This window comes from Megachile rotundata, chromosome 14, assembly GCF_050947335.1.
Source record: "Megachile rotundata isolate GNS110a chromosome 14, iyMegRotu1, whole genome shotgun sequence".
NCBI classification, from domain to species: domain Eukaryota; kingdom Metazoa; phylum Arthropoda; class Insecta; order Hymenoptera; family Megachilidae; genus Megachile; species Megachile rotundata.
In genome coordinates, this window is record NC_134996.1 from 5,991,143 (window position 1) to 7,041,914 (window position 1,050,772).

Sequence of the window (1,050,772 nt, forward strand, 5' to 3'; positions counted from 1 at the left end):
TGAAGCTTCGTTTCTGAATTATTACGGAAAAACACGGACCAATCAGAGCGCGAGGATTACGCATCCGCAGACGCGAGAGCCACAGCTTCGAGTTAGCGGCTGAATAGTAAATCCAATATACAGTATATTCAACGCTTGGTGAGTGCAACGCGTAAGAAATCAATGCGTGGTGAATGTAACGCGTGCTAAATACAAGGCGAGGCAAGTACTATGCGTGGTAGGTGCAGCACGTGGTAAGCAACGCGTGATAAATTCCATGCGTGGTAAATACAACGCGTGGTCAATACAACGCGTGGCAGGCGCAGCACGTAAGCTACGTGTGGTAAATTCAGTGCGTGGTAAATACTACACGTGATAAATACAATGCGTGGTAAAGAACGCGCGGTAAATACAATGCGTGGTAAATAAAACGCGTGGTAAATATAATGCTTGGTAGGTGCAGCACGTGGTAAGCAACGCGTGGTAAGTGCAGCACGTGGGAAATACAACGCGTGGTAAGTGCAGTACGTGGTAAAAAACGCGTGGTAAATACAGTGCGTGGTAAATAAACCGCGTGGTAAATAAAATGTGTGGTAAAGAACGCGTGGTAAATACAATGCGTGGTAAATACAACGCGTGGTAAATATAACGCTTGGTAGATGCAGCACGTGGTAAGCAACGCGTGTTAAGTGCAGCACGTGGTAAATACAACGCGTGGTAAGTGCAGTACGTAGTAAAGAACGCGTGGTAAATACAGTGGGTGGTAAATACAACACGTCGTAAGTACTGGCGCTCAGCCGCTAGCTCGAAGCTGTCGCTCTCGCGTCTGCGCATGCGTAATCTTCGCACTCTGATTGGTCCGTTCCTTAATAATTTGAAAACGAAGCTTCAAACCCTATTTTTGCAAAGGGAAATCTTGCTTAGAATCACGTCAGCTACTCCCCATTTCAGGGATCTACACTACTTGTGAGACATCCTGTACCTATCACATACATATACAGCAACCACAATTGTAACAAACATACAATTTCTCACCTATAACAAAACACTAACTAAACAAGTTCACAAAAATTGAACTAATCCTTCTAAAATTCAATTCTTTGAAAAATCGTCCCAAAAAAAATAAGAAGTATTTTTAATCAAATACCTAACACCACATATGTCTCGAGTTCCACACGGAACTATTGCCGGTAAATTTCCATGATCTTATCGTACCAACCAGAAGTTAATCAGGTTCGTTAATTACCGGTCGAAAAAGATACATTACCAGTCTAGGATCTCGATAAAATTGTGAGCGGCAGTAAAGGTAGCACAGCCTTCCATTGACGCTTCGAACGATAAAAGAACAAGACATATAGCAGCTAATAAAGTTATCCGACACATGGCCTGTCCTTTCGCCTTCTCCACTTAATGGTAAAGAATTCAAGCGTAACGTCGACAACGGCCAGAACGAACAACTGGAGGGCTCTTTCTCCGTTAAAATGGCGGCGAAGGCGGGGAGCGTTCAGGACGCCGTGAAAAAGAAGAGTTCGCCAATTTTAAGGTACACGGGCGTCGGTGGCTCTTGAAAAATGTCCTAATGTAAATTAATGGGCCAGAAGTTTAGCCAGAAGGGTTCTAACGCGAGGGAAACACAGGTAGAGGTGCACACCTACGTTATACGAGCCGAGGAAGAACTTTTTCCGCTTCCCCGGTGAAGAACGAACTAGAAGAAGAGAGTGAACCGAAGTATACCATAATCTAACGTCTCGAGAAGTTGCTCGAAAGTGCAGAGGCGAGTCCCCCGTTTCTTACAGGAACATTAAACGATCCAGTGGATCCTCTTTCTCAATCGTCTTACGCCAGATAGAGATTCGAGTGCAAGATTCTACCTTCTCGCGACACTTAACACGTACTCGTTTGGCTTGGTGTCTTATACGGCGGGTATATACAGCCTCTAAAAATTGCATCATAACGCTTGATTAGAAGAAAATTGCGATTGTACTGAGCTCGTTATGCTTTCCTCGCAGTTACTATAATTCCCTAGTATTTATGATATGCCTTTTATTGCACCGTTTAACGATGCTCTTCGTGAGATATTTTAGCTTATCAAAATCTTTTTATCGAATTAATTTTTTAATACGAGTTTTGATATTTATATTAGTGGTAATATTTGATGCTAATTTTGTAACGTGCATATTGATTTCGTGGTTATATTTTTAATAAAAGAAGAAATTATTAGGGTGAGGTTTTACTGATGTTATTAACGTTATCTTTGATGATTGCTTTCAAGAAATAATTTAGTGTAATTTTATTAATGTGCAAGGTGTTTCGGTATTAATGGAAGGAACAGGAAGAAAATTATTATGTCTAAAATAATAAATAAAATGTATACAATAAAAGTTTGATACATGTGATTTTGTTTCTGGATTTTAAAGATTCTTCAAAATGTTTTGGAGAATTTCACGCATGATATTCACGTTACCTTTTTTAATGATTGTATTGAAGAAATAATTTAGTCAAATTTTAAAAATGTACAGGGTGTACGTAAAGTAAACTGTTATTATATGTGATTTCATTATTGGAAGGATTAAATTAAAAATTTCTTCAAAATATTGTTCACGGCTCAAGACAATAATGATTAATAACTCAACAATTAGTAGATAAAATTATAACATAATAGTACTTATAATGAAATAATAAAGTAATAATATTGTGCTACAATATAGTACTAGTAAGATAGTAAAATAGAAAAATAGTAAAATAGTAAAATAGTAAAATAGTAAAATAGTAAAATAGTAAAATAGTAAAATAGAAAAATAGTAAAATAGTAAAATAGTAAAATAGTAAAATAGTAAAATAGTAAAATAGTAAAATAGTAAAATAGTAAAATAGTAAAATAGTAAAATAGTAAAATAGTAAAATAGTAAAATAGTAAAATAGTAAAATAGTAAAATAGTAAAATAGTAAAATAGTAAAATAGTAAAATAGTAAAATAGTAAAATAGTAAAATAGTAAAATAGTAAAATAGTAAAATAGTGAAATAGTGAAATAGTAAAGTAGTGAAACAGTGAAACAATGAAATAGTAAAATGGCGAAATGGTAAAATAGTGAAATAGTGAAAAGGTGAAATGGTGCAATAGTGCAATAGTACAATAGTACAATAGTAAAATAGTGAAATGGTGAAATAGTGCAATAGTGAAAAGGTGAAAAGGCGAAATGGTGCAAAAGTAAAATAGTGAAATAGTGAAATGGTGAAATGGTGAAATGGTGAAATGGTGAAATAGTGAAATAGTGGAACAGTAAAACACTGAAACAGTGAAATAATGAAATACAGAAATAGTGAAATAGTGAAATACTGAAACAGTAAAATACTGAAACAGTGAAATAATGAAATAGTGAAATAGTAATATAGTTTTATAAAGTAGAATAAATAAAATAATATAATACAATAGTGAAACAATGAAATTATAAAACTGTAATATAGTAATGTAGTGAGCAGTCATATAATAACATAGTTGTCTACAATATGGGAAAAATAAATGAGGTGCTCCAAAAATTCGCAGACGTACTAATGATATGCAAACTATTTAGAACAACAGTTGAATAATTTCGAAACACGTTCCCTAATACAAAGAGCATCAAAGTTGAACTAACAAGCATTTCTCGTTATTCAAAAAAGAACACGTGTTCATGAATTTCAAATTTCGCACTTTTTCACTTGGAAAAAGCTCTCTTGATTTTTACGAAGCTTCAAGATAACATATAGTGGTAAACGAGTTTTTCTTCCGGACAAAATTTTTAAAATGTGTGCCAAAAATATCTCGGAAATGGCTGCACCGATTCTCATAAAAATTTACAGGATTTTCTCTACGCGTTAAAAAATGATCTTTCGCGTAGGTTTTTTCCAATATGTCTTTTTTCAAGCGAGAAACTGTATTTTGGGTGAAAAATCAAGAATTTATATGGTAACTGTCGATATTTTGTCAAACGAAGTTGGAAGAATTTATGTTCATTTTTCTTTTTATTAAATGAATAATATTAGATAAATTATATAAAAATATTGTTTGTTATTTAACAGTTTTTAAATGACAATGAGATCTCATTAACGCAATTGTATGTAGACAAATCTCAAATGTAATTCAATCGTATAGTTTATAAATGTTCTCAAACAAAATTTGGATGCAAAATGTATTAATGTTTTAATTCGACCCTTTGAAAATTTGATTAGACGTCAACTCGATGTTCATTCCACAAGAAGATAAAAATTTTTATGCTCTTGACATGTACTCTGTAGAGATCTGTCATACAAATACGAATAAAGTCACGCAAGGAAATACAGGTGTCATTCATATACGTGTCACGTTACGTGTAAAAGAATAATGCTTAGAAACAGGCTGCAAGTTGTGCAAAAATAACTGAATAAATATTCAAACAGCGTATGGAAATTTTCGTGCCGGGAAATTGCATTTCGTATAAAACTAGATTTAAGCTTTCATAATGAAATGGTGGACACCTTGATGAAGGTAGCTTGATTGTGACACGCGGCTGTTATAGTCAAATTGAAACAAAAATTAATGCACTAAAATATGCGTACATTAAAATTATTTTAAAAATAGTATTATGGAAAATTAATAAGTTAATAAGATGTGTATAATATTTTATTGTATGGTAAATTATGCATTGTGTATTATATTGAATTTTCCATTGTTTGTTATATTGTATTATATTGCACACTCTATTGTATAATATATCACATGTTATTATATTATGTATCATGTATCATATCATGTATCATGCATTATATATCATATATCATATATCATATATCATATATCATATATCATATATCATATATCATATATCATATATCATATATCATATATCATATATCATATATCATATATCATATATCATATATCATATATCATATATCATATATCATATATCATATATCATATATCATATATCATATATCATATATCATATATCATATATCATATATCATATATCATATATCATATATCATATATCATATATCATATATCATATATCATATATCATATATCATATATCATATATCATATATCATATATCACATATCATATTGCATATTGTATATTATATTATGTATTATATTGCACATTCTCTCATACATTATACTCTATTGTATGTAGAATAATATTGTATATATTTATAAAAAGACAATCACTAATATTAAAACGACTAAGCATTCAAATCCACATATATGTATTTCAAAATTTTATAATTTTTTATAATTCCTATTTTCCTATGCCTTTAACGTCTATTTCTTATCATTTATTACATTAAATAAATTACGCTCGAATTTTATTTATTAAACTAAACATAACTGTAAATAATACCAAGAAAAGAGTTTCACATTGACGAAGTCCCTCAATCATAATTAAAATCAAGCACCATCAAGCTGTCAAAATAAGCGATTAAACAACATATTATTACGAGAGAATTAAAGACGATATCTCGACACAAAAGTGCAGGTTCGTTAACGCATTTACGACTTGTCCTAGCAAGCTGAAAATCAAGACATCTCCATCGGTGTTGCACGAAGCAAAAAATAATATTAATTAGTCGAAATTGCAGAGTCATTAACAAATAAATGACAATTGCGTCAGTAAAGGTCGTGGAAAACATCAGTAAGGCAGTAAACGATAAGAATTAAAAGAGGACTAACCTCGCAATAGAAGAAGGAAAAATGAATCAAACGAAAGTACTTATGCACATACCATAGTGAGTTCAGAAACGTCAATTAAGATTTCAAGTTATACGAACGATTCTAACAACGTTCCGATCGATTCAGTGCCAGAGAGGATTTATTATAAGTCATTCAAGAAAGGAAAATGCTTTCAAATAACTTTATTTGCGTGATACATGAACGCGCATCTACGTAGATTTAATTAAGATGGACATACGAAACGTTCAGATTCAAAGCTCGATAGGTTTGTTCCGTACGAGGATTATATTTCTTGAACGATGACGTCGAAATATGACTCTAACTACGCGGCAAATTTATCAGATTTTCTATTTTTATTTTCATCTCCACTGCATTTACAATATTTAACATGAACATTTCGAGAAAGCTCATTCAAGGATAAATTGTGCAGCGTGAAGTATAAATACGATTCAAATTTGAAATTTTTTAGTGGGTGTTTATTAGTGGATTTGGGTCAATTGATGTTGCATTAATATTAGTAATTTCGATATTGATATATGAACATTATATGTGTTTTCATATGTATAAACATATACATGAATATATAATGAATATATGTGTTAATGCATATGAATACATTCTGTATAACATATGAATATTATGTATGTTCATATGTATATTCATATGTACATGTGTATCTTCATGTGTATATTCATGTACACATGTGTATGTTCATGTGTATATTCATATGTGCATGTGTATTTTCATGTATACATACGTACATATAAATATAATTCATATGAATATATGTATGTTCACATGTATATTCATATGTACATTTACATATTCGTGTATACCTACATTTTTGTATTGTTTTCACATACCTGCATTTTTTAAATTCTTGTATCACTAGATCTTAACTGAACCCAAGTTTCTAATTTTCCTATTTTGCAAGTTTCCAAATTTTTATATTGCCACATCTCTAAGTCCTCAAATCCCTATATCTCCGAATCCCTATACCTCTAAACCTCGAGGTCTCCGAGTTTCTGTATTCCCGAAATCTCTAGATCCCCGCATACCTAATCCCAAAATCTCTAGATTTCCGAATACGTAAACATCCGATTTTCAATATCGCCAAATTCTTACATCTCCGAATCCCTATATCCCTAAACCGCGGGGTGTCCCAGTTCTTACATCCCCAAATTCCCTAGATCCCCAAATACCTAATCTCAAAATCCCTAGATCCCCGAATACCTAATCCCCAAATCCCTGTATTCCCGAATTCCGAAATCATCAATTCTTAGACCGCCAAATACGAAATTTGCCAAATCTCAAGTTCACCAAATCTCTAAATCCATAAATCTCTAAATATCCAAACTCCTACATCCCTAAATATCCCAACTCCATAAATATTATTAAATGTAATCATCCTAATAGTATATTCCCTAATATATTATTAAATATAAAATACAAATATAATTATCTTAACGCGTACTTTCTATGGACTTATCTGAATCAAAATAAAAAATTTGAATAAATAAAATTTCATTAAAAATTCCAACAAAAATGTGACCCATGGAAGTCAGAATGTGAAAAAGGTGAATTTACATGGCTCATTAAGCGTATTTACAAAGCATACATACAAAGTAGCTCAACATCGCTCTTTGTCTGAGCAAAGTGTGTCCATGACATTGTCTACGACCTGTTACACTTTCAACGGCCATTGTCTCCTCCGCAACGTGCATAAACAAGCGGGGATCCCAAGCGTTTGATTTCTGTTTCACTTTCACGAAACAGAACGTGTCTACGTCTCGAATCTACTCGCCATTCATCGTTCCTGGAAGGAGCAACATTCACGAAATACAACCGATATCGTCTTTTTACGACGAGCAACCGCGTACCAGATGCATCCTCGCAATAAAGGCATAAACTGTTTCGTACAGCCGGTCGAGGGTGAACCGGCGGCAGAATTCGTGGCAGAAAGGGGAGTACCGCGAAACAGAAACAGATGGATCATCCGAGTTGTACGAACGTTCAATTAAAGCCGGTAAAAACGGACAAGAAGAAGCTGGTAACCTTCCTGGAAACAACTAGCGACCCCGGTTTTACAACCGGAGTGCGTTTGGCTGCGTTTTCAACACGTTCGCTGCCGCCGTTTAAGGAAAAACGTCGTTCGCCGCAGTGCGAATTTCAAATTTTCATTGTTTTGCGTAATGCGTTACACTTTTGCATACATACATGAATTATACTGGGTGGCCAAGATAAAAAAGACCCGATATAAATACAGAAAAGTATTTTATTTTGGCCTCTTATGTTTTGGCCACCCTGTATAAGTAAATCTATTATAGTTGTACATGTGTTGACATGTGTATGAAAATTTTAGAGTGTTCAAATTTTGAACATGTGATCAAAATTTTTAGAGTGTTCAATTGTAAAAGGTTTAAGGTACATGTAACATATTAACGATTTTACTTTATTTCATTAAAAATGTAAATAAAGAAATTCGTTTGAAAATATAGAAATAGGTTGTGAAGTTTGACTGTGAAAAATTGGACATCCTGTATATGTCAGTAGGGACGTGTACTATTACCTAAAAGCACCTGAAAACTAAAATCGACAAGTTAGAATTTTTCCCCTGGGTGGTCATGTACAGGGTGGTTCATTTAATTTGCACACTTCAACTTGTGAAGTAAACTTGTATGGTTTTAGCAGAGAGTCTCTGTACGTAAAAGTTCCATGATTTAGAGTGACACATTGAGCACATCCTTCTTTAGGGGACCGTACTACACGGGTAACTTTTACTAGTAGTCTTCCTCGTAAGTAGCTGAATTTTTGCCTTTGTAGATTTGCATGTACCTGGTCTGTGGTTAGAAAAGAGGACAAGGAAGGAAAGAAACCACTTTTTGGTACAGTCAAATAGAAACGTAAAAATTTGACCATCTACTGGCAAGGTTACTAGCACCAGTTACTGTAATTTCATTGATTACAAGGTTAACTCTATTATTTTAAATAGAATACTATACTCTTTATGCGAAAATATGTGCACGTATTAAATTTTGAGTAAACAAGAATTTATTAGTTTTAAACTTAATACTTAATAATTAGTAAACGACTAATTTCGTCTCTTAATCGAGAAACCTGCAAAATGTAAATTCTCCTGTAGAATTTCCAAGATGATAATTTACAAAATCTACAAGACAGAGATTCTCCACTTATAAGCGAATTACATGCACAATGTGCAATTCTAAATAACAGAATTTATATAAAATACTTTATAATATTACATAGAAGTTTTTATATAATACTATAAAACATATATAATTTTTGTATTTTATACAAAACACTATTTCCTATATGCAGTTAGGTAACTTTCCTTACAACACCACCATACGTAGAATGTGCACAATAGGTGAACCATCCTGTACAAATAACGCGCGGTAGAAACGTGTTAATGCGACCAAGTTCTATTGAAAATGGAGGATGTTTTGCCACAGAAAATGCGCATTTGCTGTGTCTCCTGTTATATATGAAAAAGGGAATGTGATGTTTCGCGATGTCTTGATTGATGACGTGCTCGTTGCAGGGTGATGAATAGCTGACAGATTTGGGTACCAAGGGTCGTTCGATGAAAATTTGCTTTCAGGAAACTTGTTGTTCAGTTATAAACTTTTAACAGTCCTGTAACAATATTTTTTAATTTGAGAGCTCATTGATTAATTTGTTAGAAGAGAATATAGTGAAAATATACATTGAGAATATATTAGTGTTATTAGTGATTTGAGGTATATTGTTGCAGGTGTATGACATGTGTGATTACATGTGTTAATGAATATTTGTCACTGAATTTATAATGTGATTTTATCATCTCTTATCACACAGGGGAAACTGGTAGTAGTGAGTTTAGTAATATTTAAATTTTGGGGTTTTGGAAATTTGGGAATTTGGGAATTTGGAAATTTTGGAACGTGCGAATTTGGGAATTTTGGAATTCTAGAGTTCTGGAATTTGAGTTTTGGAATTTCGAAATTCTGGAATTTGGAAATTCGGGAATTCGGGAATTCGGGAATTCGGGAACTCTGGAATTTGAGAATTTGAGAATATGAGAATTTGGGAATTTGGGAATTTGGGAATTTGGGAACTTCAGAATTTGGGAATTTCAGAATTTGGGAATTTGGGAATTTTAGAATTTTGGAATTTGGGAATTTTGGAATTTTGGAATTTAGAAATTTTAAAATTTTGGAATTTTGGAATTTTGGAATTTAGAAATTTTAAAATTTTGGAATTTTGGAATTTTGGAATTTTGGAATTTTGGAATTTTGGAATTTTGGAATTTTGGAATTTTGGAATTTTGGAATCTTGGAATTTTTGAATTTTCGAATTTTTAAATTTGGCAATTTGAAAACGGGAATTATTTCTAATTTTATTCTTTTTAATTTTGAACATAAATTTTATTCAAAATTCACCAAATCAAACCGTTTCCATTTTTCAACATCAAAAATAAATTTCTACGTGATAATATTGATACAAAATTGATACATACAAATGCTCACACTACCGGTTGAGAACCCTCTACCTAATTAACATGAATGCAGTATATTTAATTCTATAAAATTGTATCAAAGTCACTAAAATTGCTTCATCACGCGATTTCATAATCGCTATCAGATAATCAATTTAAAACTAATAGTTCCATAGTTAAAGTAGTTCTTAATTATAAAATACTTACAAGTTCATTGATAGTTACATAGTTAGTATAAGAATCCTTATGTAAGCAACAAGATGTAAAATAGATAAAAATTATTATTTCAATGAAGACCATAAAACTGCGATCGATATCTGAATTTCTCCCTTTATCTGATGAGTTTGAACATTAGTATATGCATAAATAGATTTGAGATTACAATTCCCGTAATTTTATGATTTAATGGCGATTTATATCGACGTAAGATAAACAAATCCTTGAAGAAGGAACAGCTATGATTGTTCGTGTCTGGATCGTTTTCAAAGGATATCTAAGAGTACAGGAGAATTAAGTTCGTCGGTTCGCAGGATAGGATCGAATGAATCAATTAACGTAATTCCGAGACATTGTTCTGGCGAATTTATTCCATTATCGTTCCCACGAATGCGTGACTTTGATTACGTGAGAAATACACGAGAATTCCATACGGGAATCGGTTTCACTCACTTTTCATGAACTCTAAAAAACATGCTTATTAATCTTGCACACTATAATTCAATTTATTTTTACCCAAGATTAACCAGAACAAAAGAGATGCAAAAAGCATCTAATTACGGTGAGATTTTAGGGAATGAGCATCTGATTCTCCCTTTATGATGAATTATTGTTCATGGAGCTCTTGCGAGAAGCAAATTCGATTTAATTTTAATTACGAAATATGAGCAACAATTATTAAGAATATTGATGAAAAATTAATGAATTAATTTAATTGAGTAACGGGTAAATTAGAATTGTTTGTTCCTTAATTGTTATTTGAAATCTTTATATAAGAATGATAAGTAAATATGTTTTAGGTTCATATGTAAATATACAGGGTGTCTCACAATTAATGTAGGTCCCTGAAATGCCGGATAGTTGACGTGATTTTGAATAAGATTTTCATTTGCGAAAATGGTGTTTGAAGCTCCGTTTTTGAATTATTAAGGAAAAGCACGGACCAATCAGAGCGCGAGGATTACGCATGCGCAGACGCGAGAGTGACAGTTTCGAGCCTAGTGGCTGAGCGCTAGTACTTACCATCCGTTGTATTTACTGCGCACTGTATTAACCACGCGTTCTTTACGACGTACTGCACTTACCACGCGTTGTATTTCTCACGTGCTGCACTTACCACGCGTTGTACTTTCCACGTGATGCACTTACCACGCGGTGCTTGCAACGTGCTGCATCTATCAAGCGTCATATTTACCACGCATTGTATTTACCACGCGTTCTTTACCACTCGTTGTATTTCCCACGTGCTGCACTTACCATGCGTTGCTTACCACGTGCTGCATCTACCAAGCGTCATATTTACCACGCGTTGTATTTACCACGCATTGTATATAGCACGCGTTCTTTACCACTCGTTGTATTTCCCACGTGCTGCACTTACCATGCGTTGCTTACCACGTGCTGCATCTATCAAGCGTCATATTTACCACGCATTGTATGTAGCACGCGTTCTTTACCACTCGTTGTATTTCCCACGTGCTGCACTTACCATGTGTTGCTTACCACGTGCTGCATCTACCAAGCGTCATATTTACCACGCGTTATATTTACCACGCATTGTATTTACCACGCGTTAAATTTACCACGCGGTGCTTACCACGTGCTGCATCTACCAAGCGTCATATTTACCACGCATTGTATGTAGCACGCGTTCTTTACCACTCGTTGTATTTCCCACGTGCTGCACTTACCATGTGTTGCTTACCACGTGCTGCATCTACCAAGCGTCATATTTACCACGCGTTATATTTGCCACGCATTGTATTTACCACGCGTTAAATTTACCACACGTTGCTTACCACGTGATGCACCTACCACGCATAGTACTTGCCACGCCTTGTATTTACCATGCGTTGCATTCACCACGCATTGATTTCTTACGCATTGTGCTCACCAAACGTTGAACATACTATACATTGCATCTACTACTCAACTGCTAGCTCGAAGCTATCGCTCTCGCGTCTGCGCATGTGTAATCCTCGCGCTCTGATTAATCCGTGTGTTTTCTTAATAATTCAAAAACGAAGCTTCATACCCTATTTTTGCAAAGGAATATCTTATTCAAAATCACGTCAGTTACTCCCCATTTCAGGGACCTACACTAATTGTGAGACACCCTGTATACAATAGCGTCAAATAATATTTAGTTATCCATATATTAATTGAATATTATTAGTACAGTGAATATAACTAATATAACATGATAATATAACATGATAATATTAATAACACTTGTTATAAAGACTTTTCACATAAATGGCAAAAAATTGAATATAAAATACAACAGAAATGATAAGCAAGCGATTAACAATTATTAATCTTATCAAACAAACTTTTATCCAAATACCATCGCTGCAAACACAATACAAAAATTAAATAAAAATTCTCTTGTACCACGACATTTTAATCCTATCCCCAATTATAAACATTAGAGATAAATTTTAAAATATTCGTCTCAACCGTAGAATGCACCTGATGTATACATAAGTTACATACATATACGTACATATATGTATGTATATTCGTAACATTGTATGTTAATAAAAGCTCTACGTTATCCAATCAATAGGCAATAAAATTATACTGGTATTAATTTAAGACGTTCAACGCACTTTTCTTGATAAAATAAAATAAATTCATTTCCTTGATACTTAACACTTTCCTCGTCTTTATCTAGGAATAAAAGACTGCAAACATTGTCGATTACGCAAGAATTATTTCTTTTTTTCTCAAACAACTACTTTACAGCAATGTACGCAAATGAATGTAAGAACCAGCCGGTCTTTTTCTCTTTTCTGCCACTGAATCGCCAACAAAGTGTCAAGAGCCAAGTGCATTCATTGTGAAAGTACGTTGTGTGCGAATGGTACGATAACGTGTGAACTGGAACTGGAAAAATTCCTTTTGTTCCTTTTTATCCTGGTGAACATTCTGCGGAGCGGTACGTGCAAATTTTTCTAGTCACATTCCATCGGTTGTCTTTTTCGATCATTTGTCGAGAACGTTAACGAGCAGAGATCTGAACTGTTATCGCCACGAGTCGAATTTTTTTCAAACTTCTCATTGCTTTAATGTGTAAAGCGTAACGAGTATAACTTCGACAAAAATTGTGAATTTAGTTTCGAATCGTTGCCGTTTGCGATACATATAAAATTCAAAAGTGTGCAATTGCTCACATACGCACGTATGTTTTTTGACTTTTATATGTATCGTACGATGGAGTTAATTGAATTGAGCATTGTACTATTCGTAAAGTGGTAATTAATAATGGATGCAGTTAAGAGGATCCACTTTCTCCACAGGAAAGAGGAAAAAGTATTTATCTGTGCTCTAAAAGAGAAAAAAACTTGCACCAGCTGAAACAAAAGAAAATTAAATTGTGATGCTTGTGATTAATAATTAATATTTTGTATCGAATGAGGAATCTAAAAGGTGATTAAAATTATTTATTAAAATCATCAAATTATCAAATTATCAAATTATCAAGTTAAAAAAAGTTATCGACTTATCACCTCATTATGTCATCAACAAATATTATCTATCAATCTATCAATCCATCAATCTATCAATCTATCAATCTATCAATCCATCAATCCATCAATCTATCAATCTATCAATCTATCAATCTATCAATCTATCAATCTATCAATCTATCAATCCATCAATCCATCAATCCATCAATCACTTTATCAATTTATGAATCTATCACGTATCACGTTATCACGTTATCTTGTTCTCAAATTATTAAACTATGATGTTATTAAATTCTTAAGAGTCTAAATTCCAAAATTCCAAAATATCAAAATTATAAAATTCCAAAATTCGATAATTGCATAATTTTTTCTTGAACTCTCAAATCACCAGGTTAAAATATTTTCAAATTTCTATATTTCTAAAAGTCCCAAATTTCCTCCACTTTCCAAATTCTTAAATTCCTATATTTACGAATCGATATATTTCCAAATTTATTATTCTCCCATCTTTGAAAATTTGTTAAATCAACTAATATGTAGAATGTTCCAAGGATTCAAACAGTCTCAATATTTCATAGGAAATAGACAAGTATATTAATTCATATCTAATGTTTAACGTGTGTATAAATGTATTGTAAAACTGTTTAAATAAATAAATATTATACATCACAAGCTTAATAAATGAATCTAGGAATGAGTCCACGACATGAGATAAGAACGTGAGTGTGAGTGGTTTGTATATAATAGAATAAGTAAGAAACAGTTAAATGAGATGTCAAGCGCCGAAGGAACCTGTAAGTGTACATATACGTATAACTGATTCCAACAGAACTAAAAATCTGAAAGTTGAATGAAGTTTTTAAAAAGCAGCTGACGCTAGCATATTTCCAATACGATGTAAGCAAATCAGGACGTTGTTACCCGGAAAGCAGTCGGCAGTTACTTTCGCAGAAGACATCTCTCATAGACAGGACGCGGAGCAGGGTAGGTATATAAGAGTAGCTCTAAGCAAACTTTACACTTATGTACTAGAATAGCCTAAGCGGAGAGCAGACGACGGTTCTATGCAGCGTTCTCATCGTTTTTCACTGCCACCTTCGTTAGTACAGCACGGCGGCGTGTGTTTCCGCGAAGCGGAATTCCGCCGCCTAACGTCCTACCATAATTACACATCCACCCGGCCGATGTTTTCGTTTTGATTGGCGAAGCTTGTCGTAGCACGCTCGATACTTGATGAGAACACCGAGAGAATCGTACCGGTCGACGAGGCTGCAAAAAGATACTGGTACACTCGGTTAAGACGTACGGTTCTCCCGGATAACAACGCACACGCGAACATCACGATTTTAACCCTCTGCAAGAGGAGAGTCTGCATCGGCACTTTGTATGTACCCTCGGAGGAGACAGTTGAATGGAAGCGGGTGACACTTTTACGTCTTTATATTTTCTAGTCTAGAATGATCAAATTTTTTACTTTTTTGAATTTTGTACTTTGGAATATTTGAATGATTGGATTTTTTAATTCTTGAATGATTGAATGTTTTGATAATTGGATTTTTTAATTTTTGAATTGTTGAATTCGTGAACTTTTGAATATTGAAATATCTGTATTCTACAGTTTCTCAATTCTTCAATTCTTCAATTCTTCAATTCTTCAATTCTTCAATTCTTCAATTCTTCAATTCTTCAATTCTTCAATTCTTCAATTCTTCAATTCTTCAATTCTTCAATTCTTCAATTCTTCAATTCTTCAATTCTTCAATTCTTCAATTCTTCAATTCTTCAATTCTTCAATTCTTCAATTCTCTAATTCTTCAATTCTTCAAATCTCTAAACTCTTAAGCCACCAAACACCTCTATTCTCAATCTATGTATTCCCAAATCACAAAATTCCAACATTCCGAAACCGAATTCCTCTATACCCAAACTCTTAACCCCTTAGCTTACAATGACGCCTCAGAGGCGTCGTAAGTCTATCGGGCCAAACATGAATAAGATGCCTCAGAGTCGTCATAAGTCTAGCGGGCGAAACATAAATAATAAATCTTTTTTTTTGTTTAATAATCAACTAATCGTAATTATTTATCAAACATCTCTCAAAGTTAATTGTACCGCGCACGTGTATATACAAATCATAGGAAGTTTGCGATTTGTATAGTTTCGAACGCTGAACTAAGCTATGTATGTCCCTGCGCGCGACCGAACTTGGTGTCGCGTTTGGCCCGCACAGTTGGAAATTAAATCGTAAGGCAAAGGGTTAAGCCACCAAATACCTCTATTCCCAATAAATATATTCCCAAATCTCAAAATCCTCACATTTCAAAATTGAATTCCTAAATCCCGAAACTCCTAAGCCACCAAATACCTCTATCCCCAATCAATATATTCCCAAATCAAAAAATTTCCATATTCCAAAGTGAAATTCCTAAATTACCAAACTCTTAAGCCACCAAATGCCTCTATCCCCAATCAATATATTCCCAAATCTCAAAATTTCCACATTCCAAAATGAAATTCCTAAATTCCCAAACTCTTAAGCAACCAAATGCCTCTACTCTTAATCCAGATATTCCCAAATCATAGAATACCCACATTCCAAAGTACCCAAACACGTTCTCCCACAATTTTGCACTCCCGTCAAAATTTTCAAATACTCCCAAATCGCTGAAATATAAAAAACTATATACGAAAAAGGAAAGTAAATTTCTTCATTTTTCGTCACCATATTTTTCCTAGCGATTTGCTGTTGACTGTACACCTGACACATTACCATCGTAAAGCATCAAGATCGCGGCTCTTCCGGCAAGATATCTATGTTTCATTGGTTTTCTACGAACGTTACTTCAAGATCACGGTGTTGACTGCTCATTGATTTTCAATTAATCAGCTAATTCGAACAGAAGGCGGTCGGATTAACGCCCGACTGGTAACTTAAAATAATAAATCAGATGTTTACGCATTTGGAACTGGATGACTTTTTACATGCATGGCAGCCAATAGATCTCTTCGACCTGTTTCATTTATTTTCTTCAGGAATTTCTCCTTATAAGAAGGTAGTATGGATGACATCCGCCATTTCTTGAGCGCTTCATTATGAGATTTAAAACGTGATATCAGGTATGATTCATGAAGCTATAACGTAGCGAAAGAGATATTCCGTCTGTTTGTTTTTTGAGATGTGAAAATTTTAAATGGAGAAAGTTAGAAATTTGATTATTTTGGAACTTGGAGATTTAGAAATTTTGGGACTGAAGAATGTAGTAGTTACAAATTATTTAAATAATGATTTAGGAATACAGAAACTTGATGAATTGGGAAGTCAGTAATTTTAGTATTTAAAAATATATAACTTTGGTAGTTTAGTAATTTTGAGATATAGGAACTTAGCATTTGAGAAGTTCAACATTGAAAAATTCGGCAGTTTGGGAATTTAGAAAGATGGAAATAAGATGAATTGGAAACTTGGAAATTTGGAAACTTGGAAATTTGGAAATTTGGAAATTTGGAAATTTGGAAATTTGGAAATTTGGAAAATTGTCAATTTGGAAATTTGATAACTTATTAATTTAAAAATATAAATATTTCAAAAATGAAGAGTTCAGAAACACTCAAATCTTCAGATCACCAATGTCCAACTTACAAGTTAAAAAAGAATTGAGAACTTACCAATTTTAATTTCCTTCAATTTCAAAATCCTCCACTTTCTAAACTATAAAAATTCCTCATTCTCCACGTACCAAATCCTCAACATCAGAATAATTTAATTCAATAAAAACTTGTATTCATCGGATGGTACCATATCACGTTGTAAATATATTAAGTCTGATGAAAGGTATTATACACGGTGTTGCAAAGCGTAGCAAAACGTAAAAACGCTTAATTACCGTGTTATTGGTACATCCTCTTTTATCTTGTACGTCGGTGCAAGATATATCGGCGTTAACAAGATTCGTTGAACTTTGCTCCTTGCGTGATGGATTGATTAATGATGCATATGATGTAGCAGCTAATTTAAATTTTAATTCAATCATCTGTCCTTTTTGTGAAATCCGAACTTTCGAACCATGCGTCTGCGGTTGATTTAATTATGGATACAAATTGGATATTTAATACTTGACTTCTGAAAATTTTACTATCTAACTTCCCACGACTGTCAGATACGGTTTCAAAGTTGTTCAGCGTACTACAAAATTTAGATGACTATAATGGGATATAGGAGTTATACTGACATTGATTTAATTAACTGTATTTAAATAAATTGATTTATAAATTATAAGAGGACTACCGCCACTATAGTGGCTCGAATCTACTGGCTCACTCACCGTTATTCATTAATGTTTTTTTAAATGACATCATATATTGTTTATTGCATCGGCTGATACTCCTTCATATTCTTTACAAAAAAGTATTAATCGCTTTATGTGAAAAAATCATTAGTTTAGGAGATATTTTAATTTTAATGTACATTTACAGAAAAGATTCAATGTGGCGACCATTTGCATCAGAACACTTTCTGAATCGAGAAATTAATGACTTACTAACATTCCGTAGTGTGTAATCTTTCTGCACGTGTAGCACTTTTCCCAGCTCCAAAATAAACTGATAACATGTCTATCTTTTCTCCTTTAGAATACTTCATTATGAAGTGATAATTCACCATATCGTTGTATTCATTTTGTTAGAGACGTAACAGAGACTAAATTTCACTGTTACTGCTTAACAAAAAAAAAAACAAAAACTCACAATTCGTTTGGTGACACGTGACCTCTCAAAGCATATAGAAAAACATTTGTTGTTCATTTAGGGCAATTCATAATATTGACTAGAAAGTCACGATTTCATAACAAGTTAGAATTAAAATATCTCTTAAACTAATGATTTTTTCACATAAATAGATTAATACTTTCTTGTAAAGAATATGAAGGAGTATCAGCTGATGCAATAAAAAATATATGATTCCATTAAAAAAAACATTAATAACCTTCATATGTTCCTTACACGTTTACCTACAAAAAAAATATACCACCAGCATATGTCCCTTTCAAAACCATTCAACTTCATCTGAAACATTGTTTGCTATGCGTAATAATAATGATGCTAATCTAGATGGCAAAATGTGGTGAGCCACCCTGTATACCTTATAATAAAAAACTTGTGGGGCGGTCATTTGACCGGTTTGGTAGTTTTAGTGTTAACAAATCCCACAAGACTACATTACATATAAATAAAAGGTACCAAGTAGTTTAGGCACGAGATCTTTTGGCACTAATACGATATTGGAAATATTTGGAAATATTTTGTGAATTATCTAAAAAAGTAAATTATCAAAGTCAAAGCATATCTTTGTGAAAAATTAGAATTTAATCATCAAATACTTCGTTCCTACTCGTGTAGAGAACAGAATTGCCACACATGGTAGCGCTGTTTACGTAATTCGCGTATGAAGCAGCAGTATTTAAAAATATTTATAAAAGTCTGCAATATTTCGCCCGAACTCGATCGAAATGCATAACAGTTCGATCAAATAACATAAAATACTATCCACAACCGCTGGAGATTTGTTCATAACAACTTGCATTGAAAATCGTTGTATCATGAAAACCAACTTGGTGTATCGGTGCACGCGAACTATACACGCCAAGCAAAAAGGAACGTGGTCGCTGTTATAGGGTGTGAGTCACAGCATAAAGGTACTTGGAGGCTTTTATCGAAGAATACTTGGGTGTGACCCAACTATTCCACTACTCGACTTCTTCCCCTTTAGCCGATGCCTAGTCAACCTATACATTTTCGAAGCTGCAATGCCGCGAACACGGAAAAAGCCGCTCCCCCTTCTATTCTTCTCGTTTCTTTTTCAACCCCTGTTCTCGGTTTCTACATCGATTCGATATCGGTTCGAGACCATGTTCGCATCTTCGATCGCGATCGTGGACACAGTTCGAAGAAACAACGGGTATCGAGATGCTCCGATGGTCAATTGACATGTGTTTTGGATGTGTAAACGGGGTGACCTCAAATATCAAACATTAGACTATGAATTTTGAGGTATTAATTAAAAACTTTTGCTTTGTGACAGTATCTGCCACCACATTTTTGCCAACTTAATTTCTCTTCTAAGTTTTCCTAACTTATAATATTCTTATAAATATTTCTGAACGTTTCCTAAATGAATTTTCTAAATATTTCCTAACTGAATGTTTTCTAAATATTCTGACTGAATTTGATAATGCGGAAATTAGGAAATTTACAATTTCGAAAATTTCTAGATTTCCAGTGCGAGGTATAGGATTCTACATTTTACAACAGGTACTTCACACTGCGTGGAATTGGCTATGCCGTATTTCTTTTTGAGGGAGAGGGGTGAAAAGGTAATAAATTATCGGTAAATAGAGGACAGATTAATTAATCCCATTAACCGAGCGGCGTGTACCGAAATTGAGACGTACCGTTCGTCCCAATTGGATTATCATAACGGAATTTTAATAAAGGTATTATTGCTGTAATTACACCAGCGAAATGCGAATACTCGTGTGGGTTTATAATTAGAGTGATGCAGAATAAGTAAACAAAAATATGCGAAATGTTTTGATATGTATATAAAAAACATGATTTTTTTAAATAGGATGAAATATCGAAATGATACATGACATGTATTCGTTTTATTACTCCTTTGTTGCATTCTGAAAAAAAATATGTTTCGTATTTTAAAAAATAACTATAACAAGAAACTGACAAGAAAGAAATTTAAAAAAATACGTTTTGAAGAAGTTTGAATTTTTATATCTTATTAAACATAAATATATTAAATATTTCATAATTAGTAATATTACTGACAATGTTTCTTGCATCTTGAGATTCCAATTTTTCATTTGCAATATTTGCAAATTATTGCAACTAATTAATATTGATTATTCATTTTTTTTATATTAATATGTAGCTTTGTTTCAAATAATTTTTTCTTCAAATATTCCCATTTTGAATAATTATTTATTGCTTCAAAAGAATTTATTTAAATTAACCCTTTTATTTATTTCTTAAAATAAATTTATTCACATTTCATGACTATTTATTTACAGAAATAAATTTACTTGAATTTAAATATTTGTTTAATAAAATGCATTCTTTTAAATTTGAATATTTGTATATTGGTTAAATTACAATCATTTAAATTTGAATATTTATTTATTCATTAAATTACATCCACTTACATTTGAATATTTATTTCTGTATTAATATAAATTTATTTAAATGGAAATATTTGTTTCAGTATTCAAACAAATTTATTTAAACGAAAATATTTATTTATTTGCTAAAATAAATTTATTTAAATTAAAATGTTTATTTATTCGTAAAAATAAATTTATTTACATTTATTTACATACATTATTTATTTACATTTACATATTTATTCATTAATTTTAATAAATTAAAAATCATTTATTTTTAATAAAGATACAAAAAATATAATCACAGAAAATAAGAAAATAAGAAATATTTAAATTCATTAATTATAAAATTTACAACAAACTTACATTTAACGAAATTCAAACATTTCCTAGATCATATCTACAAGATATAGATGAATAAATTAAGTAGATAATAAAAATGTATAATACCAGAAATAAGACATATAAAGCTCCTAAAAATTTTCTTAGAACGTACAAACATTACTTTAAAGTTATAGTTGAACGGTGTTGAACGTACAAAATAAATAATTTTGATATTCGCGTTGAACAGCGTCGTTTAATTTATATATTAGATGACGGTGCTTCAAATTGTACATTAATTACAGCACTCCGATATACAGTGAGTCAAGAAAACGGCATAATAAAATTTTATTTAATACTCAACCGTTTCATATTACTCGACCTGTTGCAATACGGTGTCGGGTTACAATTCGCTCAGATCTCGATTCCGCGAATAATATTACAATTTTCAACTTTATTAATCTCGAACTCGCATACGTTCCATTAATATCAAAAGTCAATTGATATATTCGTCGAGTACATTGAAATTCCCGGAATCCATAAAATCCTTCAATATTTTTGAAAGAGTTTGAAATATCACATTCTGCTGGAAAAATGTATGGAACGCTGTCGTCAGAAAATAAATTTCTTATAAATGTAAAATTGTCTTCCTTGAATTCAGTATGAACAACGTCTCGATTTCTGATCAATTTCACTGATTTTTATTTTCTTTATCCAGTTGGAAAAGCAAACTTCCATAAAAAAGGGTCAAATTGGGTTTCCATCCAGTATATTGAAATTCTCGGAATCCGTGAAATTCTTCAATATTTTTGAAAGAGTGAAATATCACATTCTGACGAAAAAACGAGTGGATCGCTGTCGTCAGAAAAATTCCCTAAAATGTAGCATTGTCTTCGTTAGGAATTCAGTATGAACGTATCGATTTCTGATCAATTTCAGTAATTTTTTGCCTAACGTCCATCATAAGCGGTTAAACAAAAAAAAAAAAAAACAAATACGAAGGACTTACTGTAACTCTATCTGAAAATATAGAGGTAGATTTTTATTATCGTCGATATCGTTCCTGCGAAACAGCTTGAATACATTGCTCCAGAGTCTAAATCAAATTCACCGTATCATCAAGGTAGCTTGTGCATGGAAAGAGGAGAAAAAAAGGAAGATCTTCGACGCCGATTCGAGACGGTGCAGCAGGCATGTTGCCGTAGGTGTTGCGTTTAAAGCTAACGCTTCATTGCGGAATCGCGAGACTCATGCTGCCTCTATATTCCTCCTAATTATTGGGTCCGGTAACTATCGAAGACGCCATAGACGCCGTTATCGGGGAAACTGGCAGACGACCGTGAACATTGACAAAGAAAATGAGACGGTAGAGTATGTCAGGTGAATCCAACCGCTTGTTATTTAACCGGGATGCTCTTGCACGCTGCTACTCTAGAAACAGTCCGACTTGGAGAAGGTGACGAACGTGCGATAGAGGAGGAAGGAAAGAGGAGGATTGAGAGGAGAAGATGAAATGAGAGGATTCGAGAGAAGAGGAATAACTGTGAGGATGTGAGAGGAAGAATGAGAGAAGAGGAAGAACAGGAGGAAGCAATGCGAGGCACTTTACCAAACGCATGTATAGGAGGTTTCAACATCCTTGTCTGTTATGTCTTAGAATACAATACCATAGCGAAAGGATTAGATCTCTATTCAAGTTTGATACAATGATAAACAGTTTTTAGTTTATCTGGACATGCATAGATGCACATACTGTGGATAATCTTATAACTGGCGCATAAGAGGCTGATTCAAGTTTGAGGGACTACTCCACCTTGAATACTCGTAATGTAACGTAGGTAACCACTCAAAATGTTTGCCACCTCTCTTATTCTTTGACTCTTACTCCTTGAAACAATAATTCATACCGTTGAAAACACGTGTGGGTCTAGTGTCCATTTTTCATTTTGACTAATTATGGCTGTAGGTTAGGTCAGCTCCTGGATCAACTTTCTATCAGAAACAGGGTTGCCCACAGTAGACGTTACCCACAACAGGAGTCGAGCCCATTTATAAATATCAACGCAATATATTGTCTTTTACTGATTATGTGTTAGATTATTTCTAAACTAACCCCGTATCGTCCTCCACACGTGACGCACCCTCCTCTGACAAGTCTTGCTCGAATTTCGGATAAGCTCCAATTTGGAGTTCACATCCAATTTGCATAGTCATTGCCAAATAAAAAGTTCACATAATATTTCAACTTTCATCTGTGTTTTAATATTGTGATTAGTTACAGATTAGTTCCGACTGACGCACCTGATAAATAAATCATAAACCAAGTTAATGTGCGAATTTTTTATGCAAAAGTGAACAGAAAATTCTCTTGATTCTCATCGAGATGAATTACTAATTTATGTTTCATCCGTTTAACTATAATTTAACTTCATTTTTAATTTCGTGATAAGTGAACATTGTTCATCGGTAGATTTAGCGTGATGTTTCTCCTGCGTCCAAATAGAGCAAATAGATATGCAATTTTGCATAAAAGAGTTGCATTCGTCCTTTTACAAGCTTTAATATCAACACGGTGAGATTGGAAAAATGAAATACGTACTTTATAAACCCGAAAAAAGTATACCTAGATAAATACCTTTCAACGGTGATGTATACGCTGCAAGCAATGTTTCATTGAACTTTCATTACGCGCTGAGAAAATATCTCCGCCATCTCTTTTCCAATCAATGATACTTTTCGTAAACAATGTCCGTTTTTATTCTCGTATGGGCTTTTGAAATTTTACTCCGTGTTTTATTAATTCAGATCGAGATGTATTAAAAGCTTCGAAATCTGCCGGCTATATTTGTTCTGTGTTTTCGAAAATTACGAAAATTCGATATGGAGCACGATTCAATTTTATTAACTGCGATAGAAGAAACTGCAGCTGTTAATACGCTAAAATGTGTACAATTCAGGAATCCGTGTAATCTGATATTTTATGGTGGAATTAAAAATCCATCTACTTTTTGAAATAACTTTAGATTTTCCACTAGAGATGAAGCATTCAGAAGATTAACAATTTCATTGTTATTTTAATATTCAATGGTAATTTTATTTGAACAAATATTTTCTGTTTTCTTTCATCGATTGGTTACGTTTTATTTCCGTTAATAAGTGGGATATTTATCTGAAATGTGTCTTAGGTCGCCTCGCGTTATATTGCTAGATGGTAGATAACCATACGTGGAATACTATGTGTGATAATAACTACCCGTTATATTGTCACTCGTTAAATTGCTACGTGGCAAATAGTTATGCGTTAAACTATCACGCATAAAACTGAAACGTATCGTCATTCACTGGATAAACACTTGAAACTTTAGGTATGTAGAGACTTAAGAATTTCGAAATTTATCTAATACGTGTTGGATTATAAAACGTTAAATTATCATGTATCGCCTTAAACTTACGGTATTTCAAGGCGTTACACCCTAGACACAATTTGCATCCTAGGGAACCAAACCGATCCACCATAGCCTCCCATCGCTTTCATCAATGTGCATACGCCTTCGTAGATCACCACAATGAACGCGTTCAGCCAATTAACGTTCAACTATAATCTCTCAATTTGCTATAATGAATTATTAGAGCAATTTCTTCCATCACGGCACAGATGTTAATTGCAAATCAGGGAGTACAGTTGTAGATTACTGATACAGTTACCAAATTAACAAAGACATAATAAAATACCAGGAATGAAAATTTGAAAGTACTGAAAGAAATCTCGCTCAAGCATCACTTCAAGTCCCAGCCTTTTTCATGTTACAATTATTCTTTCAAAAGTAAAGATGGCATATCTTGACGCCGGTTTGCTATTTATCTGGCGTCTGCTCGATCTGGAAGTATAAATGTCCCGTAATCATTCGCGGGAATCATCGCCCCAGGTATGCTCGGAAATTAGAAGTCGTATCTGATGCACGGCCTTGGAAATCGTTTAGATCTGCTTGATTTCTAGTAAATGGAGAAAACTAGATGGTCTAGTATTTTAATACTACTTGGTTATTACCTATGAAGTTATTTAAAACCAGCCTCTTGTCATGCAAGACCCAAGACTCAAGACCCAACAAATCCTTTAACGCTCAAAGTTGTCTCAGATGCAGAGTTTGCAAAATTATTTTGTCACTTCACACCGTCCAGTTGCATTTCAATTCAATTTTGTTGTTATCTACAAAATTATTTTACATCAAACTGTTCACATGTAGCAGATTTTCCAGCATACTCGAGAATACATAATGAAGGATGTTCAAACGCGTATCCTCAATAATGAAGGGCTTGTAAAGTTTTATAAAGAAAATTATTGCTCCCCTAGACGTTCTAGTTATATTTCAATGTAACTTGATTATTACCTAAGAAATTATTTAAAATCAGACTGTTGTATAGAAGACTCGAGGATCTATAATGAAGGATGCTCAAACGTGTACCCTCAATGATGGGGCGCTTGTGAAGTATTATAAGGAAAATTGTTACTTATATAGGCCTAGATATATTTCAATGTAACCTGATTATTACCAAGGAAATTATTCCCAACCGAACTCTTCACATATGAGAGATCTAATGTATTCGAGGATCTAATGACGAATGCTCAAACGGTTATCCTTAATGATAAGGAACTTGTAGAACGTTATGAAGAAAGTTGTTACTTGTATAGTGACTGGTCTAGTTATATTTCAAGGTAACCTGATTATTACCGATGAAATTATTTCAAACCGGACACTTCACATGTGAGAGATCTTCTCGTTCAAGGATCTATAATGAAGAATGCTCATACGTTTACCCTAAATGATAAGGAGCTTATCGTGAAATATTATAGTTACTTATATAGTAACTAGATCGTCTAGTCTTATTTCGATGCAGTTTAGTTATGAATTTATTTTAGACTGGACTATATGTAGGTTTCTAACGTATTTGAAGATATGATGACTGTCTAAATATTTATACTTAACGATAAGGAGCTTATCGTGAAATATTATAGTTACTTATATAGTAACTAGATGGTCTAGTTTTATTTTGATGCAGTTTATTGCTTATGAAGTTATTTTAGACTAGGCTATATGTAGGTGACTTTCTAATGTATTTGAAGATGAAGACTGTCTAAATATTTATCCTTAACGATAAGGAGCTTAGCATGAAATATTATAGAGTTACTCATGCAACTAAAGGGTCTACTATTATTTTGATGCAATTATTCCTCATGAAGTTATTTATAACCAGACTGTTCATATATAGGTGACTTTCTAAGATATTTAAGGATGTATGCTGAAGACTGTCTAAATATTTATCCTTCATGATAAGGAGCTTATCATGAAATATTACGGAGATGTTACTTATGCAACTAGACGGTCTACTTTTATTTTGATGCCATTTAGCTATTCCTCATGAAGTTATTTAGAACCAGACTGTTCATATGTAGGTGACTTTCTAAGATATTTAAGGATATATGATGAAGACTGTCTAAATATTTATCCTTGACGATAAGGAGCTTGTCATGAAATATTATGGAGTTACTGATGCAACTTGACAGTCTACTTTTATTTTGATGCAATTACTCCTCATGAAATTATTTAGAACCAGACTGTTCATATGTAGGTGACATTCTACGGTATTTAAGGATATATGATGAAGACTCTCTAAATATGTATGTATGTTAAAGTAAGCTTGTATGTAATACTTATATTGTAAAGTATTATGAAGAGATTTGTTACTGATATACTGACTAGATCTAGTTTTATTTAGCTTATTACCTAAGAAGTTAAACCCAGACTGTTCATACGTAAGCGACTTTCTAATTGACGATATATAATGAAGATCCCTCAAATATGTAATCTGAATGATAAGCTTATCACATTATACACAAAATCATCTAGTGACTAATCGGACTAGTTATATTTTAGTCGAACTTGACTCCTATGTAATTGAAACCAGACACCATAAGAATTTTGAGCCGCGAATATTCAAACTCTAAAAACGAGTCAAGAGCTAAAATGAAGTGTTATAACAAAATTTGTTACTTAACTCTAACTTTACTTAACTTTAAATGTCACCATGAATATTTGATTTCTTCGAAATCAGTGAAGTTCTTGACGAAGTCTGTTTCTCCATAAAAGGTTATTCAGTTGTGTCTGCAAGAAGTGGAATGCTCTGTGTTTGATTACACATTTCTATCGACATCAAATATTTTTCTGTCAAACAAGTTTCCTGTCGGTAATGAAGCTTGACCGCCATTAAGCGATGTCTGCAATTAGCGTTAGATGATTAACGTTTTGCTAGTCTTAAATCAATACAGCATTCCTCTGTTGACTTTTTCTAAGCAGTAATTTTCAGGACTAATATTAATAATTGAAGACATGATTCAAATGAAATATCATTTATTCATGAACTATTACAGTGACAAAAGATCATCTTAGAATTATCATTTATGACTGTTAAATGAAATGAACGCTTTATTGCTTAATAACCGAAGATTGCTGAGAGTAAATATTAGCTTTAACTTTTTCTTAATTGCAATATCTGATCATTATTTTAATAATAGAATATTTATGCTGGGATACCAGACCTGTTTACAAATCAGGTTCATAACACTTATAAGTTTCTTAAACAACTGCGTTTCTTATAAGTTCTATAGTATATATATTTTCTATCTGTCTACAGTATATTTTCTAAGGAAACTGAACAGTTTGCCGTTCGAGGAGCAGCCTGTACATCGTGGGCTAGCGAGAGTATGGTCTGAATGGTAGGCTACTGCTTCCTTCTGGTATCTACCTACGTAGGTAGATCGCCTGTACGTTAGTAACATCGCTAACGTAGATACGTATGTATGTACCTGAAGGGGGAGCTGTGCAACGAGGTTCGTTGACCGCGTTGTGACTTTTCTCTCTCTTTATCGTTCCATTTATGGTTTCCTCTCGCTCCGTCCATGTCTGTTCACCTTCCTTCCGTCTTCCTTTCTCCGTCGAGACTCCGCTACGACCTTGGCGATTCAATGCCCGCACCAGATAACTCCCCTTTTCCAGATAATAGATTATTTCATACGAGTAACTAGTCGTTGGTAGTGGCCTCTCTCCTTCCACCGACTACTCTCTTTCGCTTTCTCCTTCGTCCTCTTTCTGCGTATTCTTCCTGATAACTCGTTCGGTGAACCGATGCGCATCATCCACATAACCCCTTGCGATCGACAGTTATACAAAGTGCATCAAATCGGATTGCCAGAAACCGGGACGCAAATAAGTCCATTTTATACTCTCCTTGAAAATATGTGGGTTGATTTTAACTGGGTTGACAATGCAATACGGGTAAGTAGGTGCAGGGTAACATTTTTTAATTTGACCTACTTCACCTTTTAAAGCTCCATAAATTATTTCAGCATATGTTCCTTTCTTTTTGTACTTTCTGATTCGATTATGTTTATGAACACTTATGCTCTTTAGGAACAGGTGTACTTCGGAGACAATTTTCAAATTTTCAAATTTCATGAGTTGTATATGAAATTCAATTTGGGGAAAGTAAAGACACCAGTTTACCAACTTACGTCAATTGTACGAAATTAAAAATTGAGGTTATGTTGAAGTTTATGAAATTGAGGTTATGTCTTTATAAAAAGTTTTCACACTATTTAAATATACACTGAAAAGTTCCAATAATGATCTACAATAGAGAGTTGTATATGAAATTCAATTTGGGAAAAGTGAAGACACCTTTTTACCAACTTACGTCAATTGTGTGAAGTTAAAAATTGAAGTTATGTTGAGATTCATGAAGTTGAGGTTATGTACTAACGAAAAGTTTTCACACTACTTAAATGTATACTGAAAAGTTCCAATAAAGATTTATAATACAGAGTTGTATATGAACTTCAATTTGGAAAAAGTGAAGACACCAATTTACAAATTATGTGAAGTTAAAAATTGAGGTTATATTAACGTTGATGAGGTTGAGATTATGTATTAACGAAAAGCTTTAATACTAAGTGTATACTGAAAAGTTCCAGTAATCACCTATAATGAAGTTCCTAAAAGAAAAATAGAAAGTTCAAAAAACAGAAACTCGGCAGAGACAGTTAAGAACATAAAAGTTAATTATCAACAAGTGCAATTTTCTTTCTGTTCCCCTGTCACTTTAAAATTTAAAATTCAGATATCGAATTATTCCTACCATCTCATTTACCAGAAACGATACACAAGAAAATGTCGCGAGTGGTTATTTATTTTCCTGCAGCCGCATCGATATTCCGTTGTTTGCTGGAGAGAAAATATAGAACAGTTTCGCGTTATATTGCCCTCGAATTTCTTCCAGAAGACGGTCAGTGCGTCTCGTCAGTTTTCTTTCAGTCGTATGATGAATTATTCCGTGTTTGTGTACGACATTAGTTCCGTTGAAAATATCCGCGAAATATCTTCGAGCGGCGAATACATTTAGATACATTACGCGAACAGAGTATGGTGGAATAAGGTATACTGCGTCGATTTTATTCAGTTCTGCTCGATTCATGCCGTTTGCATAATGCGAGTGGACTGCATTACGTGAATGCGAGTTTCCCCGTGCGTTTCTTTCGTTGCTTTTTTCTTCACCTAAGACCACCATTTTGCCTCCACACGAACGAACCATTATAAATCACGCGAAAGACGTTACTTCCGTTCGAATGTGCTGTTATGTCGTATAAATGACAGAGGATTTTGAACACTGCGTAATTTTGCGTTGAACTTTGTCTTGGAGCATCATTTTCTGTACTCTTCGTACATTATCTGATAGTGTTCAATACGTTTAGACGAAACGTAATGATTTTTGAACATTGGAGTTCATGCTATGAGCTGTTAGGGTTGAGTTTCGAATGTTTCTTTGGCTTTGATGTTCCAGCTGGGTGAATTTCATTATTTAGTAAAATGTTCTAATATGTATATTCTATGAATTTAGAAGTTAGAAGAAGGAAAAATTCGGAAATTTATAAATTTGAAATTTTAGTGCATTTGAAAATTGAAAATTGAAAACTTGAAAAGTTACAGAATTAAAAAATTGAAGAATCGCTGAATTGCAGAATCGGAGATGTTAGTACGATTTGAAGAATCGAAAAGTTGAAGAATTAAACATTTAAAAACTTAAAAACTTGAAAACTTAAAAATTTGAAACCTTGAAACCTTGAAACCTTGAAACCTTGAAAACTTGAAAACTTGAAATCTGGAAATTTGAAACTTTAAAAACATGAAAACTTGAAGACTTAGAAATATTTAAATAAAATAAATCTCCAAGAAACATCAACTGGTAGCTAGCGACTGAATACTTACACAATACTATACTTAAAATCACACAAAATTTTCAAAGTATGATTATGAACCTCTCAAATAAACTAAAAAGATTGAATTTGAGATAGTTGCAAATTATCTTCCTTGATTGTAAAATACGATGAACGAAACTGCCTATACCGACACAAAAACGATTTCGTCGCTATTCATTTATGCTAAACAAGTTGCTTTAAATATAATTCAATTAGACGATAATCTAGTTGCACCATGGTTTAGGTAGTCCATCGAAGTCCGACCATAATGCGTTAGGTGTGGTCAAACTCTAATTCTAAAACGTTTTCGTAGACCCGCGTAATTCATATTCAATAATCAATATTGGTCTTTTTCATTTAAAAGCTGGAAAATTAATAAATGTACGCTTCCTAATATGAAGTCATGTTAAAAATATTTAGGTGGCGAAATGATGTATCTATGTACACTTGAAGGTAACATAGGTTACCTTGTATGAGAATGCATATGTAAATTAAATCATTTTTAAATTTACAAAGTCTTCGTATTTATAAAGTTATGAATGTTGAGACTTTTAAATTTTCAAGCTTTTAAATTGTTGTGGTTTGTGTGATTTGTTAAGCTCTCAAGTTTTCACGTTTTCAAGTTTTCAAGTTTTCAAGTTTTCAAGTTTTCAAGTTTTCAAGTTTTCAAATTTTCAAGTTTTCAAGTTTTCAAGTTTTCAAGTTTTCAAGTTTTCAAGTTTTCAAGTTTTCAAGTTTTCAAGTTTTCATGTTTTCAAGTTTTCAAGTTTTCAAATGTTTAATTCTTCAACTTTTCGATTCTTCAATTCTTTGATTCATCAATTCTTTGATTCATCAATTCTTTGACTTCTCAATTATTCGACTCTTCAAATCTTATTAATATCTCCGATTCTGCAATTTAGCGATTCTTCAATTTTTGAATTCATAAACTTTTCAAGTTTTCAAGTTTTCAAGTTTTCAAATTTCCAAGTTTTCAAGGTTTCAAGTTTTCAATTTTTCAAGTTTTCAATTCTTCAACTTTGCAAGTTTTCCAGTTTTCAAATTTCAAGTTTTTAATTTTTCGAGTTCTCAAGTTTTAAAGTTTTCAGTTCTTCAAGTTTTCTAGTTTTCAATTAGATGATACTATGGCATTTTGAGAGTGTCAGTGTTCTTAAAAATTGTTGACACCCTGTAAATGAAGCCAAGCAATTTAACACTATAAGAAATTATATTTTTGTAACGTATAGTGGAATGTGTAATGTACATTGGATGAGAAGATAATAGCTCTAAAACCGCGTACCATTTAAAACAGCATCCCACAAGTTAAATTGATCAACTTCGTAAAATTAGGAGCAGAGGAAATTGATGCAGTAAATATCGCTGAAAGTTTCTGTTAAGATGAGAGTAACAGCAGAATGTGGAACTGACTCGCAAAGTTTCCCATAGATTCGACTGTAAATAGAACCTCATTTATAATTAGGTGATACCGGTTTGAATAGTGAATGGAGTCAACTACTTATGATAATTGGAGAGCAATACGAATTCAGATTGTATAATTTGTGAAATGGGATAAAGTGTAAATATAGTAAATAATATATTGAACTCGGAAATTCGTTGAATTATAAAAGCATGTGAAGAAGTACGGAATGTTCTGATTAAAATACTGTCGGTTTTGTTCGTTTTTAATTTGAGGGAAAATGGGACATAAATTATGGAGTTTAGAAATGTTGTAGATTATTACATTCAAAACAGTTTTAAATGATCAAATTTATAACAACTTTAAATTACAAAATTTGAAAGAATTTTGAACAGATTTGTAAGTTTTCAAGATTTAGAAATAATGTGAAATTTGTAAAATAATGTATTTTCAAATTTGTAAATGGAATTTTAATATATACGAACTTAGAAATTGGACAATGTTCATATTCATAATATTTACAAAATTTAGATATTCTATGTTTAGACATAGAAATTAGAGAATTTTCAAATTTATACATTTAAAAAACAACAAATTAGAGATAAATTATACATAAAATGTATAATAAAGGAGGTGTATATGAGGCCATATAACAGGTATCTCCATTAAATTTCCTTTCAAGGAAGTAACAAATAAATTAAAAGTAAAATATATCAAGTTTAAATGTTAAAATATATAACGTCAAAATATTAACCGTCCAAAGTTGTAATCTCCCAAAGTCCCAACATTGCAATGTTCCAACCTTCCAAAGTTCCAGCCTTGCAAAGTTTTAATCTTCCAAAGTTCTAACCTTTCAAAGTCCCAACCACGCAATATTCCAACCTTCCAAAAGTACTCATCTTCAAAAGTTTGAATCAATCAAAGGTTCAATCTTTCAAAGCTCCGACCTTCCACTGTTCCAACTTTCCAAAGTCCCAACCTTCCCTATGTGCCAGCTTTCAAAAGTTCCAACCTTGCAAAGTTTTAATCTTCCAAAGCTCTAACCTTCCAAAGTCCCAGCCATGCATTCCAACCTTCCAAAAGTACTCATCTTCAAAAGTTTGAATCAATCAGAGGTTCAATCTTTCAAGGTTCCGACCTTGCACTGTTCCAACTTTCCAAAGTCCCAACCTTCCCTATGTTCCAACTTTCAAAAGTCCCAACCTTCCCTATGTTCCAACTTTCAAAAGTCCCAACCTTGCAAAGTTTGAATCACCCAAAGTTTCAACTTTCCAATGTCCTAACGTTCCTAAATTACAATTTTCGAAAGTCCTGACATTTGCACATTTCGATCATTCTAAATTCGATCATTCAACCTTCTTAACTTTTAATCTTCCAAATTCCAAAGCTCTGAATATTAAAAATTTCTAAAACTAAAGCTCCATATTTCAAAGGTACATCTACTCAAAACTTCGAATCACCTTATTCCAAAGCTTCCAAACGTCCAAATGATAGTTGGCAAACGTCTCTCAAGTGAGTGAGATAGTGCAAATTTAGTATTTGTTATTGTCATTATTCTTATTTGGCGAAATGTAACTAGAAGTGTTCACGGTGTATAGAGCTTCTTTTACTTTGGGTCACGCGCCAACTCGTGGGTTGTCATCAGTACACCAACGAAGCAAGCTAATGCGAATTGGTTCAGTGCAAATTGCGTTCAGTAGTTATTATTCTCATTTGCCGAAATGTAACTGGTAGTGTTAACTGTAATAGACCTTCTGTTACTTTGTGTCTATAATGATCGAATACGCCAACTCGTGGATCTGTACATGTTAACAACAAATTATCAAATGAACTTAGTCTACCCACTTTCACATGTGTCCTCTACATTTTCCCCATGTGAAAATTCCCAGGAATACAGAGATAGCAATTTCAACTAAATTATGAATTTTGAAAAACTGAAGGAACTGCAGCAGCGTGAATCGTTGCCCCGAGTGCTTTCTCCGTTGGAAGCGAAGCAGAATGCCAAGGACGTTCGCGCGAACGTTCGCATACGCCGGAAGGAGGAGGAAGCGGAAGCAGTGGAAAGAAGCCCCGTGACTCCGGACGTTCAATTGCGTTCTCATCCTCGCGTAGCCCGGTTCCTGCTGCGCGATCAGTTTCGTCCTATCGGCTAACGAGAGGATGCAACCAGCGAATCCACCAGGAAAAGAACCGCCACTGAATTTGCATTAACGTCGGCGCGAGTTCCTTGACTTCCACGATACTTTTTCGCGTATAGTTTCCAACCTGAGCAATCACAGACGTGCTGGCTGTTGCCCCCGGACCGTTGTTTGCTCGCCGATTACGCGACAACCGGAGAAACCGGGGCTCAATGTATCCGAGTTCTTCTGGAATTTCGATTATGTCGATGTTCCTCTCGCTGGCGCCAAACGTTTGCCAGAAGAATTTTTCCTCGCTACGGAATTTAGATTTTGGTTCGAGAGAATTTGTATTAACCGGTTCTGTTTCTTGGTTATAGAGTATTCGGGGATCTGCCGAACATTCTGTAACGTCTTTTTTCGGAATCCAGTCATGTTTTTTGTATTCGGAATTTTTATCGGGCTACTGGATGCATTCGTTCAAAAATACGAATTGAAAATAAGTATCTGGTTCCACGGTTTTAGGGTACGAAGTTTATGATTTGTTCGTTTGCTTTTTGTTGAGATAGTGTGCTGCTTACATTTATTTATTTTTATTGGGATCAAGAATTATTATGTGTTATTTTACGCTTCGTTATTTGTTTTTATTGAACTAGTGTATTTATTACTTTATACTTCAATATGTATTTATTTATTTTTATTGGGATAAAGAATGATCGTGTATACCACTTAATGCTGTAATATTTATTTGTTTGTTTTTGTTACAATAAAGAATGATTATATGTGCTATGTTATGCTTCAATATTTATTTATTTTTGCATCTTATTTTTTATTGAAGAGAAAGTGTGTACTCTGAAATTCTGAAACTCTGAAACTCTGAAACTTTAAAGCCTTGAAACTTTGAAAATTTGAAAATTCCAAATTTTAGAAAATTAGAACCTGCATGTCTACAAAAACGAAAATATAAAAATATAACGAAAGATTAATATTTAGTAACAATTTCAATTTTAAACGATGAAGCTTTATGCAAATATACACAAACAAGTGTCTATTGATTTAACCAGATAAATATATGTGAAAATAATTTAAACCAACATAAAATGAAAAATAATTTAAGGCAACACACTCCCTGATTGTATCAGCCGCTAAGACTGTTATCGTACTATGTCACGTCTACAAGCATCAACTTTTCAACAACAAAAATAAAACTTGGTACTGAGCAGTGATTCAGCGTGTATCGAAAACGGTACACGCTCCATGTCACATGTTAGATATGTCCATCTTCTAGTTCTTTAAATTGAGTTCTAGTTCTTAACTTGAACATTTGAGACTGCATTCTTTGTTTTTTAGAGATAAGGATACCAAGCTTTCGTTGTAGATCTACCAGATTATAAGAGAGTACAGTTATCTTCGGTGGGAAAATGAGTATTGCAGTCAAGACACAGAGAGAAAAAATCCTCAGAAAAGGCACCGCCAAAGCGTTATCATAGAAATAAATTTAGCGATAAATAAAACAAGGTCTGATAAGGTGTTAACAGTCTGAGAACTGAATACTGATGATTCTGAATAAGGATGATTCTTAACGACTTTGAAAAATTAATAAGCTCCGACGATTCTTGTTTATTTTATATTTTGTTAGAAGAGACAAGGACAGGTTTCTAAAAATGTGCAAAAATGCGATTTCGTTTTACAAGGATTTTGTTATAATTTCTTTTGCAAAATATTCTTTGCAATCTACGTTGGTAAGGACCTCAATTTTGCAGTTTTACCTTTACAATTTCAGGAGAAGTTTTTGTAGAAGAAATTTTGTCACGTTCCAATTTTCCAAAGAACGCTCGTTACCGACCTAGATAATAGAAAGAATATTTTGGAAAAGAAAACGTGACAATTTGGCTTTAAAATCCTGGCAAAAGGAAGTCGCATTTTGGCACATTTTTGGAAAGCAAATATCTGTACTCTCCAGGCAAATAAATCATGAGATAAACAAGGATTATTGGAGGTTAACAATTTTCTAGAGGCCCCAAAAATCCTTAAAAAATCGGAGCATTCAGTTGATCCTTGCCTAACTTAACCTAATCTAGCACTAAAACTACCAGAGTTGATCGTTAGCACTGAAACTTCCAAAGCAGTTAAATGACCCTTCTATAAATTCCTAAGTTTAATTTAAAAAATGTATTAATATGGTTCTCACAAAATTTGCATTGATTTTTATTAAGATAAAAAATGTTTGTTACATTCCATCCTTCCTCATTTTTAATTTCGTGGTAAGTGTTCGTAGTTTAGGTTAAAGCTATTTCTAAAAACACAGTTTTACGACCGTTCGCAGCATAAAATGGCCGTCAAACGACGTCGGCGCTGCCAATAGTCTACTTGCAGAAGTAATATTGTTAACATTCATGTTCCTACGATTTTATTATTCCACAATAAAGTTCTTTCTAGTCATTTTTTCCGATACTAAATACCCGTAAATGGCTTCCTCAACGCCTGGCTTACGAGTAACTGTGATTCGAACGTAAACGTGCATGAAACGCCGAAAGAATGTTACTTTTCGTCGGAAACGTATAAAATAGTTAAATCGCCTTCCCGTTTGCGATTTTAAAATCGAAGAAACTGTTCGAGATCAAACTGTTGATATATTTTCCGGTATATCGCTTAATACCGATTAAATATGTAAATGTAAAAGCGGCGATCTTAAAGAGCGCACATTAGAAGCACTAAATCATTATGAATGTTTTTAATGTTTCCTGGTTATTTAAGTTAAGTGAACAGAGAAAAATTACAGTTATTCGCGGAGATAAATTAGATTACGTGTAAAGGCTTAATTTGAAGTAATTCAGTCAATTTACTAATGATAACATTAGCTGTTTATTGGGTAAAAATTACGGTCATTCGTATGCAGATGAATCAGATTAAGGCTTTAATTTTAATTCGGCCAATTTACTAATGATAAAGTTAGTTGTTTATTAGTCGAAGAGGTAGTAAAATAGATTGAGTGCGATACGGACAACTTTCAGTTGAAAATGATTAACAAGAAGTACCTGGTCAGTTCCGGAAATCGATACTGTAGGCATGTGCGATGAAGTGTGAGTAACGCACTTCAATATTCGATCAGGCATGCTTAATTCAGAATGATATCAATAATTTAAAGGCGATAACAAGATTTATTTATTACTTTATCGATTAACTGCATTAGTGAGTGCTAAATACTGGAATTTTAGGTAGAATTTTGAAGAGAAATTGATTTTACAAATTTAGAAATTGATTAAGTTCTTCGATGTGTATGATGTGTATTTGGATATACGTACATGTATACATATGTACATATATAATGAAGTACAATGTAGGCGATTCTTTGAACATAAATATGTGTGTAGTCATTTGTATTCGAGTGTAGTAGGATCATATGTAGAAATGTATAAAACTCACAAAAATGACAAGTTTGTGATTTTTAAATTTTACAATTTCTAAATCTCTAAATACATAAATGTTTGAATTTTGAAATTCCTGAAAATATCTAAATTTTTACATTTTCTAATTACTACGAAATTTAAGATCTGCCAATTGCATTCTTAAATTGCTAAATTTTTTAATTCTCAAATTCTCCAGTTGTCAAACTCTCAAATTCTTAAACTCTGAAATTTTTAAATTTCCAAATTCTCAAATTCTTAAATTCTCAAGTTTTCAAAATTTTCAAGTGTTCAAATGCTCAAATTCTCAAATATCCAAATACTCAAATTTCCAAATTCTCAAGCTTCTAAATTTTCAAGTTTCCAAATTCTCAAATTTCCAAATTCTCAAGCTTCTATATTCTCAAATTTCCATATTCTGAAGCTTCCAAACTTTCAAGTTTCTAAATTCTCAAATTTCCAAATTTTCAAGTTTCCAAATTCTCAAATTTCCAAGTTCTCAAGCTTCCATATTCTCAAATATCCAAATTCTCAAGCTTTCAAATTCCCAAGCTTCCAAATTTTCAAGTTTCCAAATTCGCAAGCTTCCATATTCTCAAATTTTCAAATTCCCAAGTTTCCAAATTCTCAAATTTCCAAATTCTCAAGCTTCCAAATTCTCAAATTTCCAGATTCTCAAGTTTCCAAATTCTCAAATTCTCAAGTTCTCAAACTTCCAAATTCTCAAATTTTCAAATTCTCAAATGCTCAAGTTCTCAAAATTGTCAAATGCTCAAATTCTCAAATTCTTACTCTCAGATTTTCAAAGTCTCAAATTCCGAAATTCTTAACTTCCCATCTTCTCATCTACGTAAACTTCTAAATTAATAACTTTCCATTCCTTAACACTTAAAAATTCTTAAATTACCATAATTTTATACTTCTAATTTAAAAAATATTACTATTCCTGATTTAGAAAAATCAATGATGTGTAAAAACCCACATTCCTAAATTTCCTTGCAAATTCCAAAATTTACCAACCAAAAATCCAATGAGTGTCAGAGTCCCTTTCTATATCGCTATTTTATTATTCAATCCTATCATTCCACATACCGTACACACATGCAGCTAACGCACAATAAAATATCACGATAATTAATGACACATACATACGTAGTTTTCATAAATCCAGCAAGATTAAATGTAGGTAGTAATTATTATTGTTATTTTAATAGCTTCACATATTACGTGTTTAAAAAAAAGAATAATGGAGGGTGTAGTTTGCAACGAATAATACACGTTGCTGTAATTATGAATTTTAATGAACTGGAAACAAAGGACGCATGTATTTTCGTCAAAGAGGAATATGTTATGCTTTTATTAAAGCACGTAATATATAACGAAAAATAAATGTATTATACAGATATTAAATATTCTGATGCTTACTGTTAATCATTTTACAAATTGAATCGGCTGCGATATGAAATGAAAATAAAATTAATCACATTCTTAATATTTATTTCCAAATATACGAAACCTGCTATCTGCACATACTATGAATTTTATTTTTTCGACAAAATATATGTACAATATGGATTTTATGTTATCAAAGATCCACAGATAAATTTCGTTTAAAAAAGAGATTCATGTATGATATGAATTTTATTTTATAACAAGATTGAAATGCAATTTTATATAAAACCTAAACAAGTATAGATAAATGTACGAAAGAAATTAAGATGACTCCTTAGGGAAAAAAGTGACATTTCTTTTAACATAGAAATTCGTAATTTTAATTCGAAACGAGGAACAGGGGAAATAAATACTTGTATAAAGGAATTAGCTTTTCAGTGATGTATATGTGTACAATTGAGTACAAACAAAATTATATTACAACAAATTTTTTAAGCTTACATTCATTAATTTAAGTCTTTAATTTATCATTCACTATTACAACAACTTTTACACAGATAATTTGCAGTATTCTTTACAAAAAGAGGACATATATTTTTTTACTCATTTATAAATATAATTCATAGTGTCTGATTTTACTTTTCTATATTGATTTTTATGTTTCTATCAATAACAGGTAAATGATATTCTAGCAATATCATAAAATTTGTCACCTATTGACATAATAATATTCTTACAATAAAATAGCATATCACTACAATAAAATCAAAGTATATTTCAAAAATAAATAAGACAGCGTCATCGAAAACCAAAGAACGAATGTTCAATTGAAACAAAAAGATAGCTTAAAAAGTTGCATAATAAATAAGACTGCAAATCCCGTCAATTAATAAAAATGAAATTGCAAAGTGAATGATGAATAAAATATAACGATTAATACATTTTTATAATTTTTATCACGTACAACACTTTTCAATTTATCTTCGCAGCCGCATTACCCGCGATTGAATAAATTATAGAACATAATCGAAATGCTTTAAATAATAATTCGCGTCAATTAATAATCCATCGAGTGATCTCATATGCTTTCGTACGTGTAGGCGAATTATTCAACAAATCGTCCATCCAACGAACAAATGCTTGTCCTGGTGGACTGTCCTGTGCAAGTGGAAATTGGCTCGAACCAGTTTTAATGATGAGTGCAGACTGTTCTGCTGGTAATTTTGCATTCATAGAGTGGGAACGCGGGGATTGCTCGACCGCGTAAAGTCTCGTATTTTCAACAAAAAGAAATAACATGTCGCTGCGTGACGCTGGACAATTCGAGTGTGTTTATAAAAACATTTTTCTATTAACGCTTTGCCAGTTTCGTTAATGGATTCGACAATGGACATTTGGTTTTTCAAGCTCTACTAACTACCGATCGGTTGAAAAATAATGGCGGAAAACGAGATGTAAACAGGAGATTTTTAACGTAACTTGGGGGAATCGATATGCAAATTTTAGTGAAGTATAAAAGCACATGAGGTTTGGAAGGTGAAGTAAAGAGTGATTTTTATGTTGAAATTTTATAAAATTCTAATTTATGAGATTAAATATTTGGAAAATATTCAGAAAATTTCCAAATTCTCAGTTTTCCTTTTTCAATTTTTCAATTCTTCAATTTTTCAATTTTTCAATTTTTCGATTTTTCGATTTTTCGATTCTTCAAATTTTCAATTTTTCCAGTTTTCAATTATTATACTTCCAAAATATTCTAGTTATGTAGTTATTAATTTTCTTATTCTTCTATATCACTAATTTCCAAATTTCTAAATTTACAAATGTTAAAATCCTCAAATTTACAAGTTTAAATTCAGAAACTTATAAATGCGCCAAGTCTTAAGTTTCCAAATTTTTAAATTGTGACTTATATATCTATAAATTAAGAAATTCCAAAGTACCAAATTTCTAAATATCCAAATTTGTAAATTATTATTTCACTGCTCCAGGGTACTTCACAAGTTAGAACTTATACTACTTCCACCCGTTCGAATACACATGTGTTCCAGTCAATCAATCAGTCAATAGAAGTCAACATGGTTTCCAATCTATACTGCGTAAGTATCAATATACGCATCGTACTTCTATGTTAGTATAACTCTATAAATTACATATAGTGCTTGTTGAGAATATATCAAATTATCGAACGTTAATCATAAATCGATTGACAAAAGACTACTATATCGTTAGTTTACGAGGTGTGATCATTAAGTTCCGAGACTGGTCTCGTATATGCAGATAAAGTCAAGTGTTTTAAATTTGGCTACTATCCTCTTCAAAGTAGTCCCCTTATGCAGCTATGCACCGATCCCAGAGCCTCTGCCATTTTTGGAAAGCTTCTTAAAAGTCTTCTTGTTGAAGCGTGTCAAGCACCTGCTGCGATTCACGTTGAATCTCGTCCACCGTGTCAAATCGGCGACCCTTGAGCTTTAATTTCATTTTCGGAAACAAAAAGAAATAACAGGGTTCCAAATCTGATGAATACAGAGGGTGAGGAAGGACGACAATTTTCCAATGTTTCTTTTTTTTTTATATCCCTCTGTTCCAATTTGGAGTCCATCGTGATTTCGCAAAGGAGAGCGGGCGTATGCTAGCATAAACTTGTATAACACAAAATTCAATGAAGATATCGCTTCCAAACTTCGTGTCATATGTCTCGAAGATTATGTTCTGCGAGCGCATGTCAATCATGTCATTCGTTTGGTCACAGCAGATACAATCCCGGAACTTAATGACCGCATCTCGTATATAAAACGTGAACACCGCTCCGAATGCCATTCCTTGTCGTGTAATTGTCATCGTTCAGTCATCAACAATTTGTTGTAATATTATTTTAAATAAATTAATTTTTTTAAATTATTATTTTAAATAAATCACTGCATAATTCTAAAAGTATTCATTACATATACGTTAAATATTTCGTATACATAATATTAAATATACATAAACTTACATGAATAAAGCACTCATTGCATTACATAAAAAGTTGTACAAAAGATTGTTCCATGCATATAAAAATGCAATACAAAATAATATTATTGACAAAACATTTCAGAATAATAAAAATCGACAAGAATGTATCCACTTACATTCCCGATAACTTCAAAAATAATTATAAAAAATGGAGAGGTGCCGATACCTTATAAATTCACAATGTATCGGCCAAATTTTCAAAAAATATCGTATCGTACAAAGATCAGCTGCACCCGAAACCGTTTCGCTGATATCACGATCGCGAATAACATTCCTCGTTCGCGTTTTATTCACCCTGGAGCCGGTGTGCACGACAATCAATTACAATTTACAGCGAAACACGGCGCAACCGATTCGACCGTACCTTTCCTCCGCAATGGCGTTTATGTTTCTCAAACACAATGGCTGCAACGTGCCGGTGGACGCAGTCAAATAACAAACCGTCCGGCTAGACGCGGCTACGAATAACTGTTCTGCATTTCGGAATGTTAGCAGCCTTTGCAGTCGAGGGGTATGCTCGCGTTGGTATGCGTTCCTCCCCTCGATCCTGTAAGAAATTGCCTGTCGAACAATTCGGTAAAGACGTCGAACGAGGTCAATGGTGTAATGGCCAACGTACACTCGGATGTAGCCTTACTTTGGATCAGGATTCAGCTACATATTTTAATTAAAATTTCTAATCTTCAAACTTTTTAATTTTTTCAATTTTTCAATTTTTCAATTTTTCAATTATTAAATAATGGAATTTTCAGATTTTAGAATTTTGGAATTGTCGAATTTAGGTACTTGGGAATTTGGACAATTTGAGGAACTTAGGAAATTTAGGCAATTTGAGGAACTTGGGGAATTTAGGGAATTTAGGGAATATAGAGAATTTGGGAAATTTGGGAAATTTGGGAAATTCGGAAAATTTTGGGAATTTTGAGAATGTAGGGAATTTGAGGAATTTTGGAATTTTAGAGTTTTAGAATTACCCAATTGTCGAATATTTGAATTTTCTTATTTTCCAATATTCGAATTTCCGAATTTTCTAATTTTTGAATCTTCGAATCTTCGAATTTGCAAATTCACAACTGTTAAAACCGTTGAATCATCAAATTTACAAATTTCTCTTAAGTCTCAGTCCGTAGATCTCAAGGTTCTCAAATACCTATATCCTCAAATTGTTAGCTTTCTAAATTCCTAGATTTCAAAATAACCAGATTGTCCAATTTCCTCACCTCAAGTACATAATACCATAAATTCCTAGATTTCTATATTTTAATATACATAAATATACCAAATCTCGTATTACTATATATATGAATATTCAAGTTCACTAATTTTTCCATCTTTAAATCCCTAGATCCATAAACCCCTATATTCTAGTATGTCCAGATCACCAAATGTTAAGGTCTTTAAATTTATATATTCTCAAATACTTAGGCTTCTAAGTCCTTGGATTTCTAATTATCCAAATCGTCCAATTCTTCTATCACAAGTAGATCCACGTATTCCTAACCTTTTTAATTCTGTAATTGTCAAATTTCACCATCCTTAAATTCCCAAATCCCTAAGTCATCAATTCTCAAGATTCCCCAAACACCTTAAATTTGTATCTTAAAATTTGTATGTCATTAACTTCCTACATTTCTAAATATCTAAATTCTCAACATTCCCCGTGCATAAATCCCTAGATCGCCAAACTTTTTGTCATTCAAATCCTATATTCTCACATATTTAATTTCTCAAGTCCCTATGTCTACAAATTCTAATAAACCTAAAAACATATGTCAAATTATCAATATAATATCAGATTCCTAGGCTTCCAATATCTAAATTTCAATATTTTAATCTCCATATTCTCCCTAAATTTCTTGATCTCCAAATCCTAAAATATCCAATACTATCAAACTCCAAAATATCCATATTTCAACATTTCATATTCCAAGATCTTCATTTTCCTAACTCCTTCTCAAATTTCCGCATTTCAAAATTCTACAAAATTCACATTGTTGGTCCTCTTTCAAGCTACTATATTTTCTCTACAGAAGCCAGATTTGCTCTCTGACTGTACACACGCCGTTAGGCTACCGATTTCGTTCACGAACCATTCGAGCCTTTAAAATACACTTGTCGCCTGTGTGCAATAGGTCGTAGGTCACGATTCACACGTTCGAAGATGCAATTCGAGCTCCTGCCTTGTGAATTGTTCGAAGAAGAGAATTGTTGATGCCGAAGATTCGAAACGGGTAGGAACACTTGCACCGGACATGATTGAAATTTTCATGTGTCAAACCTGTAATGGTCTCTGTCAAGGTGCTCGTGAAATTGCGAGTACAATTAACCCTTCTGTTGCTGAAGACGATTATAGTTGTTCCTCGTGAAAGGATCAATGGATACTGTGAGTAATTACAGTTGTCTAGTTCAAGATGTAGTGCGACAGTCAGGTTTAAAATTTAGAATACTAGTAAATTTGTTAGTTCAACTAATCGTGTTGATGGACTTTAACCCGTTGCCGGATTTAGTACGTTTTGCCCTGAGTATTATAATTTTAATTTAAAGGATACATTCAAAGGAAATTTTCTCAAGTTATAATATTTAGTTGCAGATTTTATTTTTAAGAAAAACAGAGACTTTCACAGAATATAATGTTTAGTTGCAATAAAATGAATTTACAGTAATAAAGAAAAGAAAAAGCACTACGAGTTATATAGTAGCTGGTGATTTTAGCACAGCTTACTACGAGATATGTAGTAGTTGGCAGTGAAGGGATTAAATTACAAAAATAATTGAATTTCCATGTAATATTGACACTACGTAAATAAAACATTCTATAAAATTAGCAAAAAATAAATATTTGGGAAATACTGTCAAGAAAGGAACTCAGCTACAATGATCTTGGCCTTGATATATTAAGACCATATCCCGAGCACTCTTTTTTAGAAATTAATCATCGGTAATTGTTCATTAAAAAGTTATTGACCATAAAGGATCCGTAAAAATCAAGATTTAATCTGACAACGAAAAATTTGACGACTTTGGTTTAGTATTTGAGCTCAATCTACCGATGGCTATATAACAGCGTCTGTGCGTGCATGCGCGTGTGTGAGCTGTGTGCGCATGCGCGTTGATGTCTGTGCGTGCATGCGCGTGTTTCTGTCTGAGTGCGCATGCGCACATGTGTGTCCGACTGTGTACGCATGCGCGTCGGTGGATTTATGAACCAAGTTGAACAAATTTTAAACATATTTCGAATTTCAGCTTGTGAGATATGCTATTTTATCTAACGTGTTTTAACCTAACGTGTTTTGATAATAAATAAAATAATAAAATAGTTAATTTCAAATAAATTTTAAATTAAAATCGAATGTTAAAGAATGAATACCATCAATTATAAAACATGCTAGTTTGGTTTAGTTTAGATTAGTTTTTCATGTTAATATTTTTCTAAAAATTTGTTTGTTAATAACTTTGTAATGAACAATGATCAGCGATTGAGTTATAAGAAAAAGATACTTAGGATAATGTCCTTGACAACATATGTCAAGATGAAGGTCATTGGGGTCTCCTTTTATGCGTATTTACTAAATACTGTTCCTATGAATCATCGGAGGTTTATACACACACAAAATATAAACTCTATAAATTATAAATTTACGTCCCGAAGGAATGCAGCCCAGAAAATATACCCTCGATAAAATGATACTACTATCTTATATATCGCAAGAAACCATAATAATTTTAAAAGATCTAAGTCGACCCGCCTTACATGATCGGATTAAGTTTTATGGTGCTATGTGAAAGAGTAGTAGCATACCGACGAACTTAATACCTCGTTTATGTGAATTAAAGCCGAACTTCACTAAAGCTATAAATAATCTCTTATTTAAATGACAGATACTATGCAGTGGAAATAAACATATTTGATCCAATAAATAAATTGCTAATTAGCGTTTATGATTAGAGAGGTGCATGGAAGTTGGAGTAGAACTTTAAGAATTTCAAACATTTAAGGTTGTCTTATAGAGTGTTCAGTAAGATAATTTCTCAAAAAAGGATTTTTAGTAACAGACAAGTTTTTCATGAAGGTTTATGTTCACAATGGCGGTTCAAGGTTTTTGGAATATGAAAATCATCGCGTATGTCATTGAAGAAGTATTGAAACAAGTATTCACTTGTATCTCCACATGTCCCACACAATTTTCAACCAAAAGCTAAAGAAACAAAGTTATAACCTTGTCCTAATATATCGCAACAGACTGTATCCACAGTTTCATAATTCAGCAGGATATTCAAAAAGCCATGAAGAATATCCCAGTACTAAACGTGACCGTCGGTAACGTCCCATTAAACATCCAGTTTATTTTCCCCGTCATTTCTCGAACATCACAATAAACAAGAACTTTCACGAAATTCACTGTTATTGCTTTAGTTATGCGGCTGGCTCGTATCCGTTCGTTTTCGCGCTCGTCTAACCGCGTTTCGTTCTCCTTTCCCTCGGAACGTGTTCTAACGTTTCTTCGATTGAAGAACGGTTTGCACCTTTGTCTAGCCGCTCCTTGGAAGTGAGACGTTCCCGTAGAACGAAATATCTGCATGCCTCGTGGCTCGTATTTTCTATGCAGCTGCATAGAAACGAAACTTCAAACGGGAACGAAAGCTTTTTTCTCGAGACTGTAAGAAGAATTTCATGCCTTCTATACCGAAACAGTGCTACCGGTATTGTGCAGAGAGAACAGGTTGCTCACCGACTGAACCGCAAGAAGATATCGGTGGGATCCGGGTGAGAAAGACCGATTTATATACTTACTTCTATTTGGGAGTTACTGAAGGACGTTTATGAGATTTCAGGATTTAGGGTTTTAGGAAACTAGGTAGTTAGGGATGGAGGGATAGAGCGATTTTGGAATTTAGGTAAAGGAGGATGGAGGGATGGAGTGGTTTAGGAATTTTAAAGTCTAGGTAATTGGGGATGGAGAGATGGGGGGATTTAGAAATTTTGGAATCTAGGTAGATGGGGATGGAGGGATGAAGAATTTAGGAATTTTGGAATTTAGGTAGTTGGGGATGGAGGGATGGAGGGATTTTGGAATCTAGGTAGATGGGGATGGAGGGATGAAGAATTTAGGAATTTTGGAATTTAGGTAGTTGGAGATGGAGGGATGGAGGGATTTAGGAATTTTGGAATCTAGGTACATAGAAATGGAGAAATTAAGGGATTTAGGAATTTTGAAATCTAGGTAGTTGGGGATGGAGGGATGGAAGGATTTAGGAATTTTGAAATCTAGGCAGACAGGGATGGAGGGATGGAAGGATTAAGGAATTTTGGAATCAAGGAATTTGGAAATTTCGCTATTAGGGGGTCTAGAGATTTGGAGATGTAGGGGCTTGGGAGGTAGGGATTTGGGGATGTGGAAATTTCGGTGCCTAGAAATTTGGGAGCGTAGGGATTTTGGGACGTAGAGATTTCAGGATTTAGCTATTTAGGGATGTAGGGATTTGGGGATGCAGGTATTTGGAAATGTAGAAGTTTAGGACCTTGAAAATTGGAAATGTAGGTATTTGAGGGCCTAGACATTTCGAAATGTAGGGACTTGGGAGATAGGAATTTGGGGATGTACAGATTTCAATGCCTAGAGATTTGGGAGCGCAGGAATTTTGGGACGTAGAGATTTCAAGATTTAACTATTTGGGGATGTAGGAGCATGAGAATTCGGAAAATTAGCTATTTGGGAGTGTAAAGATGTGGAAATGTGGGAATTTGGGGATGTAGAGATTTGGTATGTGGGGATTTCGGGATGTGGGAATTTCGGGATGAAAGAATTTGGGATTTTGAGAATTGGAAATTTAGCTATTTGGGGGCGTAGAGATGTGAGGATGTGGGGATTTGAAGATGTAGACATTTAGGGATGTAGGAATTTGGAATTCTGAGAATTGAGAAATTTAGCTATTTGAGAGTATAGAGATTTGGGGATGAAAGCATTTGGGAATGTAGAGATTTGACTGTCTAGAGATTTGAGGATGTAGTTATTTGATATGCAGACATTTGTAGATGTAGGTATTTCAGAATGTACAAACCTAATGTGCTAGAAATTAGAAAAATTAGTCAAGCTAATTAAGCTGTTTGGCGATGTAAAAATCTAGGAATGCAGAGATTTGAGGATGTTGAAAAACATTTTCTTTTCTTTCTTGCCTCATTATCTTACAGTCAAGACCACTGTCACCATGTATACACTTCCTAAATACCTCTTAGGTGAGATGAGGTACCTATAACCCTTGCTGACTACTCCCAAATAAGATTTGAGGATGTTGACAAATTTTTCTTTTCTTTCTTGCCTCACTATCTTATAGTCAAGACTACTGTCACAATGTATACACTTCCTAATACTTATTATGCCTTTCAGGTAAGATGAAGGTACCTATAACCCTTGCTGACTACTCCCAAATAAGACATCATCTCCGCAAACCTTCTCTAATATTTTCAAACTTAAAACACGAAAACAAATCTCCCTTGTATACATCAGTTCCGATGTGCTAATCCGCTTCAAATCTAGGTTAGTCATCCAACGTTATTCTCTCAAAGGCATAATATTCAGACCACAGTACATTTACGTTGGTTGTTTGCGTTAATCATTTCCTAGCCGGTGTCCTCTTTCCGGATTCCATGGCCACGTCCGGTTTCAGCGTGTACATTCAATTATTCCTTGGACCATTAGGAACGTAACGTGGCTGTTTAGCTTGGGAATCGTGATAACGATTTAAGACCGTCACAGCTTCCTCCGAGCCGAATATTCGCCGCGTTTTACGTGCACGCGAATAAACGCGAAAGCAGATTATGCGAGTGTACTTAGTGAAGCACCGCGGGTAGGTAGAATCTAATAGGCGGACAATGCTTCGTGGTGGAGAATTAGAATGCGGAATGTTAACGAATCTGGCGACAACGTATGCCTTACTTAAACCGTTTCAGGACGATAAGCCAATGTAGACCTTTCAAGCAAATTATTGCGACGCATTGTTATACGGACAAATATTTCGTCTACATTGAGATATTTCATTTGTTCGTCTGGTAGCAATTACAGATCTTCACTCAGAGATTTTACATCATTCAAATTTCTTTATAGTTATAAACTAGTTTATAGTTATAAATACTATAGATACTATGAATACTATAAATACTATAAATACTATAAATACTATAAATACTATGAGTACTATGAATACTATAAATACTATAAATACTATAAATACTATAAATACTATAAATACTATAAATACTATAAATACTATAAATACTATAAATACTATAAATACTATAAATACTATAAATACTATAAATACTATAAATACTATAAATACTATAAATACTATAAATACTATAAATACTATAAATACTATAAATACTATAAACTAGTTTATAGTTATAAATGCTGTAAACTAGATAATATGGAAATTTACAGATGTAGAATTGGAAAACTTGGACATTTAAGAATGTGGAGTTTGGGAAAAGAAATTTCAAATTTAATAATTTTCAAGAGTTCAAATTTTGAATTTTTAAACTTGAAATTCTCAGGCTCTTAAATGTGAAATTTTCACATTTCTAAATTTAGGAGTTTTAAATTCTTGATAAAAAAATTTTTGAATTTCTATATTTGAGATTTCCAAATACCCAAATGTCAAATTTTCAAATTTCTCAACTTAAAATTCTCAAATTCTAAAACGTGAAATTTTCACATTTCTAAATCTAGGAGTTTTAAGTTATTACTTAGGAAATTTTTTAAATCCCAAATCTGAGATTTCCAAATATCCAAACGTAAAATTATCAAATTTCTAAACTTGAGATTCTCAGACTCTTAAACGTGAAATTTTTATATTTCCAAATCTAAGAATTTTAAATATTGAAACGTGAAATTTCTAAATCTAATAATTTTAAATATTGAAACGTGAAATTTCTAAATCTAAGAATTTTAAAAAACGTGAAATTTCTAAATCTAAAAATTTTAAATATTGAAACGAGAAATTTCTAAATCTAAGAATTCCAAATATTGAAACGTGAAATTTCTAAATCTTCGATATTCAAATTCTCAAATATACAATTTTCAAATTCGTAATTCTGAAATTTATAATCCAGTAATTACTCGTAAATTTTTTCCCCTAATTGTTTGATCGCCAAGTTAAATTCTAGAAATGAATTCATTTGATCTTCTTCAACGTTTTAATCATTCACGTTCAGCATCCTTAGATTTCAATTGGATTATATCACATCGTACAATAATAATAATGACAGATACATATGCATGAACACCCTTCGAGTAATAAATATGATTTTTGTAGTATAGGTGCAGTTTACGATCAATTTATCTGTTGTATCGTCGTGAAAAACTATCAATTTTAATATTGTAACGTAATTTTAATCGTCGTTATCAGTATTTATTAGGTGTCATTACTTTCCTTTTTATTTGCGTAACTGTGAGGATACGCATACGTATCCGCATTTCATTTTATCATATCCTATAAAATAAGGTAATAACTGGATTTGATAAAAAGGAAAAGGAAATTAGTGTCTATAAATTTTTAATTAATATCAACTATAAATAATGAGTGTTCGAACAAGTCTTTGATAGTTAATAGGTACTCTGTGTAAATGGAAATTGGAAATTCGTACAAAATCTATTCGAACATAATTGTCTGAATATTTAAATTTTTCCTGAGGTTCAAAGTTGTAAATTTCTAGTTTCTCACATTTCCAGATTCGTGAATTATAATTTTGTACATTCTTAATTTCTCAAATTTCCAAATTTGTAAATGTGTACATTCAAAAATCTGAAAAGTATACATTTATAAATTTTTTCATTTTTAAAATTATAGAATACTAGATTACTTAATTTCTAAGTTACAAAACTTTTAAATTTACAACTTCTCAAATTTCTAATCTATTTCAAAATTCTTTTTGAATTCATAAGCTTCAAAGCTCTCAAATTTTATAATTTTTTAAACGACCAGAATTTATTTTTAAATTTCAAAATTTGAAGATTGTAATTAAAAATTTCAAAAATTGAAGGTTTAATATTTGGAATTTCTAAGTTCGAAAATTAAAAATTTTTAAATTTCTAAATTTCAAATTTTTCGATTTAAAGATTTGAAACTTGGTGCACCAAAATTTGAAGATTAAAAGCTTGAATTTTCTAAATCTGAAGTTTTGAAATATCAAATTTAAAAATTCGGAATTCTGCAGTTCCTATATTTTTCATCTTCTGTATTCCAAAATATCTATATTTCTAAAATTCAACCTCTTGAAATCTCCAAAGCCATATAGCAACAATTCTGCAGAATAACTATGCACTTCTCATCACATAACCTCCCAACCACGATCAACATGCACTGCCGTCCATAAATATTCGGACACTTGGTTTCGTTATATAAAACATAGTTGAACTTATTATCTTTTTTGAGGTGTCATAATGTAATGGAATTAATTTTTAAGTACAAATTATACAATGAAAGTGTGAAAGTAAAATTCATGTCCAGAAGTACAAAGTCTAAATTTGTGAATCTAATGAAACGCTTTCGATTCTAAAAAAAAAATTTAATTTCTACTGTGTTTCATTTCTATGGTGCAGAACGTATTCAGAGGGTTCTTCGATATGTTTCAAGTGTTTGTAAACTGTTGGTAGATGTTTAGGTTCCCTCAATGGAGATAAGAATGGAGGTAATGCTACGCGCTCGACAGTTTCGATTTAGTTCGTCTGTAGCTTCTTTTCCATCGAGATATGAGTTCCAAACGAGAATTATCAATCGAAAAACGTTCCAGTATTCGACCTTCGCAGAAAAAAAATCGATTTTAGTTACTGTTGCAAATACTTGAATAACTTTCATGCAACGCGAATGCATATTTCGTCGCCAATGACCACGTAGTCGACGCGACGTTAAACACTTATGAAGAAGAAGAAGAATAATAATACTGTAAGATTTGTACAGTACAGAAATTGTAATAAATAGGATGAGTGGTGGGAGAGCCTATGGTGGATCGGCGATTTATAAACAGAGTGAGGAATGTGAGTCGAACAGTCGAAATTGACAAGTTTGGAAGAAGCGAACGTGCGAACAAGGGATCGGCGAGCGTGTCGATGAACGGAGTGCAGATTTTTGAATGTTTGCCTATTGTAATGGCTGGATGGGAACTGTGAGAAATACTTTTATTTTTGTATAAACCTTACAATACTATCTTACATAGTCCTCTACGAAATCAGAAGTCATTCGTATATATCATAACTCCACTACTTAACTCTAGTAACGTTAAGTAGTGGAGTTAGGATATATAACTACTTAACTCTAGTAACGTTAAGTAATGGAGTATACTTAACTTTAGAATTAATAATTCACATCGAACTAGTTCTCGCTAATAAAACGCAGGTGTTCTATAATTAAGAAGCTCCTTACAGTACCGATTACGTTCCCTCGTTTATAGTTACTACAAGTACTGATCTGTTTGATGCGCCGAGAAGTGTTAAAATCTCAGAACAATTACTCAATACAAAAACTGTCTATCGGACCGCATGTTCGGCAGGGTCTCACGAGACTAAACAAAAGCCGAAGTTCGTGGGACGGGAACGAGGCGAAAATATAAAATTTGCATTCAATGTCGGTATGAGATATTTATACTGAACGTCTGCGATGCAAGTATAAAAATGACGCTGTTGCTAGCTGCAGGAAGACTAGTGAATAATTAGCTCGTGGCAACGTGTTCGACTTATAATATAACAGAGCTTTGATTTTATCTGTGCTCTTCATCAACGGTGTAAGAATGGATTGTTGTCATTTACGACGTGCTGCAATACAATCAGATGAATTCTTAATCAAAATGTTTCCACGACAATCGAATATATTACTTGATATACAGGGTGTTTCAAACGGCATGATATTCATGATGAAATACAGGATTTGTTTGATTTTGGAGGTCAGTGTTTGTCAATTATTTAACAATTATTTGCTCTTATTTTTCTGTCAATTATATTTCGTAGGAAATTTGTTATTCATACTTGAGGAAATAATTTTGAAATATTTATAATATTTACTATATACTTACTTATAGTTACTATATTATTATTATAATATAATACAAGGTAATGTCATTACATTACCATGATATAAGATAGTATATGTATAAATATTTCTATTGCGTATATTCGGCGTCAACAAACATAACCTAACTTTATATCCGCCATCTCCCCATTTCGTTTACTCCACTACGTCATAACTTATAACAGAACTATATATTTTATCAAGATACCTCTTATAAAATAACGCATAGACTATCATATCATTGCTTGACGAAACATTATCGCGTTAAATATAAAAATATTTGCAGTTTTCAACCTCAAGCGTATCTGATCAGATTAAAATTTATTAGCCAAAAAAGAAACAATCGAAACCATATTACAAATCAAAGGCATTTTATTTGATAGATTAAATATTTCTGGTATTTCACAGGCTATGAACGAATACAATAAAATATATCACGTTGAAAATAGTCGGATAATGAGGAAAAAAACCTTAAGAAGCGATTCAACCTATAAACACCTAATCGCCTCAGAAATTATGGACAGATAAGTCTCGAACACGCATATTTCCTCTGTTTTATAACCCATTTCGAACTATTACAACAAAATCCGCATTTCTTTACCAACGGGAGAAAAGGAGCAGCTAAAAGAAAATGACGTGATTAGTTCAGCGGCTTTCGTGCTCCACAATGGTACATTACACGTATACATAGGTAACTAAAAGTTTATTCAGAAATCAGCATGAAAGTTTGAAACAACGAAAACCACAATTATTTTTGCACCGGTACTGAAATACATACTTTAAAGCACGCAGCCTTAGATTATAATCAAGTAATTACAATCCAACTCAAACTTCACTCAATAACCAGATTGTAGACTTCCGCCATTTTATGAAGAAAGTGCTGTAGGGAAATGTGTAAATCGTTGCTAATTTTCATATTGCTTCGATTTTGATATAGAGGTTTGGTTGGTAATTATTTTACACATGATTGGTAATTATTTAATATTAGTTAGAAATAATTTTTTATCTAAACGCATTAAGAATAACGTAATGTGTCGTAAAACATAAAGTAGAGAAAATAATACGTAGACCTTTAACAGTATTCATTGACAGTTCCCTCAACTTTCCATTGTATTGAGACAATTCTTCAATTTATAAGAGATATAAAGTGATCTCCCATAAATTAAGTCTTGGTTTCATACAATAAGGAACTCTTCACTGCCTGCATCCCCGTTAGCCATCTTTTGACCATTTTTCCAGGGGTTTCGACCTATTTCAAGAAAGTTTGATTCTCTAACAAAAGGACGTATCTGGCACAGTTTGACCTGTACACTCGAACAATCCGGGTTTTATGGTATTTCGAAATAATTTACTACACACACACAAATCGCCCGTTAAGGTAATATTTTCAGCACTACGGGACATAAAAATGGCGAATAATGGTACGCGCACTCTCCATAATTTCAGTCAGAAAATATTTATTTCCGCTTTTTCCGCGCGCATATCCCACTGTGCAACGCGCCACGCCGATACAGGAACAAGCTCTGACAACAAGCTTCGCGAGAGCAGTTAAGCGTGCAAGTATAATTTGTTTCGACAGGCGGGTTAAGAATAGAAGGATCAGCGGTAGAAAGGAAACAGAGAACGTGGGCGATCCCGCAGGAGATATTGGCTACCCCTGCCACGCTGTTATTCCTGCAGCCTCTGTGGCGTCGAAGGTTGCAGGGCCCGTTGCTCCTGGCAGTCAGGAAACGCCGCTTCGAAAAATTGATTTGTCATTACTTCCCTTGTAAAGCAGAGCTATGGAGCTTCGTGCAATGTCACGACGAGTATTCGCAGCCTGGTACCAGAATGCGGCAGGATTTTTGAGAGTTTGGTGCCCCGGGTTACATGCGATCGTGTGCATGCGGCTTGTAAGCACTCGTGCGGTCACCATACGCGTCCACATCGACACATGCAGCACTGGATGTGATTATAACAGCGGATAAAACGGTCCTTTAAAACGCAATAACTTCCTTTAAATTGCATTGAACCACTTGCGTTTTTAAATGGAGCTAGAAAAATGTTATTCTCGATGAAACGAAATTATTTTTAATTCGTAATAATTGAAGATGTGTATACTATAAATGTACTTTGAATATTTCATTGGGAATCCTTAAGTAGAAGTCAAGTTTATTTTAATGTAAAAGTTATTAGATTTAATTATTGAGGAAATTGAAAAAGAATGAATGAGTTTGTAAATAAACTTAGAGTTCCTCTTTCAGATTATGTAAAGATGATACCTACAAAACTTCGTTATTCATAATTTAAATACAATTGTTTTTAATTCGTAATAATTACAGTAAAATTAAGTAATTATTAACTTATTACTTCGAGTTCTTTGAAGAGAAAAATTTTTTAATTTTTAATTCATAAATTTTACTTCTTTCAAATTAGATTTATAAATAATTCAAGAATTTCTATTTTCTAAATTAATTTACTTTCAATTTTCCAAAAAAGAAAATTTACAAATTAATTTACAAATTTTCCAAACTGAAAAATTAACAAATGTAATAATTTCAAATTTTCAAACCTATGATTTACGAATGCAGTTAAGTACACCGTGCTCTTACGCTCTTGCTCCTCCCTATTCGAGTATCTATAATTTGAATCACATTTCTCACTTTCAAACTACACTATAACATTTCCGATCAACTGATTAGCCTGATTTTAATGTACCTTCATTTTTCCTGTCTTCGACATCTCTTGGCTACTGGTCGGTGAGAAAATCGAGAGGTAAGCATCGTCTAGACTCGTCACAAAAGCCACTGTTTATGAGTAATTATACGTTTACTAGGGCGTTCTCGATAAATCATAGCGGACCGGTAGTTTAACTTTACGACAGGTGAAAAGCGATTAGTGGCCGTGTTACGTTGCCGCTTATAAAGCCAGCTAGCGATCTTCTATTTTCAGTCAACTTCCCTTCCTTCCTTTCTTCCTTTTCTCATCCTCCCGAATCTGGGCTCTCGAAGCCCGTTGCCAACAAGGACGTGGCAACAAAAAGAGGCTGCTGGTTCGAAAGCCGATTCCCGTTTTGAACAAGAAACGATATTCCGTCGTAGAACGTCGGTAAAGAACGTAATCGTTTGCTCGACGGGGGCTTTCTCGCGCCTTCGTTCTGTCTTGCCAGGCGTTCCAGCCTAATTGAGTCTGTTTGTAATCCTGCTTATGGATCTTTATGAAAGGAAAGGTTTACAAGCGCAACGTAAACCCCTCCATCCATCAAGCGGGAGCGGCAGCTAAAGACCTCATCAGTTCCGGTGCCAGTAAACACGTAGTCCTCTTGATAAGCCCACCGAGATAGAAGCGGAGGAAAGCGGACGTTCAAGCTGTATCCTCGAGAAAAATTCGCATAACTCCTTCGCCCGTGTGCACCTAACCCAGCCAGATGTTATCTGTGTGTCGCCAGATTTATCTGGACATCAAGAACGCATCGGAGTACGCTCACACCTCGAGAGCTGTACTGTCAGCTCGGATGGAATAAAAATCGAAGGATAGAAAAAGAACTAGCATCTGCCTATTAACCGCAAAGCTTACGCCGAGTCGGCGATTTTTCGATGGGTTCACGCTTGTCGGCGGGGACTGTTCGTTACCGAGCTATGCGGAATATTTTTCAACCGGCTTATCGTCATCTTAAAGTGGCGCCGACACTTTCTGGAATTTGTTGCCTCGTTCGGGTATGCGTGGGCACACACGCGAATTCGCGATGACTAACGCTGTTCCGTTAACAACTACGCAAGTTCGAGGAGCTCGTTTCCTTGTTTACGTTACCGACAGGGGCTGCCGAGTGGACACCTTCAGCGTGTACACCATTCCTCCAACTGCTTGCACTTATCAACCCTAACGACCGGATCACTTTTGCGTCCAAACTCAACGTAGATATTCTAATTATCAGTGATGAGATTTATGGCTGGCGCGACGAAGTCACCTTCGGCCCCATCATAAATCGGGGCTAAAGGAAGTTGATATGTGGTTGGTATGTGCTAACGGTATCATGTGAAGTTATCTTGACCCTGGTAGCATGCGATAACGCGACGTTGGTACACCAAAAGGATTCTCCATAAAAGGAATCGGAAAAACATTGCGATTTTTATTTCCTCAGCAACACAGAGAAGTCGGAAGTTCTTTTTCTATGTAGTACACAGTCATCCTTGCACAGTACTTATGTACACAGACCCTGTTTTTAGACAATCTGATACAATCAAACTCACCCTATTTTCCAGATACAAGTTTCTGGTGCATTGTCTTAACAACCCTAAAATTCCCAGACCCCTACTCACATTTTTGCAGTCAAAACGTGGGCCAATGATCATAGCAGTAGAGGCCCTTATAAAATCAATCAATTAATCAATCAAACCACCATACTGGGACTCAGGTCACATCTACAGTCCTCTGTCAGTGTATATCCGTTAGCAATATTTATACTGAAATAACTGTACACGAAACTTGTAAGCTTGAAGAAATAAAATAATTAAGAGCAACTTGTCTTTACATTTGAAGAGGAGCGTTGATGACCACCGTTTGTTTATTTGGATACGTTTCGATCAATTAGCGTTTTAATATCAGATATATTTTGTCTGCGACCTGGTGGTGACAAAAATGTTCGATGTCACGAAATGTATAACAGCGTGAGTTTCTTGTTCGTTGTAAGGTGGTACAAATGAGCTGAATGTCGATTTTTGCGAATACTACCTGCTGAACCTGTTGGACACGTTGACTAGTCAGGTAACAGGTTAGACACAGTTTATGGATATGTTCCGTGACAGATTTAGTGAAGTTGTCAAGATTTTTGTTAAGATTATCTAAAGAAACATGTACAGGGTGCTCTAATTTTTACTGACATATTCTGTTCTAAAAGGCAGATGCTAGTAATGTAACATATAGAATTTTTACATATAATGTAACGTATAGAATTTTTACACAATGGCCCTTCATACTCGGAAGGTGATTAATGCCATGGTTTAATATAATTATTTAAAATTACTTTTTAACTAAATCTATAGCATTACATTTACAAACACGAAACTAATTGCAATTTTGATCAGTCGTATTTCAAGAATTTGTCGAAAGACCGATTGATTTCTAACCTCCAAATTGATACGGACCTCTTTACTGAATTCCTTAAAGCTACCTGTCGATCGAGACCTTTTTCTATCGATTAGTTTTCACTTTCTGTTAGTCGTAAAGGTGTCAGACCCAGACTTTAGTCCATACTGATCTAATCAATGAACCATTAACTGTAACGGATTCTGAAAAACGTTTTCAATGAACGGGATAATGTTACTTAAAATGAAGAATTTCTGAAACGATAGCAATCTGTCCTAAATAACACAATGCAATTATTACGGTGTTTGTTGCTATAATCTTAATAAGATATTACCATTTTTATCGTTAGGACTAGATACACAGATAATAGACTAGTTCCATAGTAGATGAACTAGTTTTATAATAATTAGACTCGTTTTATAATAGTTAGATTCGTTTCTTGCTTCTAAGATCCTTTACACAAGTCTTGATGTGATTTCTAACATTCTCCTTTTATAAATTAATAGAACTCTTATTAGATATTAGTAGTTAATAAAACTTTTCAAATTTAACATTATTAATATCCAAATCGATTTTCTGATCTCGCTGAATAGAAATAGCACATGAAGTGTCATTAAGGCCACTGCTTCAAACAGTTAGTACAAATTAATTTTTAACTGTATAAAAAATAAAAATTATTATCTTACTAGAATTGATCTAACATCCATGACACAACAGTGATAGGTGGGCAGTTTATATAATTTTTCACCCTTGTAGTCCACATCTTTTTATTGTATATTTAAAAACAAATTATCAGAATATAATTTTCATACTGTAAAGGTATCTGAAAAAAATGAAAGCGCACTGAAAAAAGTAGAAGAATAAAACATTCAGTTCAATGTTAATAACAGCAAACATATATCTCACCTATAATAATCGAACATGTACCTATTGAATCTCTAATGAAATCTATTCGTTACGCATCTAAAATTGTTAATGTTTATTTGGCAAATTCTGCATATTACAATACATTGAAATATCTCACAACCCGTGGCTATTTTGTACGTCGATGTTAGACAAATGAGTTGTGTTAATGCGTCCGAAAGAACATGAATTTCTGATTCCGTTCAGAGTCCTGCATTACTTACCGTCTGCAAGAGTAACTGCCATGAATCTCAACTCTGTAATTGAATTCATTAAACTCTGTCCCGTCGACAGAAATCAAGCATATTAGCATCAAAGGCTTACGTAGTCTTAAATTTTGCCTCGCATTCCTGAACTCAAACGATTCATTCAAATGTCAGGAATTGCATATCCAAGTACGAAAAGATAGTTAGGTACCGGTTAAACGAGAAGCTGGGAGTTGCGAGTTCTCACATAGAACTAGGTCAATTCGTATAAATCCTACAAACTTCTAGAGCACCGTAATTAACGAAATCTCGATGGCACGATGAATAGTTTATCTAACTAATTGACGTTGTTTCATTAATCTACTAAGAACCAAATTTTCCTCTTTTTACTTAGACGAAAGTTTCCTGCATTGAACTACTTGTGAAAACACCTCCACAGATCGGGAACGTGTTCGCAGTTCTGGACGGGGAAAGAAAACAATTTTCGCGCTGTAATTAATAGCCTAATTTAATAAAATAAATTGGAGCGATCGAATGAAACAAATGTAAAGTGTAAAATAAATATAAGATGAAACAATATAAAATGAACACGAAATAAAATAGTATAAAAATAATGTAAAATCAAATAATGTCAAACGCGAAATAAAATCAAATAAACTTGAAATAAAATAATATAAAATAAATGTAAAATCAAATCATGGAAAGAGAATGTAAAATAAAATAAAATTAAACAAACGCAAAATAAAATCAAATAAACTTGATATAAAATAATAAAAAGTAAAATATAATAACTGTGAAATAAAATCATGTAAAGAGAATGTGAACTACAATAATATAAAATAATCGTGAAATGAAATACTAAAAAATAAATGCAAAACGAAACGATATAAAATGTAATACTTAAAATAAAAATATAATATTTAAATTTAATAACATATAACATTTTGTATTTGCAAAAGAATTGAAATGGGAGGACAGAGTATTAAAGAAGCTACGAAACATAAAAATGATAAATTCTGATAGTAAAATGATAGTGCTGCGAAAAGAAAATGTAGAAATCAAGGTGGAGCAGTAGAGGAAGATTATTATTAAATATTTGTTGAGAGAAAGTTGTTGGGACATGGATGAGAAAATGAGGTACTTGAAGAGACTAATTTATGGCATTAGTGGAGTTGTGTATAACATAAAGATCTATCGCAGTTCTGTTTCACTTCGATTTTGCGACCTTAGGCTAATTCTGGGTGGTCTTGGTTACAGTATCGTGGAGGGAAGGATATAACTTAGGATTATTCTTTCCATCTAATACTCCAGTTTATTATTTCGAAATTACTAATCCGATTTTATTGTTATTTAACACGGTCTTATCTCCAAGTCTGTATAAAGATTACAATGCATATTTCAGAAACTAAGATCAATTTCGAAGAAAATATGGGTTCTGTAATGTGATTTAAAACGGGTTTCGTAATATGATTTCAAAGGATTTTGTAATATTGTTTCAAAAGAAATTTTAAATACGATTTCCATATAATTGTAAAGGTTATTTTCAGAACTCTACCTTTTTAATTAAACTTGATCGGTTTCACTGCTTATATGAAGCATTTGCGTCTCGAATTGATGCGATTTCAGTTAATTAATTCACTGAGCTGTTTTATTAATTTAGTAACTGCTTTACTAATTCAATGAATAATTATTTTACTAATTCAGTAAGTCATTGTCTTGCATTTATAACTTTTCGTAACAAGTAATTCAGCGATCCATCAAGAGGGAAGTGACATTAATCATTTTGTGGAGAATCGAGTAAAAATGCTTTTTTTAAGAGTAGGAATTTTATTATAAGAAAGAGTAAACAGAAACACTTAACTAAACATGTCGTAACGATAAAAATATCGCTACACTTAAATAACGAAAAATATAACATATAACTAGCCTTGAAAATTTGTTTGGTATTGCATATGTGGTGTATTTATTTCGCATAAATTTTGTAGCTCAGTGTCTATCAACCAAACAAAAAATATACAGGGTGGCTCACCACATTCTGCCATCTAGATTTGCGTCATTATTATTACTCATAGCAAACAATATTTTAGATGAAGTTGAATGGTTTTGACAGGGGCATATGCTGGTGGTATATTTTTTTTTTGTAGGTGGACGTGTAAAGGACATATGAAGGTCATTAGTCTTTTTTTAAACGGAATCATATATTTTTTATTGCATCAGCTGATACCCCTTCATATTCTTTACAAAAAAGTATTAATTTATTTATGTGAAATAATCATTAGTTTAGGAGATATTTTAATTTTAATATCTATTTACAGAAAAGGTTCAATGTGGCGACCATTTGCATCAGAACACTTTCTGAATCGAGAAATTAATGACTTACCAACATTCCATAGTGTATAATCTTTCTGCATGTGTAGCACTTTTCCCAGCTTCAAAATAAAATGATAACATGTCTATCTTTTCTTCTTTAGAATACTTCATTATGAAGTGATAATTCACCGTATCGTCGTATTCACCGTATTAGAAACGTAACAGAGACAAAATTTCACTGTTATTGCGTAACAAAAAAAAAAAACAAAAACTCACAATTCGTTTGGTGGCACGTGACCTCTCAAAGCATGTAGAAAAACATTTGCTGTTCAGGTAGGGCAATTCATAATATTGATCAGAAAGTCACGATTTCCTAACAAGATAGAATTAAAATATCTCCTAAACTAATGATTTTTTCACATAAATAGATTAATACTTTTTTGTAAAGAATATGAAGGAGTATCAGTTAATACAATAAAAAATATATGATTCCGTTTAAAAAAAGATTAATGACCTTCATATGTCTTTTACACGTCCACCTACAAAAAAATATACCACCAGCATATGCCCCTCTCAAAACCACTCAACTTCATCTAAAATATTGTTCGCTATGAGTAATAATAATGACGCAAATCTAGATGGCAAAATGTGGTGAGCCACCTGTATAACAAATATATGTATAACACCTATACAACTGTATAACAAATTGTCTAAAAACGTTTGTGGATGTGGGACAAAATGTACAGTTAAATCTTCTCTACAAAATGGTTTCATAAACGAACGAGCGCAATACATGAGTTAACCTCGTTAGAATGTAACTTTGTCATTTTAATAAATTCATGGCATTTAATGTAATATCGATATTGTGAAGATACGTTATAAAGAAGTTGATTCTATGAACTTCTACAGTAAAAGAAAATGGATTTTTTGATCCTCCGAATGGAAATACTTCGTTGAACATCCATAGGGTCAATAACCTCGCGGACAACTATATAATGGCGGACGGGATACACGTTATTTCGCTGATTCGCACGCTGGTTAACTATTGATATCGAAATCGTCGCGTTCCGTGGATAGGGCGCACCTGTGTTCTTTTTCATTCCCAGACGTCGGTGCATTTGTGAAATGAAAATTCGAAACCAACGGTGCTCGGTTCTTTGGAAAATGAAATACGATGTTTTGCAGGGGTGGTTAACACCGGCTGCTAATTAACGCCGCATCGTTATCTCCGCGAGAGAAAAAATTGCAAAATATCGAACGCGTTTCGTGTATAGCAAATGTTTAATTAAAGCTGATTGAGCACAATGTTGTTATTGTTGTTAGCAAACATCGTTGCGGGTTACAAACTTGTTCATCGAATCATGGTTAATTGATATTCGAGTGTTTACAAAGCTAACAATCGTTGGTTTAACAGTTTGACTTCTGTATTACATGGACTTCGGTGACGTATTGACTGATTTATAGTTATTGGCGTAGTTATACGCATTTTTATATTTTAATGGCTTTGTTAATAATTTTTCAGCTTTTGTAAAATTAGAAGGTATAGAATTAAATTCAGAGTTTTGAATCGCAATATACAAGAGATATTTTCAATTCTAAGAGTCGATTCATAAATTTCTTCAATTTTTTCAATTTCTTCAATTTCTTCAATTTCTTCAATTTCTTCAATTTCTTTAATACCCAAATTATCCAAACTTCCAAACTTTCCAAATTTTCCAAACTATCAAAACTTCAAATCTTGAAATTCCCAAACTTCCAAATCCCTCATCTTCCAAACGTGTAAATTTCCAGACTTCCAAACCTCCCTAATATTCGAAGCTTCCCTTATATTCAAATATGTCTCAGTCTCTTCAAAAGACAGCTATTGCATCAAAAACAATTATGGAATATAATATTTATCCCATAATTGTTAGCCCACATCACTTGTTAGCCAATACCACGAAATAGATTACAGGTGTCACCCAAAATCATTTCAGTCTCGAAAAGCCTAACCCCAAACGCAATTACCCACATTTCACGAAAATCTTTTTTCAATCTTCGCACAAGACCATCAAAACTGTTTAAAACTCCACTTGCTTTTTTCCAGGGTTATCCAATCAAAATGTATAAACCGAGCCTACACTCGCTATACAAACTCCAGTCGGGTTTGGCAACATCAAAAACGTATGTGTCCACAAGACAGGACTGTCCAGCGAATCAATATCACACACTGCGAGAACAATAGAATGAACAAATGTATCGAACACAAGCGAGCGTTGTCCCGTGTTTTCGACGGACTAATGAAAATAGAACAATCAAGCATCGCGCGAAAGTTAATGACGTTATAAACAGTTTTGTACCGTGACGGCGTCAAAAGACCTCGTTAGGTAACTAGCTATTTCTCTGTTCCCTCTGTGACTCTTTTTTATTGCCGTTCGGCATCGAACAAATTCGATCACGCTCGCGTAAATATTTTCTCTCGTGTCGTGGAAAGGGAGCTTGATGCACGATCGTGAACCCGGGCCAAAAGAAATTCTATCGTCTTTCCATTTGCTTGGGGAACGGTGGACGTATGCGAGAGCCATTGTAGCCAGCCTGGTCACAATCAAGTGTCAGAAAATACAGAGGAATGGTAAATCGGGTAAACACTGTCGCCTTAGGTAACAAACACAGCTCCAACAACAGCTGGAAACTGAAAATGTTTGCCTCCTTTCGACTGATATATTTATTTTTGAACGGGAGATGATTTCTTTTGTTTCGCTCTCTGGGATTTTAGAGTGTGAAAATGAAGTGAAGTACTGTAAGTGATAAGGTAATACTAAGGTAAATTATTGGGGTGAAAGGTTCTATTTATAATGCACTTTTAGGTAAGATATGGATGGTCAAGTATGGGACTTGAATTTTTTAGTAAATCAACTTTCAGGTATGATATTAAATATTTACTGCAAACTTATTAATAGAAATTTGCAAGTTCTTAGTGAAAATAATGTTTACAAGTTCTCAATGTAAGTTGTATTTGCAAGTTTTTAATGAAAACTATATTTGCATGTTTTTAGTGAGTTTAGTCATGTTTACAGATTATATTTGTAAATTTTTAATGAAAATTGTATTTGGAAGTTTTTAGTCAAAATTAAATTTGTAAATTTTTAGTGAAAATTGTATTTGGAAGGTTTTAGTGAAAATTACATTTGTAAATTTTTAGTGAAAATTATATGTGTATGTTTTTAGTGAAAATTACATTTGTAAATTTTTAGTGAAAATTGTATGTGTATGTTTTTAGTGAAAATTACATTTGTAAATTTTTTGTGAAAATTGTATATGCATGTTTTTAGTGAAAATTGTATTTGGAAGTTTTTAACGAAAATTGTATTTGGAAGTTTTTAGAGAAAACTATATTTATTGGTTATTAGCAAAAACTGTATTTAGTAAAACTGTATTTAGTATTTAGTAACTGTATTAGTAGAAACAAATACAGTTTGACTGGATGCTTAATGCAATTCTTAATAATTATATAAATAAAAATGATGTTTTCTGTTATTCAATTGTTACTTGAAATTTTTTCGTTAATTTGCATAAATTAGTACACAGATTTGCATATTTTTTGTACAAGGCTAATGATTTTAAAAATAAATGTGTATTTATTAGCTTGCGTTATAAAAATTTGTAATTATACTCATTAAAAAAAAGTTTAAAAAAAGAATAATTATTAAATACTTCAATTTTCAATATTTCAAAGTCCTGTCTAATAGATGATCTTATTTAACCTTTCAGAAACTTCAAATGTTTGGAAATGCGATTAGCTTAGGCGAATATATAATGAGTTTTGAGCGATTGAAAGAGATTAGTATACATATTGTATTAATCCTCGAAAAGTAGTGCTGGATCAATCTTGCTTCAAACTTAAACTAAAACGTTCTATGAAAGTTATATAAATAAATCCTTTTAAGAAAGATTATATGATTGAATAAATAAAATGATTAAAAAATTTAAAGAATATGGTTTGAATTAGCTTTCTCACGATAATTCCCCTTAGGAAACTTAAATATTGTAATTTAAAAGTGTTGATTATGATTTTAAATAAATGTAAGTAAGCAATCTTCTTACTCTACTTAAGAGAAGAGCGTCTATCTCTTTATTTTTTTAATTGCATATTTAAATGAAGAGATGCTGTTTTTATATCAGTATTTAATTACTTTTTTATTGCGTGACTTTTAAACTTTATTGACATTTCCAAATATGTAAACTTCTCCTGAACTTCGTTCCTAAATCCTTAATTCCTAGGTTTTTAGATTGTTAAATTTTCTACTTTCTACAATCTCAAATTTTGAAATTTCGAAATTTCCAAATTTCCAAATTCCCAAATTCCCACATTCCAAAATTCAAAAATTTTAGAATTCCCCAATTTTCAAATTTCCACATTCCAAAATTCCAAAATTCTAAAACTCAAAAATTCCAGAATTCTTAAATATTCAAATTCCCACATTCCAAAATTCTAAAATCCCCAAATTCCTACATTCCAAAATTCTAAAATTCCAGAATTCTCAAATTTTCAAATTCCCACATTCCAAAATTCCAAAACTCCAGAATTCTCAAATTTCCAAATTCTCAAATTCCCAAATTTCCACATTCCAAAATTCCCAAAATTTCAAAATTCCACAAATTCTCCAATTATCACATTCTTAAATAACCAAATTCCCAAATTCCCAAATTCCCAAATCCCCAAATTCCCAAATTCCCATTATTCTCAAATTCCCAAATTCTCAAATTTCCAAATTCCCAAGTTTCCAAATTCCCGAATTCCCGAATTCCCAAATTCCCAAATTCCCGAATTCCCAAATTCCCAAATTCCCAAATTCCCAAATTCCCAAATTCCCAAATTCTTAAACTCCAAAATACCCAAATATCTAAATTTTCCAAACCCCAAATCTCAAGATCCTTTCCAAAATCCCATAACACCGAAATCTAAAATTTCCAAATAACCAAACCATCAGAAAATATTTGAACCTCATTTCTACCCTGGGAAAGTTCAGAAAATTACCGTCTTGAAATCACTGCAGATTTTCACCACCTCATGGCCGCATCTTCCGTGCTTCCTGTTGCCTCTGAGTTCCTCAGCGAGCGCATGATCTGCCCATCATCGACATCAACCCAGATAAACGTTTTATCAAGCTCGCTCGCATCTCGTTCCCTTTTTTCTTTCATCTATTACAACGATAATGCTTCGCATGCATGACATTTTGAAATGCGTGTGCTTAAAATAGCCCGTATTAAACCGATAAAGCAAATAACAACACGCGCTGCAGAGAATTAAACGATCAATCATGCAATCGTTCGACATGAACGTTCCTACCAACATTCATGAGTTAACTATCAGCTCGCAGATAGTGTTTAATACCTTTAATTCTAGTACATTTATGTTTTCAGAAAGCTTCTTTACTGATACTATTTAACGGAATAATTAGCATTATTGCCGACTCACAAGTATTCCCCGACCTGGTATTACATTTATTACCAGGAAAGAGAAACATTTATGATATACATCCTGCTAAAACACATTAATGCACCGCAGTCCTCCTGCCTCCTATTATAATGCACCGTTTTAATACAAGCGTTTGCCTGTGTGATTTTGTGTTATTTTTTTAATGGAATTAACGTGTTAATCACACGAATCACTAACGGTTCGTTACGGTAGTGCTGTACACCCTTGAACTATGTCGCTCTGAATGAAAATGGATGTGAAGATGAACGTTAATTTCATCTTTTTGTGTAGTGCGTCTACAGACCAGGTGTCTCACGTATTACGAATTCAAATTAGTACTTTACCTACTATAAACATATAAGTGGTACAAGAAGGAGATGTAAGGATTTTAAAATTGCTCCAGATTATTAAACATGTCTGAAAGTATTGAAAACGACACCAAACATAATTACTGTCGATTTCACAACTGATATCAATGTCGACGAAGTATTGTCATCAACGATGACGTTAAAGAGCTTTTAACGTGGTTACAGTCGATTCTATGTGTTAAAAGTTATTGAAGGCAATACCAGAACACTTATTTTTTCAGATCTTTTTCAATACAAATTATCTTCGAAATTTCTACTACAAATTATTCTAGAAAAGTAATTTTCCCAATATTTACCATTTTATGTGGATAAATTCTCTCGCCTAGTCGGTTCGGTGACTCACAAAATATTATTCCCTATGTTTTTTCTTGAGATAAACCATCCAAAATCTTTTACATCTTCTAAACCCTTCTAGTGTCATGCAATATTGTATAAGTCCTCTTCTAATACAAACTCTTCAACAAAAGTAATTCTTCAAATATTCCCCAATTTTTTAAGATAAATCCTCCCGCCTACTCGGTTCGGTGGCTCACAAAATATTATTCTCTACGTCTTCTAATATAAACCATATAAAATCTTTTAAGTCTTCCAAACCCTTCTAGTGTCATACAATATTGTGAAAGTCTTCTTCTAGTACAAATTCTTCCACAAAAGTAATTTTTCAAATATTCCCGCTATTTTAAGATAAATTCTTCCGCCTACTCGGTTCGGTGGCTCACAAAATATTATTCTCTACGTCTTCTCCCAATATAAACCATATAAAATCTTTTAAGTCTTCCAAACCCTTCTAGTGTCATACAATATTGTGAAAGTCTTCTTCTAGTACAAATTCTTCCACAAAAGTAATTTTTCAAATATTCCCGCCTTTTTAAGATAAATTCTTCCGCCTGATGGGTTCGGTGGCTCACAAACTAAGTCCTCTTTCAATATAAGTAATTCACGTAATTTTTGAGTCCTCTAAGTCCTAATACTATATAAATATTTTCCATGTCCTCTCCTAATACGAAGAACTAAGAAAGCTATGAAATCCTCGAAGTCCCCTTGCTAAAATACTAAAGTCCTCCATAAAATACTAAAGTCCCACAAAATACTAAACAAGTCCCCAAATACAAATTACCCAACAAAAACAAGGAATCACAAGTGGCAGTAAAAGTAACAGATTTTAATCGTTCGCAAATAAATTCACGCTCACGTAACGCACACAAATCGCCTCTCCGAAAAGAGAGAAGTACACATACCTCCACAAACGTTATCCACCGCCACCGGTGTGGATTGGCTCGCGTTTAAAGTGTAAAATAGACGTCAAAAGGCTTAACGAGCTGTCGTCAACTTGTAATCGGTTTGTTATGAGATTTCATAGCCGCTGACACCCCATAGCCCGGCGGGTTTTTGCGTGAAAAACATTCGAGTGCCGGGTAACAATGCAGGGCACATTTATCTCGGATAGATCGCGTAGCAAATTGCAGAACCGTCCCTTCTAGTTGGTTTCGGAATGAGTTCTCCGGTCGTTAAACCGTACGTACATTTGTTACGCGCCCTTAACAACGCGTTCGCACATTGCACGTCGTACCACGAGCTCTGGTTTATGCGATTATGGTCACGCTTATTCGTTGCGTTGGGCGTTGATTGGTGAATGGCTCATGTGCAAATTTACGTGGGATCTGACCTATTAAAAAGGCGTTCTACCGTAATTCGAAAAGTTACGTTGAATTTAAGACGTTATATCGTTTACACTCTAAACTTTAGAGTGTAAGAAATCTTTACGGACACTTAGATATGTCTTCAGTTATATGTATGTTGAATGCTATATTGAAAATAAAGGATGGTGTGTAATTAGAGTAAAAATAAATTGATTGTGTATTTTCTTGAATATATTCACTTCTTTTAAGTTGTGTTGAAACATTTGCATTTTTCGGAAAACTGCAGAAAGTTTTGAAGTTTGAGACATGTTTATTGATATATTGGTGGGTTGAAAGTTACTTTTGAGTAAGCGATGAAAAATTATTGAGGTAGAAGATTGAATTTTGAACTTTGGAAAGTTGAAAGATTGGAACATAAAAGATATTGGGGTTTTAGAAGGTTGCCATTTTAATTTTGGAAATTTAGGGTTTGAAAGTGTTAGAATTTTGAGGCTATGTAAATTTGAAATCTTTGCATTTTGAAATATAAGGATTACTTGAATTTTTAAACTTTAGAAATTTGAAATTTTTTGAATTTTGAGGGCTTCAAATTTGGAACTTGAGGCACGTAGTTTTGGAATTGTAGAGTTTGAGAGTTTGAGAGTTTGAGAGTTTAAGAGTTTGAAAGTTTGAGAGTTTGAGAGTTTTAGAGCTTTAGAGTTTTAGAGTTTCAGACTTTCAGGGTTTCAGAGTTTCAGAGTTTCAGAGTTTCAGGGTTTCAGAGTTTTAGAGTTTTAGAGTTTTAGAGTTTTATTTTCGAATTTTTGTATCCTATAAATGTGGCATTTACAAATCTGGGATTATGAAATAATGGAATTCTAGAATTTCTGAATTTGTAAACATTGTTATTACGAAAATATTAAGTTCTGTGATTTTTAAACATTTCAAATTAAAAATTGTTGTATTCTTGGTTCGTGCATTTCGGGATTTTTTAAATTTTAACCACTAGTGCTTTGTATTCTTTAAATTTTTAAATTCTGGAATTTCAGACCTGGAACTGTAAGGTTCAATGATTCCGGAATTACCAAACTAAAAAATCTTTGAATTTCTGAATTTTGCATTCCTTTTAGTCACTTCATCAATGAATTGTTTTATATTAATTAATATACTCAATTGATCAACAAAAATTTTGTTATTTTTTATTTATATTTAGTACGTTAAACAATATTAAATCATGTAAAATGCTAATTAAAAATAAATTAAATCTATTCACGAGAAAAATTCTTTACAATTTAATATGTAAGAAGAAAAACTAAATTCAATAGATACAGACAAACGAAAATATATTCGCAGCCATTTTCGACGCGAAAATGTTGCGTTTCACGGGCAGAGCTAGTCGAAATTCCACGACTGTTTACTGTGTTGCAACTGATAATGACGTTAAATCGTCCAAAATGAACAAGTACGAGCAAGTTTAAATTTGCTTAATTTCGTATCAGATCGATTAAACAGTTAGCTTCGTAATTTCGTATTTTAACATACGAATAGACGAATTAGAATTGATATGAAAGTTCGCGAGTAAAATTTATTGAAAACTATCAAATGATTTTATTTAAAATTTAGGAATATTATCTTAATATTCATAAACAAAAGAAAAATTGACTGATTAATTAAAAATATATATGAACTTATAAAAGGGATTGTTTAAACAAATAACACATGTTTCAATAACTGTTCCATCATTGTATAGTTTGCTTAAAATTAAACAAAACAATTACCTCTTTTTAGAAAACTATGTAAGGAAAAAATCTACAATGATGAAAGAATTTCCATATTTTTTGTTTCACATGTAATAAAGAAAGACTCCATAATTTATTGTTATGATATTATTTAATTTGATTCTATCAACAGGGTATAATAACATACACTGTTAATACAATATGTAATACTAAATAAATAATAGATAAATACATAGATTTTTTAACAAGAAATTTTTCATAATTTTTACAAAATTATTGTAAAAGTAAATTGGTAATACTTTGATAAATATTAAATCAATCACAAAATTTGTGAGAAGCAATTATTTTAGCTAATTATGTCAACAAGATTGTTTACGATTGCACGAAAATACTTTTCAAGAAGTACTGAAATAAACAAATTAATACTCGGATAAAGATTAAGTCATCAACATAATTATACGGTAATATTTTAAATGATTATATCAACAAAATTATTTCTGATTATCTTTAAAGATGTTGCAAGAAGATACCAATTAACTCCGAATTGTGCTTCGAAAATAATTCCCATACAGCAAATATTAAATGAACCAATTAAAATATTCGAGCAGAAACAGGATAAATATAAATTTAAAGAGGTTCGATCACACTAGCACCGGTAACACAACATCGGTATTAAACTCGCTAACTAAAAGATTTTCCGAGAGGAGACAAATTAAATACAAATTGAAACAGCTTAAGACATCACTGTTCCTGTTTCAATGTTCGCGTTCAACGATGAAATTGCTTTAATAAGCGTACTGCAACAAAAAGGCTTTTAAAAAAAGAATTACGCTCAGTCGAGTTAATAAATACGACGGAGCTTAAGGATTTTCATCGAACGATATAGCCTGCACGCGCGAAGGTATTCGTAATTTCCCTAGGCTACAAATAAAATCACGGACTACTCTAGCGTATCTGTTATATCACAATATTTATTTAGATTATCCAGCGGTACGCGTACGAGCTGTAGCCCGATACGATTACAGCTACTTGTCATATACGGCTGCATACTCGTACGAATAAGCAATCTACAGTCTACAGCCTGAGGGATTTTACCAATGAATATATTAACCCTATCGAGGAATAAGGTTGCGAAGTTATATTTGTATTCAGCTATTAAATAACTATCGCGCTGGGCAATTTATTAAACGGTATCCAGTTCTAATACGTTCAATTTGATAAATACTTTCTGCGATGAACGATCAAAAGAAAGGAGAATTAATTGATTTAAGGTTGTTGCACTGTTACAGGCAGGCTCAAAAGTTACCATCTTAAATACAAATGCCAACAAGGGCTCTCTAATTCCTAGGAAATTTAAGGAACATAATATATGTATGATAAACATTCTCATATATGAGAAACAGCAAATGTTATACATATATCATGTGTTACATGTCATATGTTATATGTCGTATGTTACATGTCATATGTTACATGTCACATGTCATATGTTACATGTCACATGTCATATGTTATATGTCATATGTTACATATCATATGTCACATGTCATATGCAATATGTCATATGTCATGTCATATGTCGTATGTTATATGTCATATGTTATATATCACATGTTACATGTCATATGTTATATGTTATATATGTTATACATATGTTGTATATGTTACAAGTTATATGTTACATGTCATATGTTATATGTTATATATGTTATACATATGTTGTATATGTTACAAGTTATATGTTACATGTCATATGTTATATGTTATATATGTTATACATATGTTGTATATGTTACAAGTCACATGTTATATCTTACATATCATACGTCATATATTTCACATATCATATGTTACATCTCATTTGTTACATGTCACATGTTATACATCATATGCTACAAGAGATATGTTATCCGTTAAACGTCAGATATTACAATGCCATACCAAATATTCATTACTCCATACAGTAAACCTTTCAGAAATTTTTATCCACATCTCTCTCCCGAAACAAAACATTTAAATTTCAAGAAAAAGTTTCATGATAAAGTGCATTTGCGATACAGGCATCTTAAACGCAGAATTGAATCGTTTTCTCCGCTCCGATGTTGTTCCTTTTCGTAAGAGTTAAACACATAACTCCTGATGAAAGTTTACTACCCTTTATTCTATTTTATCGAGAGAATTATGCTGTTTTAGATTCACGTTTATTGCAGTATTTGTCACGAACCGGCAGTAAAGACATAAAGCCAAGAGATATAGTAGCAATTCCTTCGCCCCATACCGTTGATTTTATAACGCGCATCTATCACAACAACTTCCCTGTTCGTTCCTTCTTGGAAACTTTCAGATTTCTTTTTTTTCTCGTATTTCTAAGATTTGCATAGTAAATATTCATTACGTCGTTGTATATCAAATGGCCTATTTCGAAAGTATTTTGACATATTGAAAACCTTGAAGTGTCTCAAAGTATCAATTATGCTATATCAATTTGAAAACTGATCTGACAGAATTGGTTATGTAATATTGTTCACTAATATTTGCCTAAACTTGATTTTTTCTATAAATTTCAAGAAATGTTTCAAGAAATTTTTGTACATGTTGTTTATACTGTAGACATAATACATAATTTTACTATTCATCATTTATTACGTAGATGATACTCCAAATTTGCTGCAAATTCATGTGTATTCAATTTATAAGCTGTGTTACAGTTATACAATTGTTTCTGTTTTGTTGCTTATGTATGTACATTGTGACTACATGTATATGCGCAAGTACAACATATAAAATATATTAAGTACGTAGAATAAGTGAAATAATACGTAAAGTAAGTAAAATAAGTAGAATAAGCAAAATAAGCAAAATATGTAAAATAAGATATGAAGATATGAATAAAATAAGATATATGAAGAAATGATGTGAGTAAAATAAGTAAAATGAGTATGATAATAAGTAAAATTAGTAAACTGGTTAAAAGAAATAAAATGAACGCAACAAGCAAAATAATTAAGTAAAATGAGTAGAATGCGTAGAGTAAACGAAATAAGTAGAATGAGTAGAATGTGTAAAATATGTAGAGTAAGCGAAATAAGTAGTATAAATGGAATGAGTAGAATGAGTAGAATGAATAGAATGAGCGGAATGAGTAGAATGAGTAGAATGAGTAGAAGAAGTAGAATGAGTAATTTTGTATAAGATTAACAGACTAAGTAAAATAAATAATGCAATTAGAATAAATAAAACACACAAAATAATGATTTCATTTCTACCCACGCTTGCATTTCCATTTCTACATTTTGTTTGTAGCCACGTATAACTGTCACTTACATAGCCCAAAACGCAAAATAAGCGTAATACACAAAAAAAGTGTGGAATGTAAAAAAATTGTCATGAAATTGGAACCTTAAAAAATGGAGTGAGCTTTTTGATCCACTACATCAGAAGTAGAAGATACATTTTCCGCAGAGTTAAAGAAAACACACATGATTCCATTACAAACTGTCTGCCTCGAACGTCTCTGATTACCTGATTTTCAATTGCAGACATTTGCAACTGCAATCCGAGTTAATTGCAGGCACGAAAGGGATATCCCTTAACTGCAAACAAAGCTATTCCCCGGGATAAATGCAGAGTTAAAAAAAATGATTTATGAACTCACAGCTGTCGAACTCCCTTACATTTTCCATTAGCGTGTACGGTAGCCATCTACCCACCTGATATTACCGGAAATTACCATCTTGATAACTCCTGTCTTCAATCATGAATGTTGAAATTCGTACTGATTTATGACTTTATATGCTGGCTTTAATTGTATTAATCTTGTTCGCTCGACTGTAGCGAAGTCTGTCACTGTTTACATTTGAGGAACCTCGGTGTGCAGTCACTTTTCGAGGATGAATTAATGACTGCGGGTATATGAAGAGATGAGCATAATTGTATAGTAAGTAGAAGAACGGACTAATACGTCTGGCATGATCAAGTGGTGCTCGCCGGCCGTATTCTGCTGCTACATTTACTTTCTCAATCTACTGGGTCGTACAGAAGTAACTGACAAAATTATACGTAACACACAAATAAAATTGAAATAAAATAAAAAATAAAATTCATACAAAAAAATTAAACAAAATCAATAGATAAATTAAAGAAGTAAAATTTAAATAAAATAAATTAAGTAACTAACAAAAATTTGCATAATACATAAAATTCAAATAAAATAAAAAATAAAATCCATACAAAAAATTGAACAAAATAAAATCAATAAATTAAAGAAATAAAATTTAAATAAAATAAATTAATTGAATGAAGAAAATGAACAAATATAATGAATAAATACAAGGACAAATACAAGGAACAAATAAAATAAATAATTGAAACATGCAAAGCAAGTAAAGTAAGCAAAACAAGTAAGACAAGTAAATCAAGTAACGCAAGTTAAATAAGATAATATATAAATTAAATATGATAAATAGAACAAACAGAATAAATATATCAAATAGGATAAATAGAATGAATAGAATAAAATTATAAACGATATAAACATAAGAAAAACTATGTGTGCTGTACAAAAATAATAAATTATTCACAGTATCCATTTGATGTATCGTATATCACTAAACAATTAGAAATTTTCAACATTTCAAATTTGAAATTTTTCTAATATAAATATACACTACCGTGCATAAGTATCCGGACACCAGCGAAATATGCATTCGTGTTGCATGAAAGTTATTCAAGTATCTGCAACAGTAACTAAAATCGATTTTTTTTCTGCGAAGGTCGAATACTGGAACGTTTTTCGATTAATAATTCTCGTTTGGAACTCATATCTCGATGGAAAAGAAGCTACAGACGAATTAAACCGAAACTGTCGAATGCGTAGCGTTACCTCCATTCTTATCTCCATTGAGGGAACCTAAACATCTACCAACAGTTTACAAACACTTTAAATATATCGAAGAACCCTCTGAATACGTTCCGCACCATAGAAATGAAACACAGTAGAAATTAAAATTTTTTTTAGAATCGAAAGCGTTTCATTAGATTCACAAATTTGGACTTTGTACTTCTGGACATGAATTTTACTTTCACACTTTCATTGTATAATTTGTACTTAAAAATTAATTCTATTACGTTATGACACCTCAAAAAAGATAATAATAATTATTACAAATGATATAACAACCCTAAATACCTTTCGTACAAAGTTCAACTATGTTTTATGTAACGAAACCAAGTGTCCGGATACTTATGGACGGTAGTGTACATACAAATTTATGGGCACATAGATGCTTCATTCCAGTTGTAAAAAAAATACGACCAAAAAGATATCATACATGTATCGAAGAGTGCATTGTGATAATTTATTTTCTACAGCACCTTCAGTGATCTTGAATGACCTTCATAATAACTCATTATAATAAACTAAAGTCATTATAATATACTATATCAGAATGTAAATAAGAAACCATACCATTGTGTTTAGAAAGTAGAGTTAGTCTTCATATCTCATTAACCACTTAACTGTAGCGATCTTTTTGTAAAGTGCGCACCGGTGTGCGTCGCGATAATCCAGCGATGACGAGTCAGCTCTCAAAAATTTATGAACCCATCTCAAATCATTTACACTTTTTATTTGTTTGTTTAATTTCGTGTTGACCTCTAAACATTTTAAACATATTACAATTTATGAATGTAATTTAGTTTTCGCCAAAATTATAATTTAAATATCAAATTGTAACAAAATTTTACAGCATGACGGATATAGTCGTCATGTCACAATTCTGCCACATCTCTATGACGGATATAGCCATCAAACACACTTTTAATGTCTACCTATGGAGAAACTAGTCATATCCGATTATGAATCATTCGATATCAGGTAAATCTGTTTCACTGCATTTTCTTCTAGCTTCAAAGGCAAGCAAGATATTTAGAGAACCAGTTTTAAACAATACATTCAACATGTATTTTCTCATAACAAAGATATCTAAATTATAAATAATTACATTCTTGTATACTTTCGTCCTAAGTACAAATGTAGGGATGTACAAATGTCAGAAAGTAGAAATGCAGAAATGAGATATAAAATCGTAGAAACGTGGAAACATGGAAACATGGAAACATGTAAATGTAGAAACATGGAAACATGGCAACGTGGAAAAGTGAAAACTAGAAATTCAGTAGCCTAGGATTCTAAAAATCTGGGCACCTAAATGTGCAGAATCGTGGAAACTTAGAAATTTGAACTTGCAAAATTCTGAAACTTGGAAATCTGAAAATTTGGTGCTGCATAAGCTTGGAACTCTTGAAATTGCAAATTGTATAAATTTGAAATCTTGAAATTGCAAATTGTATAAATTCGAAAATCTTGAAATTGCAAACTGTATAAATTTGAAATTTTGAAATTGCAAATTGTATAAATTTGAAAATTTTAAAATTGCAAATTGTATAAATTTGAAAATCGTAAGATTCAAAGCTGTCGAAATTTCAAGATCTTGAAATTGCAAATTGTACAAATTTGAAAATCTTGAAATTGTATGTTATATAAATTTGGAAATCTTGAAATTACATGTTGCATAAAATTAGAAATCTCGAAGTCGCCAATTGTACAAGTTTGGAAATATTGACACTGCAAATTGTATAAATACGAAAATCTTGAAATTGGAAATTATACAATAAATTGGAAAATCTGGAAATAACAAATTACACAAATTTGAAAATCTCGAAATTTGAAAATCTTCAAATTGCAAATTTTACAAATTTCAAAATCTCAAAAATTACAAATGAGAGAAAAAAGAACCTTCAAAAATCGAAAATTTACAAATCTAGTAACATGAAAATCTCCAAACCTGAAACCCTAAAAATTAATAAACTACAACACTGAAAATATACAAATTCGAAAGTCCACAGCTTTACATATATCTAAAAATCGTTATATCTCCAAGTCTAACGGTAACTCCAAAAAACTGTAAAAATGCACAAATTCCTAGATCGCAACGTCGCAATCCCTCCGAGTACACTCGAAACGAAAGGAACTCTTCATAAATCCCCGGAAACAGCATCTTCTGCGCGTTCTATCGAGTGTATCAGCATCGTTCGGGACACTGCAAGCTCGAAGAAATTAATCGTCGTCTCGAGGCAAAGGCACGCCGCTAATAGAAACGCCCGTTAGGATGTTGGCTACGACGTGAAGCGTAACCGGCGTGCAACGCCGGAACGAAACCGAGCGAACGCACGGTAACAGGTCCAAACTATCAAGTCTCAGGCATATCTTGACGGTGACTGTTCTTCCATGCGCGATCGTGTCATCTTAAAATGACGACGCGAATCTCATTGCTCCAGTTCTGATGCGGCCAACCCTGTCCTGCTGGTCGACAGTTCCCAGGGCTATTAAGGGGCCGTGAACGAGCCGCGATTTGCGAGCGGACATCTAAGAGATCCAAGACGACGGTGAGTGAAACTCGTGGCAGCGGGCATGAAAAGCTTCCGAACAGGTTGTTCACGACAAGATCACACTGGACGTTTTCCTGAATGTGTGGCTGCGTACCGTGAACTGGCTGGCAAGATTTATGGCATCCGTTTCGCTACATTTTAACGCGCCGTACCCGCCCGGTTTAAGGAACGGGATCACGCTCGTCGGCAATCATTTATGATATCGTTCCGAACGATGATAATAACGAGCCGTGATTCAGTCAATATTTTCACACGTTACAACGACGTACCATGTAAGGTAAAGGTGCTGAAGCATTAATATCGTGTCATGGGGAATTACGTGGTACTGTAGTATTTCAGGCGGTGTGAGAATAGATTGGTAACAGTTTTTATTTATGTTGGTGATTTAAGGAAGCGGTGTTATAAATATGATTCTGTTTGTGGATATAAGGGATTTGTAAATGGTACTTTTTTATTGAGATATGTTCACGCGCTGGGTAAAATATTAATTATTTATAGCTGATTTCGAAGGTTGTAAATCTTCGTCGACCCATGGCGTTTCCACAACTTGTTACGGTAGTGGAATTATATGTAGAGTTAGTATTATAGAGTAGAATTGATAGAGTGGCTCAGAGTCCTCCACACTGGTGTGCCCAGGTCAATGAAGGATGTAGTTCATCATCCCACTGGTAGTAATGATTGTTGTGTGTTGAAGTCGTTGATAGTGACAAAGTTAATGTAAGACTGACCGAAGTAAGTATATTCTAAGGAAGCTGAATTAAGACTAACTAGTCGACTCTAAACAGCCAGAAAAGTAAGCAATGCAGGAGGTTCAGGACGCGAAGGCGTTACCAAAAAGGGCCAATCAGGACAAATTGTTATTTGTGAAAAATACTGATTGGTGAGATGGTTCAGCGAATAGAATTGTAAGATTTTTAGCTTTCAATCCAGGGTTGTAAACAACGTGTCGTTAATAAGGTGACCCAAACGGTTAAGAAATTTGGGTCCTTCAAAGGAAGTAATAAATGGGCACCACGTGTTTATCATCGGAGTTCGAGCGCGTAGACCCACTTTAGTGGGGTGCACAATTTAGGACCATGGAAATACTTCTTAAGAAAAGGTATATTGGTGTTAGGAAAACGTGCTTTTCTGGCCTGTTAGAAGGCTATTGTCAATTGTTAAGAACGTCAAGTTGTGGAAACGTTCATATGGTCTTAAATATCAGTTTTAAAAATTACAAAGGTGAAACGTTTTTGGGCTTGAGAAAATACCCATAAATATTACTTTAATTATATTCCGAGCAACTCGGAACAAGATACTTGATTAAGAAGTTTAATTTTATTTTGGAAATAATAAGGTGAAGGATATAGTATCGTTTATGAAGATATTAAATTAATTATTATAATATTATTTATAGAAATATTGAAGTAATAAATATAATTGTATTTGTAGAAATAAGGAATTTGTAAATGGATCTTTTTTTTCTGGAAATACTCGATTAAGAAGTTTAATTTTATTTATGAAAATAATGAGTTGAAGGATGTAGTGGCATTTATGAAGATATTTAATTAATTCTTATAACATTATTTATAGAAATATTGAAGTAATAAATATAATTGTATTTTTAGAAATAAGGAATTTTTAAATGGAAGTTTTTTATGGAAATACTCGATTAAGAAGTTTTATTTTATTTATGGAAATAATGAGTTGAAGGATGTAGTGGCATTTATGAAGATATTTAATTAATTGGAATAAGGAATTTGTAAATAAAGCTTTTTTTATGGAGATACCTGATTAAGAAGTTTAATTTTATTTATGGAAATAATGAGTTAAAGGATGTAGTGGCATTTATGAAGATATTTAATTAATTCTTATAACATTATTTATAGAAATATCGAAGGAATAAATATAATTGCATTTGTAGAAATATTGAAATAATAAATATGGTATAATTTATACAGATGCTGAATTAATAGATATAATGTCATTTACTGAAATACTGATCAAATAAATATGATGTCATTCATGAAAATCTTATTTTAGTTTAAATTTAAATTAAATTTAAATCAAAACTAAATTAAATTTAGTTTTAGTAAATATAGTACAATTTACAGAAATACTGAATTAATACATATAATGTCATTTATGGAAATACAGAACTAATAAATATGTCATTTTTATAAATAAATGCACTGTCATTTTTACTGAACCAATAAATGCAATATCATTTAAACAAATATTAAATTAATAAATATAGTATTATATATAATAATTCTGAATGAAAAAATACTGCATTATTTATAATAACTCTGAAAAAATCAATATAGCATCATTTAATTAAAGTACTAAATAGAAACTCAATACGTTAATAATAGAGTACAGACACATGAACAAACAATAAATGCAAAACTTGTCATAAAACGTAATTGCACCTGAGAAATGATATTAATTAGTACCATTACCTCTCCATTTTTATTCGAATTATATATAGTAATCTATTTTCGATTTATTACATGTAGTATTGTTATATGACACGTGTAAATAGTAAGTCGAACGCAGCTGAGTAATAGAATCATATAAATGTAGCATGTGGAACAAGAAAGAGAACTAAAAAATATAAAAGTGGAGTAAAAAGAAAATGATGCGTAGTGAAACTTTTGTGAGCAGGCTATTAAATTCTACGGATAGTACTATTGGGGCTAGAGATTTGTTTTTCGATCCAGTATCGATTTCCTTTGATAAATTACAGTACGTTGAGAAAAAGATAATATAGATAGTGTAATCAATCATCTTTACATTAAAGACTAATTTAATTAAGTGTTGAGATGTTTTAGTAAGTAGACCGAGAAAAATTTAGTAACTTTGAAACATAGAAATTTGGAAAATTTAGATATTCAAAAAATTTATAAATTTTCAAAAATAAAAATTTGGAAAATTTGGATATTCGGAAAATTGATTAACTTTGAAACATAAAGATCTGATAATTTGAGAAATTAGGTAATTTGGATATTTAAAAATTTGCAGAAATGATTGGAAAATTTGAAGATGTGGAAATTTTTTAATTTAAAAATTTAGGAAGTGGATTTAGAAATTTAGAAAATTCGAGAAATTTTTTAATTCAAAAATTAAGAAAGTTGAGAGTTTAGAAATTTGGTAATATAGGAATACAGAAAGTAAATGATTTAGAAATTTGGATATCTGTAGATTTAGAAATTTGAATATCTGTAGATTTAGAAGTTTGGAAAATTCGGGGGAAAATTGATGAATGTTACAACTCATCTGACTTCGATATCAACTCAGATATCTTATTTGTGAGATAAAAAAGTAGAAAAGAAACTTAAAAACATAACCGTTTCAAAAGTTTGAAAATTTCTAAATTTGAACACCTAGATAATTTAGAAATTTGGAAATCTAGAACTCTAAACCTAGAAATCTAAACTTAGAGAACTTTGCAAATCCAAAAAATCAACCAGAATTAGGAAATTCTAAAAATAAGTTTGTAAATTTATCAATCTGAAAATTAAGGAGTTAATATAAAATGTTTGCGCTATGTAATTTCCGAGCCATATTATTATAGTCACCTCTCACATACACCTGTCTAAACATTTACACTTGTTCAAAAGAAAATTACATTTCAACCCAGGTTATTCTTATTTCTCTTTTGTAATTGTTACAAAACGTAGACTCGCAAAGAACCTGTATATCAATCTTGTGCAAATAGACCTTATGACCGCTTGATAGGACTGTGAGTCAACACGCGTTCACACGTTCTGTTGCCATATGAAACGTTTCGTTTATTTTTGATCAACCCTCGTAATTATCAAGTCAAAATAAGAGCAGGCGAGATATGCACAATCAGGTTTGCGGTTGTCAGCTTTTCTTTGCTGGCGATTGCTCCGCGAGATAGAACGGCGCGGTACATTCGTAAAATTGGTGCGAGAAAAACGCTCGCGCGCGGAACAGACTCGTTACAGGCTTAAGATGGCGGACTTATTACTCGCGGAGCTGTTGGACCACCGGCAACGATATTATGGATGAATTTAGAGATTCCGGATGTCATATCATTTCCATCAGATCCGCTTGATAACGTACGAAACGTATATCCTAGAAATATGTGTTGGAACCGATATTACATCTCGATCTTGCGTGATTTCTTTTACGACATAGTTGTACAGTTTTAATACGTTTATTGATGCAGAGAATCCCTAGCAAGTGCGCTCGAAGAAATTGTTTTTACCTACATATGTTTAAAACTGGTTTCTCGCGGGTATCTAATTACGCACTTTGTACAGAACTTGTCCTTATAATTAAATTTCTCGGAATTACAGAATTTACAAGCACGGCTCCAGAAGTAAATTCGAACGATTGGTGTTATTATGTATAATTAATTAATGGGGAAGCGGGCTGGTTATTTGGATCCTTTAATGAGGGCCTGTGATGAAAGGGAACGTACATTAAATGTACTGGGTGATCAGTTCTTTACAAAACTTTGTTAGCATATTCAAATGCATATAGCATTTAGTTTGGAAATGAACTAAGTCGTTGTTGTGAAAGGGTTTGCATTTGCAAACATTTGTAACTGATAGACAAATTTTGAAATGTATTTAATAGATTACTTACAGATATAAATATTAAGTTACATTTATCGCTATCATTACCGTAGTTCTCTTCAAATATAACAATAGCTTCATTAGAAATGAACAATAGCTCATTGCTTCATTACAAATTTTAAAAAATAATTGCTCATATGTTATATGTATATAGGCTTGTAAATATAATAAAAACCATATTAGAAAGTTGTAATTATTTAAAAAAATAACTGCTCATATGTTACGTACATATGGACTTTTACATATGATAAAAACTTCATTAGAAACTTATAATAATTTTGAAAAATAACTGCTCATATGTTACGTATATATAGGCTTTTACATATAATAAAAACTTCATTAGAAACTTATAATAATATTGAAAAATAAGGAACTAATTTTGTTATTATAACAGACTATCTTCTTGTTGCATACTGTATCTAATTTCTTCCCCTAGAACCATAGTACTACACCCAATAAGTAAAAAGCAGAAAAATGTTACGTACACATTAAGATTTCAATCTTCTATTATTTTCTCAAATATCAATTTTTTTATTACGAGAAAAATATAAAATCACTTTTGTTATACAAAACTACATAACAGTAAAATAATTAAATACACAAACTATTTAACAAGCACATAAGTCTTACCAGTCTCTCAAATTACTACGTATAAAATAACTCATTGAAAATAATTCAGTTTTGATTCTAATAGAATACTTTTAGTTTTGATTCTAAAACGCATTCATACTCCTATAAAGTATATCATTCTCTAAACGAACAAATTAGAGATGAAATATGTGTTAATTAAATTTAACATAAAATTTGTATAGTATAGTAAAGGTATGCGAATATCCTCGAATATATAATAATTAGTATGTTGTATTCCGTTTTATGCACGCGTGTTTCAAGTTTGAAATGATCAGTACATGTCTCGAAGGGTTCGAATGTTCGTAAGATATCGCTTGTCACGAATACATTGTAGAAATCGCAACAGTTTGATTGGTAAATAATGAACCATTCATCGTATTCTTCGGATATCGTACCCTTGCATAGCTATTTATTCCGCAATCCACAAATCGTTCCGATGGAATGCACATAGTACGCCTAATCAAAACGAATCGGAAGAATATTTTAAGTGTACAGCTGAGTCGAAAGTATTTTATAAAGTCCCGTAAAGCGAAAGGAAACATAGAAATCAGAGAAAGAAAAGTGGTATGGGATAAATAATAACAATAACTTTAGGAATTATTTTGAAGTCTTCGTTCATATTTGTGTAATAAGGAATATCAGGTATTTTTAATAACATTTTTAGCATGGTTTGTTTTATTACCTTGCGCTGTTAATTTGCTTGAAGGGTTGCATGATTGGGAGGAGCATACCTTGTCGAAAGATATATTTTAACGATGAGAGGATTAGGTGACCAGTGAAGGGTTTATGGATATCGATAGGGACCATAAGGTGCAGATGTGAAAAAATATTAGTGATTTGGTGTTTGGAGATTTGGAGATTGAGAGATTTAAGAATTGAGAGATTTGGGAAATGAGAGATTTGGGAACTGAGAGATTTGGGAATTTAGAGATTTGGGAATGGAGAGATTTGGGAATTGAGAGATTTGGGAACTGAGAGATTTGGGAATTGAGAAATTTGGGAATTTAGAGATTTGGGAATGGAGAGATTTGGAAATTGAGAGACTTTGGAATTGAGAGATTTGGAAATAGAGAGATTTGGGAATTGAGAGATTTGGGAAATGAGAGATTTCGAAATTTAGAGATTTGGAAATTGAGAAATTTGGGAACTGAGAGATTTGGGAATTTAGAGATTTGGGAATGGAGAGATTTGGAAATTGAGAGATTTGGGAATTTAGAAATTTAGAAATTTAGAAATCTGGAAATGTAAAAGCCTATACATTTAAAAAAGTAGAAGTCCAAAAAATTTAAAAATTCAGAAATATATAAATTTGAAAATCTTAATCCGTGAAAACTAAGATTTAAGAATGAAAAAATTTGGAAGTCTAGAAATTTAAAAAAACGTAAATTATCTACCTCAGATAAGAAAAGAATCTAATTCGATAAAATGTAAGAAGCCGAAAATAAACCAGAGATCGTAAGGCCGAGTTCCTATAATAAATCAATATTTAATCAGCGCTAGAAATCTTTTTACCTTTTCAAGATACTGATCAAAGCTTCGTGCGCAAACACTAAAGAATAATTAAGGAGATTAATTAAAACCCATAAAAATAGCCGCTTGGCCATTTCCAAGGAAAGTTAAATACCATTTAATCCTTGGATCGTGTAAAAAGCTAAAAAAAATGTGCATAATAATCTGCATTTTCTGTGTATCACGCGAAAGCGGAGCTTTCAGGACGAGTTTTAACCGCGGATGTCACAGTTCAGTGAAGTAAGACAACAAAAAACGTAAATGAGTATTAAATTATAGCGAATTTAATAAACTGCTATGAAATGAACCTTTTCAAGGAAATCCGCTTCAAGAAATAATTTATTTAGTTATTTTACGACAAAGCAAATATATCGTAAATTATTTAACACTGAAACTACCAAAGTGATCAGATCGCAACTTTACATACTTTTTATGTTATAAAAGTACTTAAGGTAATTTTCTTGAAATATGCATTATACGCCGATAGGTTCAATAATAGCAAAAACATGTGCACATACATGCATAGTAAATGAACAGTAGATATTAACCTGCGCCATTTAGGTTATTTGTAATACATTGGTCTAAATTAAATTCTAGATTTTTAAATTTCTGGATTTCTGAATTTCTAGATTTCTGAATTTCTGAATTTCTGAATTTCTGAATTTCTGAATTTCTGAATTTCTGGATTTCTGGATTTCTGAATTTCTAAATTTCTAAATTTCTAAATTTCTAAATTTTATTCATTGCGTTATGCTAATTATTGATTATCGAATTTTCTGATAGTTTAAATGAATTTTTGAATTTTACAATTCTAGCAAAATTGTTTACATATAATGCAATCATAAACTAATCGATTACCTACATCAAAAGAAAGAAATTTTGACCTAGAAAGATTAATACTTCCATGTTATTTAACATTTTATATAAAAAATCAAAATAAGGAACGTAACAAAAGTTCTCCATTTAATCGCACTTTCCTGTTCAAAATGTCTACTGTTTCATTAAATACTTAATGCTCAGACCACCTCGATAAGCTTTCCAGAAAATGAACATCTATCATAAAACATGACTGTTGATGGAGGACGTTTCTGCCGAGTTATGCTTTTTATTAATGGAAAACACCTCAGTCAAGTTGGAGGTGAAACTATAAAAGGGTTAGAAGTCAGTAAACATAATTAAGGACCTCTTAATGGACAATGAATTTTTAAAGATCAAACGTTTATTCATTCAACCAGTTCCCGATAAATGTGGCTTTGATTCGTGTAATTAAAAGTGGGTTAAATCAAGTGTTACAATCATATTAAACCCTTAGAATTTTTACAGAAAGGATATAAATATTTAACTGTTAACAGCATGAATTTCATCGTTGATGTACACTTTGAAAACATCGAACGTTGCTGGTATAAATCATGAACTATCCATGTGGGACGTACATAGAATATTACATTGCTAACTTTTTCTTTTGACAAAAATATATTTCCAAAGTATAGTTGTATTGTTTCATAGTTTTAGTTAATTGACACTTTTCCCATTTCTATCATAACAATTGTAAATAGACATTTTAAGACATATTCTTAGGAATAATTGCAATTCACATTTTACCTCCAACTGAAGACAAAGCCCACAAAGACCAGTTGGTCAGAGAAAAAATATTCAAAACAGTGATCTTGACGAAATATTTCAAGGTCATCAAGATCGGTGAGGAACCCTCGAGGAATATGACTAACAAAGTAGTTTAGAATGACGATTCTGAAAGCGTCTCAAGGCTCATCAAACTCTTCAGCATAATTAGGAAAAGCGTATGGCCAGAAATCAGTAAGGTTCATTCCGCGAAAGCGCGGAAGCGCAAAGCCGGTGAACGTACTTGAAATCACACGTTGAGGCTCATCCGAATCGCGGGGGCCTTCCTCCCTTGGTATCCCCACCATATTATCGTCTTCTTCTTTTCCCTCCTCCTTGTTCGTTGCAACCGGCAAAGCACACCACCATTTCTACTCTTCTCCTTCTCCCTTTCCAGAACGTCCCGTCGCACTAATAATTCGTGAGTACGTTGCGGTGATGTTGAGCATTCCACCTGCCAACAGCAACCGGGCACATCCCCCCACCTTGGTGGTACCGGCAGGAAAAGTGGCCGCACGCCTTGCAATCCCAGCATTTCTGTGTTGGTTGTGGCCGTGAACGGGGCTCAAGTCCAAGGGCACGCGAGGGACGAGGAGAGAAAGAAAGAGAAACAACATCGAAGTGCCGACGACAGTCCATCCTGCGTGCAAGGATCCATCGCGTCCCTTGTCGTCGTCGGTTTCAACCCTGAGTCCGGTTAGCCAGCCTGGTCCCCGTTGCTTCGACGTCAATCTTGTCCAGGTACGTAATTTCTCAGGAATGACAAGCTAAGGGGCCCGTTAAATCGCTGATCCGAGACGATCACGCTATCTTGTTGCAACATTATCGTCACGATTGAGTCAACAGCACGGACAGGGTACCGCACGCGACCGGATTCAGCCTTTTAATTTCGTTCGGTACGGAGAGAGGGTGGTAGGAAAGGGATTCAGGACGGGTATATGGCGTTATCAAGCGGCAGTCCCGAACGCAAAAGGGAATAAAAACGGTGATTTATCTCGTCCTCGACGCTCGAAGAAGCGTGAATCGAAAATTCCCGTGAGAGCGGTGACGGTTTGTCGCGCGTCGAGGACCTCCTCGTAGATCCTCAAACGACCGGGTCATCCCGAGGACCCCGTCTCCAACGCTGCCTGGAGGAGCACACGAAAAATTCTAAATCGGATCCTTTCGAGTGGCCGCTATCCATCCCCCTTTTTTCCAATTAAACGCGGAACTTCGTACCAGCCACACGGGGTCCCAGCCAAAAATTTTTTCCATTTCGCGTTTTCACGTCTGGCCGGCCACTGAACGACCCGTATATACGTCCGAGTTGTATTCTCGATAAAATCGATAAAGTTCTATCCGCGACGCTTCTAGCCAGCCACTCTGCGTATCGCGAATGACGGCAAAACAATTTTCCATCTGGCCGGTTCCGGGAGGATTTTCGGTCTTCCGGCTGTTCACGCGCAGCTGGAATAATTGATTGCCAAAGGGCAAGTCCAAAGTGCGCGTATACTGCAAGACGTTAACTGTGCAGATAGCCTATCTCGTTCCGTTGATACCCGGTCCAGAGAAGGCTTCTTGTGCGACGTGTGCAAGTGAAACAGGCAGAACACGAAGAGAAGAATGTTAATGAGTGTCCTTCGCAAGTGTGTCAATGGCTTCCTAACTGGTTCCATTTTTTGGACGACATGTCTCGAGAAATGTTTTATACCCGTCTTCGTTGCTTATCGGCGAGAACATTTGATCGCTGATTAATTGCGACGTTTCTTCGTTCATGATAAGTGTAAGTCCAGTTTTCACGTGACTCGCAAACACTCTACCATCGCAAAAGTCGAACTAATCAGCGAGAGTGAAAGTGTTGTAAGTGATGATGACGCTTCATTATCCGACAGACTGGGATCCTGTGGAGGATACGAAAACGAACGACATAAAGAAACGAGGTATCTCTGACGGCATTGTAACGTAATACATGCAACAGCATGCTTGAAGTGTCTCGGAAGGAAAATAAAACGTGAGATATTTTGTCGGAATTGTAGGGGTAAAAATCAGATCAAGAGGTATCTCGTCTGTGGATATGGAGGGTTTAAGAAAGTGTTCTCGGTTTTCTATACCCCTTTATACTGAAATTGTTTACTTGATCTCGTGTAAATTGTAAGGAGTGAAATTTCAAAATAGGGAATAACGGAGAATTTATTTAAGTACATTAAATTTAGTTTCTGTTATATGTAGAAATCAGTCGATGTTAGGATCATTGCAGAAGGGATTAGGGAAATGAAAAAATTTGGAAGGTTGGATCTCAAGTATGAATAATATTTTGAAATATGAAGCTTTATTGTAAGGACAGTTTTCAGGATAGTTTTTTTTGTCAAATGATTAGTCCAAAATGAAAGTCTGAATGTCTAGGTTTAGTCTATTGTCTAATATCGTGTTCCTTTGTCGAAGTGCAGTGAATGTTCGTTGTATTGCTGATGGTGCAAGTAGGTAAGGTTAAGGTGGACTTCATTCTAATTATGGATTTAGGATGTGCATATAGTGTGGGGGATGCAGGACGTAGAATACGTTATATATCTCATATTAGAAATTTAGACATTTTCTAAATTGTAAGTTTCCAAATTACCAAACTTTTCTAACACCAAAATTTCTAAATTGATAAATTTTCAGAACCCTAAGACAGTAGATGCTTAAATATCTAAATTCTGAAATTGACAAAGATCCCACATTTCTCAATTTCCAAATAACTAAATTTTTGACTTCAAAATTCTCAACTTTTCCGAATTTTAACATCCCCAAATTCGCTAATATCCATAAGTTTTCGTCTCTCCAAGTCTCCAAATGTCCAAACTTCTAAATCTTCAAATTTCTAAATCTGCAAATCCACACTTTCTGGACTTCCATTTAAGTCTCGTTCCTCAATAACGATTTCCATAGAAATTTCAAAAATAATTGTTATTTTGGATCTCTGGGTTTACTAGATCCTCCTTCATCCACTTTCGATTTTTATTATTCGTTTCGTTTATTTATAAGAAAATATTAAGTTCATTACTGGTATTCGTTGTCACGATTTATTTTAAGGACTTATTACAAAAGATCTCAAGTTATTTTGATTTATAAACTGTGGTGCTTCTGAGAAATAACTTAGGATTAAATGAAGAGATCACAATGCACGTTTCGTGACGAACAAAATTTTTCTTTATTTCAAATAACGTTTTAAACTCACAAAAACGAATATGAAAAAAAATAATCTTCCAATTACACTGATTTTACACCTGTTAAGTTTACGATTTCAACTCTTATCACCGCACAATTCCAAATTTTATTTGCATTTTTTCATCTGTTCTATTATCAATTTTATTAAAATTTCATCCACATGAAATGGTACCGAAAATAACTGAATAAATGTTTAAAATGTCGGATGCAGTTGACGGATTCATGTCAAATTTATCACCGTTGCAATTTTCTGTCACGTTTGCAATTGTAATTTTTCTTGCAACTCGCATGTGTTCTACATTTTCATCGGTTGATAATAAAATGATCACGTCACTGGGATATTGGAATGAAGCTGGTAATGAAAATATTACAATGGAAATCGAGTTTTATCTGAACGAAAGGTTAATAAAGGTGATCTTTAGTAATTCATCTCTAATGAGATGTATTATTCAATAAATAAATATATTTTCATATAGATACGTCTATGGATCTATAGATATTTAATAAATAAATAGATGTATTATTTAGTAAATGAATACATCTTCACATGAACATATGTATTAATTGATAAATAAATCTTTGCATAAATACATGTATTATTTAATAAAAATAATACATCTTCATATAAGTAAATGTATCATTTAATAAATAAATAAATTTTTACATAAATACATGTATTATCTAATAAGCAAACACATCTTCACACAAATATAACTAAATACACCGTTATATAAATTATTCAACGAACCTCTAACATTTTTATCCCAAGAAAGTTCATCTTCCATAACTACGAATTATCACCCAACTCGAAACGATTCTTCGATCAGATGTTTCGAAGTTTTACTTCGAGAACTGAATTTCATCCAGCAGCTCCAGATAGTATGCACTTACGAAGTAGCTTAACGTAGTTCGAACTCATTACCTACTTCGCATTCTTTTCCATCGGCATAAGTGGCCGGTAACTTATGGACGAGGGATGTTCACATAAAATCCCATTGTACACCCCGGTATTGAATTCTTGGTCCGTGGTAAGGTATTCGCGAGGAAATCGGTTTCTGTAATTACCTTAATGAATGGCAACAAAGGCTCTTGCCTTTATACCAAGCGATATTATGTTCGCCAGCGCGATGCTCTTGCTCGGTTAAGTTGCTCTTCTTCTTTTCTTCTTCCTTTTTGGTATATCCGCGAACCTCTCGCCGCTAGACCGTTTCCTTCGCTATTACATTGTGGCGAACTGTTCGACTAACTTTGAAATAATTAGTCCGGATAATGAAGTTCAGCTGCACAATGGCCTTTAGCCGGGGAAGGTAATGAGATTCGACCATCCCTGTCCCGTCGTTTTCGTACGATATTGATTACTTAAAGCTCTTGAACGGTTTTACAAGAGGCTTACGGGAATAGGCGAATCAATCTTATCGTTCTTGACTGGGAGCCACGTACTTTCGCACCTTTGTGTGTGTAACAGCTGATTTAATCGTTAATTAAACACTGGAGAATACCCCGCCTGCTGTTACACTATCCACGTAACTTTGTCATTCTTAAGCTACTCCTGTAACTTTTATATCTTTGTCACATTTTTTTGCGAAGTTGATTTATTGTTGACAGCTTTTGAATTTTAATCATTTGTTGACATGTGCAAAATCTTACACCTAAATAATACATGGTAATAGTGATATCGTTGTTTGATTGAAATTTATTATTAAATTTGATTTAGAACTTGATTATTATGTGATGACCCAATTATGAATAAAGATAAATGTCTTACTTTCATAGCTACAGAGAGCAGAGACAAAGTAACTCTGCTTTCACAAAAGTTTTCAGACAATTTGTCTTTCATATATGAAATATACATGTATGTTTCATATACAAGGTGGCTCACCACATTTTGCCATCTAGATTTGCGTCATTATTATTACTCATAGCAAACAATATTTTAGATGAAGTTGAATGGTTTTGAGAGGGGCATATGCTGGTGGTATATTTTTTTGTAGGTGGACGTGTAAAGGACATATGAAGGTCATTAATGTTTCTTTAAATGGAATCATGTATTTTTTATTGCATTAGCTGATACTCCTTCATATTCTTTACAAAAAAGTAGTAATCTATTTATGTGAAGAAATCATTAGTTTAGGAGATCCACCCCGTATATGTATGTTTCATAGTTACACGAGTTTCGTTGATTTATACTGACAATAAGTAACAAAATGAATCACATACTGCCCTATTTATTATAATTTATAATTTCATTTAACTCAACTTCCCACATTACTGATTCTAACCTAAACTTTTTAAATGAAGGTCATCTCAAGGTCATAGAATTTCATTCACTTTAGAACGAGTATTTTAATGAACTATAAATATTCTAATTCTTTTAAATAATATTTATCATTTGAAAAGATCTAACTTGAATGAAATTTTATTGAAAAAAAAAGTTCAAATATGCATGGAACTTCTGTTGAAAATATTTCAACACGTCGAAAATATTTAAAAGATAAATACTAGAAAATGAATCATGTATATGTATGATTAAATGCACTTGATTTGCTACTGCATAACAGGTTATCGATGAATATATATCTTATCAAGTATTGCTGTTCTAACTGTACGTGTAATCCGATAACGAAGTAGCCATAATTCGTAATAAAACTACATCGATTTGCATAATATAGCATTGACGAACAAATGCTTTTCTGTCCCTACATCATTTTCATACGTATTGATATGCCTTGCTCTTATAAAATCGTATTTTTCTCATGACATACGTAGCTGAATATAGAACAGAAGCTTTATGAAGAAGAAATTCTATTAGTGTCTGTTATAACACGCCGGAGGAGAATATTAGGCATAATTGATGCACCACGGTTTTTTTCTTTTATAAAAGGTATAAGTGGTCGGTAAATATGCAGATTAGTAATGCTACCTTCGATTACGACGACCTTGGAACGTGTTGTCAAGGATAACACCCGAGTTTTCTTTATATTTATAACCTACAGACGTCCTTGATTTCAAAGACATTAGTGAAAACATTAACTGCGTGGTATTAATTAAGAAAGCTCACATAAAATAATGATATCAATTATCGAATAACAATCTTAAATTAAGGGGTAGAAAAAATGGAGGTCTAAGAACTACCTGAACACTATAATCTAATTTTATTATCTAATAGAATTAAGGTCTGAGGTCTAAAATTCAATTGAAATGCAAAATAAAAATCTATTATTAAGATCCACAAGAAATTAAGGTTTAAGGACTATCACAGGACTATAATTTATTTTTGTTATTTAACAAAATTCAGGTCTGAGGTTTAAAATTCAAATAAAATACAAAGTAAAGTTCTCAAATTAAAGTCCAAAAGAAATTAAGGTCTAAGGATTATCTATGGACTATAAACTAATTTTGTTATCTAACAAAATTAAGGTCTAAAGTTAGAAGTTCAAAAGCTGATAAAATCAATATTGAAATTTTCTACAAATACCAAATGTCACGTGGTGGGAATTGGGACAATAATTAGTGAATATAGAAATTTCAGTATGTGGATTTCTGCAGAAATAGAAATTGGGGATGTAGAGATCTGGGGTATTAGAAGTTTGGGAAATATGAGAATATGGAGACACATAGATATTTGGGTATGTGGGAGTTGAGAAATATGGGAATTAGGGGCTGTGGAAATTAGGGAAGACACAAATTCAGGAATATGGAAGTGAATGTCGAAATTAGAGGATATAGAGATTTGAAGAATGTAGAAATTAGATAACATGGAAAGAGGAATATGAAAATTATAGTATACAATTTTCAGGAATATCGAAATTAAGCAATATATAAATTTGAGAAATATACAAATTAGAAGACAAAGGTATTTGAGAAACATCGAAATTAATAAAACAATATAATCAAATTTATAATAAATAATATAAATTTGAGGAATATCGAAATTAGAAGACACAGAAATTTGAGGAATATAAAAATTATAGAATACGAGAGTTTAAGGAATATCAAAATTACAATACATACACTATGGAAATAAAAACCACAATACAACATGGAAATAAAAAGACATACAGATTGAACGAATATAAAAATTAGAAAATATGAAGATTTCAGGAATGGAGAAATTACGCTAGAAATTTGATGAACATAGAAATTACAACATGCAAATTAGAACACATATAGTACACAAGCATTTGGGAAAATAAATTCCAAAATTTACTTGCAGTCACAATATAATTCCGGGTGACATACATTCACGCCGTACCCACATTTCACGCACGAAACACTGCACTCTTCTTTTCGTTTGACGTTAACTGTTACCCATGAAACAAGAGCGTTACATTGTAAAATAACCTAAATAGCGTAAATCCTCAAAATTCAAAATTACCAAAATGGCAATGAAACCTAAATTTTCAAAATATTCGTACAATTAACACGAAATTATAGAATTATTATATAAATAAGTAAATTAAGTAAAAGTTTTAAGATATTTCAACGATAATTTAATACTTATTAAATTTTACAATTTTACAATTTTACAATTTTACAATACTTATTAAATTTACAATTTAATGCTAAAAAAATATTTGTACATTCTACTCTTCTGTAAGTTCGGTCGAGAATATCAAAATTCGTTCACAAATATTATGGATTAGCAAATTATTTATTTCTATTATTTATAAAAAAGTTGCAAATAGTGTTTCATTAAATTAAATTAGAATGAAATTAGATTAGATTAAAGAGTGTAATTCAATAGTGTAATTCAATAGTATCACAAATGACACTATTTCAAATTACTAACAGTATCCCGATATCTCTTCGAACAATTATCAGACAATTATGATTAACTTTCCACCTGAAAATCACGAAAACGAGTTGTGACAGAAGAATGATATCTTACATACCACAAATACACTACCGTCCATAAGTATCCGGACACCAGCGAAATATGCATTCGCGTTGCATGAAAGTTATTCAAGTATCTGCAACAGTAACTAAAATCGATTTTTTTTCTGCGAAGGTCAGAATACTGGAACGTTTTTCGATTGATAATTCTCGTTTGGAACTCATATCTCGATGGACAAGAAGCTACAGACGAACTAAACCGAAACTGTCGAGCGCGTAGCGTTACCTCCATTCTTATCTCCATTGAGGGAACCTAAACATCTACCAACAGTTTACAAACACTTGAAACATATCGAAGAACTTTCTGAATACGTTCTACACCATAGAAATGAAACACAGTAGAAATTAAATTTTTTTTTAGAATCGAAAGCGTTTCATTAGATTCACAAATTTGGACTTTGTACTTCTGGACATGAATTTTACTTTCACACTTTCATTGTATAATTTGTACTTAAAAATTAATTCTATTACGTTATGACATCTCAAAAAAGATAATAATTATTACAAATGATAGGATAACCTTAAATACCTTTCGTACAAAGTTCAACTATGTTTTATGTAACGAAACCAAGTGTCCGGATACTTATGAACGGTAGTGTATATCTCCCATGTGAATATCGTTAACGAATGAATATTTCACAGCTTCTATATCGTTTCATAATGTCAAACCATCGATAAAACTAGTCGTTATCGAATGCTACATCTCTAACTGTACGTGTAATTTGTTAACGAAACGATAGTCATCGATAAAAATGAAACTCTATCGATTTTCGTTAGAGAATCCGTTTTATGGAAGGACCGGAAAACACTGTTACAAACTCATGCTCTGATTCCATCGTTAACTGATTGGATAACCAAAGAAATATTTAGTATACATTTGTCGTTTGGGATCGATCTCCGTATCTTGTTTCGATGTAACGTTTGCAACAGATAGGAATAATCGAGATGAAAAAAGTTTCGATGTCGTTCGATTAATGTACAAAATTGTCCCGGTACCTTGATTATACTTGTCCTGCTCCAATTCCTCGATTAATCGACCGAGAACAAGAATGCAAATACTTGCGATATGTATCAAATGTATTAGGTCATTTGCAAAGTTTATGCGGTTTTCAAAGAGAAAATCTGGGACGGCTAAGTTTCATTACCGATGCAAAATTCAAGAAACGCTTAAAGAATTAATTAGACAAGTAACACTTCTTACTGAAGCAAAATTGTTTCCATTTTATTATTATTGTAAATGCAAAAGATAAAATTATTTATATATACATTTTTTTTTTAAGTTAATAGTCCTATGACTTAATTAAGAATTTCTTTAACGATCAGCTCATACTGAAAAATATATTCTTAATTTTTGTAAAAAATAAATTTTGCATTTATTACTAAATGATGTGTATGCTTTATTTATTATTAAATGAAGTTTGATAATTAAATCCGATTTTGTATAAAATCATTTGCTTTAAATCTTTTTCTTTCTCATTTTTTTTCTTAATAATTTAAAAATACTATATCAATTCATAGAGAATTTAAGATTTATTATTTAAAGAGTATAAATTAATAACTCACATATGAATATGAAAGTCGCATAAAAATGACATAAATTCTTCATTCATAATTAATGAAGTTCAATATTTTATATAAATTGTTCTATTCCTCTTTTTTCAAGATAATTTGAAAATTCTGTTCGAATGTGAGATGTTATTTAAAAAGAGTGATGCATATTAAAAAAACACTCTATGACTCAATAACTCGTATATGAATATAAAAGTCACATAAAAATCTTTATTCATCACTAATACAGTCCAATATTTCATATAAAATCGTTTACTTTAAATCTCTCTTTTTTTCTACTTTTTTTTTAATAATCTGAAAGTACTGTTAGATCCTGACATTTATTATTTAAAAAAAGCTCACCATATTTTTTTATGACGTCGCACGTGTTACTAAATTTTATCGATAAAAAATATTTGACTATTTTTATTACTATTATTAGTTTATCACTATATTTATTAGTACTAATTTATGAGAACTCAAAAATGCATATTTTTTATTCAACGAATCATGAAGCAGTTAAATTATTTTTAGTAAAATATTGAGGGCCTAAATAAATATTGTTATAAACAAGTTTCGACACTTTCATGACATTTGAATCATTATAATGATGATAAAGTAAAAGATGAATGTTGATAGCTTATAATATTCAGATCTTAAAATTTGAAGAGAACAGAACAAGATAATTTTATATACAGTCTGTTTTTAAATCATCATACAACATAAAAAATGAATGTTACTAGCGTTTGTAATATTTGATTTTTAAAATTTGAAAAGGACAGAGGTCATTTTATACATAATTCACGATTATAATGTATACGAGCAATAAATATATCCAATAAAGAAAGCTGATCGTTTATTACACAAGTTGAAATATAAATCCCTTTGATTCTTTAAAGTCTCAATTCCTCTAATCTTTATATATTTTGTCGTAAAAGTAATGTTGTTTTGATTCTTTTATGGCCCACGCAAAGACTAAGAAGTCTTAGCAAGAATTACCGTACGATGCCGTAAATCTTTTTAACACCATTAAAATTTTAGCGAATTTTTAAATTCTGTTTTTTATACCAAGGATCTGCAGCAATTAAGCTTAATGCGTGCGCTAATTGCAAATTAAAAATTACTGAAAATATTCAGCAAAGAATAAATAATAATAAAATGGTCATTTGCGTAGAAATATTAATTAAAGTGAAATATGACGGGCGTGGTGTATACTTTTAATACGATTCTCTGGAAGTCCTGTTAATTGTAAAATGATACATTCTTTACGTTTTAATCAAATATTTTCAGGTTTTATTAACGCAGTTCAATGTTCTCGATTACATAGAAAATTAAAAGTATGAAAAAGATAAAATAAAAATATTGATCATTAAAATATTGTGCTCTGTTATAAAAATAATGAAATTACAGGATGAAAATTTTTATTACATTACAAGAAATTAATTAAGTGAAATAGTAGAAAATTTTTCTAGAAATAAATATTTTCTTTTATATGATTTTTTCAATAATTGTCATATAACAAATTAATTATTTTAACGTTTCTCAGAGTGTGCAAGTTAGTATACCATTCAGTATATTTTAACTTTAACATTAAATCAATTTTTAAAATTTTCAATTTCTCTATTTTTAATTATAATTCTAGAAATATTTTTCAACCCTCCAATATAATGCATACAAAAAATCTTCATTTCTTTTTAACAACAGAATTTGTGAATTATATTATCATTATATATTATTTGCCCAATTTATATGCATTTATCTCACCCTTTTGAAAGAATATGTTCAAACTAACACCTTGCAGATGTTCAGTTATTTTGAAATATTTTTTCTTACTTTTTGTAGAAACACATTTTGGATTATTTTTCTAAAAAAAAATACTTCGAACAAAAGCAATAAAAGTTAAAAACTGCATACTGTATCAAACTCTAGTTTTCCCTATTGGTCCAACTTGCATCACACAAGAGTTCCACATCCAGAAAGTGTTGTATCTTCGTTTAACTGGTCCCATGAGTTACCGTTGAGCGTCCCCTTTATCGAAGTTGCTCAGAGATTACAGGGTACTTAGGGGATCTTAAGCACAAGAAAATTCAATGGAATTTAACTGTAACGAAGGGAAAAATCGTTTTAGTTGGCTGTCGCATCGGCGACTAATCGAATGACAGAGGAGAGCCGGAGCCGAACGGGGCGAATACTTACGGTGCATTGTCTCGAGATAACAGGCTATCGATAAAGTTTTTCATCGAACGGAAGTTCGCTGAAACAGTTAACAATCCGTGTAAGTAGTTGAAATGACGTTCAGCTTTATCTACGTCTCTCCCTCGATCGCAACGGAAATATCCTTTATTTCCATCGAGTGGCTCCGGGGATAGTTCGTAAGCCAGAGAATAAATCTTCATCGTGAAAATTCAGTATGATACGAACCGGCTTGGCCGAGAAGAGGGCATCAATAAAATATTAACAAGTCCCTCGGATATTGCTTTCTACAGAACGGGCCACGTAACATGTTAACGCTACGGCTAATAAGCCGTGTAAATTGCAAACGGAACTAGTTTCCTTCCACGGGTTTTCTACAGTTCGTGAGGACTCGCGAAATCAATCTTATCCGACCTTGATAAACCGGTGTCCTATGGAGAGGCGAGATATTCTCCAACGTCCTTGAGTCATTTGCAAATTTATCTGAATCACGAATAATTAGCGATATGCCCTATAAGCACGCAGCTAAATTGTAGTATAATTCATACGATACCGCTGAAAAGCTCGCTATGTGAACGAGATAGCTACCATTACAATATTTAATTAATGCTTTTACGGTGATTAACAAAATTTTATTCGCTGAGAGACATGCCATTTAAACCACTATGTCTTTGTAAATTTTCAAATTTCCGATTACTACATATTTCATTAAAATTACTTCATTATTTCATTAAAAGTTACTTTGTTATTTCTTGGATTATTCTACTTCATTGAAATTAGTGTAACAATTTTTTGGGTTACCATTTCGTTGAAATTAATGAATTTTTGGGTTACCGTATCGTTAAAATTAAACTCTGTTACCTCTTCAGATGGAGATACACGTAATTTAATACGTGAGTGTACAATAGATGGTGATCTAACGCGCGGTGATTTAACATGTAACGGTCTAATGCGTGGCGCTCTAAGATGTGATGATTTAATTTAACGCTTGAAGGTCTAATACATGACGATTTAACGCGCGGCGATTTAGCATACGAGGTGCGATCATTAAGTTCTGGGATTGTGTCTGCTGTGACCAAACGGATCACACGATTGATTTGCGCTCGCAGGACATAAAAATAACAATCTTCGAGACATATGACACGAAGTTTGGAAGCGATATCTTCATTGAATCATGTGTTATACAAGTTTATGGTAGCATACGCACGCTCTCCTTTGCAAAATCACGATGGACTCCAAATTGGAACAGAGGGACATAAAAAAAAAGAAACATGGAAAATTGGCGTCCTTCCTCACCCTCCGTATTCATCAGATTTGGAACCCTGTTATTTCTTTTTGTTTCCCAAAATGAAATTAAAGCTCAAAGGTCGCCGATTTGACACGGTGGACGAGATTCAACGCGAATCGCAGCAGGTGCTTGACACGCTTCAACAAGAAGACTTCTAGGAAGCTTTCCAAAAATGGCAGAGGCTCTGGGATCGGTGCATAGCTGCACAAGGGGACTATTTTGAAGGGGATACTAGCCAAATTTGAAACACGTGACTTTATCTGCATATACGGGACCAGTCCCGGAACTTAATCGCACCTCGTATACTTATACGATCCGTGGTGATTTAATATGCGGCAATCTACCGCGTGATGATACAGTTTGTGGCGATATCTAGCTGTTGGGATTTAGTGAGCAGCAATCTAACGGGTAGCAAACTAACGTGTATTTGTAGAATGCGTAGCAATCGCATGCGTAACAATTTAGCGTGTGGTTGTACAATACATATTGTAGTTATACAATGTGCAGGAATTTAATGGGTAGTAATCGAATATGTAGTTACCTGGCGCGTAGTTATATAACGGGTAACAATTTAACGTGTAGTAATATGAAATGTAATCCAGTGTATGTAGTTATAGAATGTATAATAATCGAATGCGTAATGACACAAAACGTAGCAACGCAAAGGGTAGTTACATGTAACAATCTAATGTAGAGTTATTCAACGCGTAATTATATAACGTGAAGCAATTTAATGAATAGTAATATAAAATGTAGTAATCTAGTGTGTAGTTATAGAATGTATAATAATCGAATGCGTAGTGACACAAAACGTAGCAACACAAAGGGTAGTTACATGTAACAACCTAATATAGAGTTATCTAACGCGTAATTATATAACGTGCAGCAATTTAACGCGTAGTAATTTAGCATGTAGTAATCTAGCGTGTAATTACGTAACCTGAAGTAATTCAATGCGTAGTAATCTAGAATCTAGCAATCTAGAGCGCCGTCATAAAACGTATAGTAATCTAACGTGTAATTATGCAACGTATAGCAATCGAATGCGGAGTTATATGACATATAACAATTTAATGTGCAGTTATACAGCACGAGGTTTTATTGTACAATATGCAGCAATTTGACGTGTAGTAATTTAACGTGTAGCAATCTAGCGCATAATTATATAACGTGTAGCAATTTAACGCGTAGTATTATAACATATAGCAATCTCGTGTAGTTATACGTGTAGTGATTTAACGCGTAGTTGTACGACGTGTGGCTATTTAATACGTGCTAATCTAATGATTATATAAATTGAGGTAATTTAAAGTTTAATTAAACATTTATAATCGTCTTAGTTACTTTAGTGTACATCAAAGTTAATGTTTATAGCTATAATGTTAACAATTATAACTGTATGTTGATTATTCTATGACTTATATTCTATATTTCTACAATGAATTTTGTTAACTATTTTTAACTCCTTAATAGTTCATTTATTTTTATAATCTTACACTCGCAAATCTTTCATTCTCTAGCTTTATAAGTTCTGAAATTTCAAATCTCCAGATTTCTAAATTTTTTAATTTCCCAATTTCTCAAATATTGAATCCTCAAATTCTCCAATTTCTGGGTTACAAATTTAAAAATTTATAAAAATACGAATTTTAAAGTTTGAAAGTTTCTAAATACTTTTGGAATTTGAAAATGCCTAAACTTAACTTTGAAATTACCAGCATGAAAATTTGAAAAATCCCAGATCCAAAAATCTGAAAATTACAAAATTTCTGAATTCCTAAATTAAACATTTTTCAATCAAAAATCAATGATCAGCAGTGTCATTTCTCTACATCCAAAATTTCCCGAGGGAATCTTGTGGTTTTCATCAGCATACGTGAAATTTTAGTTAATTTCATTAAAAATGTACGATATAATTTTATTAGTTAATATATTCAATCATTAACTGTGGCATGCCGCAGATAAATGAAATCGTGAATACTGAGGTCTTTCGATATTTCTATAATAACTACCTACCTAAAACATTAATGAACCCAATAAATTCATTAATAAATTCCTGCGGAGATCGCTCTCCATATATAGACGACACAGCAATCAACCCGTTAAATTGGCCTTCAAGCTTTTTCTACTTTCGCCATTTTTTCAATAGCAAGTGTTAAATCAAATAAGACAATTATTTATAATATACGCTGAACTAACAAGAACGCGCCATAACACTATTGAAAGATATTAATCATTTCTTCGATCTGATGCTTCAATTCATTACTTCCAATTAGGAGTACGCCTTTTACGTTTAGAACCATTTTCTCTTCTTGTTTCATTATTATTCCGTTGAAACAACACCATAAATCATTGCATTAACTCGCATGATAATTACAGTAATTTCCGTTTCAAATAGAAACAAATCAGCTGTCTTGAAAAGTTTACGTTTTTTAGCAGACAAGAATCTAGTTTATTAAATTATAGATCTGATGGTGAAATGGTGGATCTCTTGTCTTTCCTGCGAAAAAAGGGCATTTCGCCGACAAGATTCGCTGGCAAGATTTTCAAGCGAATATTTTCTTACGCTTTCTCTTCCAAAATATTCTTTGCATAATTATGAAACTTAGTACAGACTAATTTGCCTCTTGCAATGTTACAAATACATTCATAATTACTTTCATTATCATTTGGATATTTCTCCTTTTTTTGCTTTGTACATCAGGAATTAATTTATTTTACGGAAAGATGAACAGCTTTGTTTTGCTACACTATTTAATTGAATAATTCATTTTGAACAAAATATTAATTAATTAATTATTATATGAAAATATTAATTTTCATGCTTCGTTAATATTCGGACATTCGAGGTTTTCAAAAACTGTTTCAACTGCGGGGTAGATTTCACAAACTTTGAAACATAATTCTATGCGGTTGTATTTCGAAGCAAACATCTAAAATTTAGCATGCACCTCATCGAGAAATAGCAGGGTTCGTGATTTCAAAGAGTACAGTACATCGAATTACAGAAATAAACAACAGTCCTAAATTTTGAATTGAAGAGAAGAAAAAAGCAAGAGAAGAAGAAAGAAATTATCTTAAATTAAAAAAATCCAAGTTGTAGTACTATACAATGAGGTTCATGGGTTTTATCATGAAAAAGTGTTGTTAAAAATCCTTGCACGAAATTGCTACCCTTTTCCGTTAAGAAGTACAAGAGAAATAACTGTTGGAGTTTGTATACTGCCGCATGAGGCCCTAAAGTTAATTCAGGTTTAGTCCCTTGATTTTGTAAGTTCTTATTGGAGCGTAAAATCGACGAAGGGTGGCGAGAAACAAACGATACTCCTCGTCGATCGTCCTTGAGCTGGTGTGGCGAACTTTCGTCATTGCTAGAGGACATAGCGGGAAACTTAGCGGCGACATAATCTGCAACCACGTTGCGGAGATCCTCTTTCGGCAGTTTTGAGTAATTGAACTAGTTTCCGGAGATAAGACATTTGCCTGCGAGCGGACGAGTCGCTGCAGGAAATAATGAAACTGTTGGAAACGTTTTTCGAGGAAGTTACAGACACGTGTCTAACGACCGACACAAAGACTTTCTTAACGGGTTAAACCACTTTGAATGGTTAAGAAGTATAGCACCCTCGAGAATTTCTTTTTGGGCGACAAAGACACTCTTTTCGACTAAAACGTTTCGGAACTTGTACAAGTGTTATGCACTCTGTTAAGATGTGAAGTTGTACTTGGAATTTTGAATTTCTGTATTTCTACTTTTATCACTTTTTGTATTTTTAGATTTTTGAAACTTTTGCATTTTTAAATTTATACATTTTTTAGTTTGTGAAATTTTTTATCTTTATGTCATCAGGTTTTTCAGTTTTCAAATTTTCAAATTGGATAATTACAAAACTTATTACACGATTTACATTAGAACACGTTTCGATAACCGCCTTAATATCCTACGTAACCTAACCTAAAACCGGTATAACTTGAGTCACATGTACTATAAATACAATTGAATTCAGTTTTAAAATGATTTCAAACATGTTCCTCGATATAACTTCTTCAACATTAAATCTGTATATGTTTAATAATCTATAACATATATGTGCAGACCTTTTCTTTTGTACATTCTTAATATTTCTTACATTTTGTACATTCGTGTACAATTGTCTTTTTGTATATTTCTAATGTTTCTTAAGTTTTGAACATTCTTGTACAAATGTCTTTTTTTGTACATTTTTAATGTTCCTTACATGCTGTACATTTTTGTACAATTGTCTTGTTGTACATTTTCTATATTTCCTTATTGTACATGTTTGTACAATTATCCTCTTGTGCATTTTGTAATTCTTCTTACATGTCGTACATTTTTGTACAGCTGTGTTTTTATACATTTTTAGTATTTCTTACATTTTACACATTTTTGTACAGCTATCTTTTCGCACATTTTTAATATTTCTTACATTTTGTACATTTTTTTAAGTAAGTAGTTTAAGTACCATTTAAATTACATGTTCGGAGTATCTACTCACGCAAAATTAAAAATAATATTCTATAACTAATCGATTCACGGAAACCCGAACGCAAAACAGATCAAAATAACCGCACGTCTTCAGTCACGCAGAACACAATTTACTGGGGCTCGTACGTCTCGCAAAAGTCAAAGCAGCCCGGTCAAGTTGACAAGCATACATCTTCCAGTCTTTAATTGACACGTTAATTTCCTACTCGTAGATCGTAACCTTGACTGTAGCAAAAATAAAAGGCAACGGAACAGCGGTAAAAGAAACGCGGACATTATGTACGGCGACTCTTAATTGGTTTTTCTGACAGAAACTTGTACGAACGTTAATGTGCCAAGCGTTTCTTTAAATATGGCGGTTGCTTCGAGGGAATGGCAGAAATGTTTCTCCGTAAAGTACACCCCAGTTTGCACGGTAAATTGGTTCTACGAAGGTATCATGTAAATTGAGACTCAAATTTCCTCTCATTTTTTGTAATTCATGGGTGGGCTTTACATGTTAAATTAATATAAATTTTTGGTACACGTACTAAAATATATATTGTCCGAACAAAATTATACATTTTACTATTAGTTCTATCATATTTATTTAGCGTTCACAAATTTTTGATTTCTTCTTTGATTTCTTTTGTCGCCACATTGAACCTTTTCTGTAAATAGACATTAAAATTATAATATCTCCTAAACTAATGATTTTTTTACATAAATAGATTAATACTTTTTTGTAAAGAATATGAAGGAATATCAGCTGATGCAATAAAAAATATATGATTCCATTTAAAAAAACGTTAATGACCTTCATATGTCCTTTACACGTCCACCTACCAAAAAATATACCACTAGCATATGCCCCTCGCAAAACCATTCATCTTCATCTAAAACATTGTTTGCTATAAGTAATAGTAATGACTCAAATTTAGGTAACAAAACGTGGTGAGCCACCCTGTATATATGGTTCTTTATATGAATATACATGAACATTTAAATAAACATTTTTTATATCAATATATATAATATATAAATACTTCTTAGCTTCAATGATTCTTCAGATATGTACGTTCGAACATAACTCTTAAAATATGGCCTCCACATTAACCATTTTTATAAAATACGTGTTCATAGAAACAGTTACCAATCAAGTAAACATAGTTATCGTCTACATATATGTTAATTTAGATATTGTAATTTTACATCGGTGAAATCGCAGATGGATACGATGAAACCAAACAATTTCCATGCAGTTCCCTAATCGGCTACGAATTAGAAGAATTACGTTAGCCTCGCGGAAATTGAAATTTACAAGACGGTTCCAATTTGCGATTCACAGAGCTTGCAGAAGCTTCCTCGTTCCGTGGACAGCTTAAGAATCCTATAATGCCCCGGCTGGATCCGTAGATGCCTGCAGCATCAAATATTCAGCGTGTCCGCTATCGAACGTCATTATCCGTAAAATACTGCTTTTAAAGAGAATCTGCGCGGTTGTTCGCGAAAAAGCAATTTCCTTGTACGAACAACGAGAAACGCGACAAACGTTAGCCCATAATCGTCCCGTTTGCATGAAAGTTACATATTTTATTAGGTTGTTGCATATCGAATAGCGGATTTCGAAATGTACGGAGGCTAATGTGATTTCACGATATGGAAGTACCGTAACTAGGCACTTATGCTACATCAGCATGAAGCTTAAAGTTTGATGGTAATGAGTATGTGATAGTTTCGCGGATATTATTAGAATAGTGACTCATTTTTTGTTAGGATAAATAATGATGTTGTATGTTTAGAGGATGTGAGATGCTTGAATAAGCTGATTTTAAGTATCGGTTGTAGGTAATTGTAAAGGAACTTCGAAAGTGTGTATGCAGAATTTTAGTTCGTATTTGAACGAAGAAACAGTTGGTGACTAATATTATTTTAACATAGAGTTAAGATGTAAGATTTGATAATTTGAACTTTATGATACGAAGTAATATATTTTCAAGTTATATGCTTCTAGTTGTTGATTTTTGAACTGTTCAATTTTTAGGTTATGAAATATAGGAAGTTTTAAATGTTACAATTTTAAAAGTATAGAATTGTAAATCTTGTAATTTCCAAATTACAGAACTTCAAATCTTGCAATTTTCCAATTGTAGAATTTTCAATCTTATAATTTCCAAATTGTAATATTTCAAATTTTACCATTTCCAAATTGTAGAATTTCAAATTTTACAATTTTCAAATTATAGAATTGTAAATATTATAATTCCCATATTATAAAACTTCAAATGTTACAATTTCCAACTTACAAAATTTCAGTAATACAATGTTCAGATTGCAGAATTTCACAATTTACAATTTTCAAATTATTAAGCACCATATTTTGCGAAGTTACAAACTTCAAAATTTTTCAATTTTTTAACTTTCAAACTTCTAATCTTCAAATTTTTTAATTTTCAATTTTGAAAGATTACCAATAAGGTAACATCATGAAATGAACAAATGTTTCTAGCTTGCAAAATTTTCAAATTTTCGAATAGTTATGCCAATATGTAACTACCACATTAATATAAAAATAGTGTTCCGATATCTTCAATAAAAAATCCCATTTTTTTCGGTTTTTTATTTTTTACAATTGCAATTTGCGATAAAAAAATCTGAAAAAATTCTATTATATGCACTATGTGGCCCTCAACGTCCCAGAATTTTTTCAGAATTTTTATACGAAATTAAATACGAAAAATAGTCCAAAAGCCGGAATTTCGACTTTTCCCTTTTACTGCCCTCACAGATGAAATAGAGGGTTGAAACTTGGTATGAAATATGTTTTTTAGATATGCTATCGACTGACATATTGGATGTTTTATTTTACTCAAAGGCACATTTGACTACTTAATAGACCCTTTCCATTATTCAAACTTTCAAATCACTAATGCATAAATATCAAGCTTTCCAATGTTCAAATTTTCTAATTTAATCATTTTCATGTTTCCAAATTTCTGAATATTCTCAAATACTAATTTAAAAAATTTTTAGATGTTTTAATTTTTAAGCATTCTAAGCATTGCAACTATTCAACTCATCCATCATTTTAGTTTCAAAATTTATAAATTTTTCTTCTGAATTTCCAAATTTTCGTTCTGCATTTTCAATCCTCAAATCTTCCACAATTCTCAAGCTTTCAAACCACACATCGCATAAATATCAAGCTTCCATTAAAACCTCTGCACCTTGCACAATTCACGTTCTCAAAATTCCGCATGTCGAGATTAATCAATCGTCGACCTCCCTGGTCAAATCACGCGAAACTTCCAGTGTTCCCATTCAGCATGATATTTCGTTTTCCGTCCGATTGTGTGACATCGTTGTTGGACCGCGTGTTCTCGATAGCCGTGAAAAATGCGAGCGGCGTCGAGTTTTCTTCCCTTTGTGCCCGGGGTGGGAAAAGGGGGGAGGGGCGAAACCGAGGGGCACAGAGCGGGACACAATTTACACACAAAGGAATGCGTTTGTATTCGACAAAAGCGTTAGCATGCGGGAATCGCGCGAATGCGTGCGTTTCGATTGCGCGAATCGGTAGCCACGATCGACACGATGCATGTACCCTTCGATCCAATTATCCGCTGTTAACAAGGAAACGGTCTGTGCCAATTAATCGCAAGGTACGGGTTTAATGTGGCTTGAAAACGTAATTTTTCTTGGCGCCCGCCTGGCGTGTAACAGGAAACGCGATGACTGATAAGCGAAAGATTAGAGTGCCGCCTCCCGCTTGCTTGGGAACACCGGATAACAAATGAATCCTCTGGTAAATTCCTGAAATAACAATGTATTAACCTATTATCCATCACTCGAACGCGTACCTTTGTCAGACGTTGTTCAACGTAAAACGGACAGGTAGATTTTTGCGAAACGAATGTCTGTCGGTTATTGCCGGTTCGTGGAACTCTATTTTGTTCAACTCGTATAGCCAGTCCATGTCACAGTTATTACATTTTTAACCGAAAACGTATTTTATTGAAATCCTTCATTTGGGAGAAATTTACCTTTGAGCGACTGACGAAAGATTATCACAAGGTTCATGAAATACGTTGAAATGGCGAATTTTGTATTTCAAATTAGATAAATTGTTAAGTAGTTTTTGGCAAAATGTTAAACTTTGTCGAAGTAAAGAATTAAAATAGTGATATGACAATGTAAGGATTTGCGGATACAGGAATTTGGGATAAATTTCTTTAAGAGTGTAGAGAGTTGGGGATATAAGGTTATATGCTAAAATAACGATGTAGGAAGATAGGGATTTGAGGATTTAGAGATAGATACGTAGAAATGTAGAACGATAGAGATTTGGAAATATAGAAATTTAGGAATATAGAGAGTTAGGGCTATAAGAATTTTAATATTTAGGAAAATGGGGTGTAGGGACTTGGGGACATAATAATTTGAAAATGTAGGAATTAGGGGATATAGGGATTTGGAGATATACAGGGTATCTCACAATTAGTGTAGGTTCCTGAAATGCGGGGTAGCTGACGTGATTTTGTATATTTTGTATGATTTTGTATATTTCCCTTTGCAAAAATGGGATTTGAAGCTTCGTTTTTGAATTATGTATACGCGGTAAATGCAATGTACAGTATGTTCAACGCTTGGTGAGTGCAACGCGTAAGAAATCAATGTGTGGTGAATGTAGCACGTGATAAACACAAGGCGAGGCGAGTATTATGCGTGGTAGGTGTAGCACGTGGTACACAACGCGTGATAAATTCAATGCGTGGTAAACACAACGCGTGGTTAATATAATGCGTGGTCAATACAACGCGTGATACGTGCAGCACATGATAAACAACGTGTGGTAAATTCAATGTGTGGTAAATACAACGCGTGGTAAATACAATGCGTGGTAAAGAACGCGTGGTAAATACAATGCGTGGTAAATACAACGCGTGGTAAATATAACGCTTGGTAGGTGTAGCACGTGGTAAGCAACGCGTGGTAAGTGCAGCACCTGGTAAATATAACGCTTGGTAGATGCAACACGTGGTAAGCAACGCGAGGTAAGTGCAGCACGTGGTAAATACAACGCGTGGTAAGTGCAGTACGTGGTAAAGAACGCGTGGTAGATACAGTGCGTGGTAAATACAACACGTCGTAAGTACTAGCGCTCAGCCGCTAGCTCGAAGTTGTCGCTCTCGCGTCTGCGCATGCGTAATCCTCGCACTCTGATTGGTCCGTGTTTTTGCTTCATAATTCAAAAACGAAGCTTCAAATCCCATTTTTGCAAAGGGAAATCTTAATCAGAATCACGTCAGTTACCTCCCATTTCAGAGACCTACACTAATTATGAAACATCCTGTATGTATAGATGTGGGGTGTTAGAAATTTAGAAATGTGGAGAGTTGAGACTCCAACAATTTTTAAATTTAAAAAAATTGGATAAACAAACTTAGAGACATAAAAATTTGGAAATGTAGGAATTTAAAGATATATGGATGTGGGGTGTTATAAATAAGTTAAAGTAGTTTGAAAAAACGTCTTTAACCACAAAAAATATTTGAATAGTCAAATAATAAATTCGTAACGAGTACATTTGTTTGTGCAGAGATTTTTGTTTCTCGACTAAAATTAATTTTAATATTGCAACATATACACGCTTCTGGTGTCTCTTCGCGCGTACTTTGCATGTGAACTGTTACATACGTTCATCGAAGCTTAATATTTCCATGACACGCACGCTAAAGGGTAAATAATAATTAATTGAAAAGGTGATTATTAAGCAGAAGATAATTACTTCTAAGTGTCAAGTCATTAAAACGACTAATCACAGGATACTATGGACCACATGCTTCTCATTCATGGTCGAAGATTATTCAGTTCATTATCTGATTAAATAATTATACATTTAAAAATGAAAGCTTTCATCTATTTTCCTTTAGTCGTGTAATTAATATCTTTCAAGCAATTAGAATGTGGATGATTAATACATTCTATCTAATTAATGTGACGTTAAATGTAATATGTAAAGTTTATTGAAATTTTCTCACTTCGTTCGAATATTTAAAAGAATTATTAAGGAAGAAGGCATTTTAAAAATTTTTAAAGGGAAGAGTAGAGTATTTAGTGAGAATTTTATGTTGTATAAAATATTTTCATTTAGAAATTATTTACTGTGTGTACGTAATTCAGGGAAATTTTGTTCGAGACTTTTTATGAATTATTACGTTAATTACATGTAGAAATTGTTCCGAGCCGGAGGGGTTACAGCCGCGTGGCTGGGGGCTGTATTTTGGTTATGGTAATGTTACTAGGCTAACTCAGGTTTGTTACTTAACCTGAGCGCCATAGGAAAATAGACGCGGGGATGAACCGACGTATGGCTAACGCCGGGTGCCCCAGGAAATGATAAGTGAACTAGCCGACGTATGGCTAACGCCGGGTGTCACAGGAAATGTTAGTATTTGTGCTCGTAACAAAGATATGCCAGTATACCTCGAGCGGCTAAGATATACCGACTGGTGAGTTTGTTAGGACTTTGGTTATAATTAACAAAAGGCAAAATTAAGTTTAAAATAAATGATTGAAAATGTATTCTTCCCAAAACCGGTATTACAAATGTTCTAGTGTATTTGTCGGTTAAGGTGAGGTTACAAGAACTGATCTTGATTTGACTTTAAGTTTAGTTTGAATAGTTTCGACCCCGACAAAGCGAAAATCTAATCCTGCCTAGTTTTAACGAAAAACAAGCGAAACGGGGACCCAAAAGTACTTTGGAAAAATGCCTAACTGTACGTACTGTATGGTTATTAATGCTTGAAGGGGACTCTAACCCGATCTTGTTCGAAATGACTTCTTTAAATTCAACGCGGTGATTCTAACTGTACTCGGACAGGGGTTCCACGTTAGACGACGTTTAGTAATCTACTGGGTCCACGGACAGAGGTTCCACGTTAGACGGCGTTCACAAATTAAATGGGTCCGATGCGTCTTCTTCACAATCTTTTTTATACCCCAAAAATGGGTAGAAAACGAGTAGTGGTGGAAACGGTGGGAACGAATCAACGCGACGTTTTCGTCTAACGAATTTTCATCGCGTTGGTCTAAAGACGTTATATGTTCTCGAGCGAAGCCTAATAAGGAAACCCTGGTAACCAAGAAAGGTAGGCAAGACTAAAGTCCCTCTTCGCTGTGGTCTTCGACTATTCTCGAATATCCGACTACAAGAAATAAAAAATCATCGGCGTACGTAACAAAATTATTTAACATTGGTATAATTATTTTGTATCAACACAAAATTTATTTTTTGTATATTCATTTATTTCTGTCGTATTTACTAATTATTACAAATTTTTACAAATATTATTACAAATATTATTACAAATGTTATTACGAATTTATGAACTTGCGAATTGTGGAAATTTGAAAAATTTAATGTTATGTAACCTGAGAATTTGGAAATTTCAAAGTTAACTAGGCTGAGAATTTGGAAATTTTAAAACTAACTAGTCTGAGAATTTAGAAATTTGTCAATTTAGAGAAGTTTGGAAATTTTAAAGCTACGAAGTCCGGGAATGTGGAAATTTGCTAATTTCAGAAATTTTTGTAATTTTGGCACTAAATATTTTAGGAGTTTTAGAATCTGAAAATTTGAGAATTTGAGAATTTGAGAATTTGAGAATTTAAGAATTTAAGAATTTGAGAACTTGAGAATTTAAGAATTTGCGAATTTAAGAATTTTAGAATCAGATAATTTAAAAGTTTGAATATTTAAAAGTGTATAGTACCTGCAAATTTGTCAATTTAAAAATCGGTATTTTTGATGATTTGAAAATTGAAAAATTTAGAAATTTGATAACTTTAAAGTTCATGAATTTCAAACCGTGGAAAATTAAAATTTAAGGGAGTTGTAAATTGAAAAACATAAAAACACAGACTTTTGGAAACTTCAGGGTGCGAAAATTCTCACGTTTTCATAGTTGATCTGCTAAGATTAAAGGCAGACAATGTATGACTTTTATTCTTGTAGTCAACTTTAATTAAAGGAAGTCTCCTGTGCTTCCGTTTATATATAACGCTTATTACTTTAAAAAAATGTTGATAAGGAATACAAAGTTGAGAACAGTAGACAATGTAGTTCAATCCTACATTCGCATTTAATTAGTAATAATATGAGTAATTTCAACCATTAATTATTTCGTAAATTATTTACACTCCCAAACAAAATCCATATTAAAAAATAAATTGATACATATAAATTATATAAAAGCGTAAAAAGCATATGTCTTACCAATTTAACATATATCTACTTTAATGACTATAATAACTACAAATTTCAGATTAACTTAAATATTTTTCTCTTTCTTTTTAAAATTAAACATCACAAATCAGCTTAGAGGATTATAGAGGATTATAGTTAAGGGTACATTTAGTTCTTTAGGAAACCTCTTATTTATCAATTTTTAGAGATTTTACGAGATTTCACAGGATTTGATAATTTGGGATTTAAGAATGGGTTAAAAATTTGAAAACTATGGAAGTTGTTAGTATATGGGAATAGGGATCTAGAGATTTCACAATTTTGGAAATTTGTGGTCTTCACATCTTGGAGATGTACATTTTTGCTAACTTCGAAATTTGGAGACCTTACCATTTAGAAATATAATAAAAATATACTGTTTAAGTACTCTAGAGATTTGGAGTCTCAACAATTTTGGGATTCGTAGATTTTCAAATTTGAAGTTTTGCAGACACAAAACTTTGATGAACATAGAAAGCTCAAACGTTCAAAACTTCAAAAATTCAAACCTCAAAAATTTACAAAATTCAAGCGTTCAAAATTTTCAAAACTTAATTGTCCAAAGTTTCCAAAATTTAAACGCCTAAAATCTCCAAAATTCAATGGTTAAAAATTTCCAAAATTTGAACACTTAAAATCCCTAAAATTCGAACGTTAAAAATCTTGAAAATTTAATTGTCCAAAGTTTACGAAATTTAAACACTAAAAATCGACGAAATTCAAACGTTAAAAATTTCCAAAATTCAAATACTAAAAATCTCCAAAATTCAAACGCTAAAAATCTCCAAAATTCACGCACTAAATTGTATAACTCAAAAATTATGAAATTTACGAAAAGGAAATATTTGTGAATTAAAAAATGCTCAATATTGCATGCAAATGTGCATATGCAAAGTAAGCGTCCGTTCATCTGTGTACATATGAAAGGATTCAACTGCGAGCAAAATTGGAATAAAATTCTCGTTGGCGCTCGCGAATTCGTCGTGCTCGTTCCATCGGTAGGAAGCGGGGATGTTCGTAAGACTTCCGGGCAAGAAACTCCTCGTTAAGATGTGAGAAAGTAACAGATCAACGCGGCTGTGATCACCACTTGAAGCTGTTTTTGTTTATTAACGCAACAGTTGAAGGAAAAATAAGAAAACGTTTTAAAACGCTAGACGAGTACGCTTCCGTACAAGTGCGGAAAATCCTTGTTGGAATCACAAGTTTTTGTTCCAGACATAACAGTAAAAGATCTAACAACGGTTTCCAGCGTTTGTTAGCGACTTAGGTTTTTGAAATAAATTGTGGATACACGGCTGAAGAATAATTTCAATCTTTCTATTCTTCGATTTTCCATGATGAAAATTTTTAGCATTTTAAGTTTTCTGGTTCTTAAAATTTTTTAAATTTGTACTTCCTAATTTGCAATTTGTTTTAATTTTTCGGTCTTCAGATCAAAATTTTTTAATTCGTAAGTTCAGAAATTTTCAATATGCTGAATTTACAAATTTTTAATGTTCTAAATTTACAAATTTCTAAATCTTCAAACTTTTAAATTTCGCAATTGTCAAACTTAAAAATATTTAAATTGTCAAACCTATAAATTTCTATCTTTCAAATTTGAAAATTTGAAAATTTTCAAGATTTTTTGAAATCTTTAAATTCTTAAATTTTTTAATTTTTCAATTGTTTATGTTTGCAGGTAAGTGTTAGACTGCAACCTCAATATATGCATTATGGATAATTAGAATGCACGAAATTTACTGTTTATGGGGGATGAACGTCTCGGTAAGTCAGAATAATCAAGTTTTATTAAGACTTTTATTAAAATCAAAATGCGACTATAAGACTCAAAATACATTACTATAACAAATCTAAAATTACCTATACCTAATTACAAATATGGTGTCATAATACTTCAATCACAAATTTACGCCATTTTAACTTTTTACAAATAAGATTTCAGCCTGACTAGGTTATTAATCGAACTTAATCAATAAGTGGACAATGTGACTAAATTATTATTAAGTTAGTTCACGTTATATAATTATGCTATATAAGACAAATATCTGACTGCCACAAAATGGTCACCTCAACAAGGGTTAAGTATAACTGCAAAGTAAAACTGAATCTTTCAAAGGCGAAGATTAAGTAGAGAAGTAAAGAAAAGATGTTCAGAACAGTGTCGTTGACAATATACTTCATGGTCATAAAAGCTGTTGAGAAATCACTGAAGTGTTTAATTACTTAGGGTTTGATGACGTACACATGCGTTTAGTAATGATCATCGACTAGCAGATAACATATTACCAGATATCTATAAGACAAATATCTGACCGCCATAAGGCGGTCATCTCAGCACAAAGTATAATTGTAAAATAAACTGAAGTCCTTCGTAAATCCTTCAGCAACGAAGGTCAAACCATGCAAACAGGTAAAGAAACCATGATCCGATTGATGTTGACAATACTCTTCAAGGCCATAAAAATTCTTGTAAAATCATCGAAGTAACTAATTACTTAACGTTCGATTACATAGACATGCGCTTAATACGTTCCATTTAGCAATGATCATCGATTATCAACACGCAATCACTAATGAACATATTACTAGATGGCGAACTGTACTTACTATTCCAGTCACTCTCGATTAAACGTCATGCAGCTGAGGTTCCTCGCTACTTATCACACGATATGATCAACTCTAATCAATTTGACGCATTCGTGTATCAGGTAACCGCATTCAGACCACTATTATCCGTGTACTCGTAGCTGGACTGTAATCGCTCTGACATTATTGCTCCGACAAACTCTGCTTTCATTCGACCAATTAAAGGAAATTAAATCGCGTACGCGAGGTTATCCCCCGACTCTTTTACACGTCGACGGTTCCATGCTCGCGTCCCTTCTGATGACAGCCGGCTACAACACTTCTCGGTACCTTCTGACATTCGAGACAGATGATGGGAACGTGTTTGAACGCGACCTTGCGGCAAAGAGAAGCCAACGATCTTGCAAACGGCTCCTGCTGTCGCTTCAATTTTCACGACAGTTTGCGACTCGGTCGAAACCACTTTTTCATACTAAAGTTTCCCTCTTGAGCTAACTCTGTTTGCAGATGTTTATGCAACTTTTGTTGGGATAATTACAGTGCACCGAGGAACGACTCGTTCTGTGTCGATTTACTGCTATTATAGTTTCAGATTACTTATTCTACATGTACACGTTGAATTATTTCAACTCTTTCAGTATCTTTAAACATCGCATGTATATTTAGAAAATAATAGTCACACTGGGGTATGAAATGATGCCAGCCAATTTAGCTTTAGTTTTAGTCTCTTTGTGCCTTGAAAATATGAATAAATACTGTTTCTGAAACCCCGATGTTATTACTAGTTTTTCAAAAAATTGTTAAATCTCAAGGCATTCAGAAAATTAGCTCTTTAAAATCGAAAAAAATTTTCAATTTTTCTGTCACTTTATCAATTTTTTCGTAGGTCTGAATTTTGTTTCATATTCAACGTTTAAATTTACTGATCAGCTGTGAAATATATTAAAACAATTTTCAAGGATTATTTATAAATTTCATAAATTTTATAAATTCATAAATAAGTTGAAATAATGAGTAGCTTCTTTGTGAGAAATATTTTTAGTAGCTGGGATTTTAAATGTACTTAGCTAGGTATGTTATACTGAAGTGTGACCGTTAAGGGTTAAAGAGTACAATTTTCGAACTATTATTATAATGATGTAGAAACGCATCTCTACTGATTATAAATATCTGACATATTTATTTTCAGTATTTGATCAGAGTTATTTTGCAATTCGTTTAGATTCTTAAGGAAGCTATCGGAAAATGTTCATGTCAATTTACCCCATACGGTGCTCATGAATTAGCACTAGTTATAGAACCGCGGAATGCGAAGGCTGTTTGAAGAGCTCCACCAATAATCATATAAGTGAAGTCGCGTTAACTGATCGTTAGAATCCCTCGGTAATCGAACGCTATCCCCACCACTTAGGGAAACTTATTTCGAACCGTTTAATGCAGCCGCAGTTGAGAATAGTATACATATGTTTATAGTACAGTGCTTGTATAAATATTCTAACTTTTAATATTTTTAATAATCTCAGCTTTTGGTACGAAATTATGATCAGTTTAAATATTAATTTAAGTCGAACTTTTGACATAATTTATGGCGGTAAGAACGATAATTTATTAAGTTTCTATTTCTGTACATGAAATAGGATAAAACAGTTTTTTTTTAGTTGATACATTTATGAAATGCTTAAAAATTAGTTTCTATACAAATCGACTGAATATGCATAATTCCTATACATTAAGACGGCAAATCCTTTTTATATAATTTGCTATTCATACAACACAAATTAATTTAAAAAATAATAGCTATAGAATGTTTAAAAAATATTGGCCACAATTTTCAGTTGGTAGTTCAAATTGATAAAAAAAATGTTTATGCAACACATTGCATAAGAACTTTTTATGTAGTAGTTCTTATAAATGCGTAGCATAAACACATACTTTCCAACTACTACACATACATATTTTTCAACTAGTTTTTATTTCCTGTAGTAATTATGTAGTTTTACATAGAACTAACTTTTGTACTTCACTTATGCGTCCACAAATGGCCTCTTTTACTTATAAACCGTGCCATTTATAATATGCACAAGAAAAAGAGCTCCACAATTACGACCTTGTCAACACCAACTAAGAATAAATACAGATTAAATCCTGTTAATTGCTAGCTAGCCTAATACATCAGGAATATAACATGAACCGGGAGCGACCATCAGCTTGATTAATCGAGCAATTATTAATAGTTTCCCACCGAATAACGGAGGCAGGTTGCTAACGTTGTGCTCCTGGAAATCAAGCAGCGTTCGCCGTAACTGAGCGCGCCTGGCGATCATTTACCGCGAACTCACTACAAAACTTGCTTTCGTTCGCTGGAGAACGCGACCTCACTTTTGACACTTTTAACCATTTTTCTGGGTGTTTTTGTCTATTTAGAGAAAGTTTCATTGTGTAACAAAGGGTCGTATCCGATGCGGTTTGACCTGTAGATTTATATACGAGAGCGAGTGTATGAGGTTTTATAGTAGTTTAACACTATAAACTAGAGTATTGTAGTGTTATACATTAGAGTAATAGTGTAACTAACACTAAATGGTGTAACTAATAGTGTAACCAACACTATATAAAGTTACATTATCAATTGATACCGTCCATGCTACAAGTGGTTATAAATGGTGTAACTAATAGTGTAACTAACACTATATAAATTTACATTATCAATTGATACCATCCATGCTACAAGTGGTTACAAATGGTGTAACTAATAGTGTAACTAACACCATATAAAGTTACATTATCAATTGATACCATCCACGTTGCAAGTCGCTCAATTAGACCACTCAAAAGAAACCTGGTAATCCATATCAGTTAAAACTGTTCGTTTATCCAGGCTGCAATTCCGATAAGATGGCATAGCGGAGAAGTGTGCAGCCACTTCCGCTTGTAGATCATTGTTTGCGAACGGTTAATAGCCCCTCGGGTACACCTAGCAGATCGGCCGAAGTCTGGTCGCTCTCATGGAAGCGCAAACCACCTACCAGCTCTCTTCGTCTCCGTTCTTCCGTCTCCGTCGCCAGTTTCCCCTCTTTTCTGTTCGCTTCTCTTCCTTTCTGCTCTAACTATGATCATCCGCAATCTTTGTCTCCGTTTCGCTCCTTCGCTGTTGCCGTTTTTCCTCGTTCGTTCCCTCGAAAAATTATGCGCTCTCGAAGGTGAACATCCGTTTTACACGATGCCGGCTCATGTGCGAGCGTATTGTACGCGCGTGGACCCACGGTACGTGCGTGTGTGTCCGGGCTGTTTTTCCCTTCGGAAGCGTGCGGTCGCACGCGAGCACAGCGTTCGCAGCCGGCCGTAATTGAAGACTTCGGGCTAGAATGGGAGTGCCACGTGGACGAGCGAAATTAATTGCCGTTAGCACCGTTAGCCCCATAGATCGGAGGTGGCTTGCCGCCGGCTGTGTATTGACGCCATTCTCGGAAACAGAACAGAGGATTTGTTCCTGGCTCAGTGACTGTTAGGAAATCTTTTGAAAACAACAGGTTGCGTTCGGGATTGCATTCAGCGATCGAAGCTTGCAGAGGATGTGGATGGATTTGAAATTACGTCGATTATAGTTGATGTCGCACTACGTATGTGTCCCAATTATGGAGGCTTTTAACCAGTTTGCGCGATCATATATTAATTAAAAGTAATTAAATATATTAATTGAGAGGTAATGCCACGTGAATACGTTTGTAAAATCAATTACTAATATGCAGTGTTTTATAATCGGAGGATTGAATAATTCGGAAAATTAGGAATTTGAGCAATTAGGAGTTTAGAGAGTTTCAAATATGAATACTTTGAGATTTTTTAATTCTGGATTCCAAAATATACGAATTTAGCGATTTCAATATAAGGAGATTTAAGAATTTGAGAATTTCTAAAATGGAGAAGTCTAAAATTTGGGACTTTGGCAATTTAGGAACTTGGGAATATGAGAAATTGTGAAACTGGAAGTTTGAAAATTTAATGAATTGGGAAACTGGGAAATTAAGAAATCGGCAAATTAGGAAATTAGGAAATTAGAAAATTAGAAAATTAGAAAATTAGACAATTAGACAATTAGAAAATTAGAAAATTAGAAAATTGGAAAATTGGAAAATTGGGAAGATGGGAAGATGGGAAGATGAGAAGATGGGAATTTAAAAATTTGAAAAACTAGGTAACTGGACGTTTAGTAATTTAGGGAATTGAAGAATTGGGAAATTGGGAAATTGGGACATTTTTAAATTAGAAAATTGGTGAATTGGAAAATTAGAAAATTAAAGATTTGCAAAAATGAAGCAATGGGAAATTGGGAAACTAAGAAATTAGGAAATTGGGGAATTGGGGAATTGGGAAATTAGGAAATTGAGAAGTTCGGAAATTGGGAAATTGGGAAATTGGGAAATTGGAAAATTGGAAGATTGGAAGATTGGAAGATTGAAAGATTGGAAAATTGGCACATTGGAAATTTGGGAAATTGGAAAATTGAGAAATTGGGAGGTTGGGAAGTTGAGAAGTTGAAAATTTGATAATTTAAATATTTTCAAACTTGTAAATGAAGGAATTTGAAAATTACAGGACTTTGAAATATTGGAATTTAGAAATGTAGAAATTTAGAAATTTGAAAGTTTGTAAGTTTGAAAATTTGAAAATTTTAGAATTTTATAACTTGGTTAGTGATAGTTGATTGAATGTTAACCTATGTCCAAATATAACACCCAACAATTTGAATTCTATACAATATATCAGTATTAGTAAATGATACCTCTAAAGAGTATAGTTTATTTCTTGCATCGTTTATAAAATTATTTATTTTTATACTTGGGAACGAAACATGCCGCTGGCTACTAAACTATACACTCCAATAGTATCATTAATCTGTTCATTATAAATTTAGTTCTAAGTTCCCTTTCAATTGCAAAAATTCTGAAAGGGTTAAATTTAATCAGAGACGACCGTCACCATCCTAGCTTCTAATGCCACACAATGTTTTCAGTGCTTATATATCTTGTGGAAACCTTGTAGGATCAATATGTGTTGTCAATATTCGGGATCCCAATATTTATTGACACTATTAAAATATTGACAGTGTACATACATCGATCGTCTGAAGATCCCCTTACACATAACGTAATATTGAAACTCCTAAGACAAGTATCATAACTGATCAAGAATATCATCTCAAAATTATAACATACAGAATCTACTTGATGACTGTGGACTTTACTCATTTGCAAAAAGAAGGCATGATTTGATTAATTAAACAAAGGGTTCTTACGACTCGAGGTATTATTAATAAACAGGTCTTAAAAGTCTCGAAAGATATAAAGATATAGAGTTACGAATTGGTTGCTTTAGGTGCTCGCAACCGGAAGGTGGGATGATTTTTATGCGCAGGATCGAAAGCTTTTTTTTTACCGAGATAATTAGCAGGATTGATTATAGAGCAGCATAGCCACACAAGACTTCCTGTTCTCCGCGCAACTGCAGTGAGATCAGACAAATTGGTGTTAAGATTTATTGCGTAGATTAGACGTAATAATTAGTTTATACTCTGAAATAATTAGTGTGATTTGACAGTCGGAAAGATCCCAATTCTATATGTTGATGATAAGCTACTACAAAAATAGTAGTATATTATGCAGGTGTTGGTAATAATATTTCAAGGAAATACGAAAAAAATCAATTCGCAATTTCCCTATTTTCTAATTCTCCAGTTTCCAATTCCCAAATTCCCAATTTCCCAATTTCCTAATTTCCAATTCTTCAATTCTCCAATTTTCCAATTCTCCAATTCTCCAATTCTCCAATTCTCCAATTCTCCAATTCTCCAATTCTCCAATTCTCCAATTTTCCAATTTCCTAATTTCCCAATTCCCCAATTCCCCAAATTCCTAATTTCTTAGTTTCCCAATTTCCCATTGCTTCATTTTTGCAAATCTTTAATTTTCTAATTTTCTAATTTTCCAATTCACCAATTTTCCCAGTTTCTAATTTTCCAATTTCCTTATTTCCCGATTTCTTATTTTCCAAATTTCTCAATTTCTTAAATTTCCAAAAATATTTATCACTAGTTCATCATTATTACGCAAATTTTCCAAAATGAAGCATTTCATTTTAAATTGCCATTTTTTCTTTTATTTTAAATCAATCAAGTCTTAATCAACATATTCGATTTATACTACCTACTAAATAAATATTCAATAAACTCGTTGAAAATGAACATTCACTTCCTTAATAATAGCAATTATAGTGTGCGATATTACATATGGCCGTTTACATTGCGGCATTCAGCGAATTAATATGTGATCACAATATGGCAAACTGGTCAAACACACACAGCAGCTGTAATCACGATAATATAACTTTGACTTGTACCACTATCGTAGTCAATAAAATATCTGGTTTCGTTAAAACGTTCTACATGTTCTGTCCGTTGAAGCACAGGCGGACTTATTTCTTTCAATGAACATACGCGTGTAGATTGTAACTTGCACGCAACCGTATTTTAAAAAGTTAACTTGCTACATTGCGGTTTCCTCGTCTGCAACTGCAGATCTTTTGCTACGTCTCTAATTTATGGACTGTCTATTATTTATTGCATCGATATGTAGTTTCTCAATCTTTTATTAGGTAATGTTTCAAGTTTCTGAAAGTTGAGACATTTTGAGTACTTGTATTAGTAAAAGTAGAAGTTGGAGCATTTTAAATCTTTATGAATTACGTATTTTGGGTACTTGCAGAGTTTGGAGAACGTTTTGAGAAATTGATGAGCTTCGAAAGACGTAAATTTTGTACGGACATTAAAAATTGAATGCGTTTGAATTTTTTAGGTAGAATTATATTCTTGTCGTGTTCTGTGAATTAGGTTCAATTAGGAACAATTTTGGGGCAAAGTCTGGCGGTAAAATTAGGGCACGCTTTATTTGAGGTATTATACAGGGTGGCTCACCATTTTGCCATCTAGACTTGCGTTATTATTATTACTCATAGCAAACAATGTTTCAGATGAAGTTGAATGGGTTTGAGAGGGGCATATGCTGGTGGCATATTTTTTTTGTAGGTGGCCGTGTAAAGGACATATGAAGGTCATTAATATTTTTTTAAATGGAATCATATATTTTTTATTGCATCAGCTGATACCCCTTCATATTCTTTACGAAAAAGTATTAATCTATTTATGTGAAAAAATCATTAGTTTAGGAGATATTTTAATTCTAACTTGTTAGGAAATCGTTACTTTCTGGTGAATATTTTATTATTATAAATTTTATTATTAAAAAATATTCTCATTCCCTTTCTATCATGAGATTTATTAAAAACACAGTGAAGTTGTCTGAGAATGTATATATAATTTATTTGAATAAAAGAAATTATGGTTATTTGTCAATCAATTTTCTATGCATGATTTCAACTTTTAAATACAAAAAGGAACTTTCAAACGTATTAATACGAGTAAAATTATAATACTGTCATCTTTTCTTATAGTGAAAACTATACTGAATTATTGCTAAACTAGAATATGCAAGGTCGTGCTTATGAAATCATTTTGTATATAAATTATTTTAATAATAATCATTACAATATTAAATTACATTATTATTAATAATATATAGTATTACGTAATTATGCTGAATAGGTACTTCCCCAAATTTTCATATCTTTCCCAAATTTTTCGGTGAACAGCTTTGTTCTGAATCCGACAACGATCAATTGGGGAAGTCAAGTTTTAGGTTAGGTTTGGTCATGCTAACCTAACCAACATTTCCTCTCTGCTTCAGCCCGAAATGAGGTCTATAATTGTTCTCTTCTACATGGATTTTCGACTTTCACGCGAAGTAAATTCCACCTGTCGTGAAGTGAGGGTAGTGCGGAAAAGAGCATTAAAACGATCGATAATCACTGTCGGAATCATAACACGTTTTTACGAGGAAATTTGCAAGAAATATAAAAATTCTGCAAAGTACCTATTCTGCACTATTACGTTAACCTAACCTCCCCTATTGATTGTTGGAATCATAATATATTTTTACAAAGAAATTTGCAAAAAATATAAAAATTGGGAAAAGTATTCCACATAATTACCTACAGTCATTAAATATATTATCACAAAAAGTGTTATTTCGTTAATTAAATATTAGAATAGTACTCGTCGATCAATCATAAACATATTAAGATGTCTGGCATTGCTATAACTCTTAAACATGTAGCAGTTTCTCCAGATAGACTTCCGAGAGAAAATCGTGTCAGCCGAGAATAGCAGTCCTCGATACAGGATAAATTTTCATTCGACTTATCTCGATACAAGGTCGTACGGTACCACATTTGAATCGATTCGAGAAAGTAGGATCAATGTCAAGTACTTGAGGTTGTCACGATATCCTGGCTCACTTGCGAGCCGCAGGAATGTAATCTCCGGAAGAATTAAAATTCAACGCTTAATTGTATGCATGTGGAAACAGTGCACACGTTCAATGGCTTATACATAATTAATAGATAGTATACTCGTTTCATTTATTACGTGCTTTACGACTAAACCTTCACGTTAAGGAGTTCAACGTTAGGGATGTTAAACAGCTTGATAAAAATCTAATGCGGGGTTAGCCTTTTTTATTTGCACACGTAACAGGAACTTACGCCTCCAAATTAACTATTCAGATTAAAGGAATCGTTCGGTTAATTAGGTGTGAACAATTTCTGAAGAACTGTACACTTTTGTTTGCAAATTTTCTCGATTATTGAAACTTGATTAAATATTATTTTAATCTAAAAATTTAAGGAATGCACTGAGTTAATAATATATGGGTCTGATTTATTTCGAAAGAATTCTTCATTCTTTTTGCTGTGGATTTATACCATATTAAAAGGTAATTTTACATTAAAAATTTTGTTTAAATAATTTAACAATTTTTATATATTTAACTTTACTGTTCTTGTAACATTAAATTGAGACTTCATATGAAAGTTGTGAAAAATTGAATAAATTAAATATAAATAATGCAAGTAACATTGAATTCTGCAATATTTAAAGTAACATAATTAGTATCTTAAAATCGATAATTTACATCAATATTAGACATCTATAACTCAAAAATAACATAATTATTTTTTTAAAATTGATTATTTATATCAGTATTGAATTTCAATAAATCTACTCCAAAAATGACATAATTATTTTAAAATTGATTTTACATCAGTATTAAATATCAGTAATTCGACTCCAAAAATAACGTACATTCCTGTGACGGAACATGCCCATAAATTTGCAAAATTTCAATACACGTCATTTACCTCGCAACGATATTAATTGCGCCGATAATAGTCCCGTTCAGTATCGTTTAACATACTACTAAATCGTCGGATAACAAGAATGATAATCTCCGACGTAAATCAAGGAAGAGTCAGCACGCAATGATACTCTATCAAGCGGCATCAGTCACCAGCGGCGCGTTATTAATAAATTATCAGAGTCGCACGCTCGCTATATGGCAAAGATACGTGTTCCGCGAAGCCACAATGTTCCCGGGCGCGAAAAAAATTAATAACACGAAGCAACGAGACAACGATCTCTTTTCCACAAACTGAAATCACGCAGACAGCCTCGTTCAATGGCCTGCTTGTCGAGGTTAACGGTGAAAACGAACGATACCTGCGTGTTTGAGCATCGGATTACTTAATTCCATCAGACACATAAGCGGTACTCGAACGGCGTATTCCGCGAAAGGATTAACGGTTACGCGACTACTCGATCGGGGAAAAAGAGAGAAATTGATAACAGAGGAGAAAACGGTAATTCTCGAACGCTAAATAAAAGGGGAGGACTCGTTTAAAAATAATTGGCAAACCTCGAGGGGTTTAATGATCATTCGATAGCCAGTATCGGCCAGGAAGAGGTTTCAGCCCTCGAACTAACCAGACTTCCCCGAAATCGCCGATCGACAAGAGTGCAGGGTGTTCTGGACCGACCACGCCAATGATTATCTTCGATACCGTTGATTGTTCAAGGAATTGTCTGGGATCAGGGTTACTCTGTTTGCAGAGGAACATCTGACGATCGCGTGGCCTCTGATATGATTTCTGGGATTCTGAACTTACTTTGCTCTCCTCTGAATGTATTATCATAGGGACCACGCTAGAATTGATTGGCGAATCGAATTATTTTGCAGATTTCATTCGAATGGAGTTTCTGAATAATTCAATTTTCTGACGGAATCTTTTCATGTAATTTTTCATTTTGATGGCTGAATTATAGGACACTATCGGGATACATAAATCATGCGTGATTTATTGATGTGACCTTCGGTCACCCTTCTAACTGTACTTCGAAGGTAAATGCATGAAAAGGAGTTTAAATAGACTTAAATCATATGCGATTTATTTTTATGAATTTGGTACATCTGTAATGTTATTTTTGGTTGCTAGTGTCATTGTTTGAGGATTGGGAGCTGATTTTGTTACTTTTCTTTTTGCTTGTATTGCTATTTTGTTTTTAACATAATAAGGCGTTTGAAATAATTAGATGATAATGAGATCATTACAACTTCTACAGCAAATTTTAATAACAGATAATTAATCAATTGACTATTGATCGATGAAATGAAACTATTATTTTTAGGTCACGTAATTACATATTCTATTCCTGATACGATGCACTTAAGGTGCTTTCAAAAAATCGAATAGCTTCTTATGATTTAATTACCATTTCTATGGCAAATTTTATTAACAGTTCATTAATCAATTCCTAATAATTAATGAACTAACGGTACTATTTTTAGGTTATGTAATTTATTATACTGTTTCTCGTACGGTGTAATTAAAGTGCTTTCAAAATTTCGAATAACTTATTATGACTCCATCACCACTTCTGCAGGAAATTTTAATTATAGTCAATTAATTAATTTATGTAACGGTCGATTAAATAATTAAACTACTTTTAGGTTATGTAAATTACTATTCTGTTCTTGTCGGTGCTTTTAAAGCGCTTTATAATTTACTATGGTTCTATTACTATTTCTGCAATGGATTTTAATAATAATAATATTATTCAAGATTATGCAATTTATAATTTTGCCTTTGATATAGTTGGGGGACTTCCAAGAAATGAAATAAAATATTTTCTTATGGTTGTGCTATTCTTTGTCGATGTTATGTTACTGTTGCTATAGTGAATTAAAAAAAATAAAATATTCAAGGTTGCTATAGTACTAATAATAAAAATTAAAATATTCGAGGTTGACTCTTACATGCTTTCGTAATTTTGACATAAATTAAAACATAATTTTAATGGAAACGAGATCAGAAATGATTTTGTAAACACAAAAAATTACTGCGACGAAATATTTATTGGTTATAACTTAACGTAATTTAGTAATGCTTTTAAATTTTAAGATATCTAAAGAAGTTCCTGAAATGATAATTAAGTTATTAAAATCTTCACTCTTCAAGATCGCACGTCAGATCAAAACGTTAATCTCAAATTGGCAATCAGACACGCTAGAAATTAAACCGTCGTGCTCTTCAACTTCCGGTGGCCAAAATGGCGGGCCTCGAGTTCTTTCATGCGTCACGACATGTTTGACCGCGATAATTGAGGGAACAATCTCCGGAAGTTTGGTTAATTGGAATCGAAAAGCAGATATAACGCATTACTGAATAACGGTAGGCATTAATTTAAAAGTCTCGCCTGTGTCAGAATGTATACGCGTACGAAGACCAGAAACAAACACGAAGATGGCGAGTACAAGTCACGAGAATCTTCATTCAACCTTGATTCATGTGTAATTGTAATTAATGAAGCATGCAATTCGCAGTTACCGTTTGTACGAACGTATTTATGTGACTAGCTATTAGCTTTCTATGCGTCGTGTAACAATATCTCTGCCATCAGTTTAATAAAGTAGCGAATATATGTCTGCAATTCATGAATAAAATCTACTAAATGTTTAATTGAATGATAACGTGTGGATATATTAATAAATATTTCAAAATGTATCTATACACTATTTGGATGTAATTAGTCGACGTCAGAAGATTTGTGAGCTTAAGAAACTGGAGTTGAAAATCTGGTGTTCATAAATAAAAATTGTCTCTGGAAGTTCATTACTTAATACCTCATGAAATTATTGCATGAAATTTCTGGATTTTGTGAGTAAAATAGATATTATAGAAAGTCCAACATAAATGAAACGCCCTGTATAATTGCGGAAATTGCTAAAATTTTATGAATATGGCATAGTCGGCTGCATAAAATGCACTGGATTGTATCAAGATGTATCCTTAAAGTTATTACTACATTTTTATGGTTCTAGTTTGTTGAACACCCTACATGTACATTTTCTACATAATAATTAAGACAAAATATTTCCAGCGTTATCATTGCATTACTGTTTGTTTGTTAATGTCATAACTACATTCTTAGCTAAATTATTGCATGAAGCATTTTATGTATTCACATATTTACCTAACCTTGAAGTTATTAAATTTCATGGGTTCTAACTTCTTGGAACACCCAATATATACATTTTCTGCGTGACAATCGAGGCACATAATATTCAATCAATGTCACAACACTAATTTTAGCTGACTTGCTGCATAAAGCATTTTATGTGTCCACACATGTGATTGCATCAAGACTTAACCTTGAATTTATTATATTTCATTGGTTCTAACTTTTTGGAACTCCCTGTATACACATTTTCTGAACGACAATCGAAGCACATAATATTCAGTCAATGTCACAACACTAATTTTAGCTGACTCGCTGCATAAAGCATTTTGTGTGTCCACATATGTGATCGCATTAAGACTTAACCTTGAATTTATTATATTTCATGAGTGCTAAGTTCTTGAAACACCCTGTATATGCATTCTCTGCGTGACAATCGAGGCACATAATATTTCTAACGTTGCCATTGCACTTCTATCTCATTGTCAGTGTCACAACTCTATTCTTGGCTGACTTCCTATGGGAAACGTTTTAGCAACGAGGCAAGTAGAAAGAAAAAAAATGCTACCGGCGTTTTCTACGGAATTTCCTCGAGGGGTTCACGTACACAACGCCACGCGTCTACCGCTAACGAGCATGTAATATTTACATCGGCTGCAATAAACGAAGGTTGTTCACATCTCCTTCGCGTAATCGAGAGTCCCGTAACGAGGCGCCAGACTTTGCTCGTACTCCTCGGCTACGGAAACGTACCTTCACCGGTGTGTTCCGCCCTCTTCCTCTCCCACTTCCCTCTTGCTTTTGCTATCTTACGTGTCATTAACACCGCGTGAGTACGAACAATGAGTCCCGTGAGAATATTTTTCAACGACCTTTGCAAGCTTCAAATTGTCGCGTTCAGTAAACTTCGGATAAGGTAGGTGCACACGATTCTGTCAGTGGCTCTGCCACCCACGGGTTGGCGGACTATTAATTAGAAAATGCTCGCTAAATTTAACTTACGCTGAATAAGGGATGTGGAAAGAAGAAATTTCAGTGTACAGAATTTATGCAAAAAAATTATGTAACGTTTTGTCATTTTTTGAATGGCAATGTAGTTGACTGGATATAATGTAGATGTTGTAATCAAGTACTTTGTAAATGATAATATTCGTTAAACTTCGTGTTCTTTCTTTCATACAAAATCATAGTTCACGCTTCATTTTACTGTTTATGTAATCAATTATTTGTCTCTGTACTACTTGTAATTTCACAGGATTTGAGAAAGATTTCTACACTGAATGTAACATCAAAATTTATTATGTATCAAATTGTTTGGTTTCTAATTTTCTGCAATAATTTTGATATGCTTTACTGATATTTATTGAATAGATATTTCTGCTAAAAAAATAATTCGTGTGTTGTCACGAGTCAATTGAAAATTCAGCCATCTTGAATCGTCTGCCATAAAATGGTACATGATAAAATAGTATAATTTTTTACTACTATTAATTGGTTTACATGATGCTGTTTCTGTACATGGGGAAGTTATGTGCACGTACTTTATTGGAGTTACTATAGCATCACAAAATGAAATGCATGTAGATTTGCATGTTGTGTAAAAATACGAGAAGCACGCAAAACTGCATACCATAAAAGTATGACGTAGATGAAATAGGAAGATATAATAATAAGTAATATACACGAAAAACATACAAAACATCATATGATGAAATATTACTTGTGAATAATAATTGCTCAATATTTCATTAGAATATAAATACTCATTTAATTACACTAAATAAATGACATCATAATTCATAATAAAGCAAGCTTAAATAAAAAAAAAACGAAATACTCACGTTCAAAATTAGATTTTAAAATGTGCATTCATATAAATTACAAGATACTGCGAAGTGTTTCAAGTTTAACTACGTAGAGCAAATTTAATACAGACTATAATTACTTTATTATGCACTGAACTTCGATACTCCTCTGTTTTTAAGAGAAGCGAAATAATACGTTGCATAAAATGTAACTAATATTGCATTTTAATATTCTTCATCCTAATTTGCGGTTACAGCAATTGTTTCTTTATGATCATGCATATTTAGTGCTCACGGGGCTTAAAATTCTAATTGCAAATTTAAGATCATACGGTATTATGAATTTGTGCTAACAGCATGCAAAATTCTTGTTGAACAGGTATGATGAATGGAAACGTTGCATAAATGTTTATAAATATCAAATGTGATGATTATTGGAAGATTTATTTTTGATTAGATTTTTGTTTCGTCTTCAATCACTGTTTTATTCAATTTAGAAATTCAATTATTCACTTCTTTAACGCATTTTGAGTGTGCAGGTGCTAAATATGTAGATTTAGGAATAATATGTAATTTTAACAAATAATTTTCGAATAAAACTTATTAAATAGAGTTTAAATAAAAGTCGGAGATTTAACATAAAAATTATTAAATTTAGTTAAAATAAAAATGCTAAAACTCGTATAAAAATGATTATATTCAGTTCAAATAAAAATAGTTAAGCTCAAATCAAAATTATTAAATTCAGTTTAAATAAAAATCGGGGGTTTGACATAAAAATGATTAAATTTAGTTAAAATAAAAATGCTAACACTCGCATAAAAATAATTACATTCAGTTCAAATAAAAATTGTTAAGCTCAAATCAAAATTATTAAATTCAGCTTAAATATGAATGAAAAAAATATATATATTAAAATTTAAATAAAATTCACAGAATTTTGTTGGAATAAAAATTATACAGTTTGAATAAAAATTACTAAAAGTTTATAAAGTTTGTGAAGCTTGAATAAAAGTTACAAAATTGATTTCCGTTATTTAGATTAATATTAGAAATTATTCTTTTATGCAAACAATCTTCAAATAAAAATTGATGTTGACGTGCAATAGTTATTTTTTGAAAACAAATAATTCTTTATACCAATAGTTTCGAATAAAAGTTGCAAATAAAATAAAAATTAAAAAACTATTCGTTATTTATGAATATCTATACATTATATCTGTGAAAGCAAACCAACGTTATAGAACTATACTCCTCTTTATTTTATTAACCATCGAATCACATTCTGTAATATATTAATTATTTTTATACACAAAGTATGTAATATGCAAAATAAACCAACCTTATAATACAACTACCCCCCTCTTTATTTTATTAACCATCGAATCATATACTGTGAAATATTAATTACAGAATAACACCTCTTCCGTACAAAATACGTAACAGTAATATTTTACGCACAACAATAAAATGTTATACGAACTTAAGCTTGCCATATAAAATAACAAAACATTGCAAGCAACAGTGAATCAGATAAAAGTACATACATGTTTACATACGCACGTTTTCTTCGAATCATAAGAAAGTCAAAGTATCAACATCTTTCATCTCGCGCGGTTTCGATTTTCCCTTCGTTAGCTGAACATTCTGCGACAGGTACGTTAATTATTTTCGATTTTTAAGCAGGCTAAGATTTCTGTTAGCTTGAAGGAGCTTAGACACGTACGAGATAATCTACAGCGGAGTTGTTTCGCTTCACCTTGAACATGGATTACGCATTAGAAATCCTTAGTGAAATACACATGTGGATTCGCTCAGAGGATCGCAATAGAAACTCCTTCGTCTTGTTCTTTATCGTGGCAGGCAAATCTTACATCCGTTTTATCATGATTACGTGGCTGCAGGGGAACGTCAGAATTTAGTAACCTTAAGGCCGTAGGAATTAGGAAATTGCGGATAGAATTTCTCTTTCTTGCGTAAGATCGTTAATTTGAAAAATTGATACACGCGCGTAGGATTATGTTCGTCATTTATGCAGCTGCGTGTTTGTCATTTATTATTATTATTCGCTTTTCGTATGAATAAGATGAAAATTTTATCAATTTTTATTCTTTTGCGGTTTTTTATTTAGCTTTGAAGTATGGTTCTTAAGACTTAAATTGCATGTGAGATGAAGGTATGATTGAAGGAAGATGATTATAGTTTTCAGGTATTTACAGAAGTTGTTCAATATAGGAATTTGGATGTAAGGTTAAACATAACCTAAATGATGAATAACTTTAAGAGATATTGATAAGTTTTTAGAAAACAAGAATCATTACTTTAATATTGCACTACAATTATTTTTTGTGTAAAAATATTTCATTTTTAAGAGATCTATGAAAAGGAAGATGTCAAAAGTTTCTGATGACATTACAGAAAGAGGTTATGTCGTACAGCATTTGACAATTCCTGAATTTTTAATTTGAAGGTATAGAAACATAATTTGAAAACATAAAAATTTCTGAGCTTCTAAATTTATCAAGTTGAAAATTTCTCAAATTCTTAATTTAAGTATTTGAAAATTTTTAGTCATTTTAATTCAAATACTCAGATTTGAAAAATGAAAAATTTCAATTAGGGATTCTAAGACAAATTTTCAATTATATAAACACATTTATTATGTTGAGAATTGAGAAAAAATTTATGAATTCCTCAGCTTATAAATATTAAAATATTTATCCTTTATAATTCCAAATTGACATTTTTAAATTTCTCATCTACTAATTTTACGTACACTAATTTCTAGAAGATGTTAATAATTTTTGTTTTACCGTCTTATTTTACTTTTAGTAATATTTTTCAAATGCTGCATTTTAATCGTCTTCAAAACATAACAATAATTATTTACGTATAACACAAGGCATATTCATCGCAAAACATTGAAATGTATTTTTAAACAAAAGACCACAAAACACAATATTTCTCATTCAGCTCCACTTAAACTGATTATTTCCTGCATATAACAAAATATTTTACTCCGATACATAACAATCTTGCATATCAGACTGATTTTCATAAAATACGTACACAGTCAACAAGGACCCTTCAATTTTAACTGAATACACGCTTTATAGAATTCTTTCCTAAATTAATTAGCTCTGTACGGTATACATCGTAACACGTCCAATTCGTTGGACGAAAAGATAAAACCGTTCAATAAAACGCGAATTAAATTTAATAACAGAGCGGCATACATATATACACACATGTGTTCCGATATTAATTTTACTTCTACCTCTCAAAAAAACGGCAGATGAAATGTGCAAAAAGAGAACGCGACAAATTCCAATCTTATCATTTATTTTAACGAGAAACGCGGTAGAAATGAAATTATCGGCAAAATTTGTGATTATATCGATGAAATACGTTGACGAATTGTACATCTAGTTTATAGTATACAAGTTCTCTTTAAAATCTAACCCCTTATATTTTAAAAAAGGTCTTAAATATGGAGAAATGTTTCAATGTTATAGATTGTAGACTATCAAGGGAATTATAAGATGGTGGCAACAATTCGACCATGGATGGTCGTTCGAAGATCACGTCATCTTCAGTTTCTTAAATAGCACCCCCACTTTTTATTGAATTTTTTTGCAATCCTCATTGGGACATTTTTAATATACTACCATTTGTTTTTTGAGCTAATCATTCCCGAGATATGAAACTTCAATGATGGACCATATGCGGTGTAAATGTAATTGTGCAACCTTCGTGCGGTACACCTTAGAGATTGCGAATATACGTAGACTTTGAAGTTTCATATCTTGAAAATGACATACACACAAAAACATAGATAGTGTTTTGAAAATGTCCTGACAAGGATTACAAGAATATACAATAAAAAATGAGGGCTGTAAGAAACTGAAGATGTAACAAAACCTTCAAACGATTAAACTATTGCCACCATGTTATACTCCCCTTCATAACCTACAAGTTTTGTCCCAAATATTTTCCCATATTTAAGATTTCTTCCGAAAAAAAAGAGTGAGGTCGGTATTGTATAGATCTGTAGTTCTACATTACAGAGAGATCTGTATTGCACGCATTGCGAGCTAAATCGATACGTTTAGAGTTCGATTTGCGTACAACTCGCGAAACATTTTCCGCCATTTTTCCTGCAACCACGGGACACGGCGTTAACTTTAAAAGCGAGCTCCTCGAAGGCGTCGTAAACGTCAGAAAACATTCTTCCTGGAGCCAGCTGCAAGAAACGTAATTCGAACGCTTAGCAGATTGAAAGCTGTTACGCTGATACGATGAAGTACTTCTTTGGAATTCGTTTTTGCGCTAAGTTTTACCGCCTTTCTTCGCACACGCGAATCCCGTCATCGATAGCTGACGAGAGAGCTGAATAATGGAGCAGACTGTTGAAAATCTCCGATTTATTTCGCTATTGTTGGATGAAAATTGAACACTTTCTAAGAAGATATGAGACGGAAATAAAATTTTTTGTTATGTAGTCTGTATCAGGAGTAAATATTTTAGAAGTTTTTTAGGAACGATATGTAAGCAAAAAATTTTAGATGAGTATATATTTGATTTTTAATGTGTATTTTGACAAGTATGTTTATTATTGTGTAAAAAGACATGAAATTTTACTGTTAAGAGTTTTCATGTATATTCCATGGTTTTGAATTTCTATATAGTTGAGCTCCAAGATTCATGAATTATACAAATTTATATATTTCTAAATTTTTACATTTCTACATATCTGAATTTCTAAATTTCCAAATTTCTGAATTTGAAGATATGAAGCAAAAACAGATAACTATAGTAAAAGATTCGATTACTGATACTTTGAGGAATTACTGAAAAAAATTAAAATATCTAAAATTTCCTACGTCCAAAAATTCATAAATCTCAATATATGAAGGTAGAAAATTTCATAAACCAAAAATTTCACCTTTAACAGTCATAATGTTGACAGAGCAAACACTCGTAATGTATAATTGCAGTCTCGCAGTGATAGAAATCAATGATAATTGACACCAAGTCGAAAGAACGCATTTCCAATTCAAATTAATTTCATTCTAATTACTCACCACAAGGTGAAATTCACTAATTCATAAAAACAGTCTACTTTCCCTATTTTATTAATTTAATATCTCTGTGCGTGACTTCTATAAATAATTATTCACTCGTGTTCAAAATACATACAAAGAATACAAAGAATATTTATTTTAACAAATTACAGCCACACCTCTTTGTAACTAATGAATTCTTTCCAATTTAAAATTTAAAGTTAATATTTAATTCTATTTATATTAATAAATAATCGCTATCATAGATGGCATCACAGTTACAACTTTTTAAAAAATAAATTGCAATTCTCTAAAATGTCTCGTTTTTCCTTCACAGCTAGCTAATTATTGTTCCAACATTAAGACAAGTAAAAAAAGGTGAAATGTTCAAAAAAGCAAAATGGTAAATTTTGCAATCGATCCTTGATTCTACAGCTCACAATTACATCTGACCAGAAAATTCAATTGCAGTGAAAATGCGAGTCTGTTTTATTACATCGAAACAGTAGCGTGCGTCACGAGTGTGATATCACAGGGCAAGGGATTAATCGTCATAGATTCGAAATGAAAATCTGTTGGCGTGTTTGCATGTTGGAACGTCTGTTCGGCGTAAATTAAATCGGACGCTCAATTCGGTGTTCCTCGACTATCGCCTCGGACACGAAATATCATACCTTACGGATTACCAGAGCTACGGTTCGCTTCCAAACTCTGGCGTCGTTTCTAATCCTCTTCGGTCGGCTGCTGCTTCCCGGAAGAGCCTCGCATCTACCTTCAGGCATTTGAATCCTATTCGCCCTTCCGCGCCGGTGATTTTCAATTCGCGACACTTAACAGATCAGAAGAAGACCACCGGCGGGATGCGGCGTTATCAGGATTTTCGAGAGATCGCTTCTCGAATCGTTTTAGCTGCTACTGGCGGGTAATTCTCGCGGAAGTTAGGATTTTGCAAACATGATGATCAGTGACGTCGATAGTACTCGACGGGGTACTTATTCTGGCTTCCATTCTTTATATATCCTAATTTTTGAATTTTTAGTTTGCTAGTATTTAAAGTGAGAAATTTAGGAGTTCACATTTTTAATTTACATTTCAAAGGAGTTTTAGATTTTCAAATTGTTAAATTTGAATATATACATATGACTATTATAATATATATATACTAAAAATAGCAGATAAAAATAGCAAATATATTATTAACTCAAGCAACAGATAATTAACACATAAATTAAACATGAATATACTATGTGTATAATCGCCATAATTGTTACGAGACAATCTAATGATATAAACAAAAAATTACACTTTATCTCTGTATATTTCACCACATGATTTTGTTCAGGGTAATCCTATATATTTTTAATGGTATAATCGTGAAATTATGTTGGTCAAAACTACCTGTAGAGGACGCCATTTTGTACGTATCCTATGTATCTCGATATTTACCATTAGTAGTCAATTAACATTGAATTCTACCTAAACAGTTCTTTCTGTCAATTTTATAATCTATTTCAATAAATACACGCTTAATATAAACTCTGCTACTATAGCAAATATTCAACAGAGTCACAAAAATAAGATGGCGATTGAACCATAACATTTTCTTACGGTAGCTTCCCGTAATGGCGCCCGAAGGTGATGCGTAAATCATCCTCGGAGTCCTAAATATAAAATTTCCTCCAATCAGGCCAATTGCCAGGTTTCCGGCACGTAATTAAAGACACTCGAATCGCTACTCAACGATAACGAGTCAAAGAAGAAAAGCAGGCGGTCAACGAGTCAGACAGCTCCAAGAAGCGTGACTAACAACTTCATAGATTCCGCGATGTTCAGTTTCAGATTATCGTAGGATTCTTCGCTGATAATTTACGGTGCCTGCTGTCCGTCAAACAGCAAACCCTTCGCAAAGGTAACCCATTATATTCATAGAATGCGGCTTAATGAGCGGAATAAGTATAAAAATAGGGTCAATGGTAAATATTAGCGGCTCGTTTGAGCCCCGTAATCCTTTCCAGTCTTGTTTTCAAATGAAAATGCAAGTGCATTGCACGAAGCGGTTTTCTTTCATGCGTTTTGGAACGCGATAACGACTTGGAACAACGTGTCGATAATAAATGGAATTTATCAGCTTAGATGTGGGAGGCGAGGAATTTGAGGAAGTTGTTTGCGGAATATTATGGTGTTTCGCACGGAAGTTTGTATCAAGATTTACTTTGAGTTATAAGAAGACTACGGATGTTTACACGCTTAAAATACGGGGTGTTACCGATCTCGGTATAAACGAAGATGGTGTTACTCGCGGAAAAGATAAGTCGAAAATGTGGATGAAATTTGTTTGCGCGGCTTCGTTTTGTGGAAACTTGGGATTAAAGAGCTTTTGAGGAATTAATGACGAAAGTTTATGTAAAGGCAAATGAGAGTTCTAATTATTATTTCAGTGATGTATTAACATTACTATATGTTATTTAGTACTAATAGGTGTTCTAAATTAATTGAGGAACTCAAATTACAAGTACGTGTTCTTAATATTGATATTTACGTATGAAATTGTAATTATGTATTACGATATGTAAATCAGAACTGAAAATGGTAACCGATAATATATTTTGGTAGTATTAACCAACAGTTATATTTACTGATTTATTAAGTAAATAGTCAAAAACTTACATTATCCTTTCAGTGCCAGAAAGTGTGTTGGTCTTACCTGCAACAGAATAAAATTTGTTTTCATTTAAAAAATATATAAGACAATAAACATTAAATTGTCAATGCATGAACTTAAACCTTGAAAATGTAACAGAAAAAAATTTGATTCATATTTCAAAGTTACTAAATTATCAAATAACTAAATTTCAATATTTCAAAACTTATTTCAGTAGCTTAATTTATCTCTCACTGAAAAAGCGCATAATCAATAAATAAATCATTAATTTATCAAATAACGCATATTACCGCGTATCACAGCAACTACCGCGGAAGTGAACGCGTTAAAGCTCGAAAATAAAGATTCGAGTAGTTGTTGCTCTCCCGTTATTTCCCTCGTACCCCTCCTGCATCAGAGTCGATGCGACAATTTCAAAGGCAGAGTGGAAACGACGCCAGCCGGTATATTACACATCTTTTTAACCTCCGTGACGAGTTTGCACGCTTTGCAAATATTCAAATGGCTCTGCTAATGGTCTCTCTTTCCAAATGCGTACTCTGCTTTGCTCTGCTCTTGCATCAAAGTGGCGGAACGCGAACAACCGCCCGAAAAGGGACATCCATCTTCCCCCGATCCATCCAAAGTAACGTTGGAACTCGAAAATTACGAACTAACAGAGAATCTCCAATCATCCGGTCCCTTGTCCTCTTTTTCGCTACTTTATCCTCTTTCTTTCTGTGGTTCGATAAAACCCTTGGAGAATCATTGCCTTCATCTTAGCTACTTATTTCGTTTGCTATGAAACAAAATCTTTTTAAAAAAGTTAGTCAAAGTTAATTAATCGTAGACCGGGAATATGTGAAATGGTTTATTCCCCTTTATTGCCATACACGCATCTTTTCTCAGTATACAATATAACCTTTTTCCCTTCATTTATTAATTTTTTCAATTATTATACCATTCAACTTTATTGTAGTAATTTTGTGTTTTAATAATTATTCATGAAATTGTAGACAAGTATCTTTATTATTTTGATCTATTTTTTTGCTGCAGTACTATTACCTCCTTAGGAGAATTTATTTAAAACTGAAGGAGTCCACCTATTATCAAATTATATATCAAAAGAACAGTACACAAGATCTCCACAAAATCTATTAACCTCTGATGACGCGCCATTATAGTGGCTTTTGCAGGCGCCATCTTCTTGTACGACCACTATAGTGGCTTCCGCGTCATCGTAGATCAGACAACGCCATATTGGCTCACTCGCTTACCGTTTCAATTGAATGATCGTTTTCATGTGTTTTGATATTTCACATTATGTTGTTTACGCAATGTATTGTTTAATTCGTGTTAAACTCTGCCGTGCATTAAGTTCAGATGTTAATAGTAAATATATGGAGTAAAAAGCTTTCCGTTCGTGGAATCTAATACATTTCGAACAGAATCCAAATCGAGTGGACGATAAGCTGGAATTGAGTAATCCAGCAATTATTAATAGTCTCCGAGTAACAGAAGTAGGTCCGTAGCTCGCTTTATCATGGTCTTACAGTACATTGAGAGTTTGAGATTCTGTAGGGGAGTACTCGAGCACCAAGAAAGCGAAATTTCGCGAAAGTGCACGCAGCTGGCGAGTAACAGTCAAACTTGCCGTAGGCCATTCAACGAAGTCGTCGAACTCTCTGTAGGAGTTCTCTATCGCCGGCAGCGTTTCACCATAGAATGCAACACCAAGGGAACCTTGGTATCGCACGATAAGAATAACAGTCGAGTCGCGTTTCGAGTTACGTTAAACGGGAAATCACCCACGCGAATGTGGCCAGCTGCTTGTGAATCTGATCGGCACGAGTGTCATCTTGTTATCGGGAGTAGAGGAAAGAAAGGGAGATTAGAAAGCCTGGGTTTACGTGTTTCCGCAGGAATTAATAGTTAATTGTTGCGTATTTCTGAGAGTTTATTACGTTGGGGTGGCTGAATGAAAATTACTCGTGATTATTCGAGATTTTTTATTCGATCGAATAAAAATTGTAATTGAAAGACAATAGATAACAAGGAAAATGGTTGAATATGTAAATGATTATACGGCAATTACAACGATGTAATATTCGATATTTTATTTTGAAGTATTTACAAAATCTGTTGACGCAAAATTGTAGGATTATATTTGAAAATTTTTGTAACTCACGTGGTGAGAGATACAAATTGTAATCAACCAGTGATAATACATTACAACGATGGAAATAGTGAAATATATAAATAATTAAAGGACGGAGAATTAAATTTGGTACATTATATACGTAAGTGTACAAAGGAATTTATGATCAGACACTCCTCAAATATTTTCAATCACATGTTACACGCAATGGAAGAGTCTATAATCTTGAAAAGGTTAACATTAGCATTGCAACTACGAATTAACACGGTGGCTGATATTAGAATCATGAATGTGCGTGTTAAGACACATTATAGGAACAATTATTAAGGTTATCATTTAATTTTTAAACGTGAAATTTCAATTTTTAGTATTTATTCATATAGGATATTTATATACGACAGAGTACTGTTTAATGAACGAATACTATTTTTTAAATTAGTTTGTATCAATTACGAATGTAAATCCATTTAAGACCATTTAATAAATACATGGTATACTGAGGAACAAAGGAAAATTAAAAAAATATATTTTTTACACAAAATAATAGCTTTTTGATTTTTTTTTAATGCACCTTATGAAAAAATCTAAAACAAAAATAGAGAATAACAATTACACTAATGTAATTGTTATTATTACGAAAATATAAAAGTAGTACCACTATATCCTCAATAAAAAACCACATTTCTTTTGACCTTTTTGCAGCTTTATTTTTTAGAACGGTAGTTTGCGATTTTGAAAAAATCTGCAAAAATTCTGTGACATATCCTACTGAATCCCCAACGTTTCAGAATTGCTTCAGATTTTTTGAATGTCAATAAATGGAAAAAGTAGGGCATGGAGTTCCGATTTTATCCTTTAACTACCCCAGCGGTTGAAATAGGAGGTTGCAATTTGGTGCCAGTTTTTTTTATATACTATCGAATGCGTTGCAAGTTTCACAAGACATTTACTTTTGTAATAAATATTTTGAATATTTTTGGTCTGTGGTTTTTGAACATTATTATTTATAATCACATTTGACAATTTCCATACACCATTCATTATAACCGTAGTTAAATAATACAAATTTATTACAAATACAAGGAAACGAGAATATGTGGTTGCTATAATACACTGCCATGTGCCATACAGTTGCTGAAATAATTAATTTATTGCGATTGCAATTCAGAGGTAGAATTATTTCACGAAACAACCATATTGTGGAGAAATCACACGATCAGTACATATACGTTGTCAATAATTTAGGACCTGCAATATTTATTAAAAATATTTTGGAAATATTTCGGAAATTTGTAAATTTATGGATTTAATCATGTTGTGCTAACATCGCTGTATTGAAATGACAATGGCAACTTGATGATTTAAAATATCGTCTACAAAAAATCTTTGTCTGAGGTATTTGACTAAAGTTCTTCAAAAGAATCGTTCCAACACTTATTCTCCATTGCGGAAAAATCTGTAATCAAACAGATTCACATCTGACATCTTCATACGTCCCTAATATTTCACTCGCACGCAATAATACACTCAGTGTTTACTTTAGTACTCAACATAACCAACCTCAAACCAACCAAAATTGAAGGGAACTCATTACAGAAGAACATCAAAATGGCTCAGTGAAAAATCCTATATAGTTGTTACAGAACTGAGAACAGCGAGCTTCTAAAATTCAAAGCAACGTTCTCAACCTCGCTCCGAATACAATCCAATAAAAAAAAAAAACAAAAGAACCGTGCAACCCTTGGCTCGTGAATTTTTTCCCCTTTTCTGTTCGCTCCCCCTGAAAAATCTCACGGCAGGAAAAAAGAGAACAGAGCATGGAGGGTGGTACAGCTGGAGATTGCGTAAAAATTACCGCGGCAATTAACCGGGAACGTGACCCTTCAGCTGCTAATTCGTTGTTCGAGGATTCGTGGCGAGCTCTTCAGGTAAGACTCTGAACGGGAACGCGCGAAATTCCGGGCGTGTTCGAGATCACGAAAATAAAGACGAGAAGAGGGAAAACACGCTCGGCTCCGATCCCGTTACGCAGTCTCGCACCGAAAATGGTTCTGCTTCAGTTGCCACTAAAACGATGGGAATTTCGCGTTGCACGCGGCCAACGGCCAGATGAAAGGAGAAAGAGCGAGCTGCTTCTGCGGTAACAGCAGTTACACCGGTAATTTTACTTTACGCTCGCAATAAATGCGCTCCGCTCACGCACGCTTCCGCGATACCGATGTTTCCTCTTCGGGGTTCTAGCCACGCAATTCTAGCTACCTCTCGAACGCTGGGAGCCTCGACTTATATTTAAGTCTTATGTGACATTTTGAATTATTTTCGATTCATCATGTGTACTCTTCAGATCTCTGTAAACGAGACAACCAATTGTAGCTACCGATGTCAATCCACAAGTTGGTGCATGAAGAGGTTGACGTGGAAGAGCTACAATTGGTCAGAATAGAAATATGAAGGTCTTACATATATTTTCTGCGGTGGGTATTGGCTCGAGATGTTGTATACTAATTATTATCCTTCTTAAGTTCCAACCTCCCTAATTTCTAACCCTTCAAAGTTCCAACCTTGCAACATTTCAATCTCCGAAAATTCCAACATTAGAATATTCCAACCTTCCAAAGTTCCAACCTTCCATAGTTCTAACGCTCCAAAGTTCTAACTTTGCAAAGTTCCAACCTTCCAAAGTTCCAACCTTCCATAGTTCTAACGCTCCAAAGTTCTAACTTTGCAAAGTTCCAACCTTCCAAAGTTTCAACCTTCCAAAGTTCTAACGCTCCAAAGTTCCAACCTGCCAAAGTTCTAACGCTCCAAAGTTCCAACCTTGCAAAGTTCTAACGCTCCAAAGTTCCAACTTTCCAAAGTTCCAACCTTTGAAAGTTCTAACGCTTCAAAGTTCCAACCTGCCAATGTTCTAACGCTCCAAAATTCTAACACTGCAAAGTTCGAACTTTCCAAAGTTCTAACACTCCGTAGTTCCAACCTTTCAAAATTTCAAACTTGTAAAGTTTTAATCTTTCAAAGTTCTAACCTTCCAAAGTCCCAACCATGCAATATTCCAACCTTCCAAAGTACTCATCTTCTGAAATTTGAATCATGCGAAGGTTCAATCTTTCAAAGTTCCGACCTTCCACTATTCCAACTTTCCAAAGTCGCAACCTTTCCTACTTTTCAACTTTCAAAAGTCCCAACCTTGCGAAATTCTAACCTTCTAAAGTCCCCACTTTCCAAAGCTTGAATCTCCCAAAGTTTCAGCTTGCCAATGTCCTGACGTTTCTGAATTTCAATTTTCGAAAGTCCTGACATTTGCACTTTTCGATCATACTAAATTCGATCATTTAACCTTCTTAACTTTCAATCTTCCAAATTCTGAAGCTCCAATTTGGACCAATTCTAGCTACCGATGTCAATCCACAAGTTGGCGCGTAAATAGGTTGGCCCAGCCGCTCCAACTCGTGGGTTGATATCTGTACCTGTCTCTTAAACGATGGTGCCCAGACTCAATTTATATTTAAGTCTTATGTAACATTTTGAGTTATCTCGATTTATGGATTATGTGTACTCTTCAGATCTTTGTAAACGCGACAACCAATTCTAGTAACCGATGTCAATCCACAAGTTGACGCTGAAGAGGTTGACCCAGCCGCTCCAACTTCTGGGTTGATATGTGTACCTGTCTCTTAAACAATGGTACTCATAGTCTCAACTTATATTTAAGACTTATGTGACATTTTAAGCCATCTTGATTCACATACTTATTGTATGTTACTACTGTTTGTACGTCTTTAATATGTCTTACTGTGTTTACTGTATTGTATGTCTTGTATTGTTGTTACTTATAGCTGAGAGCTATATTTATGTCTTGTGCAAGATTTTAAGTCATCCTGATTTATGCACAAATTCCTTTCAATATATTCAGAGGTGGAACTTTTGAATTACGGCGTTCTCGAACTTTGCGTATACAGATGTTTGAATTTTTGGATGTTGGAATTTTGAGACGATTTTTGTTTTTTTCTATAGTCAGTTGTGTCAGTTTCATACTTTTTGTCAGGATTTTTATGGGTAATATTCAAATGATATTTGTGCTGATCTTGAAAAGTTACTTAAAAAGAAATATTCGAAAATATACCCCTCCGACTTTTACGAAGGACCGTATGTTTTTTAAGCAAGTAGAAATAAAGAACACCTATTTTTTATCGGCTGAGACGCGACTTCAAGGGGTGAAACCACCCTTCCAAGTTTCGAGCCACAAGTACTGTCTCGAAAACCAATAAAGATACATAAAACCTTTAATGGGAAAGTTTTGCTTTTTATGTACAGTAACAAGATGTAAATATATTGAGTAAAATACGATGTTTATAATGAAACATCCTTTTATCAGCTTATTTCCTAATTTATTCAAATTTATAGAATGATAAGAGACGAACATTTTATTCTAAATTCAATTGATACTTATGAAAGTGTTATTTACAATTCTTCAGATTTTTGTTGTTTATAAAAACAAGTAAAAAAACAATTTGCGCACTCTATGATTTTTTTAATTTTTCAAATTCCCAAATTTTTGTAGTGAAAATTTTTATATAGTAATTTGGAAATTTCGAAGTATAAAAATGCAGAAATATTAAATTTCTAAGTTTGCAAAATTAAAAATATGAGATTTCCACATTTCCAAATATCAAAATAGAGAAACTTAATGACTATAAAATTTGAAAATGAATAAATTTGGGGATTTCAACATTTTTAAAATAGTAAACTGGAAAGTTGGAAAGCTTGAAAATTAGAAAATTGGAAAACGGGAAAATGGGCAAATGGGAAATTTGAAAATTAGGAAATGAGGAAAATGGAAAATAGAAAATGGGAAAATGGAAAATGGAAAATGGAAAAATGGAAAAATTGAAAACTGAAAATTAAAAATGCAAAAAACTGGAAATATAGAAATTCCATAACTTGCAAATCTAATAATTCTAGAATACGATAATTAAATTTTTTAAACTGAATTCAAGAATTTCCTCTAAGCAATAAATATAAAGATGAAGCTAGCAAAAATCTATATTATTCATCAAGAACATCGAGGTGCCCCTTCATACAACAATTCAAATTAATTTACTCGGATCGGATGAACCAGACCACATCTCTTGAACACAAACTATACGACCACTTCAAACTGCTAAATCGTTATATCATTAATTGACAGTGAATTTGAAACAAAGGAAATGTGTCACGTGCCAATTACCTCACCTACGAAAGAATCCTATTCCAGAGGAGCAAATTACGTGTCAAATAGTACTTTGCTTGGCTTGAATTACAAGAGAAATGGGTAAACTGATTTCGTTACCGGGTGTAACATTGTCAGGTGATTAACAGGAATCCGCTGACCCTTCTGATTGAACGTTGGAAACGCATCAGATTATATTCGCATTCATACAGTCGCAGACGACTGATGATGACATTTCTGTTAACTGCTGCTTTGTTCTCTTCTACGCAAATTATTCGACGAAAAAATTCGAACTTCACGGCCATTTATTTCATTTTTATAATTTTGTTTGTTAAACTAGTTGATTCTGCAAAATTGCACTTTAAATTAAAATTCTGCATAATGACAATTTATTGCAAAATGATCATTTTAAAATGTTATATACGATATAGAGTTAATTAGTGTTTACGTTTAATTAATAATTACTGTGAGCAAATTCTAAAATATGACAAGTGCAAGATTTTATAAAATTTCATTACGTTTTGTTTACTATTTATGATGATAAATATTTGAAGTAATATTGAACTTATTATTTGCAATATTAAATATTTCGTATAATATTGTTAAACACATATAAAAAGAGCAACATTCACTTATTTATTAATTTATATATTTATTGTTTGTAGAAAGAAATGTATTAGAGTAAACAAATTTATGTCAGAGATTCTACATATACTATACTATAATATATCAAGGCTATATATTATAGTATATGATACATAGTGTATATTACATATGTTACATATAATATGTCACATGTTATGTAATATATGCTACATACTATATATATCACATATGTTACATATAATATGTTATGTGTTATATAGTATATGTTACATAGTATATATTACATACGTCACACATATTACATGTAGAATCTCTGAATATACATATGAGTATAATTTAATATACATTTCGTACAAATTCATATACACAATTATAAATTATATTAAAGACCAAACACAGCTATTACCTTTACTTTTAAAAATGATCTAATTTGTAAAATTCGAATCATATCACCATCATTGTACCACACCACGGCAATCGAAGAGAATTTCCTTATGCAAAACGGAAATAATTAAAATTCGTTTAACAGCCTTAGCTATGTTCATAATCTCCAATGAATTGAGCCGATACGCGTTTATATTAAATGGCGATTTCGGTAATAACTGTTCTGGTCTATGTACTCCCCTGGTGAGTTCTAGAATAGGATTAAGCAAGTGCCAGTGATATGATAGACACCTATGTACACTATTATATCATCGTTATAGCGTTATTATCAGAGTATCCGATCGTGTTCTCTATAGATTTGCTGTAACAGAACATAATTATTGATTCTATGGATGGTTGGTGTAGATATGTCAATCTTCTGAAGAACGACAGACAGTCTCGATGTTTGATAGACAAATCGAAACTATCGGAATTTAGCAATAATCGGATGACTGCGAATGTAGTTGGTTAGGTTAATTAACTTCTTGCCTTGCTATTTTTCCATCTATATTTATTCGATAACTACATTTAACACTAAAACATTAAATGCTCGTTTATCGAAGAATGAAAAATAGAATGAAAAGGGAAATAAATAAATACTAAAGCAACAATCAAGTAACATTAAAAACTCGTTTTTGCCTCAACAAAATATGACAGAAATTTCTATAAAATCATGACAATAAAATTTTGTAATATAAAATGAGAAATCTGAAACCAGTCACTTTGACTGGTTGGTAGTTCTAGTATTAATTATCACAAGATAATTTGTTTTCAATACGAATAATTTATGTAGAATAAATGTTAATTTATATGCAATAATTACTTACGCTATTAAATTGTGATTGGTCCATGTTTTTTCTTAATAATTCAAAAACGAAACTTCAAACCCCATTTTTGCAAAGGAAAATCTTGTTCAGAATGATATCCTCTACCACCCCCTTCAGGGAGTAACATTAGTTACGAGACACTCTGTATAAATAATACTAAAATTACTTGCTATTTGAATTATTTAAATTCTATTCTACTTTCAGTTTCAATTTATCGTAGTAATATCTCATTTTAAATTGCAAGTACATAGTATTAAATTGTAAGTGAAATCAATTTAAATAAAAAAACCCAGCATACACAAAATGTAAAATAAAGAAAAACATAAAATCTCATTAAACAAACAATCATATCAAAATACACCGCAAACCATACATGCATTAAGCAATGAACAAAAATAACTATCATCCACTCAGCAACATTCGATTTCAACCTCTTCCTCAGCAATCATTCCACCAAAATACACCAACAAATAGTACACAAATTAAGCCTTAAACAGAAATTAATTTCATAGTCGACATAGCCGAAGTAACCAAAACAAGGAACACCGTGGACAAATTAATCGTCCCATCGGGTAAACTCAAGATCTGTTTCTAATCCCCGTTCGATCCGCAGCCATTTCAGCAATTCAAATCCCGAATATTCCCCAATGATCGGTCATTTCACGAGCGACTGTGCTCCAATTAACTCGAAGCAGAACTACGCGGTCGTCGAAACTCGTCGTAATCGTGGGCATCAGCGTTAAGGCCAAAAAGGTAGCGTTGGTTAGTAACGTTGGTGCGGTTGCTATGAAATCGAGCGATGACGGCGCGTAATTGCTTCTGCGGATAAACAACTGCCCCAAAGTTTCTTGAGGTCGTTGGCCAGGGAAGGGAGACCCAAAAGGGGGTACCAGGGGGTTGTATCAAACTTTGTTTTGTCGTTTGCCCGCACGACGTAACTTACCCCCGTGTTTACTAAACGCAGTTACGTTAACCCTTTCCTCTCACCCTTTCTTACAGCCACCATTGCTGCATCCTCATCCAGAATCGCGGTTGTCTACCACCTACCGTACGCCTTTTCAACGGCCTCCAGGGCACTTTATCCAGGGTGCACACGCCATTAATTCCCCTACCCTTCCCTCGGGAACGGTCGTCGTGCGAGTGCAGAAATTTCAGATGTCTCTTTGTGAGCAACGTGTATCCAGAACCTTCCTCCATTTACTCCATCCGCGGCGGCGCCGACGTCGACACCGCGTAGACAAGTGTGCTTGGAAATTGCACGGGATGTGAAAAGGGGATCAAGAGGGCGGGGGGTGAGGTACGCAAAGTGCTGAGAGAAGCGAGCGTTTCGTGGACCCGAAGAAAAAATGTGTACGGAGAACGGGTAAATGACGGGAAAAAAGAAAGAGCCACCGGAAAGCTCTGGTTGTTTCGCAGAGACGGCGAGTTTCGGGATACGAAGTTTCGGAGATGGCGGTTTATAATCGAGGGAGCAAAAGTCGTCGCGGTTTAAGTGGGTGGGAAAGAAATCGAAAGTTAGTGTAATGTGGGTTTGCACAGGTGGGTGGCGGAGATGCACGAAGAATTCAAACTTTTGGATTTTTTTAGTTTTATGTTTCGGAGGGTTGGGAACTATGAAAGGCGATAGGAATTATTTGGTCTTTTGGGAATTTTGGAATTTGGATATTTTAGCTAGTGGAAATTTTAGGAGCTGGTGTTTGAGGTATTGAAAATTTTAGAATTCGATTAGTTGGTGTTTTGGAAATTTTGAAGTTTGGATATTTAGGCAAGTGGAACTTTAAGAATTCGATTATTTAAGGTAGTGGAAATTTTAGAATTTAAATATTTGGTATTTTGCAAATTTTGGAATTTGGATATTTGGGTAAGTGGAAATTTTAGGATTTGGGTGTTTGAGATAGTGGAAATTTTAGAATTCGAATATTTGGTATTTTGGAAATTTTGGAGTTTAAATATTTGGGAAAATGGAAATTTTAAAATTCGATTATTTAAGGTAGTGGAACGTTTAGAATTCGATTATTTGGTGTTTTGGAAATTTTGAAGCTTGGATATTTGGGCAAGTGGAAATTTTAGAATTTGGATATTTAAGGTACTAGAAATTTTAGAATTTAGGTATTTAAGGTATTGGAAATTTTAGAAATTTTAGTACAAATTGTCGAACTTAGATATTCGGATTTATAGAAATTCCAGAATTTAGAGAATTTGAGAAATTTGAAGGACCATGGAAATTGGACGAATTTAGAGATATCAAGAAATTAAAGTTATGGAAATTTTTAAATCTAGATAACTCGAATTTTGCGAATTTACGACTTTGTAAACTTGAGAATTCAAAAATTTCAAAATTTGTGACCCCACAAATGCGAATATTTGTATATTTGCGAGCTTGAAACTTAAAAATTTGAGAATGTGGTAACTGTACAATTCTAGAATTAAAAAATTTCAGCTTAGAAATTTGAAATATAATTTAAAAATTTCAAAATTTGAGAATATAAGAAAGTGAAGGTTGGAAAATTAGAAGTTTATAAATTCGACTAAATTTCGAGTAAATTGTTATCATAAATTCATCTGTCAATAACGTTGAAAGGAATCTTAACTCTTTTCTTCTTCAGCGTGATTAATTAGCCTACAAGTTTGACGGGCTTCGAGTGCGCGTATTTAACGGTGCATCAGATAGTAATAACTTTCTCTAAACTTTTACTCCTGTTTCTCTTTCTTTTCACGGACGTACACTAAAAACTCTCCTTCGTTCGCTACTATTCGCTTTTAAATACTCTCACCCCAATGCTCGTACGTATACACTTTTAAACGGGTCACTTGGGTCTCTTTCGAATTCCTAAAATCTTCTCTTTCGAAACTCCCTCGCATTTTATCTAAAAGCTCTCACGTTACTGCATTAACTTTGACAAAATCTATGTTCTCACAGTTTGTAGTTTCATTAGTTATTCAATTTGCGATATTTTAGCTAATATTGATTTAAAAAAATGCATTATAAAAGCAATCTAAAAATATCATTTCTAAAAATAAAAATTTAAAAAGTTTGTAAATCATGAATTTAAAGAAATTATGCATTATAAAAGCAACCTAAAAATATTTCTAAAAATAAAAATTTAAAAAGTTTGTAAATTATGAATTTAAAGAAATAATATTAGGAAGTTACTTCTCAATGTTAAAAATATAGTTTAGCATATATTCTGAACTTAACTAGTACTTTAATCATAATTGTTTTATTCAGTAAATAATTTGAAAAGATGTAATAAAAAACTGTAATTATGAAAAGTAAAAAATGTATCTAAGAAATCGTTTAATTATTTATACACAAAATACAAGAGTTTCATTATTTCATGTCACATATTTGCAACACACAATGAGTTAACGTAATAGAAATATTAATTGAATAAATAAAATAAAGCAGAACATCATACGTGTTTATTCTCAATGGCGGTATTATAATTAGTTTCATAGTAATAAACATTATTAACATAATAACATAACAAGTTTAGCTTATTAGCATTAATAATGTACAATACATTAGTAATATAATAATACAATGACACTCATGATATTAATAATATAACAATAGTCAGTAAAGCGATTTCAACAACAGCAAATCGGTATAAAATAAACAAAGGAATATCATCGTCATTCGAAAAGTCCTCTCAGTATAATGAAATAGATTACGTTTAACAAAGTAATAAACGGCTGATGACAATTAAATGGATCCTGCAACTCTATAATTTAAGCTCGGTCGTTCACTAAACTGATTAAAGCTTGAATGTCTTCCGCAATGCTATACGACTTGGATCTGTCTGTAGGAAGCTTGATTGCTTTTAAATCTAATAACTAACTCGTAATTAACTGAAGACTGATTGTCGGGTAGCTAATGGTTTTCAAGCTTTCCTACTTGACGAATATCTAACAACTAAGTGACACGCATTTGAATACCTGATTGCTTTTAACAACTGCAGTTGTTCTAAAAATGGCGGATCATTACTTCCGCGTTCAAACTTTATTTCGATGACAGCAGATTATGTGAGGTTATTTGAGGTTATGTCACAAGGAAGAACTAATACAAATATGTACAAAGTTTAAAATGTTTTAATATCGAAAAATTATACTTGTAGCATAGTACATAATTTGAAACTTAAGATTCTATAAGAGACACTATACAAATATTTCATCAATACTTATTTTTCAAAATAATTAGTTCTTTGGAACAACACATGTGTCAATTTACTCGTCAATATTTTGTACTAGTAAATATGTAATTTTCAATTACGTTATGTAGAAATTATAAATGAATTTTTGTTTTTTTTTTTTTTACTTTGAATAATGTCATAAATGTGTTACAAGAATGAAGACGTACTGACACAAAATGGCGGTGACGGGAGCGTAAAATGGCTGCCAGCATATCACTGTATAACTTCAATAAACCTTAACAAGTGTAAAATATTTTTAAAAGTATGATATAGAATACGCAAATTTTGCGCCATAGAACATGCTATTCTAAGATAATATTCGAAATTAATATTAACATTTGTGTTTTATTATACAAATATATTTCCTTAGCTAGCAGTGCAACAGTATACATTGGTTAAGTCATTATCTGCCTTAATAAAGAACCAGCCATCTTGCGTTAAAAATATAAATAAAATTTTTATCTAGCACGGTTCATTACATCTTAAGTTTTAAATAGATATATCACAAGTTTATGATTCTTTCATTTCAGTGTCAGACTTCATATCTTTCACATTCAGTCAAAAATTGTTATATTTAATAATAGTCCATTTTGTATTTAAAAAATTAATACAAACTTTTGATAGCAATTTTCTGCAAACTTTAACCAATTGACATACTAACTGCATAATACTAACTTGTAACACTTTTATATTGCATTTGTACGTTAAAAAATGAGCCATATTTTACTTATTTATTATATACTTATAATAAGAACATTTAGTACTCACAAAAATAATAATACAATAAATAAATAATGCTTTAATTTGTTATACGTACTTGTAACAATTTCTAAAAATTTTCCACTTAACATTGTTGAAAGTTCATTATTATATAATGCTCTTAAAAGATTATTCGATGCACACAATAATATTTTCATAAAAGTATCTATTTCTGTTAAAAAAATGCAGCATTTAATCTGAAAATTATGAGATGACACACCGCCGTAATAAATTCCCTTAATAACACGTGTTAACATTTCATAAAAATCCTCCACCTTTGAAATATGTAAAAAGTTTCGCTCCTCTATTCGAGATTTTTCGCAGTTTCAAAGTTCTGAGGCCAGAACTTGGAGGACACAGAACTATCACTCAAGAACTTAGAAGATATCCTTGCTTTTTCCCATTTCGTGACAAAATCTCTAATTAACTTTCATGTTAATTTATCAAAGGGAACATTTGAGAAAGAATCTCGTCTAAAGTACCCGGCAGACGCTTTGCAGCTTTTAAAATGCAATTTCAGCAATTAGCGAATACGAAAGAGAAGTGCTTAAAATTAAAAATATTTTCTTGGAAGAAAATATATATACGTGTAATTAAAAAATGCCTTCTGTAAACTATCTTGGGATCTTCTAACGCCTTCGTTTCTGTTCTACGTCATTGTAAATATAGTGGTGGCGTTGGTGATTCATTTAAGTTTTTTATAAAAATTAGGCAGGTAACATTTTGATTTTAGTAAATTCTAAATTCTAATAAATTTTTTGAAATTCTTAATTCCGAATTTTCAAACTTTGCAAATTTGAAATTTTCAAACCTTCAAATTCTCAAATTTCTAAATTCCTAAATTTCTAAATTCTTAAATTTCCAAATTTCCGAATTCCTAAATTTCCGAATTCCCTAATTTCCGAATTCCTAAATTTCCGAATTCCTAAATTTCCGAATTCCTAAATTTCTGAATTTCCAAATTTCCAAATTTCCAAATTTCCGAATTCCCAAATTTCCAAATTACTAAATTTCAAAATTCCACAATTCCAAATTTCCAAATTTCCAAATTCCTAAATTTCCGAATTCCTAAATTTCCGAATTCCTAAATTTCCGAATTCCTTAATTTTCGAATTCCTAAATTTCCGAATTCCCAAATTTCCAAATTCCCAAATTCCCAAATTCCAAAATTCCACAATTCCAAAATTCCAAAATTCCAAAATTCCAAAATTCCAAAATTCCAAAATTCCAAAATTCCAAAATTCCAAAATTCCAAACTTCCAAAATTCCAAACTTCCAAAATTCCAAAATTCCGAAATTCCAAAATTCCTAAATTCCTAAATTCCCAATTTCCTAAATTCCCAATTTCTAAGAAGTTCCTAATTTCTCTTCCCCAAAGTTACAAATCGAAATTCCTCAAATCTTCACCTTCTTAAATCATAAAATATGAAAACATTTAATCTCTCAAATTTCCAGCATCAGATCCCTGCTCCCCGCACACATCCAACTGCCCATGAACTCTGCCCACTTAATCTGCCCACCACTCATCCATAAGAGACGAAGCTCAAATTGAATTTCTGATAACAAATTACAGTTTATTTAACCTGGTATTTAATTCATCGCTATCAGCTTATCTTAAATAAAACGTTCCATAAAATTTTCACTGAAGCAAAAAGCAAAAAGGCACTGAAACTACAGTACGATCAATTACACAGTTCTTCAAATAACCATATTAAAAAAACATACTTTTCATAATAAATTCATCGTACCATCATTGGTAAAATGACATTCCATCCACTGGTGCAGAAAATAATTTGCAGAGCTGAATGTTTTGATTTTGATGTACTGTGACATCTCAACCAACTAGGGTTAGTTTGCTTCGTTGATTTGCTTCGTTTGTGTACCGATGTCAACCCACGAGTTGGCGCATGACCCAAAGTAAAAGAAGGTCTCTACACCGTGGACATTTCTAGTTACATTTCAGTAAATAAGAATAATAATGACTATAACAAATGCTGAATTTGTACTATCTCACTCGCTTAAGAGACGTTTACCAACTATCATTTGGAGGTTTGGAAGTTTTGGAATAAGGTGATTCGAAGTTTTGAGAAGATGTACGTTTTGAAATTTGGAACTTTAGTCTTAGAAATTTTGAATATTCGGAGCTTTGGAATTTGGAAGATTGAAAGTTAAGAAGGTTGAATGATCGAATTTAGAATGATCGAAATGTGCAAATGTCAGGACTTTGGAAAATTGGAATTCAGGAACGTCAGGACATTGGAAAGTTGAAACTTTGGGTGATTCAAACTTTTGAAAGTGGGGACTTTGGAAGGTTAGAATTTTGCAAGGTTGGGACTTTTGAAAGTTGGAACGTAGGAAAGGTTGGGACTTTGGAAAGTTGGAATAGTGGAAGGTGGGAAATTTGAAAGATTGAACCTTCGCATGATCCAAATTTCAGAAGATGAGTACTTTGGAAGGTTGGAATATTGCATGGTTGGGACTTTGGAAGGTTAGAACTTTGGAAGATTAAAACTTTGCAAGTTTGGAATTTTGAAAGGTTGGAACAATGGAGTGTTAGAACTTTGGAAGGATCGAACTTTGCAATGTTGGAATTTTGGAGCGTTAGAACATTGGAAAGTTGGAACTTTGCAAAGTTAGAACTTCGGAACGTTAGAAATTTGGGAGGTTGGAACTTTGGAGTGTTAGAACTTTGGAAGGTTGGAACTTTGGAGCGTTAGACCTTTGGAAGGTTGGAACTTTGGAGCGTTAGAACTATGGAAGGTTGGAATTTTGCAAAGTAGAACTTTGGAGCGTTAGAACTTTGGAAGGTTGGAACTTTGGAGCGTTAGAACTTTGGAACTCGTGCGACCGCTCGACCCAATACTACCGCAGAAAATACATTCCACATCAGCTTCTTCACGCGCCAACTCGTGAGTTGGCATTGGTACAGTCGAGTTGCATTTCAACCGGAAAGCAAAAGGTCTTTTCAAATACAAACCAGCCGGTTATAGCAAAAATATAGGTGAATTTGGTATACAAAACAGGAAGCGAACGATAGTTGTAACCGACATGTACCGTTGGAGGAACCGGCTACCTGCAAGTCCACTTCTTTCTTGCCTCAGTTCATTTTTCAAGTAGAACAATTTTGAATTATGCGCGTGTTATTCGACTGACGCTTAGATCCAGTTCGCTAGCAGTTTTCAATGTTGCTCGAGGCTTGTGGGGCTAATTACCTTAACAAGAACGGTTAAATTCACGGACGCATGACCGAAGTTAAACATGTTATCTTAACAAGATATCTGATAAGGAAATGAACTGTACGAGGGAGTTTAAGTAGTTGCTTTAGCAGTTATTATTCCCCTATCCTCCTTGTTTATCTGGACAATCGGAGTTTCTCTTTGGAATCATGTGCTAGATTAGCTGGTATAATAAAACACGTATCTATGATCTGATATTGATCGTTGTTTGCTGTGGTAAGCACCAGTCATTTTATGTTTGAGATATTATCAACATTAAGTGCTTATTTTTAGCAGAAGTCAAATTGAAGTATCAATGTCGTGTTTAGATGCTTTTATGTTCGGAAATAGGGTGACACTGTGCATATTTCAAAATCGATTACTGTTTTTTGCTATTTTATATTTACAAGGTTAACAGAATATTTATTAATTAATTACATGAAATTAATTTCTATGTCCTCAAGCATTTCACCCTTTCTACATTAAAAGTAATTTATTGTTTTCTGAAGTAAACAGCCATCCATTTTATATTTATAAGATTAACAAAATATTAGTTATTTATATCAAAGCTTAAACTTGATATTTTAGTAAATCAAATTCAAATGTTATTTGTACAATTTCGGGATATTTTTATGTCTTCAAATAGTATCACGTCCTCAATAGTATTTAAATTACTATTGTATTTAATATATCCTCAATACAGTCATGTTCTCAACAGTATTTAAATAAAATACTATTTATAAAACTATAAACATCATTTAAACGTTTCTGACTTACTGTTAAACATGAGTTAAATAATATACATATTTGAAAAATTATTATTTTAATAATATGTTATTTTATTTCGATAAATGTTATTTGCAATTAGAATATTAAATAAAAGACAAATAATCAACACATATGAAAAACTGTTTTTAAGAAAAGTGTTAATTAATCAGAAGTGATGCTGAATTTCCGAATAGATAATAATTTTTGTCTTATTTTTATATATCTATTGATATGGTTATTGTAACCTACATTTGTACATAAAAAATATTTGTTTATGTTTACAGGTATGTATTAGCAGCAAGGTCATTTGGTTTATCTGGATGAAATTTTGCTCGGTGGCTCTTCACCATTTTATAAAACGGTATAGTGAAATTAATTTAACTTTTATATCAAATTCTTTGTTATTTTGTTTTTTTTCTCCTGTTATATATTCTAACTTTCTAAATCGTACACTTTATATAGTATAATTTAACTGTCTAAATACTCCATTTCAACCTAATTGTGAAAATCATACGCTTGATACTATACAACGTAACTGTAAAAATCGTACAATTCATGCAGTACATAATGTTCAAAATATGTTCATTTCATGCAGTACGAACTTACTGTAAAAATCGTACATGTAATTCATCAAACTCGCTCATTTGATACAGTACAACCTAACTGTCAAAGATTTCCATTTGACACTATACAACCTGACTGTGAAAATCGTACTCTAATGCAGTACAACCTAATTGTCAAAATACGTCAATTTGATGTAATATAACCTAACTGTAAGAATCGTACTTATGATATAGTAGAACTTAATTATCAAAAGCATTTGCTATATTATAACCTTACTGTAAAAGTTTTCTATTTAATACAATCTGACTGTGAAAGTGATACATAATAAAATCTAACTGTGAAACTCATATACATATATGATACATTACAATCATCAAAATCATTTGATGCAGTACAACCTAACTGTCCAGCTAGCTCTCCATCTGATACTGTACAAGCTGACAGAAAATCGTAAACATGATACGATACAAGCTAACTACGAGAATCGCACACATGATATAGTACAACCTAATTATCAAAATCATTTGCTATATTAAAACCTTACTGTAAAAGTTCTCTAATCGATAATGTACAACCTGACTGTGAAAGTGATACATAATAAAATCTAACTGTGAAAATCATACACCTGATATACTACAATCTAATCATCAAAATCATTTGATGCAGTACAACCTAACTGTCCAGCTAGTTCTCCATCTGATACAAGTTGACAGAATATCGCAAACATGATACGATACAAGCTAACTGTGAGAATCGCACACATGATATATTACAACCTAATAACTAAAATCATTTGATACAGTAGAACCAAACAGTCAAAGTTCTCCATTTGATACAAGCAGACTGAAAATCGTAAACATGATACGGTACAAGTTAACTGTGAGAATCGCACAGTTGACGCAGTACATACACAGTCCGATTACAGCAAGAACGGTAGCACGCTAATCAAAAGTACCAGATAAAATCGTCTAGAATTAGGTGGCGAGACGGGAATAGGTGCACTATCTTGACGCATGCCGATTTTCACGCTGCCGTGGCAACGTCGTTACGCTGAAATCTGAATCGGCGTGACATCGTGCTGACGCGATAGCCGCGTTCCGCGTTACGGAATCCTCAACACGCTGAATATGGATGACGATCCTCCTCCTCCGCTTCCTGCTGCAACGGGGGCCCTATTTGTGGTACACTGAGCTGTCACACCAGCCACGGAATTACGAGGGCTCCCGATGATAACCCGTTAAACGTGCATACGGATGGACGAACGAGCTGGACGACTAGCCAATACTCGCTAGTCCTCCGATTTACACCGCAAAGCGTTAGAACCGCTTGTAATTCGCACGCGATCTTCGCGTGTTCGACCGACACGCGTGAAAATCACTGAAAGAATCGGACAACCGTCCGAACATTTACGACGGCTGAAGTTTCCGCACGAACAGTCGATTTTTCCCTCCTTGCGGACCTGATGAAATTTCATATCATAGGTGTTCCATTTGCTCCACGGTCTAACTGCTATACACGCGTTGTTGAAAGTCCTGTGTGGTCTGATCGCACGCGTTTGAACGGTTTATGGAATATTGCTGATCCCGCAGCGTGTGTGTCACGAAGGTCAGTTTATAGCGACAGAATCACTTTACCTCCGAGCAAACTACCTATGGGAACATATACTTCCAATTAACGTTTCTTGCGTCATGCTGGGTAATGCTGCCGATTATAGTTAGTTTGTCAACCACTGCTGACAACCGCGAACCACTTTTGAGCAGGATTTTATGGCAACTATAATGTACAATCCAGTGAACCGTGGGATAGCTTTGCTGATTTGTTATTTCATTAAAAGCCACTTTTGTGTACAATTTTTCTTACAAATTTTAATTATATTAACACCAGAACTACCAACCAATCAAAATGACTGGTTTCAGATTTCTCATTTTATATTATAAAATTTTATTGTCCCGATTTTATGGAAATGTCTGTCATATTTTTTTGAGAAAAAAACTAGTTCTATATGTTACTTGATGCTGTAGTATTTATTTATTAAGCCTTTCATTCTTTTTTATTCTTCGATAAATGTCGGTAGTTCTAGTGTAAATTCTTGCATACCAAGTGCGAAATCTTTAAACGATATGAAAAGATTTCCCTGCTTTAAATGTGCAGAATAATGGTTAGAATATTCACCATTCATTTGACATTTAAACGTGTCATAAATAATAGTTAATCTATCCCTGACTTATATGGATAAAAATTTTTAATTTTTTAATAACAGATAAACGTATATTTTTAAACAACGTCATATTTTGGGTTGCTTAAAATCGCAGTTGATGAAAATCAGCATAAACAATCGATTCATCAATATATATTGAAAATAAAATAAATAAATACTGAAAGTGTGAGATTCAATAAATGCAGTTTGTTAATAAACAGTAACAATACAAGAAATATGTATTTATTAACAATCTGCGTTTATCGATATCACATGTGCGATATTTATTTGCAATATTTGCTCGCAACATTTAGTTTCGAAATATTGTGCGCTATTCAATTAAAAATAAAAGGAGGAAACTAAAATATTTCAGTTTACACGAAACCGTCTCGTCAATACTCAAATATTGACAGTGCGTCAATATATTGTCTGGTGTAGTGGGCAATGTACCGGGTGAGCCAATAATTTTATTCATGTGGAGTTATAATTGCATTTCCTGATGCGTTTGGAACATCCTCAGCTGCAAACGTTCACACAGTTACACAAAACATTGCGTTCTATCATCCGTATCAAATAAAATCATATATACAATTATAATAATACAACAATATACATATATATATAATAATATAAAATTGATGTGAACAACATAGGATAAAGTGGGGTAAGTGCAGACGAGTTTCTGTAAAGTTGCTATTTAAACGTAAGTATTTTCAGTCTGCTATGTAAATACTTAACGTTGTCGATATCGAAAGCTTTACACAATTACTACTATTTAATTAATATTAACTAGAACCTTAATTTTCCTCGTACATTTTGATTTTGATAGGAAATTGTTTAAAATGTCAACTATTCTGCACTTTCCCCGAAAATGGGGTAAGAGCGTAACTTGAAGTTAAATACTTTGAACCTTTATTTCATGTGCAATAGGGCAAGAGCAGAATTATTAACAAATCTGCTATAAAATGCTTTTTACTGCATTATGCAAGTACTCTATACTACAAATAAGTACCTTAGCTGAAATATAAAAGGGGATATAGTGAAACAAAACAAGGAAACAAACATATTATGGATGGAGAAATTTCGCTCATATTGTAATAAAAATAGTCTGTATATGCACTTGCTCCGTTTGTGAACTTATCTCACTTTACCTTACTCGTAAATATAAAAGATTAACAAAATTATAAATTATTTTGAAGATGTTGTATTATCTGAGATTTTCCTCAAAGAAATACCACTTTGGAAAGTTAAATGTATAACAATGCACACACCTACCCTGCTCGCGATTTTTCTTCGAAGGTCATAGTGATTTCTGTCGAAATAACAAATCATCTCGTGAACAAGTAACATTGTAACGAGCATCCCGTTTCTTGAAACCCACGCGTCATAAGTTCATCCCACATGCACAGTAAAATAACAGTACATTCGAGTGCAACATAGATTTTCTTTAAATAAATGCACACATAAATTAAGTTCACAATTCTTGAATTCACGAATGTCAATATATTCCACATTTAGAAATCTTTGGTTTTGAATTATTAGGGTTCCCAGTTCGCAAGTTTTCAAATTACAAAATTTCGATATTCCTAAATTGCTACGTTCAGAGAAGACACGTATTATAAATATAATATACTAGCCTAGTATATTCGAATAAAAAATTTGATTAATTTCTAGATTACAAAACACTAGATCCCAAAATCCATAGATTACAAGGTTTCTAGGCCTCCAAAACCCTATACCTCTAGTTAGGTCCCTACATCCCTAAATCATGAAATATATAGATTAATAAATCCTTATATCTCCAAGTTCTTTTATTTCCGAAACCCTATATCCCAGAATTCTTATATTTCCGAATTTTTATATTTTGGAACCCTTGTACTCCTGAATTCGTATGTATTCCTGAATATCTACATTCCCTAATATCAATATCTACGAATCTCTATACTTTCGAATTTCTATATTATCGAGTCCATATATCCGCAAATCTCTACATTCTCGAATTTCTATATCACAGAATTTTTATACTTCTGTATCTATACCTCCAAATCCGTAAATTGGCTAATCCCTACATTTCCGAATTTCTATATTCATAAATCCCTATATTCCCAAATCCCAATATCCTCAAATCCATATATTCCCGAATCCCTATATCCCCAAATTCCCAAATTCCCACATCCCCAAATCCGCAAATCGCTAAATGCCCAAATTCCCAAATTCCCAAATTCCCAAATCCCCAAATCCCCAAACACCCAAATCCACAAACTCCCAAATTCCCAAATTCCCAAACTCCAAAATTCCCGAATCCCCAAATTCCCAAATTCCCACATCCCCAAATCCGCAAATCGCTAAATGCCCAAATTCCCAAATCCCCAATCCCCAAACACCCAAATCCCAAAATTCCCAAATCCCAAAACTCCCAAATCCCAAAACTCCCAAATCCCAAAACTCCCAAATCCCAAAACTCCCAAATCCCAAAACTCCCAAATCCCAAAACTCCCAAATCCCAAATCCCAAAATTCCCAAATTCTCAAATCCCGATATCTCCAAGTTCCGATATACCCGAATCCCGATATCCCCGAATCCCGATATCCCCGAATCCCGATATCCCCGAATCCCGATATCCCCGAATCCCGATATCCCCGAATCCCGATATCCCCGAATCCCGATATCCCCGAATCCCGATATCCCCGAATCCCGATATCCCCGAATCCCGATATCCCCGAATCCCGATATCCCCGAATCCCGATATCCCCGAATCCCGATATCCCCGAATCCCGATATCCCCGAATCCCGATATCCCCGAATCCCGATATCCCCGAATCCCGATATCCCCGAATCCCGATATCCCCGAATCCCGATATCCCCGAATCCCGATATCCCCGAATCCCGATATCCCCGAATCCCGATATCCCCGAATCCCGATATCCCCGAATCCCGATATCCCCGAATCCCGATATCCCCGAATCCCGATATCCCCGAATCCCGATATCCCCGAATCCCGATATCCCCGAATCCCAATATCCCTGAATCCCAATATCCCCAAATCCCAATATCCTCAAATCCCTAAATCGCCGAATTTCTACATCTCCAAATCCCTACATCCTTGAATCCCTAGTTTCTTAGGGATCCTTATCTCCAAATCCATAAATCCTTAAATCTCTACATCCCAGATTTTCAAATTCCCAAATCTCTAGATCCAAAAACACTCAGACCACGAAATCCCTAAATCCCAAATTACAAAATCTTGAAATTACCACATCCAAACTTAAACCCCTTAATTCCTAGACTTCCATATACAAATGGTTCTAAACATACACATATATATGTAATATAAATTGTCAAATAGTCAAATATCCCTAAAAATACACGAGGTACGCCTACTCATCCCCAACGACGATATATTTCTAAGGGAAGATAAATTTATTCCTGACTATACTAACGTTTCGAGATCGGAGATTTTCGTGTTTGAACGCTCTGTGCAACCAGACGAAGAAATGATGAGAAATCGGTCGTGTCACGACAGCCGTTATATCGTCTCGATAATTGAGATATTCGAAGATAACGTGTGCGCTGAAACAACAATGGGAACTGGCAAGGTATTATTTTCCGGGTGATTTGTATGCGGTGATTGCATCATCTGGACGGATTTCATCCCCCGTGCAGGCGTTACGCGTGTGTCATAATACCGTTACGCTACGATCGATTGATTTAACATCAGATACGAAAACGTGTTGGGTACATAGTTCTAACTTGTATAATACAATGCTTTATGAACATGATTTTCACTTAAAAGGATACAAAAACTGTAGAAACACTAGTGAGGTATAAATACAGCTTGCAGACAAAAAATTTTGAGTATTAATCTCTTCCCGTGCCATTTATGTATCAGATGCGTCAGTCAAAACTAACCATTCAGGGCTGTAACATTAAAACGAACAAAGAAAATTAAAATGTATTTCATATTCAGGGATCCTTGATAATGTAACTTATAGTTGGACCTAAATTTCAAATTTGAAGAATATTCAAAATTTGAGTAAGGTTTGTCACATTTAAGCTGTGTGTTACGAGTGAGATTCGTCAAAGCACGGGAAGAGGTTAAGGGTTGAAAATTAAGGGAGCGTGCAATATCAGACTCTGTACCATATAAATATGAAACTTCATATTGCATAAGGTAAAAATACAACACTTTCTGTTATATCATGATATGTAAATTCGAAATTTGTATAATGTACTGTTCTATCTTGCAAGTTTAATACGAACAAGAATTTTATGTAATATAACAAATTGTCTTATTTAAGATATAATAAAAATATGAATTTCGCTTTATGAAGATATGATAGAAATGCAATATAAATGACAATTTTATATAATACAAAAAATGATGTACATTTGAATTTTATAGTATACAAAGAATAATGCAGTGTGAGTTGAAAAAAAGTCATTCACAGAGTCATTTCGTTACATAGCAGAATTTTCAATATTTGTTATGTTCGTATAATTTATTTTATTTTATTTCGTTATTATTCTAAGAATTTTTATTCCAATTTTTACTCTAAGAATTTTTTAATTAATTCCTATTAATTTCATATAACATAATGTTTGGATAGCTCCTCCTTTTAATTCCCCATTTTCAAGCATCTGTAAACGTTTTCAAACATTCTGAAACATCTTTAAACATCTCGAAACATTTCCTCTGACGTAACGGTTCCATTTCCCTTTCTCATTCTTATCTTTATGCGACTTGTCCATTTTTCCTGAGTGCATTTCTGACCTACCTTTAAATGGATTCTTCCGTAACGCATTTTCTTTCCCTGCATTTTATAAAACACTATACAGGATGTTTTGAATCTTCGAACATCCTGTTACGATCATATTCAAATATTCAAAGTGAATTACATAAATCAAAGTGAATCTTTTTTTACATTGTGTTAAAATATTCAGAAATATTTTGTGTTTAAAAAGGTTTAGACACATCATAAAATAAAATAGTTTACTACGATAAATTATAATTATAAACAAATAGCTTCATTCCTGATATATTTTTTATATAACCTATTCTTTGATATTATCAGTGTAAATTACTACAATCAGTGTAAAAAATGGGATATAAAAAATATCTTGTTCGAAAGTTTTAATAACTTTGTAGTTCACAGTTTCAAGGCTCCTTCAAGGTCAGCAAACGGTACTATTTCTTTTTTAATATTATATAACACTTCCTTGAAGGACTGTTTACATCATGAACACTTTTAAAAGTACTTGAATGTATTCACACGAGTCACTCTGTATAAAAGGTCATCTCTACAAAGTCAAAAGGCCGTCTTTGCCTGTCTATAAACCACTATAGAACACCTCCGTTAAAACTTTGGCTCGATATAACTTGTCTGAGTGATTCGACGACATTACCAACAGTTTGACCTTTCGATAAGCTGAGACTGGTTCCCAACGATTGCCAGTGAAGTTTATTGCCTCGTCTATCGATGCAATATGAACAAAAAAGTTGAGAATGTTCGGAGAGTGGCATTCCGACTTTGTAGTAGGTACATTGGCGCTCAAGTTTCTTTCAAACACCTACCAGTTTTTAGGTAAATGATTAAATAAAATATTCTAAATTTTAAATAATTTAATATAAAGAAAAAATCAAATTTTTTCAAATGATTAGGCTAATAATTTCGTACGTAGAAACAGAAGATGTTTTAGTAATTCTCAAAAATTCTAAACAGCACCGGTTTGCCAGGTTCCTCATCGTTCACTTTAGTATCGGCTCAAGGAGGTTCTAAGATGTTAATGTTTATAATTTTATTTGCAATAGAAGATCAGAAGGTAATGGCTATAAATTGAGGGATGAAAGAGTGGGTGGTATTTATAGAACTTGTAGTTGCAGAACTACACTTGTAGACTAGGAAAACCTGTAACAGAACTAAAAAATTTGTAGTAGAAACAGAAGATCAGTGATGAAACAAGATGTACAACAAAACTAGGAGACCTGTAGTAGAACTATAAAGCGTGTGGTAGAACTAGATCTGTCGAGCTCGAAGATTTGTGTAGCACTACGTCCTCAAGGTTCAAATAAATTACTTGATAGTTTCACTAGAACGAGGACATTTTGACAAATTAAAACTGTAATATCAGGCTTGTCAGTTTATTATTCATTCAAAAATTCTTCATATGGATTTGAGTTCCATCTGAGGGTACATATGACCTAAATTATCATGGTGGATATTCAACTGTGGTCAAAATGTCGAACGAAAGATTTGTGTAGCACCAGACCTACATTCTCAAGGTTCGGAAAAATTACTTTATGGTTTCACTAGAATGTGGACTTTTAGAGAAATTAAAACTGTAATATGAAGCTTGTCAGTTTATTATTCATTCAAAAATTCTTCATATGGACTTGAGTTTCATCTGAGGGTACATATGATCTAAATTATCATGATGGACATTCAACTGTGGTCAAAATGTCGAACGAAAGATTTGTGTAGCACCAGACCTACATTCTCAAGGTTCGGAAAAATTACTTTATGGTTTCACTAGAATGTGGACTTTTAGAGAAATTAAAACTGTAATATGAAGCTTGTCAGTTTATTATTCATTCAAAAATTCTTCATATGGATTTGAGTTTCATTTGAGGGTACATATGACCTAAATTATCATGGTGGTCAAAATATCCACAGTACATATTTATAAAAAGCAAGCAAACTGCAGACAAAAATAACGAAGACCAGTTAAGATAAATATTAGACCATGTTAAAAATGAGCTTCAAATTTGCACACAACACGGGCTAAAAGGTTGAAGGCAACGGTAAAGTCAAACCGATCTGTATGCTACTATTTCGTTTCAAATAGATGGGAGGATGGTCACGGATTAGGGTAAAGAATTTTAATCGTGACTGTCGTTCCGGCTGAGTATAAATAGACCCTAAAAAGGGCCAATGTCCTCACTGTGTATCCTAGAGTCCCTAACAAACGGTTTCGTTACGCGGATACCGGTTTCATCGCGTGGCCGGCCACGAAAACCCACAGCACGTTTCGCTGTAACAGAAAACCGTACGCGCGAACTTCATGCGCGCGATATTAAAGACTATAATGGCCGGCCATTAATTACCAAGCTCGAGGCTTAGCCGTGCCGCGAGAACCCTTGCAGTCCGGTAGTCGAGCATTCGTCTTGGAGAATTCCTCTCTTACGTGAGAACCGAAGTCGAGCTCTGGGAGAGAGTAGTCAGGGAAAAAGGAGGAGGAGGAGGATGAGGAGGTGAAAGAGTTTATCGTTCGCTGCCACGGGAATATAGTATCCCGGGTGACGCACGATCGGGTTCCGGGAACAATCGTTCCTATACCGTATTGCGAACATTCGCGGACGTGTACAATTATCCCCCTGTGTCCTGTCGCCGGCTCAATTAAGTATAGCGTTACGCGGAATTTATTTGCTTGCGCCGTTGTGTCACCACGCGTTACCGGAAGTCGCGCTGGAATATGTTTCCTACGATGGACGCCGATCGAAATATGCTGCGGATCGCTTGGGGAACGGAGATCTTGGGATTTGATGCGGAGGATGATAGTGGAACCATGATAGAAAATGCGATAACAGTTTTATGGAGTTAGTTCATTGGGTCTTTTTAATGAAGTTAGTGCTATTATTGGGGCTGTTTTAGGTAATGTTTCATGGAGTTGTTCGTAGAATGGAGAGTACAGGTACTGATTGTGGACAGTGAGGGTTCAGGTATTCATGATGTGTCGGGGTTTGCAGGGTAAATTTAGTTTGTGTAATTTACATTGGAGTAGGTAGGGTTCTTGCTTAAGGTAGAGCAGGTGTTATTGAGTTCTAAGTAATGTTTATGCGTTGTCGAATGTGAGTCTGGAGATCTGGTAACTTGTGAATTTGCTGATTTGAAGAGTTAGAGGTTTGGAGATTTAGAGATTTGGAGATTTAGAAATTTGGAGATATGGAGATTTGGAGATTTGGAGATTGGGAGATTGGGAGATTTGGAGATTTGGAGATTTGGAGAATTGGAGATTTGTAGATTTGGAGATTTGGAGATTTGGAGATTTGGAGATTTGGAGATTTGGAGATTTGGAGAATTGGAGATTTGGAGATTTGAAGATTTGGGGATTTGGGATTTTGGGGATATAGAAATATAAGGTCTTAAAGACTTTAAAGTTCCGAAATTTGAATTTTTCGACACTGAGGATTTCAAGAATTTAGGAATTTGGGGATTTGGAGATTTGAGTACTAGGGAATTTAGGGATTTGAAGGTTTGAGTACTAGGGAATTTAGGGATTTGGAGATTTGAGTACTAAGGAATTTAGGGATTTGGAGATTTCAGTACTAAGAAATTTGGAAGTTTCAGCATTTGAAAATTTGAGTAAGAGGAAAGATTTGAATAAGTTGACATCTGAGATTTAGGAACTAGAAAATTTGAAGTTATCAAAACTTGCAAATTAGAAAATTTAAAAGAACATGAAAACTCGGAAAATAAAAGTTTATAATTTCAAATATTTTTGAATTTCTAATACGGGGTATCCTAATTCATTAACTTCATAATTCATATTGTAGAAAGGATCATTCCGAATTTTATGAGTTAATATGTGTTTTCTTATTATCCATCATATTTTACTCTAATACTATCATATATAAGTAAAAAATGGTATTTAATTACAATTTTACTGTTACACGCACTTGTTAGCTCAAATAAATTATCATGATTACCAATATCTTAAATGAATTTATTAACTTCCTGTTTATGTATTTAGTAACTAATGGTTTTAATAATTAGTAACTAATTAAAAACACGTTTTTATTACTTTACTAAAACAACTTGATGCACGAAATAATAAATAAAACACTCAAGCCGATGACTTCAGGAGTGCGCATCTTGTTTCAAGGGAAAGTATATTATTAGAAAGTAGAAGTTGGCCTTTCAAGCCTTAAAAAAATTGATGAGGAATAAAATATTCAAGTTTTCAAACTGCTGTTTCATACCGTTAGTATAATAATGGTTCCCTTGCTATTTTATCGGTGACCCGTTGACCCGTCAACGTGTCAGCATATCGCGGCTATAATTTTGTGCAATTTTCTTTGCGTTCAACGAAAACCGATAAGTTTATAAGAACACCCGCTGCTCAACAAAGTCTACTAAATTACAGTTCTTGTTGACCCCCGCGGTCAAGCTTTAACCGATTTTGCCCTCCGAGGAAAATTAATGTTTCCGTCCCAAATCTTTCTAAGAAGATTATGGAGAAATGAGACTGGTCCTTTGAGAATATTTCGTTGATCCAGTTCAGTTTCGCAAATATTCTTAACATGCGCATCATTTCCTATAATAAATCGTTTATTACGTAGCAATTTATCTTATACAATACTCTTAATGATATTAAAAACTAATAATATAAGAATTATTTCTCTTGTACATTTATTGTTAACCTTTGGTACAATGAAAGGATAGAAAAAGATTTAAGATGCCTTAAATAATAAAGTCGTTGTACGTTCAAAATAATAACAAATAAGTTATACAATGTTGTAAATAGTAATAAATAAGACGTATCCCAAGAAGTCTTAAATTGAGAAAAAAATAATAAGTTAGAAGAAAATTTACAAAATCGAATTGGGTGTCCATTTTTAACCTCACTTAAGTATAATAAAAATATTCCAGATATAGGTTGTTTTCAAAATTGAGTTCCTTTATCTCACACATCATAAACTACTTCTACTAATTAAGTTAAAAATCATTTTAGCTTTATCACTTTAAAAAATTATTATACTAATATTATCCTTTTGATAATTATAATTTTAATTATTCACTGCGTGTATGAGTAAAATTGAACCACCTGAATTAGATAAATATTTAGTATAAATATATCAAATATATATCAATAATATCTCACCATGATCAGCAACGATCGTCATATTGTAATTGAATAAATAAATAAATAAATATTGAAATAAATTATACCACACTAGTATTATACCAATTATAAGAAATAACAAATGACATGCATAAAAAAAAAACGATAGAACAATAGGAGAGTTGACAACGTGAAGGATGAAAATGTCAGAAGTGGAAACGAAAAACGTATGTCCATGTTGACATTTCATCGTTTATCAATTGAACGCTACGAACTTTCGACGTTTACCACCTTCACAGATTTACAGATACTACACCGCGCTGATTTATTGTTTCTTTGTCATCGGAGGAAATCGGAAAAAAGAATTACAGCCGTGAAGATTACCGGCACTTTCATCGTTTTCCACTACAGCGAACTTGGCATTTACGGTTTCAGCTCTATCCGCGGTAGTTCTAACAGCTATAATAAATTATTCCAGCAATTATTACTTTTACCACCGTGTTCCGCATGGAATTTACAGCCTTTTTTACTAAACAAATCATTTCTTAGCTCTTTGCTACTTACATCGTTCACCTCTTGGCTCCTCGATTGCAATTATTACGTGTCTTATTATACTCGTTTTCACTGCGAAAGCCGACACTAGAGTTTAATGGACCCCGGGGCAAAAATCGATATTATACAGAGAGTAAAGGTTATATACTGTGATAAATTTTGGACGATAATGGAAGTTGGATAGACATTTGCCGAGTCTAATGTAAACCTAACGAAACTAATTAAAGACTGATACAAATCCAACTATCGTTTTTGTAATATTAATATTAGTAACTTTTGAAATACTGTCAGAAGTTGTATAGACATTACTGCTAATCGACAAGTCAAATTGAAAAAATCCTAGTCAAAAATTCTAGTCAGATTTCTGATGGTTCAAAAATATATGAATCATTATTACAATTTACATTAATAATCATAGAACTTAAATTTATTTGGACTTCAAAATATAGCATAAGCGCCATTTTGAGATATATTAGTAACATTAATTTTTGTCAAATTCTATGCTTCACAATCGATCAGTATTTTGTATAAATGGCAACCAGCCATTTTATATAATATTAATAATTTTATAATAAAAGAAGCTCAATATTAAACTTCAAATTGATATTTAATAATATTTATATTAAGAAGAATTATGAAGTTGATATATCATAAGTATTATTTGACTGCATTTCTATTTGGAAGTGTAACACTTGTAAGTATACCTGTAATTAATTATTTAATAGTTTTATCACAGTTCCGCCTAAGGAACGTCACCTAAATCAATTTATAAGTAAATAAATCCTTTTCCAATTGAATTGAATAATTCAATTTACGACCTGGTCCAAATTAGAAAACCTTCCCCTAGAATTTACTATGCTCGCAAAACAGTTTACATAATTCAAATACTTGTGAAACGTAGCATCACTTCTCCCAAGCAACGCACCCCATAAAGCGATACTTTCGCATCAGACAGAAATTCGCGAGTAAACAGCCGCACGTTCGCACCCCAATGGGGGTAGCCCTATCATGAGTTCGAGTTAACGAGACGTCGACTCGAATAAATTGAAAATCACGGGAACAACGAGTAATAGATCGTATTTCAGTGGAACACCCTGGGAACGCGGCTCGTGACAAGGATGAACCCTCATAAAGCAAATTCGCCTTGACATTCCCGGATTTATGAAGATTTCCAAAGTATCTCGTAAAAAGTGTTTACTACAGGCAAGAATTCCAACGACCGCCGCTTACGAGAAAGTCGTGCACGAGCTTGCACAGGTCGTAGGCTCGGTGGTATCCTGGTGGCAGCAGGGAGGAGGTCGATGCCCCAGGAAAATCTCGTGAGTCGCAAATCCTTCCGAGCGTCCGCGAACCGACATCCAGCGAGCGTGAAACGTCGTTAATCACGCCAGGATTCGGTATCGAGTTTCATCCTCCATACACCTCCTACCCCTCCCGCGCTCTACTCCAGCTGGTATCCAGCGTTTTGAGTGTACTCGTCGTCTCGTTGCTCACGAGCGAAGGATCAAAAGTTGAAACAAGCAGTTTTTCGACGAGCACTGCTTCGAGCTGTTTGAAGAACGTTCGCTCGCGAATCGCTAGTTTTTTGCGAACGCCGTGTTCGAATGCTTCGATCGAGGTTGGGTCATCTGTTGTGTACAATCGAGAGCAAATGTGAATTCTCGGACGGAAATATGACAATCGAGGATGAACCACTTGTTGATTTTGGGTGGATTTTCCGGGATTTGGAAATGTGGGTATGTGTTAGGAATTTGGGATCTTGAGATTTGGAGATGAGTTAGGAATTTGAAATTCTTAAGATTTGGTGATGTGGATATAAATTAAGAATATGGGATCTTGATATGTAGAGGTTTAAAGATATATGGATATGGTATTTGATGGCTTAGGAATTTTAGGACATGAAATTGTGGACCTAGATTTGGGATGTGAATTTTAAAATATGCAAATGTGAGAATTAAGGGATTTGGAGACTTAGGAGGATCTCGTACTTTGGGAATCTTGAGGTAATTTGAAATCTAAGAATTTGTGGACTAGTAAATTATGAGATCTAGGTGTTTTGTGACTTTTGGATTTGGAAATATATGGATATGGAAATCTAGCTATTTGGAGATTGGAATTTTTGGGACATCGAAGTTTTGGCATTTCTGGACTTGATGACCCAGGAATTCAGAGATCTAGGAATACAAAACTTTAGGGATTTAGTGGTCAAGAAATTTGAGAATTTGAAACGTTGAAATACTAGAATTTGAGGATCTAGAAATTATGTGACCTAAGAATTAGAAAAGTTAGTATTTGAAAACATTGTAAATGAGAATCTAGGAAATTTGAAAGATTTGAGAAATTTAAAATACTTGGAAAATTTGAGAAATTTGAGAGAATTGGAAAATTTAGGAAATTTCAGACATTTGAGAAATTTGGAAAATCTGTAAAATTTAATAAAATTTGAGAAATATGAGAAATCTAGAAAATCTGGAAAAATTAATAAAATTTGAGAAATATGAGAAATCTGTAAAATTTGCAAAATTTAATAAAATTTGAGAAATATGAGAAATTTGGAAAATCTGTAAAATTTAATAAAATTTGAGAAATATGAGAAATCTGGGAAATTTGCAAAATTATAGAAATATAAGAAATCTGAGAAATTTGCAAAATTTTAGAAATATAAGAAATCTGAGAAAGTCTCAAATTTATAAAATTTTATAAAATTTGAGAAATATGTGAAATCCAAAACATTTAAGAAATTTATAAAATCTGAGAAACCTAAAAATTTGAGAACTCAGAGATTTGAGAAATTTGAAAAATTTGACAACTTTGAGTTTGGAAAATTTTAACTGCCAAGCTGGCCAATAAAATACTCTAAACAATTAAATTTCAGAATAAAATAAAAAATCATGAAGTAATACATTAAAATGTACTATATCACAAGTATTAGTCTTACTGAGGTTGTCACCAAATTAAAATAACCCTTACATCTCAATTAAACAACCGAACTCCTCGCACTAATATTATTTTATTCCACAACCAAATTTACATAATGCAAAATTATCTGCCAAAATTACCCAGAATCATTCCCTCATAAAATGTAAGTTAATTTGTATCTCTATTACAAGTTCATGTATTTTAAAGCATAATCAAAATCTCCAACTTTGTATCCAGTTAATTTAACGCAAGGATATCTCTCAAAATGGAAGGCTCGGCAGAGCAACAACGAAACATGATAAACCAAACCACAGTGGAGATGATATTGTAGATAGTGCACATAATCAAAACATACGTTGTGCAGCGTACAAGTCCGTTAAATATGCATTGGACCGCGTGATACACGCACGCTGGATAATTCGTTCATCAGACGGATATTTCTGGAAGTATCCTCATTTGTTTCTTCCAGCACCATAAATCGCCACGGTGCGAATCAGCCGAGCCTTGTTTCGAGCTTTAAGCAACGCGTGAAATTATTCGATCAATCGGATTCGCTGGCATAATCAACGATGACGCGCTCGATCGATTCTGTCCTAAAAACTGGAACGTTGAATTTGTTCTAGGCAATTTATTCGGCGATACATAAACAAGCGGATAAATGGCCGTGATAAAAAGCTGGAAAGTTCGCGGCGCGAAGGAAGAACGTTGTTGATTTTATTGTACGGAAAATTGAAATTGAAAGTCATGAAAAAGATTCTTTTCTTCGGATTGTTGTTTGAAGTAGTTTAGTTAAGATACTTAACCCGTAAAGTCTCGAAACGGTATAAATTTCAACTCAGCCTACCATTAAAGATCGAACTCGTTGAAAGATCTTAGATAGAATACATTCTCCAAGGTGATTTTTTGTGATCTTGTTGAACCCATCATTATTTTATTCGTATCTTTCACGGTTTTTATAATTTGTCGATCTTTTCTCAGGAAGTCATGAGTTTATTTTTATTTTAATTGATTGTTATGTAAATTAAGCTAATGAATTTGCGTATATACTTGAACATCTGGATTGAGTGAAATTTTTAGATGTACTTCATTTAGGTACTTTTAGAGAATTTAATATGGTGGATCGACGATGGCGCCTACATTCGCAACGATCTCCACGAGAAACATGTATAGTCAAAATAGAAAAAAATGCACTTACGATTTTGAGGTTATGTGACCACCAAATTGTAATACTGTGTTTGTTTTATTTTTTGTGTAAAAATTTCACTTCAATAAAATTGTAGAACTGAATTGTAGAACTCTGGAATTCTGAAATTCTGCAATTTTGGAATCTTGGAATTTTGGAATCTTGGAATCTTGGAATCTTGGAATCTTGGAATCTTGGAATCTTGGAATCTTGGGATCTTAGAATCTTGGAATTCTGGAATCTTGGAATTTTGGAATCTTGGAATTTTGGAATTTTGGAATCTTGAAATTTTGGAATCTTGGAATTTTGGAATCTTGGAATTTTGGAATCTTGGAATTTAGGAATCTTGGAATTTTGGAATTTTGGAATTTTGGAATTTTGGAATTTTGGAATTTTGGAATCTTGGAATTTTGGAATTTTGGAATCTTGGAATTTTGGAATTTTGGAATTTTAGAATTTTGGAATTTTGGAATCTTGGAATCTTAGAATCTTGGAATTTTGGAATCTTGGAATCTTGGAATCTTGGAATCTTGGAATCTTGGAATCTTGGAATTTTGGAATCTTGGAATTTTGGAATCTTGGAATTTTAGAATCTTGGAATCTTGGAATTCTGGAATCTTGGAATTCTGGAATCTTGGAATTCTGGAATCTTGGAATTCTGGAATCTTGGAATTCTGGAATCTTGGAATTCTGGAATCTTGGAATTCTGGAATCTTGGAATTCTGGAATCTTGGAATTCTGGAATCTTGGAATTCTGGAATCTTGGAATTCTGGAATCTTGGAATTCTGTGATCTTGTAATTCTGGAATCTTGGAATTCTGGAATCTTGGAATTTTGGAATCTTGGAATCTTGGAATTCTGGAATCTTGGAATTTTGGAATCTTGGAATCTTGGAATCTTGGAATCTTGGAATCTTAGAATCTTGGAATTTTGGAATTTTGGAATTTTGGAATTTTGGAATTTTGGAATCTTGGAATTTTGGAATCTTGAAATTTTGGAATCTTGGAATTTTGGAATCTTGGAATTTTGGAATCTTGGAATTTTGGAATCTTGGAATTTAGGAATCTTGGAATTTTGGAATTTTGGAATCTTGGAATTTTGGAATTTTGGAATTTTGGAATTTTAGAATTTTGGAATTTTGGAATTTTGGAATTTTAGAATCTTGGAATCTTGGAATTGTGGAATCTTAGAATTTTGCAATTTTTCCCTTTGAAGTTTTGAAATTTTTTAAAAATTTAGGAATTTGCCGATCAAGGAATCTTTAAATTTTAGAACTAAATGCATTTTAAGAAATTATTAGAAATACATGTCAACCCAAAAAAAAGTGCAAGATTCATTTGGGTAAAAACATTTTTAAGGTAATGCGATTAAATCTTTAGCAAATTGTACGTTTTAAGTCAATTTTCTCTAAATTAGTTTTTCAGTAAGCTGTGTATTTTTAGTGCAGTCTAAATCAGGGAAATACGAAGTTACTGTATGCGGAGCATACAAAACTTATTTCGTTAACAACATTCCAAACAAGCAGGCGTTGCAAAACTTGTACTTACCTAACTTAACTTATTTAATATTTTGCTAGGAAAGCTGGAAACGTTTACAATTTGCTGTTTCCTTAAAGTTGTATGGCACTGAATCTTATTCCGTTAATAAATATATTTATACTGATTTAAAGGAGACTGATATTTTGTTTAAAAGTGTTAGATAATTTTAAGAAAACACATAATGAATGTTAATTATTTTAAATTTAATTTTTGAAGATTAGTATTGTAGAACTATTGAACAATGTAAGATTGAAAATAATTTAATTAAGTAAGAATTAATTTTAGATGCATTTTTAACAATAACGTATTTATCTTGAATTCTTTTCAATTTTTTTACAAATTTTTTATCTCAAATTGTGAGGTACTTAGTATGTTGCAGAAAATTAAAAGTTTATTCAACTTGCAAATTTTTGATAAAATTTTTATTTTCTTTTTTGTCACTTAAACGAAAGTATCTTTCATTATAACTACCATTTACAACATTAAAATGTTGAATATTAAAATTAATATTCTGATCTGAAACTTCATTCTTATAATTATTCATACTGATAATTTTTTAACGTATAATCATCAAATTTTTATATTTTAATTACATAAAGCTTTAATCTAAATTCTTTAATGAAAAATGTTGGGTTAATTATGTATCTCATAATACATTTTTAAATCCAAAATATCATGTATCTCTTCGCTTGCATCGTTGAAAACAAAACTGCAAGCAAAAGCAGTAATTAAGAACTAACAAGCAAAATAAACACGTTAGCATCTTCGCCGTTATAGTAGAAACAACCGTATGGAGTACGGCACACAATAACGTGAATTTTAAACACGTTCGTTATCAGCACACGATTGAAAATTTGTTCGTCATACAACATTCTCGTTTTTAAAAAATAATAAAGTAATTTTAGACCGTGCGCATTGTTTGTTTTTACATACATTATATCGCTCGAAATTAAAATGAAAGATAATAGAATACGATGAATACAAAAATCAAAAAATATGCGAGTGAAGAATGCAAAAATAAAAAATGAAAAACATCAAAATAAAACATCATACGGAATAAAAAATGTAAAAATAAAATTGTGGCAGTAAAAAGTAAACGGAAAATGTAAACAGGAAGAGTAAAGTAAAAAATGTGAAAGTGAAAAATATAAAAATGAACAACATTGAAGTACAACATTCGTAGATAGTGAAAAATGTGAAAGAAAAGAAATTGAAAAATTGAGACTGTTACAATAAGAAATGATGAATATCATTCATCAAATATTCGTTAAAATTGCATCTAAGACTTTCATTTTTGAATTTCGTAATAAATTGAACATATTGACTATTTCTTATTTCCAAAATTCCAAAATTCCAAAATTCCAAGATACCAGAATTCCAAAAATCCAGAATTCCGAGATTCCGGAATTCCAAGATTCCAGAATTCCAAAATTCCAGAATTCCAGAATTCCAAGATTCCAGAATTCCAAGATTCCAGAATTCCAAGATTCCAAGATTCCAGAATTCCAAGATTCCAGAATTCCAAGATTCCAGAATTCCAAGATTCCAGAATTCCATGATTCCAGAATTCCAAGATTCCAGAATTCCAAGATTCCAGAATTCCAAGATTGGAATTCTGAAATTCTGGAATTCCAAAATTCCAAAATTCTAAAATTTGAAACTTCCAGAATTCTAGAATTCAAAAATTAAAAAATTCCTACGTTCCAAAATTCAAAAATTTTATGATTCCACAATACAAAAATTCTGAATTTAAAAAATTTCAAACTATCAAAATTCAATAAATTCGAAATTCCAAAATTTCAAATCCCTAAACTCTAAAATTCAAAATGTCTAATTTTCTTAAACACCAAAGCCGTAAAATTGCAGAACTAAAGAATTCCAAAGCTCCACAGTACAATATCTATTAATTCCTTTAAAGACCAACTCAAAAGTCCAAGTGTTTAAAGCAAGAGAGTACAATTCATTTGCAAATTGCCCTCATAGAAGTCAAAGATTACTCTCCGTAAAACTAGAAAATCTTAAAGCATATGAATTTAAAGCAGCGTAGCAAATTTTCAAAGTCAATTTCCTAACAAAGGTGAACTTGCGATAAAAAGAAAAGGTTATGCAAGTTTGACCTATTTCCATAGAAGTCGTCCCGTTTCTGCTCGCAATCACGAATATCATCGATCGAGCCATTGCGGTCATCAGGACGGGGTCCTCCTCGAAACAACGGTGCAGTCGAATGCTCATCCGATCCGGGAATAATTGATAACGAGCAGCGAACTTTCTTCTCGTTTTCGACAACAGGCCATTTAAACGGAAGCAAAAGTGGCGGCGAGAAAGCTCGGGCTACTGTTTGAACTGGTGCATTCCCGGCGTACCCAATTAGACGTTATTCAACGCTAGAACCTTTGACTCTTGTACCGGGAGAAACTTGGGGGCGGTTTCTAGGCGTCTTGCCGGGAAAACTTTGGCCTTCGTTAGTGATTATCGGATGAAGGTTTATTACGCTATAATTTACGCCTGCCAGGATGGATATTCCTCCCGCATGGCGTTTACCCCCGGTGTGTATCGTATGCATGTACGCCTGTATCAACGAACTCGCCAGAATGTCAAGAACATTGATGCAATGTATCGTGCAGCGAAACAACGTGAAACTAACACGGGCACCCTGTGGCGGCACACGGTAATAGGTGCAATCTAATTCCTGCACGTGTCATTCGCGTGTCACTTGGCCGGCCAAAGTCTTGTTCCTAACGACAACAGCTCCACTGCACACGATTGGGCAACGTTTTAGGTCAATCCTTATTAGAGCAACGTTAATAGCCGTTCATGGAGTTTAGACGGACAAAGAACACCCTTACCTTTGGCTCCTTTAACGTGTTAACTACTGAAGTTTGGCTTCAGGGGGAGAATTTTGAAGCATTTCCATTTTGGCATTTACAACTTTCGTAGGTTCATATATATTTTCTCAAGTTTCTTGATTTGGAAATTCTTGCATTCGCAAAATCAATACCGAAGAATTTCGGTATTTTGATGTTTTGAAGTGTGGAAATCCTTATGTGTGTAAATATACTTGCAAATTTTTACGTGTGTATGTGTATACATGTGAGTTTTTGTGCATATGTGTATGTATACATAGGGGCTTTTCTGCATATGTAAATTTGTACATATGGACTTTTGTGTATATGTAAATTATTATGTACGTAAATTTATACATATGTGTATCTATACATATGGACCTTTGTGCATATGTAAATTATTACATATGTAAATTTGTACACATATAAATTTATTAGTAGGAATTGGATATTTCTCTACTTCCTTTCATTCAACTCTTTATGGTGAATTTAAAGTTTGTTAGTAGTCATTTGAGGAGACGGGCTAATGGCCATAGTAGTCAACGCCCACAACAATAATCAATCAATCAATCAATCATTTGAGGAGATATTAATATTTAATTCCTTCGTCTCAAAAGATATTAAATTACTTAATCATAATACAGTAACTGTGATAGCAAAAGTTGCAGAGTAGTTGCACGTTTCTGAATTACTTTATCAAAAGTTTGCACCTCCTTATAATTAATAAATACTTTTTCTGTGTTTATACATTTTCTATTTCATATCTTTTCTATGGATATATTTTTATTTTATAAACGATTATTTTTTAATTAATTTTTCTTAATTCTTCCATATATTTCTTTTTCCCTATATTGATGTATTTTTTTACATAATTCAACAATTGAGCATTTCCTCAAATAAAAAGATAAAGAATAAAATATCTACCCACATACGGACAAAAATTGTCCTATTTTTACCTCAGACAGAGAAGAAGTTTTGTCAAAATCAATGATCCAATGTCTGTGACGTCTCCATCTCAGTAAAACACTAAAAGAACACGATTCCTTAAACGTACAAAAACGTAAACGTAATAAAATAGTAGAAAACGACGAATACTCCGCTTTTGTTTTAGCACCTGTTGCCCGTAATCCACATATCAGTACTCGACAAATCTCACGTAGTGGATATCGGAATAGTATCGTGTATTCTTCATGCTCAGAAATTTCATCCCCTTCATCTCTCAATACATTGGGTATTACATAGATGAGACTTTAATAGGGCAATTAGGAATTTAGGATTTAGGATTCAAGATCTGGGATTTAGGAATTAGTGTGTAGGATATATGAACGTGTTCACCGTTTATATCATAAATCCTAAATATTAGTGTTATGAATATAAATATCATTAATATTAGGAAATATTAAATGTAATGTAATACGGTATGTAATGTAATATAATACGATATAATTTATATTAATTTATGTTATGAATCATAATATGGATCGTACAGTTGTACAAATCATCCTATGAACAGAACATGTGGTAATTACCCTTGCATACTAGTTTCGCATTGCACTATTATAACATCTGACTAATAGAGAAGTCCATGTTTGCTGTGGCAGTTCAGCTGCTGATATGTAAACTCATATGAATAATTAACAACACAAAAAAATACCATAATAGCCGTTAGTTCCCAAGAACTATTCCATCCTTATTAACTTCTGATTCCTATCAGAGAGAGTAATTGAAGAGAGCAATTGAATAGAAATGAATCGAATGATCTTTCACAACTTTCCCCTCAATCTCTCCACATACTATGCGCACAGTACATTTCAATCACTTAAATTCCATTAATCTGATTATATCACCTGTAGTTCATAAACAGATGTGACAGCAATTGTCTCCGTAGGAATGATATATTTTCTCTCGTCAACCATTGTATTCGTACAATTTCTTCGGGGTGTCGTTTTCCTTTTTTCGGTGACCCTTTTCAAGCATCCCATCGTCACCGCTATCTTTACACGCGCCACGTCTCTCGCCCCGTTATCTGGGTGCCGGTATGTGGGTGCGCGTGTGTCGTTTCAAAGATTCAACTCCGCAGACTACTACGCCCTGAAGACACTGTCTGAGCAGACAACCAGTCAGACAGGGCCATAATAAATTGCTACCGTATTAATGACGCTCCCGTACACCGACAGCCGAGGTTAGGTCATGACATCCTTTCGGTCTCTGTTAGCGGGTGCACGCGCTGGTAGGTGCTGTCTTGTGGCACAGCTTCCCCAAGATTGACCGCGAAGCGATTATCATCGGCCTGCCGCCAAGCACCGCTATCATTATCGCCTTAATATTCGCCGCATGGTGCCATTTTCATGCTACGATAGATTTACATTGCCTGTCAAAAGTAGGAGACCAACTTTATGTATCTTGCGAAGCAACCCCCGGTGATGCCCGCTTTTGAAACTTTACATGATTGTTACTATCTAAAAATATAACAGTTCTTTAAGAGAATTAACTCTTTAATTTACCCTTAAACTCGCAATTCACCATACATAGTAAATTCCCGCCAATAATAATAGAATGATATGCATTTAAGAAATGTGATATGTATTTACAAAAGTGATTTATATAAGCGTGTTTAAGGTGCGTTTAGAAAATGACGTCCATTGAACTAATCACATAATCCATGTTACAGCATATAATTTTGATGATCCTATACTTTTAGTCAGATTTCTATGGGACAAGTTGACCTCGAGCATCAAAATGCTATGATGTATGGCGTGTAATCAATATTCACCTGTATGGGTGAGACCGAGAAGGTTAAATAAACTGCACACAGACGAAGGTTAAACGATGGCCAATTTGTACAAAAGTAATCAGAACACGCCGGATGATCAACGTCCAAGGGTGGTCATAATGATTGCATCGATGGTCCGGATGGTCATTCTGGGTAATGGTGGGTTGCTGGATCTTTGATGTTAGGTCTTATATGATGTCTTAATCAAGGTACACATTAAATTACTATAAAACCACGTTGATTATTGTAAAAGGGCAGCTGCGAAAGAAGGGAGCATCCTTCGATATTATTGTCACGCTATCATTAGAAATAATCTGTGATGAATGAGTATGAGTTACAACTTAATTAGAAAAGGAATAAATTATAAATAATGGTTATGTGACTGCATAAATAAATAGAAATAGAACTGAATTAGTAGCAACTTTTACTACTTGTACTACTTGTACTACTTGTATTACTTGTCATTCATCTTGCTACTATTTAAACAAATTGAACCTAAATTAAGAATAGAACAATCTAATTATACAGATCTATTTATTTGAGTGAAAACTTAAAATTTAATACAATATAATTTTAAACGAGGATAGATTTTAGGTGACACTTTGTGTCAGATCAAGTTGGGTTCAGTTTGAAGTTTAAATAAAATAGATTTGATTTAATGTGACATAATTGTATTATATCTGTTTGGACTTTTAACTTAACCCAATTAGACACAAAATTTTGTCATTTAAATCTACATGTTCTATGTAAACTTCAAAAAGTAAACCTAGCTTCAGACAGGAATAATGAAATATAAATAATAATGTTATACGAATAACTAATTATAAATAAAATTACGTGTGGTGTTATATGAAGGCTTGGTTTGATTTAAAATTAATATAAATAGAAATAACCTAACCTGACATTCTTCAGACCTAACCAAACCTAATATATTCTGTCGCTTAAATGTCAAATTTAAATTTGAATTTGAAATTTAAATACTAACATGTATATTCTAATTTTCAAATAAGAACTTGAAGCTAAAATATATGTAATATAACTTGACAAATAATTTTACTATTTAATGTTAATACAATGTTAATTTGGTTACTTTTTAACGTCAAACCCCATCTAATCAACTCCACAGATAATTTAATTATCATGTAATTACTTTCGTTTAAACGTAGGTTCCTAACCTAACTTTGTACTTAATTTTATTGTTCAAAACTACCTGGCCGTGTGTAAACTTCAAATTTAATCTAACCTAACTTCAAACGAGAATAATTAAATTTGAACAATAAAGTGAAGTATAAAGTTAGATTAGTTAGACATTGAAATGAGAATAAATGGAATTACATGAGAATTATATGAGCATATTTTAGAATGACAAAATTGTATATTACATTTTATTTCAATAATTTTTATTTACTTTCACGATATTTCACTGATACCCATGCAATTGCATACAGAGGCAGCTAATAATTAATAGAAATCAAAAATTTATTACTTAATTTATCCATCAACCGCTTTAAACTCTATATTATAAAATATTATAGTCCTTCCAAGGGTTATTTATAATAACACGTTGTCATTATCAGAGTCATAATTAATTATTACTACAGGTGCCATGAATTTATTAATAACCTCGACTATGACAGCGAACATTAAATATATGCGTTGTAAATAATGGAAAATAATAAATATGCCCAGCAAAGTTCGTAAAATATGCAAAAATAAAACGTAATGACTTTGCTGTGTATAATTATCGTGTACCGTTAACGACTGCGCGTACAGCTTACATTCAAGATAATTCTAAAAATATTTCTTTCAAAAATGTTAAAATTTAGCTCACTATTAAATTTGCAAATTTGGAAGATTTCGAAGTTAATTTAATGAAAGGAAATTTAGGAAGCTGAGAATTTGTAAATTCTGAAAACTTTGAAAGTGAAGAATTTGTCGCAGTGTAAATTTTGAGAATATAACAAGATTTGAAATTAAAAAACTTAACCCCTTGCACTATGACTTATTTGTCAAGTGCGTCAGTCAGAATTGACTAATTACAGCTACAATATTAAAGCAGACAAAATTTGAAATGTTATGTCAATATTTTATTATGCAATTGTTGATTATGTAAAATATAACTGGACTTGAATTCGAAATTGAAAATTCGAGTAAAAAATTAAAAATTCGAGTAAAATAGACCACGGCCGAAGTACGAATGCGTCACCAGTCAGACTCGTCAAAATAGTGCAAGGAGTTAACGGTTTGAACACGTGATAATATTGTATAAAATTCAAAATGTAGAAACTGAAATTTTGAAATGAAAAAATTTGATGTATTGAGAATTTGAGAATATCGTTTTGAAACTAAAGAAATTGAGCGACTTGGATTTCCTAAAAAATGGGGAATTCGAAAAAGTTGATTAGTGGGAACTAGGACATTTCGAAAATTGGGAATCTGAAAATTCTGAAAACTTTAAAGTTGAAAAATTTGACGATTCGGAAATTTTGAAAGTTGAAAATTTGTAAACTTTGAACACTAAAACTAAATTGGACGACTTGGATATTTTACAAAATAGGGAATTTGAAGTTGAGAATTACAAACTAGGACATTTTAAAAATTGAGAATCTGAAAATTTTGAGAACTTTGAAATTAAAGAATTTGACTATTCGAAAATTTTGGAAATTGAGAATTTGCAAGTTCTGAAAACTTTGAATTTAAAGAATTAAACGTGTAAATTAAGAAAATTTTGAAATAAAGAAACGCAACGATTGGAAAATGCACAAAATTAATTTGAAAACTGAAAATTTTTAAACTAAAGAAATTAGACGACTTACATTTCTTACAAAATGGGAAATTTGAAGTTGATAATTAGGAACTATGGCATTTTAGAAATTGGAAATCTAAAAATTCTGAAAACTTTGAAATTGCGAAATTTGACGATTCGGAAAATTTGGAAGTTGAAAATTTGTAAATTCTGAACACTAAAACTAAAAAAATTTGACTGAAACTAAAGAAATTAGACTTGGATATCTTACAAAATAGGGAATTTGAAAAATTTGAGAATTAGGAACCAGAGCATTTTGAAAATAGGAAATTTGAAAAATTTGAGAACTTTGAAATTAAACAATTGGACGACTTGTAAATTAAAAGTATTTCAAAATAAAAAAACGTGACAATTTGAAAATGTACAAAAATATGAATCCTAATTCAAAGAATTACATAAGAACGTAACCCTTCATGGCCGTTCCGTTAAGTGTAAAAGATTTATCGACAATGTTATCGACGCAAGTACATAGCAGTTGAATCGCGTTTCACAGGCGTCGCGTTTACAAAGCAAAATGGTCGGGTGTTTCCGAAGTGCGACGATACTGGCACACATTCGAGGCTAGCGTGAAAGATGGCTGGATACACGGCCATTTGCCGTGAAGGGTCAAGAAGAATGGCACGCGGTCGAAGACAGCGCGCGTACTTTTATGGCGCGGCGTATCGAGCCGATAAAAGATCGAGAGGAATCATTTAATTCCTCACAGAGGCGAGAGCCAGGGGCGTGCGTGATTTGTGTTCAAAGCGGCGGTCGTTCGTCATTGCCGGCACCGTTACGTCCCACGGGCTCTCGTGGCTCGAAAAGTCAAAGTTAAATTTAACGAGCTTAACCGATAACTCTTGGCCCCGCCGATCGTCGTGCCGGCTCTCATTGCCTCTGTGGCTCCGCTGGTATACGTGTTACGTGGAAATAGATGCCAGCGGCGAAGGGCCAGCATCGGATCGCGTGTATCAAGCCATATGCCGTAGAGATTCGAACGAACGGTGATCCTGTGTGTCAGTTGGCGTATCAAATCGGGACCTGCATGTGTTTCTATTCCCAGGCGACATTGAGTCTGTCGCGCATTCAGTTTGCCCTCTGTATGGGGTGGAACATAAATCGCGATACGATTTCTGTTAGATACCATAGACAATAACGTAATTATGCAATTTTGTTGTTTGAATTGGTCTATACGATAGACAATAACCGGTAATTGTACAATTTTGCGGTTCAAATTGGTTTATACTTTAATATAAGTTTAATACAAGTATTGGTACGGTTTAACAATGGTGTTCGGTACAACACGTCGTATTTTGCTATTAATTTACAAACGTCTATTCGTCTCGGCGTCTCGCGAGCTTCTCCCGAGGGCACGCGTACAGGATTGCACGCGCCCAAAAAACAAAAAGCCAACGTTTCGTTGAACATTCGAGATGTCGAAAAATTATCGAAAAATTCTGTCGAACATCACAAAATACATTGTACAGGATTTGTCCAATAAGTATCGGGATTGATGTCCTAAAATGAAATTCGTTAAAGATATATGTACATTGAGTTAATAATCTTCAAAGTATGCCCCTCCTGCATCAATACACCGTTGCCAGCGGGTTTTCCATTGTTCATACGCTCCCTGGAAGTCGGAAAGCGTAAGACTCTTCGGGCACTCCGTCGAAGCCGCTTGAACCGCCTCAATCGTCCCGAAACGATGTCCTTTAAGGCTTCTTTTAATGCGAGGGAACAGAAAAAAATCAGAGGGTGCCATATCTGGACTGTAGGGTGGTTGGGGTAGTGTTGTCACGTTGTGCTTCGTCAGTGTCTGTCTCACAGTTAACGACGTGTGACTCGGCGCGTTGTCGTGATGGTGCATTTGCAAATCGTCAGCTACGATTGAATGAACAGTGGATTTCGCTAAATTTAATTCCTGTGCAATTAAACGACTGCTTAAATGGCGATCGTAATTCCAAATTTCCCGCACTTTGTCGACATTCGTATCGGATCGGGACGACGTCGGTCGTCCGACGCGTTGCTCGTCTTCGACGTCTTCACGGCCATCTTTAAACTTTTTGTGCCACTCAAAAACACGCGTTCTGGATATGAAATGGTCCTTGTAAGCTTGACGAATCATATCAAATGTCTCCGTAGCAGATTTATTTAGCTTAACGCAAAATTTAATGGCACAACGCTGCTCGACGGTTCGTTGCATCTTGAATCTCGACGCGAACGTTAAATACGCTTCCACTTCAAGCACGATATAAACAAAACAAATGGTGGAATACAAATGAACCTTGATTTCTATTATACATAACAACCTCCTGCATCGATCTAGTCAATAAAGATTGCTCCCTGACCTTCCAAACTAGCAGCAAAAAATCAGTCCCGATACTTATTGGACAAACCCTGTATATCAACGTCGTCACCATATACATTCCCTACAATACGATAGATAATAATCGATAATTATGCAATTTTGCGGTTCAAATTGATTCCATGTCTTTGTTCCTTTTTACATACAAAGTTATTGATACAAGTATACAGTCAAATTATTTGCATTCAAAGACATCTTATGACTTGAAGACGTTCTTACTGTTGAGAGCACGTCTTTAGGGGAAAAGTTTAGAGAATAACTTTGAGGTTAGAATTATCACCATTTTCTTTTGAACGTCTGTGTACATTATGTACGTTAAGTTAAATGGTGATGTAGGTTTAGTTTAATAAGAGCACTGTAGACTTACTAAGAATATAAGGTTATTATAAGGTTATTATAATTAAGGTTAATATAAGGTTATAATATTAATATAAGTTTAGTTGAGAAATAATGTTACAGGTTTAGTTTAGTGATAATAACAACTTAGTTTTAGTTCACTAGTAATAATATAGGTTTAGGTCAATAATAATATTATAGGATTAGTTCAGAAATAATACTACAGGTTTACTTAAAGAATAACAACGTATGTTTAGGTCAATAATAAAACTATAGACTTAGTTCAATAATAATAACAATGTAGGTTTAGTTCAGTCATAATATTACAGAGTTAGTTTAATAATAACACTACAAGTTTATATTAAATTGTTAAATGATACTATTCTTTTATTACAATTGTTAAATAATAATATACTTTAGATCAGACTACAGGTTTAAGTGCTTAATAATTATCAAATTTATAAACATCATAATTTGACAATTCGTAAGTCATCAAATTCTTTTATTTAAATTGTTACAACTATCAGATATTCCAATTTCTAAATTTCTAACACATAAATTAATACAAATTAAAATTAAATTAAATTAATTAATATAAATTAATACAGTATTAATGTGTATAGACATTAATACTTTATTTTGGTAAAGTCAACGTAGGTTTCAAGAAAAACATCCTAATCAATTTTGTAATTTATAATAAAATACTTTGACTGGTGTGGTACTTTCAGTGTTAATATATACTTTGCCATAAATACATACCGTGACAACGTATGTGTCCACATATGAATGCATACATCTACGTATGTACATTTCTACATATGAACAGGTTCTAACGTTCAACATTCAGTAGAAATATTCAGAAATATTTGATATTCATAAATAAATACAAATATGTGAATACAAATCACACGTGAATAATAATTTTTCATGTGAAAACATTAATTTTTGTTTGTATTGCATCACAACGAGATATTACTCCAACCTAAACTAATCCTCTCATCAAGTTTAAGTTAGACTAAATATCCTTATCGTCCACGCAAAGAAAGATATAATATTATTAGAGTTAATAAAAGGCAACCACAATTATAAAACATGAATATGCAGTGGAAACATGCTCATAATAAAATAAATATTAAATAATATTCTCCTGACTAAACGTTTATACGCGAGTAATGGGATACTCTCCCTATGTTGTCAATTTTTTTTCCTGAATGTCTTTCATACTCTATATTGCACGCATGTGTATTTCGCTGATACCTGGAATTACTGATGTCACTATAAACTGTCGGTGTTGGATATCTGCCCCATGCTGAGCCCTTTAGGGCACGTGTCCGTTTAAAAGAACAGCTATCACGAGTTACCCTTGAAAGGCAGATTTACTGATACACACACATGCCCTTAAAACTCCTGAAAAACGAGTACCGAGCTAAAAATCGTAAGTGGATGCGTTTAAACCGGATCTCGTTTACCCGATGTTCTTATTTTACATAACATAACAACATTATGCTTGGTTCTGTACGCGATATGGGGTAAGTGTCCAAACTGAGAATTTAAGAATGTTTGTGGAATCATGTATTAATCAAAAGGTACTTCTACATGAAAGTTCTTTTTGTTAGATTAATATGTGGCTTAAGAAAATTCCTTTTATAAAGAGATCATTACATATTCATACGTGTACATATGTAAATTTTTAGCTTTTTAAATGAATATACTTTCAAAGTTTTTGGTTTTCAAATTTCTAACTTTTCTAATATTGTTAGTTATATATTTTTTAATATTTTTATTTCTAAATCTTAAAATTTCTAAATTTGGGAATATTGAGCTACCAAAGAGCTAGATTTTCCAATGGTGATTTTCCAAAATTTTAAGTCTTCAAATTTCGAAATTCTCTAATGTTGAGTTTTCTAATTTTCCCATTTTGCCATTTTCTCATTTTCCAATTTTCTCATTTTCCAATTTTCTCATTTTCCAATTTTCCAATTTTCCAATTTCCCATTTTCTCAATTTACGAATTTCCCAATTTCTCAATTCACAAATTTTTCAATTTCCCAATTTCTCAAATTTCCCAATTTCTCAAATTCCCAAATTTTCAAATTTCTGAATTTTTCAATTTCCTAATTTACTAATTTTCCAATTTCCAATTCCTCAATATCCCAATCTCCCAATCTCCCAATTTCCCAATTTCTCCATTTTCCAATTTCCCAATTTCCCAATTTACCTATTTCCTAATTTCCCAATTTTCCAGTTCCCCAATTTTTCAATTTTCCAAATTTGCCAAATTTTCAAATTTTCAAATTTTCAAATTTTCAAATTTTCAAATTTTCAAATTTTCAAATTTTCAAATTTCCCAATTTCCTAATTTCCTAATTTCCTAATTTCCTAATTTCCTAATTTCCTAATTTCCTAATTTCTAATTTTCAAATTTCCCAATTTCCCAATTTCCTAATTTCCTAATTTCTAATTTTCAAATTTCCCAATTTCCTAATTTACCAATTTTCCAATTCCCAAATTTCTCAATTTTCCAATTTTCCAATTTTGCAATTTCTTAATTTCCAATTTTTTAATTTCCTAATTTCTTACAATAATTTCCAATTTCCAATTTACAAATTTTTAAATATCCAAATTTCCAAATTTTCTAATGTCCAAACTTCCAAACAAATTTTCAACCCTCTAAAATTTCGAAATTTCGAAACTTCCAACCCTGCAAAATAAAAATGTTCTCACCTCCCAAATTTATTAGTTTCTAAATTCGTAAACTTTCATATTTATAAATTTTCAATCTCCCAACATTTTAAAGTTATAAATTCTTAAATCTTTATTTGTTCAAACCTCCGAACTCCCTATTTGTAAATTTTCAAATTTCTCATCTTTCAGATTTACAAATTTAATCTCACACATTTGCATTTTTATAAACTCTGAAATTAAGCTTTAGTAACATTTATATTTACAGAAAAATATTTTGAATCCAGACCTCGAAAAAGAAGGGAATCTCTATATTTTAAACGCGTTCACGATTCGGTGAAACCTCACACCATCGGAAAATTTCAATTAGCCCATATTTTCACGTGTATGCAATTGTACACTATTCCAGAATCAGCCTGTATAAACGCGGTCAAAACGAGACAACGGAAACAGAAGGCAGAAGAGGAGGCCATTGGATAGGCGTGTTCAGCAACGTATCCACGAACGAACGGTTTGGCATTCGGAATCCCACACGTACGGGGCCCCTAGGAACAATGATATTACGGTTATTTTTCAAACGAACTGCCACCACTGACCCGCTATTACTGCGGATGCAATTCATTACGCGGCGGTGTGCTAAAGTGTATAGTATTACGGTATGATTGATCGTGCTGCGTGATCCGCGGAACAGCCGTGTCCCATCTGTCACCAATAAATATCCAATTTCACGTTGCACTGATATATACGAGACACTTTAACGCGAAAGCTTTTTTCGCCGGTCGGACGTAATAGGATCATTTATTAAGGAACTCGGCCGTAGGGAAAAGGATGCTTCCTGTTTGGCCGTCTTTCAACAATCATCGTCCTTGCCGCGACGAAGGACGAGTTTTAGACCCAGGTTGTATGAGGACGCGTTGCTGCACGTCTGACACTCGGCAGGGTTTTTCTCGGCGGGAAAGCAACGTTTCCGGTGTATGGATGACGGCGAAACGAATAGAGCACACACCATTTTTCACGGGGTTCAGCCAACGCAAAACGAGTGGATTCTTTAGAAGGCGTGGCATGTGTGGCTCCACACGTGAGCTGCTTGTCGATACGTCACGTCGCCTTGAAATAAAAGTGCTTGGGAAAACCATTTTCGGCTTCACTGTTCGCTAGGCTACTCAACCGGAATTCGACGATCCTCCCTATCGCTATATAAGAAGAACCGTTGCCTCTTTTGAGCTTTGCTTTCCCGTCGAACTATCGACGTCTGCGATCTTGTAATCCGCTTTCGCAGTTTCCTATTTTTGGACGGGGAGAAAAATTGACCGTCGACGGTTAAATGGATGAGGGGATGGGGAACTTGAATTTCGACGGCGTAGGTAATTTGTTAGCCTGTTTTGCTTTTTGGTGTCTTTCGGGGAATTTCAGCGCGAAAGACGTGGCGGGGTTTAGCTTGAAAATGGGGTGAGTTCAATTTTTGACAAAATTGAAGACAATAATGACAGTTGATAAAATTTTATATTATATTATTATCTGTTATCTCTAGGCAAGATAGTTGAAATTTTTTAATATTTGCGCAATGAAAATTTGGCTTATTGGTATTGCAGAAGTTTTAAAAGTAGTGCAACTTATTAGGTTTAAATTAATTTTAGGTAAATATATGACAATACAATTTAATAGTTAATTTTAATATTATTGATAATACTGTGAAAAATTACAAATTGTTTGATATTAGTAAAAGTGTATATTTTACATGGCGTCTCACAAGTAGTGTAAATCCTGGAAATGGAGGGTAGAGGACGTGATTCTGAATAACTTTTCCATTTGCAAAAATGGGATTTGAAGCTTCATTTTTGAAAGATCAGGTAGACAAAAATGATAAAATTTCAATAAAAATCCACCCAAAAAATCGAAAACCGACACAAAATTTTCAACTTTGTTCATTATTTTTTAACTGGCTATCGTTTAACAAACAAACGACGTAAAACAAATATTTGTTGGAATCAGATATTATTATTTTCGAACCGTTCTTTATTAGAAAATTTAATTTGTGAATTATTCAAGGAAAAATGCAAGAATAATTATCGTTAATTCGACATAAAAATCGACGAAATCATATGTCTGTCCACATTTTCAATTAACGATGTACAATTAAACGTATCTCGGCTTATATTGTTCTGCAGAAAAGGTTTATTAAAATTCCTCGAAAGATGCAAACAGAAGAATGAGTGAATAATGAAATGAAAAGTGAAATCAGAAGCACAGAAATGAAAGAGGGATTGGAATAAACTTAAACTAGCCAGACACGTTTCAGGTAATGCTGGAACTTATTAATTTGCATAGAGGATAATCCAAATTACTGAATTAGAGCAAAAAGCCTGGATAATAACAGGAGGTATAAAGAATAATAGCCATTGCCAATATTTATGAGAATGAATAAAGAGTAAACAATATATATTATAATTCAAAGTTTTGAATAATTAAGTAATTTTACTAAAATATATTACAATTTTGATAAAGTGCTGTTGAGTACATTATAAAATGATTAAAATGAAAAATATATTCAATAAGCGAAGGTAGAAGTATATGAAGAGTGGTATAAGTATATAATTGAAATTAAATTACTTATTTGAGAGTACTTATCAAATTATTTGATTATACCAATTTGCAAAATTTGAAAATTTGAGAAATTATTAAACGTGGAAATTTCTAAATTTCCAAGCCTCCAAATGTTTAAAGTCTCAAATTGCTAACATTCTGGGTTTCCAAATTTTTAAATACCCACATTCCAAAATTCCTAAATTATAAATTCCAACAACCAAAAATCCCCAAATTCGAAAATTTCCTAATTTTAAAATTCCCAAATTCCTAAATTCTAAATTTTCCAAATTCCAAAATACTCAAATTACGAAATTCCGAAATTCCAAAATTCTAAAATTCAAAAGATCCAAAATTCCAAAATTTCAAAATTTCAAAATTCCAAAATTCTCAAATTCTCAAATTCCCAAATTTGAAAAATTCAAAAATTCTCAAATTCCCAAAATTGCAAAATTCTCAAATTTCTGAATTTGCAAAATTCCCAAATTCCTAAATTCCAAAATTTTCAAATTTTCAAATTTACAAAATTTCAGAATTCCCAAATTTGCAAAATTTCTAAATTCCCACATTTCCAAATTTGCAAAATTTCTAATTTCCCAAATTCTCAAATTTGCAAAATTGCAAAATTGCAAAATTCTCAAATTTAAAAAATTTTAAAATTATCAAATTCCCAAATTTTGTTAGTTTTTCAATTTCCAACTTGTTGCGCAAAGAATATTTTGCAAAAAGATCTTAATAAAATTTTCTCTCCTCTGACCAATACATCATATGATAAATAGAAATCGCCATATCTATTAAATTTTTACGAAAGTCTCTGAAAATCATACTCAGAATATTCAGGTCACCACAGTAGTCACCCTTAGTATGAATATTACTACTCCTTTTATACCTTCATTCATTACATAAATTTACATTTAATTACAGTAAATAATATTTCTCTTATGTGTCAACACAATCTGTTCTGTGTTATACCCCCTTCCAATTTACGACTAACAGATCGCAAGAAACGATGCATCACAGAACACATCAGCAAAAAAATAAATATGTAATAGTAACATATAACATTAAGAAGTCCTATATACATTCCTCTCGCAATCCGACGGTTGACCATAATATAAAAAATCTGCAGTCAGTTAGTGATTTAGTATAACAGCGGGCGTAACGAGAACACTGGCTAGATTCTCAAGAAACATCGTTCCAGGGAATCCAGAAAAGCGTAGCAAGCAAAGCAGAAGCAAACCGAGGGTAATATTCTTCATGGGGGTGGACGGGGCGAAAGAGTGCTCACGTTCTTACCAACGTGTTCTGAATACGGCTCCTTAATCTACCCCTTAAATTTCAGCCCCAGGGAAATTTAGTCGCCGGCATTACCGTGCGAGCAGTTATTTCCTGCTTTTCGGCTACTCGAGCCTCCTAAACAGCCGCTACGTGCTCGTTTACGTTGCATCCGACTACACATAACCTAGAATTATCTATTGATTTAACGTGGCTGGACGATGAACAAGTATAATCGAGTCGAAGGATTATTTGAAAAGTCTGAATTTATGGAAGTAGGTATAGTGGGTCGTATCTTGTGGATTCGATACATCTGGTTGGATGGTGTTAGGTTTATGGAACTTTCATTTGCTTTGTTATTGGTGATTGATTTTAAACTTATTGAAAGTTATTTATTATTGATTTACTGATTTAGAAATGTATTTATGGAGAATTAATGAAAATATATTGTGGTATACTGAATTATTTGAAAGTTTAATGTAGGTAGGAACCTCAGATTTTTAAGAGAAGGAGATGGAATTTGATTAGCGAAATTTCAGGTTCAGAGATGTCAATTTTCAAATTTTTGTGTTTGGAAATTATAATGTAAGAAAGTTTAAGGATTTAAGGATTTGAAAATTCGGGAAATTGAGGGGTTGATATATTGGTAATTTAGGGATTTTAGGAATCTGAGAGTTGGGGATTTGGAGATCTGAGGTTTTGGGAATTTGGGGATTTGGGGATTTGGGGATTTGAAAATTAGGACTTTAGTAATTTCGAAATTTGAGAAGTTATCCATTGAGAATTTGGGTATTTGAATATTTTGGAATTTAAGAATAGGGGAATTTGGGAATTTGAGAATTTGGAAATTTGGAAATTTGAGAATTTAAGAATTTGAGAATTTGGAAATTTGGAAATTTGGAGATTTGGTGATTTGGGAATTAAGACTTTAGTAATTTGGGGGTTTGGGGATTTGGGAATTTGGGGATTATGACTTTTGTAATTTGGAAATTTGGGAATTTCAGAAGTTGGGAATCTGGGAATTTGGGGATTATAATTATAGTAATTTGAGGACTTGGGAATTTGGGTATTTGAGAATTTTTGTAGTTGGGAATTTTTGTATTTGGAATTTGGGAATTAGAAAATTTGGAAATTTCGTGATTAGGAACTATGCATTGTGAATTTGGAGATTATGAAATTTGGGTACTTGGGAATTTAGGAATTTGAGACTTTTTGAACTTCTGGATCTGAGATTGATCTGGATTTGAGAGTGATCTGGAGATTTAGAGATTGATTGATTTAGGGATGTAGGGATTTGATAATTAAGGGATGAAGGTATACACTGGATTCTGAGATTTAAGAATTTGCGAATTCATAAATTAAGGGATTTGTACATTTGTGGACACACGGAGTCAAAAGTCTGTAATATTCAGAATTCATTTGAAACCTGAAAATTTAATGGGTTAAGGACTTCCGAATGTAGGAAGTTTGAAAATTTCAATATTAAACAATTGGCGAATTTGGACGTTCTGTAACCTAAAAATTTGGCAACACATAAATTTAGTAAATTAAGAGTGTGAAAATTTGAACATTTTATTTTATTTTAATAAATAGCCTAAAACAAAGACCAGGGAGCAGTGACTTAGTTCGGAACTCCATTGCAAGGTACAAGAACGATTTGAATACATGATTCGAAATTACTACAACAATTTGGAATAATTAGGTTATGTTAAAAGAACGTAAGCATCTGCAGATTCCGAAATTTGAAAATCTGGAATTAAACGTGATAGACGTTGAATTGAACCAGAACAAGGGGGTGGCAGGGTCTCAGTTTAGAACTCCAATAACTTGAATACCAGACTCGGAACAATTAGTTCAGTTTCAAAAAACGCAAGCATCTGTAGATCCCGAAATTTGAAAATTCAGGACCGTGATAGTAGACGGATGAATTAGACCAGAACAAAACCGAGAGGGCAGGGACTTAGTTCAGAACTCCATTGCAAAGTACAGCAACGACTTGAATGCGAGATTCGAAATTATCGCGACGATTCGGAACAGTTAGGTTCGTCTACCGGTCGAGAATGGCGCGCGAGAGGGAAGCAAAGAAAACGGAACTGCTTCACCGAGCAAATGTATGCGCACTCTCGGAGATAACGCGAACGCGAAGAGTCCTCTATGTTTCTCTGTTTCTCTTCAACTTTCTTTCTCTGATACTCCTTCTGCTTGTTGCTGGCATTAACGTGCTGATGCGGTCTCGGGCTTAAGAGTAGAGGTTAACTCTCGTGTCCATCTTCGCTCTACACGATGGATAATTCAGGCGTCGCTTAACCGTTCCACATGAGTCGCGAAAGAAACTCGGTTGATAATGACCGTGGCCTTGTTCAGCTTGCGACCTCTTTATCGTCGTTGAAATTGAGAAGTTTCCGTATCGTTCGTGGATGGAGAGTGACGGATCAAGGACACGAGCTAGCAGGGGCACTGGGTCAGCCGTGGGACATTTAAATGAAATTTAGAATCTTTGATATTTGATTGGAAAATTTATTACCAAAATTTGGTAATTTGGCAATTTAGTAAATTTGGATATTTAGTAATTTGGTATTTAGTAATGTATTATTATATTTTAGTATTTTGGTATTTTGGTATTATGGTATTTTGGTATTTTGGTATTTTGATATTTTGGTATTTTGGTATTTTGGTATTTTGGTATTTTGGTATTCTGATATTTTGGTATTTTAGTATTTTAGTATTTACCGGAAAATTTAAGTTGGGGAATTTTGAGAGGTACAAAATTTTCAGATTAACTGTTGTTATTAAATAGTAAATTGTTGAATTATCAGACTCAGAGTATTGGAGATTCAGTGATTTAGCTATTAAGTCAAATGATTTGGTAAATTAGCTACTCAGTAATACGATTTGAGATAAAATATTTGGAAATCGTTTAAAGATATAATATTTGGAGAATTTGGAGGTCTGTATTTTTCTAAAAGAAAATTTGGAAGTTTAAAAATGGAGAGGTTCGAAATTTCAAAATTAAGAAATTTGATAGTTTAAAAATAACTAGGGAATTTGGGGATATACAAATTACAAAATTTGGAAATTTTGGTACTTGGGATATGTAATAATTGGAGAGTGTAGAAATTAATTTTCAGGTTTCAAAATTTAGTAATTTAGAATTGTAATTTAGAAGTTTGGTAATTTAGAATTGTAATTTAGAAGTTTGGTAATTTAGAATTGTAATTTAGAAGTTTGGTAATTTAGAATTGTAATTTAGAAGTTTGGTAATTTAGAAATTAGGAAATTTTTAAATTTGACAATTTGGAAATTTGGGAATTTGGAAATTGGAGCATTAGGAAATTAGAAAATTGGAAAATTGGAAAATTGGAAAATTGGAAAATTGGGAAATTTGGAAATTGGAGATATGGGACATTGGGAATTGGGAAATTTAGAAATTTGGAAATTTGGAAATTTGGAAATTTGGAAATTGGGAAATTGAGAAAATTTGGAAATTTAGAAATTCAACATTAGAGAATTTAGAAATTTGTAACATGGGAATTTGGAGATATGGGAATATGTTGATTAAAGTGTAAAGAAATTTTGCACCAGAAAATGTTATAAATTAGGGTAAATTTGTTAGTACCACATTCTTAGTCCTATAATAATGTAACTATGTGTGAAATTGGTTAAACATAATTTTACCTGACTAAATAACAAATTAATGAAATTTTATTTTTGCAAATAAAAGAAGTTTTATCATACAATTTAACTGCAAAAATACTCTACATCCACTTTCTGTGAAATAAAAAAAAAATCACAAAACTATTCATTTCATGAATTTGTCAAAAATAGTATTTTTGTTCATTGTATATCCTTTTACCTAGAATATTATTCTCACTACCCAAACTTTTTATAATTTTAACACGTAACAGGTAGAAGTAGAAATTCGTAATAGAAGTAGAAGTAGAAGAAGTAGAAATACGTATTTGCAATTTTATTCATAATAGTACTTACACTAGTATTTACAACTTAACGATGTGGTTGTGTCACATGCACGGAATAATAAATACAACGTGAACAAAACTTGTTTACCATAAGTGTTATTAAATCCTTCTCGTAAACACTAAAACTGAACACACAATATTCGTGTAGCCATCGATAATCCTATTAGTAGTCGCTTTATGAATCTACAGATATTACAGTAATAATAGTCATATGTACTTATTTATATACTAATTACATGTATATTTATTTACCAATAAATATTAGGTTGGCAGCTACATTCCCATTAAATGTTAAGAAATTCTGGAACAAAGTATCGCCGTATATTTACTTTGACTCCATGTATACAATAATTTAGAGCAGCCAGTATGTTAATAGATGAGACAGAATGTATTCGCGATGTCCGAACATCAATTTACCGCTTTACGACTAGTTTTTAAGTAACGATTCAGGCAGTCGATAAATTGAAAGGGAAAGAAGACTACAAATCCCTGCTAACGCCACCAGAGAGAGTGAATGTTAGTGTGCTCCGTGCTGGTCGCGTTTAAATATGGATTCAGGAAGCTTTGAATGCGTTTATATGTGTACATATATATTGCATTTTATGTAAATGGAAGAAATTTGTCTTTTTTTCGTAATTTTTAGGGAGTTTGGGGATTTGGGGATTTGAGGATTTGGGAATTTGAGAATTTGAGGATTTAGGGATTTGGGATTTGGGATTTGGGGATTTGGGGATTTGGGGATTTGGGGATTTGGGGATTTGGAGATTTGGGGATTTGGGGATTTGGGGATTTGGGGATTTGGGGATTTGGGGATTTGGGGATTTTGGAGTTTGGGAATTTGTGAATTTGGGAATTTGGGAATTTGGGAATTTGGGAATTCGGGAATTCGGGAATTTGGGAATTTGGAGATTTAGGTATTTGGGAATTTGGAGAATTGGAGATTAAAGGAATTTGGGGATTTAGGAATTTGAAGATTTTGGGGTTTTGAGATTTTGGGATTTGGGAATTTGAGAAGTTTGGGAATTTAGGGACTTGGTAATTTAGGATTTGGGAATTTGGGGATTTAGAATTTGGGAAAATAGAAATTTGGGGATTTGGGGATTTGCTAACTTGGCAATTTAGGATTTGGGAATTTGGGGATTTAGGATTTGAGAAAATAGAAATTTGGGGATTTGGGGATTTGCTAACTTGGAGATTTGGGAATTTGGGGATTTGTAAATTTAGAGTTAGGATTTTAATAACTTGGAACTTTGCGAACTTTGGGATCTGCGAATTAGGGAATTTGAAAATTTAGACTATAATAATTTGGGAATTTGGACATTTGGAATTTAGGGATTTGATGATTGAAATTTCGAAATTTGGAGAACTATGCATTGAGAATTTGTGAATTTGAGTATTTTGGTATTCGGAAATTTAGAAATTCAGTGATATAGAAATTTGAGAACACACTAATTTAAGACATAGAAGTTTCAAAATTTTGAGATTGAAAGTTTAAATATCCAGAAATTCCGAAATTCCGAAATTTTGCACTTTAGCAATGTGAAAGTTTAGGAATTTAATGATTGAGACATCTAGAGAATTTGAAATTCAGTACTTCAATTCGGCAACTAAAATATCGTTCAAATTCCCAAATATGAAATTCAACATCCAGTAAATCTTCCACTACCAAATAGTTCACACATTTCACAAAATTTCCTCCATTCCCGTTATGAAGATTACACCAACATCGTAATTTTGTTCCGAATGAAGATGAACATTACAGTAACGAATAATATAAAATGAACGAATTATACAAAATAAGTAAGGTAATAAATAATGCAAAAACTAACTACATAATCCTAACCTAAATACTCTCAAAACGAGTACTTCACTTATTTATAATATTTATTACCCCATAAATTACCTATCTAAAACTTAGATTTATTCTACAAGGTTCTCATTTCAAACAGATCATTTATCGATAACGTTAAACAGAAATAGTGAAGCTGATTCTGAAAGCACTTTATAGTGGAATGATTATATAGGAGTTAACATTTTCTAACGATTTTATCAGTCATGGTGCGATAGTCAGACAAGAAATACGAGATAGAATAGTTTATAGGAGGCTTCTAGCGATTCGTTAGTATCTAACTCCTACCTACATAGTATTTGCACCATGGAAAAAAGTATTCGACCCTTCGTGATACTCCATCATGGGTGGTCTATCGATTCAGATAGCGATCTTCTTTAACGGTAATCTATACTTTAAGAAGCTACGTTGCTTCGAGGAAGATTGTTACCGCAGATCCGATGAATATCACTAATGATCTGTGTATTATTGTTTAATAAAGATTTTCTTAATTACTACATGTTTTTAGTTTGATTTGTTAGTAGTTCAGAATTTATTCCTTGATCGTACGTTGTACGATGTGTATATTTTACGTACGTGTATTGTAAGGTATACGTACGTGTATTGTAAGGTGTATATTTTACGTACGTGTATTGTAAGGGTTAATTAGGGGCTGGCTATGTGGTAATGTTCATGATGTAAAGGAATTTGAGATTTTTAGATTTGTGGATATAGGGGACATTTGGAAATTTGGAGATTGGGAAATTGGGAAATTGGGAAACTGAGAAATTTGGAAATAGAGAAATTGGGAAATTGAGAAATTGGGCAATTGAGAAATTTGGAAATAGAGAAATTGGAAATTTGGGAATTGAGAAACTGGACAATTGGGAAATTGGGAAACTCGGAAATTTGGAAATTGAGAAATTGGGAAATTGGGAAATTGGGAAATTTGGAAATTGGGAAATTGGGAAATTGGGAAATTGGGAAATTGGGCAATTGGGAAATTGGAAATTTGGAAATTTGGAAATTTGGAAATTTAGAAATTTAGAAATTGAGAAATTGAGAAACTGGGAAATTGGGCAATTGGGAAATTGGGAAATTGGGAAATTGGGTAATTTGGTAATTTAGTAACTTGGTAATTTAATAAAATGTTGATTTGCCAACTTGATAACTTGAAAATATAAAAATCGAAAGCTCACCTCTCCTTAAAACTTGAAATTTAAAAACCGAAAACTACTAAAATAAGAACTTTTTAATTTTCTAAATTATCTTAAACCTCCACCTCAACTTCAAAAATAAAAAAATTTAATTCTCCGAAGATATGAAAATTTGAAAACATTAACTGTTAAATCAAGAAATGAACTATCTTTCAGTACACGCAAGTGAGCGCCATTTACACGTCCTCGTGCCCTCTCGGGGGCAGTTGCTCTGCACTCAAGCATCGCATAAGTACGCCGCTAAATTCGTGTATTTGATTCTCTGCAAGCTTTCATTTCCAGAAAATTGTTCTTCCACGCGATTCCATACCTTGAACGTCCGATTGACCGATCGTAATACAACCGTTTATTCCAACTGCTACTCAGTCCTCTCCTTTTCTCCGTTTGCTTGTCTATTCTATCATAATCTCGATTCCTACCTTCAACGTTCTTGTTATCTATCGTTTTACCTCACTCGTTTCACAGTTGGCTCGGCATGATGGTCAATATTTGTTCCCGGACCTTTTTGCCAGCCATGATATTCTCTGATTTCATGAAAACTGCCCAGACTTGACCTCTTTGATTCCTCTGCAGCTGCGGCCAGAAGCTTTTCCATTCGTCGTAAATGTACGTCAATACTGAAACATTAATGCCGGCACGAGGCACGATTTGGTTTCGTTTAGAAACTCCGACTTTTCTGTCCGACATTTTCTATTTGCATGGACTGTTTCGAATACTGTCTTTCAAGAACGGCTCTGCAAAACTCAATTTTATCTTCTTAGCGGATTATTGCACACGTGTTTCATAATGTACTTCACTCGTTAATGATTAATACTTCAACCGTTAACGATTAATGCTTCATTCGTCAATGATTAATTTTGCATTATACTGGCTGGTGCAATAACTGAAATATGATACTCGGATTACTCGAATTTTATGCAGATTATTGAGATGGAACAGAACTGAGTAACTGGATACATTTAATTAGTTAATTATGTACTGCAGTATATAATTGCAATTATTCTATTCTATTGTGATTATTTTATTTTTATTTTATCTATAGAATAGTCACGGTTATTTTGTCAGACCCTTGATAATATATTTGAACAGTAACATGCAATGTAATACAGGGTGGCTCACCACATTTTGCCATCTAAATTTGCGTCATTATTATTATTCATAGCAAACAATGTTTCAGATGAGGTTGAATGGCTTTGAGAGAGCATATGCTGGTGGTACATTTTTTGTAGATGGACGTGTAAGGGACGTATGAAAGTCATTAATGTTTTTTTAAATAGAATCATGTATTTTTTATTGCATCAACCGATTCTCCTTCATATTCTTTCTAAAAAAGTATTAATCTATTTATGTGAAAAAATCATTAGTTTAGGAGATATTTTAGTTCTAACTTGTTAGGAAATCGTGACTTTCTGATCAATATTATGAATTGCCCTAACTGAACAACAATGTTTTTGTTTTTCTACATGCTTTGGGAGGTCACGTGTCACCAAACGAATTGTGAGTTTTTGTTTTTTTTTTTGTTACGCAGTAACAGTGAAATTTAGTTTCTGTTACGTCTCTAATACGGTGAATACAACGATACGGTGAATTATCACTTCATAATGAAGTATTCTAAAGAAGAAAAGATAGACATGTTATCAGTTTATTTTGAAGCTGGGAAAAGTGCTACACATGCAGAAAGATTATACACTACGGAGTGTTAGTAAGTCATTAATTTCTCGATTCACAAAGTGTTCTGATGCAAATGGTCGCCACATTGAACCTTTTCTGTAAATAGACATTAAAATAAAAATATCTCCTAAACTAATGATTTTTTCACATAAATAGATTAATACTTTTTTGTAAAGAATATGAAGGAGTATCAGTTGATATAATAAAAAGTACATGATTTCATTTAAAAAAACATTAATGACCTTCATATGTCCTTTACACGTCCACCTACAAAAAAAACATACCACCAGCACATGTCGCTCTCAAAACCATTCAACTTCATCTGAAACCCTGTTTGCTATGAATAATAATAATGACGCAAATCTAGATGGAAAAATGTGGTGAGCCACCTTGTATATAACTAGCAATTATATAAAATTAAAAATAAAACTACCACTTAGACAACCTTAATTAAATTGCTACAACCACAATACAATGTATTGCTATATATTTGTTGCATTATACAATAATAAATTTTCAATCGTTCAATATGCAAACGTAATTATCTACTGATCATTCTAAGTACACCTAATAAGTTGGCACTTGGAAGTAATGATCTTGTCTTGCCTGCTTATGAAACAGTACAAAGTTTCCATTCATTAAAAAAACTACAATCGCGATGAAATTTTAATTATGGAGTTTAAAATGTTACTCTAAAAAGCGTACAATTTTAAAATACAAATCCTTGTACTAAAAGAAGCGCAAACTTTAAGAGAGAATTTCATAAATGCCTTACCTCCGTACTACGAAATTTATAAAGATCCGTCAAGAAAACGCAAACAGAGGTACATAGCAAATCCTTGTGAAAAAAGAGAGCACAGATATCAAGATGATGCAGAAGGAAGCTCAGAGAAGGATATTTTACCAGGAAGAAAACGTTCTCGTTTAATATGGAGTGCTTAGCAGCGAAATTTTTTTAAGAATTATTTGTTGTAACGTTAGCATGAAATGTGTTTTTTTGTTTGTAAATAAATTCACATTCATTTTGAATATTTACGGTTGAACCGTGCGTACGTCAAATTACGGATAAAATTTTGGATTCCAAAAATAAATCAAACTTTCATATGTTATGCATACAAATATTTGTTACATAAAAATTATATGTCTACATGTAAATTAAAAGTACACATTATATATCTTTCTGTTATCAATTTGTTTGCATGTGCCATACATTTTGAGGTTCATTTTTGGTCACAAATTTTTGGAGAAATACTGTAATTTGACTTAACTTTACACAGATAAATTGTAAAGGACAAAATTTATTTTTATTTATGAACTGAATAAAAATGATATAATGTAGAAATAAAACATTTATAAAAAAATACATTTAATGTTTTTCAATAGTGCGAAGATCTTTTTAAAACCAGATTCACGGACGTTTAACCACTTATATTTAAACTGAAACTAGACTATGTATAAAAATTTGTGACTAACGCAACTGGAAAAAAAACTTGTAGATCAAAAGGTTAGGTTAGGTTAACCTTAAGATAATTTTGTCCTATATACTAACCCCTTCAAACAACTTTGCCGTATAATGATTAGGAAGAAGTGAAGAGAGTTGGAGTCGAAAGTCGAGCAGCGAATAATAATCGGAAGTATCGAATGGCATGTAGAGGCGAAATAACAGGGGGAGCACCGTTAACTGAATCCACGTGTTCAGGTCCCTGTTTCCGTCATAAATTAGAATATCTCCGGCATCGAACGTAAGATCCCAATTGCACGCTGTCTAACCACCAAATCGAAAGAATGATACCATGTGGCATCGGACGGATAACAAAGCAACGGTGGACCAGCGGGAGATACTAATCGAATTGTCGTACGAACGGAATGGAACCGATTTACTGTTATTCGAAGTCCACCGCGGCTCTATTTCACATGTCAGAATAAGGTTATATCGGTTTCATCTAGACCTCGACATTCTTTGATAAGAACCGCATTAAATCTCGCTCGCGGATTCGTTCGTCCGCCATTCTTGCCCCTAATACAAGATCCCCGTGGAGGGTTCGCGACCCAATATATGGCAACTTGAACCCACTGAAGATCATGATAATTATTGCGTTCAAGTTAACCGCCATCGTTATGAAACGACCTTTGACCTCGTTACACTCGCGTATCTTCCAGCCACGAATTCTGTGAAATTCGTGTTTCTGCTTGTACTTGACCGTCTGTTCTTCGAATAGCCAGCGGTGGATCGATGGGAATATTTGCTGATCTGTTTGTCTTACACGAACGGAAGCTTTTCGAGAAACAATGTGGTTATTGAGTTCTGTTTCATTTACCCACCGTATTAACCAGCTAACTGCGTTCGACGGGTATATACGTCAAACTAGAATTATTTCGGTGTACTTGGCGTTAACGAATTGGTAATCCTGTTGTGGTGCTGTTGACGTTGACGAGTTGTTGATTTTTTGAGGATTAATAATATAATCCTTTCTCGTTTTTGGAAATGGTGATATTTTACAAAGAAAATTCGTGAATTCTGTTCACAAGATTAAAAAATTGAAAGACTTGTAAATTTTTTAATTTATGAATTTAGAAATTTAATTTCTATTATAAAATCATTATTCAGTCATTGCAACATATGTTAATGAAATTATTTACATAGAAAAGCTGAAACTTCAATCAAATTTTTGATAAAATTCATAACAGCCTAACAGTATAATATTAATAGAAAGTACATTGATTTTTAATATGTTTCATTAAATTCAACCATTAAATTTGATCTGTGAAATCGTATGTGTACAACTCGATTGAAATTTAATAGTATTATTGGAAAATCCGCTTGAAATAATATATCGTTTCGTAATTTAATATTATTGTGTGAAATAAAGAGATAATTATGATATATTTATTTTTATCCCCGTATCTTTGGAAATTAATCTACATAATTTTACCATGATCAATCAAAGCGTATATTTTTCGTGTTTTACATCTCTCATTAATTTTTACATTATAATTTCAATAATTAGAATCAGTTTATTTCGTTTATAAATTGAAAATTAATTCATGATTTTACTTTAAGGACAAGTACGATCAGATTTACGATGCGAACATGACTTTAATCATTTTTGAGATTGAAATAGGTTGTAATTCATAGTGATTTATAACCAGGAAACTTCGAAGTACAATCGACTCTTGAAATCTTGAAAATTTTTCCTTGCTTTCAATAGTGATTGGCGCATCGTAAATCCACACCTAACTTAACTTTCGAACTGAAGATCTTTCGCGAGTTACAGATATTCTGAAGTTTTGCTTGCGTCTTTCACATCGCTAAGTATAATATAAGCTCTCGCAAAAAATATCCAACGGGAAGATTAATATAACTTTTTATTGATACTTTTACGTAATAATAAGTAAAGATGAAAACCTAAAATAAACTAAAATGATAACATAATAATAGTCAAAATTAACCTATGTTACAAATACGTAACACAAAATAATAGTACTACAAAATGTTTGTATTTTCTCAAAAATAAACAAGAACAGACATTAAATGAACAAGACATTATTTTAAACATTTATCATCCTCAAAATTATATTTAATTACGCCTGTACTACACTGCGGTGCAGAACTATAGCACCACTTACATTTTTAGTAGATTCTGACTTTGGAATAACAATACATAAAAATCATCCATATGAAATTGAAGGGTGTAGTGAACGATGAACTTCAGTAAAAATTTGTTGGTGTTATTTTACTATATAAAAAAAAAAATAACATGAAAATTGATTTTTCATCGTTGCATAACTATAGCACCATGTGAATAAATGTCAAATATATACACATAAATATGATTTTAATATCTTGTAGGGCCTCCTTGTTTTGTTATAAGTTGGAAAATTCTATCTGGCATGCTCTCGATGTGTTTTTGAAAAATTCGTTAGCTAATTTTATTACATGATTTTAGTACTGCGCTTTTTGATTCTAAAATATTTTCATACTGTCAATTTTTGACAGAGACTTTTCGGAAAATAATGGCTCAAATATTTTCCATCGGGTTTTAGTCTGGTGAACATGCTGGCCATTTAATGAGATTAATTTTGTTTCTTTCCAACCATGATACTGTTTTTCGACTGGTATGTACAACAACGTTATCCTATAAAAGTCTCATAAAAGGTAACAAATTGTCTGATAAAATTGTGGTGTACTCACCACTACCCCTCTTTTTCGATGGAAAAGCCAATTACAACATGCCATCAATGCAAAAGGCACCGTAAACCATAAAACTTCGCCCGCCAAAATTTCTCTTTGAAAAGTATCGTGGTTCTTTTCGGAGATCTCGTCAATATGAATTATAGCCTTCCAGACCATTAAGATTAAACTTTTTTCATCCGAAAATATAACCTTATTATCAGTAATAGAAGTTGAAGTAAATTGGTGTAAAAAGCTTTTGACATCTAAGGTTAACTAACGCTTTTCCAGTCGCGATGCATGTTCGCTTAAGCGTATTCAAGCCTCGCAACATTACGCGTGGTAGAAGTTTTGGGACAGATTTTAATTTCTGCCTCACCATGTTAGGATTACATGAGTTCCTTCTTAATTTGATTACAGCTGTTTTGGTTGTTACTGGCTGCTTTTACAATTGCTCGTTCGGTACGGGGACTCAGGTTTTTCTTTGAATCATCCTTTTTATTATTGCCATAATTAACGAAATTATTTTAAAAAATCAAAATGACTTTATGTAAGCGCCCTAGCCTATGGACAATTTCGCGTACACTAATTTTATCCTACTTAAACGTCAAAATTTGACCCTTCTCCTATTCGGTCAAATGTCTACCACGTGGCATTGTTCAACAAAGAGTATTGTAAAATTTTAATTTGAACTTTAATAAAGAATGTAATTAATTAGTTTTAGTGAGTTTGTAGTTGAGCTGGATGAAGAGAAGTTAATTTAATAATATTGGTGCTATAGTTACGCAACAAGCCAAAATCACATTTTCGATTATATCGTTTCTAATAGAAGAGCAACTTCAATGAGACTTAATATAAAATTTATTGGGACCCACTCTGTAGGCGCAATGAGCCATAATCTGGCCAAAGACGCCATCTTCTGTTGAAGTAAAATAAAAACATAAACCTAAACCTATTGGGACCCATACCATTTCATCTCCTGCAATTGATTTTTTGCATTTTAACTCTGAATTACAGAACAACTAAAAAAGTAGATGGTGATATAGTTATGCACCGCAGTGTATATATAATTATATTTGACATTAAACCTGCATTAAAAACAGTAAAATATATAATCTTGTGCAGTTGAAAGATGTAAAGCAAATATTCTTAAGGAAATATATATAATGTATTAAATATTATATTTAGATATTATTATTTTATAATAAATAGCTGACAGTGAACTACTACTCCCATAAGTAAAGAACTCTGTCCGCCATTTGCAATATGATCATAATACAGTATACAAAAAGAAAATGTCATGTAAGGTGGTCGATTGTCTGTAACGGGCCACGGAGAATAATTATTTTAGTGCCAAGGGTTCACTGTGTATAATTGGGAACGTGGGTAAACACTTAAATGACTTTGCTTCAATTTTCTTCGTGTGCTTGCGGTGTATCTCATCATGAGCCACGATCATGTTCCGTTCGTCCACGATCGTGATGCTCGCGTTAATAAACTGTATTCTCTTAATATCCACCAATTTAAATTCCAATAATACATCGAAATTGAATCAGAGCAATTTGGTAAAGCGTTTCTGAATCACACATACCGTTTTTAATAATGGTGTTTACCCTTCGAGCCATGTCCTTGGAACATGGTAAAGAAATAATAATGAGAAGATATTTTCTTTATTTTTGTTCTACGAAAAATTCTGTAGCAAAGCTACATTAAAATATAATTGTTAAATAGTCTATATAAATTTTTTTAGAATATTTATATAGGATTTATTAACTTTTTAATTTTTCATTTTATTAATTTTTTCTTTTGAATTCATGTATTTTGTGTAAAATTTTATATTCCATTTATTTTATACAAATTCTGTGTAAACATATGGATTTATTATTTTTTTTATATGGAATTCATACATTCTACATAAAATCTATACAAATATTTTTTATATAAAAATTATTTATATGAAACTTGTCTAGAGTCCACACACACCATATGAAATTACAGAATATTTTTGAATTATATAATTCCACTTAAAAGAAATAAATTGCAATTTGAAAAAACAAGAAAAGTCTTCCATAATTTTAACTAATAAATTAATTTACATATTAACAATAAAATGTGCGATTTACTTATGTTTGACAAGATATAATTGTACAGTTATTTCATTGTGATCGCAGCACAATATAATTCAAGAATAATTGCAATAATTAGAAACAATTATGATAATTCATTACTGCGGAACACACATCTAATTCCTATTAGACTTTTTAATGTGCAGTATGATTCAGAACATGAACACCTGAGAAGGATATGAATCTATTATAATGATGATAAATGTCATTGATCATACGTTGCATTTATTTGTAAGACAAAAGTATGATTGCATAGCTCCTGGATGGGATATGGCCATTTCTAGCAGGAACATGCGTTGTGTAATGTCGGATTAATGACTAAAATGACAGCGTCACGGAAATTGTAGTGAAGTAAATTAATCTTTGTCATAGAGGTATATCATTCTTAATGCTCTACTATACCCTATTATTAACATACAAGCTTTGGTAGTAATTAAATTGCTACGTTAAGCATTCTGATACGTATCAGGAATTTACGCTCTACTGAAATTCAAGTTTAGAAGTTTAATAATAAAAAGCGTGTACTGTACAAAGAAAATTTTATGCAATTTCTTTATGTTTTATAGATATGTGAAATTCTAGTGAAGCTCGTGTGAAATTAACGTTTTATGTGATATGTTAACATGGTGTCAATGTTAACATATGTGATTTGTTTAAATAAAATCATATGTGATACCTTTAGATAAATGCAGCGTACTATGTAATGTGTTCAAACGAAATCAACGTCTTGTGTAATATGTTTAAATGAAATCAGTGTCTCATATGATATGTTCCAATAAAATTAGTGTCTCATGTGATGTATGTAAATGAAAACAATGTCTCATGTGATGTGTTCAAATGAAATCAATGTCTCATGTGATGTGTTCAAATGAAATCAATGTCTCATGTGATGTGTTTAAATGAAATTAATGTCTCATGTACTGTGTTTAAATGAAATCAATGTCTCATGTTATGTGTGTAAATGAAAACAATGTCTCATGTGAAATGTTTAAATAAAATCAATGTGTTATATGGTATGTTTAAATGAAATCAACATCTTACGTGAATTATATTCATATGAAGTCAATGTCTCAAGTGATATGTTCATATGAAATTAATCTCTTAAGTGAATTATTCCAAATAATTCTTCATTTTGTGAGCTATAACAAAAAACATCGTCCTATAATTTTGCAAATCTATTAAGACATAAAAAAACTTATATTTTGTACACAAATAAAAAACGACATGTGAAATCAACCTAAAGTCAACCAATCCCCAATTTGAGACTCCGACCTGGAATATCAGTCGTTGGCAGCGAAAAGAAAAGCCAAACACAGAGTAACTCGATCGAAACGAGCGTCTCATTGTGTCCGAAGAGAGCCATATAGCTAGCCGTAATTGCTATTGGCCCCGTTGTATACATTCAGGTCGGGTCATAGGCGACGACAACACAAGGAGCAGGAAGGGAATGGGTCGCAAGAGGGTTGGTACGTCGTAGGAGTGTGACCAGTGATAGCAGACATCGGTATAGATAGGAGGTAACGGGAGGAAATTAGAGGCTGGACAGTGATCTCTGTCGAGGTCAGTAACGTGTGACACAAGCAAGAATCCAGCCCCTAGATATCGCTGGAATCTAATTAGCGGTATCATATCGTACGACATTTCGATGAATTAAATTCTTGTTAACGATTAAACGAGTCGTCCAGTTTGTCCAGTTAGTCTGGTCCGCGTTTGGAAAACTGTTCGAACTCGCTCATGTTCATCCAGATGTATACCGACGTGTTCGCTGCGCGCACGTTAAGAGGCATTAATTTGCATTTTCAATAGAAATTGCTAAGATAATCATGTGCCGCCTGGTCGGAGACTAATCTCTGCTGTGAACTTGTTTATCTGTTTGATAGCCTCGTAAAGCGAACGAGCAAGACTCTCGTGGGACCAAACGTAACGGCCTGGCCACTGTGGACGGTTCCAATCTGGCTGGCCTGTACCGTTAAACCCCGACGACGTTTACTGAGTCGAGTCAGTTCGGTGCATACCTTGCTGTGCGCAAAAAACATGCCTTTCGCAGGTAGACCGGTTGCAGGATTCGTGACAGGAAAGTAGAACGAGCGAAATACGCGTCTGGCCGGCCAGGCGCCAAAATAACACCTAATGGCCACGAAGCTTGCCCTCTAAACCGGAAGAGCGGGGCCCGAGTCTGTCGCCGACACGCAATCCGGCGAATAAACGGGAAGGAATTCAGTTGCTTCGTTCGTGACGGCTCTAGTTGATGAATGCAGGTGGTTAGATTGTAATCGTGATACGATCGTTGTGAACTCGCCGGTGTACAGTCAACAGCAAATTTCTCGCGGAGAAATATGGAGACAAAGAACGAGGATTACCGCGTTTTGATATTTAGGAATTTTTTTAGATTTAGGGATGGGTTAAGAATGACAGCTACTTTTTGGTGATATTTAGGAATTTTTAAAGATTCGACAATTTTGAAATTGGTTAAAAGTTTGAGTATTTAGGAATTTAAAGACAGTGTTTGGAGTAGAGATTTGAGAATGTGAGAATTTGGGAATCTAGAAATTTGGTGACAAGAAATTTGAGCACTTAGGAATTTGGCGATTTTACACATTTGACGAAAATTATAAGTTCTAATTTTGAAAAATTTAATAATTTTCAAATTTGCAAATTTGTGAATTTAAATGTTATTGCAAAAATTACTGAAAATAATTGATAATATTAAACTCCTATTTCTACACAGTTGCAAAATATATCTAAAAAACAGAAATAATTAGTCTTATTTTTATTTTTAATTATTGATAGCTGCCTAATATTTATATCAAGGAAATGTATAAATGACTTCTTCCGTAGTTGCATTATAATTATAACAGGATTTCTTATGAGCACATAAACGATGTCATACATGACGTGATATCTAATCAATAGCAATTAAAAATGATGCGATAACGGCCAGTAAAGAACGATTACGATAAATGTCATCACCATTTAGTTCCACAGCGTGATTTGTCGTGCCACTGATTCGAGAGCGATAGATTAAACTCACCCGTATAGGACGCGAAATTATTAATCCAAGCGTATAATTATTTCCATTCCGAATATCACAGATTCGATGAATACACTAGGCTTGTTTTCCAGTGTTCACATGTTTGATTAGAATTCATTTTCTAATTTAATTACGGACAAAGCTGTGTGTAACAAACGCTCGTAGCCAGGGAATCTGAAACCTCGGTGACTATTTCAATCTCTAAAAGCTTGATATTTTAATCTTTTTCATTTAACAAATTTTATATATTTAAACTTCTACATTTTATATTCACTTTGCAATTTTCATGTTACTAATTTATTAATATTTCTGTTAGTTTATAAACTATTATATCAACTTTTGATGCTAAAATGTGGTTGTGAACTATTGGATATTTATTTAAAATAGATTAATAGTGAAAACAATAGATACACTAGGTTGAATGTCGAATTTTTAGAAATCTTTGAAGTGTTTGCAACATCTCTGCATATGTGTCTTTCGCATAAGTCTTCTTTCCCAGTCAATTTATTGATAATAAAATTTCGTATGAAAATTTTGTATAACACATCTTAAGTTGAAAGGTGACTGCGATTTAAAAAAACTGTTATTTTACATATATGAATTTTGTCAAAACAGTTAAGTTTCAATTCTTCCTCGATACAGAAGCCCTCAAAGCCTTATATTTTAAAACTACTTCATTTAATTATAACCCATTTCCAATAATTTCTAACAGTAGTCACAAATTGTGTCAATAAGTGTATCATCCGATCGAGGTGAAAATATCAGCGTACTCAAGTTACAATACATACAAAACCAGAGGTAGTGAACCACAAGAAAGGAGTAACCTTTCAAGAGAAACATAATTCCACCGCGTCCTTACTCTTTCACGGTCGTACTCAGTGACGTCACTCATCTGGCCGGTATAATGTCAAGGTATCCCGAGCGTATATGGTCAGCCACAAGTGCAACGACCAAGCCAACCTCTTCGATAACACCCACGAGGCTAAGTGTCCAAGTTCGGTGTGTCCCGGTTGTCTGCAGGACTCGGGAGATCAGCGGCTAAAACTGCTTCTCTTCAACACCGTTATAGGAAGGGCGTACGCTCGCACGTGTACACCCCCGTCCATAAGTCATCGGACACCATAACTACTCCTACATTTTGTACAAAGTTTGCTGTTACTCGTATTAGTACTCGAACATTACGATACTTCCATATTACTGTATACTGGAATGGAGGATTTATATGTCGTATTATTTTACAAAAACATGAATCGTAGATTGAAAATACTGGAATGAAGGATATTATATTACAAAAACATAAATCGTAGATTGAACATATGGAAACTTCTCTTGAATGTGTCGATGTGTAATATATTATAAATGGACTATCACATTTTCATATTAGTACCCGGACAATTTATGAAAAATTAAGAATTTATGTGTGAAATGTGGGAAGAATTACAATTTTAATAGCTTGAAACCGTTCTTGTTTAATGACCTAATCGACCGAGGATATTGAAAATCCCTTACATTGTATTCAATAATCATAATTATTGATTACGAATCATTTTACAATAACAAAGTTTCAAATTTTTAAGATCCTAAATTTTCCAAATTATTAATTTTTCAAATTTCTTAATTTCTAAACTATTAACAACAAATTGAAATTTTTTGGTTTCTAAATACTTAAATTTTTCGATTTTCTAATCCTGAGATTCCTAGATCCAAAATTCTTATGTTCTCGAATTCGCTATCAAATTCCTAGATCCACATATTTGTAGATGACGAAGTTACTAAATCCCCGAATCCCTTAATTCCTAAACTTCTAAATATCTAGACCACCAAATGCCTAACCTCTGAAGTCACTAAATCCATTTTCCAATGCCCCAGATTTCAAACTCTCTAGATACCAAAACGCATTGCTTCACAAATCAAGATCACATTCTTGTGACTCCAATATCTAAGACTTCAAAATTCATGGATCCCAAAATCTCTAAATACCTAGATTCCTATGTTTTAGTGATCTCTAACTTCTTAATGTTTTTCCAAACTCCTAAATTCCTTGATTCCCTTATTTTCAGATCCCTAAATTTCAAAATCTTAATTCATCTCCAACCTCTAGATCTTTAAATTAAATCACATTAATATATCACATAACCAAACTTTTTAAACTTCCAAATTTCTCAATCTCCAATATCCCAAATTTGTAAATCTCAATCTCCTAAATTTCCGAAAGTCTGAATTTCCACATTTCTACTTCTCCCAATTTCAAACTTAATTTCAAACTTCTAAAATTCTAAAATTTTCCAAACACCCAACCCTCCCAAATTCCTAGACTTTCGAAATTTTCCAATTCCTAAATTTCCATACTTGGATAGCTTATCGAGAACTTTACCTAAAGAAGTGAGATTTGCTGTTGACTGTACAAGCGAAGCGCACACCGACCCACCTGTGCTCGTATATCCACCTACAAGCACGTGGGTCGTCACAGGCGTATTTCCATTCCGCGTTTCGCATAGGTGTAACGAAGTGATTTCAACGGCGTCAGCCAACTCTCGCCCCCGCCGCTGCCCCCTGCCCGCTCGTTTCCTACCTTCCGTGTGCACACACGCGTGTACAACTCTTACACGAACTCGATTACCTGCATCTCCGTCGAGCACGTTTCCTTTTCCTCGGCCTCTTTATTGTTCGAGGTACACGCTGACCGGTCCGCCGGCAATTTATGTAGGCTACTTATGCAACGGCTCGGGCTGGTTACCGGCTAGGTCAACGAATACAGACACTCGCATACCAACCCGAACCGCAACCTATATACAGAACTGTTGCGACTAATTAATATTTTTGTGACTCGATCACGATCTGGCCCGTGATCTCCAACCCGTTACGTATCGATAAATCGTCCCCGATAAAGATCCTGCTCCGCGAGATAAACCATCTACCCGGGGCAACTTCCACTCGATTGTAGCCGCGGGCTGTGACAATTCATTATGGAGTCTTTATAGGTTCGTGTTCTTTCATTTATTTTGTCACTCTCGGGTTTAATGTGTGTGCAGGTGATATGAGGGAGTCTGGCGTTTAAAGAGGTAATGAATGTTTTAGTGATCGACATGTGGAGTAAACGCGTTGATGTCATGAATAGTAGCTTAGTTTTTTATTTCAATTTCTGAAGTCTACATCTTCACACGAGTAAAAATAAAAGAGTAATTTGGTGAGATATAAAGTCACCAAAATCACCCATTCAAACTAGAACAAGTTCTTCGAAACTTTTTAAACTCTCAAAAGTATATAAGATATGACGTACAAAAATACGCAACATATCCAGCGATCTGGGTCAAACACTGACCCGACAGCCGAATATTTCTACGCTGGAGTATTATCTGACCCTCGAGAACTTGAAATACTGTCAACCGAAACATGCAGACAATTTGATCGTTGAATTTGAAGACGCGTTTCGGAGGAGTAGGTCGAGAGGCGGAGATTTTTGAATTCCGTGCGCATCGCTGAACAGTTTTGTGAGCGTTGCTCCGGTACGCGAAATGGCGGGCAACGGGCAAAGTTACGAGCGGCGGTGGAGATCGTTAGTCTTGGCCGCGGGAAAATCAGATCTCGGACGATAAAACGTGAGGAAATTCGGGTGAATATTCGGCTCAGGAACGTGACTTGGGCAGGAAGGTTAATAGGAACTGCCTCACGTAGCTCATTCTACGGTTGCAGCAGGTGCATATTATTCACGTCTTGGCCGGATGGATCGCGCGCAAATTCATAAAGCAATCCTTTGTACGGATACTTCGGCGAGGGTCGCCGCTCTTTATGGAAATTTCCCGGTCTGGTGGCCGCCTTGCGAGTCCAAGAGAAAACGAAGTCGGATAAAGGTTGGAACGAGAGGAAGACAAAGGGATGTAAAATTTCGGCAAGAAAGACTTAAAATATTGCTGACCGCATTCGCCGAAAAAGGAGTTCGTCTGTTCCTCGTCTTTTTCCCCCGGTACCTTTTTCCTCGCACGTGTTGAACGATTTCACGTCGACCGTTAACAATCGTAAAACAAAGAAAGAAGAAAAATTGCTGATAATCCCGCCGGGACGATCGATGGTTTAATCGAGCACAATTTCATAGCCATTAATGATCGGCTAACGGATGGAGACGAATTTCCGCCTCCGCCGAAGACATTCCGTCGATAACGTCCATTCCCTTCCTCGTTCTTTTCTGCACGGTCGTGTAATCGAAAATCCATGACGTGACCCGCTCCAGGAGAGTCTGTTCGTAGAGATTCAGTTTTAGCCGGGACAAGTTGCCAAGACGTCCCACTAATTTTACGGTCAACCGCCAACGTATATACTTCGGTCGACCATATTGAGTCCGTGGCAGGTACAAAGCAGCAGCCAGTGTTGTTGTACTTTGCCCGATAACGATACTAAGATGCTCGCTGCCGGATCACGTGACGTTAATTATCTCCGAAGTAGTTGCAAACTGCGGTAATGTAATAGGGTATACTCCGCGCATACTTCGCGCGCCTCAAGTGCACAAGTTCTTTCGGAGTCCGTCAGCGGAGAACTGTTTCTCATCGGAACTTTGTACGGATGCGAATCGAAGTATACCTGAGTTGCTATCATTAGCAACGGAAAATACCTTCACGCGACCGTGTGCAAACCGAGCCGTAAATTACTTCTTAGATGTAATGGTCGAATATGGAATAACAGGGATGGACTTCTTCCCGCTTCCACAAGTGTTTTTGGGGAATTTGTTTTTTATTGTCACAATTTTACTTAAGCCAGCTTTTAAAGTCATACATTTTCAGGGGCTGAAACTCCCAAATTAGATCATCAAAATATCCTAAAGTCCTAATCATCCCAAATCCTGAAATTTCCAAATTCTCAACATTCCACATCTATAAACTTTTAAGGTCTCAAACTCCCAAATTTTATAACTTCCAAATTTCTAAATTATCCAATTTATGCCTTCCTCAATTCCTAACCATCCCAAATCCTGAAATACCCAAATTCACAGCATTCCAAATCCATAAATTCACAAGGTTTCAACTTCCAAATTTCCTGACGTCTAAATTTCTGAATCATCAAATTTACACCTCCTAAATTCCCATCCATTCCAAATTCCCGAATTGTCTTTCCGAATTCGCAGAATTCCATAAAATAGAAATTTCCATGGTTCTGAAAATCCTATGAAAATGAAATCCTGAAATTCCCCAATTTGAATCTGGGTTTGTGAAATCAAATTGAGGAATCTGAGGTTTGTGATATTTTTGGAACACCCTGTATATGTACATACGTTCCAATATACGAGCCACTTACCAGAGAACCACGTGTATGCGCATTCCTGACTTTAGCGCGATACGGCTGCATGCGCGGTGTCTTTAATATGCGACAGACAAGTTGACCTCGCCCTTTTCGTGGCGGTACTTGTTTCAGACTATTATCCAAGTACGTAGTTACGCAGCTACCTACTCTACGGTTACTGTAAGGGAATTTATAATAACCGAGCTATAGGGTTATTGCAGTGCGATCATCGTCGCGAACAGCTATGATGCAGGATCCTTCAAACGCTCTTCATGTTTGTGTACAGATATGAAGAGCAAAGTGCAGTATCATCAGTTTGGTATAACGTGACGTACTCATGGCTATTGATGAAGTAGACATTTTGCAAACATAATTTTATGATCTGGTTACTTTTGGTGAACACCTTTGCTGAATAGCACAGCTGAGGATTGAATAGTGTGCAAGTGTTATAGAATAATATGGAAGGCCATCATTGAAAGATTAATGATGTGGATTTAGAACAGTGGAGATATAATGGAAGTTGAGCTCGAGGACATCTGGGTGTAAGTTTGCAGCAAGATGGCGAACATTCAGACAGATGTTAAATTTCTGATTAAGAAAAGAAGTACTACATTAACTTGGAAATTACCAGTGGATAATTTTGTAAATCGTATAACCTGAGAATTAGGTAACACAGAAATACAAGAGTTAAAATTATCAAGTTCAAAAATTTTCAATTTTCCATCCACTGCTCTAATTGCAGAAACATATACTACCGTAACAAAACATACACAGCAACACATTACAAATGAAGCCGAAAATTGTATACTCCAATCAAGCTATTCACACCCGGTTCATTATAACGATAATAAATCAGCAGGCTCACATAGTGTCTAACATTCTAAACGAATGAAATTCAGTTGCAATAATTTCTCTTGTTCAAACTAGAAAATCGAAACAAAATATGATGAACTCCAATCACCTAAACTATCCAATCTGTCAACACGTTCCCAACAAAATGGCGCCATAGTTCACTTTTTCAGATTACACAATAAAAGAATTAAAAACGTGGAATCTGAAATGGTCGAAAGCGGTCATCACGAATAGCCATTAAACTGAATAATGAACCGGGTAACAGATTATTTACTGCTGATCAGACGGTGCTATGCATTCTGCTCGTGGTTGATCGTTTGTACTCTAACCGCGTCGAAGCAGATGATAGAGCAGACGGTGGATAAGATGGATGACGGTAGCATCAGAAACTATGAATAAGAGAATGAAAATAGGAAGAAAACATTAAAGCAAAGGTGTCGACGATGACAACTGGTCCTTGATGCTTTGCATGTTGATGAATCCTATGCTCTCCGTCATTTGTTCGACCTATTGAAGCAACAGCTTCTTTCGAACATATGTCACAAAGCAAATGGCGGTACACGCGTCTCGACACAGATTATGCTATAAACGATGTACTGAAATGCTCGTTTCTGTATTCTATCGCTTCCTCTTCGCGTTATGTCTGCTTGGACAGTTTAGTGGTTGATATAAGTACTATTACGGTTGCACGATTTATATGATTCTAGAGACAGGGGAACCAGAAATTGAATATATCTGCCATATGTTCAAATTATAGAACATGTGTAGGACATATTAAGACGGTTGCTCTATTGATGCCTTGAGATTTTGTTAAATCCACATTTAGTTTGATGTTGGAATATAGGGATATTTTGATATTACTAGATTCTAATATTCGCGAATTTTTGTATTGCTATATTTTTGCATCTCTAAATTTTCATATCTCTATATTTTTATATTCTATATTTAGAAATTATATTTTAAAATTGTTATATTTTGTAATTTATAGTTTGAAATTCCTATGTTTACAAATTGCTACATTATCAAATCCTGGCATTTCTAATTTCTTACGTTCCGAAATTTCTATGTTTCTAATATTCTATGTTTCTAAATTTCTATGTGTCCAAAAATATAGTAATTATATTTTCATATTTCAATATTCCAAATCCCTATTTTTATGTTCCTAAAAGTCAGTATTCCCAAATCCCTCATCCATAGATCTCCATATTCCCCAATTATTATATTCCAAAATTTTTTACACCAAAAATCGTTATTATCTCCAAATCCTTGCATCACACAATCCATATCTTCAAATTTAACTTCCTTAGCATTTTAAAACTGAACAATTAAAAAATCTTTTACATGAAAATTTATCGCTACATTTGACACATTTTTAACATCTTTTATTACAACATATCTTTAAAGTTTTAAAAAATAGAATGACCCAGATTGGAAATCCAGTCTGACAAATTCTAAATATACGTTCACGCTTAATACAGTATTTGAGATCTTTTTCCTTTAATTTATTCTTCGAAGTCTGCAATCGAACGACCTCGATTCGAAAGCAAAAGATATTAAAAAAGTTTGAAATTTCTTCGTTCAATAATTTATTACATTGTAATATATTAGAACAAACATGCCAAGAACGTTTAGAAGCATATATATTAAACACGTCTACTGCGGCAATAAAATACGGTAAACATAATCGCAATTATCATTAAGCAGTAAATGTTTCCTGCTTCTACACTTATCCTGATTCAAAGGAACTTTACACTGCTGGAGTGTACATTATCTTAATCAAGCCGAGCATGACTACTCATGCGGTAGTCAACGCTCTAATAACGTTTATACGGTACAATTACACGTAGCTTTTAATCGCACAATAATGTTGATATATTGCCTCCACAATCTCATAAATGTCCATTCTTTCAACTAAATTGCCCGCTGCAATTCAAACGACAAGAGCAAAAGGTGCTGCGCTACATTTCTCACAAGGACGCTAAAACAACCACGAAAGCAATTAAAAATCACTCAAAATAAATCGAAATAGAATGTTAATAACTGGACACATGGTGGTCAAATATCAAACCTGCTACGCAATTGTCCATTAGATGACACAGGAATCCAAAGGCGGTGAGAGGATCAATCAGACTGTTCCGGCAAAATGCGTTTAACGGATCAATAAAGCGTTACTTTATGACCCATACCTTCAGCGAATGTAACGGTTATGACCGTAAGATTTGTAATTAATCGTAAAGAATGTGTTCTGCGATGACCAGCAACTAATACGACTTCAGGAATTTACAAAATGACCGTAATGCGAAATTTAGAAGAGCATTCGCTCGATAAATACGCGCTTTACGGGCTCTGATTCACTTAGGAAAAGTATCTGTTGTATAATTAATTACACGTTGTTTACTATTATTAAATTGCGCGGTAATTTGTTTATTTCCTCGTTGAAATTATATGCATGTTTGCTCGTTTTATGGGAAAGCTAACGGATATTCATCGAGCGGTTATTTATCGAGCGACCACAAGAGCATTTCCTATTTTCTCTCGTTCTTTTTCGACATTCGCCATTTGTCCAGAGTCCATCGAGGTTAGAAATCTTGGAAGACGATTTGCGGGTGTTTCAAATAGTACCGAAACTTCAGAACGACCGTTCAATGGCATTGAACATAAATCGCAATGCGCAGTTCGGACAGTAACCATCGAGATCTAAAATCGTGCCGTTTAATCTGCCGATAATGGGCATTTCCAACGAAGATAGATACACATATTTGTCTAGCATGGAGCTGTTTCGTTGCTATCGGCCGATGCTAGCTACGGCATGGAGGGTCTGTCTCTACTTTATTGCCGGATTCGATCGTTTAATTAGACCGTTGAATCACAACCGTTCGATATGATTCGATTCTCGTTGGCAAATGAAGCGTGAACGCTCGCCGATATTCGGGGAAAATACGCTTCCAAGTATCTTGGATGTCGATTGAAATGTTGCCATTCGGAATTTTTCAAGATGGCTTCTCTTCGAATCGAGGTCGTCTCATTTTTCGATGCAATATTATCTGCGTTGAGATACTTTAAAATAATCCGCAAAATCAAAAATAACTTTTTCTTTCAGTGAAAAATTCGAAGTTGAACTGAAACTAAATTTTCGATAACAACGAATAGACATTTTTATTTAAAATAAGATTTTACTTTAATTTCTAATGTTAAAAATATTTTTATTCAAGAAGAAAATTGATTTTAATAAATTATTTATTCTTGATTCATAAATATCTATTCGAAATTTGGATCATAAGGTTATTTAAGATAATGTTCGACCCTCTAGTAAAATCATCGATAAAATTATAGAGATACCCTGTATACCGTTTCGAGTTTTTCCCGTCACAAGATGTTGCGTTCACTTTTAACCACACATTGTCCTCGTAATGCTTCGATTTAGGAGTTCGTTCACAAAGAAATTATTAGGTCCATGTTCGCGTTCATCTATTACCAGGTCTCAGAGACAGAAATTTATTCGTCTTCTCCAGCTTCTTGACTTTTCTCCGCTACTTGGAATATGAGAGCCACGTATAGTCTCGCACCTCCTTACAAGCCGGGTGAGAGAAAAACCTAGAATTAATATTTCTTTCTGCGCCCCCGAACGACCCGCTTGCTCTTTCCTCCCCGCTCGTTCTCCAAAGGCGGATCCACGGAGAAACTGTGAAAAGAATTTAAATTCCGTGGCCCGAGTTCTTATAACGGCTGCTACGACGGCTATGTGTCATATTAAAAAGTTCAACCGAGGTCTTCCGCTGACGTTTATTTCTTAGCCCCGATGATAATGCACCGCTCGAGTTTTCATGGTTTCATGAGCGTTGCTTAAACTGCTGCTGTAACCAACCATGAAATTGTCATCCGCGTTGTATTATCGAGGACGATTACTTTCTTACTGGTTTCGATCAGTGTATACATTTGTAATTGTTATTTATGGAATTGATACTGTGACATTAATTGGTGATTTTTAAATGCTGACGTTTGCTAGAATTTGAGTTTTTAAGCTTTTGAGTGTTTGAATTTTCAAATTTGAGAGTTATCAAATTAGCGGTTTTTCAATCTTTTGCGTTATTAAGTTTTCGAATATTTACATTTCTAGATGATCAAACTTATAGGTCATTAAATTATCAAGTTTTCAATTTTTGAAACTAACTATTTTTCAATTTTTCAATTTTTCAATTTTTCAATTTTTCAATTTTTCAATTTTTCAATTTTTCAATTTTTCAATTTTTCAATTTTTCAATTTTTCAATTTTTCAATTTTTCAATTTTTCAATTCTTCAATTCTTCAATTCCTCAATTCCTCAATTCCTCAATTCCTCAATTCCTCAATTCCTCAATTCCTAATTTCTCAATTCCTCAATTCCTCAATTCCTCAATTCCTCAATTCCTCAATTTCTCAATTCCTGAATTCCTCAATTTCTCAATTCCTCAATTCATCAATTCCTTAATTCCTCATTTCCTTAATTCCTCAATTCCTCAATTCATCAATTCCTTAATTCCTCATTTCCTTAATTCCTCAATTCCTCAATTCCTCAATTTTTCAATTTTTCAATTCCTCAATTCCTCAATTCATCAATTCGTCAATTCGTCAATTCATCAATTTCTTAATTCCTCATTTCCTTAATTCCTCAATTCCTCAATTCCTCAATTCTTCAATTTTTCAATTTTTCAATTTTTCAATTCTTCAATTCTTCAATTCTTCAATTCTTCAATTTTCCTATTTTTTAATTTTACGAGTTTGCAAGGTTCCAAGTTTTCAGGCTTCCAGCTTATTAAGTTTTTAAGTTCCCAAATTTTAATACATTATTTCAAAACAACTACATTTAAGAGATTTCGAAATAATTAAAGTTTGTACTTGAAATTTTGTAAACTCCTTTATAACTATATCATTAAATATCCAATTTTTTAAACTCTTCAGTTCTCATCTTTTCATAATTTCCATAACACAATTAACTCTGATACAAATTAACTAAATACAACTTATCTAAGTAATTCAGTAATCCTTTGCTGTATCGAATGAGGCTCGAGATCACATTTCTCATAAGCAATAAAGATAAATAAATTAGTCCAATATATTTTCATTTATTTACTGGTTATAATAAACGAAATATATATTTGTCATATACTCCTCATTGTTACAATTTTAACATTTTAACATTTTAGTATTGTTAACAACATTGTTACTCCTCAGTGTTTCTCTCAAGACGAAGAACTCCTTGACGTGTTTTGTACATTCGTTGGTAAGCAATAGAAATTGAGAAATGCAAAAGATTAATAGAATATGCTACAACTGTTTTTTCTATAGCAAATTTCAAAAATTCCATATTCTCCCCATAAATCACACAATCAATTGAAACGAGCATAAAATACATAAACGAATACTAAAATACAGTACAAGTTATAGAAATACACGAAATATTATCATGGGTTAATAAATATTTGTAACGGCATCGAGGTTTGATTTAACAACTTCGCGCACGTGGTATTAGTAGTTTTGAACGTCCAATTAATTTCACGGCAAGATTTGTGACCAATTGAAATCTGTACACGCTCGTGATCACGAACCGAGTCATATTTAAAGTTCTAACGTTATAAGGCAGAGAACAGATGATCCCGGTGTTCAGTTACGACACGTACAGATAAGACTGGCTAATGCAGCTAGAACACATTTCAAATAGACGTGATCGCTCCAAGGTAGTCGCGATTTTCATAGGACCTATGCATCCAGCACATTTCAGTGTCCACAAACATGTCTATGTTTAGTAGATTTCGCTTATCTGGAGCTCGTGAAATGGCTCTATTAATTCTGATTGCGGGACCAACTGTGCGGAAATACTATAATATTTTGCTGTATATCGTTGCGCATCAAAGTGTGGCTTTAGAAACAGAAATATGACAATATTTTGATATTAGAGAAAAATGACACTTAATCGTTGAATGACACTTATGGCATCCACTTAGAATTGAAAGTTTTTTGAAAATTAATTGCAAAAGTTAGCAATACTTAATTATAAATAATTAGCTGTTTATTTAGATTAAGCAGTGAATTATTTAGGTTATGAATTAATTTAATGCATTTAATATATTTATTTCAGATTTATTTTCATTTTATGATATTTAGCTTATAATTGTTTTGTGTATATTTATTCATTGCCAAAAACTTAATGTTGCTTATTAATAACTTTTGTAATTATTGTATACACTCTTCTATATCATCACATTTCTGTTTTTTTACAGAACTTGGAAAATTGAAAGGGAGTCAACCTCTTTATCGGTAAGTGATGATTTAATTTTATTATATGCATGTCTAGATCTTTTTTAAAAATGTAGGACCGACGTTGAATGATCTTGTGTAAATATTTGTATGTTATTAAATGATTATTTTTAAATGATTATATTCTTAGATGCTCAAACATTAATCTTAATTACTATTAGCTTATATAAAAATTTGTATGTGTATACAAAAAATTTTCAGAAAATTAGTCTTTGACATTAACTTCAACCTTTTTCTTAATTATAATATTTCATATAAAAATTCATACAGGATGTCTCACAATTAGTGTAGGTCCCTGAAATGGGGGGTAGCTCACGTAATTCTGAATAAGATTTCCCTTTACAAAAATTGGATTTTTGAGTTATTAAGCAAAAACACGGACCAATCAAAAAGCGCGGGGATTACGCATGCGCAGACGCGAGAGTGACAGCTTCGAGCTAGGGGCTGAGTGGTAAATGCAATGTATAGTATATTCAATGCTTAGTGAGTGCAATGCGTAAGAAATCAATGCGTGGTGAATGTAACGCGTGGTAAATGCAAGACGTGCCAAGTACTATGCGTGGTAGGTGTAGCACGTGGTAAGTAACGCGTGATAAATTCAATGTGTAAATACACGCGTGGTAAATATAATGCGTGGTTAATACAACGTGTGGTAGGTGCAGCACGTGGTAAACAACGTATGGTAAATTCAATGCGTGGTAAATACAATGCGTGGTAAAGAACGCGTGGGAAATATAATGCGTGGTAAATACAACGCGTAGTAAATATAATGCATGGTCAATACAACGTGTGGTAGGTGCAGCACGTGGTAAACAACGTGTGGTAAAGTCAATGCGTGGTAAATACAATGCGTGGTAAAGAACGCGTGGGAAATGTAATCCGTGGTAAATACAACGCGTAGTAAATATAATGCATGGTCAATACAACGTGTGGTAGGTGCAGCATGTGGTAAACAACGTGTGGTAAATTCAATGCTTGGTAAATACAACGCGTGATAAATACAATGCGTGGTAAAGAACGCGTGGTGAATACAATGCGTGGTAAATATAACGCTTGGTAGATGCAGCACGTGGTAACCAACGCGTGGTAAGTACAGCACGTGGTAAATACAAAGCGTGGTAAGTGCAGTACGTGGTAAAGAACGCGTGGTAAATATAATGCGTGGCCAATACAACGGCCAATCAAAAAGTGCGCGAAATACACATGCGCACACGCGAGAGTGACAGCTTCGAGCCTAATGGCTGAGTGCGCGTAATCCTAATTGTGAGACACCCTGTGTATGTCAGTAAACAGTGACTATATTCAAACGATTATGTTGTTACGTGTACCAAGCTACCACTTATTTAATTATATTCTAGTGTTAACACTTGTACGTGTCAGTAAAAAATTAAAACTATTTTCGAATGACTACATCCTATGTGTCCAACGTAACCACTTAACTGCACATCACTCTGACGATTGCATGTTCAATATAAAATCTCAAAAAAAGCCTCATTATCAGCAATTAACAGTAATCAGATAATTTATTTAGATAAGTATCTAACAGCGTTTTTCAAAAATTGGCATGATTGCCGCGATAAGAGGATACCTGCTCGTTCGTCGAAATAAAAGACCCATCTATCGATACGGTAACTGAAGGGAATTTCCGTCAGCCGGTCGGACATTTTGACATATGACTCTTTAAAGTTTACTCACACGAAAGTGCAGTTTAGATTCCTCTTCCGGCGCGAACTCACTGCAGTCTTCTCGCACGAGCTGACTCGCGTTATTCATTTTCTCGATCGATGGCTTTTTATATGTTTGACATCCCGTTCTGCAGTGCTTGTCGTCGATTATACGAAACATCCATGGAATCATACGGTAGCCAGCGTGTGTATGCTTCGTTAATCCTTTAATCGCGATAGCCATCACGTTCGAAGTTTCATTCATTTTTCTGTTATTTTCCGGAAGAATAACTGTCACGGGATTAGAAAAAATTTTGATTCTACAGATTTTGTGTTGTTTTCACGCTTGAATCTGTATTTTTTTTTACGATAGAGGTTTTATGGAAGTTTCAAGTTTTAGCTTGTTTTATGATTTAAGTCGTAGTAGATTACAGTATGAAAGCAATTATAAATAATTTTAGATATGTTGGATTCAACTGTAATTTTTATTTGTAATGATGTATTGAATTCATTCGTACTTCATCTGGCATTATGTACATTTTGAACTCAACTATAGTTATCATCTACTATTATATCCATCTTGTGTTCAATTATATTTCTTCATGTGCCATTATGTTTATTTCTAATTGAATTCATTTGTATTTCTTCGTCTGCCATCATGTCCATTTTGAATTCAACTTATCTACCGTCATGTGCATCTTGTATTCAACTATATTTCTTCATGTGCCATTATGTTTATTTTTAATTCAGTTATATTCCCTCACCTGCCATCATGTTCATGCTGAGCTCAACTATGTTGCTTCGTCCTCCATCATGTCCATTTTGAGTTCAGCTGGAGGTCTTCATTTGCCACAATGTTCATACTGAATTCAACTATAGTTTTCATCTGTCATCACGTCCATCTTAAATTCAACTATATTTCTTCATCTGCCATTATGTGCATTGTGAATTCAACTGCATTTTTTCATTTGTCATTATGTTCATATTAACTTGAATTACATTTTTCATCCACCACCATGTCTGTTTTGCATTCCACTATACTCGTTCATCTACCATCACGTCCACACTGAATTCAGTTGCATTTTTTCATGTATCATACGTATATTAAATTCAACAGTGCGTTTTCATCGGTCATGTCCATCTCCAACGCACCAGTAATTTTCATCCTTTTTCTGATCCTAGAACATGTAAAAGAATTTGCAATTGCGAGGACTACCAGAATTCGGACGTTTTTAGCATTGTCCTTTGGCGTCGATTCCAATTAAAAATTTGATTTCACGGTATGTATTACGGAATTCGTAATAACAAGATCAGCGTTCCGTCCCGTTGAAAAAGAAGAAATAAGAATTCGATATTACGCGGTAGATATTAAATTGCCAATATCGTTAATTGTCCCGAAAACTCGATCGGCGATCAAATAAATCGATTCCATTCGACAGCCTCGTCCCGTTCGAAATAATCGAGTTGGATCCTCGTTAAAAGGAGCAAATTGACAATTCCTCGCGTATCGAATCCGGTCAATCGAAGCGTGCGTTACGCTTGCGCAGCATTTGCGCCAGCTACGTATCCAATAATTCGGTTTATCGCTGCGACGTCTGAATTAATAAGCAACTTGTCTATCTTGAAATCAAACCAATCAAAGTACCATCTAAGATCCCGACCACGAGCTTGCGACGTGCTCAATTGAATGCACTATTGAAACAGAATTCAAACCAGATACATTTATCGACCGCCCTCGAAATTGCTACCGACAAATGCACGTAACGTGCTTTCTTGCGCAACCACTTTAACGATGTTAGTGCCTGCCGAGATATATCGTAACTTTGGAATCAGAGATTTTGCAAATAAAGACGAGTATTATGGTAAACTCGAGCTGTATAATACAGTCTCGCTATATGGCCCGTTGAACGACTTCAGATTCGATTTTAAGGTAGCATTACTCGGCTATTGTTCTGCAAAGCGGAATTTGGAAACTTGAAATTTATAGATATTTTATTTCTCAAGTCTTTTTTATTTACACATAGAATTTGCAAGGTTTTTGACTTACTGGTTTGAAATGTTGGAAATTTAGAAATTACTTGTTTATAGTTTAGGTAGTTTAAAGTATCAAGTACGTAGACTTGCAAAATTAGAAGTATAGAAATTTTAAATTACTAAATTTTCGTCAGCAGAAATAATATAAAATAACCTTGAAAATATCTGAAGATCAAAGTCACTTCTCACTTTTTGTTTCGAAATTAATCACTGTAAAAATGGTTCTTAACCTTACCCGTAAAAAACAAGAGGTGGGCAGAACATGGCCCGCGGGCCCTAGTTTATCAACGTCTGCTCTAGCTGAAATTAACTTATAACGTGACATATTGGCTGCCGTAAGTGACATAGCAATTCGGAATCCGTGGTCCGTTATGGTTACATTCGACACAGTTGAAAAGAAATAAAGCGTTTCAAAACATGGCTTCCTGAATGCTGACAAAACCTAGGCTAAATTTTCGCCACAAGTACCCCGACACTCGGACAAATAGTCTTCCGCGTTTCGTCTGCGATCAAAGCATCGGATATTCACGGTCAGAGGCATAATAATGCAAGCAATTAATTTGTATTTACTTTTAATTTATACCGTTACGGTTTACGTATCGTAACTCGACTGAATTTCGATTATTGAACTTCGTCTCCCTGGCCCTTCAATTACCTGAATATTTGACAGTTATAAGAGTGCGTTCATTAAGCACCGATTACCATCGCATATGTTGATGACAAAAATAAAAGCACGATATGCTTTTATGCAAAATTGTAAATCAACAATATCGATAGGGCCGACAAATTGTTATCATCAAATTTTGCTGACTGATTCGTAAACAAACCTTGTGCACCAGTAATTAATTCCACTTTTATTTTGATGCTAACAAATTCGACAAAATTATTTGTTAATTATAGTTGGTATATTTACTTTACTTATATCGTTTATTTTGTTTATTATTTTATTATTACTTGGAAATATTGTATAAAACAATTAGTATGCTATTTGAATTCAAAAAAATTTGATTAATAATTGGAACTTAAAATTAGAAAAGATGATCTTGGATCTGCGCAGGTGGAGCTGCGCAGGTGGGACTGCGCATGCGCGTCGAGATAAGTTGGTCTGCGCAGATCGTCTGCGCATGTGGGTGTCTGAGGTTACGCCTGCGCAGAACCTACAAATGAATTTTCCAAAACTTCTTATATAGACACTTTACTAATGAAATATGCGAAACGAATTCATGGAATAACTAATAATTGTAGTATCAGCGCTAGAAAAATCAACGTTGTACGTATTTTTATTACCAAATTACGAATGAATTAGAAAAATAAATCAATAAATAATAGAAATGAAATCAACGTTATACGATTATTCTTTATTTCTCAAATATCTGAAGGATACTTTAATAACATCTATAATTCAAAATGAAAAATTTGAAATTGTAAGATTTTATGATTATACCCTAATAATTATGAATTATTAAAATATTAATTTTTGTAACTGTAAATAGGTTCTGAAAATATACATGAAACTAGGATCAATTTCGTTTCTAGTGGTTCTTTTGTAATTCACATAATTTCCATTAAATAATTCTTATTTCCAACATAATTTCTACCATTCTTATTTTTATCTTACATAATTCTGTACCAATTACGTTCTGTAAAACAATTTAATTTTTATACAAATCTTGACCGAATGAGATACTTCCTGCAATAAAGAACCCAGAAACTTAATTGCCCCGCAGAAATACTAATAAATAATTCCACTAGAGAACGAGTACGAACATATCCACACATATCATCGAAAGAGTTAATGACACGACAAATGAAACGTTGTTGGACTCAATGACTAAATTAAACATGCGGCAGAAACATCGCCACACGGATACACCATTGCGCCGATTAAACAACCATTACTCCTAACATTTGCTGTTCGCTCCATAATAATCACTCATTTGCGTCCATTACTCAGAACCAAGCTCCGTTACCAGCACGATCACCGACAATTACACCCATCCGATTAGTCATACATTCCTCCACAACTTTCCTGGTAGATCGCGCTAAAATTGAATGTTATACCCGGCGCGATCGGAAGGCTGAACGAGATGAAGCGAGGAGAACAGGGCAAAAAAGGGATTGACAGGGTGGCGAGGATACAAAGACAAGGGTACAAAAAGATGAACATCGAGTAGGTTGACTGTCTCGTAGCTGGTTGGTCGTTCTGTCGAGATATCACGAGTGGCAGTGTAACGCGGTAGGACGGCGCGTAATTAACGCCTCATGTAGATGGTATCGTGTTGTGGACGATCCGCGTGACGACCGGTGATGTACGACCGTGGAGCGGCGTAATGGAATATTATTATCGGTCAGCATCGACTCGTTGAGGTTGAATTAGTGGCGATGTGGAAGCACGCTGGCTCACGAAACGACGCCTCGATCGCTCGATTCGAGTAAACCAGTCGATAGCTAGTCGATGCAGCCGTGCGTTGCGACCAACCACGCAACAGTGAATGGTCCCTTGGAAGCTAACCACCAGAGACAAGCCGATTCATCGTGGAACTTTCGCTGTTCGCGGTGCTCGATCATCCAGCAACGGCAAAATACTGCATCCGCAGGTTAGATAGACTGCGGAAGCACGAGGGGATGAAGAAACTTAACGGGACCCGCCAACAGAGCCTGACTACCTTTCCAACAGGGAACGAGATTAGTCGAGGATATTGAATTTCGTGTAGGCTGAACGATACCAGCAAAATTGAAACAGACGTTCGGCTAAGTGTAAGATCAGTGATGAACAACCTGCGGACCCCCAATTAACCCCCGCGATACTCACGGTAAGGGTAACCGCACGAACGATGCACCGATACGCTTAGACCCTTAACCCGTTTCTCCTTGCAGAAGCGTTTTAGTCAAAGGATCTTTTAAACGTCGACAGTGTTATTTTCACGCTGAAACTGTTAAAGCGATCAAATAACCGGTTTATAAGGTTCTTATTCGCAACGTGTTAAGGTGGAAATTGTTGAGCAGATTTTTTACAAATTTGTCGTCATTTTTGTCGAGATGTGAAATTCATGTGTTTATTTATGCTTTGGAGGGATTTTTAACAAATTTGTAGTCATTTTTGACCAGCTGTAGAATTCACGTGTATATTGATTTATGCTTAATTTAATATTTTTTGGAGAAGAAATAGAATTCATTATTGTATCTATTATTGTACGTCTCAATACAGAATAAAAAATTTATAGTAAATGTTTATAAAGAATTCTGGATTTTATTATATTTTATGTTAGTTTCAGTTTCAAATTTAATGCGCATCATTCGCTGTTAGGTTGAATGTGAATAATATTAATTCAATCGTTTAATGGATGATTTTTTTTCCTCTCCTTATTGTTCAGTACTCATTCTTCAAAACATCTTGATTTAAATACAGAAATTGTAGGCGCTATCAGTTAATACCGATTAAGTTGATAATCAATGCAGAATATTAGAAATAGTAATTTGAAAATTTAGAAACGTAGAAGTACTATGCATTTTTAAATTTTTAATTTGAAAATTCGGGAAAGAAATTTATAAATTTGGTAATTGTAGAAATATAGACATTTAACTATTTGATCATTTGAGGATTTAGAAATGATACATACTTAAATTTTTATGTGGAAAATTGGCAATAAGAATTCAGAAATTTGGTCAGTTTGGAAATTTTTTAATTTCATTAATTGTCATTTGGAAATTTAGAAATTTGGAAATATGGAAATTTAAGAATTGGGAAATGAGGAATTTGGGAAATTAAAAATTGGAAAATTTAGGAATTGGGATATCTAGAAATTGGAAAATTTAGAAATTAGGAAATTTAGGGATTGGGAAATTTGGTATTTGGGAAATTTAGAATTTGGAAATCTGGAAATTTAGGAATTGGAAAATTTAGAAATTGGGAAATGAGGAATTTGGGAAATTAGAAATTGGGAAATTTAGGAATTGGGGAATTTAGAAATTGGGAAATGAGGAATTTGGAAAATTAGAAATTGGAAAATTTAGGAATTGGGAAATCTAGAAATTAGGAAATTGAGAAATGAGGAAATTTAGGGATTGGGAAATTTAGAATTTGGGAAATTAGAAATTGGAAAATTTAGGAATTGGGAAATCTAGATACTGGGAAATTTAGGAATTAGGTAATTTAGGGATTGGGAAATTTGGAGTGTAAGGAAATAAATTATTAATTAGTCTAATTTTATGAGTACCTAACATTATTGAGTTAAAGATAAAGCTGAAACTAGCGAGTGCTCTAACTCTGTTGAAATGAACTCTGATCTAACTTTCGATCCCTAAATTATTTTGTTGTATAATATAAATATCACAAGTCTCCAATATACCCGTTTAAATTGACTCAATCTCCATTGTAATTACACAATCTCCCCACGTAATTCAGATATTACAAGGTGATGGCTACAAATCGTTCCCGAACTTACCATAAGGAACGAGGGAAATTATCGAAGTTTAGTTTAACGAAGTTTCGTTCTATCGGGTGGATCGAGTAGAGCCCTTGTCTTGTTGTGCACACTTTTTCAACGGGCATCGAGTTTCAAACTTAATTACGTCCGCAGCACAGTGATCTCAAAACAGTTTAACGAGGATGCCTTAGAAACTTTATCTAGGACAATCGGCATAAAAGACACGACGGAGAGGAGTCTCGCATTCGCCAGGAAGACGGTCGACGACGCGAGAAGACAATGTGGGGACCTCCCTCGAGAGACGAGGAATGAGAAAACGCCGAGATCCGGCCGGCCATTGTGCGAAACTCGCTGTCGAACTTTGTTGACTTCTTAAAAAGTCGTAAAAGACGGCCGGAGGTTCTGTCCACGAGTGACGGCGTGTACTTTCCGACACTCAGCCACGTTTGGCAGAAAATTGACGTCGTGGACGTTTTTCTCATTTTCTGCTCCGTTTCCCTTCTTTTTCTTCCTTCTTCTTCTTAATTGTTCGCCTTCGCATCGACAAGACGATTAGAGAGGGTTACGTCTGATCGACCACGATTCGTTTCAAATATTTATGTTATATATAATAGCAATAATTTCGTAATTTGGTATTTTAGTATTTTGGTATTTTGGTATTTGGGTATTTGGGTATTTGGGTATTTTGGTATTTGGGTATTTGGGTATTTTGGTATTTTGGTATTTTGGTATTTTGGTATTTGGGTATTTGGGTATTTTGGTAATTTAGAAATTTGGCAATTTGGTAATTTCATGATTTGGTAATTTGATAATTTGGTAATTCGGTAATTCGGTAATTTGGTAATTTCATGATTTAGTAATTTGGTAATTCGGTAATTTTATAATTGGGTAATTTGATATTTTGATAATTTGGTATTTCAGTACTTTAGTATTTTAGTATTCTAGTATTCTAGTATTCTAGTATTCTAGTATTCTAGTATTCTAGTATTCTAGTACTCTAGTATTCTAGTATTCTAGTATTCTAGTGTTCTAGTATTCTAGTATTCTAGTATTCTAGTATTCTAGTATTCAAGTATTCTAGTATTCTAGTATTCTAGTATTCTAGTATTCTAGTACTCTAGTACTCTAGTGTTCTAGTATTCTAGTGTTCTAGTATTCTAGTATTCTAGTATTCTAGTATTCTAGTATTCTAGTATTCTAGTATTCTAGTATTCTAGTATTCTAGTATCCTAGTATCCTAGTATTCTAGTATTCTAGTATTCTAGTAATCTGCAAATTGGTGATTCGGTTAAGTTGAAAATTGAGAAATTTAGGAATTTGGTGAAATTGGAAGATGAGATTTGAAAATTTGAGTATTTAAGAATTTGGGGATTTGGAAATTTAGGAATACCTGAATAGGAAAATTGGAAATTTGATAATACTGAGATGGTGAAATTGCAAATTTGGGAATTTGGATATTGAGCTACTTGGAAATCTGAGAATTAGCTAATTTGCTAACTTATTAATTTAGTAACTTGGTATCTTGGTATTTTAATAACTTATTAATTTGCCAACTAGATAACTTGAAAATATAAAAATCGGAAGCTCAGCTTCTCTTTAAAACATGAAATTTAAAAACAGAAATCTACTAAAATAAGAACTTCTTAATCTTTTAAATTCTAAATCATCTTAAACCTCCACCTCAACTTCAAAATTAAAAAAATTTAATTCTCTGAAGATGTGGACGCAGACAAGACGATTAGGGAGGGTCTTGATTCAAATTTATTCATTTGCAAGTTTAAATTCAGGAATTTAATAATTTAAAAATTTACAAATCTTGAGTTACAAGAATGTAAAAATTGAAATATTTGAAAACTTGTAATATTAAAAATTGTTAATTGTAATTTATGAAGTTCGACATTCAAAAATGCGTTAACAGAAGTCCTTAAGGTTGTCAAAAATACTTGAAAATTTTTAAATTTTTTTACCGTGGAAGTTTTCTTTATTATATCTCATATCAGTTCAAAAATACATTCTGAAACTAAACAAGTTCTCCAAATAAAAAATATCATGCAACAAATAATTAAAAATAGTGAACAGCAAATAGTGAAAATCACAATACTTCCATAATCAAAAAACAATAAAAAAGAAAAAAAAATTAAGAAAAATTAATATGGTTAATATCTCCCATGTTTGTTGAAATCTGACGCTTTTTATACAGAAGAAATTCTCTGTAGTTAAAGTTAACGTTTCCTATCTTTCTTCTTCGTAGAAACGTTCTATCGTTTATTACGATTGCTCCTTTGGTCACGATTGATCGTTCTAGATTTAAACGCGTTTCTCAGCTCCAATAAATTGATTACCTGGACGTGTTGCTCGTTTCTTCTCTCTACGCTTCATAATCCAACCTCAAAGTCCTTCGACCATGATTTATTTGAAAATTTATGCGCTCGGCGCGGGCATCATTTTTGCGCTTGATCATCCTGTCTTGATTGCTTGCAATCTCTGCACGCTTCTTGTCCCAATAAAATTGATTTCTGCTCGCCCTGAATGATGTTTCGAAATCTGTTCCTGCGAGCTGATTGAACGTTTTTGGAACTTTGATCAAATAGTATTTCTGTAACATTTCTTTCACTTTGCTGAACTTTGTTGAGATTTTTTCCTTCGGTGAATTTTTTAAAAATTATTGTAATTATTATATGTTGAAAATTTAATTGTGTTTTAATAATAAATGTAGTTTAAAAAATTTGGAATTTTAGAGAATAATATAAAAGTGCAAATAGAATAACATTTACAAGTTTTAATCTTTGAAAAGGAGAGTTTAGGAAATATTTATTTTATTACTCTGAAATATAAGAAAATTTGTAAGAAATTTTCATTGCAATTTTTTTTTATTTATTTATTACTTTGCTTACAAACTTTACAAACTTCTTGTAATTTAAAAAATTATTAACCTTTCAAATTTTGAAATAGATGACTTTTTAAATATTTAAATTCTTCACTTTTCTGAATTTTTATATTGTCAATTTTTTGACTTTCTTGATTTCTAAAGTGCCGATTTTCTAAATTTTTAAATTCTTAAATTACTAAATTTCTTAATTCTTAAATTACTAATTTTTCAAATTTTGAAATTCACGAGTTGCTTTTCTATCTTCCCAAATTTTTTGACTTTTACGGTTTCAAATTTCTTTTCTGTAAACTTTTAAATTTCCCAATTGCAAAATTTCAAATCCTTCACATTTTCAAATTTCTATATTACATTTTTCAATTTCCAAATTTCTGAATTCACAAATTTTTATATTACCAACATTTCAAATAACTCAAAGATTTCACACCTTCAGATTCCTCAAATTCCTGGAACTTAGTAAATTGATCGAACTAATCACATTGATCAAACTAATCTCAAGTTGATCAATCTTATCAAATTCATCAAACTTATCAAATTGATCGAACTAATCAAATTGATCAATCTTATCAAATTGATCAAATAGATCAAATGGACCAAATAGTTAAAAATTATTGAAATTATTACATTTGTCAAATTTATCATTTTTATCAAGCTAATCAAATCGATCAAACTAATCAACCTTTTCAATTGATCAAACTTATAAAAATTAATTAAAGTTATCAAATTTATCAAATTTATCAAATTTATGAATTTTTCAAATTTTTCCCCTTCTCAAACTTCTAAATTCCCAGATGTCTCAATATCCCCATACCTCCACATCTCTAGATCTTCAAATTTCATTTCATAAATTTTCTATGTCTCTTAAATTCATAACGCATCTCCAATCTCTTAAAACCTCAAAGGTCTTCAAATGTCTTCAATCTTTCAAAATCCTTAAAAATAGACAACTGAAACTCTTTTCCCATAATTGCCACATTTCTTTTTCGATCACTCACTACTCAATTTATTATCACGATCATAATAAATTGCTATGTATCGTTATTTGACGTATTTAGTAATAATTTTTTATAACCTAAGGTAATTCATATATAGAATGAAAATGAGATAATTCATAAATGACATAACGTTATAGTCATAAGAGTAAATTTTTCGTACATGGTTCTAATTCGATAGCCAGGTTCTGTACTTAAACATCTGAATTGGGTGAAATTTTTAGATGTACTTTAAGCGTTGACCGATATTTTTGAAAAAATTCAATATGGCGGATCTTTGACGGCCGCTTAAATTTGCAACGATCTCTGCAAGAATAATACAGTGGAAATATTTAAAAAATGCGTTTAGTTCGGATTTTTAGGTTATGTGGCCACCAAATTATATTACTGCTTGTTTTATATTTAACGTAAGACGAATTTGATTATCAAGATAGTAACAAATCGCTATGTACATATCGTTATCAACGTATTCAGTAATAATTTGTATGACCTAAGTCAATTTTCCATGTATGACACAATGTTATAGCCATAAAAGTGAAATTTTCGTACGTGCTCCTAATTCAATGACCAGGGACTGTAAGAGCGAACGGATAACAGCCAAAATAGAATTAGGACCACCACAAATTTAAGAGTCCCTCGAAGTGTTTCGGGAATAGGTTTGAAGTACTTAATTGATACTTTCCATGCCCGCAATACCGACGTATTTGTATTTTTCCCAAAAGTGTAAAGAGGAGATGTGTTCTCCATAAAACCTTGGAGAACACGCGGGAACGGCTCATTATGTTAAAAACTTTTTGCAAGAGAGCGCGAAGAGAGAAATCCAACGATAATATTATTTGTTAAACGGTTCTATTTGTATTATTTAGCCATTCTTACAGGACCATAAGAGAAAAAAAGAGGAAGAACGGAAATGAAATAAATTCCGTTCGCAGGTTTCTGTGCGGTCGATCGTTCCAAGTGGTCGAAGGTTCTCGTTTGTCAAAGGGAAGGAACTAACGGGTTCGCGGTGAAATTGTAGCATGTCGAAAGCGCGAACGACGCGGACTCGCGCCGCTACGAAATTACAGAGAGGGTCCCGTTGCTTGCACGCCGTGCAGGAACTGCGACAAATCCGATTTTAATGCGATCAGAGCATACCTGGTGTGCAGCTGGAGTTTCGAAAGCTCCGCTGATTTACGTGCATCGCTAGTCACCGAGCGGATAAGCGGAGCGGCGCAGAGCGGAAACACCGACCGGCTGATCGTTAGAAGGCTTTTGATTAGCACGAATGAAAGTGAAGAAGAAGTTCTAATCTGCGGTCGGTGCACGTCAGCCAATTAGAGTTCCTCGTGGATGGCTCATCGAAGTTAGATTGCCAAGAGCTTGTGGCGAACTTAATGAGTGCATCTGTATGATCTTCGCGTCCAATAAGCCGGCGCGGAATTTGAACCGATACCCGAAATTCGAAATCTTACGAAAAACGAACGTGATTTCATTAAAGCTGGTTTTGATTTTATCGTGAACTGTTCTTATCTAAGAACACTATATAGTGTATCTACAGCAGGTGCGGATTTGTGGAGTGCTAAAAAAAATAGCTAGTGAAAATGAGAAACTTTTAGTTGTGTTTGGTAATTTTTAGGTTCTAAATTCAAATTTTAAGCTTGGAGATAAATATTAAATTTCAAGTTGAATTTATAAATTTGAAATTAAATTTTAAATTACTTCTGCAATTTTTTAAATGAAATTTTGAGAAAAATTTTTAGATAAATTTTGAATTGTGAATAATTTTTGCAAATTTTTAGTTCAATTTTGAGTTGATTTTCATTGTAAATTGTTTTTGTAAATCTTTAATTAAATCTTGAATTTTAAATTATTTTTGAAAAAAATAAATTTTAAATTGAATCTATAAGTTTTCAATAAAATTTTTGAACTTAAATTACATTTGCAAATCTTAAGAAAAATTTTCATTTAATTTACAAATTTTTTATTCAATTTTAGATTTTAAATTGCAGCTGTACATTTCAAGTTAAATTTAAATAAAATTCATAATTTCAAATAACATTCGTGAAGTTTAAGTAAAATTTCAAATTAAATACAATTTATAAATTTTTAGTTTCCATTTACATTTGTAAATTTTAAGTTGAATTTTAAATTAAATTCAACAATGTTGAATTACATTTACAAGGTTTAAACTCAACATTAAATTTAATATCAAATCTTTGAAAGTATCTTCCATTAATATTTATCACCTTATAAATCACAAAAGAATGATTTCAAATAATAATTTGAAAATATTTTTCAAAATGCTATTAAATTTGAAAATATTTTTCGAAAATTCGATATGAAGAACTCATATCGTTATTTGTATGAATCGCATCAATAAAAATCGATGAATAGAACAGAATGCCACTTGAAATCGAAATAAAATACACCAGTAGTCGTTTATCTCTTCATGCAGTCCCTCTGTTTTCCCTTTCGATGCGATCAAACAGAAAAAGGATCCTTTATTGCGACAGAAACGAGAAATTAATCTGAAACGGAAGCGTAACTGTTCATCTTTTATTGCGCTGGTGGATCGTCAAGAACGATATACGCAATTCTTGGCCGAAATATTACGAAACTCAAGATTATTTTCCTCTTCAAAGCTCTTCGAAGCTCTGTCTCGAAAGACAATAACTGTTCATAAGAACACTTTATTGGTGCATCGTTCAATAAATTTTCTTGAAATTCAGTTGCTCCTTGATGTCGGATTTGAATTGATAGTTTCTTTTGAAATTGTACTGATGGATTCTGGTACATGAAGGTATATTTATTGATTATTGATGTACATTGAGATATATAACAATGTATAATATATTTTCAATGTATATTGAAAGAAAATTATTTCAAGAATTTTTTTTGTGCTGCAGATTTCAAGTCAACATGTTTGAGTACTTCAACAAGTACCGAATAGTATTAATAACCGAATGATTGTTTAAAAGTTTATAGAAATGTTGAAACATTTGGAAATATTCATACAAATGTTGAATTATGAAGTTAAAGAATCAGTTTGCTGATTTGGAAGTTTACACATAGAGAAATTATCGAATTTTCAAATTTTTATATTTTATATTTAAGTTGAAAATTTGTAAATTTGAGAATTTAAGAGGATTTTAAAAATATCAAGTTTTCGAATTTATGAACTTGGAAACAGAGAGTTGTAAATTCATAAAAAAAAAATATAGAAAGTTCAAACTTGAAAACTTTTTAATTTCGAATTTTTGTATTTCGAAATATTCAAATTTAGGAATTAAGAGGACTCGGAACCAGGAAATTGAGAAATTCACAAGTTGAGATATGAAATTAAGAAATTCAGAGATTGAGAAATTGAAAAATTAAGAAACTGAGAAATTGTGAAATTAAGAAATTCTAGAATTGTGACATTAACAAATTGAAAAATTGAAAAATTGAAAAATTGAAAAATTGAAAAATTGAAAAATTGAAAAATTGAAAAATTAAAAAATTGAAAAATTGAAAAATTGAAAAATTGAAAAATTGAAAAATTGAAAAATTGAAAAATTGAGAAATGGAAGACTGATAATCATGAAATCTAATAATTTAGTAACTCAATAGTTTCGGAATTTAAGAATTTAGATCCGTAGAAATATAAAAGTGTCCAATTTTCAAAGCTCCACTTCCACCATCCCATTACAATCCAATTACACACAATTTCAGAAAAATCATTCCTAGAAGAGCTCCAAAAAAGTTCGATATATAATACACTTTTTATTTTATAAGAAAAACCGATTGCCAGGTGCGAAAAATGGGGTTAATGCGTATTCATAGCAAAATTCCTCTCAAATTACTTTTCCACGTTTTCATTTACTTCTTCCTCCTCACTTACCGTTCAAACAGATATCTCCTGCAATTCTTGTTAAAAAGGAGGAATGCATTAACAAAAGGAAATACATAAATTAATGCAACAACCTAACTTTCGAACGATAGCGTATTTATACGCATTCCTTCACGCATATTGGTTTCGCCAGATTGCTCTGCTTCCGTTAGGCGTTATTCAAATGTGTAATCTAACAGCCTTGCCACCATTTCTAATTTTCTAATTTGCCCTACAATGTATGTACCAAATTAAAATCTTATTCTATATCTATAATTCATACATTACAAAAATGTAACACAAAATGTAAATAGAAAATATACATACGTATATGTATACGTATATGTATACGTATATGTATACGTATATGTATACGTATATGTATACGTATATGTATATGTATGTATATGTATATGTATATGTATATGTATATGCATATGTATATGCATATGTATAATATGCATTAGGTTTCTCCACATATAAATCCTATTTTTTGAAATATCATTTCAGCTAAATTTGACAAAATTTAATTTTTAATTTAACAAAATTAAAATTTTTCATTTGAAGAAGACAATTTTTTATTCATATCCTTGCACCCTAAATTTAAAATATAAACTTCATCAATCCCTGCAGTCACTCAGCACCAAACAACGAAAACCTGTTCGTCTCTACGCCCTTAGAATTTTCTCCTTTCTTCCGCCATCATTCGAATCAGCTTACGTAACTTATGGTTGGAACCTTCCCGTTTACGCTTACAAGCTTCCCAGTAAATCCCAGTACGTTTCGAGCGTAACCAGTAGGAAATGCATTGCATAACAGGTTTCAAACGGATCTCCTTGGTGGTTCAATATTTCGTTGGCGAAAGTCTGGACCGAGAAAGAGATCTCCACTGATCCGTTAATATCGTGACAGGCAGTGTTTACACGGCACACTCGAGGGTGGTCAGTCTGTCGCGACGAAGAACTACCGCGGAAAAGAGATGTGGAGAATGAGGGATAAAAGGAGAATCTCGCCTGTGGCCATTGCTAACAAATCTGGAAATGTAATAAAAGCTAGAATCTGGGGACACGTTAGGTATCGAAGCTTCGAATGTTTCGTATAGTCGCTTCGCATGTTACGTATAGTCACTTCAAATGTTACCTCCTCACAAAACGGTGAACTTTCCTGATTTCTAAAATGTCAACTTTCTGAATTCTTAAATTTCTAAGTTTCCAAATTTTAAAATTTACAAGTTGCTTTTTTATTTCCCCAAAGTTGTCGACTTTTACGTTTTCAAATTTCTCTTCTGTAATTTTTTAAATTCCCAAATTGCAAAATTTCTAATCCTTCATATTTCCCAATTTCTATATTAAATTTGTAACTTTCCAAATTTCTAAATTCACAAATTTTGATATTATCAATTTTTCAAATATCTCAAAGATTTCACACCCTCAGATTCCTCAAATTCCTGAAACTTATCAAATTGATCGAACTAATCACATTGATCAAACTAATCTCAAGTTGATCAATCTTATCAAATTCACCAAACTTATCAAATTGATCGAACTAATCAGATTGATCAATCTTATCAAAGTAATCAAACTTATCATATTGATCAAATTGATCAAACCAATAAAATAGTTCAAAATTATTAAACTTATTAAATTTAACAAATTTATCAGACTTATCCATTTGATCAAACTTATCAAATTGATCAAACTAATCAAATTGATCAATCTTATCAAACTAATCAAACTTCTCAAATTGATCAAATGGATCAAATGGATCAAATAGTTAAAAATTATAGAACTTATTACATTTATCAAATTTACCATTCTTATCAAGCTAATCAAATTGATCAAACTTATCTACTTGATCAAACTTATCAAATTGGTCAAACTTATCTACTTGATCAAACTTATCAAATTGATCAAACTTTAAAATTAATCAAAGTTATCACAAATTTATCATGAAATTTTTTAATTTTTCCACTTCCCAAACTTCCAAATTCCCAGATGTCTCAATATCTCCCCCATACCTCCACATCTCTAGATCTTCAAATTTCATTTCATAAATTTTCTACGTCTCCTAAATTTATAACGCATCTCCAATCTTTTGCTAACAAATCTGGAAATGTAATAAAAGCTAGAATCTGGGGACACGTCAGTATCGAAGCTTCGAATGTTACGTATAGTCGCTTCGAAGGTTACGCATAGTCACTTTGAATGTTACCTTCACAAAACGGTGAAACGAATGACTAATTACGCTTATTACGCTTGTTAACAAGGATAATTTACAGCGGTTCAATCATACCTTCTGATACACCAACTCTCTTCATAATGTATAGTTCTCTTTGTATTCATGAAACCTACTCAGGCAAGAGTCTGAACCTCGATGACCAGCAAATGACTATTGATCACGTGGCTCCACATACGTTGGACACATGTTTATACAAAAGCTTTTGCTGGAAATAGTTCATGCTACCAATACGTAAAGTATTTAGTATTCTGAACCCTTATACGTTTGAATGGCTAGTCTTACAAGCACACAGTACACATATGTTTGCACGGCAAGTTTGAGAGATTCGCTTCTGCTATTGATCACCGTTCATCTCATGGCCCAGAGGCTCCGAGGGGATGACAAGGGAAGGTAAACGTCCATTGTACTGTGGTCAGCCACTCGAATATTACTGGCAAAAGTGCCTACTGAGTTTACTCTTTGCTTATGGATCGATAGCGACAATCTGCGGCGAACGTTAACGACGAAGGTCAATACTGACGATGAGCACGACGATGACGGGATTCGGGACCGCAATGATGACACCCATGAACTGACCGGCTATAATAATCCGCAAATTACGCGTTTAACACGCTGTCGCAATCACACGAGCGTGCCGGCGGAATTTCACCTCCGTTGCATTCCTCGTTGTACTTCATTCGTAACGTGCATCGATATTAGCCTCCTTTTAGTCCTTCTTCTCGTTTTGCGATGCAGTCACTTCAACACGAATACCTCTCTGTCGTTGATTTTCATTTCGCGTCTGGTAGCTCAACGATGTATCACATTCCTGCCTGTGGTGAATGTTGTAACATGGGAAGTTCGACATAGTTTGATGACACAACAATGTTACAAAATAATACTTACGGTAGCAACAAGATATGATGCATTGTATCTAGAGGAAATCTGACGTGACGGATTCTTGTTTGTAGAAAGTTTGACGTAGTTTGATGACGTGTGTAGCAAACAGTTGTGTGCACTTGTTTGAAGTTCAGCTTTTATTTATTCACCGAGTCAATGCATTGTTATGGTTACAAGATGCTGATGTTATGAATGATTGCTTGTCTATATGTGATCGCTAATACAAAGTAGCTGTAGGAAGTCCATTTTCATGCACTGAAAGTCCAAGTATGAACTTATAAATATCATAAAATAATGATACATCTGTTGTTTCAAATTTGATGAAAATCAACAGTTAATACACTGTTGATGTAATAAATAAATTACTACACATTTATGTAATAAATCATTTGTCTAAAATATTTTTCAATTTTTCAATTCGTCAATCTCTCAATTTCTCAATTCCTCAATTTTTCAATCTTTCAATTTTTCAATTTTACAATTTTTCAATTTTTCAATTTTTCAATTTTTCCATTTTTCCATTTTTCCATTTTTCAATTTTTCAATTTTTCCATTTTTCAATTTTTCAATTTTCCAATTTTCCAATTTTCCAATTTTCCAATTTTTCCATTTTTCAATTTTTCAATTGTTTAATTCTGCAGTTCTTCAATTCTTCAATTTGTTAATGTCACAATTCCACAATTTCTTAATTTCTAAATTTCTCAATTTCTCAATTTCTCAATTTCTCAATTTCTCAATTTCTCAATTCTTCAATTCTTTCATTCTGCAGTTCTTCAATTCTTCAATTCTTCAATTTGTTAATGTCACAATTCCACAATTTCTTAATTTCTAAATTTCTCAGTTTCTTAATTTTTCAATTTCTCAATCTCTCAATTTCTTAACTTCATATCTCAAGTTGTGAATTTCTCAATTTCGCAAATCATTTGTCTAAAATAGACAAATTGTAAGAAGCAATGATACAAAATGGTTACAGAATGCCCAGTATGGCGGACATTTATTCACAGAAAGTCTAACATGGAATAATGATATAAAAATATTGCAAAATAGCACTAGTGATGGATTTACTTGAAATTTAAGATTTGTTGAAAATAAGTAGTTCGTATATTTTAATGTTATCATTACAAAATGGCTGACCATCTATTACAGAAACAATAACAAATATAAGTATGTATAGTGTAATCAGTTTTTATATAAATTAAGAAATGATTATGGTAGATATAAGTTAGCACCTAAATATAGATTATCAAAGGATTATGATGAATATAAATTAATAAATGATTATAGTTTTCATATTGAAAGTATCACCTTTATCATATTTTTCTTCTAAAATACACAAAAAGTGTTATCCTGTCTAAATTCCGTTTATCAAAATATTTTAAAAGCTTGATACACGTTTCTCCAATAAATTAAGTAAACGAATTATAGGAACGAATTGAAGATTTATATCATGTGATTGGAACGAAGCCAGAAATTTGAGAGAGTTCGCAACTCTGTGCTACAAAGTTGTAAGCTCTGTGTAGAAATGGAAATAGGACACGTAAAATGTCCTCCGAAAGATGAAAGGAATAATATAGAAAGATAATCCTTTAATTTCGTACTGCGCTTGATAAACAGGAGCAAGAAAATCACTTGCTTTTCCAAGAATGGAAATATGGAGTTCTCAGAACATTTCCGATTTATACTCAATATGAATGTGTACATTCAGCAAATATACATTGTGTATTCTGTTATTTCCTACATTTTGTTACTGCAGGAAATAATATTATACTTCTCTTTTCAGGAGTAATGCAAGTAGCACTTTAATTCTAATGCAATTGCGAATTATTTTTATTTTAATGCAGTTGCGAATAATTTTAATTTTGTTGTAATTGTCAAGTAAAATGTTTTGAAATACAAACACCTCATATTTCCATTTTTTCAAATTGAGGAATTTACTAATTCCAGACTCAGAAATTTTTGCATTTTCAAATTGCAAATTTTGAAATTTGGAAGCTTGGAAATTTGGAAGCTTGGAATTTTGGAAGCTTGGAAATTTGGAAGCTTGGAAATTTGGAAGCTTGGAAATTTGGAAGCTTGAAAATTTGGAAGCTTGGAAATTTGGAAACTTGGAATTTTGGAAACTTGGAAATTTGGAAATTTGGAAATTTGGAAATTTGGAAATTTGGAAATTTGGAAATCTAGAAATCTAGAAATCTAGAAATTTATTTCTCTAGAAAGACATAAATCTAGAAATCGAAAAATTTAGAAATTCTCAAATTTACTGCTCAAAAAATTCTATAATCCACAAATCTTTTAGTAATATCAATTCGTGCATTTTGAAATTGTAAATAGAAAATTCCAAATATAAAAATTTTTGACAGCAGAGGTTAATAGCAGTCTAAGAATTAAGTACCATATGCACGGCCATATAACGAGACTCCACCAAAAACATTGTTCCCCGCCAACACTATTCATAAAACCGTACATACTCATTCAGCTAATTCACACAACATCAATATCCATATCACGATTCCGTTTAAATTAATTTCCCTTCGCGTTTCATTAACATTTACGTTTTCACAACGCATTATTCCCGTGTAAATCTGATATGGAATTCGTCGCACGATTAACAACGACTATAGTAGGCGATAACGAAACTTGAATGCTTGAACACTTTCGCGAAGTTGCTCGAAATTTCGGGCACATCAGTGCGTTGTTGGCGACGGTGCAGAGACCATTCCGAGAACCTGCTTCGAAATTCTATATAGAGCAAGATACCACAAACGTTCTGAGTAATTTGCCTGCGTGTTAACGCGATTAAACGGCGAAGAAATTAACTTCCACGTCACGCGGACAGATTAATTAAAGTAGCTAATTCTTGACGAATCGTAGACGCATTTTACAGGAGCGTGTAATTAAACTTCACGGTGAAAAGTTTTTGCATTCGCGTTGATAAGTTCCTGAAGATGGACCAGGTTATGTACCATTCTTTCGCGGAATAATGTCGTGTTGTGTGCTGAAACAAGTCTTGAATAGCATGCTAACAGCATTGTCCCTTCTACAACTCTTCATCGGTCTTGTTACCGTGTATTCATTGTTGTAATACAACGTACATTATTACCATATAATTATCAGCGCTGACGAGTATACAAAGCAGTACGCCACGGAGATTCCGTCGGATGCGAGACTGGATTTTTCCATTATGGGAGCATCCGGCGAAAAATGTGGACAAGTCTGCTGCATTACCCTGGATAAATACGATCATGTCTGGCGAAATATATTTTTTTTATCAAACGCGTCACTGTTGAACAAAAATATGTAAATATTGTTACGAATCAGAACGTTTAATAAAATATTCATTAGAAGGTTACTTTCCATATTTCAAAATTTCATAAAATTAAGTTGGACACTTTCTGTAAAAATCGGAGATGCTATAATAAATTTAAATTCAATAAATTTATATTTTTATGTAATTTTAAGGGTAATTTTTGACGTGTTTCAATGTTACTGATGTACTCTAATTTCAATAATTATGTTTATTTATAAAGGTCTGATACCGTGTTAAACTGCTTGAAGCTAAATTATGTGATTCTTATTAAATTCCATTATTAGTTACCTTCTAGTCTAACAGATGTTCAATACACTCTTTCATATAAGAAAATAAGAAAAATGAAATGGACGAAATCAGTGTAAATATTTAAATATATAAATATCGCTAAACAGCCATGAACATTAGTAAACGTTAAATAGTAATGAAGCAAGTATTCACTTTCTAATTTTATTTTATCTCTCCTATCTTTCGAGCAATTATTTGCAGTCCTAAAATACGTTACGTCCCTTTATAAAAACTGACTTTAGGCCTAGGGGTACGAACTAGCATTGAATTAAGATGGTTTTTCAGATTTCTTTGGTAGACCGAAAATTCTTTTTCCTCGAAGGTTCGCCATAGCAGCAACTACATAATACCGGATTCGGTGCACGAGCTGGGCGGGTTGAAATCGTACATTCGAGAAGTAACTAGCGCGCAGCTGGCGAACCTTGCAAATTCACGATATTCGCGAATCGACGGAAGTTACCACGTATGTTTGGAAGGCGGGATGGTTTAGGGGCACTTTGAGCCAGTGCGAGCCTGTTGCCAAACTCCAGCTCTCGCTCACCGTTGCTGTACCGTGAGGTTATTTCGGAATAGGAAAATTATTTCCTCTGGCATTCAGGAACCCTTGACGGTAGGAGCAACGGCTGATCTCGATGCCACGAATAGTATTTTCCGTAGGTTTTAAATGTGCCGCGTATGCGTTCCAACTTACCACTGCCAAGTAGCCAAACATGGATATATTCTTGCTGACTTTTGACGTCGCAAAAAAGTCTTTAGCTGTTGAAACAAGCTTATTTATATCGTTAAGTATATTACTTACATCGTTAAATGTTAATTCTTTTGAGTGAGACTGAACTACCTTGCATGATGGTTTTAATACTATTAACTTACAAAAGAAGTCACAATTCGAACTTCATTAACACTAGGTTCAGAACTTCTCAAAATGTCCTTAGATTACATAAATTATTAAATTTATTCAAATTGAAATAATTAATTTTTTAAGCGAGACTCTAGGACCACATTGCAAAATGGTCTTAATACTATTAATTTACAAAAGAAGTAAAATTTAGTACAAACTTCGTTAACATTAGGTTCAGAACTTCTCAAAATATCCTTAGATTAGATAAATTATTAAATTAATTCAAATTGAAGGAATAATTTTAAGTGAGACTCTGGGACCACATTGCAAAGTGGTCTTAATACTATTAATTTACAAAGAAATTAAAATTCAGTGCAAACTTCGTTAGCATTAGGTTCAGAATTTCTCAAAATGTCCTTAGAGTAGATAAATTATTAAATTAATTCAAATTACACAAATAATTAGATGCTTCATCTGTAAGTACCTATTAAACAAGTAAAGTAATAATAGTCCATATCAACAATGAAGAATGATAGTTAACAATAAAAGTCCTACTAAAATCTACTGAATAAATAACTGTATGTTTAAACTCCATAATCGCTATTAATTAAGCAACATCTAAGATATCAAGACCTTAGAATTTGATGATTCCAAATAGCTAACGGAAAACTTGGATTTCCACGTTACCAACAAATTTTTCACGAAGACAGATTTCTTGCGTATTTTCGAGGTTTCCTTTTCTACTGTCCTGCTTAGAGTCCCGTATCAATTGCTCTGCCCACCTATGCGGTTTCTAACGTTCACCGTAGTCACAGTTAACAAGGACGAGCCAATAACTCGCGATTCCCGTTTCCTGCTTTACTTCAAACCATCGACCAATGCATTCCATCTGTCCAGTGAATTTATGCAATTCTACGAACGATGTCTCGTTACGAGGTATGCACGGCAGAAACAGGCACGAAACTTTCGGACGTTCGATGTTGCGGACACTGTTTCGTGCATACATGCATACACGCGAGCTTGTAAAACAGTGGGCCCGTCAACTAGCACAAACGCGTGAAATTGATCGCAATTTCGTGTTACAAAATACATACGAAATGTAGCTCGCCACCACGGCCAAGATTCATAACGAGGATGATTGAATTTCAAGAACACAAGCAACGGTACGAGCGTGGATACTCGCATGTGCATTTGCGGTGCAGACCTAACCGACATTGAGAGCCGGGACACCTAGAATATTCAGCTTAGGGGGCGATGTGGATCCACGTCCACCCTGCGGACCGTTTTATGCAAAGGACCACTGGGACATTTTGTCGAAAATTGGCTTGTAATTTAAGGAGTCTCGAGCATTGACTTTATACGTTGTGTTGGACAAATTAAACCCCTGCCGTGTGACTTGTTTGTCTGGCGCTAATTATTCACAGCTGTTGAATGGAGGAAGTTAGAGTGTTATGTTTATTCAGGATCCTTCATTATGCTCATTATAATTAAACATAAACTTAAGGGTAATCAAATTCAAGCTATTAGAAATTCGAGTAAGATTTGTTGTACTTGAACTGTCATGAGGTCATATTGTAACTCGTTAAAATATGGTAACTGATTGAATATTTGTTAAAAGATTACGTGTATGAACAGGGATATACACACTGATGTGGACTTCAAATTGTGTAATTGATTTCAAATTTTCAAATTCTTAAAATAAAAAGTTTGCGAAATTAAAAATGTTAAAAACATAGTAGAACAAAATTGTCAAATATTTACAATCATGAACTTATTTAGAGATGTAGTTTTGAGAATTTATTAATTTATGAATTTGGTAATTTGACGATTTGAAAGCCTGTAAAAAAATCTTCAAATCCAGGAACCTAAAAGTAAACTCACGAAAGTGATTGGCCAGCAGTGTCGACAAGTACACACTACTTAGCCGTTCGTGTACAGCATCCACACAAGCAGAATAGCTCATCACCGACTCAGTCGTATCCGTGTCTTGTTCTATGCAAAGGAGGACGAGGTTTTAGTCTGTTTACAAATAACAGAAACTTGTTATTCGCTCCATCTAACAGCTATGCACGGCTTAGCATCCTCGTCAGATGAGTTTACACGGCACGTCGCGAAGCTGATCAGTGGATCACGAAGCGGTTAGGTCGGTATCGAGCCCTCCGCCCCGAAAATATACGATGTGCGGAGAAGGAAGAACAGGCGGATGGAAGAAAGGTAAATAAGAACCTTGGTGGAATAACGGTACCCAGAGGAAAGCTTCGTCTCATCTCCCTTCTTTCCTTCTCTCCTTATCCACTGTTTCTCCACTCGTCTCGGTATTATATTCCACCCACCGCGAGGAGTCCTATTATTGAGAGCAGTCACGACGTATCGTCCGCGGAAGAGAGGCTTCAGACAGATCGTAACGTATTTCACTTTCTTCCCGAAGGGCTCCACGAGTCCTCTTCCTCTTCATTCTTTACTCTCCTGTTCGTCTCATCTACCGTTCATCTGACCGTCTCGTTCCCCTTAACGGATCTTACAAAGGTGGCTACACTCGCAGAGATTCCGCTTCATCTTTCAAGCCTTTAAACACGGACACTCGGGTGCTATGCCGGCTTCCTTTTGTCGGGTACCTGTTAACCTATACATCTGCAAATTGCATAACTTTCGTGGTTTCTTCATTTTTCTATTTTTGTGATTCAAATTGTTTCGAGTGTGATATTTTTTAACTTCTTAAATTTGTTAAATATTCTTGTATTTAAATACTTTTCAATTTACACATTCTTCTCATCCACATGAGTTTTTAATTCTTCTGATTCGCAAATTTTTAGGTCATTAAACCAAAAATATTCTTAGTTCCTAAGATTCTACATCTCCATGATTTTGAAATTGGTATGTCCTTAATATCCGTAGCCCCAAATCTTCAAATCTGCAAATTTTTTAATTTCCAAATTGCTGTGTTTCTTAAACTCATAATCTTCAAGTTCTCAGATTTCCAAATCTCCATATGGTTAAGTCTTTAAACCACCAAATGATTGGTGGATCTAGATCCTTACACTCACCAAATGTCAGAGTGTCATTCTACTACTTTCTAATTGCTGTCTACCTAAATTTCACGATTCCCAAATTCATAAATCCTCAAACCACCAACTGTACAAATTCCATGACTTCCAAATGTCCCTAAAGTCTATAAATTTTCAATTTCCTAAGTCTCCAAATCTCCAAATTCCTATATTCTCAAATTCCAAATCTCTAGACTTCTTCAAACCTCCAAATCTCCAGATTACTATATATGCATCCTCAAATGGCAGATTTCTAAATTCCCATATCCCTAAATTCTAAGATTGCCAAATTCCTTCCACCCCAAACAATAAATTCTGAAAAGTGTCCAAACATCAACGACTTCGAACCCTCCTTACTTGTCACATTCTCTCTATATATCAGACTTGCTCCTCACTGTACCATCTAATCGTATACGTAGAGTGACGTTCGTCTTATACCCTTAAATTCCAAGATTTCCACATTCCTCATTCACCCCAAACATGAAATCTTGAAAAGTGCCCAAACATCAACAACTGCGAACCTTCCTTACCCTTACTTGTCACATCCTACATGTCAGATTTGCTCCTCACTGTTATCTAATCGTAAATATAGAATGACGATCGTCATATATCCCTAAACTCCAAGGTTCAAAAATTCTTCATCCACTTCAAACATTAACCTCTCAGACATGACTGAACTTAGCGCGTAAACAGAACTACAATGTGTGAGGTGCATTGGAATGAAGTTTTGATGATTAAATTATAATTTTTGACAAAGATATGATACATATATTTTAATTTTGATAATTTACTTTTTTTAGAAAATTCACAAAATATTTGCAAATTTTTCAATATCGTGTTTCGGTGCAAAGAGGTGCTCCCATGGTGTCTAGCTAGTTGGTACCTTTTATTTACATGTAATGTACTTTTGTGGGATTTGTTAATACTCTTATAAAACATGATGAAGGCAGAAAGCGATAATCAGAACATATGAAACTAATCATACAATTGAAACAGTGAGTGAGTGACGCTATGTAATCTACGTCATTCAGCTAGCCAAGGCTACTAGGACCATTGTACAGAAAGATGGTATCCGTGAAAATCACTATAGTGAAGCGCGGTGCCTAAAAGATTAAATTCTGAGAAGTCTCCAAACCGAGTGTGAATCTTACCCTTACTTTTCACATCCTCCCTATCCTAACTTGTCACATCAGACATCCTCACCGTTATCTACTCGTAGACAGATCGTGTTAGGTCAAATTATTGTATACCCACAGTGCAGATGTGCGTTTGTGTAGTTGGCAGACTGCTTTCTCCATTTAATCGGAAGGAAGTAGTGAAGGACGCAGCCGGAAACGGGGGAGCGAAAAACGAGAGAAAGTACGCGCCAGAGATTCCAGTTTCACGGGGAGAAGCCTCGATGCGGCATTCAAAGGATTTTTTCGTTCGACGGAACAGGAGGTCGGCGTGTGCACGCTACCGGATTTCGAGAGCGAGCGGAAGAAATAAAAATGCGCGATTTCGATGAATCGGCCCGTGAAAGCATCGTGTACAGGCGGTACCCGTTCGTTCGTGGCAGCTCTTGGCTGCGGCTATACGCCTTGATGCTAGATTGGCACTTGTCCAAACCTCTCCTCTCCTCGTTCGTACCAGCGTAACCGCGGAAATTTTTGCCTGATTAACGATATAGGTTGCAGTATTTTTCCATGTATCGAGACCCTGGCTCGAGAATACCGCGATTTTGCGTCGTTTACGATCGACCCAATATCCTGCGACGAATCATTATGGAAGTTGGAGACTCTCTTCAGATCGGCCACAGATAATTGTACCACAAAGGTTTGCAGTTTTTTGAGAATACGTGTATTTATGTTTCTAGCTCTATTTGGGGTTAGATATTGACATACATATTGAATTATTTGAATGCTCATTTAGAAACCTTGCTGATGATTTATTTGATAGGTGCGTCAGTCTGAAGTGACCATTCATGGTTGCAATATTAGAATGGGTGAAAAAAGTTGAAATGTTATGTCTCTTTTTTATTCACTTATACTTGATTGTGCAGATATCTATATCCGCAAATATCTAAATTTCCAAATTCTCCTAATCTTAAATTCACAAATTCTCTCCCTAAAATCCCAGATTTTTATGTTTCTAATTTTCCAAATCCTCATATCTCTAAATTCTTAAATTTTTTTCCTAAATTCCCAAATTGTCCCCTTAAATTCCCAACTTCCAAATCCCTATATCTCTAAAAACCCAAATCCCAAAATTCTTAATCCACCAAACTCCCACTATTCATACTTTCAAATTTGCCCCTGAACTTTCCAACATATATCACAGATTTAGATCTAACGTCGGTCAAGGTTTCTCCAACCGGTTGTTCTTGCGTAACGCGTATTTTCTTCAGCAAGTATAATCGGTTTCATTACCCCGGATCACCTCTCCACAGCTCGAGGCAGGATCCACTCGTAATTAGAATGTTGTGTCGGAGCCGCATAAACATGCTGCTACCGGTTTCTAGCAATCCAGGAACTTAACTGTTCCATAGATTGAAAACGTGCTGCACACTTTTTACCGATACTCTCGTACCTCAAATGGAGGACCGTGTGAGTGATCGAATGAAACTGTAAGGATTTTTTGCTCTCAATACAACAAAATTGAAAGACATGATGTACTAGGTGATGAAGAAATAATCGCACGCGATTACATGAATTAGAGTTTCGTGATTAATAGATGACATGTGTACTTGAAATGTTAATATCGATTGGTTTATTTGGTTTAATAGAGTTTTATAATGTATAGGGTGTTTCATTTATGTTAGATATAAGTTGAACATCATCAGACAAACATGAGTGAAATATAAGTCGAACATCATCAGCCAAACATTAGTCAAATATCATGAGTCAAACATCATCAGCCAAACAGTAGTCAAATATCATAAGTCGAATATCATCAGCCAAATATCAGTCAAATATTATAAATCGAACATCATAAGCCAAACATCAGTCAAATATCGTAAAAAATATTGATAATACAAAATGTTTCAGACAAAACCAAGATTAGTGCCTTTAGCAGAGCTTCCTCGTCATTGACTTACCTCAGGAATGTTTATTACTGTTAACAAGTTATTATTATACTCTTTGAAGACAACCTTCAAAACAGTAAATAAACTGTAACTTGAATCATAACTGCGATATTTCTATACTTCAATTATTCTCAACACTTGTCGTATATCAGGTGCGTCAGACAGATCTATTCACATCTACATTAAAATTAAATAAATAAAAAAAGAAAGTGAAAATATGCCTACGTTATGTTCAGCAATTCTGGACAATGCGAACTGTAATTGGTCCTTAATTCTGAATTGAAGTGTATTCAAAATTCAGATAAGTACTGATTTGAATTGTGACGCACTCATTTGAACCACGAGTGCGTCACGTCACATTCATCATAGTTAATGGCTAATAAAATAAAGTGACAAGAGGATGTCACTAATTGATACACTTATTTTAGAAACAGACCGGTCACGAATGCTCTATCACAAATTGATAAATGTACTTAAAACAATCGGTCACGAACGTGGATAATTGACACACTTTAACTGGTCACGAAATGTGGACATTTTAGCGTAAAACATAAAACACTCTCAAACGATAGTCCCTCGAAAATTAAGGGAAGTGGATTGATGGGATAGTAACGTAACGATGCGGAGAAAATCTAATTTTAAAGATGCCTGGATGACGCGGGCGTATGAACGCGAGTTCCGGTGTAATGTAATAATATTAAATTAGGTGACGACGCTTTGCACGCTTTAGGAGTACGCTAATATCGAAGTGATTAACGCGCGTGCCATAGGCAAACGTGAAGTCGAAATTCCGCAGGATCGGCAGAGCGTAAAATCAGCGAAGACGTAGCAGAATTCTGGAGGCCACCCTTTCTTTTTCCTCGGATACCAATCTCCGTTCTCGTATATTTTGCTTACGGACGGGTACGCGTTTCACGCCTTCAAGCACGATTTTTATCGCCTATCACGGCTTATTTTTGGATTTTAGCGTAACGGATCCAGAAGCAACAGCCGTTAAACTTCATCCCCTTTACTTCACGTCGGGGAATAAATTTTAGTTTACGCGGAAATTCTTGATTTTCTGCAGTAATCTCTGCAGACAGCAATTTCATACTGTTGATGGATACTTTAAGAAATATAGAATCTATTTTTTTTTTATTTTGATATTTTCGAATTCAGAAGGAAAACTGTGAATTGGAATATACAGATTTTATAAATTTCAAGACTTGACAATTAAAATACTTAGAAACTATCGAATTAGAAAATTTGGAAATTGGTCAAATTAAAAATCTATAAATCTTTAAATATTTTGAAACTTAAAAAAATTTGAAGATTTAGAAATTTAATCACTTGAAAAGTTACAGTATTTTGCAAGCATGTAACACTAAAGTGTACGTATAATTGTTTTCAGTAAAAATGATCTGACACGGATGCAATTAATTTGTCATTATTCATGTAAGGATTATTATAGATACATTTCAATATACTACAACCGGTTACAACACTGATTACTGATAAATAAAATGAACGCGAGCAGAACGGTTAACAGGTTATCGGACTATTATAAAACAGGTTCGCGACTCGGAAGAGATTGGCAAATACTGCTTCAAAGGTTCAACTCATTACGATAATATAGCTTCAGATAATCATTAATGCTTAGAAAACTGCATTTTCAAGGAGGGTATAATTACACCTATTATCTTTAGGGTTTTTAAGATAGCTAGTACGAAAAAATGATAACACGATTATGGCAGCTTATTGATCCAGAGTAGCAGTGATTCAGACATTAGGGGGTGGAAAATATATTCCAAATCGTAAAATATATTTTCAAGTTAAAAAATTTCACAATTCTCCAAATTCATAGTCTTCAATTTATTAACTTCCCTTTCAAAGTTTCTAAGTTATTCTCCAAATCGTAATCATCCAAATCATAGAAACTCTTAAATTCCGAATTCGGAAACTCCCAAGCCTTGAAACCGACAGATTCCTAAATCCAAAATTATCTGATCCCGAAACTACCTAAAAATCCTAGCATAGACCGCAGCTCCCATAACCGCATTCCCCCTAGGGGTGGATTTTTTCTGTGGACTGTACATTCGCGCTACTCGGTAATCTACTTTGAGTCTGAAATATAGAACATAAATTCCGGGCTCTATCAAGGACCGGGTGCGAAAATTTAATGCGCCGATAAATTAGCATACTAACGAGTACGGTCATAGCGGTAGGTTTTAGGGTGGGGAGAAAGAGAAACGGGCATATCCAACCCCGGCTACCTATCTGCTCTCGGTCAGGTCGGCGAAGCAGCTTTTCCAGCGATAGTAATCAAGCAAAATATTGTTGCAACGGCCGCGGGCACCTCTGTCGAGGTTCTTGACTCTTCGCAGAGGTATCCCGGGTCCGTCGTACCACGGCAGATTACGGGAGGACCTCCTTCTCCATTCCCGACTTATCTCTTCGGTATCCGCCCTCAACCTTGTTCTTCCGCTACACCCTGCAGCATCGGCCCAGTCATGAATAAGTCGATGCTTTCGTTACTTATGAGCCGGGTATCGTGAACGAACGAGATTATGGGCAAAGTAAATGAGACGAAATAGGGCAGATCGGGAAGGAGTGAGCGAGAAGGGGATCAAGGAGGGAAAAGGGTTTAACGAGAGAAAGGATAAGAAAGCCGATGAAGGAAGGAGGAAACGACGAGGAAGGTTAGCTGGTTATCCGATCGTACGGCCAGCACGTTACCTAGCGTGGCCCAACCGTGGCTAAAAGTTAGGTGAAACTTCCTAATGTATGTGGGAGAGTTGGACGACCGGTGGCTTGCATCCGTTCCTGGACCGGCCGGTCTAGGTCGTGACCTGCCAACTATCCCTTCCATCCTTTCTTCCTTGCTTGTTCGCTTCTCTGGATCTACCTTGCATCTCAACGTCTCTTCCGTGACCCCTTATCTATTCCCTTCTCACTTCGCCTCACGATCCGAACACCATCGATATGCGCGTTCGAGCGTGCTGTACGTGTACCCAATTGCTAACCTCCTAACCTTCTTTGACCGTGTCCCTTGGATGTAGTACACGCTTCGGGTACGCATCCTGGCTGAGTCGATATGTGAGGAGCACCGGTTGAACGACCATAAAAAGGAACATGGCTGGATAGGAGACGTAGCTTCCGTAGAGTGAATTTGACAAGAAAGGGTGAAGGCTCCACGATTTTTAGAGACTTTCAAGTGCGATGAAGGTAAAGTCTGCAATAGATCTTTCTATAGGAAATGTGGTAATCGAGGAGAAGTCATACTTAGGGATTTGTTAGGATTTCGAGCATTTGGCTGGGTTAACGATTTGGGGATTTTGCAAGGGGATTAATTAGGGGATATGAATAGGTTTGTGATTGGAATAGATTCGGAGAATACGGGAATTTGAGGATTTTGCAGTTTAGGTTGGTTGATAATTTGGGGATACGGGAATTTAGAGACTTCGCAATTTGTGGATAGATTAATAATCGGGTGATATGGGAATTTGGGGACTTTAGAGATGGGTTGATATGGGGATATGGGTATTTGGGGACTTTGAAATTTAAGAATTGATTAATAATTTGAAAATACGTGGATTTAAGAAATGTACGAGGTGCGATCATTAAGTTCCGGGACTGGTCCTGCATATGTAGATAAAGTCACCTGTTTCAAATTTGGCTACTATCCCCTTCAAAGTACACCCCTTGGGCAGCTATGCACCGATCCCAGCACCTCTGCCATTTTTGGAAAGCTTCCTAGAAGTCTTTTTGTCGAAGCGTGTCAAGCACCTGCTGCGATTCGCGTTGAATCTCGTCCACCGTGTCAAATAGGCGCCTCCTGAGCTTCAATTTGATTTTGGGAAACAAAAAGAAATCACAGGGTTTCAAATATGGTGAATACGGAAGGTGAGGAAGGACTACCATGTTCCACTTTTTTTTTTTTATGTCCCTTTGTTCCAATTTAGAGTCTATCGTGATTTTGTAAAAGCGTGCATATGCTACCATAAACTTGTATAACACAGGATTCAATGAAGACATCGCTTCCAAACTTCGTGTCATATGTCTCGAAGATTGTTATTCATATGTCCTGCGAGCGCAAGTCAATCGTGTGATCCGTTTGGTCACAGCAGACACAATCGCGGAACTTAATGATCGCGCCTCGTATATTGGAATCTAGGAATGGTATTCAGGTATTTGAAGAATTAGATTTCGGTGCCTGGAAATTGAGTGATCTAATACTTGGAAGATAAAAGTATTTACAGACTTTGGAACTTTGGTATTTACGCATATTCTAAGGGACCTAAAATTAAAAAAATTTGAGCTCGAGAATCCGAAGTACTAAAAATTCTAACACTCAAAAGCTAGAAAACGAAGAAGTTTGAAAATACAAAGACAGAAATTGAAGGCTGTTCAATTTATACATGTGAACCTATCTAAAGTCCACATTGCACCTGTACTTTGCTACATTCGATGCAGTACTTGCGTACAAATAGCTAATCTCCCACCTAATTCTGTAGGTGCAATGAATTTTCAAATCCACTTTCCTTTTACGAACCGAAACGTAGACAAAGCCCGCGTAACACAGGGAACAGCCACGGATACAAACTAGTATCGGAAAAGCAGCTCCCTGTTATCGATTCCGTCGCATCTAAGCACGTGTTTAGCCGGCAGTCGCTTCCGCCGATTAATCGATAATGAATGCGGGTGCCTTGCGGTTCTATATTATAGTTTGCCATCTATTTAGCTGTGGAAAAATGTGACGCCGAAAAGAGACGCTACTATCGAGTCCTAAATAGCTGGGAACCGTTAGCCCCAACGTTAGCGTCCTTCCTGCAGATTTGTATCTTTGTATATCCTTATATCTAATATTCCCGGCGACCTGCCGACAGGTCTTGTACGATGATAGCGAACGATAAGATTGTTTGGCAAGCAAGTGTTAGCACCACAGGTCGTGACACGCGATCCTTGCTCCTTGCTTGCAGGAATCACTTGGGATCTCCTTTACGCCTTAACATATCTCCCCAGGCTGTTATCTGTGTAATCACGACCGATTCAGGCATGTGCAGGGAAACCGATTGAGCGGTAGTGTGTCGCTTGATAATGTTGAACTGTTAATTATCTGCCTAATGTATTGGGGAAGACTGTGGTAAGGATCTCAGGAATATGCGATATTTGGTTCTATTTGGTTGCGAAAGATGGTTTATTTGGCTGATTTTGTAGTTACATTTTAATTGATATACTATTTGTGTACTGATGTTATGAGTTGGAGTGAAGAGGCTGTTTATTTCTAAACACCTAGGTTTAGGTTTAAACTCTTCAGCTAGCAATTGCTCACAGTACAAAAATGGAGATCAAAACTCTTTTAGAACCTTTAATACCTTTCAATTTAAAGTGCAATTATAATTTGTGTAATCAAAGGTCAGTGGACATAAAATAGCACCTATGTTAACTTCCTTTAGTAATATCAATATGGTGACTGTAAATTGTTATGTCTGATGCACATGACACATTTTAATGGCAAGTGGTTAACATACTATAATATGATATACTGTTTGATATATTGTATTATAGTCGAGGACATACTATAAAATTTAGTATGTAAGTGAAGGTGATTATGGAAGGGGTCTAAATCAAAAATTCTAAAAAATTGAACCTTCCACTATTCATTCTAGCTTTGATATTGAAATTTGACTCTTTTCTCCTACATGTTTTAAAATTGAATTTCTAGTTACAAGAGAAATTAGAAATTTCAAATTTCCAAATGTCTATTCATAGAAACTTCAAATTACTAAACTACTATAAAAAACTGAAATTTTCAAACGTAAAAATATAGAAATACAAGAACACAATATCTATATAAACATGAAAGTACAAAAATACAAAAATATCAAATTTTAATTGGAAATAAAATAAAAAGTTTCAAATATAAAAATTGACCAGTTTATAACTTTTGTAACGTAGAAATTTCAAATTGTTAATTTCTACAATCTGAAACTTCAACACATTGCAAGTGTAATCAATAAAAAATCACATAAATATCACCAGTATACCAAAATGTACAACTGATAGTAAAGGCGTGTACAATCAATTAAAAATAAATATCAACAGTTTATTTCTTATTTTCCTATACTGCCGCGTTTCCGCCTGCACTGCTTGAAGCTAAAAAGAGTGCAAAAGAAAAATGTGAAGCAGATAGTGGGAAAAGAAATTGCTGAATCTCCCAGTGGTCTACTTTTTTACTTTTATCCACGATATGTAAGAATTTCTTTTATCCCGAAGAAATTCCAGCTGGAAAAGAAATTTCAGTTTTACATCTACACGGTGCTTTTCTTTGTCCTTTTTACAACACTTCTATTCTGGACAAACGATTCTAGAAAATGTCGAACAATAACCACTTTTCAAATTTCTTCTCACGATAGTTCATTTTTATTGTCACTCGATTTTAACGATTTCCGATTAACTCCTGTTTTTTTATTTGGCGAGAAATTACATGTTTTGATACAATTTTGAAATGTGCTAAATTTGATTTCATGAAGTTAATCAATTTGATGGCGTTGATTAATTCGATGACATTGATGAATTTGATATAATAATATTAATCAATTTGATGACATTGATCAGTTTTATAGCATTAATTAATTTTATGAGATTGATTAGTTTGATAAAATTGATCAATTTCATTTAACGACATTGATCAATTTGATCTAATGACAGTAATCAATTTAATGACATTGGTCAACTTGATGACATTAATCAATTTAATGACATTGATTAGTTCGATGATATTGATCAATGTGATATAATGACATTAATTAATTTGATGACATCGATTAGTTTAATGACATTTATCAATTTGATGGCATTGATTACTTTGATGACATTGATGAATTTCAAATAATAATATTAATCAATTTGATGACATTGATCAGTTTTATAGCATTAATTAATTTTATGAGATTGATTAGTTTGATAAAATTGATCAATTTCATTTAACGACATTGATCAATTTGATCTAATGACAGTAATCAATTTAATGACATTGGTCAACTTGATGACATTAATCAATTTAATGACATTGATTAGTTCGATGATACTGATCAATATGATATAATAACATTAATTAATTTGATGACATCGATTAGTTTAATGACATTTATCAATTTGATGGCATTGATTACTTTGATGACATTGATGAATTTGATATAATAATATTAATCAATTTGATGACATTGATCAGTTTTATAACATTAATCAATTTTATGAGATTTGTGGAGACTTGCGTCGCGCTTTGTATTATTCGCGCCATTTATGTTCTATTGTTTTGTATGAAATAGATATAATATTCGAGTTGGCAGCAGTGAGAGACAAAAGAATAAAAAGGAGAGAGTCCGAATCGTGGCGTGGCGCGTGGTGCGATGCACACGTGCATTTTGTAATCCGTAAAGATTGAAATTATATTACAAGTTAAATATATATTAACTAAAAAACCCAACAAGATTGATTAGTTTGATAAAATTGATCAATTTCATTTAACGACATTGATCAATTTCATTTAATGACATTAATCGATTTAATGACATTGGTCAACTTGATGACATTGATTAGTTAAATGACATTGATCAATTTGATATAATAACATTAATTAATTTGGTGACATTGATCAATTTGATGGCATTGATTAGTTTCATGACATTGATCAATTTGATTTAATAACATTAATCAATTTGACTTCCTGACATTCAAGCGCACAAATTATTTTAATTTGATGTACACCTTACTTTATAAATAGCCAACGTAATCCAAATATGGATGACACTAATTTATGACCTACATAAATACAATTCATTACCTACATTACTGAAACTTTTGAACTAATTAGAAATACTGATATTAGTAAAATTATGGATAATAAATGCGGTAAAATATCGTATTTAATTAAATGTTATATAATCATATAATCGAATGCTTTGTAATAACCACCGCTGAAAATGGGCAGAAATAACCGCTGCCCATTTTAAGTAATTTTTGGATCGGTAATTAAAGAAGATTAAATTATGCAGCATTTACGAGCAAACCAATAAAAGCATATAATTACGAAAACAGCTACATATTGCAAACTTCATTATCGAAATATGGCTGTTGTAAAATTTATTATCCAATCATGACAGAAACACCTCGAAATTTATTATGGAAATATTACAAAAATCCCGCATAATTTATTATCGAAATATTGTGAAATCTCATTAAAACTGTTCAATAGCCGTATCTCCTCATGTAATATATTAAAGGGGTCAATAAAGTCAATTAAACATTTCAAAGACGTTCAAGGGTAGCAAAAAAACGCGTTACACAGAGATACCGACTTTACGGCAACCACTTTATTGTATCCGACAAACAGCAAAAACGGAGCAATTTACAGTTCACAAAACGCAAATGCATGTTCAAAAGATCTCAATTATCTGTCACAATATATTCGAAGGACGCCGGGATGCGATTTCTCCGTGACACGTTTTATCTGTGACGCCGTATTTCCGTTTCGCGGCGCGTAAAAAAGAAAGGGTTAAAGACGAGGAATGAAACGGGCATGGACTCTCTTGCAAGCTTTATCTTCGTTTCTTGCGAAACCTCGAAACGCAAAAAACGCGTACGTGTAAGTTGAGAGAACAACGCGGTATCTGACTGTGTTATACACGCTGTTAGATGAAAGCGGAATTAAAAAAACGCTTACGTGCCGCACAAGTGTCCTGTTGTCGAGCACGACGAGAAAAACTGAAGCACTCACCTGCAACAAAAAATTGAATGTACGATTAATTCACGGATAGTTTATGTCCCTTTGACGGGTTGACGGTGTCCAGATCGGGAAAGTTGACTAATATGGGGAGCGCTATACTGAGAACTGTAATCTGATATAAGGATGATTGGAGATGGATATATATTTGAAATTCGTGATTTTCAAATTTTTGTACTTTCAAGGTTTATTTCTTGATTTTCAAATTTGTATACTTTCAAGGTTTTAATTTTTGCACTTTCAAGATTTTAATTCTTAGTTTTTTAATTTTTGTACTTTCAAGGTTTTAATTTTTGATTTCCAAATTTTTGTATTTTCAAGGTTTTAGTTCTTGACTTTCAAATTTTTATACTTTCAAGGTATTAATTCTTAATTTTTAAAAATTAGATTAATTAGAGATATAATAATAGAAATATAGGCATGTAGGTATGTAGGAATGTGGAAATTTATTAATATAGGAATTTAAGTATATAGGAATTAGGTAATATAGAAAATTAGAAATATTGGGATTTGGAAATTTAAGTGTTTGGAGATACGGGAATTTGGAGATGTGGGAGTTTGGAGATATGGAAATTTGGAGATATGGGAATTTGAAGATATGACAACTTGGAGATATGGCAATTTGGAGATATGGGAATTTGGAGATATGGGAATTTGGAGATAAGGCAATTTGGAGATATGGCAATTTGGAGATATGGCAATTTAGAGATATGGGAATTTGGAGATAAGGCAATTTGGAGATATTGAAATTTGGAGATATGGAAATTTGGAGATATGGGAATTTAGAAATATGGGAATTTGGAGATATGGGAATTTGGAGATATGGAAATTTGATGATATTGAAATTTGGGGATATGGGAATTTGGGGATATGGAAATTTGGACATATGACAATTTGGAGATATGGGAATTTGGAGATATAGAAATTTGGACATATGGCAATTTGGAGATATGGAAATTTGATGATATTGAAATTTGGGGATATGGGAATTTTGAGATATGGAAATTTGGAGATATGGGAATATGGAGATATGGCAATTTGGGGATATGGGAATTTGGAGATATGGCAATTTGGGGATATGGGAATTTGGAGATACTGGGATTTGAAGACATAGTAATTTGTAAATATAGGAATTTAGAAATTCAACTATTTAGAGTTATAGGTTTTTGAAGACAGAAATTTAAAGATTGAAGGATATAAAGATCTAAGGAAGCAATCTCTTAGAGATGAAGGAATTTAAGTGTATGGTAATTTAAGTACACAGGGAATTAAGGATATAGTGGATATTTGTATAGGAAAATACAAATTTCAGTACATAGAAATATCAATATTTAAGGATGTTGCTACATATGAATATCAAACGTTAGAACTGGAATTAGGAGATATAAGAACATAAAAATATAAGCATAAATATACGAATATCTCAGTATATAATTAGAAATGAAGAAACACCTATGATTTTCTAATCAAAATACATATAAATATAAAAAAATAAAAATCAGTAAATCTGACGTAGGTCAAAATATAGTTATACAAATACAAGCACATACAAATCCATGAATCCTAAAATCTAGTTAGAAATGTACGAATTTAGGAATAAATGCGTCGACACACACGCACTCAACTGTTTTCACACTTTTTAACACGATCAGCGCAAAATTGATTTTTCGTCCCGAGTTAATTGGCAAGCTCCATAACAAGCAACAAATTTATAACGCGAAACATTAAACGAAGTTTCAAGCTGTTTCGAGCGATTTCAATTGCAATTTTATCGCGTGAGGATTTTCCGATGAAATTTCATCTCGCGAAATGTTGCAGATAATTTAATAGTTTGTCGATGAAGTATCGCAGTTTGTTGCGCGATCTCAAAAACGGTAGGGACGTACTTTTTTCACAACAATTTACCAACTGCTCGTTCAACAGAAGATAATCAGATTCCTTAAGCGGCCATCACTTTCACGCTTCAATTATGCGAAGTTGAGTAACGAACTCACGACTCGGTAAATGTATTCACGGAATTTTTAAGCGGATCACCGGTTTGCCCGTTGAAATCCTTCAAGTTTTTAAAAGCACCGCCAACGTGGCCCGAGAGGCGGAGAGGGATAAAAGGGGGGCGTAATCGAATCTTCTTAGAGGGGGAGAGAAGAGCACTCTGTGAAAACAGCGAGAACGTAAACGAAATAGTTTGCAAGTAACGCGATAAATAGCGTTGGATGTCGGGTGTTAAATGAACCGAGGCTGGTGCCGTGGCGCGAAGAAAGACAAATAAAAGCGGAGGCAGATGTGGAGTGGGATGCAGAAAGTCTGTTTGCCGTGTCAAAAATCAACACAAATTGAAATCACCGTGTGTTGACTGGAGAAAATCGACTTTATCCGTCTTGAGCCGGCAGATTTTCCAGCGTCTATCGTATTTTCCGGATTGGGCATTCGATGAGATGGCGAGAGCCGCCTCGAAATACGAAAAAGAGGAAAATTTCACGGAAGTTACTGTTTCACGCTAGAGGGGCTATAATGCGTGTGTATTGGGGGTGTGCAGAGTGCACGAAAGCTGGCAAAAGGGAAGTGAATCGAAAATGCGAAGGAAAATTTGTTTGTAGACGACTGTTGACTCGTTACGAATGTTACTTTATGTTAGCAACTTTGAGGATAGAAGAATATAGGGTCATTCCACGCCAAATCGATCACTTTTGGAAGTCACCATCTCCGATTTTGCTCTAATCGAAATATGTTGTAGACCATGTGAAATTAGGGGGAGTTTAAGTCATCATTTTGCCGGTTTCGAATTTGTTAATGAATGACAAGCCGTCAAAGTTTGCAATTTTTGTCCATTTTGGCGAAAATAAGGTACACTAAGGAATTTTGTTCTCAGAAACTACTCAACCGATTTAGCTAAATTCTTTTTTGTTTTATTCATGAAAGATTAGGCTATTTTAAAACATTTTTTCTAATTCCGTTAATTCGTTATAAAATGTCGCGAGCTCAGCTGTTATGATTGGTTGTTTCATGGCACTGGACCCAAAGCAAGCTGCGCGCGCAACTTGCCTATCTAAAATGGAGGCATCCTGCGACTTTCGCATATATAACATAATTAAATGGGAAGATTACTTCATATTATTTCAAATTTAATTTAACCTAATCTAACGTTATCTAAGCTTGATGTATTCTAACCTTGACAAACTTAACCGAAACTAAACCTAAATTAAATTAAGCTAATTTGATCTAAGCTAAATTAAACACTAACACCTCATATAACCACGATCGAAATTCAAAACTTAAGTTTAACATCACGTAAGCTTAAACTAAAGGTAACTTAAATTTGTCCTAAACCGAACGTAAACCTACCCTAACTAAGCCTACCCTAAACCTAACCTAAATGTAATTTACCTTGTCCTAATGTAATCTAACCCTGTTTGAACTTAGCCTCAAACTGATTTAAACTTAACCTAATCTACAATGATAATTTCCACAATTTAGTCATTAATTAAATAATTAATGAATGCAACTAATTAATATAGATAAAGTGCCTATATGAGTAGTATCAAACCTAACTAAATCTACACTAAACCTAACCTAAATGTAATTTACCTTGTCCCAATCTAATCTAACCTCGTTTGAACTTAGCCTCAAACTGATTTAAACTTAACCTAATCTACAATGATAATTTCCACAATTTAGTCATTAATTAAATAATTAATGAATGCAACTAATTAATATAGATAAAGTGCCTATATGAGTAGTATCAAACCTAACTAAATCTACACTAAACCTAACCTAAATGTAATTTACCTTGTCCTAAAGTAATCTAACCATGTTTGAACTTAACCTCAAACTGATTTATACATAACCTAAACTACAATGACAATTTCCACAATTTAGTCAATTAAATAATTAACGAATGAAATTAATTAATGTAAAGCATCTATATTAGTAGTATCAAACATAGCAAATTCTACTACGATATTTGCATTAACTTTCTGCTTATTTCTACTATGAGAGTTAAATGAAATTTCTACTGCAAAAAGTATGATTATAAATTAAATACATATAGCTTCTGCGATCCGCTTAGATCAGAAAGGGATAATACTCTTATGTAGTCTTATTATTGCAATAGAATTACCGAAGTATCATTAACGATTGAAGAAACGTCTCAATCGGTTCTTATAGTAAATAACTACCTGCAGCAAAAAGTAAATTAACAGTCCGATATTATCACTTATCATACGATATTCAAATTAATTATTTAGCAAACTCACTGTTTTATAGCTTCATGTAATATCGTATTAAAGGATATCAACTAAATTGAACATCGACAAAAAATATAAAAAGTCGTTCGCGTTCAGAGAACAACTGAACAATTCAAGCTTTCATAAATCATGAAAGTTTATTTACTGGTTTCTTTATAGGTAACCACTGATATTAAGAAGTAAATTAACAGACTTCCGGTCGCAGACTGTAAAAGTTTTTAATGAAATATATCAATGAATTATAGTCCATTTTATAATGCAGCACCATCAATAAATATAGAAAAGTAAATGAAAATGTCTGCGGAAGGTATAATTATGCAGCGTGTAAAAATATATGAAAACACGGTCATGTCAAACAGAGTTAATGTCCCGGTATTTATTTCTTATATGGAGTACTTTATACGCCTCATTATTAACATTCATTTTATGCTTTATGAAGTTATAAATATTAATTTTGTTACATGGCATAATATTATATAAGTGTCTACATTGTAAGGACATATTAAAAGAACACTGCTCGTGAAGTACCTATAACTATCGATAATTATGATAGAAATTCTTGAAGCATTGAATCAGTATAGTATTTGTACTGATTTAATACTGTTTCGAATTTTTGGAAATTTGACAATTCAGAGGTTTGTGGATGTAGGATTTTGGAAATTAGAAATTGGGGGATTTGAAGATTTAGGAATTTAGATATGCAGGAATTTGGGGAGTTCAAGATTGAGATATGTGGAGGGCGTGGTTTAGGAATTTACGGCTTTAAATCATTAGGGATTTGGGAATTTAAAAATTTGAGGATTTAGGGACTTAGGTATTGAGGGATTTGGGAATTAGGGGATTGAGAGATTTGGGAACTGGGGAATTGAATAATTGGGAAATTGGAGAATTGGGGAATTTGGGAATTGGGGAATTAGGGAATTGGGGAATTTGGGAATTTGGGAATTTGGGAATTTGGGAATTGGGGAATTGGGGAACTGGAGAATTTGGGAATTTGGGGATTTGAGAATTGGGGGATGTGGGAATTGGGGGATTTGGAACTTGGGGTATTTAGAAATTTGGAAATTTGGGAGTCGGGGAGTTGGGGAATTGGGGAATTGGGGAATTTAGAAATTTGGAAATTTGGAAATTTGGAAATTTGGGAGTCGGGGAGTTGGGAATTTGGGAATTTGCGAATTTATGAATTTAAGAAATTGGGAATTGGGGAATTGAGGAATTGGGGAATTGGGGAATTGGGGAATTGGGGAATTGGGGAATTGGGGAATTGGGGAATTAGGGAATTAGGGAATTTGGGAATTAGGGAATTGAGAAATTTGGGAATTTGGAGATTTGGAAATTTGGGAATATGGAACTTGGAGAAATGGGGAATTTTGGAGTTTGGGAATTTGGGAATTTGGGGTTTGGGGATTAAAAATTTGGGTATTTAGGGATTTACGTATTTAAGACCTAAGGATTTGGGTATTTAGGGATTTATGGATTTGGGGACCTGCAGACTTGGAAATTTGGATATTTTGAAATTTAGAAATATCAAAACTTAAGTATTTAGAATTTAGAAATTTAGAAATTTAGAAATGTGAAAACACACAAATTACCACACACAAAAATCTAAGAATGCCACTCAGAAATTTAGAAATCAAAAAATATGAAAATATGAACCTTGAAAATTACCTCATTAAAAAATTTTTAAATCCATATTTAATTTTCCAAAGTCAAACATGAATGGTCAAACACTATTCCTTTCAGTACTCGTCCAAAGTACCGTTGTCTCCAAATACACCTAAACCCGATAGCTAAGTACCAAAGCGTTTAAACATTATCACCATGTGTGACTATCGATCCACCACGTACATTTACACGATTCGTCTTCGAAACTCTTCCACACCGCAAGCCCGTAACATCAATATCACGCTCGAAGAGGCTAAATTTTCGAAATTCCAGGGGATCACGGCGGGATTTAGCTGACGGAGTCCGTTAGATTCCGTAGGCGTTGGCCAAGAGAAAACGGTTTCATTTATAATAGTCGTTGTTTTTGTTATGTCATCGGTTCGTTTCTGTCTCCATTCGTTATCCGTCTGGCATGACGCAACCTTGACTGAAGATTGAAAATCTCGGATCGAGACTCTAATTGACTCTGCTCAACGGAGAGGAAACGCAGAGCCTCGAAGGGGAACGTTGGGTTTCAGGAATTGCTACCGCATGACGAAGCAACCTTCCTCCCCCATTCCTTAAATCAATAATCCAACCTCTATCTTCGAGACGATCCTAGCCAGATTACGTTTAACTTACGTCGTTGATACGCTGCCGACGTGTGCGTTGCATACCGCTTCAATTAGAATTTCTTCCGCGACGCGTCTCCTGATCCATTATTCATCGGCCGGCATCGAAAATCGATGGGTATTGAAAAAACCGACGGTAAAATTATGCTGAAACGAGAATCGAAAATGGGCTGACGGTTTTGAATATTTGTCGAACAGGTGTAGAGGCCGTTTAAGAAAATGTGACGCCTGCTCGATTTCTGACGAGAAAATGCACCCTCTTTCAAGGATCACGATGGGCAAATTCTGTGAGAGTTTTGTTATTTTTATAATGAAAGAGCTGAAAGAGATAGGCATTTAAACGCAATGAAACAGAAAAGAGGACTTATACATTTTTTAAAAATATATAAATAATGAAAGAACGTAAGTGAATTACTTAAAACAACGTTTCAGATTAATAATTAAATCAATGATCTTATGGAGTAGTTTAATACGACATGGAGGGTTTTTACATCTGAAAGACACAACTGAATTTATTTTCTAAAATAGCAAAAAGATAGAGGAAATTTTTTTAAGAAAATAAAATAAACAAATTTTAAAAAAATATATAATTAATGAAAGAACGAAAATGAATTACTTAAAATAAGCTTTGAGATTAATAATTAAATCAATGATCTTATGGAGGGTTTTTATATCTGAGACACAACTGAATTTATTTTCTAAAATAGCAAAAAGATAGAGGAAATTTTTCTAAGAAAATAAAATAAACCAATTTTTTATGTAAAAATTGATTACGGAGAGAACTTAAATTAGTCTAGATCTTGAATTGTTGGACCATTTAAAATAAGTTAGGTACTACATAAGTTGAGGAACCCCTAGAACTTCGCAGTTGTACAGAAACGAACGAAAACTCTTGATTAAAAATGCGGAGACGATGACAAACATCGTCACGTCTCCACAACAAATTTCTTGGTCCAATTACGAGGACGCGACACCCACCAAGGATTATCAATTTCAAGGGAAACTCCTGCAAGATTCATCGAGCTTAACTCCTGGCGCGTAGTTTTACCATCCACGAGACAAGTACAAATGACAAGTGAGTAACAAGGCGGAAGCAAACAATATCGTTTAATGTTCCCGGCGTTTTCATCGATATGATGTTCATTGTGGCCAGGGTAAGCCATGTTTCCCGTGGCGGGTAATTAAAAGAGGCAGCGGGAGGTTCCAGCAACCGGCATATTGATGGAGGAATTTCCCAGCGTGTAAAGCTTGCCACGAGTCCTGGATATCCTCTCCTTCGATTTCTAATCTGACCGGCGTAATGTCGTCCGTAATTAATACAAGTTGTAATCCCTGGCAGTATTCCGGTTTTGCGTCGGACAAGATATTAGTTGCGCCGTAGTTGCGACCGCCTGCACTCGGATAGAGATCGGTATTAGAGCTGCTGGCCCACACCTCCAACTCTGTCTTGCTCCTTCCGTGTCCTGTCCAGTCCCTCTTCGTTTCCTGTTACGGTTAATGGAAATTCACCACCGTATGCTTACAACTTCTACCAATTTTCACCGCCCACTAAACATTTTCCACGCAATTTTGCGCATTAACCTTGCCGCACCTTCATAGTTCAATCTTTCTATTTGTTTTGAAGTTTAAGTATTTGCATGGATGAGAATTGCTGAATACGCAACTCAATTTTTTCATATTCTTTTGATATTTTGATATTTTAGTGGTGGATGGTAGATGCTGATTGGCACATTTGAATATATGTGACAGCTTAGGTAGAGATAGCTGAATAGATACCTAAGATTGAGGTGCCTAATAGATATCTGTCGGATATATCTGTTAGATATACCATTAGATATACAGTATAGTATGAATAGTATATAATCAAATACATAGTGTATATATCTATTAGATAGTTTGTATAGGACTAACAATAAAATTCAAATAATATATATTGATACTCAATAAATAAATGAACATCTCATCAATTACATCAAGAACTAATTCCACCATTTTAGTTATTTAATTTTTAGCATATTTATATTTTATTTACACAGAGTCTGTATATTTCTCTAATTACTTGATTACTCAATTATTCTCAATTATCTAACTGGATGTCCGATACCTTTGAATGTTATGAAGAGCTGAACGGCATTAGCTTGAACGCTGTTAAATATCAATTTCAGTAATAAGAATCAATTAACAAGTCAAAGTGGTTAACGATGCCAGTGTGAAAAAATATGAAATTACCTTTTTAATGAAAAAGAAAATGAATTCTGCACGCAGTGGTGGAAACGGCAGAAAATTACGAGTGTTGAAGTAATTTATATTGACTGCTTGGGCAATTAGTAATAGAGTGCCTAATTAGTATCTCGGTGCGTACTAATTAATATCTAGTTCTGAAATTAATTTATGTATAAGTAATTGCCAGTTTCTAAGTTTTCCACTTGGAGCTCAGAAGAATTTGTAATTCATTTGCTTCATTTTTTTTGCTTGCTTCTTTTTTTAGTTTTCATGTAAATGAATCATTTTCAGTATATAGAAGTATTTTATTATTTTCATATATATAAAATAATTCCATTCAAATAATATTTTTTTATCTTCTTGTTGTTATTGAAAATATTCCATTAAAATTTCATTATAAAATTTCATTTACTATTAATTAATGTAATAAATGAAATATTTTCAATAACAACAAGAATACAAAAATGTTCTTATTTCCTCGAATGGAATTATTCCATCAAAGTCAATCGAAGACCGAATCAGATTGAACGCAGGACACGTGTAGAACATTGAAACAAAAAATTTCATTTGCCAGCGTAACAAATTTCGTGAAGCAGACAAAACGTTATCGAAATTTCACGGTGTGTCGATACATTCAACGTGAATCCATAATCGACAACATTCTATTTTCACGGGGGGAAAAAAACCGTTACCGTTCCAATGGGACGTATCGAAAAAAGTGTACATTCGTATTTGTACGTATACAGTGTGTTCCGAAAAAATGAACACACTTCAAACGTGTGTGATATGAAGACGTGTGCGTATGCGTACGTGATTAACAAAAAAAGACTTATCTTGTGATTCGTCTTATGTTAGTACATATGTAAGCAAATAGGTCAATCAAAGTTAATGGTATGTTTAATGACTAATTAGTGTGAGTACGTTTTTTGGAACACGTGTGGAGTATAAGTTGACACGGTGTAATATAAATTATTAAGAGCAAGGTTACTTAATTTCTCAGTTTCATTTTTTAGTTTACTGGAGTATTATTGTCTGAATTTTTAAGAGTCCTCAACAGTTTCTGGTGTTAGTTTTCCTGTAAATAATTTATTTAACTGAATTTTCAGCGTCGAACATATGTGAGTTTGACGGTGTTCACTTTGGCAGTGAAAACTGACATTTGTGGGCAGACACGCTATGATACAGATTATTAAGAATTACTTATTTTCGTAATTTCACCTTTTAATCAATGACCAAATAATATAACATTGTCTCAATATTAATAGTCCAAAAAATGTCTTTTGTTTACTTTTATAACGAATAATGTAACCTCATGTCAGGTTTCAGTGGGTAAGAAGCGTTTCATGTACCGAAAGTACAGAATAATAACTAAAATAAATATAGAATATATTTAAGTAAAATATTATAATGAAACTATACAATATCAGAGCTAGAGGATTAAACCTTGATTCAAGCTTCTATCGATACAATAATACCGTTTTTAGTTTCTCTGGACTATAAGTTCAAATGTCCTTCAGTAGGTTTTGAAGAGTGAATGTAACTTACATGTAACAGTATACATATGTAACAGTATACGTATACATATGTAACATATACAGGGTGTTACCTATAACGATACTCACGATTTTTCTCCCACTTGCAGCCACCTTACGAAAAAAGTTTAAAACATTATTTGCAGAGGAAATGTGAAGTACTTAGCTTTTGACTTTTGTAGTGTAACCATTATTTGATTCCAAAGAGATTACTGAATGTACACACGCGGCTAGAATGTAAGAAAAATACACTTTATTTAATTACACGTTCAAAATGTATGCCGCCTTCCATCACGTAATATTCCTGTCTTTTACTTCACATTTCCACTTCTGTAAATCGAGTAATATGTTAATAAAAATATCATGTAATATATGTTTTGAATTCGTCTCAATGTCCTCTAAAGCTATGAATAAAAAAAAATGTATGTTCCTATTTAAAAAGCCCAAGGTGACCTTGACTTTGCCAAGGCAACAAACAGTTTTCAAAATTTGCTTTACTAATATCTATTGTGCACTTCATTCCCTGCAAATATTGTTTTAAACTTTTTTTCGTAAGGTGGCTGCAAGTGGGAGAAAAATCGTGAGTTGCGTTACAGGTAACACCCTGTATATAACAGTATATGTAATATTATATACATACTTATGTAACATATACATATGTACACATATGTAACATGTATGTAACAATATATATAACATATGTATAATACATCATTCGTATGAAATTAATGTAAAGTTGATTTCAGAACAAAACAGACATAGTCGTTCAGTCTGAAACATCATTAACACTTTAATGGCCGCCCAAACGTCCTCAGAGTCCAAAACTATTTTTGAAGAATTAATTTAAAAAAACCTGTAAATTTACGAAATAATGGAACATGTATCAACGTACACATAACACAAACGAAAACAATTACAACACATTTAATACAACAAATTTAATATTTTCCTGTGTGTGGTAATTATTGAAGCAACCAACGTTCATCAATCATCACACACATGTTATGTGAGCGTTAAAGTAGAAATATCGGCATTAAACAATAATTTGAATCCACTTATAAATAGGACTTCAAAGGAAATAAGTTCTCGCATTGTGTAATCCTCGCGAAATATTGCCGACGCTGTAACACATATGCAAAAATATCGTGTCACTAAAGACACATGTGTGACTAAAAATAAGTGAAATATCGCGTTATGAGAACACCCCGTATACGAATAGCGAAGGAAGAACGGGGATATCGTCACCTCGTCGGGCGTAAGTATTAAATTTTTTAAAAATCCTCGCCTGGCCGGTCTGACGCGCTCTAAATTCTCGCGAGATTCCATCGAAATCAGAATTTTCCGAGCGGGAAGCGTTCTTTGTCGAGGGTAATTTGAAAGCAGCAGCGAGGCGGGTAGTTTCGAAATTTCCATCAAACGAAGCTGCTCGCTCGCGTGCGCCCCGCGAGATTAAGTTAAGCGCAGGGGTGACGCACGCGATGACATCGCGGTGTTTTCCGCTTGAAACCCGCTTCCGGCTTACGTGCCCGACTATATTCGCCGGTTAAGAAAGCTTCACAGGAAATATTCGTAATTTTATCACGTAGCCGAGCATACGTTCCTCGACATAACTAAATCTATCCCCATGCATGAATATGGATGGGCTTTGTTTATGATTCAGTAGAACCATTTTCGATCGGCGAATAATGGAATTGCTATTGGTTTTTATCTTTTTCCTTTTTTCGAACGGTTGCTACCGACACGCTGGTATTCACCGACGATTAAGCGAAATATTTCGCGCCGAATACGTTCGCCATTTCTCCGTTAATTTATTCATCGATCACGCTCCTGTTTTCGAACCGAGAACTGGGAACTGATGTAAAAAAATTCTTTGGATAGAGGAATTTGTTTCGAAGGTTTTATAGGAATTTTATTTTAATAATTTATGCAAAAGGTTAATGGTTGAAGCTGTTCGAGGAAGAATCATTAATGTGACAGTTTTTTGATAGTGTAAGTTCTCCAAAAATTTGTGTTCCTTTTTTTTAGAAATTTTTTAGAAATTATAAATTACTAAACCACAAATTGAATGTATTTAAATAATTAAAATAAAACGACAGAAATTATTTTACGAACTTTTAATACCATATAAATAAAATTAAAAATCTGAAGTTTGTAAATTAATTTAATTTTAATTCGAGTTTCTCAACGTTTAGCTTGGAAACTAAAGAATATTCTGTAGTAGCAGACGTACGTAAAAATGTTTTAAAACTTCCCAGACACCTTATATTTTATGCCACGTTGAACACGTACCTATACAAGACAGATTTCTGACGGACAGACATGTTCCTATGACGATAAACTTTGTTTAAAGAAGAACGCGAGACTTGCAACGTAGCAGGAGGACACGAAGTCTGAATAAGCAAAGTGGTTATTCCAGCAGTTTAAAGACTGTCACCCATATTTTCTGAAGAAATACACGTTGCTGAAGTGAAGAATTCCTATTAGCTATTTGAAGGACATTTCCTGTAGCATTCGATTTGATTGCGTAAAATTTTAACGGGTCGGTACTTTAAATGATAAAAATACAGATTATTAAAAAAAGAAAAATTAACGAAGAAATAAAATAGTTATATCGTAAGAATGAGACGGAATGGAAGAAACAAATGATTGATATTATTCTTAAGGAAAGAATAAAATATTTAAAATGTAAGCATGTGACAAAAATGAATGAGAAGTATCATGCGATTAATATTATACATAACAAAAGAATGAAATATTGGGAGTATGGTAAAAATGTGACAAAAATAAAAGCGAAGAATCAAGTGACTGATATTATTCATAACAAAAGAATAAAATATTTAAAATTTCATAAAAATGTGTCGAAAATAAAAAGGAAGAATCAAGTGACTGATAATATTCATAACAAAAGAATAAAATATTTAAAATTCCATAAAAATGTGACAAAAATAAAAGAGAATCAAGTGACTGATCTTATTCGTAACAAAATAATAAAATATTTAAAACATTTTAAGAATGTGATGAAAATTGTATTTTTAAAGAAAGAATTAACTAATCAGACTTGCAGCCGAATTTCATTCAACATTTTAAATTTGAAGAGATTGCTATTGCAGCAGCTACGAAAAAACGTGGCATTATACATAGTTCTGAGTAACAGATGATAAAACACGATAAAGCAAATATTATTCTTCTGTTCGTACCTCTAGGCATAGCAAAATTCTTAAATATTATTTCTAATAACAGTACGATCTTTTAAGAAATGATATCAATGTTTTCGTAATAAATCGTTCTTCGCTTAAAACGAATTTGTCATTGCACTCAGCGTAAATAACATCACATGTAATTATTTCATTTTTTACAAATTTATACTACTTAATTTTTAAATAATTTTGATATTGTTAGTGGTCATTTTTTAAATTTGTAAAATTACCATAATTACCTTACTTAACATGATATCAATTAACTTTGTCCCGTTTGTTTATTTTTACACAGTAGTAATTTTAAATTAAATTATTAATTAAATGAATAAATTAAACAAGGTTAAATTACTAGTTAAACTATCACTTTGCACCAAATTTAATTTCTGATTAAATCATCAAATTAAACTAAATTAAACTGAACTAAATTCCCAATTAAATTATACAGTAAACTAACAATAAGTTGAATTATTAATTAAACTATCAAATCTCAATGAAATTATTGCGTTAAACCATTTAATTAGAAATTAAATGTCTAATTAAATTATGAATCCAAACTAAATCAAATTACTGATTGAATTATTGAACTGATCTAGATTATATTACTAATTAAATTATTACATTACACTAAACTAAATTTCCAAATAAATGATTAAACTGGAATAAATTAAATTACTAACTAAATTATTAAATTAAGTTACTACATTAAATTAAAGTAGATCATACATGTATCTATACATATGTGCATGCATGTATGTAGGTATGTGCTAATGTATGTGTGTCTGAATAAATGTATGTATGTATATGTGTGCTTGAATGAATGAATGTATGTATGTATGTATGTGTATATATATATGTATATGTGTATTTGAATGAATGTATGTATGTATATATATATATGTGTGGGTTATTATACATATGTACATATATCATGTATCAGTTCATACATGTATATTAGTTCATATAATCTTGAAAAATTGAAGTATTTCCAAATGATATAACTTGATGTTTTTAAATTTCTAAACTTTCACATCATTAAATTGAAAAATTTTCACATCACCAAATTTCTGTATGTATGAATATATACATGTATGTATGTATGTATGTATGAATATATGTATGAACCCATGCATGAATATATATGTATGTATCTGTATGTATCTATGAATATACATATATATGAATCTATGCATGGATGCATATGTATGTATATATATGTATCTATAAACATACATATGTATGTATCTACGAATGCACATATGTTCATACGTCAGTACACATAAACGTCCCAATATTTCTCAAAACACGATATACCACCATGCATAAAAAGAACTGAAACGAATCCACACGGAAAATATCTTTAAATTAATACCGTATCAAAAATATTAAGCAATGACGAATGAAATTACTCGAAAGACAGCGAACACCGTAACTACTGGTAAACACCATAGTCTATGAAGGCAAAGAAATAGCTCGTTCGTGTTGTAACGGCTATGCTCAATTCCGTTGCGGTTTTATACGTTAACGTTTTAAAACGGATATCATTTTTCTTGGTATACGACGAGAAATTCCAGCGGCAATTTTCGTGCCGAATTCGATACCACGATAATCTTGTTCGCGGTCAGCGCTGCTGCGGACCCGTCACAAAAACCATCCCGCATCTACAACCGAGAATCCAGTTCGATGCGTTTTTGCCATAAACTTTTCTCCGAAGACCGCGTAGAAATCCCTAACAGGTGCACGAGGAAATTATCTTACTTCAAACGATAGATTGACGGTTCGAATGATAAGACTGCGTAAGAAAGCGATTTATTGAACATTATCGAAGAAATTTATAAAATAAAATATGGGACTACAATTTAAAGAAAAGTTGATTTATTGAAAATTTGAAAATGGTTTTGATTATTTGGAATATTGGAAATATTCGGGAGTTAGAAATAAAAAATTGGGAAGTTGAAGAATTGAAGAATTGAAGAGTGGAAAAATTGAAGAATTGAAGAATTGAAGAGTGGAAGAATTGAAGAAATAAAAAATTGAAAAATTGAAAAATTGAAAAATTGAAAAATTGAAAAATTGAAAAATTGAAAAATTGAAAAATTGAAAAATTGAAAAATTGAAAAATTGAAAAATTGAAAAATTGAAAAATTGAGAAATTGAGAAATTGAGAAATTGAGGAATTGAGAAGTTGAGAAATTGAAAAATTGAGAAATTGAGAAATTGAGGAATTGGGAAATTGAGAAATTGGAAAATTGAAAAATTGAGAAATTGAGAAATTGAGAAATTGAGAAATTGAGAAATTAAAACTTGGGAATTTGAAGTTTGATTATTCATAAAATTGGACATTCGGGAATATAGATCTCTTACACGTGACGCACTCATGCCTCAACTGTAAACTAACGTCACCTAACCTAAGCTTACACGAATTCTTTATACGCTTCAATTTATAATTCAAGTCCAATTATAATCTACATAATCAAGATTTGCACAATACGAATTTGACATAAAATTTCAACTTCCTCCGTTTTAATATTGTAACCAAAATCAATCTATTCCACCTGATAAGACAAAGGGGTTAAAAATAGTCAAGGGGCCAGTCTTAAACTACTTTTATCACGTCGTCCATATTTTATAAATAGAACTAAACAATCGAGTTGGATAAAGGGGACAAAATTTCTATTACCGTAAAACCGTCAACGACCAGTAGAACCTAATCTGCCAATCACTTGCACGTTTCTTTCTTAGTCACGTACGGAAGTGGTTCGTTCTGTGACAATCGGTTTATCCTCGTTGCAAAGTGGCGAGTTAGACGCCGCTAAAGGGATGCAATCGGCGCTGAGGTTGAAATCCGATTCTCACTCATAGAACGGAACACTCGATCTGATAAGTGACTGGAGCTTTCAGGACTGTTGACTGATAGAAATCCCCGAATACTTTTTACGTCAATTTTTTCGTGTTACATCGCGGCGAAGATAAGAGAATTTGATTTTGATCGATTCAACCTTTGCGGGAACTGCTTAAGGGTAAGGGACTCTCGATCGGTAAGGGACTTGACAAGCTTTTAGTAGAAATTGAAATTTCGTTACATATAGTTACAATTATTTTGTTGAATTCTTAGGGTGAGGATATTTGAGGACGTTGGATAGTAATAGTTTTATGTTAATTTGTGGGGGTGGAAAAATTGGACTCATGATGAAAGTAAATTATTGTCACGATACTAAATTAAATAGTACTAAGTGTACTGTTAAAGTATAAGTGTACTATTACTAAGGTACTATTAAATAGTACTATTAAATAGTACTAAGTAATGGTAAATAAAATAATTTTAAAGATTTGCATATTCCAATGTGGTGATTTTGATGCGTGCGAATTGGGGATTTAGGGATTTGGGAATTGGGGAATTCGGGAATTTTGAAATATTGGGATTTAAGATTTTAAGCACTTGGAAATTGGGGGGTCTAAGAATGTAAGTGTTTGAAGATTTAACGGTTTGGGAAATTAGAGATTTAATAATTTAGAAGGTTGAAAATTTAGAGATTTGACAATTTAGGGTATTGGAAACTTAGAGATACAAAAATTTAGGTATTTGGAGATATTAGTACTTAGGAATTTTGGGATTTAGGAATTTGAAAATTTGGAAATTTAGAATTTGGAAATTTGAAAATTTGAAAATTTGGAAATTTAGAAACTTGGAAATTTGGAAATTTGGAAACTTGGAAATTTGGAAATTTAGAAATTTGGAAACTTGGAAATTTGGAAATTTGGAAATTTAGAAATTTGGAAACTTGGAAACTTAGAAACTTGGAAATTTGGAAATTTGGAAATTTGGTAATGTGGAAATGTGGAAATTTGAAAATTTTTGAATTTAGAAATTTGGGCGTTTGAGAGATTGAAAGATTGGGAAATTGGAAATTTGTATATTTAGAAATGTAGAGATTCAAGGATTTGGACTATGGATATTTAGGGAATATAAAGATTTAAAGATGAAATTTAGAGTTTTAGAAATTAGTAATATACGAATAGACGAATATCGGTATTTATAAATTTATGAATTTATCAATTAGTTTCTTACTTTAGGAATTTTGTAGTTTCAGAATATCAGAACAGAAGAACACAGGAATTTAAAAGTTAATGGCCATAGGGATTTAGAAATGTACGGGTTTCGAAATGAATCATTTGAAATGTTTTTCATAATTTTTAATGCAAGAAATAAGCAAATAATGAATATTAGTCTATTTATTGACACACTGGGTTGTACACATATTATGATTAATCAACAGTTACTCTAACGTATTTATTTAATCTTGAAATTCGGAAATAAAATGTTATATCATATATCAGTTAGCACACTGCACGTCGTTTGATTAGCTACATGTCGATAGAACTAGTGAAGTCACAACTTCAATAATTTCGTGACGAAATAATATAACAAGCTTACATCTCCATTAGGAATAACCGATGGAGCTTGTACGCACGGGCATCGTAACACGATTAAAACAAACCGCTTAGTTCGTGAAATGTTAGATGATCTGCGTTGCATAAGGAACTTCTGTTAAACCACCTAACAGAAGTTTTAGTTACTTAAACGTCAAACATCGAAACATAAGTCGTAGAAAACGTCATAGTTTATTTAAACTATTATTGTACATTTCTACTATTTATAGAAATTAAAAGCCTCGAATTTTTTGTGAAAAAATATTTTCAACATTAGTTAATTGGTAGATCATAAACCTCAAAATGTTAAAATAAAAATTTAAAAAAAAAAGACACCATTGTATTAAATAATAGACCCTGTACCTATAAAATTAATTAACACTAAAACTACCAAACCAAATGACCGCTCCGCATGTTCCTTATTATGAGGTACACATTTTGTGAAAGTATCTTGAAATCAGAATTGATTTTCATCACGATAAAGAATAAATGTGTACTCATTTATGTTTCATCGTTTATTTATTTTTTAACTTCATTTTTAATTCCAGATTAGTACACATTATATGCCGGTAGGTTTAGCATTAATTAACCCCTTCCCGTGCCATTTATTTATCAGATGCGTCAGTCAAGATTAACTATTCAGAACTATAACATTAAAACGAACAAAGAAAATTAAAATGTTCTGAGTATTTTATATTCAAGATCCTTGATAATGCAACTTACAGATGGACCTAAATTTCAAATTGAAGAGTATTCAAAATTTAAGTAAGGTTTGTCACATTTGAGTTGTAAGTGCGTCATGGGACTCGTCAAAGCACGGGAAGAGGTTAATTGTTAAATTAATTAAAGAACATTGAAAATTTCTTGAATATAACTTGACAACATGCCTCAGAATAATACTATAACATTTTCGGCCATCTTGCCAACGCAAATGTCGCATCGTGCACCGCTAGGAATCCTAAATTCCATCGAGCGACGTCTCTAGACCGCTTGAAAGATAGCCGTAATCCAGTATCCGATCAAAAATCGAAACAGAATCTTGGTCGCTGATTGAGCACGCCGCAGGAGGCGCATCTTCGATCTGGTCCAGCGATCTATCTAATACGGCGCACCGCGTCGTCTGACATTCGCGGTTTTTCAGCGGTCCGTTTCTCCCCGGATTCCTTTTTATCCTTAGTTCCGTAACCGTGGTTCTATCTGAGGCCGTGATCGCCGTACCCGAGATGTTGTTGGTGGTGCCGCGAAACGAGGAAGATGGAAAGGCGAATGGAGAGGCGGGCGGCAGGGGAGTTTCGATAGATAAAAGGGACCCGGGAGAAAGAGCAACAACAGGGACGTGGAAGAGTAGGGAAAAAATCCATGGGCGAAATAGCGTGACTCTTATGGCCGCGGCACGAACTGTCACCCGTTTCCGCGTGTTTCTTACTCGCCGCGTTCCACAACTCCTTTATCCTCGGTGGCGACACGGTGCACGCCGTGTGTGCTCTTGCTGATGCCTCGTACACACGCCGCTTTCTTCCCTTTCTGTCTGCCGTCCTTTCCCGCCCTATCTGTCCCCCTTTATCTATCCCCCTCCGCCCTGTCGTACAGTCGTATGATGAACAACAATCGAGGCTATAGTCGCGGGAATACACTGGAAGCGTGTCCCATTGATCTACGAGCAGGGGCCGCGTGTTCTTCCGACCACCGTCAGGTACTTCGTGGCAGGAGTGCGGTAAGCCTCGATGCTACTTCGTTTACCTGCATATACTGAGTGTTCGGAGAAAAACCGTATGATATTTGTATCAAATGTCGGAAAAATGGATACCTAGGATTCATCTAGGATATTGGATTCATCTGGAGAAAACGGTGCGCAAATTCCTTTATTATTTTCTGAAATGCGGCTTTGTTTTTGAGATATTGGCTGCTGACGATTGTAAACTTAATTCGAGTAATGTGTACATATTTTGGAGAGTCTGATTTGCGGCAGATTTTTGCAGAAATAGTTCGTGGATTTAGGATTTTGAGAGGACAGGCATTCGGCGATGTTGGTATATTGGGAGAGTAGAAATTTGGGGATATTGATGTAGGATGGGCAGGAATTTGGGGCTACTGTTATGTTGGGGGAGTAGGAATGTGGGAATAGTGGTACGAGGAAAGTTTAAAAATTTGGGGATAGTGGTATACTAAGATTTTGCGATTTAAGAATGTACAGAAATCGGCATTCAGGGTCCAGGGAATTTAAGGATTTGAGAATTTAGAAATTTGGGAATCTATTTAGGAGCATGAAGATATAGGGGATTTGTGAATTTAGGAATTTGAGATTGAAAAGATGCAAGAGCTCGAAAATTGGAAAATTCAGTGATTAAATAGTTCAACAACTCAATAATTTGATAATTCGATAATGCAATGATTAAATGATTAAATGATTCAATAACTCAATAACTCAATAACTCAATAACTCAATAACTCAATAACTCACTAACTCACTAACTCAATAACTCAATAACTCAATAACTCACTAACTCAATAACTCAATAACTCAATAACTCAATAACTCAATAACTCAATAACTCAATAACTCAATAACTCAATAACTCAATAACTCAATAACTCAATAACTCAATAACTCAATAACTAAATAACTAAATAACTAAATAACTAAATAACTAAATAACTAAATAACTAAATAACTAAATAACTAAATAACTAAATAACTAAATAACTAAATAACTAAATAACTAAATAACTAAATAACTAAATAAATAAATAACTAAATAACTAAATAACAAAATAACTAGATAACTCAATAACTCGATAATTAGGTAACTCAATAACTCAATAACTTGATAATTCGATAACTCGACAACTTCGTAATTCAATAATTCAGTAACTCAGTAACTCAGTAACTCAGTAACTCAATAACTCAATAGCTCGATAACTCAATAACTAATAACTCAATAATTCATTAATTCAGTAATTCAATAATTCAATTATTCAATACTTCGGTAATTATTAATATTAATATATATTATTATTTATTAAAATTAATAATTGGACTAATTAATTAATTCAATAACCCCATAATTCTTTTAATAATCCAACAATTCAATGACACAATAATTCAAAAATGCCAAACCCTAAAAACCTATCAAATATATAAATATGAAAATTTGCAACAGTACATACGTACGATTATCAAAATGTAGCCTACGTTGCACTTGATTATACAGTTTAACAGATGTTGGACGCGGTCAAGTTAGCCGAGGCACACTGTGTATACGTCCACTACGTGCCAGCACGCCTCGTGCGTGCAGGTGAATACAGGAAAAGAGCAGACATGATAGCTGCGTGGCATAACGCACGCACTGTGCGTCCACCTGGATTATTACCGCGTCCTCCTGTGCGGTAACACAAGGTGGCCACAAGGGGGGAAACAACTTCTTTGCGACGCATTCATGATCTCCTGACTCGTTCCGGGATACTGAAATGCGTTCACTGCTGCTGCGATTCGCCGGCATCATAAATTTAACACATTCATTCACAAATTTGCCAGCAGAAAGGTTATTCGCAATACGGTAGTCTACTGTACGGACACTCCACTAGATATTTCTGTTCCACGGAAGCGTTTAGAAGCGTTTAATTAATATCCATGCTGAGAACGAGTTCTTGTAGGCTTTCAGAAATAAGTTCGTTTAACATTGTAACTACCAAACCTATTCACAGGTTTCTTCTTTAAATTGCAAAATTTGTTAAGAGACTTTCTTGGAATCTGTGTCGATTTTTGTTAAGAAGTGCATGTTAGTTTATTTGTTTAGGTTTCTCTTTTATATTCAGCTTTAAATTACTGGGATGTCGAGTGGAAAGAGGCATGATTGAGATAAGTTCTTTGCAGAGAGTTATGGAAATTGAAAAAGTTATTGAACATTCTTTTCCTTCAAAGTTATTGAAAATTCTGCTGCTTTATTGAAAGTTATAACTTTCGATAAAAAATTAAGGGGAGTTTGGAACTCCTCCAACTATTGAGTTTTTCGAATTTAAATTTTAAAATTGAAAAATTTGGGGATTTGTGAAAATAATTAGAGATAATTTTTTTTATGTTACAGGTACGTATTAGCTGCACAGTGACAAGTGTTAACTCAGCCATAAAACGGTATAGTGATATTAGTTTATTTTTTTACACTTTTTGAATCAAACTTTTTTAATGAACACTTTTTTGTGATACCAATATTTCAATAACAAAATCAAAATTTTAACATAATAATATTCATATTTCATTAAGGAATTAAATATTACGAAACAGTTATTTTATTCGTTAACGAATATGCATTCTTATATTTTATAACAAAAGTTTTATATCATCATCACATATTATTTCATCACTAGCTGAAAATTAATAACTAAAATTTTCACATCTGCTGATGATATTCAAAACTATAATATTTAACAAATTTCAATAATATTTAACAGTTTCTCATTACTTTTTATCGACACTTTCCGTAGAAGTTCCAAAACCCATTTTCTCACAACAGTCGTGCAACGATATGTTAACTATACAACGTTCATTTATCGAGCGGCTACCGCCAGCTACAAAAGCAACACGTGTGTCGATTCGAATCAAGTTAAAACCACCGACAGCTTAATATAGCTGACTACAGAAACAATCCCGCTCTCCAACACCCGGTGTTCGATTCTCAACAGGTTAAATGGCAAGGTCCGATTGCCATCAGCCAAAATAACGAGGCACTAAAAATACGTGGATATTGTTGTGGAACGTTTCCGCGCTACAAAACAGCATCGATAGAATAAAACCGATAGTAACGCTCCGATAGAATCCAAAGTTGCCCAAAGCTTCTTCTATTATCCAGTAAACAACCTTGTTGAAAGAATGTCGGCGGCTCGTGAGCGGACTTGTTCGCCACCCGAGCCAGCTTAGACCATAAGCATCGTTCTGGCGATTATTATCGGTTGGTTATATTTTTCGAGCATACGGTGCATCTTCGAGACTATCGAAGGTAGCCGGAAGGTAACTCCTTAAGTCGAAAGAGAGGCTGGAATCCTTTCGTTTCTACTTCGGTACCGATTCGATCTCACACGGTCTATCTCTGGCCTGTTTTACTGTTGCTGCGCGACAAGAACTCGTTGCCTTCCTACCTCGATTTGCCCCCTTACGTTATCTGTCTCATTTTCCTCTCGAACAGTTCACGGCCATCTTCGGATATCAGCCAAGGGGGTTCGTGAACTCTTTGCTGAGCTTGCTATGGTATCAGAGCCAATGGAATGCGAGCTAATACCGATGCTGCACTGATTTCCTTCCACGATGCGACAAATCCGATTCTTTTACTAGCCACGGCGGTGTAGCAAATGAAACGCCGAAGAAAATACGGGATTTGCATCTTAAACTCTAACAGCTTTCATGTTTAACTTAAATGAGAATTTAAAGTGTACAATTACATGAAATAATTTTATTCACTAAAATGGTCGTTATACTACAAGCTTTATTTATAATAAGATACGTAGTGTTTAAGCTTTTGATTCTTTTAACATTTTTTTAATATTCCGACGGATTTATGGAACTTTTGAATGTGTAATAAAGAAATTTTTTATTTTTTAAATAAACGACCGAATTTAGATACAAGCATTTAATATGTCCTTATAAACCATGAAGGTCTTAAACAACACTGAATTAAAAAAAATATTCAAAATTTTAACACATAGAATAACAATGATCTAAAAGTTAACAATAATGAAATAATAAATATACCATTCAAAATTCTTCGATAAATATTAAAAAATATCTGATGCAGCCTATATTTGCAAAGCAGTTAATAAAACAACGTTTTTTGAAGCAAAAAGTTCTTTTCACATACGTGTTTCACACAGGCAGTTATTTACCAGCACGTCCCGAATTTCTCGATACTTCATATTTCACAAAAATTTCATTCAATTTCCCCAACAAAAACGCTCGGAACAGTCGCAGCTCATAACTAACAAATTCCTCGGTATTTCATCGAAATATTCCGGGGAAATATCGACGAGTATAAGATCAGCTGAAAATTCATCCCGCGTTTCGTGCTTGCCCTTTATATCGTTTAATTCGCCGAAGCGAACGATCCGTTTGCGAGAAGAAATGCAATTTTAAAACGGTCCGCGACGACCGATGAATGCGACAGCGGCAAGATACAAATTTAACCAGCGTGTCGCGTTTCCGAGGAGAAAAAAAGAAGCGAGAAAGGAACAAAAGCTGGGCTTTGAAAGGAGAAAAGGCGGAAAGGCCGAAGGGGCGAATGCTCCTTATTGAAAGAGGAAATAATACTCGGCTACAAGATAACCGCATTACTCGTGCGTCCGAAGGGAACCTGAAGAGGTTCCTCTCGTCTCCGGCGATCTACCCATCCTGACACGCTGCTAGATACTACGACGAATACTAATTTGAAAGCGGAGACCGCTAACCACGTCATCCCCAGAGGAATTCAGCTCCGGTATCGGGTTCGATTGACGGATAAAATACGTGTGACACGGGAGAAACGGGAAGAGCGTCTTCTCGTTGAACGGGAACACGTCTCCCGCGGGGTAACGTGACGCCGATTTCAATCGTACCGCTATGATTTTTGTATCATAAATTCTTTGCACATCGGTCGAAAGGAAAATTGGCTCCAACAGCTCGGCCGAATACGGAATTAACGACGGATAGGATTACCAGTAAATTGATCGTGGGAAATTTCTGATGAAGTTTACACTTTTTTGTCGATCTTGTTAAGAGGTTCACGAAGTGATTCTGAGTGAAAAATACCCTTTTAAAATTTTTTGTGGAGGAATGACAATTCCGGTACATGTGTGAACTTCGCACAAGTATTTTACATATGTATTTTACACATGTAGTGTAGTTTATTTTAATTTTTCTGTTGGGACCTGGTAGTAGAGGCATAGTTGTGGATGCACAATCGTTGGCAGCTGAAAAGTTGGCAGTCGGGCAAGAATAGTATACTGCTTATGTCACCCATTCTTATTTAGCTATGTATGACGCACCTGACGCAAATTTCGATGTATTAAACAAAATTTGTAGTGGTTTCTTTTTGTACTAATTCTATTATTTCATTGTAATAAACATTACGATATTAACAAAAAATAATTACTATAACATGTCACATATTCGAATAAAATTAATCAATTTTAAGATCATTGAAATTTACTTAATTTATTAAACACAGTAAAATATTTTTTTGTTAAGTTATCAACTATTTTTATGTCCAGTTAAAAGCTATAGTGTTTTCTTATTAAATTATCAACTGTATTTGTATGTAAAATTATTAACCATAATATTTTTATGTAAAATTATTGACCATAGTATTTTTATGTGAAATTATCAACCATAGTATTTTCATGTCGCACACTGTTTAAAAATAATTCAGAGTAAAAAACCAACAAGATATTTTAATGCTATATCGTTACGATCACTGTAACTTGTCTTGATTTTTATATAACTTGCTGGGAAATATGCATATCCCGGAGACGGTTTCACAATGGTCTTGTTATTTCTCCGATTTCTCGTGTAAAATAACTCGTATCATTTTAGCGTCGAAGAAAAATATGACGGGAGATTTCTATCCTCTCCGGTTGAGTATTATCGGATTCAGTGCGAGATAAAAAAGTCTGTACAATGGGATTTGCATAGATGTAACGGGAGAAGATACGATAGAAAACCAATCTATTTCACTAAGGGGGTTATTATGTTGCTTTATCGGCCATTTTATTGTAACCTACGGCTATGAGGAAGATTTAATATAATAGATATTGATCTGAATATAGAAAAGAATATTATCTAGAATATAATACACAGATAGGAATAATATATAGAATATAATATAAGGAACATAGTAATATATGTAATAATAAATAATATGCAAAATTAATATTACGATCTGTAATTGCATGAATTGATTTTTAATTTTACTTAAAGAACATTCAAGTTTAAACTACGTTTTAAGTAGATTTTGGGAATTTAAATAAATAAATTATTGTATAATATGCTTTAAATTATATATCAAGACAAGAATGACAAGTTACATCATAATTATGTTACTAATTCTAGAAGAATAGTGGAAAAATTGATACATGCTATAATCAATATTAAACCAAGTTTCAAGTATTTTAATATTAAAAATAAATATCGTATAGAATGAAATATTTCAATTTATGTAATGTATATTGTTTTCAACTGTAAACATAAAACAACTAAATAATTGTAGAAAAATATACCTACTAGTATCAGTACAAGAAAATAAATAAAACAGCAGGATCACTTACTTCATCACACAACCCTCATTTATTAGAAATTATGTTCATCTATTTGGTCGATGAAAAATATTTGTGAGCTTCAATTGTCATAAGAATCTGATATTAGAATCTAAGAGTACTTAACATCATAGAAATCAAAGGTTATGGAGTAGGAATATAGGAAGCTAGGAATCTAAATGTATGAAGGTAGAACCGTACACAATTCAGAAGATATAACGATCTAGGAATACAGATAATAGAGATCTAAAGATATAAGCATATGAGGATATAGACCTCTAGAAATACGATCATATAGGAATATAGAAATCTATGAATATAGGGATGTAGTATGAAAATCGAAGGAAATAGGTATCTAAATCCACAGTGATCTAGGTGTACAAAGATGTAGAAATATAGAGATCCAAAGATCAAGAAATCCAGGGATACAGATTTAGAGATAGGGTGATTTAAAGACATAGAGATCAAGCCATATAGAGATCGACAAATCTAAGAAATCTAGAGATGTAGAGATATGTAGAAATTTCGTAACATTTCCTCTCGGATACAGTACGTACATATCTCGCTAACAGTACAGATAGATAGATCCCACGAAAGATTAACCAAAGTAATACGAAGGATGTACCAATACCGAACCGTTGTGTAATTAATAGAGCCAGTACGAAGCAGGAACAGCCAACGGCTACGTTCTAAGGATCACGACAGAATTATACTTTTCAGCTCGTGTAATACCACGAGACGTAAGATCATCGAGCCGTTTCACGTGGCAAAAGGTTAAGGGCCACAATTTTACCCGCGCGTTGTAGCGCGCGTTATCGCGTTGGTATCAAGCATCCATGTGATGAACGCGAATGGTGAATTCAGTCGTTACTAAGGAGCCCGGTAACTCGGCTTATGCACACCTGTAATTTTCCTATTCCTCCATTTGCCGTTTCCTCGTTTGTCCTTCTTCGTATTTTTCCCTACCCGCGGTACTCGCCTGATGACCCCACGAATTATCGTGGAATCACTGAAATTGCGTCGTTAAGACCACCGCGAAATAACTTGATGAGAATTAAAATAAGGAAGAAGATTAAGGTGAAGGTGACGCGCAACGAGCGGAGGGAAGATGAAGGTGAAGGTGAAATCAAGGACGACAAAGAGGTGAACCGAGACGAAGGACGGGGTTAAGAGCTCTGTCCATAAGGAGATATCGATCGTAGTCGCGTAGTCACGATTTAACAAGACCGATTGTCCTCAGCATCGAAGACAATTTTCAACAGGTTCGCGTCTGAAGCAAGGATGTGAGAGAATGCGACGTTCAGATGCCTGGAATCTGTCATCGTCCATCACCGTCATCGGGGATGCCTTTCGCGGACGAATGCGTAGCTGGACAAAAGGTTTTCTTGTGAATTATGTCTTCCCTCTTTTTACGCCAGACATGGAAAGGTAATTTTCATTGCTATTAAGATTATCCTGTACGACGGATACGCTTGAGTAGCTCGTTGAAAATCGAGTCGAAGAAAATTTTAAATTAAGGTCGTAGGAAGGACTCGACGTTTTACAGATATGGACACGATAACATAACGATAATACATGGATTCTGTGGAACCGGTATGCTACAGAAATCGTTAAAAAATGGAGACTATCGGACACTAGGAACTGGATCCAGACTTCCAGTTCATAACCGGCTGTCTTATCCATTGTAAGAAAAAAACAGGGAGATGAGTTGAACTGGATAGTGGGCGTAATTAAGGAAGTGTAAACACTGAAGGACTAATGCAAGGACAGTGTTGACACATGCTAAAACTTTCATTTTATGAACATCGAAACCAATTTCTGAAGTACAGGAAGAAAATTAATTTGTCATGCATGAGCTTCTTACGCGTGTTATGTTGCTATGAATATTTATGAACAAGTGCATTTGCATTTCTGCATATTCTTTTTACGCATATTGATTATTCGAAACGGTCTGCAACGGTACTGGAGCACGAAGTCGGAAAAGTTGATTTTATATAAAATATGAAATATTAAGCAGGAAGTGAAGAATTTCTTGAATAGAATATTTTTTCGTAATTAAATAAAATTAACTTTTGCATATTTTATGTTTGTGGGATAATATAATGAAAAATTTTACTTTTTTGCTAAATGCATTTTACTGAATTTTTGTCATTGGCCAAAGGCCTTCCAAACTCATCCTACGTGGGCAAGGATTAAATATAGTGTTTCTTGAGTGAATCCCAGGTGTAGAAAATATCTTCCTCAACTACTGACTCATCTGTCGGAAAATGGTCCCTGCATCCCCAAAGGCGATAACAGACGTCCTCGAGACACTCAGAACGTTTCTTTCATCATCGTCAACCCTATAACATCCATACGTCCACAATTCCTTTTACTATCGGACCTGGAGGTTACGATTTCAGATGATTGTGGAAGAAATAGAAAAATAGAGAAAATATGAAGACGTTGATACACTTAAATAATATATACTTCATTCATATTTGGATCATGTATAGCCACTAGGTCAATTACAGAAGTGTGACACTTCATAAAAGTGTCGTTAACTCCTGATACATTCATCAGGAGTGGTCTACAAACAGGGTCATATGTGCTATGAACCATGACATTTTCCTGCATTAACCCAGATAAACCTGTAAGTTCACTTTGCAACAACTTTCAGAAGGATGTGAAACTTCGTTCTACAAATTGAGTTTCTCAGCTTAGTTTCCTGTTTAGTTTCATTTCTGGCTTAGTGTTGCATGTTACGTGATTCATGGATTAAAGGCAGCTATTCTATACCCTAGTTTTTTCTTTCTTACTTTTGCAAGTGTAATTGATCTCTCAAATGTGAGGATTGAAAGACTTTATTGGAAGACATTATGTAGAATTCATTAACATTGTGGTGTTACGTTTAATATAACACTTAACACTTAATGTGGTGTTATACTTCATATGACATTTCAGAAAAGCATCCACTCATGATGTAGAGCTAGCGATAATTTTATCAACATTAATTATCGCAGAGCACTTATTAAAGCAGTTCATGATGTAATATTCTAGTACTGTTTTAGACTCATGTCCCATTGTGATGTTGTTAGTGACATTTGTAGAGACACATCACATAACACCTACTGAATCCATCATGATGTTGAACCATTTCAGAAATATGTCATGGTGTTGAGTCAGTGACATTTCTAAAAAACATTACACGTCGCAAGCAACTGTAGAATCAGCCCATCAGATGGTGCACCCTAATACCGTTTGAAAAATATGTTCCATCATGAAATAGGGGTTTCCAGAAATACTGCTTTCCACATAGCAACATCACGACCTAATACCGTTCCAGAAATGTGTCCTATCACGATGTTGAGTCACCGACATTTCAAACACTACATACACCTATCACGAAAAATATAAATAAGTATTCAGACTCATCTAGATTAGAAATAGTTAATAAATGTTTCAGTAGAGAGTTCATTGACCAGAGTCTTTGAAGAGTTATCTCTAGCTACGACGTATTGGACGTGCGGCAAGTCTTCAAGTTCGTTCTCGTTTCTTACATGGCCACGAATCACGCGTACAGAGGGGGAGAACAACGCGATACGGCGTTCCCTTTCATCGTGAAAACGCGTCCGAAGCGTACCGTCCAGTCTGCCGTAAAGACGCCAATTCCTGTTAACAGTCTTCACGGTGAACAAAGGCCGGTGCTCGCTACAGTTGAGCAGTCCGCGGGTTTTTCTGGGGCAGCGAGGGACGCGACAGGGCACTCCTCCCTCGCATTCCACGTTATCGATGTATTAATCGAGCAGATAGAGGCCCGAGGATATGTGAGAACATTGAGAAACGATATCCAACTGGTCGGAAGGGTCAAGTGTATCATGAGCAGCGTACAGGAGTAAACTGATCTCCGCGCCAAGGATGCCAGTTAGTCGTCGGGACTAAACTACTGCGCCGATCATCCGCTTCGGCTTTATCCGAAAGCATCTGTACGACAAATAATAATAAGCCTGGGTTATTAACGTGCCGCGTGCATCGTTGAAGCGAAGATCACACGAAAGATGCCGGCGATAAAGATTATTGGCTCGAGGAACGTATTATCATACTCGAAGAAGATCGTAGCCGGCCACGATGTTGCTTTCGGTGTACCGGAGACCGATGTGGGAGAGAAGACAGTGTAGCAAGGATCAACTAGGGGGATGAGAGCGAAAGAGAGGTAAAGATAAACACGGAGAAAGATAGAATACCTATGTACCATAATGGCGAGTCGGTGGCTCGATGGAAGGGGTTACACGTAGGACAGTAAGAGCCACGTAGAAAGACGGTGTAGGCAAAAGGGTGGCGAGGAGAAAGGAGAAGCCGAAGAAGAGAATGGGACAGTATCGAGAGGGGAAGAAGCAGGACAACGGCGGGCGCGGGCAGGTTTATAGAGGGGATTTAGATGCGAACGAACGGTTCGAGGCATTGTTCGATATAAGACACGACTTCATTAAGCATTCAAGTAATGTTCAAACATTGTACATTGAATTGTACTTGCGTCCCCGTGGCCTCCTGCCCCCTCCGTCCTTCTTCCCGCTCCCCTACCCTCGCTGTGTGACTTCGGTTTTGCCCCGGCGTCTACGAACATTGTCCACCCAGGCCAGCAATGTATTGCTAAGTGGCGGCGCAGCATACAATGAGAATATCGTCCCCGGGGAACTCGTGATGCCGCAATATCGAATAATGTATAACTATATCACGGCGGCGGAGAGGAACAGGCGGATGGTTAACCGGTGTGTAGGTTGAAGAGACGCGAAACACGGAAACGGAGATAAAAGACGAGGAGTGGAAGGCAACGTTTCGCGGTATGACGGGACAGAGTGTCGGCCAGGACCTAGATAACCTGATATATCTGGACTACGCGAGCAAGGAATACTTCGCCATATAAGTAAAAGCTCTGTGGTCGCGGGGATTACCGGTTGTGCCTGGTCGCTTGATTCATGGCCAGGCAAAAGAGCCGACTCCTCTCTTCTTGATGCTGCCGCTCTGTTTTATGTCTCTTAATGGTATCGACACCCGAACCATCCGGCAAATCGCTCCGGCCACGTCCTTAATGTTAAGAAAATTGTACTACCTTAATGCCACTCGAAAAAGATTCGTTCGGAACACGGGATAACCTTGACTCAGCACCTGCGGAGGAATCGATGTTTCAAGGTCGCTCTACACTTTTCTTGCGGCATTAAGTCGCTCAAAAAGTTTGCTCATCGTACATTCTTCTTACGTTTAAACACCGCGTTTAAACACCAAGTGTATTATAATCGAGCGAACGTAATCGAGAGCCTTTTTTTGGTTAGCTGTTGTTCATAAACTGCTGTAGGAGTTAACTTGCAAAACGATTCTGTCGTTATATGTGGTATTATTATGTTCTTCTGCTGGGTTAATAAGGTTTTGTATATCATTCGCGATGAAAGAAAGCAATTTTCAATGGAAGGATAGAGTCAGAGTTTGCTAATGGTCATATTCGAGAAAAAGCTGGTAATCGAGGAGAACATGTACTGATCGATTTATATCAACTTCATTGATTGTATAAGCTTTTTACGCGGGGAATATATACGAGGTTATAATACAAGGACATGTTTTTAGTGACCTTTAATTTTATGTGAAATGGAGGGTAATTTACCTCGCATTATAGATTATAAATCTGACGCGTGTTTGGGTGTGTTATATTGCGACACATGTGGATTCTTACGTATTTGGATCGCTATAACTCTACATAGTAATTCTGTATAGTACTAGATCCCTAGGCTTGTAGGACTAATATCTAGGTTTATGGGAGTAATATATCTATGTCTGTATTTTATCAAATTCTTACATATTCAAAATCTCGTGTCTCCAAAGTTCTATATGCTATAAATACCTATATGGTTAAACCTGTAAATTCTTATAATTTCTAGAAGTCTATATTCCTAGATCCTTATACCCCTATATCCCTATATCCCTAGAATCCTATCTCTATACCCCACATCTCTACATCCTTGACTCCATAATTCTCTTAAAACAATTTTACCACAATTATTCATAACGTAACTTAATTTTAAGTTAGAACTTGAAAAACTCGAACCCAAGCTGCATCTAATTAAGCATAACACATTTTAAATTACAGTACTTTTTAAATAGTATTGAAATAACCTAGCCTTGAATGTAAAACACGTGCGCAAATGCTAATCATGAATAATAATCATGTGCAGTATGATTGCTGCACTTTATACAAATGTACTTATTGCATGAATATCACTGCGCATGATTATTACACTCCGTTATCTATCGACATGCTTGAAGGTCATCGTTAAGATCATTAATCAAATTTTTTAAATTGTTATGTTTTTATATTGTTATTTTGCATTTGAAGCGTTTTAACGTAGTATAAAAATGAACTGCTTTATTGAAACAAAACATTGATAAAGTATTTTAATGTATACTGAATAAATTAATCGATTTATTTATATATATTGTGCTATTTATACATAATATAACAGGTGGTTTAAAATAATTAACCAAACATAAGAATACAATTTTTATTTTAATTCGTCATATTTTATTTTTATTTTATTATGTGATTATTAGTCCTATACTAACAAAACTTCAATTTTAATTAAGTAATTTATTAAATTTTAATCAATTTGAATTAATTTACTTAATTAAGCTTAAATCAATTATAATGTCTAGATGCAATATAGAAAAATATACATAACAGATTATGAAAAACATAGATTTATGAATGAAATGAAATAAAAAACGCGATGTAACCACACGGTGTTTGCATGACCGCCAGAAACAAATAAGGATAACAGTTCGAGATTAAACAGAAGCACCCAAACATGCTGATAGAAGTGCTTGGAATCAATCAATTTTCGAGTAAATAGGAACGAACGGTGACAATAAAAGGACTGAATTCAATTAATTGCGAACCATAGAGAAGTTACGGTAGGTTGAAACGGACAGTAGATCCTCTTTCGTTGACCAGCCACAAAGGGATCGAGAGTCCTGTTTCCACTTTGATAGAAAAGACGAGGTAGCGTGATAGCAAGCCCGAAGAACCAGAAAAAATAGGGGAATGACTTTAAGGGGTATTCGGTTCGTTAGCTTTCTATCTCGTCCACATATTCTCGGTAACATCGCCAATAAGAAGCGAAAAGTTCTTTTCGCTCTGGTTTTCCGTAGCTAATTCAATTACCTAGGGTACTTAAGGAGATTCTTTATTGGCCCCTTGACGGTAATATTTAATAATTAGAGTTTCTGTTCTAACGGTTTCACCTCTGCATTCGAGGAACGTGAAATATTTATATCAGACGGTCATACAGATATTTATAAAATGCTTAATGCTTAGGTTCTGTAAATAATTTTGATCCCCAAGTTTATTGTGGGTAACCAATGCTGAAATGCGGAACTTCTCTGATTTTCGAAGCCAGAGATGTAATTGAGAGTAATGACTTGGAAACTGTGAATTTTAATTGCAAAATAAACTGATATTAATGTGATTAGTTCTAATAAATATTTTGTTTATTTGTTGGTTATTTGATTGTATCAATTTTATGGCAGCCATCACTGAACTTTTACCTTGCACAAGTATTGCAAAAATTTTTTATATGACATAGTACTTCTTGAAAATACTGATTGGTGATATTAATGATATTGATGATATTGATAATATTGATAATATTGATAATATTGATGATATTGATGATGTTGGTGATATTGGTGATATTGATAAGATTGAAAAGATTGAAAAGATTGATACCATTGACAACATTGATAACATTGATAATATTGATAACGTTGATAATATTGATAACAATGATAACATTGATAATATTGATAACGATGATAATAATGATAATAATGATAAAATTAATAAAATTAATAATATTGATAGTATTCATAACATTGATAATATTGTTAATAATGATAAAATTAATAATATTAATAATATTTATGATATTAATAATATTGACAGTATTCATAACCTTGATAATATTGATAATAATGATAATATTGATAATAATGATAATATTTATAATATTAGTAATATTTATAATATTGATAACATTGATAGCATTTAGTTGCATTAAATTTACATTAAGTTTAATTGAATTAGGTTATTAAAGTGTTTAATTAAATTTAGGTAATCGAATTATTTTCAATTGAATTTGGTTGTACAATTTTTAATTAAACTTAGATAATGAATTAAATTATCAGTTTCTAATTAAATTTGAAAATTTTTAATGAAACTTGGATAAGTTACAAAAACTTTTAAATAAATTTTTATAACAATTTAATAACGTTTAGGTAACTCTGAATGCCTGGATTAAATTATCCAAATATGCAATTAATTTATGCAATGTTTGGATTATTTTTAAGTAAATATAGATAATTAAATTGCATTGTCCAACATTATAATTAAATTTAAGCAATATTTAATTATGCTTGGATACAGGATTAAATTATCAGTAATTTTCAATTAAATTTGCTGAATAGAATAATTTTCAATTAAGCTTTATTAATAATCAAATTTTTTAGTCAAATTTTGATGCAGCTTGCACATTGCATACTACAAATTATATAAATTGAATAGTTTCATTTTTTAAATATTTAATTAAAAGATAATTGTCCAAACGTTCATCAAATTTCAATAATCAAATCGTCGAAAATTTTAATGAAATTTTATCAACAGCAGAATAATTTAAAATCAAATGTAATTTAATCACTCATTTATAATTAAATATAAGAATTTAACTGTAATTAAATTAACAAAACTGCATCGAGCTGTATATGCTTTACATTAAATTTGGATAAGTGAATTAAACCGTCCAAAATTTTAATCAAATGAACAGCTGAATAATTAATAACCAAATTTGCATAATTTCATGAAATCACCGAGATTTACAATTAAACGAGTATAACAGTCGAATAATTTAAAATGAAATGAAATATCAAGTCAGAAATCAGAGCAACAGTAACGAGTAATTTTTTTCTTATAATACAGTAAATTGAATAAAATAATCCACAACGTTGGAAAAGCGGAAGATTAAAACGAAATCTCACATAATATAATAACACAATGTCTGTTGTTTTTCCGTAATTTACCCTGGATACACGTATCGTCCCATAAAGCTGATTTCTCAACAATATTTCCCAACAAGTCTCAGCGAATAAATTGCTGAACGCAGACGGAATGAGTAGCTTGGAAATCTGGATTTCAACTTGAACGTTCCTAGTCTCATGAGAAATGGTACATCATTTTCCTTCCCGTCTAAGCTGGAGCGTAGCAATTTGGAACGTGTTCGTGGTCAGGCATAACAATCCGATTAGCTTAGTCTTGGCACGGATATCAGTACCTTTGCTTTAATTAGTGTTTTGCTATGTAAATACATCAGCTTCTTGTAAGAAGATTACATTTAGAATATTCTCATATCTCCTGTACCGATATTTATTAAATATCCTGGTGGTTGTACGTTTTACTAGTATACGTTATCTATGATGGAAACAGTATTCGTACTATTTCCATCGTATATTCTAATTTACGAATTTAGTGATTTGGTAATTGATATACTTAACTTTTGAACATTTTTATTTGTCAATTTTATATGTTATGTCAAGTTATAAATTTTTGCGTTGATAAGTATACAAATTTTCTAATTTACAAATTTAAAGTTTGAAGGATTTTTTATTTAGGCATTGATTTTGACGAATCAATTGGGTAATTCAGATGTTTGGAAATTTTTAGGTGGAAATGTTCTGAAATATAGAAGTACAGAGATGTTCAAATTGAAAGTTAGGAAACTTTCAGATATTTTGAGTTCAGATTTTTTAATTTGGGAGATTGTCAAGTTTGGTAATTGGGTAATGATAATTTGGATGTGTAATTTGGTAGACTTGAAATTTTATAATTTTACAATTTGATAATTTAGTAAGTTGAAAAATTAGAAAATTCACAATTTAGGTGTAAATGTGTTTATTAATTTAGGATTTTGGGGATTTGTGGATTGGTAATTTACTAATTTGGTAATTTGGTAATTTGGGAATTTGGAAATTTGAGAATTTGGGAATTTGGAAATTTGAAAATTGGGAAATTTGAAAGCTTGGGAATTGGGGGATTTGAGAATTTGGGAAGGTGGGAAGATGGAAATTTTGGGAAATTAGGGATTTGAAAATTTAGGAATTGAAGAATTGGGGAATTGAGGGCTTTGGAAATTGGAAAATATGGTAATTTAGTATTTTCGTAATTATTAATTTGGTAATTTGATAATTCTGTAATTTAGTAATTTCATACTTTGATCATCTGCTAATTTGATAATTTGATACTTTTATAATCTGATACTTTGATACTTCGATACTTTGATAATTGGATACTTTGATAATTTGATACTTTTATAATCTGATACTTTGATACTTCGATACTTTGATAATTGGATACTTTGATAATTGGATACTTTGATACTTTGATACTTTAATAATTTGATACTTTGATACTTTGATACTTTGATACTTTGATACTTTGATACTTTGATACTTTGATACTTTGATACTTTGATACTTTGATAATTTGATAATTTGATAATTTGATAATTTGATAATTTGATACTTCTGAAACTTTATTGTTTAGTAATACAATAATATAGAAATTTGTTAAATTTGTTAACTCGAATAATCAGAAATTCAATATCTTGACAAATTAATAATTTAGAAATGAGATAATTTGATAATTTTATAACTTGACAATTTCCCAATTTAATAACTTGATAATTTGATAATCTTGGCAACCTGTGTATTTTATAATTTAAAAATTTAGTAATATTCAAAATTATGAATTTAAAGATACAAAAATTATAAATTATCAACTACCACAATAACAAAATTAAGAAATGATAAATCTTCCAACTGATAAATTGCCTATCCATCAGTTCCACCAAATGCTCGCCAATTTCTCTCATGGTTGCAGTCAACACTGCTCCATGCCATTAATTAAGTATAAAATAAAATTGTAAGAAAATACCAAACAAGTATTACTACAAATAAAAAAAATTCATTAATTTTCATCACAAAACTAATTTGTAAATTAATATAAATTTTGTAACATAAAAAGTAGACAGTTAAAGTGGCAAATGCCATCATCGTATTTTAAATAATTACAATTATAATGTTTCGTACCACACTCGTCCGTTTTCCCTACCGCAATTAACATGCTAATTTATTCATCATAATAAATTAGCTGTTAACCTCTTTCTTTCAAAAATAATTACGTTCCAACACGTTTTTCGGACGTAAAGTGGCTATAGTCAAACAGTACAATAATTCTGGCTGTTAATATTCTGTACACTAGGATTTATTCGACAGGTGCATCTAATGTAACTAATTATTTACTACAATGTTAAAACATTAAGTGAAGAAAATTAAAATTTCATGTTGGTTTTCTATTCAACAATCCTTCATTTCGTAAATTATAATTGCACCTAAAATTCATGTGCACTAAAAATATGAGAAAAGTTTATTATATTTCAACTGCGAGTTTGAAATTTGTTATTCTGCAAAAAAGATAAAAAATTAAAAATATATTAAATAATACAAATTCTATAATTAATTAATTGTATAACAAAAGGGTAGGATAATTTAAAAACTGAAAATTCTATAATATTCGAACAAATTTTTCTGTAAAGTTGGAAACCTAACCTAAAAATTTTCGATAGCGTTTGTCGAGATTCCGTGAAAAAATTATTTTAACTTTAAAAAAGCGATAATTTATCGGTTTTGAAATTCACTTCTATCTTTTAAATTTTCTGCTTGAAAAAATTAAAAAACATAATTTAGAAACCTGAACAACAAATCTATTAGTTAATAAATTATACAACAGATGGGTATGATAGTTAAATAAACCCTCAGGGGTTTAAATCAACTTCAAATAAAAAAAAATATATAAAAATTGAACTTGCCATAATACCTTGACAATTTGTCCTAGGAAATTAAAAATTATTTAAAAACTTAATAGCTTTCACCGGGAGTGTATAAAAAAATTATTTTAACTTAAAAATAACCTCTATCGGTTTTAAAATATAATGCGATATTTCTTGCTCTTAAATTTCTTACTCAAACTAATTAAAAAAAAACGAAAAAAATAGTACGAAATTTAAACAATAAACTAATTAATTAACAAATTGTATAATAGAAAGATATGACAACATGTAAATTGAATATATTACAATATCTAGACAAGTTTTTGTATGAAATTGCAGCTTGTAACCAAGAATTTCACTGCCATTGTTGGTCCGTGAAAAAAATTGTTCGGCTTAAAAACAACGATGAGTTATAGGTTTTGCAGCGGTATAAAGTTGTTTCGAAGGCAATGGTTTCTGCCACGACAGCATAAAATTTATATTCGACATCTTCGACAATACGCGTATCTTTTACATCCCGGTACAGTTTCAGTCCGATCGCTTGTCAGCTAGTGATCGCAAATTCAAAGGAAAATTGCAAACGGAATGTATGGTCTCTGGCAGGATTTCAGGTATAAATCAATTTCTATCGGTTAAAAGTAACGAGAAATACCGCCGTGTAATAGGAACAATAAAGCATAAAGCATCGAACGGAATGACGGAAAGCTTATTTCACACAATTTAACGGCAGAACAAGCAATTTTGCGGGAATAAATTTTCTACGGAGTTTCGGTATCGAGCTTTACACGTTTCCTTATAGAGAAATCTGTTTGAACTGTTACTAAAGATAGATTTGATAGACAAGTATTTATATTGTAATTTAGAAATATAAAATTTTGGAACATGCAAATTTTGAAATTTGTTAATTTAGAAATTTAAGATTTTTTAACTTATAGTTGCGAGATTTTTAATTTCGAAGTCTAAGATTTTTTAACCTACAAATTTTACGGTTTGTTAAATTAGAAATATAAGAGTTTTTAATTTATAATTGCAACATTTTTAATTTTCAAGTATAAGATTTTCTAACCTACAAATTTTACAGTCTGTTAGATTAGAAATATAAGATTTTCTAACTTGTAAGTTTTTTAATTTTTTAATGTAGAAATATAAGATTTTCTAACCTGTAAATTTTCAATTTTTATAGTTTAGAAATATTCAAACTTTCAAATTTTTATATTCGAAAATCACATCCATAAACTTCAAATTTTAAATTTTAATAGTATAATAATTTAAACAATTTTTATTACCAAATTTAGAAGATTAAAAAATTAAAAATGTAGTAACTTGTAAAGAGTCTCTCAAACTTGATAATGTGAAAATTTAAACACTGCATAATGTATACAATGAATGAAAGATAAAATATTTAAAAATTAACAGAATTTTGTGTACAAAATGCATAACACATCTGAAATCCTCAATAAAATAACGTAAACTTCAAATCTTCATTTTAAATACCTCATCCTAAAAATATAAAATTTTTAAACATCTTTTAAAGAAAAATTTTCCTCCATAACTTCTGTTAAATGTACAATAATATTCGCTTTATGATACATCATTTTACGTGAAACCCTCACAAAATAAAATTTCATATCCACTTTGTATGATATCTAAACTGCATGCATTATATTAAAACTGAATCGTAAAGTATTAAAACATGTACGTAAACATACAAATAAACAAACATTTCAAACTTTATTACGGAACATATCTCTATCGAATAAAAAATTATTCAGTACAATGAAACGTAATTTATTATTTGCAGAAGTATAATACTTTTATATGTAACAGATATTTATTGCCTTATAGAATACCATTTTTCATTTATCGATTGCAAATTTCAATGAATAACCTTTGTATAAATACAGTACTCTCCATAAAAAATGACTGAAATAAATTTGTGTCGCTGATCGGTGAAATACAACTTTCTTCGAAATCGGTTTTACAAATAGTCAGAGGCCTACAAACTTTTTAATTTATAAATTACTATATCTTACATTCTAAATTACTACACTCACAAATCTCTTAGATTGTCAAAACTTCGGTAAATTACTTAATTTTCAAGTTTCTGGGTTCTTAAACTCTCAAATTCTATAATTCGTCAATTCCAAAATTTTTATGCATGTTTTAAGGGTCTTAAATTTTGAAATTGTACAATTTTCAAATTTAGATTGTTTATTGAATGATTTAAATCATTTATTAAAGCTAAAAGTGTCAAATAATTGCGTTCCAAAGATGCTTGAAACAAAAATGGTATTTAAAATATTATAATATAAATATTATGAATATTAAAATTAATAGTACTTAAATTTACTTAAACTTAAATACTTAAATTATGTTTAATCCATTCCCAAACTCCCAACACAAAAATCCCAGAACGCAGCCATTTTTTCCTAGCAGAAAACCTCTGAAAGAGCCACCCATCTTCAAAGAAATCCAGCAAAATGGCGGACAAGATTTACTGACTTAATAAGTCGCAGCAAAAACTGCATGAATTTTCAGGGTAGAATCAACAGCCTAGGAAAATAACGAACGAGCCATCGCCAAGATGGAAAACGTTCCGATGCTCTTAAGTCGCGTGACGTATTTCCGGCGTCCGGAAGGTATCATCTTCCAAATAATTCGCTTATAAAGTTATGCGACGACTTGCGTGCTAAAGTTATGTTCACAATGCCACTAAGGCTCATGTTACATCGGCTCGGGTGTAACATTTTTTATTTTCCACCGTTGTTGTTGAACCAACCACGTATGAAAGCAACGTAGAAGAACAAGGGATGACCAACTGCCTCGGTACAGTCGACTGCGATGTAGACTTCTTTTGGGTACATAAGTGCATGTAAACTTGACAATTTTGCAACTCACAAATTAGAAAGAATTTTTGCAAATAATTCTTTAACTTCTTATAATGAAATTTTTATATTTTGTCAATTTTTCTTGAATTCTAACTATTAAGATTTTAACGTATTTAATTTTTATATGTGCCTTTGAAATTTTTTTAATATTTAAGGTACTTCTTCTTCCAACTTTCTAATCTTACAATTCTTATTTCTCTAGATTTAAAAATTTGAATTTAAAAATTTCAAATATTTAGACTTCCAAATTCCTGTACAGTCGTACATCCCCAAGTTCTGAAATGCAAAAATTCCTATTCCCCCAAACTCACAAATTCTCATATATTCTTATAGTCCTTCATCCCCAAATTTAAAAATGTAAAAATTCCTATTTCCCAAAAATCTCAAATTCCTATATATTCCTATGCATATACATATTCTTACATCCCTATATCCCCGAATTCTAAGACACAGAAATTCCTATTTCCCAAAAACCTTAAAATTCCAAATACTCTAAACCCCTAAAACCCAGAAGCGACAGTCTCTTCCCCGTCGCTTGTCACATTTTCCCCAAGTGCGACAGCTCTGTACTCGACTGTACTCGGAAACTGCAGTCACAATTCTTCGCAAGACAGATATTATTATCGTTCCAGCGAAACGTTTCCGCAGCGGTGTGCGTGCGCCTTCAATTACACGAAATGCATTTAAACCCAATACACCTGGCTTACGTTCCAAGGCACACAGCGGTTGCCTGTTTGCATGCTCTTTTTCAATCTCCCTTTTCACGTTGATAGTTGAAATGATCTCCTTCCTGGGATCGTGAAAATTTCCCGACGCACTGCGACCGGTAAACCACGCCGTCATTGTTTCCCTCGGCAACGTTATACATCTTCGTTCTTAAGACAGCCCCTGCGTCTGGCAGCGTGCATTATTTCACGCGAAGGGATTTCGACTGCAATTTTGTTCAATTACAGAGTCAGCGAAACCAACGGAACCCCCGCGGAGCTGAAGAGAAAGTCGCTTTTAAGAATATTGTATTCGACAACGGGATTCTGACCGTTTATCAAAGGGTAGTTTGCTCAACTGGGATAGCTTCGGATAGATGGCTGACAGTTTTAGGTACAACAGTTAGTGTTAGTTCGAGAGACGTTTCTGAGGGTATGAAATTTGGAAATTTTTGAGCTTGTGAATTTCAGAATTTGAGAATTTGGGAGGGTGGGGAGAATATGTAAGAATTTGTGAGTTTGGGAGAATAGGAATTTTCACATATCAGAATTTGGGGATGTACGAGTGTATAGGAACTTGGAAGTCTAAATATTTGAAATATTTAAAATCAAATTTTTAAATCTAGAGAAATAAGAATTGTAAGATTAGAAAGTGGGAAGAAGAAGTACCTTAAATATTAAACAAATTTCAAAGGCACATACAAAAATTAAATACGTTAAAATCCTAATAGTTAGAATTCAAGAAAAATTGACAAAATATAAAAATTTCATTATAAGAAGTTAAAGAATTATTTGCAAAAATTCTTTCTAATTTGTGAGTTGCAAAATTGTCAAATTTACATGCACTTATGTAGCCAAAAGAAGTCTACATCGCAGTCGACTCTACCGAGGCAGTTGGTCATCCCTTGTTCTTCTACGTTGCTTTCATAAGAGGTTGGTTCAACAACAACGGTGGAAAATAAAAAATGTTACACCCGAGCCGATGTAACATGAGCCTTAGTGGCATTGTTAACATAATTTTAGCACGCGAGTTGTCGCATAATTTTATAAGCGAATTATTTGGAAGATGATACCTTCCGGACGCCGGAAATACGTCACGCGACTTAAGAGCATCGGAACGTTTTCCATCTTAGCGACGCGACGGCTCGTTCGTTATTTCCCTAGGCTGTTGATTCTACTCTGAAAATTCATCCAGTTTTTGCTGCGACTTATTAAGTCAGTAAATCTTGCCCGCCATTTTGCTGAATTTCTTTGAAGATGGGTGGGTCTTTCAGAGCTTTTCTGCTGAGAAAAAATGGCTGCGTTCTGGGATTTTTGTATTGGGAGTTTGGGGATGGATTAGACATAATTTAAGTATTTAAGTTTAAGTAAATTTAAATACTATTAATTCTAATATTCATAATATTTATATTGTAATATTTTAAATACCATTTTTGTTTCAAGCATTTTTGGAACGCAATCATTTGATACTTTTAGCTTTAATGAATGACTAATCATTCGATATAAACATCGAAATTGGAAAATTGTAGGATTTAAAAATTGGGAGATTTGAAAATTCGAGAATTTGGGAATTGGAGAACTTGGGAAGGTGGGAAGGTGGGAAGATGGAAATTTTCAGAAATTAGGGATTTGGGAATTGGGGAATTGGGGAATTGGGGAATTGGGGAATTGGGAAATTGGGGAATTGGGAAATTGGAAGATTTGGAAATTGGGGGACTTGAAAATTGAGGGATTTGAAAATTGGAGAATTTAGAAATTTGGTAATTGGAGAATTAGGGAATTTGGGAATTTGAAAATTGGGGAATTGAAGAATTGGGAAATTGGAGTATCTGGGAATTGGGGGATTTGGAAATTGGGAGATTTGAGAATTGGGGAATTTGGAAATTGGGAGAATTAGAAATTTGGAAATTTGGGATTTGGGAAATTTGGAAGTTTGGAAATTTGAGAATGTGTAAATTAACAATTTAAAAAATTAATAATTTGAAAATTTACCAGTATACTAACTTCAAAATATATGTTTCAAATGATAAAAATTCGGAAAAAATCTTAATGTCCACAATTTAAAATAAGAAACCCAACATCCATCTTAACGACCATTTGACATTGTTACAACTGACAAACCTCTAACTAAAAATTAATTTTCAATGAATGATTCACCAAATACAAATTAAAAGTTCATCCTTAATTTTCCACCCAGATAATTTAATTAACAATTGCAATGAAGTTCTGCATTAAAAGAGATTCAATTATGGATCGTTCACTAAATTCATGGCATACTGAACATTCCTGCATATGGCACATAAAAACGTAGCTCTCAAAGAATTCGAAAGGAATCGTTCATTTTATGTTCGACATTGCAGGAGTAGTAAATAAGAATGGCAATGAATACCTATAGGAATTAAGGTTTATTAATTTCGAACAACTTTAAAATAAATTCGTGCAGTGTAACTTCCAATCGTCATTTTATGAATCAAAATCTCGATTGGACGTTAACCTAAAAAGAATCTAAAGGAGGTTAGGAATTATAATAAGAAACGATATCGTAATAAGGAAAACATAAAAAGGTGATGCACGCACACGGCATGGTTTCATATCTGACAAACGTTCGCGTTTGGAATAAATAACATTTCATAGCTTAATAACGAGATTAACAACTACTTGTGTCAAATACATTATTCCATCGTAATTACAATAAATTTCTATAGTCCTATAAAACCATCTATTAAAATTTTATCTAGTAAACCATAAATTCAAATACCATAGAAATAACTGGCCGATAAATTCTTGAAACGATTATATTAGCGAGATATTAAGCATCTTAAAAATGCGAAGAATTCTACGAAAGTCTATCAGTTGAGAACGCCATTATAAATCTCATTGAATATAGCCTGTAACACTCGTTGCAATAGAATTCGACAAGTCATTAGCAACCGACATAAAAATAGATTTGATGAACGTTTACGTCGACATTTCACGAAACGGGTTCCTGCAACCTAACCTAAAAAGAAACTAAATTGCACGATTTACCTTTCAATCTATAAATTAACATTTAAACATCGTATTTGAAAAAAAAGGAGGAAATCATCAGCTAATTCTTGATTCTTATAGAGACATACTCCTGCAGGATTACGAAGGCATTTAAATGCCGATGGGAGAGATTATTTTGAGTAAAAAATTGGCGGGAGAAAAGGAGTACCTAAAGGAACCAGTTGGCGCGCATCACTTTGATTTCTATACCTGTTTCATTTTTATATAAGTCGCTAAAAACAACCTGAAGCGGAAGTTCCATCACGATACCCTGTAAATGACACGTCACTCAACGGAGTTAAGCGTTTCTTTCGCAGTTCCTATTAATTTTGCATAGTAATGTCTATAAAAGTTACACGTTAATGATCGGAGAACAAAAAGTAAGAAATGAAATATTATATCGGGGAAAAAAGCTTTCAGCATCGATCGAGGGGAAAAAAAGAGACATTCATACGAATACCGTACGTGGCTGTCTTTATCTACATTCAGATCGTAAGTTCACGGTCATAAGTAACCATTGATTATTTTCGTTAATGAGTTCTGGAAGTAATAACAAATCCGGTTTTGAATTGCCGGTAATACCGTGCTTTACGCTAATAAGACGACGGCGCAGGGCTGTTGCGACCATTAAGCAAAATAAGCACGTGCTTAGGGCATCAAAAGATGAAAATTGCTAGAGAAATTGACCGCTTCCGCAATTATTATCAGATTTATTTTTTTTATTTTATTCAACTAGGTTTACTCACTTTTTATGTCACGAGCTTGTGACAGTTTCAAATTTTTGATAAATTAAACATTCTCAAGACACTAGCTTCTGACAATTTAAAATTCCCAAGTCATGCATTAAAATTCTCAAGTTACAAGTTTGCGATAAGTCAAACTTCTTAAGTCACAAATTAAAAATTCTCAAGTTACATGTTTGTGATAAGTCAAACTTCTTAAGTCACAAATTAAAAATTCTCAAGTTAAAAATTGGCGATAAATCAAACTTCTTAAGTCACAAATTAACAATTCTTAAGTTACAAGTTTTTGACAAGTCAAGCTTCTTAAGTCACAAATTAAAAATTCTCAAGTCATATACTTGTGATACTTTAAAATTCTCAATTTCAATCGGGATTTCCTAATCTGATTAAAATTGATATGCTGCTGCAAAATGGTATTCATATTCATATGTAAAATTAAAATGAAGTACTGCCATGAAATCTCTAACAAGGAAACATATCGAACCGCGACACACCGATTTTAATGAAACTTATGTGAAAGATAGTTCTCAAAAAAATATTTGACACGTATTTTTTTTTATCGGCAATCGTTCACATTGAAGGGGTGAAAATAGCCCTCGAAGTTGGGGGTTGAAACCATGTTTTTGGGAATATCTCCGGAACGAAAGAAGATAATTGAATTCTTTTTTTTGTAAATTGTTCGTCTTTAGATAGGAAATTTTTGTGCGTAAAAAAATTTCAAGAAACTTTATTTGTTTAAATAATATTTAAAAAATTTATCATTTTTGTTTAAATTTTTGCACTAAATGTTGATGTATTTGAAATGTTGATGAGGATACGTGTTTTTGGAATTTGTTGTTTGTTGCAATGTTTATTAGATATATAATTTAACATTACCTCCTGTGAAGAGGGGCAATCAGCAGTTTTATTAAAAATATCATTATTTTTACAATCTTTTACATTATTTTAGCGATTTCATACCTCTTCATATGGAATTAATTGATTTCTCAATAATTATTGTAAGCCTCGCAGGTATGAGTGTGAAGCGGTTATAATCAACGCCATAAGGAACATAGGCTTCTATGGCCAATATTGTTAAAAAATAATTTAATTTAATTTATTTTCTGAGTTTCTTAAAAAATCTCAATGTTTCTAAAAGTTCTAAATATTTTATTTAGAATGAAGTCTTTACGCCTGTAAAAGTATAAAAGCAGTATTGGCCATAAAATCCTATGTTCCTTACGGCGCGGCGTTAATCATAACCGCGTCACGCTCATACCTGCGACGCTTACAATAAATATTCAGAAATCAATTAACGGCATATGAAGAAGTATAAAATGTCTAAAATATTGTAAAAGATTGTAAAAATAATGATATTTTTAATAAAACTGCTGATTGCCCCTCTTCACAGGAGGTAATGTTAAATTATATATCTAATAAACATTGCAACAAACAACAAATTCCAAAAACACGTATCCTCTATTTTTGTCCATAGTTTACGTACACGAAGTTCCAAAAAAATACATCAACATTTAGTGCAAAAATTTAAACAAAAATGATAAATTTTTTAAATATTATTTAAACAAATAAAGTTTCTTGAAATTTTTTTACGCACAAAAATTTCCTATCTAAAAACGAACAATTTACAAAAAAAAGAATTCAATTATCTTCTTTCGTTCCGGAGATATTCCCAAAAACATGGTTTCAACCCCCAACTTCGAGGGCTATTTTCACCCCTTCAATGTGAACGATTGCCGATAAAAAAAAATACGTGTCAAATATTTTTTTGAGAACTATCTTTCACATAAGTTTCATTAAAATCGGTGTGTCGCGGTTCGATATGTTTCCTTGTAAGATGTCTAAAGACACTTCATGGTAGAAATAAATACATGTATACCATATGATATAAATAAATGTATACCATATGCACTAGAATGACTTGAAAGAAAATAATTCAAAAACTATTGTATGAAAAGTCAAAAAATTAACTCTGAAAAAATTGTTCTCTTACAGAATAATTTTCTCTACTTAAAATAATTTTAAGTTAAAATTTGAAAGTTTGACACCTCTTGGCAGAAATTGTGTTAAAGTCCCTGTGTGCTAAATTATTCCAACGAACTGTGAGTTAAGTTGTGACTAGTTCCGTCTGACGTACCTGACAAACAAATCGTAAGACAAGGGGTTAAAGTTCCAATAATTGGATACTTTATCCTACGTACATATTTCCTTCCTAATAACGTCTCGTGGGTTGCATTTACCTCAGCGTTCGTCGAACTTTCGATAGAATATTCACGTGCCGGCAAGTTCCTAACGAGGGATGCTGTGCAGGTGTCTGAATCGATTTTCTTCTGTTTGTTCATTCGTATCGAACCTTGGCATTCGATGGTTATTAGTGAGAGGGACTTACAGTTTCAGGTTCAACAAGATAATCCACCGAGCATTTCCGAACCAACGAAGCGATTTCTCAGCGAATCTTTTCGATTCCTCGAAAATAAAACGCGAGATTGTGGCAAATCACGGATTCCTTTGCATGACGTAATCTTCAACGTTCGTAGCATTGAATGCTGGTTTTACGGATGAGATCGTAGATTTTATAACGTTCTTTCTGATCCAATTTTACTCACGGATATGTTACATTCCTGAAATTTGATTGTTCATTTTCACGTTTCGATCGTCTTCAGGCTATTATTAGTCAGATAACCACTGCATTTTTATCAATTTTGTAATGGAAGTATGGTCACGGTAATTCGAATTAAATCCCGTTATGTAATGAAAAGAAGCATCCGATATGTGGGGGTAGATGTGACATTCGTGAAAAGTTTCGTAGTAACTCCTATAAAATTAAAAAAGACACTAGAAATCTTAAAGAAATCCTATAAAAGCGAAACACTGGACTCTGTTCTTCAATTACATTTTTACAATTACTTAACAAATTTCAAACTAATCTTGAAATTCAAGATTTCCAATATCCACCGAATATTTCAAAATATTCTTATATATCCAACTTAGGTCTCCCAAAATAAAATTCTGATTACAGTACTGACAAAATATGTCACAACCACCAAATCCATAAAATTCATCATAAATAAAAATATTTCAGTTTCGATGAAATTTCCGTTATAACAATTTCCGTTATTATTCATAAATTATAAACCCTCTGAGCAATGCATCTTGTGTTAAGAAGCAGGTAACATTGACCGCAAAAATTTTATTACGACTTAACGAAGCAAAAAGAAAAAACTGAAAAATTTCAACGTTTAATGGAAACTGTACTTTTTCCAGACAACACTAACCGTCCTCCATTAAATGACAATCGCCCGCAAAAATGTCCGAATGACGAGTTAAAGAAGACCAAACGCATTGTGGGATAAAGAAAGAGAAAAACGATAAAAAGACAATTTCGCGGCACGATACGTCGAAAAGGCGTACACGATGTTCGCGTATTATTATGGGTGCTCCTTTAGGGCGTCATCAGCTGGTAATAAAAAGATTCCACGACTGACTGACGTGGTCAGGCACGCCTGTAGACTTAGGGCTATAATCCCATATAAGGTGTTCGAACGATTAACAGTTCGGAACGCGGTGTGTACGTTTATAAAGAAATGTAAGTACGATCCACAGAGCAGAGTAATTGTCGTTAAGAACTTAGTATACCGATTCGAGGACATCCGGTGAAACCGAAAAGCTCTGATGCTCGAATGAAGAGGAAAGTTGGATACGTCAGTGCGATATTTTCTGATTAAATTTTTTGAAGTAATTAAAATTCATACTTTGATAAATTGTTAAGTTACGCAAAAATTGTTAAGTTCTCAAAAATTGATGAGTGAGACATTCCTATTTACGTTAGGATATTTTCAGAATTTTGGGATTCTCGACTTTGCAGATTTTTGTGTATACAAATCTTTAAATTCTCCCAGCGCCATATCCTTACTTTATCAAATTGTTGTACTTACAAATCTCTAGATTTTAACTGCACATTTTGAAGTTCCGACGCTCCTAAAGCCTTACAATCTAATATTGCTAGATCCTCAAATTGTTAGACATCCAAAGCTGCGATTAATATATGCATGCTAGTATGTGAGCACGTATGCGCATGCGCGAGAGTGCGCGTCTCTATGCGCATGCGTACGAGTGTGCGCCTGTGTGCGTATGTGTGTCGGTGAGTCCTTCTGCGCATGCGTCTGTGTAATTCCGCGTGTGCATGCGCACGAGTTTGAGTCTGTGTATGCATGCGCGCGAGTAATATATAACAATTATTAAATATTAATCTATTTGAGTTACATTTTCCAAATTTTGAAATACTCCAGTATATACAAATCACTAAATTCTAAATCAAGACATATTTCAAAAGAAACTTTAACAAAAACCTCAACAAATTTTATAATTAACAACTACATCATATGGTTACATAAAGCAATTACTAATTTTAGTAAAGAAAGAACATAACGAGAGTTCGTTGAAATTCCATGTCGAGGTGCGTGAATAAATTTGCGTGTATTGCTGCCCTCGATTTCTATGTTCTATGAGATATCTATGTGGTTCAGAAAGTAACGGGAATATATCTGCAAAAGCTTCCCCAGGGACCAGAGGAACATTTTTCTCCTCCAAGGAACGGCGGAACGTTCGCATCGTTTAGAGACGAGCTCCACAAACATTTATATGTAGAGATCCACTTTCGGAAATGGTAATTTTTTGCGATCTAGAGTAAATGTTCCAATTATCTTCGTGTTAGTTCTCCATAAACAAAGTATGTATATAAAGATAAACTGCTTGAGATTTTAGAGTAAACTGGATTTTATAAAATGATAAAATACAAAAATGATAAAGTAAAACTGCTCAAGATTTTCAGTAAAACAAACTTTTCATAAAGTAATAAAATACATATAAGGTGCAATTAAAAGGCATGGGTAAATATGTACAAAAAAAATTAGATAAATTATGTCAGTAGCGAATGAGACTGAGAGACGACAGTTTTAAGGTATATTTGTATATCTATTTGTATATCAAATATATTTACAAGTACATATATGTGTGAAAGGATGTGTATCTTGTCACTAATGTTGATAGTTCTTATTTGAAACCCTAAGGAATATTTATTAAATTATTTTGTATAAATTAATCGTAAATCTTTTTTTAAAGTTCTAAAATTGAAAAGTGTCAGAGTTTACAAAAATTTTCTGAATAGTTCAGTAGACGAAAAATTCAAGAGTATATTTCCTGCAGCAAGGATTTGGAAAAACGTTTAATATCCGCTTTAATCGCACTCCCATGCAATAAACCGCGCGATTACTGCAAAACGTCGAACAAAAACAAGTTAAAATCTTGTTCCTTCCGTCGGCCAGCAACGGGGACAAGTTCATCCCAGCAGAGAATCAGTGAAATATTCGGGCGACGAGTCGTGCATATTAAATTCTGAGCGACGATGCAAACGGACCCGTACCTTTCGATGCGCGAAATGTCAAACAAATCCCGATTTCATCAAAAACCGATATCGGTCTATCTGCCCGTCCAGCGGCATACGAATTTTGGTCGTGTGTAGTTCCGTCCTAAATACACGAATGGTTTGACAAAAACCAAACACGATAGTGTATACAGGCTGTTTCAGGGAACAGTAAACACATTAGTAAACAGCGGTGTGGGTTTCTGGTATAAATTTTTATATAAACCCGATTATCAATATACAGATGTCGACCACGAGTTGGTGTAACCCAAAGTGAAAGTAGCTTTATCACTGTAAACACTTCCAGTTATATTTTGGTAAATAAACATAATAATAATAACAAATGCTGCCGATTAGTAAAAGAACACTTCTAGTTACATTTCGGCAAATAATGACAATAACAACTGCTGAACGCAATTCGTACTATCTCACTCGCTTAAGAGACGTTTGCCAACTATCATTTGGAAGTTTGGAAGCTTTGGAATAAGGTGATTCGAAGTTTTGGGAAGATGAACGTTTTGAAATTTGGAGCTTTAGTTTTAGAAATTTTGAATATTCGGAGCTTTGGAATTTGGAAGATTGAAAGTTAAGAAGGTTGAATGATCGAATTTAAAGTGATCGAAATGTGACTTTCGAAAATTGGAATTCAAGAACGTCAGGACATTGGAAAGTTGAAACTTTGAGTGATTCAAACTTAGGAAAGTGGGGACTGTGGAAGGTTAGAATTTTGCAGGGTTGGGACTTTTGAAAGATGGAACATAGGGAAGACTGGGACTTTGGACAGTTGGAACAGTGGAAAGTCAGAACTTTGAAAGATTGAACCTTGAGATGATTCAAACTTTAGAAGATGAGTACTTTGGAAGGTTAAAACATTGCATGGTTGGGACTGTGGAAGGTTAGAACATTGCAATGTTGGGACTTTTGAAGATTAGAACTTTAACAGATTGAAACTTTGCAAGGTTGGAACATTGGAAGGTTGGAATATTGCAATGTTGGGACTTTTGAAGATTAGAACTTTGACAGATTGAAAATTTGCAAGGTTGGAACATTGCAATGTTGGGACTTTTGGAGATTAGAACTTTGACAGATTAAAACTTTGCAAGGTTGGAACCTTGGAAGGTTGGAATATTGCAATGTTGGGACTTTTGAAGATTAGAACTTTGACAGATTGAAACTTTGCAAGGTTGGAACATTGCAATGTTGGGACTTTTGGAGATTAGAACTTTGACAGATTGAAACTTTGCAAGGTTGGGACTTTGGAAGGTTGGAACTTTGCGAGGTTGGATCCTTAGAAGGTTGGGATTATCAAAAGTTGGAAGTATAGAAGATTAGAACTTTGGAGGGTTGGAACTTTGGAAGGTTAATGTTTTGGAATATTAGAACTTTGGATGGTCGAAAGTTTGCAAGGTTAAGACTTTGGAATGTAAGAACTTTAGAAGGTTGGAACTAGAGAAAGATGGAATTTCAGAAGGTTGAAATTTTGGAAGGTCGAAAGTTGGAAGTTTGTAACATTAGAAGTTAATAACTTTGGAAGGTTAAATCTTTGGATTATTTAAACTTTGAAAGTTTGGAACTTCGTAATGTGAAAACATTGCAGTGTTGGGACTTTGGAAGGTTAAAACTTTGCTAGGTTGGAACTTTGGAAGGCTTAAACTTTGCAAGGTTAGAACTTTGGAATGTTGGATCCTGAGAATGTCAGGACTTTGGCAGGTTCGAATTTTGCAAGGTTGGGACTTTTAAAAGTTGGAACATAGGAAAGGTTGGGACTTTGGAAAATTGGAGCATAGGGAAGGTTGGGACTTTGGAAAATTGAAAGGTTGCAAGGTTGGAACTTTAGAAAATTGAAACTTTGGACAGTTGAAACTTGAGGAGGATAATAATTAGTATGCGACCACTCGAGTCAATACCGTAGAAAATACGTGTGAGGCGTCCATTTTCCTATTCTGATCAATTGAGGTCGTAGCTGTTCTGAACACGTTAGCTTCTTCATACGCCAACTCATGGGTAGACATCGGTACATCAATAGTACACATACTATTATATATCAAATGAAGTGCAACTATAAAATCAGTCATTATAGTTGGAACCAAAGTATCGAATATTCCTAAGATCCTCCTTACATCACAGTCTTATCCAGTCTTAGTAATAATAATAAGTTCTGAACACCTGGGTCAGCGTGTCTTCACGCGCCAACTCGTGGGTTCACATCAGTATTTGAAGCTACAGACATGTGATCAGTAGTCACATTCATTAGCTATCAAAATGTTCTAAACTTCCTACATCGTTGTCTATGATGAATGAAAAACCTACAAACTAAAAATAAACACAAGAGAAATACGATAGATATTTTATAACCGGATAATTCAGAAATGTTAAGTTCCCACATTTCAGCTAGTCAATATTAAAACAATATACGGTCTCGCGCTGTAGTTCCTCAAACATTGATAGCATCATATATCAAACACAAGTTCATATGAAAATGTTTACTCAAAATAGCACATACCGTTTACCAGAATATCGACTATTCCCTGTTGCCTTGTATGTTTAGCGAAAAGTGTGGGGCACTGTCGACACCGGGAATCAAACTGTGGTCTTCCACGTCGTAGCCGGTTACAGCAGTGCTCACAAGTTTACGTGCAACGATTAATATCATTCCTCCAAAACTTCGTAATCCCGCTCAGCTCGTTAGTCCACGAGATTAATGAAAGCCTGCGCTAGCTATCCCAGCTAACAGATTACAGTTTCTTTGCTTCTTAATAATTCATTATCAGTGATGCGCCAACGGACGGACACTTCGACGTTTCGCGGTTAATCGCAAATCCACAAACAAGTGACTGCAGCGTACTGGGACGTCATATGTTCAGCTGTGTTATCCATTTTCTAGTGAAAGTGATTACAGTCGATTACTGTTTAATGTCACTGAAGGTACGAATACATTAATATCCGTGACGTGAATTTATGTGGTTATGTTGTTACTGTATTCGTATATTATGGGCTGATGTTGGGAATTATCTGTGGAGATACACCGATTCGGGGATGTAGGAATTTGGGGATGTGGATGTTGGTGTGATGGGATTTGAGGACGTAGCAATTTGGAGATATAGGATTTTGAAAACATAGAGATTATGGAACAAAAAAATGGTTGAATATTGGAACTTTTAAAAATTTAAGATGTAAGTCAGAATCAGATCTAGGTCTAGACCATTACATCTCATTCTAGAGAAAATCTAGCGATTTAAGTCTGCTGAAATTTGTGAATGTGAAATTCTGAAAATTAAAAATTTGAAAATTTGAAGCCCTGAAACTTCGAAACATGGAACAAAATTTCAGGCTATAAAAATACGAAAATTTGTGAACGTAAAAACTTTCAAGGTCACGTCTCTAGCTGAAGGAATTGTACGTTGCACTCTACCTCGAAGGTGAGGTAGTTGGTGTGTGGTCTAACCGTGTTACGGAAAACAAAAACAGCAACAGTAAAATTCACCTCGGCGGCCATAAAGTGTCAGTAAAAAAGTGTAATTTGTTAATGGTTCGATGTCGCCGACGGGTTTCGCGGTGTTTCCGAAGAAAAACATAATTCCATCGAAGCAACAAACGCGTACGAATTGATGCATGACAGGACGAGATTTGCCCGCCGCTTGCCGTGTTTCAACTTTTACATGGAAGTCAGCTTAATCGAGATCGCGTCAAGCCTGTAATTTCGTTTACGTCTATTCATCCATCATCTCTACCAGCCTTGGCTGATCGTGACTCGGCAGCGTACATTATCGCGGTAACGTCGGTCGGCGAATATGCGAATGAAGCTGAGCAAATTGATTGAGTTACGTCACGCGTCATTGGCCATGTGTTTGCGCAGGTAAGAGCGATGCGTCATTTTGACGGGGCCCACCGTTGTGCCGTTTAACGCCTTCGCGACCGATCATCGCTGGAAGAATCGTGAATGGTGTCGATAGACGAGAACACTTTGCGTTTTTAGAACGAAAACGAAAGCAGAATGGCACTCGAGCAAGGTAACCGGATGAAATCGAGTTTGAAATCTTCGATCATTGTCAGTTAAGTTGCAGAGTACACTGTCTAATTCCTATATTTATTATCTTTGAAATTCTGTCGACGCGTCATTTGTAAAAGTGAAGTAAACAATAATCTGCATTGAACGTCTTTTTGGGGAGCCATTTTCTTTTAACTATTTTTGCACGGCATTCGATAAATGACAGCATCTAATAATTGCACTTATTTTTGAAACTCTGTCAAAATTTTTCAAATGTAGAAACATGGAAAATTGGGAATTTGGAGATTTGAGTTGTGGAAATTTAAAAACATGGGAATTCAGAGAAAAATTAAACGAAACTTGGATATTTAGAAATTTGTGAAATTGAAAATTTTTGAGATTTGACAAAATTTAGAAATCTAATATAATTTACTAAATTTATCAAAAATTTAAAAATTGAGAAATTTACGAATTTTCAGATTCGAGAGCTGAAAATTTAAAAACGTGAGAATTTTAATTTTCCATAACTTTGCAATAACAAAGTTACTAGCACTTCTCAAAATTACCATTTAGTATCACAGAACATAATACATCAACTAAATTATGCAGAAAATCGCACGAGTTAACAAAATTAGCAGATTATCTCTGAGAGACGTGTTTTATTGCCTAAAAAGCTAGTGACTTTAATTCGACGAGGAACACGTGTAATTATAAGTAAAATAATAATCCAGATAATATTTATAGCAAAGCTAAAAATATTCATGTAGGATTATTGCGGTCGTTTACGTAATGCTCGGTGTTTTTAGCATTCATACAATTACTACATGCCCGTTACCATGCGTGATACTGTTTTTGAGGCACAGCGCGTTATTTGCATGTAAAGCGCTCTGAAGATAACTCGGAACATTAACATTTCACGTTTAATCTTGTTCTACAAGGATTTTTAATTGTCAGAATTTAGTGGTCAGTTTCTCTGAATAATTATGGTCTTATAACAGGTTGATTAAAACATTTTAAGAAGTAGAAAACAACCGTACGCAACTTTAAATTTATATTAATAATTATAAATTATCTTCTCTGAATTCCGACGTGTATTATTCTATTTCACTTCAGTTCGTTGCCACTTCATTTTTAATATCAAATGATGAAAAATGCAATTATGCTTTATTACACAGCCATTTTCCAAATGGCAGAACGTGTAACGAAAAAATCATTTATGCATCGAAGAAACAATTATCCGGGTTTTAACTGCCGCATGCATATGAAACAGTAATCATAACAATATATCCGTAACAAGATACTAGCTAGACCAGTCGATCATCAACCACAATCGAAACGCAATCAGGATGCAATTACTCAAGCGAACGTTGATAATCATTGCCAGTTATCTTCGTACCCCGTCTTCATTAAAGTCTGAAAAAGTTTCTAGCTGCCGATATACTCAGCACTTTCAGAAACAAAGAAGACGTGAACCGCAAGCAAACGAAGAGTTGTACGAACGTTTTCATTCACGAAAGGTTAACTCGGCCCTGATACGAGTTGGACTCCAGAGACGATAACAGGTTTGCCCTTTGAAGGGGCTTGATTAGTTCTGAAACAGCTCGATCGCGTATAAGTTTGATTTGACGAAGTTTGTTTCAATCTTGATGAATCCTGCATTGTGGCGGCCATCTTGGAACGTGGGCGTTGCAGTTAATATCTCGAAAAAATATTTACACAATCAAAATGTTAACAAAGTTTTACCTTTATATTTATATTAGGTTAAATATAGGTCTTTATATTTATAGAAGTGATTTGCAAATTTTTGACTCTATTTCTGGGGAAGTTAGTGTTGCAAGTTAACTTAACCTCAAATTTTCTAGAGTCACGTCATGTAGAACTAACTAATTATTTTTATAATTTTAAGACGATTGAAGAAAGTTGATTAGGTACAGTTTCCATTCACTGATATTTAATTGTGTAGGTTGTAATAAAAATAGAACGCTAAATTAAATTGCGATAAAAATATGAATTTAGGTTATGTGGTATGCATCGCTGTAGTGTCGTGAGTGATATAGGACAATGTACGATAAGAAACATTGTTTAATACACTTACAGTAAATAAATGATAACATATAATAATACTGATACTAATAATGTTATAATAAATGTATACCAAAATATGAAATAGATTTTTATCGACGAAGTAGACGACACATCAAAGATCGAATCTGAGGACCATCATTTTATATTTTGAATACATTTTTCGTTTAAGGAGTTCCTTTTCCAGTTATATTCTCATATTCAAGAAATGTGAAGAATTAGCTCCGGTAGAATAGGTTTAGATAACTTGAAATTCTTCGATAACCATACCGTAAAGAAGCTTACAGTCGTATTTACATGGTACGACGGATATAGAGTGGAAAGTTTAAGGGTGACACGATGAGAAATGGTGCGTTGAAAGAAGAGTATTCGATCAATCAACTTGCTGAAATTGGATTTTTTATTTTTCTTGAATGGTTCAGTAGTGCCAACTAAGTCATCGATAGTTTATTTCTGCCCAATTTATAATACCCCCGCAAAGTTTTGTCATTACAGTCTTTTATTTTGAAGAAGTTTGATTTACAAAATTTCCTTGTTAATAATTCTATTCATAATTTAATATTATTACTATACAACTTTTATAGAAATATTATTTTGCATAAATACTTTGTATTTATTTTTGGAATATTTTTGGTAAAAAATACTTTGTATTTATTTTTGAAATATTTTTGCTAATAAAATAATTCTTAGAAAAAAAATACGCCGACTTCGAAATGCACTAAAAAGTATAAAATAATTTCTATTTCCTAATGAAGTAATTTCTATTTCATTCAATCATACAATTACGTAACAGATATGAATGAAACCTATTTACTCGTTAGGTATTATATTAAATACATTTCAACCTTTTCGGAGGCGGCGCAAAATTAAAAGATTATTTTGAATATGTTATTTAATTTTGCGCCGCCTCCGAAAAGGTTGAAATGTATTTAATATAATACCTAACGAGTAAATAGGTTTCATTCATATCTGTTACGTAATTGTATGATTGAATGAAATAGAAATTACTTCATTAGGAAATAGAAATTATTTTATACTTTTTAGTGCATTTTGAAGTCGGCGTATTTTTTTTCTAAAAATTATTTTATTTCACGCTTTTTATCGACCGGCAAGACGTGTTTGTAGAAACAGTAGAAAATCGGCGACTGCATGTTGACTCATACACCACCAGAGACACGGAGGCATACGTAGAATTCAATATATTAGTAACAATAGTTTTTCGCTAATAATTCGAAAATTAAAGTTTCCCCTTAATTGTGGATAAGGAAAAAGTTGTTCAGAATCGTGTCCCTGATAACATATTAAAAGGACATGAAAATCGTCCAAAGTTGATTTCAAAACTTTTCAACAATTTTTCGCTAATATCTCGAAAACTAAAGCTTTCCGCGAAATTTGTGTATAAACAAAATTGTTCAGAATCATGTCCGTGATAAGATATTAAAAGCGCACTAAAATCGAGAAAAGTTTATTTCAAAAGTTGCCGGTTTTTTTGCAATAACAACACTTTGCAATTAAAAAATGAAAAATTTTTTGATAATGGTACCAATGGGGAGTCAGAACCTACCAGATGCAAAAGGTTTCGTTCCGATCGGTGCATCCAGCTAGGCGTAATAGGCGGGCACACAGAAAATAAAAATAATAATAATAAAAAAAATATAAAAAATAAAAAAAAAATATACTGATCGAATTGAGTAACCTCCTCCTTTTTCGAAGTCGGTTAAAAAGGACTTTTAATATTCTTATCCACATTTTCTTATTTCTACATCTTTTAAAACAAATTATAAATAAAGACAGATTTTCAAAAAACAAAAAAATCAATTAATTTGTTAAAGGATTGGTGCATTAATTTTTTATTTTAACACGAAATTATTTAACTAAATTGCAATTGACATTTAATTTTCTATTAGTTAGACAATTTTAATTACATACAGTACAATTTTATACTCTTGTGAGTATTAATCCGCTAATTTTAAAGTATCACAAAATTTTACAATTCGATAAAATATTTTTCCAATAAGAAAGTTTAGCTTAAAATTCTCTAAGTATAATTTTAATGGATACATTGTATGTGTTTCACCAGCTACGCAATAGATTTCGTCTGGACTCAAGTGTTAAATGCCCCGTGTATCGGACAGAAATCCTGTGGATTATATTGTATTTGTACACAAGTTGTGTGTTCTTCATCCGAAGAAAGTCTAATCGATTTTTAAGTCTTCGTTATCTCCAATTTTTCAGCAGCTTACATTTACCGTGAAACACTTTTCACGTTGTGTATCCTTCTAGTTCTTACTCTTTCTTTTACGAGTCTATTAGCCAACAATATGTTTGCTCGCCCTCTCGACGTGATCATTGGCTTTGCAGCATCGTACCGGCGGTTATTGTTGGCAAATATTGATTAAGGACTTACAGGGTGTTCCTAAAAAATGTATTTATTTTTATTGATTCACCAACAGATTTTTGCTTTTGTTACAAAACAAAATATTACGATGAATGGTTGAGGAAAGAAAATTTGTTAAAACCTGTTCGACCTAAATGTTACAAACCCCTTGATCGTTAAATGAAGTTAAATATATGTGTAATAGTCAGTAGAAATATTAGTATATTTTTTAGGACACATTGCATTTACCTACAAACTTAGATATCTTGATTAGATAGAAAAATTGTGATTTAATTTTGGAAATGAAATTTTTAAATTATAGTAAATTAAGTGTTATATAATATCAAGTAATACAAGTGAGTAATTTTGATATAGTGAATAAATATTAGTAGGGTTAAGTATCTATTCAATTTTATTACAAATTTGCTGTATCTACAGTACATGTGAGTAATCACATGTGTATAATCACATGTATGATTGTTTATATTGTTATGCTATATAGCAGCATATACAGGGTATTATCTCTAACATACAATTTTTCATTCACTTGCAGCTATCTGATAAAAAAAAGTTTATAGCAAAAATTTCAGGATCTAAAGTGTATAATATATATCAGCAAAAAAATAATTTGAAAACAATTTGTTTTCATATAACCTATAAGTCATAAATCTTATTAGGATTGCGCTATAATAATTGCATGATTCATTTATATTACATAAACTTCATAAATATATATTTAAATAGTTTAATAATTAACTTTAACCTTTAGTACTCTTTCTTGAGCAAGCATGAATGTATATATTCCTGAATGAGCATAAACTAAAAATGTTATTCAACTAGACAATTTCAAAACATCTATACGAGATTATGTACAACATACCAGTCATTAATGTGATAAGACCATTAAACCTCCTCCATACCAATAATCTGTCAAACATATCATCCAATTGCAACTCTGCACTAATGCAGAGTATCGAAATAATGATTACCTTCATCGTAGTATCTCATTATTAAAACAAATATGGAATACCACGCATAGAGCAAATATCTTTATCAATATAATTAACATGTATAATTAGCTTATAATAATCGGATTAATTTGTCTAATAGATGATGTGTTGAAATTATAAAACCATAATGAGTCTTCATCAAGGAATGAAGCGACAGATTCATTTAATCTGTAAGCAATATTCATTTATGACATCAATCAATAAACGAAGACAGGAGATGCAAAATACTCTTACTTAATATAACGTTACAAGTGAATGAAAGTTACATTTTTATTTAGAAAATTTAATAGTAATAGCAGCATTTTTATTATTTATACTCTCATTTATATTCTCATATAATATCATATTATAATTATAATTTATATAATATCATTGTTATTGTTATTATTATTACTGTATTTAATTATTTATTAAGTATTTTATATTGTGGGAATTAAATCAAAGGTTTTAACAAAACACACAAAACAATTTATTTTTAACAAACGAAACTAACACGGATAACAACAAAACTTTTAATTAACTGTTTTAAACGAAATTAATACACTCAAACACTATTTCTAATTGTTCTCGACAACTTTCTCGTATTTCTTTGTCTCGCTATCAATTTTTAAACATATCGATAACTCTCGAACACAACATTTACAACTATTTACAAATAATTCTACACTCCACAATATTTAATTTTATTGTTATTCAATTGTTCTTATTTTATTAATGTTATATCAATACTATATTGTTATTTATGCTGTTACTATTGTTTCTATTATTTTTCCTTCTATGACAATTCTTATTGATATTACTATGATCATTCACGTTATTAATACTATTACATTTGAACTGTCACTGTCATTGATAAGATTACTATTATTATAGAAATTATTACTGTTATTATCATCATAAACAATGAGTATTAGTGCAGCACTTTTTGAACAAATATTATATCGAATTTTTCTAACAGAAACTTCAATTTACCGGTATATATTACCAGTATTTCAGGATTTCCAATATTTATTGGTGATATGTGTATTTCTCGAATCATTTGGAATTTATGGAAATTTCAGATCAATTGTTTAACCAATAATATTTCATAACGTCAATACTGCAATAAAAACACGTATCTATCAATTGTGGATTTGAGAATTTGAAGATTTGGAAACTTGAAAATTTATGAATTCGGAAATTAGAAAATTTGAGATTTTAGAAGTGAGAGAACTTAAAGTCAGGGTTTGTAAAAATAGATATCTTGAAATTTTAGAATTAAATAATTTGACAAAAAATTGAAAAGAGAACTTGCACATATGAGAACGCGAAAATACGAAAATTTAGAAATTAGAAAATATGAGAAAAATGTGAGATTCTGAAATTTAGAATTTGGGGAATTTGAGATGTAAAAATTTGCGAAATTAGAAATTTGGTAACTTAATACAAAAATTTAGGAAATTAGGAATTTAGAAAATAGAAAATGTAAGAACTAAAAAAGTTCAAAGTTAAACTAAAGAACTCCTTTTCAGGGGCTTAGAGATTGGTGATTTTATGGACTAGAGAATTTTGAAACTAGCAAATTTAGGAATAAAAAAATTTAGGAATTAGAGAATTGAGAATATCGAAAATTTTACTAACAGAAAATGGAAGAATCCAAGAATTTAAAGACTACGAGAAAAACAGGAAAACTTAACAATCAGAGAATTTTTGAGACAGAAAATTTAAGAAGCAAGAAATTCAACAACTAAAAAAATTAGTAACCAAGTAACATAAAGATTTTGTTGACGAACTTCTAAATTGCTAATTAGAAATTAATAAAAATTCCTTGGTTCAAAATAAAAAAATTAATGATTACAGAACTTACAAACTTCAGAACCTAAAACTGATAATTTAAAAAATTTTTATCAAATCATTAATCACATCAGGTAATTACAAAATAGGAGCCCAATAAAATTGTTTACAAACCCTGAAAGGTTACACCATCGAAAAAGTGGCAACTTGGGTCAAATAGATCGCGTAAACCGATTCCTTTTCCAGGCCGCACACGAAAGATTGATACATCACGCGGGCGTGCTCAAAGTGGCTCGCTATTTTCCCCGCTGAAAGCATTCGTTACTGTCCATTAACGTTCCTCTACAGCGAAAAACACGTTTCTTCGTAGGGATGGCACGGGGTGGGAAGTGGTGGCAGGCAACAGGGTCGTGGCAACGCGATTTCCATCGACGACACGGCAGAATGCGCGTCGATGGGATCGCACGATAACGCACACGGAATTCCACGCGCCAGTTTACACGCGACCGAGGGAAACTTTTATCTAAACGGAACGCGACGAGGAAACGAACATCTACTCGAAAAGCCAACCTGCCGACAGTTACTCGGTACAACCCTGTTCTCCTAGAACTTCACACAGAACTTTCGCGCGAAATTATTTCCCTGATAAAAGTTTGCGAGCCTGTCGGTGAAATCAACGTGGATATTACACTCTTATAAAGTACACGAAATGTTTACTGGATGATACTGGACTGATCGTTTGAAGAAATAAGGTATGGGTGGAAGTTAATTGAGAGTGGTTGATTGGGAATATGTGGAGGCGGTGGATGAGGAGGTAATTTCTTAGTGGGTTTCACACCTCCTTTAGTGGAGGTGGAGAAATTCTGTTACGGATTGGAGAGGAATACTGAGAGTTACGGTTTTAATATTGACAGCTTTTACTGGTTCCAAGCAGTATGTTTAATGAGTGGTTTAAGATGAATTATGCATTTTGGCAATTAGTTATTCGATTATATGGATTATTATATCCGTAATATTAGGACTTTAGAATTTTGGAAATTTTCGAATTTTGCAACTTATTGAATTTTCAAAATTTGGAATTTTGGAATTTTTGAGTTTTGGAGATTTTGAATTTTGAGCTTTGGAAATTTTGGAATTATGGCATTTTGAAATTTTGTAATTGTAGAATTATCAGAATTTTTGAATTTTTGGAATGTTTGGAATGTTTGGAATTTTTGGAATTTTTGGAAGTTTTGATTTTTTCGAATGTCTAAAATTGGGAATTTTTTAATTTTTCGAATATTTAAAATTGGGAATTTTGGAATTATAGAATTTCAAAAATTTGAAATTTGGAAATTTTTTAATTTTGCAATATACTAATTTTGAAATTTTGTAATGTTAAATTCTTGAGTTTTGCAATCTTAAAATTTTGAATTTTTTATATATTCGGTCTGTGGAAATTTGAGATTTCATATTTTGAAATTTAGAAATTTGAAAACTCCAAATTCTGTAAGTTTCAGAAATTTGTAATTTTCTAATTACTATATTGGTTTTTTCCGCTTATTCATTTTTTAATTAAAAAGTTTAAGAATTATGTAGTTATAAATTTTTCTAATCTAAATTTTTACATTTCGGCATTTTTTTAATTTTTGAAATTCGGAGCTTCATAATTTAAATCTTTTGAACATACGAATTTTTTATTTTGAAGATTTTGACTAATAATTGGTATGAGTCCCAAAAATTACTATTTCCATTAATAATTCGAATATATTTTACACTACAAATTTAAACTGTAAATTTATATTTATTGTAAATCGTTGTATTATGTTACATTTTACTATATGTATCATATTTTATTATGTATCAATTATTTATACATATTACACAGTACAAATAGAGTAACCTAAAGATACACTTATGAAGGAAATAAATATGTATACTGAATATGATTTCATAAATGTAATATTTAAATATTTAATTTCACGTATAAGTAAAACATTTATTATGTATTACTATTATTACGTCCGTAATATGCCTATTATTATTAAGTTCACACAGAAAAGAACATAACTGAAATACTCCTACAATTATTAATACCACAATTACCAAAAATGCATTATTATCGCAAATTACTAAATCTATCCACGTACCAAAATAATTCTCTGATGTAAATATTTTTATTTTTCATTTCAACTACCATTTTACGGAGGTCTGCTTGTATTTCATCGCTGCAAAAACACGAACGTCAAAGATGATGAATGTGTAATAACAGCCGAACCGCATAGTCGACGCTATAAAAAAGGTCTGTGTAATATAAATGAACAAAAAATTTAGCTCCGCCTATATTTCATCGAGAATTTCAATTTTGATATATTACAATTTTCTTTCTTCAAGTGTCTGGCTCTGCTTGGTCATTTAAAGAGATATCCATTTCGAAATTTGACGCTGTTATCTGTCAACCTCGAGTTAGATCAGAAATAGAAGATTACCGCCTTTATGGAATGTTGTTGCAAGCTGTACAGATGATGACTTGCCACTTATTGTTAGAGTGACTAGTATTTTCATCATCGACGTTTCAACCCTTGTTTGCTAAACCATCATACTCTTCCCCCTGTCTTTGTTTGATCGCTCGTGCAGCCATTTTGTAGTATACGAAAGCTGATCAAACGCAAACAATACTTTTTGTGTACATGTTAATAAATAGAGACAATGTTGCAATTTTCGGTGTTGTTGAATTTTGAATTAATCAAACTTGAGAAGTTAACAAAACCTAACCAAAAATTAACACGAACCTGAAAACATCGTATGCTTTAAAAAATTTTCTATTCTACATTATACATTTTTAAACAATTTTGGGTTTCTTCATCGAAAAGAATTGTCGATTATTTAAAAAATAATCATGGATGAACGAATCATAAAAATTATTGTCCTCGAGAGTGGTTCATCCTTGAAAGTTTATTTTACCACAATTATCACAACAACATAACTACCACACTTTAAAATAAAAAACAAAGTTGAAAAGTGAATAAACAAGATAAAGCATGACCTAACAAATTTTTTAATTCAACAAAGATCTCAGTAAAAGCTTGACAAATCCTGTAACTAAAAAATCTTGTAAAAGATAGTTTGACCGTAAAAGAAAGAAAGTAAATCCTTTAACAGAATGATGGCAAGATAGAGAAGTAGAAAGTGTTGAAGATTAAAAGCGAATAAAGGGAAACAAAGGAGGTGGCGGAGGAAAGAAATCTGGCGTTTCTTAGCGAAAGAATAAATATCCGTTAAACCGCTTTTCCTTGCGCGTTGTCGGCCGAGAAGCAGCACGGGTTATCTTTTTCAACGGAATTAGAATTTCGAATGGGAGGGTAAAATAAATAAAGGCGTTATTATGCAACGGCATAGTTAAGTGTTTCATCGCGGCGTATCTCGCCCGCGAACTTCGCTGACCGCCTTCCCGGATGAGCCGGATGAAATATTCTTGCTTCGTTCCGGCGAGGCGGTCGACTGCTTAAAGTTGCCCAGAAATTGCGTTAAATGTCTCGAGCAATTTCCCCGAGTGCTTTTATCCGTTAACGAGTAAGTTGTAACGTCGGGAAATTGAATAACGTTTGCATTCGTTGCGATCCAAACGGCAGTGGCGGATACGGAAGGGGATAATAAGGGCGATTGCTACCTTTTCGAATGTAATGCGTTTCATGGGCCTTTGCTTTCATAAATATGGATTTCAGAAATCATGGTAAGTGTTTTTTGAACACTAATTCGTAATGTGTAGATATTTTTGAGGATTTGATATATTAACGTAAATATTCAGCTAATTTGTTATTAACCAGATTAGGCTGAAAATTATGGTCAATGTTCTTAATATTAATTCATAGTGTGTAGACAAAAAATTTAACTCATTTGCACGAAAATTAATTTTTGAGCGTTTCATACAGTGTATTGCATAAATTTTGCAACCTGCTTTTATTAATTTAAGTTTTCTGATGCATTTATTGTTTACAAACTACAATTTAGTATTTCAGACATACTGATCAGAATTTTCTGTTACAATCTCAGATCATTGAACATATGAAGGGTCGTCACATTTATGTAACGCCCTGTACAAACTATGAGTTGGACAGAGAATAGTAAATATTTCAGCAAACGATTTAAAATAAAAATTTTTATATAAATATGTGTACGATTATCAATATGTGAAAAGCCACAATTGTTTCAATGTCGGTCATAGGCTTCACAAAATGTACCTAACTAAAACAAATGACTGATTGAATCTATCGAATAACAAGTCATGAAATAATTAAAAATAAAATTTTACATAATCAGAAATGAAAGAACACAGTCAGAAATAGTAATCTAACCTATAAAATAAATAATTGGAAATAAAATACCACATAACTTGAAATACCGTTTAATTAAAAATAAGATAGCACATAGTAAGAAAAGTAACACATAATTGGAAATAATATTTCACAGTCGCTTAGATTTCCTCTTCCGATTATGCCGTTCCCTTTACCGGGACCTATAAACCGTCTCCCTTGCGTACAATATGGACCTTTGGTTGAACAAAATGGCCACTGCCGTCATGGCGCTGATAATACAATCCTGTAAGCAGCTGGTACGCGCAGCTTGCTGCTTGGAATCGTGAAATTACCTTTATCTCTAATGAGCTGCGACTCTGAAACGAGTCACCCACACCAATTTCATAGTAACGTCGGCGATATCAAGCGAGACGAGCCCTGTTTCTAACTGGTAGATGCGGGCTTTTTTTAACCACCTGCTGCTTAAACCCGGTTCGATTCGTATGAACGGTCGTTGTTCTTTGACGATGCGGAAATGGGAAACGAGAAATGGATTTAGAGACGGATTTCGTAATGGAACCAGAAACATTATCTGATAACGAAGTATATAATGTAGTGGAATTGTAGTCTAAAGTCTTTTTACAGAATGTCTTTTTAATTACATAAGTCGTTTTTGGACGTTCTTATACGATGGTAATGTAATTTAGTAATTGTACGATATTGTTGAACGAATTATTTTTTATATATGTATGTTACTCTTATCTTGAAAATAAGTCGAATGATTTCAATTACATTTGGGGGTCAGAAGAGGATCCAGCTAAGTTACAATTTTGGGAAAGTTCTAATTGATTTTCACAATTATTATTATTTCTTTTTGTGGTGAGTGAGTATGTCTAGTAGGAAGACTTAATTCAACACAAATAATACGTTAGTATGTCTAGTATGAAGATTTAATTCAACACAAATAATACGTTAGTATGTTTACGTGACTCAAGTAATGTCGCTAGAATCGTTTTACATAATACTAGAGCTGAGTTGAATTAAGTACACAAATATAGAAAGTTTGTACTACATATTCAGATTTTCAAGTTTATTTTTTATTCATGCAAACTTCCACGTACGCAAATTTCCAAATTCAATTTTTCAAATGAACAAATTTCAAAATGTAAAGAAAGATTAAATATGCAAATTTCTACATATATAGATAACTCAATATTCACATATTCACATGTCCACATATCAATATATTCACATATCCACATATTCACGTATCCACCTATCTACATATCCACATGTCCACATATCCACACGTCCACATATCCACACGTCCACATATCCACACGTCCACATATCCACACGTCCACATATCCACACGTCCACATATCCACACGTCCACATATCCACACGTCCACATATTCACACCAAGTGGATATCCACATATCCACTATATTCCAAGTATCCACATATCAAAATATCGACACATCCATATATCAGAGTATCAACAGATCTATGCATCCACATCAAATACACAAATATCCAAATATATCTATTTCAAATTACCAAAATGCCATATATTAGAATTTCTAAATGTTAGAATACAAGCATCCCAATATCCAAATATACAATAACCCAAATACGTAAATATCCAAGTTTCTAAACATCTAAAAAATAAAAAAATTTCTAACTTCAAATGTTTGAACTCTCCAAAACGGTAGCAAGGGTTCGTCACTCTCTCCATTTGGCCCTCACAGGTGTACCCCTTGCACGCGGACGCCCGTGAGAATCCTGAGCGGACATTCGACGTGCCTATTACTGCCAAAGATCGCAACAGCAATGATCGTCCGTAACGAACGATGTCAATCCATTAACAACCGCTATCAAAGTTCTTCTGAACCGGTGATTTCGACCCATCATCATCGCATTTCGTGGCGGTAAGAAACCCGTGCGATACGGCGTTGCCACAAAACGAAACTGCAGCTCGGTTACATGATAAGCCAGCGGCTGTTCTCCTTTTTGCGACGGACACCGGGAATATAAATGACTGTCGAAAATTCGTGATAAACGCGAGGTCAGTTCTCCGTTCGGGAAGTTCGCGAGCAAAACGACAGTCAGCCCCGCAGCCTACGTACACGTAGAGAACCGTTTCGCGTAAAGTTTGCGCAATTGTGGAAATGGCTGACGTAATTTATGTGGATACAAGCTCGCGGTTATATGATATTGTTATAAGTACAACGGAGAAAGGGAGACAGAGTTTGCTGTACGTACGTTTCACCCATTAATTTTCGTCCAAGCTGTTTCCTAGTCGCGTCAGAAACAGGGATGTAGTCATGGACCCACGGGAGAAAAAAAAATGAATAAAAGTGTTGCTCGATTAAACTCGCATACTCGGCCTCAACTCGGCCAGATTAACAGCTTTGTTATTATCAGTCATAGGGGCCATCGACTTTTTTCGCGTTCTGAACGCGTATGAACTTTTTGATTTGCGCACACCGATGCCGTTTATCCGATAATATGCATCGCGGGATATTAATGCATGAATTACGAGGCCACATCCGTTTAATGGCTGTTGCTCTAGCATCGAATTTTGACCCGTGATTGCGCGTGACGTTAAATCAACGCAATTCCCAATCGCCAATATGTTACACACCGCACTGCATTCATTTGGGTCTTTTTAAGATAAAGATACTTTTGTTACGAGTGCCATGAGGCGTTCGTCATTTTTCGTTTAATTTGTGGTTTAATTTGTTTGTATTTCATAAACGGTACATGCGGTGTTTTTGATTTAAAATTATTTCATGATTGTCAGTTTTGGATGAAAGGTTGTAGGTTATATCAAGGTGTATTTATTGGAATTTATTGTACATTAGGTGTCAATTTATTAGTTAATATTAATTTATTAATTCTACAGTTGAGTGTATGTCACCGTTTCACTTCCACTCATTATTTTAATATTAGCTCAGTTTATTAATCCATATTATTAATGTACATTATCTAAATATATTATTTATTCTAATTAAATTACGTTATATGTTCGCCATGTTTTGGCAATTGTATATAGCACAGTTTTAATTTTAAAGAAAATTAAATAGTTCAATTTGATTCAATTTTCAAAATGCCCAGATGGTAATCAAACGTTTGTAGAAAAGAGGAGTGTCGAGAAATGATAGATAATTCTACTCTCAACTAGCATAACAACGTGCTTTAGATAAATCACCCTAGATAAACAGTTGTACTATCAGATGCATCGCAGTACCTGCTCTTCTAAAAGAATTATGCTCGTACGGTATCTTAATCTACTCGTTGTCCTGTCAACATTTAGATATCTATTCACCACTTAACCACGATTAAAAAGTATAGCTCGAGGGAGAGCATTATATTACTGTGGAGAAGGCACTCTATAATTGTTATAGAACTTTTGCTATTAACTCGCATTTTATTGCAATACTTTATTAGAAGATTTCTCTTCTTATAAACAGAAATGTGATATGCAAATTAAAAATTTTCAATGAATCTTTAATATTTTATTTTTGATTCTTAGGTTTCATGGAAGGGTCAGATTTGACCCTCATTTTTAAGATTAACTAAGTTACACAAGGATAATATAACAGTATTATTTAAAAGACTACATTATTAAAAAGAATTTATTATCCTTCAAGTTATTGATTCAATTTAATTTTGTTGAAATATTATTCAAGTAGTTTATTTATCACAAAGCTGTTAAAAGCCAAAATAACAGAGATTGTTAAATAAAACAATATTCTATTCATAATCATATCAAGTTCGAAAAGTTTTATCATATGATAAATAAATTCATGTATACATTATACTATTAAACACATCATCAAATTGCTAAACTATTGAAAAACAAATTTAAAAACTATATGAGTGCTTTTGGAGAGATTGGTCATGTTAAATCCATTGAAAGTGATAATTGTTGTACACTGAAATAGTTTATCCAGATAGGATCCGAATAGGGTTTCTGTTTAGACTCAGATTTGCACAGAGTTCGGTTATAGACTGCTTCAAGTTAAATTGCGAACTACGTGAATTCACAATTGCTAGCTTCCCATATATATCTTTGAGAAGCTATGGAATCATTCTACATAATAGTCAATTAACGCTCGGATGTTGACTTTAACGAAAATATAGTTTTGAGCAACGATAGTATACGATTGTCAGGCGCACCATTTATAGGTACTGTTCGTCCATTTTGTAGTGCACGACAGCGTCAGAGCGCCAGGTAAAATTATATTCTCACAAAATGTAATAAAACTATTATTTCTTGTTGACATATTCACATTTCAAATCATAAAATGTACTACTCATTTACATATTCAATAAATATTTCTTTTAGAAAATGAAATTGGAAGTAGTATAAACATGTTGGTTAATTTCCTTGTAACAATATACAGTTACAGTTAGTCTAGTTCAATTAAGTTTGATAATGATTAATAATAGTCAAGTTCTGCCAATTTTTTTCTGACTAATTTTCAAAATTAGTCAAATTTTGTCACATGTGGACAGCATGAGTATATTTTTATCAAGTAAGACAGATCAAGTTTTGTGAAGTTCGAGTAGGTTTGACCAAGTTTTGACAAGTTTGAGTAAGTTTAGTCAGGTTTGGCCAAATTTGAACAAGTTTGATTAACTTTCCTTAAGTTTATAATAAATATTAAATATACTTAAAATTTGCAATCACTATTTCACATAATATTTTTAAATGACATTTATTAGAAACAAGCATTGTGATTATCATAATACACAAATAATAGAACTACTAATATCTTCCTCATTTTTAACAAATGAATTATACTACACGACTGAATTATTTCTTACACAGAAACAATACTTATAAATTAATTGTATAAATTGTATTTGTACTTATATAATTGTAATTGTATAATTGCCTTCTCAACTTTTAAAAAGAGTAAAGCTTTGATATGTGAAGCATGAAATTAATATAAAAACGTAAGCAATGTAAGCAATACAAAATACAAATATTTCACGCTTCAATAAATATCATTTAAAAATTCACGTATTTTATTTACATAGTTCTATTCAGTCAGTCAAAATTGATTTGAAATCGCTTCAGTGGTCTGAGATGAAATGGGTCATATGTAGTTTCACAATTTTCCATGCGGATAAAGCTCGATTGCAAGTTCACTTGAATAACGAATAAAATTCAAAAACTTTTATATTTCCCCGCTGATTTGCGATTTTATGCTTTTGAAAATTTCGGTATTTGCAGTCTTAATGATATCGAACTTAGGAGATTCAGAAATTTAGAAGTTTAGGGATTTGTCAATATTCCAATTTAAAGATTTGAAATTTGATAATTTGGAAACTTTGCGATATTCAAATTTGGAAACTTCGAAGTTGTGGAATGTAAAAATGTAGAAATTTGTAACTTGATTTCTAAAAAAAGATTTCTGAATTTTATTAATTAGAAATTTAGATGTATGATTATTAAAAAATTGTAGACCTTAAGAATTTGAAAATTTTGACATCTCCAAATTTTCAAATTTATTATTCGCAAATATAAACATTTTATCACACATAGAATGCACAAATATAAAAATATGAATTTTCCTCAGAAAATTATTTCGGTCCACAAATACTAAAAATAACGCCTCATCATAACAATACCCTAACCTTCAATAAACTTTACCTAATTTTACCTAACCTTTCAAATAAACAATCTGCACACAACTCCTCGAACCCATAATTAAAGTTTGTTAATAATTCCCCTACGCTCTTTATCAGCCAACGAAAGAAAGAAACGAGACCGCGATACATCAGAACAGTCCCAAGGACCTGTTAACCGCGGGCAAAAGCTGTTAACGTTACTTCCGCGATCTCGCTTAACTTCATAAACTTCCTCGATCCGATCGAAGGTATTATAAATGGCCGTTCGAGGCGGTCATTTTTCCGCGCTGTACGTTCCTCCTTTGTACTCTGTTGATCCGAAACGCGGGTTACGAAGACTGTAAACTGGCGCGGCTGAGCTCATGTCCATTGGTATCTGCATGCAGGTTAAATACAATGGAACTCCTTTCCTCCTCCGAAGACTATGTTCTCGTAGGCTGTATTTCCGGCCGATGTAGCGGCGTAAACGTCCACGGTGAACACATAATGGTGGCGACCTTAGAAGTCGTCCGCAGGGGATAGAAATGTACACAGAGCAGCCCCGGTGATATACTTGGATGGCTCGATAATGTATCTGGATTGTTTCGCGTGGCAATGCCGCGTACGTAACTCAATATACGATGCTAGACCGTTGTTTCGGGAAACCGACGCTGCTCGTGCGTGTATCACGGCTCGGCGAGCCCCGTGTATTCGCTTGTAACGCATCAGACGTCTGTTTTCTTTGAGTTAATGTAGAAGCACTTCCAACTGCATACCTTCCACTATACCATTCGTCTTTCCGGGAATTGCTGCGCTTCGTTACCTTCTTTTCAGCGTTTTGGAGCGCTCTGATCAACTTCTGCGGTTATCACTATGCTTCACTGGGAGTTAGGTTGCCTCTGGAATTTGGAATGTTAGGTCTCGGAATAGCTGGAGGATTAAACCTCTAGAAATGGGTGAATAGTAGCTGTAGTTTCATCTTTTGAACTATCAACTTTAACCTCTTAGGCATCCACACTGGGGATATGCAATGATTTTACTTGACGTGATCGTCATTCTGGGTACGAGTAGTGAGGAGTATGTCTGGTGTGACAAGTTAAGATACAGGATGTGGAAGATAAGGATGAGGAAGGTTCACATTTGGTAATGTTTGAAGACTTCTCAGAATTTAACCTCCTTGGTACCACACATCATTATAGTGATTTTCACGGGTACCATCTTTGTTGTAGATTACATAGCACCATAGCGCTCACTCTACTGGTTCACTCGCTCATCGTTTCAATTAAATGATCGTTCTGATACATTTTGATTTTCACTTTTTTTACTTTTTTCCCGTTTTATAAGAATATTCGCAAATCCCACAAAAGTACATTACATGCAAATAAAAAGTAAATAAAACCACGTCTAAGCTACGTGGTAAGTAGTTTAGACACCATAGGAGCACCTCTTTGCACTGATACACGATATTGGAAGCATGTGGAAATATTTTGTGAATTTTCTAAAACAGTATAATTATCAAAGTTAAAATATGTATTTAGCACAAATAATTTAATCATCAAAACTTCATTTCAATGTACTTGCTAGAACAGCATTACATATTCAAGTACTATTTAAAATTTACAATTAGCGCCAAAAAGGTCTCAAAACGTAAATCTTCACACGAACAACTTCCTTCTATGTATTAACGTAAAGTAATAACACATATTAACGTATAATACAATTATGTCAAATTAATAATCACGTAACCCTCCTTCACCTTTGTTCATTCAGTTCCATTTCACATAGCTGTAATATAGTTCACAGGTTAACCAGCTTCTTTCTCAAGTTGCGTTTTATTCGATGCAAACTAATACCGCATTTCCGGTATTCCATGCCGGTAATCTAAATACCATCGGATACCGGTTGTACACATGAGTCGATGTGATGTTTTATTGCATTTTTACCTGTTTTACATCTGACAGCCACTGATTTTTATTATCACCGTTTCACAAGAAAACGGAAAACGATTTCAAATTCTTTGCTCCATTTTACTCACATCTCTTCTTCACTTGTCTTTTTCCTATTTTCTTACCTCGAAGTCCTATCCTTCTTGTTTCTTGTCTGACCTGAATTTCTTGATCTACTGTATCGGCAACTAATCCAACATCGCTGTCTTTGTCATGTAATCTGTTGTAATCCGCTTTTACGGTAAATACGATTAACTGTTCTAGTAAATCATTTTAGTACCTAACAAGTTCTGTTCGCTATAATTTACTAGTAATTTCCTTTCGAATTATTAGAACTAATACATTTCATATTAAAGGAGGTTTGAACCTGGGTGTACGGAAATGACCACTTATATTTAAACTGAAACTAATTACGAAAATAAATACATAGTGGATAATAAACTAGTTTATACACACATTCTTTAGCTCGATTTTTTTAAGTATATGTTCACACAACCTTTGTACTAATTTTTGTAATTTTAAGTAAGAAATCTTAGTTCGTCATTTTTGGAAAATTTCAAGTTTCTAAATTTTGAATTTTTATATTTATGGGTGGCAAGTTGTTAAATATGAATTATTCCTGTAACGAAGCAGAATAAAACAAAAGTGTCAACAAATAGAATTGTGATATTCATAATCCTTAATACGTGTCTTTTAAAATGATCTCAAATAAAATTTGATGATTTTATGATGACAATGATGATTTTATCTCAAACAAAATTTTTCAAATTGTACTGAACTTGAATCGTTTAACAAAAAATTGACATGGCGTCACGAAAGAAACACACGCTGCCAAGAGCCTGTTAGCACTGAATATAGACCCGAATCTTTTAAATTTATGTACCGAATTTGAAAGCGAACTTTTCACTACGTACTAAATTTGAATTAAGTTAACACAACATTGACACGTCACGATAAAAAGCACGCTTCCAAAAGCCTGTTAGACTTTCAGTATTTGGAGCTGAATTTCTGAAATGTATGTATTGAATTTGAAGTGGGTTGAGCAAAAAATTGACATGGCGTCACGATAGAAATACATGCTTTCAAGAGGCTGTTAGACCGTCACTGGGTTAACGATCGCGAATCGATGTCTGCTTTCAACGGCGGACTTTATGTCGCCAGGTTCGCGGAAATTCGACGAGTCGTGGGCGATTTTTTGCCCGGCGCTGTTTAATGCGAACAGCCCGTAAATCTTCGTTTCGCGACCGTACAGAAGCCGTTCTCGCGTGTACACGTCCGGCAACGATGTTGCCCTATGCAAACGCAATCGTTGATGCAAGAAGAACGCATCGAATAGATTATCACGTTAACTGGCCACGGCATATATCATCCTCGGGTTCGGACAGACGTTGCAGTCCGAAAATGACAATGAGTAAATCAGAACTTGATCCGATGTTTCGTGTATTTGAGTAATGCAGTGTCACCAACTTTAGGAACCACTATTTAATTCGTTAGCGTGATGGAAGTTTTATTAAATTATTTTTACACTATTTTTACTAGATTTTGGAATTCCGGAATTGGGGAATTATGGAATTCTAGAATACTGGAATTTTGGAACTTTGGAATTTTGGAATTTTGGAATTTTTGAATTTGGGAATTTGGGAATTTGGAAATTCTGGGATTTTGGAATTGTGGAATTTTGGAATTCTAGAATTCTAGAATTCTAGAATTCTGGAATTCTGGAATTCTAGAAGGTTGGAGTTCTGGAGTTCTGGAATTCTGGAATTCTGGAATTCTGGAATTTTGGAATTTTGGAATTTTGGAATTTGGGAATTCTGGGATTTTGGAATTTGGGAATTCTGGGATTTTGGATTTTCGAATTGTGGAATTGTGGAATTATGGAATTCTAGAATTCTGGATTTTTGGAACTTTGGAATTTTGGAATTTTGGAATTTGGGAATTTGGAAATTTGGAAATTTGGGAATTTGGGAATTTGGGAATTTGGGAATTTGGGAATTTGGAAATTCTGGAATTTTGGAATTGTGGAATTTTGGAATTCTAGAATTCTGGAATTCTGGAATTCTGGAATGTTGGAGTTCTGGAGTTCTGGAATTCTGGAATTCTGGAATTTTGGAATTTGGAAATTCTGGGATTTTGGGATTTTCGAATTGTGGAATTGTGGAATTCTAGAATGTTGGAGTTCTGGAATTCTAGAATTTTTGAATTTTGGAATTTGAAAGTTCTAGGATTTTGGAATTGCGGAATTATGGAATAGTGGAATAGTGGAATTTTAAAAATTTAGAAATTCTGGAAACTTTGGAGTTGTAAAAATTTCGCAATTCAGAAATTTAGAAATATAAAATTATAGATAGACTAAATATACAAATTTCCAACTGTGAAATTCTTCGATTTTTAATTTTACAAATTCAATAACTTCAGACTTACAAACTTACACATTTTTAAGCACAACAACATTTTACTTCGATTTTGTATATATATACCTATTTCGACTGAAGGATGTCTTTTGACATCTTTTCGTTTGAATGAGAATAATTGCCAAAACGGTTGAGTTTTCAAATTATTATTTAAATATATATAATTTGAGGAATATTATTGACGTGTTTTCTTTAGAAATTTATTATTTTTATAATCGGGTTGTAAATTCTAGTTTAATTAATACGAAATATAAATATGGCAGTGTACACTAAAATGCAACATGGCGGGAAATAAGCGAATATCAACATAATGCCTCAATACCTATATTTTCTGTTACAACTGAAATTGGGATTCTCTAACGTAATTATAAATTTTAAAATCTTTAAATTATCAAATCTCCAGTGTTGCAAGTTAAAAAATTTTCAAATTACTATCTAAATTTTCAAATTTCCAAATTTCCAAATTTCCAAATTTCCAAATTTCCAAATTTCCAAATTTCCAAATTTCCAAATTCCCAAATTTCCAAATTTCCAAATTTCCAAATTGCCAGAGGTCCTAATTTCCAAACTTCCAATTTCCACATTTCCAAATTTCCAAAGTTCCTAATTTCCAAACTTCCAAATTTCTGCATTTTCAAAGTTCCAAATTTCCAAATTTCTAAATCTGTAAATCTCCAAATCTCTAAATATCTAAATCTCCAAATTCCCAAATCTCTAAATCTCCAAATCCCCAAATTTCCAAATTTCCGAATGGGAAACTTGATAGGTTATCGCAAAGTGATATTGATATCTACATGTAAAATGGTTTAAAGTTAGGCACTGTCATGAGATCCCCAAGGTGTCAAAAAATACCTGACACTAGAAATAAATATACCTTATGCACATTTTTAGATCTAGGAACTTAAAGAAAATGATATCGCTGAAGGGCTATAGCAACCACTGTTCAAAAAGTAAAAAAGTTAATTGTGGAAAAATAATTCAACCTAAAGAATAATTTTTTAGAGTAAAATTTGAAAGGTGTGTTTTGACACCTCTTGGTAGAAATAGTGCTAATACTTTTAATTTCAATATTAATTTTTGTTCAATATATTTGTTTATATTTGCTATTCTTTGTTTTAAATAGATAATGCAACAATGAACAGTATCAAAAATAACCTGTAAAATAAAATTTCTTACTAAATTTGAAATGTATAGTTTCCATAATAAACTGTTTTCATATGCTGCCGAAACAAGTTATTCTGTTTAATATTCAATACAGTATTTATACATTGTGAAAATTGTTGACATTATTTTAACTGAAAATCGAGAAACTCACTGAAGCACAGGTTATTCGACACAGTCGTGTTCTGTGATATTCAATACTGAAATTTCTATTATAACACCGTGATATTGATAATAAAAAAATTAAATAAATATGAAAATAGTGTCAAAGAGAAAACAAATACAAAATCAACGTTAAAAGTAAATAACACAGAAAGAAGTTTCATTATTCATGAAATACAAGGAAACAATATGTATTGCAATTATTTGTTCATTAATATCAATCTTTGTTATGATTTAACCTGTTCAAAATGATTAATGTTCGTTGCCTTGTTGAAACTTTAAAGGTTGTATATTTCACGGATATTTTGATTTGCAATTTTAAGTCGTTATTATGTCTAATAAGAGGTGATTAATTGAATGTATATGATAATTTCTATTTACGAACAATGTAACATTACTAATTCCTGAATTGTATTGTGAAAAGTATTTGTGAAAAGATGTACAGTGGAACGGTAAACTTTTGTAAGGAATGCAGCGATATAAGGGATAGGGAACTGATGGATTCAGTGTAAACTGAGGATTATGAAGACTTACTGAATGAATGAATGAAATTTTCCTATTCAGGAATTTAGTGATTTGGAAGTTTGAACATTTGGAGAATGGGAAATTTGGAGATTTGTAGATTTGGAGATTTGGAGATTTGCGGATTTGGAGATTTGGAGGTTTGGAAATTTGCGGATTTGGAGATTTGGAGATTTGCGGGTTTGGAGATTTGGAGGTTTGGAAATTTGCGAATTTGGAGATTTCAAGATTTAGAGATTTGGAGATTTGGAGATTTAGAGACTTGGAGATTTGGAGATTTGGAGATTTAGAGATTTAGAGATTTAGAGATTTGGAGATTTGGAGATTTGCGGATTTGGAAATTTGGAGGTTTGGAATTTTGTAAATGTGGAAATTAGTACTTTGGAAATTTGGAAATGTGGAAATTTGGATATATGGAAATTTGGAAATTTGGAAATGTGGAAATGTGGAAGTTGGGAAATATGGAAATATGGAAATATGGAAATTTGGGAACTTGGAAACTTGGAAATGTGGAAATGTGGAAATGTGGAAATGTGGAAATGTGGAAATGTGGAAATGTGGAAATGAGGAAATTTGGAAATGTGGAAATTTGGATATTTGGATATATGTGTCGGAAATATGGAAATTCGAAAATTTGGAAATTTGGAAATGTTGAAACTTGCAACTTTGCAGATTTGGAAGTTTGCGGACTTGGAAATTTTGAAACATTTCCAAAGTTACAAACAATCAAAGTTTCGAATGATCAAAAATACAAACTCTTAAGTTTCCTAAGTTAATTTTTAGATTTTTAAAACAATTAATGTTTGCAAATATTCAAATTATTAAATTAACAAACCATAACACTTTCAACTTTAGAAGGTTGGAAATTTATAAGTTAACAAACTCCAAATTTGTCGAATGCAGAATTTTCGAAGAGTTCAATTGTGCATTATACTTGTTTCATAAAATTAAATATAAATTGTGAAAAGATTTTCAATCTACATTAATTATTAATTGAAAAAAGCTTCTATACTATCGACGTGTATCTTAAAATACGTAATTTCCTATCAGAAAATAATTAATTCGAGAAAGAATGTTTCATAAAAGCTGCTATACAACTTTTGATAACACAGAAAATACTCATTTCCTGATACTTTCACGTCTAAAAATAGTATTAAAAGATATATTAACACCTTAATGATCGGTATAATCTATTAATTTTTTACCTACACCAATGTTTATTTCATTCGTTTTTTGTACATGTACTAATTGCAATGTAAAAACGAGTAATTTACAGAATATATTAGAGAAGTTTTCAAACTTAATCCTGTTAATAGTTCCTTTTAAATTGCAAAAATACATCATAACATTACGGAAGTCATAGTTATTATAGTTTTAAAATGATAACAAAAACATGATGTGTTAAGAAAATTGTGCATCTAATTTCGTGCAAAACGGTGATGGACAAATGAAGTGCCCGTTAAGGAGTTCATGGGCACTGATGTGCACAGTGCATGAGTTTCTGTTTCTGAAATTTCACGTTTTCAATTTTTAGAATTTTAGAATTTTGGACTTTTGGAATTTTGGAATTGTGGAATTTTGGATTTTTGGAATTTTGGAAATTTTGAATTTTGGTATTGTGGAATTATTGAATTGTGTAATTTGAGAATTTGGGAATTTGGGAATTTTGGAATTGTGGAACTTGAGAATTTGAGAATTTTGGGATTTTGGAATTTTGGAATTTTGGAATTTTGGAATTTTGGGATTTTGGAATTTTGGAATTTTGGAATTTTGGAATTTTGGAATTTTGGAATTTTGGAACTTGAGAATTTGAGAATTTTAGGATTTTGGAATTTTGGGATTTTGGAATTGTGGAACTTGAGAGTTTGAGAATTTTGGAATTTTGGAATTTTATAATTTTGGACTTTTGGAATTGTGGAATTATTGGATTGTGTAATTTGAGAATTTGGGAATTTGGGAATTTGGGAATTTGGGAATTTGGGAATTTGGGAATTTTGGAATTGTGGAACTTGAGAATTTGAGAATTTTAGGATTTTGGAATTTTGGGATTTTGGAATTGTGGAACTTGAGAGTTTGAGAATTTTGGAATTTTATAATTTTGGACTTTTGGAATTGTGGAATTGTGGAATTTGGGAATTGTTGAATTGTGTAATTTGAGAATTTTGGAATTTTGGAATTGTTGAACTTGAGAATTTGAGAATTTTGGAATTTTGGAATTTTGGAATTTTAGAATTTTGGAATTTTGGAACTTTGGAATTGTGGAATTTTGGAATTGTGGAATTGTGGAATTTTAGAAGTTTGGAATTGGAGAATTTTAGAAATTCAGAAATTCAGAAATTCAAAAATATAAAATTATAGATAAACCAAATATACAAATTTTCAGATTTCACAAATTTATAACTGCGAAATTCTTCAACTTTTAATTTTACAAATTCAATAACTTCAAACTTACAAACCTCCACACTTTCAAATATATAAATATATAGAAACAAAAATATGAAAAATATGTTGAACTTTAAGTTGTTTAACTTAGAAATTTAGAAATTTTGAAATATAGTAATTAATAACTATTATAACATTAAAATTTGAAAATACAGATTATCAGAAATTTAGAAATTTCATTCCTTATAAATTTCTATATTTGCAAACTTAGAATTAAGTATGTTACTTTCAGGTCACCAAATTATGAAATAAACAAATTTTAAAAGCATAAAAAAATCTGCATCTTAAAAATTACAATATGTACAAATTTAAAAGTCTCATACATTTAGCCATCACTACCCTAAACTACGTACAACAGTCAATAGAAATAAAAAATCAAAACTGCAGTATAATTCTGTACAAAGTTTCACTGTGATTTTATCTGGTTCTAAAAATACTAAACGTCAAACATCGACGTATGGACAGCTGAAACGCGACCAGGTTAGGATTTGGTGTCAGGTCACCGTGGTTTTTCATGAAAACGATCGCATGTGCTCGTCCAGCCATGATTTCTTTGTCCGACGCATTCGTCAATGTCACACGGCCAAGTCGCAGAAATTTAACCCACTGGAGAAATGGACGGCTTTGTGGCGCGCTATTCACAGATCGGCTATATCGTGGCTCAAAGCGTCGTCTTTGGAAAGCTTCGATTTGTATTCTCACCGTGTGACCTGCGTTACCAAACGATCATTTTCTTGTGAAAACTTCGAAAACTAGAATTCGATTTGATCTTCTGACATCCTGACAATGCTACTCATTCACCCAGAAACAAGAATTTGCATGTTTATTTAAAAACGTAACAATCTATGCAGATTGGAGAATGAATATGAAACATATTTAAATTCTTTATTTTACAAAATAAGAAAATCTCCATTTTCGAGATGCTGACCAGTCTCAAAATAATATTCATAGCATTTTAAATTTAAGACTGACGTTTGGTAAAAATTACATAAATGTGTTTTATTGACTGGTTGTTGGTTGAAGTAAATTTGTGAAAACTTGCAACGAGTAATTTATATAATTTCTAATAAATAAGTTGTTAAATGTTGAAATAAATAATTTGTTAAAATTTAAAATTTATAAAACCTGCAGTATATAATTTGCTAAAACTTGAAATATATCATTTGTAAAATATGAAATGAATAATTTGTCAAAATTGCAAATAAACAATTTTTCAATCAAATGTTAAATTGCTATGTGTATAATAAATCCACCTAAAATAATTACAAAATTAAAAGAATATAATAAGAAAAATAAAAAAATACAGAATATTCTTTACAAAAATAATTTACGTTTCTCCAAACAATATCAAACTTATATTTAACGGTAGCAGGTTCTTTATGTTCCAAACACCTGTCCCATAAATTAAACAGGTAACCGAGGTACAAGAAAATTTACCGGATCACATTATCTCATAATTAAGCACACATATTAATCACAGCCCCGCAGTTGCAAAAATTACTGAAGCAGAATTCAATTTGCGTTCTGTGACTGCTTTTTACATTCGTTAAATGAGGACGTAGACGCAGTCAAGATCTACAAGAGTAGTTGAAATATTAAAATGCAGAACATTTCGAAAATCTTGAAAGAAAAAATCTTCGTTCAAATATTTAAAGGAACGTAGAAGCTTGAAAAGGTGTATACTTACACGTGTTACGTGACCGATAAATTACCCGCCACGGCAAATATTTATGAACGCTCACTAAATACATATCATGAGTTTATACGTGAATATTTAATCGCCGTAATTATCTATTCTATTGGTCAGTGTACAGCGTGAAAAAGCTACGGTTTAACTCGACAAATTAACTGACGCTGATCAAACGTTGCTACTCTGGCTAACTGAACTTCCAACATTTTCGCAAATTCGAGTCGCGTTTGAACGGTCACTCCATCATCGAACGACAACAATCAATGCACTTTTTCTATGGGTAGGCTTTGCTTCAGAGAAAATACAAAACTGAAATTAAAATTGGAGGAGCATTCGGACGAAACAAAGCTTTGTGCAAATGAAAGCAAGCTTTGACAATTTTTTCCCTATAAAATTCTGCAAACGTTGCACCGAAATTGTTTATAGTGGAAAATTGTGTATGTATGAAACATTGCATGAAAATATTGTGTAAAACAGTTAATGTTTGATTTGATAGGAAGATTAGGTTATTATGTAGTGTAAACAACGGGACTAGGAATTAGAAAAATTGTATTTGGACTTAGACTAATATGCGCAGTCGCGGGTTATCTGGGGCTAGGACTGCGCAGATCGGTCTGCGCATGCGCAAATCAGTTCACGCAGGCGCAGTACTATAGTTGCGCTCAGAGCGTGCACACAGTGTGCGTGATAGTTGCGTGCCGAGTGTGCGAATGAATCTCAAAATTATGAAGAAATTAAATAAGTTATTAAATAAACAATAAGATGTAATAACTGTACTGTTTAAAATAGAAAATAAACGCCCTAAGAAATTTGAATCTGAAAGTATTATACAGGACGATTTGATTATTTCGTTAGTGAATATTGAAAACAAAGCTGAAATGAATTTCTCGTTTATCAGAATTTTATTTATCGATAAAATGTCTTCAAAACTGTGATTTACAAATATCGAGAATAATTATAATAATACTTTTTTCCATATTTACTGACACTATCCATTATTTTAACATCCGTTTTATAAAGAAAAAGGATTTTGTTAAAAAACGATACAAAGACCTGCAATCTTTTTTATTCCTCGATTTAAAAATTAAAAAAATGTAAAATAGAGAGTAAATACATGCATATATGTAAACTATGACGACAATAAAATGCAAAACATGTAAACTGTAAAATATAAGACATAAAATGGAAACTTAACGCTCGAAGCTAAATTTGAGCGATGGAATATTGAAAAAATCTGTTGTCGAACGCAATACATTTTTGTTGTTCTAATTTTGATTTGTTGTTCCAATATTGAGAATCAATATTAACTAAATCAATTCTAACTTCCACGAAAAACTACAGCCGTCTGCGTATTCTGAAAATAAAGCTCGTAACAATTGTCTTCTTTTAATCGTTTCAATAATCAAAAAAATTAAAACAAAATATATATCGAATTAATTAAATTGAAAATCTGCAAATCAAATGTAACTTAAATTTATTAAATTAAACATACAAAAATCAAGTAAATAAAATGGAGGAAGTATAAACTGAATATAAATTGAATAAACCAAAAATGCATGAATTAAATGCAAATAGAATTAAGTGAATTACAAATACGCAAATTAAATTGATGAAATTGAAGAAAATATTACTTAAATATAAATTGAACTACTCACATTTTTATAAAATAATACAAATTTTAAAAATATGCGTTTGTATTATATGAAAGATTAAAAAGTGATAAAATGTCGAACACGTATTACTTTTTGTGGCATCACAATAATAATTTCGACGGAGAAAATTTCTTCATTTCTACAAGATTTCTCGTTTGCTATTATTCATGGGTTCTGATATTCGAGCATAATCTTGCAACCAATCCCCGCGGATGGAGAGGTTCGTACTGATAATATTCCTCTCTAAAAAATTTTCTATAACAGTTATTGAGTTAAGGCATCTCCTCAAAAGAAACAAAACCGTGAATCAATGTTCTCAAATCGCCCAAGGGCGACATTTTACCAGCATAATTGAAATGCACGGTGCAAGGAATGCGAGGAAAGGATGAGAAAAAATGAAAGAAGGTTAAAACTGCCATATGTGCAGCGACACATTAGTCCCCAGCCAGATCCTTGGGAGCCCTCCTTGCGTCGACTTTAATTTTATTCCGCCGAGCGAGAAAATCGTCGCATGGACGAGAGAGAAAAAGAGAGAAAAAAGAAGGAGGGAAAACAGAGGAAACGAGGGTTGACCAGCCTCGTTCTCGGTGGTTTCGTTCCTTGCTGCTGCCACTGCCTCTAAAGGACGAATTAGATTACCTCCGACTCGATTAAACCGGCGTCATTCGAGGCTGGTCCAGGATAATCTCGGACGAGGCTTGTGTTGTCGACACGTTCCACAGAGGAAGCCGTGATTTCGTGCACGATATTACGGAGAACTTGTACGAAACACTTGACTACCAACGATTCTCCATTACTCGAAATAATTATCCCGGATAATTATCAACGAGCAATCGCAAAATAAAATTCAAGGACGGTAACGATAATTTCATTCCGTATGATTACTCCGATCGATTGTAGGGGACTTGATTACTTGATGACTCGATAACTTGATAACTTCTTAGAACTTGTAATGCAGGGGGATGTAGCAAGGGTAAATTTAACAATTGGAAAATTGCAATTTTTTAATTTCTAGGTTTAGGTAGTTCAAAATTGTTACATTTGAGAATTTGTAAATTTATAAAATTGTGGATAAGCAAATTTGTAAGTTAATAATAAAAAGTTGTAAGTTAATAGTCTTTCTGGGTTAAGTGTAATTTTTGTAGTTTACACTACTAATTTTTAAATCTGTAAATTTTTAAATATGAGAGATACCTTCAATATTATAATTTTGTAAATTTTGAAGACTTGTGAAGTTTCAGAATTAAATTTCTTACATTAAAAATGTGTAAATTTGTAAATTCATAAATTTGAGAATTTCTGTACTTCTCAATTTAAATGTACCTCTGAAAATTTTTGAATTAAAAAAATTCCAAATTGAAAACTTCGAAATTTTCCAAAGCTGAATATTTGCAAATTTAAAAATTTCTAAATCCCCAAACTTCAAAATAACTGATACCAATTTTATCCCTAAAATTGTACCATTTCATCCCCCAAACCTGCAAATTCTAAATTTGAAGATTTTCAACTGTCTAAATTTTTAAATCTTCAAATCTGCAATCTTTGAAATATCCAAACTTAAAAATAAGTACATTCATACTACAATTTTCAGTTTAGCTTATTTCTGTAAAACGACAAAACTTGGAAACGTGACGTTGACCGATTTCGGTCTGAATAAATATTTGTCGAATCTTACAATCCTCCTCGATTTGCATTAAACGCACTCGTGAAAATCCCATGAAATATACACTCGATAACAGGTTTCCAAAGTTCCTGTGAATATCGAAAAGAAATTTTCGGGGAGATATTTTATAACGTAATCTTGACTTATTCGATATAATGTACCTTTATGGCGTTGCTGGTCCTTGAAGATAATCAACGGTTCTCTTTATACCGTTTATATTTATCGAAGTTATAAGAGATACGAAAATTATTCTGATCCTGGAATTTGATGTTTCATGAAGGAAGTAAACCACTCAAATCACCCAATTCCTAAATTCCTCAATTTCCCAATCCTCCAATTCCTCAATTCCCAAATTTCCCAATTCCCTAATCCCCCAATTCCTAAATTCCTCAATTCCCACATCTCCCAATTCCACAATCCCCCAATTCCCACACTCTCCAATTCCCAAATCCCCCAATTCCCCAATCCCTCAATCCCCCAAATCCCCAATTCTCCAATTCCCAAATCTCTCAATTCCACCATCCCTCAATTCCCAAACTTCCCAATTCCCCAATCCCCCAATTCCGAAATCACCCAATTTCCAAATTCCTCAATTCCCTAATTCCCAAATTTCCCAATTCACCAATCTCCCAGTTCCACACTTCCCCAATTCCTCAATTCCACAATTCCACAATTCCACAATTCCCAAATCCCCAAATCCCCAAATTACCCTATTTCCTAATCCCTCAATTCCCCAATCCGCCAATTCTAAAATTCCCCAATTTTCAAATCCTCGAAATCTCAAATCTCCCAATTCCCAAATCACCCAATTTTCAACTTTGGTCTCAAAAAACTTCAGTGAGTTTACAAATTCAATTGAGCTTACAAACGTTTTTAAGTTTGCGAACTGAAATATTATTACGAATAATGTAAATGTATGGTTGTTGATTATGAACGACTGTAATAGTATTAATAGAGAGGGAGAAAATTTTTCTAATCTTGCAATTTGATGTTTCATGAAGGGAGTAAGCAACTGAGCTTACAAACATTTTTAAGTCTGCGAACTTAAATATTATTACGAATAATGTAAATGTATGGTTGTTGATTATGAACTATTGTAATAGTATTAATAGAGGGGGAGAAGTGGTTTAATATTCATGAATAGACTTGCGTCAGTCTATTGAACTGGTAAAATCAACGCGATCGTTGTACCCACAGTACACATACGCATACGTACACATATGTGTGTTATAACAGAACAGGATACATGGTGAGAACTAAGTCGAACATTTGGCAAACTGGAAGCCTTGAAACAAAGGCTCTCAAATTAGTATTCGAGAAGAGATAAAATTTTTATATCAAAGTAAAAAACTCATTAATTCTGTACACTGTGGGACTAACTTTGATAGAGAGTTATATGGTTAGATTTAATGTGTTAAAGTTAGATGTATAGTTTTTTTACTTTAACAGAGGTAGTTGTATATTTATGTAATTCGGTGTATTTTTATTTTATGATGAATAAAATTAAGAGGTTGAGTGCTAAAATAATTTTGTTAATTTTTATCTCGGATTGTATAACCATATGTGGTATATTTTTAAAATTATATATTACAAGTTATATTATGCACGATAAATTTCATAATTGTAAAAGGTGTGTGTTAAAAAAATTTTTAGTAAATTCTGATTCTGTCAAGTTCTGTAATATATACTATATCTTTTCACATCTATAGTAACTATTACGTTAAAAGTAATAAAATTAGTAATTATAAAGAAAAATTAATTGTACATTAAAATAGCTTTGAGTCAATTTTAATTTTACTAAATTCTATAATATACGCTATATTTTTGAGTCACTATAATGAAAATAAAAAAATTAATAATTATAAAGCAGTGTCAATTTTTATATTAAAATCTTTCTTATTTAATTTTAACTCCACCAAATTTGACAATATATACCTCATTTATAAGCAACAACTCTATTTAGTTAATATGAACGATTCATTTTGTGAAAAGTACTTTGTAAGCCGAATATAAAATAACTTTGACATATACTAAATTTCAACATTTTCAAAGAATTATTTTCCTTTTCGAAATATTGTAAATACAGCACTAGTAAAATTGGGAATTTCAATCAATGTCCTTCAATAAATCTAAAACGAATGTACAAAAAAAGAACGTAGTATGCCTGTGTCAACACTTGAGCTGCGATGGTATTTGAACAAATATTCAATGTCAAAAACTTGGTGAACTGCAATCAAAGTAAATTCCAGATCCACGGGAAAAATAGTTGATTGAAATTGGTCACTATGCTGCCGTGAACCATTGTTAGCAAAAATGTCATAAATTGTGATAGATTCGTGAAAGTTTTTGGGAAGTGGTAAAAATTCTTATTTGTTCTCACTTTCTAAGGTTTAATTGCAACTATTTTATATAACTATTATTCCTAAACCCATTCGTTTATTGAAAACCCAGAGGTTAACATTTTTTTATTTATAAATCTCTGACTTTCAATATTCTGAAATTTTGAAAGTCTCACATTTCTGAGTGATAAAATGCAGAAATGTTCAAATTATGAATTGCATGGTTCTTAAAATTCTCAGATTCCCAAATTTTTAAATTTCCAAATCTCAAAATTCTCAGACATTGGTAACTCTGAATCTTTAAAATAAGATGCTCTAAAATTCTCAAATTATTGACTTATCAAATGCTAAATTATCCAAAACTTTAAATTCCTAAAGTCCCAATATCCCATACTCCTAAACTCCCAAACTCTTAAACTTTGAAATCCTCAACTTTCAATTGCTAAATCCTAAGCAGTACAATCTACAATTTTCAAATATCCAAATCTCAAATCTCTAATTCCAGATTGTTCAAATCTAAAATCCTCGACTCGCAAATTCTCAAGTCACAAATCCATAACACCTAAATCCCCAATTTCATAATCCTTAACCTCCGAATCCCCAACTACTAATTCTATAATTCCAAAGCCCTTAACTCTAAAATCCACCACTTTCAAATCCCTAATTTCGAAGTCCTCAACTCTAAAATTTCCAACTTCCAAATTCCTAATTCTAAAATCCCCAACTCGCAAATCTTCAACTCCCGAATTGCCAACACCCGAGTTCCCAAATCCATAACTCCAAAATTCCTAATGCAAAAGTCCTCAATTCCTAAAATCTCCAACCCCAAAATCACCAAAACCTACATCTGCAACACACCAAATCCTCAATCCTCCAAATCCCCAACTCTCAAGTCCCCAAATCGCAAATCCCCAACTCCCAAATCATCAACACCCCAATCCCAGACTCCCAGATCCACAATTCCAAAATCCCCAATACAAAAATCCCCAATTTCTAAAATCTTCAAACTTTGAATCCCTAACTCCTAAATCCCCAATACTCCAAATCCTCGATCCCCAAAATTCCCAACTCTCAAGTCCCCAACCTCTAAATCCCCAATACTCCAAATCCTCACTCTCCAAATCCCCAACTCTCAAGTTTCCAACTCCTAAATCCCCAACCCTCCAATTCCTCATCCTCTAAATCCCAATACTCGAAATCATAAATCCCTCAAGTCCTCAACTCTCAAGTTCCCAACTCCTAAATCCCCAACCCTTCAAATCCCCATTTCCTTAATCCCCAATACTCCAAATCCTCAATCCTCCAAATCCCCAACTCCCAAATCCTCAACACCCCAATCCTGACTCCCAAATCCACAATTCCAAAATTCCCAATACAAAAATCCTCAATTCCTAAAATCTTCAATCCCCAAATCCCCCACTCTCAAATTCCCAACTCCTAAATCCTCAACTCCTAACTCCCCAACTCTAAAATCCACCTCCAAAATCCCAACTTCGAATTCCCCAAATTCCGAAACGGTCCCCAGAGTAATCCCATTCGCTCTCCAGTACACAGATACCATCCGTACGTCGGTTAGGCTGATATTCGGCTATGGGTATTTACCACGTAGCATCGGGGCGCCAGAACTCCCTGCTAAATTAATATTCCCGTAGGTGGCTGAAAATCCTGGCTCTGTATGTAGGCGTCGACCTTCGCGAGCTCGCAGGAGCGCACCACGCCCCGCGGGGCAATATCGTGGCCGTGTATTTTGCAATTACGCGTAAATACGGTTACACAAGATTAGAGAGTGAATTAGCGCATTCAATTAACGTTTACTGCCGCGCCGCGCCGCGTGCCATCGCAGCTTCTACACACCATACACACACACCGTTCCTCCACCTATTTCATGGGATTTCCCGTACAACCACGCACCAACGCTATGCAATTCGGCGCGATGTAATATGGTTCTTGTTCGAGCTGAGACGTCGGGGTTCGCGGATAATGGTGACGGTTTAACCTCCGGCATGCCTAAGTTGGTTCTATCAGGAACGCAAATACACGATTTTCTGCTGCCATTTAATTATAACCGGAGACTTTTAGGTGTTTCGTGTTGTTGTATTGCGAATGGGGAAATTATTGGACTGGAGAGGTTTCTTTTTAAAAGCATTCGTGTAATTGCTGGAGGTAACGAGACACCTGGGACAACTCGATCTACATTTGTTCGTTGTCTGTTTATTTGTTGGTAGCACGCTGTAGACCGCCATTTTGGGTTGTTTGACCATTATATCTTGAGGATAGACTCGTAACCCCTCTAAATTTGCTGTATAGATTTCGAGGGATAACTGCTGACAGAAAATTGTCATCATCGACGTCAATTGTCGTCAAACTATACTTTGATATGGTTTTCAATAATTTTTGACACACAGAATCATCAATCACATGTTAATAGCTTAATACTTACTAATGTAACGCAACGTTGGCGACAATACTTGGTCGTCATTGACATCAGTTGTTATAAAATCAACAATTATGTTTGGTATAATTTTCAACAGCTTCAGATATATTTAATTGTTTAGAACCACTTTGAAACCTCTACATCTCGTTATTGTCCTACCTATACATATATTTACAGTAGGTACTTTAACCCTTTGCACTATTCGTCAGGTGCGACTGTCAGAATTAATCACAGCTACAATATTAAAGCAAATGAAGTAAGTTGAAATATTGTGCCAATTTTGTATTATACAATCGTTGACTATGCAAATTATTGGAGTTGAATTTCTAATTGCGAACTAAAAACTTGAGTAAAATTGATTACAGGAGAAGCAAGTGTGCGTCACAAGTCAGACTCGTAAAAATAGTGCAAGGATTGAATACCTTGTCTGTAGACTTGTTGATCAGTTGAAGACCTTGAACTTGATAGTTGGCTTTCACCATATGAACCAACTCAAGAGATGACCCAAAAAAATCATCATTTCCTATCTCAAATTAATTTATGAACAAATTAGACTTCTATAATCTTAGATTTCGTTTTCGGAGAGAGTTCAAATTTGTAGTCACAGAAATATTGCTTTCAAAGTTTTTGTAAAAGTCTGATTCCAACAACATATAAAAACTTTGATTGAGCAATTGAGACCAGGTTTTCAGCTGACTGTGATGGAACTTTTATGTAGACCTCTAGTTTCTATGAAATTCAATTAAATGGAAAACTACGTGTCGTTCTAACGAAATTTGAAAAGGTTACACGGTTTGGTATCAATAAAAAAATTTCCGAGAAAGACACTAAACAAAGGTTTGCTGCAATATTTGCCTCAACAAACCTTGTGACATTTTGTGAAATTTGGGGTTTTGGAATTTTTACATTTGGGAATGAGGGGATATTTAGGAGTATGAAAATTTGGGAATGTTGGGATTTAGGTATTTAGAAGTATCAAAATTTTGGAGTATAGGGATTTAGAAATTTAGGAATATGAAAGTTCAGGAATGCAGGAATTTGAAGTTTAGAAGTTTTGGGATTTTAAATTTTGGGTATTTTAGGATTAGAAAATTTGTAAATTTGGTATTACAAGATGTAAGTAATTTCAGAACTTAGGAATTCAAGAATTTGAAATGTTTGGAATTTTTAAATTTGCAGATTTGGGGATTTAAAAATCTCTGGAAGTCAGGATTGGAAAATTTTTGAATTTAAAAGTTTAAAGTTTGAAAACTGGAAAATTAAAAAATTGCTAACTTAGGATTTTGGAGACATTAAAAATTGAGAATTACGAAATTTGAAAATCTGAAAATCTGAAAATCTTGAAATCTTGAAATCTAAAAATCTAGAAATCTAGAAATCTAGAAATCTAGAAATCTAAAAATCTAAAAATCTAAAAATCTAAAAATCTAAAAATCTAAAAATCTACAAATCTAAAAATCTAAAAATCTAAAAATCTACAAATTTACAAATCTACAAATCTAAAAATCTAAAAATCTAAAAATCTAAAAATCTAAAAATCTAAAAATCCAAAAATCCAAAAATCTAAAAATCTAAAAATCTAAAAATCTAAAAATCTAAAAATCCAAAAATCTAAAAATCTAAAAATCTGAAAATTTAACTTGAACTTTCAAAGTTTGAAAATTAACAAATTCAGAATTCTGAGAATTAAAAAAATTCTCAAGCTTATCCATTTCCCCAAATAAAAAACAAACGTGTTTTGTCCTCATCCAAATACCGCCCACATTACACCAAACTATTCCTGCTCAACTCACGAAAGGTTACCATAATTGTATCGGCTTGACGGAGGAGTTGCTTTTGGAAAATAGGTCACCGGTAACGTTATTCGCAAAAAAACGTTATCCACGCGACGAGTTTGTTCGCGTGATACATGGTAATCAACGTGATGGTCGGAACTGTTGTTTTAAATTTTTTGTTCCAGAGAAGCTCTGATTTCGTATCTGTTAGGTTTGTGATTACATACCTTGATTCTGGGAATCAATCGAATTTGATTCACTGGAACCGTTTGGCGAAAATGGAGGGTAATTGTGTGCTACTAAATTACAAACTACATTTGTAGCTTTAACTCGAAATTCTAGGGCCTGAACTACACACTAGATTACTCGAACGTTCAACTAAACTATAAAAAGTTGTGATTATTTTAACATTTTTAGGTTGATAAATATACCACTGTAGGTATAATAATGATGGAGTAACATTTTATAAAATTTGCTGGAAATATTTTGTGAAGTATAAAAAGAAAATTAGAAATATAAAGAAATTATGATAGTTTTTATAATAAAACAAAATTAAGTAAAATATGAAAGGTAGTTTTTGTAAAGTTTGCTTGTAACAATTAATAAAATATAAAAAGAATGAAAAATGTCAAGAAATTATAACAGTTTTTATAACAAGGCAAAATTAAGTAAAATATGAAAGGAAGTTTTTGTGAAGTTTGCTTGTAATAATTAATAAAATATAAAGAAATTATAATAGTTTTCATAATAAGGCAAAATGAACTAAAATATGAAAGGAAGGTTTTGTAAAGTTTGCTTGTAACAATTAATAAAATATAAAAAAAAATGAAAAATGTCAAAAAATTACAGCAGTTTTTTTAATAAGGCAAAATTAAGTAAAATATGAAAGAAAGTTTTTGTAAAGTTTGCTTGTAATAATTAATAAAATATAAAAAGAATGAAAAATATCAAGAAATTATAACAGTTTTTGTAACAAAGCATTATTACGTAAAATATAAAAGAAATTATAGAAGGTTTTATAATGAAGCAGTATTTTAATGAGAGTTGATTATGCAAATAACAACTTTTAAGCAAAATAAGTATTACAAGATGTAATAATAATTGCTTTATGCAAAAAACGTGATTACTGTAGATGTGTATTACACTGATGTGAAAAGGACGCAACTTTAGAAATACAGAATCCATTCAAACTTCATATACTTAAAGTAGACCCTGGAAATACTAATTCTGTAAAACCATAGTTCGTACTTTTACGAAATGAGGGAAACATTTATATATAAAGTTTTTTAATGACGCTATACTGAGGTGGGAAAGTTATTTCAAATTACACATTTATGTTCTTCTGTAAGTCGAAAATCAATGTTAGTTTGCGAAAATTGAACATTTTTGAACATTAGAATTCGGAAATTTTGGGATTTGAGAATATTATATTTTGTATTCAATATGTTCTCGATATGGATATTATGTTATGTACTCAAACTATAGAATACTATAATGTTATACGTGAAAAATGTAGAATAGTATAATATATGGTTTGAACAACCAAAGATCTGAAAATTAAGCAAATTGTATTTCTGAAAATTTAAAAATGAGAAAGTTTTGGAACTTAAAAACTGAATGATTAAGAAATTTGAAAAATTAGAAAATTAAAAATCTGAGAATTTTATAATGTAGGAATGTCAGAACATACAAATTTAAAGTTTAAAAATTGAACAACTTATCAACTTAAAAATATGAAAATTACAAACTTCAGCCAAGTGAGATATCAACAAATGTTGGAATCTGATGAATTTAAAATTTAAAAATTTCGAAATTCGAAGTTTTTGAAATCCTAAAATATTTAAATATAAAATAAAAAAATTGAGAAATCTGAAAACTTGCAAATGTCCAAATATTTAAAAAATGAAGAATGATCATCGTAAATAACGTATGACATTGCTACACAAATATTTCCTGCAAAATTTCTACAATCGTAAAAATCTCCTGTACAAAAATGCGCAATCCTGCATACAAATTTAAGAAAGCCTAATTCCCAAATCACCCTATTCCTAAATTCCTCAATTCCCCACTTCCTCAATTACCAAATCTCCCAATTTCCCAATCCCCCAATTCCCAAATTTCCCAATTTCCCAATCCCCCAATTCCCACATCTCTCAATTCCACAATCTCCCAATTCCCTAATCCCCCAATTCCCAAATCTCCCAATTCCCAAATCTCCCAATTCCCACATCTCCCAATTCCACGATTCCTCAATTCCCAAACTCCCCAATTCCCCAATCCCCCAATTCCCAAATCTCACAATTCCCCAATCCCCCGACTGCCAAATCTCCCAATTCCACAATTCCCCAATTCCCAAACTCCCCAATTCCCCAATCCCCCAATTCCCGAATTCCCCAATTTCACAATCCCCCAATTCTCAAATCTCCCAATTCCACAATTCCCCAATTCCCAAACTCCCCAATTCCCCAATCCCCCAATTCCCGAATTCCCCAATTTCACAATCCCCCAATTCCCAAATCTCCCAATTTCCCAATCCCCCAATTCCCATATCTCCCAATTCCACAATCCCCCAATTCCCCAATCCCCCAATCCCCCAATTCCCCAATTCCCCAATCCCCCAATTCCCCAATTCCCCAAATCCCAAATCTTGCAACTCCCAACTCTCCCAATTTCCAAATCTTCCAATTCCCACATCTCCCAATTCCACAATTCCCCAATTCCCAAACTCCCCAATTCCCCAATCCCCCAATTCCTAAATCTCCCAATTCCCCAATCCCCCAATTCTCAAATTCTCCAATTCCCCAATTCCCAAACTCCCCAATTCCCCAATCCCCCAATTCCCAAATCTCCCAATTCCCCAATCCCCCAATTCTCAAATTCTCCAATTCCCCAATTCCCAAATTCTCCAATTCTCAAATCACCCAATTCCCAAAACACCCCGTTTTCAACTTTGGTCTCAAAAAAAATTCTATGTTATTATTAACAACAAGAGAAGACTATCCGCAACCCGAGTAACATAAAAATCCACATTTACCTTGGAACGCGAGATGAAACGAAAACGCAGGATGCAAACACGATTTTCGCGTATCGATAACGAAAGCAAACTTTGTTCCCCGGCTACCATTGTTCGCAGCGTAATCCATTTACGTGCATACCGGTGATTTTAACATTTAAATTGCTTCCGAGCCAAAACGCAGAGTCGAGTCATTGAAGAACTCATAGTACGGACTATAAGTTCACAGTCTTCAATTCATACCCTTTCGTGCGTGCATGACGAAACAGGAAGAATCGCGGCGATGTAAAAAACGTGGCAGCAAGAAAAGCTGATTAATACTGGAAGGTATTGTTTTATGGAAATTCAGAGCAACGTTGGACAGTTTTTATTCGTGGCTCGCGTGTAACCCATTAGCGGCAAATCCTCCAAGGCATTGTCATGCTAAAACAGTGATTTTCTTTTGCTTCTGATTACCTGCCTTAAATCCTGGCCGGGTTCAACGAGGAACCGATGCTTTTTCTGCGAAGAGGGTGGGCTCGAAACGAGTCAACTTCTTGGGGCGAGATCTTTTGACTTAATTACGCTCGAACAATGGCGCGGAAATCGCGCGGAGTTTGCAACGAAACGAGAAAAAAAAGAGCTAGAATACTCTTCTTACCGAATTGCACGGCCATCTTTCGTAACGAAGTTACGGTTGGTCGTTTGCATCCACCAGAACACTGATGGCGCCCAGTGAGTTACGTAATTTCCTAAAATGGCCAGAGGAGTCGTACAAAGAACGAGCGCGGACCGAAATGGAATAGAATAGAACGGAATAGAATACAGAAGCGAATACAATGAATATATAAAGTAGAGCCTCGAACGGCGGATTATACCCGGTTAAAAGTGGCCGGTTACGAAAGGTGAATCGTTATCCACGTGTACAGGTTGCTTTTTGCAAGATCTCCTTGCGTGCGGTGGCCATTAGCGTGACATATCACATTAAAATGCCGCTTCTCTTTTTACCACCCGATACCGTGCAAAACTATTGGAACGATACGCGGTTTTTACGATTCCGTAATGCGCCGAGGATTCGTAGGCATGAACCCAACGAGCCGTGCGAGCAATGAACCGTGCCGGAATTGATTTCACGTCGTTAAAAACTCAATGAAGAATCAAAGTTGGAACGGATGTCGTTGAACTTGGCCAGGAATTAAGGATCCTGTTAGCCGTACCTAATAAATCGTCGCTCGTGCGCTGAGTCGATGGGGTTCCTTGAAAATTCGAAAGCACCTGACCAGGACCGTGTCTTGATGCCGTTTGGACCCTAGCCATGCAAGCGAAGATTACTGTTGGAAAATGTGGACGATATTTCATTGAAAAAAATACACTATGTTCGTCTTATTGTAGTTCAGAAAATATGGAATGGAAATGAAAAGATTGTGGGGGTAATCAACTGTAATAGGACCCTGTAAGTGCCACATATATTATTTATAAGTATTATAGAGTCTGATGTTTTATTCGTGAATCAACGTTATGGCTGTAGCTTCACTTTGTAACTGAAATGAAAATTGTGAAATATGACTTATAGTGGAAATTAAATTATAAAAATTTCACAATTATTTTCATTGACTAAACACTTGATTTTTGAGTGATTAATAATATCAACTTTATTCTGTTAAAGAGTTTTTGGAAGGTTTGCATTCCCCCCTTTTTGCAGGTCCTAAGTACGTACCTACGTTGAGTGACAAATGCGATTATGACATCAGAATATATTTGAATAATGAAGAAGCTGACTATATTTCTTTGTCACTGGAGTTTTTACAGTGTTTAATTTGCTTGTTAGTTTAATGTCCAGTGCTTTTAGTTATTATAGTTACAATTAAGATGATCACTGATTCACAGAAATATTACCAAAATACTACTATTAACAAAAATACATTAAAATATTAATAAAAATATTCCGCATTTCTCAACACATGTTAATAAATAATATTTAACTTAATAATAATTATTATTAACGAATAATATATTATTAAAAATGTGAATACAATTAATAAGATATTTTTTCTCATTTTTAAATTAGTACGTTTACAATTATAAATCATTATAAATCTTTAAATTAAAGAATTATCTAATTGAGTAAAAGAAAATGTCCATAATTACATAATGTATTTTTACAATAATAATAAGAATGTTTATGAAATTTTTAATAAAATTTTTATCCTATATATGTCTTGTAATAATGTTCTCTTATTATTCAAATATAAAACGAAATCTTTAATGAACAAACATGGAAAGAACGTAAATGAAGAATACTAACCTCATTTTAATTGGGTATAATAGCTGGTAGTGCCCTTTGAAATGAATTTTGGGTCAGCTTTATCATTGTCCTTTGCTTGATGCACAGAGCAAAGGATATTGCGTTGATTAATTGAAGGTATGTTGCTAGACGTCGAAAATAAAATTTCATTGATCTGGCGTTATTAATACAAAAGGGAAATTGCGATTGTGATTCACTGGAGTGAATTCTTTATTGCATTTCGCTGGAAATATGATTCATAAAATAATGAAATTTTTGAATATATTTTATTATGCATAACTGTGCAGATTTCGATAGTATTTTGCAGTAGTATGTAACAAGCCTTTAAATAAATTTTTTGAACAGAAAATTTATTTGAAGTAGCATCTGCTATTGTATCTTCAAACGTTGTAAATTTTCAACATTAGAATATTTGTTTAAAGAAATTTATTTTATAGAAAATATATATTGTTATCTCTTTATATTGTGCAGGTATTGGATTTAGAACTTTCACATACACAAGTTCAAAAATTTATTCTGTTTTCAAGATTGATAAAAATCGTATGAGGAAGGACAAAACAATAGTAAATCTGTTGTAATATATTAGTAAATCTATGAAAAAATAGTATATTTATAAAATTGAATAAATATCAAGTATAATAATTGTGATGTAATATATAACAAAATGTTATGTCGTATATTGAACATCACTGTAGCTAAATAAAATAACAAATGATAAATACAATAACTGATTATATAAGAATAAATTTCTAGAGCTCCTATAAGATTTAGAAAAAATTCTGAAATCTAATGTACGAAGCTTGCCAAAAATTCTACTTCACTGATTAAATTCTATTAGCAAGTATTATGTATATGTATGATTACCAAAAGCAATCAAATCTGAAATGCAAATCTAAAATGCAAAATCGAACAATTTCAAACCATATCTTCTATAGTTGCATTTTGATTTATACATTCATTGAGTACAATTAGGTCAACAAATTATTGTAGCATAATTCTGTGATTTAAATTAATGAAAACAGTGGGTTCTTCAACTAAAAGTACATCGTAATCTAAAAAAGTGAGGTTATGCAATCTTCTATGTTACGTTTCAGATACTCATATCAGATATTTAGATAAAGTAACAACGACAAATATTTTCAATTTTTAATTTTTAGTTTGGAAAATTTTTAATGGTGGTGCTACTAGAAGATACAATTTCAAAATTACTAGATTTGTAAATTTTTAAAGTATTTAATGTTGAAGTGCTTTAAAGTTAATTAGATGATCAAATTTGCAAATTTCCAACTTCTTAAATTATCAGATTTCAATATTCCAAAGTGCTGAACTTCCGAATTTCTAAATTTCCAATTTCCCCAATTCCAAATTTCCCAAATTCTGAGTTTCTCAAATTCCAAATTTCACAAATTCCATATTTCGCAAATTCTAAGCTTCTCAAATTTCAAATTTCTCAAATTCCAAATTTCCCAAATTCTCAAATTCCCCAGTTCCCCAAGTTCCAAATTCCCAAATTTCCAAATATTCCAATTCCCCAATTCCCCAATTCCCCAATGCCCAAATCCTCCAATTCCCAAATCCCCCAATTCCCGAATTCCCCAATTTTCAAATTTCCCAATCCCCCAATTCCCAAAATACCTCTCTCCCAAAATCCCAAAAATTCAAATTCCTAAATTTTCGACCACCCACACCCTAAAATTAAAACCCCACCCCTGATCAATCGTCATTCCAAGCGCAGCCTTATTCCCCGTAGCGGCACACCCGCGCACGCCTCAGCCGTCACGTATCCTTTCTGACACATCCTGTGCGAACATGGTGCTTTCTTCGCAAATGAAAGTAACAACAGCATGTCTTGAAAGTAAGCGCCATACAAGCACGTCGATCTGTCACCTCGTAGTAGAGGCAGTAAAAGTTTCGCGAATGATACATGGCCATTTCAACAGCAACGAAGATTATTCACGCGTGAGCGTGCGAATGTTAGCTGCGTGAAACACACGTGCATAGACGACGCGGCGGTCCGTTGTTGGTCGACGTGAAAATATAATTTCCGCTCTGAGGAACACTGCGGGATCTGTCTCTATTACTCGCAGCAGGGTACATTGAACGGCCATCCGACTGTATCCTTACAGTATGCTGCGTGTTAGTGCATCATACGTGGGGCTATTTAAATTACTACGTCACTGCCATCTTGACCTTTATCGCATCACCAGGCGTATTAATTCAATAAAGATGATTACGCTCGTGTATTTTGATCGCGAGCCGGTTTACTCGGCTCCACTTTCAATGTGAACATTTTCTCGGCTGGAGGAAATGGCGATTTAACGCTGGAACTATTAGTAGTTAGATGCTGTTTCCACGGGAACGAGTCACAGGGGTCTTTGAATAATATGTAGTAATTGAATGCTTTTATAATTATTGATTATCTTACGACTACCTAATGACGCTATTAATAACTAATAACAACTGTGGGAACTACTGTATAATGATAACTGCAATAACTGTAATAATTCTTTTTTTCAAAGTATTTCTAGTCCTGCAACAATTTCATTTTGATGATCTTATACAAGGTGGCTCACTACATTTTGCCATCTAGATTTGTACGTAACGTTACACTTTTACGTAAATTCGAAGTATTCTCCAATTCTGAGGACTCCAAAATATTTTCGTTGTCTCATTACTATGAAGTGAGAGCATTTCATTGGTATGCACTTTCTGCGACAATTCAGAGATTTTCAAATGTTTTATCATTTTTAGGGTTTGTAGAATTTCGTAATATAAAAAAGAATTAGGTTGTAACGTTTATGGTATACACAATGCCTTCGTGAAACAGCGATGACTATGTTACATAGTGGCCATGTTTATGTTTATTGCGGCGCCAGACGTTGCGTGCTATAAAATTTCATGGTAAAACATCGATAAACTTATCTAAGTATCTAGTAAACGATTTCGTGTTCGATAAACAGATTATAGCCTACTTTCCCGCTGGTAGTATCCACAAGTACCAGTAAAAATGACGTACTGTCTGATTATCAATTTACACGTAAATAAATTGTATAAACATGATTAAAAATTATTTTGACTCTGAATAAATGAAATGCAAATAAATTTATTATATTATACCTTAGCTGCAAAATATAATTCAGTAAAATAAGTAAGAAATAAGACATGAAGTAAGAATTTATTAATGAAATTTTGAGAGCAATTATTTTCGTGTGGATGTAACCTTAATTAGTAGAGGGATAATCAAAAGATTGACCTCCGTGCAAATCGATTACATCTTTAATTTCGAGCTGAATAATCACTTCCTGTTGCATTGTGAACCTCGAATTCTACTGAACGAGTCTGGTCAATGAACTTGCACTGCCGGTCAAAAGTCCGAGACGACTTAATTGGCTTCTGCGTTATACTGATTGATGGAAAGAAGATTCGGGTCTGGTATTTTTAATCTTTTTATTACGTTTCCTTGATTCTGTAAAATAATGTACCTTTGAAATCTCAGGGATGATAAAAAGAAAATAATTGACATTAGGTATTGTTTACTAAATAAATTTATTTCATTATATTTATTCTGAGCGAAAATGTGGAAAATTGAATGAAAGTCTGTGTATTTAATTTAGTGACAGTGACGTTAACTTTCACATATGTTATCAGAATTACGTCAAAAATATATAAATCAAAATGCACGTATGCAGTTCTAAGTATATACATACAATAATTAAGTAAAAGTAATTAAGATAATTATTTATTTTGATGAACTTTCCAATTTACTCTTAAGTAAATTGTACAAATTTATGAACTTCGCTTTAATAATTTTACATTTTCAAACTGAAAATTGTTGAATATCACGATTTTCTAATTTAACAATTGTCAAATTATAGGTTATCAAGCTATCAAATTATCAAATTACTAATTTATCAAATTATTTAATAATCAAGTTTTCAAAGTGTCAAGGTATCAAACTGTTAAGGCAGCAAATTATAAAATTACCTAGTTATCAAGTTATTAATATATCAAATCATTGAGGTATTAAGTCAGCAGATAAACTAATTATCAAATTATCGAATTATCGAATTATCGAATTATCGAATTGTCGAATTATCGAATTATCGAATTATCAAATTATCGAATTATCGAACTATCGAATTATAGAATTACTGAATTACTGAATTACTGAATTACTGAATTATTGAATTATTGAATTATTGAATGATCGAATTATTGAATTATCAAATTATCGAATCATCGAATTATCGAATTATCAAATTATTGAGTTGTTGAATCGTCGAATTGTCAAATTATCGAATAATCGAGTTTCCACGTTATCCCATTATCCCATTATAAAATTATAGAATCATCGAATTACCAAATTATCGAATAATAAAATCACAAAATGAATAAACAACTAAATTTTTAATTTTCCATAACTCAAAACTACCTACTAAAAGTACCTCTAATCCTATTAAAAGCATATCTTCTAAACCAAAAGAGATAATTATTTCTTAATTACATTTGTATTAAATTAAGTCGTCCAAGCACCTTCTGCCGCTATAATAAGTGGCATATAAATGCAGTTGAAACAGTAGTTTATTAAAACCGCAAACGTTAACGCGCGATATTATATGACTTCCGAAGATATTACAAAATGCAGAAAGATCGTATAATTAATTAATATATCATAAGACATGATATATTATGCATATTTCCCTTACGAACACCGGAAAAATACTTTCAACACAAACTAATAGTCGTACCGAAAGAAAAATTACAAACCTGCTTATATCAGGTGTCGGCGTAATAACGCAACGCAAGTAAAAAGTAATCCCGATCATTTACCGCGAGCATAATTTTGTTATCGTAATAACAGACTGCAGATTTCAGAGTAAACCGAATGTGTCCGCGAACGTTCCCACGTCGAACACGCTCTAAGAGATAATCTTCCCCGGCAAGAATACACGATCTCGAGATAAAAACCTGTCCCATAAATTTCCCTGTTCATTTCGAGTTTAATTCAATCATATATTTTTGTAATTCCACCCGGCTGAACGATATCAACGAGGTAATCACGTTACGTCGGTGGGCTTATCGGTTGTGTGTAATCAAAATTGAATATAAGGATCACGATAAGCATGTTACGTGGCTGTTGGCGATACAAGGGAGGGAGATTCATTGGACACGAGATGAAACCAATTGACGCTGTCATTAGGCGGGCATTCAAGTGGTATAGTTGACGATCGCGCAAAAATCGACGTACGCAATCATAGTTTCCTCGGAATACGGGAACGAGGCACGCTCGGGAATCTCAAAACCACCTGTAATAAGGAAGTCGAGCAGATTCACCGTCGTTAAATCGATAATACCCCGTAAGACAGCTTTCTAACGGAGCCGACGTGACTCCGCTAAAAAAAAAAGTAACGATCGTGAGATTCATGTACTAACGTACCGAGACACTTGTCGTCCTTAATTAAACTCGCGAATCACATCACGTGTACGGGTTCGTAAATCGAACAATGCAACGAATAGTTGATTACACTTGTATTCGATGGCTTGTTTTAGACCGGTAGAACCACCTGCAGTTTCGAAGCAGCTCCATGATGTGCTCGTAAAACTAAGATTATTAGACTCAATTGAATTGTTGCTCAAGAAGATATCTGGTCAAGGTAAGATCTGTCGTGAACTTAGCTGCATATTAACGGGATATTATGGAAATCCATACGGGATTACAGATCTTCATATAGGGTGAAACGGTACTTTCATTTATTTTATAGTGTGTGGACATGAGGATCATTTAAATCTGCGATTTCTCTAATGATAATAAAAGCTGCAGTAGAATGAGTTTTGTAAATGTAAGATAATATTTATTGATGTCCTTTATTTTATGTAAGATAATAAATTATCTTATTGTTATTTGGTCATTTATCTAGTTAACTTTTATGAGATATATTAATGTTACCTTGACTTATGATAGCATCTTATCTGCTAATTATGAACTCAAGTCCAGTGGATTTACATACTTAATTCTTAGTCAGTTTATGACCGTAATTCAAGAGTTTTTTAAAAATGCAACATTACATATTTCCAGGTTCTAAACTGATCAAACTGAAATTTATGTATTAATTTAATTTTCAATGAAAATTTGAAGTTTTTCTATTTTTAATTCTAGGAAGTCGACATGTTAAAATTTGTACATTTTGAAAATTAGATTCGAATTCGCAAATTTCTAGTTCTCAAAATGCTCAACTTTCAAGTCCCTACATTTTGAAATTTTGAAATTTCTCAAATTCCCAAACTTCTAAATCTATAAATTCTCACATTTCCAAATTTCCAAATTTTCTAAATTCCCACACTTCTAAATTTATAAATTCTTACATTTCCAAATTTCCAAATTTCTAATTTTCCTATCTCAGTATTCTCAAATTTCCAATTTTTCTATTTTAGTATTCCCAAATTTTTAATGTCCCTATTCCAATATTCAAAAATTTCCAAATCTCCAAATTCCTAAATTCCCAAATTTTCAAATTCTTATATCTCCAAAACCCAATACTTTCAAATCCCAATACTCTCACATCTCAATACTCCCAAATCCCAATACTCCTAAATCCCAATATTTCCAAATCGCAATACTTTCAAATCCCAATACTCTCACATCTCAATACTCACAAATCCCAATACTCCCAAATCCCAGTACTCCCAAATCCCAATACTCCAAAATCCCAGTACTCCCAAATCCCAATACTCCCAAATCCCAATACTCCCAAATCCCAATACTCCCAAATCCCAATACTCCCAAATCCCAATACTCCCAAATCCCAATACTCCCAAATCCTAACATTCTCACATCCCAATACTCCTAAATCCCAATATTCCCAAATCCCAACATCCCCAAATCCCTATCTCCCAATTTCAAAAATATCCAAATCATAAGAACCTCTAAAAACTCGCGAATCATGAAATCCCAAAGAGAAGTACAAACCAAGTACAAAACCCTGCGTCGTAACTCACCATTTAACATTTCATTCGTCCTTTTCCTAGTATCCCTTCCCCCCGGCATTAAGAAACTAAAAATGGCGTCACGCGCTCGAGGCGATCTCCTAACTATCCATTACAGCTAACATCGAACCCAAAGAAATTTCGCACATTGGATCTTTGATTTCCTAGGCGACGAAAGTTTACAGTGCAGTTAGTTCATTTTACGTATTTCGGTGCTCGTTAATTCAGGTGCCAGACATTCACAGCACGCGTTTAGGATCATCGAATGTCCTGCGCGCGCATAATCGGACATCGGCGCCTAACGCGGCTCTTCTCCTTTAACGATCAACCGGCCGGCTTAACTAGTTCTTCCAATATCCTGTATTATTACGAATTTACATATTTATGCGCGCGTAAAGCGGTCTCCTGTAGCATGTGATTTCATTCGTAGTCCTTTAATACGAACTTCAACGACGGCTACGCGCGATATGTCTACGAGTTCTCGAGCGGAAAGTAACGGGTTAAGGAGGACAGCTGCCTTGTTTACTATTATCATAAATACGATCTGGTAAGTTCTTCCTGCCTTTTACCAGAGTGCGTCGCGAATCAATTTTCCCGAAGAAATCCTTAAGACGTAATAGAAAACGATGGCCTTTTCGACAGCTCCCTGTAATCTCGCTTAGGCGAACGTTACGCAATCGAACCACGGTTTTAAACTGGTACGTCGATGAAAACGAGGTTAGATTCTCGCGATTAAACAAACTACCGCGGAACCTTTCTTCCTCGAATAATCTCCTGTGTGCTGTCGGGACAAATGATTCAGGCTCTTAATAACAGAGTACAATGTTCATTACATAAGCATAGTCATCTGGTTAATGGCCGTGGAGATTCTTCGCGAGATCGTATTCTTTTATGAAAATAGCAATAACGATTAGGTACTGTCGAGAGAATTATACAGCCGAGCAAGAAAGTTACAGATATTGCCACTTTTTTTAAGTGTTTTGGCAAGTTTTTGTAGGGAGGTTTTATTGTCCTTAGGTTCTTTCCGTGAGAGGTGGTGTAAGGAGAGGTGATTTAATTCTATGCTGTACGTGATGAGCAAATGTGCCCGCAGAAAATATTGTGGGCAGTAATGATATGCCATAGGAGTGATATTTAATTACTAGAATCTACTGGAATCTATAAATAGAAATTTGTAATTGAAAAATTTTAGCGAAGAAAATTTTGAAAATTCAAAGGTGTAATTTCCTAATTCTATTTTTTAAATTTAGTAAATTCAAGTTCATACAATTACAACTTGAAACATATAGAAATATAATAAGGATACGAAATTTTCTATTGGAATCTGTCACCCAGTTATTTAAAAACCTCCCTAACCTCTCCATCTTCAGGATTCAAAATATTATTTAATAAAAGCTTCATGTGAATCTGTTACCGCCATTACTAAAAATTTCTTCACTAACCTTATTATAAATACTCCTATTATAATTATAAATAAATACAACATAATATTGTGAAAATACTTAATACTGTAAACCACAAAAATAGAGTCAAATAAAATTTTCAACTTCAGTGAGGTAATCAACCTGTTGATACGTCATTTCCTGCAGGTACTAATTTGAAACATAATGCTACAGAAGTTAAAACATTCGGACTAATTACTCTGATATAATCCAAAAATCCAGACTAATTATTCCCATAAAACCTGCAGTATATTTTCCCATTCACTTATCGTGACCAATCTTCGTTGCATGCTAACGTTATCACGTCTCTTCCGTTCAATTTACATTTTCCTCATAAAAACGGAAAATGATTTTCACGTTAATTCGATCTGCAGAAACATACAAAATTACCTTGTACGTTGCGTGCAGGATAAAAAGAAACATCTAGCCACGCGGTTTCAGCTTTGACATTTAAATGGCGCTCGTTTCGTGCGGACGCGAAAAAAGTTGAACGTAATGGCGATTAGCTGGCGCAAATATATTGTGCGTAACGTTGTTGCCTTCTGCGTTCGTGTAATTAGCCAGTCTTAAAGCGGGACTGTCGCTAATGAAGGATACCTATACACGCGTTTACCGATGCTACCGAGTAACCAACGATGACTAATCCTCGCCTGCGTCTCGTTGACTGATCGTTATGACCCGGCTAACGACACACGCGCTTCCATCTTTTTATTTACTAATGAAGGAGAAATGGGCTGTGTAAGAAGATGAACAATCAAACGCACGCAACTATACAATCGTTCATGGGAAATGGTTAACCCTTGCGGATGGGGTCGATCATGTCCGCATACCAAAGTATTGGGGTAGCAAAAAGGTTCTATCGTTTTTTTTTTTAAGAAAATTCGATTATAAACGTAATATGTGTAGCTAAAGGTTTACATATGTGACTCGCATACGTAAGTTAACATTTACATATGTTACTCACATGCTAAATATTTACATATATGTGACTAATTCATATGTTAAATATTTACATTTAATTGATATGTGTAATAGGACAGTTACGCGTATATAGATATGTGTCAATATTATGTGTGTGAATCACACATATAGCTGAACTTTCACATATGTGATCTAAACATTTACATATGTAACTAAACATATGTAAATAACATATGTAACTCAATCATGCAAGTAATTAGACATTAACATATATGACTTATGTATGTAACTTAACATTTACATGTTACTCATATGTTAAATATTTACATATGTGACTCATTCATGTATGTAACAGGACAGTTACACGTATACAAATATGTGTCAATATTATGTGTGTCAATCGCACATGTAACTAAACATTCACATATGTGACTAAACATCTATATATGTAACTAAACATATGTAAACAACATATGTAACTAAGTCATATAAGTAACTAGATATTAACATATATGACTTATGTATGTAACTTAACATTTACTGTACGTGACTCAGTCACGTATGGAATTAAACATTTAATATGTAATTAACATATATAACTTGCATATGTAATTCACTTACACATACGTATACGTATACGTATGTACACATTTACATATGTGCCTCACTCACATATGTAACTGAATATTTACATACATGACTCACATATGTAGCTGAACCTTCACATGCATGACTCACATATGAAACTAAAATCTTATCGTATAACATATTAATTTTTCTTTTAATATAAAGAGATTTATCGATGAAGATCATTTAATATTAGAAGTGCAAAACCTGTAAGAACAGATCTTTGATTTTCTGTTCTAAATTACAGAATTATTAGAAAGTTTTTATCAAAACTTCTTCCTATATCACAACTTCTCTCAACAAAATCTACCATGCACAAAACCATAAATAACCGGATAATATCAAATTCCCACAGTTAATAGCAATTTAATAAAAAATTGACTGACAACTGCATCCGTTTAAATTTTCCTGCAAAAAGTAAATTAATTTCTGTACTCTAATAAAAGAGAACTAAGTTGATTGTATGATCGAACAAAATGGAGTAAATCAGATCTAGATCCATTAATAGATTGTATCCCCTATAAGAATAAACGAAGGGCTAATCAAGTAGAGCAGCTTCGCTTACTGAAATCACCTATTTTTTGTTCTCAAATAACGTAGGAAACTGTTCCAAAGACAAGTTTTTACCGAAAGTAAGCATGTACTTCTTGCAACAATGTGCAATTATGTGAAGAACACTTTAGCGATTAACTTTTCTATGGATTTTTGTTGTATTCCTCTCAAAGATACTTCCTGTAAGGATTTAACCATTACCTTATATGTTTCCTCTCATTCAGAAAGGTATTACGTAATCGGAAAGTGGGTTTTGGGTCGTTATCCTAACTGTATTCTGAATGATGATAGTGCTTGAACCATTCACAAATATCAGGACGTGTTAATAGCGGATAGATACGCTATTTTATCGCTCACTCATTTTTAAATTATAGCATGTTGATACTACAAAATATATTTACCATACAATTTATTTTTATTATACTGTTTATTCGACTAGATTCAAACTACTGAATTTATTTTTAGATGCATCCTAATTTTGTTATATTAAATGTAAAATTGTACAAGTGTAGAAGTAGAGTTTGCAAAGACAGATTATATTTCCTTGATCAATAAATGCAAAGTTAATTATTAATATAGACGTATATATTTTTCTATATCAGCACATTTCGTTTTTGTTGCAGAATTTGGAAGTTTCGAACGAATCAACTACTCGTTTCGTATTGGTAAGTCAATGAATTAATTTCATATATAATCTTTTAAACATTTGGTATAGAAAGAAAGCAAAGTTCTGTATGAAGCATTTAATTTTTTAAAATAACGAAAAAATTTAATTTATTGGTTAGCTACAAATAACGAATAAACTGATTACTTTCTGGAGGATTTGTAGTCCGCGCTTCTGCACTAGAGACATCTGTAACACCACTAACAGCGACATCTGGCCATGCGGTGGGCCTCAAACTAAAAAAGAAAATGTCGTTGCAACCTAAGGTTGCACTTTTCCCTCCTTTTTACTGTAATTTAGTTCTAAACGCTTTTACATTACTGTTTTAACAACGAGAGCCTCTAACACTTATCTACCAACTAAATCATACTGCAAGAGGTTGTAAAATGAAATTATACTTTCAATATAACCTAATATAACCTAACCTAACCCATACAACACCGCAACCGAACTAAATAATGTGTACTAAACAAAATAAAGTACTGAGTAATGTTTTACGATTCATAAAACGGTGTTAAAACGGTAAAACCGGAATTTTTCTAACCCAATATTTCGCGGAAATTCTACATACAGAGATCGACGGTCGGTCATAAGTTATGGTTATCTATAACGTTGCACGTCGCTAAGCTACCCCACGGGACGCCCCTATTCCCGGTTGATGAAATTTCAATTATGATAAGAGATTACGAGGAAGGCGGGCACAGTCGAGATAGCGAACGCGATAAAAATGTCTCGGTCGCGATGCCGAAGCTGAACACGCGTGCTTCGAATACCATAACATCGGTGCTCGACGATCCCGTGTACGGCTGATTTCTACCTCAATCCTTTCGTGTTCTATCTTGTCCGTTTAATCGGACCGTCTCGTAAATTGGATTATCGCGAATTCTTCGATTGCTTATCAACTCGCGTGCAACTCGTACACGCATCGCGACCGATTTAACATTGCTGCCACCCTCAGAGGTTCTGAAGGCGCCTCAACAACCTCGTAGAAATAGCTTCTCGATAAGCTCGATAACACCTTCGTTAAGGTAATTAACGACGGTAAATATCATTTCAATTTTATTGTCCACAACTATGTACCGGGTAACCGGAAAGAACAAGTATGCTAAGTGACGAGATAAGGAAATTGGTTTTACATATAATCACAAAGAATTTTCGAAATATTCAAGCTGGTTTAATCATTTTCATCACATGCATTATCTCGGTTATTTTCAGAGACGTTATGGGAGTGTGCACTTACAGCGTAGGAGAACTTTAGATAAGGAGTTATGTAAATTTCTTGAAAATTCTTAACAATTTTCATGTTTATGGAATTTTCAGTTCTGAATTTTTTTGGGGAGTTTTTAGAATTTTTATTTTTTAATTTATAAATCCTCACATTTTTATATTCCCTCACCTTAATATCTTTAGGTCTATAAGTCCCTAGATGTCTAATGCCTAGAACCCCAAATTCTTAGATCTACAAACTCGTAGATTCACAAATCTCCAGATTACCAAATGTATAATTTCCTAAATCACGAAATCCTTTAATTCTTAGATCTTCATGTACCTAGACAACCAAATCTCTAGATTTACAAATCTATATAGATTAACAATCTTTATATCTCATAATTTTTACATCCTCAAATTTCTTAATAGAGAAATATCTACGCCCAAATTGTAAGGATCATGAGATTTTTAAATTTGAAAATTACAGAGTTAGTTAATTTGGAAACTTTCAAAAAAGGAACCTGAAAAATTTTAAGTTTGAAAATATAAAGATTTATGAATTTATAAATTTGTAAATCTGTAAATTTGTAAATTTGTAAATTTGTAAATTTGTAAATTTGTAAATTTAAAAATGTAGAAATTTGTAGACTTGCAAACTTAGGAAGATTACTGTGATGAAGATTATTTGTAGATTTCTGTATTTGGAAATCTAGAACTTTTGAGAAATTAAGGTATTTAAAAGCTTGAGATTTTTTATTTTGATTATTTAGAAATGTGGTATTGTAAAAAAATCAAAATTAAATAATTTGGGTGTTTATTTAGTTGAAAATTTTGAGATTTGAACATTTGAAATTTGATAGTTTGTAGACTTGGAAATTTAGAAAATTTGTAAATATGGGGATGTTAGGATCTAGAAATCTTGCACCCTTTGGAATTTGGTAATTTAAAAATTTCAATAGTTCATGAATTTAGAAATTGAGAAATTTAGAGATTTAGAGATTTAGAGATTTAGAGATTTAGAGATTTAGAGATTTAGAGATTTAGAGATTTAGAGATTTAGAGATTTAGAGATTTAGAAATTTAGAGATTTAGAGATTTAGAGATTTAGAAATTTAGAAATTTAGAAATTCAGAAATTTAGAAACTTAGGAACTTAGAAACTTAGAAACTTAGAAATTTAGAAATTTAGAAATTTAGAAATTTAGAAATTTAGAAATTTAGAAATTCAGAAATTTAGAAATTTAGAAATTTAGAAACTTAGAAGTTCAGAAATTTAGAAACTTAGAAATTCAGAAATTTAGAAACTTAGAAATTTAAACATTTGCCGATTGAGAAATTTAGAAACTTGAAAATTTAGAAATTTAAAATTTCAAAAGCAAAAATACTTAGAAATTTAGAAATGTAGAAGTCCAAACTTTAATTATAATATTTTTAAAGCATTCTAAACGGTGGCAGGCAGAGAATTAAACCCTACTAAATATCAGTAAATAAAATACAACCACCTATTTCAATCTCACGAATACATGACATTGGCCCTGAAACTACCCAGCCATAATTCCCGTAAATCTGTTAATCTGGTTAAACATACAGTTCCATCAAAAGATAATAACAATTTATCTAACGAACCACTGTTCCAATCCGATTGTCGCAACCGACATAGGACAAATTTCCAATATTAATTTCCTTAAAACGGATGCTCCTGTTATCCATCGCAAAATTATAACGTGTAGATTCATTCATTAAACCGCAGCTCGCTCGCATCGAAGCAAATGTGATCGTTCTGAACGGAGCCATAAATTTCCGTCAGCATTGAATATTTCAGTTACGAAACCTGAATATTTATAGCAATTAAACTAAATGGGACATTCTACGCATTGTTTGCTAATAGAAATCCAAAGCTGAAACCGTTCTGCGGCCATAACGATTGCGCTCGCGACTGTGTTCGGCTCGGCATTAATTTTTTACACGGATTCACTCGATGAGAATGTCACGTTCGAACGACGTAACGGTACAGAGATCGTTTTCGACCCATAAAAACCGGCGCATCTTTATTCTCTTTCGATTCGTGGAACGTCGAGGAATCGCAACGTGTACTCGAGAAACGATCGATTCGCGAAAGTAACTCGAGTAAATTCTCATCTCGTTCGAGGCTTCAATTATCGTAAGCGATAATGGGCATGCCCGTGGGAATTTCGAGCCCCGGACGAACGAAGATGTACGATTTCGTGGAGATCTCACCCGGTTTCGGTTTCGGACAGATTCTTCTTCTCCTGTTCGAGACTCCGCTGAGAACGGAAGTAACCGCGTTAAGGAAAATAACGGCAAACTCGGAATTTACAACGGGCATTTCGAAGTTGCACCGCGACAATCGCATTTTCCTGTGAATTCTACGCTTCCGCGAGTTACGTTATGAACGCACGAATAAAGTGCTTTTTAGAAAATTGAATTGTGCGGGGAGAAAACATTCGTTACGTTACATATTTTCCAGCTGCTAGATTTCCGCGCCCGGCGAAAAACTGCTCGTTTGTTCGGAAAATGTATTAACATTTTTGATCTGTGGGACGGAGTTTTCTCTCTTGCTGTTCTAATAATTCGTGAAATTATGGTTTCTTACTGGAAATGTTTTCGACGATGATACTAACAATATTGAATCGTAAACTTTATGTAACGTGAATTTTATGGTGACCTTTGGATAAGTTTAAGGGGGGCAATACCTTTGACAGATGAAAATAAGCTGATATTTGTGAATTTTTTTTCTATAGGACACCTTTGTCTTGCATTTTCGAAATTTCAGGAATAATTTATTATAACTATTGCCAATTACAGAATATTTTCTGTTTTGCAAAATATTTCAAAATGCCGGAATTATGACAATCCTTTCTGGAAGTGTTTTGGCGTGTCTCGTGAATCGGCGTGGGTTCTAGCGAAAGATATTGTTAGGATTAGCTCCGGGAAAATAAACTGCAGTGCTGAGGTGAACGGAAAATACTTTAATAATATAAAAATGTCTTTACAAAATGCGCGGTGCTTCGTAGACGAAGGTAAAACTGTAACTGTAGGACAAAGCATCGTGATGCGTGTTCGGACGCGCATAGCGCAGTTCATTTGTTTTGTCCGTTACTTCCAACACTCCCCCTCAAAACAAGGATGTACGCTTATCGCTGATGTATACAATGTTTCGCTAATTAATTACTACAACGCATTTATTTACAATGTCGATCGTTATACATAAAAGACGTCACGGGATTCGAATTTAACATGCCGAATTTTTCTAAAACTCTTTTCGTGTACGCGCTTTGCCGCATTTTTATTTCCGTACCGTTGTGCTCAAATTCGATACCCAAACAATGTCCGATCTTCCCTAAATCCGTCATTTCGAATTTTTGCATGAGTTGTTTCTTAATGCGTTCTAACCATTTAAAATCTTTCGCGGCTATTACTATATCGTCTACATATACGGCAAGAACGAGAAATTGCTCCCCCTTTCGCAATATATACACGCATGGATCAGCATGGAGGGGGACGAAATCCATGTTTCGCAATTCTTCGTCGAGGCGTTTATTCCATTGCCTACCCGCTTGTTTCAAACCGTATAAAGCCTTTTTTATTTTACATACTTTATCGCCGCTCGATAATTCGTTTAGCATTTTTCGCGCCTTATCACTATATTCTACGGGTCCGTCCGATATGATGTCGCGCAACGCGTCAGGGAGAATGTCCGGAATCGTCATGAAAATATCTTTATCGACTTCTCCATTCAAGTACGCAGTTGACACGTCCAATTGATGGACTTGCATATCGTATTCGACGGCTAGAGCTATTATCAATCGTATCGAGCTCAATCTCGTAACGGGCGCGTGCGTTTCTTCGTAATCTAAACCCGGGCGCTGAGCAAAACCGCGTGCGACTAAACGCGCCTTCCTCCGCGTCACCTGTCCGTCGGTGTTTATTTTGTCGCGGAGAACCATGCGACACCCAATGACCTCGCGATCACGAGGGCGTTCAACGATCTCCCATACGTCGTTCTTTAACATCGCCGCTATTTCTTCCCGAATCGCGACACGCCACTCCGTTTTATCCGGGCCGGAAAGCGCGGTTTGCAGCGGTATCTCGGCCATACCAGCTGATTCCGTCGGATGCGAAGATACGGCGTCTTCGAATAATTCGTTCTCTCCTTCAGATTGAGAATCACTTTGAATATCGTTTTGAGTTTCGACCGTACCGCGTACTTTTCTCGGCCTACCACGGCTCCCGGTCCGGATAATTCGTGGCCTACCTACCCGGTACCTGACTTCGTTCACGCGTGTCGGAATAGAATCGGACTGTTGCGAAGGATTTATGGGCACTTCAACGATACTATTCTCGCGATCGATTGTTTGACTATCGTTTCTCAACTGATCCCTGCTTTCCATGACTTTCGAGGTTGTTTTATCATTTTGAATATCTATCTCTACATTATTGTCGGAATACGAATTCTCGTTTCTCGCTCGCTCTTCGCAATTTATTTTCAGTGGCCCTTTTAACGTCTCGTCTGCCGATTTTACATCTCGAGATATATCGACGCGGTTCTCGTCGGGAAGCCATATTCTAAAACCCTTTGTTTCATCCGAATAACCGAGGAATATTCCCTCTTGCGCGCGCGGTTCGAATTTCGACTTTTGACGGTCTCGAACTCGGGTTATGACCTTCGAACCAAAAACCTTGAAATACGACGCGTCCGGTACTTTACGTGTCCATCGATAATAAGCGTTGTCGCCGTCGAGAGCGCGAGACGGTAATCTATTACGCGTATAATTCGCGTTCGCTATCGCCTCAGCCCAAAATCGCTTCGACAGTCCCGCCTGGAGAAGTAAACATCGCGCCGTTTCAACTAATGTTCGATTTTTACGCTCGGCTACACCGTTTTGTTGAGGCGTGTGCGTTACGGTCAGTCGTCTTTTAATGCCGCACGAATTTAGGTATTCGTTAAACTCATTACTGAGAAACTCGCGACCATTATCAGACTGCAAATACTTTATTCGCGCGCCTGTTTGATTTTCAGCGAAATTTTTAAACTTTTTAAAAACAGATAACGCTTCGCTCTTTTGTTTCAAGAAAAAGACTTCGCACCATCGCGTATAATCATCGATGAATAATATAAAATATTTCGCGCCGCCGATCGATTCGACGCTCATCGGTCCGCATATATCGGTATGAACTATCTCGAGAACACCTACGGCACGGTTCGAACTTTTTGGGAACGGTAATCTTGTCATTTTTGATCGCAAACAGATTTCGCAAGTAGGTAGTTTTTCGTCTTTTCCGAAGGAAACGCCGCGTATACTTTTATCGCGATTTATTTTTCGCAAACTTTCCTCGTTAACGTGACCGAGTCGCCGATGCCACAATTCCATATCATTTACCGTTTTTAAATTTGCATCGCTCACAAAAAACGCGGATTGTGCATAATATAAATTATCGCGTCGGTCAGCGGTGAAAACTGTTTCCCCGTCGGGCGCAAACACGGTGGCGTTATGCTTTCTAAACAGAACACTGCATCCCTTATCGGTAATTTTCGCGACCGACATAAGGTTCATGCGAAGGTCGGGAACGAACAACGCGTCGCGGAGTTCTATAGTTTTTCGCGAATTCGAGTCTTTTATGGATAATCGCACTGTACCTTGACCTTCCACCTGTGTTGATGCGCTGCTAGCGAGGTTTAACGTATCGCACGTTGACGTTTTCATCTCGACGAAAGAAGACGCGTCGCCGCTCATGTGGGATGAACAGCCGCTGTCGAGACACCATTTCCCTTCTGTACCCTTTTCGCGAATGCGTTGGTCAGCCTGGAAAGCGACTTCCTTCGCTCCTGGTGCACTGCTACTGGAAAAATCTTCTTTAGCCATTCCTGCAGTTGACTGCCGTTGCCCGTGGAACAGTCCGCGGCATTCCGAAACTCGATGTCCTATCTTTTTACAGCGGAAACAACGTAGTTTTTCCTTCGCGTTTTTATTCGGCTCTTCTGTTGCGGTATCATGGCGCTTCCATTGCGCTGTGTTTGACCTGTCCGGCTTGGTCGATTTTCTTACCCACATCGCGCTATCACTCGACTCTTTTGCTTTATCGGTTCGCGCAGCGCTTTCTTCTAAAATTTTTATTTTAAGCGCTTCGGGCGTCGGATATTCATCTCGGGATTCGATGGCCACCCGAAAATTTTCGAACGAACCGGGTAAACTGTACAGCAGAAGAACGGCGAGCATATCCGGGTTGATTTTAACCTCCATGTCTTCTAATTTGTCGACCGCGTCAAAGAAAGAGTTCATATGCGATCTCACGTCGTCGCCTTCTGCCATTTTTCGCAAAGCAAGCTGCTTCAATAGCGTCGCTTTTCGCGCCGGACCTTTCGACTGGTAAATACCTTCTAATTTCTTCCAGATCTCGTTCGATGTCTTGCAATTTTTAATTTGTTTAATTTCGGACGGGCTAATTGCTAATATCAAATCGGATCTTGCCTTTGCGTCCGCTTCGTCCCACTGTGTTGCCGCTTCGCCCTGAGTTACGTCGGGTCGTATTTTATTGCCATTAACGTACTTCCAGTTGTCGTTTTTTATCAGTAGAGCTTCCACTTGAATTTTCCACGTGTCGTAATTGTCTTTTCCGAGTGGTTCGATGCGCACTGAAGTTGAGGAACTCATCTTGACAAAAACTTTAACTTTTCACAACTTTTCACACTCACTGCACTATCGCGAATTAAATTCGTCGTACTAAAAAATGTTCGTTTAATTTTCCACACGCGACCAGAATGTGTCTGGGCCCATAACCTGTTAGGATTAGCTCCGGGAAAATAAACTGCAGTGCTGAGGTGAACGGAAAATACTTTAATAATATAAAAATGTCTTTACAAAATGCGCGGTGCTTCGTAGACGAAGGTAAAACTGTAACTGTAGGACAAAGCATCGTGATGCGTGTTCGGACGCGCATAGCGCAGTTCATTTGTTTTGTCCGTTACTTCCAACAGATATATTGGTCTGAAGCAAGTTTGCAGACAATGTTTCGAAAACTAACATTCACAGTTAGTAGATGAACCTCAGAAACGTGCAAAATATGTAAAATTGAAGAAATGGCGCGCTTTTAAAGAAAAACTTTGAATTTTATTGAAAATTTTTGCAATGTTTTGCAATAAAAAGGACTTTAATGTTCAATTTATTTCATACATTTAGGTTCATATGTTAAGTAGTATTGTCATGGATATGTGGAAAAAATTTGAGCGCGATTGATAAACTAGTTGTTGAGTTATCAACCATGCCAATTTTAAGAACGTAATTTTGAGAAAAACGCGTTTAAAGTTTCAGTCTTCCGCACTGAACACGTGTATACCCGCGGTGCTAATCGGCCATAACTTCAAAAGGGCTTCGTACTTCACTTTAAAATTTTGAAACAATATTTTTAAGATGTTACACTAACATTTTATAGAAAAAAAAATTTTGTAATTTTTTAAGATTCTAAACGTATTGCCCTCCCTAACACTTTGACTGCCACATCACCCACATATGGGTGACACGTAAGTTGCTAAACTGATCTAACATGAGTATTATTAAAAATTTGTTCACTTTCTTCATAAAAAATTCTCGCATTAATTACATGGATCTATGGAAAATAAATGTAACAAGATATTGTGAAAATATTTGATACAATTTATAAGAAATTAAAACACTAATGGATGCAACTTTCAATCGTTTCAGTGTGACAGCCAATGTGTTAATAGAATATATTTTAAGTAGATATTGCTTAAATATTATGGATACCGTAAAGTAATCAAAATTTCTTCGATGATTTCAAAGTTTTTCTATGAAAAATCGAAGGACTTTTTTTAAGAAGGGAACAATTGCCTTTACGCTGGCAAAAAGCGTTAGAAAATGATGGAAATTATTTTGTTGATTTAAGATTTTTTTAATAAATAAATATTTTTCGCCAGCAAACAAAATTTTCATTCTTTATTTTTCGGTACCTTTAATACTAATGAAATTTCAAAAATTTATATAGTACCAAAATATAAGTTGCATTTGAACTGGTAACATTTAATGTGTACAGAGAAGAGTAATTGATAGGAAGAGTTTTATAGTGTACAAAAATGTGTATTTGCAAGTGTTAGTATTTTATAGCAAAGAATAGTAAGAATCCAATGTAACTAGAATTTTGTTTAAAAATTATATGTTTTATACAAAACTGTCGATATATGTGGATCAATTTAGTACTTTGATCGTACGAAGATTTGCATTTATTGTGTTTTGTTGTTAGTAGCTTTAATTGCTCTTTACGTCGCATAACAAATATATAATATTATAAAATAATTTATACGATACTTGTCTGTTGGTAAGCATAATTGAATTTCATATTTTATTATTATTATAGAAAAATGAAATTATACTAAAATTTTCATTGAAATTTAATTATCAATAGTAGTGATTTTAGTTGAAACGAAAATAATTACTAATGAAATTTGAATTGAAATTAAAATAATTATTAATAGAAATTTTAATCGAAATTAAAATAATTATTAATTCAAATTTTAATAGAAGTAAAAAATAATTACTAATTGGAATTTGAATTGAAGTAAAAATTATTAATGAAAATTTGAATTGAAATTAAAATAATTATTAATAGAAATTTTAATCGAAATTAGAATAGTAATTAATTCAAATTTTAATCGAAGTAAAAAATAATTACTAATTGTAATTTGAATTGAAGTAAAAATTTTTAATGAGAATTTGAATTGAAATTAAAATAATTATTAATAGAAATTTGAGTGGAAATAAAAATAATTATTACTCGAAATTTTTCTTTAAGTTACAATAATCATAAATTTTAATTGCACTAAAAATTTTAATTATCAACGATTCTTATTTTTTCATTTAATCACAAAATCACTCAACTAACACAATTTACCATAATCCTCGCTTAAACAAAAAATTAATAATTTATTAAATGTTGAAACAGACTTAATTGAAACTATTCCGCGTCAATTAAAAATTAATTACGTATCGCTAATAGCGCTCAATTAAACCAGCAATATAATTAAAATCTCTAAATTTCAATAAAATTAAAAATTCTCAATTTTAATAAAAGAACTCTGTCTACATTTTCCAGTACATTTCAATAAAACAAATTACAGCAGTCATAATTTTCCCATAATTCACGGTAACAAGTAATTTAAAAATTGAAACGCGTGGCAGACAAAATAAAGAGTTGTCTCGCAATAATCGCGATCCATCCGTTAATTCGCGGCAAAGAAAGCGGGAAAACGAAGACCAGACTGTCGTTCATAAAATATTCAAACGCAAAGTCTGCCAAGCGAAAGAAACAAATTTCGCGTAAACGGAACCGAAATGTTCATTAGAGAAGGAGGAAAACACGGAAACCCTTGGAAATTCGTAAGGGAGAAAAACTGCTGTTTGCGGTTTATGCAGACGAGCAAACACAGCCGGATTTACTTCCGCGTGACATCGCCGAGACGACTATCATCGCGCAAAATTATACGGAGATATTTGTACGGCAAATAGCTGCTTCGTCAATGTTCTTTCTCACCGGCCAAAAGGAAAAAGAACTTTCTATATTACATGCTTCTGTTTTGTATAAAGAACCGCGCAAAACGCGTCATCCCTTGACAAGATACAAGATGTTCGGTGGAATGAAACTGAATGGACGATCCGAAAGTGCTTTATGAAATACTTATTTCTTGACAAATTTATGGTAATTCGAACAATGCAGAATAATTTTGTGCTTTTACTGAAATGGCGGAGATTAGGGTGCATCTGTATTATTAAATTTGTAACTGAGGGGATTAAAGTTATTTGTCTTGAAATTTCTGAAAAAAAATTTCTCGATTCACAAATTTCTTAATTTGTGAATTGGGCAGTTTTTCAATTTTTACATTTCTCAAGGCGCAAATTCGGATATCATTAAATTAATTTTTTTCTAGATATCTTTCAAATTCTTAATTTTGAAAGTTTCCCTAATGCCACAATTCCACAATTCCGCAATTCTGCAATTCCAAACCTCTCCAATTCAAAAATTCCCCAATTCCAAAACTCCCCAATTCCACAACTACCCAATTTCAACAATACCCAATTCCAAAATTCCCCAATTCCAAAACTCCCCAACTCCAACACTGCCTAGTTTCAAAACTCCCCAATCCCTAAATTCCCCAATTCCACAACTACCCAATTCCACAACTACCCAATTCCACGACACCCCAATTCCAAAATTCCCCAATTCCAAAACTCCCCAATTCCACAACTACCTAATTCCAAAATTCCCCAATTCCAAAATTTCCCAATTCCAAAACTCCCCAATTCCAACACTGCCCAATTTCAAAACTCCCCAATTTTAAAACTCCCCAATTCCAAAATTTCCCAATTCCAAAACTCCTCAATTCCAAAATTCCCCAATTCCCTAATTTTCCAATACCAAAACTCTCCAATTCCAAAATTCGCCAATTCCGAAACTCCCCAATTGCAAAATTCCTCATTTACAGGATTTCCCAATTACAAAACTTCCCATTTGCAAAATTCTCCAATTCCACAACTTCCCATTTACAAAATTTAGTAATTCCACAATTCCCCAAATCCAAAACTCCCCAATTCCAAAATTTTCCGATTCCAAAACTCCCCATTTGCAAAATTCTCCAATTCAAAAATTCCCCAATTCCCATATCCTGCAATTTCCAAATCACCCAATTCCCAAATTCCTCAATTCCTCAATTCTGGATTTCCTCAATTCTTGAATTCCCCAATTCCCCAGTCCCTCAATTCTAAAGTTCCCCAATTTCACAACTCGCCAATTCCAAAACTCTCCAATTTCAAAATTCCTCATTTCCAAGTTTAAAAGTCCCAGAATACCAAAATTCCAAAATTAGAAAATTTAAGAAATGAGTAACCTAATGAGTAACCCACACAATAAAGACTACAGAACTGCTCAACCAGTTACAAACCACAAAATAATACTCAAAACCTCTTACCACAAAAAACAAAAATAAAATGTACAAAACAATTTACAGAATAATCATCCAAAGAAGTGGTTAATAAATTCAGTTCTAAGTTCCGATTTCCTCAATCTCCGAACGGAATTCTTCCCATCACTAAGATTCACCGCGTCGTCAGATTCATGTCTCACGTATCTATGAATACCCCGCGCTATTCACAGCATTCTAACCAACAATTTTCCATTAGCTCGCACGTTGAATGAATGTTTCACGATCAAAGAGACCGGTCGTGTTTGTGTGACGATACATTATTAACGCTAATAGAGCTTTTCACATGGGCGCATTACTATTCACTTATTACCGGTGCACCAATTTGACGTACAACTACGAGGGACGTGTCACCTATCACTCGTTCAGCCACGATATTATCACGCTGAAATTGTGTACACGTGCTGGAGGGATCATTTTTGCCCTCCTACCACTCCCTGTAATTAAACCGATGCGGTTTATTAAAACAATGTTCAATTATGTTCGGTGATGTGATAAAACAGCGGTTCGCTCGCTTTGACGTTCATGCGATTTTCACTTTATCGTTTTAATTTCATCATCGTGATTACTTTTGTTTTCTGTTTTGTCAGCGAATAATTATACACTCGATAATTTGTAAAATTTGTCAATGAGTTCCTAGTCATCGAATTAGGACCACAAAAATTTCACTTTTATTGATATAACATTATTTCATATATGAAAAATTTGATTAGGAAATGAATATAAAAATGTATACATATGTCACTTTCAGATGGAGACTCTATTCACAACCTTTTTTCTCAAATTTTAATATTAATGCATAAGGAAGTAATTTACGAGATAATTTGAAGATGTTTCGACACAAAAAAAGATCATTTGAAAACAACCGGAAGATCCTTCCTTAAAACACTAGTGGCAGTTTTTTAAAATAAACTATTACATCACCGAGTGAACGACCTGGTTACAACTACCACGTTACAACATTACATCATTCGCGGAACCATTTGCATAACGTGGCCATTACGCCGGCGAATTTTAAAAGACACGGACATTAAGAAGAATAGGGTCAACGAAGAAACCTGTTCTGCTCGGTCGCTATAAACTGAGATTGGAATTTGGTTGCGTGAGAAGGTAACACATCCACTTTACACCTCGTGGAATGCTCCCATACACACGGTGTTGTTCATCATTTACACAATAGTGTTACTTATCGAGAAATAAACAGGATCATCCATATTCATCGGGCTGATATCTTAATAGCTTGAACTATTTTGCTACTGCGGATCAAATAGATTTCAAAAATAATGAAGTTCGGCTACGAAATGTTGGAAGATTCACATATGACCATTTATACAACTACAGCATCCACACATGTCTGTTTCTATAACCAAAATGGTAAAGAGTCCACATATGATCATGTCCTAAATTAACATGTTAACAAATCCACATGTGTCTAGTCTTGAACCAAAATGTTAAATGATCCACATATGATTATTTTTAGAATTAATATGTTAAAGATGATTGTTTTTATGACCAATGTATTGACAGGTCTACACATGACTATATCCTAAACCAACATGTTGATAAATCCACATATGTCTATTGCTTGAATCAAAATGTTAAATGATCCACATATGATTATTTGTAGAATGAATATGTTAAAAATGTCTGTTCTTATAACCAATGTATTAGAGTCCACATATGACCATGTTCTAAACCAACATGTTAACACATTCACATAAGTTTAGTCTTTGAACCAAAATGTTAAGTGGTCCACATATGACCATGTTCTAAACTAACATGTTAAGTGATCCACATATGATTATTTCTAAAATCCTAATGTTAAAAACATCCACGTACATCTTTCTCTGAATAACATATTACAATATATTCTTCTAATTAAAGCACTAAATGATTCACATATGATAATTTGTTCGGTCAAAGTATAAAAGGATCCACATATGGCTAATTGTACACATGATTTGCTAAAATATCCACACATGACTATTTCTAAAACGACAATGTCAAAAAATGCACATAATATTAAACAAGTATAATAAAATATTAACAAGTAACAACAAACAGAAAAATATTAAAAAATCCACATATGTCGATTTCATAAAAAGATCCACACACAGCAATTTCTGGAAAGAAAGTTTTAAAAGATCGCGACACAGCAATTTCTACAAACAAAGCGTTAAAAGACACACACAGCAGTTTCCACAAAGTGGTAAAAGATCTACAAATGTCTATTACGTTGCCCTGAAGGATCCAGGAACGTGGCCAGTGCATCGTTGCCGACGTGCCGCAACTTTTTGATTAAAAGAATTTGTCCGTGCAACGAGCAGTTTACGAGTAGCCGACAAGTTAAGCGACTGGGTCTTAGTTACAAGCACGAAGATCTGAGGGCAATAAGATTTCCACAGGGAGTGCAACTTTTACTCTCATCCTGGCGACACGAGTCGTGGAAAAGTTTCGAAAGAGGTTAGGGTAGAGGGGATAGGATTCTGTGGGCACTGCTTAACTAAAGGATGGGAGCGGTGACTCGGTTTGGTAAATTGAGCGTAGGGAACGTAGGTTCTGCACGATCGAGAAAGTGCTGGCAGATAGAGGGGGATGATGGTGGTTGTCGTCGTCCTCGTCTTCCTCCTCGAGATTTACGCTCGACGATCCTGCTGTAAGTTTCGTCGAGGTTATCGATTGTACGCAAGGTGAGTTAATTGCCACCGTTCCCTCTTCCATCGTTCCTTTCTTCATACAGCGTGGTTTTGTTCCACGGTATACCCTTTAATTACGTTCTTGCTGCGATTTCGCGAAACGGGACGGCAGAATAACCGTTTGAAACGTCGTGGGTGAACAGGAAGGGATTTTCAGCCGAAGGAACGAGCACGTAAAAGGACTTGGGCTATATTGTTTCCACCGGGGCCTTTATCCGCGATCAACGTTTCCTTGGAACAACTATCGGCTACCGCGGTAAACCCACGCAGCGTTCGCGCCACAGCCACGAAGCTGATGAACGCGGAAAGCAACGGTAATGACAATCAGAGCCAGCCCCATTATCCGCGGTTAACCTGGCGGACACGCGACTGTCCCACGACCTTGTACGGATGACTCCCTTCTCGTCGCTTTTCATTCCACTTTTCTTATCGTACTCAAACTGGTTTCATACATATGTGTAAGGAAACTGATACATTATCGGGCATGTAAGAATGATCGTTTGAAAATTTTTATCATATGTATTTTTGATCTTGGACAATTCATGTGAGTTTCTAAGTCGGTCTTTAAATGTATTATTAAATATTTAACTATAGGTGACCAAGGTCAGAGCCAAGGTCGTTAATGAATTTTTATATTTACTAAATAAAAATTTCCTAAATAAATCTCACATTAAAAAAATTGTTACCAAAAGATAATGCAGTATTGGATCTACATACTGCACCGTATACTTATTATTTCTGTAAAAATACATAAAATGTTATCATAACAACATCATCGTAATTCTGTTGTATCCATTCAAAAACATAAGTACACGTCCTATTCAAAATACGTATCCAATATTTAATGGTCGTCGAAAAGATAATTTATCCAACGACAGCAAATACATGATCCACATATCAAGCAGTAGTCGTCGAAAGTGAGTACGAATGTGAACGAAGAAGACGAAGGTTCGAAAAATAAAGAAGTTATGAGAAGTCGGTGTCTAGGTACGCTCTAACCTCTATGCAAATAAAGCGTTCTCAGTTGGCCGATAGAGAGTCGAGCTTGCGGATCGTAATGGCGCTCCCTGGTCCTGGTGACAAGATCTGTTATCGCGATTAAACGCACGAGTCGCAACACGCCACCTCTGCTGTACCGTCCCCGATAACAGCCACTGGTTCGAGAGACAGCAAAACCAGAAAAGCTACTACAGAGCAATACCGAGCGGGGCAACGAAAGGGTCCTGAGCAAGGTGGATGGAAGAGAATGCTGTGTTGGGACCACAATCAATCTTTCCACGACATTCTCCCAGTGGATCGTAGGGTAGCTGGGCAGGGGACATGGGCGATGTAATACGAGCAAAGTTTAATTACCGCATTACTTTGGCACGCTTTATCCAGCCCTGTCCCAACCGCTCATCCTTCTTCAGGCAAATCCATCAGCAGCCCCGGATGATTGCAAAATACACGTGGATCGTGCGCAAGCAAATAGCCTCTTCTCGAAATTCTATACACCATTTTCCTTGAACTTCATCCACTCGGCTCAATCAACCCACCACCTTGACGCGTTCGTGATCGTAGGCTACGTGCACGCCAAGGTAACAGCTCCTCTGGCTGTATCGTTCGCCACCGTTCCATCTAATGGCCAGTCCAGCTTTATTTCGTTCCAGCCAATCCCCCTCCTTGTGTGCGGACTGCCTCTGTTGCTCTAACAGTATCCGTGAACGTGTAACATCTATAGATGGTAGTGGGTAGCCACTTAGAGGCGCGGAGCGTAACCACGCATAAACCAGTTTCCTGGTTATCCGACTCTTCGCATTTTCCTGGTCGACGCACAGAGCGCGTCGAACCCGCGCGGAACGTACCATTAACGGAGGCTCCTCGGCTCGATTCAGCGACGATCGCCGATCAACAGCAGCGGACTAGAAAACCGGTGGTGGTGCCGATATGCCGCCGCATCGCTTTAAAGGCCGCATCGTATTCGTTTCGAAACGACCATTTCCATCCCGTTCACGCGTCATGACCGTCCAATAATTACGTAACGAGCCTCGCCGTCTTCTCAACGCTTCAGACATCAACATATTTCTGGGAAAAGGGACGATCGACTGATACGTGCAGTGTAAGATACGTACAAGTGTCGAGATGTTAGGGACATTTAAATCTTGGATCTCGCTTGGAACATGGGAACCGGGGAGTTTGGACCTTAGCACCTTGCGTTTGGGAATATTAGGGTCATAGACATTGGGATCTTGATTTCGAAACATTAGGATGTTGCATTTGGAGACATTAGGGTCTTGCAGTTGGAGACATTAGGACCTGGGAACTTTGAGATAGTGGAACGGGATATTGGGGTATTTGTAGTATAGACTTTGACAATTTATGATATGGGAACTTAGGACTTGAGAATTCTGGGACTTTGGATGTTTGTAAGCATAATTTTAAGATTTTGAGTTGGGACCTTAGCACCTTGCGTTTGGGAACATTAGGGTCATAGATTTGGAAACATGGATCTTGATTTCGAAGCATTAAGATGTTGCATTTGGAGACATTAGGATTTTGCAGCTGGAGACATTAGGGCCAGGGAACTTTGAGATAGTGGAACGGGATATTGAGGTATTTGTGGTATTAGACTTTGAAGATTTATGATATGGGATCTTGGGAACTTAGGACTTGAGAATTTTGGGACTTTGGATGTTTGCAAGCATAATTTTAAGATTTTTGAACTTTGAAACTGCAATTTTGGGATTTGGAAATATCATCTTGGTATTCTGTGAGTTATGAGATTAGGGACATTAGAATCTTCACATTATGGAATTTTGGGACGTTGGAATTTTAGAGTATTGGATTTTGGAAACTTGGGATTTGGAGGTTCTGTAACCTTGCAATACTTTTGACCTTGAGATCTTGGAATCTGAGACTCTTTGGAACTTTGAGGATTTGCAACGTTGGAATTTTAGAGTACTGGATTTTGGAAACTTGGGATTTGGAGGTTTTGTAACCTTGCAATACTTTTGACTTTGAGATCTTGGAATCTGAGACTCTTTGGAACTTTGAGGATTTGCAACGTTGGAATTTTAGAGTACTAGATTTTGGAAACTTGGGATTTGGAGGTTTTGTAACCTTGCAATACTTTTGACTTTGAGATCTTGGAATCTGAGAATCTTGGGACTTTGAGCATTTGCAACGTTGGAATTTTAGAGTATTGGATTTTTGGAAACTTGGAATTTGGAGGTTCTGTAACCTTGCAATACTTTTGACCTTAAGATCTTGGAATCTGAGACTGGCTCTTTGGGACTTTGAGGATTTGCAACGTTGGAATTTTAGAAACTTGTAACGATTTATACTTTGCAATTTTGGAAATCTTGAAATCTTCCATCCTAATTTAGGAAAATGTCAGAACCTTGGAGTTCGATCCTTGGGATCTTGAGATCATGGAACCTTGAGACTTTGGAATTTTTGAATCTAGGTTTTTTTTTTGGTCCTGTAGTTTTGTAACCTTGAGACTTTGAAGTCTTCAAAATCTTGAAATACTGTTTGGTTTAGGAATTTCACCGTCAATCCTTGAATCTTGGATCTTAAAACTTCAGAACCTTATAATTGTTAAATCTGGCGATTCCACCGTATACTTTCAAAACAATGCTACAACCTAATAATCTTAAGACCTTGACATTTCCGAAACCTGAAACTTAGTAATTGTGAGATTTAGAGGTCTTTAAACCTTGAGATCTAGAGCTTAAGAGCTCCAGAGTCTTGAAACCTTGAAACCTCGTAACTTTTAAGACCAGATCTTGAAACTTTGAAATGTAGGTATGTTAGAGTCGTGAAATCATTGAATTATGATCCTGGAACAAATTATAAAATTATAAAAATCATAAAATTTTAGTTTTGAAATTATAAAATTTTAAAACATTGAGATTTTCAAAGTTTCCTATTCTAGTATTTTCTATCTTCACGCTCTCTTTTTGATCGTTGCTTAATCTCCACTAGGTTTTCGTTAAATTTTTCCCATGTTCCACTCACTCCAAAACGACCATTTTCATCGTGTTCACGCGTCATGAGCATGAAATAATTATATAACAAGCCCGGCCGGAATTTAAGCTTCAGACCCATCAAGATAGCCCATTCGAGGAAAGAAAGAATCGATTGGTACACGAAACACAAGTTACATCCTTAAACTTATCTCTAGGAAGTTAAATTAACGCGAGTCGGCAATTAAACAGCTAAGATCAAGGGATTTTGACTGGTAGGTACCGAGATATGAGGTCTGATGATAATTGGTTGCCGGAACACGTATCCTGTTTTCTTTTTTATCTGCTCATCAGCGACTAACTCGACGAAGATTCCCTTCGTTTGTTCGAAAAAGAAGAAACAAGTGGTGGAAAGAAACGACCAAATACCTAGCGTTTTTCAATGTCAGGATAACGGGATGAAACACGCTACAGTGAACAGAGAATCGTAATTACTCTCGAACGAGGAATATGTCGAAATATTCTTCGGTTTGATGAGACTAATGATGAAAATGATACGTTCCAATATAACTGTATCCACTTTCCGGATGGAAGGAAAGGATATCAACTTTCTTAAGTGAGCCACTCTTCAAAACATGTCAACTATCGAGATGAGATCTAGGTGTATCGCAATGTGACTGATTTGTTACACTTTCAAATAGCTCATAACTACATACCTTGAAGAAGAAAAGTGGTACTTGCAAGTAGAATCGGAATGTAAATGAGATAGATTTGAACCGTTTATTCGAAACATGGAAATATGTTCATATTTATGAGACATATAGGATTTTAATCTTGAAATGTATTTGAACTTGTACGAATTATATTGCAATTTCATCTTTTTATGTTTAAAGGAAATTAGGTTAAGTCTGAAGCAAAGTTTATGAAATTAGTACTGTAAAAACGGACATTTGGTTTATGGTATATGACAATCTTGAGTATTAAGAAGTAGATTTTCAATCTTTGAGAAGGCACTAAGCAACATTTTATTACTTGTGTAATGATCTAACCGTTCTAGGTAATATTTTTATAGTTTGATTTGATATTAGGGTACTTAAACGCAATGTGGTATGGATACAGTCATATTGCATGCGATAATGATTAAAATATTTTTATTTCCGCATCAAAATGAATTTTTCCCGTTTTCGAAATTTTGTGGTTCACAAGAAGTTAGGACTCTAGATTCTTATATTCGTAGACATTATATTCCTAGTTTCTTATATCCCTATATTCCTAGTTGCTCAATTTTCATGTTCGTTCCTAAATATACTTATGTTACTAAATTGCAATGTTTACAAATTCGCAACAGCTCTTACAAGACCTTCAAACCCTTAAATCCACAAATCCCTAAATCTATAAATATACAAATTCGTAAATTAAGAAATTCCTAAATCCATAAATCTACAAATCCACACATACCTAAATCCACAAATCCCTATAACCTTTCATTCTTGAGAACACAAATCCCTAAATCCTAAAATACATAAGTTCACAAATATCTAAAACCACAAATCCCCAAATACCAAAATCCACAAATCCCTAAATTCACAAATCCACAAATCCACAAATCTACAAATTCCTAAATCCATAAACACCTAATCCAGAAATCCCTAAATCTACACATCCTTAAATCCACATATCCCTAAATCCACAAATCCCCAAATCCTCCCATTTTTGAGATTCCTAAATCCTAAATTCCTAAATCCTGAAAATCTTAAGTTTACAAATTTCTAATTCCACAAATCTCCAAATCCCCAAATCCACAAATTCCTAAACCCACAAATCCCCAAATCCCATAATCCACAAATTCACAAATCCACAAATCCACAAATTCACAAATCCACAAATCCCTAAATCCACAAATGCCCAAATCTCCAAATCCCCAAATCCCCAAATCACCAAATCCCTAAATCCCCAAATCTCTAAATCCCCAAATCCCCAAATCCCCAAATCCCCAAATCCCCAAATCCCTAAATCCCCAAATCCACAAGTCCCTAAATGCACAAATCCCTAAATGCACAAATCCCTAAATCCCCAAATCCCTAAATCCCCAAATCCCTAAATCCCTAAATCCCTAAATCCCCAAATCCCTAAATCCCCAAATCCCTAAATCCCCAAATCCCTATATCCCCAAATCCCTAAATCCCCAAATCCCTAAATCCCCAAATCCACAAATTCCCAAATCCACAAATCCACAAATCCCTAAATCCTCCCATTCTTGAGATCCCAAATCCTAAATTCCTAGATACCTAAGCTCTCAGTCCCCCAAATCTCTACATCTCCACACTTGCATATCCCTATTATTCCTATCTCCCCAAAATCTTCTCAAATTCTCAACCCACAAACTTCCAAATCCCTAAAACACCCTAAACATCAACCCGTTATCATCTTCCATTTCCATGTATTTCACAGATAGATTTCTCTAGACAACTATCGATTCATTCAGAAACGCAGGATCAAAGGCAGGCGGACGACGATCGTTTAAGCGTCGTAATATTTTTCGAGCAGGACAGCCGGATAAATTGACCCTAAGACCTGGACGACCGTGAAAGGAGGACAATTCACGAGAACAAGTGGCCGCAAGAACGGCGCTGAACGAGGATAAAAGTTTCACGAGGGATCGGCAAAGAAGTCACGAGTAACTTTGTTTCTCGGTATCGTAGACGGGCTCGGATGATAAGGTTCAGCAATTTAGCGTCGACTTAGAGGAAGACGAGTATTCCGTCTCTCTTTCTTTCTTCCTTTCACGCGGTTAAAGTGGTACGAATTAAATCAGCATGGAAGCCTTTCCTTACGATCCGGCTAACATCCATAAATTTCGCGAGATCGGAGAGGCGAGCGTACATCGCGGACAAGGAGCATACAAGCACACTCTTTATAACCTTCTGCATAACTTTGAGAATCCGCTTGACCGAGAACCAGTATCGAGAACAGCCTTACGCCGTTATGCGATAAGTCGCGTGCCCGTTAAACGTTCGCGCCAATGGATTCGTACGTTTCGTTTGTTGTAATGCACGGAACCATGCGCTGTTACGTCAAACCGAACCAATAAATTAGCCGGCAAATTAACAGCCGGCCGTCCGCTAACATGACGTGACCTAACAGCCTTTGACAACATTATTAACTTCGCACTTTCGATGACTGACCGAGGACTTTGCTCCGACGGGGTAATTACGCTAATCTCGTCCGGGGCGGTACCGATGATAAAAATTGATGAGACCTCAAGCAATTAGCAATTATGGAAGTGTAATTAGTATCGCAACATCATTAGCTTTGGAATAAATTTGGGAATTAACACAGGATCCCTGGCAGATTATCGTTTCGATTATCTTCGAGTACCCACGGAATTATGGTAATCCTGTCAGACTTTGCTGAAAAATTACTTGATGGAGAAATGGCAGGGTTTTATTTTTGGTAATTAAACAAGGATTTTATTACTCTGGTCAATATACTTTTTATCATTCTGTGTTCTCATTATGCTAATCTTGCCGCTGTAGAGAATGCGTAGAAAAATCAAGGTGTTCGCTGATCATCAAGGTGTAATTACTTCTACGGTGTCTTAATTTTCGAACTGAGGTAATCAGAGGAGGTTGAAAGTTTTTATTAGACCTTGATGAAATTATGCTAATCTTGTAATTCAAGAAAATATCTTTCGATAAAATGCTTGAGAATAATGGCGTTTATCATCGAGGTATAATAAGTGTATCAGCACTTTCTTCGGAATGAATTCGGTAATTAAATGAGGACGCAGCGAAATCCTTCGTACCAATATTTTAAATATTCCGTCTCGGCGGAATTATGTTAATCCCATTGCAGAAGGAGAAGCGCGTAGACAGAGAAACGCGACACTTCACCGCGCAATAGCGTCGGTTCATCAAGTCGTAATTGGCGCCATAAAACTGAACAGGTTTGAAGAGCATTAACATTACAAACAGCAGAAGTAAATTCACCGAAAGTGACTGGGAAAGTCTGCAACTCGAGACAATGTTGCGACTGTCTCTTGCCTGTGATACTTATTTTCATTTTTCTTGAAATTTCATACACGTTTTTGATCGTATAACTAAATATACACTTCTCGCCTTAATCCCTGAATATTTTCTGAGCGTTTTACTGTTAGATAATATACAGCCATCTTTCGGATGCTGGTAATAAATTTTTATGACACCTAAAACGCTATTTATGACCTTTAATAATATTACTACTCTGAAAGTCTGATACTTTACGAACAGAATACATGAAACTTTTGTTTTACTCTTTCGAAGCATACCGTTCGTGTAGGAAATATCTAAAAAATTTTTACATCAATTAAATCCTTATTTGTTGAGAAAACTGGGACGTGTCATGTATCACGCGCGGTATGATCATGACATATATGACAGAAAGAAACAAATGGAAGTTTAGTCTACAATATATATGACTATGTGGCGAGGGATTAAAAAAGTTGACGAAAAAAATTGGTTGTTCTATTTGCGAATATTTATGATCTGTGGGAAAGCAATAAACGCTGCAAAAAACAAAATGTAATTGCAATGACTTTGATAGTAAATATTAATATAACATGAAAATGTAGTTTATGGTATATAAATTTATTTTGTAATAATTTTCTTTAACATGCACACATATTTTATATTTTTATAATATAATATATTTCATAATATTTTTTTAACGTAAAAATTTTATTAGACTTTTAAGGCATGTAAGTGCAGTTTTTAATATTTTTATGATATAAGAATGCACTGTGTAATGTGAGAAATATCTCATAATATAAATAACGTAAAGAACATATATTTAATTATACATCTAATATTACATATTTAATTCACATATTTTATAAAGCACCACAAAAAATATTTCCTATGGTACAATATTTGTTCGTTTCAAAATATAAATTATAATATATTCTTATGTAAAATTTGCAGAAAAAATATTTCAATATTTTGATCTGTTTTCCAACCCCAAAATTGCGAGTTCAAAAATATTTTGTAATGACTAAATAAAAGTTGTAGGGCAACGGTGTGAAACTAGCATTAAAAGGGTCTGAGAAAGAAGATAACGATCAATGAATACGGTAGTGCATAAAAGGTAAAAGATATTGAAACTTAATGAATTTAGAAGAATGTTAATCGAGCGATTAGCGCGGCGAGTAGCTAATAGGCGAGCGATAAAGGTTTTTAATTGGCCTACTCTGAAGACATAAATAGAATCTAACAGTACCATTTCCACCCGGAATTACCGTCGTCTATTCGATTCGCTTAGTACAAGACAACGTGGTGGCTACTGTCTGTTTTGCGGCCACTAAAATAATCCGATCGTATTAGCCACTCGTACGAATATCAATTGGCCGGTCGCTATTCGCTGGTAACCTCCTTACATGTTCAACTATCATTACGGTATTTTATTTTCCTGGTTGGTACCAGAATTCGAACATCGAAATAGGACTTGTACGGCATTGACGTGAGCATTAGCGATACTTAGAAATGCCAGTAATGCTTGGAATTGCGTTAAATATGAGAAAACGTTAGCGTTATTGATCTACCACGTATTGACTTATTTTTCATTTAAATTGCTCTACTTTCTTCTAGTTCATTTTCAAAATTGGTCTATTTATTTATTCTAATTATTTTTTAAATTACCTCTTTCGTTATTTTAAATTAGTTTACCTACTTCTTTCAGGTATTATTTTAAATTAGCCTACTTTCACTTACTTACTTTGAATTAGTCTGTTCTAGATATTTTCTTAAATCTGTTTCAGTAATTTTTTTAAATTAATCTATTTGTTTCAGTTGTTTCATTTGTTCTCTTATTATTTTATTAAAGTAGTCTTTTTGTTTTTATTAAGTCTTTATGTTTGGTCCAACTATTTTTTTAAATTGATATGTTTGTTATAGATATTTCCTTAAATTAGTCCAGTTGCCTGGACTAGTTATTTTCTTAAATTATATGTTTGTTTTCGTCATTTCTTTAAATTAGTTTGTTAACAGGAGTTATTTGTTTAAAATTGGTCTGTGTATTTGTCTTAGCTATTTTTTTAATTAATTTTATTGTTTCAGTCCTTTTTTAGGAATATACTTGTTGTGGTTATTTTTATCAATTAGTCAACAGTCAACAGTTTCCTTTCAAACAACTTTGATTTTGTTATCATAAGTACCAAAACTGCACCATACTTTCACATCCACAATTATAAAACGATTTTACGATCCGCAAAATTATTATATGCACGAAGTCCTTTCAAGAATTCAAGCATTTAATAATTTCAACATTTAAATATTTATACTTGAAAAAATCCCAAAATCCTTGAAGACTCACGAACGAAATTACTGTAGGTCGTAGAGTACGAAATACTACCCGTTAATGAACATGAAACCAAAGCGCACTTAAAATGCATTCAACGTCCATCCAGTAAATTATAGAAACGAAGGAAAACATCCCCTATAAACAAAACGCATGTACATATACAGAAAAACGATTCACTTTCTATAACATTGTAATCTGTACTGAATATTTAAATCGATACCAGTTAAACTAGTTAGTCAGGCTCGTTCAGTGACTAAACTGGTTAGTATAATCATAGAGTTAAGCGTTATGCAATGCAGCTAATTATATAAATTGCATCGATTAGTTACAAATGCAGAAGCTATTAGAAGCATGTAACAATGTTCAATGACCGTATCCAATCTGCAGGGCATCGAACAGTTCGACATCATTTTACCGTCGAATAGAAACAATTACATCGACAATCATCGTTAAATATACCGTTGATCAAAGACCTTGAATTTTGGCATTGAAACAATAACTCAGGTATCCCGTTTGAATCGTCGCGATACGTAACGTATTGGATGAAACAAAATGGGGATAGCTTTATTAGAGTCCGTAAGACACACATCAACATGTTAATAGATCCACTTGTGTCTATTCTTTGAACCAAAATGTTAAATGATCCACATATGATTATTTCTAGAATCAAAATTTTAAAAGATCTACATGTGTCTGTTTTTATAATCAATGTATTAAAGAGTCCACATATGACCATGTTCTAAATCAACATGTTTACACATTCACATAAGTTTAGTCTTTGTACCAAAATGTTAAGTGATATACATATGATTATTTATAGAATCAAAATGTTAAGTGATATACATATGATTATTTATAGAATCAAAACGTTAAAAGATGTACACATGTCTGTTTTTATAACCAATATATTAAAGAGACCACATATGATCATGTTCTAAACCAGCATGTTAAGCGATCCACATGTGACCATTTTCTAAACCAACATGTTAAACGATCCACATATGACCATGTTCTAAACCAACATGTTAAATGATCCACGTATGATTATTTTTAGAATGAATATGTTAAAGATGATTGTTTTTATAATCAATGTATTGACAGGTCTATGTATGACTATATCCTAAACATACATGTTAATAAATCCACATATGTCTAGTTTTGAACCAAAATGTTAAATGATCCACATATGATTATTTGTAGAATGCATATGTTAAAGATGTCTGTTTTTATATCCAATGTATTAAAGAATCCACATATGACCATGCTCTCAATCAACATGTTAACACATTCACATAAGTTTAGTCTTTGAACCAAAATGTTAAGTGGTCCACATACGACCATATTCTAAACCAACATGATAAGTGATCCACATATGATTATTTCTAAAATCAAAACGTTAAAAAGATGCACATACCTCTTTTTCTGAATAACATATTAAAATATATTCTAATTAAAGCACTAAATGATCCACATACGATAATTTGTTCGGTCAAAATATAAAGGGATCTATATATGGCTAGTTGTACAAATGATTTGCTAAAATATCCACACATGACTATTTCTAGAATGACAATGTCAAGAAATGCACGAAACCGTAAATATCGCGATACGTAACGCGTTGGATGAAACAAAATGGGGGTAACTTTATTAGAGTCCGTAAGACACGCATCAACGGATCAAACGACACGGCCAGGGGGCTATTGGGTCGATCAGAGTGCTCCTCAAGGGCGGACGAATAGCGGCTGCTCGTAAATCGACGAAGACGAGCAAGACGACAAAATGGTCGTTTCCTAGCGAAATTCCGCGGCGGAAGATTGCCGATTGCGATTGAACCCGATGAGACATCCAGGCACCGTTATTCCAGCATGGTGACGAGATGGTATAGGCACCTGGTACGAGTGCTACGAGCTACATCTCTCTCTTTCTTTTCCTCTTTCTTTCTCTCTTTCTTTCCCTTTCTTTCCCGTCCGCTCGTTCCACGAGTCGAACAGCGTCTAAGCATCGCGTGAATCGGCCAAGTGTGTATATATACCTAACGTTCGATGGAACACCGACGCCCGCTTAGGTCGCACTGTTCACACGTGCACCCGATTTTGCTCTCTTTGGGATCTCTTGCTTTTCCTGTTCTCTACCCCCACCCGGTTTCGTCGTCGTGCTACTCGTCATCCGCCCTGTTTCTAGATCGCCCGGTAATTACCAGCTCTGCCACAAAAGTAATGAGGCTGGTTAAAAAGAAAACCGACGATGCACAAGGAAGGTTTTCAGCGATACGCCGAAAATTTTACCTCGCTGGCGCTGTGGCGTTGTGCTACCTTTTGAACTCGATTACTAGGTAGCTTCAACCGTTTTGGTTAGGGATATTGAACTTACTAGGAAATCTGGAATATTACAAGTAGAGTTCCTGCATTTTTAAATGATATTATTGCAAGAATAAATATTTATGAAAATGGAGTTTATTCCTTTTGGGTTGAATTATGAAGTAGTCCGACATTTCACGAAATTAAGTTTATGAAGTTTGTGTAGTTTTGAAAGATTGAACAATTGTGATAGATGAATTCTGAGTGACGACCTGTTTTGACGATTATGGCATAATATAATATTAAACAATTTCAGAGGAGTGAGAAAAGTCATCTGATCATAGTTTATTGTGTAACTTGTGTTTTTCACTATATCACATTCTGAATGAATGAATTTTGGAACAAGTAGGATATTTTTAGAAAAAGAATTTGGAAAAGGATATTTATGATACTTTTTTCACCTGAGTCCATGTGTATTATACTGCTATCATTTATTGTTAATAAGAAGTAATGGTATGTTTTTAATTTAAAGCTTGCAGATAGTATTAAAAAAATTAATTACTCAACAACTTCATTTTTAATTAAAATTCCTTTTAATTTTTAATTTAAAATTTTGAATGGAATTCTTTTCAATTAAATCTTTTTTTATTGAATTTCTTCTAGTTGAACTATTTTCAATTCAATTGTTTTCAGTCAGATTGTTTTTAGCTTAATTCAATTGTTTTCAATTAAGTTCTTTTCAACCGAATTGTTTTCGTTAGAAATTAATTGCATTATTTCTGGAAAAAATGTATTTCCTTTCCTTTTTGAACGAAATTCCAACACGAGTTAAAACTGTATGCTGCATCCAAATCTGAATCAGATCATTAACTATACAAAAGGTATTATTATGGAAAGTGTTCGACGATTCAATTAAAAGCCGTTACTACTACAACAGAGAATAATTTTCAAAAGTTAATTGGAAACCTTATTAACAGTGTGAAAAGCAAAATTTTTTAATTAATTACTTCAGCAGTAATTAATAAGTAGAATCAATTTTAGTAATTAGTAAGTAAATAAATGATTGTTTTCATTAATGAATGTGTACCTCTGCCAAATTAGAAAATATGTACAAGAACAGATGAAAACTAAGAATCACAAAGGAAAATGTACAAATTAAAAAAAGAATTTGTTCCTTTTTTAAAAAATTAAAAATTGTCAAATAATTTTTTTTACAAAGGAAAGATGCTGTGCGCCTGAAGATAGTAAAATGAAGAGCAGTGTTATCACTAGCTGAAAATAAAGTGACATTATAATTTTGCGTAACAGTGTACATAATAATTATGACATACAATTAGGCAGAGGAAAGGAAACAGAGTTACTGTGGCGTAAAGAATCTAATTACCTCCGTTTCTTGTGCCCGCAATCTGATGCGTGGTCTGGCAATGTGCTCCGTTCGATTATTCTTACCGTTAGTGCGTTCTGAACATACCTTCTTGCTTTACGAAAGAATTCTTCGTACAGAAATACACGGAATATGTGGCGTAGAATTTCGAATTTTTTAGTCTTTTCAAATATAACCGAAACCGAATTTAAATACCATAATGCAATTTAAAAAAATATATTATGTCATCTTATAATTTTTGTAAATTTAAAAACTGGGGGAGCAAATATAATTCGGTTTTATTATTTTATCGAATAACTTAATATTTCATTCCAAGTTTGAGTAAAATTGATCTTTTGTTATTTATATGTTTTTAAATATTGAATGTTTATACAACATATAAACATAATTGTTAGAATCAGTGGTAATTACGGGAATCTTGTATACAATGGATAGTATTATACAATTTAACCAATAGTTCTATTTTTGTAGAAAACGATTATTTTTCCATGTGTTTGTATGAAATAAAAAATATATGAAGTATTAGGCTATGTATACAGTTTGAAAACTGTTCCATCTGATGGAACCTTAGGAATGCTTAATTTTAATAGTCAAAGTTATCTGAGTTGTAATCTAGGTACCCAACACCAATAATAAACTAATAAATAATACACCTAGTACAAAGATTCCTCAAAAAAGTCCTTGATCATCATTTACACAAATAATATTAATAGAACAATTACTAAAGCCAATCCAACGAATCCTGAGAAACACCTAAACTGCTATCATAAGCACTCGGACAACGATTGAATCAAATCCATTTCAAAAAGTCCTAAAAATTACTTACAATTAGATCCAATAACAACGACAGTAAATAAACAATGAATCGACTCAACCTAGCGAATTTAACAAATCTTCAAATAACACTATCACCTGAAGATCTAACGAATAAATAACGAATCTTCAAAATGACCTGAGTTACTAGCTCAATACTAACAATAAACGAGTAATTAATCTCCTGCAAAGAATCCTCAAAATTACCTAAATTGCCATCAAATCATCCAGAACAGATCAACCACACCTAACTCAAGGTACCCTCAAAAGCAGCTATGAACCCAATATTAACTAAATGAGTAAGCAGCCAACTTCCTAAAACAACTCCGCAGAATAAATTGCCATCCAATTGCAATCTAAATCACCAGGCAAAACAGAATAAAAACCAAACCCAACTAAACGACTCCACAAAAGCACCTAGCCATCAATCAACCAGCCGAAGCAAAGGAACAAAGGCCCCACGCGCAAGAATCGTCAAAAACCATCTGTTCCCAAACACAAAACCTGCATTATCGTCAGAAGTGAGCGATTAAAGCGTGGAACGCGGAGCAGGTTCCCCATCCGGGCGTCAGGTTCGATGTCCCGTGGCCGGCATAAATTTCGTGGGCGTCCCAAGGCAAGGTTACGTCAGTGGTACCCGGAGGGGGCACCGAAAAACCGTTGCCCCCAAGAATAGAATTCGAGTGGATGTATCAGGCATACGTGAACGAGATCGAGGTCCGTGGTACGCGAAGGACATGTGGTGGGGGTACGCGTGTCGATCGGGGTACGTGAAAAAATGGAGAATGGGGGAAGAATTCGGGTGGAGGTTGTCGAATAGTCTTGAGACAAAGTGAGAAAGAGGTTGGCTTGTTTTCAATGGTGACGTACCTGCGATCGAATTGTGCGTACCGTTCTGTCCTCCTTAGTCGGCAGCGGTCCCAGTGCCCCCCCCTCCTTGGTCTACCGTTCGGTCGAGGAAGAGTCGTGCGCCGAGGTTCAGCCAGGTGTACCCAGTGCCTAAGAGCCAGCCGGTCGACGTCGTTATACCCTGCAGCGCGGTGCTCGCGAGGTCCGTATTATCATTGCAAATCGTCGCCGATTTTCCAAGTGCTTACACGTGCTCGCGATTCATCTGTGATCGGTGGACCCGGGTGCGGACCGTTCGGTTTCTTTTCGGCTGCGGTGACCGGCTAGTTCTTTGCCTGGGACCCGATAGTTCTCGCGCGGAAGGACATTCTTGTGGTACCCTCTGCTTCGTTGCGATTACGTTCGGTACCGAGTACCCAGGTAAGGTCATCAAGTGTCTCTTCGCGTAGAAATATTTCGATTTGATTTACGCGGGTGGACGACTGCGCAGGAGCACCCGATCGTAGCTTCTTATTCGAGAGATTAATATCTGAACTGTGTATGCACTGATGGAAATGGAGATCTCTGTGTTCGAGCACTGTCTGTGTTTGATTCTATGTTGAAACGCAGAAGTGGAAATGTTGTTTTGGATCTGTCGACCTGAAGTAATCTTGAAGTTCAAGTGCATGATTACGGATGAATGTTAAATGTTACGGTGAACTTGTGGATTTGTTCGGTTTTATGATAGATGTAGATTGAAGTTGAAGAGAATTTTAGATGGACTAGGAGTGAACGGTTCTTCAGAAACAATCAATGTTATCTCTTCTTAGTTAACGGAGTGTATTCTCAAATTTACAGTTACTGCATAACTTATAACGGTGAACATCAAATTTCTTAGTTTCCGGGGTCCTGTATGTGTCCATCAGTTATCACGAAACGTCAATAGATACATATTCGATATTTCGCAACGAAAATATTTCTAATGTGGCAACAGACTCAAACTGACTGACTTAAATGAAGTTGTAAAATTTGAGTTGATAAATTGTTTAAATGCAATCTATCTAAAATTTAAACATAATGGAAATAAAATTGTAAAATGTCAAATAATAAATTATTTAAACATGATTGAATAAAATTATAAAATGTTAAGTAAATTATTTAAACATGATTTATGTTAATTTATAAAATGTTAATAAATTGTTCAAATATGATTGAAATAAAATTATAAACGTTTATTAAATAATCATTCAAAATACGACTGAAATTATAAAATTTTAAATAATCAATAATTTTAAATGAAAATGAAATGTATCAAAAAGTTATAATATCTTATATCTGACATTTTGTATAATTAAATCTTTGATGTGTAAAATGTGAAACAATTTTGAGTAATATTCGAACATAATTGTAATGAAAGTAAAAATTCCTCCTTTACGAAAAGTATAAGAGAAATGATACGTTCAGAAAAGTAATACATCGAAGTTTGTTAATTTTGAAACATTTGCACACAATTTTTAAAGTGAGTTTTTTGAAAAGGTGATTTTATCTTTTGTTACACGAATTTTTTAGTTTTGAATGAAAATATATTTTGAACTTTCATAAGTAATAATTATAAATAAATGTTTTAAATTTATAAAATTTATGGAAGATTAATAAAAGAACTTGTAATTCATTTACGTTTGACGAAATACAAAATTTCATATCATAGTAATTTCATATGTTGCATCAAGATGTACACGATTTCGTATATTTCTGACACGATGCAACAAGTTGAAGAGAATACAATTCAGAACAAGATTATGTTAATCTTTTCGTATCTCTCTAGACACTTTCATTATTTTTCATTTCACAATTATTTTTTACTATTCAAGTGTTAAATAATTAGAACAAATATAAGTTAGAAGAAGTTCACTTTGTATAACAAAAATTTATCTCGTATGGTCAAATCAGTGACTATTTTACACATACCATTTAATCATCGAGTATAACTTGTTCAGTGCATGTCAATATACGACAAAAATAAATATTTTTCTGGTGAACTTTGAGTTTAAAATTTCAAGTGATATAACGCTTATATGGTTAAGAATTTATCAAATTTAACCAAAGTTAACTATTATTCATCTAGGCTAAAAATTACGCATCACTCAAACATATCTCTCGTGCTGTTGAATAGATTTCTTCAAGATCTACGTTTTGATACAATGACTAAAATTGACAGATCCTGTGAATACTTATCACATCAAAAGTATATGGTGTTCAAATAATATATTTTCTAACAAAAGTCATAGGGTTAAATACGATGAGGAATATCAAAATATAAAATATTATATATAAAGGATATAAAATACACAACATGAAGTATCCAATGTGTAATACAAAATTTAGAGTAGGGAAAATTGAATATAAAATATGTAATACAGAACATTAAATCCAGCGAACATAAAATAAATTTTCCAGAAAAATTAATGAGAAAGGGAATGGTTGGTTTAATCTCCAATAAAGTGAATATCTGAACGCCTACAAATTTAAAAATAATCTTAAAAGATAGCAGAAAAAAGCTTTTATAAAACTCATCCTGACGAATATTGTATTTCTCAACAAATATCGAACCATTTCTCTGTCAAAGTCAATCATGACAAAAAATGTGACGAATATTGAATTCAACGAACATAGTGCTGGACTCCACTATTCTCTGTTAGACATCTAGGAAAATTTCTCAAATTACTTAAAATGTGAAATTCTTACTCAATTTTATTCAAAAGTTTACTCGTGATTAAACAACTGAAGAAACAATTATTACAAAAAATTTGACAATTTTCTACAAAATTTCTCCTTGTTCCTTACGTAAAATAAAAGACAAGAAAGATTCGCAGGCAACTAAAGCTAAATACCTAAGTGAACTAATAAAGCTATAAAATCCTTCAAATTACTTCAAATGTGGAGCTCGTATTCAATTTCACTCAAAGTTTACTCATGACTAAATAACTGAAGAAGCAATTATTACAAGAAATTTGCAAATTTTTTGTACAAAATTTCTCTCTGTTGCTTACGTAAAGGAAAAGACAAGAAAGACAACTAAAGCTAAATACCTAAGTGAACTAATAGAGCTATAATAAAGTTAGCAAAAACTACGAAATCATAAAAGTAAATAATGAAGATCAAGAGCAATTCCGCGACGTGTTCAAAAGAATATATAAAATCGTAATTCGTATTGAGGGCATAAACGATAATTCCGGTCGTAACAACTCGGAACTTCATAAAAGCCGCACAGCCAATCAATTGGCCATATTTTCTGATTGCAGATAAACGTTCAGAGACAGGTAGAACGGCACGATGACAAGATTCATCACGACGTTGCTGTTGCTGCAGGCGATCGCGAGGTATGGTCGCGTGGCGGGCGCCGAGTCGACTCACGGTGCTGACCAGCCGGTCCCTTCCGCGGTCCCGTCGGGTCTTTCTGGGCCGGATTACACGGGACCATCTGCCGGTTCCGACGAGTGTGACCCAGAAATGGTCGGTTTCGAGTTGGTGACCGGTTACGTGTACAGCGCGCCCACGAACATGCTCGAGTCCATTCCGGGCACACTGATGCTCACCGATTGCCTCGAGACCTGTCAGGCGAACGACTCCTGCCAGGCGGTCAACTATGAAACGGGCTTGTGCGTGCTTTTTAGCTCGAACGCCGACAGCAACCCAGGTAAGATTGAATCGTTATCGCATTCGAGTGTGGACGCTGATCCTGAATTAACGATATCCTGCCTCCGAGCGTCCAGAGGTCAAACTTCCCTAATATGAAGATGTATCTCCCACACACCAGTCGGATACTGTTTCCTGACGTCTCCAAATTGGTTGCAAAGTTCAAACGTATTTATGAAACAGATAGTTTTTGAAGGGATTTGATTATGTTGTCGAACAACATGGATGTTGAACTTGAAATCGGTTAGACAGCTTAAACTATCAGATGTTTATGAAACAGGTAGATAGTTGAAGGGATTTGATTAAGTTGTCGGATAATGCTGAGTACATAATCATTTTCGGCTACTATACGTATTATGAGACACTTGTAAATTGCTATTAGGTGTCTAATTTTGGACAAGTTGATCCTGAGGCAATTTTCTTGTATCTTTCTGTGAATTGAACAGGTGACATCATTTCTTCAGAATCAGTCATTATGGACATACTAACTGTATATACACTTCACGATTAAGTCATCCATTTTGTTATCAGTACCAAGTATTATACATGGAATAGAATTGAAAACAAATATTTTGAGACCAGTTAAATTTGTCATCGTTGCAACTTCTGCAGCGTTCACATCCAATTCTTTTTGCAAATCATATATATACTTTTGTAACATAAAAGTATTGCATTACATTGCACAAATAGTTGATAACAAAATAACCAGATAAAAATTACAACGTTTGCAAAAATTTTTTTAATTGTTTCCGATAAAACTTAATAAGGATGCTTCACATTAATAAGTACGCCGATATCAGTAAAGGTACTTACACGTGTACAACGTACATTTACCTGGAAATTAAAAGCGAAGTTGAAGAATAAATAAACGAAGCATAAAACATAGATTAACGTGTGCATTAATGCTTTATCTTGATGGAAATCAACGCAAACTTCAAGAAAGTCACTGTACACTTTGTAATTCAAAATAGAAAAGTAGTTAAACGGACATTTTGACCGGTTTGGTTAGTTTAGTATTGATATTTATATCTCGTAGAACTTCATCTTATTTGATGACTATAAATTATTACACGAGTTGAAGTTATTCTTCGTCGACGGCTATCTTCAATCATGTGCTTTCAAGTTTTATTACGAAACCGGATTATGAATTTTATCTAGATTCGTTGCAAACTTGAATTACGATCGTAAACTTGAGTCAAATGTCGGCTTCTTTGAGATAACACACATGCAGATTTTTTAAATAGTTTATAAATTTTTGAATTTACAAGTTTGTAAATTTTGACATTCTGAAATCTTCAGATTCAGTAAATTCAATATTATTGAATTTCTTAAGTTCACAAATTTACAAATCGCAAATTTTAAAAATTTTTAATTCTTAAATTTCTAGATTTTTGTATATCAACATTTTTTAATTTTAAAATCTAAATTTTTAGAAGTCCAGATTTTCAGAAAAAAAACTTATTTTTTAATATGCGAGTGTGTGTCATGATCTCAAAAATTGCTACCATTTTTCCTGCAAATAATTAATTCAACTGAATTTGGGACAACTGCCACATATGTCACATATGATACAAGATCAAGGCCACTTAATTTTCAAATTTCATCTTTTAATCTGCCAGTGTATATCATTGACTCAATTTTATGTATCCTCAAAAATTCCGTTGTTTCCATAAATAATTAATTTAACCGGATTTGGTACAACGGTCACATATGTCACATATGAAATAAGATCAAGGTTAATCTTCAAATTTCATCTTTTAATCTGACAATGCATATCATTGTCTCAATTTTATGCATCCTCAAAAATTCCGTTGTTTCCATAAATAATTAATTCAACTGGATTTGGTACAACGGTCACATATGTCACATATGATATAAGATCAAGGTTAATCTCCAAATTTCATCTTTTAACCTGTCAGTGCATATCACTGTCTCAAAATTATGAATCCTCAAAAAATTCTTTCGTTTTTGCCGTAAATAATTAATTTAACTGACTGTGCGACAATGGCCACATATGTCACATACGAGTTCAGAACAAATATATTTAATTTTTCAATTTCATTCAATCTATCAATGTATGTCACCTTCTCAACATTATGAACCCTAAACATTTTCTATATTTTTCCATAAATAATTAATATAACTGATTTTGTAACAATAGTCACATATGTCACATATGTCACATACGTCACATACGGGTTAAGAACAAATATACTTAATTCTTCAATTTTCTTTAATCTGTCAGTGTATATCACTATTTCAACATTATGAGTCCTACAAATTTTCATCATTTTTCCGTAAATAATTAATTTAACTGACTTTGCAATAATGGTCACATATGTTACATATGACATACGAACATATATACTTAATTTTTTAATTTTCTTTAATCTGTCAGTGTATATCACTATTTCAACATTATGAGTCCTAAAAATTTTCATCATTTCTCCGTAAATAATTAATTTCAATTTACAGTCGATTACATATGACCATTTCGATAAATTCGTCAATAAAAAAAAATAAATAATTGTTCACTAATAGTATACGATAGCTAATGCGTACATTAACCTTGCGTAAGTGAATGAGTCCACATTATTTCGTAGCAACATATGTACAAGCAATTTCGTTAGAAACCAGTCCAATCGGCTCGCTGTCCGTCGCAGGCAGCGAAAGGGTTAAACGGTACCCGAGACCGTCATCGATGCGTTCCACATTATCCTCGACCTCGAAATTCCTCGACCTCTTTCACAACGTCGACCGACCGAACGGCCAGCTCCGAATATTGTATCGAACCCGTTACACCTTCAACCAGGCGACTCACGTGCTGCATTAAAGCGACGACGGCTACAGCGTACAAACTACTCGCGTCTATTTTATCTATCGTCCATAACCATTTAGTCATTCCGCGGAACTGTTGCACGATTCATGAAATTCCCGTATTCGTACGGTAGGCATGCATGTATGATATACAGACTACGTAATTACTTATGGAAAGTCAGGAAGATATATTGTTTTGTAAAGAACTATTTTCTAGTGACAGTTAGTCCAAGATCAAAAGATTATATTTTGTATTTGTTCTTATTACTTTTATTTTATTTGATGAATGGGAGTTGGTAGGCAACTTGAGACGATTTTTGAAGGTTATTTTTAATCGAATGATTTTATTATTCGAGTTTATAAATTTTGTTAGTAGAGTGTGAATTTTATTCCAACTCGTCGCCAGAAGAAATCTATATGAAAGAATACATGATGAGGTTTGCTAATTTTCTACTAAGCTGGAAGACAAGAGACTGTAATCTACATAAATCAATGTAAATTAAAAAATTGGGAAATTGGAAAATTGCGAAACTCACTAATTGACAAATTGGGAAAATGGGAAGCTGAATAATTGGGAAATTGGGAAACTGGAAAATTGCGAAACTGACTAATTGAGACATTGGGAAATTGAGAGACTGACTTATTGGGAAATTGGGGAATTAGGAAACTGGAAAATTGAAAAATTAGGAAACTCACTAATTGGGAAATTGGGGAATTGAGAATTTGGGAAATTGGGAATTGAGGAATTTGAGAAATTGGAAAATTGGGAAATGAGGAAATTAGGGATTTAGGAGCTTGGGAAATTAGGAAATTAGGAAATTGGGAAACTGACTAATTGAGAAATTGGGGAATTAGGAAATTGGGAAATTGAGATATTGGGGAATTGAGAAATTTGGGAAATTTGGGAAATTGAGAAATTTGGAAATGGGAAAATTGGGAAGTGGAGAAATTGGAAAATTGCGAAACTCACTAATTGACAAATTGGGAAAATGGGAAGCTGAATAATTGGGAAATTGGGAAACTGGAAAATTGCGAAACTGACTAATTGAGACATTGGGAAATTGAGAGACTGACTTATTGGGAAATTGGGGAATTAGGAAACTGGAAAATTGAAAAATTAGGAAACTCACTAATTGGGAAATTGGGGAATTGAGAATTTGGGAAATTGGGAATTGAGGAATTTGAGAAATTGGAAAATTGGGAAATGAGGAAATTAGGGATTTAGGAGCTTGGGAAATTAGGAAATTAGGAAATTGGGAAACTGACTAATTGAGAAATTGGGGAATTAAGAAATTGGGAAATTGAGATATTGGGGAATTGAGAAATTTGGGAAATTTGGGAAATTGAGAAATTTGGAAATGGGAAAATTGGGAAGTGGAGAAACTGGAAAATTTGGAAAATGGGAAATTAGGAAATAAGAAATTCTGCAAATCTCAGTATTAGAAAATTTGCAAACTTAAGAACTTGAAAACTTGGAAACCTAAAAATTGCTAAGCATCCAATACAAGAACCTCATAATAAGAACTTATCCTAAAACCCCCCATCTTATTCTTAGCCAATCAACCCTATATCGCACCCCAGTACAAAAATAACATAAAACACACTAAATTTCTGAATCAATCACTAATATAAATAGCAACGTATAGACCGATGGCTCGAATATCTCCACTAATACAGTTTCGATAATGACTGAATCGAAAAAAAATGAAAAAGTATGAGATCCCTTCAGTCGAACGAGACTGTATCTAAATATTTAGTGAAGTTCGATTCGACCGTGTTATGAGTTTGAATACTACGGTTCGTATGTTATCCGTACAACGTGTACATATATTCGATCGTTATTAATCGTCCATTTCGCGGATTATACGAGCAGGCGTAGCGTAATCCGTGTTTGCCGATAGAATCGCAATATCCCGCGTATCGATTTTCTATACTGTGAAAAATTCACGAGTTTTCCAACCAAAGCCCAACATTGAAAATCTGTTTCCTTCAAACACTTTGCCATGCTCGGACGTGATTTTTATTCGTGATTGTTTATTAATAACGCGCCATTTAGTTCGTGTTTAATTAGTAAAGTGAGCACATCTTCGATTTTATGTACATATTTGAACTGATAATATAATTAACACGTTGGCTGTCCCTGTTCTGAAAGATATTTCGTGGTACTGTCTGGTGATACACATAAAAATAATTTTCTGTTTAAATAATTTTTTCAAGAGATGTAACTTTCTTCGTTTTCAGATAGTATAATAAAAAATTTCTTTAATTATTGCTGGCAAGAAAATTCATTAGAGTATACAAGATTTAGGTACGAGTATACTGGTTATAAAATACAGTACATAAATATTATAATTCATATAAATACATATTGTTTGTAATGATAAGAAATTAACTGCAATTATGAAAAATAATTTTTTGAGTAACTTTTATAACTATAAAATTGGGAAATTGGGAAATGGGAAATTTGAAAATGGGGAAATTGGGAAATTAGGGAATTGGGAAATTGGGAAATTAGGAAACTGAGTAATTGGAAAATTGGGAAATTAGGAATTTAGGAAATTGGGAAACTGAGTAATTGGGAAGTTGTGAAACTGGGTAATTGAGAAATTAGAGGAGTGGGAATTTGGGAAATTGAAAAATTGGAAATTTAGAAATTTGGAAATTTGGAAATTTGGAAATTTGGAAATTTGGAAATTTGGAAAATTGGAAATTTGGAAAATTGGAAATTTAGAAAATTGGGAAATTGGGAAACTGAGCCATTGGAAAATTGCGAAACAGAGTAATTGGGAAATTGGGAAACTGAGTAATTGGAAAATTGGGATAATAGAAATTTGGGAAATTGGGAAATTGATTGTTTTTGTGTTGTAAGATATTTTTATTATTTACCTTAGTTAATCAGTGCAGTAAAAATATTTCATAAAAGAAGTGTTAATAAATCATGTATATAATAAAGATCCAAAATAGTGAAATAAAAATATTGTCAAAGGCACTAATTTACTGTCTAAAAATATATAACACTTTGAAAACAATTCAATGAATAATATCGTGTAATAACACATGTTTAATTAATTTAAGTAAATTATTTTGTAATATTATTAATTAGTTCAATACGTTAATAAAAAAGTAAGTCATAATGCATATTTTGGAAGTTATAGTTAAATTTCTCCAATTTAGACTACAACGGTAAAATATTACTTCGTTATGTCTTTAATTAATACTTCAGTTAAGGAATAATTCAACTTCTTAACGATCTTCAACAAGTTGGAGCTCTGTAGTGCTTCACTTGGAGCGTTATCTCCTTTACGTGTTATAAAGTCGTAATTTGATCTTCCGAAATTAAAAACCTTCGCTACTGGAAGAAGCAAGTTAAATAATTTCCAAGCTAGAACAATGTCAAGAAAATAACTTCTCATTTCACAGTTATTTTCCGTCTGCTGTTTCAGATGTTATGAAGTCACATTCCGACGCACAAAAGTGAAAAACTTTCGTCGTTACGAGAGGTAGAATCGTGGAAGTTTGATTACGCGGTTCAATTGTTGGGATAACTTGAATGATTTCGAGTTCGAATTTAAATTCAAGGTTTTTATTTGAAATATTTGAGTTTCGAATTTAGTATTATATCAAATATAAATGTTTTAATACTTAAATTTATTTGAATTTAAACATTTTTGAATTTATTCGAACGTATGAATACTTGAATTTATACGAACATATGAATTCTTGAATTTATTCGAACATATGAATACTAAAATTTATTTGAATTTAAAAATTTTTGAACTTATTCGAACATATGAATATTTGAATTTATTCCAACATATGAATTCTTGAATTTATTCGAACATATGAATACTTAAATTTATTTGAATTTAAAAATTTTTGAATTTATTCGAACATATGAATATTTGAATTTATTCCAACATATGAATTCTTGAATTTATTCGAACATATGAACACTTGAATTTATTCGAACATATGAATACTTGAATGTATTCATGCATATGAATTCTTGAATTTATTCGAATAGTCAAACCCTCGAATTGATTTAAATTTAAAAATTCTTGCATTTATTTTAATTTCAGAATTTTTTAATTTGCTTTAATATTAAAATTCTTGAATTTATTTCAAAATTAGGATACTTGAATTCATTCGAACAACCGAATACTTGAATTCATTGTAACATTCGATTTATGCGAATATTCAAATACTTGAATTCATTCGATAAATATTCAAAATTTCGTAGAAATCTCAACAAAATCAGAGTTAAATAACATAAAACCTGGAACAACACGAGGTGAATATTTTCCTCTTCCGTGGTATTTTTTCCCGCCACGTAGGAAACGCGATTTCCGCACTAAAACGTGCCTTATAAAATAAATCTAATACGCAAAAAGGTTCCTTCAGTCTGAAGCTTCGAAAGAGCCACGTCGATTCACAATCATCTTACGCGATATCTGTCCTCGACTCGTCTCGATCTTATTTAAATTCTCGCAAAGTACGAAACGACGTTCACATCCCGGGACGTGGTTGATTTTTCTACAAAACATTCCAACGAAATATCGAGAGCCAGGCGAAAGAGATTTGTCAAGTGCCGCTCGACCTACTATTTTCATCCTCGCTACCAATCGAAGACAGTTTTAAACCATTTCGTAGACGAATATCGTGGTTAGATTACGTGTTAAAGTTTCACCAATGCATTCGCCCATTTTCACGCCCTCTCGACCCGTTTTGTTCTTTTCTTTCGACTTTTATTGTGCTTGCGAACGGGGAAAAAAAGCGAAAGAGAACATCGTCGATACGCCAAGAGAAACGTCGAAACACGGCAGGCATTGTTTTCGTAATTATTGCCGAGAGAATGAAATCGAAATTGAAAAAAATTCTGAAAAAAAATTCTGCGATCGCGTCGTGCCGAGTTTTTTTGCTTTCAGTGAAGAACTATTGAGTTTTTATTCCGAAATTCACGAATCAACGTAAATCGAGGGCAACCACGAACCGTGGTTGTAAAACCGAATATTCGAGGTGGTATGCCTGGATTGAATATTTTCTTAGATTTCGAATATTTGGATATTTCAATATTTGAAACTTCTGAACTTTTTGTTGCGCTTGATGTAGTATTATATTTCGAACATTCAAGTATTAAATATTTTTGATTTTGCTCAGATGCGATTTTTATATTTAAAAATTTGAATATTTGAATATTTTTAATTATGGAGTGGAAAATTTGGAATTCGGAATTTTGGAATACGCGATTTTGGAATTTCGGAATTTTGGAATATTGGAATTTTGAAATTGAAAATTTTGGAATTTAGAAATTTGGAAATTTCATATTTTGGACATCGAAATTTTGAAATTCGAAAATTTGGATTTCGAAACTGGAATGCAAAATTTTGGGTTTCGAAATTTTGGAATTCAAAATTTTGGGTTTGGGAATTTTGAAATTCGAAATTTTAGGCTTTGGAAATTTGGAATTCAAAATATAGGGTTTGGGAATTTTGGAATTTGAAAACTTTGAAATTCAGAATTTTGGAATTTGGAAATTTTGAAATTCGATGTTTTGGATTTCGGAATATTAGAATTCGAAATTTTAGAAATCGACGTTCGGAATTTGGAAATTTGGAAATTTAGAAAATTTGGCAAATTTGGAAATTCAGAATTTTGGAATTTTATATTTTGTTATTTTGTAATTTTGAAATTTGAAAATTAAAAAATTTGGAAATGTGGGATTTGAAAGGTTGAAATTCGAAAATTTAGAATAAATCATTCAATTAAATGTTTAGTTGGATTTTAAATATTCAAATATTCCAAACACTTATACCGAATATTTTATTATACCAAACTTTATTATTATAAAAACCAAGTTTACAGATAAACAAATAATTCGCAAACTTACAATTAAATTTCAAGTGACGCAGAATTTAAAATTCAAAAGCATGGAATATTCGAATACTTCACTGAAAGCTGAAACTCGAATTCTGATATTCGAACGCAACGTTCGAATCTTCGTAAGATCCTCCTCAACTTTGGTACGGCTTCCATCAAAGTGGGGAAATAACTGTAAAACTGTAGCGGAAAGTTTGATCAGTATTAGTCGGCTGAGTCCGTTAAAAATACAATTTGCTGCAAAGTTACTCGCGGTTCCCATTAAACGCATCCGCAAAGTGCATTAACCTACGAAGTGGCGCGAACGACGAAACTAAGATCTCGAATAATATTCACACGCCACCAGAGCAACGCGGATGTATGCAAGATAATCACCGCGAAATAGGGATACGTTGTAATAATTTCATAGTTGAAACAAATCGAGCTTAATTTTCCATCGGATGCGTGAAAAACGTGCGGAGTGAATGGGTAATCTAGTTTGCGTAAGGAAATTATGACAACCAAGAAACAAGATTCACGTGCATTTTTAATACATTTTTCAAATTTAATCGTATTTGAGGAAAGTTGAGTATTTGAGAATTTGTGGAGCTTAGGACTTGAAGACTTGAGAATTGAAAATTCTAAAATTCTGAAAGTTCTGAAAATTCTGAAAATTTGAAAATTCTGAAAGTTCTGAAAATTCTGAAAATTCTGAAAATTCTGAAAATTTGAAAATTCTGAAAGTTCTGAAAATTCTGATAATTCCGAAAATTCTGACAATGCTGACAATTCTGAAAATTCGGATAATTCTGATAATTCTGACAATTCTGCCAATTCTGACAATGCTGACAATTCTGAAAATTCTGAAAATTCTGAAAATTCTGAAAATTCTGACAATTCTGAAAATTCTACCAATTCTGCCAATTCTGCCAATTCTGCCAATTCTGAAAATTCTAAAAATTCTGAAAATTTGAAAATTTTTAAATGCGAAAGCTTGAAAATTCGAAAACTTGAGCATTTAGAAACACAGAAACACAAAATTTTTAACTTAAAAAATTGTCAACATCGCATATGTATCTTTATGCGCGTAACACACATGTGTCCATATATGTATTGTATTTCGCGATCACATATCGTATATCTATAAAGTATTCAACAACAATAATTCTCCCCTGTGTTCTGCGTATCGCATAAATTTCAATTGATCGCCATCACAGTAATTGAAAGCTGAATCATTTTTTCTGCTTTTTTTTTCAATCATATTAGGTATCCGTCATGTGCGACATTCGGATGGTGAAATCGAATCTCAGGGAATTATCGAGAGTTGCTCGAAATATCCAATAATACGAATCGATTGATCGTTCCCGTTGTTCTTGTGGCTGTTCTCATTTGCTTCGTTCGGATGAAGGGAAAAAGTGAAATAAAAATAGAGCGAGAGAAATTGAGAGGTACGAGTATTAAAACGTGTTTTTTAAGAAAATACGAATACGACCATTCTTATGGTTCGCCGCTTTCGCAAATTGAAAAATGTTGAATATTCTTGAACGGTATTTACCGAATTTTTCACATTTTAATTAAGCTTCGAAACGAACGTTTCGTAACTGGAAAGAAATTTTTAATGGCAGTTTTGGCGAAGGGCGAGTCTAGAGAATTTTTTTAGAGAAAATATCGTGAAGAAAAATGAATGCGCTTTCAATTATTTTTTTGTCATCTTTTAAATTTAGAAATTCAATGCCTAAATTCACTGACTTCTAAATCTAAAAATTTGACATTTTCTAAATTTAGGAGTTTCAAATCATTCAAATTTACTATTAAATATTAAAAATTTTAAAATAAAATTTAAAAATTATATTAAAAATTTAAAAATTTAATATCCTTCAAATTGAAATTTAATACCACTCAAATTTATCATGAAATTAATTTTAAAAATTTGAAAATAAAGAGAATTTGAAGATTTGAAGATGTAGAATCTTTGAAATTTCTTGCTGACAAAAATTTATAAATTTTGTCATTTTTTTCTACAAAATCCAGTGTTCATAAATGGAGGTATTCGGCTAATAATTAATATTGAGCTTCATAATTAATATCATCGTAAGCCACATTATGAACAGCTCTATACAATTAACAGTCGCAATGTTTCGTCAAAGAAAGCGTCATTCGTGCAAACTTGGATAACGAGCCATCGCCATTGAACAAGTTATCGATTACATAGTACACAAGAAGAATCCATGCAGCATCGATAATGAACCGCGAACGAGATTTTCGTTAACGATGTGAACTACGTGCATTTTTATCGAACACCATGTACGAAAATCTTGACAAGAACAATAACGCCGCAACGATTAAATGCATTGTCAGGCGGCTTCAACGGGTTGCTTCTTCATGAATAATGGATATTGGTATAAGTAAGTGCAATGAGAAATGCACTAATTGAATCTTCCGGGCTGTAATTAATATAAACTATGCGTCCGCGGCCGACCTGCAAGCATTAATTAAATGCTAGACGGGTTATTCCATTTACAAGGAAATAGGGATATTTCTCGATTTCAGTTGTATAGTCACGTACATACGAGGAATTGTATGATTTTCTGGAGTAACTTGTGCAACTAGGGACAAGGATTGTTTCTTAGTTAATACATTTTTTAGTTTATGAAGTTTCAAATATAGAAATGATTAGATTTTTAATTGTAGGTTTTTGAATTTTTTAATTATGGCGTTGCGGAATTTTGGAATTTTGATATTTCAGCATTTTGGAATTCTGGAAATTTGGAATTTTGGAATGTCGGAATTTGGAAATATTACCATTTCGAATTCGAAATTTTGGAATTTGGCCATGTTATAATTCGAAAATTTGAAACTCCGAATTTTAGTAGAAGAAATTTTGAAATTCGAAATTTTGGAATATGTGCATTTTGAAATTTGAAAATTTGGAATACGAAATTTTTGGAAACAGGATCTTGGAATTTGGGCATTTTGAAATTTGAAAATTTGGAATTTGGAATTTGGACATTTTGAAATTTGAAATTTTGGAATTCGCGTATTCTGAAATTCGAAAACTCGGAATTCGGAATTTTAGAGTTCGAAATTTTTGAATTTGGAAATTTGAAAATACAGTATTTTGGAAATTGAAATTTTGAAATTCGAAAATTTGGATTTTGGAATTTTGGGATGCAAAATTTTGCATTTCTGAATATTGGAATACGGTATTTTGGAATTCGGAACTTTGGAATTCGAAATTTTGGAATTTGGATATTTTGAAATTCGGAATTTTAGAATTTGAAATTTTGGAATTTGGAAATTTGGAATTTTAGAATTCGAAATTTTGGAATTTGGATATTTTCAAATTTGAAAACTTGGAATTTGGAATTTTGGAATTGAGACATTTTGAAATTCGGAATTTTGGAATACGAAATTTTAGAATTTCGAAATTTGGAAATTCAGTATTTTGGAAATCGAAATTTTGAAACTCGAAAATTTGGATTTTGGAATTTTGGAACTCGAAGTTTTGAGTTACGGAATTTTGGAATTTAAAATTTTTGATTTCGGAATTCTGCAATTCAACAATGTTAAATGTGTGCTGCAATGAAATTCGTGCGGCAAATTATGAAGTCCCCGTATTTAATCTTCCAAAATCGTAGGCAAACATCGAAGCACTTGTTCCTGCTGAAAGACAAGCCTCCACCGCATTCGATTGTACCATAGCAACAAAATTGAATGAGTTCGAACAATAGAAAGACATTTTCGTTGTTTCATATTTGTCCTTCGAAAACATGTTGGAGCATTCGATGTTTTGTAACGGATGGAATTATTCGGAAAAAACTGGTGCATGCTTTTTGCTGGTGCATAAATTTTCGAGGTTAGGTAAACGCAACGGGACGTGGTCACGAGAACATCGTGAAAACGAATCAACGAACGATCAATTCAAACGGATCACTCGTTTCACTGGTAGCTGGTCGGTTCTTGTGTGTCTGAAAACAATGCTCGCAAACTGGAACGAATTCGAACAAAGGGGACTATTTTCTAGTAATTTCTTTTCGTTGGCGCCACCCAATTGAAAAAAAACACCGTGAAATAATGTCGCCTTTATGAAGCACACCAATCACCTCTCATTCGCTGTTGCGAAACTGCTTTTTCTTTTAAATTCAACATCAACATTTACTGGTGAATTTTACCTTCATTCATTGCTAATATATGCTCGCGACTTCGTTTTTGTACTGTGATTACAAGCTCATTATGCAGAAGATTCAATTCAATGTTGCTGTGTAAAGTAAAACGAAATTCTCTTACATTTTCTAATTTTTAGAATTTTCTAAGTTCAGCTTTCAAGAGTTTCCTACTCTTCAAATGTTCAAATCGTAAAACGAGCAAGTTTTAAAATTTATATATTTTAATAAATGTCTCTAAGTTATCAGATTACTGCATTTCTTAATTATAGTATTTTAGAATTTGGAAATTTTGATTTTTGGAAAATTTCAATTTTTAAAGCATGAGAGTTTGTAAAGTTCCTAAGTTGATATTGCTCTCATGTAAACTTCAAAAATCCTATATTTTCAAGTTACTTGTTTTGTTATTATAGATAATAGTTCTGACTGACGCACCTGACAAATAAATTCAAAGTGAAAATCGAAATCAAATTCAATAAATTGTCAAAATAAACTTTCACACCTCATATTACATTCTTGTTTGTTCAGACACTCTTACCCATCACTACATTAAATCACTCTTACCCATCACTACATGAAATCACTCTAACCCATCACTACATTAAATCACTCTTACCCATCACTACATGAAATCACTCTAACCCATCACTACATTAAATCACTCTTACCCATCACTACATTAAATCACTCTTACCCATCTTACTACACTCTTACTACATGAAATCATTCTAACCCATCACTACATCAAATCCGAGTTTATCCAACTTTTCCTAACCAACAACCAAAACAGCACATTGCACAGCAGCAATAAAATTATAATTACATCGAAACATTTCGAAGTATTAAAACCCGAAACCTACCGCACGATAGTCATGCTTCATAATTAACAAAAACGGGATTACACCGGATATCTTGTCGACATTACTGTGTTCATTTTACTCCGGAACGGTATCAGAAAAATTGAATACGGAGGTACGCATGTAATGATGATGACCGTCGTTCGAGTGAAAAAAGGAAACTAAAAAGAAGTGGCAAGAACAGATTGCAAAGACCGGGATAAAGTGGAACAGGAGAAGGAAAGAGGGGAGAAGCAAACATGCAAAAGATTCGTGGCGCCTCGTACATTGCCGATCATTTATCGCCAACTCCTCGACTTATCGAGCTGACGAGCGGTTCTGCTGTTCCCGACAGTTTAACGTCCACAACGGATCCCTTGCTTCTGGTAATTTCAATTTTTTTCCCTCCTCGGGCTTCCTCTTTGCTTCGTTCGCTGTCAGATAAAAGTCGAACGGCTACGATTTTAAAACTAATTGCGTCACTTTGATCGGCGAACAGGAAATCGAACGTGTACGGGCCTCACAGGATTGTCGAAGATTCGTTCATTCGGAGAGATTGGTTTTTGGGAATATTGGTGTAGATTTCGAATTTTGGAATTGGGAGATTTAGGATTCGGTAATTTGAGGAATTGATAGGTAGGAAATTTGGGAGTTTCAGATTTGGGAAATTGAAGTGGGGAAAATTGGGGATCTAGGAATTTGAGTTTTGGGAAACTGAAGTGGAAATTGGAGAATTTGGGAATTTAGCAATGGGAATTACAGAATTTGAGGATTTAGCAAATCGGAAACTCGGAATTCTGGAATTTTAGAAATCTGACATTGTGGAATTATGGAATTTTTGAATTTTTAAACTTTGAAATGATGGAACTTTCCAATTTTGAAATTTTAGCATTCCGGTATTCTGGAATTCTGGAATTCCGGAACTTGCAACACTGGAGTTTGGAAATCTACACTTATGGACTTAAGGAATTTTGCAATTTTTGAATTTTTAAACTTTGGAATTTTGGAACTTTCCAATCTTTAAATTTTAGAATTCCGGAATTTTGGAGTTCTGAAAAATGGAATTCTGGAACTTGCAACTCTGGAGTTTGGAATACTGGAATTTTGGAATTCTGAAATTTTAGAATTCTGAAATTTGCAATTCTGGAACTTCCAACTCTGGAGTTTGGAATACTGGAATTTAAAATTCTGGAACTGTAGAATTCTGAAATTTGCAATTGGAAGTCTGAAATTCTATAGTTTGGCGTTTGGAATTCTGGAATTCTGAAATTTCGAAATTGGAAATCTGAAATTCTATAGTTTGGCGTTTCGAATTCTGGAATTCTGAAATTCTGAAATTGTAGAATTCTGAAATGTTGAATTCTGGAACTTACAACTCTGGAGTTTGGAGAACTGGAATTTAGAATTATGAAATTCTGGAATTTTAGAATTCTGAAATTCTATAGTTTTGAATTTGAAATTCTAGAATTCTGAAATTTGAAAATGCGAAGTCTGAAATTTTATAATTTGGAATTCTGAAATTCTGAAATTTGGGTTTCTGGAACTCTGGAGTTGGAAATTCTAAAATTCTGTACCCTGGTATTCTGGAATTTGAAAAATTGCGATACTATAATTTTTGCACCTCCCAATTTTAAAATCTAAGAATGTGTAAATTTGAAAATTTCGAAATTTCATTCGAAACTTTAAGAATTTGTACAGCCAGATGTTTCTAAACTTGCACAATTGAATTTTAGAACCCCTCAAACAAGAAAATTGCGACACGCAAAATTCAGGCGTACATATCTCCACAAACACACCAATAACAAATCAAAAATTACCAAAAACATCTTCGAAATTTCCCAACACAGAATTTCGCTCATAAGATCTCGTATTGCACACATACCACAGCATCCGCATTCCTGCTTCCCCCATAACATTTTCGAGGAGAGAAATTTCAAAAGGAGTGACAAAACCATCGTCGGCGAGCAAGAAAAAGGCAAAAAAAGAAACAGGAAAAAAACGAAACGAAGAAGCCAGTGGAGCGATTGAAGATCAGCCAATCGACCACTAGCAATCGACGTAGTTCTACCAGCTTGAAAATGAGACCGACACGGTTACGCTTTGACGACTTCCTGACACGAGCTTCCTGTACCTGATCATTCACGAGCAAAATGTCGCCTCTTGAACGGTTTCGCTGCGATTACCGATGGAACGCGACAATTCGTGCACTGTTCACGCGTTTTGGCCTTCACGGTCGTTGCTCTTCTTCCATCGTCCGACAATTTTCTCAAAAAAAAAAGACATTCGGTATTCTTATGGCAAACCGCTAACTCCCTGACGATGGCAGAAATACGCGGAATGCGGTGGTTAAACTGCGTTTCGAAACTTTCGAGTGCCTCAGGCACCCGAAGAAGGAATGCGAATTTATTGAGTGGAGTTACGATAAAATATCGTTTTGGTATTGTTTGTGGTTAACTTGAAGGAATTCATTCAATGATAGATGGGTTTGAACAATTATGGGTAAAGGGGGTTGTACGGATTGCTTACGAAGACATTAAATACGATTTTGTAATATTTGTAAATGTTGGTAAAAAGAGTGTTATTAATATTTTCAATTGTCACAGTCATGTGAGAAAGAATTGCAAAATTTATTAGGCCAAATGGTAGTGCAACAAGATATGACTTGTTCTCTTGTTAGCTAATTTTTAAACTTACAAGCTGTTAAAGTAATATGTTTTTATTTAGATCTCCAAATTTGAGGTTTTGAAGTTTTAGGAGTTTTTTATGTTGGCACTTTGGAACTTTTGAATTTTGGAATTTTGGAATTTTGGAACTCTGGAAGTATGGAATTCTGGACTTTTGGAACTTTGGAATTTTGCAACTCTAGAAATTTGGAATTCTAGAATTTTGGAACTCTGGAAGTTTGGAATTCTAGAATTTTGCAACTCTGGAAATTTGGAACCCTGGAAGTTTGAAACTCTGGAAGTTTGAAACTCTGGAAGTTTGGAATTCTAGAATTTTGCAACTCTGGAAATTTGGAATTCTGGAATTTTGGAACTCTAGAATTTTTGAACTCTGAAATTTTGGGACTCTGGAAGTTTGAAACTCTGGAAGTTTGGAACTCTGGAAGTTTGGAACTCTGAAAGTTTGGAATTCTGGAATTTTGGAACTCTGGAATTTTAGAACTCTGGAAGTTTGAAACTCTAGAAGTTTGGAACTCTGCATTTGGAATACTGCATTACTGGAATTCTGGAATTTTGTAATTTGTAATTTTGGAATTTGGAGCTTTTGAACTTGCAACTTTGGAATTTTGAACTTTTTACAATTTTGAAACTTTAGAGTTCATGAATCTTGAAACTTGGAAATGTATTTATTTTTGAACTTCGAAAATTTTATAATTTTATAAGTTTATAAATCGACAGTTTTGGAATGTTGTAATTTTCAAATTTTTTTATTTTATAATCTCGCAATCTTATACTCTTCCATTAAAGTATTTACATAATTTTGAAATTGTACAACATTTCAATTTTACAATTTCTTAAATTTCAACCTTATATAAAACATCGTAATGTCCACAGGGTTTGATATACGCACGACATAACTGCAACGAGAGCAGCAAAAAATCAGTTTGACCAATACGGGCACGAATTAGCGGTTTGGGAGCAAATTACCTTTTTTTGTCTCGGACGAGATAAATTACCTTCCATTATGGGAAGCAGTATGCTTTTTTTGATAACATTATTACCGTAACCTCGGGTTAAAGAACGCGAATGTCTTTATTTTGTATTGGTACCAAATTCGTGGCAAGAAACGGGTCTTTTGATTAAATCGTTATTAAATCTTTGCGGTCCACGATAATTTTCGATGTACTCACCGGCAAGTTTGGTAATAACTGAAGAAATTACGAAAAAGTAAAAAAAATGTACGTATATATCGAAAAAGGGTAATAACGTTGTTATAATCGAATTACGATATCCGGACTTAATATGTGGTCTCGATAAAAAATTTTAAATATAGAATATTGGACATTCTGATCGTTACATAATCATAATGTGAAAAGTATTAAATCGGAATGTAGGGATATAGGGATTTGGGCATTTAGAGAGTTAGGGATTTGGGGATTTGGAAATTTTTAAATTGGAGGATTTGGAAGTTTAGGGATTTTTGTATTTGAAGATTTAGAGATTTTGATATTTAGGGAATTAAGGATTGAGGGATTTGTAAATTTGGGGACTTAGAGATTTAAGGATTTGGGAATTTGTGGATTTAAGAATTTGGAGATTTGGGGATTTGGGAATTTAGGGATTTGGGGATTTGGAAATTTGGGAATTTTTAAATTGGAGGATTTGGAAGTTTAGGGATTTTTATATTTGAAGATTTAGGGATTTGAATATTTGAAGATTTAGAGATTTGAGTATTTAGGGATTTAGGGATTTGTAAATTTGTGGATTTAAGAATTTGGAGATTTGGGGATTTTCAAATTCGAATTTGGGATTTGGGGATTTGGGAATTTTTAGATTGCAGGATTTGGAAGTTTAGGGATTTTTATATTTGAAGATTTAGGGATTTGAATATTCGACGATTTAGAGATTTGGGTATTTAGGGACTTGTAAATTTGGGGATTTAGAGATTTAGAGATTTGGGAATTTGTGGATTTAAGAATTTGGAGATTTTGAGATTTTCAAATTCAAATTTGGGATTGAGGGATACAGGAATTTGGAGATATAGCAATATAGGAATATAAAAATATAGGATTACAGTCTATGAATATAGGGACTTATAGATATTGAAATTTATGGATACGGGGGCTTGTATAGTTATAATGATACTGATCGATATAGTCATGTAGTACTCCAGAGACATAGAAATATAGCCACATAATAATCTAGGAATACAGAAATTTATAAATGCTGAGATTTATGGATACAGAGATATACACATATTAAGATAGATACTAGGTTATAATCATATAGGAATAAAGTCATATATGGATATGAAGATTTCAAAGTATAAATATACCGACATAAAAATCTAAATATAAACAGCAACTTTAAAATACAGTGATTCAGGGACGTAGAAAATTGTGCACATACAAGTCCACTGATAAATATCTAAGGATAGATGCCATGGATCTAATATGATGGTATAAAGTAGACAGCGCATTATAATTTCTGAGACATCTTGTTTACCGTACAACATAATCTTTCGTTTTTATGAGATCACAGAGCACAATGTAGCAGCCATGAAGTTGCAATTATGACAGAATATGAGATTAACTCCAGGGCTCAATAAAAACATCGTGTTTTGCACCCATAAAAAGTTGCTGTTTACATACTAGTTTTTTCCTTGTAACGCTTTATTAATTCATAAACTTGTTTGCTTAAAGAAGATAACAGGATTATAAGGAATCTTTCAAAATGATGTATTAATTTTGTATTTAAAAAATTATGTAATTTTATATTGCATATATTGTCATATTTTGTTGTTGACTAGACAATGCTTTTGCAATCTAAGAACTTGAAAGTTTGGTAATTTTTGGAATTGGAAATTGAAAAATCCCTTTGCACTTCTTAATTTCTTTTATCTACCAACTTAATTAACAAAATAGATCAAGGGGTACTCAAAGAAATGTATTGCAACAGTGTGAAATATGTGACAAATACATTTTTCATTTATTATAAATACACATATATTCAATCAATCTATTTATCTGAATTATTTATAAGATCCAAAAGAAATATCGAGCTACGCTCAACATAGTGGAAAGATAATCCTCTGTTGCACTACTTTTTGAAGAAGAGTTCTGACTCCATATTTATTTGATATTTTATATTTGAAATATTTCAAACTATTTGATACGTTCTTCTGTATTTCAATTAAAGCACAAAATCCTTGCACAAGAAAGTACTCGTCTAGCATCTTGCACAAGAAAGTACTCGTGCAACATTCTCCGTAATCTTCCTTTCCCACAAAAGCGTCAGATCGTAAGTTGCAGCGGTGAGTCAAACAATCACGAGCGAATGTAGGTAAGATCATCTTCATACGATAAAGAAACGATGCACCCTATCGTTTCCTCAGCAGAATAGCGGCATGGCCGCAGGTTTTGCACGGCGAATATTTGTTTCTCGTAAAACGGGACCGGTGGTAGGTTCGCAGGGCCCCGTGTAACCGTGGTTCATGATCGACGATGGGACACAATGACGACACAGTCGTTCGCGTCACGATCACGAAATTTCTGTAGCCAGCAACCGGGCCCCGTTACTCGATGATAGGATCGTCTTACGAGCGACCTAACTGCTCGTCCACTTCCCATTTGCCCCCCGTCCTGCTACTCTGATGTGGACCGTTTCACAATGCACGATCGTATATCGAACATCGCGGTAATTAGTCGTTGAATGGTATCATTCCGTTAGACATGGACCAACAGGGCCGAAGCAAATTGGGTATTTCTGGGAACTACGTAGGATTGAAACCTATCGAACTATATTGAATGTCGCAGTATTGGTATCGTTTGCCGATTGATGCAGTTCATGTGAAGACTTCATGTGAAGTCTAATATGGAAACTTCATGCGGAAACCGTGTGTAGTCTAATATGCTAACTTCATGTGAGGTCTAATGTGGAGATCTAATATTTAATATTTATAAGTGGACTGTGGGTTGAGTAATCGATACGTGCTTTCTACTTATCTTTAATGATATTCCAAACTGAACGATTGTCTATGTATCCGATGTTCTGAAGTGAACGTGCCTATGTATCCGATGTTCCGATGTGAATAACCTTGTGTCTACTTCGTGTCTATCTCTGCTTATTTCACAAGATGAAGGTGTGGGCGTATTTTTACAAACAAGGCTGAGGGAAACCTTATCTATTGAATACGTAAATTTAGGTGGAAATGAAAAACCGAGTGACGTATACACTGGGTCTGGTATTCCATAAACAGTGGCCATAAGTAATAAAACCAAACAATCTCTTTACACGAAATGGAAACTGCAAATGAAGGACTCTACTATCAAGATTAAGGGTTTTGGCAAACAGATGAGAATAATGATAAACTAAAAATACTTACTAGAATGTAACGACTCCCTATTGATTTTCACCCATACTGAACCTATTAGAGGACATGTGAACCTATAAATGTACAGAGAAACTAAAAACGATATATTTTTATATCCAAACCTGAATCGTAATCCTCTTGCTACAGTATTGTCATTCTGAGACCTAACATGCACAGAAATTTGATTCTAGATTAGTACTACTTTTCTATACAGAAAATTTTAGAATTTACAAAGAATTCTACATACACAGAATTTACATATATTATTAAATTTGTAAGTAGAAGTTTGAAATGATATTTCAAAGTTACTCACTGTTATTGTTACTGGATGATAGGATCGTCTTATAGACCTAACTGTCCACTTCCCATTTGCCTTCCGTTATGCTACTCTGATGTTGGCCGTTTCACAATGTACGTACATCCAACATCGCGGTAATTAGTCGCCGAATAGCATAATTCTGTTAGAGATGAACCAACAGGCTCGGGCAAATTGGGGGTTTGTGGGGACTATTCAGCACGTGGGATTTGGTTAAAATTCGTGAAATTGCACATTCGGGAATTTGATGGTATTGATTTCAGAATTTAGAAAGTTGTGTTACTAAATTTGTAAATTTTGTGAATTTTGGAAGTTTGAAATGGTCAATCTGATGCATTTCGAATTTACAGATTATTACATAATTTCAAGTTTTATACGAAGAAACTTGAAACTATGAAATCATAAAATTGCAAGTTTAAGAACATGTCAACGAAATTCCTAAATTAAAAAATTTTAAAGTTTGCTATAGACATCGTCCAAAATAAATGCTGAATAAAACATAAAACAAATGTTCAACATCAGTTAACAAAACCAAACAAAATACATACTATACTCATTATTTTTAAAATATCAAACTTTTTATATATCTAAAATATCAATTTTCTTATATATCTAAAATATTAATTTTCTTATTTTTTTCCATAATATGAATTTTCTTATGTTTTAAAAATATCGAGTTTTTCATATTTTTAGAATAACAATTTTCCAATATTTTCGCAAAACGCTTCTCTCTTCCGGATTCACCCTAATCGCGTTCCAGGTAGCACGTGACGAAGCAAATGACTTTTCTTTCTGCGACCGTGATACTCTTGTTTCTGGTGCTCGTTAAAAGCGGCTCCTTGATGGATTCCACCGCGAGATTAATCTTCCGCCGTTGGCAACGATGAGCCTACTTTTTTTTTAACCCCCGAAGCGGATTTCGTTCGATTAGCTCCCTTTCCGGCGAGAACATCGGTGACAAATGGACGAGCTCGAAGCGAAACACGAGGAGCACTCGATTAATCAACTTTCGTGTCTCGTTCCTTTCTTTTTTTCAGCGGCTGCAATTTTGCATATCGCCGCGTACGCCTCGATAGATCGTTCATATAGGGTAATTTATTCTTTATATGCTCGACTTTGAACGGAGAATTAATTTAAATGAAGTCTGGTACACGACGCGTTATCGATGAATCGCGTCGCGTGAAATTGAATGACGTGTCAAATTAGTATTGTATATACCGAGGAAACGCTATGCTAATTTTTTGATTAATTATATTTTTCGTTTCGATGTTCAAAGATTTGCTTAGTCACGTTTAAATCATGTTCTAAGACGATTTCATAAATCATTAATGAATTATGACAATTACCGGATGGCGATCTTGATAAATTTTTTCTTTTTTTCATTTGGTAGTTTCTGCATAATCACTTCTGAGTGATGTTGAGTCATCGAGATTGATACAACTTTCTGGATAAATTTAAATTTATGTTTTTAGGGAGATATTACTTAATTATCGGATTTTAAGAAATAATTAATTATTGAGCGATTTTATCGCGACATTTTTGTTTTTAATATATTATACCTTCACATGTATTTTATTTCGTAATGTTATTTTATAAATTTCATTTTGTCTTTCAATTTTTTTTAACTGAATCTTTAATCGTAAAATTGAAAATGTCTACTATTATATTTTGTTTAAAGAAATATGTTATCTATGAATTCGCTAATACTTAACTATAAAGAATCGTTCTAGTCCGCATGGAAGCTTTGATACCTGAAACAAAAAAAGAAAACAAGAGTTATAATTTTGGAAGCAATTTTAATTATTTAATAAATTTTTTATTATAAGTGCACCTTTTTATCTTGAAGCCTAGGTAGACTTTCATCGAAATAAAGAATAAACTAGCATCTTAGTTTATCTTACGTACTTATTTATTTTTCAATATTATTTTTAATTTCAAATCAACTGTTAATTATACGCTGATAGGTTCAGGAGTTCTAAAACCAAATCCGAATGTCCACATCCGTCGGTATAAAATTCGATCGAATGAATATATGCATGCAGCCAAAAAAGAACATATGCATTCACAAAAGTGTTATCAATACCAGAAACGTTGGTACAAGCAATTTTTGACATTATACTTTCGCGCGATCAGCGTTATTGAACCAGTATCCGTTGATTTTGTTCAGCAGCCCGACAAAAGAGACAAAAGGGAATGTTCCGTACAGTCTCTTCAGAGGCAGCCGTTCAGATCCTCTCGAAGCGTTTGTGCTTGCCAGCCCAGTCATTTTTCACCCTTATCGTTCGGCTTTTATTTAAACGCGAATCGAGTGGCTCCGCGTATAAAGGAGGAGCGCCACCCCGTCGATAGAGAAAATCGCGACGGATATCGCGAAAACTTTCTAACGATATAGTGCCCTGAAGGGGTGTGTTGGTCTCCCGGCAAAAGTTTCTCACGCGTTTTGATAGGAGCCTTGGAGCGGCCCGATACGAAGTTAGCGCCTCGTGTCCGAGAGATTTAAAGTTTACGCAGACTTCCGGTATTACGGGATTTCGATATGACAAAACGAGGAAGAGGAACAAGACATCTCGTGGGAAATTCTTTATTAAATATACCCTGCTTATTGCTTTGTCAGATTCCACAGAAAGGGTACAGCTGAAATCGATGTACTAATCGTATAGTTTAAAAAAATCACAAGTTTTCTAATGCAGTAGCTAGTAATAGTAAAATTTGAAATTCCAGCTATTGTCCTATTTTGAACCTTTTTAGGGGGTTGAAATGAGACATGGATCAAATAACGTATTGCAAGTATCCTTTGGCTCAAGGCATTCGATCATCCAGTTTGACTATAACCTCACTTTTCGAGAGTTGCACGATAGGTTTACAAAATTGCTACTTCCCATGTACCCTACAGGTGCGGATCGGTGTTGTAAAGGTCGTGAGTTCATCCCGATGTTTATGCATTTATCGAAGTCTACAAAATAGACATAAATCACGTAATCCGTAGACTGTATCTGAGATCACATGATTTATTTATGCCTCGCAGATGTATCATACATCTACAGTTATTTATGGGGTACGATCTGTATTTAACTGTACATAGAACTGTACTTAATCTGATTTAATATAACATTACCGTAATAAAATAATCTAGATTTTTGCTGGAGGCTGCCTAGTCAGCTGTCTCGTATCCTCTAGCGTAAAATGAGTTTCACGATTTAGAACAGGTCTAGAGACGTTTACCCGAGTTGGGTTATTTGGAAAATTGAAACGGACTATCCGAATCTCTGGAGGACCGTCGCAATTCATAAAATATTCCGCGATTCGAGTTGGCGCGGTTTCAGCTACTGGCATTAGCAACTTCGAAACGTATGCGCCACCGTTAGCTTCTAACCGGTGATCAAAGAGGATTATAAGCTTAAGTCGGTTCCAACCGAGGCAAACGCAATTGACAAGCTTACCAAAGATCGCAGAGAGGCGAAATCTGGTAAATCGGTGCAGCTGCTGTCGTCCAAGCGACCGCGAGATTAAAAAATAATTGCGGCAAACGCGGCCCGAAACGACGGCTAATTACAAGGAAATATCGAACGGGACAATGATAATCACGTGCGTTTCGGAAATATGCTTTTTTAATTGCGCCGGTTCACGGTACCTTCGTTCTCAATAGATTGTGCGAGCAACCACGCGAGTCGGACGATTACGCTCCCACAGATCTAATCGATTGATGTATACAAACATGGAAATGAAAGTCGGAAATGTTTCATAAAATTACACGCTCGCCAGCTTAATCTGGTGATTTCGATCTAAATAACTTCCCGAACTGATCCGATGTGCTTATGCGTCTGTTACTGCTTGCTGAATCGAAGGCTAGCAGGATTATTAACAGACATTTTATTGGATAACTGAACGTTTTAAAGTACAGTTAATTTAATAAATTACAAGTTTCGATGAAATATTGATATATTTTGTATGAATTAAAAATGTCGGGCTCGTGCAAACGGTGTGAAGGAAACTCTAATGATTTAGTGATGGACAGTGCACTTTTCTTCATCAGCTTATTATTTCTGCTACTTTTTATGTGAGACTTTTTGAATGATAAAATAGAAAATTTTAATAAGTTGAGTAAGTTACAGGGTAAACTTTTATTTATGTGAAGGCTTGAATTCATTTTACTTGAGCCATGAATTTAATTTTTTTTTTTTGGAAATGATATGACAAAATTTTCTTTTTTGCATTAATTTTATGTCACATTTTATGAGAAGTTCAATAACTCGTATACAAATAATTTTCTTATGTAATTGAGACATTATAACAGAACAAACAATCTGAAATAATAATAAAATAAAATAAAATAAAATGTTTAATAAAATTAAATAATTTAAATTTAAATAAAAATCAAATTAACTCAAAAGAAATTTGCTTAATAATCAAATTATGAAATAATTAAAAAAAAAACAGTTTCATCATGATATGTTATAATTAATAAATAAATAATATTATTCAAACAACTATTTTAAAAATATATTATTTCAAAAATATTCGAGATCATTATACTTTTTATAATGCAATTACACCTCGTAGGCGTGAAAATATCAACCAGATAAAGATTTTCGTAGTTCTTGCACAGTGCACGAAGCAGAAAGATATAATTAAAGAAATTAAGTGGTAAATATCAACCTTGTGCGATATGTTAATTGAGCACTCAAGAATTTAAAGATTTCCTGAACACAGGCAAAAAGAAATCCAAGTCACGTGCTTTGATTGATACTGATAAAGTATAAAGGGAATTATCTCTGCTTATCTGACAGTAATTAACAAATTGTATCTAGAACAATAAGAATAAATTTACACAAATTGAAGAAGAGTAAATATCAAGCTTCTTTGTTCATTTTAGAATTTTTCTATTTTATTGTTATATATAGCAGTTTAAATTGCAATATAATTAAATTTCCATCCCTTCAAATTTCTAGATATCTAAGTTCCTGCATTTCTAAATGTATATTATGTACAGATTTGCATATTTTTAAATTTTTAAGGTGATAATATTCCCAAATCCATAAATTGTTAAATTTTCAAATTCCTAGACCTTTAAATGCCGGAATCTTTAAATTTATGTATGTCTATATCCCCAAATTTCATCCACATCTCTAAATCTCCACATTCCTAACCTAACCATCCATATCTCCAAATTCCTAAACATCCACATCTCCATATTCCTAAATTCCTAAACTTCCAAATCCACAAATCTCCAAATTCATAAATATTCACACCCCAAACTTCCAAATCCCCAGATTCCATTCACATGTCAAAATCTCCACATTCCTAATCTAGCCCTCCACATCTCCAAATCTTCAAATTCCTAAACATCCACATCTCCATATCCCTAAATTTCTAAACCCTCAACTCCCTAAATCTCCAAATTCATAAATATTCACATCCCCAAACTTTCAAATCCCCAAATTCCTAAACATCCACATCTCCAACTCTTCACATTTCTAACCTAACCATCCACATCTCTAAATTTCCAAATTCCTAAACATCCACATCTCCATATCCCTAAATTTCTAAACCCTCAACTCCCTAAATCTCCAAATTCATAAATATTCACATCCCCAAACTTTCAAATCCCCAAATTCCTAAACATCCACATCTCCAACTCTTCACATTTCTAACCTAACCATCCACATCTCTAAATTTCCAAATTCCTAAACATCCACATCTCCATATCCCTAAAGTCCTAAACCTCCAAATTCCCAAATCTCCAAATTCACAAATATTCACATCTCCATATCCCTAAATTCGTAAATCTCTAAATTCATAAATATTCCCATCCCAAACTTCCAAATCCCCAAATTCCATCCTCATCTCCAAATATCCACATTCCTAATCTAGCCCTCTACATCTCCAAACCTCCAAATTCCTAAACATCCATATCTCCACATCCCTAAAATTTCTAAACCCCCAAATCGCCAAATCTCCAAATCCATAAATATTCCCATCCCCAAACTTCTAAATCCCCAAATTCCATCCAAATCCCCAAATTCCTAAGCATCCACATCCCCAATCCTCCAAATTCGCAAGCTTCCATCCCCAAACTTCCAACAATACATCACCATCCAAATTCCGGCATCTCCCTCCTAAAAATATACAAATACTCATTAAAATATCTCCCAAGGAGTAAGAGTCTTAATAGGTGCTTAACACAGCCTCAATAGGTGCTTAACAGATTCGCACTCTCTCGTACCTCCCTGTTTACAAGTACGCCACTAAACGCAGGTATGCTGTCAAACAGCAGCCCGATGCATTAAAGGGTAAACAGTATCGTACAATTACAAAACGTTAGCTCGGTCCGTAAGCGCGAGTGGTATTGCAAATTGTTGCGGGGTATCGTTTGGCATCCTCTCGGGACGATATCGTTGCAAGGAACGCATTCCAGAGTTTCAACCGTACAGAACGGAAGGCGCGGGGGAACCACAGAAGCGTTAACGAAAGATCAAGGAAATGATTTCACGATCTGATTGTCCAGTTATTTACTGTCACTCGCTACGTTACGTCGGGTTATTCACCATCGAAGCATCCTTGGATAACGGGGCCTGGCCGCATACCACGGATTGCAACGTTGCAACACCATAAGGCCGCGCACGAGCCGACTGATGTGTATAACCGATGGCAAAAATATCGCTGGCCCACGGCGACTCTTAATTAGAGATCTTAAAGTTTTTATACGGAGCCTCCCTTTCATCGGAATGACGGAATAGGTGAAAACCCATTCGAAACCACCGTTCGGGCAAAGTGAAATTAAAATGCATACAGGACTGCTTTTACCTGTTTTCATATGCTTGCTGCGTTGGTCAACCGGTAAAAGCGGATTATTACCGTTAGACACGCTTTGTCATTATCCGACTTTTCGCGTGTAACTTTTTATGACAGAAACCGACCTTTGTATTAAAAAGAACATCTTGCACCCGCGAGGCATGTTATTTCTGGTTCAATCTGAATTTTAATGATCTGGCTGTTAGGGGATGCTGTGTCTAGGGACAATGCTATTTTCTTGAAATATAAGCGCCGAAGAGATTTTCATGGCAATAAAGAAACCTTTATTCTGAGAGGTAGCCATTTGCGATATTAGTAATTGCAAATGGCTACTTGATCGATGTATATTTTAGTGCTTAATAAATAACATTTAGAAGTAGTAATTTTTAGAAGATTTTTAGAAGTAAATATTTTTAAGAAACTTGTAAATTTTTTAGAAACGCAAAAATTTATGCTTAACCTCAAAATCTATTACTTTCATATCAAACTAATTTGAACTTGATTGCTCTTTGATGGAAACTGATATCTACTCAGAAACACATAATTCAATTGTGCTTAAGAACATTACGCAATTTTTAAGTTGATTTCAGTTATAATGTGAGCTTAAGATATTCAAAACCTTCGAATTGTTTTAGTAACGATTTTCATTTTTTAGTTACGAAATTTCTTTTTAATTTTTGTTATTAATATTCGTATATTTTGAGTTGACATCAAAAGCTAACCAGCGTGCAATATTATTGTTCCAATTCAGTAATTGTATCTATAATAACAATTATAATAAACTTCATTTTATATTTCAAACTTTGAATTTCACCAAATAAACTACAATAAGAAAAAGATTTGAAAATTTCTAAATAATATAATGATAATATACAAATAAATAGGGTAAAAGAAAGTAGAAGTAATATCAAAATTGTTATATGACAGATAAATCTGTACGATACTATATTTAGATAATGTTTGAATGATTGATATGAACATCTGTACACGTATACATATGAAATTTTAATGGAACAGAACTAGCTCCAGGCGAAAGCATCACAGATATAAAATTTTATAGTATTGATTTGTAGCTTCACGGTGGATTGCTGTTTTTGATGTACGTTGAATGATGGCCTCTATACTGAATATAAAAATGGATATTTAAAATCGTGTAGTTTGTTTGCAAACTACTGTTGCATCTGTATACATTTCACGAAATTTTGTAAATATAACAGTAGAATTTTTTATTGTTGCAGTATGTTGCTACTGAGAGAGAAAAATAAGCGTTCCTTATCAGAGGATTCTTATATAATAGCTGTATCGATAACAACAAATGATAGTCAAGTTACCTTTATTTTTTATAAAGTTAATTATAAAAAAATTTTAGTTCTTAATGTAGCAATTTAACAATTCAATAATTTAATAATTTAACAATTTAGCGATTAAACAGCTGAACAATTTAACACTGCAACAGTTAAAAAATTTAACAATTTAATAAATTCATAAAATTTGAAAATTTTAAATTTAAAAAGTAGACAAATATCTTATATTTATGAAAATATAGCAATGGAAGTTTGGAAATAATAAAATAAAAGTATAAATCATTTATAATATTTATTCACTCAAATTTTTAAGTTTATAGATTTACAAATAAAACTTACAAATAAAATTTTACAATTTACGAATTTGAAAACGTGAAGGTTTCAAAATGTAAAGATACAAAAATGTCATATTTTAAAAAATTTTTAAATGTGGTAACTCTATGATTAATGAAGTTAGAATTTTCAGATTTTGGAAACTAAGAAATTTTGAAATTCAGGAATTTAAAAATTTAAAAATTAAGAAATTTACAGTGTCTAGAATTAGATAATTTGAAATTGAAAAATTGGAAAAGAGATATATCAAGTTCTCCAACAATTAATTAATAATTAAATCCAATAATTAATTACATAACGACTATATTGCCAAAATTCAGCACATACTCTCAAAATAAAAAAATACTGTGATGATAAATAAATAATATTCTTCAAATACAAATTCTTAACGTGTGATACCGTGTCTCTCGACAACAGTATATATAAAATTTATCATTAATTATATGACCGAGGTTCAGTTTGAAGCGTGAGTTTCATCGCGAGGCAACGTGCACGCACAGGATCGTTTACGTTGGGTGCAGCCATCGGTATAACCGCGAAGTCGCGGCTCGGCGCCGTCGGCTGACTACTGTGACAAATTACACATAATTCACGAGTCAATTTCACACACGGTTGTCCCGCCAGAGGAGACAGCGCCGTTGAGTACGAGCATGCCGGGCTAATTCGAGGAACGAACTACTTGGACCGTGAACGGAAGTAAATAGCCCGACGAGAACGATACTACGCACGATACTCGTAACGAACGATCGATTGTTATGCTGCATTTACACTGAACGATCTGATACTCCTTCCTTGTTCTCGATAAAATTCCAGCGTGAAAGAAAAGGACGACTTGTTGGATTTTTCCGAACGTTCGCCCAAAGCAAACGCACCCTTATTACAGTTACTATCAAAACGAATTTTGTAAATTTTTCAATTTTTTAATGAAATGCAAAATAAATTTGCAACAGTAATGTTAGTCTTGTAAGAAATTTATTGGAAAATTTATGACAAATAAATAATATACAAATTATACTTGATTGGTATTACGTTTAGATTAGGTTAGAGAACAATTTTGAAATTCAAGAAAAGAAATACATACTCTTCACAATACTCTCAGTTTTAGGTTAAGTTAGAGAACAATTTTGAAATTCAAGAAAAGAAATACGTACTCTTCACAATACTCTCAGTTTTAGATTTGGTTATTCAAGAAAAATGATACATGTTCTTCACAATACTCTCAGTTTGTTGTAAAAAGTTTATTCGAAAATTTATGACGAAAGAACAACATGACAAATATTAGTATTTAATTAAAATTACGTTATATAGGTTAGGTTAAAGAACTTCAAACTGAGATTAACGTTTTCAAATTGAACGAAAAATTAATATACTCTTCGCAAAATTGATCTTAGTTTCTTGTGAGACATTTATTGGGAAGTTTACAAAGAAATAAATGTATATCCATATTAGAATGAATATAGGTTATGTAACCTACATAGGTTAGGTTAGATTTCATGTTGAGAATAATTTCAATTTTGAAACGTAACAAAAAAGGAACTTCTCAAAATTTGTTTGTGAAGAAATTCATTGTAAAATGTATAAAAAAGAAGTAAGTATACACAACATATATTAAAATTGAATTATATGGACCAGGTTAAATAATTTCATTCTAAGGGTAACTTCCTACTTATCATTTGTCTAAACCATAATAAAAAATCTTCTTCCAAGCAAATAACAATAAATTATCTCCTTACGAATTTCAGAATTATCGCTAGTATAAAATATTTTTCACCACATGTGATACTCGTTTCAAATTTCGCGCGTTTTCCCATTTCGAAATAATTCTGCAAATAAGAATAATGCACTTCGACTTTGATAGATATACAGCGATCATTTCACAGTGAGTGACAATGATTGTTTCTAGCAAAGAAAGGGTTTAAATTGGCGATCATCGGTCGTGATAAAGAGTGATGCTCGAACCACGAAGCTCGCGTGGCATAAAGGCGTCTGCGGTGATCGTCGAAGGTGTCTTTTCCTACCTCAGTTATCTCCGACTATTAGCGCTCGACTCTATGCAAATTCAGCAGCAAGATGTAGCAACGCTGTTAGAGCGGACCTCATAAATTCCGACAGACGCGAATGATCTCTATAGGTTTCTCCCTGTCCCTCCATCTCGCGTGTCTGTCGCAGGGCCGCATTAAGACATTTGGAGGATCTGAACAGTTGCAGAATAGTGGTACCATTTCGTGTATGGAAATTTAATTCTAAATATGAAAATGGGATTACGAGGATTTCGAATTTCAAAGGCTTGCGAGATTTCGGAATTTTAAAACCTTATGAGATTTCGGAATTTTAAAGCTTTACGAGATTTCAGAATTTTAAAGGCTTATGAGATTTCGGAATTTTAAAGCTTTACGAGATTTCAGAATTTTGAAGCTTTACGAGATTTCAGAATTTTAAAGGCTTATGAGATTTCGGAATTTGAAGGATGTGGAATTTTAGGATCTTTTTACGTTATGATTTTGAAGTTTTGGGATCATAGATCTTTTTGGGTCAAAGGGTTATGTAGTTTTGGTAATATTAAGAGTTTGGAACGATCTTGTAATTTTAGGATATGGAGATGTGAGCACATTGCTTGGACCTTGGAATTTGAAGGATCTGGAGTCTTAGAACCTTGGGACGTTGAGATAATTGGACTCTTGGGACTTTGGGATCTTAAGGTTCTAGGATCATCAGATTTGGAAACCCTAAAATTTTGCAATATTATACTTTGAAATTTTGAGACCTTAAGAGTTTGACTTCGAGTTTTTGGAACTTTGGGGCCCTGCAACCTTGTAATCTTGTAATTCTAGAAGTTTGGAACGTTGAGATCCTTATCATTTCAGGGTTTGGAGAATTTAGGACCCTGAAACCTTAGAATTTTGGGGCTTTGAAATATTGTAACCTTGAATTTTGAGACTTTAGGATTCTGGAACCTTAAAACCTTGAAACTTTCGAATATTTAATTTTTGAAATACTAAGATTAAAATTTTGGGCGTTTAGGCTTATGGCACCTTAGAATTTTGGGATTTCAGATACATGGTAGTAGCATAGAATTTTGATACTTTAATTTATGGTACCTCAGAATTTTGTAACTAGGTTTATGGTATTTTGAAATTATGGGACTTTAGGTTTATTCTATCTTAGAATTGTGGGACCTTAGGTTTATTGTATCTTAGAATTTTGGGACTTTAGATCCATGGTCCCTTGCAATTTAATAGGATTTTAAGATTTTGTGAAAGTAAAATTTTGAGACTGTTTTAACATGATATTGTTAGACTTTTGGACTGATGAACTTTGTTATTGGTGAACATTGGGACTTATGAATTTTAGGACTGTAGTACTTTGAGACTTTTAGGCTTTGGACTGTATTGTACTTTGGAAGATGTGAACTGTTGGACTTTGAAAGTGTTACTATTGCAGGAAAATGATAAAAATAGGGATTTCATCAAATCCTTAAAGTACATGTTCAGTTCACAGAAGATGTTAAAATAAAAACACTGTGGTGTTTCCCCGAAGAAAGTAAGTGATTTGATCAAACTATATTCTGTTCTATATCTGAACTCATCTTTCTGCAGTAAATACTGGAAAAAAGAATTAAACTTTGACCTAATCTGATCAAATCACTTTTTTCAAGGAAATCACCTCACAGAGTTGTTATTTTACCATCGTCCTCAAATTCATCATATACTTCATTTGATCAAATCCCTATATTCATCATCTTCCTGCAACATCAAACTTTACAACTGACAGATTTTGCAAACCCACAAAGTTGTTATTTTACCATCTTCCTCAAATTAATCACATACTTCATTTGATCAAATCCCTATATTCATCATCTCCCTGCAACATTAAACTTTACAACGGACAGATTTTGCAAACCCACAGAGTTATTTTACAATTTTCCTCAAATTGATCATATACTTTATTCGATCAAATCCCTATGTTTATCATCTCCCTACGACATTATACCTTACAACTGTCAAATTTTACAAATGGTGGACTTTGGGTCCGTCAAACTTTGCAAAAGGACAAAACTATCAAACTTTGAAATTTTATAACAATTAGACAGTCCCAAAGCACTGTTGCAGAGAAGCACCTTGAAATCTTCTATCAAATCATGATACAATAAAAGAAGAAGGTTGAGCTGAAATTTTTAAGACATCTAGAACTGCCTTCCGAACAATTAGAGTTCGAAAGTCACAATTCACGGTGAACCCGCAACAAAGAATTTCCGTGATTCCCTCGGTGCCCGAAGCACGTGCTTATTTTTCTTAATGGTCGCTGCAGCCCTGGCGTTCTGACGACTCCACGATCGCGATGCGAGCGTATACGGAAGGTACCTGTACGCCTTATTTACCTCGATCCACAAGCACGAACGCACACGCATACAATCGTGCGTGTTCCCAAGCAGCCGCGGGCACCCATATCGCGACAACGAACGCTTTAACGCTTCAGTTACGAACGATCTGTTGGACTGCATGCCCGCCTTGCGTACGTGCACTGAACGTGCTGGTTAATATTCGAAAGGCATCGGACCCACAGCACTTCCCACGGCTATTTGAAATCCAACGAGCGAGCTCTTTCGGTATTCAACGACGCCGCGACGAGTCGACACGCAATGCGCGTCGTTCGCTTCGGACAGACGAAAAGACTCGCGATTATAGACTACGAACAAGTACTTTACCTACAAGGTTGGCAGAAATAGAGTTCACGTCACGTCACGTCGCGTCGCGTGAAACGTTACGTCTATTTTGATCTACGACGCTAATTCAGTTCTTAATCGGTTGATGTCATAGGGTACACATTTTTATTAGTTCTGTCTGGAACTAGTTTTTATTTAGGCAAACTTTTTGAGAAATTTGAAATTTAATGAGTGGAATTTTTTAGAATTTGTTAGATACTAGTAAGTGAAACTTCATTGCAAGTTTACCTTAAAATTTTATGTTAAATCATAATACAACAAGAGAAGAAGCAGGTTGATTTTTGAAGACATGGTCAGATGAAAAATATTTTGATCTACGACGCTAAGACTTCAGCTTTTAATCGGGTGATATGACGTCATAGGGTACACATTTTTATTAGTTCTGTCTGGAACTAATTTTTGTTCAGGCAAACTTTTTGAGAAATTTGGAATTTATACAGTGGAATTTTTGAGAATTTTAGTCCCTAATTGTAAGTGAAACTTCATTGCTAGTTTATCTTAATATCTTTTATCAAATCATAATACAACAAGAGAAGAAGCTGGTGGAGCTGAAGTGTTTGAAGACATTATAGGTCAGATGAAAAATATTTTTGTGAAAAATCTATTGGATTATGATTGAGTTTCCTTAATTATTTATTATCTACAAGTTTTATGATTGATTGTTTAGATCTATAGATATCGACTGCTGTGGTCATTAACTCCCCAACAACATAATTTTAACAACGTGATATATGTGTTTGTTTGATAGAAACATAATTTCTATTTAATACTACATTCTTTTTTAACATTAACAATAAAGTTCGAAAATTAAAGATTGTTATATTGTAATATACATACATATGTACAATATATGAGCGTACGAGTAATATGTACTACTGTTTGAGAATCACTGCTTTAAAGAGGACAATGAAAGTTAACTTCACAAAATAATTTTTAAATATATTTAAATATTTAAGGGTAGATTGCAAAACGTCGAAAACATAGATCACACATGCAGTTCGTAAAAAAATAGATTTGAATAAACAAATTTTCCCGCCAAAAATAATATTTTTCATTACATTCTTACTTGACCATGAAAGAACTAATTTATAAGTCGTATATACACAACGTATGTTTAGTATAACAATACTCATTCTTAATCCTAACAAGTGACTTAGATAAGCTTAAAACATTTTCAATGTTGTTCAAGTCGAACAAATTGCCCGACCACATGGATTCAATTGCAACCGTAGTAATAAATTGTAATAAAGAGAAACTTTTGCATGAAGCCGTAATCCGATGACCAGTAGCCGTATATCATTGCGATTACTGAAACGTAGAATTTACATATTCAAGTTTCAAGCTTTGGTCGTAGCAACACAATGTAGTTTCCTTTCTGAAGATTTAGTGGTACAAGTCCATAATTACTACAGTGCTACGTTTTGAATAATTGAGTTAGTGCTGGTACGTTGAAAATAAATTGTGTGTGGTTATGGAGATGGTTATGAGATTTTTTGGGGGGAAGTTATGAATCGATCGTGGAATTTTACTTGGGGAAAGTGGTGATGTAGGAAAAAGTATGGGTATTAATTTGTAAGTGTGAATGGTAGGAAGTTTGGTAATTTGGAAAGCTTGGAGTTGGTGACTTGGAAGTTTGGAAATTTGGGGATTTAGGTATTTTGGATTTGCAGGATTGGACATTTAGGAATTGGAGATTTGAAAATTTTGGGATTTGGAGGGTTGGACATTTGGGAATTTGGGGATTTAAGTATATTGGTCTTGGAGGATTGGATATTTGGAAATTTGGAGATTTGAGAATTTTCGGATTCAGAGGATTGCATATTTGGGAATTTGGAGATTTGAGAATTTTTGTATTTGGAGAATTGCACATTTGGGAATTTGGAGATTTGAGAATTTTTGTATTTGGAGGATTGCACATTTGGGAATTTAAAGATTTGAGAATTTTCGGATTTGGAGGACTGCACATTTGGGAATTTGGAGATTTGAGAATTTTTGTATTTGGAGAATTGCACATTTGAGAATTTGGAGATTTGGAAACCTAGAAATTTTATAATTTAGAAATTACAAAATTTAGGGGGTTAGAAATATAGGAATTTATGGATTTGATGATTTAAAAATTCGGTAACTTAGGGATTTAAAAATTTTGGGATTTAGAAACCTAAAAATTTTGCAATTTAGTAATTCAGAAATTTAGAGATTTAGAAATTAAATATTTAGGAGTAAAAAATGTGAAAATTTGGGGAGGAAGAAATGTGAGAATTTATGGATTTGCTGACTTAGAAAGGCAATTTATAGATTTGAAAATTTTGGGGTTTGGAAACCTAGAAATTTTGTAATTAAGAAACTTAGAGATTTAGAAGTTTGGAATTACAAAAATTTGTATATTTGAGAATTTGAGGAAATCTGAAAATTGGAAATTTTAAACTTGAGAAACTTGCAAATTAAAAAATTTGAGTAATTGAAAACTTGAATTCTTACAGTTCTATATCATTAAACTTATTAAAATCAGATACACATTTAGTTATTGACACTCGAAAACCAATTATAATTACAATAACCATTCTCACACAATACACATATTAAGTATCCCAATCCAAAATAAGTAAATAAATACTAAAACAATATAGGTGCTTCATACGAACATTTAAGCGTCATCCATGTATCGCTGACGTGGCAGATAAAGTGCTAAAGTCAATGAAACAGCGAACAAACTACATCAAATCATCGAGAATAAAAAGAGAGTACATATCGAACAATTACACGTTTCACTTACCGTCGGTATAAAATCTGTATACAATGTCTGTAAAATTCGTTTAGTCATCAGCTGTAGAAAGAGCTCCTCCATGCTTCCGAATTGGTAAACGTTCAAGAGACGCAAAGTCATCCGTGGTTCAGAAGTTACAGACGATTGAGAAGATACAACCGGTAGTCATTGGCTTCGTCATAATCGGCCATTTATCTCAAGTTGCTATTACGAAGGTAACAAATCGGTTTCGATGGAGAACTGTTTTACTACGAGATTGCTATTATTGATGGTTGTACAAGAATATACTTTTCACTTTCAGGAATTTTGTTGTTTCTTTAAAAGTTATAAATTTGGAGTTTTGGGAATGTAGGGATTTTTGTATTTAATTTGTTTATTGGGGTTTGACAATTGGCGAATGTGGACATTTTGGAATTTGGAAGGGAATTTGAGAATTCTTTGACATGAGGATTTGAGGATTTGGGAATTTGAGGGTTTCAGAATTTAGGGATTTGGGGATTTGTGATTTAGGAAATTTGGAATTTGAGGAATTTGGGATTTGGGGAATTTGGGATTGGGGGATTGGGGGATTTGGGAAATTTGGGATTTGGGGAATTTGGGATTTGGGGAATTTAGGATTTGGGGAATTTGGGATTTGGGGAATTTGGGATTTGGGGAATTTGGGATTTGGGGAATTTGGGATTTGGGGAATTTGGGATTTGGAGAATTTGGGGAATTTGGAATTTGGGATTTGGGATTTGGAGAATTTGGGATTTGGAGAATTTGGGATTTGGAGAATTTGGAATTTGGAATTTGGAATTTGGAGAATTTGGGGATTTGGGGATTTGAGGACTTGGGAATTTGGGGATTTGAGGAATTTGGGGAATTTGGGATTTGGGATTTGGGGAATTTTGGGACTTAGGGAATTTGGAATTTGGGACTTGGGGAATTTGGGGAATTTGGGATTTGGAATTCGGGGAATTTGGGATTTGGGGAATTTGGAATTTGACGAATTTGGAATTTGGAGAATTTGGGGAATTTGGGATTGGGAGATTTGGCGAATTGGGAATTTGAAAATTTGAAAAATTGAAGATTTGGGGATTTGGGGATTTCGAGAGTTAAGAATTTAGGGATTTGAGAATTTGAGATTTTGACATTTTGACATTTTGACATTTTGACATTTTGACATTTTGACATTTTGACATTTTGACATTTTGACATTTTGACATTTTGACAATTTGAGATTTTGACATTTTGACAATTTGAGAATTTTGAAAATTTTGCGAATTTGAGAATTATAAAATTGGAACAATACAAATTGAAACTTCCCGCCACATTAAAAAACCTCCGTTTTTATAAAGGTGCTCCCTGATATTTTTTAATAATATACTACACAATATTTCAGATATTAATTCATATAAAAAATAATGTCAAAATACACAAATATTACAAAATGGAGAGGATAAAATTCAAATTTCCCGCCTATCTCCCATTTTCATAAAATCCGATTCTGCCTAATAATTACGAGGTGAGCATTACACAACATTCTGGGCACGTGTTCTTTCAGCTAATTCCTCCGGAAAATTAGATCGTCACCCTTTCGGTCCGCGATAATCGTAACAGAGTTAGTGTCGCGTAAAGCTGTCAGACGCAACGAGTAGAATCGCGCGCGTTTCCGGTGGCCATCCCCGGTTCAACGCGACGGCAAAACGCGCATTTCGGTGTCGTGTAATTGTCGTAAATAGGTAAGCTCAGGTCGGACATGAAGGCGGTTGCTCGCACGAGCTGGCTCGTCACTTTTTCAAGCCGCGTAACCTCGTCGGAACGAGCACGTTCCACGGCAACGTGTATCTCCGACGATATGTTTCTAATTTGCGTGCATGCACCGTGCACACCCCGTCAGGCTTGGCAAGAATTTAATACACGAAACTACATCTAGACGGGCGAGGAACAGCGACGACCTATGCAAACGGCGCCGTTCGAGCACGACAACAGATAGAGCGAGCTAAGTCACGAGCACGCGACTAGATCTGCACGAGCGAGCATAGGAGCGGCCCAATAACGTAATTACTTTCGATGCTTTCCCGGAAACTGTTCACACTTCTGGCACGCACCTCTTCACACCGAATCGTGATCGTGATTTCACGGAATTTTAAGCGACGTTTATGTTCGCCTGTTTTAGGCTGAGGGAATAAAAGGGAGAGTGGATTTGACAGACTTTGTGAAATACTGGCTATATGTAGGGAACAGCTTGTAGAGAATAAATTGTAATTGACTTTTTCGTTGGTTTTTAAATTCAGAAGATTTTTATAATCACATTTTCAGTGATTTATGTTTCTCTAATTTGTTACATCTGTCGCTTCTGAAGATTGTATTATCTCAAAGTTATTTTATGTGAATTAACATCTGATATATTTTACAATGCACTACTGAAAAGTATTAATATATCAAGTTTTATAAATTCAGCATTTTTGTATGGCGGGAATTTTGAATGACTTTTATTGTTTCAATCTTGTTATTAATAACATTTGTGAATTATAATTACTGTATTATCTTGTGGCTATTCTATATGAAATAATATCTCAAATATTTTATTATACGCTACTCAAATGTATAAGATTCGTATTTTATAAAATTGGGCGATCAGAAATATGGCGGGAAATGTGAATGACTTTCACTGTTTCAATCTTGTTATTTATAATATTTCTAAACTATCATCATTGTATTATGCTGCAGTTACTTTATGTCAAATAATATATAAAATATTAAAATTCAAACCAAGTTTGCAAATTCATTACACAGTGCATATGCATCTAATTCCAAAATTAAAAATTATAAGGGAACAACGAACAACAGAATAAATTAAATTATTTAAAAACAGAAGAAATATAAATGGTTCCTATTTTATCTTATACCAAACTAATTCCTGAGTATACAAACCCACTCAGTTATACCAATTAAAAGAATTATTTTGAAAATGTAGAATCACAAAATAGAGCACAGAAGAATAAAATAGTTAAAAAACAGAGTAGCCAAAATTCCCGCAGTGTTTGGAGACAACAAGGGATGTTTTTCAAATAATCCTGCGGAATACGTAATAGGACAAGGGAAGAGAACGAGTGTCGTGACACTTTTTGAAAGTAAAATTCCGAAGAGGGGCGCCATGTCGCGTGCTGGGGGAAAAAATAAGGACGAAGGAAAACGGGGGGAAAGAAAAGTGGTCGTGACGAGAGGAGGACAAGCACGACAGCGAGGGGGATGTTAAAAGTACGAATGCGTTCAATTCCTCGAATTGCATCACTGTCTGCCGAGCAGACAAGAAGCCGGAGAAAAAGAGATGCCGCGTCGAGTGCAAAGGGCGATTGAAAATGTTGGCGCCGGTTCAACGACACGGACTTTCCTTTATTCAGGCTTCGTATACATGCTAAACTTTTTCCCTCACCTGTGACATCAGCTACGACGATTAGATTTGCCGGGGGTGGCTGTCGAATTTACGGCAAACAGAATTGAAACAGAAACGATAGAGCACGAGCCGTGCGAGAACGAAAAATCGATTTCATTCCGACGATTAAAAGTTTAATTACGAACGGTCGTTCGATTTCGTTCGATGGAGCTCAAGGAGAGTGGCGAAATAAAAATAATCGAAGCTAAACTGAAATCACGATACTGTCGTGTATTTGTCCAATAATCTGACTGACGAAAAATTGGGAGAGGAGACAATTATATCGATAGAGAGATAAATTGTGAGGGTTAGAAGGGCAAGTGTCCACTGAAGTATGAAGGAGGGTAGGTATGAAATATGGGGGCTATGGGAAATAATTCTTTTGGTTAGTGAGATGTGTGTGCAAATTGTGGAAATAATTTTGGTGGTTTGTGGAAGTGGAGATTTAGGAGTTTGCTGGTCTGGATATTAGGGGATGCAGAAATATGGAGGTATAAAAATATAGAAATATAGACATATACATAGACATATAGACATAAAAATATATGTAGACATATATGTACACATTCGTATAGACATATAGACATACATGTAGATATATGTATAGACATATAGACACATATGTAGACATATGTATAGACATACAAACACGTACGTAGACATATGTACAGACATATAAACAGGTATATAGACATATGTATACACATATAGACATATATGTAGACATGTGTATAGACATATGGATATATATGTAGACATGTGTATAGACTTATAGACATATATGTAGACATATCGACATATAGAAATATATACACATAAAAAATTAGAAATTTAGCTATTTTAAACTTTCAAAATTTAGAAATTAAAAATCTTACAAATCGAAATTGTAATACTGAGAAATTAATAAATTTAATAATTTAAAAATTTGACACTACAAATACTTAAACTAGTAATTTTGAAAGTTAGAAATTAAAGAATGAGAAATATGCTAATTTAAAAATTTACATATACAAAAATTCCACATTTCCAAACTAAAAAACAGTAATACTCGATTACTTCAAAGTATGAAATTTAAAAACTTTGAAAGCTCTCTCGAAATTTTATAATTCTGAAAATTTGAAATCCCTTTTCTCCTGAATATATTATCTAAAGAAAACATCTCACTGTTACAATTATTCCTACACGTTTCAGAATATAAAAAACCCTTTGTATAATGAATATAACCGTTTCAAGGTTACCCGAAATCGAATGTCATCTCGTTAGCCGCATTACACAATAAAACGGCGCTAATTAAATGATACGATCACCTAGATACCTCTATGGCGTCCTAAATTAAATCCCAAGATTGCTCCATTCGATAAAAAGTTCTCTACATTGTTGTAAGTTCGTTCGAGTAGATTAAGCGTTATTATTAAATTGTGCTGTGTAACCAGCGGAATCGCGAAGCTGACTTTCAGTTTTGCTCGACCTTCAGCTACCTTGAATTATAGATCATTGAACTCGTCGCAGGAACAGGTGTAATTACAACGTTCAGTCCTTCGGAAAGAAAGTACCGTACGTTTTACGTCATGCGTGTAATATGTTTATACAACGTCGCCGAGTAACCGTAACGACACGAATTCGCATTCCATGTTCGACTGAACTGAAAATGCCGTTCAAACTAGGCGACTTCTGTGTCGATGTACTATCTTTTCTTTTATAACTTATGTGTGGAAGTGCAGAACGCTATAACTGTAAATTATCGTTGTGTGTGGCATTTACGATATTTGAAGGTTATGTGTTCGATGTGTTCTCTGCTCGTAAGCATACTGTGTTTAGATTTCTTGTTTTTAATCTTTTTTATATTTTCATTTAATACGGAATGTTATACAAGAATCATAGATTCTTTTATTAGAATTTTATTTTAATTTTGGAGTTCTTGTTTTAAGAGTTTTGCATATATTTTCAGCTAACTTTATACTTTAGGTGCCATTTTATAATCAGATAATCCTCCATATTAGCAATTTTACTGTAAATTTGATATTTTTGTTTCAAGATTTTTTAATATATTTCCATTTAATACTAGGAGCATCATAGTAAATTCGTATTCTTTTTATTAGTAATTTTGTTATTAATTTAAAGTTTATATTTCAATATTTTTGAACAAGTATTTATTCAACACTTTGAGTGTCACACTGAAGTCATAGAGTATTTTTCTGCTTAGTAATTTTACTTTTAATTTGTAGTTTTTAATTTTTAATATTTTCATGTAACAGTTTAGGTGCCATTTTATAATCGTAGACAGTACTCAATTTAATTTAACATTTCTGTTTCAAGATTTTTTAATATATTTTCATTTAATATATCAAGTGTTATAGTAAACTCATAGTATATATTTTATTAAAAATTCTATTTTTAATTTGAAGATTTTGTTTTTCAAAATTTATGAATATTTTTTATATAACACATTGACTGTCCTCTTAAAATCACATAACATAGAAAATCCATTAAATTAGTAATTTTATTTCTGATCACTCTAAATAATTTCTACATTGTAACAGTTTTTATCAGACACCTTTTTATACACTTCAAAAAATTATTTACAATATGTAATATAAAATGGTTACCATCAAACTGAGTTTACACAACAATTCGTAGATCACTAAAATATTAATACTGTTAAAGGTATTAGTTAACAAAAACATAACAGAAATAATGAAGGAAAATTATTCCACATTCCCGAAGATCATCATAATAGAAATCTGCATCTGAAAGTTATGGGAATAATGTTCAACTGTACTTCATGGTAGGTATAGTTATGAAGGTATGATGCTATCTGAACATCTCAGTTATCCAAATCACCACGTCCATGCCTATCATTAGATAAATCCGTGCTACCTTTTTCCCTGATGCTATTACAAGCGATAACCGTCGTCGGACCACCCTATACAAAGATCACTGCAAGTATATTTATGCGTTCATTTTCCAGAAGCATAATTGCGGTTGGTCGTTACGCGGTGTAACGTGCCGTGTAAAGTTACAATTTTTCAAGTAGCTGGACGACCGGACGTTGCGCAATTGTGCTCGCTTTCACGACTGTTTTTTGATTTTTACTGGGAACAAAAAGATAAGAAATGGGATTAAATGTAATACGTATGCAAACGAATATAGCTGATATTTTCCAGACAGAGAAAATTGGCGATGTGTAGAAGAGTGGTATTTACTTGGCTAAGTTTTAAATTCATTCAGTTTAAAGTTAGGGAGTTGGAAATCTTTGAAGTTACAGTTTTGGGAATTTGAAAATTTTGAGATTTAGGGATTTGGTAATGTAGGGATTTAATAATTTAGGGATTTGGTAATTTGGGATTTGGTAATTTGGGATTTGGTAATTTGGGATTTGGTAATTTGGGATTTGGTAATTTGGGATTTGGTAATTTGGGATTTGGTAATTTGGGATTTGGTAATTTGGGATTTGGTAATTTGGGATTTGGTAATTTGGGATTTGGTAATAATTTGGGATTTGGTAATTTGGGATTTGGTAATTTGGGATTTGGTAATTTGGGATTTGGTAATTTGGGATTTGGTAATAATTTGGGATTTGGTAATTTGGGATTTGGTAATTTGGGATTTGGTAATTTGGGATTTGGTAATTTGGGATTTGGTAATTTGGGATTTGGTAATTTGGGATTTGGTAATTTGGGATTTGGTAATTTGGGATTTGGTAATTTGGGATTTGGTAATTTGGGATTTGGTAATTTGGGATTTGGTAATTTGGGATTTGGTAATTTGGGATTTGGTGATTTGAGATTTGGTAATTTGGGATTTGGTAATGTGGAGATTTAATAATTTAGGGATTTAGTAATGTGGAGATTCAATAATTTAGGGATTTGGTAATTTGAGATTTAGTAATTTAGGATTTGGTAATATAGGGATTTGGTGAAGTGAGGTTTGGTAATATAGGGATTTGGTGAAGTGAGGTTTGGTAATTTGGGATTTGGTAATGTGGGGTTTGGCAATTTATGGATTTAGTAATGTGGAGATTTAATAATTTAGGGATTTAGTAATGTGGAGATTCAATAATTTAGGGATTTGGTAATTTGAGAGTTAGCAATTTAGGGATTTGGTAATATGAGGATTTGTTAATGTGGAGCTTGGTAAATTGAAATTTTGGTAATTTAAAATTTGGTAATTTCAGACTTAGTCATATAGAGCTATGATAATCTGATGGTATGATAATTTGGACATTTGATAATTTAGGATTGGTAATTTGAAAGTTTGGTAATTTAAAACAGTAGTAATTTAGGAATTTCGTAGCTTAGAGTTACACTAATAAAAAGATTTAGAAATGTAATTTAGAAAATATTTCCAAATGTAACATTTCAGAAAATGTTTCCAAAAATGTAATATTTGAAGTCTAATCATAAGTATGTAATCGACATAATTCAATGTTACGGAAATATAAGAATATAAGAACCATAAGAAATAAAAATCTAGATATATGTGACTGATACTGAGAGCACAAAAATATCGTGACATACTATAGAACCACAACTGTGAAGAAATATAGTCCTAGGAGGATTCGGAGATTCTTGAACTGTCGTCCAAACTTGTAACAGAGCCAAGAGCTTTACTTGACTCTGTTACAATATGTTTCAAATGGTCGTTAAAGGATACTGCACTCCTGCAATGTACTCGAAGGCTTCCGGTTATATTAACATATTACAAATAACGAGATTGCAGACTTTGCATGTTAGAATATTGCAAATTTTGTTGTTATGTGAACGATAATAGTCTCAATATAATTCCTAACTTAAATGATTTTTAATTAAATAAACTAGATTGAAATTATCAAAAATTAAACATATGCTATCACTTTGGTTTAGTAACAGTTCATATGTGAATTATAATGGGGTAGTTATATTTTATACATGTTCAGAATACAAGGAAGTGTAAATGTGTAGGAAAAAGGAAAGGTTTTTATTGATTTTTAAGAAGACCACGAAATCTATATAAATCTATGAGGAATTTTTCAAAATTGATTTTCTCCAACTTTTTAAGGACCGCTTTATTACTTTGAAAAGTCAATGAGTGAAGACTTTATGTCCAGCAAAATGTGTAAACTTTTCTAAACCCGTCGACGTGAGAACCTTCTTGAAAGAGATCGTTAAATCTAGTTTATGACACACTGTACTTCAGATACAATTAATCAAAATTATAATAGCAGTACGACTGAGTTTTAGAACACCAATTATAATTTACGTAAACAAGGACCCTTAAATTCAAAATATCTAACATTTATTTGTTAGATATGAATAACAAATTATTTGTTTTAACTGCTGAAGAAATCATTAAGGGGTTAACAAGAATTATTAACAATTAGAGCAGTTCATATTAAAAATAAAATGGAACAAATTATTTGTCTTAACTGCTGAAGAAATCATTAAGGAGTTAACAAGAATTATTAACAATTAGAGCAAATTCAGGTTAAAAATAAAATAGAACAAATTATTTGTCTTAACTATTAAAGAAATCATTGAGGGGTTAACAAGAATTACTAACAATTAGAACAGTTCAGATTAAAAATAAAATACAACAACAAACAAGTAAGGGAAACCTAAATGTACACAATTCTTCATCTTAACAACAGCAAACCATTTCGATCTCTCCAATTTCTACAACATAAAATAAGAAATCAAAGACGCTTTCTACGCAAACCTAAACAGTATTAAATCTGACTTAAGGCTTCCCTTTAATAGAGGTGGTTAAATTTGATTTAAGAGAAGCGGTTAAATGTGGAATGAGTTAAGGATGGTTAAATCGGGCTTAAGAGATGGCTAAATCATGTTTAGCTCTAGAAGAAAATATGCTCGCGAAGGGTTAGAACGTCGTGGCGACCACCCTGTATCGGAATGCGCGGCGCAAAAGCAAGGACGGAAAGTTAGCGTAGAGAAAGGATTTCGCGGGCTTTGTTCGCGGAAGGAAGTCGAGGCAGACAAAGAGAAATAGGATCGCAACTGGGAGAAAAAGCTAGAGAAAGGGCGGATAAAGAAAAGCGAGATTATACATCAAGTTGGCCGCGCAATGTAGCCTGTGGGACAGCGAGTGTGGTACGTTGCCGATGCCACTTGAGGTTGAATCGTATCTAAATGCGCCTCGTATATCAGAAATCGAACTGTTCCATGGCACTGGTACACACGGGCGGTTTACTTGCATCATTTTGTGCGATCGCCGTCCCATAATACTGCAGATGCGCTCACATTTTTTTCCCTTCATCGTCGTGACAACCTGCGCAGGAAGTCCCCTTTCTGTCCCCTGTTTCAGCGCAAGATGATAAATGTGGATCGTTGCAATGGCAATGAAACGGAGCCTTAAAAATCTGCAGCGGTTCGATAACTAAAGAATCAATTGTTCCTGTTGACTATGTGGATGGAGATGGGTAAAGCGTACGAGGTGTAAAGTGGTACGTGTGGGTTATGGTAAATGGTCAGCCACATGACTTGTACATTCATGGGTTATGGTACGAGATGATCCGGATTAAAAGTTTTCAAGTCGTCACATTTTCGAATATTAGAGTTCTGGAACACCTACATATTTGAATTTTTGAATTCTTCCATTTTTGAATTTTCGAATTCTTGAATACTTGAATGATTGAATGATTGTGCTCTTGCATTATTGAATTATTAAATTCTTGAATTATTGAATTACTGAATTACTGAATTACTAATTACTGAATTGTTGAATTATTGAATTATTGAACCAATTAATTATTGAACTATTGAATTATTGAGCTATTGAAGTATTAAACTAGAGATTTGCGGAATTATTGAATTTTTTTATTCTTGAACTCTTGAAATTTTAAATTGTTGAATTGTCGAATTGTTGAATCGTTGAATCGTTGAATCGTTGAATATTTGAGTTCATGAGTTTTTCAGTCTCTGAATTTTCGAATTCTGTAGATTTTAAAATTCAAAAACTAAGAATTTTAGAATTACAGAAATTTCATATTCTAAAATTTACAAATTGTGAAGTTAATGAAAGGAAATATAAAGATTACGAATTCTAGAAAATTGGAGAGGATCTGAAGTCCTTAAACTTGTAAACTTTCAATTTTCAAATAGCTAAAATTTATAAAATCCCAAATTTCTATAATTTCAAATCATGAGACACTCAAATTTTAAAATATTCAAAACCCATTCTTAAAAAATTCCTAAATTTTCAGATTTCTTAAATTTCCCAAACTTCCAAATTCTCAAACTCCTAAATTGCCATACTTAAAAATTTTATAAACTCTCAGATTTCCTAAATTTTCCAAAATTCCAAATTCTTGTATTTAAAAAATTCAGAAATTCTCAGATTTCCCAAATTTCCGAAATATCCCAATCTTTAGTCTTCCAATAACATTCCAATCATATCACCTCCATCTATAATAAGCTAATCAATGCTTTACCACAAATACCTACCACAGTTCACTGAAATAGCCAGTAATTTCATTGCATCTAAAAATTTGTACACAGCTCAGATTACGATCTGATCTCCGCGCTAAACGATCAATATGAAAATGTTCGCAAATAATCAGCAAGTAATCAATTCCTATAATTATACACAGAAGAAGGTGTGTAGTTATACCACGCAGTGAAAAAAAAGCGCAGTACACGTTGCTCGTGGTATTGACCGGAGCTATCGTTTCATGTTTTTCACCGTTCACTTAACCACCTTCCGCGTCGCTCGTTTCGCTATGAAAAATATCGTTCCTGTACATACAACACCACAAACTGCTGTTGAAATAGCTGGACGCCCAAATGCGTGATAAATACCGGTCGTTAGGTGCGCCAGGAAAGACTAATTCCTGAAAAGGAATTTGACCCGTTCACGAAACAGTTGATGCACAGACAGTTTTCTGCTTTGCTCTTGAATGTACAGGACGCTTCAAAAGAAATGGTACATTCTTAAAAAAATGACAATATGGACAATTTTTGTGACTAGTAAAATTTTGTGAAAATTTTTATATAAATGTCTGATTATTGATTTGTATAAAGATACTGCTGTTTGAATTAATTATTATTAATTCTTATTAATTAAATATTTAATTATAATTTAATATTTAATCTTCTTATAATTATTATCATATTCTATAATAGTAATATTGTACACAAGTAGTGTTATTTAATTTTATCAAACATTATTTCATTTCATAATTAAAATTTTTATTGTTATTCAATATTATCAAATGCTGCTTAATTTCATTGCAACAAAATAATTTTAATTTGAATTATTATTTAATTTCATCAAATGTTATTTTTAATTTTGAACAATAATTTTAATTTTAATTATCATTTGATTTTAGCAGACGGTGTTTGATATCATTTCATATGAACTTTAATTGTAATTATTACTTAATTTTGTGAAAGTTTAATTTTATTTCAAATTAATAAATTTAAAGACAATTTTTATTTAAATATTAGTTAGTTCATTTTACTCCATAATTTCAGTTATTGATGTCAAGAATTTGTTTATAAAAATTAATGTTTTTTCTCATTTTTTAATAAAAGCCCCTAAAACTTTTCGAGATAGAAATCTTGATCCAGTGATGAATTACAACTGTACTTAATCTGGCCAAAATTTTCCATCGACCCGATTCATCCACGCTCGCAATCTTGTCAGCAGTGAAACTGCACAGTTTATCAATAAAACGAAACAATCAGTGAACCGAACCGAAACTGTCAATCTCCGAGAGCACGTCGTTCTGGCATAGTTCCAGTTCCCGGCATCCAGCTTTCGTTTCTTTATCCGGGGGATGCAGATCCCGTACAAGATTACTCGCAGTCATAAATCTTTTAATTTCTGCTGGAAACGTAGCAGGTACAAGATTAACGTGGCCGCTTCGGCTACCGTCTTCGCAAAGCAGATTCCGTTGATGTTCTTAACCGGAGTATCGAGTTCGTTTCTCAATTGGCTGGTTATTCGTCTGGGCTTCTTATCGTCAGAACCACCCCACAATTCTCCGGCAAAAGTCTTCCACCATGGGACGTGCTTAAGAGCCCGAAATAGCTTTACATCGCCATAAATCTGACGAGATTTATCATCCACCGGCGTGCAGCCATAATCTGTCACAAAAGTAATGAAACCGATTTTCTTTTTCTTTGGTTTAATTGAGATTCTTTTCGCGGAATAATCCCGCCTGAATGTAATACACTTTCTTGTGCGTTCGTTATACTAGTGGAAACAAGATTGGAAGCGGGCAAATTGCGGAATAAAATGATCCTCCGCGAGATAATTCATTCATGAAATAATATCTTGGACAGTAATTCCGTCTCCGGAGACCGGAGCTGCAAGTACTCTGTTTTGTAAGTTGTTTTAAGCTACAATGTTCAAGATTTCAGGAACATTGAGAAAGTTAGCGGTGCAGATTGAGCGCAGTTGAAACAAACAAGGCAAATTGGACATATAAGAATTCACCCCTTGCGTGCATCAGAAATAATTAGCTATAATATTAAAACGGGTAAAGAAGGTTATTATGTCAATTTTGTATTCAATCTTTAACTATGGAAATTATGATTTTACTGCAAATTGAAATGTACTAAAAATTCGATTTTTAGAGAAAAATCGAAATGAGATTTGTTGCAGTTGAAGTCTCATCAAAGGGATGAAAAGTAGCCATTTGTGTGCAAATCTTTTTGTAAAATAAATTTGGTCCACATCATCAATATTGCCTTAAGTTTCTAAGTAGGTCAACTTTCAAATTTAACACCGTATACTTATTATTATTAACCCCTTAACATACAACTACGTATCACACATGTGACACATACTACAATTGAAATGTGACAATCCAGGGACGACTCTGGTTTGTTTTTCTGATTTTTACTGCAATTCAATTTTTGGTCCAATTCTAATAATCTGTATCAAGGATTGTTGAAGGCAAAGTGTCTAACATTTTACCATTCTTTAATTGTTTTAATATTGTAGCAATAATTAGGTACATGACGCTACTGCCTGAGAAATTACAGGTTTAATAAAAATTAAAACAAATTTTTCACTAATGTGACATTAATGCTAATAGTTTATATATTACATTATGTATTGGAGAATTTAACAGCAGCTTAACTATCTATATTTAGATAGAAATCAAATGCTGGTACGCGAACGATCACGATTACATACACGAATAACCGTGAAGAGTCTATTCCTGTCCCTCCGGGAGATTCCCTCTTTTCCATCGTCCTGGAATTTTTGCCGCAATTTTCTCACTCGGCGGGAACGAAAATTCCTCGTTTCGTGGATGACTGTTACCCAACGAAGAAACTACGCTTCGATATTAAGTTCCGGGCATGTGACACGGAAAAAGGGATGTGAAATCGGGAAACGTCGAACACTGCGAAAGATTGCATCTGGGCAGGTGTAACGGAAACAAGTAAAAAGAAAAACATTGAATACAACCTGGGAATAGAGAACCATCCTTATTTCTATGATCAGATTCTTTTTGTATCATAGCTATGATAACTTTTCAAATACCTATCCAAAGGAAATATTGTAGGTATTTACGGTATTTCGAAGATATAATAGAACCACTAATTGTATATATCAACTTTAAATGGAAAAGGTGTTTACAAAACATGTATTCCTAATTATATTTTTATTTATTAAATTTTACAGGAAAGTGTTGTGAATATTTTATCTTATTTTTTTAAAGATTCTAAATTTATAACAATCAGTTTTTAAATTTACAAATTCAAAATAAATTCAAAAGCTTTCAATTTTCAAGTATATCTCTGAGGTTTTCAAATTTATTCAAGAGATTACAAGTTTAAATATTGAGATGTTCTAAATTTACAAATCTAGAAATTATAAAGTAACAAATTTCCCAACAATTCTAAAAAAGTTTGCAGGTTGTCTAGTTAAACTGTCAAGTTAGCGTAGAAGATCTTTCTGTATGTCCAATATTTACCATCCAGCATAGGAGTACAAATCAACTGTACTCATCCATTTTGTTCACATATCTAACGCATCATGCAATGGCATCTAAGATAACATCAATTTTTGCCTGAAGCCTTACAAACTCTACATCCTCGACTTACCACGTTGTTCCTCAAACGCCAACGCCATGAGGCACAACAGAAATAATATACGTAGAAGAACATGGTATCCGATCGCAATCCGCATGGAAGTAAGAAATGTATCACCAAAGTGTTTACGACTGTATCCTCCATTATCCGGTAACGCGGTAGCATTTGAACGAGTAAAATGGTAGCTGATCTTCTGCATATAGATCCCCGGAAGTGACCGGTTGATTACTATAATGTGCTTACCCCCCAGGCCGTAACGAGCAACGTCTTCCTGCTAAATGACGTTCCACGAATGATTCGACACCGTGGATCCCCATAGATGGAAGAAAACGCGTTCGTTCGCCGTTATGGTCGCGGCTACGCTCATTAAAATTAGCTACAGTCATTAAGCCTCCGCGTAGGCCAGCAGAAAGGCAGGTAATTGAATACCTTTAGCGCCTGCTTGGAAAATCGATGTTCCGTGTTCCGTTGAACCTGTTACCTCGTTACCTGTCCCCCCTCGTGTGACCTGAAACTTTTCAACGAATCACCGTTCGAAAACGTCCCTAGCCGTCCTCCTTTCACGAGCTTAAGCCCGGCCGAGATTAATTATGATCTCGTGAAGGGTGACGACTCGACACCCGGCTCCGAGAAATTATTCCGCCACTTAGCACGACCCCTCTCGACCCACCGATCGACAGCCAAAGAATAACGAGCTGGCTGCCTCGAGATTCTACTTTCGAGAATAACAGGCATTGATCAGCGTCAATTGCGAATTGGAAAGTTGAATTTGAATCGGGGGTTGCTAACTTTCAGTGAAAAATCGGGACGGAAAAGTCTAGGGCCGCTTACCGACGCATGGTAATTGAATCCCGAAAGTGCTTCTTTCCTAACCTCTCCGATTGAAATATTTTGCGCGCTCTTTTTTGCTGTAACGATCTGATAGGACATTAATTTCTAACCAGCAGGCTAATCTTGTATTTCCACAAATCAAAGTCCGCCAGGATTTATGTTATCCACTGCACATCGAACGTCTCGTTCGACCGTTAAATATAGCAGTAGCTTTATCACTGTCAAGGTTGATCCCCGCTATTACACCGGGCGCATATTTGTACCGCTTTCTATAAATCCTTCGATTCTCTTTTTACTCGCTTTTCAACCGCTTGATGAACACTTTTGTGCATTCGACAAATAACGATGGGGAAAAAAGAATTTATGGATTTGTATTGGTTTTATGAAACTTGGATGATACAAGGACGCCGTGATACTGTTCGCAGTGTTAACCAGTTGTGATAAAAACTAAACGAGTTATCCTTGAGTATGATAAATACCTTACTGTACTTATTGTTTGGGAAATTGATGCTATTTTAATCTTTATGCTCCGTTAATTTTTATTTACGTACTCAATTGCATTTATAGTGTAAGTAGATTTTTTTGTATCGAGGAATGGTGAATTGGTTTTTTAATAATGGATACGGTTCATTCATTTTGAGTGGAGGAAATACAAATTTAATTTTGACAAGGCTGAATACAAATTTAATTTTGACAAGGTTAAATACAAATTTAACTTTGATAAAGTTGAATATAAATTTATCCGTAATAAGGTATAATATTTGATAATAAATTGTTTCATTGTAAAAAATTTTACGAACCTATATTTTTATCTGTTTGGCAATTGAAATATTGTAATTATGAAAAATAAATGTTTTCAATAATTTTCTCAATTATGTGAATTTTGTTAAACTGCTATTTATTTATATTTAACAAATTCCGAAAATCATATAATAATAAAATACGCAGAGTGGTAGAATATTAATCTATTTGTCATATCTGAAACGCAGTGTAATAAAAAGTTAAAAACCAATGAAAACGCTCCGTGCAGCGCAAAAATTTCAAAGCAGACCGAAAAATGAAATTTTAATGTTTAATTACGAAAATTCTGAATTTTACCTATTATACCCCGTTTCACTTAATCGCTGTTTTATTTCAAGTTTAAATAAAAAAATTTTCTTTGTTTAATTAAATATGTTTTTAATGAACATGGACTGTCGCGTTAGATTACTTTGTGTGCACTTCACTTTGTGAACATTAACAAAATTAAACATTAAATATTAAATTAAGTTTTAAATGTGCCTAAATCCTCACATTTCAAACAAGTTTATGTTCATAGAAATATATGTTTTATTCTTGAATTCAGTGGTGGAAAGAGGCATTATTGTTAATACAATACTCTAGGATCGTAATTACCCGGAATACAATCGTTTCATTTTCCAATTAAAACTTTTCGCTTGTTGCCGTGCAAAATTGACATGATATTCATGCTGCTTACAGTTTCGTTAATTCTAAACAACATACGCATAGCTATGAGTAAACTTGCACAACACAGAAACGCGAAATTGAATTCCATTCAATATAATGAAAAAATAAATTTTTAGAAATTAAATTAACATTCTGACAAAATGTACTTCATCATCTATTTCTTTCGTACTTTTCCACCCAATAAATATTTCTAGATCCTTACACACCTCCCACCACAAGTTCAAATCCACCACAAGTTGATAATCGAGACTGAAAATGTTCAGACCCTCCAAGTATTTAATAGATATTGCTAGTACTTTCATTAGTAAAACGATGTATCACATCTTCTGGATCAAATTAATTCTTAATGCTATATTTACTTAATGCTGTATTTAAAATGAATCAAAACTATCAAAACAAATCAATAATGATACTAGCTAGTAGTAATGTAAATGTATAAGCTAGTAATGTGAACTAGCTAATACAATGATTTTCTAATTTAACGAAGACTAACACATAGCTTTGTGAAAAAATATAAACTTCTTAATAATTTTTTCAATCGAAAATCTAAGATCCGCCATTTTGTTAAGTTTTGTAGGGTTAATGCTCTCGGATGGCGTAACTGAATCGCATAACATTTGTTCCAGGTGCACTATCGCAATCACAATTCCCAGTGTTCACAATCTACACCCAGAAAAGTTGTCTCAAATTCCGAAAGTTCAAAATTTCCAAAATACCAAATTCCCAAATTCCTAAATTTCCAAATCCCCAAAATCTCCAAATCCCCAAATCCCCAAATCCCCAAAATCTCCAAATCCCCAAATCCCCAAATCCTCAAATCCCCAAATCCCCAAATCCCCAAATCCCCAAATCCCCAAATCCCCAAATCCCCAAATCCCCTGTAGCGGCACATGGTTCGCAGCGTTGGTAGAAATTAGCATTGACCGTTTACAGATGTTTAGGTGTAGGCAGTTAAGCCTACCCTAAAGTCTGTAAGTCGGCGAAATTATTTTATGTTTTTTGGACGTGCGTAGCTCAATAGACTACCCTACCATAAACGCTGCCAGCCATGTCCCGTTACGGTTCATTAGGCCACATGGTCAGCGCGGTCCGGAAGGACATTTTCGACTCTCAAATTCTAATTTACAATACTCTTTCCCCCGTCGAAAATGGGAGGACTCTGCGAGGAAAATAACTCCACCCTCAACTGTGTAAGGAGTTACGCCTTCTCCGAAAAGTTTATATATACTGCGGAAGGGCGTCAAAACAGATATAATCAGTCGAGCCTCCAATTCTGCATCATTGAACATACTATACCGATTCCGTAACATTGTATTCAATAGCATTTCTGTAATATCACACATAGTCTCCATAGTTCACATTAAACACCTTACCTCTTGCAAACACACTGTTGCGAGCAATATTTATTCATTCCACACCTAACCTACCTCGCGACACCCCAAATCCCCAAATCCCCAAATCCCCAAATCCTCAAATTCCCAAATCCTCAAATTCCCAAATCCTCAAATTCCCAAATCCTCAAATTCTCAAATTCCTAAACTCCTAAAATCTCAAACTCTCAAATTCCCAAATTTTCAAATTTCCAAATTTTCAAATTTCCAAATTTTCAAATTTCCAAATTTCCAAATTCCCTAATTCCCAAATTTCCAAATTTCCAAATTTCCAAAACACCAAATTCCCAAATTCCCAAATTCCTAAATTCCCAAATCCCCAAAATCTCCAAATCCCCAAATCCCCAAATCCCCAAATCCTCAAATTCCCAAATCCCCAAATCCCCAAATCCCCAAATCCCCAAATCTCCAAAATCTCCAAATCCCCAAATCCCCAAATCCCCAAATCCCCAAATCCCCAAATCCCCAAATCCTCAAATTCCCAAATCCTCAAATTCCCAAATCCTCAAATTTTCAAATTCCTAAACTCCTAAAATCTCAAACTCTCAAATTCCCAAATTTTCAAATTTCCAAATTTCCAAATTCCCTAATTCCCAAATTTACAAATTTACAAATTTTCAAATTCCCAAATTCCCAATCCCCAAATTCCCAAATCCCCGAATTCCCAAGCCCCCAAACCCTGAAATTCTCAAATTCTCAAACCCCCAAACCCTGAAATTCCCAAATGCCCAAATCCCAAAATTTTTATTTTAACAAACACTAACACTAGCTTCTTGAAAAATTAAACTTCTGAATAATTATCTCAATCGAAAGTGAGAAATCTAAGATCCGCCATATTGATAAGTTTTGTAGGGTTTCTCGAACGGCGCAACTGAATCGCCTAATTTTTGTTCTAGGCGCACTATCGCAATCGCAATTCCCAGTGTTCACGATCTACGCCCAGAAAAGTTGTCTGGCTGTGAAACCTTGCGAGCGGGCCTGGTGTATCGACAGAGTGCAGGGCCACCGTCTTCAGGGCCACACACGAAGGACCATGAACGCATCCTCGCGACAGCACTGCCTCGAGCTCTGTTTAGGCGAAAGAGATTTCCTATGCCGGTGAGTAAACTACGTTTCCATTCGTTTCCGGTGCGCTGAATTCTCGTCGCGGCCACGATCCGTTACGTTGAAAAAGTGGACGCACCCGTGCCGCGATTCGTCGCGAAATCGACGTACGAATACGACGTATGGCCTTCTCTATCTCTCTCGTCGACCAAGTCGAGGTAGCTGTTGGAGAATCGAAGGCACCTCGACACGCTCCGGTGCGTTTTCCAGTTATTGGATTCCTCGATCGAGGGAGGACGTTACATCACGCTCCTACAGACTCGAGAGTGTTTCTTGGTCATGAAGCGGCCGTTCCCGACGTTTCATGCGAGCTGGAACACCGGCAGGACGAGTTATCCTGCTGGAAAACTTGCAGAGAAATACCTACGGACCACCCAGATTTCTCGGCTCTGTCATTTCACCGAACGGCTATTTACGAGCCAGTTTCCAATATCGATGGCTTCGATTCTGGTTAATTCAGTCGGAGGGTATACGTCGTTAAGCGGCAATTAACGTGAGGAGTGTTCGTTTGATGAGATGATTTCGTGACCTAAAGTCTGAAGTATTGCACTCGAGATTTGAGGACGTTTAAATATTTCGATGGGTATAGATGAAGAGATGCTTTAGATAAAAATTGTGGTGGGGTGCGTACTCTTATACATTTGACCTTGGGTGGTCCTAAAATGTGTTGGGAAGGTCAACATTTCCTATTAGATGATATGTCTTTTTTCTATTATAGATGCATTCTTAGAAGTATTCTAAGAAAGTTCTAAATTCTAAAAAATAGAATGCTTAGGTATTTGACTTAAAAAAAAAGTGGAATGTCTTAGTGTTAGACTTAAAAAAAGTAGAGTGCTTCAGAAAATAATTAAACTTATTAACACAATGTCCCAAAAGTTTAAGATTCGTATCTAAATATGAAACTGTGAAATCAATGAAAATTTTAAGGTACATTGTTGATATTTATGAGATAATTGAAAAATTAAATTGAAAAATGCTTCATATAGAAATAATTTGCAAATTGTCGATTGTTTTATATTTTGTTAAAAGAAATTTTTAGCATTTATGAAATAATTGAAAAATTAAATTATTTTAAACTGAAAAATGCTTCATATAGAAATAATCTGCAAATTGTCAACTTTTGTATATTTCGTTAAAAGAAATTGAATGTCAAAGTTGATTAAGTATCCAATCATGTATTTCTTAAATGAATTCAACATATTGTACATTAATATTCTAGCAACATCATTCAGAGACATCAATTAATAATGCAATCAGCCGTATTAGTAATTATATGTATTGATTTGTTATTTGTATCAATTAATCAATTACTGAATTAATGAAGAAAATGTTCACATCGTCAAATAACAGGAAATGAAATAGATAGCCACATGATTTATGATACATAAACGTGAATCATAATTTGCAATTTATATTATTTCAAGTTTGAAGGTGATAGATCAAATATTTCCCATGAAAGTAGTTACTGCTTTTGCACTTTTTTTAATAATCATAAGCTTTTATGTTTCCTTAATTAAATTTAATTTAAACGAAACAAAGCAGAGAAGTCACAGAAAGCTTATTTTTTATTAAAAATTTTCAAGTTTGAAATAATTATTAAATTACAAATTTTCAAGTTTGAACCAATTATTAAATTAAAAATTTTTTAAAATTAATTATAAAATTTCAAATTTGAAAGAAATTTTCATTTTGCAATTACAAAAATTAGAAGAAAATTAAAATCTTCAAGTTTAAACAGTTTTTTAAATATTTAATTTAAAAATTAGTAATATTTTTTAGGCGCTATAAAAAGACTTAAATATTTTTTAAGAAATTTTAATAATTCAATTCCTAACTTCAAACAAACAAAAATTTTTGTATACTCAATTATTAAAATATTCATTCTAAAATTTCTAATTATAAAAAAAAACTGAATTTAAAACAAATTTCGAACGAAAATTTTAGATAGATTTTCGTTGCTCAAAAATGAACTATTTGAAACAACATGAAGTCCTGAAAAGAATCACGAAATTCCTAAACAAATTTATCGATCGATAGCTAAATTACCTATCGATCTGTTGTTTTCATTATCGCCCGAATGAAAGGAGTCAAGTAATTTTTCTTCCGTTTTTCGCGTCGCTTGTCCACCAACCTCGAGCAATGTTTTTCATCGTCGTTGGTTTGCGTCCGCTCGAAAGCATCGGAGGAACGCTTTGATCGTGGTCAGACTAATTATGCTCGCGTCACTGCACCTTCCTTGCCATGGGATAAAAAAAAGAGAGAAAAAAAGCGGAAAAATGGACATAGTACGACACGTTAACACCGCAATTATATCGCACGCGACTCGCATGTTGGTATACATAGATAAAACTTGTACGAGACACAGAGTTATCTCTATCCATAAATCAAGTGATAAGGTGATCCTGAAAAATGATATACAGTTAGATTTTAGCTGAGATAGTCTTAAAAGATTTCATCAAATTACGGTTCATGACTACCTTATTTTAATACAGAAGCTATCGACGTGTAATCAATTTTGAAATTAAAAAGTTGAGAAATAAAGACAAATGATAAAGCATAAATTAACACTTTATTTTGAATAAAGTTAATGATTTTATGACCTTAAGAAATTTGTAGTGTAAGATGAGAAACTTGTGATAGGCTCATTTAACTGTTTTGGTAGTTTTAGTGTTTAAGAAAGATTAAATTAAAAATTACTAGTTTTATAATGAATTAATAAATTACATGACACGAATAATTAATATCAGTGACAATAAAGATTGAAAATATATTTTATATATTTTACACATTCCAGATATTTCACATATTTCATGTAACTTACATATTTCGTGCATTTCACATATTTTACGTATCTCATATATTTCACATATTTCACGTAATTCGCATATTTCACATATTTCACATATTTCACATATTTCACATATTTCACATATTTCACATATTTCACATATTTCACATATTTCACATATTTCACATATTTCACACATTCCACATATTCCACATATTCCACATACTTCACATACTTCACATATTTTGTATATTTGACACATTTGACATATTTCACGTAATTTACATATTTCGCATATTTCACATATATCACACATTTCACACATTTCACATATTTCACATATTTCACATATTTCACATATTTCACATATTTCACATATTCCACACATTTCACATATTTCACACATTTCACACATTTCACATATTTCACATATTTCACACATTTCACACATTTCACACATTTCACATATTTCACATATTTCCATATATGTTTTTATTTTCCAAAAGTTTACCTCATCTAACAACTATAAACCATACCTAAACTAGAAACGATATTTCAAATCATCTCCAACATTCATTTCAAGAACGAATTATAAATTTCATACAAGTACTTTGTTGATATATTTGAAGATACAATCTAATGAATATGTTTCGTCTATAATTTGATCGTTTAGCAGTATTTAACGTAAGATTACTTTTCCGTATTCATCGACACGAATAGGTGTTTAGAAACCAGTTGCGAGCCTTAATGATTGTTTTGTTAATATCGCGTAATAACCAGGTGCAATAACGTCCATTAAAGTGATCCCATTATGGTGGACAGTGAAAAATAGAACAGTTAACAGGCGCATCGGATGGATGGCTGATTCAGAAAAACTGCATAATTTATTTAGAAGAGTCTGCATTCCTTAAACAATTTTTTTTCGGATGCAAGTTCAATTATATGTTTTTTTCACTCATGTTTTAACTCTGAACAGATGTTCTTAATGAACTTTATACAATATGTAGTTAAAGAAGTATTTTTTTTAATTAAAATATACACCATCAATGTTTTTATAGTTTTTGTGGAACATCATTAAAATTTCATATATTTATAGAAATTCTCTATTTATGGAAATTTGAAACTGAATTCGAAGAACTGCAATTTGGAAATTTCTAAATGTTTACAATCTTAAATTACATGATGTATAAATTTGAAAATTTTGGGTACTTTAAATTTCTAAATTTTTAACCTCACAAATTATCAAATTACTAAATACATGAATTTGCGAATTCTCAAATTCTCAAATTCTCAAATTCTTAAATTGTCAAATTCTCGAATTCTCAAATTTTCAAATTACCAAATTCCTACATTTCCAAAATCCCAAATTCCCCAAATTTTCCAAATCCCAAATTCCCCAAATTTTCCAAATCCCAAATTCCCCAAATTTTCCAAATCCCAAATTCCCCAAATTTTCCAAATTCCAAATTCCCCAAATTCCCCAAATTCCCCAAATTCTCCAAACCCCAAATTCCCCAAGTCCCCCAAATCTCAAATTCCCCAAATTCTCCAAACCCCAAATTCCCCAAGTCCCCCAAATCTCAAATTCCCCAAATTCACCAAATCCCAAATTCCCCAAATTCCCCAAATTCTCCAAATCCCAAATTACCCAAATTCCCCAAATTCTCCAAATCCCAAATTCTCCATATCCCAAATTCCCCAAATTCTTCAATTTCTCCAAATCCCAAATTCTTCAAATTCCCCAAATCCCAAATTCCAAAATTCCCCAAATTCTCCAAATCCCAAATTCTCCATATCCCAAATTCCCCAAATTCTTCAATTTCTCCAAATCCCAAATTCCTCAAATTCCCCAAATCCCAAATTCCAAAATTCCCCAAATTCTCCAAATCCCAAATTTTGAAATTGTTAAAATTCTCATATTTCAAAATTTGCATCTCATCAAAGTTACATATATATAAATTATTAAGTCTCTAAACTTCCCTATACTATTTATGAACTAAAAACCCACGAAGCACTTTCTTAAGTACATGCCTAATATTTCCCTCCGCACGTACATTTCAAAACTGTTCCACATTTACTCGAAAATAAAATTGCATTTAAACAGTGATACACAGTCCTTTTTTAACTGCATCCATTTTTTGTAACACGTTGCCATAAAAATTGGCCCTATTTTTCGTTATTAATAAAGACTTCCAGAATTTTGATCCCAGTTTTAATTAAACGTCTATACACGTCGAATATATTCGCTTTGCGTCCACAGTTCTGCGCTTTATACGGAACGTTGTTCATTTATCTGTTTTAATGATTTTGCGCGAAACGTATAAAGCGTTCTGGTTATTTTTGCGAAATATTTTTAACGAGCCCGAGTGGTTCCGAAGTAAGTCAGAAATATTGCGAAAAAGGTACCAAAACGAAAGCAGGTGAATAACATACAAAGAGAATATTCTGACGCTTCAATTACACGTCAAAAGTCCATTTTGCTAAGCGGATTTTTATACCCGCCCAAAGAAGAATGAGTTTTCTCTGAAATTTTCTTTCAGGCAAAACGACCGCATCTTTGATTCCCTTTGTCCGGCGGTTTCTCTTCTGCTGACGTCAATATTTAAATGCAAATGGACGGAATATAAAGAATTCTTCATTTTTCAGTCATTTCGAAGTTCTATGCGGAAATGTTATTGCGCCTTTGTCTAGCAAACTTACTTTTCACGCTGCAAGACTTTCGTATGAAAGTCTTTTTTAATTAGTTTATTTTTTTATAGTTAGTACATATTTATTATTCATAATTTAATTCTAGTTAACATTATGAAAAATTTAAGTTTGCTACTAAATTTATATTTAAGTTTTCCTAATTAAATTTTTAGTAGAAAGGTAACACTCAATCAAAAAATAATTTGTTAATAATTTTCTTGCAAATTCATTTTTTTTAACTGCATTGGCGTTAAATGAACCTCCATCAATTTTATTGCAAACCAATCAGCATCAATTTATTTAATACCTTCAGCAATTAATTCGTGCAATATCTGTCAAAATTAAAATACGAAATTTAGCACATATGTACTCTAAACGCATATGTGCTATAAAAAAATATACATAATAATGAAGTATTGCATATGACTTCGTTCAGCAATTAATTCGTGCAATATCTGTCAAAATTTAAATACGAAATTTAACACATATGTACTCTAAACACATATGTGCTATAAAAAATATACATAATAATGAAGTATTACATACCACTTTATTCAGCAATTAATTCGTGCAATATCTGTCAAAACATAAATACTCAACCCAACACATACTAATAAAAAAATATAACCATAAAGTTCTGTTTTTTAAAAATCAGATCACATCGATATATCACATATATCCAACAAACACGCCCCTACATAAAAACAAACTTTGTCTTCTATGCTTTCTCCATAAATCCTACAATATTGCCTCAGCAAATAAAAATCCTAGTTACGCTAATGAACACGGTGTATTAGCGACGATTCCGCGATACAACCCGTGGTTTGCTGTCGCGGTTGGTTTACGGTCCGTTGTTACCCGTCACGATTATAACACGGTTATGACACGGTTATTTATTAATTAACCTTTATACGTGAACTGCCAGCCGCATACCGGCTACCGTAGAATTTATACCGTCTCGTTTGAACGTCCTGATGTACGATACTTTATACGCGGCGGAGAATTTGCTACGACGATCATGGTAATTGTCTGACAATTTTTTTTTTCTAATGGACGTTTCACGGTTGCTCAGGGGACGCCTCGTAAGAAATATGATGGCGGTTTTACATACTTTGAGGATACCGTGGTCGGGAAGCTCGTTCCGTTTAAACAGGGTCACGAACCTGTTATGCGAGACAATGCTTTCTTGACAATTAACTTGAAATACCATACCGCTCTCTTGAATTTTTCTTTACGTAATACTAGAATAGTATACTTGGGCACAATTTGCGGGAAAGCGAGTTTTTTGCTATTAGGCGAAAGTTGGACATTTGAGATTGAAGATGAATTTAACAATTATCGTGTTAGTTTAAAATTTAGGAAATAGGTGTTTGAATTTGGTAGGTGGAATTCTTGGTATTTAGAAAGTTGGAATATGAAATTTAGGGTGTGAGAATTTTTAGTGTTCAGAAGTTGAGAATTTGCATATTTTCAAACTTTAAGAATTTATGAATTTCTAAACCTTTAAAAGGAACTTGAGAGTTTGGAGACTTCTGAATTTTTTAATTTTAGAATTTCTGATTTCACGAGTACATAAATTTGAAAAGGTTACTTCAGAATTAAAATATATCTTGGAATTTACAAGTGTGGAGCTTCTAGGAAATTTCATTATCAAAAGCCCAAAAACTGTATTCCTATAAAACAGTAGCAGTAGCAGATATTCTGAACCCTAAAATAATTCCACAGGTATTCACACGATGTTATCTCGAAATTCATAAAAAGCACAACTCCATTAAAAACGTGCATGCACCTTGATCCGAAATTTCCAAACCCCCAAATCCCCAAATTCTCCAATTCTTAAATTCCTAAACTCTGAAACTCTGAAACTCTCAAATTCCCAAATTCCCAAATTCCCAAATTACTAAATTTCTAAATTTTCAAACTTCCAAATTACCAAATCCCCAAATCCCCAAACCCCCAAACCCTGAAATTCTCAAATTCCCCAAAATCCCCAACTTCCCAAATTCCTAAATTCTCAAATTCCCAAATCCTCAAATTCCCTAATCCCCCAATTCCCAAACCCCCAATTCCCGAATCCCCAAATCCCGAAATTCCCAAATTCCCAAATTCCCAAATTCCCAAATTCCCAAATTCCCTAATCCCCCAATTCCCGAATCCCGAAATCCCGAAATTCCCAAATTCCCTAATCCCCCAATTCCCGAATCCCCAAATCCCGAAATTTCCAAATTCCCTAATCCCCCAATTCCCAGACCCCTAAATCCCCAAATCCCCAAACTCTCAAATCCCAAACCTTGAAATCCCCAAATTCTCAAATTCCCAAAATCCCAAATTTTTATTTTAACGAAGACTGAAAACGTCACTTCAAAATTGAAATACGTTATAATTTACAAGTATGGTGCTTCTAGGAAATTTCAATAGCAAAAGCCCAAAAACTGTATTCCTCTAAAACAGTAACAGTATCAGATAATCCAACCCTAAAATTCCACAGCCATTCACACGAAGTTATCTCGAAATTCATAAAAAGCTCGACTCCATTAAAAACGCGCATGCACCTTGATCCGATAATTACGGGATCTCGGTTTCTCATCGACGGACATCCGAGCAAAAGGAATTTCAATCCATTAGCCGTGTGAAATATCGTGGTCTGTTAGGCACGCGGAAGGGCAACGGGGCAAGAGAACCGTAGCTTCTTCCGATTTCGATAGAAACCGGCGGTGGAACGCGCATTTATGCGATATCACGAGGACGCGTGAAGCTTCGCATTCGTGAGCGTGCGGAGCGTGCACGTGCACACCTTGAGGAAGCATCTAAGCGAAAGGTAAGGTCTCTGGCAGCTGGCCCTCGAGCTCTTCAGCTTCGACCCGAAGCGAAGGCAGGGTCGAGAGGTCCTTGCCCAGGCGGAACCGTATCAAAAGTGGCATAGCTGTGTGTTCGTGTCCGGGAAAGCATGGAAAGGGGAGCAAGGATTTGATCTCCGCAAGAACGAATCAAGTTCCGGATTGAGGACTCGTACGTGGCTCGCGGTATGCCTGCCTTCTATCCTTCTTCTACTCGCTTCGACTTTGATCAATTCTCTATAACATTTCGCTCGTTATTTTCTCTTCCTTTTCATTCGGACCGCAGACTCGGAAAATTGTCATTTCGTACTTTGCTGCTTCGTTTGCCCACGGAATTTTCCTATCGAGATTGTCTGTCGGACAACCAGTTGACTGTTGCGTATTGAGCTTTGTTCTTTCAGATTGCGCTCACTAGGCATTTGTCGACTGTTGACTTGTTGCATATTTTGAAATAGCAGTTTTGTATTCGATACGCACACTTCTGGATAAGCATTTGTTGACTATTAGTCTTTGGCGTGTTAGGCATTGGTTTTGTTCTTTGAGATTGCACTCACTGGGTAGTCATTTGTCGACTGTTACATTGTTGCATAATTTCGAAATTGTAATTTTGTATTTGAGGATGCGCAACCTTCTGGATAAGCATTTGCCGACTGCTACTTTGTTGCATATTAAGCATTAGCTTTTAAAATAGTTACAGTCTGATGATACTAAGATAGCATTGAATAGCATGCTATCATTTATCAATTTGAAGCTAGTTTGTTGAATCAATAACATGTACTAGTTCGAATTGTTCTATTGAATTTAAATATAATTTTAACGAAGTTAAAATGTTACTAAATGTTTTGCTATAATATTTTCTCCATAAACGTCATTCCCCATATCCATCCATCTACTCAGAATACGCTTCCCAAACAAAACCAAGTACGTGCCAAGAAGTTAACAATCCTCAACGACGAAACACATTGCTGTCAAACTTGTACTCGTATAATCCACTCCCGTAAAAACATACGCTTGCATAAATTTCCCCTGGTAATAATACAGAAACGTCTTCATTCTGCATCTCGTAAAACAGTCGCCACAATATTCAATTTGAATCTCGAGTCTTCTCAAAGGCTCATCAGAACGAACGCGCGATACCATGAGAAGTTGGAGATGGAAGTCGGTGGTGTAAAGTTTCTACCTTGAAACGCGGAAGAGATAATGAGGAGGAGCAGAACGTCTCTATTAAAACAGCAAAGACCTTTGGCGGAGGAAAAGGCCCTTGCCAAGGACTGTTGCGTATAATCGAGACAAGCCACTAGAACGGCGTTATTGCGCAACGATATGTGCGTGCGACGATGAAGTGAAGTGGGTCTCGTCTTAGGGATCTCCTAAGCCTCCGGGCGTACACTCAAGTACAACAATTCATATTTATGGAAACCACACAAATTTTTTACATTTCTGTTTTCAAATTAATTTCTAATTTGCACAATTTCAATTTTTGCAAAATTTCAATTTCGCAAATTTCTTAATTTTGTTAAGTTTTTTCCATTTTGCCAAGTCTTCAGTTTCTCAAATTTTTTAGAATTCTTCATTTTGTCAGGATTATTCAATTTTGCAAATTGCTTAAATTTTCCGGGTTTATTCAATTTATTCAAATTTTTCAAATTTCTTACTTTCAAGAGATTTTTTTTTAATTTCTCAATTACTTTCAATTTCAGATTTTTTAAATTTCTCAAATTTTTTAATTTGGTCAAAGGTCTCACTTTAAAGCTTTTCCAGCTTTTTAAGTTTCTTATAAAATTTAAGCTTCTTAAGTATCTATATCTATAAATACTTGTGTTCTAAAGCTCTTACGTCTTCACGTTCTTACATTCCTACGTGTAGGAATATTGGGGATGTATATTTCTACATCCCCAAATCCTGAGTTATTTAAGTACCTACACCCTCCACTTCTTATATTCACAAATGATCTTCACAAACTCTTACATCGCCAAATCCTTAAATTTCAAGATGTCATTCCCAAATGTCAAGGTATTTAAACACCTACATCCTTAATTCCTTAGTTCCATAACTTCTCACCAAAATGTTCCATAAACTCTTCCCAAAGTTTTACATCCCTGAGACCCAATATCCCTACATCCCCAAATTACCACATCCCCAAATCGCTGCGTCTCTAAATCTCAAGGTGCCCCAATCTGAGTATCCCCAGCTCTCCCAATTCTGGAATCCTCGAAACTCTCATGGAATGAACCAGTACTCCTTACTTGCGAATATTTCCCTAGGAAAGGCGGATTTGCACCGACTGTACGCCCTGCGAGTGGAAGCCGCGGTTTCTAAGGATCCCCAGTGTAGATCGCATTAACATTCCATGGGAACGGTATTTCCTCGCTACAATCGGCTGATTAGGCGTCCGTGATTCCGACTATCCTTGCGTCCCGTCCCGGCTTCCACAGCGTGATTACCTCGATTTCAAACAGACCCACGGATGTGCCACATTTTGCCGTGCCAGCGAAATCCTGGCTGGCAACTTCGACCGTAGAGATCGAAAGGTTCCTGACATCACTACACCATGTACCGTATGAACATGATTTGATTTAGCTACGAAACGGGAAGCTCTCGGCAAACGTTGGTATGTTCATTACTGTAGGATTAACAGATTAATTCGTGGTACTTGGAAATATATTTCTGAGGCACTACTACAGATGTTTCTGAGGTCGGTAGTTGAAACTAACAAGTGTATATTTATGATACTGCATTATTAGGAGTAGCAACTTATTGTAGCTATTATTAGCAACAGTAGCTATTATAATATTGCAGCTATCAGTAATAGCTGTTATAATATTTAGTTAGGTGCTTAACCTCCTGCACTGTAACTCGTGACGAACCCGCGTAAACCTTCCTTTATTTTTACAAGGGTTGAATGTTCAATTTGAGTACAATTTGCACAGTGTAGACATGAAATTTTAGCTTTCTTCGGGTGAATTAATATTGTAGCAGTGAATAGTTCGTTATGTTTGAAGCATGAGAGCAAGGGGTTAAGCTAGATTGCTGAGGTAGTAATTTATTCTGATCGTGACTGACAAATTGTTCGTGACTATAGGTGTGGAGAAAGATGTTTAACATGAAGTTAGGATGTGAGGTGCTCAGATTATTTGGATCGTTTTATTTGGGGATTTGGTGCAAGGTTCAAATATTTTATCATTATTTTATAACTTATGAAATTATAATATCAGTAGTGTTTAGAAATATTCTTAATTTTGATTCATTTTTTCAATTTTAATTCTGAATTGATTTCGGTATGAATCACTATCATACTAATCATATGTGTTGCGAACCACACTGATTTATAGCTGAACGTAGGAATACGTAAATTGATCAGTGAAGAATTATAATAATATTGGTCTAGCAAATTTTTATAGCAATATAAGTATTACCTATAATTTTTTAAGAAAGTGAAAAATGATGTACGTTTCGACAATATTTATGCATATGAAACGAGCTAATGTAACAATTACAAATTCTTGTAATTTCCAATTTATATAATATGTTATAATAATATTCTTTAAACTTATACATATGTGACATATGTTTACGAACTTGCACATATAACACATGTTAACATAATATTTTTTCAAACTTGCTCATATAGCACATAAAAAGTATAAATGAATTTAAAAACTAATTGAAAATGTTGAAATGACAAAGATGTATGTTTAAAGTGCATAATTGAGACTTTTAAATTGAACATGAACGCTCCTCGTCGGAAATTCAGGTAACAGATAATCTGAATATAATGTAATTGTTATCTCATATAGTAATATCGTTATTAAAGACAATGAAGGAAATGAATGCAATGTCGGCTTAATTAGTAGCCTAATTAATGAAGATTTTACTGTGCCCCGCTAAAGAGAAACAAGCAGTACAAAATGTGGAAACAAGCCCCGGAACCATAAAGAACTATTTTAGCTTTCATTAAATCTGACCGGAATGCCGCGTAAACGTTATCAAAACTTGGTACAAAAATGAGAGGTGCATTTAATTAATTAACGTGATTGGACAATGAGGGATGACAATTATGCGTAACTCGGAATTTTACACTGTAAACTCGGTCAATTTGGGGAAATTAATGAGAATAACATTATCATTTTATATCGGAATTCATAACGATGTTGCGAAATTTCGATATTCGACAAAGACAACGGTTTTATTCGCAACAACGACAATTTCATTTGTAATAAAGTTATTCTGTGCAAATAACTAATTTAATAAAATTGGATACGATTTCGAATATCGGAAATTTATTCATTTTCGAAAATTATTGCTCTGTTAGGATGTTCGCTGTGGATTTATACTTCTGCAGTTAAATAAAATGTTATAATGGTTAATATAATATTTAACAAATGGTTCACGAATTTTAAATTAAAAAATTTGTTTTCTTGGAATCTGTGTTGATCTACATCGAAATAAATTTTTGTGTATATTCATTTGCAAGTTTATGTAATATTTAATCATATGTTTATTTTTCTACTTTATTCTTAATTTCAATGTGTATGTTAATATAAGAATTAAGAAATGATATAACTGTTCACAGTAAGTAACCTTGTTAGATGATTGAAGATTACAAAAAGAGATCTAATTTTTTAGAGTAATTTTATTCACTGTAAGTTCATAACTAAACAAATAAATTTGAAAAGAGTCTATAATATAAAATAACAATCCACATATGTCCACACATGAACACATATGAACACATATGAACAAACTAACATATGTACACATATGAACACATATCTACACATGAACACATATGAACAAACTAACATATAAACACATATCCACATATGAACACATATGAACAAACTAACATATGGACACATATGAACACATATCTACACATGAACACATATGAACAAACTAACATATAAACACATATCCACATATGAACACATATGAACAAACTAACATACGGACACATATGAACACATATCTACATATGAATACATATGAACACATATCCACATATGAACAACAGATATCCCAAGGACATTAGAAAACTCAACGAATGTACACATCCTTGCTACCAAGAAATAAGTCCACAAAGTACCGAAAATAAATAATCACTCAGATCCATCTCGTCGGGAGGCCCCATAAATCTGACGAAAAGCGGCACAACAATATCTGCCACTAGAAATGGAATATTTGTTTTATTGTTGACCGGTTCGATTTTGCGGTAAGATCCGCAGCAAGCTCTGGGCGGAGAATATATATCCAGAGGTGCGCAAACAACGCAACGAAGCGTGGAACTCTGGCAGAGGCCAGATTCAACACGATTCTTCTCTCTGGAAACGTCGGCGATTTGTTACCGGCGAATAGGTGAAGATCGGATGAATACCGACGCGTTTCGTTCTGGAGTGTTTGAGCCCCGATGAAAGGCAGAAAAAGAGAGCCGAACAGGATCGGTAGAGAAAGAGAAAAAGGGGGGAGGGGAAAACGTGGAAACAGAGCAGGTTGCCGTTGTTGTGCACAGGTTTACGACCGTCGAGACCGGTCGAGCGATCGATCAAACGCGAATCGGTCGCTGGAGGATCGTTGGAAGCGTTACAGGCCTCGCCACAGGGCCCAGCCACAAGAGGGTTAGGTTATTACTGGCGGCGCGCACTATCGGCGTTCCTTGTTACCGGGTAATGAGTTTATTGTTTAAGAATCACGCCGCAGTTACATGTGCTGCAATCAATTACAATAATGTAATATAATCGTAGCAAGGTCCCGCGGCGCGCGGCCGTATAATGAGGTCCCTTCTCTAATGAGAGTATTGCTAGCGGAGTTAGCCATCGTTGCGGGCGCATTCACCTAACGTGAACCCTGAAGAGGTGTGGGCGTCTTCGGTCACCTTTAGACCTAGACAATTGGAACCGATAGGAATTCATGACTGATGATCATCATTACGGCATCAGTCATCTTTCGAGAGAGCTATTATGGTCAAGACAGTATGGCAACACTGCGAAAATGGGAGAATAGAAAGTAGAGATCTTGTACTTCTTGATTTTTGGTTGGTAAACTTGTGAATTTGGAATAATGGAAACTGCAAGATTTGGGAATTTGAAAGTTTGTGAGAACTTGAGAATCTAGAGAATTTGAGTATTTTTAAAAATCCAAAAATTGATAAATTATGAAATTTAGAAATTAGTAAATTCAGAAACCAAGGTGGTTGGAGATTTGACAACTTGGGAACTTGATTGAAAATTTAGACATTTAGGAAATTTAAAAAATTATACACATACTTAAAAATGTATGAATTTGAAGAATTTAAAGAATTTATAAAATGTAGAGAATTTAGAGAAGTTATAGAATGTAAGGAATTGTAAGAAATTTCATATGTTTCATGAAAAAATCCATATGAATATTTCTGATCAAATAAGCATCAAATACGCCACCTTCGGTAACAATACGTATGCAGGTTACCATTTACTTACAAATTCGTATGCCATGATGTTCTCTGAATAAAATAACGCATGTTCGAACTATCATACATAGTTAAGCCGAGTTCGAACAACAAAGTGCAAGGACACGACATTTACTATAAATAATTCAATCGAAACTTGCCATACGACGTGCTGGGCAATACCGGTAAGAATCGCATCCCGAAAACAAAAAATTTCGAGAATATTTCTATGCTCCCAACGTGCAGGGAAGTTTTTCCTCTATCGAGCATTCGTTTCCTTTCTAGCAAATTTTACCGGAACCTTGTACGTCGCGTCCATCGTTGCACCAGTGACGTAGCGTGAATTTCCAAGCGCTCACGAGTTGCACACCGGAAACGCCGTTCCGACCGTCTCGCATAATTCGCTGGCGTCCTTCTTCCTGAATATGCTATAACCCGGTGATGGGCAACTGTGCCCGCGAGGGCGCGATGCAAGGACGTGCGAGTAGCGCGTACAGTCAATAGCAAATCTGATTTCTCTTTGAAATATGAAAACCAATGGGCAACAGGTCTCCCACTAGTTAATTTCTAGGGAACTTAAGAAATTTGGAATGTTGGAAATGGGTTAAGAATTTGGGGATTTTGGGATATGAGAATTCACTAAATCTGAAGATTTGTTGGTTGAGAATTCGAGGATTGGTAAATGGCAATACTAACATGATGCTACTGATGTTTCTGTAATATTATAGTGATATAGGAATTATTGAATTTGGGGATTTATGGGTGTGGGAATTTTGAGATCTTAAGAATTTGGGGAATAAGTATTTGAAAACTTGAAAACTTAAATACTTGAAAATTTGAAAACTTGAAAATCTGAAAATTTGAAAAATTGAAAAATTGAAAATCTGAAAACTTGGTAACTTGGTAACTTGATGACTTGAAAAATTGAAAAATTGAAAAACTGAAAAATTGAAAAATTGAAAATCTGAAAACTTGATAACTTGACTTAAAAAATTGAAAAATTGAAAAATTGAAAATCTGAAAACTCGATAACTTGATAACTTGATGACTTGAAAAATTGAAAAATTGAAAAACTGAAAAATTGAAAAATTGAAAATCTGAAAACTTGATAACTTGATGACTTGAAAAATTGAAAAATTGAAAAATTGAAAAATTGAAAAATTGAAAAACTGAAAAATTGAAAAATTGAAAAATTGAAAATCTGAAAACTTGAAAAATTGAAAAATTGAAAACCCGAAAAATTGAAAATTTGAAAAATTGAAAAACTGAAAAATTGAAAACCCGAAAAATTGAAAATTTGCAAATCCAAAATTTCTATATTTCCAAACTTCTAAATATAAAACTTTTATTTACTTTCCCTGTAAGAGCATTCCCCTGTCTTTCATTTTTCTGTAATAACACATTTTAACTGAGAATCGTAATTTGTTCGCTCGACAAACTCGATTAGCCTAGGCAATGTACAGCGTCTACTTGAAGAGCATAGCGCTGATAATACCTACGTCGGATTTTCTCGGATAATTAAATCTTCTTCCACGGCTTACCAAATTTCTCTGTGAAATTCTTTCGTGCTCCGACTTGATGGCTTCTTACACAAGCGTTCTCTGCTTGTCAGCTGTATCTACGCCGAAATTTCGGACGGCAACGAACGTCCAACTTTTTATCTTGTCGCGACTCGGCTGAAACTGAATTCAACTTTTCTTGACGTTGATATACGGAGTTACGCTGTCGACCAACTTTCTTTCCGGATGAAGCAGACTTAACCCTTTAAGAATGGCTGGCTTAAATTTGAATTAGTACGCTACGGTTTAAATGACACGAGAAATATGGTGTTTGTGTGAATTAACTTTTAATTGGAATTAAAAGTATTTAGGTTCATTTATTATGTGTATAAGTGCTATAACATTCTACAAGGTTGCATAATTGTAAACAGGCTATGAAAACACAACTTTGGATTCTACAAACGTATTTTACAAGATTTTATAATTTATGTATGGTTATATAGGAAATTTGAAAATAGAGTTCCATTATTATATCTGGAAATTTTCCCCAGTAGATTAATACTCAAAGTATTAATTAGGATTTTGGATTATGTTAAAACCCTTAACATAAAACACATGTAAAAAAATCTTTCAATTTTCTTGTCTCATGCAATTAACTGCTCGATAAATGTCCGCTCTCTCAAATAACCACCAAAGCCCCAAAGCCGGGAATTTATCGAATCGCCACATTGTCAAATCTTGAAGCGAACATATTCAAAACTGTGTTCCATTAACCTACCTGGCAATAAGTTTCTTCAGGGGTTAATAGCCTTCTAATTCGGTCGGTTGTTTGGCGTTCGACACATTAAGCAGTAACAGCACGTCCCCGATGACAGTTATCGCGCTTTAGTTGGACTACAATTTCCTGTGCTGGCTAAAATGGGTCACTCTTCTCGCGTACGGTTCCCGTGCACTTACCATTAAGAACGGCGCCCCTCGTAACAGCTCCAATTATAAGTGCGAAATTCATTGTTCGAGGGAAAACGGCCAACGGTTCGGTAGCCGATCCCCCTCGTGTTCCACCGTTTGAACGACTGCCAACTTGGGCGAGATACCTCTTTTGCTAGAGCACAACCGGGCGAACTACTCAGAGGCGCCAACAATCCCGGAGTCAAGGGGCTCCCTTGAGAAATCTTGTGTGTGGATATGTGGCGAAAAGGGGAGAAAGAAAAGAGCTCGTGCGCGCCGAGCGAAGAGGATTAAAAAGTATGAAAGGGAAGTACGCCGCGAATGAAAGGGACTCCCTTGGAAATACAGGACCCATCGATGGATCACCGACTAATTTATCCGTGTTACGGACGAATAGGCGTGTTATCTGAAATCTAAAGTCTACTTACAGCTGTTAAGTAAATTAAATGTGTGGAATCGTAAGATATGTGGATAGAAATTGCAATGATTTCTGTTGTGGTAAATGAATTTGACGATCAAGGTCGTTCCATCATGTTATTTCTCGACATACATAAAATTTATCAAGGACTCAAACATAAAATATGTGCAAATAATGTAAACCTGCAGCAAAATTTGCAAAATAAAGTGTAATTTTCACCGCGTTTAATTATCGCGTACACTTTACGACCGTATACATTATATTCAAGGTTAAAAGAAATTTCTCTGAAAAATTTATACTTCGTATCAGCATTACCGAGCCATTTGCATATTAACGTTTACATATTAACATCGTAATTTGCTGTCAAAAATACATTGTTACCCTCGTGCAAAAAATTTAAGTGCGTAATAAATATCGCGTAAATAATATTGAAACGCAAATATTTGCAGATTTATGTTGATGCGATTAAATCTTCGTCCATTAAAATATCACGGTCGGCGAAAATGTAAAGGGCGCCATTAGCAGGCAAGCAAACTCAGTTGAACATAAAACCGGGGGAAATTAAAACGTTAATCGTACGTCATGATACCGTGATAGTGACAGGTTGCGATTGGGAGCTGAAATTACGGCTGATAGTCGTTGAAGTGTCCTACAAAGTGTACTTGACGAGTCCACGAACCCGAAGTAGCTTTCAAACAAACGGAATTATACATGCCACGATAAGCTTTGCACGCAAATAGCATTATCGACAAATTACTGAGATTACCGTCTCTTTGTGTCCGGGAATTAATCGGAGTATCGCTCTTGTATTGCTCCACGTTGCAATTACCAATCAGAATCAACGAATTATTTTTTAATAGAACGCAAACAAAATGTTGCTAATTGTATTATAAATTTATTCATGTTGCTTTAATTCGACGTTGCCATTAAATTTGATGCACATTTTAAAACTGTCATTAGTAAAATAAACTTTTGTATCGATTATTGATAATGGGCGTTATCCTTCGAGCGTCGAGGAATTTTAAAGCTGACGTCATTTGCTTTTTGGAGAAATAATTTTGTGTTCTATTGTGATATGAAAATTGATATGTTTAAGTGATATGAAAGTTGATATGTAAATTTTTTATTTGTTTTTTAGGAACTTGCGAATTTTTAAGTTTTTAAAATATTATATTTTTAAATTCTTAGATTATCAAATTCCTTGATTTTGAAAGTTTGTCTAATTATAGAATTCCAAAATATCTGAATTTTAAAGGTAGCAAATCTAATCCCAAATTCCGAAAACCAGACATAAATCCTCGGCATTCCTCACACACCGCAGCCATTGGCCCGTGATTTTCTCGAGCAGGCACTTGATCTGCTCATCACTGGCTCAGCGGATGAGCAAGTAGATAATTGTAGTAAGTGATCAGGCAGTTTCACGGGCTGGTTTCTCATCCGAGACACTTGTTCTTTCCGATGGTTCGAATACCTGCGTGACCGGACGCCACAGATAGCTGTCGATTGAAAACAAAGTCGTGAACTCGGCCGACCGATCCGAAAGCAATTTCTTTCTTAAAACGAGAGCATCCGGTGTGTATCAGCAATTCGTATCGAACTATTCCGCCGAGGGCCGCGCGAAATGAAAGGGTCGGGGTCAATCTAACAGCAGGGAAGTCGGCGATGAAGAAAAAAATCTGATCGGTGGCTCGTGTGTGGATAGTACCGCAGGAAAGACGGGGGAAGAGTCGAAGAAAGATGAGGAAACGGCATTTCTACGTGGCGTGCAATGAGCAATTATCGCTGGCCAGCTGGGTTAGATGTTCGTGGTCTACCATTTTCTCTACCGGTTCGTAGTTACCTACGCTCATGTACCTTCTTATTCTTTGACGCTATGATGCCATGTTATACTCGGTGAAATGCTCATAAAGTTGCAAATTTGCTTTATACAGGGTGGCTCACCACATTTTGCCATCTGGATTTGCGTCATTATTATTACTCATAGCAAACGATGTTTCAGATGAAGTTGAATGGTTTTGAGAGGGGCATATGCTGATAGTATATTTTTTTTTGTAGGTGGACGTGTAAAGGACATATGAAGGTCATTGATGTTTTTTTAAATGGAATCATATATTTTTTATTGCATCAGCTGATACTCCTTCATATTCTTTACAAAAAAGTATTAATCTGTTTATGTGAAAAAATCATTAGTTTAGGAGATATTTTAATTCTAACTTGTTAAGAAATCGTGACTTTCTGGTCAATATTATGAATTGCCCTAACTGAACAGCAAATGTTTTTCTACATGCTTTGAGCCACCCTGTATATTTAAACTCCTTTCGTTAGAATAAGAAACTCACTAAAAGCGATTATTATCTATTCACTCAAATTGTACCATTAATGTGTGTAACATGTTAGTTGTAGTTTTAGACAAAAATATTTTATATTCATTCACTTACCTTCTTACTCTTTTACCCTATGATGTCATGTTACACTTACGGAAAGTCTCATAAAGTTGCAAATTTGTTTCAAATTTTAAATACAACTTTAACACTATTTCATCAGATAGTCACTAAAATCGTTTATGATCTATTAATTAAAATTGTACCGTTATGAAAGTATGACATATCAGTTGAAGTCTTCGGCAAAAATATTTTACAACCGCAAAGTATTAATTATCTATGCATATGTACCATCTTTTTACTCTTTAACGCTATGATGCCATGTGATACTTGTTCAAGGCCCATAAAGTTGCAGATTTCGAATTATATATGCATCTTGAAGATCTTTTCGTTCATTGAATATTCACTAATGTTTATGGACTATTCATTAAAATTTTACCGTTCTGACAATATGACATGGCAGTTGAATTAGTTACATGTACCATCTTATTACTTCCATCACTGCTGCACTCGTTGAAAGTCTCATAAAGTTGCAAATTTGTTTCGAATTTTATATGTATACAATTTTAAGATTCTGTCGTTCATCACATTTGCACTACATTCGTTTATGGTCTATTAATTAAAATAACTTATGACAATATGAGTGACGTGTCAGTTGAGGTTTTAAACAAGAATATTTTACAAGTAAGAGGTATTAATTATCTACGTTTATGTACCATTTTATTCTTGAACACGATGACTGATATTCGTTGAGAGTCTCGTAAACATTTTTTGTTGAATACATTTTGCATACACTTTTAATACATTGTTCTTTAAATACTCGTTAAAATCGTTTATAGTCGCCTACTTAAAATTATACCGTTAAGACAATGTGAGTGATATGACGTCTGAAGTTTTAAACAATATTTTTGTATCACAAGTGGAACGTATTGGTTACGCTCAAGTGCCATTTTCATATTCTGTCTTCAAATATTCATTAAAATCGTTTATGGTTGGTTAAGTGAAATTATACCGTTATGGTAATGTGAGTGACAGCTCAAGTTACAAATAAAAATTTCGTGTCATAAATGGAAGTATCAATTACCTACATTTATGTACCATTTTGATATTCTTCAATGCTGTGCCTGTCAGCTGATACCTGGTGAAAGTCTCATAAAGTTGCAATTTTGTTTTGACTGCAACATCCTTCTGATCTTTATTTGCTTGTTAAAATTGTAATTGTTTAAACAGTTATTTCGTTATAATTATATAAATAATACGATAACTGAAGTTTTATACAAACAAAATAATTTTTTTATACAATAAAAACTTCTTAAAAATAATTATTTTATTAGGTACATTAATATATATCAGTATTAGGTACATTATTATATATCAATGCACTAATACATTCATATGTGTTCATATAAATTCTATCTACTTTTTTTATACTTCAAAATCAAACATTATGTACGAAATCATCATTACAAAATTATCTACACAATTTATTATCATCTAATAATAATAATAAAATGATGACAGAGAAAGAAAATAAATCACTACTAAATATGTCACATGTGTCACATATGTCACATATACCTTTGATTTCAATGTTCTTAAAAAATATCAACAAATTCATGAACTAACTTAATTCACTACGTTTTAAAAATATGTTAAAAATGTAGTGCAAGTTTAAAATATATCACAAGTTCCAAATATAAACCTAATTTTTGTTAGTCATCTTGTGGCCATATCTTGAAAAAAGATTAATTCTAACCTAAAAGATGAACCAGGTCAATCGAAATCAATCAAAGCATGAATTACGTCAATCAATAGTATAATTATCATACAGCAATTAATCAGATCAATCAGTACTAACAGTAGGTCTCATGTCGCTCAATTAACTATGATCATAATACTGCATAATCAGAATCCAGTATCTTATTGTCAATCGATAACATGATTTTCTCAGATTTTTATGAATTTCGATGAACATAAAACATTTTACTTAACATTTACTTCATAAATTTATTTCATCAAAAGTCTAACATACCTTTTTTCTGAACAGCAATCCTGTTTAGATAATAATATATTATAGAATTACAATTACATTTAAGTTTAAACAGAAATTTAATATCACGGTAAAGAAATATCATGTTTGATATCAGAAGATTATTCATTAGTACAGCTACTATAATAATTCATTACAATTATTGATTTACGTGTCAGATAAATTACATTATTTCGAAATTGACAGCTAACATATGATAATCCATTTACTGCTGTATTATTAGTCTAGATTATAATGCGGATATATTTTAAGAGTCACGGGATGTTATCAAGAAAGATATTAATGCTACTACTTGTCAGATTTAATACGATATCTGCCTTGGGATATCTTAAGATAGCCATCGCATACTTAAGCTAATCAAACAATTTAATACAGGAAAAGAAAACTACAGTTGAGCAAATTAAATGATTCACAGAAACGATATTTCAAATATTAATAGATATATCATAAAATAAATACATCATTTCATGTCATAAAATAAATAAATATTTCACTAAGGTATTTCAAATGTAAAAAATATTTCATACATAAATGAATATTTTAAATATAAATAAATATTTCAAGTATGAACAAGTATCAAGTATCAAGTATCAAGTATCAAGTATCAAGTATCAAGTATCAAGTATCAAGTATCAAGTATCGAGTATCAAGTATCAAGTATCAAGTATCAAGTAACATGTATTAAATATCAAGTAACAAGTATCAAGTATCAAGCATCAAGTATCAAATATCAAATATCAAATATCAAATATCAAATAAAAATATTAAATATGAAATATCAAATATCAAATATCAAATATCAAATACTTCAGATATATAACTATTCATACATACTCAAATATTTCACATAACAAAATATTTTACACATAATTAATTATTCCAAATACAAACAAATAATTTTCAGAATGCTTCCAATTTCAGTTCTGTCACAGACAAAATAATTTGTCAGAAACATCGAACAAACAAATCTAGAGCACAAAGTACCCCCATTTCGTTATCTTTATTACCCACGATATCGTAACATCCCATTAATTCGATCTATAACGTAAAATACTGCAGCAAACAAATCCCCAGGTCAAAATAATTACGAAAACATTTCGTTCAAAACACAGCACCTTTGTTGCGGCTATTACACGGTCGATCACGAAGGCGTTTACTTGCACGGCAGGTGTCCCACGATTTTTCCACCCCTCTGAAAAATCATAGAAACGAGCCTCGTCAGGAACGAATCCCGTCCCATCGGGAAAGAAATAAAAGAAAGATTCGCAGTAAACTGACACGGTAATAACCGAGCGGCGGCGATGTAACTGGTGAAAAAAACGAGGAAAAGGACGGATTATCACAAAGTACTTAACCTGTCCGTGAATTTAATGAGTTAAGGATAACCCGGGGAGACGCGTGCACGCGTAGCAATTTGATCGGCGGAACTGACGTTTTAATTGCGGCCTCCAGGTAGCCTCGTCCAAACTGGGATGAAGAATAAAAGCGTATATTGAAAGAGGGAGCTCGATGAATCAGAAACATAGCAATTACTTGAACGGATATAATAACCAGGCCGTGTGACGTGCGCGAAACGGATGGACATTCTGTGGCAAAGAATGATAAAGCAACAGAGGCGAGATGTAATGGAACCTCGAATTAATTAAAATCCGTACTGGACCCAGTTATTGATCTGTAAATTAAAGCTTCGTTATTAACGATGGGACACGCTGAATGAACAACAAGGCAAGGAAATTGATTAGCAGCCGCCTCGCGGTGAATAGAGATGGAACGAGGTATAAAATAGATAAGGACCACCCATGATGTGGGTGGTATATCTACTCGTTTACCGGAGAAAGTTTTAGCGCCGACGAGCACAAAACGATCGATCATCCGGTAAAGTTGTTCAATTTCTTCGATAAGTTGCACCGTGTATGCGAACAGCGCCACAGCCCAGGTGTACATAACGATTTATGTCGGAATTTTGCCGATCGACATTTGTTCGAAAGACCGCGACATGAACGATGTCATACCGCGGTTAATCGTGAAGTATATGCTGCGAGAATTCGATAGCTTCTTGGGCTATCGAAGAAACCTTGCGTATGTTGATTGAAACGCTCCTTGCGAAATTGTTTGAATCCTTAGTAATAGAAGCGATCTCGAATGATGGAGATTTTATTCTGATCATTGAATGGTTATTTTCTTGCTGTATTTTCTGCGATTGGAATTTGATTGGAAAGGTGTGGTAGATGTGGTTTTAATTTGGTAGATCGTGTAAATAATTTGTGGCATGCAAATTTTTGAAAGAGGACAGATGATCTTTAATTTTTATTTGGCTGGAAATTAAAGATAGAACTTGCAGTTGTGCAGCTGGTAGTTTGGCCACTTGGAAAGTTGAATGTTTGGATATTTGAGTAATAAGATATAAATTTACTAATTTGATAATTTGATAACTTTGTAATTTTTAAATTCAGTAATATGAGATTTTGAAGATTCGATAGCTTTGCACCTTGCACATTCAATAATCTGTCAATACACAAACCTGATAATTAAGAAATTTGGAAATTTGATTATTGCAATCGTTTCATTAAACAATTTTAATAATCATAGAACTCAATAACTTAAAAATTCAATAATTACAAAAATACAAAAAAATTAGTTAATTTTGAGACACAGCAATTTGTTAACTAAATTAATTCAAAAATTCCAAAATTAAAAAAACCTATTCAATACTCAGTGACTAAAAATTGAACAAATTCTTAAATTTAATTTAAACGATTACAGTCCGCCATTAATTAAATAATCCTTGAAAGCTGTAGCAATTAAACAAAATTAATTAAGAGAAATAACTTAGACTGTAAGTTACAATATAACGCTCAATTACACTTCAAACAGCAAGATGTTCATTAATAAAATTCTCTTAACTCAAACATTAAGCTACCAAGTTTCAACTGAAAATCCAGAAAGGAAGAACAATTTCGCGAGTTTCTCTGCTTTATACATCAAGCACATTCCATTAATCATGATATTATCTCTCAGTAACCCGAAGAAGTTCTATTCTCGTTTCCTTTCACTGTTGCCCGTCTCTAGGCTCCTCTTTTGCCTCGCGATCTATCTTAGCTTCCTCTTCGATCCATCGCCGCCAGACACACAATTCTCTGTTTCGTTCGATGGCTATTACGGCGAAACCACAGGCGTATCTTTCTTACTGACGGGCAACACAGCTGTGTTCCTGTAAAAGTTGCGCGTACACGCGGCAGGAAAACTAAAAGCTGTTGTGTTCTGCTTTTGTGCACTTCGAGGAAAGCTTCCTGCGGCTATGTATGCATCGTATTTGTCCTTTTGCTACTCCAGAACTCTGATATTTAACCAAACCGCAATTACAGCACTCGGAAGTCTTCTACTAATTTATCACAAATTTTTTGAACCTTGATTAATAGGTAGGCAATTCTGATGGTTTCTATAATAAGTTCACTGATTTTCAAAGGCTCACAAGTAGAGGTACCTGTGACGTGATGTTACAAAAGCAGAGATGTATAGTGACGTTACAGAAGTAACCCTTGAAGAAGTACGAGACCCTTGTATACTGATGTTACAGTAGCAGAGATACTTATCTGCTGATGTTACAGAAGAATAGGCACTTGTATAGTGACACTGCAAAAGTGTGATGTGAAGAGATGTTGCAAAGAGTGAAGTAATTGAATTTGCTGCGTAAGCTTAAGAATTACCCTGGCAGAAATGTTGAAAGGAAACAGGGATTTTCTAACCTACTTCCATTTAAGACTTCTTACTTTCTATGATCGGCAATCAACATGTCAGACGGTGATTCTTGAAAGATATTGCAACATGTCACGCAAGGAATCAATGTTGCGTCTGGCATGCAACGGCACCAGGTGGATTTTAAACGGCCTTTGCGTACGGCCGTTTTTTGTGCCCTCGATCGACACCCTGCAAGCATGTAAACGAAGCTGAACGTTGATCAAGCTGAAAGAGCAAGCTGAACAGAGGACAAGCAGACAGTTCTCGCGAGGTTGGATAATCGTCCGGACGTTGCGATCCGGTATTACTCGGCCCCTGGGGTTAAATTGCGATCAAGGGCTTAGCGGTGATTCCGAAGGCCGATGGAAGTACGTGACTGATTTCTGCGATTTATTCGCGCGTACACACACGTACACACGGATCCACCTCCGGATATAATCGATTCTATTCGTTGTCGAACGTGTGCTGTTGAACGGCCGTGCACTTCGCCATTTAGAAAGGCTTCCCTCGATGGCCAGCCTGATTTTCAGCCTGAACCGAGCGTGTTCGCACTCCAAGTCTGGAATTCTCGCGTGACTGATATCGAACGGTTCAAACGGCATATCTGTGGTGCGTAATTGAGGCTGGGATTAACTTTACTAGCCTTCGGATCGAAAGCTGCTTTTATGGAAACGATCGATGTTGGGCGATGGCGACATCCGCGCTAACGGTTGGATTAACCGATCGCGCCCTCGCGGTTTCGGGGGCTGCAAAGTACCCTCTGACCAAATTCGACTTTAATGGCTTATCAAAAGTCCGCGGTTTCATTTTTGTTCGCGACCAAAAATTAAAAATCATGTATTTTCAGTGATATCTTCATGCAGGATAAATTTTGAATATCGAAGAGAAAACAATGACCTGAAGGTCGATACGACGTAAAACCTGAATTAAAAAAAAAAATACTATAACGATCTTCAGATCTTCAGAAAATTCAAGAATATTTGAAAGAATACTTTTCAAGAATATTTGATAAATTATCAAGAGAAAATAATTTGTAGCGACTTTCAATTTTGTAGCCCGACTGAGGGGTAGCAGAATGCAAAAATTAAAAATCACAAGTTTTCAATTGAAGTCAAGTGATAATTGCTGAATGAAATTTTTATTGCTGCAACTAATTAAAAATAACACACAAATAAACTGGTACTGAATTATACAGTGGTGTATTTGATATAAAACCGCTACGTTCTACAATAAAAATTCACTAGATAAATATCAGAAAATTCCGCAAAGCTTGTCGCCGTAAAAATGATAAGTTATGTGAACAATAAAAGCAACCAAGGTCACGCATGCATAAAAGTGCAACGGTTGATGTACAAAATAAGATTGACGAAAGTTAATGAACGTAGGTTATGAACCATGAGAGTCCATCATCACTCATGCGCGTTAATAAATCATATCAGATATGTCAGAGATCAAGGTCGAGTAGGAAGTTGATTTTTCGTCAGATTCCAGGTGAACATTCGTGAGATATTTGCAGGCGGAACACAGCACGAAATCACGTTTCGCGGTAGAAATCCCGGAAATGGTTATTCGAGTTTCATGAAACCGAATGCTTCGTTAAAGGATACAGGTACGGTCGACCGTGGGGCGATCTCATCCTTAGGATAGGCACTTAAGGCCACGCACGAAATTAACGGCACTGGTCGTTCGCATAATCCAGCCGGCGAGTAACGGCTCCTGCTCGCGTTGCAATTAGCTCGCAGGAAATACACGGGCAAACGAATATTCGTAGCGGGAGGGAGCCAGCTGCGAAAGAGAGACGGAACAGCTTACACCCTCGACAACGACACCGTTACTCGACGCCATTGTAGGCTACCTACTACACGACATGTCGCACCGAATCGTACACGCGCAATCAGGCTCGCTCCCTTTTGCACGGGTCTCGATAAATACACGCGGTACCAATTCAACCCTGACGATCGATAATTAGAGGACAATAAGGAGGGACTGAGAAAAATGATGACCGATCGTTGTTCCGTTCCGTAGCAGTACCTCAAGTGCCCGGTCTCCCGGTTACATCGAAGCGAGCGGTAATTTGTGGAACGACCATAACAGTGCCATTACCTTGATCATCGTAGCGTACTCGCGACACAGAGCAGAGATCTAAGTACAGTTTGCTAGTCCTCCAGTTAGCTGTCCCACTTTCAGAACGTGTTCCTCGTATATCTCGTTAGACAGCCACCCACGTGGTCCGAAATAACCCATCCCGGTGTTGGTAGTAGCCGCGACTGTGCTGGTACGATGGCGAAGTACAACGGGAGGCAGAAGAGGACAGGGGAAGGGTAAGGACGAGCTAGGTAAATGGATGGATAGGTAGACAAGGAGAGAAACAGAGAGAAGCCATCGTGGTAAGCGATGAGCACACGCCTGTCGGATCCGACATAGCCGCTGAGAACAAGGTGGCATTGGGGGATACAGCCGGTCTCTCGATCGCAGTCGGCCGATAGCTGCCGCATGACAAGCCCAAGGGGTGTACGTAAACGGGTAAATCTACCTAGCAACCTCTCCACTCTACGCCGATGCAAGAAGCTCCTTGTCTACTGTGTTCCCTTGACCGTCTCTGTCCCGCTGTAGGTCGCTCTCTTGACTGGATATGCTCGATAGCCTACATTCCAACCTCGGCTCTGATACCTGTTACCATTTCGATAATTGTGTACGCAATGTCGTGGTATGGATAGAATGACGACCCTCCGGACCCTGGGGACCGGGAGTATTCGAGAAGGGCTCGCAAACGATCAGCACGAATATCACACCACCAGCAGACATGGCAGACGATACCGTTCGGAGCTGCCTGTTCGCCAGCAGACTTCGACGTCTTGACCACGAAGAAGGAAACGAGCGTAAGAATACTACGTCGTAAATACGCCACAAACGATACACGCTTCGGGGGACCCTTTTCGTCCTACTGACTCTTACTTTCTCCGTGCCGTGTTCGTTTACCGGCAGTCGGTATTCGACAAGACGCGAGCCGCTGAATCTCGCGGGCCGATCGCCCGACGAAACACAAATCGAGGGAGCAAGGGAAGAAGAGGAAGCTGCGGAAAGGGAACTGAACATATGTGAGCTGACAGAGGGGAAAAAATATTGCGCAAAGCGGATAGAAACCGAGATGAACGGATAGGTTGATGCTAACCGAGAAAGTTTGGTTCTGGTTTCGAACTGTGGGGTACAAATGGGATGGGTTTGGCTGAGATGAGGTGCTGGTCGGAAGTAACATTTTAGGGTGGGAGTTTTATAGAAATTCAGTCGGATTTGATATACAAGTTGAGGTCTAGTTAACTTTACTGGTCCTTAATTAAAGTGAGAGTAGTTTTGGTGTCTATGTCCAAATGTACTATGCTGTAAATATTCTATGTAAAATAAGTAAATTGAAGCACCGATTCTGATCTACCAGTTGGTCCAGGTCAAAAGTGATATAATTTTAAACAAAAAATTTTTGCTATATAACGAAAACGATATTTGAAGTGATAGTTCGAACTTGAAATACGAAAAGAATTCATAAAATTCTTGCTGTCTTAATCCACCATTTGAAGATTTACCGCAATCAAATGTAGAACATAAATTACTAGAATATCATCCAGTAAAAGTTCACGAACATAGCCCAGAAATATCTTGTCCTTTAAGATGACAACTCACAACAACTAATCTTGCGTTGTCTCCAAGATATACGTTCGCGAATTCACACAATGCAATATAGGGGAGCGGCAAAACACAAACTGACTGTTCTACTTGTTTGTTCGTCGCTTCTACAGACATCCTGGCACATATATATATCAATGTATGCGAGTAACATGAATTAACATCCTACTAGTACGAACAGAAAGCTACTCTACTTTGGTAGTGCAGTTCTTAATCAAAAATGGCGGTTTCCGTATACACTGCTTACATGAGCGATTTTGGGGTCATTCTATACAACATATGTATAAATTTTCTTATTTATTATATATTGAACAATTTACAAAGCTAAAATATTCTGTTAAGATTTTGTCAATTAAAATAAATTGATATAAATTAATTTAAATTAAAATAAATAAATAGAGATAAATTAAAATAAATAAAATTGAAACAAATTAAAATAAAGTGAAATTTTGATAGGAAGAGTTACGTATGGATGTGCAGGAAGGAGAATTGATAATATAGCCACGTTTGACCTATCATTCAGCGTGCATGCGCAATCGCGGGGTTAAAAGCGTCCATAGATAAACCAGCACCGTCTCTGAGAAAGCTTTAATGCAAAGTTGTTGGAGTCGGTGAATGATATTTCCAAGTTATCCCGGTTTCGCGATACGATCAACGGCGGGTGAGAAAGGGCTGCTTCCTCTGTTCGTTTTCGCGGCGCATTTCCGGCCAGCGCTACGTATGAGTAACAAGAATTAATATCCAGCGGACCGTAAGAGAGCATTCAGTTTTGCGTTGTCTACCACGGCATCGTCCCACAATAAATTCTTCTCCCCTTTCTTTCTTGGCCGGTCTGGCGACACGGTGCACGCGTGTGCGTGCGTGCATCCCCAACGACATTAAAGGAAATTTGTAATGAAACGTACAAGACATAATGGCGAAGGAGGCCGGGGTAAGCGAACGGGGCGATTTATCACGAACGCGATGTGATCGGGACTCGCCTCTAGCGCTCGGACGTTAATAACGCTGGCTGCGAATCACGAGTTCTATCCACCGCCACCTCCTCCTTTCTCCGCCGTGTCTACCCCGATGCATACCTAATAAAGCAGCACGACCGCATCCTCGACATTGCATCGACATCGCCTTTTCCGTACAACCGGATAAAAAGGCGCAACAGCCGCAAAGACAGCGACGCGACGCTGACGGTGGCGGGACTCGATGCGCCCCCGGGGCTCGCTGATAAATACAGGGTGCTGAGGACCTACCGACGTACAGGCTCTTAAGTCATTTTCTTGTTACGGAAAGTTTAAGCGTAGTTTACGATGAAAGCACTTGGCACTTGCAAAGGATTGTACTGAAAAAGCGAAATATGTCTTTGGGACCAATTGCTCACGCCAGTTCTTGTATTTTTCGTTCTTAATAAATGAAACATTTGTCACTGAATTAAGATACAAGTTTTAAGAATGTAGTACAGGAAATCATAGATACATGCATAATACACGAGTCCCAGTAAAAGGAGTCCATGTAAATGACACGCCTCACAAGTTGATTAATTCAATGAGATGTATCTTACAGTGTGGGACAGGTGTACATACATAACACCTCGTGAGCTATGTACGTCCTGTGTATGTCCTATCGTGTATTAAGCGCGAGCAAACAGCGCCATCGGAAATATAACATCACATCACACAGAATGTTGTGTCTATTTTGATCAACTAGTTGGTACACATAATTAATGAACTGTAATCTATTACATGATTTATTTTTGAGACTTCGATACAAGTGCATGAACACCAAAATATACTCAATAAAGCCATTCCATAAATCAGCTTCTGTAAAGCATTTCATATTTTATTATTTAAATCATATTTTATTATTTTGTATCCAAGTTTATAATGAAGAATGTAGTTACTGATGTAATGATGCAAGAAGCATCTTACCAATTTAATAAATCTCACAAAAAACCCATCAGTGGTTTTCTATCCAACTCAACAAGGATCCCATTAAGTTGGTAAGATGTTTCTCCATAAACACCTTCTTTGGGACAAAACGGTGCTGTTAGACACGATTCGAGCATCACCCTGCGGTCAGCAGAAAATGCGGCCACATATCCACGTGAGCGTCCTAATCGTATACCGTTCCGGAAGAGTACGGTGCCATCATCGTAGACCGCGCTGTTCGTGGTCGTTGTCTTCCTCAAATGACCGTGCCTTACGGTCAATTCGAGAGGGCGTACACTCGGGAGCGAGTTGAGCTTTCTTTAGACACACACACACGTATCCCATCATAGAAATTTTTTAATTTTTACGAACCTGAATTTATAAATTCAAAAATTTATAACTTTCAAATTTTCGGATTTCCTTTTAGGGATTAAAAGGGATCTAATTTTCGAATTTTCAGATTTTAAGGTTTTTGAATTTTCGAGTTTACGAACTTTATAAATCTCAAACATCTCATTTTTGGATCCTCAAATTTTTGTGCTGCAAAAATTCTGTATTTAAAAATTTTCAAGTCGTCAAATTTTGAAACTCTCAATTTCTAAAATTTTGAAACATTCAAACTTCCCTGTCTATAGTTTCTATGTATATCTCGAAATTTTGGCATCTATTATCCCTATATCCCTAAATCTCTATATTACTAAATCCCCATATTTCTATATGCATAAATCTCCAAATCTGAATATATCAAAATGTCCTCCAATGTCTAGATCACCAAATACCAAGGTATCGAAGTAGCCAAACTCCCATATCCCTAGATCCCTAAAATTCACGATCTCCAAATTTCTAGAGTGCCCAATTCCTTAATCTTCCAATTCCCCAAATACTAAGATCCCTAAATCCTAAACACCTCAAATTCCAAGATCCTCAAATCTCAAAATCTCTAAATTCCCAGATACTCCATAATCCTACGTCCACAGAGATGCCACCAATTCCCTAAATTCCTACACCAGTCATGCTTCAAATTCCTACATTCTTACATCACTTATCAAATCCCTAAATTCCTATATACCTCCAGAACTTAAAATTCTCCAAATTCTTGTCTTATCCCCAACTTCTCAAATCCTCAGAGATCTCAAGTTAACGACCAAAAGTACCCCTTCACTGCCATATTTTCCCCAGAGAAGCCATATTTGTTCTCGACTCTACGAGTAGCTCAAGTTCGTATCCAGCATGACCAATTTTTCCTTGGTCGGCCGAACGTTTAAGGGGTCAGAAACGCGCCGGTACGGACACTGAAAGTTCGTGCTCGGTATTCCTAGCGACGTCCCCGTACATCGTGCAACGAGCTACGTGTATGGCGATTGAGTTAGTGATGGTGGAGGTCCGGAATCGTACAGACGGATGTAACCCGCCAGCCAGATAGCTTCGGTACGGCTGAGCTGGCTAGAAGATGAGACGAAGAGAATGGGTTTTCGAGGTTGCTGAACGAGACACCGGTATGTGTAACAATCCGTGATTGCTGTACCACTGGCTGGGTTCGACGTTCACCTTCGGGCTTCCTGTTTTCTTTCAGCCTCCTCGCGTTTTATTTCTTGCCAGCTATCGACTCCTCACCCTCCCCCGTCGATCGACGGTTTGCTAGGAACCGAGGCAAGACATGGCGGAACGGGAGGAACGGATAGATATACAGGGTGTAGAAGAAACAAGTTAACACTATACAGTGACCGTATACTTCTGAACCGATGAGGATTTACCTATAAAAGTTTCTGGAATGACCTTGAAGTTAATGGTCAAGGTCGAGTTGTTTCATGTCGTGTAGTAATCGTCGAGAGGATGCAAAATCTCAAAGAAAGTATGTGTGAAAACTCAACTGTTCTCTTGGAAAATGATGTTCAAGTTTGATTAGGGATGATATGCAGTACAAATGGCAACTGTGATGTAAAGGTGTCTTTACATACTGTATATATTGTTAACTTCTTGAATATGCAATTTTTTATTGAGTCTTAATTTATGGTTTTTTTGGAAGATTTCATCCCCTTGATAAGTATTATCAAATAAGGCAGGCAATCTTACCTTGAGCTTTCAAATTGAGAGGTTACTGCTGAATCTTCAATATAATTTTTTGGGAGAACAGTGGAATTTCAGCTTATAGTTCCTTTGGAGTAGTCGTCTCAACGAGTACAATACGATAAAATAAAAAAATGAAATGACCTTGAAACTGAAAGTCAAGGTCACGAAACTACTACGATTGAGAGGTGTATCACGTAACGGTTTGCTGTAACTTAGCATACACCGTGTAGAGGTAGTCGGTGCGGGACGTTTGATGCAGAAGTGCAAAAACAAGGGAAGGAACGCGAATCGGCGAGGCAAAGAACCGAAACGTGCTGGCGAATCAGCCAACCAGTCAACCAGGTTAGAACTAGTCGAGGTAGCCACTATCGAGTTCGAGTCTCATTGAACGAGTTGGCAAACTGTTCCCAACGCTGCTCGTTCCCCCGTTCTCTCTGACCTCCGTGGTATTACCACTTGAACGTACGGGCAAGGGAGGAGGGTGGGCTCCAGGGAGGAGGGAGAAAAAGGCTGGTTTGCAACGCGTTTTCTACCCTCTTGTAACTTTTATGATCCGCGTAAAGCAGCGATTTTCATCGGTTTTGCCTTCGTGCTCGTTGCTTTCTTCCTTCGTTTCTCTTTCTACAGTCGTCACTGCGCGGGCTCTAATTAATTCGCGTTCCCCCTCGATGCCAGCTCGCGTTGCTTGTTCCAGGCGTGCTACGGACGAGGCTCGATGAACGTAATACCGAAACACAAGAGGATGCTTGGGTATAATGAAGAAAGTAGAGGCCGAGTCTTTGAATACAGCTGAACGTTTCGGCGTTTTAAACCCTGCTCTATGCTCTTTATAACCACTGCTCTCGATGTTTCTTGCCGTATGCTCGAACCAAGGTTGTTGGAACTGAGTAGTCGGAACTGAATTTTTGAAGTTTGTGTATTAGGTTTTTATGTTTCGCTTCGAGGAAGAATATTAATATTTTGTATTTAGCTTAGGGAATAACGAAAGACAATTAACTGATGGTAGTACATTTTGGAGGGTTTCTTTGTAGGGGTGCGACTATCGACTATTAATGTTTTACTGTTAACTCGATGATGTTTAATGATATGGACATTAAATTTAACAGTAGAGGGTAAATTTATAAAACACGTTCATTTAGTAAAAATATCTTCAAAATTGAATGTCTGAAAGTTCTTCAAATGTCTTGAAAAATATTATAATACTGAAATAAGTCTGAAATAGTATGTTCAGTATCACCAAAAGTGTCATATATCAAGTATCACCAAAAATAATTAAATACCTCAAACATGTCCAAAAATAGCACCAGTAAAATGTCCAAAAATAATATCTTAAATATTTCTAAAAATATCTTCAAAACAGTATGACCAATAGTATCATATGTCAAGCATCACCAAAAATAATTAAATACCTCAAACATATCCAAAAATACCACCAAAGTAAAATGTCCAAAAATAATATCTTAAATGTTTCTAAAAATATCTTCAAAACACTATGTCCAAAAATAATATCTCATATATTCCTAAAAATATCTCCAAAGTATGTGCAAAAGTAATACTTCAAATATGTTCCAGAATATGACTAAAAATATCTGTAAAATTATCTCCAAAGATAGTACATGAAAAATCTAACAAAAAATTCGTAGAAAAATAAATAAAAGTGGATGACATAAAAATGCAACAAAGTGTACCGATGATCTGGCATGTTTAATAAGCGGCGCTTAAGCGTGTCGTAGTTTCTCGACCATAAGAAAGCGAGTAGAGAAAAAAGCCCGGGGATATTATCGTCGTGTCCCTGTCTCCGAAGTCGAGAGTCGTTTTTAACAGGCATCCCAGCGACGGGAAAAATAATAGTGTCGTATTTGTGCAGCAAGTGTCACAGCGGAGCTTTAGCATGCAAAGCTGACAGATGGCTCGACGTTTCGAGCTTATGTCGCAAGATGGAAACGAATACATCGGGATATACGTCTCCATGTGAACATACATACATACTGTTCGAAGCGCTCTGACTTCTCGACACGGTAAAATCGTCGATCCTCCATCCAGACTTACCTGCAACAGAGAAAAGCGATTATCGGACTAAGCAACAGAAACTATAAAATTGATGAGAATCGTGCACGAAACGCGTTTAACAAGCAATCATATTGGTTACCCGAGTATAATTACATACAATTTTTCCCCAGGCGAATTTCGTGGCCTAAAAATCGATGCTATCGAGGTGAATCGATTAAACGCGCTCATGGGGGGTGTGGTTTCGATCCTAATTATTCGAAATAGCTGATTCCCTTTCGGACCACTTATACTGAACCCTGAAATTATGCTTAATTCGTGGCCTCTCACGAGTTAGATAACGGATTTTGATGGGAATAATGAAGAATAGCCGTTTCAGCACCGATTAAGGGTTCCATTCAATTTCTCGTGTTATTAAAATTCGTTTAACTGTAGGGTTCCCCGGAAGATGATATCAGTTAGTAGTGCTTTGTAATTTATTACCGAAGTTTGGTAGCTGAACGTTAAAATTACTAAATTTTCTTCTTTTTATATAAAAATCTTAAATTCGCAGATATTACAAATTTTAAGCTTTTACTTGAAAATAAAATTCGCTATTTCTTATATTTTAATAAACATTCAAATTAGTGTTACATGTTCAGAAATTTACAGATTTCTGAGATTACTTAATTTTTCTACATTTCCAAATTTATATATGGACAAAGTCAAAAATATTTTTAAATCAATATTTTTGTAAATTTTTAATTTTCTAAATTCTGAAATTCCTAATTACTGTAAATTCTAAATGCACAATTCCTCAAATTTTAAAATTTCTTTGTCTTCATGTTTAAACACTCAATTTTTTAAATATTCAAATGTTTCACTATTTAAATTCACTAGTTTCCACACGCTTTTTAAACGCAAATTCTCAATCACTAAATCTTCAAATCTTCAAATCTTCAAATCTTCAAATCTTCAAATCTTCAAATCTTCAAATCTTCTGAAAATCCCAAATCTCCAAATTCTGAAATCCATAAATCCCCAAATCCCCCAAATCCCCCAAATCCCCAAATCCCTAAATCTCCAAATTCCCAAATCTACAAATCCCTAATTACCCAAATCTCCAAATCTCCAAATCTTCAAATATCCAAATCCCCAAATCCCCAAATCCTCAAATAAAAAAAAATCCCTAAACCTCAAATCTTCTAATCTAAAAGTCCCCAAATCCTCAAATCCCTAAATCCCTAAATTTCCAAGTTCCTAAATTCCCAAATTCCTAAATTCCCAAATCCCTAAATTCATAAACTTTAAAATTCCCAAATCCCTAAATTGCCAAATCCCAAGATTGCCAAGTTCCTAAATTGCCAAATCCCTAAATTCATAAACTCTAAAATTCCCAAATCCCTAAATCGCCAAATCCCAAAATTGTCAAATCCCTAAACTTCCAAATCCCTAAATTCATAAACTCTAAAATTCTCCAAATAAAATCGTCCAAATTTACCCACTGAACCCTAATAACTTGCAAAGCATTCTCCGCAACGTCGCCATTTTCTCTAAGAGGTCTTCGTGTACTTCCATTACATCGTGTAATGGATGAGTACCAGTTACACAGATGTAATCAATTCTATTTGTCGCAAGACGATTCGCAGCTCGTGTTTCTTTCGACAAAGGGTGCATTTGTATGCATCCAGTAACGTCGCAAGCGTTCATTCGAATTTCATTCTTGTCAGTTTAAGAAGACCCTGTGTCGTTTCATCGCAGTGGCAACTGGCACAATTGACTTCGTTAGATGTTCATTCGCCATCCTTGTTTTTAATTGCTCGACGAATCAACAATTATTTGTTCCTCTCATGGGTAACGGACCTTCGAAAGTTTTTCCTTTATTTCGCCTACGGGAAACCGATTTAAATGCTTTACAATGATATATTGTTGACATTGGTGGAAGATGAGAAATGACTGAAATTTCTTTATTTTTTTATTATTATTATTTACTCTAGTTTCTATTGTGGAGTTTCAAGCTTGAAATGAGTTAGTTGTTCAATCAGGTGCGACACTGTACAATTTAATGTACATTCAAGACGTTAGTATAAAATTTAGCATTAATTGTGGATGTTAATATAATTTAATATAAGTTGAGAACGTTGTAAAATTTAATGTAAATTCAGGACGTGAATATAAAATTAAATGCAACGATGTTAATATTTTAGAAAATCTCTCTAACGAAGTTACGTTAAAATATCATATTAATCTCTTGTTCAGACTATCGTGACGCACACTAGCAGTTCACATGTGCTACACCAGACATTTCCACCGTAATTGAATTTAACCATGAATACAATACGTGTTTTTAATTTTCTTCATTTTTCTTCTCATTGCAGCAATAATTAGCTGTGAATGAAAAGAAGTGTAGATTAAGGTTAAAAAGGACCTTGCAGAATTTTTAAGATCATCCACCAAGTATTTCCCGAAAACGTTATACCGTTGGAATATCGTTTAACGATCGAAACAGGCACAGCAGAAAGAATCGGGATTTGAGGGAGAAGGAAAAGCTCTCGATTTTAGTTGGTTTCCGGTTGAAGGTTAGGCGTGATAGTTGTCGCAGAAGGCACCAGTCGACGAAAATTTTTCCCCCGAGGGATATTCCAGCGAGCGACCAGGCGTATTCCTTTTACAAAGCCGTGGGAATACGGAAATTACGTATTCACAGGGCGCTCATTATCGAAGATATTCCGAAAATTTCGTGACTTCTGCATACAAACCAGAAGACAATGGTCGCGGATAGCGAGCGAAGTTTCGTAAACTGCTCCCGCGTGGATAGACATCGGGTTGAATGAAGTTGAAGAGGAACTGTCTCTATAACTTTCCTTGGCTTTAAAAAATATCTGCAGCCGCTTTATCATCATTTCCTAGACATCAACGACAGTTTTGACACTGCGATCTTCCAACATGAGTATTATGCAATCTTTGGGCTCCCAGAGTGATAATTATGAAAATCACGGTTATCACGCGAGCGAGGTATCTCGAAATATTAAACTACGTTGAGGTACGTCCTATAGAAATTCGATTTTTCCGAATAACTTATACTTACCTTGGACTAGGCATTTTCCGTCATTATCACAGTTTCTCATCTATGTGCAGATAGGAATCACTGAATTTATCATTTCTTGTGGCTTCGAAATTGTTTGATTCACTGCAGGGAGGTTGTAAACATTCTTTAGATTATACGGAGGAGTATGCTTGCAATGCAAGTTTCAATATATTGAAAAATTTTTATTTCATTATATTCAGTATGAGAAATTGTCTGTATCAAGGGACAATATTTATATTTTCATGAAGAAGCTGTTTTGAGTTAAATATCATTAAATTTTATAATAAACAAGGCAGATGTGGTGGATGTTAACAAGTAAATCTATTAACAATATTGACAAGATTATTTTGACAATATTTGTAATATCACGTACTAGCAATATTATATTGACTATAATGCATTAATAATTTTGTAATTATTAGACTAAACAAATATTACTGCGTTGTCAATATTAATCTGACATTGCACTGAATGCACTGATAATATGTCGATGATAATATAATTGAAATTATTGCACTGACTACGACGATTTCACATTCTTTTATCGATTATAAGTAATTTACACTATTCTATTGACTATAAAACACTGACAATCTATATTTAAAATAGTGAACTTATATTTTATTGACAATATTGAAATTAAATGTTGGATAATGACAAAATTATTGCAACCATAGCGCCTTGAGTAGAGTGCACTGACTATAGTACACTGAGTTTGATATACTCACTATAGTGCATTGAGTATTATATACTCACTATAGTCTACTGACTATAATACACTGAGTACGGTATCCTCGCTGTAGTGCACTGACTATAGCACACTTAGTATGATATACTCACTATAGTGCACTGACTATAACACAATGAGTATGATATACTCACTATAGTCTACTCACGATAGTACACTGAGTATGAGATACTCACTATAGTGCACTGACTATAACACACTGACTATGATACACTGAGTAGTTCATCTACTATAGTGTACTAACAATATTGCACTGACTACAGTACATCGATAACACTGTACTGATCATAGTCGTATAAACAATATTGTGTTGACTACAGTATATCCTAAATTGTCTGTTACCTATACTGCAAATAATACTATTCTGTTGACTACAGTAAATTCCCAATTAATATCACAAAACCTGAATGTTAAAAATTACCCAAACTGAGCATTTAAGGTAATATATGGATTGATATCAGTATCCTACCTAACAGTATTTCAGCCACATTTTAGTTAACCATAAAAACCTCGCCCACTTAAACATAACTAATTTGTGGACTTGACGTGTTCATATGTTTCTGACGTGCGTCATTGCTAGTGGTTCAAGAAGCCTCTCCACGAAACCTTCAGATTCCATTTACCCAACGTAGCTAGAATTCCATCGGACATTTTTCTTCGGTGTCATCCCTCTTCTCCGGTCGCTCCATTTAGACTAACGACCGGCCGAATCGACCAGCAGGAATCTGGACTATCGTGGCGGAAAATCTGGAATGTCTGGCCTCGTGCGTCACGCCCATGCGACGACCGTTGCTAGCTTTTCAGCCTGCTCGATAGCCCAATATTTATTTCGCATTGTCTCACCGGCCGCTATCGTTCCCCTCGGCTTCTTTCCTGTGGTCTCGTACTGCAGGCGGAAGTCGTGAGCGCACCGCATGCATTGCATGCCGCGCGATACGATGCGATGTGCAACAACGTCAAAGAGGGCCCGCGATTTCCCTATGCAAATCGGCCCAGCTTTGCCGGGCTACCGGGCGAATCAAGGACACCTGGCGGAGCAAAGGGTGCAGCTACACCGGCCAGGACCAAGTGGAAAGACGAAGACCGAGGCGGACCACTGAATGAGCTAAAATAACCGTCGGGAATAATGCCATAGATTGGGAGGACGAGTTAGCGCGAGCATTGCGAGAAATGGACAATATATTGCTGGACCGGCCATTACAGGGGACCATTAGATAGTCGACACGTCGAGATAACGAGCATTAGCCACACAACGGCCACGTTAGGTAGGTGCTCGGCTACGTACGGAGCCGCAGCAGCACAGCAAGATCCATAGGTAGGCACACCGCAACCGAACATCCCTGTGCAACCTCTTGTTTCCTTCCCTCTTTCCTTCTCTCTCTTCCTATCTCTCCCTTTCTATCTCCACTTATCTGTCCCTTTCCCTCTGTCTCTATCTCCCTCTGTTTTTCTTCTAGATACCACGTGGTCAGCTTTATCGAACATTTATCGCAGCGATCGAGGAAGTTTCGTATCATATGTTCCTGTCCGTGTAGCTTGTAACAGTTCATAATGCGATACTCGGAGGTTTACCCCTCGCCGGTTAGGCTAATGATGATTCGTTTCGAATTGATAGCTACCTATGTAGGCGTTGAATTGTATCGAGTGCCTTTTAAATTGTGACGCGTACCGGCGTACGATGTTCGCTCAGAGGAAGTAAATTGAGATCGTGGAACGGGGTACGCTACCGTGCTTCGTTCCTGAGGACGTTGACTTTAGAGAGGCGATGTGCTGCAGGAAACTGAACCGATCAAAACGCTTCTTCTGGAATTATTTATTTATATATACAGATTTCGCATGAAATTTTAAAGGTATTTAGGTGAAATGCACTGTATTTAAGTGAAATCATGAATTAATAATTATAGGATATTTGAATTTAATGAATATTTCTATACAATTTAAATAAAATTACAAAAGTTGAAACTTGATTACATATTTATCAATGATGAAATATATAATTTAAAATATATCAATTTTAGAATAAATGAAAATAATTTTAAAACGTTTAAAAAATATTTATTTGTTGCACGGAGTTTTTCTCTTAAAATTACTTAAAATTCACTTTCAAATTATGACAATAGCTGAATATATATTATAAAAACTATGAATAGAGTATAATTAAAATTTATAACTGAAGGATAATTAAAAATTGCAAGTTAACTTTTGTAAATAGTACAAATACCTTTATGTAATTTTCTTAACGTTAGGATTATTTTAGAAATATTATGCAGTTTTGTCGGTGTTATAATTTCTCTAAATTAATATTCAGTTTACATGCTGGCTTAATCAGCAACTTCCCTCATAAAATCTAACAGTTCCTTAAACTTCCCATAACATTTAACACCTTAGCTGCCTCTCGCAAATGAAATGGATAACCACTATCTCTTTATGACTTAGTAGTAACTAAAAGCTGAAAGGAGTAATTCGTATTACTCGCTCGTACGTTTAAACAATTCTCCGACACTCAAAATTTATTATACGTTATAAACAATTTTGAAATATTAGTATACACATTTTTAACAAATAAGCCTCTGATAGATAAAAATATTATTAGTATTATTCTCTTCTATTTTTTAGAAATTCTCAGATTTTTCTAAATTTCAAAGTTTACAATTTTTCAGAATTAAAAAATTTTTAGATCCTCAATTATTCAAATTTGTTAATTTTTTAAAAAATTAAAAATTCTCTCAGATCTACATTACAGTTTTAATTTTTTATTTGTAATATTATAAAAGAAAGAGAGAGGTAGTGTATCACTTCATCAAATATGTGTATATTTGATTAACACTAAATCTACTGTATAATGCACATTCACTTCAAAATTACAAATGAAGCTAAAAAGTAAAGAAACAATTGTCAATCTTATAAATAGATCTACACATTTATACTTCATCTCAAGGTAAGCTAACATAGGTTTCAATAAAATCTTAACGTGTGGACCGCCATAGTGAAAACTGACATTTGTGGTCAGAGTATGACATAAATTATTAAGAACAAAGATACTGAACCTGTCAATTCTATTGTTTAATCCATTAATATACATCGTCCCAATATTTGAAACCCTCAAAATTTTTTACATCGTATTTTTTCAATAAATAATTAATTTAACTGAATTTATAGGGTGGGCCACACCGCCATGGTAGTCAACGTGCTGACAAATGCTATAATTCGAAACAAGAAACCTAACCTCTTCTCGTGCTTTGACGAGTTTCACTCATGACGCACTTACAGCTAAAATGTGACAAAGCTTACTCAAATTTTAAACACTCTTCAACTTTGAAATTTAGGTCCAATTATAAGTTGCATTATCAAGGATCCCTGAATATAAAATACTCACACTTTAATTTTCTTCGTTCGTGTTAATGTTACAGCTCTGAATAGGCTTGTCTGACGCATCTGATAAATAAATGGCACCGGAAGGAGTTAAAAATGTCCTTAGATCGAATTTAGTATCAGTACATCCAATTAAAGATCATTTAACGATATAACAAGTATGAGAACCTCTGGCATATAACGTTTGAGCTCGGAATCAAAATGGAGCTGCACGTACCGCGCCCGTCTTCGGCCGTCCATCTTCTCCCCGGGTTAATTAAAACAAACACACTTTCGATGAGAAAGAGTGGTGGACAAACGGCGCTCGTAATTTCCGTCAGCACGGCGGAGTAGTTGTAAAAGTGTTATTTAAAATTGCGCGGGAATAGCCGGGAAGGCATTCAAGCCGAAGTACCCACGCTAGATCTCGTGTAAAGAGCAGTCCTCGCGATGCAGGACGTTTCCTTTTCCGGCGAGGTAGATGTTGAGATCGACTACGAGACCGGCCCTCTTCTCCCCGTTTCGCGCCGTTCTCGTCCCATCACTAACGAAGAACAGAACAGAACGGAACAGAGGAGAACGGAACGGAAAGGAACCAGAAACGTTCTCGTGCGGATTTCTCTCGCGCTCTCGCATTATTGCTCGCCCCGTAGCCGGTTGCTACAGTTGAATAAAGAGGAGGCTATATACGAGAGAGCCACAGCAAAGGGAGAGTGCATACCAGGACCTCGGTGGCACGATACTGTGCGTAATTTCCTTTGTTTCTGCCGCGCCGTTAGTTTCCAGGTGATTTCAAGAACAGTTCGATTACCTTCGACAATTTCGCGAAGAAACCGTCTATCTCTTTCGACTGTGCAGCTGGCAAAATGAATGTGCAATCGTTGGAACGGAAGAAGCTACGGGAGATCGCGATAGAGCGAGACAGAGGTGGGAAAATGTTAGGAGGAACGGCGCGAAGTAATTTTGACGTCTGACAGACCGGGATACGTCCGGAGTCCCATTCCGGAGTTGATTCGCGGAAATACCAGGCTTTCGCTCTTTCTTATCCGACATCGTCGACGTATAAGCTCGTCGACACTCGATCCCTTCCTCGCGAAACCAACGACCCGACCAATCAGACAAAAACGGGCATCTCCACGGGTCGTAGACCAGTTTCGAACGATCAGAAAACTGGCATAGGGAACGATAACCGTACCTGCTTATTTCAGGCAATGTTGGCTGACGAGAAAAAGCGACCGAGATGATTAGCCTTTGCACTCGGTGTCCACTGGCGTGTCAAGACGCCATTTTTATTTCGCGAAGTCTACGGTAACCAGGGGTTTTATGGGTTGTCGGGTCTTGGGGACGATTAGTGGGGCAATGTTGTGGTTTTTGAACTGGGGTACTTTGACAAACTGGATTTTTTGAAGTTAGAGTGGAATCGCTCTTTACTTGGAAGGAGTGAATTTATGAATTGGAATTTTTGAATTTGGAGAACAAATGACACCAAACATATCTGAGGGTTTTATGGGATGTTGGGTCTTGGTGAGAATTAGTGGGGCAAAGTTGTGGTTTTTGAACTTGGAGTACATTGATAAATTGGATTTTTTCAATTTAGAGTGAACTGGAGTGAATTCTTCACTCAGAAATGCAATTTTGGTATTTAGAGTACAAATGAAACCAAACATATCTGGACTGTAGAACCAAAGTAGGTTAAAGGTCTACTTCGTACAAATTACATATATTTTGCATTCAATTTTTTATTTCCTACCTTCCCAACCTCAGTTGTGTTTTTAATATTCTACTGCAAAAATATGGTAGTGTATAAATTAACATTTTATGTATTTTTGCACGTTTGAGTTCCAATATTTTTCAAGTCTTCTTTACAACATTTTATGTTAAAGAATTTAAAGAATTTTTCTATCTTTACGTGAACATAATTGAGTTATTTATTTTTATTAGGATCACTCTTATTTTTATTAATATTATAAGTTCCACTTTATTATTAAAAATTTACTAACTTTAAATGTCAAATAAATGAAAATTTTATAATTTTAAATAAAGTTTATAATAGCTATAATATAAATTTGTAAACCTAGAATATAAAACTCTGTTAGGTTGCATTTTATACAGAAATAACGAACAATAGAAGGGCAGAAAAATTTGACCACAAAAGGAACATCAATGCTTTTTATCAAATGAAATAGAATTCTAACTTTATAATGATATTTGACTAGCCGCAAAAAATAATGTTAAAAACGAATGAAACAGAATATACACTGTGATTATAAAAAAAAAAAAACAAATTTATAACACAATATGGAACTTTTATTATTCTCTTTATCAGCAGTTAGAACATAAAAAGAACTGAAGAGAATCATTATTTATTTTTTTCTTCTTTTTTATGCAATCTGAGAAAAGTTTGAATTGTTTCAGTGAATGTTTGATCAGATATTTTAATACAAATTTCAATATTTATTTAATATTTAAAAAATGTGCAAACTATTGGAATTCATCGTGTAGTCATGGTAATAAATTGATAAATTAAGTTGTACAATGTTTAGAAACATAGAAATGTCAGAAATTTTAGAAATTTTAGAAATTTTAGAAATTTTAGAAATTTTAGAAATTTTAGAAATTTTAGAGATTTTAGAAATTTTAGATTTTAGAAATTTTAGAAATTTTAGAAATTTTAGAAATTTTAGAGATTTTAGAAATTTTAAAGATTTTAGACATTTTAGAGATTTTAGAAATTTTAGAAATTTTAGAATTATCAAATTAAGAACTTTATAAATTCATAAATATAGAAATGTCAAATTTAAATATACAAATTTACGAATATAGGAATTTGAAATTATCAAATTTCGAAATTTATGAAGTTACTAATTTCCACAACTACAAATCTGGAAATTTAGAAGTTTTAAGATTTTAGCATTTGGAAATTTAGAAATTTGGAATACAAAGATATAAAATTTACAACTTTCTAAATTCCTAAGTTCTAAATTTGAGATATAAAAATATCAAATTTCTAATTGCTAGGGTTTCAAATTTGAGACATAAAAACGTCAAATTTTTCATTCTTAAAATTCTAAATTTATCACATAAAAATTTCAAATTTCTAAATCTCCAAGTTCCGTATTTACCATATAGAAATTTCTAATTTCTAATTTCTCAAGTTCCAAATTTCAGCTATAAAAATTTCAAGTTCCTAACTTCAGAAGCCAAAAAATAAAAACTCAAATTTAGTAATTACAAAATCTTTAAATCTTCCAATTTCAAAATAGAGAAACAAACTGATCAGCATCCAGCGCAACTAATGAAGGTTTAAATCGCCCAATAAATTCACAATCCGTTCCCCTTTCTTTCATCCCTAATCCTGCTTAAAATATAGCGCGCAATTTTCTGCGAATAAAAATAGAATACCCCTTAAAGTATCCACACTCTCGTACTAAATAAACGTTCAGAGATATATCCTCTGCGCGTTAGGTTTCGAATAAAGCGTTATCGCGTATCCATCTTTGATCCCGCAACGCTTCACTTTCGTCACGGTCGTCAGGCAAACTACAATTTCAGCCGTTACAAATCACCGGTGCATTCATTAACCGGTACGTGCAAACGGTACCGGAATCATAATTTCCGCGGAAAAATCCTCGGAACATCGTAAACGTCTTCATACGTAGTACCAAGGCAGAGATTTATCTCGACAAGGATGGCACGTCGGCGTCGTTTGTATTAGCCAGGCGAACCATAATTTGCTGCTAATTAATGCTAAAAGCCGCGCCGCGATTTGTCTTAGCTGCTCGGCATTTACGATAATGATATCGTCGCGGCCAAGTAACGACTAAGTAGTTTAGTCACGTTCCATCCAGGAGTATATCCTTCAGCGACGTTGAATCGGGTTCCCGATCGATCAGGCTTTTCCTGCGGACTGTCTCTGTTGGACTTCTCGTTAGTTTCAAATCGGTCGACCGCACCGAATCTAGCAAAAGGGCCGAGATAGGAGGCTGCGTTCGAAATTCCGCAATAGACGACGACGACTTCGCGTGCGTTCATGCGGAACCACCTCTTCAACATGTGTGACCGTCACAAAGGAGGAGAGGACTCGTGGAGGTTGCAAAGAGGAGGGTCGTTAAGCGACGCTTTCGAATGGCGCCCAACTTACGGGACTAAGGTTCAAAAGGGACGATAGGGAAGAAAAAGGAAAAGAATGTCAAGGATGATTGCACAGTAATCGACTTTACGCGATTCGGAAAGCGGTTTTTAGTTTCTGAAGTGATGACAGTTTCTGTATTATCTTAAACGTTTATATTTTAAACAGTCGATGAATTGAAAACAGGTTATGATTCTTAAATTTTCAGATACATTTATCATTAAATTTTAAAATATAAAAATTGCCCGATTTTAAAACATATCCTAAATAACCTAACCTAGTCTTGTTTAATCTTCAAGTCTGACTTAATTCTAACCCAACATTGCTCTTACGTTAACTATAACTTTTTGTAACTCAAACTATAATTTAAATCAAACTACAAATTTATCTAGTCAAACTTATGATAATAAAATGACTAATGAAATATAACTACAAATATTATCTAGCCTAATTAGATAAAACACTGACCATAAACTAACTTCATCTTTAATTTTTAACCATATGCTGAGGTGTTCTAATTTAACTGAACTGAAAGATTTAATTACTCTAACATAATCTAATCATATTTAATTTTATTCTAATTTTATTCTATGTATTCTAATTTTACTTATAAACTCGTCATAATTATGAAGCCTAACTATAAACTGGTGAGTGATCTTCAAATCTAGCCATAATAATATATATTCAAATTTAAATATAACCTAATATAATCAAATTTAAATATAACTTGAATATAACCTAACCATAAATTAGTCTAGTTCAACATGATCTAATTTTACCGAACCTAACTTAATCTTATTGTACTAATAATTCTGTCTATTCTAACATAACGCAGCTGATAAACTGACCTAACCTAACCAGACCGAAAGATTGATAAATTACTTAAATTTAGCTAAACCTAATCATAATACTCAGTAGCCTAATTAAATTCTAATCATAAGTATAGGCTAATCTAATCTGACCTAACTTAATCTTATCTAACCACATTTGAGCCTATTCTAATCTAACCCTACTCACGAATTAACCTAACTAAACCTAACCTTGATAAGGTACTAATTAATCTCATCTATCTTTAGCTACAATCTTGGCTGTTTTGACCATAATAAATTTTGATCTAATCGTAACCTTACTTCAACAAAATCTTAACCATAACCTAGTACTATCCTAACCCTAATGTAACCCTAACCTTCTTCACAATCTTCCATAACTTAATCTTTTATTGGGTTAACCTAACCTAACCTTCTTCAAAATCCTCCATAACTTAAGCTTCTATTAGGTTAATCTAACCTAACCTTCTCCAAAATCCTCCACAACTTAACCTTTATTGGGTTAACCTAACCTAACCTTCTCCAAAATCCTCTATAACTTAACTTTTTATTGGGTTAACCTAACCTAACCTTCTTCAAAATCGTCCATAACTTAAGCTTCTATTAGGTTAATCTAACCTAACCTTCTCCAAAATCCTCCATAACTTAACCTTTCATTATATTAAATTCCTTATACCATTATTCAGAATAGTAATTATGACGATAAATTAAAAACTAATCCACCTAACCTAATCCTATTGTGGTGCAACGTAACCTAGTTCTACTATAATGCAATCTAACCTATTTTTTCTTAATCTCTCATTAAAATCTTCACGACACTTAATTGCAAACATATTTAATCCCCACATATGGAATCCCCAAAAACTTAAATTAAGCAACAAAAGTTTCCTTAGAACTATAACATTGAATCCTTCACCTCCAGCGTTATCCTCCACTCCTTCACCTCCACTATTATCCTTCAGTATTACACTACGCAACAACCTCCACAATTTTGCCTAACCCAACCCTCCATTAGAATCGCACTACATTATTTAGCATTAAGCTACGTTAAAAAGTGAATGAAATAACGATAAAAAGCAAATAGTGATAAAAACGAAGCAAGACAGATGAGCATCGATCCGTCTGCCAATAGCCTGACACGATATAACATTGTCCGAACCACGCGACCTATTAAAATGTAAATTGACCAGCGTACGTTTGACTAAACAGTCATTGGGGAGTTTGAATGTACAGTGGATTCGATTGCTATGGCTTTGCTAGCGATTCCCTTTCCCACTATCGTGTACATGCGCTCTAAAAAGTGAACATTAGGGCAAATTAGCACGAACAGACCACCCAGCACGGGAAAGCTAAACACCATTCTGGATCGATAAATCGTAGTTAGGGTAAGCCAGACCAGACGCCATAAATCAGAGTGTCCTTAAGAATCCAGGTTCCAACACCTCGTTAGTTTGTCACCGTCGGTTCCCTGACCTTCTTCACATTTTCTTGATACCGGTGTCCTTGGGTTTAATCACACTCTCGGTGACTACATCTATCAGCACTTTATCTTTCACTTCTAGTCATGTTCGAATGAATGATCAATCGGAAGAGGACAGTTTGTTATTTATATGCTCGGAGAGGATTGAAATCGTTGGATCAGTATCATGGTGTTCAACCGGAGATTAATGGAGGTTGTATTGAGGGCGTGATCTAGGGTGATGGGTAATTGTGGCCTCGAGGGCGTGGACACTCGGACACTGATTGGCAGTCAATTTTGGAAAGGTATTTGACATTTTTATGTGTACGGATTCAATACGCAAATTTTCAGATTATTAATTTTTAGATGTGGGAATTCACGATTGGAGTGTTACGCAATATTTGAGTTATGAGATTTTGAATTTTTAAAGCAATTTTTAACTGAAAATATTTTTAGACTTCGGAGTCTTCCAAACACCAAATTACCGGTAAAATTAAAAAATATACAAATTTCTAAACTACATTTTCTCATTTCAAGTTAAAAAATCTAAAACTCTAAAAATCTGCATATTTGTAAAAATGAAGAAACTGCAAAAATAAATTTAGGAATTAAAAAGTGGAATAATCAAAAGGGTGAAAATCTGAAGCTTTAAAAATCTGAACCCTCCGCATATCTGAATACCAGACGGTCTCACGCATCGTGCACACAATTGCCCGCGAGCGTCAGTCGGCGCTCGGTGCCCATCACGGTCCCTGCAAACGAGCCGCAATTCCAAACGGACGGGAAAGGGACACGGTTACGAATTCACCGGCTAGAAAATAGGAAAAAATGAAACGCTCGTTGGACAGTTGAAACTATGGTCGTTTACTTTTCTGTTAAGAACAGCGCTTTATAAGAGACGGGAACATATCCGCGGACATGTCTTGAGAAATGGTGGTATCTGTCTTCCCCGGAACGAGCCACGATAGCCTACGAATTACGGCAATTCACCGAGAGTAATGTTTTTCCGTCACGTTCCAGCCGGTGGTTACACGACTTGGACAATCGTGGGGCCTCAGACTGGATATTCATGTAACATTCATTCTCCGGTTCGTCGCTTCCGCATCTATTGTCAACCGGTACACTGAATCCGGTCCGGTCTCCCTTTCGTTCGGGAAGACGCATCTCGACGCCGCGATGCTTATCATGCTGATGCTGCCGCGTCAAAGGGATTAAGTCGTCGTTACGTTCGCGCCTCATTTATCATGCGATAAACGTCCGAGCCAGAAAATCGTTAGCCGTTTGCATCGAGTTCAGACGTGGGCGTCACGCCAGGCTAGTACAGTCAACAGCAAAGATGCCTTGCAAAAATATGACACGCAACGGGAATAGGTCTGCCACATGGTTCTTAGAGGATTCAGAAGATTTTGGTATTGGGATTTAGAGATATTGCAAGTTTGGTATTTGGGGTTTAGGGATATTCTTGGAATGCGATATTTTAGGATTTTGAAGATATAAGAATTTGTGGATATAGGGATGTGATGGTATCAGTGAGGATTTTGGGGTTTGTAGATTGAGATATTTAGATCCACATTTTGTTCTTTGGCATCTAGAAGTTAAGAAATCGAGTCATTCTAAATTTATTTGAGTATGTGAAGATTTGTGGATCTAGACATTTAAGACTACAAATGAGGATCTTGGGAGTTGAAGATTGAGGTGTTTGGACCTAGACCTTTTCTTGGGTGTCTAGAAGTTAAGTATTAAGGCATGCAATGACATAGAAGCTTTATAACATAGAAAGTGGACCTGGCAATTTGAGATCATAAGTACTTGAGGATGTTAAGACTTGTGGATCTGGACATTTAAGAGTATAAGTAAGAATGTTGGGGTTCGGAGATTGAGGTGTTTGGACCTAGACCTTTTCTTTGGAGTCTAGAAGTTAAGGATTAAGGCATGCAATGACATAGAAGCTTCATAACATAGAAAGTAAATCTGGCACTTTGAGATCATAAATACTTGAGAATGTTAAGACTTGTGGATCTAGACATTTGAGAGTATAACAATTTGATGATTTTAAAGTTCGAGAAGTTTGAGACTTTAAGACCTAGATATTAACAAACTAAGGAATGTGACATAAAAGTTTCATAATATGCAAATAAATCTTGGAATTTGAGTTTCAAACTCAGAACAAAATTTGAAATCAGACCTAGAATTTAAAGAACCATGTGATAGTCATGTAGAGATCAGAAAGTCTGCTAATTTGAAGACATACTTGAATCCATAAAAATTTGACTACATAAAGAATACTGTACAGTCTGTAAAGTACATAAACTCTCAAATATCTACCGATCGTCATGGAAATCATTCCGAAATTCTATATATCTCGTATCCATTAGTAGAAGCATCTCCCAACGAGGTTTATTGGCAGAATTACGGTTGAAAACGGAACGTTCGGATTCGGCTAATAAGAAAAGTTTCGGGTCGAGCAACGATGACGAGGAATCGTTGGAATCGGGGGAATCGGTGAAATTGACTGCTTTTTGCGATAAACGTCCCCGAACAACGTTAATTACATTCCGCGTGAACGATCTCGCGATCGAGAGAGATTCGAGAGCGATCCTCCCGTTCGGGGCTGCCCTCGGAAATTCCTTACAAGGGCAGAGTTATGCGGAAAGATCGCGTCTGTCGGTGCCGATTCGGAAGCTTCCTAACTTCTTAGGCGTATATCATCCGCATAGTACAGTCGATAGCAAATCTGTCATTGCATATTCTATGAAAAATACTGGAATCAAGATGGTTTACCATAATTTTTAGGGATTTTCAGAGATTTTTCAGAGACGCTAGACATTACTTTACAAATAGATATTGGACTATAGGAATTTAGAGAACTTTGGGAGGAAATTTGGGAATGTAAACGTTTTGAGATAGAGGGATTAGTTAGGTGGGATTCGTTGATTTGGAGATTGTTGTAGGTACCTAAATATTTTAGGATCTAGGAATTTAAACATCAAGAGATTTGGAACTTTAAGATTTTTCAAATTTAAGAAGTCTAGAATCTAATAATTTTTGGATCTATAAATATGTGATTTTCTAAATCTAGATTTTTGTCTAGATTTTTAAATTTAGAGGGACTTTTAAATCTTGAGATCATCACATCTTAGGGTCCAAATAATTTTGGATATAGAAATTTTGTGATATTGAGAATTTTTATCCAGAAATTTTGCGGGCTATTGACTTCTTCACTTTGGGATATAGAAATTAAAGGTGTCTAGAGATTTTTGGTACAGTAATATTGTGAACTAGGAATTTGGAGACCGAGAAGTATGTGTGACATGTAAAAATTTGGAGATTTGAAAATTTAAGAATTTAGAGATTTAAAAATTTCAAAATTCGACAATTTTAGAATTCACAAATTTAAAACGTCCAAAGTTTAAAAATAAAAATTTGGACTTCTGAAAATATGAAAAATTCTAAACATACAAGATTAGAATTATATAAAAGATGGTCACAAACAATTGTAATTTACTCATAAAGCTAATAAGTCTGAAACGTGGCTTACAAAAGAATATTTTCGAAATTTTCTAAATATAAGTCCCCTAAAATCCAATTTAAAGTGCTCATTATGTGACAATTATTGCTAGAATAAAAGGATGTTTTTATGTACTCAAAAGTTTGATAATCTGTGTGTTTCAAAAGAAGACATGAATCAGAGATTGCATAACCACTTCGTCATTTAATTAATGAATACACACGAGACAGGAAACTTGTACATTCTATGTTATTTTGTAAAGATTTATTTTTTATACGAATTACTCTATTCATAGTGATCGTTTGTTTCATACGAACAATTGAAGAGGCACGATCTGTGTACTTTTATGGTTAGGTTAGGTTACATCGTCCTTGCTTTAAGAAATCAAGGTCTAATGGCGCAATGACTTAGGATGTTGAAATTTAATATTGTATTATGTTGCATCCATTAATTTTTGACATAATTGAGAAATATTAGTATTATATTTTTTATTTGATGTAGTAAAAATCTTTAACTGAAAACCGAAACGATTATATTTTAACTAACTATTATTTTAGTTTTTAATGTGCTACTTATGCTACAATTAGTATAGGTAATATTTAAAAAAAAAAGAGTTAATTAACAAGTATAAAATTGTTTATAAAATATACTTTTTATATACTAAATTAATTTAGTAACATAACAGTTTTATTATGAATATTAACGTATTAACTTAAAACTGAATTTTTCTTAAAACAGAAAAATATTCCTTAATTTTTAAATTGCAAAATGTCTAAATCCCTTGAAGTATACATATAATCTCGCAAAAAATAACCTGAGTGAAATATTCGCCACATAAAAATCTACATTGTGCACCGGATTAAATCAACACAGAAAACATTTTATGTTTTCGTACGTTCCGCGAGTTCAAACTAGTACTTTTCAAGAGATCAGCTTACAAGGTTTTACTTTAACCGTGCAGTTTACCAAGAATACTCGTTCTTATTGTTAGTTTCACTCTCTTGTGTTCTTGATCCGCGTCGTTACGTCGCAGATACACGTTGTCGTTTCCCGCTAGACTTCCTTCTTCATGAATCCTTAAGAAATAGCGCAGAACGAGGAGCTAATGCGCGTTTAAATGTTACAGGAAGTTCTTTCCTTTACTTTCTTCCTGTATTTCCCGACCCGTGGAAAGAGGTATTCAATTCCGTGTACATTTATGTAACTCGTATTTACTCTTCCGTCTTTTATCAAACTTTATGAAAAATTATCTCGAGTATTTCATATCTACTGTAGTATTTTACAATTTGTTACAATCTTTCTCGTCGTTTCAATAAAAAATTATGCACAGGCAGCTTCTGACATAACTTTTGTTTGTTGTACAATGAAATTATTACTGCACTTTATTATTTCTGCTGAGAAGTTATTAAAGATCAAACTTGTTTTTCACCTGTTTTATTTCAAAATTCTTCAAGAATATTTTAAAAAGTAAATAAAGTTTTATATCATTTTTCTGCTAAGACTGTGGAGGAAAATGTTATTTAAGTAATTGTTATGGAGAGTACAAATTGATATTTTCTTAATTTTATCAAAAAATTGTATGTGAAAAAATATGTATTAAAAAATCTATTAACATGTTGATATTCATAATAAAAATGTAATGTTATTAAATTAATTTAGTATATAAAAAGAACATTTAAAAAATTCTATGTGAAATAATATGTATTAGAAAATCTATTAAGAGATTTAAGGATTTTGTTGTTAGGTAGTTCAGAAATTTACTAATTTATAAATTAAGGAATATCACATTTATCAATTTTAAAATTTAAAAATTTCAAAATTTAGGGATTTAGAAATTAGGTATTTCGTAATTTAGAAATTAGGAAATTTCATATTGTCCAAATTACAAGATTCAGGCATTCGGATATTTCGTAGTTTAGAAATGAACAAACCATGTCATAGATACTAAAGCTGTAATAAGAAATGTCAGAAAGACATTTGAACATCTAAGATGTCAGATAACCACTAAACACTACAACAAAAATTGTACCTCATAACCTATCCAGAGTAACCAAATGCTCTTACTTTCAAACAAATTATACCAGTTTGATTGAACCAGTAAAAACAAATTCTAAAATCCGCCAAGATCTCCCAAGCAAATGAGACGTAACTGAAATGACTCGGTTCAGTAATAGTTCGAATTGAAATGAGGATTCATGAATTGATCGTTCCATTAGGATTCCCACGGAGGAAGGTCGCGCGCATAGATTGAGCCGACTGGTCCGCGACATTCGCAGTCGTTTAAAACGCAAATGTAATACGCGTAGACCGCAATCAATTAGTCACCGTATAAGGATCAGGCGAGGTACGGCGATATATCTGCAGTTGGTGCAGTAGGTGTAGTTGCTGGTCAACCGGTAGTCCCGCAATCGTCTGTACTCATCTCGCCGGGCAGAAACCCCGCTGGGCCCCGTCTTACCGCCCCCACTTGCAGGTCCTGCACCTTGTACAATGACTTGATGGCAGTGACAGGGGCCCAGGCAACAACCGGCCACACGATACACGGTGGCACGCGAAGACCAACCGGTATCCCCCTCTGATACCACGTTTGTTTAAACTAAACAGTGGCGAATTCGAGTAAATCATTCGATCAAGGGGGAAAGGCAGACGTTAGGGACAGCCGGATGCTAGATCTTCTGAATGTAGGGTTTATCTGACTATCCTGATACCACGTTTACAACAGTGGCGAGTTCGAGTAAATCATTTGATCAAGGTTCGTGTGCTGGGAATGAACCCCTACGTGTGTCACATATGTGACTACATACAGTTGAAATGTGATAAGACTTTTATTTTCACTGCAATTAAATTTTTGAATAATCTGTATCATCAATGATTGTTGAAGGCAAAAGTTGCTTAACATTTTAACATTCTTTAGTTGTGTTAACGTTGTAGCAATAACCATGTAGCTATGAATGACACGACTGCCTAGAAAGAATCTAACCTATAATTTTATAGGTTAAGGAGTTATGGACCGTCAGTTGAATCGGATCTTACAATGTATGGTTTTATCTGCCTATCTGATACCTTTGTTTAAACAGTAGCGATTCCGAATACATTATTTGTGGCCGATCAAAGAAGTGTTGAGAATGTTAACCTCTACGTGTGTCACACATGACTACAGTTGAAACGTGATAAGACTTGTCATTGTAATTTTTTTGAATTATCTATATCAAGGATTGTTGAAGCTTGCCTAATATTTTAACATTCTTTGTGTTAACGTTGTAGCAATAATCATGTAGCTATGAATGACACAACTGCCTAGAAAGAACCTAACCTATAATTTTATAGGTTAAGGAGTTATGAACCGTCAGTTGAATCAGATCTTACAATGTATGGTTTTATCTGCCTATATGATACCTATCTGCCTATTGGTTATTTTGTTCGTTTGTTTAAACAGTATCCGAATAAATTATTTGTGAAGAATCATGAAGGAGAGGAAGTAGGAGAATGTTAAGGCCGGTTAGATCTTCAATACGTAAGGTTTTATCTGACTGTTTTGCCCTAGCGCCTGTCTACCTGCATCCAAGTACCTGTTCACCGTTGGCTACGCTTGCCTAGTCACAGAATGATTTTCTTTGCCGAGGAAAAGTAGAAAAACACGTTCCAGCCGAGTCCAAGTATTGTGTTAGCTTCTGTCCTGTCTTTTGTTCCGTCAGTCAGCGTCGCTTGTTATTTCGTGCGCGGAAGCTGGAACCAGGAATCGACTAATTAGGGAACAAGCGAACTTTTTCGCGGCTTGCACTTTTACGATATCGTGAGAGTCGAGGAAGAGTTATGGTAAACGGATCGTAGGAAGACGTAGATGCTTAATGGATATCTCGATGTAAAGGATGTTTTGTTTGTCTTAGCTGTTTGCGATGGTAATATTTAACTAGCAGGTACTTATTTGTTAGCAAATAACGAGTCACTTTCTGGTGGAGAAGTTTGATGAGCTGTTTTGGAGTTATTATTCTTCCGTTTTTAACTGCTAGTGTTGTTTCTCTAGCATTAAATATGATATATGATAATATGATTTCATATATAATATGAAATATGATATAAAGGTTTTGTTAAATCTATACTGTATTAATTTGTATATCGTATTTATTTCGAATTGTTGTGTTAAACTAAATGACAAGTGAGTCGTTTCTGAAAGAAGATTAAAAACTAAGGAATTTTATTAGAATAAAATAAACTCAAGATTATCAGACTTTGTCTTCTTTTTACAAAGTCATTTCAACATTTTCAAGTTTTCAAGGTCACCCAAAACAGCAATAATTTTTATAATCCACAAAATTACAATTATTCTGATTAATCAAAAATAGGTTTCAAACACATGTACGTGGGTTAGCAAATAATATTCTGCGAAACAAGATATAAAATTTAAAAATTGAACATTTTTCCTTTTATTGTAAAATCTCTATTCTCAAACAAATATTTGCATATTTTCCATTAAACACTGACGTAAACTTCATTGAAAATTTGCTTTTTTCGTTTACATTGAAAAACGTAGTTTATCAGAAAATATTTAATAAATTTTTTATATTGAAAAAAACAACAGAGATATAAAGGAACACCATGAATATTGGTAATATTTCAGTATTGTCAATATTGTTGAACGTATGCAAGAAAATATTGACGTATTGTCAATATCTAAGTATTGATGATGTGTATTTTGATAAAAAACAAAATATTTTTTGTATTCCTTTTATCTGACATATTTACACTTTATCTTAAAAACATGCATTGTCCATAAATATTGCCAGTATCGACAATATATGATATATTTCACGTAAAACCACCTGTATATTTATTTTTGGATCTGTAAAAATATTAGGAATATTTTTTACAAAGAGCTTCAATGGATGAATTTGATAAAAGAAGAATTGTTTTTAATTTTTAAAAAATACCTTCTTCTAAGATCATTCACGTTAGAGTTATAATTAAAAAGAGTACAATTGACTATTAGTAAAGTAGTGTAATGTGATAGTGAAACCATAAAATGAACAGTGGAATAGCAAATTTGTAGACCAATAAAATATAAAAATATTACAGTCGTAACAAAACAGTAAAATAAAATAAAAAATAATAAAAGGCAAAGCTAACCATTCTCGAAAAAGTCTACACTTCATTACCATAAAATTTCCTGAAACATTTGACAAGATTCGAATCCAGAACCTAATTAGGCATAACAATTTTATTTGCCACTACAAACCGACTCACGCAAGAACGTTTCCTCTTTTTGTAATCCGCACAATATTTCCCCGCTGCGTTTCTCTCTATCGTTCATGAAAAAGAGTTACCAGCAATGCGGGAGTCGTTTCTTGCGACTGTATACCTCTTACGCCGTCATGCATAAAAGCATACATAAGGGGGGTGCGTGATAGCGAACTCCTTCCCGTTTTGATTTACATAATTCGTTACGCGGCAGAGCATCGACTGGATACACACGGTGAAAAGAATCGGTTGGAACGCGTTCAGCAGAAACTGAATGAACGAAGCGGCCAAGCAGGCACAATGGAGGAAAGAATGGCCGTGGCGTAGGCACGCATTGCTACACGAAAACGCAAGCCCGCTTGAAACATAGACGGGGGTTAATGATCTTACGGTTGTAGGCGAGGACTGAACGCGGCACGATTAAAAGAACGTTTGCTTTTAATGCGTATCCTTCTCGCCCGGTCTCTTCGTTATTCCGCTTGCTTTTTCCCCTCCCGTCGTCGTTTAACCCCATTTCCCTTCAGCGTTTGCACAGCGTTCGTTCAGGGGGGTTGGTCGGCGTCGTTACCGTGAGAGATAGGGACGTGCATGCGCGCAGAAATCCGACCATTAAAATATACCCTGTCAGTATGCATCGGTGTGCACAGATCTCGACAGCATGCACGAACAAACAGGCGTACGGCGATGCTGTTCCCGCCGTTGCTGGCGTTGCTGCCGGTCGCTGCATGGCTGCTGACCGTACCATTCTTGCGTGTTCGTTGCCAGCGACTTAGGGAGAATTACGGCGAAGATAGCAATAAGAGAGATACGACTTTATCGCGACTCTGTTTCTATCTACGTACACCTCCGGCTGCTGTTCTGGACCTGTATCGTACGCTGCCGGAACGATCGATCCTCTTTTCTGCCCGTGGACCCTTGTTCCATTTTCCTTTTATATCTTCGAACGTTATCAGATCATGGTCTGCTCGTACCTCGTGGCATTACGCACCGTGAAACCCGCTGTAGATTTTAACTTTGACGATGTCCTGCTAGATATGGACCTGGCTCACTTGTCTGGATGCTCATTAGCCCCCGCGAAAAACGAGCGGTCTAATACCTTTGATAAAAATACCGTGATAAGCATTGCTATCAACGCACTTGACTGGTTATCATTTAAAGATTGATTAAGCAGAACGGGATTTTAGTCTCTGCTTCAACGGTATATCCTTAGGTTCATGTGGTAATCTTAATGCGAGCTGAATCTTGATATATGAATTGTTTATTGCACTTGTTTTGATGATTAGATATGTACTGGTCTGAAGTTTATCTCCAGAGAAAACGGCTGGATAAGATTTCATCGTATATTATTATAATAACATTAATTTTGTTGGACAGTTTAGGCGCTAGGAGGTTCTAATGCGTTCATTGGTATCAAATATATTGTCAAACATTACTATTACGTTGATTATTATCAAATATGACTATTGCAGACATGATCAAATTAATTGAAAAGAAGGAAAATTTTATATGTCATTATTCAATTTTTACAATTATATGCGCAATTGCTACTCGTTCATAATAATCATGCGCAGTACAGTTATTACATTTTATCACAATGTACTTGTTGCGTAAACTTTATTGCGCATGTTTATTATTTTTTATCATCAATTGTGCATATGTTTAATATTGAAGGTCACAGTCAAGGTCATCAGTGAATTTTTTATAATAGAAATAAGAATCAGTATGTTTCTGATATTATAAATTTATATGTAAGCAATTTCTATAAACAGAACTTATTTTTCGACTTCGGTTTCAATGTAAAAATAAGGGGTTGAAAAACCCCAAAATAAAAATCTGGAAATAAATTCATATTTAACATGCATTCATCAAATAATTCACCTACAGATTGCTTCATAAATTACTGCATAAATTCATTATCTAATCACTCATCTATATCCTTGCACACTTCGCGCGTTGAGAAATCAGGTCAATTGATATGCAACAACCTAATACATCGCAAATCACACGACGGCGAGTGTTCGAATGAATTAGAATTAGCTAACTGGACAAGTAATTGTACTCGCGTTGAACGTTTACAGCAATCGCGTATATTATGCCCATAACGAGGCTATCGAGTGTCGTTAACATGAGCTGTTACAAGAACGGCAGATAGAAATGAATTCCGCGATAAGCAGAGCGTCGTTCTTTCGCTTTATCGCTTTATCGTATGCTCGTACTGGTTACAGCGGCGATGATAGCCGGAAACTCTTTGCCACCAACCCTCCGCCATTTTCTCTCGCACCGTTGTCATCTCTCCTTCTCTTTCTCCCTTTTCAGTTTCTCCGAGTCCGCGGCTCCGGCCGGACGATTTGCATATGCAAATGAAGCGATATAAGTAATTAATTCGCAATCAGACCGGAGTTACCGTGGCTGTTATATATGCTACGGCTAGGAACCACAATTCATTAGCCATGGCGATATTTATTAATTAGAAACGGGCACATGGCTGTACAGCGACACGGTTTCAACCCTCATCATTAATTATCGTTCTTCTTGCCTAGACTGCTGGGTTACTCGACCCACGCTCGTCCTTAAACTTCTTCGCACCGTTGAAAACATCTGTGATATTTGACCGCTTTTGCGTAAAACGCCAATTTCGTGGAGACTTCGCATCAAATTCGGGTTAAAGAGGTTGGTCGTATATGGATTAATTGAAGATGTACCGGGTTAATCTAAAATTGTCGTATAGATTTCATAAAAGTTGGTGATATGAGGTTAATGATGATCATACAGAAGGTTAATAAAAAACAGTCATATAAAAAGTTAATTGCAGATGGTCATATATAGGGTTAATAAGAGATAATAACATGTAAGGTTAATAGATGTTCATATGCAAGATTAATAAGTGATACATATGTGGTTAAGATGGTTTCATATATGGCTATAAAGAGATGGTTTTATTTAAGGTTAATAGCAAATGGTCATATATGGAACTCATTAAAGATCAAATCTTATCTACCGTGAATAAAAGACTATATTTAGTTTGTTATGAAAAGTACAGGAAGATTTAAGATATATGAAACTTTCGTTGCTGAAAAGGAAATATGTAGAACAACATGATATTTATGTATAAATGTGTTTATAGGTAAATATCATAAATATCTATTTCATTTATAAAACAATTGACCTTAAAATTGATAAAAACCTCCTAGTTATCTTCATGCTGCATATAATACTCGCTCCATAAATAACAGCTCGATAAATACACACTTGATACATAACCGTTTAATAAATACCCGCTTGATACATATCCGTTATAGGTGTTCCTCCTTCACGTGGAATACCAACATACGAGTATATGCAATATTACTTTATTAATCTTTTATTAATCCTTTATAATCCTCTCTGTTAAAAGGTTCGAGTTATAATCAATTCTAGCAATACAAGAAACTTATAATTTAAAACAAGAATGTTTGTAAAATAACAAACTTCATAATATGAAATAAGAAATGCGTAAAATAATAAGCTCATAATTTAAACTAACAAACTAACAAACAGCGAATAATTTTGCTGTTAATACAGATATTTATCCTTGCTCATGTAAGAACGTTCACAAAATGAAGAACCAGTCAATCTCCAGCTCCGTGCGTCACCCCACGGATAACACGATGATCCACATGTTAATGTTCTTTGACGGGGGTGCGAAAGAGGGTATCAGATAAAAGGAAGATGGAATCAGATAATGGGAAGAACAGAGGCGTTTCAGTAGTTAGGAACATTCGTTGTATGGTGGTAACCCAGGGCCGTAACCACGTGCCATTACTCGGAGATATACGTCGTCTACGCAATCCCGTGATGCATTGCGCGTTCAGCCGCGACTACAGGACTAGGCACCCTCTATCCTTCGAATTCTCCCTGCACCCCTCTTTATCCCACTTTTATCCCTCTGTACATCAACTTTTCCCGGGGTCGCATCGGTTCTCGCCACCCTTTCTACCTCGTCGCGTTCACCAGTCTCTCGCTTCCTCGACAAATAGCTACAATTACGTACACGTGCCAATACATAACCCACCCTGTTGGCCTGTTCTTCCGTAACCCCCTCTGGTTGAACAAAGTGCACCACCACGAGTCGTTCGTTTACCGGGGCGATGTTCGGGGCCGATACAACACCTATGTCTTTCTTTCTCTTGTCTTTCTCTTCCACAATACCGTTCCCTCGTCTCTTTTAGACGTTCTTTCTCTTTTTGTCCCTTGTTTTTCTTTTCGTCTCGAGGATGAACGGGGGAGAGAAAGTTCTCGGACGAACCAGCGGTTTCTCAAGCTGTCGTCGTAATCAAGGAAATGTGGCGGAGAAGTCTATTGGTTAGATCGCTGTTGTCGTATTAAGTATCCCAAGTTTTGACTGCTTTTTTCATTGAGTCGAGAATGTTTCTGTAAATTTTAAACTGTTTCATGCATTTTAAGTTTCGTTTTTAAATACGCTTTTTGATAGTTTTTTTATTTTTTGTGAATTAATGAGGTGATTTCATTTAGGTTGAATGTCTAAATTCTTTTCGTTGTTATTAAATCCATAAATATCCAAATACTCCACAATTTATTAGTACAAGATAATGAGGCGTAGAAACGCCCTTAATACAACTTACTAACAAAGATAACAAATAACAAAAAGTAGAATTAGAACTCGAATCACATAAAATTGTAACAAGCATAAAATTTCAATTCTAACACGAGAAAAGCTTCTAAAACACGCACTTTACAGAGTCTCCGCGCACAAGGGTTAATTTTCTTGTTTATCTGAAAAAGATAAACTAATCTGATCGCATTTAACAGGCCATGCAATTACAACGATACACTCTACGTCTTATCTCGAACAAATTTACACTACTATTAATTCCCATGTTCGTAGCGAATGTCTCGAAGCGGAGCAGCATCTCGCATGATCTCGAATCACTTGAGGGAAATCTCGGGAATCACGGGGGAGCGTTTACATTCTTGGGTAGTTACAAACGATATTTCTCGACGGCGATTCGAGAGAAATCACGATGCCGGTATTACCTAGCTCCGGGAAAATAGAGCACGGGGAAGCATCGAGTCTCGGAAGTTGGTAAGCACCTCGAGGTGGCAAGGAATTAGACGTTGCAGCGACGATGCACGCGCAGAGACACATGTACATACGAGCAGCCACGTTCACTGGTATTACCGTTTATATGTACGGCCGCTCGATGTAATTACGATAAAGTTAATGCAAGGGTGGCCCAGCTGGCTGTACGCTCGATCGACGACGGCCTCGCCTGTGTAACAGGTGCTACCTCGTGAGTTTCACCGTCGATATACGTGTAGAGCTTTTCTCGAGCAACGAGTAAGCAGTTAAGATATGGGCCCAGCTGTGTCTTAGAGGTAACGTCGCTAAAAGTTCCCAAACTTTGGTCAACGGCAAATTTTTACCTCGTACATGATGCTAGAACGATACCTTGTCCGACCCCTTTTCAGCTGAATTTTCCTCCTTAAATTTGCAATTTAAATATCTTTGGAAGTTCAGGGTTGAAGTGCTGAGAAAGGAATTAATTCGTAATAAGTGTGACTGCTCGGTAAATAAGCGGTTTAGCTCTGGAGGTTGCCGTTTAGGAAACGGCTAATTATCGAGCAGCCAAAGGACACTCATTAGATAAAAATATCTTTGGAAGTTCCTAATTGAAGTGCTGAGAAAGAAATTAATTTGCAATAAGAGCGACTGCTCGGTAAATACCCGGTTTAGCTCCGGAAGTTGCCTTTTAGGAAACGGCTTATTATCGAGCAGCCAAGGGACACTCATTAGATAAAAATATCTTTGGAAGTTCCTAATTGAAGTGCTGAGAAAGAAATTAATTTGCAATAAGAGTGACTGCTCGGTAAATACCCGGTTTAGCTCCAGAGGTTACCTTTTAGGAAACGGCTAATTATCGAGCAGCCAAGAGACACTCGTCATTAGATAAAAATTGTATGATATCAAAGACATATTACATTTTTGTCTGACCTTGTACACTAAAATATCCTCTGACAATCGTATCAAAATTTCTAGATGGAATTTTTATATCTTTTTTCATAATTAATAGATTCTTAGTATTTTGCTTGAAGAAAGTAGGTTTATCATTAGAGCAAATTGTGCACTGTTAAATTTATTTATGTACACTCAGCACAAACGAAATTTAGTTATATGAAATTATTTATAACACCTAATATATCTTTGATATAAAAATTTGTAGCAATGTATGTATAAAAACATTTCCTAATCAAATGTTTCCACATATTAAAATTAAGTGAAAAACGTTGTGAATAACATTCACATGGACCAACGATTCCCGTCATATTTTTAATTATTTCACAAAACAATGACCCTAATAAACGTCAACTACGTCACCTTTCCCCAAAGCACAGCAATAAATCACATCAAACAATTCCATTCATTTCCCGCGAAGCATAAATTTAATATTCCCAGCGTTATTTAAACACGCCATTTCAGTGGCGTATCTTTTTCATACTTATGAATGGCGCTTATGTCAGTCGTGAACAGATTAGTTTCGACCTGAAAAAAGTGCCATAGATATGAAGCTGTTTTAGCTTACAAAGAGCCATACAGGACTCGCAACAAGCTGTTCCTGGTGGGAGGATCATTAATAAAGCCGCTTATCCAACGTGCACGTAAAAAAACGAGGTTGCGAAAGAGTAATGCAAATTACCGTTTTTTTTTCACTGTGGATAAATAATGGGAAATGTGATAGAAAACACGGAAGGTTGAATTGCGCGCGGTCTCTTATCGGAATGGTGTAACGTTTTTATGGCGTATCCTCGTTCGCCCATTATCCTAGATGGTTAACAAGGATCAATTGAAGTTTTACGGCTGTTCCTTGCGCAGTTATTTTCATCGAAATCTCCCAGGTGGCAGCGACAACGACAACGTCCACTTGTTTTATCACCCCCGATGGCCCGCGACGAAATTTTTCTCCTGTTCGCGACATGTCCGTGGAGACTTCGGTGAAACAGCAGCCGGTATTATTAAAGTGCACGATTTCTCAATCGGATATATATCCAAACTGGGAACGTTTTGATTTTCGTTTTGCGAGATTCGATTCTGGGAAAGGTTAACCTTTATATTGGAATTGGGGTTAGAAGTTTTTTATTTGAAAAATGGAAGTTTGGAATTTTTTAGTTCTGAGGCTTTTAAGATTTTAGATTGTTAAGTTTCTAGGATTGTAAGTTTTTAGACTTCTAAGTTGACTTTTTTTAATTTCTCATATTTCTAAATTTTTAATTTCGTCATTTTTAAATTTGAGTTTCTAAATTTCTGAACTATTAAATTTGATAATTTGAGAAATACAAAATTTAGAAACTGAAGAATTGTTAGAGGAAGAAAGGGAAGATTTCAGTCACCCATATTTCCAAATTTGAAAATTTGAAAATTTGCAAGTCAACAATTTGAAAACATTAAGGTTAAAAATTTAGAATTTGGGAAATTCGAGAATTTAGAAATTGAAAAATTGAAAAATTGAAAAATTGAAAAATTGTAAAATTGTAAAATTGAAAAATGGAAAAATGGAAAAATGGAAAAGTTGAAAAGTTGAAGACTTGAAAAATTGAAAAATTCAAAAATTGAAGAATTGAAAAATTGAAAAATCTAGAAATTTACCAGGATCCTCAAATACAACAAAAAGCAGAAAACGACCAATTTAATTAAAATAATTAAAGGCAATCAAACAGCAGTAATAACGAACATACAACATTCACATATTCAGCAGTCGCCCATTAAATTTTCAAAAAAATACATCCATATATTTCAAAATCTTAACATATTTTTTGAACCAGTAATAACAATTCTAAAGCTACGCAAACGCAAAACGCTTGCTGAAAAAACTGTGTCAGTAATTTAGTTTAAATACCGGCAGAAATTCAATTACGCCTGAAAAGCCGCAAGGAGCGTGTTCGTCGTAAATGATGCTCGTTGCACTTGGTTGAAATTACGACGAGAATGCCGGTCCCCGATGCTCGGAGGTTTCTCCGTTAAAATGTCGTTCCTTTTTTTTCTTCACTCTGACGATCCTGCTGAATCGCCTTCGTTCGTTCGATTTATTTATTTTACCGACAGCGTCGTAGAAATTTAATGCAAGTTTGACGCGAAGCGTCGGCTATAACGCGGTATTTTCTTGGAATAATACGGTATGCAAACTTAAAAATTATTTAATTGACGGATTTTGTAATTTTCAAATTAGTAGATTTATAAAATTTTAAATATTCAAAATTTGAAGTTTGGGATTCTTTAATTTATTTTGCAAATTTTTTGATTTTTCTAAGTTAGGATTTGTATACCTTTTTCGTTTTTCTAATTCTCAAATTTCCAAATTCGATAATTTCTAAATTTTAGTTTTTCAAATTTCCTAAATTTCCAAATTTCAGTCTTTAAATTTTTAAATTTCTGAATATCTAAATTTACAAATTTCTACGTCTTCAAATTTCTAAAAAACTAAATTTATAAATTTCTACGTCCTCAAATCCTTAATTTCTAAACCTAAAAATCCCTAAATTTCCACGACCTTAAATCTCCAGATTTCAAAATTCCAAGGTACTAAAATTCCTACACTCCTAAATCACCAGATCCCGAATTCCAAAAGTCCCGAAATTTACACATCCTTAAATTATTATTAAATCATAAAATTTTAATTATCACCATATTTCGAAACTCCCAACCCTCTAGTTTCACACATTAATAGTTTCCTGCATCTAAAAATTTTCAAAGTCCCCAAAACTCCAAATTTCCATGTCCTTCAATAATCCTAATAAGAATGTCAAATTTGCGACAATTCCAAGTTGTCAAACTAGAAAATCCCTAAAAATCGACGACCATCAGACTCTTTTATTTCCAGCTACTATTTCGCTAGAAAAGTCAGATCTTGACTATATGCTTCGTATTGAAACACGGCCGCGACGAATAATTTGAGATTCATCGAGATGCAGCGGGTCGAGTCACTTGTAATTCGTTTCCGTTGCTTCCGGCGACGCGTTTCCACCCCCTTGAATCGTCTTTTACCCCCGATGTTCTTTTTTGTTTGGCCATTTGCTCGAAATAGCCGGGCGCGAAAAGATGGCAGAATTACGATCGAGAAAGGGAATTGTCTCGAAGGGGGTGGCACGAAAAAGGGACAAGAACACGGACATCGTTCTATAGAAGTTAACTTCGCATTTAACATCTGCTGGAGAGGTTAAAATTTCCCTCGAAGTTTATCCTAAGTTGTGCAGTGGCGTATATCTTTTAGCCCGGTTTCAAGAAAAATCACAGAGGGGTTTTGAATCGTTGAACAAAGAGCCTTTGCGTCGTTTGTTGATGAACGTTTTGCATTGAAATTGAAGCAGCGAGTAGCTTTATTGCGGGCGGATGAATATGAGCAAAGTTTGAGGCTTCATAGAATTCTTTGAAGGATGCACGAATTATTAATAAACGTATGTATATCAGAGAATGCAAATTCGACGATGGTGCTGGCTTAGAGAATATCGAGGTAGCTTTAGCTAAGGAAATTTTAACGGCATGGTTGCAAGATTTGGGTATTCGAATATGCATGTGAGAGATTTTTATTGATTTTTTGAATGTATAAAAGATTTGAATTAAATATAGGCACATAACCTAACTTTATTGCTCACCAAACCTAACCTCAACAGAAAGTATTCTTTTATAGTCACATAGGTTTATTTCTTTCATACATGTATTTGGAACTCATCCAATTATATAATCAAGAATGAAATAATTAATTGCTACAGGACAATAAAGGTTTGAGTTAAATATGAAAACTACATTGGATATTTACTAACCTAAACTTCATTTATACATAACCTAAATTCAACCTTATTCCTCATCAAACCTAACCTCAACATGTAGCATTCAATCATAGTCACATAGGTTTATATCTTTCATACATATATTTGAAACTCATCCAATTATATAATCAAGAATGAAATAATTAATTGCTACAGGACAATAAAGGTTTGAGTTAAATATGAAAACTTCGTTGGATATTTATTAACCTAAACTTCATTTATACATAACCTAAATTCAACCTTATTCCCCATCAAACCTAACCTCAACATGAAGCATTCAATCATAGTCACATATGTTTATATCTTTCATACATATATTTGAAACTCATCCAATTATATAATCAAGAATGAAATAATTAATTGCTACAGGACAATAAAGGTTTGAGTTAAATATGAAAACTTCGTTGGATATTTATTAACCTAAACTTCATTTATACATAACCTAAATCCAACCTTATTCCCCATCAAACCTAACCTCAACATAAAGCATTCAATCATAGTCACATAGGTTTATTTCTTTCATACATATATTTGAAACTCGTCCAACTATAAAATCAAGAATGAAATAATTAATTGCTACAGGACAATAAAAGGTTTGAGTTAAATATGAAAACTACGTTGGATATTTATTAACCTAAACTTCATTTATACATAACCTAAATTCAACCTTATTCCTCATCAAACCTAACCTCAACTTGAAGCATTCAATCATAGTCACATATGTTTATTTCTTTCATACATATATTTGAAACTCATCCAACTATAATTAGGAATGAAATAATTAATTGCTACACCACAATTACATCATAAATTCATAAGTTTTAATGAAACGATACTGAACCAGTCTTTCATCTCTTTTTCCAAAACCATCAACGAAATATTCTGAAACCGTGAAGATCAAGGCCAGTACATGAACATGTTAGTACAGAATATGATAGAAACGTGATAAAATTCAAATGATTTTAAAATAAAAGTGCGAAAAAGCCAATTTTTCTGCAGCTATCAGTTGTTTACTAACGGAATTAATTTAGACGAACGAAGATAAGTAAACCGGTGAGATTAATGGTTCGATCGGATCGCAATATTGGCGTAACAGCAATTTGCGCGGGAAATATCGTTTGACGTTTCTGTTAGAGGATCGATGACGATCGGACGATGGGTAGCCGTGCGTAAATCTTGTCGTGCTACAATCACTGGTCGGATCAACGAGTCGGATAAAAGTAATTCCCGATAAAAGCGATTTCCCCAGTCGTGTGCGCGGAATGAATAATAAACGCAGCTGGAACGCGCATATCGTCGGCCAATTATTTGAATCGCGAACAATTTTGTCGGGACTTGTTGATTTAACGAACGAGAACAGTCGAACAGATAGGTTTCGGCTACGAAGCCGAATCAATTCTTCGTCTCGGTACCTGTTGTTTCATCGAACGATATCTCGCTCGTTCGACCGGCTCGACTGTCACGCCGATCGATAAAAACATTTAGCTAACTGAAAACCAGCCGATAAGCGGATACCTTTGACGCCTTGTTTCGACCAAATATCTTTGATTAATTCCGATACTGTCAGCAGATTTCAGATACGCTGCAACACCTTTCAATTATACTAATGCACTCCACTTTTTTAGTTTTCGGTTTTTGTTTTCAGGTTATTTTTAAGACAAGCTTTTAGGTTAGCTGTGTAAATTATCACGATATTTGTATTATAATTTCTTATTAATTATTACTTCAGTTTGTCTCAAAATTATATTGTTAATGCAACATTTCAAATTAAAAGCAATTTTGTGTGAAGATAACTGAATATGTTAAGTTACTAGCAAGGCTATATTATTAACTATTTATGTCAAAATTAATGAAAATTTATTAAACTTAAAATATTTAATTATACCCAACACTATAATTGTTCAAATTGTTATGTAATTATACCCAACACTATAATTGTTCAAATTGCTATGTAATTATACTCAACACTACTGTTCAAAGGATTATATTTGTGTCCAATAAAGTCACGAAATATTGCAAATAATTTCAACAGAAACAATATTGAATTTTAGCATTTTAATATAAGCTTAACAAACGAAAAATTTAAGTACTTTCACCAAACAATTGTTGCCATAGTTGCAAATTAACCACATCGAAAATAACTGTAATCGTTAAAATGTTTGTAACATTTACACGATCATATACTACAAAAACAGCTCAAATATTAAAATAAAATACGAATATTAATTCCAGATAAATACTAATCAAATTAAGGGAAATTGATTAAAAACAAGCAAGTTTAACCTCTTTATAAATCTACCACCGTTGAAGGAGTATTAAAGCCAGTTTGATTGGTGATACCATCTATCACTTTCCTTAGGGTGGTACTAACTTTGATTGGCTATACCCTTGAGGAAAAAGGGCTTAGGGTTAAGATGGGTCAGCTCTTCAGCCCTGATACCACCACCACGATCGTAAAACCTAGATTTCGTCTTTTTATTTCCTATTTTCGAAAAAAGTGATATCTTGTCTTACACGACTTACTTTCATCGTTTCAACTAATCCATTTAACCTTCTTAAATTTTCATTTCAAGGATAAATCATCTATTTTAGACAAAATGAATTTGTGGAATTTCAAAGGGAAAACTTAATTTTTCTAAAATAACATTTGGGAAGAGTTTAAAATTGACAAGATTTATGTTTGAAATGAAAATTTCAGAAGGTTAAATGGATCAAGTGAGATTTGAGGAAAATGAAATTTAAATTACTTCTTATAAGAAATTTTAAATTGCTCTTCCAAATTGTCTATTTAATGCCTATTTAAAAAATCTTAAAAATACATTCACCAAAAAAAATTTCATTTAATATTATTGAACTAGAGAATGCAAATATTAAAAACTTGAACAGTGCATAAGAGTAAAAATGGAATATAATTCCGATTTTTACGGACCCTTGCCTAAACAACCCTCCCCAGAGAATTTTACGTCCGCCTTAACAGGAACCGTGGAATCAGCTTTCGAATCATCTCCTGCTGGCAAGTGCGATAAAAAAGAAGCACGATAATCACGAGAATTGTAGGCGATTCGACTGTTCGTTCGATTCAATAGGGTAGTTTTATCGGAACCAGACGCGTAAGGGCGCAGTGATTTTTCGACTCGGGTTTCGCTCGACGAGAGCCCCGAGAATATTGAAATCATAATGTAGCCGACCATGAATATTATTCAGGTCTTAAGGCGATATAATCCAAAATCGATGGAGCCACGTGGAATAAATTTGGCACCCTGCTGTTCGCACTAAGCGCCCTGCAGCTCGGGGCGCCAGGTTAGGTGCTAACTGTTAGGAAAAGTACGTCCACTTATTAACCGCAATAACATTCCTCTTCTTTTCATTTTTTCATGCAATTTCCTTGTGAACGTAATATTATTTCTTATGTAAATATTCAATGACATTTATCAATCTTTTCAATGACATGTTATGTGTTGCAATTTGAAAATTAAATTTAAAATCATGAAATACAAAATCATTGTGCACTTCATAAGAATTTAAGTTCTCGTTGCACAAGTTTTTTAATTTTAAACGAAAATGAATTCCCTCATTTTTATAGATTATATTGGAATGTTTAGAAAGGGTGTAATAATAAATATTTCTTAAAAATTTTAGAAATTTATAAAAAATAAAGTTTATGAACCTAACCTCAAAAACGACAGGTTATTTGATGGACCTTCCATGAATTAAATTATACTAAACACAGATTTGATGTTATTTTGTTACAATTATTTTTGCCTTGATTTGGCAAAATTACAGAAGCTTTTTCTTGCAGAAGAGAAGTGAAAATATTAAGTACTTATTAAATTAAGATAACTCGTTTCTGTTTACACAAATGTGTCACCGAATTTATCAAGAGCTGTATATACTCAAAATTCACCAAATTAACAGCCAAATATTTTATTTCTGTTTCAGATCTGCCAATTACGCGAACGCAACGAAACAATGTGAACTGTCGGATATGGACCGATTAACCGTTGCAGGCTCCAACGCTTTCCAAATAGCTAAAGGTTTCGATTATCTGGAGAATCATTGCGTAGATGAACCCGTGAAGCTGTGCGAATTCAAAAAATTGACCGGTCGCATCTTGAAGACAGTAGACTCCGTGTACCAAGATGTCGGCAGCGCCGAAGAGTGCAGAGAACTTTGCTTGAACTCGCCATTCCGTTGTCATTCTTACGATTATGGTGACACCGGTGACATGGTCTGCCGTCTCAGCCATCATTCCAGAGCCACTCTCTCAGACATTCAGGTAAAAATTGGAAAAATTAGTTGTTTTGAATATTTGCACAGGAGTTAAATGTCTTCTATCAACACCTTTGTATCGACTGACGTTTATGGCACGTTACCTTATTTGAAGAGCCACTTGACAAGTTTTAGCTTGCATAACTTTGTTGGGTTTATGGTAGTATGAAACATCTCTCGTGGAAGTTACATTGCGGAAGCGGTTGTAGTATCACAGTGTATATACTTAATACGAAAAAAATGGCTAAACTGCGTAATTTGCAAATTTATGGACTTTTGCATTCTTGTATTATTCGAGTAAAAGTCTTGAAGAATATCAAGTATTAATAGGAAGTTTCTTTAGCTGAAAATTTTCATAAGTTGTTAGGTTTGAAGACTACTAAATTTCAGAAGCTTTAAATTCATCAATTTTTAATTTTGTAATTTTCTGAATTCAAAGATGTAGAAATTTGTAAATATGTAAATTTCAAGCTTATGAAATTTCAATGATAATTAACATTATTTGATGTTTTTTTAAATATATGTAAAAGTACTTGATTTGCAAAAGAGTGAATTTCATTTGCAAAAGAATTTAATTTTCAATTGGATGAATATAATTAGCAAAAGGGCAAATTTTGTAATATATTAAACAAAATTCATATATTCTTCAGACAATATGATAATAATAGTAGAAGTTTCCACTCTATCAAATTTAAATTTATTAAAATATCCCAAAAAGTCAAATGATCTACCCAGTTATTAAAATATCCCAAAAAGTGAATTGATCTACCTAAAATATGCGGTTACGCAATAACGGAATAATAAAAATTAAAGTTCGTGACAAAAACGCCAGCAAACAACAAGTTTCGTGAGATTTCATTTGCGCAAACTTCCTTTAATTCATTCGGTATACGAAGTAAAACAATTCGACGACAATTTCGAGTACAGAACTCTGTTGGGAATCGAACCACACGATTCAGCAGCCCACGTAGCACGTTGAAAGGGTCGACGTGGATTTTCTGTAAACGCGATTACATCGCACACGCGTGAACCAGCCCGAACAATTCGCCGAGAGCGCATTCGTGGAAAATCGAGTTTCCATCGCAGATGCTTACCCTATCGAGGCTGCGGATGGCTCTTCAGCTTGTGCATACGGGAGAGAACCGTACCTCCATGGCCCGAGGAAGTTAAGACAAAGACTTTTCTTCTCGCCAACCTGTTGAAGAATCAGTTCACTCTATTTCCGCTGGCGTTTGACGTCGAACCGAATCACTGCTGCTTTTTATATATCGCGATTCTTTTCCCACTTCCGTTCTGACCTGTCATGCAACGCGACGCAGCGCTTCCAAGGAAAATCGATGTTTTACTGTTTAATATTTTGCAATTTTGCTGGAAGTTGTGTTTATATTCCTTGCTTTATTGTTATGTGAGTTCACTGGTATTTTCTTGGAATTTTATTATGTTATTTTACTGTTATGTTATTGTCGTTTCTTCTGGACTGCATCATTTCCTCTTATTACCATGTTCATTGATCATCTTATTGTCAGTTCTAGTTTTACTGTTGTTTCTTCTAAATTTCTTTACGTTATTACTAGTTGTTGTGAATTCATTTATTTTACTGTAATTTCTTCTGATGTTTGTTATCAAACTTTCTAAACCTTTTCATCCTACTGTCAGTGATTCGAGCTTTTGCTGTGTCATTTTTGTGTCAGTGATATTAAAATTAATTATGTCACTTTAGCGTCAATTATTTTAAACTTTTAATTCATTTTACTGTGAATTTTACTGTCAACTGATTTAAATTTTAGTGTCATTGTAGTATCACTTTTTCTAAACTTTGTTATGTCATTTTACTGCCATTTGCTTTAAACTTTATTATGTAATTTTATTGTCACTTGTTTTAAACTTTATTATGCCATTTTTCTGCTATTTGCTTTAAAATTTATTACGTCATTCTTTTGTTACTTGTTTTAAACTTTAATATATCATTTTACTGCCATTTGCTTTAAACTTTATTATGTAATTTTATTGTCACGTGTTTTAAACTTTATTATGTCATTTTACTGTCACTTATTTTATACATTTTGCTGTCATTTGTTTTTTACCTTGTCACATCATTTTATTGTCATTTGTTGTTAATCTTCTTATACCATTTTAACGTTGTTTGTTCTAAACTATATTTTGATATTTTACTTTCAATTGATTATAGATTACTATAGAGAACTACAAAGAACTACAAAGATTTGCAATTATTTCAACATCACAATACTTATTAATATTGTCACATACCGAATCAAAATTATTAAATTTATTGTGATTAATTAATTATAAATTGATATTAAATGTCTTGGTATCATTAGTGATCAGTATCATAAATTTAGTGTAATTGAATATTTGATACTCCATATACAATACTCATATTGCAATGATTGAATATTTGATAGATTAACAACGTAACATTATATTAATTTTGCTAGATGGCAACTTGAAACGTAGTTGCATAATGAAATAATCGCATTCTCAGTGATTATAATTGTAATATAAAATATTGCAAATATTCGTTTCCTTGTAGTGTTTAATATCGTGATAATATATCTATTACTGTCGTTGTGTATTATTTTTGAGGACGTACTGTTTGATATTTAAATTCTAACATCTTAAAGAACATTAATTTTAATTTCAATAAATCAGTTATGTTCATGATATAAATAAGATGACATTTATAATATCAACAATATTATTAAGAGTACATTTAGAATATGGGAAGCATACTCGATTCGGCCATTTTAATTAATTCGTGCTCTGACCGTCAGTGTCGCATGATAAAATTATACACTTGCAATACTAAAACACGAGAAAATTAACCATCCATTGTTTAATCAATAATTTTCTTTTATTTTCTACCAGTTTTACATAGTCACTAACAAATTTTATTATTTACTTTCTAAAATATTTCTATGTTGCATATCATATAAGTACTCTTCACGTACTTCAAATACTAACAATAAGTAAAATTCCTTTAATCTAACCTAGAAATAAATGGATGAAATTAATCTTCATAATATAATGTAAAAAAAAATACTTTTACATCTACAAATTTCATAAAATAATTTAAAATAAATGTAACTGTAAAATTATCTTTCTTTTAAATGAATCTCTTTCTACAAAGTGAGTCATTTTCACGTATTTAATGAAAATGAAGATTTACAAGCAATCCTACTATTTCCTACATAATTAAACAGTATGTGCAGTAGGCTAATAATACTAGGCAAGAGAAATCATCGAAAGCAGTTAACGCGATATTTCCGATAATGAGCGAGCTGTTCTAGTTTGATGCATCTCGCGATTCATTAACGGATAACGTGATAAACAAGACTCTAGGGTTTCTGGTAATTTGCTGTACGAGCAGTAGATGATGATAATACGTACAGGAGATGTTTATGGGCGTGTATGCGAATTGTTAGTAATCATTTGCAACCATAAAAAGATCGATTGATTGTAGGTGCTACTCGGGGGGCTCAATTATGCTCAATCAAAATTTCAAAATTTATTTCTAAAAGAACCGAATTTTGTGGAAATGTAGGATTTAAATATATGTTTACAAAATTTTAAAGAATATTTTAATATTTTATAGATGTATATAATTGAGATAAAATATATTTTCTAGTTTATACTAAAAATAATATTAGTATTATTCTGTATGTGAAGTGTAGTTAAGAGATTATGTTTCATTTCACAGTGTCGAAAACAAAGTTATTTTTAACAATATTTTTTAAATTAAAAATATTTTAAAAATATTTTAATCAAGAATATTTTTAATAAGTTATTTTTTAATACTTAAAAATATTTTTTAATAATATCTTTATAAATTTTGATAGATATATTAATATGTATTATATATATTATATTTCTATTATTATTCTGAACTGAAATATTATATTAAAAGAAGAGTAAAATTATTAACATCACAAATTATTTAAAATTGTTAAAAATCTTCAAATTAAAAATATTTATTTAAACCTTGTTTTCTAAAGTAGACTTTCAAATCTTGCACACAAATGTTACTTTTCAACATACATTAAGTAATATCATTTTACCTTTTGTGTCAACTACGTCTATTTATTAAAATGCAAAAAATTATTTGTAATTAGAGTAGCAGTAATTATACTGATTAACCTTTGATCATTTCTAACAATATTTCTCAAAATTTGAATAATTCCTTTTCCGGGAATTCAAGTAATTTTGAAATGGAATATGCAGAAAGGGGTACAAATTTATTAGTCGACCTAATATTACCTAATAAATTAATGTCTTTATATTCAAACCAGTATTCCCGGAATACCTCATTAAAACTTGGTCTCTCCAATTCCTTTATGCAAGCATGTTCTTCACGCTTACACTAAATTAGCTAATTACCAACACACAAAAGCTTACTAGCTTTTATACGCAGTATACTTTTTAGTCTCACCATCTAATGAGTTCCACAGTCTCTGAGTTTTTGCTCCTCCACGAAAAATGTTCGCAAAGCGTGTATTATCACGTTCCGTGCTGCGTGAAATTTAAGGTTAATGATCAACGTTTAAAATCACGGGATAAAATCTTGTTGTCACGTTTAATATGTGTGTCAATGACTGATTATGAGTAATCGCTTTTACAACGTTGTTAAAGGCTTACTTTTTCAAGGCATTTTTGAGTAGTTGTTGATTTTAAGTAGAATAAATATAATAAATTTTCGAGTATCTCAAGTTTCAGGATTTCAAGTTTTTGAATTACGATATTTTTAGATTTTTAAGTTTTAAATTTTCCAGTATCTCAAGTTTCAGGATTTCAAGTTTCTGAATTCTAATATTTTTAGATTTTTAAGTTTTAAATTTTCCAGTATCTCAAGTTTCTGAATTCTGATATTTTTAGATTTTTAAGTTTTAAATTTTCCAGTATCTCAAGTTTCAGGATTTCAAGTTTTTGAATTACGATATTTTTAGATTTTTAAGTTTTAAATTTTCCAGTATCTCAAGTTTCAGGATTTCAAGTTTCTGAATTCTCAAATTGTTAGATTTTCAAGTTTTAACTTTTCAAATTTTCAAATACTTCATTTTTCAAATTAAGTTTTCGAGTCATTAAATGTTCAGGTTAACAAATTTAATTGTTTAATTTACAAGGTATGGAAGTTTTAAATTTTTATCCGTTCAAAGGATTAAAAAGAGTCAGTGAAGAGGTTAAACCAAGATTTTACATACGGTTAATACTTTGACACATGAGTGACACGTAAATTTTCATATCAATCACTTATATTACTTTGTTCATTTATCTAACTGAAACTACATATAAATTCACCTTCTACCGTATTTTGACAGGTCTGACTTGTGACACACTCACAGTTCAAAAATATAATAAACCTCACGCTAATTGATAATAGACTTTATTTTGAAATTTGACTCCAACTATACTTTGTATAGTCAAAGACCACTGCGTACAAAATTACATATCATATTATTTTGATACTTCAAAATGGACATATCATTTTAACCTTCTTTATTTGTTTCAATAATTCAGTTGAACAGTTATTTCTGCCGCACCTGACGACTCAGCTGCAATGCACACGAACTTCTCCCTGTGCAATTACACTGATTATATGTTCTTCTTTGTTTGCTCAGTCAAAGTAATGAGGACAAATATGTGATCTCATCAAGATTTCATAGAAGAAAGTTGCTCCTGTCTATTCAGGATAAATCGTATGTCAATGGTTGAACTACTTACAACTATAAATGCAACAAAATATTGCAAACTCATTTGGTTCACGACTGATTTGGATCAGTTGGACCAATTAAAATACTCATTTGCTTCACATGTTATTCGAATCACTTGATCTGTTAGAGTAGTCGTTTGGACCACTTGATCAGTTAAAATACCCATTTGGATCATTTGCTTTATATCTCATTTGAATCATTTAGTAATTAGTTAAAATACTCCTTTGGTCCATAACTCATGTGGACCACTTCAGTTAAGGTACTCATTTAAATCATTTAGTAATCATTTAAACAGCTCATTTCGTTCGCATCTCATTTGGACCACTTGATCAATTAAAATACTCATTTGCTTCTCATCTCATTTGAATCATTTGGTGATCAGTTAAAATACTCCTTTGATCCATAACTCATGTGGACTATTTCAGTTAAGGTACTCATTCCGATCATTTAGTAATCATTTGAACTACTCATTTGGTTCACATCTCATTTAGACCACTTGATCAGTTAAAATACTCATTTGCTTCTCATCTCATTTGAATCATTTAGTGATCAGTTAAAATACTCCTTTGATCCATAACTCATGTGGACCATTTCAGTTAAGGTACTCATTCCAATCATTTAGTAATCATTTGAACTACTCATTTCGTTCACATCTCATTTAGACCACTTGATCAGTTAAAATACTCATTTGCTTCTCATCTCATTTGAATCATTTAGTAATCAGTTAAAATACTCATTTGGTTCACAACTCATTTCGATCATTTGCTTCACATCTCATTTGAATCTTGGTGCTCAGTTAAAACACTTATGTTGTCCATAATCCATGAACCATTTGGTGCTTGATTAAAGTACTCATTCCGATTGAAACAACTCTTCTGGGTCACATTTCGATCATTTGCTTCACATCTCATTTAGATCACTTGTCGATCAGTTGAAATACTTGGTTCACAATTAATGTATATCATTTGATGACCAGTTAAAATATCACCTAAAAAAATGTGCAAATATTTCGATCCAACGATGTGTTAAATAAATGAATAACAATAAGGACCATTTGCTTTCAGGAACCTTATCTAGACGTGCCTGAGGGATCAACGTACGAGTTGAGCTCCTGCTACAACGTCACCATCGACTGCCGTGCTGGCGACATGGTGACTCGAATCCAGACCAGCAAACTGTTCTACGGCAAGGTGTACGTGAAGGGATCGCCTAACTCGTGCGTGCAGGATGTGAAAGGTGCCTTGGAATTCGAGCTCCGGATGGCTTACGACGATCTGGAATGCAACATTAGACAGCAAGGTCTGGGCCGGTACCTGAACGACGTCGTGATTCAGCATCACGACACCATCGTCACCAGTTCCGACCTTGGCCTGGCCGTCACCTGCCAGTACGACCTGACCAACAAAACGGTGTCGAACGAGGTTGACCTCGGTGTGCACGGTGACATAACTCCGGCCTTATCTGAAGAGGTGATCGTGGATTCGCCCAACGTAGCCATGAAGATCACCGACCGCAGTGGAAACGAAGCGATCCCAACAGCCGAAGTTGGTGATCCCCTGGCGCTGAAGTTCGAGATCCTCGACCCTAACAGCCCGTACGAGATCTTTGTAAGAGAACTGGTGGCCATGGACGGCGTCGACTCCAGCGAGATAGTCTTAATTGACTCCGACGGTTGCCCCACCGATCACGTTATCATGGGCCCACTTTACAAGTCGGCTACCACCGGCAAGGTAAGTGTTCCAGCTACAGTGCTTTATCATCTATCGTTGTACCGTTGCGAGAATGTGCACTCGATGTGGACTCGCGCTAAATTCTCGGTAGCCTCTCAACGACCGGACACGTACACTCCTTTCTTTTTGTCATCCTTTTTTCAAAAGGTTTTCTTGTTAGCAAGCTTTTGTAGGGTTAGGAGCTTGAAGACTCGTAGATAGGAATGTTATGATTTTACGTGGAGTTTGATATGTAAAGATTTGGAAGTTTGGAGGAAGTTTAGGATTTGTTAGTTTAGGGATTAGGGGATTTAAGGACCTGTCTGTTTGCTGATTTGCTAGAGTAAAGATTTTGAAATTTGACGATTAAGTAGAGAATTTGAATATTTAATTATTTACATATCTATATGTTTGAACATCTGACAATTTGAATACCTGATAATTTGATAATTTGTATATTTGAACAATTGAACATTCGAAAGCGTCACTATCTGTAATACTAATATTTAAACATTTTATTATTTTTAAATTAAAAGATTTTACTGCTGAGAGGTTGAAAAAATTGAATCTTTGAAAATTCAGTATTAAAAACTGAAGAAGCATAAATATTTAAAAATTTAGAAGTTAATATTTAAACATTTTTTTATTTTTAAATTAGAAGTTTTTACTGCTTATCGATTAAAAAAATGAAATCTTTAAAAATTCAGTATTTAAAAATGAAGAAACGTAAATATTAAAAAATTGAGTACTTGAAAATTTATAAAAAAAATGTTAAAACTAATAAACCTAAAAATGTGCAGATCAGAATATTTGAAAATAGAAAAATCGTAAGTTGAAGAAATCTAGGAACGAGTTAAAAATATGAAAATTCTCGGAACGAAGGTAGCAACTCTCCCTGGAGATGTCGAGCAGACACGTACGGAACTACTCTTCTTCTGTTCCTTTTTTCCCCTTTTCTTTTCAAAGCGGAAATGTGTCTCATTAGCTCTCTTCCCTCCCTAACATCGTCGCCTTTAATCGAACTGTCATCTCGCACGCTAAAGACGAACAGAGCTACGTGACCGTGCGCTACGCGTCGCGTCGCGACGCGGACAAACGTGGTTACACAGCGAACAGCTGTCACTGCAAGAACTATTATTACCTCGTGCTGGCACCGAGACGCCTTGTAATTCCTTGTACACTCGGTTACAATGTAGGTTTCCTTCGGATAAAGACTGTAGGAGAACGTTCCCACCATTTGTTCTTAAGACAATTATATATTTCTTTGTTTAAAAATATTAGAGTAATTAATTTGGAAAATTTTCGGGATGTCTCGTTTTAAATTTATAATATCACAAATTACGAAATTTGCAAATTTTTGCATTTTTAAATTTATATATTTGCAAATCTTCATATTACAAAATTTTGAAGATTATAAATTTTTAAGCTTTCTAAATGGCAGATTCTATTCATCACTTTTTGCCAACTAATCAATATACATTATTATTGAATGCAATTATTCAATATTAGCCATAATTGAAAAGATCCTCCTATGAAAAAGTCCTCAAATCCCTAAACTTCCAAATCTACAGATTGCTAAATTAAAAATTCCTAAATTTTCCAAATGTACAGCTTCCTAAATTGAAAATTCTTCGAATGTCCAAATACCTAAATCCCGAGTTTGCAAATTTCTGAATCCTCCAACTTCCAAAATTCCAACCCAAATTCAACAACTGAAGCAATTAAAAATCTCCAAATTTTTCAACTGTCAAAAGTCCAAGTACCTAAAAGTCCAAAATCATAAAAACAACTTCTCTAACACGCGTGCTTCTGAGACATTCTGTACACGTCGCATCCCAGAGGGCTAATTGTACCTTCAGCCTGTTCATCCAGCAGCAGTACTCTATATCCGTCAAAACGCAAGATCATTTATTTACCGAATAATCAGGCAGACGGCAGTAAACATTAGACACGTAGAATAGCGTCCAATAGTCGAGGAGAACGCGAGCCTACATCATCACGCGACGTCTTAGGAAAGGATGGTGCATCTGCGACCTATTACGGGGCGAGCAAATTGCTTCCCGTCGTAAAATCCGTTCGAGTGATTGATTAGCATGATGTCTGGCTAAGACTCGTGGTTTCTTCCCTTCTCGTTCGTGCATTCCCTTGTCGCAGAAATGCGTCACATTCCCATAACGGTAACCGATCGGGTATCGACATTATCAGCAGTGAGGCATCTCCATTAGCGCTGTCGTACGAACTCGTCAAATTAGAACTCTTATGTAAGTCGTTTATTTTGAAAGGACATGTCCATTTTTTGTCGCTGTTCACCGAGCACGAGGACCGGTTTCACCTGAATTTTTATAATCAGCTACAAATTAGGTGAGTCATCGAGTGACGCACATGTGACGCACTCCTCAACTGTGATCTAATATTTGAATTTTTAATACGCTTTAATTTGGCGTTTATGTTGAATTACAATTTGCACAGTCAATAATTGAAATAATACCAAATTGATAAAATATATCAATTCTTTTTGTCTTTTAATATTGTGTAATTAGTTCAAACAGACCTAGGTTTAGACACACTTAACAAATGACTTGGGCAAATCTTTTATTCACGAAAACCAATAAATTAGAAAATATAAAAACTAGTAGACAAATTTAATAATTTTTTAGTCTATTTCCAACAATATTTCCCCAAGGTACCACCAATAATTTCCTTGCCACCAGAAAATGTCGCGAATAAACTTTAAAAGCAAGTAGTTTCAATGGAAACATAAAACCTTTGTAAGAAAGTGAAAACATAAATGAAAGTCCCTGAAGTCTGTTCCACCTGCGCACATCGCATATTTCATTTACGATCTCATGCAGAATGTATTTATTACACAATCCTGAGGTGCCTCCATTTCAATCTACTCGTCAGGCGTAAAAGAACAGAAAAGAGGCGGCAATCACGAGAAATAAAAATCGAGCATTGAAGTATCAATTTCAGATACAAAAACAGCAGAAAATGAATTACACAATCGGTATTAAATTGCTGAACGAAAGAGTACAACTTAAACAGATGGCAGATAGAAAGGAAACAACAAAAGGATGCAAGAAAGTAGTCGATGTTTTCTTGTAGTACCAAGACATTGATCAATGATTGTACCACGCCCACTATCGGGATGAATGACGTTATCGATGTAACAACCACTCAAACATCGATGCGTGCATGTTAAAGCGTCAAAATACAGCTGCATCATCGATGAGAAGCGATTGCATGAGGATATGGGATCCTGTGTTGTGACAGTAAATTGCTTTTGAGTTTATACGGTACCAATTTCAACTTTTTGTAATATTCGGGTTATGCAGTAGGGAGTTTAGAATATTATATTTAGAGGAATTAGTGTAAATTGCATCTGGTCGAAATTGGGATTTAATATAGTGTGGGGTGCATTTCAAGCTTTAAATTATTATAGGAAAACAGAAATAATAGTTGTGAATAGTTATAGCTATTTCGAAAGGAAAGAAATTAACCAATAATCTATTGATAAATGAAAACTTCATTTCAAGATTTAGAAGTTTATTTATTTTAGAAGTTTTTAGGATTTGGGAAATTGGGGACTTGGAAGTTTGAAGAGTTGATCGTTTGAAGATTTGTAAATAGATTTATTTGAAAATTACTAACTGAAAATTTAATTTGAAAGATCAAAAATGCGACATTTTTAGAAAAATTGTTGAAAATCAAAGACTACAAAAATTGCATCTAAAGATTGGAAAATTTAAAAATTTGAAACAGTGAAAATTTAATCTAAAAATTCGAAAGCTCCTAACTTCTTATTTGAAAATTAAAGTCTGTAAAAATTTAATTTGAGTCTCCAAAAATTTGGAACTGTGAAAGATTAATCTTAAATGAAATTAATTAAGAAACCGAACATGTTAATCAAATCCATTCGAACTGAAAGCTGCCGACAGAAGATTGAAATCATACTAATATCATAGACTAAAAGTTTGTAATAAATGGTTAAAATGAAACGTCTCAATCATTAGATAGTCAACGCACGATTGCGACAACAGGAATTATTCTCTTATTAATGATCATCATTTCCGCATATTCCGCGTGGGAAGGCATGTAATCACATAGCTTCAAGATTATGTTAATGGACGAAAATGCTATTTGCTCGCTAAAATTGGGTATGTTAAGTCAGGCTAAGTATCTTCAGTAAATTAGATACGCTTGTGTATCAGGTAAGCCAAGTTCGTATCAGCCGGTTGTGTAATTTACGTTGACTATATTAAGTAGATTAGATAGATTAAACACGCCATAGGTTCGAGATATATCGATTAGACTCGACTGCACTTGATTACGTTAAGCATCACCAGACTCAAATTTTTACTGTATTAAGTACCAAACTTTGATGCAAATTCCTCTTCTTAATGAAGACGTTCATCTTCGATTTTTATATTCTTGTTAAAATATATTTCTAATTTTGCTAAGTTATAACTAGTATGTAATTACAATGTTCTCTTATTATAGCAAGTTTTATTATAGAAAGTCTATTAGGTTAGGTTTGTACAGCCGGTATCTTCCATATTGGACAAAGTCTTTAAAATGGTCGTATAGCGCGGGAAATTCAAATCGAATGAATGTTATTTCACGTTAACCTCTAATAATTACAAATCTACTCGTCGTAAATTTTCTGTATATTATTAATATTGTCTTTCCAAGTCTTTCTAAGACTTTATTTACAAATTTTACAAAATTAAACAGTTGTAGAAAAATGCAACAATCAAGCATTTTTGCTCATCCTTATAGCACTAGTTACTAAATATTAACACATCATTGATCCATGTTCAGGACGTTGTTAAACCTTCTTTCGAATGAGACTTCTTGAACTCTACAACTCTTCATTTAAACCCTTGTTTTACAATATTTTTCACATTCACGTGAAAACAGTCGCGTGACGCATTCACATAATGCACTCGCGCTTCAGCTGTGACAAATCTCTTTTAACATTCTTCCATTTGTAATTTAAATTCGATTATAGCTTACACAGGATAGCTGAATAAAAACTTGACATAGCATTTCAACGTTTTTACTCTATTTTAATTGCTAAAGCTACGATTCGACATACCTGACAAATAAATCATAGGGCAAAAATTTTATTCACGGCACAGGTAATCTCCTGACCCGACATTTTCAATAAACCCTTTTTCCTCTGTTTTAATATTGAAGCTGCAATTAGTTCCGTCAAACAGTAAGCAAAGGGTGAGAACAAAAAGTACTTCATATTCCGTCCAATTTCGTGTAGTGGCAAAATAGATGAGTTCCTTAAAGAAGCTGCCAACACATCCTGTACACAATCGAACAGCGAGGGGTTAACGCACCGTTGAATCATCGGACTTGGATGTTCTCGGAAGAAGTGAAGCATTTTCCGCGTTGAACGTCCGCGTACCGCAAGGCGATTGATGTTTCATCCGTATAGGAGTAAAACAAACGGATCGTTACTATAGTAGCAGCTAGAAACAAGATTCCCAGACGGGGCAAGAAGGGAGCTAGCAGCAAGGAGCATACCGCCTCGTTAACTCGTCGTTCCACATCATTTGCTCGCGCGGGTGGGGGCGCGTCATGGAGCAATATCGCTGTATTAGAAAGTAATAACAGTCCGAGGGTAAAGAAAAAAGCGGGGAAAATTTATGCCCGTTAATCCGAGAAAGATGCGCCGTAACGAGATATATCACCTATACGTGTGCCACCCTGACACCCCACACACCGTAACGCTATCTCTGATTCTACAGATCACGCTAACCTCATTTCCTCTCGAGACTTGTTCAAGTAACGAGGCCTCTACAGCTATGTCTCTGTACACAGGAAATTACAATTCGTGGAACAAGAGTGTGAGCAAAAGAAATGAATGAGATAAAGCTACGAGCTGCCATATTCATGTTAGCGGCTCTGTATTTACTTGTCAGACGCTGATAAAATGCTCCTTGAGATCGCTTCATATGCGCTGGAATATCGATGGTCATTCAGCTGTGACATATGAGGTTGCGAAAAGCAGCTGTCGTTGCAGAGAAGATGCAGGGGACAATTATTTGGGATATGTATGGAGGGAGGTTTACGGAGTGATATGTGGACAGGTTGAAGTTTGAGAATTTTAGGGGTAGAATCGTGAGAATTCGAAGTTTGAGAATTTGTAGATTTGGAGATTTGGGGAGTTGAAAATTTTTGGTTTTGAAAGATTTGAAAATTAAGGAATTTTGAAATTTGTGGATGTAAAAATTCTCCAAATTCAAAATTTCAAAATAAATTTCTATGGCGATAGAAATAAATTATATAAACTGCAGCTACACATATCCTTCTGCCAAAAATGTCGATTGACCTAATTAAAATTTTGCGATTATTTCTACAAAATTCCGAAACTCGAACAGATGAGTAACAAGTCAATGACTTGTATCATCATCAGTACCTAATTTTTTCAAACACCCAATTATTTCCAATAAGCATACATACAATATGTATGTACACATACTCCACATATCATATGTAAATAATTGATATGAGCATACAATTGCTCCGTTTCACGACGTAAACAGGTGTAGCAATTTGCAATTCAAGCGTTCACAAACAATCTAGCTGGTAACACGATGATTAGTGCGTTTTTCTTGAACACCGTTTGCCTGCAAAGTACCGTATGTTTATCACGATCACCATTCAACCAGGTTTTCCCATGGTGTTAAGCAGACACTTTGATTTTTCGTCCGATTCCGCGATCTAACGTTACCCGTTAATAATTTCCGCCGGTTTTTGCTCCGATGTAGATGATCTATGAAACGCAGGCAATTAAAGCGTGCTACCATGATAATTAAAGGGGTTTATAGGAGTACTAAAACTGGAACTTGAGAATCGGTTCGGAAATTAAAATGGATACGATAAAAGTCAGCGGAGATGCACCGGTTAAAACTGCAAGAGCCAGATGAATTATTTGGTGGGAAATGATATAATGGTAGGAAAGAATGCACAAAGGAAAAACATTCAGCAAAACCGAGCCAAGAGGTGCTCTTTGTGAGAAGCCACGAAATTGCCGGCGGTGAATTTCTCACTAACCAGAAGTCGGAATACCTTCTCTGTCGAATAAACCTGTTGAACAAAAAAAGACAAAGGAGAGTAAGAAAATGCTACCTTTATGAAAATAGTCTTTTTCTGTTTTGTCCGGGACGGTACTTCAGTTTTTTCGCTACTCATTTTTGTGATAAAGCGTGTTGCGGATGTAGTTATTATATTTATTAGGGGAAAAGGAATTGAAATTGAAATTAACATTTAGATGAACTTTTGGTACAGTAGGACTTAGAATTTAGAGTAAGTAGGACTTTGTCAAATTTCCAATTTTAAGAACTTATTTGAGGATAATTATTTATAATGTATTTTGGGGGATTTTAATGATTAGGTTTCTATATCACAGGGTACCAATGTTTTAGGATCCCAAAATTCAAAATTCAAAGCCAAAATTCACAAAGCTCTATAACTTCTGCTATTTCAAGGTTACAGTATCCTAAGATACTAAACTACAAGACTTCACCAGTTTTAATATTTTAAGGTTTCAAAGTCCCAAAGTTCCCAAGGTCCTAATTTGTCAAAGTCCCAAATTTCCAAAGTCTCAATCATCCCAAGTCTTCGTATAAAAATAAAAATCATTAGCATCTAACAATATTTCAAATATCTCCAAATTATTAAAGCCGTACGCTTCACTCCCCAAAAAGACTATAAACCTATTGCCAACCCATTCCCTCCAACGTGCCAAATATCGCAAAACTCTCTATATAAAACGTTATCTAAACCCTAGTAGTATTGGTATATTAACTCGCAAGGCTGTCGAAGACCTTTTTCATTTGCCAAAAATTTGATTATCTCCAGAGGGGTAATGGATGGCAATAAAAAACGAGCATCGCAGAAACATCCGGAGGTTCTGAGAGGGCTGGCAAAAGGATGCGTTCCGTCTAACCAGGAATTTGCCAAAAGTCGGCTTTTCCGGTATGTCTGTCACGTAGCCAAGCCGCGGAACGGAGCTCTTCCATTTCACAACCGGTTTGAATGAAATTGAAAACATTTCTCAACCACCGGGCTCACGCCTATGTACAGACTATGGTGTACATGGTGTTTCGTGACATATGGGTCCTACTTTAAGGGTGGATTCTGGAATTACAAACAACTGCTCTTGGTTCACTGTCAGCTTTGTGTCCTAGGAATTACTCTTCCCGGAGTAAAGAACGAGCGGCATCTTGTCGTGCATTTACCAAGTCGTTGCATATCAAAATGGCCGTCTTTGAGATTAGACTGAGATGATTCGATAATTCGTTGTATATTGTCAGTTTGAGAGACAGTTATGGCGTGTGAAGTTAAAGTTTAATTTACTGAAAATTATTAGTTGAAGTCTGCAACACAGAATGGCTGACAATGAACTGTTAGGTTAGGTTTTAGAATTTTGACTATTAATTTAAGCTTGTAATTATTAGTTGTTTAATTTATAACACTTATATCAATTTAAAGTTTGATGAAATTTATTAGCTCTCCACTGATATTAATACAAAATGGCTTCGTGTCAGTTGAAGTAAGAAATCGTTTTAAAATGACAGATCGATTAAATCGATAAGACCGATAAAGTTGTAACATGATGTCATCACATAAAATGTTGCTTGTGTCATAAAAATTTAAAGAATAACATCTAATGAAATAATTATTGTTATTTACCAAAAATAGAATATTAACAGCAAACTGACATAGAAGTTTCCTGACAATTTCCTATATTTCTGACACAAAAAACCACATTGCAAAATAAGATGTCAATACCTAATTTTTTCAACAAACATAAAACTTCTTCAGATATGAATCGACCACTATATCTTCTACACTGGGTGTATTTTATTACAAGTACCATCTGTGCTATATTTCATACTTTATACACGTCAATATAAAGTAATATTATTTAAACGAGGGAAGCGTGAATAAATAGCAAAAGCGAGTACAGAAAGTGTTGCCAAGCAGCTTTTGAAAAAGAAAAAGCTACTAAGGTAGCTTATAGAACCTAAAGGATTAATGATCTATCCTTATAGACCTTACGCACGCATTCATATTCTTTCGGAGCTCTGCACGTGCCACTTTATCTCTACGAATATTTCTAGGACACATTTCGTTGCGTGTGCACGGTGCAAATGATGTAGTGTGGTTGTAAATTAGAAAATTAAGTGACGACACAGATTAATGAAGTGTGATTCAGGGATGTATACACGGCATAAAAATGATTTAAATACATGTCCTATGAGATTAATGGGAACTGAATCAGAGTTAAAATATTTTATCGACCTTGCGTATCATCTTCGTTTATTTAGAAATATGTTTACTCTACTGTTCGCGTGATTTTACGCAATTATTCATTTTTAGTTATACGTGCGATCTTTCATGGCTTGTTTAGTGTAACATCTTTGATTTATACGATTCGTGTTCGATCATTGCAACGCTTATTTCTTTATTTAATTTTTTCAATTTTTCAAATTTTATATTTTTTAACTGTTATGTTTGGTAGTAAAAGATTTCAGAACTTCTTGATATCTCACAATAAAAAGTCTGGATATTTAAGAGCAAGAATTGACGAAATAATTCTTCATATTTCAGAATAAAAATTTTCAAAAAATTCCTGATGTTTAAGAATAAGAATTATCAAAAAGTCTCGAAAATTTGAGAGTAAACATTTTCGAAAAGTTCTTAATATTTGAGAATGAAAATTGTCAAAAAATTCTTGACACTGAAGTAAAAATTCTCAAAAAATATTTGATATTTTAGAGCAAATTTTGCTGAAAAACTCAATGCTTGAGAGTAAAATTTCTCAAAAACTTCTCCATACCTGAGAGTAAAAATTCTTGAAAAACTCTCGATACTTGAGAGTACAAATTTTCGAAAACTTCTCTATACTTGAGAATAAAAATTCTGAAAATCTTCTTGATGTCTAAGAGTAAGAATTCTGAAAAATTCTTTACACTTCAGAGTGAAAGTCCTTAATATATGAAACCCCCCAAAAAACTTGATACCGATAACAAAGTTCTGAAAGCACTTTTACACAGTCCGAGAGCACTCTCGAGAGCACTATCGTAAGAAAGGCTGAAACGGACACCTATCTTTATCGGCGCCACGCGCGTGTTCGTCCTCGGAACTGGTTTCTGCGCTACGTTACCAGCATCGTATCGTATTTACACGCCGAGCACGTACACTATCGAGGGGGAAGTAAGACATTAAAATATGCTTCATTCCGCCTACAGCTTCATTTAGCTGTTTCTTTGGCGAGAGAGCGTCCCGTGGAACGAGCGGAACTTTATTAACTTCGCGTCAGCGGAGCGGAGGCCGGCGGAAAGGCTTAGAGAAGCGGGGTTAATAAAACGCGGGAAAAGAAACGCATGGTATATCCTCGGCATCTGGTACCAGGCCGTTTATGTGTTCCCTTGCAACGAGGACACGATGGCGACGAACGTGACACGTTCGACGATGACTACTTGCCTCGACCGCGAAGACAAACTGTTTCGTGATGATGATACAGATACAGGGTGTGCTAAAAATGGCGAAAGGTTAAAGGGATTCACACTTAGAAGATGAGGAAATGTTATATGAATGTAGGGATGAGAACACTTTTTTTTTAAGAATGAGAGCTTTTGGATTTTGAACATTTATGACGGTATTTATTAACATTTATTACAACTGTGGGTACGTGGAAACATTCTCTATTACAGATACCACAGATTACCAACCCTTAAATTATCAAACTCTCAAAATATCAAAATTCCATAAATTATCAAACTCTCAAGATATAAAAATTCCATAAATTATCAAACTCTCAAAATATCAAAATTCCATAAATTATCAAACGCTCAAAATATCAAAATTCCATAAATTATCAAACTCTCAAAATATAAAAATTCCATAAATCACCAAACTCTCAAAATATCAAAATTCCATAAATTATCAAACTCTCAAAATATCAAAATTCCATAAATTATCAAACTCTCAAAATATAAAAATTCCATAAATCACCAAACTCTCAAAATATAAAAATTCCATAAATCACCAAACTCTCAAAATATAAAAATTCCATAAATTATCAAACTCTCAAAATATCAAAATTCCATAAATTATCAAACTCTCAAAATATAAAAATTCTTAAATCTAAAACCTCCTAAAACCCCCGAAATCTCAACTTTCAACAGCCACCGCCGTCCTTGAGATCGAGCAGATGTAGCCGTCAGTCTCGAAGACCGATCAGCCGCAGAGAAAAGCCCATACGAATAACCGGCAAAAAAAGATGGCCGCCATTGGTGAACCGAATTGATTCTCTATCTAAGATGGAACGACAATGGTCGCGCGGCCGAAATCGTGTTCAGCTCCCGCAGAATTGTCTGAATGAGTAGCGCAGAAAAAGAGGGAGCAGACGATCAATACTTGTCTTTGACAAGCCCTCGTTCTCTTCGGGGTCACTTGGACCACGGTCAGAAGAAATGGTCGGAAATGGTGTAGCCAATTTATTGAAATGGACGGCCTGGAGGATCCTTTAAGGACATCCATAAAAGCGCCGCGCTTAGAACCGTTTTTCATCGCGTAATTCCGTGTAATTGCTGTTATACGGTCTTAGCTAATGAGCGGCAAAAAAATTGGGCCGCAGCTGCTGCGACATGCAAAAACCAGTTTTGCGGCGATCTTCTATTACGCGCGAGTTGCGTGCCATCAGCGACGCCAGGCGTGTTGCGAGATCTCTTCGGTATATTCTGCATTTTGTAACGCTCCGCGGCTCGTGTTTTGCCCGACTACGAACACGGGAAACGGTGAACGTAATTTAGAGGACGTTTTGAGATCGCGGGACTTCTTTCGGTGCGGTTTAACAGTGATGCAGGTTATTAACGCTAAAACGGTCTTCGTACAGTCACGAGCAAATTTCCTGATCGAAAATATGAGATGGGAGTTCGTTGCATTTTAAGAAATTTTCGGGATATGTACATATATTTGGGGGTTGATTATGAATTTAAAGATATAGCAATGTAAGGAAATGTATATTTGGGAATATATTTCAGAATTTTGAAATTTGGGGTTGTAGCAAGTGGGACATAAAAGATTGATGATTTAGGAAGAATGAGAGTTTAAAGATTGGGAATTTTGAGAGGTAAGAATTTTGGTATATAGAAATTTTAAGAGATAAGAGTTCGAGAACGTAGGTTAGAAATTTAGGGACGCAGGTATTTAGGGATCCAGGAATTTGAAAGCTTGGAAATTTGAAGACCTAGGAATTTAGGGACACAGGCATTTGGGGATCTAGAAATTTGGAAGCTTGGAAATTTGAAGACCTAGGAACGTAGGGACACAGGTATTTAAGGATCCAGGAATTTGGAAGCTTGCAAATTTGAAGACCTAGGAATTAAAAGACGCAGGTATTTAAAGATCCAGGAATTTGAAAGCTTGGAAATTTGAAGATCTAGGAGTTTAGGAACACAGGTATTTAGGGATACAGAAATTTGGAATCCTGGAAATTTGAAGACCTAGGAATTTAGGGACGCAGGTATTTAAAGATCCAAGAATTTGAAAGCTTGCAAATTTGAAGACCTAGGAATGTAGGGACGCAGGTATTTAAAGATCCAAGAATTTGGTAGCTTGGAAATTTGAAAACCTAGGAATTTAGGGACACAGGTATTTAGAATCCAGAAATTTAGAAGCTTGGAAATTTGAAAACCTAGGAATTTAGGGACATAGGTATTTAGCATCTAGGAATTTAGAAGCTTGGAAATTTGAAGACCTAGAAATTTAGGGACATATTTGAAGATCTCGAGATTTGGGAGTTTAAAAAACTTTGGGAAAATTTAAAAAAGTGATATCTTCAGAACTTGAAAACTTCTGACATCCCCCGACCGATCTAACTAATCCCTAAGACCCACATTACTAATTTAATAAACTAAAAACAGTCTATGCAATATACTAAAGAAACCACTGCCGCATTCGTAGCAATTTTTTGGAGTAAAACTCCGCAAGAAACCGGGAAGAATATAAATTTCGCTGCTCCGAATCGATATTGGACGACAGTTTAATTCGTTTTTCACGCAGAAACCCCGAGAAAACCACGAGAACTGTGCATGGTATCTACGTGTACACAGTCGTGGAACAGCATAAGTATAAAAGGAAAGATACGAAGAACTAGACAGTATCCGGTGGCAATAAGGCAGTTGTTATCAACGGTAAACTTCATTGGAATACGCAAAAATGTCGAAATTGTTGCAATCCAGCAAGGTTGTTCGCTGCAGCTGTTGACGTATTAGCATAATGATGGATAACGGCACAAAGTGATTTCTCACGTGACTTGCAAATCATCCGAGGAACGCAGATAACTATACTTGTTTATTTTGATTATTCGTACGACTCGTCGAACTTTCACTATGCAAACAAGAAATAATAGGCTGAAGGAAATAAGTACAGTTTCTGAGTTTATATGACACGTGGTGCAAATATTTTCGAATGTTTTGACACATTTTACTCGGTAATTGCAAAACTTATGGTTTTTTCAGTTTCTGCGATTTTGGTGTTTGTGCCAGATGCAGGATTTTAAGTTTACAAATTTTGGAAGAATATTTATATGTATGATTGATGGTTTAAATAGTTTCTTGTAAGGCTAATAGTCGATGGGAATATTTGAACAAATAATTAAATACATTCGCTCATTTAATATTCATTAATTATTGCATTAAAAAATAATTAACAAATACTTAAAACTTGCTCCTATTTTTCTGATAAATACATCACATTAACAAGGTTTGTTTAAATATTGTTGATCACATTAACTAATTTAACATTTTAAATATTTGTTCATATACTTGATGGCAGAAGTAGATCTAAACTTTATGACCTAAACTGTAAATGTGTGATCTAAACTGCAAATGTATGATCTAAAATCTAAATTGTATTTCATATCTATCTTTTTTCCATTTCAGATCCTGTTATCTCACTTCGACGCCTTCAAGTTCCCCAGCTCCGAGGTGGTACAATTCCGCGCATTGGTGACCCCCTGCATGCCCACATGTGAACCGGTACAGTGCGACCAAGAAGAAGCGACCGGAGAGTTGAGATCTGTCATTTCCTACGGCAAACGTCGTCGTCGTCGTTCTACCGGAACCTCTTCCCAGAGCCGCGAGGATCTGCTTCTGGTGCAATCTATTCAGATCACGGACAAGTTCGGTTTCGAGCACGAGAGCAAGTTAGCGAACGCCAGCTCGGCGAGCAAGGACACCGTTTTCGTCGAAAGCGAGGACATATCGTCGACGATGGGCATGTGTATCAACCTAGGCGAGGCGATCGTAGCCGGCACCGTGTTCCTGGTGGCTCAGATCGCCATCATCGCAGCGTGGACCTTCACCTGGCAGAGACGTCGGCAGATGCTGAAGCATCAGGAAGCCCTCTCGGTCTCGGTTTCCGTTCCCGGAATGCATTCCGTTCCGGGACGCACCGACAGCCTCTGTAAGTTGTACGACGCCGGATATTCAGCGCGCCGTTTTTGAGCAGCCTTCGTTTCCTGTCCCCGTCCCTCAATCTCGTCTTCCTTCGCTGTCGACGTCACGAACTTCCAGCCGACTTCGTGGAAATTTCGACCAGCGGATGAGCCACACCACATTTGTACCAGTCTTCTGGCTGATAAACTTGCTCGGGTTCGCAAAAACGTTTCATACACTTCGGGTTTCAGCGTCCGTGATCAGAGTCGAAATTTCCGGTAATCGCCGCCTGTCGAAGTTCCGATAGGCTGGAGGCACTTCGTGAACAATGTTAGCTTTCCGACGACAGCCGACTGTTGCCTTGTTAATCGGGAACTGTGCAAATCTCTTCTGGAGCGTCCGTCAAGTCTCGCTTCGACAGACCGGGCAGATAGGAGCAATAGTTGTAACGTCCGAATCACGAACTGCCCGTCTCGTCGATGACGCTTCATGCTCTCTTTACTTGATAAGAATTATCGCTTGTATACCTTCCTCTTCTCCTGTCCTATTTGGATGAACGATCGATCCTGCGTCATCGGCCAGCTGAGCCGATTGGAAAATTCTCATACCGGTGATGATCAGGCAAAACCTACCCTGTCCAAGTCACAACTCCAATTACCGGGCAGCAGCTAGAGAAGAAACAGCCCTGAACGATCGCCGATTTCTTCCAGAGATCAGTCGAGCAGTGACGAGTTGTTAATCCTGCTCTTCTTCTTCTTCCGATACGCTCGATGACAGCCTCTAATTACCGCGACACGCAGACCCGGTTACCATGAAAATCCGCGCACGCATGAGATCTTGACCAGTCATCGTTGCCTAGAAACTCCGTTCGGAACTTCTCAATAGAGAATCCGACGTAACGATCAATGAATAGCACGCTCAACCGTGGATAGCTTTTGGAATCAGTATAGAAGCTGTGAAAAGCGAGTGACCGCGGGTAGAAATGATTACGAGGCTAGTAGCTGGAAGCAATTAGGCGATCAAAGAGGCAAGCTCGATCGATTATCTTTCAGCTTCGTCATCCTTCATTCATAATAGCGCATAATCTCCCCTTTTTTCTGGCGAATCCTTCCTTCTTCCTGTTCCTCTTTCTCTTTCAATCCCGGTTTTTCCTGTCGGTTCGTACACCAAACGAGACGGGATAAAGCGAAACGAGCCGAAGCGGGACGAGAGGCGTGGCGTGGCTTCGAAGGTGATGGAGGTCGACGTGTACTTGCTACGTAGGATACGGCACCGGTGCGGATTCTAATTAGCATTGGGAATCGAGCATGATTATGCAGATGCTCCAAGTGGGATATCAACAGGAGGAACGGGTGGGGTGGCCCGATGGGGTGGGTCACGCTGAGACAGCCTGCTCCAAGATGGAACAGGATGAAACAGTAGGAGACACCGGTAGGCTGAAGGAGAGAGAGCAATGCGCGTAAAGGGGTTGCCGGAAGGTTAATTGCCTCTTGCGGTGTCTCGGGGTTAAGCTAAGCTTCGTACGGGGTTAGATGAGAATTCGGGAGCAAGAAGGGTCGGAAAACGAGATGGCGTCGGATCGCATCCAGGATACCCATCTAGGACCACGTAAACGGTATCCCCTTTAGACTTAACCTTAGCCACCATTCGACCCTCCACACTGGTCAAGTTAATTTACATCCGGACACGTGATCCCATCAATCTGGACCAACGTGCTCTGAACCATAACACCGACACCTGATCAACGAGATTTCCTATGGTCCTCGGGTACGTTTTTACAGGATAATAAATCTCTACATTTGATGCCATGACGCAACAACATGCTATCTCCATTATGGGTACCCACAAATTACAACATGAAGCTTTTACTTTCATAAAATATTTAATTATGTACATCAGTATCTTCAATTTTAAACAATCGTCAGTATTTTGTTCAGACTTAGAGAGGTTTGAATTGTTAAAGACATACTTGAAATGTGAAGATTAGGTTAGACTAGTTCAACATGTCTTCAGAACCTGTAGATGTTTAATTAGAAGTAACTTCGTTTCACGTCATCAACCATAGCTTAACACACTCCAAATAATTTGATAAGCTTGTACTCGAGATTGTAGCCTCAATATTTTGCTGAAGAAGCGAATGTCTGAAACTGAGGGTGCTCATAATGGAACTAGGCAAATGTCATGACTTTAATCACCAGACCTAGAAATTTCGCTTAAATGATTAAACTTTAATCTCATCAAATGGGATCATTTCTAATGTTATTCAAGATGAAGACTAGATTATTACATTGTAATAAGTTCATTTTGAAAATTCATTTGAGACTTTGGGTTCACATACGAGCAAGTGTGGTTTACATCCTAATTTTTGTTCGTCAAGTTTTCCCGAAAAGATTCAATTAATTTCATTTCACAAAACTTGCACAATCTCGCGTACTTCTGCAAGTTCTAACCCAGTTCAGAAACGTAGAAATTCCTTGATTTTCTTCTTCGACTTAAAGTTTCGGACATACTAAAACTGTAAGTTACGAAGAAGCGATATCGAACGAAAAATGTCGACAGCCAAAAGTCATGATTTTTAGTATCACGTGCGAACGTACCCTAACCGCTAGGTCTTTGTATCGACCCGACTGGATGTGGGGAAGCTGAAAGTTCGGTCGAAAGCGTTTGTACAAGGGAATAACTTTATTGCGAAAATTTTCGAGCCACCGCTGCCGTATTACCGGACGAACGTTTACGTTCGAGAAGTTATCCCGACATTTTGCTTGGATCCGAGATGAAATATACCGGGGAAGTTATAACGGGGAGTCGATCTTAACTTTCAAACACGGATCCAACGTGCAAACGTCGTAACAGGGCGCAGAGACAGTACATTTGAACGGGTTACATTTCGTGGAGGAATTGCTATTTAACATAACAAGTCTTACTAACTTACCAAAAGCTGACTAAGTTTCATACGAGGCACGAGTTTTACGCGGGCCAAAGGAAGACATCGGGTAACTGGGAGATGTGACGGGGAATTTGTACTGGATGTTTCAAAATCAATTATGTGATCACAGAAGTAATTTGATTAACTCAGCTGGATTATTTGGATTTATATCAAATTACAGAATAGTTTTGTACAGATTTTATACATTTTTCACAAGTTATTTTGCTGTTTGCTTTCGGTTGTTTCTACAGTTAGGTATATTGCAATAAATGTCTGAGAAGGAATGATGGTGGAATTATGAAAATTGTAAAGTTTTGAGGCATACTTATTTAAAGGAAAGAGTTTTGAACACGTGATAAATTAGTAATATGTATTTTTGTGGTGTTGATCAATTCTTCAAATTAGAAACAATAAGAATGCAAATTTTTTTCACAAATAAATTAAAAAATTTGGAAGTTACTATATTTTGGAACTATTAAATTGCTGAATTTTAAATTACAAATTTTCCACACTTCATAGTCTAAAAATGTGATATCTTTTAAATTTGTAAATGTTTATAAATTATTACATATTTTTTAATTTGTAAATTTGAAAAGCAAAGAATTAAAAAATTAGGAACTTAAAAAATTAAAATATTAGAAAATTAAAGAACCAAAAAATGAGAAAATTATAGAATTAGAGAATTCGAAACTTAGAGAACAAAATTAGCAAATTGAAAAATTAGAAAATAGGAAAATTGAAAAATTGAAAAATTGAAAAATTGAAAAACTGGAAAATTGGAAAAGTATAAAATTAGAAAATTAAGAAACCAAAAAATTGAAGAACCAGAAAATTAAAAGTTAAAAAAATTATAAAGTGTAAAATTAAAAAACTAAAGAACAAAAAATTGAAAAATAGCGGAAAATCGAAAAATTTCACCAAAGTACCACCTACCTCGATCTATTTGGAAACATCCGGTACAATCAATCCAAAGTACAAACAGAAGGTTGGCGATAAATTTAAATCGGTTAACTGCGGTACCTATCTTCCGACTTTATCGATTTTGCCATTACAAAGGACCCGGATGGGATCGGGTTGATTGAGAAACTTGAAAATTTGAATACGCTCGTCAAGACAAACGACGGGAACAAAAGAGGGAGATAAAGAAGGGGACGACCAACACGGTACGTTTGCGTTTCAGTTAACTAAACTTCGGAGCTGTTCGACATTTGTCTACCGTCGACAAACATGTCACCAACTGTGTTTGAAACTGAGATTCTAACTACTTCCTAACCCGGTTAACCCTATGGTTATGTTATAGAATCTCGATGGTCCTCAAATAATTTCCACTTTCTAAAATTACAATTCTTTTAGTTTTCACTCCACATCTAAGACAATAATAGGTATCTTCAAGGTATAGTAATCTATATCGGACGTCTTCAAAAATATTAACCACTGCAAATTAGGTAGTATCGTAACGTTACATAGTGTTGTTTAAAGTTCTTCAAAGCTCAAATTCAGAGCTCGGAGTCCTACGTTTCATATTTGACCATATGTGATCACATATGGCAGTTCACATATGTGATCAATTCTTCAAAGCTCAAATTCAGAGCTCGAATTCCTGCATTTTATATTTGACCATATGTGAACACATATGACAGTTCACATATGTGATCAATTCTTCAAAGCTCAAACTCAGAGCTCGAATTCCTACGTTTCATATTTGACCATATGTAATCACATATGACAGTTCACATATGTGATCAATTCTTCAAAGCTCAAACTCAGAGCTCGAATTCATACGTTCCATATTTGACCATATGTAATCACATATGACAGTTCACATATGTGACCAATTCTTCAAAGCTCAAACTCAGAGCTCGAATTCCTACGTTTCATGTTTGACCATATGTAATCACATATGACAGTTCACATATGTGATCAATTCTTCAAAGCTCAAACTCAGAGCTCGAATTCATACGTTTCATATTTGACCATATGTGATCACATATGACAGTTCACATATGTGATCAATTTTTGGATTTCCTTCGACGAAATCGATCTGGAAGAGCGTCTTGCTCTTTTACACTATCACTTGTTTTTCCGGGACAGATTCGCAACAATGAACCCCGACAGGCAGGTGAAAAAAGGCCGTCGAAAAATGTCAGGACCCAGCGATATTGAACTAGCGGTGAAAGGACGCGCTTTAATTATCGGCACTAATTGCCATGGAAATTGCTAGGCTTTCTCCCGTGGCGTGCAATGGAAACGCAGGATTAAAATGGGATTTCTCTTTTGAATCGGCAGGCGTTGATTGAAAACACCGGCCGTAGGTGTGACGCGGTTTTCTAGCGGCAATGGATAGCACGGCTCCACGTGTCACGACGAATAAGCTTTTCTTCCCGCTTCGGTATTTCACCTTCCTTTATTTTTATCCTTTTTCTCTCCGAATGCGTGTATGTATGTATATATATACAGCATATATACATACGACGATAAGATGCCAACGAAGGGTGCCTACGCGTATATTCAATAAGCGACGCGACCTAATCATTTTTATTTTACACTTACGATTAATGCTAAGCAATTTTTCGCTAACGCTGACGTAGTATATCCAATCTGCTTGTGGTGAGAGGGTAGAGCCAATTTTTATAACACGATCGAACGAATTGCGAACCGCGAACGAGAACGCACGAGAGTGCGCTCATGATTCGCCGCTCGCGATATGTATTTTTTTTTATTAGAGGTATCATCCTAGAGCGTATAACGAGTATACGAGATGGTGCATGAAGAATTTCGTTCATTCTCGCCTGATTAATTAAATGTTCAAAGCTTGCGATTTTAGAAGCGTTCAATGTAGAGATTATCGGTGGAGAGCAATGGTGGGCAGTGGAGTGGACGGGGGATGCACGGGCAGACGATGTGCAGACATGTGTGGAAGATTTGTGGAGATTCTTAGATTTTTTAATACTTCTTCAACTTGACACTTTTTTAATTTCTTAATTTTTAAAAATTCTACAATTTTTAATTTCTTAATTATTTGAAATTCTGTCATTTTTAATTTTGTTAATTTTTTAAGATTCTACAACTTTTAATTTCTTAATTTTTTTAAATTCTACAATTTCTAATTCCTTAATTTTTTTGAATTCTACAATTTTAAATTTAAGAATTTTTTAATTTTCAAATGTTCAAACTCTGAGATTTCAAAAATTAGTAATTGTGAAACTTGAAAATTTAGAAGTTGGAAGCTTAATATCCCAAAGTTTAGAAGTTTAGAAAAATAGAAAAATGGAGGTTCAGAAATTTAGACATTTAGAAACTAAAAAGCTTAGAGGCATAGAAACTTAAAAGCTTATTTCCTCAGGAAATAAATCTACAAATCTAGATGTGCAAATTTATAAATTTACAAGTTTGAAATTATAATTTGTAATTTTTATAGTTTTTTGTCATTTACAATTTTTATATAAATTCTCGGATTTTTAAATTAAATTATTTATATGTTAATAATTCAATAATTTAGAGCTTTGGAACTTCAACAACATAGCAATATATAAAAGTAGAAATACAGAAAATTTAAATTTGCTAATTTTTGTAGAAATATCAAATTTTACAAAATTATAAAAATGTGTAGAGAATATAAAGAAATTCAAAATTTACAAACTTTACAGTATGTATTATAAAATTTAGAAGTTTAAAATTGTGGTAATTTACAAATCTGATAAATTGGACATTTGGAAATATAAAAGTATAATTTGGAAATGTCAACATTCTACAATCAAAGTTACTAAATTAAATTTTTTAAATTTCTTGATAATTCAGAAATTCAGAACTATAAAAAATTAAAAATAAGATTTGAAAATATAGAAATTGAAATATTAAGACTTTACAAGTTTGCAAATTAAAAAAATTAGAGGCAACAATTTTTAACTCTGTAAAATTAAAAAATATAATTTAACATTCTCAAATTTTTGAACTACCTGGTTTTCAAAATTCTAAACTGAAATATCGAAAAAAATAAACACAGAAATCTTGGATGAAAGAATTAACAACTCAAAGTCCACAAGTGTCCACAAATATCCACAAATGTCCATAAATGCCCACAAGTACCCACTATAACATCAAATCTTCTGAAAATTGCCCGTCACTGCTCGCAGCACACCTCCAGGGGAGTTCGTTCGAGATTTTCTCGCGCCATCTTGTACCGAAGCATTTCAGTAGTTTTTAGAATGACACTCGTGCACTTTTCATCGACTTGATCGAACATGAAGGACGCTGCGATCCTCGGCATCATTGTTTCAATCGAAGTCAATGGAAACTGTATCGTACTGTTCGAATAGGGTCTCTTATAAATGTAATTGTCCACTATTAACGCGTATACGAAGTAAAATCTCAAGCATGCATGTCTCGTCAATTGTTCACGTAATTATTAAGCGAACGCGGCCTACGAGGGAGAAGACGATGAAGAAGAAGAAGAAGAATAAGCAGGAGGCCGCGATGAAAGGATAATATTAGGCTCGAGGACGATCGCTTTCACGATGACACACCGAGAGACCACTCGTGTGTTACTTTTGACACTGACCTCGGTGCTCTCCTAAAGAAGTTTACTCTTCCACCCCTTTCGTATTTTCCTTCACGCTTCCTTCTTTCGTCGTCCTTAATGAGCCTTATATTCGTACCCCAGGGCTTTCTTTATCGTGAGTGTTTACAAGTGTGCAGAGAACGTCGGTGCTTGTCCTCGAGCCTGAGGTGCGCGCCTACTTCGTCGTAAGCTTGAAAAGCTCGAGTCTGTTCTGTACCCTGACAAGCGTGTGCATATTTCCGTTGCATTCTTCTTTCAAACCTCTCGCGTTTCTCGATCCTTTTGTCTTCTCCGACACTCTCTTTTTTTACAGCCCGAACGATTTGGATTCGCGAGTCACGTACAGAGCTTACCCGGCTACCGAGCTGCAATTTTTTTTTTTAACACACGCGCACCAATTTATGATGGCTTATTTATTTTGTACGTTTAAAGCTGTTCAAGAATACTCGTACCTTGTCACGTTTATCATTCCATGTTTCTTCTTTTTTTGATCGCCTTACGTACACGTCTGACACACCTAACGTCTTCTCAAGCGATGACAATTGTATGCGCGAATTGTGCAACTCAAAGGATGTGTCGGATTTCTTCGTTAATTGTAACGCTCTTTTATTTTCTTTCACCAGTATCAAGACGTCACCCTTCGGATGAACGTCGTATATTTCAGTACCGTAATACACACACGTTGTACATAGCATATATGGTACAGAGAAAATAAACTCATTTTATAACGAAAGTCGTACGGTTTTTGCTGTCACCCATGAAACCTATAAGCGAACAGTGGTTTTAATTAGAAGTTTGTAGCACCGTTGGAATAACTGGTCGATTTTATGCAAACCAGGGATGTTTATGATAGAACTGAAAATTAGAGTTTGCGGTATTTGCTGTTAACTTTGTTCTTTTTCTAATTTGTTTAATACTCTCTAATACGAATTTATTAGATTTGAGGAAGTTGTAAAATTATGAAAATATTAATATGTGGAATTTAGGATAGTGTCATTTCTGTAAGCAATTTGTTATACATTGAGAATAATTATTTTATGATATTATAAGTTGTATGTGGTAAGGAGAAATAAATTCAAGGAACAAATTTGGTAAGTTATTTAAAAGGTAGGTATTGAAATTTATTTATTGAAAAATAACTGTTATGCACAGTTGTAGTTGAAATCAATATAAACATTCATTTAGTAACATTTAACAAAAATATTCTATATATTAATTTTTATTGAAGGTAGGTAAAAATACATATTCATCGGATGAAATATTTAATTCTTTTTTTGCGACATATATTAATTAAATGAAACATATGTACATAACAAAAATTTTTATTGTAAAAGTTAACTAAAATTATGAACTTTCATTTTCTAAGTATCATAAACGATAAAGAAAATAAAATTTAACAATTTCATAGCTCAATATTATAATCTAAATGAAACAGTATAAGCTTCTTCTTCCATGATCATTCCATTCATTGTTATTTTAATTAATTAGATTTTGAAAGTTGATTAAGGTTGAATAAATAAATTTTTACAATACAACTACATTGATATTAATAACCTTTTATTGCAATATTTGTTGTTGAATTAACATTAGCTTGAAAAGTTTTTTTTTTATTATATACAGTTCAAGAAACATAACCTCACTTAGCATTGCATCGTTTAATTAAAATAAAAAAATAAATTTGATATCTGTTCTGGTTCTAAGAAATATAATATGTAAGTAATTTTGTATAATACATAACTGTGAAAACTAGCTTATAATCTATAGATTTTTAATATTGGAACGATTAAAATCTTACTTTTATGTACAACTGGTACATAAAAAATACAGGAATGTTAAGATAAGCTTTTTTTGAAACTGCAACATCTGCAGGATACGCAAATGAAGAGAAACTGGTTAGAAAACGGTGAACGTAAAGTCAATTACAAAAGTTAATTTAGAAATTGGGAAATTGGGAAATTTAGAAATTTGGTAATTTAGAAATTGAGAAATTTGGTAATTTAGAAATTGGGAAATTTAGAAATTGGAGAATTGGGAAACTGGGAAATTGGGAAATTGAGAAATTGGGAAATTGAAAAATTAGGAAATTGAGAAATGGGGAAATTTAGAAATTTAGTAATTTAGAAATTGGGAAATTTAGAAATTGAGAAATTTGGCAATTTAGAAATTGGGAAATTTAGAAATTTGGTAATTTAGGAATTGGGAAATTTAGAAATTTGGCAATTTAGGAAGTGGGAAATTTAGAAATTGGGGAATTGGGAAATTGGGAAATTGAAAAATTGGGAAATTTAGGAATTGGGAAATTTAGAAATTGGGAAACTTAGAAATTGAGAAATTTGGTAATTTAAAAATTGGGAAATTTAGAAATTTGGTAATTTAGGAATTGGGAAATTTGGAAACTGAGAAATTTAGAAACTGAGAAATTGATTAATTGAGAAATTGAGAAATTGAGAAATTGAGAAATTGAGAAATTTAAGAAAAAGGATGTTTGGCATTCAAATTTTCAAACATTCAAAGGCAGAACATTTGAAGCATCAAATTTGTAAATTTAGAAATTTATAAACATAACAATTTAAAAATATAGAAATTGAAGATCTTGCAATTTTTCAACTTTCAATTTTCTATACTTTAAATTTCAAACTTATAAATATCTGACTCAAAAATTTTGAAAATTCATATTTACCAAGTTTGGATTCTCAGCAATTTTAGAAATATGAAGATACAAAATCGTCGACTTTAAAAATATCCAAGTCATACATTCAGAAACAGAAATACAAAATTTATTTCTCCACCTTACAACTTCTCAAGAAGTTCAAAATTTCCAACTATCTAGATTATTCAAACTTTCTAAAAAATTACGAATTCTCCATCCCCTATCACAATAACCACTCTAAATTACATACTACTCACTACATTGTTAACAAAACAGAAACACAGAATATAAATTCCTAAAGAGGTATTCCTACAAAAAGAAGCATACCTAAAAGAAGATTCTACATGTTCCACAATTTTACAATCAGCACATAGTTGCTATGGTCAAAGTTACTATTGAAAGCAAATTAACTTCACATTCGAAATGGATTAGTCATGTACTTCGCCAGAGAACTTCCTCGGCCACGTACAAGTACAAAATTCCTCAGACGTATGCATACTTTCTTAGCAGACTGTACGTCTACATACTGTCTGGAATGACCAGGTTAATCTGAAGAGTGGCTGGTAGCTTTAAGTAGGTTTTCTGGTAAGAAGTTGCTGTGGGACAGTTACAAACCATTGGAAGTCACGAGAAACGCTATATCGAGGATAACCGGCCATCCATGCGAGGGCGATGAAACGAATCGTGCATCCCTAACGACAGTAGTTTGATTCACGTACGTATCAATCAACGCATTATTATGCTAAATGCAAACGTGTCTTGGCTATAAATGCGGCGAACCGTCGAGTAAGGCAGAATACAAGGCACATCAATTCGGACTCATGTCTCCAGGTGAGATATTATTCGGATTCGGAACTTCGTGAACGTTTTGCTGAATGTTTGCCTCTTCAACACATTGTTGTCCAAGTAAACGTTTCTTTACCGTTACGGAACGTGGGAATAAAAGCAGTTATGTAAACGTTGCGAAAAAACCGTAGTAAAGGTATTCAAAATACGGTCGATAAACCGAGGAAATACTTTTCATTAAAATGATACCGCAGGGCAATGTTTACTTTCGTTCGAAATGTTGTCATTTCAAACAGTGGTGTTTCTTTCGAGAGTCGATATTTAACAATTCTAGTGCTTTGGAGAATTATAACTGAGTGGATAGGTGAGACACATATGTGCGTGTACATATGTACATATACATATGTGCGTATACGTATGTACGTCTACATATGTGCGTATACGTATGTACGTATACATATGTACGTATGTACGTCTACATATGTGCGTATACGTATGTACGTATACATATGTACGTATGTACGTCTACATATGTGCGTATACGTATGTACGTATACATATGTACGTATGTACGTCTACATATGTGCGTATACGTATGTACGTATACATATGTACGTATACAAATCTGCGTATACATATGTACGTCTACATATGTGCGTATACATATGTACGTCTACATATGTGCGTATACATATGTACGTATACATATGTGCGTATACATATGTATGTTTACATATGTGAGTATACATATGTACCTCTAAATATGTGCGCATACATATGTACATATACATATACACATATACATATGTGCATATACATGCGCACATATATATATGAATTCTATTTCTCAACGAATGTCAATAAAAGCAGTAGGTGAATAAATAACACACATCAATGTGAATAATGTAAATATGACTTGTACAATACAGATGCATTAAATATAACATGTAAGTGTAAATGTACTTAATATAACATATGAAATACACACACGTTAGATATACATATAATGGTGTGTTAAACACAAACACGTTGAGTATAATGCAAAAATAGCTGATTTCAAATACATTATAAATTGTTCATCACTGATTAAAATCACCTAAATATACAATTTGAACATCGTATGTGAATATCATTTTTACAATTACCTTAACCTTTGAAGTCTTTGAACAATGTTTGACATCTCATATTATAAAAATGTCTATTTCTCTAACATTCATATGACTCACTTCTGTAACATTCAAAATAACAAAAATATCATAAATTCATATAAATGCACACAATCCATCATGCAAATGTCGACATACTGAAACCATGTAAACACTTGGTACCCTGAAAACCGCTATGTAACGTTTGCATCGCAGCCGTTGGAAACGTGATACCTATATCCTCCTCGGCACGATATTCGAAGTCAAACAAGAAGCAACACCGGAAACAAAAATGCCACCAGGTTGGAAACTGTTAGAAGAATAGCCGAGATGAATGACGGAATATTTAAAGGAATACCAAAGAACATCGTGCAGCACGAGTTCAAACTGGACCACGTAACTATCCAAGATCACAGATTTCCAGCCTCCGTTAGCTGAACTTCGTTCAATCAGCGTGGGAATCGTGTTCACTGACCCTGAGAAACGAAATTTATGAACCTAATACCGCAATAAAGTTGCCGTGTCTTGATACGACAGCAAAAATTCTAATGGTACTCCTATATCATTATTTATTGTTCAGATAAAACGAACGTTGTTCCCCGACGTGACTAGTTCATTTATCGGCAAATGAAGTTTCAAATAAATCAGTGTTATCGATGAGGATATTGCTGATCACAGTATGTGAGAGTATGAAATTCGAGATTGAGGAGATTGATTAAAAGTGATCTGCAATTCATTTATCTTAATTTCTTTAATTCTTTAGAAGGAGGTATTTCTTCAAAATATGCGGATGAAACATGTGAGTGAATTTCTCATCTATTTGGATAAGGTTCGAAGGTTTAGGTATAACATAAAAGTTCGAAATTCCAGTAAAAGAATAATTACTGTCACAGTATAAAGTCTATTATTATAATAGCCAAATTGATGCACTGCAAATCTTGCAGCACATTATTTCGTAAAATTGAAAAGATCAAGTAACGGATAGAAGCTTCTTCCTCGAAGATTATGGTGACTGATCGACTTGACGGCTCGAGCTCTCGGAATATCTAAATCGCGATAAAAATTCCGGCAAAGACATTCTGCATACGTTCTCGAACCTCGTCCTCGGTTTCTATCAGGTTCCCATAAACCAACCGTTCTGCGTGGGCCCATAAAAAGAAATCAAGTGGCGTTAAATTCTGCTCGTAAATCTTTCGACTCTTAAAGTCTTTAATAAAGCATTTTCAGACATAGGTTTATGGGAAGTTCCTTCACCTGGTCGACCTCACACGTCCTATGCCAGTTGCCCTTTCACACACATACTCGACCCTACTGTATCAATTTGGACCCAACCTTTACGGATATTCTGTACGGACAATTACCAGTAAATTGTGATTAGCCCTTCAAAGATGTACATGATTAATATACCAGAACAAACTTTGTTGTTTCTGAAACGAAATTATTTATCTGTTAGTTTAGAAAGGATAAGAGATCCGTGTAAAAGGCACATCTTGATGAAACTGATGTGAACACTTAAACGGTATGACGGTGATTAAGTAACGGGTGTATAGCAAGATTTGTAGATTGTGTTGCCTGTAGATTATTAAGTAATGGATAAACACGTATTTCGTTGCTACATGTTGTTTGTATAAATGTCAGAACGTGTTGGGTAGTTAAACATCGCATATTATGTTGTCACGCGATGGATTACTGTAGGTTAGATAAGCACGCGTTAAATTGCTGCACGTTAGATAATCACACGTTATAATATCGCATATTAAATGCTCGCGTTAGACTACGGCTCATTAGACAACCACACGTTAGTAGATAACTATGAGTCAGATTAGTACATGTTAGATAATCATACGTTATATTATTGTACATTAAATAACCACACGCTAAACTACTGCAGGTTAGATAACCACGCATTAGATTACCGTTCGTTAGATAAACACGAGTTAGATTACTGCATGTTATATAGCCACGCGTTATATTACTGTACGTTAGACAATCACGCGTTAGTTTACTGTACATTAGATAACTACGAGTTAGACTATTCCATGTTATATACCCACGCGTTAGATTAAGGTTACCACGAGTTACATTACTGCCCGTTAGATAACAGCGTGTTAGATTAAAATGCGTGAAATTTCAGAACATCATGCTAAATGTGGAAATCGGTGACGTGTTAAATTACAACGCGTTAGATAATATTATAATTAATTAGTTACGCTTTAAATTATGATGAATTAGATCGTTACTCGTTAAATTATCATAAGTTAGATCACCACGTAAATTACCATCCGTTGGATCACCACGCGTTAAATTACCGTCCGTTGGATCCCCACACGTTAAATTACCATTCGTTGGATTAGCACGCGTTAGATTGCAACGTGTTAAATTATCACACGTTAGATCGACATACATTAAATTATCTCCAGTTAGGTCACTATACATTGAACTACCACGCGTTATATAGCCGTGCGTCACATCATTTAAATTTTAGTTTTTGTAGAAAATATAATTATTTATGTTTTGCATTTGATTAGTTAGAACTAATTAGATCATCACGTGTTATATCACCACTAGTTACATTACTATATGTTAGATCGTCACAATTGAATCACTACGAGTAATATAACCGTTTGTAACATTGGTACACGTTAAATTATCTTTTATTATTTATTATATCTAAATATAATATTTTTTGCAATTCATCAATAACAATTAATTATATTACTATGTCAGTATTAAATGATGACATTTTAATTCATCACACGTTAAGTTACTACGTAGAAAATATCCGTATGTAGATCGCTACATATAAAGTCACTAACTTGCTCGACTATTGAGGGCTAAATAACCGCGCGTTAAATGACCGCACGTTAAATGACCGCACGTTAGATGACTGCGCGTTAAATAACTACGCATTAAATAATGACTCGTACCGTCCACCATCACATTACACTACATCGCCATTCGTTATATACGCTATCAATTTAACTTGAACGAAAATACAGAAGAATTACGCACTAAACGATCTCAATTCGCTCCGATCCCGATCAACTCGCCGCAAAATAAATAAATGCCTCGATGTTATCAGAAATAGAGCTATCCCGCGCACTTAAGGGAAGTTTCCCTTATCCGGCACGTAACGAGAAACGCATAACTCGATTTAGCCGTCTACAGTTCCCGATTCGAAAGTTTCGAACGCAATATCTCGAGTAACCGGCTAATCTGGTGTGCTTCGAATCGGATAGTAAGTTTCCCGTTGGTGACAGTGCTAGCATCCGGGCACCGGGCGCGATTATTTTCCCCGCTGAAAATAGTGCCGACTGCTATCTTAACAGCGGCCTGAATAAAGTGCCGGATTATCGCATCCAGACTAGATCGAAGAGCCGGTGGGCGCAACTTATCGTGCATTAAACAAGAGAGCAAGTCGGCCGGGAACGATTCGGCGAGTCCATTCGACGGGTCGGCTATGTTAATGAACTGGATCGAAATAATGGTGTGCTACGGTGTTCGCAGTTTATGGCGGCCATAACGCGGCAGGAAGCATCCAGTCGGTGGCTACCGGTTGACAGGACATGCTTCCGTGTTATCGATCCACGACGATCATTCCTCTATTTGTTTCAGCTGGAACGCCGTAAGATATGGAACGACCTACACTTCGATCACATAAAAGTCTTTGATAGCCTTCCGGTATATTCCCGAACGGAATTAGGACGTTCCGCTTACGAACAATGACTTCGATCCATTTTTCGACAGAGGGGGAGTAATGGCGAACGAAGTTAACGTTGCCGAGTTAGATGGACTGAATGATCTGTCCGGTTAATGTCCGGCGATAACGTTTTATAAGGTTGAAACGTCCTTGGTGACAGACCGATGCTCTCGGTAATTAAAAGATGTATGGGGAAAGAGACGGTAATATCAGTCGGTAATATCACTGAGGAAAATTCGTTTGAAACAAGGAATAGACAGATTACATTTGATTTTCTCGTCATGGAATGATGGATGAATTTATTAATTTTATTTGAGTTTAAAGAACGAAATTATTCGTCGATATTTAATTGTTCTTCAGGATTTGAGGAAGGTAAATAAATTTCTTTTTCTTTCGGATTTTTTTTTTATATGTATTTATTGGCTGATATATTAAATATAATGTGCGTCACGAATATTTTAATATTCGAGCATCAAAATTTAACAAAATGTGAAACGAATCGTATGTTAGAAAAATTATGTATAATCTTATAGTACTTCTAATCTTTTATCTGTCAGAAGTAGATTATCAATATTTTTTCTAAATTTGATGTTGGCAGCTGATGTTCCTCCATTTTGTCAAATTTTTTGCCAAATTAATATCATCTATGGAACAAATAGATTACTTAATTCATATGTGTCAAATAATTATCAATTATTAAATATAAGTGAATGTAAATAATCAAATGTAATTATATATAATTAATTATCAAATATGACGGTATATAATAATAAAATCAATTACGAAAGTTACTCATTCAATTAAATAACATTTCAGTCTATTCGCTTTCCCTACAAACAACATCATTTACAGTTAATTAAACAGAATATAGCAATGTTTGTATCTGGTAGTTCAAAACATTTCAATTATCAAACAGAGTCAGTCGCATCTAACACTCAATTAGCAACTCATAGTCTCAAAAACATGGTTTGCTACGGTCTATAATTGCCAATGATTACATATCATAGTTATCGACACTACACAGCCATGAAATTAATTTAATGAGGCAGATACCCTACATAAGCACCACATCCGCACACGCATATATAGATAACTCGTACAACATATGCAAGATCAAATATCATATGCAACATACACTTTCACATATGTTCTCAAACGAGAAATATTTAAAACATATGTATTTTACGACAAATTTAAAATAGACAATATATTTATAAAATTTATAAAATGAAAAATGTTGACAAATATTTTTCTATCCCTAAAATAAATTTTTTAGGAGTCATTGCTTTATCTGTTCCTAAACAAATATTTACATTGTTTTGAACAAATGTGTACAACATATTTAGATGGTTAGCTGCCTTAATTAGTTAGTTCAATTAATTCAATCAATTGATTACTCAAATATTTAAGTAACTGTCCTTATCTAGTTGATTAAATAATTGTAATCATCGGTTATGTAACAAATTAATTTAATTGTCTAAATCGGTCAAGCTAATGGATTAATGCAATTGCCCTAATTGGTTAATCGACCTGGCTAATGCAATTGTCTTAATTGGTTACCTAATTCATTAGCGTAATCATCTAAGCGATTAATCTAATTGATTAAAGTAATTATCGCAATTGCTTAATCTAGTTTACTGAATTGTCCTAATTAGTCAATGCAATTAACGTAACTATTCTAACTGGTCTAATTGGTTAATGTGACTGTAGTTACCTAATTGATTAACATATTATAATTATATTCAGACAATTTCTTAACTGCTTATCTAACTGATTAATTTAATAGCCCTAACTAGTCAACCTGAGTAATTAATAATTGTCTAATTGATTAATGACACTGCCTTAATCATTTAATCGGATCAATCTGACTATTAATGTCATTACCTTAATTGGTTAATCGAATCGATCAGCCAACGACATGTTCTGGCCGATCAAATATACTCCAAACAATAAAATTTTTATTTTATTATTTATGGCAATTAAAATTGCCTTAATCGGTTAATCGGATCTGACTACTGATCAATGTCATTACCTTAATTGGTTAATCGAGTCGATCAGCCAACGACATGTTCCAGCCGATCAAATATACTCCAAACCATAAAACTGTCGAAAAATTTCATTCGACGACGGAGGAAGACATCTTTTTTCCAATCGCGATCCATAAGTCCGCACACACCGTGCGAAAAACAGAATAACGACTACGTTAGCATCCACGTTTCCGTTTCTTTATTCACCCCTGACCCCGAAGATCAATCACACAGGAATCAAATAACGACGCTGGAAACATAAATTCCGGCGAAATTGGAAAGCGGTTTCTATTAGGACAAAATAATATCCCGGGGGAGACGGTAGCCAAGACGGATCATCAGTCACCGTGCATCACCTTCTATAAGGAAGCCAACTATAAGATATCAACTGTGAGCCATTTGTCAAAAGTCGAAACGTTCCTATCGAAGTGGCTCTCCCTCGAATTATCTGTCCGTGGCGCCGGAGAGCCATGAAATTCCGGGACAATCTGTCCTGCTCGAATTATCCAACATTAACCCCAAGGGTTATTGATCCCTCGATTCCAGTGGCCGTGTTCGTTACCCCGTGACGGTCCATTCGATTCTCGAATTATTTTCAAACGGGAACGATTGAATCCCCTACGAGGGAACGATAACGTTTCACCCCGGTAAAAAGGGACATAATGACGTGTGATTTTTCCTTAGTTCCTCGAGCAATTTACTTCTTGATTAGAAACAGACCGACAAAGGAAAGAAAGAGGGAGAAGGAAAGAAGAGCAGGAAGTCTACAACAATATGTTACAGGTAATTGGAACAAACGTTCATCTCTAAACGAGAAATTATTTCTTGTCGAACACATATTGTTGCTTTTTCGCTTCCTTCAATATTGCTAACTGAAAACTGATACTTCGTAGTATTCTGTAGTTAATATGTTACATGTAATAATGTACGGAGAACTCGAGTACATATTGCGGCTTTTAACTTCTTTCGATATTGGTAACTGAAAGTTGATACTTCCTAGAATTCTATAATTAATGTTGTGTATAATAATGGACGGAGAAGTTTATTATATTTACGCTTTTATTTAAAACTGTGAAATGCAGGAATAGCAGAGTAGCACAACAGTACATTAGTCAAGTGATTAAATAGTAGAATAGCATAATTGTGAAATGGTACAATGATATGCTAGTATAATAGTAGAATAGCAAGACAGTATAATAATATAACGGTAGGATAGTATTATAGCATAATATATTATATGGCAGTATGATAATGTAATACGATACTATAAAAGTACGATATGATATTACAGTAGCACGATAGTATGATAGTGCAATGATATGATAATGTGGTAGATTGCAATATGGTAATACGAAAAGCTGATAATATGATACTATAATAACATTTCATATGGTAATATGATAGTATGATAACCTTGTATCATGGTAGTATGATGATATGATACTGTGAGATCATGTGGTAGTATTAGAAAAATGCAGTAGTTAATAATATAGTATAGTGAAATGGTCAAATAATAAGTAATAGTGTAAAACTGCCAAGAGGTAAAATGGTAAAACAGTACAATAGCAAAATAGCAAAATAGCACATTAGTAAAATAGTAAAATAGTAAAATAGTAAAATAGTAAAATAGTAAAATAGTAAAATAGTAAAATAGTAAAATAGTAAAATAGTAAAATAGTAAAATAGTAAAATAGTAAAATAGTAAAATAGTAAAATAGTGAAATAGTAAAATAATGAAATAGTGAAGTAGTAAAACAATAAAATAGTAAAATAGTAAAATAGTGAAATAGTGAAACAGTAAAATAGTAAAATAGTAAAATAGTAAAATAGTAAAATAGTAAAGTAGTTGAATAGTAAAATACTGAAATCTGAAAAACTAAAACACTGAAATACTAAAATACCTAAGTACTAAAATACTGTACTACTAGAACAGTGAAACACTGAAACAATGTAACACTGAAACACTGAAATATTAGAAATACTGGAAATACTAGAAATACTAGAAATACTAGAAATACTAGAAATACTGGAAATACTGGAAATACTGGAAATACTAGAAATACTAGAAATGGTAGAAATGGTAGAAATGGTAGAAATGGTAGAAATGGTAGAAATGCTATAAATGCTAGAAATACTAGAAACACTAGGAACCCTAGAAAAACTAGAAATACTAGAAACACTAGGAACCCTAGAAATACTAGAAATACTAGAAATATTAAAAATACTAGAAATACTAGAAACACTAGAAACACTAAAAATACTAAAAATACTAAAAATACTATAAATGCTAAAAATATTAAAAATATTAAAAATACTAAAAATACTAAAATACTAAAATTACAAAAGTAATCACCCTACAACAATTAACTAACACAATATTTCATTAAATTATTACAATAATATATTTCGCATAAATATTATAAAAGTTCAATAATATAATCAATAAAATTAATCATAAATACTTGTTTCTGAATAGCATATTAAAGGGATAATTGTATTCCAGAGTGATTTCTATCGAGCTCAGTTTAATAATTCTACCTTCACCTTGTGTTTAGAAACTATCAGGTGACTGCAGGTATATGCGTAACCTGATTTGGTTGTAAATTACACCTAGTTACTCCTACATTGAATTATTACGTTACTGCTTTCTCTATCATTTTGCACCTAACTCAAAATTTATAATGTAAACTTCCCGTGTGAATGTTGCAGATAGCGTTTCATGTTTATCAAAATGCTCTCCTATGAAACTGAAAATAACTATAATAAAATAAATCATTTAAACCATTTAAATTAAATCATTTAATCAGTAATTAATTTGATTATACAAAATTGTCTTGTTAGTGAACAAAAATTGTGTGAAATGTATATAAAAACAATTTTTTTTAAATTGTTAATATGATCAAACATTATGGTGGTCAAGATCTTATCTTAAGTATCTATCTATAAAATATATATTCTAGATATTAGGAGTTCTACAAAATTTAGATACTAGATGTTCTATCTACACTTGGGTTTATTAAACTAGGTTTATTAATGAAAATGTTCTGTTTTTATACTCATTTGATTTAGATCATAAACACTGTTTAACAATCAAAATTAAACAATACTACACAATATTTAGCGTATAATAACATAGAACAATTTGTTAAATTAATAATTTCAAAATTAACGCTAAAAATATTAAAAGCGTAAGTACATCAGAGTAGAATGATACGTAATCAAAAAATTAACATCAAAAACTGAAGTATGATACTAAAACTCGAAGTATAAATATTAAAAAGCTTTTCGTTTCATAACACATACATTAAACGATAAAATAAAACGTGAGATAGCTTAGAGTTATTTAAAACTTTAATTGCATCCCTTTTTGTCACAATTTTCTCCACTTCTACATTCCATGCTTTGTATGCAACGATGAATGCAGTCTTTGATCACAGGGTCGCCATGCCACAGCTCTTTTATGTTTCTAATAGAGATTCCGTTCGAAGGATTTTCTCTTTGATATACTTGAAATTTTAGGAAAGTCCAGATATTTTCGACAGGATCAAAGTTTGGAGAGTTTCCGGACCGCGGTAGGATAAGGATGTTGGAGTTTACGGAGGAATTTTTTCATCTTTTTTGTAGACTAACATGGTACTTTATCCCGCAATAAAAAGTAACTTATCGTGCCATTCTTTGGAGAATTATTTGCTCAACTTTTGAAAATATTTATAATTCAATATAGTTGCAAGTGTGTACTGCAATAATTCATTTTTATCTGCATTCTAATATTTTAACTTAAAATTTATTGCTAATAAACTTTATTATTTTTTACTATGAATGTTTATATGTAATTTGGTACATACATGTGTTATATAAAGAACTAGACAATTTATGTGTAATCAAGTTCATAATAATGTATGTTTAAACTCACAAATTAAAATCACAATTAATTATAATCTTGACAGATAATTTAACCGTACAATAACAATAAAAATTAATTTGAAAAAAAAAATTGCATCATATTATATTTTTGAAACATTTGAAAAGAAACAGTAAAAATGTGATTATAAAAGATAAAAAATATTTTTGAATAATTCTATTAATTATATTTGTGATGTATTTTGACAAAATATAAAAATGTCAAGTCATGTTTAACTTAACCGTTAACCTATAATTTTGTAGATGGTTTCATCATTCACAGCTAATTATACTACACTGTTGAAATAAATAAACAAAGTGTTAAGCATATTTTGTATTTTATCTTAATTGTATACATTACAATTATAATTGAATTCAAAATTCAGTTGCAGTAAAAATACGAGTCAGTTTGTTACATTTGAACTACTTTGCATCTCGAGTGACAGAATAATAGAGAAAGAGGTTAAATATCATCTAACCTAACCTAACACTCAAGTAACATTTAAAATAAAAATAACACTTAAATATTAAAATGTGAAGGTTAAGGAAATTGTTAAGTAGAATAAAATCGAAAAATTTCTCTTATTCGATTCATTTTATCCTTTTATTCGCACATAAGTAGAAAACGTTCCCGAAAGTACAGCGGCGTGAAGGATGCCAGCTATTGGCATCGAAGAATGCGAGTGAAAAATACTCGGCGGATAGCCAGTGTAACCGTGTGAGCCAGCTCGGAAGCCCGAAAAGAAGAAAGACGGAGGAGGTGTTTTCTTTTGGTTTACGTGACGCCCCGCGTAGCTCCGATATAACCGAGCAGATCGAAGCGGAAAGTTGCTCCCATCCTGCGGTATGCTCGGCCGCCCCCCGGGAATGTTGTCCTCGCAACAGACTGTTTTCCTCCGCTCTCCCTTTTGCTTGCTTTATTTCCTTCGCCCGACGTCTTTCATATACCGCACTCTTCCTTTTCTCCTATCGACTCCGTGTCTCCTCTTTCCCCCGGGTTGACTTGTGTCGGCTGACACCCAACCTAACCCCACAGTCGGGTAAACCTGAACCAGCCAACCCCGTCATTCCAGTCAGTCACCCACTCGACCCCCATCGCCCTACGGTCGAGAAGCCGCCCCTACTTACACAGGGGCTACTTGCCCAGGCCCTGTGGCTCACTCGCACTTTATTCCAGCTTTTCCCGTCATTCTTCAAACGACAATGAGATACTGTGCGATTGTGCCTCGTTTCTTTGATGTAATTAACCGGTTAACACTTTCCTCTCCAAAGGTCACGCTCGTCATTCGACGGATTTTTTTACGTATTATCAATATTACTTCAATTCTATCTTATCTCGATATTATACATCAGAATATTATGGGTAATATCTCAAATTGAACCTTACATCAATATTATCTTAATATCATCTGAATACTATACATTAATTTTATCAATCAGTAGCATCGCAATCTTATCTGAATATTATTTCAATCTTATCTCAATCTTATCTGAATATTACTTCAATCTTATCTCAATCTTACTTGAACCTTATATTATCATTATTTCCATACTATATGTAATATCTCAGTATTATCTCAATACTATACATCAATATTATGAGTACCATGTATTAATAATATCTGAATCTCCATCTTATCTCAATGTTATCTTAATCTCATCTTATTTGAATATCATCTCAAGATTATCTTAATATTATCTCACTCTTATCTTAATATTATCTCAATCTTATCTGAATATTATATGTATATAAATAAATTCTGAATGAAATATAAACCAATGTATTCTGTATTCCATATCAGTCTAATATCCAAATTTATTAAGAATTTTCATATTCAAAAATATGTATATCTAAAATTAGGTTAACCTCGTGTTATGTCAGACTTGTTAAGGCAATGTGTGGATTTTAAATGTATAATATCATTTGTATATGTGATTTGAACATGTGTAGAATAAATCCATAGATACTATTGTGAAAAAGAACTTATAAAAAATTTTCTTACTGATTAGTGTAATTGCGCGAGAGGGTGCAGCAGATTGACTGTTTCTACACATCTCATTTGTTCGTCTTCTGTTCCGCGGCGCTTTTTTTCTCTTAATTAGAGCCTCACGAAACACAGAGCAGAAACGGAAGGTTGAGACCCAAACGTTTTCTCATTTCAAGGTTCGTGAATCTCCTCGGAGCAGCAGACCTCTTCTTCCTCTACTTATACCTTGTCCGTCTCTTCCTTCGTTTCTCTTCTTCGTTTACTTCACGTCCAAACGTCTGCTTCCGTCTCCCAGGCGTCGTTCCAACAGCCAATCCGTCCGACTTCTCGTTGCACTGGCGAGCTTCAAGTATTCTCCGAGTTTCAACCATGCGATCCTTATTCAAAAAGGTTTTCCGCGTGTTCACTGGCTGGGAACAGTTCCGTCGAATTTCATACGCCCTCTTGGATTAGCACGATGGTATGATATTCGAAAGCAGTTTTCTAACTAAACGATTTCCACGTCATCTGAAAGCTTGTTTGATCGCCGACGTTGGAAGAGGAAAATGAAGTCGGAAGAATGGGGAATTTTATGCTCCAGAGAAATGTACCGATTGGTTCGTTTTTCAAAGATGCGATTATTCGTTTGCTTCGGTGGATCTTTATCTTTTATTTCTTCGAGTCTTATTATCCTCGTAAATGTTCGGATCAGGGGTCTCTGTTTAATTGCTTCATTAACGCTTGGGTGATTTAATTGTAATCGGTTGAAGGTTTCTTGATTGAGAAATTTCTAATTGTGTAATGATTATTGGAAATTAATTATTGGGTAATTGTGCGATTGTTTTATGGAGATTTAATGTGCAATTTTTAATTTTGTGGTATTATGTGGAAATTATGTTGATGGATAATTGTATGATTTTTTAGGTGAGCATTAAAGTGCAATTTGTGGTTGTATGATATTAAGTGAAAATTGATTATTAGGTAATTGCGTGATTTTTGTGGTTGAGAATTAAATTTCAATTGTGAGTTGTGCGATGCAAGGTGGAAATTAATTATTGTGTAATTATGTGATTTTTGTGTTTGACAATTAAATTGAAATTCCTAGTTGTGTGATAATAATTGGAAATTAATTATTGGACAATTCTATAATTTTTTGATTAAAGTTGCAATTTTTAGTTTAATGATATCCAGCGAGATCCATTTTTAATTGAGAATTTTAATTTAACTTCCAATTTGAACTTCTCAAATGAAAGACAAGGATTATTACGTAATTTTTAATTAAAAAATAAATTGTAATATTTCTTTGAATAATTTTTTAATTCGAGTTAAATTCTTAACTCAAGTTTAGTAATATCTTGTATAGTATTTTAAATAAAAATTCAAGTCAAACCATCAGTCTTGCCATCAAATTTTTAAATTTTCAAACTTAAACTTATAAAAATGATACTATAAATAATTATTTTTAAGTTATTAAAAATAAAGAAATATTGAATTCTACATATACAATTTGAAAAACACATATATGGAACATGTATAGAATGCTTCCATACAAATTACTTCTTAATTAATTTTCACAACATACTAAGTAATTTAATCACAATTAAACACATCTAATCTTCCAACGTCCATTAATAGTACTTACAACGCCAATAACATCTTGGAAGTACAATTTAAGTACGAATAAACTCTCTCATGCATATTCATCACCAGTAATCGAACTTCTAATTGCACGACTCATTAGGTACAACAAAATACCAGTTTCACAATATCACTTCACATTCAAGCTTTCATTGAAAGAACTCGTGGAGAAGGAAATATTTTTTGCCGTCTAAAATGAACGAAACTCGAGCTTTTGCTCGTAAATTTAATTACTCACGGAAATATGAGCAAGATGGCCGATGAACAAATACGATCGTATCGCATGAATCGCGTTGGTGAATCGGTTTGAAGGAAACGATCGAAGAAGCAGAAAATTCCGCCGTAAAGTGCTGTTGTCTATGAAGCGGAAATAATAACGTCATTAAAGGCTTCCTATACGCGCGATCGTGCGTACATTCTGGCCTCCAATTATCCTAATGGTCGGCAGATATTCGCGAAATTAAATTAGTCTTGTAGATAGGAGACTTCTGACCAGTCAACTTACCGAGTTACGTTCATTCACGTATCGATTATCATGCTACGAGTACGCGCTAATTAAATCAGGGGACAAGCGGATAAGATAGCTGAATAAGACTTCGAGTGTACGTTTCATGTTCTGAGATGCGACATGAGCATAATATGAAGTAATGAAAAGTGGAAATTATGTGAGTGGGTAAATGGAAAAGTGGGGATTGGCGAATCGTGTTATGTGGTGGACGTAGTGGTGGGGAATTTATGGAATAGGAAGTCAAATGGAGGAGTAATTCTGGTATTGAGATCGTGAAATATAAATTTAGGAATTTTGTTTTCTAGGTTTCAAATTCGAAATAGTAAAATTTTCAAGTTATGGTTAGGTTAGGTTGTGGTGGGAAATTTATGGAATTGGAAGTCAATTGGAGGAGTAATTCTGGTATTGAGATCTTGAAATATTAATTTAGGAATTTTGTTTTCTAGGTTTCAAATTTGAAATTGTGAAACTTTTAAGTTATGGTCAGGCTAGGTTAGGTTGGGTTAGATTATATAATTTTCAAACTATTAAATTTGAAAATTATCAAATTGTCAATGTGTTAAAATTATCAAATTATCAAATCGTTAAGTTTTGAAATTATGGAATTATGAAGCTATCAAAAATTTTAAATTAGCAAATTATCAAATTATCAAATTATCAAATTATCAAGTTATCAAGTTATCAAATTATCAAATTATCAAATTATCAAATTGTCAAATTGTCAAATTGTTGAATTGTCATATTGATAAATTATGAAATAGTTGAATTAACATATTGTCAAATTGTCAAGTTATCAAACTATCAAACTATCAAACTATCAAACTATCAAACTATCAAATTATCAAATTATCAAATTACCAGTCAATCAAGTTCATAATTTACAAATTACTAAATTCGTAGACTTCCAAGTATCAAAATTTTCAAATTTTCCCACTTTCAAATCCCTAGATCAGCATTTTCAAATTTCTATATCATCAAATATCTAAATCTCCGAATTCCTAAACGACTGAATCTCAAAATTCCAATATTCTTAGATATTGGAATCCTAAACACGTATGGTTCGAATTCCTGCGAATTTATATCTCTAGATCCACAAACTTCTGGATCTGCAACCCTCTAGATGCATAAATTTCTAATTTACCAAATTCCTAGGTTTCAATATTCTTAGATCCTTAAATACCGATGTCCGCAAATTCTTACGTTTACATATCCCTAGTCCGATAAATTCTTAAATTTACAATACCCAGATCTCCAAATTAGCTCAGATTGTTAAGTCTCTGGACTTCTTCATTTGTAAAACCACAAATGTGAAATTATCCAAATATTCATATTCCTAAATTCCTAAATTTCCAAATTTCTATGTTTTAAAATTTCAGGATCTTTAAATTCGTACAGTTCTATGTCCTAATATCGTCAAATCCTAAAGTCCCCAAATTCTAACGTTCCCAAATCATAAGATCCACAAGTTCTAACATTGTCAAATTCTCAGATCCCCAAATTCTGACATCCCCAAATCTTCAGATTCCCAAATTCAAACATCGTCGAATCCTAAGATCCCCAAATCTTGACATCCCCAAATCCCAAGATTCCCAAATTCTCAGATCCTAAAATTCTAAAACCCCCAAATCCTCAGATCCCCAAATTCTAACATCGTCAAATTCGTAAGATCCCCAAATCTTAACATCCCCAAATCCCAAGATTCCCAAATTCTCAGATCCTGAAATTCTAAAACCCCCAAATCCTCAGATTCCCAAATTCTAACGTCTTCAAATCCTCAGATCCCCAAATTCTAACGTCCCTAAATCCTCAGATTCCCAAATTCTAACATCGTCAAATCCGTAAGATCCCCAAATCTTAACATCCTCAAATTTCAAAATATCAAAATTCTAACATCCCCAAATATTAACATTCCCAAATCCTAAGATCCCCAAATTCTGACGTCCCCAAATCCTCAGATTCCCAAATTCTAACATCGTCAAATCCGTAAGATCCCCAAATCCCAAAATCCCCAAATTCTAACATTCCCAAATCCTCAGATCCCCAAATTGACTCATTCCTACAAGTTCAAAGCCCCAAAACTCCCTGAAAGTCAGTATCTAGTATCCATTCAATAATAAACTCGCAGTTACAATTTATAAATAATGTCACTTAATTGGTGACCACATTCTTTCGAGGGAAACCAGATTTCCCCTCGACGGCACCTGAGAACGGGCTCAAGATTAGCCGGAAATGGGGAAAAATGGATCGAGCAACTTGGCCGGCATTTTAATCAAATATAATCGGCCTGCGCGAACGACGTAATCATAGAGTGGTGGACAAAATGATAAGACACTGTCCGATACTTTTCAAAGAAATTATTTAATTATACTTCAGCAAAGGGGAAAAAGATGCTCAGTTCTGGATTTACACTACTTTTGTTTTCAAATGGAATGTTGAAATCTTGATTTACTCTTTGACTATAGGTTAGTTGCAAAGAGGATGTTCGACCTGAAATGGTGATGATTATTTTTTAATTGCAGTAGGGTCTAATACTCACCGAGCCAACGGATGATACGAAAAACACTCTCGCATTCCGTATGCAGATCTTCAGTGAATATATGGATTAATGCACTCATTTTAACCACCTTGATCTTCAAGTATGTTATCAGGAACGATTTTCTGAGCAACTTTTTGCTTGTGAGTGTAATCGTTAAAACGGCAGTTGATTCAGAAATATGGAGAGAATTATGGTGATTAGTTTTATTTTGAAAGATGCAGAGTCTATTTTAGTTATATAGGGATTTGGTGATTCAGGAACTTGGTCATTTGGGAATTTAGGGATGTGGAGGGGGTAATTTAGGGATATGGAAGAGATGGAATTCTGGAAGCTAAGGATGAAGGAATTTAGGGTTTCAGGATATAGTAATGTGGGGATTTAGGGTTCGCTGGTGAACCAGGAATGTCCCTAGGGATCTGGAGATCTAGAATCATTTGAAAATTTTGATATTTAGAAATCTAGGAATTTAGGGATTTGCAGATTTATATATTTGAGTTTTAAGAAATTTGAAGATTTATAAATTTGAGATTTCAGCAATTTTAAGATTTATAAATTTGAAAATTTAGGGTTTTGATAATTTATAAATTAGAAATTTTATAAATTCGAAAATTTAGAAATATGAAGATTTAGAAATTTGAAAATTTGAAAATATCGAAGTTTAAAAATTCAAAAATTTTATAATTTGGAAATTAAAAATATAGCTGTGTAAAAAATTAAGAAGTTTGAAAATCTAGAAATTAAAAAATATATGATTTTTAGGAATTAACATTTTAAAACCTTGAAAAACAAAACGACATAAAAACTGGAAAACAAAAGGACTTGAAAATTTTTGAAACTTGAAAACTAAAATATTGGAGACCTTCAAGAATTAAAAATTTAATAGCTGGGAAAATAGAAAATTTCATAACTGAAAAATGTAAAAAGTGGACAATCTGAAAACTAGATAACTGGAAAACTTGAAAAATTGAGAATTTGAAGACTCGATAATTGGAAAACTTGGAAGCTTGAAAACTGGGAAACTTAATAATTTGAACATTTTAAGAACTCTGATATTAGAAATCGTCAAAACTGAAAAACTAGAAAATTGGAAGGTTGGAAAATTACAAAGTTGGAAAATTGAAAGATTGAATGATTGGAAAATTAAAAAGTTGGAAAATTTGGGAGACTGAAAAATTAGAAAATTGGAAAATTTTGGAGATTGGAAAATTGGAAAATTGGAAAGTTGGAAAATTTGGGAGATTGGAAAATTGGATGGTTAGAAAATTGGAAGATTGGAAAATTAGAATATTGGAAGCTTGAGAACTGGAAAACTGAAAAATTTCAAGATCTACAAATTGGAAACTTGAACACCGGAAAACTGGAAAATTAGATAAGTGATAAAAATTGAAAAATTAAAAAATTTAAAAACTGGAAAACTTGGAAAGCTTGAAACTGAAAATTTAAAAAATTTGATAATTGAAAAACTGGAAAACTTGAAAGCTCGAAAACTGACAAATTTTAAAACTTGAAAATTCAAAATTTATAAATACAAAAAATTTGATAAAGTCTATAGATATGTTCTTGTTCGAAGGAAGCCTACACTGCACTCGAGTGTACGCACATCGACCGAGTGTGGTTTTCAGGTTTTACCCGATAAAACGCACGGTGTGCGCTAACGAGCTGCAGAAACTTTTGTTTCTCGCTCAGGGGCACAATTTAAAGTTGGCACACGGTTTCATACCAATTATTTACGCGGCACGCGTGCAACAACAACTTGACCACCCCCGTTGGACAACGAACGTATTCGAAACGAAGACAATTAATACTTTAAGCTTACGTACGGGGTCAAAGAATTTCTCGGGAGCCGTTGCTTCCCGCCGGCTGATTTCCCGTGGGACCTGGATAATCCTATCGTGGACGGCTAACTTTTTGTCGGATAATACCGACTAACCTGATACCGACGGTGGTTAGGGGTAACTGGCGGCTGCGTGGAAAAATATTCATGGAAATCGCTGTGTCGCGTATATTTTTAAACGTGCCGATGAAATCGTATTTGCAATTCAATTGGGAGAGAAATTTTGATTTTTTGTTGCCCTTTTCATAATTATTAGCTTCTAAATCATAGACAGATGTGTACAGATGATCTTTTTGACAAATGGCTGAAAAATATAATTTAAATAATTTTTTAATGATAAAAAGACAGTCTCTTTAGAGATAAGTGACTATAATAAGGAAAATAAAATAGATAAATTTTGATATAAAAATTTTACTAATATCAAAATTTTAACTTTAATATCAAAATTAAATAATGACATAAAATTTAATAGTAAAATATAAAAATATTAGTGTAAAAATTATACAATAATGTTAATGAATATAGATATATTTAAATATATGATTCTATATCATTGTAGTTGTTTCACATTTTTTTCTTTTTCTTTTTAAGGCCCTTATATAATACTGGGCTCAAGTGTCCTGCACCTGCTGCACTTCATTCGTAGCCGACCCTATATTTCCAGCTGTTGGCAATATTTTTATGATATTCATCACTAATTTACATGATTTATCTAACATTTATTTCCAGTTCTATAATATACTTCGTTATTAAAGAAAAAAATTGTTGAGTAATTACTACAATTAAAAATTATAAAACAACATGTATTTTTGTTCGTGGATGTGTATTTAGTTCTGCTGATGTATTAATTTTTATTATACTGATTTTCTACAACTACAAAAACCAAATATTTTATAATAGGAATTATAAATAATAAAAATATCTACTTGTAATCTTTGCTTGTATATGTTTTATATTTGCATTATCTTCCTAAATAATTTTTTTCAACTCAGATTATATGGTTGAAGAGTAAAATAGTCTTTTCACTAACGGCCCTTAATAACATACTCCACAATTTCTTATCAAGAAAATAACAAATTGCTATGTGCATATCGTTATCAATATATTTAATAATAATTTTGCATGAACCAAGATTTTCCATATATGACATAATTGTAGCCATAAGAATTTTTTTGTTCGTGGTCCTAATTCACAAACCAGGGACTAACATCTAATTATCCTGCAATCTCACGCGTGTATAGCGAAACGACAAGACATCATCAAGGTGCAACGAACGGGCCGAAACAATCCTCCAAATTACTTGTAAAACCAAGTTCTGCGTCATAAACGCAAATCCCGTAGGCTCACGAGCGTGTCGCTTTAAACGAGTTGCAAGTTATGAGATCATCCGAAGTTCACGCTTCTTCGCGAACGTCTCTCGCTTCACCAACAGCAAATTATGCAAATTCGAGGGGAGTCGGTGCCTGCCGCGACAGCCGTTCCCATTCCCGTCTTCCCCATTTTTTCCCCTCCTCCTCCCACGACCGGATTGTTTGCAGCCGGAAGCTTCTCAACTCGTTTATGATATCCAGAAAACAGAGAAACGCTTTTGAGCCGCGATAGACGTAACAGGATTCTCGAAATGCTCGCCAACTCGTCAGCACCTTCTTCCCCGGTGTTTGCGAACGCGTTGGAAGGTGTAAAACGTCGTGGAGGGTCGAATAAAAATCATCGGAGCGTGTAATTGAAAGCTTTGTTTGACGAGAACAAGCTGAATTATCGTCGGATGGACGGCAGAGGATCAGAGCTATGAAAGAGAACCGGGATTCTTGGGTAATACCAATTTACACAGTAACTGTGGGAAAATAAGGTTATACATAATCACGGAACGGATAATTACGAATATATCAGGCCACCATTTTGTATTACTTCGGCGTGTGAAATTTACACTTGAACTCTTTGAACTTGTTACATTATTTGAAACACTGTATTTCAATTTAGTTCTTGGATTTTATGCTATGGTGGGATATTGTTTTTGATACCATATTCCACGCGCGATATTACTTGTAATACAATCTCAGAATTTTTTATACTACTTGTGATGCAATCTCGGAAGTTCTTATACTACTTGTGGTAGACTCTTCTCATGTTACTTGCGATACAATCTCAGAATTTTTTTATATTACACGCAGTATCACTTGTAATACGATCTCAGAATTCTTTATACTACTTGTGCTGTACTCTCAAAAGTTTTTATACTACTTGTGATCCAGCCGCGGAGTTCTCATATTACTTGCGATACAATTTTAGAATTTTTTATATTACACAAAGTATCACTTGTAATACGATCTCAGAACTTTTTATACTACTTGTGCTATACTCTCAAAAGTTTTTATACTACTTGTGATCCAGCCTCGGAGTTCTCATATTACTTGCGATACAATTTTAGAATTTTTTATATTACACAAAGTATCACTTGTAATACGATCTCAGAACTTTTTATACTACTTGTGCTATGCTCTCAAAAGTTTTTATACTACTTGTGATCCAGCCTCGGAGTTCTTATATTACTTGTGATACAATCTCAGAATTTTTTATACTACTTGTAATACGATCTCGGAAGTTTTTATACTACTTGTGGTAGATTCTTGGAGTTCTCATATTACTTGCGATATAATTTCAGAATTTTTTATATTACACGCAATATCACTTGTAATACGATCTCAGAATTTTTTATACTACTTGTAATACGATCTCAGAAGTTTTTGTACTACTTGTGATCAAGTCTCAGAGTATTTATATTACTTGTAATACAATCTCAGAACTTTCTATACTACTTATGATACTGTCTCAGGGGTTTTATACTATTTGTGATACACTCTTGGAAATTTTTATACTACTTGAGATACAGTCTCGGAGTTTTAATGTCACTTATAATACAATCTTAAAATGTGTTACATTACTTGCAATATTACTTATAATACACTCTCAGAATTTTTTATAGTACTTGCAATACACTCTCATAGTTCGTGATGGCGTTTAAAATACACTGTAAATCATTTATTAAATTGCATAAAATTTTAGTAAACTATAAAGTACAGTATTTTGTAACGTTTTTGCATTGCAATATTTATATATCATAAAATTTGATCAACTACACACATGTACATACATCTATAACTTACAAATTCACTTTTCAAAATGAAAAAATCAATGTTACATATTTTTTGCAAAGTATATATTTTACTTTCAGTCCATTTTCAATCACATCAATAATAATGCATAATTCACATCTTTGATCCAAGATTTTCCATGTATGACACAACGTTATAACCATAAAATTGAAATTTTCGTACGTGGTTCTAACACGAGAGACTGTATCCACCCGTTAATAAACGACGACGATATCGCGCGATATTGGAGGAAGAAATACGTGCGAACGTTCGTTAAGAATAATGCAATTTCCAAGCTCGTCGAACGCAATAATGATATATCGCCGATTGATAACATTCCGTTTCGAGCGTTTGCGGAAGGCTGAGCGCTATACGTGTCAAGCCAGGGGTGAACTGGCAAACGGGGCCGACAGGGGTGTTCCAGGGTGGTCCACGTGTGTGCGTGCATACGAGGGTGTGTGGTTCAATAGGGTGGAAGAGAGGAAGGGCAGTTGAAAACGGGAGCTCCGTAAACGTGGCAAGCGCCAATGCAGCATAACGACACAGCCAAATGGTTCGACCATTACCGCGCCAATATTACCTGCTCATCTGAATTATTGTGTCGAGCGGCCGTGCGAAATATCTGGCATCGATATTGAATCGGTGGCGGGGTCACGGGAACGAAGAACGGGCTGATGAGGATGAGGACAGGCCCGACAGAGACCGTGTGCCGCAGAACGAAAAAAAAAAAACGAGAAGGGAATTTTAACGAGAATAAATCTCCCGGCCACAAAGGCTTGCTTTTATGGAATTACTTTCAATAAATTCACCCATTGTGCTGACCCATGGATTAGCGCGAATAAGCTGACCATACCTTTGCTTTGCTTCGAACCCTTTGACTCACGGCTTCTAATTATCGACACGCGTTGAAATACCGGTTCGCACGTTGCATGGCTTAAACTGCACCCTACGCTGCGGGGTAATTCGAGGAATTTTCTGGTGTGAACATTATGGTAGTAGCAGAAATTCTTGGAGATTTTAACCATTTCAAAGTGGAAATGGTGCGATAATTATTAGGAGGTAATTAGTTCTTTATGGTGGAAATAAATGCCTGGAATTTTGTGGAAAATATTTTGCAATTCTTAACAGGACATTTTTTAAATTGGTACGTTCGTAAAATCGAAGAATGCACTTTTGCAAATTTCTAAGGTTATAAATTCCTAAATTTGCAAATCAAATTCCTAATTCAAGCAAATTTTCAAATATCTACATTTATAATTAATTTATACTTAATTTTTAAATTCCTAAATTGTGAATTTCGGAAATCTCTAAATCTCCAAATTTTCAAACATCTATATTTACAATTCGTACAATTTTTTAATATCTAAGTTGTCAATTTCGAAAAATTCCAAATCTTCAAATTTTCAAAATCTAAAATTGCAAACCCCCAAGTTTCCAAATCTCCAATGTTCCAATTCGCTAAATTTTTGAATCCCTATATTTCTAAATTCCCCAAATTCCAAATTTTCTAATTTTCCAATTATCGAATTAAAAAATTTTTAAATACCTAAATTTTCAAATCCTCAAGCTTTCAAATTCTTAAATATCGAAATCTTCAAATTACAAAATTAGTAGATTTAGGAAATCTTCAAATTTCAAAATCCCTAAACTTGCAAATCTCCACTTCCAAATTTCCAAATTTCTTAAAATTGCACAAATAAAATAATTCTCCTTTCCGCATTTTGTTCACAATCATACTTCATCGCAGCTATTTTTATTTATGGGTACAAATTCTGATTGCGTATTTGCTATTCCGAAATGTAAACGTGTTGCATCAGGGAATAACATGGTGTACTCGCAATTACTCTCCAGCGTTTTTGCTCGTAAATGGTAAATAAACAACAGAAATAAAAGGGGAAAAAATTTGCCCGCTTTCTACTGCTAATATTAGTAGCAGACGCCAATTTCTTCAATAAACAAGAAGCGTAATTAATTTAACCGTCAATAAATCTGAAAAATACATTATTGTGTAATGCTATAGTGAAAATGTATATTTACAATAAGCTATATTAAAACTCTAATTATTAACTTTATTACTGATTAATTTTGTAATACATAACATTTAAGTTTAACCTATAACAATACAATAGATGAAAAGCAAAATTAATTAATTACAAAAATACCTGCTTAACTAAATTTTTTCATTTATAAATAAATATGATTGCTCTGATGGTTCTGTTTTGTTGACTGTTTTACTGCTGTCAAAATTATGTAGGAGAAAAATTAACAAGCTATATAATTTACTTGTAAAATTATTTGACTCTTGGACTTTCAAAAAATTTCTGTGAAAATTGTTATAGATTTTGTATTGTTAAATTACGTATATTTTAATAGATTATGTCTAGAGATATTGTGGTAGGTTTACCTGTATTTTAATTATTTCTACTTTAACAGGAAAAAAGTAGAAAAGATCTGCTCCTTTGATTGTGGAAGTACAACGAACAGTTCATTAAGTGACCACTAGTGGCGCTCCAATCGGTCTGCAACGAATCTAACCTTTAAGCACTAATGGCGACTAAACTATCAAAATATTTATTCACACTGTTATCAAAAATCTATTTTCTTCAATTATGACGGGAAACTATAACTTGAGTAATTTATTACAATAATATAATTCTACTAAAAATATAAAAACAAAAATTTCTGTTAAGAAATTATACTTACATCACATGATTTAATGCCAAAAAACTTTCAAGATTTCAAGAAATTTATAAAATGTACACATACAGCACATACTTACACAGCTATTAAAGATATAAAACCACAATATATTTTCTTTGAATATTACAAGAAATTAAACCCTTCTTTTGTTACAATAAAGTAATTCTCCCAAAAACCGATTACAAGATTTCACTGAATACACCACACAATTTACACTGAATATAATATATGATAGAATGATTTAATAAACTCGCCTGTTTTTCTGTAATATTTTTCCCCGAGACATCCACGATACTGTTTCCCGCACGGTCTCGTTAAACGGTCGTTTTTGTTCCGTGAGCGCACACCTTGCTTTACAATTATGTAAATTTATGGATTAAAAGTGTTTAAAAGTTTCTCCCTTCGAGTTAAAAGAGAACAGCCCGCGCAAAAAATACACTGCACAAAATGAATCGAGTTTCTTCGAATTTGAATAATTGCAACCGCAACAACCGCGTCGGCAAATAAGAAATCGAGGCCGGTGCACCCGTTTAATCAGATTAAAGAGAAATTGAACGGTGCGGCCAATTTCGTAAGTTAATTACGCGTTAGATGGACGAAAGTTCGACTCGATTTTGTTCAAGCCTTTCTACGGGATAGGTCTGGCCACAAGTGGTTCGCGGTGGGGGCAAACCGAATGAAAATCCGATTATTTGGTGCGTAATCATTTTCCACGGACCAGGGTTAAAGTTATTTGCGAGGGTGCAACGAAGCATGCACAGCCCCGTCCGCTGCATTTACTTCGGCTGCTGCGATTCGCGAAATCGCAGATTATGGACTATGCTCGGCTTCCCGCTAATGTTCATCGAATTCATTTTGTTGACGTCAATCAATTATGCGCCGTGCTGCGATCCTGGACTGCCTCCACGGTAACACTTCGAATCATCGATAGACCTATATCACGTGTTGCGTTTTCGATAATCAACTGCTGTTACGCGAGATATTCTGTCAATACAAAGATTAGAATTTCCACAGAGTCACTTCACTGTATTCATTCAATTATATTTGAATTCTCAAAGTCCAAAAATTTAAATCTCTGGGTCCAAGTTGAATCATGGACACCTATGAATGTTATCACATATTGAATTTTTGACAATTGTTTGCTATTGTACGAAATATCTAGTAGGTATAGAGATGATACAACCCTCAAGTCCCACCATCAAAAGTAACCTTCCCCATCCTCTATCACGTCTACTTTACCTAAATTGTTTATTGACTACCTTCTAAATACACAATTAAAAGAAACTATTCTAAATAAAAAACTACTACCTCCCACAAAACTGAAAAACATTTCAATATATACAGGGCATCTCACAATTAGCGTAGGTCCCTGAAATGGGGGGTAGCCGACGTGATTCTGAATAAGATTTCCCTTTGCAGAAATGGGATTCGAAGCTTCGTTTTTGAATTATTAAAGAAAAACAGGGGCCATTCAGAGTGCGAGGATAGCGCATGCGCAGATGAGTGAGTGACAACTTCGAGCCTAAACAAAATTAATATTCCTTAATATGAATTACTTGGAAATTAGGGAGTGTGAAGTTATGGCCCGTGAAAATTACAGCCAGTCGAAATTTCGGTGCGTGGAATTATGGCGCATAGAAATTTCGGCGCGTGGAAATACGGCGCGTAGAATAATGGTGCGTGGGAATTACGGTGCGTGGAAATACAGCGCGTGGAAATTACGGAGCGTGGAATTATGGCGCGTGAAAATTATAGTGCGTGGTATTATGGCGCGTTGAAATTTCGACGCGTAGAAATACAACGCGTGGAAATACGGCACGTGGGAATTATGGAGTGTGGAGTTGTAGCGCGTGAAAATTAGAATGCGTCGAAATTTCGGCGCCTAGAATTATAGCGCGATGAAATTTTGGCGCGTGGAAATTCGGTGCGTGGAATTATGGCGTGTGCAAATACAGCGCATGGAAATACAACATATGGAAATTACGGAGCGTGGAATTATGGCGCGTGAAAATTACAGTACGTGGTATTATGGCGCGTAGAAATTACAACGCGTAGAAATACAACGCGTGGAAATACGGCACGTGGGAATTACGGAGCGTGGAGTTGTGGCGTGTGAAAATTACGGCGCGTAGAACTATGGCGCGTGGAAATTCAGTGCGTGCAATTATGGCGCGTGGAAATACAATGCGTGGGAATTACGCAGGATGGAATTATGGCGCGTGAAAATAACGGTGTATTATGGCGCGTAGAAATTACAACGCGTAGAAATACAACGCGTGGAAATACGGCGCGTGGAAATTACATCGCGTGGAATTATGGCGGGTGGAAATTACGCCGCGTGGAAATCCAACGCGTGGAAATTACGGAGTGAAAAATTATATTCCTTAATAATTCAAAAACGAAGCTTCAAACCCCATTTTTGCAAAGGGAAATCTTATTCAGAATCACGTCAGCTACCCCCCACTTCAGGGACTTAAACTAGTTTCGAGACACCCTGTATAATGGTTATTTCCATATTTGCATTCATGTTGAACAATTTTGTGCAAAATGATTTTACCATATATGAATTATTTTAAATTGTAAATCATCCCCTATGGCAGCCTGTCATTTAGAAAGCCATGCAAAGCTAGGCGTTAACGCATGGTTGAAGCGTAAAATCGAAGCAGATCATAGAAGCATGTCTTCAACCCCATACAACTTCCCACCTCCGTGTTTCTTCCGTGACAGCAAAGTAGTCAAAAAGCACTCGATAGGCGACCTTAGGCTGTAGAATCATGGCTAACCGTGTATCTCGGAGTCGTCGGACTAATGCGATTGTTATTACACGTATTATCTCATCGTGAGTAATCATGTTTCACATTACCGTGGCTCGTTGCTCGATCATGCTGAAACCTCTGGTAGATCGGTGCTCGGAGAGGCAACGCTAGGAACGCCTACTCGTACGCAAATCACCGTTCGCAAACACGTGTGCACTCTTTCGACATGGTCGTACGGAAACCGAGAGTGATCCTGCACGATGTAATACACGGACGCCATGGTCTCGCCATGGGGCGAACATCGCTGCCCCTACGAACGGTTCCTGATCGCTCTGCGAATAGTTTACATGGCGCGGGGGCGTGGTACAGATGTACACAGGGATCGGAATAATACGATACGGAATTCATGAAGGAAATCGGCCCACTGATAGAGTGGTTTCGTGCTGCGTGTAACGCCACTAGAAGGCTATCATTTAATCGCCGGATGAACATGCCGCCATCGCGAATTGCCTCCTTCGGATGTCGCGTTTCACGCAACATCTCATCCGCACTATTTATTTATTTTTCATTTTTTTTTTTACCTTGTTTTCTTTAGCACTGTTTTATTCAGTATGACACTTTATTTTATTTTATAAGTATGATCAATATTATGAAGTTGCTGAACCTTTGTATGACGTTACACTTTATTTTACTTGGGGACACTACTATATTTTATTTTATTTGACACTATTAAATTTTATTTTCTTCTTCTTAGCACTGTTGTATTTAGTGTGACAATCCTACTTTATCTTATTTTATAAGTATGATTAATTTTATGAAATTGCTGAACCTTTGTATGACTGTTACACTTTATTTTACTTGGTATGACAGTACTAAATTTTATTTTATTTGACACTATTAAATTTCATCTTTTTCTCCTTAGCACTGCTGTATTTAGTGCCACTCCTACTTTATCTTATTTTATAAGTATGATTAATTTTATGAAATCGCTGAACCTTTGTATGACGCTATACTTTATTTTACTTGGTAACACTACTAAATTTTATTTTGTTTGACACTATTAAATTTTATGATCAGTGTGAAACTAGACAATTTAGTATAACACTACTGAACTTTATTTTATTTAATAAAAATATGAATTTTATTTTATTCTGTATAAAACTATACTTCATTTAGCACAAATTTTTGAAGGTTCCAAAATTCCCCAATTTTCAAATTCGTCAATCTTGAAATTCCCAAATTTTTCAAATTTTCTGACCTGAATATCTGACAACAATTCGCAACGAAATTTCGACCGGTTTTTGACAGCAGAAACGAGAACTCCGCTAATGCATGCAGAACGAGTACGTTCTCCCGTCCCCATGGGTGACTACGTGCCCGGAACGTAATGATCTTTCGAACAATAAATACTCCGAACGTCTGGTGTTTTCAATATTCTACTCATCCACGGCCATAGAGGAGGTCTTTGCCAGTGTGAAGCGTGTGAAAATAAGTAATGTAAGCTGAGAGGTCAATACGTTTGTTGAACATAGCTAGCATTGCGCTGTCCTCTCTTTGCTTCAATACAATGAAACAAAGCCGCTTTAGAATTGCACGGACCGTTTTGTACATACCGTGCCGAGCAGAAAACCTAGAACACTCGGAATAAAAGATGACTTTGTTATTCTATGTGTAAATTTAGGGACGTGTTAGACTTTCTTTCCTGCTTCCATTTTGTCCTTTTCTTCCGCTACAAACAGCCCTTAACATACAATTTCTGGTGCACGGTATGTCACGTTTATTTGAGAGCACTCACGTATTTTGAAAAATAGGAATGACATAAGGAGATATTTGTAACAATCGCAATCTAAGGATTACATTCTGTTATTTATTTAGAGTCCAAATATATTGTGAAGATTATATAGAAATTTAAAAGTGGGTCACTATATTTTTTGGTACATTTTATGTAAATAAATGTTGGAGTACGATGTTAAAAAAAAATAAAAAATTCTTAAGATATATTTTTGCACAAAATATGAAATAGCATGTTTCGGTTATTTAATCGAGTTATCGAGTTATCCTGAGTGGAGTTGTGAAGTGTTTAGTGAGGCGTAAGATAGGTTAAGATCAGTTTAGGTTAAGTTTAAATTAGATATATATTCTTAGGATTATTGGATAATCAAAATATAATCAAGGTTAACAATCCAAGTAATGAAGATTTTAAGCTGGAAGTTTAATACGTCATTAAGGTTAACATTCCAACTAATGGTGCTTTTAGGTCAGAGTTTGATTACGGTCACAATGATTAAGTTAAGGTTAAGTTGGAACAAGTATGGTTAAGTACTATTACATTTGGGTTAAGTGTAGATTAGATTACAGTTAGATAACATTAAAATTAGATAAAGGTTAGATTAACTAGACTCGCTTATGGATAGATTAGAATAGATCAACGGGTAGAATATAATTAGGTTAGGTTTGCGTAACGTCAGTGTATAATTCGCTTAATAGCGACTGCCTTAATATTAAATTAGGTTAGGTTAGGTTACATTGTATTAGTGGTCACATTGTATTAGACAAGATTTTTTCTGGATTAGACATAGTTAAGATGTCAAGATTTTTAGGTTAGATCCAAGGTTATGGTACAGTTAAATTAGGCACTGATCAGACTAGTCTGTTTAGGTTAAAATTTCACCAATGTTGAATTGCCATAGGCTAATTAATTACTTAATAGTTTGATTACATTAAAAAACCAAACTTTTTATAATAATAATAATTGCAGTAAGATATTTAAGACTTTAAATTATGTTTAAAATTTTCAGTGTTCTAAAATATCAAGTTTCAAAAATTATAATATATCAAAATCCAAAAGTAGGAACTTTTTTACCCTAACAAAATAATTCTCAATTACCCCATAACAATAGATTACAAATTGTACCACGTTACTTTAGTCCCCACGTTTTCCAGAACAGAAGTAATAACCTAATAACCTCATCATTCATTGAAACTAACTATAGGAATTTATAAAGACATTATCTAAGAAAGCTCTAACAACAAATTGGTCTAATACGAATGTAGCTATGAATATTAAAGAGAAAGTCGAAATAGAAGCTTACTTGAGCGTCCTGAATCACCAATTCATCCACCGTATGCGATTCGCATTGCGGCCAATGGCAATCAACGGAACAAAACGTTATGTAGGTGCAACAATGAAAAGAAAATGGTGTAAGGACGTCTGTGGAAGAAGCGAAAAGACGCGTTACTTTCAACACGCCATTCGTCGTTCTCCCACCAGAAGTAGGCTACAATCGTTCTCTTGGAATCTTTCGATCAAACGTAATTGGCACAATTCATTAATAAATTTCAATCTTCCACATCCGCTTATTTTACATTCCGAAACAAAACCATCGCTATTCACGCACCTAAGGTTCGTTAGAACAAGAACGAGTCTCCGCGTCAGACAGCTGTGTAATTCTTTCGACTACGCAGGGTTATTACGTAGATTAATCATTCGGACTTGTTTCTGTTTTGCCAGAGGTCGCGTGTCATTAACCGGTTGATAGATCACGCGTCCGCACTCGCAGCGATCCGTAATTCGCCTAATTTAAATCGTACGGCAAGCGGCTAAAGAAACGGGGAAACAATGTCGGGACGCTGGGAGATCAAGGCAGTTTCATTCGGAAACGATCTATCATTCTGCCGATCTTTTTCTGGATATCGATGTTGAATGACTAACGCGTGACTCACGGTACTACAAGAACAGTTGACGAGTGAGACACAAAGTAAGCTTCCGTGAACACTTTTAGTATTTCGGCAAATACATGTAATGACAATAATAACTGTTGAACGTAATAGGCACTGCCTCACTCTCTTGAGAGACGTTTGCCGACTATCATTTGAAGGTTTGGAAGATTTGGAATAAGGTGATTCGAAATTATGAGAAGATGTACGTTTTGAAATATGGAGCTTTAGTTTTAGAAATTTTGAATATTCGGAGCTTTGGAATTTGGAAAATTGAAAGTTAAAAAGGTTGCATGATCGAATTTAGAATGATCGAAATGTGCAAATGTCAGGACTTTCGAAAACTGGAGTTCAGGAACGTCAGAACATTGAAAAGTTGAAACTTTGAGTGACTCAAACTTTAGAAAGTGGGGACTTTAGAAGGTTAGAATTTTGCAAGGTTGGAACTTTTGAAAGTTGGAACATAGGGAAGGTTGGGTTTTTGGATAGTTGGAACAATGGAAGGTCGGAACTTCGAAAGATTGAACTTTTGGATGATTCAAACTTTAGAAGATGAGTACTTTGGAAGGTTAAAATATTGCATGGTTGGGACTTTGGAAGGTTAGAAGTTTGGAAGATTGAAACTTTGCAAGGTTGGAACATTGGAAGCTTGCAACATTTTAATGATGGGACTTTGGAAAATTAGAACTTTGATAGATTGAAACTTTCCGAGGTTGGAAGTTTTGAAAGTTGCAACTTTGTAATATTAAAACTTTGGAAGGTTCGAACATTGTAATGCTGGAACTTTGGAATGTTAAAACTTTGAAGGGTTGGAACTTTGGAAGGTTGGAACATTGCAATGTTGGAACTTTGGAAAGTTGGAACTTTGGAAGGTTGAAACTTTGGAATGTTAAAACTTTGGAGGGTGGGAACTTTGGCAGGTTGAAACATTGCAACGTTGAAACTTTGAAAAGTTGGAACTTTGGAATGTTAAAACTTTGGAAGGTTGGAACATTGTGATGCTGGAACTTTGGAATGTTAAAACTTTGGAAGGTTGGAACATTGCAACGTTGAAACTTTGAAAGATTAGAACTTCGGAATATTAAAACTTTGGAAGGTTGGAACATTGTAATGTTGGAACTTTGGAATGTTAAAATTTTGGAGGCTTGGAACTTTGGAAGGTTGGAACATTGCAATGTTGGAACTTTGGAAAGTTGGAAATTTGGAAGGTTGAAACTTTGGAATGTTAAAACTTTGGCAGGTTGAAACATTGCAACGTTGAAACTTTGAAAAGTTGGAACTTTGGAAGGTTGGAACATTGCAACGTTGGAACTTTGGAATGTTAAAATTTTGGAGGCTTGGAACTTTGGAAGGTTGGAACATTGCAATGTTGGAACTTTGGAAAGTTGGAAATTTGGAAGGTTGAAACTTTGGAATGTTAAAACTTTGGCAGGTTGAAACATTGCAACGTTGAAACTTTGAAAAGTTGGAACTTTGGAAGGTTGGAACATTGCAACGTTGGAACTTTGGAATGTTAAAATTTTGGAAGGTTGGAACATTGCAATGTTGGAACTTTGAAAGATTAGAACTTTGGAAGATTGAAACTTTGCAAGGTTGAAACCTTTGAAAGTTGAAATTTTTGTACATTAAAATTTTGGATGTTTGGAACTTGAGAAGGATAATAACTAGTGTGCGACCGCTCCAGCCAATACTACCGCCGAAAATACGTGTGAGGCGTCCATTTTTCTATTCTGGCCAATTGGAGTTGCTCTTCTAAACACGTCAGTCTCACGTGCCATCTCATCGGTATGTGTTTTTATACTTCTGTGTTGTGGATATTCATGAACTCGACAGTGAAAAGAATAGTATGATGAATCAGTACAGGAGAAATTGTTGTGCTTTTAACGTTGCATTATTACAAACCTGGAAATATTCATATGAATAAAGATAACTCGCAAATTTAAAACTATAGATATATCAGAGTATTAAATTTTACAGCTTTAAACCGTCAAATTTTCAAAATCAGTAATTTATAAATTTAAAAGCTAACTAATTGTGAAATCTAAAATCTTAGAAGATTCAAATCTTCATACATTTTAAAGTTAAAAAATTTGTTATTTTTCAAAGTTTACTCTTCATGCGCCAACTTGTGAGTTGACATCAGTACCATAGACTCGGACCAAACTATGGTTAGTCATAGGTTATGGTTATGATTCCTATGGTTAGTCATCCTATGGTTAGTCAAACTCCATCCCTAGATATCACCCTTTCTTTATCGTTGTAAACCCCTCGCGCTATGATTTGTTAAGTGTGTCAGAACTAACTAATCACATCTGCAATATTAAAATAATCAAACAAAGTTGAAATACCATGTTAATTTAGTATTATGCAATCACTGACTATACAAATGATTGAACTCCAAATTCCACATTAAAAATTCGAATAAGATTGATCACAGCCGAAGTACGAAAGCGTCACGAATCAGAATAGTGCAAGGGGTTAATACTCATTTCCACCACAAAAAGCTATAAAATCTCGAAAGCAGAAGTTTGAAAGTCATCGCGAACATTTACCGTATTAATTAACTTCGTGAACCTTCCTTGAAGCCGTATGTCGAGCTCGGAATCCAATATCGAATCTCAAGGTTGATGAAAAAAGAAACTGAATCTATATTTGTGTGGCAGCTTAATTATCTATGCGGACCGATCGAGGAGACACGGAAGAATCGACATCGTATTTTCACGCTGTTATATCCCATTACTCTGCCGGAAGAAGCCGGCTGAAGAAGGTAATGGAGTGACGGTTGTAACGAGATTCAAGCGACTGGAATTCGGGATGATGGTAAAGCGGATTCGAAGAAATCTTTCGAGACTTTCGTCGCGTTCAATGAACGAGCTTGTATTACCGGAATGCGAAAGATTTTAAGTAAGAGCATTCACGTTGCACTTATGAGAGTAACTCTTACATGCGGTATGAAGATAACTTTTCGACTATAATTTTACCCTCTGCACACTGAAGGACTCGCGGACGCCATTCGGCTTTTACTTTGCGGTTGAAAATTTCATTGGGTAGTATTTTTGTGCTTAATGAATTTTATCAAATATTTTCGCAATATTTTGTTGTATTTATTGTGCATAATTTCAAGCACTTAAGAGGAGTGCAATTAGGCGAATTTTTTATAATGCAGGATTACTATGAAAATCTCAACGTTATGCATAGGTAATACAATTTGAAATATGTATAGTCACTATAAATATAGTGAAAGACAAAATAGTGCTAATTGATATTAGATGAAAAATAAAAATGAAGGATCATAAATTTCTTATTTTAAGATACATAAATTAAAGTTTTGTTAAGATGTATGTCTATTTTTATTGAGATAAATTGTGTAAAATAGTTCACGTATCACCATTTTTTATTTTTATGTGTTGCTTTCAATTTAAAAATAAATTCTTCAAACGTCTATTAATTAAGCTAGTCTATCATTTAATAATAAATGAATAACTTCAATCGAACGAACAAATTACCTATAAATTAAATTAAAAAATACCAATTTCCATAGGCAAATTTAACTAAATGAAATTTTAAACACATTATTATTTAGATTCATTGTCACATTTCAATAATCAATAAAAGCTAAATTAATGAATAAAATTGGTCTCAAAATTCCAGAAATGAAAAATAAAATTAATTCTGAATCATTAGAAATAAAAAATAGAATTAGTCTTGAAATTCCAGGAACAAAAAAACCAAGTTTACAAATTTTATATAAATTATTGTATTTAACGTAACCAGTAGATTGATTACTTTATTTCAGGAATGTTATGTAAGACTATATTTGTGTAGTATTCTTCACTGTACTCGGTTTAACCCCATATGCTATATGTGCTACGTTACTCTACATCTACGTCATCAAATCTACTTTCGACACAAAAACTAAATAAACTGCACAAGACTTCAGTTGCTCTTAGATTTGTACTTAAATATCTGCCTGAAAGTCTGACCACCACAACAGTTAGAAAAAAGCAGACGCAAAAACATTTAGGGCGAAGCAGCATCTCCTCCCCTAATCTCAGTGCGGACAGTTGGCGCGTACAAAGCGGGTTCCCCGTAAGAACTGCCTGTAATGTCTAGTCGTACACGTAACACGATTCGTATTTCGTCGTCACAACGAGCTGTGCTTGCTCGATCGGAATGAATTCCATTCGACGGGGACCGAGTAAAGGCGACGACATTTCCGACATATAGTCGTAGCCAGGCTACTTGTGCCCTCTTGCACGCTCCCGTAGCTGTGCCCGAGAAATTCCGACAAGAGGTCTCGTTAAAGATTCACCTAGCCCACGTCGACCGGATTAAGGTCGGACGAACCCACTTTACGAATAGTGATTTTCCAAATGCATGTGTGTACGTGTACATCCCCGCGATGGCATATTTAAAGGGAATTATACAGGGCGCTTCAAAGAGACGTAACTGTTAGATCTTATGCATGTTACTGCAAAACTCAGGACAAGGTTTTAGGGGTGTAAGTTTTTAAGGCTGCAAGTTTTTAGGGATGCAAGTTTTTAGCTATGGAATTTGGAAGATTGGAAGTTAAGAAGGTTGAATGATCGAATTTAGAATGATCGAAATGTACAAATGTCAAGACTTTCGAAAATTGGAATTCAGGAACGTCAGGACATTGGAAAGTTGAAACTTTGGGTGATTCAAACTTTGGAAAGAGGGGACTTTGGACGGTTAGAATTTTGGGAGGTTGGGACTTTTGAAAGTTGGAACATAGGGAAGGTTGGGTTTTTGGATAGTTGGAACAGTGGAAGGTCGGAACTTCGAAAGATTGAACTTTTGGATGATTCAAACTTTAGAAGATGAGTACTTTGGAAGGTTAAAATATTGCATGGTTGGGACTTTGGAAGGTTAGAAGTTTGGAAGATTGAAACTTTGCAAGGTTGGAACATTGGAAGCTTGCAACATTTTAATGATGGGACTTTGGAAAATTAGAACTTTGATAGATTGAAACTTTCCGAGGTTGGAAGTTTTGAAAGTTGCAACTTTGGAATATTAAAACTTTGGAAGGTTGGAACATTGTAATGCTGGAACTTTGGAATGTTAAAACTTTGAAGGGTTGGAACTTTGGAAGGTTGGAACATTGCAATGTTGGAACTTTGGAAAGTTGGAACTTTGGAAGGTTGAAACTTTGGAATGTTAAAACTTTGGAGGGTGGGAACTTTGGCAGGTTGAAACATTGCAACGTTGAAACTTTGAAAAGTTGGAACTTTGGAATGTTAAAACTTTGGAAGGTTGGAACATTGTGATGCTGGAACTTTGGAATGTTAAAATTTTGGAGGCTTGGAACTTTGGAAGGTTGGAACATTGCAATGTTGGAACTTTGGAAAGTTGGAACTTTGGAAGGTTGAAACTTTGGAATGTTAAAACTTTGGAGGGTGGGAACTTTGGCAGGTTGAAACATTGCAACGTTGAAACTTTGAAAAGTTGGAACTTTGGAATGTTAAAACTTTTGAAAGTTGGAACATAGAGAAGGTTGGGTTTTTGGATAGTTGGAACAGTGGAAGGTCGGAACTTCGAAAGATTGAACTTTTGGATGATTCAAACTTTAGAAGATGAGTACTTTGGAAGGTTAAAATATTGCATGGTTGGGACTTTGGAAGGTTAGAAGTTTGGAAGATTGAAACTTTGCAAGGTTGGAACATTGGAAGCTTGCAACATTTTAATGATGGGACTTTGGAAAATTAGAACTTTGATAGATTGAAACTTTCCGAGGTTGGGACTTTTGAAAGTTGGAACATAGGGAAGGTTGGGACTTTGGAAAGTTGGAACAGTGGAAGGTCGGAACCTTGAAAGATCGAACCTTCGGATGATTCAAACTTTAGAAGATGAGTACTTTTGGAAGGTTGGAATATTGTGTGGTTGGGACTTTGGAAGGTTGGAACATTGCAATATTGGGACTTTGAAAGATTAGAACTTTGGAAGAATGAAACTTTGCAAGGGTGGAACTTTTGAAAGTTAAAACTTTGAAATGTTAAATCTTTGGAAAGTTGGAACTTTGGAAGGTTGGAATATTGCAACGTTGGAACTTTAAAAAGTTGGAACATTGGAATGTTAAAACTTTGAAAGGTTGGAACATTGCAATGTTGGAACTTTAGAAGATTAAAATTTTGGAAGATTGAAACTTCGCAAGGTTAAGGCTGCAAGCTTTTAGGTGTTTCACGGTTTTTCATTCACATTTGTATCTTTAGATCAATTCTTTACTCCTAGCAACAATAAGACTGCAGTCATTATATTCTAACGATGTTTTGGTAGGTTAGTCACATCTAGTTGTCAGCTCGCTGGGGTATTCGCACTCCTAGGACCCTCAGTAACCACCTTCAGGCACTTTTGACAATTCTTCTAGGGGTTTTGGCTCATTCTAAGAAAGTTTACTCCTCTAACAAAAGGTCGTATCTGCTACGGTTTCGCTTGTACGTGTGTAGGCATGGTAGAGTTAATGTTTTATAGTACTCTGACGTCTGACATAATATTGTGAGGTAACGTACCATTTGCAATTAAACGTACCAAATCGAAAAAAATGTCAAATATTCAGAAGAAAACAGATTTGGAAGCTTGATATAATTTCCCACTAAATGTACAAAACATTTTAAAACTACATATCATGAAGTTTGACAACTTTTTGTCAGATTTAGGAAATTAAATCTAGAAGCTTGATACCAAATACGAATTGTAGTAAAATGTACATATGAAACTTGTAATTAAATGAAATTATGAAAATTTCATAATCTTTGTGAACAAATTAATATTTTTATGAGTTAAAGAAGTAAATTGCAACGTTTATGAAAAGGAATGGAAAAGTTCATGAAAATGTGATACAATAGAAGTCTAACGCATCTGCTAGCCCCTGTTTACCGTTGGAACTTCACACAGCACCAGATGTTGCTTTTTGATCCATCTAATTAACATCTGCAGGGTTGTATAAATAATACCGGTGATCAATCTTTCGGAACAGGTGAGAGTCGAAAGAAGAGGCAGTAGTTAGCGTTCGTAGGCAGTCAGACATAATCACAGACGGCCATACAGAGAAACTTGGCACGCGCGTTTTCGTACGCGTGCTACTAATTAAGCTGGTTAACAAGGCTGGATATTACGACGAGTATATTCGAGGCAGCAGCCGGTTCTCTTCACGCTGAAACTGGATATCGGTGCAGTTAAGAACAAATCTGACTGTTCTAAGAATTTATGAATTTGGGAAATTTGGGCGTTTGGAGATTTAGGTGGAAGATCTGGAATACAGTTTATGTGGAATATTTATCATATGCAGAAATTTAGAAATTGGGGGAAATTTGGGGAGGGAAAGAAATGTACAATATTTGTAAATTTATAGAATTGGGGGAAATTTGGGGAGGGAAAGAAATTTACAATATTTGTAAATTTATAGAATTGGCAATTTGAGATATTTAAAAATGTGAGAATTTAGAAACTTTGAAATATCAGAATTTGAAATCATCAAATGTAAAAATTGGAGATTTTGAAATTTGGCCATTTGGAGATTTAGAAACTTGAAATTCTAAAATTACAGAAAAATTATAAATTTAGGAACTTGAATTTAGATAAAAAAATCGAAAATTTTGAAATACTGGAATTTCAAGAATTTGAGATTTTGGAAGGTAAAAGCTTGAGAATACAAAAATTTCAAAAATGTAGGAATTTGGAAAAAATTTATAAAATAAGAATTTCGATATGTAAGAATTTAAAAATATTTAAATTTCGAAATGCATGAAGTTGAGAACTCAGAAGTCTCAAAATTCAACAATTTGAAAATGCAAAATCTTGAAAATGAAAATCAATAATTTGAAAATGCAAAATCTTTTGCAACAAAAAATACAAGAATTTAGAAATCTAAGATATCGAAAAATTAAGGAATTAAAAAATTGTCAAATTCAGAGATGCACCCTTATCTGAAGACCCACGACGCAACCAAGCATACAACTGAGTAAAACAGTTTTCGCCATTTCGCTGCAACGAAAAGTCACGACAACGTCTTGTGCGACAGTTGCACAGGATGCCTGTTGTGCGAACAAAGTTCGACGAATTCCGTCTAATTGACCCACGTACAAAGACAAAGTTTAACCGAACAACGGGGGACAAGTTTCAGAAACAGTGACTTCTATTTGACCTCGTAATGTCTATCGTTCACCTGCAGATAGCTGCACGAAATTGGGTTTTTTTGGGGGTCAAATCCACTACAATTTTTATCTCAATTCAATTTAATTACTGTACTATACGATTAGTTATTAATTATTGTATTACATGTTCAGAGGAATTAATTTGAAACTTATATTTACTTTACAAAAATTACTGATAATAATATAATAGAAATAATTATTCATAACAAAACAAAATGGAAATAAATTTTTACTGCTTCATTTTATTTTAACTGAAATATTAATGACTTTACAACACATGGACTGCTACACTGAAGCAATTAGAAATTGCATCCAGTAGTGTTTTAAGTTTGAATAAATTTTTAATAATACACTTGTTAGATCAGTATAGAAACATGTGTTAGTTATATATGGGGTGACGTGCTGTCATAATATTAAAGAAAAAGCAATGATAAATTTTATGCAAAAATGACAATTTTCATGAAAGTTGAAAACTTTTATAATTTCAATGAAAATTTACAATTTTCTACAATTATGAGAGTTTATTCTGCACACTTTTGATGAAAGTTTGCTATTTTATACCATTTTCATGAAAGTTTACAATTTTCTACAATTATAAAGAAAGTTTGCATCATTGTACTCTTCGCAAAAGTTTACAATTTGTACAATCTTGATGAAAGTTTATTTCACACAACTTTGATGAAAGTTTACAAGTCTGTATAACGCAATTCCGTAATATGAAAGTATATAATTTTGTACAAATTTTATGAAGGCCTACGAAATTCGGGATTGTGAAATTTATATTTTAATTCAGAATTTTAGATATTTATTCAGATATATTTTACAATTTGTGTTTGCTTTGGCACTTTGATAATGAAAATAAAAATCATTCAATGAATTTCGAAGTTAAATATTTGAGAATCCGGAATTTAAAGTCAAGAATTGAGAAATAAAAAGACTGAAAGGTAATTCCGTTTTGAAATTCTAAGAATGTACAGCACTTAACCTTTCAAGTTATTTAATCCTACTCTTTGCCGTTCATTATACATACGATACAAATTACATAATTCTTCAATTAGTAGCAATTAAAAGGTCTAACATTTCTCTCATTCAAAGCTCCCCTTCCGCGACCAATTAAAATGGCTGCATTCCGTGAATTGTTTGAAGCTGTTCAAGTTCCAAAACGGCTGAATTACACAATGATATGGTGGAAAATGGTTTGATATTGTCGAAAATCCGTGTCGAGAAGTCAAATCATTGTACTTGGTTCTCGTTTTACGTCGCCTGTTACTCAACGGGGGCTAATTTTAACGAGATTAATTAAAGTGGTGTACGAAGCCCTCGACAAAGGACCGGTACTCCTCTAGGTGCACTCATTGTGGTCTTAGTGGTAATTTCAGAAGGATGTGGTAGCTTTCATAGCAGGGATTTCTTTGATCTCCCTTTAATTCCAGCGAATAAATAAATTAAATTAAACGACGCTCTAATTTGTCACTTCTCGCTACGGTTTTTCCTTTGGATCTTTCTCAAAAGGAATAAATTAATACTAAATGTAATGTTCTTTAATGTCTCGATATACTTGCACATTTTGGAGCTTAGTTTAGCAATTTCATAACTTCCAAATGCTGCTTTAGAGTGGATGCTTCTTTGAAATAATGTAACGATGCTCTATGATAATAAATAATATTTAATAACACTTCATGATTGTATGAATTATTTACTATTTTTAGTAGTTGTATTATTTAACATATCATTGAGTCTTCAGAAAAAATTTTACAAAAATTTTAAGTTTCATAAAAATTGCACAGTTATGAACTTTCATAAAAAAGCAAGAAAATTTTACAGCAATGTAAATTGTCACAAAAAGTGATTTTTAAACTTTCATGAAAATTATAAAAAGATGTAGTCTTTCATAAAAATTGTGCAATTTTGAACTTTCATAAAAATTCAACAAAATTTTGCAACAATGTAAATTGTCACAAAAAGTGATTTTCAAACCTCATAAAACATTTTTTATATAAATACCACAAAATATTATTCATTGAATTCATCAAGGTATCCAGTGCAATAAATTACTCTATATAAATACTTTCATACAAAAATCTACTATACTCAATTCCAGAATATAAATCATACGCATGCATCTGTTATTGAGAAATCGCTCAAAGTAGCAAAATTACCGAGCAATTTCTCCGAATTGCATAAAGTACAGTTAGAGAGTAAGGCCTTTGCATACTTCAAGCGACCTTGGCAAATTTGACGTCGTTTGTAAAGGTCACGACGTATCGTTCGCCGGAAGATTGGTGTTTACGGAAAGCAATCTTGTCGGGCTCGGTAACAATGTAGTTACCGTAATCGGTTGTACGAGTAAGAAAGCTGAACGGGTAGAACGACCGGAGGACAAAACAAGTACAAGAAGAAAACGTTCGTCTCCGTTGCGGGAGAAAATTATAAACTGTGCAAACCAAGGTAATCCAAGGACAAAAATGATTGCGGTTGCAAGTCGACGGGTTTGCGAACAATGCCATTGAAATGGAATGGCATGATTTCGCTATAATACTCGTGACGGTCTAACCTGTAACAGGTAGCTGTTTACGATTTTTATTTTTATTTGCAGGTCGCGAAATTTTGATGTAAAGAATTTTTTCAATTTTAGAGTTTGTGCTTTTAAGAAATTTTAATATTTTTTGGGGGAGATTTAAGTAGTTTTAATTTGTGATTTTTGATAATTTGAGGATTATACAAATTTTAGGTTAGATTAGGAATTTGTGGATTTATAGGTATATTATACTTGTAGGATTTATTATATTGGACTTGTAGATTTACAGATTTACTGAATTGTAGATTTACAGATCTATAAATTGACAGATTAGCATTTTGTAATTTTACAAATTTACAGTTTTACAGATTTTAAAACTTATAAAATTATAGGTCCTCAAGTTTACACGTTTACAAGGTTATTTTACAGATTTATAAAATCATAAATTTACAAATTTACAAATCTACAAATCTACAAATCTACAAATCTACAAATTTACAAATTTACAAATTTACAAATTTACAAATTTACAAATTTACAAATTTACAAATTCATAAATTCACAAATTCACAAATTTACAAATTTATAAATTCAAAAATTCAAAAATTCACAAATTCACAAATTTACAAATATACAGCTCTCCAAATTATAAATCTAGAAATTTACAAAATTGGATATTTCCATATTTGAATTTTTAGTTGAAAAACTTTCAAATCCAAATGTCTACAATAATTTAGAATTTTGGAAATTTGTAAACTTGAAAATCTAGAAATATAAATACCTATACTAATTTTTCTAAAATACCAAGTTCAATTTCAATGTAACCAAATTTACAAACTTTTAATTTTTTGAAAATTTACAAATCTACACACACACTTAATGCTCCACAATTTACAAATGTACAGATTTTCAAACACTCTATTTTTCATATTTATAAACTAACAAACTAAAAATCATAAACATTTAACAACAAAGAAATTTCAAATTTTCAAGTTGTTATTTTTATTTCAATTTCTGAATACCAACTCTCTTCATTTACTAATTACTAATAAACTGCGAACATTTACGCTTAATTACATACTGTTTACGTATTCACAGAAATATTTTAATTAAACAAGTATGAAACGGAAGAGTATTCAAAATGTATGAATGATGAAAATAATTAAAAATCGCGTAATAATTACCCGCATAAATTTACATGATTTCCAATTATACATTTCGTACTCGTACAATAATAACACTGTCCAACAAATTTAAACTTTTTTTATGTTTTCCAATACCCATTGGGTGATCCTTGTAGAGTTTCTCGTCCTGAACAAGAATCCGAAAACCGAATTGCTCTATCACCCTCAGTTTTTGAAAAACACGAGCTTTTGTAAAAACACGTGTTTTGGGTAGAAAATGCGATATTGCGAGGAAACTAAAAAAGCTAGGACATTCAAATTAATTTTAAAAGATAGGGGAGAGTTTCCCGATTAAATTGGTATATATAATTGTTATATTGCATAATTCTAAGTGGGTGTAAATATTGATGAAAGTTTAAAAAACGGCCGTGGTACGCATTTCCTACGTATTATTTTTGCATTTTTAGAAAAAGTTATTTGTCTAGCGCGAATTCGCTATACAGGATCGAATTCTATGGACATTTCTGATTAAGAAACTATACGGGGTAAGTGTTGTAGCTGTATGCAATTCCTGTAAATCGAAAAAATATCTGCCGGGAGCACGCACGCGGCGTTTTGCCGCCAGGCGGCCATAGCTCGCTCTCCTCGCCGAGTCAGTGCCGTAGCTACGCGCAATCAACATCAATGATGGGGCTTAATATGCATCCACTTTTTATATTTACAATGTTTAATTTTTTTTAATATTATTATTTCATAATTATTATTATTAATATTTTGTTATTATTCGTTATTATTTTTAGCTACCAACGATACAATTATAAAATATTATAATTCAAAATTAAAAAATCAAATGATTGACAGTTTTGAAATCTGTTTATAATATAGAAAAAATAAAATGTATACAATAGAAAGTTTTTCTATATTATAAACAGATTTCAAATCTGTCAATCATTTGATTTTTTAATTTTGAATTATAATATTTTATAATTGTATCGTTGGTAGCTAAAAATAATAACGAATAATAACAAAATATGAATAATAATAATTATGAAATAATAATATTAAAAAAAATTAAACATTGTAAATATAAAAAGTGGATGCATATTAAGCCCCATCATTGATGTTGATTGCGCGTAGCTACGGCACTGACTCGGCGAGGAGAGCGAGCTATGGCCGCCTGGCGGCAAAACGCCGCGTGCGTGATCCCGGCAGATATTTTTTCGATTTACTGGAATTGCATACAGCTACAACACTTACCCCGTATAGTTTCTTAATCAGAAATGTCCATAGAATTCGATCCTGTATAGCGAATTCGCGCTAGACAAATAACTTTTTCTAAAAATGCAAAAATAATACGTAGGAAATGCGTACCACGGCCGTTTTTTAAACTTTCATCAATATTTACACCTATTTAGAATTATGCAATATAACAACTATATATACCAATTTATTCAGGACACTCTCCTCTATCTTTTAAAATTAATTTGAATGTCCTAGCTTTTTTAGTTTCCTCGCAATATCGCATTTTCTACCCAAAACACGTGTTTTTACAAAAGCTCGTGTTTTTCAAAAACTGAGGGTGATAGAGCAATTCGGTTTTCGGATTCTTGTTCAGGACGAGAAACTCTACAAGGATCACCCAATGGGTATTAGAAAACAAAATTCGTGTTGAACAGTGTAATTGGAGAATGTTTCGTTGCTAATGAAACGTCAATTTCAGTCTTTCGGGAGTTTCGTGTGATTTAATTATTGCCAGTTGCCCGCAGTGTCTCGGTTCGTACCAAATTTCAGATTGAAACTATGGAGTCGATTAATAGTTTGTCTCTGTAGCAATAAGAGAAGTCACGTGACACTGGAGTCATGGTTCCTGAATTAGTTTAATTGCTTTCAAGATTACATACAAATACCAAGTTTTTAATATTTGAGTGTTTAACAATTTAGGTCATTGGTAATTTTAAAATTTCATACATTTTGTTAATTATTTATGAAGATTTATAATTTTGTGCAATTCTTCTGAAAATTGACATTTTTGTATAAAGTATGCTGTTCATGAAAGAATGAAGTTTTTACACTTCTTATGAAGGTTTACAATTCTGTACATATTTTATGAACGTTTACAATTTTATTCAATTTTTATGAATATTTACAATTTTGTGTAATTCTTATGAACGTTTAAAATTGTAGAGTATACTAGATTTTGAAAGAAGTATTTATATATGGTGATTCACTGAACTGGATACCTTGATGAATTCAATGAAGTATATTTTGTGGTATTTATATAAAAAATGTTTTTTTATACAGAAGTTACATAGTTCACATTGATGAGTTGTAGGATTAGGGTTAATAAAAAATGTAAATATAGTATCAACAAAATTATGAAATTAAAATTAATAAATGTTATAAAATTGAAATTAATAAAAATCATAAAAATAGAGTTAGTATAAGTGATAAGATTAAGTTAATGAAAGTTATGAAATTGGAATTATTATGAATTATGAAATTAAAATTAATGAAAGTTACAAAATTAAAATTGATAAAAGCTACAAAATTAAAATGATCAATGATATAAAATTAGAATTAAAAAAAGTCATAACATAAAAATTAATAAATGCTATAAAAATAGAATTAATAAAAGTTGTCCATTTGAAATGAATAAAAGTTTAATAATAAAAATTAGCAAATAATATTAATCAAGAATTAATACCTACAAAATTAAAATGAATAAAAGTCATAAAATTAAAATTAGTAAATGTTATAAAAATAGAACGAAAAAAGTCCTAAAATCAGAATTAACGAAAAACATAAAATCAAACTTATAAAAAATTATAAATCTTATAAAATTACTGTTATGTATATATTTTTGTTGTTCATTTCTAAACTATCAAAATTAACAACAATTAATTATAACTTACGTGTAGAAGAATCGAACATTTTCAAAATCCCATCAAGGAGGCTTCAAATGTCTTACCTGAAAAAAATTTAAAATCGACTCTTTATTAAAAATTCAAAAATTCATGTTATATAGTAATTATAATATCATCTAATTATAATTATAATATCATGGTTGACTATTGTATTTGTACCTCCACAGCATCACTGATTAGAACAAAAGTGAAAATTTGAGACAAAATCAGAAACAAACAATTGATTCCAAAAAAAGATTTGAATAACAATGCTGCAAGTAACATGGACACAATACTGATGCACAGTGGTCGTAGAAATATAGCGTGGTCGTAAATCTCGTCGATCTGTAAACGACACGTGTATCGTTCACGCTTGACTGCTTCAGAAGATGAGAAATGCTGATAATGAGCTCGAGTCGATGTTCAGTGTCGTACGATGTCGATGACCATATTCATTCATCAAAGTATTATTGTCTTTTTTTCTCTTGCTGATATCAGTCTACAGAAAGTTGAGGTTCTGACAAACATTCCAAGTACATATTCAAAATTTATGGTCATAATACTGAATGAACTTGATTAATATTAAACTTTCAGAATTTCCAATTTCCAGAGATTAAAAAATGTATATTTCGGAATTTGCAAATTTGGGAAATTTTAAGACTGCAATTGTAAATGTTTGAAGTCGTGAAAACAAAATTTCACTATTCGAAAATTCCAAAATTTAAAAACCCAAGATTCCTAAATTTCTAAATGCTCAGCACTCAAAATTCAAAAATTAAAGAATTCAAAAATTCCTTCATTCAATACAAAAGTTCAAAATTCGAAATTTTCAAGTATCTGAAATTAAAAAGTTTCAAAACATAAAAATTTCAAAATTCGAACACTTCAAATTTCTAAATTTCTAAACTAATATCATTACAAAATTGCTAAATTGTAAAATTCTAAAATTACAAATTTGCAAAATCATAAAATTCAAAAATGATAAAGTTGGAAAATCGCAAAATCCTAACATTACAAAATTGCATAATCACGAAATTCTAAAATGACAATGTTGCATAATCACAGATTTCTAAACTGACAATGTTGCAAAGCCACAAAATTCTGCAATGATAAAGTTGCAAAATCACGAAATTCGTAAATTACAAAGTTGCAAGATCAGCCAATTGTAAAATGACAAAGTTGTAAAATCACAAAATTCTAAAGTGGCAAAGTTGCAGAATCGCAAAAATCTAAACTGACAAAGCTGGGAAATCACGAAATTCTAACATTATAAAGTCGCAAGATCTGAAAATTGGAAATTATAAAGTTGCAAGATCAGCCAATTGTAAAATGACAAAGTCGCAAAATCATAAAATTCTAAAATGGCAAAGTTGCAAAATTCCAAAATTCTAAAATGACAAAGTTGCAAAATCACGAAATTCTAAATTGGCAAAGTTACAAAATCACTTAATTCTAAAATGACAAAGTTGCAAAATCACGAACACCTAAAATTACCAAGTTGCAATTTTACATACTTCTAAAATTAATATATTCCAATCACGTCTACCGCAACTATGTCCACCGCACATAAAAAATCGCACCTACACCCTGAAACAGCAGCACTACGTATTCAGGGATCAATTTCCCCGATCAATCAAGGTAGCGCATAATTACAGATATTACGGTACCGACATGAGTCGAAGGTGCCATATTAGGAACCCATACCATAATGGAGTCCCATGCTCCACCTCTTCGCAACTATTAAACAGACAAGGTAGCGCAATGGAATCAACAGTATAGGTCAGTGGCTGGTGCATGAACATTCTTCAGGGGATCGATTAGATCGACACGCTGTCTTGTTTATATACGCCCACATACGCGAATACCAGTCCGTGACCGCGTCCCTGTTCTATCGATAGCCGCTCCTTGAATTATGGTACCACCCACCATAGCGGCGTTCGATCGCATAAATTATTCAATGGCGAACGCGCACCTGTAATGGAGCAAATCAGTTTCGTGTAAAGGTGACGGCCATGCTTGCAATTATTTCTCGCGAATCCGGTCGCGATTCCGCGAAAGAACACGGATCGGTGAACTCGATTAATAAGCCTACCTTCTGTCTATGCTGCTCTCCTTTTATTGCAATTGTTGGTAATGCGTCGCGTACGTACAGTCGATAGCAAATCTGACCACTCTGGGGACAATATGGCGATCAGGCTCATCTTGCTTCTTAATTTTTACGGATTCTGGGGTATTGGAGACATGGAGACATGGACTAAGTATAGGATTTAGGGGTACACCAGTTTTGTGAATTTTGAATTTGGGGATGTAGGGTTTTGGAATTTTTGGATTATAACACTTTGGCATGTTGGAATTTGGGTATTTTGAGACCTTATGGATTTGTACATGTTTCGAGGTATATGGAGACCATGAAAGTTTTGTACATGGGAATTTGCGGATGTAGGGATTATGAATGCTAGAATTGGGTGACGTAGTTTGGGGACATAAGTATTTGGGGATGTTGGAACTTGACCTACTATATTAAAAATTGTTAATCTACTTCTGAATACCATAGTCCCCAAATTCCTATGTCCTCAAATTGTTAACCCAGTGAATACCAATGTCCCCAAATTGTTAATCTGTTTCTGAATATCATAGCCTCAAATTCCTACGTCTCCAAATTGTTAACCCAGTGAGTACTAAAGTCCCCAAATTCCTATGTCCCCAAATTATTAACCCAGTGAGTACTAAAGTCAAAATTCCTACGTCCCCAAATTGTTAATCTACTTTTGAATACCATAGCCCCAAATTCCTTCGTCCCCAAATTGTTAATCTACTTCAGAATACCACAGTCCCCAAATTCCAATATCCCCAAATTGTTAACCCAGTGAGTATCAAAGTCCCCAAATTCCTATGTCCTCAAATTGTTAACCCAGTGAGTACCAAAGTCCCCAAATTCCTATGTCCTCAAATTATTAACCCAGTGAGTACCAAAGTCAAAATTCCTACGTCCCCAAATTGTTAATCTACTTTTGAATACCATAGCCCCAAATTCCTTCGTCCCCAAATTGTTAATCTACTTCTGAATACCACAGTCCCCAAATTCCAATATCCCCAAATTTTCAACCCACTGCGTACCAAAGTTTCCAAATTTCCATGTCTCGAAATTCCCATGGTCCCAAACTGTTCAACATTTCTAACTATCAAAGTCCCCAAACTGTCCACTCATCCGAAAATACTCAAATTCAAAAATTCCTATATGTACCAACTATATGTCCACCACATCCATCGACTGCCACATTCTCTCTAAGAAATACAGATTTGCTTCTGACTGTACATTCTCGAGAATCGAATCGCGTTTATCTTCGGCTTGTTTCCGGCCTTCACGACCGTGCGTTCGCGATATTCCTCACAAGTGTCGAATTGACACCTCGTAACTGTTTTCTCGTTCCAGCGAAAACGCTTCGCACGTATGAAGAAGCTGAAGACGTATGAAGGGTGAAACGAGTTTTTCTGATTGTTCGCTGGGGTTCCTGAACGGCAAAATCTATCAACATGTGTTGCGTTGTGTGAAATTTCAAGGTTATGGCCGATGTTTCAAACGGAGGTTTATAAAGTGCGGAGTAACGTTGGTAAATGGAGCGGAAGAGTTACAGGGGTTTTTGGATTCTTGTGAAATGAAATTTGTATTAAGAAGAAGGCACTGGACTGTTATGTTGTGTATGATAGTTCTTAAAATTTTATATAGAAAATATAGTGTAATGCTACCATTTAAGAAATCTTACAGAATTTCTGAGTTTCAAGAATGTAAACTTTTAAAATCATTAAATACCAAAATTCGAGGATTAAAAAATTTCGGGGTAGTAAAATTAAATACTTTCTAATTTTTGGAAGTGTAAAATTCCAGGTTGTTAGGGTTCTAAGATTTTGAGGTTCCAAGGTCCCAGGTTTCAAGGTTCTAGGTTCCATGGTTCTAAAATTCCAAAGTTCCAAGGTTCTAAGGTTCCAAGGTTCCAAGGTTCCAAGGTTCCAAGGTTCCAAGGTTCCGAGGTTCCAAGGTTCCAAGATCCGAAGGTTCCAAGGTTCTAAGGTTCCAAGGTTCCGAGGTTCCAAGATCCCAAGGTTCCAAGGTTCCAAGATCCAAAGGTTCCAAGGTACCAAGGTTCTAAGGTTCGAAGGTTCCAAGGTTCCAAGGTTCCAAGGCTCCAAGGTTCCAAGGTTCCAAGGTTCCAAGGTTCCGAGGTTCCAAGGTTCCAAGATCTCAAGGTTCCAAAGTTCCAAGATCCCAAGGTTCCAAGATCCCAAGGTTCCATGGTTCCAAGCTTCCAAGGTTCCAAGGTTCCAAGATCCCAAGGTTCCAAGGTTCCAAGCTTCCAAGGTTCCAAGGTACCAAGGTTCCGAGGTTCCAAGATCCCAAGGTTCCAAGGTTCCAAGGTTCCAAGATACAAAGGTTCCAAGGTACCAAGGTTCTAAGGTTCTAAGGTTCCAAGGTTCCGAGGTTCCAAGGTTCCAAGGTTCCTAGGTTTCAAGGTTCCAAGATCCCAATGTTCTAAGGACCCAAGTTTCAAGTCTCCAAAACTTTAATATTCCAAGTTTTCAGAATTCTAGGGTTTCAAGATTTCAAGGTTTTAAGGTTCTAAAATCCCAAAATTTCAAATTTCTAAGATTCCAAAATCCCAAAATTCAGATATACCACTCTCAGATCTCAGGTTCCCAAAATCTAAAAATTCCAAATTTCTAAGATTCCAAAACTCCAAAATTCAAAATTAACTAAATTCAAAAATGTCAATTTCAGATCTCAGGTTCCCAAAATTCCAAACTTCCAAATTTCTAAAATTACAAAACTCCAAAATTCAAAATTCTTTAAGTTCGAAAATACCAATTTCAGATCTCAGGTTTCCAACATTCCAAACTTCCAAATTTTTAAGGTTCCAAAATTCCAAAATTCAAAATTCCATAAATTCAGAAATACCAATCTCAAATCTCAGTTTCCCAAAAATTGCAAATCTAAAAATTTCTTAATCCCGAAATTCCAACATCCCGAATTCACAAAGTCCAAAAATCTTAAAACTCCAGCATCAAATATAGTATCAGACATAAATGCACCCACTCCAAAAAACAAACTCGACGTAAGCTTCTGCACGGACCTAATAATACCAATTCACCGGGTGACATTTATTTTCCCCAGTCGAGAAACGTATCTCGAAAAACAATTCGCTTGCTAGCCACTGTATTTTTTCCCTCCTTTTTTCCTAGTTTCAGTGATTCTGGTACAAACGACGATCGACCACGAGCGCGCGTGTAATCGAGTGACGCGCGTCTCCCGCTGACGTTTTGCTCGCAATTCGTTGGGGCAGTTTCCGCAGAGCTACCGGCACACGCGATTCTATACGCATTCAATTTGCATCGGATAAATAAAAGGCGCGATTAACGTCGGTGGGCAACGCAGAGTGTAAACGAGAGAATCAAACTGGTGTTCGAGGGACGATCGGCGCAGGGGCAAGAAGTGACCGCAGTCACTTCGATTCTATCCAGACTTCATTTCCATCCTGCTTCTTCTCTTTCAGGGACACGCCCTTCCTGGTTCAGCCACGACGTACCCTGCGGTGGTGAGATGCCAACGTTCACTTTATTATGATTATAAGGAGAACGGAGGTGAGACTCACGACTCGGGATCGGCTTCTCTTTTATGTTCATTTTTACACTCTACGACAAAACTATAAGATCGAGCGAATTTCAAATACTGTTCGTGCGCTACAAGAAGAAGTCTGGAAGGATTAAACGTGGTTAGGTTAACTTGAGATATAGAGATATAGTTAGATACATCACGCAGATCTTATTATTACCAATTTGTTGACCGATCGAGTGGTAACTCATGTCTTTTACAATTCTCCACTTTTACAGTTTTGGTTAAGTTTCAGTTTCAGTCTTATTTTTTGCGACAGAAGTATAAGAAAATCAAGCGAGTTTCAAATACTATTCGCGCGCCACAAGAAGTCTGCAAAGATGAAGCGTTAGATTTGATTAACTTGAGACGCAGTCTATTTGTTAGATACATCACTCAGATCTAATTATTACCAATTTGTTGACCGATCGAGTGGTAACTCATGTCTTTTACAATTCTCCACTTTTACAGTTTTAGTTAAGTTTTAGTTCCAGTTTTAGTTTTAGTTTCAGTGACAAAACTGTAAGGCAACGAAAATTCAAAGAAATTTCAAATACAGTTCAAGCGCCACAAGAAGAGTTCTAAAAAGATAAAGGAAGCGTAGTTACGTTCGATTAACCTCTTGAGGTACTGTTCACTTGCTAGATGCGTCTCTCAAAATTAATTATTAATAGTTTGTTACTTGATTATGAGTTAAGTCGTGTTTTACGATCCTCAATTTTTACACTCTGTGACAAAACTATAAGACAACGAAAATCAAGTGAATTTTAAATACTGTTCGCTCCTCACAAGAAAATGTCCGGGAAGATGAAGTGTGGCTGCGTTTGAGTTCTGATCACGAGTTAATTCATGCTTTAAGAACCTCTATTCTTACATTCCACGATAAAATTACTAAAAAAATTATAAAACTATGACACAAATTTGAAAGAGCATCTGATAATGTTTACACACCAGAAGAAGGGTTCTGGTAGGTTACTGAAAAATGCTGCGACAGCATTTGATTAAAACAAAAAACGTACTCCTCCTCTTATTCCTTTTATCAACGCAAGCGAACAATTGGTTATAGCAGTCTCATATAATAATCAGATAGAATGACAAGGAAAATAGATCTAATCTTTGAATTTCTAGAGCTCATTTTGCGGAGCGTATAAAAGAGAATGAGGCAAGTTGATACGGTGACTTTTTCTGAATGCTATGTACACTCTAGTATGGAAGTATTAGAACAGTGGTACTAGATTTATTTTACGTAAAATGATCATGTTTCGTACTAGATAATTCTTGTTATAGTAGACTTGATTCCAGAATTAAACATCGAAAATTTGTTGTTAATTTTGTACAATTTTTCAGGTTATGAAGGTTAAAAGGAATGTAGCCATAATTTAGGAACATGATAATATAACTATATAACCATAATTTAGGAACATAACCATTTGAAAATATATTGATTTGAGAAACATAGAAATTTAGGAATACATAAATTGCAAAGTGTAGGAATTTATGTAACAGGGAAGTATAGAACTAGAAGTGTATGTAGAGGGAAATATAGAAATTTGGGATTATAGAGAGTTGAGATTACAGTAATTTGGCAATATAGTAATTTGAGAGTGTAGTGATTTGGGAATATAGCAATTTGCGAGTAAAGTGATTTGAGAATATAGTAATTTGGAAGTATAGTGATTTCGGAGTGTAGTAATTTGGGAATATAGTAATTTGTGAGTAAAGTGATTTGGGAGTGTAGTAATTTGGGGGTATAGTGATTTAGGAGTGTAGTGATTTGAGAATATAGTAATTTGGCAATATAGTAATTTGGGAGTGTAGTAATTTGAAAGTATAGTGATTTGGGAGTGTGGTAATTTGGGAGTATAGTAATTTGGCAATATAGTGATTTGGGAGTATAGTAATTTGGCAATATAGTGATTTGGGAATGTAGTAATTTGAGAGTATAGTGATTTAGGAGTGTAGTAATTAGGGAATATAGCAATTTGTGGGTAAAGTGATTTGGCAATATAGTAATTTAGGATTACAGTAATTTGGCAATATAGTGATTTGGGAGTGTAGTAATTTGGGAGTATAGTAATTTGGCAATATAGTGATTTGGGAGTGTAGTAATTTGAGAGTATAGTGATTTGGGAGTGTAGTAATTAGAGAATATAGCAATTTGTGGGTAAAGTGATTTGGGAATATAGTAATTTAGGATTACAGTAATTTGGCAATATAGTGATTTGGGAATATAATGATTTGAGAGTGTAGTGATTTGCGAATATAGCAATTTGCGATCACAGTAATTTGGCAATGCAGTGATTTAAGAGTGTAATAATTTGGGAGTATAGAAATTTGTAAGTAAAGTGATTTGGAAATATAGTAATTTGGGATTACACTAATTTGACAATAAATGATTTGGGAGTGTAGTGATTTGGAAGTATAATTTAGCATTAAGATAATTTAAAAATATAGAAATTTAAAAACATAATACTTCGAGTATATAGTAATTTGCGAGTAAACGAATCACAGAACACAGAAATTTCAAACAATGAAAACTAGGGAATTCAGATACCTGAAATCTTTGACAGATATAAAATTACACTAAAATTAAAACCCAATATACCTCACGTACAAATCTGAAGCACAGTCGCATCTACGATCGACAACAAGCGAATTACGCGAAGTCTCATAGTTTTGTCTCGGAGTGTATCATTTTCCCTCTTCCTCATGGTGCTCCTCTTCCTTATCCGCTTCAGTCAAGCCTGAGTCTTTTTATCCGCTTTGCCTCGGCCGTTTGGTAGACGTCTCGTTGGTCTCGGTATCGGGAGCGTATCGGCAACGATCTTCGTTCCTAAGCGGTATTCTTTCCACGATGCTCTATCCAGCTCCTCTTCCTTGTTCCCCTCTATCCTTCATCTGGCCGCTAATCACGAGAGGCGATATTCCGAAGGGCGAGGATGCTCCTGCGACCGCAGCTACTTCTTTCAATGAACACTGCCGTCTGCGGTTCCGCTTTCAATGAGGGTGCCCCGTAAAAAGTTTCGAGCACCCCCTACCATCGGAGAAGAAGGAATCGCCAGGCAACTTTTACCTGGCAAGACGGTAGGCAGTTAGCAGACTCAAAGGGTAAACCTGAAGAGAAAAGGTGGGGCCGCTACAGCGCTAAACCGGAAAACTGACTTCGAGTTCTTACTGTCTGCTTTCACCGGTTCTCGGATCGCGTACTTTAATTAAATCGTCGAGAGCCACGCCATGCATTTCGCAGACGGTCTTGTTTCGCCTGCTTCCATCCAACTTCTACCAGATCGAATAACTGCTAAGAGAAATTAACCCTTTTGCCGCGGGACACTGTTGGGTGATAAACAGAAATCGATCGTTGAAACTTGATGAACTGTTTGTTTATTCCTTTCGCGAAGAGCTGACGAGGGATCTGTATCGGTTACTGTATCGGGTACTGTACCGCAACGTCTACAGAACTATAGGCACTTAATACTGATATGGTCTTTGCTTCCAATACATTTATGGGGATTTAGGTATGTTTAGATATATTTAGGTATAGGAAAGTATATATAAATAAGAAAAGTTAGTGTACTGTAGTGTACTGTACCGCAAGGTCTTGGTGGAGAACTGTAAGCACTTCACACTGATATGGTCTTTGCTACAAGTACACGTATGGAGACTTAGATATGTTTAGCTACATTTAGATGTAGCTAGGTATATGTAGCATCGGGTACTGTACTGTATAGCAAGGTTTCGATAAAAAGCTATAGACACTGCTAATACTGATATGGTCTCTGCTGCAAGTACACTTATGTGGACTCAGGTATATTTAAATATATTTAGGTGTAGGTAGGTGTATTTAGTATCAGGTTCTGTACTGTACAGCAGGGTCTCAATGGAAAACTATAAACACTGCTGATACTGATATGGTCATTGCTACAAGTACACGTATGGAGACTTAGGTATGTTTAGCTACATTTAGATGTAGCTAGGTATATGTAGCATCGGGTGCTGTACTGTATAGCAAGGTCTCGATGGAGAACTATAGACACTCGTACTACTGATATGGTCATTGCTACAAGTACACGTATGGAGACTTAGGTATGTTTAGCTACATTTAGATGTAGCTAGGTATATTTATATATATGTACATGCATGTTGGTATATGTAACTCTACAAGTATATTTAGGCATATTTATTTAAATTTAGTTATATTAAACTATATTCAGGCAAGTTCACCCATGTTTAATTTGAAAGCTGAATATTTATAAATGAGAAAATTAGGAAATTTGAAAATCTGAATATCTGTGAGTTGGAAAACTGAACCTCAACTGAAAATTGAAAAATCAAACAAATTTGGAAAGTTCGAAATTAAGTTCAAAAATTAGACAAACTTAAAAATCGGAAAACTTGGAAAATTAGACAAACTCAAAAATCGAATAACTTGGAAAATTAGACGAACTTAGAAATCGGAAAACTTGGAAAATTAAACAAACTTAAAAATCGGAAAACTTGGAAAATTAGGTGAACTTAAAAATCGGAAAACTTGGAAAATTAGGCAAATTTAAAAATCGGAAAACGTAGAAAATTAGGCAAATTTAAAAATCGGAAAACGTAGAAAATTTGACAAATTATAATTACGAAATAAAAACAGTAAACACACCAAAACTTCTAAAACTGAAAAAATTTACAAAATAAACTTTTTCATATATCTTTTACTTTTTTTTTATTGAAACAAGAAATCGTTTCATAACTTTGAGCAAATTCAGAAAGTGAGACACTCAGGATTACATACAAACATATGCTACATATCATCTTCGCCATTAATTGTAACTCAGGTACGTACAACTGGTACCGCGAGATCTCAGGGCATCTTGAGTTGCCCCCGAGCAAAATATAAGGCAACATTACCCAGCAATTACGTCAAAAGCGATTAAGGAGTGTAAGGAACAACCTACTCACTTTTCATTTCCATAATCTTTTAGAATTAGGTTGTCCGCTAAAAGCAGGATCATATCACGGTTCTCTCATTTAAACGTGTCTCTGCCATACACTCGCTAGCTTGATAAGTGTAATTCAGCTGTCGTCTGAAAATAATCGCCCGAAGCGACGAAACAGTTGCCCCGGTGGCATTCATTTGCTCATCTCGGTTCTACACATTAAATTCAATTAAAAGAGTCTGAATCGTAATGTTAAGGTGCGTACAGTAAATGCATTAAGTACGCTTCAGCATATTTTATGGTACTTTATGGCAAATTATGTCTGATGTAAATTGCAAGAGTTAATTTTCGATTCTAATGAAATATTCAGTGTATTGTTAGAATGATCAAAATTCACTTTTGTAATTGCACGAGATGCAATTATTAACGAGTAAGAAGTATAAGTTTTTAGGGTTAAATAATTTTTTCATTGCATTAAAGAAACACATTAGAAAATGGCTTTAGAAGACTAAAAGTAAACGAAGATACTTGCTAATTACTGGAGATAGTTAAAGATACTTGAAGAATCTTGATGATACGTAACAATAATTGAAAACACATGGAAATTATTTACTAATATTAAACAATATTTAACAATAGTTGAAAAAGCTTGAAACTACTTCAAAATAATCGAAAATACTTGAAAATACTTGAAAATGCTTGAAAGTACTTGAACATACTTCAGAGCACTTAAAAATACTTAAGTGTGTCTGAAAATACGTAGAAATACTTGAAAATACTTGAAATTATTTACCAATATTTGAGAGTACTTTAAAGTACATGAAAATACTTGGAAATACTTGAAAATACTTGAAAATGCTTAAAAGTACTTGAACATACTTCAGAGTACTTAAAAATACTTGAGTGTATTTGAAAATACTTGAAATTACTTAAAAATACTTGAAAATACTCGAAAATACTTGAAAATACTTGAAAATATTTGAAAATACTTGAAAATGCTTGAAAGTACTTGAACATACTTTAGAGTACTTAAATATACTTGAGTATATTTAAAAATACTTGAGTGTATTTCAAAATACTTAGAAATACTTGAAAATACTTGCGATTACTTACAAATATTTGAGAGTACTTTAAAATATTTGAAAATACTTGAAAATACCTGAGAGTACTTGAAAATTCCTGAAAATACTTGAAAATACTTGAGAGTACTTGAACATACTTGAGAGTACTTAAAAATACTTGAAAATACATGAAATTATTTGAAAATTATCTGATTAAAAACAAATATTAATCACCCAAATTTTACTTAATTTCATCTTGTTCTACTAAACTTAAAATAAATAAATTTTGTTGGACGTTCATTCAAGTTTTCATCGGCATTTTTCAGTGAATTTAAGCACCCCACTTTTTCAATTTCATTTTTATCACATCACAAGATTTCACTCGTGAACTTTCTTGTTTTCGTCATTTACCAAACCTTTAACTTTGAATACTCTGCTTTGAAGGTAAACTTCCAAAGACTTTTACCTTAACTTCTCTCTCGTCTCTGGCAATTACGTGAAAACCGTCATTTCTTTACGGAGAACATTATAACATTTTAATTTCTTAGGATTTCTTCATTAAGGCAATTTATGTTTCTTTAATAAAATTAATTCACTCGACGAATCAAACATAAGTGAAAAATTCAATTACTGTTGAGTAAAGATTCTATTGTTGTATTTAATTAAATTTTACTCAAACTTTAAAATTTTCATAGTAACAGATTTATGTTTGTTGAAGCTGTTTTGATTTATACTGAATTTTTAAATTTTATATTTAAGAAATTATGGTAACAACAGCTTCAATTATATTTTATTTAAATTTAAACAGATTTAATTCAAATATATTTTATTTGAAAAAGTGTACAATTAATTGGAGTAAAATTAAGAACAATATTACTACAAAATAAAAATATAATCGAATTTTATAAAAAATGCAAAAGTAATACAAAGTACTTAAAATTATATTAACATACAAGAGAATTGAACATATAAATAATATTCATTTCTTGATCAAAAATATAAAAAACAATAACACAAAAAATGATTTAAGAAGACATTCAACAGACAACATTCTCCTTACACTACATCCTTCAATTTTCTCAAATTGATATAAATTTAACTTCTGTAACTTAAAATGGTAAATAAGTAATCTAAAACTTCCCAGAACTGATGGTTCTAATATTAGGAAAAAGAAACAGTATTGAGTTTTGCAACAACAGATAATCCACAGCTTTTGTAAAGAGTTGCAATTGAAGTTGCCACAAGTAGCGCCAGAGGCTCTTTATGCGTTTCGAAGGTTCAAGAATTCTAATCCGTCGCAAGTTTCTTAATAGAAAATCCTCTTTGTACCCGACGTTAAGCAGCATGCTGGCCGATCTCCAGGAATGGCAGGTGTTGTGATCGGTTTGGTCCTCGTCACTTTCAGTATCGTAAGCGTTCAAGAAAGACTTTACAAAGAGCCAAGAGAACTTGCAGTCTTTTGTCACGTCAACATTTATTATTTTTTATTGTGTCAAGATTGTTAGGTGAAGTTTGCGCAGTTAAAATTTGCGAAGAGGAAATTTCATGTACTTCGAGATAAGGGGTGGGAAAAGAAGAGAAAATGTATGCAAATTTAAAAATACTTAATTTGGGAATTTGTGGATTTGTGGAATTGGGGATTTATGGAATTTTGGGGATTTGTGGAATTGGGGACTTGTGGAATTGGGGACTTGTGGAATTGGGGAATTTATGAAATTGGGAATTTGTGGAATTGGGGACTTGTGGAACTGGGGATTTATGGAATTGGGGATTTATGGAATTGGAGACTTGTGGAATTGGGGATTTATGGAATTGGGGATTTGTGGAATTGGTGACTTGTGGAATTGGGAATTTGTGGAATTGGGGATTTATGGAATTAGGGATTGGTGGAGTTGGGGATTTGTGGAATTGGGAATTTGAGGAATTTAGAATTTGGGGAATTGGGGATTTAAGGAATTGGGGATTTATGGAATTGGGGACTCGTGGAATTGGGAATTTGAGGAACTTAGGATTTGTGGAATTGGGGATTTATGGAATTGGGGACTTGTGGAATTGGGGATTTATGGAATTGGGGATTTGTGGAATTGGTGACTTGTGGAATTGGGAATTTGTGGAATTGGGGATTTATGGAATTGGTGGAATTGGGGACTTATGGAATTGGGAATTTGAGGAATTTAGGATTTAGGGAATTGGGGATTTAAGGAATTGGGGATTTATGGAATTGGGGACTCGTGGAATTGGGAATTTGTGGAATTGGGGATTTATGGAATTGGGGAATTATGGAATTAGGAATTTGAGGAATTTAGGATTTGTAGAATTGGGGATTTATGGAATTGGAGATTTGTGAAATTGGAGACTTGTGGAATTGAAAATTATGGAGTTGGGGATTTGTGAATTTGTGGATCTGTGGATTTGCGGATTTGAGAATTTGAGAATTAAGGAAATTTGAAAATTTTTCCACTTGTAACATAAACTACTTTATGTTTGTAATTTGAAATTTGTTAACACTACATCATCCCTAAGCGTAACAGTACATTTAATATAGTATAGTAATAATATACTATAGTTATGTCATAACAAAATAACACATTTTCCACCATTCTCCCTTTCAAGATATAAAATAAAATCCATTGGACACGTAATCATCCTGTTCGCGTATCAACATTTTACTTACACGTCATGAAGTCTTTATCTTGACCCATATCTCGAAGGGGTTGTCAGCCCTAACTTCTCAAATTCTCAAAACCACTGGTCAAAGGTCTAAATCTATTATACGCGTGTCTGAGTTTCCTCTCTAAACTTTGGGGCAGGGTCGGGCATCAAGACAATCCCTTCAAGCAATGTGACACATTGTAGCCCAAACAAACAAGGGTAGTATGTTATTTGAGACGCTTAAGTAGGTCAAATTTGGCTACTGTGCCTCCTACTTAAACACCTCAAACACAATGTGTGTTTTAGTTTGGATTACAGTAGATATACTGCTTTAAGGGGGTGTTCTGAATCTGAGCTCCTGACATTTTTAGTTTAGAAACTAAAGCTAAAACAAGGTGTTTCAAAAGTATACTTTAACTTTAGCTAATAAAAAATTTATTTGAGTGCATACATTTAATTTTTATTTGATGGACATATCATTAAGGAATGCTGAAAATCAAATTATTATACCATTATTGGACCATAAATTGTAGTATTAATTTTCACAAACAATTTCTGATAAACTATTTCATATTTGAGTAAACACTTCTTAAATACGAAGAAAAACGAATAAGTGAATGTTTGTGCAATTTTAAGAATTAGTCAGTGAAAGACAAATAACAAAATCAATATTTGAACCCCATTATTTAACCCTAAATTGTAACACTAATTTTGAGTATCAAATTTCATATTTGATCAAATTTTTATATACGAAGAAAAACGAAAAGAGGAAGCCAAATAACAGAATCAAAATGTTGACATCATCATTTGACTTTAAATATTGATTTCGAGTATCAAACTTCTTACTTAACGATCCAATTCCCTCTAAACCCAAAATGAAACAAACAAGTAAATATTAACGTATAAATATTAATCTATCTTTCAAACCTTCAAACTAATGTAACTTTTAGACAAATCTATTCAAATTTCAACTCTATCTTAGCAAATTACAATATACATCTGAAATATTAAATTTATCTAACATTTACAGATATTCAATGATCACACGTAAATTGAATCTAAATTCCAAAAATAAATAATAAATAATAGGTAAGATACTTTGACTATTTCCGTGAGTGTAGTGTTAACGAAGAAATACCATCAGAATCAAAAGTAATAAACCAGTAAATAATTTCGATGGCAATACGTTTCCAATTTCCGGTTACACGGTCGAGCAAACAGCATCGTAGGGATGAGTTAGCGGGATGCTGCAGACACCTGCGGGATTTTGACAAACGCACGCCACCGGCAGAAGCTTATCGATCTCACAAGTCAGCTTCATAAGACACAGGAGTATGAAACGCGGCAGGTCTTCTACGAAGGAAGAAAACGAAAGAGAAGAAGTAAGAGGTGAAGGATATGGTTGATTAACGCGCCATCTTGTCCGATCCACCTACCCACATCTCGATGAGTTGATTCGGTGCGATAAGCAGTTTATGAAGCAGCTCAGGAATAATAGATTAGCGAACAAAGGCGTTAGAAAACCGAAGGGGTGATAGAAAATGGGGGGAGGTTAGGGTACGAGAATGCAGTAAACAATGATGGGTAACCTACTGTCTTCGGTAACTACCATGGTACTTTAACGTGGATGCTCATTAAGGGCTCTCGCGTGAGCGCATCCACCTATATTGCATTATAATATGACCTGATCCCTCCTTCCTTGTCAAGTGCTTTTATTACCAGAAGCTACATCGACCCTCCCTATGATCACCCTATACGTATCTGCACGCTCCTCTGTGTTGACGTATACGTGTTCACCCTTTGGTTCTAAGCACATCGAATTTCGATGAGCCTCGCCTGATAGCGAATGGATATTTAAGTCAGGGGCACCACCATGTCTGACAATGGGCAATTTGTCAGGTATGCATGCGATATCGTGGAATGGGGAGGAAATGCCGCAACTTCGGACGGAATTGCTTCGCCGTTTAGCTATTTATTACAGGGTTATATAATTAAATATCCTGATGGACTGTGCAGTGAAATGCAACATAATAATGCGGGCAGCGTGGCTTAGGTGGTCGTACATAGTAGTTTACAATTTGGGTTGAGTTTGCAAATACTGGGATATGGAATATTTTGAATTAGGAGACATTCAAAAATTTGAGAATGTGGAGATATTTTAATCCCTTAATTTTGTAGACAGTTTTCATTCACATCTCACTAATTTCTACAACGATAGGACAAAGAGAATTGAAAAAGTTTTGCATTCAACGATTGATCTTGAAGATTATAATTAGACTTGAACCCAAAATTCATTAGCAATGAAAATGTCACTCTTGTCACGAGTGAACTGTAAGGTGCGTCATAAACGATATTGCAGTGCAAGGGGTTTAATTGTATATGTGAATATGTGAATATGTGGATATGTGAATATGTGGATACGTGGATATGTGGATATGTGAATATGTGGATATGTGAATATGTGGATATGTGGATATGTGGATATGTGGATATGTGGATATGTGGATATGTGAATATGTGAATATGTGGATGTGTGGTTTAAGATTCATATTTAAACAGAATAAAACTGAGCCGAACCTGATAAAAAGTTTCAGAAAGATAAATTGAATTATAGCTATTCAACCATAGATATTTAAACAATATGGAACAAAGATTCCATTGGACTCACCATGACCGGGTAAGCGTTAATACAGATATTTCCACTTCTGCATCCGGAACAAAAGCCAAAGAGAATTTAAAAGTCATCCAGTAAGCACATTCCTCGATACAGTCCATTTACCAGCAGCGAGATCAATCTACCGTTCAACACTTGTCGCTGTAGGGTGAAGACAGTTGCCCAAGTGCCCAATGAAAATTGTCGGCTAAATAGCAAGTAACGAGCGTAGAAATCAAAAGTTAGCGGCATTCTCAGTGATCAGGCGGACCGTTGGATCGCGTGGAAAATTGTGGCATTGTGAAGGAATTGTTAGCGAAACGAATAGCAGGGTGGCGATGAATATCGGTGATATAAAAAAGGGCCACAGCGAGAGAGGAAAAGGGCAATTCACGCGTCCTCGATGTGTCTTCTGGTATACGAGATGGTTAAAAAAGGAGCAGAAAGAATAGTGGATAGAAGAATCGAGTGGGTGAAAAAGAACCCGTGACCGTGCTCTTCTTGTCGCAACCATTTACGTGTCATCAGTCACGCGAGTAATGAGTGTCGGAAATACAAGGTTACTCGATTCAAACGGGCCTTTATTATCTCGAGTTCGCTCGTACACTCCGATACAAGGATAAGGACACATATGGAAACTTTCATTCATTTTCAACTTTCCAAGTTTTTAAATTTTTAGATTTTTAGATTTTTAAGTTTCATGTTTTCAAATTTTTGTGATTCTTCTATGTTTTCTGTGCTTTTTAGATCTTTAAATTCCACTCCCACATCCCTAGCTTCCCATATCGCTAGTTCCACATGTTCCTAGCCTACATGTTCCTCCTTATATAGCTAGTTCCATATCCGTAGCTCCTCATATCCCTTCCCCATATACCCAGATACCCATACACCTAATTTCCCACATTCTTCAATCCCTCATTCCCTAGATCTTAATGCTCTTTGATTTCCACATCCATAGATCCTCAAATCCACTCCCACTTCTCTAGGTTCCATATCGCTAGTTCCACATGTCGCTAACTCCTCATATAGCTAGTTCCATATCTGTAGCTCTTCATATCCCTTCCCTATATACCCAGATCTACATACAACTAATTTCCCACATTCTTCATTCTGTCATTCCCTGGATCTCCATGTTCATCGATTCCCACATCCACAGAAATTCAAATTCCATTCCCACTTTCCTAGGTTCCCATATTGCTTGTTCCACATATCTCTAGCTTCTCATATAGCTATTTCCATAACCGTAGCTCCTCATATCTCTTCCCCATATACCCAGATCCCCATACACCTAATTCCCACATTCTTCAATCCCTCATTCTCTGGATCTCCATGTTCTTCGACTCCCATATCCATAGTGGATAGTGGATCCCCAAATTTCACAAACCTTTCACTTCCCCAGATTCCCACATTATACACTTGATTTATCTCCATATCCCAAGATCCCCAAATTCCAAGGTCTCCAAATATCTCGAACATTCTGTACACAAAATTCTCAACCCATTTCCAAATACCTAAATCTCCGAATCCCCCAAAAAATAATCGGATAAGTGGCCTATTTCCTCTTTTTGTATTCTCCCTAACCAGATTTGCCGGTGACTGTACACGTACCCGCATCTCTTCCGTTTCTATCCCTCTGCCAGGCGAACTTCTTCACGCTATTTATTATCGTCTGTAACGTGCATACGTGCACGGAAAGTAAAGCGTGCGTCTTCGGGACGACATCAGCGTACCACGGCTACGTACTTACGTACATAACAGAAGATGTTCGTCATATCTCGCGTAAGGATCTAGCCGGGATGACTTCACCCGCTGCGTACTCATTCGTGCTTGACACAGCGACGCCTACCGAAAGACAAATGGCCAGATGAACGAGCGGATACGAATAGTCACACTGTACGCCATTTTCGCGACAGCCGCGTTCCGTTCGAGATAAATGACGAAACAGTTTCACGAACCGGGAGACCGACGATGTGTCGTTCCTCGACCCGGCTATACAACATGCTCGTAATGCTGATGATGCTCGCCTAGAACAAAGTCCTTCTCTACTCTAACAACTCCAGCAACTTTGTCAGAAAAATGTGGACGTTGTCTTGCACATTTTTGGGGAACTTAGTGCTGATTGTTTGAAAGACGTGGTTGGCTGTTGACTTATTCGCTTTTTGAATTTTTGAGAAAACACAAAGGGATTGTGCGGAAAGTTAGCACATGGTTGAAAATCTTTTATTTACTATTTCAGTGAATATTGTGCATGAGTTTTATGTCGTGTCACTATGCAAAAATTATTGAATATTTTTTCGTGAAATTTTAGAGAGACAGATATATGTGTATATTTTTGAAGTTATCAATTTTATAAAAATATGAATAGTAATAGACAATAATATAATATTTGTGATGATTGGTTAAAATTAATAAAAAGCATACAATTGATAATAAATATAAATTTTGTTCATATAATAGTGAAGAATCGTAGTAATCGAACAGAACTGTATTTAGATCGGATTTACGCTATTTCGTAGTTAAATGGATTTGTGTTTGATTAGGAATAGATTTATTGCTGCAGTTACGTGACTGTTAATGACGGTGACCCAATTAATGCTGATAATCGAAACACAATATAAACTAGATATCAGACATTTAAAATCTAAATGGTCCCAAATGAATCTTAACTAGACATTCAAATCAAAACGCTATTAAACCGGTATTGTCACAAATAGAATCACAAAATATTTTCTAGCACAGCTTAAAAATTGTAATCCAGAGAAATATTATTTAGAATAATATATTAGTTTCGAAGAACTCTGAAAACTCTAGTAATTTCAGTAGCTCTAAAAGTCGCAAGAAATTCTATTGAAACTTCCAAATATTCTTGTAAGTTTGTTCGAAAAGGTAGTTAAAAAATGTTATTAATCACCGATCTCGTTAAATGAAGTGCTGGACAAAGTGTTAATTAATAACCAACATATACCATCCAAGATTGATTATAAACGAAGATAAATAAAGAATATTAATCAAGTACACAATGCGACGACGGCGTAGAATGTTATCTTCAGTTTTCTCGGAGCTTTTCAACGAGCTATCCTTCATCATCAATCCATCATCCAAGTTGTTATGGCACCCTTTCCCTTAAGCTACCTGTAAAACGCACTGGCATACCATTTGTCAGACCGTTAATAAGCTTCGTGGAACTTTATTACGCAACTCAATCTCGAAGTTCTTTAATTTTCAAGAGCCACGTATTGTTGCAAACGCCGCTTTAATGCCTGTAACTTTCAGTTGAATAAACTTACGTAGTTCTTGGCACGTCGTAAACCGAGAAAGTTTCATCTCCGCGTTGAGAGGTTTCTAACTAACTCCACATTTCACTTGGTGTCTAAGGGTGAACACTTATTGTAAACATTGAACGTTAGCAGCACAGCGGTCGGACATATACGCACTTCGAAATTGAAAATAAATTGCAATAATAACCGAGTGAAGCATTGAAAATAAATTGGCACTTAAAACTGTTATTTATCTTGACAACGGTAATTGATAATTTCTGGAGAATGGAACGCTGCACGTAGCTTGTCTAACTTTATAATGTTGTAATTTATTGTTTAATAAGATTTAATTAAGTATTATTGAAGTATTAAATATTATAGTATTACTGTACTATTTGTTATAATTAGACTATTACTGTATTATTCATCTTGTTTCATATATTCTCAAGTTACCATTAATAGATTAAATGATTTCATATCTTCAAAATTTAAATTTATTTAATTTAAGGTATAATTAACTTGATATTATGAATTATTATTATATGATAAATTTCATAATAATTTGATTTTAGTACATTGAATTTTAATAAATTTCAACAAACTAAATTTATATTTTATTTTGTACTTTTTAAATAAAATTGAATTATTTACTATATTATTCATTTATTATACTTATTGTAAAAATGATTTCCCAGGGTGCATCATATACTCAATAACATGTAAAATATCTAAAAAAGACTAGAATCAATTGTAGATACTTCATTGAAAATACACCGCGTTATTTTATAACCTCAAACTTTACATGAGTGTAAAGAATAATTATAACTTAAATTATTTCAATAATTAAAGTAAATAAGGTAAATATTACCAGAAAATTAATTTATCTCCCTTATGCAACAATCTAAAAATGTGGAATAAAAAATGGATAAAAATAACAAAGAAGATTCGACTGAAATGCCTTCAAAAATAAATCTCATGCATTATGAAGCAACTGTGTAGCTTCAGACAGCCATTTCCTTCTCGAAAGTAGTCCGCCATTTTAAGTAAAAGAAAAGATTACAATGCCATGAGGATATTGAAAGAGTATCGTGCACGAATATCTACTCTTGGCGGATTAAAAGATACGAAGATCCTTCTTTGAATACACGTTTTTCCTTTGAATTTCAAGAAAAGTCCCGAATAAAGGATATAAACTTCGCCAAGAATATTTAAAATGGCGGAGATTGAAAGAAATATTTAAAATATCTTGAATTATTCAGTCGGTATAGAGTCGGCCTGATAGAAAATATCAATATGCGAGCAGCGTTTAACATTGAGTTTCATTTTTCGCGAAGCTTCAATTACAAGTATAATTAATTGAGTCGTAGCATCGTTCGCGAATACTAAATTTCGCCGACCGTGAAATAATGTAGCAGCGTAATAAATACGTGGTTACGCGAGTCCCAATAAATTAGGGCTGTTTGTATGCGATGCGGCGAGTGTATTGGAAGTTGTGGTAATTGTGGGAGAAAAGGAGACAATTTCTTGTTAAAAAGGATATTGAAAATTATGTTTTTTCATGGCACTGTATTTTTGGTACCGTAACCTTCATCCGTCGAGAATAAGATTTTTCGTGGATGCTGAAATTTAGGAATAGTGAAGGTATGTGGTACACATACTCACATTTACGTATTAAGTGCATATCTACATATAGGCATATGTAATTATATACTTTCTATATGCATATGTAGTTATATACTTTACATATGCACACGTTGTTCATACTTATACTATTTTATTTATTAAATAAAATTGAACAGTGAAATATAATTTCATTTACCTGCACTTGAAGGTAAAATGAAAACTGGGTTAGAAAATTTTTTAAATGTCAAACTAAAAAATCTTCAGGTATTCAATGTTTATAATCCTTTCCAAAAATTTTTCCACAAATATTTTTGCAAAAAGAAATGAACATTTCATCATGTACAGCAGTTGATTGATGAATCTTTATAAGTTAGGATGATGACCTTGATAACATAGGACAATGTCATTGACATCATATACATGTTGATTGATATTAATAAAACCTTCACAAGGTTATTTGGATGATGACCTTGTTAACATAGGACAAGGTCACTGACATCATGTATGTACATGTTAATTGATATTAATAAAACCTTCATAAGGTTATTTGGATGATGACCTTGTTCACATAGGACAAGGTCATTGACATCATGTATGTACATGTTGATTGATATTAATAAAACCTTCATAAGGTTATTTGGATGATGACCTTGATATCATAGGTCAATGTCATTGACGTCATATACATCAGTTGATTAATATGAATGAAACCTTTATGATTATTTGGATGATGACCTTAATAACATAGATCAAGGTCATTGACATCAGGGGGTGCTAGTATCAAATAATTCCCAAAGTCGCGTGTGTCCCTCTCGAGTACAATAATTTCACGAGGCACAATAAACGAGTGTAAACGTTCCGCTATCTTTTTAAGAAGCATCAGCCCCCATATCGAAATACGAGAAAAGTCCAGTGTATAGCGGATAGTTCGATATTGAGTCTTTTCGGCCGTTAATAACGTCGAACGACAAGCGAACGAGGAGGCAAGAAGGGCTTTGTTATCTTCGAGGAGCCGGCTATATCCGACTGATATCGACTGAAACGGTACGTGCTTCATTGTTACGGAATAAAATTTCATCGAGTGGTCATTTCGTGCGCCGGTTCGAGGATCAACCCCTCCGTACTTCCATTTCCCGGCCTGTTCGGCTAACTGAGGAGGAATCCGCCTCTTCCTTCTTCGCGTTTCGTTAATAAAGAGTACTTTTGTAACGCTGTTTCATTACGATGGACTCCCCGTTCCCTGCCCACCGATAAGCAATTTCCCCTCTATTATATCCTTTTCGGCGCGACGGTGTTAAAATTGCCGCGAGACTCTTCGCTTTAAATTACCTTTTGCAAGAATGACAAGGAGGACCATCAGGAGCGAAAGGACGGTCTCGAGTGTCATATCGAGTCGAGAGAATCGAGGATTCTTCGAGGCAAAGTACCACTTTATATCTCCTAGCTGTCGCTCGTTGCACTCCACTCGGTTGAACGCAATTCCGCGAGGTGCAATTTCTATGGAAAAATCAACCGGCCGTGATATAGACACATGGGGCTGTTGCGAAACACCGTTCACATCGTTGTCTAACTCTTCAATTTTTAATTCCGTTGTTAATACGTTATCCTCTATCTCTCTACCTCGTTCAAAACTTTCGACTCTTCCTTTTTTGTATGCTATGTTTTCAACACATTAGCTGCTGTTTTATTGAACCCGTGGTGTGCTATATGCAACACGAGGTGCACGTGCGTTATAACTGCTGGTTACGTACTTTATACATGGCGTGATTTAGAATGTTTCAGTTCGTAATTTTGTATAATGTCATCAGCAATTTATTAGCAAATTTTGAGTAAAAAATTTGGAATAATTAATCTTAGCATAAACTTGAATTTTCCTTTGTAACTTTTAGTACAGATCAAGAAGCGTGCAATATACGGTAAAGTAGCCCGAGTATTGAATACGCGTATAACTTATTATGTTGTATCAGAATATAAAGTATCTACTTAAAGTATTTTAATATATAAACAATCAACTGAATTATATACATACATCCTCACATCTATATATATATCATTACTTTCAATTTTTCGCCCCTTCAATAAAAGAAGAGAGCAAGTTTTCTAAAATAAGCACGACTTGCAAGAACGTTATAACAAAAGTAAAACAGTGAAAGAAGAAAGAACGTTGAAAGTAAAAAACGAACTGCATACAAAATGGGAGCACTGGTTGTCGAAGAAGGCCGTTTATCCGATGTATATCATCGTCAAGGTTGCACGAAGGTGACGCGAAATGCGAGCAACCGAATCGTCGGTGCTCCTAATGAGGCCAGATTAATTACCGCGACGCATTATTAAATGGTCGTGGCGGTGTACGCGCCGGCTGCAGTATAATCACGGATAATTAAGGGTAAAAATAAAGGGAGGTTTGTTTTCACTTCATCCCTGACGGAGTGGAACGTACCTACCGGACGAAGAAAATGAACAACCGAGGTTCGCGATTCCGAATTATGATAACTGTTAACGACGATCGTCCATGGCAATCGTATCTGAGCGACTAATCGCGCCACCAAGGCCAAAAAGTATCGCGTGGTTAATTAGCAGGGGCCGGTTATCGGGTCGAACTCGAAGCACCTAACGTCAAACTGGTAACGAGCTAGCAGGGATGCCGGCAGCCCATTTAAATTGACTCGCATAACCGAGTTGCCAGAGAAAGAGAAAGCCTCGGATGCAGAGGAAGTCCACGGGGGATAAAAGGGGGAGACTGCCTACGCCCCGTGGTCCTGGTGGAAAGCCAGTAAAAACACGCATCTATTTCCATATAACAAGTTTATATATTACCCCGTCACCGGCAGCACGTAGTTACATTTGAATACGATGTCCTAAAGCCGAGAGCCAGCGTGCAGACACCGGAGACAACCATGGCTACGTACACAACGACAGGATAGGTACATCGGCCACGAATTAGGTCCGTGCCGGATTGCACGGGCGTCGATTGCACTCCACGAATTGCAAAACGCAACTTGGCACAGCACGAACGCTTAACTTTGGGTAATTAGCACGGGACCGTGAAGTATTTCGCCGCGCCAAACTGCCAATTACCACACAGGGCCCTCCTTCGCTTTACGATCATCAGCCGCCCCTGCTACGGCGCAAATTTCTACGGACAAGCACGAATTTACGACGCTTTTACTGCCCTAATGAATCTCGAGATGCTCCTAGAACATTGATTTCTGTTTTATACTCTTTTTGTTTTGCTACCGGGGATCACGCTTTAAATTCTCGACTTAAAATCGAGGGTGACTTAACAGTTAGGTTAACGGCCAGGTCTACAGACCTGGTTAACATTTTATTACGTAATTCATTATATATCATTATTATACATATTTATGTATATCATTACTTATTTCGTTTTGAAGCTTCATTCACAATTATTAATATTATTTATTAGCAAATATAATATTACGTAGTATTGAATAGTATAATTTATATTTTTATTTGAAGATATAACATAACATGAGCATAACATGAAGATGAACATAACAAATTATTATTAATGAAAATGATTGATGTTATTATTAAAAATGACTGCTGTTGTAAATATCAATGAAGTAATAGTAACAACAATAATATTAATTAATTTTAATTAAAAAATTGTTCATTTAAAATTATTTTAACTATCACTACATACAAATGTATACTTGTACATTGAATAAATTATCTACATATTACAAATTTTTAATTTTATTAATGAATTATGAAATTCGTTCCAACTGAACATCGATGATATTGAAAGTTTACGCTCTGCCACATGATTGAGTTCTGAATTATGTGACTATACTCGCGAAAGATAATAAACGTATATCAGACATGGATTGGGAGTAAAAACATAAATCAGAAATTTGTTTGTACAGAACTGCGTTTTCGATAAAATTAAGTTTAAAAATTTACGGAGCGAATAAACGAACACGGACTACAACAAAAATAATGCGTTTTTATCAGAAGTTTTAATTGCCACGTGGAAACCATTTCGTTTAATAAGTTATTTCTCATTCCATTGATGTTTTAGTTATGTTGTATCAAACTGATTTCAGAACAGTATTTTAACAGAACATTTTAATTAGGATAAGTGAGGTAACGATAAAAGTTCAAAATATAGTCGATTCGATGCAATTTTTAACACAGCATCCAATTAAATCAAATTATTTAATTAAATTGTGTAATTGTTTTATACAGGTATGTGGGAAAATTTTAAAAATCTAATTCAATTTTTTAAATGAATCATTTATGTGTACAAGAAAAATATTTTTTAAATAAAATCAATTGAAATTTAACAACTTCAAATAAATCACTACAACATTTATCAGAACACGAATCAGAGAAAAATTTTTTAAATAAAATCAATTAAAATTCAACAACTTCAAATAAATCACTGCAACATTTTTCAGAACATGAAACAGAAAAAATTTTTTAAATAAAATCAATTAAAATTCAACAACTTAAATTACTACAACATTTAAGTGAATCAGGAAAAAGTATCTAAAAGATGAAATCAATTTAGATTGGACAACTTAAATTACTACAACATTCAAGTGAATCAGAAAAAAATATCTAAAAGATGGAATCAATTTAGTTCAACAACTTAAATAAAGAACTACAACATTTATGTGAATCAAAAAATATCTGAAAGCAGAAATGAATTTAAATTCAACAACTTAAATCACTACAAAATTTATCAGAACAATAAAGAAGAAAATATCCCAAAGGCATAATTAACTTTGCATAAAAATTGAACAGTTTATAGAGAATATGTTATCTTCAAATATTTGTCCGTCAGGTAATGTGAGTTTGCAGTAGTCATGGAAATAATAAAATGTTTATAGCTGCAAAGACAATTTCAAATATATTCGAGTTATGTTAGAAACATTAAACGTTGATCACTCAACCACGCGTACAAGCATTGTCGTATATCACAAGATTAACGTTTTAATTATGCTAAACTCCGGATGCTCGGCGTACTTTTCGAAACTAAACTGCTTGAATCAAGGTGGTGAATATAAAGCCATGGTATCCAATAAAGTCAGGTATGTCGAACGATTATCTCAGGCTTCTAGTCTTCAACGTTATACTCTTCCTCTTTGTGTTAGTGTTCTCGTATTGCTGACAATGCATGTCTCTTACCATTTCAAATTAGAAAACGTTGTTGTACTCTCGCTAAATTCAGGACAAAATAGTTGAGACAATAATTTTAAATTTCCAAACTTCCCAATTTTTAAATTTGCAAATTTCTAAATTTGCAATTTTACCAATTTTCAATTATTTTATTCAAGCTCCGAAATTCTCCATATTTAAATCCCCTAAACCCCAAAATTTCAGAACGTGCACATTCCGAAATTTCCAACTTCAATTCCCAAATCAATTACATCAATCTCCAAATACCCCAAATCATCTGCCCAAAAAGCCGACCCAGAATTCCATGCACTCTAAATTCAAAACCAATTGATCATTCTATCGAACAGGATCAAATTTTCCCACAACCCGCACTCGATCTCGTATTATACCTCGGCCAAAGTACCTTCCAAAATTTGATCGACATCCCCCAGCCTTTGCGCCCACCTGTAAACATCGCGTCGTTCAAAGCCCTAGCACGATGTAAAAGACGAGAAATTCTGATCGTCCAATTACAGAGAACACGCGGCGCCGGTCGCTTTCGGTCCCTGCCACATCCGTTACACGGGACCAGAAGCGAATTAATTATTATCAGCAAATTCCAGTCCCGCCTTATCGACGATCAGAAAATTATCGGTGGCTTGATTAAATACCTGTACAACGAATACACACACAGGCACTCGGAAAAGCGTCGGAGAAGGGGTTGCAGAATTCACGAGGCTGCTCGACCACCGACACCACGGGGTTGTATAGGGGTCGTTCGAGGGTCACGAGTTGTTATTAGCGTTAAAACAAACGGCCGCAACGTAATTATCGGGGCCCGCGTGCAGCTAACAAACGAGACCAACACGCGATAGTGTAAATATTCCCGAAACGAAAAACGGGAGCAAAGAGGGATGCAACGAACGGGAGATAGAGAATAATCGGGAAATAGATGAAGAAAGAACAAAGAGTAGGCTCGCTTTTGTCGACACGGCTTCTGGACATCGGCACAATATACTGCGTTGAATAAACACCCCTCATATTTTCAGATATTTTACTGGGAAATTATCGGTATTCTTAAATACCAATTCAGTGTAAATTTGGTAAAATTTTTTTTTTAAGCTGATTTAAACCCCTGCGAGTTTAGTTTTGATGTTAGAAACAATATTACAGGGTTTTATACATATACAGGGTGGCTGACTACATTTTGCCATATAAATTTGCGTTATTATTATTACTCATATCAAACAATGTATCAAATGAAATTGAATTGTTTTGAGAGCGGCATATGCTGGTGTTATATTTTTTTGTAGGTGGACGTGTAAAGGACATATGAAGGTCATTAATGTTTTTTTAAATGGAATCATATATTTTTTATTGCATCAGCTGATACTCCTTCATATTCTTTACAAAAAAGTATTAATCTATTTATGTGAAAAAATCATTAGTTTAGGAGATATTTTAATTCTAACTTGTTAGGGAATCGTGACTTTCTGGTCAATATTATGAATTGCCCTAACTGAACAGCAAATGTTCTTCTACATGCTTTGAGAGGTCACGTGTCACCAAGCGAATTGTGAGTTTTTGTTTTTTTTTTTTTTGTTACGCAGTAACAGTGAAATTTTGTCTTTGTTACGTCTCTAATACGATGAATACGACGATACGGTGAATTATCACTTCATATTGAAGTATTCTAAAGAAGAAAAGATAGACATGCTATCAGTTTATTTTGAAGCTGGGAAAAGTGCTACACATGCAGAAAGATTATACACTACGGAATGTTAGTAAGTCATTAATTTCTCGATTCAGAAAGTGTTCTGATACAAATGGTCGCCATATTGAACCTTTTCTGTAAATAGACATTAAAATTAAAATATCTCCTAAACTGATGATTTTTTCACACAAATAGATTAATACTTTTTTGTAAATAATATGAAGGAGTATCAGCTGATGCAATAAAAAATATATGATTCCATTTAAAAAAACATTAATGACCCTCATAGGTCCTTTACACGTCCTACAAAAAAAAATATACCACCACCATATGCCCCTCTCAAAATCGTTCAACTTCATCTGAAACATTGTTTGCCATGAGTAATAATAATGACGCAAAGCTAGATGGCAAAATGTGGTGAGCCACCCTGTATACTTTCATTTACATAGTAATTTAAATATAAAGGTTACATTCTTGACTACCTTCTTTCTACTAAAATTCCACCTCAATTTTCAATCTGATTTACGCAACCAAAATAGCAGTAATTAGTGCGATGTTCCAAACGAATTAAAGTGTAGTTTCATAAGCAAGTTCAAAGAGAAGCAGGATTATCATCAGGCAAAACATCTTCCATTATTTCACAGAAGAATACGTCGAGCATTACTCTTCTATTGTGTACAGTCGGAAGGTATAGTTTCTTAAGAATCAAATCACAGTTGCGCGAATTAAACGCTAATATTTTGCTCGAAAAAATTTAAGCTGGACCACATTCATTTATATTCATTCTTACCGTGCATGTACGTCCGCAAACAAAAGAATGAAACATACGATGATTCCTCCTCACGTTCCAAAGCCAGTCATAAACTATCCAACAATTTTCGCGGGTATCCAGTCCCAATATCGCGGTACTAAATAACGGCAAACCGTGCCCGGACAAACCCTAAAAATTATTTTCCCTCTCGTAACCGCAACAAGCGATCCCCCGGAAACTGTGAAACGAACAATGAGTATTAAATCGCGGTCGCGCCATGAATCGCGGCGATACATTAACCACGATGGTTCGATTTTGCTTGCAAATTGAATTAACTCGCATATTTCTCTGTCGAACCGATGTCCCGATTATGGATTAAATATTCAGCAAATAACGCGCGGCGTCGAAGCAAACACTCTTTGTGTACCGCATGGCCGACGGTAACTTTTCTGTAACGATGGCCCAGTTTCCACTGTGCGTTGCATAAATATACGAAACCCTTTGTCTTTATGAATCCGAGTTTTTGGCTGAAAATTATGGCCAACGTACTTCGTTGTAGCACAGTAGAGTAGTAGAAGAGTGGAGTAGTAGTAGTGTAGAACAATATGTAAGGATGGCTGGACTTCACATAGAATTCATAAATATTTTTATCGTATGACTTCTCTCTTCGTTACTTTCAAAATTAGTAAACGTAATGTAAAGTCCACATTGAGGGTATTAGTCTGTCTTCCTAATTTACGACAGCCCAAAAAAAAAACCTGGTCATTGCCATAGACCTATTTTCTACTTTATTTGGCAAGTAAAATAGTAAAATAACATTGAATAGAAAAGTAACAAAATTAAAAAAATGATAAAACGTGAAAATAATGAAAATTATGGCACTGATAGAAGTAATAGAATACTACTATAATTGAGCAGCCAAATACATTAAAGCAGTAGTATAATGTAAGTAAAGTGATAAACTGAAATAATATGTGGAACAATAAAATAATAAAAAAGTAAAATGGTGTTTTGTACAAGTTAATAATATGACGCAGCGACGGTTCTAATAAATTCATACCGCAAAATAATGTGCAACAAAAAAATATTTCGACTGTGACAATATCGACAGAACGTACAAAATCTGAAACGAGAAAATAATTTTATTTAGAATGTTACAATTGAAATCTGCTGCACGCTGGGAAACAATAGGTAGCACCATTTTTGATGCTGTTAATAATATACAATGAAAATTGGAAGAGAATTATTACGAGAATTAAAAAATACTCACACATCGTCAATTTTCAGGGGAAATTGAATTTTATTAAACGTGAAATATTGCAACTTTTATTTCTCAAATTCTGGCTGTACAATAGCCAGATAATTGCAGTCGTTTTTCAGTAATATTTATACAGAACGTATTTCATCATATTTCATTTCTTCTATTATCCCGTGATTATTTCACATAAAGGCATCTGTGATTGTATTTTATTCCAATTATTTCATTGGACAAAAAGTATTCAGAAAATGAAAAATAAGTTATTTTCAGCTGTTTCATTTGTAATTATTACTATTCGAATTACATGAGCTTAAAAAGCAAACAAATCATTGATTCAATACATTTTATTAAAATTTGACTTCAGACAATGATTCAGTTAGGAATATCATAAAAAATAAGTAGAAAGTATATATTGGTGCAATTATTCAACCTACAGACTACTTATGAATATTTCAAATGATTAAACTTCCCCGTTTTATTATCGCTAAATATTACCGACACTGCGATGCAGATATAACAATAAATTCTACTGAATACTGTACGCGAACATGCAGCATATATGACAGCATTGAGTTTCATCAATAAACGAGGATTTCAGTGACGTTAAAACTTTTATCAATATATTGGCAAGAAATGATCCTTCTAAGCTTAGAATATCTTTCAATTAAGACAAAACCAATTTGATATAATCTGCCGGAGCAACTAAAATCAATTTTTCACTGAATATTATACCGCATAACGAGACAAAATATTGCAACGATAATTTCAATGATTATTTAAAACTTGAAAAATTAGTATCTCAAGTAAATTACTTGCAGAACATAAAACTGGCTGGAAGCATCAGCTTGATGCTCCAAATGAATTAACATAAAATATCAGAACCGCGTTTCGTTCCTAACGAAAACCCTAAATATTTCATTAACAGTTCTAGTCGCTATAAAGGGAGACTTAAAAACCGGAAACGTGTTTCAGACGACAAAAGTACTGAAAGTAAAATGTCTCTATAATATCGTGAGTCGTAAAGAACTGAAAAAATCTCGTCGATGACTTTATTGCGGAAATTATCACCGTGTATTCCTACGACTTGTTCGTAGCGAACCATAAACTGGCACCCAGATTATGTCGTAAAAACTGCGGGAGTTCTTTTGCATTCAATCTTTATCACAATATACATTTAATGTAAGCTCGCATCAATAAACGAAATACTTCTGAACCTAAGATTTGATTTTGAGGACATATTTAAATAGAAAGTTTTATGGAAAATGACATCGTAGTTTTGTGTTCATAGTCTCTGTAGGTAATATTCAGGAAGTATGTAGTTACTCATATTACACATCAATACAGTATAATTTGTATTTATCATATTATGTTCAATATAATATAATATTCCATTTCATTTAATTATTTTTACTTTATTTCGATTTTAATTTGCTGTTATACATATCATTTTGCTATAAATATAACATGAACGTAACACATACTAATATGCAATAAAACGCGAAAAGATTTGTAGTGGTGAATAAACGTCATTTCGTAAACGAACGAACATTTTTAAAATCCGACACATCTGATGAGACAAAAGTACCGCAAAATGGCGGGTACTTCAGATATTCCGTACGACACAACACAATGGAATCAATGTTATTATGCACTCTGGTTATCTGCTTTTACAAGCAGCTCATCTGGAAATCGCATGATGTGTCACTGTTCTTATTCGCTGGAACACCCACGGAACGACGATTACATCGACGAGGAGCACTTTGTAATTGAATCGGTGAAGCTTGACCTCGATGCAGTTCTCTCATTGGTAAATCATTGACACGATCATTCTTAGAACCTATACTTTCTTCAACAAGCAGTCGCATTAATCCATTCAAACTTTGCATTTAATACCGTTATGTTTGCCATATGAACAGTTTTACATTTAACACAGTATTATTCTCTTGAACTCGTTATCATTAAAGAACAGCACATGCAAATTTGTAAAGTGAATTATACAATATGAAGTCAATAACAGATGTTTGATTCATAAAATTTAAATGTGATAATTTCAGAGGTTATGACTCCATTTTATGAACAAACGTACATTCTTACTTTAAGAATCTGAGGATGCAAAAATATGTGGATGACATCTAGAGACGTAGATAGGAATTGTATAGTACAGATTTAGTTTAAGTTTATTTAATGGATTATAATGGAAAATTTATTTGTAATGTTTAATATCTAATGTATGATAATGTTAAGTTTCTTTAATGTTAAGCAAAGAAGCGCATTTGTTTCAATTATTATATGTTTATTTTATAAGCGATTGATGCACCGATTCGCAATATTGTAATCATAGACGCGGGAATATTAGCTATAAAGGGCATATGTTATCATTAAAATCGGAAAAGTCTGATTGTGTCAACTCTCAACGGTGTAGCCCAGCGTGCGCGGAAAACTAAAGGGTTTTCTGTGGCCGTTAAGCTCCCCGCGTGCTCGGAAAGATGAAAATCTTTTCGAGGCCGCTATAGACCTCAATTGGGTAGACTTCTACCGCTATGAAGGTCCACGCGTGCACGGGAAGACGAAGTCGACCCGGGGCCGCTAAGCTACCGGCGAAACCGGCAGAGTTGACTTTTTTAATGAGTGATTATTCGAATTTATAAGAAAATTCGATAGAAATGCTCGTAAGTAGCGAGGTTCCGCGTCTATGAAGGGCGAAGCATTTTCGGACGTTATCGGTAGCGTTCGTCAACAATCGGTATCGCGTTATCGCTCCGTCGAGTCCGTGAGCGCGGAGCAGGTATTCATTCTCTTCCCAACGACCGAGTAAATAGCATTAAGACGCTTGCGTTCCTTGTTTAAAATTCTGCTGAAATAAAATTGGTTATATTTATTATAATTTGCATTTAAATTATTTACGCCCACAAAATCCTGTACAGGAATTAATTAACATTTTAATCAAATACACACACATCTCTTTGACAACACGGATAAAGCTTGAAGAGACCATAAAATCAAAACGCAATACAACAAACAATTAAATTAGTTTCCCACTTCAGCATCACAATAACGTCAAACGTATCTTCTCATCCAAACATTCCTGTTACCTCACTTCATACACAAGCCTGTATAGTGTGCGCCTATGATAAGGCAACTTTTCAACCCTCCCTTCAAATTCAGCGAATCCTAGCAGAATTTCCGGCTTGCATCCTTGATACGCTTAATGTTATGCCATTCATTTGGAGAGTCCTCCACCGAACTGGCTGCAGGAGAACCAGAAGAAGAAACGATCGCTGTAGCGAAGCGAACGTAGAGCAGAAGAGAAGGAGAAATAAGGAGAGGCAAAAAGGGAGAGCCACGTTCAATCTATCGACTCTTACTTGGAACAGGAGGATGCACCTACTCTCTTAACATCCTGCCGAGTCCTTTCTTCGCTTTCATTCGTCGTTCTCTTTCCTCTATAGGCTGTTTCATTTTCACTAATTTTAAATAATATCAAAGAAGGAACAAGGTACTTTTCAAGGTAAGGTACTTTTTAAGATAAGGTACTTTTCGAGGTAAGGTACTATTCAAGATAAGGTACTTTCCAAGATAAGGTGCTTTTCGAGATAAGGTACTTTTCAAGATAAGATATTTTTCAAGATAAGGTACTTTCCAAGGTAAGGCACTTGTTCAAGGACACTTTTTTAGATTTCAAGTAAATACACTTTTCAAGTCAATGCAGTTTCTATTGGGATGACATACTTGTATCACGCAGTTGAATTCAAGGTTAGTATACCGACAGAACTCTGTGACCTTCATGGGAGATCTAATAGAAAATATATCAAGGACGTTAATCAGCATAACTTTTATTTATATATTATCAACGTTTAGTTTTAATTTCAGGCATTTGCAGAAGGATTCTCTAGGTAGTATACAAACTTTACTGATGACCTTGATCTCATAAAGGTTAATGTTCCGAATAATTAGTACCATATGCATGTTTGGTTTAAATTTAAGAAAAATTCAGGGAAATATCTTCAAGATGATAATTGTACCTTTTGCTGATGACATTGAAATATGTCACCAAGGTTAATATTATAAATAATTAGTACCTCCACATATATCGTTTGGCTTTAATTTAAGAAATATTTCCTAAAGATACTTGAAAATGATAATTGTACTCTTTATCGATTTCGATGACCTTGAAATATGTGTGTCCTTAAGGTTGATATCCTAAATTATTTTTACCTTCACATATATCCTTTGACTTTAATTTAAGAAACATTTGCTGAAGTACGAAGCTGTTAATTGCACTCTTGTTAATAATATAATCTATAGGGTGTCTGTCCACAAATTTCAGTTTTCACTTTATCGTTCAATTTATTAATACTTATAAAACCACATGTATAAAACATCAAGGTTTTCAGAATAATAAAGGTTGAATATTTCAACATTTTAACTACCGTATCCCACCCGTGATGTATTTTAAAATAAGAAACAAAATTTTAGAAACAAAATGTGAAAAATAACAATAGATAAAATTTAATATACTTTTATCTCGAAATCTCAAAAAATCCTACCCAAGATAATTAAGATTAAGGGACGAAAAATGAAGAATTCGTCAACATCCGAAATAAAGATTTCCATTGACGTATACGCATCGAAGTTAACCCGCTAATGAAACACTCTGTATATGTCTTCTTCGCGATGTCCGCTTTAACGCGTGGTTGTCTAAGCCTAATACCATCGAGGAATGTTCGCACGGTGCCCCGTGTATCCACCCATCGTTAATTCTCTGAACATCATAACGATGTCCCAAGGTAATTTGAAAATCCTCGTTATCGTCGAACGAGCATCCCTTTATAAATGTTCCTTTCCGTGATCGAGCGGGGATCCTGAATCGATCGCCGACGATATTCGTCACCGCTCGAGGGGGTGTCTGTTCGCATAATTCATTACTCGCAATCGCCCGATGCTCGTGAATAGATTCATTAAAATTGTTCGCGCTCGTCGTGTTCAGTTTGGTTCACTGTGCCGTTCGCTAGATTCTGAACCTTTATCCTTGGAACGTCCGGTTATTGTCGACCAGAGCTGATTAACCCTTTCGCTACTATGAACGAATGCGGTCGCAAGTGGCGAAACGATCGTTGGGTATTACGGCTGATCAAATTGATATGATGAGAGGGAATAAATCATACGTCTTGCGTTTTCGATGCTATCGTAACTACGATGCAGTTGTACCGATGTGTGGTTTACTGAATTGCGATCCTCGGCGATTATGTCACTTTTACTGGCAACGTGACTGATACTCGGAAATCACTCTACGGCTTTTGCCCGATAAATGGAGCGTGTGATGATTTGGAATTTTTTGTTCACAGGAAGCATGATGTTTGGTGAGATGGAAAGCAGCGATTTGGAGATTTGAGAATTTGGGAGATTAGGAATTTAGAGAATTCCTTGAAAATATCAGAGAATTAAAAAATTTTTATATGCAAGAATTTATGTGATTAGATATTTCGACATAAAAGTGTTGATTTCAAAATTAAAAGTTTGGAAACTTAACTATTTTTTAAATTTGTGGAAGAAATGTTTGAAAATTTGAAAATTTGAAAAGTTGAAAAACTGAAAAACTGAAAAATTGAAGAATTGAAAAATGGAAGAATTAAAGAATTGAAAAATCGAAAAATCGAAAAATTGAAAAACTGAAAAATTGAAAAATGGAAGAATTAAAGAATTGAAGAATTGAAAAATCGAAAAATCAAAAAATCGAAAAATCGAAAAATTGAAAAATGGAAGAATTAAAGAATTGAAGAATTGAAAAATCGAAAAATCGAAAAATCGAAAAATCGAAAAATCAAAAAATCGAAAAATTGAAAAATCGAAAAATTAAAAAATTTAGAATTTGAGAATCAGAGAATTTGAAAATTTAAAAATTAAAAAACATGAGGATATGCAAATCTGAAAATTGAAGGATGTGGAAATTTAAAAATTTGAAAATTAGCAAATGAAGTTAATATAAATTCTCAAAAATTTGAAGGTATAGAAATATAAAAATTTCCAAAGTATTAAAAAGTTTGCAAATACAAAAATTTACGAACCCAAACATTTTTCAACAAACTTGAAAATGTGAAATTTAAAAGATTCTGTAATTTTAATTTACAAACCTAGAAATTTATAATTATGATTCGAAAGCTAGAAAATATGAAAATTAATTAAAAAAATTTCTTCCTATTACTTTCAATTATTCCTTGAACTAATTAATTACTTTACTATTACACCACTTTACTAATTACGTCATTGTTACTTATTAATAACGTACAGTTAATTAATTGTTCTTTCCTGTTCCTAATAAGCAAGGATAATTACATTATACATATTCGAACAGGACGATAATACAGTTTTATTTTACCCGTAAAGTGAATATTTCTGACAGCCGCCATATTGTTCCGTTATTCATTTGCAACAGTGTAATTTACTGTTGGTAATTTGAGTTTGTTCCTAATTGCCAATTATATTAAACAAAAAAAATTGAACAACAGGTGTTGAAAGCACATATGTCACGACGTAATTAAGTAGTTACAGACACGAAGAAGCAAAAGTAAGGATATCTCAACAAAATATCTACACTTTAGGTATTTTCTGTTGCAATCGTGCTACGTAAAATATTTTGTATCTACCTTTACATTTAATTTGTATGAATAAAAAGAAAGTTGCTAGTAACTGTACATAATTTTAAAGTACACTAGACGATAAAAATATGAAGCCTTGTATCTTCAGAATCTAAGATAGATAATTGACTTAGTTATTTAATAATAATGCAAAAATATATCGACATAAAATATTACATCCAAAGTCATTATCTTTTACTAAAATATGACTCAATTAAAATTTAGACAGTAATAAAAAAATGTTAAGTGTATTCGATATTTATGGTACAAATCAAACTTCACATAAAAAAATAACAAAAATCACATAAAAAATGTAATGAAATATCAAATACAATAAGAAAAATTATACCAAGCAAAATAATAAAAGCTACATCAACTAGAATAAAAATTTATTTTTAAAAATGTAACAGAACTTGCATTAAACAAAATAAGAAAATTACATCAAACAAAATGACAGAAACTACATCATATAAAATAACAAAAGCCACATTAAATAAAATAAAAGCTACATTCAACAAAATAACGAAAGTAACATCGAATACTTACATTTAATCCTGAATTAAAGATTAATGACCATTGATATTTGGACAGAAATTAAATTATAAAAACAAATAAATAACAGATAATACGTAAACTAGTTCGTATAATGGTTTTTCATCTGAAAGATTAACATTTTGCCAAAAGCTCAATTTTTGTAGCTGAACATGAAGAACCTAAGATTCGCCATTTTGGGTTCCACAAACTTGAGTGTTCAGTACTTAACCTAAAAATATCAAAGTTGCAGCACCTCACATCGAAAGAGGTTACCCTAACAGGATTAAACTTCCAGTATCTAGTTATCGACACTCGACGGTATTCGGCGATAAACCCATAAAACCGAATCGTGCATTCGAAATCGGTCATCCACCGCGATCAAGGCTAATAGTTACGTAACGTGGGTGTCAAAGAAGCGAATGATTTACGCATCCTCGTAAATGTGACAATTTGACAATGTGACAATTTGACAATGTGACAATTTGACAATGTGACAATTTGACAATGTGACAATTTGACAATGTGACAATTTGACAATGTGACAATTTGACAATGTGACAATTTGACAATGTGACAATTTGACAATGTGACAATTTGACAATGTGACAATTTGACAATGTGACAATTTGACAATGTGACAATTTGACAATGTGACAATTTGACAATGTGACAATTTGACAATGTGACAATTTGACAATGTGACAATTTGACAATGTGACAATTTGACAATGTGACAATTTGACAATGTGACAATTTGACAATGTGACAATTTGACAATGTGACAATTTGACAATGTGACAATTTGACAATGTGACAATTTGACAATGTGACAATTTGACAATGTGACAATTTGACAATGTGACAATTTGACAATGTGACAATTTGACAATGTGACAATTTGACAATGTGACAATTTGACAATGTGACAATTTGACAATGTGACAATGTGACAATTTGACAATGTGACAATTTGACAATGTGACAATTTGACAATGTGACAATTTGACAATGTGACAATTTGACAATGTGACAATTTGACAATGTGACAATTTGACAATGTGACAATTTGACAATGTGACAATTTGACAATGTGACAATTTGACAATGTGACAATTTGACAATGTGACAATTTGACAATGTGACAATTTGACAATGTGACAATTTGACAATGTGACAATTTGACAATGTGACAATTTGACAATGTGACAATTTGACAATGTGACAATTTGACAATGTGACAATTTGACAATGTGACAATTTGACAATGTGACAATTTGACAATGTGACAATTTGACAATGTGACAATTTGACAATGTGACAATTTGACAATGTGACAATTTGACAATGTGACAATTTGACAATGTGACAATTTGACAATGTGACAATTTGACAATGTGACAATTTGACAATGTGACAATTTGACAGTGTGACAATTTGACAGTGTGACAATTTGACAATGTGACAATTTGACAGTGTGACAATTTGACAGTGTGACAATTTGACAGTGTGACAATTTGACAATGTGACAATTTGACAATGTGACAATTTGACAATGTGACAATTTGACAATGTGACAATTTGACAATGTGACAATTTGACAGTGTGACAATTTGACAATGTGACAATTTGACAATGTGACAATTTGACAATGTGACAATTTGACAATGTGACAATTTGACAATTTGACAATGTGATAATTTGACAAAATTACACAATTTGTTAACTTGATAATTTGTTAATTAAAAAACTTTGATAGCTTCATACTTCCACAATTTCAAAACTTACCGATTTAATAACTTGAAAACTTAACAGTTTCAGTAATTTTTTAACTTAATTTGCTAAATTGATAATTGGATAACTTGATAATTTCATAGCCTGACAATTTGATAACTTGATAATTTTGATACCTCGACAATTTGATAACATTCAAATTTAAAAATTTAATAAATCCCAAAGCTGATAATTTTTGTAACTGAACATGAGGAATCTAAGAACCGCCATTTTGGGTTCCACAAACCTGTGTATTCAGCACTTAACCTAAAAATATCAAAGTTGCACGAAAACACCTTCCAACGGAAGAGTCCAACAGGATTAAACTTCCAATATCTAGTTATCGATACTCGACCGTATTCGTAAACCCATGAAACCAAATCGTGCATTCGAAATCGGTTATCCACCGCGATCGAGGCTAATAGTTACGTAACGTGGGCGTGAAAGAAGCGAGTGATTTACGCATCCTCGGCAATAGCATCGCAACCGCACGTTTTCTCATCTCGCTTATGCCCTCATGCTCTGAACCCTGAGCGATGCCATCTCTCTCCGCGTTTCTTCGTTCCTCGCGTTCTATCGCATCGTCACTCCCACTCTGGTACTTCCTCTTCTTCATGGCCGGTTTCTCGCGGTTGCGGCCTTGCAATGCTGCAGGAAGGCCCGCAACTCGTTCCCGCAGTTGCACCGTTGCAGCTGCAACGATACTGGTGGCTGCAGTGGCGATATAGCATCGCGAACCAGAAGAGAAGGCAGTTGCAGCAGCGCTGGTTCACCTCGTACTTAGAGGACGAGACATTGGCCTACCACGCTCGACCTTGCCAGTTCGTTACTCTTTCCCGCTTCTCTTATGCATTATACACGGCTATCCGGCCACGTCCGTGCCATCTCTGGCTGTCCTTCTTCAGGAACGCTCTTCCTTCTTCCCGCTTGAACGTCCTTTCCATTACTCGCCTCTTCTATTTCCCCACTCTATTTCTATCGCAGCTCCGTAACCGCACTTGTGTGCGTGTATCCGACGTCTTCCCGATCCGGCTTTCTTTTTATATATCCGTATAATGTGAACACATCTTCCTCCATCCGTCTCTTTCCTCTTTTAACGCGATGGAAGAAAAGCGCGAACAGGCAGCTTCGTCATCGCGCGGTCTCGTTTATCGTTCACGGGGAGACACAGGATGTTGAAAAAATCGTGTGTCACAGTCATTATGTCGAGGTATGTTTTAATCGGATGAGAATTAGTAGGGTGATTTGCATCGCTGATGCGGATCTTGTGGATAATGAGACGTGCTATAAAGATGATGGTACTTTTTTTAATTTAGCTACGTATGAGTAATGATGGATGAATAGTATTTTACCCCTTGCACTATGACTTATTTGTCAAGTGCGTCAGTCCGAACTGCGCAATTAAGATATAATATTAAAATAGACAAAAAAATTGAAATATTATTTTAATATGTTATTATTCAATTGTTGACTATGCAAATTATAATTGCACTTGAACTCTAAATTGAAGCGTATTAAAAATTTGAGTAAAATTGATCACGGCCGATGTGCGAGTGCGTCATGAGTCAGACTCGTCAAAATAGTGCAAGGGGTTTGGAAAGGTTAACAAGTAAAACGATATCCACTGTAAATTTTGAATTATTGTAATAGGAAATTGGTGAAATTTTAGTGTAGTAGTGTAACTGTCTGTTCGCTTGAAGGAATAGTCTAATAGTAGAATAGTAAAGCAGTAAATAAACAGATATTAAAATAATACAACAGTAATGTGGTAAAGTAGTAGAATACCAACATACTGAAATGATAAAATAATAAAATACCACAACAGATGTAATAAAATAGTCAACTACGAACATGATGAAATTTAGAACCACTGAAATCGTACACTGAAAACTGAATCATTGTAAAATAATGGAATAGTAAAATGATACAATATAGGGTTAATAAACTTGTGAAATAGTAGAATACTGAAGTAGCAGAATAATAAAATGACAAAGTGTTTAAATTGTGGAGCAGTAAAGCACTGACATCATGAAACAGTAAAACAATAAAGTAATGGGTCATGAGAATAATAAAATAGTAGGAATAGTAGAATGTCGACACGGTAGAACAGTAGAACGATAAAATAGTAAAACGTTGGAACGATCGGAGAGTAGAATAGGAAAGTAGTAAAATAGGAGCGGAGTAAATTATTGAAAGGGTACAATAGTAAAACAGTCAAATTGTGTAATAGTTGAGCAATAAAATGAGATAATCAAATATAGGTTTGGTAAAATGGTAAAATAATGAAATAGACCAATAGAGTAGCGTAGTAATAAAGTTACAAAGTAGAATAACAGTAAGATGAAATCATGTAACAGAGAAGCAGTAGCAAAATAAAATTGTACAATATAAGAATCAAACAGCAATTGAATATTAAAGAGGCAGAAAAGTGCAATACGTCAAATATTGTGAAATATTTAGTGCAATCGAAAAATAACAAAGTGGTAAAATATTACAGAGATAAACTAATAAAGATATAAAATTGAGATGTGGATGAACAGTGAAAAAATAAATAAGTAATGTAATAAAATAATAGAATGGTAGTATAATAGTATAGTAGTATAGTAGTATAGTAGTACAGTAGTATGGTAGAATAGTAGTATAGTGGTATAGTAGTATACTAAAATGATAGAACAGTAGAATACTCAAACATCAGCACAGTATCACAGTAGAATAGTAAAATAGTATGATTGGTAGAATAATATAGTAGAATAATAGAATGGTAGAATAGAAGCATAGCGTAATAGCGGAATAATAGAATGGTGTAATGGTAGAATGGTGGAATGGTAAAATGGTGGAATGGTGGAATAGTAAAATAGTGGAGTAGTGGCATGGTGGCATGGTGGCATGGTGGAATAGTTGAATAGCGGAATAGTGGAATAGTTGAATAGTGGAATAGTGGAATAGTTGAATAGTTGAATAGTTGAATAGTTGAATAGTTGAATAGTGAAATAGTGAGATAGTTGAATAGTGGAATAGTGAAATAGTGGAATAGTGAAATAGTGGAATAGTAGAATAATAAATAGAATGATATAATAAAAATTTATTTAAATAGAGAAACAGTGGACTAGTAAACTAGTCGAATAAGAAAATAACAAAAATTTGCTTGTAGTCAAATAGTAGAATAGTCAAATAGTATAACCATAAAATGATAGAATGATAACACAGTAATAAAGTTATAGAATACAAGTATAACATAATAAGAATAGCAAAACAGCAGAACAGTAGAATAATAAACTAGCAGAATAATAACCTAACAAGAACAGTAAAGTGATGAAACGATAGAACAGTCAGGTAGCATAACCACAAAATGATAAAACGGTAGAACGGTAGAACGGTAGAGCAGCAAACAATACAGCAGTAAAATATCGAGCTTCACATGATAAGGTTCAAAACAATTTTCTAACCAATGTCCAACGTCACAGATTAGATACAAACAGAGATCAGTTTCTGTTTCTTTACCGTGTTTCGTTCAAACGACACATTGTCATCTTGTAGCCATACTGTATTCCAGACTCTGGTATTCCTTTGATAAAATCTCAATCTCGAATACTTGATAATAAATTGTCGTATGAATAAGACGGTTGCGATATTCTGCGTAACGTTTTATCGATACTACGAAACATTTGCAGTAAACCTTCAATCTGTGGTACTGAGAACTGAAAATGATCAATGATTCGTTCACTCGATCAATTGTCGTTCGTTTTACTTCTATTAACTTTGATCATTTCTAAATCTAGATTGAACGAGCTATATACATTTCATTGCCGATGTTTTATGAGCTGTTGCTAAATGTGTTCAATATCGTTTAGTAATCTGAAGGTTTCACAGCTTTACTTTGTTAAAATTAGTTCTGATGTACATATAATTTTGATTTGATGATTCGTTCAGTTGGAAAAATTACTTGTTTGGACATTTTGAAGATTGACTCAGTATTAAAATTTTGAAATTTGTTCATTTTTCTGATTGAAAAATTAGTGATTTAGGGATATTGAAATTTGAAAAGTAAGTAATGTGATAATTTAGAATTTTGAAAATTTGACAATGTGACAATTTGATAATTTCAATTTAATAATGTGACAGTGTGACTATTTGACTATCTGACTATCTGACTATCTGACTATCTGACTATCTGACTATTTGACTATTTGACTATTTGACTATTTGACTATTTGACTATTTGACTATTCGACTATTTGACTATTTGGCAATTTGACAATTTAACAATTTAACAATTTAACAATTTGACAATGTGAAAATCTGAAATTCTGAAATTCTGGAAATCTGGAAATCAGAAATCCTAAAAATCTGACATTCTGAAAATCTGGAAATTTGGAAATTTGGAAATTTGGAAATCTGGAAATCTGGAAATTTGGAAATTTGGAAATCTGGAAATCTGGAAATCTGAAATCCTGAAATTCTGAAAATCTAAAATTTTGTAAATCTGAAATTCTGAAATTCTGAAATTCTGAAATCCTGAAAATCTGAAATCCTGAAAATCTGAAATCCTGAAAATTTGAAATCCTGAAAATCTGAAATTCTGAAAATCTGACATTCTGAAAATCTGGAAATCTGGAAATTTGGAAATTTGAAATCCTGAAAATCTGAAATTCTGAAAATTTAAAATTTTGTAAATCTGAAATTCTGAAATTCTGAAAATCCGAAAATTAAGAAGTTGAAAAAGAAAGGTTTAGAAATAAAATATTTGAAAATAGAAATGCGAAGAGTTGATATATTAAAATCATAACACTTTCTTCAGCAAACCTAATCTTGCAGCATGTATAAATTTAACAAACATAAAAAGCACGAATAAATGAATTCCTTTCAACGTTAATAAAAACCCATTATAATTTCATTAATATACCATATGTATCTTTAACAAGTGAGATATTACTCTTAAGTTTAATACTTCATCGTGACAGAAACAGTTTGTAGAAAAGCAAAAGGAGTTCGAATTTTTCTCCGGAGAAACTTGTCGACACATGCATTCGAATTAATAACCGCAAAAATAGCAATGGGTGATTTGTAACCCTGTAAGAGTCGTGTAAAGATTAAATGATTTACAAGCTAAATGACAGAACATCTCTCGAACAAGTGTTTTTCAAGCCGACTATTTCCTTTCAGTGACTCCTAACAAGCTGTACAATTTGTACCTATAATTTCTCAATACTTCGTATTGACACTTCGACTGCTAAGTCATTCATGTTCAAATGAAGCTCTCATTTATCGAAACGTGAAAGGTATTAATGAGAAATACTAACAAGGACAGATGGAATCAATAAAATACCGCGAACGAAATGAACGTTTTTTAAAATCGGATATATTCAAGATTAAATTGAAATAAATTAATTGATTCCATGTTATTTCTGTTTCTGATTAATGCATCTTCATCCGTGGTTACCGTTCAGCATTTTATTTTCAGCGAATTCGTGGATTTTATACATGAAATTTCGAAGAGGAATAATATTTAAGCCAAATTATTTTGTTCTGTATTAAAGTATTTATATAACCCCTACAGCTTTGAAAAGGTTTTATTAAATTATTATCATCTGCATTTCAACTTGTTCGTCTCAAATTTTAAATTCTGTTTGCTAAATATATTTAATACCCAGATATTTGTTATTTTATGCATTCGCGTTTTAACACGTTTGCTTGAAATTTTTAATTCTGCTAAATACATTTAATATCATGTTATTTATTAAATCCTACCATATGTTTTCTTGAAATTTAAAAATTCGTTTATTCTACTTATTTAATATCAAGTTCGCTAAAAAATTAATAACCATTTCAGAATCACTGTTGTTTTATCATTATTTAATTTTATATTTATATTTGAGTATCACTAATGAATTTTTTTTATACGTACATATAATTTCAAGTTACAAATGAAATTCCATAAAATTAGAAGTTGAACAAATATTTCCTGAAAACGAAATTAAATGGGATTACAAAACAATTTTCTATCTATGTCATTCAATAAAAAAATAATTTTTCTTTGCATTCAGCAAAATATAATAATTGAAATTATTTATACTATACAAGGTATATAACGCTTTTCACGATTTTTCTCTCAGTTCCAGCCATCTTTCGAAAAAAAGTTTAAAAGGTGGACGTGTAAAGCACATATGAAGGTCATTACTGTTTTTTTAAATGGAATCATGTATTTTTTATTGCATCAGCTGATACTCCTTCATATTCTTTACAAAAAAAGTATTAATCTATTTATGTGAAAAAATCATTAGTTTAGGAGATATTTTAATTCTAACTTGTTAGGAAATCGTGACTTTCTGTGTATTATGAATTGCCCTAACTGAACAGCAAATATTTGTCTACATGCTTTCAGAGGTCACGTGTCACCAAACGAATTGTGAGTTTTTTTTTGTTAAGCAGTAACAGTGAAATTTAGTCTCTGTTACGTCTCTAATACGATGAATACGACGATACGGTGAATTATCACTTCATAATGAAGTATTCTAAAGAAGAAAAGATAAACATATTATCAGTTTATTTTGAAGCTGGGAAAAGTGCTATATATGCAGAAAGACTATACATTACGGAATGTTAGTAAGTCATTAATTTCTTGATTCAGAAAGTCTTCTGATGCAAATAGTCGCCACATTGAATCTTTTCTGTAAATAGACATTAAAATTAAAATATCTCCTAAACTAATGATTTTTTCACATAAATAGATTAATACTTTTTTGTAAAGAATATGAAGGAGTATCAGCTGATGCAATAAAAAATATATGATTCCATTTAAAAAAACATTAATGACCCTCATAGGTCCTTTACACGTCCTACAAAAAAAAATATACCACCACCATATGCCCCTCTCAAAATCGTTCAACTTCATCTGAAACATTGTTTGCCATGAGTAATAATAATAACGCAAAGCTAGATGGCAAAATGTGGTGAGCCACCCTGTATAAATGAAATATGATTTTTAATTAATCAACAAATTAAACTAGAAAATTTTATTGACAAGTCACCATTCAATTTTCGCAATTCATAATAACGTGACCTTGAAACAACCTTAACTCCGAAGATCTGCGATGGAAGGGTATAAATAGGATCTAGAAGGATCGCTTGATTTAAGTCTCTAATTTTCTCTTATGTTGTACGCTGAAAGTCATTAAGGGATTTCAATAACTGTAGAACATACTGCAACGTATTATTAACGCGTGAAATGCAATTATGTGATACATCTCAAACAATTTACTGTTCGTTCTATCGTCGTGTAAGGTACGTTGATGTAGCATCGCGTCGAATATAAATTGCAACAAAACGTTGGATCGTAATAAATGAGATACGATTAGAAGCTTATTTTTAAAACGCGATGATGAACTTTCACTTGTAACTTCCTTTTTTAGCACATCAAGTATGATACTTTATTTCACATTATAGGAATCTTTTAATTCAATGTAAACAAGCTTGATCGAATTGAAATTTAGAAACAGTTATGTAAATTACGAAGGAAAATGATTGAAGTAGTTAATAATAAATAAAGTAATTTAATTACTCTTTTATATAGTTACGTTTTTAATAATTTTACTAATTATTTTACTAATTATAATGTTACTAATAAATAAGAATTTTGTTAAATTTTTAGGTAATTATTAAACCATAGGGATTTAGCAACAATCAAAGGATAATTTTTAGATTTTCGAATGGTTAAATACTCGATGAAATTAGTAAAAATATATTATTGTAATATAGTGTTAATATAGTAATAATATAATGTAATAATACAGTATTGTAATATAATTGATCGAAATATTTGTATAATTTTGTAATCAATTTTCGTTTAATTAAATCTCTAAATATCCGAGTTCTTAGTTTTCTACATGTTGAGATACCGAATTTTTTTTATACATATGTTTCTAGATTCTGGATGTCCAAAATAGGACCTTAAATTTTCCTATACCCGAGTTCTTAGGTTATCAAATTCCTATCTTCTGAAATTCCTAAATGTCCTAATCCCAAATTCCTAAGTCTAAAAATATTTAAATTTTGAAATTTCTAGGCCCCAAATCCCTACGTCCCAATACCTATCAATACCTAAATTCAGAAACCTCAAAATGAAAAGACCCCCAAATCTCAAATAGCTCAAATCACAAGTGTTCTAAATTTCAAAGACTCCAAGTACCTCAAACTTCAAAAACCCCAAATCCCAAATCTCCCAAATCCCGAATCTCCCAAATTCCGAATCTCCCAAATCCCAAATCTCCCAAATCCCGAATCTCCCAAATCCCGAATCTCCCAAATCCCGAATCTCCCAAATCCCGAATCTCCCAAATCCCAAATCTCCCAAATCCCGAATCTCCCAAATCCCGAATCTCCCAAATCCCCAATCTCCCAAATCCCCAATCTCCCAAATCTCCCAAATCCCAAATCTCCCAAATCCCAAATCTCCCAAATCCCTAATCTCCCAAATCCCAAATCTCCCAAATCCCAAATCTCCCAAATCCCAAATCTCCCAAATCCCAAATACCCCAAATCTCAAATACCCCAAATCCCAAATACTTCAAACTCCAAAAGCTTCAGATCGCACACACCCTAAGTCCCAAATACCTAAGCTCCTAACCTCCCAGATCCCTAAATTTCAGGGGCCAATCCCTGAATCCTCAAACGTCTATGTCCTATATTCTAGGAAAATGAAGTATCGTCAAATTCCTATATTCCCACATGCACATCCCCAAATCTAGCCTCCAACTTCCTATACCACTAAATTCTCATTTCCCAATTTTCAATCATACAACGAAAATCAACAAGTAGCGGACTTCACTTTGTTGCGATATTCATCAAGTCAGAGCCGCACTCGTTACTCCTTTTGCCGAACTGCCAACTTCTCAGCTACCAACAGTAGTTAAGCCTCGATGCTATCAGCTTGACGCTGAATGCGGCGCGCCAATCCCATCGATGAACGATAACGGGCCGAATAAACGAACAAATAACCTCGAATCTCCAAAAAGGATAACCGCCGAGAGAATGCAGCTATCTCGCCGGCCAGATATGAAACAATGATGAGGAGCATCCGTTATCGAGACATCTAAATTCAAAGGAATCGATCGTGTGCAGCGGCCGGCAAGTCGGAAATCGGCGGAACAGGGGGATTCGAGGTTGAAACATTGGACCCGGGGACAGCATTTCTTGCGCATCCAGTTCGATCTGCACGTCGGACGCGACAGCCAAGGATAATCGAGACAAATGTTTCGTTTAGGAGGGAATCGATGGAATTCCTGCGGCAGGAACGAGGAATAACACGTGGTGGCAACAGAGCCGGACGATACGCGGTTGAACGATCGAAATTTTTCTCCAACGGGGACTTAACGGTGACAGGTACCCAAGTCCATGTCAAATTGTAAGTCGATATCCGGTCGGTTCGTCCATCTACGATCCAGCCTAGCATCTATTTCAGAGATATCCGTTGACTGGGGATGGATGTTGAAGCGATCGGCTTCGTCTAACCGGGTTCAACGAACCCAGCTCCCGACGTCGAACGCATCCTATGCTTATAAACCGTAACGACACGTGGAACTAACGGACTATGCCTGTAGTCCATCTACACCCGCGGCAGATGTACAGTCATCAGCAAATCTTCCCTAGGGAAAATATGACAACCTCACTTGTTGACTTTTCAGATCTGAACATTTGGAGATGGGCTAACTTGACAACACAGGTAGTTCGTATTGTGGACTTGGAGACTTATGAGTGCCTTATTTGGTAGAGGAATTTGAGGATTTCTGTTTAATCAATAAACAATTTTGAAGTAATAACATGTATTTATCATGTGAAGTAACCATTAAAGTACCATAACGTTCTATTATATGGAAATCTAACTAACGCTATTCTAACGAGTGGTTTCCATCAAAGTAGAAATAAATTACTTTTTCATTATGTATCTCAAAACTATCATCATGATTTATTACATCTGAATGTACAGCAGTTTTGCGTTGCATGCTCTATCGCATCAATGATCATATATAAACATGCAGACTTCCTGCTACAAAATGATCTAAAGAACATCGATCATAGATCTACCCTTTGTCAACCAATAATTCATTAAGCAACAATTTCTGTGTAGCAACATTCTTTGATAAAAAATCACGCCATAAATGATTTTCTATTCCAGAAATGATTTTCCATTCCAGAAATGATTGTGAGACTAATTCAAGAAAATATATTATGTTTTTGTCTACTACTGAAAGATCTGTTTTTCTCGCATTTCCGTCCACAATCCTCAGCGTGATGAACAAAAAGCGGACTAGTCGCAGTCCTCAGGGACCACCCATTACGCAGCGTAACCTGATGTACTAGAAACTTTGACTGTAACGAAATTCTGACATAACAAACCACACCACCGTAACACAACAAACTCCACGTGGTCACCGCAACAAGCAATCCTTCATGAAAGTAATTTCACTATCTTCCGATACAGACAATCCATCAGCATCATCGTTACTGGTTCCCTGAATAGCTGCAAAGACAAGTCAAAGCCATTACCGTGCGCAGTGATCGAACCGTGACGGGAACAGTGTCCGATCCGTTGGTGTGCGTTCGTTTCATCTTTGTAGCAAGCCGTAATAACAGCATCCATCGTGAGTTAATGACTTTCGGTGGCTAAATCGCAACGACGATCCACAATTTCGCGCGTGCACGTAATACCGCACGAAGCCTGGCGGAAGCCGCGATGTTGCAACGTGGACATCCGCTGAATTAGGACGTATGTCAAAACTTCATTTTTTAATTTTGTGGATTTATGGTTTAGATTTCTACGTTTTTAGGTTAGGTCAGTTTCGCAAATTTCACAAACACTTAAATTCCAAAGTGCAAAGGTGATGGATGTAGCTACGATGTACACTTGATTGCAAGGCGGATACAATTACATATGTGACATATGTGAACACTTGAAAAGTTTTTAATCTCTATAATGTTATGTACTAGAGTTCCACATATGGAAGTAATCAGTTCATCACATTTCTCAAATACTTAAATTTCAAAGTGTCAAAGTGGTCAAATTAGCCACGATGTACACTTGATTGCAATGTGGATACAATTACATATGTGACATATGTGAACACTTGAAAATTTTTTAATCTCTATAATGTTATGTACTAGAGTTCCACATATGTACACGATCAGTTTATCAAATTTCTCAAATACTTAAATTTCAAAGTGTCAAAGTGGTAAAACTAGCCACAATTGTGTACACTTGATTGCAATGTGGATACTGTCACAATTAGGACATACGTGAACATTTGACAATTTTAATTTCTGTGGTTTGATGTTCTAGAGTTCCACATATTTAAGTAATGAGTTTATGAAATTTCTCAAAGACTTAAATTCAAAGTGCCAAAGTGGTAAAACTAGTCACAATGTACACTGATTGCAATGTGGATACTGTTACATATGTGAAAACTTGAAATTTTTTTAATTTCCGTAGTGTTATATTCTAGAGTTCGACATATTTAAGTAATGAGTTTATGAAGTTTCTCAAAGACTTAAATTCAAAGTGCTAAAGTCGCGGATGTAGCCACGATGTACACTTGATTGCAATGTGGGTACTGTTACATATGTGACATATGTGAACACTTGAAATTTTTTTAATTTCTGTAGTGTTATGTTGTAGAGTTCCACATATTTAAGTAATGAGTTTATGAAATTTCTCAAAGACTTAAATTCAAAGTGCCAAGGTGGTGGAAGTAGCCGCAGTCGTGTGTACTCAGTTGTAATGTGGGCACCCCTCGAATTAGGACATGTGTGAAAACGATTTTGTAATTCCTGCGATTTTATGTACTAAAGTTACATGTATTGGAATAATTAGTTTATCAAATTTACCAAAGACTTAAATTCCAGAGGGTCAAAGTGGTGAAAGCAGCTGCGGTTGTAACGAGGGTGCTCTCTCAATTAGGACATATGTGAACACATATGTGAACATACGTGAACTGTATTTGAAGATTCTCAAATCTTCACGTTTCCAAATATCTTCCTAAAGATTTATTTTCTCCAAGAGTTTCTAATCCTTAAATTCTTAAACCTTCCTAACTTGCAAATTTCCAAATTTACTCCTAACTTGTAAATTTAAATTGCACCAAATCCCAGAATTTTCCCAAATTTCACCCAAATCCCAAAATATCTCAAAATTTCATACAAATCTCCAAACTAACTTCATTTCATGGCTACTATTCCTCAATATCCATTTTACCATCCTTCACGCCGTTTTTACCGCCTCTTTTTAAACTTTTTTCAAAACCGTAATACCAGATATAACTTTAACCGGAACTTAAACTATCTTTATCGAATGCTCTTCGGTGTCTGTCGGTTTTTATTTAGAGACTGTTATGGCGCAGGCAACAGGTTTAATGAAATGCTTTTTCTCCGTTCAATTGGAAGCGTTCGAGTCTTCTCAATTGAAACTGCCAGTCTCGTCTAGCGTTTTAAGTAATCGCTCGGAAATGCAATGGAACGAATGATTTCTATTACGAAATCGTTCGGCGTACAACTGTGCAGCTGTTATATAGCATTACGCTTGCATTCCTCATAAATCAAAAGCGTTTCAACTTTTTCCTCGTTAGTGTAAATCATGATACAAGTACGTGTGTTGTTCGGGAGATAACACAAAGTGGTTAGCATGTTGTTTCTTCTGTATGCGGAATTTAATGAGTTCCGGAAAGAAACAAATTTTCGCGGGCATTTGTACGACAAATTGAATGTCGATTATCAATGGTCGAATATTATGATTAACGATAATCGTGTAATAATAGGATTATTTCTTATATTGTAATATCACAAAAATATCGTTTACCATTTTCTTGTCAGGTAGTCTTGAAAATTTTTATTTTGGTGCTGACTATGAATAGAGTATTATGTGTATACATATGATGTATTATTATGGTACATTGTTATAAGGTCATAATATGATGTATGCTTGTAATGTATTATTATAAATCATAAACTGACATATTCTTCCGATGTATCATTATAAAATCAAATTATAGTATCACATGAGCGTATATTATTCTAAATAATGTATTCATATATAACATATTACATATTCATATGTAACATGTTCATATGTTTATATATAACATGTTATATATGTATATCATATGTTCATATATAACAGTATGATTTTGCAATAATATATCATGTTATTATATAAGACATATGCTTCATAAATTGTGAAAAAAATGTACAAATATTTATACGGAAAATAATTTTATAATACTGAAATTTTTATCCAAATTTGTTTTTTAATAATATAATAAAATTTCATAACAGTATAATACAATATCGTGATATAATAATATGAAACATTATGAAACGGAACAATTAAGCTAAAGTCCTTTTATACTCACATCTTCAAATCATGTTTCTTGAATACCACCGAAAGTCATCTGAATTATCAAATTAGTATAAATTGTAAATTAGTCTGAATGAACCAATCGAAGTAGGAATCTATCGAACACAACGAATATTTGAATTTTTATAATACCAGTATCCATCTTACTTCAGCACGTCAATTGAAGCAACGACGAACGCCAATTTTAATTAAAACTTTCCACCGAGAACGTAAATCTGCGCAACACTCGCCATTTTATGGCAAACTGTAAATGAAAGGCGAGGAGATTTATTATTGTTCTTAGAACGTGCGTTCTCGCGCCAAGAAGCTCGTAAAAACTCCAATCATTTCGGTCCATATGAACGCCTCGTAACTTTTCCCGATTTTCAGTCGGTACGATTGTCTTCTTTTTTTATTTGTATCGGCCAATCGCTCGCCACGTGAAATAGGTGGAAAATAAATCTCGATCAATTGTCAACGATACAAATAAATCACCTAAGTCGTAAGCTGTGGATGAATGTATCCCAACTCAGAGGAATTAAGCGTACGTAATAATTACCAGAGAAGCAAATTTTTGCATAGAACTTAATTTATAAATAATACATTAAGAATCTTGACCATTATTTTAAATGTAACATTAAAAATCCTCATCGATGTGATCTGAAGAAACCTTTGTAAATCACAGAGTGGTTTTCTGTGAATATCTCGTCATCTGTTAATTTTACAGCAAAAATAGTTATGACTAAATTTATAGCCTAAGAAATTATCTACAAAAAAGGTTCTATAGGTTGTTCTCATAGAAGTAACGGTTTTTGAGATAATATAATATTTATCAGTAAGTGGTGATACGTAACCCTGAAAAGTGGAGATGAAAATTAAAAAATGGTATTCTGAAGCTTCTCCCATTTTTCTCAGACACTTTGGTGAAAGTAATTTCTTAAAATCACCGTAAACCATTTCATAATTGTGTCATTTATTATAGCTGTGTATTATAGTCGTTAGAGCTGTGGACTAAGTGGCACAAAAATCTCTTTTCATTTTGCAATAAATAAAAAATATAATAAATAATAAATAAGAAGGCCTAGCACATCTAAATGATCTAAGTAATCGTATGGGCAGATCCTGCTAATTTCTCAGCGGAAGTGATGCTGATTGAACAGCATGACTCGATGTTGATGACGTAATCAAGGATCGAGGATTCTGAAGAAGAGGAATAGACGTAACTTTTTTATTTTTAAGAGGAAATGCTAAGGAGTAAACTTATTAGGTGTAACGCGTATAAGAAACGTGCTAACATCTTTATCTTTGAAATGCTGATGAAAATAATAGGTTACTCTTCAAGAATGTGAACACTGAAACCTTTAATTGTCACAATGTAAATCATCGTAATGTGAAAATACTCTAGAAGTGGTTATAGAACGTTTCTTATGAAACAATTTTCAAGCTACATATTCTTTATGGTACTATACTTATAGTCAGTTTAAAGTGTTCATTTATGGTTAACAAGTGACACAGTAAAAATATATCTGTAACTTTCTTTTCTAAATAACACAAGTGATTTATGTACGAAAATTTTCATTCAAATTTCCCGCCTATGGCAGCCATCATCAAAATAAACATAACCTAAATTTTATTCAGTCACACACGTCCAACTTTATCATGAACTTTTTATGATTTTATCATCAATTATTATTTATAGACTTATAGATTATATGATTCATATTCATACAATAATTAAATAAATAAATAACAACTTAGTTGTGGGTCAGTTGTTTCTCGTATTTACATGGCGAGCTTATACTCGCGCAATAAATGAATCAGTTATGAACTTACTACAAATATTAATATCCCAAGTAACAGAGTAAAAGAATCAGCCCTTATTTCATACTAATTTATTTTGCACTAATTATTAGGTACTCCTACAATTTAAATAAACGGATAAGACCAGGATCCCCTACAAGAAATACGATCATAAAATTTCGTTCAGTATCACAAAACGAATCTAATTGCAAGGAAATTTTTGCTGAATGAAAATTTGATCGATCAGTACTAAGTAAATACAGCAGAGCAATGCATCGTCGTTTTGAAGTGAACACTTTGATCAATCGTGATGCAGTCGAGTGCTTCCGTACTACATCACGTATTCGCTCCTCTCCCTCTCTCTCTCTCTTTCTCTCTTTCTCTTCTGGTGTTCTCGACGCACAACAGGTTCAAAGTACTTTTGAAACGTTACTATTTGCAATTCGAATTTCAATTTAAAATCGAAGCCCTGCAGCTAGATGTACAGCATCGTTAGATGGTAACAAGCCTCTATGATTCCGTTTGAAGGGTACGTTCTTGCACTTTCTCATCAGCTACTCTATAATTCTTTTTTTTAATAATCTCACCGCCAGAATCTGCGAATTGACGCTTCACAGTATTGTTACAATGCTCGTAGATTTGCATTTTGATATTGGTAATTATCACGTTAGATAGGCTGAAAACGTGAACATACGTTTATGACACAGTAATGTGCGTTATGGCAGTTACTATTTATAATTCTCATTGCAATTAAATTTACCAATATGTGATCTGAGGTTAAAACTAATTCAGCCACAGTCGTTTAATTTGAAAGTGGAACAAGACCATTTTTTAAAAATGGCTTCACGGCAACTAGCTGTGAGTGACGCAGCCTAGAAAATTGTAGGTTATGTGATCTAACTATAGTACAATAAATATAACACTCTGGTTTACAACGAATCATAAAAAACAAAACATTGATGTTTATCAGTATTTATAAATATATTGAAATGCAAACCACATGTAACAGCAAAAAGTGGACTTGCTCCACTTTCAAAATAGCGAGCATCCTCGAGCAGATTAAACTACATTCCACATAATTTTTCCAAACATCAAGATATTCTTGTCACTAGTGACCCTCATGATAGGCTGATATAACTATTAATAAAACTGTGACGCGTATATTTTCTTACACCTCGTTGCATCGATTAAATAAAAAACACTTAATCCGAAAAATCAGATTCTAATTTGAACTAATGTGCTTTCCATGGTGAAAGCACATTAGTTCAAATTAGGACCAGATTAAACAAGTTACGCGATAAAGCTAGCTTACTGCAGGTTGTGTCTTTAAATTTAATGGTTTTTACCCGTAATGAGAGATTTATGCATACCGGGGAACAAGCTTAATATTACAAGGACATTCACACCCGGAAGATGAAACATTAAAGCTACCTCGCGTTCGTTCAACTACCGTACAGTCTGTTCTACTACATATCATTATGTAGACCTCGGGCAAGATTATGCGTAACTTGTTTCGTAGAGAGGGAAAAAAGTGTATCCTGTGCAAGGTTACAATACTTGCAGGCGTTTCTGAAGGCTATTAACCATCGATGAAAGTGGATAGCGTATTCTGATTGAAATACTGATTACAGGTTCGACGCCCGTAATGACCAAGATATTAACTTCCATAGCCAAACATTACCGCACAATGTACTACAACTAAACGGAGCAGAAGATGAACTTATTTACGCCTTGAATCAGAAATAGAAAACACTGAAAAGATTTGTCTTTATACAGTGTGGCTCACCTCATTTTGCGATCTAGATTTGCGTCATTATTATTACTCATAGCAAACAATGTTTCAGATGAAGTTGAATAGTTTTGAGGGGGGCATATGTTGGTGGTATATTTTCTTGTAGGAGCCACCCTGTATTTTAACGTAACAAATGAATTCGATCAAAATTTATGAATGAATGTAGTTTATTTTTTGGATCAAGAAAATGTGACAGATTTTTGTTTTTGTGTGAAAGTATAAAGTATACTCGTTTTCGAAAATGTAAATCATAGAATGTTAAACTTTATCGAAAATTCAGCTGTCAAACATAAAATATACTACTTTGAAAAATAACGGAATTTAATGTTAAAAAATGAGAAAATCTTAATTTTAAAAAATGTCAAGAAGAGTTGAATTTATAAAAGTACTGCTATAACAAATAAAAATATTGCTACCACATTTGTAAGTGTGAATATGGGTTTCGAAATGTAATAGAATATTTCGTACGTTGTTGCAGACTCCTTTGACTATTAATCGCACGGAATTAACAGCGAAATGTGAAATGCTAGACAGTCCCGTGAAATATTTATCCGCAAGTTCAAGCCATAATTAGCAAACATTCTAAGACACGAAGTGTAATCAGCGTTCTCGTTAGATGAACGAGAGAAACAGCCAAGACATTTCTGGTTCTGCTTCCTGTTTTAACTAGAAAAGCACAAAGGAAACAAACAGAAACTTTGACATCCCCTTGTGAATCCCTATACATTCGTCTCGTTATCTAGTTTAAACATGAAGCTGAGCATGTTTCGTCCTTTGTATCGCGGTAAAAGAACTTCAGATTGCAAATTTGATGTTCATTACTTTGTCGTGAAGAATTTGCACAATACTTTTTGAAAACAAACATTTGGGAAAAATATGCCACAAGTGAACATATATTAAATAAGTACGAATTAAAAAATAATTTAAGAATGTGGAACAAACTTTTATTGTGCAATTTATTTTTTATAAAATAAAATGACTTTTAATATCTACTACATTTACTTACTTTTAATACCTACATAATTTGCGAAATTTTCGAATACAAAATCTTTTATCTAATGCGACATAAAATCTCCCTGATGAAATCTCTAAATATCAGACACCAAATATAAAAAATTCGATATTTCCCTCTTGAAATCCGATGGCACTGCATTCAATTAAAACATTATCTCTCAATTTTCCCAGAAAAATCTTTCAATATGTTACTGAATAAATGAAAAACAAAATTGATATCAAAACAATACTCCATACAAATTTTCAGTTCATAATCCAGAACACACCAAATAATTAAACCCAACCAAGTGACCCATATACTCAAATTACCAAATACACAACATACAAAAGCATTCTACTTCTGGCATATTTTTCATTTAAAAATTACCATATGCCTTCTACCAGATTTTTCACCGCACCTTGCACTTTTCCCACGCGTTCATCAATCCGCTTTAAAAGAGATAAAAACGCGAGATACGCGAACTACAGAGACACCGCAAATTCTACCGAAATGGAACGTTCGCAGCCTCTGAGATTTTCAGAAAAACGGGTAGAATCTCTCGTACCATTGTCTTTTCATCCGTCTCTCTTTTTCCGTGTTTAATGTCCAGTAATTAGTCTGGCTCTCGACTTACCTTTTACGAGGATAGGTTAGGACGAGGTATTAGCGGGGTTAACGGTTTTCGCATTAGTCATAACCTGCAGCGCAATCAGTAAGGGCTTACGAAGGTTGCCGTAGCTTTAGGGTAGCCTTTAACGCAACGATCCACCTTCTCATAACATTTGTATTACGTATCGTGGCTAATGACAGACGAGAGGTCATCCGGATCGTCCTATTAAACAGTATCGGGTCGTAAAAAAAGGATAAACAGCTTAGGAGCGGGATCAAATATGTCTGGGGACGATATTCGCTTCTGAAGGCTACATAAATGAGATACAGTGTTTTCATTACCGTTTCTGTATAGGTTACGTCAATCAGTTTGGTCACTCGTGGATTACATCGCTTCATTACGTTACGTTTATTCCTGAGTAAGGAATCTTGAGTTCAGATTACGAACGCACATGTCACAGATTTTGAAGGATTGCGGTAGCGCATTGAATTAATCTATTTACCTAAATTTTACCAGAATTGCAAAGCTCAGAATCGTAGACCCTTTCGATTAACCTTTTATTCCTCAAAACGTTCAAACACCTTAACCTCTAAAAGACGTTCCTCCACATTTTTAATATCGCACAAAATGACTTATCAAGGATATAATGCTCCAAAATTGATCCCTAAAGCTAGGTATTAAACCCAGTAAGAAAGGCCTGTATCGTTACAAACTATTTTCTAGGGAATAAATATTGGCAGGACGTCTGGAGATAGCTAAGTCTAAACCCTCTTGCCAATATTTGTAATACGTACGTGACTACGCCTGTAGTATTAAGGTCTAACGTTCGTGTTCTGGTTGACAAACCGTTTCAAGCTACGAATAGACTTTTCTCTTTACATTATCTTATGTAAGGTTGATACATTTAAATGAGACTTAACAGATATCACATCATTACGTCATAACTTCATCGTGGGTAACCAGGGATTCAACCATTAGAACTTTTCTTGGAAGAAATTTGGTACTTCAGGTTTAAAATTCTGGAAGTTTTAGCTTCACTCTCGGGTAATGGTAGAACTTTGGAGATTTAGTATTTTTGAATTTATAAATCTTGAAATGGGAATGTAATTTACTAATTTTAATTGCAACTTTTGAGGTCTTCGATCAGAACTGTGTCAAGGTCCATTAAACGTCTATGAACTTCCAAGTACCGCAATTCGTAACCGGAAAGTTCTAAGACTTTTATCAAGTTATCGGAGAAATCGTGTGCTCGAAAGGGTAAAATATTTGAAGACCGAGAAACGACTGATCCTAAAGGTCTTAATCCTGTACCTCAGCCTCCACAAAATACGTGGTGCTAGCAATTTAAACAGAATAAAGGATCAATTCCTGGACAGTTTGATAGGTAACATCAGATCTAAGCACAATGGTTAGAAGAGGATACGTCGTCGAAGTTCCATATTTCCCGAGCATCCGACGTGCCAGCAGCCGATACGCATCATCGACGAAAATGATACCCGCGATCTGAGCTCGACGATAATTTTCAAACGGCACGCTCGATATCATCTCGTGCTCGGTTCGAGTCACGAAGTCCCGATGTGATCCCGTACAGAAGGCAGGAAACCGATCTTTCGGACCAGCCGTACCGATTGATTCTCTCTCTACGTCCGCAGGAAGCGATACCTTGCCGGCTGCTTAACGAGCACGTAGACATCGCCATCTCCACGCTTTCGAGGATCAGCCCTAGCTGCAATGACTTATCAAATACACTCGATCGATCGCCGATCCACGGGCATTACCCCGGTATTTTCGTATACGTGACTCGTTTTACCATTGGTCGTCTGTCTTTGCGTACGTTGCCCTCCGTACGAATTACGATCTTATTCTCGGGATATTGAAACGCAATGAGAACCACCGGTCTTTGAACGTTAGAGTCAACGATTGTATATCTATCTTTAGATAATTTGAATTGTATGACGAAATTTAAGTGGTGAAAAAAAGGAGGAAAATTTAAGTCTCTTGTTAAAGAGAAGAATTACATTGAGGACTTTTGCCAAAAAGACAGTTAAGTTTAAAGTCTCTTGTCCAAAACAGGAATAATTAAGTTTAAAGTCTTTTGTCTAAAGAAAGAATAATTAAGTTTAAAGTCTTTTGTCTGAAAGAAAGAATAATTAAGTTTAAAGTCACTAAAGAAAGAATAATTAAGCTTAAAATATCTTGTCAAAGAGAAGAGCAATTAAGATTAAAGTATTTTGTCAAAGAGAAAAGTAATTAAGATTAAAATCTTTTGTCAAAGAGAAGAGTAATTAAGACAGAAATATTTTGTTAAAAAGAACAACAAAAGTAGGAGAAGAATATATTCAATTACATAACCAAACATAAATATATTAAAAAAAATAATATCTACATTTTATATATAAATAGCATAAAAATTTTGAGTGAGTTAAATTAGCTCAGTGCATAAATGTAGAAATTAATGTTTTTCGAAAAGTTAATTTATCGAATTTTCTCTATACACTTGCTGTACATATTAAACTAGTAAAAACATGTACTTTATAATATTATTATGAAAATCAAAACGCAATACGCATAACAATTATATTTAAAAATACATAATGTACGTCTAACACTTTTTCTTTTCGTTTTGAATTTTCCCGCCATCTGAGATCTGACGTACGCCAACATGGCGTACACTGTCACCTCGAAGGAAAAATGTTTCTTTTCACGGCTAATGTATAAGCAAAAGGGAATCAGAATATCCCAAACGGAAGATAATAATGGCAGGATTGAACGAGTTATAACATTCTGACCGTTGGTCGCGCTTGAAAGTGAATATTCTGAACGACGTTTTGCCATTAATAAGCGGAATACGTGGACGAACGCGAATTCCGCGGAACTTCGATGCGGTTGGGACTAACTGTATAATCCGTCGAATGCAGAATTCCGTGTTCGATCCGGTGAAGTGAATTCGACGCGCACAACTACCCGTGAAAATGTCTGATCGTCTGTCTGTTCGAGAACAGAATAATTACCAGCCGGGAATGTAATACGTCACAGTAATCCTTGCTCGGGCACACGGAATCTGAATATTAAATTAGTCCCGATATGAGATCGTGCGATGCCTTCTAAGATTAACTGTTCGAGCAATGTGTTCGTCTAACAGGACGTATCAAAATAGGTGTGTGGCCCTTACGAAATATGCTCGAACAGTAGATATTTTTATTTCTTGAATATTTATGACTGTTAATCTTTAATTAGCAATTAGTAAATTTTACGGTATATTTCTGTATAGGTGACAGAAATAGAAGAGAAATAATCACAAAAATGAATGAAAATTATAAATATAAAATTTTTCACATACAGTTACATTAAGAAAAAAAATTAAAGTGGTAGATTTTTTAAGATATTTATAACATCATTTGTTTAGTAGAATGAAAGTGAAAATTCAAACAATTTTTTCACAACAGTTAATGGCTAATGAAACAGTCCATTACTTCAACAATTAATTTTATTATTTATAAAAGGTTTCTACCTGTGTATTCATTATGCATTCAAATAAATTCAACATATTTAACATTAGTATATTAACAATAGTATGAAAGACGGGCAGTAAAAATTTTATACGAAATAATTTTCGTTTTGTGACACATTTCAAAACATTTTCCACTTCCATAACTTCATATAGGGCCATATATCGAGATTCCGTCGTAGATTGCAAAATAAGTGCAAAAATTTTGGCCCAAATAGCTATTAAACATGCAACAGATACAGAATCGTTCTACCTGATTGCATATTCATTTAGCCAGTCGTAAATGTCATCGATAAATCGATACTCGTTAAAACCCAATACGTGTCGATGTAACATATTGTCGACATGACTCTGTCCCATAAATAAAATACTGCGCAAACAGTTTCTAACTCCAATAGGACGTATTTGTCCTGTTACTTTAGAATTCCGGGAACATTCGAATCCATTGATTTCCTTTGTTAAGGGAATCAAAAATTAAATTGAAAGTACAAGTATAACGAGAATAATATTTAGAGATTTAAAGATTTGGAAATTTAGGGAATTAGGGAGATTTTAACTTTGGGAATTAGGAAAATTGACGAATTCGAAAATGTAAGAAATTTGGAAATTTGAAGATTTCAAAGTATGGGAATTTGAAAATGTAAAAGTTTGGAGATTTTAGAATTTGAGATTTTTGGAATTTGGGAAAATGGAAATTTGGAATTTTGGGAATTTTGAGAATTTTGGAAACTTTGGGAACTTTAGAAATTTTAGGAATTTGGAATTTCGGGATTTTGGGAATTTGGGAATTTGGGACTTTGAAAATTTGAGATTTTGGGAAATGGGAAGTTTGGAATTTTGGGAATTTCGGGAATTTTGGAAATTTTGGGAATTTTGGGAATTTTGGGAATTTCGGGAATTTTGAGAATTTTGGGAATTTTGCGAATTTGGGATTTTGGCAATTTGGCAATTTGGCAATTTGAAATTTTGGCAATTTGAGAATTTGGAAATTTGGAAATTTGGAAATTTGGCAATTTTGATATTTGGAAATTTGGAAATTTAGGAATTTGCGAATTTGGAAATTTGGAAATTTAGAAATTTGGGAATTTGGGAATTTGGGAAATTAGAATTTTGGTAATTTGAGAATTGGGAAATTTGGAAATTCGGAAATTTTGATATTTTGAAATTTTGAAATTTGGGAATTTTTGGGAATTTGGGAATTTGGGAATTTGGAAATTTGGAAATTTGAAAATTTGGGATTTTGGATATTTGTGAATTTGGAAATTTGTGAATTTAAAACTGTGAGAATTCAAAAATTTTGGAATTTGAAAATTTGATAATTTAAAATTTTGAGAATTTGAAAATCTATAGTTTTGATAATTTGAGAATTTCTAAATTTAAATTTGATACAATAATTCAACAGAGATCGCGATTGAAGAACTATCAGTCCATCGCCATATTTTCATAACGCATTGTTACATTATCGAACGCGCAGCGTATCGATACTTTATCAAACCCATAACGTATTGTTACTTTATCACCACCTGCCCATTTTTCGAGCGCAATTTAGGATCCACCGATCGCGATAACATTTTTATTACTTATTTTACCGATATCAGGTCGAATCGTACGTAACAAAGTGCCATTTTCATTGTGGCCACTCATGGCCGCAGGGCGTTTAAACCCAGGACGATAAAGTGTAACGTTTATTACCTGTTACCGTGGAACGTACCAACCGGAAATAAAAGCATTTGTCTGTTTAACGTTCTGTACACCGGCAACCGATATGATAATAGTTGTTGTACTCACGAATGTTAAGGAAGATCATCATTAGTCCCTGATAGCCCGTAAAGACGCAAGGAAATGGCTCGTGAAAAATGTAAGACGCCATGATTTCATGTTGCCATCGATTCGTCGCCGTTACTTTGCTCGACTTATCGAGAAAACTACGGATCGACGGAATAAGTTAACGGACCGTTGAAATTTTAAAAGCATTCCTTTGATTTCGAGGAACGGTTTCAGGAAAAATAAAGTAAACCGTTTAGGAGGAATTTATCTTTTTTTTTCTGATGAGATAAACAAGGTCGGTATGGATTTGATGCACTAATTATTTATGGTTGTATATGAGCTATATATTGTATAGTTATGTAGTATTTTCTTTGCCTTTCTCTATAAATAATTACATAATTGAATTTTCAACAAGGGTCACATATGTCACACTTGATATAAGATACATATATGTATATTTATTTCTCAAATTCATCTTTTAATCTTTCTTGTATGTCATTGTGTTAACATTGGGAGCATTTAAAAGTCTTCCTCGTTTGCCTTTTATTATAAATAATTAATTTAACTGATCTGGTAATAGTAATCACATATGTCACATATGACATAAGAAGAAGTACACTTTATTTTTTATTTGTTCAGTGGATTATTGTCATAATATTCAGAGCTCGTGAAAGTGTCTCTCGTTTGGTTCTCCTATAAATAATTAATATATTTGAGTTTCCAATAACAATCACATATGTCATACATGATATATGAATAAGTACACTTGATTTTCTAACTTCATTATTTAATTTGATAGTCATATCATTGTCTCAACATTACGAACCGTCAAAAATTTTCTTTTTTACTGTAAATAATTAATTTAACCGAATTTGTAAGAACGGTCACATATGTCATATATGTCACATATGACATATAGGAACAAATGTACTTAATCTTCAAATTTTGTCCTTCAATCTTTTAATTCATATTATTCACTCAACATTAAGACTCTTTAAAAGTTTTCTTTATCTGCTGTTTCTATAAATAATTAATTTAACTGAACTTGCAACAACGATCACATATGACACATATGATATAAAAACAAGTGTGCATAATCTATCAATTTTATCTCTTAATCTTTCAGTATAAGTCATCGTCTCATTATAAAGAGCTCTTAAAAGTACCTTTCCTTTCCTTTTTCTGCAAAAATAATTAATTTAACTGAAACTTGTAGTAACAATCACATATGTCACATATGACAATGGCACCAATACACTTAATTTTCTAATTTCATCTTTTAATTTGTCAGTCCATAATATTGTTTCAACATTACGAAAGTTAAAAAATTGTTTTTTACTGTAAATAATTAATGCAACCGAATTTGCATCAACAGTCACATATGTCACATATGACATAAAAATAACCGTACATAATCTTTCAATTCCACCTTTTAAACTCTCAGTACACATCATCGTCTCATCATAAAGAGCTTTTGAAAGTACCTTCCGTTTGCTCTTCCCGCAAAAATAATTAATTTAACTGAATTCATAGCACCGGTCACGCATGGCCCCCGTATCAACCTGTTAGTCGAGTATCCCAATATAAAAAATGCATAATTGTTATAGCTTGAAAGTCAAAGGCGTTAACACAGTATCCGCTGACTAGGTTCGATTATTCAGAACCGTCACGCCCTCATAATCAACTTACGAAACAAAGCTTCCTACCGAAAGAAAAACGCTTCACCGCCTGGACGGAATGGAAAGTCAATGGATGATCGAAAATGTGTTTCATGCGTGCTTATTCACACGTAGAGCGCATCCGATCTCGCGTTTTTGCACGTTTCTTCCGCCACTTTGCAGCTTCGGTGCAACTCGAAAGAAGCAATGATCCAAGACGAAGAGAAACGAACCGCTGGTCGATGGAGAGCACGTTTCGACGTCGAGACGTGAAAGAAGAAGCATGGCAGATCAGTCACGATCGGAGAACATCGTAATCCGCTCGAGGAAATAATATCGCGCGGCTAACGGCATAAGAAAGGTTATTACACCACGGAAAAAGCAGACTGCATTAAATTTAATTTCGCGCCGCGGCGAAACTTTGTGCACGTGGTCTTCTCTGCCACACTTCTTGTCATTAGCCGCGACCAATCCTTCCTAGAGGAAAAAACGTCTTATCCTCGCTTTTTCATTAACTTCCTCTAACGAACCATTCTTAACACCCCCGATGCTGTAAACGTGCTGTATGTTCGCATAACTTGTTGATTACTGCGAAAGAAATATGCATAGGAAGTACATCAATCAATTGCAAACTAGACTTTGCGAAATTTTTTAAGAATTGTACATATTATGAAAAATCTTTAGAAATAGTCATTTATGAAAATAACAGGAAAAAAATAAAAAATATTTGGTGTTGGGAAAAATGCACCTGAAATTAGAATTTAGAAATTTTGAACAATCTCAGAAATTTGTTGAAACTGAAAATTAAAAGTTACTACATAATAAATTAAACATTAGAGAATTCTGAAAACTGTAAATTTAAAAATTGATACCCAAAAAATTTTACCAATAACAAAATAATATGGAGTGTGGAATAAAAAAAATCAGAGAATATTAAATTTTTCCCTCAATTATACAGTTACGTATCGCGAGAATCAATTTGCCAGATGATAAATTTCATTAACGTGTATAACAAAATATATCTATTGAATCTGACAGTTTGAAACCATTATCGCGTATTTCTATATGTTTTAATTAAACTGGAAAAGATTCGATAAATTTGTTGAAGTCATAACGAGTTTTTAATTGAATGTCTCATTAAAATTGGCTGATAACAGTATTGCAGCGATTGAACGGCAATCATTTTTAACAAAACCAAACTCGAAATAAATGAACTTTACAAGCACGCATGTGTGCATCCACACCGATATTTCTGGTTCTTCGAAAATATCGAGCTTCGAACGCAGTTTCTCCTCGTTTTGTGTGCTTTATGCGTTTTTGCATCACTCGTACCAGCGAAATGAACCTCGAAATTTCTGAACGTGTACGCTGCGAGTTGCACAGCTCTTTTGCAATGGTAAAAACATACACATATGTGCAGACACGTATTGTACAATCAGGCACATGAATACAAGCTCTTTGTACCTCTTTCCATCGATTGCGAACGTTCAAATCGTTACGTTTATTCGAACGACTGGCTGCAAAGCGATCGTTTTTTCAGCATCGAAGGCTCGCGCAAGGATTTCCTCCAATAGATTGAGCTTATTACAATCGAAAAGGATACTTTGATTATACGAATGTAGGTTTGGACTACTTGACATGTTCGACAAATTTAATTTTGGGTGATTATAAATTTATTTCTTGTCATGAGCTTATTTTTGGTGTTCTTAATTATTTCGTTAATTGGCGAGAGATTCAAATGTAAGAGATATTGGAGAATTTTTATTTAGCATTGAAGAGAAATTGATGGGAGGTGATTTAAAAAGTTTTAATGAAATTAATTTTTATTTTGTCAAATATAAATTTATGCAATTTTTTTTAGATATATTTTGCGTATGTGATATAGTCTTCATGTTTGTAGTATGTTCGATATACTTTTAAAATAGAAAAAAATAATCAAAATCAACACTACATAATTTCAATTTTTGCATGTAATATTTTTGCCCAGTATCAAATAGTATAATTATTTCATACTATAAATAATACAATTATATTATACAACACAACACAATCACTTTATATTATATCTTCCCAAAATGCATGATGAATTAATTAAAAAAAATTAACTATTAAACTACCTAAAAAGTTCATATTAAAATAACTAATAATAAATCACAAAAATTGCATATCACAACCATAAAAACCCTAACAACCTAATCTAACAAGAGTTACAACCGCTTAAAGTAAAATCAGACTTTAAGAACAAGTAGAAGGTCAATCGATTCAAATAAAGCGCCATAAAACACTACAGCTTGCACCATAGCGGCTGGTTAAATTATTAACCGATCAAGTCCGCCATGCATCCTGTTTTACATGTTATGACTTAATCCAGTGTTACGAACGCTAAGTACTAAAGCATGGTCATAATGACCCCTCCGGAACCGATGAACCACTTGTACGGCCTCGAAACACGCACATAATGCATGGAAATCGAGCGTAAAGGAAACGCGTTACATAAAGTGCCCACCGTTGAACGATATCGATCTTCGTTTCGATCGAATCTTACGGCTGAAATCGAGACCCCACTCATCTCGTACAGACGCAAGAATCTTTGGAGAGATAGCAGCATGTCCGGGCTTGGATGCCCCAGTGCCCCGTGGCTAGAGCACTCGCTAAATCTCTCTTCGTAATTCGACGATTCGCGATAAGGATGAGAGAGAGAGAAAGTCAATAGCGTCGATCGAAGAGAAATTCGAGTCTCTTTATCTTTAGCGAGAGCATTCGTCTAGTTAGGTGTACAGCCGGGGGCAGAGTTGGATTTTCTGGGAAAATATGGGGAATGCGGGGGAAGAGGTCGGTTAGTTTTAGAGGTTTTTGAGGATCTGAGGCAGGGAATTTGGAAATTTATGGATTCGAAGATTTTGGGATCGGGGTTATGTTTATGGAAATTTAGGGATTTGGGGACTTTGCAATTTGGGGATTTATGAATAGATCTAAGGGTTAGGTGATGGAGGAATTTGGGGATTTATGAATATGGGAATTTAGGAATTTGGGGATGGAGAAATTTGGGGATTTTATGAGTATGGGGATTTAGGGGTTTGGAGATGGTAGAATTTTGGGATTTATGAATATGGGGATTTAGGGATTTGGGGATTTATGAATATGGGAATTTAGGGGTTTGGAGATGGAGAAATTTGGGGATTTATGAATATGGGGGTTTAGGAGTTTGGGGATAGAGAAATTTGAGGATTTATGAATATGGGGATCTAGGAGTTTGGGGATGGTAGAATTTGGGGATTTATGAATATGGGGATCTAGGGGTTTGGGGATGGTGGAATTTGGGGATTTATGAATATGGGGATCTAGGAATTTGGGGATGGTGGAATTTGGGGATTTATGAATATAGGGATCTAGGGGTTTGGGGATGGTGGAATTTGGGGATTTATGAATATGGGGATTTAGGGGTTTGGCACTTTGCAATTTGGGGATTTATGAATATGGGGATTTAGGAGTTAGGGAATGGAGAAATTTGGGGATTTATAAGTATGGGGATCTAGGAGTTTGGAGATGGTAGAATTTGGGGATTTATGAATATGAGAATTTAGGGGTTTGAAGATGGAGAAATTTGGGGATTTATGAATATGGGGATCTAGGGGTTTGGGAATGAAGAAATTTGGGGATTTATGAATGTGGGAATCTAGGGGTTTGGGGATGGTAGAATTTGGGGATTTATGAATATGGAAATCTAAGGATTTGAAAGATAAATCCCTTTGCAGTTTAGGGATTTATGGATATGGGAACCTAGGGACTTTGAAGACTATGCAGTCTGAGAATTTATAATATGGGAATCTAGGAATTCTGAGACTTTACAATTTGGGGATTTCTGAATACGGAATCTAGGAATTTGCAAACTTTTCAATTTAGGGATTTATAAATATGGAATCTAGTTTGGAGACTTTGAAATTTGGAGATTTATGAATATGGGAATATAGGAATGTGGAAATTTTGCAATTTGCTGATTTATGAATATGGAAATCAAGGAATTTGGGGATAAAAGAGATTGGGAACGTCGAAGTTTAGTAATATGGAATTTCGGGATCAAGGAATTTTGAGATTTAGAAATATAAAAAAATAAGTATTCAGGAATCTGGGGATTTATGGTTTCCGAACTTCATGTCCTAACAACGACTTTTATGTAAAAATACGTATTCTTATCTACATGAAGTCTACAATGCACCCGACTGCACTTTATAACAAAAAATGCACGGAGGAAGAACAGGAGACCGGAAGAAAAACGCGTTCTTGGAAACCGCCCTCTTCCTTCGTTTCAAGGTCTCGTGAATGCAGCGATGATGGTTTAAAAATTAACCGTTTTGCTGGGAACGAAGTACATATTGTATACTTCCGCTCAAAAGTCGTAGGACACACATCAAAGCTTCATAAAGGTCTTCAAAACAGATAAGAAAGGATGGCATAACATCAAAGAGTAACACACTTTAAGAATTATTAACAATAATTTTAATTACTTGTGCATATAATTATCTTCTACGTATATGTATCTTTCCTTTTACAATTTTGATAATCTAATTATTGTTCTTGATAATCTAGTTATTGTTATAAGCCATGTTCATTAGTGTTTAAAACATGTGAACAATTTAACTGTACATTTTGTTTCATCAGAAGAATATTATAACCTATAAAAATACATGGTAAAGATATGTCAATCTGATCAATTTAAATATGTAATTTATGTAATTTCAATTTGTTAAGCTATTTTAAACAATGAACTAGTTAAACAACTGTTTTATTTCATTTAAACAAATTCAATCTGTTGCACAAATCATTTAAATAATTTAGGTACATCAGACATTTTATTCAGATAATTCGAATATGTTAAATATTTCATTTAAATAATTTCAACGTATTATACATTTTATTTAAACGATTTAACTATGTCAAACATTTTACTTAAACAGTTTAAGTATATTAAACCTTCCATATAAATAATTTCAATATATTAAACATTTTATTCAAACAATTTGAATTAGTTGAACAAATATTCATTTAAATAATTTATGTGTGCCAAACATTTTATTCACACAATTTGAATATGTAAAATATTTTATCTAAACAATTTTTACATGTTAAATATTTTATTTAAACGATTTAAATATATTAAACCTTCCATGAAAACAATTTAAGTATGTCAAACACTTTATTCAAAAAATTTGAATATATTAAATATTGAATTTATTATATATATTAAACATTGAATATAAATATTTAGATGATAATTAAATCTTATCGAAACACGGAAGTGATAAGTGATTTTTAAACATATATATTATCACTACATCCTGAACACATAACTGTATAATCAATTAAGAATCAAAATAAAAAATCTCTAGATAATATTGCGTATCTTTCCTTATCTAATGACGTTTACGCAGTTTGTAGCACGTAATACTGCAATCGCGATTGACGTATATGGTGGGACGTTGATGATTAATTGAAGTGATGATAAGTCAGCATCGGCAAGCTTATCCCAGCTGGGATAATTTATTAATAAAGTGGATTGTAAGTGTTATTTTAAATCAGTGTGAGATGTGTTGATTTGATTGAATAATGCTCACCGAATGAATCTTGAGTATGGACTGTCAGAATGATTACTATGAATTGCATGAATATTTATTATGCACTCTTATTTTAAGCTTCTAACGTTTCTTATATAATTATGCGTCTCATTTTCATTCAATCAATTTACTGTATTAAATCAGTTCACTATACTGTTAGAATTAAGATCTTAGTGTTTTTGTGAAAGCTAGGTTAGGATGGTAGTGAAAGATGCTGAAGCAGAGGGCGCTGAAAAGTGGAATAGGTGACTAAATTGTTATAGTCAAAAGACATCTTCTTGGAGAATTTGGGAATTTGGACAATTCTGGGAAACTGAGGGAATTTGAGAAATTTGGGGAATTCGGGAAATTCGGGGAATATGGGGAATTTGGGGAATTACAGAATTTGGAGATTTTAGGATTTTTCAAGTGAGAGAATGTGGAAAATTTGGAGATTTTAAAGTTTGGAGAATTTGGATATTTAGGAACTCAGAAATTTGGAAAATTTGGGGAATTTGGAGATTTTAGGATTTTTGAAGTGAGAGAATGTGGAAAATTTGGGGATTTTAAGGTTTGGAGAATTTGAAAATTTAGGAATTTTTAAATTTGAGAAATTTGAGAAAATTTGGGGAAATTGGATAATTTGGAAATTGGGGAGATCCTAGGATATTTGAAGTGAGAAGGTGTGGAAATTTTGGGGCAATTTGAGGTTTTGAGAGAATAGAAATACAGGGACTTTGGAATTTTGGGAATTTGGAGATTTTAGGATTTTTGAAGTGAGAAAATGTGAAGAATTTGGAGATTTTGAGGTTTGGTGAATTTGGAAATTTAAGGGGTTGTGAATTCACGAGATTTGAAGACTTATAAGATTTAGAAATTTAGGAGATGTGGACACTTGAAAATTTAAAAATTCACAAACTGAAAAATTGGAATATTTGAATACTTCAAAGCTGGGAAACTTGAAAAGTTGCAAATCTAGAAAACTTCCAAATTTCCAAACTTAAAAATCTTCCTAAAAACATGAGATATCTAGTTTAACAATATTATTAATATTTAACATACTGATAAGCTAAAATATATTAACAATGTATTAACACATAAATCTCATTTCCAAAATAAATGAAAGTGAAGTAGTAAAGTGAATGTAAGTATAAATATTCCAACAAAAGTAACAAAAATTTGTAACATAAAACATGAAATCCGTTATCACCGGCTTCCACATATGTAACAAATTCAATTTCCAAAGAAAAATGTTCTCCCACAAAAACAAGCCTACTGCGTTCAAAAACACACTGCATTTCAATCAACCCCCTATGCAAACTGGTATCCCCGTAATTGAAACACGTGTTCAAAATATTTCCGCCTGAAAAAAGCCCTACTCGTTGCAATAATGTTCGAGTATGATGTACGGTCAGTTCTTAAGCGGAACAGCAATGTTCCCTATCAATATCACCTCATTGACGTATGCAACGTTGTGCGCTTCGCATACATCACACGGGCATAACGAATGCGGCCCTTTAGAGGGGTCGTGTGGGGTCATGCTCGGCCGAGATAGATTAGAATATTACGTGATCGGGGGACGCGTTTAATCAAATGTTTCGTTCCATCGCTGCACACATGCTGGATTTTGTTACGGCGATCAAACGGCTTCTGCACTCGTGGGATTCTTTCGCGATTGTCTACGGTGTTTACATTGTCCGTGGACGGCAATTCAGCCGCTATGGGGTACTCAAGAATAAAGACGAGACGGGTGAAGTTATTACAGGATTCCATGTGCGGTGTCGTGTAAACGCACCCGTAGAAATGTCACGGCATCTCTGCAACTATGCATTCTGGACTGCCCGCCGGAGTTCATGCCACGCATTCGCGGGAAACTTTCCTTCGCGGAAATGCACCGTGTCTGAACATCCTGATGAACGTTCTTGGAGCATCTAACATTGCAGGGATTTCTTTGACCGCTGGACGGGTGTAACATTTGCATTATATTGTGAGACGTTGATAAGTATGCCTGGTTTTAATTCGATGCAGGAAGTCCAGGGTGTATGATTCTGTTGTTGGACGGAGAGATCGGTTTCAACATGCTGCGATAGTCGGTAGGTTATTTCCTGATATTTGTCGGAAATTACGGTAATTTCAATTATTTGCTATTTCACGTACTCGTCAATACATACATACATACTGTATAGTTAGTGAATAACATTAGTATATAGCATTATTTAGGATGAATATGATTTTAGGAACTAGGACAAGTTTCTGCTCCTTCTTACGAAAAAATGATAGAAACTGAGCAAATTGCAGTATTTTCGATTACATTTATTTGCTATCATATGTACATATAAACATGTAATACACAAGTTATTAAATATTACATTATTCAGACAGAATGTGATTTTAGAAGCTAGAATAGTTTCTGTTCCTTAACCCTTAATCATGGCGTCATATATGACATAGTAAGTTTGTTAAAGTCAAGTTGGCTAAAAGACATCACAAGATTTGCTAAATCTTCAGCAGATTTATTTATACCACAAGTGCTTGTATTGAAACGTTACAGTTCATCTCATTCTAATATTTCTATTTGCTACCCATTCAGCACTATTTCCACATACATTGATGAATAATCTCAGAATTCATGCTGCACTCGAAAGATCATAAGGTTAGCAATGCAAGGACAAGAAATCTGGTCGATATGCCGTGCAATTCACAACTATGCAATAGTTCCTGCAAGATCTATCCAATCATCAAACATAAGTATAATGTAGCAGCATTCCGTTATAACATATCACTTTTTACAATCCTGGAAGGCACAAGAAACTGACTGTACTTTACAACTTGTAATACCATAAAGATGTAAGATGGATCTTCCGATTGATTAGACATTAAGACATTCAATTAAATTAATTGCGGATAATCGAACTTTTATATCCACTTGAACGTACATACTTGAACATCCACTCGAAGTACCTTGAAGTATGTACAATTTATGACAAAGTGCAATTTAATCACGCTTCAATACAAAAATATTCAATAGAACATTTTATATCTTTTCTTCAAGGACTCAAAATTCTTCCAATCATATTTTATTACCTTACCCTTAACTGTGTTATAATATGTCTGACGAATTTTTTAGTACAATTTCCACGTATCTTATTATGGAACACTCTGTATATGGACTGTCGTCAGATCTTAACGTCATCAGCGTTCTTTTTACCCGGTGTATTTCGCACGATTCTGCAAGATGATGAGGAGACGCGAGCAGCCAGCCTCAATGTTTTACCTTCGTAACGCAAATCGACTTTAATGACTGTTCCTAATGATCGACGATGGGAACGGCTGTCAGTAAGTGGTCTTTTTTCTTGCGGTGTAAACGAGATTTTCACTTAAGCGTAGGCAAACGAGATTCTTGTAACCTTGTAGCGTTCGTGGATGCGTCGGGTGTGAGACAGTCGTGTACGCACTGGTGCCTTGTTCTTTAGATTCATATAAGCAGATTTTTAACACTAAAACTACCAAACCGGTCAAATGACCATTCCATAAATTTCTTATCGTAAGTTGCACAATTCGTTAAAGGATTTTTCGTGAAATCTGCATTGTTTTCATCAAGATGAAGAATGAATGTACTAATTTATGTTTTGTCATAAATTCATTTTCCATTTCAAGTTAAGTGCATATTAAACGACGGTAGGTTTAGTTAAGAACGAAATAATTTCTGACTCAAATCTGAACTAAGGCGGTGTCCTACATCAAAGTTGTTCATCTTGAATTCTAAAATTATTAACCTACAAAAATGTTAACACTGTCTGAAAAAATACACGAACCTATTTAACACATTGACTGCCACATTGAAAATTGCATGCAGTATTTTAATTTTTAATAATTTCTACCAAATATTTTCACAATACAGGGTGGCTCACCACATTTTGCCATCTAGATTTGCGTCATGCAGAAAGATTATACACTACGGAATGTTAGTAAGTCATTAATTTCTCGATTCAGAAAGTGTTTTGATGCAAATGGTCGCCACATTGAACCTTTTCTGTAAACAGACATTAAAATTAAAATATCTCCTAAGCTAATGATTTTTTCACATAAATAGGTTAATACATTTTTGTAAAGAATATGGAGGAGTATCAGCTGATACAATAAAAAATATATGGTTCCATTTAAAAAAGCATTAATGACCTTCATATGTCCATTACACGTCCACCTATAAAAAAAAATATACCACCAACATATAACCCCCTTAAAATCTTTCAACTTCATCTAAAACATTGTTTGCTATGAATAATAATAATGACGCAAATCTAGATAGCAAAATGTGGTGAGTCACCCTATATATTGTTACATTTATTTCCCACATATTCATGTAATTAATTCGAAAATTTTCGATTAGAAATAAATTTGTAATAATACGCATATTAGATCAGTATATAAACTTAAGTGCCACTTATTTATGTGTGAAATATCTGCGTGTTAACAAATATTCAAACTCATCTTTTTCGAAAAACCATGCTTCACAAAAAGAAATATTATTGCACATTCAAACTTGTTTTCTATACATAATCATATTGAATTTGCTTGTACCATTTGTGGAACGCCCTGTATTACTGCTGGCACATGTCGCGCCAAAACGACAAGCATTTCTTTCGCTGTTATTATAACATGAAACTGAAGTGGACATGCAATTGCAATTTCATGCGAACGAGTATCTCGATATGAGTGCTCGGTAAGATGTAGCAGTTAGCACCTAAGCACTTTAGAGTAATTAACTGTGATGTATTATTTATGTGCGCGAAGTGCGATGCTGAATTTTGCACGGCATTCCTGAAGCGTGGTTTTGTTGCCGTGCATTTTGAGGAACTGTAAATCTTTCTTTCGTGAAAATCGTTTCGTGGAATCAATTTTATAGAGTTGTGATTGCGACGTGATGAAAGCTTGAGAGTGATGAGTTAAAAATAGTAAGTAAGAAATAGAAGTGGGTTTAATTTTTTAGATTTGGGTTTTGATAAAATAATGTTAATCTTACCAGTTTTGTATAGGAGAAAATATCCAAATTCTTACCTGCAACAAAATGAAAGTTTATTTTAAAATATAGTTTGATATAGTAATATATAATATTTTTTGATAAGAATAAGATTTTCTTTATTTTTGTGAATCATAAAGAGCACGTATTATATGTACAGATATTTAACCTACATCGTATAATTTTTTAAATATAATAAAATTTGTTAATTTTCATTTATATCTCAAAACTTCCAAATTCAATCAAATCCTTAAAATTTTGCATTACCATATGCTTTAATTATTAAATTAGCAAATTTCTAAATTCTGCAATTGCCAAGTTTGAAATTTTTAAATACTTTAATTTTCAATTTATCAAATTTTCCAAATTCAATTTACAAATTTGTGAATTCTAAAATGACAGATGTTCATATTTCCAAATTCCTAATTTTGAAATTCTGATCAGTTTCGAAGTTCCAAATTTCGAGATTAAATTCGTATATTACAAATCCCCAAATTTCGAGATGTTCATATATTCATAAGTTTTCGAGATATTCATAAATGCTCAAATTCCCATACTTGTGACCCTCAAATAAAAATCGATCGACAACGATACCAAAATAAAATTTTATCTCGAAACGAACAAACAACCACCCCATTCCTTCATTTTCACCTGGTTTTTCTAAGCAGCTGAAAATTTTCCATTGTCCAGCATTGCTTTTACGTAGGACGGTGAGTTACACGCAGCTTACGACAATAAATTTTCACGGTCGAACCGTGAAACCAGAGCCAAATAACGAACGATCGAGAGCACTTAGCGAAATAAATAACCCTGGGCGACCTCTTTGTCGCCAATTGTCCAACTTCCCGATGGAAAGTAAATGTTAGGACCAGCCACTTTCCGGAACGGAGAAAATGTCTTCGATCGGACAAGTTGAAATGCGCACCTTTCATGAAACTATGTGCTCCTGTTTCAAATCGGCGAAATTTCGTTTAAAGTTATGTTGATGGTGGCTGGGAGAGATGTCGAGAGGGTTTTAGGAATTTTTAGAGTTTGGAATTTGGGTATTTGGGAGTTGGTGTAGTTGGGGAGTTGGAAATTTGTGACATTTTGTAGTTCGGGATTTGGAAGATTGGGAATTTCAATAATTGGGGATTTGGATGTTTGAGAATTTCACTCCCATTTCATATTTGGGGATTTGGCAGTTTGGGGGGTTGGAAATTTGGGACATTTTGTAGTTCGGAATTTGAAAGATTGGGAATTTCAATAATTGGGGATTTGGATGTTTGAGAATTTCACTCCCATTTCATATTTGGGGATTTGGCAGTTTGGGGGGTTGGAAATTTGGGACATTTTGTAGTTCGGAATTTGAAAGATTGGGAATTTCAATATTTGGGGATTTGGATGTTTGGAAATTTCAATATTTGGGGATTTGGCAGTTTGGGGGGTTGGAAATTTGGGACATTTTGTAGTTCGGGATTTGAAAGATTGGGAATTTCAATATTTGGGGATTTGGCAGCTTGGGGGATTAGAAATTTGGGACATTTTGTAATTCGTGATTTGGAAGATTGGGAATTTTAATATTTGGGGATTTGGCAGTTTGGGGGATTGGAAATTTGGGACATTTTGTAGTTCAGGATTTGGAAGATTGGGAATTTCAATATTTGGGGATTTGGATGTTTGGGAATTTCAATATTTGGGGATTTGGCAGTTTGGGGGGTTGGAAATTTGGGAATTTCAGTAGTTGTTTCTACTAAACATTCACAAATTACGTATCTCACAATTCACAAACAAATCTCGTACAAACCCATCTCTCCCGATAACCCAAAAATTCTATTAAACACATCAAAAATCTTTTATCCTAGGAATCAAAAAATATTGCAAGATACAGTTACATTAGATTACAGTATTCCCTGTCGGGGCAACGGGCCGCGACCATGAAGTGCTCGTCGCGATGTTCGAGATCACGCATATCAAATTTAATGGGCATTTTTCAACCATGTCCAGCTGCCGCGTGATATCACGTGATCTTAACGAGATCTCGCTGCAAGTTGAACCGTGACCCGGCGGCGTGACACACACGCGTGACACACGCGATTAGATCGAGCACGCGTTCTTCCTCGGCCTCGGCGACTATTATCAGCTTTGAAAACGGCTCGCGTTCGCGTTCTAATGCGCGGATCGCACGCGCCCGATCGCGATGCTCGTACAATGCATCACAAGTGTCCTTTCAACAACGTTGAAATCTATTTCTATTTCTGCTTTATACAGAGATATTTTCTGGCACTAGAAAGACATTTCCAGTAAATTTCTTGTGAGTATTAAATTTTACAAGAATAACTGGAGTATAATAACTGGATTAATTGGAACAAGTGGAGTTAAATAACTGGAGTGGAATTTGAGAGCATCAGATTTGAAGATAGAGGAATATGGAAGGACAGGGATTTTTGAGAATAGAGGAATTGGAGGAATAGGAATTGGGAAATGGACCGTAGGATTTGGGAATCTAGGGATCTGAGAAAATAATTGAGGATTTGCAGACTTGGAAATTTGAGAATTTAACAATTTGGAGATTTGGAGAATTGGAGATTTGGAGATTTGGAAATTTGGAGATTTAAAGATTTAAAGATTTAGAGATTTAGAGATTTAAAGATTTAGAGATTTAGAGATTTAGAGATTTAGAGATTTAGAGATTTAGAGATTTGAAGACTTGGGGATTTAGGGATTTGAAGATTTGTAGATTTGGAAAATTGAAGATTTAGAGAATTGAAGATTTGGATATTTGAAGATTTGGAGATTTGGGAATTGGAGATTTGGAGAATTGAAGATTTGGAGATTTGGGAATCTAAGAATTTGAATATTTGAAGATTTAGGGATATGAAAAGTTTAACAATTTGAAAATTTGGAATCTTGAAAATTTGGAGATTTGGAAATCTTCAAATTCTAAAATTTCCACATCTCCAAATCGCTAAATTTTTAAATTCTAAAATTTCCAAGTCTTCAAATCTCCAAATTTCTAAAATCTCCAAATGTCCAAATCTCCAAATCTCCAAAATGACCAAACCTCTAAATCTCCAAATCTCCAATTCTCCAATTCTCCAAATCTCCAAATCTCGGTAAGTCTTAAACATCCCCCCCCACGCCCGATCTTGATGAAACTTCACAGATCAGTAGTGGGGGGAGTATTGGATATGATGATGCAATACCAATCTGCGGAAACGCACCAGAGCGAAGATATTGAAGAAACCATTTCTATGCTTTGGACTAGTCTTTTGATGGGGAAAGGGGCACATTGGGCCCCGAGTTGAGGGCGATTTTTCAAGAAAAGTAGTTTCTTTTGCTCGGAATGGCCTTGCAGCTCGATCAGCGAGATGATCTTCCAGGAATCGCAAAAAGAGACTGATGAAATCATTTAACATTGAAGAACTTAACCTAACCTAACCTAACCTAACCATTGTATGATGAAGTGAACAGAATGAATGCTAGTAGGTGAATGATGAGGCTATGAGAAAGTGAGTGAGCGAGTGAGTGAGCAAGTGAGTGAGCAAGTGAGTGAGCAAGCGAGTGAGCGAGTGAGGAGCAATTGTGTAAGCAAGTGACGACGTTACGAGCCAGGAACAGCATGAAACCGATATTCACCCTTAGATGTTAGAGATTTGAGGGCTGATGAAGATTCTCGAGGTATGGAATATTCGATCGTGATGGGGACAGCATTGATACAGTACTATATAGGCATTGCGTGAGACCGGCAATGGCAGTTTTCGATTTTTCATATCTCCGCTAGGGGGCGTTTCCGCAGATTGGTATTGCATCATCATATTCAACACCCATCCCCCGATTAATGTGTCAAGTTTGATCAAGATCGGGCGTGGGGGGGGATGTTTAAGAATAGCCCTCCAAATCTCCAAATCTCCAAATCTCCAAATTTCCAAATCTCCAAATCTCCAATTCTTCAAATCTCCAAATCTCCAAACCTCCAAACCTCCAAATCTCCAAATTTCCATCCCCCAAAACTCCCAAGTCCCCAAATGTCCAATCTCCCAAACTCCAAAATCCCCAAATCTCCAAATTCCCATCCTTCCAATCCCCAAATTTCCCCTAGAAGCTTACCACAAAAGAGCAACCTCTCACAATTGCAGCACACGCCTCACATTCCTCTACCCCAGCTAATAAAACTGAAGCGTAACACGAAGGGATGAAATCGATACGAAATGATTCATCGGCGTGAAAATATTGGACAGACTGCTTGAAAACTCAGCCTGGCGTCACCGTGGCGGCGCGAACGGCTGAAAGCTCGCCTCGTGTTCGATAATTATGACCGTTCGTTAAATTTCCGCGCTCCACGCACGTCTATCGTTTTATGAGTTCTCGTTCAGGCGTATCGAGTACGTCTGAAGTGCAAATAAAGAATGCACGACTTAACGTTCACGAATCGCCGCCATTGTGAGCGAACAACTCAGCTTGGCCGCGTGCCTATGATTTTCCTTTTCTTTTTTTTGTTTTCGACGGTAATTTAAAGCACTCGCAAGCCTGACCCCGGTATCCATTTATCTTCCAGTTCCGAGATTTGCGGCCCGTGGATGCATCGCGATAACTTTTCAGCCACTAAAATGCCCGTTCAATTCTAGTTACGGTTTACGTGGAAATTAAACGATTTGAAAAATTGGAGAATTGTGGTGAAACGCATCATCGTTCGATATAGAGGTCGTTGATAACGTATGATAATGCATCCGTGAAATTCATACTTTCCACGTGTTATAGAAGTTCACGCCGCAGTTGTGTGATTTGTGCGCGTTGGCGGCGCATCTCGAAGGTATTTCTAGAGTTATAGAGGGTTAAACTTTATGCCGGAGCTGGGATATACGAGCAGCTCTCTTGAAATAGATTCTTTTTCTAAGCTTTGAATTATAGATATGATTTGGTGTTACCTATTGCATACTTTGCTGCAGATGCATGCACGCTCGAGGTACTATAACCGATATTAAGAGATAGCTTTTGAAGGAATTGATACTAAATTAAATCCTGCAGGAATTTTACGATGATTCTGTCTTTATTTTGATACGAATATTTATTAATTTACAGAATAGTTAAATTTTCTAAATAGTTAACTAATTTAGATTACAATATATGTTGGGTACATTTTATGCTGGGTGCAAGAGCTCAAGAGATTTCTGTTCTTTTCGGTAGTATTCAATTTTTGTAATTGGAAAAATATAGTAATTTGTACTGCATCTATTATAACAAATCTTGTATATTATAATATACTATATTATCATATTATTGAGGTTAATAACGACCAAATATTGTCGACAATAAATTACAGAGATTCCAACGTGGTTTCAGTAGATCCTATGTGTCAAAATTTATGAAAAATGATACCAAAGACTATTTTTTTCGAATCGACGTCGATCGTCATTGAATGACGACAGGTTTTTATCGTCAGATCACCATAAAAATGTCAAGTTAGAGGACTCAAAATTGCGACGTGTGGTATGGAGTCAAATAACATAAGTAGTCAAACGAGCAAATGCAGATTAAGTCGCGCCACCATTTTGTTCACAATCCACAAATCCATAAATTTTCAATTTTCCAAATCCACAAATCCATAAATGTTCAATTCTTCAAGTTCTTAGATCGATAAGTCCTTACATCTCTAAATTTCTACAGTTTTAAGTTTCAACATTTTTAAGTCCTAAAATCCCCAAATCCTGAAAACCCCTCTCCTCAACTTGCCACAACCCCAAATCACTAAATTGTCACATACCTCTTTGAGGATACTCAAATCCCCAAATCGCTAAGCTCTCACATCTCAAAATAGCTAAATTCCTAATTCCACAACTGGACAAAATTCTAATCTTCAAGTACCGCAATACCCAAGTCCCCAAAACCTTAAACCCCGAAAATCCCAATTCTTAAATCCCCAAAATCCCAAAACCTTAACTCCGAAATTCTCAAATCACTAAGTCCGCATATCCCCAAATCACCAAATCCTTAAGTGTCCAAGTGGCTAAATCTTCAAATCCCCAAATACCCAAATCCCTAAATCCAATCCTCAAAACCCCAAATTCCCAAATCCTCCAAAATTCCAATCCACATATCATCAAATCCTCACATTCCCAAATCACTAAATCCTCAAATTCCCATATCCCTAAATCCTGAAACCCTCAAATCCTCAAATTCCTGAATCCACACATTCCTAAATCCACAAAACCTTAAATCCTCAAATTCCTGAATCCACACATTCCTAAATCCACAAAACCTTAAATCTAGAAATCCTTAAATCCCTGAATCTCCAAATCCCCAAATCCCTAAATCCCCAAATCCCTAAATCCCCAAATCCCTAAATCCCCAAATCCCTGAATCCCCAAATCCCTGAATCCCCAAATCCCTAAATCCCCAAATCCCTAAATCCCCAAATCCCTAAATCCCCAAATCCCTAAATCCCCAAATCCCTAAATCCCCAAATCCCTAAATCTCTAAATCCCCAAATCCCCAAATCCCTAAATCTCTAAATCCCCAAATCCCCAAATCCCTAAATCCCCAAATCCCTAAATCCCCAAATCCCCAAATCCCTAAATCCCCAAATCCCTAAATCCCCAAATCCCTAAATCCCCAAATCCCTAAATCCCCAAATCCCTAAATCCCCAAATCCCTAAATCCCCAAATCCCTAAATCCCCAAATCCCTAAATCCCCAAATCTCTAAATCCCCAAATCCCTAAATCCCCAAATCCCTAAATCCCCAAATCCCTAAATCCCCAAATCCCTAAATCCCCAAATCCCTAAATACCCAAATCCCAAAATCCCCAAATCCCAAAATCCCCAAATCCCCAAATCCCTAAATCCCCAAATCCCTAAATCCCCAAATCCCTAAATCCACAAATCCTTAAATCACAAAATCCATAAATCCCTAAATCCAAAATTGTGACCTGTTGGTCGTCCCAGAGTTTCACTACGTACACTAATCATTTCATGTATCGAAAAATTGACGAGTAATCCGGTGGATTTTCCAAGGTGTACCAGAGCGCATCTTGATATTAATCTGCGTTAATTAATCCGCAGTTGCAAGCCACAAGTAACGGGCCTCGGTATTTCACGCGGCTCCAACGCAGCCGCCTCACAGGGCGCAGGGTTGGCCTCACATGAGTCATGGACCAATTTGTAACGCGTGTGGGCTGCGCACACCAGAGAAAGAAAAAATCCAACGAATGGAGAGAAATCTGGAAAACGGAAGCTTGCGGTCCAATCGTGGCCGTACGCAGAAACTTTTGCACGAAATACGCCAGGGTGAATCTTGTCGATCGTTAGTTGCGCGGCCCGATTTATTTTTTACGGTTTAACGGTGAAGTATCCAGAAAATGATTTATGTAATCGTTTGAAAAAGGAGCGACATCAAAAAGAATAAAAATCAGATGAGTCGCGTTTCTCTTTTTACGTTGGTGAAAAACGATGCGAGAGGAATTTTTTGCTGAAAAAGTTTTCATGCAAAAATCACCGACGATGGAAGTTATTTTGATCTTTTTTTTCAGTGAAATATTTTACGATTCGAATATTTTACAGTTTGAGGAAAATGTGTAGGCTTTTAATTTCATTTTTTTAGGCGGTTCGAGTAGGGTAATTGAAAAGGGATTTTGTTTGTTTCTGAAACGTTTAATGTAAAGGGAAAGGGTCTTCATGAAAAAGTTAGGAAAATTTTTGTATTTATGTTTAGTAATAAAAAACTCATGCTAATTACGTTTGGTATCGTTTGACTGAAACGTTTGGAAGTTTTAAATTTTGTATACACTTTAAACTTTAATTATGTCAATAAGGTATTTTAATTTTTGATGCACAATTATGTTTAATTTAATATTACGACATTTCTTAATCTTCGAGTTTTTATATGTTTAAATAACTAATTACTTTATTGCTACATATCTGAATTTCTAGATTTCTAAAATTACCAAATTTATAAATTTCCAAAATTACAAAATTTTCAAACTTCTAACATTACCAAGTTTCTTAATTTTTTAAAATACAAAATTCTTAATTTTCCGAAAATTATTAATTTTTCTCAAATTTTTAATTTTCCTAAAATTAAAAATTTTTTATAAATGTCCTGTAGACCAATCCAAATAATATTTCTAAAAAATTGCTTAACAAGCAAGGCAGTAAATTGAGTAGCAGAAGAGAAGTGATTTAGCGACAAAGAATGTCATTTTTAAGATGCTTATCTGCAGAAAGGGGCACAGGAAGGAAGCTGGCAGAATAATTACGTGATGTATTCCTGGAATGAGTGTTGCAATAAGTCGTATATAGTTGTGCTAAGACGATTCCCGTGAGACTAGAAGATATTGCTATACCTAAGCTGAAAATAATTGCAATAGCTTCGGAATTTGCTATGTAATCTCCGTTTATTCTGTATCGATATATCTAAAACGCGTGTTGAGTTAAGAGGATTGCTACAAAAATGTTTGCTTACGAATTACTTTATATTGTCGCTAATAAATTATATTCAATTTCAAAATAAAACTGTGGGGAACTTCAAGTATTTATATACTTATGGATTATAGAGTTATAAAATGTAAGATCATGTTTTGTATTATATTAATTATTCTGACTGTATGAAATATTGCATTAATTACTGTAGTCAGTTACTTCCACATCATAAATCACATGAAATAATGTACCAACTACTGACATTTGTTCAACTGAAAAAATATAAACAATTTCACAAAAGCACATCATATAAAAATAACCTAACAAACTTAACAAACTTAAAATAAATTAACATATAAAAATATGATAAATAGAATAGGTTTAACCAAAAAAGGAAGAGAACTACATTTATCCAAAAAAAAACTATAATTGTGCAAACCGAAATTCTACTAATATAGCAATGAACAATTTGTAATTACCGTACGTTAAAAATAAAAATTATTCAAAAGTACAACCGCGGATAAAACATTAAAAAGAATTAGGTACGAAGATGTGTACGCAACGCATACCGCAACATGGAAGCCGCAACAAATTAAGAGAATATATTTCGCATGCAACACAAACACCAATAACATATACAATCAGTAAGCAGAGATGCGAAAGAGATTGAAAACAATTTAAAATCCCTTGAACAATGTCAGGCATTCACGCGAACTTTCAATAAGTTAAAGCAACGTTCAGGCACGAAGCGGACACTTTGATCAGCTTCGTTAATCCTTTATATAACTCAGAAGCCATGGCATCTACGACCTACGTCCATTCTGAAGTTGTTTTAGTATACAGATTTACCTTGCAAACTATTAGCGTGCTTTTATGAATTACCCTATCAAATGCATATAAACATGCAAGCTTCATTGAATCTAGGATCATAATCGTAAACCTTCGCGTGTTACCATCGTCTTTTATTTACCTTTAAACCGTGACTTCCCGTTAAAATATTTTGAGGAAACTGTAGATGCGGTGTAGGAAATATTCAGCGACGACTGATCACACGAGGAACTTCGTTTGAAGTCCTAATATATGGAGGTCTCAATATGAAGTTCTAATATATGCAGGTTGAATAATTGTATGACACGAGTATGGGCGTTCTACTTATTTTTAACGATGTCTACAAGCTGTCCAAACTGAGCTATATATCTACATATGAACAACATTGTGTTTACGTATCTGATGTCACAAAGTGCACAATGTGTCCATATATACCAACATTCCGGAGTGAACTATATGTATATCTGAAATGCCTGAGATTTTGCGGTACTTTTATCTCATCAGATGTGTCGAATTTTAAAAATGTTCATTCATCTACAAAATGGCATTTCAAAAATGTTTATTTACTAACGAAAAATCTTCTCGTGTTACATTATATATTACTATGTTACATTCATGTCAGCAAAATGATATGTATAACAGCAAATTAAAATCGAAATAAAGTAAAAATAATGAAATGAAATGGAATATTACATTATATTGAATATAATATGATAAATACAAGTTATACTGTATTGATGTGTAATATGAGTAACTACATACTTCCTGAATATTACTTACTGAGACTATGAACATAAAACTTCGATGTCATTTTCCATGAAACTTTCTATTTAAATATGTCCTCAAAATCAAATCTTAGGTTCAGAAGTATTTCGTTTATTGATACGAGCTTACATTAAATGTATATTGTGATAAAGATTGAATGCAAAAGAACTCCCGCAGTTTTTACGACATAATCTGGGTGCGAGTTTATGGTTCGTTACGAACAAGTCGTAGGAATACGGTGATAATTTCTGCAATAAAGTCATCGATGAGATTTTTTCGTTTCTTTACGAGCCACGATATCATAGAGACATTTTACTTTCAGTACTTTTGTCGTCTGAAACACGTTTTCTGCCTTTAAGTCTCCCTTTATAGCGACTAGAACTGTTAATGAAATATTTAGGGTCTTCGTTAGGAACGAAACGCGGGTCTGACATTTTATGTTAATTCATTTGGAGCATCAAGCTGATGCTTCCAGCCAGTTTTATGTTCTGCAAGTAATTTACTTGAGATGCTAATTTTTCAAGTTTTAAATAATCATTGAAATTATCGTTGCAATATTTTGTCTCGTTATGCGGTATAATATTCAGTGAAAAATTGATTTTAGTTGCTCTGGCAGATTATATCAAATTGGTTTTGTCTTAATTGAAAGATATTCTAAGCTTAGAAGGATCATTTCTTGCCAATATATCGATAAAAGTTTTAACGTCACTGAAACCCTCGTTTATTGACGAGACTCAGTGTTGTCATATATGCTGCATGTTCACGTACAGTATCAAGTAGAATTTATTGTTATATCTGCATCGCAGTGTCGGTAATATTTAGCGACAATAAAACGGGGAAGTTTAATCATTTGAAATATTCATAAGTGGTTTGTAGGTTGAATAATTGCACCAATATGTAGTTTTTACTTATTTTTTATGATGTTCCTAACTGAACGACTGTCTATGTACCCGATGTTCCGAAGTGGACAACGTATCTATGTATGCGATGTTCCGAAGCGAACCTGGTCTATTTCGTGTTCATCTATTCGATTGCTTATTTCACAAGATGAAGACTTGGGTGTACAAGTTTTCCAAACAAGGCTGAGAGAAATAGTTCCTTATTTCTATCGGGTACACAAATTCGAGTGGAAATGGAAAACCGAGTGATTGCGGTGGTCCATTCCCCAAAAGTGACCGTAGGAAGTAATGAAAGCAATACCGACCATAAATAGGAGACTACAAATAAGGGATTCTGCTACAAAGATTAAGGGTTCTGGCAAGCACATGTAAATAATAATAAACTAAAATACTCGGTAGAACGTAACAACTTTTGCTGCTACGGATAACCTATTGACTTGAACCTCCACAAAGTGTACGGATAAACTGAAAACGATATATTATTGTATCAATAGAAACTTGGGTCGAGGTCTAATCCGCTTGCCATGGTATTGCATTCTAAGACCTAACACAAACTGTACTATATCAAATATCAAATGATACGTACAACTTTTCTTTTATATCTAGAAATATAAAGATAGACATTTGATTGCTACCTCGTAGCAATTTCAGGAATTTCTATTTTGGTTTGGCTGCATAGCTTTATTGTATGTAATACTATCTTATGTTCAAGTAAAATGGTAGTAAAGATAAGGTACATGTCTAGGGTACTTAAATGGTTCAATTTTAGTACGAAGTAAAATTTTCATCGTCAACACTGGTAAGGGTAGGGTACCCTAAGGAAAGTGCTGATGTAGGAAAGAAGTCACTTTACAAGTTTTGATTATTTATTTTAACTGGGGTATTAGGTAATAAATACTTAGGTATTTAACTTATTTTTAATTCAATAAAATTAAATGACAGATATTTAAATTATCAAATTCTTACATTCACAAGTGTTTAAATTAAAAACTAAATTATGACGAATGTTTAATTTTTAATGATGCTGTAAATTCAGTATATAGTACATTAAATATGGTATTATTACATTAAATTAGATATAATATAAAAAATATTCTATTTTGGGCTATAACAGGCACCACTTAACAAAATTAAAATGTTTATTTATTCATCGAATTCTTTTGCAAATTCCAATAAAATATTCATATGGAAATTAAATTACGTGATCAGACAGCAATAAAAAGTGTTTGATATTCCATCAGTAACTGAAGTGGAACGCAAATGAATAATATTTCATATTCCATAATTGTGTCAATTCATCACAATTTATTTTTCGATTAACAAAAATTTGAATCAAATGTTATTTCACTTACTCTGATATTCTCTACAATTCATGCAATATCATATCACAAATATCGTAAAATATAATGTTTCAAAATTAATCAATAAATTAATTTAAAAATTGTCAACACTCGTCATTCTGTTTTAATAAATTTCTTTCAGCAAAATGTAATGTAATGTTTCCTGTGTCAGGGTGGTCTTATTTTTCAAATATTCCCTGTATTATAATTGTCTTCTTCTTTACAGTTTCTATAAATACTTCCTGTGTCATAATTTTCGTTTTTCAAGATCATCTATCTATTTCCCGCATTATAATTTTCAACGAATATTAACGATTGGTTTATCCCGTGTTCGAAATGCATTTGATGCGTATTTTCGAACGTGTCCTCTATAAGCATGATCCAGTAATAGCCCATCAAAATTAACCAATAATTCAACAGAGTTCTATAGTGCTAATAACTGCACGATGTTTAGTTTCTACTGTTAATTGTATGTCAATAATAAACATTGATTAATGCACCGTTTGTACATCGTCACGTTGCACTGTAAACAGACAAAGATAGCCGCGTCTGTGATCTAAAAGCTTTTACTCCTGCTTCACTAGGGTTCCAACTTTCTATCATTTAATAAATGAAAACGACATTATTGTAAACAGAAAGTAAACTTTGGAAAATTTGAAATTTTTTTGTGTTTAAAACGTATGAAGATTTGAAACTTCTAAGACTTTAAGGCAGGATCTTAAATTTATAAATTATTGAATTTGAAAATTTGACGGTTCAAAGCTGTAAAATTTAACACTTTGATATATCTATATTTCTGAATTTGCAAGTTATCTTTATTCATATGAACATTTCTAGTTTTGTAATAATGCAACGTTAAAAGCGCAACAATTTCTCCTGTATTGATTCATTATACCATTCTTTTCACTATCGAGTTCACGAATGTCAACAACATAGAAGTATCAAAACACGTACCGATGGCAACCCTCGAGTTGGCGCGCGAGGCTGACGTGTTCAGAAGAGCTATTCCAATTGGTCAGAATAGAAAAATGGTCGCCTCACACGTATTTTCAGCGGTAGTATTGGCTCGAGCGGTTGCACGCTAATGATTATACTTCTCAAGTTCCAATCTTCAAAAATTCTAATGTTCAAAAGTTTCAACTTTCAAAAGTTCCAACATTGCAAAGATTCAATCTTCCAAAGTTCTAATTATCTAAAGTCTCAACATCGCAATGTTCCAACTTTCCAAAGCTTCAACCTTACAAAGTTTTAATATTCCAAAGTTCCAACGTTGCAATGTTCCCACCTTCCAAAGTATTAACATTCCAAAGTTCCAACATTGCAATGTTCCAACCTTACAAAGTTCGAACCTTCCAAAGTTTTAACATTCCAAAGTTACAACTTTCAAAAGTTCCAAAGTTGTAATGTTCCAACCTTCCAAAGTTTTAACATTCCAAAGTTCCAAGTTTCCAAAGTTCCAACCTTGCAAAGTTTCAATCTTCCAAAGTTATAACCTTTTAAAGTCCCAACACTGCAATGTTCCAACCTTCCAAAGTTTTAACATTCCAAAGTTCCAACTTTCAAAAGTTCCAACGTTGCAATATTCCCACCTTGCAAAGTTCCAGCATTGCAATATTCCAACCTTCCAAAGTTCCATCTTTCAAGAGTTCTAACATTGTAATGTTTCAAGCTTCTAAAGTTTTAACTTTCAAAACTTCCAACCTTGCAAAGTTTCAATCTTCCATAGTTCTAATCTTCCAAAGTCCCAACATTGCAATGTTCCTACCTTCCAAAGTCCCAACCATGCAATGTTTTAACCTTCCAAAGTACTCATCTTCTAAAGTTTGAATCATCCGAAGGTTCAATCTTTCAATGTTCCGACCTTCCACTGTCCCAACTGTCCAGAGTTCCAACTTTCCCTATTGTCAACTTTCATAAGTCCCAACCTCGCAAAATTCTAACCTTCCATAGTCCGCACTTTCCAAAGTTTGAATCACCCAAAGTTTCAACTTTTCAATGTCCTGACGTTCCTGAATTCCAATTTTCGAAAGTGCTGACATTTGCACATTTCGATCATTCTAAATTCGATCATTCAACCTTCCTAACTTTCAATCTTCCAAATTTCAAAGCTCCGAATATTCAAAATTTCTGAAACTAAAGCTCCAAATTTCAAAACGTACATCTTCTCGTAACTTCGAATCACCTTATTCCAAAGCTTCCAAACCTTCAAATGATAGTTGCCAAACGTCTCTCCAGTGAGTGAGATACTTCACATTGCATTCGGTAGTTGTTATTGTCATTATTATTCATATTTGCCGAAATGTAACTGCAAGTGTTCATGATGGAGCGTCTGACATGAGTATGACTACAGTATTAGAACGAATGTTACATCTAGTATAGTCAACAAACTTTAGCTATACAAATTGCAATTGCACCTTAAATTGAACCGTGTTTAAAATTCGAATGAGATTCATCATAATTGAGCCACAGGTGCCTTACTAGTAATCTATCTCAAAGGTTAAGAATATGCGAATCCAAAACTCTGAAATCGAGAACTTGACCGTCACAGCTTGCGAGTGCATTTCTTTCACGTCCATGAATTGCGTGACACGGTTGCCCATCTCTGTCCACGAACCATTTCCATGCTCGTTGTAGATCGTGGCAGATGTCGGTGCGGTGTTCCTGAAGAGCAGCTTGGGTTTAAGGGCCAGACGGTTCTTATACGAGCGACAGAACTGTGAGTAGATGCGGGACCGACGTGTCCTATCAACGCGAACCTATAAACTCTGCTTGCTCGGAAATAATATTGGGAATCCGCTCCTTCCTCTGGATTTTCCTGCGGGTTTCTCCAGCTGGATTCTCCTCGTGGCAAGGACGAATAAAGGTCACGACCATCAAACGGTCTTGAAATTCTCCAACAGCCAGATTGCGAAGGGTGTAAAAGTATTGATACAACACGGAGAAAGGGTTTCGTAGAGAACTTTTTCCCTTTTTTTTTATTTGCGTCTCGTGTGGATGGAAAGCGGCAGTGATGTGACTACGAAATTTGATGACGGTTCGTAGGAACGTTTGAGAGGGCTGTCGTGCGCGATATGGCGAAAAATGTCGTAAAAATGTACGTTTACTTTGGTATTCTTTGGGAGACTAGATTCGTATTGAAATCTATCAAAAATTTATTTGACTGTGGTTTTGAGAGCGGTACGTGTCTATTTTTGGGGAAAGTTTAACGTATTTGAGGAAACTTTAAGGCAAGTTTAATTTTAATGAATACAAAATGTTATTTAATTAATAAAATATCAATGTTGATCACATTATTAATTATTGAAAGAGCACCTAATATTAAATATAATACATAGCAACTAAATATATAATACAAAACAACTATCATATATGCATAATGCATTATTTTTTCAATTTCTCACTATTATACCAGAAAATATTAAAAAAGTTTCTCACGTCTTTTGTACGTAAAAGTATCTTAATACACGAATGTAAATGCAAATGAATCCATAAAAAGAAAATAAATTTATTTGACCTAACCAGATATTTAAACGGCATAAATATTTTAAATACCGATCAGCAAGCCTTGTCTCCAATTTCATTCCCTCGTTTCAAAGATAAAAGCCGCGTTCGAATAATAAAAGTATGCCAGACATCGAAAATAATTCATCAAAGAGAAAGATCTTCCGTTACTCATAATTCCCCATCTTCGCAATGATAACAGAACGCAAGAAAGTCGTTCTGTTCCGAGTTTTAATAAAGGAAACATTCAGATCCGAGAACGCTCGGGATCGCTTTTATTCGCCGTCTTTCCGCGGCGCTGCGTTTTCAATCCAATTACTTTTCGACAATGAGATTAATAATAAAAGGTAGCAGTAAATTCCGCTAACGCGCCGTTTAAAATTCCTCACCAGCAACCATAAACCAACCGTGAAACAGTTTTCTCGTTGTTGTAGCGCAGACGACAATGCCCCTAACGACCAGCTAAATTCAACGTTCAGTCCGAGACCGTTCTACGTGCCGACGAAAGATCATGCGATAAATGGAACAGTTTATTCGAATCGTTCCACTTGTAAATTAACGAGCGCACTCATTAACCTGCTATCGATTATTCTACAGGTTGAGAAGTTTTGTTTCTGAACGGGGTTAGGTGTGGGGACATGACTATAGCTTCGTACGGGGGATGTTTATGTACACTGAATGTGGAAGAAATAGAGGAACATAAAACAGGTATGTGCTATCAAAATATTTATGTATATATAATTTATACTGCGATATGCAATAAAATTTACTATAATGAGTTGAGAAATTTGCATATTAATAAGGTTATTTATATTATTAAAGTTACACTTAATTTATTTCTAATTTACTGATATTACTGCTGATAATGTTATTAATCTGTTAAATATGGATTTGTAAATTTAGTCATTTTTGAATCGCTATGCTTTTTACTTTCGTGATGTAGAAATCTGGGATATGCTACATAGATTTTAATATTGTGAAACTTTAGAGGGCCTACATTTATTAATTTTTAAATACATCAATTTTAAAATTTATACATTCTGAAATTTTTAAATGACCTTTGCATGTGCTAATAAAATATTTGTTTATGCAACATCAAGTATGTGTGCGCATGTGCGAGTATGTCTGTGTGCGCATGCGCGCGTGTATGCGTCCGAGTGCGCATGCGCACTTGTATGCGTTTGAGTGCGCATGCGCGTCGGTTTCCAGTATAGGTTCACAAGGTTTAATCTAAGAAAAAGCAAAAATTAAAATCAAAGAAATTGAAAAAATCCCCAAAAAAGTTGCAAAAGAATCTAAGAATCCTAAAAATTCCTTCCGTATCTCAACAATAACAGAATTCCATATTATATCCTCAGAATAAGCAACACAAAGTGATAGAATGCAAACCATTCTAACTATTACAAAAATCGAAATGTCCAAAAGTCCCCTATGCAAACTATCTGATCATTCTGTCTAAAACATGGTATCTGCCACAAGACTACAAGCGAACACGGGTAGGTAGGTAAAAGAATTCAATTCCCAAAGGGCGAAGCACGGGTATAGTCGTAAAGGTAGCCTTATGGTTGGCAGCATAAGCAGCAAGCTTCGTTCTTGAAATACTTGCTTCAGAAACAGCCGCATATCTTGGCCGCTTTGCTTCGAAGGACGATCCTGATCGAAGAAGAGGCGATCGAGACGAGCATGGATACAGGTTACGATTACCTTGTTAATCAGCTGCCATTCTCAAGCAAGCACACGTTCAAGTACCAGCCGCCTCGTACGCATTTGTCGCGTAATTGAAATAGCCGAACGTTTACCTGCAGTCTGAAGAGAAGAGCGAGCCACTCAGGTTCTATTCTCGGCGTGCTTTACGCTCCGAAGACCCTTTGCCGTGGCTACTTCTTGCCGGTTGTTTGGACGCAGCTCGTAAAACACAGTGGGCTCGGTAAACACGTTCGAGTGTACGACCGCTTTAACAAACATGGCATTAACCGACCCCTTTCGTTTGTTGTCGATTTAACTGTGAACCGAGCAAGCACTTCTCGCGCGAGCGTTACTCAACACCGCGACCGAGGGGTTGTAAACTTCAAGATGCTGCCCGCTGACGACAGTGTTGATGGTGTTTGAGAAACAACGTGATGACCCAGTTGTGGACCTGAAATTCGTCTGGTCTGCTGGTAGTCGAGGCACAACTTGATTCAGAGTGAAGATGGTAATAACAAAAGACGATAATTTGGATGGTAATAAAAAATGACCATTTGTAATCGATTTTTGGACGGTTGGGTCAAATGTGAAATTAGGTCATACGAGGCGAATATTTAGGAAATGAGACTGCGATATTTTCTGGTAATCAAAGAAGGAGGTCAGAATTATTTAGAAAAGGTTGTCATGGGATATGATCAAATGGGAAATTAGGTCACAAGTGATTACTTAGAAGATTGCTAACGTACTTTCATGTGTTCACATGCGATCATATATGAAATTAGATCAAAGTGATTATTTGGAGTACACTTGTGATCGGATATGATCAAATATGAAATTAGGTCATAGGATACGATAATTGTGGAAAGGAGTCTCTTGGTATATTGTCGTGTGACCAAATATGATTAAGAGTAAGTAAAAGTGTGATTAAAGATTAGGTCACAAGTGATTTTATAGTAAAGGAGGTTCCTAATATACTTTCATCTGATTAAACATGATCAAATATGAAATTAAATATGAAATAAAAGCAAACTACACCTAACATCTTCACATGATCCAACACGAAGCATCATAATAAATGATAATTGTTCAGAACAGACTCTTAACACATTTTCAGATGATTAAACATAATAAATGATTTTTCAGAAAACATTTTCTTCAAATCATATATGAAACTAAACTAAAATAAATGGTGATTATCCAGAAAAGAGGACATACAAGAAGTCTAACGCAAACCTAACTTAAACCAGAGCTATCTCAAACATTTGAAGTACGAGCAGAACTTCAAAATCCTAACACAAATGTAACTGAAACTAATGCAAACTCACTTCAAATGCTAGATATGTGATGAGTAATACAAACATTTTGGATGCAACACGAGAAGTAAGAACAAACATTTATTTAAGAAATGTGATAATTTTACGTCACATATTAACTTGATGATTAGGTGATTTTGTGGTATGAAGTGTTAGAATGTGACATATTTCATCTTTCTTATATCATGCTGTCTGCATGTAAACATACATGTGTATCTACGTATCTACACATGTGCATCTACACATATGAATATATTGTGAATATATCTGAATATATCTGAACATACATGTGTATCTACGTATTCACACATGTGCATCTACACATATGAATATATTGTGAATATATCTGAATATATCTGAACATACATGTGTATCTACGTATTCACACATGTGCATCTACACATATGAATATATTGTGAATATATCTGAACATATCTGAACACACATGTGTATCTACGTATCTACACATGTGCATCTACACATATGAATGTATTCTGAATATATCTGCATATATCTGAACATACATGTGTATCTACGTATTCACACATGTGTATCGACACATCTGAATATATTGTGAATATATCTGAATATATCTGAACATACATCTGTGTCTACGTATCCACACATGTGTATCTACATATCTGAATATATTAACCTAAGCATATATTAAAATATGCATTATTAATTTATATGTACATTCTGCATATACAGAAAGAATATTCAACTTCTCAAAAGAGCATATTATGATATGTAGAATATATATGCACAAATATGCTTGAATTTAAAATAAAGACAGTCAACTGCGATTTAAGAGATGAGAACTCAAACATCAAACTCGTATAAAAACATACAGCAAAATATATTTATATTTTCATTCCAATCTACAGAATAACAAAATAAATTTCTATAAAAATAAATTTAAATTTAAAATATTAGGACACCAAATCAGATGAACAGTACACAAGATAAATTTCTATAAAAACTTAAATTTAAAATATCAGGACATATTCGTCTCAATTCTAAGGATTACTTCCATTCTCACATCTAGAAAAAATGCGTTGAATTTCCCCATTTTTCCGAATATTATATTTTAAGCGATAAACCTGGATAGGAGAGTTGTCCGGTAAGCGGGAAGTCCGCGTTGAAATCGTGAGCCAACAGTCGGATCGGCGTGCAATATGATATCAAAGTTCCATAAAAATCGGGGTGGGTGAGTTCGATAACATTTCCTGTGAGATATTCGCTCTGTTCGGTACAACGAGATCCGAAACAATGCGAGCTATGATTTCAACCGCTTGTATTACTAACAAGTGCGTTTTTCGCGCATTTCCTGTATCCATGTATCTCTTCATACTTCATAAACCGCCGATTTCAATACTATTATCCTTAAATTCATACATTTCTGGGTTCTTATATTTTTATTTCAATTTAGAGGCAAAATTCGGTGTTTGTAGGGATTCGTAAATTCACACAATCTGATATTCGAGTATTGTTAGATTGGATTTTTGATTAGGTTTTAGGATTAGGTTTTCAGATCTTCATATAGGATTATTAGGAATAATCACATTGATAGTTGAATGATCAGATTCATGGATTTGTAGAGTTTTATTGGAGACTAGATTCGTAGTTAAGATTTCTAGTTTAATAGAATTATTGATTTTTAAATAGTTAAATCACTGAATACTTAGATTTGAAGTTATGTAAATCGGTAGATCTCTAGATCCATATATCCTCAGATTCCTAGATCATCAGATACTTAGATTTCCAAATTCCTAAATCTCCAAATCCATTCACTTCCAATTCTCTATATTTCCAAATCCCTAACTTTCCAAATTCCTAAGGTTTCAAATCCCTAAATTTCCAAATTCCTAGGGTTCCAAATTCCTATATTTCCAAATTCCTAAAGGTTTTAAATCCCTAAATTTCCAAATCCCTAAGTTTCCAAATTCCTAAAGTTCCAAATCCCTAATTTCCAAATTCCTAAGGTTCCAAATCCCTAAATTTCCAAATTCCTAAGGTTCCAAATCTCTAAATTTCCAAATTCCTAAGGTTCCAAATCCCTAAGTTTCCAAATTCCTAAATTTCCAAATTCCTAAGGTTACAAATCCCTAAATTTCCAAATCCCTAAATTTCCAAATTCCTAAATTTCCAAATTCCTAAGGTTACAAATCCCTAAATTTCCAAATTCCTAAGGTTCCAAATCCCTAAGTTTCCAAATTCCTAAATTTCCAAATTCCTAAGGTTCCAAATCCGTAAATTTCCAAATCCCTAAATTTCCAAATTCCTAAGGTTACAAATCCCTAAATTTCCAAATTCCTAAATTTCCAAATACCTAAATTTCAAAATTTCTAAGGTTCCAAATCCCTAAATTTCCAAATCCCTATATTTCAAAATTCCTAAATCTCCAAAATTCCTAAATCTCCAAATTCCCAAATATCCAAATTCCTAAGTTCCTAAATCCCTAAATCCCTATATATCTAAACTTCTAAATCTCTAAACCTCTAAATTATAAAATTCCCTAAATCCTCAGATTTACAGATCACTAGATTCTCAGATCCCTCAACCCCCATATGACTGACTTCTTAAAGAAGACTATATTCCCGAACGAAATACGAAATATTACAATTAAAAAATGCTTGAAAAAACACCTTGTTCCCAAGTATTGCCTCATTCAATTAAATATGTACATTATGGTAAAGCACATGCGTATAACACAAGATTCATCCGTTTTTGTTACAGTTTATCTAAGAACGAGGATAAAAGGTCCTAAAAGATTCCTAGTACCATGCATTCCGCGTACACAAGCTACTGGTATTTCGAGAATTTTGTACCGAAGGAGGTAGTTAAGTAAACGTAAAGTTGAACGAAATTCTTTGGTCAGTTTCTTCTAGCATATACAGCAATGCGCAGTATGCGAAAGTTCAACGAGTTCAACATTTTTCAATGGTTAACATATACTTTCTTATGAGCAGATTTGATAAGCAACGTTGTACAAAGGCACCAGCACGCTATTATCGTAGATATTATCATTAATGATCAAAGATGCAATTACAGGAACGGTTACGGCGCACACCTGGGCGTAACTGTAGGTCTACTTTAAGTAACGACAAATATGTAATCTAAATTTTAAGTTCTTCAATTATTCAATTTTTATTGATTCTTTAGCATTACAATTTTATTACTTTTCGATTTTGTAGTCCTGAATATTTTTTGATGTTCAAATGTTCAATTATTAAACTTCTCAAATGTATAATTATTCGACTTTTCAATTCCTCAAATTTTCAAGATTTCAAATTTGCAAGTTTTCAAGTTTTCAAATTTTCAAGTTTTCAAGTTTTCAAATTTTTAAATTTTCAAATTTTCAAATTTTCATGTTTTCAATTTTTCAATTATTCAATTTCTAAATTTCTCAAGTTTTCACGTTTCCAATTATTCAATTTTTCAGTTTTGAAATTTATCAATTTATCAACTTATCAGTTTTTCAATTTGTCAATTTGTCAATTTATCAATTTATCCGTCTTTTAATTTTCAGATTTTCCAATTTTCCAGTTTTTCAATTCTTCAATTTTCTAATTTTCTAATTTTCTAATTTTCTAATTTCCAAATTTCTTATGCCCAAAATACCAAATCTCCAAATCCCTAGACTTCCAAATCTTAAAGACGCCATAATATGAAATCACAAAATCCTAAAATCTCAAATTCACAGAAACCCTAAAATAGCAAATTCTAAAATCGCCAAATATCAAATCTTAAAATCCCCAAAATATTAAATCTCCAAAACACCTAATCCCTGAATCCCCAAAACAGCAAATGCTAACATTCTCAAAGTATCAAATCCTAAAATCCTTAAAATATTAAATCTCCAAAATCCCTAAAACACCTAAACCCAGCATCCCCAAAATATTAAATTTCCAAAATCCTCAAAACATTTAATCTCAGTATCCCCAAAACACCAAATGCTAAAATTCTCAAAATACCAAATCGTAAAATCCCCAAAATATTAAATCTCCAAAATCCCTAAAACACCTAAACCCAGCATCCCCAAAATACCAAATGCTAAAATTCCCAAAGCACCAAATCCTAAAATCCTCAAAATATTATATCTCTAGAATCCCCAAAATACCAAGTCCTAAAATCCCCAATTTACCAAATTCTAAAATTCCCATAACATCAAATCCTAAATTCCCCGAAACACCAAATCCTAACATCTGCAAATATCCAAATTCAAGCTACTGAAGTGCACCGTGACGACCGTAGTCCCCCTAACTGCAATATACCCAGAAGTTCACTGGATCATCTGTTTTTCTTACTGCAAAACGATATTACACGCAGAGCCTGCAACAGTTGTAAAACGCGTGATTATTCGACGATACCAGAAACTGTTCAAAGAGTTAATTCCCGAGGCAGCGAAGTTACTCGGCGACGTAAGACGGTACGCGCGTTAAGCGCCTGCTGTTTAACCGCTAATGTAACCGAACTTCAGCATGCGGGAATCGTTCGAGAACATAAATTGTTTCTCGAAAGCACACGAGCTCCCGTGAAGATCGAAACGCGCGACGAAGTTCATTAGCAGTGTCTTCAACGAGCGTTGTAATTGCTGGGATTGCGCGGCCAATGGCAAACATTTTAACAACATGACACACTTGGGAGTTGTACAATCAACTGCAAATCTCGCATCCGTTGGGACAATGCGATTTGCAAATTTATAGTCGGAAGTCGAAATTTGGATTTCTGGAAATGCTGAAATTTGAAATCTGATTTGGTTGATGTTTATGAATTCAAATATTACGAAATTAGAGATTGAGGACTATGGAGATTTGGGGACATAGGGATTTCAATTTAGGGATTTTGGTAGTGAAGAATGTTTGGAATTTGCTAGTGAAGTTTGGAAATTTCAACGCTGGAAAATTTCGAAATTTGGAGGTTGGTAATATAAAAATTGAAAAATTTAGATATTAGGAAATCGGATAATTCAACTGCACGAAAATCCAGAGAATCATGTCCTTAAAAATTAGAAAATTTTTGGAACATTTACTTTCTCAAAATCTAAACATGAAAAATTTTATTACACAATTTTTGTTCATATCTATTCTTAAATCTAAACATGACAAAATACAAATTTGGAAGCTATGTTATCCTCGAAATTCGCATCTCCCTATCGACCCTAGTTCTGGCACCGAATCAAGACCTAACACAGCCACAAACAAAAATAATCGAACAGAAGCACATTACAAACGTTGATCATAAACACAGAATTCACGATTGCAAAAGAGGGAAGAATATCGCGTGAAAGCATCGGAGACACATTTAACAAAACCACTGGTGGATGATTCGAGGAAATAAATAGGGAAGGCGTACGCGAGGGCAGGCCGCGCGAAAATTATGTGGTCGCCTGATATATTTCCCATTCACCTTGAATTAATGTATCGCCGATATTACAGCGATGCATCAAAAGCCTCCAGTTTCCCCCATGCCCGCGAACCTACCTAAAAATTGCCGGCGTTGATGCATTGGGGCAGCCCGCGAGAGCACGAGCTGCAGATGAAATGTGCCGTTTGTATTGATGCTCGTTCATACGCGGTCGCATATTTTTCTTCGTTGTCAACCGTGGAAATTCGACGAACAATCTCGTCGATGTCGACGCCTGACGTGCCTCGTTGCCGGACTAATAAAACATCCACGGCAAAATGATTTCTCGCGGTGCGATTACTGTTTATCCTGTTTGGATTCGATAACGTCGCCGGACATTTTCGATACACGCTTCTAACTGCAAGATTCAATGGTGCAGACTGGATATGTGGTCCTGGGTGATTTATTTTGCTATATGGTCCTGGGAGATTTAGTTCGCTATATGGCCCTAGGAAGTTTGTTTCGTTATATGGTATTCGGTGACTTATTTCGCTATATGACCCTGGTAGATTTATTTCATAATAGAGATCTGGGTGATTTATTTTGCTATATGGTCCTGGGAGATTTAGTTCGCTATATGGCCCGAGGAAGTTTGTTTCGTTATATGGTATTCGGTGACTTATTTCGCTATATGACCCTGGTAGATTCATTTCATAATAGAGATCTGGGTGATTTATTTCGCTATATGGCCCTGGAAGATTTATTTGATTATAAGGTCCTGATAGGTTTATTTCATTATAAAGTTCTGAGCGGTTTAATTCATTATAGAGGTCTGGGTGAGTTATTTTGTTATATGGTCCTGGAAGGTTTTTTTCATTATATGGCCCTGGAAGTTTTATTTCATTATATGGTCCTGGTGGATTTATTTCGTTATAAGATTCTAGGTGATTTATCTCGCTATATGACCCAAGGAGATTTGTTTCATTATACGCTCCTGGGTGACTTATTTCGATATATGACCCTGGTCGGTTTATTTTATTATAAAATCCTGGGTAACTTATTTTGCTATATGGTGCTATTAAGTTTACTTTATTATAGAGCTATGGGTGATTTATTTTGCTATATGGCTCTGGAAGTTTTATTTCATTACATGGTCCTGGTGGGTTTATTTCATTATAAGGTTCTGCGTGATTTATTTCACTACATGGTCCTAGGAGATTTATTTCATTACATGGTCCTGGGTGGCTTATTTCGATGTATGACCCTGGTGGGTTTATTTTATTATGTAATCCTGGGTAACTTATTTTACTATATGGTGCTATTAAGTTTACTTCATTATAGAGCTATGGGTGAGTTATTTTGCTATATGGCTCTAGGAGATTTATTTCGTTACATGGTCCTGGGTGACTTGTTTCGATATATGACCCCGGTAGGTTTATTTCATTATAGGGTTCTGGGTGCGTTATTTCTTTATATGATCCTGAAAAAATTATTTCACTATATGGCTCTGAAAGGTTTATTTCGTTAAATAGTACTGGGTGAAACAAGCTAACAACTACATTCACGTAACATAAATTTTGTTTAAACAAAATATATGGACGTCTATTCTCATTGTCAGTGTTTGTCCATTTTATTGCATTCATTCTCGACATTCGACAATTTTTAAATCTTCAATTTGAATTTAATTGTATTATAAAATCACTCGTTTTCGTTAGTTTAGTAACAGAAAGAATGCTTCCTCGATTTTTCAACTCTTGCCAATTTCAGGAGCCATAGAAAAGAAATTTCATCGACACTGGGGTTATAACGGCGCCGCAATTAATCCTGAGACTTCAATTGGCAACGTTTCAAAAAAATATGCTCGTCTAGACATCCATTCATAGGCGTACGTTTCTTGAGATTCATTTCAGCGACAACCTCGAGTTTTCCACGGTTATTTTTTTTTCAGAAACGAAGCAGAGATACTGCTTTCATTCATGGAAATTTAGAAATTTACGAACACAGAAAATTTAGAGTTTTTAAGAACACATATTTTGAAATATTTAGAATGTTTTAAACTTTTGAAATTTCTGATATTTTGAAATATTGAGGTACTGAAATTTAACCCTTTCGGGACACACTTCGCCTGAATAACAATTTTAAGACACTGGGACTTTTAAGACCCTAAACACTAAAAATGTTCTTGACAAAGAACCTACTCATTATTGTACTTGAAAAAAGTTATAAATAATCGTTAAATTAAGTTAATCCTAAAGTTGCTTTATCATATTGCACGGCTGACTTCAGTAAATTTAAATGTCGAATGTCACAAAAATTCAGAAACGTGAAAAAACTGCAAAAATGACTTTCACAGAAAAGTTCAACATTTCTGTCGATTTTAACATGAAAAGCTAAAATTTCTGCTGAACGCTTTTGAGATATAAGAGTCTAAGGGAAAATATAGTAAAAATGTTAGTGGTTCAAAAAAGGTGTTTCAGATTTTCAGATATAATGGCTAAAATTGATGCTGAAGTAGCTTGAGTCGTTTCATATCCCAGTGTGATTGTCTCTTTACACTGATACACGATATTGGAAACATTTGGAAATATTTTATGAATTTTCTAAAAAAGTAGACTGTCAAAATCAAAGCATATCATAGCTTTGAGAAAAATTATAATTTAATCATCAAAAGTTTTATTCCAATATACTCGCGTGGAGAATAGCATTGTCATACATTTTAGCGCTAAGAGGTTAAGGGTTAAATATAAGGGTTAAAACCAAGGAATTTACAAATATTCACATTTGCGCGTTTATAATTTTTCGTATAAAATCTGTCAGGATAACTTACAACGTAACAATGCTCGCTGATGTTACAGTATATCAATTACAAAAACGGTTACAAATGTAATCTAGCCGTTCGATTTCGAAACGGGATGGAAGAACGTCAAAGGACCAGCAAAATATTAATCTAAAAAGCAATTGCACATGCCGACAGTATCGCACACAAGTGAGCAAAGTTTTGTAGGCGTAGTTGAATGCATTTTTTCTCCTCTCCCGGAACGTTTGCCAATGGAATTCTATAAAACAATCCCGTTATTGCTATCGCTGTAAACGTGCAAACCGATTTAGCAATGAATTTGCGATTCTTTTGAACCGTTCGTAATACCGAAGCTATTGAAACAGACCAGTTTTATTTTCTCGGCGTAAAATGCGATAAAACGTGAAAATTCTATCGGGTCATTCTAAAAGTCCCTACACCTATCGGTATCTGACACCATTTATTTTCTGACGGATTGATTTTTTGTTGGATGATTAAAAATCAGTGTTGGAAATGAAGTCAATTGAATATGTAGAAAGGAAGAAAATATGTAAATTAGAGTACAAGGGGTGAGTTAATATACTTAGTGTTCCCTATTTTATAAGTTTATTTTTTCAACTTTTCAATATTTCAGTATTTCAATTTTTCAGTTTCTCAATTTTTCAATTTCTCAATTTCTCAATTTTTCAATTTTTCAATTTTTTTAATTTTTCAGTTTTTCAGTTTTTCAGTTTTTCAATTTTTCAGATTCTCAGTCTTTCCATTTTTCAATTTTTCAGTTTCTCAGTTTCTCAGTTTTTCAATTTTTCAATTTTTCCATTCTTCAATTTTTCAATTCTTCGATTTTTCAGATTTTCAATTTTTCCATTTTTCTATTTTTCCATTCTTCAATTTTTCTAATTTCCAAATTTCTTATCCCCAAAGTACCAAATCCTAAAATCCCCAATTTGCCGAATTCTAAAATTTCCATAACATCAAATCCTAAATTCCCCAAAACACCAAGTCCTAATATCTGCAAATGAAGTTAATGGAAATGAAGAAAATAAGTATATTAGTGTACAAGGAGTGAGTTAATATACTTAGTGTTATTTTATAAATTTAACTGATGGAATAGATATTTTTATGGAAATGTTGCAATATACTATTACAATGATAACATATTACATTTTCAATATAACACACTACATATTCTGTTACCAATATTATTTTCTTGCAAATGTAGCTAATAACATGCGTTACTAACAAACAGTAATTTATTAATATTAAGCCGTGATTGAATTAGTACGAAAACCCGAAATTGCACATAAAAATGAATTCTAAATTCCCAAAATGTTGAATTTTTAAATTATTAAATTCGACAGTAATAATTATCTTACGATAATAACTTTTCTTTATAACATACCTAAAAATCAAGGCCCTTGAATGAATGAACAAATTCTATAAAAAATCATATAATTAAATAGATATTTATTTGACGATTAAGTTCCACAATAGTGAGAATCCTATGACAATAACTTTTCTCTATGACGATACTATTTATCACATAGTTCACCGTTAAATACCATCACACGATGTTCTCGCCTAAAAACAGCCACCGTTTTGCTCACGAATAACGTCCTCCTGATAAATGTCCGCGTTTAATTAGCGCCTGAATTAATGTTCGGCGCTAATGCATGGCGGAAGTGAATCAGTGTCGTTAAAAGGAAGCGGAACGCTTGCCTTAAAAGTGCCATGGATAAGGAGGAAAAAAAAAGGGAAGAAAACAAAATGTCCGCTTAAGATTTCGTTCAGCAACGGTGGCCACTCGCAGAACTGATAAATATGCAATGCTACGAGGGACGCTAAAAAAGGAAATCAAGATGTCGATCGAGTGGAGCTTCAAAAGAGAAGTTGTTTTTACCCGAGAGTTTCAAAGGGACCATGGCAACTCGCCATTGGCAACTCGAAACGTGTCGATTAGTATTATTAGGTCATTCTGAATGTTTCTACAGTTTTTCGAGAAGATAGTTCAATCAGAATGTTGGACACGCAGAAGCTAATTAGAGTGCCTTTCTGTAACTTTTATTGATTTGTTTGTCAAAGGCGTAATGCCAGGAAAAGTTTGAGGGGCCTTTGTTGAAATATTCTTTACGGATTTCTGGTTCTTTTGGTTAGGTGTGGGTTTAAATGAAGTTCATTGTGGGGTGAGTTGGGAATTGTAAGGTTTATTAGGTTTGTAGGAAGTTTGTATGAAATAGGGAAATTTTAGTGGAAGATTAGGGTTTGACGTGGGTTTGAACAATACGGATTTAGAAAATGGAGGATTTTGGTATTTTGGTACGGTGGAAGATTGAAGATTAGAAATTTAGAAATTTGGGGGGTGAGAAGGTTGAGAAGACCTGAAAATTTGATGTGTGAAGAGTGTGCAATTGTGAGAATGGAAACATGGTGGATTTGCTACTGAAAGATTTGGGATTAGGGAAATTTGGGAAAATCAGAATTTGGGAACTTGAGAAATTGATAACTTGGGAATTTGAAAATTTCATAAATAATTGACAATTTTATACCTTGAGTATTCATAAATTCAGATCCATTATTTCAGTAAAATATTATTCACTGATTGACTAATGTAGAAATTCAGAAATTCACAAATTCACCAATTCACTAATTTACCATTTCACCAACTTAGCAATTCACTAATTTACCATTTCACCAACTTAGCAATTCACCGAATCACCAATTCACCAATTTAGCAATTCACCGAATCACCAATTCACCAATTTAGCAATTCACCAATTCATCAATTTACCAATTTACCAATTCACCAATTTAGCTATTCACCAATTCACTAATTCATCAATTAAGCAATTCACCAATTCACCAATTTAGCAATTCACCAATTCACCAATTTAGCTATTCACCAATTCATCAATTTAGCAATTCACTAATTCACCAATTCACCAATTTAGCTATTCACCAATTCACCAATTTAGCTATTCACCAATTCATCAATTAAGCAATTCACCAATTCATCAATTCACTAATTCACCAATTGAGCAATTCACCAAATCACCAATTCACCAATTCACCAATTCACCAATTCACCAAATCACCAATTCACCAATTCATCAATTTACCAATTCACCAAATCACCAATTCACCAATTCATCAATTTAGCAATTCACCAATTCACCAATTGAGCAATTCACCAAATCACCAATTCACCAATTCATCAATTCACCAATTGAGCAATTCATCAAATCACCAATTGAACAATTCACCAATTCACAAATTCATCAATTAAGCAATTCACCAATTCACCAAATGTAATTTGCTAACTTAGTACTTATGTATCCTGACAAATCAAATACTTAAGAACTGCAGAACATCTTCACAAAAGAAAATTTCTAAACTTGTCAAATGACTCGTTTCGTTATTCAAGTGCAAATTAATCTCCACAAAAAAAATCAATACTAAATCTAAGAATATATCCCTAAGCCCAGTATCGTCATCTATACAATTCGAAAGCCATCTCACAAATGTCTAATAACCCTCCACCTCAAATCTCCAAAACATTCAAACTTCAAAATATACTGCAATAATTATGCCCGCTCCACTGCAGAAATTTACGGTAGCAGAAAATGCACTGCCATAAAAAAGAAGATAATAAAAACCGAAAGATAAACGAACGACATTTAATACAAGCTGCTGCCATAAAACGTAATTTTGACTCTTATTAAAGTCAAACAGCGAATTTTTTTTTTCAGCGTGCTGGATTTCGGAAAAATAAACGGAACGCTTGCAATTTGTAAAAGGAGGACGACTTCTCGTAATTTTACTCGTGTTTGTCCACTTACGTAGAAAGTATTCCACTGCACGTGGACTCTGCCATAACCGACACATGTGCAGAGCATTCAGTGAGTTTTCATTAAAACTTTATGAGGTTGATGTTCGCAAAAAATTCTCATATTAGTACTTCTCCATACGTAAATAATAAACTATTACTCTCGCTGAATGTCCACCGTACAGTTTAAGATAAATACCACGGGATTTTCAAGCGAAGACACAGAAATCGTAATTAAAATACTGGATATCTTTACCTCCTGCATTTCTCATTTCGATGTGATTAATGTACCGATGTCAACACACAAATTGGCGCGTGAAGAGACATTGGAAAGTAAACTTGTTGACTTTAAAATGTATGAAGATTTGAAAATTCTAAGATTTTAGATTTCTCAATTAGGCTTTTAAATTTATAAATTATTGAATTTCAAAATTTGATGGTTCACAGCTGAAAATTTAACACTTAGATATATCTATATTTCTAAATTTGCAAGTTATCTGTATTTATATGAACATTTCTAGTTTTGTAATAATGCAATGTTAAAAGTACAACAATTTCTCCTGTACTGATTCATTATACCATTCTTTTCACTGTCAGGTTCACGAATATCCACAACACAGAAGTATGAAAACACATACCGATGTCAACTCACGAGTTGGCGCGTGAGGCTGACGTGTTTAGAAGTGCTACTCCGATTGGTCAGAGCGGTTGCACACTAATTATTATACTTCTCAAGTTCCAACCTTCAAAAATTCTACTGTTCAAAAGTTCAAAAGTTTCAACTTTCAAAAGTTCCAACCTTGCAAAGATTCAATCTTCCAAAGTTTTAATTATCCAAAATTCCAACATCGCAATGTTCCAACTTTGCAAAGTTCCAACCTTACAAAGTTTTAATATTCCAAAGTTCCAACGTTGCAATGTTCCCACCTTCCAAAGTATTAACATTCCAAAGTTCCAACATTGCAATGTTCCAACCTCACACAGTTCCAACCTTCCAAAGTTCCAATGTTATAATGTTCCAACCTTCCGCAGTTCCAACCTTGCAAAGTTTTAATCGTCCAAAGTCCCAACCTTCCAAAGTTCCAACTTTTAAAAGTTCCAACGTTGCAATGTTGCCACCTTCCAAAGTTCCAACCTTCCAAAGTATTAACATTCCAAAGTCCCAGCAATGCAATGTTCCAACCTTCAAAAGTTCCAACCTGCCAAAGTTTTAATATTCCAAAGTTCCAACTTTCAAAAATTCCAACGTTGTAATGCTCCAACCTTCCAAAGTTTTAACATTCCAAAGTTTCAACTTTCAAAACTTCCAACCTTGCAAAGTTTCAATCTGTCAAAGTTCTAATCTTCCAAAGTCCCAGCATTACAATGTTCTAACCTTCCAATGTTCCAACCTTGCAAAATTTTAATCTATCAAAGTTCTAACCTTCCAAAGTCCCAACCATGCAATGTTTTAACCTTCCAAAGTACTCATCTTCTGAAGTTTGAATCATCCGAAGTTCAATTTCTCAAAGTTCCGACCTTCCACTGTTCCAACTGTCCAAAGTCCCAACCTTCCCTATGTTCCAACTTTCAAAAGTCCCAACTCGCAAAATTCTAACCTTCGAAAGTCCCCACTTTCCAAAGTTTGAATCACCCAAAGTTTCAACTTTCCAATGTCCTGACGTTCCTGAATTCCAATTTTCGAAAGTTCTGACATTTGCACACTTCGATCATTTTAAATTCGATCATTCAACCTTCTTAACTTTCAATCTTCCAAATTCCAAAGCTCCAAATATTCAAAATTTCTAAAACTAAAGCTCCAAATTTCAAAACGTACATCTTCTCATAACTTCGAATCACCTTATTCCAAAGCTTCCAAACCGTCAAATGATAGTCGGTAAACGTTTCTCAAGTACGTGAAATAGTGCAAATTGCGTTCTACAGTTGTTATTGTCATTATTATTCTTATTTACTGAAATGTAACTGCAAGTGTTCACGATGGGAGCTTCCTTTACATTGCGTCTCATCTCTTTACGCCGACTTGTAGGTTGACATCTGTACATATCATCAAAAGCAGCAATTATTCTTAACTTTTGTTATAATCTTATATCGGAAATATTTCTACATTTACAATACAGTGTTCAGAACCTATGTTTTCCTCTTTTAACCTTTTGTAACCTATGGTTACCTCTTTCCCTCATCTTTGGAATGTGTTGATAAAGTTTGGAATATTGAGACACCCTGTATGACTACCTGTTTGGATGCACGTTTTCTCCCTTTGTTCCCCCCGTTATCTCACTTCCACACACACGTTCGGCTTCCGTTCAAATTTTCCTCATCTTTCTCCATTCGACACGTCCGAACGAATAATACCTAGAACGCAACTCGACGTCCACACAAATGGCGAATGGTGTGCATTGAAACGCATTCTGCGTTTTATCCACGACTGATGCAAACTTATAATTCAATATGCTGCGTATGGCACACGATGTTATGCATTACCTGATTTCGCCACTCGTCCGTTCTCCATTGTTCCCTGGTTTTGCTAACGATTGCGTAGAAAATTCGACGATGTTCAATGAGTACGCTACTATCGGTTCGGTACTAATTATTGGGTTGTAACATGCCGATACAGTTCAGTTGATTAAATTAATAATCTCATGTTTAGCTGCTCCTCATGGAGTTGGCAGGTGCTGTGAGTTTCGACGAATGTTCGGATATCAAGGTGTAGTCCAAATTTGGTTGTGTAATTATCGGTGTTGTGAAAATGATGCAAAGTCTTGCGTTAATAATTTCTGATAGGATTGTTGTGGAGATTTTTTAAAGACAAGGAGATAATATGCAGATGAGATGATGTGAGATGGGGTGAAGTGAAGATGAGATGGAATGAAGTGAAGTGAAATGAGAAGAGATGAAAGATAAGGTAAGATAATATACAAAAGATTTCGTGAGTGAAAACAATACACAGGTTGAGTGAATTTTTAAACTATAGCTTCTGCAATATTTTTTAAATCAAAATTTAATGAAAATTTTGCAAAAATTATCAAAGTTAAAACAACGTGAGAAAGTCGATTGAAATAACTTTTGTAGGTGTTTAAAAATAATCTCTATAGCTGTTTGAAAGTTGGTGTAAATGGACATTAGTATTATTAAATATTATACACATTCATTTTTCATATAATTGATTGTCTGCCAGTTAATTTCATATACTTCTTAAAAAACAGTAGAAAAAAGTACAAACAAGTTGATGTTTTATAACTTTTAACGATGTTAATTATTATGATATCAACAGCAATATCAATGAACAAAAATTTCTAAATTTTCACGAACTCATGTTAATTTTTCAAATGATTATACTTAATTAATTTTCTTTAAGTGACTAGGTCTAGTAAGTTAATTATTACCTAAAAAGAAAACACGATAAAAATAGATATAAAGTATCCACAATAATTTCCAATATTTGTTTCAAATCGAACCTATTAAATGTTTAAGTTTGTAAAATATGAACAGCAGTATTCAACAACGAAATGAAAAGATTATCTTTCAAATGAAAGATTACTCAACAACGTCGTACAAAAGAAATTCGTTGCACAGAAACGTATGCATATGTGGATGATCTATAATGGCGTTGAAAATATGAAAAGTTTCAGTCAAATTCATTGGAGCACGTGAAAGTTTACCTTTGAACCAGGAAGAGTTTTATAGTTTCAGATGGCTGATAACACGAGCAGTCTCGGCGCATCCTAATCTTAATAATCATCTTAATATCTAAGGGAAACAAATTTTCTTCCCCCATGGTATCTCGAAAGTGCTGCAAAGTGGGTGGAGAACATAAAAGAGATCGTAAGAACCTTTTCAAGATAGTTTACCTAATATTTTTACATGCGGGGCTCTTGAAACTCTGTTAGACAAGTTGTGTACGTGTCCTCGAAGAATCGTTAAAGTTGTATCAGAAAGACGCTGTTATCGTATTTTTTGCAGTTTACAGGATTAAACATGATTTAGGGACTTGTTTCTTTAAGAAATTGTCTGAGGATCTGGAAATTTTTGATGGCGTATTAATATTGCTGAAGGTGTGACAATTTATTGTGAATATATAATGGATTGCTTTATGATCGATATAAAGGATTTGGTATTTGCGGAAATTAGAGGAGGAATTGGAGGAATTTGGGAAGTTATGGAATTTGGATTTTTGTAGATTTTGGAATTTAGAAATTAGGGGATGTGGTGTTTTTGGACTTTGAGAATTTGGAAATAGGAAGATTGGAAAATTTAGAAATTTGTGGATTTCAAAATGTAGAGAATTGAAAATTTTTAATTTTGGAAATCTGTAGATTTCGGAATATAAGAAATTAGAAATTTGAAAATTTCAGAAGATAAGATATTGGAAATTTTGAGATTTTAGAAGATGAGATATTGGAAATTTGAGGATTTGAAGAATTGGAATTTGAAATATAAGTAATTAGAAATTTGAAAACTTGAGAATTTGGTAATTTGTGAATTTTTAAATATGAGGAAATGGAATTTTAAGAATTTAAAAATTTGAATATTTAAAATTTTCAGAATTTATGAATTTGGAAATTTGGAAATTTAAATATCTGAACATTTGTACGATCAATAATTATAAACTGCAGGTATTAAAAAATTTGCCGTTTCTGAATTTTGAAAAATTTTTACAAATTCATGTGTTAGATAATTTATGCGCATGCATATTTAGGTAATTTGAAATTCCATGACATAAGAATATAAAAAAATGTGGAAATTTGCACTTGTACAAATTTGTATATAAATAAAAACATATACAGGATCATAAATTAAGTAATTAAAAAGCGAGACAATTTAGAAATGTGTGTATTCCGCAAATTTGCGTGTATGGTAATTTAAATCGATTTCGAATAGTGGCTGTTAATATATTCACCTCGAATCACCGTAATTCCGAACGTTCTGTTTCGGTGTTGATATTTGTCAACTGAAATTAATTGTATGTCGCACAGAATGAAGTTATTAAATGCTCGCTCACCGTTCATTCGTGCAGTTGAATATCGTTCGCGAAGATCAAGGAATTCGGTGTACAGTCGTCGACTGACGAGTTGGCGCATGAGACGCAAAGTAAAAGAAGCTCACCGTGAACACTTGCAGTTACGTTTCGGCAAATAAGAATAATAATGACAATAATAACTGCTAAACGCAATTTGCACTGTTTCATTCACTTGAGAGACGTTTTATGACTATCATTTGAAGGTTTGGAGGCATCGGAATAAGGTGATTCGAAGTTATGAGAAGATGTACGTTTTGAAATTTGGAGCTTCAGTTTTAGAAATTTTAAATATTCGGAGCTTTGAAATTTGGAAGATTGACAGTTAAGAAGGTTGAATGATCGAATTTAGAATGATCGAAATGTGCAAATGTCGGGACTTTCGAAAATTGGAATTCAGGAACGTCAGGACATTGGAAAGTTGAATGTTTGAGTGATTCGAACTTTGGAAAGTGGGGACTTTGGAAGGTTAGAATTTTGCGAGGTTGGAACTTTTGAAAGTTGGAACATAGGGAAGGTTAGGACTTTGGACAGTTGGAACAGTAGAAGGTCGGAATTTTGAAAGATCGAACCTTCGGATGATTCAAACTTTAGAAGATGAGTACTTTGGAAGGTTAAAACATTGCATTGTTGGGACTTTGGAAGGTTAGAACTTTGGAAGATTAAAACTTTGCAAGGTTGGAACATTGGAAGGTTGGAACATTGCAATGTTGGGATATTGGAAGGTTAGAACTTTGACAGATTGAAACTTTGCAAGGTTGGAAGTTTTGAAAGTTGAAACTTTGGAATGTTAAAACTTAGTAAGGTTAGAACTTTGGAAAGTTGGAACATTGCGATGTTGGGACTTTGGATAATTAAAACTTTGGAAGATTGAATCTTTGCAAGGTTAAAACTTTTGAAAGTTGAAACTTTTGAACATTAGAATTTTTGAAGGTTGGAACTTGAGAAGTATAATAATTGAGAAGTGTGTAAAGAAGTGTGTAATCGCTCGAGCCAATACTACCGCCGAAAATACGTGTGAGTCGACCATTTTTCCATTCTGACCAACTGGAGTAGCTCTTCTAAACACGTCAGGTTCACGCGTCAACTCGTGGGTTGATATCGGTACGTGTTTTCATAGTCCTATGTTATCGATATTCGTAAACACAACAGTGAAAAGAATGTTATAACGAATCAGTACAGGAGAAATTGTTGTGCTTTTAATATTGCGTTACTACAAAACTAGAAATATTCATATGAATAAAGATAACTTGCAAATTTGGATATATAGATATATCAAAGTGTTAAATTTGGCAGATTTGAACCGTCAAATTTTCAAATTCAATAATTTATAAATTTCAAAGCTGGCTAATTGAGAAATCTAAAATCTTAGAAATTTCAAATCTTCATACATTTTAAAGTTAACAAATTGTTTACTTTTCAAAGTCTCTTTATGCGCCATTTCGTGGGTTGACATTGGTACATTATTTCATGCAATAATTGCAAGAAATTATTCTTGCTGATATTCAGAAAACAAATTGACGTAGCATGTCTGTCCACACTCTCTCTATGAATTAGAAATTTAAAAATACTGCATTCTTTCTCAGTTTATTCAAATTCGAAATAAGCAGGAAAGAAGCAAAGTGATCAGAAGAAAAGGGATAAAGAAAAGAAAAAAAATGAACACTGAGGTGGAAGTAACTCACGTTGGAATTCAGACATTTCTAGTTTATTCTCGTACTTTAATTACCTAGTTATCCCTCTGATTTACATAATGTACTTCGTTCATCGCATTGGCCTGCAATGCAAGAGTTTCCAATCGGTTTCTTCTTCCCGAATAGCTAATCAAGAAAGGGCGCTCGAAGAGTATTAATTTCTCTAGGATCCTGATCGTTATAAGCCATTAGGAAGAACTGCGTTGATCGTGAGCGAATTTAAAATGCGTTTCTTGGCGTGTCCGATGGTCACGAGTCTCTACTGATGTTCTCTATTTCTTTCTACTTCGCTAATTGCTATGAGTTTACAATGTTACATGACCGTAAATCGTAAAACACAGGTTGTGTAGTTTCGAACGAACGTTCGGTCCTCCGCAGTTTGCTTTGACCGAAAAAATCTTAGGAAAAATACTATCGCGGTTTAAATATAAATAAAATATTCTACAATTTGTTCGTAGGTTGCTTTTACTTCTACGCAAAAGTAGAAACTGGAGTAATTGTGAGATGTTAAAGGTTCATTAAATATTAAATAGTCAAAGGTATTGAAACAGTATTTTTTTGTAATTAGTATTAAAAATCGTTACTTTTATTTAAATTAGTCAGTAACTACTAAGAACCTATATTTTGTAAAACTAGTAGACATTTCTTGTAGTAAACATTATGACGTAACAACCATTATGTTGTACTGAAAATTATGTCATAACAATCATTAAGTTGTAGTGAAAATTATCTCATAACAATCGTTATGTTGTAACAAAAAATACATTGTAGTGTACATTATGTCATATGTACTGTACCTACATAACCGTCCATAAGTATCCGGACACAGGCGAAATATGCATTCGCGTTGCATGAAAGTTATTCAAGTATCTGCAACAGTAACTAAAATCGATTTTTTTTCTGCGAAGGTCAGAATACTGGAACGTTTTTCGATTGATAATTCTCGTTTGGAACTCATATCTCGATGGAAAAGAAGCTACAGACGAACTAAACCGAAACTGTCGAGTGCGTAGCGTTACCTCCATTCTTATCTCCATTGAGGGAACCTAAACATCTACCAACAGTTTACAAACACTTGAAACATATCGAAGAACCCTCTAAATACATTCCGCACCATAGAAATGAAACACAGTAAAAATTAAAATTTTTTTTAGAATCGAAAGCGTTTCATTAGATTCACAAATTTGGACTTTGTACTTCTGGACATGAATTTTACTTTCACACTTTCATTGTATAATTTGTACTTAAAAATTAATTCTATTATGTTATGACACCTCAAAAAAGATAATAATAATTATTACAAATGACATGATAACCCTAAATACCTTTCGTACAAAGTTCAACTATGTTTTATGTACCGAATCCAAGTGTCCGGATACTTATGGACGGTAGTGTACGTAATTCCTTAGATAAACCCAGGTAATCCAAATGAGTCGCTAGTTACAAATGTGTCATAGACACTCGTTGCTTTTTAACTAACATTCAACAACGAAATACATCAAGCAAAAACTTATCACAGTAAATTGTATCTAAATTGTTTTCACGTAAGCAGAAACAGTTCTGCTTTCAAGTCACGCAGAACTTGTTAGAATGTGCTAACTGCGATCCTAACTTCCTCAAGATCGCTTTGAAGACCAAAAGGACATTACGTTGAACAGGTTGACGTAACTATATCAAAATAGAATGTACAGGAATGTTTCTAACCACGTAACCATTGGACCAAATTCACGAAATTACAAGAAACTTCGAAGATTAAAGGAGCATAAAAGGAATGTTACTATATTTTGGTTTTTCTCGTTTATACTTAAGGACATTTTGATGTGAAGTCTAAAAGTTTTGTGATCTGAAAATTTGTGGGTTTAGGAATTTTCAAATATGCAAATATGAAATCTCTTAATTGAAAGTTTCAAATTTTTAGTTTTGCAATTTTATAATTTATCAATTTTTTAATTTTTTAATATTCTAGTGATCGGGTTTTTAGGTTTTCAAATATTTTAATTTTCGAGCTTTCGAATTTTGTAATTTTGTAATTTTCAAGCTTTCTGATTTTCCAATTTTGTAATTTTCAAGTTTTCTGATTTTCCAATTTTCTAATTTTCAAGTTTCCTGATTTTCCAATTTTCTAATTTTCAAGTTTTCTGATTTTTCAATTTTCTAATTTTCAAGTTCTCAAATTTTCAAATTTTTATATTTTCAATTTCATCCCCAGGTTTCAAAGTACCAAATTCTGAAATTCAGCAATTTTGTAATAATTTACAAATTTAATAATATAGTGACATAATAATTCAATCATTTGGAAATTTAGCAATTAATAAATTTACAATTTTACTAATCTAGACATTTTTTTTCAAATTTTTTTAAATTTAGAAATGCAAAAAATCTACAAATATAATAATTCATTAATATAACACTTTCAACATACGATAATTTATATACTCAAACGTCCGCAAATCTATAAATACAGAAATTAAAAAATTTGCAAACTAGACAATAATAAACTATAATGCGCAATTTGGAAGTTTAAAAATTACAAGTCTATCTCCAGATTAAGCGACCAAGCAATCATTAAGCCCACGAGTGCGTACCGCATACTTGACCGTGCACTATGCCCTCGCAAGCGTCATTATCCTTCACCGAAGCACCCTACAATCAAAATTTTTGACTAAGATCACTTCATCTACCCTACTTACCAAGGTTTCAACCTTTGAACTTGTCTATCGCGATACAACCGCCATAAGCTCTCCAGACACTTCCACCGAGAATGAAAGAAAACCTCTTTCCCTTTCACTGTCTTCAGCCTGTCATTAAACAGCGACAGCCTTGAACCTGAACACCTCATAGTCGCCGTTAATCATCCTCAACCGCATCGTGCCCCTCGGACACGTATGATTTTTAACATAAAAGGATGTTTCGTCTCGACGAGATGCAAAGTATTGCATTCATAAAAATGTTTCATTGATACAAAGTGACGTACCATAATTACTATTTATCGTATATGGAACCTGTCAGATAAAATTATTTACAAATTAAGTTTCACGATGTGGTAAATAGTGGCACACCCTTGTTAATTGATGGACGCTCAGTTAAGATGGTCTTTGGTTTTCTAAAATTTTCAGGACTCAACACTTTTGGGAATACATTTCTTGGGTATAGACAAAGTTATGTTGAAATGAGACCACTAGTTAACAATCATGTTATCAATGCAAGGTTAATATAAAAATTTTGCTGTTGACTTAAGGGTAGACTAGAATATATGAAATAATCTATTGTGAGTATGGCATAGAAGATACGCCATAGAATAGGCAACAGATTGCACATGGCAGTGTTTTTAGAGTATCTTTGGCAAATTCTGAGAGACGCGTGGGATAGCACGGTCCGCTGAAACGCGAACAAACGCGACCCTAGAGTATCCCACGCTGTTCGAAGAAATCGTGACTGGGCGATCATAACTTGAAAGTAGTCGTCGTACAACCAGCGTGGAGCGGGTTAACGAGGCCAGCCTGCTAGGGTTAATGGGTTAACAGGACAGTGAAGCTGGTGTATCGTGGCCGCGTCGCCCTTAATTCACCGCTCGTGGGATCGGCTCTAAGGAAAAAGGGGGGAACGAGCATGTTGCCTCGTCCCCTGTGTCTTCCTCCGTGTACACTCTTGTCTTCCGTTCATGTGTGTCAGTGCTCGGTACTTGTACTTGAAGAGTTCGGACGAAAAAGGCTCGCCGGCTAAGGTAGGGTAACTTTGATTGGATGATCCCCGATGGAGACCGGCTCGATAACGGACGGAGATCTGACGCACACATGGACCTTGGCTGAACACGAATAAGACTTGAAGAAGAACAGAAATCAGGGTCTAATTTGATGTGGAATTTAATGCTGTATCTGAGGGTATTGCCAAGTGTTTATGTGATCAAACGCAATCAGAATTGCTGCAAGGATGTGGATGCTTTGGAAACGGTCATATGTGGAGGAATTAACTGACCGTATTAACCATTAACCGACCATTGACTGACCTAACTATATGCAGGAATTAACTGACCTAACCATATGCAGGAATTAACTGACAGGTTTTGTGAGAATAAAAGATATTGGGCAATTAATTAAGAGTTGCAATCTTGATGAGCAGTAGAGAGGAATTATAGACTATGTTCCCAATTATAATTTATAATTAGTAACTAATACATAATTATACCAATAGTCTCTATTTATAATTAGTGACCAATTGCATTTGAAAAAGAAAGAAGGTTGCAAGGTGGTGTAAAATGTAGGGACTCGAGTCGCAGAGTGGCGTACAGAGATACAAGTGACACCTCGTAATACCAGGACCTGGACCGACGCCAGTTTGCATAAGAACTGCACATCCGGTGCGAGTCTCTTGTACAGGCAGGTTGTAACCGTGTAGCAACCGCCGTTTCCTCCGTATGCTATCTACTCGATAGTCAATATTACGTGACACAACACGTTGCTACGTGGCGCACTCTCCACCCTGACAGCTAGCGGCGTCGTGTGCCGTGCTACCGAACCAGGGTAATGGAATATTGTCATGTTGAATCTACCCTGGATATCACCTATGACTTTCCTATGCGTGTCTCTCAGCGGCGAGCTGGTAAACGCCGAGGGAAACCGGGATCCTGCCAAAGGAGAACGGAATTGCGTTTACAAGCGGAGAATAATGTTTCGTGTCAGTCAGACAACTCGATATTCCGTAGGCTAACAGAGAAGGAACGCGTTCCTCGAATACGTCGGAAGTCTTACCATGGAAAGGAATAGTTAGGAATACAATTTTGATTGCGGATTAATCTCGTACTACATTTTGCAAATTGAGACGTCACCGGTTAACTCTGACACGCGATTTTAAGTTAACTCTGATACGGATTTAAATTCTGTATTGTAGACACGCGATGAAATTGAAATACTAGGAGCTGCATTTTTGTGTAATTTTTTTAAGTCGTTTGATATAAAAATATACGGTCTTGAATGTTGCAATGACTGGAGACATCACACTCGATATGAATATAGTCAACTCACGAATTTAAAAAATTGCATACATTTTACTTTTATATAAGATACTGAAAGAACGTTTGTTTAAATTATTTAACATAAAAACTTCAATTTTTTGAAGTGAGAACCATGGAAAAAAAAGCTAAGTAAAAAATGTGGTAGTTTTTAATCCAAAGAGTACAGGGTGTTCCAAAAAATGTGGATCTATGTGATCATTCTATGTGTAAAAATAAAATGACAAAAAAAAAAAAATCATGGAATGATATATTCAAGCTCTGATGAATATATGAATTTCTAATCTGAAGAATACTGAATTTAAGAGTTTTAGAATTTTACAATTGAATTAAGAATTTCAATTTCCTCTAACAGTTTCAAAATTACGAATTCCATAAATTTGTTGAACATAAGAAATAGTTGAACCTTAAGTTTATGAGAAGTTCTTTTTGTAAAATGGTTCCTAACACGATTGTCACATTGAATCATCTGGGATCTCACCAACTGGCTTCGGTTCAGCAGCGGAAACAAGAAATCCCTTGAATCCGGTCGTGTTTCTTTTGCTAGGGGTTGAAATTAATCCAGCGTAACCGGGTGCGAGAAAGCTCGATCACGCTTTCTTAACCATTTTCAGTACAGATTATTTATTTAATGTCCTCGAAACCTTTTTTCCCCATGGTATTCCAGTATTCATCAATATTTATAGAATATTACTAATATAAGCTTCTAAGTTAATAAAAATTATGCTTCAAAATCGTTAATATGTCAGAATGTACAGTAATAGGATTTAACTAATTTTCATGAAATATATTAATGAATAATGTTGAAATCTAATGTTGAAAAATAAAAATTTTGATTTGTACTTTAAATTGATGTAACAAATTTTTAGAAACTTTCATTTTATTATTTTGTGTCGTTTCAACCCTGAGACTTCACGCGCCAACTTGAGGATCGATATCTTGACCACATTGGTACATTTTTCAAACCATCAATGTGCATCAAATAGTTGATAACTCGAAATACATAGAACTGTAGATACGTCAATTAGCCAGGAAGGTTTTCTAGAAGCGCAAAGTCATTTCGTCGTGTTCCAACACTCGCTGCAATCCTACGAGATGGGTGCGAGCGGATCGTATTTATTATCTGACATTCATGTAACAGCGGCGGACTGCAGGCGGTATTCAACGTTGGGTACAAAGTACCGATTACAGAAATCACGGACCGTGTTATTTATCGACTATTGAATTTCAGATCGTAGATTTTCTTCTCTAATTCATATCTAACCGGCGATACTTATAGCAGAAACAAATCCTTGCAATCACGTTGGCCGATTATCATAAGGGTCCGGCTCGGGTTATGCTAGCCGAGTAGCGGAAGGATCGATCTTATCTTTTCTGCTGCTGTTACCCCGTCCAGCAGGCCATTCGTTACCCCTGTCAATTGCCACTGTCAGTTAGAATTCTGCTGCGATCTCGCATATCTCGTGATTTCCGGATCGAAGAGGAAAACCGAACGGAAGTGCGGCTAGCGCCCTTCGCCATCCAATTGTTTCCCGGACAATTGGAAATTTCAGGCACGCGTACAGTTTCGTGACCGGTCACCATAACGACGGGAAGATCTGCCACACTGTTATGAGGGAAATTTCAATGATAATAGTTTTATCTTTATTTTCCTTTTTCTCAAATTCCTAAATTCTTACGTGTACATTTCTAAATTATTAAATTCATATATTTACAAATTTTTAAGTACCTAAATTTATAAGTTCCAAAATTCCTAACTTCCTAAAATCCTAAATACCTCAATTTTTTAATTCTTATATTTTTCAATTTTTTATTTGCTAAATTGCTACATAGTTAATTTCTTGATACCGAACTGATATCTTTAACTAATTCTGTTGAATCAAATCTCAGCACTCGAATCCACAAATTCGCAAGCAGAGTACCGATTGCGACAGAATGAGTGACAGCCGTAATACGCGAATCAGAAAAAGATTAAACACAAACGTGTTCGTCAATATCTGACAGATGTTAGCGATATCATTGACAAATGCCATTCTTGTCCGAGCATCACCATTTTCTGGGGTAACAAAATTTCGGTCAGCCATGAGAAATGTCGGGTCCGTGGGGGTTAAGTACTCCCCTCCGTGCATTCCATGAGTCAACCAGTAAAACCTCAGCCCACTAAAGTGTGCACTAAATTTCGCCGGTAACATGGTGGCTCCGTTTAACGTCCGGCAGTCTGGCTCGATGAAATTTTTACGGTGGCATCGGCGTCAAGGCGACAAGTAGAAAGACGATAAAACGATAACGACCAACCGACGTGATATAATACCCGGTATCGACGGTTATCGATGCTGTAAATACCGTATTACAAGGAATATTTAACGGATCATTAAGCAGGAATCGCGCGTCCATAGGTTAGGCAGATCAATGACTTGAGAGCCAGGGGACCGCTTAAGGCTAAACAACGAACTCGAGCAACGCATAGTGATTTCCGATATAAAACAGTGGGGTAAATGCTTCCTGTTGATCAGCATAGGACCATCAGCAACGTCATTCCGTAGCCAGGATCTGATTTCCACAGGCAAATCGTCGCTGCGTGCGTCCAATGTCGGCAGGAATGCAACACGATTTACGTTTAAATGATAGGTATCGTTAGGCGAGCGAGCAAGCGTGCGGTCGCGTGATGATCGTGAACACATTCCATTTTCCTCGTAATATCCCACTTTAGTTGCGATCTGTTGCGAAATAGCAGTGACAAGAACCTGTTCCATCCTTGATACGGGATAACATTAATTAACACGCGAATGAGTTATCGCAGCTTCGACACGGTCCACCTGACCCGCTCGCGTTCTATCGACTCGTATTAATATCGCAATAACATTTTTTTACTAACTCACTTTGTGATACGAAGCCTTTGCTTTTAAAATACAACTTCATTGATCTTTGCTTCTGATAATGAGTTATCTTAGAGACATGTGATCGTGAAGAGGCATGTATGTAAGTGACAGTTTAATAAATATTTACTTAAACTACTATAAACGTACGATGTTAATATTTATTTGAATGTACTGAAAATGTATAATATTATTATTTAATAAAATATAATGAAAAAGTATAATACGAATATTTATTACAACAAATATAATATAAATCAAAATATAAATGTAATTGCAGTACAAATTTTTATAAAGCCTAAATTAAAGTAAAATTTCAAAATTCGAAGTATAATATTTGGACCTTCAATCTCTTAAATGAAATAACAACAAGAAACAAGGAAAATAAATCTATTCGCAGGTTAAATGGATAATCTGTGCGGAGGCAAGGCCATTCCCGCTGAAATATCTCAATGCCAGAGACAAAACGGAGTATATCACGTAGGATAGAAGCTCATTAATCACTTCACCTCCATCGAGGGCCAAAAAGCTCCGAAAAAGATCTTCCACCGTGTTGTCGAGCGTAAAGCTAATTGCCATCAATTTCAAGTCCCCCAATTCCAACTTGAACGTCATTAAGATCGGCTATTTTTTGTTGGACTCGCATGCTCGCATTCCTCGATGTTACACAGAGAAATCGATTCGATCGAAGCTCGCAAAAAAAGACACGTGAATGCTCGTCGAATGATTGATTCTAAGCGAGCCGTCTATTCGAAGGACTTCGTGGAACTTGGAACGTAATCAAGCTAAATAGCGGTCTAATGATGGCGCAATTAGTGTACTGAAACTTGAGCAAACTTTATGACGAGAAGGGTAGAGAATGACATGGACATAGTACACGTAATCGCAGTGCGGAACATGTCATATAATGTACGAACTATGTGGTTTAATGTGGTATAGTATCGAACAATAGTATGTGGGTATGTCAGCGAGCAAAATGCTTCACTATGTGTACCATGTACTGTTCTAACAAGCGGAGTATACGACCTCACCGATTTAAATCATGTTTTGAATATTGGTCAAACTCGTTTTGATGTCTATACACACTGTTGCTATTAATACATCAGATTAGAGTAGATAAATGTCTCGGTGATCGGTTAAGATAACAAACTTTCATATACAGATAATGAACAATTGTAACTGAAAGGGAAAAATTTCAACGATCGGAAACGATAAGATTTGTGACAAAACATGAATTTTCTCATTGTCCACTATTCATGAAATTTTCTAATTATTATTGCGGCCACAAATATTAAATACCTTCATAACCTCGAAGAGTATACGTACAAAAATACGTATATCATTTGATCACGTACTGGATTTATATAATACACTTTTCAAATAACGAATGGAACAATTATATTACTAAGAGATAAAAATATCTTCATTCACGTCAGAAGTTTGTCCGTTATTCCAAATAAATCTACCGAGAGAATTACACTACTCAATCATAATTTGATTAATATGTTTGAACTTCAAAACGTAATCCTTGTCGTATATTTTCGTGTAAAGGAGCCGTTGTATATAAGTTAAGAGAAGATGGCGAGTTGGCGAAGCTTAAGCAACTTCGCAGTTTGATCAACTAATAATTGATCCATAAAGTGCTTTTCAGTTTAAAACTTTCTTAAGTCAACTTTTCACTCCCTGCTCTCTAAATAGATGCACTCCAAGTTAATCAACTTTCAATGATTTGTGGAGAATTCTTCTGATCTTGTTTTCCCATGACGTATTTTACCTCTCCCTTTATATTATTTTTGTATAATAATTTATTACTACTTGGCGCATCTTTAGCAATTTAGTTCTGACACAATATTCTGTACGATCAAAAATAATAGAGGTATAATGGAATATATGATAAGGAAAGTATATGGCAGTTCTTGAGGTTGATAAAACTTTTCCAACGTATCAGGAAATGATAATGTTATCCATACTGCGATACAAAAAATGCAGTGCACTGAATCGAAGGCAACTTTGCCATGACATTGTAGTTTGTTTAAGACGCGAACGTTCGTAACTAGTGTAATTATGTCTTCGCTCAACCGGAAACTTCTTTCCACCAACATGTTTGGTATTGTAACATACGGAATTGCTACTATCGAGAACAGTGAACTTTGTATGTGCATAATATGCGACGAAATATTGAGAGCGAAAAGTGTAAGCGATATCGCTCTTCATTACGATACAAATCACACTTTTTGTTTCGATAAATCACATACGGATGTTGTTAAATTTCTTCGACCAAAGGCCATCGCGAAGACAGATCCAAAAACGCTTATCAACGAAGAGATACGCTTCTGTCTTCGGATGTCGGAACATATTGTCAAATCCACGGCGGGGTATATAATAACAGACTCTATGATCAAATTACCTGAATTTGAAGATGTATTCGAAGCAATCCTAGAAGATACTGCAGAGTATACAACAGATAAATTGTTATTTAACTGCGTAAGAAAAATGTCCTCTGACATCAAGAGACAATTGATCGAAAAGGTATGCGGCAGGAAATTTTCGCTACAGTACGAAATAACCGAGGATTACGAACTTCTGATTAACATCAAATTCTTGGACGAGAATCGTGTCGCCGAACACTTCTTATCGTACACGAAATTATCCACGACCGCGACTGGACTGGACATATTCAACTGTGTAACAGTGAGATTGGAAGAACATATGCTGTGTTGGGAGAACTGTGCATCGTTATGCGTCGCTGGGGTGTCAGTAATGAGCGACAGGATCGGAGAATTTTATTGCAAGTTGAACGAAAGTTGTCCGACCATCGAGTACACGAAGTGTTTCACGTTCCGAGATGAAATTCTGATGGAGAGGATGCCTATGGAGCTGGAGCAAGTACTAGATTCGGTAGCCGAGATGGTTAGGTACATCGTATCCTCACGAGTTGGATTAAAAGTGTTGAAGGCCCTGTGCGAGGTTGTGGACCCTTATTATGAAACGATGATCATTCACACCGATTACTGGATGTTCAATAGCGAACTACTCGCAAAATTCTACGAAAACAGGAATGAGTTGGCACATATTTTTGCTGATAAAAAACCTGACTTTGCGGCCTTAATTTTAGACAAAGAATGGTGTTCAAAACTTGCATATCTAGTTGATATTTTTAACTACTTGTTCAGAAGGCTCTGTTCGGAGGAAGATGGCAGCATCATATGTTGGGAATTCTTACTGCATTTTGCCATAGGAGAAATTAGATCATGGGAAAATGATATTAAAAACAACGACGTTCATATGTTTCCTCATTTGTCTGATACCGACATACGTAATATTTATCCTTTAATTTTAGAGCATCTTAAAATTCTGCAGGAGATATTACCACGATATTTACCTACCTTCGACGCAGGGAAATGCAGGTGGATCTGTAAGCCCTTTGAAGTTCGCGCACAATTGGTATCACTTTTTTCGAGCAAGGAAGCAACGGAATTAGCAAGTCTTCAATCTGATTCTGATCTTAAGGAATTGTTTGAGAAGACATTACTACCTGTATTTTGGAGTTCGGTGAAATCAGAGTACCCTCGTTTGGCAAATATTGCTCTACACATGTTACTACACTTTTCATCAGCGCGGTTACTTAACCGGGAACACTCCGAAATGCTGAACATTAAGTTCAAGAAGATCTCGCGATCTGTCGACGTTGAAGATGAGCTACGATTGTGTCTGTCTTACTTTAGACCTTTTAGGTGAATCATTGAAATTAGTGGTGAAGTCGACCTTAGTCGGTGATTCGAGCTTGAGACGAATCTGAAAAACGATATCGAGTTAACACGCAGAAATATTTTTGGAAACATTTTAGACTCCAAATTTTCAAGTACATATAAGAGTATCCAAATTTTTCTGTCTTCGAATATACAAATTTTGCAAAGCCTTCTTTAATCTGTGTAGTTTTCTTTTATTAAAAACGTAAATTTTATTTCAAAATCGTACTATGTTTATTTCCTTAAAAATTCATTTACTAAACAACATCATGTTATTTGAATATTTTTCTTTAACAGCCTGAATATTTGTACTTTAATTATAAATAAAGAAATTTATCTTCACGTTTTAATATTAAGTATTGAATAAATTGTATTAATTATAATTTAAACATTCGAAATTCTTATTTTGAGAATTTTCCGAGAAAACACATAACTTTCACCACAATATTATTTCAGCGTCCATCGTTCAATTAACTGTTATTGGCGTGATATAATGTGTCAATATTTGGTGAATGAATCTAAAACTGCTGTTTGGTTTACGGTAATAAATCCCTTTTAATCAATATTTCAGCCTTTCGTCAAACTTTAATATTATAGGCGATGTGCGAGAGAGTGGTCCGATTTCGTAGTTTTCATTTTACGTCTCGAAAATTGCATAAATTCACTCTCTATGGATAGTTTTAGCACCGGTAGATATGCCCAATATCGCGCTGATATCGTTTTTGCGCCAACAAACATAAAACATTGAATAAAACGAATATTCGTGACAGGTAAGTGTGAGACAGACATAGATCTGATTGTGAGTAGTCAAGATGGCGGCCCCTACCCACTTCACGCCGTATTTTTCGTTTTGCAGAAAATTTAGGCATTTACTCACCGAAAACGATATCAGCGCGGCATTACTGTAATGGTACGATGTCGGCTTGGTCTATTTTATGTTAATTTATCACTTCTAGAAGACATAAGATGAAAAATACGATTATGTGCACTTGCGCCTGTCAACGATGTTTCGCCATATAATTATAGTTTCACGATTATCCGCTTGAAGCGCTTGCAGTGTTAGTCGCACGTTGTCGCGATTTTGGCCAGTTTGCCTACACGTCGATGAAAACACGAAACTGTTGGTAACTGCATACAGTTTTCTGGACTAGGTATGACACTGCGCATTGCACTGTGCACGTCACGTAATTTAACCGTTCAGTTTATGAGACAATTTTCCACCTTTAACTTTTCCGTGCTTTATTAACTGAGATGGTCTTCGATCATTCGCTTGCGCTAACAGTGATGAACTGACTCGCACGAAAACTTACTCATCTCCACGCACGCTGACGCATTCTCACCCGGAATCATTCTGTCTTATCAGGCATTCCTCGAACTCGGACACCCAACGCGACATTCGAACCGATCATCTAAACATCCTCTCGCAAACGCAACTCATTACCTCATTTCATACACACCGAAATTCTTACAGCTAGACTAAATAAAAGTTTATACCATATAGTGCATGTACCAAAGCAAAATAAAATCTTAATTTAATAGAATCGTCGGATCTCATTTACGATATAATATTATGGAATCGGAGAGAAAAAGTGCGATCTCGGTTGCCGGGAATCGAACCCGAAACCACAAGAATCGCAGCCGCCAATTCTACGCGTTCACCCACGTAATTTTTTGGAAATTTGTTTTCTAATAGTCGTAATACCGAAATTACATTGCACTGAATTTATATAATAGAAAATAATATAACATATTACCTCTTACCGGCTGCTAATTCGTCTTCTTATTATAAAATATATTTGAAATAATTCTGAATAATTATCAAGAAATTGTATATAATAATATATGCAATAGTATTTAATATAATACTGGAACTATTATGGTTAATATCACCTAACCTAACCCATATTAAAAGTATTACAAAAAAGAAAATTAAAAACATAACATGAAAAACTAAAGGATCCAAAACTATCGAGGATTTGATCCCACGCCTAGAAAACCATCCATCGATAACGAGGTAAGAGTCCTACCGCTTTCGCTACGAATGCTGTTGTAGTATCATTTTACGTTTCTGAATTTAACCAGATACGACGAAAAATTAATAAATGTGGTTTTCCATTATTTACAACTACAGCTTGCAATATAAAAATCTGAAAAAATTCTATCATATGCGCTATAAGAATCTCAATGTTTTAGAATTTTTTAAGAATTTTTATACGAGATTAAATAGGCGAAACAGGCCAAAAACCAAAATTTTGTTTCTCCCTTTTTACTGCCCCCATGGTTGAAATAGGGGGTTGAAACTTAGTGTAAGATGTCTTTTTTTATATGCTATCGACTGCCGTATAGCGTATTTCATTTGACTCAAGTGCATTTTTGATCATCCCCTCCCTCTTTCCTCGAGTTGCGCTCGATAGGATTTATCAACTTTCAATGATTTGTGAAGAATTCTTCTGATCTTGTTTTCCCATGACGTATTTTACCTCTCCTTTTTTATTATTTTTGCATAATAATTTATTATTACTTGGCGCACCTTTAGCAATTTAGTTCTGACACAATTTTCTGTACGATCAAAAATAATAGAGGTATCATGGAATATATGATAAGGAAAGTATATAGCAGTTCTTGAGGTTGATAAAACTTTTCCAACGTATCAGGAAATGATAAGGTTATCCATACTGCGATACAAAAAATGCAGTGCACTGAATCGAAGGCAATTTTGCCATAACATTGTAGTCTGTTCAAGACGCGAACGTTCGTAACTAGTGTAATTATGTCTTCGTTCGACCGGACAATTTTTTCCACCAACATGTTTGGTATTGTAACATACGGAATTGCTGCTATCGAGAACAGTGAACTTTGTATGTGCATAATATGCGACGAAATATTGAGAGCGAAAAGTGTAAGCGATATCGCGCTTCATTACGATACAAATCACACTTTTTGTTTCGATAAATCACATACGGATGTTGTTAAATTTCTTCGACCAAAGGCCATCGCGAAGACAGATCCAAAAACGTTTATCAAAGAAGAGACAAGCTTCAGTCTTCGGATGTCGGAACATATTGTCAAATCCACGGCGGGGTATATAATAACAGAAACTATGATCAAATTACCTGAATTTGAAGATGTATTCGAAGCAATCCTAGAAGATACTGCAGAGTATACAACAGATAAATTGTTATTTAACTGCGTAAGAAAAATGTCCTCTGACATCAAGAGACAATTGATCGAAAAGGTATGCGATAAGAAATTTTCGCTACAGTACGAAGTAACCGAGGATTACGAACTTCTGATTAACATCAGATTCTTGAACGAGAATCGTGTCGTCGAACACTTCTTATCGTACACGAAATTATCCACGACCGCGACTGGATTGGACATATTCAACTGTATAACAACGAGGTTGGGAGAACATATGCTGTGTTGGGAGAACTGTGTATCGTTATGCGTCGCTGGGGTGTCAGTAATGTGCGACAGGATCGGAGAATTTTATTGCAAGTTGAACGAAAGTTGTCCGACTATCGAGTACATGAGATGTTTCACGTTTCGAGATGAAATTCTGACGGAGAGAATGCCTATGGAGCTGGAGCAAGTACTAGATTCGGTAGCCGAGATGGTTAGGTACATCGTATCCTCACGAGTTGGATTAAAAGTGTTAAAGGTCCTGTGCGAGGTTTTGGGCCCTCATTATGAAACAGTAATCATTCACACCGATTACTGGATGTTCACTAACGAACTACTCGCAAAATTCTACGAACACAGAAACGACTTGGCAGACATTTTTGGTGATAAAAAACCTGCCTTTGCGGTCTTACTTAAAGACAAAGAATGGTGTTCAAAACTTGCATATCTAGTTGATATTTTTGACTGCTTGTACGGAATTCTCTTGTCCGGCTCGGAGGAAGATGATCACATCATACGTTGGGAGATCTTGCTGCATCTTGCCATAGAAGAAATTGGATCGTGGGAAAGTGATATTAAAAACAACGATTTTCAGATGTTTCCTAGTTTGTCTGATACTGACATGCGTAATATTTATCCTTTAGTTTTAAAGCATCTTAAGATTCTGCAGGAGATATTACCACGATATTTACCTACCTTCGACACAAGGGAATACAGGTGGATCTGTGACCCCTTTAAAGTTCATACACAATCGGTTTCACTTTTTTCGAGCAAGGAAGCAACGGAATTAGCAAGTCTTCGATCTGACTTAGATCTTAAGAAATTGTTTGAGAATACATCACTACTTGAATTTTGGAATTCGGTGAAATCAGTGTACCCTCATTTGGCAAATATTGCTCTACACATGTTACTACACTTTTCATCAGCACGGTTACTTGACGAGGAATACTCCGAGATGCTGAACATTAAGTTCAAGAAGACCTCGCGATCTGTCGATGTTGAAGATGAGCTACGATTGTGTCTGTCTTGCTTTAGACCTTATAAATGAATCATTGAAGTTGTTGGTGAAGTCGACTAAAGTGATTAGAGCTTGAGCCAAATTTGAAAAACGATATCGACTTAACACCCAGAAATATTTTTGGAAACTTTTTAGACTCCAGTGTCCAAGTTTTCAAGTACATGTAAGAGTATCCACATTTTTCTGTCTTCGAATATACAAATTTTGCGAAGCCTTCTTTAATCTATGTAGTTTTCTTTTATTAAAGACATAAATTTTATTTTAAAATAGTACGATGTTTATTTGCGTAAAAACACATTTACTAAACAACATCATGTTATTTGAATATTTTTCTTTAACAGCCTGAATATTTGTACTTTAATTATAAATAAAAAAATTTATCTTCACGTTTTAGTATTAAGTATTGAATAAATTGTATTAATTATAATTTAAACATTCGAAATTCTTATTTTGAGAATTTTCCGAGAAAACACATAACTTTCACCACAATATTATTTCAGCGTCCATCGTTCAATTAACTATTATTTGCGTGATATAATGTGTCAATATTTGGTGAATGAATCTAAAACTGCTGTTTGGTTTACGGCAATAAATCCCTTTTAATCAATATTTCAGCCTTCCGTCAAACTTTAAGTTGAATTTCAACCGACGTAGACCAAATAACTCATCAAATATTGATGTCATTTAAGTTCTTACGTACTTTCGAAGTCACTTTCTCGAGCGTATTTATATTTTCCAGCAGAAAAGTCTTACCCCGAAGTAATGAAACTAGAAGGTTCGATTTATGACATCTATCAACAGGCTGGTCCTCTCTAAGCATCCAATTTCGCGGCAAAGAAGAGACGTTATATAAGATTTCTCTGGGAAATTGAATTCGCTTCGATAACTCTGTGAATATTGATTTTAATGAAAATTGCCTGAGGCGTGAATCGTGTGATTCAACGAACCCCACAAGGATGCCCTCTTTGAATCACTCCTATCTCATAATTCATGGTATTTTATGGCTATCTCCGTTTTCTTTGTCATACAACTTACCTTTTTGTAAAGAAATAATTCTTGCATTTCCATTTTATTTACATTTTGTAAATTTCCAAATTTACGAGGCGAGATTTGTCTAATTTTAATTTTAAGCAAGATGCTATTATTTATTATTTTATGTTTTAAATTTGACAGTTTGAGCTTAGTGAAATATCCTGTATAATTTAAAATTCAATTTAGGTGACCATAACGAAATAAAAATTGTTATTCAAATGCGAGTTTGTTATATGAAACATCCTATATAATTTTAGTTTCAGTTTACGTAATAATAGTTACTGAATTATTTAAATTTAACTTTGTCTTTAGTGAGACATTACATAATTCCAAATTCAATTTAAGAAATCAGTATACCAATTACTAAATTATTTCAATTTAGCTGTTCAACTTAAGTGAGTCATCCTGTACAATTTGAATCCTGATTCTGGTAATATTAAATAAACAGCAGCTTTTACAATATTCAAATTTTGCTGTTCATTCTTAATAAAACATCCTGCATAAGTTCAATACTAACCATAGCGAAATAATAATTACAGGGTTGTTCAAATTTAACTGTTCAATCTTAATGAACTATCCTGTATAATTTCCCTTTCAATTTACGCATCACAACGAAATAACAATTATTAAATTATTCAAATTCACCTGTTTGACCTAACTAAGTCATCATGTGCCATACCAATATCAATCCTATAATAATCATAAATAAACAGCAGCTATTCAAAATCCCGTTCATCCTTAATGAAACATCCTGTATAATTCCAATACAAATAACCATAACGAAATAACAATTACTGAATTACCCGATTGCCTGAGCATCGAAGTGAGACGGTAATTATTTCTTTCATCATCTATAGGACCGAGGTGATTTTAGTGAACCGGCAGATATTGCCCTCGAGGATTTCCATAAAAACATTCGAACGAAAGACTTCCATCCGTTTCCCTTGGCCCAGCGTTACCTGCAACTATTCGACCCAGTACCTTTACCCAGGTCCAAACATATTTTTCAGTCCTTTTTATCACTCGTCGTTCCGAGTAAGTGCTTCCCTTTTATAACCTCCCGGCCAATGCGAACGTATTCAGAGGTGCACCTAATTCGATGTCAGTCACCTTTTCCTACCTTCTTCTCTTTCGGTGCAATCCCGGTCCCTTAGGGAAGCCGCGTTTACGGGAATCTCGACGGTGAACCGCGACGTGTATTCATGAACCACATTCCCCGTACAATAGATACGTCAGATCGATCCCTGCCACCGGTAATATACTTGTCAGGAAGTGTGTACGTTCTCGATCCTTTGATGTGACAGCGATTCGAGGCGAACGAGAAACTGGTTCAACGGGAACAGTCTAAGAGGGGATCTAATGGAGCACGTGATCAAGAAGCACAACAACCTGATGAAGGAATTATTTTACCAATCAACGACCACATTTCGTAATTAACTCCATTCGAATCTAAAACCCTGCGAAACTTACGAAACTTTTGACTAATTATTTTATGATAAGTAAATAGATGTTTCAAAAGTGATTTACATTTCTCGACATCTTTTTAACCTTACTTTGCACTACCTAAATAATGAATACGAATTAATTGTTGCTTTGAGAATCGAATTAATAGATTTACAAACTAAGGAGTGTGTCATGTGTCATGTATGTCACATGTCATTGCAGCTAGTCATTCGGTTAAAAATATGAATTATAACATTGTCATCGATATGATAATTTGTAACATTATTAAAACATGCCCAATATTTTAATTTTAAACTAAATAAATTCTACAAAATACACAATAATGTTTTTGTGTAATCTACAAATCTAATAATGAATACTTCAACTACGTAAAAATTTTCGAATAAAATTCCGACCTCGTTGAAATAAAATTTCAAATCCGTCGATGAACTCTTTAGCGCGGAATCTGGCTGTAGTTCAAAGCGTTCGAGCAATCTCGGTGTTTCGCAGGTTTTCAAGACCTTCTGAACTGCCAAGTTTCTTTGGATTCGTCGAGACTGTTTAAGTGGTAGATTTTCAAGTGGCCGAAGATCCGGCCGGCATTTAGAGCGCAATTCGTCCCTTTGCATGACTGAAATCGCTCGAGAACTCGCGGAAAGGAGGATTGAATGGCCATCGCTACTTACGCGAAAGCTGAAAAATCGTCTCCGCCCCAAAGGGAAGACAACTTCAAAACTTTCTGGGATATCGCGATTCATGGTGGGAAACGTGCCAACGATCTTGTAACGCCCATTTACTCTTCGAGTCGTCACCGTTCCTTTTTTCGCCGATCATCGATGTTTTCAACGAGTATCCACTTTAAAATGTTACGAGTTAAATAAATGTGAATCGCAAGAAAAAATTTCTTCTACAGCAGGACGTAAAACCAATTTAATAATTATCAAGGAATTTATAATAAAAACAGATGCATTTTAACAGAAATGGGGAAGATACGAGGCGTTCAACCTTCTCTAAAATTATATTCAAAAATTTTTTGCAAGTTGATACACGATTATGTGGACCTAGCAGTACATTTTGGGATTAGGGAAAAAGATATTCAAAGAAAACTGTTTAGAAATACAAAGTGACTTCAGTTATCAAATTTACGTGTCAAAAAGAAGTGTACGTGTGCTCACTTTATTCTCAACGTTGCTTTTTTCTCTCGTCTTCGCACAGTTTTATAGACACGTTTCCCGTACGGTAACTCTGCTTCTTTTATGCACACTCGATTTCGCGAAGTGCACGCCCGATACTTCGATCGCTAACCACCCTCGCGAAACGTATTATTGGATCGAAGCGTCGTGATACGTTTCTGCGTGTTGGGTTTAATGCTGTGCGTTGCCGGGAGGCGAAAAAAAGGAACTTGGCAGGGTTTTCCGTCGGCTTTTCCACCCTTTTGTGTCGCTCCATCGCCGCTCTGTTCATCCCTTTCAGCGGCGAGGAACTCCTCGCGGAAGCGTAATAAAATTTCCGCTGAGAAAACGGAGAACGCTGCGACAGACACCGGCAGGAATTTCCTTGTCTCTTCGAGATGTTGCGCTATTATCGCTTTTCTTTCGAAACGAAACAGGAAGGGACCTCGTGTTCCTTCTAACGAATTCATCCTCCTTAATCCCGTACCCGCCACTAGCATTTAAGCTGCGCAAAAGTGCCTAAATACCTTAGATCCACGAATGAGTTAATTCACTGTGATCCCATCAAATTCTGTATATTTTTTCATATTTTTATTTACAACACATTTACAAAAAGTGCAAAATCTATTTTACATATGTTACATTGAATAATCCGAACAAAAATTGTGAACAAAATTTTTCATTCAAGATTTAATCTGCGTCAATCATAGTGGCTCCATTACACTCCCACTTCCAACACAATAAATGTACACGAGGTAAAATCCATGACACACGCACACGTAATTCATCGTCAACCATGATTGGATTTAGGACACTCTTGTACTTAATATTTAGCATCTCGGAGTGTTCCCGGTCAAGTAACCGCGCTGATGAAAAGTGTAGTAACATGTGTAGAGCAATATTTGCCAAATGAGGGCACACTGATTTCACCGAACTCCAAAATACAGGTAGTGATGTTTTCTCAAACAATTGCTTACGAACAAAATCAGATTGAAGACTTGCTAATTCCGTTGATTCATTTCTCAAAAAAATTGATACCGATTGTGCACGAACTTTAAAGGGGTCACAGACCCATCTGTATTCCCTTGTGTCGAAGGTAGGTAAATATCGTGGTAATATCTCCTGCAGAATCTTAAGATGCTTTAAAACTAAAGGATAAATATTACGCATGTCAGTATCAGACAAACTAGGAAACATCTGAAAGTCGTTGTTTTTAATATCACTTTCCCATGATCCAATTTCTTCTATGGCAAGATGCAGCAAGATCTCCCAACGTATGATGTGATCATCTTCCTCCGAGCCGGGCAAGAGAATTCTGTGCAAGCAGTCAAAAATATCAACTAGATATGCAAGTTTTGAACACCATTCTTTGTCTTTAAGTAAGACCGCAAAGGCAGGTTTTTTATCAGCAAAAATTTCTGCCAAGTCGTTTCTGTGTTCGTAGAATTTTGCGAGTAGTTCGCTATTGAACATCCAGTAATCGGTGTGAATGATCACTGTTTCATGATGAGGGCCCACAACCTCGCACAGGACCTTCAACACTTTTAATCCAACTCGTGAGGATACGATGTACCTAACCATCTCGGCTACCGAATCTAGTACTTGCTCCAGCTCCATAGGCATCCTCTCCGTCAGAATTTCATCTCGGAACGTGAAACACTTCGTGTACTCGATGGCCGGACAACTTTCGTTCAACTTGCAATAAAATTCTCCGATCCTGTCGCACATTACTGACGCCCCAGCGACGCATAACGATACACAGTTCTCCCAACACAGCATATGTTCTTCCAATCTCGCTGTTACACAGTTGAATATGTCCAATCCAGTCGCGGTCGTGGATAATTTCGTGTACGATAAGAAGTGTTCGACGACACGATTCTCGTTCAAGAATCTGATGTTAATCAGAAGTTCGTAATCCTCGGTTACTTCGTACTGTAGCGAAAATTTCTTATCGCGTACCTTTTTGATCAATTGTTCCTTAATGTCAGAGGACATATTTCTTACGCAGTTAAATAACAATTCATCTGTTCTATTCTCCGCAGTATCTTTTACGATTACTTCGAGCATGTCTTCAAGATCAGGTAGCTTGATCATAGTTTCTGTTATTAAATAAGGCATCACGTCTTTGACAATCTTTCGGCATATGACATAAATAGTGCTTCGATCCCGATAGTTGATTTTTCGGATATTGCCTTTCCCGTTAGGGTAACGCCAGTACGTCATCTGGTTGACCTTCGATCGCAACAATCTAACTACATGGTTATACGATTCGCTCATAATATCACTGTGTTCTGAATTAAAATGTGTTACAATTGCCTTCGGATATTCTGTGTATGTCCTTTTACGACATATTATACAACGTACACGTCTATATATGTCTTTTATACACAAAAATCCATACATTATAACACATATCTCTTTGAACGAATAATTAGATAGATCATCCTTAATCGTTTGAGTCATTTGAGTTCTGCGTGAGCTACTAGGTGTGCCCTTCCAATTACGATCTTCGTAGTTGCGTGAAGACTCCATGTTGAACGAAAAAAATATGCACTGCTTTTGAACGTTCACGATTTAATACAGAACTACAGTGTCATAATAACGCTGTCTCCGACTAATACATTTCCGTACAACACGGAATGGATAGCCTTATCTGTCCTTGATACGCCGGGAAAATTTATCAACGTAAAGTTATTTCAAAAACTTCCAGATATTTTCTTTATCGTACATTCCATGACACCTCATTTTTTTTTGATAATTCAGACAATTGTGTCAGGATCAAATTCAGGAAATTCATACAGAAAACTCTGTTAGAAACCCTAAATGAAAGTGCTTCAAATGATTACAAATTTTAATAAAGGTAAACAAAAAAAGCACGTCACATTCAAGATTAGAAGAATTCTTCACAAAGCGTTAGAAGCTGATTAACCGGGAGTGTATCTTTTTAGAGAGCAAGGGGTGAAAAGTTGACTTAAGAAAGTTTCAAACTGAAAAGCACTTTATGGATCAATTATTAGTTGAACGAACTACGAAGTTGCATAAACTTCACCAACTCACCGTCTTCTTTTCACTTATATACAGCTCTTTTGCGCGCATATATGTATACAAGGGTTGTATTTTACAGTTCATGTATCGCTATTAATCAAATTATGATTATGTGGTGTAATTCGCGTCGGTTGGAATTTGGCAACTATCGTTAGAAATAATAACGCTAAATGAGGACGTAACATTTTACATGCTAACGACTGTAGTCAAACGCTTGACGCCTTGCATCCACACACGCCCCAAACATTGTTTCCGATCCGCAAACACGATCACACGCCGTTAACGCGCGTGTCCTCTAATTCTCCGCTGCTCGCGAATCACGAAGCCCGAATTCGACGGGCAAAAGGAGCAACGAAAGGGCACGACGAGGGCGGAGACGATAATACCGGAGGAAATTCACGTCGTAATTTCTGCCATCCGACCCTAACTCTCGAAATGGTGCTCGTACACGACCCGCGGGAGACACCTGTTCCAGGGATCTGCTCGAATTCCTAACATAAGGCGGTCTTGTTACGCGAGTCGATACAAGTGCATCGTTGTACAACGGATCCTCTGCTAACCCCTTTTCCCTGAAAACAGACGACACGATGAATCGACAGCTCGCATTTCAAGTGCTCAACATCTCGTTTTAATTAAACCATTCTCAAATGGCGGACTGTGATGGCCGCTGGAGAGTACGGTACATTTAAAAATTCAAGTTCACGGTTTTTTAAGAATGTCAGGTATATTGTCATTAGTCACTTTATCTCGGATGAATTAGTCAGTTAATCTCTTCGTTTGTTGCACTTTCATTGAACACTCTAGTTTTATCTGTATGACGAATAAGCACCTGATAGCAGATAGTGCGTTTAAACACTTACGATAAATGTTATCGGAATGAAACTGCAGGTAGAACTGAAGATGATCAGACAAATAGACCGGATGAAGTGTCTTGTAAGTAGGACAAGGTCAGTAAGAGAAATATGACGTAGAACCAAATTCCCCAAAAATGAGATCGGTATACAAATATTAAACAAACGATACGTAAGTTCGTCATGAGTGCATTGAAAGAATGGCCGACACGGTACGCGCAATTTTTATATGTCTTACCCGACGACCCTTACGAGCTTATAATCGATTGTCCATTTGAAAATACAGATGGCCACGTTCCGGTGTACCATACATGTTGTACGTGGCCACGAGGTGGTCATCTAGGCGAACAACGTCGAACGATGGAAAAAAAAAGTTCTAAACGATACGGAGAGGCAACGAAGCATGGAGCTAGAAATACCTAGGAGGAACTCGATGCGGTAGCAGAAGGCGAACATGAAAGAAGAGAAAACAAGCGATCAGAGGAGCAGAGGGAAGACGAGAGAGAGAATGAGGGAGAGCGGAACCGCGGAGAAGATGGGGTCATTGGGGCCATGGGACATCACGGTGCCGTAACGCAGGGATGCGGGTGCACTTAACCCCCCAAGAAGATGTTATCTATCTCATACGGACACGCCGATACACGAGCAAGAGACCGTGCAACCCAGACTTCACTTTCTACGTCCTCTGTTACCAGGATTTCCTGTATACTCGCCAAGACGAATTAATTCGTCGCGTAAAAATGCTTCGTGGATAACGCGTTACGTCACACATGGATCAACGTAACCCACATGGGGGTTATTTATGAACTTATGAAAATTCTGTAAATTCAATAGATTCAAGAATTGAAGAATAGGAATTTGGAAGTCTAATAACGTTGTATGACAGAAATTCTTAATACAAGTCTATGATAATTTAAAAGTCACATATGCGGAGAAACCTCGACTACATGTCATGGTGATTTATGAACCTCAGTTTATTGAATTTAAGAAATAGAAGGTCAGGAAGGAATTTTATCATTGTAGGAGGTGGAAGAGATAGGTGATAGACTTGTGTGAACGCAATTTTTATTATAGGTGCATATGACAGTTTATACGTTGCACATATGTGATCGAACTTCAGTCACATGTCATGGTGATGTATGAACTTGAGTTCATTGAATTTAAGAAATTGAAGGTCAGAAAGGGATTACATCGTTGTTATAGGTGCAGGAGATAGGTGATAGAGTTGTGTAAAAGCAATTTTTATTGTAGGTGTGAGTGACAGTGAAACATTGTACATATGCGGTTGAACTTCACTCACATGTCATGGTGATTTATGAATTGGAGTTCGTTGAATTTAAGAAATTGAAGGTCAGAAAAGGATTTTTGCATCATTGTTATAGACGTAGGAGATAGGTGATAGAGTTGTGTGAAAGCAATTTTTATTATAGGTGCGTGTGACAATTTAAATGTCGTACATATGTAGTCGAACTTCACCCATATGTGATTGTAATTTATGAACTTGAGATTGTGAAATTTAAAAAATTGAGGAGTTAATTTTACAGTATGATATTTTTACTTCTTCGTGAGATAGGAGAAAATAAAAACGATAGGTGATTCATATGAAAAAGTATGTAATATACGTGATAAGTTTATATAAACATTTCAGCGCCATATGTGGTTTCATATTAAAAAATTCTTAATGATATAGATAACAAATTTGTATTAAAATTGAAGCGTCATATGTAGATGAACTTAACATGATACCCATATGTATCCACATTTACCACATGTGGATGTGAAAGTTAGCACATTTGAGTTACCACATATAGATAGCATGTTATGTTCATCTACATATGGGTGACGCTTCAACTTTGATAAAAAGTTATCTATATTCTTAAGAATTTTTTCATATCAAATTTATGAATTTGTAGTTACTAAACTTGAAAAATTAAGGTTAAGAAGTTTAGAAGTATAGAATTTTATCATGAAACCAAATACCTATCACATATGTCATATGCACATGCATTTATTCAACAACAAATAAACAGGTACTTCTGAATGATTCTTCTCCATTTTCTTTAACCAAATTCTCCTTTTAATTTCAGTTTTTATCAAATTATCCACGGTTCACCGATGTTGATACGTACATATACACATATATATGCATACATTCGCCATGCTAAATTCAAAGTTCTACGTGAGTTCACTGATCCGACCCACCTCATGTATGTGTATTTAACATGTTCCTAAACCAAACCTAACTCACTAATATACCGAACGGTAGCCTACATAGCTTATCAGGCGTAATACAGCCTAACAATATAACATCATTTCGTCCTAACATATGAAGCTTGTTCCGCTAAATTGTACTAAATTAGATAATATTTGCACTTTCAGTCGCTGAATACGGTTTCTGGATCACGTAATCGTGAATATTAGAGTAGAAATATCTTTATTTAACTATTATGTGTGAAGACAAAATTTACTTATAAATTCCAAATATTTAATAATTCATCACTAAATTTTTTATATTAGATACATTTTCTAAGTACATTAGATGTTGAGGTTCATTTTTTGACGCATTTTTTTTTAAATATTTTTAGACAAATATTTTAGACATATTGATGCATTATTAAAAAACTTAAAATTCAAAATAAAATTGAAAAGAACTATAAATTATTTTTAATTTAAAGCAGAAATATTTTCATAATCTTCGCAAAGGCAATCTACAAATTTCTCTTAAAAAGGTTATTTCAGAAGCACTAACGAATTAACATGTATGTTTATGTTAATCTGTTTTTAATTAACCTGTTGTTAAGGATCAAAGTACATTAAGTATTAGTTTTGAACCAACGTTCTCGATAGCCGACACCAAACACATCTTTAATTCCGTCAATATTGACACAAGCACGCATGAGCCCAACGTTTACACAACCTCGTAAGCTTCTATACATTCCCGAAATTCCTAAATCCTGCTTTTTAGACTGTGCCATACAGCAGCTAGATATAAAAGCGTTCGCACGTCCGATATCTCGATCATTGTACGCACATGCATGCGCTGCAGAAAATTGATTCGATTAAAAATCACCAAGCGTAAACAGATAACAGGAATAATTCCCCGATGCCGTTTCGATATTCCCTTTATATTGAACGCATTGTTCGAATCGTTTTGTTCTTCGCCCAATCCCACTGTGCTCTCCATTCGTTTCGATTTTCGAGCACTTTCGTTCGTTTAAGCTCACCGACTTTTGGTCATCGGTCAATGACTTTGGATCCAAAAAGTGTAATTTAATTGGTAGACATTTGGGAGTGAGGTTAAGTTAGTTTAGTCTTCGTCGGAAGATGGCGCTGTGGAACCATATCGTTAATAATTATGATTGATATGATTCAAAGTCAATTTAAAAATTTGGAATTTTTATTGTGTATTTTTGAAATATGGCTTTGCAAAACAGTGAAGTTGGAAATTTGAAAGTTTCAGATTTTTGTAGAAATTTTCTTAAGGTAATTTCTTTAGTTATTTCAGTGTTTGTGAATCTAGCTGTTAAATTTTTCAGTCGTTCCTATGTCGTCAAATTTTCAATTCCAAATCATTTTCAAATTTTCAAGGTTTGAACTTATTTTCAACCACGTGAACAATCACCTAAATTAATCCTACAGGATAAATTGAATATCCACGACTTCGCAGCTCTCACGGATTTAAAAGGTTAAAGATATGTCTGCCAGATGACTCCGCGACCCGCACGTTTCTGAGACGCATAAAAGTCGGTAAACTGTTAAAAAGAAGGGAGTAAGACCACCGACATTGTATTAATACCTTCGCTACTTAGCGAAGCGTTTACTGCTTACGTGGCGTGATGGCCGAGACGTGCCACGCAAGGTAGATGTAATTAAGTATAACATTTTGCGGCTCTGATGCTGCCAGAGGAAACACCTTCTATAAACGTTTCGCCAGGATATTATCGTTTTTGCGCCGACGGAACCGCTAACGAATTACAGGAAGCATGCAGCGTGTATGCTTTGAATTGGCGGTCAGACGCGTTATCGACGCGTTCCTCATCGATTTCCGAAACACGTGAAACGCCTGCGAAAGAGTCGCAATTTGCGGTTGCTCGGGATAGGAGGGTCGTTGAGTAATTGCCGGGCTAGCAATGATTAATCGTGGACAATTAACCGTCGCCTCGTTTTAACGTTTCTGCGTGGGCGTTATTCTGCGCTGGAAAAATTACTCTTCTTTTATTTTTACTGCGTTCGATAGTCTGACGGAACGGTTAATTGATATTAACACTCTGGGAAGTATATTAACTTTGTTGCAAATGGATTAATACTTTTCTGGGTATATTGTTAGATATCAAATATTGATATTGTTAGGTAACATAGATTAGAACTTGATTCAAGTTTCTGTCGATACAATGATATATAGTTTTTAAAAATTTCAATATTACCGTAGATATTCAAGTACTTAGAAATTTAGGTGTTTGGAAATTTGAGAATTAACGATTTTAATGGAGCCAGTAATAATTGCGAATTTTACAAATTTGAGTATTTGGAAGCTAGTCTATTTAAATATTTGAAGTTAATATTGCCTTGGGAATAGTAACTGAAAAATTTTTTAATTCATTGAATTGGCAATTTGGATATTAAAAAATTTTCTGATTTGATGATTCGCATATTTGGAGATGTAAAAACGTAGAAATTTCGGAATTTGTGGATTCGAGAATACAGAAATTTCGGAATTTGTGGAATCGAGAATAAAGAAATTTCAAAAATTGAAATTTACAAATTTCAATAGTTAATAGTAGGACTTGAATTTGGGACTTGAGGAATGTTTAGTATTTTAAAAATATAGAGACATGATAATTTAGAAATTTAGATACGTGGAAGTTTTCAAAGGAGACTTAATTCGCTTCCTAATTTGCTGAATTAAAACTTTAACTCCTTGCACTCCGTTGTCCCTGTGAGAGTACATTTTGAATGACAAATCTTCGAGTGCAAAGGGTTAAATGTTAGAAGATTTAAGAATACATTTAGCAATTAGAAAAATAATTTGAACATTTAGAAGTTTGTGTAATCAATTAGAAAAATAATTTGAAAATTTAGAAGTTTGTGTAATTAATTAGAAAAATAATTTGAAAATTTAAAAGTTTGTGAAATCAATAAGAAAAATAATTTGAAAATTTAGAAGTTTATGGAATCAATTAGAAAAATAATTTGAAAATTTAGAAGTTTGTAAGATTAACCAAAATTAAAATTACAAGATAAAACGTTTAGGTAGATTCCGTAATGTAATTCTATGCAAATACGAATGACAACGATATTATAAATAATTTGTAAATATTTTTGTCGCTGTTCAATTCAATATTCTTCCCACCATTAACTTAATGGCGATGTGAGAAATATGTACACTCAAGATATATAACCGCATCGGTAATATACTTCAAAACAGACGAATTAAGGACACTACGGAATTGATAAATGATGGAGAATCAATTTTGATATTCGATTTGAATAATTACGTCACAGCATTTCCTATGCAAATCAATTTCTATTCTTGCAAAACGAAATGTGTTATGCAAACGAAAAATATGGTAGTAAACTTTCAATATACACAATTAAAACATGTATACATTCATGTTATAATACTGTAAAAAAAATTTGTTCTATGAGAAAAAGTTTTAGTCTTTCTATTTTGTGTTGTAATACATGTATCAATTTTCGTAATGTGACTACATAAAATTCATACAAAGAAATGATTTTACAGTTTTCATTTAATATAAGATATTCTATATTTCTATTTATAATATACAGAATTGTAAATAATGGGTGGTGAAAAATTTCTTGTACTAAAATTTGCATGTTTTCTTTTCATAAAATTTCAGAGGTAAATTGCAAAATTGGGATTTTTCCTAGATTAGTGTGGGACGAATATTTTGTATTATACATTTTTGGACATTTTTATATCATGAAAGAAATCATGACAAAGCAATGCTTTATAGTTTTAGGATTCTGACAAGGAGAAATTACATTTACTCATTTTGGAAAATGTTATATCTCTTATTATATCTCTTTGGCTTTGTTAATCAAAGTAAAGAGTGTATCAATTTTTCGCTGGAGATCCCAAAAATCAACAAAATAATACTCGGAGTCGATCACCAGATCTTAAAATTAATATTCTAACACCTAATAACTCAGAATTATAAAATATAAACTCAACGTGTCTAGGAAATGCGGGAAAACACGAAAGTTCAAACATAACCTTACTTTCCGTAATTAACGTATCAATATTCCGCTGGAGATCCCAAAATTCCTAAAATAATACTCGTAGTCGATCTCCAGATCCTTAAGTTAATATTCTAACATCTAATAACCCAAAACTATAAAATACAAAATCAACGTGTCTAGAAAACGCGGGAAAATACGAAGGGACACGAAAGTTCAAACATAACCTTACTTTCCGTAATTAACGTATCAATTTTCCGCTGGAGAGCCCAAAAGTTCCTAAAATAAAGCTCAGAGTCGATCTCCAGATCCTTAAGTTAATATTCTAACATCAAATAACCTAAAATCCAACGTGTCTAGAAAACACGAAATAACACGAAAAGGCGCGAAAAGTCAGACATAACCTTACTTTCCATAATTAACGTATCAATTTTCCGCTGGAGATCCCAAAAATCCTTAAAATAATACTCGGAATCTATCCCCAGATCCTTAAGTTAATATTCTAACATCAAATAACACAAAATATAAACCCAACGAGTCTAGAAAACGGTAGAAAACACGAAAGGTCAGCCATAACCTTACTTTCCGTAATTCCCTTAACGTAGCAAAGCCAGATGCACGTCACTTAGTATTATCGTTCATCAACGAAGAAGGCAGAGATAAAAAAGGAGGAGTAAAAACGCCATAACAAGAGGTGGAGGAAGTGGAAACGAGTCAGGTAGACGAAAGCAAAGAGACAAGCGAGTAAGGTCAGAATTAGAAGCATTGCGAACTATGCGGTAGCAGGAAAACCACGGCTGGTCCACGGCTCGGAACTGGGATAACTCGATACACACGGGCAGACACATACGTAGCAACTACATCCCTTGCACGTACATTGGGATATGCAATTTACCAACCACTGGGCCTGTGCGGTTGGTAAATACACGCATGTCGAAAGTTCCGTGGACAGGCGAGCTCACTGCAGCCGAGACCAGGTGTATACCGGCTGCCCTATAAAACAGACACACCGGCCAACCCTGTTGGCACGCGAATGCGTTTAATATAGCGTAAAAAACCGGCAACGAGTGTCCTACGTTTTTCATCCACCTACGAGAGACGTCTTTGTGAACTTTTCACCGGAGAGTACGCGGTAATGACTGCAATTACTGAGCGCATTAGCTCAGGGTGGACTCCGGGTTTGCAAATTTGAACAGACGGTAGATGTTCTTTGATGAATTACGGAACGTGTATTTGTATTCGGAAGATGAGGTACGGACTGATCGTGTGTGTCACACGATTATAATTCAGGGCGGTTTTATAGTTGAAGATTAGAGGAGTCTGGAGTGGTTTGGAATTGTGAGATATGTGAGTTAGGCTTGTTTTGAAATAAAAGGGTATATAGTTGCAGACTTATTTATAACCGAATTCGCAAGACTTTAATTAAGGGTTCTTTCATTGTTAACGAAAATATTACAATTCAGGGGTGGTTTGTAATTGTGAATTATGTGAGTAAGGCTTGTTTTGAGGTAAAAAAGTATATAGTTGCGGGCTCGTTTATAATCGAATTTTACAAGACTCTAAATAAGGGTTCTTTCATTGTTAACGAAAATATTACAATTCGGGGGTGGTTTGTAATTGTGAGTTATGTGAGTAAGGCTTGTTTTGAGGTAAAAAGGTATACAGTTGCAGACTTATTTATAATCGAATTTTGCAAGACTTTAATTGAGGGTTGTTTTATACTTGAGGAAAATATTATAATTCCGGGGTGGTTTGTAATTGTGAATTATGTAAGTAATACTTGTTCTGAAGTGGAAGGTTGTATGATCATAATTGCAGGCTTATTTATAATAGAATGTTACATGACTTTAACTGAGGGTTGTTAATTAAGAGAAACATGCTTATAATTCAGGGTTGTGCCATGATTTTAGGATATATCATTATGAATCAGGGATGATTTGCATTTGAGTATTATGTGATTATGAATAAGGGTTGTTTTATAATTGATAATTATGTGATTACAATTGAGGGTTGTTTTATAACTGAAAATTATGCGATTATAATTGAGGATTGTTTTATAACTGAGAATTATGTGATTATAATTGAGGGTTGTTTTATAATTCAGAATTGTGTGATTATAATTGAGGGTTGTTTTATAACTGAGAATTACGTGATTATAATTGAGGATTGTTTTATAACTGAGAATTATTTGATTATAATTGAGGGTTGTTTTATAATCGAAAATTATGCAATCATAACTGAAATAATTCAGAGTTATGGTATATAATTAAAAGTGAGGATTATTTTGTAATTAAGAGTCCTATAATTATAATTAAAAACTATATGAGGGCGCTTAAGTATTTGGAAAAGATAATTTAGAAATTAGAAACTTGAGAAATTGGGAAATTGGGAATGGGGGGGAGGGGGTGCAAACTTAGAGATGTGGATATTTAGGAATTAAGACACTTGGGAAATATAGAAATTTAGGAATTAAGGAATTCAGAATTTGAGAAATTATGAAATTGAGAAATTTAAAAATTAAAAAAATTGAAAATTAAGACAATTAAGAAAATTGAGAAAATTGAGAAAATTGAGAAAATTAAGAGAATTAAGAAAATTGAGGAAACTGAGAAAATTAAAAAAAATTGTGAATATTTATAAAATTTATAAAATGTACAAAATTCAGAAAAATGAAGAAAATTGAAAAATGGCTAAAGTTTAGAAAATTAAGCAAATTTTAAAAATTCAAGAAAATTTGGAAATTTGGAAGTAGAGAAATTTAAGTCAGATAAATTTTTGAAATTGCGTGTAGACATCTAGAAATTTAAGTTTTTTAAAAATTCAGCAATGAGAAACTCGTAAATACATAAATCTTAAAACAGAAAAATGTAAAAATTCAGAAATTAAAAAATCATCTATTTGACGACAAGAAAATTTGCATATCCAATTTCCAAGAATCACATACTCCTACTTACAACCCCCAAAATTTAAAAATCTCCAAATTATCAAGCCTAAAATTCTCCAAAATTCGAACTACCAAACTGCAAAGTAAAAAACAAAGCAAAAAACTGTTCAACTGATCCGTAGTCAAAGACCATTCCAACTGTCCACAGCAACAAAGAGTAAGCAAGAGTCGTTGGAAATACACACATCCATTGTGCTAAAAGCAGCGAGACAGGGTCATGGAATAACACGGTGGTCGTGTATGACCCGACGCTAATTTCCTTGGTCGGTAGGATCCGAATAACCACGTAAATCCGTCGGGTCAGATTTTCCGGAGCTCGCTAAGTCGTGGATGGGTACATTAATTCACCTAAAGCCCGACGTTTATATTAATACCGGGCAATTAATAACGGTTAAAAGGCGTTCGTCCACAGGAATCGTCGTTGGTTAAAGCCGGACTTCGTTCCGGTGTTACTATGGTTACCATGTTCTGGCTAAGAACGTATGGAGGAGAAATGTTAAATTGCACTAGATGCGCCGTAATTTGCGCCGCTGCAAACAGGGATGTGATTTCCTATGAGAGAGTGAATCGGACACGTGTAATACGGCAAAAACACCCTCCGATGATTGATGAACACCGGTACACTAACCCACCGGTAATCATTTTACGATTTCTCTGATTATTTAAGTACCAGTTTAGCTTCATCACACTCGGAATTTTGATTAATTTGAAGAAATACGGGGTATGAGATTTATTCAGAAAGTTGATAGGGAAAAATTACTTGTTTTATGGGGGGTAAAAAAAAACAGAAACAGAAAAATTATTAAGCGAGTTTATTGACCCTTTTATGTAGGGTTGAAGGTAGGTCGTTTGGGTATAGGAGTGAAATGTGTTATGGGGGTAATGTGATGGATTAACAGGTAATCCTGTGAATTTATTGGGAGCTGTTGATCATTTTTTTCTTTTTAATAATAGAGATTTAAACTGTATTATAATGCATTAGGTTTCTGACATAAATTGTTAGTGTGTATTAGAAATATTTCGAGGGTGAAAATTAAATTTCCGTGCTCGGAAATTTGTTAAACTTTTAAATTTCTTAATAAAAACATACTTGAATTATAATATGTACATTCAAATTAAGGACTAATAAATGTACAAAACGCAGTGTTCATCTTCTTCAATCTTCAAATTTTAAAATTTCAAAATTTTCAATAACTCAATATTCCCACGTCTTCAAGTTTCTAAATTACCAAATTTTCCTAATTTTCTCAATTTTCTTAATTTCCTTATTTTCCAAATTTTCTCAATTTCCCTAATTATCTCAATTTTCCTAATTTTCTTAACTTTCCTCATTTTCTCAATTTTCCTCATTTTCTCCATTTTCCTAATTTCTCAATTTTCTTAAGTTTCCTAATTTTTTCATTTTCCCCAATTTCCTTAACTTTTCTAATGTTCCTAATTTTCTTAATTTCCTTAACTTTTCTAATGTTCCTAATTTTCTTAATTTCCTTAATTTCCTTAATTTTTCTAATTTTCCTAATTTTCTTAACTTTCCTAATTTTCTCAATCTTCTTCAGTTTTCTAATTTTCTCAATCTTCTTCAGTTTTCTAATTTTCTCAATTTTCTCAATTTTCCTAATTTTCCTAATGTTCCTAATTTTCTTATTCGTTAATCTTCATATTCCTAATCCCTAAATTCCTAAATTTCCCAATCTCTAAATTCCCAAATTCCTACCTTCCAAAATCCCTAAATTCTCAAATATCTAAATTTCCAAATTTTTGTATTTCCAAAGTCTTAAATCCTCACATCCTTACATCCTTAAAATTCCTAAATTCTCAAATATCCAGATTTCCACCTTTGTAGATCCCCAAATCCTTACATCCCCAAACTGTAACACCCCAAAATAACCACATCACAGAATTCCTACATCCCCAACTTCCTAATCCCTCTTCCAAATCCCCAATTCTGACTTCAAACCCAGAACCCCAAAATCTCTAAAAAGTGAATCCCTCCAAAAAAAGTCCAAATTCTCTCAACAACATAATGTCAAAATCAGTCAACATAAACTCTCTTAAAATCTTAAAATTCTAAATTCCCTTCAAAGTGCGAGTCTTCCCCCTCATCCCATGTCTTCCGAAGGGAAGCTTTGCTCATGACTGTACACACAGGATACAAATGGGCCTGCGGATACCGATGTAAGATTAAGTGTCTGATACCGACCTCGTAATCTAGTCTGTATCTGATAGCAGGGTTACCGTATAAACAGACGTTCAGAGATCCCTTTTGATAGCACGGCCACTTTAGCCCTGGTTCTATGCGCCTGTACAAATAGACGAGCGAGTCGTGTTACTGCTCACTCGAGCCCTAACCCTAAAGCTGCTTAGAAAGCGTAGGTATAGTTTTGCATCGGCCATATATCGACCGGTCTGAATCGGATGAATAATAACGGTCCGAGCGGAAGTTAAAACATTTACATCCCCCTATCGAGTTACCGCCCCGGGACGAAACACCTTGTTGATATTGCCGGCGATTTGTCGTTTTCGATCTCTCTACGCTCTATATTATCGATACTATATCGCTTACGGCTTTGCCAGCTGGTCGCGGTTAAGTAAAACTAACGAAGCCTTCCGGTTGTACCTTTCACCCTAGCAATGCTTGATTAATTACGGAGTCTAGATCATGCGAATTCAATGAGGGTACTGGTTATGGCTGGGGAGATTGCTTTGGACATCTCTAGTTTATCGACTTGATTTAGATTCTGTGTAATTTGAGTCTATTGATAGATTTCGTATTTTTGGGGTGGTGGGTGATTTATGAGGGTACAGGAGCTAATTGATTCTATGGTGACTTAGAAATCGTAGTAGAAGTACATTAACTCTTAGCCGATCGTGCGCGCCACAGAGACGTGTACAGTTTCCACCGCGCATTTTTCTGAGGTAGCACGCATTGAAATTCGCTATTTAAAATCAAAAACCTCCGAAAGTTATTTATGTGATCAATTATATCTTACGGTAACAATTTCGGTCAACGATTTCACATATTGCTTATACAAAATTCGAAATTAAAAGTTTATAATAATTATTTTTCAATAGTTATTCAAAAGGTATAGGTAATAGAGTTAGAAAATTAATGACAGTAAAGATGACGGATAAATAATGTAACTCAGATGTGGAACAAAAAAGCAATAATATATTTTAGTATTGTTTCAGCGTATGATATCTCTCGAAACATGTGAGCTTATGCAATGGCACATTACAATATTCGCAAACGTACCGTGTATAGCCCGATTTTTTATTTGCAGAGCATACTCTGCATTTCCGTTGTGAATATGTCTTGTTTCCATTTGTGACATAATTATGTTGTACTCTATAGAAATAAGAAGTTCTATAGAGAACGAAGCGTTCCTCAGGTAAAAATGGTAGATCTACCCCATCGGTCGGCCACCGACTAGCCTGAAAAAGGGTAGATCTACCCCATCAATCGGTTAAGTGTTAAGTAGAATAAAAGTATTAGGGTGGCTCTTTGTATGTTATTCTTAATTGAAATCATATTACCAAACTTGATTCATATCATTTCAGGTGGTACTTATGTAGTAGGTTCTTTCCATCATATTTTATTAGTAGGAGCTGTTGTTTCCACTATTACTGGGTAATTCGTGATTTATTTTAATTGTCCTGGTTACCATAATTGTCCTAGTTACCCTACTTATCCTACTCATTCTAGTTACCTTATGGTAATTGTCCTAGTTACCTTACTTGTCCTAGTTGTGCTATTTATTCCAGTTAGCTTAATTGTCCTTGTTACCCTAATTGTACTAGTTATCATACTTATTCTAGGTACCTTAATTATCCTAGTTACCCTACTTGTCCTAGTCACCCTATTTGTTCTAGTTACTTAATTGTCCTAGTTACCCCAATTATCCTAATTATCCTATTTATTCTAGCTATCTTAATTGTCCTAGTTATCTTGCTTATTCTATTTACCTTAATTGTCCTAGTTACCCTATATGTCTTAGTTATCCTATTTCTTCTAGTTACCTTAATTGTCCTAGTTATCTTATTTATTCTAGTTACCTTAGCTATCCTAGTTACCCTACTTGTCCTAGTTATCCTTATTATCCTAGTTACCTTAATTGTCCTAGTTACCCTATATGTCCTAATTATCCTATTTCTTCTAGTTACCTTAATTGTCCTAGTTATCTTATTTATTCTAGTTACCTTAGCTATCCTAGTTACCCTACTTGTCCTAGTTATCCTTATTATCCTAGTTACCTTAATTGTCCTAGTTACCCTAATTGTCCTAGCTATCCTTTTTATTCTAGTTACCTTAATTGTCCTAGTTACTCTACTTGTCATACTTATCCTACTTATTCTAGCTGCCTTAATTGTCATAGTTGCTCTACTTGTCCTAGTAATCCTACTTATTCTAGCTACCTCAATTGTCCTAGTTACCCTAATTGTCCTAGTTATCCTATTTATTTTAGCTACCTTAATTGTCCTAGTTACCCTACTTGTCCTAATTATTCAATTTATTCTATTTACCTTAATTGTTGTAGTTACTCTACTTGTTCTAGTTGTCCTCTTTTTTTTGCTTCTATCAATAAACAATAACCGGAATTTCATGACAACAAAAAATAAGATAAATAAAAGTTCCGGCGCTTCTACTAGAGTACCGGAAGTCGAAGCGAATTTGTCGGTGCAAGCGGAGCATGGTATAAGGTTGAAGGAATTTTCAAAGTTTTCCAAATCATAGTTTCGGAGTTCGTTTTGTTTTTGACGCGTTTCCTCCGTCGACCGGGTTCGTTGTAACAGAGAAGATAGCCAGCAAGCCAATAAAACGCTCTTCTCATCACCTTTTGCCGCTCGTTGTATAGGTTACCGTAACAAGATCAATTTTTATTTCGAAAAGTTTCGCTCGTGGTCAGCCTGAAAGTTCGGGGCCTCAATAGAATGATTACAGAGAATCGAATTCGCTGAACTTACTTACGAGTCAACCGATTCTACGGTTCTATCGTGGCGGGATAGGATAGTGGGCTCCTGATAGGATCAATTTCAATCCCCTTCGTGAAATTTTCGATACACGCACGGATTCTCTCGATATTTGCGGGATTCGATGCTGGCCAAGTAGTTAAAGATGCATCGATGGAAGTGGACTGGGATAACCGACATTTTCTTCGTCACTTTTGATATTGGAAGTCGATCATATGGCGCATGCCATTGTGGAGAGCTCAGAAAGACACAAGTCCATTATTTGCAAATTTTGAAAAATACTTTCAAATTTGAGAAATTCAAAACTTCAGAATTTTACAAATTTCAAGTTGTAGTAAATACATAACTCAAAATATGAAACTTGCAAATCTTGTCACTTTCGTCATTGACAATCAAACATTTTGGACGAACATTACAACAAACTTCAGAACAAACACGGCTCAAATCTACAGATTCAAAAATGTGACATTCTTGTCAATACCAAAAATAGACACAACGGTATTTGAATTATTCAACGAAGAAATAAAAAAATAAATTTGAACCTTGACAAGAAATAATGACAAATAACGTGGTAAAGTCCTTCCTTGTTAGCTCCCGTAGCCCTAAGCCTCACCAGACAAACAAATTGAATCATTTAGCTTCTTTGTCAACGTCAAACGGCAAAAATTCGAATTGCGTTCTTCTAAATTGTCCAGAAGAGGTGTTGAAGACCCTCGACGACCTTCCGAACGGTAATCAGCGCGTTGCGAGCTGTCGCCTTAACGAATGCTCGAAACGCAAAAACTGTTATCGCGTGGTTATTGGAAAACGGCAATAACGAGAATACGCCTGGGGCTAGGCTTGTCACAGAACGTATATACATTGTTGGAAAGCTATAATGAGACTTTGCGTCGTTTCGCCTCGTCGTTAAAGTCTCCAAGCACGCAAGTCGAACCAGTGATTACCGCCAGCGGTCACGAGATTGACTTGTGTGGTCACCGAGCAATCAGTGAGCCTGTGTTGCCCACCGACCTGCCCCGACGTTTCCGGTGGAGGGACGATTGTACTCTGATGCGGATATATTCTTATCGTTTACTTTGTCACTGTTTTGTCAATAAAGAAAATTTAGAGTCTGGAGATTTGGAAATATGGAAATTTGCAATATGGAAATTTAGAGATGTAGAAAGGTGCAATATGGAAATTTAGAAATGTAGTAATTTGTAATTTCAAGATTTGGAAATGTAGAAATTGGGGATTTGGAGGTTTTAACATACAAAACTTTGTAATTTACATATTTAAGATTTGGAGACTTGGAAATGTAGAAATTTGCAATTTCAAGATTTAGAAGTGTAGAAAGTTGCAATATGGAAATTTAGAAATGTAGTAATTTGTAATTTCAAGATTTGGAAATGTAAAAATTGGGGATTTGGAGGTTTTAACATACAAAACTTTGTAATTTACATATTTAAGATTTGGAGACTTGGAAATGTAGAAATTTGCAATTTCAAGATTTAGAAATGAAGAGATTTGCAATATGGAAATTGCAATGTAGAAATTTGTAATTTCAAGATTTGGAAATGTAGAAATTGGGGATTTGGAGGTTTTAACATACAAAACTTTGTAATTTACACATTTAAGATTTGGAGACTTGGAAATGTAGAAATTTGCAATTTCAAGATTTAGAAGTGTAGAAAGTTGCAATATGGAAATTTAGAAATGTAGTAATTTGTAATTTCAAGATTTGGAAATGTAAAAATTGGGGATTTGGAGGTTTTAACATACAAAACTTTGTAATTTACACATTTGAGATTTGGAGACTTGGAAATGTAGAATTTGGAGATTTAAACATACAAAAATTGGAAATTTACACATTTGGGATTTAGACACTTGGACATGTAGAAATTTGCAATTTTAAGATTTAGAAATGTAGAAATTTGCAATATGGAAATTGAGAAATGTAGAAATTTGTAATTTCAAGATTTGGAAATGTAGAATTTGGAGATTTAAACATACAAAAATTGGAAATTTATACATTTGAGATTTGGACACTTGAAAATGTAGAAATTTGCAATATGGAAATTGAGAAATGTAGTAATTTGTAATTTCAAGATTTAAAAATGTAGAAATTGGAGATTTTAACATAAAACAATTTGAAATTTACAGATTTCAGATTTGGAGATGTGGAAAAGTAGAAAATTGGAATATAGAGATTTTTGCCTTTAAGTATGAAAATCTGAAAATTAAATACTCTTACACTTTACACAAACAAATCTCGATCCAAACAATTTCCCTTCCAATTTCCACCGAAACCAAAAAGTCTCGACTTAAAAACGACAATCGCCATATCGTAAAAGGCTCTGCATTAGAAATCAGCAAGCTCTAATTTTTACAAATTACAAATGATTCCACGTTGTGCAAACGAGGTGTAGCAGGTTCCCACGTAATTTCACGCTGGAGAATGAAATGGAAAAGGAGTAATGACATGATTTTAGTGTAACTGTAAACCAGTCCATTCCCACTGAGAATCTAAGAATAAGTTCCAGTCCGTACAATATAAATTTCCGTAAGTACTTCCGGTGGAATATGCTGTCACATTGTTCATCGAGGTAGTTCTATAAACGAAGAAACTGCAACGTGTTATCAAGGCATGCAGTGCAATTATATGTGATATGCTTCGAGCTGTTTGCGGCTTTAAACACATACCGCGGTAGGATATTGCATGACAGTGAGCATGATCTTGTCAAGGGTTCATAAATTTTGAGATCATGTTATTCATCGGACACTGAACTTTTAGTAATATTAGATTACGTGCGGAAAAGCAAACATATGAGAGGAAAACAAAATTAACTGTGTAACTGCACTGGTCGTACTTATCGATGATTATTTTCTGAATGCATTTGATATTTTTTGGAATATTCTTGAAGAAACCATTGCCTTTTACAGCTGTTTATACAATTTGTATTTCCAAATTTTTGTATTTAACAAATTTTGTCAGGGCTTATCAAACTTTATAAATTTATTACTGTTGAAGTTTTAGGTGACGAGTAGTATTTACCTGGGGTCAAACTTGGCCTCAGAACATTTTATAAGGGCAGTTCTTGTTCTCTACTCTTAACATATTTTTTTACTGATCCAATAGTTCATTTTAAGTAAGTCACTTATCCACCCTGATAGCATGACCCTATACAGGGTGTCTCACAATTAGTATAGGTCCCTGAAATGGGGGGTAGACGTGATTCTCAATAAGATTTCCCTATGCAAAAATGGGGTTTGAAGCTTTGTTTTTGAATTATGTTTGCGCGTTAAATGCAATGTACAGTATATTCAACGCTTGGTGAGTGCAACGCCTAAGAAATCAATGCGTGGTGAATGTAACGTGTGTTAAATACAAGGCGAGGCAAGTACTATGCGTGATAGGTACAGCACGTTGTAAGCAACGCGTGATAAATTCAATGCGTGGTAAATACAACGCGTGGTAAATATAATGCGTGGTTAATACAACGCGTGGTAGATGCAGCACGTGGTAAGCGACGTGTGGTAAATTCAATGCGTGGTAAATACAACGCGTGGTAAATACAAATGCGTGGTAAAGAACGCGTGGTAAATACAATGCGTAGTAAATACAACGCATGGTAGATATAACGCTTGTAGGTGCAGCACGTGGTAAGCAACGAGTGGTAAGTGCAGCACGCGGTAAATGCTACGCGTGGTAAAGAACGCGTGTTAAATACAGTGCGTGGTAAATACAACGCGTGGTAAATATAATGCGTGGTCAATACAACGCGTGGTAGGTGCAGCACGTGGTAAGCAATGTGTGGTAAATTCAATGCGTGGTAAATACAACGCGTGGTAAATACAATGCGTGGTGAAGAACGCGTGGTAAATACAATGCGTGGTGAAGAACGCGTGGTAAATACAATGCGTGGTAAGTGCAGTACGTGGTGAAGAACGAGTGGTAAATACAGTGCGTGGTAAATATAATGCGTGGTTAATACAACGCGTGGTAGATGCAGCACGTGGTAAGCAACGTGTGGAAAATTCAATGCGTGGTAAATACAACGCGTGGTAAATACAATGCGTGGTAGATATAACGCTTGGTGGGTGTAGCACGTAGCAAGCAACGCGTGGTAAGTGCAACACGTGGTAGATACAACGCGTGGTAAGTGCAGTACGTGGTAAAGAACGCGTGGTAAATACAGTACGTGGTAAATACAACGCGTGGTATGTACTACGCGCTCAGTTGCTAGCTCGAAGCTGTCGCTCTCGCGTCTGCACATGCGTAATCCGCGCGCTCTGATCGGTCCGTATTTTTCCTTAATAATTCAACAACGAAGCTTCAAACTTCATTTTTACAAAGGAAAATATTATTCAGAATCACGTCAACTACGCACCATTTCAGGGACCTACGCTAATTGTGACACCCTGTATTTTAATTTTTAGCGAAAATATTCTTTTTAGACCGTTCAGATTTTCTCCTCACCTCTCACGAGTCAGGTACAATTTTAGAGTTCGTGCGAAGTGTTATTTTAAAAGTGGAATAAACAAACTTTTACTTAGAAATAAATTGTACATATTTATTCTGAATCAGTTATTTTGTATCTGAGAGTTATTTTCAGTTACTTTGTATCGCAAATTAAACGAGCTTGCGTTTTCATTAAGTTTCACTGTTATCACACATATGAAGATATAATAAATGATTTCGAATTGTGATACAATTTGATTAAACAGAAATTTACTAATATCTCATATTACATATTTAAAGTTAATTTTTTCTAGCACGATATGAGAATTTGAATGTATTTATTTCTTTCGTTAATTGTTTAATGGACAAATGCGGTGCTAAAAATTTTCGGAATTCGAAACTTTCGCAACGTGAAATTCCCCGAAAGTTCCATAAACAATGAGAAATGTCCTCTCGAAGTGCGATAATTGAATTTCGTGGTTCATTGGAAACAGTTCTGCTAATTATCATAATTAATATAAACGGGGCTGAAAGTACGCGAGTGGAAATACGTTATGCAAGGTGTACAACGTGACACGGTAATTTACAAATAAATTATGAAATAATTCCGGTGAGAATACTGTGAACCGCCATTTCGGATACTTGAAATTTTGTGACTGTTTAATGCATAATGCCTGTCGAAAGTGGTTAGGATATCGTTGAATTGCGCGGCTAGCGTTTATGTTCATGTGGTTTTTACTAATCGGCCATTTCGGATATCGCTGTTATGCTAAACTAGCGGCAGACATTCAAATCACGAATTGGCGATTTAGTACTTTATCAATTCGATAAACATTTGTGAACACTTCACCATTTTTTTACCTAACCTAACCATTTTTCGTGAGTATAACATCTGCCTCTTTTTACGGACAGTTATGAATTCCAGCTAAAGATAAATTAAAAATGAGAAAAATATTTTCAACTAACATGTTTTATTTATCCGATGTTATATTAGAGAAAATTATAATAAAAATGATGTATATTTTTGCACATTCATATTAAATACTGTGACGTATGAGACCACCACATACAAAGTTCAAAAAGATATGGAAAATAGTTTAAACGATTAAAAGGTGCATTATACAATAACACTACTTTTAATACGTAAAATAAAATAATGAATGATAAAAAAAATATTTGTTGTTCGATACTTTCTATTAACAAGATTTAACCTCTTAATAATGAAGAATGTACTAACAGTATAATAAATAATAGAATTTGTAAGATATAAAAAAGATTTTTGTCGAATCTGTTTACTTTTATCGTGTACTGTACTCTCATCAAATTTTCGTGGTATAACTAAAGGTGTATATAAACGAGTGTTTCATAAACGATCACGCCACAATGCAGATTTAGTAAAACGGTTACAACGACGAAATAATAGAAAGCAATATGAGAGAATCGTGTCCAATATCGTGCATTCGCCTACAGTACAGGAGTTCTCGACGCTTTTCCAAATTGCAGTCGACACACATTCACCTACCGATACGCTTGTCCATTGGAAGGCAATAATTTTCCGATATTCTGGTTACAAACTTCCTGATTTCGGTACGGTCATTAATTATCAAGGGTTTCGTCCCGCTTTCGAAGTTCGCCGCGCAAATACGCTCGAAAGCGCGTGTCCGGCACGGATATGTACAGGGAAATTCGCCCAAGCAGACCAGGGAAATTATCTATTCGAGTGTTACGCTTTATCGATTGGTAATTTCCACAGTCTCTGTTAAATCTATTTCTTTCATCTAATTATTAATAGTAAATCAATAAATGCCAAGAACATTATTGAATAATTTTTATTAAATACTTATTGTATATATTATATGTATAAAATAATTTATTTTCCACTTAATTCTTCCATTTAAGATATATGATTAGATATTAAATCATGAGGTACATATCAAAAAGATTTAGAAATAAAAGAGTTGGCACTACTTAAAGAGATGTGCGCAGTAGTCAATCATTAGGTGACTTTACTGCGCAGATTGGCGTATGCGCATGCGCAGACTGACAAGCGCATGCGTAGATGATATTAACACTATGTGCAGCAGAATGTACAAATGAATTTTAATACATTTTCTTTACAAATATACACTTTAAAAGTGGAATTTACAAATTGCAATATGAAAACGTTTCTATAAAAATTTTAATTAAATATGATTAGCTGACAGACACTTACTAAATCTACCGAATCAGAATAAAACACAAAATGTAGAATCACTAAGCTTTGTACTATCATATAGAGAATTGTTATAGAACAGAAAAGCTTTTTAGTGTTTTAAGGAGAATAGAATATGTTATGTGTGGAATAGGTATGCATTATATCGCCACATCTGAAATTCTAACGTGTAGAATTACCACACATGGTATTACTATGTGATGTATGTCACACTTAGAATTGTAACGCATAGAATTACCATGCATTGTATTACCACGTACTATATCGTCACGCTGAGAACTACAATGGACTACATTGTTGCGCATGGAATTGCTACGCGTTATATCGCCACGCGTGAAGTTTCAACGCATAGAATTGCCACACGTTGTATTATTATGCGCTATATTGCCACATATGAAGTTTCAACGCGTAATAAATTATATTACCATGTGCTATATCACATTTGGAATTACTACGCACTATATTACAACACATGGAATTGCTACGCGTTATATCGCCACGCGTGAAGTTCCAACGCGTAGAATTACTACATATTGCATCACTACGCACTATATTGCCACATATGAAGTTTCAATACGTATTAAATTATATTAACACGTGCTATATCACATTTGGAACTACTACGCACTATATCACAACATATAGAATTACCACGCGTTATATTGCCACGTATTGCATCAAACACACCAAAAACACTTCATTTCTGTACCTAATCAAACGTATAAGAATTTTAACTCAAAATTGATGGAATATTTAACGTAGAAAATTGGATCAAAAGAACATGAAAAAAATCCAATCGTCTAAAACATACTAGTTCAACTATATTTCTATGTTCGGAATAGAAATAACCTATTCTAAATATATCTGTGAATTCATCCAGCTTTCAAGAAACAGTGATTTCACGGTGATTAAAGTCCCTCAACGAAAATCGAAGTGGATACATCCGTACAGAAGAAAAAGGAATGGAAACGAGATACATATACAGGGTGTCCTATTTGAAACGATCTTTTTAAAAATTTCCTAAATTAATTCCAGTAGCAGTGACTGAGTACATGCAAATAACTTACTTAACAATTTCGGTTTAAATAAACATTGGAGAAGAGTAGAAAGAGTTCAGTTTATTAGCTCAACTAAAATTAAGTATGACATCAAATTTTTGAAATTAAATCATCTAAAGTAATTTTATAGTACAAATATATTAATGTTCTTTTACATAAATATTGAACTACAATGACTGTTCTATTAAATAAATATGTAATTTATTAAAAACGAAGTTAACCTTTCATTTGTTCTTTACGTTACCACATATGAAAAATTTAATAACTATTATATGTTCTTCTGCATCTAACCACATTAATTTAACATTTCATTTGAAACTTCTATGATATAAATATATTTTAAGATATTAAGAGGGCTGTTTCAAATATGACACCCTATATAAAGAATAACGTGGACATTACACTTTTCACGTACTTTTCGAATAATTGTGATAATTTGACAAAAAAATATCTTAAACAGAAGTTAATTGCTTTTCGATTGGTTATAACAATAAAAAAATATTGTATAATTTTCAAGGTCACTTTCTGTTTTTTCCAATGGCGCTTTGTATTTGCTATTTAATAGTATTATCACTTGTGTCAAGACGAATTCAATGACCCAATAGACCAAGATCTTCAAGTGACCATAAGGGCAAAGAAATAAAAAATTAAAATATTTGCTTGAACGGGTGTTAACTTCTGTTTGTTATTAAACCCCGAAATTCAATCAATGTTAATTTTAATTGCAATAAAAAATTTAGTACTTGCAAAATGGAGAAAATTATGTGAGACACCCTGTATACGTGCCCACGTGAAAAGTGGGGAAAAGAGAAAGAAGCAGGGACAGAGAAGCGGACAGAGAGTCGGAAAGAGGGATGAAGGGAATTAGGGGTGAATGTGTGGTCCAATAAGCGGCAGTCTTCAATTCCTCGCTGTGGTGCACCACTGTAGCCCGCCATTTGCATATGAATCAGGATCAGAGGAGCACACCGAGGTCCCAGAACGTGTACGCAGGCGGCCATGATACGGGGACAAACAATCGCTCGCAATTATGCAAATCTCGTTGCAGTTGCACGAATGTCTTCGGGTGAAAAAATGAGAAAAAACAAAGAGAGGTCAAGCTCGTTCATTCCGTCGCCAAGGACAACAAACGACGAATATGAAAAGTCAGGAAAATGGACGTCGAAAGTTGCATCGAGATCGAACGCTGCCCTTGCTATCGATTACCGACTCTTTTATCCTGCCATTGTGTGTGTGTGTCAGTCTAGAGACCATATTGACCAGGTTCGCTGGAAATTACCCTTCTGCATTACCAGTTCCCCACTAAAAACCCTCTGCGTTACCGAAATCTACCACCACCCCTTCGTCTCTCTTGCATTTGCATATGAATCCGAATTGGGCGTGAGGGATGGTCGGTGGTTGGCCACCGTTGCGAGAGATGATAGAGGCAAACGAAAGGGAGGATTCTAGAGAGAAATACGTGTACGTATCACGAGCGGAGCGTGAGCCCGCTACAAATTTGCAGTACAGGTAACTGCCTTATCGGGTCTACAACAGTCCACAGCTTTCAAGGTTTTGAGGATTCTTTTTTTCTACTTTTTGTGGAATAAGGTGGGTTGATTAGAAAAGTCATGCTTTCGGATTTATGGAACGTGAGGTTTATGAAGGAATTCTTATCTCTTTAGCATTGGATATAATAGAAATATAATGGAAATACAATAGAAATATAATAGAGACAACAGAGGTATAATAGAAGTACAACACACACCGTAATAGAGATACAATAAAAGTATAATAGGGCTTTCAAGTGATTGATAGTCTTGCTATATGGCCACCTTTCGAATCATTGAAAATACAAATACAATTGCATACAAATCAAATTTGTGAATTTGTAAATTCATTAATTTTAAGACTGAAGAATTCTTGAGCCTTCAAATCTCTAAATTTATAAATTTTTTAATACACAAGTTAGAAGATACTGAAATTCTTGATTTAAATTTGAAAACATAGATATTTCCAAATTTACCAACTTACAAAATCTCAGCTCTTAACATTTACGAAAGCAGACATTTGAAAGATTTGAAGCTTCTATCTCACAGCTCCACGGCCATATATCGGGACTCCACTTCTACACAGCTTACTATACTACAACTTACACAATCTCGGTTTTCAACATTTACGAAAACAGAAATTTGAAAGATTTAAGCTTCTATTTCACAGCTCCACGGCCATATATCGGGACTCCACTACAACTATCAGTACACAAAAAATCAAATAAAGCAGTTAAAATTAAAATCAAATAAACTAAAATTGTATGAAATAAATTAAAATCGTATCAAGTAAAATTTATTTTAATATTCAATTTATTTTATAAAATAAATTAATTTATTTATTATATAACGGAGAAAATTTTCAGCCAGAAAAGCACGTATTTTAACAGTGTAAAAATAGGTATGTTTAATCCTCAATTCATGAATTAATCTGCTTTAATTTTCGTTCATGATTAAAATATAAATCATCCGAAACTATTACCGTCAGCATACTAATCGCTACTTAGAATTTCTTGCATACGAATTACTTGAGAAATGTATGAATTTTGATGCAGTACTCTGTAAGATTATTATACGTATAATATATGTGAACATTTCTATGTAAATTTGAATTAAATTAGTGACCCGAAAGCAGCGCATTCCTGTCACGAATACGGAGAATTAAAGTGGTACAGGTTGAGTGGATATTTAGATAAAAGCACTGCTTTGAGAGCGACAAGTACATTTTGAAAACGCAGGTGGCGTGACTTCAAGGCAGTTAAATTCCCCTCTTCATCAACTACTTTACGCGAAACTCGGAAGATTATGCTCTAGAAAATATTTTGTTTCGTATATGTGTTGTCGTTACATGATAAAATTACACGCGTGTAAAATATAAGATAACCAACTTAAAATAATGACGTGTACTTATACCTCATGTTTTATTGAACGATTTATTTTAAACCGTCTACTGACTATTTGTTTTTAAAATATTGATGAAGTTTTGTTAAAAATGTATCATTTTTTAACTGGATGAATATAAAAATTTTAGTCAATTTGTCTTTCTAAATTTATTTACTAAAAGATATTTAGTAGAACTAAGAGATATCAAATTTTAAAAATGTACTGTATTTATAAAATATGAAATTGAGGAAAAATATTAACAATATTAAAGAGAAGAGGTAAAGCAAATGACAAAATAATGAAATTAAAGCAGTAATATTTAACGTGTGTATGGATAGTATAGCTAAAGTTCAGTAGTAAAAGTCAATGATTAGATACGACAGTTAAATTTGCTTTAATTATTTTGTGTAAAATAGAATAAATATTAGATGAAATTCATTAAATATATTATTTTAGCATATAACTAAAGACAAATGGTACAGCAAAATGAAATGAAAATAAAAATATGTAATATATAAGCTAATAATAAAATTCCAACTAAAATTCAGTAGTACAAGTCAACGATTGTAGCAACGTATTAAGATCAACCTCTCGACTGTCTGAGAAAATTATAAATACAATTTGACGAGATCATTATAAAACATGAAAAGAAATAATATTCATAATACTGTAATAATAACAGTATGTAGCTAGGTAAAAATCAAATTGGAAAAACTGAAAAATGATTTGATAAATAACAAGTTGAATGTAAGTAAATGAAGAAGTTATATTTGCAGTTATTTAGAATACGATTAATTTGTTATTTACGTAATAAAAAATATTTATAAAAATAATGTTATGCAGAGTAATTTATTTGTGGATGATAATTTAAATATCTGTTTTAATTTTGATACAACAAAATATGTCTTATGCAATTTTGATCCTGCAAAAAATATTTCGTATGAAATTCGAATGGTACAAAAATTTTCTGCAATAATAAACTTTATACACAATTTCAATTTTATTAGTCAGAGATTACTTTAAATATTTACATATTTCTAAATACTCTTTAAAGTTAGTTATTTCAGGATAACAAAATAAATTTCTTTAAATTCAGATAAACCAAATATTTACCTCACTTGATGGCAAACAAAATATTTTGCAAACAGTTCAATAGTATTAAATATTAAATAGGTTGCAAAGTACACTTTCGTGTGTCAACATCACTTTTTCACGTTCTTCAAAATTAACTGAAATTATGGTAACATAATTCTGCATTTCTGAATAAACTTTAACGTCACATATTTTAAAATTAAAAAATGATGCAGATCTTGATATTCAAATTGCGATGCAAAATATTTCTTAAATAATTATTAAAGAAAATATTAATCACACAAACAATTTTTTTAATCTTATTTTTTTTTAATTTTTGTAACAATATTAAACCGATCACTCTGGCAATTTTAATTATTGAAAATGAACAGAAATTTAAGGATTTTGTAAGTAATAATAATAATAATAATAATAATAATAAGAAGAAGAAGAAGAAGAAGAAGAAGAAGAAGAAGAAGAAGAAGAAGAAGAAGAGGCAGACGAAGAAGAAGAGAAAGAATGATAACAAGAATTTGTAAATAATAAATGTAATAAATGTAATACAGTATAATGACGAATTTATAAATAACAAAAATAACAAAGAATAATAAAGAATTACAATAATAAATTGTAAATTTCTAAACAATAATTTAACTATAATAAATAACAATTTAACTTACAAATAAATGTAAATTTAATGCCCATTTAATCTCCATAAAATTTGATCCAAAAATGCAGTAAACTTACAGCTACCTAAAACTTACCTTTTGCAGGAAACCTACTATAATCTACTAACCAAATCAGAATTGTTATTTCACATTATCTGAAGTTATAAAATATCAGTAAGCTCTGCACAATTTGTACCTGATTAATTCCGTAAATCCATGAAACTTGTTCAATTCCTTTTTTCCCAAAGACAAGCCTCGGAATCCTAAAGGTCACTAACCTACGACCTACTTAAAAACCAGTATTATCAACCTCTAAAACGATCCTGAAGATAATTCAAGAGCAGAATAAAACATCGTCCATATACAGCAGGATAATCATCCTAAGACCAGTAAAAAGAAAACGAACAAGGCTCAAATCAATTCCGCCGCAATATCCCAGCTGTGAGCCACCCAATTTGCCATAGGCCAGGCCATAAAAGATCCTAACTACGTTTCCCATATCGGTTTAAAACGAAAGCCACGAGCAACGTAACGCGTGACTCGTTGCCTGCATAAAAAAAGGAGAAAAACAGGGAACAGGAAGGGGACAAGTTTCGCGAAACGAGGAATTCATGGAAGCGAGAACTGCCTTTTCTAGGGGATAATAAAGTATTATATGTAGCTCGTAGAGCTGGAAACGGTCCCTAGAGCCAGTCGATACGTTGCAATTTACTCGTGTTAAGAACGGAACTTACGGGATTATTATGCGAGCCGTGTGCATTAGGGGAAACGTAGATATCGGCGATTGCGAACGTCATCGACCATTATCCGTGAAATCTTGCGGGGATGAAAATTATTCTTTCGGACACCGCGACAAATTGCCATCTTTATTGCCATTATCGGACCGTGCTTATCGTAGGTGGTAAAATCGTGAGTGAAATCCCGGTACGTTTAAGTGCGTTTAAATGCAAATGAACCGCATCGGACTCATACGACACAGAGAGTAATGACGTTCGAATTAAATCTTCGATACCAGATACTGGGCACTGATTTATGGCGGACATTTTACTGAAGTCGTATAAAATAGATTGCTGATATGCTAATTGTTTTCATGGTTACTTTGTGGCGGTTAACAAGTTTCGTGCGAGTGTCATATGAAGTAAGGTTGCATCAAGAATTTTTATTTTGTCATAAGTTTTGAAATTTTCTAATTCTCTAAATTTCTAGGTTTTAGAATTAAAAATTTTCATGTTGCAGAATTTATAATAAAATATGCAGAATGTTGTACTTTCTTGAATTTACAGATCTTTAATTCTCAAATTTTCTGTTTATTATATTTTGAAATTTGTAACGTATAAATTTCAAGATTCACGGACTGTGTTACTATCCATTGCCACTATTATTCAACATAGACAGAAGTAAAAATTTGACGAAAATAATTAATATAATTACACCGAAATTTAGCTTACCAACCACGTGTCTCTTCAATGAAGCGTCCTTACCTGAAACAAAATAAAACACTATTTTATTGTATCTAATCTACTGAAAATAGTTTTATATCTATGTTACAGAAAATAGTTTTATTTGTAATAATGGAGAGCCACGAATGAAAATTCGAACGATATTCGACGGTGATTTATCGCGACAAGTATTGATTGCAGCGGTGTGTTGTCTATGGAAGGCAAACTTTGAATCCATTAAATAATGGTACGATGGGAAACCATAACTGCGCTGTCGCGGACAAAAACATATTTGTGCTTATATAACCGTGAATTCCGCTATTATTGGAGAACTTCGATACACTACCGTAGAAACAGTTGCGTATATGTCATGTTGGCGTTATATCGACAATATCATTTGGTGGAATCGCACGAACGATCGGGAATCAAAATGTTTATCTGCAAATCAATCGCTACCAGCGTATTATCTCTGATCAAACAATATTGATTTAATAACTTCCGAAGAGTTCATTAAATTCACTTCCATTACAGAAAGTTGCTGTTTTATGAAAATAATGGCTAATCACTGTTTTCATAATGTTTTTACTTTATTTATATTGTGTTAGTTTAAGGGAAAGATACTTGTCTATTTAATATATTTCATTCGACCTCTTAATTTATGACTTTTGTGGCAATCTATTTTAATACCGGAGGTAAATTGAACTTCGAAATTGACGTTGAACAAGAGTTGATTTTATCAAATTTATCTACCAAAATTATTTAGCAACATTATCTATTAAAACTATCCATCAAATTATTTTATCAGTTATCTATCAGGTTGCTTTGTCAAAATTATCTAACAAATTATTTTACCAAAATTATCTATGAAAATTATCCTATCAAAATTATCTATTGAAATTATCTATTGAAATTATCTATTAAAATTATCTAGCAAAAATATTTATTAAAATTATCCATCAAATTATTTTATCAAAATTATCCATCAAGTTACTCTATCAAATTATTCTATCAACATTATCTATGAAAATTATCCATCAAATTATTTTATCAAAGTTATCCATCAAGTTATTCTGTCAAAATTATCTGCCAAATTATCTACCAAAATTATCTACGAAAATTATCCTATCAAATTTATCTATCAAAATTATCTATTTAAAAGCATGTATCAAATTATTTTATCAACATTCTATCAGAAATTACACTATAATCGTACATTTATATATTGTACTATTACATCGCACATGTCACTATATTATTTCTTTTGTACCACAAATAAGGAACTATTTTCAGGAAGGGATTTTACGCAGAACCAAGTACCATTGCATCGGTACATCCTCTCTGGTAGTAATTCTCGAGAACGAGGAGGAAACGTACGTCAGTTATATGAAATCGAGTGGACAGCTGCTGGCAGCGAATGACAGGTTGTTGTTGTTCGTTGTATTTGCTGATATGATGTGTACAGGACAAGGTTTCTAGAGTAGAGCTGCAGAATTAATTAAATTTGACGACTATGCATCGATACAGATTAATTGCAATTACATATTTAAACGAATAAATGATGTATTAATTCTTTTGGTTTGAAATAACTATTTTAAGTAAATTAAAAAATGTGAAAAATAAGTTGTAAATAGGGTTGAATACTTGTGAGATGCAAGCAAGGTCTCTTTGACCCTAATACAAAAATATAACGCGTTTAATATTGATTGAAAATAAAGCTTTTGACGATCGAAGATTTTCAAGTTTAAAAATTCGAAAATTTTCGAAATCAATTTACTGATATTTTAATATTTACAGACTTCAAGGTTTTGAAGCTTGGAGGTTCTAAAGTGTGAAAATTTTGAAATATAGATATATTTAATGTGCCAGTTTTTCAAATATCAAACTTTCGTATTATGAAATAAATGCAGAAATATCAAATTTTTAAATTGTAATATTATCAAAGGTATAAATATTTAAATTCAAAAGCTTGCATTACTCTAAATTTCGAAATTCTCAAAATCACAAATATTTAAATCCACAAACTTACAAGCAGCAAAATCTTTAATTTTACATGCTAAATTTTCAAAATGAAAGACATCATGCTAAGTGCACTACATCTAAGTGCACAATGCCTAAGTGCACTACATTTAAGTGCACTACATCTAAATGCACCACATTTATGTGCACAACATTTAAGTGTACCACATTTAAGTACACTATATTTAAGTGTACTACACTTAAATGTACCACATTTATGTGCACAACATCTAAGTGTACCACATTTAAGTGCACTATATCTAAGTGCACAACATTTAAGTGCACTACGTCTAACTTCACAACATCTACGTGCACATTATTATTAAAATTTGTTGCCCAAATAAATCAGTATAAAATAGAAAAGAAAAAAATTATTTTCCAAAAAAATTTGTCAATTTTTCCCCAGTAAATAAAACAAAACTTGATATATAAATTTTAACTTTCAATCAAGGAGTAATTTCATTAACATCCCTCATAAAATTTTAAATTCCAAGACAATTTAACGATATAATCGTCCAAATGACAAAAACAAATGACAAAGAAGAAACTTTGCCGAAACAAAAGAATCATTCGTGACAAATAGATTGCGAAACAGTCTCCATCACGATTTCGCAATGCGTTCACGGATTCTTTCAATCTTTGTTACCTGCAAGGCAATCACATCGCTTTTGTTGGGCGAAGTAAATTTCTTCGTCCACGAGACGGTCTCTAGCTGTGCTACATATGATTTCCCAGGGGCACGGAGTACCGACATTTTGCAAAACGGCTGTGTAACAGCTATGACCAAACGTGTATACACGTTTGTGAGCCATAATAAAAAGTGCCGCGAGAAAGGAGGAGACATGAACAGCTCGGGCAGATGAAACGTTTGAATCTGTGCCGTGAAAGATTACTGAAATGCAAACTTCGTGTATGCATTTACTTCTGTTTCATTCCGCTATCCTTTTACGAGGTTTTATACCCAGAACATTGAATATTTTCCTGGTAACAGTGATATTAATGATAGCCGAGATTTATTTCAGGAAAGTCAAGAGTATTATTAATACACGTACGTGAAATTTATTTGAGAAGGAATTTAAAAGGTATTATGAAATGTTCGTAAGATTTATTTTAAAAGAAAATTGAAAAGTATCAAATCATAGAATTAATCTTAGACTGATAAATAATACACATATAATATGAAATTAGAAATACAATAGACAAATAAATAAATAAACAAAAAAACATAAATAATAAATAAATTAATGTACATGTTAACTCCTTAATTCGTAGGTCAGTAGAAACAAAATAAATTTTATAATTTAAAAAATTTATTAATGGAAAGTAAAAAATTTTCCTTCTTACATCTACTTATTACCTTAACTTTGTGGAACGTCACAATTTCCATGGCAGTCATTTAACAAGTGAAGTTCAAAATTATGCACAGACTGTATATAAAGCGATCTCAAAATGCAAGAAATTTAATTAACAAAAAGAAATGAAAAAGACAAAAAAGTTTTCATTAAACGAGAAGAGTCCACGGTAGCGGCGCAACAATCCACGTTCATAAAAATTTTACACACTGCTGCAGATGGCAGACACTAAAGGGCGTTCAATTAAGAGGGCTACAGAAAATCGCGGAGGCTAGGGAAAAATAACCTGTGCATATTATTACGTATTCTTTTTAAATTAGCGAACGCGAACGTTACATAACGAATTCGTTGGCCGTGAAGAAATTTGGACACGTGTGTGTTAATAAAATAAATACTGAAACTCGAATTTAGTGAATAAGTTCTTGTGACCATGACCCTTCTTTTTACTAAAAATTTGTAATTCAAATCTTGCAACAATTTTTTGTTTTTGTATTAAATAAACTAGTCATTGAAATTAGTAATTTTACTAAATGTTAATAGCATTGCTTTATTATATTAAAAATAATTATTGTAATAATTATATTATACTATTATAGTTATAGTAATAATAATACCATATCACTATAATTATTATTAATAATTATTGTTATTTTACTGGTGTTATTACTCATGTAATATAATACAGCAAGATATTAAATATAGTAATCTACTTAATATTTAAGTAATTATTTTAATTCTTAGTGTACTTTGTATTTAGTGAATCATTTCAATTACAATCCACTTTTATCAACTTAACCAAAAGAACTAACATGTATTATATATCTTAAGCTCTATCCGTTGAAAAAATTTTTTAGAACTCATCGAATTTCTCGGTTATCAGGAAGCATTATACCACACGTCAATTTTTTCCAAAAATCAATTGCACTGCCTATAAATACCATCGGTGTACATTTAGTTGACATAGCCAGAAAACGAGCGAAGAAACCACTCCATCACTTTCTCCTTTTACCTTCCGTTTTCAATTTTCTCCACCATCCAAGTCATCGCGCAATTATCAATCTTCCATAGAGCAGTATCAAACGTTCCGTTGAAAACCGTCAAGCCACGGTGACTCTTCAACAATGGTGTGCCTCGTTAAACCGCAAAGGCCACGCAATTAGATCACTCTCATCAGCAACGAGTCCTCGTGCCTGAACGACTATCGCCAAATAAAAGATGCGAACCACCCTGAAGATTCTCATTCTTAACGTCCATCCGATACAATTTTTTGCTCGGGAGCTGTCCATTCAAACGCACGCTTCGTTTCAGTCACGTGGGTACAGTCAGTGGCAAATGTGCTCTCTAACCCCTTGCTGTACAATTTATTTGTCAAATGTGTTAGTCAAAAGTAACTCATAGTCATGATATTAAAATAAAGAAAATTAAAATGTATTTTATGTTCAGCATGATCTTTGATTATATAAATAAAGATTATATAATTAAATTGATTATATAGTTGGACCTAAATGTTAAGTTGAAGAGTATCCCAATTTGAGCAAGGTTCGTCACATTTATTTGTTAAGTGTGTCAGTCAAAATTGACTATTCAGAGCTATTTAAGAGGAAGAAAATTAATATGTGGTGAGTATTTTATATTTAGTGATCCTTGACTATGCAAACTATAGTTGGACCTAAATGTCAAGTGGAACAATATTTAATATTTAGGCAAGATTCGTCACATTTATTTGCCAAATGTATCAGTGAAAGCTAACTCATAGCTGTAATATTAAAATAAAGAAAATTAAAATGTGAGTATTTTATATTCTGCGATCTTTCATTATATAAACTATAGTGGACCTAAATGTCAAGTTGAAGTATTTAAAATTTGATCAAGGTTTGTCACATTTATTTGTCAAATGCGTTAGTCAAAATTAACTATTCACAGCTATTTAAGAGGAAGAAAATTAATATGTGGTGAGCATTTTATATTTAGTGATCCTTGACTATGTAAACTATAGTTAGACCTAAATGTCAAGTTGAAGAATACTTAATATTTAGGCAAGGTTTGTCACATTTATTTGCCAAATGTATCAGCGGAAGCTAACTCATAGCTATAATATTAAAATAAAGAAAATTAAAATGTGAGTATTTTATATTCTGCAGTCTTTGATGATATAAACTATAGTTGGACCTAAATGTCAAGTTGGAGAGTATTCAAAATTTGAGCAAGGTTTGTCACATTTGAACTGCAAGTGCGTCACGAGTGAGTCATCGAAGTACGGCAGAGGGTTAATTTCTAATGATGGAAGCAGTGTTGGCAGAGAGAGAAAAGAGGATCTCACTGTTGACTTTTAGTTTGTCGAATTTGAGAAGTAGGGGATTTTGGATTTTAAGAATTTAGCAATTTGAGATTTTTGGTATTTTGGGGATTTGGAGTTTGAGAACTTAGAAATTGGGGGATTCTGAAGGTTTAGAAGGTTAAGAAATTAGAAATTTGGAATTTTGAGGATGTAGAATTGAGATTTAGGGGATTTGGGAGTTTGAGAGTTTGAGAACTTAGAAATTTGGGGATTTTTCAGATATAGGAAGTTAAAAAATCAGAAATTTAGAAATGTAAAAATTGCTAATTATCAAAATGCAGGTAAAATTGAAAAATCTAGAATCTGCAGCAATTTACAAATTTTAATATTAAAAATCCAGAATCTGCAAGAAACAAAAAATTAAAAAATCTAAAACCGGTAGATCTAAAAATTTAAGAATCTACAACCTGAAAATTTACAAATTCCACTCTTAAAAATCCCAAAACCCCAAAACTCGAAAACCTACTAATTAAAAAAACCCGTAATTCGTAAACCTAAAAATCCCCGTATTAAATATCTAACAACCATGACCATTTCTCAACCACAAGACGCAAAAGCCAAAAACTTGTCAAGTACTACACATGCCTACAGCCGTGAAGTTATCCACGTTGCATCCGAGTGTACCCGTCACTCGCCAGCAACAAGAGCGTGTTGCTGTCAAAGAGCGACGCGTTAAATGGCGGGCGGCCGCGTGGTCCCGTGACGAGAAGAGTGGCACAACAGGGCCGTAAAACGACTGCGACTGCGTGTTAAAGGCACTAAACGACCGTCTTTTTTTCGACAGGTCAGTCTGGGAAGAATTGATAGCCACAGGACTGCCGGTGATGGCGATCGATGTACGCTCGTTATCGTAAGATTTGTTGCTGGCGCCGTGTAGTACATCGGGGCCGCATGTTCGCACCTTGTTCACCGGTGCGCGGCCTTTATGGTCGGGCATAGTCGCCCGTAATAAGATGTTTTATCGGGGAATCACCGCGAACGAGTGTGCACTATCAATCTACTGGACGGAAGGCACTGTGAAACGCGAATTAATGCAGGCTCGTTATGAGCTGCCCGAGCGGATACACGTTTCAGCCTTGACGATCCGAGGTTAATCACGCGATTGCTGAAGCTACTACTAACTACCCGTAACTACACCTTCCACGGTGTAATGAAAACGGACACGGTGCACGATAAACGGATATAAAATTATTAAACTGAATGTTTGTACGGAACGATTAATTGATTCTGATGTTCCTCCAAGATTATTCGCCGCGTTCGTACTCTTTGGGGCACTGGAATGTGGGGGTTGTATCTGCAAACTGTAATTACAAGTACTGCTATAGTACAGTGTATGTATATATCGTTTCTAGAGACATAGACAATAACACTCGTTTTCTAGGATTTGAGGATATGAACACTTTTGGATGGGTTCAGAACTTGGAGTGATTGAGGATTTGGATTTTGGATTTGAGGATTTAGGGATTTGAGGATTTTGGGGTTTGAGGATTTAGGGATTTGAGGATTTTGGAATTTGAGGATTTAGGGATTTGAGGATTTAGGGATTTGAGGATTTAGGGATTTGAGGATTTAGGGATTTGAGGATTTAGGGATTTGAGGATTCAGCGATTTGAGGATTCAGAGATTTGAGGATTTAGGGATTTGAGAATTTAGGTATTTAAGGATTTAGGGATTGAAGGATTTAGGGATTTGAGGATTCAGGGATTTGAGGACTCAAATATTTGAGAATTCGGGGATTTGAGGATTCAGGGATTTGAGGATTCAGGTATTTGAGGATTTAGAGATTTGAGGATTTAGAGATTTGAGGATTTAGGTATTTAAGGATTTAGAGATTGGAGGATTGAGGGATTGGAGGATTGTAGGACTTAGGTATTTAGGGATTTGAGAAATTAGGGATTTAAGGATTCAGGGATTTGAGGATTTAGGGATTTGAAGATTCAGGGATTTGAGGATTCAGGGATTTGAAGATTCAGATATTTGAGGATTCAGGGATTTGAGGATTCAGGTATTTGAGGATTTAGGGATTTGAGGAACTTGGAAGTCATATGTGTTTGAAGATCTTGGTATTTGAAGAGTTGGGAATTTGGAGATATAGATATTTGGATATGTAAGGATATGGGAATTTAGTAATTTAGGGACTTTAGGTCATTGGAAGTTTAGGAATGTGGATACAGGTGTTCAGGGACCTCGGAGTTTGGAAATCTAAGAATTTACAAATATAAATATTTGAGTACTTTAGAATATAGGAATCTAGGAATCCGAAAATCTAGAAACTTGGAAATCTGGAATTTTGAGTATCTAGTGACTCAAGGTTCTTGACATAGTGAGTCTAAGGACTTGAAGGTCTACAACATGTGGACCCAGGATTTTATCCACTTCAGTGGATAATTGAGATTCTTATATATTCCATCATCTTGAGATTCCATAATTTGGGAATCTGACAAAAATTTAGAAAACTCTGAAGAAAATTTAGCAATTTGCAGATCTAAGAATTTAGAGACATTACTTGCACATCATGAAACTCGACAATTCAGATCCACAAGAATTTAAGAATCAGTTATCTAAAAATTTAGAAAATGTAGAACTGACAAAATACAATATAATTTTTCCTCCATCCATATCTGAAGTAGATTAAGATTTCCCTTGATTAGATCGTATAAGAAAGTCAGCAGCTAGCATTAGTATAATGTTTCGAGCACTAAAGAGGCATACTTAGAATAAAACGCAGCGCATTAGCTGTGCCTGTGAAGCATATTTAGAGTGCAAAAGGTTAAGAACTGTAGATGCGTAACTCGTACCTAATGTACCCTCGTTACTCATTTACCCTGTAAATGACGATGGTAACGAACAACCATAGTAGTAAATATGCTGGTAATGTTCTTGTTATGTTATACCTGCGCATTCTCGGCATTGTAACACTAATCGCACTACAATAATACTTTGAAACCACGTATACCCTTTAAACATTTTTACTTTGTTTTATTTGTTCATTTATGGGGTAAGTTTCTTTGTGTGAAAGGAAATATACAGCGGGGAAATTTAGTATGTTTTGTGAGTTCTTACTTGGAGAAATTAGGATACATGTTACAATTTAAATAAAATAGGGATGAAGAAATATGTAATCATTACTTAAAAATATGTAATGAGAATGTATGTAATAAGACATGTAACAAGATAAACATGTGTAATATTCATTATGTTATATTATATGTATGTAATATATGTAACATATGTTATATTATATGTAACATATGTTATAACATATGTATATATTATATGTACGTAATATATGTAACATATGTTATATTATATGTAACATATGTTATAACATATGTATATATTATATGTACGTAATATATGCAACATATGTTACATATAACATATGTTATATTATATGTATGTAATATATGTAACATATGTTACGTATAACATATGTTATATTATATGTATGTATTATATGTAGCATATGTGACATATAACATATGTTATACTATATATAATATATCATAACGAATAATTATTCATAAGTATTCAATAAATAACAAATATTCAGAAGTATTCAATAATTAACAAATATTTAGAAATACTCTGTATTTAATAAATTTGGCAAATATACAATAATTGATAAGTAAATCAATTATTCACAAATATTTAATAAAAAATTATTCACAAATATTGAATAATTAAGAAAGATTCACAGATACTCACTAATCAGCAAATATTTATTTTTTGTTTTACAAGACGTGTATATACCTACCTAACCTAATTAATTGCTAAAGCAACCAGCAAAAATTTGTTCAATTTTCTTGAAAACCGCATTAACTTTTACCGAGATAAGAATTAGTACATTACTTTATGTTTTATCATTTATTTCTTAATTTCATTTTCACTTTAAAAGAAACTTATGAGCTGGAAAGTTCAGTGTTAAAAACAATCTCAGAACCAATCTCAGCGGTACAAACAGAGCGCAACTTGATATACCTAACCTTAACTGAACTAACGAAAAGCGAAGTAGCAGAAACATATTTAGAGGAACGGCGATCGCAGAGGCAGCGATGTTCAAACTTTCAACCAACAAGTTGTCTGACTTCCAGTGAATTTAGCCCCAAGGTGGGACGAAAGGGATGGAAAGGGTTTGCTTTCGAAATTGATGGCCGATCCTCGCAACGACGAACCGGGAGTCAAGTTGATGGACCGAGTCACGATAAGGTTACACAAGAGTGATCGGAACCCTCGGACGGAATACAAATTTTCCTCCAGATGACTGATGTCGAGAAGTTTCCACTTCGTTATTCACTCGTATCGTTTTGCGTACCGAGTGTCATCACACCTGACGAAAGATTTGAATACTACGCGAAACTCGAAGCTGACGCAGAAACAAAATGCACTATGCTCTGCGATATAATAAATTAATTTAATATTTCATGTACTGTGTACTTCGATGTGGAATTAATTTAGTATTTATAAATGTTGTAGATTGCATATTTAGTTAAAAAATATTTATTACAAATTATTGTGTTAAATCGAATGGTGAGTCACCTGAGTAAGATTAATATTTGTAATTAATATAATATTTGCAAATAAGAAATTTTATTGTACGCATAATAACTTAGAAATTTAAGAAATAATGTACCCTTGGATCTTGACCAAATTTTTTTTAAAAACTAAACTAATTTTAAATTTTAATAATTTTTGTTTTAAATTTAAATTTGTATAGTTTGTATAGAGAAATAATACAATGCATTTCCAGCAAATTTTTTTGTAAAAACTAAAGTGATTTTAAATTTTAATAATTGTTGTTTTAAATTTAAATTTGTACAGTTTTTGCAAAATGAACATAAAAATTTGACATGCAATGATGGATCAATTTCAATTTATTGATTTATTGAATAAAATATGGGAACTACTTTGTTCAATCAATAGACGCATTCCTCACGTAATTATCCTTTCATCTAACTTATTAATAAAATTATTAATGTTCTCGGTCACGATCTCTCGTTGTTTCAACAGGATAAATTATACCGAACGTGAGCAGCAAAATTTAATCTGGTCATACAACCAATTATGATAAGTAGCATAGTTGTGCTTTGTGTGAAATTATAAATTTTCATTCTGACCGTGAGTTCAGATAATTCTCGAATTATATTTGGAACAAATTAGTGGGCAGTTAACGTTGAAATGTACCATTAAATTTTATGAAATTATATTTTGTTGCAATTTTAAATGTTCAAAATTGTATCTGATGATGTTTTTCTAAAACCAGGGAAAGATATGTTAAAAATATAAAAAGATGCTTTCGTCAGCTTTTTACAAGTTTTTATTAGTAACGTGCAATAAAAATTATTGTAGATTTGTATAATTTTAAGAAAAATTTAAAAAATGTATATTACTCAATTGCATACGTATATGTATAACAATATTATGCAATATAATAGAATGCAATAAATTGAAGCAGTTGTAGATTTCAGTAATTTTAACAACGATGTACATTTGTTCACGATACATCAGAAATTATTATGAATCAAAAATACCTATTTTAATTTAATTAAATTATTATTCATTAAAGTCAATTTTGAAAATCTCACAGTATTCATATCTTTCTTTATAACTATCAAATATTCATCATAATAAAGTAAGCAAAAATGTATTAAATAAAAAGTACAGTAAAATAAAATATTCTTGAACAAAAAATATCGAAGACACTAATTAAGAAGAAAGATATAAAAAATTGTCGAAAGTGCGATGCATTCTTGTACAACGTACCTCACGCAACTGGGTCAAACTATACTTCCAAAATAGCAGGAAATTGAAAGAAATTTCATCAGCAAAATTAAATACTGTCAAATGGGGCATCACGTGATGCATACGTTCGTTGCGAAAAGCTTTTGAAGGCTTTTTGAAGATTCCTCTTTCTGTTAAAATTCAATCATTAAAATTATATTTCAGACGAATAAAGTTGATAAATTCATGGGACCAAAAAATGTAACAATCCTCCATTTTCTTTAATTACAATAATCTTGTAATGTTTTTACTGCATATTGCGGTATTATACAAAATATTATATTGCGTATTAAAATATTATAAGTAAAACGTCATTTTCCTCTTTGGTGTACTTCAGTAATGGTACTTCAGTAATGTTGCGTAAACATTGTTGAATTAACACAATTTTCAAATAATATTGGATAAAATATAGTAGTCAATATTTAATGAAATATTAAAGAATAAAAAGGTGAAGCGAACTTTGGAATTGTCAGAACATCATCTGACGGGTAGATACAGAACTAATAATTATCTGTCGGGTAGTTATAAGACTAGTAATTATTTAACGGATAATTATAAAACTGACAATTATCTAATGGATAGTTATAAAACTGACAATTATTTAATGAATAGTTATAAAACTGACAATTATCTAATGAATAGTTATAAAACTGACAATTATCTAACGATAGTTATAGGACTAACAATTACCTCTCAGGCAGTTATGGAACTGGTAATTATTTGACGAATAGTTATAGAACTGGTAATTATCTAACGAGCAGTTATAAGACTGGTATTTACCCAACAGGCAATTATGAGAACAGAATATAGAATAATCAGCGTTCAGTGCAATAAATCAACAGAAAACTTTTGCTAAAGTATCTATAATACTTCTAATAATAATAGATAACTTTCATCACTATATCGAAAAACACAAAAGTAAAAATCTGTAAATATTTCTCCATCAAAAATCAAAAATGTAAAATAAATGCTTTCAATGTACTATAAATTTACATTAGTAAAGTACAATAAAAATTATTGTAAGAGATTTTAATAATTTTAAGAAAAATATATATTATTAAATATTTATTTCAGAATATAATATACAATGATCTTTATCATAATTCCAAAAGTGTAATCTGAATGAAAATCGTTGCATATCGAATAACAATTGCAAAGGATTAAAGGATTAAACAAAATAAGTCCTAGATAGCCGTTCTAGTGTTGCAAACCATTACCGCAACATTCAATGACCTTATGGATTTGCTAATACCGTATTTCGTGAGTTGACCAACAAATTACAGATACGATTCGTAGCGAACCGCAGCATGACTTAATGAAGATCCACGCACATAGACAACAGAAAACCGCAGTATGATACATACACAGCTTGATGCAGTAATATTCAGATATAATTGAACTCGATGATCATACAGTAGGATGTTGAGATTTACTGCTAAAAATAATGCTTATCGAACATTAACACGCTTTACAAACTCATATACATATCATTAATTATATAATTAATTATATTATATAATTATAAATATAATTTATTTATATGATTTATATGATTTATTATATGATTTCTGATATACTCTCTTTTGTTTCCATGTACTTTCTACAAAGCATATTACAAACTTTTGAATTACTTCATTTCTGATATTTTTTATATAATCCATTTTTGAAGTGATGAGATTAAAATTTTGAAATTAAGTTCGTTTTTGTACAATGGAAAATTGAAGGAGAATGTTTGCAATCTGCGATTAAAAGTTTGTTTTAAATTCATTAGGAAACCACTCATGGTCATCGAATTGTAATAGAATTAATATAAAGATTATTTCTGTGTATTCTTCAAACAACTTTTATAGGAGTTAATACGAAATGAAAGAAGTAATTAAGAGTTACTTAACTGATTACCACAGTAGAAATGGTTATATGTATCTGATAAAACTGGTATATTTAATTGCTTTTACTTAATATGATGGTTTCATAAAGTTGTTAACTTTAATTAAAAACCTCATTCCAATTAAAAAATTTGTTTCAGGTAAAAACAGAAGAATAATTCATACCATATGTTTGAATAGAAGTTACTTTTTTAATTATAAATTTTCGAGTATCAATTCAGTATTAATTATATTTCGCTCATCCTATTGATCTTGCATTTTTCATAATATTATTTTAAATCATTTTTTTTGAAGCTCAAAAATTTATTTAAAACTTCATTGAATACAAACGAAAAAAATTATTATATACTTATAATTATTGCTTTGACAATTTATTGTCATCACTAAATATTTTATAATATTTATCTTGTCTGTGAAAAGTAATTTCAAGAAAAGGTAGAATTTTTTTTTTGTAGACATATTTTTTACGGAAAAGTATTTTCGATTCGAATCAAAGTTAATTTGTAAATTAATTGTAAATTAATTTTGAATACAAGGTTTCTTGCATTTTGTATTCACCACGCACTGTATTTACCACGCGTTCTTTACCACGTACTGCACTTACCACGCGTTGTATTTACCATGTGCTGCACTTACCTCGTGTTGCTTACCACGTGCTGCGCCTACCAAGCGTTATATTTATCGCGCATTGTATTTGCCACGCGTTGTATTTACCACGCATTGAATTTACCACACGTTGTTCACCACGTGCTACACCTACCACGCGTTGTATTGACCACGCATTATATTTACCACGCGTTGTATTGACCACGCATTATATTTACCACGCGTTGTATTGACCACGCATTATATTTACCACGCGTAGTATTTACCACGCGTTTTTCACCACGTACTGCACTTACCACGTGCTGCACCTACCAAGCGTTATATTTACCGCGAATTGTATTTACCACACATTGTATTTACCACGCGTTCTTTACCACGCATTGTATTTACCACGCGTTGTATTTCCCTTGCATTGAATTTACCACACGTTGTTCACCACGTGCTACACCTACCACGCGTTGTATTGACCACGCATTATATTTACCACGCGTAGTATTTACCACGCACTGTATTTACTACGCGTTTTCCACCACGTACTGCACTTACCACGTGCTGCACTTACCACGCGTTGCTTACCACATGCTGCACCTACCAAGCATTATATTTACCGCGCATTGTATTTACCACGCGTTCTTTACGACGCATTGTATCTACCACGCATTGTATTTACCACGCATTGAATTTACCACACCTTGCCTACCACGTGCTGCATCTACCACGCGATGTATTGATCACGCATTATATTTACCACGCGTTGTATTTACCACGCATTGAATTTATCACGCGTTGCTTACAACGTGCTGCACCTACCACGCATAGTACTTGTCTCGCCTTGTATTTAACACGCGTTACATTCACCACGCATTGATTTTTTACGCGTTGCACTCATCAAGCGTTGAATATACTATACATTGCATTTACCGCGCATACATAATTCAAAAACGAAGCTTCAAAGCCCATTTTTGCGAAGGGAAATCTTATTCAGAATTACGTCCTCTACCACCCCTTTCCGAAAGTTACACGAGTTGTGAGACACCCTGTATATCAGAGATTAGATAATTAAGAAATTGTTGAAATGTTGTGCAGAAAATGCAGGAGAACAAAATAAGATAACTAAAAATTGATTAAGATTTCGTAGAAAATACATAGGTAAAAATAATATAAACCAGAGATTATATATAAAAATTTGTTGAAATAGATACAAAGGTGAAATCTTAATATTGCAATGTTGAGGGTGTCACGATAGTTTACGAAGGAAATACTGGAAGGAATTAAAAAAGTACTTGAGATCCGACTAAGACTTCTGGTAATAAAAAGAACAACCCCTTTTCAAGCCCAGTTCGTTCTTATTTAGTCTTGAAGACCAGGCTATTAACCAACACGTCGCTCGGTTCCTTAATAGTCGAAAGTCTGGTGGCCAATGAAACAAAGGAATTTGTGCCAACGAAGTTACTTTCGTACATTTTATTCGACTTTTCCACGGTTTCTATAGACACAAACGGTAGCTATTGAGAGAACTCGTTGAAAGAAAAAGACTTAATGAATGTATATCCCGGAAACAATGGTTCTTGAAGTACTCATTGAAATTTTGAGTGAATACTCGTTTAAAGTGTTAGACTGTTCAATATCAAATGGCAATTTCCGTGACATATGTATAGAAAGTCTGATGTGATTTAATATGAAAGTATCACAGAATGACGCTTATGACGTATGAATTTGGTAGTTGTTTCACAGAAAGAAGTAGTGAAAGTATTTATTAATATTCTTAACAAAGGATAAGTCTCTTATTGCTGAAATTAATTAATTAGCCATTAGCGACTGATTAACACTAGCGCATTCTAGTAAAAAGTTTCAAAGCTATAAATTTTCACATTAAAAAATTTGATAATTTCGTCGTTTGATTATTATTTAAGTATTTAATTACTTGGTTATTTGATTATCTGTCTATTTCATTACTTTGATATATTAACCCGTCTATTTTATCCAACACTTAAGTATCCACACTAAATTCAAAACTACGCAAACAAGCATCACTTCACAAAACAGCAACAATTTTACATCGATCTTGTAACAAAAGCTACCTCTAAATAACGTATTAAAATTTCAGGCTCACCATGACATTTACGTGTTCATAAACTACAGAGTAATAACAATTAATTATTAAGACTGCGATGTTGTTTATTACCGCAGCTCGGTTCTCTCGAAAACTACGGCGCAGTAGTAAAACGCATTATCCGAAGAACGATGAGCCGAGATAGTTTCGTTATTTATCGAATTCGAGTAACCAGAAGCTTTTGAGGGTACAGTATATTTAAAAGTTCGGCAAACTCTCGAAAAGTGCGAGGTAGGATACAACTTATAGCTATCGCGTACTTTTCTATCTGGCATTAAACATTTCACGTTGATTTCGTTTTCTTGCTTCAAATATATTCGTTAACTACATGAAAACTTATTATTTTTCTGTTGATTATTATTTTTTGCTGTTGACAAGATTTTACAATCAACGAAATTGAAAGATAAATAATTTTATTAAAATGAAAGATAAGAGGTCATTTTTGTTCTAGGATAGATCTGTGACGTAATAAAAATGTATTAAGAACAAAAAATATTTATTTATTTATAATTTCGTCAATAATTTTGACAAGATCACCAATAATTTTGTTAACATGAAAGGTAATAGATAATCTTATAACGATGAAATACAATAGATAATTTTATCAAAATGTAAGATCACCAATAATTTTGTCAAGATGAAAGATAATAGATAATCTTATAACGACGAAATACAATAGATAATTTTATCAAAATGTAAGATCACCCATAATTTTGTCAAGATGAAAGATAATAGACAATCTTATAAAGATGAAAGATAATAGGATAACTTTACCAAGATAAAAGACGATAGACAATCTTATAAAGATGAGAGATAACAGATAATTTTATCAAGATAAAAGATAATAGCTAATCCCATTAAGAACAAAGGTAATAGATCATCCTATTACGATGAAAAACAATAGATAATCTTATCAAGATGAAAGATAATAGACTTGTCAAGATAAAAGGCAATAGATCATTCGATAAAGACAAAAAACAATAAATAATCTCAACAAAATGAATGATAATGGATAACCTCATTAAGATACAGGATAACAGGTAATCTTATCAAGTTCTTTTTCATTCGTTCTGTATTTAGATACTAGTAAAATAATAAATTAATCACATCAAGTACATGATATACATAAATAGAGAATCTATTAAACAGTAATTCAATTTGTAGCTAATAATACAAGACTTATTATTTGTTTGTATGGCGCTCTATTTAATTTAACCTTATCTAAACTATTTTACTTTGTTGTATTTTTTATTGATTTTTCTATTGTTTTATTTATTCTATTTTATTTAATCTTATAGAGCAAATGAGGAGGAGAAACTCAAGTGACGTAAAATTTGAGGTTTTGAAATTTCATGATACTCAAGATTCCAAAATTCTAAAAATTACAAAATTATAAAATTTTAAATTACCACAATTCCAAGATTCTAAGATTCTAAGATTCTAAGATTCTAAGATTCTAACATTCTAACATTCAAAAATTCTAAAATTCTAAAATTCTAAAATTCTAAAATTCTAAAATTCTAAAATTCTAAAATTCTAAAATTCTAAAATTCTAAAATTCTAAAATTCTAAAATTCTAAAATTCTAAAATTCTAAAATTCTAAAATTCTAAAATTCCAAGATTTAAAAATTCCAAAGCTCTAAACTTCCAAAATAACAAAATCCTCAACGTCCTGAAATTCCAAACTTCCTAAGTCCCAAAATTTCAAAATTCTAAAATTCCAAAATTCCAAAGTTCCAAAGTTCCAAAATTCCAAAATTCCAAAATTCCAAAATTCCAAAATTTCAAAATCCCAGGGTTCCAAATTCCCAAACTTCAAAGTACAAAAATCTCTTCCTTCCAAACTCCCCCAACTCGCAATCTATAAAATTATCAAAACTCTCCAATCTCAAAGTCCCTAACCCTTAAAAGCCATCTTCAAAAATCACAAATCCACCTTAAAACTACCAGTTCTATTCACCTTACAATTACCATAATTTTATTATCCAACTCGCACCGCAATTTAGCTCACATTTACGGTATCACTACAGATACAAATGCAAATTACGTGATACGCATATCATCAGAATGTCTCTCATAATTCTGTTCCGATCCGCAAATTTAAAATTGCAAGATTCATCGATTCCATAAAATATGTGTTCGTGAAAGTGTTAAACCAAGTGTCGTGCATGCAGCAAACTTTCAAACTCGTCCAGCGGGCTTCGATTGAATATCCTCCATAAAACCGGACCGGTAAAAGGCTGGCTGATCAAATATGAACGCGGTTCCCGGAAACGAGCAGAACTTCACTTTTAACCGGAGATACGCGTTTTACCGATGCGCTTCTTCCCCATAATGTCTCGGGCGAGCATGAACCGTTTTAGAGTGCATTATACACGGGATAAACTACGGTTTATCCGTCGTCGTTGCTGGAACTCGATAACAGAGCCGATCCGTTATCGATCCGCGCACGATTCCGCGGGCTTCTGTACGCGGCTAATAAGATCGAACGGACATCGACATATAAGAGTCCGTAAAACGAGAGCTACGCTCGTGTAATTGGCAACATCAATTTGCCTGCTCGTTACGGGAATTCCATTTCCAATGAAAAAGAGCACCACTTAATATCGAGCCAGCTATTAGGCTGCTCCCTCTGATGTGATCAACGGTTTCTGTTCGGTTATTCCTCTCGACCGCGTTCTGTCGCCAATAATATTCTCACGTGTATTTGCATGGCGACTGGAATGCACTACGTGCTCTGACTTATCGCCACAAGGTAATTGCGTGAGATTTTAATCGCGGGAGATAATTGAGGACACGAGCTTTTATTTTTAACTTGCATACAGGTGCGCGTGATAGGGTAACTGTACTTTATACGAAACCAATTTATAGAAGTCGCTTCTCCATTTTCAATTTTTTATCAGAAACTAGTTTTCCTTATTAGGGATTAGCGTCATTCGTTTAAACTTCTGCCCTTTGATTTATTAAGGAGCCTAAACTAGCTAGAAGTTGAAGTCGACGAGTCAGACAAGATAGTGCAAGAGTTAAGCACTCGTTTGATTTAATACAATTTTAAACAAATATTTTTTAACTAAATTTATGGGGTGCAAGTAACATTCATGCAAGACGAGACAGACAATAGTATTTAATAACAGAAAAATAGAAATTTGGCAACAACAAAACTACTTTGTTCTGCAGAGAGTGCAAAGGGTAGATATTTAAGTGGCTAGCAAAATAATTTATTTAAATTTTTCAGTACTCCAAAAAGGACGAAAAAAATATTTCATAATAGCTCTATTCTTTGTGAATAAAACAAAAGAAAATGTAGCTAAATTCGACAAATAGTTTCTGAGAAAAAAATTCCGTAAGTGAAGGCTGTTTTCGCTGAAATGAGTAAAAATCGCAAGCTTTGAAGGCTTGTTACTTTTTAACGAATTCGAAACCGGCAAAATGATGACTTAAACCTCCTCTAATTTTACGTGAACTACAACATATTTTGATTAGAGCAAAATCGTAGATGAGGTTCAAAAGATTTGACGAGACCCGTTATTGAAATATTAAGAAAACTTAAGTGTAACGTATAGTGTAATATTTTTAGTGCAACTACTTATTAAAAATGTAAACCCAACACTCATGTAGCATCATTTTGACATTTCTGTTTATGTAATGTTACCATATAAAGACTCCTTTACCGCAGAAAATTCTTATCGTTGAACATAAAGATTGAAAACGCACAATGTAAAGAACTGGTATGGTTGGATATAACCATTCGAAAACATTGATTGAAGCAGAATTTCTGTACGCGAATAGGAGACCCTGGAAATGGACTTGGTGCATGTGGTTGCCGTTCACAACCGTAGGAAGCCATTGAACAGGTCAAAATGCTCGACAAACGAACTTCGTGCGAATCGAAGGAAAACCACCACGAGTCGCCCATTTTACAATGCATTCTACTCTGCTTCCAGTCTGAGGTATCATAAAAATCGAGTGGAATTTCGAAAATATTGCGGAGAACGTTGTTTGCAATGGGCTGCAAATAACAAGTCTTGTATAGGAATACTGACACTATTTTGTTACACAATTTTAACAAATTTTAGAAATAGTAATTGAAGAAATGGATGAGGACCTTCAAAGATGAATTTCAATACTTAAAATCATAGTCTTATGTACTCATGAGATTTAATCTGATTTGTTTTTAGAAAAATTCAAACTTAATTATTTATAACAAAATTTAAATTTATTTATTTAAAGTAGAGTTTGAACTTATATATTTATAGAAGAACGTAACTTTATTAATAGGAAAATTTAAACGCATTTATTTATAGAATTATTTATACTTACATTAGAGACAAAATTATAACAATAAAATTGCTATAAAATATGAACAAAATTATGTTATGTTACAAACAAGAAATGATACATGAACCTCATACAATTCATATAAATTCTTCGCCTCAAAACCTAACCTCTAAATAGAGCCTTCCAAATTTCTGCGATTTAAAATAAGAAATCTAAAATGTACTCTGAAGAATTAAATCTCGTGACTGAAGATGGAAAGAAAATGGAAAGTAAATCCAGTATAAAAAATATCATATAATCTCAAGATTCGCTGGTAAACGTGACATTGTATGGAGAGAGAAAATGGCGGGAAGTAGGAATTTATGAGCGTTTTGATATAAGCCGTGACGCGTTCCGTGCCGATGGGAAACCGTATCCAGGGTCGAACAAAATTGCGGAAACAATATATTCGGGGAACGACTGGATGAATAAACGGCCGTGCCTATCGATTTTCAGATCGATAGATAGCTACTGTTTCGTTTGCCTTCAATCCTCACAAGGGGTCGAAGCAGCCCGCTCTCGTCCCGTTGTTTATTGGTTTTAGTCTAAAAACAATGCCCCTTACATTGCCGTCGTTCCGTGCATCAATGAATATAACGTACAGTCAAGCGCAAATCTCACTTCCCTAAGGAAAATGTTGCAACCGTTCGTAAAATTACCTCTAATTCTTTGAATTTTAGACGTTTTTAGAGTCCGATCATTTCTGAATGGGGATATATTTGAATCGCGATTGGGTACTTGAGGATTTAGAGATATAGGAATTCAAGGATTTGTGTGCGTAGGAATTTGGGGAATTAGGGGTTTTGGCAGATAGGAATTTGGGAAATTAGAGATTTTGGCAGATAGGAATTTAAAGAATTCAAGGATTTGTGCGCGTGGGAATTTGGGGAATTCAAAAATTTCTGCGCTTAGAAATTTGGGGAATTAGGGATTATAACACATAAGAGTAGGGAATTCGGGATTTTGACACATAGGAATTTGGAGAATTCAAGAATTTGTATGCGTTGGAATTCGGGGAATTCAAGAATTTGTGCGCGTAGAAATTTGGGGAATTAGGGATTTTGACACATGAGACTTTGGAGAATTAAGGATTTTGGCGGATAGGAATTTGGGGAATTAGAAATTTTGGTATATAAGAACTTGGGGAATTCAAAAATTTGTGCGCCTAGAAATTTGGGAAATTGGGGATTTTGACACATGGGAATTTGGGGAATTAGGGATTTTGACACACGGGAATTTGGGGAATTTAAGGATTTTAACACATAGGAATTTGAGGAATTAGAGATTTTGATACATAGGAATTTGGGGAATAAGGGATTTTGACACATAAGAATTTGAGAATGTAGGAATTTCAAGATTTACGAATTAGAGGAACTAGATTTGAGAATTTAGAGATTTGTAGACATGGGAATTTGGAGATTTAAGTATTTGAGAATGTAGAAATTTGAAGATCTATAAATTTAGGGATCCAAGAATTTGAGGGTTTAGGGACATGAGAATCTAGGGATTTATATATTTGGAAATGTAGGAATTTGGAGGCGCATCAATTTTGGGAATTTAGGAATTTTGAATACAAGAACTTTGGAGAGATAGAAATTTAAAAATCCAGAAATTCGAAGATATAGAAACTTGAGGATTTAGGGATTTGAGGATGTAAGGATTTGAAATCATAGAAATTTGGGAATTTAGAAGTTTGAAGACATAGGAATTGGGGAATTTTATCTCGGAATATAGATATTTATGAACATAAAAATTTGTAGATATGAAAGATTAGGAAATTCAGAAATTTAGAGATATAGGGATGTAGAAATGTAGTGACATGAGTTTCTAGTAATTTGAGGGCCCAGAAATTTATACATCTACGAATTTAATAATTTAAGAATTTGAAAATCTACGAATTTGAAAATATTACAAATAAGAAATTAGAAAATGAAAAAAAGTAATTAACTTATAAATTTAAAAATTCCTTTTAAATTACTAGTTTACATATGTTTGCTTAACTAAAAGATAGAGTACATTGTACCAGAGTGTACACTCGACAAAATTGCGGTTCAATCGAACCAACAGCCGAGCATACTTTTTCATCCAACGACGACAGCAATATTTGTTCGATGCAAATTCATAAAATCGAATAATATAGACAGTATGCAGTAATTCACCACACGAACCGGGAAAATTGCATTCCGTTATAGAATAAATCGGCGATATACCATCATGAATGTTGAATCTTTCTTTATAAGCGTATCAGTATGAAAATTTAGAAAATGTATTTTCATGATGGCTTCTGGATATTGGAGTTATTTGATCGGCATTATTCATGAGTTTCGGGATTTGGGAAGAGGGAAATTTGTAATTTATAAATTTCATAATTTGGGAATTTGAGTTTCAGAATTTCAAGGTTTTGGAAAAAAAATTTGTAATTTGGTAATTTGGGAATGTGAGAATTTTGGAATTTGAGAGATTGGACATTTGAGGCTTTTAGAATTTGAGAGTTTGGGTACTTGATAGTTCTGGAATTTGAGAACTTTGGAATTTAAAAGATTGGAAATTTGAGAATACGGAAATTTGAAAGTTTTGGAATTTGAGAGATTGGACATTTGAGAGTTTTGGAATTTGAGAGATTGGGTATTTGAGAGATGGGGTATTTGAGAGTTTTGGAATTTGAGAGATTGGACATTTGAGAGTTTTAGAATTTGAGAGATTGGGTATTTGAGAGTTTTGAAATTTGAGAGTATAGAAATTTGAGAGTTTTGGAGTTTGAGAGATTGAAAATTTGAGAGTTTTGGAATTTGAGAGATTGGAAATTTGAGAGCTTTGAAATTTGAGAGATTGGAAATTTGAGAGTTTTGAAATTTGAGAGTATAGAAATTTGAGAGTTTTGGAGTTTGAGAGATTGAAAATTTGAGAGTTTTGGAATTTGAGAGATTGGAAATTTGAGAGCTTTGAAATTTGAGAGATTGGAAATTTGAGAGTTTTGAAATTTGAGAGTATGGAAATTTGAGAGTTTTGGAATTTACGAGGATGGAAATTTTAGAGTTTTGGAATTTGGGAGATTAGAAATTTCAGAGTTTTGAAATTTGAGAGTATGGAAATTTGAGAGTTTTGGAATTTACGAGGATGGAAATTTGAGAGTTTTGGAATTTGGGAGATTGGAAATTTCAGAGTTTTGAAATTTGAGAGTATGAAAATTTGAGAGTCTTGGAATTTACGAGGATGGAAATTTGAGAGTTTTGGAATTTGAGAGATTGGAAATTTGAGAGTTTTGAAATTTGAGAGTTTTGGAATTTAAGAGGATGGAAATTTAAGAATTTTGAAATTTTGCGAGTTTGAGCATTTGAGAGTTTTGAAATTTTCCAATTACCAAATTAGAAAATTAAAAAACTAAAAAGCTATCAAACGAAAAAATAAGAAAATTAGAACATAGTAATTAAAAATCATAAAAAGTAAAGTCGTATTTAGCGTCTAAATATGCAAAAACCATTTCAAAATTTTCAACCCCATCTTAAAACCCATCATAGTGGCTTATCTCAGTGTTAAGCGAACGCGCATCCATGCAACGATAACGAACGAGTTTCAAAGCGATTCATCCACGAATAACAGAGAAAGCAGTGCTGACAGATCTCGAAACGTGAACATGGATTTGTTTGCCAACCGTGATCGAAAGAATCTGGATACCTTCTGAAGCCCTGCTAAATCCCAACAGGCGAAACAGCATGTTCACTGGATCTTTTTCTATGTACATACATACCTAGAAGCAGACAGAGTGAAAGGGGGAACACGACACGACGCGACGGAGGTTACAGTCAAAAAGGCGAAAAAATATTCTTATTCAGCGTAGAGCCACGTATCTCTTTGGACAAGTAAAGCACGGGAGAAGAAGTCAACGACGTGGCTTTTCGTGAATAAACTCGGGAATTGTGTCGCGGGAAGAAATGTCGCAAAGAGAGCAAATCCTAGAAACAAATTTGAATAACCGCTGTCCGACGAGCGACTCATCAAAATATTATACGTCGTCATTGCGTGCTGGATAAACCGTAGTTCAATCACATACAAAAGTGTCATATGAAAATATTTGTGTGTCACAGGATTTAATGGTCAAATGTCATATGTTGCAAGGAAAAAATTTAATATTATAGGTCTAACATGTGCTGAAGACTTAGTGACTATGTGATAAGATATGGAGAAGATATTAAAAATATGGACACAGGGATAAATTCTTTAACACCTTCACATTGATGCAGTTGAAATTTGGTGATATCTATCATATCCAATTTGGAGGTATTCACAAATCGTCATATGTGGCAGTTGAAGTATTAATTGTAAATGAGGTTCAAGGTTAAAAGAATGAAATATGAAAGTCTAGAGATGGATGAACAAGTACATTATAAATTATACAGAATTGCAGTGATATTTGAAATAAGTAACTTGAGGTGTGCATGCAACTAAACAAATCCATTTTCAAGCGCGATCAAGCTAATACTCCGACTGATATCCCAGAGGAAGCATCTGCAAGTATAAAAGTTTGAAAACCGCTGCTTCCATTACATCCTATAACGGCCAATTTATCCGGCAGGAAATTCACTATGCTAAAACAATCCAGAGAATATCGCGAGACGAAGAAAAAGAGTAAATAAATAAAAGAATAGCGTGGATGTTGAAGATGGAATGTGGCTACGTGAACGAGCACAGGAAGGAATTGGAGAAAGGGGTTGGATGGCAAAACGCTAGCATCGCTCTTTAGAGTCCCACGGGATGGGTAGAGACATGCTATCGGCCACTCCATTGCTCATCACAGCGTACCAGTTTCAGCCCGAACAAAGCTCTCCAGCAATGCTTTTCTTAAGGCCACCTAATCTGGCTTAGAAAGGACCGGACGTTCTATCCATCTCTTCCTGCCTCGTTCTCTTTCTCAACTTCCGTCAGTTCAATTTACCTTGGCAACAGTCGCATCATACGACACCGCGATATCTTAGATGCTGTGTGCGATTTTCGGTAAGATATTGCACGCGAAGGCATCTTGCAAAATTAACTCTGGATTATGACGTCGAGTCACGTTGCTGTTATGTGACAAATCTCAGTCGGGCTTGCGGGATTGAGTTTCGTACTGATTATAATATGTGGAATTAAGGATTGGTACATTCAAAGTATAGCTAACAAGAATTGGTATATTCAAAATGTAGCTAACAAGAATTGGTATATGCAAAATATAGATAGATTGGTAAATTAAAAATATGTGTAACAAGCTTCGTGTAGGTGTTTTAGATCATAGAGAGCACAAGAGGATTAGGCCTGAGTACAAGTTTCTAGCGATAGTTTAACAATATTAGGATTCCTTCATTTGTAGATTTAAATCAATTCTTTACACCAGCAATACGACCCAAGGAGTTCACCACATGCTGCACCTACCAAGCGTTATATTTACCACGTGTTCTTTACCACGCGTTCTATTTACCACGTACTGTATTTACCACGCGTTCTTCACCACGTACTGCACTTACCACGCGTTGTATTTACCACGTGGTGCACTTACCACGCGTTGCTTATCACGTGCTGCACCCACCAAGCGTTATATTTACCACGCGTTCTTTACCACGCATTGTATTTACCACGTACTGTATTTACCACGCGTTGTTCATCACGTACTGCACTTACCACGCGTTGTATTTACTTCGTGCTGCACTTACCACGCGTTGCTTATCACGTGCTGCATGTACCAAGCGTTATATTTACCACGCGTTGTATTTACCACGCATTGTATTTAACACGCGTTCTTTACCACGCATTGTATTTACCACGCGTTGTATTTACCACGCATTGAATTTACCACACGTTGCTTACCACGTGCTGCACCTACCACGCGTTGTATTGACCACGCATTATATTTACCACGCGTTGTATTTACCACGCATTGAATTTATCACGCGTTGCTTACCACGTGCTGCACCTACCACGCATAGTACTTGCCTCATCTTGTATTTACCACGCGTTACATTCACCACGCATTGATTTCTTACGCGTTGCACTCACCAATCGTTGAATATACTATACATTGCATTTACCGCGCACACATAATTCAAAAACGAAGCTTGAAACCCCATTTTTACAAACGGAAATCTTATTCAGAATCACGTCTACCCCCGATTTCAGGGACCCACTAGTTGTGAGTCACCCTGTATGCTTACAGAATGGTATACAGCTCACAGCGAAGTCAAGCTAAATAGATCAAGTGCTCTCAAATGTTCAAACCTGTTCTTCTCAAAAACAAAGCCTCGTATGAAAAAATTTTATTCTGCATTTTCGACTTATTTTTTAATACGTAATCCCCCCTTTCTGATTGTACTACCTGTATGTATAGTGTGGAATAAGTTTGAATAGAGAAGTGTCTCATTTTCAAATCTCAGAATTTCTTTGTTTCTTAATCTTCCAATTTCATGTCCCAAAATTCCTAAATTTCTAAATACATTCAAATTCTTAAATACTTAAAATTCGGGGAGAGTATTATAAACATCTAAGAATGAAATATAATAACAGTCAGAAAAGAGCTACTACAAAAAGCAACTACAATATAAGCTGCAACGTATCATAACGCAACAGTAAAATTAAACAAATTAACACGTGCTCTCTGATGCAGAAGAGTAATCGCAAAACCTGACAATTGCAATTGTTGGATGATTACAATAAAGGAAAAAGAAAAGCGTCACAAAGGGAACAACGATTCGTGCCTCATCACCAGTGATCGCGTTTGTACTGGAAAAATTGCAGGGAATCCATTTTACTTGAACCGAAGCACTTTGATGCGGTGGAAATTGCTTGAAATCCGTTTTGCTTGGATCGTAGCGCGCCTATCCGATGATATAATTCCGTGGAAAAAATTCTGCTGTACCGATTAAACTGTAGCTACGTCAAAGGGACATTTTTTCTACACGCGAACGTCAGCCCCGGAAAATAGACGGAAAAAAGAGAACGATGTACCCATATTTTTTCCGCGATACGTTCCATATCAAACGTAATCAAAACGCTTCGATACGGCTGGAGTATCATTTAACCATCGAGTGCCCTTGAAAGACTTGATCGATTCCGCAATTTTGAACTCTTGTATATTTTAAATGCAACTCATTTTTATTAGAATGATAAAGTGATACGTTATTTGATAACACAGTATAGAGTCAAAATATTTCACATTTTTAAATAAAAAATATGCCCCTAATCAAACGCACAATTCATAAATTACCTACAGGATTAATGCGTACTTCGACATGCTAACCAAACGAGCCAACGCAGAATTCAAAATCTGTACCCTTTCAAAACTTTATTGACTTTTTCCATTATATCCCCATGCAAACCATTTCAAATAACCAATTCACATTCAGTATGAATAAAATCAACAGCAAATTCCCAAAAGTTCCATTCTCGCTCGCAAACAACGATCGGAACAAATCACACACCCTCGGCGCAAGCGATAATATTTTTCTAACTGATCCCGGTCGTAAATGACCTTAACAAATACCTTTCCAATCGTTTCACTCGAAATTTGCACAATGACTCTAATTAACTGGATTTAATTGCACGGGCCGTGAGGGAGACAGAAGATCGTGAAAACGCGATGGAAATGGGAGAAACAATGCGGGACAGGGCGAAAAGGGAGCAACAAAAAGCCAGAGGCTATTTCGCTTCTTGTCACCGGAATACACGAGCGTCAGTGGACACCTACGTGTCCGATCGTAATGATTACCCGCCACACGCCTACCAGATACAACATGGCCAACAGCTGGTGACGACATGTTTAACCATCATTCGAATCCGGTGGTTGGGCCTTTGTCGTGCGCCAGCGAGTTCAATTACACGCGCGCTTGCTCTATTAAGGGCCATTCTACACCGACATGATCGAACGATCGACTTTTTTTTTCTTCCTCTTTCGAATTCTCTTGCCGTTTGCCGCGTTAGAGCCACTTATCAGTAGACCGTGAAAATTTACTAAGTATTTCGGGTTGCGGATTTGGTCACATGGGACACGGGTTGGAGACGAGATATGGCGCTTGCGATATATGAATTTGAAGCTTGGAAGTTGATGAAAGTGACTGTATGGATTTTTTGTGTGTGTTAGTAGATAATTTAGTAGGTAATTTGTGGGAGGTAAGTGGACATTTGTAGATTTGTAATAGATATTTGTAGATTTTTGGATTGTTATATTAAGTACTAATACCTTTATATCAGGTGCAAATACCTATATCCCAAGATACTTATGAATAAATATCTATATTCTAGAATTATTATATTCCCTCTATACGGGGATATATTCTTGGAGATTCTTATTTATTTAGATGCTTATATCCAACGAATCTTGTATTCCTAGACACCTCCAGAACCCTATATTCATAAGTTTCTACTTTCTCACAATACATCCCTCAATCTTTATACTTTCAGATCTGTACTTGTCTAAATCTCCACATCCTCGAATATCTTTATTATCATGTAGGGATGAACATCATCTTATGTAGAAATGTAGATCCCTACATCCCCTTATCATCAGGTCCCTATTTCTTCAGATCCACATAGCTGCAAGTTATTATATACTCAACTTCTCAAATCCCCAAATCCTTAGATTCGCACATACTCAAATTATTGTACTCTCAGATCCCTGCGTACCAAATTCTTGTATCTCGAAATCTTGTATTACAAATCCCTAAATCCTGAAATCTCTTACTCCTCAAATTCCTATATCTTAAAATTCTTAAATCTCCAAATACCAAAATCCCTAAATACTCAAATCCTCAAACATCCAAATCCCCAAACACCCAAATCCCTAAATACCCAAATTCCCAAACACCCAAATCCCCAAACACCCAAATCCCTAAATACCCAAATCCCTAAATACCCAAATTCCCAAACACCCAAATCCCCAAACACCCAAATCCCTAAATACCCAAATCCCAAAATAGCCAAATCCTTAAACACCCAAATCCCTAAATACCCAAATTCCAAAATATCGAAATCCCTAAATACTCAAATCCCTAAATACCCAAATCCTAAATCTCCAAATCCTAAATCCCCAAATTCTAAATCCCCAAATCCTAAATCCCCAAATCCTAAATCCCCAAATCCCTAAACATTAAAATCCCTAAATCCCCAAATCCTAAATCCCTAAATCCTAAATCCCCAAATTCTAAATCCCCAAATCCTAAATCCCCAAATCCCCAAATCCCTAAATCCCCAAATCCTAAATCCCCAAATCCTAAATCCCCAAATCCCCAAATCCTTAAATTCCTAAGTCCCTAAATCCCTAACAATACATTTTCAATCACATTTTCCAAGATAAAAATATAAATTTGAAAGTGTAATTGTTTTCACACACCATTTCATAATTTCATTTTCAGTTCTATTATTATATGTGTACCGAACATGTTAGCAGCACTTTAGGTCTGTTCAGGTCAGTTAAGCGAAAATTATGTCGATAGTGTACAAACTAATAACAAGTTAAGTGTGCAAGTTAACAGTAAATTGCGGGATATAGTATAATTATTGAATATTAATAATTTCAGTTATCCGTGGTGCTCAAAGACTTTAACAGTGCAGCCAGCTTTGTGCAATAAATTCGTAGTTCAGGCGAGTAGGATAACTAGTCAAGTACATAATTCTGCTGGATTATACAGAATATGGCAAAATACAAGCCGGTAAGTATCTAACAATGATATAAAACATTTTCATACTAATTATGGATGTTATTAGTATTACACCTATAAAACAAAGTAGTTTTTATTTCATTTGATGAAGAAAAATATTAATTAGCAATTTCTGACGTTTCGATTTTTGATGGATGACTTTTTTAATATTAATTTAATAATGGGGAGTAATAATTTAACGCATCATTAATTTTAATTAACGTCATTCATGGACGCACGTTAATTTTTGACATTTTTTACTCAATTTAAAAAAAATCCTTGCAAATTTTAATGTTATTTAGGGTTTTTTTACCCACATAATTAAAAATATTTAAATTAGCTGCTATGAATAATAAATCTAATAAAACCTCCTGAATATATTTAGCAAAATTTGTTAAAAATAAATGTACTTCGTAAAAATATTTTATAAAATTTATCGAAAACAATAATACCACCTTTATAAAAATATTTGATAAAATTGATTAAAAAGTACTAATAAAATTGTCAACAGCTTCGATGTGGCATTAAACATGTTAAATAAGCTATTACAAAGAAGCAGCACTTCAGAATTTTAAAAGGTACTCTTTTATTTCGGATATTTGCAAACTTTGGTGGTTCGCTGCTTAAAATTCACAGGAAGCTTCTTGGCAATCCTGCGAGCTGAGAAATTGAAATAGGAGAGTGTCAAAGTCGTCACTGGAACCCAAAACGTGTTCCCAACTAAACGACCGACTCATTGGCGCCAAGTAACTTGCAGTAACCTCGCAAGCTACGTTAATTAATATTCAGCTGAAGGAAATTTATCGAAGTTAAAGTAGTTTATAGTGTTTTCAAGAACACTTGACATTAGTTTACACATAACGATGTATGAAATATTTAATATATGTACATATGTACATACACGTACTAAGAAAACATGTGCATGCACGTACGTTAGCAAAATTGTTCTTAAATGTACAGAAATGCTATAACAAGTTTTGTCATAATATTAATCAACTACACCACACAATATATCAAATCAATACAAGACTTGGAAAAAAATCGTTAGAGATCAGAAATCCAAAGTCAGATCAGTCTTCATAACGATCACATATGACCACATACGATCCCCGAAACTCAACATCACATCATATGTTAAATCAATATTTTAAGACTTAAAAGAAAAATTCATGTATTATTATCAGGAAGTGTCAAGTCAGTAACTGTAACAACTACCACATACACGGTCAAAAACTCTATCAACTTCATCATTTACAACCAAATTACTATTTTAAGGCTTAACCTCTCAGGCACAACGTGTCACTATAGTGACTCCCTCTACTGACTCACTCGCTTATCATTTCACAACTGACTGACTATTTTCATATGTTTTGACTCGCACTTTTTTACCTTCACCAGATTTATAATAGTATTAACCCTTTACACTCGAAAGTAATTTGACTGTTTGCAAACAGCAACATTAAAAATTATTTAAAAAGTTAAATGAATCTTTTGAGGTCATTATTTTTCTACCAATAATTCCCTCTATTGTTTGTTTCACTGTGTTTATGCATCTCATGTGTCATATTATAGAATCGTTTAAAAAATGCTTATTTAAAATTATTGTATTAAATAAAATGACGACTGAGAGTCACCTCTCGAGCACAAAGGCTTAACAAATCTCACAAAAGTACATTAGATGTAAATTATCAAAGTTAAAGCATCTTTGCGAAAAATTATAATTTAATCACCAAAAACTTCATTCTAATGTACTTGCGTAGAGAACAGCATTGTCACACATTGTAGTACTACAGAGAAGCAGCGGCACGTAAAGTTCCGTCGTTAAGAGGTTAAAAAAGAGAATTTATTACCAGAAATCCGAAGTGTCAGATCAGTCGTTACAAATCCAAGGGGTGATAATTGTAAAGTTACATTCTCCGGGCAGTTAACGCACCTGCATCGAGCCGGCAGCGAGAAACAAAGGCAGGAGCGTGCAAAAATAAACAAGAGAAAGCACGAACGGGGGAAGAATAGTTTACTTTTTTCATGCACGAGAGCATCCTCGTTTTTTTTCCCCAGGTTTCCATCCCTTTCATCAGCCAACCGGCGAATAGAAAGGGGACGCGGTGGCCAGTAATAGGGAGGAACCGAGGTATCCGTCTGTTTCACTTGAAAAAGGCACTTTCCCGTGGCAGCACAATAACCAGGACCAGTTATGTACGTGCCTGAAATAAAACGGGTTCTTAAGGATCCAGTAGACCGACGATCCAATTCTGAGTTTACTTTTAAAATCCCCATATCGCAAAATTTGAAAAACTGCAGCGTCTCTTCTGCGTGGAGAGACAAGGTCTGAAGTAATTTCGTCGATATAATGTTTTAAGCAAAGATTTTTTCGTAGTTTTGTTTTTCAGTCTTTGTACTTGAATTTTTACTGTTGACGATACTAAGCCGACGTCGAATGTAGACTCAATTTGAAATTAAAAATGATGTTGAACAATAAATGAATACATGGATAAACATAATATCCTATACGCATTAATTCCCTATTCTGATGAAAATCAATATTCAAGAAAATCATCTTAGATTTCAAGAAAAGCATCTTAACAAATTTTGTAACTTATGATTCAAAAATTGTAGACATCACTTAACACCTTTGGTAGTTTCAGTGTTAAAAATCTTTCAAGTGAAAAATTTGAAATTTTCTCTATTATTAATTGTTACTATAGATTATTTTACTCTGTTCACATGACATCATAGATGCAGTTAAAAATTATTTATTACAAGTTGTCGTATTTAACCGAATGAGTGTGTCACCTTCCGAATGCGAAGGGTTGAAACATTTTGTTGTGTAATTATGCAAGTCCATTCAAAGCAAGGTTTTGCGAATCGACTCTTAAAATTTTATTAACACTAAAACTACCAAACTGTCAAAATCATTGGTTTCATATTTTGTGCTACATTTTGTCTGAAACCTCAAAAATCTCTAAAAATAATACTCGGAATGTTCGGTCACCATAGTTGACCCCTAAAGTGTGCAATCAGCACCACAGCCGCCATGTTTGAATAAGAGAAATCGATCTATAACACAAAGATCTCGCAGATAACCTATTTCATTGTGTTCGATCTTCATTCGGTCCTTGAGAGTCCCCACGACCTGATTTATTCGGTGACCTCGCATATATCGAACAGGTCATCAAAATGTACAACGACTGCAGTAAAATGTTACGTTTCGAACGATCCGATTTTTGGACCAACCGTTAAACTTCAGTTACGTTGACGAATAAAAACGAGTCGTTCGTGAAAGGAATAACAACTGGATAACGTAAAACTGAATTGAGCTTTGGTCAGTTGTATACAAGATTGAATGTGATACTGTAACGATAACTTTGGAGAATATTGTTGTGCAAGTTTATGTTTTGCTTTAATTTTGATTATGTATGCATGTTTTGATTATATGAGGAAGAATTTTGTTGGTTAGTGGCTGTTTTTGGAAGTAGATGTTAAGTTTACTTTGTGTGACAGGGTTTTGTTTTGGTTGAATAGGTTATGACCTTGAGACTGAAAATTGTTTATAAAAATTCAATGTGAAATTTAGTGAAATTAATATTTTTGTTAATAGTCGTTCAGTCTGTGTACTATAAAAGCAATTAATATCATTGCACAATAAAATTTGAGTATACATATGTTTATAAAGATAGAATATAAAAATTAATGAAAATAATACTTTTGGAATAGAATTTTAATATACATAAAATATTTACACACTAAATTTCCCTATGAAAAAAGTTTTTTGAGTAAAATAAAACATCAGCAAAGAATCAAAACTTAATTGAAAATTACAGAATAAATTTAAGTGAAGTATAATTTTTTAAATGAAGTGGCTAGCTATTAGAAAATTTTTGCTTCTGGGTTATTTATGCTATAAATTGAATAGAATTAAAATGCATCAATTTTTATTGAAATATAGCAAGCTTTTTAAATTTGAGGCACTCAAGCAGCGATGGATAATTCTCGTAGTCTGTAATATATGACGGCATTCAGCTTGACGTGAAGTATCGTGGCCTATCGATAAGGTGTTAAGCTGAAAATAACCGCGAAAATACGAGGGTCGATCAAATATGAACGAGACATTTATAGCGCTGAAATATGTATACTGACCTGAAATTTATGGAATATGTGCTTCTTTTAATAAACAGTGGATGATTATAATATTATGTCCAAATATGTAAATTGTTATTTTATCGCTTTGTACAATTGTGAAATACCTTCCTAATATTAGTTGAGTAAATGTAACAAAATGTTAAATGCTGAATCATATTTTAAATAATGAAAATACATGTTTCGTTGGAGACAGTGTGGATCAAATTTTTTTAGGTTTTTCAGATAACGTACCACGTTTTATTATACAGGTTAAATTAATGAATTGCAAATTTGGTCAAAAACAAGTACGAGATGCAAACATTTTAATTTATTAATAAAATTAAATTTTCCAGCGAATTTTCTACCCATCTGTTAATATAATATAAAAGAAAATAGTAGAGTAAATTTATTTTATTTTGAAAAATTTGCAAAACTTTCTATAATAAAAATATTTTTACATCAAGCATTGTTTTAATTTAATCCATAATTGACCCGAATTTTTTTACAGTTTAGACAAATTTTTTACTGCTATATTTTGTATAAACATTTTTGCATATTATTATCAGAAATATGAAACAATATAAAATTGATAGCTACTTTTCATAAAACTTGAAAACTGAAAATATCTATTTACATAATGTATTTTAATAACTTTTTAAAAAACATAAATATCGTAAGTATAATCTAATGATTTCAATCCTTTTCGTTCTCATACAACACCTGGTATGAAAGATTGACTGAAATACGAGAGCTGATGTAGCATTGTAAACAACGATAATTATATTTGCTTTTAATTAGCAATAACTTGCTGATAAGCCATCAATAATGCTTAATTCTCGAAATCAATGATGTCAATACGATTGTAGCGAATTATTGCATAAATTACTGATTTTAGCAATCTTTGAAAAATAAGACACATAGTACTGATAATGCGCTGTGTGCACAATGTTAATAATAATAAAAATCTCTCGTGTCATTAAATCTCGCATTTTCTAAGACTTAACTCCATTCATTAGACACACGATTTAAGTGATTAGGCAGATCGTATATTTAAAAAATTAACTGAAGTAACGAGATGATGATTAATAAAACGAATCGTTTATAGAGTTAAAGGGTGGCTTTACTTCACACACGGTATCATCGGTTTTTATTGTCGACAACGTGACAAAGGGAAAAAGAGGAATTTCCTGAGTCAGAATGTTAGACAGACACGACTCTCATTCTATTAAGCTCCTCGTTCCTCTGATTAAATTGAATTGCACCTACAAACGAATTAACTTCCACCGACGTGATCTAAGGAAAGGCTAATAACGGAAGAAAAAAGGACCTTGTGCCATAGGATCAAACGCGAATCAACCGTAGATTCTGATACAGTGGCTGGGCAAAGGGCACACCTAACGGTAATTAATTACTCGGCTTTTTTCTCATATACGCTCCCATTCTCACACGTGAACTTCTTCGCACGACAGACAAATTCAGCAAAATTGCAATTACTCTTAAGATTAAAATTAGGATTTAATAGAATTGCAATTAGAAGAAACACATTTCAAATCTAAAATTTATAATTAAGTCTATTTACATCTACTACGCGGGAGAAGTACATGCTTGCATAACGTTCAGAATATTTCTTAATTCTCAAATTGCTATATTCAAAAATTCCTAAATTCCTACGTGCGTATTTACATCCCTATATTTCTAGATGTAGATATCCCTTCATTTTAATATCCCTGGACCACCAGTATCCCTTTGTTCAGATATAAATAGATTCCAACGTTATAAGACATCAATGTCCCTACATTGTTCAATTACAATGTCGATAGATCTCCCATTCACAATATCACTAAATCCTAATATCCCCAAAATCCAAATATTTATAGATCCCAACAAAGTCAAACTCCAACGTCCCTAGATATCGTCAAAACAAAATTCTCACATCTCTAAATCCCAGTATCCCGAGACGTAGATAACTCTATATTCTGACATTCCTAAAGATCTAGATATCCCTAGATCCTGATATCCCCAAACCCCGATATCCTTAGATCCCGATATACCTAGTTCCCGATATCCCTAGTTCCCGATATCCCTAGATTCCGATTTCCCTAGATCCCGATTTCCCTAGATCCCGATTTCCCTAGATCCCGATTTCCCTAGATCCCGATATACCTGTATAGCAATATCTCTAGATTCCAGTATCTCTAGACCCCAGTATCCCTAGATCAAAATATCCCTAAATTCCGATATCCCTAGGTCCCAATTTCCGTAAACCCCAATATTCCCAGATCCCAATATCCCTCGATCCCGATATCCCTAGAACCCGATATCCCTATATATCAATATCTCTAGATTCCAATATCCCTAAATACCATTATCTCTAGACCCCAATATCCCTAGATCCAAATATCCCTAGATTCCAATATCCCTAAACCCCGATATCCCCAGATCCCAATATTCCCAAAATCCCAAGTATTTCTAAATACCATTATCCCTAGATTCTAATATTCCTAAATTCAGACTTGAAAAATAGTTGCTTTCCTCGATAAAAATATTTGCGAATATATATATATAATCTAGTAATTCTGGGAATATAAAGAATGAACTTTGATCCGAATGAAAAAAAATAAAGAACGAAAAAAAAAATGAAAAAGCATGTAGTATATCGGAAACAGATTTATCTTTGTCAAACATGAAAATAACAAAAAATTTAAAGCGTCGCATTCGATCATTTTGATGAATGCGTTCACTTTGAATCCGTTGTAACCGCAGAATTGTTTCGGATTGAATAGTTTCTATCGAAAAAGTTTGCAGGAAATTCTGAGTTTTCCGTGCCAAATAACAGTTAAAAAACAAGAAATACTACGCGGAAGAAAAAAGGAACGCGCCCGGTACAAGTTCACTAAATAAACTGAAACGTTGGGGATTCAATTTGACTAAACAAAAATGATGTTATTCTTCGATATATGAATTCTACGAGACATTTATCTTTAATTTTCTACAGAAATTGAACGAATAAAACGATACGCGCGTATATTTCCTTCACTTTATATTTCGGAATCAGAGTATGCCCGAAGCATAATAGGGTTGTTCTACTGGAAAACTTTTAGCTGTGCGGACGGTGCTTCGAAGAAATGAGAAATTTCGTATTAATTAGTATTGAAAATTAAATTCGTTTTGTGAGTGGAGGAAATGTTGAAGTTTTTAGATGAAGTGATATACGTAAGCAATATAAAGATATGGATTTTTAAAAGTTCAATAAGAATTGCGTTTTAATGGGTGAATAATTGGAAGTATATCACAAACTGAAATTTTTTAGGTCATAAACTGTAAGATATACAGAAATATGATATATAATTCTCAAATTACGGAATTTTGAATTTTTCAACATTTTAATATTTCAATTTTTCAATTTTTAATTTTTCAATTTCTCCATCTTTCAATTTTCCAATTTTTCAATTCTACAATTCTTCAATTCTTCAACTTTTCATTTTTTCAATATTTCAATTTTTCAATTTTGCCACTTTTCAAGTCCTAAATTTTTCTCAATTTTTTCAATTCTTCCATTTTTCAATTTTACAATTCTTAAATTCTTAAATTTTGTCCATTTTTTCAATTGTTTAATTCTTCAATTCTGCAACTCTTCAAGTTTTCAATTTTCCAATTATTTGAATACACAATTACTCTTTATTTAAATTATTCAAACACACAAATTTTTTGATCAATAAATTCCCAAATTCCTAAATCTCTAACTACAATTCTCAAATATCCAAGTTCTTAATTCCTCAAAATCAAAATCCAAAAGACTAGTAACTCTAAATCCTCGAAGTGTCCATGTCACATAAATAAATAGAAACAACAAACCCCTTCGCAGACTAACAAAAGTGTCCACAGTCTAGGAATAAATAAATAAATAAATAAAAGTCCGTATCTCTCCTTCGCCACACATTCCTAAAATCCAATAGCTCGATGGTCGACTTGAGAAAAGGTCCTCCCGAAGATATACACGGGCACCTAAGCATCGGCTACTCGAATTACAATGGAGTTTCAGTAGAAACTCGAACGGAGATTATTTTCGCACGATGTGCTCCTACGATCGCGATGGCGGACCCGCGTGGCGGTTTAAAGGACGACACGGAGTTTCAAAAGTACCACATAGAAAGAGAAGCATCGTGGAAGAAAGAAGGCTCCGTTTGGAAGTCGATTTCCGAGTGTGTGTCTACGGGTCGTGTGTGACCAAGCATTACCGTGGACTCGCGGCTGGTTAGGTTAGGTTTGTTCCGGAAGATTCCTCGAGTCACAGATTTCGCTCAGGAACTCCAGGAACAACGAGATCTGGAGACGAGGTTGTACGACGTTCCTACAGACAAATTTCCTTTAAATACAACCAGGAATGGTCCTTTGGTAACGATCCGCCCTTTCTTGTCTGGACCACGCTGAAAGTCTTTCGAAAGACTATAGTGTCCAACTTTGAAGAGACATGACGGTTTCCTGTCTCGTCAATGTTTTCAACTCGATTAGGAACTTTCGGGATTATCACAGAGGATTGTACGATTGACGTGATTTGTTAAAAAACAGGTGAATGATTTACAAGGATTTTTGGTTTGAAGTTTGTGAGGAAATTGGAAGATTGTTTAATATTTTTGGAAATATTTAGTTATAACAAGGGAGATTGAAGGAAATTCTTTCACAATAGACTAATAGGATTCCACATTTTTTAAAGAAATATAATCATAAAGAAATTGCAACTAAACGAAGTAACAATAAAGTGATTACTGCAAAAAAAGCAAAGAATTAAGAGATTATTGTAACAAAGCGAAGTAATAAAGCGATAATTGTAACAGAGGGAAGTAATAATAAAACGCACATGGGGACAAAGCAAAGAGATTACAAAATGAAGTATAAAGCGATACTAATGAAGCAATTACTACAATGAAACAAGATAAATTGCTACCTCGCATGTGTCTCTGAGAGACGTATAACTTTTGTTAAATAAATTGTCTACAATAAATATTTTATGAGTTATCTGAAGTTGTCATGTTAGGAGTCACATTTTGTAAGGGTGTCTCAAATTAAACTAAATTTCTCAATTGCTATTCACAGTGGAGGAAAGTAACAGATAAGGACATATTAGTATGTCACTTCAATATCATATCGTCTTAACTGTGTCATTACTTAAGTAGCATGTCGTCTTAAGTATCATATCATCACTCAACATCGTTGGAACTACCACATCATCATTTAACTAACATATCATCTTAACTAACACATCATGACTTAACTAGCATGTGACTATCACATCGTCACTTAACTAACATGTCCTAACTGTCATATCATCCTGTAACTAACATATTCACCTAACTAGCACAACGTTTTAACTATCATATCATCACTTTTGCAGCACTTACCACGCGTTGTTTACCACGTGCTGCACCTACCAAGCGTTATATTTACCACGCATTATATTTATCACGCGTTCTTTACCACGCATTGTATTTACCACGTGTTGTATTTACCACGTACTGCACTTACCACGCGTAGTATTTACCACGTGCTGCGCTTACCACGCGTTGCTTACCACGTGCTGCATCTCCCAAGCGTTATATTTATCACGTATTATATTTATCACGCGTTCTTTACCACGCATTGTATTTACCACGCGTTCTTTACCACGCATTGTATTTACTACGCGTTGTATTTACCACGCATTGAATTTACCACACGTTGCTTACCACGCGCTGTATTGACCACGCATTATATTTACCGCGCGTTGTATTTACCACGCATTGAATTTATCACGCGTTGATAACCACGTGCTGCACCTACCAAGCGTTATATTTATCACGTATTATATTTATCACGCGTTCTTTACCACGCATTGTATTTACTACGTATTGCACTTACCACGCGTAGTATTTACCACATGCTGCACTTACCACGCGTTGCTTACCATGTGCTGCACCTACCAAGCGTTATATTTATCAAGCGTTATATTTACCACGCATTGTATTTACCACGTGTTCTTTACCACGCATTGTATTTACCACGCATTGAATTTACCACACGTTGCTTACCACGCATAGTATTTACCACATGCTGCACTTACCACGCGTTGCTTACCACGTGCTGCACCTACCAAGCATTATATTTATCAAGCGTTATATTTACCACGCATTGTATTAACCACGTGTTCTTTACCACGCATTGTATTTACCACGCATTGAATTTACCACACGTTGCTTACCACGCGCTGTATTGACCACGCATTATATTTACCACGTGTTGTATTTACCACGCATTGAATTTATCACGCGTTGCTTACTACCACGTGCTGCATCTACCACGCATAGTACTTGCCTCGTATGTCACTTCTCTACTATGTCGTTTTAACTGTGTTATTTAAGTAGCATATAGTCTCAAATATAATATCATCACTCAACATTCTTGGAACTACCATATCATCATAACTTAACGAGCATGTGACTATCACATCGACACTTAACTAACTTGTCGTTCTATCATATCATCCTCTAACATATTCATCTAATTAGCATAGTGTTTTAACTCAACATCATTCCAGCTACCACATCATCTAACTAACATATCATCTTAACTACCACATCATGACTTACGTAGCATATGACCACCAAATCGCAACTTAACTGGTATGTCATCTTAACTGTGATATCATCCTTAATTATGATATTCTCTCAAACTGTACCTTTTTCATGTTCGCTTATATTATCAATCTTCACCGCACTAAAATTATTCTACCAGTTTCCAGCTTTCTCGTCTCTTTCATTTATCCCGTTGCTAAGTGTTAAGGAGTGCCACAATTTAATTATACAGCGGTATTCTTTGTTAGATCCTTAGTTATAATATTCTTTTGAATTGCACCTTTTTCATGTTCGCTTATATTATCAATCTTCACCGCACTAAAATTACTCTACCAATTTCCAGCTTTCTCGTCTCTTTCATTTATCCCCGTGCATCGATGACCCACCGCTATTTGTTTATCAGAGTTTCCCAGTGGTCCCGTAGCGACAGTTTTGAAAGCGATCGTTCCAGGATCGAGGGTCGAGTAAAAATAAAAATGTCCCGGCTAGTGGAAACAGAAGAAGTATCGGACCGTTGGTGCAGGTAGGGATTGAAGTTTCGAAATGTTTTCCCTGTCGGTGGACGTTTTATAAGGAAAGTTTTCGCGGCGAAACCCTGCGGGAAAAGTTTATCATTTAGGTACAAAGGTTCGCCCCGGGCGGTGACTTCTCTGCGAGGGCAGAAGGGCCTCGTACGGTCACGGAGCAAAGAAACAAACGAGGAAAGAATAAAGACGTAAGAACAGAGCAAAGAATGCGAATAAAGAGACGACTTTATATAGGGTGTTAAGATGAACGACCGACTTATTTTTACTGTTATTAAAATTCTGGAAATATGAGGGGGTTTTAGAACTTTTTATCGGTGGATATGCTAATCATTGGAAATGATGATGTGGCAGTTAAGATGATATGATAGCTAAGAGTATATGTTAGGTAGGGGATGATATGATAGTTAAGAGAATATGCTAATTAAATCATGATATGGTAGTTAAGATGAAATGTTAGTTAAATTATGATGTGGTAGTTGGAACGATGTTGAGTGATGATATAATAGTTAAAACGTCGTGCTAGTTAGGTGAATATGTTAGAGGATGATACTAACAAACACCAGTGGATAACTAAATTGTGAAACGACTTAACATTTGGTGAACCGGTCACGCAAATTTGAAGTAAAAGAAACTCTGCCTGTCGTGAAAACTTGCAGTTACATTTCGGCAAATCGGAATAATAATGGCAATAACAACTGCTGAACAAAAATCGCATTAGAAGTTTCAATGGAGATTTCCGAATGATCATGTGCGTAATATACGTGAATGTCGGGAGAAATTTTAAATTTGGTAATAATATGGGGAAATTTTATCTTGTACTATGATAATGGTATGAAGGTAACATTTTATGATAGCTTCTTTTTCATTATTTTACATTATTTCATAATTAACACACGATATGTGTGTATTTATGTGTCAAATACAATAGCTTGCACTAGCGAGAGAGTACTCATCTCACGAGCCACCTAGCGGACAAACTAAATACTATTTCTCCACTGAATAAAATAAACCTAATCATTCTCATACTTCACATCTTACTTGAGACCTTGTTAATAAATATCTAAATTTTTAAATTATCGAATTTTCAATTCACCACATTTCCCTATTTCCATCTACATAAATTTCCAAATTCATGAATTTAAAAATTTCTACATTTCCAAATTCATAAATTTCAAAATCCCTGAATTTTTAAATCCTTAAATTTCAACATCCTCAAATCTCTAAATTCCTAAATTTTAAATTCTCTAAATTTCCAATTCCCAAAAATTTCAAAATTCTTAAATTCTTAAATTTCCAAATTCCTAAATTTTCAATTTCCCAAATCTCAAAATTTCCAAATTTCCAAATTTCTAAATTCTCAAGTCCCCAAATTCCCAATTTTCCAAATTTCCAAATTTCCAAATCCCCAAATCCCCAAACCCCCAAGTCCCCAAATTTCCACATTTCCAAATCCACAACCTTCCAAATCCCCAAGTTCCCAAATTTCCAAATTCCCAAATTCCCAAATTTCCAAATTCCCAAATCCCAAAATCTCCAAATTACCAAAACTCTAAATCCCCAAATCTCCAAATCCCCAAATTCCCACATTTCCAAATTTCCAAATTCTCAATTTCCCAAATTTCCAAATTCCCAAATTCCCAAATTCCCAAATCCCAAAATCCCCAAATTACCAAAACTCTAAATTCCCAAATCTCCAAATCCCCAAATCTGTAAATCCCCAAATCCCCAAATTCCCACATTTCCAAATTCTCAAGTTCCCACATTTCCAAATTTCCAAATTCTCAATTTCCCAAATTTCCAAATTCCCAAATTCCCAAATCCCAAAATCCCCAAATCCCCAAATTACCAAAACTCTAAATTCTCAAATCTCCAAATCTCCAAATCTGTAAATCCCCAAATCCCCAAATTCCTACATTTCCAAATCCACAACCTTCCAAATTCCCAAGCCCCTAAATTCGTAAATTCCAAATTTTCTATATTCCTAAATTCGTAAATTCCATAATTCCAAAATTCCAAAATTCCAAAATTCCAAAATTCCAAAATTCCAAAATTCCAAAATTCCAAAGTTCCAAAGTTCCAAACTCCTACCTTCAAAATTCCTAAATTTCCAAATAAAATTCCTAAAATTCCTGCATATATATATTCGTCCATTTCCACATAAATCCCCAAATTACAAAAATTCTAAATATCTAAACCACCCGAAGAGCAAGTCAGATTTCCTCTCGAGTATACATATTCGACCGACGTTGTATATCTACCACCTACTTCCCTGCTTCTGGCAGCGCACTTTTATGCGACTCGGCGCGACTCGGCGCGGATATGCGTCGAGCAATTTACGCCTACTCGGAGCGCCGCGGCTAATTCGATCTACTTGCGAGCGGCTCTTTTTATTTCGCGCCCCACCCTCGCCACCGTCGAGCGCACGCTGAAAATTAGACGAGCGTTATATCGCGTGCTTCTGGGAACGCGAATACATTCCTTCGCTCGGGGATTCCACGGCTGCGTTTGAATTAAGGACATCGCGGCGCTCGAGGTGTTTTCGCGTAAGGTTACGTGTTAATTGGGAAGTGATTAGCGACGAACGATGAACGCTCGTGCGATATAGCGTATTCACGATACAGAGCAAGCTTCCCTGAGGATAATAACCAAGCGGGATTCGATTTGGATTTCGTTGATTTTTTAGGCTCTGGAGATATGAAATTTAGGATTTTTGACAAGTTGAATTTTGAAAAGTTGGAAATTATTTTTGGAAGTTTATTTAGGATGACTTAAAGGTTTGAGAAAATTAAGGATGTGCGGGAAAATTTGGGATGTTTAAAAAGATGAAACTTTATGATGTTTTAGAAGTTGAAACTTTGCGACATTTTAGAATTTGGAAACTTGAGATATTTAAAAACCTAAAATCTTTATAAGTTTGAATAATTGGAAATTTGACAAGATTATGCAAAATTTCTTCAATTTTATTCAAATCCAAGAAAACGTGTATTTATCATTATAAAAAAGTTTCTATCATTTTTAAAATATAAAATTGTTAGCTTCACAGGATAAAATAATGAAACCATGTACCTTTCGTACTTTAAAAACAGCACCAACAATAACAATACTAATATATATGCAAAAAAATTCTGTTAATAATAATCTTTGTTATAAAGGTGATATTAAAAAATTCCATTTTATCCGTACTTTTGTTCACGCTATCTACATAAATTTTCATGAAAATGAATTCCACCTCCCGAATATGAACCTTTATCATTAAAAAAAATACGCTTCTAATATTTTCTTCTCGTATTACTCGCACCAAATTTCCAATTTTAGCTCTTTGATTTAATATTCCGAACTAAAAACATGGCTTTGTCAAGAATTTTTACGAATAGCTTTATTTTTAATAAAACCCTTTCCTTTGCACTTGCAGTCCAAGTGCGATCATACTCGAATTTTTGATACGTTTCAATTTTAGATTCAATTATAATTTGCAAGGATCGCTAAATAAGAAATAAAATTTTAACTTTGTTTATCCGTTTTAATTCAGTGATTAAACTTGGCTGAGGCATCTGTTCAATAAGCCGAGTTAACGTAATAAAAATGATGTCAAATCAATGTAGAAGGTTTATGTATCTGTGAGACTGCTTTATACAGGGTGGTTCACCACATTTTGCTATCTAGATTTGCGTCACTATTATTACTCATAGCAAACTATGTTTTAGATGAAATTGAATTTTTTTGAGGGGAACACATGCTGGTGGTATATTTTTTTTGTAGGTGGACGTATAAAGGACATATGAAGGTCATTAATTAATGTTTTTTTAAATGAAATCATATATTTTTTATTGCATCAGCTGATACTCCTTCATATTCTTTACAAAAAAGTATTAATCTATTTATGTGAAAAAATCATTAGTTTAGGAGATATTTTAATTTTAATGTCTATTTACAGAAAAGGTTCAATGTGGCGACCATTTGCATCAGAACACTTTCTGAATCGAGAAATTAATGACTTACTATTATTCCGTAGTGTATAATCTTTCTGCATGTGAAGCACTTTTCCCAGCTTCAAAATAAACTGATAGCATGTCTATTCTTTTCTTCTTTAGAATACTTCATTATGAAGTGATAATTCACCGTATCGTCGTATTCATCGTATTAGAGACGTAACAGAGACAAAATTTCACTGTTACTGCATAACAAAAAAGAACACAAACTCACAGTTCGTTTGGTGACACGTGACCTCTCAAAGCATGTAGAAAAACATTTGCTGTTCAGTTAGGGCAATTCATAATACACAGAAAGTCACGATTCCCTAACAAGTTAGAATTAAAATATCTCCTAAACTAATGATTTTTTCACATAAATAGATTAATACTTTTTTACAAAGAATATGAAGGAGTATCAGCTGATGCAATAAAAAATATATGATTCCATTTATAAAAACATTAATGACCTTCATGTGTCCTTTACACGTCCAACTTCATCTAAAACATTGTTTGTTATGAACAATAATAATGACGCAAATCTAGATGGCAAAATGTGGTGAGCCACCCTGTATATTGTTATAATACTACTGGATATTTATTCTGTTTCGACATATTATACCATAGGTTCATATAGGAAAATATAATAGGGGTTAATAATAACATACAACCTCCTAGGGTTCCGTAAATCAAGTGTGACATCAACTTTACATCCTTCAATTTCTATTCAATAAAAGTCCATTAACAAAGTATGTAATAAAGAATTCAATAAAAGGTTTCAATAAAACGTCCCTCAATAAAGAACTTGTAAAATAAAAATTTAATAAAAATTCGACCTTGTCAAGATATTATTCAGCCAGAAATTAAGTCTCAACAATGTCATAAAATGCCTAAGGGATAGAATCTGCAAAGAAAATGTTCAAGAGGTCCTCGAACTACATACGTTCGAAAACATCTGAATTATACAGCTAATATGAGCAGTATGGGGAAATATTTATGAAAAGTGGAGTTAAAGAATTGTAGGACTTCGAGATTATGGAAGATTTGGAAGTTTGAAGGTTTAAGGATTATCCTGAAACTTTCATATACAAAATTCAATAATTTTTAAATTACAAAATTTAAATGTTCCTAAAAAAAATAGTTTAACTATCGGTTCCTTTACATCCCCCAATTAATTAGAGTGCTCCTCGTAAACATCTCAACCCGTAAAAATCTCCGCTGACCAAATGCAACGTAAAAATCCGTAAACATCGTGATTATAAAAAATGTATCGAAGTACTCGGTTTCATACGGTTGAAATCGTTTGGTCGGTGCCAGTCGCACGTTCGAAGATCGTTTGGAAGAGAAGCGAGTACGGGAATCGCGTGTGTAACGCGGTCGGGTTATGTGTTTCCCTTAAAAACGCAGGAATATAAATTCCATGCGCGGCAGTTAGCAAAGTCCGGTGTTGCAATGCGCATGCTATCCGCACCCATATTGATTTGCTCTCTCCGCGGAATACGGCCAGAAGTTTAAAGAGTATTCTAACCTGGGCCTGCCGGCACACGCGGCTGCAACACTTCCTTTGGATGAGAACGAGTCTGAGAGGACTGTATTAGCAGTCTTTCATTTTGGGAGAACATAAATATGTATATGGAAAATTGAGAAATTAGACATTTTTTAGATTTGAGTAAAAATTGTTGAGTTTTTGTATTTGAAAATTGTTTAGATTTGAGTAAAAATTGTTGAGCTTTTGTATTTGGAGATTGTTTAGATTTGAGTATAGATAGTTTCATTTTTGTATTTGGAAATTTTTTAGATTTGAATAAAAATTATTTCATTTTTGTCTTTGGAAATTTTTAAGTTTGTAAGTACTGAATTTGGGACATTCATGAGTTTGTAAGTTTTTATGGGAGATTTTTATATTAGTAAATTGTACAATTTGTAAATTGTTAGATTGTAATATTTTCAAATGGATACTTTCTCAAATTTTTAAATATTTTGGTTTAGGTTTCTAAATTTATGGATTCTTGAATTTTTTAAGTTTTTGATTTTTTAATTCCTTATGTTTAAAATTTTTTAATTCTCAAATTCAACAATACTCAAATTTTCAAATATTAAAATTATTACATTTTCTATACCAAATTAACAGATTACTCAATTACTAAAATACTATGTTACTAAATTATTAAATTACTCAATTACTAAATTACTAAATCATTCAATTACTCAATTATTCAAGCACTCAATTACTCAATTATTCAATTACTATATTACTAAGTTACTCAAATACTCAATTATTCAATTTCTTAATTACTCAATTACTCAATCACTTAATTACTCAAGTACTCAAGTGCACAATTACTTAATCACTCAATCACTCAATTACTCAATTACTCAATTTCTACGTTATTGAATTACTAAATTGACAAATTAATAAATTCCCAAATTCATAAATTCATAAATTTCCAAATTCACCAACTTGGAAATCCTTAAACTCCCAAAGTTCCAAATTCCCAAATTTAAAAATTTATCAATTTACAAAATCTAAAGTGCCGAAATTCAAAATTTATAAATCTCTAAATTTGAAAATTTTTAAATCTTCAAATTAGCAAATTCCCAAGTTCTCAAATCCCCAAATTCCTAGATTAGAAAATTTGTAAGTTCTCAAATTTCCAATATCCTAAACTTTCAAATTCCCAATATCTCAAACACCTAAGTTCCCAAATTCTTAGAATACAAAAATTCCTACATTCCAGCATTCCTATATCTCAACATCTCCCAATCCTATAATTCCTACACTTCAACATCCCTATATCTCAAAATCCCTGCATCTCAACATTCCTATATCCCAAAATCCCCTAATCTGAAAATCCCTATATTCCAACATCCCCACATCTCAACATTCCTACATCACCAAAGATCCAAATCTCAAAAGCCATGTATCCAACAGCCCACACACCTCAAATTAGATATACCAAAAACTCTCCAGACTAAAGACTCCCTCCATTAAAAATTCCCTCCACCCCGTATCTTAAAATGCATGCGCCAAAATGATTCCTAAATCCCTCCTTTTTTAAACTGCATGCGGCAAAAAGGTCCCTAAATCCCCCGACAATTGAGTCGATAAAAAAGGCTGCAGAGTAATTCGGGATCTCCTAAAATTTTTCTACAATTATTTACGACGCGATAATAAATCTGCTCATAAATAAAACGATCGAGTCGCTACTTCGATATTCAGCTTACAGCACGGGAAACGGGGAAAACGAGGAAACAATAAAACGAATCTGTCTTTTATGTCGCGATAAAAAGGAGCGTTTCTTTAAACGAGCATAAAAAAAGGAAACGAGTGAAGGTAAAAAAAAATTCGAGAATCGACAACTTGTTGTTCGGGAACGTCTTACGGCGACGCGATCGCATTTTAAAACTCGACTAACGGTCGAGTCCGATAAATCGACGAGTTCGATAAATCACGTTTATTACGTTCATAATGTTTCGTCATTTACTTGACTACGAAACGAGCGAAATTTGATTTAACGGTTGGCTGCCGCGTACCTGTGTCGCGGAATAATTGACTGCAAGTTGCGTTTTTGCTCGGCCTTCGAGTTTAAATCAATCGAAAAATTATACAGGTTTAACGCAATTATCGGCAAGTTCAATTGAAGTTCACGCTGAACGCATTTACATTTTGCCACACCTCATCCCCTAACTGTCCTGATCTGCTGTCCTCCTCTGCTCCAGAGACTCATTTGCCGAACGCAATTAAAATTGGGGAACGCATCAAATCAGCGAACCGTTGAATGCTGTTTGGAAAGCAATGACGGAATCTGTGATTTTGCAGAGCGTTGCATTGAAGAAATAAACGAACGCGGAGATTTTATCCGACGAGTGTCTGAAATTGCGGAATTTTTCAATTCTCGCCACGGGAATATACGTAACGGTTCGTTTGCGCGGAATAAATCGTAAATGTGGGGAATAATTGTTGATTATTGTGAGTAAAATTGATTTTATCAAATTATTATTATAATAGCTTAAATATAATATAGTTATAATAGTTTAATTATAATATAGTTGTAGTATAGTTTATAGTTAAAGTATAGTTATAGTATACAAGGTGTATCATAATTAGTGTAGGTCCCTCAAATGGGGAATAGCTGACGTGATTCTGAATAACATTTCCCTTTGCAAAAATGCGATCTGAAGCTTCGTTTTCGAATTATTAAGGAAAAACACGGACCAATCAGAGCGCGAGGATTACGCATGCGCGGACACGAGAGCGTCAGCTTCGAGCGGCTGACCGCGTAGTACTTACCACGCGCTGTATTTACCACGTACTGTAGTTACCACGCGTTCTGTACCACGTACTGCACTTACCACGCGTTGTATTTACCACGTGCTGCACTTAACACGCGTTGCTTACCACGTGCTGCACCTGCCAAGCGTTATATTTACCACGCGCTGTATTTACTACGTACTGAATTTACCACGCGTTCTTTACCACGTACTGCACTTACCACGCGTTGTATTTACCACGTGCTGCACTTACCACGCGTTGCTTACCACATGCTGTACCTACCAAGCGTTATACTTACCATACGTTGTATTTACCACGCATTGTATTTACCACGCGTTCTTTACCACGCATTGTATTTACCACACGTTGTATTTACCACGCATTGAATTTACCACACGTTGCTTACCACGTGCTGCACCTACCACGCGTTTTATTGACCACGCATTATATTTACCACGCGTTGTATTTACCACGCACTGAATTTATCACGCGTTGCTTACCACGTGCTGCACCTATCACGCATAGTACTTGCCTCGTCTTGTATTTACCACGCGTTGCATTAACCACGCATTGATTTCTTACGCGTTGCACTCACCAAGCATTGAATATACTATACATTGGATTTACCGCGCATACATAATTCAAAACTGAAGCTTCACACCCCATTTTTGCAAAGGGAAATCTTATTCAAAATCACATCTACCCCCCATTTCAGGGACCTACTAATTGCGAGACACACTGTAGATATAACATAATTATAACATACAATGTCGACTATTAATTATAATGATTGCCATGATGGAAACGAATAAACAGTATTGACAATTGTATATCAGTAATTACTTAAAAAATTGTGACAGAAAATTCTTATGTCACATTATCACAATAAAGTGCGTCAACTCAATATTACAAGCCAAGGAATTTGAACTTTACTTTAAGTGACTGCGAAACTATAAAACATGGTAAATCTGCACCCTTATATTTTCCTGTTTGCATAAACTTGTCCCGTAAATAAATAAAATAAAAGAAGAATAAAAAGAACGACCAAACGTTCCATATTTAAATAACCTAAAAGTTCAGTATAGACCCCGCCTCGAGCTTCTCCAAAATATACCCCGCTACAAGAGAGTTTTATCGAATAAAATCGGGACGAAGGAAACAAAGCGATTAAAAATGCGCATCTGGTATAGCCGTTTCCTACAGTCTGCCATTTCCGCCAGGAAAATCATCTTGCAGTATCAATTGTTCTTGCAGTCACGAAACGAGCTTGCAGACGCGCCAGCAAATGAAACCCATAAACATAACCGCGCGAACGATTAAACGAAGGTTCGGAAGATCCGTGTAATTTCGTCGCTAATGGAAAGAAGATTTAATTACACGCAAGAGGTGAGTGTAAAGTAAAGGAAGGCGTACGGCAACGGCGCGAGATTTAATTGAAAAGAATATCGAGCTCCGACCGTGTACCATTCCAACGGGAGCAAACACTTCGTACACTCGGCTGCAACATAGCTTCCACTTCGATAACGACTCACATGTAAACTGGGTAATTTTTCAAATTTGTTGGTTCTTGTGTTTTCAAGGTTTGTCAATTTTGAATTTTTCAAGTTTTCAAGATTCAAAGATTTTGAAATTTACAAGTTTGAGAATATTTGTATTTTCAAAGTTCATAAATTTTTAAGTTTCTAAGTATTCGAGTATTCAAACATTCAAATATTCAAATATTCAATTATTCGAGTATTCGATTTTTCTAGTATTCAATTATTCAAGTATTCAATAAGTCAAGTATGCAATAAATCAAGTATTCAATAAGTCAAGTATACAATAAGTCAAGTATTCAATAAGTCAAGTATTCCATTATTCGAGTATTCAATTATTCAAGTATTCAAGTATTCAAGTATACAAGTATTCAATTAATCAAGGATTCAATTATTCAAGGATTCAATTATTCCAGGATTCAATTATTCCAGGATTCAATTATTCCAGGATTCAATTATTCAAGTATTCAATTATTGGTATACAATTATTACAGGTTCATGAATATTCAAGTGTTCAAGTACTCGAGTATTCCAACTTTCAAGTTTGGAAGTTTTCAAATATTCAACTTCTGAAATTTGCAAGTCTGAAAGATTTCAAGTTGTACAGTTTGCAAGTAAGTAATTTTGGCAATTTGCTTGGTTTCAAGTTTTCATGTCTTCAATTTTTGAAATATTCAATTATTAAATTTTTTCAAGTTTCTCAAGTTTTCAAATTTTTAAGTTACAGAGTTTGACAATTTTTAGATTTCAAAAAATCTTTAGGTAAAAATTAATATGTATGTATAGAACTTTAGAAAGTTTGAAATTCCCAAACCTGAAGTACCTAGATCTCTAACACTCAAGATCTACAAATCCTTGAACCAAAAAGTCCCTAGATTCCAACTTATATAGAAAAACTCCAGAATCACAAAGTCCCTAAATCCCACACTCCAAATATCCCATAATCGCTATGTCCCAAAATATACGAACCAAAAAGTCCCTAGATTCCCAATCATACCTACCAAAAGTCCCTATACCCTAAAATCCAAAGTCAAAAAATCCCTATATCCCAAAACAGCCATATATTCCAAATTAAGTTGGTCAAAAAGTCCCTAAATTCCCAAACACACATACCAAAATTCCCTGTATCCTAAAACACAAACGTCAAAAAATCCCTATATCCCAAAGCAGACTGACCAAAACGGCCATATATTTCAAAATAAATTGGTCAAAAAATCCCTAGATTCAAAAATACGTCAACCTAATATCCTAAATTACATACTCCACAAGGTTGCCATATCCAAAAATACATCAATTGAATTCCTTACATTTAAAACTACATCTATCAAAAATTTCCTAGATCCTAATTTTTCTAAGTACAGTCCTCGCATGTGATAATCCCTAGATCCAGTCTTAACAGACACATAAATCCTATATCAAAGTAATACTACATTCCAAACTCTGCAAATCTAAAAATCCATATATATAGATCAATCCAGATCTAAAGTCCTTGATCAACAATCCCTTCATCCAAAAATCTCAAAGATCCAGAATTACTCTGTTCCCAAGTTCTCAACCCGTCTCGAAACGTTGAAATCCGGAAAAATCCCCGTGTCACGGTCCGTCACATTCGCCGCAGGGAAGCCAGATTTGCTGTTGACTGTACATCCTCGCTTCGAAAGCGGAAAGAGGCAAAATCGATCGAGGAAGCTTTCTGGAGCTTTGCTTTTCCTCCGACTCGGTTAAGTGTCCAACGTGTCGTCCCTTCTCCCCCCAGTTCTGCCGGAGAGTTTCGCGGAAGCCTCGCCCCGTCCAAGCTTTAATTGAATCGGCTGAAATTAATTTCAGCTGTCCCGGACCCCGGAAGGTCGGCCAGCACCGGCAGAAAGCGAGAGCTTCCGGTCCAGAACGCGCAAATTGCTACCAGGATGAATATCGTCCCTTAAACTTTAACACTCCATCGAGCCTGCACAACTTGCACACACGCTGCGACGTGTAATCCTGAGCGGGCTATGTGTGCGCGATTAGCGCCCACCGGAATCGTACGCCACGAATCACTCGGACGGAACCGAATGTTCGAAACACGGCACGCTGAATATCTGCCGACTTATTATTCGGATATCGATATTCAATGCCACTTGCAACCAGTCGCGATAATTTATTCGAACCCTCGTTCGCAGCTAAACTCGTCCACAATTTTACGATGAGAAACTTTTTTTTCGAGTGTCATTTATCGGATGAGCTGGAAACAGCGTGTTGCATAAATACACCTCGTGTTTTCGATCTCAGCTTTCTCAGAAATTATATTCTTAATCCACTAATTCGAGGAGGGAAAATAAATTGTGTGGAGATTGGAGTCTGATGCGAACGTTAAGTTACATAACCAGATACACCACTGAAAGTATACGTCACTAGCTATTTTTCGAAATGAAAAATTATTAAGTGATACACCTGGTTTATCAACCCTTCAAATTTTCAATGAACTTTTAGTAACTGTAATTTTTAATATCATCTAAAGACGTCTAATATTTAGTCATGTGTTCCCGCAATACACATGTTCATTGAACACACATGAACATCCAACACATGAGGAGCTATCGAAGTTTCATAAATGTGAGAATAACATTCTGTGAATTTCCGACATAAAACTGCAAAAACATAACATCGATCCTAAATACAAATAAATCTGTTCCACGCATTTGGCGATATAAGGCGACTAGCGATACCGGCAAGCATTTTCGTAAGAATGATAAAACACTTTACGAAGCTGACTGTTCAAGCTCGAAAGACAGTTTCCAGCATCATTTTCACGATCCAGCTGTTCTATGGAGCTAAACAAAGAACGCTCGAAGCGATTTATCTGGAGGAGTATCGAGCGGAACACGGTATGGATATAACGGCTTGATCCCAGTAAAAGAGGTCACAGTGACAATTCCTGGACGAAAACGACGCTACGTGAAAAACGAGCCGTTTCGTTTCCCGATCGACAGACCGGAAGTTGTCGATGGGCGCGAATCGATTCGCTCTCTCACTGAAAACTCGCCCTCACCCTCTTCGTCGCTGCTCTCCACCTTGCCCACCCCTATATCCACACAGCGCGTGCGGGATTATGGTACAAAGGATTTCCCGCATTTACGTGGTTCGAATGCAAATCCTCGCCCAGCGACGCGTTCTGAATGAGTTTACTATATTTTTTTTCCGTTTCGACGGTTTTTGGCGTTTATTTGTCCAAGCGGAACGATATTTCCACACGGACCAAGAAAATGTAGACGAAACTTGTTTGAAGAAATAATTTCACCGGCAAACTTGTAATCGGATAATTCTTTTGTTGTAGTGGAAATGTTTGGAGATTAAAAATGAAGTGATAAATTTTTGTGAATAGTAAATGAAGTGATTATTGTGAATGGATTAATTGATCAAATAATTTATATGTGAATTAATGCAAATTTATATGTAACTTACATGTAACGTACATGTAAATTAACACAAATTAGTGAACAGTAATATATGACTTAAAATTACATGTATGAATTAACACGAATGTATATGTAACTTAATGTTGCTAAATTAACAGAAATCTGTGTATAAAATAAAGTTACATATAAATTAACATTAATGTATGATTTAAATACTAACAAAGTAGCAATAAAAATATGCCTAACCTAAAAATGAACAAAATACCTGTAAAAATGTAATCAAAACACATTAAATAAAAATTAACAAAGTACTGATAAAAATTAGTACCAGTAGAGAGGTACTAAAAACACATAACCTAAAAATTAACAAAGTACGATTAGAAATGTAACAAAAATACATCACCTAAATATTAAGAAAGTACCAATAAAGATGTAATAAAAATATATAACCTAAAAATTAACAAAGTACGATTAGAAATGTAACAAAAATACATCACCTAAATATTAAGAAAGTACCAATAAAGATGTAATAAAAATACATAACCTAAAAATGAACAAAGTACCAGTAAAAATATAGTAAACATAACCTAAAAATAAACAAAGTGCCATCAATAAAATATTTGATACACTAAAACAAAATGACCCAATTTGAAGAATCGTAGAACAATAAAATTGTAATTATTAAGCAACAATTTGCAATTTATCTTTCGAGAAAGTATCTCAGTCCTAAATGGAACTAGATCGTTTCGAGTGAAAGCAAATAGCAGTACGCAAAGTATGCGAAGAGGAACCTAACTTCTAAATGTAGTTGCAGATCGCTTAAGAAAACCAAGTGCTCTATATTATTCCGTAGCCTTCCGTTCCTGTTTTTATCAACGGCGAAACGAAATTCTACCTTTTTCCTTCTCTTTATTGCATCACCCAGCCCCGATTGAAGCACGCGAACGAAATATGGCGCATTTCTAAAGGCACTTGCTCAACTCTCAAAAGCTAATAGAAGAATGTCGTCGACGTGTTTCGTCGTGCCGGTTTGTCCAATTCGCGAAATACTTTCATATAACACGATTTTACGCGATCATCAAATTCCTTTCGTGGACGCGCACAATTATCCCGGAAACTTTATGATCTGACAAAGAGACATTCAAGTGCTCTTAAAAGAATTCCCATGAAATTTGAAAGATTCGATCTGCTATGGGAATCGAACATATTCGACAAAACACTCAATTCTCAAGCAACGAAATTTTTGCTAAAGATTTTACCTTCCTGGTTTCATTACTGCAGTAGGAATTCTTTATATAAAATCTTGCATACATATACATAACCTCCTTCAACATTATTCATTTTAAATTTTATAAGTTTTCAAGTAATTTTGAAAAACGATTCAAAGATGAATCATAATAGACTTGATATACATTTGAATAAAGATCTTCAGCAAATTTGAACTTTGCTATAAAATATTCACTGTAAAATTGATTGGATATCAAAATAACAACATAGTTGTATGTTTCCCTTCGACACGCCGGTTCTTTCACCGTAGTAAAAAAAGAAGGGAAAATGAAGGGTAGAAAACGCGGAGAGGGTTGAGCTGATGCTTTCATTCAATCGGCCGTTTTTTTCTACTTTTTGTTTTAAATGTTTCTTTATACCGATACGTGGGATAAATGGGCAAAGCCACGCCGTTTTGAATCACTAAACGTACTCTTACGGTATTGGAATTTCTTTAAAACAGCGTTTCATTGAACGCCAGTATCCACGGATACGTTTTCAACGTTGCTCGTCGTGCAAAAAACATGGTAATGGAAATCGGTGGTGTGTCGAACGTGGATATTAGTCTAACACTTATCTGGAGACTGCACTCTCCGCTCATTGAAGATTTTTACACTCGTATTTACTTAAAGATTTATTCAGCCCAATTCTTATTTTCTCTGGGGTGAAAATTGAAAATATGAAGACGTAAAAAGGGCTTGAAATATTATGGAAAATAACAGAGGGTTAAATAGAAGGAGATATAGGAGAAAAGGGGAGAGAAAAATAGAGTTAAATTATTGATTAACATTTGGTATGAAAATTGACAAATAATTTTTACATTTCTTAAATTAATTTTACACTTGTTAAAATTGCTAGATTAAATTTTTGTAAGTTGGTATTTCAGAAACAAGATGTGACCATTATTATAAGATATTTAACTTGAAGTTTCATGAGATGTAATTTCACTATTTTCATTTATGTAATTCAATGTACTTAAGTTTTTCTTGAAAATTTGTGTAGTATATAACAAACGTTTTATACAAAATAATTGTACTTCAATATAGTCACTTAGTGTCTGAATGTTAAAATAAATTAACAGAAAGTTTTACCTTTCTCATGAGTTGCCATCTGACGCCATTTTGTCAACATTACGCGCGCAATTCAAAACTCGTAACCTAAACTACTCAATCCCTAATATATTCTACGTCTTGAAAAGTTGTAACCAAAAAACAAGATACGTACTAGTATTTTTTGAACCGTGTTGTATAAAGTATATGAAAGCTTTAAAAATGCGAAAGTCTGTGCTCATAAAAAGCGATCTTTGCATAAAATCAATCCGTCATTTCTGGTTGTAGACATTGTCGAAATCCTCGTAAAAAGACACCCAGTATATAAACGCGGATGAACGTGTTTGCACGAGTGTCTACGGTGTACACGGTCGTCTACACACAGTGTGCAAATTCAAACGACCGAAAAGTAGTGTTGGTGCAGGTGCATCTGAGGGCAAAAGCGACGGACAGTCGCGTCGCGACGCCGCGCCGTGAATTTTACCGTGATGTCCGTGATTTTTCTCCATTTTCCGTCGTTCCTTTAGCCGTGGCAGCCTTCTCTTTCGCTATTACGTCGCGTCGTTGCAATTTCCCTTTTGCCTCTCTTAACAGAAAGCCAGCCAGACTAGCATGCGACCGCGTTGACAAACACAGACGAGCGTAAATTTCAGACGTGCCTAGATCGTCGAAAGTTAAGGCTACGCTGTGAGTGAAAAAAAGGAAGAAAAAATAAAAAAGAATGGAATGCCTGAAAAGGTTCCGCGGCAGCTCAAATTCGCGCAACTTCTTTCGGTGGATAATGCGTTCCAGTGAAACGTGTTTTCTGTCTGGCTTTGTGAGCGTTGCTAGACATTGTGAAACTAGTACGCGGTTAGCACAGGGAGACTGTCTTTTGGAAACTTTCCAGTTATAATATAGTTTCATATAATGCTATTTGATAATTGTATTATAATCAGTCGGTTATTATAGTTGTTAATATATTACTATATAAATATCCTGTTATTAAATTACGATATAATTATATTATAGTTAGTCAATATTTAGATGAGTCAAAGTACTCATTCTGTTATTAATAAATTTATTATTAAACTTATGAATGTACGGTTATATCATTTTATAACTAACTGACTAAAGAAAAATGAATAAACTAATGAACACACTCATACACGCGCTAATAACAAAAGTAACATATTCATTAACAACTGCCGTCCATTTTGCATAAATACTTACTATTTTTAGTTTAGATTGTGTAACATGTATATTAGATTAGACTGTGTTAGATCTATTCAATTATTGTCTATATTTTTCTAATACATTTTAATTTTGTTCCTGTGCAATTTTGAATTTCGCGCGCTACGCGCTAGCGGTCGGATGCGCCTCAAGCGTTACTCTATTTCACTCTTTTTGTATCTGTTTGTTATTCATTTTATACAAATGAAAAGATGACAATATGATTAATGTCAATTTAAATTTGGTATAATTAAAATTATAATACTTAAATTCAATTCTTAATTCTTCAGAAATTAGTGCAATTAAAAGTAAGTCAGTTACGTTATTGGTTATTAATTTTTTAACAGTTTGCGTACATAAAAATTTAAGAAATTTTGGAATATTAAAATTCACAAATATGGGGATTTGAAATTCAGAAATATGGAAAATTAAAAATTTAAAAATTTGATAGTAATAAAATAAAAGAGCAGAAATTTGGATTTTTGAATACATAAAAATTTGGAAACTTGGAAACTGAGAAATTAGAAAATTGGTGAAAGAGGAAATTAGAAAATTAGTAAATTACCAAATCAACAAATTACCTAATTAATAAATCACTACATTACTAAATTATCAAATCAACAAATTACCTAATTATAAATCACCACATCACTAAATCACCAAATCATTAAATTACCAAATTACTAAATTACCAAATCAACAAATTACCTAATTAATAAATCACTACATTACTAAATTATCAAATCAACAAATTACCTAATTATAAATCACCACATCACTAAATCACCAAATCATTAAATTACCAAATTACTAAATTACCAAATCAACAAATTACCTAATTAATAAATCACCAAATCAGTAAATTAAAAATCTGAAAAATCAATTCAGAAAGTTAAAAACTTGCAAACATCAAATTGAAAAAATCTACAACACTAAATCTAAAAAATTTCAAAAATGACCAAACACACACATAAACAAGACAGCAACACCAAAAGTGTTTACAACCAAGTGCACCCTCCATATCTCAAACCCCTTAGGAGTAAACATACAACGACAATAACCCGCTCGATTCCAATCCGAGCGAGCATAAATTCGTCCAACTTTTCCAGTGAAAACAAGGCGCAGCCTTCAGAGAAAGGAGGTTAATTAACGGCGTTGTATTGCACATGCGCTAAATCGCAATTGCAGGACACTCAATAGCTCTAGATCCACCGGGGCGGAGGTGGTTTTCTTTCGAAGCGAGACGAACGTGCCGGGCATTCCGTGGATCAACGTTTTCACTTCTAATTGGACAAAAGAACGAGGAGCTCTTTGGTCGCTCGCAAAGATGGATTTTCTTAACCAGGACATTCCGGTGCTAATGCCCGAGCCGAGCAGTCCTTTCGCGTTCCTAGCGAGCCGGGCAAAAACGCGTCGCCGGTATTCACAGAGAATAAAAAATACGAACGAACGGCGGGAACTTAAATTATGGCGCACTCCTTTGCCTTTGATTCCGCAAACACACGGCCCGAAGGATTAAGCTGATTTATTACGGTAATAAGGATAAGCGTTCGAAGACATTGCCTACCACGCTGAATCCGACTGTACGTATATATACGACGTAATTACCTGCGAACAGCTGTAGGATTGCGACGAGTTTCCGAACTGTGTAACTACGCTCGCCTCTCCCGCGAGGACGACACGCGAAATTGGTGCGATTATCGGATGGAGTTTATCGGTTGGTATGCATGCGGTAACAGGACCTTTGTGGTAGGTTGCATTCTAATGAACTACTTTCTATCTTTTCACTTAAATTGCATTTCGGAAATTTTTCGACGCTTCAGAACTTTTAATTGACTGATTATTTTGTACTCACTAATTTTAATCCTAACCTACAAATCGTCTGATGATTCACAACGAATTATGTAACCATAACTGTTTTATCATAAACTTTCTGCAAACGTGTGCAAATTTGGTATAAATTAAGTACTCAACTAGAAATGAAGTGTATGATTAAAACAAAACTTGTACTCACTAATTTTAATCATAACCTAACAACCCAACCTAACATAACCTAACTTAACCTACAAACATGGTCTCATATTTAATGCCGAATTTGTAATAAATGAAATACATAACTGAAAACAAAGTGCTACTTTGCAATTTTATTTACAAAAAATATACAAAAAAATTGAAAATTATAAATCTTCCAAAAAAAATATTATTTCACTAGTATAAATTATTATAATTATTTATCATTTACTTATTATGTACCATTTATCCTGAGTTTTTCAATATTACAAAAGAGGAAACTTGTCCTTATTGAAATACAGAAAACTGTATTTCTCGGAATAAAGTTGCTATAAAATTGAGGTTGGCAGAAAATTCGGTGAAATATGAAAAGCAGATGATTGAGACGTTGAAACCGAGCAAGTATTATTCGTTTCACCTGAACAACACTTGAGGGAACTCCTTGAACGGCGGAGGAGTTGGCGTAAGACGTACTTGGTACAAACCGCAGATCCCTTGGCGACTATTTCGACCCTTAGAATCTCACCCCACTAATTCCGCATGCCCACCGAGCCGTTCACGCTTTCAGGCGATTTTGAAACAATGGACCGTCACTTACAATTAAGCAAAGGGAAATAACAATGATAGGTATTAACTTCGCCACAAAGGAGTAATTAATACCGTCAATTGAAAATTGCCGCGAAATATAAAACGTGAAAATAAATCACTTTGTGAAGCTAAATTGCTTCTGAAGAAACGGAATTCATTATTTCAGTTCCATTGCTTTTATATGCAAAATTATTAGTATTATTATTAATTATTATTATTGTATAAAGTTATTAGTCACCTTAACTGGGGTATAAAACGTTCACACTGCGATATGAAACGACCCCAGCCAATTTTAGCTAATTTACGTCCTGAAAGTCTGAATACCTTTTTTGCAACAAAGGAATTTTTAATCATTTTTTTAAGTCACTCTATTATATTGCAAGAGTGTTCGCTATAATTTTAGCACTTTATTAAAATCTAAAAAAGGGTTGAATTTTTCTGCGAAAAACATTTTTTCAATTTTTTCACGAACCAATTTTTTTTTCATAGGCAGTGTTTAAATTTACTAAAATCTCTTGTAAAATATATTCAAACAGCTTTCAAAGGTTAAATATAATTTTGCAAGTAAAAATAATGAGTATGATATTAAATAATTCACTTAAGTTCACAGATGTATTAAATCAAATAATATGAAAAATAAATGAATGAAAAATTGAAAAAAATACAAAACTAGTGATTTTACTAATATGAATAATTAAAACATTGCAAAGTTAAATAGCACAATATAAATTTTCGAATTTAACAAAAATTCAACCTAACAAGAATCACGTAAGTTTTAAAAATTAATTATATAAATTAAAATCAAATTTTTAATAAATTACCACAGAAATTTTATAGTACACGTACTACAGAGAATAAAATAATTTTTATAAAAATGATTTGAAATGAACGAATTTCTGATTTTTTTTAAACGTAGAATAAATAATTATATAAAAAGTGATGAAAGATAGAATTTGAAAATCATTAAATGAAAAGCTTTGCAATGAACGACTAATACGTGCGAGGAAGAGCAGATATCTGGAATAACGCGAATAATTAATATCCCGGAATATTGAGGATTAATAGGAAACTCAAGCAAAATGAGTTATGTTCAGCTCATTTTCACAGAGTTAGACAATTAGAACCGGATAATGGTTCAAATTGGGCTTCATTTGGATAAAGATACTTCTCTGATGAGCAATTATTTCACAATTCATGACCACGATGTTGTTTACCGAAGTCTATGAACAATGGAGAATAATTAGCTTTTTGGTCGGAGAATTAATATGAGATAACATGAATATTTTAATTACGGTTTTTGTAGAAATTAGATGTGTTTGATAATTGCGATTAATGTACGCGAGCTGTATTGTTAATATTTTTAATAAAGATCCATTATAAATTTTCTAATTTGCATATTAAACAATTTAATCATTTTTGTGATATCAAATTTTGCGAAGTTGTGATGTAAATTTTGAAATTTTTAGGTTTTCAAACTTTTAAGTATTCAAAATTTGTAATTTTCTAACTTCCTAATTTTCTAATTTCCCAATTTCCTAATTTCCTAATACCCCAATTCCCTATACTCCAAATTCCCAATTCCTCAAATTCCTAATTCCCCTAATTCTCAATTCCTCAAATTCCCAATTTCCCAAATTCCAAATCCCCAAATTCCCAATTCCCCGAATTCCCAATTTCCCAATTTCCCGAATTCCCATTTCCTCAAATTCCCAATTCCCCGAATTCTCAATTCCCCAAATTCCCAATTCCCCAAATTCCAAATCCCCCGAATTCCCAATTCCCCGAATTCTCAATTCCCGAAATTCCCAATTCTCAAAATTCCAAATCCCCAAATTCTCAATTTCCCGAATTCCCCAAATTCCCAATTCCCTAAATTCCCAATTCCCCGAATTCCCAATTCCCCAAATTCCCAATTCCGCGAATTCCCAATTTCCCAATTTCCCAAATTCCAAATCCCCAATTCCCCGAATTTCCCAATTCCCCGAATTCCTAATTCCCCGAATTCCCAATTTCCCGAATTCCCATTTCCTCAAATTCCCAATTCCCCAAATTCCAAATCCCCAAATTTCCAATTCCCCGAATTCCCAATTCCCCAAATTCCCAATTCCCCAAATTCTCAATTCCCCAAATTCCCAATTCCCCAAATTTCCAATTCCCCAAATTCCCAATTCCCCAAATTCCCAATTCCCCAAATTCCCAATTCCCCAAATTTCCAATTCCCCAAATTCCCAATTCCCCAAGTTCCCAATTCCCCAAATTCCAAATTTCCCAAATTCGCAAATTACCAAATTTCCCAATTCATAAATCTTAAAATCATCAACTCCCAAATTCCCAAACTCAGAAGTTCCACAAAACCCATCATAAACGTCTCCAACATCCGAATATCTCACCGCGCGTCACCGAAGATATAACATTATTCCAAGAACCCATCAAAGTTTTCACCTTCCCGCCTCGCACAGCTGTTCGTGTGGCCGTCTTGACACGTATAGCACGGCGACACGCTATTCGCAGCACATAGTCGCTAAAATCAACAACCTGTGGATATTTGGCAATCTGGTGTGCCCAAGAGAGAAGCTCGTGGGACGAACAGAGTAAGGGACAAAGAAGAAAGTGACGAAGTGGAAGGGAGGAACGGTGGTGAATCGAGGAAAATGCATCGAGAGGGTGTCGAGAGGTAACGCGTGGTGGTTGGAAAACGGGAGGACAACGTTGAAGAGGTAGAGTGTTGCTATCTCGAGAGCAGGTGTACGATGACTATACGAGATATCGTTGAAAGCGATATGGCTGTATCCACCTCTTCGACATTCCCTTTTGCCAAAATGCTCTCGTGTCTCAAAAATTTTCATTCTCTAAAAGAGACAAAAATTGTCCAATATGATAAGTAAAATATAAGATAAATTAATCAATTTAATATTTTCACTGTCTGAACATGTTAATCTGAAATTATCTTCTAGTCATTGACATTGAATTATCAATTTTTTTTGGAACAATTTTTTGCTTAATTTTACATTATGTTTGTTTGTAGTGCGTTCGACGTATATATACGTCAATCCAAAATTTTACCATAATTGTACCTTCTTGTATATCTTGCATGTTATATGTAACTGTACGATATTGACTACCTTGAATATTATATATAATTAATCATAAGTTGATATATTATACAAAATATGCAGGAGCCAGTTACTTCTAAATACACGTATCATTATTAAAAAATAATACTGTAATATTACAATAAAAATATCTATTCTGTTCTGTTCTATCCATCAAAATCATAAAATAGAGACTTTCATTGAATATAACAATTTGACCACCCTCTGTAAGCTAAACATTAAAATCATAAAATATTTTGGTTGAATAAGACAATTTGATAACCCCCATATAGTAAACTAATCGCATCACGATTCTCTCCATCGTAAACGCTCGAAAAAGCACGTTAACGCTCGACTCTTAATCGAAGTAAGGCGTCAACGACACGAAATCTTTGAGTCGTTAGGAAAAATCGCGTATGAGAGGTGAAAAAAAAAGAGAGAATTTGATCGTCGGTTGCGCGCAACATGCCCCAATAACCCGACGATTCTGCCCGTTAATTGCAAGATCGCGAACGCTCGAGTGCGATAAGCTCCCCCTGGTGATCACGCTCGATGCGTCCGAGATCATCGACGAAATTCAATCACCTCGATATCGCGATTTCGACGAATCCCGGTTCGGAGGCAGGAAGTTAGAAGCGACGCGTTCCTGCCATACAACCATCTCTGGATCAGCCGCATCTTCTCTCAATGCAGCTCATATCTACAGCCTTACGACGTCAGAGGCTTGAGGAGGCGATAAGCGGTCGAGAGGGAGTTTCCTGGGGGATTCCATCCAGGATTCGAGTGATGTTCGGCTTGTCGTGCTAACCAGGAGAGCGGTTTGCGAGGAAACCTGGGGAAAGGATGGCTGAGAGGAGACGGAAGTAGGTACTTGGATATGGAAATGGGATGGCCTCGCGCGAATGCAAAGCTCGAATCTATCAATTTCACTCCGCAGATAACCGCGATTCCAGAGGAGCTTCGGTAATCCGCTGATTCGAAGAGTAAACACAAAGGCCACCGGAAACGCGGGATTCGAGAGGAGACAGATCTCTGTAAAAATTGGGGTCGAAAATCAATTTGGCAAGGTTGCTCGAAAAATTGAGACTTAATATATTTGGGGATGAAAAATTACTTCTGACACTATTAGGGATGTTTTATGACAATTTTGGTCTTAGAAAGGACCTCTATTTAAATTTCTATGTAATATACCTTTAAATAAGTAAAATAAATATATACAACAATAATAAAAATTCCCTGTTCTTCACCCAGAAAAGTCATAAAGCAATAAATCAAACTTTCAGAAATCGCAGGCAGCTGTGAACGGGATAAAATCAGCAGATTTTTATTATCCGATTTTCTCAAACAAAATATTATAGGTGTTCCCTCCCGATGGCAGTCCATGCTTCTTACACAAAACGCGTAGAATACTGGGATCCATAATTTATGATGTGGTTTCCCGAACAAGAAACCCCTTGTATAATATCCCACAGGACGTATTTTTCACGCTCGAGGAGGTGTTACACAATCAGGGAACCACCCGAAATTTCTATTGGATCCTTTAATACCCTGTCTACGGTCGAGACCCTATCAAGGAATCTTGAAGAGAATTTCCCTCTGAATGTAATTTAATTTTACGCCTTTGAAAATTATGTTGTAATTGATTTGAAGTTGTATAAATAATCGCTGTTAAAGTTGAATAAATAGGTGTGATTAAACTGAAATGAATTATATTCGAACTTGGACAAACTATCACATATTTTTAATAAAATTTGATTGATAAATTACACTATAATTAGTAAACATATGTGCACTTAATAACTCATATAATACTTAATATTGTATACAATAATTTCAATACATATGATTTACATATACTACACATGCCGTTACATATACTATTTACATATGATATATGCATATACATATACATATAATTATTTTATGTTAAAAAACAAAGTGTTATGAGAAAAATAAAAATAAAAAAAATTCGTCAAACGGCAACAATGATTATTACAAGTTCCTACAGGAGTAAAAAAAGATTTCAGGAAATGTTGCATGTCCAATCAGCAATGTCTCAATAAAAGCATTCGTACTCGATAAATCATCGTTAATCGGTGGACTCCAATAAAAAGGCGGTTCCGTACAAATTTACGACACCCATACCATGCACCACCTTTCGTACCCAGCAATTTCGTAGCAAATTTCCTATAACCTAAACGGAGGAGATATTCAAGACGGCCGAAGATAAATTGCCAACCCGCCCAACAGCGACCTACACGAAGAAAAATTGGGAATAGAGGACGTGCATTGTATCGATCCATTGGACTTTTCGGGTAATCCGAGATATCCTCTTACAAAAACTCTACCTATTATCTTCCGAGTCTCGCAGATTTTTATTTATGGCCACGTCTTAAGATTCTTGTTTATGATAGTTCTATTGTTGCTGAGAAAGTGTCAGAAGGATAAAATTTTTTATTTGAAAAATGACCGTGTGAGACTATTTTTAATTGTGAATGAAATTTCAGATTGGAAAAATTCACTTAAAAAGTGTTTGAAAGAGAGAGTACGATAGAGTGTGTCTGGTGTGACTTGATTGAAAAGGGAATGCATAAGATACAGAATTGTAACTAAACAGATAGACTCAACAAGAAATGTTAATTTAAGTTAAAGAACTGAATTGAAAATAACAGCCAACAATCAGTAATATATCAACGAAATGCAGATTAATGACTAACAGTAGTAGAAAATGTATTTCCTTCATTCGAATTTTCCCGCGCTCGCAAGGTAAAATGGCGGCTCCCTTACGCGGTATAGGAGATTCACTATGACGAAAATTGAGCTATGCAAGAAACCATAGATGTACGAGAAAAGTCACTAAAATTGAATTGTACTGTACTAATGAATTGTACTCAATTAAAAGGAATTGACAGTGTAACAACAAAATTTTAACCTCAATTTCTTTTAAGGTAGAACGTAAACAAAACGTGTAAAATAATGAATAAAATCTTTGTCAGAGTAATTTAATTTGTCAGTCCTAACAAGAATATACAGAATTGTTCCTATATAATAAAATAATAAATAAATTATAGTAATATAAACATTCCAGGACTTGTCAAATAAGCGGATATTGCAGGATGAAGACAAATAGCGTTAGAGTGAACCTTTGACTATCCGTGCACAAGTCGGCATTACGGTCTGTACACGTTATAGGAATGCTTTGATATTAGTCGTTGATAACTCGACGCGGAGAACAAGCGTGTCGAAGTCACCGGGGGATTATTATGTCGTGTGTAAAGTCTCTTATTGCTCCTCCTCCCTTGTTGGCCGGCGACCACACGCGCGATAACGAGCTTGTCGTGTGTGTTTGACTCGCAGATTTACCGGATGGCGAATCCAGCGCCCCTGTCACTAGATACACAAAAGCATCCGCTCGATTTACGAGCACGCTGAATTTCCTGCGAGCAAACGTTACGCAATCATTTGGAATGCTCTACTGATTTAACCATTTTGTAGGGGACTCCGCGCGGAGATTCTAATAATTCGGGAAAACGTCGCGCACTCGCGTTAACTGAGCGGGGGTTCGAGACTGCGGCGATCGGTTACGGTGAACGCTTCACTTGTTTCTATGTGTGTGACTTGTTTGACTTGTTTCTATGTAAATTTAGGAAAGTAGGATTGATTCTTTGATTCCCACAAATGATTCGACGATGATATTTAAATTACTACATTTTACAAGAACATCTGAATTACTAAATTTTACAAGAACATCTAAATTACTAAATTTTACAAAGATATCTAAATTACTGAATTTTACAAAAGTATCTAAATTTTACAAAAATATCTAAATTACTACATTTGAAAATTTAAAGGTTTGTACACTTAAAAATTTACAAAATTAAAAATTTGTGGATGTGAAAGTTTAAAAAATTTTGAAGTTGCAAAAACTTAGAAATGAAGATCGAACGTTGCTATTTTTCGCGTACCTCATTTCGTCAATAAATCTCGTACCTCACGTATTCGGCTTGTTTATGTTCCCAATTAGTCCGGAAGTGCACCATATCGAAACATGATACGTTATCTAAGACTATATTCATGAAACAGGTGGTAGCGAATGAACAGAGAATTTGATGAGCATCGTGCCGCAAAACTTTTCCAATTAGTTCGCGCTATTTTAATTTATCAAATCAATCTCTGTCCGAAGTCGTCCAAAACGAAAGAAAAATTCCAATCTGAAACTGCGACGATAGCAAATACTTGTTTTTTTCTCACACGGGAATTCAACGAAAATACGCTTCGAGTTATAATCGGAGATACATCGATGGTACGCACGGTACACACCGTTCGACCAAACGTTTCAATTCAAATTGAAAAGTACGCTTCCACGATACGAGTATCCTCGCATGACTGCACTTTTTAATCATTTATTTTAGCTTAGCTTTGGGGCCAATATGAACGTATGAAAAAGATAAGATACAATGCTACTTCGGAATGAAACAAAACCTTCGGATTTATTTTATAAACACTCGGAGAACATATAATAGGAAGTTTAGAAATTGGTATATTTGAAAACTGAGACACACATTTTTTAATCCTTCAAAAATATAACATAAAAATTAAAGAACTAAATTGCAGAATTTAATGACTGAAATGCAAGTATATTTGTGAATACGAAAACTTGCATCAAAGTACGATCACTTTGACCTTAGAGAAGCGTTTACCAGAACCGATACACTATAAGCATTAACGAACTGATAGAATTGATTTCACCGAATTTAATGGAGCTAATGGTACATCAGCTTACCTCATTTACACCGCTTCACCCAGCAAAGTCAAATGCAAACTCAGAGTATCTCTAAATGCATCGAATTCAATCAGCAGATTAATCTGTTTAATATAATATTCGATTGTGAGATGCATCGGGTAAGTTAGATGGTTGAATACAGTATATTAAGTGAATCTAGTCGATCGATCAGGTAAATCAGAATAAATTAGAGGCGTCAGATATATTAGGTGAAGGATGAGGTGAATTAAGGCAACTGCAGTGTATCGGATGTATCAAATAAATCCAGCTGATCTGCTGAAATGAGGGAGGTGCGAGGAAGGCCGTCAGAATACATCAAGTAAATCAGATGAATTAGTGGTGGATCAAGTGAATTAATTAGCATGAAATATACATGTCAAAATGTATGTGTAATGAGTGCTTACTGATAGCTGCAACGTGTTACGCTAATTAAACGGAACGGGAGATTTATGGCGTCGAATTTAAATTGTATTAATAAATTGTGGATATTTTGGAATTATGGACCTGGTGATGGTTTATGTAAATGGAATATTTTCAGCTTCTATATTAATAATTATAGTGTGGTTATTGTTCTATTAGTGTATTACGTTATGAGTATACTACATACTGTGTTACTTATTCACATAATTATTATGTTAGTATGAAACTTATGAACCAGTAATTGTTTACATAATTATATACAATATGTAGAAGCTGATTAACCTAGAAATTATTAACTTTATACATAATATTTTGAAAGTTAACCTGCTTGTACATGACTGTATGTAATAGTCCGAAACTCATAATTATTATTAATTTTTAAATTTATAAACTGTATAATTATTTTTAAATTATGCAGCTCATTATTAGTTTTAAAACTAATGACTCCTACAATTACTTACATAATTATAAATAACAATTTTTTTAATATAGAGGTAATTATTTACATTACGAGTACATAATAATCTTAACACTTGTACTTTATTATATATATATATATATTAACACAATGTAAACAATTTTTAATCTATAATTTTCACAATAGCAAAGTGTTTATAGAAAAGTTTCGAACCTTGCAATTTTTGTTACCATAAGAATTACGATTATTATAATTACGCCAGAACGATCATTAACACGAGAGAATATCATAAAAGTATTCAGAAAATTGAATAAACTAATATTAACACACGTGAAAAGTTTCCGCACGAAGATACAGAATTATGCAAACAAAGGTAATGTATGAAGAGGGTAAAACATTTCAAAGAAAATCACACTGGTATTTCAAGGAAATTTTTATTCGTGTACCAACTTTTTATACCACCACAATTTTTCACACTTTAACATATAAAAACCTTTTCAATTTATTCTGGGTAAATAAAAATCATGAAGATTAATGTACGTCGGTACGGTGGTTAATTAAAGACTGCTAATGCATTAGCAGTAACTGATGCAATGCGAAGGTTTCATTTATTTACAATGTGCGAATATAGACCGTAAGTACATTCCTTAATTAAATATTACGTATGACCAAGAGAAATGAAGGCTAATTATGATATAATGCGAAAATTAAAGCATTTTTCAGTTACCTGTCTATACATTTTTATTTGCTGCAAATGAGATAGAAAATGTGATGATATTATTATTGAAAAATATGTATGAATACATATATTCAATAAATGATTAATTTTCAGGTGCAATAAATACTTTAGAGAGTGTCTAATTTTCTGACTTTCTGATTCTTTAGTTTTCTGGTTTTCCAATTTTCTAATTTTTTAATTTTCTCATGTTTCCATTTTTTCATTTTCTAATTTCCTGATTTTCTATTTTTTTTTTATTTTCTAATTTTTTTCATTTTTTCATTTTCTAATTTTCTCATTTTTTATTTTCTAATTTTCCACGTTTCCACTCTTCCAATTTTCCAATTTTCTAATTTTCTCATTTTTTATTTTCCAAGTTTCTGAATTTCCAAATTTCCTCATCTCCAATTTTCTTCTCTTCAAGTATCATATTTTCAGCAATACAAATTCCAAAAAAGTCTAACCAAATAAGGTAGTCAAATGTCCCCTTCAGTTAAATAAGGAACCCAATAGCATATCCAAAAAAAATTCTCACACCAAATGTCAACCTTCTACCTCATCCATTTTACCTTTTAATTTTGTAAAAAAATTCTTAAAAAGTTCTGAAACACTGAAGTCCATATACCGCATATTATACAATTTTTTCAGATTTTTTTATCACAAGTTGCAGTTGTAAAAAATCAAAACTTGGAAAAAATACGATTTTTTGGTAAAGATGCCGGAGCACTGCTTTCATATTAATATGGTAGTTACATATTAGCGTAACTAATATTCCCTAATTTCTTCAGATCTTTCGGTAACGTGCGCCGTAGTTAAAACAATCAAAAACCAATATATTTTAAAACAGTACAAATGATATATTACCCTCAAAACCTTCCTTAATTGTCCTCATAAATATATTTTAAACATTTATTACATCGTTATAAATCATTGTATTACAGAATACCTACTCGCCTTCTCAAATTTATCAGAGTGATTATTCCGAGCCTAAATTCACCGGCTGATGTTCATTCGACGTGCACATCACTGTTATGATTAATGAAGTACTAATTAACGCATATGGCGTATCGAGATGCGTTGGATCCGTCGCTTTTGTATTAACGTCAGCTATGAACGGTTCGTTTACCATCTTCTATACTGCGAAGGCAATTTTCGAAGAGCTTTGTACGCGAAAACACCGCATGTTGCTTCTATTCTGTCGAAAGGCACTTCACACATGAAGTACACATTTAAACGAATAACGCAATTGGTGGCATATAATCATTCCTTATAACAAGTAACCACTAATTTTCCCATGCAAAATACAAAAATATATTTTTTAAGAAACTGCAGAGTAATAAAGCAATTATAGTAACGAAGCAAGGTTGCAATAAATAAAAAACGGATACCAACGTTGTAGTTATGATGTTATATAGTTAACAATTATGCAAAGTTTCATTAAAGCTGACGAGATTGTTAAATTGCTTTCGACACGTTTTGCAATGATGACTATGATTTTGCGAAATTCCAAAAATGATGCCTTCCCTTAATATCGTGTCCGAAATAACTCATTCAGATTTTTCAGCGTTATCCGATACCACATGCAACGAAAGAAACAAGTCTGTCACCCGTATAAGGGTGATCGAGGCGATCAAAGTGTACGAAATCGATTAAAACGACCATAGGCAGCGAAAGAAGAGACGGTCTGCTAATTACAGAGATTCCTTCTCGATTCTCGATCATTCGCATGGAACACGACGAGTCGGTCGATCATCGATAATTATCGGCAGCGTCTTACCTGGCTGCCTGAAGAAATCAGATGCGTATGATAAATCAGCAACAGGCAGGAATTTAGGTACGGTTGAACACGTTGTTGCAAATAACGTGAGGCCAACGGCGATCAACGTGTGATATTTCACGTATTAAAATTAGCTGCCGGCCTAGTATCTGGATAAAACCGTATCTCGTAGGGATAACACCATGGAAACGTAACTCCCCCGTAATTTCTTGCCTGAAGGTGTTCACCGTCGCACAAAATGGCCGCGCCGTCGTCAAAAAGGAAACGTTCGTTGCAACGTGCTTTCATCTGCTCGCTTCAGCAATTAGGATTCCAATTAAAGCGTTATCAATGCTTTCGTTCGGATTACGCTTGACGAGCATTAATAACACCACGTTCAGCGCCTACACACGACTTTCAAAGAGGATCTTATTAATTTCAGATCGCACGGATAGCTGCACACCAACAGGATTCTTACCGGTGAGCGAAATCGTTAGCGTGAAGGATTAAATCAGATTATACGAGATACTGCATTCCAGGTTTTGATTATTTTTTAAGAAATCGGGGTTAGGGTTAAGTCATTAATATTGGAGGTGTCTGCTATTTTATTATGATGGAAGACTTTGAGACTCGTGTGTTTGAGGAAGTATACAGACACAATCTATCTGAAGTATAAAATATTGTATATTCAATATATTGCATATTGTAAAGTAATATGTATATTTAATAATATGTGATTTTATTTGTAATATGATGAGCCATCTTGTATATTTAAGTACATATTTAATAAAATTAAGTATTAAGTATTGTATATTCAAGTTAAGTATAAAGTATTGTATATTCAATATATTGCATATTGTAAAGCAATATGTACATTTAATAATATGTGATTTTATTTGTAATATGATGAGCCATCTTGTATATTTAAGTACACATTTAATAAAATTAAGTATTAAGTATTGTATATTCAAGTTAAATGTAAAGTTAAGTATAAAGTATTGCACATTCAATATATTGCATATTGTAAAGCAATATGTACATTTAATAATATGTGATTTTATTTGTAATATGATGAGCCATCTTGTATATTTAAGTACGCATTTAATAAAATTAAGTATTAAGTATTGTATATTCAAGTTAAGTATAAAGTATTGTACATTCAATATATTGCATATTGTAAAACAATATGTACATTTAATAATATGTGATTTTATTTGTGATATGATGAGCCATCTTGTATATTTAAGTACACATTTAATAATGAGTGATTTTGTTTGAAACAGATTGAGTTACCTTGTACATTTACTGTTTATGATATATTTGATATGTCGCTTTATTTACAAGGTGAGTCATCTTACACATTTAATATCTTGTGTATTTAACTATGTACACATCACATTTAATAATATACACAATTTTATTTATAACAAATTGAGCTGCATTAAATAATTATTGTATATGATACACTTAATAACACTTTATTTACATGACAAGTAACTTTGTATATTTATTGCGTATAATGCAGTTAATGTCATTTTATCTACAATACATCACCTTCTATATTTAATGCATACGTTACGTTTAATAATTTATAATTTTGATAGGACTGAGTTACCTTAAACAGTTATTTCATAAAAACTGTTATTTTGAACAGTTATTTTATATAAAATATTCAGTATGTAACTTTTTCTATAATTGTAAGTCATCCCGTTATTTGATACACTATATTTTATAATATGTGATGTTTACAACCCAGCGTTCCACATTTATTCTGCATACTACTTTTTATGTGTTCTCATTTGCATTCACCGTTAATATTTATTTTATACATTATATTTTATACGTCCCTTTTTAACATTAATCATTACTTGTCCACATCAAACAACTTGTAAAGCAGTGTTTCTCAATCATTTTCCTACGAAATACATCTTATTTATTTGAAAGATGCAATCTAAGAGTTTATAATAAAAAATGTATAAAAACTTGATAAAGAGACTAACAGCGTTATATAAATAAATAAAACAATACATAAATTTATATATGTTTATTTATTTATGTATAAGTGAATAAAACATCTATTCGATACTAATTTTTTCGCGCAAAATATTAATAAATAAAATAAACAATTTTAACAAAATTAATTTTATTAAAATCTCACATAAATTGTAACCAAAATTATTTATCTGTGATAATTACATTTCACATAATAATTGAAGCTCAAAACCTACCTAGTCTTACTCGAGTACTCTCCAAATACCATCCATTGCTACATTTTCAAAATTTTACAACGAACTCAAAATCAAATTTTACAATGAACTCAAAATCAAATTCTATAACGAACAATAAATTCAATAAAATCCATAAAAATGAAATCAACAAGCTCTCCTAACACGAATAACAATCGAAGTATCGTTTAACCCTAAAGAGCTATCGTCAGCAGATGAACAGTGGCTAACAATGATCGGTATATTCTTTGCAAAAGCTCTACGCAATCCATGACAAGTAGCCACCAGAGACATTAAGTCACGTATAACCAATGGAAAATACAGTCGCAGTGAGAAGAACGCGGAAATGCTTTCTCGGCCCTCTGTCAAAGGCACCACAGCACACTAACCGTGGAATTATTCATGAGCACCTGCGAAAATCATTATTTGTTTATTACCATCGCGAATGCCGGTAAGTCGTTTTCATAATAAACGCGGCACCGTTTCAAAGAAATAACTCCGTGATACATTGAGCGAAATTACTCTTATAAGAAAATTAGATGAACAGGATTAAGTATAAACTCTTATGGAGATATATTATATAAAATATCTGCCTCCATAAACATATATGCGTTTACTATCCACACACGTTTACTATCCACTTATTTACATATATGAAATTTATCGAAGTTTGGAAGAATACGAAAAGAATCACTAAATCTAGTTAATCGATGCCCAAGACATTGCAGAGTCAGATTATAGTAGGTGTAATATTTCCAAACAGCAACTGATCGTTTTTCACGTCGCGTATACGGCCCTGTGCATCGGCCACCATTCCATTTTTGCACGCTCTAGGCAACGTTGGTTCAGGTTATGGAAATCGGATAACTAACGATTCGCTTCCTCAGCGACTATACAGGAAGCCAGATTCTACTTACCGACAATGGTAAGCTTAGAAATTCGGAAAAGTCCTACGAGCGTGGCTTAACAATGGATTCGACGAGTATAAAAATTTCTATCGGAACATCGGTAACGTTGTTACTATGGGTCACAAAATGGTGGATGTATCGTCTGAATTATTATGCAAAATATTTCTCAGATAAACTTCGGGATTTTAGGCTAAATATATTTTCTATTATTTTTGGATTCATTTGTCTGCAATTGTCAAAAATAAAAAAATTGACTCTAATCAGTTTTGGACTGAATATTTTATATTTAAAAAATTTGTTGTTGAGAGACAACAAATTAATGAGATTTCTGTGATATTTTGTACAGATAAATCATTTATTAATATGATGGGTACAATGTAGGGTACTTCAGTAAGAACACATATGCAGATCTGAAAATTTTATAATTTTCATATTTATCATAAATGAGTAAGTAATTGAATAAAATTATGAAAACATAAATCTCAAATTAGATTTAGTAAATCTAATAAATGTAGCAAATTTAATAAATTAATAAATGACATTATTTTATATCTGACATTAATTTAACCACCCTTCTTTTTGATAAGCGAAATTCTTTCTTATCACATCACAATTGAAAAATTTTTTATTCATGTAATATTTAGTAATCATTAAACTGAAAATTGCATTTAATAAATAACTGTAAGAAAACGAGTGAAAGTTCAAGAATGAATAGTACTTAAGAATGTACTTAAGAATCTAATTACAATTTTTCTCACACATGGCGCCACATATGATGGCGGCGCCCTCTGCATTAAACTTGCACTAACCTCATTGTTTTCACGAAAAAGTATGTACTTCACGAAACTGCGGTGTTTTAACAAATTAAAAAAATTGCGATGCTACACTTAACAGTTCATTATCAAGTTTACTAAAATAAATTCAACAAAAACATTCCATAAAAGAATTTAATCTTTCATGATATGTATAATCATATGTTATATCACATGTATAACTCATCATTAAATTTAACAAAATTTTTAATTGCTTGAATAGAACATCGTTCCATAAACTTATCAAAATAAGAATTGAACATAGTTTATCAAAAATAAAGTTCGAATTTCTCGAATAGATTATCTCTACTCCATAAACACCATCAATCGACTCATAACTCTATTTAAGTACCGCACTCCATAAAGTTTAATAAACAGATTGAGAAATACTTCAACCATCCCATAAACGTATTTAATTAAACAGTCATACCAAGAATTGAATATATCAATTTATCAAGTGTAATAAAATAGATTGAATTACACGAACAGCACACCAGTAGCTCATAAAAGAATTTAATCGATTCGCACAGCAAACGGGACTTCAATTTCAATCGCTAGCAGAAAGTTGTTTTATGCTCAGCTAGAGGAGTCATAGAAATTGCAGCCCACGTTCGCTGTTGATTTCGCAGCGAGGACGCTTTACTATTAAGTTGTTAATAGATATCTCGGCCAAGAGGCATGCGGTTCTGTTTCATTTTCGTTTAATTAAGTGGCTTCCATTGGCATCTTAATGCGATACTTACTACTTCCTTTCTCCGCCGGTTGTTTATCCCGAGCTTGTCCGTATCGCATTTCAAGCCGGAATGATCGCCGCGGGTCTAATGAATTTCGTTTTCCTGTCGCGGGGATAAACAACTAGAGGAACAACAACGCGTCATAGAACGCGCATTCCGAACAGGGGTGGAATTATTTCTGCGGGATTACAATCTCTGGCGTTACCCAGGTGCCGGCGCGGGAAGAAACGAGCGTTTACGTCATGCTTTCGCTGCTCTCCTGCTTCTTCCCGTCCTTCCGTCGCGTTTTCTTCCGGGATTAGCGAGAGCAGATGCACGGGCCAATCTCCTCGAGAAAGAAGAAAATAAAATAGGGAAAATCTTATTCATGGGGTGCTTCGAAACGACGAGGTGGCTCCTTGCTCGCTTCTTAAATATGCCCCGCCAGTAGGGACGGCCGCCAGCTACGAGTATATTGATTTATCAGCAGAGTGCCGTGTAAATATTCATGATACTATCGGAAAAATCGGCACCAGCCATTTCGAAGCTTACTATCGTTGCCAACCGGAGGAATCGCGACCGTTTCGTTTCCCTTGTTCCGCTTCGGGCGCTAATTGCAATTTCAAATACGTTAACAAGTAATTCTTTTTTGCTCGTGAATATCTCTCTGTCGTTTTATGCGCTTAGAAGCGAATCAGTTGCTTCGGGGAGACTGTTTTATGGCGTGCTTAGCAGAACGGAAGTCTACATATGGGCTTTTATTTCAGACGTCTTTAAAGATTTCTAAGACACTAACCCTTTAATTGCCGCACGTCTACGCAAACGTCGCCAGGCGACAATATTTTTGAAGAATTAATTTAGAGAAACTTTATGCAAATTGACGGAATAATTCAACATGTGTGAACGTACACATAAACGAAAAGAACACATTTAATGGAACAAACTTAATATTTGTTTGTGTGATAATTATTAAAGCGATCATCACACAAAGGGTGTCGGTCAATAACCTTTGGTAGCATCACACACATGTGTGAACGGATACTAAGTGAAGAGCTACATGTGTAGTTTTACATACAAAGTTGCATGTGAACTTCCACATATGATTAGTTACATGTAAGCAACTACATGTGAACTTGTACATATACAGCTACATGTGAACTTCCACATGTGACCAGTTACATGTGAAGAGCTATATATGAACTTTTACATATAAAGCTACATGTGAACTTCCACATATGAATAATTACATGTGAATAGTTACATGTGAGCAATTATAGTGAAGTGTTACATATGAAACTACATGTGAACTTCCACATGTGACTAGTTACATGTGAAGAGCTATATGTGTAGTTTTTCATATAAAGCTACACGTAAACTTTCACATATGAATAATTACATATGAACAGTCATACGTGAACATTTGTATATGAAACTACATATGAACTTCCACATATCAATACTTATATGTGAACTTTTTCAAGAACCAAAAGAAGAACCAAAAAATTGTGAGCCGCAATTGCAGTGTTAATATACAGGGTGACATAATCAGATCAGGCTCCGTGAGAAAAATTGAATTAGGAAATTGGATATATTTGTAATATTTATTGAACTATGACACAAATCATATGTTATCACCTTGGTTACATCACATATGTACAGATGGCGCAATTTCGAACGAGAAATCAATCACGTATGTTAATAAAAATTCATTGGCTCAAACTTGATATATAAATCGGAATACCAATGTGTACTTATAATTATAAATAACAAGTACAACAGAGTACCACGAATTTGCTAATATTTAAAAATACTATTAAAGAAGTTAGTGTATAATTATATGATATGATATTCGAGACAAGCAGTATATCGTACACACATCAATGTTGCGAAGAAGTTAAGATATTAAAAGATATTAAATGACAGCGGAGACACCCTGTATACTTTATCCACGTAGAAAAATCTTAATCATAATGGAGGAGAAGCCAGATAAGAATTTCTCTATAACCCTCCAACTAGGGAGTCTACGCGACGTCTATTTTTTTGTCCCGATAGGGCCTCTGGTCTTTTGAGTCGAACGAGCGAAAATCTCGAGCGGTTACGAGGAAATGGCTGGGATCGATTTGTGCACAATACTTTGTGCAGTGCGTTGAACGCCATTATCGTTGGAAACTACTTGGTCCGAGCACTCACGGCGACTCAGCAGACGATAAACCCGCGGCGCTTTTTCATCCCTCGTTTCTCTGCCTCTTTTCTACCTGTCCCTTTTCACGATCGCCGGAATCACCCACTTTCCGCTCGCGCGATCACGTGTATCCCGGAGGCAGCCTCGACATGTAAAGCACACTTTATATGGCAAGATCTGTCAGGATCTGGTGGAAGCCAGTTGAAAAGAAAGGCAACGATCTGTTGCTCGCGCCGCTGATTTATCGCGTCCGGAGACACCGGCTACCATTTTCTTTAATGCCGCTACGCCGCCCTCTTTCCGTTTTCTTGTTGCGCCGCTATCCAACTGATTGCCGATCGATCCCTTCGAATTCAGAATATACCGTCGGCCCGATCAAATGCTGCAGCGAATGAAATGCGGCCTATAAAATTGTCGACCTTCGAGTAGACGTACGTACAGGATACACGTTTCGATTAACACGTTAACTGTTGTATAGGGCGTATATCCCTTACTGTACCTTTGTTCCTGACATGTCATATTTTAGCGAGCCCTTTTTATACGATAACACGACGTCGGTAATATTTTTCAGCGCTGGTCGTGTATACTGTACGCGTTACAGGTGAATTAACACCTTACGCCAGACGTATCTATTAAGGGCCTGCTATTCTACCTTTGATACGGTTCTGTTGAATTTATTCAACAATTGAAATGTCTTTGTAATATTTATGGATGTAAATTCAATACTTCGTGTGTGTTGTTTAAATATATTATGTATGATAATAAATACATATAGTTACATATGAAGTTCTACATATGAATAGTTACATTTGATCAGCGACATGTGAACTTCCACATGTGAGTAATTACATGTAAGCAACCATGTGTCAATTTTTACATATATAGCTACATGTATATTTCCACATGTGAATGGTTGCATATAAGCAGCTACATGTGAACTTCTATATACAAAGCTGCATGTGAACTTCCACGTATGACTAGTCACATGTGAAGAATTATATGTGTAGTTTTACATGCAAAGTTACATGTGAATTTCCACATATGATTAGTTACATGTAAACTTGTACATACACAGCTACATGTGAACTTCCACATATGACTAGTCACATGTGAAGAGCTATATGTGTAGTTTTAAATACAAAGTCGCATATGAACTTCCATACATGATTACATACATGTGAACTTGTACATATAAAGCTACATGTGAACTTCCACATGTGAATAATTACATATAAGCAGTTATACATGAACTTTTACATATGAAACCACATATGAATTTCAGTATGTAAACAGATACATGTGAACCTATACAAGTAAACATCTGTAAAGCTCATATGTGAACTTTTACATATGAACATTTACATATCAACAAATACATGTGAGTCGTTATATGTGAACTTTTTCAAGAACCAGAAAAAATGTATGCAAATCGATCGGAAACCGTTCACCGTCGCGAAATATCTGAAAAGATGTTCAGTGTGCGAGTATATTTCGCTTTCGGGATCATCTTTTCTTTCTTGCAAAGAAATTAGGAAAACTTCGTAAAAGCTGCGGTGAAACTGTAGTAACCGTAAAGGAGTTTCCGCCGTTTTCGTGCCAAGTTAGAAGTTAGAATTCGATGAAGATACGTTTGCCCTAAATTAGATGAAGGAAAAATGTACTGGGAAACATTGGCTAAAATCTGCAAAATACGAGATGAAAATCGATACGTTGGAATAAAAGTCCCGTGCGTTCGATAAGTTGGCAGATGAATTCTATCTGTTAGATATAAATAAAATTTCAAAATAGAAAAAATTTCTATGCTAAGTTCGTTCAAAAATTGTATTATAAATAAATTATTGATATTAAAAAGTTGACTAAAGTAATTATATTACCAGTTAAATTACACTGCAAGATTTTTAATAAAAATAATAAGAATAAATTCTTCTAAGATTTAATTAATTTTCTACTGTTTAATATAATCTTCACAGATAAAAATTCTTCTGAACAAAGGCGGAGGAAATATTACGACGAAGTCTTCAGAGCTATCAGTATAAAAATCAAAACTGAATAATGTATAGTATGGTCGCATTTGAATCATGCAATATTTGTCTGAAACAATTTTCTTCGCCAACTTTCTATTAGGTGAGTTATCCTGGAGAGGATTCTGAAAGTTTCTTCTCCTTTTTAGAATTGTATCACCAGGTATAATCGTGTTCCTGCTGAATCTTGTTGAGCAAGGGACTCTGAAGTATTGATTCGAAACGTAAGAATTCATATATTCCTCCTTATTCTGTTCTTACTTATACTTTTGTCCGAGAAATGAATCTCTCATGATTTGTTTACAGATGTGTTCCATAAGAGGAATTCAATAATCGTACTACATAATGCTTTTTAAATATTTAATCTCATATACTTTGCCAATAACATATTTCATGCAATTGTAACAAATTAAAGAAATAATATAAATAGTTCATTTATACTAATTTTAAAAAAATATTAAATATAAAACCACAGTGTTATAAAAATAGAACAAAACTGATGAAGATGAATATAAAAGAGATGAACAACGAAAGTCAAATTGTTGGAAACAATGATAGCAATAAGACTTAATCTTGCAATTGTAAAGCGTAATACGTAATTATCAGTTGCGATCGGCATCCTTGCATAATAAGCGTTAACAGTAAGTTATGAAGTATCCGTTACTTGCGTTATCATAACAAACACCAATAAATATGATTTATTTGCATTAATATAACGATGGAGCTTTAATAAATACATTTACATTACACTCGGGCTTCGTATTTACCTTCATTACTACTATTTCTCTTCTCCGGTTGATAAAATGCGATAGGTCAACAAGGAATTCTAATGAGAGTGCTTTTCATTGCTCCGGGACGATGTACTGACAATGAACATAAATTGTAATGCAGGAAATATATATATAATACTTATGTAATGTATCGACAAAATACGAGATGAGTTTAACAAAATGGTATGTAACTTTTCCAAACTTTAGAAATTGTATTGGTACAAAATTTTATTGGTGCAAAAATTAATTTAAATAGTTTTTAAATTTGTGTAGGCAGTTCCTAAAATTAGGTTAATTGCTAGGTTAAATTTTTGGGAGATGCTATTTAGAAACAAGATATGAATCATTATAAAATGTTAAAATTGATGTCTTTTGAGGAATTGTAATTTCACTGTTTTCATTTACGTAATTCAAAGTATTTGACAATTAGTTTCTATTAGAAATTTCTGCAGCACAAAATAAACGTTTAACACAAATTTACTGTGCTTCAAAATAGTCTGGGAGTTTGAATATTAGTATAAATTAGAACAAATGTCTAGGTTCGTAAGTCGACCATCGGCCGCCATTTTGTCAACATAGCGCGCGCTATTCAAACCACGTAACCTGAACTCCTCAGTAAATTCTTAATAATATTAGTTTAATTGTTCACAAACTGCATTATTTATATATTACAATTAATATTAATAAGTAGTTTATATTTTCTGTCTATTTATTAAACATTTAAATAAGAAAATAAATATTAAATGCCAAGTTTCATCGTTCCTTATACTTTTTAACTGGCATTTGAATATCAATGTTTACACGCCAGTACATTTCAATGATACATGCTGATACAAAAACTGAGAACCACGTCACAAAATTTACAATCTGACACGCCCCCGTGAAAGATCAAAAGAAGCCTTTATTAGAATATGAAGAGAGGGTCCTCTCAAGTTTCGGCGCACACTTGGCGCATCTAGAAAGAGTACAACGAATGTACTTTTAAATATTTCATGGCGGTCGAAGGATGTGGATCACATGATGTAGCGAAGATGACGATATCCGTTGGTTGTGGAAAAGAAGGATAAAGCGAAGATGAAGAAGGATGAAGAAGAAGGTTGAAACGTGGTTGGATATGCTGAATGTACGAACACGGTGTGGCATATTATGCCGTTAATACAGTGCATATCGGGATGCGAGCAGCTGGCGAGGAAATCACAGCCGCGTTACCTTTGCAACCCCTCTGCAACCCCTTCAGCTTTCTGTCCCTTTTCACTACGGACGAGCATGTACACAGCCTCGTCCTTATTAATATATGCCAGTGCCGTTCCACGGTACAAGTACCACTATTTTAGAATTACCAGGGTTGAAAGTCACTCGACCGTGAACAGAGGCCCTTTCCTCACCGACCTGTTCACTGGCTGACCAGCCGAGCTTACACGTTTCGACGTAGATTTGGAAACCGATGAATAACCACAGAGCGAACAGCATCCGATTCACGAGATAAGCAAACGATGAAGAAATACCTGCGTTTCTCCGACGTTCTACCACCATCACCAACGTAAGAGACGTAAACGAGGATGAAATTGATGTCTGTTTCGTGCGGTTCGCCTGCTACGTTCATGTTTACCTTCAATTCGAATCCTACGTTTGCCGAGAACATTTGCCAGAGCACTTTAACAGTAAGCCTACCACGTACTGAATTATTTGAATGCTCTTTGACGCTGAATATAGCGGGTGATTCTTGACGGCAGCGAAATGGAGAGGTGCAGAAGTGAATTTTGGGGTTTTGGAATTTGAGAGCATTGGGAGGTTTACGCTTTTGAGGGGTGGGATTTTAGAATTTTGGGCGTTTGGGAGTTTGACGAGTGGGGAGGTTGAGGTTTTGGGATTTGTGGAGTTTGGGGAATTTGGGAGTGTGATGGATGTGGAGGTTGGGATTTAGGATTTGGGAAGTTTCGGAATTTGACGGATGTGAAGGTTGGGATTTTGGGATTTGAGAAGTTTGGGAATTTGACGAATGTGAAGGTTCGAATTTTAAGGTATGGGGAGTTTGGGAGTTTGACGAATGTGAAGGTTGGAATTTTAGGGTTTGAGGAGTTTGGGAGTTTGACGCATGTGAAAGTTGGGATTTTAGAATTTGGGGAGTTTGGAAGTGTGATGGATGTGGAGGCTGGGATTTAGAATTTAGGAAGTTTCGGAATTTGACGGATGTGAAGGTTGGGATTTTGGGATTTAGGAAGTTTGGGAATTTGACGGATGTGAAGATTAGGATTTTAGGATTTGGGATATTTGGGAGTTTGAAGGATGTGAAGGCTGGGATTTTGGGATTTGGGATATTTGTGAATTTGAGGAATGTGAAAGTTGGGGTTTTAGAGTTTGACAGATCAGACTGTCGAGACTTCGGTATTTGGAAAATTTGGGTATTTAATTTATTTGAAGGTTGGGACTTTAGAATTTGGGGAGTTTGACGAATGTGAAAGTTGGGATTTTATGATATAGGATGTTTGGGAGTTTGACGAATGTGAAGGTTGGGATTTAGGATTTGGGAAGTTTTGGAGTTTGATAGATATGAAGATTGGGATTTTAGGATTTGGGAAGTTTGAGTTTGACAAATCTGAAGATTAGAGTTTTGGAGTTTGACAAATTTGAAGGTTGGGATTTTGGAAGTTTGATAAATCTGATGATTGGCACTTCAAAATTTGGGAAGTTTAGAAATTTGATAAATCTAGGGACTTTGAAACTTGAGCAATTTGGGAGTTTAACAGACATGAAAGTTGGGACTTTAGAATTAGAGGAGGTTGGGATTTTGACAGATATGAAGGTTGGTATTTTGGGACTTGACAAATTTGGGAATTTGACAAATTTAAAGATTGGAGTTTCAAAGTTTGACAAATCTGAAAGTTGGGTATTGGAATTTGGGAAAATTAATAATTTATGAATGTTGAGATTTTGTAGGCTCTGACTCACATTTTGGAACTTCAGAGATTTGAAACTTCAGAAATTTTGCAGATGAAGGAACTTGAAGATGAAGATATTTGAAACTTGAGAAAAATATTTTTGAAACAAAAAAAATAGTAGAACTTGAAAATATAGATTTAGTAGTACAAAAATTTGCAAATAAAAAAATTATCGCTGCATATTAGGATAGGTTAAAAAACACTTTCCTTACCCTCTACAAATTTATTATACTAACAGAGTATTTAGTACACTTTGAGCGACCTCTCAAGTAAAAATATTCAAGCTCAAATTGTAATAGGACTAGTAGAGTATAGTATTTAGTATACTTTGAGCGACCTCTCAACCAAAAATTTTCAAGCTCAAATTGCAATAGGACTAGTAGAGCATAGTATTTAGTATACTTTGAGTGACCTCTCAAGTAAAAATTTTCAAGCTCAAATTGCAATAGGACTAGTAGAGTATAGTATTTAGTATACTTTCAGCGACTTCTCAAGTAAAAATTTTCAAGCTCAAACTATAATAGGACTTCACATCGTTTACTAATTAAAAGGTGTGCTAAAAGAAATCCTGTTGAATCTAATATCTTCATTTTCATAGTAAAATCGTTTCTCATTAACCAGCTAATTCTGCAAGTCGTTTAAGTTATACGGCGCGAAGAATCGATTGTTCGCAACGCTACGCGTGCGTTCGCATATCGTCGAGGACAATTATTCTCGATATTCCGGTAAACGATCCCGATTTCGTGCCAGTGTTCATGTAAACGAGCTCCTTTGGTATCCATCGATAATTGGTTTCACGCTCGAATTCTCAGACCGAAATCTCAGTTCCGTGTAATACATTCTGGCACGACTTCTTCGAGAAAATAGACATCCCTTCTGAAACCACTTTGCAGCACCATTTAAAGAATCGATTGAAGAATGGCGAGGAATTTAAGTCTGATCTCGTATCTAGGAAGTGTGAACCCGTTTGATAAAGAGGAAGATTTTCTTTTATCGCGAATCGGGCTTTCGAAAGTTTTATGGGCTGTGAACCATTTTTGAACGCGGCTGACTCTTTCAGGGTTAAAATTCTGGGACGATTTTCCATGGTCTGAATGTCAACTAATATTTAAAACTTGACAGTTTAAATATTTAGAAATGTGGAAACTGGCACACTTGATGGTTCGAAAACATGAAATGCAAAAATTTAGAAGACGGAATAGGTATATAATAATGTAAGAATTCAAAAATAACAAAATTGAAACATTAAAAAATTTAAGAATTTAAGAATTGTAAATAGGACAATTCAGGAAAAATATACTAATAGTAAAAAAAATTGGAGAATTGTAAGTAGGATAATTTAGGAAAAAAAATTGGAAATTGGAACATAAGGAAATTTGAAAACTGAGAAATTGAAAAATTGAAAAGTTTAGAAATGCAAAAATTGGAAACTGAAAACTGAAAAATTAAAGATCTGAAAATTGAAAATTTAGAAACTGAAAGTTGGAAATCGAAGAACTTAAGGATTGAAAGATTGAATAATTGAATAATTGAAAAATTGGAAAACTGAAAAATTGAAAAATTGAATAACTGAATAATTAAAAAGTTGAAAAATTGAAAAATGAATAATTGAAAAATTGAAAAATTGAAAAATTGAGAATTCAAGAATTCAAAAAAAAATAAGAAATTGCAGCATGGAAAAATTTAAAAACTCAGTATAACTGAAAAATTGAAAAACGATAAAATCAAAAATTTGGATACTGAATGCTCGTAAATTCTGAAATGTGTGAGAAATAGATTTTATCTAAAATTTCGAAATAGATTTTATAACTCCAACTTTGAAAATGTCAAAACGAGACAGTTTATACAACAAAGATTCTAAAACAAAAAGTATGAAAATTTGAAACACACTTCGCAGGATTCCTTTGAAAATCGCGAATCAGGCAGCGATTCACTGCGACAATCAAGTTATAGGTTGATCGATGTAAAATTACTGGTAGACCTTTGATGAGTCGCGAGAGACGAGAATTGATTTTCAACAGAATTATTGGCGTAGCTACGTTATCGGTATGACGCGAATGAAATTTACCTGCAGGCGTTAGAGATGCGAGAAGCTTGAAACGATCGCGCGAAATTTATGGGGAAAATTACATCAAACCTCGTAAACGATCTTGTCTTTATTTTAGCGTAACGGTATTTATAATGTCCTTAATATTGTTATGGCGTTTTGGCAATTTTCCATCTTCTTTGACTAAATATTGCCTCATTTAACTCATTTACTATCTCACATATTCTTTCGTCCACATATGTAGGAGACGTTATTATAACGCATATATATGTAAAATTCCATATATATAATTTCAATATGAAACATTTTAGGAATCAATTGCATTTTTAAATACATATTATTGAATCGTAAAAAAATATTTTTGCATGTACTAGTATAGTGTATTTTCATTTTAAACGCTGTCATACACAAATATGTTTGCAACTACATATTATAGAATCGCATGAGAATACCTTTCTATGTCACAATGCAGTGTATTTTCATTTTTAACACTTTCAGACCCAGTTATGTTTCCAACTACATATTACAAAATCGTAAGAAAATAACTTTGCATACACCAATATGGAGTATTGTCATTTTTAACACCTTCAAACACAGCTACGTTTTCAACTACATATTACAGAATCGTATCAAAATACCTGTTCATGTCCCAACATAGTGTATTTTCATTTTCAGAACCTTCAAACCTAGCTGTACTTCAATATACATATTACAAAATCGTAAGAAAATAACTTTGCATACACCAATATGGAGTATTATCATTTTTAACACCTTCAAACATAGCTACGTTTCCAACTACATATTACAGAATCGTATCAAAATACCTGTTCATGTCCCAACATAGTGTATTTTCATTTTCAGAACCTTTGAACCTAGCTGTACTTCAATATACATATTACAGAATCGTATGAAAATATCTTTCCATGTGCCAATATGGAATATTTCAATGTCCAGCACGTTTATACTCAACTATACTTTAAAACACATACATAGAACCTTAAGAAAATATCTCTTTATGTCCTCGTATAAAGTATTTCAATAGCCAACCAGCTGTGTTTCAAAACACATCCCCATTCTTGCAAATCCCTGAACGAATAAGATAATGAAATTCGAAGATGAATGAACCAATTAAAATTCTACGTTTATCGATCGATGATGGCCGATGAAGACATCGACGTCGAAGCAGAAAACTGAAACGTTCAGATAGGATGAAATCCCTGACAAGACGAGCGAGCGGAATCCTTGGATCGTGGCGAATTAATGAAATGCAAATTGCATTTAAGTGTAAACGCCTCCTCTTCGTGTTTTCGTCACGTCCGCTTTGGTAGCGAGCACGAGGCAAAGGTCGGTGCTAGAATTTAATTAGCTCTATCCACAGACAGAGATTCGTGGTACGTTCCGCAGCTCCTTCGTTCGGTCTCACCTCGCCAGTCGAGTTTTCATCGCTTTTCGGAACTTGTTAATTAAGAAGTCGACGAAACAGTCATTCCGCGAACACTTTTGGACATACTCCGCGTCTTAGACACCGATACCACCCTCTGTAGAATATAAACTACGTATTTCGCTGTAGACGCGCCATTCATATTCATTCAGACAGAGTTTGACAATCCTCGCCTTCTGTTCTCGTCTACACTGCATCCAGATGTGCTTCTGTGCACCATATTAGATAGATGTGTATTCTACGTGAAACTGTTCATTTCGCTATTCTAAACGCTCTCCACATTTGTGGCAGATTTGGGACACGTCACTAACTCTGACAGATTACCTTCTCCCACTAATTTTTTACCTTTGCATTTCTTTTACACACTTAAGGTTCTCCGTCTTTTATAATATAGTTCTGAATGTATTGCTAGTTTGTGACAAATATTTCATTCACTATAAGTAGCAAATATAAGAATTCATACATTTCTCAGAGAGAGACAATATGTGCTAACATATCTTTCTACAAAATACATTGTGTTATTAATAATCTGATACATCTTTGTGCAAATGTTCATTGTGTCAATAATAATGATCGTTAATATACCTAAGAATTGTGCATAATATAAATAATAATCGACTAGTCAAGTTTACTCAAATATCGAATGATCTGATTTGACCTCGAAGAAGCTTGACATTTACCCTGGTAATATCTTCCTCCACCAAATAGCAATTTCCCGAAGATTTATGAAGGAATCGTAACTCGACCGTTTGATGCACGTTTTCTTTTATGTAAATCGCTCGCTAGGACAGACTTAATAACGAAATCCCCGGTTTCGCAACGGTCAAGATGTCAGTCACGATCGTTGACCGTTACGATGGATTCCGTGATCGAGAGGTTTAATAAAGATACGCGGAACCTATAATATCGACGCGAAGAAAAACTCGCACGTTCTGTTGGTCTCCGTTATTTGATCAAGAGATGAGGCCAAAGAACACCGTGACGTTGGGAGACAATTTTTCGTCCCCAACGGATATATCATTATGTCTTTGACATGTACGCTCTGTTGATCGATAAAGCTCGAGAGTAAAATGCGGATAATGCGAATTTCGTCTCGACTTATCATTGATCGTGCCTCGGGAACGAGCCCGTAAACCTCTATCTCCTACGTTCCACGTAGAAAAGTTTATCGACGAACCGACACGCCCGCGGCCTTTTAGTCAACCATGAGAATAGACGATGGGGAAAAGAAGGCTCGTGTCGGTTACTGGAAGCGCAGCTCCATCTAGCGTCCATATTTTTCGGTAACATCCGTTTCGAGGATGCCCGACGAAAGCGACGGGGAGAAAGGAAGCGGTTCAGAAGGATATATGGCGTGGCCAGTTACGATAAGGGATCGAGCATAATAGCGGTCAGCTTCCTGGGAACATAGTTAGTACACTGCATCAAAAATCCTAATGGGGTGAAGTCCGCCGGTTGCTGCAAGTAAATTTCGCGGATAAGATAACTGAATTTTAGTACAGGAGTTAGAATATTACGACCTTCCAAATTTCTTGCGGTACTTTAACAGTTTTCTGTTAAAAAGTTATTCAGAATCACGTCTGCTACGATGATCACAAATAGCACTAGTTATGAAACACCCTGTATATGGAGATTGGTATATTTCAAGCTAATTTTCTGATAATTAGAAGAGACCAACTAAAGCAGTTGCTGTTTAATTTCTGAAATGTAATACAGTAGCAATATTAACTTCTGAAGTATACATTCTTGTTCAGAATGACATCTTCTACCACCCCTTTCAGGGAGTAGCACTAGTTATGAGATACCCTGTATATGAACATTGATATATTTCAAGTGGTCCATTTTCTGATAATTAAAAGAGGTCAACTAAAGTAGTTGCTGTTTAATTTCTGAAGTGTAATACAGTAGCAACATTAACTTCTGAAGTATACATTCTTCTTCAGAATGACATCCTCTAGCACCACTTTCAGAGAGTAACACTAGTTATGAGACACCCTGTATACAACTGTAGCATACAACTGTACTACTGAGTTAAATACTTGTCTATGAATAGAAAGATCTATAGCAACACTAGTAACCTACTATAATAAAATATGAACAATAAAATAAACTCATCATCACTTCAAAAGTCTTCCTCAAACAATAAAAACATGCATATCCCCATTTTTCAACTGGAAAATAATTTTACTTTATAAAGCATAATGTATTGTTTCATCGACTTTCTATAAAACCACGTCCAATAATTTTATCTAATAACTTTGATATTAAAGTGATTATTGTTTCAGAATAAAAAGTACGTCTGTTAGCTTTACAGCAGAGGGATACATTCGGACAGCTACATTTTCTGTTTAGTGAAGAGGTAGACATTTCTTTTAAACTCGAAGAGCTTCCTTCAAACAAGCAGGGCACACAGATAAGTTCCAAGGAAGATAGCACCCCATCCAAACACCTGCTACGACGATTTGTCATCCATAACAGAGCTTTCGGATCTGGCGAGTTCCGGCTGTGCGTTGGAGCAGCTCTCAGCAAGCGCTTTAAAGTACAATTTGTCATCTCTACCGGACACTGGCTCTTCCGCAGATTCCACGGGCTCTTCCTAACGATGTTATCCGAGAGACAGCGAGAAATCGATTCTTAATGATATTCCGAACCCGATATTGCACTTGCTTTTTATTCCCTGCCGGCCATTTGTCATACGTGATTATTAACACTAAACCTACCGGCGTACAATGGACACTTAACTTGAAAAAGCAGACAGATAAATGAACGGAAGGTAAAACGTTAATTCTGCAGCTCGATAAAAATCGTTTTCAGGAAATATTTTGTAACAAATTTTGGAGTTTAAGAGTCTAGGACAATAAATTTGAACATTTAACAATTTTTTAACGTAGAAATTTGGAAAATCTAGATTGCATCTGTATATCTATTTTGCTATAGTGCTTTAATAATACATTCTTATTTACTGACTATAGTTCACAGATCAAATTTACTATAAATTGAAGAATTGTAGAATTGAAGAATTGAAGAATTGAAGAATTGAAGAATTGAAGAATTGAAGAGCTGAAGAATTGAAAAACTGAAAAACTGAAAAACTAAAAAGCTAAAAAGTTGAAAAATTGAAAATTTGAAAAATTAAAAAGGTTGAAAAATTGAAAAATTGAACCTACACCTCGTCCTATGTCACCGATTTGAAGAATTCCCAATCGTACAATACGAACGGAATATAAAGAAAATTACCAGTCTACAATAAAAATGGTCAGTCGAGTTGCACCGCGTAATTAAATTCGGATATTCCAGAATACAGAATTTTTAGTCGTCGAATCTTTTCATTTTTGACGCAGAAGGCTACTCCATTAAAGTTCAATCAAGCCCATTCACACGGGCAGCGTTTGCAGAACGAATTCAGCCGGGGTGCGATTCAGTTCGTAGGAAAATTTTGCATCGAATAGTTTCGCCTCCGCCCGGTTCGAAATAAAATTTAACAGCGACTGGTGATATAAGCCGGTGAAAAAATTTCATTTCACTCGACGAGCATCTGAAACGCGCACACAAGGAATCCTGACGAAAGCAACGAATGCAAACAGACGTCGAAGGTAAACGTGGGTTGCGTTAAACAGTGACAACGATGGAAAAAAGCGAGCGAACAACACGTTGAAACCCTTCTGGGACACAAAAGAAGACGTAGCTAGTTTGCGACATTGTCGCGAGAAGTGGTTGATTCGAGAGAAACCTGAAGTGGGTGGAAGAAAGCGTTCGCACGTCCACCTTTTTCTTGTGATAATTCCACGGACAGAAAAGACACATTAGCGAAGGGTGCTTCCGTTAGTAGGTCGTTGGAAATGAAGATAATGCATGCTTAAGAATTTCTTAACAATAGGAAGCCGTCTAAATATGAATTCGTATATAGCTTTCTATCGACGAGGCAATATTGCTTCAATTCTGGCACGTACTTGTCGTTGTACAGGGTGATACACAAGATGCTGAAATTAATGGACTACCTTAAAGTTACAATTGCAAAAATAAAAATTTTTTAACTATTCCATCCATATATTTTCAATTTCTTAATATTTCAATTCTGCTATTTTTCGATTCTTCGATTTCTTCATATTCCAATTTTTCAATTTTTCAATTATACAATTTCTCAATTTCTCAATTTTTCAATTTTTCAATTTTTCAATTTTTCCATTTTTCAATTTTTCCATTTTTCAATTTTTCAATTTTTCAATTTTTCAATATTTCATTTGCTAAATTGTTCAGTTCTTCATCTACTCAATTTTTTCAAAGCGTCAATTTCTTAATTTTTGTATTCTTCAATCGTTTAATTTTGAAGTTGTGTAATTGTTCAATTGGTCAACTGTTCACCTATTTAATATCTTCAATGTTTGAACTTTTCAATATTCTTATTTTTCCATTTCTCAGTCTTCCAGTTTTTCAGCTTTCCAAACACTCAAGTCGAAAGTTGTGATAATTTTTTAATTCTATAATTAATGATTTCTAATTTTGAAGCAAGGTGTATTTCTCCTCTACTTTTACTTTCCAACTTCAAGTACAATTTTCGTTAGCACCCAGTCGCACCCGTACAAACATCCAAATACTACAATGCCGGGAATCAACAAAAAAGCTTTGCTGTTTCAATCCGTAATCGTGCAGGTACCGAAAAGTGGTACGATATTAAAAGAAAAATACGAGAAGCGAAACAGACAGGATAGATTTCAGGGTGTTGGTGCTGATTAAAACGTCTTGTTATCCAACGAATCATAGCGGTATTCAATATTGTTTTGGCGGCGTAACAATACCTGAAAACAGAAAAACGAATTCCCGTTGCGAAATACGTAGTTGATTGAAGTTTTCACTGAGACGATGGTAGCTTTTTGAATGGACGTTTCTTCCGCGAACTTTCCGCTTACCTTCGTCCGTCTGGGAAACTTCTCGGAACGATATTATACTTCAATTACAGCTTTAATTACAGAAAATAAAAGAAACTGGTCCTCCCGAGGGAAGAAACAACGATCGCGTTCTGTGTACACGGAATGGAAACTCTTCGTTCCCGTAAAATTGTTACGCTTTGTTTATTATTTATCGCGCTGCGGTTCGGAGAAGCCTGCCTGTTTGTCGCAGAACGCCTTGCAACTGCAAAAACTAATCAAAATATCAATTTAATTTCACCCCTCGTCACTTTATTAATTTTCGCAACTTTATTAATTTTAATGAACTTTGTTCAAATTTCATGGCTGGTTAAGATCTAAAATTTATGCAGTCTTTTGTGGACATTAGTCAATTCTTTGTGTCAATTTCGAAACCACAATTTTTCTTCTATCGCAATAAATCTACGTTCACGTTAAAAACAAACCGAAATAAAATTAAACGCGTTCGCATGCTAAACTTTTTCTACCCTTACCGTGCGAAGAAAAGCGAAACTCATTGCACGAATTTCACATTCATGCGAATCGTTTCGTATTACGGCGTATTTTTTGTTAAATCTGCAAAATCAGAGAAGCAGCTGGCGAGTGAAATTTCACGATCAATAAAATGGCAAAACTTTCTATCGCGCGGCAACTTTTCACAGTGAAAAGAGCGAGGTGGTATGAGAGAAGGAAAGAAGAAAGAAATCCGCTGTTCCGTTTCGTTTCTCGTTTGAACGGAAGATTTGACAGCGTTGCCTCGCGATGCGAAACGGCAAAGGTTGGGCGAATCACTGGCAGAGGATGTGCTGCTGCTTCGAGAAAACTCTTGGCTTTTGCAACTTTATCATTTCCTTTCGTCTGTTTTCGTATCCGCGGGTACACGCGTTTCTGGCTGCGCCCAAACCGCGTTACAGATGCTTCAAAATTAGGGGTGGGTTTGTCGAAACACATGAAAGTTTCGAATTCTCGAAAGTCGAAGTTTTTCGCTTTTTTCGTGATTCCAAACTCTTGAAACTCACATAGGAAGACCTATCAAATCGACGAATAAAGAATCGTTTCGATGTACTATCGGAATATTTGATTCGTGTGGGGTTTAACCGGAACGTTTTTCCGAATGATAGTAATTCATTTATTTTGGTAAGTTGCAGAATATTCTTCTCAGAATTTTTATATTATTTTGCAAATGTTTTTGTAAAAATAATTTGGACAGTGATAATCGTTTCACAGCACGACAAGTCAAAATATAGTGATTGAAGAATTTGACAATTTATGTGTTTGGTAACTATGCAACTTTTTAATTTGCAAACTTCACGATTTTGTTATTTATAAAATTTAAAATGTACATTGTGTATAACTGTGAATAATTCTAAATAATTGTGAATAATTGAGAATAATTGATTAATTGAATAATTGAAAAATTGAAAAATTGGAAACCCGAAAACTTGAATGCTTGAAAATTTGAAAACTTGAAAACTTGAGAACCTGGAAACTTGATATCTTGGAAGCTTAATATCTTGGAAATTTAATATTTTGGAAACTTGATAACTTGAAAACTTGAAAACTTGAAAGCTTGAAGACTTGAAAGCTTGAAGACTTGAAAATTTGAAAACTTGAGATCTTGGAAACTTGATATCTTGGAAATTTAATATCTTGGAAACTTGAGAACTTGGAAGCTTGATATCTTGGAAATTTAATATCTAGGAAACTTGAGAACTTGGAAACTTGGAAACTTGATAACTTGAAAACTTGAAAGCTTGAATACTTGAAAGCTTGAATACTTGAAAGCTTGAATACTTGAAAGCTTGAATACTTGAAAGTTTGAAAACTTGAGAACTTGGAGACTTGATATCTTGGAAACTTGAGAACTTGGAAATTTGAAAACTTGAAAACTTGAAAACTTGAAAACTTGAAAATTTAAAAATTTAAAAACTTGAAAACTTGAAAAATTGAAAAATTGAACATCCGATAGCTATAAAATATGAAAACGTGCTACAATTAGATTTCTTAATTTCTCAATTTCTCTAAACTTTTATGTTTTCAAACTTCTAAATTACCAAATTCCCATATTTTTATATTTATTCATATTCAAATATTCATATCCTTAATATTCCAAACTAATAAATTTCTATGCAATCAAATTTATACATCTAAGAATCTGAAAATGTTGAAACCTCGTTGTATAGAAATAGTCAAGGAATTACTTGAAAGAGTTAATTGAATGAACAGCAATTTGTGAATAATTACATTTGCATTACGTATTCCATCTCCTCGAACATTTGCAACCATGGTATTTAATAAATTTAATATATTCAGTTTCAATGTATAATATCTCATTACAATTACTAGAAATGTAATGTATCAGACCTGGGAATATTGGATTATACTATAATTTGTAATATGTTTGACGAAATTCAGTGAAATCTGATTAAAGCATATTTAATCATATACTATATTAATTGATGGATCGATATAGGAAGATAAATTGTGATGTCTCTTTTCTCTTAAATTAGAATATCCGGAATTTGAAAACTTCAAAAGCTTTGCTTTGATAAATTAAAAGAAAGGAGATTTAGTGTTTAGAAATTTGGAAATTTTGTAGCTTGAAAACTTTCAAAAATGAGAATTTGTCAAATTTGAAAGTGTGAGAATTTTTTTAACTTTGTAATTGGAAGATTTCTAAATATAATACTATTAAAAATTTTAATATTTCAAGTAAAAAATTTAACAATTTGAAAAATTCAGAAAAGTGAAAATTTGAAAATGAGAAAATTCAGAAATTTGGGAATGTAAGAATTAAGAAATTTAGAAACTGAAAGATTCATTAAATAAAATAAACAAATTTATTAACCAAGATTTTTCATAACCGACTTTCCACTAATTTAAAAAATATATTTCTATAACACAAAGGTGACTCCAAGTTAACTTTTTTACAAACTAGTAAATGCAAATTTTAAAAACCATGTATAATATACAAATATATTCGTCACTTTGGCTTACATACATATATTAACGCAAGAGAACCTATAAATTCTGTATCAAATTATTTAACATAACAAAATGAATATAACTGACACAGAACACTCAGCAAACAGAGATAAACAACTGAAATAATTGTGGTTCTGAGTTGTGCCTAGTGATGTATGTGAACACTGGTATTTTATGCGAGTACACCAAAATTGCTGTTTCTTCTTTTGCAGCGCATAAATCTAGACGACAGTTCCTTGTTTTCGACGAATGAGGCACAATTTATGGGGGTGCAAAAACAATTCGAACTGAGCTTCCAACCACCTAGACTGTGCTTTAATTAAAGTGTGATTAAACTTTTATTTGATCTAAATGTACGTGTATACATAACGATGTTCGTTTAATCGCGTAATTCATTATGTTTACGTACTTATGTTATGTAGTAGTTTCAAGTCTGTAAAATATAAGCGATCGATGAACTTAATATTCGCGATATTTACAGTTATTTTTTAATATTATGTAGGGGTTAATACGACAGATGTCAACATTTCAGGTCCAATCATTTTGAAATTATAATACATGATAAAAAATTAAGGCATGTAATGATTAAGTTTGAAAATTTATGTACGAAAATTTTGTAGGATTTCAATTTGTGAAATTGGAAATTTGCATGATGGAATAATATGTGAAAATTTTCTACTCCCTTATTACTTACATGTTTCCAAATTTTAATGTGCGAGAATTTGGATTTTAAATATTTTTAAATTTGTAAATTTTTGTGCCAAAATTTTACGATTATGTATTTTCAAATTTTGGCAATTTTTTAATTTTTCAACTTTGAAATGATCAGTGGTAAGATTTAGAAATTTAGAAATGAGGTAAAAAAAAAGATAATGAAGAGAATTAAGAAAATGAAGAAAAGTAAAAAAATTAAGAAAGTGAAGAGAATTAAAAAAGTTAAGAAAGTTCAAAAGATTAAGAAATTTAAGATATTCAAAAAATTTAGAAAATTAAGAACATTAAGAAAATTAAGAAAATTGGGAAAATAAAGAAAATTAAGAAAATTAAGAAATTTAAGTAATTTAAGAAATTTAGAAAATTTAAGAAATTTAAGAAATTTAAGAAATTTAAGAAAATTAAGAAAATTAAGAAAATTAAGAAAATTAAGAAATTTAAGAAATTTAAGAAACTTATAAAATTAAGAAAATTAAGAAATAAAATTTTAAATTGCAAAAAAATAAAAACCTAAAACTAAAAAATATAGAATTCTGTATAGTTACAAATCTAGAAATAAAAAATTTAGAAATAGGATATGACAAATAAAAAATATCTAGATTGTGTTTGTTTACAAATATGGCATTGCTTTTGTTCATTTACCCAGCAGTGAATAACGAATTGTTTGTACCTATATTTCTGAAAATTCATTTACCCTTTTAAAAATCTTGTTCCAGGCGACGACGAGCTTTTAACACTGCATAAATACTCCGAACTGTACTAATTAAATTTCGCGTGCAAAAGCAACGGAAAAATTGATACTTCAGCTTCAACTTCGTTTGAAGTCAGCTTTTCAAACGTACCACCCTATGAAGCGTTCGTGAAAGCGCTTTTAATGAGCATCGAATTATTAATCTTCCATTTTTAATACGTCAAAGAAACGCTTCAATCCAGGATCGCTCAAGTTACTCAATTTTAATTTTTCATAGCGTGCAGGCGTTAACGTAAAATGCGCAAATTATTAACGACCGGACGTTCGTTGCAAAAGTTTATAAATTTACAGTTACGTGTACATGCTTTATGACCAGTTAAAAATTTTTATCTTCTACATTTTTAAGCTTATCTGAAAAATATTTATAGTATTAGTAGAATCAAATATTTGAATTTGGGGATTTATAGATTTGTAAGCATTAAATTTTTTGATGTACTAATTTGGATATTCGAAATTTGGTCATTTTCAAGTATAAAAATGTAGAAACTTGAAACATGCAAACTGTTTTGAAATTGAAAGATGTAATTTGCAGAATATTTTTCTCAGAATTTTTGTATTTCTTTGCAAATTTTTTTGTGAAAATGATTCGGATAGTGATGATCGATTCACTGCACGACAAGTAAAAATATAGTGATTGGAGAATTTAACAATTTGTATATTTGGTAACTTTGCAACTTTCAGTTTTGCAAATTTGACGACTTTCTAATTTATAAACTTTAAGATGCACGTTGGGTAATGGTGAAATTGAAAAATTGAAGAATTGAAGAATTGAAGAATTGAAGAATTGCAAACTTGAGAAATTGAAGAATTGAAGAATTGAAGAATTGAAGAATTGCAAACCTGAAAAATTGAAAAATTGAAAAATTGAAAAATTGAGGAATCGAGAAATTGAAAAATTGAAAAATTGAGAAATTGAGAAATTAAGAAATTGAAAAATTGAAAAATTGAAAAATTGAGAAATTGAGACATTGAAAAATTGAAAAATTGAAAAATTGAAAAATTGAAAAATTGAAATATTGAAAAATGGAAAAATTGAAAAATTGAGGAATCGAGAAATTGAAAAATTGAAAAATTGAGAAATTGAGACATTGAAAAATTGAAAAATTGAAAAATTGAAATATTGAAAAATGGAAAAATTGAAAAATTGAAAAATTGAGGAATTGAGAAATTGAAAAATTGAAAAATTGAAAAATTGAGGAATCGAGAAATTGAAAAATTGAAAAATTGAAAAATTGAGAAATTGAGAAATTAAGATATTGAAAAATTGAAAAATTGAAAAATTGAAAAATTGAAAAATTGAGAAATTGAGACATTGAAAAATTGAAAAATTGAAAAATTGAAAAATTGAAAAATTGAAAAATTGAAATATTGAAAAATTGAAAAGTTGAAAAATGGAAGAATTGAAAAATGTTTAAATCCTTCCATTGTTAATTTGTAACTTTTTTTAATTATACCATTGTAAATTTCTTAATTTCTAAATCTTGCTATACCTAATTTCTAAATTTCTAAATTTTACCATTGTTAATTTATAAATTTCTAAACCTTGCCATTTTTAATTTATCAACCCCTAATTTTTCTTACAATTATATTCTAAATATCTAAACCACCCCAGTATTCATTTCTAAATTTCTAACTACAAGTCAAATAGCAATTTTTCAATTTCATCCATCACTGTCATCTCACAAATTAACTACAAAAATATGACTGTTAAAATTATACCAGAAAGTGTAATCTCCCAAAATCCAGTAAATAGCACCAACATAAAGCTTCACTCCACAAAGACCCAAAAATTGAAAATAAAAGTGTTCAATAAATGAACAGAGCACAATTACACAAAAGCATCAAAGGACGCCTCATAATGATGAGTTTTCTGCCGATAATTTTCACCGAAAGCAGAAAATACAGCACGGTTCCCCCAGTAGACGATAATGTGTGCATGTTTGAAAAGTTTCCAGCGTCGCCGTCAAACAAAACATTGTATACAGCACATATGCTCCGCATAATGCGAACCGCTTCGTTCGGTGATAGCTTATCCAATCACTGCACTGTCAGTTACAATCCACTGACTCCATTACCTGCCGATTTATCTTAATGGAACACGATCGTTATTTATCATTATTTTCAGTCACAACCACTGTCGCGATTTTTCTCACTCTTCTATGCTCGAAGGAAAATGGAGTCAAAGGATATAGAGTCAAAGAGAAATAACATGTGAAATACCTGCAATTCGTTGTATAATACTTTTATGAAATGTTCATGGACTGTTAATGTTAAATGTTAATTGACTGATGTATATGTATATTTTATTTTTGAATTGTTATTACGACAAAAATGTATGAACTCAAACTTCCAAATCACCAGTCCTTAAGTCTACAGAATCATAATATAAATTACGTAATGTAGAATTAAATACTTTCATATGAAATTTCATGTATTATTAATTTTAGATAAAATTTCATTTAGTAATAATAAAATCATAATAACTAGTTATCAATTATCAATTATCAATTCGTTTGAGTTTCAAATTTTCAAATTTTGTATATTTCTTTATTTTACAAATGTCAAGTTTTATAATTTCCAACTGTGAAGTTTACATATTTAAAATTTGGGAAATATCTTAAATGTACTAATCCTGAAATTTATCAATTTACAATTTATCCAAATTTTAGATTTCTAAATCGAAAGATGTTTGAATTTTCAAATTTTCTGAAGAAACAGTAAGATTTCAAATTTTTGAATTTCCAGATACCTAAAGTGGACTCTTTAATTTTCAAATATCGAAATTTCCAAGTTCCCAAATTAATAAAACTCCAAATCCTTCAATTTTTAAATTTCTAAATGTTTTCAAATTCATTAATTTCCAGTTCCCTAAATTTCCTAATTTCTGAATTTTCAAATTCCCAATTTCATAAATTTTCAAATTTCTAAATTTCCAATTCTTCAAATTCCCTATTTCCCAAATTTCCTAAATTTCCTAAAATTCCTAATTTCTAAATTTTCAAATTCTCAATTTCCTAATTTCTAAATTACGAAATTTCAAATTTCAAATTTCTAAATTTCTAAATTTCCAATTCCCTAAATTTTCTCGATTTCCTCTATTCCCTAAATTTCCTAAATATCCTAAATTTCCTAAATTTCCTAAATTTCCTAAATTTCCTAATTTCTAAATTTACAAAGTCCCAAGTTTCCAGTTCCCTAAAATTCTTAATTTCTAAAATTTTAGATTCCCAAATTTCCAATTTCCGAAATGTCCACATTCCTTAATTTTGAAAGTCCTAAATTTCCAATTTCCTAAATCTCCAAATTCCTAAATCTCTAGATCTGTAAATCTCCAAATTTCTAAATTCCCAAATCCCTAAATCTCTAGGTCATTAAATCTCGAAATTTCTAAATTCGCAAATCACTAAATCTCTAGATCTGTAAATCTCGAAATTTCTAAATTTACAAATTCCTAAATCTCCACAACTGTAAATCTCCAAATTCCTAAATTCCCAAATCCCCAAATCCCCAAATCTCTAAACCTATAAATCTCCAAATTTATAAATTCCCAAATTACCAAATCCCTAAATCTGTAAATTCCAAAATTTCTAAACCTCTAAATCCCTCAATTTTCCCAACTTCCCAATTTCCTATATTTGCGAATTAATAGATCTTAAAAGTGACAAACCAAAAATCTACCAGCACTGTTGTTATATCGCCATGTTCTCTATAAACCTATTCTGTTCTCATTTCCCATAAACAATTACAATTATTTGACCGTCAAACGACATCGTTAAAATTTGTATGTTAATCACAATTTTCATCGTGATCGTGTTACCGAAAACGCGTATCACCTTATACCATAATTACCGAACGATCAACATGAAAATGCGTAGCTGAAATAGCAACGTAAATTATGCAATACCCAAACGAAGTTTATTTTACTTTAAATAACACATCGGCTGCTGCATTGCAAATATGTAACAAACAATGTAGATCAAAGGTATTCCGCAGCACCTGTGCTCTGAAAATAAGCTAAAGGTAACGAATTTTGAAAGTACATTGAAATTTAAGCTAAACATGCGAACAATCACAGGTGAAAATTACAGGTATTATTATGCCAGCATTACAAATGTATTTATACAGAAATTTGCAAGCCGAATGACGTTAAACTGTTGTTGTCATAGCAATCTATAAAATCGATTATATTTTGCGAAACGCAACGAAAATGCACTCACATTAATTTATTTCTTTTTTATTAATAAATATTTGTTTAGAAGAATTATATTTATGTGAAACAAAATTAATGATAAAGAAAATGGTTTGGTTAGGTTAGGTTTAATTATCCGTATACCAATATAATTGCCAGGTAAATTTAGAAATAAAGCTGACAATGTCGCAGTAGAAAGAACCATGCATAGTCAGACATTCAATTACACAAATAATACGGACAATAATTTATGTTTTATCATTTATCCATTTTCCAACTCCATTTATATCAAAGTAAAAAACCATTACACGATAAGTTCAATAACAGAACATGTTGAAGTGTTTTTGAAGTCTGATTTGCATGCAGCTAAAGAACAAATATATTACTTCATGTTCCATCATACTTTTATTTATTTTTCAACTTCATTTTTGATTTCAAAACAAACGTCCATTTTACACAGGTATGTTTACTGTAAACTTCACGTTCTCTGCTGATAGCAGTTTGCAATTCACTCAAAATAACGCCACACATGAATCCACACAAGGTATCCACTTCAGCTAACTTTCACACTAGTTCTAGAACTAGTTATAACTACGACAAACGATATAGGTTTATAACACGAACATAGTCTGAGACTAATCACATGACCGAGTATTAAGTCAATTGTGTGAACACATCACATCACATATGTGACTGAATATTAAATCAACACTGTGACTGAACATCATATCTCAAACATGACATATCACAAACGTGATTGTATATTAAATCAATACTATAATTAAACATCATATCACAAACGTGACTTCATATGATATCATATACGTGACTCCACATGATATCACAAACGTGACTCCACATATCACACACGTGACTCCACATGATATCACAAATGTGACTTCACATATCACACATGTGACTCCACATCACACCACAAAAGTGGCCAAACATTACAACGCAACGATTCCAAATTACACAGTTACATGTTGACATACAACAGATTTGTACTCGAAGGATTAGAGCGTTCAGGTTATCGACAGAAGTCGATTAATATCCATTAAAAGATTAACAATGTGGGCCGTCGAGGCTGGAGCGTCTGGTTCGTCATCGCGGCTGAGTAAAGCGGCCGTTATTACTCCAACAGGAGCGGCGCATTAATTTGCCGAGCGTCCCTTATCAGTGACGTTTCATTTGTCACCAGGTTGTACCATAAATGTCACGTAGAGCGACTGCCACAGGCTGAACGCAAACCTGCGTCTTGCGTGAAACGTTGTCTGGCTGGTGACAGTGAGTCAGCGCGTAGCAAGAGAAGTTTAGAGGAGATAGAAGCACCCTCGTCTTCCTGTCAGACATCTTAAAGCTGGCACGCTGCTTAAACGCATCTCGAGCATCACTTTTTCGTACATCTACTATGGCTGGGTACATATAGCCGCTTTGGAGGACCGCCAGTCTAAAGTGCGTAATTTACTGACGTTGTGCCAGAATATCAACTTTCCACATATGGGTTAAAGGTATCAATTTTCTATGTATCTATTAAATGTATCAAGTTTCCACATATCTATTAAATATATCAAGTTTCCACATATGTGTTAAAGGTATCAACTTTCTACATATCTATTAAATGTATCAACTTTCTACATATTTATTAATTATATCAAGTTTCCACATATGTGATAAAAGTATCAAGTTTCCACATGTGTGTTAAAGGTATCAGCTTTCTACATATCTACTAAATGCATCAACTTTCTACAAATCTAGTAAATGTATCAACTTTCCACATATGTGATAAAGGTATCAAGTTTCCACATTTGTGTTCAATGTATCAAGTTTCCACATATGTGTTCAATGTATCAACTCTCCACATATGTGTTCAATGTATCAAGTTTCCACATATGTGTTCATGTTCATTCCACATATATCAACTTTGCACATATATGTTAAATGTATCGATTTTCCACACATGTGTTAAATGTATCGACTTTCCACACATGTGTTAAAGGTATCAACTTTCCACATATATGTTAAATGTATCGACTTTCCACACATGTGTTAAAGGTATCAACTGTCCACATATGTGTTATATGTATCAAATGTTCACATATGTGTTATATGTTTCAACTGTTCACATATGTGTTAAATGTATCAGCTTGTACAACATATTTCATACATGTAATACATGTTGTGTTACATATGAGAATTATTATTTTCGGTGTTACTGCAACTTGTGTTATCACATGTGTTACTTCTTATTTCCACATTGTCAAGAAATGCAATTACATTAATAAACGAAGCTGATCTTCCATTCTTTACACAAACGGATATTCTTAACAAGAGGAACCATTTCACGAATTTTATCAAATAAAATATTCACGAACTACAATTTTGTGAATAATGAATATGGTCCATTTCTTAAATAATTTCAATCCCCACATTTCTAAAATTTTTTTGCTTCACTCAACTAAAGAATGTAAAATTAAATTTTCCTAAAAAAAATGGGCTTGCAGCATTTTAATCATAAGGCTCAAAAAATTAATAAAACAGTAAGCAATAGAAACGTTTCTTGAAGCTCTCGATATAACATTCTCGTTAAAAAAAGCCACAGCAAGAGCCAAGAGCGGTGTCGGCGTTGTTTGTACAACCGTACCCGAAATTCCAGAAGCGAACAACCATAAACACAAGTTTGCATACTTCGAAACGGTAGAATTCACTACGTCGTTTCACGTAACTATTCCAGCAATGCAAACATACGTACTGTCGATCCCACTTCTCGTTACTCATCCAAGTCGTCCAAGTAATCCGAACTACGTGTTGCACGCCGTTGCTGGTTGGTCTGCTATCTATCGCCAAGCAAATACCATTAACCGTCAGCTATCTAACCGATCAGGATCAAGATTTTCTATTTCACGTAATATGTTGTTTCTCCAATATTCAACTGTTATTTCATGTATTTCTGTTGATTAGTACAAAAGAGGAAAGTATACGGTGCATAAATAATTTTTATCGATTTTCCTGTTAAGTGGAGGTTAGATAATTGAGAGGTTTATTCGTGCAATATACACTTCTCCTTGGACACACGAACCCACGTGTAGATGTACACATATCAGAATTTCTGGACAAATACACCTGAACATATTCAAGTAGTACGCATACACACATACGAATTTAGATTAGTTCACATGTAAAATTTTTCGTCACATAAGTGATATACACATACATTTCACCAAATGCACCTGCATCTGCAAGTATGACATTTTTCGTCACATACGACATATCCACATAAGTGATACATCTCGCCAAACACGCACGGACCATCGTGCAAATATACACATACTGAATTTCCCGTCAGACACGAACATATGCACACAGTGTACATATACACATGTACACAGAGTGTTGGCCGATCGAGTTGGCTGAGCCTCCCCCGTTTCCACCTTTACGGTGTCCCGAACATTCGACACTCTCCTTCAACCCTTCTCCTAATTCCTAGGCCAGTTAAGCAACACCCTCACGACGTTGTAAACACCGTGAAAGACCCCGCACGATCGTTAATGGCGTAATGACGTTCTCCCTTTAATTTGTTTGCGTAACGTTCGGCGATGTACATCAACAGACGATAACGTTACAATAGAGACAATACTCGGGTTGATCTACGACCTGCAATCGATTACCCTCTCCGATACACGCGTCGAATTAACCGTTTCGATGCATGACGAGTACGTTGACACGTTGCGTGACAACTGAGGAAAATGTGTATTATGCGCTTAATGCGAAATTGGAGGTTTTTGTTAAGGTGTTTTAGGTGAGGTTACTTCTAAGATATTTTGAGGGCGAAATTTTGAAATTGTTGCGACAGTATGAAACTGTGTCGAGTTTAGTGAATTACCAAATTTCCAAATATCCAGTCGACAATTTCTAAAATTTCTAACACAAATTTTCAGATTCCACAGTTCTCAAAATTTTTCATTTCAAGATTACAAAATTTCCAAAATTTGACACTGTAGAATTTCCTCACTCTCAGATCTAATCTTTCAAAGTTGAATCACCAAATTAATTTACAATCTCTCAAGTTTTGAAAATTCTATGGCTGTCAACTTATTAAGGTTGTAAATAAAATTTAGAATCTTGAGAATTCAGAAATCCTGCAAATTTAAAAAACGGTAAAAACCTAAATATCCAAATTTTAAACTCAAGATAAATTTTAAGACTTGCGAATCACCCTGAAACCACTAAGTGACAATAGTAATATCTTGAAGGTGATTTTAATAACAGTGAAATTCGTAGAAACTGAAACATTTCAAGAATAAAACGAACAATGCAGCGGTGTCAGTTTATCACTCTACTTGCGACAACGGTAGTGCTTTTCGGAAACAAAACAAGCATTACTCCATTGAACGGACGTGATAAAATGATGTAAACAACCGACCATTCGCAGCATGAAATTAGTTCTCATTTAAGCGGGATGTTGGTCGTATACACTCTATTCACGGTACTCGTGAAGTTTTGTCGTTGTAAGCAATGCCGGCAACCCCCAACCCCCTAGCAGAAGCCTATACCCCAAATGTTCGCGTGGAACTAGCGGCCACAGTTAAGTGAATGCATAAATTTCTCAGCGTTTGTTTTAGGGTCCCACGCACCGCCACGGAACGCAATAACCAGACGTGTTTCTTTGTGTTTTATGGCCACGGCTCGGCGTCTACCATAAATGGGCTAATAAACAGACCGGGTCCAATACCAACAGCAGTTTTCGCTCTTCTCCTTTGCCGAACTGTTTCCTACCGACCCTTATACAGACCGTGAAATTAACGGCACCGAAAGGCTAAAGATATTGCGTCTTTCCCTCAATGCTAACAGATTTCCATACTTGCTCGATTATTAAACGGATGATTAACCCGTTTCTGATTTAACAGATATTCAATGTACAGATGTAACAAATTCAATGTAACAAAACATGTAATGTTAAATTATCATACCGACTATAAATTATGAACCTTCAAATTACATACTAGAAAAAAACATATTAAAAATTCCAGTAAAATTTATGGCATATTGTGTCGCATATAGGGTGGCTCGAAATAAATTTTCTTTTTCACCCTCTAAAAATTATTACATAAAAAGTTTATTAGTATTAGTACATCAAAGTTTAAGGTAAAAAATTTGAAGTCTCATTGAGGAGGCCGAGAACGAAAAAAATTATTGAACCGCTCTAACTAACAAATTCAATGTCACAAAACACGTAATGTTAAATTAACATACCAACTATAAATTATGAACCTTAAAATTGTGTACTAAAAAAAAAAAATATTAAAAATTCCAGCAAGATTTATGGCATATTGTGTCGCATATAGGCTGGCTCGAAGTAAATTTTCTTTTTCACCCTCTAAAAAAAATTAGTATATAAAAAGTTTATTAGGATTAGTATATCAAAGTTAAAGGTAAAAAATTTGAAGTCTCATCGTGGAGGCTGAGAACGGAAAAGACTATTGAACCACCCTCACTAACCTTGCATTTTAACAAATTGTTTTTGGTAGAAAATTAGTACTCATATACTAACTGAACATGTATAAAATTGTGTAATATAAAATGTATTAAAGAGAGTTTCATAAAATATGTTATTCAGAAATTTCTAATATTCCACCCCTGAATATCTTCTTTCTTTCCACATCAATCGAGCTTCATAAGGAAACAAATTCATTATGTTACTTTTAAAAGTTTCAAAAGTTTTAAATATCACAATATAATAAATGACGAGTTTATAAAAAAACATTCCTTGAAAACTTCCATCTGGGGGGGGGGGGGGGGGAGGGGTCAAAATCAGACACCAGATTCCAAATCAACCTCTTTCTTTTAACATTAATGGAGCTCCATAAGTAAACAAACTCATCATGTTACTTTTAAAAGTTTCAAAAGTTTTAAATATCCCAATATAATAAATGACGAATTTCTAAAAAAACATTCCTTGAAAACTTCCATCCTTAAGAGGGTTAAAATCAGACACCAGCTTTCAAATCAACCTCTTCCTTTTAACATCAATCGAGCTTCATAAGTAAACAAATTCATCCTGTCACTTTTACAAGTTTCAAAAGTTTTAAAAATCACAGTATAATAAATGATGAGTTTCTAAGACAACATTCCTTGAAAACTTCCATCCTTAAGGGAGTTAAACATCAGTCCAAATCAACCTACAAGAAGTCCACCTATTAAACAAAGGAAGACAGAAAATATTGCATGAAAATTTTCACACCGGTATATGCAATGAAATTACGTGGTACCTTCAGACGATAAATTTGATTCACATCCCCTCGAGTATACGCAACAACTCCCGAGACAGCCCTACGTTTATTTACGAGGAGGGTAGAAAAATTCCTATTCGTTACATCGCAGCCACATTCTATTAAGCCAATAGAGGTGCTTGCGAACGAGGGTAGCATTTAAAGGAAGCGACACGAAGCATCGATAGGAAAAGCATCGGGAACGTGACTTAGGTCCTTCCGTTTTTACGTATGCATCCGGCAACGCAGGGAATTCATTTACGTCGACTGCTAAGCGTTGCGATGAAGATTGAGAATGTCTGGATGAAAATCGCCCGCGGTTCTAGGCTTCTCATCGCAAAACGAGCCGTGCCACGGCAGATCTCAAGAGGATTCAACGATCCGTCGTCGAAAGACAATTTGCATTTTCCACGCCGAAGATGGGACACGACCCCCCGAAGATCGCTAAATTACTTACTGCACCACGTTCGGAAGGACCGCAGCATCATCGAGGACGAAACAAGAGTTATCGGGTTGGGTTTAACCCCTTGCTGTGTAATTTGTCGGGGGTGTTGGTAATAATTCGTGCTTAGAATATTAAAACAAATAATGGAAGTTTAAGTGTTGTTTCAATTTTGTGTTCTTTGTTGACTTTGCGAAGTATTGGACTGAATATTTCAAATTGAAATATAGTAAAAATTTAGGTGCGTCAATATGACGCACCTAAAGAAGGCGATATAAGTGCATTAATTTAGGTAAATTATGTGTGCGTCACATGTCACATAGTGACGCACATAAGCAAAGCAATATGAGTGCATTAGTTTAGGTAAATTATGTGTGTGTCACATGTCACATAGTGACACACCTAAGCAATGCAATATGAGTGCAAAAATTTAGGTAAATTATATGTGTGTCATATGTCACATATTGACGCACCTAAACAATGCAATATGAGTGCATTAAATTAGGTAAATTATGTGTGTGTCATATGTCACATATTGACGCACCTAAACAATGCAATATGAGTGCATTAATTTAGGTAAATTATGTGTGTGTCATATGTCACATATTGACGCACCTAAACAAAGAAATATGAGTGCATTAATTTAGGTAAATTATGTGTGCGTCACATGTCACATAGTGACGTACCTAAATAAAGCAATATGAGTGCATTAATTCAGGTAAATTATGTAAATCAAATGTCAAAGTTGTCAAAGTACAAAGAATTGAGAGTTGATTGCTTTCATATAAAAGATTGTTGTATTCTTTTTTTGAAACGACCTGTAGATTTCGTTAAACCTTGTTTTACATTGATATTGAAGTCATCTACAGATTTCTAATGGGTGAATATCTGCTTTACTCACTTATTGAGAGGACTTGCAGATTTCTCATCGGTACGTGAGAGTCTGTTTTACACCCTTATTGGAACAACCTGTAGATTCCTTATGGGTAAGTGAAAGTCTGTTTTACGTCCTTACTGAAGTCATCTACAGATTCCTAATCGGTACGTGAATATCTACTCTCGTACTAAAAGGACTTGCAGATTTCTGATCAGTACGTGAAAATTTATTTTGCACCTTTATTGAAATGACCTATAGGCTCCTCATCAGTACATAGAAACATGTGTTACATAATTATTGAAATGACCTGTAGATTCCTAATTGATACGTGTAAATTTGTTCTACTCCCTTATTGCAACAATTTCCAGAATCCTAATCGGAACGTTAAAATCTAATTTACACCCTTATTGAAAGAACCTGTAGATCCCTAATCGATATATGAAAATCTGATTGACTATACGTGTTACACAGTGTACTCCACAAACATTTGCGCTAAATATATCATTTTTCTAGTTTCTAAAAGTGTACAGAACTACAATATTTTCTACCCTTACTGAAACAACCTGTAGATCCCTAATTGATATATGAGAATCTGCTTAACTATACCTGTTATACAGTGTACTCCACGAACACCTGCCACAAAAATATCGTTTTTACCATTTCTAAAAATGTACAGAACTATTTCCTACCCTTACTGAAATAGCCTGTAGATTCCCTATCTATACGTGAAAATCTGCTTGACTGTACGTGTTGCACAGTGTACTCGACGAACACCTGGCAGAAATATATCGTTTTTATAGTTCCTAAAAATGTACACCAGGTATTTTCTAAAAGCACTTGAATTTCAACGGATTCACGAGCAGAATACCGTTAAGAACATCGAAACTTTCCGATTCGAACGAATCTCACAGTCTGAACGCGTCGTTAACGCCCGGAGCGATCGAGGAACTTCAATCGATATTGCAACCCTCGACGTTCCTTGAGTTTCAAGTTCTCAACTTACGGACGAGAAAATACAACCGCAACAAGGGGTCGAAAAAAATTCGACGTTGAAACTAGAGACGGAGCTAGCAAGAGGACGTTGATTGCACAGAATGCGAGGGTAAAACGAAAGTAAGCGTGCTCTCGATAACGATGAGAGTGTGTTGGATGCGTAGAGTGGCAGCTCAATTTATTTCTTGCCGCACAGTGAAATCGTTCGATAGTATCGGGAGATATGTAACCCGTTATCGATCGTAACAATCCGTGAACTTTCCGTTTCAGTTGCTTAGTCATCCTTAATAAGTCAGCTTGTCACGAGTCACGCCGGGATTACAATCTGCCTGTATTATTTTACCGGGTAGCATTCTCTTATCTGCTCATTGCACAGTTTCAAATAACTTGTCAGACCTGTAACCTGGACTTCGGGTTTGTTATGTCGTTCAAGGTGAGGAAGAGGCTATTCGAGATTTAATGTTTTAATTTGAAGGAAGGAGTCAGGAAAGTTTGAGGGTTTGGAGGTTTTATATTTCCTGTTTGTGGTTTATGGTTAATGCGGAGGTTTTGTTGAGGAAACGGTTGCAACGTAAAGGTTTATGGAAAGGAACATTTTTTAAATATTGTTGAAATTGAAATTTAGAAAATTTGAGGATAGGGATGTGAAGTTTTTGAAATATTTGGAAACTGAAATATTTAAAATTTGAAATCTAAAAAAATTAGAGGATTTGTGATGTTTAAGTGTCTGAATCTTCAAATTACTCAATTTTCATGCGACGAACCTTTCAAAGTCCTAAGTGCACAACTTTCAAAATTTTCAAATTTCCAAATTTCCAAATTTCCAAATTTCCAAATTTCCAAATTTCCAAATTTCCAAATTTCCAAATTTCTAAATTTCCAAATTTCCAAATTTCCAAATTTCCAAATTTCCAAATTTCCAAATTTCCAAATTTCCAAATTTCCAAATTTCCAAATTTCCAAATTTCCAAATTTCCAAATTTCCAAATTTCCAAATTTCCAAATTTCCAAATTTCCAAATTTCTAAATTTCTAAATTTCCAAATTCCTAAATTCGCAAAATCCCAAATTTTTATATTTCTAAAGTCTCAAATTCTCAAATTTCCATTCGCATTCTCATATTTCCAAATTTCACAAATTTCACATATTTCACATATTTCACATATTTCATATATCTCACATATTTCACATATGTCACATATGTCACATATGTCACATGCATCACATACATCACATATGTCACATGTTTCACAAATTTCACATATTTGACATATGTCACATATTTCACATATGTCACATATGTCACATATTTCACATACGCCACATATGTCACATATATCACATGTTTCACAAATTTCATATATTTAACATATTTCACATATGTCACAAATTTCACAAATTTCATAAATTTCATAAATTTCCAAAATCCGTAATCAGCAAACTACCATAATTATCAATGATATCCAATTTCGTAAAACACATTTCAGATGTAATTAAATATAAATGAAATTGGATGGTGTTTGCTGAGTGTTATTCCAGTTTATATACGTAACAGACAAAAAGACATAAACGCAGCAATGTGTCGATTATACAGTCACGAGATTTGTTCGTTGAATTGTCCCAATGCTCGTAAAAAATGTACTGTGATTATTTGTGAAATAGCACGTTTGGGACGAGATTCATCGCAGAGTAGATTACTTCTTTGACCAGAGAGCAATCAACGGGTCAGTTTGTTAAACGAATAACACCTCTTTTAACCTTCGCGCTTGTTAAAAATGCTTTTATAAATTGCACGGTGTTCGTATTATCTAAAAAATATATTATGTATTGTATTGCGGGAAACCTTGTTATGAAATACGTTATTAAAATGCTGCTGTGGTTAAAGAAACTATTTTTCATTTAGCAGAAATTTCTAAATGTACTTTTCAAACTTTCAGATCCATAATTTCTGAATTATTAAAATTTTCGATTTTCTGTATACTTTTCATATCCTCAAATTTTTCTATTTTCAAAACTCCAATTTTCAAGTCTATAATTCTCAAATTTCTCAATTTTCAAAGCTCCAATTTTCAAATTTTCAAATTTCTCAAATTTCTCAATTTTGAAAGCTCCAATTTTCAAATTTATAATTTTAAATTTTCAAATTCTCAAATTCCTCAATTTTCAAAGCTCCAATTTTCAAATTTTCAAATTCTCAAATTTCTTAATTTTCAAAGCCCAATTTTCAAATTTTCAAATTCTCAAATTTTTCAATTTTCAAAGCTCCAATTTTCAAATTCTCAAATTTCTCAATTTTTAAAGCTCCAATTTTCAAATTTATAATTTTAAATTTTCAAATTCTCAAATTCCACAATTTTCAAATTTTCAAATTGTCAAATCCTCAAATTTCTCAATCTTCAAAGCTCCAATTTTCAAATTTTCAAATCTATAATTTTCGAAGCTCCAATATCCAAATACTCCAATCTTTAAAATCAATAATTCTCAAGTTTCTATATCATAAAACCTTAACTTTTCAAATCCCCCATTTTCAAATTTCTAAATTCCTTAGTTCCTCAATTTCTACATTTCCAGTTTCCAAATTTGCCAAACCTAAAATCTTCAATCTTAATCACTTAATGATTAATTCATACAATAAATTATTAATATTACAGCATCGTCAAGAAATATTAAATCCTGAAATATTCACAATATTTAGTTACCTACTACTAATCACCGGTCAGCTAAATACCTGCCCAATAAATACCAGTCAGATAATTACCCGTTACGTAAATGCCGTTGATATAGTTACCCGTTTAACTATTACTTGTTTATATTAACTGATAAAATAAAGACGTAACATATGTCACATCCTCTTTAAACATTGTTCAAACATGTTTAAATCACTATAATCATCACAAATCATTATAAAATTATTTTGTATTCTATTGTAGTAGTTTTCTTTGCTTGCAGAGATTTATGGGATCATTTTCTGTAAAATAAATGTGTATAATTTTTGCAGTGATCGCAGTAAAAATTCTCAATCTTAAAAAATTGATTTTACTGAAAAATAAAGAATGATGGATATAAATTTAGAAACAATTTTCCAAAATACTTAGTAAAGTTCTATTACTAATAGTATAAAACATAACAAATATTAATTTCCTTAGAGATATGAAGTTATGTATTTATTGTCTCCTGTCCACCAAAAGTTAGAGCTACCTAGCATGAACCTAGAACTTTCTACCAGCGTCCATTAAACAACAAAAGCCATTACAATTTCATCGTTCATGGAATATTCACCGTAAAATTCAACGAAATATTAGTAACATCTCAAGACTTCTGACCAATAATTGATGTTCTCAACAATAACGCTTTCTCAACACGTACGCTTGCATCGATTATGCATGCATCAATCTATCTACCACTGACAAGACATGTACGTGCACGTATATATTCGTCTATAGCATAACCAAAGCACCAGTTCGGTTTCCAAACAGGTGCGTTCCTTTGATGACGTACGAGTATGTACAGGGCATCTGAAAATTATATATTGCAACCAGAATAACATTATTATACGTCCCCGGTAAATAATAATATAACGTGATGATAAATTGTTGAATAATTATTTTTGACCCTGATCTTGGAGTTCAAGGTTAAATATTTTTATTGTTGGATTCTATGGTACTTGATGTAGGAATTAAAAGTCTCGAAGGAACTGTGGGTGGAAACTCGTTTTATTGAGAAAAGATGTTAAATTTTTATTATTGTTCATGGAAGGTGCAGTGATGTTAAATTTTTATTATTGATAATAGAAGATGCAGTGATATTCAATTTTTATTATTGATCATAAAAGGTGCATTGATAATTGAAAAAGTAAGTGTCTAACACAAATTGTGTCAAAATCAAATTTGTTCGAAAAATCTTTTGTATGGCAAAATAAAAATATCGTCCATGAATGATTTATTGACAAAATGTGTCATAATTAATTGCCCAGAAATTAACAATAATTACAATGCTACTTTCATTCATATATTGGCTTTAATATGAATAACAACTTGATAATAAAAAAGTGATACAAAAGCTGATAACAATTTTTTTAACAAAAAGAAATTACGTTGATTTTGAAAATTATGGTCAAAGTAAATTTTGTGCTAAATTTCTTCAACAAGAAAAAATTGTATAGGCTCTGAGATTCAAGGTCTAAGTAAATTTTGTGCTAAATTTCTTCAACAAGAAAAAATTGTATAGGCTCTGAGATTCAAGATCACAGTAAATTTTGTGCTAAATTTCTTCAACAAGAAAACAGTATATAGGCTCTGAGATTCAAGATCAAAGTAAATTTTGTGCTAAATTTCTTCAACAAGAAAAAATTGTATAGGCTCTGAGATTCAAGGTCAAAGTAAATTTTGTGATCAATTTCTTCAACAAGAAAAAATTGCATTGGTTTTGAGATTCAAGGTCAAAGTAAATTTTCTGATAAATTTCTCCAACAAAAAATCACATTAACTTAGAGAATCCAGGTCAAAGTAAGTTTTATGCTAAAATATTTCCACAAAAAGAAACCACATAGAATCAGAAAACTGTGATGTATCACACAGAAAAATGTGATGTATCTGTAAATATTCTGCACACTTTAGTGAATGATTTTGTAGTGACAAAAATTCGAGTGGTGAAATCGTTTTGCCGAGTTCGCAAGATATAAAATGGTCAGAGTTTGCAACGGAAACGGGGGTAAGCTTCATCGGAAGAGGACGAAGGTTGATTCGCAACGTCTTGCTGTACCAGCATTCGAGATTTCTATCAGGACAACATATTTCCTGTACCACAGGGATGAAAGACGTAGTAGAAGAAGAAGTAGACATCGTTAATGTGGTTGTTCCGTTTATTAACTCTTATCTGTACCGAGTAACAAAAATGATTGTATATGAAGTACTGTTTGCCGCTGAATAAAGATCAGATCTATACTGGCGTGCATAATTACAGAACTATAGCCTTCCGCGTTTCTTGCATGGTCGTTTGAACATTTTATGATCTGAATATTTAGATATATGAACATTGAACACTTGAATATTCAAAGACTAGTATATTTAAATATTCTAACGTTGGAACATTCGAACAATTGAACATTTGAATATTTAAATGAACAATTGGACAATTGAATATTTAAATGAACATTTGAACACTTGAACATTTAACGATATAAACACATGAACATTCGAATAATTGCATATTTGTATATTGAAAAGAACATTTGAATATTTGAATATTCAAATATTTCAACATTTCAACATCTGAAATATTTAAATGAATATTTGAACACTTGAACATTTAACGATTTAAACACATGAACATTCGAATAATTGAATATTTGAATATTTGAAGGAGCATTTGAATATTTGCATGTCCAAACATTTAAGTACTTAAAATGCTCACATCGAAAATTAAAAAATGTAACAATTGAAAAATTTAAAAACAGATGAAATGAAAAATTAAAGGATCAAATAATTGAGAAATCAAAGATTTCAAGAATTGAAGAATAGTAAAATTGAAACCTTGAAGAAGTGTGGAATTGAGGAATTGAAGATTTGAAGATTTGAAAAATTGAAGAATTGAAGAATTGAAGAGTTGAGGAATTGAGGAATTAAGGATTTGAAGAATTGAAGACTTGAGAAATTGAGGAATTGAGGAATTGGGGAATTGAGGAATTAAGGATTTGAAGAATTGAAGAATTGAGGAATTGAGGAATTGAGGAATTGAGGAATTGAGGAATTGGGGAATTGAGGAATTAAGGATTTGAAGAATTGAGGAATTGAGGAATTGGGGAATTGAGGAATTAAGGATTTGAAGAATTGAAGAATTGAGGAATTGAGGAATTGAGGAATTGAGGAATTGAGGAATTGAGGAATTGGAGAATTGAGGAATTAAGGATTTGAAGAATTGAGGAATTGAGGAATTGGGGAATTGAGGAATTAAGGATTTGAAGAATTGAGGAATTGAGGAGTTGAGGAATTGAGGAATTAAGGATTTGAAGAATTGAAGACTTGAGAAATTGAGGAATTGAGGAATTGGGGAATTGAGGAATTAAGGATTTGAAGAATTGAAGAATTGAGGAATTGAGGAATTGAGGAATTGAGGAATTGAGGAATTGGGGAATTGAGGAATTAAGGATTTGAAGAATTGAGGAATTGAGGAATTGGGGAATTGAGGAATTAAGGATTTGAAGAATTGAAGAATTGAGGAATTGAGGAATTGAGGAATTGAGGAATTGAGGAATTGAGGAATTGGAGAATTGAGGAATTAAGGATTTGAAGAATTGAGGAATTGAGGAATTGAGGAATTGAGGAATTGAGGAATTGAGGAACAGAAGAATTGAACAATTGAACAATTGAAGAATTGAAAAATTGAAGCATTGAAGAATTGAAGAATTGAAGAATTGAAGAATTGAAGAATTGAAAAATTGAAAAATTAGAAACATAAAAATTTGCAAGATCTCATAAACAAAACTATACAGTCATTAATATACACCAGTATTTACCACCTCTTACCCACGTCAGGCGACAGAAAAATATACTCTGTAATCCAAGCACTATTTATCAGGAGATAAAGATGGAGCCGTACTGTCATAGATTATCATCAGACAAGTAGTCCTTAATTTTTCCTTAGTAACCACTTTCTATTAGTCTTCAATAATTTGATTAAATGAAATATTGAAGAAATGTGTCACTATATCTTCAGCTTCGATCAATATAATTTGTGCTAATCTAGATCATCCACACATCATAAATTTTCTTGACCAACCTAACTAGTCTTTAGAAGCGTAAACATCCGTTTCATGTGTTAACATATTTATAGTTCCAGTCTGCTGATAATAAAACTATGCTTATACTGAAGGCAATAGATGGGTCTAGGTATTTGCTAACCTCAAAAGTTGGGAATTTAAGGATTTGGGTATTGGGAAATTTAGGAACTCAGCAATATGAAAATTTTAAAACTCAAAAATTTATACATAGATTATGAAGTTTGGGAATTTGGAAATTGGAGAATTGAACATTTGGAGAATTGGAAAATTAAAACAATTCAAAATCTAAAAAATTGGAAATTTGAAAATTTAGATACTTGGAAACTTGAAAACTTAGAAATGTGGATATGTAGGAACTTGGAAATTTGAAAATTTGGGAATTGGGAAATTTAGGAATTGGGGAATTGGGAAGTTTAGAAATTTGGGAACTGGGAAATTTAGAAATTTGGGAATTGGGAAATGTAGAAATTTGGGTATTAGAAAATTTAGATATTTAGATAGTAGGAAATTTAGAAATTTGGGGAATTGGGGAATTGGGGAATTGGGAAATTGGGAAATTGGGGAATTGGGGAATTGGGGAATTGGGGATTTGGGAATATGGAAGTTTGGAAATTTGAGAGTTTAGGGATTTAGAAATTTGGGAATTTGGAAATTTGGAAATTTGGAAATTTGGAAATTTGGAAATTTGGAAATTTAGAAATTTGGAAATTTGGAAATTTGGAAATTTAGAAATTTAGAAATTTAGAAATTTAGAAATTTAGAAACTCAGAAGCTTAGAAACTTAGGAACTTGGAAACTTGGAAACTTAGAAACTTGAAATTTTAAAAATGTTAAAATTAAAAATTTGTGATCAAAGATATTGAAAATTTAATGATTACAATATTTAACAATTGAAACATTTTACGACTTGAAGAAATAAAAGTCTATTTTGAACTACAAAACCTAGAAATTCGTTCATTAAAATATGTTCAAACCTGCACACTCCCAAAAGACAGACTACTCTCTTACACTCATCCCAATTAAAAAGATGCCTACGTTTCACCTGAGTGTACCTGCTAAATGCAATTAAAAGCACGATTCAGAAAATTTATTAGCAAGCTTACAAAACAAAATCCCCTGAATACCACGGAATATTAAATTCACGAGCACAAATAAAAACAAAAGGTCTGAGATTTTAGCGCGTAACAGCTTATTTCATACGCTTGGAAAATTAGACTAAATTAAGAGTATTTAACCCAGCGCTCGCGGCAACAGTTTCAGAAGGAAAATTCTGTGTTTTAATTAGCGGCTTTTCACGAATAGCACCACTAAAATGGTCGATATTTGAAAGCCCTTATAAGACAACGTCTAAAGGTTTCGACTCACCACGCTAATTTAGTTACAAATAATCCGTTTCAATTGTATTTTTTGTGATTGCTGTCGAAATTAGGTCATCTTCAATATCGGTCTCGGATGTCATTTATTAGGTCTTAGATTAAACACCTAAGTATTACCTAATACCTGAGTTAAAATGAATAATCTAAAATTGGTAGAGTGACCTACATCATCACTTTCCCTAGGGAATCCCACCCTTATCAGTATTGACGACGAAAATTTTACTTCGTACTAAAATTGAACCATTTAAGTACCCCAGACATGTACCTTATCTTTATTACCATTTTACTTGAACATAAGATAGTATTACATGCATGAAAGCTATGCAGCCAATCCAAAATACAAATTCCTGAAATTGCTACAAGGTAGCAATCAAATATCTATCTTTATATTTCTAGATATAAAAGAAAAGTTGTATGTATCATTTGATATTTGATACAGTACAGTTTGTGTTGGGTCTTAGAAGGCAATACCATGGCAAGCGGATTAGACCTCGACCCAAGTTTCTATTGATACAATAATATATCGTTTTCACTTTATCCGTACACTTTGTGGAGGTTCAAGTCAATAGGTTACCTGTAGCAGCAGGAGTTGTTACATCCTACCGAGTATTTTTAGTTTATTATTATTCACATGTGCTTGCCAGAACCCTTAATCTTAGTAGTAGAGTCCCTCATTTGCAGTCTCCTATTTCTTGTTGATATCGCTTTTATTACTTCCTACGGTCACTTTTGAGGAATAGACCACCGCAGTCACTCGGTTTTTCATTTCCACCCGAATTTGTGTACCCAATAGAAGTCAGGAACTGTTTCTCGCAGCCTTGTTCGTAAAGATTGTATACTCATGCCTTCATCTTGTGAAATAAACAATCGAATAGATAGACACGAAATAGACATGAGGTTCAGTTTGGAACATCGGATACATAGGCACGTTTGTACATTTCAGAACATCGGATACACAGGCAGTCGAGGATTTGGAGATTTGGGGATTTTGGAATTTGGAGATTTGGGGCCTTTGAAGATTTGGAGATTTCAGAATTTGGGAATTTGGGAATTTGGGAATTTGAGGATTTGGAAATTTGGGGACTTGGATATTTGGGGATTTGGGGATTTGGGGATTTGTGAACTAGGGAATTTGGAAGGTTGTGGATTTAGAAATTTGGGAATTTGAGAATTTGGGGACTTGAGAATTTGGGAATTTGGGAATTTGGAAATTTGGGAATTTGGAAACTTGGAAATTTGGGAGTTTGGGAATTTGGGGACTTGAGAATTTGGGAATATGGGAATTTGGGAATTTGGGAATTTGGGAATTTGGAAATTTGGAAACTTGGAAATTTGGGAATCTGGGAATCTGGGAATTTGGAAATTTAGAAATTTGGAAATTTAGAAATTTAGAAATTTAGAAATTTAGAAATTTAGAAATTTAGAAATTTGGAAACTTGGAAATTTGAAAATTTTTGAACTTAAGAATTTGGAAATTTGGGAACTTAGAAATTTGGAAGGTTGTGGATTTGGAAATGTGGGAATTTGGGGATTCGGAGATTTGGGAATACTGAAATTTCTTAATTTGGCAATTTGGAAAGTTGTGGATTTGGAAATGTGGCGACTTAGGGACTTGGGAATTTGGAAATTTAGGGATTTAAAGTTTTGGAAATTTAGAAATTAAAAAATTTTGAACATGAACAATTTTTCTCGAGTAAACAGAAAAAATACTTCTCCAATATATACAATTGAAAATTTACAAATACTCCAATTTTTAAAACCTATCATGTATTCCTTGTATTAATAAATTCACATTTAAAGTTACTGCGCATATGAAAATCATAAAAAAACAAATAAAGTATGCCTTTCCTCTAAATGTTATAATGATCACTTTAAAAATACTTCTATAAATATCTCTGAACTTTAAATCATACACTAATAACATGTATTGAAAAATGTTACTAAGGATGTGAACTCTGATAATATATTTCAAAGTCAGTAAAATCTAAGTACGCAATTTATCGCTAACTTAACTAAATTTCAAAACGGAAGAAAGCAGAGACACCATTTTCTTAGGGAAAGCTGGGATGATAAATTAGGAGAGGATGTTGGTTCGAGAATTATGAGGACTTTATGTATTTTCGCGCTGCTGAGCTTCGCAGCTTAACACAACCCGTGATGAATGGTTTGAATTCCGTAGAATATTAGGCGTTGAAATCACGTTTACCAATGAACACACGTATGTTCTTTCATGCAGCAGCAGAGAACAAAATTGGACTCTTGTGATTAACTTGTCACTTGGTACAATTCGTTTACTTTGAACAATTTGCCATGCAAAAGATGTTTAAGCGATTAAAAATTATTGTACTCATTTATGCTAATACTTAAAAATGAAAAAAGTATGGTCGGTGGTTCATATAGAATTTTTATATTTTTGTAGGTTAATCGCATAATCAAGGTTCAAGATGCAGTAAAACAAAGTTTGAATTATTAAGGTTACTATACCCGAAAAAATGTTATATGTGGATTGCAATATGGGTCATATTTCAGAACGATTAAACAACGCGAAGAACTAATATACATATCATGTAAGGCCCAATATTCATAAGTGGACAGCAGATTGAATAATTGTATGCCACCGACGTGTGCTTTCTACTTGTACTTAACCCTTTCGCGCCGAGCGCCGCATAGATGCGGCATCCACTCGACGACCTGTGGGTATGAGCGCCGCATATACGCGGCATCCGCGCCACGACTTTTGGGTATGAGCGTTCTGTTCCGTGACGCTACTTCGGCGAACGGGCCTGCCGTAGCGACAGGGTTAATGATGTTTCTAACTGTGTTAGGAACTGTATGGGGATGTTCCACATTCCCAAATAAACAACTTTTCAAATTCTTAAGTTCCCAAATTTCCAAATTCCCAAATTCCCAAGTTCCCAAATTTCCAAATTTCCAAATTCTCAAATTCCCAAATTCCCAAATTTCCAAATTCTCAAGTTCCCAAATTACCAAAACTCTAAATTCCCAAGTCTTCCAATCTCCAAATCCCCATATCCCCAAATCCCCAAATTCCCACATTTCCAAATCCACAACCTTCCAAATTCCCAAGTTCCCAAATTTCCAAATTTCCAAATTCTCAAGTTCCCAAATTCCCAAATTACCAAATTCTCAAGTTCCCAAATTCCCAAATTTCCAAATTCTCAAGTTCCCAAATCCCAAATTCCCAAATCCCAAATTCCCAAATCCCAAATTCCCAAATTACCAAATTCTCAAGTTCCCAAATTCCCAAATTTCCAAATTCTCAAGTTCCCAAATTCCCAAATCCTCAAATTTCCAAATTCTCAAGTTCCCAAATTACCAAAACTCTAAATTCCCAAGTCTTCAAATCTCCAAATCCCCAAATCCCCATATCCCCAAATCCCCAAATTCCCACATTTCCAAATCCACAACCTTCCAAATTCCCAAGTTCCCAAATTTCCAAATTTCCAAATTCTCAAGTTCCCAAATTCCCAAATTCCCAAATTACCAAATTCTCAAGTTCCCAAATTCCCAAATTTCCAAATTCTCAAGTTCCCAAATTCCCAAATTCCCAAATTACCAAATTCTCAAGTTCCCAAATTCCCAAATTTCCAAATTCTCAAGTTCCCAAATTCCCAAATCCCCAAATTTTGCAATCTCCAAATCTCTAAATCTCCAAAATCCCCAAATCGCCAAATTCCCACATTTCCAAATCCATAACCTTCCAAATTCCCAAGTTCCCAAATTTCCGAATTCCTAAATTCCCAAATACCCAAATCTCCCTATCGCCAAATCCTCAAAATTCCCAAAATCCCCAAAATCTCCAAAATTCCAAAATCCTCAACTTCCAATTTACCATATAAAGTAAATTGATTATAATCAATACAAACTGATATAGCATATACTCAGAACGTAAATTCCACCTGAATACCTCACAAATATCTCTAAAATGACTGCCCTGCGAATCAAACTTCTGCATACACATACAGAACACAATATCTCATAGCACCATCTCAAACTATCAACAAAATATTTTAAGAACTGTCGACTATAAATGATCAAAAGCACCGAAGAAATGCATCGACCCTGATCAGAATTTCAATTCCGTGAAAGTAAACCCGCGACAGCGATCAGAAATCGTTCCGGTATCTGAAGGTGGACCGTTGTTCCCGTTGAGCCAAGAAACGTGACGGTCGTAAAGGATGAAAACGTGAACGCTTTAGGGGATTAACGGAATCTCCAGTTAATTATTCTCCAGCGAATCAACTAATTATCTTTGCCCTCTCGTCCCACGTTTTCTCGTTTTCTCCCTTTCTTTATTCTCCTCGGTCGAACTTAACCGAGCGAATTGAGCGCGTCCGTCTAGTGTAGTTTCTCGGTCGATATTCCTGTCCGCTTTCATCGTAACTATAGCAACCCCGGTTCACGAGAAAAGACCTTCCGAACTCGTCTGTTCCGAATAAAGATTCGTCTTTAATTATAATCTTTGACCTAGCCAGGGGACCCCCTCGGCTTCCGGTTAGAACAGACACGTCTACTGCCTTCGACGCCGTAATGATTCCTTTGTGTCTTGTAATCAGACGTCCTCCTTTAACGGCCATGTCCGTCCTTTCGTGAGAACCGTTCCTAATTTGCCACGTCAATTTTTAACGACTCGTTAGTTCTTTATAGCTGCTACTATGTTTAATACCGGCCAGATTGGAGATCTATGCGCGCAACTTCTGACCCGCTGCACCAGAATCGTACTTTGAGGCAATTCTTTACTTAGAAAGTTTTGTTCTTCATTTATTTATTCACACTATTGTCTTCAGCTTTCGGAATTTGGTAATTTGCAGGTTTTCAAGTAGGTCTTAGGCTGCAAGTTTTTAGGTGTACATTTGGGGATTTGAGAATTTAGAGTTGGACACTTGGGAAGTTGAAAGTTTGGAAATGTAGATATTTGAGAATTAGAAAATTTAAGAATTTGGACGTTTGGACCATTTGAATACTTGGTGGTCTGGAAATTCGAGAATTTAGAGATTGGGACATTTGGAAAATTGGAGATTTGAGAATTTAGAGAGTTAGACACTTGGGAAGTTGAGATTTTGGAGATGTGGACATTTGAGAATTAGAAAATTTAGGAATTTGAAGATTTGGAAATTTTCAGCCCTTAAATTTCTACATTGTCAAGTTTCCACCCTTGCAAATATTAAAACTTCCAAACTTCCGTATTCCCTAATCCCCAAATCCCCAAATTCTCAATTTCCCAAATACCCAAATCCCTAAATTTTCTCATCCTCAAGTGTCCACATCTCCAAACTCCCACTTATGCAAACCCCTAGATGCTCACATTCCAAGAAAAGACTAACCCTGTTTACATATCATCCCCAGTCATTTATCACCAGTTCGCAAAACAGTGAAAGACAACTAGCTCGCCCCCGCAATGTATCAACATTTGTTTATTCCACCAGGGACGTCTGATTAAGTGCACCCTCACAGACTCGTCTAATTGAACCATCACTAGTTTCCAGATAAGATGTTCGCAGACTCCATTCGAGAACACAATAGAGTTGGAGCACTGCGTGCGAAATTATCTGACATTGTGCTATTATGGTCGGCAGCAGTCCCTCGATCTCGTAGCCCAACAAGCGGCATCAGGAACAAGAGGGATGCAAAGGGACAATCGTTAGAATAGGATAGACACCAACAAGACGTAGAAGTTGAGATGGTGGCGAGAATATCCGTGTAAAAGGGGTGGAAGAGGGTTAGGAGGAAGAAGGGAAACGGAGTTTACGTTTATCTATACCAGAGATCCATAAACTAATTCCATTAACTTAAGACTTGAAGTGTGGGGTCTATTAAGAGAGGTAATTAAATATAACCTGTGGACGGGTGAATTGGATGATCAACTTTATGAGATATTAAAATATAGATTTGGTGAAAGCAATATTTGAGTGTTCGAATATTCAGGTATTCGAGCAAATAAAATTTAAACCTTCAAAACTGTGCAACCTCTTGTTCTATAATAACGTGACGCACTCGTGACGCATACTACATTTCGAATGATGAACTAGCCTCGTATTTTCACTGCAATTTTAGGTTCAATTCTAATTATCTGTATAATGAAGTGTCACTGAATGTATAATACCTATCTCTAAATTTTCTAATTCTCAAATATCCAAATCTTCAAAATCTCAACTTCGCAAGTGTGTAATTCTTTAAATTCTCAAATCTCCAATTTTTCAAATGTCTCAATCTCTAAATTCTCGAATTTCCAGACCACCAAATGTCCAAGTGGTCCAAACTCCCAAATCCTTAAATCCTCAATTTTGCAACTCTCCAAAACCCAACTTCCCAAATCCTTGAATCTTCAATTTTCCAACTCTCCAAATCCCAACTTCCCAAATCCTTAAATCCCCAATTTTGCTAATCTCCAAATCCCAACTTCCCAAATCCTTAAATCCTCAATTTTCCAACTCTCCAAATCCCAAACTCCCAAATTATTAAATCCTCAATTTCCCAACTCTCCAAATCCCAACTTCCCAAATCCTGAAATCCTCAATTTCCTAACTCTCCACATCCCAACTTCCCAAATCTCCAAATCCTCAATTCCCCAACTCTCCCAATCCCAACTTCCCAAATCCCCAAATCCTCAATTCCCCAACTTTCCAAATCCTTAAATCCCCAATTTTGCAACTCTCCAAATCCCAACTTCCCAAATCCTTAAATCCTCAATTCCCCAACTCTCCAAATCCTAACTTCCCAAATCCCCAAATCCTCAATTCCCCAACTTTCCAAATCCCAACTTCCCAAATCCTTAAATCCCCAATTTCGCAACTCTCCAAATCCCAACATCCCAAATCCTTAAATCCTCAATTTCCTAACTCTCCAAATCCCATCTTCCCAAATTCTCAAATCCTCAATGTCCCAACTCCCAATGTCCACCTCTCCATATTTCCAAACTCAAACTCCCAACTTCTTAAATTCCCAACTTGCAAGTTGAAAATCTTCGAAATTTCGCGATCAACACAGCAATAATTATCGAACATCATCATCCACTGCGGCATAATTGTCGCAGTAATCGGAGTGTTCGTGGTACAATACCAAGATCCGCAGTAAGCCCGGCTTCAGATTTAATTAGCTCAGAATTCAGATGGTCGGGTCGGAATCCCACGGTTAAAAGTTCTCGACACTTTTAATTTAAATCCGGTTCATATCTGGAGCAGGAGGAGAAAATAGCGTCGGACGATGGCGCGAATAACATCATACAAACGGTGCCCCATTAATTAAATTCCTTCCAAGGAGTTTTGCAACCCTGTCGGGATGGATACCGCGAACGAACGCAGCTTGGTTCATTAGATCCGACTGAATCCGGTATCGAAAATAGTTTCGTGTTCAATGTGCGTTCAAAACGTGCCGTGGAATGTCGGCTTTGTGTCGTTTATAGAACACACGGAGAAATTATGCGCACGGACTGAAATTATACTTGGATGTCTACCGTGTTGGCTCTGGCTTCGTTTTAGAAACGTATTAAATAGTTTCTGGGAGAGAGATGTATTCACGATTTAATCATTTCGTTTCTAATATCAGAAGCAGGTAACAGTGCTATACGTGTTTCTGAACATCGAATGATCACTATAAATTTTGAGCACTTTTCACGCTTTTAAAATTAAACAGTCGGTACAAATGATATAATTTATTAGCTATTATCATATTACTACTGTTTCAAATTGTAATTGTAATAGACTTTGGATATTTAGGAATATTGGTTAAGTTTGGTTAGGTTAGGTTAGGTTTAGTTATTTAGGAATTTTAGTATTCTGAGAATTTGATTATTTAGCAATATTAGTGTTTTGAGAATTTGGATATTTAGGAATATTGGTTAGGTTAGGTCAGGTAAAGTTATGTTTGGTTATTTAGAAATTTCAGTGTTTTGAGAATTTGGATATTTAGGAATATTGGTTAGGTTAGGTTTGGTTATTTAGAAATTTCAGTATTTTGAGAATTTATATATTTAGGAATTTTATTTTGAATTTTGATTGATATTTTGAAAATTTTATTACTTAAATATTGCAAATTTTTGCTTCCGAATACAAATTTAGGAGATTTGAAAATTTTACAATTTCAGACTAGAGAAACTTCGAAATTTTAACTTAGAGCAATTTTTGAAGAATTATCAAATTTAGTAATTTTAGAATATTTTCTTATAGAATATTTAAAAATTTAGAAAGTATAAAATTTGAGAAGCTCAGGAAGTAAATTCGTGAATTTGAAAATATGTAAATTTATGAATTTGATTTGGACTGTAATTTTGTACTTTGTATTGTAATTTACAGTAGAAGATTAATTTAGTCGAATAGTTAGATTAATTCAATAAAAACAAAGTCGCAGGAAAAAAAAGAAAACCGATAAAATTAAAGTGGGAGTTCAAAATGAAATGCAAGTTTGGAGGTTATTAAATATAATCAAAGCAGATTATTGCACATTTTCTCAGAAAAAGAAAGTAATTTAGATTTAAAGAGAAAATAATGTTGCAAGTTCAATTTAATTAAATAAAAACAAAATTAAAAATGAAAAGAATATTCTGAGTACCACTGAAGTGCAGTAGAAATGAAATTCCACATCAATTACTTTTCGTCCTTGATCTCGGATTTTGTTAAAAATGAAATTATTGTGCAGTTTACGTGAAATTAAAAAAGGTTTCAGTCATCATTTTTTTATAGATTTAATATTAAGAATGTATAAGTTGCACACACCGTAAATGATTATATATATATAATAAATGAATACTTACATATTATTGATTAATACATACATTATTAATTATTAGATTTATTTATGTATTTTTTTATACAGCTTTCGTAACAACTCAAATATAATTTCCAGTACAATTTCAAATATAATATTATAAATTTATTAGTATTTAAAAATTGAATTTAAAATACATGTGAACAAAATGGCAATGAAATTTTTCATCTGCCTGCAAAATTGTCCTTATTTCTCTTCGCGTCAACACTAATCAGTCTTAAATAAAGCTTCCTTTAATTGGATTTTAAAATCCTGATTAAAGGAAGTTAGAAAACCGTCAGATATAATAAAGGTAGATTATACCTTCTACAACGCGAAGAATCCAATATCAGATAAAGTAAAAATTGTAGCGATTAAAACTTCAAGAGAAATTTTCTACGCGATTTAACGAATTGAAATAGAAATTAATATCCACAGGAAAGAATCCACTAAAGTGACCATCTGTGAAACTGAATGACCGATAAAGATTTTTAATGCATTCCACTAATCAAGTTTGATAAACGTAAAAATAGATAGTTCAGAAAAATAAGTAACTTTAGGAATATTATATTTTTTGAGTTTATAAATTTTTTAGTTTTTAAAGGCAGTATTTTTGTTTTAATTTTTTTACGGTTTCGAGAATCAAGTTACTGAATTTCTAAATTAATACATTTCGAAGTTTCTAAATCACTAATTTTTCAATTTTTCAATTTTTCAATTTTTCAATTTTTCAATTTTTCAATTCTTCAATTCTTCAATTTTTCTATTTTTCAATTTTTCAAATTCACAAATTTCTCAATTTTTCCATTTTTTCCATTTTTCCATTTTCCCATTTTTCAATTTTTCAATTTTTCAATTTTTCAATTTTTCGATTTTTCAATTTTTTCAATTTTTCAATTTTTCAATTTTTCAATTTTTCAATTTTTCAATTTTTCAAATTCTAAAATTCACAAATTTCTATGTGACGAAATTCCAAAATCTCAATGTTTCTAAATTTTCAAGTTTTGAATTCGTCAAATTCCCAAGCTTCTAAATTTCTCCATTCCCAAATCCTCACATTTCCAAATTTCTACATGTAAACATTTCTAAATTTCCCAATATTCTCTGAGATTGTTTTTACAACATAATGCGTTTGTAAGAGTGTTATATGAATGAGGTTGGTAAAAGTGCTGAGTGAAGTTGGTATGAGTAACATATTTTATAGGTTGCTTTGAATGTCAAAAGAAGAGAGACTCGGGTGAGATTGCCAGGGTAGAGCAGAGTGTGCTTTGAATTAGAAAGATGTTCCATTAATATATTAAGTAAAACGAATTAAATATTGATATTATATCTGTCAATTTTCAAATATTGTATAAAAAAGAAGTTTTCAATATTTTCCTCCGACATATTCAAGTTTTCAAATCTTGACGTTTCCAGTTTTCAAAATTTCTAAACTTGTAAATTTCAAGTTTCCTCCACCGAGTCCTCGTATTTCGTGAAGTTAACCCATTCATCACCGTTACAAACAATGGTATTGTAACAAGAAACGCGAAGTAACATTAACTCGCGGTTTCTTTCAACGTGGTAGTTCCGAGGAAAAGAGGTCTTCCACGTTATCACACGATGCGTGACACCACGCACGGAGTCATTTCTAGAATAATGGATACAATAAATGCGCATAGTGACGCTCGAAAGAGACCAGCCAGTGGTTAAAGTCAAAAGTGTAAAAGCTTGCGCTTTCCAACCGATTTCACCCTTTCGTTTTAAGCTGCAACGAAAGACCTACATACACGGTTCAGGGCACGTTTTAACTTCCAGCTCGAGTTGCAGGTACGTGGTCAGAGCACACGAGTACCTAACATTTGAAGAATGGAGACTCGAACCGAAACGAAATCCGATTTAGATCAGAGACAGTCATTGTCCTCGATCTATAAGCCACTCGGATCTTCTGAACGCAATAATTGGAGCGTGTTTAAGACACTCTTTTCTTTTCTGCATGCGTTGCCAGGCCAACTGAATTAAACGCCAACGTTTTCGATAATCGGTTAACGAGACGTGAGACTGTTACTATATGTAACTGAAAACAGAGAATTGTCTTCCTTTAATGTATTTTTATAATTGTCGTTTTATACTTCGTTTTAGTTTATCGTACAATGAATGTTTAGTTTAAGTAATTTAAATTTAAGATATATTAAATTGTTTATACAAGCAATATATTATTTGTATACATATAGTTGTTCTCAGACTGAAATAATATACATTAGTTCAAAATAAACAATGCATATATGTGATCACATATATGCATTCACATATGTGACTATATGTAGTATGCATTCACATATGTGAGTATATGTAACAGGCAATATATTATTTATATTATTAGTATACATGCAGTTTTTCTGAGACTGCTATAATATATACTAGTTCAAAATAAACAATGCATATACGTTATCACATATGTACATTCATATATGTGACTATATATAACAAGCAATATATTACTCATATTATTTCTATACATATTGTTCTTTCAGGCGGCAATAATCATAAAATTTAATACACACTAGTTTAAAAAAATATTATATGTACATATATATATACACATGTATACAATATACGCACACATGTGTGCAAAGTATATATACATACGTACGTGCGTGCACTGTACATACGCATATGTAATATTATGTAAAAAGACAATGTATTCTGCAAACTCTAATATACTCCCGCCTCAAAATACACAATATATGTAGCCACACATGTATAATAACATTATATATGACAATAAACATACATGTAATTATGTAGAATTATCTGCACCCTGTATTACATCTAATATGTATGTACATTTGTATACACATCTATATCAAATGACAGTTAAAAAATAAAGATACGATTTTTTCACATACAAAATTCAAGTGTAATGAACATCTTTTTTGAGGCACCCTATAGATTTACGCGGCCCCCAGTGAAAAGATGGGTGACGGTTCTTTTTACGCTCGCTACTCCTTTTTTCTTCGCTTTCTCCCCGTACTTTCGGTGCGAAAACGCTCGACCCCGGTTGCATAACCATGGCTGCGAAAGTAATTAGTATTTACGCCAGTTTCAAAAGCGACCCTGGGTGTCATCTTTTCTTTCGTCGCGAAGGAGCGTGTTTTTAACGCGGCGTTATGCAGAGAACCATGAACTCTGCTGGAAGATTCGTGGAAACCGTGCTACCAAATAACGGACCTGCATGTAACATGAGACCGGAAGTACCCTTGTGTATGCAAACGTAAACTGCATCCTGTATTGGTTAGCCGTTAATTACAAATTCATGTTTCGTTGTAGATGGACAAAAATAACTGTCAGTGAACGGTGAATGATTAAAATTTCTGTGATCTATGAAAATTTGATACAGTTTACAAAATTTAAGGTGTCTATTAACATGTTGACATGATCACCGTCATGGAATGGTCGATGATTACTTTTTTAATCTATAAAAGTTGATGGAGTTAAAAATTGTAAGTGTCTGTTAATATGTTGATTTTCATAAAACAGTGTTAAGAGAAATTTATTTAAAAAATTATAAATCTCAGTTACTATACTATATAAACCATACCAAAAACATACTAAATAAATAAATAAACTTGCACCCAATATGTATAAATTTCTATTATATATAGAAAGCTTTAAGTTAGAAGCAACATTTATAAGTACACATAAAGTTTTATGTCGAGAACATTTCTTTTGAGACGACCTATATACAGAACCATGAACACGTACGTACACGAGAAGCACTTATTTTCTTCGTGTTGAAAAAGCAAGCTATTAAAACTGTATCCGGTTACAAGTTCCTGCGGTGTTCTTAGAGAAACCTAACACCGTGTTGTAAATCCGAGCGTGACTCCATGCTACCATTCGAAACGCAGTTAGCTGGCCAAATATCTACAGGTTGTTCATTGTCCCGCGTGTGTTGTTCGGTACAAACGTGCTGATTTCGTTAAGCGTGTCCCTGGCCAACAGCCAGGACATTTACACCGTTTTGGTAACAGGAAATCTGCAAAACTTTCCGAATCCTTCTGGTGGTGGGAAAGCAACTGTTTTGGGATACAAATTTTTGACACCCGATTTGGATTTGGTCCGATTCGTATTAAATGTATTTATTGCGATCCTTTGTACTCGAAGTGTATTCGAATTATTTCTCTATTATTACTTATAACTTTGTTTCAATTCTGGAATAAACTTATCTGCCATTTTAACATAAAAATTATTTAAAAATTTAATCGCAAAAGCAGAATTAATTTTCTGAAGGACCCCTGAAATTTTAAGTACTGCACAAAAGACTACATCAAATTTAACGAATTAAATAAACGAAATATTTGCTATTTCAAAATTATTTGTACATTCACGAAAGAAATACTAATTAATAAGTCATGTATACTCTAAGCTTTCGGTACATTCAATTTTTTCATATTACCAACTGACCACTTTTTCATTTGCCTTGTTTTTTTGCTGCCAATGGATTTCAGATAACCGTTATGTCGTCAAATATTTGCATCCTGTTTCGCAGATCACGCACCGCAGAAGACCGATATTTTTTTCGTTACTAATCTGTCGGTGCGTTCCTTTTTCCCCGTATTTTGTTGGCTATGTTTGGAAACTTTGGAGAATAGCGCGCGCAAACAAAAAATTGAAGCAATAGTTGATCCATCAGATCGATTGATTCCTTTTCTCTTGCGCAAATATGAATGTGTAAATATAAATGTTCTTTTGAGGACTACCCTTCCAATTTTTATAGAACGAGCATTCCGGGGTTTTCTGCGGACAAAACTTCCTTTTATTTCTCTTGTTCTCGAGCAAATATGTCGTTGGTAATAAACTGTACGAAGCAAGCTTCAAAATTAAATGGAATACAAATTTCTTAGGTACAAAAGTTCTGGTAATTCTACAATCTGTGTTTGGACAAAAAATTGTACTATAATTTCTTTATTTGCCAAAGTATTTTTATGTTGAACATCTTTATTTAGAAATTTACTTTAAGTAAGTATTATTTTTATTATTTTTTAAATAATTATTGCAAACTTAGGGATTTATGGAATATAAAGATCTAGGGAGAATATAAAGAAATATAGAAACATAAAGATAAATATAGGATACACAAAAATTTGGCTATTTAATTTTAGTATTTAAAAATGTGAAGATTGAAAATTAAAAATTTGAAGTAAAATCTTTAAAAGTTATTAATCAATTTATATTCCTGCACGAACTACTATAAATCTCAAAATCCAAAATATACCAGGAACGTGTTACATCAACGAATTCGTTGAAAATTGCCAGCAGCAAGAGCGGCCATTTTATGGCAGCTGAAGCGTAAAATGGAGTCCCAACCAATATCGGCGCACCATACAAAGCGTTTAGCAATTCATAACTTCATTCGTGACATACTAAATGTATTAAAACCTATCTTCCTACCGAAACTGCTTCGAACTATGTATTAATATTTTGTCCAAGCTATTCCATTTATTATTTACAGACATATTCTATTTAGTTCTACTTGTTATTTTATTTCTGTACTACTGGAGCAAACGAAAACTTTCATGTTTACAATATGATTCGTATGATAAAATAATTTTAAATTCCTGCAAAAAGAATATTTATAAGAATCAGTAACAGTGACTTATTTTTTTTTAATTGTATGACCAATTTTTCTTCCATTAAAATACTTTAAATATCCATCGAAGAAAACACATGGCCAGAAAAACGTTTCATATATGCTATTGGTCCAACCACAACATTCGCTGCAAGTTCTAATTGATACAACATCGTTTTTCCATCTTTAGGATATTTGTCGAGAACTTGAAGAGACTGCGCCATTTTCTGCCATCTTATTGGAAACGTGCAGACCACTTTGCCTTGTTATACATTGTACACTCTATACAATGTATCGCAAGAGGGTTGGAACGGAAGGAGTATTAGCATCCTTATCTATTGCTAATTCTTTCGTTCACCATACGTTCATTTTTATCATTCCTTTTCCGCAGGGTAGTAGCGTGTTTAATTTTTGTCGAGGGTTCTTTACACATTCAACAGACATTTCACGGCAAACAGTTGGAAATTCTTCCGTCTGGAATATTCTCTAATTGCTATCTTTTTACGTCGAGGACGGCTGAGTATTAAAATGGGGCATTGAGTGCATCGAACGGTTTCGTGTAGTAACTATTAATATATATTACAAATTATTATGGTGACAAACTAAAAAATTTTTAAATCAAATTGAAAATGCAGACCAATATTTTTATGTGGAAAAATTTGATTTTACAAATTAAGTCGAAAATGTAGAACACTTTTTTATATAGTAAAATTTGATTTTACAAATTAAGTCGAAAATATAGACAACTTTTTTATATACGGCAAATTCAGTCAGACTAAATAAATTCAGCGAAATGAACCAGGTATATCGAGCATATTCATCTCAAAATAACAAAATAGACCCACAATATGTGCAAGTCATAATACCGAGATAAGTACATATAATCTGGATAGAATTTCTCAGAAGTGACACTGGTAGAAATAAAAATGTTCGAAACATTAGATTCAGTGAAAGGATTAACGGTAAAGGCAGTATTTAGATTTAACTTTTTCTTGCCCAGCGATGTTCTGGCGAGTGTACCTGACATTCCTACCTATATCCTATTAGGGATGTAAATGCGGTAGTTTCACGGGGTAATTACTGGGCTCGGCACGAAAGTAATGCCTTTGAACTGAAGGGACTACCACCTTGGTGCCCGCTGCCCACCGTGTTACCCTGAAATTATTCCGCTGGATGACGCCTATGTGCACATTCGTATTTCCAGAATTAACGCCGGAGGCTTTTGTTATATAACCGATTTCAGTTTTTTCATTTTCATTTTAATTTTTAACTGTATTCCATGGACGAGTAAACTCCTATTATTTAGATGACTTACTGGCACTAATGTATGAGTGATTTAATTAGCATGTGAGAGTTATGACGCAATGGTAGATATTTGAGACATGTATGATTGAAGAATGGAATAATTTTATATTTCGTGGAAAATTATTTGGATTACTACCCTTACTGTATCCGTGATCTAATTACCTTGGGAGAATTATGAAGCACAATGGTAGTGTTTGAACGTGTAATTGAATGGAATAATTTTATATTTCGTGGAAATATGAAAACCTGATTTGAGCTAACTTCCAAGAGCTAGCTAGCTTCCGCATATGTCATGTAAATGTGGATTTTCAGTGTATACTTTTTAATATTACTTCAGATATAATAAAGGATACTAATTTGAAAGATGGAACTGTTAAGACTAATTTATATGACATATGTGACAATAACCTCACATGTCATGTTATCAATAATTTAATTTTAATTTGGCAGGACGTTTTCAGTATTAGGGAAGAACGTAGAAATAAAATGATCGAAAAATAATTCACTTCGAAAATATCATTATGTCCGTTTACGATTTCGAGATAGAGAAGATTCACAATACGGACACCTTATCGCAGCCCTGCTATCGCGGACAAAGAACAGTGCATGAAAAGACGCGAAATAGCCTGCGCGTCTATTGGTAGATCGAAGCAACAGAAAAAGGTATGACGATTTCACAATACTGAACGACCAGGAAATCACTGCGAGGGGTTTCACCAAAGAATCGATAGTATGTCGGAGGACGTGAGAAATCCAAACGACCAGAGCTTTGCTGCCGCGAAATTGAGTCCATTATCGCTCTGGCCAGCTACCCTCCAATACCATTGATATTCGTTTAACGCATCGCTTCTCTGCTAGAAGGCTGACAAACAAGGGTCTGTCGAGAAATAGAAAATTTACCACGCAAAGAAACTGTCGAAGAAAAAGTAGGAGGAGGAACAGAAATGAACGACCTTCAATGACCGTAATTTTCAATTCGATAGAAATGAGACCTTAACTTCTACTGTCTTTGAGGATAATCGGATTTTGGGGTAAAGGAGTGATCTATGTGGATATATTTAACGTATGTTGTTATGTGGTTAGGTTAGGTTAGGTATCATATATGGGGTATCATATGTTCCAAAAGGGTTAAGTATGTAACTCATGTGTGATGGAGTATGTAGCATGAAACTGGATTTGGAGGTAATTGAGGATCAGCTATTTTTACAAAGTAGAAGCAAATATGAATTCAAGGTAAAGTACATTGATACTTTAAGAATTTGAGAATTTGATCTGAGAATTTGACAGTTGCAGAACTTGAGAATTTGAGTGTGTGACAATTTGAGACAATTTCGTAATTTTGAAGATTTGTAAATCTGAGAATACATAAATCTGAAAATTTGAAAACTTCACTGTTCCAAAATAGTAAAATATAAAAATGTGAAAATAAAAAGATGTCGAAAGGGAACCTATGTTGCAACGGAGTGTACATCGTTTGGACAAGTAACACCGGAGAATAAACATCAGCCGTCAGGTCAGTTCTCGCAGCTTTCATCGTGAATAGTCGAAGAGGATGCAGAAGAGGCCGGCTACGTCTCGAATCTCTCACAGTTCGCGTGCTTTCTCGTAAGTTTACGCGCCATTGGCCGCCAATCTTCAGAATGAAACTGCCGCCTGCTGAGTGGATTCTCAACGCGCCCCTGCTTGCCTGCCTTGTAAACAGAACGGTTAAAAAATGCAACGGGGGAAGAAGCAACGATGAAAAAACTGCAAGAGAAGAGAAACGAGAGGATGCTTCAGCAGCGGATGAAATGTTTGTACACTTGGGTGCAATGTAGGCTGCGTTTGATTAAGGACAAGTGTAGCGAGAAATCTCCCATCGCTTTTCATTCATCTTGCTGGATCAAACTTCAATTTAATTGTAACGTTTTTATTCTTGGGGATATTTTTTTATTTTTTGTTATTCAAATTTTTGAAAGACGAAATATTGAAATTTTATGAAGGGTAGGTTCTTAAATTTCTGAGATCTGCAAATTCCTAAATTCTCAAATTTAAAAATTACCAACTTTCTATATTCACATATTGATATCTTCACATGTTCACATATTCACATATTCACACATTCCCAAATTCTCAAATTCCCAATTTCCCAATTTCTGAATTCCTAAATTCCCAAAATCACATATTCACATATTTACATATTCCCAAATTCCCAAATTCCCAAAATCACATATTCACATATTCCCAAATTCTCAAATTCCCAAATTCCCAAATTCCCAAATTCCCAAATTCCCAAATTCCCAAAATCACATATTCCCATATTCACATATTCACATATTCACATATTCACATACTCACATATTCACATACTCACATATTCACATACTTACATATTCACATACTCATATATTCACATACTCACATATTCACATACTCACATATTCACATACTCACATATTCACATATTCACATATTCACATATTCACATATTCACATATTCACATATTCACATATTCACATATTCACTTTCTCACATTCTCACATATACACATATTCACATATTCACATATTCACATATTTACATACTCACATAATCACATATTCATATACTCACATATTCACATATCCACATATTTCAAACTTCCCAAATTTGTAAATGTCCAAAATTCCAACTACCAAATTTTCAATTCCTAAAATACTAACATTCCCCAAATCCCAAGATGTAGAATTACCATTAAAATTTCAAAAATGCCTAAACTACCAAAATCCCAAATTTCCAATAGCCCAATCCTCACCCTCCAACTTATGGTTCGACATCTGCACATGCAATATTCGAACATGTATAAATGAATATAATGTAATGAAATACGTTGCACGTTTCTTCTTCCCAACTTCGCAAGAAACTTCCGCATTGCACATCGAAGAAAAAATCATTTCCCAGATGACTTTTCCGCTTTCAGTGGGATTCCTTCAAAGAAACACAAAGAAGAAAAAGGAGATAGGACCACGAGAAAGACAACCGAGAAACTTTTCGTTCCGTAGCCAACATCAAGAATTGCCGAAGAGTAGAAGAACTGGGACAAACTTTAGATGAGGGAATATTGACATCATCGACGAAAGAGGAGAGTATTATTCTCCAGCGAAAGGTTATGGAACTGAGAAGCATCGAATAGCGTTTCAACACGGCACAACGGACATAAAGATTCGTAAATGGTTTCAAGTAATTGTTATGATGTTTGCTGATGACTTTAGGATTTTATTTAAATTGGTAGATGAACATTTGATAGTAAAATTTGATTCTATTTATGAAGTTCTTTGCGAATTGGACAGATAAGGAATTCTAACTTTTTAATGATAAAATTGGTATAGTTTATTTAAGTTCAATCAACATATCTTCAATTTAACATCAACAATACTGAACTTTACGTTTCTTCTTTTGTTTTTATAAAACCTTTTCATTTTTTTACCCTTGCAGAACTCGAAATAATCGTAATTCGATAATAATCCAAAAAGCCAGTCATATTTTCAAACAGAAGAAAATTAGCATGCATCATTATCACACCTTTCTTCTTTAACACAATTTCGCAAACATTCTACGCTGCTATGTATCGTATTTATAGCAACGAATAAAAGCGCCGATGTCGTATTAATAAGACCTCATCACTGTGTAATAACTCACGCAATTTTACGGTACAATTACCAGCGTATTAATATGCAAGTTTCGGTAATAAAGCGCACCGCGCATAATCGCGTATTATTATCGGAAAGAGATCGAACTCTATTATGCGTTGAAAAAGCTACTTTAAATAGCACATCGTTTAATCTTCCGTAACGGGGTGTTTACACTCAAATTTTGTAAAACATCCCCCAAAAAATTAGAGATTTGTATGTTCTATTTTAACAAAAATTCCATTTACGAAAATATTTTGTATCAATAGATTTACTCAAATATTATTTTATTTTTTATGTAAGTTGTTAATAAAAGTTACTAATATTTTTAGATTATTAATTCTTTTAAAATATTACATATTTAGTTTTTAGAAAAAACTTTTTTTTTTTAATTTCATCTCTTTTCATCTAAATTTCTAGGTTAGACTTCTACAGATTTTATATTTCAAGATGGCGACCCTACAAGCGATCAGCTGACTGATTTAAGATGCCGTCTAAAAGACTGCGAAACATTCGCAAATAATTTATTGCGAAATAATTTCTAGGAAAATTTAAAACATTTGTAAATATTGTTTCATCCAAGAATGAATTTTCTTTCGGATGAAAAGATATGTGGAGAATTTTTACTTACCTTTAGTCGAAGATCATTCACCGTCCACACCCGGGTAGCATAATCGTTGGACGCTCCAAGAATTAGTGTCCCCGTTGAGTCGAAGTCCACTGACATTACTCCTGCGTTGCTGCCAACAAGAATACCTTTGCTTTCCGAAGAACCTGGAAAATATAAGAACAATAATGTTAGTCTATAATTAAAAATTTGATAAATGTTCATTCATTTGTTGTTTCATTACATATTCGTTTCAGGAATCGCGTATGATTCGAAGTTATTGTGTTTATAATTTTAACAAATGTAAGTTTTATTGTTAATATTTTTAACAATATTAGTTAATAACCTACGGTTTAGGTTTAATATGGATAGGTGGCTTTCTATGAACAGAAGGTTTTTGAAATCATTGAGTTTTTAGATTTCAAGATCTTTAAATTTTCAAATTGTGGGATTCCAAAATTCACAAATTTTGAAGTTAATAAAATTCTAAATTATTAAGTTTGTCAACTTTATAATTTTCTATTTTCCCAATTCCTTAATATTTCAATTTCAAAATTTCAAAATTTTTAAATTTACAAATCTCTGAATCTAATCCACACATCTCGAAATCAGAAAATCGACTAAATCCTAAATATTCTAGTTCCCAAATCCCTAAATTTCGTAATCCAGACATGCTGAAATGGCCAAATCTCCAAATCCCCAAATTTCCAAATTCCTAAACCCCCTAATCCATATATCCCAAAATTATAAAGTTTCCAAATTTCTAAATCCCGAAATCCTTAAATTTTCAAATTCCTGAATCACCAAATCTCCAAATTTACAAAACTTTAAATTCCCAAATACCCTAATTCAAAAATGTATAAATCTCCAACCCCCAAATCTTCAAATCTCAAAATACCCAAATTTTCAACTGATAAATTCCCAAATTGTTATCCAGCTTTTAGTAGAACAAATAAAAATTTAATTTTTTATAGAATGAAATTTACCTCTCTTATGACATTTCTCCTAACCTATGATTTTTTCAATATGTGCGTCAGTTAATGCCAACTAATTACTCTTGCAATATTAATAAAATCAAGAATAATATTAAATAATAATAAAAAAACCAAGAAAATGTGAATTTTGCATATATTTTGTATTTAACGATAACTAATCTTGTAGATCATAAACAAAATCATACTTAAAATTTATTCATACCAAATGCAGAATCAGATTTGCTATATTTGTATTATAGGGTGCGTCACGAGTGCGATGCATTATTTGATATGCAACACAGTTCTTGTAATTTCTAAATTTTCCAATTGACAAATAAAACATGAACACTATATTCATGTCTACTTAATTAAAATACGTAAACACCCTATTAATACGTTTTCCCTTATGACAAAGTAATATGATATTTTTTGTGAAATTTTTAATTAAATATCAAGGGTTGCTGCCAGCTATCCTCAATAGAAAGAATGCAGTTTTCTTTTTAACACATTATAATTTTAAAAGACGTTTAGTTAATATTGAAATATTATTAAAAAGTAAATTCGTAAAGCAATTATATTTAAATGTAGTCACATTTATAAAAACTTTGTGGATCAAAATCATTTATCTCATTAAGACAGGGGGAACTTCCTCGATTACTTGATATAAGGTGAAGCATTAAGGGTTAATATAACTGCACATATCCCAATTTATTTACTTTGAAGATAGTACATTGAAATCATCGTAAATAAACTAGTAGATATAGTGCAGATTAAATTGTATTTGATATCAGTTTAATTAGAAAAGTGTCAAAATTCCAAATTAAATCGTGTCCCGTTTCAATCAGAAAAGTACCAAAAATCGAAATTAAATGGTTTTCAATCTCACTTCAATCAGAAAAGTATCAAAAATCAAAAATAAATTATATTCGGTCTCCTTTCAATTAGAAAAGTGTCAAAGATCTAAATGAAATCATATTCATTCCCATTTCAATCAGAAAATTGTCAAAAATTTATATTAAATCTCCTTAATCCTATTTTAATCAGAACAACAATTAAAGTCCGAATTAAATAATGTGTAATCCCTCATTAACCAAAAAAACGTTAGAAATCTATTGGAATTAATATTAAAAAAAAATTTCATATTACAAAAAAACGAAGAATATGAAAATTTTATCCTTGCATCGATATTATCAAAATAACCTTAACTACCCTTATTTCAAAACTCGCATAAAATGGAAATAATACCATATAAATCGGAAGATAGATATAATATCCTGCATCCCACTAAAATTAATTCCATCGACATTATGTAGCAAGAAGGAAGAGACAAATGGTTCGAGGAAACGGAATCAAACTCGAACAGTTCAGGAAAGAGGTGAAACAATACGCGAAAGTGTCGAGTGGGTGAAGAAGAGCTGTGAAAGGGCGGCCCTAGCGGATATAACCCACAATAAGGACGGATGTTTCATTCAATTTGCAACGCGACAAAGGAATTACTCTCAAAATACGTTATATTGCATATAGTCGTTTCAGCATAGCAAGAAAATGATCTGCTATAGGCTTTGGTGGCATCGGGTAACCTGTTGATTCGTCAACACTAAAATCACCTAATATCTTTTTTAACCCTTAACTTTTAAAAGAAATTACTCATTATTTTAACTTGAAGAAAAGATCTTTGAAGGTTATAAATTATAAACAAACGTAATTGCAATTTAAATTATGAGTACTTATTTGTAATTTAAATTGTGTTTTGCTGTTTAACCCCCTGCTGTATAATTTATTTGTTGTCTGTCAAAACTAACTATTCATATAACATTAACACTAGAACTACTAATTTATGAAAAATAAAATGAAAAGGGAAATACATAAATACTAAAGCATCAAGTAATATATAGAACTAGTTTTTACTTCAACAGACATTTCCATAAAATCACAACAATAAAATTTTGTATAAAATGAGAAATCTGAAACCAGTCATTTTGCCTGGTTGGTAATTCTAGAGTTAAAACACACAAAGAAAATTAACATGTGTGAGTATTTTATGTTCAACAATTCTTGACTATACAAATTATAGTCGGGTCTGTCTTTCAAGTTGAAAAATATTCAAATTTGGGGTAAGATTTGTTACATTTGAGCTATGAGTACGTCACTAGTGAAATTCGTCAAAATACAAGGGGTTAATAATGTTTACAATGCTTATAAATTACAAGCATACATCACTTGCAATTCTCACTAGCTTCAATGGCTAGCTTAAATTATCCTTCACTCTTCTTTCCATAATTCACAAACGCTTTATAAAGGTGCATGAATATTTGTAACCGTGGATCACCTACCCTATTTTACCCCAATCTCCGGATTTTAAAACAAATCTCCGGACTCTGGTTTTAATAGGAAAATCTCCGGCTTGGTAAAAAAATTAAAAAATTTAATTCCATTTGCTAAATTGTTTTATAAAAATATTGTTTTCTGCATAAAAAGGAAGTTGTTAATAAATATCCTTAATTCTTCCTGCTTAAAATATTTCAAAATAAATTTTCCTTTCTTCTATTTCTATTTTTTTTATCTTCACCTCTGTTTTCGTACAGATTTCTAGGTTAGAATATGACCTTCCGGATTTTATATTATAACAAGATGGCGACCCTGCGAGCGATCAGCTGATTCGTCAATTTTAGGTTCAAGTGGCGCCCCGAAGATGTCACTCAAACTCAAATATTTTATTTATTAGTAATGAAATTTTAGACCGCAAAATAATGCAAGATTTTTCAATATTTTTTTATTATATTTTTAAAAATTTACGGTTTTTATTAAACAACCTACACATATAACTACTATAAGTCAAAATACATTATACTTTCTGCTCCTAATACTCAAAAATACCAAACTTCTCAAATTTCCAAATTCAGAAAATTTCAGTTTAATAAATATGCACACTTCAGTTTAATTAAATATGCACTCTTTTCAAGTGTTTTATACTACAAGAAAAACATTATACAACTTATCAATATTGTAACTAAATATAATTCAAATAAGAATAAGTAAAACTTTTTTCAGTAATTAATAAACTTTACACTAAACCTAACCGAATATTAATAAAATTATAATAATGAAAATGTAATGTCGGTTAAATATCATACTACAATTAAATTTGATATTTCTATAAATTAACTTGTTTGCAGGACATTTAATAATTTACCACAAAGTCACTCAATTATGTTAGCGACGAATATCCCGACTATCAGTTTTTCTTTCATTTAGCTGGAAACGAAAAGTTCTTCTCCAGCATGTATTCGCGAACAAAAGCTGGTAACAAAGTTTTAATTACTTCGTTGCAGTAAGTTTTAATGAAGTTTTAAAGTGACTTTCATATCAATTGATTAGCTTACATTATCTCGTTGAACGCGGGAAATTATATTTTTGATAAGTATTGGCTGACTAACCAATTTACGTCGTTGCAACGTCGAGTTATTAATTTTTAATGAATTTCTTCATGATTTCAATACTTTTCTTAATTGTGCCATTTCGTGTCTTCGCAATTTTAGGTGGAAGCTACGATTTATGGGAAAAGGGGGTCTTTAGAGGTAAAAGTTGGATAAATATTTTTAGACAAGTTTTCAAATTTTCAAATTTCACAATTTTCAAGTTTCCAAATTTCCAAATTTTCAAATTTTCAAGTTTCCAAATTTCCAAATCCCCAAATTCCCAAATTCCCAAATTCCAAAATCTCTAAATCCCCAAATCCCCACATTCCCAAATCCACTGCTTCCCAAATCCCCAAATTCCAAAATTCCCAATTCCCCAAATTCCCAATTCCCCAAATTCCCAATTCCCCAAATTCCCAATTCCCCAAATTCCCAATTCCCCAAATTCCCAATTCCCCAAATTCCCAATTCCCCAAATTCCCAATTCCCCAAATTCCCAATTCCCCAAATTCCCAATTCCCCAAATTCCCAATTCCCCAAATTCCCAATTCCCCAAATTCCCAATTCCCCGAATTCCCCAAATTTCCCAAATTCCTCAAATTCCCCAAATCCTCAAATCCCCAAATCCTCAAACCCCTAAATCCCTAAATCCCCAAATCTCCAAATTCCCAAATCCCCAATTCCCTAAATCCTCAAATCCCCAAAACTATTTTTCAAACCCCAAAATCCTCCAACGCAAAAACCCCAAATTCCCAAAGTCCAAAATTCAAAAATTCCCAAATTCAGAAATTTGAAAAATACCAAAATATCCAAAAATATAAAAAATACTACATTTTTAAATTTCCAAATTCTGAAATTTAAAAACACCAAAAATATTCTTTCATCTTATCCAATTTTTCTATCAACAGAAAAATATTAATTTTGTATCGTTTAATTTTGGGACACCCTGTATATATACCCAACTGCATCGCATTTAAAAAGTTAAATCCAGGACTAATGTTTTAATGATACGATTTTCTTTTAATTACCTTTCGTAATATTCCAAAGCTTCACTTTCCTGTCTGCTCCACCAGTTGCAAGGATCCTCTCGACAGGAGACCATTTTACAGCATAAACTTCTCCGTCGTGCGCATTCTGCAAGGGTTATGAAACACTTGACGTATAAATTTTGAAAAATTTGCATGCATGAGTCAACAGTTAATATACTACATGTATCGAGATTTATTATTATCTTTATTGCTATTTAAAGAAATAACTGCATTGAAAATTTCCGTTATTCAAATGACTAGCTAACCTAGAAATTTTCTAGAAGCAAGAATTTCTACTTTTAAAATAGTGTTATGTATTTGTTCTATTCCAAATCGAATGTGGATATGAACGATATCCGTGTCGATCGGTGTTGCAAATGCTGTTATAAATTAATTTAGATTTGTTATAAATTAAGTTCAAACACTACTTATTATTTTGTCTACTTTTATTAGCATTATTGTCTACATTGATAAATAACTATTTCAATTAAAACATCTGACAATTTGAAAATTTGCTGAGAAGTTATTAATTTTGAAATTTGTAGAGTTGAGAAGTTAAGAATAGGAAAAATAAAAATTTTTAAATTTGAACATTTGTATTTTTGTATTTTTAAAGTTTCGTATTTTCAAACTCTCAGTTTTACAGATTTTTTTATTTTTTTGAATGGAAAATGTAATAATTTGAAAATTAGAAAATATACAAAAAATTCGAGAATTTGATGTTTATAAAATATCAAATTGTCAAATTTCTAAATTTCTAAATGTCTTAATTTTCAGATTTTTAAACTTAAAAGATCTTAAAAATTTGGATATTTAAAAATCTGAAATTTTGAAAATAATTTACAAAAATTCTCCAGTGTCCAAATTGTCAGATATTTTGCATTCTAAATTCCCAAATAAAATTTCCTAATTTCTAAGGTTTCCTAGTTTCTAAATTTCCAAATTTCCAAATTTTTGAATTAAATTTTAATCTGCCCCTCGTAACGCACATCATCCACTACGTTTTCTGTACAAGACCCAACAAAATTATTTTTTATAAAGAAACAAATTAAAATTGTGAAATAAAATATTTTTGTTTGAAAGTTTACCTTCCAGAAAGAATTCACAAGGCAGCTATTTATAAATCTTAAACCTTTTATTACTAAAAACGTCATTCTAGTTATTTCTCCATTAAAAATTTTTGCAGTTTTTCGAAACTAAAAATTATTTTTGTTAACTTGCTAAAATATATCTATGAAATATAAATTAATAATTATCTATAAAATATAAAATAGTTAGTTATCTATAAAATATAAAATATTATCTATATATAAAACAGCTTCAAACAAAATCTTATTCCACATTTTTATTTCTTTTTTTCGTTAAATCCCCATATATCGACTTCTCACTTAAATGTTTAATACTTTGAAAATTTCACAAGCGTCGATTGTTAATAATTGATTACAATAGCTAAATAACCGGAACCTTTACAACAAAAACAAATTGCAATAAATTCATGATATCTGAAATTTCCATGCATAAAGCACAAATATTAAATGTTAATAATTATGGTACTGTATACTGTGTAATGCGGTAATTATTCAAATATTTCTCTCTTTGCACCACATACTAACACCTACACTGAATAACAAATAAACACGTTATTTATGGAAACGATACTTGTACATTTTATTTGTTCAATGTAAATGTATTGAAATAATATTAGTAAATCACAATCCTCGTGAACATTAGTTAAGAGAGCGTAGGAACATGGTATCAACAGAAAAAAAAAAATATTTTAATCTTCACATAATTATTATTCCCGCTTTTAAATAATACTCTTGTCGTCGCCCCGTTCAAAACAATATAAAAATTCAAACTATATTTCTAACAGTTTTACGTGTTATAAAAGTTGCTACATTTGTCAACACAGAATTAAACTTAACTTAAATATTTCAATGCTATGCTAAATTTCACATGAGTACTACACATAATATACTTTCCTTAAATAATATTCGATCAGAACGTAACAAGTTCATACGATTGTAAATATCACTAAAACATAGAATCGTACAATTAACGTATTAACATTTCATTAACATGCACGTCTGAGAGATGTGAATTTTATAAACTATTGTACATATATGTGAATTTTATAAACAGTATATATTATATATGTGAATTTTATAAACACTTGCATATATTATATGTGTAAATTTTATATACTAGTTTAAACGTGTATATTCCCATCAAATTATATTAAATTGTAGACACAGGGTGCTAACTTATAAAGAAACGTTCTTACGTGACTAGTTAACAAATTATATTTATAATATTAGAAAATCTCTTTTTCAAAAGTCGTCGATAAAAATGTTAATGTATAATTTGTACACAAATGGTTTACTTTTTCCCACTTTGATAACGAAACAAGGTACTATAGAAAATACTATGGAAACACTTTTATACGGATCAATAGAAAGTTTATAAAAATAGTATTTCTCTCGATTTACTTAGGTATTAGCGCTAGAAGAATATGTAGAACAGTGATGGGCAGAATAGGTGCGAGTAGTTGAGCTCACGGGCAGTGGGGAGCACGGTGATAGAATGGGCTGTGCGATAGAGGACGTAAGAAAATCGAATCTCTTGTTATATTGTAGAGATAATTTTACTTTGGATGAATTTTCATTGGTGGTGATATAGCATAATTCTGAGATTGAAAATTAGGGTAATTTTGGAATGTTGTCGTATTTTCTAAATAGCAAGTTTTTCACTTTTCTGTTTTTTTTTCTAGTTTTCGAAAAACCAGTTTTCTAGTTTTCGAAGTTATGGACTTTCAAGTTTTTCAGAATTTTAAGTTGTATGATTTCAACCTTTCTAGTTTTCCAATTTTCCAATTTATGAATTTTTAATTTTTCAATTTTTCAAATTTTCTCAACTTCTGATTTTCTAATTTTTTAATTTTCCAATTTTCTGATTTTCCACTTTTCCGATTTTCCAATTTTCCAGTTTATAAATTTTTAATTATTCTAATTTTGTATATTTCCAATTTTCAAATTTTTAAATTTACAAACTTTTAGATTTTCTAATGTATAGATTTTCAAAATTTCAAGGTTTCTATATTTTAAATTTACAAATTTTCAAGTTTTCTAATTTTCCAGTTTTTACATTTTTAAATTTTCCAATTTTCCAATTTTCCAATTTCCTAATTTTCCAATTCATAAATTTCAAAATTTGTTAACTTCCAAACTTACAAATTTTCACATTATATAATTTTTACATTTATAAAACTTTCAAGTTTTTGAATTATGAAATATTTAATTTATAAATTTATAAACTTCCACAACTTTCAAATTCTATAATTTTCAAATGCTTCAATTCAATACATAAATTCAAAAATTTGAAAATTAAAAAGTTCAGAAATTTGGAAAAATGGAAATTTAGAAAATGTACAAATTTTTAACTTAGAAACTATAAGATTTGAAAATTTGTAAAAAAACTAGGAAATGTGGAAATCTAGTAACTTGTAACTGGAAATTTGGAATTTTCAACAGTTACAAATGAAAATATTTTAATATTAAAGAATTTAGAAATATGCAAATGTAAATTCTCATAAAAATTTAAAAAATGATCATTTGAAAATTTGAAAATTAAATAATTTTTCAATTTAAAATTCTGAAAATCTAAACATATAGAAATGAAAAATTTTCTTTAACCCATCTTACAAAATTTAAAAATTTGGTAATTTAAAATGCTGAAAATCTGCACATTCAAAAAAGTTGAAGTCTAAAAATATAAAAATTGAATAAATTTCCAAATCTAAAAATATAAAAATTGGATAAATTTCCAAATTTAAAAATCTAGGTATTTACATATTATCCCATATGCAAATTTACAAAATTACAAATTTACAATGTAAATATAAATTACATCGAAATCTAAAAATTCAAAATACTAGAAATTTAAAAATATCAAATTTTCGATCTGATCGTCGATGCCTGAGTGCGCTGTGCATGCCCGTTCATCTTGCCCTCTCGGGCATACTTGCCCATCACTGATACAACTAGCCCGAACATTTATATATTTATGACACATCAAAGTGAAAACCTCCATAAACCATGTAATCCATAAGACCCACAATTTACAGACCACACACTTTCTATTTTCTAAACCTTGATATATCATAAACACCTAAACGTCCTCCAGATATAACACAATTAAACTATCATTACGTATACACGATGGTGCGACAATAATGTAGACCAATCTAAAGCTGAAACGTCCTCAATTATAGTGTCATAAAATATGTATATTAAATCGTAAACAATTTGGCCGTAGACATTAGCATCGTGCAGCGGTCATTCGTTGAAATAGAAATGGTTGTTCTACAAATTTAATCTCGCATAAACTCTGCCGTGTAAAAATAATCTTTAAAAACACTAACTGTATTTACTGAATATTATCGCACGTTAGGACTTCAATCACTTATAATTTATCTCGAAACTGAGAATAGGCACTAATACAAATCTTCAACTGTGAAGCATCGAGATTCAACAATTTCTTATTTCGTCATACAGGACATGCAGTTTCTGGTTACAAGGTGTCAATTTGTACCAAAGGACCGTGTCCCAATCTGAATGCTGGGCCGTTCAAAATATAATACTAAAAATATGTTCTATCAAAAAGGCACACAAATTAATTTATGGTCCTCCTCGAAATTTCGCTTTTGCTAAAAATATGTCAAGAATGTCGCAGGAAGAAATATTCGAGGAATGACGCGGCCCGAGCGGGACACGGTTCTTTACATAATGGCATGATGATAAATATCTCATAAATTAAATTATTGTCAACGTACAAATGTTACCGACACTTTGGTCGGTACCGCAGTAGGAAGACCAGCGATTCCTTCTTTTAGACTGCCCCTGTCAGGACTAACGGGTCGAGTGTCCCTGGCAGCGTCCTCCAGTTCCTTCTGCACCTTTGCCTGCCTCTTTCTGGAAGAAAACGAAACAAAAAAAGAACGAACGTTGCAAACACGGTTTGGCAACAGGCTGAAAGAAACGATCAAATCGTACGAGATAATGCTGCGAATAATACCCAAAAACATGTGGATAAATGCCCGTTGTCTTTGATCATCCTGTTTGTTATACTTCATGCGATGTAAACGAAATTAGTAACACCATTGCTTTTGTTACTCTTTGGCACATTAATGGTGTTAGTTGTTACTTCAAATCGTAGGTTTAACCCTTTAGGTACTATGTGCCGTCACAGTGGTACGATTCGTGATTTTTCAACGTGGAATGCACTATAGACTTATACCTGTGTCTTGCATTGGTATTTGGCTAGTTTTGTAATTTTAGAGTTGTTTAGAATTTTATTTTAGTGTGCACTGCCGATCAAAAGTTTGAAACCACCTTACTAGGACATTTGATTTCTGCTTACAGAAATGATGCACTTAAATTACTTTGGTTATTTGTTGAGAAGAGAAGATATAAGCTATAATTACTTCGCTTAAATTTATTATTATATTAAGGTAGATCTATTATTATATTAAGATATATGGGGTCAATTATATTAAGGTAAAATAGCGCAAAATAATGAAATATTTTGAGAGCCTTATTCTTATTTCACAGGGTCCTCTTACTGTCTCTAGACGCAGAGACGCCATTTTGTATACCTCATCGGCATCCATCTTGAAATCTTACGATATAAATGCAAAAACTTATAATAATGTGTCAAGTATAGTTTCAGTGTTGTTGCTCAGTCAAGTTATTAGAGTTTTAAGGACTATTTCATAACACAATTTTATAATTATTAGAGTAATCTGATATCTGTATATTAATTACCATGAAAATCATACATGGTTGACAGTTTAAATACAATGAAGAGTAGTACCACATGAAGGAAGATAGAAATTTTAAAATACCTCATCACACACAATTTTTCATTGTTCCTTTTTATTAAAAAATGCTTCGGGATATTACAGAAATAATTATTGTATAAAATCAGCAAACTAATTGCAAAATTTAGACAACATTTAAATGCAAATTTTGCAAAATTTATACATTGTATAATTAAAGTTTGGTTACTCCTTCAAAAGTGAAGAGGAAATATAAATTTAAAAAGAGATATAACTAACCCCTTGTAATTAACCCTTCGTTGCAGGATTCGTTCAATATTTAAATAAAAATGCACTTTCGAAATGTTACGAAACATGATAATGCGAAAACAACAATAAACTAATTTTACATATTCAAAAAATTATGTAATTAATTATATCACTAAAAATTATATAATATTGTTTAAAAAAAAATTATGTAATATAGAAAGTCAACATTTACAGAATTTACGACAAAAGCTGTAATTATTAAGCATAAAAGATGTTTAAAATAATTTTGTTGATAATCAAATTTGCTTACTTATGTTTAACAAAATATAATAATTTCGTAGTATATTAATTTAACACGTTATAAAGATTTAATTACAATTGACAAAAATAGGATAAAGAATAATAGTGGTATCAAAATTTTCACCGATAGTGTAAATACGTAATATAAATGAATTAAATAATGGTATTATCAATGATGATAGAGCTATGCGTCTAACTCTACCGTAACCAAAGGGTTAATATTTATATTAGTTGTATACCTATCCCCCAATTTACACTGGAACGATATCTCTTGGAGAACTGTGTAAAGCTAAATCGTGTGAAACGAAAATTGTGTACATCAAAATTGTGTAAATCCAAATTGTGTAAATTAAAATCGTGTAAGTCAAAATGGTGTAAATTAAAATCCTGTGAACCGAAATCGTTAAAATCAAAATGGCGTAAAATCGTATAATCAAACGAGTATCGTGAGCGAAATTAAATCGGCAATTGAAAATATAGTCCAAAATAATGTTGGATCTCATTTTAATCAAAAACCCATCCATAAAAGTTTCATAACAAAAAGATCAAATAAAAGTTCCTGGCATTAATATCAAAGAATTTATTTACTAATTTTTCGTTAGATCAAAAACTCATGTAAATAAAGGGGTAGGTATAATACGAATGGCTGGCAAATCGTTACACTCGTCAAATACATTTAGTAAGAAAATACTTTCGTTGAGTACATGTTTATTAGTTATAATGCAAATACGTTGTCTTCCGAATTTCTTCGACAATGATATTTTTTCCTAATAATATTAATTTCGTTACAGGGTACAATAACGATACGTTTATGAAAATCAAGCACAAACGACAATGGCTTTTTTTGTGAACATGTGCGAACTTTTGGCGGGATCAGGCTCCTTTAAACAAACGACCCAAAGCTGCAATAGAGCATTAAGCGTAATTTCTATCACGTCACTTGCTCAGACTTACCCGAACTTTGATATGGTATGCATCAAAAAGGCTGTCGGACTGGAAAAACTCTCACTGAAACGAAAATGTCAAGCAGTGTGAAGTGCGAATGTAGAGATTACTGTTGTGACCGAATCTCGGGTGTCTCTGTGCGACAAGCTTAACGTTTTGCGACTAATATTAACAACAACTTACAAATATATCGTAGAAACATCTGGGTATATCTATTTTAATTAAGTATATCGATGGATGTGACAAGGATTAATGGATATGAATGAAAATGATTGTGAAACAAAATTAATGTGATTGCTGTGTAAAACAACACATAAGTAACGACGGTAAAAGAAAATATTCACAAGTATTATTTGACTAATTTGAATGACTACATCACAAGGGTAGAAGCATCATAATTTTAACAAGGGTTGGAGTATTTTTGTTACCATTGAATCGAACTTCCTTTAAAATGTAGAAGAAATATAATTGGTACAGAAATTAGGTATTAAAGATGAGTTAATTCATATTATTTAATTGTATCTGATTGTGAAAAATGGAGCATTAATATTGGTAAAAATGAATTGTGCAATTGCCAGGTATTAGTGCACTGACAATTAGCAATTTCCATATTTGAAAAGGTGCAAATTTAACACTCAACATTTTTTTAACAAAATTCAACAATCAGAAACATTGAAATTTTCAGGACCACCATTTTCTAATTTAAAAATGTTCAATTATCCAATTTCCTAATTTCCTAATTTTCCAGTTTCTCAATTTTTTATTTTTCTAATTGCCTTTTGCAATTTTCCAATTTTAAAAATTTTCCAAATTCCCTAATCAGAAATTTCTAAAATTTGAAAACTGGAGAATTTTCAAATTTGATCAGTAATTTAAACTATAGCCATTTTTCTAACACAATGATACACTCAGTAGCTGTGCAACAATATATTATTTTATAAAATCTTTCTGAAAAAACATATTATTAAATAAAAATTATAGTCATAAATATTTAGTACTTATTTAGATGCTAAACAAAACTATGATACTAAAATATGTGTTATACTTATGTATTATACCTATTTTTATTAGCACCTAAATATCAATTAAAATTACAATAACTTTTAGTTAAAATATTTCAATTTGCTAACACCATATTCAGACTAGTAAATTACTTTATATTCTCATTTCCTGCATGCATCATTCCATACCAAATACAAATTTAATTACAATATGTACTAGTTAGTGTAATAATCAACCTGTTTGAATTAGTAACAAATATTATCCTGTTAAGAACATTAATTAAGCATACACACCACGGATGTTGCGGTTATTTATGACCAAATAACTATGACACTAAAGATATATACCCATATAAACATTTTGAGAATGTAGTTACTGATACAATATGTTACAGTAAAACAAAAGTGATTTTTAATATCGCCATACATAATAAATTATAGATAAACATTTATCATAAATCAAGATAAGAGTATTGCAGATTGCATAAGACATTGATATTTCTTTGAATTCATTATTTGATTCTTTAAATTTTTATCAGAATCTTCATAAATATTTTGGCGGTATAATTCTAAGAAAGTTTGTATATACTTATGTATAATCATAGATACTAATTTTTATATGTTGCTAAATATCATGTTAAAAATATTTAAAAAATATATTTGCAGTTCCTGCAATATACTTCAATATTTCTGGATATCAACCACGTGTACTACTTCTTAAAAGTATTTACATTATATTAAAGAAATAATCTTAAAACTTTTATGAATTTCTATTTTTAATACAAGAACTGACATTTAGATAACTCTATGAATCATAAGATAGTAAAAGAAATGTATAGGTCAATGATAATAATACAACGAATACAAATTATTTAAATACTGTTTTGTTACATCAGGAATGTAAAAGAAAATATCGATAATGATCTACTTAACACAACTACATTTTCAAACCATTGCATAAAATATAATGCAATTACATTTTTCGTGGTAGCATATTACATTCAAAAACATGCTTTTAATATATTAAAAAATAATTGAAAGAATTCGGAAAAATAGTTTCATTCTGAATAAATTATATGATTATCATTAAATTTGGTACTCTCTTAAAAAGTTTATCAAACTTGAACTTGAAACACTCTTGTTAGTCAATGATAAGTTTCACACATTTAATTAAACACATCTGATAAGCTCGAGCTATTAACACTGTTACGCCGTTTAATGCGTGATAATTGGAGTAATAAAAATCTTTATTTCATGAGAGTTTTTAGTCGACAGATAATTAATATACAATATTTTAAACTGTTTTACTACTTAAACACCACTCTGATAGTAATCGTTGTAAAACGAGTGATAAAAAACAGAAACAAGATCAAAACTATTTATTAGTACGATAAAAACGTGAAACTATGTACAGAATGTAAACCTCTCAAGCTAAATGATTTATCAATATGATCCCTATGATACTAATAACCACATGCATGTATTTATCACGCACACATTTTCTATACAAATCCCACAAAATCATTTAAATATTTATAAACAAAATAAATATAAATTGCATAATAACTAGGATTAAAAAAAATAACTACATCATAGCTTAATAGAAACCACCTGCTATATTTAAAAGGGTAACTAAATTATCACTGTGTAATTCAGTAATATAATTTGCTTAATATCAAACATAACGTTAATAAAATAAAATAGAGCAGTTAATATTATTATAATGCTTAGAATAAAAGTAAATATTGTACTTACTTCAAAAAGTTGTCGTTTTCTTCGTTTACTTTTTCCGCGTCTCGAGTTTTGTACTTGATTAAGCGTTCCACTAACTGACGATTTTCTTCCTAAAAGTATTTATAGTTGATTAGTTGCAATAAATCTATAGTGCTTGTGTCATAAAATGAATCAGACTTATATTACGCTAATAAATTACATCATTAGTGAAACAATAGTGTATGACATACCTGTACTTTTCTAAGTTTTTCTTCTAAAGATGCAAAAGCAAGTTGTAGCGCTTGATGTTCATCTTTCAACATCTGATTGATACTTTCCAGCTCACGTTCTCTACTAAGGCATTTAGTTATATCTAGACGTAAATTGGCATTAAGCTCCATGCTTTCGGCAAGGCTGTAAATTTTGAAATATGATACAATTATTCAAAGTTTTGTACATACATTAAAAATACATTTAACATAAAAATATAGATTATATGAATTGAATGCTGTAATATACCTGGCTTCCTTCGCTTGAAGCTCTTTCATCATTTCTTGCAATTTATTATTAAGATCTACTATTTGTTGCGCATTTTCTCCTTTTCGTTTATGTAATGTAGCAAGCTCTTCTGCCTGCTTTAAAAGACGAGCTTCAAGATCTGCATTTACACCTACACCAGGAGTTTTGCTTGTTGCTTCTCGACGGAGAGTTTCATTTGCTATAGTTAACTGGATATTTTCTCCTCGTAATGTGTTTGCATTTTCAAACAGTCTATTATCTGTAAAAGAAATACATGCATTTTGTACGATGTGTGTTTATTATGATACAATTGTACAATATTAGGTTAACTTCAAACCGCAGAAGTAAATTTAATTTAAATTAATAAATATAATGAAAGGAATCTTACGTAAACTGATAAGGTCTGCAAAACTGTATGTTTGTTTTCTATTTCTTTCTTGTAGCTGTAAAATTAAATTCTGTCTCCAATTGTTATTATCTCTAGGAATTGATACACCTGGTTCACTTGCAGCCATTTTCAACGTATGAAATATCTTGAGGATTGTAATCTAAATTGAACGTTGTTTTGTCTTTTCGTATCAAAGTCGTATAAAAAACATCTGACAGAACAGTTGGTAGAATATTTTGACACTGTTAGCTTCTCAACATGCACCGTTTCTCCGCGAAAAATCTGACTCGATTCAACGAACACGTGTTCGAATGTTAATCACTATAAAAATCCAAAAACCTCACACTAATCACATGACATTCAGATTTACCGTGAATATTTTTAATTATGAAAATAGCTACTCTAACCTAATCGTACCAAACACTACACTGCTAACCTGAAATTGCCGGGTATTCGAAATATCGATACGCTCTGTTTGCGAGTTTGCGATACTCTTATTTTAAATGCAATTTCAATTAGGTCGATAACAGCAGATAAATTATTTTTCGCTAGCCTCTGTTTGTTAATACGACGTATGTAAATATCGCAGATAAATTAATAGAATCATATGTTAAATCCATCCCCATTCATAATGGAATATATTTGAGAGAAGAAAACATGTACAGCTGATGATGCAACAGTTCTCTGCTTTTCATTCCAATCGACACAAGTATTATCTAGGTTTGATACACGCGTTATTATTTCTAACCGTGTTAGGATAACATTTAAAAGGACTAAATTATTATTATCACTAGATGTTATGTTTAAGCAAACAACGCCTTTAAAGCAACTGAAGCTTTGTTAGGAAGATAATAAGCAACATTCTTTGTACTCTGTTACTTTTTGCAGGGAGATAGCATTTTTCTTTTTTTTTTTAGTTGCTCTCGTTTGTGGTTGCAGCTTCATATATTTTCCGTTCGAATCATGACAATAATTAGCGTTGAAATGTATAAGACAACATTCACTGACTTCATTTCTGGAGTTTGAAGACAACTCGTATGATGAAAGAGGAGAAAACTCGAACATGTAATAAGAGAACCACAAAGAAAAGTAGTATTAATTTATCGAAGCTGTATAACAGGTTTATATATTTTTCTTGTTTGTGGAATCTTGTACTTTCAATTTATTACATATCATTCAATTTTTTTATTGCTTGTAATAGAAGGCTACCATTTTGTTTTCGTTACAGACGTCATATAAATAAAAAACGAAAAACTCATATGTATCGAAAATTAAAAAGTGTTCCTATATATCGCGAGCCTGGCCCGTCACAATATGTGTTTTACGCGGTACTTAATACTGATCTACGTATGGATCAAGGAACAGCTGCAGCAAATGTAAGACTTAAGTGACGAAAACGTTTTTAAGCTATAATCTTACAAATCATATTTTTTTAGTTTCACAAAGTAATCTTTTTTAATTAATTTTAGATAGCAGATGGTTTGATGTTTCTTTATAATAAATTAGAACAACATCAAGTGAAATACCAATATATTGATAGCTGGGAAAGAGATGGGTAATGTTTTCATTGATGCTTTACTTTAATCAAAACTTAATTAATTTAATTTAAATTAATAACTTAAATTAGTAACTTAAATTAACTTAAATTAGTAACTTAATTAATTCTAAGTAAATTAAATGAATACACGAAATAAGTTGAATAACGTGATTGATATAATTTATTACACAAAATTAGACGAAGGATAATTGTCCTAAAAGGATACGATCATAAACACCTGAAGTATCTTCAAACCGAAGTAAAATTTGTTGCAATTGAAACCCATACGGTTCAACAAAAGTGGGGACGTAATAAAGCAATTGTGGTGTTGATTGTTTTCGGTCAGATGGTGGAACTAGAAGAAGTTTTCGAAGGATTGTCGTATTTAAAGTAATAAAATTTGTGGTTATGCAGTACGTAATTATTTTATTGTGAACGATAAATAAAATTGATTATAAAACTCTTCGTGAACGCTTTTATTTCTATACGCGTTTAATAGAGTCCGTTTCTTACTAGTGATGCTATTGTTTGTACGTAACTAGTATTAGTACGTAGCCCTGAACAAAGTCGTGGATTTAAATGGCAAAGTCAACTGCCATTTACGACGCCACAACCAACCTACCATATATGTATACAAAAGTTCTACCTTTAATAGCTTCTCATTAATAACTTATAACTAATGATCAACTTTCTGATACGATTAGACTTCATGAAAAATAATTTATAGTGGTATTTATGAAATCAGACTTTCAGTTTTTATTTATTAATATTTGAATAAGTAAAAACGTGGAGTCTCCGAATCATATTACCGGCTCTAATTCTTTTAGCATTGATAACTTTAGCAGGAGTCATCATGTTGCGAATTCTTTCCTTTGCAATATTCTTTAATTATGGTCAAAGCTAACGTTGCTGGATCTTTGTGTTTCGGCGCATTTCCGAGTGACGCTGCAGTAATATGGCAGTTATGTATTAGAAACCACCTCTAGAGGAGGGGAGGCACTCCTTTTCGAAGATTTCAAAGAATCTTTTAATGCTTTTTTTTGTTTTTGAGCTGACGGCCATCCAATCTGGTGAGATAACGACCTCCATGATCGAGACCCTCAGTTCCATAGGAATCGGAGAAAAGAAACGCTTATAGGAGCTGTGATGTGAGTCCAATCTATAAATGTCAATCATAGTCAAAATCCATATATTAAAGAAATACCATACCATAAATACCATAATTAAAGAATGTACATTGATGGAAACGCCACATTTAAATAACTTCCCTGTAGGGGAAGTGAAACGAGACAAGAACAATACGCTATTACTAAAAGTCTCAACGCTCAAAGCAAAACTTGAAAATACAACAAAACAGCTAATTATCACATCTGTACTTAGCAAAAAATAGACAAAATCCTTGATTTTCCAAAAATAAGAAAACAATGCATGGACTTAAAAATGGCCGTCCATCGAGCGATGGAAGTTTGGAATTAATGGGAGCAAATTTGAAGTAACATCCCTCCAAATATATTAATTTTCTGGGTTTAACAATAGTATGAGTCAAGTATTAATAATAGTAGACCGTTACAAATAGTGCAGTTTTTTTTTTTTTTTAAATACACTTCAGATCTAAAACGGACCTATATCTGTTGTCTTTATTAAATACAAATATAAAATTCTATTGACGGAATAACAAAAGGTATAAAACTACAAAGTATTGCATATACAAATAGTGCAGTTTATGGGCTTGAAAATCTAGTGGCGAAGTGGGTGAACTAAACCTAAATAAAAAATGAGGGCCCGAACACGCATACAAGAAAAATAAACAAATGAATATTTTGACACTTTGGGGACGTAGTATGGTTCCTGAGGCATTTAGAAACAAATTTCTATTAGGGTTTGATGCGTTTTGATGCGTAATAAAGTCAGGAAATCAATTTTTGTCGAATTCGGTCCAAAACGGTACAGGTGGCGCCATCTAGCGGCGAGCGGTGGAACTACAAAAAACTAAAATTTCTATTTTCTCGAAAACTAGCGAATTTCAAGTACTTCTGAGGGTCAGAAATCAATCTGTGATCTCTCTGGAACCTATATAATGCCACAAGAACCCCCTGATAGCGCTAGAAAAGAAAATCGAAAAATAGTCCAAAATATGGACTTAAAAATTGGCGTCCATCTAGCGGTGAAAGTTGGAACTACAAAAACATAAAAATGCGATTTTCTCGAAAATTAGTGAACTTTGAGTACTTCTGAGGCCCGGAAAGCATTATGTGATCGCATTAGAAGCTAAATAATGCAGTAAAAGCTTCCTGATGGCTTTAATAAAGAAAATTAAAAAAATGTCATTTTATGGAGAAAATTTGTGGCGCCATCTAGCGGCGAAACTACGAACTAAACTGAAAAAACGTATGTCCAAACACGCAGTAAAGGGGTCAAATAAAAGTTGATTTCCAGGGCTTAATAGGCAAAAAAATGAATAACTTATTCAACAGAAATTGCTTTAAAATGTCTAAGGCAGCATACTGCGTTGTCAAAATTGCGAAATATTACTTTTTATATTTTTCCTTAACGCGTGTACGGGCATACGTTTTTTCAGTTTAGTACGTAGTTTCGCCGCTAGATGGCGCCACAAATTTTCTCCATAAAATGACATTTTTTTTATTTTCTTTATTAAAGCCTTTAGGAAGCTTTTATTGCATTATTTTGCTTCTAATGCGATCACATAACACTTTCGGAGGCTCAGAGGTACTCAAAGTTCGCTAATTTTCGAGATAATAGCATTTTTATGTTTTTGTAGTTCCAACTTTCACCGCTAGATGGACGCCAATTTTGTAGTCCATGTTTTGGACTATTTTTCTATTTTCTTTTCTAGCACTTTCAGGGGGTTCATGTGGCATTATATAAGTTCTAGAGAGGTCACAGAACAATTTCTGACCCTCAGAAATACCTAAAATTTTCTAGTTTCGGAGAAAATCGAAATTTTAGTTTTTCATAGTTCCGCCGCTCGCCGCTAGATGGCGCCACCTGTACCGTTTTGGACCGAATTCGACAAAAATTGATTTCCTGGCTTTATTGGGCATCAAAACGCATCGAACCCTTATAGAAATTTGTTTCTAAATGCCTCAGGAACCATACTGCGTCGCCAAAGTGCCGAAATATTGCACTTTGCATGCGCAATATAATTGTCATAGGCTGCTCATGTACGTATCGCAATGCTGACACAAAATAATTAATTACTCATTACTAGAACATTATTTATGAACTTTTATAATGCATTGTTGACCATTCATCAATCATAAAAGTGCACAAAATATATCCACAAAACGTGTAATTAATTATTCAAAATGACCTCGTGTATACCGCTTGTCACCGTGACTGGCCTTAGGTTATTAGTTAATAACTAATTAATTTCATTAAAAATCTGAACAAATATGATACGAGAATGTAGCTGAGGGATCACTAAACATTCGGTTATAATATAAGTGCATAGACTGTGCTCAGAAAGTGAGTAATTAACAATTTTGCATACTCATTATCGTGTATATTCCTCCTACGCGCCGCCCGCGCGTGCCACGTAAGAATAATCACCGAAAAACCATATCTCCGTAGACTTTAATGCAAACTTGAATTTGCTCGCGCTTATGTACTTGACTTTTCAACTTTTTTGTCCACGTTTTTCTCTTGCACCTCTCAACCAATTCAACCGGATGACACGGTTGACTATTTTTGCTTTAGCGTGAAATTTACTCGCTCGCTCAACATTATTAGGTTAGGCGCGGAGCGCCTCAATCAAACAGACCTAGTGATATTATTTCACTTTTAATTTGATCATATAATAGTTCGCAAGCCTCGGAAATACTTAAAATTCGCTAATTTCAGCAAAAATCGCAATTTTATATTTTTGTAATTCCACTGATAAGTGGCGCCATTTTGGACTTAATTCAATAAATGTCGATTTTTGGGACTTAATCGGTAATAAAATGCTACAAATGTTAATAATTTGTTTGAAAATATCTCGGGAAGCATAACATATAATAAAAATTAAAATATATGAAATGATATGTAGGAAATAAATGATTTCCTTGTATGCGTAATGGAATAAGCATTTTTTTTATTAGTTCATCCATTTCACCACAAAATGGCGCCACACGTATAGTTTTCGTTTACCATAAAAAATTTGAATTTTCAAAAAAAACCAAACGCAATGAAACTCAAATAAAATTAATATGTATTTAACAAAATATCTTCTGAAGCGATACTAATTATATTAAGGAGTTTTTTTGTAGGCCCTATACACCTCTATTGTGCATAGCAACAAACGTGAACATACTCCAAATAAAAGAATGACGGAAATTAAAATTGTATGAAGTCCTTTTTCAGGTCGTTTGCGATCAAGAAAGTTTTCTTTCACATTTAGAATCAAAGCACTTTAACGCTGAATACTGTTAATGTATCAACATGAGAATCATGTTTGCAATATATACTGTACCTGCCAATATAAGTAATAACATTGCAATGGTAAAAATTTTTCATTCGAGTCAAAAACCATTCTGACAGATGAAAAATGAGCTGGTTTGCAAAATTTGGCCAGAATGGAAACATGACGAAGTTTCCCCCAAAAATAAACAAAACAAAGCTGATATTTTCTTACAGATTTAATATATTTCATGGTCTAATCTATGCCCCATGATAAAAACGCAGAAATTCACGAAAATCATTTTTCAAATATCTTTTATTACGTTTTTAAGTATAAAATGGAATACGAAGCGTTTTCATAAAGTGTGATCTAATTATAAAACAATTTCCTTCGCATATCTGTGTCCAAGAACGTTTTCTTTACGTAGATTAGAACGCACCGATAGGGTTGGTATGAATAATTTGTCCTTGAAGCGAACCTTGAATTGGTGATACATCGTTCTTCAAGTTTATACTGCACATTCCAGTACTGAATTAGCTCAGGCTGAAAATATGTGAATCGCGAAACTGATATACAATATAAATAGCGATTCAACTTATGCTGATCGTCAGTTTAATCTGTAATTTAAAACCGTATCGTGTTCCTTACAACTTTAATTCGTTACTGGACAAAAAAAGTTAAAATAAATCGGAACAAGCGAACGTAAAATGTGAATTATGAACACACACTTTTTACACATCTTAAATTTTGAATCACATCAATTTTTTAAACATTTACAACTTTATATTGTCTAAAGACGGTACTTCTTAACAGCACCATCTTTAAAAGCTCGTGAATTTGAACATTTCTTCAATTTAAATGTTTACAAATCTGAAAAGTTTCAAATTTGAAAATTTATGAAGACGAATAATGACGGCCTTTTTCCTAGGGAATGCTCGGCAGTGTACGCAACTGATAAATAAAAATAGTTGATAAAACGAAAAGATAGCGCGAAAAATATTGATTGCTGTCGAATAAAAATTGACGATAAACTCACGAGAGCCTCGAACAGGTGTAATGTCAGACTCATGAAGGTTATTCGACATAACCTGTATCGAAACTCAGGGTCAAGTGATGACAAGGACAACAATCGTATTCGAGTGTTAAGCTTTTTCGTTTATTGAAAATATCTCTGTAAAACGTGTGTATATTGTGGCCGGGCGAGGTAAGCCGACAAAACCGAATCTTTCGACAACGAAACGAAATCGGGTAGCAAACGAAGGAATACGGTGAAGACATTGAAAACAATATAGAGTCGAATCGTATTTAGTTATCTACGTAAGTAAAGGACGAATCAACGATGCATTCGCTTACTTTTTTCTTTTTTTCATTTTTTTATCCTTTTAATCTTAGTATATTAATTATATTATGTATAACAAAGCGGTAACAACTTGTTAATTGTAACTATTACGGTAATAATCGTTTACTTTATATAATTACAATAATGTAATGTAAGGATGATCGTTAACTAATCGATAACAAACGAATCGTTTCCTCCTCCATTCTTTCTTCGTCTTGATCATCATTATCATCCTCATCATCATCATTATCATATCATCATCATATCCTCGTCATTTCCTTCTCTTCCCTATTTGTTAATATATTTATATATATATATTTTTATTTACATATATATACGTGTATATATATACACACATATACACACATATGTATATGCACATAGATTCCGCTCTTTTTCTTTTGAATCCGATATCGGTCTTCGGCTAAATTGTTTCTTGTTTTCTTCATTTTTCGTTCATCCCCTCTTTCGTATTAATTATTTAACAACAGTTTTTTTATCCCTTTTATTATTTGCTCTTTAATTTAATAATCGTAGTAAACATAGTAATTATTTATAATATTGTGCAAATAATCCATATTTTTTTATTTTCTTTTTTTATTCTGTTTAATAGTAATGAATGTCATTCAACGGAGGAGCTCTTCTATGTTCTCTCTTTCTCTCCCTCACGTTCTCTCCCTTTCTCTCCTCTCTTTTTCACGAACTCTCACGCTTTCTGTCTTTCTCTCTCTCTTTCTCTCTTTCACGCACACACACACACGCTCCTTATTTTCTTTTATTTCGCACGCATTCTGTCTCGATGTCTCTCTTTTGCTTGTATTTCGCGCGCATCCACGATTCGCGTCCGCGCATGCGCGCTGTCGCGGTACGCGTTCACGCATGCGCGCGCAAGCGCGAGCACTCACGGGAGCACGAATTTGAATGGACGATCCTTCGCGCGTTAATGTGTTTTTTTTTTGTTTCTTCGACAGCTAGCTCGTTAAAATTGGATTTTATTTTATTTTATTTATTTATTTTATTTATTTTTTTGGTTTCTTAGCACATTTCGTCTATCTAGCTTGTTGACCCATGGCAGTTGCTTGTTCATTATACTGGCCGACAGGCTCCGTAGCTTGACACTTTTTTTTTCGTTTACGTGTTACAATTTTTTTTGTTTTCCGGTTTGTTAGCCCAGCTCTAGGATTTTTCTTGTATTTCAGGTTTTCCTGTACTCATCGTTTACTTTATTATCGTGACGACGTTTAGGTTAATGAGTTTTTTTTCGAGAGTTTCGAGACACTACAAAGCCCATTGTTTTTTTTTCGCTTTTTCTCTTTTTTTACTTTTAATCGTTTTCGCTATCCGTTTAAGAAAAGTTCGTGCATTTTTACGATTAGTTAACTTAGTTTTCATTTTCTCTTTATACAATGCGTAACGGCAGTATCATCCACGGAGAAAGTACGTTTAAACCTCGTCTTACCTCGCTTTAACGAAGGAAAGCCCTAAATGTATGTATGTATGTATGTTTGTATGTATGTACGTATGTATGTATGTATATATAATATATATATATTTGTTTCTTTAATATCTTACAGCCGTCGTCGCGTAAAAGCTGGTATTTAATGTACGTTTTTTTCTCTCTCTGTTCTCTGGTAAAACGAACGAAAAAAAATTCAATGAAGCACACCACGCATACTCTTCCACCCCCCTTCCCCCAATGTTTCTTTTCGTCATCGTAGCAATTTGGCCATCGAACGAACGTTTGCCCTCCGTTACACTCGAACAAATTTCCAGGCAACTGTTTCGAGACGCGTGTAATTAAATTCCCGACCTTCTTACGCATAAATCGTTTCGAATCGTACGAACCGAATGTCGACGTTACCTACGGTCGGTAACGGCGATTGAAAACCGGGGAAGTTTCGATTCAATCGGACATTCGGTCACGCAGATCGACCCAGTCACCACTTTTCCTTCATTTTTTTTTTCTTAATAAAGCGGTAGATAAAAAAGAGAAAAGAAGGGGAAGTAGTAGAAGAAGAAGAAGTAGAAGAAGAAGAAGAAGATGAAGAACGATCGTATCGGCGCGCCTCTCGGGGAAGAACGATTTTTTACAAGAGATCTGTCTATCGTTTAAGAGGCCAATGTGTCAATGGAACACTTTCTGCGCGCGATTCTATCTCGTTTTAATCTGTCACGCCCCGTTTACACAACTTCCTGTCGTGTGTCTCGAGTTTTATTGCTTCCAGAAAGTTCGCGGTTGCCCATTCGACAAAGTAGTATCGAAAATATATATGTATATTATATGCGTACAAACCATTTGATTATTATCGAATTATTTGCACATATTATAGCACGGGAGGGGGTCGAAACATAAAAGGGGGGCGAGAGGGGGTATCGGAGTAATTAGACAGTGAGCCGGACGGACCATCAGATACGTCGTACTTCGATGGAAGAAGGATCGACGAGATGAATTGATATCGTCGATCGATCTATCGTGTCTTGTTTTCGTATCGTTTCGTTTCGTTTCGTTTCGTTTCGTTTCGTTTCGTCGTCGTCGTCGTCGTCCGTCGTGCTCCGTGTACTTTGTTTTCCTGATTGCACGTTCTAACCTCTACGGGAACAACGTGTCCGTAACGTGTGCTTAGAAAAAGATTTGAATTTCGCGCGCGCGCGAAAAGCAACGGCAACAAGTTTTATTTACTTAGTTTTTTTTTTCTTTAGGCGTTATCGTTTTTCTGCTTTCGTCGCAGACCGATCAACGAACAGATAATGACGCGATGAACCGATTTTAATCGATGATCGTGCGGAATACTGAGAATCCCCTGATTTTGGCATGACCAGGTGTTAAATTCACCGATACAAGGATATATCCCCGTAATCTGTCGTTTAATTTTCTTTTGTTTCCCTTGTTCCAAGACACTTCGTACTTGTGTTTTTTTTTCAATTTTAAAAAATTCTCAATTATAAGCCTGAATCCACAACCCTTCAGATTTACAAGTTTCTAAACTTCCAAGTTCTCTAATTTCCACCTTCTTAAAGTTTAACATATCTAGATTTTCTAAACTTCCCAAAGTTCAGAATTTCAAAATTTGAACACTTGCAACTTCCCAGATTCTCAAATACTCGAACCCCTAAATTATTACTCTCCCGCCTTTTCCTCTCCTAAACTTTTTCAAAATTTACACTCTTAATCTACCAATTTCCTAAATTTCCTAAACCACAAATTACTAAACTCGAAAATTTTCCAGAGTACCAAGTTGTTCAAATTCCAGATTCCACGTATGAGTACTTCAGAATTTCCAAACTCGATATTTCAGTTTGCAAATTTCTTCAATTTCCTAATCCCTAAATTCCCAAATCTATTCCAAATGTTTGGGTTTGAAAATTTGCAAACTGAATTACTGGGCAATGTAACGAAGGTCTATGGTACACGGGTTCAGCGTATGGTACATGTACCACATGCTGCGTACGGAGCTGGGATACTCGTAGATTAATGGAGGGGACCATGGGGTGGGGATATAAACCATAGATCGTATAGTTGATACACTTGATCATGCCTGCATCGTTTGGAGAGATTCCGAGCGTAAGAAAGCCGAGTGTTGGAAGAAACGAAGAACGACGACCTCTTCCGAACGAACGAGTCGCGAGGACGCAGCGACGCGCATGCGCATAACGTTGAAGCGTACTCACGAAAGGATCATCGAATGGCCCGCGACGAGAATCGTGAAATGCAATTTATAATATACGTAGAAAAGGTACGAGGACATTAATATCGGACAGGCTTCTCTAAAATACTTTGACAAAGCGGACTCGACACCGATAGTGTGTGAATTATTTGTACGAGTTAATTTACAATGATCCTCACCCTCTTGAGCCTTCGTAGCTTAAAATAATGAACATTTTTTTTTCTTTATTTGTTTTGTTTATCCGATACTCGCGTTGTTTGCCATCCCTCTCTCTCTCTCTGCTTTTTATCAGCCTACGTGTTAAATAACAAATTCACCGTGCGTTCCTGGTTCTCGTAACGTCCGTAACCGTCGTCTTCGTCATCGTCCTCGTCGTCGATTCCTGCCACGTTTCAAATACGATCCTTCGAGCGAGCTGCGAGCTTCTTCCCACTGTTACGTCCGTTTTCGACCAGCGAGAACGATCTACTACAATTTTCTTTACTATAACCGCCTTTTCAGCGCCGTCTACAACCCCCGGTCTGCCATTTTCTTCGTCCCGTACATATATATCTTTTGTTTTTTGTTTTTTTTTTTTTTGGTTTGCTCTTCCCTGTCGGATCGCGGATGTAAACGTAGAAAAATAACGATCGCACAATCCGCGTTAACACACACACGCGCGCGCACAAACACACATATATTTTTTTTGGTTTTATCTTCCGCGTCTCGCCATCGACACGCTCGATCACGCGCGAGCTCGAGATGATTACGTTCATTCGTGTGAGTATCTGTGTGTATAATATAACGTTCTGTACGGTGCGCAGCGTGGTAGGTTTACGTTGAGAAAACGGTGATATAAGAAGAGAACTCGCCATTTGATTCTTATGGCAGAATTATACTGTAGTTACTTTGGATGTTTAATAATTACTACTTGTTCAAATGTTCGAATACTTGAATATTTTCTTATTGGAATAATTTGAGTACAATTTCGAATTTTAAATTTCATTTCATTTGAATTTTAAGTTCATACTTTATTGATATTCAAGTACTCGATGTTGCTATTTGAATGTATAAATATCCTAATGTTTGGATACTGATTGTTTTAAAAGTCTCTTAATGTTTGAAAATATTAAGTTTAAAAATTGTTACTTGAATTTTGAATTATTAACAATGGCTTACTTCACAAATATTGTATGTACAGTAAGAAAAACAAGCTTAAATGTTCAATAGTTTATATCACATTAAATAAAAACTTTTTACATTCGTTATCTAATATACACAGTTACAAATTATAACATGAAGTATTTAAACAGCAGTATCTTCAACATTTGTGCAATGAAAACAAATAAAAAGCTTACAAAGTAAATTTTATACATCGAATTAATTAGATAATTTCGACGAAACGTATAATACAATATTTGTGTAGTAAACCATCGATAGTTATCGAATTTTCCCGCGTAAACGAATGCAAATGGCGTCTTCCTCCATTTTCTTTAGAAAGATCTACCACGCTCAGCAGCGTACTTGAATACGGCAAATGAAACCGTGCCTTTATTTATAAATTAGACGCGTTCCAACGAATTTTCTCGAACACTCCCGTGTGTATACCGTTTGACACGCGTTCTTAGATTTACTTGGCGCGAAGTAATATATATTTTATGTACGGCGAGAGCGATACGATTGACTCGTGGCAGAATCGCGTGCCATAATCACGATCACGAGAGAATTTCGGTTCGATATGCAATCAAAGAGCGTTTCCATCGATCGTGGGGCAATTTTGATGCGCCCTGTATTATTACGGGGCACGCGATCCTCCACGACGATTTTAAGCACGTAAACCCGTTTTGTTGGTTTTCTTTTTTTTACGAAACGTTCCTCGATTTATTTCGTAAACGTTTATAATTGTACGTAATTCAGGCTAAAAGCGTGGTTGTTCCATCGTTATTGTCCTTGGACAATCATGCAGCTTCCCGCGCCATTTTGTTTTCGTACATAGAATCTCTGATACGCGAAACATTCGATAATTCAACAGAATCTGCGCGATAAATATTTGAAACAACAAACTTCGAACTAATAATCTCTGAAAATTTTAACAATTTCTTATAATGTTCCGTCTTTGGCCACCGTAATTAAGGAAATTAATTAGAATGACACAACTTTCTGGCTGATCCTCGAATGTTTTTGACCCAAAATATTCTTCGAACGACACGTTTCTTCGGTTACGAGTAACTTTCCGGTGTGTATAAAATTCCGATAGACAGTTGCGTCAATCTCGTCGTTAGCAACTAAATTGGTATTAGAATTTCTTCCTTTCATTTTAATTTCACACTATTATATGCGAGACGGGTTTACGGGCGCACGGTTGTCGATTACAATTATTCGAATAACGTTACACTATTATGTTTATTCATTTATTCCAAAGCGCATTACTACGTCGTGTAAGATTGTGTGTCTGTGTAAAGTTTTGCAAATGTGTAAATTATCTAGCTGATGATGATTGCGAGATTCCGTATTCGCCGTCCCCCCCCTCTCCGTTCCTTTTGGCAGGAATTATCATTCTTCTGTCTTCAAATCATAATTCGTAAGCAGTTACATCGATCGAACGAAAAGAAAGACTTCTTTTAACCAGAAGAATATGTGAACGAAACAAGTCAGTGAAAAGAAGGTTAGATCCTAACCTAACATTTTTTGTCTAATGCCCTATGTAGTTTAACGACCAAGTTAACGTTTTAGATCCATCGAAATATAATTATAAATCACATGATTGGTCAAATATGGACCCCAACGATCGAAGAGCATTCACGACACGTATTTAGGCTCGAAGTAGAGAGTTACAGGAGCGGAGAAGCAGGGGGCTGGTTTAAAACAAAGCGACGCGATCAGACGTTCGCGCACCGTATTGCGTAAAATTTGTCAAGCGAATGTAAATAACTAACGCATACATTTCACATGTAACATCCTTGTTCACCGTCATCATGATCCATATAATCGTCATAACCATTCCGTGTGATCATCCTCACTATATCGTCAACATCTTCATCAATGTCTTCGTTTTCTCCGTTGTCCCGTCGTTTTTATCAGTTTTCAAGGTTCATCTCCGTCAAACACCACAGTCCGACGACCGGGTTGACCGATCCATGTAACAAATATCACCCACGAACCTCTTATTCGCGTTCGGCGAATTGGCTCGCCGTAAAACCGTGTAAAAAATCCAATATCGCGGATAGAATTTACGAATCGGCCTACCGGTAATATACAGAGAGTCGATGAAACGAGTCGATCGGTGATTTGTGAACGCGGCAAACATGCTATCTCTTCGTTTCATTGTCATCACGTGACTGATTTCGTTTCATTGCGTTCCGAAACGCATGCATTTTCCTACGCGACGCGATGGTGCTCGTCGTCGAACAATGGAGGACGGTAAGGAGCCGGCGAAGTCCATCGAAGGCAGGATTCTGGGCGGGAGCAAGCATCGACCTTCGAGCCGTGATTTTGTAGGGGAAGTCGACTCGAAGTTCGCGTTGCGGTCGGTCAAGGTGCACGCGAGTTTCCGGTGCACGAGGACCGTCATCGTTTCTCCGTTATGCCATCGTTTCTTGTCCTTCGATTCCTCTTCGCGTGTTCCTCCTTATCATTCCTCTCTCACGTTCTATGTGTCTATGCGTGTGTTCATGTGTGTATGTGTGTGTCTGTGTGTGTATGTCCCCGTCCAGTTCGATGATGTGGCTCGACGCGCGGTACACACACGGCGCAACTCGGTTCCTTCACCGTGATGGCGGTTCTCGAACGATCCGTCCCTTCGTCCTCGCTCGCACGCTCGTGTCCAGCTAGCGACGTGTCTCTCCCAACGATCGTAGCGTTCTTGAGTGGTTTTAAAGGCAACTCGTTGGAGGAATGTATTTTTTATACAACTATAAGGCTGTCGATGGAGAGCGCGCGCAAGGTCCGCGAGAACCGGTGCTCCCCGCGAGCAGTATCAAAGGGCTACGAGATCGACTCGTCCACGTTGTCGTCGTCGTCGGCGATGCCGCTACGGTGGCGCTAGGTTACGACGCTGGCGGTGCTGGGGACGTCGGCGTCGCCGATCAGACGTCCGCGGTCCTCGAGGTGACGCTCGGCGAGCGGCTGTGTATGACAACCCGATGACCGTTCTTCGTCACGAAGCCGTCGCTCTCGACCAGCACCGCGGTCTGCCTCACCCGCGGATCCGTATCCGCGTCGTCGCTTTCCTCGCTCGGCCCGCCCAGACGCTGCTGCTTGTGCTTCCTCCAGGCGTTCTGGATCAAACGCGCGCAATACTCCTCGCGTTGACGCCATAGCGTGGATGAGACCGGCTCGTAACCGGTCTCTCCTGGACGCGCCTGAACCTCGATCTCCGCCGTCTCCTCGATCGGGTTACCCTTACGCGCGAAGAAATCTTTCGTAAGGGCGTCCAGGATGTCCACGCAGAACATCATGTCTCCCTTGCATATCGGGATGTCCATCGATACGATCTTGTACTTGTTCGGCTTGTGGATCTGCAACGGTGGCTCCAGCACGTCCAAGAAGTCGGACAGCTGGTCGTATCTGATATATTGCGTCCCGTCGGGATCGAACTGTTGCCAGATCTCGTAGTACATGTCGTAGTCGTCGTCCGTTAAGCCTTCCTGGACATCCTCCGTCGCCTGGGAGTAGTTCTCGAGGATCACGGCGATGTACATGTTGATGACGATCAGAAAACTTATCACCAGATACGAGAGGAGATAGGCAATGCCGATCGTCGAGGAGCCGCAGTTACCCGGGTATCCTATCTCGTTGTTTGGCTCCTGGCAGTCCTCCTCGTTTATTATACCGTCTAGGACACCGTCCCAACCGGCCGACGTTGACATCTTAACATATCAAGTTACTCTTTAACTATAAACATTTATGTATTTCTAATTTGAAAAGTGCTGTGAATGAAGTATGTGGGTACTAGGATTAACTGTCCTTTTTAGATTATTACTTTATAATGGTGGTGACAGTCATGTTTAATGTTATTTGAATGCTATTTACATGTGGATTTTCGTATATTCTATCACTATGCAGCGTGTGACTGAGAGATACTAGTGAGGTATACAACCACAAGGATCCACGGACCAGGTCACATTATGAACATAAGTCAAAGTATAACCTTAAAGAACTGTACGTGTGAATCTATCTAGCTTTACATTGCATTCTTTCATTTTTATTTGATTATTCTGATATTCCCTTACTTGCAAATTCGTGCGAGCATGCGACATGCAAAAAGTTAGAATAAATGCTGTCTGAAGGCTCCCATGAACAGCACTTATGGGACATCATTTTGCTTGGCATTTTTTGTGTTCAGAGTCTGTTGTATTTAGGTCAAAAGTGTTGTGGGATATGAAATAATTTGCTGGGTGATTATCGTTATTACCAGATAATTACCTGGACTAGGAAATAGGAACGTGCAGTCAGATATTTACCTGGAATAGCAGTATCATCGACTGGCCAAACGTTTTGAAGTTATATACATCGTCCAGTCCGCTCTTGTCTTTGACGTGCATGAAGAACGACATTCCAAAGATCGCGAAGATAAACATCACCAAAAACAGTAATAGGCAAATATTGAAGAGAGCTGGTAACGACATCGCCAAGGCGAAGAGAAGAGTCCGAATACCCTTGGCACCTTTCACGAGTCGAAGAACACGACCGACTTTTGCTACCCTTACTACACGAAGCAATGTCGGTGATACGAAGTATTTCTCGATTATGTCACTGAGGACCAGACCTGAAGAGAATATATGCACATTTTAAAATCACAAGTATAAATATTATAAAAATGATAACTAAGTAAGAGTGAAGCTGGAGTGGTGCCTTTTATGTTAATTGATGTTCCTCTAATCATGCAATTACTCTAAGGGAAGAGGGGACTTTTTGCAAGAGATTGTTTGTCTGTGTATCTAGAACCTATGCGAATTTTGTTTGTAAGCAATCGTATAACTAGAAAGATTTTGATTGTCTCGATTTAAGATTCAAAACTTGTGATGCATATAGTTTGAAAAAATGGAAAAAAAACATGCGTCATAATCCTAAAGACTAGGAACCCGTGTTCTCTTGTTTTATGTACAAGACATGCACTGAGATTGATCGAGAGTTGAAGCTATCACTCGTTGCATCACTCGGTGCGGTATAAAATGTCAGTATCTTGTGTGAGGCATTCGAAAGTTTGTAAATGAAACTATCGTTTCTCTAGAGCGAAGACTAATTTTGAATGAACTAGTTCTGTTAATACAGACCCGCTCTTACCCGATTCTTTATATCAATTAACATGTGTGAATCCGTATACAACATTGTATTTGATGGTAATTTATACATTTCTTTTAAAAGGGCCATATAGCGAGACTACACTGTAAAGTACTTTATCAGGTAAATATCGTGATTTGACTGATGCAAAATAATATTTGAGGACTATAGTTAATCAAAACAATGTTGTATTGGTTGATTCAATGGCCACATGTCGAACACCATAGCAGGGACAAAGGATTGGGGTTATCACAGTACGACATCAATGTAAGGCTACATAATGTAATGACGCTGATCAGTCGTTGCGGCACATGTGAAATATCGAACCTGTCCGCTTTTTATTTGTATTTCAATGTAGAAGAAAGTCAAAACGTGCATAAGAAGATTGTAAGATGTTGCATGACATGCTTCATTTGCATTCTATCTATCTAATCGTAAAGATGATCGTGTGCTGAGAAAAAGCTAACAGGATCACTTTCTCTGACCAACGTATCTGTCAATTTCACGTGTGCCATACGACTGAACTAATCATTACATTACATTACCTAATATTGACAATATAACAACAACAAAATCAAAGAGGTTCCATGGCTCCTTGAAATAGTGGTAACGCAGAGCGAAGATCTTCATGAGACACTCGCTGGTGAATATCACAATGAATATCATGTTCAGATAGTCTAGAACATCGCTGAAAGTCTGGGTCTGTTGATAATGGTCCAACGTCATCGTAAGCATGTTCAGCCCGATGAACAACATGATTATCATATCGAACTTTTTGTCCGTCACTATTTCAAACACTATCGCCTGCGGCCTCCACTAAAAAACAGAAATATTTCATTAATTTCATTATTCTATGGAAGGTGGGCAAATATTGATCTACGTTCGATTTAGGATCACCTATGATTATTGTACTAATTAATACGTATTGGGCTAACTTTGGTGCGTTTTGTTCTCTCAAACTTGTTCTATTCTTCATTTTCTAATTTCTAGGTTAGGAAATTTATAAACCACAGAAATTTGTTAGAAACTCAAGGTGGTGTGTGGATAACTATTTCACTGATAATTTAATGATTAGGAGATATTTTACAAAACTGAGTTTGAGTGATTAATAATTACAGTATTCAAAATACTATACGTGATACTAAACGTGATACTAATTTAGCAATATTTAGTTGCAAAATTCTAATTACTTAGGAACTGTCGCATATAATTGATTCTCTGGTAATTATTTAGTAAATGATTAATTTTTACCGAGTTATCTCTAAAATAATAAATAGACCTTACTCTTGGGCGTGGAATGGCCTTGAGTGGTTTCTTGCTGCCCATCTTTTTCATAGCGTTATAATATTTCTTCTGATCTTCTGTCATGAACATTTCAAGGGAACCTCCGGCCTTCTTCTTTTGCTCGTTAAAGTTGTCGATGATCACACCAATGAATAGATTAAGGGTAAAAAACGATCCGAATATAATGAAGAATACAAAATAGAAATACATGTAGATGTTCGTTTCACGAATTGGTTGTTTGTTGAGCTATAAACAGAATTTCATATTTTAACAATACTGATTAATCATTTTATTCTAACCAAATACTAACTTTCATTTTAACCATGTTAATTTTCATCAATTATTTATTCTGATCAATTACTTTGATTTTGACTAATTATTTTAATTCAAATCAATGTTCAATTGATTAGATCAAGTCTGATTAATTATTTTGATTTTGATCAATCATTGATCCTAATCAATTATTAATTTTGATTAACTATTTTGACTTTGATCAATTATTGGTCCTAATCGATTATTAACTCTGATCAATTATTTTAATTTTGACCAATCATTGATTCTGATCAATTATTCTCTTTTTGACTAATTATTTTAATTCAGATCAAACATGGAGTTTGATCAATTATTTTGATTTTGATCGATCATTAATCCTAATCAATTATTAATTTTGATTTTGATCAATTATTGATCCTGATCAGTTATTAATTCTGATCAATTATTTTAATTTTAGTCAATCATTGATCCTGATCAATTATTAATTCTGAACAATTATTCTCATTTTGACTAATTATTTTAATACAGATCAATCATGGAGTCTAATCAATTATTTTGATTTTAATGAATCATTGATCTTAATCAATTATTAATTCTGAACAATTATTCTCATTTTGACTAATTATTTTAATACAGATCAATCATGGAGTCTGAATTATTTTGATTTTAATGAATCATTGATCTTAATCAATTATTAAATCTGATCAACCATTTTGAATTTAATCATTTTCACATTAATCATCAATTCTAATCAGTTATTAATTCTGATCAAATACATATTCCGATTTTGATGAATTATTTTCATCCAAATTAATTATAAACCCTGGCTAACTATTTAAACCTTGATTTTCGGTGTAATTTTGAATACCCTCACCTCTCTGGAATCAATTGCGTCGTTCATGATCTGAATCCATCCTTTGAACGTGGCCACTTGGAACAAGCACAAATACGCTTTTCCTACGTGATCGAAATTCATCGGTGAATTCTCCCAGGTGTAATTCTCAGCCAGACAGGCATTTCTATCAGGGATTATTTCGTAGCTAAGTGTTGTTTTGTTTGCATCCACGCACTGCAACAACAATTTGCTTTCATTATTTTCCATATATACATAAATCTATTCATATCTTTCTCTTACTGCTTTATTCATTTTTATAATATCAATTTTGATACACCACACATAATGTCAATTTTTATAAACTAGAAATAATATCAATTTTAAAAGACTGTAAGTAAAATCAATTTGGGAAAACCATATATAGTACAAATTTTTATTGGCCAGCCATAATATTAATTTTAATAAACCATATGTAATATCAATTCTTATTGGCAATTCATAATATTAATTTTAATAAACGATATTATAGTATCAATTTTTATTGGCAATTCATAATATCAATTTTAATAAACCATATTGTAGTATCAATTTTTATTGGCAATTCATAATATCATTTTTAATAAACCATATTATACTATCAATTTTTATTGGCAATTCATAATATCATTTTTAATAAACCATATTATACTATCAATTTTCATTGACCATTCATAACATCAATTTTGATAAACCATATGTAACATCAATTTTCATTGGCCATACACAATATGAATTTTAATAGAAGATTTAAAAGTAACATTCTATAGGAACAAATATATACCTTGAAGTATTTGCCGGCAAAAAGCTGCACACCCATAATGGCGAAGATCAACCAGAAGATAAGACACACCAGTAACACGTTGAAAATGGATGGAATGGCTTGAACCAAAGCGTTGACGACTACCTGTTAGACAAACAACGTTATTAAAGTACCCAAAAATCATCCAACCCTTTCGATTTTTGTTTTTCTTTTGTGCTTGGATACGCGTTTCTATGCATCTCTACGCATCTCTATTGTCTACGCCGTGTGTTACTTGTATGTGCAATTTTAATTCCTAGATTTCTCTCTATATGCAACTGAATTGAAAGAAAAAATAATATTGCACGATGGAAACCAGAAATGTTGTATCAAGTTTAACATCGAGAGTTACAATTATTTTATTAAAGTAATTTCATTATTTATGATTCGATGAATTATTAATTTTCTGTACGTTCAATTAATAATTAATCCAATATGTAATTTTACAATAATACTTTACAATGATTTTTAAATACAGTTATTACAATTATTAAATAATTATGATTTAGTTATTAATTGAATAACTAAGACTTAATTATTAATTGAATAATTAAGATTTAATTATTACTTGAATAACCAATATTTAATAATTAGTCGAACGACTAAGATTTAATTTTCGATCGAATAACCAAAAATTACCAAATTGACAAAAATTAATAATAAAAAATATATCGATTACAACATTCCTGTTTCACTCTCACGATTTAATAACCACGAGAAATAACGAAAATTCGTTAATACTCCTCACGTTTTTCTATTTCTTGGAACAGTAAACCGAGGTGAACCTTGCATACTTACTCGCACCATTTCAAAAAGAATAAAAAGAAACGTGGACAGAGAGTCAGTGTTCTGCACAAATTCGACTCGAAATAGAACAAAAAGAAATAAATCTATTAGCCCGATCCGACATTGTGCGTACTGAACCTCGAGATATTTCGTGCGACAAAAATAAAGTAAAACATCAACAAGATGGTGTAGGTAAGCGAACGAAGCAGTTACGTGCAAAAATTTTCGGACAAATCGAAGCAAGCGAGTCACATGCGTTAATGAACGAGCAATAGCAGGCTGAATTATACACGTCGACAATTAAGCAGAAAGTTTATCTACTGGCTAAGATAGTTAGATAGGATAAGATAGTTTTCAGGGTGTGGGCATGACAGTAACTCTACGCCCAGTATCTCAGCGACCTTGTATTACAGTTATGTAGAAATCGTTTTAAAGTCTGTAATGAGACACAAACTGTTAATTAATCGTTCGATGTAACTGATGGTATCACTAGTGTGTGTGTATCGTGGGTGTTTATGGTTACGTTTGATATGTGGCGTAAATGGGGTTCTAACTTTGAGGGTAGATACTTGTGAAATTCATAAACTATGTCCTATTCTTATATTATATTTTTCTGGAGGAATTTATGCGATGTTCTTCAATCTTTTATTTTCAAATTTTTTAACTATTGTACTTTTAAGTTGTATGTCAATGAATGAATTGTTGATAAGTTAATAATTATACATATATTGTTATTGTGAAATTATTTGTGACATATAGCAATACATAACAAGGTCTCAATAATTGTATTAAATAAAAATTGTAGTTGTTTACTGACAAACTAACTGATTTGAGTAACACAAATTTCAGAAACTAAATCATAAACAATAATTTCTTTATTATTTTTAAATCAAGTTACTAATCTAATGATTGTCATTTTAATGTAAGTTAAAAATATACTTATATCAATAGATTTGAAGTGGATAATAAATAAACAATTATTTAAGATATGACATTAAAATATTTCTGACAAAATTTTGTACAAAATTCCTACAAATTAGAACTTGTTTATTTTCTACCTAAATTTAAAGAAAATTGTGAACAGTGAACTAAAAAAAATTGTTAAATAAAATGTTAATTAGGACATTTTTTATTTATTTCTTAAGTACTACCCATAAGTCTCAACCCTTTTTTTAACCACCTTGTATGAATGTATACTGGCTGTATTTAAAGATGAGGCACGTTGCTCGAAAATTAAGAATCGAGGTAGTATCTAACAAAAACTATAACTGCCATCCTTAAGTTTGATATTATATAGTGTAATTAATTAGAAGAATTCTATAATTGAAATAAATTTTGTGAATTATGTCAATTGAAAGATTTATGTAGAAATTTGGAATGAGATCTCTCTTGTGCAGGCGTTGAAATCACTGAATTTCTCAGTGACTGGAAGAAATGATCAATTTTCTAATTTTTGTATGAAATTTTGTCATTTCTTTTATGTGATAGATACTCGTCTTTCCGAGATATCTTGCAGAAAATATTTTTAAAATGTTATACATTTTTGTTGCAAAAATGTAATAATAATTGTTGCAAACAGATTTGTCAGTAATACATATTCTATTCTTCTGAAGTTTTAATATTTTCGTTGTAACACATATTATTAACAAATATTATTTCAAACCATATTTCAAACCAAAATGAGTACTTCATTCATTAATTACAATTATCTACTACATTTTAAACAAAGTGTGCTAAAATAAAATTTTCATATACTCATACAAATTTGCATATAGTAATTTTCAACTATTACATATATTTAATAAATTTCAACAATTTTCACTTGCAACTGCATCTACAGATAAAAAGATATTTATCACAAAAAAATGAATATCAACTTCAAAATTGTACTTATGGCCCACTAACAAATTATTCAGTATAATTTATTTATGAATACCAACGTATATAACATACATTATAAATTTGGAATAAAAATAGAATCTTTGAACCCAAACTTACGGACAGCAGAGTATGCGTGTCTTCTAAGGTGCATATCTCGCGAAAGTTGTTGATAAAGAACGAGTCTACGTGCCGTTCAAACATTCGCCATTTTAAGCTGAAGTGCATTCGCGATTGCCCTAAGTATGTTCACGTGCAAAAGGATTCGAGTCTCTGATACGATGAGGCCGAAGAGTTAACATCTTCACATTTATTTCAATATCCACTGTTTCTTTAAATATAAAACTCTGATCGGCCTCTTTGTCGAGTCTCGTGGAAAAATATACGATGCCGCCGTTTTTATTTAGAAAAATATTCTTTCTATTAATTTATTTTGTTATTTAAAGTAGATAGATATTCTTAATATTTCGACGGCACCGAGATTATCTATTATGTTGAAAACGTGAACGAATGATCGTTGGTAAAGTTAGGCAATTTTTATATTTAGATACACTGGTATTATTTATGCTGCTTATCTATTAAGACGGTCTTCTGAGAAGCTCAGCACGTGATATCGCGTGGTACAGTTAACGCTTATGACTGAACACGCGATATCGAGTGATCGACACATGATTCATACATATGCAACTATTAATACGATTGAAATCATAATATAGAAAATTCCTGTTCACTTGCCATAGTAATTAATTATTATTCTAACAATTTTAGATAATACACCAATGTGAAATTTATATTCGAATTAAAAATTATACATTCATCTCCAATTAGAAAATTATGTAACAAATACAGTTTAACTCCAGTTAAAGGAAATTTAATTTTGTATTAAATGTTCATTAAATTAAATAGGAAACCTAATTAAGTACTTGAAAGGTCCAATTAAAAGGCTGCTGATTTGCAGAATTTTACAAATTTTGTTTCGACAAATATAATAATGTAACATAAATAAATGCAACAGTTTACGTTGCATATTAACAAGGGGTTGAATGAATTAAAACGAACGAGGGGTTGAAAGGGACTTTTTTCTGAAAAATATTTAAGCACCGAGCAATCGACCAATCAGGGTAAAATTATATTTTGTGAAGACAATAATGCCCAACTTGAGCGATCGATTCGTTCAGAAACTCGTTCACTTGGTAACTCTAACAAGAATAATAATCGTTTCGACGGGAATGGAAGAGAGTACATAATTGGCAAGGTCCGCTGAGACGGTGGGCTACATACCCTCATTCCCTGCATTCTAGACATCGCCCTGAGTGGCCTTAGGGCCCTTAGGGTCCTCATTGTTTTGAAGGCTTGGATCCCGCCAGCGCCACAGAGCGACGCTACGAAGTTAATGAGTGACACCTGCGAGCGAGAAACGAGAGCGAATCACAGCAACAGGTTGACAAAACTACTCCCAAATAACGATCATATTATCGTCTCCAAACTCCCAAATCAGGAAAAAGATAGATATAGAAATAGAAATACAGAGATAGTTCAAAAAGACAGGTAAGGAAGAGACAGGTAACTGGGTAAACAGATCGTTCCTTCGATTGTCAATTTTTCAGTCTTTTTTTTCGAAGTTCCTGTATAATAACGATAAGTTGTCCCATCTGTGAAGAGCTTTTAGATTTATACATTTATAATATAGTGTATAATACACATCGTAATTACGGTACAACAGATAATAATCAGAGCAGGGGACGAAGACATTGATAGAAATCAGGTATGGCACATGTAGCGGTTCACAGTGAACAGAAATGTACATCACGCGATGCTCTGTTTGCGTATAATTACGTTTTCTAATCGCGTTATTGCATGTTTTAATATCTTTTATGAGCGTGGGATTCGATGTGCGATATTATCTGATTGATTATGTATACGCGGCCATTTTGTGTACCGCACGCTTAATGGCTTCATAGTTCACGGAAAGTTCGTTGAAAATTCTTTTAGGACTCTATGCACGGAACTATGTGAGTGTCTATAAAATTTATAAATACATGTAATTATACGTTAATATATACATAATTAATTGTACATATGTAACTACGTTTGGTCCTACAATTTTAAAACACAACCTCACAAATCTTTGTCAGTCTCAGAAATATTAATCAAAACTTCACTTTATAATAAAAATTATACAAAATAGTTTCGTCTATGTATAAAATCATTTATCTATATTATTGTTTATATTTATGTCTGTATAATTGTCTATATTTCTATCTGTCTAATTTATATGTATGTCTGCATAATTTATGTGTATGATATTTATATGTATAATCTTATAAATCACATAATCAAATAATCATATGTATAATCATGTAATATATTGAACTATGTTATAGTAGATAGTATTTGAATTGTTTCGGGAAATGTTTGGTATAATTATACGCATACAGGCACGTTCACTTGACAATGCAGAGAACAATATGGCTGGACAAGAATCATTATCAGTTACGAGCATGATTTTCGGCTCCGCCCTGAAACAGATGAAAAAGGTTCGTCATACTTGCTATAGCAACGCACTAGGCACAAGTTTTAATTCAATTAAATTCTCATTTTATGCATTTTTCATTTTTTTTAAGTCTTCATTTCTTGTTAATATTAGCTAGGATAAAAATAAAAGCTTCTTTTTTGGTGTCCCTTATCTTCCATATTATTTCATTTCATTTCTGTTTGTAAGTGATAAATGAAATTAAAAATGATTCACATAATCTTGAAAAATATTACCAATAAAAAGTCCCTAGTGTAATTGTTTTAAAATGTAACTTCGCTTAGTTTGCAGATAAAATAATAAATATAACTTATTCTTCTTAATGATTTTAATTTGTTTGACAATTTTGTTGATTATTCCTATGAGTCCCGCCAGTTTGTGAACACGACAAAATGGCCACCATACCACATCAAGGTTGAATAGAATAACAGTAGGTCCCATAAATCTTGAATAATTATAAAAACATCCAGTAAAGAATATTGAGTTTCAAAATTTCTAAAGTCATTGTGGACATCATAATATTAATTAATATTCATAAAACTGATGATACCACAGTGCGTTACTATTAAGAATCAAGATCCTGATGAACATGTCCCAATTTTATACAACGTACACTTGGGTGCAATATATTTAGGCTTCTTTTGGATAAAAATGCATGTTAGGGAAGATATTCAAATTTTGAAAAATTTGGTAACTTAAGGATTTGGGAATTTAGGGATTTGAGTGACAGGGATTTGAGGATTTGGGATTTTGGGTATATAGGAAATTGGGAATATAGCAATTCGGGAATGTGAGATCTGGGGAATATCGAAATTTGGGAATGCAGGAATTGGGGAATGTGGTAATTGGGGAATGTGGGAATTGGGGAATGTGGGAATTGGGGAATGTGGGAATTGGGGAATGTGGGAATTGGGGAATGTGGGAATTGGGGAATGTGGGAATTGGGGAATGTGGGAATTGGGGAATGAGGGAATTGGGGAATGTGGGAATTGGGGAATGTGAGAATTGGGGAATGTGGGAGTGGGGGAATGTGGGAGTTGGGGAATGTGGGAATTGGGGAATGTAGGAATTGGGGAATGTAGAAAGTGGGGAATGTGGGAATTGGGGAATGTGGGAATTGGGGAATGTGGGAATTGGGTAATGTGGGAATTGGGGAATGTGGGAATTGGGGAATGTGGGAGTTGGGGAATGTGGGAATTGGGGAATATGGGAATTGGAGAATGTAGAAAGTGGGGAATGTGGGAATTAGGGAATATAGAAATTTGAACAAATATATAGATTAGGAAATAAAGAAATTTGAGAATATAGAAATTTGGGAATACATGAATTTGGAAATATAGGAATATAGCAATGCAGAGAATTTAAAACCTCACAAAACTTCCTAAGAATTTAAAACCTCACAACACCCAAAACTCCGTAATAAAAACTATCTAACATTAAAAGATCTCCAAAAAGAACCTAACCTAATCCTCCTCCCTCCCCAACACCAGTACCCAAAAGAAACCTACGTTGCACCCAAGTGCACAGCATCAGTACATAATACACACGCTTACATTTACACACAAGGAAGATTGTACGTTACACACAAAGCATATAATATGTATATAATATATATAATGTTCATATATATATATGTATATAGTTCAGATGTATAGATACACCGTACTTTGCACAACGATCACTGTGCCAAAAAAGATTATTAGGAAAGGCGTACATAGGCGGTAGCTAGTACGACAAAAAACTCCAATATCAGTGCAGACACCGAGTAGATACGCCAATGTACCTCTGCACACCGGAAAGCACATCACACAGTACAGGTTACAATCACTGTAGCGAGATCATGTTCCTCGTCATACTCATTTTTTCCCTCGGTTTTCATTTATTGTTCCCTTTTAATTTTCTCTCCTATATACTTGTTCTAAACACCGATATTTCTTTGCAAATTTGACGGATAAGTTTATTCATATTTAGGTGACATTTTTTCTAAAATTGACATCAAATTTAAATTAACATCAAACAGACATTAATATTTAATTAACATTTGTGTCAAATGGACGTCAATATTAAGATTGACATCTTTTTCAAGTAATCAGTGTTAAATTGTTTGATATATTTTTTTAAGTATGTTTGAAGAGTTCAGTTGGGTTATGTAGATTTGACAAAATTGAGGGATACTGAGAATACTTTTGTATTGTGTTTGGATCATATCTGGAATCTAAATCATGGGTAAATTTTATCTGAATTATATGTGAATCATGTCTGAATCATATCTGAATCATATCTGAATCATATCTGAATCATATCTGAATCATATCTGAACTATATCTGAATCACATCCAGATCATATCTAAATCATGCCCAAATCATACCTAAATCATATCCAAGTCATACAATTATAGTAAACAAATCATTGAAGCTTACTTCAATTTTTGTAAATCTAAATTCAATTGTTTGTATTAATAATCCAACATAATTGAGTCAATAATGGGGTCTAAAAAGAAATATTGGGAGAATAACCTAAACTTAGAAACCCAAAGAAAGAAGTCTGCAGCGCCATCTGGACACCACAGTTTATTATAACCTAATGGAGCAGTGTCTCAACAAATATTTAACATATATTACTCTACAATATTCTACAACAAACTTTTCAATTCGAAAAATTAACTTGAATGTAATATTTTAAACCAAAATCCATTTGCAGATTATGATTCTCTATGAGGCTTCAAAAATTTTAAAATTCTTATCCTATAATTTAACCTTGCAGTACATATGCAACTTTAATTTTAATTAGCTTTAATTAACTTATACAACTTTAATTTTGCAATCGTTAAGTAAACTTCAAATTTTCAAAAACGCAACCTATAATTTTACAAAATTCCATTTGCAGGTTATGATTCACTATGAGGCTTCAAAAATTCTAAAATATTTATCCTACAATGTAATCTTGCAGTACATGTACAACTTTAACTTTAACTAGCTTTAACTAACTTATACAGCTTTAATCTTGCAATTGTTAAGTAACCTTCAAATTTTCAAAAAGAGTCTATAATTTTACAAAATTATTTTCAGTATCCCTCATGAAATTTTGAGTGAATGATTGTTCGAATGTAAGGTGAATTAAAACCGTCAGATTTGCAGAATCGGCCAAGTCGGCATCACCGTATATTAGGTTGTTTCTTTCATTTCTTCTGGTGGACCTATGGACTTACTCTCATGCCCTCCCATCGTGAAACGGCTCGTAAAGGCCTCAAGGCCCTCAGTGTTCTCATGGAACGGAAGGCCGGGATGTCGGCAGCACCGGCCCAGATTGCACCCAAGTTGATCAGTGAGAGCTATTATCATCAAATATCGATCAGATGGAACGTGAAATATCCTGGTCATCGTGATTAATACGTATTGGCGATTGATTAACAGAGATATCCATCTGGATCCACGTTGAGCTCCAACATTGCAAACAGACTTTTAGGCACAAGTAGGACGGGGGGAGACGAAGGAACTTCAGTGAAAATAGATGGAGCAAGACTTTTTCTTTATGAACAAGTTTACAAAATTATCAACTTTAGCAGGTTACTCGTATCTTGATCAAATGTCTATTTTTAAAGACGTTTATACACGTGCACGAAATTATTTAGTTGTAAACTTGTTGATGGCTGCAGTGTAAACTAGATTAGAAACACATCATATGAATACTTGTATTCTAAGAATCGTGTGTGTAATCAACCATCTTGTTTGGGTATACATTCGTGATTTTGCTAACACTTTCTGTTTCGAAGAAAGAGATTACACACAGTTCTAGGTGGAACATTACAGAGGGAGGGTTCTGCGAATACAACTTACCATGACGATGATGAAATCGAGCCAGCACCAAGCGTTCGTGAAGTACTTTTTGAAGCCAAGAGCCAACCATTTGATTAACATTTCGATGAAGAAAATCACAGTAAATATTCGGTCCATGTAATACAAGATATCTTGCAGAATGGGTCGTTGTTGAAGATGCACATCTTCCAAGGCCTGTAATTATTGTTGTAGGCTTTTACATTCCGTTTCGGGCGATATTGGTGTAACTAGGGGCATTTTTATAGTCAATGTGGATTTATTCGCTTGTATTTTATGATTAATGTATAGGGAGATTTGCAAAGTTCATTTTTGAATTTTCAAGCTTGTAAGTTGCTGAATTTTTAAATTTCTGAATTTGTATGCGCATGGAAATTGGAAGTTTTTGGAAGTTCTAGGTTTTGGAATTTCTACATTTTCGAATTTCTATATTTTCAAATTCCAAAATATCCAAATTCCAAGATTTTCAAATTCCAAGATTTCCAAATTCCAAGATTTCCAAATTCCAAGATTTCCAAATTCCAAGATTTCCAAATTCCAAGATTTCCAAATTCCAAGATATCCAAATTCCAAGATTTCCAAATTCCAAAATATCCAAATTCCAAGATTTCCAAATTCCAAAATATCCAACTTCCAAAATATCCAACTTCCAAAATATCCAAATTCCAAAATATCCAAATTCCAAGATATCCAAATTCCAAGATTCCCAAATTTCCAAATTCCAAAATTTCCAAATTTCCAAATTCCCAAATTCCCAAATTCCCAAATTCCCAAATTCCCAAATTCCCAAATTCCCAAATTCCCAAATTCCCAAATTCCCAAATTCCCAAATTCCTAAATTTCCAATTTCCAAAATTCCCAAATTCCCAAATTCCTATATTTCCAATTTCCAAAATTACTAATCTCTCAAATTCCCAATTTCTTAATCCCTCAAACTCTCAATGTCCCAAACACCTAAATCCCCAATTCAAAAACATCAACATTCAAAAATTCCCCAAATCCACTTATCCTGCCGAATATTCTCAAATAAATCCCTAGAGTTATCCACATAAATCCCTAGTTACCCCACCTTTTCCGAATTGCACAAAAATTCCAGTCTAGAAGTTTTAAAACGATCATCTATCAAAACATCAACATAAACATCCCAGCGCCATTTGCAATTCCTCAGCGCTATTTGCAATTCAGCGCTATCTACATTGCATTTAAAGACACATCACCCTTTAATGAAACGCAATAATTCGTTTAATGTAATTTCACTTTTAAACATCCCAGACTGGAATTTTTAAAATATATATCAAAATAGAAAATAATGTATACTTACGAGAGCCATACTACTCAAAAGAATCATCAAAATGACGGCAGTCTCAAAATACTTGTTCTCGATTAGTTGGAAGGTCTTCAGTCTCAAGTTCGCCCAACCCTGCCAAAATGGAGCATCGTCGTCGCCAGCTAAGAACGGGAACTTTTTGTAACAATTTTCTGGACAACAATCAGCTGGATAATCAGGCTCGATGGGATCTTCATCAGCTTGAATAATGGCGTCCCCTAATTCGCCATCTCCTCCTTCTCCTTCTTCGCCTTCGTCTCCGTCATCCCCAAGATCTTCAAAATAGAGTTTCGTTTAAGTTATTGTGTCGTTATTAGGTATTTAATAAAATATTCGAATTACATATTTGTATTATAGTAAATTGTATAATAAGATATTTTTATAATAAATATATCAAGTACCTAATTCAATAATTGTATAATTCAGATATGTAACTGGTTTTTAAGTTTGTAATTTAGACATTTAAATATATGTTTCATGTCTTATTTAGTTATTTAAGTGTCTAATCGTCCCATATCTAATTTAGTTATTTAAGTACTTAATCGTATTATATCCAATTTATACAGGGTATCTCATAACTAGTGTAGGTCCCTGAAATGGGGGGTAGCTAACATGATTCTGAATAAGATTTCCCTTTTCAAAAATGGCGTTCGAAGCTTCGTTTTCAAATTATTAAGGAAAAACACGCGAGAGTGAAAGCTTTGAGCCTAGCGCGAATGTGATCAAGCGCCTGATCAAACGTCGGACAGTTTAAACGCTTAATAAAAAATGTCAAATGTCCCTTATGTCAAATCTCAGTAAAATAATAAACAGAACAATTACAAATAATGTTTACTTATTCATTTAGCTTACTTATATTCTTGTAAGTTTACTTCTTGTAAGTATATTTAGTGTAATTCTTGTAAGTATATTTAGATTATTTAGTACCTAATTTATCTACTTAAACACATACATTGTCAACTACCTAATTTTAGCAATAAACAGCCCCAAATTAAATATGCATTCAGTGCATCATAATAAATGATTTTCAAAAATGTCTGTACCTTCATCTTGTTCTAGGTCTTCCTTACTCGCATCCTTCTTTTCCTCCCCGTCCAACAACTTCATACTACCCTTATGACTTTCATCCTTGAATGCTCTGTTCTTATGGCTGCCATACGATTTGTTACTGTAACATTTGTTTCAAACATTACGATTACCATAACATCAAATATTTATTTTTAAATGATTGTCACAGATATTCACCTGATTGTGTCATCCTCGTTCTGATTAATATAATCGTTGTCCAATCTATAGTCACGGTGGTTGATTGAATTTGCTATAACCTTGCTGTTGTTCAGGCACAGTTTACCCTTCTTCAATTTATTCTTTAGATCTCCTTTGAGCAATAAAATATCCGTCTCATTATAATTTATTAAGGTTGATTTTATTCAATAATATTGATTTACTGACAGTCACATTTTATTTCTTTTTATATTTAAAAAATTCTCTAAAATAATGTTTCAAAATGTATTTACAAAAAATTGTACATATTTTTTTTATATTTTTAATGCGATACTGATACTTGTATTCGTCTCTGGCTGGATCTGTGTTGATATGAGATTTTAATGCAATTTTTGAAAAGTGGATTGTAAAGGGCCTTTTAATAAATAAAGTATTTGATCAATAAAGGGTGCTTTAGTAAAGGGTATTTGATAAGTGAAGGATGTTTCAATAAAGGGCATTTAATGAAGCGTTTTAAAAAAAAACGTATTCAATAAACAATTTTAAATGTCTTTTAATAAATTTTTAAAAATTTGTTTAATAAAAATACATTGTTAATAAAAAAAACATAGGGTGTTTTAATAAAGTGTATATAATAAACAAAGACTGCATAAGTAAATGGTATTTAACACATTGACTGCCACTGAAGAAGTTGAAAATTTAATTAGCTAACATTTTTATTTTTAACAAACCATTTTCACTAAATAGTTAATATGAGTATTTTCAATAACTGAACAAATTTTAAAAAATATAGATGATAGTATGAGAAATTTAACGTAGCAGTGAAAGTGTCAATAAATAAAGAATAACTTATACCACATTTTCAGAATAAATTTCCAAAAATTATCACTAAAAAGGAGAATTTCAGAAATTATCTAATTTCATGATAAAACGAATTGAAGTTATACATGAATAATTATAATATGAATGAAATCACTACCTGAGTAAGGGTTGAAAAAGGGTTTCAAGAATAAAATTCGGGTGAAATGAAACGAACGAACGATACGGAATATTTCGATTTATATCGACACGCTTACCATGAATAGTAAATTCCATTCCATCCCCAATAGCAACTTCCAGTTGATTCAGCTCCTTGGCACTCTTTTTATCCCTATATGCATCGAGCTCTCCATCTGCAAGATCTAGGTCCCCATCCCGATCAATTCCATCTGCACAGTCATATAAAATCTCTAACCCGCCCTTATCAGAATAGATTTGTCAAAAAATATGTCTGTATAAATTCAACGTTGCCAGAAGTTTCATCCACAATTTGATTCTATGATCTTCGACGATCTGCAAGTTTTCTTTCAACAACGTAGACCTACGTTGTTCCTTTCTTTTGTTATTATTTTTTTTTTGTTTTTTTTTTTTGTTTGATAATAATATTATCTTCTTTTGTGTTTCATGCAGTAATTTAACTAGTTCGAAATAGCCTAGTCTAGTCTAATCGACGATTTAACAAGTGTGACTAATTGTTTGCGCGATACATGGTGGATTATGAGCATTGGCGTAACTAGAATGTTTGTGTACAGGGTGGAATAGAGATTTTGGGGATTTTGAGAATTGGGATTTGAGTGGTTTGGAATTTGGGGATTAAGGGACTTAGAGATTTGGGTGGTTTGGAATTTGGGGATTAAGGGATTTAGGGATTTGGGTGATTTGGAATTTGGGGATTAAGGGATTTAGGGATTTGGGGATTTGGGGATTTGGGGATTTGAGGATTTGAGGATTTGGGGATTTGGGGATTTGGGGATTTGGGGATTTGGGAATTTGAGGATTTGGGGATGTGGGGATTTAGGGATTTGGGAATTTTGAGACTTATGGATTTGGGGATTTAAAGATTTGGGGACTTAGGTATTTGGGGATTTAGGGATTTGGGGATTTGGGGATTTGGGGATTTGGGGATTTGGGGATTTGGGGATTTGGGGATTTGGGGATTTGGGGATTTGGGAATTTGAGGATTTAGGGATGTGGGGATTTAGGGACTTGGGAATTTGGAGACTTATGGATTTGGGGATTTAAGGATTTGGGGACTTAGGGATTTGGGGATTTAGGGATTTGGGGATTTGGGGATTTGGGGATTTGGGGATTTGGGGATTTGGGAATTTGAGGATTTGGGGATGTGGGGATTTAGGGGCTTGGGAATTTGGAGACTTATGGATTTGGGGATTTAAGGATTTGGGGACTTAGGGATTTGGGGATTTAGGGATTGGGGATTTGGGAATTTGGGGATTTGGGGATTTGGGGATGTTGAAAATAGCAAAAATAAATATACAAGTATGTCGGTAATTTGTCAATATGTCGGTAATAAAGTTTGTATATTTATCTACCAGCTATACGATACCGCTCGTTTAAACGAGACCCTCAAATGTTAAAATAAAATAATATCTGAAATATTAATTCTTCTCTGTTCTCATATCAATTACAAGATTGCATTCGCATATTAAGAGTTCTTGCTTAAAATTTCCTTCCTAGTTACAGTTTCATATTTTTAAAATAAATTTGTTCAAAGTTTCAATGGTGTTAGTTGTGTTATATTTATATTAAGTAGTTTTTCAATATCATATTTTAAAAACTATACTCCCATTTCCATTAGGGGATTTGGGGATTTGGGGATTTGGGGATTTGGGGATTTGGGGATTTGTGGTTTTGGGAATTTAGGGATTTAGGAATTTAGGGATTTGAAGATTTAGGGATTTGGGAATTTAGGGATGTGAGAACTTAGGAATTTGGGGACTTAGGGATTTGGGAATTTAGGGATGTGAGAACTTAGGAATTTGGGGACTCAGGGATTTGGCGATTTAGGGATTTGGGAAATTAGGGATTTGGAGATTTAGAAATTTGGAGCTATGGGGATTTGGTGATTTGAAGGTTTGGGAGTATGGGAATACGGGTATATGGGGATTTGGAAATTTGGGTATTTAAAGATTTGGGGAGTTTGGGATTTGTGGATTTGGAAATTTCAAGATTAGAAGATTCGGAAATTTTCCTATTAGAAAATTTGGACATTTGGAAGTTTTACAATTTTAAAATATAAAGATTTTCAAATTTAGAGATTTGGAATGTAGGAATTTGGGAACTTTGGGGATGAAATTAAGGTATTGGGAAATGTGGAAGATTGAAAATTTATAAATATGATGATTTAAATATTTTGAAATTGGTGAATTTGAATTTTTGGAAATTGAAGCAGGTAAAAATTTGCAAATTTAGAAATTTGGGTTTTTGAAAATATTAAAATTCACAGATTTTAAGGCATGATACATAGCAGTTTGAAAATTGTAAAGGTTGGAAAATATGAAAATTTGAGAATTTAACAATTTGACAATTTGACAATTTAATAATTTGATAATTTTATAATTTGGCAACTTCTCAATTTTACAATTTGATAGTTTAACAATTGTCGGATTTGGGAATTTGGGTACTCAAGAATTTGGAAATTTAGAAATTAAGAAATTTTACAATTTTCTAATTCAAAACCTTAGACAATCAGAAATTTGATTATTTAAAAACTACAAATTGAAAAAATCAAAAAACACACAGAATAGAAATTTAAAAATACCAAAAATGAAAAATATACAAATTTCTAAATTTCCAATATGGGAAATGTAATCCAACCCTAGCACCTAGTTACACCAATGACTATGCCGTATAATCACTTGATTTTTGTGTCAGATCATTCGGAAAGTTCATGCTTTTCTCAACACATCTTCCACTATATCAAAAACAAATTTTTAATATAAATTTTCTCCAAACTGTAATACAAACTTATTCCACTAAACAGTAATAAAAATGTACTCCATTAAACAATAATAAAAATATATTTCATCTAAAATGAAAAATTATTTAAATACAAAATAATAAAACACGAACTTTCCGAACGACTGCTGGTGTAAGTACATATTGTATAGCATCATTGTAAAAATAAACATTGTGCACGTTCGACTAAACGATATAAATCCAGATGTACCGGCGTGATATTTCAATCTACACTGAATATTATCCAATAGTATCGAAGCCATATTCGTTTCATCGAAGGACGAAACGATTGCTTTCTCCAAAATAATAGGCAAAGCAACGTATAATCGCCAGGCTAATCAACGAAGCAAAAATCAATCTAATCTTCCTGAATCAATCAATCGATCTCTTTCTGATCTGTACGACTTTCGTTCATAGAACATAGAAAAAGGAAAAAACCAAACAGCGAACCGATCAAAAATTCTGCGTTAAAAGAAAAAATCAAAAACGCCAGTCAACGTTTCGTATTCAAATAAAAATCTCAAATATAAGAAAAAACAATCGATATAAGTCAAAATTATAATTGATTTTTCGCTCTGCGTTTTTGTGTTAAAAATCTCGTCGCAACGAAACGAGAAATTTCGATCATTGACTGGCTGAAACGAAACGAGCGAACGGAAAAATCTGTTTCTTTTGTTTTCGTAAAAAAGTGAAAAGCAGAACCGAAAAACAGTGCCACGAACTACACAGCGCACACAGCAAGCGATCTGATTGGATATAAACCTTCTTTCCAACTGTTGGACGGTCCCTCACCTGGCGCCTGATCGGATATCTGATTGGTGAGTTTGGCTCGCATCATTTTAGCAAGATATAGGACATTTCGCTTGATCCATTTAACGAATCGTGCTATTCGATCGATCGCCTCCGCGATCTTGTTCGCGTCGTTGTCCTGTGTCGGCGCCGAAAGATTCGACGAACCGAAGTTGCTGAGTAACAAGGCCAAGAAGAGATTCAGCACCTGTTTTGTACGATATTTGTGGTTAATTACTGTGTTAAACTATTATTTTAGAGTGTGGAACTAAATAAAAATTCGATGGAACTAAATAAAAATTGATGGAAATAAAATAAGGAGGTGTGTATAGTTGACTCTCGTTATATTGCCGTTTGGAGGAGATCGAAGCTAGACGATCTCTTATGCACTCCTTATACGCATTATTGAGAATTTACAATGGCAAGATGGAGATGGGTGCAAGTTTTTCAGATTTTATAAATATTCTCATAATAATTTCTCAATTTTTGTAGTTACAATTTATGAATTTTAAGGGTTTTTTGCTTTGTGTTTGCAATTTTGGAATTTGTGAGTTTGGGTTAATAAGAGATTTGGAGTGGAGGCATATTTGAATTTTCAAGTTTGAGATACCGAGAATTTTGAAATTTAGGAATAATTGAATTTTAAGGTTTTGGATGAGAAAAGTTTTAGGATTAGGAATGTGTGAATTTTTGAATTTGAGATGGCAGGAATTTTGGGATTTTAAGGTTCAAATGATTAGGAATTTGTGACATCAAAAGTTTGGGAGTTTGGGAATTTGGGTAATGAGAAATTTTGGAATTTTGGAATTCAGGAATTCAGGAAAAATTCAGGAAGTCTAGAATTCAGGAATTCAGGAATTTAAGAATTTAGAAATTTAGACATTTAGGAATTTAGGAATTTAGGAATTTAGGAATTTAGGAATTTAGGAATTTAGGAATTTAGGAATTTAGGAATTTAGGAATTTAGGAATTTAGGAATTTAGGAATTTAGGAATTTAGGAATTTAGGAATTTAGGAATTTAGGAATTTAGGAATTTAGGAATTTAGGAATTTAGGAATTTAGGAATTTAGGAATTTAGGAATTAGGAATTTAAGAATTCAAGGATTCAAGGCTGCAGGAATGCATGGCCAAGAATTCAAGAATTCTTGATTTCAAGAATACAGGAATTCAGGGATTCAAGAATTCAAAAATGCAAAATGCAAAACTTCAAGAATTCCCGAATTCAAGTATGCAGAATGCAAGAATTCAAGAATGCAGAATGCAAAAATTCAAGAATTCACGAATTCACGAATTTAAGTATGTAGAATGCAAGAATTCAAGAATGCAAGAATGCAAAAATTCAGGAATTAAGGGAATTCAGGAATTCTAGAATTTAGGAATTGAGCAATACAGAATTGACTATACAGAAATTCATTAATTTAGAAATTTAAATTTAAAAATTTGCATTCTTCAAACTTTCAAATTTACAACTGTTACTACTCTGCATTGACAATACTATCACAACCCATCCATGGCAATATAACATGAATCAGCCATATTACAAGATTAAGTTTGTGCATATTAAATGATTATAATAATATCACTACCCTATACTACGTTACTATAAGACACCGCAATTAAGACAAACTCTATTTCATGATTCTAAATTTGAATGAGACTCAAATTTTATTTAAGATCTTCTCAGTACTACCCTAATAGATTACATTACCCTAATCTCTTAGGGTACTAATAGGGTAATAAATTAATACAAACAATACTACCCTAATCTATTTCTAAATAAAGTAATGCGAACATAAATGAATCCATATAAAAATAACCAAATTGATATTATAAATAGACTTACGTTTCTAAGTAGACTCAGATAAGTATACTTACAACCAGATTGCCGATGACAACGGTAGCCAGAAAGAACGGTATACAAGAAACATCGCCCACAAGCATACAATCCCACATAGACTCGATCCATTCTCCACATAACACTCGAAAAACGATCATGAACGAATGCATAAAATCGGTGAAGTTCCATCTGGGTAGCTCGCCGTCGGGAAAACGATCGACGTGGTCGGTATAGTTCTTGCCAAACAGTTGCATACCCATCACGGCGAAAATGAATATGATGATGCACAACACGAACGTCAGGTTACCTAACGCGCCCACCGTTCTGCCCATGATGGATATCAGCAGATTCAACGTAGGCCACGATTTTGCTAGTTTGAACACTCTTAGCTGAAATGTCAAATAGAAATTTGTTAGTACACTTGAATTTTTTGCTCTATTATAGCGTGACGCATCTGTGACGCACTCGTGATGCACTTGTGATGCACTCAAGACACTCATGACGCATTCAAGTCGCACTCGTGACGCACTCATGACGCATTCAAGTCGCACTCGTGATACACTCATGACGCATTTGTAACGCACTCGTGACACACTCATGACGCATTCAAGACGCACTCGTGACGCACTTGTAACACACTCATGATGCATTCAAGACACCCTAGTGACGCACTCGTGACGCATTCTAGATGCACTCGTAACGCATTCAAGACGCACTCGTGACGCACTCGTGACACACTCATGACGCATTTAAGACACACTCGTGACGCACTTGTGACATACTGATGACACACTCGTGACGCATTCAAGACATCCTAGTGACGCACTCGTGACGCATTCAAGATGCACTCGTGACACACTCATGACGCATTCAAGACGCATTCGTTACGCACTAGTGACACTCTTATGACGCATTGATGACGCACTCGTGACACTCTCATGACGCATTCATGACGCATTCAAGACGCACTCGTGACCCTCTCATGATACATTTATGATGCATTCATGACGCACTCAAGACGCACTCATGAGGCATTCAAGACGCATTCCAGACGGTTAGGTAGTTGTATTTAGCTGTACTTACCAATCTGAACGATCGTAACACGGAGAGACCTTGCACACCCTCTAACCCTAATTCCAGAAGCGAAAGAGCGACGATGATAAAATCGAAAATGTTCCATCCTTCTTGAAAGTAGTATTTAGGGCTTTTTGCTATCAGTTTCAACGTTGCTTCGATACCAAATGTTGCCGTGAAGAACTGAAATTTATAATTGTTTATGTGTATTAGGAATTATTGAAACGAAATACAGTAAATGAAAAATTAATAAAAGTAAATGCAAGAAATGAAAAATGAATGAAACAAGAAGTAAGAGTAAGTTGTAAGTTAATTTGACTTACATAGTTTCCGGTCTTGAGCACCCGTTCCATGTCCTTGTCCATATCGTGATGATCCAACGCCATGAAGAGTGTGTTAACGACGATACAAAGGGTGATGAACAATTCTACGAACGGATCGAACACCAAAAGAGACACGTATCTTTGAAATTCAAGCCACAACCAGCAACAGTCCCATACGCAGAACGTATCGATGCAACGTAACACGGCGGCCAACAGTTTATCCTTGAATGTCGGCCCTTCTTCGTCGTCGTCTGTCGGAAAGTAATAGGTCGAAACTGTAACGCGTGTTAGTAATTTTGTCTGGCACCACTCTTTTTGGGGAAAGAGGTTTTTTTTTATATTTTTGTCTCGGCTCGGCTCAAGCTTGCTCTTTGTTACTTTGTTCTTTCTCAGACCACAGATTATATATACGAACAGGCAGGCATGTGAACTATAGCAAACGAAAGAAGGACAGAAGAAATAAGAACTCATCGAGCCTTATTTACAATGCGAAAATTCGGTGATTAAGCTCATTCGATGCGGCGAAGGAGAAAGAAAAGGATGATCGAAGCTGTGTTCGGAAGCTTGCTCTAGAAAACTAAATGAACAGGAAGTAGCGATTATGCCCTTCGAGCTTCAGAGATCATTGCTGGCAGTCCAAATGCAATTAACCCTCAAATTGGTAGAAAATTAGATATTAGATATATTTCATTACACTAATACTATGGTTAATATTTTACTATTCTAGTATTTAGCTATTTAGGTTAATTTAAAACAGATTATTATAATCCTTAATTATTCAATTTTGTAAGGCTTTTTTGAATAGACTTGCAATTACATAGTAGCTCTACCACTTTGTCTGCCATTTTCTTTAGGTTATCTTCACAGTGCCTAATTACTAATTAAATTTTATTACAAATTACACAGCTATCACTATAAGTTACTTGTACAACCTTGAATTTAATTTTCAGCAAAGGTAATATAAGTTTTAGTTATTGTAATATTTTCTTGAACCATTTCTAATTAAATTATAGCACCTGCTCCTACGTCCGCCATTTTGTCTACATTAGCCTCATGCATACAGAACTAACCTTAATTCTAACTTATAAACTCTATTAATGTTTTAAATGTCTACACAATACTAATTTATTCAAACAGTTTTCAATAAAGAGCAAATTCTACCACCTGAGGGTTAACACAACACGAAAAGCGTCCTAAATCAATTTATCTACAGCTAAGACCCAAGCACGTTCAGTACACAACCAGGAAATAAATAAAGAAAACGAGAATAAAGAACAGATCCTTGAAGGTCAGTTGTACCTAAAATGGCCGCAGTAGCAACCTAAGATCGAAAGTGCGGCAGTGTTCGCGTGCGCATTTAACGTCGCCACTAATAAACCTCGTTTGGAAAAAGCTCTAATTCGCGTCCTCTAAACACTGATCGTCGAATAATTATGAATAATCCGGTAATGGTAATAAGCTTATCGATTTGTCTACTTTTTGACTGTGCAACGCAGGCAGAACGCGGCGGTGCCCTCGAAGCGTGTGCCCAGGGCCGATCCTCTTCAAGTAACCTGGGTACAAGTACACTTTAGGCCCCAAAATAATTTGTCCAACATAAAATTTAGGATTTATCAACGTTCTCAGAAGATACTAATAGCAAAAGAAAATTAATTAAAAAAGTAAAACAAATGTTAAAGTATTTATTTAAATAAGTACACATCTGTATTCTGGATCTGTTTGATCCACATTTGTCTTCCCATTCTTTTTTTCTTTTCAAAAAGTATATACAAATGGTAAGCCTTGTGTGTTGCACCCAGGTTGTGGCCGGCCCCGCGTGTGCCTTCTGTTAAAAAAACTGATGAGAAAATCAAAAAACTTCGCTGCAGTCGACGTCGACGATCGAAGAAATGGGAAGAGAAGCGGTCAATCCAGGCACGAAAGCCACCAGGATCGTGCAGCTGCAGCGAGGATATTAATCTGTGTCGTTATACAACAGGAAACAAACGCTGTTTCCCCAAAAAAACAACTACTACAAACTTTCGTCTCATATTTTCAATTCTCTATAATCCATCCAAGTGTTCGAGGGCTTACGCACTGCAATTATTCGTAGTATTTATTTATTTATTCGCTTAATTGGTCGTTACGGTATATCTATGTTTATCGGTTTCCGTTTGATGAATCTTAGACGTCGAGATAGGGATTCAGAAGAGATTAGAGAAGTTCGAATCGTTTCTACAAGAATAATAATAAAAAGAAAATTGTTTCGGGATGTCGGGAAGTCCATGCACCAGATGAATAGTTAGGCAGGGAGTCCTATGCAGTTGAGTCGAGTTATGGCGATAAAATGGCTGAAGATAGAAAATATTACTAGATTAAATTAAGTGATGTCGAATAGAACGTATGATGCATTTGTTGGTTTCGGATGTGAAGGTGAATAGTTAGAATTTTAGGAATATAGGGAGATTTGGAAATTTTCGGATTTGGATGTAGGCATTTGGGAATATAGTTCTCTGATATAGGGATTTGGGGATATAGGAATTCTGTCATGTAGAGAGTTGGGATATAGGAATTTTGTGATATAGGGATTCAGGCATCTGGGCATTTGGGAATGTGGGTATCTGGAGATCTAGGCATTCTGTAATGTAGGGATTTGGGGATCTAGTGATTTGGAGATGTGGGTATCTGGAGATCTAGGTATTCTATGACACTGGGATTTGAGGATTTAGTGATTTGGAAGTTTAAGAATTTGTGGAACTAGAGATTTGAGTGACTTAGGGATTTGGAGGTATTTGAATTTGGGGATTTAGAGATTTGGCTGACTTAGAGTTTTGGAGGTCTTTCAATTTGGGGATTTAGAGATTTGATTGAGTTAGGGTTTTGGAGGTCTTTGAATATGGGGATTTAGAGATTTGGCTGACTTAGGGTTTTGGAGGTCTTTGAATTTGGAGATTTAGAGATTCGGTTGACTTAGGGATTTGGACACCTCGAAATTTGGATGAGTTAGGGGTTTGGAGGTCTTTGAATTTGGGGATCTAGAAATTTTACTGACTTAGGAGTTTGGAGGTCTTTGGATTTACAGGCCTAGAGATTTGGCTGACTTAGAGATTTGGAGATTTTTCGATTTGGGGACCTTGGAATTTGGATATCTAAAGATTTGGGGATTGTGGATTTGTTTTTTTCGAAATTTGGAGGGTTTAGGAATTTGGAGTCTATAAATTTGTGGATCTAGAGATGTGGGGAAATAAAGGATATGAAGGTCCAAGAAATGGGGGAATTAAAGACTTGGGGACTTAAGTAATTAGGACTCTAGGAATTTGGGGATTTGGGGATTTAGTGATTTAGGGATCTACGGATTTGAGGATCCAGGGATCTAGTGATTTGAGGATCTAGAGACTTGAGGATCTAGGGACTTGAGGATCTAAAGACTTGAGGATCTAGGGACTTGAGGATCTAAAGACTTGAGGATCTAGGGATTTGAGGATCTAGGGACTTGAGGATCTAGGGACTTGAGGATCTAGAAAAGATTTGGAGTCTAAGGATTTTGGAACATTAGGACATTCATGTTTGAATTAATTATAATGAATTAGATATTTAAGAATTAAGAACTTCAGAATTTCATAAATCTGTGCATTTAAGAATTTTTAAATTTATTATTCAGAAATTCATAAATTTATTATTCAAAAATGAATAAATTTGAAAATTCGTAAATCTAGAAATTTGAAAAGCTTGCAAATTTAATCATACTACCTATGTTTGCCGGCTACAGTATTTTTTCTACCTCCAACCACTTTAGAGCTAGTAACCTAACCCAATCGCATGGAACACCCTACATAACCGATAACAATAATACCGAATAGAGTAGGAATAGTCCATTGTACGTAGTTTCACGGTCGTCCAACGAAATTAAAAAATAAAAAACAAAGTTTGTAATAATAGATATAGAATATAGAGGATTCGATACTACTATGTACAAGGCGCTCAGACAAAAATCTTCAGCACTGAATATCAACGGAGGTAAAAAGAAGAATGTACAAGAATGTCAACAACGGTGTACATCAAATGATAAGGATGCTCATCACACAAGAGATACACATCTGTGATAAAGGGTGATAAACTGTAAAAAAGTAGTATGAACCAGAGGGATGAATTTTTGATATTACCTCCTTGTTCTGGTGTACTACTTCGACGTCCTGCTGCTTGTTCTACTATATCGTTGAGTACCATCACATCTATAATAACAAACAAATATTTATTCCATTATTAATCATGCATTTCATTCATTAGATAATCATTTACTTAAATGTATGATCAGCTACTGAATTAATTTATTAGTCGTTCATTTACTGAAAATGTTATTTGATCGTTCATTTAGTTCATTATCTGATCATTTATTTGACTATTTGATTATTTCACTATTTGGTCGTTTATTTAATTCATTATCTGATCGTTTCTTTATTTGATTGCTCAATTGTTTATTTCATTATTTGCTTAGGTAATTCATTATGTGTTCAGTTCATTTTGTATGTGATGATTTATTTGATTTATTTGATCATTTAGGTAATGTCACATTAGCTGATATTCACCTTTCATATCAACCACGGCATGTTGTTGAGAAGGCTCTATAAACGGATTGTCTTGTTGTTTTGCCTTGCCCATGAGATTCTCCAGGTCACCTTCCTATAAATAATATGAAAGTAATATAATTAATTTAAAATTAACGTGTTCTGTGTGAGCATTAGCGCCATCTGCCTGAACTATCTACTCATGAAAAGGTAACTTGGGAAATCTGGGATTTAGAAATTTGGAAACTTAGGAAACTTAGGAAACTTGGCACTTGGATATTTTCAAATTGGAGATTAAGAAATTCAGGAGTCAGAGATTTGGAAATTTATACTTTTGAGAAGTTGGACATTTGGTCATTTTGGAACTAGAAATTTGGAAGTTTAAGAATTGGAGACTTGGAAATTTGGAATTTGGATATGTACACACTTCAGAATTTGGAAATTTGAAAATTTGGGATTTGGAGATTTGGAAAATTGAAAATTTTGGAATTGGAGATTTAGAGTTTTGAAAATTTTGGAATTGAAGATCTGGAAATTTGGAAATTTAGGAATTGGAGATTTGGAACTTTGAAAATTTTGGAATTGGAGATTTGGAAACTTGAAAATTTTGGAATTGGAAATTTGGAACCTCGAAAATTTTGAAATTGGAGATTTGGCACATTAAAAATTTTGGAATTGAAGATGTGGCACTTTGCGAATTTTGGAGTGGGAGATTGGGCACTCTGAAAATTTTGGAATTGGAGATTTGTAACTTTGAAAATTTTGGAATTGGAAATTTGTAAATCTAAAAATTTTGGAATTGAAGATTTGAAAATTTGGAAATTTGAAAATTTGGGATTTGGAATCTTAGAAACTTGAGAATTTGTATATGTGAAAATTTTTAAATTAGTGACGTGGAAATTTGAAAATTTAAGATTTGGAGTTGTACCACCTTGAGAATTTGGACATTTGGTCATTTTGGAATTAGTGATGTGTAAATTTTCGGATTTAGAATCCTGTGAGTTAGGAACATTTTACTGATCTGAAAATTTTCACATTTCTAATTTATCTACATCCTGCATCCTTCACATCATGTGAGGTCATTTCCCATTTTAAATATATTCAGATCCACCTAATCCCTATCTTATCTGAACACCATTCCCACCTATCGATCCAACTTATCCCAAACCCAGTCTATTCCAGCTAACCTATCTAACGTATCTCATCTAACTTATCCCATGTAGCCTGATCTGTATCATATAATTTATCCTACCTGATCTATTCCACCTAACCCCCACTACCAAACTCACACAATAAACACCTAACATCCACCGAATGTACTCACATAAATCCCAGCTAACATAACCTTCCTCCCAAACTACTCACGTAATGGTACTTCTGATTCGAGTCCGTGAAGTGTCCGTTCACCGACGGGGGCCTGACGGATCTGTTTCTGAGTTGGCTCTCCTTGGTCATTGGCTTGCCCGCGTTCGCGATGCCTCCGATCAGATCTCCATGTGACGTGTACGAAATCCTGGACGCGTGTGACGTGTACGACGAGTGTCTGGATCCAAGATTAGCATAGTAAACGGGCACCACGATCGTGCCATTCTCCTCGGACATGGGCGTGACAGCGTTCGAGTCGTCCGCGTACGGCAGATGTTCCTGTGCGTCCAGGAAGGTGGAGAGGACCAACGGTTTCCGGTCACCTCCTGGCGGACCAACGAAACGACCACGACCATTCCTGATCGTGAACTGATGGCTACCACGGCTGCTTCGGCGAAGATTGAACGGTGAGCCAGGTAGACTAAGGCTCGCCTGAAATTACAACAAAGCGGACCACCGCTTTTCTTTCTCACCGTTCTCGCTCTTCTCTGGAAAGCGGACCAGGGACCGGGACGAGGATCAGATTAGGATGTCACTCGACGAGGGTGATGCTAGAGAACGATCTTTTTTTCTTTGATTCTGGAAGAACGAACGCCTTCGACGTAATCGAAATGTGACGAGAGATGTGGACTGATAGCTCTTGATGGGGTTATGTGATACGTTACGGTGATTCTAACTGGTAATGTTCGAGTCTGAGCGAAATCAGTTGCGTTTATCCGTGCGAAATTTTATTGAAAGACTCTCGAAAGTTGATATCTTTAAAGGATATCGTTTCGTTCAAATAGGACAAACGCAAGTCATATAGATCATAGGATAAAGTTGATCGTCTATCGAAGCTCCAAGCATCCTTTTAAGTTACGACATCCGTCCATCGTGACGGGAACTAGAGGCTGACGATGAAGCTCCGGCTTCGCGACACGTTAGATCTTCGATGTATCGACATGAATAATCGGATCGTGGATCCTGTACTGGCTATTTTTTTTGTACGTACGGTCGATGGTGATTGACACACGCCGTGACACACATACCTTCCGCAGGTTTTCCTGGTAGGCATAAGTAAACTGGCCATTAGCGGCGCGAGAGACCTTAAGAAAAAAACAAGAAAAGATATCTCCTACCAAACGGCTCGTAACGTTGTCTAAAATGTACACCAAGGAGGCACTCGATACGGATATGTTCATATAAATACTTGCAAAGCGTACATACACAAAAGTGACAGCAGTAGAGAAATAGAGAAAGAGAAAGAGATATGTTTATACGCAAAGAAATGATACAGTTCGACGCAACATATTGGGATGATGTTACTCGATGTTCGTTGTTAAGATACTGAACACCGGAGACACGAAGATCGGCCAGATCTAGGGATTTTAGTGAACTGTTAGGTATGTTTGTTAGTAGAATTTATATAAATTTCTGGATGTAAGCTTGTGTTTCGTTGGATATTGTGGTATCATGGTTTGTAGAGATACTTGCAGGTGGTGTTACTAGTACTAGTATTATTTATACTAGTATAGTACTAGCATTATTGATATTAGTATAGTAGTAGTATTATTTGGATCCGTATGTTATAGCATTACTCAGACTGGAACAGTATAGTACTAGTTTTATAACAGTATATAGCATTGGTATTACGTATACTAGTATAGTATACTGCTAGTATTATTTTTATTAGTGTAATATAATACTAGTATTACTTACACAAGTATAATACAACACTAGTATTAATTGTACTAGTACAGTATAGTAGTAGTACTACTTACATTAGCATAATACTAGTGTAATATAGTGCTAGCATCACTTATACTAGTGTATTATAATACTAATACTACTTACACAAGTATAATATAGTACTAGTATTAATTGCACTAGTATAGTATAATAGTAGTACTACTTACATTAGTATAATAGTAGTTTAGTATAGTGCTAGCATCACTTATACTAGTGTATTATAATACTAATACTACTTACACAAGTATAATATAGTACTAGTATTAATTGCACTAGTATAGTATAATAGCAGTATTACTTACATTAGTATAATACTAGTGTAGTATAGAACTAGTCTTACTTACACTAGTATAATATAATACTACTATTACTTACACAAGTAGAATATAGTACTAATACTAGATACACAAGTATAGTATAATACTAGTAATACTTACACTAGTATAATACAACACTATTGCTACTTGCACTAGTACAGTAAGTACTAGTACCACTTGATACTAGTATAGTACTGTACTAGTATACCTAACATTAATATTGTACTATTGTACCTAGTATTAATATTATACTGCTTTACATAGTACTAGTATTGTACTTCCACACCTAGTATTAGTATTGTAGTATATCTAGTATTACTGTTGTACCAGTACATCCAGTATTAGTGATGTACTACCATACCTAGTAACAATATTTGACTAGTGCCCCTAGTATCAGTATTGTACTAGTATTGATACAAATACTAATACAAAACGTACAATGATTTCCAAAGAATACTTAAATCCAGAAATATTTGAAGTATTTGGTACACCATAAAATGACGTCACAAATGTCAACAGTTCTGCCATCTTAAAAACCTTTGTACTATTCGATACAACTTACTATATCTGGTAATCATACAGAAACAAGAATAAATACTATCCCCGTTTATCATAATTACGATCCGAAAATTCGTATCTCCTTTTATCTACTACACACATGCGTTTCCATGCAAGACGATCTTCACAAAAGTCTCTTACGTCAACGCGACACCGGTCCTGAATTACCATTACACGACCGTTACGGAAACCATTACGTGGCTGATGGGAAATCAAACGGAACATTAATGTACGCTGTCAAAATCATCAAAATACATCACCCGAAATCAATGCAGAAGTCTGTGAAGAAATGAAGGAAACGAAAGCAAGGAGGTTCAAAAGCGTCCTAAACGAAGTTACCAAAAATTCTTGTATTTGTTACGAATATAATCGATACAGTACGTACGACAAGCATGCTACAACAGAGCAGTAGATTCTATAGAGGGGCTCGACTCGTCGAAATTTTCTCTAAACAACCGTATTCTCGATCAATTTAACCCTATCAGACATTTCCACCTGATCAGGAAGGAAACAGGAAAGTCCTCTTGTCAGTCTAACGATGGACTCACTGAGCTAGGACAATTAGCACCGACAGCTCCTTGTCTTAGTTCTAGGGACAATGGAAATCAGGTCACCGGGTATACACAGCAAGTTAAATCTACCAGAAACTTCCGTTCGCATGTTTCAAACAGATAGTTGGTACCTGTTGTTGTGGTACCCATTGTGAACCTACTCATTTACTTGTCCAAGATTATTTCAAGAACCGATTGTCCGATTTCTATGTCGCCTTTTTCAGTTGGACGTTTCCAACTGAACAAGAAAAACAGACAATCCCATGAGCCTTTGCAGCGTGGTAATAGGCTTCTCTCGGTCGAGGGAAGTCCTCATCTACCTTTATATACGAGACAAAATTTGAAACGCTAAAGAGTTAGATCCCTCGATCAAGAAAAGCCTAGAGATCACCACACCAGTGATCATTCTTGCTCTGGAAGTCATCTTTCCCGCCCACAGGGGCCAACACACTCCGCCACTTCCTACTTTTCATACCGGGTACCGAGGCTCGTCGTTAATCTAGTGAATTTAAGCGTGTCTAGTGCCGACGAGTCGAGTCGAGATCGAACGAGCCTCGCGTGAATCGCTCTCGTGGAAGCGAGGTCAAGGGTCAGGATCGGGGGCCGGCAAGTTCGATATAACAGGAGCAAAGTACATTACGTCAAAGGAGGATGGTGAAAGCATCGCCAGCCGGACACTTACGGCGCTGACTTTCCGCACTTTAGTTGTGGCCGTGTGGTTGTTGATCTGCTTCACCCGGTGTTCGCTGACCGACTCGATCGAACGCATGCTCATGCGTTCCTTGTTGTTGTCGTCGTTGCCCTTCTCTTGGCCCACGAACAGCTCGTAACTGTGGCAGGAGAAGTCCGATGAAGATTTCACGATCTGATCGGCGGCGACTGCTGCTGCTGTTGCGGCCGCTTCCCTCGCCGCTGCCTGGGCTGCCAACTTGTTCTCTTTCGCTAATGCTGCTTCCTCGGCTTCCTGTTGTTAAGATAGTCATTATTTATATATCTGTAGTTTGATATGGATGTGACGTGGATTTGTGGAGATATCATTTGTGGTCATATGTGGATACTATATGGATCTGATGTGGATGTGGATGTAATGTAGATATGGATATGTGGAGATATCATTTATGGTGATATAAAGCTGTAATATGGATGTGATGTTAGGTATGGATATGTGAAGATATCATTTGTGGTGATATGTGGATACGATATGGACCAGATGTGGATATGGATGTGATGATGTGGAGATACCATTTATGGTGATACAAGGCTGTAATATGGATGTGATGTTACATGTGGATATGTGAAGATATCATTTGTGGTGATATGTGGATACGATATGGACCAGATGTGGATGTGGATGTGATGTAGATATGGACATGTGGAGATACCATTTATGGTGATACAAGGTTGTAATATGGATGTGATGTCACATACGGATGTGTGGAGATATCATTTGTGGTAATATGAGAATACGAAATGAATCAGATGTGGATGTAGATGTGATGTAGATATGGACATGTGGAGATACCATTTATGGTGATACAAGGTTGTAATATGGATGTGATGTCACATACGGATGTGTGGAGATATCATTTGTAGTAATATGAGAATACGAAATGAATCAGATGTGGATGTGGATGTGATGTAGATATGGATATGTGGAGATATCATTTATGGTGATACAAGGCTGTAATATGAATGTGATGTTAGGTGTGGATATGTGGAGATATCATTTGTGGCGATGTGTGGATACGATATGTATCAGATGTGGATATGGATGTGGATGTGATGTGATGTTAGATGTGGATATGTGGACATATTTCAAGTGATATAAGGATACGATATGGATGAGATGTTGATGTGATATTAGATGTGGATACATAGAGACATTATTTGTATTGATATAAGGCTACAATATGCATTTGATGTGGATGTGGTATTACATATGGACATGTGTAGATAACATGTGTGGTGATATAAGGCTACAAGATATGTGAAGCAATGATAACGTGAAGTATTGTAACTTGTGGAAGTACAATGATAAGCTAGATTTATTAAAGATTGATGGGAATGAATGAAACTTGAAAGGTATACGTACACGTATTGCTTCTTCCTCGGCTGCCTCCTCCTCTTCCGCTTTCTTTTGCAGTTCGTCGTAGGACATCGCGACAATGGCAAGAATCAAGTTGACAAGATAAAAAGAACCAAGAAAAATGATCACGATGAAGAACAACATGTGCCACGGACCGGCCGATCTTAGTACCAGTTGATAAAGATTTTCCCAATAATCTTGAGTCATCAGACGAAAAGCAGAAAGTAAGGCCCAACCAAATGTGTCGAAACTCGTGTAACCATAATTCGGATTATCACCGTATCCTTGTAAACACGTGTAGCCAGGAAGGCACTGCCTGTAGTCAATAAACAATTTATTAATAATCTAATTAACTTGTTATGTTATAATGAGATCAAATTTCTGAATTACCCTGCTCCAGATGAATTCCCGCACAAGGGCATGTTTTTCGCCTCGTCCACGTACCAATTAGCTGAACAAAATAATGAATGAAATACAGTTCAGGTTTTTGTAACGATGAACGTTTGTTCGAAGTCCATTTGGAAATTAAATCATTTGGAAGGTCGATAGAGGTTCAGACAATTAGGTTATGGGCGTAGCCAGGTTGTCGGTTACGGGAGGGCAAAATTTATCTCAGGGTATATTTGATCATGTTAGTTTAAATTGATCTTAGATTTATTTTTATGGTTCAATGGTAGATAATACTACTGTAATATAATCCTTTTGTCATTAAAGTAGAAAACCTAGGGGTTTTCAAAGTTAAAGATTCAAGTTTTTTTTTAGTATTTTTAAAGTTTCAAGTTGTGGAAGTTAACAAAGTTTCCAAGTCCAAATTTCTAAATTCCTGAATCTTCTTTTTAAATCTTCAAGTTCCAAAATTACTAATTTGTCAAATTTATATATTTTCAAATTCTTGTATGCCTAAATTCGTATATTCTCAAATCCCTATATCCCCAAATCCTATATTCCTTTTCTATATTCCAACATTTCTAAATTCCTAAATTTCTGACTCCAATTCCTCGAATCCCTGAAACTCCTAATTTCCAAATTTTTAGTTCCCAAACCTCTATATTTCTAAATCTCTAAATTCCTATATTTCCAAAACCCCATACCTCCAAATCCCTATATTTCCAAATCTTCACATCTCGAAATCCCTATATCATCATATCTCTATATCTCCAAATTCCTATACCCCTAAATCCCCAATTTTCCATATTTCCAGACCCCCTAACCCAAAATTTACCAAATCCTTAAATTTTCAAATTCCCTAATTTCCAAATCCCTATATTTCCAAAAGCCCATATTGTAAATCCCTATATTTCCAAACCTTCACATCTCGAAATCCCTATATCATCATACCTCTATATCCCCAAATTCCTATATCCCTAAATCCCCAATTTTCCATATTTCCAGACCCCCTATCCCAAAATTTACCAAATCCTTAAATTTTCAATTTCCCGAATTTCCAAATCCCTATATTTCCAAAACCCCATATTCCAAATCCCTATATTTCCAAAACCCCATATTCCAAATCCCTATATTTCCAAATCTTCACATCTCCAAATCATCATACCTCTATATCCCCAAATTCCTATACCCCTAAATCCCCAAATACTAAAACCCTCAAATCCCCAATTTTCCTTATTTCCAGACACCCTATCCCAAAATTTACTAAATCCTTACATTCTCAAATCCCCAAATCCACAAATCCCATTTCAATTTTCTCAAACTTCCAAATCCCTCAAATCCAACAGTCTCCAAATCCGCAAACTTTAATTTCCCAAATGAAAAATGTAAGAAATTTAGCCCCCACCAGGCCCTGGCCACGCCCATAATTTCAGTACGTACTTTCGTTACTAACGAATCGCTCCCAGTTTTCGTCAGTGAGATTACCCCAGGAGCCGTCCTCGGGAAAGTTCTTTATACATTTTTGCGTGAGCACCCCCATGTAAATCTGGAGGCCCATCAACGCAAAGACGGAAAGAGAGAACATCGTCAGGATTATCACATCGCGCAGGTTCTTCACGGATTCTATCACAGCGCCGACAATGGTTTTCAGACCTAGACAACGAAAGAGAAGGACAAACGTACTGTCATTAGGGTTGTTGCCCCTTTGCGGCCGATCAACAAATCGCTTTCGTTTTCAGCGTGTGGAAAGAGATGACGGACAACAGAGAGGACAGACGGAGAAGATGAAGGTCGTTAGAGTGAAACATACATGGCTGACAGAGAAGATCATGAAGACAATTTTGATGATCGTTGATCAAATTTCGCACAGTAAAATGATCGATACGATGATCGAGTGAAAGATGGAAGGCTGGCGTGAGAGAATGAGAATGGCGCAGAAAGAAAGAAAGAAAGAAAACGGTGTGTTTATTTTTTGATATTTTTTTTTAACTCGAGGAGGCAATTGTCGTTGGTGATGAGACGAGAGAGAATGTGTTGCGTAGCGAACGCGGACAGAAAAAAGTGTACTAATGACTCTCTAATAATATTATATTCTGCGACTACAACCAATTTTCTATTCTCTAAGCATACCTGGTACAATAGCGACAGTCTTCAAGGCTCGGAGGACTCGAAATGTCCTGAGAGCGGCAAGGTTGCCTAGATCTATGCCCATCGTCACATAACTGCAATACACCCGAACATCACACACATTACAGTGATACAAACAAAAAAAAATATTTGTAACGAATTGAAAAAAACAGTCGAGGAGAATGTAAGAAAGAAAATAATGGTTACGCAAACGATTACTCGCTACCGTTTTCTATATCGCCTACCAAAAAACGTCTGCGTTTTTAGATATCGTAAAGGTTGAGCTAGTACTGCATGCACGATGTTGATTGATTAGGTCACGGTGTCATGACGATTTATCTTTCCCTATTACTTAATTTATTGGAAATATTCACTTGGATTATGAATTTGTAGTTTATAGTTTTTGAGGTTAGGTTGCAGATATTCGGTTTTAATTTATATTTTTTTGAGAACTCTGCTATATTGGAGTGTTTTTAGTTATAGGGGTATGTATTTAGAGGTTGTTAGAGAGGATAGATAAATAGTAGACTCTTAGTATATTGCCTTTTTTGCAAAAACCACAGGTTACTAATGACACTCCATCGCTATAGCAGAAAGTTTATTCTTATGTTTAAGAATTAGGAAATTTTTAAGTTTACAAGAAATTTAAAATTAAAATTTCTCAATTTTAAAATACTTAAATTAGTGAACTTACAAATTTTCAGATTTTTGAACGCCCAAATTTACAAATTAAAGTATCTTCAAATTGACAATATTTTAAGTCCTTCAGTTTTCAAATTCCTGTCTTTAAATTAAATTTACAAATTTAAAAATGTCCAAATTCTCAAGCATTTCAATTCTTTAATTTCCAAATTGTTTCATTTATAGATCAACAAATACAAATTTCCAAATTTTTAAGTAACTGTTTCATTTACAGGTCAGCAAACGCAAATTTATAAATTGCAAAAATACATAAACTTCAAATTCGAACAAATACAAATTTTCAAATTTTTGATTTGCAAAAACGTCGAATTCCAATTATTAAAATTCACAATCCCACAAGTTAAAAATTTGACAAATCCACCACAATAATTGTGGTAATAACTAAATAACTCCACAATAAATATAAACAAGATGAACCCTAAAATAATTCTCATGACACCGTACCTCAAAACGAATACTTGTTATATCGAATAAAATATTGATCATCTATCAACAATTACATAATATATGTTATAAATAACATGTATACATATATATTCATAAATGTGTAATCACAAGGAAATATATATATATACATTTTCTAAAACTACAACAATAAATGATTCATCGAATCGACGTATACGCTATACTAATCAACATTACGATGATAATAATAATAATAAATATAATAATAATAATAATAATAAAGATACTTTTTGTTTGAGGTAACTAGACATAATAAAGAGTCTCTATCCGTTATCTAAATAAACTAATTAATATAGACGTAGTAGTGTTACTATATGTGTCTGTGTGTATACGTGTACGTGTGTCGTATGATAGAGAGAAAAAAAAAGATAAGAATATGTTCGAGTAAAATATATTTATAATATAATCGTTTTGCTACAACAATGTCTGATAGCGTACTGAAGGTGTTCTCTAGCGATGGCTACTATTATTCATAACTTGAATACTAATTAGCGTTCACGTGGGGTTAAAAACGCTTCTCTGCGCCAACTGGTTGTACGTGGCTCGGACGTGATCTTTGAAAATCGGCCCTGTCGACGCGGTACGGCTAAGATCATCGTCATCGTCATACGAATCTACCCGTGGAACTGAGAAAAACAAGAAAAAGAAAAGAAAAAACGAGTGTCTCAGGCTGGACGCAATTTTTAGCCTGGATTTAATCGAACACGATTCTAACTAGTAATAGCTGTTCACGGTTAGACCTGGGCAAATTTTATATTTGGAAAAATGTAGAATTGGATTGTTTTTGGGTTACTATTTGTTGCTATTTTGGGGGTTGGTTGATTTTTTGGGGGGAGAATGCATGATTTTCGGAATTGGGAATTTTTGGGGGGTTGCGAGGTTACAGGTTAGACATTTTTGAACTTGTAACTTTGCAGAGTTTTTAATTTGGTCTTCAAGGTTTTTAATTTTTGAGTTTTTGAGTTTTCGAGTTTTCCAGTCTTCAAATTCTCAAATTTCCACATTTTCACATTTTCAAATATTTAAATTGACAAATTGACAAATTGACAAATTGACAAATTGACAAATTTTCAAATCCACGAATTCCCAATTTTCCAAATTTTAGAATCTTCAAATTCCTAAACTTCCAAATTCTCTAATTTCCGAATCCCTAAATCCCCAAATCCCCAAATTCCCAAATCCCTAAATCCTCAAATTCACAAATCCCCAAATCCCCAAATCCGCAAATCCCCAAATCTCAAAATCCCTAAATCTCCAAATTTCCAAATCTTTAAAATCCCCAAATCTCTAAATCTCCTAATCCCTAAATTCCCAAATCCCCAAATCCCCAAATCCCCAAATCCCCAAATCCCTAAATCCCCAAATCCCCAAATCCCCAAATCCCCAAATCCCTAAATCCCCAAATCCCCAAATCCCCAAATCCCCAAATCCCCAAATCCCCAAATCTCCAAATCCCCAAATCCTCAAATCCCCAAATCCCTAAATCCCCAAATCCCTAAATCTCCAAATCCCTAAATCCCCAAATCCCTAAATACCCAAATCCCCAAATCCTCAAATCCCCACATCCCCAAATCCCCAAATCCCTAAATCCTCAAATCGCTAAATCCCCAAATCCTCAAATCCCCAAATCCCCAAATCCCCAAATCCCCAAATCCCCAAATCCCAAATCTACAAAACTTAAAATTCATATCCCAAAAATCATGCATCCTCCACATCAACAAACTAAACAACAACAATTCAGTTACAAATTAATTACTCTATTATATTACTCCAAATTTTAGAAGAATATTCCCAAAATTATTCCCCAAAACAATAACAATTATCATGAATTACATTTGTGTAAATAATTACAAATGAAGTTATTTCAAAAATACCCAGGTCTACTATATACACAAGTACATATTATTTATTGGTAATGAATAGGTAGATTCGTGAATGATTTTCCGTAGAAAAGCGTGAATTACGTTATTCGTTATCAAATTGTTTATTTATCTTTCTCGTAAATAACGAAAGAAGAAACTCACGCTTTCATCAGACCCAGTAGATCTTAACACCGTACGACATAAGGTAAATGAACCCATTATCAAACTTTCAAAAATTATTTTCTTCATCATTTTTAATAATTATTACTTCATACTTTGGATATTTTTGCAAATATCGAAAACATTATTTTAACAGATTTCTTTTATTGTTTCTTTTATTGTTAATTTTTTTTTGTAATCTGCCTTCTTAAAATATATCTACGCTTATGTCAATAAGGAATATCTCCATTTTACACATAACAAATTACAAGAACTTACATTTGTTAATAAATATTTTTTAAAACAAACTACTTTATAAGAGATTGAGGTTAACATCCATTAGTCGATAATGAGAGCATCTACCTTATCGATTCAATAATTCCAAATCAACTAAACTGCACCGAAACAATCTATCAAATAATCTTCGTTTACAATTTGCGTCAAATTTTTCCTTTCAAGTACCACACGCGTCCGGCAAATTAACATTCGAAAACAATGCGTATATCATTGTTTCCCCGTGCCAACTTGCCGGACGCGCACAGCGCATCCTGCATCCTCTAATTAAAAATACCGTATCTATCTTGTGTATTCAACCTATCGCACATTTTTGCATTAAAAAAAACACTATTGACTATGTACAAGTAAAAAAAAAATTGTACCCTTCTTTTTGATTGTTCTCTTTCATCACACGCTGTACTCTACCGTATATGGTCGCTTGTCATTTCTGTATCGCTTGGTTTGTATTTTTTTTTCTTTAGTTAAAGAATAAGTTTTTAACTACTCACGCTAAAGCTATAACTACGAAGTCGAGCCAATTCCATGCATCTCTAAGATAGGTAAAAGGCTGCAGAATGAAACCCCTCGCCATCACCTTAACGGCGGACTCAAATGTGTAGATGCCCGTAAATATCACTCTGAAAACAACAAACACACCACTCAGCTTTAAATGCGAATATTTACGTCTCTTCTACTGCCTAGCGTGTCTCGTCACATCACACTGACGTTGCGTTATAGCGACACACTCACTTCGTTAAAAAAAAGTCACACAATTTACTATTTCATTTTTATTCATTCAAATTGAAGTAATCATTCTGTATTTGTTTTGTAAAATTTTCTGTGTGAGTATACATTTTTCTCATTTAGATTTCAGATAAAAAGAAATTAGGTTAGGTTAACAAGGTTAACTAATATTAAATATTTGGATTTTATTATTTAATGTTAAATATTTAATTTAGCAAGAGGAAGACACGAGTATTGCATTCGCTTGTGTAGTTGCAATATATGCAGATAATAATATTCATGTAATATAATAAATTATGGTTTTCTTCAGAATGAACCCTTGCTATACTATATGAATACTAAAATCTCCACATATTATTTCAAAAACAAATGCAACTATGTCTGCCTCGTATAAATATGTAAATTGTCAGATGTAACATTGTTTTTATAAATGTTATCATAAACCTTTAATTTATATCTTCAATAAGTGTCCTAAACTTGAATCACCAGTCACCAATGACTCTTCATTTATAGCAGACATCGCGTCACAATTAACAGAAACTTAAGGCAATAATATGACGTCACTCGGTTTCACATGACGTTCATAAAGTGCCAAATTATAAAAATATATAGCCATTCGTGATAGCACGTGATTTCTCACGTTAAATTCTTCTATAAAAGCTCACGAAACAATCGACAGTGAGTAGTGTCGCTTGTGTAAAGCTAGGCGATAATGTCGGATCGTTATCAGTGTCTAATTGATCGCAGATCACCATAGACCACAGTTAGCTATATCGAGTACGACCCGAGCGAACAATGTGTTTGTTCGATCAGGGAACAACTTCCCTGTACACATGTACATATAACAGATGTTTAACACGAAAAACGATATCTTTCTACACGGTGGTTTTATATTATATACGCAGAGTCTCGCTATATGGCCATTGACAGAATGACATAACAGAATTTTATACAGCTTGAAATCAAAGACTTTGGGAAGGATATCATTTTTATGTTTTTACCGGTTTTTGGTTTGGTATTATGTACAGGGCCATATAGCGAGACTCCTGTATATTATTCGCACAGATTGTTCACGTCTACGCTACCTCTAGAGAGACTAGGACAAAACTTACCAACGGTATACAATTTATCACAGTCTCTACTCATATATGTATATTAGAGCTATAACACGTAGAACATTGCTTGAAATATCTATAGTTAACAACGTGTATTTGCCGTAAGCTTTCGATGGTTCTATTTTTAATTGCAAGATTGGAGAGCATGTTGAAGTGTAAGTACACTGGATACACTGTATATGGGTGTTACATTTTTGTAGGGAAAATGGCAATATAGAGAGAGGTTTGGGGATTTGAAAATTTGGGGGTTTTAGAATTTAGGGATTTGAGAATTTGGGAATTTGAGAATTTGGGGATTTTAGAATTTAGGGATTTGAAATTTTGGGGATTTTAGAATTTGGGGATTTTAGAATTTGGGGTCTACAGAGTTTAGGAATTTGAAATTTTGGGAATTTTAGAATTTGGGGATTTTAGAATTTGGGGTCTACAGAGTTTAGGGATTTGAAATTTTGGGAATTTTAGAATTTGGGGATTTTAGAATTTGGGGTCTACAGAGTTTAGGGATTTGAAATTTTGGGAATTTTAGAATTTGGGGATTTGAGAATTTGGGATTTTAGAATTTGGGGATTTGAGAATTTGGGGACTTCAGAATTTGGGGATTTGAATTTTTGGGAATTTTAGAATTTGGGGATTTTAAAATTTGGACTTTTGGGAACCTAGGGATTTTAGAATATGGTCTTGTGGGAATCTAGAGATTTTAAAATTTGGGGATTTAAGAATTTGATGATTTGGAAATCTAGGAAGTTTACAATCTGGAGATTTGAGAATTTGTAGAACTTGCGAACTTGAATATCTAAAAATTTGAAACTTGTATATCTAAAAATGAAAAAATTAGGAAATTCCTATGGTATATCCAGTACTTTCGCATAAGTACGTCCGCTAACTCATCTCCAGCTTAGGCTCATAAACACGCTAATCTACGTTTTTTTCACAGTCACTGCAGAGCAAGCGTAAAATATATAATTGAAAAAATTAAAAAAAAAGTGAATAATTAATTTCGTAGAAAAGTAGATAATCCCTGGACATTTTAATTGCGCCATTTAAAAATTGACACGACTTCTATACTTTTTCTTCTTTCAACTCGTCGCGAAGTATAAACACATAATTAGAATCGTTTGATCATGGTACCAAACACCTGTTCATATACTTTTTCACTGATTCGCTTCCATCCATTCAAAATCCATAGAAAATCGAAGATCTTTATTTTTATATAATCTTGAGCACTGCACGAATATCAAATCTATTATTTATAAATACAGAATTAAAATTCTTTTGTATAAAACTGTTTTTGTGAAAATCATTTCAAATATTGAATCATTAATTGTCAAAATTAATATTTAATAATATAACTTATTGACTAGAATTCACTATAAAATAGTATTTAATACTTCAAATCCAATAATTCCTTGCTATTTTTATAAACAATCAACCACATTGTTTTAAGAATACTGATAAAATTTCTATCAAAGTTAATCTACGTTAGTGTATCAGCGCCATCTTGCTGTAACGCTACAGACGCCATTTTGTAGCACTATCACGCGCGCCATTTTGTTTACACATCATCAAAATGGCCGTAAGTACAGTTTAAACTCAAATTTCTCAAAAACGGAGCCACATATGAAAAAATGTCATTCCACATTTTCAACTTATTTCTTTTCATAGAATCTGCTTATTCATGTATTATATATAAAAATAGCCATAATGATAAATCTGTTAAAATAGATATTCGTACGTTGCTCGTATTACACAGTTAAATAGAAACATAAACCAAGAGAAACCAGAGAAGATAGATATTAGAAAATCATAGACAAATCATAGTATTTTTGATTTTTCTTTCGCGGGAAAAACGAACGATACTCACTCCGTAGACTCGATGACGGGCGTAGTGGGCATGATCATGAGAACGCAGTTAACCAATATTGTACTGATAATGAAGAGGGAGAACAGTGGGTGAACCAATATGTAAATGGCCACGCGTCGTATTGGGTTGAACGGGTCGAGGATCCACATCGCATCTGTCGCTGAGAACCTGAATATGTCCTTTCCCTTGCTGATGACGACGAAGGTCTTAATAAAAAATAAACAATCATTTTATTTATATCATTGTAAAATGTGTAACGTGTATATTTCAGTATTTGCCATCAGTTATTTAGAACCGATGTATTAATGAACGTTCTGTTGCGTAGGTGGTCATCGATAGATGTCCACGCGGGCGATGACCGATCACGTGATATCGGAGACTTTCTTGATGTTTAAGGAGGCAGTTCGAAATTTAGAAACTATACTTTTTCATTTTTACAAAATTTCTTCAAGTTCCTATGTGATCTTAAACTCCAACAGTTGGTAATCTAAATGTGAAACACCCTGTACATATACATACATCTACATTTGTTACACCTGACAAAGATGAACTTCCAGTTCAAGATTAAACTGTAATGATATTAGAAGAACATTTTGATAAAGTTTGGTTGTGAATGTGGAACACCCTGTACATATACCTACATCTGTTACATCTGATAAAGATTGACTACCAGTTCAAGATTGCACTCTAATAATATTAGAAGAATATTTGTGTAAAGTTTGGTTGTAAAATGTGGAACACCCTGTACATATATCTACATCTACACTTGCTACATCTGACAAAGATGAACTTCCAGTTCAAGATGAAACTGTAATGATATTAAAAGAACATTCTGATAAAGTTTGGTTGTAAAATATGAAACACCCTGTACATATACCTACATCTACATTTGTTACACCTGACAAAGATGAACTTCCAGTTCAAGATGAAACTGTAATGATATTAGAACATTCTGATAAAGTTTGGTTGTAAAATATGAAACACCCTGTACATATACCTACATCTACACTTACTACATCTGACAAAGATGAACTTCCAGTTCAAGATGAAACTATAATGATATTAGAAGAATATTTTGATAAATTTTATCAGTAAAGAAGTGGGCCACCCTATACATGCCTCCTTAATCATCTCAACCTCGCTTTTAGTGAACCTAGTAAAGTACGTGCGAACTTGTTGAGATCCGTGTTGTCAAAAAAGGAAAATAATCGATACCCTTTGGTTATGATAGAAGCTATCGATATCCTCGAGAGGTGTGGAGGCCAACTCGGGTGGAAATTCGTTGTGCAGTCGGACCGGGATCGGTGCTCCTTGCTCGAGCATCGGATCCGGCTGAGGACCCTCGTCCTCGTCCTCGTCGTCATACCGAACCTGTGAACGGAGAACCTTTTTAGTAATCCTCTTCGACTATCATTTTAAACGACTCTTAGAACGTTGCATCAAGTCATCGTTATCGTATACACGTGCTAGAATATTATGTACAGGTAGTACGCAACTATATCGTCGCTCGCGCATCTCCTCGTCAAAAAAAAAGAAAGAAGATTTATCGAGTGAAGTTGATGAAATAAATATTTCCAAAATATTCTATTTTTGAAAATACTCTGAATTGCACTCGAAATGCAGAAATTAGAAGGAAATTATAAGCAAAGGGACGGCCATTTTAATATAATTTATCGAGCAATTGGTTGTTTGTTTATGTCTTCTGATGATCATAAACTTACTTAGTTTTACTACATTTTTTATGGTAATTATTTGTCTTTGATTCATTATTGTTTTTGTTGTATTTTGAAGTGACACAAATTTAACAATTGAATGAACAAGTTTGGTAATTATTATTTAAAAATTTTTATTTGTTTTTTAGGTCGTCTAGTTTTTAAACTGTGCAATGGGAGTTCGACAATTTGACAATTTGACAATTTGGCAAATTTACAATTTTACAATTTTACAATTTGACAATTTGACAATTTTACAATTTTACAATTTGGCAATTTTACAATTTTACAATTTTACAATTTTACAATTCAGCAATTTAGTAATTCACTTTCGACCAAAAACTTGATTCCGCACAAAATTAGTAAATAAATCTTATTAGACATAAACTTGCAAAAATTTCACAACAACCTTTATTAAATTAACCTTCAATTAAAGATATCACCATCTAAAAAAACCTGCCACTGCCACAATGAAGAACATCAAAATAATCATTAAGTAGTTATACGTAAATGTATCCGAAACGACAGTATTTGTTATTTAGATGCATTTTGAATCATGGCCGTCCATCCGTTTAGTTAGAACGACCCTGGTACATTATAAAGAGGTCGCGTGTACGTTTGAACGACTTGGAAATATTCATTTGTATTCTGTCTGCTATGTGTGCACCGTTTATTCATAACCCGCTTCTAGATCAGCTCTATGCGTTCGTATCGTTTCACTGGCGTATTTGTGCATCGCAAAACAACGTCCCGAGCTTCAAGGCAGGCACCATTTTCTCTTCTGGACCGTATATTTCATTCCTGTTTCATTCCCGTGCTCTGACTTGGTCATCACCATCGTAATCAACTTTAACAGTAACATTTGTTTGTGATATCAAGGTTAATGTTCACTTTTTAGTCTTTTTTAAATATTACAATTTGAAGTGTTGATTATTGGTGACATGTGACATTCAATTTGTTGAGTTATATCCCCATATTCACATATTCCCAAATTCCCAAATTCCCAAATTCCCAAATTCCGAAATTCCCACATTCTCATACTCCCACATTCCAATATTCCCATTTTCCCAAATTTCCATATTCCACAAATCTCACATTCCCGAATTGCTATATTTCCAATTTCTCACATTCCCCAATTCCCACATTCCCAAATTTCCCTATTCCCCAACTCCCATGTTCCCGAATTGCTATATTCCCAATTTCTCACATTCTCCAATTCCGACATTCCCCAATTCCCACATTCCCCAATTCCCACATTCCCCAATTCCCATGTTCCCAAATCGCTATATTTCCAATTCCTCACATTCCCCAATTCCCACGTTCCCAAATTTCCATATTCCCCAACTCCACTGTTCCAAATTGCTACATTTCCAATTTCTCACGTTCTCCAATTCCAACATTCCCCAATTCCCACGTTCCCAAATTTCCCTATTCCCCAACTCCCATGTTCCCGAATTGCTATATTCCCAATTTCTCACATTCCCCAATTCCCACGTTCCCAAATTTCCATATTCCCATATCCCCATATACCCAACTTCCCAAATTCCCAAATTCTCAAATTCTCAAATTCCCAAATTCCCAAATTCCCAAATTCCCAAAATCACATATTCACATATTCCCATATTCCCATATCCCCATATCCCCATATCCCCATATCCCCATATCACCATATCCCCACATCCCCATATCACCATATCTCCACATCCCCATATCCCCATATCCCTACATCCTCACATATCTCCATACGTATACCCACATCCCCACATCCCTATATCCCTATATCCCCATATCACCATATCCCCACATCCCCATATCACCATATCTCCACATCCCCATACCCCCATATCCCCATATCCCCATATCCCCATATCCCTACATCCTCACATATCTCCATACGTATACCCGCATCCCCACATCCCTATATCCCTACATCCCCACATCCCCAATTATCCCTACATACCCAATTCTCTCGACCCTTTCAGTAATTTAAAATGTCGGTCACCAGTAATCACTGCAGACACCGCGTCAATCGCGCAGAAATTGTAATATCCGTTAAAATGTGCTCGTAATAAAATTGCAAAATGCCCGGAATCCAATGTTACGTTAAAGAGCAGAATATTATTACGAGGATGGCAACTCTGTCGCTTTGCTCGTACGTGTACTTTACCGATAGTACGATGTTGCCCCACATTTGACTCTCTCTTTTTTTTCCTCTCCTACTTTGGAAGCATCGGGAACATCTATTCCGCGTCTAGTCTGAAAAGCAGCTATGGCGACTAGTCATATAGAAGGCTCTATGTACATATACATATATACGTGTGTACAGTACGAAATTGGTGCTAAAAGCGGGTCGTGAACATACGAACCTGGCTAAGGTCCACGTGATCCGCTCGTTTCCGCTTCCTCGCAACGAATTTTCTGTCGAACGTTTATTACGAAAATTCGAGATATGCCCACCTGCTCTTACGATCTTGTTAAGTGACCGATGTTACGCGACACCGCAATAAAAATGGAACGATATGAGAATCGTGATAACTGTTCTTTGTTATTTACAAAATAACAAAGTTTTGTAAGTCTTGTAACTAGACACGAAATGTACAAGTGTTTCGATGAATCGTGTCCCGCGGAACCATTTTTAACGCGACCATCTTGATCGATTTTTTGGGAGGACTCGATACGTTTACAACGATTAATCGTGACAACGTTCGAAAAATTGTTTAGGTTCATTCGAAGCTGCTTTTTATTGTTCTATCACTAGGTGGAGACAGTTGTTTCACCTCGTGTAGGAGTGTCATTAAAATCCTTATACTTAATTTTTGTTTTGTTCAATTTCTAGTTGTTTCGAGTTGATTTGGTTTAATTTTGATTTTATTGACTTCTGAGTTGGCTCAATTTTAACTTGTTTAATTTAAACTTTGTTTAGTTTAGAATGGGTCAATTTTAATTTTGTTCAATTTTAAGTTGGTTAATTTTAGTTTTGTTCAATTTCTAGTTGTTTTGTTTAATTTTAAATTTGCTCAATTTTCAGCTTGTTCATTTTTAAGTTGTTTAATTGAAACTTTGTTTAGTTTTAAATTGGTCAATTTTAATTTTGTTCAATTTTTAATTGTTTCAAGTTGATTTTGTTTAATTTTAAATTTGTTCAATTCTAAACTTGTTCAATTTTAAATTTGTTCAATTCTAAACTTGTTCAATTTTAAATTGTTTAATTCTAACTTTGTTTAGTTTTAAATTGACAAATTTTAATTATGTTCAATTTTAAGTCGGTTAATTTTAATTTTGTTCAATTTTCAATTATTTTATTTTTATATTGTTTAATTGTAAGTTGGTTAATTTCCTTTTTATTCAATTTTCAGTTGTTTTATTTTAATCTTACATAATTTTAATTTTGCTTTAGTGTAAGTTGTTTAATTTTAATTTTGTTTTGTCGTAAGTTTATTTAATTTTAATTTTGTTTTATTATAAGTTGTTTAATTTTGATTTTGTTTAATTCTAAGTTCTTTAATCTCAATTTTAATTTTTAAGATCGTACGAACCTTATAGGTTAGGTTATTAGCAACCACGATATTTCTACATTTCTCACATAAATTGAAAAGTTTCGAGTCTGTAATAGCTATTTGACCTCGATTTATTAATTTTAAGGTATCGGTTTTCTGAAGTGTTCAACCGAGTTAATTTAATAAAATTCCAACTGGACTCATTTAACTTTCATAGAAGTTGGGAAAATTAAAGTTTTTAAAGAACGGTTCTTAAGGAAAGACCCGATTCGATCCAGCTTCAAAGAAACAATAGCAATTTTCTTAAATATAAATTGTTATAAAAGTGTATTATCCCTCTTTGTAAATTGTTACAGCCTTAAAAATGTGATATTACGTTGTAACTTTCGTGATTTCGATCAGAATAGGTTCTTGGCTGTGTCGTAGTAAAGCAGGCCCTTATATTGCCGGTTGAAAAAGTTTCCGTTCAAATATAAACTTCAAATCAATTCTGTAAATCAAGGGTTATATACTGTACGAAATATATTATAAATAATTATAAGTTTAATAAAAACTTTAATGAACTATTGCACTTTTAACGTTATTTATTATCATTGTAAAAATTGAACACTTATTTTGATTATAAAAATTGTATATTTATTATGCTTATAAGTTCTGAATATTTATTATAATTTTAATAATTGAATATTTATTATCATTGCAAAAATTGAACATTTATTTTCATTGTAAAAATTGTATATTTATTATGTTTATAGATAGTGAATATTTTTTACAATTTTAATAATTGAATGTTTATTATAATTGTCAAAATTGAATATTTATTACCATTACGAGAATTGTATATTCATTTTTATTATAAGAATTGAATATTTATTATCATTGTAAACATTGAACATTTATTTTTATTGCAAAAATTGTATATTTATTATGATTATAAATAGTGAATATTTATTACAATTTCAAGAATTGAATGTTTATCATTGTTGTAAGAATTGAATATATATTGAGATTGTAGAAATATATTATTAATTATTATTGTAAACCTTGAATTACTACCTTACAATTTATATAAGCATATATCTATTATTTTGAGATCATTCACTCATAGTTATCGTGAAATACAAAACATTCTCCTGAAAAAAGGAAAATTTTTTCAAGACACAGCTAGATGAGGTCAAACAATTGTCACGAGGTGTATCTATAAGCATCTTAAGGATCTAAAAGATAAGGCTGCCCTCTGAAATCTAGATGCACATACACGAACCTTCCTACTCCTAATAAAGGACTATACTAGTCTCATTACATACGTGACGATCTACTTAAATCTAATTTATACAAGCGAGAAAAATAGTTGCCGATGAATATTCAGGCTGAACTTCACGGCCAGAGCAGAACAAGACACGGTGCAGCAAGACACGTTCCTCATCGATCCTAGTTTCTCTTCTTACGTTGCTTCGGTTAAACAAATGTGTACATGCAAACGATTTTAAATAAACTTCCTTCATTATTTATCCCCAGTGTCTTTCTTTCGTGAACATGTATCTCTTTTGAGGAAATGATGAATTGAAAGTACTTAGTTACGAACATAACCTCAATGTGCGCAAAATTTTTATTACACAAAATTTTATTTTTATTTTACTCACAAAATTTGAGGTATTTAAATAATCAGATGTCGATAATAATTACATAGTTATTGTTTTAAAATAGAATAGGAAATATTAAATAAACATGAAACATTCAATTTGAAGCAAAACGTTAAAAATGGCGGAATTGGATTGCTTGATAAAGATTTTAGTTGGAATAAAAAATGTATAAAACTGTACTAAAATATTTGAATAATGTGTAATTGTATAATTTAAATAGTAATAAATCATTCGTGAAGTATTGCAAATTTTAATCTAAACTTTAAAAAGTCTAACAAATAATAATTTTCGTAAATTAAAATTAAATGTATCTATCACTATTTAATATACAATAGTAATTTAAACATATATTTCAATTGAACATAATTAAACATTTATTTTTACTCAGCTTAACAAAACATTTCTTTTTATTCAATTTAATTAAACACTATTAAGCATTTATTTTAATTCGACCAAATTAAACACGTACTTTAATTGAATACAATTAAACATTCGCTCTAATCCAATTTAACCAAACATTTACTTAATAAATTTAATTAAACATTTATACCAATTAAATTTAAACGTTTATACTAATTTAAGCTAATTCAATTCCCAACATTATTAATTATTTATTTAATTATTAAATTAAAATCAATCTTAATCTAGAAAATAAAAATTTTGCACACAAATGTCCTCCGAAAAATTCCCAAATATTTCATTTCCCTAGAATTATTCTCATCCAAAGAATAGTCTTTTGAGAATAATTTTCGCATCTAGACTTACCACAAAATATTCTAATTGTTCGTAAGTGGAATTCTATTCGAACGCGGATGAAATTTCACACGAATCGATACGCATTCGATGAGAGAATATTGTATCGTTCGAGAGTTTTGTAGAGCTAAAATCAATACGATCCCAAGAGAGTACGCCATTGCGATCATGTGCGATTCGCATAGCTTGCACGCTAATGCTATCGAGGCGCCGCGATTTAATGAATATATATTTAAAAAAAAAAGAAGAAGAAAATATATGTACAAAGAATCTCTGCTGCAAGCGTTGCGGATACAGCATACGATCTATAGAAGCATTTTCAGGCGACTGCGAGCTCTAAATGAGACATACGGTGCTTGAGAAGAAACAAGTTGGACCTGCGGTTTTATTCTTCTCGCAATTATATTTCTGTTGTTTACCCTCGAACGCGAATTTCTTTCCTGGTCTTTCATTTATCTCTTCTTAATGACGACTTATTATTTTAACACGTTGAATACCGTCGGGGTCGTCACTGACCGGCAATGAAAATTTCATTTATGGCGGAGGGTTTAAGTGGCGTTAATGTTCATTTGTTTGTTCATTTTTTTAGCACTCGTTTTAAGACTTGGGAATTTGGGATTTGACGATTTGGGAGCTGCAGAAGTTTTTGGACATTGGGGATTTTAAAACTTAAGAATTTGATTTTAACAAATTTGACGAATTTTACGAATTTTACGAATTTCAAGAATTAAACAAATTTTACGAGTTTGAAGGATACGAAAATTTAGAAAATGGAGAATTTAGAAATTCAAAAATGTGAGTTGAAAAATGAAGAACTTGGAAAATTTGAGAATTTGAAAATTTGGGAACTTGGAAACTGCAGGATCTGGTGAATTTAGAAATTTGGTAATTTAAGAATTACTTCAATATGGACAGTCCAAAATGATTCGAAAAATGCAGAATCTGTGAAATTTAGGAATTTGGTAATTTAAGGATTTGAAAATTTGAGAATTTAAGGGATTTGAAAATCTAGAGATATGAGAACTTTGGACCTCAAAGAAATTGAAAAATTTGAAACTAGGGGAAAAGGAATTTAGAAGTTTAAAATATTGAACAGATTGAGAATGTGAGAATTTGAAAATTTATGATTTTGAGAAATTAAAAAATTTGAGAACTGAAAATTGAGTAAATTCTGTAATTAGGATTTGAAAATTAGGGAAATTCAGTAATTGAAAAATTTAAGAACTTCAAAACTTGAAAACTTTGGGAATTTGAAGATCTGGAAATCTGCCAATTTGAGGAATTTGGAAATTTCAATTTCCCACGGCTTAAAGACCTGGTAAACTTGAATAAATCCCTAGAAGACCCCAAATCTTAAAATTAATCCAAGCATTCCCCACAAAACTAAAATAACGTTAACCCATTCACAACAACACACCATAAAAAGCTCCAACTTGTCTCTTCAACGCACCGTGCAATAAATATGCGTCATTTTGTTGAGCAAAAGCCATTTTGAATGCGTGTATATACATTATCGTGCCTCTGAACAGATGCGAAAGAATCGTTTGAACTTTCTCTGATAAAATTCAAAGATTCAATCTCATCTAATAAGTGATTAGCTGCAAAATCATCGCTGTTATCGATATTTACCTCACGCGTTTAGACAAAAGTACGTACACGTGTATTTAAATGATCGTTAACCGATAAGAATGTAAAACAAAGCACAGGCAGGATTGCTTGCTGCATTTTTATTTTATATTTTGTTTTCGTGAAAATAAAACAGCGTGTACGTATAAGAGCAGAACACTATAAGCACGTGTCTGATCTAGTGTATTTTAGTGTAGTTTATGTGTATGTAGGCATATGTGTGTTAGAAAATCATGTATGACCACGATGTATCGTCGATGGAAGTTTCGATCGATCTAAGGAATTTAGTATTAATACAGTAATAGTTCACGTGTACAGAAACGCAACAAATGATTGTCGATATAGGTTTTTATTTGTTGGTTTGATTTTTTGGGTACTTGATGGACTGTGTGAAAATTGAAACTTTTAAATTCAAGAATGATTGAATTTTTTAATCTTTGACTTTTTAATTTTTGTGTTTGGAAATGTAAAGATAGCTTGGATATTTCATAATGTAGAACTACTTTAGTAATTTTGGTAATTTTTACAGTTATTGTAATTTTGTTAATTCTATTAATTTTGATAATTTTGGGAATTTTAGTAATTTTGGTAATTTTAGGAATTCTAGTAATTTTGGTAATTCTAGTAATTTTAGTAATTCTAGCAATTTTAGTAATTCTAGCAATTTTTGTAATTCTAGTAGTTTCGGTAATTCTAGCAATTTAGTAATTCTAGTAAATTTGGTAATTCTAACAATTTTGATAATTCTAGTCATTTTTGTAATTTTAGTAATTTTCACAATTTTTGTAATTTTTGTTATTTTTGGAATTTTGATAATTTTGATAATTTTTGGAATTTTGATAATTTTGGTAATTTTGGTAATTTTGGTAATTTTGATAATTTTGATAATAATGATAATTTTGATAATTTTGGTAATTGGTAATTGGTAATCGGTAATTGGTAATTGGTAATTGATAATTGGAAATGTTGATAATTTGATGTTTTGTCAGTTTTGCAATATGACAATTTGCCAATTTAGTAATTTGGAAATTTGATAATTTGACTTTGGTAATATAACAATTTAGTAATTTGATAATTTGGTGATTCCATAATTTGTTAATTTAGTTCCTTTGATAATTTGATAACTTATTAATTTAGTAATTTTTTGCAATGTGGTACTTTGGTAATTTACAAATTTCCAAATAAAAAAAAATATAAAAATACCTATATTAAAACTACAAATCAATTATAACTATAAAACCGTAACTAAACAAAAATTTGATAACCTCAAAATTCATAAATCTAAAAATCGACAATATGCAAATTAAACCTCTACAAACACAGTAACATAAAAATTCAGCACCCTAAAAATCAATAACAAACTTCTACCTAAAAAAACGTTAAATTTATTAACGTGAACCTAAAACCTTACCAAAAATACCTCAATCAAAAAAGTGTCAAATCTTCTGAGCCAATCAAAGCTAACCCAAAGCCCCAAGTTACGTCAATGCACACGAGACAATAAAAACCTCGAAAGTGTGACAATACCGTGTGACAAAAGCCTGTACACGCGTTTCAATAGAAAATGGCGTCCCAATACCGGAAGAACGGAGTAAGAAGCAAGAACAACAGAGCACCATAGCAAAGTGTCTGACCACAATGAGCCACTATCCTCTTTATACTCGTAATTAATATCTGATCGTGATACTGACACAATGAACGACGTGAATCGATGTACACCGTGGTAGTACAAAACTAAGTGTCATTGCATATGTGTGTGTGTGTGTGTGTACATGTGTGTGTGTGTGTGTGTGTGAACATTGCACATAATCGGGCAGTGAACGACAAGTGTCCGAAGTGTGTCACTGATCGACCGGATGCAAATGGAAAATCATGTGTGATGCTGTCACGTGAGTACAAGAGCGTGTACGTGAAACACGTGTATGTACATTCTATTATTTATGTATAATATATTGCATATGTAGGCGTTAGATATACAATATTATGGTAAAGGTAGAAAGTTGGATGATAGAGAGAGAGTGTGTGGTTTATTACTTAGCGTGACGTAACGTCTTACTTCTTTTTTCTTTTTCTTCCGTCCAAAACCTCCCTGAAATTGGAGAAACGGAGAAACAGTCGTTACACACAGAGAAAAACATAGAGTACAGGGTGGTATTCATTGATTGATCCGATACGTGAGACAAGAAGTACAGGCGTGGGCATTATATTAACTAGGGAGAAGAGTAATCTCTCGTGAGTAGAAATTTTGTAGATTTTTGGAATTTGAGCAATTTTTTTAGATATTTTCTTTTGGCGGAAATTTGGTTGTAGATTTTTTATTTTGGAAGGGTAAGAATATTCAATGTTGAAAAAATAGTTTTAAATTCTGGAGAAATAAGATTTTTTGATCTTGGGAAGAGAATTTTCAATTTTGAAAAGATGAGAATTTTCAATTTTGTGAAAATATAGTTTTGCAAATTTGGAAAGAATATTTTTAAAAATTTGAAGATTTCAAATTGCAAATATTTGGATTTTTTAAGAATTTGTAAGTTCAAGCTTTTGGAAATTTGAAAGTTTCAAAATTTGGATTTGCTTATTTCGGAATTTGGAAATTTGAAAAACTGTCTATATGAGAATTTGAAAATTGACATGTGAAATGTATATTTGGAAAATTGCCAAAATATGAATTTAAGAGTTTGGAAGCTTAGAATTTTTGAGGACTCAATTTTGGTATCAGAAATTTAATTTTGCGAGTTTGAAAATTTAGAATTTTGGCAATTTGATAATTCAGTAATTTATTAATTTAATAATTTAGTAAGTTGACAATTTAGTAATTTGGTAATTTACTAATTTGATCATTTGAAGGTTTGACAATTTGACAATTTGACAATTTGACAACTAGACAACTTGACAACTTGACAACTTGACAACTTGACAGTTTGACAATTTGACAATTTGACAACTTGACAGTTTGACAATTTGACAACTTGACAGTTTGACAATTTGACAATTTGACAATTTGACAATTCAGTAATTTGATAATTTGACAGTTTGACAACTTGACAATTTGACAACTTGACAATTTGACAACTTGACAATTTGACAACTTGACAATTTGACAACTTGACAATTTGACAACTTGACAATTTGACAACTTGACAATTTGACAACTTGACAATTTGACAACTTGACAATTTGACAACTTGACAATTTGACAATTTGACAATTTTACAATTTTACAATTCGACAATTCGACAATTCGACAATTCGACAATTCGACAATTCGACAATTCAACAAGTTGGCAATTTGAAAAGTTGACAAGTTGACAAGTTGACAATTTGTCAATTTGGAATTTGGAAAACTTATCAAATTTAGTTTCTTAAAAATTTGAAAACTCAAAACGTGAAAATTTGAAAATCTCGTAATTTCACAATATGCAATTTACAAATTCATAAATATGGAAATTTGAGTATGATTTACAAAATTGAGGTTTTTACGAATTTGTTACTTACAAATTTAGTAATTTGAAAATCTAGAATCAAAAAATTTAATTATTTAATAATTTCAAAATGTAAGAACCAAGAAATTTAGTAATTTACTAATTTGCAAATTTGATAATATTATAAATTTGATAATATGAATTTCGAATACTTCCAAGTAGATAACACAAAATTTCTAATACTCTCAATCAGATAATAAAAAATTCCAAATGTTTCAAATCAGATAATACAAAATTTCAAACATTTCGCATTAATGAAACGAAATTTAAATATCGAATTAATAAATATAAAAATTTGAAGCTTGGATTCTAAAACTTCACAAAACGACTATAACTACTTGCCCACGCCTGCACTAACACACATAACGTGACAGGAAACAGGACAATGTAATTAAAGAAAGCTATGGTGACAGAATGATAAGAAAAGATAGAAATCTAACGATAAGGGATTGGGAAACACGAAACAGATACATACATATTTTGTTGTCATATATATATATATATATAGGTACGTTCTAACTATATATGTAATATACACGTTAATACATCTGGTTATGTACGATACGGATGATGTTCAAAAGCGAAAGGATCGCTAGGATCAGGCAAGCTAGGAGAAAAGGAGGATACGATAGATATTGAAGCGTACCGATTGATACCATCTCGACTCTCTCTTTCCCTCTTTAGTCTTACTCTGCCAGGCTGTATTGAAGAGTCGATGAAAAGGGATTAATTAATATCGAAAATCGAATCGTAAGTAGGTCTCGAATATGAAATACCACGCACGTACGTACGTGCAACATTCGTACGTAGAACGTGAACTGTGTTGAGTTGAATCGTATCAAATGACCGATATATGCTAAGTTTCCTGTGAATTCGTCACATTAAAATATTGCAAAATTTATGATTATTTTGGTGATACTAGAGTGCAGTCTCGCTATATGGCCATTTAGAGGATTTCGGACTCTCAGCGATGGTTATAGCACTTACTTCGTAGCATGGTGTAATTTATATTCATTTGTAATTATTTATAATTTTTTTCAATAATTTATAATTATTTATAATGATTTCTAATTATTAATAATATAGTTTCAATTATTTGAAGTTATTTTTAATTATTTGCAATTAATTGTAATTATTTGAAATTATTTGTAATTACAAACTAAATACTATAATGTATGATATAAATTATACAGCAGGTATAATAAAAATTATATAGTATCTGTTATACACGTGATACATAGTATTTGGAATATAAATTATGACAATATAAATTTTAATTTGAAATGGAAAACTTGTTATGCAGAGTAAAGTTGATATTTTGGCACCAGAAATTTAAAAAATTATAAACATAATGTGTTCTGAAAGTTGGAAAACTGGAAAGTTGGAAAATGAAAAGTTTAGAAAATTGCGAAATTGGGAAGTTGAAAATTGGAAAATGAGAAAATTGGGAAATTGGGAAATTAGGAAATTGAGAAATTGGGTAATTGAGAATTTGGAAATTTGGGAATTTGGGAATTTGGGAATTTGGGAAATTAGGAAATTAGGAAATTGAGAAATTGGGTAATTGTGAATTTGGAAATTTGGGAATTTGGGAATTTGGGAATTTGGGAATTAGGGAAATTGGAAAATTAGGAAAATAGGAAATTGATTAATTGGGAAATTGGGAATTTAGGAATTTGGGAAATTGGGAAATTGGGAAATTGGGAAATTGGGAAATTGGGAAATTGGGAAATTGGGAAATTGGGAAATTGGGAAATTGGGAAATTGAGAAATTGAGTAATTAAAAATTAGGAAAATGGGAAATTGTGAAATTGGGGAATTGGGAAATTGGAAATTTGGAAATTTGAAAAATTAGGAAAATGGGAAATTGGGAAATTGGGAAATTGAGAAATTGAGAAATTGAGAAATTGAGAAATTGAGAAATTGAGAAATTGAGAAATTGAGAAATTGAGAAATTGAGAAATTGAGAAGTTAGAAAATTTAGAAATTAGGGAATTATGAAATTAGAAGATTAGAAAATTAGAAAATTAGAAAATCAAAAAGTCATAGAATTAAAAAATCATAAAACCAGAAATTTGAAAATTTTTATTTCTAAATCCCTCAAAACAGTACCCTAATATAACTAACAATAAGGGTAACATCCAGAATGTGAAGGGTATCTCAACCACATAAAGAAACACCACATAGCGTAACTGCACAATTTATTCAAAAGTCAACTACTAAATAGTAAAACTACTTAATCATTTCACGAATGTACCTAATACAATATAACTGACAATCTTACATAATCTTACATAAACACGATTTAATGATTATTTCATAAATATTCACAAATATACTAAATCTAAAACACCGAAATAACATTGTATAATTCTACAGGTATGTATATTATACGTATATAACAACTAACTATACTTAGGTAACTACATAGGGAAGTCGACAATACAGCAAAGAGTACAAAAGGGAGAGAGAGAACAACGACACAGTGATATTTTATGTAATGTACGTATAGAAACAGGCACAGATAGTGACACTGCAGACATCGAGCTCGTACGCGAACATATCTTTGGTAACACAGAAACAATACATTACTCGACGACAGTCGTGTTGTATATATATATAAAGAAAGACAGAGAAACAGTATATATATATAGAGATAGATGTAGACAAAAGTCGTCGATAGGGTAGGCATATGTATTTTCACTACGTTCAGCAGTAAATCAAGCAAAACAATCAACGCGACTGGTAGCGACAATCGGTTGTTTACAAGAGGATAAGGTAAAAGAACACCGCAGCTTCACGTATATAATTATATATAGTATGTATGGGCTGTGAACATGAAGTACAGGGCCGCATTTGTGACTTACGGTGCCTTAGGCGCGACCGCCATTTTGGGGACTCAACGTCATTTTCTTTTCAGTGCATACGTATTTTTAAGGTTATGAAAATATAATCTGTTATTTCTGTAATAATTTTCAATTTGATAAATGTGAAATATCATTAATTTATATAATTAAATAATTTTAAAAAAATGTGAAAATAAATTCAAACTTAAGGAAAATTAGTAAATAAAAGTTTTTTTTCTAGATTTGGTTTCAATGGATACATGTATTTTATATACCAAATTCAATATATATGTACAGTATTTTAGTAAATTATAAGTAAGTAATCTGTTATGTTCCATTTAATAAATTATAGCAAGATGCTATTTTTTTCATCTTATTGCAAGTTGTTCATGAATTTATATCCATTACTGACAAACTAATTATGCAAACATAGTCAAAAATATTTTTGAAACTGTTTTATTAAAAAATATTTTAAAAAGTAGATTTTAATCCATTATTTACAAATTTTTCTTTTTGTATTGTACAATTTTTTGTGTGTAGGCAAAAGTAGTTGTCTTGATGTTTTTATTCAGAATAAATTTTAAACAAATCTGTGTCTAAGACATATTTTTCAACAGTTTCTAATTTTAGTGTCATGAATTTAATATTTAAAAATGAATACAGTATTTATTACTACTAGAGGGAGTTGCGCCTAAAACACCTTATGGTAAATACGGCCCTGACGTAGAAACAGATTTCGCAAAACGGCACTGCAGCTACGCAAAAAAAAATAAAGATAAATATATTAAACGTCCATCGAGCTTCACGGACAACACCGTGATGTAAACAGTTTATTTAACACTGGAACAACCGAAGAATTCTAAAAATTTTCTATAATCACAGTAAATATGTATTTATTTATTCTCAATTTAAACAGCAAGACACTGGTTGTTCTAGTGTTATGACCGATCAATCTATCCCATAGTTTAAACATTTAACACGTTCGTTTTGACTCGATATCGCGTGAATGATCCAATTGCAAATATCCACTCACGCAATATCGCGTGGACCCACCTACGGATTCATACATCGCGTGGAGGACCAATCTCCAAATGTCCATTCACGCGATATAGCGTAGATGATCCAACTAGGAATGTCCAATCACGATATTGCGTGAATGACTAGTACCAAAGTCCGTTCACGCAATATCGCGGGGTGAATCTACAGTGTACAAACATAAGGGCACACGGTGACTACTCACTCTTTAATCTTGCTAACGAACGTGTCAAAAATTGATTACTTGTAACCTCTTCAGATACAACTTTTGTTATAACTAGAAATACAAATGTAATTATACATTTTGCTTATTTGCAATTAGTAGCAATTAAATAATAATAATTGCAAAGGTATTAAGTAATGTGGAAGAAAAAAGAATCTCCACATGTATGGCTGTTTGTAAATTTGATATCTATATGGACAGTTTTAAATTTGGTGGACATATATAGTTATTGTTGAATTTAACATTCACGTATGTGGTCATTATTGAATTTGATGTGCACATATGTGGACATTGTTGAATTTGATGTACACATATGTGGGTATTGTTAAATTTAACGACCACATATGTGGTCTCTGTTGAATATCACATTCACACATATGAGAATTGTGAAATTTCACATCCACATATGTGGTGATTGTTGCGTATAACGTCCACACATATGAGAATTGTGAAATTTCACATACACATACGTGGTGATTGTTGCATATAACGTCCACACATATGAGGATTGTTGAACTTAATATTCACATATGTGGTGATTGTTGAATACAACATCCACACATATGAGGATTATTGAACTTGACATCCACATATGTGGTGATTGTTGAATATAACGTCCACACATATGAAGATTGTTGAACTTGACATCCACATATGTGGTGATTGTTGAATACAACATCCACACATATGAGGATTGTTGAACTTAACATCCACACATATGATCACCATTGTATTTAACGTTAACATACATCATGATTGCTGAATTGAATGTCCACATGTATAGTCATTGTTACATTTAACAACTACATGTATGATTATTGTAAAACCTCACTACATCATACATAGTCATTGCTAAGTTCAACATCCACATATATGATAATTATTAAACTCAACCACCTCACATATAGCACTTTTTTAATCCAACTTCCACATATATTCCTATTGTTAAGTTTAAGTCCCACATACATGATCACTCTGTTAAATTAATCCACACATGTGGTCATCATGAACTTATCCATCCACATATATGGTCACTATGGAATTCAATATCCACATACATGATCCTTAAATTCAATATCCACATATATGCTCATCGTTAAATTCAATATCCACATACAGCCATTATTAAAAGAGGAAAATTAAACATACTCGTATGTTTCAGTATCCTTGAAGAGGTTGGGATATAATAAATATCCTTTATTTTATCATTCGAAATATTTATTATTAACAATACCGTTTATGGAGAAACATTAATCGGTGCTGAAGTATTAATTGGTGAAATAAACTTGTAACGCACTGAACAACGATGCTTGTACGTTCGAGGTGTTGCTATAGTGATCTGCAAAGTAGAACAACCTGTGGTATCGATGTTAATAAAGTCGTCTTCTTGGAACTCGTCTTACTAGGAACGCGTAATGACCGACCGTTTTACGTAGGTTCGTATTTTTTCACCGGGAAAATCTATACCGATGGCTGATCGAGATTTTCTTTTTCTTTATCGGTGTAACACTATCAATGGTCGCGTTTTCTTGGTATTGTACGTACTTGTGGAGACGCGTTTAAAGGACATGTTGGTTATGTGGGAGATTGAGTGGATGCTGAAAAAATTGTGTAACGTTTAATCGACGGCCATATTCATTTACATTTGATATTTACATTTGTACACATTTGATAATTTAATCTATAAAATTTCGAGTTTTTGGGTTTTGAGAGTTATTTTAAATCTTTGGGACTTTGGCGGTTCTTGACATTTTTTAATTTTGGAACTTTGCCATTTTAGAATTTAGACATTGAGATTTAAGAATTTTGTAACTTAGAATTTGAGACTTTAGAATGATTTAAAATTTGCTAATTCTGTGTAACAACAAATTAAAATAGTCCTCTGACCTAACTGACCTAACTACCACGAGTACAAAACTCAATCTAACACTGCTAAATCACTCTAACACTGCTTCTACAAAACCTCCTCAGAATGTATTATCAAATGCAGAAGAAATTGTCCCATCGATTAAACGACATAAAACGAAAAGAACTAAAGAATTTCGTAAAACTGAAAGAGAAGATTACAAATCGATTTACCAGCAGCGATTTCGTATCGATTTTGAGCATTTTAATCGAAAAGATGTGTTAGATGATGTTCCTACCTCGCCTTCCGCTCTTTTCTTCTCGAGCTCCTTCTGCTTGGCATGTTCCTCGGCGATGCGAGCCTCGATCGCTGCCAGGGACTCCCGCGTGAACGGACGGAACAAACTTCTTTCTTCCTCTGATACAGAGTCAGAATCTTCGGACATTGTCTAAGCTGCACACAGCTGAGCCACCTTCCTAAACATTCGAAACATTTTTTATTAATTTTCTGCTATATATCGAATTTTAAGACCTTTCAATTCGAAATAGTTAAGGCTAGGTCGCCATCTTGCAGCACGACCGCGAAATTCAAACTGTGGAGCATGGTATTCGTTAATTAAAAGATATACTAAGTGATAAACCTTAATAATTGAAGAACTGAGGACAGTATGTCTTATAATAAAGTAACTGCGCATATGACGTATATACACATCATGTCAAATAAAGATTATTATTTACTATACACACTTTTGTTGTAAAATTTGTAGCAGGAGTATTTACCCACAATTATTACTTGATTTTTGTTATATATTCTGTGATGGATTTTACAAACTAAATTCTGCAATTAATTGTTTAATAATATTAGTAATATGTCCAGTAGTAAAGTGTTAAATAATAGTAACATGTTTAATAATAAAATGTTAAATAATAGTAACATGTCCAGTAATAAAGTTATAAATAATATGTCCAGTAATAAAGTATTAAACAACAATATAATACTAAGTTTAATTTAATAATAATAGTTTACATTAGAAATAAAATTTCCAATAATAAACTGATAAATAAGAGTAATATATCCAATATGTAATTTATAAAATTTGAGACCCCTTGCCATAAATAAATAAAAATGTAAAAAATTCAAAAGTAATACATCCAGTAATAAAGTATTAAGTAATAGTAAAATATCCAATAATAAATCATTTATAAATTTGAGACCCCCCGTTAAAAATAAATAAAAGTCAACAAAATTCTAAAGTGACTCCATCAAAAAAATTGAATAACACAATGTATAAAGTGAATAAAGATGACAAAAATGGCCGAAATATCCACGTGGCCATTTTGTTGGAGTAAATGGATATCCGTGAAACCGAGGTTACACTTGGGACCGAGGAAATTGTAGGCTGAACGTATTTCTGTAATGGACCGATACATTTCGAGAACCTTTTTACCGAGTCTGTCCTATAACAGTGGGTGATAAACTTCACGATACTACGATACCATAGAATTTCCTGTTAGCTCACTTGAAACATTGAAAACTGAGGGAGAACTTCTATTAAACTGTCCTGTCCCTAACCTCAAATAAAGAACCTTGACACCGTGAACTTGTTATTGTTTTTCAAACTGAAAATTTGAGTCCAACTTGTTCGAACGAGTCGATTAAAAATTCGAACAGAGAAATTAGGTCGATTGAAAAAGTGAAGTTCGGACTGAAATTCGAGTCGATTAAGAATGTAAACTTTTTGAGAACGGGAAAATTAGGTCGATTACAAACGTGAACTTCAAACTGAATATTTAAGTTGTTGAAAAAGATGAACTTTGAAAAAACTGGATTATCGCATTAATTAGAGAGGCGAATGTTAATTGTTTCCGATTTTGTCAGTCTCTAGGAGACATTTTTTGGAGAACATCCAACGGGAACTTAATTGTATTCAAATGAAATGCACCAGTGTCGAATGAATTCCTTAATTACTGAACCTTGTGCCATTGATAAATTATAGACAATAAGAGAACAAAGCTTCTTTTTATGAATTGGTGCAACGAGATAAGCAGATATGTCCTTCAAATGGTAATTCAATTTGATGAACACCTTTGTTGAAGAAAAGATTGATGCACGTGTATGAAACAATGGGTCATTTTGATCCATTATTATAGGCATGTGTTGCTGAGAAATCATAAGACATCTTAACATTTTTTTATATAAATTATTTAAGTTATTCAGATACATGACATTTATACAAACATTCATGTTAAACTCAAAATTTATATTAAATTCAAAATAATAAATTAGCTGTTTCATACAACCTTGTTTCAATAAAGCAACTTAATTGTTGCAACAAAAATTTAAATTTTAAATTAAAAGGTGTACTTGAGGTTTACGAAAATGTAAATTTTTAATAAATTATTCAAGAATTTAAAAAATTTCTATCTGAAGCATAAAAAATTATTTGAACAAAAAAAAAAATGGCGACGAACAATATCTTCTCGCAGAACACCTTAAAAATTTGCCTTCGTCTCGATTTAAGTGTTCATTAATTCATACGGCACCTAAGGTCGGCTCTGAATGAATAAAAGCTTCTATAAATAGCCAATCTAATATCTAGTTTCTGGTGACATACGTGAGTGGAAATAGAAATGTATTAATTATGTATGGGATTTATCGAACAGACAACCGTCAAGTTAATACAACACCTATAGGAGAACTCTGATCGAACATCATGGAGAACATTACGAATCTATTTATCGGAAAACAATTTCGTTGTAACTGTAGGTTAAGAGTACTAGCTCCTTGTATCGCTATTTAGTCCTTCACACATGCAGATATAATCAAGATCTTGTAGGAGATATACGGTCTCTAGTATATAAGATAAACTTCGTCGTTATTATAGAGTGGCAGGAAAGAGGGTGTAGCTTAGAGATTTACACAATTATCAATTTTTAAATTAACAAGTTTTCAAATTTGCGAGTTTTTAAGTTCCCAGAAGATGATAAAAAGATTTTCAAGTTTGCAAACTTTAGAATAGTGAAACTTTCAAATTTTTCAGTTTCCGAATTCCTAATTTACAATTTTTTAGTTGTATAAAATATCTCCAAGATATTAGATAGAAATCTATAGTTATGACATATGAGAGCAACAAACAATTTTACAACAAATTTTACCGAATTAGATACACAGGTATTTATTTAGTATGTCATATGAGGACGCCATGACAGTGTTACCCCCTTGCCTTACAATATCTCCCACACATGACATACTCATGCTGCACCAGTGACAAATCTTATTCAAACTTTTCATACGCTTCAATTTGAAGTCCAAGTCCAATACAAAATTTTCATAACATTTCAACATTCTTTCTCTGTTTCAATATTGTCAGTCAGTTCTGACATACCTGACAAATCACAAAGCAAGGCAATGGCGTATAGGAACTGCAGCACCCCCGACTAGTAATTTTCTTTTAGGATGTTATCAAGTTTCTGAATAAAGTTTGCCTACTTTTACACAATTTTAAAGAAGTTAACAATTTTCTGGAGCCCCCATTTTTAGCTACGAGCCGCTGTCAAATGAGTAAAAATTTCTTTATAAATTCCTTGCATGTAAATGAAGTTACAGATGTCAACCCACGAGTTGGCGCGTGAAAGAAGCTCTCCACCATGAATTCCAGTTAATAATGACAACTGACCAATTGGTAGCTCATTTAACACTAAAACCAAACCGGCCAAATGACCGTTCCATAAAATTCTTATTATAAATGACATTTGTTGAATTGATATATAATGTATAATACCTATTCATAGGAATAATGCTTAAACAAATAATAAAAATGACAATGTTACGCATATTTTATATTCAGCGATCTTTGATAATGCAAATTATAGTTGGACCTAAATTTCAAGTTGAAAAGTATTCAAAATTTGAGTAAGATTGGTTATATTTGAGCTATGAGTGCGTCACAAGTGAAACTCGTCAAAGTACAACAAAAGGTTAACCCCTCGTATGATTAATTTGTCAGGTGCGTCAGTCAGAAGTAACTATTAATAATATCAAAATCAATCAAGAAAACTAAAATATTGTAACTATCCTGTATTCAGCAGTCTTTGACTACACAAGTTATAATTGTACTTAAACTTCAAATTGAAAAGTATTTAATAGTCAAGTAAGAGTCACATTTGAACCGTAAGTGTGTCACGAGACTGACTCGTCAAAGTACTGCAAGGGGTTAACTTGTTAAACACGTCTCGTTGAGATCGGTAGTAGATAGACTTACTTTTGATCGGTGCTAACAGTTCCTGAAGTGTAATGTGCGCGTGTCCCACGATGCGGGGGTGTAATAGAGTGGCTGCTGGGGTGGCTGCGGCTGTGGCTGACGAGGACGAGACCGATGCTGAAGAACGCGCGATTTGCCGGCTAGGGGCCGGTACCTGGGCGTCGATTCGGAACGCGTCGTGCCGCCGATGCGATTCGACGACGCCGTTACGTACGATCGGACGGATAAATGCGCTTCGTGCAGCACGTCGACTGCCGATCTACCGACGCTCTTCTTTTCCCTCTTCTTGTCGATCGCCGTGACGCAAATGCCTCTGTCGATACTTTCCTTACCGATACCGCTATCGCTATATCTAATACTCTTTCTTCCGTCTCTCTCGCTAACGTTGCTATTGCTGCTATCGTTACTGCCGTTGCTGCTGCGGCTGTTGCTTTTGCTATTTGAATCTCGTTCCGACGAAATGGCGACGAGAAATGACGAACGCGCTGCGGCAGTGCGTGCTATGTCGGGGACCGTCCAACGCGAACCAAGATTTTTCATGTCCGACCTGTCGTCCATCGCCAAAATTATCATTTAAATACATGCAAACTTTCATTTTGTTACTACATTTTTTTTAATTTACTGTTACTTCTGTTTGAGATACTTAGCCTAACCTGATTTATTCGAGCCTTTGTTATTCGAATTTGCTTCAAATTTCAGAACTTTATTTTATTTAGAATAAATTTGAACGAGAATAACTAAGTTTGGATGAATTTACTCTTGCTTCTGTTTAAGATACTTAACCTAACCTGATTTGTTATTCGAATTTGCTTCAAATTTCAAAACCTTATTTAATTTAGAATAAATTTGAACGAGAATAACTAAGTTTGGATGAATTTACTGTTACTTTTGTTTAAGATACTTAACCCAACCTGAGTTGTTATTAAAATTTGCTTCGAATTTCAGAACTTTATGTAATTTAAAATAAATTTGAACGGGAACAACTAAATTTGGATGATAGGCTAATTATAGGTTTGGATTATCGGTTAGATTAGATTTGTTCAGTTAGCCATTAAGTTTGTAGATTGTTAGTTAAATTAAGGTAATTTGGGTAATTGGGAACCTATTAGGTTAGGGTTGTAAGGCTATATTCAATTGAATTAGTATTAGGTCGAAGTTGAGGTTAAGCAAGGGATAAATTAGGTTTGGTTAGAATTTAGTTAAGAGTAGATTAGGTTAAAGTAAGATTACGTGAAGATTAAAATAGTGTAGAATAAACATAGAGTTGTCTAAAGTTAGGTTACTTCAAGTAAAGTAAAAGCTAAGATTAGGTTAGGTTATGCTTTGATAAGACTAAATCAAAATTAGACTAAAATCTGATAAAATTTTGGTTAGAATAAGTTTAAGATTAAATAAGGTTAGGTTAAAATAATGATAAAGTTAGTTATTGTCTTAGGTTTAAGCATTACTTCAGAATAAAAATAAGTGAGGTTATGTTTGGTTTCATAATTTTATTCCACTATGGTTGAAACTTGAAATATTTAATCTAACTTCAAACAGAAGTAACTGAATTCCAAATAATAAAATTATTTCGTTTCAATCTGTGTTCAGTACAAGAATATTAAATTCTATACTTACGTGTGAATGAAGCGACGGGTGCGATCAATCCGTTATTCGAAATAACATAGTCTGATCTTCGAGTCGATCGATACTTATCTACAACAGAAAACGAAAGAAACCTACATCAGTGGGAGGAAAATACACTCGATCATTAAAAACAGATCAAAATTTCATGTATCCTATGACCTACATACATGTTCCTATCAAAGATACAGTGTATGCAGAAAGTATTCGCGAAATCAGCTTTGAATATTTCATAAAATTCCGATGCATTTCCTAATTTTCATCCAAACAATTTTTAATGATATTCTTGTTTACATAGCTGCTATTGCGGACAAAACAATCTTTATTTTTAAAAGTTTAAATGCAAACGTGGCATTTTATATTATTTTATTTTATTTTATTTTATTTTATTTCATATTTTTTATGCTATTTTATATTTTTGTACTTATGCACTATTTTATTATAAGTTTAAATTTGATATTTCATTTTGGTTATAGAAAAGTAAATTTATTGACAGTAAAGTTTTATATGAGATATAAAAATGTTAGCGTAAAGTATTAAATCGAGCAATGCAACATGAAATATTTTTATTCTAAACAATTTGAAAATATAAATCGATTAGAACAAGGTTCAATAGAGAATAGCATTGTGACAATACAACAGTACAGAACTATAACATATTACAATGCAAAAGTTTAACAGATATAAAAATAAAATAATAAAACTGCAAAAGTATGCATTGCAAAATTGTGAAAATGTAATGTAAAACCGCAGCAACAGTGCTGCAAAATATATCCTGGCATGAATATTAATATCAAGCACGAAATTGACACAGGAATACATTAAATACGAAGATAACGTCAAAAATACGTTAAATCCAAAATAAAGTCAAAAGTACATTAAACTTGAACTCAAAAATAAATTAAAAACAGAGTTAAACTGGAAAATAAATTGAACACAAAAACGAGCTTAAAAAGATATTAAATGTAGAACTGAGCTTAAAAATAAATTAATAAACTGTGGTAAAAAACCCGGTAAATACAACAATGAGCTTAAAGATACATTAAATGCATAACTGAGCTTCAAAATTTAATTTATTTTTAAGCACAAAACTGAACTAAAAAAGCTGAATACAAAAATGAGGTTCAAAATATTATACATTAAATATAGAAGTGAACTTAAAAATAAATTAAGCACAAAACTAAATTGTGCACGGAACTAAAAACTCCGTTAAATACAAAAATGAGCGTAAAAATGCATTAAATATAAAATTGAGCTTGAACATAAATTAAGCACAAAACAATGAAAAACTCCGCTAAATACAAAAATGAGGTTCAAAGTACATTAAATGTAGAACTGAGCTTGAAAATAAATTAAGCTAAAAATGATCTAAAAAATACACTAAATACAAAAACGAAGGCAGAAATAGAAAACTGAAACGTGAGATAGAAAACTGAAACGGTAAGAGTGAAACAATAATATTATAACCAATAAAGAAAGTTTAAACCAGCAAGAATGTGCAGGGAAATATAAAACCGTATCGGTAGAGAAGAGCGTAAAAGTGTAACGATAAATAACATGAGCCCCGCATGCCGTTGAAGGGCCCTTGATAATCGTCCGTGTGCAAAAGTATTTCAGGCGTAACATCTTTCGGCAAGTAGTTTAACCACTCGAGTTTTTTCGTCGGTGAAAGAGCTCGGCGTGTTCACGCATATTCACGACAACAAAAATTTACACAGAGCATGCGATATAGAGAGTCGGCTCGAAGAAGGGTGTCGGTGGTCTTTGACCGAGTTTCGCGCGGTCGATCATATTCCGCCGGAACTCGGTCACGCGCTTATGCATCGGTGTCGTCGTCGCGGCGCCAACGCCGAGGAACCGACGTCGACGTCGGCCACCTCGAAGCCAAGTAGGAAAAGTAAGAGTGAACGCTTGATTGCCAGTAGAACGACTATACGCAGAATCAGACACACGAGCCAAATGGTCAGCCGAGAACAAAGATGGCCGAAACAGTGCCGACCCTACCACTCCATGCACCCCTTATTACCATCATTCTTTCTCCTGGGTCACCTCAGGGGACTACCTTATGTTTGGGAGTTTTCACTTGAAACTTTGAGGATAGGTTCGAATTTTGCTCTATAGATTCTGACCGCGAATCGATAGAAAACCGTGTTTAGCTTTTGATCATTTTTGACACGTAGAATTAGACTGAAGGCATGTTTGAACTTAACTTATCATTCTTTTTCCGGGTTTGGGTCAACTCAGGACTACCTCAGGTTTGGAGCTTTTCACTTGAAATTTTGAGGGTAGATCTTAATTTTGCTGTATAGATTCTGACGGCGAATCGATATAAAACCGTGTTTAGCTTTTGATCATTTTTGACACGTAGAATAGACTGAAGGCACATTTGAACTTAACTCATTATTCTTTCTCCTGGTTTGGGTCACACCTCAGGACTACCTCAGTTTTGGGACTTTTCTTTTGAAATTTTGAGGGTAGGTCCTAACTTTGCTGTATAGATTCTGATGGCGATCCAACGACAGAAAACCGTATTTTACTAGCTTTCGATCATTTTTGACACGTAGAATAGACTAAAGGCACATTTGAATTTAACTCATCTGATACTTGGTCATCATTGACTTCGGTTGTTGTGAAATCAACGATAATGTACATATGGTGTTTTCGACGTTTGATCGTTTGATGTCTCTCTATAGTTTGATCTATAGTTTGTGGTAGTATAAATCTACCTATAGGTACTCGAAATTTTGAATACACACTCGAAGTCGCTCTGTGAACTAGTTTTATTGTCAACACTTATGAAAGCGTGTGAATAATTTCTATAATTTAAGGTGAAGAATGTAAGCCACTTTAACTCGGTAAATCTAATGCTCGTGTGCGCAGAGTTTGAATAACTAGTCCGATAAATGATCGATTCTTCTAAATGGGCTTATTGTTCTTTCGTACGAGAATATCAACAGTTTGCATTGATGGTCTTTGTTTTTGAGTGACTGCTACTTTCTTGTGCGGTGTTTAATCGATGTTTGTTATATAAACATTGTTTATGTCGTTTGTTAATTTAAATAAATATAAATTAATTATGGGCTATAGAAAGAAAGTTTATGTCGTTCAAAATTTTATTATTATGAGAATTGAAGTATATTATAATTATAATTATATTATTATAATTATTGATTCTGTGTTGATATGATTGTGACTTAGACGGTTTCAGAATAAGCAAATTAAGGATTTAGAAATTTGCAGTTTTGTAATTTTGAAAATTTTGAAATTTGGGGTTTGAGAGTTTAGGGATTTTCAGATCTGAGGACTCGGAAACTTGGGATTCTAGAGATTTGGAAATTAAAAAATTTATAGTTATTGAAATTTGAAGATTTGGGAATTTAGAAATTTGGAATTTTGGAAATTTGGAGAGCTTCAAATTTGGGAACTCTGAAATGTAAGAAGGGACGTTGGAGATATGGGAAACTTGACGATTTGGGAATTTAAGGATTTGGAAATTTTAGAATATAGGAATTGAAAAATTTGAGAATTTGCGAACATAGAAATTTGAAGGTGGTAGAATTTTTGCATATAAAAATTTGAAAATTTGAAAATTCGTGCACATAAAAATTTGTAAATTTCAAAATTCAAGAACGCAGAAAATAAACGTAAAAATAACAATTTTCGAAGGTCATACAACATGAAAGGTTACTAATAACCTACAATTGACCATAGCACCACAAAATGAAAATTATCTTTAAAAACGAAGATAATCCACCTCTTCCAAATAATAAATCTCATTAGCAAAATAAACTAGAAACAACAAAAGACAAATTTGAACATAAAAACCTGACGAATCATAGTTTAAAACAAATCGTCTCATAAAAATACAGAAAAATGGCAGTAAACATCACAAAAACGTTACGCCACCGCTAAGCATAATGTTTGAAAGGAAATGTTCCTTGTAAACTTGTAAATTCAGATGATTTCAGGACGAGCCTATAAATCCGGATGTTTCAGAAGGAAAAAAAAGGAACGAGCGTTTAGTCTTTTTAACAGGGAATCTCTTGCAACGTCGAATGCTTTTGTTGATTCCTCGATGAAGGCTGATTTACCGTAGACATACCTGACCCCGTTTCTCTCTAGCCTGCGTGTTGGCAGAGTGCCTTTTTTATTGTAGTCGTATATCCGCAGGATAAAAGCTGCAATAGGCAATTAAATCGAGCTTCATCGCATTCCATATTCCCGAATTGCATATTTTTTTACCATAACCTTTCTCGTGGAGCGTCTACGGTCTCGTCTGATGAACGAACAAGTGTCTACGCAAGTAAAAAGTTGATGTGGGGTGTAGAACGATTGCAATCTACGCTTTCTCGTTGAAATTGCAATTAAGGTTAAGTGTAAAGTTAAAGTTAAGGTAAAATAAAGGTAAAGTTAAGGGTAAATGTTCGCTAATTGATGAAGTAGGGTTATGGTGGGTGTGTTTGTAAATAACCTGCAAATATCACTATTGGACTAAAAGTACCATTTATTAATTGGAATGTGAAACAACAAATTTATACAAAAGTATAAATTATTATGAGTTGTAAATTTTGATTAGTTAGAAAGCATTAATATTAATGTAATTTTATAGTAATTTCGTGTAATCGAATATAACTATGTTTATATGTAATTTTGGGATAGCCTAACTGAACTATAACATCACTGCAACCTAACCTAAACTTTATGTCATAGCTAAGTTAACCTAACCTAACTTTACTTCATAGTAAAGTCAAGGTTATGATTTCAAAATCAAAACTTGATCCTAAACTATAGCATTAGTAGAACCTAACTTGAACACAACTATAATATGATAACCTAACCATACCTTAATACAGAGTTAACTACAATTTAACTGAAGCCACTTGTCGTAACCAAAGACCAGTTTATCAATTAGGGTCTAACCAAATAGATCCATTTAGTTTAATCTAGCCTTAACTTAACATTAATTAAACTATAAGCTACATTTAACAATAACCTGACTACAATCTAACACTCAGATGACACTAACCTAACCTTAAACTTTTAATAATGAGAGTCAATCTATCAGTGCACATCACTTATTGCATTTATTTATTTATTAATTTGTTGTATCAAGAATACAAAAACAGTTCTATGTTATTCTATCAAGTTAGAATTAATTTTTCAACAAAAAAATGTAATAAATATTTGAAAATCTAAAAAAAGAAAAATTGGAAGAATATAAAAGAAAAGAGATGAAAAAAATGAATAAAAAATTTTTGGTCAAAATAATGCAGTGTTAGAAACAGGGCCGGCCCTAGAAACTTTGTCGCCCTGTACCTAACCTAACTTATGCACATATCTACATAGTCTTCATTCTTCCACTCTCCTAAAATAAAATCCATATGGAAATCGTGGAAATCATATAATAATTCAAAATGTCACAATAAAATTAATGATCATAAAGTTGTTTTCCGTCACAAAATAAAATCTTTTACAGACAGTAAATCGTTTGCAGCAAATATCAAAACTTAACAATCAAACTGAACAATCAAACTTTAATATCCAAACTAAATAATCGATACATAATATTAAATTGATAATTTAATATCAAAACCAAACAATCATTAAACAAGCTCACTATTCTCAAACACTATCCCTAATTAATTAACCTTGCTTATCTATTGATTTCCCTTTCTATTAGTCTCTACGTAAACACGATTAAATCAGCTGATCGACATGGCTGAGAGACTTAACTATCTAATTTTATCGTAACATCTTTAATCACTTAAATCATACAACTCGATACGACAAAAAATCGATATACCAGCAGAAAATTTTGAGTAACTTAAATCTAAATTTTTCAGGTGAAACTTTCTGAAGATCTTTTCTATATCGCATACTAATTTTTTAAGGAGTGAAAAGAAGAATTTTTGTTGAGCCACCTTGCAGCTGCCATCTTGGTGGAGCGCAGACGCACAGTGGCGCCATCGCAGACCACAGGGAAACGGAAAAACGTTTTCTGCACGTTGTGTGCGGTGGCACAGTAGCGACCCGACGCCGACGACGACGCCGACGCCGACACCGATGCCGACGTCGCGTGACGTCACGAACCAGGCCGGGTACGTTGCGGAAAAACGTTGCCATGACGACGAGCACTGACGCTACCGTCGCCGCACTGTCGTTTTACCACCACCATCCCTCGAGCTACATCCACACCAATGCCAAGGATTGAAAAACGACCAAAACGGCCAAGGGAATCATAGCTGCTTTTTTTATTCCCTTACACGGATGCGCTCGCTCGATTTCTCTTAATACCCCTGTCATTTATTGGAGACGTCACGTTATTTTGTAGTTTTTCATAGTCGTTTTTGGGGAGTATTGATGTATTGGGTCGTTTAGGATTCGACAGAATTTTTTTGGGTATTTTATTTTTTTATTGGGTGAGGGAGATGGGGATTTTTATATGCCTGAGGTTCTTGGAGGGTGGTTTAGAGAGGTCCTCACATTCCCACATTCCCATATTCCCGTATTCCCGTATTCCCAAATTTCCATATTCCCCAAATACCACGTTCCCGAATTGCTATATTTCCAATTTCTCACATTCCCTAATTCCCACATTCCCCAATTCCATCATTCTACAATTCCAACATTCCCCAATTCCCACGTTCCCAAATTTCCATATTCCCCAAATATCACGTTCCCGAATTGCTATATTCTCAATTTCTCACATTCCCCAATTCCCACATTCCCCAACTCCCACGTTCCCGAATTGCTATATTCCCCAAATCCCACGTTCTCAAATTTCCATATTCCCCAAATGTCACGTTCCCGAATTGCTATATTCTCAATTTCTCACATTCCCCAATTCCCACATTCCCCAACTCCCACGTTCCCGAATTGCTATATTCCCCAAATCCCACGTTCTCAAATTTCCATATTCCCCAAATCTCACGTTCCCGAATTGCTATATTCCCAATTTCTCACATTCCCCAATTCCCACATTCCCCAATTCCAACATTCCTCAATTCCCACGTTCCCAAATTTCCATATTCCCCAAATCCCACCTTCCCGAATTGCTATGTTCCCAATTTCTCACATTTCCAAACTCCCAAATCTCCCCAATTCTCAAATTCTCAAATTTCCAAATTTCAAAATTCTCAACATCCCAAAATTCTTGACTCACAAGTTTCCAAATCTCCAAAATCTTAAATTTCCAAAGTTCCAAACTCCCAAAATGAAAAAATCCCTAATTTCCAAAATCCTACCACCCTAAATTCTCAAATTCCCAAAATTCCAAAAATCCCGTAATATCAAATTTCCCAAATCCCTAAATTTTAAGATTCCCACGTGTCTAAATCAGTGGCCAATACCCAAACCTTGACAATTCATTATTTATACCTAACAGTTCCTAAAAAATACATAACAAAACAGATACATATGTCTTGCAACACTAATATTGAGGTTGGTTTTTACTCCCACAATATAAAATAACAAAATACATATTAAATATTTAGTGCTTGTCCTATATTTCATGGAAATTGTGTCAAAATTATTCAGTAGATCGTGCAGTGTCCCTTATGGAAACGAGAATCGATTTGTAAGTAGTATAAGAAGATGAAAGTGCGGCCGCAGTGGAACAAACTTACTTTGCGTCACCCATGTAGAGTAGCGTAATTGTGACAGCTGTTGAATATAATTTAAATAATTGAAAACGACATCGGAAAGTTTGAAATTCATAAAAATACTGTTATTAAGGATTCGAAGTATTAAAAATACTAATATTATTCACTGAAAAATTTTAATTATTACACTATGGAAATTTATTAAAAAAGTATTTCTATTTTTATGAAATAGTTACGTTTTCTTGGTGAGCGAAATTATATACTACTTTTATTTATATATTTTGTGCATTATACGTGTTGTAAATACAGTATTTCGTTGTTCTGTTTAAAGGTAGAAAATTTACTTGTTATTTAATATAATTTTCTTTTTGTATGATGTAGTATGGTTAGGTTAGGTTTGCACACTTTTCATTAACAGTAATGGAGGTTTGTTACTAAATATATTACTAGTACATCATGTTAACAAGTTAACACACTTTGTTTATGACTCAATTATAACAATTTATTAACGATACATAATATTTAATTGTTTCGTAGTATTTAATAATGTAACTTTTCAAAATTTTAATTATTCATTTCTTTTTTATTTATAATTAGTATTATTGAATTCTTGTTTTCTTTAATAATTGATGTTTGAATAATTAATTTCATTACCTTCTTATTTAATTGAGTAAGTTTTACTTCTATAATAAAAGTAATCATATTTAACATGTTATAATTGCAACAAATTACTATAAACTCAATTTTTTCCAATTTACTGTCTGCAATTTTAAATTTAATTTAATATTAATACTATTAAAAATTTTCTAAATTCGTCCATAAAATTCGACAAATTACCAGCGACTAAAATTTACATTAAGAACAACAATAAATTACAAAATAAATGTCTACAAACTGTTACAAAACAACTTCCTTTAATTAAACACAAATATATAAATTACAATTCTGTGAATCATTGAAGACAAAAATATTAAACCTTACACATTGCTCCACCAAAACGAAACAAAAAATATTGGAAAAAGTACAAAAATAATGAACAAATAAAATTATAAGAAAATTTTTATTAAATGCACAGCAAAGTACTTTTTCTCGAGCCACGCAACAAAATGGCCGAGCAAATTCCAGCGAATTGAATGAAATAAATCCCCAATTGTTTAATCGATAATCGAGGGGTCAATCAACCTTGACCAGCTAAAAAATGATCGCAGGAAAGATAGAATACATATATCTGAAGCTAAAGCACAGTTGCAGAACAGGGCCATGCGTTCTTGCGAGGACAATCGATCGATTGCCCGTTTGCCTGGATGGCTGGCCTAACGGCTGACTTCTTCTCCTACGGTTCAACTTCGTCTACGCTTCGTATAAGACCACCCTGTACGCCAGATGTGATCTCGATCAAGTGTTCTTCAACAATCGATAGAACCTTGAACCCTGCATTATTTTCTCTGTGCTTAACACTCGAACAAACTGTTGTTCAACGGACTTCTATTCTTACATTGCAAATGTGTTAATGGGGGGTTGCGATTAAGTAGATGTGGAAAAACAGCTAATATTGTAGGGAGAGTGAATGAGAAGTGGAAAGCGAAAACTTGCATTCAATTTAGGGGATTTACCCTTGAGGAGTATAATAGGGTCAAGTCAGTATTGTATGAAGTATTGGTTGTTATATTAAGAACTGTTAAATCAGTATTTTTTGTTTGGAAAACTGGACAATGTATATTAACAAAAATTTATTAGCAAAATTTTTAAACTGCAAATGAAGGGTTGCAATAAATTAGGTGTATTTATGTAGAATCATTTCTTATGTATTAAATATATTTTATGTATAATGTATGAAATAGGCTATTTATTATATTACCAAATTAAGGTATTTTATTCTGAAAATTAGATGACAATATACGTTATTTATTATCAAAAATTTATTCTAAAATTGCAAAGGTATGAATGAAGGATTGCATTGAATTTAGAATATCTATGTAGAATTATTTCTTATGTTTTAAATATATTTTATGTATGACGTATGAAAGAGGCTATTTATCATATTACCAAATTAAGGTTTTTTATTCTGAAAATTAGATGACAATGTATGTTATTTATTAGCAAAAATTTATTCTAAAATTGCAAATGTGTGAATGAAGGGTTGCAATAAATTAGTGTTTACATAACCTAAAATTATTTCTTACAGCAAAATGCTAAATGTCTGTATATTTTATATATTATGAATGAAACTATTATTATATTACTAAATTAATGTTTTTTTATTTTGAAAACTAGATGAAGATGTACGTCATTTATTTTTAAAATGTAAAATGTAAATGGAGGGTTGCAATAAGTTAGTATGTGCACATCTGCAGGATTATTCATTATATGTATATTTTGTGTATAGAAAATTGGGATTATAAATGAGAAAATTATTTACATTTAATTTTAGGGGATTGACCCTTAAGTAGTACAAAAGGGTGAAGTTTGACCTTTGACCTTTATATTATATTAAATCAATATTTCTTATTTTCAAAGCTAGATGCATATTATTCGAAAAAAATGTTTATTTCTGTTTAAAATCAAAATTTTATTTGTAATTTAATTTATTTTACTTGTAGTGTGTACTTTGACAAATGAGTTACAATAGAAATAATAAAGTACTGTTATTATTGAATTGTATAAAGTAAGATATCTTTGAATATCTACATTCGACCATTTCTAAATTAAAAATTTATAATTTTTAAAGTTTTCGAATGTGGATGTTTGTAATACAAGTTTTGTTTCAAAAGATTCAAAAGATTCTAAACCTATAACTTCTCACCCTAAATTTCTGAACATAAATATTTCTAGTAAGTACATAAATTTAAAAATTTCAAAGTTTGAAAATTCTGTACTAACATTGAAATTTAACTAAACCTCTTCTACATAAAAAATGAACGACAATGATGTCAAAAAAGATTTACGTTCTTCACTATAATTTTGAACTTCATGAAAAATTAAAATATACTAATCATATTTTTGAACGTATGTTCATACTATAAAAGTCTTCTATAATATAAACTAACATTTTTTATTTCAAATAATTTTAAACAATATTACACAACAGTATCACTAATAAAATGTATGTATACGAACACCGAAAAACAAAATAGACACCGAATATAAAATCTTTCTTAACTACAAATCTGAATCGAAAGTTCAACGCACATAAAATCCTACAAAAATTGTTTTCTTAAAAAACACTAAAATATTCAAATTTATTTTCAAAACAGTATTTTTCACTTTTCATCGTAAGTAGAAATCCATTTGAATAAGCAAACATTTCAGTGATAAAACGCGAGATAAATCAGACACAAAGCAATTCTTCGCATTTCAAATAAATAAATAAAAGAAGATAAAACCGATTCGATCTGAGGAAATAAAATAGAAGTAAAATCGATGAAATATGATAAAATAGAAAGAAACTCTATATCAGAATGCTTATTTCGATGCACTTCGGCTTGAAACGTCGCGCGAAACGTATCGCACCTGTTGCGTTCGCTCGCCCGTTTGCCCTGCAAAATCTCCCCTCCTTATTTCACCCTCTCCCTCTTTCTGATGCGCGCGCGTGCTTTTATAAAGGCTTCTGGTTATCATGACGCATTCGGAAGATACCGATCTGCTTTTGAATCGAAATAGCTTAATCTGATTTGAATAAAAGTTTGCAATTTCTGCCGACGGGAAAATTGACTGTTTTGCTGGGAAAAATTTGCGAATTTCGCTGGATTTATTCTTGCAATTATTATATTTATATTTGAGGCAAATTTTAAGTATATTTGAAATAAATTGTAAAATATAGCGAATTATTAATAACAAAATTTTTAAGTTTCAAATTTTTTGTTTTTTGAGGATGAAAATGTAATTGCGGAAAATTTGAGATGTAATATAGAGTATTACATTTTGTATTTATCTTTGCAATTTAAAAATTGAGAAGTCGAAAATTTTTATACTTGAAGAAACTGCAAATTTGAAATTTCCAGTGAAAAAAATTTTCAGTTGTTGAAGAATTAAAAATTTCTAGTCTGAAACTTGTAAAAATTGCAGTTCCACAAAAAGCAAAATTCAAGGTTAGAATTGATCAAAATTCTAAAAATTCGTATCGCGATTACTAAAAATTGCGAAGTGACATTTTTGCAATATTTTAGTACGATAAATTTAAAATTGTAATACCTAAAAACTATACACGTTGCACATTGTAAATGTAATTACAAAATTCTGAAACAATATTTGAAATTTCAACCCTGTAACATTGCCATTACTACAAATTTTAATGCAATCCTGCAAATTTAAATAATTCTGCATATTTTAAAATCGCAATTCTCCAAAGTACACATTTCAAAACTACTTTCTCAAATTTCACATTTGAAAAGAAATTCCCAAAAATCCTAACCTATAAAATCTGACCTCTAACATAAATTATAATATCAGAAAATTGCAACCCTAAATTTATACCCGTAAATCTAAAATTACTATTTGCCCTCTTGTAAAATCTTGACAATTCCTGAAAATTGCGTTTCCGTAACCTAACCAGAATCTAAACGATTTTACCAAAATAAACAGAGTCGAAGCTGTTGCATGCCGGCCGCCAACAAGTAACGGTTTATCAGAAATTACTAGGACGAAGGTTCGAACGAGAGGAACGTTTAAAACGAAGTCGAAGAAATCGACATTGACGTCATCCTTTTCCTCATGGACAGGAAAATGCGCTTCCTTTTAGCACAGACAATGTAACTTTGATACGACCTTTGACATTACATGACTGTAGTATCGATCTTTTATTTACCAAGCTAAATAGTTCGTTAAATTTTTAAAAGATGCAAATATATATATATGTGTGTATATTGTTTTAGAAACCGCACGAATTTTCGCGATGGTTGATCGGAGGGGATTGCAAGAAAAGATAACCTAGAAATTTCATATCTGTAATTATAATACAAGTTTCGCGTGTTTGATTCTCTTAAACATACTTAACGTATTATAGTGTGGTTGTCAAAGATAATTGAAACTATCGGGTGGGATTAGTTACGTTCAATCTGAATGCATGGATCAAAGTTTGCTGGTTCCAATTTGAGGTTAGGGATTAGACGGATCTCGAGTTTTTTGAACGTCAAGTCTTATAGGATTTTGTGGAGCAATTTTCTAGGGAATTATGGAATAATTTTCTGGTGGTTTGTAGGATAATTTTTTGGAGGTATGAAGGATAATTTTCTGGTGTACTATAGAATAATTTTATAGGGTTTTATAGAATAATTTTATAGGATTTCGAAAGATAATTTTCTAGCGTCTTATAGGATCATTTCTTAAGATTTTAGAGGACAATTTTTTAGGGTTTTATAGGATAATTTTCTAGGGTTTTATAGGATAATTTTCTAGGGTTTTATGAGATAATTTTCTCGGGTTTTATGGGATAATTTTCAGGCGGTTTATAGGATTTCGAAAGATAATTTTCTAACGTCTTATAGGATCATTTCTTAAGATTTTAGAGGATAATTTTTTAGGGTTTTATAGGATAATTTTCTAGGGTTTTATAGGATAATTTTCTAGGGTTTTATGGGATAATTTTCCAGCGTCTTACAAGACAATTTTGTAAGGTTTCGAAGGATAATTTTCTAGCGCCTTATAGGATAATTTTTCAAGATTTTAGAGGTTAATTTTCTAGGGCTTTATAGGATAATTTTCTGTAGATTTACAGGATAATTTTCTAGGGTTTTATAGGGTAATTTTCTAACGTCTTATAAGATAATTTTCTAGCATCTTATAGAATAATATTCTAAAGTTTTGGAAGATAATTTTCTAGTGTTTCATAGGAAAAAGTAGGATTCTTTCAAGGTTTTAAGGAATAAATGTGTCGAATCAAATTATGACGAATTAAATCACATAAAATTGAATAATATTGATTCGAATCATATCGAATCGAATCACGTTGAATCAAGTAGTATTAAATCACACCGAATTCAATAACATCGACTTATAATACTGTATCGAATTGAATTGCGTTGAATCTCGACAAATTCAATTACATTGAATTGAATCATATTACATCGAATAGACCTAACTGAACCACATCGATTTGAATAGTGTCAAATCCTATCACACCGAATTGTATTGTATTTGAATTGCACCTCATTATATCACATCGAATTGAATCAAGTCAAACTGAATCTCCCAGAATTGAATCGTGATAATTTTTCAATTGCCCTGAAACTTGTCGAATTGAATCACACTGTATCGAACAGCGAATACAATAAATTTATGGTGTCTCCAAAATCTACCCCCAAAATTTCAAGAAAAAAGTTCGAAAATTACAACCGAATTGAATCACACTGTATTGAACAGTGTATACAATAAATTTATGGTGTCTCCAAAATCTACCCCCAAAATTTCAAGAGAAAAGTTTGAAAATTGCAACCGAATTGAATCACACTGTATTGAACAGCGTATACAATAAATTTGTCTCCAGAATCTACCCCCAAAATTTCAAGAGAAAAGTTTGAAAATTGCAATCCGGGAAGACAAACAGACAAACGAACAACTGCAGATCCCAGGCGCCTTACCGCAACAAGGGAGTTCCCTCGAAAAGTTACCAATCCGATCAAGGAATTTACCTCGCGCTGATTAATCGTTCCCGGTAAGGGTCGAAATAGGCGACACGTAAGTGGAATCGGGGCATGCGGTTCACGCGTTTTCTCGTGAAAGAAAGTCTCGTCGAGGTCGGTCGTCGTGCACGAGGCGGTGATCGATACCATCGCACGGCTCTTAAGCGGATCGTGCAGGTCGTATTGACCGGCAATTTTCGCGCGGAGGAAGGTCATCACGAGACAGAGGAACACAGGCAAAAGCGACGGCATTACGGAGACGTATAACGTGCATATGTAGTGTCAGGAGCGCGGCAAATACGACCTTCGTCGCACAGACACAAAGGCAACCGAAGCTATTTCACGTGCGACTAATCTCGAGAGAAGAGTCGAGCAAAGAAGAAGAGCAAGCAAGCAGGCGCTTATCGTCATCGCTAGTCAACCCCTGACTGATCCCTGACCGAGCCAGTATCGATCGATATATCGAGAATGGAACAGCAGTCGCGCGTCACGCTATACGTAAATATATGTCACTCACGTTTACGTGTGATACGTGTCTGTGTGTCACCTTACGATTCGATTTCCACTATCGTGACCGACTAATCGAAACTCTAATAATGTTTACGACGATCGGAAGGTTACAAATTCACGGTTTAATATCGAAGATTCTGGGGTAGGGAGTCATGGGAATTGATGGAGGAACGCAATGAGAGATAGCATCTTGCGACAATCGGTCGACGGGGTTGCGAACTGCACGGTAGCGCCATTAGCGCCTCACAGGAACGAACGAAGTTTTAACGCACCCAACACCTTGTGGAATATGCGAAATCGGGTTTAACAGGTTTGCACTGTTTAAACTACTGTTTTATTCTTCTTTCTTGGGTGCTATTTTGTGTATCTTGATATAAGTGCAATCTTTTCAAATTATTTTTGTGGAGTACTTTTGAGGAGTCCTAAAATTTCAATTTTGGAGGTCAAAAATTTTACATTTGTAAATTTTCTTCTTTACATTTGTAAGATTTCTGATTTGGAATTTCTAAAATTTGTTATTTAGAGTTTGTGTAATTTCTGAAGTAGTATTTCTGAGGTTTTTAGTTAGAATTTCTGAAGATTTTGAAATTTTCAAAATTTAAAATTTGTGAGATTTTTAAGATAGAATTTCTGAAATTAGTAATGTGGAATTTCTGACATTACTAACATAGGATTTCTAAAACTTCCAATTTAGAATTTCTGAAATTTTCAATCTAAAATTTGTAAAATTTCTAATTTAAAATTTGTGAAACGTGCAATTTAGAATTTGTAAAATTTTCAATTTAGAAATTGTTAAATTCGCAATTTGGAATTTGTAAAATTTCTAATTTAATATTTGTGAAACTTCCAATTTAGAATTTCTAAAATTTCTAATTAAAAATTTCTGAAACTTCCAAATCGAAATTTCTAAAATTTCTAATTTAGAATTTGTAAAATCTCTAATGCAAATTTGCTGAAATTACTAATTTAGAATCTCCAAAAATTTCAAATTTAGAATTTCTAAAATTTCTAATATAGAATTCGTAAAATTTCTGATATAGAATTTGTAAAATTTTCAATATAAATTTGTAAAATATCTAGTACAGAATTTCCAAAATTTCTAAAACATCTAATTCAGAGCTTCGAAAATTTCTACCTTACAATTTGTAGTATTTCTAAAATATCTAAAATTTCTTATTATTTCTTTACAATTTTTACAGTATCACATCCTGTGAAATTATGATCAAATGTTCAATTAAAATTATTAAAATTATTAAGAACCGAAAACTTCAGAGATTCTCAACTATCACGAATTTAAAATTGAAATATTTGATATACATTCCATCTCTATTTCTCCTCTTTCTTGTTTTCTTTATATAATCTAAGATGCAGTTGTTTTGCACCCGTAGCACCCTTTATGTGGTCGTCCCTGGCGTCTCTAGGAGAGCACATGCGGTCTCCAAGTAGTAAAATCGACGAAATAGTGTACACGGTGTTTACGTGATCGAGCTGCACCACTCGTTGGATCAAACTTAAAATTTACTTAAAAGTTTTGCATAAAATTATTTTGTACAAAAATGTTTTTATTTATCAAAATAAGAACGAGAACATATATGCAAGCGTACAGTTATTTTTAACCATTAAATCAAACAGAAAAACCATCTCAAATTTTAATCGAATAATAATGAAGAAAAGAACAGATAGAAAGAATTTGACTTATTGTATAACTATAGTAACATAATTCTGAAAGCTCGAATGTATACAATTATGTTTTGTGTCCCTAATAGATGTCTGACTATATTCATCTGTTTTCACTGTGTTGACCAACCAAATGGTGTTAAATAGTACACTTAGAATTCATCGTTTCCTTTCATTTTTAATTTTGTTAATATTTATTAAATAAACAAAGTTGCATTAGTGTACAGAAATATTATAGTGCAATTAGACAAAAAATTGTATTGCTTTTAAATGTAACATAACCAGGTACTGTACCAACTTTGAGACTATTAATTGACAAACATTTCATTAACAATTTATAAGAATTACATATTGAATATTATTACTGTTTCAAACATATTTTAATACCTCGTATATGTATTTATTTTTAACTGTATACTGAAAAATTCAATCGTAAGATTTAATATTTGTTAACTGAAATGTTTAATGAAAATATAGGGAATCACATTTATAACGTGTCTCCCAAATTAATATAAAATTGTTTCATCAATTATTTATACAGTTATATTTACAAAACGTGTTACATTAATAAAATTTAATGATTATAGTTTTGTTGTTTTTATATGTATATTTTAATCAAAGTATTCGTTTCATTTTATTCCACGATTTTTATAAATCAGTTTTCCAGTTCTTAAATGTAAAACACAAACTCACTACATGCATCTGATTCTTTGAAGTAGAGTTTTAGGTTAAGGTGTCAATTATTGTATAGTTTACCCTAGTTTTTAAATGAAGTAGTACGTATAACTGGTAATACTACATTTTTCTTATCTTTCCAGTTTACTTATATATATTTTTAACACTTCTATGTCTCGTTATAATTTCACGGTGACAATATAATGACAATAATTAAGTTAAGGGTTAAACCGAGCGTTCGAATGCTTAGTGTGGTGAATTGATTTTGGTTGATTTGCATCCAGTCAATTTAGATCATATCGAACTGTGAATTGTGTTGTATCGAACTGCATCGAGTTGAATCGTGACAAGTCGACCCGCTTTCAATTTCAATCTATTTGAATTTCTTCGAATTCAAACTTATCGAGTAAAATTTCTTCAAACTAAATATCTAAAAACTTGTCAAATTTCTTCAAACTAAATATCTAAAAACTTGTCAAATTTCTTCAAATTGAACATCAACTTGACTCGCATTGAAAATAAACACTAAATTAAATCGCGGATAAAATTGAAATACTTCAGATTGAATCTGGAATTGAACCATGTCAAATTGAATCGCATGGAATCGAATTGAAACGCACACAATCAAACCGTATCGAACTGCACCTATATCAAATCATTTCGAATCTCGTACAATCAAATCACGCGGAGTCGAATCGAACTGAATCATGATTTAAGTCAAATCCGATTGTCGATTCAAACCCCGTTGAATTGAACCTCCTAAATTCAAATCAAGTGATTCAATTCAATTCAAGTCAACTAAAATTACATTGAATCGGGTCGAACCTCATCGATTAAAAACACATCAAATCGAATCCCATCGATTAAAATTATATCGTACTCGTCGATCAAAATCACATCAAATCGAACCCCATCGATTACAATCACATAAAATTCGATCAAATCGAATCGATTAAAATTACATCGAATCAGGTGTATTCGATCGAGAAGGAGTATCGAATGTATCTTATAGATTAAAAAGAGTAATCGATTGACACGAAACGAATTCGAGCAGCGATCGTTCACGTTGAGCAACGAAAGAACGCTCGTTCACGCTTGAATTTGATCGCAGGTGGGGGTAGAATGAGCATTCGTATTCGCTCGGTCTAAACGCGCCCTAACGGTTCGATACGTAAAATAGCACTTACGGTCGAGGAGTTTCTCCAATAGCGTGGATAGTCGCGATTTGAACGAAAAGAAACACGACGTAGCGATAATGGAGAAGAGGCACTGCGACGTCGAAGAGGGGCGGGTTCTGAGATACCTCCGCGGGCCTTGCTTGTTCAGCTTCGGCAAGAATAAGCACACTGTCAAGCAACGACACTGTAAACTGAACCACCGTACGACGACAAACTTTTTTTTCTTATTTTTTTTTTATTATTTTTTTCTGTCTATCTGCGTGCGCGCGTGTGTCCCCTTCCGTTCCTTTCTATATGTATCCGTTACAAAACGATTCGAAAACGACACGTCCTTCCTTGTATCTCCACCAGGCGAACAACCACGTTCCCTCCCTTCCTCTTTCTTCTTCCTCTTCTTCTTCTTCCTCTTAACACTCGTCGCGCCTCCACCACCTCTGTTCTTCACCGCAGCGGCAAGGACCCGCCCCGTGTCGCGCTACACGAACGTGTAGTGGATAAAGAGAGCGTAAAACTTGCTCTGCGACAACATTATACGGCCGGTTATCGGTATCTCGCCGCAGTCGTCATTTCTTCCTTTACTCCGGTCTCGCCGCCCGCGTCGCAACGAAAATTGATCGCGTTGCGCGCGACGGTCCCTTCCTGGGGGACAGATCCGACGCGTTTTCTACCCTTTCCTGAACTATCCCGTTCGAGCCCGTATATCGCCGCCGTAGTCTGTCCACGATCCTTCCGTCTCTCCTGCCTTCCTCGCCGTCCTTCGTACCCTTAGCTTTCCTCGCCGAAGGACCGACCCGGTCCTTTCCGCTTCCTTTGTCTGTCGGTTCCTTCTGGCACGTACACGCGCGCGCGCACCCTCTCTCTCTCTTCGTCGTTACCCCTCCCTCTCTTTTTCTCTCGCTGCGTTTCACCTCTCCCCACTGACGATCAAACCCGTGTCTTTCACTCGGCTCGCCACCAACACTGCGTTTTATTCCCGTACGACACGGAAATTCACTCGATCCAGGCGAGTCCGGGAACGACCCCGGTTCCGGCACGGTTTTTGCTGGCCAGAAATGGCTCGACTCGAGCGATCAGACGAACCCGACGCGGACGTTATTGCACCGCCACGCGCCAATCTCGCGCAGCGGACTCCACGGGAACTAATCTCGAGGCACCCCACTAAAACCCGCACCATTCGCAACCCGCTACGCGACGAACCACCCCCTGGGCTCCGAGTCTAACCTGCGCGAACAGTGTCGCAACTACAAATCCGTGCTCACCCGATGACAATTGCGGCAGTCGTTTCCCTTCGTCGTACGCCTTCGATCGAACCCCGTTCAGGCTCCTCTCCGCTTTTTTTTCTCGCGCACGATCATGCACGCCACTGTATCGGGGAGCCTCCGACAACTCTCGCACGAGTATGGATTAACGTTTTACGTAACCACCGTGCCGAGTCCGGTTTATGAATGATACGGTATCGGGGTTGATGTCGCGGTTAGGATTCGTAAATTCGCGCACACCGTGCCTTCCATGCCACGAATGGATCAATGAAAATGTACTTTTCCACTGACACCACCTCGCCCGCCACCCCCGTGATAGCGAGAAACACGGTACCACACCGCGCCACCCTTACTATCGTCGACTGAAAACATTCGCCTATCGGTTTCGAACGACCAACCGCTTCTGAAAGCTCCACCGTTCAGCTTTCGTTCGGGAACTGTTGGACGGCGATTGTGCTGCGATCTTACTTTATCGCCTGGTTACTAGGGCTGTGCGGGATCCCGAACTTTCCAGATCGGGACACCACGGAAAGACTCGGGAGAGATCGGGACGGATCTAGATTATACCTATGACGCGGGATCTGGAAAACTTTTGGGATCGCGAAATTAGATTCGGAACTTTGCACCGTGATTTCGTATTTGTTCGGTGGAGATCGGACGTGCTCGGTTACCTGTTAACGCGCGGACGGTTCTTCGTGATCTACTGTAGCCTACTGTGATTCTGGATGAGCTTGAAAGTTCGCTAGTAGACCCCTTCAGATCTGCAATTTGTCGCACAGGGGCCCACATGCTTCTACTACTTACTGTCGCCATTATGATGGGGTACAATCACTGATCACTATTTTGAGACCTTGCAAATATTTTGGATGCTATGGAAACAAAACGTGTTCGACACGTATATATCTTCAGAACTCTGTATCTATAGATCACTATTCCTAGATCCCCTATATCTGTACCTCTGTATCACTATTCTACACTTAAATCTCCACATCTCTATATCCCTGTATATACTTAAATCTCCATGTTTCTATATCTCAAGCAATCAATATCCCTAAATTGCAATAAATATCTCTCAATATTTTTATGTCCAATGACTTCAATAATCACAGAGTCCATTATCACCAAATTTTAATAGGCATTTCCATATTCCAATATCAGATTGTCAATATATGCCAATATTGTCAGATCCAAATATCACTAAATCAATTTCCAAAACAGAATGCCTAGATCTAAATATCTTTATATCTCCTAAATATCCTCAGATAGAGTCCAGTAAATCCTTGTATGCTAATAAATATACAATATCTTCATATCCTAGATCTGTACTCCCTAGGAATAATACAAGCAGTTGTATTTGTGATTAGACATCTCGCTTTCTTTACTCAGTAAAGTTTCTTCACACAGTAAGTCCTTGTGCAACTATAAAAGAATCATAAAAGGATTTATAAAGAAAAAAATTTTAATTTGTTACTTATTTATTAATTAATGGTGTATAAATTTGTACATAATAATCCTTATTCAATATATAAATATAGGAAATCTCTTGTAAAATTTAATAGTGGAATATTGATAATGCAGCTAAACGTGCACAAATTGCTATTAAACTTCGCCTAATTAACTATGTTTCTTTTTCATTGACTTAAATAACTTTCACTGTTTCGTTTAGGCAGCTTGCGAATGCAGAGGTATAATCCAGTTACTATGAGAATAACTAGCGGAACACCTATACCGATTGAAATGATCATAATTACCAAATAAGAAAATCGTTCGCTTGGCGGTGTACCGTAGCCAACTAAGAATGTCCTGAAAAATATTAATAATAGTAAATTTTTGCTTTGGTAATAACTTTTAAAATAAAATGAAATTACCATGTGGAATAATAAGTTTTTTTATAAAATCCATCTCCTTTCGCTCCGAGCGATATAATAATTCTCTGTGTGAGCATTTTGTCAACTTTGTCTCCATAGTAACAATACAACATAGATTTCACGACAGCATCGGTGTGATTAGTTACTTTCACTGGTGGATATTGTACTGTTTCTGTTGAGCTTGTCACCTCTCGGGCTACAGTTGTGTACGAGACTGGTCTCCATTGTAAATAAGCACCCTCAGTTCGGAAATTATCCATATTTTTGTTTGGTGGTGTCCTAACTTCAACCACCTAAAATCGAAATATAATTATTATTTATCATTCTTACTTTGAACGATAAACGAATAACAGACATTTATATTACCTCGAATATACCTGGAGTATGTTCATCGTCCAAACTTTTTTTAGGATTCACGAACATGGGTATATCAGGATTCCCTTCGCCAACTACTAACAACTCTATAGCAAATCTACTATTTGAGAAAGATTCATTTGTTTGCATATTATCAAGAATAATATCAATCTGAGTGGAGTTCTCTGTGTGCAACATGTGAGGCATAATTTCTGAATGATCGAGCGAACAGAAACCTCTTAACTGAAACAGATAGAAATAAGTTATTTCTAATGCTAGAATATAATTTTATAAATTACACAAATTAAACATTAACAAAATACATTACCGAAAGCTTTACGCTTCCACTTCTACTAATATTCATAGCAGTATCACTGTAATAGTTACCTTCCATGTCTAAGGTAACAAAGTCAGTGTTTTGTATTAAAGTCTTACGCTCCCATTGGAAAAACTTTGGATTTAAAACATTTGTATTTACAACATTAGCAATGTTTATCAATGCTGTATCATTTACGTCATTGAACTCTATAATCTAAAAATGAAATTTGTTTAATTAATTTATAATGTATTGATAGAAAATGTAATTTATATACTGACCTTATTTATAACTACTCCAAAACTATACATAGGTTCCTCTGTGAATGTTACAGAATTTTTTTTGTTCAGAAGGAAATCTTCCCAGCTTATGTTTAGGTAAGCTGTGGACGAAGTAAGTGCTAATAACACGGACGGATTTCCATCAAAGTCCCACAGATAATGTAAAGTGTCATTGGGACCATCAGCTCTTAGATAAACTGTTGTTACGTTTACGGCTTTACATATTGAGCCACAGTCAGGATTCACCCATGATCGTAACTAGTGCCAGGCAAATTCTTTTATATAAAAAAATGTAAATATATTGTTTACATCTCAATGTTTAAATAATACATAAACTATAATTACAGATTCTAAAAATTATTTTATTTTATACACATCAATAACAATATTGCTGTGCAACTCTATTTATCTCTATTGGAAGCATAACAGTTTGATTAAATTTGTTCTTGAACTTCCGCACATTATATCACTGCTAATCCCCCGATTAGGGTTCTCACGTTAATTAATAAATGGGTTATGGGAACTCGTGTTCCTCATTAAGTAACGTGCTCTCAATTACCATGAAATTGTCATTCAATGACCAAAGTCCCGATACAATAATAATTTCTAAATTGACTTTAGACGGAAGATAAAACAATCAACGATGATTCACGTTACCAGCGACCTTTGTTTTTTGTTTAAAAGAACAATGATCCAGATAACTACGAATGAAATTCAACTTTAATTATCGCTATAACGGTACATTATTACTTACGGTTCTCTGCGTACAGTATCCAACATTTAATAGTGCAATAAACAAAATCAGTAATACGAGAACATTATTCATGCTGTCTGACGTGTGTTACAGCCAAACAAAACATTCACCACTACCTCCGTTGCAATTTGTGACGCTACTGACCGCCAATGAAGCTCGATCACTGAAAACAAAATGGATCTAAGCGAGCACTGATTGCAGCGCCGCATTCGATCCCATCTTTAATTAACTGCAGAATTTTCTGGACAATCGATTTAATAAACTGTTGCAGTACAATTACTATGCAATATTGATTCATAAGTTTAATAACCTATGTTAAACGCATATTTCGCTTCTGAAAAATCTGTCGGTAAAAAAGAAATCTGATCAGCGCCATCTAGCGGTTGGCGTTTTTAACCTGCCCTTGGTAGCAGGATCACAGGAAAGTGAAGAGGTGTTCAGGAATTGAGGAGGTTTACCGCGCATTTTTGCGCATGCGCAATGAACTGTTACTATTTCAACATGGCGTCCTATGATATACACGAAATTAATGACAGAAAATTATTAATTACTCTTTTGTTTGGCATAATCTATGCACTTTTATAAAAATTAATTTGCAATTCAGTATCTATTTTTTCATACAATATTTGTTAAAGTTTGAATTGCTAGTAATTAATTATTAAAAGTCCCATGAGATACGTAACACGGTTTCGATGTTGTATTTATTTTTCATTCCTGAACGATGTTTTGCACACTTTCAAGCTTGAATTATACTCTTTAATTCTTCCTGAATAATATATAATAACTTTTGTGTTGATTTGTTGTTTTTTTAATAAATTATTAATATCTCTCTAATTAACTTGGCAAAGTTGAGGCAATGTGTGCTCTAGAAGTATTCAAATATTATATTTTCAAACAAAATCTGAATAAATTTCATACGAAAAAATCACGACTGCATTGAAGTATACTTTTTAAACATAAAAATGCACAAATTATTCGCAAATAATTAATAATAACGTATTTTCATCAGTGGTCTTCCGGAGCGATGCCATTTTGGAAAAGACACGCCTCTAGTCTTGCGCATGCGCGGGAAAGCTCCTCAGTTCCTGATACCTCTTCGCTTTCCTGCGCTCCTATTACCAGAAGCAGCTTCAAATCACCGTCCACTAGATGACGCTGATCGAATTTTAATTTTACCGACCCACTTTACAGAAATGAAAAATGTACAAAGCACCTTATCGATGATTTGGTTGAAAGAATCTTTTCGTCATAATATTCTATAAATCAAACGTAGGAAATGAATAATTAACAATACTTCAAAATCAACGTAATTTATTTTGTGTTGTAAATGACTAATTACATTCAACTAAAATCCTAATAAATGTTATTCTAACAAAATCCTAATAAATGTAAAATATAAGAAAATAGGTAAGCAATCATAAAATTGCATAGATTGTAGAGAATTAATAAATGATTTTCCGCCATTGATTCCATTTATTCCATGAGCGGCCATGATGGAGGGGCGGCACCAGTCTCGCTCTATCGCGCATGCGCACAATCGCGCGGGAAACCTCCTCGGTTCTTGACTACCTCTTCGCTTTTCTGCGATCCTGCTACCAGGAGCAGCTACAAAACACCGCCCGCAAGATGGCGTTGATTAAATTTCCACAATTCTTTTTACCTACAGTTTTCAGAAATGAAGTATGCACTATTGGTAACATATCAAGTGATGTTACGCGCAAGTAATTTAAATCAAGGTCAATGTTACCAGCAGACTCATTTCGATTCAGAAATTCTTATGGTTTAACACAGATGACGCCATGTTCAGAAGTCTACTAAAAGGAATTGACCTTATCAACAATAACAGTAACGAGATGTTATTATTAAATAATTTTGATATTTGGAAGTAGTGCATGAAAATACGAAAGTTTAAAGATGTAAACATTATGGATATGCACTTGATGACTCGGCGAATCAAAAGTTTTATATTTTGAAAGATCTACAAATTTTTAAACCTGAAAATTAAAAAATGAACATTCTATAAAAATATGAAAAAGAAACCCTTAAATTAAAAAATTAAGAAATTTGTAATTATGTGCGTTTTCGTATCATATAGTTTATTATAAACAGATACAATCTTGAATACTTACGATGCTATAAATGGATTTTCGATGTTCAGCAGTCAGAAAACTTGCACAATGGTTATCAGTAGCGTATCTAGGGAGGCCTTTCAGGGTTTCAAAATCTCAACAAAGCAAACTTTACTTGTATTTCAATGTTATCATATTTTAATATAAATGAAATTAAGTTATTTCAGTATTCCAATTTTATCAAATTAGCTTTCCATAATAAACTAAGTTAGATAATTCAAGATAAGTTAATTTAAGTTCCAAGTTACTTAATTCATTGTTGTCAAAAACATCAGTAAATAAATGACAAATTCCAAATTATACAAACAGCACTAAAATATACTTTCACATATTTCCCCCACCCCCGTGATACAAGGCCACTGGATCCGCCCCTGCATATATTGCTGCATTTCGCGCCGAGGGAAGGAAACTCGTACCCCATTGGCCGTTAGTTTCCGCCAACGGTGGTGGAGTTACCAATCCTCGACACAGTACATTTTTTCCGCAAAAAATTTGCATAAAAATTCCAAAATCTACAACTAGCAACGAAACGTTTCGCGTAAAAGATGTATCAAATCCCCTTAATATCAGAAATATTTAAATAATTCGATCACAACAATTTATTTATAACTCGAAACGGATCTACATTGGATTGGCAGACATTAATTGGCTCCTTTCCGGGACTCCGTGTACAGCCGAGGAAAGAGAACGTGTAAAAAGAGCATTAACTTGCAGACTACGACCTTGACCGAAGCAGTGTCCGCGCCTGAAGCACATACGTACAAATGTTCGCATGTATGCGTTTCAAGGAACTTTGTTCCTTCGGGTTCTCACTCTCCACTTTTCGGAACAGATTTTTTACTCTCAAAATTTCACTCCAACAAAAATATCAGATTTTTCTTCGAACCGTTCTTTCAATTAGTATCATTTCGAAATAGATTTGTATCGTCTGAAATAAAGCAATCGCGGTCAATGCTCTTGGACGATTTAACGATAGCACGCTGAAGGTCGCCGAATCAAGTCGGCGATCCACGGCGGAATACAAGCATCCTATATACCGGGTAGCTCAATTTAAAACCAGTTTAGACGTTCACGGAACGTGTTCTCTCAAAAAATTCGACGACTAAAACTATCCTACAAACATTGGTTCCTTGCAATATAGAAGAAGCTCTTATAAACGTAAATATGGATAAGTACCTGTACGTGTACATATAAGTACTTCTACGTATAGACATATAGTATAATGTAGCAGATAAATAGTACAACAATTACATGTATCATACGTGTACAGATTATATGTTTAAGTATAAATATAAGTAGTCAAACACGTATATAAGTAGTCAAATACATATATAAGTACTCATACATACAAGTATAAGTACAAGTATAAATGAAAGAATAAATATGAGAGTACAAGTACTCATATAAGTTTAAATACAAGTAACATAAGTACTCATATAAGTATAAATACGAGTAACATAAGTACTCATATAAGTATAAATACAAGTAACATAAGTACTCATATAAGTATAAATACGAGTAACATAAGTACTCATATAAGTATAACTACAAGTAACATAAGTACTCATATAAGTACAAATACTCTATAAATTCGTAGCCTCAGAAGCTTATCTCGATCTAAGAAATGATCGAAGCGATGGATAAAGAAATTTGAGTAAACTTACATGGTAATCGACGAGTTTCTGCGATATCCTGACGGAACTATTTCCGAGGGCACATCACCGATCGGTGCACGATTTCGTGGGTGTTCGGAGGGCGGATTGTTGCGTCTGGTGAAACTGTATCGGTAGGTAACTGGGCTGAAGGAATCGCGAGATCGAATTCGAAGACGAGCGTAATAATTGCAGCCGGCGCGACGGCTGAAGGACCTCCGACTGCACGTATAACTTGCGGTCCGCCGGTTGCCGGCTAGTCGGCCGGACGAAAAACAGACAAAGAGTCTTCTTGCGCCGTGAGTAACGCCGGCTCTCTCGGCCAATCAGAGGAATCGGCACGATCGCGGCCCGTGTTCAATCGGCCGGTCTACCGAGAGGAGCTTGATGACGCTGCTGCCATCCTCTACATCGAAATCAACGATTTTCTTTGCAATATTACGATAAAGTTGCGAGGAGACTCGTTTCTTTCGAAAATAGTAATTTTACTTTAGTGGAACTAGCAAACCGGTAATCGAGGGTTTTAGACTTTATCTCATGATGTTGGTCTTTGCGACGATTAAGAATTTATGTCGGTTTTATGGGCTAGCCTTGATTTATGTACCTTTTTGCTTCGTTTGCGAGTTGTAGGCTGAGGTGATGTGTTACTGGAAAGGGTGTGGACACTTTGGAGGATTTGAAATTTTATGATTTTGGGATTTTGGGAATGTGGGAATTTGGAGATTTGGGAGTTTAAGAATGTAGAGATCGGAGGTTTATAAATTTGGGAAAGTTGGGATTTGAAGATTTGGAAATTTGGGAATGCAGGGATTTGGAGATTTGGGAAGTTAAGAATGTAGGGACAGAGGTTTATGAATTTGGAAAAGTTGAAGTTTGAAGATTTGGAAATTTGGGAATGCAGGGATTTGGACATTTGGGAGTTTAAGAATGTAGGGATTCAGAGGTTTATGAATTTGGTAAAGTCGAAGTTTGAAGATTTGGAAATTTGGGAATGCAGTTATTTGGAGATTTGGGAAGTTAAGAATGTAGGGATCGGAGGTTTATGAATTTGGAAAAGTTAAGGTTTGAAGATTTGGAAATTTGGGAATGCAGGGATTTGAAGTGTGGAATATTAAAAATTTGACAATTTACCCATTTTAGAATTACAAATTTAGAGATATAAATGCTTGATAATTTAGAAACTTAAGTATTTACAGACTTAGAAATTTAAGTACTTGACTCAGAAATTTCAATCCCCAAAGACTTGAAAATTAGAAAACTTGAAAATTAAAAAATGTAAGAATTTAAAATGCAGAAATAAAGAACCTTGAGAAAATTGGAAATTCAAAGACTAAAACTTTGAAAGACCTAAGAATTGAATCATTCTTAAATTTCCTATCATTTTGTCAAACAATTTACTTCAATTACGTTACTTATGTTATTCGAGGGGGTAGCAGGTGATGAAAGATGCAGCATGGCGAAGCGAATCTTGATAAAGCGAAACGAAATGCCAGACGACGTGACGATACTGACGAAAAAAATGTCCTGCTACCACAAACATTTGAAAGTTTTCGAATAAAACATAGAGTAATTGCGGCTAGTGATCAGACATTTCTAAATCATCGAACTGCCATCTATGTTTGCTGCTTGCATTCAGTTCTAACCTTCTTTCACTGCAACAATCTTGCAGTGCAACATTATTTTTTTTACAGTTGTGTCATATAATAAATGTCTTTTATAAATTTTCATATTTTGAATATTGATCTAAAAATTGTTCATTGTTAACATCCTCTATTTTTGATAAAATTGATTTTAAATAAAATATACAGATTAACCTTGGTAACTTTTTGTTGAACATTTAAAAAAAAGCTGTATTTATATATTTTTGTATACTTATTTCGTTAATTTTGTTATTTATATTTTTGGTATAAATAGCTTTACTTCTAATATCTTTCGAAATTAAAAATTGATTCTTACGAGACTTGAAAGTCTTGATCTTTTACAAGACATTGTATCAACGTTCAATGAATCATAAGCAAATAACATAAGATAGTAGAATGATAACATTATTTGTCGATAGAAAAATAAATAGAAGAAATGTACTCATTCTTCTGAAGAAAGTAATAATGCAATCACTTGAAAACGTTGAAGACTTCAAATCTGTACAAACACTGTGCAGATATCCACTGTTTGTAGATAATAAATTGTGAATTTAAAGATTAGAAAAATTGAGTTTTAAAATATAGAAACTTAATTGGAAAATATAGAAATATAGACACTAGTCTGAAGATGTAGAAGCATGGAATTTTATTTTTTCAAATTCTTTATAATTTTTTAAATAGTCTATGAGTGTTAAGACGCCATTTGCACGTCGTTGGCTACATTGCGCTAAATCAACTACATTTGTTAAAACAATGAGATTTCTAAAAGTTTCCAACCATTACCTACTTAATCCATAATTTGCACAAGAAAGTAATATCTACTAACTTCACTTGAAACTTTACTTGAATAAATCAAGTAAGATAATAAATTTATACCCTAATTCAATCTTTGTTGCTGCCTTCAGCATTCTGACAATATTTCTAAATATTTCAACTTCGTATACTCTTACTATTCTCCCAAACCACTTAAAAAGAACGTACACTTCTAAAAATGAATATTTATATTTATCATCTCAACTCCATAATTTATATCAAAAATTTAAAAATTTTTAGCTTATTTTCCAGCGTATTTCAACTACATCATAAAGCAAACATTAGATATACTACATTCGAAATATTTAACAGATCTGACTCGAAACAAAAGTGGTCCATATTTGTACTTGTTCAACATACGCTATGATGCACTCGAGTGTTCATAATAAGTAGTCATTCGAGTTGCACGAAGTGAAACTTTTGTATCGGGATTGACTCGGATTCGTGAAGTACATATTGAACTTGATCCCACCTCGGCGCAGTAGTACCAGCCGATGGTTACACGGCGACTACGTCCCCGAAGAAAAAAGAAGAAAGAAGAGAGGAGAAGCGCGCGCAAGGAAGAACCGGTTTCATGGGGGTTTCAGCCTCCACAAAATGATCTGTCTGGCTTGCCGGTTCGACTCTGCTTGCCTCCACTGTTCACCTCCCGCGAAAGCGTTTGCTCCGGTGCACCACCTACCTACCCACCTACCTACCTACCTACCTACCTACCTACCTACCTACCTACCTACCTATCTACCTGTTTCTTTTCCTCCATCTCAGACCTGCTGACCAACGTACCTGATTCAACGCCAAGAGGGTTCTAACTCGCGGCATTCCTTACCGAAAGCCAGTTGGACATTCCTCGCGGGGTAAATTGATGCTAACAGACCACATGCAGCACACTATTTCACTGCACATCCGATCAAGTTCAATGTGTACTCATGAAAGGTTACGTTTTGGGGTATTTGTTGCTACAAGGTGATTCGTTTTAGAAACGAGGATGTGGGAGCAAGAAGGTCAGAGTGCATTTGGAGCATTTGGATGCATTTGTTGAGATGTGTATTGGGTGATATGGAGGGAGGGTTTGTGATAGATTGGGAGATTGGTGATTGTGCAAGTTTGATCCTGGGATTTGGGAAGTTTGGAACTGGGAGTTTGTATGGGAGTTTGGGACTTTTGGTAGTTGGGAGATTTAAGATGTTGGAATTTTGGTATTTTTAGAATTTTAGGAATTTGGGAGTTTGGGACTTTGCAAACTTGGGAATTTAGAGATTAGGACATTGGAGATTTGGGAATTTGGAGAGTTGGGACTTTGGGAATTTAGGAATTCAGAGATTTGGGAATTTGGAGATTTGGGACTTTGGAGATTTGGGGCTTTGTAGATTTGGGGATTTGGAGATTGGGAATTTGGAGATTTGGGAATTCGGAGATTTGGGACTTTGAAAACTTGGGAATTGGGAGATTTGGGGATTTGGAGATTGGGGATTTGGAGATTGGGGATTTGGAGATTGGGGATTTGGAGATTGGGGATTTGGAGATTGGGGATTTGGAGATTGGGAATTTGGAGATTGGGAATTTGGAGATTTGGGACTTTGGGAATTTGGGAATTCGGAAATTTGGGACTTTGCAAACTTGGGAAATGGGAAATTTAGGAATTTAGAGATTTGGGACTTTAGGAGTTTGGGAGTTCAGAGACTTTGGGACTTTAGTAATATGGGAATTTAGGGTTTTTAATAGTTTACAATTTGGGATCTTGGAATTTTGGAATTTTAGGAATTTTAGGAATTTTAGGAATTTTAGGAATTTTAGGAATTTTAGGAATTTAGGAGTTTAGGACTTTGATACTTTGGGACTTTGGTAGTATGAGGGTTTTGAACTTTTGATAGTTTGGAGATTTGTGACGTTGGAACTTCGACTTCTTAGAATAGGACGTTAAAATTGTGGCTTCTTAGAAACTTGAAACATTAGAAACTTGGTATCTTAAAAATTTGGGGCGTTGGATCTTTGATGAACTTCAAGACCTTGGAATCTTAGAATTTTGGGATTTTAAGACTATAGGGCTCTAGAACTTGAAATTATCAAACTTTGAAATCGTAAAGCTTTGAAACTTCTGCAAGTTAGGAACCTCGAAATTTGAGAGTAATAAGACATTAAGACTTAGAAATTTGCAAGTTTTTTCAATTTGAAAACTAAGGAACTTCAATCTTACTGATACCAACAACAATTACTGTGATACCAACCTCCACAATTACTATAATATTGATACTAATCTCAATAATAGTTGTGTAACTATCACACTTATTACGCCACAAAAATACGTAATTTTACTACAAAAATACCAACAGTGTAAATACTAAAAATATCAACAAATAAAATCTCAAAAAGTATGGCCTTAAGAATTTGATCCAACTTACAATGTTTGTATATCAAATAATTTTCTTATTTTTCTAGTAACTTTTCTTATGTAAGGTGCACTAGTTCCACAGGACACCTTATACATTTGGCCTCGTTCAGCAAACATTGAATAACATGTCTTATGGGTCAAACGATTCAGATTGACAGAAGAATACACGATGATCTTTAATTTCATGCAAAGAGAACAGTTGTAGGCGAATAACGAGTTTTATCCGTGTAAATTATTAAAACGGACACTTCATTTGCCTTAAGACAATCATCGTCCATTATTTAAAACCAAATTTTCTAACTGCGTTCATAATTTTAACTTGAGACTTTGTAATGTCATTTTTATAACAAATTTTACTTCTCAAATAAAACAATAAATAAATAAATAAATTGATAGGTAAACAAATAAATCAATACATAAATGAATCAATCAAATGATCAATAAATAAATCAATCAATAAATAGATAAATAAATAGATCAATCAGTAAATAAATATATCAAAAAAATCAATCAATGAACAGATAAATGAAGCAATAGATAAATAGACCAATATATCAATAGACCAGTAAATCAATCAATCAATATGTAAACAAATTAATCAATAGATAAATAAATCAATAAATCAATAGGTAAATAAATCAATCAATCAATAGATAAATAAATCAATCAATCAATAGGTAAATAAATAAATCAATCAATAGATAAATCAATTAATCAATAGGTATATTAATCAATAAATCAATGGGTAAATAAATCAATAAATCAATAGACAAATCAATCAATCAATCAATCAATAAACAAATAAATAAATCAATCAATAAGTAAATAAATCAATAAATCAATAGATAAATAAATCATTAAATCAATAGATAAATAAATCAATCAATCAATAGACAAATAAATAATAAATTTAGTAAGAATAAACGTGAAAAATGATTGATTTTACGAACAGAAATAATTATCAGAATGCACCTAATCGTTTGCCTTGTACGTGGAAGGAAACATGTCGGTTGACCTTGAAAATTGCGAAGAAAACGAAGTACGCTTGGTACTGCGGATGTACGAAGAAGACGCGAAGAGAAAACTGGTTTCAGATGATGGAGAATGTTCTGGTAACATTTGCATTTGGTGTGTGTGCATAGTTTACAGGACCATCAGTGTTTTACGGGTCGTTACGTTTACAATGCCCGACAAGAAAATATCAAAATGACATTTTGAGCCTTGTACGTTCGATACGATCGACGAGTACACGATTGTTGCATACCTTTTATGCAAGATATTGTCTCTTTACGTTTGCGTCAAATATTTCGATACACGAATCTTCCATATCTTTATTACTTTATTTATTCCTTCTTTTTTATCGTAATTCAAAATGTGTTACTATGGAATGTTCAGAATCTTACGGAGGTTCAGGCTATTTCAAGGTTTATTTTATCTTATTTTAGTTATTTTTGCATTTATTCGTTTTTGCAGTTATTTCTGAGGCAGACATTTCTTGCAAGTTTATTTTACTTTGGGTTCACTTAAATGTTGTTAAACCTGTTAAGTTTAATAATCTAGTATTATTTTATTTTTTATTCAAACCTGAAAGGGACTTAGAAATCTGCAACTTCGAAAGTTACTGTACTACTTTGAAATTATTAAATAAATTCAAAGATTTTGGACACCAATCAGAAAGTTTGTACAGTAAATTCTTTGTAATGAACAGGAAACTGTTCTCCAAATGGTTGACGGTATTAAATAAACCAGCTGTGGAGGAATTTTCAAAATAAATGTAGGGACTTCGAAATCTGAAACTTCAAGAAATATTTGGATTCTCGAAAATTATTAAATAAAGAAATTAAAAGATTTTGGACACTAGAAAGCTTGTATAGTAAATACTCTGTGATGATTTTCTGTATGTTCCGAATGGTTAAATAAACCAATCGAGGCATTTTCGAAGCATGCGTTTTTGTTCCGAAGATACGCGCTGAAGAACGCGCGGTTACACGTGAAAGTGCAGTATACAGTAAATTATAGCTGGCTGCATAAGGTCGCAGGTACTATATATACATTGCCATCGTAATACGAGGATTAGTGCAGCCGACTTTAGCCCCGACACTGACCTTGGAATCGAGCCTCGAGCACTATCTCTTCCCGTAGTTCTAGGCAGCCATAAGGCGATCCTCCGTAAAAGAAACCACTAACAAGATATACTTCAATCGGGGAACACAATCCCTCTTAATCGTTTATTCCTCGTTAGAAATTAGAAACTTCCAATATGTCGTTTTTAAATCATCGCGTATTCGCTGAAACTTTCGTTTCTGAAGATAATTATAGTTCTTATGATGAGCTCGGTTTGAATAAAGATGATTCCGAACAATCAGTCAGTGATGAAATGTACAAAGCGCGTTAGATTTGGGAATGGCGGTGATTAGAATCGTGCGATTAAGACGATAATTACATACGATTTTCTGTTAATATGAGAACGCGAAATGGTCGGATAATTATGGAAAGCGGGATCGATGTAACACTTAGGTAATTCAAAGTAACTGTCGATAAGCGTACATGTTTATTTTTACTGCTATATTTATTTCTACGGGTTTAACTGCTGTAACTACGCCATTAGGGCTACTCTCACTAGGCAACTGCTTCGGCGAATAGTCAAGTTTGTTAAACGTGTCAGCTTTGGATGTAATTTCTCTTCAGTTATTTGGATTCTTGTTTTATTTGGGAATCTTCGGATGGGGATTTCTAGTAGTAAAATGAAACGGAGATAATTGCGGTTGTACTACTTTTATATGTTGTACTTGTTTTGAGGAGTTATTATATCTATGATACAAGAATACTGTATATTAGTATCATTGAGAACATAAATATTATATTTATAATATTAATTAAAGTACTATAAGTAAGTATTTATAATTACAGTATTTACTATAAAAAGTAAATACTATAATTATAAATATATTATAGTACATTAAAGTAGTAGATACTCCAGATAAATAAATACTGTACACTTCTAAATAAAACTGTAGCAGATACATACTTATATTATTTACTTATATTATTATACTTATAATATTAATTAAACTACTATAAGTAAGTATTTATAATTACAGTATTTACTATAAAAAGTAAATACTATAATTATAAATATATTATAGTACATTAAAGTACTAGATACTCTCCAGATAAATAAATACTGTACACTTCTAGATAAAACTGTAACAGGTACTATGACACTGCACGTATTTAAAATTATACTATTTCGATACTAATAAATATTGAAATAAGTAAGTACTAAATACTAATGATACTACAGTGAAATGTGCTAAATTAATATTACTAATTCTATTGATACTTGATACTAATATTAATAAACAATAATATGCTACTAAAAGCATTATGGAAATAGATACTAAAATAGTTAATACTAATTGCGTTTCAGATACTAAAATAGTTAATACTAATAATCAAAACAATATTAGTATACAATAAAACAAACACGAATATACTAAATATATTAAAGTCACTGTGCCATACAACCATTACAATATGAACATACTAGGTACTGGCACCTAGTATCTAACGCTGTTACTAAACACGTAATGTAAATACTAAGACATTTTATTTATAATAAGTCACAAAATATCAGTAATACTAACATAACAAATTAATGTCATTCATACTTAAAACGTCAACAACAACCTTACTGTATCACCTATAATTTATCACTACTGTTTCCAATACTGATACTATAATAATACTAACAGTATCTCGTACTAAATACTAGTATAATATAATACATCAAGCTACTAAATTGTATAAAATTACACAGAACTATAAGAAGATACTAAAGTCATACTATACGATATCAGTAGATACTGATGTCATACTGATATCAATATTAGTATCCGTATCTAGTACCAAATACTAGTGTAAAGAATATAATACATCAAGCTACTAAATTTTATTAAATTACGCAGAACTATAATAAGCTACTAATGTCATACTATACGATATCAGTAGATACTGATGTCATACTGATATCAATATTAGTATCCATATCTAGTATCAAATACTAGTATAAACAATATAATACATCAAGCTACTAAATCGTATTAAATTACACAGAACTATAATAAGTTACTAATGTCATACTATATGACATCAGTATCTACTGATGACATACTGATATCAATATTAGTATCCATATCTAGTATCAAATACTAGTATAAACAATATAATACATGAAGCTACTAAATCGTATTAAATTACACAGAACTATAATAAGCTACTAATGTCATACTATATGACATCAGTAGATATGTCATACTAATATCAATATTAGTATCCGTATCTAGTACCAAATACTAGTATAAACAATATAATACATGAAGCTACTAAATTGTATTAAATTACACAGAACAATAATAACATACTAATATCGTACTATATGATGT

General features: G+C 33.8%; 5 protein-coding genes and 2 long non-coding RNA genes across 52 annotated transcripts; 4 read left to right on the forward strand and 3 right to left on the reverse strand.

The window, feature by feature from the left end:
* The first annotated feature begins 28,507 nt into the window (after positions 1-28,507).
* Positions 28,508-29,220, forward strand: LOC143265764 (uncharacterized). The gene is made up of 2 exons (XR_013040448.1): positions 28,508-28,676; positions 28,812-29,220. It is a non-coding gene; the product is annotated as an uncharacterized LOC143265764 (long non-coding RNA).
* Positions 29,221-52,018: 22,798 nt separating this feature from the next.
* Positions 52,019-55,238, forward strand: LOC143265777 (uncharacterized). 3 transcript variants are annotated; one of them, XR_013040475.1, is made up of 4 exons: positions 52,019-52,141; positions 52,427-52,915; positions 53,449-53,731; positions 54,280-55,238. It is a non-coding gene; the product is annotated as an uncharacterized LOC143265777 (long non-coding RNA). The 3 variants fall into 3 exon arrangements; XR_013040473.1 differs by having other exon boundaries at positions 52,019-52,915; XR_013040474.1 differs by lacking the exon at positions 54,280-55,238 and having other exon boundaries at positions 52,019-52,915; positions 53,449-54,222.
* A 31,735-nt stretch (positions 55,239-86,973) lies between these two features.
* neo (ZP and PAN domain-containing protein neyo) lies at positions 86,974-561,312 on the forward strand. Of its 2 annotated transcripts, XM_076539810.1 has the most exons (8): positions 86,974-87,245; positions 221,944-221,980; positions 368,890-368,931; positions 402,747-403,141; positions 459,128-459,329; positions 530,863-531,199; positions 537,983-538,648; positions 552,601-561,312. In XM_076539810.1, the coding sequence occupies exons 4-8, from the start codon at positions 402,778-402,780 to the stop codon at positions 553,162-553,164; spliced, it is 2,133 nt and encodes a 710-aa protein (XP_076395925.1). In that variant the 5' UTR covers positions 86,974-87,245; positions 221,944-221,980; positions 368,890-368,931; positions 402,747-402,777; the 3' UTR covers positions 553,165-561,312. The 2 variants fall into 2 exon arrangements, with proteins under 2 accessions (XP_076395925.1, XP_003704855.1); XM_003704807.3 differs by lacking the exons at positions 86,974-87,245; positions 221,944-221,980; positions 368,890-368,931 and adding an exon at positions 399,591-399,885.
* On the reverse strand, positions 136,962-929,524 carry Atg16 (Autophagy-related 16). Of its 13 annotated transcripts, XM_076539815.1 has the most exons (11): positions 929,392-929,524; positions 929,004-929,262; positions 928,736-928,898; positions 928,527-928,615; positions 925,780-925,833; positions 923,272-923,410; positions 918,441-918,546; positions 913,044-913,186; positions 425,876-425,914; positions 260,197-260,250; positions 136,962-137,012 (listed from the first exon to the last, which is right to left on the reverse strand). In XM_076539815.1, exons 1-11 carry the CDS (start codon positions 929,516-929,518, stop codon positions 136,977-136,979), a joined length of 1,209 nt encoding a protein of 402 aa, XP_076395930.1. In that variant the 5' UTR covers positions 929,519-929,524; the 3' UTR covers positions 136,962-136,976. The 13 variants fall into 13 exon arrangements, with proteins under 13 accessions (XP_076395930.1, XP_076395929.1, XP_076395931.1 ...); XM_076539814.1 differs by lacking the exon at positions 136,962-137,012 and having other exon boundaries at positions 259,901-260,250; XM_076539816.1 differs by lacking the exons at positions 136,962-137,012; positions 260,197-260,250; positions 425,876-425,914 and adding an exon at positions 490,666-491,021.
* A 445-nt stretch (positions 929,525-929,969) lies between these two features.
* Positions 929,970-931,393, forward strand: LOC105662912 (uncharacterized). 3 transcript variants are annotated; one of them, XM_076539826.1, is made up of 5 exons: positions 929,970-930,100; positions 930,309-930,511; positions 930,593-930,767; positions 930,861-930,946; positions 931,127-931,393. In XM_076539826.1, exons 2-5 carry the CDS (start codon positions 930,429-930,431, stop codon positions 931,320-931,322), a joined length of 540 nt encoding a protein of 179 aa, XP_076395941.1. In that variant the 5' UTR covers positions 929,970-930,100; positions 930,309-930,428; the 3' UTR covers positions 931,323-931,393. The 3 variants fall into 3 exon arrangements, with proteins under 3 accessions (XP_076395941.1, XP_076395940.1, XP_012144106.1); XM_076539825.1 differs by having other exon boundaries at positions 929,974-930,111; XM_012288716.2 differs by having other exon boundaries at positions 929,974-930,111; positions 930,620-930,767.
* Positions 931,394-936,631: 5,238 nt separating this feature from the next.
* On the reverse strand, positions 936,632-1,035,465 carry para (sodium voltage-gated channel paralytic). 29 transcript variants are annotated; one of them, XM_076539855.1, is made up of 33 exons: positions 1,032,882-1,035,465; positions 1,014,609-1,014,686; positions 1,012,992-1,013,538; positions 1,009,029-1,009,206; positions 1,001,358-1,001,390; positions 991,286-991,441; positions 990,071-990,276; positions 986,860-986,988; positions 982,890-982,981; positions 982,200-982,412; positions 980,763-980,823; positions 980,379-980,688; positions 978,969-979,250; positions 976,161-976,217; positions 975,133-975,564; positions 973,789-973,882; positions 973,366-973,434; positions 969,224-969,474; positions 968,910-969,083; positions 967,865-968,215; positions 965,992-966,196; positions 962,481-962,612; positions 961,426-961,555; positions 961,224-961,348; positions 960,175-960,455; positions 958,857-959,030; positions 953,768-953,890; positions 949,805-949,927; positions 949,024-949,218; positions 947,877-948,122; positions 947,138-947,408; positions 945,773-946,077; positions 936,632-945,178 (listed from the first exon to the last, which is right to left on the reverse strand). In XM_076539855.1, exons 4-33 carry the CDS (start codon positions 1,009,173-1,009,175, stop codon positions 944,396-944,398), a joined length of 6,150 nt encoding a protein of 2,049 aa, XP_076395970.1. In that variant the 5' UTR covers positions 1,009,176-1,009,206; positions 1,012,992-1,013,538; positions 1,014,609-1,014,686; positions 1,032,882-1,035,465; the 3' UTR covers positions 936,632-944,395. The 29 variants fall into 29 exon arrangements, with proteins under 29 accessions (XP_076395970.1, XP_076395967.1, XP_076395966.1 ...); XM_076539852.1 differs by having other exon boundaries at positions 961,426-961,558; XM_076539851.1 differs by having other exon boundaries at positions 961,426-961,558; positions 962,481-962,585; positions 965,962-966,196.
* Positions 1,035,466-1,035,588: 123 nt separating this feature from the next.
* LOC100878931 (glycosylated lysosomal membrane protein) lies at positions 1,035,589-1,037,948 on the reverse strand. The gene is made up of 6 exons (XM_012288727.2): positions 1,037,705-1,037,948; positions 1,036,951-1,037,208; positions 1,036,682-1,036,885; positions 1,036,366-1,036,596; positions 1,036,000-1,036,292; positions 1,035,589-1,035,934 (listed from the first exon to the last, which is right to left on the reverse strand). The coding sequence occupies exons 1-6, from the start codon at positions 1,037,774-1,037,776 to the stop codon at positions 1,035,763-1,035,765; spliced, it is 1,230 nt and encodes a 409-aa protein (XP_012144117.2). The 5' UTR covers positions 1,037,777-1,037,948; the 3' UTR covers positions 1,035,589-1,035,762.
* Positions 1,037,949-1,050,772: the final 12,824 nt, after the last annotated feature.

Excerpts from the sequence above, each read along its gene's own strand:
- neo (XM_076539810.1), top strand. The coding sequence starts at position 402,778 with ATGACAAGATTCATCACGACGTTGCTGTTGCTGCAGGCGATCGCGAGG. Across the intron at positions 403,142-459,127 it reads GAACGCCGACAGCAACCCAG|GCGCACTATCGCAATCGCAA; the intron begins GTAAGATTGAAT and ends TTTTTGTTCTAG. Across the intron at positions 538,649-552,600 it reads AGTCGGCTACCACCGGCAAG|ATCCTGTTATCTCACTTCGA; the intron begins GTAAGTGTTCCA and ends TTTCCATTTCAG.
- Atg16 (XM_076539812.1), bottom strand. The coding sequence starts at position 929,518 with ATGGCTGCAAGTGAACCAGGTGTATCAATTCCTAGAGATAATAACAAT. Across the intron at positions 923,411-925,779 it reads CATACCATATCAAAGTTCGG|AAAGAGGCAGGCAAAGGTGC; the intron begins GTAAGTCTGAGC and ends GTTTTCTTCCAG. Across the intron at positions 913,187-918,440 it reads GCTTTGGAATATTACGAAAG|GTTCTTCGGAAAGCAAAGGT; the intron begins GTAATTAAAAGA and ends TATATTTTCCAG.
- LOC105662912 (XM_076539826.1), top strand. The coding sequence starts at position 930,429 with ATGATGAAAGAGGAGAAAACTCGAACATGTAATAAGAGAACCACAAAG. Across the intron at positions 930,512-930,592 it reads TTATCGAAGCTGTATAACAG|AAGGCTACCATTTTGTTTTC; the intron begins GTTTATATATTT and ends TGCTTGTAATAG. Across the intron at positions 930,947-931,126 it reads GATAGCTGGGAAAGAGATGG|ACGAAGGATAATTGTCCTAA; the intron begins GTAATGTTTTCA and ends ACACAAAATTAG.
- para (XM_076539844.1), bottom strand. The coding sequence starts at position 1,009,175 with ATGTCCGAAGATTCTGACTCTGTATCAGAGGAAGAAAGAAGTTTGTTC. Across the intron at positions 973,883-975,132 it reads CGAATCAGAAGTACCATTAC|GAAGGTGACCTGGAGAATCT; the intron begins GTGAGTAGTTTG and ends TATTATTTATAG. Across the intron at positions 953,891-958,856 it reads TCGATTTCATCATCGTCATG|GTGTCACTCATTAACTTCGT; the intron begins GTAAGTTGTATT and ends TCTCGCTCGCAG.
- LOC100878931 (XM_012288727.2), bottom strand. The coding sequence starts at position 1,037,776 with ATGAATAATGTTCTCGTATTACTGATTTTGTTTATTGCACTATTAAAT. Across the intron at positions 1,037,209-1,037,704 it reads GATACTGTACGCAGAGAACC|TTACGATCATGGGTGAATCC; the intron begins GTAAGTAATAAT and ends GCCTGGCACTAG. Across the intron at positions 1,036,886-1,036,950 it reads TTGGAGTAGTTATAAATAAG|ATTATAGAGTTCAATGACGT; the intron begins GTCAGTATATAA and ends TTTCATTTTTAG.